This window comes from Chrysemys picta, unplaced genomic scaffold, assembly GCF_011386835.1.
Source record: "Chrysemys picta bellii isolate R12L10 unplaced genomic scaffold, ASM1138683v2 scaf1, whole genome shotgun sequence".
In the NCBI taxonomy this organism is placed as follows: Eukaryota; Metazoa; Chordata; order Testudines; family Emydidae; genus Chrysemys; species Chrysemys picta.
Window position 1 is genome coordinate 3,394,087 of NW_027052708.1, and position 1,042,786 is coordinate 4,436,872.

At 47.5% G+C, this 1,042,786-nt stretch overlaps 9 protein-coding genes, 7 long non-coding RNA genes and 2 pseudogenes across 20 annotated transcripts in view; 14 read left to right on the plus strand and 4 right to left on the minus strand.

Annotated features, from left to right (window-relative positions):
- Positions 1-109,920: 109,920 nt before the first annotated feature.
- Positions 109,921-120,461, plus strand: LOC135977494 (antigen WC1.1-like). The gene is made up of 4 exons (XM_065578774.1): positions 109,921-110,238; positions 110,318-110,632; positions 118,847-119,155; positions 119,727-120,461. The coding sequence occupies exons 1-4, from the start codon at positions 110,028-110,030 to the stop codon at positions 119,819-119,821; spliced, it is 930 nt and encodes a 309-aa protein (XP_065434846.1). The 5' UTR covers positions 109,921-110,027; the 3' UTR covers positions 119,822-120,461.
- Positions 120,462-130,934: 10,473 nt separating this feature from the next.
- LOC135977514 (uncharacterized) lies at positions 130,935-133,390 on the plus strand. The gene is made up of 3 exons (XR_010594979.1): positions 130,935-131,111; positions 132,093-132,236; positions 133,026-133,390. It is a non-coding gene; the product is annotated as an uncharacterized LOC135977514 (long non-coding RNA).
- A 47,150-nt stretch (positions 133,391-180,540) lies between these two features.
- On the plus strand, positions 180,541-227,137 carry LOC135977483 (scavenger receptor cysteine-rich type 1 protein M130-like). Of its 3 annotated transcripts, XR_010594966.1 has the most exons (11): positions 180,541-180,673; positions 186,625-186,939; positions 214,660-214,974; positions 215,213-215,518; positions 221,898-222,215; positions 222,295-222,609; positions 224,582-224,896; positions 225,466-225,528; positions 225,615-225,929; positions 226,339-226,454; positions 226,898-227,137. XR_010594966.1 is itself a non-coding variant. In XM_065578755.1 (10 exons), the coding sequence occupies exons 1-10, from the start codon at positions 180,610-180,612 to the stop codon at positions 226,377-226,379; spliced, it is 2,367 nt and encodes a 788-aa protein (XP_065434827.1). In that variant the 5' UTR covers positions 180,541-180,609; the 3' UTR covers positions 226,380-227,137. The 3 variants fall into 3 exon arrangements, 2 of the variants coding, with proteins under 2 accessions (XP_065434827.1, XP_065434828.1); XM_065578755.1 differs by having other exon boundaries at positions 226,339-227,137; XM_065578756.1 differs by lacking the exon at positions 226,339-226,454.
- LOC135977516 (uncharacterized) lies at positions 202,303-209,831 on the minus strand. Its single transcript, XR_010594982.1, has 2 exons — positions 207,849-209,831; positions 202,303-205,341 (listed from the first exon to the last, which is right to left on the minus strand). It is a non-coding gene; the product is annotated as an uncharacterized LOC135977516 (long non-coding RNA).
- A 51,117-nt stretch (positions 227,138-278,254) lies between the features above and the next one.
- Positions 278,255-292,580, plus strand: LOC122173132 (ovostatin-like). Of its 2 annotated transcripts, none has more exons than XM_065578778.1 (9): positions 278,255-278,756; positions 282,653-282,872; positions 283,585-283,800; positions 286,523-286,647; positions 287,035-287,125; positions 287,691-287,759; positions 288,749-288,851; positions 289,209-289,282; positions 290,774-292,580. In XM_065578778.1, exons 2-8 carry the CDS (start codon positions 282,741-282,743, stop codon positions 289,211-289,213), a joined length of 741 nt encoding a protein of 246 aa, XP_065434850.1. In that variant the 5' UTR covers positions 278,255-278,756; positions 282,653-282,740; the 3' UTR covers positions 289,214-289,282; positions 290,774-292,580. The 2 variants fall into 2 exon arrangements, with proteins under 2 accessions (XP_065434850.1, XP_065434851.1); XM_065578779.1 differs by having other exon boundaries at positions 278,255-278,753.
- Positions 292,581-361,425: 68,845 nt separating this feature from the next.
- Positions 361,426-854,369, plus strand: LOC122173448 (deleted in malignant brain tumors 1 protein-like). Its single transcript, XM_065578734.1, has 23 exons — positions 361,426-361,732; positions 373,172-373,486; positions 489,210-489,515; positions 492,733-492,822; positions 497,206-497,520; positions 497,960-498,271; positions 508,436-508,489; positions 508,576-508,890; positions 568,069-568,094; positions 586,392-586,695; positions 591,777-592,085; positions 596,512-596,826; positions 627,390-627,403; positions 708,292-708,595; positions 722,816-723,130; positions 843,401-843,706; positions 849,180-849,497; positions 849,577-849,891; positions 852,108-852,422; positions 853,017-853,079; positions 853,166-853,480; positions 854,217-854,252; positions 854,308-854,369. Exons 1-23 carry the CDS (start codon positions 361,522-361,524, stop codon positions 854,367-854,369), a joined length of 5,235 nt encoding a protein of 1,744 aa, XP_065434806.1. The 5' UTR covers positions 361,426-361,521.
- LOC135977470 (olfactomedin-4-like) lies at positions 630,755-639,906 on the minus strand (annotated as a pseudogene).
- Positions 654,012-674,014, minus strand: LOC135977503 (olfactomedin-4-like; annotated as a pseudogene).
- On the plus strand, positions 731,171-737,878 carry LOC135977471 (antigen WC1.1-like). The gene is made up of 3 exons (XM_065578725.1): positions 731,171-731,209; positions 732,256-732,589; positions 737,470-737,878. The coding sequence occupies exons 1-3, from the start codon at positions 731,171-731,173 to the stop codon at positions 737,838-737,840; spliced, it is 744 nt and encodes a 247-aa protein (XP_065434797.1). The 3' UTR covers positions 737,841-737,878.
- On the plus strand, positions 737,830-827,384 carry LOC135977472 (deleted in malignant brain tumors 1 protein-like). The gene is made up of 4 exons (XM_065578726.1): positions 737,830-737,848; positions 738,495-738,809; positions 762,406-762,431; positions 827,055-827,384. Exons 1-4 carry the CDS (start codon positions 737,830-737,832, stop codon positions 827,382-827,384), a joined length of 690 nt encoding a protein of 229 aa, XP_065434798.1.
- On the plus strand, positions 750,693-752,043 carry LOC135977519 (uncharacterized). Its single transcript, XR_010594985.1, has 2 exons — positions 750,693-750,819; positions 751,621-752,043. It is a non-coding gene; the product is annotated as an uncharacterized LOC135977519 (long non-coding RNA).
- LOC135977515 (uncharacterized) lies at positions 782,681-783,922 on the plus strand. The gene is made up of 3 exons (XR_010594981.1): positions 782,681-782,808; positions 783,196-783,286; positions 783,852-783,922. It is a non-coding gene; the product is annotated as an uncharacterized LOC135977515 (long non-coding RNA).
- Positions 854,370-854,382: 13 nt separating the features above from the next.
- On the plus strand, positions 854,383-859,302 carry LOC135977510 (uncharacterized). The gene is made up of 4 exons (XR_010594974.1): positions 854,383-854,535; positions 854,904-855,041; positions 856,227-856,322; positions 857,776-859,302. It is a non-coding gene; the product is annotated as an uncharacterized LOC135977510 (long non-coding RNA).
- Positions 859,303-860,468: 1,166 nt separating this feature from the next.
- LOC135977506 (uncharacterized) lies at positions 860,469-865,057 on the minus strand. Of its 2 annotated transcripts, none has more exons than XR_010594970.1 (2): positions 864,940-865,057; positions 860,469-861,625 (listed from the first exon to the last, which is right to left on the minus strand). It is a non-coding gene; the product is annotated as an uncharacterized LOC135977506 (long non-coding RNA). The 2 variants fall into 2 exon arrangements; XR_010594969.1 differs by lacking the exon at positions 864,940-865,057 and adding an exon at positions 864,055-864,108.
- Positions 865,058-865,561: 504 nt separating this feature from the next.
- LOC135977511 (uncharacterized) lies at positions 865,562-868,265 on the plus strand. Its single transcript, XR_010594975.1, has 3 exons — positions 865,562-865,701; positions 866,730-866,864; positions 867,844-868,265. It is a non-coding gene; the product is annotated as an uncharacterized LOC135977511 (long non-coding RNA).
- Positions 868,266-948,674: 80,409 nt separating this feature from the next.
- Positions 948,675-1,042,786, plus strand: part of LOC112061389 (deleted in malignant brain tumors 1 protein-like) — a 141,159-nt gene continuing 47,047 nt past the window's right edge. Inside the window, exons 1-4 of the mRNA XM_065578746.1 lie at positions 948,675-948,985; positions 949,231-949,536; positions 953,604-953,921; positions 954,001-954,315. Of these exons, the coding sequence (XP_065434818.1) occupies positions 953,711-953,921; positions 954,001-954,315 (526 nt within the window). The 5' untranslated portion in view covers positions 948,675-948,985; positions 949,231-949,536; positions 953,604-953,710. The remainder of the gene's footprint in view (positions 948,986-949,230; positions 949,537-953,603; positions 953,922-954,000; positions 954,316-1,042,786) is intronic.
- LOC135977491 (uncharacterized) lies at positions 960,501-962,620 on the plus strand. Its single transcript, XM_065578771.1, has 2 exons — positions 960,501-961,430; positions 962,023-962,620. Exons 1-2 carry the CDS (start codon positions 960,890-960,892, stop codon positions 962,523-962,525), a joined length of 1,044 nt encoding a protein of 347 aa, XP_065434843.1. The 5' UTR covers positions 960,501-960,889; the 3' UTR covers positions 962,526-962,620.
- LOC122172959 (antigen WC1.1-like) lies at positions 974,596-992,505 on the plus strand. The gene is made up of 7 exons (XM_065578727.1): positions 974,596-974,806; positions 975,643-975,780; positions 986,417-986,512; positions 989,115-989,198; positions 989,815-989,904; positions 991,098-991,241; positions 992,081-992,505. Exons 1-7 carry the CDS (start codon positions 974,596-974,598, stop codon positions 992,227-992,229), a joined length of 912 nt encoding a protein of 303 aa, XP_065434799.1. The 3' UTR covers positions 992,230-992,505.

Sequence of the window (1,042,786 nt, forward strand, 5' to 3'; positions counted from 1 at the left end):
AGGAGTTGCTGTGCTGTAGTATTTGAGTCAGAAATTAATCTGATCTGAATTAATGATGTGGAAAATAGAGGATAGAGACAGATCTGTCAGAAAGGTGTTTGAGAAATGCCACAGTGTTAAAGGCAGGATGGGAGTGATTGGGGTTTTATTGTCAGGATTATTTTCCCTTTGATATAGACAATCCTGAGATACAAGATCCTCGTGCCCCAAAAGACATCTGGGTTCAATCTCTCTCTACAGACAGTGAATGCTTCCTGCACAGCTGCCTTGCAGCAACGTTTTATCTTCTCCTTTCAGTCAGGTCACTTCCCACCATTGCCCAAGCTCCCTGAATGACAAGAACCAGCCAACTGGGAAATGGGGGCGGACAGGGGTTTAAAACAGGATTACTGGTTATAAATATTAGAACAAATCTGTGGCACCCAAGGACTTCCCTGTTGTCCCTCTGCTGCACTGCATGACCCATCAGGGCTGTACTGTGACTGTGTCCATAAGACTTGGCTTCTCCTACCCCAAACCCCAGGCCTCAATGACTGGAGCTAAAGGAGATTCTCCACTAGCTGTTAGCACTATAGGGCCTACAACTAAGCACTTCTTATTTCATCCAACTATGCCCCGCAGTGCACACATACACTAGACAGTTGAGTACATGATAGTGGTGTTTCATAATGGGGATGATTCATGTTTGCTCCCTGCACCCCTTTAGCCACCTTGTTGTTATAGGGATGAATACAAACCACAACATGCATATGACCAATGAATAATTTACATGGCAGTTGCCACATTGCAGCAGCCCATTGTAAGTACACTGGGTTCTCTCCAGCCTAGGGGGACCATATGTCCCATTTTGGCCAGGACAGTCCCTCTTTTAAGCCCTGTCCTAGCTGTTCTAACTTTTTTGGAAAAAGTGGGCATTTGTCCTATTTGTTCTTGTAGTGTGGTGCAGGGGGGATGGGCGATGGTAGCCCTGCACAGGGGGAGAGGCAGGGCTCAGGTAGGGGGTAGGCAGGGCTCCAGCACACAGCAACAGCCTTGCATGAGGGGCAGAAAGGACTCAAGCAAGCAGTGACAGCTTCGTGCAGGGGCTAGGCAGGGCTTGAGCGAGCAGCGGCCCCAGCCCAGAGCAGGGAGGGTGGCTCAGGAGAGCAGCTCAAGCCAGCCCCATGCGGTGTCCTGTTTTCCATTTGGGAAATATGATCACCCTACTCCAGCAGCAACCCTATGGCGCTTGAGTCCCCTGAAGCACTTCCTCCTGCTGAGACACCTGTTGCCTATTCTTGATGCAGGGAACTGTCCCAAAATGTGATTTGTATTCAATGGCCCCAGATAACCAAGTCCAATAATTTGGGATCATGTCCCTGTACTATGGTCCTAGTCAAACACCTGGAACATTAGCTCCCTCACCCTGCATGAAACTTACCGTTCTTCATAGAAATACCCCATCTCTAGGTGTTACCACCGTAGAAACCAGGCACTGTATTAAGAGGCTCCTCTCATGGCCTATTGCTCCGGGTGGCCTTTCACTACCCTCTCTCTTTCCACGATGTAATTAAGTAATCACAATGGAACAGGTAAACCAGAAAAGTCTTCACAGGCTATTCGTGCTCTGGGGCAGAACGTATCATTGTGTTTCCTCCTCATTTGTGGTCCAGACTGATCCAGTCTCTCTAGTTTCAGTTATGCCGGGAAGAGCAATCGCTCCAGCATGGTCATTGTTGATGGCAAGATGCTCTCAGGCTTCATCCCTCTCAGATCATCCCTGCAGAAGGTAAAGGATGGGAGTGAAGTGAATAAACCACCCCAGGGGCAAAGGGGGTTACAGGCTGTTATACCCTGGACTGTATAAAAGTAGGGCCCTGGCCAGCCAACCAGTGTTCTGAGCCATGCAGGCATTCACTGGAGCCCACTCAACAGTCATTCTGCACTTGCTCAGCCTGTTGACAGCAGCAAGGAGCAGTTCAGCATGTTGCCCCATGTATGGCTTCCTAAGCCACAGCATTAAGGGGTAGGTGGGGTCTCCCAGGATCACAATGGGCATTTCGACTTCCCCTGCAGTGATCTTCTGGTCTGGGAAGAAAGTCCCTGCTTGCAGCTTCCTGAACAGGCCAGTGTTCCGAAAGATGCTTGCGTCATGCACCTTTCTGGACTAGCCTGCATTAATGTCTGTGAAACGTCCACAGTGATCCACAAGCTCCTGGAGAACCATTGAGAAATACCCCTTGAGATTAATGTACTCTGTGGCTAGGTGGGCTGGTGCCAGAATTGGAAGATGCTGCCATCTATCGCCCCTCCACAGTTAGGGAAGCCCATTTGTGCAAAGCCATCTACAATGTTGCCGAGAGACACGGTCTTTTGGAGCAGAATGCAATTAATGGCCCTGCACGCTTCCGTCAATACGAGTCTAATGGTAGACTTTCCCACTGCGAACTGGTTAGCGACCGATCAGTAGCAGTCTGGAGTAGCCAGCTTCCACAGTGCAATCGCCACATGCTTCTCCAACAGCAGGGCAGCTCTCATTCTCGTGTCCTTGCACCGTAGGGCTGGGGCGAGCTCATCACACAGTCCCATGAATGTGGCTTTCCTCATCCGAAAGTTCTGCAGCAACTGCTCGTCATCCCAGATGTGCATCACAATGTGATCCCCCACTCAGAACTTGTTTCCCGAGCCCAAAAGCAGTGTTCCATTGTGGTCAGCACCTCCGTGAATGACACAAGCAATCTCATGTCATAGCTACTACGTGTGACAAGATCAATGTCGCACTCTTCTTGCCTTTGTAGTTTAAGGAATGAACGACATAAATCCACACCGTGTAGAGGTCAAAGCATAGTGGTTTATTACACACAGCGCTGGCGGAGTGTCACCTGGCTTATTAGGCTCAGAGACACTGTCAATCAATTGATTACAATGAAATATATAGATTTTCCATGGGCGGGGGAAGGTGACGGGGTAGGCAGTTCCACACCCCGGGATAGGTTTTGCAGCAAGACAAGATAGCACAATAGCCAATGGTTAAAAGGTTACACAATGTCTCCGCCCATGGTCTCAAGTTAGCAAATTAACATTTGATTAATACTTTGATAAAATGTTATTAGTATAAAATATATATGTTGAATTCTGATTTGGGGTCCATAGGAACGGAGTAACTCCTTTGATTGTCCGACAGGTACATGTCTAGGGGATAAAGCAAAGAAACAGTGAAAGCATATGAAAATAGAGATTGTCTCCTTTATGTCTTAAGGCAGGGCATTGGTCCCTTGGAAGGGAGGTGGAAGGATGCCATATCATTATAGTGACATGTGCCAATATTTCATAAACTCAAGGTTGGATCTGTGGGAAGACTGTTTTCCCTTCAGGAGAAACACAATAGGAATAGGGATTCTTTGTTCAATTTGAAACATTGGATGAAACATAATTATTCAGTTATTGCTTCAACATCTGGCATTTCTACTGACCAAGCAGATCTTAGCAAAGGCAATGTTATTTTGTTTACCCCAGCTTTCTCTTAGCTGATCACTATTAGCTAGGCCTCTGGTCTCCAGACCAAACTCTGGACTTTAGGTCTGGAAAAGAGCTGGCATAATTCATATACCAGGTTGTTATATAACATGCACATGGATTTTAACCCTTCAGGAATAACTCCACTGCCACTTGTGACATTTTAGTGAGAACAAAAGCATACTGGTCAACAGTTTGGGATCCATTCCTGCAGCCCAAAGAGGTAGGGTGTGCAGTACACAAACCATTGAAAGATGGCACCAAATGCGAATGGAAGCACAGGGATTGCTGGGATGTGAAGCATTTCATCACGGGGCATTGGCACAGGACCCAGGATGCCCTGCGACCCCCTCTGCCTTCCCACAAGTCTTAGCGGCAGAAGAGAAAGAGGTGCTCTGTGGGATAGCTGCCCAGAGTACACTGTTCCGAATACCGCTTCAAGTGCCACAAGTGTGAACACGCTATTGCGCAGGCAGGTGACCATGTAAACACACAACAACGGTTTCCCTTCTGCACTCTCTGAGCGGTGCTGTAACTGCCGGCGTGTAACTCTGCCAGTGTAGACATGCCCTTAGTACATTTCTGACTACCAGAGAAACCTTCTGAAACAGACTCTTTGTTGCATACAGGAAAGTGCACAAACATGCACACGCGCACACACACACATATCCTGATCCAGAGAGATTTGTCTCAGGTGTGTGCTTAAAAAAAGGGTCCCAAAATTTTCTCAGGTGAGATACAGAGATTAACCCTTATAAAACTCAGACTGAACTGCAGAAACCAGAGAACCTCATCTATAGAAGTCTCAAACTCCCTCAGGGCCTGAGTGAGGAAGAAAGTGGTTTCTTTCCCACCACTCATTTCCCCTCAGGCAATGTCGCTCCTTCCTCCCCTCTGTGTAAATTCTGCTATTAACTCCATCTCTTATATAAACATCCTTATAAGAGATAACAGCAGCTGAAAATCACACCTGTGCACTCATAAAAACATACAGCTGTAAATAGAACTGTGAAACCCCAGTAATTTGGCTCTTGGGGAGTGTGTGCTCGCTCTCACTCCTATATATTTATAGACTGTAAGAGTTTGCAGGGCAGGGAATATCTTTTAACATATATGTTTGTACAGTCCTCAATGTACAGTGTTCAGGACCCTAATCCTAACTGGGGGCTTCTGAACACTACAGTAATATATACAATTATTTTTAATTATTTGTATCTATATCTCTATATGTCTCATTCTGAGTGCACATTAATATGACATTAGTAAAGTCCATTTTTAAAAAAAAAAACTCTTATCACTAGGCCAAATCCCTATTCTTCTTGTATTGTTCTCTAAAAGTTGTGTTCATTAGGTCAAGGAGCAGACATGTTACTCTGGGACCAATCACACACCACAAATAGTGAATAGAAAATAGTCAACGTGAACTGTTTGGAAACATTGTGCTAAGAATTGTTGATCCAAATCATCTGTTGAATACTTACGCATACCTCCTAATACATTTTGGTGCAGGTGAGCCAATTATTCAAAAGCCAAAACTCGTCACATGTTTTGTTTATAACTAATGGTCAGCAAGATCTGCTGCATACCCAGCTTACTGAAGGAACTTAAGCTGCATAAATTGTTAGCTTGATGCCCTTACAGTAGGATGGCTCAGAACAGCTTGTGAACAATAGTGGACAATGAGTGGCCTTTACGACCAGAATTATAAAGGTATTTAGGTGTTTCTCCACCCAGCATTGCAAGGCCTAAGGGTGTATCTAAACTGCAGCCTTTCCATGAGTTGTGACATATGGTGTCATCAAACCGCCTCTACCATCCACACGCAAAGCCCTTAAACACACATGTAGGGCCCTGAATCCATGCTGGTGTGTTTGGTTGGTGGCATGGGGCGAAGCATATGTTAATACTTGACCTACCCCCTTATCTGCCCACTTTGCAGTGTGGGGACAGCAAAGGCATGGACTTGGCATCGTGGTTAGATAATCCTCCAATGCAATTCCCACAATTTCCTGTGCCTGTATCTTCTAGCACATCTACCTACTCACTTCCCCTCTATGCATAGCTGTAGTCTGACAGCTAAAGGCAGGGGGGAGGGGGCAAAGTGCACATATGCATACACACACACACACACACACACACAAACATGCGCATGCTAAAGCCAGTTCCATTGACTCATTGGCACTCTCCTGGAGTGGTACCTGGACGCCGGTGCTGAGACAACTGGGCCAGCTTAACAGGGGAGCCCCAGCTGCTGCTGTCTCCTGTGGTCACCTGAGCACAGGAGCTGCAGCCACTCCGACACCAGCTGCTGCAGCAATGGTGCTGATCTGGTGCCTTCTGGTGCTGCTGCAACTGCCTCCTGGCTGCGGCTGGGGCTCGTGCTGCTGCCAAGGGGACAACATATGCTTCCCCCACCCCCATTCTTGTTTCCCTTTCTCTTCCCCATCCCAACCCCCTTCCCCTACCCACTGTCCTCTGCCCCATCCCATCCCCCACTTCCCACCCTATCTGTTCCCCTTGCCCTATCTCACCCCCTTTCATCACTGTCTCTTCCACAACCCCATCCCCTTGCCCTGCCCCCCCCCCCCATGGGCATTCACCTTTGTACAGTAACCTGGAGGGCACTAGGACACAGGAGGCAGCAGCAAGAAAAACAGCTCCATTCCTCCCCCACCCTGTCCCCTCCCAGGCCCAGCTGGGGGGGGCAAGGGGCCAAGTGAGCAGGAATCATGCTGAGGAAAGAGGAGGTCACACTGTGGGAAGGACAGAGCAGGGCAGTGCGGCACCTCTCCCCACCAGCAGGCCGAGCAGAGCATCTCAATGCTCACATAAATGAGGAGGTGGCACATAACCCCACAGCCCCTACATGCCTCGCCTCTGTTTGGGGGGGCAATGCCCCACCACCACCCCGAAACCATGCCCATGCCTCTACACACCAGAAACTACCTGACAGTCCTTCAGGTAATGTCCTATGGGTGCTCCACTGCAGGTGCACATACACCTCTCGAGGCCTTGATCGGAGATTTCCGTTTGGCCCATGCATATTCCCTGTGCCTCCTCATGGCAGACACTGAGGCTATATAGGTGTGTGTCAAGGCTCCTTCCCCACTCTGAAGTTTAGGGTACAGATGTGGGGGCCTGCATGAAAACTTCTAAGCTTAACTACCAGCCTAGATCTGGTCCGCTGCCACCACTCCCAATGTGCTAATTCCCTTCCCTGGGTAGCCTTGAGAGACTCTTCACCAATTCCCTGGTGAATACAGATCCAAACCCCTTGGATCTTAAAACAAGGAGAAATTAACCATCCCCGCTCCTTTCTCCCACCAACTCCTGGTGGATCAAGATCCAACCCCCTTGGATCTAAAAACAAGGAAAAATCAATCAGGTTCTTAAAAAGAAGGCTTTTAATTAAAGAAAAAGGTAAAAATCATCTCTGTAAAATCAGGATGGAAAATAACTTTACAGGGTAATCAAACTTAACGAGCCCAGAGGAACCCCCTCTAGCCTTAGGTTCAAAGTTACACCAAACAGAGGTAAACACCCTAGTAAAAGGTACATTTACAAATTGAGAAAACAAAGATAAAACTAACACACCTTGTCTGGCTGTACTTACAAGTTTGAAATATGAGAGACTTGTTCAGAAAGATTTGGAGAGCATGGATTGATGTCTGGTCCCTCTCAGTCCCAAGAGCAAACAACCCCCAAAACAAAGAGCACAAACAAAAGCCTTCCCCCCACCAAGATTTGAAAGTATCTTGTCCCCTTATTGGTCCTTTGGGTCAGGTGTCAGCCAGGTTACCTGAGCTTCTTAACCCTTTACAGGTAAAAGGATTTTGGTGTCTCTGGCCAGGAGGGTTTATAGTATGGTACACAAGAGGGCTGTTACCCTTCCCTTTATAGTTATGACAGTGTGTGTGGGGCAAACCACACTCAGTTCCCTCTCTAACTCCTAGGCCCAAGATGGCACACTAGTGTGTCCATCTTGAGCATACTCAGCTTTCCTCTTCACTTCTGTTAAAGTTATTTATTACAAGTGAAACAGCTTCAAAATGAGAAAAAATTCACAACAGCACATTTGTCTGTCGTGCAGGAGATGTGAATTCAAATACCTTCTCCGCATCAGGTAGAGTGGGGACTAGAACCTGAGCCTCATGCGTGCGAGGTGAATTCCCCGACCTCCATCTCTGAACACTGCACAGGGCTGAGAACTCAGTCTGTTGTCAAGGAGGGGGCTCCAGCTGTGAACCCCACAGGGGCTGACAACTAGAGCGGGAGACCAAACATCAACTGATAGCAGTCATGAAACTGACAAGAATGTCAATTTAACTGCTGGTAGGCTCCCTGCTGTGAAATTGAACCCTGTGCTTGGCTCACAGTTTGGGTTGTCAATCGAAGGATGGTGTGGGTGGGGAGAGCTCCATTTGTGAGCCCTGTAGGGCTGTCAGTGCCCCACACTGTGGCTGTCAGTGCCCCACAATGCCCAGCTTCAATCAGTGTAAATGCTTCTGGTGAGGACAGACATCACCAGCAAAAGGAGGGTTGCGTGGACACCAACAGATGATTTAATTACTACGATGGCTGAAGGTCGACCTAACTTAAGTTGATCTAATTTTGTATTGTAGACTACCCCAAAAGCTGTGAATTCAGATGCATGTTATCAAAGGAACAGAGACCAACAGCCTTCTCAGCCCCAGCATGGCAGCCATGATGGGCCTAGTGGGAAAGATGGAAGAACTTGATGGAATATTTGGTGATATTGGACTTTTGAAAGGCGATCCAGTACAAATAACCTTAAAAAACAATACTGCACATGTGTACGTGTATATACAGTCTGTAGGATTCCTACCCACTTACTTCATAAAGTGGAAACTGAGTAAAAGAGAATGGAGCAGATTGACATAATCAAGAAGATCTCTGAGCCAACAGCAGGGTGTTCCCCAAAAGAAAAATGGAATATACGAATCTGTATGATCTTAAAAAATGTAATGAAGCAGTTGTGAGAGAAAAATATATCGTCAGAGCACTTCACGACTTCCTCCCCAGAGTGAACAACACAGCCCTCAGTGAAGTCCAAACCCTAATCACTCAGTCTTGACTGAAGCTAAACAAGGAAAAATGCATTTTCTGCCTATCCCAAATCAAGTTTTTGGGACAGACACTAAACAAAGATGGAATTAGTCCTAGCCCTGAGACAGTAAAAGCAATTTTAGAATTGAATGCACAAATGTAACTGAACTAAGACCATGTACCAGGGATGGTAAATTACCTTAGTGGATACCTACAAGACCTTTCTTCAATGACAAAACCACTGAATTACCACTGCTAAAGTCCAACACATCTTGGTTCTGGGGGTAAATCAAGAAATTGCCTTGAAAAGGATAAAATAAATGATCTAAATGGCTCCAGTTCTCAAGTGCTGTGATGTGAAAAAAACCCATACTGGTCCAGGCAGATGCAAGCAGTTCTGGCCTGGGTGGTGTATTGATGCAACAAAATGGCTCTGAGTGGAAGCTAGTCGCATTTTGCTCTTGCACCCTCATAGACGCAGAAAAACAACATGCACAGATTGAAGAGGAGTGCCTGGGAAATGTATGGGCATGTGAGAACTTTTACAGATATCAGTGTGGATTGGATTCATGTACACTGATAACAGACCGTAAACTGCTTGTAATCTTCAAGTACCGCTGAGATGCTAATGTCTTTTGATAAGGTTAGTGCAATTTAACCCAATTGATAAATATGATCCTGGGAAAATCTAGTAGTAGCAGACACTCTGTCACAGACCCTGGAATCACACTCAGTTACCTGTGAGCTTGAAGATGACATAAAGGCATACACATGGATGCTATGGACACATACAGACCAGTGTCAGATAAGACAACCCCAACTACAAACAGCAATCTGGACAGACACGCAACTTCAGGAAGTTCTAAGTTACATTGGGGCGGCTGGCCCAAGTATCTAAAGGACACTCTGGAAAGGACAAGAGACTAATTCGCTGACCATGGACAATATAGTGAGTCATATGAAATCATGGTTATAGGCAATTGTATCATAATTCCAAATGAAAGGAGAGGAGAAATCCTAAACCTCATCCATGAAGAATATTAAGGATTAACTAAATACCACAAACATGCCAACCAGTCAGTGTGGACAGAAAGAATAAAGACTAAATTATCTGCATGTGAGCACTGCAGAACTAACAGATCAACCCAACACAAAGACCCTTTAATAACAACTCTCTACCTGAGAGACATTGGAAAACACTAGCTGCAGATTTATGCAAATTCAGAGGACATCATAGGCATTGTGAACTATTTTCCCAGCTCTATAGAAAGAATGTACTTGAAAGCCATTACGTGCCACACTTTTGCTCACTTTGGTATTTCAGAAGAACTAGTAATAGACAACAGACTACAGTTCACTGTAGCAGAATTTAAGTTGTTCTGAATGAAATATGAGTTTGATCATATTATTAGTGGCCCACATTACCCACAAGCAAAGAGAATTGTACAGATAGCCAAGAAAATCCTACAGGAGAAAGATCCATTCCTTGCTCTTCTGAGTTACAGATCTATACCAATAGCTGTTACTGGATATAGTCCAGCACAACTCCTGATGGGAAGGCTACTCAGAACTCCTGTTCCAACTTTGGAAAAGAATCTGTCTCCAAACTGGCCAGTCATGAAGAAAGTAGCCAAATTGGATAAAAAGGCTAAAAGAGCTTATGAACACTTATACAACAGATTTAATTCAGTTTGAGTACAGCCATGTCTAGAATCTGGTGACCGTGTTCATGTCAAATCGAATGGAGATAAAGGATAGACAGCTCCTTGTGAAGGGATCCAACATGAAACCGGGGTACCACTGTACCTCCTTAACTCTCTAGCCTGGGCTGTCTCTCACAATGCTCTCCTAGTGACAAGCAGCAAACCCCTCCAGGCACTGTTATCACTCAGCACAACAGCATGTGGAGCTCCCTCCCGCCAGCCAAATTGTGTGACTGCTCCCTGAGTCACGCAAGAATCACACAAAGACACGAGCAAATTGCCCAAGCCCCCAGCCTTGCATCCCCGGAATATACCATCTTGCCCTGGTCAGAAGCCTGACCAGTGTACGTTTATTACCCAGTTAGCCACTCCCTCAATGTGGAGAGGATACACACAAGTCTTTGTAACTGAGCTGAGATTTCCCAAGCACTTCAACAAAAACACACTGTTTTAAGTAAAAACATAAAACAGGTTTATTAACTGCAGAAAGAGAGATTTTAAGTGATTATAAGTGGTAGGCACAAAAGGTCAGAGCGAGTTAACCAAGAAAGTAAGTGGTAAGTGCAAAAGTCTAAGGCCTGGTCTACACTAGCCTGTTATTTCAGAATTAGCGGAATTAATTCGAAAATGATTCCGTCCACATGACCAAACCGTTTTTTTCTATTTAAAGGGCTCTTTAATTCGATTTCTGTACTCCACCTTGTCAAGTGGAGTAGTGCTTAAATTGAGATTGCAATCCCGGGTTAAAGGTATTGTGGATGCAATTCGATGTTATTGGCCTCCGGGAGCTATCCCAAAATGCTCCCTTGTGACCGCTTTGGACAACACTCTCAACTCTGATGCACTAGCCAGGTGGGCAGGAAAAGCTCCAGGAACTTTTGAATTTCATTTCCTGTTTGGTCACCAGCAGCACAGGTGACCATCAGCACAGTCCACAATCACAGGCGACTATGCAGAGTCCACGCAGTCTCAGATTCACAGATGAGCTCCAGCATGGTCCGAACGGGAGGTACTGGATCTCAATGCATGTTGGGGAGATGAGTCTGTTATGGCAGAACTATGTTCCAAAAAAGGAACGCAAATACCTATGCTAAAGTCTCCAGGGCCATGACGGAAAGAGGCTACTCCAGAGACACAGAGCAGTGTTGTAGAAAAATCAAGGAACTCAGGCAAGCCTACCAAAAAGCCAGGGAGGCAAACGGGCACCCTGGGTCACAGCCCCATACATTCCGTTTTTACCGTGAGCTCCCTGCAATTATGGGGGGTGATGCCACCACTACCCAACCACTGTCTGTGGACACCTGCAAGGGGGGAGTTGCACAGAGCGAGGAGGAAGAGACATTGGAGGACGAAGAGGAAGAGGAGGATGACAGTGCACAGGCGGCAAGTGGGGAATCCGTTTTCCCCCCAGCCAGGAACTATTCTTAACGCTGAAACCAATAGCCTCCCCTCACTCCCAAGGTGGGCTCCTGGACCATGACCCTGGAGAAGGTACTTCTGGTGAATGAGAGCCTGATCGGAGCCACGCGGTGGGGGGCGGGGGGGACGACGACCCAGCCGCGCTGGGTTGTTCACATTTAGTGTAAAGGGCTCATCCCTGCTCTGAGCCTCATCGGAGCCACGTGGTGGGTGCGGGGTGTGTGTGTGTGTGGGGGGGGTTGTTGTGTGCAGTGATCATCCCAGAGAGTCCACAGGCCATTCTTTTATATGGCAAACCCACCAGGCATTGTTTGCTGTGGGAAAGGGGGCCCAGCAGTTTAAAAGCATTGAAATGAATGTAGAAGAAGCAGAACCCCGTGTGCCCCTAGGCTGCCTGCAAGCTGAATTCCATTGCCTAGCCGTGTGTGATGGCTTACTCATACCAAAGTGCCCCCTTTGTTCTCTGCAATGTATTTTTTAAAATACTACCCTCCCTTTTTCTCCTCCCGCAGGTGCAAATGTTTCAACGCAGCCCCTATCTACTCCATCCCAGAGGCTGGCCCAGATTAGAAGGTGGAAAAAACAAACTCGGGACAACATGTTCTCCAAGCTCATGCAGTCCTCCCGCACTGATAGGGCCCAGCTGAATGCATGGAGGCAAACAATTGCGAAGTCCCATAAAGCATTACAGGAACACGAAGAGAGGAGGGAGGCGCGCGATGAGAGCAGGCAGGACGCTATGGTCAAGCTCATGGGGGAGCAAACTGACATGCTCCTCTGTATGGTGGATCTAACGCAGAAAAGGCAGCAAGACCACAGACTGCTGCTGCAGCCCCTGTATAAACAAACTCCCTCCTCCCCAAGTTCCATAGTCTCTTCACCCAGATGCCCAAGAACACGAGGGGGGAGGCTACGGGGACCCACACACTCAACCCCAGAGGATAGCCCAAGCACCAGAAAGCTGGCATATGCGAACTTTTGATTTGGTTTCTGGACTTGTCCTTCCCTCCTCCTCCACCCCCCTAACCCAACCCCCCCCCCCCCCGCCCCAATCTACCTTCTCATTTCTCTCAATGCGTTCTGCAACAAATAATAGTTTTTAAACAATTTTGTCTTTATTTCCTTTCATATATATAGGGGGCGAGTAACTTCAAGAGAAACAAACACAACTGTCACACAACAACCCCCCCACACACTGTACCCTGGCCAGTCATGAAACTGGCTTTCAAAGCTTCTCTGATGCGCAGTGCGCCCTGCTGTGCTCTTCTAATCGCCCTGTTGTCTGGCTGTGCGAAATTGGCCGCCAGGCGAGTTGCCTCAACCTCCCACCCCACCATAAAAGTCTCCCCCTTCCTCTCACAGATATTGTGGAGCACACAACAAGCAGCAATTACAATTGGAATATTGGTTGTGCTGAGATCTAACCGAGTCAGTAAACTGCACCAGCACCCTTTCAAACGTCCAAAAGCACATTCTACCACCATTCTGCACTTGCTCAGCCTATAGTTGAACTGCTCCTTACTACTGTCCAGGGTGCCTGTCTACGGCTTCATGAGCCATGGCATTAAGGGGTAGGCTGGGTCCCCGAGGATAACTATAGGCATTTCAACATCCTCAACAGTAATTTTCTGGTCTGGGAAGTAAGTCCCTTCCTGCAGCTGTTCAAACAGACCAGAGTTTCTGAAGATGCGAGCGTCATGCACCTCTCCCGGCCATCCCACGTTGATTTCGGTGAAACGTCCCTTGTGATCCACCAGTGCTTGCAGCACCATGGAAAAGTACCCCTTGCGGTTTATGTACTGTCTGCCACGGTGTGCTGGGGCCAAGTTAGGGATATGCGTTCTGTCTATCGCCCCGCCGCAGTTAGGGAACCCCAGCACATTAAAGCTATTCACAGTGGTCTGTACATTTCCCAAAGTCACTACCCTTGATAGCAGCTGGTCAATGATTGCGATGACTACTTGCAGCACAGCAGCCCCTACTGTAGATTTGCCCACTCCAAACTGATTCCCGACTGACCGGTAGCTGTCGGGCGTTGCAAGCTTCCACAGTGCTATGGCCACTTGCTTCTCAACTGTGAGGGATGCTGTCATTTTGGTGTCTTTGCACTTCTGGCCAGGGGACAGCAAGTCACAAAGTTCCATGAAAGTGGCCCTACGCATACGGAAGTTTCACAGCCACTGGGAATCATCCCAGACCTGCAACACAATGTGGTCCCACCAGTCTGTGCTTGTTTCCTGGGCCCAGAATCAGCGTTCCATGGCATGAACCTGGCCCAATGCCACCATGATCTCCCAATCACCACATGCCATGCATCTAGGAACATCTGTGTCCATGTCCTCATCAGTATAGTAATCGCACTGTCGTCATTTCTCGCCCGGTTTTGCAGTACTGAACATACTGCTGGATAATGCGTGAGGTATTTACAATGGTCAAAACTGCAGCAGAGATCTGAGCATGCTCCATGTTTGCCGTGCAATGGCACCTGCATGGGTAATCCTTGAAAAAGGGCACGAAATAAGCTGTTCGGTTCAAGATGGCCGATAAAAGGCAGTAAATGGTTGTCTTCTGTAGCTTTCACGGAGTCGGGAAGCTCACTAGAGCTGCAAGAGCGGGAAAGCAGAGTTTGCGGCGGAAGCTGTGCAGCTCTGTTCACGATGGCCGAGAAACAGCAGGGAATTGTTGCCTTCTGTATCTTCCAGGGGAGCCCAGAACAGACAACATGGAGAAAGCGGCAGAAGCTGTGCGGCTCTGTTCACGATGGCCGCCCCAAGCACCTGCTTGCTAAGCTGGTGCCTGGAGCTGGCCCTTTGCACCGTCTGCTGGCAGCATGGCATCTGCCGTAGCTTTCACAGAGGGAGGAGCAAGTGACGGCACACACCCAGAAAAACCCGCGACAATGTTTTTGCCCCATCATGCACTGGGAGCTTAACCCACAATTCCAATGGGCGGCAGAGACTGCAGGAACTGTAGGATAGCTACCATAGTGCAACGCTCCGCCATTCGATGCTAGCCTCGGTACTGTGGACGCACTGCACTGAATTCACGCGCTTTAGTGGGGACACATAACATCAAATGTATGAACTCGATTCTGGAAATTCGAATAAAATAACTTTGAATTAATTTTGTACTGTAGACGTACCCTTACTCTTAAATCTTATTAGACTAGGCAGTATTTGGATAAAGTAGTTTTTCTCACTCCGCTGGATGTTGCAGGGAGGTTACCATTTTTAATACACAGGTTTCCTCTTTAAGCCTGGGACTTGTCTCCTCAGTTCAAGTCTTTGTCTTCCCAGCATTCTTGCTACTTGCAGTGTAGGTGCAGGAGAAAGGTAAAAACATGATGCCATTGTCCTCTATTTTATATCCTCAGTCCATATGCCTGGAAAACACAAGCCCAGACATGTCCTGGTGGTCTTTTCTGAGTCACAGATTTGAGCAATCCCTCATTGTGTGATGCTTGTACACCCCTCTTATAGCATTGTACATCCCTTTCTTACCACTCCCCTGCTGATTAATGGTCGTTTAACACCCTTCTGGGAGTGGCTCACTTCCTTTGTTGTCACTGGGTAACTAGCAGTGGAGAATCTCAAATTTACAGTAACAACCATACAGCAAAATTTCATAACATCACACACATTAACAATATATGTATTTTGACAGAACAATGGGTTTCAGGAGATCATAACCTTTCATATGATATCTTACATGGCATCATTCTATGAAATTTATACTTATATGATAGGGGTGAGTGTGGGGGTTCCAGTGTGCTGCTTTGAGCTACAGAGGGCAACTCTCCAGCTGTCGTGGGGGGAAAAAAATAATTTAATTCCCAGATCATATGTGATTGAATCTGAGAGTGGAGAGTCTAACAGAAACAGTTGACATTTACTGTTTATTCGTGAGAAAGAACAATCAACAGAGCAAACTGTACAGATGGCAGATGCAGATCTAGAAGAAGACCCAAGGATTCTAGACCAGCTACAGCCTGTCGCTGCAACTAATGCACAGCCAGATGACCAAGTTTTTATGGGTTTGGGTTGTATAATTAGAAAAATAGTATGATTCAGACACTTAACAGACTGATATATACTGAGCTTCAAAGAACAGCATCTGATGAAGTGGGTATTCACCCACGAAAGCTTATGCTCCAATACATCTGTTAGTCTTAAAGGTGCCACAGGACTCTCTGTTGCTTTTTACAGATCCAGACTAACACGGCTACCCCTCTGATACTTGACTGTAAATATTGTAAATGGTAGGAATGTAGAACTTAAAGGGGGAGATGTACTGGCATATTCAACTGTATTCTACTATTCAGCCACTAGGTGGTGATGTATGTAACATACCTTATTTAAGTTAATTTCTGTCACATCTGTCTGAGCATTAAAGGATCTTATGAGGAACACATTTGGTGTGTATCTCGCTCAGAAGCAAGCACTGTAGCTGGTTCATATCTGGTATAGGAGCATGACATTCTCTACCTGAAGCAGACAGAACAACTAAAGACTGAGAGATGATGGTTAGACCGTTGTATGAGAGGGTACAACCCATCAAACCTCTGTGTGTTCTGTTTCCATGGAAGGACCAGCTGGACTGGTCTAGAAGATTGAGGAGAGACTCTGCATATTGATGTTCTTCAACATACCCTGAACATTTTGGAGGCTTTTGTTTCAATCAAGTACCACTTGGCAAATTATCTGCCCTGAACAAGGGCATCGGAGCATTCCCAAAAGTCAGGGGGCTCATAGTAACATCAGGTCTTAGTGATTTCAGCTGTTAGTAGGGGACCCCACTGCTGGCACACACTGAACCACTAGCCCAAAGCAGTGGTATTAATGTAAACCTAGGAATCAGTGATTTCAGCTCTGCAGCATGTAACAAGACTCCTAAAGAAATAAAAAATAGCTCACTCCATCCATCCATCCATTTGTCAACTCACTGGGTTTTGGAACCCATGTCCCTTGCCTAGCAAGTGCTACTCGGCTGAGGGCGAATCCATCCGTCATAAAGTGCCGAGTACAGTTCTACTGTCCTTGCATCACATAACCAGGATAGCAACACTTTATTACACCTGCCCCAATAACAAAGAGACTGTGGTTCCCACAGCAGCCAAAGTGACCATTTGGGCAAGCAGTCCATCATGCTAGGTGGGGTGGCTGTGCCCATGCAGACAAGATCAGCCCCTGAAATCTTTTTCCACAGCTCACCACCAGATGCGAGGGTAGAGCTCATTTTGACTCTGCTTACATCTGTGTAGGTTCTTTGATAATCCTTCTTAAGTATTGGGCAACAGAATTAGACAGTTTCTCCAGTAGGGGTAGAATCAGTGCAAACTACAGAAGTAATTTAACCTCCCTGCTCCTACTCATTATTTCTCTCTTTATGCATCCAAGCATTAATTCTTTTGGCCCTAGCTTCTTACTGGGAGGTCATGTTCAGCTGATTATCCACCATGAGCCCCAAGTTTTTCTAGGGTTGCCAAATGTCTTATTGCACAATCCCAAACACCCATGCCACTTCCCCAAGGCCATGTCCCTGCCTCGCCCCTTCTCTGAGGCCCTGCCCCCACTCAATCCATCCCCCCTCCCTCTGTCACTTGCTTTCCCTCACCCTCACTCACTTTCACTGGGCTTGAGCAGGCAGTTGGGGTATGGGAGAGGATGCGGGCTGTAGGCTGGGAGGTGGGGCCAAGGAGTTTAGAGTGTGGGAGGCGGCTTCAGGCTGAGCCTGGAGCTGGAGGTTGGGGTGTAGGAGAGAGTGAGGCATGTGGGCTCCAGGAGCAAATTTGGGTGAGGGAAGGAGCTCAAGGTTGGGGCAGGGGTTTGCGGTGTGTGAGGGGGCGAGGGATGCAGGCTCTGGTAGGGAGTTTGGGTGCGGGATGGGGCTCAGGGCGGGGGCAAGGGGTTGGGATGTGGGACACGGTGAGAGGTGCAGGCTCCAGCTGGGCGGCGCTTACGTCAGGCAGCTCCTGGAAGTGGCCAACATGTCTGGCTCCTAGGCTCAGGGATGGTCAAGTGGCTCAGCCTGTAGGTTCTGCCCCCACAGCTCCCATTGGCTGCAGTTCCTGGCCAATGGGAGCTGTGGAGTTTCTGCCCTGGGCGGGGGCAGCGTGCTGAACCCCCTGGCTGCACCTCTGTCTAGGAGCCTGCCTGCCCCGCTACACTGCCAGACTTTTAGCCACCTAAAATCTCCTGGATTGGTTTCAGTAGCCTCCAGGAAATTGACCCCGATTCCAGGAGACTCCTGGCAATCCAGGAGGGTTGGCAAACCTAAGTCTTTCACAGGGTCACTGCTTCCCAGGATAAGGTGCCCCATCCTATAAGCATGGTCTACATTCTTTGTTCCTAAATATATAACTTAACATGTAGCCATATTAAAACACATATTATATGCTTGTGTCCAGTTTACCAAGTGATCCAGATCATTCTGTATCAATTACCCGTCCTTTTCATTATCTACGACTCCCCCAGTCTGTTGTAATCTTCAAACCTTATCAGAGATTACTTTGTTTTCTTCCAGGTCTTTGATAAAAAATGTTAAATAACATAAGGCCAAGAACTGATCCCTGTGGGGCCCCACTAGAAACACACCCACTCAATGATAAATCCCAGTTTACAGTTACATTTTGAGACCTGTGTTGACCTGTAATGCCTACCTAATCTGTGTTGCAAGATTAGATTATATATCATGTGTTAAGGCATATTAAAATGTTTGAAGATAGTAAAATAGAAGACATTAGAGCTGTAATGCAAGACTTGCTAATAGGTTTACATAAGAATCTGTGCATGAACTAATGAAGGCTTGACAATAAGATGAGGCCTAGTGGGTCTGTTAGTAGTTATGATAGCCTATGTAGGAAAGGAGTTAGCATGACAGCTTAACCTAATGTTATAAGATTTAACAATAGTTTACAATAAGATACATAAGGACACCATAAGATTGCAAGAATGTGAGCTGGGGGGTGTTGTGTTATATGTATTTGTTTTCATATAATTATGCTTGGATTTATTTGGATTTAAAATAAATTTAAATAAATTCTTCCTATTTCTATTTGTCTGATTCACCCATCTCACTAGATAAAAATCTTAGGTAGCTCCCTGAGTAAGGAACCTGTTATTAGTGACCTGTGCAATTTGCACCTTAAACTTATCAGTGGCTCCATTTGTCAGGTAACCACTTTTTAGTCCATAACCACAATGATGCTATTTATCAACAAAACTTGTAATTTCACCAAAAAGAGATATCAAGGTAATTTGACAAGATCCATTTCCCATAAACCCACGTTGATTCACATTAATTATATTACACTCTTTAATTCTGTATTAAATGAGTTCCATATTAGAAGTTCTATTATTTTGCCTGGAATCAATGTCAGTCTCACAGGTCTACAATTACCTAGGTCATGCTGTTCAGCCTTTTTAAATACTGGCACAACATTAGTTTTCTTCTAGTCTTTTCAAGCTTCCCCAGTGTTCCAAGAGTTACTGAAAACCAATAGTTATTATTCAGACAGCTTCTTGGCAACTTCTTCTAAAACTCTTGGTTGCAAGTTATCCAGACCCGCTGATTCTCAAATGTCTAATGGTAGCTGCTGTTTAACATTCTCCTGAGTTTCTTCTTCATCATCATCCTTATCCTCATGGGATATGACTACTTCATCTGACTTTGTCCCAAATATGGAATAAAAATATATACTGTTTTTTTTTCTCCATTGCTACTGATAATTCTACCATTTCTGTCCAGTAAATAGACTGATACCATTTTTAGGATTCTTTTTGTTGCTAGTATACTTTAAAAATTGCTTCCAGTTGTCCTTAATTCTGTTAGCTATGGATTTCTCCTTGTATGCCTTTGCTTTCCTTATCAATTTTCTACAATTCCTAACTGCTCATATATACTCATTCTTATCACATATATATAATTTTTATAACAGCCTTCAATTCCCCTCTAAGCCCTGGTCTACACTACAAGTTTAGGTCGAATTTAGCAGCATTAGATCGATTTAACCCTGCACCCATCCACACAACGAAGCCATTTTTGTTGACTTAAAGAGCTCTTAAAATCAATTTCTGTACTCCTCCCTAACAAGGTGATTAGCACTGAAATCAACATCACCGGGTTGAATTTGGGGTAATGTGAACTCAATTCGATGGTATTGGCCTCTGGGAGCTATCCCAGAGTGCTCCATTGTGCACTGGCCAGGTAGACAGGAAAAGCCCCGGGAACTTTTGAATTTCATTTCCTGTTTGGCTAGCGTGGCAATCTGATCAGTGCAGGTGACCGTACAGATCTCATCAGCAGAGGTGTTCGTGGAGTCCCACAATCGCAAAAGAGCTCCAGCCTGGACCGAACAGAAGGTACTGAATCTGATCACCATATGGGGAGATGAATCCGTACTATCAGAACGCTGTTCAAAAAGACGAAATGCCAAAATATTTGAAAAAATCTCCAAGGGCATGAAGGAAAGAAGCTATAACAGGGACCAGCAGCAGTGCTGCGTGAAACGTAAGAAGCTCAGGCAAGCCTACCAAAAAACCAAAGAGGCAAACGGCCGTTCCAGGTCAGATCCCCAGACATGCCGCTTCTATGATGAGCTGCATGCAATTCTAGGGGGTGCCCCTGTCAAGGCTGCTTCCCCACTCTGAACTTTAGGGTACAGATGTGGGGGCATGCATGAAAACTTCTAAGCTTAACTACCAGCTTAGATCTGGTCCGCTGCCACCACTCTCGATGCTAATTCCCTTCCCTGGGTAGCCTTGAGAGACTCTTCACCAATTTCCTGGTGAATACAGAGCCAAACCCCTTGGATCTTAAAACAAGGAGAAATTAACCACCCCCCTCCTCCCTTCCACCAACTCCTGGTGGATCAAGATCCAACCCCCTTGGATCTAAAAACAAGGAAAATTAATCATGTTCTTAAAAAGAAGGCTTTTAATTAAAGAAAAAGGTAAAAATCATTTTTGTAAAATCAGGATGGAAAATAACTTTACAGGGTAATCAAACTTAAAGAGCCCAGAGGGCCCCCTTCTAGCCTTAGGTTCAAAGTTACAGCAAACAGAGGTAAACACCCTAGTAAAAGGTACATTTACAAGTTGAGAAAACAGAGGTAAACTAACACGCCTTGCCTGGCTATTTACTTACAAGTTGGAAATATAAGAGACTTGTTCAGAAAGATGTGGAGAGCCTGGATGGATGTCTGGTCCCTCTTAGTTCCAAGAGCGAACAACCCCCAAAACAAAGAGCACAAACAAAAGCCTCCCCCCCCCAAGATTTGAAAGTATCTTGTCCCCTTATTGGTCCTTTAGGTCAGGTGTCAGCCAGGTTACCTGAGCTTCTTAACCCTTTACAGGGAAAAGGATTTTGGAGTTTCTGGCCAGGAGGGATTTTATAGTACTGTACACAGGAGAGCTCTTACCCTTCCCTTTATAGTTATGACAGCCCCAACCACTACCCCACCCCTGTTTGTGGACTCCTGCAAGGGGGGAGTCTCACGCAACAGGGATGAAGATTGTGGGTACGAGGAAGATAATGAGGAGGAGGTTGAAGAGAGCAAACAGCAAGGAAGAGGAGAAACCATTCTCCCCGACAGCCAGGAACTGTTTATCACCCTGGAGACAGTACCCTCCCAACCCACCCAAGGCGGGCTCGCAGACATTGAAGGCAAAGAAGGACCTCTGGTGAGTGTACCTTTGTAAATATAATACATGGTTGAAAAGCAAGCATGTTTAATGATTAATTTGCCCTGAAGACTTGGGATGCATTCGCAGCCAGTACAGCTACTGGAAAAGTCTGTTAATGTGTCTGGGGATGTAGCGGAAATCCTCTGGGGACATCTCATTGAAGCTCTCCTGGAGGTACTCCCAAAGCCTTTGCAAAAGATTTCTGGGGAGGGCAGCCTTATTCCATCCTCCATGGTAGGACACTTTACCACACCAGGCCAGTAGCACGTAGTCTGGAATCATTGCATAACAAAGCATGGCAGCGTATGGTCCCGGTGTTTGCTGGCATTCAAGCAACATCTGTTCTTTATCTCTTCGTGTTATCCTCAGGAGAGTGATATCATTCATGGTCACGTGGTTGAAATAGGGGAATTTTATTAAGGGGATGTTCAGAGGTGGCCGTTTGCTTGTGGCTGAAAATAAATCATTCCCGCTGTTAGCCACGTGGTATGGGGAGGGGTGAAGCGATCATCCCAGAGAATTGTGTGTGTGTGTGTGGGAGGGGGTTTAGTTGGGTTTGTGATGCACGTTAACCCAAAAACTGCAGCCCCTCCTTTTAAATGGCCCACCCATTTTAAATGGCCAACCCAACGGGTGCTTGGTATGGGACATGAGGGCGCTGCTGTTTGAAACCATTCCCACATGTTATGAAGGTTAAAGAAGCCAAAAGACTGTGCCTTACCATGGCTGCCTGCAAGCTGAATTCTGTTGCCTGGCCCTGCTTGTGTGATCTCGCACACCGAAGGGGCAGACCCTCAATATAAGAGGCAAAATGCGACCTTCTACCGAAAGCACACGTGCTATGTAATGTTAACAGCTTGGTTCACCATGAAAGAGTCTACCCATTGTTCTCTAAAATGTGTCTTTTAAAATAATACTCTTTCTTTTTTTTTTGCTCCTGCAGCTGCAAATGTTTCAACACTCCCCCTATCATCTCCGTCCCAGAGGCTAGCACAGACAAGAAGGTGAAAAAAAACACACTCACGATGAAATGTTCTCTGAGCTTATGCAGTCCTCCCGCACTGAAAGAGCTCAGCAGAATGCGTGGAGGCAGACAATGTCAAAGTGCAGGAAAGCACAAAATGAATGCGAGGACAGGAAGGATGTGCAAGAGGACAGATGGCAGGAGCAAGAGGAGAGGTGGTGGGAGCAAGATGATAGGTGGCGTTAGTGTGATGAGAGGAGGCAGGAAGCAATGCTGAGGCTACTGGAGGATCAAACTAATATGCTCCGGCATATGGTTGAGATGTAGGAAAGGCAGCAGGAGCACAGACCACCGCTGCAGCCTGTGTGTAACCAATCACCCTCCTCCCCAAGTTCCATATCCTCTTCACCCAAACGCCCAAGAATGTGGGGGGGACCCTCTGGGCACCCAACCACTCCATCCCAAAGAACTGCCCAAGCAACAGAAGGCTGGCATTCAATAAGTTTTGAAGTGCAGAGTGGCCTTGTCCTTCCCTCCTCCCCTACCTCTCCCAGGCTACCTTGGCAGTTATCCCCCATGTGTGTGACGAATTAATAAAGAATGCATGAATTTGAAACAACAATGACTTTATTGCCTCTGCAAGTGGTGATCGAAGGGGGGAGCGGAGGGTGGTTGGCTTACAGGGAATTAGAGTCAACCAAGGGGGTTTTCATCAAGGAGAAATGAACAGAATTGTCACACTGTAGCCTGGCCAGTCATGAAACTGGTTTTCAAAGCTTCTCTGATGCGCAGCGTGCCCTTTTGTGCTCTTCTAACCGCTGTGCATAATCAGTGGCCAGGCGATTTGCCTCAACCTCCCACCCTGCCATAAATGTCTCCCCCTTACCCTCACAAATATTGTGAAGCACACAGGAAGCGGTCATAACTATGGGAATATTGGTTTCGCTGAGGTCTAACCGAGTCAGTAAACTGCACAAGTGTGCTTTTAAAACGTCCAAATGCACATTCTACCACCATTCAGCACTTGCTCAGCCTATAGTTGAACAGCTCCTGACTACTGTCCAGGCTGCCTGTGTATGGCTTCATGAGCCATGGCATTAAGGGGTAGGCTGGGTCCCCAAAGATAACTAAAGGCATTTCAACATCACCAATGGTTATTTTCCGGTCTGGAAAGTAAGTTCCTTGCTGCTGCTGTTCAGACAGACCAGAGTTCCTGAAGATGCGAGCATCATGTACCTTTCCCGGCCATCCCACGTTGATGTTGGTGAAACATCCCTTGTGATCCACCAGTGCTTGCAGCACTATTGAAAAATACCTTTTTTGGTTTGTGTACTGGCTGCCAAGGTGGTCCGGTCCCAAGATAGGGATATGTGTTCCGTCTATCGCCCCACCACAGTTAGGGAATCCCATTGCAGCAAAGCCATCCACTATGAACTGCACATATCCCAGAGTCACTACTCTTGATAGCAGCAGCTCAGTTATTGCACTGGCTACTTGGATCACTGCAGCCCTCACAGTAGATGTGCCCACTCCAAATTGATTCCCGACTGATCAGTAGCTGTCTGGCATTGCAAGCTTCCAGAGGGCTATCGCAACTTGCTTGTGAACTGTGAGGGCTGCTCTCATCTTGGTATTCATGTGCTTCAGGGCAGGGGAAAGCAAGTACAAAGTTCCATGAAAGTGTCCTTAAGCATGCGAAAGTTTTGCAGCCACTGGGAATCATCCCAGACCTGCAACACTATGCGGTCCCACCAGTCTGTGCTTGTTTCCTGGGCCCGGAATCAGCATTCCACGGCATGAGCCTGCCCCATTACCACCAGGATGTCCAAATTGCCGGGGCCCGTACTTTGAGAGAAGCCCGTGTCCGCGTCCTCATCACTCTCGCCACCGTGCTGCCATCACCTCCTCGCCTGCTTGTGCAGGTTCTGGTTCTTTATATACTGCAGGATATTGTGCAAGGCGTTTACAATGCTCATAACTGCCGCAGTTTGCTGAGCGGGCTCCGTTCTTGCCATGGTATGGCGTCTACAGGAGAGCAGATTTGCAGCGGAAGCGCTGGCTGACGACGGATGTCACGAGAATAGATATTTATAGAGAAGGACGAGAGGACCTATGAGGTGGATTCATGAGAGCAGGAGCACAGAGTTGCAGAGGAAGCGGGAGCCCATGACCGCCAACATGGAGAAATTCGCTATTGAGACAAGAGGAGGAGAGCAGAGTTGCAGCAGAATCGGTGGTTGGATGACCAGTTTTGCAGACCTACTGCACCGTCTGCTGCCAGCAGCACCAGGACACAACAATGGCGGTGTTAATGAGCTGAGCTGAGTGGGCTGCACGCTTGCTGTGGTATGGTAAGACAAGAGCAGGAGAGCAGAGTTGCCGCGGAAGCAGTGGATGACGGTCATATAGAGGACTTGCGAGGTGGATTCATGGCACCAGGAGAGCAGGAGAGCAGAGTTGCAGCGGAAGCGGTGGTTTGATGACAACGGTTAGCAGTCCTACTGCACTGCCTGCTGAAAACAGTATGGCGTCCGCACGGAAAAAAAGGCGCGAAACGATTGTCTGCCATTGCTTTCACGGAGGGAGGGTTGACTGATGACATGTACCCAAAACCACACGCAACAATGTTTTTGCCCCATCAGGCATTGGGAGCTTAACCCAGAATTCCAATGGGTGGTGGAGACTGCAGGTACTGCGGGATAGCTACCCACAGTGCAATGCTCTGAAACTCAACGCTAGCCACGGTACTGTGGATGCACACCGCCAACTTAATGCGCTTATTAGGGACACACAGAATCGACTGTATAAAATCACTTCCTAAAAAATCGACTTCTATAAATTCGACCTAATTTAGTAGTGTAGCCATACCCTAAGCCAGGTTGGTTTATTTTTCACTATTGCAGCCTTCTTATTTCAACCTCCTGGCAATAAAGTAGGAGGTGTATTAATTATTAGTTATTAATAATCAAATCGTTATTTCATGTATATTATTGTAGCATCCAAAGGCCCATCCAGGTCACAGATACAGACACACTCCAAGATCCAGAAAGCTGACAGTTTAAAACAGTCAAGAACTGATGCAGAATTCACATGGTGATGATTGGTGAGTGTGACAGGGTCGGTAGCTCACCGCTGCGGGGCCTCCTCCTGGTCGTCTCGGGGAATTAGTTTGAGCCAGTAGAGCGCCCTCTTTGGGTGGCGTCCCGCCTGTCGTCTCGCCTTTGTGGGGTGCACGGACTTGCGTTGCTCCCCACGTTCGGCGTCCTCTTCTGGAACAATGTCCTCCGACAGTGTCCCTTTGTCCATTCACACCCCCTTTCGGGGGGGTGGTGGTGGTTAATCAACAGCCCCACACCTTCAAGCCTGATCCTCACAGTCCAGGACCTGGCGTGGTTCTGGCTGGCCGCTCCCTGCGGCCTCTGGCTGTGCGTAGGGCCTCACAGCAAACAAAGGGGGAAAAGGGGGGGGGGACGACTCAGGCCCACCCACTACTCTGAGTCCCGGTCCAGAGGCCCTCGGGCGACAGTCTCGCTGTCCTCCTTCTCCTTCCTCCTCTGACTGTCCCTCTGGACCGCTTCCCCAACAGCCCTTCTCTACGCTAGGCCTCCTCCTCCCAGGCCTGCCGCCTGGCAGGCTATGGAGTAGGGCCTTCTCCTACTCTCTCAGGCTGGCCTGCACTGCGCTGTCCACGGTGCTGGACTCCCAGCTCTGGAGACAGACCTTCCCCTCTGAAGGCCTGGGACAGACTGAGTGCTCCTGCTCTGGGCAGTCTTTTATATGGCTGAGGCGGGCCCTGATTGGCTAAAAACTGACGTACTTGCTTTTTCGTCATGGGGACAGGTACGTGTACCTTGCTAATCAGGGGCGTTAGTTTCCCCCCTCCTACCGTGTATCCCAGATAGGTCACTTCTTCTTGGCCCAAGTGGCACTTCGCCGGGTTAGCCGTTAAGCCGGCCGCTCTGAGGGCCCGTAACACCTCCACCAGGTGGTGTAGGTGGCTCTCCCAGTCGAGGCTGTAGACCACAATATCGTCTATATACGTCGCGGCGTATTGGTCGTGGGGTTGGAGGACCTTGTTCATCAAGCGTTGGAATGTGGCCGCCGCTCCATGTAACCCGAAGGGCATGGTTACGAACTGGAAGAGGCCGAAAGGCGTGGGGAAGGCCGTCTTCTCACGGGAGTTGGGCGTAAGTGGGATCTGCCAGTATCCTTTAGTTAGGTCTATGGTTGACAGATACCTGGCTCCCCCGAGGCGCTCCAACAGTGCATCCACCCTCGGCATTGGATATGCATCGAAACGAGAGATAGCGTTGACTTTTCTGAAGTCGATGCAAAACCGGGTCGTCCCATCTGGTTTTGGGACTAAGACGATAGGGCTTTGCCACTCGCTCGTCGATTCCTCCACCACTCCCATCTCCAACATCGTCTCTACCTCCCGCCGGACAGTGTCCCACATTTTCTTGGGTAACGGTCGATGGTTGTCCGTCACCCTCTTCCCGGGGTCAGTGGCAATATGATGACTCATTAGAGTCGTCCGGCCCGGGCGGGCCGATAAAACATCTGAAAACTCCTCCACCATCTGTTGCAGTTGTCCTCTCTGTCTGGGGTCGAGGCCTGACCCCAACGCAGCCGGTCCGGGGTCGGGAAGATCTCCTGCTAGGGGTCCAAGTTCCGACTCTGGGGTGGACGGGCCGATGAACAGGGCTTCCCGGGTCTTCCAGGCCTTTAGGAGATTAACATGGTAAATACGAGTCTCTTTACGTCGCCCAGGTAGTCTGACCTCATAATCGACCGGTCCCACCCGTCGTATTACCTCATAGGGGCCCTGCCATTTGGCTAGGAGTTTCGACTCTGCAGAGGGCAGTAAGAGTAGCACCCGATCGCCTGGGATGAATTTCCTCCCTCTAGTCCCGCGATTATAGAGGCGCTCCTGGCATGCCTGGGCCCGTTCCAGGTTTTCCCCGGCGAAGGCCCCTAATGTTTGGAGTCGCTCCCGGAGTTGTAGCACATATTGTGTGGTTCCAAGGACCCACGTTTCCTGTGCTTCCCACTCCTCCTTCAGGAGGTCCAGTATTCCCCTAGGCTGCCTGCCGTATAAGAGCTCGAAAGGCGAGAACCCCGTCGAGGCCTGTGGTACCTCTCTTATTGCAAATAGCAGGGCTGGCAACAAGGCGTCCCAATGCGAGGGGTCCTCCTCCACAAACTTCCGCAACATGGCTTTTAGCGTACCATTGAACCGCTCTACCAGGCCATCGGTCTGCGGGTGGTACACCGATGTCCGGAGGGTCCGTATATGGAGGAGGCGACATAGCTCAGCTATTAATTTGGAGGACACATTGGTGCCCTGATCCGTCAATATTTCCCCGGGTATCCGAACCCGGGCGAAAATCTTTACCAGTTCGCTTGCGATGGTCGGTGCCGTCGCTGTCTTTAGGGGAACGGCTTCGGGATAGCGCGTTGCATAATCCACGACTACCAGTATAAAGCGGTTCCCTGTCTTACTTTGTTCAAGGGGGCCGACGAGGTCCATCCCAATCCGCTCAAAGGGTACCCCCACGACCGGCATGGGTACCAGGGGTGCACGGGCTATCCCTTTCGGTCCAGCTCGCTGGCATTCTGGGCACGAGGCGCAAAAGTCTGCCACTTCTCGGTGGATGCCTGGCCAGAAGAACCGGCGGGCCACCCTCTGTAGGGTCTTCTCGCGTCCCAGGTGTCCCGCCCAAGGGTTCGTGTGGGCTAAGTGGAGGAGGCCGGCTCGCAGCCTCCGGGGGACTAACAGCTGGCGGAACGTCTCCCGGGTCTGGGGTTCCTGCGCTATTCGGTAAAGCGGTCCTGCCATACCTCAAAGTGGGGGCCCTGCGGAGTCCGTAGCGTCACGTCTCCCTCGATAGCAGGGTTGGTGGCTTGTTCCCAGGCTCGGCTTAGGGTTGGGTCTTCCCGTTGCTCCTGTAAGAAGTCCCCGTCACGCTCCAACTCTACTTGGGCGTCCTCCACCGAACTGGGTCCGTCTCCAAGATGATTCACGGGGGTCCCGGAAGTCGAGGAGGTCCCCTTGCCGGGGTCAGCCCTTGGCCTGCGCCCGAGCAGCCCCGTTCTCGGTACTATAGTCTTGTCTGGTCGGGGCTTGGGCGGCTGATATCTCAGGAGGACATCTCCGAAGCCGGGCCAATCCCGTCCCAACACCACCAGGTAGGCCAGCCTGGGGGCCACTCCCACCCGGAGACCCTCCTCTCGGCAGCCTACTCCCATCCTAACCCAGGCTGTGGGATACTGGCGGATGTCTCCATGCGCACACTGTAGGTAGATCGGGGGCCCCGAAAGATTAAGATTTGGGACCAGCCCCTCTCGTATGAGGGTCTGACTACATCCCGAGTCTATGAGAGCGTTGGTGGGGTTCCCTTCAACCCGGACAGGGACTATCAACTTTCCCACCCCTCCCTTCCGAGCCCTTCGTCTGGCCACCCAGGCTTGCCCGTAGCTGCAGTCCATAAAAGGGCACTCTCGCCAGAAATGTCCTTGACCGCAGCCCCAGCACCTCTCTCGGGTCTCGGCCAGGCTTGGGCCTCTTCCGGGGGGGCCTGTTCGCTCCGGGGGTTGTTGCTCCCTCCGAGTCGTCCTCGGCAGTAACTTGGGTCGGGGTTCAGGGTTGGGGGGCCTCGGATGCCCCTGGCCGTTGCCTACCAGTGGTTCGGAGGATCCCACCCCACGAGAGTTCCCCTTCTCCGTCCCGCCCTTGCATCCAAGGTTCCCTACCGCTCGGGGTGGTGCCTCCGCCCCTTCGGCCGATAAGTAGTCCTCCATTAAGGCCACTGCTGCGGACAGGGTGGCCAGTCGATGCCGCCGCACCCAGGCCCTCCCTCCCGGGGGTAGGATTTGGGTGAACTGCTCTAAGGCTACCATCTCCGCCACCTGGGGTCCCGTCAGGCCTTCTGGGTTCAACCACCTCCAGCAGTGGTCTCAGATGCGTTGGGCCACGGCGCGGGGTCGGGCCCCCGGAGGGTATTGTTCCTTGCGGAGGCGTTGTCGGTAAGTCTCCGGGCTAATGCCGGTATGGTCCAGGATGGCCACCTTCACTCGGGCATACTCGAGTGCTTCCCGGAGGTCGAGGCTACGATATGCGGCCTGAGCCTGCCCCGTCAAATAGGGGGCTAGCAACGTGGCCCAATGTTCTGAGGGCCACTGGGCAGCAGTCGCCACCCGTTCAAATATTACCAGAAATGCCTCTGGGTCGTCCCCGGGCCCCATCTTGGTGAGGCGTACCAGTAGTGCCCCTGGGGTATCCCCCAGTCCGGTCCCCAAGGGGGTGGCGGGGTGCCTCCTGCCGGGCGTAATAGCGCGGCCATCTGTTGTACCAATGTTCCTGCTGCACCTGCTGCTGGGTGGCCAACTCCCGGAGGAGCTGCTGCTGATTCTCTTGGTGCCGGGTCATCATCAGCTGCTGTTGGGTAGTCATTTGCTGAAGCATTTGCACCTGCTGGTGGTGCTGCTGGGCCGACTGCTCCTGTTGCTTTTCCAGCATCCATTTTAAGAGCTTCTCAGCCTCCATGTTGGGGTTCAGCGGGGTACTCCCGATTCAACCCCCACACTCTGGACCCCTTTGGCAGGTCCGGGTCTGCACCCGCAATCTGGGTCGACCGTCCGTCTACACAAGTCTCTGCTCTGGGTAATAGTCCACCGTCTTGGCGCTGGCCCCTCGTGTCAGGGGCGGACTGTTATACCCGCATTCTCCACTACGTGTGACAGGGTCAGTAGCTCACTGCTGCGGGGCCTCCTCCTGGTCATCTCGGGGAATTAGTTTGAGCCAGTAGAGCACCCTCTTTGGGTGGCGTCCCACCTGTCGTCTCGCCTTTGTGGGGTGCACGGACTTGCGTTGCTCCCCACGTTCGGCGTCCTCTTCTGGAACAATGTCCTCCGACAGTGTCCCTTTGTCCATTCACACCCCCTTTCGGGGGGGGGGTGGTGGTTAATCAACAGCCCCACACCTTCAAGCCTGATCCTCACAGTCCAGGACCTGGCGTGGTTCTGGCTGGCCGCTCCCTGCGGCCTCTGGCTGTGCGTAGGGCCTCACAGCAAACAAAGGGGGAAAGTGGGGAGGGGGGAAGACTCAGGCCCGCCCACTACTCTGAGTCCCGGTCCAGAGGCCCTCGGGCGACAGTCTCTCTGTCTTCCTTCTCCTTCCTCCTCTGACTGTCCCTCTGGACCGCTTCCCCAACAGCCCTTCTCTAGGCCTCCTCCTCCCAGGCCTGCCGCCTGGCAGGCTATGGAGTAGGGCCTTCTCCTACTCTCTCAGGCTGGCCTGCACTGCGCTGTCCGCGGTGCTGGACTCCCAGCTCTGGAGATAGACCTTCCCCTCTGAAGGCCTGGGACAGACTGAGTGCTCCTGCTCTGTGCAGTCTTTTATATGGCTGAGGCGGGCCCTGATTGGCTGGCCTCAATCTGCCTTCTGATTGGCTCCCAGTAAGCCTTTTCCTGATTGGCCGCCACCTACGCAGGTGCCTAGGCATGCCGCAGCCTACTCTCTCTGGGTGTGGGGCAGTCGCCCCACCACAGTGAATAGTATAAGGGCCCTACTGTCAATGAAACTTTAGCCCCTCCCTCTGATCCCTTAAACCCCACCCACCTGTCACAGGAAGTCCCGCCCCAGGGAGATTTCTGGGGTCAATCCACACACATGACGGGAAACAAGGTGTGTCATGTGACCCCTCTTAGAACTCCTCCCACTTCCTTCTACCAATCAGGAGAGGTTTCAGCTGCTGAGAACCAGCCCTGAGAGGATATTTGACCGATCGGGGGGAGTTCCGGGGCGGGATGACCCGTCCGGAAGTGGTTCATGTGACTCCTCTAAGAATTCCTCCCACCGCCCTCTACCAATCATGATGGGTTTCGTCCACAGATCATATTTTACCAAAATAGGGCAGGTTCTGGGGCAGGATGAACTGTCCAGGAGAGGGTTGTGTGACCCCTCTAAGCCCATCTTCCACTGCCAATCAGAGCACATCACTACCACCTCATAAGTCCCAGCACTGGGCAGAAGAGGCCATCCCTTATCAAGAATGCGTGTTTAAAATTTTGGAAATGCTGAGAGGAAACATGGATTACTTCATCGTCCCCGTGAGAACTTTGGACTTTGTTTTAGCCCCGAGCACCTTTGGACTTGTGCGGAGAAAGTGCTAAATCAGCGACAGCTCTGATGAGGTGCCTTTGACTCAACCGTTGATGGATATGCTGGAACCCGACCCCGAAACCTGACCCCTAAACCCAACCACTTGAGAGGAAGACCGACAGGCATGACGGCCTGTTGTTGTCCACCCCATGGAGGAAGGCGACCACAGCTCAGGGGAGTCACTGGTGGACAAGATGGATGGAAAAGATGTCGCTCAGGTAAATGAACAATTAAGAAGTAATTTTAGAGGATTTGTGTGTGTGTAATGGGGTTAGGAACCAGGGTTGTATAAATCTAAAACAAAGAGCAGGAACTTAGGTTTCTTTTCTGAAAATCTCTTGACAGCTCAATGATGCCTTTCTGGAGGTCTTTGAGAACTTACACATTGGTAGCCCTGTGTGGTAAATTTATCCTGTGTCAGCTGTTTTTGCTCCTGCCTGCGACAGGGATCTTGAGAGGACACTCCAGAAAAGAACAAAATGGAGGAATGAACCAGCTCAGACTCCCTAATGGTAGGGGTCATGGTGTCCATTTTCGCAGGCGACTGTAAAAGGTCATGTTAAACCAGGCGATTAACAAAACTTATTTCAATGTGTCAATGTGAATATGTCCCCCCTCCATACACGTGTTAGTAAAAGACAATACAAGTAACAGTCATGTCTACGTATGCGGCTCTGTTAAAGAAAATATATTACACCCCTGGGGAAGTTGGGAGCTTCAGCGGGGTAAATCCTCCTTTTCAAGTGTCCAAAAAGCATATTAAAAGTTTAAATAGAAGATAGGTAACAGCTTGGCTTTCAGACCAGGATGCTTACGCTCTACACAAACCAGATTGAATATGTTTTAAAAGAAACAAGACCATTGTTTCAGATGTGGATGTGCAATGACAGACAGATTTGGTGGATATGCACCGGTTCCCCAAATGCAACAGCGGGTTTTAAGTACCTCTTAACAGTGATAGACATTCTATCCAAATATGCCCGGACCTTAGGCCCAAAAGACAAGACAAGTGGTGAGGTATCCAAGGCCTTTAAAGCTAGTTTCAGCGAAGGTCACGTGCCTCAAAAATTACAAACCAATCGGGGGAAAGAATTTTTAAACAAACCTTTAAGCGGATTGTTAAAGCGGCATGGAGTTCACCATTTTGTTACTAATAATGAAGTCAAAGCAGGGGTTGTGGAGCGGTTTAACAGAACTTTAAAAACTAGGATGTGGAGATATTTTGCAGCCCATAACACCTTTCACTACATCGATGTGTTACCTGACTTTATAAAGAGTTACAACCAGACCTTTCACAGAACTATACATACCAGACCCTCTGATGTTAACCTTTCAAATTCCCTGAAGGTATGGAAAATGGTTTATGGAGATGGTTTTAAAATAAAACTGGTTGTTGCCCCTTTTAGAAAAGGCGACCACGTGAGACTATCTAAAACCAAAGGAGCTTTTGAAAAAGGTTATGAACAAACGTTTACCAATGAGATATTCATAGTGGATGAAGCCTTATCCGGGGGGCAGATTATGAGGGTGAGACAGTTACTGGATCTTTTTACCCTGAAGAATTACAAAAAAGTCAACCCCAAACGAGACAGGATTTACAGGGTTGAAAAGATTCCAGCAGAGAAAGGAAACGGGAGAAAAAAGCAACTACTGGTGAAATGGTTGGGGTGGCCCGATAAGTTTAACAGCTGGGTGGAAGCTTGTCAACTCTGTGACATTTAGACACAAACAAAAAAGATTCCTGCTGCAAAGACAGAGAGAGAGAGAGAGAGAAATGAGCAACGGAGGGTTTTACATTAGTTTGCCCAGCAATGCCAGCTCTGCAATTTTTCCCCAAAACACCAGCTCAAACTTTGCAATATGGCTAATTAAGCCCTTGGATCTCCTGGGTGCCTGGGAGGTGGAGTTAGTAGAAATACAACACCCACACAACTGGAACACTATCAACCAAGACACCCCTTTCTAAATCACCTTTGGAGATATGACATGGAGTTTCATCCCACGACAAGGTTATTACTCATCCATACGCAAATAACTGGATCATATAAACAATACTGTGACTTGTCACCCAGGACCACCTGAGGTGGACATGAACTGCAACCCTGTGAGTAGAAAAGTTACACTTAAATCTGCTGATTTTACTTATATATTTTTTTCTACTGGCAGGGAGCTAGCTAATGTTCTGTGTTTGGGCCCCAAGCACAGTGTCCAAAAAATCCCCTTTTAAGCAGACATCACAGGGGGTTTCAACTCCTTGTATCTGAACACAGATATCACAGACCACCAGTTTGTGGGGGACCTTTCCATTCCCCTGTTAGGCTGCATCCCCGTCCAAGGAAGGAACAATTAGTTTGTCACCATAAACCTCATTACGTTCCTGTCAGTAAACACCACATCAACACCATCACCATTGAAATAAAGACAGATCAGAACAAACATGTTTCATTTCATTTCGGCAAGGTGATCATCAAGCTGCACCTGCGTCCCCGGAGAGAGCGAGGTTTCTAAGAAGCAAAACACTATTATGGCAATCCTAAATTTTTTTGGCAACCCTACCATCTACAGGAACTATTCCATGGGTGGAATATTCCATAGCCTCTTTCGAAAAGCCGTACCGATTTTGAGGAGGGGGCTAGAGATTATTAAACCCCACATAAAAACGGCTGCTCAAAACATAGCTAGAGATGTGGTAGGCCACATCTCCCGCACTGTTCTGGAAAAGGTGGGCAATCCAGCTTCGCAGGAGGAATCGGGGCTGATGTACATTAAAAGGAGGAAGAGAAAGAGAAATGCTTCATACCAAGGGGGTTGGATCTGTATTCACCAGGAGTTGGTGGGAGGAAGGAGGGGAATGGTTAATTTCTCCTTGTTTTAAGATCCAAGGGGTTTGGATCTGTATTTACCAGGGAATTGGTGAAAGGTTTCTCAAGGCTTCCCAGGGAAGGGAACTAGCCTTGGGATGGTGGCAGCGGACCAGAGCTAAACTGGTAGTTAAGCTTAGAAGATTTCATGCAGGCCCCTACATTTGTACCCTAAAGTTCAAAGTGGGGATACAGCCTTGACACCCGCGATGCACAGGTTCCCTGAAACCCTTTAAAAGAAGGGCTTTGATGTGCAGGGCTGGCCATAAGTAAAAGTCCAAGAAAAAGCCTGGTAAAGAGGAGACACTATCCACCTGGTTAAAGAGAGATATTTTAATCAACATGGCTTTTGTTCGCTGCGGGTCTGAAGAGTGCACCAAATCCAAACTAGACTTGTTCCAAATAGCCCCCACGCAGACCAGCTTCGAGAAAAGCATCTACATAGAGGTCCCGCCTCTATTGGCCGTTACGGAATCTGCCCCCATTGACTTTTTATAGCAGGGAATGGCATAGATTACCTGGATTTAAACAACACGTTGCTGTACCTGTGCTGCAAGATTGTAATAGGAGATGGAACTGAACTAGCCAGGGATGCCAAGATGGGCCTGGTGAATTACCCAGTGGCATCTATTTTTAGCCAGTTGGATGTTCCGCTGGGAGATCACCTAGTAAGCCAAAGCAACAACTGTTACCCTGTAATGATGCGGCCTCTGGCGGGACACAATTGAGAGTATCAACTCAGGAGAAATTGCTTAGAGCAGGACAGTTACAGCCCAGTGCTGGGTTTCCTTTATTATTAAGGCACACCAAACCAGCCAAGCAGAGAGGACTTCAGTCTCACCCCACTGGCTAACCATAAGTCATACAAGCAATTCCCTGAGGCCTTGTCTACACTACGAGAGTAGTTCGATTTTATTTGCATCGAATTTTTGGAATCGATATTGCAAAGTCGAACGTGTGTGTCCACACTAAGGACAGTAATTCGACTTTGTGAGTCCACACTAATGGTGAAAGCGTCGACATTCGAAGCGGTGCACTGTGGTCAGCTATCCCACAGTTCCCGCAGTCCCCTCTGCCCATTGGAATTCTGGGTGTAGCCGCAAAAGCCTTCTGGGTAACAAAATGTGTCCAGGGTGCTTTTGGGTAACTGTCGTCATCCGTCCATCACTCCCGCCCTCCCTCCCTGAAAGCGCCGGCGGGAAATCAGTTCGCGCACTTTTCCAGTCATTGACAGCGCGGACGCCACAGCACTGCGAGCATGGAGCACGCTGCGACCATCGCTGCAGTTGTGGCCGCTCTCAACGCCTCGCAGCTTATCATACAGGTTTCCCTGAGGCAGATGCAGAAAAGTCAGGCGAGGAGGCTACGGCACCGCGGTGATGGCCTGAAGTCTGAGAGTAGCACAGACTTCTCAGAAAGGACGGGACCCAGCGCCGAGGACATCACGGTGGCAATGGGTCATGTTGATGCCGTGGAACGGCGATTCTGGGCATGGGAAACAAGCACTGAGTGGTGGGACCGCATAGTGATGCAGGTCTGGGATGAATCCCAGTGGCTGCGAAACTTTCGCATGCGGAAGGGAACTTTCCTGGAACTTTGTGAGTTGCTGTCCCCTGCCCTGAAGCGCAATGACACCCGGTTGCGAGCTGCACTGACTGTCCAAAAGCGAGTGGCCATAGCCCTCTGGAAGCTTGCAACGCCAGACAGCTACCGGTGAGTCTCGAACCAGTTTGGGGTGGGCAAATCTACCGTGGGGGTTGTTGTGATGCAAGTAGCGAAGGCAATCGTTGATGTACTGCTGCCAAAGGTAGTGACCCTGGGAAACGTGGAGGCGATCATAGATGGCTTCGCAGCAATGGGATTCCCAAACTGCGGTGGGGCCATAGATGGAACTCACATCCCTATCCTGGCACCGGACCACCAGGCCACCCAGTACATTAACCGAAAGGGATACTTTTCCATGGTGCTGCAAGCACTGGTGGACCACAGGGGACGTTTTACCAACATCTACGTGGGATGGCCGGGCAAGGTTCATGACGCTCGTGTTTTCAGGAACTCTGGTCTGTTTAGACGGCTGCAGCAAGGTATTTACTTCCCGGACCACAAAATAACTGTTGGGGATGTGGAGATGCCTATAGTCATCCTCGGGGACCCAGCCTACCCGCTAATGCCCTGGCTCATGAAGCCCTATACTGGCGCCCTGGACACTGAAAAAGAACTCTTCAACTACCGGCTGAGCAAGTGCAGAATGGTGGTGGAGTGTGCTTTTGGCCGTCTCAAGGGGAGATGGAGAAGCTTACTGACTCGCTGTGATCTCAGCGAAACCAATATCCCCATTGTTATAGCAGCTTGCTATGTGCTCCACAATCTCTGTGAGAGCAAGGGGGAGACCTTTATGGCGGGGTGGGAGGTTGAGGAAAATAGCCTGGCTGCTGATTACGTTTTAGGAAGGCTTTGACGGTAACCGTCAATATGATCTTGTATGGGGTTTTTGACAACATCATAGAGATAAATCAGAGGAGATACGTTCTGTTTGACGACATGTGAATATGGACACTGTGCAGCTCTTACCTGTCTTAGCAACGGAACCTTACACAAAAAAGAATTTCTTAGATGTGTTCTCTCGCAGTTGGCTCCCTGGTGGCAAGCTGTCACAGAGACCCCTAGGTTTGGTGGTCAGCACACATCCACACAACCAACCGGGTGAACACTGGCTCGCTTTGTATCTGGCGGAGCACAACTGTGGAGAGTTTTTTTTATTCATATGGGCATCCCCCGAACAGTGTTGTTTCCTAGAAGCATTATGAATTTTTTAAACAAAAATGCCATTGACATTGTGTTTCACACTAGACAATTACAAGACCCCCTCTCTGTCACCTGCGGCTATCACTGCATGTTTTTCTTACATCATTGTAGCAAGGGTTTATCTTTTGACCAGTTTTAAAATGGTATTCTAACGACTTAGGGCAAAACAACCAAATGGTGATGAATTTTGTAAAAATTATAAAATCTAAGTTCTCTGGCATGCCTAGCCTCACTCAAAACATGTTTCAACAAACCCAGATGTGTGTATCTTGCAACTATTTTCATAGCTATGTTACCCAATAAAGCACACCAGGTGAGGAGTTTAAAGACAATTGATGTTTGGTGGGTTTTTGTTCTTTTTTTTAAACATTAAACATTTTTAAACATTGGTTTGGCCAATGTACATGGCAGAGGGGCATTGCTGTTACATGATGGCATATATCACATTGGTAGATGTGCAGGTGAATGAGCCCCTGATGAGATTAGGTCCTATGATGGTGTCACTTGAATAGATATATGGACAGAGTTGGCATCGGGCTTTGTTGCAAGGATAGGTTCCTGGGTTAGTGTTTTTGTTCTGTGGTGTCTGTAAGCGAGGTCAGGTCTGTCTCCCAAGATCTGTGAGGGTGAGGGATCATCTTTCAGGATAGGTTGTAGATCTTTGATGATGCGCTGGAGAGGTTTTAGTCAGGGGCTGAAGGTGACGGCTAGTGGCGTTCTGTTATTTTCTTTGTTGGGCCTGTCCTGTAGTAGGCGACTTCTGGGTACTCTTCTGGCTCTGTCAATCAATTTTTTTCACTTCAGCAGCTGGGTATTGTAGTTTTAAGAATGCTTGATAGAGATCTTGTAGGTGTTTGTCTCTGTCTTAGGGATTGGAGCAAATGCGGTTGTATCTTAGAGCTTGGTTGTAGACAATGGATCGTGTGATGTGTCCTGAATGGAACCTGGAGGCATGTAGGTAAGTATAATGGTCAGTAGGTTTCCAGTATAGGATGGTGTTTATGTGACCATCGCTGATTAGCACAGTAGTGTCAAGGAAATGGACTGCTTGTGTGGATTGGTCTAGGCTGAGGTTGATGGTGGGATGGAAATTGTTGAAATCATGGTGGAATTCCTCAATGGCTTCTTTTCCATGGGTCCAGATGATGAAGTTGTCATCAATGTAGCAGGCGTTAGGGGATGAGAGTAGGGGCGTTAGGGGACGAGAGCTAAGGAAGCGTTGTTCTAAGTCAGCCATAAAAATGTTGGCATACTGTGGGGCCATGCGGGTACCCATAGCAGTGCCGCTGACTTGAAGGTATATATTGTCCCCAAATGTGAAATAGTTGTGGGTGAAGACAAACTGGACAGTGTCTACGCAAAAGAATAAATGGACACAAATCTGACATCAGGAATCATAACATTCAAAAACCAGTAGGAGAACACTTCAACCTCTCTGGTCACTCAGTAACAGACTTAAAGGTGGCAATTTTGCAACAGAAATTTCCCAACAAGAAACAGCTGAACTTGAATTAATATGCAAACTAGATACCATCAATTTAGGCTTAAATAGAGACTGGGAATGGCTGAGCAATTACACACATTGAATCGATTTACCCATGTTAAGTATCCTCACACCTTCTTGTCAAACTGTCTGGAATGGGCTATCTTGATTATCTACAAATGGGTTTTTTTTGTCCTGCTGATAATAGCTTATCTTAATTAATTAGCCTCTTAGAGTTGGTAGGGCCACTCTCACCTTTTCATGTTCTCTTTCATGTATATATATCTCCTCACTATACGTTCCATTCTATGCATCCGATGAAGTGGGCTGTAGCCCACGAAAGCTTATGCTCAAATAAAATCATTAGTCTCTAAGGTGCCACAAGTACTTCTGTACTTGGTAAAGGCTTTCTCAATTTCATCGCTTTCACAAGCAGAGTTCATCAGATCGTCTACTATAATCATATTTACTTTATTGGTAGGAAACAAACGATCATCGTCAAAAGCATCGGGCAGGCCCTCCACAAAATTGATAGAGGGATATTTACAGAGCAGTTCTTTATACAGAGGTTGCCAACAACTGTAACACCACACAACATTCTCAGGCATAACAGACAATGTTTGTTCGACATTATCCAACACATTTTTTATAAAGTAACTTTTCCTGCAGTTGGTAGGCACCGTGAGAATTGCAGAAAAGAGGTGTTTCCAACTTGTATCCCTTTTCAAAAGCCATAGGGCAGGGTTTTAAACTGTTGTCCTAGGACCCTCTTGTTGTAAACAACTTTCTGTGTTTTCTAAAGGGTTTTGTCTTTATTTGCCACAGATTTTTGTCCGTTACAATAGAGGGTTGCTGCACTTCTATCTTTTTTTGAGGTGTTTTCTCGCAGGCCCGTGCAAAAGTCCAGGATTAGATCTTTCAAACTGTCAAAGTTGATCTTTTCACAGTTTGCTATGTTCAGGGTGATCCATTTGACTTTCATACAAGCCTTTCCTCCCGACAGTTTATACCTATATGTTTTCAGGCCTTCCGACACAAACTTGTGTTGATCTGGCGGGATCTCGCTCCTGAGGTCCCCTAAATAATCCCCCAGAGGGGGATTCCAGTCACTGTCCCTTTCACAAATATCACCGAGTCAGTGTCGTGGTACAAGCACGGCTCTTGCAGCCTGATTAGAAGGTTGTATAGTTCTAAGCAGGCGTAAGCGGTGGTGAAATAGTTTATGAAGACACTGTTATTGCCAGGACAGAGTATCGGTCTTTTGCTTGCTTCTCAGACATGTATGCTGTTTCATCATTGATAAACTCACAGGATGAAACCTTGTAATTGGGGAAAAACAGGTACTGAAAGAGTTTGTCAGGGTCTCTCATGATGCTGGTATTGGGAAGGTTTGTTCTTTGGCCGAATTTGCCGCACAGAGAATTTAAAAACAGTTTAGCGATTTGGAGTTTAGCGGGATTCAACCTGCTCTCGTGTTGGCGTAAATGCATGCCTTCTTTCTGGTAGAAATCGTTAACATACTTATTTTGTTTTTCTTCCACTGTGCACCAGCTGCGATACCCTGAAGCCTCTTGTTTCTGGCGGAGGTGTAATTTTATGTACTCTGAAAAGAGTTTGTCAGATTTTTCATTAAAATGCCAGATTTCATAGATTTGAGCCACTGCGTAACCCTTCGCTATGGCCGCGTTCAGTTCCACCGTGCACCAAGTCCCCAGGATGGCCCGCTCCTCATCAGTATGGGTGCATGTCTCCCACTGCTTGGTTTCTGCACAGGTTCGGCATAGCGAGAACATAAGCTTGCCACCCACTCTGACAGGTAACAGTGGGGAAAAGAGGCCTTACGGTGGGTACACTTTAACTTTTTCAATTCCAAAATAATTTGTGACGGGTCCAAATTTGCCATAAACTATATTGGGGTGTCCAATAGGTTATTCTTTGGTTTGTTTACGAAAGAGTACAGGTTTGTAAACTCATAATAGTGGATTTCTTTCCGGGGTTAGGTTTGTAATATAGGCGGATAGTGTTTGTCCTCCCCTCAAAAAGAGCATCCCTAGGCATGAGAGGCTGGGGCAACCTGGCTCGGTTTAAAAAACCTGCAAGCTCCCTGTCTCTTTCTTTCATCATCGCCCACTAGTGCTCCCAGAGAGTCCTCACTACAAAACCAAGTCTTTTCAGATAGTCGGTCTTGAGCTGCGTCTTGTAATAAAGAAACCCAAAAGTTGTCCCTGTCATAGGGTTCTGTACTTTTTTTCAATAACAGCCGTGGAAAAAACACCCGTTAAACTCAAAGGCTGTGTGTACCCCGTCAACATTAGCGTAACCGTCTAAAACGTAGGTGTGACGGGTTGGATCACAGAAACTCCCTGGGGAACTGCCAACTGATGTGCCAAGACTACTTCTGCCTCTGCTTTCCCTGCCAGCCTGGGAATCCAGCACCCAGCACATGCCAGTCTGCTCCAACACAGACCCAGGGTCTCAACCACGTGCCCCAAAGCTGCAGACTTAACTGAAAGCAACTTACAGAAGTGTTCCTGTCTTTAACACTCAGATGCCCAACTCCCAATGGGGTCTAAACCCCAAATAAATCCGTTTTACCCTGTATAAAGCTTACACAGGGTAAACTCATAAATTGGTTGCCCTTTATAACACTGATAGAGAGATATGCACAGCTGTTTGCCCCCCGAGCTATTAATACCTACTCTGGGTTACTTAATAAGTAAAAAATGATTTTATTAAAACAGGAAATAGGAATTAAGTGGTTCCAAGTATTAACAGACAGGACAAAGTGAATTACCAAGTGAAATAAAATAAAACACACAAATCTAAGCCTAATACAGTAATACAACTGAGTACAGATAAAATCTCACCCTGAGAGATGTTTCAATAAGTTTCTTTCACAGACTGGACGCCTTCCTAGTCTGGGCACAGTCCTTTCCCCTGGTACAGTCCTTGTTCCAGCTCAGGTGGTAGCTAGGGGATTTCTCAGATGGCTCCCCACTCTGTTCTCCTCCACCCATTTATATATCTTTTGCATAAGGCGGGAATCCTTTGTCCCTCTGGGTTCCCACCCCTCCTTCTAAATGGAAAAGCACCAGGTTAAAGATGGATTCCCATTAAGGTGAAATGATCACATGTCACTTTAAGACTTCATTACCCACTTGCAAGCACACACATATACAGGAAGACTTACAGGTAAAACAGAGCCATCTGCAGTCAGTTGTCCTGGTTAATGGGAGTCATCAAGATTCCAAACCACCATTAATGGCCCACACTTCACATAATTACAATAGGCCCTCAGAGTTATATTTCATATTTCTAGTTTCAGATACAAGAGTGGTACATTTATACAAATAGGATGACCACACTCAGTAGACTATAAGATTTGTAATGATACCTTACAAGAGACCTTTTGCATGAAGCATATTTCAGTTACATTATATTCAAACTCATTAGCATATTTTCATAAAATCATATAGAGTGCAACGTCACAGTAGGGGCCTACCTGTAGTTCCCCACCTTGTAAATCATGATGTATCTGTATATTTTCTTTGGGAGAGGTATACGACAGCCACTGAATAGATGGGGTCGAATATCTCTTTTTCTCCCTGTGGTAGTTGTTTGGAGGGAGAAGAGCTATCATGTTAGACTCCAAAAACATAGACGTGTACATAGCCATGCAGACAGATGCCAGCGTTATGTACCAAAATGGATCTATACACAGTTTTATCTCAGTGAATTTACCAGGACCTCTCTCTACTATATCTCCCATCTCCGTCATTTTCATAATCTCTTTTCTGTATAGAATAGAGGCCTGTCTCAAAATTTTGACATCCTGCTGACAGTAATATCCCAGCTCTTTCTGCAAGTCAAATGTCTCATATCTGTGGTCCCAATACCAGTCAAGTAACTATGCTTTCTCCCTTGGCATCATGCTTTCTACACCATAGTTCTTCACACCGGACATAGACCCCACGTAATTTTGTTTTTCTAAAGTGTTAAAAAAATGTGGAAAATACCCTTTGCACCCTTCAAACTGCATCGCCTTCAGGAGCTTGCTAAGCTTCATGGGCAAGAAGTTTAAAGAGTCTATAAAACCAATACCCAGGGCCTTAACTTCCACACACATTAGTTTACTACCCTGAGTGATCAGTTCTATGCACATTGTGGCAAACTGCTGGCACTATTATGATGGGTCCCGCACTTTCTCCTCTTGTGGTGGGTTCAGGGTGCCATTTCTCACCCCTGAATTGGGGTATCAACTGTCCCACTAGTGTCCCAGAAAAGGGGAGTGGAGAGGGAGGGACCCAGGCCCGCCCTCTACTCTGGGTCCCAGCCCAGGGACCCTAGGGATAGCAGTGAACCACTTGAACTAGCGATTCCTTCCCCTGGGCTACTTCCCTCTCTGGCCCTTCAGCTTGAGGGGCTTTCCTGCCCTCTCTCCGCTTGGGCCAAGTTTCTCCCAACCCCTTGTGTCTGTAGAGTCCCTCTGCTCTGCACAAGCTGGGTTTCCCTTTACCTAGGGTCTTGGTTTTCTGGTCCGCCACAGCACTTCTCCAAACTGCTCTCCTCCAAACTGCTTTCCGCTCCAACACCAAACCACTCAGCTCCAACTCCTTCCCCTGTCTGATTGAAGCAGGGTTTTTTTATCAGGTGACTGGCTTCAAGTGCTCTAATTGGCTTCAGGTGCTCTAATTGGCTTCAGGTGCTCTAATGAATCTATAGCAACCTCTCTTCCCTCTACAGGGAATAAGTTTCTCATCATCCTGGGGCTTACATATCTCCCCTCTATCACTCTCCTGCTGCCCTCCAGCCATGCTGTATCACATATCCCTTCCTTCTCCCCACGCTGAACACCAAGGGGTTGGGCTACTTTGGACGAGAGGCCGTGCTGTTGTGATAGGCCATCAGCGTTGCCGTGTTGGCTTCTGGCCCTATGCTGTACCCGGAAATGGAAGGGTTGTAGGGAGAGGAACCATCTAGTCACTCTCGCATTCTTCTCCTTGTTTCTGTGCATCCATTGGAGTGGGGCATGGTCTGTCACGAGGGTAAACCGCCGCCCCTGTAGGTAATAGTGGAGAGTCTCCATGGCCCATTTTACCACCAAACATTCCTTTTCAATGACAGCATATTTTTGTTCCCTGGGGAGGAGTTTCCGGCTGAGGTACAGGATTGGGTGTTCCTCCTCCCCTATCATCTGCGAAAGGACAGCTCCTAGCCCTACCTCCAAGGCATCTGTTTGTAGGACCAATTCCTTCTTGAAGTCTGGTTCTATGAGTACTGGACGACAGCAAAGGGCTGTCCTTAAGTCTGTGAATGCCTCTTCCGCCGCATCAATCCACTTTACTATCTCAGGGCCCCAAGCTTTTATCAGATCCATCAATGGCTCTACTCTTGTGGCAAAATGAGGGATGAATCTCCGATACTACCCTACTATCCCTAGAAATGCTCTGACCTGCTTTTCGCCTGTATTGCCTCCACATTGTTCCATCAGGGTTTCACCAAGCCTCTCCCTACCACATACCGGAGGTATCTGGCCTCAGCTATCCCTATTACGCACTTGGGAGGGTTGGCAGTGAGACCGGCCTTCCGAAGGGTGTGTAGGACCACTTATACTTTTCCTAGGTGTTTTTCCCAGTCAGGGCTATGGATGACTATGTTGTCTAAATAGGCGGCTGCATACTTGGTATGGGGTCACAGCAATTTGTCCATAAGTCATTGGAATGTTACAGGGGCCCCATGGAGTCTGAAAGGGAGGACAGTGTATTAGAACAGACCATCGGGTGTAGAGAAGGCAGTCTTTTCCTTGGCATCCTTGGCCAGGGGAATTTGCCAATATCCTTTGGTCAGGTCCAGTGTGGTTAGATATTGGGCCTTGCCTAACTGATCAACTAGCTCGTCGATGCATGGTATTGGATAGGCATCGAATTTGGATACTTCATTCAACTTCCGGAAGTCATTGCAAATCCTCAGGTTGCCATCAGTCTTGGGGACTAGGATGATAGGGCTGGACCACTGGCTGTGGGATTCTTCAATAACCCCGAGTCCCAGCATATTCTGCACTTCCATCCTAATTTCTTCCCTTTTAGCTTCCGGTATTCGGTACGGTCTTATCATCACCCTTACTCCTGGACTGGTGACGATATGATGTTGGACCAGTGTTGTACGGCCCGGCTGTGTACTGAACACATCTTGGTTCCATTGGATCATATCAATGACCTCTGTTCGTTGTTCTGGGGTTAATTTGGGGGATATCCTCACCTGCCCCTGTGGGTTGTCTGTCTGGGGTGCAGCTCCCTGAATGACCAGGCACGTCTCTCGGTCACGCCCGGGCTTCAGTAAGTTGACATGGTAGATCTGCTCTGGCCTCCGGCGGTCTGGTTGTCTGACCTTATAGTCCACCTCCCCAATGGCTTCCACTATCTCATACAGCCCATGCCAGCTGACCAGGAGTTTGCTTTCTGCTGTCGGCACTAGCACCATCACCCATTGCCCCTGGCTGAAATCTCCGTACTTTCACCCGACGGTTGCAATATGTCCATTGGGCCTCTTGTGCTTTTTCCAAATGTTCTCGTACTATGGGGTTACTTGAGCTATTCGCTCTCTCATCTGTGTCACATGCTCAATGACATTCTTCCCTGGGTTGTGTTGTTCTTCCCAATCCTCCTTTGAGATATCTAATATTCCGTGTGGGTGGCGTCCGTATAGTAACTCAAAGGGAGAGAAACCAGTGGATGCCTGGGGGACTTCCTGTATTGCAAACATCAGGTACAGTAGAAGGGTATCCCAGTCTTTTCCATCCTGTGCTACCACCTTCCGGATCATACTTTTAAGGGTACGGTTAAACCACTCGACCAGGCCATCTGTTTGTGGATGATAGACTGAGGTCCATAGGGCCTGGATGCAGAGCAGGGTACATAAGTCCTTCATTAATTTTGACATGAAGGGGATTCCTTGGTCAGTCAGGATCTCCTTAGGGATGCCCACTCTGGCAAAAACCGGAGTAGTTCTTTTGCTATTGCCTTGGATGTGGAGTTTCTTAAAGGAATGACTTCTGGATACCATGTGGCGTAGTCAAGGATGACTAGTACATTTTGGTGGCTTGTATTAGGGCCTTGACCACGTCGTACATCTTAGGGACAGGCCAGTTTTCCACCTCCCCATTTTCAGACAAGCCAGTCTGAGAGCCTCAAGTAGGGGGCATCTCTTTTTTTTCCCTCATTACCTCTTTAGCCTTTTAAAAAAATTTTACGGTGACCCTGGCCTGGAACTTTTGGGCAGCCATCTGTTTATCCCCCAAGCACTGTTCCCTCTTTTGTTTACATCTTAGCTGATGTATACCCTTGAGGGTGCCCCTTTTACCCAAGCCCCTTTCGATGAATAGTCAGGCCTGCTCAGAGCCACCCTTTGGAAAAATTGAAGTATTTTTTCAAAAAGTCACCCACAAGAGCTTATGTTTCCAGCTCTCCTTTCTTTTAGAACCCCTGAGGATAAAGCGTCCACCAGTATTCTGAATGAAGCATCATATTTTCCCCAAATCTTTTTAGAACACCATTCTTTTAGAACCCCCGAGGATACAGCATCCATCAGTTTTCTGAATGAAGCATCATACTTTTCCCAAATACTAGAATATGGGGGAGCTGTGATGAGCTAATGGTGTTGAGAGAATGGTTTCTCAGGCCTTGTTTTTTTATTCACACCCCTAGAGCGTGTGCTCCGGGTTTGTGAATGTGGGCATTCTCGCTCACAGTTTTCTTAGGGCTTGGTGTGGTGGTGGCCGCTGAGAAACTGGAGTTGTGTTTGCGTGCTTGGTTTTTACTGGAGTCTTTTTTTTGTCCTTGGGTTTGACGTATATGAGGTTTGGTAGAGGCTGGTAGGGGCAGTGTGCTGGGAGAGAAGCTGAGCCCTGATTAGTGGGCGGGGCTTCTCTGCTTAGGGGTCCTATAAAGGTGGCCAGCCAGTCAGGCAGCGACACAGACAGCTGCAGCAGCACAGGAGTCAGCAAACAAGAGCTGTAAACAGGGGAGTTTCAGTGGGAGTTTGCAAGGGAGTTTGCGAGGAAGACTAAGATAGCTAGGCAGAGGAATAGACAGGCTAGTGAAGGGAATATGTGGTGTTCTGGCAGTGTTCTGGTGCTCATTGGGGGTTTGTTTTGCTGTGGGTGGTGGTATTGTGGTTTGGTTTGTGTTTCCTGGACTAACAGGTTTTAGGTGGGAAGGCTATGACAGATACAGAGGCAGCAGTGGAAGACACAATGAAGATGACTGGATGTGGAAGCTGTGGCATGTACATGATCCTGGAGGGGGTACCTGAAAAGAGTTTTGTCTGCATGAAGTGCTGCCTGATAGAGCTGATGGAAGAAAAGATCTGAGGATTGGAGATGTAGGTGAAAACTCTGGTTGAGTTTAGAAGGGGGTTCGAGCAGATGATGGAGCAAAGACATGAGGAGGCTGAAGGGAAAAGCTCAGACTTGCAGATGGAAGCAGGACCAAAGAACTCTGAGGGGAGACTGCTGGGTGAGGAAAGTGGAACAGGTACAGAGAAGGGCTACTAGGCTGATCCAAGGAATGGAAAACCTGTCTTATGAAAGGAGACTCAAAGAGCTTGGCTTGTTTAGCCTAACCAAGAGAAGGCTGAGGGGAGATATGATTGCTCTTTATAAATATATCAGAGGGATAAATATCAGAGAGGGAGAGGAATTATTTAAGCTCAGTACCAGTGTGGACACAAGAACAAATGGATATAAACTGGACATTAGGAAGTTTAGACTTAAAATTAGATGAAGGTTTCTAACCATTAGAGGAGTGAAGTTCTGGAACAGCCTTCCAAGGGAGTAGTGGGGTCAAAAGACATATCTGTCTTCAAGACTAAGCTGGATAAGTTTATGGAGGGGATGGTATGATGAGAGAACCTACTTTTGGCAATTAATTGATCTTTGATTATTATTGGTAAATATGCCCAATGGTTTGTGATGGGATGTTAGATGGGGTGGGATCTGAGTTACTACAGAGAATTCTTTCCTGGGTGTCTGGCTGGTGAGTCTTGCCCACATGCTCGGGGTTTAGCTGATCGCCATATTTGGGGTCAGGAAGGAATTTTCCTCTAGGGCAGATTGGCAGAGGCCCTGGAGGTTTTTCACCTTCCTCTGCAGTGTGGGGCACGAGTCACTTGCTGGAGGATTCCCTGCACCTTGAGGTCTTTAAACCATGATTTGAGGACTTTGATAACTCAAACATAGCTTAGGGGTTTGTTAGAAGAGTGTGTGGGTGAGATTCTGTGGCCTGCATTGTTCAGGAGGTCAGACTAGATGATCATAACGGTCCCTTCTGACCTTAAAGTCTATGAGTCTGCCCTGATGCTTCATCTGCACTCTTGTGCTCGTTTGCGTTGGCGTTTTTAAAGGTCTCAAAGCAGATTCCTGGTTCTTTGGCAGTTCTGGTGGAGGAGCCCCTGTAGCTCTGACTATAGCATTGTCAGGAGAGCTGCACATGACTGATGAGGGGGAAAAAAACATTTTACAAAACTTAACGTTACCATTTTTCTCACCCACACCTATGTATTTATTTAAAATACACAACCTCATAAAACAACCAAACCAATAAGCAAAATATATTTACTGGGCTTCATCCATAAGTCACTGATGCTGGTGAATTTTTCTTTTCAGCTGTCTCTTTCCTTTTTCTTTTGAGCTTGTTTACCCTCTGGTCTAAGGATCTCTCATGTTTTGACTGTATTGTGGAACAGACAATGTTATTATTATAAAACATATGAAACTGTCTTGTAAACTTAAAACTATTCTATTTAAAAAGTCATAGCTTTAAAACAAAATAATCCATTTTGGCTGTACAAAAAACACAGGTTTTAAGATTATTTCTACCACTTAAAAAAAACAACCCACAAACATTTTTTAAAAATACATCTCATTTTGCAGAATAAAAAACAAACTGTTTTAAAAACCAACTTTTAAAATCTATTTTAAAACACATTTTGCACAGAAACCCATTAGTTTGAAACACACCAAACCAATAGTTTGCAGTCATATATTTTTTTTTTAAAAAGCCACCTATGTTTTACATGCACACACATGCACACACACACACCAGCAGTTTAAAACACCAAACCAACAGTTTGCAACAAAATACTTTTTTAAACACCCACACTTATGTCTAGCTTAAGCCCTTGAATCACTAACAATTTAAACATTAAAGCCAACTCTTTTAAGAGGACAAACAACCCCATATTTTAAAAAAAAAAAAATCTCCTTTTTTTTTTTTGCTGAATAAAAACCAAACTGCTTTTAAAAACCATTTTGCACAGAAAAACACTCTGTTTGAAACACACCATACCATCAGTTTGCAGCCATAAAACCCCAGCAGTTTAAAACTAACAGTTTGCAACAAAATACTTTTCAATAAACCCACATGCATTTAAAAGCCAATTGCAGAAAGTTACCTTCCACCACAGGATAAAGGGTTGCTAGCACATGGCTGTTCTGTTCCCCCCAATGTGTGTTTGGGCCTTTTGGTTAAAGAACAAGCAAAAATTTTAGTTAGTATTATTCCCTAAATGCATCAAACCCCTATACAATCTGTGTAATACCTGAAGTTTTTTTTTTTTTAATTTAACAGTATTAAACACAATTATAGTTAAAAATGGGTTTTGGTTTTTACCACATTGACCTGTTGGTGAAATGCAGCTTAAAGTTACTGGCTCCACACTAAACAGATCACACTGCAATAAAGATAGGTACCATTATTTAGTAAGGACAGCATGGCCAAAGAGAGATATTATATAATATATATTTTCAGAGTTAAAAACAGGGAGCCTACCTCCTCTTGCAGTCCAGCAGCAATTCAATTCAAGATAGTTTCTGTTGAAAGAGGACAGTCTCCAAAAAACTGAGGTTTTTATACCATCCTAATTCTTTGTTTCAAACAGACTTCAAAAGTCTGTAGTTAGCAGGTTGATTCGATCACCACAACTCTGAATTAAATGATACTTTATTATCAGAGGGGTAGCCGTGTTAGTCTGGATCTGTAAAAGCAGCTAAGAGTCCTGTGGCACCTTATAGACCAGGGGTAGGCAACCTTTCAGAAGTGGTGTGCCGAGTCTTCATTTATTCACTTTAATTTAAGGTTTCGCATGCCGGTAATACACGTTAATGTCTATATTATATAACTAAACTATTGTTGTATGTAAAGTAAACAAGGTTTTCAAAAGTTTAAGAAGCTTCCTTTAAAATTAAATTAAAATGCTGATCTTATGCCGCCAGCCTGCTCAGCCTGCTTCCAGCCTCGGGTTCTGTTCACCTAGGCCTGCAGTGGGCTGAGCAGGGCGAATCGAGGTCAGAGCAGAGGGCTGGGGTGTGTGTGGAGGTGCAGGGCAGAAGGCTGGGTGTTGGGGGGAGGTCAGGGCAGAGGGTTGGGGGGTGTGGAGGTGCAGGGCAGAAGGCTGGGTGTTGGGGGGGAGGTCAGGGCAGAGGGCTGGGGGTGTGTGGAGGTGCAGAGCAGAAGGCTGGGTGTTGGGGGCAACTTGAGATCAGGGCAGAGGGCTGGGGGTGTGTGGAGGTGCAGGGCACAAGGCTGGCTGTGGGGGGGTTCAGGGCAGAGGGCTAGGGGGTGTGTGGAGGTGCAGGGCAGAGGGCTGGAGGGTGTGTGGGGGTGCAGGGCAGATGGCTGGGTGTTGGGGGCAACTTGAGATCAGGGCAGAGGGCTGGGGTGTGTGTGGAGGTGCAGGGCAGAAGGCTGGAGGGTGTGTGGGGGGTGCAGGGCAGAAGGCTGGGTGTTGGGGGGAAGTCAGGGCAGAGGGCTGGGGTGTGTGTGGAGGTGCAGGGCAGAAGGCTGGGTTTTGGGGGGAGGTCAGGGCAGAGGGCTGCGAGGTGTGGGGGTGCAGGGCAGAGGGCTGCGAGGTGTGGGGGTGCAGGGCAGAAGGCTGGGTGTTGGGGGGAGGTCAGGGCAGAGGGCTGGGGGTGTGGGGGTGCAGGGCAGAAGGCTGGATGTTGGGGGGAGGTCAGGGCAGAGGGCTGGGGGTGTGTGGGGGGTGCAGGGCAGAGGGCTTGGGGGCGTGGGGGGTGCAGGGCAGAAGGCTGGGGTGCTCGGCTCGTGGGGGTACTCCCAGCCCCCTGCCCTGAGCGGCTCATGGCAGGGGGCTGGGAGGGATATGCCCTCTTCCACCCCCTTCCCCAAGGCCCGTCCCTACCTCTCTCTGCCTCCTCTACGGAGCAGCGAGCACGCTGCCGCTCGGCTAGGCTCTGCTCCGCTCCCCCTCGCAAGGGCCGTCGCCAGCAGGGAAAGGGGGGAGTAGGAGGGGCCAGAATGCACCACGTTGTGGGAAGAAACGGGGGAGGGGGGGAGCTTGGCTGCCGCAGGACCAAGCTTATGCCTCCTGCCCCCGGGACCCCCCCCCCACTGCTCTCCCCTGCAGGGGCAGGAGGTAGAAGCTTGGTCCTGCGGCAGCCAAGCTTCCCTCCTCCCCCTTCTTCCCCCAGCGTAGCGCTTTCCGGCCCCTCCTCCTTCTCCTCTCACCGGGCAGGCAGCGTGCCACTCAAAATCAGCTCGCGTGCCGTGTTTGGCAAGCGTGCCGTAGGTTGCCGACCCTTGTTATAGACTAACAGACATACTGGAGCACACAGGACTCTTTGCTGCTTTTAAGGACTTTAGGCACCTATCCCCTAACATTCCCTTTTGTGATCTGGGGTGGGGGAATTAAGTTGTCTACACAACTGGGCCGCTTTGGGCTAATTTTTTGTTCTTTTAGTTAAAATACATTTTTCTATTTCAATGAAAAAACAGTAAATCACCATACACAACAATCCTTAATGTTCCTGTACCCCATTCCCAAGTGGGGGCCCCTTGCAGATATCAATGAATGTCTTGGGGCTTGTTTGTTTGTTTTTTAAACATGTTTCTTTCATGCTTAAAGTTTGGGGGTTGTTTTTGAAATAAACTGGGTGTATCACAACCATAATAAGCACCCTAGAAATACCCACAGCTTTTAAATGTTTGATTATCTTTAGAGCACATGCTTGTTCTAAAGTATGGCGGAGGTTTGTGAATCCTTGAAACATTTCAGTATTGGGTTAGACCCTTCTTTATTTTTGTAAATAAATTAATTTAATTATTATTGCTAGAGTTTCTAGAAAGAGTGACCCATAGGTACAACCAACCCCTGGATTATATTTAAACTGTCCAATAGCGTTCTACAAATTCCTGGGGTCATATTTAATCTGTCCAATAGAGTTCTAGCAACTTCTGGGGTTATATTTGAACTGTCCAATAGCGTCTGCAAACTCCTGAGGTTTTATTTCATTTCATATTAACCAGAGCTCACTATCCTCACCCACCAACCTCCCTTACTGTGGGTGTACACCCGTCAAATTTAATTACTGATCAGTAATACGATTAATCCTGATGGCAACAAGGGTGGGTAATCTCAGTCACCCTGGCTATTCAGTGGGGGTGTGATTAGAACCATTCATTCAACATGGTGGGTCAGCTCCATTGTACTCAAACATGTGTCTGAACAATCCCTGTTTTTTTTTTAATTGTAAACACATTTTTAGGGTTTTTTCCCCCTCACAAAATTCCACACCATACATTTTAGCTTTTTGCTGTAAATGGGTCTCTTTTACACAAAGACACAAGAGCTAGGTTCTCACAAACTATTTTTTTTATTTAAAAGACATACAGCTCCTTGAAAACAAACCAAGATGCTTCATTAAAACTTTTATCTCACTTAAGAGACACAAAGACCTTCTAACAGAAACACAGATAGTCACAAAGCCCTTTTCAATAGATTTTTTTTTATTTACAGCTACCAAGTTTTATATTGCATGTTTGTCCCCTCACCATTCTCTAACTTAATTCTTTTAGATTTCTTACAAATAGTCTTTTTCTTAAGCAGGGTTCTATAACATTTTGTACGGAACAGACGGTCAATATGAGGCTGTAAGCAGGCATCTTCTGGTTTGGTCATTTTCTTTAAAACACGGTCAGGGTTTCCACTGAATTGCACAGCATTATCAAGGTCACCCCTTGTGCTAAATGTTCTTGAGTTAAGCACAGACATTGCATAGCATCACCTATGGCAATAACAGTGTTTAATAAGCTTTCCAAACACAGCTCAGCACACAAGTCCCGGAGCTTGCAGTTTATATCCATTGAAGTCCAAGTTACACAGTCATGGTGCCGCTGGCCTGGCGTATCTATGACACAGCCCTCACAATCTTCAAAAAGCTTTCCTTAAGACAATGATTAAAGACAGCATAAACAGCAATAAGCAATAGTCCACATTACTTTTTTACACTCACGATGTAGCACTGGCTCAGTTAGTTCCATGCCAAGCCTCCTCCTAAACTCCTCATAGCCGTCATCCTCCGAGTCTTCTTCAACAATTTGGATCAGCGTTGAGCAAAACTAAGGCAGGCCCAGTTCATTTTCGCTGCTTGATGCAACGCTGTCCAGGGCCTCCAGGTCTTCTAGAAAGGCATAGTTGAGCTGTCGAGAGATTTCCAGAAAAGAAACAAGTGTAAGTTCCAACTGCTTGTTTTTAGATTTACACAACCCCAGTTCCTAACCCCACCCTGAGCTGCGTTCGCCTTCCTCCACCATGAGGGTGGACGACGAGAGGTCAGCACGCTCATTGGGTTGTCTCACAAGTAGCTGGGTTTCAGGGTTGGGTTCTGACATATCCAGCAACGGCTGGGCCAAAGGGCTCCCCTCGGCAGCTATGTCCTCCTCCTCAGAACTGTTGCTGATGTAGCACTTGCTCTGGGGATGGTCGAAGGCCCTCGGGGCTAAAACAAAGTCTGAAGTTTTCACAGGGGTGGTGAAGGAGTCCATGTTTCCTCTCAGCCTCTCCACGAGTTCTAAAACATGCATTCTTGGTAAGAGATGGCCTCTTCTGCCAGGAGCTGGGACTTATGGGGTAGTAGTGCTGTGCTCTGATTGGCAGAGGGTGGTGGGAAGAGTTCTTAGAGGGGTCACATGACCGTCTTCTGGGCGGTTCATCCAACCCCAGAACCTGCCCTATTTTGGTCAAATCTGTTCTCGGGGCAGTCCTCTGTGGCCAAAATCCATCCCAATTGGTAGAGGGCATTGGGGGGAATTCTTAGAGGGGTCACACGAACCACTTCCGGACAGGTCACCCCATTCCAGAACTCCCCCTATTGGTCAAATGTCCTCTCGGGAGTGGTCCCGAGCAGCTGAAACCCCTCCTGATTGGTAGAGGATGGTGGGAGGAGTTCTAAGAGGGGTCACACGACCCACTTCCGGACAGGTCACCCTGTCCCGGAACTCCCCCTGATTAGTCAAATCACATCTCAGGGCGGTCCTAAGGGACCTGATTGGTAGAGGGAGGTGGGAGAAGTTCTTAGAGTGGTCACATGACACACCTTGCTTCCAGTCATGTGTCCGGCCTGACTCCAGAAGTAATACCCCCAGGGGTGGGACTTCCTGTGACAGGCGGGCAGGGGACAAGGGGAGGGACTAATGTTTGATTGACAGTAGGGCCCTTACAATACTTTGGTGCAATTTCCTGTTTTGTTATTACTGTTTGTTTAAGTAGGGGGGGGACCAAGTGAGGGGAATGGCAGGATTGGGGTGGGGAGTTTGGTAAAAATAAGGAGAGGGAAGGAAGGGGAAGAGGCCACACCTCCTCCCCTGCCAAGGTAGTCCCTCACTGTCAAGTGTTTTTCCAGAATCACAACAGAGCAGAGTCTCAAGGAGGGATTCGAAGGAGGATCAGGTGTTGGTTGCACAGATTTTCTCAGGGATTTTTCTCCATACAGAAAGGGCAGCATGGGAGAAAATGCAAAGGTAAAGAGTTAAAGACGTTCCCCTTAATCCAAGTATTTTAACAGTTCTCTTGAGGAGGAGGTAGGTGTGGGGTCAGCCAGTCATTGTTCTGTGCTATATGCCCCTTGCCTTGTGCCTGTTCCTTGAATTATCTATGTCCCATGAATCAAGTAAACTTTTTTCCAAGGAGCCCTCCCCCTACTGACAGCACTGATGGGCATGGTGTGTGCAGGACATCCTGCTACTGCAAGAGGGGGTCATGGCCTACTCAGGAAGCCCTAAGCTCTGCCTCTACCACTAAGAATTATGGTCTAGGCAGGAAACCCCAAGGCCAGGATGAAATTAATATTAAGCACTTACCGGTATGGGGGCCTGGAGCCGGGGCCCCGGAAGGCGTGGGGCCTTGGGCAGAAGGGGCGGGGTGGAGGTCAGCCTCCCCCAGCCTGCCCATCCGCACTGCTTGGCCCCCACCGCGCAGGGCCCCTTTTGCCCCCCCAATGTTGGCGACCTGTGCAGGTGGGGGGAAAGGGGCAACCGTGGCAGTGCTTTAATGTCGGCTGCATACGGGTTGGTACCAGCAGCCACTTTTTACCAGTACGTTGTACCGGCCCCCTTTCACCCCTGCCTCAAGGTCAATTAGTAGAACTGTCAATATTTCTGATGCTGCAGAATAATTCTTCTATAAAGCTGATGTGAGTGATACAACCTGGTTCTAGTGAGTTGTCCTTGTCTACAACTGGGCATGTCCTATACTGGGAATTCTTCTTGTAATGATCACCTTTGGCACAAGGGATTTCTTTCCTAGTTTATAAAATAACCAGCCTCTAATGTCTCCCAATTCATGTTTAATATGATATAGAATCTATCAGGGTGAGAAACAGCATGGATACAGTTTGTACAGAACTTTTCTTTCTGGCTCCGGAGACTGGGGGTTACCCGATGATCTGAGGCTGTGGTAAACCTGACGTCAGGAGGGGGCTCATCACTCATATATGGTGATGTTTGTTGCTTTCAAGTTTTATTGGATGTTTTAGCTGCATAAAGTCACAGATAAAACCACTGATAATAACTAAAAAGGCAGATGGGTTTGCTATTGGTTCCTTTGCGCAGCTGATGTCAGCCTCTGAATCTATATATTTCCCTTCCACAGCTTTGTTGTCACTTGTCAGACACAGAGGAGCCCTGGCAGGTGCTTAGGTGCAGCCAGTGCAGTGTGAGGAGGGGACAGCAAGTCAGGCTGGCAATGAAGGGACATCTCTCCACTCTGGTGCTTTGGCATCTTCTCCTCACAATTCAGGACATAGCAGGTAAGTCTCCTCTGTGTTTCACCGGGGGAGCTGGGTTAACTGGAACTAGGGTGGTAACTTTTACAGTCAGCTTTTTACCATCGGTGCCTGGCTAGGAGGTTGTGACTTTTCCTTTCGGGATTGTGCCTTGCCACTGTTATCGAGGCTTTTGTTACCTTGAGATTGGACTATTCAAATGACTCTAATGTGGGGCTGCACCTTAGAACCTTTCAGAGAATGAAGCTGGTGCAAATAGCAGTGACTCACTGAGCAGGGCATCTCGCTGGGAGCATGTTACAACTGTGCTGCAGGGTCTGCTCTTGCTGCCCATCTGTGGATGGAGGTTAAGGTGTCAGTTAGGATTTATAAAAGTCCTTAATGGCCTGGGACCTGCGTCCCTGAGCGATCACCTCTCACCCCGTGCCGTACGGCCAGAGCTCTGGTTAGCTGGGGCACCTAAGCTGGTTCCCCCTTTTTATAAAGGAGAGGGGTGGGCTGAGAGTGTGTTCCCAGTGAGGCCTCCGGTACTCTGAAACTTGTTGTTCCATTTGGGCCAAAATAGCCCAAATTTGGTGACCTTCTGGGCACACTGCAAATGACACTTGTTTGGTGCTTTGATTGGGGGTGGGAAGGACCCAGACCGTGCATCACATAATGGGAAATGGGTGGGAAGGAGTTTCTGTAGGTGTCTGGCTGGCTGAGTTTCTGTTGAAATGGCCACTTCATGCTGCTAGGATTTGAGTGTGTTATCAATGTTGTCCGGGTGCCAACAGTCTTGGCTGGGCATCACTTTAGTGTTTTAAATCCCAATAAATACATCAATAATTTGGGATTTAACAGAAATGTCTGTTTGGTTCTGAATCCAACAGCTCCAAGGGCCAAGTCTTGCCTCCTCACTCCCCCATTCACGCACTGAAGCCAGTAGAAGTTTTGCAATTTTGAAGTGAGCAGGATTTATTCAAATAAACCCAGAGCCGATTCCTCCCAGGGAAGGGGTGTGTGCATGTGTTGGGGTTTAGTGTGCAATGCCCTGTGCCTATGAGGGTACTGGAAGCTCTGCCAGCAGGAAGATTTATCCTGCAGGAGCCCTGCCTCCCTCCCCCAGGGTTTCTGCTGGAGCAGAGAAGCTTTGAATCCTAGTTGGAGCCTAGAGAAGCCCGACCAGCACAAGCTGCATGGCAGAGGTGCTGTATCAGTGCCTCTCACAGCCATAGATTCATAGATTCTAGGACTGGAAGGGACCTCGAGAGGTCATAGAGTCCAGTCCCCTGCCCGCATGGCAGGACCAAATACTGTCTAGACCATCCCTGATAGACATTTATCTAACCTACTCTTAAATATCTCCAGAGATGGAGATTCCACAACCCCCTAGACAATTTATTCCAGTGTTTAACCACCCTGACAGTTAGGAACTTTTTCCTAATGTCCAACCTAGACTTCCCTTGCTGCAGTTTAAGACCATTGCTTCTTGTCCTATCCTTAGAGGCTAAGGTGAACAAGTTTTCTCCCTCCTCCTTATGACACCCTTTTAGATACCTGAAAGCTGCTATCATGTCCCCTCTCAGTCTTCTCTTTTCCAAACTAAACAAACCCAATTCTTTCAGCCTTCCTTCATAGGTCATGTTCTCAAGACCTTTAATCATTCTTGTTGCTCTTCTCTGGACCCTTTCCAATTTCTCCACATCTTTCTTGAAATGCGGTGCACAGAACTGGGCAGAATACTCCAGCTGAGGCCTAACCAGAGCAGAGTAGAGCAGAAGAATGACTTCTCGTGTCTTGCTCACAACACACCTGTTAATACATCCCAGAATCATGTTTGCTTTTTTTGCAACAGCATCACACTGTTGACTCATATTTAGCTTGTGGTCCACTATAACCCCTAGAGTCACATTGGTTTCATTCCCTCAAGGCTGCCCCTGCCCAGCATCAGGGCTGCTCTCGTTCCTCCAGCACAGAGGGAGCTGCAGGCTCCTTGCCATACTGTGTCCCAGTTCAAGGCAAACTCAACAGCAAAGGTGGGGGCGGGGGGAGAGGCAGATCATGGGGTACATCAGTATGTGCTGGTGCATTTTAGGACGTGAATCTGGCCCAAAGACTCCAAACTGATTAGCAATAGGATTAAAATTGAATGTGGGATCCAGATATGATTCAAATAATACAGTGATTGCAACCTGTTGGGCTGGTGTTAACAGCACGACAATGATCCATGTGACTGGCAGGGCAATGAACTGCTCAGCAGTAGCTGGTTCATGGGAACCCGATGTGCTGCTGTGCCAGCCTGAGAAACTGACACTGAAGTTGATAAACAGAAATGTCCGTCTAAATTATTGTCTTAGAGAAAAACCTGCCGAAATGTATATTTCACAGACAGCTCAGTGCGGTGATTAGGGGGCTGGTACCGAGAAAATCCTGAGCAAACCAAACCGTCTAGCAGGTTACTTGGAGTTTATATTTCAGATTCCCAATAAGTTCAAATATAATGTTCTGGGGTTAGAGCCCATAACACAGCTGTACAAGACCGAAAAGCAGAGAATTCTATGGTGACTCCTGGTGATCAGATTGACATTGCAGGGGACGGACAATTATTACCAGATGAGGGATAAATTACAGCACGATTGTGGGATGGTGTCATACAGTGATGCCAAGCACATGTTCAGCTCAGTGTATTTTTGTTGGATTTATGAGCAAATGTTTATCATCCCCTGAATATTTCTTATTTTCTATGGGAAATGTGACTGCTTCACATGATGTAGACACAGTGACATGGGGGAGCATAAAATACTCTCCAGTTATTTGTGGGGTGGCGTCAGATAGTGATGCCAAGCCCATGCTCAGCTCAATGTATTTTTGTTGGATTGATGAGGAAATGAGCAGCATCCCTTTGATATATTTTATTTTCTATTGGAAATTTGAGTTTGCTTCACATGACACAGTGACACAGGGGAGTTTACAATATAGGGAGTATCACCCCATGTAGCTACTTTTCCCCTTCCCTCAGTGCCCCAATTCTCCTCCCTGAGCTCTGAGTAGAGACCAGGTCAGTCTTTGCCAGAAGATCATGTTTCACAATTTATTGACCTCTTTACATTGTGCAGGAAAACACATTTGTAAAATGATGTGGGGTCCAGGCAAACAAATGAGAAAATGTCAGGGAGGGACCAAAGCGGCAGGATTCACTCCCAGACCCAGATCTGAACTTCCCCAATGTTCCGAGTGCTGGGTGGGGTCATTATTCCAATTTGGGCCACAGAAGTGGAGCTAGGATATGATAGGTGCAGTAGGTAAATGTGATTGTGATTGCCCCTCCTCACAGTTCCTGTTTACTGCCTCTTTCCCAGCAGCCAGCTATGCCTCTCCACAACCCCCAGAAATGCAAACAGCTGTAGAGACAACTGGGGGCAGAGGGTGAAACTCAGAGCTACTGGGAGAAAAGCAGATTGCAGGGAGTGGGGGCAGAAGGGGAAGAAGCAGCCTGTACATGCAGGGCAGAGAGGCCAGGTAGAAAGGGGAGAAGAGGAAGGGGAAGATCCCAAGGAAGGAGGGCGGGAAGAGACCAGTGGAAGAGGGAAATGTGTGGGGCAGGTGGGGAGAGGAAGCTCCGGTAGGGAGCACAAGGCTGTAATGCCAAGCTATGTAGAACAAAAATTGTGAGGTTAAAAAAAACATCCAGTCTCATTTTTCCATCCGTCTTTGGACTGTAGAACCCCCCCTCTACTCCTCTGCCAGAGTGGGGGTGAGAATCGCTGGCTGAAAAGTCACCGTTTAATGCACCCAAACTGCACGACTCCTCCGGCTGCTCAGCTGGAGACTGCGTTTACCCTCCCCTCACCCCTGAGACGGGAACTGCCTCCCACTGCCTAGCGCTGCCTTCGCTCTCCCCTCCTGGTTCAGTTCCTCTGACAGACGACGGACTGACTGAGAAATGGTTGACAGCCTTTGAGCTAATCAATGCAGCGTAGTTCACACTCGCACACAGAACTTCTGTTACTGTTCAGGGGTGAGTTACAGCCAGAGACACTGGAGACCTTCACTCTGATCTGACATTAACCATTCACAGAAATTATGTCACCATAACACGACGGGGTTGGTTTAGCCTTTTGCAAACAGCAACACTTACCTGACTTCCTCCACCCCACCCCACCCCTGCAACTTCTCTACCTGAGACTGTGAAGCACTGCCCCCATTCTAGAATCCCCTTCACCTTCCTCCCCATCTCTCCTTCCCTCCTGCCCCCTCCTCTTCCCCAATACTTCCTCATGTCCCCCTGCTCCAGAACCCCCTGCCCTACCTCCTGTCCACTGGCACCAGACCCCCCGCCCCCACTCCATCCCGATTCCTCCATCTTCCCCAATCCTCCCTCATCTCCCCCTGCTCCAGGCTACCTCCCTACCCTCCCATCCTCTGCTCCACACCCCTCCCCTCCTCACCCTCTTGCTGCCCTGCTTCTGATCCCCTCCCTTCTGCCCCCTACACATGATCACCTTTCCCCACCCCTACCTCCTCCAGCCCCGTCTGCTCTCTCCCTTCCCCTATCTCCCTCCTGCCCAATTCCACACCACCTCCTCACTTCTCACTCCTGTCCCCCACTCCAGACCGCCTCCTCTCTCCACCTCTCCATGCAGACGCTCTTCTCTAAACCCCCTTCTCCTCCCCTCCTTCCTGCCCCCTGCTCAATAACCCCCTCCAGCCCCATGCTCCCTCCCCTCCTTCCAGACCACCCTGTGCTCCAGCTCCACTCCTCCCTCCTGCCCCAATTTCAGATCCCTGTCCCCTCCCCTCCCTTGTGACCCTCTCTCCTGCTTCCCTGTTACCCCACTGCAAACCCGCTCCCTGCCATCTCTCACACACCAACAGACTGTAAGGAGATGGCGGCATCTCGCTGGCTTCAGCCACAGTGACAGGAAATGGCACCATTTGGAATAAGAGAAACTCCATGAGTTGGTGCCTTTTATCAAAACACCCCAAATCGCCAAAGTGGGGGAAAAATGGCGAGAGCTGCAGCACTGACAGCCCGGAGTGTGAGGCCCTGAGATGGGATCAGGTGGAGCCATGAGGCAGCTCTGGGCATGTCCCGTTCTCCTAGCTATGGGCGCGGATTCCCTGCTGCCGGGCATGGACTTTGCTGTGATAACGCTGGGGTGGAGGGCTCCCTGCTGCTCTGACCCTGCTCTGTGTCTCTCTTTGAAGGTGCCGACGAGTTGAGGCTGGTGAATGGAGGCAGCCCCTGTGCCGGGAGAGTGGAGGTTAAACACCTGGATCAGTGGGGGACGGTGTGCAGTGATCGCTGGGACATGGCAGATGCTGGGATTGTCTGTAAGCAGTTGGGATGTGGAGCTGCTGTCAGTGCCCCTGGCTGGGGTCATTTTGGAGCAGGATCTGGACCAATTTGGCTGGATGAAGTTGCCTGTGATGGTACCGAGTCTGCTCTCTGGCACTGCGGGAACGAGGGATGGGGTCAGAGTGACTGCGTTCATTACTGGGATGCTGGAGTGACCTGTTCAGGTAAGACTCAGCCACCTCTGTCCTGAAAGGCGAATCCCCTGAGACAAAAGGGCTTGAACCCAAAGGGTGTTGTGTGCCTGTGACCCTAATGAGAAATGAACAAAAATCAGAGCAAGTTCTGTAATTATTGTTATTACTGAACTGTAATTATTACTGTTCATGTCACTGGCCACTGAGGATCCCCCTGTGTGACTGAAGTGTTTTCATTATTTCATCTCCAGTTGTTTCAATGTCATGTATTTCCTTTCCCCTTCCCTCTGAATGGGTCTAAAATGCAGATAGGAGAGAAAATTAAAAAGGAAAATGTCACTTAGGCTCCTAAGTTGCTGAGGCACTTTTGAAAATGTTACACTCCTGCCAAAATCCAGACCCAGACACCCAACTGCAGAGGTACAGAGGGTGGGGCATTTATGTAGCCCCTTTGCCACCCTGACAGGGTGACCGAGGAATGGGCAGATTCTCCCTGCTTGGCCAGAATTAGATTTAACCAAGAGCACTCCCCCGTCTGCTCTGTTACTTCTCACATTTTGGACCAACCAGTAATAGAAAATTTCAAAACCTCTGATACCCAGTGGATCTGGCATAGCATAGAGAGCTCAGCCAAAATATACCTCAACCCTACACAGCCCAGGAATATCCTATTATTGTGACTCAGTAGCTAACATTACAGCTACAGACTCATTATAAATTTTATTTTTAACTACCCTCTTCTTAACATTTAGTGGGAGTAATATCTTCCTCTGACATAGCACAAGGAAGAGAGAATATTTCCCCACAGTTCCAAAAGTTTTAGCAGCTCCCCCTGGCAATGGAAGCTCAGGGCAGTGTTTAATCTCAACCCTTTCCTGGATTTTGAGTGTTTCAATGACAAACATGGATATGCTCTTCACATGGGGGGAGGGGTTGTATGCAATTTCTTAGTATTTTTTAAAAATAAAAAAGCTGCTGTGGGCGGGAACTTTACAGAAATTCATTGCCAGGTGTTTGAAACTCTGCAGAAAACAGATTGACCTTCACCAATGTAAATTCCCTAACCTGGTAATAACAACCGCAATGCCTTGTGCTGCACACCTAGCAAGTGCACAGCAGGGAGTCCCTCTCCTCTGAACCTCACCAGGAGGAGGGAGCTGCACACAAACAATGGGGTATCCGAGCAAAAGTCCCTTCTGTGCACCTTTCTGTAAAATTGCACCTGCATGTCAGCTGGAGCTGCACATTTGCAGTGGGAATAAAGTTTGGGTTTGTAACAAGGCGCTTGAAGGGGCGGGCGACCTACTGGTTGGTGGCCCTGACCTCCAGCCCCTTGTTTTCCAGGTTAAGTTTCCTCAGTAATTTAGGCAGTGGGGTAGGGAAAGCCAGGCCCTCCCTCTCCACCGGGTCCCAGGCCAGGGTCCTGCATACATCTACCCCTGAATAGGGGAGGCCTCCCAGCAGGGATCTAAATCCCCTGCCCTGGGCTACTTCCTACCACTGTCCCTTTTGTTTGGGGCATGGCCCCTCTAGTCCCGTTCGCTGGTGGCTTGTATCCCATAGCGCCCTCTTGTGGATCGTGGGTGGCACCGTGCTGCGATCCCCGGCTCCTTCAGGTGGGGCAGCCGCAAGTTTGGTGAGGCTGAACCCCACAATGTCTCTGAGATTCAGGGACCCAGTTACCTCAGTTGCCGGAGGCTCCTACATCTCCTCCACAGTCCCCCTTGGCTGAGGAGACAGCTTGGCCAGAATTAGATTTAGCCAAGAGCACTCCCCCATCTGTTCTGTTACTTCTCACATTTTGGACCAACCAGTAATAGAAAATTTCAAAATCTCTGACATGCATCCGACGAAGTGGGCATTCACCCACGAAAGCTTATGCTCCAATACATCTGTTAGTCTTAAAGGTGCCACAGGACTCTCAGTTGCTTTCTGTAGATCTAGTGTAGCATAGAGAGCTCAACCAAAAATATACCTCAGCCCTACACAGCACTGGAATATCATATTATGGAGACATTTGTTGTAACTGAATAGTTAACATTACAGCTACAGACCCATTATACATTTTATTTTTAACTTTTCTGTTCTTAACATTTGGTAGGAATAATATCTTCCTCTGAAATAGCACAAGGAAGAGAGAATATTTTCATATAGTTCCAAAAGTTTTAGCAGCTTCTCCGGCGATGGGAGATCAGGGCAGTGTTTAATCTTAACCCTTTCCTGGATTTTGAGTGTTTCAGTGGCAAACCTCAACATTCTCTTCACATAGGTAGCAGCGGAGAGGGGGAGGGGTTGTACGTGTCACCCTTCTGCCAGGTGGAGCTGGCAGCAATCAGGGCCAGGTTCAATACCTAGGGATTCCTTTTCAAAAGTACAACACGGAACCAGCTCAGGGGCCCACCCAGGAATCTGGGAAAATTACACACCACCCCTGAGTGCCTCTGAGAGGCAATACTTCCCCTCTCACAAGCAGAAAAGAAAAGAAACTTTTAATGAAAGGATGGATATCACCTGACATTAATTAGGGAAAATGTTGCAAGCAGGATTCATAAACATAAAACTGGGAGCAGTACACCCACCCCAGAGTGTGTGGAGCAGTGGCTTCTGCCTCATGTTCTTGAGTTCTACAACCAGAAGTTCCTTTACCATGCCCCTTTCTGCTCCCTCACCCCACTCACGGTGGTTGTCCTTGGTCAAAGAGGACCTAGAGTTCAGAGGTGCATCTGTGAGGGTTCACCTCCTGCCCAGGAAAGAAGGCAACTTATTTGTTCCGCCATCTGAGCACTTGCTCTGGCTGGCTGCCTCGCCACCCACTGTTCCTCTCTGCTGGTCACCTTGCTCACCCTGGTAGTTGCTGTGCCTTACCATCTGGCTGCCCTGCCAGCCACTGGTCTGCTCATTGGCCACCTTCTGCCACCTGCCTCTGTGCTGTGACCTGTGCATGTTAGTCTCTTGAGAGTCCACCCAACTCTTAGCAATTGTCAGTTCTCAGTGAAACAGGCTAGGCAGAAATGCTGCCCCATTACAAGTGTTTTTAGCTCTAGGGATCATTTAACATAACAAAGGACTCCTAATAGAACCTAGTTAGCTCTATCTTTCAACAATGGGGAGAAAGAGGTTAAACCACACCAGGGACCCTTAAGACCTGTACACCCCTTCTGGCTACACCACTACCACCCTCACCCCTCCACAGGGGTCTGGCATTCAAGCCCCTGGCTTAACAAGTTTCTTTCAGCTGAGTGTGACCCCCTCATTTGGGACAGGTTAAGTACAGTTCTGCTCCTCTTTACTCATAAAGACAACAACACTGATAACACTGCTCTACAGCCAAAATGCTTCTGAAATAAATGTAGTCAAACTTTACTAATTCTGGGTCACTGAGAAAGAAAATGATGCTTAAAATTGTTGATTGGCTCTAGTTTTCAAGATATGCTATTGGGTCAGTATATACAACCCTTGACTTGGGAATGGCAGAGAATAAGTGAGTTATAAAGGGAAGGGATCTCAATTTAAACCAGAAATGACTAAAATACATCTTTGACTGGATCTATGAATAAATCTATGACTGGGTTTGGACAGTACTTGCTTTTTAGGCAAAACAATGAATGATGCAATCTGAAGCTGGTATTGCGTCATACATGATATGAATTGCATCATGTTATTCCTAGAAGTCATGGATGATGCAATCATAACGAAGCTTACATCACTCTGCTGAACAAATTGCCCTATATCAGCTCTAGAAATCATACAATGTCGTGCTCTCTTACTTGTCAGTGTTTGATTTTGCAAAGGGACACATTTCTGTTTAGCCAAAGTGAGCAGAGATGCCTCGTACTTGTGTGAACAGTTCAGATAATTTCTGCTATGTTTGTGGTGAAGTGACTTTTGCATCACAAAAGCGCAATATAACCACTATGGTTAAGAAAGCCTATCACCTTTCTTTTGGCTGCAAAATTGAAGACCAGGACAAGAGGTGGGCCCCACACATATGCTGCAACACTTGTGCAACAAATCTTTGCCAGAGGTTGAACAGGAAAAGGAAATCTATGCCTTTTGCAGTGCCAATGATGTGGAGAGAGCCAACAGATCATACCAGCAATTGTTACTTCTGCATGGTGCCTCCAGTTGGGAAAGGTTTGTCAAAGAAGAAAAAGTGGACTGTGCATTATCCAAACATTCCATCAGCTATACGCCCAGTACCCCACGGAGAAGGACTGCCGGTTCCTGATGCACCAGAATCATTCTCACTTGAGTCAGACGAGGAAGAGGAAGAGGATGAAACTTCTGGTCCTGAACCATCAATGTCACAGGATCCACATTTTCTCCCATCCTCCTCCTCTGAACCACACCTCATAACACAAGGTGAACTGAATGACCTTGTCAGGGATTTGGAACTACACAAGAGTAAGACAGAGCTGTTGGGCTCCAGACTACAGCAGTGGAATCTCCTGGCAGGTGATGTTAGGGTTTCCATGTTCTGTGATCGTCAAAAGGATCTTGTCCCATTTTTCTTCACGGAAGGTGATCTTGTAGCCTGCAACAACATCGATGGTGTGATGGCAGCCCTCAACATCGTTCACGATCCAGATGAGTGGAGACTGTTCATTGATTCATCGAAGACGAGTCTTAAAGCTGTTTTACTGCATAATGGCAATGTTTTGCCATCAATTCCAGTTGGTCATGCAGTCCATATGAAGGAAACCTATGACAACATGAAACAACCTTTGAGGTGCATAAACTATGACCAACATCAGTGGCAGCTTTGTGGCGATTTGAAGGTTGTTGCTCTCTTGCTTGGTCTGCAGACTGGATACACAAAGTATTGCTGTTTTCTCTGTGAATGGGATAGTCGTGCAAGAGATTCCCACTACATCAAGGAAGATTGGTCACTCCGACAGTCATTGGAGCCTGGGAGGAAAAGTGTTCAGCATCCACCACTTGTTGAATCAAGCAAGATTTTGTTACCACCCTTACACATCAAGCTGGGTCTGATGAAGAACTTTGTCAAGGCCATTGACAAAACACAAGCAGCTTTCAAGTACCTCCGTGGAAAATTTCCAAGGTTATGTGAAGCTAAGATAAAGGAAGGTGTCTTTGTTGGTCCTCAGATTCGTGAACTTCTTCGAGATGATGCATTTGACCATGCACTGCGTGGCAAGGAAAAGACGGCATGGAAAGCCTTCCAGTTAGTGGCAATAAATTTTCTCGGAAACAACAAGGCAGACAACTACAGGTTGTTGGTGGAAAACCTCCTCAAGGCATACAAAAGCCTTGGTTGCAACATGTCACTAAAGATACATTTTTTGCACTCTCATCTAGATTTTTTTCCACCGAACTGCGGAGCAGTGAGCGACGAGCACGGCGAGCGATTTCACCAGGACATTGCAACAATGGAGAAACACTATCAGGGCAAATGGAGCCCATCAATGCTTGCAGGCTATTGCTGGACAGTGACAAGAGATGCTCCATTTAATGAATACAAGAGATGAGCCAAGAAGCGCTGAGTAGACACTGAATAGGACTAAACTATGTACAGAATAGTTTTTTGCCTTTTGGTTCATAATACATTTTATTTATATAACCCTCTTGCTGATTTTTAAAGTGTTACATAAACAGGACAGGTGAAATATTATCATGTAAAGCAATCATAAACACATGAAAAGACCTAGGTTTACAATTTATGATTAAAACTCTACTATCTACACAATATACATAGACATAAAATGTAAAAACTTAAATATCTTAGAAACAGTAGCCAATCAGTTGTTTTAATTGTCATATTTGAATTCAGCACATCAAAATACATAATAAATAGCACATTTTATCTCTGAAGCAGACGATTTCTCAAAAATTGTAGACCAGTGTAACAGCATTTCACTACCCCTGCATTCACCACTAAAGTGATTTGTAACCTAACACCAGCCAAAGTTGGTATGGCTATTTCCACCTTTTCATGTTCTCTGTGTGTTCCATTCTCTGCATCCAATGAAGTGGGCTGTAGCCCATGAAAGCTTATGCTCAAATAAATTTGTTAGTCTCTAAGGTGCCACAAGTACTCCTGTTCATTATACAGGAGCTGTGATGTTTCTGCAACAAGCAATTTTTGAGAGATGCTGTCCTAACAGAATAGTAGAAAACTTTCCAAAAACTGACAGTCGTCTTCTTATATGCAGTGTTGTTGTAGCCATGTTAGTCCCAGGATATTAGAGAGACAAGGTGGGTGAGGTAATATCTTTTATTGGACCCATTTCTGTTGGAGAAAGACAAACGTTTGATCGTACACAGAAGAGCGGTGTGTAAGCTCAGAAGCTCGTCTCTCTCACCAAAAGGAGTTGGTCCAATAAAAGATATTACCTCAGCCACCTTGTCTCTCTCAACCCCTTCTCATCCAGATTTCGCTTTTCATTTCTGGTTGGATTAATACCAAACTTCGCCAAAACATTCTCCTCTACCAAGGGCCCTGCCTCAGTTAGTGCACAGGCTGGATAGTGCCCAGAGAGTGAATCAGGGATGCACAGTGAAAGAGGCTGTTGTCTGTAGGCCCACAGCTCCATTGGTTGCAGCAGCAGCATCAACATCATCGGTGACCCTTCCATTCGAGGATGATCTCTACTACAGATTTACGTATGGGTCCTGAGACGACTCAGGAATCCGATCCTGGAACTATAGTTCTGCCCGTAGTAGGTACAGAAGTTTCCTGATGGGTCAGCTGCTTGCTGGGAGAAAGTTAATTTTCTTTCCTTCCTTCTCTCTCTCTTTTCAACTTCGAAGGCAAGGCACTTCTCCTCGATTCAGGCCACTGCCTGGTGGAGAATGAAGTGTCATTGAGATCAGTTGGTTCTTTGCTCCTCCCAGCTTGTGATATCCACATGAGTTTTCTTGAGATATGTTTTCAGTGTGTCTTTGTAGGATTTCCTCTGACTACCACGGGATCTCTGACCAGGGGTGAGCTGAGAGTAGAGGGCTTGTTTTGGGAGGTGAGAGTCTGGCATCCGCACACAATGTCCAGCCCAGCATAGTTGGTGAGTGAGGATCATTGCTTCAGTGCTGGTGACATTAGCTTCAATGAAGATGCTGGTGTTGGTGCAGTGATCTTCCCACTTGATGGAAAGTATCTGCCAGAGACATCTTTGGTGCTGACTCTTAAGGTGCTGTTGATAGGTCACCCAGGTTTCACATCTATAAAGGAGTGTAGGAATAATAATTATCTCATAGACCTGGATGTTAGTGTCCTGCTGTAGGTCACGGTCTGTGAAAATGTGTCGGAACAGATTCCCAAAGGAAGCACTTGCATACTGGATCCTGTGCTGGATCTCAATGTCAATTTTTGCATTTTGAGAAAGTTGGCTACCGAGGTAACGGAAGTGCTCAACTCTCTCCAAAGTCTGTCCCTCAGTGGTGATTTGTGGTGCCTCATGTGGAAGGCCTGAAGCTGATGGAGCACATTAGTTTTCTTGATATTGAGTGAGAGTCATAGGCTTCAGTAAGATTGTGCAAAACATTCCAGTGTGGACTGAAGGTCATTCTCAGTGTGTGTGGCGATGGCGCAGTCATCACTGTACTGAAGGTCAGTAATGGACGCTCTGAGGAGTTTAGACTTTGAGTGGAAACGTCAAAGATTAATAAGCCGCCCATCCATTCTATATTGAATGTCAACTCCAGTGGGGAGGCCGTCTTTACAAGGACCAAAATGACTGATAAATACATGGAGAACAGGGTTGCGGCAATAACAAATTCTTGCTTAACCCCAGATTTGATGATGAAAGGATCCATCTCCAGGCCATTACAGAGAATGGTGGAAGTCATCTCATCTTGAAGAAGCCTTAGGCCCTTAATAAATTTTGGAGGGCAGCCAAATCCGGCCAGCACCTTCCACAGGGCTTCGCGATTCATAGAGTTGAAGGCGTTTGACAAATCGATGAAGGCCATGTACAGATCCTGATTTTGCTCCCAAGAATTTTCCTGGATTTGGTGGGCAACAAAGATCATGTTGGTTGTCCTGCGGGATGGTCTGAAACTGCACTGAGATTCCAGCAATATTTACTGAGCAAGGGAAAGTCATTGGTTTAAGAGGATACGGGTGAGAATTTTCCCTGCTGTAGATAGCAAGGCAATGCCATGATAATTTCCACACTCCAAATAATTTAAAAAGGAGATAATTGTAACAATTTTGGCATTTCTCAAGTCTTCCGGAATCTTCTCATTATACCAAATTTGAAGAAAAATGAAGCTCCCGACAGCATAGCTCTGAGGATCATTGGAGCACACAAGCCCCTTCACCACAAGAAGGTGATGATCGCCGAAGAGTGGTTGCAGCAGTGGCAAGATGTGTAGCCAATAAAATTCTGCTGAAATTATGCTCCTGGCTGCTATGGGCCAGAGTGGCACCAGGCACTAGAAGTGAGATGTGGGAGACTGTCTCAACCTATTGGGCCCTGGCAGTGTGGAGAGGAAGCTACCTGAATTGAACACAGACTGTAGTGAGAGGGGAAAGTAGATGAGGATAAGGGTGCAGGGGGAATATTCTGACCCTGGAGGCTGGTGGATGGAGTTAAACTGGGACTGGGAGAGAAAGCTAGAGATGGGGACTGGCTGGTCAAGGAGACTGTGATTGGGAGGAGGGGGGAAGAGACTAGGATTAGCTAGGCAGGGTGATTAGGACAGGGAGTGGGTGGGGAGAGATTGTGACTTGCTGAGCAAGGAGATTGGGAGCTGGGGAGACTGGGATTGACTGGGGCAGGAGTCTGGGACTGGGAACAAGTGGGGAGGAACTGGAGGTGGGTGAGGAAAAACAGATCAGATCATGAACTACGGTGTTGGGGGAGTCTAAGACTAAGACTAACTGAGCGACGAGACTGGTATAAGCAGCCAGGGTGGGGTGTGGGAGACTGAGAGCAGATCTACATGAACATGTAGTTTGTGGCAAGCTGGGGTGTAAACCTACTCTATGCTGTCCTGCCAGGCACCAAGTATCTATGTGGACGGTGTGACTGCACACTTAGGCCTTGTCTACACTACTGCTTAAGTTGATGTAAGTTACGTTGCTCAGGGCTGTGAACTCAAAGCAATGTAACTTACATCGACTCAAACCAGTGTCTGCATCGCACTATGTTAGCGGGAGATGCTCTCCCGCCAGCATAGCTTCTGCCTCTCGAGGAGGTGGAGTAATTATGCAGACAGGAAAGCGCTCTCCCATAGACGCATTAAATCGGCACCGCTGCATCGATACAGTGGCACTGATTTAGTGCGGTAGCGAAGAGAAGCCCTAACAGTTCCCTTGTGTGCTTTGATCTATCCCATTTCCAAGCATTAGGGAAATGTTAATGCGCAGCAGCAGGCTCCACATGGACACTCAGTGTGCAGCAGGCTAGTGCGAGGTAAATTTACACCCCAGTTTGCCACAAACTAAGTGTGTGTAGAGAGAAACCCTGAGACTGGATGAGGCATCCAGGGAGGGAAACTGGGGCTTGGGACAGACAGGACAACTCAAGGCAAGGGTAAGTGTGAGAAACAGATCAGCTGAGGACCCCAGAGGGGAGGGACAGCACAGAGAACGGGGGGAAACTGGGACTTGGCTGGGGAAGCCAGAGGTGAAGTCCAGGACTGGCTTGGCAAGGAGACTGGGACTGGGGATGAGAAGCTTGAGGAGTGGAGGCGGGAACTGGGTAGACAAGAAGAATGGGACTGTGACACAGAGCAAGGGATGGAGAAGAGACAGGACTGGGACAGGGACAGCTTGGAGGGGATGAGGCGGAAGGGGTTAGGTTTGGGGGAACAGGGGAAGTAGGGTCTGTCACTACCAGAACACACACCTCTCCAGAGCCTGGAATGGAACCCAGTATCCCTGAGTTTTGCCATTCCCCTGCTGTCAGCAAATATCTGTCAAACCCTCCAGCAAAATTTTCTGATCCCCCTCTAGTGCTGATCCACAAAGAGGATGACAACCTACTACTACTGTCAGTTACTCCATTAGCTCAAGTGGCAGTGGATTCTGTGGTGGATCTAAAGGTTACAACCCTGCTGATGACCCATGTGGGTGTCACAGGGTTGTCATCTTTCTAATGGCTAGTATTTGGATCCTCAAGTCCCTACCCCCTGCCCCGCCTCTTCCTCCCAAGGCCACATCCTTCTCCACCTCTTTCCCCAAGGCCCTGCTCCTGCTCCACCTCTTTCCTCAAGGCGCAGCCCCTTCTCTGCCTCTTCCCCTCAAGCCCCTGCCCCTGTCGCTCACTCCTCCTCTCCCCTCGACACTCGTTGGATCGTCTCAAGGAGCCTGCCTGCAGGTACGAAACTGCCCTGGCTAAGCAGGGGCTGGCACAGATTAATCACCTGGTGCCTCCCCCAGCCCCGTGGAAACCAGATTTTTGGTTCAGGTGCCATTTAGGTCCCTTTTTCACTGGACTGTCCAGTAGAAAACCAGGCACCTGGCAACCCTAAATGGCACCCAGACACAGAAGTCAAAAACCGGACTGTCCAGCTAAAACCAAGACGAGTGGCATCCAGATGGTGGCAACATGATTCCGCATCTTGAAACTTCTGTTTTTTCAGTCTGCTTTTTTAAAAACCTAGGAAATTATGCACAAAGCTTTACTTGTAAGTCACATTAAATTTGCAAAGTTGAGCAGTAAAAAACAAGGAAATGGCAGAATTAAAGTTGTCTTTGCAACTTTATTTGACTCACTTGTACGTATGCATTAAGATACCATCTTTAATTATATGACAACAAGGTATTTTCTCCATGAGACCCTCCTCATTCAGTGTACAGGATAGATGGGATGGGCATAGTTTGGGAGGGTGCAGGGCGGCACTGGCAGAGACAAGGCATGGGGGGGGGCATGTAGGGTCAGTGCAGGGAGCAGAGGGGCGGGATGGAGTCACTTCTCCTGAGGCTGAGAGTAGCTGCTCTGGGTTGCTACCTCTGCAGCTGGACACTTCTTCCTGGGTCCTAGTGCATGACTGTTTCCAATAGAATGGTAAGTGCCTGCAGGGGTGCAGGGGACAGTGGGAGAGGGGGATGGGGCAGGAGACAGTGAGGAGAGGATGGGGGATGGGACAGGTGAAGGGGGATGGGATGGGGAAGAGAAGGAGATAGAGGAATGGGAGCAGGGAGCAGGAGCCCAGCATGTGGTGTCCCCTCGGCAGCAGCAGCCCTAGCAGTGAGGTGGCTGCAACAGCCCCGGGAGGCACCAGAGCAGCAACATCTCTGCAACAGCCAGTGCCGGAGTGGCCGCAGCTCCCAAACTCAGATCGTTGCAGCAGACAGCAGCAGCTGGGGCTCACCCATTAAGCCATCCTGTCCCCTCCAGCGCCGGCAGCCCAGGGACCACTCCAGGCAGGGGGAGAGAGTCAGTGAGCGAACTGGCTTCGGCGTGTGTGTGTGTGTGTACGCACATACTCCCTATTCCCCCCCCCCCCCAAATATAGCAGTCAAGCTAGGCCTATGCTAGACATTGATCTGAATCAGGATTGTGGCGTGAAGGAGGCTGTTCTATGTAGGACCCCTGCCTTATTTGTTGCAGAAACTATAAAGTGTGCAGTGTATGAGGGAGGGGATTGAAGAAAGAGTATGGAGAGTCTCTTGTTAAGGCAGTTGAATGCTGCCTTAGGGAACTGGATTCTATCCCTGCCTCTGCCACAGAGTTCCTATGTGACACCTGGCAAGTCACTGAAACCAAATGTTTCCCAGGTGGTCATTATTTGTGTGTTCCTCATGTTATGGGTGGCCCCCTTGTAACCGTGGGGGTCTGATCTGCAGAAGTGCTGAGCACTCGCTGCTGTAAACTGAAATCAGTAGGTGCTGTGCTCTGAACATACTAAGTGCTGTACAATGCTAAGGACTCTGAAAAATCAGGACCTGGTTTCTCAAGTTGGGCAACCAAAATCAGTCGACACTTTTGATCATTTTGTCCATAGTGTCTCTGGGCTTCAGTTCCCCAGGTGTAAAATTGAGATAACAACACTTCCCTGCCTCCCAGGGGTGTTGTGAAGAGAAACTCTTTAATGTTTGTGAAGCACTCAGCTACTATAGAAATCAGCGCCATAGAAAAGCCCATGAGGAAATTAACAATTCTATTTTTGGAGTTCAGTTTGGATGACGTGCAGTACATAAGGGCTGGAGCCACACATTGAACTATAAGTATAGAACTACTGACCATTCACCCATTCAGTCAGCATCATGTGTCCTGTGCACTGAATGAGGCAGGTGTCCTGAGGCAAAAATAGCATTTGATCATGTAATTAAAGACTGTATCACAATGCAAATACAAAAGGGACTAATTAAGGGTACAGAGGACAGCACGAGTCTGACATTCTGAATATTTGAGTGCTTGACTTTACAAATTTCACATCCTTTTAGATCGGGGCGGGCAAACTTTTTGGCCTGAGGACCACATCGGGTTTCGTAAATTGTATGAAGGGCAGGTTAGGGGTGGAGGTCATGGCCCGTCCCCCACCTCCTATCTGCCCCCCCTCGGGAGTCCTGCCCCATCCAACCTCCCTCTGGGCCCGTCCCCCACCTCCTATCCAACAGCCCCTCTGCAACCCCTGCCCCATCCACACACACCCGCTCCCTGTCCCCTGACCACCCCTGGACCCTGTCGCCCCGTCCAACCCCTCCTCTCATTCCTGACGGCCCTTCTGGGACCCCTGCCCCATCCAACCACCCCTTCTCCCTGTCCCCTGACTACCCCCAGATTCCCTGCCCCTGACAGCCTCCTGCCACCCCATCCAAACCCCCTTCCTTCCTGACTGCCCCCCGTGAGACCCCTGTCCCATTCAACCCCCTGTTCCCCCCGAGACCACCACCTAGGGGGCAATGAACTTTCTCCAGACCACAGGCAGGGTTGTGGCTGAAACCTGCATGGTTGAGCGCCAGCTCGCTTGGGGAACTCCAGCCAGCCCTGCCATGCAGACTGCCTTGGGCCCTGGTACCCCAGTCTTCTCATGTCAGCTGCTCTTGCATAGCTGCAGCGTGTAGACTGCCCCAGGACCAGAGACAGGGGTGTTCTATAGTCTGCAGCTCCAGGGCAACCCTGCCATGGAGAAGGGAGTCATAGATTCATAGAATATCAGGGTTGGAAGGGACCTCAGGAGGTCATCTAGTCCAACCCCCTACTCAAAGCAGGACCAACACCAACTAAATCATCCCAGCCAGGGCTTCGTCAAGCCTGACCATAAAAACCTCTGAGGAAGGAGATTCCACCACCTCCCTAGGTAACCCATTCCAGTGCTTCACCACCCTTCTAGTGAAAAAGTTTTTCCTAATATCCAACATAAACCTCCCCCACTGCAACTTGAGACCATTACTCCTTGTTCTGTCATCTGCTACCACGGAGAAAAGTCTAGATCCATCCTCTTTGGCACCCCCTTTCAGGTAGTCGAAAGTAGCTATCAGATTCCCCCCCCCATTCTTCTCTTCTGCAGACTAAATACAGTAAGTCCCCACTTAATGTCCTCTCGCTTAATGTTGCTTTGATGATACGTCCCTGCTCCATTACAGAACATGCTCATATAAAGTTGTGCAATGCTCCACTATAACATCGTTTGTCCGCCTGCTTTGTCCAGGCAGCCCCCCACATCAGCTCCCCTACCCCATTCCCTGCAAGCGGACCCCGTAGACCAGTGCCCTCCCCCCGCTCCTCCTGCCAGCGGCAATCAGGAGGCCGGGGGAGGAGTGAGGATGCAGTGTGCAGCCACGCCTGCCTCATGCCCATGGCAACCAGCTGGCCCGTGGCACTCAGGAGGCAGGGGAGGGAGGGGGAAGGGTGTGCACCGCGTCCTTGTCCCTCCCCGCAGCCTACCAAACACTGTAAGACAGCTGATTGCAGGAGGCAGGGGAAGGAAGGGGGAGGGCGCTGGTCCGCAGAGTCTGCTGGCAGGGGGAGAGGGGCATAGGGGAGCCAATAGGGGGACTGCCAGCCTGTTTAATACCTGTATTAAATTGCTTGTTTAAAATTGTTTAAAATGTATATAATGCCTTTTGTCTGGCAAAAAAAAATTCCCTGGAACCTAACCTCCCCCCCCATTTACATTAATTTGTATGGGGAAATGAAGCAAAATGATGTTAAGCAAATCCAAAGTTGCATTTTTTCAGGAACATAAGTACAACGTTAAGTGAGGAGTTACTGTAATCCCAGTTCCCTCAGCCTCTCTTCATAAGTCATGTACTCCAGCCCCCTAATCATTTTTGTTGCCCTCCGCTGGACTCTTTTTCCATATCCTTCTTGTAGTATGGAGCCCAAAACGACACAGTACTCCAGATGAGGCCTCACCAATGCCGAATAAAGGGGAATGATCACGTCCCTCAATCTGCTAGCAATGCTCCTACTTATACAGCCAAAATTCTGTTAGCCTTTTTGGCATCAAGGGCACATTGTTGACTCATATCCAGCTTCTCTTCCACGGTAACCCTTAGGTCTTTTCTGCAGAAATGCTGCCTAGCTGCTCAGTCCCTAGTCTGTAGCAGTGCATGGGATTCTTCCGTCCTATATGCAGGACTCTGCACTTGTCCTTATTGACCCTCATCAGATTTCTTTTGGCTCAATCCTCTAATTTGTCTAGGCCCCTCTGTATCCTATCCCTACCCTCCAGCATATCTACCACTCCTCCCAGTTTAGTGTCATCTGCAAACTTGCTGAGGGTGCAATCTATGCCATCCTCCAGATCATTAATGAAGATATTGAACAAAACCGGCCCCAGGGCCGACCCTTAGGGCACTCCGCATGATACCAGCTGCCAACTAGACACGGAGCCATTGATCATTACCCATTGAGCCCAATGATCTACCCAGCTTTCTATCCACCTTATAGTCCAGTCATCCAGCCCATACTTCTTTAACTTGCTGGCAAGAATACTGTGGGAGATCGTATCAAAAGTCAAGGAATAGCACGTCCACTGCTTTCCCCTCATCCACAGAGCCAGTTATCTCATCATAGAAGGCAATTAGCTTAGTCAGGCATGACTTGCTTTTGGTGAATCCATGCTGACTGTTCCTGATCACTTTCCTCTCCTCGAAGTGCTTCAAAATGGATTCCTTGAGGACCTGCTCCATGATTTTTCCAGGGATTGAGGTGAGGCTGACTGGCCTGTAGTTCCCCAGATCCTCCTTCTTCCCTTTTTTAAAGATGGGCACTACATTAGTCTTTTTCCAGTCATCCAGGACCTCCCCCGATCACCATGAGTTTTCAAAGATAATTGCCAATGGTTCTGCAATCACATCTGCCAACTCCCTTAGCACCCTCGGATGCAGCGCATCCGTCCCCATGGAGTTGTGCTCATCCAGCTTTTCTAAATAGTCCTGAACCACTTCTTTCTCCACAGAGGGCTGGTCACCTCCTCCCCATGCTGTGCTGCCCACTGCAGTAGTCTGGGAGCTGACCTTGTTCGTGAAGACAAAGGCAAAAAAAGCATTGAGTACATTAGCTTTTTCCACATCCTCTTTCACTAAGTTGCCTGCTCATTCAGTAAGGAGCCCATTATTTCCCTGACCTTCTTATTGTTGCTAACATACCCGTAGAAACCTTTCTTGTTACTCTTAACATCCCTTGCTAGCTGCAACTCCAATTGTGATTTGGCCTTCCTTATTTCACTCCTGCACGCCTGAGCAATATTTTTATACTCCTCCCTGGTCATTTGTCCAATCTTCCACTTCTTGTAAGCTTCTTTTTTGTGTTTAAGATCAGCAAGGATTTCACTGTTAATCCAAGCCATATTTACTATTCTTTCTACACTTTCTTTCTTTCAGAACCCCTCCTCCCCCAGAAGAGTAACCTGAATAAATGAGCATACCCCAAAATAATGGGCAAATCTGGTAACACTTGGTCTGGTGGTCTATAGCAAACTCCCACCATGACATCACCCTTGTTCCTCACACTTCTAGACTCTCAGGTTTTTCTGCAGTTTCACACTGGAGCTCTGAGCAGTCATACTGCTTTCTTACATACAATGCAACTTCCCCCATCTTTTCTGCCCTGCCTGTTCCTCCTGAACAGTTTATGTCCATCCATGACAGTACTCCAGTCATGTGAGTTATCCCAGCAAGTCTCTGTTATTCCAATCACATCATAATTCTGTGACTGTGCCAGGACTTCCAGTTCTCCTTGCTTGTTTCCCAGGCTTCTTGCATTTGTGTATAGGCACTTAAGATAACTCGCTGATCGTCCTGCTTTCTCAGTATGAGACAGGAGTCCTCCCCTCTTGTGCTCTCCTGCTCGTGCTTCCTCCTGGTATCCCACTTCCCCACTTACCACAGGGCTTTGGTCTCCTTCCCCCGGTGAACCTAGTTTAAAGCCCTCCTCACTAGGTTAGCCAGCCTGCTTATGACGATTCTCTTCCTTCTCTTTGTTAGGTGGAGCCCGTCTCTGCCTAGCAATCCTTCTTCTTGGAACACCATCCCATGATCAAAAAATCCAAAGCCTTCTCTCCGACACCACCTCCGTAGCCATTCTTTGACTTCCACGATTTGATGGTCTCTACCTGGGCCTTTTCCTTCCACAGGGAGGATGGACAAGAACACCACTTGCGCCTCAAACTCCTTTATCCTTCTTCCCAGAGCCACGTAGTCTGCAGTGATCCTTCATGCCTTCCAATCAGTGGAATCTCCTTCTGCTCTCCTCCCTGAGATGTACCCTCTAGTCCACTCTCCGCATTAGTACCTGTGGAGAGAACATGAAAATGGTTGCTCACCTGTATCTGCATTGCTGGTACATGGATGATCCTCTTTCTTCTTCTGGAGGTCACATCCTGCCAATTTTCATCACCGTCCTTGTGTCCCTGCTGCACAGTCTGCTCTGATTCTTCAGAATGTTGTGCCCGCAGAAGCATATCCTGACGTCTGTCCAGAAAATCTTCATTTTCTCTTATGTAACACAGGGTTGATACTTGTTTCTCTACTCCTTGAAACTTCTCTTCCAATATGGAGACCAGCTTGCACTTTGTACAGACAAAGTTGCTTCTGTCCCCCGCTTTAACTAGGGCTCATCTCCCAGCTCCACAGCAGGGAAATTAGAAATCTTGGGATGGGATCCCGATTCCCAGAGTCTGCGGCTCTGAGGCAGCCCTGCGTTGCAGACTGCTCCAGACCGGGGACCTCAGAGCTTTGAGACTCTCAGGCCAGCTGGCTATTTGAGACACCAGCTAATGACATTGGGACACCAGTTCTAATGAATGTAAATACAGTTTGCTCCTGAAGTGTTTCCCATTCCGAACTAGCTGTCAGGGGAGAACTCATTCAGACAGTGCTTACACCTGCAATTTCCTAGTATTTTTACAAAATACAAAGGTGGGTTCGGCAGGAACTTTACAAAAATGAGCTTCATTGTCAGGACTTTAAAACTCTGCAGAAAACAGATTGACCTTCAGCACTGTAAATTCCTTAACCTGGTAATAACAACGGCAATGCCTTGTGCTGCACACCTAGCAAGTGCACAGCAGGGAGTCCCTCTCCTCTGAACCTCAGCAGGAGGAGGGAGCTGCACACAAACAAAGGGGTATCCGAGCAAAAGTCCCTTCTGTGCACCTTTCTGTAAAACTACGCCTGCATCTCAGCTGGAGCTGCACGTTTGCAGTGGGAATACAGTTTGGGTTTGTAACAGGGCATTTGAAGGGCTGGGCTGCCTAGTGGTTGGTGCCCCTGACCTCCAGTCCCTTGTTTTCAAGGCCAATTTGCCTCAGTCTTTTAGGCAATGGGGTAGGGAAACCCAGGCCCTCCCTCTCCACCAGGTCCCAGCACAGGGTCCTCCTGCCTGCATCAACCCCGGAAAAGGGTCTCCCAGCAGGGATCTAAATCCACTTCCCTGAGCTACTTCCTACCACTGTCCCTTTTGTTTGGGGCAAGGACCCTCTAGTACTGTTTGCTGGGTGGTTTGTACCCCATAGTGCCCTCTCGTCCCAGGCTCCTTCAGGTGGGGCAGCCATAAGTTTGGTGAGACTGACCCCCACAATGCCTCTGGGCTACAGGGACCCAGTTACCTCAGTTGCTGGAGGCTCCTAGGTCTCCTTCACAGTCCCCCTTGGCTGGGGAGACAGTGCTTACTCCCTGGTGGCTGAGGTGGCTGGCAGGCTAGTGACCCTTCCCCTCAGGTAGGGAGGTGGATAGCTCCTGCCTCTTCGCCAGTCAGCCCTCAACTGAGCCAGGCTCTCTCCTTTTCTTCCCCCAGACCTGGCATTGGCTGCATGTATAGCGGGGTGGGGCTAGCTGGGCCCAAAGGCTCCTTTAACCCCTGCTGTGCTGGCAGGGTAGTTCCACGTGACTGTGCTGAAGGTTGGAGAGGAGGACGAGTCTTTCCATGATCCTTATAGTTATGTCCATTCTTGTCACTAATCCCTATCTTCCCTGGATAGAGGTGCAAGGCCAGCTCCTAGTACCAAACCCAGGGTTCCTTACTCAGGCAGGCAGCTATTGACTGTAATGTGAGTTTGCTTTGTACCGACTGAGTAGAAACAGAATAAAGGACTCAGAATTGGGCCCATTCAGAATTATTCCAGAAATAACCAGTCAGACATCTACAAACTGCCCTATGCACTAGATATCACTGAGAACAAACACATACGGGAGCTCTAATGTTTCTGCACCCAGTGATTTTTGAGAGATGCTGTCCTGACAGAATACTAGAAAACTTTCCAAAAAGTGACAGTCATCTTCTTATATGCAGTGTTGTTGTAGCAAGGTTAGTCCCAGGATATTAGAAACAAGGTGGATGAGATAATATCTTTTATTCTACCCACTTCTGTTGGTGAGAGAGACAAGGTTTTTGAGCTTATAGAGAAGAGCTGTGTGTAAGCTCAGAAGCTTGTCTCTCACCAACAGAAGTGGATCCAATAAAATATATTATCTCATCCACCTTGTCTCTCTCAACCCCTTCTCGTCCAGATTTCACTTCTGATTTCCCATTGGATTAATCCCAGTCTTTGCCAAAACATTCTCCTTCGCCGAGGTCCCTGCCTCAGTCAGTGCACAGGATGGATGGTGCCTTGGGAATGAATCAGGGATGCACAGTGAAGTAGGCTTTGGTCTGTAGGCCCACAGCCTCATTGGTTGCAGCAGCAGCATCACCATCATTGGCCATCCCTCCATTCGAGGATGATCTCTACCCCAAATTTACATATGTGTCCTGAGGCGACTCAGGAGTCCAATCCTGGAACCATAGATTTGCCTGTCGTAGGTACAGACGTTGCCTGATGGGTCAGCTGCCTGCTTCCTTCTCTCTCTTTTCAGCTTCGAGGGCAAGGCACTTCTCCTCAAAGCGGGCTACTGCCTGAGAGAGGATGTGGTGCCCATTGGGGTTGGTTGGTGGCTTGCTTTTCCCAGCTTGTGATGTCCACATGTGTATTCTTGAGATATGTTTTCAGTGTGTCTTTGTAGCATTTCCTCTGAGTACCACGGGATCTCTGACCTTGGGTGAGCTGAGAGTAGAAAACTTGTTTTGGGAGGTGAGAGTCTGGCATCCGCACACAATGTCCAGCCCAGCAGAGTTGGTGAGTGCGGATCATTGCTTCAATGCTGGTGACATTGGCTTCAGTGAGGATGCTGGTGTTAGTGCAGCGATCTTCCCACTTGATGCAAAGGATCTTCCAGAGACATCTTTGGTGGTACTTCTCCAGACACTTGAGGTGCTGTTAATAATGGGGGATTTCAATTATCCCCATATTGACTGGGTACATGTCACCTTAGGACGGGATGCAGAGATAAAGTTTCTTGACACCTTAAATGCTTCTTGGAGCAGCTGGGCCTGGAACGCACCAGAAGAGAGGCAATTCTTGATTTAGTCCTAAGTGGAGCACAGGATCTGGTCCAAGGGGTGAATATAGCTGGACTGCTCGGTAATAGTGACCATAATATAATTAAATTTAATATCCCTGTGGCAGGAAAAACACCACAGCAGCCCAACACTGTAGCATTTAATTTCAGAAAGGGGAACTACACAAAAATGAGGAGGTTAGTTAAACAGAAATTAAAAGGTACAATGCCAAAAGTGAAATCTCTGCAAGTTGCGTGGAAATTCTTTAAAGACGTCATAATAGAGGCTCAACTTCAATGTATACCCCAAATTAAAAAAACATAGTAAGAAAACCAAAAACGAGCCACTGTGGCTAAACAACAAAGTAAAAGAAGCAGTGAGAGGCAAAAAGGCATCCTTTAAAACGTGGAAGTTAAATCCTAGAGAGGAAAATAGAAAGGAGCATAAACACTGGCAAATGAAGTGTAAAAATACAATTAGGAAGGCCAAAAAAGAATTTGAGGAACGGTTAGCCAAAGACTCAAAAAGCAATAGCAATTTTTTTAAGTACATCAGAAGGAGGAAGCCTGCTAAACAACCAGTGCGGCCAGTGGACGATCAAGGTGCTAAAGGAACACTCAAGGACAATAAGGCCATTACAGAGGAACTAAATGAATTCTTTGACTAGGTCTTCACGGCTGAGGATGTGAGGGAGATTCCCAAACCTGAGACATTCTTTTTAGGTGACAGATCTGAGGAACTGTCCCAGATTGAGGTATCATTAGAGGAGGTTTTGGAAGAAATTGATAAATTAAACAGCAATAAGTCACCAGGACCATATGGTATTCACCGAAGAGTTCTGAAGGAACTCAAATGTGAAACTGAAGAACTACTAACTGTAGTCTGTAACTTATCATTTAAATCAGCTTCTGTACCAGATGACTGAAGGATAGCTAATGTGACGCCAGTTTTTAAAAAGGGTTTGTATCAATGCGACAACTCACCATTGCGGTGCCTCCTGCTGGTTCTCCTGGGAATTAGCTCATCCAGCACTCGGAGTGCCCTCTGCTGGCCGGTGTCTCGCCTGTCGCTGGCCTCCGTGTCCCTCCCAGACCCCGGTACCCCTTTTTCTGGGGGTTCTGCCCTCCGCAGTACCCCCACAGCTCTGGGTCTCCCCTCCCTGAGGAACCCCCAACCCTCTATCCCCACCTCGCCTCAGTCTATGGCTACTGCCAGTCACCATCTAGCCCCCGTCACTGGGGCAGACTGCAGTGTACAAGCCATTCATCATTGGCAAAGCGGGGTTTGAACCTGCTGCTATTGCCTAATCCCTGGGCTGTATCCTTTGCAACCCCAGTACCTGGTTTGGCCTTGCACAGGGCTTGCAGCCTGGGGAGTTGCCAGGTGGGAGCTCCCTAGCTCCTCTCGCCTTTCCCCAGCCCAGCTCTGTTGCCTGCACCCTCAGCTCCCAGGCAGCTAGGTCCTTCTCCCTCTGATAGCTAATTTCAACTACCTGAAAGGGGGTTCCAAAGAGAATGGATCTAGACTGTTCTCAGTGGTACCAGATGACAGAACAAGGAGTAATGGTCTCAAGTTGCAGGTTTAGGTTGGATATTAGGAAAAACTTTTTCACTGGGAGGGTGGTGAAGCAGTAGAATGGGTTCCCTAGGGAGGTGGTGGAATCTCCTTCCTTAGAGGTTTTTAAGGTCAGGCTTGACAAAGCCCTGGCTGGGATGATTTAGTTGGGATTGGGTCCTGCTTTGAGCAAGGGGTTGGACTAGATGACCTCCTGAGGTCCCTTCCAGCCCTGATATTCTATGATTCTATGAAGCTGGAGGGAGAGTGACTAGCTCCTGGCTCATAGTCCTTTTATCAGGGCCAGCTGTGATTCCCCAATCAGCCTAGGCTTGCTGCTTAGGAGTGGGGTAACTGCTCTGCTACAGGGCTCCAGAGGTGATCCCGGCAATTACAGGCCTGTAAGCCTGACTTCAGTACTGGGCAAACTGGTTGAAACTATGATAAAGAACAATATTGTCAGACATGTAGCTGAACATAATTTGTTGAGGAAGAGTCAACTTGGTTTTACTAAAGGGAAATCATTCCTCACCGATCTACTAGAATTCTTTGAGGGGGTCAACAAGCATGTGGACCAAGAGGATCCAGTGGATATAGTGTACTTAGATTTTCAGAATAGCCTTTGACAACATCCCTCACCAAAGACTATTACGGAAAGTAAGCTGCCACGGGATAAGAGGGAAGGTGCTCTCATGGATTGGTAACTGTTTAAAAGATAGGAAACAAAGGGTAGGTATAAATGGTCAGTTTTCAGAATGGAGAGAGGTAAATAGTGGTGTCCCCCAGTGGTCTGTTCTGGGGCCAGTCCTATACAACATATTCATAAATTATTAGAAAAAGGGGTAAACAGTGAGGTGCAAATTTGCAGATGATACAAAATTACTGAAGATAGTTAAGACCCAGGCAGACTGCGAAGAGCTACAAAACGATCTCTCACAACTGGGTGACTGGACAACAAAATGGCAGATGAAATTTAATGTTAATAAATGCAAAGTGCTGCACATTGGAAAGCATTATCCCAACCATACATATAAAACAATGGGGTCTAAATTAGCTGTTACCACTCAAGAAAGAGATCTTTGGGTTATTGTGGATAGTTCTCTGAAAACACCCACTCAATGTACGGTGGCAGTCAAAAAAGTGAACAGAATGCTAGAAATAATTAAGAAAGGGATAGATAATTGGACAGAAAATATCATGTTGCCTCTATATAAATCCATGGTATGCCCACATCTTGAATACTGTGTGCAGATGTGGTCACCCCATCTCAAAAAAGATATATTGGAATTGGAAAAGGTTCAGAAAAGGGCAACAAAAATGATTAGGGGTATGGAGAGGTTTCCGTATGAGGAGAGATTAATAAGACTGGGACTTTTCAGCTTGGAAAAGAGGCAGCTAAGGGGAGATATGATTGAGGTCTACAAAATCGTGACTGATGTAGAGAAAGTAGATAAGGAACTGTTGTTTACTACTTCTCATAACACAAGAACTAGAGGTCACAAAATGAAATTAATAGGCAGCAAGTTTAAAACAAATAAAAGGAAGTATTTCTTCACACAATGCACAGTCAACCTGTGGACCTCCTTGCCAGAGGATGTTGTGAAGGCCAAGACCATAACAGGGTTCAAAATGGAACTAGATAAATTTCTGGAGGATTGGTCCATCAATTGCTATTAGCCAGGATGGGCAGGAATGGTGTCCCTAGCCTCTGTTTGCCAGAAACTGGGAATGAGTAACAGGGGATGGATCACTTGATGATTGCCTGTTCTCTGGGGCATCCGGCACTGTCCACTGTCAGAAGACAGGTTATTGGGCTAGATGGACCTTTGGTCTGACCCAGTAGGGCCATTCTTATATGTTCTTATCTTTCGCATCTATAAAGGAATGTAGGAATAACAATTGTCTCATAGACCTGGATGTTAGTGTCCTGCCGTAGGTCACGGTCTGTGAAAATGCGTCGGAGCAGATTCCCAAAGGAAGCACTTGCGCACTGGATCCTGTGCTGGATCTCACTGCCAGTTTTTGCATTTTGAGCAAGTTGGCTACTGAGGTAACAGAAGTCCTCAACTCTCTCCAAAGTCTGTCCCTCGATGGTGATGTGTAGTTGGTCTTGTGCAAGGCCTGAAGCAGGCTGATGGAGCACTTTAGTCTCCTCAATATTGAGTGAGAGTCATAGGCTTTGGTTAACTTGTGCAAAAAAATCCAGTGTGGACGGAAGGTCATTCTCAGTGTGCGTGAGGATGGCACAGTCATCAGCGTACTGAAGTCAGTAATGGATGCCCTGAGACTTCAGACTTTGAGTGGGAACATCAAAGATTAAAAAGCCGCCCATCCATTCTGTATTGAATGTCAACTCCAGTGGGGAGGAGGTCTTTAACAAGGAACAAAATTACTGCTAAATAGATGGAGAACAGGGTTGCAGCAAAAACACATCCTTGCTTAACCCCAATTTTCATGACAAAACGATCCATCTCCAGGCCATTACAGAGAACGGTGGCAGTCATCTGATAATGAAGAAATCTTAGCACCATAATAAATTTTGGAGGGCAGCCAAATCTGGCCAGCACCTTCCACAGGGCTTCGCGATTGATGGAGTCGAAGGCCTTTGTCAAATTGATGAAGGCCATGTACAGGTCCTGATTTTGCTCCCGAGACTTTTCCTGGATTTGGTGGGCAACGATCATGTTGGTTGTCCTGTGGGATGGTCTGAAACCACACTGAGATTCTGGCAATATTTCCTCAGTAAGGGGAAGTAATCAGTTTAAAAGAATACGGGCAAGAATTTTCCCTGCTGTAGATAGCAAGGCAATGCTATGATAATTTCCACCCTCCGACTTATCTCCTTTTTTAAAGACGGTAACAATGATGGCATTTCTCAAGTCTTCTGGAATCTTCTCATTATACCAAATCTGAAGAAAAATGAAGCTCCCAACAGCCTCGCTCTGAGGATCACTGGAGCACACGAACCCCTTCACCGCAACAAGGTGATGGTCCCCGAAGAGGGGTTGCAGCAGTGGCAAAGTGTGTGGCCAATAAAATTATGCTGAAATTATGCTCCTGTCTGCTGTGGGCCAGAGTGGCACCAGGCACCAGGACTGAGATAAGGGAGATTGTCTCCACCTATTGGGCCCAAGAAGCGCAGAGAGAAAGCTACCTGAATTGAACACAGACCAGGGTGAGAGGGGAAAGTAGATGAGGATAAGGATGCAGGGGGAATATTCTGAGCCTGGAGGCTTGTGCATGGAGAGAAACTGGGAATGGGAGAGAAAGCAGGAGATGGGGACTGGGAGGAGGGGGAAAGAGAGTAGGATGGGCTAGGCAGGGGGAGTAGGACAGGGAGTAGGTGGGGAGAGACTGGGACTTTCTGATCAATGAGATTGGGCACTCGGGGAGACTGGGACTCCCTGGGGGAGGAGTCTGGGATTTGGAATCAGTGGGGAGGAACTGGGGGTGGGTGAGGAAAAACAGATCAGATCAGGAACCAGGGTGTGGGGGGAGTCTAAGACTAACTGGGCAAAAAGACTGAATCAGCAGGCAGGGTGCAGTGGGGGAGACAGACAGCAGATCTATATGAACATTTATTGTGTGGCAAGATGGGGTGTAAATCTCCTCTGCACTGTCCTGACAGGCACCAAGTGTCCATGTGGACCATGCTGCCATGCTCCAAGGCTTTGTCTACACTACCGCTTAAGTTGATGTAAGTTAAGTCACTCAGGTGTGAAACATGCCCCCCTCACCCCCCGAGCAACGTAGGTTACATCAACTTAAAGCGCTCTCCCATCGAGGGAATGCATCTTCATCAGATGTGCTAAATCAGCACCACTACATCGATGCACTGGCACTGATACAGCGTGGTAGGGAAGACAAGTCCTAACAGTTCCCTAGGGAACAGATCTACTCCCGTTTCAAAGCACTAGGGGAATGTTAGTGCGCAGCAGCAGGTTCCACACAGACACTCAGTTTGCAGCAGGCTAGAGCGGGGTAAATTTTGCAACAAACTAAGTGTTCATGTAGAGAAGCCTTGAGAGTGGATGAGGCATCCAGGGAGGGAAACTGGGGGTTGGGGCAGACAGGACAACCCAACGCAAGTGTGGGAGTGAGAAATAGATCGGATGAGGACCCCAGAGGGGAGGGACAGCGCAAAGAACAGGGGTGAAACTGGGACTTGGCTGGGGAAGCCAGAGGTGAAGTCCAGGACTGGCTTGACAAGGAGACTGGGTCTGGGGATGAGAAGCTTGAGGGGTGGAGGCGGGAACTGGTAGACAAGGAGAATAGGACTGGGACACAGAGCAAGGGATGGAGAAGAGACAGGACTGGGACAGGGACAGTTGGAGAGAAGGGGTTAGGCTTGGGGCAACAGGGGAAGAAGGGTCTGTGACCACTAGAATTCACCTCTCTCCAGAGCCTGGAATTGAACCTAGTATCCCTGAGTTTTGCCATTCCCCTGCTGTCAGCAAATATTTATCAAACTCTCCAACAAAATCTTCTGATATCCCTCTAGTGCTGGTCCACAAAGAGGATGATGACCTACTAGTGCTGTCAGTTACTCCATTAGCTCAATTGGCAGAGATTTTTGTGGAGCATCTAAATGCTCAAAAGCTGTTGATGACCCATGTGGGTGTCAACATGATTCCGCATCCAGGAACTTCTATTTTTCAGTTTGCTTTTTTAAAAACCTAGGAAATTATGCACAAAACTTTACTTTCAAAGAACATTAAGTTTGCAAATGTTGAGCTGTAAAAATAAGGAAATGGCAGAATTAAAGTTGTCTTTGCAACTCTATTGTGGCCCGTCTTTACATATGCATTAATATTCAGTCTTTCATTACATGATAACTTGTTATTTTTTCCACAGGACCCCTGCTTCATGCAGCACACAGAATTGACCGTGCTCTGAATCAGGATTGTGGAGTGAAGGAGGCTTTTGTCTATAGGCCCCCTTCCTCATTGATTGCAGAAACTGTGAAGTGTGTTGTGTGTGAGGCAGGGGATTGCAGAAAGAGAAAGGAGAGTCTCTTGTTAAGGTAGCTGAATGCTGCCCTGGGTAATTGGATTCTATCCCTGCCTCTTCCACAGAGTTCCTATGTGATGCTTGGCAAGTCACTGAAACCAAATGTTTCACAGGTGGTCACTAATTGTGTGTTCCTCATTTTATGGGTGCCCCCCTTGAGACCATGCATGTCTGATTTGCAGAAGTGCTGAGCACGCACTGCTGTAAACTGAAGTCAGTGGGAAGCTGTGCTGCACAAGCATAAGTACTCTGAAAAAAACAGGACGTGGGTATCTCAAGTTGGGCACCCAGAATCAGTGGATGCTTTTGATAATTTTGACCATAGTGTCTCTGGTTCTCCATGAGTAAAATGGAGATAATAATACTTCCCAGCCTCCCAGGTGTTGTCAGCTGTTTGCTGTGTGTTTTCTCTCTGTGTGTTGCACTATCTCTGCACAGATAGCTGACGCAGCAGGTCTCAATCAAACTGCCCAAGAAGACCACAGACTTGGTTCAGTGGTGAAGGCGGTTGGCCAGGTTTATTGCTGACAAAGCACAGTACTAGCTCCTCAGATCAATGTCTACAGTTACACTGGCACATCTATGCCCCCTACAATGGACTTGGCTCAGTGAGTGGTGAGACTTTCCACTCCCCCAACTGCCGAAGCCAGAAAAAGACACCCCCTCTGTAACCTGTTTTTTATACTCTGATACAAAAAAGTTACGTTTTGCCCCTTTGACGTGGTTAATTAGCACCCTTTCCCTTGTACATTTTGGTTGGATTAAAACATCTCTATCCATCCCCCTATCATCCTGACCTTATCTTTAGGAGGGTTTAGTATGTCCCTGTGGCCTTGTCTACGCTACGAGAGTAGTTCGATTTTACTTGCATCGAATTTTTGGAATCGATATTGCAAAGTCGAACGTGTGTGTCCACACTAAGGGCAGTAATTCGACTTTGTGAGCCCACACTAACGGTGAAAGCGTCGACATTCGAAGCGGTGCACTGTGGTCAGCTATCCCACAGTTCCCTCTGCCCATTGGAATTCTGGGTGTAGCCAGCAATGCCTTCTGGGTAACAAAATGTGTCGAGGGTGCTTTTGGGTAACTGTCGTCATCCGTCCATCACTCCCGCCCTCCCTCCCTGAAAGCGCCGGCGGGAAATCATTTCACGCACTTTTCCAGTCATTGACAGCGCGGACGCCACAGCACTGTGAGCATGGAGCACGCTGCGACCATCGCTGCAGTTGTGGCCGCTCTCAACGCCTCGCAGCTTATCATACAGGTTTCCCTGAGGCAGATGCAGAAAAGTCAGGCGAGGAGGCTACGGCACCGCGGTGATGTCCTGAACTCTGAGAGTAGCACAGACCTCTCAGAAAGCGGGGGACCCAGCGCCGAGGACATCACGGTGGCAATGGGTCATGTTGATGCCGTGGAACGGCGATTCTGGGCACGGGAAACAAGCACTGAGTGGTGGGACCGCATAGTGCTGCAGGTCTGGGATGAATCCCAGTGGCTGCGAAACTTTCGCATGCGGAAGGGAACTTTCCTGGAACTTTGTGAGTTGCTGTCCCCTGCCCTGAAGCGCAGTGACACCCGGTTGCGAGCTGCACTGAGTGTACAGAAGCGAGTGGCCATAGCCCTCTGGAAGCTTGCAACGCCAGACAGCTTCCGGTCAGTCGCGAACCAGTTTGGGGTGGGCAAATCTACCGTGGGGGTTGTTGTGATGCAAGTAGCGAAGGCAATCGTTGATGTACTGCTGCCAAAGGTAGTGACCCTGGGAAACGTGGAGGCGATCATAGATGGCTTCGCAGCGATGGGATTCCCAAACTGCGGTGGGGCCATAGATGGAACTCACATCCCTATCCTGGCACCGGACCACCAGGCCACCCAGTACATTAACCGAAAGGGATACTTTTCCATGGTGCTGCAAGCACTGGTGGACCACAGGGGATGTTTTACCAACATCTACGTGGGATGGCCGGGCAAGGTTCATGACGCTCGTGTTTTCAGGAACTCTGGTCTGTTTAGACGGCTGCAACAAGGTATTTACTTCCCGGACCACAAAATAACTGTTGGGGATGTGGAGATGCCTATAGTCATCCTCGGGGACCCAGCCTACCCGCTAATGCCCTGGCTCATGAAGCCCTATACTGGCGCCCTGGACACTGAAAAAGAACTCTTCAACTACCGGCTGAGCAAGTGCAGAATGGTGGTGGAGTGTGCTTTTGGCCGTCTCAAGGGGAGATGGAGAAGCTTACTGACTCGCTGTGATCTCAGCAAAACCAATATCCCCATTGTTATAGCAGCTTGCTGTGTGCTCCACAATCTCTGTGAGAGCAAGGGGGAGACCTTTATGACGGGGTGGGAGGTTGAGGAAAATAGCCTGGCTGCTGATTACTCACAGCCAGACAGCCGGGCGATTAGAAGAGACCAGCGGGAAGCGCTGTGCATCCGGGAGGCTTTGAAAGCAAAGTTCCTGAGTGAGCAGGGTAACCTGTGACTTTAAAGTTTGTGTACTGAGAAGCTAAACCTGCCCCCGTTTCTTTACCCAGTTAATGTTGACTATCCTATCCAGTTACATACCCCCTTCACCCCACTTCCAACACACGTTTCGAAATAAAAATAGTTCTACTTTGTTAAAGCACACCGTTTTCTTTAATACTGTTTTCGCGGGAATTTTTTAAAACTGGGACGCAGACTGTGGTGCGGAGCGGGTGTAGTGTAGTGGCGCGAATGCAGCTCCTAAACTCAAGGATTGACAGGCTCCGCTGCGGTGGGATGGTTGTTTCAACGGAGCCTGTCACCCCTCCTGATAGGGACTGTGTGTATGGGGGGTCTATGTGACTTTGTGGCAGGGGGAGGACGGTTACAGATCCCCTGCTGTGTGGCTCTGTGATCCTGCCTAAGGACCGCCGCTTAAGATCTGTAACTGCCCTCCCCTGCCACAAAGTCACAGAGCAACCCACCCCCCACCACATAACATGAAAACAACCTCCCAGACTAACCAGGGTAACTAGTCACTGCATCACTGCACTGTGTATGTGCCCTGCTGCTGTGCCTGCCCCCAACTATGTACCCTGCCAAAGGTGACTGTCCTGTCCAATTACCAACCCCCTTTCCCCTCCTCCTCCAAAAGAACATGATTGAAACAGTAGTTAACAGAAACGTATTTTTTATTATCAACTACACATGGCATTGGGAGGTGAAACTTGGACGGGGGCTTGTGTCAGGCGGGAAGGAAAGAACTTTTCAAATTTTGGGAAATGAGAGCCTTCTGCTACTAGAGCTCTCTGCAGGGGTGGAGTGAGACTTAGCAGGGACTCTGCCGCCTCTCCTTCTTTGCACTTTGGGTGAGGTGGGTATGGGACTTGGTGGCAGGGGAGGGCGGTTAGAGATGGACTGCAGCGGGGCTCTGTCCTCCTGCCTCCGTTCCTGCAGAACATCCACAAGGCGCCGGAGCGTGTCCGTTTGCTCCCTCAGTAGTCCAAGCAGCGTTTGAGTCGCCTGCTGGTCTTCCTACCGCCACCTCTCCTCCCGATCCATGTTGGCTTGGTGCATTCGGGTCAAGTTCTCCCGCCACTGGGTCTGCTGTGCTGCCTGGGCTTGGGAACAGGCCATAAGCTCCGAGAACATGTCCTCCCGTGTCCTCTTCTTCCTACGCCTAATCCTCGCTAGCCTCTGGGAGTGTGATGCCAGGCTAGGTTGTGAGACAGTCGCAGATGGGGCTGTGGAAATGGGAAAAAGGGAGTGAATTCCTCAGAAAGATAAATGTAGTAGTGAACAAAGAACATAGTCTTTCTCTGTGAACAAGACCATGCACAGCACCTATCACATGCGCACTCAACACAAGGTCGAATTCTCGGCCTTCGCATTCAATGCCTGGGGTCTTGCACAGCACATTTGAGAAGCGGGGCAGCACAACGGAATTTCTGTTGCAGGCAGACATGGTAAGCCGTAGACTTGTGGCAGTGTAAAACTTTTATATTACCACTGGCCTCGACTGACATTTAAAGCAATGTCAGTCCCTGCTGCCAGCAATCCGGCAAGCGGGAACTCTGCCTCTGTCCCACCCCCTCGCGGCTGTCCCCGGGAACGATCCCTTTCGGCTGCCCCTCTCCCGCCTCCACCGCGTGGCTACAAACCAGCGGTTACAGTTCTGTAAAGGAACGGGAAAGCAGTCCCAACACTAACATTCCCCTACCTAATTAAAAGCAGGTCACCATGGCCGACATCACCCTGATGAGGATCTCTGAGAGCGACAGACAGAGAATGCTCCGGGAAAGCCTCCAGAGACCAGGACCGTATGCCGCCCTGCTATGCAGAGCAATGATTCCCGAGTACTTGATAGTCTCGTGGCGCGGCAACGTGTCATACTTCGGAGGACCCAATAAGGCCGCTCTCCCCAGGAACCTCATGCAACGGATTTCAAATTACCTCCAGGAGAGCTTCATCGAGATGTCCCAGGAGGATTACTACTCTATCCCTGCACATATAGACCGCATTTTAATGTAGCTGCAGTAGCCGGGACTGAACAGTAGAGCGGCTTGGGCAGGACAATCACTGAAAACCGGACATTGCTAGATTTTTTTTCAAAACTTGCACTGCCCATGACTAAACCGTTAAGCGCCTAGGGCACAGTAATCATGAACAACCCATTCTTTTAATTGTTAATATTCCTGTTTTGTTAAAAATAAATGTTTACATGTTTACAACACTTACTGGCTGATCCTTCACCAGATTCTGTGTCCAGGGTAACGGCTGGGGACGGTTGGTAGGGGATCTCTGTAAGGGTGATGAAGAGATCCTGGCTGTCTGGGAAATCAGCGTTGTGAGCGCTGCCGACTGCCTTGCCCTCCTCATCTCCTTCCTCATCTTCCCCGTCCCCTAACATGTCTGAGGAACCGGCCGTGGACACTATCCCATCCTCAGAGTCCACGGTCACTGGTGGGGTAGTGGTGGCGGCCGCACCGAGGATGGAATGCAGTGCCTCGTAGAAACGGGATGTCTGGGGATGGGATCCGGAGCGTCCGTTTGCCTCTTTGGTCTTCTGGTAGCCTTGTCTCAGCTCCTTGATTTTCACGCGGCACTGCGTTGCATCCCGGCTGTATCCTCTCTCTGCCATGTCTTTAGAGATCTTCTCGTAGATCTTTGCATTCCGTCTTTTGGATCGCAGCTCGGAAAGCACGGACTCATCGCCCCACACAGCGATGAGATCCAAGACTTCCCGATCAGTCCATGCTGGGGCCCTCTTTCTATTCACAGACTGCACGGCCATCACTGCTGGAGAGCTCTGCATCGTTGCCAGTGCTGCTGTGCTCGCCACGATGTCCAGACAGGAAATGAGATTCAAACTGGCCAGACAGGAAAAGGAATTCCAATTCAAATTTTCCCGGGGCTTTTCCTGTGTGGCTGGTCAGAGCATCCGAGCTCGCACTGCTGTCCAGAGCGTCAACAGAGTGGTGCACTGTGGGATAGCTCCCGGAGCTATTAGCGTCGATTTCCATCCACACCTAGCCTAATTCGACATGGCCATGTCGAATTTGGCGCTACTCCCCTCGTCGGGGAGGAGTACAGAAGTCGAATTAAAGAGACCTCTATGTCGAACTAAATAGCATCGCAGTGTGGACGGGTGCAGGGTTAATTCGATATAACGGCGCTAACTTCGACATAAACGCCTAGTGTAGACCAGGCCTGTATCATCATTGGGGAGTGTGTTTACATCATAACCCTATATCAAGGTGTTCTGGTATTACCCTTCTGGAATGTGTTTATGCACGTGCCAGTGTCTAGCACTTCTCATGAGTGTTTGTGTTTTTGCAACACCAACCATGCCTTTGCCAGCTTCATGTTCTGGACAATGAACCAGCAAGTATAGTTATAAAAGTGACTAATGAAGGTTTCACAGGCGAGTACAAGTCTGGCATTCTGAATATTTGAGAGCTTCACTTTGCAAACTTTAACTTTCTTTTTGATTCATAGCTGTATAGATTTTAAGGCCAGAAGGGAGCTTTCGATCTAGTCTGACCTCCTGGGTAACAAAGGCTATAGAATTTAAACCAATTACTCCTGAACTTCATCTAAACTTGTGTTTAGCTAAAGCATATCTTCCTGAAAGGCATCCAATTTAGTTCTGAAAACTTCAGGAGGTGGAGAATCTTCTGCTTCCCTTGGTAGTTTGTTCCACTGTTTCATCAGTATTACTGTGAAAAATGTATGCCTTACCTCTAATAGGAATTTATCTGGCTTTAACTTCCATCCACTGGTTCTTCTTATGCCTTTCTCCACTAGATTAAGAAGGTCTTTAGTATGCAGTGTTTTGTCCATGCAAAGATATTTATACACTACAATCAAGACACTTCTAGGTCAACTTTTTGATAAGCTAAACAGATTGACCTCCTTAAATCTCTCCCTGCAGGGCCCATTTTCAAGCCCTGGAATCATTATTCTCTGTGCCCTTTCCAGTTTTTTTCACATCCTTCTTACAATGTGGACACTAAAAGCAGATGTAGTATCTGTCTCCCCAGTGCTGTACACAGAGCAAAAATCACCTCCCTACTAGAGCAGGTTGGAAATTATCTGGCAAACCAGAGTTTCATTGGAAAATAACAGTTTGTTGAACTCAACATTTATCATTAAAGTGAACCGGGTACAACAAACTTTCTTGAAACCACAAACAGGGTCTGGTGGAAATGTCCCTGGTTCCCTGCCAGGTTCCCTGGTGGCTCCTGTTAGTCCTGCCATGCAGATTGTCCCAGGGCTTGGTACGGATTGCCCCAGAATTGGAGACCCTAGTCTTTCTAGGGTCTGTACCTCCAGGATCCATCTACAGGCCATTACAGAGAACGGTGGAAGTCTATGAAGGCAATGTACAGATCATGATTTTGCTCTCGAGACTTTTCCTGGATTTGGTGGGCAACAAAAATTATGTTGGTTGTCCTGCAGGATGGTCTGAAACCGCACTGAGATTCCGGCAATATTTCCTCAGTAAGGGGAAGTAATCATTTTAAGAAGATACAGGTGAGAATTTTCCCTGCTGTAGATAGCAAGGCAATGCCACGATAATTTCCACACTCCAAATTATCTCCTTTTTTAAAGATTGTAACAATGCTGGCATTTCTCAAATCTTCCGGGATCTTCTCATTATATCGAATGTGAAGAAAAATGAAGCTCCCTACAGCATTGCTCTGAGGATCATTGGAGCACAGAAGCCCCTTCACCACAACAAAGTGACAGTCCCCGAAGAGGGGTTGCAGCAGAGCTGGGGTGTAAATCTACCCTGCACTGTCCTGCCAGGCACCGAGTGTCTATGTGGACGATGTGGCTGCGCACTGAGGCCTTGTCTGCACTACTACTTAAGTTGATGTAAGTTACGTCGCTCAGGGGTGTGAAAATACACCCACCCTCCACCCCGAGCAATGAGACTTACATCAAGTCTTAAAGCAGTACTATGTCAGTGGGAGACGCTCTCCTGCCAGCATAGCTTCTGCCTCTCGATGAGGTGGACTAATTATGTCAACAGCAGAGTGCTCTCCCATCGACGTAATGTGTCTTCAGCACACATGCTAAATCGGCACCGCTGCATCGATACAGTGGCACTGATTTAGTGTGGTAGTGAAGAGAAGCCCTAACAGTTCCCTTGTGTGCTTTGATCTACCCCATTTCCAAGCATTAGGGAAATGTTAGTGCGCAGCAGCAGGCTCCACATGGACACTCAGTGTGCAGCAGGCTAGTGCGAGGTAAATTTACACCTCAGTTTGCCACAAACTAGTGTGTGTAGAGACAAACCCTGAGACTGGATGAGGCATCCATGGAGGGAAACTGGGGCTTGGGGTAGACAGGACAACTCAAGACAAGAGTAAGTGTGAGAAACAGATCAGCTGAGGACCCCAGAGGGGAGGGGCAGCTCAGAGAACAGGGGGGAAACTGGGACTTGGCTGGGGAAGCCAGACGTGAAGTCTAGGACTGGCTTGGCAAGGAGACTGGGAATGGGGATGAGAAGCTTGAGGAGTGGAGACTGGAATTGGATAGACAAGAAGAATGGGACTGGGACACAGAGCAAGAGATGGGGAAGAGACAGGACTGGGACAGGTTGGAGGGGTGGGGCAGAAGGAGTTAGGCTTGAGGGAACATGGGAAAAGGGGTCTGTGACCAATAGAGCACACACCTCTCCAGAGCCTGGAATGGAACCCAGTATCCCTGAGTTTTTCCATTCCCCTGCTATCAGCAAATATTTGTCAAACCCTCCAAAAAAATCTTCTGATCCCCGTCTACTGCTGGTTCACAAAGAGGATGACAACCTACTACTGCTGTCAGTTACTCCATTAACTCAAGTGGCAGAGGTTTGTGTGGCGGATCTAAGGGTTCCAACCCTGCTGATGATCCATGTGGATATCAACATGATTCCACATCTTGAAACTTCTGTTTTTTCAGTTTGCTTTTTAAAAAAGGAAATTATGCACAAAACATTACTTTTAAGGAACATTCAGTTTGCAAAGTTGAACTGTTAGAAATAAGGAAATGGCAGAATTAAAGTTGTCTTTGCAACTCTAGTTTGGCCCACTTGTACGTATGCATTAAGATATAGTCTCTGATTACATGATAACATGCTATTTTCTCCATAGTATAGATAGTGCTCTGAATCAGAACTGTGGAGTGAAGGAAGCCGTTGTCTGTAGGTCCCCTGCCTCATTTGTTGCAGAGACTGTGAAATGTGCTGTATATGAGGCAGGGGATTGCAGAAAGAGAAAGGAGGGTCTCTTGTTAAGGCAGTTGGATGCTGCCCTGGGGAATTGGATTCTATCCCTGCCTCTGCCACAGAGTTCCCATGTGACGCCTGGCAAGTCACTGAAACCAAATGGTTCACAGGTGGTCACTAATTGTGTGTTCCTCATTTTATGGGTGGCCCCCTTGATACCATGAGCATCTGATTTGCAGAAGTGCTGAGCACATGCTGCTGTAAACTGAAGTCAGTGGGAACTGTGCTGCACAAGCCTAAGTACTCTCAAAAGCCAGGACGTGGGTATCTCAAGTTGGGCACCCAAAATCAGTGGACGCTTTTGATAATTTTGGCCATAGTGTCTCTGGGCTTTGGTTCCCCGTGTGTAAAAAGGAGATAATTACACTTCCCAGCCTCCCAAGTGTTGTCAGCTGTTGGCTACGTGTGTTTTTTCTCCGTGTGTTTTCAGCTCTCTGCAGATAGCTGACCCAGGGGGCCTTGATCAAACTGCCCAAGACCACAGACTTGGTTCAATGGCGAAGGCGCTCGTTCAGGTTTATTGCTGACAAAGCACGGTACTAGCTCCCGGGATCAATGTCTACAGTTACACTGGCACCTCTATGCCCCTTACAATGGACTTGGCTCAGTGATTGGCGAGACTTTCCACTCGCCCCCCCCCCCCCCAAGGCCAGAAAAAGACACCACCTCTGTGACCTGTCTTTTTTTACTCTGATACAAACAAGTTATGCATTGCCCCTCTGGTGTGGCTAGTTGCCACCCTTTATCATGTCCATGTTGGTTTGACCAAAACATCTCTATCCATCACCCTGTCATCCTGACCTTATTTTTAGAAGGGTCATTTTTTCCTTTTCATCATCACTGGGGAGTGTGTTTACACTATAACCCTGTATCAGGGTGTTCTGGTACCACACTTCTGGAATGTGTTTATGCAAGTGCCAGTGCCAAGCACTTCTCATAAGTGTTTGTGTTTTTCCAACACCAACCAGGATCATGTTCTGGACCGGGGTGGGCAAACATTTTGGCCCTAGGGCCACATCGGGTACAGAAATTGTATGGAGAGCTAGGTAGGGAAGGCTGGGGAAGACTATGCCTCCCCAAACAGCAAGGCATGGCCTGGCCCCTGCCCCCATTCCAGCCCCCTGGAACTCCCACCCATCCAACCCCCCTGCTCCCCACCCTGACTGCCCCCCGGGACTCCTGCATCCTATCCAATCCCCCCGATCCCCACTCCCTGACCGCCCCTCTGGGCCCCCTGCCCCCTATCCAGCCCTCTCTGCTCTCCCCACCCCCTGCTCATTTGGCTGCTCTCCCTGGCAGCCGGGCAGGACTCGCTCCCTGTCTGGGCTTGGCTGCCGAGGACAGGGACCAAACATACTGGAGGTGGAGGGGGGCCCTGGCTTGCTCTGCCCCTGTCCCTGGCAGCAGGGCCCAGGCCCCTTGACCACCCCCCTGTAACCCTCCCTGATCCTTGCCCCCCCCCCATGAAACTCCCCCTGCAATCCCCGCTGCTCCTCGCCCCCCCCCCCCGAACTTCCCATGACCGCACTGCCCTGGAGCACCAGGTCTGGTGGCACTATAGACATGCCTCCCAGCTGGAACTGCAGCCATGCAGTCCAGGCGATGGGAGAACTGTGACTGCGAGAGGGGCAGGGAGGAAGGGGAGCAGAAGGGGAGGGGCCAGGGGGTAGCCTCCGCCCCACTCACCGTGCTGCTGGGGAGTTGGGCTGGCTCCTCTGCAAAGCTGTCCTGACCCCGCTCCCTGGCAGGAGCTTGGGGGCCAGAGGGAAGGGTCCTGCTGGCCAGATGTAGCCCGCGGGCCGTAGTTTGTCCCCCTCTGTTCTGGACAATGAACCTGCAAGCATAGAAGTGCAAGAAGTATGGGGAATAAGCAGGAAGAACTGGAAGTGCTAATAAATAAATACAACTATGACATGTTGGCATCACTGAAACTTGGTGGGATAATAACATGATTGGAATGTTGGTGTGGAGGGTACAGCTTGCTCAGGAAGGATAGAGGGGAAAAGGGAGGAGGTGTTGCCTTATATATTAAAAATGTACACACTTGGACTGAGGTAGAGATGGACATAGGAGACGGAGTGTTGAGAGTCTCTGGGTTAGCTTAAAGGGGCAAAAAACAAGGGAGATGTCTGCTAGGAGTCTACTACACGGCACCTAACCAGGTGGAAGAGGTGGATGAGGCTTTTTTCAAGCAACTAACAAAATCATCCAAACGCCAAGATTTGGTGGTGATGGGGACTTCAACTATCCGGATATATGTTGGGAAAATAACACAGCGGGGCACAGACTATCCAACAAATTCTGGACTGCATTGGAGACAACTTTTTATTTCAGAAGGTTGAAAAAGCTACTAGGGGGGAAGCTGTTCTAGACTTGATTTTAACAAATAGGGAGGAACTCGTCGAGAATGTGAAAGTAGAAGGCAGCCTGGGTGAAGTGATCATGAAATCATAGAGTTTGCAATTCTAAGGAAGGGTAGAAGGGAGAACAGCAAAATAGAGACAATGGATTCAGGAAGGCAGATTTTGGGAAGCTCAGAGAGCTGATAGGTAAGGTCCCATGGGAATCAAGACTGAGGGGAAAAACAACTGAGGAGAGTTGGCAGTTTTTCAAAGGGACACTATTAAGGGCCCAAAAGCAAGCTATTCCGCTGGTTAGGAAAGATAGAAAATGTGGCAAAAGACCACCTTGGCTTAACCATGAGATCTTGCACGATCTAAAAAATAAAAGGAGTCATATAAAAATGGAAACTAGGACAGATTACAAAGGATGAATATAGGCAAACAACACAGGAATGCAGGGGCAAGATTAGAAAGGCAAGGCACAAAATGAGCTCAAACTAGCTACGGGAATAAAAGGAAACAAGAAGACTTTTTATCAATACATTAGAAGCAAGAGGAAGACCAAAGACAGGGTAGGCCCATTGCTTAGTGAAGAGGGAGAAACAGTAACAGGAAACTTGGAAATGGCAGAGATGCTTAATGACTTCTTTGTTTCGGTCTTCACCGAGAAGTCTGAAGCAATGCCTACATAGTGAATGCTAATGGGAAGGGGGTAGGTTTAGCGGATAAAATAACAAAAAGAACAAGTTAAAAATCACTTAGAAAAGTTAGATGCCTGCAAGTCACCCGGGCCTGATGAAAGCATCCTAGAATACTCAAGGAGCTAATAGAGGAGGTATCTGAGCCTCTAGCTATTATCTTTGGAAAGTCATGGAGACGGGAGAGATTCCAGAAGACTGGAAAAGGGCAAATATAGTGCCCATCTATAAAAGGGAAATAAAAACAACCCAGGTAACTACAGACCAGTTAGTTTAACTTCTGTGCCAGGGAAGATAATGGAGCAAGTAATTAAGGAAATATCTGCAAACACTTGGAAGGTGGTAAGGTGATAGGGAACAGCCAGCATGGATTTGTGAAGAACAAATCGTGTCAAACCAATCTGATAGCTTTCTTTGATAGGATAACGAGCCTTGTGGATAAGGGTGAAGCGGTGGATGTGGTATACCTAGACTTTAGTAAGGCATTTGATACGGTCTCGCATGATATTCTTATCGATAAACTAGGCAAATACAAATTAGATGGGGCTACTATAAGGTGGGTGCATAACTGGCTGGATAACCGTACTCAGAGAGTTGTTATTAATGGTTCCCAATCCTGCTGGAAAGGCGTAACGAGTGGGGTTCCGCAGGGGTCTGTTTTGGGACCGGCTCTGTTCAATATCTTCATCAACGACTTAGATATTGGCATAGAAAGTACGCTTATTAAGTTTGCGGATGATACCAAACTGGGAGGGATTGCAACTACTTTGGAGGACAGGGTCATAATTCAAAATGATCTGGACAAATTGGAGAAATGGTCTGAGTTAAACAGGATGAAGTTTAACAAAGACAAATGCAAAGTGCTCCACTTAGGAAGGAAAAATCAATTTCACACATACAGAATGAGAAAAGACTGTCTAGGAAGGAGTACGGCAGAAAGGGATCTAGGGGTTATAGTGGACCACAAGCTAAATATGAGTCAACAGTGTGATGCTGTTGCAAAAAAAGCAAACATGATTCTGGGATGTATTAACAGGTGTGTTGTGAGCAAGACACGAGAAGTCATTCTTCCGCTCTACTCTGCTCTGGTTAGGCCTCAGCTGGAGTATTGTGTCCAGTTCTGGGCGCCGCATTTTAAAAAAGATGTGGAGAAATTGGAAAGGGTCCAAAGAAGAGCAACAAGAATGATTAAAGGTCTTGAGAACATGACCTATGAAGGAAGGCTGAAAGAACTGGGTTTGTTTAGTTTGGAGAAGAGAAGACTGAGAGGGGACATGATAGCAGTTTTCAGGTATCTAAAAGGGAGTCATGAGGAGGAGGGAGAGAACTTGTTCACCTTAGCCTCTAAGGATAAAACCAGAAACAATGGGTTTAAACTGCAGCAAGGGAGGTCTAGGTTGGACATTAGGAAAAAGTTCCTAACTGTCAGGGTGGTTAAACACTGGAACAAATTGCCTAGGGAGGTTGTGGAATCTCCATCTCTGGAGATATTTAAGAGTAGGTTAGATAAATGTCTATCAGGGATGGTCTAGACAGTATTTGGTCCTGCCATGCGGGCAGGGGACTGGACTCGATGACCTCTCGAGGTCCCTTCCAGTCCTATAATCTATGATTCTATGATAGTCACAAAAGGGACTAATGAACGTTTCACTGGCAAGTACAAGTCTGGCATTCTGAATGTTTGAGTGCTTCACTTTGCAAACTTTAACTTTCTTTTGATTCATAGCTGTATAGATTTTAGGGCCAGAAGGGAGTGTTAGATCATCTAGTCTGACCTCCTGGGTAACAAAGACTATACTATTTAAACCAATTACTCCTGTACTTCATCTAAACTTGTGCTTGGCTAAAGCATATCTTCCTGAAAGACATCCAATTTTGTTCTGAATACTTCAGGAGGTGGAGAATCTTCTGCTTCCCTTGGTATCTTTTTCCAATGTTTCATCAGTATTACTGTGAAAAATGTATGCCTTACCTCTAATAGGAATTTATCTGGCTTTAACTTCCACTAATTGGTTCTTCTTATGCCTTTCTCCAATAGATTAAAAAGGCTTTTAATATGTAGAGTTTTGTCCATGCGAAGGTACTTATACACTACAATTAAGGCACATCTAGGTCATCTTTTTGATAAGCTAAACAGATTGACCTCCTTAAATCTCTCATTGCGTGGCACATTTTCAAGCCCTGGAATCATTATTGTGGATCTTCTCTGCGCCATTTCCAATTTTTTAACATCCTTCTTACAATGTGGACACTAAAAGCAGATGCAGTATCTGTCTCCCCAGTGCTCTACACACAGGAAAAATCACCACCCTACTAGAGCTGGTTGGAAATTATTTGGCAAACCAGAGTTTCATTGGAAAATGCCAGTTTGTTGAAGTGAACATTTATCATGAAAGTGAATTGGGTTCAACAAACTTTCTCGAAACCACAAGCAGGGTCTGGTGGAAATGTCCATGGTTCCCTCCGAGGTTGCCATGCAGATTGTCCGGGGGCTGGGTGCCCCAGTCTTCTCAGATCTGCAGCTCTGGGGCATCATACAGATTGCCCCAGAATTGGAGACCCTGGTCTTTCTAGGGTCTGTACCTCCAGGGCAGCCCTGCCAATGCTTTCAGGCTCTCTGCCATGGGATAGGAACCTGCAAGCCCTGGGAGCCCCCGCTCTCACCAAGGCTCGGCTCCAGGGTCTGCATCAGGGATCCTGGAATTCCTGGGATGGTTTCCGGTATCCTAGGGTCTGTGGCTCTGGGGCAGCCCTGCCTTGTAGAATGTCCCGGACTGGGCTATTTGCCTATTTAGGCTGCCAGCTGGCCAAGGAGTCTGGAAGCCCAGGGGTCCCCAGTCCAGGGCAGGACACATGATGGGGCTGCCCCAGAGGCCCAGCAGTGGCTGTGAGAAATTGACATGCTTGTCCTGATGCTAACAGTGGTGAAACTGACAAGGATGTCAGTATCACTACGCATCTGTTGGGGTTCCTGGGAGCATATTTTATGTTGGATCCACCATGGACTGGAGTTTCCAAAACAAAATTTTAGCTGGATTTCCAATTCACAGGAAATTTTAAAAGAGTGAAATTTCCTGTACACTGGAAATCCTGCATTTCAGCAGCTGTACTCATTGCTCCCCTGTTTATACATCCAAGGATCACTGTCGCCGTTTTTGCAGCAGCATCACACTAAGAGCTCATGTTCTTTGTCTACTATGTCCCCTGAAAAGAACATGGGAAATATCTGTATTTCTGTGAATATGATGTGCACTTCAATCCCTTTTACTGCTATTTTCACATTTCCTACCAGGGTTCAAAGGGCAACCACCATATGACCTCCCGACATGTCCCAGGACGGCAGACAATGGTTTCATAGAACCCAGTTACTGGTACTTAACTGACAATACAGGTGTCAGGGATTTTGATCTTTTCCATCTGGTCAAGCTGAGCACAAGCCCCCTTCCTTGAAATGGACCCATGAGGTGGGAAATCTTAAACAGAGAGCTTGGGAATTGTTAACAGGGGAGCCCTGATGAACAGAGGGGGTGAGGAAGGGTCTGCAGGGAAGGAGACTGAAACACAATCCCCAAAAGCAGAGGCTCATGGGATAAGCTGAGTCAGCCCAGATTTTCAGGGGGAAACTGAGTTTTAGGTAAGACATAGCCCTGTAGGCCTTCAGTAACTTTATTCTTTTCTCTGTGATTGCTGTGTTCCTATGGATAAATAAAAAATAACACTGTCCTGGGTCTGGCACTATTCAATATTTTTGTAAATGACTTGAATGATGGAGAAGATAATATACTTACACAATTTGACATGGAGTTGAGAGGGGTCACAAGCTCTTTGGAAGGCAGGGTTAAAATTCAAAATCAGAGAAGCATAGATTCATAGAATATCAGGGTTGGAAGGGACCTCAGGAAGTCATCTAGTCCAACCCCCTGCTCAAAGCAGGACCAACCCCCAACTAAACCTAAAACTAAAATGATCTTGATAAACTGGAGAATTGGTCTGAAATCAGTAAATTGAAATTCAGTAAAGATAAGTGCAAATCATTAGACTTAGGAAGGAAAAATCAAATGCAAAAAAACCCAAAATATGGAATAACTGAGTAGGCAGCAGTTCTGCAGAAAATGATCTCGCAGTTATAGTGGATCACAATCTGAAAAGCTGTGATGCTGTTGTGAAAAAGGGAAATGTCATTCTGAATTGTATTAACAAGAATGTCATATGTAAGACACAGGAGGTAATTGTCCTGCTCTACTTAGCAGCAGTGTGGCCTCAGCTGGAGTACTGTGTCCAGTTTTGCTCATAACTGCTTAAGAAAGATAAGAACAAATTGGAGAATATCCAGAGGAGAGAAACAAACAGAGTAAGAGGATTAGAAAACATGATCTATGAGGAAATGTTGAAAAAAAAAAATTAATGGAGATATCCCATCTCCTAGAACTGGAAGGAACCTTGAAAGGTCATCGAGTCCAGCCCCCTGCCTTCACTAGCAGGACCAAGTACTGATTTTTGCCCTAGATCCCTAAGTGGCCCCCTCAAGGATTGAACTCACAACCCTGGGTTTAGCAGGCCAATGCTCAAACCACTGAGCTATCCCTCCCCACCAAAGAATTGGACATTTTTAGTTTAGAGAAGAGAAGACTGAGAGGTGAACTGATAACAGTCTTCAAATAATTGAAAAATTGTTTGTCGATTGTTGTCCATATCCACCAAGGGTAGGACTAGACATAATCATCTTAGATAGCAGCAAATGAGATTCAGATTAGATATTAGGAAAAACTTTCTAACTATAGCAATAATTAAGTACTGGAACAGGGTATGTAGAGAGGTTGTGTAATCCCCATCATTGGTGACTTTGCAGAACAAGTTAGACAAACATCTGTCGGGGTGCCTAGGTATACTTAAACCTCCCTTGGTGTGAGGAGAAGGACTAGATGACCTCTTGAGGTTTCTTCCAACCCTACATTTCTATTGTTCTGTGGTTTTATCAGCTATTCAGGCCTTCCGATGTAAATTTTTTTTGATCCCTGATAAATGCTATTTAACATGCTCCTTAGGAACCAATAGTTTGGAGAGTGATTCATCCTCTTCACAGGATATGAATAGACATGCTGCTGCTGTCCAAAACCGGAAATGTCTATTGAACACCTCTGCCATTCCTACCTCATTCTTAACAATTTTACCATCTCCATTTCTAATGGCCACAACATTGTTAGGATTTGTTTGTTTGTTTGTTCCTAATATACTTAAAAAACAACTTATTTTTCATAGTCCTCCCAGTCACAGATTTTATCCTGACATCTTTAGCTTCCCTTATCAGTTTTCTTCATATCATAACTTCTAATGTATATTGATTTGCTCTAATTCCCACTTTTTCCATTTTTGTAATATATTGCCTTTTTATTTCTATTGCTGCATTCACTTTCCCACTGACCCAGAATGAGATTTTAGGAAACGTTTTATACCAGTGGAGCACCTCAACTCCCAAAGCCCCCTTTATAATTTTCAGCCTTCATTGACTTTCTAGGACACATTAAGCCCCGGCTGGTTGGAGGAGATGGTGCCTGCTCAGGACGTGTGGAGATACAACATGGAAACACGTGGAAAACAGTCTGTAATGCACACTTTGATCACAAAGTTGCCAACGTTATCTGTAATGAGCTTGAGTGTGGAATAGCTGTATCTATCGCAGGAGGAGGTCACTTTGGAGAAGGACAAGGAAAGATCTTGACTGAAGAATTCCAGTGTGTGGGGAATGAGTCTCTCCTGTTCTCCTGTTCCAGGAAATTACATGTGAATCAGACATGCTCACACATAAATGATGCTGGTGTCATATGCTCACGTAAGAATTCAACACAATGTCTTTAAAATCCCAATGATGTGTATTCTAGATTAGGGTGAAACAACGTACTGATCTCACTGTGTAGGGAGCTGGGTTTAATAGGGTTGGACCAAAACCCCAAACAGGCCAAGATAATGAGAAAGGGATCAAATGCCCCCGACTTTCCTTTCTTTAACTATTTGCTATAAAATAGTTCCAAGGCTCCCTCTCTAAACCCCTTCTCCCTTCTCCCCAGGATACACAGGGTTCCGGCTGGTGAATGGCAGCACAGTGTGCTCAGGGAGGGTGGAGATCCAGGTTCTTGGTGCCTGGGGAACCCTCTGTGACTCACGCTGGGATTTACCGGACGCCAACGTTCTCTGTCATCAGCTCGACTGTGGGTTTGCAATACAGGCTTCAGGAGAAGAATATTTTGGGAAGGGAACTGGCTCTGTCTGGACAGACAGATTTCACTGCAAAGGGACTGAAACCCATTTGGGCCATTGCCATGTTACTGCTCTGGGGGCCTCTCAGTGCTCACATGACAATGATGCCAGTGTGATTTGTTCAGGTAAGTGCAGTAGAGATGCTGGATTAAGGACACCTGCCCCTCAGTGTGTGACACTCCCCCTAGAGCAGGGGAACCTCAGGGCACAGCAAGGACAGGGGGAGCTAGATCCTAAACCATGTAGAATAATGGTAAATGTATTAAAGATAAAATTAAAGTAAATAATATGATCACAAAAGAATAGTTGTGACCTGGGAAAGCCCTGGATTCTCCAGTAAAAACATCAGCAACTCTGTCCTTACGCAGGGCAGCAGAGCAGGGGCAGCACTTTGTCCTTCGGGTTACATACATGTCACCAATTCATTGTCCCCAGCATTCTCCAATAGTAATTAGAGGAGGAGCTGGTAGTGACTTCCAATATGGAGGTTGCTTCACACTTTCTATTATAAAATATTCTCGGCACCTTCTTGAGAAGCTCTCGCACCTTCCTTGATTGCTGGAGCCTTTGTGATTTGGGAAGGGGTCAGTGCTGGGGTCAGGGAGGTGCCTTCTCCTAGTGTAGTGAGATTCCGTCTGGGTTTGGCTGAATTATAAATTGCTGAAAATCACCATTTCCCTTCTCTCATGTGAGTTCCTGCGGATATTTTTGGTAGCACACCATAGAGAAAGTAGTGCTATCATTCACTTAGTTTTCTCTACTTTCTTCACATCTTTCCAACTGAAAAAACTCAAAAGATTTTTTCCCCTGCTTTCTTATACTTTTACTTTTTTCTAACTTTTTACAGTGGAAGAAAAGATGAAAAAAATAGAAAGGGGGAGGAAGTGGCAAACCTGTAAATCCAAAAACTGGAAAATTGAATGTTTCATTTTCCAAAAGTTGAAATGAATCAAAATTTTAGTTAGAATCTAAACAAAAATTCGCATTCCATTTCCACAGGCCAGTATCTCAGATCTGTTTAAAAATTGAAATACTGCATTCAAAATACTTCACGGGAAAAATTTTGGGTTGTTGACCTGCTCTAATATTTACCTTTTATAATTTTTTTTTAAAATTAAACTCCGTTAGTTAGTTAATATAGTCAAAGGCACAAGATGTAACAGCGTTAAGGTTACCTATGTAATGTTAATTCAGCCCCTCACCCTCCCTTGTGCATATACATTATGATACAGTCTAATTGCATGCACACATCCTGTTGTTCTCACCTACCCCCAACTCCTGCCTCCTTCAGCATACTGGGAGGATGGTGCTCAGGGGACGGGGGAAGCAGTTGAATATTTATTTTTTATCCTCATCATTCAACATGTGATCCAGGGTCTTATTTACCATAGAATATATGGAGATATACATATCTCATAGAACTGGAAAGGACTTTGAAAGGTCATTGAGTCCAGTCCCCTGCCTTCACTAGCAGGACCAAGTACCATCCCTGACAGACGTTTCCCCCCGCCCCCCGATCCCTAAATGGCCCCCTCAAGGATTGAACTCACAAGCCTGGATTTAGCAGGCCAATGCTCAAACCACTGAGTTATCCCCCATACTGCACAAACACTGCACTGAATACAGAATTATTAATTTCTTCATGGGCTTTTCTATGGTGCTCGTCACCGTAGTAGGAGAATGCACCACGAGCATGAATGAATTTGTCTTCATAACACCCCTGGGAGATAGCAGACTCTTATGATGCGCATTTCAAAGGTGACGTAGGTACTTAGTAGTCCAAGAATAACATTTTCCAAATGCCTAAGTGACTTAGAGACTTAAATCCTATTTCCTCCAGTAAAGTAGGAGCCCAAGACCATGCAGACTTCTCCCTCTTGCTGCCTAAGTCACTTCTGAAAATGGCACTTAGGCTTCTACATCATTTAGCTGCTTTTGAAAATTTTACATACAATGATTAAAGCCAAAATTCCAAACTTGGAGGGATTGGGCAGTAACCTGAGACCCTCAGGGCCTGATTCTTCAGAGTACTCACCATTTCTGCAGAGCTTTGTGTGTTCAAAGAACTGTCCAGACATTAATAAACCCTCACAAAACTCCAGGGAAGCAGGTGGGTAAGTATTATTATTAGTTCCACTTTACAAATGGTGAAACCGAGAGAAAAGCAAAGTGACTTGCCCAAGGCTACTCAGTGAGTTAGCAGCAGAGACAGGATAAACCAAAGTGTTTTGCCTCAGAGCCCTGTGCTCGTTCCACCCGACCCCACTGCCTGATTGCAGAAGAGCTGAGTAGCCACATCTTGTCTTGACCCTAGTGACAGTTGTGAGTGCTCAGTACTTCTGCAAATCAGACCCCATAAAAATGGGCTTAAGAGACCTGCTCAGCATCACCTGTGAAATCTGTGGCAGAGGCAGGAGCAGAACTGAGCTCTACTGAATGACAGTCATTGCTCTTAACAAGATCATCCTAGTTCTTCCTGCGCTCCCCTGCTCATTCTCTTCAGGCCTTCCAGTTTCTAAAGTGAATGAGGCAGAAGCTCTGGATTTCAACCTTCTCCGTAAGAATGCACACGTAGCTTCCAGAACTGTCTCCCACAGAGTCTAGTGTCACTGATGCAATTACACAGCATAACTAAGCCTATAGGGCCCTGCCCAGCACTCTCAATAGATGTCTACTCTCCTCTTTACAGCTGATACCTTTGTACCTTGGGGACAATTCACCTCACTGTTCTCCTGCTTCTCACAGATGCTGCTACCTGCATTCCTAACTGAATTCCCTGCAGCCCTGACCTGCCTCTCCTAACTAGCTACCCAGCCCATCCCCTGGTTCTCGGAGGGAACTCCTCAGCACATGAAGATGCTGATTTCTCCCTACAGTTGCTGGAAGGAGAATCCCTTCTAAGGAAAAAACACCTGGTCCCTTCCGTACGAGCTCCATCTGCCATGATCCCATCTGGCCTTCCTGAGGGGCTGTGGTACCAGTTATATCCATGAGCCTCCTTGGAAAGCCCCAAATCTACTCTCTACCCTCACACTACACTAGTAGCATAGCTAAGACAGGAAACCTGGGTGGGCCCCAGCTTTTGGGGGTGGGCAGTGATGGGGGGGGGGCAAAGAGAGGGGTGCAGGAGGGATCCAGTGCCCTGGGGAGGGGTCAGGAGAGACAGGGAGCTTGCATCCCTACACCCCTTCCAGTCGACACCCGAAGCTGAGGCTGCCCGGGGCACAAAGGCTGTGGGGCATGCTTAGGGTAACCAGATAGCAAATGTGAAATATTGGACAGGTGGTGGGAGGTAATAGGCACCTATATAAGAAAAAGCCACAAATATCAAGACAGTCCCTATAAAATCGGGACATCTGGTCACCCTAGGTTTACCCTTTGGGTAAAGGGGGGTCCCGCTGGGGCTCGAGCTCCACCCAGCCTTCCTGACCCTAGCTCAGTGTCCGTCAGCTCAGCCGCGTCCCTTTCCTCTCGGCACCGGGACCTGACACAGCCAGTGGGTGTGCCCTGCACTGACTCTGCTGCTTGTCTTTTAACATTGTCAGTCTTTCCTGGCTGCACCTGGATCTGAACTCGGTGAGTAATTCCTAACTTACCACCTTGCTGTAGGACTCACTGATTCTGAGACACACGCAAAGACTGAAATTCACATCCCAAGGAAGTCACAATATTCACCAACAGAGAATGTCCCTTCCCCGCCCCACACACAACCTGCTTAGTGTGGTGTGAATTGATCAGCTGGAATCTTATGTTGGGCTCAGAGATCACATCACAGTTCAGGGGACAGCTCCCGTCAGAACCACCAGTGCCAGGAACTATCTCACACTGGGAGCTCCTGCACACCCAGGGGAACCAAGAAATTTGCCAGCTACCAAGCAAAGTTCAGAGGGAACTAAGGGAACTTACCAACAATAACCTGTTCCTGACCACCATGAACCCTGCTCTTCCATTGGCCAAACTCCCTCAAGGCAAACTTTCCTAAACCATGCACGACCCACCTGATAAGTGCTTGTTCAGACACTATTCACTGGCTTCCAGGCATTTAAGACTGGATAAAGTGACTAAAAACCTCAGCAGCCATTCCACCCCCCACAGAGACTATTTTCCCAATCAGTAATCTGCAGGAATTCCCTCACTCACTCATTTACAGGGTCTGCTAGCAAGCCCTTCTGTCAAGCTCAGAGGTTTGCAATCCTTATAGCACCTTCCACTTATAGAGTGAAAAGAATAAGTGTCTTCTGACAGAGGTTGTTCCCTTTAACACTGTGATACACTCTGATCACTGGGTTATACCTTCTTATTGAGAAACAGTCCATAATTTCATGTGCCTTCTGTATTATTTCTAATGTATAACAGAGAGTATTATTCAGTGTATTTCCCATCTCTCTGAGCCCAGGTCGCTCTGAATCACTCAGACTGCTGAATGGAGAGAGCCGGTGCGATGGGAGAGTTGAGATTTCCCTCCGTGGTGTGTGGGGCAGAGTGCTGGATGACCAGTGGGACATGAATGATGCCAGCGTGGTGTGCAGGGAACTCCAGTGCGGAGTCGCTGAGAAAGCTTATAACCCCGCTAAGTCTGAGCGAGGAACAGGCCCCGTGGAGCTGAGAAGTGTCCAGTGTACAGGAAATGAAACTTGTCTGAGTCTCTGTGACAAATCCATGTCTGAGGCAGCCCAGCCAGGAATTGCTGAGGACGTTGGTGTTGTTTGCTCAGGTGATTCATTTCCAAATCTCACAAACATTCTCTGTTCAGTAGGAAAATACATATTAACAGCTAGGATCTATCCCTGCAGGGAGCAGGCGGATCAGACTGGTGAATGGGACAGGTCGCTGTGCCGGGAGAGTGGAGATTTATTACAATGGCAGCTGGGGGACAGTCTGTGATGATTCCTGGGATCTGTCAGACTCCAATGTCATTTGCAAACAACTGGGATGTGGACATGCCATCAATGCAACTGTCTCTGCTCATTATGGGCAAGGATCCGGGCAGATCTGGCTGGATGATGTGAACTGCACTGGGAACGAATCCAATCTCTGGGACTGTCCTTCCGGGAGTTGGGGCCAGCACAATTGCAGACACAAGGAGGACGCGGGAGTTCTCTGCTCAGGTCTGTTCTGTGAATGCTCTTTTGAGCCGTGTTACCAGGGGATTTAATGGAGGGAGCAGATGTTTAAGGAGATCGCTGAGAATGATACTTTCCCTGACTGTCTCTGCCTCCCTTTCCCTTTTGTAACTACCTACCAGGGTCACCATTAGAAAGTCCTCAGCTCCTACCCAGAGGTATTGGAGATATTGCAAGATTTCCCTAATGTTAGAATGCTGCGTCTCAGGTATTTGAAGAACACAGCATCATGGAAACCAGCGACTGAAAAGGATGTAGGGTCCTAGTAGAGAAATAACTGAACATAAGCTCCCAGTGCCCTGTGTGGCAAAACGGGCTAATGCGAACCTTGGATGTATAAACAGGGGAGTAGTGAATAGGATTGGGGACTAAATGTTACTGTTGTGTTGGCACTAGTGAGACAGGTACTGGATACTGTGTCCAGGTCTGATGTCCACAAAAATTGGAGAGGGAGCAGGAAAGAGCCACAAAAGTGGTCTGAAGGCTTGAATAAAAGCCTTACGGTGAGAGATTTAAGATGCTGAATCTGTTTAGCTTATCAAAATGATCAAGAGGTGACTTAATTACGGTGCATAAGTTCCGTCACAAGGAGAACATACACTTACTAAAGGGGTCATTAATCTAATGGAGGAAGGCAGAACAAGAGTTGATGGCTGGAAGCTGAAACCAGACAAATTCACATCAGAAATAAGGCCCAGGTTTTTAACAGGGAGGGTGATTAACCATCAGAACAAACTACCAGGGAAATGCAAAAAGAACAGGAGTACTTGTGTCACCTTAGAGACTAACAAATGTATTAGAGCATAAGCTTTCGTGGGCTACAGCCCACTTCTTCGGATGCAGCCCACGAAAGCTTATGCTCTAATAAATCTGTTAGTCTCTAAGGTGCCACAAGTACTCCTGTTCTTTTTGCGGATACAGACTAACACGGCTGCTACTCTGAAACCTACCAGGGAAATAGTGCATTCTGCATATCTTAAAGTCTTCCTGTCTAGACTGGATGCCTTTCTGGAAGCTATGCTTAAGTCAGACTCAAGTTATTAGGCTTTATGTAGCTGTTTTACAGAAGGTCAAACTATCACCCTGTTTTGAGTGGCTCACAGCACTGAGTGCCCACCTCAGCGCAGATGGTGAGAAACAAGGCAATACCCCAAACTGGTGGTGTGTCTATAAGTAGATTTAACCAAGACAGTAACAGATGTGAACTCCTGGACCAATGTTCCCTCTAAATTTTCACATCCATGTGTGGAATGAATGATGTTATGTGCATCGGTATAGAGGTGATGTGTGGTGCGGTGGGGCTGAGGGGTTTGGACTGTGGGAGGCGGCTCAGGGATGGGGCAGAGGGTGGTGGTGCATGGGGTGAGGGCTCTGGCTGGGGGTGTGGGCTCTGGAGTGAGGCCGGGGATGAGGGTTTTGGGGTCATGAGGGGGCTCAGGGCTTGGCAGAGGGTTGGAGTGTGGGGGCTGAGGGCTCTGGCTAGCGGTGAGGGCTCTGTGGTGGGGCTGAGGATGAGGGGCTCATGGTGAAGGACAGGGTCAGGGCTGGGGCAGAGGGTTGGAGTGTGGGGGATGAGAGCTCTGGCTAGGGGTTAGAAATCTGGGGTGGGCCCGGGGATGAGGGCCTCATGGTGCAGGAGGGGGCTTAGGGCTTGGGGCAGAGTGTTGGAGTACGGGGGGTGAGGTCTCTGGCTGGGGATGTTGGCTGTGGGGTAGGGTCCTGGATGAAGGTTTAGGGTGCAGGCTGCTCTGGTGCTGCAGCAGGAAGAGAGGACTCCCCCACTCTCTTGCTGCAGCAGCCTGGGACCAGGGGAACATAAGAACATAAGAATGGCCATACTGGGTCAGACCAAAAGTCCATCTAGCCCAGTATCCTGTCTACCGACAGTGGCCAATGCCAGGTGCCCCAGAGGGAGTGAACCTAACAGGTAGTGATCAAGTGATCTCTCTCCTGCCATCCATCTCCACCCTCTGACAAACAGAGCCTAGGGACACCATTCCTTACCCATCCTGGCTAATAGCCATTAATGGACTTAACCTCCATGAATTTACCCAGTTCTCTTTTAAATGCCGTTATAGTCCTAGCCTTCCACAAGGAATTCCACAAGTCGACTGGGCGATGTGTGAAGAAGAACTTCCTTTTATTTGTTTTAAACCTGTTGCCCATTAATTTCATTTGGTGGCCCCTAGTTCTTGTATTATGGGAATAAGTAAATAACTTTTCCTTATCTACTTTCTCCACATCACTCATGATTTTATATACCTCTATCATATTCCCCCTTAGTCTCCTCTTTTCCAAGCTGAAAAGTCCTAGCCTCTTTAATCTCTCCTCATATGGGACCTGTTCCAAACTCCTAATCATTTTAATTGCCCTTCTCTGAACCTTTTCTAATGCCAATATATCTTTTTTGAGATGAGGAGACCACATTTGTAAGCAGTAGTCAAGATGTGGGCGTACCATCGATTTATATAAGGGCAATGTAAGGGAGTTGACTCCTGCTGATTGTCCATGGGAATTAGCTCATCCCAGCTCAGGAGCGCCCTCTGCAGGCCAGTGATCCACTACTGCTTGGCCCCCGTGTCCCTCCCTGCACTCCAATGCCCTTTTAGCTGGGGTGCTGCCCCTCTGGCAGTACCCCCACACTCTGGGTCTCCCCACCCAGGGGAACCCTCACCCACTAACCCCACCTCGCCTCGCCTCAGTGTATGGCTACTGCCAGTCACCATCTAGCCCCACTCCCTGGGGCAGACTGCAGTATACGCCACTCATCACAGGCAAGGTTGGGTTTGGACCTGCGGCTTTTGCCTACCCCTGGGCTGCCCTCTGCAACCCTCAGTGACTATTAGCCCAATGCTAGGCCGCAGCCTGGGGAATTCCAGGCTGGAGTTCCCCAGTTCCTCTGCCTTTCCCCAGGCCTGCTCCACTCAGGTACCCTGTCTCTAGCTCCCTGCAGCCAGGCCCTTCTCTCTCTGAATGCAGAGAGAGAGAGGCTGTGTCTACCCCTGGCTTCCCTGTCTTTATAGGGCCAGCTCAGGCCTGCTTAGGGTGTGGCCCAGCTGCGGCTGCTTCCCCAATCAGCCTAGTAGATTTTCCCCTGCCCCAGCCCTCTCCCAGGGCTGTCTTTAAACCACTCGGGGCAGGAGCGGGTAACCACCCTGCTACAGGCAATAATATATTCTCTGTCTTATTCTCTCTCTCCTTTTTAATGATTCCTAACATCCTGTTTGCTTTTTTGACCACCTCTGCACACTGCGTGGATGTCTTCAGAGAACTATCCATGATGGCTCCAAGATCTTTTTCCTGATTTGTTGTAGCTAAATTAGCAGCCATTGTATTGTATGTATAGTTGGGGTTATTTTTTCCAATGTGCATTACTTTACATTTATCCACATTAAATTTCATTTGCCATTTTGTTGCCCAATCACTTAGTTTTGTGAGATCTTTTTGAAGTTCTTCACAGTCTGCTTTGGTCTTAACTATCTTGAGCAGTTTAGTATCATCTGCAAACTTTGCCACCTCACTTTTTATCCCTTTCTCCATATCATTTATGAATAAGTTGAATAGGATTGGTCCTACGACCCTTGGGGAACACCACTAGTTACCCCTCTCCATTCTGAAAATTTACTATTTATTCCTACTGTTTGTACCCTGTCTTTTAACCAGTTCTCAATCCATGAAACGACCTTCCCTTTTATCCCATGACAACTTAATTTACATAAGAGCCTTTGGTGAGGGACCTTGTCAAAGGCTTTCTGGAAATCTAAGTACACTATATCCACTGGATCCCCCTTGTCCACATGTTTGTTGACCCCTTCAAAGAACTCTAATAGATTAGTAAGACATGATTTCCCTTTACAGAAACCATGTTCACTTTTGCCCAACAATTTAGGTTCTTCTATGTGTCTGACAATTTTATTCTTTATTATTGTTTCAACTAATTTGCCCAGTACTGGCGTTAGACTTACCGGTCTGTAATTGCCGGGATCATCTCTAGAGCCCTTTTTAAATATTGGCATTACATTAGCTATCTTCCAGCCATTGGGTACAGAAGCCGATTTAAAGGACAGGTTACAAACCATAGTTAATAGTTCCACAATTTCACATTTGAGTTCTTTCAGAACTCTTGGGTGAATGCCATACAGTCCCGGTGACTTGCTACTGTTAAGTTTATCAATTAATTCCAAAACCTCCTCTAGTGACTCTTCTATCTGTGACAGTTCCTCAGATTTGTCACCTACAAAAAACGGCTCAGGTTTGGGAATCTCTCTAACGTCCTCAGCCGCAAATACTGAAGCAAAGAATCCATTTAGTTTCTCCGCAATAACTTTATCGTCTTCAAGCGCTCCTTTTGTATCTCGATCATCCAGGGGCCCCACTGGTTGTTTAGCAGGCTTCCTGCTTCTGATGTACTTAAAAAACATTTTGTTATTACCTTTTGAGTTTTTGGCTAGCCGTTCTTCAAACTCCTCTTTGGCTTTTCTTATTACATTTTTACACTTAATTTGGCAGTGTTTATGCTCCTTTCTATTTACCTCACTAGGATTTGACTTCCACTTTTTAAAAGATGCCTTTTTATCTCTCACTGCTTCTTTTACATGGCTGTTAAGTCACGGTTGCTCTTTTTTAGGTCTTTAACTGTGTTTCTTAATTTGGGGTATACATTGAAGTTGGGCCTCTATTATGGTGTCTTTAAAAAGCGTCCATGCAGCTTGCAGGGATTTCATTTTAGTCACTGTACCTTTTAATTTCTGTTTAACTAACCCCTTCATTTTTGCATAGTTCCACAAATGCCACAGTGTTTGGCTGTCAAGATGTTCTTCCCACCACAGGAATGTTAAATGTTATTATATTATGGTCACTATTTCCAAGTGGTCCTATTATAGTTACCTCTTAGACCAGCTCCTGCGCTCTACTCAGGACTAAATCGAGAATTGCCTCTCCCCTTGTGGGTTCCCGAACCAGCTGCTCCAAGAAGCAGTCATTCAAAGTACTGAGAAATTTTGTCTCTGCATTTCGTCCTGAGGTGACATGTTCCCAGTCAATATGAGGATAATTGAAATCCCCCACTATTATTGAGTTCTTAATTTTGATAGCCTCTCTAATTTCCCTTAGCATTTCATCGTCACTATCACTGTCCTGGTCAGGTGGTCGATAATAGATCCCTAATGTTATATTCTTATTAGAGCATGGAATTACTATCCATAGACATTCTATGGAACATGTGGATTCACTTAAGATTTTTACTTCATTTGATTCTACATTTTCTTTTACAAATAGTGCCACTCCCCCTCCCCCCTCCCCCCCCCCCGCCGCACGACCTGTTCTATCCTTCTGATATATTTTGTACCCTGGAATGATTGTGTCCCATTGAGTGCCTCAGTCCACCAGGTTTCCGTGATGCCTATTATATCAATATCCTCCTTTATCACAAGGCACTCTAGTTCACCCATCTTATTTTTTAGACTTCTAGCATTTGTGTACAAGCACTTTAAAAACTTGCCACTGTTTATTTGTCTGCCCCTTTATGATGTGTCAGATTCTTTTTTATGTGAATGTTTCTCATCTGATCTGGCCCTTACATTATCCTCTTGTATCCTCTCCTCCTGACTAATAACTAGAGAATCTCTATCAATAGACTCTCCTCTAAGAAAAGTCTCTGTCCGATCCACGTGCTCCTCTGCAGCAGTCGGCTTTCCCCCATCTCCTAGTTTGAAAACTGCTGTACAACCTTTTTAATGTTAAGAGCCAGCAGTCTGGTTCCACTTTGGTTTAAGTGGAGCCCATCTCTCCTGTATAGGCTCCCTCCATCCCAAAAGTTTCCCCAGTTCCTAATGAATCTGAACCCCTCCTCTCTACACCATCATCTCTTCCATGCATTGAGACTCTGAAGCTCTGCCTGCCTACCTGGCCCTGCGTGTGGAACTGGGAGCATTTCTGAGAAACCACCATAGAGGTCCTGGATTTCAGTCTCTTCCCTAGCAGCCTAAATTTGACCTCCAGGATATCTCTCCTACCCTTCCCTATGTCATTGGTACCTACATCTACCACGACCTCCGGCGCCTCCCCAGCACTATACATAAGTCTATCCAGATGCCCCTAGAGATCCGCAACCTTCGCACCAGGCTGGCAAGTCACCATATGGTTCTCCCGGTCACCACAAACCCAGCTATCTATGTTTCTAATGATCAAATCTCCTATTACTAACACCTGCCTTTTTCTAATGACTGGAGTTCCCTCCCCGGGAGAGATATCCTCAGTGCGAGAGGATACCCTAATACCATCTGGAAGGACGGTCCCAACTATGGGAAGGTTTCCCTCTGCTTCCGTTGATTGCCCTGCTTCCCTGGGCTTTTCATCCTCCTCAACAGCGCAGGGGCTGTCTGACCGGAGGTGGGACTATTCTACAGTGTCCCGGAAAGCCTCATCAACACCCCTCTGCCTCCCTTAGCTCCTCCAGTTCTGCCACCCTGGCCTCCATAGTCCGTACGTGGTCTCTGAGGGCCAGGAGCTCCTTGCATTGAATGCACATACGCCACCCGCCCACGGGGCAGGTAATCATACATGCTACACTCAGTGCAATAAACTGGGTAGCCCGCACTCTGCTGCTGGGCTTCTGCCTGTATTGTCTCCTGCAGCTATCTAGATAATGAAAGGATTTTGTTTAAATCAAGAAGTTTTGAATGTAGTTTAGTTTACAGGTTTTAAAGAACAGCAAGTGAACCTTGCCCCCTTCCCACTCCCCTTCCGAACTCCCTTGCGAAACTTCCTGTTAGCAGCCCCTAGAGGTACCTCTTTCCCCGATGCGGCAGCTCCGTGGCCAGGAGAGAGATGCCTCTCCCCAGCCATGGCAGATCTAGGGCTGGGGCCAGGGGAGAGGCGCCAGTCCCCGGCCACAGCAACTCCGGGGCTGGGAAAGAGGTGCCTCTCCAGCCCAGGCCCCTGTGGCTGAGTGCCTATGCGGCCCTTGATAGCCTGCTGTGCGGACACATGGCCGTGCAGCTTAGAGGAAACTTAGTCCTGGATCACTGTATCTATCTTACCATGGAGTCACAGACAGTCCCCTTAGACTCTCCAGTCAATCTTGTCACCCGGACAAACTGGACTTAGTTATAATTGATCATTTACTCCACAAATCACATCACATTCAGGTTGCTCCAGTCCCAAGAGACCAGTCACTTACCCCAGACCAGTTGGTACCCTGGATCTTACATTAAAGACAATGCCTGTAGCCAATCCTGTAATAAACTATATACAGGTTTATTAACTAGGAAAAAAAGAAATAAAAGGGTTATTTACAGGTTAAAGCAAGCAAACATCTACACACAAATGAGTTACCATTTACATCCTAGGAGTGACAGAGTTGTAGTGATCTGTCAATTCCAAATGTCCTTCAGCGCTGACCCAGGGGTAACCCCTTGGGGTCTCTGGCTTCAGTTTGGTGTCTCTAGCCCTGTCATAGTTCAAACAGCCAAAAAGATGAAACATCTTCATATATACTATTTTTATTTTCCTCTTCCAGCCTTCAAAGCGATGGGACGAGGCCATCTGCATGTACTGCTCCATGGGTGCGATAAGGCCATTAACTAATCCTTTATATTGTGATGATCCTTGATGGCCCATCTGATTTTGATAGTCCTTGGGGATGGATGGGGGGCGGGGGATGATTCCTGTGCCTGAGTTCACAAGTTCAGAGCCAGCATTTTCAGTTATAAAGCAAAACTTACATATTTTCTTGTATCATGGACAACAGACATTACAAGTGAGATTAATGCCTGCAGCAACTAACCACCATTTTGTAGAGTTTAAGCACAAAATACATTCTTAAAACACCAATATCTGTTCTGAGCAAAAGTGACCTGGTCTGGTCTCCAGCTACGAGATTGTCAGTTCTCAGCTAAGGCCTGCAGCCTGGGCAAGAGCTGGCGTCTGGCGTGCCAATGTCAGAATCCTTCTTGACCTTTATCTATTACAATCTGTATGTAGCTGCTGGTAAATGGTGGCCTTCCAGAGATGCCCATTGTATTTCTAAGGGGCCTGTGGTGTCTAAAAGAGAATCTCATTCTTGGAGTGGTTCTCTAGCAGTTGCTTCTGCAGAATGATGCACAGGATTGTTAGCAATCGCTGGGATTTCACTCTTCACACCCCAGTTCATTTCAGAATCAAATGATTTAAATTCCCTTTTTGTGCATTTGCTTCTAGAATTCACAGATCTGAGGCTGGTGAGCGACAGTGACTGTGCTGGGCGGCTGGAGGTTTTCTACAATGGGACGTGGGGCAGTGTTTGCTCCAATCAGATGTCTGGAGTCACTGCAGCAATTGTATGCAAACAGCTGAACTGTGGAGACGGAGGATATATTGAAGGAGGATCTGAATATGGAAAGGGTCCCACATGGCTGGACCACGTTGCATGCAGTGAGCAGCACAGCTCCCTCTGGCAGTGCCCATCAGACCAATGGAATCCAAAGTCATGTGATAACCGAGCAGAAGAGACCCATATTTCTTGCACTGGTAATTCTGAAACTACCAGCATGTGCACGTGCACACATGCATATATGTGATGTGTTCAATTAAATGAAGGGTTAGGATAGAACTTGTTGTTGTTCACATCTCAGTGTAGGCAGATGTAAATTCTTAACACAAGATGCAAACATATTTTCACAGTCTTTTATATAAATAAGCATTTCTCGGATTAACAACAAACATGGAAGTTAATCAATTAATTATAACAGAGACCCGTGTTACACAGTGCGCTAAGGTAGTGTGAGAGCGAAGAAAAGCCTCTCCCTATAGACCATCATTAGGCAGCTCTGTGGTTATTAATCCTTTTGGGATGAACAATCAGAGATGGGCCCAGGCTGTGCAGTTCGCTTCAAGACTGGAATCCCCCACAAGTCTGTGTGTATGTTGGCCTGTGTGTCTCAGTAATAGCTGAATAGCAAATTAATTTGGTATGAAATGACCCAGAGTTCACATTTCAGTTCATACAGTGCTGAAATTAGGGATTGAAAATACAGATAAATTCTACTCCCACATCACACACACAACCCAGTGCATTCACTTCAGCTTTTTCTCTCCATAGGAAAAAAAGCAAAACCAACTCAGAACCCTGAATGCCCGAACTCTACGAGCTGCACAGGTATCTCTGCTTCTCACTGTCTCCCTCTTGGTCCCTGAGGACTTTCCCAGTTGTCTCAGTAACATGTGAGGTTTCTGCATTTCCAGACCGGGAGAAGTTACGCATCGTGAGAGGAAAGGACAGATGCTCGGGGAGAGTGGAGGTTTGGTACCGTGGCTCCTGGGGAACAGTTTGTGATGATTCCTGGGACATGGCGGATGCTAACGTTGTGTGTAAACAACTGGGCTGTGGATCTGCTGTATCTGCCCCGGGCGAGGCTGCATTCGGTGAGGGGACTGGTTCCATCTGGGTGGAGACATTGAACTGCAGAGGGACAGAGTCATCTCTCTGGGACTGTCCTGCCAAGCCCTGGGGTGAGAGCAACTGTGATCATAAGGAAGATGCTGCCGTGAATTGTTCAGGTGAGTGACAGGAGATGTTTCTGCTACATGCTGTAATTTTCAGGGAGGAGGATGGATCAGCCCACCCACTCCTTGACACCATTGTGTTGCTTCCCCCTGTGTTGCTCGTTAATCTGATGGACCTGCCGATAATGAATAAAGATGAATGCCCTGGGAGCAATGTGTCAGGCAGACAGTTTGTCAAGTAGGAAAGTGAATGCTGAAGCCCTCACAAAATGCAGAGGCTTTTCTTAACCTGAGAACTGAAAAAGAGCCAGATATCCTGCATGGGTTTGAAAGTGACAAGAGCCTAGCGACTGACCAGAGCAGCGCCAGGTTTGAAGTGATGAGGAGGGTCTGTGTCATGAAATCTGCACTGAGGACTCTTCCAACACCAGGGTAGCGCTGGCGCAGGTCTGCCACCCGGCACAGCAATGCTGAGAGGTGCCAGTGTAGACCCGACCCACTGCCCTCAGCCCCCACCCTAACCCTGTTCCCTCAGCCTCCCCCGCAGTCCCCCCTGTACCTCCCACCCCGAACCCACTGCCCTCAGTCCCTGCCCCCGTTCCAACAGCCTCCCCCACAGTCCCCCTGCTCCCCCCAACCCACTGCCCTCAGCCTTGCCCTACCTCAAATCTCTTCTTCAGCCTCTCCCGTCATCCCACCCCCATCGCTCCCCCTGCTGTCCCACCCCTCACCTTCCCCCCATTCCAGTCCTGCTCCCCTCTGTCTCATCCCCTCCAGACCCTGTCCCGCTCCCCAACCCCCTGATCCTCCCCAGCCCAGCCCCGCCCCATTGTCTCCTCCGCCCCGCCCCACTCTACACAGCTCTCTCTACCCTGTCCCATTCATGCTCCCCTCAGTCCCTACCCTACTCCCCCCATCCCAGTCCTGTCCCATCCCCCTCAGCACCCCCGACTTCCCCAGTCCCAGTCCTGCCCCCCTCAGTTCCTCCACCCTGCTTCCCCTGGTCCATCCCCACACACCCACTGACTTCCTCGACCTCCCTCCCCCGAATCCCACTGCCTGGACCCACACCCGTCCCACTCAGGACATGCAGGAAAAAGAAGCAATGGGCTTAAATTGTAGCAAGGGAGATTTAGGTTAGACATTAGGAAAAACTTCCTAACTGTAAAGTTAGTTAAGCACTGGGCAAATTACCTAGAGAGGTTATGGAATAACAGTCATTGGAGTTTTTTAAGAGGTTAGACAAACACCTGTCAAGGATGGTCTAGTGTTGTTATTACTCAGTCCTGCCTCAGTGCAGCAGTTTGACTAGATGACCTGTTGATGTCCCTTCCAGTCTTACATTTCTGTGATTCACACTGAATTGCCTTGTGGCACTGTCTAGTAGTAGTGGCACACAGTTCTCTGACATGCAGGTTTATAAAACTGTAGTTAATATACAGTTTAGAGCATAACAGTTTTAAAGCTCTGCATGTTCAGACCAACTGAGCTGAAAATAGTGATCTATAGTATTCAAAACTATTAAGATGTGGGCTGAAATAAAATCAGCATGAATTGCTCAACAATATCAATGGAATCAGCATTGCGCTGCTATATATTGTAAAACATTACAGTGAAATCTTGCAAGTATTACATAGCAGGCCGCCTTGCCCAAGTGGTAACTAAGCATAACATCTTGCTGTTTCAACATTCTTAACTTGTATCCCATAGCTCCTAGAAGTTTTTTTTTTTCCAAATATTGAATACTGCTAAGTTATGAGTTTTAACAGTTTTTTTTTCTTTTAAACCACAGCACTGAATGTTATTCTAAAATTGTTTTCCAAATATTCTTAAACTCCCAGTTTATCCCCCGCTGATGTTCATTGTGAAAAGTATTGCAGGTCTAATAATAATATTTGGCACTTTTGTAATTCACTCTCCAACATGTGTTTTGTGCCCTCCTCTGGTGGATTTTTAGAGGATAACTGTATAGCTACCAGCTAAGGGAGTTATATCTTGAACTCAAGTAGTAGAAGCTCATGCTTTTAAGTCTGGATGGCTCAGGTTCAATCTTTGGTGACTAGCTATGATGGAGGTTGCTACACTTATAATCCCTTTAATCAGAGGTTCTGAATATGCTTTGTTGTAGGCAGAGCTAGCCTATAGTTAAGCAACCGAAAATTTAGAATGGGAAGTGTTGAAATGTTGGGAAGCCTTATAATTTTGCCAGTCTGGAACGGACATCCCATCTGAGGGATGGGGGCGGGGAGAGAAGAGAGTGAGACAGGACCAGGAAACTGGGACAAGGAATCCAGAGTGGTAGTGGGGGGCAGTTGAAATCAGATGAGGAGCTGGGGCTGGTTAGACAGCAATAGGATAGACATAGACTTGAGGGGACGGGGAAGAAGGGTCTTTGACTACTAGAGACCACTCCGTTCAGGAGCCTGGAATAGACCCAGGATTCCTGAGTTTCACAGTTCTTCTTCTGTCAGCAGATATCTGTGAAACCCAGTGGCAAAAAGTGTCTCATCCCCCTATAGAACTGATCTATCACATATAGGATGACAACCTACTGCCTCTGCCATCACTTACTCCATTAACTCAAGTGGCAGAAGTCTGTGCAGTGGATCTAAAGGTTCATCGGCGGGGTTGGAGCCATGCGAGTTTCATGATGATTCCACATGCCAGAATTTCTGGGGCAGTTCAGTTTTGATTTTTACAACAAAACCTGGGGAAATGCATACAGAAATAGGGTGACCAGCTGCCTAAATAGGGGACTCTCAAGCAGGAGTAGAGAGGTTATTTTATCTCTGTATTTGGCACTGGTGCAACCACTGCTGGAATACTGTGTCCAGTTCTGGGGTGCACAATTTAAGACGGATATTGATAAATTGGAGAGTGTTCAGAGAAGAGTCACAAGACTGATTAAAGGATTATAAAACATGTCTTATAGTGATCGACTGAAGGACCTCAATCTATTTAGCTTAACAAAAAGAAGGTTAAGAAGTGACTTGGTTATAGACTGTAAGTATCTACATGGGGAACAAATAGTTAATAATGGGCACTTCAGTCTAGCAGAGAAAGGTAGAGCATGATCCAACGGTTGGAAGTTGCAGCTAGACAAATTCAGACTGGATATAAGCCATACCTTTTCAATGGTGAGAGTAATTAAGGATTAACAATATACTAAGGGTCATGGTGTTTTTCTAAAAGCTTTTTCTAAAAACTATCCTCTAGGAATTATTTTGGGAAAGTTCTATGTCTGTGCTATACCAGACCAGGTGATCACCGGATCCCTTCTGGCTTTATAATCTCAGAACTAGGTACATCAATTCACACGCAAAATTCTCATTGAATTCAATAGGTGTCCTTGCCCTGTGGCTTGTGGTGCGGGCTGCAGCAGGGGCCATACAACCCCTCTCGCAGCTTCCTAGGGCCCCCTCTCATGGCTCTGTGCACCTGTGTCTGTCGTTGTCGTCCTCTCCCTCCTCCCCCCGCCCCGCCCCGCTCGCCCAATGTGTTCTGATATTTCACTCTTGCGATCTGGTCACCCTAGGAGCATCATGGATGCTGTGGGGTGGAACCTTTGTGGAGTCAGATTGGCTCAGACATCAGCCCACATAACCCTGCATCCATCACAGACCCAGTGTGCTGGTTTGTTACTCGTGTGCTCATCACCGCACAGAGCACAAGGGACTTGGGCCCTAAATCACTAACAAACAGGCCCTGTGCTGCTGTGAGGGAGTTTGTGGAGGTGACAGCTGGAGACAACCAGGGACTCTCAGAGGTGAGGTTCCCCCCAGGAACAAACACATCACCTCAACCTCGCTCCAGACTCCAACTCTCTCCCTTTCCCTTTGCAGGTGTGACAGAGAGGACAGATTCTCCAAATACCCCAGGTAAAGCATCCCCCTCGTCCCATCAAGGGTTAAATTTCCCTGGTGCTGGGTCACAGAGGAGGAGCTGCAAGCTGCAGCCTGAGGGAAGGAGCTCCTTTCCATGGCCTGTGACATCTGAGGGCGAATGACACCCAGGTGGGAGCTGTAGGCCCTGCTGAGCCAGAGGATTCTTGTCTTCTGACTCCAGCTGACAGGGCAGAGCCCATGATTTAAACAGCAACCTGTGAGCTGCCCCCATGGAGCAGAGACTGTGTCCCAGCCCATTACCCTGCTGTCCTGTTTCCTACAATGAGTAACTGGGGAGCTCCCTGCCCCGCCCCCCAACTCTCACAGGATAATCTCTCCCTTTTGCCTGTTCATTTCCATCCAGCTCCTCCGCGCCGCCCTTCGACCGACAGTGGGAGAGTCACGGTGCCTGTGGTCATCTGCATTATCCTGGGGGCCCTGCTCTGCCTGGTCTTAATCATCCTCGGGGTGCAGGTGCGAAGTGCCAGGGCACAGCGCAGAGGTGGGTCCTTATTGGTGTCACTGTGTGAAATGCCTCTGCAATAGCAGGGGGGCTGCAGGGTATCAGGGTGAGGGGTGATACCGGGCTGCATGGGGTGGTCGGGGGTGTCTGGTAACTCCTCTCTCATTTACTATTTTATTAACTGTTTGGCAATTGAACAGCCCAGCCATGAAATCTGGTGATGATACTAGCTAGGGAGCGTCACAGTTTCAGAGAAGCTGCATCTGTATCCCCCCCACCCTCCAGTAATCCATTCCAGGAGTTCCTACTCCGGTATCCATCCATCACTTGTCTCTGGGTGGGAACCCCCTGTCCCACCTCCTTGTGGCCAGGGTTTTTTAATACTGCACAGCCCCCTGCCTTCCACTGTGATACCCCCAGCAAACCAGTCTGCCCACAAGCCAGCCCCCATGCTGTGCTTTCTCCCCAAGGGCTATGAGCAGTGATTTGCCAGCAGTCACAAGTTACCAGCCAGCTCTCTCTCAGCAACCTGGTAGACCACCATCTGTCCAATGATTCAGTTTTGGGATCCCCATGGTCAGAAGGTCCTGCCCATTTGCTGAATCAAAATGAAGGCCCTGAGTCTGTTTAAACTCAGCCTTTCATACCAGAAGCCTTTCTTTGTCTCTTGGGCTCTGGTAACCCAGTTTGAACCAGTCTGTGTAAATCACCTTGAAGGGTGTTACCTTTCTGGAGTTGTTACAGTCTCAGTGATTCACCTTAATCATGCCTCCCCCCCACCCAGCCACCAACCCCCACTGTTTTTTCTTCCTGAAGGAGCTGTGGTACCCCTCCCAAATGCAGAAGAATATAAACCATTCATAGATTTAATACAGTGATTCCAAAAGATACTGCCTGGGACTGCAATATCTGTCACAGGGCGGGGTTCTGAATATCATGAGTAGAGACATCATGGAAAAGGAACCTAGAGAAATTGGAAATATTGTCAGGAAAAAAGTGTATTGGAATCAAGCTGTGGTAAATAGTTGTGAAGAGAGTGATCCAGTAGAAAAGACAATCTTAGGAAGGAGAAGTGCAGGAAAGGAGCATTATACTGTATTGTACTGAAAGCTGGCACTTGTAGGGGATTTTACTTCTATAAAACACTGTACATACATTAGCTAGCAGCTCCTTGGAAAGAAGGTAGAGAACGGGATCGCCATCAACATACACGTAACATTCACTACTTTGCAGTAAGACAATGACTATAATCAGACCTCATAGTTCAGGGCTTCAGCCAGTCGCCTGCAGGGGTCAGGAAGGAATTCTGGGAAGCCCCCATATTTGTGTTTTGTTTTGATTTGCTTTGTTTCTTGCCCTTTTCTGAAGCATCAGACATTAGCTACAGAGGGAGCTGTGACACTGGATGGTCTGGACCAGTCCTCTGAGGTGGTTCAGAGATACCTCTTGCTAAGATATCTGTCTGGCGTGTCTCTTTTCCACATGCTCAGGTTTAAACTGATTGTCAGATTTGGGGTCAGGAAGGAATTTTCCCCCAGGTCAGATTGGCAAAAAGGGACCTTGGAGGATTTTCATCTTCCTCTGAAGCATGGAGCATGGATCGCCTTCTAAAATGTTAAAATGTATTACCGGCACGCGAAGCCTCAATTTAGAGTGTATAAATGAAGACTCAGCACACCACTTCTGAAAGGTTGCCGACCCCTGATCTAGGCATCTCTCACCTAGTCAGTTCCCTGCCATTGCAGGGGCCTTGGGCATTGGTGGTACCTTCGTCACTCCTGCTTTCTGCCCGTGGCACACAAGAGTTTATTCTTCTGAGACTGAAATGCTTTAGTCTAAGGGCATCTTTAGGTTCAAACCTAGGGGTATCTGGGTGAAATGCAGTGGCCCCTGTTATACAGGAGGTCAGACTAGATTTTCTAATGGTCCCTTCTGGCCTTAAACTCAATTTAAAAAAAAAAGATGTTATCACCATTTTGCTGATAAACAGCATCATAGGGTAATAATTATTTAAACTGCTCCAAAGGGAAATAGCCCGGAATAATGGGATGAGATTAAAAAGGGAACATTTAAGATGAATGTGAGGAAGCTTCCAGACAGCGAACTAGCCCTGGGAACCATCATCAAAGAGCTGTTGTGGAAAGAAACCCTGTCACCTGGCTCATTTCAATTCCAGCAGTGGGAATGTGCTGTAGGGTTCAGGCTCGCACTGTGCCCCGGGGGGAGGGGCTGGATGATCCCATAGGGTTTCCTATCTCTGGTTTCAATGACCCTGTACAAACCCTGCCCTTTGTTTTCAGGTTCCAGAAGACCCTTGGATCCCTTCTCTGAGGCCGTGTACGAGGAGATTGATTATAACCTGATGAGAGAGAAGCAGGAGATGTTCAGTCGCTCAGGTCTGTGTGTCTCACTCTTAACAGGGAGCAGCTATCTAACGCCCTTTCCATCTGGGGCCCTGACCCAGAGTTAAATCACTGCAGCTTCAGCCCTGTGAGCTTGTCATTGGAACTGGGCACAAGTCTTCATTACAAAATGTTTTGGTGAAAAATGCAGATTCAGAGACACTGAAACATTTCACAAATTCCTGTCAATTTCACCCAATTGTTCCAAACACACACACAACAATTCATATCATTTCAACACTTTCTAAAGAAAACATTTTGTTTTCTTCAATTTGATAGTACTTTTCCATTAGAAATTTCCTTTAATTTTATCTATAAAAACAAACAAACAAAAATTAACTAGTGTCTAAAAGAACACCAAATGGTTTCAGTCAACATTAAACTTTTTTTTTACTTTTTCATTTGCCAAAAATTTTCCAACATCATTTTTGGCTCAACTCAAAACCATCTTGGAATTATTTTGTTTTTTTTCCCCAATGGCCAGAGAACCAAACCATCTTGTTTTTTTGCCAAGCTCTAGCTGTGATAGCTGGGTCTGTGATGAGACCAGCAATTACTCATATAGACTGATGGAGACGGGCTTCCTTCCCACCATACACTGTGAGTCCCAATTCTAGGGAGAGTTAATATCCTATCTGCCCATCCTGAAGCCTTGGAGTATAACCAGAGAGGGGTCAGGAAAGCGACTGACTGGGGCCAGACTAAACTATCATTTGAAAACTACTCCGGAGCATTGGAGCAGGGGATGTTCTGTGCCCTCCTCCCACCGCAGCCACTGGACTATGGGGAGGCACCACTAGGACCCAGAGTGTAGAAAATTGCATATGTGGCTGGTGCATATGTCTTCTCTCTGCTCCAGATGCACAGAGATGGTGGAGTGCTGTGCTGGAGGAAGGAGGGCACAAGAGACATAACAGGCAGGCAGAAGAAAAGGTGAGAGGGAATAACAGAAAGCAGCAGGAGCTGCAGGGAGAGAGAGGAGGAGGAGCCTCTTATGTACATCTCTAGCACCCCCAGGAGCCTGGACTGATTAACACCAGCTTCTCAGGGAGCTTCCTGTTTCCTGCTGCTTCCCTGAACCCACTTGAGGAAAACAGGCAGTCAACTGAAGTAGTAAAAGACAGTTAGGCCCTTAAGACGCTGATATCTTCCCTCACTCAGGCCCTGCTACCAGCCTGCTTATTTGTCCCCTTCAATTGAGTGTTGAGAGCCACTATAGCTGGCACAGAACAGCAGTCATGAGTGAAAGAAGAAAACGCCCCTCTGGGGCAGCATTCAGAAAAAGAAAGAAAGCAAAGGAAGCTTTTCTAGCTAAGCAGGAAGGAGCTCTCCTGAGATACATAGACACAAATGTTCACGGTGAGCCTTCCAGCCCCAGTGAGGATGTGAGTGGTGAGGAGATGCCTGATCTTCCAGTTAGCCAGAGTAGCCTGTAGCCTGGCAGCTACTGCAGCATCCATATCTCCATCTCAAATGGATGTAACCATGCACATTCCTGAAGAAAAGTGTAGATCAGAGAAGAGTGTGGTGGAGGCGCAAGAAACAGCTGCTGCTGAGTTTAGTTCCTTAAGTCTAGATGATCCAGGACTGTGCACCCACTTGAGCAGTAGCCTGAGGGACTTCCTTGTACTGCATGGGCCACAGCAAGTGAAAAACTTCATGTTCCCCAAAGACAATGAAAGTAGAAGTTTCCATCCAACACATTACTGGCGTGAAATCCCCAATGGTGACAAAGTGGAGAGGCCATGGCTTATGTACTCAAAACCCCAGAATGCTGCATTCTGTTTTTCTTGCAGACTCTTCCAGTCTAATGTTCCAGCCACATTGGGTTCTACAGGAACAAAGGACTGGAAAAATCTGGCTAGAAATCTGGCATGCCATGAGAAGACAGCAAATCACCAGAGAGCATTCCATAGTGGAAAGAGCTTGAGATGAGACTAAGGTTAAAGGCCACCATAGGTGATCAGCATCAAGAGAAGATTGCATCAGAGTCTCTTTACTAGCAAAATATTCTGAAAAGGCTCATTGCCATTGTGAGAATGCTTGTTACCCAAAACCTAGCACTGCGTGGCACTTCAGATCAGCTGTATGTGCCAAACAATGGAAACTTCCTTCAAATTGTGGAGCTGATGGCTGAGTTTGATGCTGTACTCCAGGAGCATCTAAGAAGAGTCACCACCCAAGAAATGTACACACACCACTACCTTGGAAAAACAATTCAAAATGAAATCATACAGTTACTGGCAACAAAAGTCAAATAGAAGATTGTGGCACATCTGAAGTCAACGAGATATATTACTATGACAAAGTGGGTATTCACCCATGAAAGCTTATGCTCCAATACTTCTGTTAGTCTATAAGGTGCCACAGGACTCTTTGTCGCTTTTTACAGATCCAGACTAACACTGCTACCCCTCTGATACTTGACACCATGCAAGGCACTGCATTTAGTTGTATGGAGTGGAAATCCATCTGACAAAGTGGGTATTCACCCATGAAAGCTTAAGATGGTTACAGGGAATCACAGATTCTGCTTGGGCCTGTCTTGGCCTAATCTGGAAACACCCCAGAGAGCTGATTGACTGATTCAGGGGGGAGGCGGGTATTTCCCTTAAGAAGGAGGAGTCCCCCCTGTGGCTGAGGAGGCCAGAACCATTGTGGAACTTCCCTGGACCAGCACCCAGAGATGTGCCCTTCACTCACCCCAGCATCTTTCAGGTCAGATTGTAGCATCCCCTCAGTCACATTTACCACAATAACATGGAGATTTCTCTTGGGGAGTCTGTGTCAGCTTCTCACCGCTCAGAGTCGCTGTGAGTCACCATCTCCTGTAGACGAAGGAATAGACTGAGACTGGAAATCCTGCTCCTGGCCCCGGATGTGTTCCAGTCCCACAGTTCAGCTGTTCTCACAGTGATGAATTTCTGGTTCTTGTCTCTCCAGTCTCCTATTCAGATGACTCTGTGATGAAGCTGCAGTATTACACCGGGGACAGCGAGGGGGAAAACGATCCTGGATCAGAACAAGGTAACGGGGGAGGGGCAGACTTGGGCCGAGAGACCCAAATCTGGACAGAGAACAAAATATCTATGACGCGTCCTGCAGTTGCAGCCATTTCCCCTCACACGGTTCCCATTTTACACAGTTGGGTGTAATCCCATTGAACAGGATTTCTGTCAGAATCTCAGGATGGGAACATGTGACCATCTCCTGAGCACACATCCCTGGGAGTGGCTCCCAGTGACCTCCCCAGGTGAGGAGCTGGAGGAGACGGGTCAGTCGCTTTGGGTGGAAGGCGTCAGTGCCCAGCAGGGCTCGTCTCTAACCTCTGAGAGAGATGAGAAGATTGTCCTGTGTTATAATTACAGATGGGCTCAGCCCAACTCACTGATCCGAACCCACCAGAACATTTTTGGTGGGGGGATTTGCAGATTCTGACCCCAGCTCCTGATGTCAGTTTTGCAGCTGACACCTGTCGCTATAACAAGCTGAAGCAAAACCCTGGATCTGAATTTCCTGGCCTGGGCCCATCTCTAATTATAAACAGGGCGGCATTTCTACCCTAGCTGCTCTCAAGGGAGTCCATGATTTGGGCCCTGTGGGAGTTTAGCCTGTGGCTGGGGGAGGAGACACTGAGCAGATGAGCCAGTTCTGCTGAGAAGCTGGAGCGCTGCCAAGCTGAGCCCTGGGCTGCCTGAGGGGCTAGTGGAGAGCAGGAGCTCACAAAGGAACAGGCCAGTGACCTCCCAGCGGGAGCTTTAATTCCTGCAGAGGGGAGGTTCCCCCTCCCCAGGGTAACAGGAAAACTCAAACCTGTCTGCAGAGATCAGCTGGATTCACACAGGCCGGCTCTGGCCTGGCAGCGCCCGTGTCCCAACCTGTTATCTCAGCACAAGCCCAGATCCTGCTCCCACTGAAACTCATACAAGAACTGCTGTTGCATCCTGCAGGGACAGGATTGACCCCTAGTTATTTCTGGGACTCCTGTTTCACTGTAGTTCTCTGGCTTGTGCCCTTCTCACCATGGGCCCCTGTGACTTCCCCTCACACGTGCCATGATACACAACTCTAGTTATAAGGGTCACCTGTGCTGAAGAGACGCTGCTGGTGCCATGGGCTGAGTGTGGTGTTTGCTGTTCCAGAGGGAGCTTCCCTGGGGGGTTCTCAGCTGGATTATGATAATGTGGAGGAGCCTGCCTTGAACGACGTCCCCCAGACTCCAGACGGCCGAGGTGAGCAGTGAATCCACCCCCTGGAAGCAACGTCACCCTGACGAAAAAATAACTGTATTTCCAGTAGGACAATAGTGGTTTGTTAAGAAAACCAGGAAGTTCACCCACCAGTATTGTCTACTGGCGTAACGCTGGGGGCACTGACCAGGTGCATTACAAGAGCTGTGTGGAATCCCAGGGGTAGGGAAGAGTGTGGTGCCCTAGGTCATGACAGAGGCCCATTGCGGGGACGGAAGGAGCAGTTTACTCAGGAGCTGCCCACACGGTGCTTGGCTCAGATCACTGCCCTGTGACCCTCACTGCCATGAGCACCAAGGTTACTCACTAGTTGTAAAGAGGGAGCATCGAAGGAGAGACCTTTACATAGGAGCAATGTTCCCTGCCAGCCTTTCCTGACATGCAGCTATGGCAGCTTATATACATCTGTGTCAGACACACTGTGACGGGAGGGTGTGGGGGGTGGGGGACATAGAGATTTTACACCCAAAGTCCCATTTCTGACCCGTATTAGCTGGCTCAGCTCCTAGTGGTGTCAGTGCATTGGAGACTGATGGCAGTTTATGGGGTAAACCTTATCAGGAGAACACATTGAAAAGACATTTTAAAATATTATCAAATTTAGGAAGCCAGGAACAAACTCTAGACAATTCCAAGTCATTTACATTTGTAATTATTGTAACCAAATACCTTGTGGAGCAATCCCTCTGGACTAGATCCCGGTCACCTCTTTCTACAACTCCCCGTCTCTCTTGTCATCTGGGAGCTCTAGGATCCTCACAACCAGCTATTGAAATGTATCAAATCAATGATCTGTAAATCCCCTCAATCTGAGGGTTCCAGAGGAGGGCTTCTCTTACCACCATGAGGGTGGAAGTGCTGAGAGATCCCCAGAGACCAGTGAGGCTGGTGCATCTGCAGCATGTAGTTTAATTCTGTCTTCACTGTGAATATTCTCTTAATTACTTCACATCTTCATGTCAGATGCCCCTGCCCTGCCTGGAGATGTCCCAGGGGCTGGTTATGATGATGCCAGAGAAATGTCTGACCCTGAAGATGACCCTAGTTTGGGGCAGAATGATGAGGAAGGCCCTGGGGTGAGTGACAGGAACAGGGATTCACAGACAGGTGAGTTTGCACTTCACAGTTTCTCTACAGAATGGGATGGGTGGAAATGTGCATTACACAGCAAAGGAACAAACCTGACCAACCCAATCCCTGTGGAAAAAAACTCTCCTTCTCTCTTCTCTTCTTTCCCTCAAAGCAGAGGCTTCAGTGCTTGCAGTGGGGACAGGAAAAGCAGAAAGGTCCCTCAATCTCTAAATTCAAATCCTTGTGTGGCTGCCACACCCTGGATTACTGGATTCCCACCAGTTTACTGTGCGTGTATCTTTTGGACAGAATCTTATAAACCAAAGTCCTGTTACTGATGTGTAAATTTTAAAGAGCCCGTGACACTTCCTGTAAAAGTCAGGCTTTGCCCATTATCCTTGGCCAACATCTCCCTTCCCCATTGTGTCATGAGCAGAGACACCACCAGCCACGCCATAGGAAATGGAGTGGCAATCAAATGTGCATTACTTAGTACTTGATAAGAACAACGTGCTTATGTTTGTGATTAGCACAGAGTGAATTATACAATGCCCTTAAGGAACAGCTACTTCCTGGAAGTGATTGGGTTTTGTACATGAAGTGACAGGTGAATATAGTTCTCACTTGGCAACTGTAAATGGTCTGGAAACCAAGGATTTTACTTCCAGAATATGTACAGAGATGATGGATTAAAATTTGTCATGGACCCAATGAGAAGAACGAAGAGGGAACATTTTCTAACCCATACCAGAGAGTGCACTCCACCCTTGCTATGTAGCCATAAAATGGATCCACTGACTGTATGTGTCTCCCTTTGTATTTTAGGCTGGAGTCTGCACTCGCTAAGGAATGAAGGTGTCTCTGTGACAGAGAAAGAAACCCTGTTCCTGCCTCCTGGAGACCCAAGTTATGATGACGTGGGACATGGTGACTCTGGGGGATCAGTATCAGAACAATGTGATTGGACCAAATAACCTTGGGATGATGTAAAAGCTTTGCCTCTTTCTCTGAGAAATGCTCCCTCTGGCATGATGCCCAAAGACAGTTCCTGCCTGGTAGATAGACAAAGCAGGGGTTTCTATAGAATTTGTGTGAAGATGCAGGAAATTCAAATGCGAGTGGGAAAAGGTTCACAAATTTCCTCTGTGTAACTTCCCATTGATTGGCCAGGATGGAAGTTTCCTGCTTTTTTATCCCTGTAATTTCTTCAGGTTCAATTTGTGCCTTTTTCTTATTAAATCCTTTCTGAAAGTCTTCCCCGTAGTGTAAGTTTTTCTTGCCCGATGAATTGTGCAGTTTCCAGGGCTCATCACAGGGAGAGGCTGAGATTGAACAAACCAAGAGACAAGGATGGGCCACCTCTGGTATGGTCGGCTGTTTGAAGGGGGTGGGGTGGTTTACACTGAATGTTGTATCAGGCATTTGGTAAAAGTGTGACACCAGCAAGAGACCATTCTGCAGTGAGCAACATGGTTGTTCCTAAAAGCAAATTCAGATTTGAAACGTTCATTGAATCCAAGGAGATAAATGGGAAATTCCCCCTGGGTAATTCACACCTGAAATTAAAAAAATGAAGAAAAGAATTCCCCATTAGCGATAAATACAAAGGATGACTATTTCTGCTAGGATAATAAATACTTTATAGACAATAGTGACAAGGGGAAGGTTAATCCGAGTCTGGATTTCCAGTGAACCAATAAAGCTACAACAAGTAACAACTCACTGAGTTGTTACTAGAAACCCCAGTAAAACTGATCATGTTACACAGTGGAATATTTATTTTCAATGCCATCTACAAATATAGTTTAATATCAATGCTGAGCTGAGTACTGACCAGTGGAGAAGCCAGAAGTGTTCTCTGGATGAACTCTCAGTGAAATCAGTAGCAGAATGCATGCAGAGTACATCGCTATTTCACAGAAATGTCTTTCTTTCCTTTACCACAAATCCTGCATTCAGTTTGATCACTTCATCTGTACACAGATACAATGGAGATAGAAAAGGTTGACAGAAGGTGAGAGCAGATGATTGGAACCAGGAAGTTTGGGGGTGGCTCTCTCATATGAAGAGACTAGGAATAAAACAATTTACTTTTGAAAGGGAAAAACAGAAGACAACATTACTGAGAGAAGTAATAGAGTGTACTGACCCTTGGGAGACTGAGAAAGGAAACCTCAGGGGCTGTGCTAATCCGTTCCAGGGGTTGTGTCTTCAAGACAGATGTGCGGGACAAAGGAAATGACTAGAGAGAGGAGGTGGCCCCAGGGTGGATGTTTGTGCTTTAGCAGGGAACCCAGGCTTCTGACTCTGCCTAGGGCTTGGGACTGGAGCCTTAAAGAGGGAGCAGGTCAACTCTTCCCTCTTCTTTCAGGCTGAAGGAATCCTGGGTTTGGTCAGTCCATCCAGGGGGGTTACGTTGCTCACAGGCAAAAAGAGGAGGAGAACTCCCCGCAAAATGACACACGCAGATCCTGGACAAAAGGAAAGAGAAAAGGGACAGCAGTAGGTGAAGGTGACTGAGGAGGGAATTCTATTGTATAAATGAGCTTTGATAAAATGCAAGGTCATACATATGTGACTCTGAGAAGGATTTATGCGTCATAATGGACAAACAACTCAGCATGAAATCCCGGGGTGACACTATGGCCAAAATGGCCAACATAATTCTTGGACGTATATACAAGAGAATAATGACTAGAAATAGGGCGCTGATTTTATCTCTCTATTCAACATTGGTAAGACCAATACCGAAACATTGCATCCAGTTGTGTTGTCCAGATTTTAAGACTAACTGTGAAAAATTGGACAAGAGGCAGTGAAGAGCTATTTAAAAAAGAGCTTAAAAGATGCCTTACAGTGAGAGACAAGAGCTCAATCTCTTCAATTTATCAAAAAGAAGATCAAGAGGTGACTTAATTACAGTGCATAAATACCCTCACAAAGAGAAAATACTGTGTACTAAAGATCTCTTTCATCTAGCAGACAAAGGCATAATAAAGAAGTTAATGCCAGAGAAATTAAAATTAGAAAAAAGGGACAAATTTGAACTAGGTGATTAAACATTGGAACAAAGTACCAAGGGAAATGATGGATTCTCCACCCCACATGGAGTTGGCGTGAGGGGACAGGGGCTACTTAAGCAAGTGCTCTCAGGTGATATAGAAAACTATTTATCTCAGGTGCTTGACTGGTAAACCTCGCTCACATGCTCAGAGTCTAAGTGATCTCCATTTTTGGGGTCAGGAAGGAATTTTTCCCCAGGTCAGATTGGCAGGGACACCAGAGTTTTTTGCCATCCTGTGCAGCCTGAGGCACAAGTCACTTGCTAGGATCATTTGGGTATAACTCACCAAATCAATTCCCTGCTATTAAAGGGACCTCAGGTGTGGGTGCCCCTCAGTCCCTCCTAGTCTCTGCCTGTGGCAAACAATAGTTTAGACTCCCGAGGGCTGTAACAGTTTGGTCTAATCCAGGTTGTTGGGCCCAATGCAGGGGTGACTTTGATGGTCTGTCGTGTGTATGGGGGATAGACTAGATTATTTAATTGTCCCTACAGGCCTTAAAATCTACACATCTATGCTATGGCTAAGATGTTGCTGTGTCTGACCCGTGGTCACTTCAACTCAGAGGTGCCCCCTCCTTCCAACCCAGTCACTGCCTAGTACTCAGGGAATGGCAGCTGCAACGAAAGGCAATAGGGCGCTGGTAGGAGTAACTTTAGGGACAGTCACTAGCCACAGAAAACAAAAACACTCCCAACACCCCTGACTGCTGCACATCAGGGTCTCTGGCCATACAGAAGATGGGCCAGCACCCCCAGTGGAAAGGAATGAGAGAGCGAGTTGCATGTTTCAGCCACGTTGGTGTGTGGGTATCAGCTCAAACACATGCACTGTACCCACAAGCAGAGCAAGTTCATACTGTAAAAACACCAAACCCAAGAGGGATGTGTTAGTCTCAGCACAAGTTCTGCTTTAACCCATTAGAAACAATCCTGTAATTATTGGGGCAGTTGGTGCTGGAGTACACCAAACCCCTGAAGTGGCAGTAGCGTGCCCGGTACACCGTCACTCAGAGGCAAGCACTGTAGGTGCTTCGGCAGCTAGGTCTGATTGGTCCCACTAACTGCTCAGACACATGGCTAAGGGGAAGGGGAAGGTTATACACACACTAGGTCCAGAGGCTTGAACAGTTACAGTTCATAGGGAGTAATACTGGTAAATGTTTGGGTCTCTGGGGCAGTCCAGTTGAGAGTCAAGGGTCTTCTGGCCTAGTGCCTTGAGTGCCCTCTCTAGTCCAATCTCTATTCAAGCAAATTGGACCTTGCAGGTTTCCAGGCCAGGTTCACTTACTGTCTCTCTTTGGGGCCGCTCTCCACTGGCTCCCTGCCCAGCCTCTGCTGTTCCTCCATAAACCTCTCACAGACCTGCAGCCAGCTGTTATCTCTGGCAGTCACAGCTGGTTCCATGTGCAGCTCTGCATACAGCTCCTGGGGACTGTCCTCTGCATCCAGCTCTCTGCAGCTCCTCGCTTGCCATGCGGCCATTGCTTCTCACAATAGCCCAGCCCTTTCCTGGTTCAGGACCATTCCCCGTACCTGGTCAGAGGAAAGGGAAGTGCAGCGGGGAAGGGTCTGGTGGGGGTCGTAGTTCCATTCTTAGCATATCCATCACAGTCCCAAACATAGGATGAAAGATTCTGGAAAAAAAGAAGGTTCCTCTCTGCCATATCATTCCCAAAGAGTTTTGAGGTCACATGGATTGCCCCCTGTATTCTTATTGGAAAACCCGGGAGGTGGGCAGGCACAAGTCTGCCCACTTCTAAAGGCCCCTCCCCCAGGCTAGCGGGAGGGACCACTGGACCCAGGGACCAAGTGATTATGGGGGGAAAACAAATGAGAAAAACAGGGACTGAGGTGAAGGTTCACCTTAGGTTCAAAACGAGGGTATCGGATGGGGACACCGAGCACAGAACCTCGGACAGCGCCCACTGCTCCTCAAAGCTGTCGAGGGAGCCAGCGGACGCTGCCCAGTGGAACTCTGCCCAGATGCGTGAAACTAGGGAGGAACGGAAATAGGCTCCACAGTCGCAGAACACCCCCTCGTCCAGCATCCTCCTCCTGGTAGCATAGATGGAGAGTTTGGCCAGGGCCAGGAGGAGGTTGACAAGGAGGTCTCGCGACTTTGTGGGGCCACAGATGAGGTGTGCAAAAAGGAACAGGTGCGGGGAAAAGTGCAGCCAGAACCTCAACAAGAGTCGGAATAGGGTCTGCAACCTGGCGCATTCAAGATAGGCATGCACCAGGTTCTCCCTCACACCGCAAAAGGGGCAGGCCTCGGGTATGGGTGTGAACCACACCAGGTACATGCCCGTGCTCACGGCTCCATGAAGGAGCCGCCAACCGATGTCCCCGGCGGGCTGTGGGACCAAGGTGGAATAAAAGGCTGGCCCACTGGGGCTCCTCACCCTCGTTAGGTGGAAGATAGTCCCACCATTTGGTGTCGGGGCGGGATGCGAGGGTGAGGAAATGCAGTGTGTGGAGCACGAGAATGTACAGTTGGTCTCTAGGCGCGGTTTCGAACCGGATCGGCTGCAGGGTGTGCAGCTGGCTCAGGGTGTGGGAACTAGGAGGCCGGGGTGCTTGCAAAACAGGGGCCAAATAAAAATGTCCGGAGGATCCAGGGAGAACCCTCTCGCAGGGCCCGCTGCAGGAAGATGAGAGAAACGGGTGACAAGGTGGCCTCCACCTCCTGGAGTACACGCAGGGGGATCGGAAGGGTGGAGAGCCCCATGTGCCAACCGAGCACATGGGGATCCACCCAGTTCCTCTGTTGCAGTCCAGAGGTCTCTGACCCTAGTGGCTTCTACCAGGACCAACCTCCGGCACATTGAGGGAGACTCCGCCACCTGCACACGTAGATTGGGGTTGTGTAGGACCTGGTCGCCGAAAAGAGCTTCCAGGTCTGGAGAAGGTCCTGGTAGAAGACAGGCAGCTCTGAGAGGTCTCGTGGAAGACCCCTCGGGTGGAGAAGAAAGAGCTGCCAGTCATATCGGAGCCCTCGGAGGCGGCGGAGGAAGGCGTGCACCAACGTGCTCCACGCCTGACTACCTTCACCATAAAGAAGTCTCTTTAGGGCCTGGAGGCGGAAGACATGGACCTGGCTGCGAAGGCAGATCAGGCCCTGCCCTCCCTCCTCCAGGGGAAGGCTCAAAACCCCTGCAGGGACCCAGTGCAGCCCTGGCCAAAAGAACTCCAGGGCTGTCCTCTGGAGCCTGGCCAGAATCCCCAGGGCCGGGCTCAGGGTGTTGAGCCGGTGCCAGAGCATGGACAGCACTAGCTGGTTCAGCACCAGCGCCCTCCCTCGCATGGAGAGACACTGGAGCAGTCCTGTCCATCTCCACAGCCGCTCACCCACCCTGGCCTCCAGATCCTGCCAGTTCTCCGGCAGAGAAGGATGCGTGGCGGATAGATAAATACCAAGATAGAGCAGTGGACCCACGCTCCAACGGATGGCTTGACACTCGGGTGGGAGGGAGGTCGCCTACCACCTGTCCCTGGCCACCAGACCAGAGCTCTTGACCCAGTTGACCCAGGCCGAGGAGGCTGCCGAATAAACGGCCTGGCAGGCCTCCACCCGCACCAGGTCGCCCGGCTTCTGGACTGTGAGGAGCACATCATCGGCGTACGCTGACAGGACTAGCTGCAGCTCTGGCTCCCAAAGCACCAACCCCGTCAACCTCCGGCAGAGGAGACAGGAAGGGCTCAATCGCCAGAGCATACAGCTGGCCTGAGAGGGGGCATCCCTGCCGTACTCCCCACCCGAAGCTGACCAGCTCGCAGAGTGCCCAGGAGATATCTGTGGTCCATCCTGTTGAACGCCTTCTCCTAGTCAAGAGACAGGAGAGCAAATGACAGACCATCCCTACGTCCCACTCCAAGAGGTCCCAGACCAAATACAAGTTATGGAATATGGTCCGGCCCGGGACGGTGTAGGTCTGATCGGGATGGACCACGTCCGCCAGCACGAACCCCAGCCACAGTGAGATGGCCTTTGCTACTACCTTATAGTCCGTGCTGAGGAGTGAGATGGGACGCCAATTCCATAGGTCACGGAGGTCCCCCTTCTTCGGCAATAAGGCGAGCACAGCTCGCCTGCACGAGAGAGGGAGGACCCCGCTTTGCAAGGATTTGGCCCAGATGGTGACAAGGTCAGGGCTGAGGACGTCCCAGAACACGCGGTAGAACTCCACGGTCAGCCCGTCAATGCCCGGGGGATTTGTTGGTGGGCATGAGATGGAGGGCTTCCGAGAGCTTGGCCAGAGAGAGAGGCAGCTCCAGCCGGTCTCGGTCGCCCGCGCTGACCGTAGAGAGTCTGGTCCAGAGCACCCTGCAGGCTTCGGCGTCGGTCAGATCCAGGGAGAAAAGGCTGGCGTAGAAGGCCCTGGCCCTTCCACACATCTCCTCTGGATCCGTGAGGGGGGCGCCGTCCTCCGTCAGAAGGCAGGTGATGTGCTTTTTAGCCCCCCACTTTTTTTCCAGGGCGTAGAAGAAATGGGAGCCGCGATCCATCTCCCGAAGGAGACGGATGCGGGATTGAATGAAGGTGCCCTGGGCCCGATGGTCCTCCAGGGCCCGGAGCTCCTCCTGCTTCTCCTGGGGTGGATCCTCGGGGCCTGAGGCCAGACGCCTCTCTAGCTCTAAGACCTCCCACTCCTATCACCCTATCACCGCATCTCTCCGCTGGCTGACGCCCCGGGAGTAATAGCTGCAGAAGAGCCGTGCGCGCACCTTCACCACATCCCACCACTGTCTCGCTGAGGGAAAGGCACACCGCTGCCCCCGCCAGGCCAGCCAGAACTCCTGGAAGGATGCCACGAAGCCCACATCATCCAGCAAGCTGTTATTAAAATGCCAATAGGCCAGCCCTGGCCTCTCCAAATTGAGAGAGGCCGTCACAATCACCAGATGGTGATCCGAGAATGTGGCCGACCGGATGCTGGAGGCGTGGGCCCCTGCCAGATAGAAACATTAGAAATAAATGTGGTCCAACCAGGAGTGGCGCGACCGATCGTCCTCCACCCAGACATAGGTAAAGATGGTGTCGTCATCCGGGTGGTGGTCGCACCAGACGTCCACCAGGGAGTGATGGTCCACGATCTCCCTGAGGATGCCCGCGGCTGCCTGGGGTTTCTCGACTCCTGAGCAGTCCCGGTCCTCAAGGGTGGTGTTGAAGTCCCCACCCAGGACCAGGCACTCGTGAGGATCCAGGGTGCCAAGGAAGGCCGATACCTGCCGATAGAAACGCACTCGTTCCGGCCTATGTTCAGGGCGTAGATGTTGACCAGGTTTAATATCAGCCCCTCCACACAGGCCCGGAAGTGCAGCAGGCGACCCAGCACAACCTCGACGACCCCCAGCACCTCGGGCCATAGCTCGGGGGAGAACAGGTGGCTAAAATATACCGTCCCTCCACTCCAGCCGCCAGCTAGCCTTGATGGCTGGAGCTGTGTGGGTCTCCTGCAGGAAGATCACAGAGTACCCCCCCCCCCTCGAAGGAAGGAGAGCACCTGGCTCCTGCGGAGACCCATCCTACAGCCCCGGGTGTTTAATGTGGCAAAGATGACAGCTTTCATAGGGAGGGCTGGGGTGGATCCTCAGGGTCAGGGTGATCGACAGCCTCCAGCAGGCCCTGCAACAACCCATGTTCAACCACAAAGGTCACGAGGGAGTTGCGGAACTTGCGGGCCCGCTGGTAGGCCTCGATGTCCTGCCTCCCGGTCCCTCTCCCCTCCGCCAAAAAGGCCTTCACAGCCCAAAGGATGTGATGGAAGTCCCCCCCAGCGCTGGAGGACGAGCTGCACCTTTCCCTTTGAGCCACAGGTGTCCTTCAGGAAGTGGCGCAGCTCATCCCTCAGCACGGAGGGGGACGCGGCAGCCAATCTGCTGCTGTCCTCCAGTAAGGCCCCTGAGAGATCCTCACGGCCTGCGGAGACAGGCAAACAAGGGGCCGAGCCCTGGCACTGCTGCGCCGGGCAGCCCATCTCCATCCCCGGCAAGGAAGGGGGCGTTGGAGGGAATAGTGCAGCCCCCATAATGTCGGGAAGGGGAGACACGAAAACCACCCCCTGAGGCTTGTCCATGGGTAGCGGGAACGAAACAACCTCAGGGGCGGCAATAGAATAGGGTGGAGGGAAAGGGGACAGGTGATGCTTTGGGGGCAGGATCAAGGGCAGGGGCAGAGGTTGGAACAAGAACGGAGACAGAAATGGATACATGGTCCCCAGCAGCCGAGCTGGGGTGCGGCTCCTCTCAACTGGGACTCAGGGCAGGAGGGAAGCCATCACCAATGCCGGGCACGGGAGTCACTGCAAGCGCGTCACCTGCAGCCACGACGTCCGGCAGGATGGAGTCATCAGGGGGCCCCCCCTCTGGAGGGGAGGCTAACTCTTCTGTCTGGTTGGGAGTGGGTGCACCCACAGGCTCAGGGCCCAGCCGCTCGGCATTGGCCGTCACCCCGCGGGGCTCGTCGGCCTCACATGGGGTGGTATCTGTGGCCGGGCTGATGGGTAGGGCCAGGGGAGCCCCAAGGACAAGAGCGGGGTCTACAGCATGGGGTGAGGGGCAGGGAGTAGGAGGGGGCAGTGGGGCTAAACTGCCACCCAGACCGAGGCCCGCTGGCGGGGAGTCGTCCTCCACCTGGGTAACTGGGGTCAGATCGAGGGCCTCAATCTCATCAAATATGGATGTAAAATCAGTCCCCATGGCTCCAGAGTCCTCCCCGCCAGCAACTGGGGCAACAGCTGCCCTGGCATTGGCGCAGGGCACAGACAGTAGAGGGGCCGGGGGAACTCCTGCAGAGGCCTCCTCGGGGGGGAACTCGACAAGGGGGCAGGATCGCCTCCGTCCGCTGCCATGGCTTCCATAGCTGCCGCCTCCTGCTGGGCTCCGTCCAGGGGCGCGGTGGAAGATGTAGCAGCCCTGGCCCCCCGCAGCATCTTTCGGGGGGCCTCCTCTCCCTCCTCATCGAAGGGGAGGGATAGAGCTCGCGATTTGTGGGCGCCGCGCTTCCCCTGGACAAGCACCTAGCCCTCCAAGGCGGAAGTGGAGGTGGAGGGCCGGTCAGTGGGGACAGGGCCAGGGGGCAAGGGCGATGGTTTCAGGGCGGCAAGGCGGGACAGCGGGTGGAAGGGAAACCTCCCCCTGGGGCAGGGCCTCTCCCTCGGCCGGCAGGGATCTCGCCACCCTCTCCTCCTCGGGCCTTGCCGAACTGCAACTGATGGAGGTGAGGCCCGCCCACTCTGCTGTCCCTGGGGCGCAAGCGGGGGCTGTGGCAGGAGGAAGAGGGGCCGTGGTAGCCGGGCCACCAGGGTTGCAGCAATGACAAGGCTGGCACCCTCCCGGGTTTCGGGGGTCCCGGATGCCCCTCCGTGCCGGGCCAGGGGACAGTTCCTCCGGACGTGCCCCGTCGCCCGGCAGAGGAAGCTCCAAGCCTCCCCTGTCGTATAATGGACCCGGTAATTGGCCCCCTGGTAGGGCACCAGGACCCCTCGAGCACCACCCCATCACGCACCACCAGCAGTAGCTGGATCTGGACCTGCCGGCGGAAGGACAGGACGTGACGGAGGGAGGGGTCCTTACAGCCCAGTGGGAGAGGGCTGATGATGGAAATGGGCTTCCCCAGGGTGGAGAGGGCAGGCAACAGGGCAGCATTGGGAAGGAAGGGCGGAACAGAGGTTAACACCACCAGTACGCCCAGGTCCTACAGGGTTTCCAAGGGAACAAACACGCCCCCTACTGCCAGGCCCTTCTTCACCACCTCCTGCGTGGCTGCCTCGGATGCCAGGAAGAATATGACCTTCCCGTACATTTTGGAGGTCGCTACGATGGCCGTGGGCCCCACCACCCTTGCCAATGCCCGCACGTATGTTTTGAACTGCGGCGAGGCAGGCACCAGGAGGCACGGCATCCGTTGCCTCCTGGTCATTGAGGGGAAGGGGTCCCGGCCACCAGGAATGGTACCGGAGGCAGAGGTCGGGGTGGATGGCGCAGTGGCATGCGGGGGGGCAGCGGCCACCTGTGCATACTCTCTGGGGGCTCGAGATGGAACGCCCCCAGAGCTGGTGGAAGGAACGGCAGGGGAAGGAGGGGCCGCGGCAGGTGTCAGGGCCATGCCAGGGCGGTCGGCTCCTCTGACGGGAGGTTTTGGTTTCCGGGTGGGGCCTTTGCCCTTTTTATTCCCCTGGCCCTTTTTGCCAGTGGAAGGGGTGGCCATGGCAGCGGCGGAGTCTGGGCTAGTGGTGGCCAAGAAGTCAGCCGCTGGGGCGGGCAGGGGCGGTGGCAATGGGAACACCACAGGGTCAGCAGAGGAAAGGACAGGGGCAGGGATCGAAACAGGGGTTGGGGCAGGGGCAGGAGCAGGGTCCTCCTCCATGATGGCAAGAGGAGGCCCTAATGTGGGGGTGAGGCGACGGGCAGCCACTCCTCCCTGCTAGGGAACACGCAGGGGAGGAGGGTCCAGCAGTGGGATATGCAGGGGGGGATGGGGGAATGCAGCTAACCACTCCTCCCTGTTAGGCTGTGTACAGGGAAGGAGGGCACCAGTGGGTGGGGAACACCACAGGGAATCGGGGGAAAGGGAAGAAGCAACCACTCCTCCCTGCTAGGCTGCAGGCAGGGGAGGAGGGCGCCAGTGGTGGGGTACACGGGGACAAATGGGGGGCACAGATACTGGGTAGGGATACCGGCTCCTCTGGCTGCACTGGGAAGGGGAGGGACTACAATATCAGTGGGGAGGCTGTGAACAGTGGTGGGGGCACAACTAAAAGGGGACACAGCTGCTTATGGAGGGAGCATGGGCGCACAGTTAAGAGGGACTGAACGGGGGGCAGGAGCAAGGGAGGGCAGAGGAAAAAACAAGGGGTCAAGCAAATCACAGGGGGGGAACTACAAGGTTAAGGGCGGGGCAGGCAACCTAACCAAAGCCCAAAGTTTGGGGCAGGGCAGGTAACAAATACTGAAGGGGCAGGCAAACTAACAGAGAGGGAAACCCCTAGAGGGTCAAAGCAGGTAGCGGGTGGGGCAGGCTGCAGGCAGGGGAGGGGCAAACTAACACAGGGGGGCTGGGAGGCACAGCAGGGAGGGGACCCCGCCAGCCAAAAGCAGCTGGGGGGATAGAGTAAGTCCAAAGTGGGGAGGTACGTGCGCCCACATGGGCCTGTATAACTCAGTCCTTCTGCTCACTGCTGCAAACAGTTCCAGGTGGTAAAAAGGTGGGGGAACAAACAGCCACATCGAGGGGTGAAGAGCAACTCCAGGTGGTATGCGGGGTGGTGGAGGGGGCGGCTGTGGGGATGGTAGTAGGGGGGGAGCAGATGGGCAAGGGGGAGGGCTCTGCACCTCTCCCCCATGCTCCCCTCAACAGCAACAGGAGTCACCACCACCCAGGAGCAGAGATGGTAAAAGTCACTCAGTTCGTAAACAACCCCCCTACATAATGTCTCGCAGCAGGAATCCTCTCTTCTTTCTCCTAGACGGCAGCAATAGCTCCAACACAGCAGCAACAGTCAGCCGGCCAGGCAAGCAGGAGAGACCGCTAGGTGGTAGTGGTGGGGCCCATACTTTTCCCTCCGGGGGGGGAGGGGGGGGCACGGGACAGGCTGGCAAGGCCCCCCTCCCTCACTCAGCAGCAACATCAGCGGTAGTCCAGGGAGGGAGGGAGACTCCAGCCAGCAGCAGTAGTCCATAAAGGGAAGGAGAGGGCTTCAGCGAGCAGGATAACCCAAGCAGATCACTCCCTGCAATGGGGCGGCTGTCCCACTCCTGAAGAGTGTGGGCTGCAGCAGGCCAGTACACCTGTGCAAACAGACAGCCAATGAGAGAAGGGCTTATTGGGAGCCAATCGGGGACCAGATTGGAGACAGCCAATCAGGGCCAGGCTCAGCCCTATATAAAGGCTGCCCATGAAGAGAGCAGTGAGTCTGTCTCCAGAGTGGGAAACTAGCACCATGGACAGAGCAGTGCTGGCCAGGCTTGGGGAGTGAATGGGAGCTTTAGCCTGAAACCTGCCAGACTACAAGCCCTGAAGGGAAGGGCCTAGCGGGTGTAAGGGCCAGAGGGGAAGCAGCCCAGGGAAGTGGACAGATGAGGGGAGAGAAGGAGGAGGATGACAGCAAGGCTGCTGCCAGAGGGTGTGCCTGGGTCCCCCACTTGCAGTACACCCAGTCATTGGCTGTGGGGAGCGGTCATTACAGACTATGCCAGATCCCTGACAAGAGGGATTAGACTTTGGGGACATGGTTGGACATGGTGACTGGGGTGTAGAAGGACTGGTGGTAAACTTCTCCCCCCCCCCAGAAGGGGGTGTGGATGGACTAAGGGGCACTTCCGGAGGGCAGTGGTCCGGAAGAGGATGCCGTGAGCTGGACAGCAATGCGGACTCATATGCCAACCAAGGGTGAGACAATGGGTGAGGCCACCAGGAAAGGGTACTCCACGGGACTGAGCTAATTCCTGGAGGCAACCAGCAGGAGGCATTGTGGTGGTGAGTCCCACCCTGTCACACCCCCTTTTGCTTAAAGAAACAGTCTTAAAGTCTGCATCTGCCTATTCAGCTCTTTTATGTACCTTTAACTGTGAACTTTAAATAATATAGTTTTGGAAACACACTGATTTCCTGTATTCTTTGGCTCATAAAAGATCCATGACATTTTATCAAGAAATAGAAATTTGAGAAATTCAAAGTGTTTGTGAAAAATTTAAATTTTTTAAAGATATCTCTGGGATCAGTGGACCCTGATCCACTAACGTTCGGGCCACACTGAAGACTGGGCAACTGAAGGGAACATTCAGTTGATAGACAAAGTTTCCCTCTCGCTCCCACAGCAGAATGGTCAGCAAAGCCAGCATCACATAAGCTGGCAGGGACCACAGCCAGGACAGGTAGGGGACATCTCCAAAACCTTGGAGACCGCATGGCCCAAGGCTCAGTAGGACTGACGCTCTGTAGACCTGAGTCTAAGAAAAGAAAAAGGATAGATACTGACAACAAGTCAGAACAACCCATTGCTTTTCACTGTGGGGTTTTAAAAAAAAATCCTTAACGTTTTAGTTTTGGGTTTAGGATTCCATTGAAAACCAAAAAGTTTTAATGGGAAATTAAAAACAAAAATCCCACAAAAGCAATTGGATTTTCAGTCCAACTCTGCTCTGCTCATAGGAAATAAGGCCTTCCCGTTACCCCAGGAAGATTGTCCATAGGCCTTATTCCACTAGTGTCTCTCCTGAGGACAGGCTCTGTCAGAGTGATTTCCCTGTCATGGCACATGCTTTGGCCATGGCCCTGCCTGCTAGGGGAGGTGGGAGGGGCCCTGTGCAGCCTGAGTTGGTTTGATCAGTGGGGCAGGGGAAAGCACATGGAATCCTTTCCTTTATTTTCCACTCTCTGGGCTTAACCAGCAGGGAGGCTCCTCTTTGTCCCCTCATCTACTTCCTGCCCCTGAGACGAGCCAGGGGCTCTGATCTGACCTGGCCCCATGAGCTTGGACAGGCAAAGCTTGGATTGGGATGCCCTGAGTCCCACTGGGCATATTCCCAGGAGGGTGATGAGCTGCACTCTAGAATCTGCCAGAGCAGCTGGAGCAGCTTCTCCTCTCTCCCCCAGACCACTCTGTGAGGTGGGGCACACACAGGCGAGCTGAATCTCAGGGATGCTGTGGCCTGAGCATTCCTGGCTTCCTGCTCTCTAACGGGGGCCGAATCCTTTCCCAGGAGAATCCCCTGTGCCCTGGTGTGCAGTGAGTGTGTGGGGAAAGGAAATGTTGTAGAGTTGCCAACATGATTTTATTAGGAGTTTCTAGAGGCCCAGCTCTGACGTCCATAGACTGCATGAGAGTCTCAGCCTTCATTTAAACACAGCGATGTTCTAGCCCTCGTGGTTGTGGAGAAAAGCTTAAACACAGGGCCCCCCTAAAGGCTCCAATACAAAAAGCAAAGACAAGAGCCTGAATGTATTGTTTGAAAACATCTCATGATTTTTAAGCCAGTCTTATGATTCTGGGTCCTGACACGTGATGTTTGAATTCTTTTTTTCAACATCCTTTTTGAAGCGTGGACACCAGAACTGGAACCAGTATTCAGAATTGGTCTCACCAGTGCTGCATATAGAGCTACTCCTGTTTGACATGCCGATATTTATAAAGCTAAGCTTCACACTAGTCCTCTTAGCCATTGCATTGCAGTGCTGTGCCCAGCAGTTGGAAGCTGTGAGCTTCTAAACAAGGTTTGAAATCTAGAAGCCTCTGTTCATTGGCTGAGCCTTAGTCAGGGGGCGGGGCTATCAGGAAGGCCAGGGCTTTATAAAGCAGTGAGTCAGCAATCAGAGGTGGCTAACAGGGAGTTTTGAGAGGGAGTTTGGAAGGGGAGTGGGAAGGGGACGAGATACACTTGCCATTCTTTAAAACCTTTAAACTATAATAAAAACTTCTTGATTTAAACAAAACCCCCCATCGTTAAGCTAGGTATCTGTAGGAGAGAATACAGGCAGAAGCCCAGCAGCAGAGTGGGGGCTATCCTGTTTATTGCACTTAGTGTAGCATGTACAATTACCTGCCCTGTGGGCGGGTGGCATACGTGTGCATTCGGTGCAAGGAGCTCCTGGCCCTCAGAGACCGTGTACGGGTGTTGGAGGCCAGGGTGGCAGAACTGGAGGAGCTAAGGGAGGCAGAGGGGTATGTTGATGAGGCTTTCCGGGACACTGTAGAATTGTCCCACCTCCGGTCAGACAGCCCCTGCGCTGTTGAGGAGGATGAAAGTCCCAGGGAAGCAGAGCAGTCAATGGCAGCAGAGGGAAACCATCCCATAGTTGGGACCCTCCTTCCAGATGATGTTGGGGTATCCTCTTGCACTGAGGTTACCTCTGCGGGGGAGGGAACTCCAGTCACTAGGAAAAGGCAGGTGTTAGTAATGGGAGATTCGATCATTAGAAACATAGATAGCTGGGTTTGTGATGACTGGGAGAACCATATCATGACTTGCCTGCCTAGTGTGAAGGTCATGGATCTCTCGAGGCATCTGGATAGACTTATGTGTAGTGCTGGGGAGGCGCCGGTGGTCGTGGTACATGTAGGTACCAATGACATAGGGAAGGGTAGGAGAGACGTTCTGGAGGCCAAATTTAGGCTGCTAGGAAAGAGACTGAAATCCAGGACCTCAATGGTGGTTTCTCAGAAATGCTCCCAGTTCCATGTGCAGGGCCAGGTAGGCAGGCAGAGCTTCAGAGTCTCAATGCATGGATGAGACGATGGTGTGGAGAGGAGGGGTTTAGAATTATTAGGAACTGGGGGAACTTTTGTGATGGGGGGAGCCAATACAGGAAGGATGGGTGCCACTTAAACCAAAGTATATCCAGACTGCTGGCACTTAACATTAAAAAGGTTGCAGAGCAGTTTTTAAACTAAGAGATGGGGGAAAGCCGATTGCTGCAGAGGAGCATGTGGATCGGACAGAGACTTCTCTTAGAGGAGAGTCTATTGATAGAGATTCTCTAGATTTTAGTCAGGAGGATGGAAGAGGATAAAGTATCGGCCAGATCAGATGAGAAACATTCACATAAAAAAGAATCTGACACATCAGAAAAGGACAGACAAATAAACAGTGACAAGCTTTTAAAGTACTTGTACACAAATGCTAGAAGTCTAAATAAGAAGATGGGTGAACTAGAGTGCCTCGTGTTAAAGGAGGCTAGCGATATAATAGGCATCACAGAAACCTGGTGGAGTGAGGACAATCAATGGGACACAATCATTCCGGGGTACAAGATATATCAGAAGGACAGAACAGGTCGAGCAGGAAGGGGAGTGGCACTATATGTGAAAGAAAATGTAGAATCAAATGAAGTAAAAATCTTAAATGAATCCACATGTTCCATAGAATCGCTATGGATAGTAATTTCATGCTCTAATAAGAATATAACATTAGGGATCTATTATCAACCACCTGACCAGGACAGTGATAGTGACGATGAAATGCTAAGGGAGATTAGAGAGGCTATCAAAATAAAGAGTGGGGGATTTCAATTATCCCCATATTGCCTGGGTACGTCACCTCAGGATGAAATGCAGAGACAAAATTTCTCGATACTTTAAATGACTGCTTCTTGGAGCAGCTGGTACAGAAACCCACAATGGGAGAGGCAACTCTCGATTTAGTCCTGAATGGAGCGCAGGATCTGGTCCAAGAGGTAACTATAACAGGACCGCTTGGAAATAGTGTCCATAACATAATAACATTTAACATTCCTGTGGTGGGAAGAACACCTCAACAGCCCAATACTCTGGCATTTAATTTCAGAAAGGGGAACTATGCAAAAATGAGGAGGTTACGTAAACAGAAATTATAAGGTGCAGTGACTAGATTACACCAATATTCCACATGAGGATGGACTACAAGCTGTAAGGAACAGTATCCCTGATGAGGCCACAGCAAGCCTGGTGGCTGAGCTTTGTGACTTTGTCCTCACCCACAACCACTTCAGACTTGGGGACAACTTATACCTTCAAGTCAGTGGCACTGCTATGGGTACCCGCATGGCCCCACAGTGTGCCAACATCTTTAGGGCTGACTTAGAACAACGCTTCCTCAGCTCTTGTCCCCTAGTGCCCCTCCTTTACTTGCGCTACATTGATGACATCTTCATCATATGGACCCACGGAAAGGAGGCCCTTGAAGAATTCCACCTGGACTTCAACAATTTCCACCCCACCATCAACATCAGCCTAGACCAGTCCACACAAGAGATCCACTTCCTGGACACTACAGGGTAAATAAGTGATGATCACATAAACACCACCCTATACCAGAAACCTACTGACCGCTTGTGACAATGCGGTTCTGGCGGAACCCAACTGAGAGTGCCAACTCAGGACAAATTGCTCAAACAGGGGCAGTTACAGCCCAAGGCTGGGGGTTTTTCCATCTCTAAGGCAAACCAAACCAAACCAGCCAGACCAGGAGGACTTCGGTCTCACCCCACTGGCTAACCACAAGTCTCACAAGCAATCTCCTTAGACACTCCAGTTTCCCAGTATCACCACCAGTGCCACTCGTTATGGGGACAAATGGTTATGAAAACCAAGATCCCAGTAAAAGAAAAAGGTTCTCCTGATCTCAAAGGACCAAGCCCCAGACCCAGGTCAATATACAAATCAGATCTTACCCACAAATCACGCTGTTGCCAATCCTTTAGAATCTAAAATCTAAAGGTTTATTCATAAAAAGAAAAAGATAGAGATGAGAGCTAGAATTGGTTAAATGGAATCAATTACATACAGTAATGGCAAAGTTCTTGGTTCAGGCTTGCAGCAGTGACAGAATAAACTGCAGGTTCAAATCAAGTCTCTGGAATACATCCCCCGCTGGGATGGGTCCTCAGTCCTTTGTTCAAAGCTTCAGCATGTAGCAAAGTTCCTCCAGAGGTTTGAAGCAGGATTGAAGACAAGATGGAGATGAGGAATCAGCCTTATATAGTCTTTTCCAGGTGTAAGAACTCCTCTTTGTTCTTACTGTGGAAAATTACAGCAAAATGGAGTCTGGAGTCACATGGGCAAGTTCCTGCATACTTTGCTGAGTCTCAAGGCATATTTGCCTTCTCTCAATGGGTCCATTGTATAGCTGATGGTCCTTAATGGGCCATCAAGCAGGCTAGGCAGAGCTAACACCAGTTTGTCTAGGATGTCACCCAGCAGCATAGCATAGGTTTGAAACACAGACAGTATAGAGCCAATATTCATAACCTCAACCACAAAACTGACACACACATATAGCCCAATCATAACCAGTAAACCACAACCTTGTCTTAGACACCCCATTTGACCCCCTTTATACAAGACCTGCGTGCCACTACAGGACCTTGGTTGCAACAATGATCTATATGGTCCCAGATTATATCAATAACGTCACACCCCCAACGCAAAATTGATGCAGGAAGGGATGACACAAACATCACTGACTGCATCCCAAGAGCTCCCCATCCTTGGGTTTGTCTCACTACAGCTAGTATTGGGGTTAGAAGCCATATTAGAGTATAACAGAAATGGTTTATCAAAATTATGTTCAACAACATGATTGAACCTCTTTACAAACTCAAGGTAAAACTTAGTTAGAACAATAGTGGATTGGATCTGCTCTTGCAGCATGGTTCCTGTATGTCTCATGTGATCTTGCCAAAAGCTAAAGAAAACAGCTACTTTATCCATACAAGCTCTGGCAAATGTTTGGAACCCAATTAACATTAAATCAATGTAGATATTAATGATGTTCATAGTACAGGAATCTTGGCATTTAGCCGTGAAAGGAATATGGTAGTGCGCCTCGGTTTCCCTTTTTATACAGCACATCAGCTCTGGAATGTCTTTTCCCCTGTGAAAAGTTCCAAGACTGTTTACAGGCATTACCTGTGAAACACCAGTATAACAAGGCCTTTTAACATAACGTGTGTTCTCATGTATTCCTTTTAACATGTTCAAGGGATTTTCCAACAGATTAGGAACATTGTACATTCTTACAGTTCTTGGTAATAGCAACACATTAGTTACAAAATCACCATTAGCATTAACAACAAATCCATTGCAAGTGTCCATCTACAATCATGGTTGTCATGCCACAGCTTTTTCTGGGTCTTACTTACATCCAGGATCACCTTTGGCCCATCAGGCAGATTTCTACACAATCCCCTTTCAGGCAAACCCATAGACTTCCTAGATGAAAGGTTAGAAACATTTTCCTTCCCTTTGCCACACACAAGTTCAGGAATCCTTTCCTTCTTGCTACAAGTTTCCACACCATCAGTAGGTAACACAACCAAATCACCTTCATGCTCTCCTTGTGCCCTGGCTAGGGTATTACCCTGATTAGACAGAGTTGCTACACCCTTTACCAACCACACATTAGCAATAGGCAAAATATAAGCACCAGAATTGTCTGGTCTCTGGGATTTTGCTAAGACACTAACTGGATGCAACTTAGTTACAGTGCCATTCTCCCCAGCAGACACCGATTTAGGACCATTCCCTTCCTGGGCTTTAGTTGAATTCAGAACCAACTCTGAGACAACTGCACTATTCTCAACCATCACAGGCTGAAAGGCACCTTCTGTCTGCTCCACAGACAAAGAAGAGCTGGAGACACCGTTTTTACCAGACACACATCTAGGGATTTCATTTCCCTTGTCCCAGCACACAGGGCTGTTCACAGACAACTGCTTGGAGACTGAGGTAGCTTCCTCCATAGGCAAGTCAATGGTTTCCTTCACTATCACTATTCTCCACACAGGAAACAGGTAAGGTATAGGGACATTCATTTTCCACTATCCCTGCCTTCCCAAACTGCTGACTAGACAAAGCCATTAGCTCACAAGGCTGCCTTGGCTCCTCCAAACTTTTCCTGCCTTCCTCTCCTTTGTCCCAGCACACAGGGCTGATTACAAAGACTGGGAGAGTGGGGCAGCTTCCTTACCAGGCACCTTGCCACTCCCAACAGATAAACTGCTCTTCTTACTACACTGAGCCACTGCCCGCAAATCACAGTTACCCTTTTCAGGTTCACTTTTACAAGCTGTACTAGCCACCAATGCTTCACCCATTAAAAATCCATCCTTTCCTTCCTCAGTTAGGGCTTCCACCTGACCATCCACTTTAATCTGCTCCAGAGAAACATTTTCCTGCCCAATAAGATTTTGCTGCTCTTGATTTAACTCCAGATTCACTTCTGAGACACTAGACCGACATTCAGAAACTTCATTTACAGACAAATAGCTCTTCTCAGACAAACCTTTGGAGCAACCCTCCCCAGGCAAATCATTGCCCATAATAGACACAGGTTTAAGATCATTCCTGTCCTGTGACTGACTACCTGGACTGAACAACGCTTTAACATTTTCCCCAATCAAAAGATCCTTAGGCAATAACCTTTTTACACCAGCTATAACTTCATGCTGAGTACCATTCCATTCAAGGTGGATTCTGGCTAAAGGAACGCTTACAGTAAACTCATAGAGGACTACAACATTCTCACTCTGATTTGGTAAATAATCTTCCTCTTTGACAAGATCTGCTTTAACAAGAGTGATGTTAGAAGCCATAATTTGCCCTAAACAGCTTTTACCATTGACTTTTACATTCTCTGTGAATTTTTCATTACCACTCCCATACAGAGCATTGGCACAAGTTATGGAGCCACTCTTTACTGAACACACAGTAAAAGCATTTACATAAAAGGTGGCAGTATTGGGGTACATTTGGTTACACCCAGACAACTGCTCAGAGTTATACAACATACCAACATTGTTATAAACTGGACTTTCAAGAGGATACAATTTCTGCTTTTCTTCCCTTGCTTTTTTGACTTGGAGCTGAAATCTTTGCACTTCTGCCTCAGCTTCTAGTTCCTGCAATCGAATTTCTGCCAGTCTTTGTTCATGCTCAAGTTGCAGTTTACTTGCTGCCTTTTGCATTTCAATTGCTTCCGCCTTCTGAGGAGAACTAGGTACATTCATGGAGGTTAAGTCCATTAATGGCTACTAGCCAGGATGGGTAAGGAATGGTGTCCCTAGCCTCTGTTTGTCAGAGGGTGGAGATGGATGGCAGAAGAGAGATCACTTGATCATTACCTGTTAGGTTCACTCCCTCTGGGACACCTGGCATTCTCCACTGTTGGTAGACAGGATACTGGGCTGGATGGACCTTTGGTCTGACCCGGTACGGCCATTCTTATGTTCTTATGTTAACTCTTAAGGTTAGCAAGAGACACTTGAGCTGCACATCACGTCCATGGGGTTGTCCTGCTAGAGCAACTGCACATCACAGTGTGTTCCCAGGGATTCCTTTAGGCCTCTGAGGTCTGGTCCTACCTTCTCTCCTCCAGCAACTGCCTGCCTGGGACAGTGTTCTCTGCCTGCAGCAGACAGAACAGCTAAAGGCCAAGAGATGGTTACACTTTTGTTTGAGAGCGTATGAGGCATCGGAAGTCAGAGCTCTGTCTCCATGGAGGAACCAGGTGTCTAGATTGGTCTAGAAAATCAAAGAGAGAATCTGCATATTGACAGCTTTCATCACACCCTGAAAGTTTTGGAGGCTTTTGTTTCAATCAGGGATCGCTTGGCAAGCTGTCTGCCCCTGAACACTTCAAAGGGAAAATGTCACAACTCTCAGGAGGGTAGAAGAGGTCCTCTGCCAAATGAGTGATATTCCCATACATGGATTAGTGCAAAGTCAATCTCTCTTTGAAGTCCTAAAGGGCCTGGAGAAGTTAGGCCTAAAATTAAACAATAAGAGTGAGGTAACAGAACCAAGTCAAGTTTCTGGGTCAAATCATTGATGGGACAGAGGTCAGAGCAGACCCAGAAAATGTTCAAGCCATAACCCAGATGAGTGAGGCTCGGAATATCAGTGAAGCATGTCGATGTGTGGGCATATGAGCCTCCTGGGAAAATTTCCACACTGCCTGGAGGAGAAGTCAAAACTAGGGTTACCATATTTCAACAAGCAAAAAAGAGGACGGGAGGAGCCCCGCCCTAGCCCCGCCCCTGCCCCTCCCACTTCCCGCCCCCCCAGAACCCCCAACCCTCCCCCCGTTCCTTGTCCCCTGACTGCCCCCTCCTGGGACCCCTGCCCCTAACTGCCCCCCCGGGACTCCACTCCCTATCTAAGCCTCCTTGCCTCTTGTCCCCTGACTGCCCCAACCCTTATCCACACCCCCACCCCCAGACAGACCCCTGGGACTCCCACGCCCCATCCAACCACTCCCCACCCCCTGACAGCCCCCCCCAGAACTCCCAACCCATCTAAACCCCTCTGCTCCCTGTCCCCTGACTGCTCCGATCCCTCTCCACACTCCTGCCCCCTGACAGCCCCCCCAGAACTCCCAACCCATCTAAACCCCTCTGCTCCCTGTCCCCTGACTGCTCCGATCCCTCTCCACACTCCTGCCCCCTGACAGCTCCCCCCCAGAACTCCCAGCCCCCTACCCCCCGCTCCTTGTCCCCTGACTGCCCCCTCCTGGGACCCCTGCTCCTAACTGCCCCCCAGGACCCTACCCCCTACCTGTACCCTGACTGCCCAAAACTTTCTCCACTCCCCTCCAAAAGCCCCCCCCCGTTTCTTGACTGCCCCCTCCAGAACCTCCCTGTCCCTTCTCCTGCCTCCCCTTACCCTGCTGCTCAGAACAGGGTGTTGGGCTCTGTGCCAGCCGGACACATGGCTGAGCTCCCCTGCACAACACAAAACCCGGTCCCTGGCCCTGCACAGGGCTGCCGGAGCGGGCTGCAGGAGGAGGAGCTGCCGGCCGGCTCAGAATGCAGGGAGGGGGGGGTGGGAGGAGGAAGCTGCTCCGGAGTCCAGCCCGGGACTTTCCTGCAGCCCTCCCAGCCGCTCGCTCTGCCGGGGGAGGGGGAAATCCCGGACATTGTGAGTGCTTTACAAATTCCCCCCGGACGCTATTTTTAGCACACAAAAGGAGGACATGTCCGGGTAAATCCGGACGAATGGTAATCCTATCAAAACCCTCGAGATATCTGGACAAGAACAAAATCTCCTGGCACTGGGGCCAATGCAGAGCCCAGCATTCAGGAAGATTGTGCATAGCCTGAGCATCCTGCTGAGTATAGCCTTATATAGTTTGAATAAAGATACTGCGGTTTCAGACAGTTCATCTTTCTATGGACCTAGCACAGTCTTCTTTCAAACACAGTCACCTACAATGTGGCACCCATCTCACAGGCCTCTCCAGCTCTCACCAACACAGCAGTGCTATGCACTTTTACAAAATGAGGTATTATCCCCTGCATAGCATGTAAATGCTTCAGAGACTTCCTTGTAGGCCTAAAGTTTCATTTAGAACAGACCACAAGTTTCTAACTACTCTGCTAGGGACAAAGTCCCCAGATGAATTACCCCTAAAATATAACATGTGAATGATGCTCATCTGGTTCAAGTTTTCAGTTCCTTCTGTAACTGGAACAAAATCTCATGGCAGCAACCCACTTTCCAGACACTCCTCAGGCAGAGTTCAAGCTGGAGAACCCACGGACCAAGTGCTCCCTCCCCAGCCAATCAGTGTAAAGCACCCCTAAAGACATCAGCACTGCAAACATGGGGTGTGATTGCAGCTCATGCAGACATACCTGAACTAGCTTTAGTCCAGTGTTTCCCAAACGGTGCATCCCGAACCACCAGTGGGTCATGGGATGGTTCTAGATGGGTCATCATGTCCAGGCCTCAATTAACCTGTCACAAGATCCTGGTGTAGGCAAACACAACTCTCCTGGCCAAGTGCAGAAGGGAGGCCCTTAAGCCCTCCAAACATCTCCTTGCAGTGTCCAGTCCCTGGACCCCAGAACACTCTCAGTATTCACAAGAAGCAGCACAACTCAGATTAGCAGTTAGACCTCAGATCACCTCTCCGCTTATCTCTCAGCATTTAGATATGTTTATAGCGAAGTCAAGTATAAGTTTATTTAACAAAGATAGACAATCAAGCATTAGCAATAGAAGTATAGGAAACAAATAGTTACGTATAAAACAAAATTGTAACCCGCATTCCGGAGCCCAGACTTAATTAACAAGACACTCTCACGTCTTGTAGAGTATTCTTAACCCAAGACCCTTGCAGCATTTTACAACCAATCTGGCTTTGACTGAGTCAAATATACAGTCAGCTCGATTCCTACGTGAAGGCTCCAGTGTGTTCTTTTGCACATCCCTCCCCCAGAATATACCAGTCCCATCCTTTGTCTTTATTCATAAACAGGACACTCCCCTGCTGTTTTATTTCATCCTATAGATTTTCTCTCTTGCAGATTTTGCAGACTTTCCATTTGCTTTGACTCAGTTTGCAAATAGGCTTCCACTATGAGGCATGCAATACACCATATACAGGTATCTATTACTAGAGGAACATGTCGGAGGTCTGCCACCTCTTGGTGATTTGCCTTACCTACAGGACCTTAAGAACATAATTTTCATTATAGATCTATAACTCCTTAAATATCATCTGTACATGCATTCTGCAATGATCATGATGACTAGTGGTCTACTGGTTCTTGGTAGAGACCTTACATGGCACCCTTCAGAGAACTATGATTAAGGCTACATTTTAGTAATGGGTATTTTTAGTGAAAGTCACAGATAGGTCACAGGCAGTAAACAAAAATTCATAGCCCATGACCTGTCCATGACTTTTACTATATACCCCTGACTAAAACTTGGGGGGAGGGGCATCTCCGGGGGGTGCCGCAGGTGCTGGGGGGGCACGGCTCAGGGGGGCACTGCCGGTGCTTGGGGGGGGCACTGCTGGTGGTGCTGGGGGGTGGTGTACTTAGGGGAGTTGCTGTGCATTCGGGGGGGATGGTTGGTGGGGCTGGGGCAGGCTCCCTACCCAGCTCCTGAGCTCCACATGCTGTTGCCTCCGCTCCACCCCAAGCCCCAGTTCTGCAGCTCCCATTGGCTGGGAACCATGACCAATGGGAGCTGCAGGGGTGGTGCCTGCCAGCAGAGGCAGCATGTGGACATTGGAGCTGAGGGAGGGGACTCCCCACTTCCAGGTAAGCACTGCACCAGACCTCAATCCCAAGTCCTGGTCCCCCACCCCACCCCCCCCAATTCCTGCTACTGGGGGGCAGAGAAACCCGAGACAGCCCCAGCCCCTGCTGGTGCGCTTGGCCCGGGGGCTGCCTGGGCTGCTCAGGGGCCCCCGGGCCAGACACACCAGTCACTTCAGAAGTCACAGAGATCACAGAAAGTCATGGAATCCATGACTTCTGTGACCTCTGTGACAAACCCGGAGTGTTAACTATGATGCATATATCAGACCCAGGAAATCCCTGTGAAATACTATGCACCATTGGGCTCCTGGGTCACATCACCTCCTTGCTCCAGGCATTGTCACCTGGCATATGGGGGTCACAAAGCCACTCATTTTTGGCCTTGCTGCCCCTTGATCATCTGTCTTTATCAGGGCTCCTAGAAATCTGTTTGCCATGGAAAAATGCGGAAAAACACAGAATTTGCATTTTTACAGAGAATCTTTAGTTTTTACATTTTGTGAAAAAATAAAAACATTTACAGTGGACGGGGGTCAGATCAAATCATCAAAACTTCAGCTAATCAGGTGAATGTGTGTTGCTTGGGCTCAGCTTAAAAATTATAAATATACTTGTCATAACTATAAAGGGAAGGGTAACAGCTGTCCTGTGTACAGTACTATAAAATCCCTCCTGGCCAGAGACTCCAAAATCCTTTTCCCTGTAAAGGGTTAAGAAGCTCAGGTAACCTGGCTGGCATCTGACCTAAAGGACCAATAAGGGGACAAGATACTTTCAAATCTTGGAGGGGGGAAGGCTTTTGTTTGTGTTCTTTGTTTGGGAGTGTGTTCGTTCTCGGGACTGAGAGGGACCAGACATCAATCCAGGTTCTCCACATCTTTCTAAACAAGTCTCTCCTATTTCAAACTTGTAAGTAAATAGCCAGGCAAGGCGTGTTAGTTTTCCTTTGTTTTCTCAACTTGTAAATGTACCTTTTACTAGAGTGTTTATCTTTGTTTGCTGTACTTTGAACCTGAGACTAGAGGGGAGTCCTCTGAGCTCTTTAAGTTTGATTACCCTGTAAGGTTAATTTCCATACTGATTTTCCAGAGATGATTTTTACTTTTTTTCTTTAATTAAAAGCCTTCTTTTTAAGAACCTGATTGATTTTTCCTTGTTTTTAAGATCCAAGGGGTTTGGATCTTGATTCACCAGGAGTTGGTGGGAGGAAGGAGGGGGGATGGTTAATTTCTCCTTGTTTTAAGATCCAAGGGGTTTGGATCTGTACTCACCAGGGAATTGGTGAAAGGTTTCTCAGGGCTTCCCAGGGAGGGAAAAATTGGGAAATGGTGGCAGCGGAACCAGAGCTAAGCTGGTAGTTAAGCTTAGAAGTTTTCATGCAGGCCCCTACATTTGTACCCTCAAGTTCAAAGTGGGGATCCAGCCTTGACAATACTGTATCAATAAAACATTACGTTCAACTGATATATATATATATTGTGATTAGGGAAACTAAAGTTAGTGTTTCATTTTAATTATGGAGAAACAGATTTTGAAAAAAAATAATCAGAGAATTTGTGGGGGGGGGGGGGGGTTATCATGGAAAACTAGGATCCCTGATCATTATGAATGGGTATCCAGGACAAATCTGAGAGGTGCTGTGACACTATGAGTCAGGTTGCAATGTCACTTACTAAAATTTGGCCCAGTCACCCCTTTGACATTATGAAGGAGTGGACTGGCTGCATCTGAGAGGCACCCAACCCCATGTGCCAGGTCACAATTCCCGGAGCAGGGAGCTAGGCCCAGCCCCACAGGACTGGAACCACCACTGCAGGGTGAGTGTGGGGCGGGCTGGTTCTCTAACTCTGGGACCGCCACACTGCACCAGGCCAAGATTTGGGCTGCAGTGCTGGGGTGGAGGGTGCATAGAGGGGCAGGTCACAAGAAAAGCTGTTAAGAATGTTAAGACGTGCAGCAACCAGAATCCAGATGAGACTGACCTTGCCTAGCCAACAGGGAAAGTCCGCCTGCCTGAACAGGATTGGTGAGCATAGCATTGTATGCTTAGCATGTGTATTCTGCTTGGTAATTGTTAATAAATAGAGGATAAGGATATTACTGTGTAAGGCTCTTTCACTGGTAGAAGGTCCTGCAAACCGCAGAAGTTTACACCCAGAGCCCTAGGAATTGGGTAAGGGGGGTGTCTAAATCAAGAGGGTTACGCCTTGAGCCCTAGGAACTGGGTAAAGTGGAGTGTGTGAATAACAGTGTGTGAGAGTAATAGAGAATTTTGTGTGGGTAACACTGATAGATTCAATGCAGTGTTAAAGGTGGGGGCACATGCTGTCACGCGTACATGCAGATACACACCTATCTGGGAGTGGTAAAAAAATAAGTGGATAAACTCCCAAACTAACCTCTGTATTCCCCAAATGAGATGTGGATAAACTCTGTTTATCCTGGTTTACTCCCAACTACACAACTGAATGCAGGTGCCTAAGGATGGACTTGGAAGCCTAATTAAGGCTGCTTTTTGAAAATCAGGCACTGAGGGTGTTCCTCACAGCTCTCGCTGGTGCCATCCCCAGACAGTATTTAACACTGGGTTAATTAACAACTGGTTGTTTATGGCAAGACTGGCAAGTGTGTCTGCCTGGTGAGCAGATTTTAGACTGTGTCACCACAAGATGTGGGGCAGTGGACAGCGCACCAGCCTGGTAGTCAGGAGACCTGCTTTCTACTCCAGGCTCTGTCACCCAGACCCTGTGTGGTCTTAACTTCACCTTTCTGTACCTCAGTTTCCCTGTCTCCTTAAATGGGAAAACAGCTGAACAAAATGTTGAAATTTCCGGTAAAATTCAGACAGTTTTGAATTGAAAACCATAGAAAGGAAAAGTTTGGATATTTTCAGTTTGAAGCTAATGGAACATTGAAATCTCAGGTCAGCAGAGGAGTTGAGGTGTTGCCCTCTGTGTGTATTTTCCTCTGTGTCAATTACAGGGAAGGGAAGGGAAGGGAAGGGAAGGGAAGGGAAGGGAAGGGAAAGGAAGGGTGGGCTGTCCCTTGCTGCCAGAGACACAGACACAAACCCCCCCAAAGCATTGTCATCAACATAACCCCTATGGAGTGTGAAAGGATGGGAGGTGGGGTGGAGGGTGGGAGAGAAGAAAGAGGAGGACGTGGAGGATAATGAGGAGAGGAGGGGAAGGGGAGTGCTGCCCAGCCATCCTGCAGGGAACCCTGCTAGCAGGTGCCCAGCTCCACAACGTATAAGGCCTGCACAGGACCCCTGTGTAATGATAATCCCAGCCAAGCAACTGCAATTTGCAATAGTCAGTGAGACAATCACCAGCCCCAAATCATTTCCCTCTGCTCAAAGACATGGGGGGGGGGGGCAGGGGGAGAAGGGGCGGGTACAGTTGCTCTATTCGAAACCCCAGTCAGACGGTCAGTCTTGTGCTGTGTGTCGACCTAGCACCAATGTTCATCACAGAGCAACAGTTCACTCTGTGCAACATGCAAGTCAGCTGAGCCAAACACACGTTCTTCCAGTATGTGTGCACACTCACCAAGCACGGAAAACCTCCTGGCCACTTGGGACAAAATTCAGTCAGTAAACAGTAGAAACAGAGAGGAAAAAAAGTGTGAAATAAAAAAAAAATCAAATATTTGAAAATAATAATTTAAAAAAACATACCATTATCTGTCTTTTTGAAATTTTGTCACAAGAAGGAAATTTCTTCCAATTTTGTCACAAGAAGGAAATTTCTTCCAAATTTACTGTTTTCAAACCAGCACTTTTGATGAAAATTTTTCACTAGAAAAGTATTTCACCAGCATTCCCCTGACATGCTCAGCTCTTGCAGAAGTTAATACATTTCTGACTATCAATGAAAATTTATTACACGGGCTCTTTGGCGCATACAGGAAACACACACAGACCCACAGATCTGGAGAGATTTGTCCCAAGGTGTATGGTTAAAAAAAGTGTCCCAACATCCTCTCATTTGAGAGACAGAGATTAATCCTTTCAAAAGCCAGATGCGACTATTGAAACCACAGTAGGCAGCCCCTCATTTGTAGGAGACTCATACTCCTCCTTTCCTTTCCTGACTGTAAACTGTGCTATAAGCTCCATCTCTTACAAAACCATCATTATAAGAGGCAACAGCAGCTGAGAATCACACATGCGCACTCACAGAAAACATACAGTTCTAATCAAAACTGTGAAACATTGACTAGGACCTGGGGAGTGTTTTCTCTCTCACACTCATACACTTTTACACTGTAAGAGTTTGCAGGCCAGATACTACCTTTTATTGTATATTTGTACAGTGCTCAATATGCAGTGAGGCCCTAATCCTGACTGGGGCTGTTGTCCCTTTTCGACCCCAGCAGCTAGTCAAAGTTTCAGGCTCTGGCAACATTCCATCTGGAAGCAGAAATTGATGGAATCTGGTATTTTCTATGGTGCAATCTTAGTTGTTTACCAGGAACATACAAATTCCTGCTACTCGGAACCCAGGAGGGACTAAGAACAAAATGAGCTGTTTCTTAGCTTACAGATCCCAAGCTTCTTTAGCCAATAGATCCGAACGCTCCCTGTTGCAGGGGGATCTGCCCTTTAAGGGCCTGCAGAGCCAGGGAGCAGCACACTCTGGCCTAAGGAGAAGCCCAGCAGGCAGGTGTTGGGAACCAGCTGATCCAGCTAAGCAGCAGCTAATGGGTGGCTTTGGTTTCCGCAGCTGGAAGATGTAAATAATGACCCAGCCCTGGGGAGGAGGAAAGATAAACATGTCTCAGCAGGAGCAGGAGGTAACAGGGCAGGGCCCTGTAGCCCCCTGAGGCTAAGGGAGGCCTGTGACCCTTGAGCTATTGGGGATAGAGGACCCTGCAGTATCAGGTCCGGACTATCCTTTGTGTTAATTTTCCATACACCTTGACTTTGTGTGGCAGAGGAATAACAGAGGCGGCTAAAGCAGAGTTGGGTGGGGCTGGAGGTTTTGCCCCCAGGCTGGTGGACAGGCCCAGCGGACGGGTGGAGAATGCCGGCTGTGTCTGCCACTGCCCAGGAAACCATGGATCTTGAATCCCCTTTACAGTGGAGGGTGAGCAACTGTAGCTACAACATCAGCAGCTGCAGCAGATTGTGACCCAGCAGCAGCAGTTACACCAGCAGCTTCAGCTACAACAACAACAGTGCCAGCAAAAGCAGCAGGGAGCAGCAGCGGTTTATGCTTCGCCTATTAACCCCAGAGACTTGAAGCCCACAGATGGGTGTGGGACTGTGGTTACCTGTGTGGGATGGAGGAGTCCTTGCCAAAATGGGGACAGAAGATGTTCTTGAGGCCTTGCTAGAGACTTTTGAGCAGTTGGCCAGGACATACCATTGGCCCGGGGAGGAGTGGGCCACTAAGATTGTGCCCTACTCAACAGGAGAGCCCAGGCAGCATATCATGCTCTGGGGACTGATGTGGCAAAGGGCTATGGGACACTCAAGACCCTCTACTAGCCTGCCTAGGACTTACTGAAGAGGTCTATTGTCAGCCATTCCAACATGAACCATGTGCTGTAGATCCCCGACCAAGGGCTGTAGCACAAAAATTCCAGGATTTGTGATCTCTCTGGCTGAAATCAGAGACTTATTTGCCAGTGGAAATGGTGATGTTAGAACAGTTTTGGCAAAGAACCCTGGCGTGGCCCAAGGAGTGGGTTGGCTGACACAGGGTGACTTGCTGAAGGAGGCAGTCTGCCTCGTAGAGAACTTTCTGGAGACTGAATTGGAGTGTGAGCCTCTGGGAAACCTTGACAATCAAACATCCATAGCTCAGATCCAATGGGGAAGGGGGCCCAGGCCCCAAGAAACCCCTTGGGAATGGTCTCATGGGCTATGGGGTGTACCCTGCTACTCCAAGGGACTGGAAGCTGAAGGAATTCCAGCTGAGAAGAAATGATGGGGTCTAAATTAGCTGTTACCGCTCAAGAAACAGACTGAATCATTCTGGATAGTTTTCTGAAAATATCCACTCAATATGCATCAACCGTCAAAAAAGCGAACAATGTTGGGAATCATTAAGAAAGCAATAGATAATAAGACATAAAATATCATATTGCCTCTATATAAATCCATGGTAAACCCACATCTTGAATACTGTGTGCACATGAGGTCACTCCATCTCAAAAAAGATATATGGGAAAAGATTCAGAAAAGGGCAACAAAAGTGATTGGGGTATGGAATGGCTGCCATGTGAGGAGAGATTAATAGGACTGGAACTTTTCAGCTTGGAAAAGAGATGACTAAGGGGGGATATGGTAGAGGTCTATGAAAACATGACTGCTGTGGAGAAAGTAAATAAGGAAGTGTAATTTATTTTCTCCTTCTCATAACACAAGAAGTAGGGGTCACCAAATGAAATAAATAGGCAGCAGGTTTCAAACAAACAAAGGGAAGTATTTCTTGACACAATGCACAATCAGCCTGTGGAACTCTTTGCAAGAGGATGTTGTGAAGTCCAAGACTATAACAGGGTTAAAAAAAGAACTAGATAAATTCATGGAGGATAGGTCCATCAGTGGCTATTAGCCAGGATGGGCAGGGATGGTGTCTCTAGCCTCTGTTTGTCAGAAGCTGGGAATGGGCAACAGGGATGGATCACTTGATGCTTACCTGTTCTGTTCTAATGTTCTTAGATGTTCATACAAGAGCGCTTAATAACTACCAGATCTCTACAGGGGCAGAATTGGTCTATGTAGAGTGTATTCATCGGGACGTTTGGCCCTACCCTGTGGCTAAAGTAAGGTTAAAAGTATGGGGCATCAGGTTGAAATGTGAGTTACGATGGCCTGACACCTAGCCTACCCGGTTTTGTTGGGCTGGGACTGGGGACATGTTGGGACATGTAACTAGTCTTGTGTGGGTAACTGGGAAGGCAGGGTTTGGACTAAACCTGGGCAGCCAAGGAAAGATTACGCTAAAAGAAATTTTCCCCTTTTCTGACTCTGAGCTGTTTGGTTTCAAACCAAAGTCCGGCCAGGAGCAGCGTCAGGCCTGAAGGGTCAGGGTGCAGTGTAGTTTGGAGCACTGCGCTCTGACCCTTCAGGCCTGACACTGTTCCCAACAGCACTTTGTTCTGGAATTGAACAGGTCAGGGTGAGAAATGAGGAACAGCCTCCTCCTAGGGAGAACCTACTGGTCTTAGACGAGGGGCCCAACTTCATTCAGAGTCAGAGGGAGGAGCCAGTCTTGAGTCTTCTGTGAGGCTGGTTAACTTGGGAAAAATGGTTGTTGGCTGATCCTGACCAGGACACCCATTACCTTATTTGGAATTAAAAGAGGATCTCTTGGTGAGGGTGACCTGAGACAAACAAACCAGGGCCCGCCAAACCCCAGCTCGTGGTCCCTAAGTTGTATCAGAAGGAAGTGTTAAAACTGGTCCAAGATGTATCGTAGTCCTGTCACTTGGGAGTGGAGAAGACCCAAGAGAGGATTCTGGCCCAGTTCTTTTGGCCCTGGGTTTATCGCAACATCAAAGATTATTGTGCATCCTATCCAGAATGCCAACAGGTGGCCCCAGAGCCAGCCAAAGTCCTCTTCCAGTGGTGAGCAGCCCTTTTGACACAATTGGAGTAGACCTCTTGTGGTCCCTGGAACCAAATTCAAACCACTGTCTGTTTACTTTGGTGATTGTTGATTATGCCACTTGGTAACCCGAGCTATAGCCCTGCACTCAGTCATGTCACAGTCAATAACTACTCAATTAATGAAAGTGTTTGCAAGAGTGGGGTTTCCAAGAGTTCTTCTGACAGAACAGGGCACAGCCTTCATGTCCCAGTTAATACCTCAGATTGGTGGTCTCCTGAAAATTTACTCAGTTAAAACCTCTGTCACCCCAAACAGATGGCCTGGTAGAGTGTCTTAACCATCGATTGAAGGAGATGTTGCAAAAATTTGTAAGTGTAATCCTTCTGCCCGTCAGAGTTGGCAGCAACAAGGGCCGGGTTCAGTATCTAAGGGTTCTGTTTCAATAACACAATGCAAAACCGGCTCGAGCCCCCACCCAGTGACCTGGGACAATTACATACCACCCCCCCGGGCACCTCTAAGAGGCAATACTTCCCCTCTCATAAGCACAGAGTCTGAGTGTAGCAAAAACCTTTTAATAAAGGAGGGAAACATTGTGACGTTATGTTGGGGAAACATCACAAACAGGATTCATAATATAAACTATGAGCAAAAGACCCACCCCCAAGTAAGTTTGGTAGTGTCCTTTTCCCCTCAGGGTCTTAAGTCCAACAACCCAACAGTCACCCCCACCCACAGTTTCTGTCCTTGGTCAGTGCAGCCCCCCGAGTTCAGAAGTTTATCTGCAGAGTTTATCTCCCAGCCTGGATGGAAGCGGGGGGAGGTATGGGTGGCAGCTTACATGCTCCACTGCTCGGGTAGAAGGCCGATTGCCAGGCCTCTCCATGGGGTTCTGCTACAGTCTTCACCACCAGCCACTCCTCTCAGCCAGCCATCCTGCTGGCCACTCCTCTCCTCAAGCTGTCCTGCTAGCCATGCCTCTGCACACCTCTCTACTAGCTGCTCACCAAGATTTTTTCAGCCCCCCCCAACACACCTCTCAGTGATGTCAGCTCTTTAGTAACTTCAACAATTTCAGCTGTTAGTAGGTGGACCCCAGTGTTAGCACACTCAAAACCACTTGCCCAAAGTAGATCTAATGCTTAGACCTAGGAATCAGTGATTTCAGCTCTACAGCATGTAACAAGACTCCTAATAGAATCAAAATTAGCTTTTTTATTACCCAGTAGAGAAAAAAAGGGGTGGGGGCAAGAAAATGACCCATCATTACACAGACTGCACATGTCTATCTTCATTTTTTTTTTCTCACTTCACTGGGCTTTGAACCCCATGTCCCTTGCCTATCGAGTGCTACTTAGTTGAGGTTGAATCCCTCCGTCATAAAATGCCAAGTACAGTTCTACTGTCCTTGATTCACATAACCAGGATAACAACACTTTATTAGTCCTGCCCCAATAACAAAGAGACTGGGGATCCCACAGCAGCCAACGTGACCATTTGGGCAAGCAGCCCCATCATGCTAGGTGGGGTGGGAGTGCCCATGCAAATGAGATCAGCCCCTGAAGTCATTTTCCACAGCTCACCACCAGATGTCAGGGTAGAGCTCATTCTGACTCTGTTTACATAAGTAGGAATCCCAGAATTGGGACAAAAAAGCCCCTGCATGTGTAGCTCTCAATCCAGGAGGACCCACAATCCTCCACCTCCTTTTCACCCTTTGAATTGTTGCACAGCATGTAGTGATACAGCTGTGGTGCTGAAAAAGCGCTTGTGTAGCTGCATTATGCTGAAGGGAGAGAGCTCCCCCATCAACATAATAAAACCAGCTCAAACAGCGGTGGTAGCTATGCCAGCGGGAGACATGAGTGACATGAGCACTTATGCCAGCAAATCTTATGTCACTCGGGGGCGGTGTGTTTTTTCACACCCCCGAGCAACAAAAGCTTAGCCAAAATAGGTGTGAGTGTAGACATAGCCTTATATCAGAGGTTCTCAAACTGGGGATCAGGACCCCTCAGGGACAGGGCCGCCCTTACCCATACGCAAAGTATGCTGCTGCGTAGGACACCAGCAAATTTGGTGCCCCAAATTTCCTGGTGCCCTATGCAGCTGCGTACTGCTCCAGCCCTTGCTCTGCCTCTTCCACATGGCCCCTGCCCTGCTCCGCCTCAGCCCCACCTCTTTCCACCCCTGCTCCACCGCAGCCCTGCCCCCACTCCAGCTAGCCCCTCCCCTGAGGACTGCTGCAGTGGTCGGGCTCCCTGCACTCACAGGAGGTGAAAAGTAGAGCAACCCGGCCCCAGCCTGCTCCACTCCCCTGGCTCCCAACTGCACCGCCAGTGAGTGCTGGGGGATGGTTTCCTTCTGTCCCCCAAGCCTGGGAGCCAGGGGAGCAGAGCAGGTTGGGACCGGGTGTGACGAACTGGGACTGTTCTTACTGTGGTGTGTGAATGCTGACAGGGGAGTGTGGCTAGGATAGTCTGCATTGGGGGATGGGAGTCTGCCCGAAGGCAAATACCTGAGCGTGTAACATGAGAACCCAGGAAGGGGTTGGAGGCCAGGTGACACCTTGGCCCGGGAAACTGAACAAAGGGTGTGGGAGGGGTCGCTGAAGGCAGAGTGTTGGAAGCGGGCTGGAGAGATGGCTGGGAGGCAGAGATGGCTCTGACCCCCCCCCCCCCAAAGGGGGGGGGGGCTGGGATGCCCTGGGACCCCAAGCTGGACCTAACTGAGGGGGGCCCTGTTGTCTGTGCCTGCAAGACCTGTCTTGGACTGTATTCCTGTCATCCAAATAAACCTTCTGCTTTACTGGCTGGCTGAGAGTCATGGTGAATCGCAGGAAGCCGGGGGTGCAGGGCCCTGAGTTCCCCAATACTCCGTGACAACTGGTGGCAGTGGTGGGATCTACTGCACCCCGTGGACGGCGCTTCCTGCAGTAAGTGACTGGGGAGCAGTAAAACGAAGGGGGATTGACGGGGACCAGGCGTGCTGAAGAGTGAGAGAGAGACGGTTATTACCCCTGGGAGTGTGTGACCAGCGAGAAGGACTTTTGCAGTAACAGGGTCCCCCGGGGGGATCGCAGCGAGTGGTCCTAGGGGCAGAGGAGTCTGCAGCTCGACCCTGGCAGAGAGGTGGTGACCTCGAGAAGGGCTGGCACACTATGGGTCCCCCTGGGAACTGTGGGGAGCTGTGAGCACACAGGCCGGTGAGTGGCCAGCAGGAAGATGTATGCCAAGCGGCTTAAGAGCGACCTGGTGGAGATGTGCAAGCAGAGGGGGCTGCGCAGTGGGAGGCTCACCAAAGAACAGCTCATTGCCCGGCTGGAGGCGGAAGATCGCACGAATGAACTGATCCCTGTGTCTCAGGGAAGCAGCCTGGCAAATGCAGCGCAGGCACCAGTGTCTGTCCCAGCTGGGAGTGGTCAGCCAGCTGCTGAGGGCTTCCCGAGACCCCTCCTTCCTATGCCTAGGGGAAGGGTGGGGAGGAGCCCAGCAAATACCGAGGGCGCCGTGACCCCCCCGGCCAGCAGGGGATCCTCCCGGCAAAGCTCGCCGGCCAGCAGAGGATCCTCCCGGCAACGTTCGGCATCCGTGGAGCGGAATTGGCTGGAATGGGAGAAAGAGCTAAAACTGAGAGAGCTGGAGGATCGTGAACAACAGAGACAGAATGAAGAGAGACAGCATCAGCATGAAGAGAGACAGCGTCAGCATGAACGAGAGGAGAAAGAGAGACAGAGACAGCATGAAGAGAGACAGCGTCAGCATGAACTGGAACTGGCGAGATTGAAGGGCAGCGAACCCCCAGCTGCGGTGAGTGAGGGGGGACCCAGGACTGCACGGAGCTTTGATAAGTGCATCCTGGCCCCACGCAAGGAGGGGGAGGACATGGATGACTTCCTGGAGGCCTTTGAGACGGCCTGCGAGCTGCACCGGGTTGATCCCACGGACAGACTCCGGGTCCTTACCCCCTTACTGGACCCCAAAGCCGTGGCATTGTACCGCCAACTGGAAGAGGCAGAGAAAGGGGACTACGAACTATTCAAAAAGGCCCTGCTACGTGAGTTTGGGCTGACTCCTGAGATGTACCGGGAAAGGTTCCGGAGTCAGGATAAAACCCCTGAGATCTCATATCTGCAACTAGCCGTCCGCATGGAAGGATACGCCAGCAAGTGGGCTGATGGGGCCCAGACGAAGGAGGACCTGGTCAAACTGCTGGTACTGGAGCAACTGTATGAGCGGTGCCCATCCGACCTGAGGCTGTGGTTGGTGGACAGAAAGCCAGAGAACCCGCGACATGCAGGCCGGCTGGCCGATGAGTTTGTAAAGAGCCGGTCAGGAGATAAAAGGGAGGAGTCCCAAAGGAACAGTCCCACCACAACGCAGAGAGAGAGTCACCATGGGACCTCCCCATGGGAAAATGCAGAAAAACCCCATCAGAGGGGAACATCCGGCGTCAGGACCATCCGACCCACTCAAGGGGACCCATGGGACATGGGCTGCTACCACTGTGGCCAAAAAGGCCACATACGGGCCCAGTGCCCCAGGCTCAGGGACAGACTGAGCAGACCGAACCCACAGAGGGTTGACTGGGTAGAGACCCAGCCCGGCGAGAGGCAGCATTCCCAGGGAAGGGGGGCTGGCAGAGTACCACCTGCTAAGGAGGGAGGAGAGCTCCAGGCCAGCTCCTCTAGGGGGCTGGATGCTCCAGACTCAGGGTTTTTGGTTTACACGGTAGGCACGGGGCTGTCCCTCCAGAGAGAGTACCTTGTTCCCCTGGAGGTGGATGGGAGGATGGTCAATGGATACTGGGATACGGGCGCAGAGGTGACGCTGGCCCGGCCCGAGGTGGTGGCCCCAGATCAGGTGGTGCCCAACACCTACCTGACCCTGACGGGGGTGGGCGGAACACCAGTCAAAGTGCCCGTGGCAAGGGTACACCTGAAGTGGGGGGCCAAGGAGGGCCCCAAGGATGTGGGAGTACACCCGTATTTGCCCACTGAGGTATTGATGGGGGGGACCTGGAGAACTGGCCAAGCAACCCCCAAAGGGCACTGGTTGTGACCCGCAGTCAGAGCCGGCGAGGGGCACTGCGCCCTGGCCTTGGGGGGGGTGCCTTGCCTGAGGCGCAGGACCCTAACCTGGTGGGGAGGGAACGCCCAGGGACATGGCTCAGGGAGGCTGCAGCTTCAGACCCAGCGGGCGAGAAAGAGCAGGTGGCCATCCCTGTCCCAGCTGCTGAGTTCCAGGCCGAGTTGCAGAGAGATCCCTCCTTGCGGAAGATAAGGGACCTGGCCGACCTCAATGCGGTACAGACCATGGGACGAGGTGGCCGGAAAAGGTTCCTGTGGGAGAAGGGGTTCCTGTACCGAGAATGGGCTCCCCCAGGGAAAATGGAGTCAGGGGGGATCAGGAGGCAGCTGGTGGTACCCCAGAAGTATCGCCGCCAGCTGCTGTGCCGGGCCCACGACATTCCTCTCTCAGGGCACCAGGGAACCTGGCGTACCCAGCAGAGGCTGCTACGGAGCTTTTACTGGCCTGGGGTCTTTGTTACTGTCCGACAATACTGCGGATCCTGTGACCCCTGTCAGAGGGGGAGGAAGGCCCGGGACAAGGGGAAAACAGCTTTAGGACCCTTGCCCAGCATAAAGGATCCTTTCCGGAGGGTGGCCAAGGTTAAAAGGGCGGCTCTAAACCAAGAGAGCCCAAAGCACAGACCTCCAGACTGGAGCGCTGGGAGAAGACCACAGCCCAGTTGGAACCCCAGAGGTATGGGGGTGGGAAAAGGGCACAGGCCGCATAAACCTTCCCACATGCGAACTGCGAGTGCCATCAAGCACCCCGATCTAAGGGGGGACGTGAAACTGGAGGGGCCTGGTGTAATTCTCACCAAGGAATGGGAGGGATGCGGGGGCATCCATGGGAACGGGGGTAGGTTCGAACTTCCCCGGGTCACTGGCTAAAGTGACCCTGCTCAGTTCGGTCTCGAAGGGGGGAGATGTGACAAACTGGGACTGTTCTTACTGTGGTGTGTGAATGCTGACAGGGGAGTGTGTCTAGGATAGTCTGCATTGGGGGATGGGAGTCTGCCCGAAGGCGAATACCTGAGCGTGTAACATGAGAACCCAGGAAGGGGTTGGAGGCCAGGTGACACCTTGGCCCGGGAAACTGAACAAAGGGTGTGGGAGGGGTCGCTGAAGGCAGAGTGTTGGAAGCGGGCTGGAGAGATGGCTGGGAGGCAGAGATGGCTCTGACCCCCCCCCCAAAGGGGGTGGGGGGGCTGGGATGCCCTGGGACCCCAAGCTGGACCTAACTGAGGGGGGCCCTGTTGTCTGTGCCTGCAAGACCTGTCTTGGACTGTATTCCTGTCATCCAAATAAACCTTCTGCTTTACTGGCTGGCTGAGAGTCATGGTGAATCGCAGGAAGCCGGGGGTGCAGGGCCCTGAGTTCCCCAATACTCCGTGACACCGGGTCACTCCACTTCTCACAGGAGGTGGCCAGCACTCCTCCCCCCCCACAGAGGCATGGGGCCAGCTCCCGCTCCTTCCCTCCCTGTGGAGGCCTGGGGCCCCACACAGCCCCCCCACGGCGGGGATGCATAGGGCACCAAAATGACTAGGGACAGCCCTGCTCAGGGGGTCATGAGATTATTACATGGGGGGTCACGAGCTGTCAAACTCTACCCCAAACTCTGGAAAGAGTGACATTGTCTGAGGGAAGGCAATAATGGTGTTATAAATTAAAAACACTTTTTTTATATATTTAAGGAGGGTCACACTCAGAGGCTTGCTATGTGAAAGCAGTCACTAGTAAATAAGTTTGAGAGACACTGCCTTAGACAATATAATGGTCTATTCCACCACTTGGGCGGAGCACCTCCATCGTGTTGATGACGTACTCCAGTCCCTTTGAGCTGTGAGTCTCCCATCCAGCCCGGCCAAATGCCAGACTGGCTGCACAGAGACAAAGTACCTCGTCTACACACTGGGAAATGGGAGGATTTAATCCTTAATATAGAAGGTAAAGGCCCTCATAGAATGTCCTGTCCCCACCACAAAGTGGCAAATAAAAACTTTCCAGGGGTTGTGTCAAGGCTGGATCCCCACTTTGAACTTTAGGGTACAAATGTAGGGGCCTGCATGAAAACTTCTAAGCTTAACTACCAGCTTAGCTCTGGTTCCGCTGCCACCATTTCCCAATTTTTCCCTCCCTGGGAAGCCCTGAGAAACCTTTCACCAATTCCCTGGTGAGTACAGATCCAAACCCCTTGGATCTTAAAACAAGGAGAAATTAACCATCCCCCCTCCTTCCTCCCACCAACTCCTGGTGAATCAAGATCCAAACCCCTTGGATCTTAAAAACAAGGAAAAATCAATCAGGTTCTTAAAAAGAAGGCTTTTAATTAAAGAAAAAAAGTAAAAATCATCTCTGGAAAATCAGTATGGAAATTAACCTTACAGGGTAATCAAACTTAAAGAGCTCAGAGGACTCCCCTCTAGTCTCAGGTTCAAAGTACAGCAAACAAAGATAAACACTCTAGTAAAAGGTACATTTACAAGTTGAGAAAACAAAGGAAAACTAACATGCCTTGCCTGGCTATTTACTTACAAGTTTGAAATAGGAGAGACTTGTTTAGAAAGATTTGGAGAATCTGGATTGATGTCTGGTCCCTTTCAGTCCCGAGAGCGAATGCACTACCCAAAACAAAGAGCACAAACAAAAGCCTTCCCCCCTCCCCCCAAGATTTGAAAGTATCTTGTCCCCTTATTGGTCCTTTGGGTCAGATGCCAGTCAGGTTACCTGAGCTTCTTAACCCTTTACAGGGAAAAGGATTTTGGAGTGTCTGGCCAGGAGGGATTTTATAGTACTGTACACAGGACAGCTGTTACCCTTCCCTTTATAGTTATGACAGGTTGGCTAGGAACCACCAGTGCTTCATATCCCCACATTTTTATGATTTCAGCCCCAATGGCATAGTTATTGTGCAGCCAGGCACCCAGAAAGATGCAGTGAACCTGTGCATGTGCGGCTGCATATGGTGAAATAAAGCAAATTCTCTGCAGTTCCCCGGCACTTCACTGCCCAGACTTTAATAAAGAGTTCATCTTACAAATGGGTGCATTGGAATGGGGCCTGGGGGCTATGATCCCACAGGAATTGAAGGACAGAGACCAGCCCATTTTGCCCTTGAGAAAGAAGTTGCTGTCCCGAGAACAAAAACACAGTCATTGAGAAAGAATGCCTCGCGATAAAGTGGGCTGTCAAGGCCCTTAGATACTATTTACTTGTACTACTTATACCAAGTATTTTGCTCTCATCTTAGAACCAACCCCTTTAAACTGTCCACATGCCATGAGAGACAAACCCCAGGTTGGCCCAGTGATACCTGGCTCTGCATCCTGATGTGTTTACACTTTGCCATCGAGCCAGTGCCACACATACAGGAGTACTGGCACAAACTGTAGAGTGCGGGGTGGTGAGAGCCATTCAACCCAACTGTAAACCTGGTATATGATGGAAACCACTTCAAGCCAGGGACTGCAGCAGCACCCCAAGCACCCTAGTTCTAGCACCTATTCACACATATGAATAAGGACTTTTATTCTCTAGATGGGGAAAGGGCTAGTAATACACTTTGTCTTAGTTGGGGGCTTACGCTTACTGTTATGTTAACTGAAAGGTGACTTCATACTTCTCAGTCTCCCTGGGGTTTTAACTCAAGCCATGCTAAGGTTTCACCCAGCTCATATTAGGGGCCTTCTGAACACTAAACTAGTATAAATCATAATAAATATTGTGACGGGTTGGATCCCAGAAAACCCGTTGGGAAATGCCAACTGATCTGCTTCGACTACCTCTGAGCCTGTTTCCCCTGCCAGCTTGGGACTTCAGAACACTGCCTGGTTTGAGCCAGACACACTTGCCTGCTACAAACCCACACCCAGATCTGAACAACGTCCCCTAAAAGCTGCAGGCTAAACTGAAAACAGCTTAAGAAGTGTTCCTGTCTCCAACACTCAGATGCCCAGCTCCCAATGGGGTCCAACACCCAAATAAATCCATCTTACCCTGTATAAAGCTTATACAGGGTAAACTTATAAATTGTTTGCCCTCTATAACACTGATAGGGAGATATGCACAGCTGTTTGCCTCCCCCCCCCCCCACTCCCGGGTGTTAGTACATACTCTGGGATAATTAATAAGTAGAAAGTGATTTTATTAAACACAAAAAGTAGGATTTAAGTGGTTCCAAGTAATAACAGACAGAACAAAGTGAATTACCAAGCAAAATAAAATAAAACACGCAAGTCTAAACCTAATACAGTAAGAATGTGATTAATGATGAAATCTCACCCTGAGAGATGTTCCAGTAGGTTTCTTTTACAGACTAGCCTCCTTCTAATCTGGGTCCAGCAATCACTCACAGGCCTGTGGTTACTGTCCTTTGTTCCAGTTTCTTTCAGGTATCCTTTGGGGGTGGAGAGGCTATCTCTTGAGCCAGCTGAAGACAAAATGGAGGAGTTTCCCAGGGGCTTAAATAGACTTTCTCTTGTGGGTGGAGACCCCCTCCTCTCTCCTATCCAGAATTCAGCTCCAAGATGGAGTTTTGGAGTCACATGGGCAAGTCACATGGCCATGCATGACTGAGTTCCTTACCAGCCAGGCTACATTCCTGGGAAAGCTCAGATGTGGATTGACATCTCCAAGTTCATTGTTAGCTTAAGTGTTTCTTGACTGGGCACTTACTCAGAATAGTCTTTCCTCAGGAAGCTGACCAACTGCTTCACTGAGGCTACTTAAAATTAAACAAGTACATAGCCGATATTCATAACTTCGAATACAACAATGATACATACATATAAATAGGATGAATATATTCAATAGATCATAACCTTTACAGAGATATGTTACATGGCATATGTAGCATAAAACATATTCCAGTTATGTCATATTTACAGTCATAAACATATTCCCATAAAGCCTTATAAGGTGCAATGTCACAAATATAATGCCATATTTTATAGGGCTATGGATATTCTATAGCTCAGACTCTCTGGCCTATCTCATCCCATTGAGGAGCAGACACAACACTTTGGGACCAATCACGCACCACAAATAGTGAATCGCTAGTAGTCAATGTGAACAGTTTGCAAACATTCCTTGGGCTGAGAATAACTAAAAGACATTTTTATGAACTGGTGCAGGTGAGTAAACTATACAAAAACCAAAACTCACCACATTTTTGGTTTGATAACTAATGTTCAGCAAGATCTATTGCATACCCAGCTTGGTGAAGAACTTAGATTATGTAAATATTTAGATTGATGCCCTTTCAATGCACTGGTTCAGAAAGCATGTGAACAGTTGTAAACCAATAAGGGAGAATATTGGCCCTTCGGTCAGGTTGATAGAGGTATTTAGGCATTGCTACATTCAGCATTGCAAGGCCTAAAGCTATGTCTATATTGCAGGCTTGCCGTGAGTTATTCCCATCTCCCCTCCCCCTCCATCCACACTCAAATCTCTTGAACATGTGTCTAGGAGCACATTGAATCTGTGACGGTGTGGATGGACGGGGGCGTGGGGCATAGTTTTACTTAAGCCTTGACCTTACCTCTCACCCTGACCTCATGTTGAGATAGTCCTCCAATGCCATTCCCACATTTCCCTGTGCCTGTATTTTCCTGCCCTTCTACTCTCACTTCCTACTCACTCTTTATGAACCAGAAGCTACCTGATGGTTTAGAGACCCTTGATTGGCATTTAACCCTTAATTTTACACATGGCCTGCTCTCAGTTCTGCACAGCTTAGTCTGGCTCTGCCAAGCAGGCTAGGAAATGCCAACCCTGACAGCTGGCAGGATTGATGGGCTAGAGCATATTGGTTTTCAAACTGTGGAGCTCCCCTCCGTGGAAAGTGGGCCACAGTGGGGTTAACAGGCAGCCTCAAGGACCTGACTGGTTGGTGGAAGCTCCTCTCACTGGCTGGGTGTCCAGCTTCAGCTCCTGCTGCTTCTAAGGGTCCTTCGACTAGAACCCAGGTCTGCAGAGCCTGGGACAGCTGATGTTCCCACAACACCATGGAGAGACCATGCAGTGCCACTGCCAGGGAGCACTGTGGAGAGTACGTGCCGCAGGAAGTACTGCCCAAGGGACCCAGAGTGACGGTACCCTGAGGCCCTCTGACTGACCAAGTACCCTATTTAACCCTGGAGTGTGCCCCAGGAAGGACATTGGGCCTCCTGTGACTCAAGACCTCACCTTGCTTCCTGATCTCCGGTCTCTGACTCTGGTCTGACTCTGACCCTGGCTCTTGCCTTCTGATTCCAGCCTGGTACTACCTCTGATCTCCAATCTCCGAGCCTGTCCTGACTTTGACCCCAACTCTTGCTTATTGAACCCTGTTCTAGTCATTCCTCTGACCCCTGATCACCAACTACCGTCCCTGATGTGTGGACCCCAGCCCAGTGGTGACCGCTTGGCCAGAGCACCTATGCACCAGTTTCTTACAGTTTTCCCAGACCTACTTACACAACACTCTGCAGGAGCCCTGTCAGGGTTCCCCCCCATACTCTGAACTCTGGGGTACAGATGTGGGGACCCACATGAAAGACCCCCCTGAGCTTATATTCTATCAGCTTAGGTTAAAAAATTCCCCAAGGCACAAATTCCTTTCCTTGTCCTTGGACAGTATTGTTGCCACCACCATGTGATTTACACAAAAAATTCAGGGAAGGGTCACTTGGAATAGGGATCCCGCTAAAATATCCCCCCAAGCCTCTTCACCCCCTTTCCTGGGGAGGCTTGAGAATAATATACCAACCAATTGCCTTAGCAATGTGAGCACAGACCAGACCCTTTGTTTTCAGGACACTGAAAATCAATCAGGTTCTTAAAAGAATAACTTTATTTATAAAGAAAAAAGTAAAAGAATCACACCTGCAAAATCAGAATGGAAGGTAACTTAACAGGGTAATAAAAAGATTTAAAAAACAGAGGATTCCCCTCTGGCTCAGCTTCACAGTTACAAAAACACATTAGCTTTCGTCCAATCTTTTGGGCATCCCCAGTATTCCCATAGTTACTGAAAACTAATATTAATGATTCAGAGAGCTTCTCGGCCACTTCTTTTTAAACTCTTCATTGCAAGTTATCCAGACCTGCTGATTTTAAAATGTCTAACAGTAGCTGCTGTTTAACATTCTCCTGGGTTTCTTCATCATCCTTATCCTCATGTGATGTGACCACCGTGACGCTGTGCAGTCTATATGGTTTTATAAAAACTTGATAATAAGTCAGTATAATGTAACTGAGATAGTTTTAGAGAAAATACGGTAATAAGTGAATGTAAGTAACTGGGATATGCCTCATGCAAAAGGTCTCTTGTAAGGTATCATTACAAAGCTTATAATCTACTGAGTGTGATCATCTGATTTGTATAAATGTACCACTCTTGTATCTAAAACTAGAAATATAGAATGTAACTCTGAGGGCCTATTGTAATTGTGTAAAGTGTGGACCATTAATGATGGTTTGGAATCTTGATGACTCCCATTGTCTGCAGATGGCTGTATTTACCTGTGAGTCTTCCTGTATATGTGTGTGCTGGCAAGTGAGTAATGAAGTCTTGCAGTGGCATGTGATCATGTCACCTGAACTGGAATCCATCTTTAACCTGGTGCTTTTCCAGTGAGGGGGGTGTGGAAACCCAGAGAGACAAAGAGTTCCCGCCTTATGCAAAAGATATATAAAGGGGGGGGGAGAGAACAGAGAGAGAGAGAAGCCATCATGAAGAATCCCCTAGCTACCACCTGAGCTGGAACAAGAGCTGTACCAGGGGAAAGAATTGTGCCCAGGCCTGGAAGGTGTCCAGTCTGAGAAAAAACTTACTGAAGCATCTCTGAGGGTGAGATTATCTGTATTCAGTTTGATTAGGCATAGATTTGCGCATTTTATTTTATTTTGCTTGGTGACTTACTTTGTTCTGTCTGTTACTACTTTGAACCACTTAAATCCTACTGTCTGTATTTAATAAAATCACTTTCTATTTAGTAATTCACTCAGAGTATGTATTAATACTTGGGGGAGCAAACAACTGTGCATATCTCTCTATCAGTGTTATAGAGGGCGAACAATTTATGAGTTTGCCCTGCATAAACTTTATGCAGGGTAAAACAGATTTATCTGGGTTTAGACCCCATTGGGAGTTGGGCATCTGAGTGCTAAAGACAAGCGCACTACTGCGAGCTGTTTTCAGGTAAACTTGCAGCTTTGGGACAAGTGATTCAGACCCTGGATCTGTGTGTGGAGCCAAACAGGAGTGTCTGGCTCAGCAAGACAGGGTGCTGGAGTCCTGAGCTGGCAGGGAAAACAGGAGCAGGGGTAGTCTTTGCACATCGGGTGGCAGCTCCCAAGGGGGTTTCTGTGATCCAACCCGTCACAGTCACATCATCTGACTTTGTCCCAAATACAGAATAAAAATTTATCGTGAACACTTCTGTTTTCTCTGCATTGCTACTGATAAGTCGACCGTTTCCATTTAGAATGGACTGATACCATTTTTAGGATTATTTTTGTTGCTACTATACTTTACATATTCCATCTAGTTGTCCTTAATTCTGACAGCTATGGAGTTCTCCTTGTAATCCTTTGCTTTGTCTACAATTACTGACTACATTCTCTTCACATAACCTGTCTTCCACTCTCTTCTCTCTCTCTCTCTCGATAGATAGATAGATAGATAGATATAGATATATAGAAATTTTCATTTTTATAGCAGCCTTTACTTCCCCTCCAAGCCAGGTTGGTTTATTTTTAACTAGTACAGCCTGCTTCTTTCTTCTTTAAACCCCCTGCTGAAAAAGCAGGAGATGGATTAATTGTTATTATTAATAATCAAATTGTTATTACATTTATAATATTGTAGCACACAAATGCCCATTCAGGTCACAGATACAGACACACTCCTAATTCCATAAAGCTGATAGTCTAAAAGGCTCAAGAACAGATGCAGGACTGGATATAGGAGAAATAACATATAAGCAAATTCACATGTTGATGATTGGTGCAATTTCCTGTTTTGTTGTTACTGTTTCTTTAAGTAGGGGGAGGGCCGAGTGAGGGGGAATGGCAGGATTGGGGTGGGGAGGTTGGTAAAAATAAGGAGAGGGAAGGAAGGGGAAGAGGCACAGCTACGCCTCCTCACCTGCCAAGCTAGTCACTGTCAAGTGTTTTTCTGGAATCGGATCAGGTGTTCGCTGCACAGATTTTCTCAGGGAGTTTTCTCCATACAGAAAGGGCAGCATGGGAGAAAATGCAAAAGTAAAGAGTTAAAGACATTTATCTTAACCCGAATATTTGTAACAGTTCTCTTTAGGAAGAGCCTGAGGTAGGAGTGGTGTCAGCCAGTCTTTATTCTGTGTTATATGCCCCTTGCCTTGTGCTTGTTCCTTGAATTGTCTGTGTCCCAAGAATCAAGTAAACTTATTTCCAAGGCGTCTTCCCCCTACTGACAGCACTGATGGGCATGGTGTGTGCAGGGCATCCTGCTACTGCAAAAGAGAGAGTCATGGCCTACTCAGGAAGCCCTAAGCTCTGCCTCTACCACTAATGATCATGGTCTAGTCAGGAAACCCCAAGGTCTATTAGTAGAACAATATTACAGGTGGTGCTGGGTAATTTCTCTTGTACAACAACCGATCTGAGTGACACAACCTGGTTCTAGTGATTTGTCTTTGTCTACAATTGGGCATGTCCTATACTGAGAATTGGTCTCATAATGATCACCTTTGGCACAAGGGATTTTTTTCCTAGTTTATAAAATAACCTGCCGCTAATGTCTCCCAATTCATGTTTAATATAATATTGAATCTATCGGGGTGAGAAACAGCACGGATACAGTTTGTGCAGAACTTTTCCTTTTCCCTCACTGAAGATTGGGGGTTACCCGATGATCTGAGGCTGTGGTAAACCTGACGTCAGGAGGGGGCTCATCACTCCTATATGGTGATGTTTGTTGCTTTCAAGTTTTATTGGATGTTTTAGCTCCATAAAGTCACAGATAAAACCACCAATAATAACTAAAAAGGCAGATGGGTTTTCTATTGGTTCCTTCCTGCAGCTGATGCCAGCCTCTGAATCTATATATTTCCCTTCCACTGCTTTGTTGTCACTTGTCAGACATGGAGGAGCCCTGGCAGGTGCTTAGGTGCAGCCAGTGCAGTGAGAGGAGGGGACAGCAAGTCAGGCTGGCAATGAATGGACATCTCTCCACTTCGGTGCTGTGGCTTCTTCTCCTCACAATTCAGGACATAGAATGTAAGTCTCCTCTGTGTTTTACTAGGGGAGCTGGGTTAACTGGAATGAAGGTTAACTTTTATAGTCAACTTTTTACCATCGGTGCCTGGCTAGGAGGATGTGACTTTTCCTTTCAGGATTTATTGGATCTTGCCACTGTTACCGAGGCTGTTGTTACCTTGAGATTGGACTATTGCAGTGACCTCTGTGTGGGGCTGCACCTTAAAACTATTCCGAGAACAAAAGTGGTGCAAATGGCAGCGACTCACTGAGCAGGGCATCTCGCTGGGAGCATGTTACAGCCATGCTGTAGGATCTGCACTGGCTGCCCAGCTCTGGGTGGAGGTTAAGATGTTAGTGATGATTTATAAAGACCTAAGTGGCCTGGGACCAGCCTCCTTGAGGGGTCACCCCTCTCCCCGTGCCGTACTATCACAGCCGTCGTCAGAAGGGGTGCCTGAGCTGGCTCCCCCTTTTATAAAGGAGAAGAGTAGCTGGCAGCATGCTCTTTGTGAGTACGTTGGAGACCGATATCATTTTTTGGGGTAAACTTTATCAGGAGAACACACTGAAAAGACATTTTAAAAATAACATCAAGTTTAGGAAGTCGGGAACAAACTCTGGGCAATTCCAAATAATTTATATTTGTAATTATTATAGCAAAATGCCTTGTGGAGCAATCCTTCGGGACTAGATCCCAGTCACCACTTTCTACATCATCCTTCCCTCCCCCCCCACCCCCGCCTCGTCATCTTAGAGCTCTAGGATCCTTTCAATCGCTACTAAAATGTATCAGATAATGTGATATGTGAAATCCCCCAGTTTGAGGGTTCCAGAGAAGAGCACCTCTTACCACCCTGAGAGTGGAAGTGCTGAGAGATCCCCATGGACCAGTGAGGCTGGTGCATCTCCAACTTGTAGTTTGTGTCTATCTTCACTATGAATATTCTCTTAATTACTTCACATCTTCATGTCACATGCCCCTGCCCTGAAGATGACCCAGTTTGGGGGCAGAATGATGAGGAAGGCACTGGGGCAAGTGACAGGAACAGGGATTCACAGACAGGTGACAGGTTTTAGAGTAGCAGCCGTGTTAATCTGTATCTGCAAAAAGAACAGGAATACTTGTGGCACCTTAGAGACTAACCTGGCAATTTGCTGACTAGGCTTCTTTTGGCAAAGCAAGGTTATCTTTTGTTTGTTCTGCTTCTATTAGCTAATCACTATTTGCTAGGCCTCTGGTCTCTTGACCAAACTCTGCACTTTTGGTCTGGAAAAGAGCTGGCACAATCCATATGTCAGGTTGTTATATAAAATGTGCATGGATTGTAACCCTTCACTGTACATGACCAAAAAGCAGAGAATTATATAGTGACAACTGGTGAGGGATAAATGACTGTGCAGTTATTTGTGGAGAGTGTCCTATAATGATGCCAAGCACATGTTCAGCTCAGTGTATTTTTGTTGGACTGATGTGCATCATCCCCTAGAAAGTTTTTATTTTCAATGGGAAATTTGAGTATGCTTCACATGATGCAGACAGAGTGACACGGGGGAGTTTACAATATAGGGGATATCACCATGTAGCTACTTTTCCCTTTCCCTCAGTGCCCCAGTTCTCCACCCTGAGCCCCGAGTAGAGGCCATGTCAGTCTTTGCCAGAAGATCGTGTTTCACAATTATTGGCCTATTTAAATTGTGTGGAAAAACAAATTTGTACAATTATGTGGGGTCCAGGCAAACAAGTGATAAAATATCACGGACGGACTAAAGCTGCGAGTTTCACTCTCAGCCCCAGATCTGAACTTCCCCAGGGCTCAGGGTGCTGCGTTTGGGTCATTATTCCAAGTGGGGCCACAGAATTAGTGGAAATATAAGATAGATTCAGTATGCAAATATGGTTGTTATCCTCAGGGCTGGATTTAAACCTATGCGCCCCTAAGCACAGCTTCTTCAGCGCCCCTTCCCCTCCCCATGTGACCCTGCCTGGAGCCCCCCTCCTTCCCCATGTGGCCCTGTGACCCCCAGCAGCCCTGTGTGGCCCACTCTGTCTCCTAACTGGGCTCCAAGATGGCTGCTGTGACTTTTCACTTGAGTTAAAAATGCACCCACCACCCGCCTGCTAGGTGTTTGCTGCTGCCCAACGGACCAGTCAGCCTCAGCCAGCTCAGGCTGTTCTGGTGCCACAGCGGACTCTGGTGAGAGAAAGGCAGAACTGCAGCACATTTTCTGCAGAAAAAAAATTGTGCCTCCATCTGACAAGAATTCTGCACATGCTGCAATTGTCACCTAAGGAAAGGGGGCATGACGTGAGACAAGGGGCTTGTGGGGTGTCTCAGCAGGGCGCGGGGCAGATCAGGAGGCTTCTTCCCTCCCAAGAACTCAGCAGTGCGGGCAGCAGTATTAGAATAGTAAAATAGCTCAAAATATCACAAATCGCAACTGCTAAAAAAACCTGGCAACTGAAGGCTAGAAAATCACATACTTGGCAACCTTCAGTGCCCCTACAATGTCAGTCCCCCATGGCACATGCCTAATTGGAAATCCGGCCCTGGTTATCCAGAGGGGGGCTGATGGCTGAAATCAGGGAATCTTCAATCCAAAGACAATCACAGATCTCATGAAAGCCAATGGCAGGGTGAGAACTCTCTTTTAGGCTCAACAGATGGAGCAATAAAGATCTGTTATGTAGTTAAACAGCTACTGACAGTGAGGGCTACAGCCAAAGGTACTGGGCACATGGGCAGAGCTAAGCCAGGGGTTTCCCTTGTTGCCAATGCAGAGGCCAGGATACTGGCATCAGACTATGTCTGTTGGAGGGAGAAGTTAAGCGAAGGAATTGCGACTGGGATCAGGGCTGGCTCTGGCTTTTTGGCCGTCCCAAGCAAAAAAAAAAAAAAAAAAAAACCTGCGTCGTGGCCGGAGCGAGGGTGCATGGGGACTCCCTGCACTGCAGATGTGCCCCAGCTAGCAGGGGGAGGGAGAAGGAGCATGGGGGAGAGAGAGAGAAGGGGGGCAGCCAGGGCTTCAGCGGGGCACTACCACATGGCCCCTCCGTCTGCCGAGAGGGCTCTACGCTGCTCCGGTCAGCTGGGAGGGAAGGACGCGGGCTGCCCTGCCAGGCTTGCTGCAGGGCACTCCCATCCTCTGCACCGCCACTCCCTACAGGGCGGCCAGAGCAGAACACCACCCAAAAAAAAAAAAAAAAGCCACCGTGCCACCCTAGTATTGGGCGGAATGCCGCCTCCTACAAGCTGCCACCCCAAACACCAGCTTGCTCGGCTGGTGCCTGGAGCCGGCCCTGACTGGGATCCTGGAAGGGAGCAAAGAAACAAAGCCAGTAGGAGCTCGCTGGAGGGGCAGGCTGGAGGATTTCTGAACAAAGAAACTGCCGGTGGTTGTTAGTTTCTACTGTGTGAAGGGAAACAGAAGTGTGTGTGCATTGAGCTGGAGCAGCGTTACAGCCCTGGGTCCTGCCCAAGTGAACGTCACTAAATTTATTTGATTGGGGGAAAAAAACCCCTTTTTTCCTAGTGCAGACCAGGCCCAAGGGGTTTCCTTTGGGACTGGATTGAACAGAGCGGCACCTGAATAACCTTCCCTGTGGATTGCAGCAAAAGAAGTGTTTTGTATTTGCTCGGCATTGAAGGAGCAGGATGTTCTGGCCACATACTTGTGTGAACTGCACTGTTCTCTAAGCTCCATGAAGGCTCCATACATGTGGTGTCCCCAGCTCAGCCATCCACTGCTGCAACAAGCCTGTTCCAGGGGTCACAGTGGCACTCAACATGTAGCCGTAACTCATGGGCTTTATAATGATGCCCGTACTTGCTCCCAGTCACAGGGACAGTCCTGGGTCTTCAAACCCTGTCCTGGAGACCAGTTCTCCCAGCCAATCTCCCAGTGACCTCTCCTCTCATTCCCTGTTAACTGCATGTCTCCCAGCAGCCAGTTTTGCCTCTCCACAACCCCAGAGATACAAACAGCTGGGGTGGAACTCAAAGCTGATACTGGGGGAAAAGTCAATGGCAGGGAGTGGGGGGAGGGTCTGGTGCTCACCTGGGGAAGGAGCAGCCTGTGGATGCAGGGCAGAGAGGCCAGGTAGAAAGGGGAGCAGAGAAGGGAGGAAGAGCCCTGGGGAGGTGGGCGGGAAGAGTCCAGCGGGGGGCTGGAACAATTTTTATAGTGGGGGCGCTGAGAGCATTTAGCCAACCTGTAAACCCTGTATATGATGGAAACCACTTCAAGCCAAGGGGTGCAGCAGCACGCCCAGTACCCCTAGTTCCAACACCTATGGAGACCAGTGGAAGAGAGAAATGTGTAGGTAGCTACTTTCCTTTTAAGCATTACTTTCCTTTTCTGAGTGTTGGGGCCTGTGGCGCTCGTGTCCATGTGGCTGCAACGATTTCAGTCCAAGAGACGCCATTGCGGGTTAGCTCAGTCCTGTGACCAATCGATTTAGCTGAATCCCCGTGATCTGCTCTTGGCCTGAAATCACAGGGCCCAGCCCACACAGGGATGGCACCTGTCTCACTGGGGAAGGTGGGGAGCAGTATTGCCCAAGGGCCACAGATCAAAAAACATGAGACTATAAAAACCATCTGGTCTTGTTTCTCAGTCTGTCTTTGAACTGTTCAACTCCCCTCTACTCCTCTGCCAGAGTGGGGGTGAGAATCGCAGGCTGAAAAGTCACCATTTAATGCACCCAAACTGCAGTTACCCTCCCCTCACCCCTGAGATGGGAACTGTCGTCCATTGCCCAGCACTGCCTTCGTTCTCCCCTCCTGGTTCAGTTCCTCTAATGGACGAAGAACTGGCTGGGATACAGTTTGAGACCCACTGAGCTAATTCATGCAGCTTGGTTCACACTCACACTCGGAACTTCTGTTACTGTTCAGGGGTGAGTTACAGATATTGGAGACCTTCACACTGACATTAACCATTCACATGAGCTATAATGTCATCATAACTCGACCAGATTGATTTAGCCTTTTGCAAATAGCAACACTTCCCTGACTCACCCCACCCCACCCTGCAACTTCTCTACCTGAGACTGTGAAGCACACCCCACAATCTAGAGGCCCCTCCATCCCTCCCCACTACGACCTCATGCACCTGTGCTCCAGACCCCCACCTCCCTGTTCCTCCATGCTCCTTGCATCCCTCCTGCCTGCCTCCTTCTCCAGTCCCCTTTGCTCCTTCCCAGCTCTCCCTCCTCCCCCAATCTACACCCTCCTCCTTTCCCCTGCCCCTCCCCTGCCTCCTGACCCCCACAGTAGACCTCTCCTCTCCCTTCCTGCAGAGCCACCTTCCCTCCCCTCCCCATCCCTTCCTCATGCCCCTGCTCCAGATGCCCATCCTACTCTTCCCACTCCTCACTTCTCCCCACACACCACCTGCATCCCATTTCCTTGTAACCCCTGAATCTTCCTCCTGCCCCCCAGGACCCTGCTCCCTTCACTCCCCCCTCCTCCTTGCACAGGATCTCTGCGGCCCCTCACAGACCCTGGGTCTTGTCCAGCCCCCTGAGCTATATAAGAGCAGCCTCATTGAAAACAGTGGGAGGTGGCAGCCAACTTTACTGAGGGCAGCCTCACTCCCACATGCCGACAGACTGTAGGGAGATGGCGAAATCTCGCTGGCTTCAGCGCCAATGACAGTGACAGGAGATGGAGCCATTTGGAATAAGGGAAACTCCGTGAGTTGGCACCTTTCATCGTGTTCTCATGAGACAGGTAAAAACACCCCAAATCGCCAGAGTGGGGATAAAATGGTGAGAGCTGCAGCACTGACAGCCCCGAGTGTGAGGCCCTGAGACGTATGAAGGTGGCGCCATGAGGCAGCTCTGGGCATGTCCCATTCTCCTGGCTCTGGGCGCAGATCCCCTGCTGCTGGGCACGGACTCTGCTTTGATAACACTGGGGAGGGGGCTCCCTGCTCGCTCTGACCCTGCTCTGTGTCTCTCTTTGAAGGTGCCAACGAGTTGAGGCTGGCGGATGGAGGCAGCCCCTGTGCCGGGAGAGCGGAGGTTAAACACCAGGATCAGTGGGGGACGGTGTGTGATACCAACTGGGACATGGCAGATGCTGAGGTGGTTTGTAAGCAGCTGGGATGTGGATCTGCTGTCAGTGCCCCTGGTAATGCTCATTTTGGAGAAGGATCTGGACCGACTTGGCTGTTTTTAGTTGATTGTGGTGGTGACGAGTCAGCTCTCTGGGACTGCAGTCATAGAGGATGGGGTGCATTCCCCTGCCCTCATTCTTTTGACACTGGAGTGATCTGCTCAGGTAAGAACTCGGCCAACCAGCCCCGTAGGAAATTCCCCATGAGAGAGAAGGGACTGAACCCATGTGTGACATTCCTGGTGACTCAGAACTGGACTGCCCTGAACTGGCATCAGCATTTAACTGACCAGTGTCTCCTTGAGCTCCCCTGGGCAGAGTGGGGATGAACAGGCTGCAACGTCCTCTAAGCGGCCAACAGGGGGCAGTTGCTGTTGTGAGTGGCCTCATTAGCAGGTCTGCGCTAGTACATGTCTGTGTGCAGCAGCCCAGTGTCTTCCCAGGGCACCATCAGCAGTTGTGACCCTGCCTGTGGCTGCTGGGACAGGAGTCGGGGCCAAGTGCTGTGGAGGTTTCCCCTGAGGCAGCAGGGGAGGAGCCCTGAGATTGACCATGGCAAGTGGTAGGGGCCAAAACAGCTGGAGGTAGGTGGAGGGGGCAAAAACTGGCTACACTGCTCCACAGGGCTCCTTCCTTCCCTGAATCTCCCCGCAGCGTCTGGCAGGAAACTCCCACATGAAGCATAGCTCTTTATTCCACAGCCTGCCTGGCTGTCTTCCCATGCAGGGTGAGGCAGAATTTCCCCCCAGGGTAATGTCATGGAGAATATACCTGGATCCCTCTGCACTCTGCAGTTAGGAAATAAACGTGTATACATAATCTGGCTTCATCAAAACTAGTGCAAGAAATACGCCTGCACTTGCACAGAGTGACTAATGCAATGAGCGAAACAGCACCTGACGCAGGTAAGATTTAGTAGGAACACATATCACTACAGCTGGCTGAACAGCGATAACGCCTCTTTGTTCTGATTAGCTCAGTTTGCACCTCTCTGCTAGTCCCTGATCACCACCATTAGTGAGTTCACACCTGAGTGCTGGGGTCAGTGGTTTATGTCTCCCCCTCCCACCTGGCCACTCACTTACTATCCTCATTGACAGGATCTCCAGAAAATGTGGGGAGTGTTCACTCTGCTCTGTGCCCTCTCGGCCCCGGCTGTGGCAGCACAAAGGGGCCACATTCACCAGCAGCCCCCGCTCTTTCCCTCAGAAATATGCCTGGCACAATGGGAGCCTCCTCATCAGGCCCTAAAGTGGAGTAACCCCCAGCACATGGGGGTGCACTGGGTCCCCTCTCAGTCCTGTGCCAGGTTCAGCACTGCTGCAAGGATCCACTGGGGCCAAGGTTCCCTCTCTGGGCTTGATTCTGAGAGTCCCATGTAAGGGGAGCCCTGTAGTCGCAATGTCTTGGCTGATTCTGTTGTAAATGACTGAGCTGCACTGTTCTTATTTTCCAAACTTTTTGTACCTGAAATACACAAGTGCAGCGAGGAGCTCCTTTGCATAGTGCGAGGAGCTAAAAGCAGTAACCTTGCAGCCACAGCCCCATTCCCTGCTGGGCCTGTTCTTGTCTCTGCTGCAGCAACTCAGAGATTGTAAACCCTGAATTTCTGGGCCTGTCGCTGCTACTCAGGAGATTTGGGGAGTATCCAGAGGGTACAAAGGAACTCCTGTCTGGGAATTAGGCAAAAGCCTGCTGTCTGGGAATTAGGCAAAAGCAGTTCCCAAGGCAAATGCTGAATAAATGCAAAGTGGAAACCCTTCCTATCTTAGAAACCCTCACTCCATCCATCCCACTCCAGTGCACCTCTTTTCAGGGATGTAACTCATCATGATACTAAAGCAACTGATGAGCCACATAAATTGAGTGTCCCCTCACGTTAAGTATTGAAAATTATTTACCTCAGAAATAAAGAATCGTTGATGTGAGGTTACAGAGACATTTACACTAAAGGAAAAGATTCCTCAGCACTTTGTTTCATGTGTCAATGATCAGTTTGTGTCCTTTGTTTTGGGTCTTTATCACACATTGGCACTGTGACAGATTTGATCACAGAGACCCCCTTGTGACTGTCACCTGATATGCTGAATTTACCTCTAAGCCCATTTTCCCTGACAGCTTGGGACTCCAGAGCCCTGCCTTGTTGAGCCAGACACGCTAGCCTGCTGAAACACAGAACCAGGACTGGTCCACGTCCCCAAAGCTGCAGACTCTAACCAAAAACTGCCCAGCAGGTCACCTATCTCCAGCACCCAGACACCCAGTTCCCAATGTGAACCAACCCCCAAATAAATCCGTTTTACTCTGTATAAAGCTTATACGAGGTAAAATCATAAATTGTCCGCCTTCTATAACACTGATAGAGATATGCACAGCTGTTTGCTCCTCCAGGTATTAATCACTTACTCTGGGTTTATCAATAAACGAAAGTGAGTGTATTAAGTATAAAAAGTAGGATTTAAGTGGTTCCAAGTAATAACAGACAGAGCAAAGTAAGTTACCAAGCAAAATAAAACAAAACACACAAGTCTAAACCTAATACATTAAGAAACTGATTACAGGTAAATCTCACCCTCAGAGTTGTTCCAATATGTTTCTTTCACAGACTAGACTCCTTCCTAGTCTGGGCCCAAGCCTTTCCCCTGGTTAAAAAAAAAATAAATAAACACATGGAGATATACCTATATCTCATAGAAATAGAAGGGACCCCGAAGGGTCATTGAGTCTAGACCCATGCCTTCACTAACAGGACCAAGTACTGATTTTTGACCCAGCTCCCTAAGTGGTCTCCTCAAGGATTGAACTCAAAACCCTGGGTTTAGCAGGCCAGTGCTCAAACCACTGAGCTAGCCCTCTCCCTAGTTCATGCCTTGTTAATTCTAGCAGGCATCTTAGGTGAAAAGCAGGGGCTCTCTCATGACTGGGACTACCCTTGTCCTGCTCCACCCCCTTTTATAGCTTTGGCACAAGGCGGGAATCTTTTGTCTCTGTGGGTCCCAACCTCTCCTTCTAAATAGAAAGGCACCAGGTTTAAGATGGATTCCAGTATCAGGTGACATGGTCACATGTCACTGTAAGACCTCATTTTTCATTATCCATGGGCTGGCCTACACATACACAGGAAGGCTTACAGGTAAACAGAGCCATTTACAGTCAATTGCCCTAGTCAATAGGAGCCATCAAGGTTCTACACCACCACTAATGGCCGACACTGCATAATTACAGTAGGACTTCAGAGTTATATTTCATATTTCTAGTTTCAGATACAAGAATGATACATTCATACAAATAGGATGAATATATTCAGTAGATTATAAGCTTTGTAATGATACCTTACAAAAGAACTTTTGTATAAAGCACATTCCAGTTACATCACATTCACATGCATAAAGCATATGGAGTGCAACGTCACAGGCACCACATCTGGGCCTTGGCAGGTGTCACAGATCTACAGGATCTGTGCTATGCCCCAGCTTTTAAACAATCCCAGGGAAGAACCCCCTCAGTTTGCCAGACCCCGCCAGGGTCCTACTCTTCCTTAAGGGTAGGTCATGTAGCCTCAATGCCTCCAAGACACAGTCTCTGGGATCCATCAATCCTGTTTCACCCCATGTGCTCTGCCCAGTGGGTCCAACTGAGATAGACCCCTGCTTAGAGACTTTTACACTTATCGGGGACCAATGCACCTCAGCAAGTATGTGCAGTGACACCCAGCAGCCTTTTCAAACCACAGCAGGATTTATGGGTCAACTGGAACACACCATGGGGAAGTTCTTAGGTTAGCACAGAGAAGAAGCAAAATTAAGATATGTTCCATACTGGCCAAGTCAGGGTTCCCATGAGCCATGCTGCTGTGGACCCACCTCGGTTTCCACTTTTTCTCTATCTCTTTGTCTCTCAGTCCCAGGTGAGATCTCATGTCTCTTCAAAGGCCAATTCTTATCCTAGACTCCTGTCACTGCTCAGTCTATTGTCCTCCTCCTGCTGACCTCTGCTGAGTTCACATGTTCTTCCTGCTCAAGTGTCCCCTTGTTAGTTGTCAGTTGTTCAATCCCTGAGGTTCCCATTGTCTTTCAGGATCCTTCATTGATATTGGTGGGCTCCAGCCAGTCCTGTGATGACTCATTCATCCCACCCTAGACAGTTAAGTGACACATGTCTTCAGCTCTGCCCCAATAGAGCTTTGTAACCTTATTGTGCTGACTGGGTAGCAATCCTTAGCCAGGTAAGTCACTGCCCTACCTACCATTCATAAAACTATTACACAGAATTCCCACTTCATCACCTCAGTTGAGTGTTCTGCTGCCCAGACACAGCTGCGGTAAAGTTGCCCAGAGTCTGTGTTAGGGCAATGCTCACATGTACTAGCCTGCACAATGACCCTTCCCACTCCGGACAAGCACTGGTTGGATGTTGAAAGGCCCCACTTTACCAGTCAGTGATCAGCTCAGCTGCTTTGCCACTTTCCCTCTCTCCCACCTCTCCTGTCTGCCCCATGGCTTTCACATCCTGCACCCGCACAAAACCTCCCTTGCCAATTATCCATATCGCACCAAGGCAAATACATGACAATTCCCATAGTTAGGATCCTACTAAATTCAAGTCCATGAAAAACGTGTCACGGACCATGAAATCTGGTCCCCCCAGTGAAATCTGGTCTTTTGTGTGCTTTTACCCTATATTATACAGATTTCACAGGGGACACTAGCATTTCTGAAATTGGGGGTCTTGACCCAAAAGGGAGTTGTGCGGGGGGGAGGTCACAAGCTTATTTTAGGGGGATTGCAGTATTGCCACCCTTACTTGTGCACTGCCTTCAGAGCTTGGTGGCTGGAGAGCAGCAGCTATTGGCCGGGCACCCAGCTCTGAAGGCAGCACTCTGCCAGCAGCTGTACAGAAGGAAAGGTGGCAATACCATACCATACCACCCTTCGTTCTGCACTGCTGCCTTCAGAGAATGGCGGCTGCTGACTGAGGACCCAGCTCTGCAGGCAGCAGCACAGAAGTAAGGGTGTCAATACCGCACCATCCCGTCCTTACTTCTGCGCTGCTGCTGGCGGTGGCTCTGCCTTCAGAGCTGGGATCCTGGTTATCAGACGCCGCTCTCCAGCTGCCCAGCTCTGAAAGCAGTGACACCACCAGCAGCAGTGCAGAAATAAGGGTAGCAGTACTGCAATCCCCTCTACAATAACCTTGCGACCTCCCCAACAATTTCTTTCTGGGTCAGGACCCCTACAATTACAACACCGTGAAATTTCAGATTTAAATAGCTGAAATCATAAAATTTATTATTTTTAAAATCCTATGACAGTGAAATTGACCAAAATGGACGGTGATTTTGGTAGGGCCCTACCCACAGTCTACATGCCAGGCAGAAATCCTGTATACACAAGGCAGTACCAGCTGGGGAGCATAAAAACAGTCTTGTCTCCCCAGGGAAGAACAGCAGCGAGGTCAGCACAGAGCATGGCCTTGTTAAATATGGTTATCGAGTAGGACCCTGTACACCAGCTTTGCACGTACTCCAGCCACTTGCATCCAATTTACCTGGACTCGCACTGGAGACTGAGCACAGTATAGATTTTGCTAACCACTCCCTTCTTTGTTCAGCCTCATTCTCTTTTGGAGCGTGATTCTTGTCTCGTGAACTCAAACAGTCTAGCTGCAGTTACATCTATTTCACACAGGCAACAATCACTTCAGAGGTGGTGAGTTGGTGTAATTCACTAGTAGTGATGTGTAAGGATCACTTTACACCACCTTTACATGAGTGCAGCTGCCTACACACAGCGCTATGGAGACCTGAGCCCTCTGTGTACACATAGCCCTGCAGTCACTGCTAGAGTTAAACATTTCTCACCCTGTGACTATTTATCGTCACTTGTGCTCTACGAGTCCCACCCGAGACAGGAGGCCGTTGTTCATTCATTGCAATGAAGGCCAGACTCTCCCTACTGCCTGTGGACAGACAGCTCCGCATGTCAGAGACTGTGGAGTTAAGTTAAAATTCACTGACAGAGACTTCATTCACACAGAGTTCAGGTTGCCAGGAGGTATCTCGTGCCCTTCTAGGACATCGACTTGGGCAAAATTCAAACCCCTGGAAACACGGTAATACAGAGTTAAGGTGAATGCCAAGGCAGCCTTAACTCTGCCCCCGGCAGCTGGACTAGCCATTTCTATTGGGAATTATTTGCATGTGCTCCAGCTGCAGTTCCTGTGTTAGGTGTAGCTGTACTGAATGGTGGAGGTGATGAGTTGGAGCAGCTTCGAAGAGCTGTGACTGTGATATGAGATCTGGTTCTGAGCCACCCATGTGACCAAAGGGAAGAGGTGCCTTTGTACCCTGAGGGATCCAGTATGCATAATTTCAGCGCTGTGTTCTGTAGGGTGTGTCAGTGGCAGAGCACAGGCATCTTCTTGCCATGGGGATTGCAGCAGTGAGATGGGAGATGGAAGCAGTCCGTGTGTTTAATGATGGGACGGTGAAAGGAGAGTGTTAGCTGGAACCTTGTGAGTAATGGGGAGGGAGTTGTGAGAGGGGGCAAAAGGGTTGTAAAATGTAACAGGTGTGGGATTGTTTCTGAATGGGGAGTAGGGTCAGTGTTTGTAGGGCACTGGCCACTACGTACCTCTGTCTGTGACTGTGAAGCATTTTCACTTTCTCATCTCCAGTTGTTCCAGTGCCAGGCCTTTCCTTTCCCTTGGAATGGCTCCCATTTTCCCATTCGTTTTCTGAATGTGGGTCAGTGTCATGGAGGGTCTCAGCCCAGCTGTGGGACCTGTGGCCAGGGGTGGAGGCTTATCAGGAATCTCTGATCCAGCCAGGAGTTTGCCTGCTCTGCAGGGTGGAAGGTTTCTTGTTGCTGCAGTCGTTCGTCAGGGCAGTAGTGATGCTGGTGCTGTCTGCCCCACAGGGCCCTGTGGCTGGGGCTGCCAGTTGACCCTTTTGGGGAAAAATATTTGGGAAACTTAGTCACTGTCAGAGAAACATTTAATGAAAATCATTGAATTAGTGAATTTGCCTGTTGACAAATAATGTGTCTGGTTCTTTATAACCATTAACTTCTGTTCAAAAAATTGTACATGAATTTACATTGGGATTGCCAAAGAGACTGATGGGAGTTCAGTGCCCAATTTGCTTTGACTTTCAGTGAGACTTTGGCTCCTAAATGCCCAAGGGCCAGGTTTTAAAATATATGTAGGTGTCTATTAATGCAGATAGATGCTCAGTGGGATTTTCAAATGTGCCTGGTGCCGAACTCCCAGGAGATTAGGAAAGTCCCAGTAGATGCCTGTCTGCACACCTAGGTGCCTGAATGTCCTTTAAAATCTGGCCCTGAAAAGAACATGTAGGCTCTGAAGTCACTGAGGCACATCTGAAATTTTTACCCTTAGGCTAAAATCCAGACCCAGGCATCCAGCCAGAGTAGCTTGGGAGATGCACAGGGAGCAGGGTGTTTATGGAGCCCTTTTCCCACCAGGCAATGGGGTGATTGTCCCGGCTCTCTGATACCATGTAGGTCTGGTGTAGCATAGAGGTCTCAGCCAAAAGCATATCTCAGCCTTACCCAGCACAAGAATATGATATTATGGAGGAATTGTCTGTGACTCCATAGTTAACGTTACAACTATGGACCCATTGCAAGTTTTATTTTTAACTTTTCTCTTTTAAACAGTTAGTAGGACTAATAAATTCCTGTGCAAACAGCACAAGGAAGAATAGAATATTTTCCTTTAGAATTTTAAACATTTTAGCAGCTCCCCCGGCAATGGGATCTAAAGGTAAGTGTTTAATCTCAATCCTTTTTGAATTGTGAGTGTTTCTATCCAAAAACTCAGCATCCTCTTAACATGGGGGAGGTGAAGCGGGGGTGATATTCAATTTCCTAGCATGATTAGAAAATAAAGATGATGGCAGGACTTTATAAAAATGAGCTTCGTTGCCAGGACTTTGAAATTCTGCAGAAAACAGACAGGCCCTCGCAGATGTAAATTCTCTAGCAACAATAGAAACAGCCTAGACTCCACTAATTGTGCATTCACCGTGCCACTGATTTTGAGTTCCCTCCACCAATAGCACTACAGTTCCCATGCAACAGTCTGTGTACAGTATCCTCTGTGTTTTTGGCCCTCTCGTCAGGACCTGAGGGGAAGAAAGATTTCCCTTCCCTAAGGCCTTTCTGAGACTGGGCTCAGCTAGCTCTGTTCCCCTCTCTCTTTCCCCACCAGGGGCATCCTGCCTGTGCTTCTTTATCAGATTTCAGCTGATGGGCTACTTGGCTCTTTATCCACCCAGCCTGCGAGCCTTCTTAGCTAATAACCCAAGTCAGCTTTCTTTGAAGAACTAATTGAAGTCTAAAAGATCAGTGTCACACTGTCTGGACGGGCTCATGACTGTGAGTGCCTACCTCAGGGCAGACTGTCAGAAAACAGGGCACACACTGCAAACTGGTGGTGTGGTCTATAATTAGATTTATTATTAACAGGCCAGTAACAAATCTGCACTCCTGGATTCATAGGCACCGACTCCATGCAAAAAATTTGCGGGTGCTAAGCAGCCAAGATCCCCCCCGCAGCGCCTCCTGGCTGCCGGCAGCTCCGCCGATCAACTCCTTCCCCTCCCTCCCTGTGCCTCCCACCCACCGGATCTGCTGTTCCACGGCATGCAGGAGGTGCTGAGAGGGAGGGGGAGGAGCAGGGATGGGGCGTGCTCGGGGGAGGGATAGAAAGAGGCAGGGGGGGCATTGGGGAAGGGATGGAGTGGGAGCAGGACTGGGGGCAGAGCGGGAGTTGAGCACCCCCCGGGACAATTGGAAGATTACTATAACAGTCTTACCATGGAGTCACAGACAGTGCCCTTAGACCAGTGGTGGGCAATCTGCGGCCCGCAGGGCGCACATCACTGCCTTAGACTCTCCAGTCTATCTTGCCCCCCAGAAAAGCTGGATTAAATGGTTACTTTACACCAAAAATCACACCACATTCAGTTTGCTCCCAGTCCCAAGAGACCAATCACTTACCCTAGATCAATTGGTATCCTAGATCTTACACCAAAGACAACACTGGTAGCCACTTCTATAGTAAACTAACTAAAGATTTATTAGCTAAGAAAAGGAAATGAGAATTATTGAGAGGTTAGAGCAGTAAAATATATGTACAGGTGAGTCACAGTCTATAATTCAAAATGTTAGCAGAGACGTAGTTATCTGCCAATTTCCACAAAGTCTCTCAGGGCTACCAAGAATAACTCCAAAGATCTCTGTCTTTTCGTTCATTTATTCCAACCTATTAGAATCCAGACAGTCCAGAGATGAAGGATCTTTCCGTAAAACTGTACTTATAGCTTCTTCTCGCAGAAAACAAGCCGACAGGGCCACTACCTATGTGCACTCTTCCTTTGATGACAGAGAGCGAGGAATGCATTTACAGTGTTTGCCTCCGACTATCACACACAATGACCACTTGCTTTGAAATTAGCACTTTTCTGTGAAAATCCTTCATTTGCATTCCACAAGACTTCGTTCTCGTTTGATGGGTTATTTAGTTACAGGGCTATACACAGTGTAAATGTTTGCTATTGCGTTATAACGGGATACAGATAAGTGAGAACAATGCAAATAACATCCTGTTAGTTTTCTGGAAGATTAAACACTCTTACACATTTGCATATTTAATAATCTCTTTGACCAATACTAATACACATATGAATTGGCCAGGCTCTGCATTTGTAAGAAGTCAATGAGACCTGGAGCTTTGGCATGAGCTGTCACCTGATCTGCCAGAATCACAATCCGAGTGCAGGCTCATCTGTCACTCCCGGCACTCTATCCCAGGGAGACTGTCTTCCCCTACTGGGCCCAGGCAGTGCAGAAAGGAAACCACCTGAATTGAATTTAGAAGGGACAAGAATCAGACCGGGCCGATGAGAGGAGGAGAGTAGATTGGGACAAGGAGCCTGTGGAGTGGCCGGGGAACAGAAGGACATTCTGAGACTGGATACTGGTGGGAAACGAGAAACTGGGACTGGGAGTGAAAGTGGGAGATGGGAACTGGCTGGGCAAGGAGACTGGGTCTGGAAGGAGGAAATAGAACAAGAGTCAGGGGATAGAAACTGTTACTTGCTGAGCAAGGAGATTGGGAGCTGGGGGAGACTGGGACTGACTGGAGAAGGAGTCTGGGACTGGGAACCAGTGGGAAAGAACTGGGGGTGGGTGAGGAGAGACAGACCAGATAAGGAGCCAGAGTGTGGGGAGAGTCTAAAACTAAGGGGGCAAAGAGACAGGAATAAGCAGCCCAGGTGGGGGAGACTGAGAGCAGATCTACATGAACATTTAGTTTGTGGGAAGCTGGGGTGTTAATCTACCCTGCATTGTCCTGCCAGGAACCAAGTGCCCATGAGGACAGCGTGGTTGCGCACTGAGGCCTTGTCTACACTACTGCTTATGTTGATGTAAGTTACCTCGCTCAGGGGTGTGAAAACAAACCCCCTTCCCCGAGCTTACATTGACTTAAAGCAGTGTCTACATCACACTATGTCAGCGGGAGACGCTCTCCCACCAGCAGAGCTTCTGCCTCTCAGTGAGGTGGACTAATTATGCCGACAGGAGAGCACTCGCCCATCAACATAATGCGTCTTCACCAGACACGCTAAATTGGTGCTGCTGCATCGATACAGTGACACAGATTTAGTGTGGTAGCAAAGAGGAGCCCTAGCAGTTCACTTGTGTGCTTTGATCTACCCCATTTCCAAGCATAAGGAAATGTTAGTGCGCAGCAGCAGGCTCCACATGGACACTCAATGTGCAGCAGGCTAGTGTGAGGTAAATTTACACCCCAGTTTGCCACAAACTAAGTGTCTGAAGAGAGAAACCCTGAGAGTGCATGATGCATCCAGGGAGGGAAACTGGGGCTTGGGGCAGACAGGACAACTCAAGGCAAGGGTAAGAGTGAGAAACAGATCAGCTGAGGATCCCAGAGAGGAGGGGCAGCACTGAGAATAGTGGGAAAATTGGGTTTTGGCTGGGGAAGCCAGAGGTGAAGTCCAGGACTGGCTTGGCAAGGAGACTGGGACTGGGGATGAGAAGCTTAAGGAGTGGAGATTGGAACTGGATAGATAAAATGGAGATAATAACAAGTCCCTACCTCGCAGGTATTGTCAGTTGTTGGCTGTGTGTGTTCTCTCTCTGTGTGTGTTTTCAGCTCTGCACAGATAGCTGATGCAGCGGGTCTCGATCAAATGCCCAAGAAGACCACAGACTCGGTTCAGTGGCGAAGGCGCTCGTTCAGGTTTATTGCTGACAAAGCACAGTACTAGCTCCCCGGATCAATGTCTACAGTTACACGGGCACCTCTATGCCCCTTACAATGGACTTGGCTCAGTGAGTGGTGAGACTTTCCACTCCCCCCGCCCCCGAGGCCAGAAAAAGCCACCCCGACACCCTTCTCCCCATGACCTGTCTTTTATACTGTGATAAAATCAAGTTACCCTCTGCCGTGGCTAGTTACCACCTTGTCCATGTTGGTTTGATCAAAACATGTCTATCCATCATCCTGTCATCCTGACCTTATCTTTAGGAGAGAGTAATTTTTTTTTCCTTTCATCATCTTTGGGGAGTACGTTTACACCATAACCCTGTATCAGGGTGTTCTGGTACCATACTTCTGGAATGTGTTTATGCACGTGCCAGTGCCTAGCACTTCTCATGAGTGTTTGTGTTTTTGCAACACCAACCATGCTTTTGCCAGGTTCATGTTCTGGACAATGAACCTGCAAGCATAGTCACAAAAGGGACTAATGAAGGTTTCACAGGCAAGTACAAGTCTGGCATTCTGAACGTTTGAGTGCTTCACTTTGCAAACTTTAACTTTCTTTTTGATTCATAGCTGTATAGATTTTAAGGCCAGAAGAGAGCATTAGATTTAGTCCTACATCCTGGGTAAGAAAAACTATAGAATTTAAACCAATTACTCCTGTACTTCATCTGCACTTGTGTTTGGCTAAAGCATATCTTCCTGAAAGGCATCCAATTTTGTTCTGAATACTTCAGGAGGTAGAGAATCTTCTGCTTCCCTCGGTAGTCTGTTCCAATGCTTCATCAGTATTGCTGTGAAAAACCTATGCCTTACCTCTGATAGGAATTTATCTGGCTTTAACATTCATCCATTGGTTCTTGTTATGCCTTTCCCCACTAGATTAAGAAGGCCTTTATCATCCATTGTTTTGTCCACGTGAAAGTATCGACACACTGAAATCAAGACACATCTAGGTCATCTTTTTGATCAGCTAAACAGACTGACCTCCTTAAATTTCTCACTGTAGGGCACATTTTCAAGCCCTGGAATTTTTTAACATCCTTCTTACAATGTAGACACTAAAAGCAGATGTAGTATCTGTCTCCCCAGTGCTGTACATAGAGGAAAAATCACCTCCCTACTCGAGCTGGTTGGAAATTATTTGGCAAACCAGAGTTTCATTGGAAAATTCCAGTTTGTTGAACTCAACATTTATCATGAAAGTGAATTGGGTTCAACGAACTTTCTCGAAACCACAAGCAGGGTCTGGTGGAAATGTCCCTGGTTCCCTGCCAGGTTCCCTGGTGGCGCCTGTTCGTCCTGCCATGCAGATTGTCTGGGGGCTGGGTACCCCAGTCTTCTAGGTTCTGCAGCTCCGGGGCAGTCCCACCATACAGATTGCCCCAGAATTGGAGACCCTTGTCTTTCTAGGGTCTGTACCTCCAGGGCAGCCCTGCCAATGCTTTCAGGCTCTCTGCCATGGGATAGGAACCTGAAAGCCCTGGGAGCCCCAGGTCTCACCAAGGCTCGGCTCCAGGATCTGCATCAGGGATCCTGGAAGTCCTGGGATGGGTTCCGGTGTCCCAGGGTCTGTGGCTCTGTGGCAGCCCTGCCTTGCAGAATGTCCCGGACTCGGCTATTTGCCTATTTAGGCTTCCAGCTGGCCAAGGGGTCTGGAGGCCCGGGGGTCCCCAGTCCAGGGCAGGCCACATGATGAGGCTGCCCCAGAGCCCCAGCAGTGGCTGTGAGAAATTGACATGCTTGTCCTGATGCTAACAGTGGTGAAACTGACAAGAATGTCAGTGTCACTCCACATCTGTTGGGGGTCCTGGGAGCAAATTTCATGTTGGATACACCATGGGCTGGAGTTTCCAAAACAAAATTTTAGCTGGATTTCCAATTCGCAGGGAATTTTAAAGTAGTGAAATTTCCTGTACACTGGAAATCATGCGTCTCAGCCAGCTGTACTCATTGCTCCCCTGTTTATACATCCAAGGATCATCTTAGCTGTTTTTGCAGCAGCATCACACTGGGAGCTCATGTTCAGTTCTTTGTCCACTATGACCCCTGCAAAGAACATGGGCTATATCTGGGCTATATAGCGCAAGAGGGGAGGACTCCTGGCTCATGCTGAGAAAGAGGGACGATCGATGAGTTATCTTAAGTGCCTATACACAAATGCAAGAAGCCTGGGAAACAAGCAGGGAGAACTGGAAGTCCTGGCACAGTCAGGGAACTATGATGTGATTGGAATAACAGAGACTTGGTGGGATAACTCACATGACTGGAGTACTGTCATGGATGGATATAAACTGTTCAGGAAGGACAGGCAGGGCAGAAAAGGTGGGGGAGTTGCGTTGTATGTAAGAGAGCAGTATGACTGCTCAGAGCTCCGGTATGAAACTGCAGAAAAACCTGAGAGTCTCTGGATAAAGTTGAGAAGTGTGAGCAACAAGGGTGATGTCGTGGTTGGAGTCTGCTATAGACCACCAGACCAGGGGGATGAGGTGGACGAGGCTTTCTTCTGGCAACTAGCAGAAGTTGCTAGATCGCAGGCCCTGGTTCTCATGGGTGACTTTAATCACCCTGATATCTGCTGGGAGAGCAATACAGCGGTGCACAGACAATCCAGGAAGTTTTTGGAACGTGTAGGGGACAATTTCCTGGTGCAAGTGCTGGAGGAACCAACTAGGGGCAGAGCTTTTCTTGACCTGCTGCTCACAAACAGGGAAGAATTAGTAGGGGAAGCAAAAGTGGATGGGAACCTGGGAGGCAGTGACCATGAGATGGTCGAGTTCAGGATCCTTACACAAGGAAGAAAGGAGAGCAGCAGAATACGGACCCTGGACTTCAGAAAAGCAGACTTTGACTCCCTCAGGGAACAGATGGGCAGGATCCCCTGGGAGAATAACATGAAGGGCAAAGGGGTCCAGGAGAGCTGGCTGTATTTTAAAGAATCCTTATTGCGGTTGCAGGAACAAACCATCCCGATGTGTAGAAAGAATAGTAAATATGGCAGGCGACCAGCTTGGCTAAACAGTGAAATCCTTGCTGATCTTAAACGCAAAAAAGAAGCTTACAAGAAGTGGAAGATTGGACATATGACCAGGGAGGAGTATAGAAATATTGCTCAGGCATGCAGGAGTGAAATCAGGAAGGCCAAATCACACTTGGAGTTGCAGTTAGCAAGAGATGTTAAGAGTAACAAGAAGGGTTTCTTCAGATATGTTAGCAACAAGAAGAAAATCAAGGAAAGTGTGGGCCCCTTACTGAATGAGGGAGGCAACCTAGTGACCGAGGATGTGGATTTTTTTGCCTCTGTCTTCACGAACAAGGTCAGCTCCCAGATTGCTGCACTGAGCAGTACAGTATGGGGAGAAAGTGGCCAGCCCTCTGTGGAGAAAGAAGTGGTTCGGGACTATTTAGAAAAACTGGACATGCACAAGTCCATGGGGCCGGATGCGCTGCATCCGAGGGTGCTAAAGGAGTTGGCAGGTGAGATTGCAGAGACGGCATTTTGGGCTGTATAAGTAGGGGCATTGCCAGCAGATCAAGGAACGTGATCATTCCCCTTTATTCGACATTGGTGAGGCCTCATCTGGAATACTGTGTCCGGTTTTGGGCCCCACAAGGGTGTGGGGGATGTGGAAAGATTGGAAAGAGTCCAACGGAGGGCAACAAAAATGATTAGGGGTCTGGAGCACATGACTTATGAGGAGAGGCTGAGGGAACTGGGATTGTTTAGTCTCCAGAGGAGAAGAATGAGGGGGGATTTGATAGCAGCCTTCAACTACCTGAAGGGGGGTTCCAAAGAGGATGGAGCTCGGCTGTTCTCAGTGGTGGCAGATGACAGAACAAGGAGCAATGGTCTCAAGTTGCAGTGCAGGAGGTCCAGGTTGGATATTAGGAAAAACTATTTCACTAGGAAGGTGGTGAAACACTGGAATGCGTTACCTAGGGAGGTGGTGGAGTCTCCTTCCTTGGAGGTTTTTAAGGCCCGGCTTGACAAAGCCCTGGCTGGGATGATTTAGTTGGGAATTGGTCCTGCTTTGAGCAGGGGGTTGGACTAGATGACCTCTTGAGGTCCCTTCCAACCCTGATATTCTATGATTCTATGATTCTATGTATTTCTGTGAATATTATGTGTACCTCAATCCCTTTTACTGCTATTTTCACATTTCCTACCAGGGTTCAAAGGGTAACCCCTGTCGGAGAAAAACAGAGTTCTCACTATTTGTTTAGGTATAGCAAGTCAGATGCTTTATTAACTCTCACAATTGCGCAGAGGGAGAGAGCTAAGCAGGTCTCTCAACAGGTAATCAATTACAGCAAGCATTTATACCTTTTGTTACAGACAATAATGAGCAACAGTTGCATTTTGTTTATACATAGGCCATCTTGATATCTCATTTCCTCACTTGTTTTGACACTTGCCAACATACAATATTTTCTATACCTTATCTACACAAGGTCTTCTACACCTTATCTATACCAGGTCATAATGACTTCTTACACAGTTCTTTCTCACCCGCCTCACACAATCCTCGCTTCTACAAATCTCGCGTTATCAGGGTTACAGTTAGCCTGACTCTTGCTAACGAACTGTCATGTATTGCATCCCCTTCCTGTCAGTTCTTTCTCTGCTTCCACAACCCCCCCTTTTGTACTACTAGTACAACAAACATTTTCAAATCTCTATTTGCATTAAATCTCGGAATTCAGATTCTACATCAGATGCTTCAACCTTAGGGGTTCTGATTGGATGTAATGACAATGCATGATTAGCATGAACATGAAAGGTATTACTATTATTACGTCCTTTACAACAACAATAACATACTCCTGCACAACACAAGCAATATCATTCCCATAGCGATAATATGATGGGGTTGTTGTACAGCCTTAGTCATATAACACAATACATCATACTTAGTACATAAGGTGGGTACTCTATAAGCTGTCTGAAAGGCATACTTTTTAACTTGATACATATTTTGAAGCATGTGAATTTGCCCTTGTAATTCAGAGATTTTCTGAATCTCTGGTAACAGTGAAAACAAATTTTGAAATCGATCAGGTACTAAACTAGTCCAATTAAAGGGTATCTGGAACCTAAGGACTACTTTCAAAATTCTATCTGCAGGCCAGTAAATAATATGATTGCCTGCAGTGGTAATGAGATTAAAATGTATGTCTTGCAATGTGGTGGCTTTAATATACACACAGCTATCATTAGCTTAAAAAAATAAGTGTCCTGTCAGGGTAGTTCCTTGTCCCCTACCCTCCCAGCAAACGTAGTCATGAAGAGTAACAACTTCTTCTGGCTTCAGTTTACGGATACACTGAAGCTGTGGGGGTTGTAACGGCCAAAATGTCCATTGACTCCCTAACCCCATCCAAATGTCAGATGTAATCCCAGGAGCACTGACTAAAAATCGATTGGGCATACCAGGAGGTCTAATTTCCCAGATGTCTCGGTGAATTACCCAATCCCACATGCATCCTCCCCATGGACCCGGCAGGATTCGGTATGTGGGAGCCCATACCCCCTGAACCGGTCCATATGCTTGGAAGGAGCACTGAGAACGTCCACACTTCCACCCAGAAAGTTTCCAAGTATGTCTCCATGGCCACAGATCAGATGGTACTCCTGATGTGTCTGTAAGGGCAGTGGGCCAAGCCTGGTGCTCTAGATCATTCCGATTGGCCATTAGCTGGTCCTTCAAGAAATCCTGAATCTCTGAGCATGCTAGATCCCACTGCAATGCCTTCCCAGCCTCAGTGATATTCAATACCATCTCTGTCAGCAACTTCTGGGTCATTGAACTAAGGGCGGAAATAACATGTAACTCACCAACTCCAGCCTGTACCTGGGTTAGTTGTGCTCCAGAAACAAGGCCAATGGCCTTCTCTAGTTGCCCCAATTTCTCATCATGTTCTTGGTTCTTAAAAATATTCCAAACTGCTGCTGCATTATTGGCCCCATCCCAAAGGGATCCGGTCAAGTCTCTCTTCTTTCTAGAGGAAATAACCCAAGCCCTCTGTTGTGCTAATCTAATGGCAGCCCCCTGTGAGCAATTATAAATTCTTGGGGTTCACTGGTAGTGATATCATATACTTTTATCTCCACTGATCCATTCAATTGTTCTCTTATATGGGATATCCTGAACCTTAAAATATATTTTTTCAAACAATATTTAAATAAATCACTAAAGTGTGAAGGCCTTAGTCATTGGTTTTATCAAATATATGGCATTGTCTGTATTTGGATGTGTTACAGGGGTAATAGTGTAATGGAGGAGATGGCAGGGGCAATGGCAACAAGGTGCCTTTGGTACTTATCATTTAAAATCCAGTTAGGGAGGGCAATACATGCTGAAGGACTTATCCAAAACACAGGGCGCAGCCTGTAGAATAAACCCCAAAATCCAATCAATACCACGTTCCCAAGCATGGGTCCCACAAGTTTCTTCCTGCCAGTGTATAATTCTTTGTTTCTTCACCAGGGTCAGTTCTTAATGTCTCTTGTAGTCAGGAATCCCTGGACTTTGTGGTTTCAGTGAAGCAAGTGTTCCTTCTTCTCTTTTCCTGAAACAGTGTGGTTTAGCATCATACAGGGGAGAGGTTACTAGCACATCACCCTGTAATGGTTTTGCTTCTTCTAGAAAAATCCAGAGGCACAGTAGGTCTGTCAGTGGACAAGGGAGAGGTTACTAGCACTTCACCTTGTCTTTTTTTTTTTTCTTTCTTTCTTTTTCCTGCTGTCCAGAAGACACAGCAGAGCGAGAAGGAGAAATAGGCTTATCATCAGTCGGAGAGTCCTCCCGAGGTGGAGGGGTCTTTTTACAGTGAGAAGCATGGGTCCAGGCAGGTAGTCCTTGGCACTTCACAGTGGTGGTGGTGGTTAACAGGACTTGGAAAGGGCCTTTCCAGTGTGGAGACAAAGCAGTCTTTCGTTGATGGACTTTACGTAGACTCAGTCTCCTTGTTTCAATAAATGGCAGGGCTGCTAGGGTCTTTGGGTAGCACTTCTTTTATCTGTGAGAAAAGAAACCTAACACATTTCATTAATGCCTGGCAGTGTTTTGCAGATCTCATAGTTGCTTGGGCACATTCAGGCCCCCCTTTTCTTGGCTATCAGCCAAGTCTTAGCTGTGGGCAGTGTCCTTGGATGGTGCCAGCATCTTATCTTTGGACTGAGCTTGCTAGCTATTTTTCCTCAGTTAACTCGTTCTGTTCTTTTTCCTTCTCCCCTTCTTGGCTTCTTTTAACCTACAAAGGAAACTTCCACTTTTCACTCATACGCCTTTTCCCAACAATGAACACATACACATTGCCATTATACAGTACATTAGTCTTATTATTCAATGTATGCCATGTACACCCTTCCAGTAAAATAACTTTATTACAGAGCTTTGGAGCAACAAACCAGGACAAGCACACCCACTTTTGAGGAGTCCACTCGGTACAACCTCAGGTGTCCAATAGCTTTCCTCCCTCCCCAGCCCTCTGGCTAGAAATCTGAAGTAGCCAGAAGGATCCCATGGGCAATATGGGGAGTGGGTTAGCCTTCCATGTCCTTGCTTCCAAAGACTGTTGGTATGCAAATTTTAACAACAATTTTTTTCAATTAAAAAAAAAATCTGGCCAATGAAGTTTTTTTCTTACTTAAGCAACTATATTAGACTTTAGTATATCACATTTTCCTGATTTATCCAAACACTTTTTCTATTCCAAGTTGAATAAAAACAAGTATCTGCTTTTTGATTTAACCCTTCTATTTAATTTTGAACTAGACTGTCTTATGAAAATATTAAACCCAACAATTCTGGCCACAAGACAAACACCACAAGACAGGACAAAGAACACAAAAATAATTCCTATTGTACCAGTAAATGCATGGTACATTGAATGCTGTTCAGCTGGCATCCGTTTTCTCTGATGATCTGAAAGACAAAAGAACAGAGGTCTACCCCTTCTGGGTAGTCAGTCATTGCTTAAAATATTTCCTTTATATACACACATACTCTTGTTGATTTTAGACAAAACAGAGGAATTACCCCATATTTCCTTGTATTTGTTTCATAGGCAGCCCAGGTTTCAGTGCCTTCTACCTTATTAGTTAGAAAATTGCATTAATACAGATGCTTTCTGGCTTGCTTCCAGATCCAAAGCTATCCACAGCTTAAAAATTCTTATGTAAAAAGGGACACAATTAACTTTCCCAGACTTTTGATTGCCTTTTACTTCTAACTCCTGCTTTCAAACACCCAGTGATCTGAAAGAGACAACACAACCTATATTGGTAGGTTTGCATTTCTTTTACCTCTGCTACAATATACACTGCACATGTTCTGGGGAAAATGCACATCCTCTCCACAATTCAATTTCCACAACACTAGCCACATCAATTTCTACACAAGGTGTAACTGTTTCTTTTGTGCTTACAAAATCTCCATGCACCCCTAGTAAAGTGACAGCTCGACCACACAGAGCCAGGGGCACTGTCCTTCTCTCTCTTTTTACCAGATCTTTTATCTGCTATTTTGTTACCCAAAAACAAATTCAAATCTTTATTCTTTCCTGAACACTGGGTAAAGGCCATTTACTTAACATATAATTCAAAGGGCTATCCTTAGAGGGTTTTACCAGAGACCCACCCATCTGCCTGCTGATACTCTAACAGAGAATTACACAGAGAACAGAGGGAATTATGGCCTAATAGGATCCTATTACAGGAATTTCTACTAATACTGACCGCTACAGGGGACGGGACAGAAGGATCCCAATTCAACATCAGAGCTTCATTGCACGCGATGGCTTCCACTCTGAGGAATTACAAATGAGAGGTTCAGTTCCGTCCACACACCTAACACCTAAATGTATAAGACAGAAATTCATTAACCGGAGTCGCTAGTAACTGTCACCAAAATATCGGGTCCACCTAGCTGAGAGCCAATAACAGCCAGACAGGGATAAGGAAGAGTTGCTTTATTCAGCAGAAGAAAGGAGAGCCTTGCACCTTGGTACAAAGACTCTGTCTTACACACATTTTACCATTTCAATTATTATCCTGGGGATTTGAAATCCCCATGCTTATAATTACTTACTCCTTTCCTTCCACTATGCCCTCAAAGTTTCCAACCTGTTCTCCAATCTCTCTATCTATTGCCTGCCCGCTTGGGCCCGATCCTGCTTTTCTCGCTGAACCGTCCCTTCCATGGGCACCAGCTTTTTCACTACCAATTTAGATAGGAGGGTGGGCTTCTCAACTAGCCCCCACCCTTCCTGGTCTCTTCTCTTAAACATTCTTACTCACAAGGCTACCCGAGTCCTCCCTCGTCAGGCTTGCCACTTGGGCAAAACGCATGACCCATTGGCATTTAACTATTCAGTTTTCTCTTGTGGCAAACACACTGCTCTTACAGCATATGCAAACACAAATGGTTAAATTCTGACAAGTCCCTGAAGGACCGGTACTTGCTTAGCCAGTGCTTCCTTTTCTGCCTGGAAGTCCTGTCTCAAGGCTTGCAACTTGCCCTGGGCGTAGGTTTGAGTTGCTGCCTGGTTCATGATCTATGCTCTTAATTGCTCAATTCTAGTTATCAAGTACACAACTCTTCCCTTTTCTCCAACTTCTCTATTGCCCAGTCCTGCTACGACTGGGGTAGATCCACCTGACACCCTTCCCGGTCAGCCGGGGTGGAAAGAGGAAAGCTAAATCCCTCTCCGGTTCTCAGACTTACTGCGGCTGAGAGTAGACAAACTTTCATACTCACACACGTACGTCCAGACTGGCCACGTCTGTGTATAACGTTCAGAGAAGGTGCTGTGCAATCTCCAACTTGCTTCCTCCCTTGGGAGGGCAGTTCTTTTACACCCTGAGGTCTCCTGGGGTGTCTTTTCAGTGATTCCAGTCCAGGCCGGCTGCCTGTGGCTTCTTCATCTTCCTCAAACCACGCCGGCTCCAGGGTCGCAAAGGCAGACTGTTGGATCTCACTGGACAGTTAAGCTTTGCAAATGTAATCTCAGCACTGTAACTTGTACTGCCTTTGGTTTGACTATGTCTATATTTTTTCACAGTCAGCTGGGGCCGAAAGCAGTTTTTCTTTGTACTTAGCCTGGTCTGCATTGATTCTTGACCTTGAACGCAGATTAACTTTCTCTTTATCTCTGGACCAAGCTGAATTTCAAATTAACCCGTTCCTTTCCTCAATAGACAAATTGCTCCCATTGTGTGTCAGAGGCTTTTTGGTGATTAAAAGCTCCTCTGAGATGTATGATCTTATCTAGATTGAAGGTACCTTCTAGTGGGCATTGTTTAGATGAATTTTCACGCGTGTAATGATTCCAATTCTCTAAATACCTGCAGGTTTTAGTACCATAATGTACGTACATGAAATAAGCTGGGGTACCCTTAGTGGGTGAGAGGGAATCCTTAGACTGTCCCCCACCCATTTTCCAATCACACACACAGGGAGGAGGATGCCCTGTCCGCGCTAGCGGCACATAAACTAAGGATCTCTCCCTACAGGGTATTCACACAGGAGAGACTAACGAGGATGGCCACGACCCTCCTACACCTCCCTTCAGCAAAGAGCGTCGGCTAGTCTCAGAGAGATGGCGCCGCTTACTCTGTTGCATCCAGTGAGATAATCAGACTGTCAGTGGCTCACACGGAGAGGAAAAGGGGAGGGAAGATGGGTTCACACACTCCTAGACCCAGGTAGCCTCCTCGCCGGACGATGCCAGGCCGAGTTAGCCCACCGTGGGTCAGATCTCCTAAAAGATCCTCTAGTTACCGGGCTTGCGTTAGAGTAGTTCTGGTCACGAGCCAAAAGACTTTGCAGAGTACTCTGGGCGTCTTCCGGTAACACTCAATTCACACTGGTGTACACAAACACACAAACACACACACACCAAGGCCTTATTCCAGGTACTATTCCCAAGTACCTCCAGGTACTATTCCCAAGTACCTCGATGCATCACTCGAGGCGGTAAAACCCCCTCCTGAGGCGGTAACAACCCCTCAACACCGGTGCATACCTATGCACCTCGCATATGCATACAGGGGGCGGCAACAATTCCCCTAAGCCGCTCAGCATCTGACCTTGCTGCACAGTCAATAAGTTCGGATGGCGTGAGCCCAACAGGGACAGACGGCCCCACGGACAGTCCTCCTCCGACACCCCAATAGAGATTTCAAAAGGTCTCCTACCTCTATTGTGGCGCCATGGGGTTCAAAGGGGAACGATCCGTAGCAGCTGCCGGTGCCTCTGCGGGCGTTGCCATCCCGGACGAGCCCCCAAATTGTCGGAGAAAAACAGAGTTCTCACTATTTGTTTAGGTACAGCAAGTCAGATGCTTTATTAACTCTCACAATTGCGCAGAGGGAGAGAGCTAAGCAGGTCTCTCAACAGGTAAACAATTACAGCAAGCATTTATACCTTTTGTTACAGACAATAATGAGCAACAGTTGCATTTTGTTTATACATAGGCCATCTTGATATCTCATTTCCTCACTTGTTTTGACTCTTGCCAACATACAATATTTTCTATACCTTATCTACACAAGGTCTTCTACACCTTATCTATACCAGGTCATAATGACTTCTTACACAGTTCTTTCTCACCCGCCTCACACATTCCTCGCTTCTACAAATCTCGCGTTATCAGGGTTACAGTTAGCCTGACTCTTGCTAACGAACTGTCATGTATTGCATCCCCTTCCTGTCAGTTCTTTCTCTGCTTCCACACCCCCATCTGAGCTACCAACATGTTGCAGGACACCAGACGATGGTTTCATAGAATCCAGTTACTGGTACTTAACTGACAATACAGGTATCAGGGCTTTTGAACTTTTGCATCTGGCCAAGCTGAACACAAGCCCCCTTCCTTGGGATGGACCCCTGAGATGGGAAACCTTAAACAGAGAGCTTGGGAATTGTTAACAGGGGAGCCCTGATGAACAGAGGGGGTGAGGCAGGGTCTGCAGGGAAGGAGACTGAAACAGAATCCCCAGAAGCAGGGGTTCCTGGGATAAGCTGAGGCAGCCCAGGTTTTGAGGGAAATAACTGAGGTTTACTTAAGGCATAGGCCTGTAGGCCTTCAGTTGCTTTATTCTTTTCTCTGGTTTCAGAGTAGCAGCCGTGTTAGTCTGTATCCGCAAAAAGAACAGGAGTATTTGTGGCACCTTAGAGACTAACAAATTTATTAGAGCATAAGCTTTCGTGGACTACAGCCCACTTCTTCGGATGCATATAGAATGGAACATATATTGAGGAGATATATATACACACATACAGAGAGCATAAACAGGTGGGAGTTGTCTTACCAACTCTGAGAGGCCAATTAATTAAGAGGAAAAAAAACTTTTGAAGTGATAATCAAGATAGCCCAGTACAGACAGTTTGATAAGAAGTGTGAGAATACTCACAAGGGGAGATAGATTCAATGTTTGTAATGGCTTAGCCATTCCCAGTCCTTATTCAATCCGGAGTTGATTATGTCTAGTTTGCATATCAATTCCAGCTCAGCAGTCTCTCGTTGGAGTCTGTTTTTGAAGTTTTTCTGTTGTAATATAGCCACCCGCAGGTCTGTCACTGAATGACCAGACAGGTTAAAGTGTTCTCCCACTGGTTTTTGAGTATTTTGATTCCTGATGTCAGATTTGTGTCCATTCATTCTTTTGCGTAGAGACTGTCCGGTTTGGCCAATGTACATGGCAGAGGGGCATTCCTGGCACATGATGGCATATATCACATTGGTAGATGTGCAGGTGAACGAGCCCCTGATGGTATGGCTGATGTGATTAGGTCCTATGATGATGTCACTTGAATAGATATGTGGACAGAGTTGGCATCGGGGTTTGTTACAAGGATAGGTTCCTGGGTTAGTGGTTTTGTTCAGTGATGTGTGGTTGCTGGTGAGTATTTGCTTTAGGTTGGGGGGTTGTCTGTAAGCGAGGACAGGTCTGTCTCCCAAGATCTGTGAGAGTAAAGGATCATCTTTCAGGATAGGTTGTAGATCTCTGATGATGCGCTGGAGAGGTTTTAGTTGGGGGCTGAAGGTGACAGCTAGTGGTGTTCTGTTATTTTCTTTGTTGGGCCTGTCTTGTAGGAGGTGACTTCTGGGTACTCGTCTGGCTCTGTCAATCTGTTTTTTCACATCAGCAGGTGGGTATTGTAGTTTTAAGAATGCTTGATAGAGATCTTGTAGGTGCTTTTCTCTATCCGAGGGATTGGAGCAAATGCGGTTATATCTTAGAGCTTGACTGTAGACAATGGATCGTGTGGTGTGTCCTGGATGGAAGCTGGAGGCATGTAGGTAAGTGTAGCGGTCAGTAAGTTTCCGGTATAGGGTGGTATTTATGTGACCATCGCTTATTAGCACAGTAGTGTCCAGAAAATGGACCGCTTGTGTGGATTGATCTAGGCTGAGGTTGATGGTGGGATGGAAATTATTGAAATCATGGTGAAATTCCTCACGGGCTTCTTTTCCATGGGTCCAGATGATGAAGATGTCATCAATGTAGTGCCAGTAGAGTAGGGGCATTAGGGGACGAGAGCTAAGGAAGCGTTGTTCTAAGTCAGCCATAAAAATGTTGGCATATTGTGGGGCCATGCGGGTACCTATAGCAGTGCCGCTGACTTTAAGGTATATATTGTCCCCAAATGTGAAATAGTTGTGGGTGAGGAAAAAATCACAAAGTTCAGCCACCAGGTTAGCTGTGACATTATCAGGGATACTGTTCCTGATAGCTTGTAGTCCATCTTTGTGTGGAATATTGGTGTAGAGGGCTTCTACGTCCATAGTGGCCAGGATGGTGTTTTCTGGAAGATCACCGATGGATTGTAGTTTCCTCAGGAAGTCAGTGGTGTCTCGAAGATAGCTGGGAGTGCTGGTAGCGTAGGGTCTGAGGAGAGACTCTACAAAACCAGACAAGCCTGATGTTAGGGTGCCAATGCCTGAGATGATGGGGCATCCAGGATATCCAGGTTTATGGATCTTGGGTAGCAAATAGAATACCCCTGGTTGGGGTTCTAGGCATGTGTCTGTACAGATTTGTTCCTGTGCTTTGTCAGGGAGTTTTTTTAGCAGATGGTGTAGTTTCTTTAGGTAATCCTCAGTGGGATCAGAGGATAATGGCCTGTAGAATGTGGTGTTAGAGAGCTGTCTAGCAGCCTCTTGGTTATATTCCAATTTATTCATGATGACGACAGCACCTCCTTTGTCAGCCTTTTTGATTATGATGTCAGGGTTGTTTCTGAGGCTGTAGATGGCGTTGTGTTCAGCATGGCTGAGGTTATGTGGCAAGTGATGTTGCTTTTCCACAATTTCAGCCTTTGCACGTTTGACGGAAGCAATCTATGTAGAAATCCAGTCTGTTGTTTCGACCGTCCGGAGGAGTCCATGCAGAATCCTTTTTTTTGTAGTGCTGGTAGGGAGGATTCTGTGGGTTAGTATGCTGTTCAGGGGTATGTTGGAAATATTCTTTGAGTTGGAGACGTCGAAAGTAGGATTCTAGGTCACCGCAGAACTGTATCATATTCATGGGTCTGGAGGGACAAAAGGAGAGGCCCCGAGATAGGACAGACTCTTCTGCTGGGCTAAGAGTATAGCTGGAAAGATTAACAATATTGCTGGGGGGTTAAGGGAACTACTGTTGTGGCTGCTTGTGGCATGTAGCAGTTTAGATAGTTTAGTGTCCTTTTTCCTTTGTAGAGAGGCAAAGTTTGTCTTGTAAATGGCTTGTCTAGTTTTTGTAAAGTCTATCCATGAGGAAGTTTGTGTGAAAGGTTGGTTTCTTATGAGAGTATCCAGTTCTGAGAGCTCATTCTTAATCTTTCCCTGTTTGCTGTATAGGATGCTGATCAGGTGGTTTCGCAGTTTCTTTGAGAGTGTGTGACACAGTCTCTCAGCATAGTCTGTGTGATATGTAGTTGTAATGGATTTTTTACCTTTAGTCCTTTTGGTATGATGTCCATCTGCTTGCATTTGGAAAGGAAGATGATGTCTGTCTGTATCTGTACGAGTTTTTTCATGAGGTTGATGGATTTCTTTTCTCTGTGATTGCTGTGTTCTTATGGATAAATAAAGAACACTGTCCTGGGTCTGGTACTATTCAATATTTTCGTAAATGACTTGGATGATGGAGTAGAGATACACTTACATAATTTGTGGATGACATGAAGCTGAGAGGGGTCGCAAGCTCTTTGGAAGACAAGGTTGAAATTCAAAATGATTTTGATAAACTGGAGAATTGGTCTGAAATCACTAAATTGAAATTCAATAAAGACAAGTGCAAAGTATTAGATTTAGGAATGAAAACTCAAATAAAAAAAATGGGAAATAACTAGCTAGGCAGCAGTTCAGCAGAAAATGATCTCGAGGTTATAGTGGATCACAATCTGAAAAGTTGTGATGCTGTTGTAAAAAAGGGAAATGTCATTCTGAGTTGTATTAACAAGAATGTTATATGTAATAAGACACAGGAGGTAATTGTCCTGCTCTACTTAGCTCTGGTGTGGCCTCAGTTGGAGTTCTGTGTCCAGTTTTTCTCATCACTGTTTAAGAAAGATAAGGACAAACTGGAAAATGTCCAGAGGACAACAACAAACAGAGTAAGAGGTTTAGAAAACATGATCTATGAGGAAATGTTGAAAGAATTGGACATTCTCAGTTTAGAGAAGAGAAGACTGAGAGGTGAACTGATAACAGTCTTCAAATAACTGAAAGGTTGTTTGTCAATTTTTGTCCATATTCACCAAGGGTAGGATTAGACAATCATCTTAGATTGCAGCAAATGAGATTCAAATTAGATATTAGAAAAAACTTTCTAACTAGAGGGATAATTAAGTACTGTAACAGGGTACGTAGGGAGGTTGTGTACTGCCCATCATTGGTGACTTTGCAGAACAAGTTAGACAAACATCTATCGGGGTGGCCTAGGTGTACTTAAACCTCCCTTGGTGTGAGGAGATGGACTAGATGACCTCTTGAGGTTCCTTCCAACCCTACATTTCTATTATTCTATGGTTTTATCAACTATTCAGGCCTGTTGATGTGAAAAAATGTTGATACCTGATAAATGCCATTTAACATGCTCCTTAGGTAGCAATAGATTGGAGAGAGATTCATCCTCTTCACAGGATATGAATAGACATCCTGCTGCTGTCCAAAACCAGAAATGTGTATTGAACACCTCTGCCTTTTCTACCTCATTATTAACAATTTCACCATCTCCATTTCTAATGGGCCTATAGCATTGTTAGGATTTGTTTGTTTGTTTGTTTCTTTGTTTCTAATATACTTTAAAAAACTCCTTATTTTTCATAGTCCTCCCAGTCAGATTTTATCCTGATCTCTTTAGCTTCCCTTATCAGTTTTCTTCATATAATAACTTTTAATGTATATTGATTTGCTCAAATTCCCACTATTTCCATTTTTTAATATATTGCCTTTTTATTTCTATTGCTGCCTTCACTTTGCCACTGACCCAGTATGAGCTTTTAGGCAAAGTTTTATTCCAGTGGAGCACCCCAACTCCCAAACGCCCTTTATAATTTTCAGCCTCCATTGTCTTTCTAGGACACATTAAACCCCAGCTGGTTGGAGGAGATAGTGCCTGCTCAGGACGTGTGGAGATAAAACATGGAAACACGTGGAAAACAGTCTGTAATGCACACTTTGATCACAAAGTTGCCAACGTTATCTGTAATGAACTACAGTGTGGAATAGCTGTATCTATCCCAGGAGGAGGTGACTTTGGAGAAGGACAAAGCGAGATCTTGACTGAAGAATTCCAGTGTGTGGGGAATGAGTCTCTCCTGTTCTCCTGTCCCAGGATATCACAAGTGAATCAGAGATGCTCACACATAAATGATGCCAGTGTCATATGCTCACGTAAGAATTCAGCACAATATCTTTAAAATACCAATGACATGTATTCTAGATTAGGGTGAAGCAATGTACTGATCTCACTGTATAGGGAGCTGGGCTTGATAGGGTTGGATCAAAACCCCAAACAAGCCAAGATAATGAGAAAGGGATCAAGTGCCCCCTGACTTTCCTTTCTTTAACTGTTTGCTATAATATATCTTAAATGCTTCCTCTCTAAACCCCTTCTCCCTTCGGCACACAGGGTTCCGGCTGGTGAACGGCAGCATAGCGTGCTCAGGGAGGGTGGAGATCCAGGTTCTTGGTGCCTGGGGAACCCTCTGTGACTCACGCTGGGATTTACCAGATGCCAACGTTCTCTGTCATCAGCTCGACTGTGGATTCGCTGTATCAGCTCCAGGAGAAGCGTATTTTGGGAAGGGAACTGGCTCTGTCTGGACAGACACATATCACTGTAAAGGGACTGAACCCCATTTGAGCCAATGCCCTGTTACTGCTCTGGGGGCCTCTCAGTGCTCCCATGACAATGATGCCAGTGTGGTTTGCTCAGGTAAGTGTAATGCTGGATTAATGACACCTGCCCCTCAGTGTGTGACACTGACCCCAGAGCAGGGGAACCTCAGGGCACAGCAAGGGGAGAGGGAGATAGATTCTAAACCACGTATAAAAATAATTAATATATTACAAATAAAATAAAATTAATTATATTATCACCAGAATAGTTATGACCAGGGAAAGCCCTGGATTCTCCTGGAAGAGTTTCAGCAAACATGTGCTTATGCAGGGCAGTAAAGCAGGGACAGAATTTGTCCTTAGAGTTTCATAAATGTCACCAACCCACTGTCTCCATCCTTCTTCAAATCATTACTCCAATAATTACAGGTGGAGCGGCTCCCTCTCTAGAGGTTGTTTCATACTTTCTATTATAAAATATTCTCACCACCTTCTGGAGAACCCCTCATGCCTTCACTGCTTGCAACTGGCCTTTGCAATTCAGCAAGGGGTCAGTGCTGGGGCCAGGAACTCCCCTTACTTCAGTGAAATTCCTTCCATTTTGGCTGAATTATAAACTGCTGATCATAACTATTTCCCGTCTCTCACATGAGTTCCTGAGGATATTTTTGGTAGCATGCCACAAAGAAAGCAGCACTTTCTCCCCCACACCCTTTAAAAAAAAATCACACTGTTGCAGGTGAAAAAGGTTCAGAAGTGTTTTTCCTGCTTCCTGATACTTTTTTTTTTTTCCAAAATTTCTACAGTGGGGAAAAACAGGAAAAAATAAAACAGGAGAGGAGGCAGGAGAATCTTAAACTGTCAAACTGAAATGGAAGTTGAAATGAAACATTTTAGTTAGAATCTAAACAATAATTCTCATTCCATTTTCAAAGGTCAAAATCTAGAGAAAAACTGAAATATTGCATTTGAAATACTTCACAGGAAAAAATTTGGGAGTTTCAACCAGCTCTAATATTTACATCACATACAAAAAAAAAAAAAAAAAAAAGGATAATCTTATTTAGTCAAAGTCAAATACTCCAAATTTAGGAAATACCATCAGTTTGTTTGTTATCCTTTCTAATTCTCCCTGCCCCCTTTTGCATACACATTATGATACAGTCTAATTGGATGCTTCCAAACTATTTGTTTCACTCAGCTCCTGCATCATTCACCGCACTGGGTGGATGTTGTCCATGGTAACATTTCCATAAGTGATCAGTGATTTAGGGACTTACTTTTGAAAATGGAAGTCAACTTAGGAGCCCCACTACCATGGAGCCCCACTACCATTCAGCATCTCTTTGCTCAAGTCCCATTTTGAAAAGGGACTTAGGCTCCTGGTCATTTAGGCACTTTTGAAAGTTTTACCTCTCGTGATTAAAGCCAAAGTTTCCAAATTCTCCACTAAGTTGGGGTGGTGGGGCACTAACCTGAGACCCCCAGGACCTGATTCTTCAGAGCACTCACCATTTCTGTAGCACTTGATGTGTTCAAAGTTTTGTCCAGACATTATTTGATCCTCACAAAGCTCCTGGGCAGTAGGTGGGTATTATTATCCCCTCCATTTTACAGATGGTGAAAGTGAGGATATGTGAGGCCTTGCTCAGGTGACTCAGAACTGTCAGACACAGTTACTGCTCTGCCTCAGCAAGTGAGAGCTTTGTGCTCCTCAGCTATTGTCAGCTCCCTGCCACACCAGCTCGCCTGCCCGGCTAGCAACGCCTCAGGATTCTGCCAGTCCAAATCTCGCCTTACCGGGAACCATCAGTGAACCCCAGTGCCCGAGTTCCCCAGAGCCGTCATTCGGCCGCGGTCAGTCCCTCTCACTGGATACTCACAGAAGTTATCAAGTGCGCTGCCTCCAAAGAGACACCAGCCTGCTAGTTTGGCTCAGCATTTTACTCTTCAGTTTCATACAGAGCACTGGGATGGTTTTGTAATAAAACTAGAGTGAGTCTATTAAAGAACAGATATTTAAGGAAGAATAATTAACAATGCAAGACACAAGTATAGTTACAAGTAAAAGAAAACAAAACACGTGTTCTAGTGACTAAAACTTAACTCCAGCAAGTTATAGTCTCTGTCTAAGCAGATTTCTCACCTTGAGTCAGTTCCAGCTACTCTTGGGTTCCAGGCCAAGAGGATCCACTTTCCATGACCTCAAAGGGCCCTGCTCCTCCTCTGTCCCTGAGGTGATGGATAACAAAATGGCTTTTTGCCTCTGCTCAAATCTTCCCAAAGTTCATTCACCCTGTTTGAAGAGGCAGGAAGGTTTCCTGGGGGTGCAGCCTCCATCCCCCATTGAGATTGTTAAGGGGTCATCGTCCCCTACTTGTTTGCCCAATGGCTTTGTTTACTTTACACATAAATGGACTTTTCTTTCTCTTTGCTCTCACCTTGCTTAATTTACATTGGAGACACAGTTAAGCCAGCGAAACAACAGCCCTTTGTTTAGGACACCTGGGCTTAGGCACATATTATAGGAACATATTTCCAGCACACATCTATCGTTCTTTAAACCTCACCCGTTCATGCATCACACAACAATATGAATGACCGGAGTGATAGCAGTTTGCATAACACCTTACACAACACCTTTTAGATGCAGATTTCAACACCTATGGGTTAGGGCAATGAGCGTGTCAGGCCAGAAGAGAGTTGTGTTATGGAGTGTGCTCTGAGGGTTGGCTCTGGGGAACTCCCTGGGCCACAGATACGTCTACACTCCGTGCTGGGCATGTAATTCCCAACTCAAGGAACTTGGCACACTAAAAATAGAGTTTCAGAGTAACAGCCGTGTTAGTCTGTATCCGCAAAAAGAAGAACAGGAGTACTTGTGGCACCTTAGAGACTAACAAATTTATTAGAGCATAAGCTTTCATGGACTACAGCCCACTTCTTCGGATGCATATAGAATGGAACATATATTGAGGAGATATATATACACACATACAGAGAGCATAAACAGGTGGGAGTTGTCTTACCAACTCTGAGAGGCCAATTAATTAAGAGAAAAAAAACTTTTGAAGTGATAATCAAGATAGCCGAGTACAGACAGTTTGATAAGAAGTGTGAGAGTACTTACAAGGGGAGATAGAGTCAATGTTTGTAATGGCTCAGCCATTCCCAGTCCTTATTCAAACCGGAGTTGATTGTGTCTAGTTTGCATATCAATTCTAGCTCTGCAGTCTCTCTTTGGAGTCTGTTTTTGAAGTTTTTCTGTAGTAATATAGCCACCCGCAGGTCTGTCACTGAATGACCAGACAGGTTAAAGTGTTCTCCCACTGGTTTTTGAGTATTTTGATTCCTGATGTCAGATTTGTGTCCATTAATTCTTTTGCGTAGAGACTGTCCGGTTTGGCCAATGTACATGGCAGAGGGGCATTGCTGGCACATGATGGCATATATCACATTGCTGAGAGACTGTGTCACACACTCTCAAAGAAACTGCGAAACCACCTGATCAGCATCCTATACAGCAAACAGGGAAAGATTAAGAATGAGCTCTCAGAACTGGATACTCTCATAAGAAACCAGCCTTCCACACAAACTTCCTCATGGATAGACTTTACAAAAACTAGACAAGCCATTTACAGGACAAACTTTGCCTCTCTACAAAGGAAAAAGGACACTAAACTATCTAAACTGCTACATGCCACAAGCAGCCACAACAGTAGTTCCCTTAACCCACCCAGCAATATTGTTAATCTTTCCAGCTATACTCTTAGCCCAGCAGAAGAGTCTGTCCTATCTCGGGGCCTCTCCTTTTGTCCCTCCAGACCCATGAATATGATACAGTTCTGCGGTGACCTAGAATCCTACTTTCGACGTCTCCGACTCAAAGAATATTTCCAACATACCTCTGAACAGCATACTAACCCACAGAATCCTCCCTACCAGCACTACAAAAAAAAGGATTCTGCATGGACTCCTCCGGACGGTCGAAACAACAGACTGGATTTCTACATAGATTGCTTCCGTCGACATGCAAAGGCTGAAATTGTGGAAAAGCAACATCACTTGCCACATAACCTCAGCCATGCTGAACACAACGCCATCTACAGCCTCAGAAACAACCCTGACATCATAATCAAAAAGGCTGACAAAGGAGGTGCTGTCGTCATCATGAATAAATTGGAATATGACCAGGAGGCTGCTAGACAGCTCTCTAACACCACATTCTACAGGTCATTATCCTCTGATCCCACTGAGGATTACCTAAAGAAACTACACCATCTGCTAAAAAAACTCCCTGACAAAGCACAGGAACAAATCCGTACAGACACATGCCTAGAACCCCGACCAGGGGTATTCTATTTGCTACCCAAGATCCATAAACCTGGATATCCTGGACGCCCCATCATCTCAGGCATTGGCACCCTAACATCAGGCTTGTCTGGTTATGTAGACTCTGTCCTAAGACCCTACGCTACCAGCACTCCCAGCTATCTTCGAGACACCACTGACTTCCTGAGGAAACTACAATCCATCGGTGATCTTCCAGAAAACACCATCCTGGCCACTATGGACGTAGAAGCCCTCTACACCAATATTCCACACAAAGATGGACTACAAGCTATCAAGAACAGTATCCCTGATAATGTCACAGCTAACCTGGAGGCTGAACTTTGTGATTTTGTCCTCACCCACAACTATTTCACATTTGGGGACAATATATACCTTCAAGTCAGCGGCACTGCTATGGGTACCCGCATGGCCCCACAATATGCCAACATTTTTATGGCTGACTTAGAACAACGCTTCCTTAGCTCTCTTCCCCTAACGCCCCTACTCTACTTGCGCTACATTGATGACATCTTCATCATCTGGACCCATGGAAAAGAAGCCCTTGAGGAATTTCACCATGATTTCAATAATTTCCATCCCACCATCAACCTCAGCCTAGATCAATCCACACAAGCGGTCCATTTCCTGGACACTACTGTGCTAATAAGCGATGGTCACATCAATACCACCCTATACCGGAAACCTACTGACCGCTACACTTACCTACATGCCTCCAGCTTCCATCCAGGACACACCACACGATCCATTGTCTACAGCCAAGCTCTAAGATATAACCGCATTTGCTCCAATCCCTCAGATAGAGACAAGCACCTACAAGATCTCTATCAAGCATTCTTAAAACTACAATACCCACCTGCTGAAGTGAAAAAACAGATTGACAGAGCCAGACGAGTACCCAGAAGTCACCTCCTACAAGACAGGCCCAACAAAGAAAATAACAGAACACCACTAGCTGTCACCTTCAGCCCCCAACTAAAACCTCTCCAGCGCATCATCAGAGATCTACAACCTATCCTGAAAGATGATCCTTTACTCTCACAGATCCTGGGAGACAGACCTGTCCTCGCTTACAGACAACCCCCCAACCTAAAGCAAATACTCACCAGCAAGCACACATCACTGAACAAAACCACTAACCCAGGAACCTATCCTTGTAACAAACCCCGATGCCAACTCTGTCCACATATCTATTCAAGTGACATCATCATAGGACCTAATCACATCAGCCATACCATCAGGGGCTCGTTCACCTGCACATCTACCAATGTGATATATGCCATCATGTGCCAGCAATGCCCCTCTGCCATGTACATTGGCCAAACCGGACAGTCTCTATGCAAAAGAATTAATGGACACAAATCTGACATCAGGAATCAAAATACTCCAAAACCAGTGGGAGAACACTTTAACCTGTCTGGTCATTCAGTGACAGACCTGCGGGTGGCTATATTACAACAGAAAAACTTCAAAAACAGACTCCAAAGAGAGACTGCAGAGCTAGAATTGATATGCAAACTAGACACAATCAACTCCGGTTTGAATAAGGACTGGGAATGGCTGAGCCATTACAAACATTGACTCTATCTCCCCTTGTAAGTACTCTCACACTTCTTATCAATCTGTCTGTACTCGGCTATCTTGATTATCACTTCAAAAGTTTTTTTTCTCTTAATTAATTGGCCTCTCAGAGTTGGTAAGACAACTCCCACCTGTTTATGCTCTCTGTATGTGTGTATATATATCTCCTCAATATATGTTCCATTCTATATGCATCCGAAGAAGTGGGCTGTAGTCCATGAAAGCTTATGCTCTAATAAATTTGTTAGTCTCTAAGGTGCCACAAGTACTCCTGTTCTTCTTTTTTAAAAATAGAGTGTAGCTGTGAGCCTAGCATCTCCCAGGATATGCTAACAAGACACTCTGCCCAGCAGTGTGTTACAATCCTTATAGCACCCTCCACTTAGAGATTCAAAAAACCAACATTTTCTGCATAGGTTACTCCTTTTAACTACGTGGCATCCTCTGAGTTAGAAACAGTTCATAATTTCTTACACACTGTGCATTATTTCTAGTATATAACCAGGAGTGTTATTCAGTGTGTTTCCCATCTCTCCTGAGCCCAGGTCGCTCTGAATCACTCAGACTGCTGAATGGAGTGAGCCGGTGCGATGGGAGAGTTGAGATTTCCCTCAGTGGTGTGTGGAGCAGAGTGCTGGATGACCAGTGGGACATGGACGATGCCAGCGTGGTGTGCAGGCAGCTCCAGTGCGGAGTCGCTGAGAAAGCTTATAACCCCCCTAAGTCTGAGCGAGGAACAGGCCCTGTGGGGCTGAGAAGGGTCCAGTGTGCAGGAAATGAGACTCATCTGACTCTCTGTGACAAATCCACATCTGAGACACCCCAGGCAGGAAATGCTGAGGACGTTGGAGTTGTTTGCTCAGGTGATTCATTTCCAAATCTCACAAACAGTTTCTGTTCAGTAAGAAAATACATATTAACAGCTGGGATTTATCTCTGCAGGGAGCAGACAGATCAGACTGGTGAATGGGGCAGGTCGCTGTGCCGGGAGAGTGGAGATTTATTACAATGGCAGCTGGGGGACAGTCTGTGATGATTCCTGGGATCTGTCAGACTCCAATGTTGTTTGCAAACAACTGGGATGTGGACATGCCATCGATGCAACTGTCTCTGCTCATTACGGGCAAGGATTCGGGCAGATCTGGCTGGATGATGTGAACTGCTCTGGCAATGAATCCGATCTCTGGGCATGTCCTTCTAGGGGCTGGGGCCAGCACAACTGCAGACACAAGGAGGATGCGGGAGTTCTCTGCTCAGGTCTGTTCTGTGAGTGCTCGTGAGCCGTGTTACCAGGGGATTTAATGGAGGGGGCAGATGTTTAAGGAGATCGCTGAGAATGATACTTTCCCTGAAACCTGGTCCCCACTAAGTCCCCACTTCGGACTAAGGTATGCAAATTCAGCTACGTTAATAACGTAGCTGAATTCGAAGTACCGTAGTCCGAACTTACCGCGGTCCAGACACGGCAGGAAGGCTCCCCCGTCCTTGCCGCGTACTCCTCTCGGCGAGCTGGAGTACCGGCGCTGACTGCGAGCACTTCCGGGATCGATCCGGGATCAATTTATCGCGTCTTAACCAGACGCGATAAATCGATCCCAGAACATCGATTGCCTGCCGCCGGACCCTCCGGTAAGTGAAGACAAGGCCTGACTGTCTCTGCCTCCCTTTCCCTTGTGTAACTACCTACCAGGGTCACCATTAGAAAGTCCTCAGCTCACATCCAGAGATATTTGAGATATTGCAAGATTTCCCTAATGTTAGAATGCTGCATCTCAGATATCTGAAGGAGACTGTATCATGGAAAGCAGTGACTGAAAAGGATGTAGGGTCCTAGTGGAGAAATAACTGAACATGAGCTCCCAGTGCCGTGTGTGGCAAAACGGGCTAATGTGAACCTTGGATGTATAAACAGGGGAGTAGTGAGTAGGAGGGAGGACTAAATTTTACTGTTGTGTATGGCACTGCTGAGATAGATACTGGAATACTGTGTCCAGTTCTGATATCCAGAAAAAAATTGGAGAGGGAGCAGAGAAGAGCCACAAAAGTGATCTAATGGCTTTAATAAAAGCTTTACATTGAGAGATTTAAGATGCTGAATCTGTTTAGCTTATCAAAATGATCAAGAGGTAACTTGATTACAGTGCATAAGTTCTGTCACAAAGAGAACATACACTTACTAAAGGGCTCTTTAATCTAATGGAGGAAGGCAGAACAAGAGTCGATGGCTGGAAGCTGAAACCAGACAAATTCACATCAGAAATAAGGCCCAGGTTTTTAACAGGGAGGGTGATTAACCATCAGAACAAACTACCAGGGAAATGGGGCATTCTGCATCTCCTGAAGTCTTCCTGTCTAGACCGGATGCCTTTCTGGAAGTGATGCTTAAATCAAACTCAAGTTATTAGGATCTATGCAGCTGTTTTACAGAAGGTCAAACTATTTGATCTCATGATCCCTGTCGCGCTGTCTGGAGTGGCTCACGGCTCTGAGTGCCCACCTCAGCGCAGATGGTGAGAAACAAGGCAATACCCCAAACTGGTGCTGTGTCTAGAAGTAGATTTCACCAAGACAGTAACAGATGTGAACTCCTGGACCAATGTTCCCTCTAATTTTTTATATCCATGTGCGGAATGAATTTTGTTATGTGCACCAGTATAGAGGTGATGTGTGGTGGGATTGGGGCTGAGGGATTCGGAGCTCAGAGTTGGGGCAGAGGGTGGTGGTGCAAGGGGTGAGGCCTCTGTCTCGGGGTGCAGGCTCTGGGGTGGGGCTGGGGATGAGTGGCTTAGGGTGAAGGAGGGGGCTCAGGGCTGGGGCAGAGAGTAGGGGGGGATGAGGGCTCCATCTGGGGGTGTGGACTATGGGGTGGGGCCATGGATGAAGGGTTTGGGGTGCAGGCTGCCCTGGGGCTGCAGCAGGGAGGGCTCCCCCCAGCCATCTCTTTCTGCAGCAGCCTGGGGTCAGGGGAGAGGTGCCTCTTTCCCCACTGCAGTACCTCCGGGGCCAGGGGAGAGGCACCTTTCCTCTGCCATGACAGATCCACGGCTGGGGCCAGGGCCAGGGCCAGGGGAGAGGTGCCTGTCCCTGGCCGCAGCAGCTCCGGAGCTGGGGAAGAGGCTCCTCTCCAGTCCAGGCCCCTGTGGCTGTGTACCTATGCGGCCACTCTTCACACCCCATTTCATTTCAGAATCAGATGATTTAAATTCCCTTTTCGTGCATTTCCTTCTAGAATTCTCAGATCTGAGGCTGGTGAGCGACAGTGACTGTGCTGGGCGGCTGGAAGTTTTCTACAATGGGACATGGGGCAGTGTTTGCTCCAATCGGATGTCCGGAGTCACCCCATCAATTGTCTGCAAACAGCTGAATTGTGGAGACGGAGGGCAGTTTGCAAGAGACTTTGAATATGGAGCAGGTTTTGGTCCCATGTGGCTGGACCACGTAACATGCAGTGAGCAGCACAGCTCCCTCTGGCAGTGCCCGTCAGAGCCCTGGGATCCAAAGTCATGTGATAACCGAGCAGAAGAGACCCATATTTCTTGCACTGGTAATTCTGAAACTACCTGCATGCACACGGACAGACACATGTATGAGATGTGTTCAATTAATTGAAGGGTTAGGATAGAACTTGCTGTTGTTCACATCTCAGCATAGGCAGATTTCAGTTCTCAACACAAGATACAAAGATATTTTCAAAATCTTTTATAGGAATAAGCATTTTTCTGATTAACAACAAACATGGAACTTAATCAGTTAATTATAAAAGAGGCCGGTGTTATACAGTGAGATAAGGTAGTGTGAGAGTGAAGAAAAGCCTCGCCCTAGAAACCGTCATTAGGCAGCTCTGTGGTTATTAATCCTTTTGGGATGAACAATCAGAGATAGGCCCAGGCTGTGCAGTTTGGATAGAGACTGGAATCCCCCACAAGTCTGGATGCAGGTCGGCCTGTGTGTCTGAGTAACAGCTGAATAGCAAATTAATTAGGTATTAAATGACCCAGAGTTCATATTTCAGTTCATACAGTGCTGAAATTAGGGGTTTAAAATACAGATAAATTCTACTCCCACATCACACACACAACCCAGTGCATTCACCACAGCTTTTTCTCTCCATAGGAAAAAAAGCAAAACCAACTCAGACCCTGTTTGCCGAATGCCCGAACTCTCCAAGCTGCACAGGTATCTCTGCTTCTCTGTGTCTTACTTTTGTTCCCTAAGGACTTTCCCAGCTGTCCCAGTAACATGTGAGGTTTCTGCATTTCCAGACCGGGACAAGTTACGTGTCGTGGGAGGAGAGGACAGATGCTCGGGGAGAGTGGAGGTTTGGTACCGTGGCTCCTGGGGAACAGTTTGTGATGACTCCTGGGACATGGCGGATGCTAACGTTGTGTGTAAACAACTGGGCTGTGGATCTGCTGTATCTGCCCCGGGCGAGGCTGCATTCGGTGAGGGGACTGGTCCCATCTGGGTGGAGAAGGTGAACTGCAGAGGGACAGAGTCATCTCTCTGGGACTGTCCTGCCAAGCCCTGGGGTGAGAGTAACTGTGACCATAAGGAAGATGCTGCCGTGAATTGCTCAGGTGAATGACAGGAGATGTTTCTGCTACATGCTGTAATTTTCAGGGAGGAGGATGGACCAGCCCCTTCCTCCACTTTGGTCCCAGACCAGGCCCTCCCATCTCCTGTGTGCACGAGCATCCTGGATGTTGTGGGATGGATCCTTTCTCAGGTCAGATTGGCTCAGACATCAGCTCACAAATTCCCTGTATTTATCACAGGCCCCACTGTGCTGGTTTGTTACTAGTGTCCTCATTACTGCACAGAGCACAAGGGACTTGGGCCCAAAATCACTAACAAACAGGCCCTGTGCTGCTGTGAGCAAGTTGGACAGTGCCCCCAGGGACTCTCAGAGGTGAGATTCTCCCTAGTAACAAACAAGTCATCTCCTCCTTGCTCCAGACTCCAACTCTCCTTCTTTTCCCTTTGCAGGTCTGACAGAGAGGACAGATTCTCTGAATACCTCAGTGTGACGCTCTGTACCTCAGGGGAACGCCCTACACCCCCATATTCATTTTATAAAATGATTGTGTGGTATCCAATGCAAGGTTTGTCATGTTAGGTGTCTTCGCAAAGCTCATGATGCAATGAGCATGGTTGTTATAGTGATGGTATAGTAATCATTTCAGTAAGGTTATAATTTCACGTATATACTTATGAGGCTGAAAATGTATCCTCGGGGCTTAAAGCAAGCCCAGGCAAAAACTCTCCGAGAACAGAGAGGCAGTTCACACCTCATCAGGGCATGGATGGGACAAACCCAGCCCTGCCTCACAGGAACAATGGACACTGGTTTAGGCAGCAACAAAAGAATCTATTAGACCCTCGAGGGAGTCACCCCCTTCCTTTGATTAGTTTGGGATTGCGAAGAGGTAATGCTCACCTGATCTGAAGTGGGGGGGGGGGGGGCAAAGCCAAGAGGAAAGAAAGGACATGATAAAAAGGAGAGACGTTTTCCCATGCTCTCTCTCTCTTCCACCTACATCTACAGACACCACCACCACCAAGCGACTGAAACACTGATTAAAGGAGAGAACCTGACTGAAAAGTAACCAGCCAGCCTGTGGTGAGAAGCATCTAAGTTTGTAAGGACACTGAAAGTGTTAAGATCCGCTTAGAATGTGTTTTGCTTGTATTTCATTTGACCAAATCTGACTTGTTATGCTTTGACTTATAATCCCTTAAAATCTATCTGTATAGCTAATAAATCTGTTTGTTTATTCTACCTGAAGCAGTGCATTTGGTTTGAAGTGTGTCAGACTCCCCTTGGGATAACAAGCCTGGTACATATCAATTTCTTTGTTAAATTGACAAACTCATATAAGCTTGCAGCATCCAGCGGGCATAAGTGGACACTGCAAGACGGAGGTAACTAGGGTTGTGTCTGGGACCGGAGATATTGGCTAGTGTCATATGGTTGCACAATCCAATCAGCTTACGTGCCAGAGGCTGCGCGAGAACAGCCTAGGAGTGGGGGCTCTCACAGCAGAGCAGGGTAAGGCTGGCTCCCAGAGACAAGGATTGGAGAGGCCTAGCAGATCACTGGTCCAGATAACACCAGAAGGGAATGTCACACCCAGATAAAACATCCTCCTCCTCCCATCAAGGGTTAAATTTCCTTGGTGCTTGGGTCACAGAGGGAGGAGCTGCAAGCTGTAGCCTGAGGGAAGGAGCTACTTTCCATGGCCTGTGAAATCTAAGGGCGAATGACAGCCGAGTGAGAGCTGCAGGCCGTGCTGAGCAGGACGTGGGCTATTATGACTGGGAGTGGATGGGTCATTACACAAACTTAAAACTATTTCCCCAAGCTAATTTTTCCCCTACTGTTACTCAGACCTTCTTGTCAACTGTTTGAAATGGGCCTGATTACCACTACAAAAAAGTGATTTTTCCTCCTGCTGATAATAGCGCACTTTAATTGAATTGTCTCATTAGAAGTGGTAAGGCAACCCCCCATCTTTTCATGTACTCTGTATATATATATCTTCCTACTGTATTTTCTACTCTAGGAATCTGATGAAGTGGGTTTTAGCCCACAAAAGTCTATGCCCAAATACATGTGTTAGTCTCTGAGGTGCCACAAGTACTCCTCGTTGTTTTTTTCTGATACAGACTAACATGGCTACCACTATGAAACCTTTTAACACGGAGCAGCTATCTAATGCCCTTTCCATCTGACGCCCTGACCCAGAGTTAAATCACTGCAGCTTCACCCTGTGAGCTTGTCATTGGAGCTAGGTGCAAGTCTTCACTGAAAAACGTTTTGGTGAAAAATGCAGATTCAGAGACACCAAAACATTTCACAAATTCCTGTTAATTTCACCCAATTGTTCTAAATACACACAGAACAATTCATTTCATTTCAACACTGGGAAGCTCTGCATGCTGACCCCACCTTGAGCACCGGCTCCATTGCTCCCATTGGCTAGGAACCACGGCCAGTGGGAGCTCCAGGAGCGTTGCCTGCAGGCACGGGCAGCGTGCACCACTCAGAGCCGCCTGGCTTTGCCTCCACCTAGGGTTAAGACATGCAGGCCGCTTCCGGGAACAACGCAGATCCAGGGCAGGCAGGGAGCCTGCTTTAGCCCCACTGCATCACTGACTGGGAGCCACCTGAGGTAAAGGCCACCCAGCTGGAGTCTGCACCCCGAACGCCGTGCCCCAGGTTGGAACCCCGTCCCACACCCTTCCTCCCTCCCTGACCTCGCACCGTCCATCCGCACCCGAACCCACTGTCCCAGGTCGGAACCCCCTCCTGCACTCAAACTCCCTCCCAGAGACCGCATCCAGGACCCCCTCCCAAACCCCAGCCCCTGGCCCAGGTTCTGAGCTCCTTCCCACACCCAAGCTCCCTCCCAGAGCCTGCAGCCTGCACCCCCTCCCGCACCTCAACCCACTACCCCAGCCCTGAGTCCCCTCCTGGACTCCAAATCCCTCAGCCCCATCCCAGAGCCCTCTCCTTCACCCCAAACCCCTCATCCCTGGCCCCACCCCAGAGCCCACACCGCCAGCCAGATCCTGCACCCCCTCCTGCATCCCATCCCCCTGCCCCAGCACTGAGCCCACTCCTGCACTCCAAACACCTTGGCCCCACCCTGCAGCCTGCACTCCCAGCTGGAGACCTCACCCCCTCCCACCCCACAACCCCCTGCCCCAGTGAATCTGCCTCCTGGAAGCAACATTACCCTGACAAAAAACTAACTGTATTTCCCAGTAGGGACAATAGTGGCTTGTTAAGAAAACTCAGAAGTTCGCCCACCAGTATTGTCTATTGGTGTAACGCTGGGGGCACTGATCAGGTGCATTACCAGAGCTGTGTGGAGGCCCAGGGGTAGGCAAGTGTTTGATGTCCTTGATCACGATAATGGCCCATTGCAGGGACTTATGGTAGAGTTCGCCCAGGAGCTGACCTGGGACCCTCACTGCCATTAGCACTAGGGTTACTCACTATTTGTAAAGAGAACACACCGAAGCAGAGATCTCTACAGTGCAGCAATGTTCTCTGCCAGCCTTTCCTGGCACGTGGATATTGCATCTTATATACATCTGTGTCAGACACGGTGTGACGGGGGTGTGTGTGTGGAAAATAGAGATTTTACACCCAAGGGTCAATATCCCACCCTTATTAGCTGGATCAGCTCCCACTGGTGTCAGTACGTTGGAGACCAATCTCAGTTTATGGGGTAAACTTTATCAGGAGAACGCATTGAAAAGACATTTTAAAAATAATGTCAAGTTTAGGAAGTCTGGGACAAGCTCTGGGAAATTAGAAATAATTTATATTTGTAATTATTATAGCAAAATGCCTTGTGGAACAATCCTTCTGGACTAGATCCCAGTCACTACTTTCTACAATTCTCCCCCTCCCCCACCACGCGCACACACACACACACGCCTGTCATCTGGGAGCTCTAGGACCCTTTCAATCAGATACTAAAATGTATCAGATAAATGTGATATGTGAAATCCCCCAATCTGAGGATTCCAGAGGAGGGCTCCTCTTACGGCCCTGGGGTGGAAGTGCTGGTGACTCTGGGGGATCAGTATCAGAACAATGTGATTGGACCAAATAACCTTGTGATGATGTAAAAGCTTTGCCTCTTTCTCTGAGAAATGCTCCCTCTAGCATGATGCCCAGAGACAGTCCCTGCCTGGTAGACAGACAAAGCAGGTGTTTCTATAGGGTTTGTGTGAATTTGTGGGGAATACAATTGCGAGTGGGAAAAGGTTCACAAATTTCCTCTGTATAACTTCCTATTGATTGGCTAGGATGGAAGTTTCCTGCTTTTTCAGCCCTGTAATTTCTTCATCTTCAATTTGTGCCTTTTTCATATTAAATCCTTCTGAAAGTCTTCCCCATAGTGGAAGTTTTTCTTGCTAGATGAATTGTGCAGTTTCCAGGGCTCATCACAGGGAGAGGCTGAAATTGAACAAATCCGAGAGACAAGGGTGGGTCACCTCTGGGTATGGCCGGCTGTTTATAGGGAGGTTGGTTTACACTGAATGTTCTAATCAGGTATGTGGTAAAAGTGAGACACCAGCAAGAGAACATTCTGAGATGAGTAATGTGATTATTCCTAAATTGAATTCCGATTTGAAACTTTCATTGAAAACAAGAAGATAAATGGAAAATTCTCCCTGGGTAATTCACACCTGAAATTAAACAAACTGTGAAAAGATTTCCCAATTAGCAATAAATGCAGAGAATGAATATTTCTGCTAGGATGATAAATGAATTTTAAGACAATAGTGACAAGAGGAAGGTAAATCCGAATCTGAATTTTCACTGAACCAATAAGGCGACAACAATTAACAAGTCAATGAGTTCTTACTAGAAACCCCATTAAAACTAATCATCTTTGCACAGTGGCACGTTTATTTCCCTGACAAACTACAAATATAGTTTACAATCAATGCTGAGCTGAATACTGACCAGTGGAGAAGCCAAAAGTGTTTGAATGAATCCTCAGAGAAGTAAATACCACAATGCTTGTGTAAGGGGACTGTTGTCCCCTTACTAACATTCATTGGGGGTGTTTTGGTTGGCTAGCTCACAGTACTAAAAGAATAGGGAGAGGCCAATGCTCCAGGTCAGCCTGATTGACAGGGTGGGCAGGCTAATCAGGGAGTCAGGAGGCCAGGGTGGGTCCCGTCCTCCCTGTGAACTGGAATTGCCTGGGTCTACAGCAGGGATAGGCAACCTTTCAGAAGTGGTGTGCCGAGTCTTCATTTATTCACTTTAATTTAAGGTTTCGCGTGCCTGTAATACATGTTAACGGTTTTTAGAAGGTCTCTCTCTATAAGTCTATATTACATAACTAAACTATTGCTGTATGTAAAGTAAACAATGTTTTCAAAACGTTTAAGAAGCTTCCTTTAAAATTAAATTAAAATGCTGATCTTACACCGCCAGCCTGCTCAGCCAACTTCCAGCCTGGGGTTCTGTTCACCTAGGCCTGCAGCGGGCTGAGCGGGGAGACTCGAGGTCAGGACAGAGGGCTGGGGTGTGTGTGGAGGTGCAGGGCAGAAGGCTGGGTGTTGGGGGGAGGTCAAGGCAGAGGTCTAGGGTGTGGGGGGGTGCAGGGCAGAAGGCTGGGTGTGTGTGTGGGGAGGATCAGGGCAGAGGGCTGGGGTGTGTATGGAGGTGCAGGGCACAAGGCTGGGTGTGGGGGTGTGTGGAGGTGCAGGGCACAAGGCTGGGTGTGGGGGTGTGTGGAGGTGCAGGGCACAAGGCTGGGTGTTGGGGGGAGGTCAAGGCAGAGGGCTGGGTGTTGGGGGGAGGTCAAGGCAGAGGGCTGGGTGTTGGGGGGAGGGGAGGATCAGGGCAGAGGGCTGGGTGTTGGGGGGAGGTGTAGGGCACAAGGCTAGGTGTGTGGGGGGGTTCAGGGCAGAGGGATGGGGGTGTGTGTGGAGGTGCAGGGCAGAGGGCTGGGTGTTGGGGGTGACTCGAGATCAGGGCAGAGGGCTGGGGGGGGTGCAGGGCAGAAGGCTGGGGTGCTCCCTGCCCTGAGGGGCTCATGGCAGGGGGCTGGGAGGGATATGCCCTGTTCCACCCCCTTCCCCAAGGCCCGTCCTTACCTCTCTCTGCCTCCTCTATGAAGCAGCCAGCACGCTGCCACTTGGCTTGGCTCGGCTCCGCTCCCCCTCGCAAGGGCCGTCGCGGGCAGGGAGAGGGGGGAGGAGGAGGGGCTGGAATGCACCACGTTGTGGGAATATGGAGATATCCCATCTCTTAGAACTGGAAGGGACCTTGAAAGGTCATGGAGTCCAGCCCCCTGCCTTCACTAGCAGGACCAAGTACTGATTTTACCCCAGATCCCTAAATGGCCCCCTCAAGAATTGAACTCACAACCCTGGGTTTAGCAGGCCAGTGCTCAAACCACTGAGCTATCCCTCCCAGAAACGGGGGTGGGGGGAGCGTTGCTGCTGCAGGACCAAGCTGCTGCCTCCTGCACCTGCAGGGGAGAGCGGTGGTCGGGGGGGGGAGGGGGGGGGGCTGAGTGGGGCTGGGGGCCAGGACCCCCCCCCCCCCACTCTCCCCTGCAGGAGCAGAAGGTAGAAGCTTGGTCCTGCGGCAGCCAAGCTTCCCTCCTCCCCCTTCTTCCCCAGCATGGTGCTTTCCGGCCCCTCCACCCCTCCTCCTCCTCCTCCTCTCAGTGGGCAGGCAGCGTGCGGTGTTTGCGCCTAGGTTGCTGACCCCTGGTCTACAGGGTGGAGCCGAGCTAAGGAGAAAGGAGGGGCCCAAGCTGAGCTAGGGAACAGAGCTGTGCCAGCCAGAGGGGCCAGAAAAGCAGCCTAGGAAGGAGGTCAGAGCTGGGATCAGTGTCATGGAAGCAGCCCACAGAGCAGACGTGTGCTGGGAGCAGGGCTGCAGTCACAGAGCCAGAGGAGCAGCCCAGGGGGTTGGAGGCAGAGCAGCAGCATCAGTGCTGATGCAGAGTGGGAGCCGGAGCTAGAACAGTGGAGCTGGAGCAGTCTGAAGCCGGGTGCAGTGAGCAACTGGGGCCAGCCAATTGGGGACCCTGGGCAAAAGGTCCAGCACAGAAAGACGCCCCCAGCCAAGGGTCCTTGCAGACCTGATTGGGAGGGGGATCTTAACCCGACGGGCGGCTGACACAGAGAAGAAGGCTCCCACCACCCAAAACCCGGAGGTGTGTGGCCACCACCAGAGCAAGTGTCCAACCTGCAGCATCCCTGCAGCACAGCCAGGGCCTGAGAAGGAGCCTGGGACCTACAAGGAACAGAGTGAACTGCCCTGACGTTCCAGAGACACTGTTTGTGATGTTCCCTGCCACAGAGCGGGGTGATGTGTTTCCTTTAACCTTTCCCATTTTTCCTTATTCTTTTTTAAATTAATTGTTGATTAATTAACTTGTACTTGCTTTAAATTGTATGTAATGATCAGTGGGTCAGGGAGGTGTCCAGTGCAGAGAGAGCACCCCGGAGTTGGGACACCACAGGGTTGGGGGATCGAGTCCCCCACAAATCCTGGGCCCAGCCTTGTCAGGGTTATGAGGATTCTGCCAGACAGGAGAGTGGAAGGGGAGTCCTCAAGGGCAGGGAGGCCTCTGGGTAAAGGAAGTGTGAGCAAGGACTCAGCTCCTTCTGCTAGCTCATTTCACCAGGGTAGTGCAGAAGCCAGGAAAGTTCCCCACAATAGCGGGACCATTCCCCCGCTTACACTTGCAGAGTACATCACTATTTCACAGAAATGTCTGTCTTTCCTTCATGGCAAATTGTGCATTCAGTTTGGTCACTTCATCTGTACACAGATACAATGGAAATAGAAAAGGTCGACAGAAGGCAAATACAGATGATTGGAAGCAGTAAGTCTGGGGGTGGGGTGGTCAGATGACTAGAAATATAACAATTTACTTTTGAAAGAAGAAAAACAAAAGACGACATTATCGAGATGTGTAATAGGCATACTGACCCTTGGAGACTGAGGAGGGAAATCTCAGGGACTGTGCTAACTTGTTCTAGGGGTTATGTCTTCAAGACAGATTTGTGGGACAAAGGAAATTACCAGAGAGAGAGAGGAGATGAAAATTTGTGCTTTGGCAGGGAACCCAGGCTGCTGATGCTGCCTAGGGTCTGGGATTGGAGCCTTAAAGAGAGGTGGAGAACTTCCCCCAAAACGGCACATCTAGATCCTGGGGAAAATGAAAGAGAAAAGGGATCAACAGCAGGTGAAGGTGACTGAGTATCGATTCCCCTGTGTATGTGTTGGAGATAATGTGATCTGGATCACTTGGTAGCCTGGGTCCATTCAAACACACTGAGTGCTACTAGAATGCAAGGTCATACATCTGTGACTCTGAGAAGGATTTGTGTGTTGTAATGGACAAGCAACTCATCATGGGATCCCAGTGCGATGTGGCCAAAACAGTCCTTGGTTGTATATACAGGAGAATAAGGATGAGAAATAGGGCACTGGTTTTATCTGTGTATTCAACATTGTTCAGATCACTACCGGAATCTTGCATACAGTAGTGTTGTCCACATTTTAAGATTAACAGTGAAAAATTGGATGTGGGCAGAGAAATGCTACCAAAAAAAGAAGAGCTGAAAAAATGCCTGTCAGAGACAAGAGCTCCATCTGTTCAATTTATCAAAAAGAAGGTCAAGAGGTGATTTGATTATGGTGCATAAATACCTTCACAAAGAGAAAATATTGGGTACTCAAGGGCTCTTTAGGCTAGCAGAGAAAGACATAACCAGAGCCAATGGCTGAAAGTTAATGCCAGAGAAATTGAAGTAAGGGACAAATTTGAAATAGGTGATTTAACATTGGAACAAAGTACCAAGGGAAATGATGGGTTCTCCACCCCACATGGAGCCAGTACTGGATTTACCATGGAGCCAGGCCCAAGCTCAGAAGGGGGCCCCTAATACTCGCTTCCTCCCCTCTCACAGCCTCCCAGCAGTAGCAGGGATCCAGTATGGGAACTCAGAACCCAATGGGCCCTGGGAGCTGCAGTTCCTTGGCCAGCTCCTGCCTAGAAAGCCTGCCCTGGAGCAGAGAAGGAACTACATTTCCCAGTATCAGAGGGGTAGCCGTGTTAGTCTGGATCCATAAAAAGCAACAGAGTCCTGTGGCACCTTTAAGACTAACAGATGTATTGGAGCATCGCATTGCATGCATCCAACGAAGTGGGCATTCACCCACAAAAGCTTATGCTCCAATACATCTGTTAGTCTTAAAGGTGCCACAGACTCTCTGTTGCTTTTTACAGATCCCAGCGTTCCCTTGGCCACTATCAACAGGAAAGGAAGGTGGAGTGAGTGGGGAAGCTGAGATCCCATGTGCTTGTTGTGAATGGAGAGCTGGCTGCTAGAAGGAGATGGCACTGTGAATGGGGAACAAGTATGCCCAAGGAGTAGAAGGCTTTGGCCCAGGTATCACCATCAGAAGACTTCCCCAGACTGGATTAGGGATGCTGGTGTGACCTCGCCTGGCAGCCCCCAAAGAAGGAACTGGGTGGAATGATTGGACAGTGCACCTCTCTATCTGAAGCCTAGCAAGGGAGGTATGTGGACCCACTAGGAGAAGTTAAAGTGAAAAATAAGGGAGGGGAGGCTCTATTAGAGGACCTGGGCAGCTTTAGATACAGTACCAGGCACGCAGGAGGATTTCCACATCTGAGCCATGGAAGCAGAAATTGACTTTTCCTTTCCAGAGTTATCCAATATTCAGAAAGGAAATCTAGCACCTGCCTTCCAGATTTGAACAGTCTCAAAATTCAGGAGAGCGCAAGCTCAAATTGGGCAGCTGTTATTTCATTTCTCCCAAATCAAATATACCGATCCACTGTAATTTACTGTAGAAAAAGTAAGATAAAATTGAGCAACAAATGCTGGGGTCTTCCCAGGGCTAACTAGGACTGGAATTGCTATTTTCAGCAGCCATTACCATTTTTTTTTTTTAGTTTTGTTTGTTTAAAAGGAAGACAGTGATATTGCATTGGCAAATTCCTCATAGAAACGAAGAGTGGAACAAAAGAATAATAAAGGCACCTCAACTTTTCTTCATTTATGTAGGACAGTCTTATAAAATGGATCCAGATATCCTCCAATCACACAAGCTGAAAATTGTTCCACTTTACTGCATTTCTGTAACCATGCGGGAACCAGTCTGTGTTCTGTGCGCAACAAAATTCCTACTGAATTCAGAAGTGCCTTGCTTTTGAAACCATACTACCTGATATTTTCATTCCTTGTAAGCGAAGCAGGTTTACATTTAGTAACTGGGTGGGAATCCTCAGAAAAAGTTAGGTGCTGTAGGAGGTGTTGCTTATTCACTAGGTAACGTGAGACCTTCCTGTTACAATAGTAAACCAGTGCAGCACAGAATGCACTTTGCTCCTACAGTCTACAATGGGGTCCTTTGCTTCTATACACGACCCATTAAAGACAATGAAAAGACTCCCACTCACTTCAAGAGGCTTTGGACAGAACTGGTTTGTAAGTGGTCGGACTCACCCCTGTGGTACCTCCTGCTGGTCATCTTGGGAATTAGCTCACCAGCATCCAGAGCGCCTTCTGCAGGCCAGGTGTCCCGCCTGTCTCTGGCCCGCCATGTCCCTTCCGGACCCCAGTGCCCTTGCCTTGGGTGCTGCCCCCTGGCAGTACACCGCTCTCTCTCTGGGTCTCCCCACCCAGGGGAACCCCCACCCCCTATCCCAATGTTGCCTCAGTCATGGCTACTGCCAGTCACTATCTAGCCCCCACTCCCTGGGGCAGACTGCAGTCTATCAGCCAATCATCACTGGCAACAAGGGGTTTGGACTGGCTGCCTTTACCCACCCTCAGGTTGCCCCTCTACAACCGCCAATACCTATATGGGCTTAGGACCAGGCCCTGCAGCCTGGAGAGTTGCTAGCTTAGGGCTTCCCAGCCCCCAAGGCCTTTCCCTAGCCCTACCTCACTCTAGGTCCCTAGGTGAGCTCACAGCAGCCAGCCAGCCAGCCTGTCTCTTTCTCCTGTCAGAGGGAGACTTCTCTGCTCTGGCTACCCTGGCACTCTTATAAGGCTGAGTGGCTCAGTTTGGGGCATGGCCCCAGCTGCAGCCACTTCCCCAATCAGCCAGGGTTTTGCCCCTTTACACAGCCCCAGCCCTCTGCAGGGCTTTTCCAACTCCTTCAGGGCTGGAGTGGCATTCACAACACTACATGGTTATACACAGGGTAACTCCACTGTCTTCGCACGGTCCTGGTCCCACAGCAGAGAGGGGGCATGTGAGCTTGTTGCAGAGCTGCTGCTCAGGGATAGGGACCTTCTGGCACCTCAGCCTCCAAAATCATTCAGGCTGCACTTTCTGCATGACTATGTGCTAGCTGAGTGGTGTGTGGGAATTGGTGGCCTCTGCTGCAGGTGATGGGCATCTCAGGTACTTAAAACCATGACCTAGAGTAAGGAAATGCCTAACTCCAGAGTCTGCAGCTGCCTAGGGCCAGCACTGAGGATTTATAGTCCCTAGTGCCGCTGTTGCAAGATTCAAGCATGCTCAGTCTTGGAATTGCCACCCCTCCCTTGACTAGTAGCTGCAGCTGTCTAAGGCTGGCCTCTGGCAATTGGCCCCATGGCTATAGCCAGAGAAGCTGCAGGTGGCTCTGTAACCACTGGGGACCATTACGCTAGAGCAGATAAAGAAACTGGAGTTAAGCTCAAGGAACAGAGGACACCAGGAGGAAAGGAACGTCAAGGGGAGCAGGGAAAGAGGAAGCAGGTCAGGTTTACAGCGGGAGAATAGCCCCAGCTGGTTGGGGAGCATGTCCAAAGTAGAAAGGAAACAAGTATGGGGAGAGGTAGTGGTGATCAGGTAGTAGACTAGCCAGTAGATGGGAGCAGAGGGGGAGAGGCTGGTGTCTTCAGATTCCCAAGGGCTAAGTCCTCGCTTTGGGGAAATGGTGTTTGCAAGTGGCTTGCTCAAGTGGCAGGATGGGTGCTGAGGGAGGGATTTGTCAGAATTGATCAGGTATCTGCTGGCTTTGGAACTTTGAGCTGAGACTAGGACCACATACTGTGACTGGGGAAATAGGGTGGTACTGGAGACATGGCTATAGAACGTCTGAATGAGGAAGGAGATAAATTTGTGGGGAGTTTCCCTGATCACTATTAAAGTTCTACTCACCGTAAACCCACATGGGTGTACAGCTCAATGAGAAAAACTAGGGGCTGAGGGAGCTGTGTATGGCAATGCATATAGTCATGTAGAGGTGTGTGATCAAAATGAAAAATGTCTCAGATTCAGTACCGGGTATACTATGGCACCAATGGCACTGCCACACCAGGCCCACACTCAGAGCCCGCAATGACTACATTGGGGCCCACAAATATGTTTGGTGCCGGGGCCCACAAAAGGTTAATGCGGCCCTGCATGGAGTTGGTGGGAGGGGGCAGGGGCTACTTAAGTAAGTGCTCTCAGTGTTATACCAAAAGAATAAAAACCAGCAGGATCTTATTAAGGGGGATAAGGCAAAGATGCCACATTTATTGTAAATATAATAATAAAGCAAAGATAAAAGTAAACAAAGTTGTTTGACTACTTATTCCTATCACTACTTATTCCTTTATATATATATATATATTCATTCACACAATCATTCATTCAAGTTCTGTATAGGTGTTATAGTTACCAGCCTAGAAGTTGCTGGCCAGGTATCTTGGTCATGAGTATGGAGCCGAATCTGTGTCAGATGCAGATGTCACTGATGCTCCTGGAGGCTGGCAGCAGAACCAGAGACTCAAAGTCCTCAGTCTTTAGAGTCCATTCTTATGGGAATTAATTCCTATGTTAGTCTACGGGACCTGTTTTATCCTGCTGTTGCTGACTCAATCAGCAGATGGCACATTCCTGGTGGCTCCACACTGTCCAAAGTTTGTGTTTCTCATCCTTCCAGGTGATGGGGTGGATCCCAGTTTACCCTCCGGGGGTTGTCTGGTGGTCCACTTGACACATTCTTCGGCCGATGGATACTCACTTTCTAGGCTGGCACCTCCCTAACCATTCATGTACATCAAGCATTCATCAACATACATTCCATATCTTAACCATATTTTAATTTACTGTCTCCACCACTTTAGGAGTGTGTGCTAATTCATTTGAGACTCCCGGCCCTTTAATCACAGAGGGTGGGAGTCTGTTCCTAGGAGCCGTTGCTGTTACAATGAAGGGAAAGTCACTTAATGGCTTATAGCATTTGTTTACATTGTTATCAATTACAGAATAAACTGCCCGAAGCGCACAGAGTCAATTAACGGCTTAAGGCTCACAGCAGGGGTGGTAACATAGTGTTCACTTCAAGAACAGTATCAGAGGGGAAGCCCTGTTAGTCTGAATCTGTAAAAAGCAACAGAGAGTCCTGTGGCACCTTTGAGACTAACAGAAGTATTGGGAGCATAAGCTTTCGTGGGTAAGAACCTCACTTCAGTCTTGCATCTGAAGAAGTGAGGTTCTTACCCACGAAAGCTTATGCTCCCAATACTTCTGTTAGTCTCAAAGGTGCCACAGGACCCTCTGTTGCTTTTTACTTCAAGAACAAAGTCAATTAACTTGTTTGTAAGTTTTACATAGGAATAAAGTATCTTTCACAGGACAGATACAATCAATGGTTTCTACAGACAGTAGCTTACAAGTTTTAATAGAAGACCCAAGAGATTTTTGTACTTGGTGAAACTGTTGGATTTTAAAGTGTGGGGGACAAATTATGGGGGGGGCACTGTCACTTGGGGGAATCACTGTTAGTACCTTCTTTAATATCCCTACATAGTCCCCCTTTTGACACTACGATATTTATATAATCGTTAGTGTCACTTTCTTTTTAACCTGTTTAAGAGAGGGTACTGTGAGGCAACATGCGTTTGTGATTCCAATTTAGCGTACATTCTTTTTATCTGAAAACACATGCCACACATACCAATTATACAAATACAATTTAATATCAAGACTACTATCCAGGGGTGTAGCATTACTGATAGGATGCCAGTGGTAGTCGGGGACCATCCAGAGAATATATCATACCAGTGGTAGGTTGTAATTTGTTTCTCTGCGGTGGCAATTGGTAACATGTCCCCATTGGCATGTATAATATGAATAGTCCGATTTCCCACTTGGCCATCTGTCTTTTCTAAAAAATTGGTCACTTCTTTGCTTTTAATGAGGCTATCAGTAAGGTCTTGCCATCCAATTCCAAGGTCAATCGAGAAGCCAGCCAGCTCAGCTGTTAGTGTTAGCTGTGACTTTTTAATAGTAAGTGTGAATTCTAGTAAAAACAGTATTGACATTGCATTTACATTCATCTACTGGGGGGGCTGCTAACACTCCCATCCTCCCAAAATACTTCCTCCCACGGGTGGATACATACACATTGTCCATTGTACAATACTTTGGTGTCATTGTCCAATTCATCCCACATACATGATCCCAATGAAACAGCTTTACTACAAGGCTCTGGGGCAACAGGTAAGGTGAGGCATACCCACTTTTGAGGAGTTCATTCGGTACAACCTCTAGTGTCCAATAGCTTTCCTCCCTCCCCGGCCCACTGGCTCAAGGTCCGAGGCAGCCAGAATGATCCCATGTGTAATATGGGGAGTGGGCGAACCTTCCATACCTTTGCCTCCAGAGACTGTTGATGTGCTATTTTTACAATTATTTCCCCAGTTAACAAGTCTGGTTTCACAGTGCTGGAAACATACTGCATCCTGTCATGTTGGTAAGTATCAAACAGAAATCTTTTCCTTTGTTTTAACAAATGCATTAAAACCTTAATATTACCCGAAATTACCCAAAACATTTTGTGTTCCAAAGTAGATAGGACAAGCATCTGCATTTCGGTGCATCCCATAGCTATAGCCGTTTGGTTTCCAATTTCTAGATTTTTCTTACGAAGTAACCAAGTGGTAGTGTTAAGCGATTGCCACAGATTCCATTTGGCTTTTAGGCTACCCAGACCAGTTTGGACTAAGTCTACATTTGCGTGTACTTGTTTTTGTATCAGGCTGTCCTGTAGTTGAGCCAGGGAGCTTAATTTATTCTTAATAGTTTCCAAGTCCACTGAGTTTGCAAGTCCCGCTCCTGCTCCAAATCCACCTAGCATAGTATCCATAATATCTCTTTTAGTTCTGGGGTGTGGTGTATCTGGGGGGGGGGGGGGTAGGGACTGTTTGTGTGTCCTCATCAAGGCCTGCAGTATAGGGAGGGGAAAAGGCTTTCACTTTGGTTCTACTTTTGAGACATTTAATCTTGCCCAGTCCATGTCAATTTTCACTTCTACCAGCAGGGTGCTCACTAAAACTTTTACTGGAGCAGTCTGGATTTTAAATAAAGCTGGTTTTTCCATTTTTAATGGGGTGTTTCTTATAAACACATGTTCTTTTTCCCATGTCCAATCACACCCATCAGGGAATAGTATCGTATGTGCGTGGTTTGGGCAGTAGACTACGATTACTGTTATAAGGGTTCCTGATGTCACAAACCTGTCCCATACATAGGGGAGTGAGGGGTAGTCTGAAAGCATCGTGGTATCTCCTGCATACCCTTCTGTTCGCACCCCCACCATCCAATGTTTTTCCCATCTTATGGGGACTGAGATGTTTGCTTGTAGTCCCAGTTCCCCTTCCCCAACATATACATGCATTTCCCCTAAAGGTGTTATTGTCAGATTAATTTTCAAATCGACCCATCTTAGGTGTATATCTGGTAGGTGTGTTGGGGTCCATGGTATGTTGTCTATATGTGAGTTGTTGTGTATTAGTAATGCGGTGAGGATTGTTTTACCTTGTCCCAGGTATACTGGAGCATGGATAGCATTGTTAGGGTTTGGCGTGGGTGTGCCTGGGTGATTGTGTTCTTTGGAGATAGGTAGCATCTTTATCATCGGGATTAGGGCGAATGTTGCGATCCAGACCAAGAACTGCTGCTGCTCTGTGTTCCATTTCGCTAGAGTCATTGTTTCATCTGGTTTCCCACTGCGCTTTTAAAAAAAAATTAAAAAAATAAAGTGGAGATAGGATTAGAACCGGCGGTCTCAGCAACCGCGTTTTGTGCTCGATAGTTCTGCAGGGATAAAGATACACCGTGTCCACATGTCCTGGTTCGTGAATGCTATCGGGGTGTTGTATCTGGAAATATAGTTGCAACAGAATAAAATTAGTTTATGCCAACAACTTCATTTGTGAAATGTGAACTCACTTTAATTTACCATTTTTGTCTATGCGGTAAATGAGAGAGCTGAGGCGATCAACTATGGAGTAGGGACCGGTCCATTTTGACTCCAGTGTGTGATCCCTTTTGCCCAACTTCAAATACATTACCTGATCCCCTGGTTCCCACAGTAGGGAATCCCCATTCTTATTCTGATCAATTTTTGTATTCATGAGCTCAATGGCTTGGCTTATCCTATGCTGCAGGGTGGCTTTGTCTTCCTGCAACTGTTTTAACCACTGCCAGTGCTCATGAGTTGCAAGCGGATTGTTCGTCTCTGTGTCTGCCGCTTGTTCTGGGTTGATGATCAACCTCATCGCCTGTCCGAAGAGGATCTGGTATGGCTGGATCTTAGTTCTCAGCCTGTTACTGCTGTGAATGGCTGCTAATATTAGCGACAGTTTCTCCGGCCAGTTTTTACCGGTGTTGTCTCCAACTTTCCTAAGGGCTTCTTTAATAGTGCGATTCATCCTCTCTACTTGTCCTGAAGACTGCGGTCTGTATGGGACATGGAGTTTGTGTGAAACCCCTAATGCTTTAAGCAGTACAGTAAATATGTCTCCCACAAAGGATCCTCCGTTGTCTGAGTCAATAATCTCGGGAGTCCCATATCTGCAAACCACTTCAGAGAATAGTTTCTTAGTGGCTGTGCGGGCGCTATCATTCCTAATAGGGAAAGCTTCCACCCAACCTGAAAAGGAATCAATGATTACAAGTAGATATCGAAATCCTTCTTTACTCCTTGGCAATTTATCAATGAAGTCAATTTGGATTCTATGCCAGGGTCCCAGCCTTCTTTGATGTAGCATCTGAGGCTGGTGTGGAGGACGAGCTTTATCTTTGGCACACTGTATACAGTTCCTGACCCATGTATCCACATCATCTCTCATCCCCTTCCATTCTGCCACTTGCTTTAACCTTCTCAGCATCCCTTCCACTCCTTCATGCATGAACTGATGAGCTATGTTCACCAGTTCCTGTCTTTCAATTCTTTCTGGAACGCGGACTGCTTCGAATACCTTCTTTTCCTGCCTTCGGGTCACCGCTGCTATGCCTTCATAATCTCTGGCTATGGCATCAGCACGGTTATTCCACACTGTATCAGCTGCGGAGCCTTTTCCATGTGCCTTGACATGTTTGATTTTAAGCTGGTTGGGATGGGAGGTAACCCAGGCATAGATCCATCTCCATTCATCTATATATGCTCTCTCTTTCCCGTCTGCGGCTTTCCAATTGTTCCTCTGCCAATCAAACATCCAATATTGCACCCCATTTACACAGTAATTGCTGTCAGCATAGATGTATACAGTCTTGGGGCAGTTCTCTGCTTCATATTGTTTTAAGACTTGGTATATGGCATGGAGTTCAGCATGTTGTGCTGAGCCATGATCCAAATACCCCTTTAGTACCTTCTCTTCTAAATTGATGGCTGCATATCTGATTCTCTTTTTACTGTGCACCACCATGGAACTGCCATCGGTGAACCAAATATGTCTCTCCTGGCCCACGGTAACCAATTCTTCCAGGTCGGGTGCTTGGGCTTCTGCTATCCTCTGTTCTAGTGTGACTGATGGACATACATGCTTAGTCCCCTTTTCAATAAGAGCATGTGTCAGCATGTTAGGTTTGGATACTGTGTCAGCCCGGACTCCTCTGTTTACCAGTGTTAGAGTCCATTGTGCCATTCGGGTGTTGGACACCCTTCCTCCTATTAGTTTTCCAGATAGGATGTATTTCAGAGGCGTATGTGTGCCTTGTATAGTAATTGGGGCACTGCCGGTAAGTGGCTCGAAAGACTGAACTGCCCATATGGCTGTCAGGCATTCACGTTCACAGGCATCAAAAATTTGTTCAGCTCCCTGTAGTTTTTTAGATTCATAAGTCACAGGTACCAATGTCTGGTTTTCATTTTGTTGCAAGAGAGTAGCCACCATGGCCACCTCATTAGCTGCTAACCAGATGACAAATGGTTTAGATTCATCCGGGAAGCATAAAGCAGGGGCTGCTAGGGCTTTTTGCTTCAGGATATTTAAAGCGTTCTCCTGGTCTGGACCCCATTCCCAATGCGTCTTCTTTTTTAGCAGTTTCCATAAAGGAAGTGTGATCTCTGCATATTTATAGATATGGGGTCATAGAAAGTTAAATCTGCCCAGCAAAACCCTTAAGGAGTTCACATTGGTAGGGGCTGGCATTTCAATTAAAGCCCATACCTTCCTTTGATCTACCTGCCTTCCCTCCTGGCCAATGATAATACCTAGGTAGATGACCTGGGTTTGCACCAATTGTGCTTTTTCCAGGCTTACCTTGAAGCCGGTGTCCTGGATCAATGCAAGGATGTCCTTTGTTAGTCTCTGCACCTGTGCCTCGAGTTGGCCAAAAACCAAAATATCATCCACATAGGAAAAGATGAGTGGTCAGTCAGAGGGACTTAACTGGTCCAGCATATCTACCACATGTCTGTGGGCGATAGCTGGAGAGTCTTGGAATCCTTGGGGTAGACGCTGAAATGTGTACTGCTGGTCCCTGATGGTGAAGGCAAACCGGTCCTGTGAATCAGGATGTAATGGGATGGCAAAGAAACAGTTAGCCAGATCTATAACTGAAAAATACCTGGAGGTGGTTTTCACCTTTTGGATGACTTGTGTCATATCTGTCACGATGGGGGCCATGGGTACACTTCCTTTGTTGATTCTCCTATAATCAATGGTTAGTCTCCAGGATTGTCCGTCTGCCTTCATGACTGGCCAGACAGGGGAGTTAAAAGGGGAGTTAGTTTTTCTAATCACTCCCTGCTCTTCCAGGTTCTGAATGATTTGGACGAGCTGTGTCTCTGCTTCCCTGGGATACTGATATTGCTTCTGTGGGGCCACCAGTTCACCTACAATTTTAACACAAGCGTTAATTCTACCACAATCTGTTTTCTTATGGGTCCAGACCATGGGGAACTTTGAGCACCATTCCTCCTGCTGCTCTGCGGTGAGGGCTGCGATCCGATGGTGTCCTCTTTTGGTAACAATGTCATTTTGGTTTTCTGTTGGTAGAAAAGGGGGAGGGCTTCCAGCCTCCGTAGGGCACTCTGGGGTAAATCAATAATAATGTTATTTTTAAATAACCAGTCTGTCCCCAGAATGACATCGTTAGTCATGTATTTTGTTTGAACTAGATTCCCGGTCATGTTAAAGCATTGTACTGAGAAGGGAAAACCCTGTACCGTGAAGGGGACTTGAACCCATTCTTGTCCTATGCTGGGTTTCCCTTGAAATGATTGCAAGATCACCTCCTGCCCTTTTCTGCCAGTGCGGGTGGTTGCTTTAATTAGGGATACCGATGCTCCGGTATCTATTAGGGCTAGGGTAGGAGCTTGAGTACCCTGCTGAACATATATGTGGGGTCTGCCTCCAGGATCCAAGGTCAATTTTCCTATGAATCTCCACTGCTGTGCTCCTATGCCAGGTGGAGATTCTATGTTCAGCAGGCTTCCCTAGAAATAGTCATGCTCCCCATCACGGAAGGAGGGTTCATTCATTGGAGAGGCGCTTTGGGTAGTGACCCCAGCTACCTTCCTCTGAAGGTTTTGCAGTCTCGGAATTTCTTTCATGATATCAGTCATGGGAGTCCCATTCCATTTATCCCGATCCCTTCCCAGCTGCATTAGTAATTTCCAAGTCATTCTGTGCATGTCTGGACTGGGCTTTTCACCACTGTCCTGGGGTTGTCTACCTTCCTCAACTAGTTGAGGTTCCGGATAGAATTTTCCTCTTACCTGATAATTCCCGCGTCCCCGAGATCTGCCTCTCGAGTAACCTCCGCAGCGTCCTATAACTCCCTTTGATCCGCTCTTGTTGGAATAGGTAACCGTTGGCTCCATAGCCGCTATATATGCAACCCTTTCCTTTTTTATTTGAGCTTTAGGTCCTGCATGTGTGGTAATTTGTTGTACCATTCCCCTTAATTCTTCTAGCATCGCGGGGTGCCTATCCTGCCAAACTGCAAGTTTCCCTGAATAATATGGTAATAGTGATGTGGCACAGTCTCTCAGAGCCGAGACTGAGAAAGGTAGTGTGTATAGATTGCTAATGCCAGTCACTGTTACCAGACGGGACATTACTTGCATTAATGCCCACTGGGTGAGGTAGTTTTCCGGGTCCTCATTGGGGCCCTGGATGGAAGCTACAGTTTGGGCTATGAAGTTTCTCCTACCTATTTGTTCCCTGAACATTGCCATTAGGGATAATTCGTTGGCGGGCTCAGTTATTCTAATGCGGTCCAGGGGCACTCTTATTTCTGGAGCCGCACATATCCCCATAAGCCGGTAGAGTTCTGTAGTGGTCAGTGCTTCTCTCCCGGTTAATAGGAAGGCATCGGTACACCATCGGGAGAAGGATTCCCTGATCAATATACCTAGGTGATCAGCCATTGCCTTTAGGTCTGCTGTTGACACCGGGATAGTTGTTATTTGTTCGTTACCCCCACCCTGAGCGTCTGCTCTGGGGGTAGTTATAGTGCGCCATTCTAAAGCGGTGACTGAGGCTGTAGGACATTCTTTTAGGTCATCCCACATATCTCCTTCCCACGTTTCCCGGGGGTCCCAAGCCTCTTCTTCTCAATGTGAATTTAATTTGAGGTCGGCTGGGTTCCATTCTCCTGAGGTAACGGCCGCTATCTGGCGGGTGGTGAAGCCCCATTTTAGTTTTAGCTGCTTAATAATAGAGTCGCAGCAATTGTAGTTTGCTGGATCTCTACCTTGTTCCAATGTTAACTTTTTAACCATCCCTTGTAGGACCTGATTTTCTATAATTAGGGCTTGGTTCTCGCTTTCTAGTCCCCTAAGTGCGGTAACTTGATCTGTCGGAATCTTTCTGTACCTTTACATTCCTGCAGTGGCTCTTTTATCATTTCCATTTGATTCTGTGAGTTTATTGCCATGATTTTCCAATTCTCTATTCCTTTTTCCAATTGGTTTAGCTTTTCCTGCAGAGAGTTTTTCTTTTCTTTGCAGGTAGCTAAGCGGAGGTAACATGCCTCCCATAATAGCCAAATTGCTGCCGTATCTCGTTTGGCAGTGCTAGAAGGTTTGTACATGAGGATGTATTGTGCCAATCTATCCTCTAGATCTGAAATAATATAAACATCTGCAAGGGCTTTTGGTCCATACTTTTGAAGTCCAAGGACTGTGCCCGTACTTTTGAAGGATCTGTTTAAAAGGTGTTATTTCTTTAACAAAAGGTGAGGTTGGAGCTCCTTCTGGTTCCATTCCTCCTTCTGTCCCTGATCTACCCTGTCTTTTTCTAAACATGTCTGGGATAGTATAATACAGATTTAATTTGGACCTTTCTTTTTTTTTTGTGTGTGTGTGTGTCCTCCCTGGAGGCCAACAGATTTATTTAAAGTTCTCTCCTTACTACCTCCCTGGAGGCTAGCAGGATATATTCCAAATCTCTCTCCTTCCTACCTCCCTGGAGGCCAGCAGGTTTAGCTAACAAAATAGAGATGTCAAGCTCAATATAGCTGGTGGTGTGCACACCAATGTTTTACAATACCTGTGGCTTTCCCTTTTCCAATTCTCCACCAAAATGTTATACCAATAGAATAAAAACCAGCAGGATCTTATTAAGAGGGATAAGGCAAAGATGTCACGGTTAGTGTAAATATAATAATAAAGCAAAAGATAAAAGTAAACAACATCGTTTGACTACTTATTCCTATCACTACTTATTCCTTATACACATACACACACATATATATAGATATATAGATTCATTCACACAATCATTCATTCAAGTTCTGTATAGGTGTTATAGTTACCAGCCTAGAAGTTGCTCATGCCAAGTTATTGGCCAGATATCTTGGTCATGAGGATGGAGACGAGTCTGTGTCAGATGCACCTGATGCTCCTGGAGGTTGGCAGCAGAACCAGAGACTCAAAGTCCTCAGTCTTTAGAGTCCATTCTTATAGGAATTAATTCCTATGTTAGTCTATGGGACCTGTTTTATCCTGCTGTTGCTGACTCAATCAGCAGATGGTACATTCCTGGTGGCTCCACACTGTCCAAAGTTTGTGTTTCTCATCCTTCCAGGTGATGGGGTGGATCCCAGTTTACCCTCCGGGGTTGTCTGGTGGTCCACTTGACACATTCTGTAAAGCATGTGTGTGTGTAAAAACAAGATGTGATATTGTATTAATTAATGCACACGGGGTCCAACCCATGGTGTCTTATGTTAATCGCTGTTTCTATAATGTAACCACCATTGTTAGTTGTGATATTAAGTTTACTGTGCCTATATGGACTGTACAGCATTTAAATGCCTATCCTGAGCTCTACAAGGAGGTTTCCCCCATTTCACTGGGACTGGGTCTCATTGCCATTAAGGTAAAAGCACAGGCCATCACTCTTGGTGGGAGACTTTGCTTGGGTGGAGCCCCAGAGCAACAGGTCTTTTGAATATCATGCTTCACCCCATTGTGGTGATCATTGGTTTCCAAATTATACTAGCAATTGGTCTGGTTCTGCTAGTTTGTTGGATATGACGACTGATGCGGCGGCTGCAATGGATGGAAGATCAGACCCGGTACCACGGAGGAAGAATGTGATGGGGATACTCGCTCAGCGCAAGCACCCCATCAATGGGGGGACTTAATACCAGACAACTCTGTGTTCTTGGGGAACCAGGGTGCAGTATCCAGCCTGACTCATGAAAGACACCCCCCCACCACCTTCTCCTTAAACCAAAACCCATCAGAGGAAAAAACTTGCAGAGAGCAGTGAAGGGCATTGGGAGACACACGTAGACCCCTCCTGACAAGGGTGACAAGATTAAGACATCTCCATTAGCACACAGAATGGAGAGCAGAGACAACTTCCCTAGCCTCATTTGCATGAAAGATGGGACAGGAAGACATCTCAATTTACATACAGAATGGAGAACAGAGAACCACACTGAATTCTGGGACCAGAAAAAGCAAGGAAGCACTGCATCATGGGAATCTCTGCTCCAGATGCTAATGAACCTATGTCTGCACACACCCCGCTCAGCAATTATCAGACCAATTCTAGTAATGAATCCTTAATTGATATCCAAATACTGAAGCAGCCTAGTTGCATTGTGAGCTCCCTGGAAGAAAACACAACCCATAGCCAAGAGTGATCAACTCCTATTGTCTAGTCTAAAGAAAACCCTTGAGTCATGTGACGATGCAGTTCTGGCGGGACCCAACTGAGAGTGCCAATTCAGGACAAATTGCTAAAACAGGGCAGTTAAAGCCCAAGGCTGGGGTTTCTGCACCTCTAAGGCAAACCAAACCAGCCAGACAAAGAGGACTTTGGTTTCACCCCACTGGCTAACCACAAGTCACATAAACAATTCCCTTAGACACTCCAGTTTCCCAGTATCACCACCAGTGACACTCGTTATGGGGACAAATGGTTATGTAAACCAATATCCCAATATACATAAAAAGAAAGGTTCTCTCGATTCCAAAGGACCAAGCCCCAGACCCAGGTCAATATACAAATCAGATCTTACCCACAAATCACGCTGTTGCCAATCCTTTAGAATCTAAAATCTAAAGGTTTATTCATAAAAGGAAAAAGATAGAGATGAGAGTTAGAATTGGTTAAATGGAGTCAATTACATACAGTAATGGCAAAGTTCTTGGTTCAGGCTTGCAGCAGCGATAGAATAAACTGCAGGTTCAAATCAAGTCTCTGGAATGCATCCCCAGCTGGGATGGGTCCTCAGTCCTTTCTTCAGAGCTTCAGTTTGTAGCAAAGTCCCTCCAGAGGTAAGAAGCAGGATTGAAGACAAAATAGAGATGAGGCATCAGCCTTTTTATAGTTTTTCCAGGTGTAAGAATACCTCTTTGTTCTTACTGTGGAAAATTACAGCAAAATGGAGTCTGGAGTCACATGGGCAAGTTCCTGCATACTTTGCTGAGTTGCAAGGCGTATCTGCCTTCTCTCAATGGGTCAACTGTATAGCTGATGGTCCTTAATGGGCCATCAAGCAGGCTAGACAGAGCTAACACCCACCTGTCTGGGAGGTTTCCCAGAAGCACAGCATAAGTTTGAAATACAGACAGTACAGAGCCAATATTTATAACTTCAACTACGAAATGATACACATATCTAGGCAGCCTAATCATAACCAGCAAACCATAACTTTGTCTTAGACACCTCATTTGACCTCCCCCCCCCCCCTGCTTTATACAAGATTTGGTGCCACTACAGGCCTTTGGTTGCAACCATGTTCTATATGGTTCCAGATTATATCAATAACCTCACAAGTCATCAGCTTACCTATAAACAAATCTATTGTTCTCCCTTAAACAACTGTATTTTCTCTACAAAAATCCCTACTCAACCTCTAGTCAGGGTTCTGATGCTTAGATCCAAACTATGCATCAGTTCCACTGGAACTCCATCTTTTCTTGACTGATCGTGCTGGGGGCTCTGCCTGTCTCCAGCATTCTGGACCCTCCGCTACCACCATCACCTCGGAACCCCGACCAGTTCAAGCCTCATGGAGTGGGTGAGATCCCCCGCTCTTTCTCTCTCTCTGTTTTCCTTTCTACTTTAGGTATTAACCTTTAATCTTTTATGTTATGTTGGTTTAGCCCTCCTTGTGTAGTTATCACTATTATTCAATAAATAACTTTTATGGTTAAGCTGGTTGCTTCTCTCTCTCTCTCTCTCTCTTGCTGAACTTTACTCTTTTGTGTTTTTAGCTTCCCCTATTCACTCTACAGCAACGCTTCTTTTACCTAAGCTAAAAGATCCCTGCAGCGCCCAAAATACTGTGGGGTTTGCTCATCAAGTAGGTTACTGCCAGTACAATTGTGTTGTGAGAGTGGGGATAGGGATGGGCTGAATCTGGGATGCATAAGGGTAACAGCTTGAAAGTGCTGCTTGACCCAGTCCATGGAGCCCAGGGGCATATAAGGAAAGTTAGCTTAAAAGTGCTGCTTCATCCAGCCCAGTGAGTCCAGAGACATATAAGGGGTCAGCTTGACAGTGCTGATTGACCCAGTCCGCTCAGACTTGCTCTGTTAATGTATGTGTGGGTGGGTGGGTGTTCATCAGGTTTTGGGGCTGAAGAAACCCAGCCCTAGGGAACCTAGGTCCTGCAGGATAGCTCCATTGGGTGGGGACTTGCAGCAGGGAGAAGTAGAGCTCCAAATGAAAACACAACTGACACAAACAGTACATTGATAGAATTACAGAATCCCCTTCCCCAAAAGAGTAACCCAAATAAATGAGCATACTCCAAAGTAATGGGCAAATCTGGTAACATCAGGTGATATAGAAAACTATTTCTCTCAGGTGCTTGGCTGGTGGGCCTCACTCACATGCTCAGGGTCTAACTGATCTCCATTTTGGGTGTCAGGAAGGAATTTCCCCCTGGGTCAGATTGGCAGGGATGCTGGACATTTTACACCATCCTCTGCAGCATGGAGTGCAAGTCATTGCAAGGATCAGCTGGGTATCTCTCACCAAATCAATTTGCTGCCATTGCAGGGGCCTCATGTATTGATACCCCTCAGTCCTTCCTATTCGCTGCCTTTGGCACACAACTGTTTATTCTCCTGAGGGCTGTAACATTTTAGTCTAATCCAGGTTGTTGGGCTCAGTGCAGGAGTGACTGGTGACTTGTCATGTGTAGGGGGGTTAGACTGGATTATTTAGTTCTCCTGACTGGTCTTAAAATCTACACATCTATGTTATGGCTACAATGTTGCCATGTCTGACCTGTGGTCACTCCAACCCACAGGTGCCCCCTCTTTCAAATCTAAGCACCTCCTAATACTCAGGGAATGGCAGCAGCAGTGAAAGTCAATAGGGCGCTGGTGGGAGTAACTTTGGGGGCAGTCACTAGCCACAGAAAACTAAACCTCTCCGAACTCCCCTGACTGCTGCACATTAGGGTCTCTGGCCATATAGGAGACAGGCCAGAATCCCCAGTGGAAGGAATGAGCGGGGAATGGAAACACCCAGGAGGGGAAGTTGTGAGTTTCAGACACGTTGGTGTGTGGGTATCACTCAGACACATGCAATGTACCCACGAGCAGAGCAAGTTTAAATTGTAAAAATGCCCAACCAAGAGGGACGTGTTAGTCTCAGCACAAGTTCTGCTTTAACCCATTAGAAACAATTGCCACTGTCCTGTAATTATTGGGGCTGCTACGTGCCAGAGTACACCAAACCCCTGAGGTGTCAGTAGAGTGCCTGGTACACCGTCACTCAAAGGCAAGCACTGCAGGTGCTTCAGTAGCTAGGCCTTGTGGACACTAGCTGTGGTGGGTCCGACTAACTGCTCAGACACATGGGGAAGGGGAAGGTTATTCACACACTAGGTCCAGAGGCTTAAACAGTTACAGTTCACAGGGAGCAACAGCGGTAAATGTTTGGGTCTCTGGGGCTGTCCAGTCAAGAGTCAGGGCTCTTCAGGCCTAGTGCCTGGGGTGCCCTCTCCAGTCCATTCTCTAGTCAAGCAAATTGGAGCTTGCAGGTTTCCAGGCCAGCTTCACTTAGTGCCTCTCTTTGGGGCTGCTCTGCACTGGTTTCCTGCTCAGCTGCTTCTGCTCCCCCGTAAACCCCACACGACCTGCAGCCAGGTGTGAACTCTAGCAGTCACAGCCTGTTCCAAGTGCGGCTCTGCATACAGTTCCTGGGGATTTCCCTCTACATCCAGCTCTCTGCAGCTCCTCACTTGCCATGCAGCCACCACTTCCCACAATAGCTCAGCCACTTCCTGGATCAGGACCCTTCCCATTACCTGGCCAGAGGAAAGGGAAGTACAGTGTGCAGGGATCTGGTGGGGGTTGTAGTCCCATTCTTAGCTGATCCATCACAATCCCAAACATAGGCGGAAAGATTCTGCAAACAGAGAAGGTTTCTCCTCTCTACCGTATCAGATTATGATTCCCGAGGATTTTTGAGGTGACATCGATTGCCCCCTTTTGCTTAAAGAAACAGTGCTAAAGTCTGCATCTGCCTTTTCAGCTCCTTTCTTTTAACTACAAACTTTATATAATGCGGTTTTGGGGACACACTGATTCCCTATATTCTTTTACCTATTTAACCCCCAAAGATCCATGATATTTTACCAGAAAATAGACATTTGAGAGAGTCAAAATGTTTGTGAACATTTAATTTTTTTTAAGCTACCTCATGGGTCAGTGGACCCTGATCCATGGATGTTCGGGCCAGACTGAAGACTGGGCAAGTGAAGGGAACAGCTAGTTGATAGACAAAGTTTCCCTCTTTCTCCCCCAGCAGCAGAGTCAGCAAAACCAGCATCACATAAGCTGGCAGCGACCAGGTCCAGGACAGGTAGGGGACATCTCCAAAACCTTGGAGACAGCATAGCCTGAGGCTCAGTAGGACTGACACTCTGCAGACCTGAGTCTAAGAAAAGGAAAGGGATAAACACTGAACAAGAAGTCAGCACAACCCACTGCTTTTACTGCAGGGTTTTCAAAAAAGAAAATGAAAAGAAAATACCTCAAAGTTTTAGTTTTGGGCTTAGGTTTCCATTGAAAAACAAAAAGTTTTCATGGGAAATTAAAAAAAAAATCCCACAGAAGCAATTGGAATTTTCAGTCCAACTCTGCTCATAGGAAATAAGGCGTTCCCATTCTCCTAGGAATAGTCTATTGGCCTTATTCCACTGGGGTCTCTCCTGAAGACTGGTTCTGTCAGCAGCTGACTTCCCTGTCATGGCACATACTTTGGTTCTTTTTCAATTAATGGAGATATCCTATTTCCTAAAACTGGAAGGGATCTTGAAAGGTTATCAAGTCCAGCCCCCTGCCTTCACTAGCAGGACCAAGTACTGATTTTGCCCTGATCCCTAAGTGGCCCCCTCAAGGATTAAACTCACAACACTGGGTTTCACAGGCCAATGCTCAAACCGCTGAGCTATCCCTTTGCTATGACCCTGCTAGGGGAGGTAGGAGGGACCCTGTGCTGTCTGAGTTGGTTGGTTCAGTGGGGCAGGAAAAAGCACATGAAATCCCTTCCTTTATTCTCCCCACTACACTCTCTGTGGTACTCAGCAGGGAGGCTGCTCTTTGTCCCCTAATCGCCTTCCTGCCCCCGAGAAGAGCCAGGGGCTCTGATCTGACCTGGCCCCATGAGCATCTGCAGGCGGAGCTTGGGTTGAGATGCCCCTGAGTCCCATGGGGTATGTTCCAGGGGGCTGGTGCGCTGCACTCTAGGATCTGCCAGAGCAGCTGGAGCAGCTTCTCCTCTGTCCCCCAGACCACTCTGTGAACTGGGGCACCCACAGGAGAGCTGATTCTCAGGGCTGCTGCAGCTTGAGCAGTCCTGGCTGCCTGCTCCCTAAGGGGGGGGTCGATTCCTCCCCAGGAGAACTCTCTGCTTTTAGCTCCTGTGTCCTGGCACGCAGTGGGGCGGGGAAGGGAAGGAGAAGAAACGTTTCAGTGTGACCCAGTGGGCCCAGTTGTGATGCTTCCCAGGCTACCCAGGGTTGTGAGGCACATCACTATCACCTGCCCTTAGCATGAGGAAGACTTGTCTGTGCCTGCCATGGCTCAGATCCCACCTCCACTGGCCCTGAGCAACACAAGTACTCCTCTCTATGCTTCACAGGCCCTGCTGTTACTCCACAGCTTAGAGGTAGGTGTACACAAAGCCTCATGCCCTCCAAGCATCTCCCTGCAGTGTCCAGCTCCTGATCCGCTAGACACTCACAGTATTCATGGATTCATTGCTTAGCAGTTATACCTCAGATCACTGCTCCGCTTATTATACAGCACTTAGATATGTTTGTTAAATAAACTTATTCTTGATTTAACTACAAAGGCAAAGATTCAAGCAGTAGCAAGTAGAAGTATTGGAAAGAAATTGTTACATATAAAACAAAATTGTAAGATGCATACTGCAGCCCAGATTTAATTAACAAGACACTTTCATGTCTTGTAGAATAATCTTTACCCAAAACACTTGCAGCATTTTACAGCCACGCAGGCTGTGACTCTCCTTTCATGAGTCAAGTACTATGGCAGCTTGCATCCTAAGTGAAGGCCCAGTGTGTTCCTTTCCCGCCCCCCCCCCCCCCTTAAAAATATACCAGTCCCATCCTTGGTCTTGACTCATAAACAGGACATCCCCCACTCTTTTGTTTCTTCCTGTAGAATTTCTCTCTTGTAGATTTTGCAGACTTTCCATTTCCACTCAGTAGACAAATAGGCTTCCATTGTGAGGAGTGCAATACACAATAGAAACAACCAGACAGGAACATTTCAGAGGTATGTCATCTCCTGGTGACCTGCCTTAACTCCAGGACCTTAAGAACATAATTTGCAGATACATTACTCCTTAAATATCATCTGTACATACATTCTGCAATGGTTATGACAACTGCTGGGCTATTGGCTCTTGGTAGATGCCTGACATGCCACCCGTTAGTGAACTATGCTGCATATATCTGACCAATAGGGTTCCTGGGTCACACCAGTTCCTTCCTCCAGGCATTGTGACCTGGTGCATGAGGTCGCAGAGCCACTTGGTTTTGGTCTTGCTGCCCCTCCATCATCTGTCATTACTAATGGGTGTCCAGTCCAAACCTGAAAGGCTCTGAAACACTGTGAGTCAGGTTACAACTCCACTTACTCAAATGTGGCCCAGCCCCTCCTTTGACTTTATGGAGGAGTGGCCAGGCCACACCTGAGATGTGCTGCATCCCCATGTGCCAGGTCACAATGCCCAGAGAAGGTAGCTGAGCCTAGCCCCGCAGGATTGGAACCGCCACTGCAAGGTGAGTGTGGGGTGGGCTGGCTCTCCAACCCCAGAACCCCACCCCATCCCACTCCACTCCATCCCCCCGCACTAGGCCAGGATTTGCATTGTGCTGCCAGGGTGGAGGGTGCATATAGGTAATTGTGGGTTGCAAGAAAAGCAAATGCAGTTAATTGGTTGCCTTAGCAACAAGTTGGGGAACTGCTGCTCTAATCTACCTAGCTTGGGTAGCTTCAACGCAGGCTAGTGCCACCAGTAATTACCCAGGGTTCTGGGTGGACTGGTACAGACACGATGAAGCACATGATGCCTGATATCTGAGCTCGCTGCATTAAAGCTAGTGCTGGTATGTCAGCTCAAGTTGTGATCACATTTTGTTACTACAGTGTAGATGTACCCTCCACAGTGAAAGGAAAGCAAAAGGTAGCTGAATTTCTCAGAAAAGTCATGACCCAATGCAAAGAGGACATAAGACGTATGAGCAACATCAGATGTCTCTATGAAGCTGCACTGGGTGGTTTCAGGTGATCTTAACCTAGATCCCAGGCTGTTGTTGAAGGGGTCCAGACTAGTCATCCCCACATGGGTGAAAATGGACATTCTACATAAACTGCAAAGGGGCCACCAAGCCAGCCCAAAATGCACAGAAACAGCTCAACAGTCAGTTCAGTGACCTTCACTGAGCAACAAGTACCAGAGAGAGGTGAGAACTCTGAGACCTGCACTCACATGAGAACTAACCAGCCAGAAGCATTGTTATCTTCCTTCCCCCAGACACACCATGGAGAAAAGATCTTCTCCAGCTGGCTAATGGAACCTCTGTCCCAGTGACTGGCTGCTTGTCAAGATTTATTGAAATATCCAATATGCTGACCACTACATCACAGACATTGGGGTCAGGAGGAAATCCATGTTTGACTGCATTGGAATCCCACTGTGAGTCTGCTCTGATAATGATCCTCAGTTACTATTGGACGCTGTTAAATTTACAAATCCCGGCAGTTTCACCATGTTACATCAGTTCCCACTTTTCACAAAACCATGGGAAGCACAACTCTCCGTCAAAACAGTGGAACAAATTCTTAGAGTATCTGGCCCTGTTCCCCTGTTTGGCAGCACCTCTGGGAAATAGATTCAGGCCCAATGAGTAGCTGAGTTGAGTTCCATCATCCCAACCATCCCTTCACTATTAGACCTTAGTTCGACTGAATTTCTAAAGCTAATAAGAAAGGAAAAACAATTTAAAAGCTGTCAGAAGAGAAACTTTGTCAGGAGTCACAGACTCAAACCCCTGTGGGAGCTGAACGCAGGAGATCACGTGTGGTTGAAAGGCTCTGCAGAAGAAGGAATAGGACAGGTACAGCAGTGCCGTAACAAGGGGGAGGCGAGTGAGGCACTTGCCTCAGGTACACAAAGCCAGGCGGGGGGGAGCGGGGGGGGGGCGGGGGGGGACAGAAAGCGGTGGAGAGGGGAAAAAAAACTGCTGGCACGGAGATATTTATAACCCAAGTGATCTCCTCACCTGCGCCCCCCCTCCCCCGAGTGTCCCCTGACCCCAACTTTCTTCCCCCCCCTTTTCCGGCACCCGGAGCAGAGCGGCTCCATGCTGCCTCCCTGCAGCAACTGCTGGCGCAGGGTCCTAGTACCGCATATCTCCACTGCCAGGGCAGACTGACTCTGAGCCTGCCCTTCCCCCTCAGACCCTCTCATTTTCCAATGGGACCCTCCAGCAGCACAGGAGGCCCCCCCGCCCACAGTCACTGCTCCTGCCCCATGCTGGGCAAGGAGGAAGCCCCATCCCTCACCCCCAGTGAGGCTACAGTCAGAGGCAACAGCAGGGGAGGAGGCACACGCAGTGCCCCCCGGCACCCACCACGGGGGAGACAAGAAAGATTCCTGCACCTGAGAGGGGCCCTAGGAGCACATGCAGTGACAGTGGTGGGGGTGAGTGTGCTGCTGGGAGGGCAGGAAAGAGGGGCTCTTCCCCCAGAGCTTGCTGCTGCCGGCAGGGAAAGGGCTGGGGGGAGTCCTCCTCTCTGGACCCTGTCCCGGAGCAGCCTGCCTGCACCCCAAACTCATCCCCAGCCCTGCCCCACCCTAGAACCCACACCCCCAGTCAGAGCTTTCACCCCCCCACCACACCCTCAACTCTCTGCCCGAGCCCTGAGCCCCTCCAGCACCCCAAACACCTCATCCCCAGTCCCAGCCAGAGCCCTAACCCCCCACACCCCAACCCTCTGCCCCAGCCCTGAGCCCCTCCCACACCCCAAACCTCCCATTCCCAGCCCCAGCCAGAGCCATCACCCACCACACTCCTACTCTCGCCCTGAGCCCCTCCCACACTCTAAACCCCTCATCTGCAGCCACAACCCCTGCACCCCATCCCTCTGCACCCCTCCCTCACCCAAACTCCCTCCCAGAGCCTTGGGCGGATGGGGGGGCAGAGTTTGGGCAGGAGCGGGTTCAGGGCACCACCAAAATTTCTACAAACCTGCCACCCCGATTCTGCCCTGCAAACCTGAACTCCCAGCATTCTCAGAACACATGCTGATCTCTAGTGGCCACTGCTGATATCCAGCACCTCCCTCCTCTCTTAATCTGTGAGTCCCTCTCTGGATTGGAACTGGACTGGAACCTAAGGCCATCTTGGAAGCAACATTACCAGCCCAAGCAGTCAATCATGAGTTAGACCCCCCCCAAAATCACAGGCTCTACCACTGCCACTTCATTCATTCTTCGGCAGCAGGCCCTTTCCTCTGAGAGGGACTGAGGGACCTGCCGCTGAAGAGCCGTCCCTGGAGAAGGGCGCAATTTTATATTCTTGCCTCGGGCACAAAAATACCTAGTTACGGCTCTGCTCAAAAACCCTCGATCTTACCCTGTTCGAGTTCTGGAGTATCTTTTGACACCAGGATTTTTCAGCAGGTAAATCTCACGGAGTGCTCAGATCTGTACTTGCAGGCTGAACCTGTGAGTAATGATCCCCCTGCTCATATAGACCAGCCGCCATGTCCTCCGAACCTGACTGAGAGGAGACAGCCAGCTAGACCTAACAGCCTCCCTCCTTCCTGAAAGATTAGGTCAGATCTTGGAAACCTGAGGAACTCAGGGATTAAGCAGCGAAGTGTTTTACTTGGGAAGGACAATCCCCTGGCACGAGACTGAAGGGTCAGGCAGTCTGTCCAGCCTTCACTGGGCTGTTTTTAATAGTCTGTGTTGATGTTTAGTGCATGACTGGATCGATGAATGTTTTACTTTTATTCCCTCCTCACAGAGAAAGATTTTGTCTAGGAACACTTTTTAGACAGGCCACTAGGGGGCCTTACAGAAGAAGTACACTGCTGCAGTCAAGGAGGAAATTAAGTGTCTGTTATTCACCTTCCCTTTAGCGCCCTCTGAGAATTCACCAGTCTGGGCTGGAAGGCTGCACAGCAACAATGAGATTGATTCAGATCACTGGGATCAGGCAGGTGTTAAGATGCTAATGGCTCACTCTGCTGAAACTCATGCATGAGGCTCCAGGTGTCTGCCACATCAGCCATCTCTCCTGCAGGGAGCTGAGACGCTGCATTCACTATGGCACTAACCAGCTGTTGGCATCAGCACATCTGTGGCACTGGACTAACACTGAACTTCCTGAGTCCAGCCTGGCTCTGTGGTGTTGGTCACATGCACAGGAGGGGAGGGGTTCACCAAGTGCAGCTGGGACAAGAAAATCATTATTAAAAAGGCTCGTAAATGCTGAACCCTCATGGGAATCAGGCAGGCAGTGATGTAGTGGTAAAAAAAAGTGGGTAAACTCCCAAACTAAACTCCATATTCCCCAAATGAGATGTGGATAAACTCTGTTTACTCCCAACTACTCAACTGCAGGCAGGTGCCTAAGGATAAACGTGGAAGCCTAACTCAGGCTGCTATTGTTGAAAATCACACACTGAGCGTGTTCCTCACAGCTCTCGCTGGTGCTATCACCCATTTACCAGTTGCTTATGGCAAGACTGGCAAGTGTGTCTGCCTGGTGAGCAGCTCTTAGACTCTATCAACATGAGATGTGGTGCAGTGGACAAAGCATGAGCTTGGTAGTCAGGAAACCTGCATTCTACTTCAGGCCTTGTAATCCCATCCCGGTGTGGATTTAACTTCACCTCTCTGTGCCTCAGTTTCCCTGCCTCCTGAAATGGGAAATGTCAAAAGCTTTTTTAATTCTAATACAGAACAAAATGTTGAAATTTTACATAACATGTAAAATTCAGACAGTTTTGAACTGAAAACCATAGAAAGGAAAAGTTTGGATATTTTCAGTTTGAAGCTAATGGAACATTGAAATCTCAGGTCAGAAGAGCAGGTTGAAATGTGGCCCTTTGCATGTATTTGCCAATGTACCAGTGACAGGCAAGGGAAAGGTAGGCTGTCCCTTGCTGCTAGACACAGAGACAGAAAAAAACATAAGAACATAAGAATGGCCATACTGGGTCAGACCAAAGGTCCATCCAGCCCAGTATCCTGTCTGCCGACAGTGGCCAATGCCAGGTGCCCCAGAGGGAGTGAACCTAACAGGTAATGATCAAGTGATCTCTCTCCTGCCATCCATCTCCAACCTCTGACAAACAGAGGCTAGGGACACCATTCCTTACCCATCCTGGCTAATAGCCATTAATGGACTTAACCTCCATGAATTTATCTAGTTCTCTTTTAAACCCTGTTATAGTCCTAGCCTTCACAACCTCCTCAGGCAAGGAGTTCCACAGGTTGACTGTGCGCTGTGTGAAGAAGAACTTCTTTTTATTTATTTTAAACCTGCTGCCAATTAATTTCATTTGGTAGCCCCTAGTTCTTATATTATGGGAACAAGTAAATAAACTTTTCTTTATTCACTTTCTCCACACCACTCATGATTTTATATTCCTCTATCATATCCCCGCTTAGTCTCCTCTTTTCCAAGCTGAAAAGTCCTAGCCTCTTTAATCTTTCCTCATAAAGGATCCATTCCAAACCCCTAATCACTTTAGTTGCCCTTCACTGAACCTTTTCTAATGGCAGTATATCTTTTTTGAGATGAGGAGATCAAATCTGGACGCAGTATTCAAGATATGGGCATACCATGGATTTATATAATGGCAATAAGTTATTCTCCGTCTTATTCTCTATCCCTTTCTTAATGATTCCTAACATCCTGTTTGTTTTTTTGATTGCCACTTCACACTGCGTGGACATCTTCAGAGAACTATCCATGATGACTCCAAGATCTCTTTCCTGATTAGTTGTAGCTAAATTAGCCCTCATCATATTATATGTATAGTTGGGGTTATTTTTTCCAATGTGCATTACTTTACATTTATCCACATTAAATTTCATTTGCCATTTTGTTGCCCAATCACTTAGTTTTGTGAGATCTTTTTGAAGCTCTTCACAGTCTGCTTTGGTCTTAACTATCTTGAGCAGTTTAGTATCATCTGTAAACTTTTCCACCTCACTGTTTACCACTTTTCCCAGATCATTTATAAATAAGTTGAATAGGATTGGTCCTAGGACTGACACTTGTGGAACACCACTAGTTACCCCTCTCCAAGCATTGATGGGCTCCATTTGCCCTGATAGTGTTTCTCCATTGTTGCCATGTCCTGGTGAAATCGCTCGCCGTGCTCGTCGCTCACTGCTCCGCAGTTCGGTGGAAAAAAATCTAGATGAGAGTGCAAAAAGTGACATGTTGCAACCAAGGCTTTTGTATGCCTTGAGGAGGTTTTCCACCAACAACCTGTAGTTGTCTGCCTTGTTGTTTCCGAGAAAATTTATTGCCACTAACTGGAAGGCTTTCCGTGCCGTCTTTTCCTTGCTACGCAGTGCATGGTCAAATGCATCATCTTGAAGAAGTTCCCGAATCTGAGGACCAACAAAGGCACCTTCCTTTATCTTAGCTTCACTTAACCTTGGAAATTTTCCACAGAGGCACTTGAAAGCTGCTTGTGTTTTGTCAATGGCCTTGACAAAGTTCTTCATCAGACCCAGCTTGATGTGTAAGAGTGGTAACAAAATCTTCCTTGATTCAACAAGTGGTGGATGCTGAACACTTTTCCTCCCAGACTCCAATGACTGTCGGAGTGGCCAATCTTTCTTGATGTAGTGGGAATCTCTTGCACGACTATCCCATTCTCAGAGAAAACAGCAGTACTTTGTGTATCCAGTCTGCAGACCAAGCAAGAGAGCAACAAACTTCAAATCACCACACAGTTGCCACTGATGTTGGTCATAGTTTATGCACCTCAAAAGTTGCTTCATGTTGTCATAGGTTTCCTTCATATGGACTGCATGACCAACTGGAATTGATGGCAAAACATTGCCATTATGCAGTAAAACAGCTTTAAGACTCGTCTTCGATGAATCAATGAACAGTCTCCACTCATCTGGATCATGAACGATGTTGAGGACTGCCATCACACCATCGATGTTGTTGCAGGCTACAAGATCACCTTCTATGAAGAAGAATGGGACAAGATCCTTTTGACGGTCACGGAACATGGAAACCCTAACATCACCTGCCAGGAGATTCCACTGCTGTAGTCTGGAGCCCAATAGCTCTGTCTTACTCTTGGGTAGTTCCAAATCCCTGACAAGGTCATTCAGTTCACCTTGTGTTATGAGGTGTGGTTCAGAGGAGGAGGATGGGAGAAAATGTGGGTCCTGTGACATTGATGGTTCAGGACCAGAAGTTTCATCCTCTTCCTCTTCCTCGTCTGACTCAAGTGAGAATGATTCTGGTGCATCAGGAACCGGCAGTCCTTCTCTGTGGGGTACTGGGCGTATAGCTGATGGAATGTTTGGATAATGCACAGTCCACTTTTTCTTCTTTGACACACCTTTCCCAACTGGAGGCACTATGCAGAAGTAACAATTGCTGGTATGATCTGTTGTCTCTCTCCAAATCATTGGCACTGCAAAAGGCATAGATTTCCTTTTCCTGTTCAACCACTGGCGAAAATTTGTTGCACAAGTGTTGCAACATATGTGTGGGGCTCACCTCTTGTCCTGATCTCCAATTTTGCAGCCAAAATAAAGGTGATAGGCTTTCTTAACCATAGTGGTTATACTGCGCTTTTGTGATGCAAAAGTCACTTCACCACAAACATAGCAGAAGTTATCTGCACTGTTCACACAAGTACGAGGCATCTCTGCTCACTTTGGCTAAACAGAAATGTGTCCCTTTGCAAAATCAAACACTGACAAATAAGAGAGCACGACACTGTATGATTTCTAGAGCTGATATAGGGCAATTTGTTCAGCAGAGTGATGTAAGCTTCATTATGATTGCATCATCCTCGACTTCTAGGAATAACATGATACAATTCATATCATGTAAAATGCAATACCAGCTTCAGATTGCATCATTCATTGTTTTGCCTAAAAAGCAACTACTGTCCAAACCCATCATAGATTTATTCATAGATGTATTTTAATCATTTCAAGTTTAAATTGAGATCCCTTCCCTTTATAACTCACGTATGCTCCGCCATTCTTAAGTCAAGGGTCATATATACCGACCCAATAGCATATCTTGAAAACTAGAGCCAATTAACAATTTTAAGCATCATTTTTGTTCTCAGTGACCCAGAATTAGTAAAGTTTGACTACATTTATTTCAGAAGCATTTTGGCTGTAGAGCAGTGTAATAGATCCCTACTGTTATATTGTTAGTGGAGCATGGAATCACTATCCATAGAGATTCTATGAAACATGTCGATTCATTTAAGATTTTTACTTCATTTGACTGTACATTTTCTTTCACATATAGTGCCACTCCTCCCCCCGCACGATCGGTTCTGTCCTTCCGATATATTTTGTACCCCGGAATGATTGTGTCCCATTGCTTGTCCTCACTCCACCAAGTTTCTGTGATGCCTATTTTATCAATATCCTCCTTTAACACGAGGCACTCTAGTTCACCCATCTTCTTATTTAGACTTCTAGCATTTGTGTACAAGCACTTTAAAAACTTGTCACTGTTTATTTGTCTGCCCTTTCCTGATGTGTCAGGTTTGTTTTTTATGTGAATGTTTCTCATCTGATCTGGCCCTTACATTATCCTCTTCCATCCTCTCCTCCTGACTAATACCTAGAGAATCTCTATCAATAGATTTCAGAGTAGCAGCCGTGTTAGTCTGTATCAGCAAAAAGAACAGGCGTACTTGTGGCACCTTAGAGACTAACAAATTTATTAGAGCATAAGCTTTCGTGGACTACAGCCCACTTCTTCGGATGCATATAGAGTGGAACTATATAAACTGTCTGTACTGGGCTATCTTGATTATCACTTCAAAAGTTTTTTTCTCTTACTTAATTGGCCTCTCAGAGTTGGTAAGACAACTCCCACCTCTTCATGCCCTCTGTATGTGTGTATATATATATATCCTCAATATATGTTCCACTCCATATGCATCCGAAGAAGTGGGCTGTAGTCCACGAAAGCTTATGCTCTAATAAATTTGTTAGTCTCTAAGGTGCCACATGTACTCCTGTTCTTCTATCAATAGACTCTCCTCTAAGGGCACGTCTTCACTAACCGCCGGATCGACGGGTAGCGATCTATCGATCCCCGATCGCTCTGCCATCAACTCTGGAACTCCACCGCAGCGAGAGGCGGAAGCGGAGTTGGCGGGGGAGCGGCAGCGGTCGACTTGCCGCCGTCCTCACAGCCAGGTAAGTCGACCTAAAATCCCCCCGTTGTGTAGACCTAAGAGAAGTCTCTGTCTGATCCACGTGCTCCTCTGCAGCAATCAGCTTTCCCCCACCTCTTAGTTTAAAAACTGCTCTGCAACCTTTTTAATGTTAAGTGCCAGCAGTCTGGATCCACTTTGGTTTAGGTGGAGCCCATCTCTCCTGTATAGGCTCCCCCCATTCCAAAAGTTTCCCCAGTTCCTAATAAATCTAAACCCCTCCTCCTCCCAAAAAACCCCAAACCCCCAAAACAATTTCACCAAGATAACCCCTACAGAGTGTGAAAGGGTGGGAGGGAGGGTGGAGAGAGGAAAGAGGAGGAGGGGGAGGATAATGAGGAGAGGAAGGGAAGGGGAGTGCAGCCCAGCCACCCTGCAGGGAACCCTGCTAGCAGGTGCCCAGCTCCACAATGTACAAGGCCTGCACAGGACCCCTATGTAATGGAAAGCCCAGCCAAGCAGCTACAAATTGCGATCGTCAGTGAGACAATCATCAGCCCCAAATCATTTTTCTCTGTCCAAAAATGTTGGGGGTAGGCAGGTACAGCTCAGCTGTTCTATAGGGAACCCCAGAAGCAGACGGTCAGTCTTGTACTGTGTGTTGGCCCATGACCATTGCTCATCACAGCCAGAGCAACAGTTCTTCTGAGCCAGTCAGACGTTATCCCAATGTGTGTGGGCACACTCGCCAAGCATGGAAAACCTCCTGGCAACATGGGACAAACTTCAGTCAACAAACAGTAGAAACAGAGAGAAAAAAAAGTGTGAAATAAAAAAAAAATCAAACATTTGAAAACAAGAATTTAAAAAACACCACCATTTTTTTCTACTTGAAATTTTGTCACAAGAAGGAAATTTCTTCCAAACTTCCTTTCTTCAAACAAAAAATGTTGATGAATTTTTTTCATTAGAAAAGTATTTCACCAGCTCTCCCCTGACATGCTCGGTTCTTGCAGAAGTTAATATGTTTCTGACTGTCCATGGAAACTTATGAAACAGACTCTTTGGTGCATACAGGAAAGCACACGCAAACACACAGCTCCAGAGAGATTTGTCCCAAGATGCATGTTTAAAAAAAAAAGGTGTCCCAACATTCTCTCATTTGAGAGACAGAGATAAATCCTTTCAAAACCCAGATATACCTGTAGGAACCACAGTACAGAGCAGCTCATCTGTAGGAGACTCATACTCTCTCTGGCATGCCTCAGTGAGGAAGGCTACATCTACACTACAGGGGGGGGGGTCAATTTAAGATACGCAAATTCAGCTACGCGAATAGCGTAGCTGAATTCGACGTATCGCAGCCGACTTACCCTGCTGTAGGGACGGCGGCAAAATCGACCTCTGCGGCTTCCCGTCGACAGCGCTTACTCCCACCTCCGCTGGTGGAGTAAGAGCGTCGATTCGGGGATCGATTGTCGCGTCCCAACGGGACGCGGTAAATCGATCCCCGAGAGGTCGATTTTTACCCGCCGATTCAGGTGGGTAGTGTAGACCCAGCCGAAGAAAGTGGTTTCTCTCCCACCACTCATTTCCCCTCAGGCAATGTCTCTCTTTCCTTTCCTGACTGTAAATTCTGCTATTAGCTCCTTTGCTTACATAAACATCATTATAGGAGCTAACCACAGCTGAGAATCACACACGTGCACTCATAAAAAATATATAATTATATCAGAACTGTGAAACCCCTGTAATTTGGTTAGGAGCTGGGGAGTGTTTCCTCTCTTACATTCATAGATTTTTACATTGTAAGAGTTTGCAGGCCATTATCTTTTATTATATATTTGTTCAGCCCTCAATGTACAATGTGGCTCTAATCCTGACTGGGGCTGTTGCCCCTTTTTGACCTTAGCAGGTAGTCAACGTTTGGGGCTCTGGGGATGTTCCAGATGGAAGCAGATGGAGTCTGGTATTTTCTTTGGTGCAATCTTGGTTGTTTCCAAGGAATGTACAAAGTCCTGCTACTCCGAACACTGGAGAGACTAAGAACAAAAGGAGCCATTTTTGAGTTTAGAGCCCTCAAACTTCTTTAGCCAATTGACCCAAATGCTCTCTTTAGCACGGGGATCTGCTCCATGAAGGGCCTGTCCAGCCAGGGAGCAGCAAGCCCTGGCCTAAGGAGAAGCCCAGCAGGCAGGTGTAGGAAACCAGCTGATGCAGCTAAGCAGCAGCTAATGAGTGGCTCCGATTCCCAGCTGGAAGATGTAAGAGAGGACCCAGGCCTGGGGGAACAAAAGACAAACACTTCCCTGAGCAGCAGGAGCAGGAGGAGGCGGTAACAGGGTGTTGCCTTCCCTAAAGGGCTCGAGGGGACAACAATGGTCCGTCGCCTGGTGTGCTTGGCACCAATAAAGACACCGAGGGGAGAAAGCAAGCCAAGTTTATTTCAGAGCTCTGAAATGGCACTAGGAGACCATCATGTCTCAAATCCAGTGCAACAAATACAAACAACTTTTACCTTTTATACTCCAAACTGTTTGCATACATCTCTTTGTTTGGCTGTTCCCCCTTACCCCTCCCTTCCAGACAACTGTTACAATAAGCTCTACATAAGCTTGTGAGAAAACTTTCTCAATCTTTGCGACCTTGAGTTAGACGCCTGCAAACTAACTACCCCGCTTCTTATCTCTATTATTTCTGCTAGTGTGAGTGAAACTGCAGCCATCTGCTAAAAAGCTGACATTACATTTCTGCTTCAACCTACTTCAGAGCATGTAAGCAGTTAGCATAGAAGTAGGTGAGAGTTCCCAAGATGGGGTTTGGGGGTTCAGATAGGCCCAGAGCAAAAGAGCTTCATCGGCACTTGTGGCCTTCCACTCTCCCGAGTTACCTGGTAGCTATGCCTAGTGGACCCCAACAATCCCTCCTTTGAGAACACTCAACAAACCTTTGTCAGAGTTTTCTCATACTCTAAAGACAAAATGCGATTAAGCTCCATGCAATCAGGATTATCAATGACAGGGTATAAGGGAACTTCTGGGGTATGGGAGGTACAAATCTTACGTATGAGCACTTTACAGCAAATGAGCAAAAGAACAAGAACAAAACATACCACAACACCTGTGAGCAAAATGCGAACAATGTTTCCCCCTATATCCCCTAGTTCCCCTAAACCAGGTATCCAACCCCAAAGGGAATCCAAAATAGTGGGTTCTCCTTCCTGGGCCTTCCACTGGTTAAAGGCCCGTTCAGCTGACAAGATGTGCTTGTTAATGTCCTGTGAAAACTCTGGGACATAGTTACAACACTCTTCTCCAATAAGGGCACATACAATTACAACAACCCAAATGCCCAGAAGATAAGAAGAATTGTTGACACTAAACAAGTCAAAAAATAACAAGACCAAATACATAGGCCAGGTCGGCCTTCTGTGAGAAAATAAAACCAATGCTCAGGGTTCTCGTGGGGAGTATGCTGTGACTGTTTAGAAAGATCACAACGCATTCCCAGTGACCCTTACTGTCTTTTGAATAACAGCTTAAGTCCCAAATCGTCGTTAGCAGTCTTCTCCGCAGGCTGGACAGTCCACTGTTTAGGAGCGGGCACTGCTTTCAGTCGAGAGTGATGAATCCAGTTCTTGTGTCCTTCGACCTTTGCCGCTGTATGGGTGACAAGCAGGACAGTGTGGGGTCCTTTCCACTTCTCTTGGAGAGGCTCATCCTTCCAGGTTCGCATGAGAACGGAGTCACCAGGCTGCAGGGAGTGGACCGGAGTATCCAGCAGAAGAGGTTGTGAATCTTTGGTATACCTGTGAAGAGAAGAAAGAACAGCAGACAGAGAGCACATGTACTGAGACAAGAAACCACACCCCATTTCCCATTCCCCTGCCAGAACTGGGGTACCATTCATAGGCCATGCTCTTCCAAACATAATCTCGAAGGGACTAAGCCCTATCCTACCCTTAGGGAGAGCACGAATGCGAAGTAACACAAGGGGCAAGGCATCAGGCCACTTAAGAGAGGCCTCCTGACAGACCTTTGAGAGGTGTCACTTGAGTGTCTGATTTGTGCGTTCCACTACTCCACTGGCTTGTGGTCGCCAGGGTGTGTGGAGCTTCCAGGGGATTTGCAGAGCACTTGATATCTTTTGAACCACTGTGTTCCATTATCAGATTCCATCCACTAAGGAAGGCCGAAGCGAGGAATGATTTCCTTGACAAACTTATAAGCCACTGTTTTGGCAGTGTTGTTGCGACATGGGAAGGCCTCAGGCCATCCGCTGAATCGATCCACTAAGACGAGAAGGTACCTGTACCCTTGTGTCCTGGGAAACTCAGTAAAGTCTATTTGCCACACCAATCCTGGGCCTGGGGTAGGTTCCAGGGTGGCTGGTGGCACTGCTATTCCTGGTCGAGGGTTATTCTTTTGGCAGATTAAACATTCAGCTTGTACCTGTGATGCTAGGGGTTTAAGTCCGGAGGTTAGAAAATATTTATTCATGAGCTGGGTAAGAGCCTCTCTGCCTGCGTGTGTGGTCTGATGCAGTTTCTGCAACACTGGTTGAATCAAGCCCTTGGGCAGGAGGATTTTTCCCTCTGTGGAATAAAGCCATCCCTCTTTTTCCTGGAGACCGAGACTGTCAGCCAGGTTTCTGTCCTCTTGGGAGTACAGAGGGGCTGCAAGCTCACCCACTGATGGGATGAGGGCATGCATTTGGGCATTCTCCTCAGTTGCTGATTTCAGGGTAGCAGCTCGCTTAGCTTCCCTGTCTGCTCTGGCATTACCCTTGGTTACATCTTGATCTTCCCTTTGATGGGCTTTGCAATGCACCACTGCTACTGCTGAGGGGAGTTGTACCGCTTCTAACAGCCGGAGAATTTGAGCCCCATGCTTGACAGGAGAGCCTTGGGCTGTTAGCATTCCCCTTTGCTTCCACAAACCAGCGTGAGCATGCAATACCCCAAAAGCATACTTCGAGTCAGTAAAGATATTAACCCGTTTGTCTTTTGCCAGCTCGAGTGCACGAGTCAGGGCCACTAGTTCAGCAAGCTGGGCAGATGTTCCTGCCGGTAAACTCTCAGCTTCCACGGTATCATGAAGAGACACAATAGCATAACCAGCCCTCCTTTGCCCATCCACAACAGTACTACTGCCATCCGTATACCATTCCAAGTCAGCATTTGGGAGTGGCTGATCTTTCAGATCTGGGCGGCTAGAATACTGAACATCTATGATTTCTAAACAGTCATGTTCCTGCTTTTCTGTCTCTGGTAGCAGTGTAGCTGGATTAAGGGAGGGACAGATCTGCAGGGTGACTTCAGGATTCTCTAACAGCTTCGCCTGGTACCGAGCAACCCGAGCCTGTGTGAGCCAAAGACCACTCTTAGTGTCCAGCAAGGCTCGGACCATATGGGGAACATACACTTGCACAGTTCCTCCCAGTGTCAGTTTCTCAGCTTCCCCAAGCACTAGAGCAGTAGCTGCGACCGCCCTCAAACAGGCTGGCCATCCCTTTGAAACTTGATCCAGTTGTTTAGAAAAGTATGCCACAGGACGCTTCCAGGCACCTAATAGCTGGGTAAGCATTCCCAAAGCTACCCCTTTTCGTTCATGCACATACAGTTGGAACGGCTTAGATATATCGGGCAAACCCAGGGCTGGAGCTTCCATTAGCTTCCTTTTCAAGATTTTAAATGCCCTGTCCGCTTCTGGGGACCAGTGAAAGGGGTCATGATCCGCTCCCTTAACACATTCATACAGAGGTTTAGCCCACAGTCCAAACTCTGGAATCCATATTCTGCAAAAACCTGCCATGCCCAGGAATGCCCTAAGCCGTTTACGGTTGCTGGGGATGGGAACTTGGCAGATAGCCTCCTTCCTTTCGTTTGAGAGCTGTCTCTCTCCCTGCCTGATGTAAAATCCCAGATATTGAACCTCTGAAAGAGCAATTTGGGCTTTGCTTTGAGATACCCTGTATCCTCGCAGTCCAATAAAGTTTAGGAGACTCACAGTAGCTCTGAGACAAGGGATTAGACCCACAGCAGCAATCAACAAGTCATCTACATATTGCAGCAGGAGGGCTCTGTCTGAATTATCCCACTCCTCCAAGTCTCTGGCCAAAGCCTGTCCAAACAGAGTGGGGGAATTTTTAAATCCTTGAGCCCATACTGTCCAACAAAGCTGCTTTTTAACCCTTCGTTTGTCTTCCTTATACCTTGCAGTATTTTGCAGATCTCACAGTTGCTTGGGCACATTCAGGCCCCCCTTTCTCTTGGTTGTCAGCCAAGTCTTGGCTGTGAACAATGTCCTTGGATGGCCTGCTAGCTGTATTTTCCTCTCAGTTAACTCATTCTGTTCTCTTTCCTTCTCCCTTTCTTGTCTTCTTCTAACTTCCAAAGGAACCTTCCGCTCTTCACTCATACACCTCTTCTCCAACCATTAACACATACTCATTACCATCATACACCTTTCCCGTAACATAACTTCTGTACAGAGCTTTGAAGCAACAAACCAGGACGAGCACACTCACTTCTGAGGATTCCACTCTGTACAGCCTCTGGTGTCCAATAGCTTTCCCTTTAAACCTTAAATGCCTTCTCTGTCTTCATCCTTAGCCTTGGCTATAACCTGATTCCGCTCCACTTCAGACAACAGGGTTCTCATAAGTATATTACAATCATCCCAGTCAGGCTTATGACTAGCTAGACACCCTTCAAAGATAGAAATGAACTTGCTTGGATTCGTTGAAAATTCTCCTGCCTCTGCCTTAAAAGCAGCCAGATGAACAGGGTTAAAAGGTACATGCAAGTAGACAGATACTATCTGTGCTGGCCGTTCTTGTGTTCCCGGACGGGCTACCACACTCTCAGTAATCAACGGATACAATCCCACGGGGGGAGGGGGGGTACTCTCTGAAGCCTGTGGGGGTGGAGGAGCCGAAGGGGACACCGATTCTGGCATTACAACAGTGGGAGGGTTCTGGGGTTTAGCAGCCGTTACTACCGAGCCTGTCGGAGTCAAATGGCACTTGAGCAAAATATCAGTCCTATTTCTTAACACCATAAACGTATATGCATAGAGATGTTCATTCCATTTACCGGTTCTCTGACAAAACAAAAGCAATTGAAGGATCGTGTTGTAATTAAGTGATCCTTCCGGTGGCCACCTTTCTTGGCACTCTAGCTGGTACTGAGGCCAATCAACTGTACAGAACCTTTTCAATTTACTTTTAATCAACTGATCAGATCCAAACACCTTCCAGTTCACCAGAATGCATTCTAAAGGTGTACACTGTACCCTGCCGGCTGTACTCTGTCCCTGCCCCATACCAAGGGAGACTCTGGGCGTCCCCAGGTCACAACAGGCAGACACTGGGCGTCCCCAGGTCACAACAGACAAGTCCCCACTGGACTGTTCCTACCTTATCCAAGGGTCCGGTTCTGCACCGTCACCGTCACCCTATCAACGGGACCGGTTCCTCACCGTCGCCCGCAGCTGCTTCTCCACTGTCTGTGTGCGTTGCACCATTGTGCCCTCCGGGGTCGAGCAAACCACGTCTCCACCGAGGCCCCCGATGAAGTCACCGGTGCGCGCTGGGCGTCGGTCGTTGCTGTAATCCGTCGGCCACCAGGAGGGATCCGGGCAAGGCTAAATTTCAGCCTCGAGCCCACCCAGGGATGCCAAAACTGTTGCCTGCCCTAAAGGGCTCGAGGGGACAACAATGGTCCGTCGCCCGGTGTGCTTGGCACCAATAAAGACACCGAGGGGAGAAAGCAAGCCAAGTTTATTTCAGAGCTCTGAAATGGCACTAGGAGACCATCATGTCTCAAATCCAGTGCAACAAATACAAACAACTTTTACCTTTTATACTCCAAACTGTTTGCATACATCTCTTTGTTTGGCTGTTCCCCCTTACCCCTCCCTTCCAGACAACTGTTACAATAAGCTCTACATAAGCTTGTGAGAAAACTTTCTCAATCTTTGCGACCTTGAGTTAGACGCCTGCAAACTAACTACCCCGCTTCTTATCTCTATTATTTCTGCTAGTGTGAGTGAAACTGCAGCCATCTGCTAAAAAGCTGACATTACATTTCTGCTTCAACCTACTTCAGAGCATGTAAGCAGTTAGCATAGAAGTAGGCGAGAGTTCCCAAGATGGGGTTTGGGGGTTCAGGTAGGCCCAGAGCAAAAGAGCTTCATCGGCACTTGTGGCCTTCCACTCTCCCGAGTTACCTGGTAGCTATGCCTAGTGGACCCCAACAAGGGCAGGGCCCTGTAGCCCCCTGAGGCTAAGGGAGGGCTGTGACCCTTGAGCTATTGGGGGTAGAGGACCCTGCAGTATCAGGTCAGGACTATCACTTCTGTTACTTTTCCGTACACCTTGTCTTTGTGTGGCAGAGGAATAACAGAGGCGGCTAAAGCAGAGTTGGATGGGGCTGGATGTTCTGCCCGCAGGCTGGTGGACAGGCCCAGGGGACGGGTGGAGAATGCCGGCTGTGTCTGCCACTGCCCAGGAAACCATGGATCTTGAATCCCCTTTACAGTGGATGGGGGAGTAACTGTAGCTACAACATCAGCAGCTGCAGCAGATTGTGACCCAGCAGCAGCAGTTACACCAGCAGCTTCAGCTACAAGAACAGTGTCAAGAAAAGCAGCAGGGAGCAGCAGCGGTTTATGCTTCGCCTATTAACCCTGCAGAACTGGAGCCCACAGGTGGGTGCGGGGCTGTGGTTACCTCTGTGGGAGGGGGGAGTCCTCACCAAAATGGGAACAGAAGATGTTCTTGAGCCCTTCCTGGAGACTTGAGCAGGTGGACAGGACATACTATTGGCCCTGGGAGGAATGGGCCACTAAGATTGCGCCCTACTCAACAGGAGAGGCCAGGCAGTGTATCATGCCCTGGGAGTTGAATGGCAAAAGACAATGGGACACTGCAGCCACCCTACCAGCTTGCCTAGGTCTTAGTGAAGAGGGCTATCATCGTCCATTCAAACCTGAACCCATTGGCTCTAGATTCCCACCAAGGGCTGCAGCCCAATGACTCTGGGATTTGTGTTCTCTCTGGCTGAAATCAGAGACTTATTTGCCAGTGGAAATGGTGATGTTAGAACAGTTTTGCCAAACTACCCTGGCATGGCCCAAGGAGTGGGTTGGCCGCCACCGGGAAACTTTCCTGGAGGAGGCAGTCTGCCTCGTAGAGAACTTTCTCAAGACTGAATTGGAGTGTGAGCCTCTGGGAAAACCTGGGCAATCAAACATCCACAGCTCAGGTTCAATGGGGAAGAGGCCCGGGCCCCAAGAATCACCTGGGGGCAGGCCACATTGGGCTATGGGGTGCACCCACAATACCACAAGGGACTGAAAGCCGTGCATAGCCCTGGCAATAGGCCAGCTATAATGAATGAGGGCTGACAGTCAAAGGAATCCCAGCCCAAGAAGACTGGAGAGTTTCCGTATTTTGTTTTACTTGTGACGAGAAGGCAACAAGTACAAAGATTGCCCCCAAATGTAGTGCAACTCTGCCAGTGCCTGTTCCTCAGAAATGTGTGGCAAACCCCTTCGGCTGAAGGCTTACGTCATCCCGGTTACAGTACGGGGGACTGAGGTACTGGGCCTGGTTGACTCAGGTTCAGGGCAGATGTTCACACAAGAGCACTTAATCGTTCCCGGCTCTCTAAAGGGACCAAATTGGTCTATGCAGAGTGTATTCATCAGGATGTTTGGCCCTACCCTGTGGCTAAAGTCAGGTTAATGGTATGGAGCAGCAGGTTGAAATGTCAGTGGCGGGGCCTGCCAAACCCAACTCCTGGTCCTCAAGTTGTATTGGAACTAAGTTTTAACACTGGCCCAAGCTGTACCGTGGTTCTGCCACTTGGGAGTGGAAGAGAACCAAGGGAGGATGCTGGCCCTGTTCTTTTGGCCCTTGGATTATTGCAACCTCAAAAATTATTGTGCATCCTGTCCAGAATGCCAACTGGTGGCCCCGCAGCAAGTCCATGGGGCCCCACAGTCCTCTTCCATTGGTGAGCAGCCCTTTTGCCACCATTGGGGTAGACCTTTTGTAGTCTCTGGAACCAAGTTCAAGTTGGTGTCAGTTTATGTTGGTGACTGTTGATTATGCCACTTGGTAACCCGAGCTGTAGCCCTGCACTCAGCAGTGTCCCAGACACAATAGCTACCCAATTAATGGATGTGTTTGCAAGAGGGGGGTTTCTAAGAGTTCTCCTGACTGACCAGGGCACTGCTTTCATATCCCAGTTAATACCTCTGTTTTGTGGTCTCCTGAAAATTTACTCAGTTATAACCTCTGGCATCCGCAAACAGATGGCCTGGTAGAGCAGCTTAACCATACATTAAAAAAGATGTTGCAAAAATTTGTAACTAAAGTGTGACACTCTGTGCCCCAAAGTAACACTCTGCACCTCATATTCACCATAGTGATATGATTATGATATAATTAACAAACTATGATTTGTGAGGTATTTTAAACATCTTAATCTGTTATAGTTTAACAGGATATTAATGTTTATGTGCTTTCATTATATCTAGAGTTATGAAGTTTTGCTATGTATCTGTCACTAAAATATGTTGTGAAGTTAAAAACACCCCAAACCAATCTTTCAGGTACAACAGTGAAAAGGCCAAACAGCGTTAATGGCCTATTGAGGGAAATACACTCAGAAGGATTATCCGAGGAACTGGGTACAATAGAACCCTCTCAGAGATAGCATTACACAGTGTGGACTCTTTCAGTCAGGTCACAGGAAAAGATCTTTCCAGGAAGATGGAAGAAGCTGTAAAAGGGGGAAGTGACATCACCAAGGAGCCTCACTCCCCCTACAACACGGCACCTGGAAACATCTGAGGAACAAAGATTGAACTGGGGGGGGGGTGTCCTCGTCAGGAAAGACGGAATCCTGCCTGTGTATGGAAGCTTGATGGATGTTTGTACTATCGAACAGGGTGAGACACAGCTTGATTCAGATCCTATCCAGTTTAGAGAACTTAGATTGTGTTTTTGTTTAATTTCTTATGGTAATTTACTTTGATCTGTATGCTATTACTTATACTCACTTAAAATATATCTTTCTGTAGTTCATAAATCTATTTTATATTTTACCTGATAACAGTGTGCTTTGAGTGAAGTGCTTGGGGGGAAATCTCAGGTCAGTTAACAAAGGCTTGTACATTGTCCTTTCCACATTGAGGGAGGGGTGGATTGTGTAATAAATTCATATACTGGTCAGGCTTTTGACCAGGGCAGGACAGTGTAGTTCAGGGGTTCTCAAACTGAGGGTTGTGACCCCTCAGGGAGTTGTGAGGTTATTACATGGGGGGGGGGGGGTTGCAAGCTGTCAGCCTCCACCCCAAAACCCTGCTTCACCTGCAGCATTTATAATAGGGTTAAATGGGGGGGAAAGTGTTTTTAATTTATAAAGGGTGGTTGCACTGAGAGGCTTGCTATGTGAAAGGCGTCACCAGTACAAAACTTTGATAACCACTGGAGTAGTCCATGGGTGCAAAGCTGGGGGTATTTTGGCTGGAGTCTCTCTCTATTGTTAATTCATGGTGGCTCTGGATCATTCATGCAATCTAGCTGGGTGTGGGGCTCCACATGCTGTTGTGCCGAGTGGTCGTAGCACCTGGAGGGGTTTGCTGCTTGTCACTAGCAAGGCATTATGAGAGACAGCCCAGGCTGGAGAGTTAAGGGAGCACAGCGGTAACCCAGTTCCAGGCTGCACCTTGGGAATGCCTGTCACATAAGGAATCCCAGACAAAATGCCCCTGTATATGTAATTTGCAATTCAGGAGGTTCCACAATCCTCCACCAGCTTTTCTCCCATTCAATTGCTGTTCAGCAGACAACCCCAGATGGTACTGGATCTTTCACAGGAGTCTTGGCAGGAAAAAGGCACTTCTAGCTAGAATGTAATACTGTATGTCCTCAAGTTGCGAGAGAGACTGGATCTGGTAGGGGGCTTTGCCAAGGAGAAGCTGAGAGTGGCACACCACTCCCAGGAACAAGAGTAAAATAGGAACACTTCCTGTGGGTTTACCAGCCAGGGATAGGGTTCTCCTGCTGCTCCCCCCTGCAGAACACTAACTGCTGAGAAAGGGGCAAGGGCCTTTTGAGATCCTCAGCTAAGTTGTGGGGGGTGAGCAACAAGTTTCAAGTGGTGCACAAGCAGCTGGTGTCCTAGATATATCACATCAAGCTGCTGTAGCCCTGGAGGGTCCAGGATGTGTGTCTTGCCCACATGCCAACACCAGAGGCAAAATTTGATCCCCAGAGGTCAGAGACCGGGTCATGCACAGAGATGCCTCTCAGGGAGGGGGCCAGAGAATTGGTCAAGCATTTCACAAATGGCCTTACTACTAAACCAGGGTGAACCCACCTAATCAAACACCACGTACATCTGAAACCTGAGAGCTGTGTCCAGAAGGGCTGCTTCCAGGTACAGGAGTGGTTAAAGGACACAGCCAAGAAGGAAATACAAACTCGGTTGCAATTTGGTGTATCTAAGGAATCAAATAGCAACTGGTGCAGCCCAGTTGTGTGGGTCCCTAAGCCAGACCACAGTGTTCACTTTCACATTGATTTTCACAAATTAAATGCAGTGCCAAAGTTTGATGCTTATCCTATACCCTGGATCAGCGAGATGCCTGAAGGCCTGAGTAAGGCTCAATACATCACCCCTCTCAGCCTTACAAAGGGCTATTGGGAAATCCCCTTGGCACCTGACTCCAAGGAGTTAACTGCATTCGCCATGACCTGTGGGCTGTACCACTTCCAGACCTTTCCATTCAGGCTCCATGGAGCTCCTCTGACACCTCACAGACTCATAGAAAAGTACTTCTGCCCCACAAAGCGTATGGCACTGCATACTTAGGCCGTGTCTGCACTTACAATCTTACAGCAGCACAGTCATGTCAAAAATACCATCAGTCAAAACACACCATCATTCCAAAAATCACACAATCAGTCAAAAATACAGCATGATAACCCCTGCCTGCTGGCACCGCCTGAAGAGGTAAATGGTTTACAAGCTAGTATGGTTCCATCTGCAGAGGATATGGGAAATGACATGCAACCTGCCAAGAGGGAAATCATTGACTGTCCTGCAGCCATTACTGCTGAGAGCCCTGAGAAAAAAGAAGTTCCTGTACTTCGACGTTCAGAATGAGAGCAAAAACCTGTACAGAAACTCACTTATGATGTTTCAGGGATCTCCACCTCTGTCCCTTTGCACTTAGTAAATAGATAGGTGCGGGTGGCCTATTATTGGTTGTGCCTGATAGTTAACAATGGAGACTCCAAGGTTAAGTCCTTTATTTCAATATAGTAAGAATGGCTTATTAATGTAAAGTGAATAATAATTTAACGTTTTAAATTAATATTGTATGTAGACACAGCAATACCTACTTGTTGACAAATAACATTTATTGTCCACTAAGCAATGTCTACTATTACCTGACGAAAAGGACCTTGCAAGTTTGTGTTGTGGTTAAATGACCCTTGCTGAGGACGGCAAGAACTTTCGCCCAGGGAGAGCGTAACCCCCAAGGAGATTACCTAGGTTCCTGGGGCTCTGTCTGCTGGCAGCTCAGGGAGAGGCACACTGTCCCTGGTAGGGATGGGGAGCCAAGGCAGACTCAGAGTCTGCCTGCCAACCAATAGGGAGTGAGATGCCCTTCCCAGGGAGCTCAGGAAAGGGGAGAAGCCATTTTAGAGGCAGTCTGGAGCCAGCCACAGCAAGGGCAGGACTGGCTGTGTGGGGAGCTAGTAAGTCCCAGGCCTGCATGCAGGGTTCCCCCTGAGAACTGGCCTCTAGGGATCTGAAAGCAAGATCCCTCAGCTGGGCTTTTCCCTCTCCACTGATAACTCCCAGTTTGTAGCGTCAGGCTGGCAAACTTCCCCAGCCAGGCTGAGTTAGCCCTTCAGCTCCCTAGGTGAGACCAGTCACCACATGGTCAGCTCTGCTCTGGCTGCTAGTACAGGGCTGCTGCCTGCTGTGAGTGTGTCTGGATGCTGGGGTAGGAGACTACAGTTTGGATTTTAGTATAGTTGTGTAATCTGCACCTTGAGCACTGCACCTCTTTGTGGTGAGGGGAAATCCTGGGACCAGAAGCAGCCTGATTCCTGCCTGAAAAGGATCCCTGCCAGCAGAGATCAGCCCCTCTGCAGTGACCGAGGAGCCAGAGTCATCTCTGAACCTGAGGATCATTCATGGAGGTTGTGAGTGCACCATCTTTTAGTTTGTCAGGGAAATTGTTTTGGGGACCCCCTACTCCCTGAACTGTGTCCTCAAGCCATTGAATAAGGGTTTGGGGATTTTATAACCTGCTGCATAGTAAACCTGTGGAGGGATTTACCACCTTCTCCCATTTGTGAGTCCTTTGGGCTGTACTGAACCCAGTCAGCTACTCTGCTAAATCACTGCAGAGAAGATATCGTGGTCACAGGTCATCAAGGGCCCCAACAAAGTACACGTACCAACGGGACACTAATCTTACATGTGCTACATCAGGTCATGTGACTGGAGAAAGTCACGGGTATTATCAGCGTGGGCACCGGTGACCGTAAGAATAGTGTTTTACCCTGTTATGTTATATTTGTCTCCTGTTTAATATAATTACTGTGTTGAATATATTGCTTATGCATATGTTATTTCTTGGGAGTCTCCGATAGACCTTGGGGTTTCCTGCCTAGACCATGATTCTTTGTGGTAGAGGCAGAGCTTAGGGCTTCCTGAGTAGGCCATGACCCTCTCTTGCAGTAGCAGGATGTCCTGCACACACCATGCCCATCAGTGCTGTCAGTAGGGGGAAGATTCCTTGGAAACAAGTTTACTTGATTCTTGGGACACAGACAATTATAGGAAGAGGCACAAGGCAAGGGGAATATAGCACATAATAATGACTGGCTGGCACCTCACCTATCTCAGGCTCTTCCTAAAGAGCACTGTTACAAATACTTGGATGAAGGGAAACATCTTTAACACTTTACTTTTGTGTTTTCTCCCATGCTGCCCTTTCTGCATGGAGAAAACTCCCCCAAAAAATCCGTGCAACCAACATCTGATCCTCTTTCGAATCCCTCCTTGAGACTCCGCTCTGTTGTGATTCTGGAATAACACTTGACAGCGACTAGCTTGGCAAATGATGTGTGGCTGTGCCTCTTCCCCTTCCTTCCCTCTCCTTATTTTTACCAACCTCCCCACCCCAATCCTGCCATTCCCCCTCACTAGGCCCTCCCCCTACCTAAACAAACCGTAATGACAAAACACGAAATTGCACCAATCATCACAGTGTGAATTTGCTTCAGCGTTATTTCTCCCCTCTCCAATCTTGCATCTGTTCTTCAGTTTTTTAGACAGTAAGCTTTCTGGAGCTGGGAGTGTGTCTGTATTTGTGATCTGAATGGACCTTTAGGTGGTACAATAATAAACATGTCATTTTATTATTAATAATAATAATGAATCCATCTCCTGCTTTATTAGCAGGGGGTTGAAAGAAGAAGGCTGCAGCAGTTAAAAAGTAAACCAACCTGTCTTGGAGGGGAAGTGAAGGTCGCTATAAAAATTAAAAATATTATATACTGTGACAAAGTTCCTCCTCTACCTTGGTGGGTCCTGCGCTTATTGGCAGATTTGCTCGCTTCACAGATTCACCCTGTGGGTCAGGAAACAGTCCAGAGACCTTCCCCTCTGTTAGAAGCTATAGTCCAGGTCAATTCCTCCTGTGTTTGATCAGGAGTTGGGAGGTATGGGGGGAACCCAGGCCCACCCTCTACTCCAGGTTCCAGCCCAGGGCCCTGTGGACTGAAGCTGTTTAGAGTGCCGCCTGGTACAGTTGCACAACACCTACAACTCCCTGGGCTACTTCCCCATGGTCTCCTTCCACCACTTTCTTTGTCCTCACCACCGGACCATCTTCCTGATGTCTGATACCACTTGTACTTCTCAGTCTTCCAGCAGTACACCTACTCACTCTCAGCTTCTTGCACTCATCTTGCTCCCAGTTCCTCACACACACACACTTGGTTTGACTGGAGTGAGCCCTTTTATAGCATCAGAGGGGCCTTAATTAGAGTCAGATGCTTAACTGCTTCACCTGACTCTTAGCAGGTTAATTGGAGTCAGGTGGTCTATTAGCCTGGAGCAGCCCCTGCTCTGGTCACTCAGGGAACAGAAAACTACTTATCCAGTGGCCAGTATATCTCCCTTCTGCTACTCTGCAGTTCCCAACTGGTCTGGGTCTATCACACTACCCACTCTACAATTTTTTGTACCTTCCTCTGAAGGTGGCTGGTTCTGGCCACAGTCAGAGACAGGGTACTAGACGAGATGGACCACTGGGCGGGTATGACATAGTCGTTCCTCTGTTCTCCATGACCAGAGCTTCAGTGAAACATCAGGAGACTTAACCAACTATCAGATAATGGAGAGTTTCAACAAACTTTGTTTTGGATAGTTGAGGTTTGACTGCACCGAGCAATCTCCCTCAGAGTCCCAAATCCAGCCATCTTTGACTTCCTGCTCACCTCAGGGAAGGAAGATGCTGTGATCAGGAAGTGGAGCTGGCAAGATTTAGTACCTGGTGCACCAGACCTAGCCTTTGCAGTTCTCCAAGTCCTAGAGAGAGCCAGGGAGCAGGAATCAGATTTTTCCCTCCTTTACATCTGTAAATCAGGAGTAACTGGATTTATTGGAACTGGCGAAGGTACAGAAAATGACAACAAAAATGAGGGGTATGGAATAACTTTCATCTGAGGTGAGATTAAAGAGGTGAGAAGAGACCATGGAGGGGAGCTATGATAGAGAGCTATAAAATCATGACTGGTGTGGAGAAAGTGAATAGGGAAGTGTTATTTACTCCTTCTCATAACACAAGAACTAAGGGTCACCCAAAGAGATTAATAGGCAGCAGATTTAAAACAAACAGAAGGAAGTATTTATTCACACAACACACAGTCAACCTGTGGAACATATTGCCAGGGGATGTTGTGGAGGCCAAAAGTCTAACTGGGTAGGAAAAAGGAGGAGGAGAGGTTCATTGATGGCTATTAGCCAATATGGGCTGGGACCCAACCCTATACTCTGAGTCTCCCTAAACCTCTGACTGCTAGAAGCTTGGAACTGGATGACAAGGGATGATGGATCACTCAATAATTGCTTTGCTCTGTTCGTTTCCCCCTAAAGCATCTGGCATTGCTTTTCAGAAGACAGGATACTGGGCTAGATGGACCATTGGTCTGACCCAGTATGGCCATTCTTATGTTACTATGTCCAGTGGAGTTTCTCTGGAGTTACACCAGTGTACATAAACAGATAGAATCATAGAATATCAGGGTTGGAAGGGACCTCAGGAGGTCATCTAGTCCATCCCCCCTGCTGAAAGCAGGACCTAATCCCCAACTAATTCATCCAAATCTGGCCAGAGGACTGAGACCTAAACATTTATATCTCCTATTGGAGTGCAGAGCACTGAGTTTGTTCTCCATGGTCCTCCCAACCTTCTGGAGAAAGAAATGCTACGTCTACACTATACACCACTGCTGGTGCTGTGTACTGTGTGTGCAGCTGCATGCCACAGTGAAAAGCAGCTGCATCTACACTGTACTGTGTAGTTACATGTGTCAGTGAAAGTTTCTGGTGGTGGTGGGGTGGGGGCGATGCCGCTCCCTGCAGCTGGATCCTTTCACTATGATGAGGAAAAGCATCAGAAGTGGGTAGCTGGCAGAGCCATTTTTGCTGCCTCAACCCTGCCAGAACCTTTTCACACTGCCTGTGTCTCTCCCTGAAGTGGGGAAATGCTCCAGCCGCAGGGAGGCACTGGAACACTACATTGGGAGAGGCACAGCTTGGGCAAGTAGAAAGCTGTGTAGGGTAAGTACTTGGGTACATACCCACAGCTTTCAAGCATGTCTGTACTCTACTCACCTAAGCAGCGCCTCTCTGCCTGCTCTACTATTTATATCTATGCTAGGGGGACTATCTGTCTCTGTACTGTACATGCCACCAAAAGAAGACATACTCAAAGAGACTGGGACTGGGGCTTCTGCATGGCAGCACAGACTACTAATTACTAAGCTGCTGTTCTGATTCTTCACAATCTCCTTTCTGTTCTCAGGTGGCTCAGTGCACTGGGAACGGGCGTTAAGCCCCCTGCAGAAACGTTCCCCTCTTTCTATTCCCGTGCCCCCTCTGCTGAGGTTGAGATGACCAGCTATGTGCTTCTGGCAGTGCTCCACAAACCCAAACGGGCTCAAAAGGACCTAACATTCGCCTCACAGATTGTGCAGTGGATCATCAGACAGCAGAATCCCAATGGGGGTTTCTCTTCCACCCAGGTACAGCAACTACCTTCTGCCCTCTAATCACGCCCAGGAAATCACAGGCAGCTGCTCACATAAGCCAGCTGCATTAGAGATTGAGAGAGAGAGCCAATAGGACTGTGACTAAAAAGATCCACTGGTCACTTTCTCCCACAGATAGTCCAGGCCCTATTCCAAAAGCTGGAATAACAGCTATGAAGGGATTGCGGGCTTCCCCACACCCTGCCAGCTGCCACCCCTAGCCTCAACCTCTACGTACAAAGTGCCAATGCACTCAAGCTCTTTGCAGAATGATGTGTGTGTAAATGTCACCTGCTGGGGAAGCAGAACATTAGAGTTGAGTTCTGCTGTCCAGAAGACAATCTGGTCCTAAATGTGCCAAGGTGAAAGTCACATGGCAGCAATTGAATAGTAACAGGTACAGTTAGATCTTCACATGAATAGGAGCTCAGAGAATTCCTTTAGTCCCTGGTTCTAGCCTATTATTGATGTGTGTATGATTTGCTATCAGACACACCTGGTTCACTGAAGCGTTCTGGAGGTTTGCCCTAATGCTCTACAGGACTCAGTTTCCAAGATGAACTGGGATGGGTTTGGGCTCATCTGCACTGAAATCTTGTGAGCCGTGAAATGACTGTGGTCTGTATTGGAACCATGTGTTTAATAACCCCATGCAGTATCCCAGCACAGTGTGTCTGTAATTGACAATTATTCTACACTTTTTCAGGACACAGTTATTGCTCTTCAAGCGCTGGCTGATTATGGTGCAGCAACCTACTCTGAGAACAGCCAAAACACAGTTAAAATCAGCTCCAGCAAGCCTTTTGAGAAGGTCTTTGAGGTGAATAGCCAGAACCGGCTACTGTTGCAGCAGAGTTCCCTGCCTGATGTCCCAGGGAATTATACCCTGGAAGTGAATGGCAACGGATGTGTCTTTGTGCAGGTAAGTGCTCACCCTACCCTTCAGCGTGTGGCTTCTTCAGCACATAATACAGCCTTTCTTCTTTTGTGTCCCTCTCTTCTGTCCAGTCTCTCTCTCTCTCCCCCTTCCTTCCTACCTCCCCTGTTATTTCTTTTCTTAAGACTCTTTGGACAAATATATCAACTTCTTTAAGTCCAGTTCAGAAAGAAAGAAAGAAAGAATTGGTCCTTGGTGTTTTTTCTCTGTATCACACGTGATTAGTTTTTCTTAGGTGATGACTGGTAACTGGACATGTGTCACACACAAACATCCTCCTCTTTATTTGTAAAACTTGAGTTCCAGTTGAAGGAGTATGGTTTGTCTATCTGTCAGTCATAGGGCTTTATACTACTGCCCATCTTTGTATTATCCAACTGCTTCCATGTCAAATCAATAGCAATCTTCCTATTTGGGGTAAAAATCTGCCTGGGATGTTTTAGTTTGAGTGGTTGGATAGGTAAACTTGTTAGATGTTTTCAGAGATTTTTTTTTTTTTTTGCAGGCATTTGTTTGGTAGATGTTTGATAGATGAGCACCATCAGTGTTGTGAGTCTCACTGTTGCTATGGTGGAAAGATTTTTTTCTTTCCAAAGAGGAAGGTTTTGCAGGATTTCCTAAAGATAGTCAGGCTCTGTATTCACCTGATCTCCTCTGGCAGTCTATCCCAGAGCCAGTTCCCTTCTACTGACCATGTTTTGTCCCTAGCTCTCACATGCTTCACTCTGGGCTTTTTGATTTGCATCCTCCCAGAGGAACCCATCTCCCTGGCAGAAAACACATCAGAATTTAGTCCTTAACCTGTGGTCTTCGGACTGCAACACAGGAATGGGAGGGAGAAGACGTGGGTCCTCTTCCGGTCTCTTCCACTGACTCACAGAGTGACCTTGAGTAAATCACTGCAACAAGAATGGTCCACAGGAAAAGCTCTAGTGAAGCAGTGCAGCATTGAATGGGTGGGGAAAATGTCATATGATGCAGCCAGAACTGGGAACACAAGCATTATGAGGTCAAAAAACCCAAAGAGCTGCTATAGTTTATAATGGCTAACTCTGAGAGGCCAGAACTCTGTGCACCTCTCTTTAGAAACATTTCATCCATTAAAATAGCAGCTGCCAAGAGGTTAACAATAGAAGCCATTTGGAATAGCACTGCCCCTTTTGTTCCTGCTGAGTGGCTGCACCTTGATTCTTAACCCATATAGTGTGCTAGTCATGGTGAAAGGATCCTCCTAGACAAACATCATACTAAAGGTGAACAAACTTTGAACCCTACTTTGCCATCTCCAGACAACACAATCAATGAGAGGAAGAATGGTGATGTGATCAATACACTGGACTCAGGGGATCTGGGTTGAATTTCTGGCTTTGGCAAAGCTGCCTATGTGACTTTGGGCAAATCACTTAATCTCTATGTGCCTTAGTTCCTGTCTGTAAAATGGGTATGGTTACAACCTGGTGCAGTACCCTCCGTATAGGCATCAGTCTGTTGTGAGTGGGCCCAATCATTGTTGTGAGAGGGCCCAATCCAAGTCAATTGGATCTGGGTAGAGTCTAGTCACTCTTTCTAGCTCTGAGACTCCCCAGCACACTCAGAAGCTCAGATCTGTTGGGATATGGGGTGCTGCCATCCAGCTGCCCTGGATCCTGAAACCTCTCAAGCCTCCCAGTTGCTTACTCATTCTCCATCAGAGTCCCAACTAGGCTAAGGGTCTCTGGGCTTCTACTGGGACTCTGGCAGGAAAGTAAGGAACACAGACTTAGCAAAGATGTTTCTTAACCATCGTGGCTTTACTTTTAAAGCATTCAAGAATGACAGATCTTTGAGAATAACAGAAGCCCTGTGATGCACTGTCCTGAGTCTGATCTCATCCCTTCTGTAAGTCCCTGGTTTGTCAGACTCTGCTTAGCCTGAAACTCTCTCCTGCCTTCTCTCTTTCAAGCCCTTCTTACATGTTGCAGTGGATGGGCCCCTGCACAGAGCAGAATCTTGCTCTTAAATAGGGCCATGACTCTGAGCCATGTGCTCAAACTGAGATGCTCCAGATCCCCCAGTTATGCTTGCCCTCTACCCTTGTGGGCCCAGTGTAGAGACCATTGTTCCACGGGGTTGGACCAATAGTTCAGTCATTCAGAATCAGTAGCTCCAGATGACTCTGATGATGGGTCTTCAGAAAGGAGCTAGGGCAGCTGTCTGGAATGCAATGCAACAGGCTACCCTTGCACGAGTCCAGACTAGAGTTCAACACATAGTGTACAATAGAATTCATAATCTGATCCAGACATATCCTACTCAGTCACAGTGATAGCATTTCCCTACTTCACAGAGTTTATAAGATGCAGATACATTGGTGATGAGAACCCTATAAATCCCTAGGCAGATCAAAAGGCTAATGGGGATTAACATGTTTTTTCCCCCACTTCTGTCTGGCCACTTGGTGGCACACTTATTCCTTACATTGTTCAGCTGGATGGAACCTCAGTTGTGGGGAAGGGAAGGCTTTTAATGTTACTGAAGGAAAGCTTGGCAGTTTGGTGGTTTGCTGAAGTAGTTCTCCAGTCACTAAATGTTACCCTTGGGGAATTGGTGCATTCAGTCAGGATTTCTCCAGGCATGGAGCAAAAAAGGGGTTGCGAGGCACCACAACAGGTGGGTCAATAGCTCAGACTGATTTCTAATTTTCATTACCATTTTTCATCTGTTCCAGACAACCCTGAGATACAACATCCTTCTTCCCATTAAGACTTCTGGGTTCTCTCTCTCAGTGCAGACGGCAAATGCTTCCTGCGCAGACAGTTTCCGGGCAAAGTTTGACATCATCCTCTCAACCAGGTAACCTCCCTTCAGTTGCCTGGATGACAAGAACTGGCTGGTTAAGACGGGATGGCTTTTGAAAGAACAGATTACAAATATTAAAGTGCTATTAGATAGTCTGTGTAAAATACCTGAGGGTACTAATCGCCTTGGCCTGCTAGACACTTACCCCAAACCCCAGGGATACCCCCTCTTTCCAGACAACTGTCCCTCCCTGGGGATACTTGTCCCCTTCTTGGACATCTATCATTGGTCATTTCCGCACCTCTTCCATGTTAATAAATGATCAGCAATTACATGCAATTCAAAAAGGCCTTTGCAGGCTGTGTGCGCTCTGGAGCCGAAGGTATCATTGTGTTTCCTCCACATTCGTGGTCCAGAGTGACCCAGTCCCTCCCATTTCAGTTATGCTGGGAAACGCAATATCTCCAACATGGCCATTATCGACGTCAAGATGCTCTCTGGCTTCGTACCTGTCAGTTCATCCCTGCAAAAGGTAAGGAATGGCAGTGACATGAATAAGCCACCTCAGGGGAAGAGAGGGTTACAGAATATTACAACATGGACTGGATAAAAAAGGGGGCCTGGTTAGCACTGAGAAAACACTTTCCGAGGGATTTTAATGTGTCTGTAGCACTTGAATAGATTGTGTATTCTCAGCCTGGGGGTCACACCCTCCAGGAGTCCTGAGCAGGGGTCAGGGTGTCACAACTACCCTGTTTCCTAGATTGCTAAACTGGACGGAGTTCGCAGATAGAGCCTGGTTAAATGGGAGTGAGATTCAGGGGAGGGAGGTGTCCTAATATGGACAAGATTCAGGATCACTGGATTAGATTAACCAACTGGAATTCCAAACTGACTGTCTCCTGTATAACTGTTTAGGTATGTGCATTTCCTGACAAAGCCACTACACACTTGGGTCTCTATCAAGTGATTATTTTTATTGACCCATGCTATCCATTAGATAACACTTTGGCTCAGTCATTTACTGCAGATTCTGGGGTGTCTTGCTTCCAGTGATTATTAATATTTTAATGTTTCCCACATTTCCTCATCTAAAGCTTCGTGAGGATCAGAAAGTGATGCTGGTAGAAACCAAGCAAAACCACGTCCTCTTCTATCTGGAGAGTGTGAGTTCTGGAAAATCAATTCTTTGGTTTGGGTTTAGCAGGTTTTAATTTTGCATAGAAGATACATGCATAGCCACTCCACATAAACTGCATTGATCATGCACCTTTGCCCATTAATCCATCTACCCTGAAACTATTCTAACATTCCAAATCCCTCAGCAGCTTCCAGCAGCCTCCTGTTCTTTTATTCAAAATAAAACACACACAAAATGTTTCCTCCTTTCAGACACTGACCGCTGGGGGCCAGGGAGCAACCTCCCCAGTGTGCACACAGCTCCACTAGGGGGTTTCCTCTAAAGAAGCCGGTGCTGGCCACCAGCACAGACCGGATACTGCACTAGATGGAGCACTAATTTTATCTGGTCTGGAAATGTTGATGCTCCTTCTCCTCCTCACACTGCCATGTAGAGAATTTCCACCTTCCCTCCAATCAAACTGCACCTGCCTCAGGACTGGAGCTAGCAGAACACAGTCCTGCCACAGAAGCAGCTTTTCTAGTCAGAAAAAAATGTCGCATCTTTAAAGTTGATTCCCTTGAGTCCCTGCAGGACTAGCAATGGGAGTGTTTACCCCGTTGGAAAGGGGAGATTCCCAGCTTCTCCATGGGATGCACACTGTCACTTCTATGCTTGGAGGGACTGCAAGACTTTAGACTTCAATGTCATGACCATTGGGGATTTAGAAGTTGTTTTTGCTTCCTCTGAGCCCTGTGTATTGGGACTCATGATGACTGAGGATCACAGCAATACAAGAAGGAGAGGAAAATTCGAACCAATAACATTTTTAAAAAACTCTCGAAGACTGTTTCTAAAATGACAGATACAGGCAGGTAAATAATGGATGCCAGGGCTGGAGTGCATCATGCACACAGGAGATGTGTGTGTTGGGAACCCACCACAGCTTAGCAGTCCCTGGGGTTGACCCTTTACAGAGGAGTCAGCGTTCTATGAACAAAAGCTGATGCCCATCTCTGTCCCTCACATTCCCAGGTCTCGCGGAAGACTATCAGTTTCTCCTTCTCTGTTGAACAAGACCTTCCTGTGTCCAACAACAAACCAGCTTCAGTGCTGATCTACGATTACTATGAAACAGGTAGGAGGGCTTTGTTTAGACCACACACGAAGTGGGGGGAAGTGTCACTGCATTTATTAAAGCTGATGGAGGGCCATTACAATTGGGAGGCTGATGAGGGCCTTGGTACTCAATAGGGGTTTGAGCCAAACCTACTCAAGTCAATGGAGAGACACCTGTTTTCTTCAATGAGCTTTGGCTCAGGCCATATGTGCTGAATGTGGAATAGGTGATGGACTAGAACTGGGAAGATTTCAAAGAGATCCATTCTGAGCTTCTATGGATTAGGGATACTCCACAAGGAGGGGAGGTTTGTGTGACGGGCATCAGAGATGGAGTGACTTCTTACTGCAATGGGAATGTTCCCATCTCTTCCAGACTAACATGCTGTTGCAGAATACAAGTCATCCTGCAATTAAGCTGCCCCTGAAAGCATTGAATAGCCTGGAAAGGTAAGTGAGAGCTGGAGACACTGAGCAGATACGAGGAGAAGGTGGTGAGTGGAAAGCAAGAAGAAAGGTGAGGTAAATGGGGAGCTGCACTGAGTAGATGCACAGAGGTGGGGTAAAGAGGTTGATAGAAGTTCCTGTAGGTTAGGGTTATCTAGTCTCCACCAGCCTGATCAAAGAGTAGGGAGACAAGGTTGTTTTCATGTAACAGCCCAATCCTGCCAGATGCCAAGTTCCCAAAATTGATGGGAGTTGGGGGCACTCAGCAGTTCCCAGGAAGAGCTCTGCCCTCTGCAGCATTGGAGCCCAAGTGCATAAAATCAGACTGATGGAAAATGGCTGAAGAGTATTATATAAGCGCTAGCATCTTCCAAAATGCAGTGCTTTTCTAATCAGCCCTTTAAAGCCTGCCTCTTCCAGGTACCCACCTGGCCATTTCACAGGGAGCTGGGACTCATGAAAATCCCATTTCTAGCCAGTGAATCTGTGAAATGCTTTCTGGAGAGAAAGCTGGCTCATACTGACGTCATTCTTGGGGCTGGAGTATTGGTTCAGTGGGAGACATATCACCTGATATGTGAGGCCCTGGTTCAATTCCTGGAAATGCAGCATTCTTACACCATGTTGGCTGCTACTTGCAGGGCTGGGCTGTTGGAGCTACAGATGTATCCAACAGCTGGATTCCTTGGTCCAGCTTCACAATGCTGCCCTCAATATAGCTGTGCAGCAGAAGTGAGCTGGGCCTCTAACCCAGAGGTCAAGAGATTAAGAACATAAGAATGGCCATACTGGGTCAGACCAGATGTCCATCTAGACCAGTATCCTGTTTTCCGACAGTGGCCAATGCCAGGTGCCCCAGAGGGAATGAAGAGAACAGGTAATCATCAGGTGATCCATCCCCTGTCGCCTATTCCCATCTTCTGGCAAACAGATGTTAGGGACATCATATCTGCCCATCCTGGCTAATAGGCACTGATGGACTTATCCTCCATGAACTTATCTAATTCCTTTTTTGAACCCTGATATAGTCTTGGCCTTCACAACATCCTCTGGCAAGGAGTTCCACAGCTTGACTGCGTTGTGTGAAAAAATACTTCCTTTTGTTTGTTTTATAACTACTGCCTATTAATTTCATCTGGTGATCCCTAGTTCTTGTGCTATGAGAAGGAGTAAATAACACTTCCTTATTTACTTTCTCCACAACAGTCATGATTTTATAGACCTCTATCATATTCCCCCCTTAGGTTTTTTTTTTCCAAGCTGAAAAGTCCCAGTCTTATTAATCTCTCCTCATATGGCAGATGCTTCATACCCCTAAGAATTTTTGTTGCCCTTTTCTGAACCTTTTCCAATTCCAATATATCTTTTTTTTTTTGAGATGTGGCAACCACATCTGTACACAGTATTCAAGACTGAATTCATGCTCTCCTAGAATCTATGAATTCTGTGTTTGCCTTGTTCTCACTGATGTTTCTGCTTTGCTTTTTCCTCCAGGACTGTGGTGAACGATGAACAAGTGATCATGTTTCCTATTTTCCTCTATGTTCAGTCACAGAAAGGGCCGTTTCATTGCACTTCTCCCTTCTAATCACAGGGGTCCATGACAACGTGTGTCATTTTTACCTGAACTTAGGCCTGATGCGTCCTTCCATGAAGCTTTTCTGCAGGTCCTTATCCTGAATATGTATTAGTTCTTGTCAGTAAATCTTCTCATTATTGGAGATGCACACCTGGTCTCTGCTTTGCCTCTTCTTTATAATTTGGTACCAATGAGGACTTTCCCCACAACTCCAATAGGCTGGACGTTTCTGCTGCAATGATCAGAGGTGCCATTGTTAACTGTGGAGAAATTTCTGTAGTCACCAGGTTCAGATTTAATGCCTTATTCAGGCACAGACCCCATCTGAGAGTGATTGATTCAAGCTGTCTGTATGGACCCAGGCACAGATCACTACAAGGTGCCACATTTGGAAGGTTTCCTTTACTGCTACAGGGGCAAGAAACTTTTTTTTTTTTAAATGACAGTTCACATAGTGCAGAAACCGATGGGAAAACCAGAGACATATAGAGCAGAGATCATTGCATCCAAGCTCTATCCGGCGTCCAGGGACCACCCGGAATGGTCGCATCAGCAAGAGCATCTGCTCGGCCTCCACCAAACAGCAAGCAGATTCCGTTCCAGCAGCATTTTACTGCAATAGCCTTTTCCTGCCCATGGCACCATGTCAGAAAGGGAAATGCAGCCACATCTAATATTCGTTGGTAGTTATTGTCATGCAGCACGTTTAGCTATTGGTCTATCTCTCTCTTCTCTCCTTCTTGGGCCCCACCTCCCTTGGAGCCTATGCAATAGCATTGCCCTCACCCCTTGCACTCGCATCACTTCAGTCCTGGAGGGAGATGTGTCCTGCTCCTCCTGTAGGTGCTGCCACCCTCAATCACAACATCCTGGGATCTGTAGCAGGGGTTGCTGCTCCACCACTGCAGCGCTCCTAGCATAGCAGCCAACGCCTGGGATTTCATGGCCAGTGACACAATTTTGGCCCCAGCTGGAGCTGGGTTCCAGCTCTCATGAATTTCAAATCCTGTGCAGGGGAAATCCCTCTGATTGGCTGCCTTCCCCATTTGCCCACCTCCTGGGGAATAGAAGCCAACCAGGGCTGCTGCAGGTGTCATACAGAGTTGTCCCCCCTCCCATCAGGGGCCAGAGCTGTTTTGGGGTAGAAGTGGGGGAGGGAGCAATTGCCACCATCCTTATCGAAGGGGAGAGGGCAGTATTGAGCAGAAAGAGCAGCTCAGGGTTATCCTACTCTTCTCTACTGTGAGCAATGGGTCAGCCTGCTCCCTGCTTCTCCTCCCTGCAGCACTGGTAAAGGTCAGAGGAGGCGAAGACCCCCTGAGGCTGCAGGAGGCTCCTAGGTGAAATGAGGGTCATTGGAATGATGTGGGCCTGGGGCTGTATCATTGATTGCTAGGATGGGGGCAGGCCAGTGTGGGGCTGGGGGTGTAGCATTGATTGATTAGGAAGTGCTGCAAGACACATCCCTGTTCGGGATCCCAGCTGACTTCACAGTGGGGTCTGGGCTTGGAGCTCTGCTACACAGCCTCATGCTTTGATGGTCACACCCATAGTAATGTCACAGCTATTCTCCGTATGCTTCCTTTCTCTTCACTGGACGCTTGTCAAGTTATTGACTTCTGTCCATGGAGACCAAGATCATTTGGAAAAAGGAATGAAAATGTGTTTAGTGAATTTGAAATTGTGACCCTAATAAAAAATGAACCAAGGTGAAAAATTCAATCGGTTGGAAAATGTCATTTCATTCCTTACTAAGAGTCACAACAAGGAGAAGGCAGCGATGTGACACCTCTATGATATCACTGGGACAAACAGATATCAAGGGATGGTCTGGATGCCTGCAGGAGGCACAATTTACCTTGGCACCAGCTACCCACCAACTTAAACTAGAAATCGCCAACCAAACTGGCAGAGCTTTAGAAACCTCTCTCACCAGGAGAGGCAGGAGATGATCTTCCATGTTATCCCTCCTGGATCCCACGGCTTCATCAGGGATTGCTGTCTACAGGAAGGGTTAGGAGAGCTAGTGGTGAGGGGAAGGTTCTCACTGCACAGCTCTCCAGAGCAAACATGGAGCTAGCCCTCTGCTGAAGAACCCCTCAACCTTCTCAGTCACCAGGGAAAGGAAGGGGCTCTAGGTGAGTTCTAGTAGAAATCCAACAAGGATCTGTCAAGTGTTATATGCATGTCCTTACGCAGGGGCGTCTCTCTCAGTTGCTTTTGTGTCAGCCAGGGAAACATTGTTGGGAGCCAGAACACTACAGGGAACAAAAGGTGCTAACACACCAAGGGGAGTCATTGCCATAGGTGATGGAGTCCACAATAGTATGTATTCACAAACAAATCATGTGAAGGATCATGTCAGTTAGTCATGACAAACCCTAGTTTTAAACATGAGTAGTCACGGGAGGCAGGTTTGTATAATTTTTGGTGGTGCCCAGAATGGGTCCAAGTTTCCCCAGCTACACACACACACACATGCCTTGTAAGCTGATATATATATTTTAAAATAATGTAAAAATGGACCAGAAACAGTAAGCGTTTAACAGTTTCCCTATATTGCACAATGTGGAGGTGTGGGGGAGATGAGGGCTCTGGCTGGGGGTGCAGGCTCTTGGGTGGGGCTGGGATGTGAGAGTTCCAGCTCAGATGCTAACAAAGGGGATTTCTCATGACTACAGCCCTCTTTGTTCTGTTCCACCCCCTTTAGTAGCTTTGGCACAAGGCAGGAATCCTTTGTCTCTCTCTTGGTTCACACTCCTCCTTCTAAAAGGAAAAGCACCAGGTTAAAGATGGATTCCAGTTCAGGTGACATGATCACATGTCCTGTGAGACTTCATTACCTACCTGCTGGCACATATGTACAGGAAGTCTTACAAGTAAACAGAGCCATTTCCAACCAATTGTCCTGGTTAACGGGAGACATCAAGATTCCAAACCACCATTAATGTCCCACACTTTGCATAATTACAATAGGACCTCAGAGGTATATTTCATATTCCTAGTTTCAGATACAAGAATGATACATTCATATAAATAGGATGATGACCACACTCAGTAGGGGGAGGGATAGCTCAGTGGTTTGAGCACTGGTCTGCTAAACCTAGGGCTGTTAGTTCTAATCCTTGAGGGGGGATCTGGGGCAAAAAAATCAGTACTTTGTCCCACTAGTGAAGGCAGGGGGCTGTACTCCATGACCTTTCAAGGTCCCTTCCAGTTCTAGGAGACAGGATATCTCCTCTAATTTAAGATTATAAGCTTTGTAATGATACCTTACAAGAGACCTTTTGCATAAAGCATATTCCAGTTACATCATATCCACACTTATCAACATATTTTTATAAAAATATGGAGTGCAACATCACAGCCTCCTCCACTGCTGCAGCCTGCTGCCCCTCATCATAGCCTCATGGGGAATGGGGCTGCCCCTTGCCCAGCGTGGGGCAGAAGTGGTGGCTGCAAGTTGGGGGGGGCGATCACATGGTCGGACACTCACCCAAGCCCCAACAGCTGCTCGAGTAAGGTCCAGACTCTGTCTCCCAGGAGCCCCCTTGCCATTGCCTCCCGATGGGTGCCGAGGGAGAGGATAGCTGCCAATCATGTGTGCGCCTCCTCTCCTCCTCCCTCCGCAGGTGCAGCAGCCGCCTCAGCCTGCTGCCAGCGCCCCTCTTGTGTTGTAGGCAGCAGCGGCTGGCAGCGAGGGAGTGCAGCATGGAGCGGCCGGCAGCTGCCTGCTTGAGGCACCCGCCCGCTTGAGGCAGGGACGTTCTGGGGCCTGGGGGAGGCACACGGGCGTGGGAAGTGTGGCCTGGGGTAGAGATCTGGCTCTGAACACTGGTGGAGCCGGGCCCCCGGGCCCTGAATATTCCTGGAGCCTGGGCACCACAGGCCCATACAACTCACCACCCCTGTGATTAGTTGACATAATGTTGAATAAGGGTTGCCTTGATCTACACACTGGTTATCAGAGAGATAAGGTGGGTGAGGTAATATTTTTTATTGGACCAACTTCTGTTGGTGAGAGAGACACACTTGTGTCTGAAGAAGAGCGCTGGGTAAGCTTGAAAGCTTGTCTCTCTCAGCAACAGGAGTTGGTCCAATAAAAGATATTTCCTCACTCACCTTGTCTCTAATATCCTGGGACCGACAGAGTTACACCAACACTGCATATATGCTGGTTAGTCAGTCATGATCATTATCACCATATCAGCTAACTCAGCTCCTCAAAGTTGTTTTTAAGCATGCAAGATTCCTTAATAGAGACAAGCCCATAGAGCTGTAGTACTGAGAGTAGTGTTAAAGAGGCCATGTCAGGTACCCTTTCTCACACATATTGTGTCACTGGTTCTGAAATGTGTCATATTAGATCCCAGCCTGAGTTGATACTTTTTTTCTTTTGATTTTCATAAAAATCTTTTAACCCTTATTTTTAATTAACAAAGGAAGAAAAAATCCTATTTTCCCAATAAAAGATGTGTTTTAAGGCATTTTTCATACTTTAATGGTGGAAAACAAAACAATGTGTAATTTAATACATAATAATTATGAATGTGAACTAAAATTTGTACAAGGCTTATATTTATCATATTTTAATTGAAGAATATGATCGCTAATCACCCTGAACCAATGGTTAACTATATGAGGAGAAAGTGCATTGCTTAAAACTGGATTGGCTTGGCCAACACATACTGCTTAATATACTGCTTATTATTACCCTGAGCAGTTCCACTGAGGGGGTTCTGCAGGGAATTGTGCTATCTGAGGCTAGCAGAGTCAGTTAGCAACCAGCCAGTTAGAGTAAGGTGGTGTGAGTTGTGCCTCTCTGTTTTAGAGAGCAGTCTGGTTTTTCTTTCTGGTTTGGGGTTCTTGTGTGTTCTGAATTCTAGGGCTAGGTCTACACTACCCACTTGAATCGGCGGGTAGAAATCGACCTCTCGGAGATTGAATTATCGCGTCTCGTCGGGACGCGACAATCGATCCCTGAATCGACGCTCTTACTCCACCAGCAGAGGTGGGAATAAGCGCCGTCGATGGGAAGCCGCGGAGGTCGATTTTGCCACTGTCCTTACAGCGGGGTAAGTCGGCTGCGATACGTCAAATTCAGCTACACTATTCGCGTAGCTGAATTTGCGTATCTTAAATCGACCCCCCCCCGTAGTGAAGACCTGCCTTAAGAAATAAAGTAGTTTTACATTGCACCTTTCCAGGAAGAGTATTTTTTGCTATTTATCTAATTTCTCTGTTTGTACGCTGTAGAACATAACACACTTCTTCCCTTGGGAGACTATTCCACACCCTAATACAGGAGAAATCACAGTAGTGCCTACTGGACAAATGAGAACAGAGTCCCACCATGCTAGGCATTGGACAAACATAGCATAAGAAACAGTCCCTGTCCCAAAGAGTTTACAATCTAAATAGATTGCAATGGCAGAACATGTCAAGTTAATTCCATTTTTGTTTTTCACTGAAGTCCTTTCAATGGGATTCTGTTAGGAGGGGATAAGCTAGACGCACAGACAAAAGAAAGGAGAAAGGATTGGAGCAAATCAGCAAAGGGGAGAGAATGTTCAGAGTGAAAACTGCAGAAAGCAGCCTGATGATGTCATCAGTGTCCATAATTCTGTGCTTGAGCTGCTTTCTACAGCTGCTGGACCAGCTGCAGTCTCTGGCTGACACTTCCATGCAGTTTCTTTTCCAAAGGCCACACAGCTGGGAGAAGGGGCAGACCATGTGGCTTTTACTATCCACAGTGGGGTGGTCTCCTCTGCACACTTCTGGGCCTGCTTGTGGGGAGGGACAGCCCCTGCTAGACCTCATTTTACACTCCCTGTTCTCCAAGAGTATGTGGTTACCAGTGTGGTCATTTCTCCAGGTTTTCCCAGGACCGTCCCTTTTTTGAGATAGCTGTCCCAGATTAAATGTTTCGGAAGTCCCAGTTTTTTCCTGCTCAGAGGTGGCAACCCTAGTAACTACTATTGTGTTGGCTTCAGTCCCTGGTTTGCTGATCCCTGCAGTTTCTTTCCCAAAGCCTATGGGACTAAACCAGGGAGTCACCTCCATGGAAGTGACTGAAATTGGTGTTATCCAGTATGTAAGTGAATTGGGGCCTTGAAAAAGTCAGTGGCCATGCTCCCATTACCGCCAGGAGTGCAGAATAAGGTTCATAGTGCACAGTAATGTTACACACCAGAGAGTAAAGAACTGAAACCACAGGGGGAGGTTTAGGAAGGCAGATTGTAATAATCTGAGCTGGCACATCATCAGGCCTCTGCGTTTCACATAAATGTACTTTCATAAATGTGCTAAGGGCCATAAAATGGTCATTCCTGAATCAGAACTGGGGTCCACAATTGCTCAATACCTCAGTTTACATCTTTTCCAAGAAAGAGCACCAATGCAGAACCCATTTGCCACAAGCTGCAGGACTGGTGGGATACTGATTTAGAAAATTTCCTGTTACAGAGTCACCCCACCACTCTCTCCAGAAGAATGAAACCATCCCAAGATGAATGTTAGCACCATATCAGGGTCAGTGATGACTCAGAGGGAAGAGTGCACCCAGCGAGTCACCCACCCCACCCCTGCAATACCTAGATACTTTTTAGATGCTTCCATGCACATCCAAATAAAGCCCAATGTTGTTTAGATTGTGAGATCTAATGGGAAACACAGCAAAAAGTATAGTACTATGTATGTACTGCAGCGATCATACTTGGGAGCCTGGAACACACAAGGATGAATATTTCATCATTTGTCCACCTCGGAGAAGATATACACCTGGGATCTCAGAGCCGTGGGATTTTGGGAGATAAATCACACAGAACATTATTAGAGAGACCATGCTTTGAAAATAATAAGTCCTGTGAGGCGTTCAGAAGTTACATGGTGACCGTCAGTATGAACTCCCTGGTGTTTAGTTTTGCCAGATAGGCTGCAGTGCGAGCAGTGAAAGTTTTTTTTTGGAAAATAATGTAACTGTCTGCACATTAGGGATGATCTTAGGTCCCTGCTGGACTCATTTTAATTTATGTATTTTTAAAATGTACCAATCTGAGATTGTAAGGTCCTGTGGGACATGTAGAAGATTACTAAAAACTGCATTATTCCTTGATCAGTGTGGGAAAAAATGAGCTCCACTTTTCTCCCTTTCCCCTTCCCATACACATACAATGAGCTGTATACATGCCACAGTTTCCACATCATGCTTTTGCCTGTGAAAATAGAAGGATCTTACCACGTGACCTGAAGTTAAGAGATTGGGTCTATAGGAACAGCAGGGAAGCCAATTCCATATATTGGGTCCTCTGCTGGGAATGCCCTTTCATAGTGCTCTGTACTGCCATGTCAATGAGCCATGTACAATTCTTGGTTCTAATGTCCAGCTACTGGTATGAATGAGGGCTGCTGTAATGTTCATGAACCAAGGCCCCATTGATTAAATACTGCTGTGCAGAACATGTGGATTTAATTTCCACTCTAATTAGCTATTCCCATTTGGCTGTTAGGTAATGGACATTGTAGCAAGCAGTCCTTGTGTTGCTGAAGTTAGTATTCTGTAATGATATGCAATCACTTGAGTTCAATTCCCCATCTCTATGTCCTGTTCCTTATGTAGCAAAGGTACATGTGCCCCCAGCCCAAATCTAAAAGCCACCTCAGTAGATCACCAAGGCTCTGGTCATATTTTAAGAGAAGTTTCTTCCATCCTTCTCAACTAGACATAGTTGAGATTCAGTTTAACCAACTGAATGGAACAAGGCCTGGTTTCAAGAGACATAGTTATGCTCATGTTTGCTCTTCATTCCTCCTCCAGACCATATAAAGAATAGGGCCAATGAGAAAATGGAAACAATACATTTTTAAAAATGTTTGTTTCCACTTTTTTGTTAAGATTTTGTAAGAGGATTGAGTCAGCTAGATGTGCTGCTTGTAAAGACATCATTATTTTATATGAATTTCCATTGTTTGTAAAAATTATTCCTTAAAGAATTTCAAACCTCTTTGAACTGTTCATGGTAACTCATTTGGAATATGTTCTTTGAGCTTCCTATCTGGTCCCCTCAATTACATATTATTGCTTCTGTTACCTGATTGGCTGACCTAGCATGTGTAAAATGACTTCACTTCCATTTCAATGAATTTTGTTTAATTCACTCATGCCAAAATCTACAAATGAGAAGAGCTGGCCCAGGAGCTCACTGGAACATTAATGTTGTTTTCAGTAAGTCTTGGAACACAGGAAAAGTTCTAGAAGACTGGCCCTTGTCATCATTTTGTGTGGTGCTAGGTGTATTTAGAGCACATCTACCAGATGAGGCCCCACAGGCAAGGTAGGCAAGGAAATGTCTATCCCAAGCTGGTTTGTGGATTGCACTGGGGCTTAGGCATGAGACAGGCACGCAGGTGCCTAAACTGGGGAAGGAAATCTAGAGAAGAGCAGCAAAAATTATTAAAGGTCTAGAAAACATGACTTAGGAAGGAAGATTGAAAAAAATGGGTTTGTGTAGTCTGGAAAAGAGACGACTGAGGGGGGAATACGATAAAAATTTTCAAGTACATAAAAGGTTGTTACAAGGAGTAGGGAGAAAAATTGTTCTTCTTAACCTCTGAGGATAGCACAAGAAGCTATGGGCTTAAATTGCAGCAAGGGTGGTTTAGATTGGACATTAAGAAAAATGTCCTAACTGTCAGTGTGGTTAAGCACTGGAATAAATTTCCTAGGGAGGTTGTGGAATCTCCGTCACTGGAGATTTTAAAGAGCAGGTAAGACAAACACCTGTCAGGGATGGTCTAGATAATCTGACCATGAGTCCAGGGGACTGGACTAGAAGACCTCGCAAGGTCCCTTCCAGTCCTACAATTCTATGATTCTATGCCCAGAGGCAGGAATTTAGGAACATAAGGGATTTTTATGGTGACAATTAAATCACTTCTAGAGTTAGGCAGCCACTGAACTGGTGTTCTCAGGGTCTCAGTGGGGCCTAAATTTTGGACTTGGGCACCTAGCTCCCATTTTTGGTGCCAAGTCCTTTTGTGGAGCCACGGTTAACACATTCTCTTTTTTATTTTTGCAAACCCTGTTTCAGTTATATAATCTCTCTTTCTCTCTCTCTCTCTCTCCAAATACTGGAATTGTGTTCCTAAACACAGAAACAAACAAAGAAGGTCATTCAAAAAGAAACTGAGGGCATGGAGGAGCTAAGTACAAAAAAGCAGAAAAAAAGACTACTGGGCTTATAACTGACCCAGCATTTGAATATAAATTGACCAAGTGTTGCAAATTATAGGTGGTGCTGGTAGCACAGCCTGTTATTAAAGTTATTTGATACTTGCCATTATAAGACCTTATTGTCAGTTGCCCAGAACTTTGCCAAACTTTAACCATTTGGTCTGAAATTCTCCATTCTTGTTGTCTGTCTCAAGCTGATTTTAATTTCCTATAGCCCCTCAGATTTCCTTATCTTCAGCAGACTGACTCCCTGATAATGCCCAACACTGTTTTTATCATTTCTCTTTATTTTAATGATAGAGCCCTGCACAGTATGATTGTAGAGCCACAAGTCCCAGCAGTACCTCTGCGCTGATGTGAAGAGATGATGAAATATTAATAACCACTGCTCTTCCAGTCTCCACAATATGGGTTTCATTCTGTGAGTGTTAGTTCTGATGTATTCCTGTCAGTGTCAGGAAAATGAAACCCAAAAGTTTGGACTAGGACTTCCCTTTCACTGGGCTGAAAACTGCATTTTGTGCAGTTCAGACAAAAGCTTCCCTTAGTTTGTTGTTTTGTAGCATTGAATCATCTAAGAACATTTCAGCTGCTCCCTTTGGTATTATCACTCATTAGTTCTAGACTTTGAGATGCCACAGGGACCATGTCCCAAAGGTCTCAGAAATGTGTTTATATGCTCAGCACATGATGTAAACCTTGGGGGGGGGGGAGTCCCGTGTGACTCCCTGGCATTCAGAAGAATTATTTTGCATCATCCCTTCACTTCTATTATTGGGTTTTCACTAAATGCAATATCAATGAGATGTTTCCCTTCTCCTTTTCTCTTTAAATAGGTCTTACTTCTTCTTCAGAAAATGAAGAACTTTATTATCTGCACAATTTAGGAAGCTGGGGACAGCCAGAAAATCTTGAATTCAAACACATATTTTCCAGCATCCATAAAACTATGAAAGAGATACTGGCAACTTCCTTGGAAGTTCCTGAGTCAATGTTCATGCTTTCCTAGCCAAATGTCTGATCCTGCCTTCACTGCACAATCAAAAGTGTCATTGACGGCTGCTGGAGTTTGGGCTCTTCCAGAGCTGAAGGGTCTTTGCTTATATCCTTTCAGTCTTGTCAATATCAAGAAAGACATCTTCTCTCTAGATTACTTTAGCTGTTTCTTCTTCATTTGGTCTGAACTAGGGTGTGTTATTACTGCTGTAGATTTGACTACTTATGCTTAAAAGCATTATTTCCTGTACCTGTATTCTATAAAGATGAGGAATTATCCTTCTGAAATCTCAGAAACTACTGTGTGACAATAGGATAAATGTTGACTTCTAATGTTAACCAGTTAACTACTGAGTCGGAGCAGTATTTCAATTTCCTTTCTGATGTAATTACTTAGTTTGTAATTTGTAAAGAAGAGGGACTAGACTTTAGGTACTTCCCCATGAACACCTTTAAAATAGAATTAGAAGGGACCCAGTAACTCTGGAAGCCTTACTGATGTGTTCTGCCAGCAGCCTCTTTCAAAGACAATGGCACATTTCTAAAGTAGTTACATCATAGTTAATGGCATATGTACCAATGAAGTTAATACACTTATTCCAGACTTTCACAAATTTAACTGAGAGGGGGATTGGCCTCTATATTTCTCAAGGACATATCATGATTTGAGGATGCATACCTAGAGCACAATCTCTGAATTGATTGTGAGGTCTAGTGTTCAAACAATGAGAGAAATTCCCCAGTACATTAATTGATTGTGTGATCATAAGGTTGCGCACTTGTGTAAAACAAGAATTTTTTACACTAAGCAACCAAAATCTGACAAATCCCACTCCACCATTGTCAACCATCCAAGCTGTGCCATGTCAAAGATTCTCCCCTCCCCCTTAAAATGCCTAATATGACTCCAGCTAAGCATTGAATCCTTTACCATCATGGCCACCCATCCTGACTCCTTAAGAAAAGTGGAAATTCCTTGAAGCACTGATGGTTTTCTTATACTGTGGTATGGTGTATTGCACATTTTAAGGAAATCAGTGTATTGAATATGTAAGTCACTCTCTAACTCCCCATGGGGATAACCCAAATCCCTATTTTAATTTACATTTTTATTTTACCATGTACGGTGCGGTCAGGTTATCATTTCCCAGAAGGAAGCACTGAAGAAATTAGCTAGCAGTTATGAATGTTTGAAAATCAAGTTTGTAGCATGTGCAGTTTGTTATTGGCATTCCTATCACTTGAAGTGTGGAGTTGGGGAAGAAATAGGACAAACCATGCTATTGTATTTGCAAAACCAAAATCTGGTCACAAACATTCTGCTATCCCAACAAAAAACCAAAAGCATGCTGTTTTTTCACAATCTCCAAATGATACTGTTCTGTGAGGCTCCTGCATTTTCAAATCAAGATCCTTAGCCCGTAGAAATCAATGCTGGTGCACTAAAACTTCTCAGCCTTCTGTAATTAGTATTGCCAAGCTCAGGTGATCAAAAATCATGAGTCAAACACAAATCATAAGATTAGATCAAATATCAGGAGATTTAAAAAAAATGATTATATTGTGTTTTTTTCAGTCTGTCTTTTGATTGGTGAACTCCTTCTGCCCATCTCCAGTGCATGTGTGTGTGTGTATTTGTGCATGCACGTATGTGTAAGACAATTTGTGTTGCCACTCTTCCAAATTTATTGGGTAAGGTAATTGTAACCTTGGGTCCAGGAACTTTCACCCTTACATCTGCCCATCCTCTGCCCAGCAATTAATCTTGTTGCCTAGCCCCCACATCAGTTTCAGTCCCCCAATTCTATCAGCCTCATCCCCCTCAGTTCAGTCCCATCCCCTAGGTACAGCCTTACCAATCTTACCTCTGCGCCTCCTGGGCTCTTCAACCCTCTCTCCCAGGCCTGAGAGGGGCTTCAGCAAGCCTTACTGGCTTGCGGGGGGGTGGGGTGGGGAAGTTACAGGGGCTCTTCACCCCCCATCCACCCTTTCCCAGGCCAGGGGCTGCAGGGGGAGGAGCAGAGATGCTGTCCTGTGCATGTTTCTCACCAGAGGGCAGTGGGAGGAGCAGAGCCACCCTAAGCTGCTTTCCTGCTGCTCCCAGTTCTCCTCTGTTTACTTGGTCCCTGCCCTCTCCCCAAAAGCATCCATATTATTTTCCAGGTTCCCATGACTTTGTTCCAACTCCCCAAGGTTCCATTCTTCTCAAGTTATCCCCTACCCCATCTCACCCCATACATAGCTCCTTCCATCACAAGGATTTCCCCTTCCCAATGTCCATCATGAACATGGACCTTCTTCTATATTTCACCCTTCTCTATTCCCTGTCTCCCAAAGCTGAACCTTGCACCAGCCTCCACAAGGATCTTTTCCCCCTGTCCCCACCACAAGCTCAACCCAATAAGGTACTCATTCATCAACATCAAGGATCAACCCTGCACAGATCTTCCTTCCCTTTCTTCTTGTCCCATCTACCATGACTTCTTCCCTAACCGTACCTAGGTTTCAATCCCCTCCCCTTCCCCATTCCGCTTTCTAGAGGGAGAAGTTGCTGTTGGGTGCGAGGCCAGTGGTTGTAGTTCATCTCCAAGTAGGGTGACCAGGTGTCTGGTTTTTGACTGGAACACCCAGTCACAAAGGCACCCTGGTGGCTCCAGTCAGCACTGCTGACCGGGCTGTTGACTGTCCAGTTGGCGGTGCCATGCAGTGGGGCTGGCAAGTTTCCAGTTAGCTTCTGCACTGCTCAGCTCCCGGGAAGCAGCCGGCATGTCCCCCCGAGTTCCTACGCGTAGGGGAAGCCAGGGGGCTCAACATGCTGCCCCCGACACAAGTGCCACCCCTGCACCTAAAATTGGCTTTTATATCACAGCCTTTGTGTCACTTCCTAACTAATTGAATTTTCCCTTTTAATGTTAGCAATATTACCAAGGAAATAAATTCACAAAACATGACTGGGCATTTTAACTGCTTTTATTAGACCATACTGGTGCATTTGAAAAGAGCCTTGCAATCAAGTCAATGTCATTTCTCCCAAATCTGGGGTGGCAGTCTCCCCTTTGCTCTGTTCTCACTTAACAGGGACAGGAGCAGGGGCAATCCTTCTCTTGATGGCTCTCCTGCCATTCCTCTTCTTGGAAGGTAAAACCACAGGCTGATTTAAGTGCAGGACTCCGCCCTGAGAGATGGTGACACCTCCCAGAAGTTTCTTGAGCTCTGAGTCGCTGTGAATGGCCAGCTGCAAGTGCCGTGGGGAAATTCTTGCTGCGTGCAGCGACTTCCCCAGCACTATCCACAATCTCATGAGTCACTTATTGAAGCACCGCGGCCATATATACTGGGGCTCCAGCTCCAATACGGTCTGCAAATTGTCCTTTGCGGAGCAATCTGTCTATGCGACTGACAGAGAACTGCAGCCCAGCCCGGGAAGAACGGGTGATTTTGGCCTTAGGGTCTTTTGCGGTTGAGGTCTCACCAGAGTGCTCAGACTCAGACGCAGACTCAGACTCAGTCTCAGACATGTTGCAGACTTCTAGTGTTCCAGCAACACTTGGCTTGACTTTCTTGGCTTTCTTTTGTTTTCTCTGCTTGGTTTACCTGAGTCTTTCCTCAGGAATTGGCCTGCCTAGCTTTTTTCTTGACTTGCTTGGCTTCAGTGGATGTTTCCTTGCTTGGCTCCACTTGCCTGTGTGTTTCTTTGCTTGGCTTGCCTGACTCTCTTTCCTTCTGTTCCTGGCTCTGTTCACTTGGTTTTCTCGCTCTTATTTTGCCTTCTTTGATTTCTTCCTGGTCTGGCCTGATTATGACTGGCCTGACAAAGTGTGGCTTGGCCAAGCCACTTCTTGAAATCACCACAGTAGTATGCTGACCCTGTCTGAGCCTGCAGCCTTTTATAACCTCAGTGCTGCAGACAGAGAAAACATCCTTTCTGATTGGTTGTCTGAGAACCAATGGGCAGCTACTTCATTTGTTACCCAAGCCAGAGGGGATATGTCTTCCTTTGATGACATCATTCCCATTCATTCACCGTTTGTGTTGGATTTTTAGTCAGTGATATCTCCTATTAGCAAAACTCATCCTGTAACGGCATGAAATAGGCTTTGGCTACATTTTGAAAATTAGATGCCTTAAATTAGGCACCTAAATAACTTACAAGTGGCCTGATTTGAAGAGGAGCTGAGCACCCACAGCTCCTGTTGATTTCACTAGGAGTTTGGAGTGCTCAGCACCTATGGAAATCAGGTCACTGAGTTAGTTGCCTAAAAGTGGGTTTAGGGGCTGAAATTCAGGCATCCTAAAGTTTGAAACTATTGGCCAGTTTCTCTGGAGCCCTTAACTCGGTGATGCTTCCCATCTCTTATAGAACCCTTATGGCACCCAAGCGCACGGTAAGGGTTCTTTGCCATTCCAGAAACCCAAGTGTTCACCATTTGTCACTCTCAGGTTTGATTAGCCGCTTCTCTTGTTCGAGAGCTATTTTCTGAGACCGGTTTAAAAACAGCATCTGGAGAGAAGCCCTCACATCAGGCCAGATCCATTGTGTGATGTTGCACTCTATATGATGTTATGAAAATATGCTAATGAGTTAAATATAATGTAACTGGAATATGCTTCATGCAAAAGGTCTCTTGAAAGGTATCATTACAAAGCTTATCATCTACTGAGTGTGGTCATCCTCTTTGTATAAATGTACCACTCCTGTATCTGAAACTAGAAATATGAAATATAACTCTGAGGGCCTATTGTAATTATGCAAAGTGTGGGCCATTAATGGTGCTTTGGAATCTTGATGACTCCCATTAACCAGGACAATCGTCTGCAGATGGCTCTCTTTTACTTGTAAGTCTCCCTGTATACCTGTGTGCTGGCAAGTGGGTAATGTTTTCCCTTTAAAAAGGTGATCAAAGTGTATGTGAACCCCTCCAGGTATTTAATAATTTCAGAAAGCCTGATTCTAGTATCACTTATACTGTATAAATCTGATATTACTCTAAACGAGTCAATGGTTTTATAATGGGGTAAGTAAAAAATAACAAAACAAAACAAAAAGAAAAACCAGGCCCATAGGCTTTATCCTTCATGTGTAACGGATTCCATTTTTCTGTCATGAGTTTGTTCTTTTTTCTGTTTTCACAAAACATGCAATACACATCAACTTCACTACAGGAAAAATGTTCCTAATCTTCAATCTATTGGGGAAATGCCTGAAAAAAACACAGAACTCACCTCCCAGAATCTACACGATTTAGACATTTATGCTCCAATACGTCCGTTGGTCTATAAGGTGCCACAGGACTCTTTGTCGCTTTTTACAGATCCAGACTAACACGCCTACCCCTCTGATACTTGACACCATTTAGACAATTTCTGATGTCAATTTCTTAATGAAATGATTGAGTTCTATCTTTCTAGGCTTTTCTACCATATTATCAATGCAGCTACCTGACCAACTGAATGATCCCTTAATATTGTTGGATATTAAAAGAGGAAATGAATTCACAAAAGAAGACCAGGCATTTTAACTGCTTTTATTAGACCATACTAATGCATTTGAAAAGAGCCTTGCAACCAAGTCAATGTCATTTCTCCCAAATCTGGGGTGGCAGTCTCCCCTTTGCTCTGTTCTCACTTAACAGGGACAGGAGCAGGGGCAATCCTTCTCTTGATGGCTCTCCTGCCATTCCTCTTCTTGGAAGGTAAAACCACAGGCTGATTTAAGTGCGGGACTCCGCCCTGAGAGATGGTGACACCTCCCAGCAGTTTCTTGAGCTCTGAGTCGCTGTGAATGGCCAGCTGCAAGTGCCGTGGGGAAATTCTTGCTGCGTGCAGCGACTTCCCCAGCACTATCCACAATCTCATGAGTCACTTATTGAAGCACCGCGGCCATATATACTGGGGCTCCAGCTCCAATACGGTCTGTAAATTGTCCTTTGCGGAGCAATCTGTCTATGCGACTGACAGAGAACTGCAGCCCAGCCCGGGAAGAACGGGTGATTTTGGCCTTAGGGTCTTTTGCGGTTGAGGTCTCACCAGAGTGCTCAGACTCAGACGCAGACTCAGACTCAGTCTCAGACATGTTGCAGACTTCTAGTGTTCCAGCAACACTTGGCTTGACTTTCTTGGCTTTCTTTTGTTTTCTCTGCTTGGTTTACCTGAGTCTTTCCTCAGGAATTGGCCTGCCTAGCTTTTTTCTTGACTTGCTTGGCTTCAGTGGATGTTTCCTTGCTTGGCTCCACTTGCCTGTGTGTTTCTTTGCTTGACTTGCCTGACTCTCTTTCCTTCTGTTCCTGGCTCTGTTCACTTGGTTTTCTCGCTCTTATTTTGCCTTCTTTGATTTCTTCCTGGTCTGGCCTGATTATGACTGGCCTGACAAAGTGTGGCTTGGCTAAGCCACTTCTTGAAATCACCACAGTAGTATGCTGACCCTGTCTGAGCCTGCAGCCTTTTATAACCTCAGTGCTGCAGAGAGAGAAAACATCCTTTCTGATTGGTTGTCTGAGAACCAATGGGCAGCTACTTCATTTGTTACCCAAGCCAGAGGGGATATGTCATCCTTTGATGACATCATTCCCATTCATTCACCGTTTGTGTTGGATTTTTAGTCAGTGATACCTCCTATTAGCAAAACTCATCCTGTAACGGCATGAAATAGGCTTTGGCTACATTTTGAAAATTAGATGCCTTAAATTAGGCACCTAAATAACTTACAAGTGGCCTGATTTGAAGAGGAGCTGAGCACCCACAGCTCCTGTTGATTTCATTAGGAGTTTGGAGTGCTCAGCACCTATGGAAATCAGGTCACTGAGTTAGTTGCCTAAAAGTGGGTTTAGGGGCTGAAATTCAGGCATCCTAAAGTTTGAAACTATTGGCCAGTTTCTCTGGAGCCCTTAACTCGGTGATGCTTCCCGTCTCTTATAGAACCCTTATGGCACCCAAGCGCACGGTAAGGGTTCTTTGCCATTCCAGAAACCCAAGTGTTCACCATTTGTCACTCTCAGGTTTGATTAGCCGCTTCTCTTGTTCGAGAGCTATTTTCTGAGACCGGTTTAAAAACAGCATCTGGAGAGAAGCCCTCACATCAGGCCAAATCCATTGTGTGATGTTGCACTCTATATGATGTTATGAAAATATGCTAATGAGTTAAATATAATGTAACTGGAATATGCTTCATGCAAAAGGTCTCTTGTAAGGTATCATTACAAAGCTTATCATCTACTGAGTGTGGTCATCCTCTTTGTATAAATGTACCACTCCTGTATCTGAAACTAGAAATATGAAATATAACTCTGAGGGCCTATTGTAATTATGCAAAGTGTGGGCCATTAATGGTGCTTTGGAATCTTGATGACTCCCATTAACCAGGACAATCGTCTGCAGATGGCTCTCTTTTACTTGTAAGTCTCCCTGTATACCTGTGTGCTGGCAAGTGGGTAATGTTTTCCCTTTAAAAAGGTGATCAAAGTGTATGTGAACCCCTCCAGGTATTTAATAATTTCAGAAAGCCTGATTCTAGTATCACTTATACTGTATAAATCTTATATTACTCTAAACGAGTCAATGGTTTTATAATGGGGTAAGTAAAAAATAACAAAACAAAACAAAAAGAAAAACCAGGCCCATAGGCTTTATCCTTCATGTGTAATGGATTCCATTTTTCTGTCATGAGTTTGTTCTTTTTTCTGTTTTCACAAAACATGCAATACACATCAACTTCACTACAGGAAAAATGTTCCTAATCTTCAATCTATTGGGGAAATGCCTGAAAAAAACACAGAACTCACCTCCCAGAATCTACACGATTTAGACATTTATGCTCCAATACGTCCGTTGGTCTATAAGGTGCCGCAGGACTCTTTGTCGCTTTTTACAGATCCAGACTAACACGCCTACCCCTCTGATACTTGACACCATTTAGACAATTTCTGATGTCAATTTCTTAATGAAATGATTGAGTTCTATCTTTCTAGGCTTTTCTACCATATTATCAATGCAGCTACCTGACCAACTGAATGATCCCTTAATATTGTTGGATATTAAAAGAGGAAATGAATTCACAAAAGAAGACCAGGCATTTTAACTGCTTTTATTAGACCATACTAATGCATTTGAAAAGAGCCTTGCAACCAAGTCAATGTCATTTCTCCCAAATCTGGGGTGGCAGTCTCCCCTTTGCTCTGTTCTCACTTAACAGGGACAGGAGCAGGGGCAATCCTTCTCTTGATGGCTCTCCTGCCATTCCTCTTCTTGGAAGGTAAAACCACAGGCTGATTTAAGTGCGGGACTCCGCCCTGAGAGATGGTGACACCTCCCAGCAGTTTCTTGAGCTCTGAGTCGCTGTGAATGGCCAGCTGCAAGTGCCGTGGGGAAATTCTTGCTGCGTGCAGCGACTTCCCCAGCACTATCCACAATCTCATGAGTCACTTATTGAAGCACCGCGGCCATATATACTGGGGCTCCAGCTCCAATACGGTCTGTAAATTGTCCTTTGCGGAGCAATCTGTCTATGCGACTGACAGAGAACTGCAGCCCAGCCCGGGAAGAACGGGTGATTTTGGCCTTAGGGTCTTTTGCGGTTGAGGTCTCACCAGAGTGCTCAGACTCAGACGCAGACTCAGACTCAGTCTCAGACATGTTGCAGACTTCTAGTGTTCCAGCAACACTTGGCTTGACTTTCTTGGCTTTCTTTTGTTTTCTCTGCTTGGTTTACCTGAGTCTTTCCTCAGGAATTGGCCTGCCTAGCTTTTTTCTTGACTTGCTTGGCTTCAGTGGATGTTTCCTTGCTTGGCTCCACTTGCCTGTGTGTTTCTTTGCTTGACTTGCCTGACTCTCTTTCCTTCTGTTCCTGGCTCTGTTCACTTGGTTTTCTCGCTCTTATTTTGCCTTCTTTGATTTCTTCCTGGTCTGGCCTGATTATGACTGGCCTGACAAAGTGTGGCTTGGCTAAGCCACTTCTTGAAATCACCACAGTAGTATGCTGACCCTGTCTGAGCCTGCAGCCTTTTATAACCTCAGTGCTGCAGAGAGAGAAAACATCCTTTCTGATTGGTTGTCTGAGAACCAATGGGCAGCTACTTCATTTGTTACCCAAGCCAGAGGGGATATGTCATCCTTTGATGACATCATTCCCATTCATTCACCGTTTGTGTTGGATTTTTAGTCAGTGATACCTCCTATTAGCAAAACTCATCCTGTAACGGCATGAAATAGGCTTTGGCTACATTTTGAAAATTAGATGCCTTAAATTAGGCACCTAAATAACTTACAAGTGGCCTGATTTGAAGAGGAGCTGAGCACCCACAGCTCCTGTTGATTTCATTAGGAGTTTGGAGTGCTCAGCACCTATGGAAATCAGGTCACTGAGTTAGTTGCCTAAAAGTGGGTTTAGGGGCTGAAATTCAGGCATCCTAAAGTTTGAAACTATTGGCCAGTTTCTCTGGAGCCCTTAACTCGGTGATGCTTCCCGTCTCTTATAGAACCCTTATGGCACCCAAGCGCACGGTAAGGGTTCTTTGCCATTCCAGAAACCCAAGTGTTCACCATTTGTCACTCTCAGGTTTGATTAGCCGCTTCTCTTGTTCGAGAGCTATTTTCTGAGACCGGTTTAAAAACAGCATCTGGAGAGAAGCCCTCACATCAGGCCAAATCCATTGTGTGATGTTGCACTCTATATGATGTTATGAAAATATGCTAATGAGTTAAATATAATGTAACTGGAATATGCTTCATGCAAAAGGTCTCTTGTAAGGTATCATTACAAAGCTTATCATCTACTGAGTGTGGTCATCCTCTTTGTATAAATGTACCACTCCTGTATCTGAAACTAGAAATATGAAATATAACTCTGAGGGCCTATTGTAATTATGCAAAGTGTGGGCCATTAATGGTGCTTTGGAATCTTGATGACTCCCATTAACCAGGACAATCGTCTGCAGATGGCTCTCTTTTACTTGTAAGTCTCCCTGTATACCTGTGTGCTGGCAAGTGGGTAATGTTTTCCCTTTAAAAAGGTGATCAAAGTGTATGTGAACCCCTCCAGGTATTTAATAATTTCAGAAAGCCTGATTCTAGTATCACTTATACTGTATAAATCTTATATTACTCTAAACGAGTCAATGGTTTTATAATGGGGTAAGTAAAAAATAACAAAACAAAACAAAAAGAAAAACCAGGCCCATAGGCTTTATCCTTCATGTGTAATGGATTCCATTTTTCTGTCATGAGTTTGTTCTTTTTTCTGTTTTCACAAAACATGCAATACACATCAACTTCACTACAGGAAAAATGTTCCTAATCTTCAATCTATTGGGGAAATGCCTGAAAAAAACACAGAACTCACCTCCCAGAATCTACACGATTTAGACATTTATGCTCCAATACGTCCGTTGGTCTATAAGGTGCCGCAGGACTCTTTGTCGCTTTTTACAGATCCAGACTAACACGCCTACCCCTCTGATACTTGACACCATTTAGACAATTTCTGATGTCAATTTCTTAATGAAATGATTGAGTTCTATCTTTCTAGGCTTTTCTACCATATTATCAATGCAGCTACCTGACCAACTGAATGATCCCTTAAAATTGTTGCATAGTAAAAGAGGAAATGAATTCACAAAAGAAGACCAGGCATTTTAACTGCTTTTATTGGACCATACGGATGCATTTGAAAAGAGCCTTGCAATCAAGTCAATGTCATTTCTCCCAAATCTGGGGTGGCAGTCTCCCCTTTGCTCTGTTCTCACTTAACAGGGACAGGAGCAGGGGCAATCCTTCTCTTGATGGCTCTCCTGCCATTCCTCTTCTTGGAAGGTAAAACCACAGGCTGATTTAAGTGCAGGACTCCGCCCTGAGAGATGGTGACACCTCCCAGCAGTTTCTTGAGCTCTGAGTCGCTGTGAATGGCCAGCTGCAAGTGCCGTGGGGAAATTCTTGCTGCGTGCAGCGACTTCCCCAGCACTATCCACAATCTCATGAGTCACTTATTAAAGCACCGCGGCCATATATACTGGGGCTCCAGCTCCAATACGGTCTGCAAATTGTCCTTTGCGGAGCAATCTGTCTATGCGACTGACGGAGAACTGCAGCCCAGCCCGGGAAGAACGGGTGATTTTGGCCTTAGGGTCTTTTGCGGTTGAGGTCTCACCAGAGTGCTCAGACTCAGACTCAGTCTCAGACATGTTGTAGACTTCTAGTGTTCCAGCAACACTTGGCTTGACTTTCATGGCTTTCTTTTGTTTTCTCTGCTTGGTTTACCTGAGTCTTTCCTCAGGAATTGGCCTGCCTAGCTTTTTTCTTGACTTGCTTGGCTTCAGTGGATGTTTCCTTGCTTGGCTCCACTTGCCTGTGTCTTTCCTTGCTTGGCTTGCCTGACTCTCTTTCCTTCTGTTCCTGGCTCTGTTCACTTGGTTTTCTCACTCTTGTTTTGCCTTCTTTGATTTCTTCCTGATCTGGCCTGATTATGACGGGCCTGACAAAGTGTGGCTTGGCTAAGCCACTTCTTGAAATCACCACAGTAGTATGCTGACCCTGTCTGAGCCTGCAGCCTTTTATAACCTCAGTGCTGCAGAGAGAGAAAACATCCTTTCTGATTGGTTGTCTGAGAACCAATGGGCAGCTACTTCATTTGTTACCCAAGCCAGAGGGGATATGTCATCCTTTGATGACATCATTCCCATTCATTCACCGTTTGTGTTGGATTTTTAGTCAGTGATACCTCCTATTAGCAAAACTCATCCTGTAACGGCATGAAATAGGCTTTGGCTACATTTTGAAAATTAGATGCCTTAAATTAGACACCTAAATAACTTACAAGTGGCCTGATTTGAAGAGGAGCTGAGCACCCACAGCTCCTGTTGATTTCACTAGGAGTTTGGAGTGCTCAGCACCTATGGAAATCAGGTCACTGAGTTAGTTGCCTAAAAGTGGGTTTAGGGGCTGATATTCAGGCATCCTAAAGTTTGAAACTATTGGCCAGTTTCTCCGGAGCCCTTAACTCGGTGATGCTTCCCGTCTCTTATAGAACCCTTATGGCACCCAAGCGCACGGTAAGGGTTCTTTGCCATTCCGGAAACCCAAGTGTTCACCATTTGTCACTCTCAGGTTTGATTAGCCGCTTCTCTTGTTCGAGAGCTATTTTCTGAGACCGGTTTAAAAACAGCATCTGGAGAGAAGCCCTCACATCAGGCCAAATCCATTGTGTGATGTTGCACTCTATATGATGTTATGAAAATATGCTAATGAGTTAAATATAATGTAACTGGAATATGCTTCATGCAAAAGGTCTCTTGTAAGGTGTCATTACAAAGCTTATCATGTACTGAGTGTGGTCATCCTCTTTGTATAAATGTACCACTCCTGTATCTGAAACTAGAAATATAAAATGTAACTCTGAGGGCCTATTGTAATTATGCAAAGTGTGGGCCATTAATGGTGCTTTGGAATCTTGATGACTCCCATTAACCAGGACAATCGTCTGCAGATGGCTCTCTTTTACTTGTAAGTCTCCCTGTATACCTGTGTGCTGGCAAGTGGGTAATGTTTTCCCTTTAAAAAGGTGATCAAAGTGTATGTGAACCCCTCCAGGTATTTAATAATTTCAGAAAGCCTGATTCTAGTATCACTTATACTGTATAAATCTGATATTACTCTAAACGAGTCAATGGTTTTATAATGGGGTAAGTAAAAAATAACAAAACAAAACAAAAAGAAAAACCAGGCCCATAGGCTTTATCCTTCATGTGTAATGGATTCCATTTTTCTGTCATGAGTTTGTTCTTTTTTCTGTTTTCACAAAACATGCAATACACATCAACTTCACTACAGGAAAAATGTTCCTAATCTTCAATCTATTGGGGAAATGCCTGAAAAAAACACAGAACTCACCTCCCAGAATCTACACGATTTAGACATTTATGCTCCAATACGTCCGTTGGTCTATAAGGTGCCACAGGACTCTTTGTTGCTTTTTACAGATCCAGACTAACACGCCTACCCCTCTGATACTTGACACCATTTAGACAATTTCTGATGTCAATTTCTTAATGAAATGATTGAGTTCTATCTTTCTAGGCTTTTCTACCATATTATCAATGCAGCTACCTGACCAACTGAATGATCCCTTAAAATTGTTGCATAGTAAAAGAGGAAATGAATTCACAAAAGAAGACCAGGCATTTTAACCGCTTTTATTAGACCATACTGATGCATTTGAAAAGAGCCTTGCAACCAAGTCAATGTCATTTCTCCCAAATCTGGGGTGGCAGTCTCCCCTTTGCTCTGTTCTCACTTAACAGGGACAGGAGCAGGGGCAATCCTTCTCTTGATGGCTCTCCTGCCATTCCTCTTCTTGGAAGGTAAAACCACAGGCTGATTTAAGTGCAGGACTCCGCCCTGAGAGATGGTGACACCTCCCAGCAGTTTCTTGAGCTCTGAGTCGCTGTGAATGGCCAGCTGCAAGTGCCGTGGGGAAATTCTTGCTGCGTGCAGCGACTTCCCCAGCACTATCCACAATCTCATGAGTCACTTATTGAAGCACCGCGGCCATATATACTGGGGCTCCAGCTCCAATACGGTCTGCAAATTGTCCTTTGCGGAGCAATCTGTCTATGCGACTGACAGAGAACTGCAGCCCAGCCCGGGAAGAACGGGTGATTTTGGCCTTAGGGTCTTTTGCGGTTGAGGTCTCACCAGAGTGCTCAGACTCAGACTCAGTCTCAGACATGTTATAGACTTCTATTGTTCCAGCAACACTTGGCTTGACTTTCATGGCTTTCTTTTGTTTTCTCTGCTTGGTTTACCTGAGTCTTTCCTCAGGAATTGGCCTGCCTAGCTTTTTTCTTGACTTGCTTGGCTTCAGTGGATGTTTCCTTGCTTGGCTCCACTTGCCTGTGTCTTTCCTTGCTTGGCTTGCCTGACTCTCTTTCCTTCTGTTCCTGGCTCTGTTCACTTGGTTTTCTCGCTCTTGTTTTGCCTTCTTTGATTTCTTCCTGGTCTGGCCTGATTATGACTGGCCTGACAAAGTGTGGCTTGGCTAAGCCACTTCTTGAAATCACCACAGTAGTATGCTGACCCTGTCTGAGCCTGCAGCCTTTTATAACCTCAGTGCTGCAGACAGAGAAAACATCCTTTCTGATTGGTTGTCTGAGTACCAATGGCTTGATGGCTCTCCTGCCATTCCTCTTCTTGGAGTAACTGATTTGGTCCATTGCCTATTGAAAGATTTTAACTTTCCTTGTCAAATTCATTCTTTTTAATTTTGTAAAAAGACCCTACCAAGACTGCCATCTTTTCATGTATTTATACTGATCCAGTATTTTCCACTCCATGAATCTAATGAAGGGGTTTCCAGCCCATGAAAGCTTATGCCCAAATAATTTTTTTAGTCTCTAGGGTGCCACAAGGACTAGTCATTGTTTTTGCTAATACAGACTAACATGGCTAGCACTCATAAAGGATATATGTATACAAATAGGATAATCATATTCAGTAAATCATAACCTTTCATATGACCCACCTTGCATAAAATACATCTTAGTTATGCCATATTCATATCATAAGCATATTTCTATTATATAAAACCTTCTTTATTTTGTTTTCTGTAATTCTCTCAAATTATTTTTGCTAATAAAACTTGTACATTTACAATCCTCCTCCAGTTCTGTACTTTACCTAAGGAACAGAGGCACAAGAACACTGAGAAAGGTGGCATAGGTAACTGGTTAATTAAAACTACTTAATTAATTTGTTTTTATACCCTTATTGTCTTCTCTGATTTGACACCTGAAAGATCTTCTAAAGACAGATTTTGGAGGTAGAGACACAATACTGGTAATAACAGAAAAGTCTGTGGTTTTGCCACAAAAAAACTGGGAAAGAAATTAGCTCTGAGAAAATAGTTAGCACGGACACTGACATATTCACAGACCATAAATCATAATGAAAGATCTGGGAAATGCTACCCAGAATCTAGAATCTGAAACTAATCGAAATGTCAGAATCCGCAGAGGCTGAGTGTGATGGGAGCTGCCACCCACCCTGAGAGCTGGGCCTTCCTGATGTCGATTATTTGCCTATGGCTTGTAGTACCTTTTCACATCTTGGAGGTGGTCCTTAAGCTCCTCCTGGATATGGTGAATTGTTGTATCCAGACAAAAACTGCTGGGTTTGGGGAGGCTGCCGTCAAGGACAAGGACAAGGAGGCTGCCGTCAAGGAAGTTAGAGTGGAACCCGTAATTTGCTAAAAACGGATTCTCCCCACGTAGGCATATTCAGCTTGATGTATGAGAACTCAGCATAAGGAAGGAGGCAGAACCAGTTATCTTGATGGTAGTTAACAAAGCATTTTAGGTGTTGCTCTAATACTTGATTCACCGTCTCTGTCTGCCCATTTGTTTGGGGAGGGTGTGACATTACGTCCCATATTCTTCATAGAAATATGCTTATGATATGAATATGGCATAACTAAGATGTAGTTTATGTAAGGTGGGTCATATGAAAGGTTATGATTTACTGAATATGATTATCCTATTTGTATACATGTATCCTTTCTGATTGGTAGCCATGTTAGTCTGTATTAGCAAAAACAACGACTAGTCCTTGTGGCACCCTAGAGACTAAAAAAATTATTTGGGCATAAGCTTTCATGGGCTATAACCCCCTTCATTAGATGCATGGAGTGGAAAATACTGGATCAGGTATAAATACATGAAAAGATGGCAGTTGCCTTACCAAGTGTGAGGTCAGTCTAATGAGACAATTCATTTAACAGTAGAATACCAAGGGAGGAAAAATAACTTTTGAAGTGGTAATGAGAGTGGCCCATTTCAAACAGTTGACAATAAGATGTAAGTAACAGTAGCGGCAAATTAGTATGGGGGAAATTAGGTTTAGGTTTTGTAATGACCCAACCACTCCCAGTCTTTATTCAGGCCTAATGTGATGGTGACCGCTTTGCAAATTAATTCAAGTTTTGCAGTTTAACATTGGAGTCTGTTTTTGAAGTTTTCTTGTAGACTAATTGCCACTTTTACGTCTGTTATTGAGTGACCACGGAGACTGAAGTAGGGGTGGGGACAAAACAGGGAAACAAAGGATTCCCACCATATGTAAAACCTATTTAAGGCTGGGGAGTGAGTTAATCAAGGTTGCCGGTTCTTCACAGATTCTCCACCCAGGATGACTGCTAGAAACACCTAAGACTGATCTGGGGAAGAAGGACAGGGACCCAGGCTGAGAAAGAGGTCTGGCCTGTGAAGAGAAATACCTGGAACTTTGAACTGCAAGTAAAAGCAGTTTGTCTTCAAGAAACTCTGCAACCTGCCTAAAACAACATTTAGGGTGAGAATTTACTATTTGTCACCAGTTTCTTTAGTGCATTAAGCTCAGTTTGCGTGTTTGTTTATTTTGCTCAGTAGTCTGCTTTGATCTGTTTGCTATCCCTTATAATCACTTAAAATCTGCCTTTGTAGTAATAAACTTGTTTTTGTTTTCTATAAACCAGTTTGTGTAATTCATACGGGGCGGGGGGGGCGGGGGGAGAAGCTGTGTATATCTGCCTCCATATTGAGGGAGGGGGCAATTTTCGTAAGTTTACACTGTATAAATTTCTCTATAGTGCAAGATAATATAATTTGGGTTTACACTTCAGAGGGTGTGTGCACTTGAGTGCTGAGCAATCCCCGTGCTGAGTCTTCTCACACAGAGCTGATCTCAGTGTCTCTGTGACTGTTGGCAGCTGGTTGTGGCCCTACCTATGTGTGTGGTAGAGGAGGCTTGAGGGCCGGGCACAGCAGGACAGGGTGATGGAGCCTAGGCTGGTGGAACGGATGGGCTCAGTGGGACCCCAGTACATCAGGTGGCATCCCGGATGGGGGATGCAACCCATCACAGAGTATACACGGAGGAACTGAAAGCATGAACATCCACTAGCCAGCACACTTCATGACCAAAGTTTGAGACAAGCTCTGGGCCTCGGTCCAATGTGATACAGCCAGGAAGTTCCTCAATATGGATCACATAAACCACTAGGAGTCGAGCTGTTTCAGCAGAGGGCAGGCTGTTACAAGGGATGAAGTAGACCAAGTGACCAAAATGACGCACAATAATCAAGACAACTGTGTGCTTATCAGAGTCAGGGAGTTCCAGTATGAAAGTCCAGGGTCTAGGTGGAGTCTCCAGGGGCACTAAAGGGCTTAGTACAGGTCACCTTGGTGTGCACACACAGGTCATAAGAGTCAATGCAGTCCTGGACTTCAGCTTACAAATGGGGCCACCAGAAGAAACGGGAAGCTGTGCAGAAAGTCTTAAGGCAGCTAAAGTGGCCTGCCAATGACATGTCAGAGCAGAGATGGAGCACTTCTAGCCAGGGGCCTCCCACTGGAACAAATATGCACCCATCCATGTATGTGATCCCATCCTGCATGGAACATTGCATTTTGGTTCTCATTTGTTCAGGCTGTTCTGTTACCTCCAGTGATAGTGGATCTCCCCGCGAAGCAGATTGGATTAGATCAAGCAAGTCTTGACATATTGTGACACTAAGGAAGTTGTGAGGTTTTAGGAGACAAGGTACTTCTTGGTTAGAGTATTCACCTCTGGCAGTATTTCCCCTTTCAGGATAAGGCGTTCGCTTTCCCATTCCTGGTTCCCAGGCTGTAGGTGATGATGAAAGCAAACCAAGAGAAGAATATTTAGTTACACAAGTATTCAATGTTTTTAAATAATGTATTTAGTGTATTTTTAAATTATTACAAATTAATTTTTGAATGTATTTCACTGGTTATTTTTTAGTTACACAAATATTCAAGGTTTTTATGGTCAGAAAAGACGTGCACTGGCCATTGGGCTCCTTCAAGTTAATTTTGCCACTCTTTGAAGGCCAATTTAATTGTGAGTAGTTCCTTATATAAGATATCATAATTCTATTCAGCTGGGATGAGTTTTCAGGAGTAGTAGGCAAACGGGTGCAATGCTTGGTATGTACCATGCCTCTGGGACACTATGGCCCCAGTGGCTATATTAGAGGCCTCTGCTTCGAATACGAATGCCTGGGCCAGGTCCAGGTATGCTAGAATGGGAGCGGTGGTGAAAGCAGCCCTGAACTATTCAAATTTAACTGCCTTGAGAAGGAGGTTTGTCTTGGGGGTTATTTTCCCTAAGAAGCCTGGAATGAACCATTTGTGAAAATAGAGAAAGCCCAGGAAGCACTGTAAGACCCGGTGGGATCTGGGCATGGCCTGTATATTCTGGGGCTCCATCTTGATGCCTTCTCAGAGGAAAGATAGAACCCAAGAATTCTGTGGAGGATTGGTCAAAGGTACATTGTTCTAATTTCACGAACAGGCCATGCTTCTGTAATCTTTCCAGGATGGAACGAACGTGGTAACAATGCTGCTCAGGATCATCTGAAATTACAAGGATGTCATTGAAATAGATGACTACCTACTGGCCCAAGATGTCTCTAAATATGTTGTTCATGAAGTATTGTAAGGTCGCGGGAGTGTTGGTCAACCCAAATGGCATTACTAAATATTCAAGTGTCCATAACGGGATCTAAAGGCAGTCTTTCATTCGTCTCCCGCCCTGATGCAAACTAGTTTATATGTGCCGCAGAGGTCCAGTTTTGTGAAAATTCTCGCACACTTGATACTATCTACACACTGCACACTCTGAAATTAAGGGCAGGGAATACAAGTTTCAGATTGTCACCTGGTTTAGGATCCGATAGTCTATGCAAAAATGTAACTTTGTCCTTTTTCTTAACACAAAGTACTAGCGCCCCTTCTGAGGAGGTAGAGCACCAGATGAAGCCCTTGGCAAAGTTTTCCTGGATGTACACATGAAATGCTTCCAATTCTGACTAGGATATCACATAGATCTGTTAATAAGGCACATTTGCCCCAGGCTGCTGGTCTATAAGGCAGTAATAGTCCCAGTGCAGAGGTAGCATGTCTGCATTCTTCTTTTCAAAAATGTCTGCATAATCCCAATATTTTTCAGGGATATGGGGACTAAGGCTTGGAAGTGACCACTTCAGGCTAGCCACCACAAACTTGAGTTCCTCCATAGGTGCTTCCAAATGGCTGCAGGAGCCCGGGACCAGAAAGTTGGGTTTAGGTGGATGCAGGCAGAGCCTTTGGCAGTATTCAGAGAGAAGCTGATCCTCTTTTCTCACCAGGAGATGCAAAGCTTATGCTGCTTCAATAAGGCGATGTTGTGTATTAGGGGGAAGTGTGGTGAATGGATCACATTGAACTGTAGCACTTCCCAATGGCCCTGAATTACAATCTCTAGCAGTACTGCTCCTGTATCATTAGCTCTGAAGACAGGAGGGGCCCATCTATTGTTTCTATGAGAAATGATGAAGGCTTTAAACAGAGGGGGATTTGTAGTGTTTGATCAGCTTTAGCATCTGTGAAGTTATCAGTAGCCTCAGAATTGATCAGAGTCCACTTGGAGGTAATCGGCTTGATCCCATCCGTGGCATGTAACTATTCATACTTGGAAGTGGGGGAGGACTTGCTTGTCCTGGATAGAGTTTCTCTTGAGGGCCGGGGGGGAGGGGGTAGTTCCAGAGCACATTGTCCTGGTGGTGCCCACATGCTGCCTAGGCTCACTTATTTCCTGATTCCTTGTGGGTTGAGGCCCACAATGGGCAAGAGGAGAGGACATGTCCGGGTGCTGCAGAATAAAACCAGCGGTTTTTGTACTTTTGCTGTTCCTTTTCTCTTGGGTGAAGCGTCAGTGGCCCAGATCAACCTGCATCATGGCTGGGCCCTGGAGTTTTCAGTGTAGCGTGTGGGCAAAGTGGTGGCAAGTTGCCCCCCCTCCTCCTTTTATTCACGCTGTTGTTGATGCAGAGAGAGAGCCAATGAATGCATCCAAGTGGGCTGCGCTCTCAGTGTTGGGTCGCTCATCCTTTACTTCCTCACTAAGTCTGCAGTGAAAATGATGCAGTTGAGCTGCCTCATTCCACTCAACATCAGCTGTGAGTTGCTGGAACTTCTCACTGTGTGAGGCAGCTGACCCTGGGCCTTGTTGTACCCTTCATAATGCAGCTTCTGCTGAGCGAGCTGAGGAGAGTTGTCAAAAATTGCAGAAAATGCTTGCAGGAAGGTGTCCCAGTCTGTTAGCACCAGGCTCACAGATCCATAGACTTTAAGGGCAGTCATGATCATCTAGTCTGCCCTATTGCAGACCACAGAACCTCACCCTCCAACACGCTGAGTTACCAAAGTCCTCAAATGATGATTTAGAGACTTCAAGTTACAGAGAATCCACCATTTATGCTGGTTTAAACCAGCAAGTGACCCGTGCCCTGTGCCACAGCCCTGACCCCCAGCTCCGAGCCCAGCCCCTCTGAGCCAGACACCCCCCGACCCCATCCCCCCCACAGCCCCAACCCCCAGCTCCAAGCCCAGCCCCTGTGAGCCAGATACCCCCCGACCCCATCCCCCCCACAGCGCTGACCCTCAGCTCTAAGCCCAGCCCCTGTGAGCCGGGCACCCCCAAATCTAGAGCCCAGCTCACCACTCAGCCCTGGGCAACAGCAGCACCACCCCCACGCAGCGACAGCCCATTGGCACCAACCATCACCATCACCCAGCAACAGCGCATTATGTAATTGCAAATGTATACATACCATTAAAGCATTTAATGTTTTTAAATAATGTATTTAGTGTATTTTCAAATTATTACAAATTAATTTTTGAATGTATTTCACTGGTCATTTTTTACATTTCCCAAATACATGTTACTATAGTATTGGAACTTTTTTTTATGGAAGGGGCCCCTGAAATTGCTTTGCCCCAGGTCCCCTGAATCCTCTGGGCGGCCCTGGTCACACTGCGTCTGGAGGAGTCTGTGGGCGGTTTGGGGGAAGGAGTTCCATGGGTAAAGCCACAGGAAGGGGAGCAGACTGACTGTTTTTGTCCTACTCGGGCTGCCCACCTAGGGCATGTCCCAGGCAGGGAGTGCTCGTAGGCTGGGTATTCCGGCCAATGTGGGATCCAGGACCCATGTATCCATGAAGTTGCTGTTTCTGCTTGGAGGGAGGGAGGCATGTGGGGGGCCATGGGTCTCTGAAGGAAGGTGGAGCATGACAGAAAAAGTTTTGGAATCTCTGGGTTAGTGAATGTCCAGGATCCATTTTCTAATGACCTGATTTAGGGAGGACCTCAGGAAGAGCCTGGAGAGGGAGCAGCACTGAGCCAGGGATTGGCTCCACAGCGTGATAAGGATCAGATCGGCACAGCATCTTTATTATTACCATGGGGGAAAGGGTAGTGTAACAGGGTAATTGTGTTGTGACCAATACAATTATAGCTATGGAGGATATTGCAGGCAGTAGGATGGGCTTAGCTTCACCTGAGGGCGGAAGCCACAAAATTTCCGTGGCAACCATTTCCTCCCCCTCCCCATCACTCTTTGTCCTTCTTCTTCTGTGCATTTGCATCATGCTGTATGGGCTGGAGTGGGAGGGGAAGGAGGGAGAATCTGCTCTGTTACCTCTGCATCCTAATTCAGGATCCTGGTAATGTTTGCCCTAATTTCCCCTCACTCCTATCAAGTGATACCTGAAAACATTTCATCCAGGAGAAATTCTGGATGGTCAGTCAGGTTCCAGGCAGAGCATAAAAACATGAGAATGGCCATACTGGGGTAGACCAAAGGTCCATCTAGCCCAGTATCCTGTCTTCCGACAGTGCCCAATGCCAGGTGCCCCAGAGGGAATGAACAGAACAGGTAATCAAGTGAACCATTCTCTGTCACCCATTCCCAACTTCTGGGAAACAGAAGCTAGAGACACCATCCCTGACCATCCTGGCAAATAGGCATACATGGAACTATCCTCCATGCATTTATCTAGTTCTTTTTTGAACCCTGTTATAGACTTGGCCTTCACAACATCCTCTGGCAAAGAGTTCCACAGGTTGACTGTGCATTGTGTGAAGGAATACTTCCTTTTGTTTGTTTTAAACCTGCTGCATATTAATTTCATTTGGTGACCCTAGTTCTTGTGTTTTGAGAAGGAGTAATTCACACTTTCTTATTCACTTTCTCCACACCAGTCATGATTTTATAGACCTCAATCATATCCCCCCTTAGGCATCTCTTTTCCAAGCTGAAGTCCCAGTTTGATTAATCTCTCCTCATACGGAAGTCATTCCATACCCCTAATAATTTTTGTTGCCCTTTTCTGAACCTTTTCCAATTCCAATATATCTTTTTTGAGATGGGGCGACCACATCAGCACACAGTATTCAAGATGTGGGTAATACCATGGATTTATATGGAGGCAATATAATATTTTCTTTCTTATTATCTGTCCCTTTCTTAATGATTCCCAACATTCTGTTTGCTTTTTTGACTGCCGCTGCATATTGAGTGGATGTTTTCAGAGAACTATCCACAATGACTCCAAGACCTCTTTCTTGACTGGTAACAGCTAATTTAGACCTCATCATTTTATATGTATGGTTTGGATTATGTTTTCCAATGTGCATTATTTTGCATTTTGGGGGGAGGGATAGTTCAGTGGTTTGAGCATTGGGCTGCTAAACCCAGGGTTGTGAGTTCAATCCTTGAGGGGGCCACTTGGGGATCTGGGGCAAAATCAGTAGTTGGTCCTGCTAGTGAAGGCAGGGGGCTGGACTCGATGACCTTTCAAGGTCCCTTCCAGTTCTAGGAGATGGGATATCTCCAATTTATCAACATTGAATTTCATCTGCCATTTTGTTGCCCAGTCACCCAATTTTGAGAGATCCTTTTGTAGCTTTTCGCAGTCTGCCTGGGACTTAACTATCTTAAGTAGTTTTGTATCATATGCAAATTTTGCCACCTCACTGTTTATCCCTTTTTCCAGATCATTTATGAATATGTTGAATAGGACTGGTCCCAGTACAGACTCCTGGGGGGACACCACTATTTACCTCTCTCCATTCTGAAAGATGACCATTTATTCCTACCCTTTGTTTCCTACCTTTTAACCAGTTACCAGTCCATGAGAGGACCTACCCTCTTATCCCATGACACCTTACTTTGCTTAAGAGCCTTTGGTGAGGGATGTTATCAAAGGCTTTCTGAGAATCTAAGTACGCTGTATCCACTGGATGCCCCTTGTCCACTGGTGAGGCATGATTTCCCTTTACAAAAATCATGTTGAGTCTTCCCCAACAAAATATGTTCATTTATGTGTCTGATAATTTTGTTCTTTACTATAGTTTCAGCCAGTTTGCCTGGTATTGAAGTCAGGCTTACCAGCCTGAAAGTGCCAGGATCACCTCTGGAGCCCTTTTTAAAAATTGGCATCACATTAGCTATCCTTCAGTCATGTGGTACAGAAGTTGATTTAAATGATAAGTTACAAACTAGAGTTAATAGTTCTGCAATTTCATATTAGAGTTCCTTCAGAACTCTTGGGTGAATACTATCTGGTCCTGGTGACGTATTATTGTTTAGTTTATCAATTTGTTACAAAACCTCCTCTAATGAAAACTCAATCTGGGACAATTCCTTAGATTTGTCTGATGTTGGGTGGTCCATGAACAACTGTATGAGTTAGAATGGAGAGATGTACTCTGTGTACCCGATCTGCATACAACCCGCATCATCTATACAGCCACGTGCAATTTGGGCAACACATTCTGTTGTGGGCAGGAGATCAGGGCCCACGTCTGGCAATCGCGTTCCACCACCAGGGAGACTGACTGTGATGCCCGAGTTTCAGATAATTGCACTGAGCTGCACTATTTGTCTTTCACTGTCAGGCATCAACCAGCAATTCATTTCACTCTGCACATTGGTCAGCAGTTATCTGTGGACAAGCTGTGCTTCAGCTGCAATGGCTTTAGTCATATTTCTTTTATTTTCATTAGTTAGTTGTGTTAATAAGTTGGTTTGGTTGGACAACATGAGGGTGTGGGGGTGTTTGCTAAAGAAGGAAGAGGCAGGAAGTTTTGTCTTAAGCTTCTCATAAAGTATCCAAATCTCATAATCATGAAAAACCATTACCAAAGTGACAATAGTCATTGTAATAGGTGCAGTACAACTGTATGAAACCTTACTGCATCACGATCCTCCAGCACATGCCCTATCACTGCATCACAGGCTCCTATCCTGGCATCACATCTCCTTATCCCCGTCCACCCTGGATTTTGGCACACAAGGCATCCCTCATTTCCTTTACTGGCCTGGATCCATCCCCAGTGATGATAGGGGCATGTCTGGTTGCTAGTAAATGGGGCAGGTGAACCAACAGGAAGCTCCCAGCTCAGTCAAAGAGGAGCTGCTGGGAGCCCAGAAAGCAAAATAACAGCTAACACACAGCCCCTAGAAGGAGAGCCATGAAACCCTGATCTAAAGGGGTGAAATTACAGGCCGGAGAGGATTTGAACCACACAGCCCCAGAAGGCAGACTGCAGAAACCCTGACCCGAGGGGCTGACTCTGGGGAGCTGAACTAGGTTGAACACATTAGACCCTAGGAGAGGAGGAATATTGCTTTGAAGATTTCTTCCTGTGAGTGGATTATTTTTGGGAATCACAAAGGGAAACTGAAGGGCCACCCCAGACCATAAAGGGGTGTTCTGGGACAGCACTTGTCTATAGTCTTGTTGGGGTCCACTAGGCATAGCTACCAGGTAACTCGGGAGAGTGGAAGGCCAAAAGTGCCGATGAATCTCTTCTGCTCTGGGCCTACCTGAACCACAAAACTCCATCTTGAGAACTTTCACCTACTTCTGTGCTAACTGCTTACATGCTGAAGCAGAAATGTAAGGGTCAGCTTTTCTCTAGCATACAGCTGCTGTTTTGCTCAGACTGCTGTAAACAGGCCTTGCAAGGCCAAAAGATAAGCAGAGGAATGGGAACTTTTCTAATTGTAACTGCTACAGAAGGGAGGGGTGTGAGGGGTAAGAGGGAGTAACAGAACAAAGGCTTACACAGAAACAGCTTGGAATATAAAAGGGAAAATTTTATTTGTATGTGCTGCACTTGATTTGAGACATGCTGGTCTCCTAGTGCCATTTCAGAGCTCTGAAATAAACTTGGCTTGCTTTCTCCCCTCGGTGTCTTTATTGGTGCCAAGCACACCGGGCGACGAACCCCTGTTTGCCATCTTGAGGCCTTTTTAGGCAGGCAACAGTCTGGATTTGAGATGGGATATATATTCTATATTTTGAAAATTTGCAGGATGGGAAAACCGTTCTCCACCCCCCAGCTCTACTATTTAGGTTTGCTTGTTTCCTGTGTCCCTGTAACAGGGTCGCTGCTTCTGAACACCTATCGTGGCTGCGGATGGCTCTGCCTCAGTTTCTCCTCATCAGGGTTTTCCATCTCTCCCAAGAATTCACGTTGCTCAGCCCTCTGGCCAGGTTACTCTCAGAGTTCAGTCCCATTCAGGGCCCTCAAAGTTCAAAATAAACACCACCTTCGGCAATAGTCTCAAGTTCATCTCACTCTCATGAATTAAAGGTTTTTCATCCCTCCTGAGCTCAACTCACAGTTCTCCTCTCTCTCATGGGCTTTTCCCCACTGGGAGTCTAAGTATAACACAAACAGAAACAGTCTCCTGGCCCTCCTGGGCTTCACACTCTACTTAAACAAAGATTTTCTTACTCCTTACCACAGCACTGACTCCCAGGACTTTTCCTGGAGCCTGGCCTCTTCTCTGCCTTTGCAGGTCACTCCCAGTGTAAACTAGCAGAAGTCCTTTTCAGGGTCTCTTGCAGGAACCTTCTTGCTTTCTGCAGTTCCTGCAACCATTTACCACTGCAATTCCCCTTTTCTGCCCATGCTACTGGGCTAAATAAGGCCAGATTGTGTCATGTGACCCTCTGTCATTGTCCACACCTGTAGAGTATCACAGGTGGGGTGGGCCCATTTCCCCTTTAAGGGGCTAGTCACTCTGCGACAATCCCTTTTTCTTGCCACCTGTTGTTTTCACAGAGAAGAGGTGGGAAATATGACATGCACATTCATCCCTGGAACTTCACTGATTGTAGACATTTGTCTCCTGCCCACAATTCATAGATTCGTAGATTATAAGGCCAGAAAGGACCATTGTGATCATCTAGCCTGACAAATCTAACACAGGCCCCTGAAATTCCCTGAATTAATTCCTGTCTGAATAGAGCTTAACTTTTAGAAAAAACATCCAATCATGATTTAAAAATGACTTATGATGGAGAATTCACCACTGAACTTTGTAAGTCGTTCCAATGGTTAATTGTCCTTACTACTAAAAATAGTGCCTTATTTCTAGCCTGAATTTATCTACCTTCAACTTCCAGTCATTGGATCTTGTTATACCTTTGTCTGCAAGATTTAAGAGCCTCTAATAATAGAAGGTTAGGGTTGGAAGAAACCTCAGAAGGTTATCTAATCCAGTCCCCTGCTCAAAGCAGGACCAACACCAACTAAATCATCCCAGCCAAGGCTTTGTCAAGCCGGGCCTTAAAAACCTCTAAGGATGGAGATTCCACCACCTCCCTAGGTAACCCATTCCAGTGCTTCACCACCCTTCAAGTGAAATAGTATTTCCTAATATCCAGCCTAGACCTCACCCACTGCAACTTGAGACCATTGCTCCTTGTTCTGTCATCTGCCACCACTGAGAACAGTCAAACTCCATCCTCTTTGGAAGCCCCCTTCAGGTAGTTGAAGGCTGCTATCAAATCCCCCTCATTCTTCTCTTCTGCAGACTAAACAAGCCCAGTTCCCTCAGCCTCTCCTCGTAAGTCATGTACTCCAGCCCCCTAATCATTTCCATTGCTCTCTGCTGGACTCTCTCCAGTTTGTCGACATCCTTTCTGTAGTGGGGGTCCCAAAACTGGATGCAACACTCCAGATGTGGCCTCACCAGTGCTGAATAGAGGGGAATAATCACTTCCCTCAATCTGCTGGCAATGTAGGTTCTTTGATATTCCTTCCTAAATATTGGGCACCAGAATTAGACACAGTTTCTCCACTGGTGGTAGAATCTGTGCAAACTACAGCAGTAATTTAACTTCCCTGCTCTTACTCTTAATCCACCATCAGCCTCAAGTCTTTCTAGGGTTGCCAAACGTCTTATCGCACAAACCCAAACACCCATGCCCCTTCCCCGAGGCCATGCCCCTGCCTCGCCCCTTCTCTATGCAATAGAATAAATGGACACAAATCAGATGTCAAGAATTATAACATTCAAAAGCCAGTCGGAGAACACTTCAACCTCCCTGGACACTCAATAACAAACTTAAAAGTGGCAATTCTTCAACAAAAAAACTTCAAAAACAGACTCCAAAGAGAAACTGCAGAACTGGGATTAATTTGCAAACTGGACACTATCAAATTAGGCCTGAATAAAGACTGGGAGTAGATGGGTCACTACAAGAACTAAAAACTAATTTCCCCATGCTAGTTTCCCCTTACTGTTACTCACATCTTCTTGTCAACTGTTTGACATGAGCTATCCTGATTACCACTACAAAAGTGATTTTTCGTCCTTTTGATAATAGCCCACTTTAATTGAATTGTCTCACCCCCCCACTTGGTAAGGCAACACCCATCTTTTCAAGTACTGTTACATATATCTTCTTACTGTATTTTCCACTCCATGCATCTGATGAAGTGGATTTTAGCCCATGAAAGCTTATGCCCAAACAAATTTGTTAGTCTCTAAGGTGCCACAAGTACTCCTCGTTGTTTTTTGCTCATACAGACTAACACGGCTACCACTCCGAAACCTATAAGAATCTGTGTACCAACTAATGAAGGCTTGACAATAAGCTGAGGCCTAGTGGGTCTGCTAATAGTTATGATAGTCTATGTAGGACAGGATGTTAGCATGACAGCTTAACCCAGGGGTCAGCAACCTTTCAGAAGTGGTGTGCCGAGTCTTCATTTATTCACTCTAATTCAAGGTTTCGCGTGCCGGTAATACATCTTAATGTTTTTAGAAGGTCTCTTTCTATAAGTCTATATTATATAACTAAACTATTGTATGTAAAGTAAACAAGGTTTTCAAAATGTTTAAGAAGCGTCATTTAAAATTAAATGAAATTGCTGATCTTACGCCACCAGCCTGCTCAGATCGCTGCCAGCCTGGGGTTCTGTTCACCTAGGCCAGCAACGGGCTGATCAGGGCCTGCGCCCAGGACCCCCCAGACCTGGGGCGGGAGTGTTTCAGGGGTCAGGGCAGAGGGCTGAGGGAGGGGGTTCAGGGCAGAAGGCTGGGATGTGTGTGGGGGGGGTTCAGAGATCAGGGCAGAGGGCAGGGGGGTGCAGGGCAGAAGGCTGGGTGTGGGGGGGTTCAAGGGTCAGGTCAGAGGGCTGTGGGGGGTGCAGGGCAGAAGGCTGGGTGTCTGTTGGGGTGTGGGGGGGTGCAGGATAGAAGGCTGGGTGTGTGTTGGGGTATGGGAGGTGCAGGGCAGAGGGCTGAGTGTGTGTCGGGGTTCAGGGCAGAGGTATTCACCCATGAAAGCTTATGCTCCAATATATCTGTTAGTCTATAAGGTGCCACAGGACTCTTTGTTGCTTTTTACAGATCCAGACTAACACGGCTACCTCTCTGATACTTAACAGTGATAGACATTCTATCCAAATATGCCTGAAAGACAGAACGAGTGGTGAGGTATCCAAGGCCTTTAAAGATATTTTCACTGAAGGTCGCGTGCCTCAAAATTTACAAACCAATCGGGGGAAAGAATTTTTAAACAAATATTTAAGCAGATTGCTAAAGTGGCATGGCATTCACCATTTTGTAACTAATAACGAAGTCCAAGCAGGGGTTGAGGAGCGATTTAACAGAACTTTAAAAACTAGGATGTGGAGATATTTTACAGCCCATAACACCTTTCACTACATTGACATGTTACCTGACTTTATAAAGAGTTACAACCAGAGCTTTCACAGAACTATACGTACCAGACCTGTTGATGTTAACCCTTCAAATTCTCTGAAGGTATGGAAAATGGTTTATGGAGACGGTTTTAAAATAAAACTGGTTGTTGCCCTGTGACGGGTTGGATCACAGAAACCCCCTTGGGAGCTGCCACCCTATGTGCCAAAAGTACTTCTAACTCTGCTTTCCCTGCCAGCTCAGGACTCCAGCACCCTGTCTTGCAAAGCCAGACACTTCCATCTGTTCCAACACAGACCCAGGGTCTGAATTACTTGCCCCAAAGCTGCAGGTTTACCTGAAAGCAGCTCACAGAAGTGTTCCTGTCTTTAACACTCAGATATCCAACTCCCAATGGGGTCTAAACCCAAATAAATCTGTTTTACCCTGTATAAAGTTTATAGAGGGTAAACTCATAAATTGTTTGCCCTCTTTAACACTGATAGAGAGATATGCACAGTTGTTTGCTCCCCCGGGTATTAATAAATACTCTGAGTTAATTAATAAGTAAAAAGTGATTTTATTAAATACAGAAAGTAGGATTTAAGTGGTTCCCAGTAGTAACAGACAGAACAAAGTAAGTCACCAAGCAAAATAAAATAAAACACGCAAATCTACGTCTACGTCTAATCAAACTGAATATAAATAAGATCCTCACCAGTTCCAGAACACTCCCTTTTACAGACTAATCTCCTTTTAGCCTGGGTCCAGCAATCACTCACACCCCCTTGTTCCAGTTTCTTCCAAGTATCCTGGGGGGTGGGGAGGCCCTCTCTTTAGCCAGCTGAAGACAAAATGGAGGGGTCTCCCACGGGTTTAAATAGACTTTTTCTTGTGGGTGGAGACCCCCCTCCTCACTCTTATGCAAAGTCCAGCTCCAAGATGGAGTTCTGGAGTCCCCTGAGCAAGTCACATGTCCATGCATGACTCACAGTCTTTACAGGCAGAAGCCATTGTCCACATGATATCATGTATGTCTCCAGGAAGGCTTCTTATGTGGATTGGAGCATTCCAAGATGCATTGTTTCCCAAGTGCTTCCTGATCAGGTACTTAACTTTGCGAATTCCTTCCTAAAGAAGCTAACCAAATGCCTCACAAAGCTTACTTAGAAATCAAGCAAGTATACAGCCAATATTCTCAACCTCAAGTACAAAATGATATATGTGTACAAATAGGATGAATAGATATAAGAGACCCATAACTTTTACAGAGATATGTTACATGGCACAGGCAGCACAAAACGTATTACAGTTATGTCATATTCCCATAAAGCCTTATGGGCGGTACTGTCACATGCCCCTTTTAGAAAAGGCGACCACGTGAGACTATCTAAAACCAAAAGAGCTTTCGAAAAAGGTTATGAACAGATGTTTACCAATGAGATATTCATAGTGGATGAAGCCTTAACCAGGGGCTAGAGAACTGTATACCGATTAAAAGATTACGAGAGTGAGACAGTTACAGGATTTTTTACCCTGAAGAATTATGTGACAGACCCAGACCAGTGGGGTACAGGAGTCTGGTAGAGGGCAAATATACTGGTCACTGGATGAGTAGTTTTCTGTTCCCTGAATGACCAGAGCAGGGGCTGCACTAGAGTAATCAGGAACCTGCTGGAACCAGTTAAGGCAGACAGGCTAATTAGGACACCTGGAGCCAATTAAGGCGAAGCTGCTAGAATCAATTAAGGCAGGCTGATCAGGGCACCTGGGTTTTAAAAAGGAGCTCACTTCAGTTTGTGGTGCCAGTGTGAAGAGCTGGGAGCAAGAGGTGCAAGGAGCTGAGAGTGAGAGGGTGTGCTGCTGGAGGACTGAGGAGCACAAGCGTTATCAGACACCAGGAGGAAAGTCCTGTGGTGAGAATAAGGAAGGTGTTTGGAGGAGGCCATGGGGAAGTAGCCCAGGGAGTTGTAGCTGTCATGCAGCTGTTACAGGAGGCACTATAGACAGCTGCAGTCCACAGGGCCCTGGGCTGGAACCCGGAGTAGAGGGCGGGCCCAGGTTCCCCCCAAACCTCCCAATTGACCTGGACTATGGGAGAAGGTCTCTGGGCTGTTTCCCAACCCACATGGTGAATCTCTGAGGCAAGAAAATCCGCCAATAAGTGCAGGACCCACCAAGATAGAGCAGGAAGTTTGTCACACTGGTCAGGGTGGGATTTTGGGGTGCACAGCGCGGCGTAAGAAGGAAGGTGATTTAAAAAACAACAACAACAACAACAACAAAAAGGGAGAGGGCTTATTTTTTTTCACCACAATGGAAGACGTAGTGTGGGCACTGATACAAGCTATGGTGGCCCAGCAGGAGGCTACCCGTGTACAGGCAGCCGCCTAACAGGAGGCAGTGTGGCTGCAGCAAGAGACTAATCGCATGCTGATGGACCAGGCTGCTCAAGACCGAGCTATGTTGCAGGAACTGGTAAACCAGGTAAAGTCCCTTACAGAGCTGAATCGCAGCTATGATGGGACGTGGCTCATACGGGCCAGCCACTGGCTGCAGAAAATGACACGGGAGGATGATGTAGAGGCATACCTTCTGGCCTTTGAGAGGACAGCCCTACGGGAGGCCTGGCCTCAAGATCAGTGGTCTGGCATCCTTGCCCCATTCCTGTGTTGGGAGGCCCAGAAGGCCTACCATGATCTGCCTGAAGAGGCTGCGGCAGACTACCCCCAGCTGAAAGCAGAGATCCTGGCCAGATCTGGGGTAACGAGAGCAGTGCGGGCCCAGCAGTATCACGGTTGGAGGTACCAGGAAGACAAAACTCTGCAGTCCCAATTGTATGACCTCATCCATCTCGCACGAAAGTGGTTGCAGAAAGAGTCCCGGAGTCCAGAAGAGATACTAGCAGTTCTGGTCATCGACTGATACATGAGGGGACTACTACCAGACCTTCGTTCCTGGGTAAACCAGAACGAACAATCCACCTATGACGAGGTTGTCGCCCTGGTAGAGAGGCGAAGGACAGCGAGGGAGCTGACCCGAACAGTTAAGGAAGAGGCACCCCAGGTTAAACTAGCAGCACCAAGCCCTAACGTTCGGGTGACTGGGCCACCAGGAGGGCCCAGGTGGAAAAAGAGAGAGGCTGAAGGCCCATCAGAGGCCACAAAGAGTCGGAGCACTGAGGGAGAAGAGGATTGTGATGTTAGAGTGCCCAAACCAAGAGACCGGTGAACGCCTAGGGCTCCATACAGATGTTATTCCTGCGGGGAGTGGGGACACATAGCTGCACAGTGTCCCAATGCTAAGGAGCCTATGCAGTGTAACCTGGGGAACTGGGCAGATCCATGCTCTCTAATCCACCTTGTGGGGGTCTCACTAACCCCACATATGTATACCAGACCAGTGAAACTAAATGGGGTAGGGACCACGGCACTGGTTGATTCGGGGAGTGCTATCACGCTTATCTCAGGGAAGCTCGTGAAGCGTAGTCAGCTGCTGAAGGCTAAACGTACAGAGATAACATGTGTCCATGGGACAGTTAGTTACTACCCCACCATCCCAGTAAAAATCGAGATCCAAGGGAACACTACTGAGGTAGGAACAGGTGTAGTCCCTAAACTCCCATACCCGGTGCTCATAGGGAGCGACTTCCCAGGGTTTGGAAACTTACTCCCAGTAGGGGGATTGGAGAAAGATGGGGACCCTAAAATTGGTGAGGCATCCACAGCAGACTGTCAACCCCCAATCTTCTCTGAAATATTCCCAGATTTGTTCTCCACTCCCAGACAGGGCAGAAAGACAAAAAGGGAAAGAAGGACAGCTAAGGCCTTGGGAACCCGAATACTGACCCAAAGCCAGAGGGTCGCTCTTGTAGGTAGGTGGACCCGCGCAGCTGAAAAGGAGGCCACGCAGGAGGGAGAGGCACCTGAGTCTGACCCCCACCCTAATGCATCTGAACCAGTAGAGGAAAAAGAGACTGGGCCCCTAGATCTTGGGCAGATTAGCCCTGGGAGAGGAAATTTTGGACGGGACCAGGCAGAAGACCCAAGGTATGACAACATTAGGAAGGAGGTGACTGAAATAGATGGGGTCCCTGTGGAAGGAAAAACCCAGGGACCAGGACCCTACTTCATAATGAAGAAGGATCTCTTATACCGGGTTGCACCAGTATAGGGGCAGAAGGTACAGCAGATCCTAGTACCTCAAAAACACCAGAACTCTGTATTAAGTCTTGCTCATAGTCATCTTTTGGGGGGGCATTTGGGGATAGAGAAGACCCTGGTACGAGTCCTACGACGGTTCTTCTGGGCCGGAGTACATGAAGAAGTGCAGAGGTACTGTGCCTCCTGCCCAAAGTGTCAGCTGCACAGTCCCCGTCCCCACTTGAGGGCACCTTTAGTACCCCTTCCCATCATAGAGGTCCCCTTCGAGCGAATAGCCATGGACCTAGTGGGACCCCTGGAGAAGACGGCTCGGGGCCGCCAATATATACTTGTTGTTTTGGACTATGCTACTCGCTACACAGAAGCCATCCCCCTGCGGAACACGGCTTCTAAAACTATAGCCAAAGAGCTGGTGGGGATCTCTGCCCGAATGGGGCTACCGAAGGAGATATTAACCGACCAAGGAACCCCATTTATGTCGAATCTAATGAAGGACCTCTGTACGTTGCTCCATATACATACCCTGAGAACTTCGGTCTACCATCTGCAGACTGATGGGTTGGTAGAAAGGTTTAACTGAACCCTCAAGGCTATGATAAGGAAGGTGGTAAGTTGGGACGGGAAGGATTGGGACACCCTACTACCCTACCTTATGTTTGCTATCCGGGAGGTACCTCAGGCCTCAACTGGGTTTTCCCCCTTCGAGTTATACTAGATATCGCCAAAGAGATCTGGGAAGAGGAACCCAATGAGGGGAGAAATATAATAGAGCATGTAATGCAGATGCGAGACCGGATAGCCCGGGTTACCCCTATTGTACGGGAACATTTGGAGAAGGCACAGGAGGCCCAGCGAACCCATTACAATCGCCAGGCAAAAGTGCGACAGTTCCACACAGGGGATCGGGTTATGGTGTTGGTACCCACGGCAGAAAGCAAGCTTCTGACCCAATGGCAGGGGCCCTATGAGGTGGTTGAACCCATGGGGGAAGTAACCTACAAGGTGCGGCAGCCAGGATGCAGAAAACAAGAACAGATTTTTCACGTTAACCTTCTGAAACCCTGGCATGCACAAGAGGCATGCACAATGGTCCAAAAAGACCTAACCCAGGAAAACAAGCCTTCCAAACAGGTGAGAGTCTCCCAATTTAACACCAGACCAGAAGAATGAGATGTCTGAGACGATCTTCCGGAACCAAGATGTGTTCTCGACAAAACCAGGTCGAACAACCGAGACATATCACCACATCGTCACGAACCCTGGGGCCAGAGTAACAATGAGGCCCTATCGGGTGCCAGTGGCAAAAAGGGAGGAAATAAAAGCAGAAGTAAAAAAAAATGCTGGAATTGGGGATCATCGAAGAATCCCACAGTCAGTGGTCCAGCCCAGTCGTGCTGGTGCCCAAACCTGATGGCATCACAAGATTTTCCGGCGACTAAACGAAGTATCCCAGTTCGACGCATACCCCATACCTCGCATAGATGAGCAAGTGGACCGTCTGGGTAATGCCTGGTACTTGACTACCCTAGACTTGACAAAGGGGTACTGGCAGATTCCCCTTGCAGAAGACGCAAAGGAACAGACTGCGTTCTCTACACCAGAGGGTCTTTTTCAATATACTGTCCTCCCTTTTGGATGACATGGGGCCCCAGCTACCTTCCAGCACCTCATGGACAAGCTATTACGCCCGCATAACAGTTATGCTGCTGCCTACTTGGACAATGTGGTCATTCATACCCCAGACTGGGAAACCCACCTGGAGAAGGTGGAGGCAGTCCTCGATACCTTCAGGCGAGCTGGCCTTACAGAAAACCCTGCCAAGTGCGCTGTAGGGTTTACAGAGGCCAAATATCTTGGCTACATTGTGGGAAAAGGTTTGGTAAAACCCCAAGTGAACAAGTTAGAGGCCATCCAAAATTGGCCCCGACCAAGTCGCAAGAAACAAGTCCGGGCGTTCCTAGGTGTGGTGGGGTATTACCAACGATTTATCCCCACTTTGCCACAAGGGCAAGCCCCCTGACAGACCTAGTGAAAGCCCGTGGACCTGATCTGGTGAGATGGTTTGACGCAGCAGAGGAAGCGTTCACAGACCTACGGACTGCTCTCTGCAGTAACCCCGTACTGATAGCCCCTGATTTCACCAAGGAGTTTATCCTGCAGACGGATGCATCGGAAGTAGGGTTGGGGGCCGTTCTATCACAGATGGTCGGGGAGGAGGAACACCCAATTCTATACCTCAGTCGGAAACTCCTTCCAAGGGAAGAAAAATATGCAGTGGTGGAGAGAGAATGCCTCGCTGTAAAATGGGCCATGGAAACATTGCGCTACTACCTGCTCGGGTGCAGATTTGTCCTCGTGACCGACCATCCCCTCTTCAATGGATGCAGCAGAACAAGGAGAAAAACACAAGGGTGACCAGATGGTTCTTATCCCTCCAACCTTTCCAGTTCCGTGTGCAACACAGAGCAGGGAGCCATCATGGCAACGCCAATGGCTTGTCACGTGTGCACTGTCTGGCGTCCCAAGCTGCCCAACCCCTTGGCGTTGAGCAGGGGGGAGGGATATGTGACAGACCCAGACCAGTGGGGTACAGGAGTCTGGTAGAAGGCAAATATACTGCTAAAATCAATTAAGGCAGGCTAATCAGGGCACCTGGGTTTTAAAAGGAGCTCACTTCAGTTTGTGGTGCCAGTGTGAAGAGCTGGGAGCAAGAGGCGCAAGGAGCTGAGAGTGAGAGGGTGTACTGCTGGAGGACTGAGGAGCACAAGCGTTATCAGACACCAGGAGGAAAGTCCTGTGGTGAGAATAAGGAAGGTGTTTGGAGGAGGCCATGGGGAAGTAGCCCAGGGAGTTGTAGCTGTCATGCAGCTGTTACAGGAGGCACTATAGACAGCTGCAGTCCACAGGGCCCTGGGCTGGAACCCGGAGTAGAGGGCGGGCCCAGGTTCCCCCCAAACCTCCCAATTGACCTGGACTGTGGGTTCTTCCAGAGGGGAAGGTCTCTGGGCTGTTTCCCAATCCACATGGTGAATCTCTGAGGCAAGAAAATCCGCCAATAAGCGCAGGACCCACCAAGATAGAGGAGGAACTTTGTCACAATTACAAAAAGTAAACCCCAAACGAAACAGGATTTAAAGGATTGAAAAGGTTCTAGCAGAGAAAGGAAAAGTGAGAAAAAAGCAGCTTCTGGTGAAATGGTTGGGGTGGCCCAATAAGTTTAACAGCTTGGTGGAAGATTCTCAACTCTGTGACATTTAGACAAAAACAAAAAAAATTCCTCCTGCAAAGACAGAGAGAGAGAGAGAGAGAGAGAAAGAGAGAGAAATGAGCGATGGTGGGTTTTACATTACTTTGCCCAGCAACGTCAGCTCTGCAATTTTCCCCCAAAACACCACCTCAAACTTTACAATATGGCTAATTAAGACCTTGGATCTCCCGGCTGCCTGGGAGGTGGAGTTAGTGGAAAAACAATAACCACACAGCTGGAACACTATCAACAAAGACATCCTGCAGCAGGGTGGTTACCCCGCTCTGGCCCTGAAGCGGATAAAACAACCCTGGTAAAGGGCTGTTCCTGGGAGCCAATAGCGTAGACTGATTGGGGAAGAAGCCACAGCTGGGCCACACCCCAAGGAGGCCACAGCTGGCGCTATAAAAGGTCTGTGAAGCAGGTGCTGAAAGAGTCTCTCTCTCACTGGAGAGAGAAGGACTGGGATGCCTGAGAGCTGAGCAGGGCACCTGAGGCTGAGCAGGGCTGGGGAAGGGCAAAGGAATGGGGGAGCTCCAGCCTGGCAACTGCCCAGACTGAAGGACTTGGTGAAGGCCCAAAGGAGGTACTGGGGTTGCAGAGGTACAGCTCAGGGTTAGGCAAAGGCAGCAGGTCCAAACCCCCCTTGCCAATGATGAGTGGCCATTACAGACTGCAGTCTGCCCCAGTGAGCGGGGGCTAGACGATGACTGGCAGTAGCCACTGAGGCAAGGTGGGAATAGAGGGTTGGGGGTTCCCCTGGGAGGGGAGACCCAGAGACTGCGGGGGTACTGCAGAGAGCAGAACCCCGACGTAAGGGACACCGGGGTCTGGGAGGGACATGGGGGCCTGAGGCAAGTGGGACATTGGCCAGGAGAGGGCACTCCAGAGCTGGAGAGCTAATTCCCAGGATGACCAGCAGGGGGAGGCACCGCAGTGGTGAGTCCTCACATCGCTACACACCCCTTTCGAAATCATCCTTGGAGATATGATGTGGAGTTTCATCCTATGACAAAGTTATTACTCGTCCATACCCAAATTACTGGATCATATAAACAATACTGTAGCTCCTCACCCAGGACAGCCTGAGGTGGTCATGAACTACGACCCTCTGGGTAGAAAAGTTAGACTGAAATCCGCCTATTTTACTTATATGTTTTCTACTGGTGGGGAGCTAGCTAACATTCTGGGTTTGGGCCCCAAGCACAGCATCCAAAAGATCCCCTTTTTGGCAGACATCACAGGGGCTTTCAACTCCTTGTATCTGTAAACAGATATTGTAGAACATCAGTTTGTGGGGGACTTTTCTGTTCCCCTGTTACGCTATGTCCCCGTCTGAGCAAGGAACGAGTTTGTCACCATCACATACGATAAACCTCATTACGTCCCTGTCAGTAAACACCACATCAACACCATCACCACTGAAATAAAGACAGATCAGAACAAACACGTCTCATTTCGGTTTGGCAAGGTGATCGTCAAGCTGCACCTGGGTCCCCGGAGAAAGCGAGGTTTCTAAAAAGCAAAACACTATTATGGCAATCCTAAAAAATTACTGTGACCCCAACATCTACAGGAACTATTACAAAGCCCAGGCTGGATACGCCCTTCCTGGATATCATGGGGCCCCCCATGATGAACGGGGCTGGTGTGGGCGGAGTATTCCGTAGCCTCTTTCAAGAAGCCGTACCGCTTTTGAGGAGGGAGGGCTAGAGATTATTAAACCCCACATAAAAACCACTGCTAAAAACATAGCTAGATATGTGGTAGGCCACGTCTCCCACACTGTTCTGGAGAAGGTGGGGAATCCAGCTTCACAGGAGGGATCGGGGCTGATGTACATTAAAAGGAGGAAGAGAAAGAGAAATGCTTCATACCCGCGATGCACAGGTCCCCTGCAACCCTTTAAAAGAAGGGCTTTGATGCGTAGGACCAGTCATAAGCGAAAGTCCAAGAGGAGGCCTGTAAAGAGGAAACGCTCTCCACCTGGTTAAAGAGAGATATTTTAATCAACATGGCTTTTGTTCACTGCAGGTCTGAAGAGTGCACCAAATCCAAACTAGACTTGTTCCAAATAATCCCCCCGCAGACCAGCATAGAGAAAAGCATCTACATTGAGGTGCTGCATCTATCGGCCGTTACGGAGTCAGCCCCCATTGACTTTTTATAGCAGGGAATGGCATAGAATATATGGATTTAAACAACATGCTGGTGTACCTGTGTTGCAAGATTGTAAAAGGAGACAGAACTGAACTCGCCAGGGACGCTGAGGTGGGCCTGGTGAATTACCCAGTGGCATCTATTTTTAGACAGTTGGACGTTCCGCTGGGAGACCACCTAGTAAGCCAAAGCAACAATTGTTACCCTTAACAATGCGGTCTCTGGCGGGACACAACTGAGAGTATCAGTTCAGAACAAATTGCTTAAAGCAGGGCAGTTACAGCCCAAGGCTGAGTTTCCCTTAGACAACCCAGTTTCCCAGTATCACCACCAGTGCCATTCGTTATGGGGATGAATGGTTATGAAAACCAATACCACAGTAAAAGAAAAAAGGTTCTCCCGATCCCAAAGGACCAAGCCCCAGACCCAGGTCAATATACAAGTCAGATCTTACCCACAAATCACGCTGTTGCCAATCCTTTAGAATCTTAAATCTAAAGGTTTATTCATAAAAAGAAAGAAATATAGATGAGAGCTAAAACTGGTTAAAGGAATCAATTACATACAGTAATGGCAAATTTCTTGGTTCAGGCTTGTAGCAGTGATGGAATTAACTGCAGGCTCAAATCAAGTGTTCAGAGTACATCCACAGATTGGATGGGTTATTCAGTCGTTTGTTCAGAGCTTCAGTGTAGCAAAGTTCCTCCAGAGGTTAGAAGCAGGATTGAAGACAAGATGGAGGAGATGCAGCAGCCTTTTATAATCTCTTGCCATGTGGCCTCTGCTTCCTTTGTTCCAAAAACAAGCTATCCAGCACGTGTCATAGAAAAACCTTAGAGTTCTGTCCATAGGCATGTCCCTGCATGCCTTGCTGAGTCACAAGGTGTATCTGCCTTCTCTCAATAGGTCAGTTATATAGCTGAGGTCCTTAATGGGCCATCAAGCAGGCTAGGCAGTGCTGATGCCAAATTGTCTGGGGTGTCACCCAGAAGCATAGCACAAGTTTGAAATACAGACAGTATAGCGCCAATACTTATAACTTTAAATACAAAAATGATACATGCATACAGATAGCATAATCATAACCAGCAAACCATAACCTTGTCTTAGACACCTATTTGACCCCCTTTATACAAGACTTGGTGCCACTACAGGACTTTGGTTGCAAACAATGATCTATACGGTCCCAGTTTGTGTCTATAACATCACATACCCTTACAGGGCCTTTATAGAATCGGTTCTCAATTACAGCAACGACATTCTCGCCACGCAATTTTCTGCCAGCCTGTTTTACAAAGACACTCCCAGACAATACAAAGAAATGGAGCTGGATGGTGGGAATCTAGGGTTTGTGAGACGGGCAAAGCTGATGGCCCAGAACAGGATGGTAGAGCTGTTGGGTCAGCTACACAGCGACCTGTTTTTTCAAGAAAAACTTTTGTTGAACGGAGTGTATGTGAAAATTAAACGGACACGCAGGAAAGATGCCTTCTGTTTAATGGGCAACGTGGCCAAAGGCTTTAAACTGCACATTGTATCAGCGTCCCTTTTTGTGAAGAAAGTAGAGGTGGCCCCGGGCGTCCATCTGGGGCATGCGGAGGCCCTGCTTACTGCTAATGCTAAATACTCCGTGGACCATGTGGGAATGAAAGTGTTTAGCATCCCCACAAGCAGCAGGGTCAGTAACCAGGAGAATCTGTTATGGGACAGTTACCCAAAATGCTTGTTCTAGGGCAGGGGTCCCCAACGTGGTGCCCACAGGCGCCATGGTGCCCACCGGGGCATCTAAGTACGCCCACGTACTGGCCAGCGGACAAGCATCCGCCAAAATGCCGCCGAGAAGCAGCGTCATCCAGAGGGTCTCCGCAGAAATGCCACCGAAAATCGGCGGCATTTCAGCGGCGACGCCTATTGACGTTGCCGCTTGTCGGCGGCATTTTGGGATGCTCGTCCGCTGCCACGGTCCTCCATGGCTCGTCATCTGGCGCCCGCCTGATGAAAAAGGTTGGGGACCACTCTTCTAGGCTTTGTGGATAATATTGCCTTTAGCAGAAGTTACACTAAAAAACCCTTTCATTTTAAATATTACGATATTAATTTTGTGGCGTTGTATGTGGATGGTGAACAGATACCGACCAAGCCTCTGCAACCAGACTTCGAGGCCCGATGCTGTGGGAGAGAATACATGAATCTGGTACAGACAGCTGGTAAACACATGAAAGATCCTTCTCTGTTAATCAACCGTGAGGAGTTTGCACAGGGTTACACCTTGTTTGCCTTTGACCAGTCTCCTGACCAGGAATGCACCGATCACTATTCCCTGATTAAAACCGGGAACCTGAGAGCAGAAATATATTTTGGGAAGGCTTTGACGGTAACCGTCAATATGATCGTGTATGGGGTTTTTGACAACGTCATAGAGATAAATCAGAGGAGATACGTTCTGTTTGGCGAGGGTTTATCTTTTGACCAGATTTTAAAATTGTATTCTAACGACTTAGTGCAAAACAACCAGATGTTGATGTTTTTTGTAAAAAATATAAAATGTAAATTCTCAGGCATGCCTAGCTTCACTCAAAACATGTTTCAAGAAACCCAGACGTGTATATCTTGCAACGATTTTCATAGTCATGTTACTCAATAAAACACCCCAGGTGAGAGGTTTAAAGACAATTGATGTTTGGTGGGTTTTTGTTCTTTTAAAAAAAAAAAAAAAAACAATGGCCAATTCAGAAAAAGTACACCCAGATATTATTTTTTAAGTATAGACATGTTTTATTTAAAGCAAAACATTACCAGTTTTAAATTATTTTTTTTTAGAACCTGAAAAACATTACACACTGAGCCATTTGGATCTTTTAACCAATTTTTATTTTTTAGAGGGCAAAAAAGGGCTCACCGTTTCTCAATCCACCCCATTGTTGGCTGTCGAGGCCTTCGGGCGTTCCAAAAGATCTCTGTTGGTTGCGTTGCCCATGACGGAAGATGGTACGTTCATTTCCGCCATGGAATTCATAAACACATCCCATCCTTTGTTCCTAACAGACATGTACCTAGAGAGCATCCAGGTGACAGCCCTGACTGTCGAGCATGTTAGAACCATTAACCACAGAACCTTTGTACACAAAAGCCCCTTTATCATTCCACGAAGAAATATTTTTATCCTGGCCCAGCTTATTTAGCAATACTAATGCATTTTTCTTATAATGCTTATTCACATTATCCGGTACCTCCTGAGCAGCAGAGTCTGAGGTCTTTGGTGTTTCTGGGGGTTTGGCAGTCACACTCTGTTCTGGTAGAAACAGATGTATTTCCCCTTTATCCGCATTGCTCTGCTGCAAGTACATCAGGTACCTTTGAAGCACGGCACTGTAAAGTTTAGCCTTTTCATAGTTGGCTAAGTCAGTTCTTTGAAGAACAGACTTCATTTCAGCATTCAAGAAGCGAGTTGTGTTCATTCTGATATTTTCCTCTGCTGGAGGGGGAGCTCTTAATTGCTCCAACTGGCGGCTGGGCACCAGGTACATTTTTTCTGCATACTCCATTATCGATTAGTCAAAAGCCCCATTATCAGAGGAATAGAAAAACTTAACAGAGGTCTGATAAAGCCCCCAGAATGCTTCACTGGATGCTTCTTTCTTTTAAGTGAAACCCTTTTATTATACAGAGTTTTTATAAGCGTGCATCTCTTTTTCAGCACGCGCACTTGATTTTGTTTCAAAGGTACGTTTCATTTTAAGGTATTGAGTGCTCTATCTGAGAGGGCCGCTACTAAATCATCAGAGGCCGAACACAGTATAGCCTTCCTTTGCTGCAGGGAATGCAGATTTGCTAAGGAATTTTAAAAGGACTAGGTTTCTCTTCATGCAGTTAGACATGTTTTCGGGCAGCAAACCCGGCTGTTAAAAAGGGGCCTGCAATAATTCATCTCTTTTTATACCCGACTGTTGTTCTTTTCAAAGTATAAACCACCGGCCAGTCTCGAGGGAAAAGACCGGTTCTTAGTCTGTAAGCTTCTAGTGTGGAAGCGTTTAAATCCACCACCAGGTAGCCATAAGGTCTTTTGGGTGCATCCTCAAAAGCTTCTAGAGAGAACTGAGCTTTACCGGGGTACAATTGCCAAGCTAACATAGTGATTTGTAATTTGTCCCTGGGGTTTTTGAACAGAACCATGTACTCTGTGTTTAGGTTAATCACGCGACTCTTTTTTCCTTGACAAAATATGTTCTGGACTATATACATAATGCTCAGGTTCCTGCGATGCATGTACTTGGTAAAGGCTTTCTCAGTTTCATCACTTTCACAAGCAGAGTTCATCAGATCGTCTATGATAATCATATTTACTTTATTGGCCGGAAACAAAAAAAGCATCGGGCAGCCCCTCCACAAAATTGATAAAGGGATATTTACAGAGCAGTTTTTTATACAGAGGTTGCCAACAACTGTAACACCACACAATATTCTCAGGGATAACATACAACGTTTGTTCAGCATTATCCAACACATTTTTTTATAAAGTAATTTTTTCCGCAGTTGGTAGGCCCCGCGAAAATTGCAGAAAAAGGATGTTTCCACCGCGTATCCATTTTCAAAACCATTGGGCAGGGTTTTATATCCTTCTCCTAGGACCCTCTTGTTGTAGATGACTGTTTGCGTTTTCTTAAGGATTTTTGTCTTACTTGCCACTGATTTTTTTCCTTACGATAGAGGGCTCCTGCACCTCTATGTTTTTTGACGTGTTTTCTCACAGGCCCGTCCAATAGTCCTGGCCTAGATCTTTCAAACTGTCAAAGTTTATCTTTTCACACTTTGCTATGTTCAGGGTAATCCATTTGACTTTTATACAAGTCTTTCCTCCCGACAGTTTATACCAATATGTTTTCGGGCCTGCTGACATTAACTCGTGATGTGTTGATCTGGCGGGATCTCGCTCGGGAGGTCCCCTAAATAATCCCCCAGAGGGGGATTCCAGTCACCCTCCCTTTTCACAGATATCACCAAGTCAGTGTCGTGGTACAGGCACTGCCCTTGCAGCCTGATTAGAAGGTTGTATAGTACTAAGCAGGCGTAAGCGGTGGTGAAATAGGCAATGAAGACATTATTATTACCAGGACCGAGTATCGGTCTTCAAGACACACACACTGTTTCATCATTGATAAACTCACAGGATGAAACCTTGTAATTGGGGAAAAACAGGTACTGAAAGAGTTTGTCAGGGTCTCTCACAATGCTGGTATTGAGTAGGTTCGTTCTTTGGCCGAATTTGCCCCACAGAGAATATAAAAACAGTTTAGCGATTTGGCGTTTAGCGGGGTTCAACTTGATCTTGTGTTGGCATAAACGCACGCCTTCTTTCTGGTAGAAATTGTTAACGTACTTATTTTGTTTTTCTTTGTCTGTGCACCAGCTGGGATACCCTGAAACCTCTTGTTTCTGGCAGAGGTGTAATTTTATGTACTCTGAAAAGAGTTTGTCAGATTTTTCATTAAAATGCCAGATTTCATATATTTTAGCCACCGCGTACCCCTTTGCTATGGTCACATTCAATTTCACCGTGCACCACATCCCCAGGATGGCCCTCTCCTCATCAGTATGGGTGTATGTCTCCTGCTGCTCTGATTCCGCACAGGTTTGGCATAGCGGGATTATAAGCTTGCCACTCATTCTGACAGGTAACAATGGGAAAGAGAGGCCTTGCAGGGGGTACACTTTAACTTTTTCTATTCCAAAGTAATTTGTGAGGGGTCCAAATTTGTCATAAACTACATTGGGGTGTCTGATAAGGTATTCTTTGGTTTTGTTTACAGAAGGGTACAGGTTGGTACAATCATGATAGTGGATTTCTTCCCTGGGGTTAGGTTTGTAATCCAGGTGGATAGCATTTGTTCTCCCCTCAAAAAGAGCATCCCTAGGCATGAGAGGCTGGGGCAACTGGGCTCGGTTTAAAAACCTGCCAGCTCCCTGTCTGTTTCTTTCATCACCTCCCACTCGTGCTCCCAGAGAATCCTCACTACAAAACCAAGTCTTTTCAGATAGTCGGTCTTGAGCTGCATCTTGTAATAAAGAAACCCAAAAGTTGTCCCCATCATAGGGTTCTTTGCTTTTTCACAATAACAGGTGATACAGCCATGGAAGAAACACCCGTTAAACTCAAAGGCTGTGTGTACCCCATCAACATTGGCATAACAGTCTAAAAAGTACGGGCCTAACTGTAGTTCCCCACCCTGTAAAGCATGCCATATCTGTATATTTTCTTTGTGAGAGGTATATGGAGCCACTGAATAGATGGGGTTGAATATCTCTTTTTCTGCCTGTGGTAGTTGTCTGGAGGGAGAAGAGCTACTATCTTAGGCTCCAAAAACATAAACCTGTGCATAGCCATGCAGACAGATGCCAGCGTTATGTACCGGAATGGATCTATACACAGTTTTATCTCAGTGATTTTACCAGGGCCTCTCTCTACTATATCTCCCATCTCCGTCATTTTCATAATCTCTTTTCTGTATAGGATACAAGCGTGTCTCAACATTTTGACATCCTGCTGACAGTAATATGCGAGCTCTTTCTGCAAGTCAAACGTCTCATATCTGTGGTCCCAATACCAGTTGAGAAACTTTGCTTTCTCCCTGGGCATCATGCTTTTTACACCATAGTGCTCCAGACCGGGCATAGGCCCCACATAATTTTGATATTCTAAAGTGTTAAAAAAATGTGAAAAATCCCCTTTGCACCCTTCAAACCCCATCGCCTGCAGGAGCTTGCTAAGCTTCACGGGAAAGAAGTTTAAAGAGTCTATAAAACCAATGCCCAGGGCCTTAACTTCCACACACATTAGTTTACTACCCTGAGTGATCAGTTCTATGCACATCTTTTACTTCAGTAACTGTCTAATGACGAAATATGTATGGTAACCTTTGGAATTGTGCGCTAGGAACATGTCGTCCTGGAATTCTTTGCCAATAAAGGTCTTAACAAAGATAGAAAGACACTCATAGACCTTAAATTCCCAGGATTTTTCCAGCTTTAGGGACATAGCAAAAAGTAATTGAGCATGTGCAACCCCGTCTCCTGTGTGCATTCAAAATCGTAAAAAATATACTTTTCTAATAATTCAGGCTTTCTAATGCTGTCCATAAAACACAGGTGGCTGTCTACATCACCGGTGATCAAACCCTGACACTGGTTACAATGCCTCCCTTTATACCTGTGCCGCTTGTCCATGTAAGACTGACACTTATCACATAAAGTTTTAAACAGGCAGTCAACTTGTTTTTTCAATTCACAGTCAACGTGTCTGTCTAAACACTCTTTGGACAGACAATACTGTCTACAGCTAGAACACCTCAGCTGCACACCCATGCTGTCCGAGCACATTACACTGAAGCAAATGCGATAAAGATACCTGCAAGAGTGGTGGTGACTGTACACCGTGTGGCAAAACTCACAATAACTTTTCACACTGAACACCTTTTTCACATCCAGAACCCTATAGTAATGCTCATCATGCAACAGGATGAAAAAAGTCTTGGGGTACACTGGGCCCCTTGGTTTAAAAAAGCCCCAGCCACCTTTCGCTGCATAAAGCACCAGCTGTATGTTGACTCCTAACTGCTGTTCAAATGTTGCCACATCACTGAGCAGAACCTTTTTTTGATCTGACCACTCCAGTTTCTCATGCAACTTTCTTGCCCCCACTAACAATTCCGCATCCGTAGGGTTATGGTTGGACATGATGGCCAAGAACCTGCCCGTAAAACAGAGATTGGTACCGGTGTAAGTCAGGTCTACTAAACACTGTCTCTTTTTATGGATGATTTGACTACTGAGAATAGAATTTAAAACTCTACGACTGCCCCCACCCCTGTTTTTTACAACTGTCACAACGAGATGCAACATCGGTCTGATTGAAGAAATCCTCAGCAGACAGCTCATCCCTCATTCTTCTGGCCGAAAAGAAAGGGTTAGTTAAATTAAGGCTCTCTAAACATAACTGAACGTAATCATCAGGGCCTATCCTACCATTAACATCATCGAGAACTAACTGTATCCCCCTGTGTATGGCTTCAGCAACCTGCTGAGCTGAATTTATTCACTCAAGATTGACAAAACGAAATTTCTCACAATACACCGACCCCCAAATCTAGGTAATTCACATTGCCAACTTCTCACTCTCTCCATATACACCTCTGCATTTTCAGGGTTACTTGGGGGTTCCTCTAAGGCACCATCAGCGGCATCTTCTACATCAGATGCTATTTGAGAGTCCGACTCCTAGGGGCCTCCATGAGGGTCATTAGGAGTAGACAGGGACCCGTCTAGACAGCCTTCTGGGGAATTTTCTAAATCAGACTCTGCATGAGAGTCACCACCACACTGCAGGTTGGATTCCACCTCCCCATTTTCAGATGAGCCAGTTTGAGAGCCGCCAGTAGGGGGCATCTCTTTTTGTTTTTTTCCTCATTACCTCTTCAGCCTTTTTCAAAATGTTTACAGTGACCCTGGCCTGGAACTTTTTGGCAGCTGTCTGTTTATCCCCCAAGCGCCGTCCCCCATTTCGTTTACACCTTAGCTGATGTGTACCCTTCAGGGTGCCCCTTTTACCCTTTCCATGAATAGTCATGCCTGCTCAGAGCTACCCTTTCGAAAAAAATTGAAGTATTTTTCAAAAAGTCACCTGCAAGAGCTTTTGCATTTTTGATCTAGTTTCCAGCTCTTCTTTCTTTTAGAACCCCCGAGGATACAGTGTCCACCAGTATTCTGAACGAAGCATCATATTTTCCAAAATACTAGAATATGGGGGAGCTGTGATGAGCTTATGGTGTTGGGAGAATGGTTTGTCAGTCCTTGGTTTTTTACTCACAACCCATAGAGCACGTGCTCCGGGTTTGTGAATATTGGTGTTTTCGCTCACAGTTTTCTCAGGGCTTGGTGTGGTGGTGGCGGCTTGGAAACTGGAGTTGTGTTTGCATGATTGTTTTTTACCAGAGTCCTTCAGTTTGACGTATATGAGGTTTAGACTGCTCTGATGCTTCATCTGCACTCTTGTGCTGTTTTGTGTTGGCGTTGTTAAAGGTCTCAAAGCTGATTCCCAGTTCTTTAGCCATTCTGGTGGAGGTGTCCCTGTAGCTCTGACTACGGCATTGTCAGGAGAGCTGCACATGCCTGATTAGGAGGAAAAAAACATTTTACAAAACTTAACGTTACCATCTTTCTCACCCACACCTATGTATTTACTTAAAATACACAACCTCATAAAATAACCAAACCAATAAGCAAAATATATTTACTGGGCTTCATCCATCCATCAGTCACTGATGCTGGTGAATTTTCCTTTTCAGCTGTCTCTTTCCTTTTTCTCTTGAGCTTGTTTACCCTCTGGTCTAAGGATCTCTCATGCTTTGACCGTACTGTGGAGCAGACAACATGATTATTATAAAAACATTAAATTGTCTTTTAAACTTAAAAAATAAAATACGCATTAGGATGTTTTTCTATTTAAAAAAGTCATAGATTTAAAACAAAATAATCTATTTCCAGCTGTACAACAAACACGGGTTTTGAGTTTATTTCTACCACTTAAAAAAAACAAACACACACACACACAAACACTTTTTAAAAACACATCTCATTTTGCAGAATAAAAAACAAACTTTTAAAAACCAACTTTTAAAATCTATTTTAAAACACATTTTGCACAGAAACCCGTTAGTTTGAAACACACCAAACCAATAGTTTGCAGTCATATATATTTTTTTTTAAAAAGCCACCTATGTTTTACATGCACACACACGCACATACACACACCACCAGTTTAAAACACCAAACCAACAGTTTGCAACAAAATACTTTTTTAAACACCCACACTTATGTCTAGCTTAGGCCCCTGAATCACTAACAATTTAAACATTAAAGCCAACTCTTTTAAGAGGACAAACAACCCCATATTTAAAAAAAAAAATCTATTTTTTTTTTTGCTGAATAAAAACCAAACTGCTTTTAAAAACCATTTTGCACAGAAAAACACTCTGTTAGTTTGAAACACACCATACCATCAGTTTGCAGTTTTTTAATTTAACTGTATTAAGCACAACTACAGTTAAAAATGGGTTTTGGTTTTTACATTGGCCTGGTGGTAAAATGCAGCTTAAAGTGACTGGTTCCACACTATACAGATCACACTGCAATGAAGATAGGTACCACTATTTAGTAAGGACAGCATGGCCAAAAAGTGACAATACAATATATATTTTCAGAGTTAAAAACAGGAAGCATATCTCCTCTTGCAGTCCAGCAGCAATTCAATTCAAGATAGTTTCAGTTGATAGAGGACAGTCTCCAAAAAACTGAGGTTTTTATTAGGGTTACCATACGTCCGGATTTTCCCGGACATGTCCGGCTTTTGGGGGCTCAAATCCCCGTCCGGGGGGAAATCCCCCAAAGCCGGGCATGTCCGGGAAAATCGGGAGGCTCGGCCGGGGCCTCTTTGTCCGGGGTCGGGGGCATGGTGCCGGGCCGGGAGCGCGGTGCCGGTCCGGGGAGCCGGTCCGGGCCCGTGGGGCCGGGTCGGGGAGCCGGGCCGGGGGTGCGCCGGGCCCGTGGGGCCGGCAGCCGGGGCCGGGGCCGGTGCGCCGGGCCCGGGGTCGGGACCGGCAGCCGGGGCCGGGGTCGGTGCGCCGGGGCCGGGGTCGGTGCGCCGGGCCCGGGGTCGGGGCCGGCAGCCGGGGCCGGGGTCGGTGCGCCGGGCCCGGGGTCGGGGCCGGCAGCCGGGGCCGGCAGCCGGGGCCGGGATCGGGGCGCCGGGCCCGGGGTCGGGGCCGGCAGCCGGGGCCGGCAGCCGGGGCCGGGATCGGGGCGCCGGGCCCGGGGTCGGGGCGCCGGGCCCGGGGTCGGGGCCGGCAGCCGGGGCCGGGGTCGGGGCGCCGGGCCCGGGGTCGGGGCCGGCAGCCGGGGCCGGGGTCGGGGCGCCGGGCCCGGGGTCGGGGCCGGCGGCCGGGGCCGGGGTCGGGGCGCCGGGCCCGGGGTCGGGGCCGGCAGCCGGGCCGGGGTCGGGGGGTGGGAGCCGGGGTCGGGGCCGGCAGCCGGGCCGGGGTCGGGGGGCGGGAGCCGGGGTCGGGGGGCCGGGGGGTGCGCCGGGCCCGCGGGGGGTGGTCGGTCGGGGCCGGCACCCCAGGGCCCGAGCCAACCCAGGCTGGAGCCGCCGGGGGGCCAGCCTGGGCCGCGCCTCCTCCCCCCGCCCCCCTTACCTGCTTCAGGCTTCCCGCGAATTAAATGTTCGCGGGAAGCAGGGGAGGGGGCGGAGACTTTGGGAGGGGGCGGAGTTGGGGCGGGGGCATGGGCGGGGCTGGGGGCGGGGCCAGGGCCCCGGGGAGTGTCCTCCATTTGGAGGCACAAAATATGGTAACCCTATTTTTATACCATCCTAATACTTTGTTTCAAACAGACTTCAGAAGTCTGTAGTTAGCCGGTTGATTCAATCACCACAACTCTGAATTAATAGATACTTAAGGACTTTAGGCACCTCTCCCCGAACATTCCCTTTTGTGATCTGGGGTGGGGGAATGAAGTTGTCTGCACAACTGGGCTGCTTTAGGCTATTTTTTTTCTTTTAGTTAAAATACATTTTTCTGTTTCAATGAAAAACCAGTAAATCACCAAACACAACAATCCTTAATGTTCCTGTACCCCATTCCCAAGTGGGGGCCCCTTGCAGATATCAATGAATGTCTTGGGGCATGTCTGTTTGTTTTTTAAACATGTTTCTTTCATGCTTAAAGTTTGGGGGTTGTTTTTGAAATAAAATGGGTGTATCACAACCATAGTAAGCACCCTAAAAGTACCCAGAGCTTTTAAATTTTTGATTGTCTTTAGAGCAAATGTTTGTTCTAAAGTATGGTGGAGGTTTGTGAACCCTTGAAACATTTCAGTTTCAGGTTAGAGCCTTGTTTATTTTTTAAATATATTATTTTAATGACTTTGAGTTGCTAGAAAGAGTGACCCATAGCATTCTACAAACTCCTGGAGTTATATTTAAACTGTCCAATAGCATCTGCAAACTCCTGAGGTTTTATTTCATTTCATATTACTCAGAGCTCACCATCCTCACCCACCCACCTCCCTTACTGTGGGTGTACACCCGTCAAATTTAATTACCGATCACTAATATGATTAACCCTGATGGCAACAAGGACGGATAATCTCAGTCACCCTGGCTATTCAGTGGGGGTGTGATTAAAACCATTCAGTTCAACACGGTGGGTCAACTCCATTGTACTCAAACACGTGTCTGAACCATCCCTGTTTTTTTTTAATTGTAAACACATTTTTAGGGTGCCCCCCCAAGATTCTACAACATACATTTCTGCATTTTGCTGTAAATGGGTCTCTTTTACACAAAGACACAAGAACTAGGTTCTCACAAACTTTTTTTTTTTTAATTTAAGACATACAGCTCCTTGAAAACAAACCAAGATGTTCCATTAAAACTTTTAGCTCACTTAAGGGCCACAGAGACCTTAAAAATTTAAACAGAAACACAGTAGTCACAAAGCCCTTTTCAATAGATTTTTTTTTATTTACAGCTACCAAGTTTTATATCGCATGTTTCTCCCTTCACCATTCTCTAACTTAATCCTTTTAGATTTCTTACAAATAGTCTTTTTCTTAAGCAGGGTTCTGTAACTTTTTGTGTGGACCAGACCGTCAATATAACGCTGTAAGCAGCATCTTCTGGTTTGGTCATTTTCTTTAAAACCGGTCAGGGTCTCCACTGAATTGCACAGCATTTATCAAGGCCACTCCTTGCGCTAAATGTTCTTGAGTTAAGCACAGACATTGCATAGCATCACCTATGGCAAAAATAGTGTTGAATAAGCTTTCCAAACACAGCTCAGCACACAAGCCCCAGAGCTTGCAGTTTATATCCACTGAAGTCCAAGTCACACAGTCATGGTGCTGCTGGCCTGGTGCATCTATGACACAGCCCTCACAATCTTCAAAAAGCTTTTCCCTAAGATAGTGATTAAGGACAGCATAAACAGCAATGCGTACAATAGTCTGCATGACATTTTTATGCTCACGACGTGGCACTGACTCAGTTAGTTCTGTCCCAAGCCCCCTCCTAAACTCCTCATAGCCATCATCCTCAGAGTCCTCTTCAACGATTTGTATCGGCTTTGAGCAAAAACAAAGTGGGCCCAGTTCGTCTTTGCTGCTTGATGCAATGGTGTCCAGGGCCTCTGGGTTCTCTAGAAAGGTATCCTTGAGCTGTCGAGAGATTTTTCAGAAAAGAAACAAGTGTAAGTTCCAACTGCTTGTTTTTAGAGTTACACAACTTCATTAAACACACACACACACACATCATCTAACATCACTTCTAAATTGTTCATTTACCTGAGCAACATCTTTTCTTTTCACTTTGTCCGCCGGTGACTCCCCCGAGCTGTGTTCGCCTTCTTCCTCCAGTGGGGTGGACGACGAGAGGCCAGCACGCTCATTGGAGTGTCTCACGAGCAGTTGGGTTTTGGGATCGGGTTCTGATGTATCCATCAACGGCTGGGCCAAAGGTCTCCCTTTGGTCTCTCACTCCTCCTCCTCCTCCTCAGAACTTTCGCTGATGTAGAGCTTTCTCCACAGATGGTCGAAGTCCCTCGGGGCTAAAACAAAGGCTGAAATTTTTACGTCGGTGGTGAAGGAGTTCATGTTTCCTCTTAGCATTTCCACGCGTTCTAAAACGTGCATTCTTGGTAAGAGATGGCCTCTTCTACCCAGAGCTGGGACTTATGGGGTAGTGGTACTGTGCTCTGATTGGCAGAGGGTGGTGGGAGAAGTTCTTAGAGGGGTCACATGACCCTCTTCTGGGCGGTTCATCCCACCCCAGAACCTGCCCTATTTTGGTCAGATCTGTTCTCAGGGCAGTCCTCTGAAGCCGAAACCCATCCCAATTGGTAGAGGGCATTGGGGGGAATTCTTAGAGGGGTCACACGAATCATTTCCAAATGGGTCACCCCACCCCAGAACTCCCCTGATTGGTCAAATATCCTCTCAGGAGTGGTCCCCTGCAGCTGAAACCCCTCCTGATTGGTAGAGGGTGGTGGGAGAAGTTCTAAGAAGGGTCACATGACCCACTTCTGCACGGATCATCCCGCCCTGGAACTCCCCCCAATTCGTAAAATTGCCTCTTAGGGCGGTCCTGAGGGAGCGAAAACCCATCCTGATTGGTAGAGGGCAGTGGGAGGAGTTCTTAGAGGGGTCACGTGACACACCTTGCTTCCAGTCATGTGTCCGGCTTGACACCAGAAGTAATACCCACAGGTGCAGGACTTCCCATGACAGGTGGGCAGGGGTCAAGGGGTGAGGCTAACGTTTGATTGACAGTAGGGCCCTTATATTATTTTGGTGCAATTTCCTGTTTTGTCATTACTGTTTCTTTAAGTAGTGGGAGGGCAGAGTGAGGGGGAATGGCAGGATTGGGGCTGGGAGGTTGGTAAAAATAAAGAGAGGGAAGGAAGGGGAAGGGGCACAGCCCCACCTCCTCCCCTGCCAAGCTAGTCATTCTCTGTCAAGTGTTTTTCCAGAATCACAACAGAGCAGAGTCTCAAGGAGGGATTCGAAGGAGGATCAGGTGTTGGCTGCATGGATTTTCTCAGGGAGTTTTCTCCATACAGAAAGGGCAGCATGGGAGAAAATGCAAAGGTAAAGAGTTAAAGACGATTCCCTTAATCCACGTATTTGTAACCCTTCTCTTGAGGAAGAGCAGGAGGTAGCTGTGGTGCCAGCCAGTCATTATTCTGTGCTATATGCCCCTTGCCTTGTGCCTGTTCCTTGAATTGTCTGTGTCCCATGAATCAAGTAAACTGGTTTCCAAGGAGCCCTCCCCCTACTGACAGCACTGATGGGCATGGTGTAGCCTCCATGCAAGAGGGGGTCATGGCCTACTCAGGAAGCCCTAAGCTCTGCCTCTATCACTAAGAATCATGGTCTAGGCAGGAAACCCCAAGGCTGGGGTGAAAGTAATATTAAGCACTTACCAGTACGGGGGCCCAGAGCCGGGCCCCTGGAAGGGGCTGGGCCTTGGGCAGAAGGGGTGGGGTTGGGGGGTTCAGCCTACTCCAGCCAGCGCATCAGCGCTGCCTGGCCCGCACCACCCGGGGCTCCGATGGAGATTTAAAATTTTAAATCACCAGCCCCAGGGTAGCTCCCCTTTTGCCCCCCCCCCATCCATGTTGGCAGCCTGCGGGGGTGGGGGGGATAGGGGCAATGAACGTCAGCTGCATATGGGCTGGTACTGGCAGCCACTTTTTACCAGTACGTCGTACCAGCCCACTTTCACCCCTGCCCCAAGGTCTATTAGTAGAAGAACTGTCAATATTTCAGATGCAGCTGAGTAATTCTTCTTCTATAAAGCTGATCTGAGTGACACAACCTGGTTCTAGTGAGTTGTGCTTGTCTACAATTGGGCATGTCCTATACTGGGAATTGGTCTTGTAATGATCACCTTTGGCACAAGGGATTTCTTTCCTAGTTTATAAAATAACCAGCCTCTAATGTCTCCCAATTCATATTTAATATGATATAAAATCTATCAGGGTGAGAAACAGCAGGGATAGAATTTGTACAGAACTTTTCCTTCCCTCACCGGGGATTGGGGGTTACCCGATGATCTGAGGCTGTGGTAAAGCTGACGTCAGGAGGGGGCTCATCACTCATATATGGTGATGTTTGTTGCTTTCGAGTTTTATTGGATGTTTTAGCTGCATAAAGACACAGATAAAACCACTGATAATAACTAAAAAGGCAGGTGGGTTTGCTATTGGTTCCTTTGCGCAGCTGATGGCAGCCTCTGAGTCTATATATTTCCCTTCCACTGCTTTGTTGTCACTTGTCAGACACAGAGGAGCCCTGGCAGGTGTTTAGGAGCAGCCAGTGCATTGATAGGGGGGGACAACAAGTCAGGGTGGCAATGAAGGGACATCTCTCCACTCCAGTGCTGTGGCTTCTTCTCCTCACAGTTCAGGACATAGCAGGTAAGTCTCTTCTGTGTTTCACCAGGGGAGCTGGGTTAACTGGAACTAGGGTGGTAACTTTTAAAGTCAGCTTTTTACCATCGGTGCCTGGGTAGGAGGTTGTGACTTTTCTTTTTGGGATTGGAACTTACCACTGTTACCGAGGCTTTTGTTACCTTGAGATTGGACTATTCAAATGATCCTAATGTGGGGCTGCACCTTAGAATCATTCAGAGAACAAAGCTGGTGCAAACGGAAGAGACTCACTGATCAGCACATCTTGCTAGGAGCATGTTACAGCCATGGTGCAAGATCTGCACTGGCTGTCCAGCTCTGGGTGGAGGTTAAGGTGTTGGGTTAGTATTTATAAAGACCTAAATGGCCTGGGACCGGCCTCCCTGAGGGATCACCTCTCTCCCTGTGTCGTACTGCCACAGCTCTGGTTAGCAGGGGCACCTAAGCTGGTTCCCCCTTTTTATAAAGGAGAGGGGTGGCTGAGAGGGTGTTCTCCTGAGACCTCCAGCAAGTCCGGCTCCAGGGTTTTGGCCGCCCCAAGCAGCCAAAAAAAAAAAAAAAAAGCCGCGATCGTGATCCCGATCTCCGGCGGCAATTCGGCGGGAGGTCCTTTGCTCCCAGCGGGAGTGCGGGACCGTCCGCCGAATTTCCGCCGAATACCTGGACTTGCCGCCTCTGGCCGGAGCGGCCGCCCCAAGCACCTGCTTGTCAGGCTGGTGCCTGGAGCCGGCCCTGGCCTCCAGGACTCTGAAACTTGTTGTCCGGTTTGGGCCAAAATAGCCCAAATTTGGTGACCTTCTGGGCACACTGCAAAAGACACTTGTTTGGGGGTGGGAAGGACCCAGGCCATGGGTAACATAATGAGAAATGGGTGGGAAGGAGTTTCTGTAGGTGTCTGGCTGGCTGAGTTCCTGTTGTAATAGTCACTTCATGCTGCAGGGATTTGAGTTTGTTATCAATGCGTCCGGGTGCCAACAGTCTTGGCTGAGCATCGCTTTAGTATTTTAAATCCCAATAAATACATCAATAATTTGGGATCCAACAGAAATGTCTGTTTGGTACTGAATCCAACAGCTCCAAGGGCCAAGTCTTCGCTCCTCACTCCCCCATTCACACACTGAAGCCAGTAGAAGTTTTACAATTTTGAAGTGAGCAGGATTTATCCAAATAAACCCAGAGCCGATTCCTTCCAGGGAAGGGGTGTGTGCATGTGTTGGGGTGCAGTGTGCAAAGCCCTGTGCCCATGGAGGTACCGGAAGCTCTGACAGCAGGAAGATTTATCCTGCATGAGCCCTGCCTCCCTCCCCCAGGGTTTCTGCTGGAGAGGAGAAGCTTTGAATCCTATTTGGAGACTAGAGAAGCCCGACCAGCACAAGCTGCATGGCAGAGGTGCTGTATCAGTGCCTCTCAGAGCCACACTGGTTTCATTCTCTCAAGACCGCCCCTGCCCAGTTTCAGGGCTGCTCTCATTCCTCCAGCACAGAGGGAGCTGCAGGCTCCTTGCCATGCTGTGTTCCAGTTCAAGGCAAACTCAACAGCAAAGGTGGGGGTGGGGGGGAGAGGCAGATCATGGGGTACATCAGTATGTGCTGGTGCATTTTAGGATGTGAATCTGGCTCAAAGACTCCAAACTGATTAGCAATAGTATTAAAATTGAATGTGGGACCCAGATATGATTCAAATAATACAGTGATTGGAACCTGTTGGGCTGGTGTTAACAACACGAGAATGATCCATGTGACTGGCAGGGCAATGAACTTCTCAGCAGTAGCTGGTTCATGGGAACTCGATGTGCTGCTGCACCAGCCTGAGAAACTGACACTGAAGTTGATGATCAGAAATGTCCATCTAAATTATTGTCTTAGAGAAAAACCTGCCGTAATGTATATTTCACAGACAGCTCAGTAACTGTGCGGTGATTAGGGGGCTGGTACCCAGAAAATCCTGAGCAAACCAAACCATCTAGCAGGTTACTTGGAGTTTATATTTCAGATTTCCAAGAAGTTCAAATATAATATGCTGGGATTAGAGCCCAGAACACTGCTGTACATGACTGAAAAACAGAGGATTCTATGGTGTCTGGTGGTGATCAGACTGACATTGCAGGGGACGGACAATTATTACCAGGTGAGGGATAAATTACTGCACGATTGTGGGATGGTGTCATACAGTGATGCCAAGCACATGTTCAGCTCAGGGTATTTTTTTTGGATTTATGAGTAAATATTGTTCATCCCCTGAATATTTCTTATTTTCTATGGGAAATTTGACTGCTTCACATGATGTAGACACGGTGACATGGGGGAGCATAAAATACTCTCCAGTTATTTGTGGGATGGCGTCATATAGTGATGCCAAGCCCATGCTCAGCTCAGTGTATTTTTGTTGGATTGATGAGGAAATGAGCATCGTCCCTTTGACATTTTTTATTTTCTATTGGGAATTTGAGTTTGCTTCACATGACACAGACACAGTGACTCAGGGGTGTTTACAATATAGGGAATATCACCCCATGTAGCTACTTTTCCCTTTCCCTCAGTGCCCCAATTCTCCTCCCTGAGCCCTGAGTAGAGGCCAGGTCAGTCTTTGCCAGAAGATCGTGTTTCACAATTATTGACCTATTTACATTTTGTGGGAAAACAAATTTGTAAAATGATGTGGGGTCCAGGCAAACAAATGAGAAAATATCAGGGACGGACCAAAGCCACAGGTTTAACTCCCAGACCAAGGTCTGAACTTCCCCAATGTTCAGAGTGCTGGGAGGTCATTATTCCAAGTTGGGCCATAGAAGTGGAGCCAGTATGTGATAGGTACAATATAAATGTGATTGTTATCCTGAAAGGTGCTGATGGCTGCCATCGGGGAGGCTTCGATACTAAGACAATCACAGGCCTCATGAAAGTCAATGGCAGGGCGAGGAATCTCTTTTAGGCTCAACAGATGGAGCAATCAAGATCCTTTATGTAGTAAAAACAGCTGCAGACAGTGGTGGCTACTGCCAAAGGCACTGGGTACATGGGCAGGGCAGAGCTAAGCCTGGGGTTTCCACTGTTGCCAATGCAGGGGCCAGGATACTGGCGTCAGACTGCGTCTGTTGGAGGGAGAAGCTAGTAGAAGGAGTTGTGATCAGGACCTTGGAAGCAGAAAAGAAACAAAGCCTGTTGGAGCTCACTGGAGAGGCAGGCTGGGGGATTTCTGAACAAGGAAACTGCCGACAGTTGTTAGTTTCTACTGTGTGCAGGGAAACAGAACTGTGTGTGCACTTAGCCAGAGCAGTGTTACAGCCTTGGGTCCTGCCACAAGTGAACATCACTGAGTTAACTCCATTGAAAAAAAAGCCCTTTTTTTCTTAGTGCAAACCAGGCCCCATGGGTTGCCTGTGGGACTTCACTGAAGTGAGTCATACCTGAATAAACACCGTAACTCATGGGCATTGTAATGATGCCCGTACTAGCTCCCAGTCACAGGAACAGTCCTGGCTCTTCACACCCTGTCCTGCGCACCAGTTCTCCCAGCTAATATCCCAGGACTGTGTGGCAGGCAGTGGCCACTCCTCACATTCCCTGTTAGCTGCCTCCCTCCCAGCAGCCAGCTTTGCCTCTCCACAACCCCCAGAGATACAAAAAACTTTAGAGACAACTGGGGGCAGGGGGTGGAACTCAGAGCTACTGGGAGAAAAGCCACTGGCAGAAAGTGGGGGCAGAGTCTGCTGCTCATCTGGGGAAGGAGCAGCCTGTACATGCAGGGCAGAGAGGCCAGGTAGAAAGGGGAGAAGAGGAGGGAGAAAAGCCCAGGGGAGGAGAGTGGGAAGAGACCAATAGAAGAGGGAAATGTTTGGGGCAGGTGGGGAGAGGAAGCTCCAGTAGGGAGCACAAGGCTGTAATGCCAAGCGCCACAGAACAAAAATTACGAGGTTATAAAAACCATCCCATTATGTTACTCAGTCTGTCTATGAACTGTTCAACTCCCCTCTACTCTTCTGCCAGCGTGGGGGTGAGAATCACAGGCTGAAAAGTCACCATTTAATGCACCCAAACTGCACAACTCCCCCTGGCGGCTCAGCTGGAGACTGCGCTTACCATCCCCTCACCCCTGAGACGGGAACTGCCGTCCATTGCCCAGCACTGCCTTCGCTCTCCCCTCCTGGTTCAGTTCCTCTGACAGATGAAGGGCTGGCTGAGAAATAGTTGACAGCCACTGAGCTAAATTCATGCAGCATGGTTCACACTCGCACACAGAACGTCTGTTACTGTTCAGGGGTGAGTTACAGACAGAGATACTGGAGACATCAACCATTCACATCAGCTATAATGTCACCGTAACATGACAGGATTGATGTAGCCATTTGCAAACAGCAACACTTCCCTGGCTCACCCCACACCACCCTGCTACTTCTCTACCTGAGATAGTGAAGCACACCGCACAATCTAGAGCCTCCTCGCCTCTCCTCCCCTTCTCTCCTGCCCCTCCCACTCCTGACCCCATCCCCTGCCTAATACAGACTCCATTCCCCTCCCCAATACTCCCTCCTGTCCCCTGTTCCAGAACCGCTCCTCTATCCCTCTATCTCCTGTCCACCAGCACCAGACCCACCTTCCATCCCCACTCCTCCATCCTCCCCAACACTCCCTCATGTGCCCCTGCTCCAGGCTACCTCCGCTCACTCCCATTCTCTGCTCCACACCCCTCCCCTCCTCGCCTTCTTGCTGCCCTGATTCAGACCCCCTCCCTCCTCGCCCTACACATGATCACCTTCCCCCCCCCACCTCCTCCTTCCCCCATCTTCTCCCCATGCATCCTTCTGCCCCCTCTCTGCTCTCTCCCTTCGCTTCTCTCACTCTCCTGCCTGGATCCTCACCCCCTCCTCACTTCTCACTCCTGTCCCCCACTCCAGACCCCCTCCTCTCTCCACTTCTCCATGCAGACCCCCTTCTTTAAACCCCCTTTTCCTCCCCTCCCACCTACCCCCTGCTCAATAACCCCCTCCAGCCCCATGCTCCCTTCTCTCCCTCCAGACAACCCTGTGCTCTATCTCCACTCCTCCCTCATGCCTCGATTTCAGATCCCTGTCCCCTCCCCTCCCTTCTGTCCCTCTCTACTGCTTCCCTGTTAACCCCCACTGCAGACACCCCTCTCCCCCCACTTCTCCCTCCTGCCCCTACTTTCTGACCTCCTTCCCGTCCCCCACCCCAGACCCACTTCCTCACTCCTGCACCTTCCTACCCCCACTTCCAGAGGCTCCTCCCCTCTGTCCCTCCTGCCTCCTGCTACAGACTCTCCTTTCTCCACCCTCTTTCCTCCCCCTGCTCCAGAACCTCCTCCCCATCCCTCCCTCCGGCCCACACAGCACCTGCACCCCCTTCCCTTGCAAGCCTTGAATCTGCCTCCTGTCCCCCCAGTGCCCTGCTCCACTCACTCTCCCCATCCTCCTTTCACTGGGTCTCTGCTGCCCATCACAGTCCCTGGGTCCTCTCCAGCCCCCTCAGCCACCCAGAGACAGTCGTGTTCCCCGCGGGCTTTAGTGGGAAGTGGCAGCCAGCTTTATTCAGAGCGGCCTCACTCCCACACACTGACAGACTGTAGGGAGATGGCGGCATCTCGCTGGCTTCAGCCCTAGTGACAGTGACAGGAGATGGCACCATTTGGAATAAGGGAAACTCCGTTAGTTGGCACCTTTCATCGTATTCTCACGGGACAGGTTAAAAACACCCCAAATCACCAGAGTGGGGATAAAATGGCGAGAGCTGCAACACTGACAGCCCCGAATGTGAGGCCCTGAGACATGAGAAGGTGGCGCCATGAGACAGCTCTGGGCATGTCCCATTCTCCTGGCTCTGGGCGCGGATCCCCTGCTGATGGGCGCGGACTCTGCTGTGATAATGCTGGGGAGGGGGCTCCCTGCTCACTCTGACCCTGTTCTGTGTCTCTCTTTGAAGGTGCTGATGAGCTGAGGCTGGCGGATGGAGGCAGCCCCTGTGCCGGGAGAGTGGAGGTTAAACACCAGGATCAGTGGGGGACGCTGTGTGATGACAGCTGGGACATGGAAGATGCTGAGGTGGTTTGTAAGCAGCTGGGATGTGGAGCTGCTATCAGTGCCCCTGACGAAGCTCATTTTGGAGCAGGATCTGGACCAATTTGGCTGGATGAAGTTGCCTGTGATGGTACCGAGTCTGCTCTCTGGAACTGTGAGAACGAGGGATGGGGTCAGAGTGACTGCAGTCATGGAGAGGATGCTGGAGTGACCTGTTCAGGTAAGACTCAGCCAGCTCTGTCCTGAAAAGCAAACCCCCTAAGACAAAAGGGCTTGAACCCAGAAGGCATCGTGGGCCTGTGACCCTAACGAGAAACGAACAAAAAGTAGAGCAAGTTCTGTAATGATTGTTATTACTCAGCTGTAATTATTACTGTTCATGTCACTGGACTCTGAGGATCCCCCTGTGTGACTGAATCATTTTCATTATCTCATTTCCCATTGTTTTAATGCCACGGCTTTCCTTTCCCTTTCCTTCTGAATGGGTCTAAAAATGCAGATAGGAGAGAAAATTAAAAAGGAAAATGTCACTTAGGCTCCTAAGTTGCTGAGGCACTTTTGAAAATGTTACACTCATGTCAAAATCCAGACCCAGACACCCAACCACAGAGGTACAGAGGGTGGGGCATTTATGTAGCTTCTTTGCCACCCTCATAGGGTGACCGAGGAATGGGCAGATTCTCTCAGCTTGGCCAGAATTAGATTTAACCAAGAGCACTCCCCTCTCTGCTCTGTTACTTCTCACATTTTGGACCAACCAGTAATAGAAAATTTCAAAACCTCTGATATACTGTAGATCTAGCATAGCATAGAGAGCTCAGCCAAAAATATACCTCAACCCTACACAGCACAGGAATATCATATTATTGTGACTCAGTAGCTAACATTACAGCTACAGACTCATTATAAATTTTATTTTTAACTACCCTCTTCTTAACATTTAGTGGGAGTAATATCTTCCTCTGACATAGCACAAGGAAGAGAGAATATTTCCCCATAGTTCCAAAAGTTTTAGCAGCTCCCGCTGGCAGTGGGAGCTCAGGGCAGTGTTTAATCTCCACCCTTTCCTGGATTTTGAGTGTTTCAATGACAAACATCTATACGCTCTTCACATGGGGGAGGGGTTGTATGCAATTTCTTAGTATTTTTTAAAAATAAAAAAGCTACGGTGGACGTGAACTTTACAGAAATTAATTGCCAGGACTTTTAAACTCTTCAGAAAACACATTGACCTTCACCAATGTAAATTTCCTAACCTGGTAATAACAACCGCAATGCCTTGTGCTGCACACCTAGCAAGTGCACAGCAGGGAGTCCCTCTCCTCTGAACCTCACCAGGAGGAGGGAGCTGCACACAAACAAAGGGGTATCAAAGCAAAGTCCCTTCTGTGCACCTTTCTGTAAAACTGCTGCTGCATCTCAGCTGGAGCTGCACGTTTGCAGTGGCAAAAAAGTTCGGGTTTGTAACAGGGCACTTGAAGGGGCGGGCTGCCTAGTGGTTGCTGCATCTGAACTACAGCCCCTTGTTTTCCAGATGAAGTTGCCTCAGTATTTTAGGCAGTAGGGTGGGGAAACCCAGGCCCTCCCTCTTCACCGGGTCCCAGCCCAGGGTCCTGCATACATCTACCCCTGAATGGGGGAGGCCTCCCAGAAGGGATCTAAATCCACTGCGCTGGGCTACTTCCTACCACTGTCCCTTTTGTTTGGGGCATGGCCCCTCTAGTCCCATTCGCTGGTGGCTTGTATACCATAGCGCCCTCTCGTGGATCTTGGGTGGCCTCGTGCTGCAGTCCCAGGCTCCTTTAGGTGGGGCAGCTGCAAGTTTGGTGAGACTGAACCCCACAATGTCGCTGAGCTTCAGGGACCCAGTTACCTCAGTTGCTGGAGGCTCCTAGGTCTCCTCCACAGTCCCCTTTGGCTGGGGAGACAGTGCTTACTCCCTGGTGGCTGCCTCGGCTTGCAGGCTAGTGACCCTTCCCCTCAGGTAGTGAGGTGGATCGGTCCTGCCTCTTCACCAGTCAGCCCTCAACTGAGTCAGGGTCTCTCGTTTTCTCCCCCCAGGCCTCGCATTGGCTGCAGGTACAGCGGGGTGGGGCTAGCTGGGCCCAAAGGCTCCTTTAACCCCTGCTGTGCTGGCAGGGTAGTTCCACATGCCTGTGCTGAAGCTTGGAGAGGAGGATGAGTCTTTCCATGACCCTTATAGTTATGTCCATTCTTGTCACTAATCCCCGTCTTCCCTGGATAGAGGTGTAGGGCCAGCTCCTAGGGGTTCCTTACTCAGGCAGGCAGCTATTGACACTAATGTGAGTTTGCTTTGTACAGACTGAGTAGAAACAGAATAAAGAACTCAGGATTGGGCCCATTCAGAATTATTCCAGAAATAACCACTCAGCTGTCTACAAACTGCCCTGTGCACTAGATATCACTGAGAACAAACACATACAGGAGCTCAGAGTAGCAGCCGTGTTAGTCTGTATCCGCAAAAAGAACAGGAGTACTTGTGGCACCTTAGAGACTAACAAATTTATTTGAGCATAAACTTTTGTGGGCTACAGTTTTGATGTGGTCATCTCAATTATCACTTCAAAGTTTTTTTTTTCTCCTGCTGATAATAGCTCATCTCAGTTGATTGGCCTCTTACAGTTGGTATGGCTACTTCCACCTTTTCATGTTCTCTGTATGTATAAATATCTTCTTTCTGTGTGTTCCATTCTATGCATGCAATGAAGTGGGCTGTAGCCCACAAAAGCTTATGCTCAAATAAATTTGTTAGTCTCTAAGGTGCCACAAGTACTCCTGTTCTTTATATAGGATCTGTGATGTTTCTGCACCAAGCAATTTTTGAGAGATGCTGTCCTGACAGAATAGTAGAAAACTTTCCAAAAAGTGACAGTCGTCTTCTTATATGCAGTGCTGTTGTAGCCGTGTTAGTCCCAGGATATTAGAGATACAAGGTGGGTGAGGTAATATCTTTTATTGGACCCCTTTCTGTTGGAGAGAGACAAACTTTTGATCCTACAGAGACAAGCTGTGTGTAAGCTCAGAAGCTCGTCTCTCTCACCAACAGCAGTTGGTCCAATAAAAGATATTACCTCACCCACCTTGTCTCTCTCAACCCCTTCTTGTACAGCATTCAGATTTCATTTCTGGTTGGATTAATACCAAACTTCGCCAAAACATTCTCCTCTGCCAAGGTCCCTGCCTCAGTTAGTGCACAGGCTGGACGGTGCCCAGGGAGTGAATCAGGGATGCACAGTGAAAGAGGCTGTTGTCTGTAGGCCCACAGCCTCATTGGTTGCAGCAGCAGCATCGCCGTCATCGGCAACCCCTCCATTCAAGGATGATCTCTACCACAGATTTACATATGGGTCCTGAGACGACTCAGGAGTCTGATCCTGGAACCATAGATCTGCCTGCAATAGGTGCAGATGTTTCCTGATGGGTCAGCTGCCTGCTGGGAGAAAGTTCTTTTTCTTTCTTTCTTTTCTTCTCTCTGTCTTCTCAACTTCAAGGTCAAGGCACTTCCCCTCGAAGCAGGCCACTGCCTGGTGGAGAATGAAGTGTCATTGAGATCGGTTGGTTCTTTGCTCCTCCCAGCTTGTGATATCCACATGAGTTTTCTTGAGATATGTTTTCAGTGTGTCTTTGTAGGGTTTCCTCTGACTACCACGGGATCTCTCACCATGGGTGAGCAGAGAGGAGAGGGCTTGTTTTGGGAGGTGAGAGTCTGGCATCGGCACACAATGTCCAGCCCAGCAGAGTTGGTGAGTGAGGATCATTGCTTCAATGCTGGTGACATTAGCTTCAATGAGGATGCTGGTGTTAGTGCAGCGATCTTCCCACTTGATGCAAAGGATCTTCCAGAGACATCGTTGGTGGTACTTCTCCAGACTCCTAAGGTGCTGTCGATAGGTCACCCAGGTTTCACAGCTATAAAGGAGTGCAGGAATAACAATTATCTCATAGACCTGGATCTTGGTGTCCTGCTGTAGGTCACCGTCTGTGAAAATGTGCCAGAGCAGTTTCCCAAAGGAAGCATTTGCGCATTGGATCCTGTGCTGGATCTCACTGTCAATTTTTGCATTTTGAGAAAGTTGGCTACCGAGGTAACAGAAGTCCTCAACTCTTTCCAAGGTCTGTCCCTCGATGGTGATTTGTGGCAGGTCATGTGGAAGGCCTGAAGCAGGCTGATGGAACACTTCAGTTTTCTTGATATTGAGTGAGAGTCATAGGCTTCGGTAAGCTTGTGCAAAAAAATCCAGTGTGGACTGAAGGTCATTCTCAGTGTGCTCAAGGATGGCACAGTCATCACTGTACTGAAGGTCAGTAATGGACGCTCTGAGAGTTTAGACTTTCAGTGGAAACATCAAAGATTAATAAGCCGCCCATCCGTTCTGTATTGAATGTCAACTCCAGTGGGGAGGCGGTCTTTAACAAGGACCAGAATGACTGATAAATACATGGAGAACAGGGTTGCGGCAATAACACATCCTTGCTTAACCCCAGTTTTGATGCCAAAAGGATCCATCTCCAGGGGATTACAGAGAACGGTGGCAGTCATCTCATCAGGTAGAAGCCTTAGGCTCTTAATAAATTTTGGAGGGCAGCCAAATCTGGCCAGCACCTTCCACAGGGCTTCGCGATTGACAGAGTCGAAGGCCTTTGTCAAATTGATGAAGGCCATGTACAAGTCCTGATTTTGCTCCCGAGACTTTTCCTGGATTTGGTGGGCAACGAAGATCACGTCGGTTGTCCTGTGGGATGGTCTGAAACTGCACTGAGATTCTGGCAATATTTCCTCAGTAAGGGGAAGTAATCAGTTTAAAAGAATACGGGCAAGAATTTTCCCTGCTGTAGATAGCAAGGCAATGCTATGATAATTTCCACCCTCCGACTTATCTCCTTTTTTAAAGACGGTAACAATGTTGGCATTTCTCAAGTCTTCTGGAATCTTCTCATTATACCAAATCTGAAATAAAATGAAGCTCCCAACAGCCTCGCTCTGAGGCTCATTGGAGCACACGAGCCCCTTCACCGCAACCAGGTGATGGTCCCCGAAGGGGGGTTGCAGCAGTGGCAAAGTGTGTGGCCAATAAAATTATGCTGAAATTATGCTCCTGTCTGCTGTGGGCCAGAGTGACACCAGGCACCAGGACTGAGATAAGGGAGACTGTCTCCACCTATTGGGCCCAGGAAGCGCAGAGAGGAAGCTACCTGAATTGAACACAGACCAGGGTGAGAGGGGAAAGTAGATGAGGATAAGGATGCAGGGGGAATATTCTGAGCCTGGAGGCTTGTGGATGGAGAGAAACTGGGAATGGGAGAGAAAGCGGGAGATGGGGACTGGGAGGAGGGGGAAAGAGAGTAGGACGGGCTAGGCAGGGGGAGTAGGACAGGGAGTAGGTGGGGAGAGACTGGGACTTTCTGATCAATGAGATTAGGCACTTGGGGAGACTGGGACTCCCTGGGGGAGGAGTCTGGGATTTGGAATCAGTGGGGAGGAACTGGGGGTGGGTGAGGAAAAACAGATCAGATCAGTAACCAGGGTGTGGGGGGAGTATAAGACTATCTGGGCAAAAAGACTGGAATAAGCAGGCAGGGTGGAGTGGGGGAGACAGACAGCAGATCTATATGAACATTTATTGTGTGGCAAGATGGGGTGTAAATCTCCCCTGCACTGTCCTGACAGGCACCAAGTGTCCATGTGGACCATGCTGCCATGCTCCAAGGCTTTGTCTACACTACCGCTTAAGTTGATGTAAGTTACGTCACTCAGGTGTGAAACATGCCCCCCTCACCCCCCGAGCAACGTAGGTTACATCAACTTAAAGCGCTCTCCCATCGAGGTAATGCATCTTCATCAGATGTGCTAAATCAGCACCACTACATCGATGCACTGGCACTGATACAGCACGGTAGGGAAGACAAGTCCTAACAGTTCCCTAGGGAACAGATCTACTCCCGTTTCAAAGCACTAGGGGAATAGTGCGCAGCAGCAGGTTCCACACAGACACTCAGTGTGCAGCAGGCTAGAGCGGGGTAAATTTTGCAACAAACTAAGTGTTCATGTAGAGAAGCCTTGAGAGTGGATGAGGCATCCAGGGAGGGAAACTGGGGGTTGGGGCAGACAGGACAACCCAACGCAAGTGTGGGAGTGAGAAGCAGATCAGATGAGGACCCCAGAGGGGAGGGACAGCGCAAAGAACAGGGCTGAAACTGGGACTTGGCTGGGGAAGCCAGAGGTGAAGTCCAGGACTGGCTTGACAAGGAGATTGGGTCTGGGGATGAGAAGCTTGAGGGGTGGAGGCAGGAACTGGTAGACAAGGAGAATAGGACTGGGACACAGAGCAAGGGATGGAGAAGAGACAGGACTGGGACAGGGACAGTTGGAGAGAAGGGGTTAGGCTTGGGGGAACAGAGGAAGAAGAATCTGTGACCACTAGAATTCACCTCTCTCCAGAGCCTGGAATGGAACCTAGTATCCCTGAGTTTTGCCATTCCCCTGCTGTCAGCAAATATTTATCAAACTCTCCAACAAAATCTTCTGATATCCCTCTAGTGCTGGTCCACAAAGAGGATGATGACCTACTAGTGCTGTCAGTTACTCCATTAGCTCAATTGGCAGAGATTTTTGTGGAGGATCTAAAGGCTCAAAAGCTGTTGATGACCCATGTGGGTGTCAACATGATTCCACATCCGGGAACTTCTATTTTTCAGTTTGCTTTTTTAAAAACCTAGAAAATTATGCACAAAACTTTACTTTCAAGGAACATTAAGTTTGCAAATGTTGAGCTGTAAAAATAAGGAAATGGTAGAATTAAAGTTGTCTTTGCAACTCTATTTTGGCCCGTCTTTACATATGCATTAATATTCAGTCTTTCATTACATGATAACTTGTTATTTTTTCCACAGGACCCCTGCTTCATGCAGCACACAGAATTGACCGTGCTCTGAATCAGGGTTGTGGAGTGAAGGAGGCTTTTGTCTATAGCCCCCCTGCCTCATTGATTGCAGAAACTGTGAAGTGTGTTGTGTGTGAGGCAGGGGATTGCAGAAAGAGAAAGGAGAGTCTCTTGTTAAGGTAGCTGAATGCTGCCCTGGGTAATTGGATTCTATCCCTGCCTCTTCCACAGAGTTCCTATGTGATGCTTGGCAAGTCACTGAAACCAAATGATTCACAGGTGGTCACTAATTGTGTGTTCCTCATTTTATGGGTGCCCCCCTTGAGACCATGCATGTCTGATTTGCAGAAGTGCTGAGCACGCACTGCTGTAAACTGAAGTCAGTGGGAGCTGTGCTGCACAAGCATAAGTACTCTGAAAAAACAGGACGTGGGTATCTCAAGTTGGGCACCCAGAATCAGTGGATGCTTTTGATAATTTTGACCATAGTGTCTCTGGTTCTCCATGAGTAAAATGGAGATAATAATACTTCCCAGCCTCCCAGGTGTTGTCAGCTGTTGGCTGTGTGTTTTCTCTCTGTGTGTTGCACCAGCTCTGCACAGATAGCTGACGCAGCAGGTCTCAATCAAACTGCCCAAGAAGACCACAGACTTGGTTCAGTGGTGAAGGCGCTTGGCCAGGTTTATTGCTGACAAAGCACAGTACTAGCTCCTCAGATCAATGTCTACAGTTACACTGGCACATCTATGCCCCTTACAATGGACTTGGCTCAGTGAGTGGCGAGAATTTCCACTCCCCCACCTGCCGAGGCCAGAAAAAGACACCCCCTCTGTAATCTGTTTTTTATACTCTGATACAAAAAAGTTACGTTTTGCCCCTTTGACGTGGTTAATTATCACCCTTTCCCTTGTACATTTTGGTTGGATTAAAACATCTCTATCCATCCCCCTGTCATCCTGACCTCATCTTTAGGAGGGGTTAGTGTGTCCCTGTATCATCATTGGGGAGTATGTTTACATCATAACCCTATATCAAGGTGTTCTGGTATTACCCTTCTGGAATGTGTTTATGCATGTGCCAGTGTCTAGCACTTCTCATGAGTGTCTGTGTTTTTGCAACACCAACCATGCCTTTGCCAGATTCATGTTCTGGACAATGAACCAGCAAGTATAGTCATAAAAGTTACTAATGAAGGTTTCACAGGCAAGTACAAGTCTGGCATTCTGAATGTTTGAGTGCTTCACTTTGCAAACTTTAACTTTCTTTTTGATTCATAGCTGTATAGATTTTAAGGCCAGAAGGGAGCTTTAGATCTAGTCTGACCTCCTGGGTAACAAAGGCTATAGAATTTAAACCAATTACTCCTGTACTTCATCTGAACTTGTGTTTGGCTAAAGCATATCTTCCAGAAAGGCATCCAATTTAGTTCTGAATACTTCAGAAGGTGGAGAATCTTCTGCTTCCCTTGGTAGTTTGTTCCAATGTTTCATCAGTATTACTGTGAAAAATGTATGCCTTACCTGTATCTGCCTTTAACTTCCATCCACTGGTTCTTGTTATGCCTTTCTCCACTAGATTAAGAAGGCCTTTAGTATGCAGTGTTTTGTCCATGCGAAGATACTTATACACTGCAATCAAGACACTTCTAGGTCAACTTTTTGATAAGCTAAACAGATTGACCTCCTTAAATCTCTCACTGCAGGGCACATTTTCAAGCCCTGGAATCATTATTCTCTGCGCCCTTTCCAATTTTTTTAACATCCTTCTTACAATGTGGACACTAAAAGCAGATGTAGTATCTGTCTCCCCCGTGCTGCACACAGAGCAAAAATCACCTCCCTACTAGAGCAGGTTGGAAATTATCTGGCAAACCAGAGTTTCATTGGAAAATAACAGTTTGTTGAACTCAACATTTATCATGAAAGTGAATCGGGTTCAACGAACTTTCTCGAAACCGCAAGCAGGGTCTGGTGGAAATGTCCCTGGTTCCCTGTCAGGTTCTCTGGTGGCTCCTGTTAGTCCTGCCATGTAGATTGTCCCGGGGCTGGGTACTCCAGTCTTCTAGCTCTGGGCAGCCCCACCATACAGATTGCCCCAGAATTGGAGACCCTGGTCTTTCTAGGGTCTGTACCTCCAGAGCAGCCATGCCAATGCTTCCAGGCTCTCTGCCATGGGATAGGAACCTGCAAGCCCTGGGAGCCCCAGCTGTAACCAAGGCTCAGCTCCAGGGTCTGCATCAGGGATTCTGGAAGTCCTGGGATGGGTTCCGGTGTCCCAGAGTCTGTGGCTCTGGGGCAGCCCTGCCTTGCAGAATGTCCTGGACTGGGCTTTTTGCCTGTTTAGGCTGCCAGCTGGCCAAGGGGTCTGGAAGCCCGGGGCTCCCCAGTCCAGGTCAGGCCACATGATGAGGCTGCCCCAGAACCCCAGCAGTGTCTGTGAGAAATTGACATGCTTGTCCTGGTGCTAACAGTGGTGAAACTGACAAGGATGTCAGTGTCACTCCGCATCTGTTGGGGGTCCTGGGAGCAAATTTCATGTTGGATACACCCTGGGCTGGAGTTTCCAAAACAAAATTTTAGCTGGATTTCCAATTCACAGGAAATTTTAAAATAGTGAAATTTCCGGTATACTGGAAATCCTGCATTTGTCAGCTGTACTCATTGCTCCCCTCTTTATACAGCCAAGGATCACCTTAGTCGTTTTTGCAGCAGCATCAGACTGGGAGCTCACGTTCAGTTCTTTGTCCACTATGACCCCTGCAAAGAACATGGAAAATATCTGAATTTCCTTTTATTGCTATTTTCACATTTCCTGCTGAGATTCAAAGGTTAACCCCCCTCTGAACTCCCCACATGTCCCAGGACGGCAGACAATGGTTTCATAGAACCCAGTTACTGGTACTTAACTGACAATACAGGCGACAGGGCTTTTGAACCTTTGCATCTGGCCAAGATGAGCACAAGCTCATTTTATTTTTTATTTATTTATTTTAAGCCCCCTTCCTTGCGATGGACCCATGAAATGAGAAATCTTAAACAGAGAGCTTGGGAATTGTTAATAGGGGAGCCCTGATGAACAGAGGGGGTGAGGCAGGGTCTGCAGGAAAGGAGACTGAAACAATCCCCAGAAGCAGGGGTTCCTGGGATAAGCTGAGGCAGCCCAGGTTTTGAGGGAAAAGCTGAGCATTAGGTAAGACATAGGCCTGTAGGCCTTCACTTGCTTTATTCTTTTCTCTGTGATTGCTGTGTTCCTATGGATAAATACAAAATAACACTGTCCTGGGTCTGGTACTATTCAATATTTTCGTAAATGACTTGGGTGATGGAGTAGAGATAAACTTACACAATTTGTGGATGACATGAAGCTGAGAGGGGTCACAAGCTCTTTGGAAGGCAGGGTTAAAATTCAAAATGATCTTGATAAACTGGAGAATTGGTCTGAGATCAGTAAATTGAAATTCAATAAAGACAAGTGCAAAGTATTAGACTTAGGAAGGAAAAATCAAATGCAAAAAACCTAAAATATGGAATAACTGACAAGGCAGCAGTTCTGCAGAAAATGATCTTCGGGTTATAGTGGATCACAATCTAAAAAATTGTGATGCTGTTGTGAAAAGGGGAAATGTCATTCTGAATTGTATTAACAAGAATGTTATATGTAAGACACAGGAGGTAATTGTCCCGCTCTACTTAGCACTGGTGTGGCCTCAGCTGGAGTTCTGTGTCCAGTTTTGCTTATCACTGTTTAAGAAAGATAATGACAAATTGCAGAATGTCCAGAGGAGAGCAACAAACAGAGTAAGTGGTTTAGAAAACATGATTTATGAGAAAATGTTGAAAGAATTGGACATTTTCGGTTTAAAGAAGAGAAGACTGAGAGGTGAACTGATAACAGTCTTCAAATAACTGAAAGGTTGTTTGTCAATTTTTGTCCATATCCACCAAGGGTAGGATTAGACAATCGTCTTAGATTGCAGCAAATGAGATTCAAATTAGATATTAGAAAAAACTTTCTAACTAGAGGGATAATTAAGTACTGTAACAGGGTACGTAGGGAGATTGTGTACTGCCCATCATTGGTGACTTTGCAGAACAAGTTAGACAAACATCTATTGGGGTAGCCTAGGTGTACTTAAACATCCCTTGGTGTGAGGAGACGGACTAGATGACCTCTTGAGGTTCCTTCCAACCCTACATTTCTATTATTCTATGGTTTTATCAGCTATTCAGGCCTGCTGATGTAAAAAAATGTTGATCCCTGATAAATGCCATTTAACATGCTCCTTAGGTACCAATAGATTGGAGAGAGATTCATCCTCTTCACAGGATATGAATAGACATCCTGCTGCTGTCCAAAACCAGAAATGTGTATTGAACACCTCTGCCTTTTCTACCTCATTATTAACAATTTCACCATCTCCATTTCTAATGGGCCTATAGCATTGTTAGGATTTGTTTGTTTGCTTGCTTCTAATATACTTAAAAAACTCCTTATTTTTCATAGTCCTCCCAGTCACAGATTTTATCCTGATCTCTTTAGCTTCCCTTATCAGTTTTCTTCATATAATAACTTTTAATGCATATCGATTTGCTCAAATTCCCACTATTTCCATTTTTTAATATATTGCCTTTTTATTTCTATTGCTGCCTTCACTTTGCCACTGACCCAGTATGAGCTTTTAGGCAAAGTTTTATACCAGTGGAGCACCCCAACTCCCAAATGCCCTTTATAATTTTCAGCCTCCATTGTCTTTCTAGGACACATTAAACCCCAGCTGGTTGGAGGAGATGGTGCCTGCTCAGGACGTGTGGAGATAAAACGTGGAAACACGTGGAAAACAGTCTGTAATGCACACTTTGATCACAAAGTTGCCAACGTTATCTGTAATGAACTACAGTGTGGAATAGCTGTATCTATCCCAGGAGGAGGTCACTTTGGAGAAGGACAAGGCGAGATCTTGACTGAAGAATTCCAGTGTGCGGGGAATGAGTCTCTCCTGTTCTCCTGTCCCAGGATATCACAAGTGAATCAGAGATGCTCACACATAAATGATGCCGGTGTCATATGCTCACGTAAGAATTCAGCATAATAGCTTTAAAATCCCAATGACATGTATTCTAGATTAGGGTGAAGCAATGTACTGATCTCACTGTGTAGGGAGCTGGGTTTGATAGGGTTGGATCAAAACCCCAAACAAGCCAAGATAATGAGAAAGGGATCAAGTGCCCCCTGACTTTCCTTTCTTTAACTATTTGCTATAATATATCTTAAATGCTCCCTCTCTAAACCCCTTCTCCCTTTGGTACACAGGGTTCCGGCTGGTGAATGGCAGCACAGAGTGCTCAGGGAGGGTGGAGATCCAGGTTCTTGGTGCCTGGGGAACCCTCTGTGACTCACGCTGGGATTTACCAGATGCCAACGTTCTCTGTCATCAGCTCAACTGTGGATTCGCTGTATCGGCTCCAGGAGAAGCATATTTTGGGAAGGGAACTGGCTCTGTCTGGACAGACACATATCACTGTAAAGGGACTGAACCCCATTTGAGCCAATGCCCTGTTACTGCTCTGGGGGCCTCTCAGTGCTCCCATGACAATGATGCCAGTGTGGTTTGCTCAGGTAAGTGTAATGCTGGATTAAGGACACCTGCCCCTCAGTGTGTGACACTGACCCCAGAGCAGGGGAACCTCAGGGCACAGCAAGGGGAGAGGGAGCTAGATTCTAAACCACATATAAAAATAATTAATATATTACAAATAAAATAAAATTAAGTATATTATCACCAGAATAGTTACGACCAGGAAGAGCCCTGGTTTCTCCTGGAAGAGTTTCTGCAAACATGTGCTTATGCCGGGCAGTAAAGCAGGGACAGAATTTGTCCTTAGAGTTTCATAAATGTCACCAACCCACTGTCTCCATCCTTCTTCAAATCATTACTCTAGTAATTACAGGTGGAGCGGCCCCCTCTCTAGAGGTTGCTTCATACTTTCTATTATAAAATATTCTCACCACCTTCTGGAGAACCCCTCATGCCTTCACTGCTTGCAGCCGGCCTTTGCAATTCAGCAAGGGGTCAGTGCTGGGTAGGGTTACCATACGTCCGGATTTTCCCGGACATGTCCGGCTTTTTGGGCCTCAAATCCCCAAATGGGGGGAAATCCCAAAAAGCCGAACATGTCCGGGAAAATAGGGATGTGCTGGGCCGGGGGTGCTGGGCCGGGGGTGCTTGGCCGGGGGCTGGGCTGGGCCTGGCGGTGTGGGGCCGGGGGTGCTGGGCCGGGGGCCAGGGGTGCTGGGCCGGGGGCCGGGGCCAGGGGTCGGGCCGGGCCCGGTGGTGTGGGGCCGGGGGCCGGCGGTGCTGGGCCGGGGGCCGGGCCGGGGCCGGGGGCCGGGGCCGGGGCTGGGCGCCAGGGGTGCTAAACCGGGGCCGGCGATGCTGGGCTGGGGGCCGGGCCGGGGCCGGCGGTGCTCGGCCGAGGGCTGGCCTGGGGGTGCGGGGCCGGGGGCCGGGCCGGGCCCGGCGGTGTGGGGCCGCCGGAGGGAGCCACTCGGTTGGGGGGGCCAGACTGGGCCGCGCCTCCTCCCCCCACCTCCCCACCCCCAGCTTACCTGCTGCCTGCTTCAGGCTTCCTGCGAATCAAATGTTTGTGGGAAGCAGGGGAGGGGGCGGAGTTGGAGCGGGGACTTTGGGGAAGGGGTGGAGTTGGGGCGGGGACATGGGCGGGGCAGGGGGCGGGGCCCCGTGGAGTGTACTCTTTTTGGACACTCAAAATATGGTAACCCTAGTGCTGGGGCCAGGAACTCCCCTTACTTCAGTGAAATTCCTTCCATTTTGGCTGAATTATAAACTGCTGATCATAACTATTTCCCGTCTCTCACATGAGTTCCTGAGGATATTTTTGGTAGCATGCAACAAAGAAAGCAGCACTTTCTCCCCCACACCCTTAAAAAAAAAATCACACTTTTGCAGGTGAAAAAGGTTCAGAAGTGTTTTTCCTGCTTCCTGATACTTTTTTTTTTTTCCAAAATTTCTACAGTGGGGAAAAACAGGAAAAAATAAAACGTGAGAGGAGGCAGGAGAATCTTAAACTGTCAAACTGAAATGGAAGTTGAAATGAAACAACATTTTAGTTAGAATCTAAACAATAATTCTCATTCCATTTTCAAAGGTCAAAATCTAGAGAAAAACTGAAATATTGCATTTGAAATACTTCACAGGAAAAAATGTGGGAGTTTCAACCAGCTCTAATATTTACGTCACATACAAAAAAAAGGATAATCTTATTTAGTCAAAGTCAAATACTCAAAATTTAGGAAATACCATCAGTTTGTTTGTTATCCTTTCTAATTCTCCCTGCCCCCTTTTGCATACACATTATGATACAGTCTAATTGGATGCTTCCAAACTATTTGTTTCACTCAGCTCCTGCATCATTCACCGCACTGGGTGGATGGCACCCAGGGCAACATTTCCATAAGTGATCAGTGATTTCGGAACTTACTTTTGAAAATGGAAGTCAACTTAGGAACCCCACTACCATGGAGCCCCACTACCATTCAGCATCTCTTTGCCTAAGTCCCATTTTGAAAAGGGACTTAGGCTCCTGGTCATTTAGGCGCTTTTGAAAGTTTTACCTCTGGTGATTAAAGCCAAAGTTTCCAAAGTCTCCACTAACTTGTGGTGGTGGGGCACTAACGTGAGACCCCCCCAGGACCTGATTCTTCAGAGCACTCACCATTTCTGTAGCACTTGATGTGTTCAAAGTACTTTCCAGACATTAGTTGATCCTCACAAAGCTCCTGGGCAGTAGGTGGGTATTATTATCCCCTCCATTTTACAGATGGTGAAAGTGAGGGTATGTGAGGCCTTGCTCAGGTCACTCAGAACTGTCAGACACGGTTACTGCTCTGCCTCAGCAAGTGAGAGCTTTGTGCTGCTCAGCTATTGTCAGCTCCCTGCCACACCAGCTCGCCTGCCCGGCTAGCAACTCCTCAGGATTCTGCCAGTCCAAACCTCGCCTTACCGGGAACCATCAGTGAACCCCAGTGCCCGAGTTCCCCAGAGACGTCATTCGGCCGCGGTCAGTCCCTCTCACTGGATACTCACAGAAGTTATCAAGTGCGCTGCCTCCAAAGAGACACCAGCCTGCTAGTTTGGCTGAGGATTTTACTCTTCAGTTTTATACACAGCACTGGAATGGTTTTATAATAAAACTAGAGTGAATCTATTAACAAAGAACAGATATTTAAGGGATAATAATTAACAATGCAAGACACAAGTATAGTTACAAGTAAAAGAAAACAAAACACGCTTTCTAGTGACTAAAACTTAACTCCAGCAAGTTACAGTCTCTGTCTAAGCAGATTTCTCACCTTGAGTCAGTTCCAGCTACTCTTGGGTTCCAGGCCAAGAGGATCCACTTTCCATGACCGCAAAGGGTCCTGCTCCTCCTCTGTCCCTGAGGTGATGGATAACAAAATGGCTTTTTGCCTCTGCTCAAATCTTCCCAAAGTTCATTCACCCTGTTTGAAGAGGCAGGAAGGCTCCCTGCGGGGTGCAGCCTCCATCCCCCATCAAGATTGTTAAGGGCTTATCATCCCTCATTTGTTTGCCTGATGGCTTTGTTTACCTTACATGTAAATGGGGGTTTCTTTGCTTTGCTTTCAACTGAATTAATTCACAGTGGAGACAGAGTCAAGCCAGTGAAACAACAGCCCTTTGTTTAGGACAGCTGGGCTTAGGCACACATCTATGGTTCTTTAAACCTCACCTGTTCATGCACCACACAACAATATTAAAGACCAGCATGATAGCAGTTTGCATGACAACTTACACAACACCTTTTAGATGCAGATTTCAACACTAGTCAGTTGGTGCAATGAGCGTGTCAGGCCAGAAGAGAGTTGTGGTATGGAGTGCGCCCTGAGGGTTGGCTCTGGGAAACTCCCTGGGCCTCAGGTACATCTACACTCTGTGCTGGGCATGTAATTCCCAGCTCAAGGGGACTGGCAGGCTAAAAATAGAGTGCAGCTGCGAGCTCAGCATCTTCCAGGATATGCTAACAAGCCCCTCTGTCCCCCTCGGTGTTACAATCCTTATAGCACCCGGCACCTAGAGATTCAAAAAACAAAACAAAACAAAAAAACCCAAAAAACCTTCTGCAGAGGTTACTCCTTTTAACTCATGAAAGTTACTCCTTGATACACATCAATCACTGTGTTAATACCTTCTGAGTTAGAAACCTTCCATAATTTCTTGCATAGTATGGATTATTTCTAATGTATAACAGGGAATGTTATTCAGTGAATTTCCCATCTCTCCTGAGCCCAGGTCGCTCTGAATCACTCAGACTGCTGAATGGAGAGAGCCGGTGCGATGGGAGAGTTGAGATTTCCCTCCATGGTGTGTGGGGCAGAGTGCTGGATGACCAGTGGGACATGAACGATGCCAGCGTGGTGTGCAGGGAGCTCCAGTGCGGAGTCGCTGAGAAAGCTTATAACCCCACTAAGTCTGAGCGAGGAACGGGCCCTGTGGGGCTGGGAAGTGTCCAGTGTGAAGGAAACGAGACTAATCTGACGCTCTGCATCACCTCCACGTCTCAGGCAGAGCAGGCAGGAATTGATGAGGATGTCAGCGTCATTTGCTCAGGTGACTTACTATGAAATCTTGCAAACATCCTGTCCTTGTTCAATGGGAACATGACCTGTCCTAGGGCCTGTAAACATCTCACCTTGTGCTGTGATCTCATCAGACCTTGAAAATATGTGGATCCGAGGGTCAAACTCTGTTGTAAAAATATAGTATTGTGTACAGAGAAAAGCACAGCCACCAGATAGGTTAATGCATTGCAGCAACCTCTTTGTCTGTCTGTCTGTCTTGCGTTTTTAATCAAAACTTTTTCAGATGTAAAACTGTTTCCTTATTATGGAAATTTTCACAAACATTTTTTTTATTTTCATTTAACATTGTCACGGTTACAGGATTAGTTGCACCTTTCTCCCCTTTCTGGTGTCTCTATGTGCACCCACATGAGGCCTTGGCCCACTTGCCCTGGCCTGTCTTGGGGTGGAATCTCGAGATTCTTCCTCTGTTAGGCCTGGCCTGGTTACACTACCCAGTGCAAACCAACCACTTAGCCCCCTGCAGGTCCGACTGGGTTTCAGGCACCAGCATTTCTGCCCCTGGGCAACTTGTGTCCTGTGATAGTGACCTATAGCGTACTCAGAACAAAGCACTTTAATCAGCAGCTGGAACAATGCTTTAGAGCAAAAGGGGTTTAAAAAAACAAACACCCCATACTTGTGTTGCAGCTCATCTAATCTCTGCTTCACTGCAAATTAAGTGAGCTGGGCTTCCCTGGGGAGTAACAGGAAAAGAACAGAATGAGCCTGTGTTCTTGTAAGAACCAAGGTGCTCATGAGACCCAGCTGGGGTGCAGTTTGTCTACCTCACTCCGTTCCCCTTTCTCTGTGAATTTGCTTTTTCTGGAAGTCCCCACCTGCCATGTGTGTCTGGGCTCAATTACCATATTGCTCAGTGGTCTGTGTTACAGGCCAGGTGAAGACTTCCTGCTGCCGCAGACTAGTTTTCCCGGTTGGCCAGCCAGGCCATCTAGGAGAACATCCCCATGATGATTGCTCCATTTTCCCGCAGTCAGCCCCATCCAGCTTTAATGGTTGGCAGTCACTGGACTTGTGACCATGTCGACCTGTGGGACAGAGCTGCCTGTTCCCTCTGACACTGTGACACCATCTTAAAAGTCAAATTAGTAGATGACATTCAGGGTACACAGCAGGAACCTCTACCCTGCCCCCACATTCACCACAAAAACAATCAGATGGGTTTTTGGAGGGTTTTTTTTTTTTTTTGAAAGAATAATGGAAAAATCTGACAATGAAAAATATTGATATCTATCCTAACATTTGTTGGGCAAAAGAGAGAATTTTCTGAGCAGGTCAGTAAATAGGTAAATACAGTGGCTTCTTATCTTAAAATCTTCAATAATGGGGCATCCAGAATCAAAAAAGAAAAGAGGGGGAGGCAATGTGTCCTATTTCACAGAGCACTGGAACAGGACTCAGGAGACTTGGGGTTTCCTCCCAGCTCTGCCACTGGCCTGCTGGTGACCTCAAGCAGCTCATTCACATCTCTGTGCCTCAGTTTCCCCATCTGTAACATGGGGATAATGACACTGACCTCCTTTGTAGAGTGCTTTGAGATCCACCAATGAACTGTGCTATATCGGAATTAGATTCTATTATTATTAACAGGAAAAGGAAGTCATACATAACCCTATTTCTCTTGGTGATTAAGTACAACTTTTTGTTATAATGTGGTATTGTTATGTCCTAATCTTAATAGTACATCCTTTTGCTTCATTGAAAAGAAAAAGGAATTGAGGATTATATGATAATATTTTTATTGCTACTGATTGTACATCACTATTGTAACAGATTGCTAAAGACACAAAAACTACCTCTAGAAATTGTTTTAAGTACATGAGAAGCTGGAAACCCGCCATACAGACCATGGGGCCACTAAATAACAAAGGTGACAAAGGTGTTAAAGGAGCACTCAAGGAAGACAAGGCCATTGCAAGAAGCTCAATTAATTCTTTGCATCAATCTTCACTGCAGAAGATGTGGGGGAGATCCTGAAGGAACTCAAATATGAAATTGCAGAACTACTAACTGTTGTATGTAACCTATCACTGAAATCACCTTCTGTATCAGATGACAGGAAGGTAGCTAATGTAAGGCTGATTTTTTAAAAGGGCTCCGGAGCAGATCCTGGCAATTACAGGCCGATGACCCTACCATCAGCACCAGGCAAACTGGTAGAAACTACAGTAAAGAACCAAATTATCAGACACCGAGATAAGCATGATTTGATGGGGAAGAGTCAACAAGGCTTTTGTAAAGGGAAGTCATGGCTCTCTAGTCTCTGAGGAAGTAAACAAGCATATGGATAAGGGTGATCCAGCTGATACAGCGTACTTGGGTTTTCAGAAAACCTTTGACAGGGTCCCTCACCGAGGCTCGTAGGGAAGTTAAGTAGCCTTGGGATACGAGGGAAGGTCCTCTAATGGATCAGTAACTGGTTGAAATATTGGAAACAAAGGGTAGGAATAAATGGTCACTTTTCACAATGGAGAGACATGAACAGCAGGTCCCTCCAAGGATTTGTACTGGTACTTGTGCTGTTCAACATATTAATAAATGATCTGGAGAAGGGGGTGAACAGTCAAGTGGCAAAGTTTGTAGATGATAGTTCAGTCCAGGCTGCAAGGAGTTAGAAAGGGATCTCACAATATTGCGTGACTGGCCAACAAAATGGCAGGTGACGTTCATTGTTGATAAGTGCAAACCAATGCACATTGGAAAAAAATAATCCGAAATACACATATACCACGATGGCTTCTAAATTAGCCGTTACCACCAAAGAAAGATCTTGGAGTCACTGTGGATAATTCTTTGAAAACTGCTGAAAATTGAGAAATGATCAAAAAGGCTAATGGTATATTAGGAACTATTAGGAAAGGGAAAGAAAATTAGACAGAAACTATCACAACAAATCCATGGTCCACCCATACCTTAAATACTATGTCCAGTTCTTGTTACCCCATCCATAGAAATGATATAGTGGAACTGGAAAAGGTACTGAGAAGGGCAACAAGGATGTTGAAGGGTACAGAATGGCTTCTGTCAAAGGAGAGACTAAAAAGATTAGGGCTGTTTAGCTAAGAAAAGAAACACTTTGGGTGATATGATAGAGGTCTATAAAATAATGAATGGTGTGGAAAAAGTGAGTAGAGAAATGTTATTTACCCATTCACACAGTACAAAACCGAGGAATCACCTGATTACATTAATAGGCAGCAGGTTTAATACAAACAAGAGGAAGAACTTTTTCACACAACACACAGCTAACCTGTGGAACTCATTGCCATGGGATGTTGTGATGGACAAAAGTATAACTAGGTTCAAACCAGAACTGGATAAGTTCCTGGAGGATAGGTCCATCAATGGCTATTAGCTAAGATGATCAGAGTACGGCTCTGGTACAGGCCACTTTTGCAGACAGAATTCTGGTCTGACCCAGGCTGGCAGCTCTTATGTTCTTATGTTTCTTTTCTGGGGAAGGTAAATAAACAATGGCTTTCTTCAAATAACAGATTTTTTAATAAACACCTGTATCATGCACTGTACTGTTACTGCACTGAAATCATTGTTCATGCCCGTTCCAGTTCCAGGGTAACTATGGCACAGTAAGGGCCCATTCCTGCTCCCTTTAGGGCAGGGAGAGCTTTGCTGTTGACTTCAGCAGCATTAGAATAGAGCCCTAAGTCTATTAGACTCTACCGTAGGTACATGTATGCACCTGCCTTTCTTCCTTTATTTGGAAAATAAATGGGTCCCAAGTCTAATTTTCTCCAAGCCTCTGGAACCTCCCAAGTCTGTAACAATTTAAAAGAAAATTGGAATTTCTGATAAATTTGTTAGTTAATATGATATTTCTTGTGAATCCTTAGAAGACCTGTTTGAAAATGTTCAAGTTTTCCAAGTAGGAGCTGATTCTGCAAAGCTTTAGCTTCACTAGTAGTTCTTACTTTCAAGAGCTGTCCCATAAGGATGACTCAGATGACTAAAGGTTCAGGATTAGGTCCTGTCCCTTTAAATGCTTTTTATCAGAAGTTTCTTCACAAAGTCTTCAGCATTTCCTAATTCTACTGACTTTTTCTCGTTATGTTTCTTGTTAAAGATACACATTTTTCAGTATCTCAGCCATTGTAGCATCATCATTGATTTGCATGGAAGCTGTTTAGTTCTCATTATATTGCACATTAACAGCTGGGATCTATCCCTGCAGGGAGCAGGCGGATCAGACTGGTGAATGGGGCAGGTCGCTGTGCCGGGAGAGTGGAGATTTATTACAATGGCAGCTGGGGGACAGTCTGTGATGATTCCTGGGATCTGTCAGACTCCAATGTCGTTTGCAAACAACTTGGATGTGGACACGCCATCAACGCAACTGTCTCGGCTCATTATGGGCAAGGATCCGGGCATATCTGGCTGGATGATGTGAACTGCACTGGGAACGAATCCAATCTCTGGAACTGTCCTTCCGGGGGATGGGGCCAGCACAACTGCAGACACAAAGAGGATGCGGGAGTTCTCTGCTCAGGTCTGGTCTGGGAATGCTCCCATGAGTCGGATAATCAGGGGACTTAATGAAGTACATGAGTGTCTGAGGAGTGAGCTGAGGATGTCAGAAAGTTTATCTCCTTTTTCCTTTCTCTCTCTCACTCTCCCCACTACCTACCCACTTGCAATGGTCACCATTAAAAAGTCAGCATTGCCAATAGTTAATACCAAAGGGTACTGCAAATGTCACATTGATTTCTGAATCTCGGGTACCACTGTTTGCAACTGTTGGTAAATGGTGTCTTTTAAATAATAATTTCATTGCTCGTGGGCCTGTCACTGGTCTCTAGAAGAATGTCTCTGATTCTTCTGGAGAAGAATGGGCAGGATTGTTAGCAATCTCTGGGATTTCAGCCTTTAACCCCCCGTGTGTTTCAGAATCAGAAACCTTCACACCCAACTTCTGCCTTTCCTCCTAGAATTCACGGATCTGAGACTGGTGAGTGGCAGTGACTGTGCTGGGCGACTGGAGGTTTTCTACAGTGGGACTTGGGGCAGTGTTTGCAACAATCCTATGGATGCCGTCACCATGGCACTTACATGCAAACACTTGGACTGTGGAGACAGAGGGACACTTTTGAAAGAGTTTACACATGGAAGCGGCTCTGGCCCCACCTGGGTGGATGGTGTTCGGTGCGATAAGCAGCACAGCTCCCTTTGGCAATGCCAGTCAGACCCTTGGAAACAACAATCGTGTAACAGAGTAGAAGAAACCCATATTGCTTGTGAAGGTAAATAGCAAACATACACACACACACACACACACACACACACACACTCAACAGACAGGTCTAGCTCACTGAAAGATTTTGTTATAATTATTATATTTTTTTACTTTTTACTAGATCATTTTATCAAATACATACACATTTATATACATTATAAATAAATGTGTATGTATTTGATAAAAAGATCTAGTGAAAAGTAACAAAATATAACAATTATATCAATCTATAGCTATAGCTATATAACATTCTCAGCAATGGTACAAACTTTTTTTTGGTATCTGAGGTTCTAGAAATAGTAATGTGGCCTGTTAATAACAAACATGGACATCGCTATTACACAGAAATACATTTCACTGCAACCACAATTAGGGCCTAATCCAACACCCAGTGAAGTCACGGAATCAGAGATTTTAAAGGCTGAAGAGACTGTTAGGATTTTTTAATCTGTCCTCCTGCATATCACAGGCCATAAAATATCAGCCAGTAATTCCTGCATCAAGCCAGTACATTTTAGTGGAGCTAGATCATATCTGTTAGAAATACGTCCAGTCTTGATTTAATGACTTCATATCAAGGAGACTCCCCATATCCCTTGGTAAATTGTTTCAATGGTTAATTAGCATGAACAAATTCTAAGTCCTTCGCAATCCTTGTTACTGGGATCAGAAGCTTGATCTCTCAACTCTCACTCACACAGCAGCAGAGCCTTTCAGGAGAGCATTATTACCCTCATTTTACAGACAGGGAATGGAGACACAGAGAGATGAAGTGTCCCAAGGTCACCCATGGTGCCTTAATGAGCATTGGCTCAAGCCTCTGGAAGAGCCAGGAAGTGTTACCCATTAAAGAACATGTTTCGTGTGCCTTTCTGGTTAAACATCTTCCAAGGAATAACAATCAGAGGTTTGGGCTGTGAAGGTCATCTATAGATCTGTGTCTCAAGTATTATTTATATTATGGTAACACCTAAAATCCCCAAAGGCCTCATTGCCCCAGGCATTGTCAAAACACAGATCGAGAAAGGCCTTGCCATACAGAGTTTACAGTCGAGATGGACCAGACGAGTGGAAGGGGAAACAGATGATAGAGAGGTGAAGGAACTTGCCCAAGTCACACAGTAGATCTGTTGCAGAAACAAAAATAAAACCCCAGTCTTTTAAGTCCCAGTGCAGCACCATAACCACTGGACCACACTGCCTTTCCCTGTGGGGAAGTTCAGACCTGCAGCTCCTGTACAGCTCCCTCTCCATATTACTTTCCCTCTTCTGTTGGTTCCTGTGGTAATGAGGGTGAGTTTCAGCTCAGGTGTCTGTTTCCATTCCAATCTCTGGGCAGAGGGGTCAGGGGGGTTGTCGCAGGGAGAGCTAGAGGAGAATCAGATACTGTCCTGCCAGTTACATAAAGAGACATACCCACCAGGAGGGAGCTGCTTAAAGACTGCAAAATCCAGTGTAACAGCTGAGTAGCTAGTTAATTATTCAATAACACAGATTTTGTCTTTCAGCCAATTTATAAAGCACTGATATTAGGGGTGTGAAATACCGATAAACCCTATTCAAACCTGATTCGCACACACTGTCCGATCCACTCACCTCAGCTTTCTCTCCATAGGAACTAAAGGGAAACCACCTCAGACCCTGTTTACCGAATGCCCGAACTCTACAAGCTGCACAGGTATCTCTGCTTCTCTGGGTCTCCCTCTTGGTCACTAATGACTTTTCCAGCTGTCGCAGTAACATGTGAAGTTTCTGCATTTCCAGACAGGGAGAAGTTACGTGTCGTGGGAGGAGAGGACGGATGCTCGGGGAGAGTGGAGGTTTGGTACCGTGGCTCCTGGGGAACAGTTTGTGATGACTCCTGGGACATGGCGGATGCTAACGTTGTGTGTAAACAACTGGGCTGTGGATCTGCTGTATCTGCCCCGGGCAAGGCTGCATTCGGTGAGGGGACTGGTCCCATCTGGGTGGAGAAGGTGAACTGCAGAGGGACAGAGTCATCTCTCTGGGACTGTTGTTCCAAGCCCTGGGGTGAGAGCAATTGTGACCATAAGGAGGATGCTGCTGTGAATTGCTCAGGTGAGTGACAGGAGATGTTTCTGTTACATACTGTAATTTTCGGGGAGGAGGATGGATGAGCCCACCCACCCCCGCCTTGGTCACAGATCAGGCCCCCCCCATCTCCTGTGTGAAAGAGCATCATGGATGCTGTGGGGTGGAAACTTTATTGAGTTAGTTTGGGTAAGACATCAGCCGACATAATCCTTGCATCCCTCACAGGCCCCAGTGTGCTGGTTTGTTACTAGAGTCCTCATTGCTGCACAGAGCAAAAGGGACTTGGGCCCTAAATCACTAACATATAGGGCCTGTGCTGCTGTGAGGGAGTTTGTGGAGGTAACAGCTGGAGACAACCAGGGACTCTCAGAGGTGAGGTTCCCCCGGTAACAAACATGTCACTTCCCCCTCGCTCCAGGCTCTAACTCTCCTCCCTTTCCCTTTGCAGGTGTGACACAGACGACAGATTCACCAAATACCCCAGGTAAACCATCCACCTTCTCCATCAAGGGTTAAATTCCCCTGGGGCTGGGTCACAGAGGAGGAGCTGGAAGCTGCAGCCTGAGAGAAGGATCTCCTTTCCACGGTCTGTGAAATCTGAGGGCGAAGGACACCCGGGTGGGAGCTGCAGGCCGTGCTGAGTAGGATGATTCCTGTCTCATGGCTCCAGCTGACAGGGCAGGGCCCATGATTTAAACAGCAGCCTGTGAGCTGCCCCCATGGTTCACAGACTGTCCCAGCCCATTACCCTACTGTCCTGGGCCGTGCAATGAGTAACTGGGGAGCTCCCTGCTCCCCCCTCCCCATGACTCTCACAGGATAATCTCTCTTTGTTGCTTGTTTATTTCCATCCAGCTCCCCCGCGTCGCCCTCTGACTGACAGTGGGAGAGTCACGGTACCTGTGGTCGTCTGCATTATCCTGGGGGCCCTGCTCTGCCTGGTCTTAATCATCCTGGGGGCGCAGGTGCAAAGTGCCAGGGCACAGCGCAGAGGTGGGTGCTGATTGGTGTCACTGTGTGAAATGCCTCTGCAATAGAAGGGGACTGCAGGGTGTCAAGGTGAGGGGTGATACCGGGCTGGGTGGGGTGGCCGAGGGTGCCTGTTAACTCCTCTCTCATTTAATATTTCATTAACTGTCTGGCAGTGGAACAGCCCAGCCATGAAATCTGGAGATGATACTAGCTAGGGAGCATCATAGTTTAAGGGAAACTGCATCTGTATCCTCCCCGCTCCCTCCCCGTGGTGCACTCCAGGAGTGCCAAATTATACCTCAGACTCCAGGCATCAGCTGTCTCAGGTTAGAACCCCCCAGTCCCATCTTCTGCTGACCAGGGTCTAAAGGCTGCACAGCCCCCTGACTTCCACTGTGATATCCCCAGAAGCCAGGCTGCTTAAAGGCCAGCCCCCGTGCTGTGCTTTCTCTCCGCGTGCTATGAACAGTGTATTGCCAGCAGTTACAAATTACCTCCCAACTCTTTCTCACCTGACTGCACCTTATTAGTAGGATAAAAGCTTCACAGAGAAAACACACACAAAATACAAAATTCCTCCACACTTACTGAACATACCAGAAATCACCCATCTTCCTCATGGGCAGCCTGGTACAGCAATGTACCTTCAAATCATACAGCATTGGCCTTCCCATGTGGAGAAGATCCTGTTCATTTCCTGAATCAAAACGAAGGCCCTGAGTTTGTTTAAACTCACCCTTTTCTATCAAAAGTCTTTCTTTGTCTCCTGGACTCTGGGAACCCAGGTTGTACCAATCCATGCATATCGCTCCAAGGCCTGGTACCTTTCTGGATTGTTTACGATCTCAGTGTTTCACCTCAATAATCCTCCATTGTTTTTTCTTCCTGGAGGACCTGTGGTAACCGTCATCCATGGCGTAAAACACAATCATACCTAAACCATTCACAGATTTCATACAATGGTTCCCAAAGATACTGCGTGGGGTTGCAATATCTTTCACAGGAGGGGTTCTAAATATCAGTGAGGAGAGACAACATGGAAAGGGGCCTACATAGACTGGAAATGTTGTCAGACAAAAAAGGGTACAAAAATAGAGCTGGGAAAATAGTTCTGTAGAGAGAAATCCAGTGGAAAGCAGAATCTTAGGAAGGAGAAATGCTGGAAAAGGGGCATTATACTGTATTATACTCATAAGTGGCACTTATAGAGGATTTTACATCTATAAAACACTGTACAAATATTAGCTACGAGCACCCTGGGAGGCAGATAGAGAACAGGATTGTTGCCTGCCCAGAACTGGGCCCCGAGATGGCAAACAGGGGTTCGTTGCCTGGTGTGCTTGGCACCAATAAAGACACCGAGGGGAGAAAGCAAGCCAAGTTTATTTCAGAGCTCTGAAATGGCACTAGGAGATCAGCATGTTTCAAATCCAGTGCCGCACATACAAATAAAATTTTCCCTTTTATATTCCAAGCTGTTTCTGTGTAAGCCTTTGTTCTGTTACTCCCTCTTACCCCTCCCTTCTGTAGCAGTTACAATTAGAAAAGTTCCCATTCGTCTGCTTATCTGTTGGCCTCTCCCGAGTTACCTGGTAGCTATGCCTAGTGACACCAACATGATTGCCATTAACATATATGTAACAGTCACAGTTTAGCAATAGAGCAATGTCTATAATGTTAGAGAAGAATGAGCAGGAGGACCCAGAGGCGGATTGAGTAGCCGGGCTTCTTTATTGCAGTACTTGTTCCCCTTGACCCAGTTGTCAAGTAAGCACTGGATTAGTTACAGCACACACTTTTTATTTAAACGCCTACATCTGCTATAACACCCCCAAACCCCTTATTAAGTAATAGAAACACCCATACTATTGTTGCCGGCCCAGAGGGCCCCGAGCGGGCAACAGGGTTCGTTGCCCGGTGTGCGCTGCACCAATAGACACACCAGGGTGGAAAAGCAAATCAAATTTATTCAAGAGCTCTGAATAGGCACTAGGAGACCAGCATGTCTCAAATCAAGTGCAGCAAATACAAGCAAGTGTCCCATTTTATATTCCAAGCTGTTTCTGTGTAGGCTTTGTCTGTTTCTTCCCCACTACCCCTCCCTCCCCGACAACGGTTACAGCAGGCATTACTTTGTGGCATGTGAGAAAAGTTCTCATCCGCATGCTTATCTTTGACCTTGCAAGCTCTACGTAGTAGGCCTTTCCCACCCCCTTTTCCCCCTTGTTATTACTACTGCTTCTGCTAGTATGAGCGAAACTGCAGCTGTCTGCTAAAAAGCTAACCATTACATATTCTTCTTCAGCATTTAGGATGTTAGCATGTAGGTAGGTTAAAGTTCACAAGATGGAGATACTGTGGCTCACTTAGACCCAGAGCAGGGGGGTTTCATCGGCACTTATGGCCTTCCATCCCCGCCAAGTTACCTGGTAGCTATGCCTAGTGGCACCAACACTATGATTATACCCACCCTGATTGACTGATTACAGCATTACGCATATTATACACACATTTTTACCTTGAACATATATTTCTTTGTCGTCACAAGTTCCCTTTATCAGCAGTTCTCAGGGGAGGGAGGAAGGGGCCATGACCCAGGGCTCGTTTATGTAGCTGGGAAAGGAAGGGAGGGGGAGATGACACTTTTTTTACACAAAGGTTATTCTTTAGTCAACTACATTCCTTATGCAGCTGCAATGCTTATCAATTCTCAACAAGCAACAGAGAAGGGAAAAGGATGGCAACTTATTTATCAAACAGAGAAACACTGCTTGCCTCTGCCCTTATCCCCTAATGCCATGTCAGCACACCAGCAGCTTCCCAGGTCTTTACTTAACCCTAACATATCCCAATCAGACCTCATGCTTCAGGGCTTCAGATAGTCATCTTCAGGGGTCAGGAAGGTGTTGGGCCCTCTCTCTCCTCTTGCATATTTGTGGGGGACAGGTTGCCCTCCTCTGTAGCATCTGAGATTGGCCACAGCTAGAGAAGGGAGGCTGGATGAGCTGGAACAGACTCTGAGATGGTAGAGAGAAGAATCTTTCTTAGACACCTGGCTGATGTCTCTTTTCCACATGCTCAGTGTCAAACCGATCACCAGATTTGGGTTAGGAAAGAATTTTTTCCAGGTCAGATTGGCAAAAAATGAACTTTGGGGGATTTTCATCTTCCTCTGACGCATGGAGCAGGAATCGCCTTCCAGGATCATCTGGCATCTCTCACCTAATCAATTCCCTTCCACTGCATGGACACTGGGCATTAGTGGTACCTCAGTCTGGGTGAAATATATAAAGGAGTTCAGACTAGATGTTCTAATCGTCCCTTCTGGTCTTAAACTGTATGGAAATAAGTGCTATCACTATTTTGCAGATAGGTGTAAACACCAGCATGGGGGAAGAATTATTTAAGATGCTCCAAAGGGCAATAATCAGGAATAATGGGATGAGATTAAAGAGGAAACATTTTGGCTGAATGTGAAGAAACTTCCTGACAGTGAACTAGCCTTTGGAGCCAGTATCAAAGAGATTGTGGAACGGGATGTTGTCCCTGTCACCTGGCACATTTAAATCAAGCCTGGACAGAGCAGTAAGAATGTGCTGTAGGGACCAGTCCTGCACTGGGTCCAGGGGGAGGGGCTGGATGATCCCATAGTGTTTCCCATCTCTGGTTTCTATGACCCTGTGCAAACCCTGCCCTTTGTTTTCAGGTTCCAGAAGACCCTTGGATCCCTTCTCTGAGGCCGTGTACGAGGAGATTGACTATAACCTAATGAGAGAGAAGCAGGAGATGTTCAGTCGCTCAGGTCTGTGTGTTTCAATCTTAATAGGGAGCAAATATGAAAGTCACTTTCCATTCTGAGGCAGTGGCCCAGAGCTAAATGACTGCAGCTTCACCCCCGTGTGAGCTTGTGATTGGAGCTGGGTGCAAGTTTTGGTTAAAGCAATTTAGGTGAATGTTATGTATGCAAAGGAAAACATTTGTAGGTAGGGGAATTCACTCACTAGCAGTGCTACTGTTAGAGCCAGCCACTTGTTGTCTAGAAGAAAAGGATTTTGCTCGGCATTCAGTGAAGTTTCCTCTTAGCTAGTGGCCAGTTCATCTGTAGATTTGCTTTTCCTGACACACAAAATATAAGAGTTCATTGTTGCTTCTGACTGTGAGAGATTACACGTGTTCCTCACCACACAAATACCAGCCCTAACTTTTCTGGCCATGAGCCTGGCATTCTATTGAAGATTAAACAGAAGCAGCGGGATTCTAGAACCACCCCAGTAGAAAATTGTGATCTCAGAAATGAACGGCAAGTATTCCAGTTCAAAAGGGCCTCCTTGGCATCTGAACAATGTTGTTCGCCTTTGACTTGAAACGACCATGCTGGGACACATTGAAGACTTTAACATAAGTGTAACAATGCTGCTTTGGCGGGACCCAACTGAGAGTGCTAATTCAGGACAAATTGCTTAAAGCAGGGCAGTTACAGCCCAAGGCTGGGTTTTTTCCACCTCCCAGGCAAATCAAACTAGCCAGACAGAGAGGACTTTGGTTTTGCCCCACTGGCTAACCACAAGTCACACAAGCAATTCCCTTAGACACTCCAGTTTCCCAGTATCACCACCAGTGCCAGTCGTTATGGGGACAAATGGTTATGAAAACCAATGCCCTAATAAAAGAAAAGGATTCTCCCAATCGCAAAGGTCCAAGCCACAGACCCTGGTCAATATACAAATCAGATCTTAACTACAAATCACGTCAATCCTTTAGAATCTAAAATCTAAAGGTTTATTCATAAAAATAAAAAGATATAGACGAGAGCTAGAATTGGTTAAATGGAATCAATTACATACAATAATGGCAAAGTCTTGGTTCAGGCTTGTAGCAGTGATAGAATAAACTGCAGGTTCAAATCAAGTCTCTGGAGTACATCCCCAGCTGGGATGGGTCATCAGTCCTTTGTTCAGAGCTTCTGTTTGTAGCAAAGTCTCTCCAGAGGTAAGAAGCAAGATTGAAAACAAGATGGAGATGAGGCATCAGCCTTTTATAGTCTTTTCCAGGTGTAAGAACACCTCTTTGTTCTTACTGTGGAAAATTACATCAAAATGGAGTCTGGAGTCACATGGGCAAGTCCCTGCATACTTTGCTGAGTCTCAAGTCATATTTGCCTTTTCTCAATGGGTCAGTTGTATAGCTGATGGTCCTTAATGGGCAGAGCTTCTGGTGTGACCCAGAAGAATAGCATAAGTTTGAAACACAGGTAGTATAGAGCCAATATTCATAACTTCAACTACAAAAATGATACACACATATAGATACCATAATCATAACCAGCAAACCATAACCTCTCCATAGACCCCTTTTATACAAGATTTGGTGCCACCACAGGACCTTGGTTGCAAACATGTTCTATATGGTCCCAGTTCAAGTCAATAACATAACAATAAGTCACCCTGAATTGTGGTATTCTCATTCAGAAACACTTTCTTATTATCTTGAAGCAAATAAGATCAGTGACCGCTAACCGAAACCGAAACAGGCTGTGGGTCCAAGATATTTGACATTCATTATAAGATCACTCATTGCACCTGCTTTGCCCAAGACCAAGACATTCGACAAAATCGTAGCTTTGCTGAAGTCACATTTCTCAACTATGCCATCTGTAACTGTTTGGAGATTTCAATTTCATAAACGAAATCATTGAGCTGACGAGGGCATCGCCGCCTATATTGCCAAGCTGCATTGCATCGCCGACCATTGTTACTTTGGTTACGTTCTCATTGACATGCTGTGAGATCGCCTTGACTGTAGAGTTCAGGAGAAAGCACTTCAATGCCATCTCTTTGGGGAGCCAAATTTGACATTCACCATCCCTCAGGAAAAGGCCTTGGACGCTGAAACAGCATCATTGCACATTGAGGAAATTTGTGTCATGGTAACCAATATGAATGCTGTACTTCACAATCAGAAAGACCATCGCCATTGACAAATTCAGCGGAACAATGGGAACTCAATCACATTAATGTCATCGGACCATATTAATCACCTGAACATCTGCTCAGGCTAAGGGGGACAGCATCAACACTCTGCTTGGAAATTCAAAGGCATAAAGTGCCATTTCTGCAAAAAGAAAGGTCACGTTGAAAGATTCTGCCGATCAAAGGTTAAAAGCATGAAACAAAAGGACAATGACCAGTATTCTCATCCTCGTGCATCAAACATACCTGATGCTTCCTTCGACAATGATGTCAAGAAGCTTTCTACATTTGGAACCATCCACAACAAGGAATCTTGAGGTTCTGAAATATTTGCAACAGTGCTTATCAGTTATCATGAGTTCAAAATGGAAGTCAACTCTGGTTCTGCAGTGTCAATCATCCATGAAGACACATTCGGTCCGTTTTTTTCGCACTGTCCTCCCAATTTCTCAAATCCATTGTGCAGCCTTCAAGACTACAATGGACAAAATGTTGACCTCATTGGAAGCTGTAATGTGAATATTTGCTATGGCTCTTTCAATGCAAGATTGTCTCTCATCGTCACAAAAGGTCAACATAAAAGCGTCTTAGGCAGGAACTGGTTCACACAGTTGGGAATCAACGTGCAAGGCATCTATGCCATCAACAAAGAGTAAATAAGAAAGATCACTATGAATTCCCTCAAGTGTTTTCTGAAGAATTGGGAGATTACAGGGGACCTCCAGAGTTGTTTCACCCAGATCCGACAGTTGTGCCAATCCACAGGAAGGTCGGGAATGTACCATTTGCCCTACGTCCCAAGACTGACACAGAACAAGAATGTCTCATTGCAGAGGGAATCTTTGAGCCAGCTACAGATATGAAATGGACTACATCAAGTACCCATACTCAAGCCGAATGGCAAAGTGATAATCTGTGGAGATTATAAATGCACTTGAACAAGGCACTTAAACAGCACTCTTACTCAGAGCCTGCTGTTAACCAACTGCTCCCTGTTCTTGCTGGAGGAAAAGTCTTCACAAAACTCAATCTTGCCCAATAATGTAAGAAGTGATTGTTGACAAAGATGCGGCGGATGCACAGACAATGATCACTCATTGAAAATTTTGAGTCAGGTGTCTCCAGTTTGGAATTTCCATTGCACTGGGAATTTTCCAATAGTTCATGGGAACGCTATTTTCCAGAATTCCAGGTGCTATAAGTATATTTTGATGACATCCTGATTATGGTATCAACCAAGGATGAGGTTGCCAAGCAACTTTGAGAAGTCTTGTGCTGATTTGCAAAATCAAGTATTTGAATCAAAAAGGCAAAATGTGAATTTGGAGCTACAAGTGTTACCTTCTTGGGCTATCGATGCATTTGGTATCCATGCAACAGAAAACAAGGTACGGGCAATCCATGATCCAAAATCCAAACAGGAACTTCAAACTTTTGTAGGGTTGCTCAACTTCTGTTACCCAGGGTTTTCAAAACCCACAGCAGTGGTAACTTAACTTTTTCTCTCCAGGCAGTGTCAGGAATAATTCAATGGGAACATAGCACTACAGCTGATGAAAACTGATACTAAGGTAATAACTAAACTGATAATAAGCATGCACTTATTTAAAACTACAATGTATTTGATTTAAGCACATAGAGACATAAGAAATAGGAACAGAACATCCAAAACATTTATCTAAATTCTGGGCAGGTATTGAGTAATTGACAGCTGGTCTGCAGTAGCCAGTTGCTTACCTGCTGGGGAGAAAAGGTGTCGGGAAAAAATGTTTCTCTTAGGATACTGTGAAGGGGTGGACTAGGCCCAAAGGCCTCCTGATGGAGACCTTAGGGTTCTGCCACACCCATCCTAGGGAAGGAGCAGTGGAGTGGTCCTCTAAGCAGGCTAGAGTGGCTGTAGGGGAAGCAGCCAATCAGGGCCTAGGAGGGCCATACAAAAGGAGGTACAGAGCAGAGCAATAGTTAGTTGCTGCTTGGAGCAGAAGAAAGGACTGCAGTCCTAGCTGCCTGGAAGACCAGCAGTGCCACGGACAGTTTGCTAGCAGGGACTGGGGGACCATTGAGGGAGCTCCTGGTTGGTTGCTAGGACTGAGCAGGGATTGAGCCTGGGGAGGGATGCAGGAAGATAGTGTCTCCAGGGAGGAAGACCTGGGGATATAGCCCCATACCAGGTCTGGACTACTTAAAGACCAAAGCTCAGGGAGGGCTAGAGAGACACACCAGCAGAGGGGTACTGAAATACACCCTGGTGGATCATATACCCGAAAGGGGTTTATGCTGGTTAACAGGCAGACAGTGTGACTCGACCGGAGTGCTGTGTCACTGACAAACCCACCTGAGAACCACTGAAAGGGGTCACCAGAACTAAAGAACACAGACATGCTCAACCAGAAGGGGGCACTCATGAGAAGTGGGTGCAAATCCCGTTACAGACACCTTCAGAGGACTGCTCCAAAGTATATTCTATATCTAGTCCTCTTTATAACTAGCTTTTACAAAACACATAGCTCATAGTGACCCCTACTGAGTCATCACTTCCTCCTAACCTCAATAAACTATTTATCAACAAACATTCCTAACAATATTAATCATAAGATTCTATATCAAAGGCACGCAGATTCAAGGTTCTCTTCCACTCATTTGTAATCAGTCTCCATTGTTGACTTTTTCTCTCCCCTCCTCCCATTCTGATTAGCAGAAACTGCCAGCATACAGCTAGCATTGACCTTACCTTCAGAAGCCTGCATATTTAACTATGTGGTGTTCTATTTTATTAAGTCATAGTGGCTGAATGCACATGATATGGTTGTAATTATCTTGATCACATTCTGGGGTACACACACACCTCAAATCCAGGCAACACTTCCACCGCCATATTTTCCAAAGAAAGGCAACAGTTACTGAACCTCTTCATCACCTTCTTGACAAGGGAGCTTCAAGGAAATGGACTTGCCAGCACGCAGAAATCTTCAGTAATGTCAAGAAGTTACTGACGTCTGACTCCATCCTCATTCACTACGACAAACAGAGGCCATTGATCATTACCTACGATGTATTACATTATGGCGTTGGAGCCATTCTCAGCCATTCCTTTCCAGAGAGAAAAGAGGCACCTATCACCTACATCCTCTGAGAGAAACTATGCACAAATTGATAAAGATGATCTCACTGCCATTGCTGCAGCCAAGAAATTCCACAATTACATTTACAGTCTGTGTTGGAGATTCATACTGACTACAAGACACATCTAGGAATTCTCTCCGATAACAAGCCAACACCTTCAGTCATGTCACCACAAATGCAATGGTGGAGTGTCATGCTAAGTATTACTGCAACGATCACTGCTCTGCGTCAATTGTTCAAGACTCATTTGTCACCAGATACTATCATATCTGATCATGGAACTGCTTTTACCTGTGACGAGTCCAAAGACTTCACCAAAAGCAACCTTATTTGAGCTGTCACCATTGCCCCATGCCATCGCCAAGCAAATGATCCAGCTGAACAGATGGTGCAGACAACCAAAGATGCTATAATGAGGATCATCAAAGGAGACTGGCCGACAAGGCTTGCCAGATTCCTCATTACACAACATGTCACTCCATGCCCAAGTACCAGAGTTAGCCCAGCTGAGCTACTCATGGGACAATGTCTTAAGACATGGGTTCACCATTTCAACCATGACCTATCTGAGGAATTGTAACACAAGCAGGATCATGCTCTGGATTCCTCCCTATCATCTACCCTGCGGTTCCTTCACACGACAAGAAAGTGTCTTTGTAGAAGTTATGGAGGTAGGTTCCTTCAGCAGTCATTGAGGTCACTGGTTCCATCTCATATAAGGTCCAGATTGCCAATGGACAAGTTTGGCGTCACCACATTGACCAGATGAAAAGCTGCTCATCTCCAAGCAACATTACTCCAGAGAAGCCGTCAGATGTGTCTCCTCTAGAGCCAACCATCAATTTTTCATTATCGGTACAGCCTGCACCCTCTGACACTCTGAGCTCACCGAAGCTGCTACTCGAAGGGGACAACGCTCCTGTCTCACCAGGGGTTCATGCTGAATTTCAGACACCAAAGACACCTGTCCTGCCGAGTGTTGTAGAGAGACCGCAGCGCAGGCGAGATCAATCACGATGGTTGGATGATTGTGTTGCTAAGGGGGGGAGGAGGATTATGTATACATGGGGGCACTGTAATTTTATGATTGAGAAGGAACTCACCAGGAACACTGCTGTTAGTACCCACCAGTTGTTGTCTAGAAGGAAGAGATTTTGCTCAGGGTTCAGTTCAGCTTCCTCCTTGCTAATAGGAAGTTCATCTGCAGTTTTGCAGTTCCTGACAAACAAAATAAAAGAGTTCAATGTTGCTGCTGACTGTGAGTGATTACACACATTCCTCATCACACAAATACAGCAGGGAAAAATACAGACTTAGAGATACCAAAACATTTTACAAATTCACATCAATTTCACCAAGTTGTTCCAAACACAGACATACATAATACATTTTGTTTCAACATTTTCTACACAGAACATTTTGGGTTTTTTTTCAATTTCAATTACTTCTCATTTACAAATTTCCTTTTCTGTATTAATAAATAATTAAAAAACATTTAGAAAATGTCAGAAAATCCAAAATTGTTTCATTCAATATGATTTTTTCTCTCCTTTTTTTTAAACTTTTAACTTAGCCAGAATTTAAAAAAAAAGTAATTTTTGGCTCAACCCAAAATCATTTTTAAAATTTGTTTTACAATGGCCAGCAAACTAAAATTCTGTTTCTCTCCCAGCCCTAACTGTGAATGCTGCAGGAGTTGGGGCTGTGGTGAGATCAGCAGTTACTCATTTAGACAGATGAAGATGGGCTTCCTTCCCACCATACTCTGCAAGTCCCAATTCTGGGGACGGTTAATGTCACTCTGCCCATCCTGTAGCCTTAGCGTGTATTCAGTGTGGGGTCAGGAAAGCAACTGTCTGGGGCCAGGCTAAACTATCATTTGAAAACTGCTCTGGAGCTTTGGGGCAGGGGATGTTCTGTGCCCCTCTCCCACCACAGCCACTGGTCTGCTGGGTCGGCTCCCTCCTGCCTCCGGAGCAGAGTGATCAGCCCAGGAGAGCCTCATGAGTTTGAGTCCCAGCCCTTTTATTCTTTGTGCTATTTCGTCTCAATGTCAGATGGGAACATCCTGCCCAAGGGCTGTGCTGTGCTCAGGGCATCCCCCAGCACCACAGCCAAGATGGCCAGAGTGAATCACAGACTCTGCTCTTGACCTGTCTTGGCCTATGTCAAGCTGTCCTGCTGTGGCTCAAGTGCGTGAGTACCAGGCTCAGGGCAGACTGTTAGGAAACAGGGCACAAACCGCAGATTGGCTGTGAATTCTGTACTTAGATTTCACCAACCAAGTAACCAGTGTAAACTCCTCAGGCATTATACACAGCCTAACCATGGAGTCACAGACAGTGCCCTTGGGTACTCCGGTCTATCCTGTCAGCTAGGTGAGCTTAGCTTTGCGCTAGATGGTCCCTTACATCAAAAATCACAACAGAATTCAGGTTATTTCCAGCACCAAAGGACCAGCCACTTCTCCCAGGTCAATTGCACCTTAGAACTCACACCAAAGATGCTTGTAGCCAATCCTGTAATACACTATCTAAGGATTTATTAACTAGGAGAAGAAATGAGTTATTTACAAGGTTAAGGCAGGGAAACACACACAGACAAAGAAATTTCAAAAAGTAATAGAAGCTTCTATAATAAGCAAGCTCTATATCTTCTTTAGGGCTAACCCAGGCCAAGCACTGTGGATGTTTTGCTTATGCTTAGTAAACCTTGCTCCTCAGAGTCCAAGCAGCAAGAGAGATACAGTTCCTCCTTGTTAGGGCATTTTATTCCTTCCCCCATTCTGCTTCATGTTGCAAAATCAGCTGTTGGGAGGAATTCAGGTGGGGCGGGAGGAACAATCAACAAATGGCATTTTGTCTAGTGATGATGGGCCTTCTTTGCTTGGGCAGGAGGTAACACCTCCTGTGGCAAACTGGTATTTTACACTTGTTAATGATTCTCTTCACCTGGTGATTCACAGTTACCGAGCAAACACTTAAATAATACCTTATAATATGGGATACACGTATTAGAAGTGAGATTAATGCCTGCAGCAATTTATGAGCATTCCATAAAGTCTAAAACACTGAGTAAATGTTTATAACTCTAACAACTATTTTAACAGTAACGGGTGAGCCAGATTGGTACCACCTTTGTATTTGCCAGTGTTCAGTTGAGACCTACGGGCCTTGGCATGATCTGGCACCTGGTCTGCCAGTGTATAAGACTAATGTGGAAACAACAAGGGGAGACGATCGACTGATTGATGATGTGGAAAAAGCTAAAGTACTCAATGTCTCTGTCTTCACAGACAAGGTTAGCTCACAGTTAGATACTGTGTTGACCAGGACATTGCTGTCCTGGGTAACACAGTATCGGGAGGAGGTGAGCAGCCCTCAGTGGTGAAAGAACAGGTTAAGGACTATTTAGAAAAGCTGGACAAGCACAAGTCCATGGTTCCAGATCTAATGCATCCGAGGGTGCTGAGGGAATTGGCTGATGTGATTGCAGAGCCATTGGCCATTATCTTTGAAAACTCACGGTGATTGGAGGTGGTCCCGGATGACTGGAAAAAGGCAAATATAGTGCCCATGTTTAAAAAAGGGAAGAAGGAGAACCCGGGGAATTATAGACCGGTCAACCTCACCTCAGTCCCTGGAAAAATCAAGGAGCCAGTCCTCAAGGAAACCATTTTGAAGCACTTGGAGGAGAGGAAGGTGATCAGGAACAGTTAACATGGATTCACCAAGGACAAGTCATGCCCGACCAAGCTGATTGCCTTCTATGATGAGATAACTGGCTCTGTGGATATGGGGAAAGCGGTGGACATGATATATCTTGACTTTAGCAAAGGTTTTGATATGGTCTCCCACAGTATTCTTGCCAGTAAGTTAAAAAAGTGTGGATTGGATGAATGGACTATAAGGTGGATAGAAAACTGACTAGATTGTCGGCTGTTCTCAGTGGTGGCAGATGACAGAACAAGAAGCAATGGTCTCAAGTTGCAGTGGGAGAGGTTTCAGTTGGATATTAGGAAACAGTATTTCACTAGGAGAGCGGTGAAGCACTGGAATGAGTTACCTAGGAAGGTGGTGGAATCTCCATCCATAGAGGGTTTTAAGGCCCTGCTTGACAAAGCCTTGGATAGGATGATTTAGTTGGGGTGGACTAGATGCCCTCCTGAGGTCTCTTCCAACCATAATCTTCTATGATTCTGTGATTAATGGGGGAGGTGGGTGTTAAGGAGGAGTCTTCTCTGTAGCTGAAGTGGCCAGGACCATTGTGGAACTTCCCTGGATCCATAGGCAGAGATGTGCCCTTCACTCACTCCACAGGGTATGTGAATTACCAGCATCCTTCAGGTCAGATTGTATCATCCTCTCAGTCACATTTTCCACAATGAAATGGAGATTTCTCTTGGGGAGTCTGTGTCAGCCTCTCACTGCTCAGAGTAGCTGTGATTCAGCATCTTCTCTAGAAGGAGGACTAGACTGAGACTGGAAATCGTGCTCCAGGCCCCACATGTGTTCCCAGTCCCACAGTTCAGCTGCTCTCACTGTGATGAATTTCTGGTTCTCGTCTCTCCAGTCTCCTATTCAGATGACTCAGTGATGAAGCTGCAATATTACACCGGGGACAGCGATGGGGAGAACGATCCTGGATCAGAACAAGGTAACAGGGGAGGGGCAGACTCTGGCCGAGAGACCCAAATCTGGGGCAGACGAAATAATTTCTATGACACTTTCTGCAATCGCAGCCATTTCCCCTCACACAGTTCCCACTTTACACAGTCGGATCTAATCCCATTGAACAGGATTTCTGTCAGAATCTCAGGATGGGAACATATGACCATCTCCTGAGCACACACCCCTGGGAGTGGTTCCCAGTGACTTCCCCAGGTGAGGAGCTGGAGGAGACGGGTCAGTCTCTTTGGATGAAGGTGTCAGAGCCCAGTGGAGCTCAATTCACATCGCTGAGAGAGAGAGAGGGAAGATTGTCCTGTGTTATAATTACAGATGTGCTCAGCCCAACTCACTGATCCGAACCCACCAGAACATTGTGGGTGGGGGGATTTGCAGATTCTGACCCCAGCTCTGGATCTCAGTTTTGCAGCTGGCACCTGTCGCTATAACAAGCTGAACCAGAACTCTGGATCTGAACTTCCTGGCCTGGGCCCATCTCTAGTTATAAACAGTGCGGCATTTCTACCCCAGCTGCTCTCAAGGGAGTCCATGATTTGGGCCCTGTGGGAGTTTAGCCTGTGGCTGGGGGAGGAGACACTGAGCAGATGAGCCAGTTCTGCTGAGAAGCTGGAGCGCTGCCAAGTTGAGCCCTGGGCTGCCTGAGAGGCTAGTGGAGAGCAGGAGCTCACAAAGGATCAGGCCAGTGACCTCCCAGAGGGAGCATTAATTCCTGCAGAGGGGAGGTTCCCCCTTCCCAGGGTAACAGGAAAATTCAAACCTGTCTGCAGAGATCAGCTGGATTCACACAGGCCGGCTCTGGCCTGGCAGCGCCCGTGTCCCAACCTGGTATCTCAGCACAAGCCCAGATCCTGCTCCCACTGAAACACATACAAGAGCTGCTGTTGGATTCTGCAGGGACAGGACTGGCCCCTAGTTATTTCTGGGACTCCTGTTTCACTGTAGTTCTCTGACTTGTGCCCTTCTCACCATGGGCCCCTGCAACTTCCCCTCTCATGTGCCATGATAAACAGCTCTAGTTATAAGGGTCACCTGTGCTGAAGAGACACTGCTGGTGCCAGGGGCTGAGTGTGGTGTTTGCTGTTCCAGAGGGAGCTTCCCCAGGGGGGTCTCAGCTGGATTACGATAACGTGGAGGAGCCTGCCTTGAACGACGTCCCCCAGACTCCAGATGGCCGAGGTGAGCAGTGAATCCACCTCCTGGAAGAAACATCACCCTGACAAAAAACTAAATGTGTTTCCCAGTAGGGTCAATTATGATTTGTTAAGAAAACCACAAAGGTCCCCACCAGTATTGTCTATTGGCGCAACACTGGGGGCACTGACCAGGTGCATTACAAGAGCTGTGTGGAGGCCCAGGAGTACAGAAGCGTGTGATGCCCTAGATCATAATAAAGACTCATTGCAGGGATGGAAGGAGCAGTTTGCTCAGGAGCTGCCCACATGGTACTTAGCTCAGGTCACTGCCCTGTGACCCTCACTGCCATGAGCACTAGGGTTACTCACCATTTGTAAAGAGGGCACATTGAAGCAGAGACGTCATCAGTGCTGCAATGTTCCCTGCCTGCCTTTCCTGGGATTCTGCTATAGCAGCTTATATTACACTGTGACAGGGGGGTGGGTGGGGTATGCAGATTTTACACCCAAAGGGCCATGTCAAATCAGGAGAACACATTGTAATTATTGTAACCAAATGCCTTTGTGAAGCAATCCCTCTAGGCTAGATCCCAGTCACCTCTTTCTAGAACTCCCCCTCCCCCTGCTCATCTGGGAGCCCTAGGATCCTCTCAACCGTTGATTGAAATGTATCAAATCAATGTGAAATCCCCCAGTCTGAGGATCCCAAAGCGGGGGCTCCTCTCACCACCCTGAGGGTGGAAGTGCTGAGAGATCCCCAGGGACCAGTGAGTCTGGTGCATCTGCAGCTTGTAGTTTAATTCTATCTTCACTGTGACTATTATCTTAATTACTTCACATCTTCACGGCAGATGCCCCTTCCCTGCCTGGAGATGTCCCAGGGGATGGTTATGATGATGCCAGAGAAGTGTCTGACCCTGAAGGTGAACCTAGTTTGGGGCAGAATGATGAGCAAGGCACTGGGGTGAATGACAGGGACAGGGATTCACAGACAGGTGAGTGGAGAACTGTTTGCACTTCACACTGTCTCTGCAGAGTGGGAGGGCTGGATATGTGGGGTACACAGCAAGGGAACAGCCCTGGCCAAACCAATGCCTGTAAGAAAATCTCTCCTTCTCTCGTCTCTCCATTACCTCAAAGCAGAGGCTTCAGTGCCTGCCATGGGGAGAGGAACAGCAGGGGCCCTGCTGAGTAGTACTTCATTTTCAAACCAGCAAGATACCTAGGATCCCATGTATCAGGGGGTAGCCGTGTTAGTCTGTATCTACAAAAACAACAAGGAGTCTGGTGGCACCTTAAAGACTAACAGATTTATTTGTGCATAAGCTTTCGTGGGTAAAAACCTCACTTCTTCAGATGCATAGAGTGAAAGTTACAGATGCAGTCATTATATATTGACACATGGAGAGCAGGGAGTTACTTCGCAAGTGGAGAACCAGTGTTGACAGGGCCAATTCACTAGGGGACGAGAGCTGGGGAAGCGTTGTTCTCAGTCAGCCATAAGAATGTTGGCATACTGTGGGGCCATGCGGGTACCCACAGCAGTGCCACTGACTTGAAGGTATAAGTTGTCCCCAAATCTGAAATGGTTGTGGGTGAGTACAAAGTCACAAAGCTCAGCCACCAGGTGTGCTGTGGCTCATCAGGGATACTGTTCCTGACAGCTTGTAGTGAATCCTCATGTGGAATATTGGTGTAAAGTGCTTCTACATCCATGGTGGCCAGGATGGTGTTTTCAGGAAGAACACCAATGCATTGTAGTTTCCTCAGGAAGTCGGTGGTGTCTCGAAGATAGCTGGGAGTGCTGGTAGCGTAGGGTCTGAGGAGAGAGTCCAAATAGCCAGATAATCCTTCTGTAAGAGTGCCAATGCCTGAGATGATGGGGCGTCCAGGGTTTCCGGATTTATGGATCTTGGGTAGCAGATAGAATACCCCTGGTCGGGGTTCTGGGGGTGTGTCCATGTAGATTTGTTCCCGTACTGTAGCTGGGAATTTCTTGAGCAGATGGTGTAGTTTCTTTTGGTATTCCTCAGTGGGATCAGAGGATAGTGGCCTATAGAATGTGGTCTTGGAGAGTTGCCTGGCAGCCTCCTGTTCATAATCCGACCTGTTCATTATGACTACAGCACCTCCTTTGTCAGCCCCTTTGATGATCCCATGCGTCTGATGAAGTGGGCATTCACCCATGAAAGCTTATGCTCCAATACATCTGTTAGTCTTAAAGGTGCCACAGGACTCTCTGTTGCTTTTAGGATCCTTCTGTCTCTAGGTTCCAATCCTTGTGTGGCTGCCACACCATGTGTGTACTCGATTCCCACCAGTTCACTGCGCGTGTATCTTTTGGGCAGAATCCTATGAACCCAAATCCTGTTACTGCTGCACCAGTGTTAAAGAGCCTGTGAAAGTTGGGCTTTGCCCATTGTCCTTGGCCAATATCTCCCCTCCCCTCCCTGTTGTGCCATGAGCAGAGACACCATCGGCCAACCCTGAGGAGGTGCAGCAGTGATATAATGTGCATTGCTTAGTGCTTGATAAGAATAACTTGCTTATGTTCATTGTTAGGGCAGAGTGAAAGTTAGGATGTTCTTAACTAAGCGCTCCTGGTTGGTAAGTGCTTGGGTTTTCTACATGAAGTAACAGGTAAATAGAGTTATCACTTGGCAATGTTAGCTGGTCTGGAAACCAAAGGTTTTAATTTCCAGACTATTTACAGAGATGATGGATTAGAACTTGTCATAGATCCGCCAGAAGGCTGAAGAGGGAACAATTCCAAACTATTACTGTAGAGCAGAGATTCTCAACTGTGGCACACATTATATATTCTGGGCAGCATGAGAAGCCAGAGCAGAAAGTGGCGGCTCCTTTCTGGGCACACGGCCTTGAAGGCAGCACCGCCACGAGCAGCAGCGCAGAAGTAAGGATGGTAGAGTATGGTTTTGCCACTCTCCCTTCTCCACTGCTGCTAACGGTAGTGCTGCCTTCAGAGCTGGGCGGATGGAGAGCTATATACTTAAATGGCTCTTTTTGATTCCATGCCCTACTGTTTGTAATATTTAGTGAGAGTTGGATGTTGTTTTTTAATCGGTGTATGTACCTGTGTGGTTGGGGTGGGATGCGTCAACTATAATGGACACAAAGAAGGGGGGTGATCAAATACGTTTGAGAACCACTGCTGTAAACTCCACCTTGCTCTGCTGCTGCACATCACCATAAAGTGGATCCACTGATTGTATGTGTCTCCATTGGTATTTTCAGGTATGATTCTGCATTCGCGAAGGAGCGAAGTTGTCTCTGGCATGGACAGGGAAACCTCATTCCCACTTCCTGGAGACACAGGTTATGATGATGTGGAGCCTGGTGACTCTGGGGGATCAATATCAGAACGATTTGATTGGAAAAAAATAATCTTGTGATGATATAAATGCTTTGCCTCTTTCTCTCAGAAATGCTTCCTCTGCTATTATGCCCTAGAGACGGTCCCTGCCTGGTAGATACACGAAGCAGGTGTTTTTATAAGATTTGTGTGAAGTTGCAGGAAATACTAGTGGAAGTTGGAAAAGGTTCATAAACTTTCTTTGTATAATTTTCCATCATTTGAAGGGGGGTGGAAGTTTCCTGCATTTTTATGCCTATAATTTCTTCAGCTTGAATTTTGCCTTTTTCATATTAAATCTTTTCTGAAAGTCTTCCCTGTAGTGGAAATTTTTCTTGCCAGATGAATTGTGCAGTTTCCAGGGTTCATCATGGAGAGAGGCTGAGATACAACAAACCAAGAGACAAGGGTGGGCCACCTCTGGGTATGGCAGGCTGTTTGACGGTGGGGGAGTGAGGGGGGGTTACACTGAATGTTCTATCAGACGTGGTAAAAGCGGAAAACCAGCAAGAGAATATTCTGAGATGAGCAACAGGGTTGTTCCTAAACCTAGGTCAGATCTGTAACCTTCATTGACTCCAAGGAGATAAATGAGAAATTATCCCTCATAATTCACAGCTGAAATTAACCAAACAGTGAAAAGAATTCCACATTAGCAATAAATTTGGAGGATGAATATTTCTGCTAGGACAATAAATAAATTTTATAGAAAATAATGAAAAGAGGAGGGTTAATAAAAATCTGAGTTTTCACTGAAGCAATAAGGCTAAAACAAGGAGCAAGTCACTGAGTTGTTACTAGAATCCCCAGTAAGACTGATCATGTTCACACAGTGCAATATTTATTTCCATGACAATCTACAACTATAGTTTAAAATCGATGCTGAGCTGAGAACTGACCAGTGGAGAAGCCAGAGGTGTTCTCTAGATGAACCCTCAGTGAAATCAGTACCAGAACTCACACAGAGTACATCGCTATTTCACCGAAATGTCTGTATTTCCTTTATCACAAATCCTGCATTCAGTCTGGTCACTTCATCTGTACACAGATACAATGGCAATAGAAATGTCAAGAGAAGGCACTTCCAATCATCTGCATTCAACTGGGTCAGTGGGTCATATAAAGAGACAGAAATACAACAATTTACTTTCAAAAGGAGAAAAATAAAAAGACATTGAGACGTGCAATAGGGCACACTGACCCTTGGAGACTGAGTAGGGAAATCTCAGGGGATGTACTAACCTGTTCCAGGGGTTGTGTCCTCAAGACAGATGTGTGGGACAAAAGAAATTACCACAGAGAGAGGAGGTGGCCCCAGGGCAGATGTTTGTGCTTTGGCAGGGAACCCAGGCTGCTGATGTTGCCTAGAGCCTGGGACTGGAGCCTTAAAGAGGGAGCGGGTGAAAGCTCCTCTCTTCTTTCAGGCTGAAGGAATCCTAGCAAATATTCCTGGGTTGGTCAGTCCAGGGGTAGTTAATTATTTTTTGTCAAGGTCCAGATTTCTTGGTCAAGGTTAGTTAAGGTCCAGACTCCAGAGAAACATTTTTCACACCACAAGTGCCACTGTTCAACGAACACATATAATTCTGTGTAATCTACCCAGGGCCTGTTGCAGGGGAAGTCAATAGGCGGACTGCAGGCCAATGCCAGACCGCCAGAGGTTTTTGGCTGGATCACAAAACTGCCGTGGGCACTTAGTATGTGGGGAGGCTAGTTAGAGTTGTCAACTTTCCAATTTCTGAAAACCAGACACTCCTGCTCCTCCCCCGCCCTCAAGGCCCTGTCCTCTGCTCATTCCTCTCCCCCCACCCCCCATCATCTAGGCTCTCTCCCCTTTAAAATTAAAACTGGCATTTGATAATTACTAAACAAGGTGTAATTGCTTTGAATATTTTGAAAAGAAAAAAGTTAAAACTGACAGAGCCATGTTTAAGGACCTGATTCTGAAAACCCTATTTCATCTGACTGCTCCTTACTCCCGTCAGCAGTCCAATTGAAGTCAATGTAAAGTCAATTCCATCCCCTGAAGAGTATATAACTTTTTAAAAGCTTTTAATATGTACTTTATTAATAGACTGGAATGGCTCGAAAGTTATTCACAAGCATAGATGTGTTTGCGGACTGGGATCCATAATGATTTATTTGTAGAAGAGAAATCTAAGGAACTGTCCACCCTTCCCTCATCTATGCATTCTCTAGCCCTGAACATTCAGTAACTTCACAGCCAGGGGAATGCATTTGTCCTTTCCTCTATATATTTTTTCTGTGCTTTGCATTAGTCTAATTTTCTAAAATCTATTATGACAAACTATTTACCCCAGGCCACAGCTTTGAAACTTTGGTGTCCCCTTCCCACGCCTCCTCCTTTGTAGGAATTTCACTAAAAACTCACAGTGTATAATAAGCCAGACTTTCTGATATGAATTCACAGCATTTTCCTGGCCTGAAAGTTTGTGTATAACAACTTGTGTGTGGATCCAAAAATAATAATAAAAAGCCTCATGTTATCTACCTTGTCTATATAAAAAAAAAAAAGTCAGGCTTCAGAAAAACTGGGAAGCATCCCAGGCAAACTGAAAACTGTCATATGTCTTTACATATTGACTTTAAACAGCTGAAACTTTTAAAATTGTCAGCATTAATCAGCAAACGTATCCATGCTGTTTGCAACAGTATTATAGGGTAACAATTGTTATGTTATCATTTCTCCTGATATTTTTCTTCTTGCACAAAGTACCTTAAAAAAAAAAAAAAAAGTAAATACATTTTGGACAGCATTTGAAAGCACCAGAAATAAATACATATCTTTGATGGGGAAAGTATTTCTTATTCCCATCCTCTCTCCTCCTGGGCAGGTGTTTAGTTTGGGTTTCGATTTTTGTTGCACTGCCTCCAGTCACCCGGTTTAGGTGCTGGGATCTCATAGCCTTATTGAGGGGCCAATTCCTGGTCTCTGAAGCTGGGGAAATTCAGAGGAGACATTAAAGAGAGATTTTAAGCTTCTGACTGGAAACATACAGCCCAGTCCAACCACACACGCAGCACATCACAAAAAAAAACAAAAAAACATATACCGCACAACCACACAAACCCAACCCAAATACACACACAGCACAACAAAAACACACACAGAGCACAAGCCAATCCAAATATAGGCACAGCACAACACAAACCATACACAAAAGACAAACACACAACCCCAACACAAAATATCCATACAGCATGACACAAAACATACACACAAAGCAACCTCACACACTCAATCCAACCACACCCAGCAAATAATCCAAACACCCATTCCACCACCTACGTACACAGCACAACACAAACACACATCCCCAGCCTTCCATCCCTGCCCCACATCACGCGCAGCACTGTCCACTCCTCACCAGGTCTTAGCTGCCTTTCTGAGCCGCCCAGAGCCCTGCAGGGGAGCCCAGAGACTCGCCGCGTTACCCGCAGCAGCCGGGCGAGTCACAGCCGCTCAGTGGGGACAGTGACTTCATGCCCTGGGGCCTGCTGCCGGGAAGACTGCACCGGAGCCAGTACTGGGGAGCGGGCAGGCAGAGCTGCGGGCTGGAGAGGGGGTGGGAACGCGAGGGTCAGGCAGCGAGCTGAGCTGGCCTGGCCCCTCTCCTGCCCCAGCACTCACCTGCCACCTGCAGAGCTGGGCTGGGAGAGGGTCACAGCCATGCTGCCCCCCGGCTCTCTGGCAGCCAAGTGCCGCGCTGCGGTGAGCAGTGCCTGCCTGGCCCCCACTGTTCCGCCACCCCTGCAGGCAGTAACCGGACTCTCAGCACCCCTAGGGCTAATGCGGGGAGATGAGTGAGTGGCGACATGCTGGCGGGCTTGGGGGAGATGGCACCCGGGGCTGACTCCTAACTTGGGGGTGGGGCAGGTGCCCCCCTCCCTAAGTGGAGCCCTGCCAGGTGTGCGGCGCACCAGGACTTGGGGGCATCAGATGAAACCTTGAGCTTGAGCATGTGGCCAAGCTCCACTGGCGGGGGGCGGGGAGGCATCTTCTCCCCCACACTTACAAGTTAGCCTGGGGCACCAGCTCCCCCAATCCCACCAGCACATAGCCAGTCACTTTTCTACCCGCACTAGACCCCCCTCTCCCCAAATGCCCACTGCCTCCCAGAATTTTGCAGTCTGACCAAAAGCCTCTGGCAGTCTGCATCTGGCCCATGGTTTGCCTATTGACTACCCCTGATCTAACATACCTCTATTTTTGTGATCAGGAAAGAATTTCCCCCCAGGTCAGATTGGCTGTGATGCTGTGGGGTTTTACCATCCTCTGTAGCATGGCCTGCAAGTCATTGCTAGGATCAGCTGGGTATCTCACCAATCAACTCTCTGCAGGGGCCTCAGGTATTGGTGCCTCTCAGTCCCTCCTAGTCTCTGCCTGTGGCACACACTAATTTATTCTCCTGAGGCCTGTAACACTTTGGTCTAATCCAGGTTGGTGGGCTCAGTGCAGGGGGGACTTTGGTGGTCTGTGATATGTATCGGGGTTAGACTGGATTATTTAGCTGTCCCAACGGCCTTAAAATCTATGGATCTATATTATGGCTACAATGCTGCAGTGTCTGACCTGTGGCTGCCCTGATTCACAGGTGCCCCCTCTTTCCAGTCCAGTCACTCAGGGAATGACAGCTGCAGTGAAAGGCAATAGGGCGCTGGTAGGGGTAACTTTGGGGGCAGTCACTAGCCCCAGAAAACTAAATCTCTCCCAGCACCCCTGACTGCTGCATATCAGGGTCTCTGGCCATACAGGAGACAGGCCAGCACCACCACAGTGGATGGAATGAGGGTGGGGAGGGGATGGAAACATCCAGCAAGGGAAGTTGCGTGTTTCAGCCATGTTGGTGTGTGGATACCAGCTCAAAGACATGCACTGGACACACAAGCAGAGCAAGTTCACACTGTAAAAACTGTTCACACTGTAAAAACACCAAACCAAGAGGGACGTGATAATCTCAGAACAAATTCTACTTTAACCCATTAGAAACAATATCCACTCTCCTGTAATTATTGGGCTACTCAGTGCTGGAGTACACCTGACCAAACCCTCAGGTGCCAGTAAGGTGCCAGGTGTACCGCGACTCGGAGGCAAGCACTGTAGATGCTTCATTACCTAGGCCTTGCAGGTGCTGGGTCCCAATAACTGCTCAGACATGTGGCTAAGGGAAAGGGTATTTGACTAGAACTGGCAGGAAAGGGGAAAGTTGCAGTTTCCATAAGTACCAACGCTTCAATAGTTAGAGTTCACAGCAAACAATAGTGATAAATGTTTGGGTCTCTGGGGCTGTCCAGTCGAGAGTCAGGGCTCTTCAGGCCGAGTGCCTGGGGTGCCCTCTCCAGTCCATTCTCTAGTCAAGCAAATAGGAGCTTGCAGGTTTCCAGGCCAGCTTCACATAGTGTCTCTCATTGGGGTCACTTTGCACTGGCTTCCTGCTCAGCCACTGCTGCTCCCCCATAAACCTCTCACAAACCCGCACCCAGACATAACCTCCAGCAGTCACAGCCTGTTCCACATGTGGCTCTGCATACAGGTCCTGGGGATTGCCCTCTGCAGCCAGCTCTCTGCAGCTCCTCATTTGCCTTACAGCCACTGCTTCCTACAATAGCCCAGCCACTTCCTGGTTCAGGACTCTTCCCCTTATCCAGCCAGAGAGAAGGGATGTGGAATGGAGAAGGCTGTGATGGATGTTGTAGTCTCCTTCTTAGCAGATCCATCAGAATCTCAAACACAGGCTAAAAGATTCTGCAAACAGAAGAAGGTTCCTCTCTGATTATGACTCCAAAGGAGTTTTGCAGTCACATTGATAGTTTCTTTATGAAAAAGGTGGCAAAGTCTGGCCCTGCCTTTTCAGCTCCTTTCTGTACTTTTTAAAATTACAAACTTTATATAATATAGTTTTGGGGACACACTGATTTCCTGTATTCTTTTACCTATTACCCAAAAAGATTATGAAATATTATGAAGAAATGTAAATTTGGGAAAGTCAAAGTGTTTGTGAAAAAAAAAAATCCATCTCTTGGGTTAGTGGACCCCGATCCATGGACATTCAAGCCAGACTGAAGACTGGACAATTGAAGGGAACATCCAATTGATAGACAAAGTTTCTCTCTCTCCCTGCAGCAGGCTCAGCAAAGCCAGTGTCACATAAGCTGGCAGGGACCACGTCCAGGATAAGTAGGTCACATTTCCAAAACCTTGGAGACAGCCTGGCCTGAGGCTCAGTAGGACTAACACTCTGCACACCTGAGATGAAGAAAAGAAATGGGATGAACACTGAACACAACCCACCCCTTTTCACTGGGGGTGTCATAAACAGATAGTTAAGGGTTAATGCCTCTTTTACCTGTAAAGGGTTAAGAAGTTCACCTAGCCTAGCTGACACCTGACCAGAGGAACCAATGGGGAGATAAGATGTTTCAAAAGGAAGGAGGAAAGTTTCCTTTGTTTAGAGTCAGTTTCAGTTTTGGCCAGAGTGGAAAAGATCAAGGAATCAGCCTCTTATCAGAGTAGTGAGTATTAGAAAAGGAATAAATAGGTTTATGTTTATTTTCTTTTTGTAACTTGTGTAACCCTTCTGCCCATCTAAGTTGGCAGCAACAAGGGCCGGGTTCTGTATCTAGGGGTTCCGTTTCAATAACACAATGCAAAACCGGCTCGAGCCCCCACCCAGTGACCTGGGACAATTTCATACCACCCCCTGGGCGCCTCTAAGAGGCAATACTTCCCCTCTCGCAAGCACGGAGTCTGAGTGTAACAGAAAATGTTTAATAACATGAGGTAAACAACATCAGCATTAAATTGGAAAAAAACACCACAACTAGAGTTCTTAGACCAAACCATGAGCGAAGACCCACCCCAGCAAATTGGGCCGTGTCTTCTCCCGTTGGTTCTTGAAACCAGCGATCCAAGAATCACCAAAGTCCCAAAAGTCCACCAATCCCAAAGTCTGTTTCCATGATCAGTGCAGCCCCAGAGTTCAAAGGGGGGGGGGGGGTGAGCAGGATGTTAAGGGGCACCTTACGTGATCCGAGGCCAACCGGCTGCTTCTCCGTGGGGGTCCACCGCAGCCTTCACCACGAACTGCTCCACTCCACCCGCAGTCCCACTCCTGCCGTCCCACGAACTGCTCTGGCAGCTGCTCCGCTCCGCTCCACTCCGCTCACCGACCTGTGAGCCGTGCCGCTCCGCTCCGCTCCAGCCATCCCTTGGCCCGCTCCCACAAGGCTCTGCTCTGCTCGCTGCTCCTCCAACCGCTCTGCTCACCGACCTGCGAGCCGCTCCGCTAAGCTAAGTTAGCTTAGCAATATAGCTTCAGGCTCCCCCACTAGTTAACACAGCCTCAGTGATCTCAGCTCTTAAATAGCTTTAGCTCTTCTGTGATTTCAGCTCTTAGTGATTTCAGCTAGTAGTAGGGGAGCCCCAGTGCTGGTGCACTATTGGCCCAAAGTGAACTCAGCTCAGCACTCTGTAACTAGACTCCTAAGGGAATCAAAGTTAGCTCTGACATTCAACAGTGGAGAGAGGAGGTAGTGCAATTGGTGTTTCAACCCCTCGGGGAGGGGGCCATACCATCAGGTACAAATACCTGTCCCCATCCTCTCTCCATTCACTGGGTTTTGTAACCCATGCCCCTTGACAAGCAAATGCTACTTAGGTAATGGTGAATGACTCACTCAGTCCTTCTGTCATACAACAGTTCCACTGGCCTTGATTCACAGAATCAGGGTAACAAAACTTTATTCTTCCTGCCCCAATAACAGAGAAACTGGGGATCCCACACCAACCAAAGTAACCACTTTGAGTTGCTGTGGTTTCATGCCAGGCGAGTGGGTGTGCCTATGCAAACAAGATCAGCCCCTGGAGTTCTTTTCCACACTCGCCATAATTCACCACCAGATGTCAGGGTAGAGCTCATCCTGACTCTGCTTACATCCTCCCCCCAGCCGAAAATTTGTCGTCCCGACAAATCACACTCCCTATTATAACAACTCACTGGTTCCCTCCAAAGGGCCTGAGATAGCCCACTTTAGCTTCCACAAGCCTGTGTGCTAAACACGTTGGTTCCTCACTAGTTGCCCCAGGTGCATCATAAGTCAACCGTTTTACTGGTCTTATTACCCTGTCTCGTCTATTGAGAATCTCTGTTGCCGTGGTGGGCGGGACAGCCTCTTGAACGATGGATGGAGAGGTTTCCTTTGAGGGTCCCTCGGCTACTGGCATAGGCCCCTGCATTTCTAGTTCTAACAGTGGAGGGTCCAAGGTGCCCAGGACATCCTCCACCTGTATGTCTCCACTGTCCAATAACCTGGGTGTGTCATCACATGGGGGTCCCACCAGTGGCTCAGGGGTGTCAGGAATGGGCCTAAATACTTCTGCCATGGGGTTTAGGGCAGAAGAGGAGGAGCTCTCTTTTGATTCAGCTGATCGAGACTGAAATCTTGTCTCCATCCCAGGATACACCATGGTTGTGTCTTCCTCCTCAGACTCACTCTCGGATGTGCTGCATAGGGGTAGGTTAGCTGCAGGGGGCTTGCTGTCCACGTTGGAGGGCAGCTTTGGTCCAGCACCTTCGTTCTGACCGGTTGCCTTGTTGTGGCCCATCTCATACGGGGTGCCTACCAATTCCCCCACAGGGAGCAAAAGGTTTCTATGCACTGTCTTTGTCTGCCCTGGACCCTCTTCAGGTTTGATCTTGTAGACCGGCAGGTCTCCTAGCTTTTCCATCACCAAGTAAGGTATTGCCTTCCATCTGTCGGCTATCTTGTGTTTGCCAGCAATACCCAAATTTCGCAGCAGAACTCTGTCCCCCGGCTGGAGTTCTTGCAGACGTACCCTAGCATCATATCGATGTTTGTTGCGGTCGGCGTTCTTCCGAGCCGCAGATGTAGCTAAGTGATAAGCATCCCGCAGCTTTTCTCTCAGTCGGGATACATATTGCTGATGAGTTTCATAGCTATCTCCATCCTCTGATACACCAAAGCACAGGTCTATGGGTAATCTTGGTTCTCGTCCAAACATTAAGAGATATGGGGTGACTCCTGTAGCATCATTCTTTGTGGCATTGTAGGCGTGCACCAGATATGCAACATGTTGGCTCCAGGTTGCTTTCTGCTCTGGTCGCAAAGTCCCCAACATATCTAATAGGGTTCGGTTGAACCTCTCTGGCTGAGGATCACCTTGCGGGTGATAAGGCATTGTTCTAGACTTCTTAATTCCTGCTATCCTCAGCACCTCCTTCAGAAGATGACTCTCAAAGTCCCGCCCCTGATCCGAGTGTATCCGGGCTGGAAATCCATAAACTGAGAAATATTTCTCCCACAGTACTCGAGCAACAGTGGTGGCCCTCTGATCACGCGTGGGATATGCCTGCGCATATCGTGTATAATGGTCAGTCACTACTACAATGTTCCCAATATTCCTCTTGTCTACTTCTAAAGACAAGAAATCGATGCATACCAGTTCCAAAGGTTTGGTGCTGGTGATGTTCTTGAGATATGCAGCCCTCGTGGGCAGAGTTTTCCTTTGAACACATCGAGCGCAAGTCTCACATTTCCTACGAACATCTTCAGCCATCCGGGGCCAATAGAATCTACTACGAATAAGTTCCAGGGTCCTCTCCATCCCTAAATGTCCAAAGTCATCATGCAGGGCCCTCATGGCCAGGGCTCTGTACTCTTTTGGCAGCACTAGCTGTGCTCGTTGCTTTTGTAAAGGGTTTGTGGTCACTCGATGTAGCACTCCCTGAATCAGTTTTAGTTTGGTCCATTCTCTCAATAGTAGTTTACCCTCCAGGTTAGGTGGGACAACCACAGCTGGGCTTCGCCCCTCCCTTTTGGCAAGTAGTGTATCACGAATGCCAATATCTTGCAGCTGGGCTTCCTGCCAGTCAGCCGCATTGAGCATGGGCAAAGGAGATTGGTCCAACGCAATATAGTTCACTGAAGCAGAAGGCACGCATTCAGGGGGCAGGCCCAAAGCTTCTGCAGCACATCCATGAAGACTCTCATGGGATTCTGGCTCCCGGCGACTCACACTGCAAATAGCCCTCACTCCATCTGTGGGTATCACAGCAACTCCTGGTGCCTGTGGACGCCTGGACAATGCATCTGCATCTACATTGCTTCTCCCTGATCGGTATTGAATGCTGAAGTCATAGCTAGCCAACGCGGCCACCCATCTTTGCCCTGTAGCATCCAGCTTAGCACTTGTTAACACATAGGTCAGTGGGTTGTTGTCCGTCCACACCTGGAACTGAGCACCATACAAGTAGTCTCGAAATTTCTCAGTGATGGCCCATTTCAAGGCCAAGAACTCCAGCTTGTGGGTGGGATAGCGAGTTTCACTATCAGACAGTCCTCGGCTGGCAAAGGCTACAGGTTTACGTCTTCCTTCCACTTCCTGGTACAGTACTGCTCCCAGACCCTCCAAACTGGCATCAGTATGCAGGATAAATGGCTTGCTTGGGTCAGCAAAGACTAGGACCGGAGCATGAGTTAGGCATGTAATGATTTCTCGAAAAGCCCTTTCACATCTCTCATCCCACCGTGGCCCAAATGGTTCGAAGGGGCCATAGTGTCTCTGCACAGGAGGCTTTGGGGACCTCCCCTTATTCTTGGTCTTAGATTTGTTCCTGCTGGACTGGTATCCCCTGGTAAGATCATTCAGAGGTTTTACAATCGTAGCATAGTTCTTCACAAATCTGCGGTAGTAGCCACTAAACCCAAGAAAGGTCTTGAGTTCTCTGTAGTTACTTGGACATGGCCATGTAGTTAGGGCTTCTATTTTATCAGGATCAGTACTCACACCCTCTTGGGACACGATGTGACCCACATACTTCACTGAGGTCCTGCAGAACTGGCATTTGTCAATAGAAAGCTTCAAACCATAATCCTCTAACCTATCAAGCACTTTAAGAAGTCTTTCTTCATGCTCCTCCAAGGTTCTTCCAAACACTATCAGGTCATCCAAATAAACTAACACTTGCAGTAAATTCATGTCTCCCACAACTTTCTCCATAAGACGTTGAAATGTGGCAGGTGCTCCAGAGATCCCTTGGGGCATGCGTTCAAACTGATAAAACCCTAATGGGCAGATGAAGGCTGTCTTCTCCTTATCTGCTTCACCCAGAGGGATCTGGTAGTATCCACTCCGAAGATCCAACACAGAGAACCACTGGCTTCCCAGCAAACAGTCTAAGGCATCTTGGACTCGGGGCATTGTGTACTGGTCAACCACAGTACGGCGGTTTAGGGTGTGGTAGTCAATACACATCCGGATTTTCCCATTCTTTTTACGGACCACCACAATGGGTGAGGCATATGGGCTGCGGGACTCTGTAATGATGCCATTCGCAGCCAGCTCCTGAAGATGTTGTCGCACATCTTCCATCTCAGAGAGGGCAATCCTCCTAGATCTCTCCCTGAAAGGTCGAGAGTAATGTAGTCTGATGTTGTGCTCTACTCCTTTTGCACATCCCACATCCCACTCATGCAATGAGAACACCTTGGATCTTTCACAAAGTTTCCTCCTCAGGCGATCTTTCCACTCCTCGGACAACGGTGAATCTCCAAAGTCAAACTTTGCTGGGTCTATTGGCGGAACTTGAGTCTCACACTGGGGTTTTACAATTGATTCAGGTTCAAAGAGATCCGCTATCTTTTGTCCTTGCTTCACAACAACATCTCGACTTGTTTCATTAGCAATCAGTATAGTCACCTTTTCCTGGGCTTCAGCAGGTAGGGTTATGACTCCACTGGGGACCAGCACTCCTTCCGGGAGCTCTCCTTCAACCGGCTGCTCTACCATTGCTAATGCCCCTTTACTGCCTTTCAGCCGAGTACTCATGACAAGCACTTCTTGCTCCGTCCTTGCAGGCACTACTAACGGGGTTGTGCCCATGTACTTCAGCGCCCCAATCGGTAGCTCAGATGTCTCCTTTTTAGCACCCTCAATCTTCCTATAGGCTTCAGCACAAAGCGTATGGATCATCAGGGTATTCAGGTACTGGTCCCCAGCCCGTCGTCTGCAGTAATCCGCGAGCACCTTGAAGAGACTGGAGTTGGTCCCTATCAGCACAGACACATCAGAGGTCCCTTTAGGGTCAGGGCATATTAATGCAGCTGTGTCCACCTCTTCTCTTACCCCAGCAACCTCCTCTGGGAATTCCAGGTGCACTATGACATACCCTTGGTAGGGGTATTCATCCATGCTGAGGCCACACAGACCAACGCCAGTCAGTGGCTGTATAGGCAGGTGCCTAAGCATTTGTTGGTAGAATGACTGAAATATAATAGTCACTTGAGATCCAGTGTCAAGCACGGCTTTACACTCCACCCCTTCAATCTTCACCATGACCTCTGCTCGAGGCCCTATCAGTCCTGCGGGGATCCCAGCTGGACAGTTTTTTCTGGGGGAATCTTCAAATCCTGCAGGCCTGGGTGGTCCCCGTCCCCTCTGGCAGCTACCGGATCTCTCCCAACTGATCCTCAGCTTTCCATACACTAAGGAGGGGTTTTCTTCATTATGGCACTTGGCAGCACGGTGTCCATCCTGACCACATCGGTAGCAGAAGAATTGTCCTTTCCCTCTTCGCCCAGATGGGATGGTGGCTCTAAATGCTGACTTCTCCATCGCCACGGTCAGAGGCTCCTTATTCCCGGAAGTCTTAGCTCGGTCAATGGTGCTTTGCAGTTCAGCTATCCGTTCTGTCAGGACCTGCACTTGTTGGGCAAGTTCCTCTGTGGTGCTCACCATCAGTACACTGGCCATTTGCAGTGGTGTTGTGCCGGCTGGCTCCAATGTTTGGGCTTCCCCAAACTCGCTGGCAGCCTGCCTTTCTTCCTCTTCTCTGACCTCCTTTATCAGCTGGGAATAACTTGGGGGATGTTCCCGTCGTTCTCTTAGCCGGAGACGGAGTAGAATCGAGTTCTGATATTGAGCTCCTCTTACAATTTGAGCCAGTCTGGTCCGATCCATCTGTTCAGCAGTCACTGCACCCCTCATGACAGCTCTCTGAAGCAGTCTCTCCAGCCTCTGTATATAGGCTGAAATCTTCTCACCGATTTGCTGTCGGGAATTAAGGAACTTACAGTAACTGTCTTCAGGGCCCTCTACACTCCCAAAGGTATGATCAAGGGCCTCCAGGCAGTCCTTCACACTGACCCCAGGGTCAACGAGCTTCAGGGTGCGAATCACATCTAATGCTGGGCCACTAAGGCTCTCTATTAGACATCTTCGCTTTTCTGCATCAGGTACGGCCCACTCCTGCAGCATTTCAGTGGTATGCTCCAACCAGGGTTCGAACTCCTCTGCCCCAGCAAATAACCTTAACTCACGACAAGAGTTGGACCTAGCATGGGACAACACAACCTTTTCCAATATTTGCCCCAGTGCTTTTACCCAATCATTAGCTGAGGCTGCGGCCCCTGAGCTAGAGGCTGCAGGGCCGGGGCCCAACAAACCTGACATATTAGCCATTATACAAACAGTAATTTCCTCAAAATATAAACACAATTGTTTCCCAGTGCAGTGGGACACTCAACAGGTGCTTGCGAGGGGTACTGACCCAGGGTATCCTGGACGAGCCCCCAAAAATGTAACCCTTCTGCCCATCTAAGTTGGCAGCAACAAGGGCCGGGTTCTGTATCTAGGGGTTCCGTTTCAATAACACAATGCAAAACCGGCTCGAGCCCCCACCCAGTGACCTGGGACAATTACATACCACCCCCTGGGCGCCTCTAAGAGGCAATACTTCCCCTCTCGCAAGCACGGAGTCTGAGTGTAACAGAAAATGTTTAATAACATGAGGTAAACAACATCAGCATTAAATTGGAAAAAAACACCACAACTAGAGTTCTTAGACCAAACCATGAGCGAAGACCCACCCCAGCAAATTGGGCCGTGTCTTCTCCCGTTGGTTCTTGAAACCAGCGATCCAAGAATCACCAAAGTCCCAAAAGTCCACCAATCCCAAAGTCTGTTTCCATGATCAGTGCAGCCCCAGAGTTCAAAGGGGGGGGGGGGGGGGTGAGCAGGATGTTAAGGGGCACCTTACGTGATCCGAGGCCAACCGGCTGCTTCTCCGTGGGGGTCCACCGCAGCCTTCACCACGAACTGCTCCACTCCACCCGCAGTCCCACTCCTGCCGTCCCACGAACTGCTCTGGCAGCTGCTCCGCTCCGCTCCACTCCGCTCACCGACCTGTGAGCCGTGCCGCTCCGCTCTGCTCTGCTCCAGCCATCCCTTGGCCCGCTCCCACAAGGCTCTGCTCTGCTCGCTGCTCCTCCAACCGCTCTGCTCACCGACCTGCGAGCCGCTCCGCTAAGCTAAGTTAGCTTAGCAATATAGCTTCAGGCTCCCCCACTAGTTAACACAGCCTCAGTGATCTCAGCTCTTAAATAGCTTTAGCTCTTTTGTGATTTCAGCTCTTAGTGATTTCAGCTAGTAGTAGGGGAGCCCCAGTGCTGGTGCACTATTGGCCCAAAGTGAACTCAGCTCAGCACTCTGTAACTAGACTCCTAAGGGAATCAAAGTTAGCTCTGACATTCAACAGTGGAGAGAGGAGGTAGTGCAATTGGTGTTTCAACCCCTCAGGGAAGGGGCCATACCATCAGGTACAAATACCTGTCCCCATCCTCTCTCCATTCACTGGGTTTTGTAACCCATGCCCCTTGACAAGCAAATGCTACTTAGGTAATGGTGAATGACTCACTCAGTCCTTCTGTCATACAACAGTTCCACTGGCCTTGATTCACAGAATCAGGGTAACAAAACTTTATTCTTCCTGCCCCAATAACAGAGAAACTGGGGATCCCACACCAGCCAAAGTAACCACTTTGAGTTGCTGTGGTTTCATGCCAGGCGAGTGGGTGTGCCTATGCAAACAAGATCAGCCCCTGGAGTTCTTTTCCACACTCGCCATAATTCACCACCAGATGTCAGGGTAGAGCTCATCCTGACTCTGCTTACACTTGTCTTGGGCATTAGGGAATAATCAAATTGGGTATTCTTTGTGTAATTAAGATTTTGCCCAGGGGAACGTCCTCTGTGATTTGAATCTGTTGTCTGTGAGATCAGCTTGTATGCTATCTCCCAGAGGATTTTCTTTTACCTTCCTTTTCTTTAAATAAAAGCCTTTTTTTTAAGAACCTGATTGATTTTTCCTTGTTTTTAGATCCAAGGGGTTTGGATCTGGACTCACCAGGAAATTGGTGGAGGAGTCTCTCAAGGCTATCCAGGGAGGAAAAGGTTTTTGGGGGGAAGACAGAGTTTCCCAAATGACTCAAACTATTTGGGTGGTGGCAGCCAAACCAGATCTAAGCTGGTAATTCAGTTTAGGGGTTCACATGCAGGTCCCCACATCTGTACTCTAAAGTCCAGAGTGGGGGTGAAACCTATGACAGTGGGGTTTTCAAAAACCAAAAAGTTCCTCAATGTTGTAGTTTTGGGTTTAGATTTCCATTGAAAAACAATAAGTGTTTCTGGGAAATTAAAAAAAAATTAAGAAAACACACACTCTGCTAGGGACAAAACCCCCAGATGAATTACCCCTAGAATACAACTTTTGAATGAGGCTCTCGTGGTTCTAGTTCACGGTTCCTTGTGCAGCTAGAACAAAATCTCATGGCAGCAACCCACTTTCCAGAGCTGTCACTCCAGACACTCCTCAGCCAGAGTTCAAGCTGGAGAACCTGCAGACTAAGTGCTCCCTCCCAGGCCAATCAGAGTAAAGCACCTCTAAGAGTGTGTCTGTGATTGCAGCTCATGCAGAGCTAACTTTAATCCAGTGTTTCCCAAATGCTAGGTTCCAACCCACTAATGGGTCGTGGAAAGGTTCTCGATGGGTCACGAAAGGCAGGCTTGTATTTACTCATCACAGGACCCTGGCCGAGAACATACAGTTCTCCTGGCCCAGTGGAGGGGACAGGCCCCCAGTGATGGAGGACAGGGTGAAGAATGGGCTGGCCCCTCACTCATCCCAAAGTGGCAGCTTCTGTATGGATGGGACCAGTTCTGACACTTCCCAGGGGCACCCAGGGTTGTGAGACACATCGCTACCACTTGACCTTAGAGTGAAGAAGTCTCATCTGTGCCTGCCACGGGTCAGCTCCCAACTCCACTGGCCCGGGCAATGGAAATACTCCCCTCTAAGCCTCACATACCCTGCTGTTACCCCAGAGCTTACCAATAGGCACATGCTAACCCTTGACCCCTCCGAGCATCTCCATGGAGTGTCCAGTTCATTGGACTCTCGCAGTATTCACACATTTTCTGCCCTCAAAGAAGCCGTGCACCCACAGTTTAGCAGTTCCAACTCAGATCACCACTCGGCTTAACGTACAGCACTTAGATATGTTTATAGCGAAAACAAGTATAAGTTGATTTAGCAAATCACAGAGATTCAAGCAGTAGCAACTAGAAGAACTGGAACTAATGGTTACATATAAAATATAATTGTAACACATTCTAGAGCTTAGATCTAATTTACAAGACACTTTCATGTCTTGTAGAATAATCCTTACTCAGAACACTTTCAGCGTTTTACTGCCAAGCTGCTATGAACCCTCCTTTCATGAGACAAATACGCTGTCAGCTTGCCTCCTAGGTGAAGGGTTCAGTGGGCACCTTAGCGCCCTCTCCAAGATATACCAGTCCCATCCTTTGTCGTTATTCATAAACAGGATGCCCCCTCACACCCGCTGTTTTTTTTCTTTCTGTAGATTTTCTCTCTTGTAGATTTCACAATCTTTTGACTCACTCTGGCTCAGTCTGCAGATAGGCCTCTGTTGTGAGGCAGACAATGCACAATACAAAAGTGACCAGTCAGGGAGATAGGTGCATGTTACCTCGGAAATGTTCCTTTGAGGCAGGAGGTATGTCACCTCCTGGACCTGCCTTAACTGAAAGACCATATTTTAGTCTAGATACATAACTCCTGAAATATTATGTGTACATACATTTCACAAGGATTATGATGACCATAGGTTACTGACTCTCAGTAGAGACCTCACAGGCCACTCTTCGGTGAACTACTATGTATATATCTGACTCTGGGATCCCAGTGAAATTCCAGGCAGGCTGAGTTCCTTTTGCCAGTTGGCACCAAGAGGACTTGGGTTACACCAGCTCCCCACTCCATGTGTTTCAACCTGGCACATGAGGTTGCTGGCCCTGCTGTTCCTCCGTAATTATGGAGGGGAGGATGAGCCAAACCGGACAGACCCTGCAACCCCATGTGCCAGCTCACAGCACCCAGAGCAGGGGGCCTGGCCCAGCTCCGCGGGACAGAAGCTGGTGCTGGGGGTGAGTGAGGTGCAGACTCACTCTCCTACCCTGGGGCTGCCCCTCTGCACCGGGCCAGGATTCAGTGTTGTGGTGCTGGGGTGGAGGGTACACATAGGTAATGGTGGGTCACAAGAAAAGCAAAATGTAGTTAGTGGGGAGTCTTAGGAAAAAGTGGGGGAACTGCGGCTCTAATCTACCTAGCTCAGGTACCAGAGCAGTGAAGCTGCAGCAGCAGAAGCTGCAATGCAGGCTAGTCCCAGGCTAACACAGGGTTCTGGATGGGCTTGTACAGAGACGATGAAGCACGTGCTGCTGTGGCTTCACTGCCCTGATAGCTGAGCTAGCTAGATTAAAGCTAGAGCCAGTGTGTCAGCTCAAGCTGTGATCACACTCTTGAATTACGGTGTAGACGTACCCTCCAGAGTGAAAGAAAAACCAAAGGCAGATGAATTGCTAAATTATGACCCACTGCAAAGAAGCGCAACATCAGACGTCTCTATGAAGCTGCACTGGGTGGTTTCAGGTGATCTTAGCCTAGACCCCAGGTTTTTGTTGAAGGGGTCGAGACTAGTTATCCCCACATGGGGGTGAAAAAGGACATTCTGCATAAACTGCACGGGGGCCACCAACCCAGCCCAAAATGCACAGAAACAACTCAACAGTCAGTTCAGTGGGCTTGACTGAGCAACAAGTACCAGAGAGAGGAGAGAACTCTGAGATCTGCATTTGCATGAGAACCAACCAGCCAGAACCATCATTACCTTCCCTTCCCCAGACACACCATGGCAGAAAGATCTTCTCCAGTTGGCTAATGGAATCTCTCTTCCATTCATTGGCTGCTTGTCAAGATTTACTGAAGTAGCCAAGCTGCTGACCACTACATCACAGACAGTGGGGTCACAATGAAATCCATGTTTGGCTGCAATGGAACCCCACTGCAAGTCCTCGCTGATAATGATCCTCAGTTTGTATCAGAAACTGTTAAATTTGCAAATCCCTGCAGTTTCACCCATGTGCCATCCCAGTCATTACAAAACCATGTGGAAACAGAACTTTCAGCAAAAATGGTGAAACAGCTTTTTACACAACACACAGGCCTTATCTGGCCCTGTTCCTATACAGGCCAGCTCCTCTGACAAATGGATTTATTCCTTATGAGTTGCTGAGTTGAGGTCCAACATCCCAACCTCCCTTCACTCTTAGACCTTCGTTGGCCTGAGATTCCAGTGCTACCAAGGGAGGAAGAACAACTTAAAACCGTCAGAAGAGAAACTTTGTCAGACATCACAGAGTCTAACCCTGAGGGAGCTGAACCCAGGAGATCATGTCTGATTGAAAGGTTCCCCAGAAGAAGGAATGGTACAGGCACGGCGGAACACCCCTCGATCTTACTGTATTTGAGTCCTGGAGTATCATGTGACACTGGGTTGTTTCACCAGGTAAATCTCTGGAGCATTCAGATCCCTACCTGCAGGCTGAACCTGTGAGTAATGATCCCCCTGCTCATATAGACCAGCCACCATCTCCTCCAGAACCTGGATAGTGGAGACAACCAGCTAGATCTAACAGCCACCCTGCTTCCTGAAAGGCTAAGTCAGATCTTGGGAACCTGAGGAACTCAGGGATTTAGTAGCCAGCCAACTGTTTTACCTGGGCAGGACAATCTCCTGGCATGAGGCTGAAGGGTCAGACAGTTTGTCCAGCCTTTACTGGGCTGTTTTTTTTTAATATTCTGTGCTGATGTTTAGTGAATGGTTGTATGAATGTTTTACTATCGTTCCCTCTCACAGAGGAGGATGCAGTGATAGATATTTCTCTGGAGACACGTTTTAGACAGGCCACTAGAGGGCCTGGCAGAAGTACACAGCTGCAAGCAAGGAGGAAATTAAGGTTGTTCTGTGATTAACCTTCCCTTTAGCGCCCTCTGAGAATTCAGCAGTCTGGGCTGGAAGGCTGAGCAGCAACAATGAAATTGATTCAGATCACTGGGATCAGGCAGGTGTTAAGATGCTAATGGCTCACTTTGCTGAAACTCACTCATGAGGCTCTAGCTGTCTCCCACATCAGCCATCTCTCCTGCAGGGAGCTGAGATGCTGCATTCACTTTGGCACTAACCAGCTGTTGGCATCAGCACATCTGTGGCACTGGACTAACTCTGTGAACTTCCTGAGCCCAGCCTGGATCTGTGGTGTTGGTCACATGCACACAGGGCCAGCATTAGGCCGATTCGCCTGATTCCCCGGAATCGGGCCCCGCGCCTAAGAGGGCCCGTGCACTCACCCCGGCGCCGGTCATCTTCGGGGGCCACACTCCCCTGGCCAGAGCGCCGGCAGAAGCACGGCAAGCCCCCCGGCCCCGCTCTCCTGGCTGGAGCTCCGAAAAAGCGCAGCAGCCCCGCAGTCCTGCAACCCCGGCCAGACCACGGCAGCCCCGCAGCTCTGCGACCCTGGCCAGAGCGCGGCAAGCCCCGCAGCCCTGCTCTCCCAGCTGGAGCTCCGGACAGAGCGCAGCAGCCCCACAGCCCCGCGACCCTGGCCGGACCACGGCAGCCCTGCAGCCCTGCGATCCCAGCCGGACCGCCGGCCGGACCGCGGCAAGCCCGCAGCCCTGCCCCCCCGGCTGGACCGCCGCCTGGAGCGTGGCAGCCCAACTGCCCCACGACCCTGGCCAGACTGCCGGACATACCGCGGCAGCCCTGCGACCCCGGCCGGACCACAGCAGCCCCGCAGCCCTGCGATCCCAGTCAGACCGCCGGCCGGAGCGCGGCAGCCCCACAGCCCCGCTCTCCCGGCTGGAGCTCCGGACAGAGCGCGGCAGCCCCGCAGACGCGCTACCCCGGCAGGACCGCGGCAGCCCCACAGCCCCACAACCCCAGCCAGACTGCCGGCCGGACCGTGGCAGCCCTGCAGCCCTACGACCCCGGCCAGACCACGGCAGCCCCGCAGCTCTGCGACCCCAGCCAGAGTGCGGCAAGCCCCGCAGCCCCGCTCTCCCAGCTGGAGCTCCGGACAGAGCGCGGCAGCCCCACAGCCCCGCGACCCCGGCCGGACCACGGCAGCCCTGCAGCCCTGCGATCCCAGTCAGACTGCCGCCCGGAGCGTGGCAGCCCCACAGCCCCATGACCCTGGCCAGACTGCCGGACAGACCGCGGCAGCCCTGCGACCCCAGCCGGACCACGGCAGCCCTGCAGCCCTGTGACCCCAGCCGGACCGCCGGCCGGAGCGCGGCAGCCCCGCAATCCCGGCCGGACCGCTGCAAGCCCGCAGCCCCGCCACCCCAGCCGGACCGCCGCCCGGAGCGTGGCAGCCCCACTGCCCCATGACCCTGGCCAGACTGCCGGACAGACCGCGGCAGCCCTGCGATCCCAGCCAGAGCGCCGGCTGGAGCGCGACAGCCCCACAGCCCCGCTACCCCGGCCGGACCACGGCAGCTCCGCAGCTCTGCCACCCTGGCCGGACCGCCGCCCGGAGCGCAGCAGCCCCACAGCCCCGCTCTCCCGGCTGGAGCTCCGGACAGAGTGCGGCAGCCCCGCAGACCCACAACCCCGGCAGGACCGCGGCAGCCCCACAGCCCCACGACCCCAGCCAGACTGCCGGCCGGACCGTGGCAGCCCCGCAGCTCCGCGATCCCGGCCGGACCGCCGGCCGGAATGCGGCAGCTCCAGAGCCCCACGACCCCGGCCAGACCACTGGCCGGACCGCGGCTGCCCCGCAACTCCGCCACCCCGGTCGAACCGCCGCCCGGATCGCAGCAGCCCCACGACCCCGGCCAGACTGCCGGACAGAGTGCGGCAGCCCCGCGACCCCAGCCACACCACTGCCCGGAGCGCGGCAGCCCAGCTCTCCCAGCTGGAGCTCCGGAAAGAGCGCGGCAGCCCAGCAGCCCCGCGACCCCGGCCAGACCGCCGGCCGGACTGCGGCAAACCCCGCGGCCCCGCTCTCCTAGCTGGAGCTCCGGCCGGAGCGCGGCAAGCCCCACGGCTCCCCCTTCCCCAGCCGGCAATCCGAAGTGCCGCCCCAGGAATCGGCCCCGCACTTGCTAAAGCCGGCGCTATATGCACATAAGGGGAAGGGTTCTCCAAGTGCAGCCGGAGAGAGAAAATCATTATAAAAAGGCTCACAGAGGCTGAGCACTCATGGGAATAAGGCAGGAAGTGCTGTAGTGCCAAAAAACAAAATCATTGGTTAAACTCCCAAACTAAACACCGTATTCCCCAAATGAGATATGGGTAAATTCGATCTACCCTCATTTACTCCCAACTACACGACTGCAGGCAGGTGGTAGGAATGGGTTTGGAAGCCTAACTCAGGCTGCTATTTTTCAAAATCAGACTCTGATTGTGTTCCTCACAGCTCTTGCTGGTGCTATGACCCAGTGTGTATTTTACAGTACGTCATTGGTGGGGAGGTGTGGGCTGTCCCTTGCCACCATCCACACACACACAAAAACACTGAAACCCACAAAGTAATGTCACCAACATACCCCTAGGGACTGTGAAAGGGAGGGAGGAGGGGGTGAGGGTGGGAGATAAGTAGGAGGGGGAGGATAATGCGCAAAGGAGGGGAAGGGGAGTACAATCCAGCTGCCCTGCAGGGAACCTCGTTAGCAAGTGCCCAGATCCACAATGCATAAGGACTGTCCTATGTAATGGAAAGCCCAGCCATGCATCTGCAAATTGCAGTGGTCAGTGAGACAATCACCAACCTCAAATCATTTCCTTTTGCCCAACACTGTCAGGGGGAAGCCAGCTGCATCTCAGCTGCCCTAGAGTGAACCCCACAAGCAGATGGTCAGTCTCCTAGTGTGGGTCGGCTTAGCCCCAGTGCTCATCAGAGACAGCAACAGTTCACCCTGTGTGACATGGGAGTCAGCTGAGCCAATCACACACTCTCCCACTATGAATGGGCACTCACCATTCAGGGAACACCTCCTGGCAGCATGGCACAAAATTCAGTCACCAATCAGTAGAAACAGAGAGAAACAAAAAAGTGTGACTTTAAAAAATCAAACATTTAAAAATAAAAATTAAAAAGACATCAATATTTTTGTATTTGAATTTTTTTCACCAAAAGGAAATTTCTTCCAAATTTGCTTTCTTCAAAAGAGCAATTTTTATTTTTTTTTTCATTTGAAAAATATTTCATCAGCTCTCCCCTGACATTCTTGGCTCTTGCAAAAGTTAATACATTTCTGACTCTCCTTGGGAACTTTTGAAACAGACTCTTTGGTGCATACAGGAAAGCACATGCAGACATACAGCACCAGAGACATTTGTCCCAAGGTGTGTGTTTAAAAAAAAGAGTGTCCCAATATTCTCTCATTTGAGATACAGAGATTAATCCTTCTGAAAGCCAGATATAACTGCAGAAACCACAGTACCGCATCTATAGGAGACTCAAACTCCCTCCAGCAGGGCCTGAGTGAGGAAGAAAGTGATTTCTCTCCCACTAATCATTTCTCCTCATGCAATGTTGCTCTTTCCTTTCCTGACTGGAAACTCTGTTATTAGCTCCATCGCTTAAATAAATTTTGTTATAAGAGCTAACAGCAGCTAAAAATCACATATGTGCACTCATAAAAACATAAAGTTATACTCAACTGTGAAACCCTGGTAATTTGGGTCTTAGTGTGTCTCTCTCATTCATACATTTTTACATTTTATTTATTTGTATTACATATTTGCACAGTCCTCAATATACATCAGGGCCCTAATCCTGACTGGGGCTGTTGCCTCTTTTTAACCCGAGTGGCTAGTCAAATTTTAGGGCTCTGGGGATGTTCCACCTGGAAGCAGAAATTGATGGAGAAATTTTCTTTAGTGCCGTCTTGTTTATTTACAAGGAAAGTTTAAAGTCCTGCTTCTCTGACTGCAGAAGGGACTAAGAACAACAGGAGCAGTTTCTTCACTTACAGCCCCAAGCTGCTCTAGCCAACAGAACCAAAAGCTCTTTGGAGCAGGGGGGTCTGCCCCTTTAAGGGCCTAGGGAGCCAGGGAGCAGCAAGCCCTGGCCTAAGGAGAAGCTCAGCAGGCAGGTGTTGGGAACCAGCTGATCCAGCTGTTCCCAGCTGGAAGATGTAAGAGAGAACCCGGTTCAGTGGGGGGAGGGTGGAGAGAAGGAAAGACAAACATGTCCCTGAGCAGCAGCAGGAGGAGGCTGCCACAGGGCAGGTAGATAGTCAAGCCAGCCAGCTGACCTGTGGCCCCCCGAGGCAAAGTGAAGGCCGTGACCCTTGAACTACAGGAGAGTAGGGGACCCTGTAGCATCAGCACAGGTCAGGAGTCAAGACTATCACTTTTGTTACTTTTCCATACGCCTTGTCTTTGTGTGGCAGAGGAATAACAGAGGAGGCTGAAGCAGAGTGGGGTGGGGCTGGTTGTTTTGCCCCTAGACTGGTGGACAGGCCCAATGGACGGGTGGAGAATGCAGGCTGTGTCTGCCACTGCCTAGGAAACCATGGATTCTGAAGCCCTATTAAAATGGATGGGTGAACAACAGCAGCAGCAGTTACTACAACAGCAACGGTGCCAGCGAAAGCAGCAGGGAACAGCAGCGGTTTATGCTTCGCCTGTTAACCCTGGAGAACTGGAGCCCACAGGTGGGTGAGGGGCTGTGGTTACCTGTGTGGGAGGGAGGAGTTCTCGCCAAAATGGGGAAAGAAGATGTTCTTGAGGCCTTTCTCAAAAACAATGAGGAGTTCTTGTAGAGACTAACACATTTATTTGGGCATAAACTTTCATGGGCTAAAACCCACTTCATCAGATGCATGGAGTGGAAAATACAGTAGAGAGGTATAAATACAAAGCATATGAAAAGATGGGAGTTGCCTTACCAAGTGGGGGGTCAGTGCTAATGAGTCAATTCAATTAAGGTGGGAAGTGGACTATTCTCAACAGTTGACAAGAAGGGGTGGAAATCACTTTTGTAGTGCTAATGAGGCCAATGTAATCAAGGTGGCCCATTTCAAACTGTTAACAAGGTGTGAGTATCAGCAGGGGGAAATTAGTTTTTAGAATGATCTATCTACTCTCAGTCTTTATTCAGGCCTAATTTGATGGTGTCCAGTCTGCAAATTAATTTCACTTCTGCAGTTTCTCGTTGGAGTCTGGTTTTGAAGTTTTTGTTGTTGAAGAATTGCCACTTTTAAGTTTGTTATTGAGTGTCCAGGCAGATTGAAGTGTTCTCCTACTGGTTTTTGAATGTTACAATTCTTGATGTCAGATTTGTGTCCATTTATTCTTTTGCATAGAGACTGTCCAGTTTGGCCAATGTACATGGCAGAGGGGCATTGCTGGCACATGATGGCATATATCACATTGGTAGATGTGCAGGTGAACGAGCCCCTGATGGTGTTGCTGGTGTGGTTAGGTCCTATGATGGTGTCTCTTGAATAGATATGTGGACAGAATTGGCACCAGGGTTTATTGCAGGTTTTGGTTCCTCAGTTAGTGTTTTTGTTGTGTGGTGTATAGTTGCTGGTGAGTATTTACTTCAGGTTGTGAGGATGTCTATAAGCGAGGACTGGCCTGTCTCCCAAGGCTTGCGAGAGTGGGGGATCATCCTTCAGGATAGGTTGTAGATCCTTGATGATGCGCTGGAGAGGTTTTAGTTGGGGGCTGTAGGTGATGCCTAGTGGCGTTCTGTTACTTTTTGTTGTGCCTGTCCTGTTGTAGGTGACTTCCGGGTACCCTTCTGGCTCTGTCAATCTGTTTCTTCACTTCCCCAGGTGGGTACTGTAGTTTTAAGAACACTTGATAGAAATCCTACAGGGGAAGATCAAGAATAAGCTCTCAAAACTGGAAACTCTCATAAAAAAACTTATCTTCCACATACACTTCCTCGTGGCTGGACTTTACAAAAACTGGACAAGTCATTTACAAAACACACTTTGCTTCTCTACAGAGGAAAAGGGACACTAAACTATCTAAACTCCTACGTGCCACAAGGGGCCACAACAGTGGTTCCCTTAAATTGTGCAATTAATATTGTTAATCTATCCAGCTATACTCTTAGCCTGGCAGAATAATCTGTGCTATCTTGGAGCCTCTCATTCTGCCCCACCACCCCTACAAATGTGATACAGTTCTGCAGTGACCTAAAATCCTACTTTCGACATCTTCAACTCAAGGAACACACCACTGAACAGCAAACTAATCCACTAACGGGAAGAGGGTAGGGACAAGGGGGGGAGTGAGGGCTCTGGCTGGGGGTGTGGGATCTGGGGTGGGGCCAGGGATGAGGGGTTTGAAGTGTGGGAGGGGGCTCAGGGCTAGGGCAGAGGGTTGGGCTTGGAGTGCAGGTGGGTGAGGGCTCTGGCTGGGGGTGAGGGCTCTGGGGAGGGACCAGGGATGAGGGGTTCAGGGTGCAGGAGGGAGCTCAGGTCTGGAGCAGAGGGTTGGGGTGAGGGCTTCGACTGGGGATGCAGGCTCTGGGGTGGGGCCAGGGATGAGCAGTTTGTGCTGCAAGCTGCCCCAGGGCTGCGGCAGGGAGAGATGACTCCCCCAAGCCCTCTCTCACCGCAGCAGCCCGGGGCTGGGAGAGAGCACTTGCTCCCTGCCCACTCCCTACCTCTCTCCTCTGCAAGCCCTTGTGGCTTTGCAGGTTCCTTGATAGCCTGCTGTGTGGCCATGCAGCTTAGAGGGAACTTAGGGCTCAACATCATCCAGAGTCAGAGGGACGACCCTGTCTTGAGTCTTCCATAAGGCCAGTGGACTTGGGCAAATGGATTGTTGAGTGATTCTGACCAGGACACCTATTACCCCCATTTTGAACTAAAAGGGGATTGCTTGGTGAGGGTGATCCGGGACAAACAAACCAGGGCCCGCTAAACCCAACTCCTAGTTCTCAAGTTCTATCAGAACCAGGTGTTAAAACTGGCCCAAGATGTACCGTGGTCCTGTCACCTTGGGAGTGGAGAAGACCCAAGAGAGGATACTGGCCCAGTTCTTTTGGTGCTGGATTAATCACAACATTAAAGTTTATTGTGCATTCTGTCCACAATGCCAACTGGTGGCCCCCAGCCAGCTCACAGGGCCCCCTCAGTCCTCTTTCGTTGGTGAGCAGCCCTTTTCACAGAATTGTGGTAGACCTCTCGGGGTCCATGGAACCAAGTTCAAGCCGTTGTCAGTTTGTTTTGGTGATTATTGATTATGCCACTTGGTAACCTGAGCTACAGCCCTGCGCTCGGCCCTGTCACAAACACAATAGTTACCCAATTAATGAAAGTGTTCGCAAGGGTAGAGTTTCTAAGATTTCTCCTAACAGATCAGGGCACACTCTCCACATCCCAGTTAATACCTCAGGTCGTGGTCTCCTGAAAATTATTCAGTTAAACCTCTGTCACCCACAAACAGACGGCCTGGTAGAGCAATTTAACCATACATTAAAGGAGATGTTGCAAAAATTTGTAACTAAGGAATCCCATAATTGGGACAAAATGCTCCTGTGTTTGTTGTTGCAATCCAGGAGGTCCTATAATCCTCCACCACTTTTTCAACCTTTGAATTGCTGTGCAGCAGACAACCCTGGAGGATACTGGATCTGTCACAGGAGTCTTGGCAGGAACAAGGCACTTCTAACTAGAATGTAATCCAGTGTGTCCTCAAGTTGAGAGAGAGACTGGATCTGGCAGGGGGCTTTGCTAGGGAGAAGCTGAGTACAATAGAAATGCACGCCTCTGGGTCTACTAGCCGGGGGATGAGGTTCTCCTGCTATCCCCTCTGCATAATGCAAAGTGCCAGGAAAGGGGCAAGGGCCTTTTGAGATCCTCAGACAAGTCACAAGGAGTGGACTACAAGTTTCAGTTGATGGGCAAGCAACAGTGGCCCCAGTCATATCACGTCAAGTTACTGAAGCCATGGAGGGCACGGGAGATGTGCCTCACCCTTGTCCCAATGCCCGAGGCAAAACTTGGTCCTCAGGGACCAGAGACCAGGTTGAGCACAGAGATGCATCTCGGGGAAAACTTGTCCCTGGACCACCAGGAGGAGGCCAGAGAGTTGGTCAAGCATTTCACAAATATCCTTCCTACTAAACCAGGGTGGACCCACCTAATGGAACATCACGTATATCTGAAACCTTAGAGCTGTGTCCAGAAGTGCTACTTCCTGGTAGTAGAAGTTAAAGGACACAGTCAAGAAGGAATTACAAATTGTGTTGCAATTGGGTGTAATTGAGGAGTCAAATAGTGACTGGTGCAGGCCAGTTGTGCTGGTCCCTAAGCCAGACCACAGCATTCACCTTCAGATTGATTTTCGCAAATTAAATGCAGTGCCCAAGTTTAATGCCTGTCCTGTACCCCCAGATCAAGGAGATGCTAGAAGGCCTGGGGAAAGCTCAATACCTCACCCCTCTCAGCCTTACAAGGCGCTATTAGGAAATCCCCTTGGCACCTGACTCCAAGGAGTTAAATGCATTTGCTGTGCCCTATGGGCTGTGCCACTCCAGACCCTTCCATTCAGGTTCCATGGAGCTCCTGCAACATTTCAGACCCTCATGGCCAAAATACTTCTGCCCCACCAAGTATATACCACTGCATAGTTAGGCCATGTCTACACTTACAAGTTTACAGCAGCACAGCTGTACCAATACCACTGTGGCGCTGTAAGAGTACTCGTGTAGCTGCGTGAGAGAGCTCTCCCATCAACGTTATAAAACCAGCTCAAAAACGGTGGTTGCTATGTTGGTGGTGATCACATGAGCACTTATGCCGGCAAAACTTATGGCACTCGGTGGCGGGGGGTATTTTTTCACACGCCTGAGCAACAATAGTTTTGCAGACATACGTGCTAGTGTAGACAAGGCCTTAGATGATATAATGGTCTATTCCACCACCTGGGCAGAGCACCCCCATCATGTCAGTGCAATACTCCAGTCCCTTTGAGCTGTGAATGTCATGGCCAACCTGGCCAAGTGCCACACTGGCTGCATGGAGACGAAGTACCTTGGATATACACTGGGGAATGGCAGGATCTAACCCTTCGTAGAGAAGGTAAAGTCCCTGAGAGAATGTCCTGTCCCCACCACAAAGTGGCAAATAAAAGCTTTCCAGGGGTTGGCTATGAGCCACCAGTGCTTCATACCCCACGTTTCTATGATTTCAGCTCCACTAGCATCGCTATTGTGCAGCCAGGCACCCTGAAAGATGCCGTGAACCTCTGCATGTGCAGCTGTGTATGGCAAAATAAAGCAAATTCTCTGCAGTGCCCTGATACTTCATTGCCCAGACTTTACTAAAGAGTTCGTCTAACAAATGGGTGCATTGCAATGGGGCCTGGGGGCAGGGGCGGCTCTATGGTTTTTGCTGTCTCAAGCACGGCAGTCAGGCGGCTTTCGGCGGCATGCCTACGGGTGGTCCGCTGGCCACCTGGATTCGGCAGGCCGCCCCCCGTGGCTTGCCGCCCCAGGCACGCACTTGCTGGGCTGGTGCCTGGAGCCGCTCCTGCCTGGGGGCTGCACTCTCATAGGAATTGGAGGACAGAGACCATCCCATTTTGCCCTTGAGAAAGAAGTTGCTGCCCCAAGAACAAACATACGCAGTCATTGAGAGAGAATGTCTCGTGATAAAGTGGCCTGTCAAGGTCCTTAGATACTATGTACTTGTACTTGTACTATTTATTCTGCTCTCATCTTAGACCACACCCCTTTAAAATGGCCACATGCCATGAGAGACACAAACCCCAGGTTGGCCCAATGATACCTGCCTCTGCATCCTGATGTGTTTACATTTTGCCATCGAGCTGGTGCCAGGCATATAGGGGAGCTGGAATGATTTTTAGAGTAGGGTGGGGGGCTGAGACCCATTCAACCAAACTGTAAACCCGGTATATGATGCAAACCACTTCAAGCCAGGGGGTACAGCAGCACCCGCAGCACCCTAATTCTAGCACCTAAGCACACTTGAATGAGGACTTTTATTCACAAGATGGGGAAAGGGCTAATAATATCTTTTGTTTTAGATGGGGGCTTATGCTTAATGTTATGTTAACTCAAAGGTGACTTCAAACTTCTCAATCTCCCTGGGGTTTTAACTCATATTAGGGGCCTTCTGAACACTACACTAGTATAAATCATAATAAATATAATGCCTTATTTTACAGAGCTATGGATATTCTACAGCTCAGACTCTCTGGCCTATCTCAGTGCAATGGCTTTTGCAGGTTTTCATACTTTAAATATCAAATACAGTATAGACCCAAAGATACTGCAGTATCTGGGGCTGCAATATCTGTCGCATCCATTTAGTAAATTCTCAGAACTAGGCCAAATCCAGACAGATTTTCTCTGTGCCATCTAAAAGCACATCTGCAACCATCATCTGCTAAACATCTAATGTCTGCACCAAACCCCAGACATGCTATTGGTGTTCAGGATAAGGTAGTTTTGAGTTTTTTTCTTGTTTGATGGTTAGGTTTTTTTTTTTCTTTTAAGAATGGTACAAGTATATTGTTTCTATCTGTGCTCACAAATAGTTGATCTGTTTTCATTAAAAACAAATTTAAATCATCTTAAGTAGAGACCAGATGTAGAAGAATTCAGCCTGAAAGATAAAAAGCTGTAACAAGCTGGAAATGGATCCTTTCACATTGAAATACTCAGGCAACATTGACAATAGTCTACAGCATGGGGGTTGCTATGTAAACACAAGGTGACAGCCATCCCCCCATATGGTTGGATGTAGCTCTCAATGGTCAGCTCTTGGAGTGAATTCATTCAGTTTCAGCAATTCCTTGGATAAATTTGATTCACTAGAACTAGTGACCTCATATGATCTTAATTCCTCCAAAGTGGAGGCTTCATAGTAGAACTGACTGAATAAGGAAAAAGATTTACAAATAATCTCCGACAAACAGCTCCAACTCTGTTTGCTGCTGTTCATGAGGTCAGGCCACTGTTCAGATGATTGCTTGGGACTCTTCCAATTACTTTCCAGTCTCAGAAATTTAATTAAGTGATCCCAGAAATGCATTATTGGGTCCTTATTAATCACAGTGCATCCTGTGTTCATCTTCTTCTAGAAGTTTCACTCATCCCGTTGAGGAGCAGACCCAACACTTTGGGACCAATCACGCACCACAAATAGTGAATCGCTAGTAGTGAATGTGAACAGTTTTCAAACATTCCTTGGGCTGAGAATAACTAAAAGACATTTTTATGAACTGGTGCAGGTGAGTAAACTATACAAAAACCAAAACTCACCACATTTTTGGTTTGATAACTAATGTTCAGCAAGATCTATTGCATACCCAGCTTGGTGAAGCAATTTAGATTACGTAAATAGTTAGATTGATGCCCTTTCAATGGATTGGTTCAGAACAGCATGTGAACAGTTGTAGACCAAAAAGCGAGATTGACTGGTCCTTAGGCCAGGTTGATAGAGGTATTCAGGCATTGCTACATTCAGCACTGCAAGGCCTAAAGTTATGTCTATACTGCAGGCTTCCCATGTGTTGTTCCCATCTCCCCTCCCTGTCCATCCACACTCAAAGCTCTTAAACATGTGTCTAGGGACACATTGAATTTGTGATGGTGTAGATGGATGGGGACATGGGGCATAGTTTACGTTAAGCCTTGATCTTACCTGCCCACCCTGACCTCATGTTGAGATAGTCCTCCAATGCCATTCCCACATTTCCCTTTGCCTTTATTTTCCTGCCCTTCTACTTACTCACTTCCCACTCACACTTTATGCACCAGAAGCTACCTAATGGTTTATTGACCCTTGCTTGGCATTTAACCCTTCATCTTCCACATGGCCTGCTCTAGGTTCTGCACAGCTTAGTCCAGCTCTGCCAAGCAACCTAGGAGATGCCAAACCTGACAGCTAGAAGGATGGATGGGCCAAAGCTCTACTGGTTTTCAAACTCTGGTGCTTGCCCCCCTAGGAGGTGGGCCACACAACGGCTAACAGGCAGCCTCAAGTACCTGACTGGTTGGTGAGAGCTCCTCTCACTCGCTGGGTGTCCTGCTCCGGCTGCTACTTGTAAGAGTACTTGGACTAGAACCCAGGTCAGCAGAGCCTGGGACAGCTGATGTTCCCACAGCGGCATGGAGAGGCCCTGGAGCACCACAGTCAGGGAGCACCCTGGAGAGTAGGTGCTGCAGGAAGTACCACCCAAGGGACCCAGAGTGACGGTACCCTGAGGCCCTCTGATTGGCCAAGCACCCTATTTAACCCTGGAGGGTACCCCAGGAAGTTGTCTGGGCAATGGCACAGACATTGAGCCTTCTGCAACTCCAGACCTCACCTTGCTTCCTGATCTCCTGTCTCTGATCCTGGCCTGACTCTGACCATGACTCTTGCTTTTTGTCTCCTAATTCAAGCCCGGTATTACCTCTGATTTCCAGTCTCTGAGCCTATCCTGATTTAGGCCCTGACTCTTGCTTATTGAACCCAGTTCTAGCAATTCCTCTGACCCCTGCTCACCACCTACCATCCCTGATGTGTGGACCCCAGCCCAGTGGTGACCACTAGGCCAGAGTGCCTATGCACTGGTGCCTTACAGTTTGCCCACAGCTACTTACTCCACAATCTGTGGGAGACGCTTAACTGTGATATGGAAGGGGCATCACCCACTGCACCCCCATGTGGTACTGAATCTACAGGAGTGGGTCACACAACTCCAAATTAAGAACCATCTGCTACGATCACAAGTGGTGCAGCTCCTAGCAGAAAATCAGACACTCCCTGAGCAGATACCATGGTCCCAGGAAGAGAATTCCGTGCTCCAGGGTCGGGTTGGGAGGCTGCTACAGTACCACTGCCCAAACAGTTTGATGGGAATTGCAAGAAGTTCAGGGGGTTCCTGAACCAATGCCATCTCCTATTCCTGCTCCACCCTTCAATGTGTCCCACCATCCATGCCAGGGTGAGATGAATGATCAGTTTGCTTGCTGGAAAAATGCTGGATTGGGCCTCCCCACTTCTGGAACATGAAAGCCTTCCTCTGCGGCATGGGTCACGGGTCACTTGCTGGTTTAAACTAGTATAAATGGTAGATTCGCTGTAACTTGAAGTCTCTAAATCATCATTTGAGGACTTTGGTAACTCAGCGTGTTGGAGGGTGAGGTTCTGTGGTCTGCAATAGGGCAGACTAGATGATCATGACTGCCCTTAAAGTCTATGGATCTGTGAGCCCGGTGCTAACAGACTGGGACACCTTCCTGCAAGCATTTTCTGCAATTTTTGACAACTCTCCTCATGCTCGCTCAGCAGAAGCTGCATTATGAAGGGTACAACAAGGCCCAGAGTCAGCTGCCTCACACAGTGAGAAGTTCCAGCAACTCACAGCTGATGCTGAGTGGAATGAGGCAGCTCAACTGCATCATTTTCATTGTGGGCTTAGTGAGGAAGTAAAGGATGAGCGACCCCACACTGAGACCACAGCCCACTTGGATGCATTCATTGGCTCTCTCTCCGCATCAACAACAGCATGAATAAAAGGAGGAGGGGGCACCTTGCCACCGCTTTGCCCACACGCTACACTGAAAACTCCAGGGCCCAGCCATGATGCAGGTTGATCTGGGCCACTGAACGCTTCACCATAGGAGAAAAGGAACAGCAAAAGTACAAAAACAGCTGGTTATATTGTGCAGCACCCGGACATGCCCTCTCCTCTTGCCCATTGTGGATCTCAACCCACAAGGAATCAGGAAATAAGTGAGCCTAGGCAGCATGTGGGCACCACCAGGACCGTGTGCTCTGGAACTACCCACCCACCCCCCCGGCCCTCAAGAGAAACTTGATTCAGGATAAGCAAGTCCTCCCCCCACTTCCAAGTACGAGTAGTTACATGCCATGGATGGGACCAAGCCGGTTGCCTCCAAGTGGACTCTGATCAATTCTGAGGCTACTGATAACTTCACAGATGCTAAAGCTGATCAAACACTACAAATCCCCCTCTGTTTAAACCCTTCATAATTTCTCATAGAAACAATAGATGGACCCCTCCTGTCTTCAGGGCTAATGATACAGGAACAGTACTGCTAGAGATTGTAATTCAGGGCCATTGGGAAGTGCTACAATTCAATGTGATCCATTATCCACACTTCCCCCTAATACACGGCATCACCTCATTGAAGCAGCATGAGCTTTGCATCTCCTGGTGAGAAAAGAGAATCAGCTCCTCTCTGAATACTGCCAAAGGCTCTGCCTGCATCCACCTAAACCCAACTTTCTGGTCCCGGGCTCCTGCAGCCATTTGGAAGCACCTATGGAGGAACTCCAGTTTGTGGTGGCTAGCCTGAAGTGGTCACTTCCAAGCCTCAGTCCCCATATCCCTGAAAAATATTGGGATTATGCAGACATTTTTGAAAAGAAGAATGCAGACATGCTACCTCTGCACTGGGACTATGACTGCCTCATAGACTAGCGACCTGGGGCAAATGTGCCTTATTAACAGATCTATGTGATATCCTAGTCAGAATTGGAAGCATTTCATGTGTACATCCAGGAAAACCTTGCCAAGGGCTTCATCTGGTGCTCTACCTCCTCAGAAGGGGCGCTAGTACTTTGTGTTAAGAAAAAGGACAAAGTTACATTTTTGCATAGACTATTGGATCCTAAACCAGGTGACAGTCTGAAACTTGTATCCCCTGCCCTTCATTTTGGAGTGTGCAGTGTGTAGATAATATGAAGTGTGTGAGAATTTTCACAAAACTGGACCTCTGCGGCACATATAAACTAGTTTGCATGAGGGCGGGAGACGAATGAAAGACTGCCTTTAGATCCCGTTATGAACACTTGAATATTCAGGAATGCCATTTGGGCTGACCAACACTCCTGCGAACTTACAATACTTCATGAACGAAATATTTAGAGACATCTTGGGCCGGTAGGTAGTCATCTATTTCAATGACATCCTTGTATTTTCAGATGATCCTGAGCAGCATTGTTACCACCTTCGCTCCATCCTGGAAAGATTACAGAAGCATGGCCTGTTCGTGAAATTAGAACAATGTACCTTTGACCAATCCTCCACAGAATTCTTGGGTTATATCTTTCCTCTGAGAAGGCATCAAGATGGAGCCCCAGAATATACAGGCCATGCCCAGATCCCACCAGGTGTTACAGTGCTTCCTGGGCTTTCTCTGTTTTCACCAATGGCTCATTCCAGGCTTCTCAGGGAAAATAACCCCCAAGACAAACCTCCTTCTCAAGGCAGTTAAATTTGAATAGTTCAGGGCTGCTCTCACCACCGCTCCCATTCTAGCATACCTGGCCCTGGCCCAGGCATTCGTATTAGAAGCCGAGTCCTCTAATATAGCCATTGGGGCCATAGTGTCCCAGAGGAATGGTACATACCAAGCATTGCACCCTTTTGCCTACTACTCCTGAAAACTCATCCCTGCTGAATAGAATAACGATATCTTATATAAGGAACTACTCACAATTAAATTGGCCTTCAAAGAGTGGGAAAATTAACTTGAGGGAACCCCACACCCAGTGCAAGTCTTTTCTGACCATAAAAACCTTGAATATTTGTGTAAGTAGGCTTGAGCATTATTCTTCTCTTGGTTTGATTTCATCATCACCTATCGCCTGGGAACCAGGAATGGGAAAGCCAATATGGCCTTATCCTGAAAGGGGAAATACTACCAAGAGGGTGAGGAGTCTATCCAAGAACTACCTTGTCTCCTAAAACCTCACAACTTCCTTAGTGCCACAATATATCAAGACTTACTTGATCTAATCTGATGTGCTTCGTGGGGCAATCCATTATCTCAGAAGGTGACAGAACAGCCTGAACAAATGAGAGCCAGAACCAAAATGCAATGTTCCATGCAGGATGGGATCACTTACCTCGATGGGTGCGTATTCGTTCCAGTGGGACGCCTCTGGCTAGAAGTGCTCCATCTCTGCTCTGACATGTCATTGGCAGGCCACTTTGGCTGCCTTAAGATTTTCTGCACAGCTTCCCATTTCTTCTGGTGGCCCCATTTGTAAGCTGAAGTCCAGTACTACATTCACTCTTATGACCTGTGTGCACACCAAGGTGACCTGTACTAAGCCCGTTAGTGCCCTAGTACCCCTGGAGATTCCACCTAGACGCTGGGCCATCCTCACCTTGGACTTTCATAGTGGAAACCCCTGACTCTGATAACCACACAATGGTCTTGATTATCGTGCGTCATTTTGGTCAGTTGGTCTACTTCATCCCCTGTAACAGCCTGCGCTCTGCTGAAACAACAGCTTGACTCCTAGTGGTTTATGTGATCCATATTGAGGGACTTCCTGGCTGTATCACACTGGACCGAGGCCCAGAACTTGTCTCAAACTTTTGGCATGAAGTGTGCTGGCTAATGGATGTTCACGTGGGTTGCCTCCCCGCACATCCGGGATGCCACCTGATGTACTGGGGTCCCACTGAGCCCACCCATTCCACCAGCCTGGGCTCCATCACCCTGTCCTGCTGTGTCCGGCCCTCAAGCCTCCTCTACCACACACATAGGTAGGGCCACACCAAGCTGCAAACAGTCACAGAGACACTGAGAGCAGTGCTGTGTGGGAAGACTCAGCACGGGGATTGCTCAGCACTCAAGTGCACACACCTTCTGAAGTGTAAACCCAAAATTATATTATCTTGCACTATAGAGAAATCTATACAGCATAAACTCATGAAAATTGCCCCCACCCTCAATGTGGAGGCAGATATCCACAGCTTTTTGTCCCCCCCGCCCCCCATGAATTGCACAACCTGGTTTATAGAAAACAAAAACAAGTTTATTACTTCAAAGGCAGATTTTAAGTGATTATAAGGGATAGCAAACAGATCAAAGTAGATTACTGAGCAAAATAAACAAACATGCAAACTGAGCTTAGTGCACTAAAGAAACTGGTGACAAATAGTAAATTCTCACCCTAAATGTTGTTTTAGGCAGGTTGCAGAGTTTCTTGAAGACAAACTGCTTTTACTTGCAGTTTAAAGTTCCAGGTATTTCTCTTCACAGGCCAGACCTCTTTCTCAGCCTGGGTCCCTGTCCTTCTTCCCCAGATCAGTCTTAGGTGTTTCCAGCAGTCATCCTGGGTGGGGAATCTGTGAAGAACCGGCAACCTTGATTAACTAACTCCCCAGCCTTAAATAGGATTTACATATGGTGGGAATCCTTTGTTTCCCTCTTTTTGTCCCCACCCCTACTTCAATCTCCGTGGTCACTCAATAACAGACCTAAAAGTGGCAATTATTCTACAGGAAAACTTCAAAAACAGACTCCAACGTTAAACTGCAAAACTTGAATTAATTTGCAAATTGGTCACCATCACATTAGGCCTGAATAAAGACTGGGAGTGGTTGGGTCATTACAAAACCTAAACCTAATTCTCCCCCTACTAATTTCCTGCTACTGTTACTCACATTTTCTTCTCACCTGTTTGAAATGGGCCACTCTCATTACCGCTTCAAAAGTTACTTTTCCTTCCTTGGTATCCTACTGTTAATTGAATTGTCTTATTAGACTGACCTCACACTTGGTAAGGCAACTGCCCTCTTTTCATGTATTTATACCTGCTCCTGTATTTTCCACTCCATGCATCTAATGAAGGGGGTTCTAGCCCACGAAAGCTTATGCCCAAATAAATTTGTGAGTCTCTAGGGTGCCACAAGGACTCCTCGTTGTTTTTGTCGATAAAAACTAACACGGCTACCACTCAAAAAGGATATATGTATACAAATAAGATAATCATATTCAGTAAATCATAACCTTTCATATGACCCACCTTGCATAAAATACATCTTAGTTATGCCATATTCATATCATAAGCATATTTCTATGAATAATATGGGACATAATGTCACAACCTCCCCAAACAAATGGGCAGACAGAGACGGTGAATCAACTATTAGAGCAATACCTAAAATGCTTTGTTAACTACCATCAAGATAACTGGTTCTGCCTCCTTCCTTATGCTGAGTTCTTATACATCAAGCTGCATATGCCTACATGGGGGAGAATCCGTTTTTAGCAAATTACGGGTTCCACCCTTGCTTCCACTTCAGCTTGACAGCAGCCTCCCCAAACCCAGTAGTTGCTGTCTGGATCCAACAAATTCATCATATCCAGGAGGAGCTTAAGGACCACCTCCAAGATGTGAAAAGGTACTACAAGCCATATGCAAATAATCGACATCAAGGAGGCCCAGCTCTCCATGTGGATGGAAAGGTCTGGCTTGCAAAAAACCACCTCCATATAAACAAGCCATACTGCAAGCTAGACTCCCAGTTCCTTGGACACTTCCAGATTTCTCAGCAAATCAACCCCATCACCTTCAAATTGCAGCTCCCTCGATCACTTAAGATACATCCCGTTTTCCATGTATCCCTCCTGAAGACTTACACAGAGGACCCCTTTGCCAATTGGTCTCAACAGCCGCCCTGCAGGTCCAGGTCAAGGGCATGGGGAATATATAATCCATGCTATTCTCAGCTCAAAACTGCAGAGGGGGGGACTGTACTATCTAATCGATTGGGGGAGCTAAGGTGCTGAAAAATATTCCTGGGAACCTGCTGCCCATGCCTATGTCCATGTTCCTGACCCAGTAAAAGGGTTTAATCAAGACCATCCAGACATACCAGGCCCAGCAGCCACCCAGAGGAAGAGTGCCCCGAAGAGGGGGGTGATATAAGAATTCATTGACTAGAACCTGAGTCTGCAGAGCTGGGGACAGCTGATGTTCACACAGTGCCATTGTGAGGCCCTGTGGAGTCACAGCCAGGGACCACTGTGGACAGTAGGTGCTGCAGGAAGTACTGCACAAGGGATTCAGAATGACAGTACCCTGAGGTCCTCTTATTGTCCAAGTGCCTTAATTAACCCCGGAGGGAGCCCCAGGAAGTTGTTTGGGCACCCACACAGACATTGGGCCTGCAGCGATTCCACACTTCACCTCACTTCCTGATCTCCTGTCTCTGATCCCAAGCCTGACTCTGACCCTGACTCATGTCTCCTGACTGTAGCCTGGTACTTTCTTTGATCTTCGGTTTTGGACCACAGCCTAACTTTGACCACAATTCCTGCTTATTGAGCCTGGCTCTAGGCCAGACCACCTATACCCCAGCCCCTTACACTGCTGCTGGGCTGGAGGAGCGATGAGGAGGGAGGGACGGGGAACAGTGGGATGTGGCTACTCCCTGTGCGAGGTTTACGGACCCATTCCAGGTCTCTTGCCTCTCTGGGGACTGGTGCATGTGCACCCCTTAGGAGTTGGCTCCTCCCTGCCTGCACAGGCTGTTGGGTGTGTGTGCTGGGGTCACACTGGGTCTGGAGGAGTCTGTGGCCTGTGGGTGGTTTGGGGGAGGGAGTTCCATGGGTAACACCACAGGAAGGGGAGCAGACGGGTTGTTTTTGTCCTACTCGGGCTGCCTGCCTAGGGCATGTCCCAGATGGTGGGTGCTCATGCGCTGGGAGCATTAAGGTGTTCTGACCAATGTGGGATCCAGGACTCCAGGCATCCAAGAAGTTGCTTTTCTGGTTGGAGGGAGGGAGGGAGGCGCATGGGGGGCCATGGGTCTCTGAAGGAGGGTGGAGCATGACAGAAAAATTTGGGAATCTCTGGGTTAGTGAGTGTCCAGGATCCATTTTCAATGGACCTGTTTTGGGGATGGACCTAAGGAAGAGCCTGGAGAAGGAGCAGCGCAGAGCAAGCGACTGTATCCACAGCTCGATAAAAATCAGATCTGCCCAGCATCTTTATTATTACAATGGGGGAAAGGGTAGTGTAACAGGGAGGGATTTCTGTGTTGTGACCAATACAATTATTGCTATGGAGGATATTGCCTGCAGTAGGATGGGATTAGCTTCACCTAGGGTTGCTACTTTTGGTTGGATGTATTCCAGGATAGATGGAATTCCTCTACTTGCCTGGAAACGTAGCCTTGTCTTCCACTCTGGGATCTCTTAACAGACTGATATTCTGCAAGGTTTCCCAGTTTAAAATTATGTTAAAACCAATATTGGTACCAGGGCCCTAGTAGGATTCCCATCTGGTTTCGTTCATAACGTGTGAAGCTGAATGCACATCACATTGAACAAATGAGACTGCATTAAACCCAGTGCACTGCTCTGTCCATGTGGCCAGGTTACTTCCAGCCTAACTCTCCCTGTTCCTTTTGTCCGCCTGTCTGGAGTGTGAGCAACAACCTCAGGGCAGACTGATAAGAAGCAGGGCACAAACCCCAAACTGGTTGTGAGATCTGTACTTAGATTTCACCAACCAAGTATCAAGTGTGAACTCCTCAGGCACTGTAACAGCCTTAACATGGAGTCACAAACAATCCCCAGGGGAACTCAGATTTATCTTGTCACCCAGGCAAGCCTGCCATTGTGAGATATAGTCCCTGACACCAAAAATCACAACAATATCCAGGTTACTCTCCATCCCAAAGGAGCAGTCACTTACCTCAGATGAGTTGCACCTCAGATCTCAAACCAAACACAACACTTGTAGCCAGTCCTACGATAAACTAGCTAAAGGTTTATTAACTAAGGAAAGAAATGAGAGTTATTTACAAGGCTAAAGAAGGTGAACATACATGCACACATGAGTCACAATCTTAAGTTTCAAAAGGTAATAGACGCTTCTATGATTAGCAAGCTCTATATGTCCTTTAGGGCTAGCCCAAGCTAAGCAACTTGGGATCTCTTGCTTGCCATTGATGGATCTATCCTCCATGAACTTCCTAATTCTTATTTGAGCCCAGACACATCATGATACACTTCTCAATGTCACAACTAGCCCCAAAATTTTTTAAATGATTTTAATCTGTAATTCTTACCATAATGTGTCTGTGGCCTGGCAACATGGCTATCAGGAGCCTCTGAGCAGGTCAGTGAATCAAGATGGAATCAGAGCAACCGAAGGTGATAACAGAAACAACCTGTGACCTTGCTGTGATGCAGAATGTAAAAGGGGGGATTCTTTTTTCAAGCATGGAAAAAACGGTGCTCTTTCATCCTCTTGGCTAGTGCTCCCACCTTTGCTGGACTAACCCTCCCCCTTAGTTTCTTTGGGACACGACTCTTAGTCAGCAAGGAAGAGGGACAGGAATGAGATGTTCCCCAACATGCTCTGCAGCACTGATGAGTACCAGAAGGCAAAGGAGGAATGGGACGCACAGCAGGAGGAAAGAATACTGGCTCACTTCCTCAAGCATGACCATAGGAATAGGGACCAGGACCAGTTGCTGATGGAGCAACTGATTGACCTGGTGGCCATTGGGTGCAACCTTCACCTCTAGTACAAGTGCACAGCCCACTACAGCACCAGCTCCACAAGTACAAACTCCCACTCCAGGGCTGCACTGTTCTGCAGGGTACCACATCCTGCAGCCAGAACAGGCCCTGGAAACTCTGCAGTTGGGTGGTCAGTGAACAGCTGTATGAGCTGCAATGGACAGATGTATCCTGTGAACACCACCTGCATACAAAGCGCATCACCTGTGCAACATGGGCAACACATTCTGTTGGGGGCAGGAGAGCAGGGGGCCAAACTTGTGACAGATTTAGTGCAACAGTATGAAACCTTTCTGCATCACATTCCCCCAACACATGCCCCATCACTGCATTACAGGCTCCTCATCCCTGCGTTGCCAGGATGTGGGCACACAAGGCATCTCTCATTTCCCTTGCTTATCTGGATCCAAACCCAATGATGATAGGGGCACTGTCTGGTTGCTAGTAGACTGGGAAGGTGAATCAAGAGGAAGCTCCCAGCTCAGACAAGGAGGAGCTCAGCTGCTGGGAGCCCAGAGAGCAAAAGAACTCAGCTAGCGCACAGCCCCTAGAAGGAGGGCCATGAAACCCTGATCTAAAGGGGTGAAATTACAGGCCGGAGAGGATTTGAACCACAGCCCCAGAAGGCAGACTGGAAACCCTGACCTGAGGGGCTCACTTTGGGGAGCTGAACTAGGATGAATACATTAGACCCCAAGAGAGGAGAAATATTGCTTTGAAGACTTCTTGCTGTGAGTGGATTATATTTGGGAACCTAATGGGAAAATGAAGGGCCACCCTAGACCATGAAGGGTTGCCCTGGGACAGCACCTGTCTACAGTCCCGGTTTGGGATGGGATCTACATTTTATATTTTGAACATTTGTAGGTTGTGAAAACCACCCCTCCCCCAGCTCTACTATTTAGATTTGCTTGTTTCCTGTGTCCCTGTAACAGGGTCGCTGCTTCTGAGCACCTGTCGTGGCTGGGGATGGCTCTGCAGGTGCCTCTGACTCATTTTCTCCTCACCAGGCTTTCCCATCTCTCCCAAGAATTCACACTGCTCAGCCCTCCGGCCAGGTCACTCTCAGAGTTCAGACCATTTCAGGGTACTCAAAGTTCAAAATAAACACGACCTGTGTCAATAGTCTCAAGTTAACATGAATTAAAGGTTTTCCATCCCTCCTGAGCTCAACTCTCAGTTCTCCTCTCTCTCATAGGAGCACTGACTCGCTGGGGTTTTCCCCACTGAGAGTGGAAGTACAACACAAACAGAAACAATCTCCTGAACCCTCCTGGGCTTCACACTCTACTTAAACAAAGTTTTTCTCTAATTCTTACCATAGCGCTGACTCCCAGGGCTTTTCCTGGATCCTGGCCTCTTCTCTGCCTTGGCAGGTCACTCCCAGCCCAACCTACCTGGAGAACTTTTCTCGTCTGCAGCCTCAGTATCTTCTGCAGGAGCCTTCTTGCTTTCTGCACTTTCTACAGCCATCTACCACTGCCACTGCCCCTTTCTGCCTATGCTCCTGGGCTAAATAAGGCCACATTGTGTCATGTGACATGGGCTGGCCTTACCATGAGGCGAACTGAGGCGGCTGCCTCGGGTGCCAGACTGGGGCGGGGGTGGGCGCCACTAGGACCCAGAGTGTAGAAAATTGTGTCTGCTGCTGGTGCATATGTATTCTCTCTCCTCTAGATGTACAGAGATGGTGGAGAGCTGTGCTGGAGGAAGGAGGGCACAAGAGACATAACAGGCAGGCAGGAGAAAAGGTGAAAGGGAATAACAGAAAGCAGCAGGAGCTGCAGGGAGAGAGAGGAGGAGGAGCCTCTTATGTACCTCTCTAGCACACCCAGGAGCCTGGACTGATTAACACCAGCTTCTCAGGGGGCTTCCTGTTACCTGCTGCGTCCCTGAACCCACTTGAGGCAGTCAACTGAAGTAGTAAAAGACAGTTAGGCCCTTAAGACGCTGATATCTTCCCTCACTCAGGCCCTGCTACCAGCCTGCTTATTTGGCCCCTTCAACTGAGTGCTAAGAGCCACTATAGCTGGCACAGAACAGCAGTCATGAGTGAAAGAAGAAAACGCCCCTCTGGGGCAGCATTCAGAAAAAGAAAGGAAGCTTTTCTGTCTAAGCAGGAAGGAGCTCTCCTTAGCTACATAGACACAAATGTCCACAGTGAGCCTTCCGTTCCCAGTGAGGATGTGAGTGGTGAGGAGATGCCTGATCTTCCAGTTAGTCAGAGTGCAGGTGACCTGGCAGCTACTGCAGCATCCATATCTCCATCTCAAATGGATGTAACCATGCACATTCCTGAAGAAAAGTGTAGATCAGAGACGAGGTGGAGGTGCAAGAAACAGCTGCTGCTGAGTTTAGTTCCTTAAGTCTAGTTGATCTAGGACCCACTTGAGCAGTAACCTGAGGGACTTCCTTGTACTGCATGGGCCACAGCAAGTGAAAAACTTCGTGTTCCCCAAAGACAATGAAAATAGAAGTTTCCATCCAACACATTACTGGCATGAAGTCCCCAATGGTGACAAAGTGGAGAGGACATGGCTTATGTACCCAAAAACCCAGAATACTGCATACTGTTTTTGTTGCAAACTCTTCCAGTCTAATGTTCCAGCCACATTGGGTTCTACAAAGAACTGGAAAAATCTGGCTAGAAATCTGACATACATTGAGAAGGCAGCAAATCACCAGAGAACATTTCATAGGTGGAAAGAGCTTGAGATGAGACTAAGGTTAAAGGCCACCATAGAAGATCAGCATCAAGAGAAGATTGCATCAGAGTCTCTTTACTGGCAAAAGGTTCTGAAAAGGCTCACTGCCATTGTGAGAATGCTTGCTACCCAAAACCTAGCACTGCATGGCACTTCAGATCAGCTGTATGTGCCAAACAATGGAAACGTCCTTAAAAGTGTGGAGCTGATGGCTGACTTTGATGCTGTACTCCAGGAGCATCTAAGAAGAGTCACCACCCAAGAAATGTCATGCATCTGACGAAGTGGATATTCACCCACAAAAGCTTATGCTCCAATACATCTGTTAGTCTTAAAGGTGCCACAGGACTCTCTGTTGCTTTTTACAGATCCAGACTAACATGGCTACCTCTCTGATACTTGACACCCAAGAAATGTACACACACCACTACCTTAGAAAAACAATTCACAATGAGATCATACAGTTACTGGCAACAAAAGTCAAACAGAAGATTGTGGCAGATCTGAAGTCAGCAAGATATTACTCTGTTATTCTGGACTGCACACCTGACATCAGCCATACGGAACAAATGACTTTAATGGTGTGTTTTGTAGCAACAACAGAACCTAGAGAAAATGTCCCTGCAATGGTGACTGTCAGAGCATTTTCTAGAATTTATTGACATTGATGATACTACAGGAGCTGGTATGACAAATGTGCTTCTTAAAAAGCTAGAAGATATGGGAATTGTGATAGCTGACATGAGAGGTCAGGGCTACAATAATGGCACCAACATGAGAGGAAAGAACAGCAGACATGGATCCGAGAGTTAAACCCTCGAGCTTTTTTTGTCCCATGCAGTTCTCATTCATTGAACTTGGTGGTCAGTGATGCAGCGTCAGCTTCTAGTGAGGCTGCTGAATTTTTTAATGTAATTCAAAGCATCTATGTATTTTTCTCTGCATGAACTTATCGATGGCAAATTTTGAAGCAACATCTGGGAACATCCTCTCTGACACTGAAACCACTGAGTGCCACAATGATGAGTGGAGGCAATAAAGCCTATCAAACACCAAATTAGGAAGATAGATGATGCCATAGTTGCCATTCTGGAGGATAATGCTATGACAGGAACTGTTCGTGGGAGAACAGTGGCAGAGGGAAATAGAATCACCAGAAACATACATAACTTCAAATTTCTGTGTGGCTTGGTGTTGTGGCATGACATACTGTTTGACTCCAAGGTGTTGACCTTGATATATCTGGAGCAATGGAACAACTGGAAAAGCAAAGTCATACCTACAGTCTTACCGGTCAGATGGGGGATTTCAAAACGTTCTGAAGAGTGCACAGAAGTTGGCAGAGGAACGTCACACTGAAGCTATTTTTCCACCCATTCAAGAATACAAGAGTCAACGAAGAAGACATTTTGATTACAAGGCATGGGATAATCCCATAAGAGACCCCAAACAACAATTCAAAGTTGAATTCTTTAACCACGTGCTACATTGTGCAATACAGTAAATTGGACAACATTTCATGCAGCTCAAGGAACACAGCAGTATATTTGGGATGTTGCATGATATTCCAAAACTCCTCACTATACCTGAAGAAGACCTACACCAGCAATGCAGGGCACTAGAGACAGTGTTGACACATGATGACATGCGCAATATTGATGCAAGTGATTTAGGTGATGAACTGAAAGCCCTTTCAAGATACATTTCAGCAGGATCAACTCCAAAGGCTGTTCTGGAATATATGTGCAATATTCCCCTCTTTATACATCCAAGGATTGCATTAATTCTTTTGGCCACAGCATCGCACTGGCAGAGCATGTTCAGCTGATTATCCACTATGAGACACAAATCTTTCTCAGGGTCACTGCTTCCCAGGATAAGGTTCCCCCATTCTATAAGACTGGTCTACATTCTTTGTTCCTAGATGTATAAATTTCACATTTGGCCACATGAAAACACACATTATTTGCTTGTGTCCAGCTTACCAAGTGATCCAGATAATTCTTTATCAGCGACCTGTCCTATTCATTGTTTACTACTCACCCAGTCTGTTGTCATCTGCGAACTTTATGTTTTCTTCCAGGTCATTGAAAAAAAATGTTAAATAACATAAGGCCAAGAACTGATCCCTGTGAGGCCCCACTAGAAACACACCCACTCGATGATAAATATCTGTTTAGTTACATTTTGAGACCCGTGTTGACCTGAAACCCCAGCCTGATCTGAGTGTGCAAGATTAGATTATATATCACGAATTAAAGCATATTAAAATGTTTGAAGATAGTCATATATAAGCTATTAGAGCTGTAATGCAAGACATGCAAGCAGGTTTACATAAGAATCTGTGTAACAACTAAGGTGGGCTTGACAATAAGCTGAGGCCTGGTGAGCCTGTTAGTAGTTATAATAGCCTATGTAGCAAAGGCGTTAGCATGACCGCCTAACCAAATGTTATAGGATTTAACAATAGTTTTCAATTTGTAGCTTGGGATACACAAGGACACCACAGAAGCTGGAAATAATGGATTTCTAGAGATTTGTGGGGATTTGTAACATGGAGAAACCACATTTATATTGAAACCATTGGAAAAAGAATGACACAAAAAGAGCTAATGCTAGTAAGCGGAACCTAAATTATGGGCCCCAGAATGACAAATATGGGCAGCGGGCTGAAACCTAAATAAAAAATGGTCCCAGATGTGTGGGGGACAGAAGGAAAAGGGTATAAATAGATGTTTGCAGATAAAGATAATACCTCTCCTACCTCATCACTTTTATAAAAAGTTAGTCAGACCAACGCCTAGTTGGGACATCGTGATGATGGGATGGTGGAAACCAGATTGTCACTGCCCAGTTCTGGTGCTCTCCACATACTGTTTATTTATTTGGATTTTAAATACATTTAAACAAAGTCTTCCTGTTTCTATTTGTGTGATTCACCAATCTCACTTGATAAAAATCCTAGGTAGCTCCCTGAGTAAGGAACCTGTGCAATTTGCACCCTAAACTTATCAAAGGCTACACTTCTCAGGTAGCCACTTTTAAATCCATAACCAAGATGAACATTATTTATCAACAACATTTGTAATCTCACCAAAAAGAGACATCAAGTTAATTTGACAGGATCCATTTTCCATAAACCCACACTGTTTGGCATTAATTATAGTATACTCATTTTATTCTCTATTTATTGAGTCCCCTATCAGAAGTTCTATTATTTTGCCTCGAACCAATGTCAGTTTCACAGACCTATAATTATCTTCAGGGGTTCTCAAATTGCGGGGCATGACCCCTCAAGCGGTCGCAAGGTTATTACATGGAGGGTTGCGATCTCTTAGCCTCCATCCCCAAACCCCGCTTTGCCTCCAGGATTTATAATAGTGTTGAATATGAAAAAAATATGCTTTTAATTGGTAAGGGTGATCACACTAAGAGATTTGACGTATGAAAAGGGGATCACCAATAGAAAAGTTTTAGAACCACTGACATAGGTCGTGTTCTTTACCCTTTTTTAAATATTGGCACAACATTAGGTTCTTCTAGTCTTTTGGAGATTTCCCAATGTTCCAAGAGTTATTGAAAACCAATATTAATGATTCAAGGATCTTCTCGGCCACTTCTTTTAAAACTCTTGGTTACAAGTTATCAAGATCTGATGATTTTAAACTGTCTAAAAGTAGCTGCTAATTAACATTCTTCTGGGTTTCTGCTTCATCATCATTCTTATCCTCATGTAATATGGCTACATCATATGACTGTCCCAAATCAGAAGAAAAATATATAGTGAACACTTCTGATTTTCTGCATTGCTACCGACAATTCTACAATAGTAATGGACCAATACCGTTTTTAGGTATTTAAGCTTTATACAGGGTAAAACAGATTTATTTGGGTTTAGACCCCATTGGGAGTTGGGCATCTAAGGAACACTTCTGTCAGCTGCATTCAGGAAAACCTGCAGCTTTGGGGCAAGTAATTCAGACCTTGGGTCTTTGTTGGAGCAGACGGGAGTGTCTGGCTCAGCAAGACAGGGTGCTGGAGTCCTGAGCTGGCAGGGAAAACAGGGGTAGAAGTAGTCTTGGCACATTGGGTGGCAGGTCCCAAGAGGGTTTCTGTGATCCAACCAGTCACAATAACATAGAAACAAATTCACATGGTGGTGACTGGTGCAATTTCCTGTTTTGACATTACTGTTTGTTTAAGTAGCAGAAGGGCCAAGTGAGGGGGAATGGCAGGATTGGGGCGGGGAGGTTGGTAAAAATAAGGAGAGGGAAGGAAAGGGAAGAGGCACAGCCCCACCTCCTCCCCTGCCAAGCTAGTCACTGTCAAGTGTTTTTTCCCAGAATCACAACAGAGCAGAGTCTCAAGGAGGGATTCGAAGGAGGATCAGGTGTTGGCTGCACAGATTTTTTCGGGGAGTTTTCGACATGCAGAAAGGGCAGCATGGGAGAAAATGCAAAGGTAAAGAGTTAAAGACGTTACCCTTAATCCAAGTATTTGTAACAGTTCTCTTGAGGAAGACCAGAAAGTAGGTTTGGTGCCAGCCAGTCATTATTCTGTGCTATATGCCCTGTGCCTTGTGCCTGTTCCTTGAATTGTCTTTGTCCCATGAATCAAGTAAACTTGTTTCCTATGATCCCTCCTCCTGCTGACAGCACTGGTGGGCATGGTGTGTGCAGGACATCCTGCTCCTGCAAGAGAGGATCATGGCCTACTCAGGAAGCCCTATGATCTGCCTCTATCACTAAGAAACATGGTCTAGGCAGGAAACCCCAAGGCTGGAGTGAAAGTAACATTAAGCACTTACCAGTATGGGGGCCCGGAGCCGAGGGCACAGAAGGGGCGGGGCTTTGGGCAGAAGGGGCAGGGTTGGGGCGGTCAGCCTCCCCCAGCCTGCCCATCTGCACTGTCAGGCTCGCACCCCCCGGGGTTCCGGTGATGTTTTAAATTTTAAATCACCGGCCCTGCGGCAGTTACCCCTTTTGTGCCCCCCCCCGTCGGTGGCCTGGGGTGTAGGGGGGAAAGGGGCAATGATGTTAAAGCACTGCCGTGGCAGCTGTTTAACATCGGCTGCACACGGGCTGGTACCGGCAGCCACTTTTTACCAGTAGGTCATACGGGCCCACTTTCACCCCTGCCTCAAAGTCTATTAGTAGAAGAACTGTCAATAGTACAGGTGGTGCTGGGTAATATCTCTTGTACAACAGCTGATCTGAGTGACACAACCTGGTTCTAGTGACTTGTCCTTGTCTACGATTGGGCATGTCCTATACTGGGAATTGGTCTTGTAATGATCACCTTTGGCAGAGGGGATTTCTTTCCTAGTTTATAAAATAACCAGCCTCTAATGTCTCCCAACTGATGTCTAATACAATATAGAATCTATGAGGGTGAGAAACAGCGCAGATACATACAGTTTGTACAGCAGTTTTTCTTCTCGCACCGGGGATTGGGGGTTACCCGATGATCTGAGGCTGTGGTAAACCTGACGTCAGGATGGGGCTCATCACTCATATATGGTGATGTTTGTTGCTTTCAGGTTTTATTGGATGTTTTAGCTGCATAAAGTAACAGATAAAACCACTGATAATAACTAAAAAGGCAGATGGGTTTGCTATTGGTTCCTTCCCGCAGCTGATGCCAGCTTCTGAATCTATATATTTCCCTTCCACTGCTTTGTTGTCACTTGTCAGACACAGAGGAGCCCTGGCAGGTGCTTAGGTGCAGCCAGTGCAGTGAGTGCGGGGACAGCAAGTCAGGCTGGCAATGAAGGGACATCTCTCCACTTCGGTGCTGTGGCTTCTTCTCCTCACAATTCAGGACATAGCAGGTAAGTCTCCTCTGTGTTTCACTAGAGGAACTTGATTAACCGGAACTAGGGTGGTAACTTTTACAGTCAGCTTTTTACCATCCACGTCTGGCTTGGAGGTTGTGACTTTTCTTTTCGTGATTGGACCTTGCCACTGTTACCGAGGCTTTTGTTACCTTGAGATTGGACTATCACAATGACCTCTGTGTGGGGCTGCACCTTAAAACCTTTCAGAGAATGAAGCTGGTGCAAATGTCAGCAACTCACTGAGCAGGGCATCTCGCTGGGGGCATGTTACAGCCGTGCTGCAGGGTCTGCACTGGCTGCCCAGCTCTGGGTGGAGGTTAAGGTGTTGGTGATGAGTTATAAAGATTTAAATGGCCTGGGACTGTCCTCCCTGAGGGATCACCTCTCTCCCTGTGCCGTAGGGCCACAGCTGTGCTCAGCAGGGGTGCCCGAGCTGGTTCCCCCTTTTATTAAAGAAAGGGGTGGCTGGCAGGGTGCTCACTGTGAGGGCTCCAAGACTAGAACTTGCTCACCACTTTGGGCCAAAATAGCCCAAATTTGGTGACCTTTTGGGCACACTTCAAAATATTGTTGGGGCGGGTGTGCGGGGGGGATTGGGAAGGACCCAGGCTCTGCTTCACATAATGAGAAATGGGTGGGAAGGAGTTTCTGTAGGTGTCTGGCTGGCTGGGTTCCTGTTGAAATGGTCACTTAATGCTGCTGGAATTTGTGTGTGTTATCAATGCATCCGGGTGCCAACAGTCTTGGCTGGGCATCGCTTTAGTATTTTAAATCCAAATAAATATATCAATAATTTGGGATCCAACAGAAATGTCTGTTTGGTCCAGAATACAACAACTCCAAGGGCCAAGTCTTGGCTCCTCACTCCTCCATTCGCCCACTGAAGCCAGTAGAAGTTTTGCAATTATGAGGTGAGCAGGAATTACCCAAATAAACCCAGAGCTGATTCCTCCCAGGGAAGGGGTGTGTGCATGCGTTGTGGTGCAGCGTGCAAGGACCTGTGTGCGTGAGGGTACTGGAAGCTCTGACAGCAGGAAGATTTATTCTGCAAGAGCCATGCTTTGCTCCCCCAGGGTTTCTGCTGGAGCAGAGAAGCTTTGAATCCTAGCTGGAGTCTAGAGAAGCCCAACGTGCACAAGCTGCATGGCAGAGGTGCTGTATCAGTGCTTCTCACAGCCACATTGGTTTCATTCCATCAAGGCCGCCCCTGCCCAGTTTCAAGGCTGCTCTCATTCCTCCAGCACAGAGGGGGCTGCAGGCTCTTTGCCAAGCAGTGTCCCAGCTCCAGGCAGACTTAACACTGGGGAGGGAGGTGGGGCAGATGCTGGGTTACAGCAGCACGTGCTGGTGCCACTCCAAAACTGATTAAAAATTGGGTTAACACTAAAGTGGGACCCTGATACGATTTAAATAATACAGTGATTGGAACCTGTTGGGCATGGGTGGCGTGTGACCCCCCCGGCTCAGGGAGGCTAGCCCCCGGCCGGCCCCACCCCTCCTGCCTCTCTTCCCCCGTCAGAGCCCAGAGCTCCCCCGAACCCCCAATTGCCAGGCGGGCAGGCGGAGTACAGCCCCCCCCCCCAGCCTGCCCGCGGCCCCCCCTCCGGGTGGGAGTGCAGCCCCCTGAGTGCTGGGGAGGTGGCATGTTCCCCTCCAGCCCCTGAGCACCAGGCAGGCGGTGCGTGGCCCCCACGCCCCAGGCAGTGTGGCCCCCCAGCATCTGGCAGCCCCCCAGCACTAGTCAGCCCCAGCCATCGGAAGTCCCGGCCACATGTCGGCTGCGGCCACCCCAGCCCCAGCCCCAGCCCCAGCCTTCTTCCCTGAAGAGGAGCAGCCAGCCTGCCTGGGCTGCAGCCACAGGGGAAGGGCAAGCAGAAGAGGGCCTTCTGGGTGGAGGGTGGGCAGGATCATGCTAGGCTATTTGGGGAGGCACAGCCTCCCTCAACCTATGATATGTGCCGCCCATGCTGTTGGGCTGGAGTTAACGGGATGTGAATGATCCATGTGTCTGGCGGAGCAATGAACTGCTCGCCAGTAGCTGGTTTATGTTAATATGATGTGTTGCTACATCAGTCTGAGAAACTGACACTGAACTCGATAATCAGAAATATCAGTCTAAATTACTGTCTTGGAGAATAACCTGCCCTAATGTATATTTCACAGACAGCTCAGTAATTGCAGTAAGTAGGGGCCTGATACCCAGAAAATCCTGAGCAAACCAAACCATCTAGTAGGTTACTTAGAGTTTATATTTCAAATTCCCAAGAAGTTCATATATAACGTGCTGGGATTTGAGCCCATGACACAGCTGTACATGACCAAAAAATGGAGAATTCTATAGTAACTCCTGGGTGATCAGACTGACATTGCAGGGGATGGACAATTGTTGCCATGTGAGGGGTAAATGACTGTGCAGTTATTTGTGGGATGGTGTCATATAGTGATTCATAGATTCATAGATTCAAGGACTGGAAGAGGTCATCGAGTCCAGTTCCCTGCCCGCATGGCAGGACCAAATACTGTCTAGACCATCCCTGATAGACATTTATCTAACCTACTCTTAAATATCTCCAGAGATGGAGATTCCACAACCTCCCTAGGCAATTTATTCCAGTGTTTAACCACCCTGACAGTTAGGAACTTTTTCCTAATGTCCAACCTAGACCTCCCTTGCTGCAGTTTAAGCCCATTGCTTCTTGTTCTATCCTTAGAGGCTAAGGTGAACAAGTTTTCTCCCTCCTCCTTATGACACCCTTTTAGATACCTGAAAACTGCTATCATGTCCCCTCTCAGTCTTCTCTTTTCCAAACTAAACAAACACAATTCTTTCAGCCTTCCTTCATAGGTCATGTTCTCAAGACCTTTAATCATTCTTGTTGCTCTTCTCTGGACCCTCTCCAATTTCTCCACATCTTTCTTGAAATGCGGTGCCCAGAACTGGACACAATACTCCAGCTGAGGCCTAACCAGAGCAGAGTAGAGCGGAAGAATGACTTCTCGTGTCTTGCTCACAACACACCTGTTAATACATCCCAGAATCATGTTTGCTTTTTTTGCAACAGCATCACACTGTTGACTCATATTTAGCTTGTGTCCCACTATAACCCCTAGATCCCTTTTTGCCATACTCCTTCCTAGACAGTCTCTTCCCATTCTGTATGTGTGAAACTGATTTTTTCTTCCTAAGTGGATCACTTTGCATTTGTCTTTGTTAAACTTCATCCTGTTTAACTCAGACCATTTCTCCAATTGTCCAGATCATTTTGAATTATGACCCTGTCCTCCAAAGCAGTTGCAATCCCTCCCAGTTTGGTATCATCCGCAAACTTAATAAGCGTACTTTCTATGCCAATATCTAAGTCGTTAATGAAGATATTGAATAGAGCCAGTCCCAAAACAGACCCCTGCGGAACCCCACTTGTTATGCCTTTCCAGCAGGATTGGGAACCATTAACAACAACTCTCTGAGTACGGTTGTCCAGCCAGTTATGCACCCACCTTATAGTAGCCCCATCTAAATTGTATTTGCCTAGTTTATCGATAAGAATATCATGCAAGACCTATCAAATGCCTTACTAAAATCTAGGTATACCACATCCACAGCTTCTCCCTTATCCACAAGACTCGTTATCCTATCAAAGAAAGCTATCAGATTGATTTGACATGATTTGTTCTTTACAAATCCATGCTGGCTGTTCCCTATCACCTTCCCACCTTCCAAGTGTTTGCAGATGATTTCCTTAATTACTTGCTCCATTATCTTCCCTGGCACAGAAGTTAAACTAACTGGTCTGTAGTTTCCTGGGTTGTTTTTATTTCCCTTTTTATAGATGGGCACTATATTTGCCCTTTTCCAGTCTTCTGGAATCTCTCCCGTCTCCCATGATTTTCCAAAGATAATAGCTAGAGGCTCAGATACCTCCTCTATTAGCTCCTTGAGTATTTTAGGATGCATTTCATCAGGCCCTGGTGACTTGCAGGCATCTAACTTTTCTAAGTGATTTTTAACTTGTTCTTTTTTTATTTTATCTGCTAAACCTACCCCCTTCCCATTAGCATTCACTATGTTAAGCATTCCTTCAGACTTCTCGGTGAAGACCGAAACAAAGAAGTCATTAAGCATCTCTGCCATTTCCAAGTTTCCTGTTACTGTTTCTCCTTCTTCACTAAGCAGTGGGCCTACCCTGTCTTTGGTCTTCCTCTTGCTTCTAATGTATTTATAAAAAGTCTTCTTGGTTCCCTTTATTCCTGTAGCTAGTTTGAGCTCATTTTGTGCCTTTGTCTTTCTAATCTTGCCCCTGCATTCCTGTGTTGTTTGCCTATATTCATCCTTTGTAATCTGTCCTAGTTTCCATTTTTTATATGACTCCTTTTTATTTTTTAGATCATGCAAGATCTTGTGGTTAAGCCAAGGTGGTCTTTTGCCACATTTTCTATCTTTCCTAACCAGCGGAATAGCTTGCTTTTGGGCCCTTAATAGTGTCCCTTTGAAAAACTGCCAACTCTCCTCAGTTGTTTTTCCCCTCAGTCTTGATTCCCATGGGACCTTACCTATCAGCTCTCTGAGCTTACCAAAATCTGCCTTCCTGAAATCCATTGTCTCTATTTTGCTGTTCTCCCTTCTACCCTTCCTTAGAATTGCAAACTCTATGATTTCATGATCACTTTCACCCAAGCTGCCTTCTACTTTCAAATTGTCAACGAGTTCCTCCCTATTTGTTAAAATCAAGTCTAGGTGGCCTGTAGTAGACTCCTAGCATGACATCTCCCTTGTTTTTTACCCCTTTTAGCCTAACCCAGAGACTCTCACCACTTCCGTCTTCTATGTCCATCTCTACCTCAGTCCAAGTGTGTACATTTTTAATATATAAGGCAACACCTCCTCCCTTTTTCCCCTGTCTATCCTTCCTGAGCAAACTGTACCCATCCACACCAACATTCCAATCATGTGTATTATCCCACCAAGTTTCAGTGATGCCAACAATGTCATAGTTGTATTTATTTATTAGCACTTCCAGTTCTTCCTGCTTATTACCCATACTTCTCGCATTTGTATATAGGCATCTAAGATACTGGTTTGATCTTTCCTCCCAGTTTTGTCCTGACCCTCCTTTCTCTCTGCCAATATAGCCCACGCTCCCTCTCATTTCCGACCCATCTCCCAGGTCTCCATGTTCCCCACTTACCTGTGGGCTTTGCTCACCTGTCCCCGTCGAACCTAGTTTAAAGCCCTCCTCACTAGGTTAGCCAGTCTGTGTCCAAATAGGGTCTTTCCCCTCCTCGAAAGGTGAACGCCATCTCTGCCTAGCAGTCCTTCCTCGAATAGCATCCCGTGGTCTAGGAAGCCAAAGCCCTCCTGGCGACACCATCTTCGCAGCCAGGCATTCACCTCCATGATGCATCTGTCTCTGCCCGGGCCCCTACCTTTGACAGGAAGAATCGAAGAGAATACCACCTACGCTCCAAACTCTTTCACCCGTACTCCCAGAGCCCTGTAATCACTCTTGATAAGCTCAGTGTCACACCGCGCAGTATCATTTGTGCCCACATGGATGAGTAGCATGGGGTAGTAGTCAGAGGGCTGGATAATCCTCGACAATGCCTCCATAACATTTCGGATACGGGCTCCCGGCAGGCAGCATACCTCCTGAGATGAAATGTCAGGGCGACAGATGGGCGCCTCCGTCCCCCTCAGCAGAGAGTCTCCGACCACCACTACCCTACGTTTCCTATTCACAGTGGTGGCAGCAGACCTCCCAGTCTTAGGGGTACGAGGCTTCTCCTCCTTTACTGTAAGGGGTGATTCCTTCTTTCCTGTATCAAGAAGAGCATAACGGTTACCTATTACCATGGCGGGAGGGTTCGGAGCAGGGGTGGAGTACTACCAGCTGCCAGAAGTAACCAGCTGCCAGTGTCTACCCTGAGCCATCTCCTCCTCCACCAGTGGTGTATCAGCAGTCCTGTGTACTGAGACAGCTACCTCAGCTGTCTCCACCTGGACACTGTCCAGGAATTGCTCGTGGATTCGGATGCTCCTCAACCTAGCCACCTCCTCCTGTAGCTCTCCCACCTGCTGCCTGAGAGATTCCACCAGCAGGGACCTTTCACATTGGATGGTCCCCCCAGCCTGGATATCAGTAAGTGGAAATTGCAAATTACAGTCTCTGCAAAACCACACCAGGATCTGGGTAGAAGCATCCATGCTCAGGCGCTCTGTCTGGCTACAGGCGCAGGTGGAGGAGACAGAAGCAGTGCTGGCACAGGTGTTGCGGGTCTTCCTAACCATCGTAAGCCTCCCTTTGTCAAACTCCTGTCTGCAGCCCTCTGTCCGCTGAAAGGGTTGTTTAAGCAAGAAGTTTTGAATGTAGCTGGTTTATAGGTTTTAAGGGGAATAGAGGGAAAACAGATAGAACCAGCAAAGGACCCTCGCCCCCTTCCCGCTCCCCTTCTAAACTCCCTTGCGAAACTCCCTGTTAGCAGCCCCTGTTCGCAAAAGCCAACCACACGTTTAGCTCAGTGTATTTTTGTTGGATTTATGAACAAATGTGCATCATCCCTTAGATATTTTTTATTTTCTACTGGAAATTTGAGTTTGTTTCACATGACACGGACACAGTGATGCGGGGGACTATACAGTGTAGGGGATATCACCATGTAGCTACTTTTCCCTTTCTCTCAATGCTCCAATCTTCCTCCATGATCCCTGAGTAGAGACGAGGTCAATCTTTGCCAGAAGATCATGTTTCACAATTATTGACCTATTTACATTGTGCGGGAAAACAAATTTGTAAAATTAAGTGGGGTCTAGGCAAACAAATGAGAATATATCAGGGACGGACCAAAGCCACTTGTTTCACTCCCAGACCCGGATCTGAACTTCCCCAATGTTCTGAGTGCTGGGTGGGGTCATTATTCCAAGTTGGGCCACAGAACTGGTGCAAGCATATGATAGGTGCAGTATGTAAATGTGATTGTTATCCTGAAAGGTGCTAATGGCTGCCATCAAGGATCTTGGATCTAAAGCGAATTACAGACCTCATGAAACCAATGCCTGGGCCAAACACACTCTACTAGGCTCAACATACAGAACAATCAAAATCCTTTATGTAGTAAAAACATCTGCAGACAGTGGGGGCTACCACACAAGGCACTGGCCACATAATCAGGGCAGAGCTAAGCCAGGGGTTTCCCTTGTTGCCAGTGCAGGGGCCAGGATATTGGTGTCAGACTGTGTCTGTTGGAGGGAGAAGCCAGTAGAAGGAGTTGTGACCAGGACCCTGGAAGGGAGCAAAGAAACAAAGCCAGTTGGAGCTCACTGGAGGGGTAGCTGGGGGATTTCTGAGCAAGGAAAGTGCCGGCTTTTCTTTGTTTCCACTGTGTGTAGGGAAACAGAACTGTGTGAGCACTTAGCTAGAGCAGTGTTACAGCCTTGGGTCCTGCCACGAGTGAACATCACTGAGTTAACTCCATTGAAAAAAGCCCTTTTTCCTAGAGCAGACAAGGCCCAAGGGGTTTCCTCTGGGACTGGACTGAACAGAGCGGCACCTGAATAATCTTCCCTGTGGATTTCAGCAAAGTGAGCAGTTTGTATTTGCCTGGAATTAAAGCAGCAGGATGGTCTGACCACATACTGGCGTGAACTGCTCTGTTCTCTAAGCGCCATGGAGGCTCCATAAACATGCTGTCCCCAGCTCAACCATCCACTGCTGCAACCAGCCTGTTCCAGGGGTCACAGTGGCACTCGACATGTAGCCGTAACTCATGGACCTTATAATGATGCCAGTACTTGCTCCCAGTCTCAGGGACAATCCTGGGTCTTCATACCTTCTTCTGGGGACCAGGTCTCCCTGCCAATCTCCCAGGACTGTGTGGCAGGCAGTGGCCCATCCTCACAGTCCCTGTGAACTGACTCTTTCCCAGCAGTCAGCTTTGCCTCTCCACAACCCCAGGAGCTGCAAAGAGCTCTAGAGACAATTGAGGCAGAACGGGGAGAAGAGAAGGGGGAAGAGACCAGGGGAGGAGGGAGGGAAGAGACCCAAAGAAGAGGGAAACTTGTGGGACGGGGGGGAGAGGAAGCTCAGGTGGGGAGCACCAGGCAGTATTGCCAAGCGCCACAGATCAAAATTCATGAGACTATAAAAACCATCCAGTCATGTTACTCAGTCTGTCTTTGGACTGTAGAACTCCCCTCTACTCCTCTGCCAGAGTGGGGGTGAGAATCGCAGGCTGCAAAGTCACCATTTAATGCATCCAAACTGCACAACTCCCCCTGGCTGCTCAGCTGGAGACTGTGCTTACCCTCCCCTGAGCCGGGAACTGCCGCCCATTGCCCAGCGCTGCCTTCGCTCTTCCCTCCTGGTTCAGTTCCTCTGACAGATGAAGGGCTGGCTGGGAAATAGCTTGACAGGCATTGAGCTAATTCATGCAGCATGGTTCACACTCACACAGAGAACTTCTGTTACTGTTGAGGGGTGAGTTACAGACAGAGACACTGGAGACCTTCACACTGACATCAACCATTGACATCAGCTGCAATGTCAATGTAACATGACGGGATTGGTTTAGCCTTATGCAAATAGCAACACTTCCCTGGCTTCCCCTACCCCACCCCTGCAACTTATCTTCGGAGGCTGTGAAGCACTGCCCCCACACTAGAGGCCCCTCCTCTTCCCTTGCCTCCCTGCAGCCTCCTATTCCAGACCCCCTCCTCTCCCTCCACCCTCCCTTCTGTCCCATACTCCAGTCCCTATTCCTCACCCCACTACTCCCTCATGCCCCTCTGCTCCAGACCCCACCTCCCTACCCCTTAACTCTCCTCACCTCCCTCCTTCCTGCCTCCTTCTCCAGACCCCTCCACATTCTTCCTAGTTTTCCCTCCTCCCCCACTCTAGACCCCCTCCTCTCCCTTCCTCCTGACCCAACTTTCCAAACCCCTCTCCCTTCCTGATCCCTTCCCCTGGTTCCCTTCTCCAGACCCCCCACCCTACACTTTCTTCTCCTTTCTGCCCACACAGCACCTGCACCCCATTTCCTTGCAACCCCTGAATCTGCCTTTTGCCCCCAAGTGCCCTGCTCCCCTCACTCTTCCCATCCTCTTTGCACAGGGTGTCTGCTGCCCATCACAGTCCCTGGGAGGCTGGGTCCTGTCCAGTCCCCTGAGCTATTCAGGGGAAACCACGTTCCCTGTGGGCTTCAGTCTACTTGAAAACAGAGGGAGGTGGCAGCCAGCTTTATTCAGAGCGGCCTCACTTCCACATGCCGAAAGACTGTAGGGAGATGGAGGCATCTCTCTGGCTTCAGCCCCAGGGACAGTGACAGGAGATGGCGCCATTTGGAATAAGGGAATCTCCGTGAGTTGGCGCCTTTCATTGTGTTCTCATGAGACAGGTAAAAACACCCCAAACCACCAGAGTGGAGATAAAATGTTGAGAGCTGCAGCACTGACAGCCCCCAGCATGAGGCCCTGAGATGTGAGAAGGTGGAGTCATGAGGCAGCTCTGGGCATGTCCCGTTCTCTCCTGGCTCTTGGCGCAGATCCCCTGCTGCTGGGCGCGGACTCTGCTGTGATAACGCTGGGGAGGGGCCTCCCTGCTCGCTCTGACCCTGCTCTGTATCTCTCTTTGCAGGTGCCGATGAGCTGAGGCTGGTGAATGGAGGCAGCCCCTGTGCCGGGAGAGTGGAGGTTAAACACCAGGATCAGTGGGGGACGGTGTGTGATACCAACTGGGACATGGAAGATGCTGGAGTTGTTTGTAAGCAGCTGGGATGTGGAGCTGCTGTCAGTGCCCTTGGTAATGCTCATTTTGGAGAAGGATCTGGACGGACTTGGCTGATTGAAGTTGATTGTGGTGGTGACGAGTCAGCTCTCTGGGACTGCAAACATATAGGATGGGGTGCATTCCCCTGCCATCATTTTATTGATACTGGTGTGATCTGCTCAGGTAAGAACTCAGCCAACCTGCCCCGTAGGAAACTCCCCGTGAGGGAGAAGGGACTGAACCCAAAGTATCTGACATTCCTGGTGCCTCAGAACTGGACTGTGCCCTGCACCGGGGTCAGGGTGGAACTGACCAGTCTCTCCCTGAGCTCCTGTGGGCAGACTGGAGATGAGCAGCTGTGCCATCCTCTGGGCCACTAGCAGGGGCAGCTGGGGCAGTTGTTGTGGGGTGGGGTGGCCCCATTAGCAGGTCTGTGCTGATAATTGCCTGTGTGCAGCAGCCCAGTGTCTCCCCGGGGCAGCAGCAGCAGCTGTGTCCTGCCTGTGGCTGCAGGAGCTGGGCCGGGAGCCGGGGTGGGGGTGGGGGCGAGTGCTGTGGAGCTTTCCCCAGAGTTCACTGAGGCAGCAGGAGAGGAGCCCTGAGCCGGCATGTGGCAAGGGGGAGGGACCAAAACAGCTGGGGGTCGGTGCAGGGGGCAAAAACCAGCTACACTGCACCACACGGCTCCCTCCTTCCCCAAATCCCCCAGCAGGGAACTTCCACGTGGTGCGTAGCTTTTTACTTAACAGCCTCCTTTGCAGGCTGCCTTCCCATGCAGTGTGGGCTAGATTTACCCCCCCTCCCCCAGCACAATGTAATGGAGATACACCTGGATCCCTCTGCACTCTGCATTTGGGAAATATGTGTATGCATAACCTGGCTTCATCAAAGCTTGTGGAAGAAAAATGCCTGGGCACAGGGGCTTGCACAGAGTGACTAATGCACTGATAGAAACAGCCCCTGACAGGTAATACTTAGGGTAGGACCATGGATAGCTACAGCTGGCTGAACAGCGATAACGCCTCTTTGTTCTGATTAGCTCAGTTTGCACCTCTCTGCTACTCACTGATCACCACCATTGGTGAGGTCACATCTGAGCGCGGGGGTCAGTGCTCTGTGTGTCTCCCCCTCACACCCTGCCACTCACTATCCTGATTGCAGGATCTCCAGAAACTGTGGGGGAGTTCATCCCAGCTCTGTGCCCTCTCAGCCCCGGCTGTGTCAGCACAAAGGGGCCACAGTCACCATAAGCCCCTTCCCTTCCCTCAGAAATATGCCTGGCACAGTGGGGGTGTAGAGGGGCAGTAACCCCCACGCCTGCCCTGAAGGGCTTAAAACAGCCCTGGGAGAGGGCTGTGGTAAGGGAAAACCTGGGCTGATTGGGGAAGTAGCCACAGCTAGGCCATGCCTCAATCAAGCTGCAGCTGGCCCTTATAAGAGGGCAGTGGCCCGGGGAGTCCCTCTGCTTTCAGAGAGAGAGAGAGAGGGGGCCTGACTGCTGGGAAGCTCAGGGTACCTAGAGTAAGGCAGGGCTGGGGAAAGGCCAGAGGGGCTGGGGAGCTCCAGGCTGGCAACTCCCCAGGCTGCAGGGCCTAGTCTAAGGCTCCATAGAGGTACTGGGTTGCAGAGAAAGGCAGCAGGTCCAAAACCCCCTCGCCTGTGATGAGTAGCTTATACTGCAGTCTGCCCCAGGGAGCAGGGGCTAGTTGGTGACTGGCAGTAGCCTACGACTGAGGTAAGGTGGGGGTAGGGGTTCCCTGGGGAGGGGAGACCCTGAGACTGAGGGGTGTACTGCCAGGGGGCAGCATCCCAGATAATGGGGCACTGGAGTCCTGGGAGGTTCACAGGGGCCAAGCAGCAGTGGGACACCGGCCTGCAGTGGGTGCTCTAAGGCTGGAAAATGAGCTAATTCCCAGGCCACCAGCAGGAGGTGCTGCAGGGGTGAGTCTCACACAGCTACAGGGGCCTCCTCAACAGGCCCTAAACAGGAGTAACCCCCAGTACATGGAGGTGCATTTGTAACACTGACAGACCCTGATCGTCAATGGGCAGGATTGAACCTGGGACCTCTAAAGCTTAGTGCTATGGGCCTCTACTGTGGAGAAATTGGAAAGGGTCCAGAGAAGAGCAACAAGAATGATTAAAGGTCTTGAGAACATGACCTATGAAGGAAGGCTGAAAGAATTGGGTTTGTTTAGTTTGGAAAAGAGAAGACTGAGAGGGGACATGATAGCAGTTTTCAGGTATTTAAAAGGGTGTCATAAGGAGGAGGGAGAAAACTTGTTCACCTTAGCCTCTAAGGATAGAACCAGAAGCAATGGGTTTAAACTGCAGCAAGAGAGGTCTAGGTTGGACATTAGGAAAAAGTTCCTAACTGTCAGGGTGGTTAAACACTGGAATAAATTGCCTAGGGAGGTTGTGGAATCTCCATCTCTTGAGATATTTAAGAGTAGGTTAGATAAATGTCTATCAGGGATGGTCTAGATGGTATTTGGTCCTGCCATGCGGGCAGGGGACTGGACTCGATGACCTCTCGAGGTCCCTTCCAGTCCTAGAATCTATGAATCTATGAATCTACTGCATAAGCTAAAAAAAAAATACCAGCCTATTAACCAAGAATGTAGCAAACTCATCAATATCTAGTTGCCACTAGAGGGAGGCAGAGCACCACACCCAGCAGGCATGGGATACACATTGGCTCCCCTCTCAGTCCCTGTACCAGGTTCAGCACTGGTGCAAGAATCTACCGGGGCTGAGGGTCTCTTTCGGGGCTTGATTCTGGGTTTCCCACATAAAGTGAGTCCTGCAGCTGCAGTCTCTCAACTGATCCTGGTGTAACTGACTGAGCTGCACCATCCTTATTTCCACTGTTTCTATACCAGAAATGCACAAGTGCAGAGAGGAGCTCCTTTGCATAATGGAGGGCCAAAAGCAGGAGCCTAGCAGCCACGCCCCCATTCCCTGGTGTGTGTGTGTGTGTGTGTGTCTGTGTGATTTCTGCCATGGTTTCTCAGCCCTACTCGGTCACATGGTGCGTCCCGTCCCGCCGCGTGGCTGCTGCTGGAACCTGTGAGCTGCAAGCTGTGCCCCATGGGGAAAGGCAGGAGGAACAGACGGGAGCTGCAGGGAGGGGACTGCTGCTTTCCAGGAGGGGAGACTGAGGGTAAGGGGTTGGGGCCTGCCTGCAGGGTGGGGCATGACTCGAGATGTTCCAAGGGTGGCTGAAAATTTAAAATTGTGCCCCCCCACTATCAGCAGGTATAGGTAGTCTCTGCCTGGGATTGTAAATCCTGAATTTCTGGGCTGTTCCCTGCTGCTTGGGGGATTTGGAGAGTATCCAGAGGGTGCAAAGGAACTCGACTGGCTTCCTGGGAACTAGGCACAAGCAGTTCCCAAGGCAAATCCCAAATAAATGCAAAGTAGAAACCTTCCTGTCTGAGAAACCCTCGCTCCAGCCATCCCACTCCAGTTACCTGGTTTTAAAGATGTAACTTATCTTGGTACAAAAGTGACTGATGAGCCACATAAATTGAGTGTCCCTTCATGTTTAGTATTGAAAATTATTTACCTCAGAAATAAAGAATTGTTGCCTTGAGGTTACAGAGCCATTTATGCTAAAGGAAAAGATTCCTCAGCACTTTAAGTTTCCTGCATGAATGCTCAGTGTGTATCCTTCATTTTGAGTCTTTATCACATATTGACACCAAACTTGGGCCTTGTCAGGGTCACAGATCTACAGGATCTGTGCTATATCCCGGCTTTTAAACAGTCCCTTGGAGGAATGCCATCAGTGTGCCAAACCCCAATCGGTCACTGTCACAACTATAAAGGGAAGGATAACAGCCCTCCTGTGTACAATGCTATAAAATCCCTCCTGGCCAGAGACACCAAAATCCTTTTACCTGTAAAGGGTTAAGAAGCTCAGGTAACCTGGCTGACACCTGACCCAAAGGACCAATAAGGGGACAAGAGACTTTCAAATCTTGGTGGGGGGAAGGCTTTTGTTTGTGCTCGTTGTTTTGGGGGTTGTTCGCTCTTGGCACTAAGAGGGACCGGAAATCAATCCATGTTCTCCAAATCTTTCTGAACAAGTCTCTCATATTTCAAACTTGTAAGTAACAGCCAGGCAAGGCGTGTTAGTTTTATCTTTGTTTTCTCAACTTGTAAATGTTCCTTTTGCTAGAGGGGTTACCTCTATTTGCTGTAACATTGAACCTAAGGCTAGAGGGGGTTCCTTTGGGCTTTTTGAATCTGATTACCCTGTAAAGTTATTTTCCATCCCGATTTTACAGAGATGATTTTTACCTTTCTTTCTTTAATTAAAAGCCTTCTTTTTAAGAACCTGATTGATTTTTCCTTGTTTTAAGGTCCAAGGGTTTGGATCGGTGTTCACCAGGAAATTGGTAGAGAAATCTCTCAAGGCTACCCAGGGAAGGGTTATAGTACTTGGGAGGGAGATATTCTGGTGGGGAGGTAAACAGAGTTTTCCAAATAACTCATAAATAATTTGGGTGGTGGCAGCAAAACCAGAGCTAAGCTGGTAGTTAAGCTTAGAGGTTCCCATGCAGGTCCCCACATCTGTACCCTAGAGTTCAGAGTGGGGAAGGAAACTTGACAGTCACTCTATTCCTTAAGATAGATCACGTGGCCTCAATGCCTGCAAGACAGAGTCTCTGTGCTCCAGCACTCCTGTTTCGCACCATGAGCTCTGCCCAGTGAATCCAACTGAGACAGACCCCTGCTCAGAGACATTTACACTCATCAGGGACCAATGCACCTCAGCAAGTATCTGCAGTGACTCCAGGTAGCCTTTTCAAAACACAGCAGGGTTTATTAGTCAACTGGAACACAGCATCAGGAAGTCCTACGGTTAGGGTTACTATATGTATGGTTTTCCCGGACATAAACTCTTTTTTGGTTTGCTGACCTCTGTCCGGGCAGATTTTCCAAATAAGAGAAAATGTCCAGGATTTTCCCAGGTGTTGCAGCTCAGAAAGAGCCATCTCCTCACCCTGATTGGTCCCTCCCCTGGGCATCCGCACCCACTGGATCCTGCTGGCCCCATCCCAGCCTGGCCCACCAAGTAAGTGGAGCCACCAAGCACCTCTTGGCCTGGCCGCCTGCCCCTCCACAGGGCCTCAGAACCCAGCCAGGAGCGGTGAGAGGGCCAGGCCTCAGCTCCCAGGCCAGGGAAGGAGGAGAAGCCCGCAGGGAGACCTTGACTGATGGGCTGGCTCTGCTTACCAGGCATGCACCAGCTGGCAGGAAACGCGACACTGACCCCCACCTCGAGAGTGAGGCTCCAGGTACCCCCTCCAGCATCCTCCAAATACTTCCTCCCAATACACACACACACCCCTCCAGGACCCCCCCCCAAATATCCCCTCCAGCACCCCCCAACTGTAACCCCTCTCCATATTGGGCCACATCAGGGCTACCATAAGCCATGCTGCTGTGGACCCATCTTGGTTTCTTCTCTCTTTGTCTCTCAGTCCCAGATGAGCTCCCATGTTGCTCCAAACGCCAGCTCTTATCCTAGCCTCCTGTCACTGCTCAGTCCATTGTCCTCCTCCTGCCGATTATGGCCAATTATCCATATTGCACGAAAGCAAACACATGTCAATTCCCACAGTCTACATGCCCGACAGCAATCTTGTACCTACAAGGCAGTACCAGGAGGGGAACATGAAAATGGACATGCCCCAGGGGAGAACAGCAGAGAGGCCAGCACAGAGCATGGCATTGTTAAATGCTGTGATTCAGTAGGGTCCCTGTACACCAGCTTTGCACGTACAACAGCCACTTACAACAAATTTGCCCAGGCTTGCACTGGAGAATATGCACAATATAGATTTTGCTGAATGGTCCCTTTTTTGCTGAGCCACTGTCTAGTCTAGTTGCAGCTACAGCGACTTCACTCAGCCAATAATCACCTCAGAGGTGGCGAATGGGTGCAGTGCACTAGTGGTGATGGTAAAGGCCCACTTCACACCAGTGCAGCTGCCTACACACAGTGCTATGGAGACCTGAGCCCTCTGTGTGCACACAGCCCTTCAGTCACTGCTAGAGTTAAACATTTCTCACACTGGTGACTTATTTATTGTCACTGGTGCTCTATGAGTCCTGCCCAAGTCAAGAGACCGTTGTTCATTCATTGCAATGAAGGCCAGACTCTTTTTACTGCCTGTGGACAGACCGCTCTGCATGTCAGAGACTGTGGAGTTAAGTTAAAATTCACTGACAGAGACTTCATTCACACAGAGTTCAGGGTGCCTGAGGTATCTCGTGCCCTTCCAAGACATTGAGTTGGGCAAAACTCAAACCCCTGAAAACCAGTCAATACAGAGTTAAGGTGAATGCCAAGGCAGCCTTCACTCTGCCCCCTGGAGCTGGACTAGCCACTGCCACTGGGAATTATTTGCCTGTGCTCCAGCTGCAGTCACTGTGTTAGGTGTAGCTGTATTGAATGGTGGAGGTCATAGGCGCCAACTCCATGGGTGCTCTGGGGCTGGAGCACCCACAGGAAAAAATTGGTGGGTGCTCTGCACCCACCGACAGCCAAGCTCCCTGCACCACCTCACCTCACCTCTGCCTCCTTCCCCTCCCCTGAGCGCGCCGCGTCCCCACTTCTCGGCCTACCTCCCAGTGCTTGCCACCGCAAAACACCTGTTTCATGGCATAACAAGCTCCAGGAGGGGTTGGGGAAGAGCAGGAACACGGCACGCTCACGGGAGGAGGCAGGGAAGAGGCAGGGCCAGTGCAGGGATTTGGGGAAGGGGTTGGAATAGGGGCAGGGAGGAGGCAGAGTTGGGGCGGGGACTTTGGGGAAGGGGTTGGAATGGGGATGGGGCAGAGGCAGTAGGGGGGAGGGTCTGGGGTGGAGTCAGGGCGGGTCCGGGGGCAGAGGGGGATCGAGCACCCACCAGTGCCAGCATAAGTCGGTGCCTATGGTGAAGGCGATGAGTTGGAGCAGCTTGGAACAGCTGTGACTGTGATATGAGATCTGGTTCTGAGCCACCCATGTGATCATAGGGAAGAGGTGCCAGTATACCTTAGGGGATCCAGTATGCATCATTTCAGCGCTGTGTTCTGTAGGGTGTGTCAATGGCGGAGCACAAGCATCTTCTTGCCATGGGGATTGCAGCAGTGAGGTGGGAGACGGAAGCAGTTCATGTGTTTAATGATGGGTAGGTGAAAGGACAGTGTTAGCTGGAACCCTGAGAGTAAGGGTGAAGGGGTTTTGAGAGGGAGTAAAGGGGTTGTAAAATGTAACAAATGTGGGGTTGTTTCTGACTGGGGAGAAGGTTCAGTGTTTGTAGGGCTCTGGCCACTGCAGAACCCCGTGTGTGACTGTGAAGCATTTTCATTTTCTCATCTCCAGTTGTTCCAGTGCCACACCTTTCCTTTCCCTTGGAATGGCTCCCAATTTCCTGTTCGTTTTCTGAATGTGAGTTAGTGTCATGGAGGGTCTCAACCCAGCTGTGGGACCTATGGCCAGAGACAGAGGCTTATGTGGGAGCAATCTCTGATCCAGCAAGGAGTTTGCCTGCTCTATAGGGTTGAAGGTTTCTTGTTGATGCCATTGTTCATCAGGGCAGTAGTGGGCTGGTGCTGTCTGCCCCACAGGACCCTGTGGCTGGGGCTGCCAGTTGTCCCTTTTTGGGAAAAATATTTGGGAAACTTAGGCCTTGTCTACACTGGCCTACACCAAGTTACGCAACTTTAGCTACACGAATAACGTAGCTGAAGTCAACGTACTTAGATCGACCTACCGTGGTGTCTTCACCGCGGTGAGTCGACTGCTGCCGCTCCCCCGTCAACTCTGCCTGCGCCTCTCACCAAGCTGGAGTACAGGAGTCGACGGGAGAGCGCTCGGGGGTCGATCGCTGCCCGTCGATTCAGCCGGTAATGTAGACAAACCCGTAGACACTGTCATAGAAACATTTAATGAAAATCATTGAATTAGTGAATTTGCCCGTTTGCAAATAATGTGTCTGGGTGTTTATAACCATTAACTTCTGTTAAAAAAATTGAATATGAATTTGCATTGGGATTGCCAAAGAGGCTGATGGGAGTTCGGTGCCCAATTTGCTTGGACTTTCAGTGAGACTATGGATCCTCTGTGCCAAAGGGCCAGATTTTAAAAGATATGTAGGTGTCTGTAAATGCAGATAGGTGATCAGTGGGATTTTCAAATGTGCCTGGTGCTGAACTCCCAGGAGATTTGGAAAGTCCCAGTAGATGCCTGTCTGCACTCCTACATGCCTGAATGTCCTTTAAAATCTGGCCCTGAGTCACTTTTGAAAATGACACGTAGGCTCTTAAGTCACTGAGGCACATATGAAATTTTTACCCTTAGACTAAAATCCAGACCCAGGCACCCAGCCAGAGTAGCTTGGGAGATGGACAGGGGACAGGATGTTTATGGAGCCCCTTTCCCACCCTCATAGGGTGACCAGGCAATGGGTTGATCGTCCCGACTCTCTGATACCCTGTAGATCTGGTGTAGCATAGAGTAGAATATTTTTCTTTAGAATTTCAAATGTTTTAGCAGCTCCCCCTGGCAATGGGAGCTAAAGGTAAGTGTTTAATCTTAACCCTCTCTGGATTGTGAGTGTTTCTATGCAAAATCTCAACAGTCTCTTTACATGGGGGAGGCAAAGAGGAGTGATGACATGCAATTTCCCACCATTGTTAAAAAATAAAGATGATGGCAGGACTTTATAAAAATGAGCTTAGTTGCCAGGACTTTGAAATTCTGCAGAAAACAGACTGGCCCTCTAACAGGCTCCTCCGCCCACCCCCCGAACTCTGTGATAGAGATGTGGGGCCCACATGAAAGTTCCCCTAAACTTATAGTCTGCCAGCTTAGGTTAAAAACTTCCTCAAGGCACAAGCCCTTTCCTTGTCCTTAGACGATATTGCTGCCACCACCAAGTAATTTACACAAAAATTCAGGGAAGGGTCACTTGGAATCCCTATCCTCCCAAAATATCCCCCCAATCCCCTTCTCCCCCTTTCCTGGGGAGGCTTGAGAATAATATACCAACCAATTGGTTAGCAATGTGAGCACCGACCAGATCCTTTGTCTTCAGGACACTGAAAATCAATCAGGTTCTTAAAGAAGTGCTTTATTTATAAAGGAAAAAGATAAAAGAATCACATCTGCAAAATCAGGATGGAAAGTAACTTTACAGGGTAATAAAAAGATTTAAAACACAGAGGATTCCCCTCTGGCTCAGCTTCACAGTTTCAAAAATAGGAATAAAATTACCTCTGTAGCATAGGAAACTTAACAAGCCCAAACAAAAGATAACCTAACGCATATCCTTGTGTAGCCTGATTTAGGGTATAGTGATAATACTAATTTGGATAATATGGGAATTTAATTTATTAATTTGATTTGATTTGATTTTAATAATAATATTGATATTTATCATCATCAATATGAATTAGTATGGGTTTTAGGCTCGCCAATCTGTTTGATCAGAAGATAAAAGTTCTTGTCCTGAATCAGGCTCCACAGATTTTACAAAGGACCTTCAGGGATATGACAGGAAGGTCACGCTGAGACAGATATAGCCTTAAAGACTTTTTATTAAAATCAATAATACTAAGTAAATGGTAAAATATCCAGAGTTACAAAGTTACAATTGCATTACTGCTATTCAAAAGATACATATGATAATATAGTATTATATGCAACAAATCTTTGATTAATGTATTCACACCCTTCCTCACACCCTTCCTTGATAACCTGGTGGTAAGAGACACAGGACCAGCCTTGCAGTTCAGGTTTCTTAATTCTTACAATTTCTGTGGTTTTAGATCTATTATTCCAGGTATATTTTCAGGAGATATTGTACCCGCTTGGTCTCTCCCTCTGTTCGGAGAGGGAACAACAAAGAGAGAGCACAAACAAAACCTTCCCCCCCAGATTTGAAAGTATCTTCTTTCCTCATTGGTCCTTCTGGTCAGGTGCCAACTAGGTTAATTGACTACTTAACCCCTTACAGGTAAGGTGATTCAGTACAGCTGCCAAGGAGGGATTTTATGCTACTCTTCCCTCTCTATTTATGACACCCTTGCAGATGTAAATGCTCTAGCAACACCAGAAATAGCCTAGACTCCACTAATTGTGCATTCACAGTGCCACTGATTTTGAGTTCCCTCCACAAATAGCACTACAGTTCCCATGCAACAGTCTGTGTACAGTATCCTCTGTGTTTTTGGCCCACACCTCAGGACCTGAGGGGAAGAAAGTTTTCCATTCCCTAAGGCCTTTCTGAGACTGGGCTCAGTTAGCCCCATTCCCCTCTCTCTTTCCCCACCAGGGGCATCCTTCCTGTGCTTCTTTATCAGATTTGGGCTGATGGGCTACTTGGCTCTATATCCATCCAGCCTGCGAGCCTTCTTAGCTAATTACCTCAGTCAGCTTTCTTTGGAGAACTAATTGATGTCAAGAGATCAGTTTCACACTGTCTGGACGGGCTCATGACTGAGTGTCTACCTCAGGGCAGACTGTCAGAAAACAGGGCAGACACTGCAAACTGGTGCAGTGTTCTATAATTAGATTTCACCAGGCCAGTAACAAATGTGAACTTCTGGATTCATAGGTATCAATTCAGTGGAAAAAATTAGCAGGTGCTTAACTTCCCCCTCCCCCCCCCCCAACACCTCCCACCCACTGTGATCAGCTGTTCCACAGTATGCTGGAGGCGCTGGGAGGGAGGGGGAGGAGTGGGGATGGGGCATGCTAGAGGGAGGGGGTAGAAAGAGGAGGGGTGGGGGAGGCATTAGAGGTGGAGTGGGGGCAGGGCTGGGGATGGAGCGGGAGTTGAGCACCCCCCAGGACAATTGGAAGCCAGCACCTGTGCCTGGATTACTGTAAGAGTCTTGCCATGGAGTCACAGACAGTGCCCTTAGACTCTGCAGTCTATTTTGCCCGCCAGAAAAACTGGACTGTGCGATAAAATGGTTACTTAACACCAAAAATCACACCACATTCAGTTTGCTCCCAGTCCCAAGAAACCGGTCACTTACCCTAGATCAGTTTGTGCCCTAGATCTTACACCAAAGACAACACTGGTAGCCAATTCTGTAGTAAACTAAAGATTTATTAGCTAAAAAAAGGAAATAACAATTATTGAGAGGTTAGAGCAGGTAAAATATATGTGCAGGTGAGTCACAGTCTATAATTCCAAATGGTAGCAGAGATGTAGTCATCTGCCAGTTTCTCAAAAGTCTCTCAGGGCTACCCAGAATAACTCTGGGGATCTCCATCTTTTCGTTCACTTATTCCACCCAGTTAGAATTCAGACAGTCCAGAGATGAAGGATCTTTCCCTGAATCCAGACTTACAGCTTCTTCTCACAGAAAAGAAACTGACGGGGTCACTACCCACGTGGACTCTTCCTTTGATGACAGAGTGAGGAATGCATTTCGAGTGTTTGCCTCCAATCCTCACACACAATGACCACTTGCTTTGAAATTGGCACTTTTCTGTGAAAGTTCTTCATTTGCATTGCACAAGGCTTCTTTCTCATTTGATGGGTTATTTAGTTACAGGGCAATACACAGTGTAAATGTTTGCTATTGCATTATAACGGGATACAGATAAGTGAGAACAATGCAAATAACATTCTACTAATTTTCTTGAAGATTAAACACTGTTATACATTTACACATTAAATAATCACTTTGACCAATACTAATACACACATGAATTGGCCAGGCTCTGCATTTGTAAGCATTCAATGAGACCTGGGGCTTTGGCATGAGCTGGCACCTGGTTTGCCAGCATCACAATCCGAGTGCAGGCTCATCTGTTCACTCCCGGCACTCTGTCCCAGGGAGACTGTCTTCCCCTATTGGGCCCAGGCAGTGCAGAAAGGAAACCACCTGAATTGAATGTTGAAGAGATAAGAATCAGACCGGGATGAGAGGAGGAGAGTAGAGTGGGACAAGGAGCCTGGGGAGTGGCCGGGGGACAGACGGACATTCTGAGACTGGATACTGGTGGGAAGCGAGAAACTGGGACTGGGAGAGAAAGGGGGAGATGGGAACTGGCTGGGCAAGGAGACTGGGACTCAGAGGAGGGAGGGGGAAGAGACTATTACTGGCTAGGGAGGGTAAATAGAACAAGAGTCGGGGGACAGAGACTGTGACTTGCTGAGCAAGGAGGCTGGGAGCTGGGGAAGACTGGGACTGACTGGACAAGCAGTCTGGGACTGGGAACCAGTGGGGAGGATCTGGGGGTGGGTGAGGAGAGACAGACCAGATCAGGAGCAAGAGTGTGGGGAGAGTCTAAAACTAACTGGGCGACGAGACTGGAATAAGCAGCCAGGGTGGGGTGGGGGAGACTGAGAGCAGATCTACATGAACATGTAAATCTCCCCTGCACTGGCCTGCCAGGCACCGAGTGTCCATGTGGACCGTGCTGCTGCGCACTAATAGTTCCCTAGTGTGCTTTGATCTACTCCCATTTCATAGCACAAGGAAAATGTTAGTGTGCAGCAGCAGGGTTCACACAGACACTCAGTGTGCAGCAGGCTAGTGTGGGTAAATTTACACCCCAGTAATTTACATCCCGCTCTATCTGCTGGATATCTAGGCAGAGGAGGTTTGTTCATGTAAATCTCTCCCCGTCCGAGCTAGCTGTCAGGGGAGAACTAATTCCGACACTGCTTACATCTGCCATTTCCTAGTATTTTTAAAAAATAAAAAGATGGGTTGGGCAGGAACTTCACAAAAATGAGCTTCGTTGTCAGGAATTTGAAACTCTGCAGAAAACAGACTGACCTTCACCCAAGGTACATCCCCTAACCTGGTAATAACAACTGCAGTGCCTTGTGCTGCACACCTAGCAAGTGCACAGCAGGGAGTCCCTCTCCTCTGAACCTCACCAGGAGGAGGGAGCTGCACACAAACAAAGAGGTATCAGAGCAAAAGTCCCTTCTGTGCACCTTTCTGTAAAACGGTGCCTGCATCTCAGCTGGAGCTGCACATTTGCAGTGGGAATAAAGTTCGGGTTTGTAACAGGGTGTCTGAAGGGCTGGGCTGCCTAGTGGTTGGTACCCCTGATGTCTAGCCCCTTGTTTTCAAGGTTAATTTGCTTCAGTATTTTAGACAGTGGGACAGGAAAACCCAGGCCCTTGGGTTCCAGCCCAGGGTAGTGCATGCATCAAACCCTGAATAGGGGAGGCCTCCCAGCAGGAAGTCTAAATCCACTGCCCTGGGCTACTTCCTAACACTGGCCCTTTTGTTTGGGGCATGGCCTCTCTAGTCCCCTTCGCTGGGTGGCTTGTACCCCATAGCACCCTCTTGTGGATTTTTGTTCACATCGTGCTGTGGTCCCAGACTCCTTCAGATGGGGCAGCCGGGAGTTTGGTGAGACTGAACCCCACAATGTCTCTGGGATTCAGGGACCCAGGTACCTCAGTTACTGGAGGCTCCTAGGTCTCCTCCACAGTCCCCCTTGGCTGGGGAGACAGTGCTTACTCTCTAGTGGCTGCCTCGGCTGGCAGTCTAGTGACCCTTCCTTTCAGGTAGGGAGGCGGATAGCTCCTGCCTGTTCCCCAGACAGCCCTCAACTGAGCCAGGCTCTCTCCTTTTCTCCCCGCAGGCCTGGCACACGCTGCAGGTACAGCGGGGTGGGGCTAGCTGGGCCCAAAGGCTCCCTTTAGCCCCTGCTGTGCTGGCAGGGTAGTTCCACATGCCTGTGCTGAAGGTTGGAGAGGAAGATGAGTCTTTCCATGGCCCTTATAGTTATGTCCATTCTTATCACTAATCCCCGTCTTCCCTGAATAGAGGTGCAGGGCCAGTTCATAGGGCCAAGCCCAGGGTTCCTTACTCAGGCAGGCAGCTATTGACTGTAATGTGAGTTTGCTTTGTACAGACTGAGTAGAAACAGAATAAAGAACTCAGGATTGGGCCCATTCAGAATTGTTCCAGAAATAACCAGCCAGCTGACTACAAACTGCTCTGTGCACTAGATATCACTGAGAACAGACACATTTGGGAGCTGTGGAGTTTCTGCACCAAGCGATTTTTGAGAGATGCTGTCCTGACAGAATACTAGAAAACTTTCCAAAAAGTGACAGTCATCTTCTTATATGCAGTGTTGTTGTAGGCGTGTTACTCCCAGGAAATTAGAGAGAAAAGGTGGGTGAGGTAATATCTTTGATTGGACCCATTTCTGCTGGAGAGACAAACTTTTGATCTTACAGAGAAGAGCTGTGTGTAAGCTTAGAAGCTCGTCTCTCTCACCAACAGGAGTTGGTCCAATAAAAGATATTACCTCACCCACCTTGTCTCTCTCAACCCCTTCTCGTCCAGCTTTCAGTGTTCATTTCTGTTTGGATTAATACGAAACTTTGCCAAAACATTCTCCTCCGCCAAGGTCCCTGCCTCAGTCAGTGCACAGGCTGGACGGAGCCCAGGGAGTGAATCAGGGATGCACAGTGAAAGAGGCTGTTGTCTGTAAGCCCACAGCCTCATTGGTTGCAACAGCAGCATCGCCATCATTGGCCATCCCTCCATTGGAAGATGATCAAACCACAGATTTACATACGGGTCTTGAGACGACTCAGAAGTCCGATCCTGGAACCATAGATCTGCCCTCATTAGGTACAGACGTTTCCTGAGAGTCAGCTGCCTGCTGGGAGAAAGTTCTTTTTCTTTCCTTCCTTCTCTCTCTCTTTTCAACTTCGAGGGAAAGGCACTTCTCCTTGAAGCGGGCTACTGCCTATTGGAGGATGTAGCATCATTGAGATTGATTGGTTGCGTGCTCCTTCCAGCTTGTAATGTCCACGTGAGTTTTCTTGAGATACACTTTCAGTGTTTCTTTGTAGGGTTTCCTCTGACTACCATGGGATCTCCGACCGTGGGTGAGCTGAGAGTAGAGGGCTTGTTTTGGGAGGTGAGAGTCTGGCATACGCACACAATGTCCAGCCCAGCAGAGTTGGTGAGTGCGGATCATTGCTTCAATACTGGTGACATTAGCTTCAATGAGGACGCTGGTGTTAGTGCAGCGATCTTCCCACTTGATGCAAAGCATCTTCCAGAGACATCGTTGGTGATACCTCTCCATACTCTTGAGGTGCTGTCGATAGGTCACCCAGGTTTCACATCTATAAAAGAGTGTAGGGAAAACAATTGTCTCATAGGCCTGGATCTTGGTGTTCTTCTGTAGGTCACGGTCTGTGAAAACGCACCAGAGCAGTTTCCCAAAGGAAGCACTTGCGTAATGGATCCTGTGCTGGATCTCACTGTCAATTTTTGCAGTTTGAGAAATTTGGCTACCGAGGTAACAGAAGTCCTCAACTCTCTCCAAAGTTTGTCCCTCAGTGGTGATTTGTGGTGGTTCATGTGCAAGGCCTGAAGCAGGCTGATGGAGCACTTTAGTTTTCTTGATATTGAGTGAGAGTCGTAGGCTTCAGTAAGCTTGTGCAAAAAAATCCAGTGTGGACGGAAGGTCATTCTCAGTGTGTGTGATGATTACACAGTCATCAGCGTGCTGAAGGTTAGTAATGGACGCCCTGAGGACTTTAGACTTTGAGCAGAAAAGTCGAAGATTAATAAGCCTCCCATCCATTCTATATTGAATGTCAACTCCAGTGGAGAGGCCGTCTTTAACAAGGATCTAAATGACTGCTAAATACATGGAGAACAGGGTTGTGGCAATAACACATCCTTGCTTAACCCCAGTTTTGATGACGAAAGGATCCATCTCCAGGCCATTACAGAGAACGGTGGCAGTCATCTCATCATGAAGAAGCTTTAGGCCCTTAATAAATTTGGAGGGCAGCCAAATCTGGCCAGCACTTTCCACGGTGCTTCATGATTGACAGAGTCGAAGGCCTTTGTCAAATCGATGAAGGCCATGTACAGGTCCTGATTTTGCTCCTGAGACTTTTCCTGGACTTGGTGGGCAACAAAGATCATGTCATTTGTCCTGCTGGATGGTCTGAAAATGCATTAAGATTCCGGCAATATTTCCTCAGCAGGGGGAAGTAATCAGTTTAAGAGGATATTGGTGAGAATTTTCCCTGCTGTAGATAGCAAGGCAATGCCACAATAATTTCCACACTCCAACTTATCTCCTTTCTTAAAGATTGTAACAATGTTGGCATTTCTCAGATCTTCTGGAATCTTCTCATTATACTAAATTTGAAGAAAAATGAAGCTCCCAACAACATAGCTCCGAGGGTCATTGAAACCCCTTCACCACAACCAGGTGATGGTCCCCGAAGAGAGGTTGCAGCAGTGGCAAGATGTATAACCAGTAAAATTATGCTGAAATTATGCTCCTGGCTGCTATGGGCCAGAGTGGCATCAAGGACTAGAACTGAGTTGCGGGAGACTGTTTCCACCTATTGAGCCCAGTGAGTGTGGGGAGGAAGCTACCTGAATTGAATATAGACCAGGATGAGAGGGGAAAGTAGATGACGAGAAGGATGCAGGGGGGATATTCTAAGCCTGGAGACTGGTGGATGGGAGAAACTGGGGCTAGAGGGAAAGTGGGAGATGGGGACTGGCTGGGCAAGGAGTCTGGGACTGGGAGTGGATGGGGAGAGACTGTGACTTGCTGAGCAAGGAGATTGGGAGCTGTGGGAGACTGGAACTGACTGGGGACAAGTCTGGGACTGGGAATCAGTGGGGGGAAACTGGACGTGGGTGAGGAAAAAGATCAGATCAGGAGCCAGAGTGTGGAGAGAGTCTAAGACTAACTGGGTAATGAGATTGGAATAAGTAGCCAGGGTGGGGTGGGGGAGACTGAGAGCAGATCTACATGAACATTTAGTTTGTGGCAAGCTGGGGTGTAAATCTACCCTGCACTAGCCTGCCATGCACTAAGTGTTCCTGTGGACTGTCCTTAAACCGATGTAAGTTACATCGCTCAGGGCATAGGCACAGACTCTGTGGGTGCTCCGCGGCTGGCGCACCGATGGGGAAAAATTAGTGGGTGCTCTGCACCCACTGGTAGCCAAGCTCCCCTCATCCCCTATCCCACCTCCTCAACACACACACCCTGAGCGTGCCGCATCCCTGCTCCTCTGCCTACCTCCCAGTGCTTCCCCCCGGCTGCTGCCAAACAGCTGTTTGGTGGCATGCTGGGAGGGAGAGGGAGGAGCAAGAACATGGTGCACTCAGGGGAGGAGGTGGGGCTCAGGGGATTTGGGCAAGGGGTTGGAATTGGGGCAGAGAAGGGGAGGAGTTGGAGCAGGGACTTTGGGGAAGGGGTTGGAATGGGGGCGGGGGCAGAGAGGGGGTGTCGAGCACCCAGGGGAAAGCAGGGAAATTGGCACCTATGGCTCAGGAATGTGAAAACACCCCCCGTCCTGAGCAACGTAAGTTACATCGACTTAAAGCAGTGTCTATATCGCACGATATCAGCGGGAGACGTTCTCCCGCCAGCATAGCTTCCGCCTCTCTTTGAGGTGGACTAATTATGTCGAGAGGAAAGTGCTCTCCCATTGACGTAATGTGTCTTCACCAGACACACTAAATCAACACCACTGCATCAATGCAGTGGCACTGATACAGCGTGGCACTGAACACAAGCCCTAGCAGTTCCCTTGTGTGCTTTGCTCTACTCCTGTTTCACAGGACTAGGGAAAAGTTAGTGTGCAGTAGCAGGGCCCACCCGGACACTCAGTGTGCAGCAGGCTAGTGTGGGGTAAATTTACACCCCAGCATTTGCCACAAACTAAATGTTCATGTCTTGAGATTGGATGATGCATCCAGGGACAGAAACTGGGACTGGGGGCAGACGGGACAACCCAAGGCAAGGGTGGGGGTGAGAAACAGATCAGATGAGGATCCCGGAGGGGAGGGGCAGCATCGAGAACAGGTGGGGAAAATGGGTCTTGGCTGGGGAAGCCAGAGGTGAAGTCTAGGACTGGCTGGGCAAGGAGATTGGAACTGGGGAAGAGAAGCTTGAGGAGTGGATACTGGAACTGGGTAGACAAGGAGAATGGGACTGGGACACAGAGTAAGGCATGGGGAAGAGACAGGATTGGGACAGGTTGGAGGGGATGTGGCAGAAGGGGTTAGGCTTGGGGGGAAAAGGGAGGAAGGGTCTGACCATTAGAGCACACACCTCTCCAGAGCTTGGAATGGAACCCAGTATCCCTGAGTTTTTCCATTCCCCTGCTGTCAGCAAATATTTGTCAAACCCTCCAACGAAAGCTTCTGATTCCCCCTCTGGTCCTGGGCCTGGGTTGTCTGTATTGGGCTGTTCTGGTATTACCCTTCTGGAATGTTTTTATGTAAGTGCCAGTGCCAAGCACTTATGAGTGTTTTTGTTTCTGCAACACTAACCATGTTTTTGCCAGGTTCATGTTCTGTACAATGAACCTGCAAGCACAGTCACAAAAGGGACTAATTCAGATTTCACAGGCAAGTACAAGTCTGGCATTCTGAATGTTTGAGTGCTTCACTTTGCAAACTTTAACTTTCTTTTTGATTCATAGCTGTATAGATTTTAGGACCAGAAGGGAACTTTAGTGTAATCTCCTGGGTAACAAAGGCTATGGAATTTAATCTAGTTACTCCTGTACTTAATCTAATAACACTGGTCTACAATTTTTGAGAAGTTGTCTGCTTCAGAGATAAAATGTGCTATTTATTATGTATTTTGATGTGCTGAATTCAAATATGACAATTAAAACAACTGATTGGCTACTGTTTCTAAGATATAAGATTACATTTTATGTCTATTGTGTAGATAGTAGAGTTTTAATCATAAATTGTAAACCTAGGTCTTTTCATGTGTTTATGGTTGCTTTACATGATAATATTTCACCTGTCCTGTTTATGTAACACTTTAAAAATCCGCAAAAGGGTTATTTAAATAAAATTTATTATGAAACAAAAGGCAAAAAACTATTCTGTACATAGTTTAGTCCTATTCAGTGTCTACTCGGCGCTTCTTGGCTTGTCTCTTGTATTCATTAAATGGAGCATCTCTTGTCATTGTCCAGCAATAGTCTGCAAGCATCGATGGGCTCCATTTGCCCTGATAGCGTTTCTCCATTGTTGCAATGTCCTGGTGAAATCGCTCGCCGTGCTCGTCGCTCACTGGTCCGCAGTTCGGTGGAAAAAAATCTAGATGAGAGTGCAAAAAATGTATCTTTAGTGACATGTTGCAACCGAGGCTTTTGTATGCCTTGAGGAGGTTTTCCACCAACAACCTGTAGTTGTCTGCCTTGTTGTTTCCGAGAAAATTTATTGCCACTAACTGGAAGGCTTTCCAGGCCATCTTTTCCTTGCCACGCAGTGCATGGTCAAATGCATCATCTCGAAGAAGTTCACGAATCTGAGGACCAACAAAGACACCTTCCTTTATCTTAGCTTCACTTAACCTTGGAAATTTTCCACGGAGGTACTTGAAAGCTGCTTGTGTTTTTTCAATGGCCTTGACAAAGTTCTTCATCAGACCCAGCTTGATGTGTAAGGGTGGTAACAAAATCTTCCTTGATTCAACAAGTGGTGGATGCTGAACACTTTTCCTCCCAGGCTCCAATGACTGTCGGAGTGGCCAATCTTTCTTGATGTAGTGGGAATCTCTTGCACGACTATCCCATTCGCAGAGAAAACAGCAGTACTTTGTGTATCCAGTCTGCAGACCAAGCAAGAGAACAACAACCTTCAAATCGCCACAAAGCTGCCACTGATGTTGGTCATAGTTTATGCACCTCAAAAGTTGTTTCATGTTGTCATAGGTTTCCTTCATATGGCTGTATGACCAACTGGAATTGATGGCAAAACATTGCCATTATGCAGTAAAACAGCTTTAAGACTCATCTTCGATGAATCAATGAACAGTCTCCACTCATCTGGATCGCAAACGATGTTGAGGGCTGCCATCACACCATCGATGTTGTTGCAGGCTACAATGAAGCCTGCAGGCTTCACCTTCCATGAAGAAGAATGGGACAAGATCCTTTTGACGGTCACGGACCATGGAAACCCTAACATCACCTGCCAGGAGATTCCACTGCTGTAGTCTGGAGCCCAATCGCTCTGCCTTACTCTTGGGTAGTTCCAAATCCCTGACAAGGTCATTCAGTTCACCTTGTGTTATGAGGTGTGGTTCAGAGGAGGAGGATGGGAGAAAATGTGGGTCCTGTGACATTGATGGTTCAGGACTAGAAGTTTCATCCTCTTCCTCATCTGACTCAAGTGAGAATGATTCTGGTGCATCAGGAACCGGCAGTCCTTCTCCGTGGGGTACTGGGTGTATAGCTGATGGAATGTTTGAATAATGCACAGTCCACTTTTTCTTCTTTGACACACCTTTCCCAACTGGAGGCACTATGCAGAAGTAACAATTGCTGGTATGATCTGTTGTCTCTCTCCAAATCATTGGCACTGCAAAAGGCATAGATTTCCTTTTCCTGTTCAACCACTGGTGAAGATTTGTCGCACAAGTGTTGCAGCATATGTGTGGGGCCCACCTCTTGTCCTGATCTCCAATTTTGCAGCCAAAATAAAGGTGATAGGCTTTCTTAACCATAGTGGTTATACTGCGCTTTTGTGATGCAAAAGTCACTTCACCACAAACATAGCAGAAGTTATCTGCACTGTTCACACAAGTACGAGGCATCTCTGCTCACTTTGGCTAAACAGAAATGTGTCCCTTTGCAAAATCAAACACTGACAAATAAGAGAGCACGACACTGTATGATTTCTAGAGCTGATATAGGGCAATTTGTTCAGCAGAGTGATGTAAGCTTCGTTACGATTGCATCATCCACGACTTCTAGGAATAACATGATGCAATTCATATCATGTATGACGCAATACCAGCTTCAGAGTGCATCATTCATTGTTTTGCCTAAAAAGCAAGTACTGTCCAAACCCAGTCATAGATTTATTCATAGATCCAGTCAAAGATGTATTTTAGTCATTTCTGGTTTAAATTGAGATCCCTTCCCTTTGTAACTCACTTATCCTCCACCATTCCCAAGTCAAGGGTCGTATATACTGACCCAATAGCTTATCTTGAAAACTAGAGCCAATCAACAATTTTAAGCATCATTTTTGTTCCCAGTGACCCAGAATTAGTAAAGTTTGACTACATTTGTTTCAGAAGCATTTTGGCTGTAGAGCAGTGTAATTTGTGTTTGGGTAAAGCATATCTTTCAGAAAGGCATCCGGTTTTCTTCTGACTACTTCAGGAGGTTGGGAATCTTCTGCTTCCCTTGGTAGTTTGTTTCAATGTTTCATGTGCTTAAATTGATGTAAGTTACGTCGCTCAGGGGTGTGAAAAATGTATGCCTTACCTCTAATAGAAATTTATCTGACTTTAACTTCCATCCATTGGTTCTTCTTATGCCTTTCTCCACTAGATTGAAAAGGCCTTTAGTATGCAGGGTTTTGTCCCTGTGAAGGTACTTATACACTGCAATCAAGTCACTTCTAGGTCATCTTTTTGATAAACTAAACAGATTGACCTGCTTAAAACTCTCACTGCAAAGCTCATTTTCAAGCCCTGGAATTATTATTGTGGCTCTTCTCTGCACCCTTTCCAATATTTTAACATCTTTCTTACAATGTGGACACTAAAACTGGATGCATTATCGGGCTCCCCAATGCTGTATACAGAGGTAAAATCACCTCCCTACTAGAACTAGTCAGAACTTATCTGATAAACCAGAATTTCATTGGAAAATGCCAGTTTGTTGAACTCAACATTTCTCATGAAAGTGAGTTGGGTTCAGTGTGGGGCTGTCAATTAATTGCGATTAACTCAAAAAAATTATTCGGGATTAAAAAAATTAATCATGATTAATCACAGTTTTAATCGCACTGTTAAACAATAATAGAATACCAAGTAGGCTGGCAGGGCTGTCCTTCCCCGTTCGCGTCTGAGGGAGGCCATGCCTCCTCATATTTTGGGGGAAGCCAAGCAGGAAAAAAGGGGGGAATTAGCAGTTCTCAAGGGGCCCGTCCTTCAAGCAGGGCAGGCTGCACACAGTCTGGGCTCTGGCCTGTAACCAGGGACAGCGGTAGCACTCTGTCCGCCTAAGTGTGAAGCAGGGTGGGGTAGCCAACAGTCAGGAGTCTGGTCTGCAACCAGGCAGAGTTGTCACAGCTCACTCACTCAGCCTGTAAGCAGGGTGGGGCAACAACCAGTCAGAGCTCTGGCCTGCAATCAGACAGAGCTCCAGCCCCAGTCCAGTCTATGGGGTTCAGGTTTGGGATGAGCTGAGGAGCACAGGCCTCCTGGCCTATGGAGGGGGGAGTACTGCCACCCCAGGGGTAGGGTGGCAGGGGGGACACAGGCCTGCCCAACTCCACCACGTCCAAACCCAAGGCCCTATCGGTGGCAGAGCAGTTTGCCACTGGATCAGCAGGGATCCACCCACAACATGCTGACCTGGTTTCAGGCTCACTCTCCACTAGACTACTGCCTGGTTCCCCTGGGTTGCTTCCTTCTCGTCCCCTCAGGCACACCTGTGTCCAGGGGTCATCCTCAGTGTCCCTGGAGTACACTGCCAGGGGCAGTGGTAACAGTTCCTCCACATCAATAACATCAGGGCCCACTGAAAGCTCAATACGGCCACTGGGTCAGCAGCCGTTTTCCTTGGTACTCCACTCCAGCAGCAGGGAAGAAGCGTGTGTCTCCTCCAGCAGCTCCCTCCTAACTGAGCTGCTGGGCTGGCCTTTTATGCTTCTCCTTCCTGTCCCACCCCTCTGCTTCCAGCATGTGGGGCATGGCCCTGCTGGCTCTGCCCACCGGGCGGCTTGCGGTGCTCTTTCCACATCTATGTCTGAGGGAGGCCATGCCTTCTCACTACTTACCAATAGAAATTTATGAAATAGTTTTTGATGTTTGTGATGTTCCCCTCTGGTGTTATCTGGATTATTTGGTGATCCGCTAGGTCACTCCAATCCTTGATTCTGGGAGCCAGCCTTACCCTGCTCTGGTGTGAGAACCCCCACTCCTGGGCTGTTCACACACAGCCTCTAGCATGTAAGCTGCCCCTTGGATTGTACAACCGAATGACACTAGCCAATATCTCCAGTCCCAGACACAACCCTAGGAACCTCTGTCTTGCAGTGTCTAGTTATGCCCTCTGGATGCCTCAAGCTTACATGCGTTCATCAATTTAACAAAGAAATTGATATGTATCAGCCTTGTTATCCCAAGGGGAGTCTCTGACATGCTTCAAACCAAACACACTGTTTCAGGTAGAATAAACAAACAGATTTATTAACTACAAAGATAAATTTTAAGTGATTATAAGTCAAAGCACAAGTCAGATTTGGTCAAATGATATAAAAAATGCATTCTAAGCTGATCTTAACACTTTCAATGCCTTTAAAAACTCAGATGCTTCTCACCACAGGCTGGCTGGTTGCCCTTCAGCCAGGCTCCCCTCTTTGATCAGTGCTTCAGTCGCTTAGTGGTGGTGTCTGTAGATGGAGGTGGAAGAGAGAGGAAGAGCATGGCAAAGGTCTCTCCCTTTTATCATGTTCTCTCTTCCCTCTTTTATTTGCCCCTCCCCCTTCAGAGTCAGGTGGCATTACCTCATCGCAGTCCCAAACTGACCAAAGGAAGGGGGATGACTCACTCGAGAGTCCAACAGATCCTTTGTTGTTGCCCAGGGCAGAGTCCTTTGTTCCTCTGAGGCTGGGCTGAGTTTGTCCCATACATGCCCTGATGAGGTGTGAACTGCACCTCTGGTCCTGGAGAGTTTTTTCCTGGGCTTATTTTAAGCCACGAAGACACATTTTCAGCCTCATAACTTTATACATAAAATTATAACCTATAACATTTCTATAGTATTACTGTAACAACAATTACTATAACATCACTATAACAACAATGCTCAGTGCATCAAGAACCTTCCGAAGACAACCAACATGACAAACTTTGCATTGGATACGGCACAATCATTTTACAAGGATGAATATGGGGGTGCTGGATGTTCCCCCAAAGTACAGAGTGTCACAATGTTTTTCTACATTTTGAAATCTATTGATCTGAATTACAACACAGAATACAAAGTGGCTTATATTAAAAGTACATCCTATATAAGACACAGGAGGTAATTGTCCCACTCTACTTAGCACTGGTGATGCCTCAGCTGGAGTACTGTGTCCAGTTTTGACATTTAAGAAAGTTTAAGAAAGATGTGGAGAAGTTGGAGAGTATCCAGAGGAGAGGAACAAACATAATAATAGGTTTAGAGAACATGATCAATGAGGAAATGTTGAAAGAATTGGATGGTTTTAGTCTAGAGAAGAGAAGACTGAGGGCGGACCTGATAACAGTCTTCAAATAAGTAAAAGACTGTTTGTCAATTGTTGTCCATGTCCACTAAGGGTGGGGTTAGAAATAATCATTTTAGATTGCAGTGAGGGAGATTCAGATTAGATATTAGGAAAAACTTTCTAACTATAGGGATAATTAAGTACTGCAACACAGTATCAAGGGAGGTTGTGGCATTGGTGGCTTTTCACAACAAAATAGACATCTGTCAGGGATGGCCTAGGTATACTTAAACCTTCCTTATTATGAGGAGATAGAATAGATGACTTCTTGAGGTTCATTACATCTCTACATTTCTATTATTCTGTGGTTTTATCAGCTATTGAGGCCTGTTGATATAAAAAATGTTGATCCCTGTTAAATGTCATTTAACATCCTCCTTAGGTACCAATGGACTGGAGAGAGGTTCATCTTCTTCACATGATATGAATACACATCCTGCTTCTATCAAAAAACAGATATGTTTACTGAACATATCTGCCTTTTCTGCATCATTATTAACAATTTTACAACCTCCATTTCTAATAGGCCTACACCATTGTTAGGATTTGTTTGTTTGGTTGGTTGTTACTCATATACTGAAAAAATACCTTATTGTTCATAGCCCTGCCAGTCATGGAGTTTATCCTGATGTCTTTAGCTTCCCATATAAGTTTTCTACATATCATAACTTCTCATGTATATTGATTTATTCTCATTCCAACATGTTTTCCATTTATATATATATATATATATATATATATATATAGCCTTTTTATTTCTATTGCCACCTTCACTTTGCCACTGAAGCAGAATGAGTTTTTAGGCAGAGTTCAACCAGTGGATCAACTTAACTCTTTTATAATTTTCAGCATTCATTGACTTTCTAGGACACATTAAGCCCCAGCTGGTTGGAGGGGACAATGCCTGCTCAGGACGCATAGAGATAACACATGGAAACACGATGACCACAGTCTGTGATGCACACTTTGATCTCAATGTCGCCAACATTATCTGTAATGAACTTGAGTGTGGAATAGCTGCATCTATCCCTGGAGGAGGTCACTTTGGACAAGGACAAGGGCTGATCTTGACTGAAGAATTCCAGTGTGTGGGGAATGAGTCTCTCCTGTTTTCATGTACCAGGATACCACAAGTGTATCAGACGTGCTCACACACCAATGATGCTAGTGCCATATGCTCACGTAAGAATTCCTCACAATGTCTTTAAAATCCCAATGTTATGTATTTTAGATTACAGTGCAGCAATAAAATGATCTCACTCTGTAGGGAGCTGGGATAATAGGGCTGCTATCAGTGTCTGGTAAAACCCAAACTATCTAGTATAATGAGAATGGATTCAATTGCCCCAGATTTTCCTTTTGTTAATTATGTGGCATCAAATAGCTACAAGGCTCCATCTATAAACCCCTACTCCTTTCTCCCCAGGGCACACAGGGTTCCGGCTGGTGAACGGCAGCACAGAGTGCTCAGGGAGGGTGGAGATCCAGGTTCTTGGTGCCTGGGGAACCCTCTGTGACTCACGCTGGGATTTACCAGATGCCAACGTTCTCTGTCATCAGCTCGATTGCGGATTTGCTGAATCAGTCCCAGGAGGAGGGTATTTTGGGAAGGGAAATGGCTCTGTCTGGACAGACACATTTCACTGTAATGGGACTGAACCTCATTTATGGCATTGCCCTGTTACTGCCCTGGGGGCCTCTCAGTGCTCTCACAACAATGATGCCAGTGTGGTTTGTTCAGGTAAGTGTAATACTGGATTAATGACACCTGCCCCTCAGTGTGTGACACTGGCTCCCAGAGCAGGGGAACCTCAGGGCACAGCAAGGGTAGGGGGAGCTAGATTCTAAACCACGTATAATAATAATTAATATATTACAAATAAAAGTAAAATAAATATTATCAGCAAAGAATAATTATGATCAGGGAAAGCCCTGGATTCTCCAGGAAGAGCTTCAGCAAAGGTGTGCTCATGCAGGACATTAAAGCAGGGACAGAATTTGTCCTTAGAGTTTCATAAATGTCACCAACCCACTGTCCCCATCCTTCTTCAAATCATTACTCTGGTAGTTAAAGGGGAGCGGCCCCCTCTGTGGAGGTTGCTTCACACTTTCTATTATAAAATATTCTCGTCACCTTCTGGAGAACCCCTCATGCCTTCATTACTGGCTGCAGGTCTTTGCAATTCGGCAAGGGGTCAGTGCTGGGGCCAGGAAAGTGCCTCCCCTTACTTCAGTGAAATTCTTTCCATTTTGGCTGAATTATAAACTGCTGATAATAACCATTTCCCTTCTCTCTCCTGAGGATATTTAAAACAGCACTTTTCCCCCCACCCCCTTAAAAAAAAATTCATACCTTTGCAGGTGAAAAAGTTCACAAGTGTTTTTCCTGCTTCCTGATACGTTTTTTATCCCAATTTTTTTACAGTAGGAAAAACAGAGGAAAAAATAGAACAGGAGGGAAGGCAGGAGAATCTGTAAACTGTAAAACTGAAATGGAAAACTGAATTTTTGTTTCCAGAAGTTGAAATGAAACAACATTTTAGTTCGAATCTAAACAATTATTCTCATTCCATTTTCAAAGGTCAAAATCTTGGTTCTGTTTCAAAAAATCCAGAGAAAAACTGAAATATTGCATTTGAAATATTTCACAGGAAAAAATTTGGGAGATTCAACCAGCTCTAATATTTATGTCACATTCAAAAAAAAAAAAAGTATAATGTTATTTAGTCAAAGTCAAATACTTCAAATTTAGGAAATATCATCGGTAAAGTTGTTTGTGCCGTTCTAATTCTCCCTGTCCCCTTTTGCATATACATTATGATACAGTCTAATGACATGCTCTCAAACTATTTGTTCCACTCAGCTCCTGCATCATTCACTGCACTGGGTGGATGTTGCCCATGGTAACATTTTCATAAGTGACAAGTGATTTAGGGACTTAACTTCCATTTTCAAAAGTAACTTAGGAGCCCCAGTACCACGGAGACTTCAGTATCTCTTTGCCTAAGTCCCATTTTGAAAAGGGACTTAGGCTCCTGGTCATTTAGGCGCTTTTGAAAGTTTTACCTCTGGTGATTAAAGCCAAAGTTTCCAAAGTCTCCACTAAGTTGGGGTGGTGGGGCACTAACGTGAGACCCCCCTAGGACCTGATTCTTCAGAGCACTCACCTTTTCTGTAGCACTTGATGTGTTCAAAGTACTGTCCAGCCATTGATCCTCACAAAGCTCCTGGGCAGTAGGTGGGTATTATTATCCCCTCCATTTTACGGATGGTGAAAGTGAGGGTATGTGAGGCCTTGCTCAGGTCACTCAGAACTGTCAGACACGGTTACTGCTCTGCCTCAGCAAGTGAGAGCTTTGTGCTGCTCAGCTATTGTCAGCTCCCTGCCACACCAGCTCGCCTGCCCGGCTAGCAACGCCTCAGGATTCTGCCAGTCCAAACCTCCCCTTACCGGGAGCCATCAGTGAACCCCAGTGCCCGAGTTCCCCAGAGCCGTCATTCGGCCGCGGTCAGTCCCTCTCACTGGGTACTCACAGAAGTTATCAAGTGCGCTGCCTCCAAAGAGACACCAGCCTGCTAGTTTGGCTCAGGATTTTGCTCTGTAGTTTTATACAGAGCACTGGGATGGTTTTTTAATAAAACTAGAGTGAGTCTATCAACAAAGAACAGATATTTAAGGGATAATCATTAGGAATGGAAGACACAGGTATAGTAACAAGTAAAACAAAACAAAACACGCTTTCTAGTGACTAAAATATAACTCCAGCAAGTTACAGTCTCTGTCTAAGCAGATTTCTCCCCTAGAGTCAGTTCCAGCTACTCTTGGTTTCCAGGCCAAGAGGATCCACTTTCCATGACCTCAAAGGGCGCTGCTCCTCCTTTGACCCTGAGGTGATGGATAACAAAATGGCTTTTTGCCTCTGCTCAAATCTTCCCAAAGTTCATTCACCCTGTTTGAAGAGGCAGGAAGGCTTCCTAGAGGTGCAGCCTCCACCCCCCATCAAGATTGTTAAGGGCTTATCCTCCTGCACTTGTTTGCCCGATGGCTTTGTTTACTTTACATGTACATGGGGGTTTCTTTGCTTTGCTTTCAACTTAATTAATTTACAATGGAGACACAGTCAAGCCCGTGAAACAACAGCCCTTTGTTTAGGACAGCTGGGCTTAGGCACACATCTATCGTTCTTTAAACCTCACCTGTTCATGCACCACACAACAATATTAATGACCAGCATGATAGCAGTTTGCATGACACCTTACACAACACCTTTTAGATGTAGATTTCAACACCAGTGAGTTGGGGTAATGAGTGTGTCAGGCCAGAAGAGAGTTGTGGTATGGAGTGCGCTCTGAGGGTTGGCACTGGGGAACTCCCTGGGCCACAGGTACGTCTACACTCCGTGCTGGGCATGTAATTCCCAGCTCAAGGGGACTGGCAGGCTAAAAATAGAGTGTAGCTGTGAGCTCAGTATCTTCCAGGATATGCTAACAAGCCCCTCTGTCCACCTCGGTGTTACAATCCCTATAGCACCCTGCACTTAGAGATTCAAAAAAACAAACAAAAATACCTTCTGCAGAGGTTACACCTTTTAACCCTGTGATACACATCAATCAATGTGTTAATACCCTCTGAGTTAGAAACCTTCCATAACTTCTTGCATAGTATGAATTATTTCTAATGTATAACAGGGAGTGTTATTCAGTGTGTTTCCCATCTCTCCTGAGCCCAGGTCGCTCTGAATCACTCAGACTGCTGAATGGAGAGAGCCGGTGTGATGGGAGAGTAGAGATTTCCCTCCGTGGTGCATGGGGCAGAGTGCTGGATGACCAGTGGGACATGGACGATGCCATCGTGGTGTGTAGGGAGCTCCAGTGCGGAGTCGCTGAGAAAGCTTATAACCCCCCTAAGTCTGAGCGAGGAACGGGCCCCGTGGGGCTGAGAAGTGTCCAGTGTGCAGGAAACGAGACTAATCTGACGCTCTGCATCACCTCCACGTCTCAGGCAGAGCAGGCAGGAATTGCTGAGGATGTTGGCGTCGTTTGCTCAGGTGACTTACTATGAAATCTTGCAAACATCCTGTCCTTGTTCAATGGGAACATGACCTGTCCTAGGGCCTGTAAACATCTCACCTTGTGCTGTGATCTCATCAGACCTTGAAAATATGTGGATCTGAGGATCAAACTCTGTTGTAAAAATATAGTATTATGTACAGAGAAAAGCAGAGCCACAGGATAGGTTAATGCACTGCAGCAACCTCGCTGTCTGTCTGTCTGTCTGTCTGTCTGTCTTGCATTTTTAATCAAAACTTTTTCAGAGGTAAAACTGTTTCCTTGTTATGGACATTTTCACAAACTTTTTTTTATTTTCATTGAACATTGTCACAGTTACAGGGTTAGCTGCACCTTTCTCCCCTTTCTGGTGTCTCTATGTGCATCTACATCAGGCCTTGGCCCACTTGCCCTGGCCTGTCTTGGGGTGGAATCTCGAGATTATTCTTCCATTAGGCCTGGCCTGGTTACACTACCCTGTGCAAACCAACTGCTTAGCACCCTGCAGGTCTGACTGGGTTTCAGGCACCAGCATTTCTTCCTCTGGGCAACTTGTGTCCCGTGATAGTGACCTACAGCGTACTCAGAACAAAGCACTTTATTCAGCAGCCGGAACAATGCATTAGAGCAAAAGGGGTTTTAAAAAAACAAACACCCCATACTTGTGTTGCAGCTCATCTAATCTCTGCTTCCCTGCAAATTAAGTGAGCTGGGCTTCCCTGGGGAGTAACAGGAAAAGAACAGAATGAGCCTGTGTTCTTGTAAGAACCAAGGTGCTCATGAGACCCAGCTGGGCTCAGTTTGTCTGCCCCACTCTGCTCCCCTTTCTCTGTGAAGTTGCTTTTTCTGGGAGTCCCCACCCGCCCTGTGTGTGTCTGGGCTCAATTAACATATTGCTCTCAGTGGTCTGGGTTACAGGCCAGGTGAAGTCTTCCTGCTGCCTCAGACTAGTTTTCCCGGTTTACCAGCCAGGCCATCTAGGAGAACATCCCCATGATGATTGCTCCATTGTCCTGCAGTCAGCCCTATCCAGCTTTAATGGCTGGTAGCCACTGGTCTTGTGACCATATCGACCTGTGGGACAGAGCTGCCTGTTCCCGCTGACACTGTGACACCATCTGAAAAGTCAAATTAATAAGTCACAGTTCAGGGTACACAGCAGTAATCTCTACCCTGCCCCCACATTCACCACAAAAACAATCAGATGAGTTTTGGAGTGGTTTTTTTTTTTTTTTGAAAGAATAATGGAAAATTCTGACAATGAAAAATATTGATATCTATCCTAACATTTGTTGGGCAGAAGAGATAATTTTCTGAGCAGGTCAGTAAATAGGTAAATACAGTGGCTTCTTATCTTAAAATCTTCAATAATGGGGCATCCAGAATCAAAAAAGAAAAGAGGGGGCGGCAATGTCGCCTATTTCACAGAGAACTGGAACAGGACTCGGGAGACTTGGGGTCTCCTCCAGCTCTGCCACTGGCCTGCTGGTGACCTCCAGCAAGTCATTCACCTTTCTGTGCCTCAATTTCCCCATCTGTAACATGGGGATAATAACACTGACCTCCTTTGTAGAGTGCTTTGAGATCTACCAATGAACTGTGCTATATCAGCATTAGATTCTATTATTATTAACAGGAAAAGGAAGTCATACATAACCCTATTTCTCTTGGTGATTAAGTAAAACTTTTTGTTATAATGTGGTATTGTTATGTCCTAATCTTAATAGTACATCCTTTTGCTTCACTGAAAAGAAAAAGGATTTGAGGATTATATGATAATATTTTTATTGCTACTGATTGTACATCACTATTGTAACAGATTGCTAAAGACACAAAAACTACCTCTAGAAATTGTTTTAAGTACATGAGAAGCAGGAAACCTGCCATACAGACCGTGGGGCCACTAAATAACAAAGGTGACAAAGGTGTTAAAGGAGCACTCAAGGAAGACAAGGCCATTGCAAGAAGCTCAATTAATTCTTTGCATCAATCTTCACTGCAGAAGATTTGGGGGAGATCCCCACATCAGAGCTATCCTTTTCGGGTGACAAATCTGATGTACAGTCCAAATTGATGTGTAATAAGATGATATTTTAGACAAATTGATAAACTAAACAGTATAAGTCACCAGGACCAGATGGTATTCACCCAAGAGTCCTGAAGGAACTCAAATATGAAATTGCAGAACTACTAACTGTTGTATGTAACCTATCACTGAAATCACCTTCTGTATCAGATGACAGGAAGGTAGCTAATGTAGGGCTGATTTTTTAAAAGGGCTCCGGAGCAGATCCTGGCAATTACAGGCCGATGACCTTACCATCAGCACCAGGCAAACTGGTAGAAACTACAGTAAAGAACCAAATTATCAGACACAGAGATAAGCATGATTTGATGGGGAAGAGTCAACAAGGCTTTTGTAAAGGGAAGTCATGCCTCTCCAGTCTCTGAGGAAGTAAACAAGCATATGGATAAGGGTGATCCAGCTGAGACAGTGTACTTGGGTTTTCAGAAAACCTTTGACTGGGTCCCTCACCGAGGCTCTTAGGGAAGTTAAGTAGTTATGGGATACAGGGAAGGCCTCTCATGGATCAGTAACTGGTTGAAATATTGGAAACAAAGGGTAGGAATAAATGGTCACTTTTCACAATGGAGAGACAAGAACAGCAGGTCCCCCCAAGGATTTGTACTGGTACCTGTGCTGTTCAACATATTAATAAATGATCTGGAGAAGGGGGTGAACAGTAAAGTGGCAAAGCTTGTAGATGATAGTTCAGTCCAAAGTAGGCTATGAGGAGTTACAAAGGGATCTCACAATACTGCGTGACTGGCCAACAAAATAGCAGGTGAAGTTCATTGTTGATAAGTGCAAACTAATGCACATTGGAAAAAAATAATCCCAACTACACATATATGATGATGGCTTCTAAATTAGCAGTTACCACCAAAGAAAGATCTTGGAGTCACTGTGGATAATTCTTTGAAAACTGCTGAAAATTGTGAAATGATCAAAAAGGCTAATGGTATATTAGGAACTATTAGGAAAGGATAGAAAACTAGACAGAAATTATCACAATGCATCTATATAAATCCATGGTCTGCCCATACCTTGAATACTATGTCCAGTTCTTGTTGCCCCATCCACAGAAATGATATAGTGGAACTGGAAAAGGTACTGAGAAGGGCAACAATGATGTTGAAGGGTACAGAATGGCTTCTGTCCAAGGAGAGACTAAAAAGATTAGGGCTGTTTAGCTTAGAAAGAGACGCATTGGGTGATATGATAGAGGTCTATAAAATAATGAATGGTGTGGAAAAAGTGAGTAGAGAAATGTTATTTATCCATTCACACAGTACAAAACCGAGCAATCGCCTGATTACATTAATAGGTAGCAGGTTTAATACAAACAAGAGGAAGAACTTTTTCACACAAAGCACAGCTAACCTGTGGAACTCATTGCCATGGGATGTTGTGATGGACAAAATATAACTAGGTTCAAAACAGAACTGGATAAGTTCCTGGAGGATAGGTCCATCAACGGCTATTAGCTAAGATGGTCAGCGTACAGCTCTGGTACAGGCCACTTTTGCGGACAGAATTCTGGTCTGACCCAGGCTGGCAGCTCTTATGTTCTTATGGTTCTTGTCTGGGGAAGGTAAATAAACAATGGCTTTCTTCAAATAACAGATTTTTTAATAAACACCTGTATCATGCACTGTACTGTTACTGCACTGAAATCATTATTCATGCCCGTTCCAGTTCCAGGGTAACTATGGCACAGTAAGGGACCATTCCTGCTCCCATTAGGGCAGGGAGAGCTTTGCTGTTGACTTCAGCAGCATTAGAATAGAGCCCTAAGTCTATTAGACTTTACCGTAGGTATGTGTATCCACCTGCCTTTCTTCCTTTATTTGGAAAATGAATGGGTCCCAAGTCTGATTTTCTCCAAGCCTCCGGAACCTCCCAAGTCTGTAAGTATTTAAAAGAAAATTGGAATTTTTGAAAAATTTGGTAGTTAATATGATATTTCTTGTGAATCCTTAGAAGAGCTGTTTGAAATGTTCAAGTTTTCCAAGTAGGAGCTGATTCTGCAAACCTTTAGCTTCACTAGTAGTTCTTACTTACAGGAGCTGTCCCATAAGGATGACTCAGATGACTAAAGGTTCAGGGTTAGGTCCTGTCCCTTTAAATGCTTTTTATCTGAAGTTTCTTCACAAAGTCTTCAGCATTTCCTGATTCTACTGACTTCTTCTCTTCATGTTTCTTGTTAAAGACACACATTTTTCAGTATCTCAGCCATTGTAGCATCGTCATTGATTTGCATGGAAGCTGTTTAGTTATCATTATATTGCACATTAACAGCTGGGATCTATCCCTGCAGGCAGCAGGCGGATCAGACTGGTGAATGGGGCAGGTCGCTGTGCCGGGAGAGTGGAGATTTATTACAATGGCAGCTGGGGGACAGTCTGTGATGATTCCTGGGATCTGTCAGACTCCAGTGTCGTTTGCAAACAACTGGGATGTGGACACGCCATCAATGCAACTGCCTCTGCTCATTATGGTCAAGGATCCGGACAGATCTGGCTGGATGATGTGAACTGCACTGGGAACGAATCCAATCTCTGGGACTGTCCTTCCGGGGGATGGGGCCAGCACAACTGCAGACACAAAGAGGATGTGGGAGTTCTCTGCTCAGGTCTGGTCTGGGAATGCTCACATGAGTCTGATAATCAGGGGACTTAATGAAGTACATGGGTGTCTGAGGAGTGAGCTGAGGATGTCAGAAAGTTTATCTCCTTTTTCCTTTCTCTCTCTCACTCTCCCCACTACCTACCCACTTGCAGTGGTCACCATTAAAAAGTCAGCATTGCCAATAGTTAATACCAAGGGGTACTACAAATATCAGATTGATTTCTGAATCTCGGGTACCACTGTTTGCAACTCTTGGTAAATGGTGTCTTTTAAATAATAATTTCATTGCTCGTGGGCCTGTCACTGGTCTCTAGAAGAATGTCTCTGATTCTTCTGGAGAAGAATGGGCAGGATTGTTAGCAATCTCTGGGATTTCAGCCTTTAACCCCCTGTGTGTTTCAGAATCAGAAACCTTCACACCCAACTTCTGCCTTTCCTCCTAGAATTCACAGATCTGAGACTGGTGAGTGGCAGTGATTGTGCTGGGCGACTGGAAGTTTTCTACAGTGGGACTTGGGGCAGTGTCTGCAACAGTCCTATGGATGCCGTCACCATGGCACTTATATGCAAACACTTGGACTGTGGAGACAGAGGGACACTTTTGAAAGAGTTTACACATGGAAGCGGCTCTGGCCCCACCTGGGTGGATGGTGTTCGGTGCGATAAGCAGCACAGCTCCCTTTGGCAATGCCCGTCAGACCCTTGGAAACAACAATCGTGTAACAGAGTAGAAGAAACCCATATTGCTTGTGAAGGTAAATAGCAAACATGAATGTGTGTGTATATATAACAGTCAGGTCTAACTCACTGAAAGATTTTGATCTAATTATTATATTTTGTTACTTTTCACTAGATCTTTTTATCAAATACATACACATTTATATACATTATACATAAATGTGTTTGATATAATTGTTTTTTTTTTACTTTTCACTTGATCTTTTTATCAAATACAATCTATATCTATAGCTATATAACATTCTTAGCAATGGTACAAACTTCTTTTCGGTATCTGAGGTTCTAGAAATAGTAATGTGGCCTGTTAATAACAAACATGGACATCGCTATTACAAAGACATACATTTCACCGCAACCACAATTAGGGCCTAATCCAATACCCAGTGAAGTCACGGAATCACAGATTTTAAAGGCTGAAGAGACTGTTACGATCTTCTAATCTGACCTCCTGCATATCACAGGCCATAAAATATCAGCCAGTAATTCCTGCATCAAGCCAGTAAATTTTAGTGGAGATAGAGCACATCTTTTGGAAATACGTCCAGTCTTGATTTAATGACTTCATATTAAGGAGAATCCCCATATCCCTTGGTAAATTGTTTCAATGGTTAAATAGCATGAACAAATTCTAAGCCCTTCACAATCCTTGTTACTGGGATCAGAATCTTGATCTCTCAAGTCTCACACACAGCAGCAGAGCCTTTCTGGAGAGCATTATTACCCTCATTTTACAGACAGGGAATGGAGACACAGAGAGATGAAGTGTCCCAAGGTCACCCATAGTGCCTTAATGAGCATTGGCTCAGGACTCTAGTAAGAGCCAGGAAGTGTTACTCATTAAAGAACATGATTAGTGTGCCTTTCTGGTTAAACATCTTCCAAGGAATAACAATCAGAGGTTTGGGCTGTGAAGTTCATCTATAGATCTGTGTCTCAAGTATTATTTATGTAACCCTTCTGCCCATCTAAGTTGGCAGCAACAAGGGCCGGGTTCTGTATCTAGGGGTTCCGTTTCAATAACGCAATGCAATACCGGCTCGAGCCCCCACCCAGTGACCTGGGACAATTACATACCACCCCCTGGGCACCTCTAAGAGGCAATACTTCCCCTCTCGCAAGCACGGAGTCTGAGTGTAACAGAAAATGTTTAATAACATGAGGTAAACAACATCAGCATTAAATGGAAAAAAACACCACAACTAGAGTTTTTAGACCAAACCATGAGCGAAGACCCACCCCAGCAAATTAGGCCGTGTCCTCTCCCGTTGGTTCTTGAAACCAGCGACCCAAGAATCACCAAAGTCCCAAAAGTCCACCAATCCCAAAGTCTCTTGGGTCCAGCAACCCAAGAATCACAAAAGTCCCAAAAGTCTGACAACCCCCCAAAGTCTCTGTCCATGATCAGTGCAGCCCCAGAGTTCAAGGGGGGGGGGGGGGTGAGCAGGGTGTTAAGGGGCACCTTACGTGATCCGAGGCCAACCGGCTGCTTCTCCGTGGGGTTCCACTGCAGCCTTCACCACGAACTGCTCCACTCCACCCGCAGTCCCACGAACTGCTCTGGCAGCTGCTCCGCTCCGCTCCGCTCACCGACCTGTGAGCCGCGCTGCTCCGCTCCGCTCCGCTCACCGACCTGTGAGCTGCTCCGCTCCGCTCGTCCCTTGGGCCGCTCCCACAAGGCTCTGCTCTGCTAGCTGCTCCTCCAGCCGCTCCGCTCACCGACCTGTGAGCCACTCCGCTCACTCCCCGCTAAGCTAAGTTAGCCTAGCTATAGCTTCAGGCTCCCCCACTAGTTAACACAGCCTCAGTGATCTCAGCTCTTAAATAGCTTTAGCTCTTTTGTGATTTCAGCTCTTAGTGATTTCAGCTAGTAGTAGGGGAGCCCCAGTGCTGGTGCACTATTGGCCCAAAGTGAACTCAGCTCAGCAGTCTGTAACTAGACTCCTAAGGGAATCAAAGTTAGCTCTGACATTCAACAGTGGAGAGAGGAGGTAGTGCAATTGGTGTTTCAACCCCCTTGGGGAGCGGGCCACACCATCAAGTACAAATACCTGTCCCCATCCTCTCTCAATTCACTGGGTTTTGTAACCCATGCCCCTTGACAAGCAAATGCTACTTAGGTAATGGTGAATGACTCACTCAGTCCTTCTGTCATACAACAGTTCCACTGGCCTTGATTCACAGAATCAGGGTAACAAAACTTTATTCTTCCTGCCCCAATAACAGAGAAACTGGGGATCCCACACCAGCCAAAGTAACCACTTTGAGTTGCTGTGGTTTCATGCCAGGCGAGTGGGTGTGCCTATGCAAACAAGATCAGCCCCTGGAGTTCTTTTCCACCCTCGCCATAATTCACCACCAGATGTCAGGGTAGAGCTCATCCTGACTCTGCTTACATCCTCCCCCCAGCCGAAAATTTGTCGTCCCGACAAATCACACTCCCTATTATAACAACTCACTGGTTCCCTCCAAAGGGCCTCAGATAGCCCACTCTAGCTTCCACAAGCCTGTGTGCTAAACATATTGGTTCCTCACTAGTTACCCCAGGTGCATCATAAGTCAACCGTTTTACTGGTCTTATTACCCTGTCTCGTCTATTGAGAATCTCTGTTGCCGTGGTGGGCGCGACAGCCTCTTGACCGATGGATGGAGAGGTTTCCTTTGAGGGTCCCTCGGCTACTGGCATAGGCCCCTGCATTTCTAGTTCTAACAGTGGAGGGTCCAAGGTGCCCAGGACATCCTCCACCTGTATGTCTCCACTGTCCAATAACCTGGGTGTGTCATCACATGGGGGTCCCACCAGTGGCTCAGGGGTGTCAGGAATGGGCCTAAATACTTCTGCCATGGGGTTTAGGGTGGAAGAAGAGGAGCTCTCTGTTGATTCAGCCGATCGAGACTGAAATCTTGTCTCCATCCCAGGGTACACCATGGTTGTGTCTTCCTCCTCAGACTCACTCTCAGATGTGCTGCATGGGGGTAGGTTAGCTGCAGGGGGCTGGCTGTCCACGTTGGAGGGCGGCTTTGGTCCAGCACCTTCGTTCTGCCCAGTTGCCCTGTTGTGGCCCATCTCATACGGGGTGCCTACCAATTCCCCCACAGGGAGCAAAAGGTTTCTATGCACTGTCTTTGTCTGCCCTGGACCCTCTTCAGGTTTGATCTTGTAGACCGGCAGGTCTCCTAGCTTTTCCATCACCAAGTAAGGTATTGCCTTCCATCTGTCGGCTATCTTGTGTTTGCCAGCAATACCCAAATTTCGCAGCAGAACTCTGTCCCCCGGCTGGAGTTCTTGCAGACGTACCCTAGCATCATATCGATGTTTGTTGCGGTCGGCGTTCTTCCGAGCCGCAGATGTAGCTAAGTGATAAGCATTCCGCAGCTTTTCTCTCAGTCGGGGTACATATTGCTGATGAGTTTCATAGCTATCTCCATCCTCTGATACACCAAAGCACAGGTCTATGGGTAATCTTGGTTCTCGTCCAAACATTAAGAGATATGGGGTGACTCCTGTAGCATCATTCTTTGTGGCATTGTAGGCGTGCACCAGATATGCAACATGTTGGCTCCAGGTTGCTTTCTGCTCTGGTCGCAAAGTCCCCAACATATCTAATAGGGTTCGGTTGAACCTCTCTGGCTGAGGATCACCTTGCGGGTGATAAGGCGTTGTTCTAGACTTCTTAATTCCCGCTATCCTCAGCACCTCCTTCAGAAGATGACTCTCAAAGTCCCGCCCCTGATCCGAGTGTATCCGGGCTGGAAATCCATAAACTGAGAAATATTTCTCCCACAGTACTCGAGCAACCGTGGTGGCCCTCTGATCACGCGTGGGATATGCCTGCGCATATCGTGTATAATGGTCAGTCACTACTAGAATGTTCCCAATATTCCTCTTGTCTACTTCTAAAGACAAGAAATCGATGCATACCAGTTCCAAAGGTTTGGTGCTGGTGATGTTCTTGAGATATGCAGCCCTCGTGGGCAGAGTTTTCCTTTGAACACATCGAGCGCAGGTCTCACATTTCCTGCGAACATCTTCAGCCATCCGAGGCCAATAGAATCTACTACGAAGAAGTTCCAGGGTCCTCTCCATCCCTAAATGTCCAAAGTCATCATGCAGGGCCCTCATGGCCAGGGCTCTGTACTCTTTTGGCAGCACTAGCTGTGCTCGTTGCTTTTGTAAAGGGTCTGTGGTCACTCGATGTAGCACTCCCTGAATCAGTTTTAGTTTGGTCCATTCTCTCAATAGTAGTTTACCCTCCGGGTTAGGTGGGACAACCACAGCTGGGCTTCGCCCCTCCCTTTTGGCAAGTAGTGTATCACGAATGCCAATATCTTGCAGCTGGGCTTCCTGCCAGTCAGCCGCATTGAGCATGGGCAAAGGAGATTGGTCCAACGCAATATAGTTCACTGAAGCAGAAGGCACGCATTCAGGGGGCAGGCCCAAAGCTTCTGCAGCACATCCATGAAGACTCTCATGGGACTCTGGCTCCCGGCGACTCACACTGCAAATAGCCCTCACTCCATCTGTGGGTATCACAGCAACTCCTGGTGCCTGTGGACGCCTGGACAATGCATCTGCATCTACATTGCTTCTCCCTGATCGGTATTGAATGCTGAAGTCATAGCTAGCCAAAGCGGCCACCCATCTTTGCCCTGTAGCATCCAGCTTAGCACTTGTTAACACATAGGTCAGTGGGTTGTTGTCTGTCCACACCTGGAACTGAGCACCATACAAGTAGTCTCGAAATTTCTCAGTGATGGCCCATTTCAAGGCCAAGAACTCCAGCTTGTGGGTGGGATAGCGAGTTTCACTATCAGACAGTCCTCGGCTGGCAAAGGCTACAGGTTTACGTCTTCCTTCCACTTCCTGGTACAGTACTGCTCCCAGACCCTCCAAACTGGCATCAGTATGCAGGATAAATGGCTTGCTTGGGTCAGCAAAGACTAGGACTGGAGCATGAGTTAGGCAAGTAATGATTTCTCGAAAAGCCCTTTCACATCTCTCATCCCACCGTGGCCCAAATGGTTCGAAGGGGCCATAGTGTCTCTGCACAGGAGGCTTTGGGGACCTTCCCTTATTCTTGGTCTTAGATTTGTTCCTGCTGGACTGGTATCCCCTGGTAAGATCATTCAGAGGTTTTACAATCGTAGCATAGTTTTTCACAAATCTGCGATAGTAGCCACTAAACCCAAGAAAGGTCTTGAGTTCTCTGTAGTTACTTGGACATGGCCATGTAGTGAGGGCTTCTATTTTATCGGGATCAGTACTCACACCCTCTTGGGACACGATGTGACCCACATACTTCACTGAGGTCCTGCAGAACTGGCATTTGTCAATTGAAAGCTTCAAACCATAATCCTCTAACCTATCAAGCACTTTAAGAAGTCTTTCTTCATGCTCCTCCAAGGTTCTTCCAAACACTATCAGGTCATCCAAATAAACTAACACTTGCAGTAAATTCATGTCTCCCACAACTTTCTCCATAAGACGTTGAAATGTGGCAGGTGCTCCAGAGATCCCTTGGGGCATGCGTTCAAACTGATAAAACCCTAATGGGCAGATGAAGGCTGTCTTCTCCTTATCTGCTTCACCCAGAGGGATCTGGTAGTATCCACTCCGAAGATCCAACACAGAGAACCACTGGCTTCCCAGCAAACAGTCTAAGGCATCTTGGACTCGAGGCATTGTGTACTGGTCAACCACAGTACGGCGGTTTAGGGTGCGGTAGTCAATACACATCCGGATTTTCCCATTCTTTTTACGGACCACCACAATGGGTGAGGCATATGGGCTGCGGGACTCTGTAATGATGCCATTCGCAGCCAGCTCCTGAAGATGTTGTCGCACATCTTCCATCTCGGAGAGGGCAATCCTCCTAGATCTCTCCCTGAAAGGTCGAGAGTCATGTAGTCTGATGTTGTGCTCTACTCCTTTTGCACATCCCACATCCCACTCATGCAATGAGAACACCTTGGATCTTTCACAAAGTTTCCTCCTCAGGCGATCTTTCCACTCCTCGGACAACGGTGAATCTCCAAAGTCAAACTTTGCAGGGTCTATTGGCGGAACTTGAGTCTCACACTGGGGTTTTACAATTGATTCAGGCTCAAAGAGATCCGCTATCTTTTGTCCTTGCTTCACAACAACATCTCGACTTGTTTCATTAGCAATCAGTATAGTCACCTTTTCCTGGGCTTCAGCAGGTAGGATTATGACTCCACTGGGGACCAGCACTCCTTCCGGGAGCTCTCCTTCAACTGGCTGCTCTACCATTGCTAATGCCCCTTTACTGCCTTTCAGCCGAGTACTCATGACAAGCACTTCTTGCTCCGTCCTTGCAGGCACTACTAACGGGGTTGTGCCCATGTACTTCAGCGCCCCAATCGGTAGCTCAGATGTCTCCTTTTTAGCACCCTCAATCTTCCTATAGGCTTCAGCACAAAGCGTATGGATCATCAGGGTATTCAGGTACTGGTCCCCAGCCCGTCGTCTGCAGTAATCCGCGAGCACCTTGAAGAGACTGGAGTTGGTCCCTATCAGCACAGACACATCAGAGGTCCCTTTAGGGTCAGGGCATATTAATGCAGCTGTGTCCACCTCTTCTCTTACCCCAGCAACCTCCTCTGGGAATTCCAGGTGCACTATGACATACCCTTGGTAGGGGTATTCATCCATGCTGAGGCCACACAGACCAACGCCAGTCAGTGGCTGTATAGGCAGGTGCCTAAGCATTTGTTGGTAGAATGACTGAAATATAATAGTCATTTGAGATCCAGTGTCAAGCACGGCTTTACACTCCACCCCTTCAATCTTCACCATGACCTCTGCTCGAGGCCCTATCAGTCCTGCGGGGATCCCAGCTGGACAGTCTTTTCTGGGGGAATCTTCAAATCCTGCAGGCCTGGGTGGTCCCCGTCCCTGGACTCTCTGGCAGCTACCGGATCTCTCCCAACTGATCCTCAGCTTTCCATACACTAAGGAGGGGTTTTCTTCATTATGGCACTTGGCAGCACTGTGTCCATCCTGACCACATCGGTAGCAGAAGAATTGTCCTTTCCCTCTTCGCCCAGATGGGATGGTGGCTCTAAATGCTGACTTCTCCATCGCCACGGTCAGAGGCTCCTTATTCCCGGAAGTCTTAGCTTGGTCAATGGTGCGTTGCAGTTCACCTATCCGTTCTGTCAGGACCTGCACTTGTTGGGCAAGTTCCTCTGTGGTGCTCACCATCAGTACACTGGCCATTTGCAGTGGTGTTGTGCCGGCTGGCTCCAATGTTTGGGCTTCCCAAAACTCGCTGGCAGCCTGCCTTTCTTCCTCTTCTCTGACCTCCTTTATCAGCTGGGAATAACTTGGGGGATGTTCCCATCGTTCTCTTAGCCGGAGATGGAGTAGAATCGAGTTCTGATATTGAGCTCCTCTTACAATTTGAGCCAGTCTGGTCCGATCCATCTGTTCAGCAGTCACTGCACCCCTCATGACAGCTCTCTGAAGCAGTCTTTCCAGCCTCTGTATATAGGCTGAAATCTTCTCGCCAATTTGCTGTCGGGAATTAAGGAACTTACAGTAACTGTCTTCAGGGCCCTCTACACTCCCAAAGGTATGATCAAGGGCCTCCAGGCAGTCCTTCACACTGACCCCAGGGTCAATGAGCTTCAGGGTGCGAATCACATCTAATGCTGGGCCACTAAGGCTCTCTATCAGACATCTTCGCTTTTCTGCATCAGGTACGGCCCACTCCTGCAGCATTTCAGTGGTATGCTCCAACCAGGGTTCGAACTCCTCTGCCCCAGCAAATAACCTTAACTCACGACAAGAGTTTGACCTAGCATGGGACAACACAACCTTTTCCAATATTTGCCCCAGTGCTTTTGTCCAATCATTGGCTGAGGCTGTGGCCCCTGAGCTAGAGGCTGCAGGGCCGGGGCCCAACAAACCCGACATATTAGCCATTATACAAAGAGTAATTTCCTCAAAATATAACCACAATTGTTTCCCAATGCAGGGGAACACTCAACAGGTGCTTGCGAGGGGTACTGACCCAGGGGATCCCGGACGAGCCCCCAAAAATGTAACCCTTCTGCCCATCTAAGTTGGCAGCAACAAGGGCCGGGTTCTGTATCTAGGGGTTCCGTTTCAATAACGCAATGCAATACCGGCTCGAGCCCCCACCCAGTGACCTGGGACAATTACATACCACCCCCTGGGCACCTCTAAGAGGCAATACTTCCCCTCTCGCAAGCACGGAGTCTGAGTGTAACAGAAAATGTTTAATAACATGAGGTAAACAACATCAGCATTAAATGGAAAAAAACACCACAACTAGAGTTTTTAGACCAAACCATGAGCGAAGACCCACCCCAGCAAATTAGGCCGTGTCCTCTCCCGTTGGTTCTTGAAACCAGCGACCCAAGAATCACCAAAGTCCCAAAAGTCCACCAATCCCAAAGTCTCTTGGGTCCAGCAACCCAAGAATCACAAAAGTCCCAAAAGTCTGACAACCCCCCAAAGTCTCTGTCCATGATCAGTGCAGCCCCAGAGTTCAAGGGGGGGGGGGGGTGAGCAGGGTGTTAAGGGGCACCTTACGTGATCCGAGGCCAACCGGCTGCTTCTCCGTGGGGTTCCACTGCAGCCTTCACCACGAACTGCTCCACTCCACCCGCAGTCCCACGAACTGCTCTGGCAGCTGCTCCGCTCCGCTCCGCTCACCGACCTGTGAGCCGCGCTGCTCCGCTCCGCTCCGCTCACCGACCTGTGAGCTGCTCCGCTCCGCTCGTCCCTTGGGCCGCTCCCACAAGGCTCTGCTCTGCTAGCTGCTCCTCCAGCCGCTCCGCTCACCGACCTGTGAGCCACTCCGCTCACTCCCCGCTAAGCTAAGTTAGCCTAGCTATAGCTTCAGGCTCCCCCACTAGTTAACACAGCCTCAGTGATCTCAGCTCTTAAATAGCTTTAGCTCTTTTGTGATTTCAGCTCTTAGTGATTTCAGCTAGTAGTAGGGGAGCCCCAGTGCTGGTGCACTATTGGCCCAAAGTGAACTCAGCTCAGCAGTCTGTAACTAGACTCCTAAGGGAATCAAAGTTAGCTCTGACATTCAACAGTGGAGAGAGGAGGTAGTGCAATTGGTGTTTCAACCCCCTTGGGGAGCAGGCCACACCATCAAGTACAAATACCTGTCCCCATCCTCTCTCAATTCACTGGGTTTTGTAACCCATGCCCCTTGACAAGCAAATGCTACTTAGGTAATGGTGAATGACTCACTCAGTCCTTCTGTCATACAACAGTTCCACTGGCCTTGATTCACAGAATCAGGGTAACAAAACTTTATTCTTCCTGCCCCAATAACAGAGAAACTGGGGATCCCACACCAGCCAAAGTAACCACTTTGAGTTGCTGTGGTTTCATGCCAGGCGAGTGGGTGTGCCTATGCAAACAAGATCAGCCCCTGGAGTTCTTTTCCACCCTCGCCATAATTCACCACCAGATGTCAGGGTAGAGCTCATCCTGATTCTGCTTACATTTATATTATGGTAACACCTAAAATCCACAAAGGCCTCATTGCCCCAGGCACTGTCAAAACACAAATTGAGAGAGGCCCTGCCATATCTCGAGTTTACAGTCTAGATAGCCCAGACGAGTGGGAGGGGAAACAGATGATAGAGAGGTGAAGGAACTTGCCCAAGTCACACAGTAGATCTGTTGCAGAAACAAAAAGAGAACCCCAGTCTTTTAAGTCCTAGTGCAGCACCATAAACACTAGACAACATTGTCTTTCCCTGTGGGGAAGTTCAGACCTGCAGCTCCTGTACAGCCCCCTCTCAATGGTACTTTCCCTCTTCTGTTGGTTCCTGTGATAATGAGGGTGAGTTTCAGCTCAAGTGTCTGTTTCCATTCTAATCTCTGGGCAGAGGTTTTAGGGGGGTTGTCACAGGGAGAGCTAGAGGAGAATCAGATACTGTCCTGCCAGTTACATAAAGAGACACACCCACCAGGAGGGAGCTGCTTAAGACTTCAAAATCCAGTGTAACAGCTGAGTAGCTAATTAATTATTCAATAACACAGATTTTGTCTTTCAGCCAATTTATAAAGCACTGGTATTAGGGGTGTGAAATACCGATAAACCCTACTCGAACCTGATTCGCACACACTGTCCGATCCACTCACCTCAGCTTTCTCTCCATAGGAACTAAAGGGAAACCACCTCAGACCCTGTTTACCGAATGCCCGAACTCTACAAGCTGCACAGGTATCTCTGCTTCTCAGGGTCTCCCTCTTGGTCCCTAAGAACTTTCCCAGCTGTCCCAGTAACATGTGAGGTTTCTGCATTTCCAGACAGGGAGAAGTTACGTGTCGTGGAAGGAGAGGACGGATGCTCGGGGAGAGTGGAGGTTTGGTACCGTGGCTCCTGGGGAACAGTTTGTGATGACTCCTGGGACATGGCGGATGCTAACGTTGTGTGTAAACAACTGGGCTGTGGATCTGCTGTATCTGCCACGGGCGAGGCTGCATTTGGCGAGGGGACTGGTCCCATCTGGGTGGAGAAGATGAACTGCAAAGGGACAGAGTCATCTCTCTGGGACTGTCCTGCCAAGCCCTGGGGTGAGAGCAACTGTGGTCATAAGGAAGATGCTGCTGTGAATTGCTCAGGTGAGTGACAGGAGATGTTTCTGTTACATGCTGTAATTTTCGGGAGGAGGATGGATGAGCCCACCCACCCCCGCCTTGCTCACAGACTGGGCCCCCCCCATCTCCTGTGTGAAAGAGCATCATGGATGCTGTGGGGTGGAATCTTTATTGAGTTAGATTGGGTAAGACATCAGCCGACATAACCCCTGCATCCCTCACAGGCCCCAGTGTGCTGGTTTGTTACTAGAGTCCTCATTGCTGCACAGAGTACAAGGGACTTGGGCCCTAAATCACTAACATACAGGCCCTGTGCGGCTGTGAGGGAGTTTGTGGAGGTGACAGCTGGAGACAACCAGGGACTCTCAGAGGTGAGGTTCCCCTGGGTAACAAACATGTCACCGCCCCCTTGCTCCAGGCTCTAACTCTCCTCCCTTTCCCTTTGCAGGGACACAGATGACAGATTCACCAAATACCCCAGGTAAACCATCCCCCTTCTCCATCCAGGGTTAAATTCCTCTGGGGCTGGGTCACAGAGGAGGAGCTGCAAGCTGCAGTCTGAGGGAAGGAGCTCCTTTCCACGGCCTGTGACATCTGAGAGTGAAGGACACCCATGTGGGAGCTGCAGGCCCTGCTGAGCAGGATGATTCCTGTCTCATGGCTCCAGCTGACAGGGCAGGGCCCATGATTTAAACAGCAGCCTGTGAGCTGCCCCCATGGTTCACAGACTGTATCCCAGCCAATTATCCTGCTGGCCTGGGCCGTGCAATGAGTAACTGGGGAGCTCCCTGCTCCCCCCTTCCCGTGACTCTCACAGGATAATCTCTCTTTGTTGCTTGTTCATTTCCGTCCAGCTCCCCCGCGTCGCCCTCTGACTGACAGTGGGAGAGTCACGGTGCCCGTGGTCATCTGCATTATCCTGGGGGCCCTGCTCTGCCTGGTCTTAATCATCCTGGGGGCGCAGGTGCGAAGTGCCAGGGCCCAGCGCAGAGGTGGGTGCTGATTGGTGTCATTGTGTGAAATGCCTCTGCAATAGAAGGGGATTGCAGGGTGTCAGAGTGAGGGGTGATACTGGGCTGGGTGGGGTGGCCGAGGGTGCCTGTTAACTCCTCTTTCATTTAATATTTCATTAACTGTCTGGCAGTGGAACAGCCCAGCCATGAAATCTGGAGATGATACTAGCTAGGGAGCATCATAGTTTCAGGGAAACTGTACCTGTATCCCCCCCACTCCCTCCCCGTGGTGCACTCCAGGAGTGCCAAATCACACCTCAGACTCCAGGCATCACCTGTCTCAGGTTAGAACCCCCCAGTCCCATCTCCTGCTGACCAGGGTCTAAAGGCTGCACAGCCCCCTGCCTTCCACTGTGATATCCCCAGAAGCCAGGCTGCTTAAAGGCCAGCCCCTGCGCTGTGCTTTCTCTCCGCGTGCTATGAACAGTGTATTGCCAGCAGTTACAAATTACCTCCCAACTCTTTCTCACCTGACTGCACCTTATTAGTAGGATAAAAGCTTCACAGAGAAAACACACACAAAATACAAAATTCCTCCACACTTACTGAACATACCAGAAATCACCCATCTTCCTCATGGGCAGCCTGGTACAGCAATGTCCCTTCAAATCATACAGCTTTGGCCTTCCCATATGGAGAAGATCCTGTTCATTTCCTGAATCAAAACGAAGGCCCTGAGTTTGTTTAAACTCAGCCTTTTCTACCAAAAGTCTTTCTTTGTCTCCTGGTCTCTGGTAACCCAGGTTGTACCAGTCCATGCATATCGCTCCAAGGCCTGGTACCTTTCTGGATTGTTTACGATCTCAGTGTTTCACCTCAATAATCTTCCATTGTTTTTTTCTTCCTGGAGGACGTGTGGTAACCCTCATCCATGGCGTAAAACACAATCATACCTAAACCATTCACAGATTTCATACAATGGTTCCCAAAGATAATGCGTGGGGTTGCAATATCTGTCACAGGAGGGGTTCTAAATATCAGTGAGGAGAGACAACATGGAAAGGAGCCTACATAGACTGGAAAAGTTGTCAGACCAAAAAGGGTACAAAAATACAGCTGGGAAAATAGTTCTGTAGAGAGAAATCCAGTGGAAAGCAGAATCTTATGAAGGAGAAATGCTGGAAAGGAGCATTATACGGTATTATACTCATAAGTGGCACTTATAGAGGATTTTACATCTATAAAACACTGTACAAATATTAGCTACCAGCACCCTGGGAGGCAGATAGAGAACAGGATTGCCATTAACATACATGTAACAGTCACAGTTTAGCATTAGGGCAATGTCTATAATGTTAGAGAAGAATGAACAGGAGGACCCAGAGGTGGATTGAGTAGCCGGGCTTCTTTATTGCAGTACTTGTTCCCCTTGACCCAGTTGTCAAATAAGCACTGGATTAATTACAGCACACGCTTTTTATTTAAACGCCTACATCTGCTATAACACCCCCAAACCCCTTATTAAGTAATAGAAACACCCATACTATTGTTGCCGACCCAGAGGGCCCCAAGCGGGCAACAAGGTTCGTTGCCTGGTGTGCGCCGCACCAATAGACACACCAGGGCGGAGAAGCAAATCAAATTTATTCAAGAGCTCTGAATAGGCACTAGGAGACCAGCATGTCTCAAATCAAGTGCAGCAAATACAAGCAAGTGTCCCATTTTATATTCCAAGCTGTTTCTCTGTAGGCTTTGTCTGTTTCTTCCCCACTACCCTTCCCTCCCCGACAACGGTTACAGCAGGCATTACATTGTGGCATGTGAGAAAAGTTCTCATCCGCATGCTTATCTTCGACCTTGCAAGCTCTATGTAGTAGGCCTTTCCCGCCCCCTTTTCCCCCTTGTTATTACTACTGCTTCTGCTAGTATGAGCGAAACTGCAGCTGTCTGCTAAAAAGCTAACCATTACATATTCTGCTTCAGCATTTAGGCTGTTAGCATGTAGGTAGGTTAAAGTTCACAAGATGGAGTTACTGTGGCTCACTTAGATCCAGAGCAGGGGGGTTTCATCGGCACTTATGGCCTTCCATCCCCGCCAAGTTACCTAGTAGCTATGCCTAGTGGCACCAACACTATGATTATACCCACCCTGATTGACCGATTACAGCAATACGCATATTATACACACATTTTTACCTTGAACATATATTTCTTTGCAGTAATTTGTCATCACAAGTTCCCTTAATCAGCAATTCTCAGGGGAGGGAGGAAGGGGCTATGACCCAGGGCTCATTTATGTAGCTGGGAAATGAAGGGAGGGGGAGATAACACCTTTTTTACACAAAGGTTATTCTTTAGACAACTACATTCCTTATGCAGCTGCAATGCTTATCAATTCTCAACAAGCAACAGGGAAGGGAAAAGGATGGCAACGTTTTATCAAACGGAGAAACACTGCTTGCCTCTGCCCTTATCCCCTAATGCCATGTCAGCACACCAGCAGCTTCCCAGGTCTTTACTTAACCTTAACATATCCCAACACATAATCAGACCTATTGCTTCAGGGCTTCAGATAGTCATCTTCAGGGGTCAGGAAGGTGTTGGACCCTCTCTCTCCTCTTGCATATTTGTGGGGGACAGGTTGCCCTCCTCTGTAGCATCTGAGATTGGCCACAGCTAGAGAAGGGAGGCTGGATGAGCTGGAACAGACTCTGAGATGGTAGAGAGAAGAATCTTTCTTAGACACCTAGCTGATGTCTCTTTTCCACACGCTCAGGATCAAACCGATCACCAGATTTGGGTTAGGAAAGAATTTTGTCCAGGTCAGACTGGCAAAAAACGAACCTTGGGGGATTTTCATCCTCCTCTGAAGCATGGAGCAGGAATTGCCTTCCAGGATCATCTGGCATCTCTCACCTAATCAATTCCCTTCCACTGCATGGACACTGGGCATTAGCGGTACCTCAGTCTGGGTGAAATATATACAGGAGTTCAGACTAGATGTTCTAATCGTCCCTTCTGGTCTTAAATTGTATGGAAAATAAGTGCTATCACCATTTTGCAGATAGGTGTAAACACCAGCATGGGGGAAGAATTATTTAAGATGCTCCAAAGGGCAATAACCAGGAATAATGGCATGAGATTAAAGAGGAAACATTTTGGCTGAATGTGAAGAAACTTCCTGACAGTGAATTAGCCTTTGGAGCCAGTATCAAAGAGATTTGTGGAAAGGGATGTTGTCCCCGTCACCTGTCACATTTAAATCAAGCCTGGACAGAGCAGTAGGAATGTGCTGTAGGGACCGGTCCTGCACTGGGTCCAGGGGAAGGGGCTGGATGATCCCCTAGGGTTTCCCATCCCTAGCTTCTCTGGTCCTGTGCAAACCCTGCCCTTTGTTTTCAGGTTCCAGAAGACCCTTAGATCCCTTCTCTGAGGCCGTGTACGAAGAGATCGACTATAACCTGATGAGAGAGAAGCAGGAGATGTTCAGTCGCTCAGGTCTGTGTGTTTCAATCTTAACAGGAGCAAATATGAAAGTCACTTTCCATTCCGAGGCCCTGACCCAGAGCTAAATGACTGCAGCTTCACCCCCGTGTGAGCTTGGGAATGGAGCTGGGTGCAAGTTTTGGTTAAAACAATTTAGGGGAATGTTATGTATGCAAAGGAGAACATTTGTAGTTAGGGGAATTCACTCACTAGCAGTGCTACTGTTAGAGCCAGCCAGTTGTTGTCTAGAAGAAAAGGATTTTGCTCAGCGTTCAGTGAAATTTCCTCTTAGCTAGTGGCCAGTTCATCTGTAGATTTGCTTTTCCTGACACACAAAATATAAGAGTTCATTGTTGCTGCTGACTGTGAGAGATTACATGTGTTCCTCACCACATAAATACAACCCCTAACTTTTCTGGCCATGAGCCTGGCATTCTATTGAAGATTAAACACAAGCAGCAGATTCTAGAACCACTCCAGTAGAAAATTGTGATCTCAGGAATGAACGGCAAGTATTCCAGTTCAAAGGGGCCACCTTGGCATCTGAACAATGTTGTTCGCCTTTGACTTGAAATGACCATGCTGGGACACATTGAAGACTTTAACTTAAGTGTAACAATGCTGGTTTGGTGAGACCCAACTGAGAGTGCCAATTCAGGACAAATTGCTTAAAGCAGGGCAGTTACAGCCCAAGGCTGGTTTTTTTCCACCTCTCAGGCAAACCAAACCAGCCAGACAGAGAGGACTTTGGTTTTGCCCCACTGGCTAACCACAAGTCACACAAGCAATTCCCTTAGACACTCCAGTTTCCCAGTATCACCACCAGTGCCACTCATTATGGGGACAAATGGTTATGAAAACCAATGCCCTAATAAAAGAAAAGGATTCTCCCAATCCCAAAGGACCAAGCCACAGACCCTGGTCAATATACAAATCAGATCTTACCTACAAATCACGTCAATCCTTTAGAATCTAAAATCTAAAGGTTTATTCATAAAAGGAAAAAGATATAGATGAGAGCTAGAATTGGTTAAATGGAATCAATTACATACAGTAATGGCAAAGTCTTGGTTCAGGCTTGTAGCAGTGATAGAATAAACTGCAGGTTCAAATCAAGTCTCTGGAGTACATCCCCAGCCGGGATGGGTCATCAGTCCTTTGTTCAGAGCTTCTATTTGTAGGAAAGTCCCTCCAGAGGTAAGAAGCAAGATTGAAAACAAGATGGAGATGAGGCATCAGCCTTTTATAGTCTTTTCCAGGTGTAAGAACACCTCTTTGTTCTTACTGTGGAAAATTACAGCAAAATGGAGTCTGGAGTCACATGGGCAAGTCCCTGCATACTTTGCTGAGTCTCAAGGCATATTTGCCTTCTCTCAATGGGTCAGTTGTATAGCTGATGGTCCTTAATGGGCCATCAAGCAGGCTGGGCAGAGCTTCTGGTGTCACCCAGAAGCATAGCATATGTTTGAAACACAGACACTATAGAGCCAATATTCATAACTTCAACTACAAAAATGATACACACATATAGATACCATAATCATAACCAGCAAACCATAACCTCTCCATAGACCCCTTTTATACCAGATTTGGTGCCACCACAGGACATTGGTTGCAACCATGTTCTATATGGTCCCAGTTCAAGTCAATAACGTGACAATAAGTCACCCTGAATTGTGGCATTCTCATTCAGAAACACTTTCTTATTATCTTGAAGCAAATAAGATCAGTGACTGCTAACCGAAACAGGCTGTTCTCTTGACAGTCTGTGGGTCCAAGATATTTGACATTCATTGTAAGATCACTCATTGCACCTGCTTTGCCCAAGACAAAGACATACGACAAAATCGTAGCTTTGCTGAAGTCACATTTCTCACCTATGCCATCTGTAACTGTTTGGAGATTTCAATTTCATAAACGAAATCATTGAGCTGACAAGGGCATCGCCGCCTATATTGCCAAGCTGCATCGCATCACCAAACATTGTAACTTTGGTAATGTTCTCACCAACATGCTGCGATATCGCCTTGACTGTAGAGTTCAGGAGAAAGCACTTCAATGCCATCTCCTTGGGGAGCCAAATTTGACATTCACCGTCCTTCAGGAAAAGGCCTTGGACGCCGAAACAGCATCATTGCACACTGAGGAAATTTGTGTCATGGCAACCAATATGAATGCTGTACTTCACAATCAGAAAGATCATCATCATGGACAAATTCAGTGGAACAATGGGAACTCAATCACATTAATGTCATCGGACAAGATTAATCACCTGAACATCTGCTCAGGCTGAGGGGGACAGCATCAACACTCTGCTTGGAAATTCAAAGGCATAAAGTGCCATTTCTGCAAAAAGAAAGGTCTCGTTGAGAGAGTCTGCCAATCAAAGGTTGAAAGCATGAAACAAAAGGACAATGACCAGTATTCTCATCCTCGTGCATCAGACATACTTGATGCTTCTTTCGAAAATGATATCAAGAGGCTTTCTACATTTAGAGCCATCCACAAAAAGGAATCTAGAGGTTCTGAAATATTTGCAACAGTGCTTATCAATTATCATGAGTGCAAAATGGAAGTCAACTCTGGTTCTGCAGTGTCAATCATCCATGAAGACACATTCGGTCAGTTTTTCTCGCACTGTCCTCCCAATTTGTCAAATCCATTGTGCAGCCTTCAAGACTACAATGGACAAAATGTTGACCTCATTGGAAGCTGTAATGTGAATATTTGCTATGGCGCTTTCAATGCAAGATTGTCTCTCATCATCACAAAAGGTCAACATAAAAGCGTCTTAGGCAGGAACTGGTTCACACAGTTGGGAATCAACATGCAAGGCATCTATGATATCAACAAAGAGTAAATAAGAAAGATCACTGATGAATTCCCCCAAGTGTTTTCTGAAGAATTGGGAGATTACAGGGGACCTCCAGAGTTGTTTCACCTGGATCCGACAGTCGTGCCAATCCACATAAAGGTTGGGAATGTACCATTTGCCCTATGTCCCAAGACTGACACAGAAAAAGAATGTCTCATTGCAGAGGGAATCTTTGAGCTAGCTACACATATGAAATGGGCTACACCAAGTACCCATACTCAAGCCAAATGGCAAAGTGAGAATCTGTGGAGATTATAAGTGCACTTTGAACAAGGCACTTAAACAGCACTCTTACTCAGAGCCTGCTATTAACCAACTGCTTCCCGTTCTTGCTCTAGGAAAAGTCTTCACAAAACTCAATCTTGCCCAAAAATGTAAGAAGTGATTGTTGACAAAGATGCGGCAGATGCACAGATGATGATCATTCATTGAAAATTTTGAGTCAGGTGTTTCCAGTTTGGAATTTCCATTGCACTGGGAATTTTCCAATAGTTCATGGGAATTCTATTTTCCAGAATTCCAGATGCTATAAGTATATTTTTGCGACATCCTGATTATGGTATCAACCAAGGATGAGGTTGCCAAGCAACTTTGAGAAGTCTTGTGCTGATTCACAAAGTCAAGTATTTGAATCAAGAAGGCAAAATGTGAATTTGGAGCTACAAATGTCACCTTCTTGGGCTATCGATGCATTTGGTATCCATCCAACAGAAAACAAGGTACGGGCAATCCATGATCCAAAATCCAAACAGGAACTTCAAACTTTTCTAGGGTTGCTCAACTTCTGTTACCCAGGGTTTTCAAAACCCACAGCAGTGGTAACTTAACTTTTTCTCTCCAGGCAGTGTCAGGAATAACTCAATGGGAACATAGCGCTCCAGCTGATGAAAACGGATACTAGGGTAATAACTAAACTGATAATAAGCATGCTCTTATTTAAAACTACAATTTATTTGATTTAAGCACATAGAGACATAAGAAATAGGAATAGAACATCCCAAACATTTATCTAAATTCTGGGCAGGTATTGAGTAATTGACAGCTGGTCTGCAGTAGCCAGTTGCTTACCTGCTGGGGAGAAAAGGTGTCGGGAAAAATGTTTCTCTTAGGATATTGTGAAGGGGTGGACTAGGCCCAAAGGCCTCCTAATGGAGACCTTAGGGTTCTGCCAAACCCATCCTGGGGAAGGAGCAGTGGAGTGGTCCTCTAAGCAGGCTAGAGTAGCTGCAGGGAAAGCAACCAATCAGGGCCTAGGAGGGCCATACAAAAGGAGATACAGAGCAGAGCAGTAGTTAGTTGCTGCTTGGAGCAGAAGAAAGGACTGCAGTCCTAGCTGCCTGGAAGACCAGCAGTGCCACGGACAGTTTGCTAGCAGGGACTGGGGGAGCATTGAGGGAGCTCCTGGCTGGTTGCTAGGACTGAGCAGGGATTGAGCCTGGGGAGGGATGCAGGAAGAGAGTGTCTCCAGTGAGATAGACCTGGGGATACAGCCCCATACCAGGTCTGGACTACTTAAAGACCAAAGCCCAGGGAGGGCTAGAGAGAGACACCAGCAGAGGGATACTGAAATACGCCCTGGTGGACCATATACCAGAAAGGGGTTTATGCTGGTTATCAGACAGACAGTGTGACTCGGCCGGAGCGCTGTGTCACTGACAAACCCACCTGAGAACCACTGAAAGGGGTCACCAGAACTAAAGAACACAGACATGCTCAACCAGAAGGGGGCACTCATAAGAGGTGGGTGCCAACCCCGTTACAGACACCTTCAGAGGACTGCTCCAAAGTACATTCTATATCTAGTCCTCTTTATAACTAGCTTTTACAAAACACATAGCTCATAGTGACCCCTACTGAGTCATCACTTTCTCCTAACCTCAATAAACTATTTATCAACAAACATTCCTAACAATATTAATCATAATAAGATTCTATATCAAAGGCACGCAGATTCAAGGTTCTCTTCCACTCATTTGTATTCAGTCTCCATTGTTGACTTTTTCTCTCCCCTCCTCCCGTTGTGATTAGCAGAAACTGCCAGCATACAGCTAGCATTGACCTTACCTTCAGAAGCCTGCATATTTAACTATGTGGTGTTCTATTTTATTAAGTCATAGTGGCTGAATGCACATGATATGGTTGTAATTATCTTGATCACATTCTGGGGTACACACACCCCTTAAATCCCGGCAACACTTCCACCACCATATTTTCCAAAGAAAGGCAACAGTTACTGAACCTCTTCATCACCTTTTTGACAAGGGAGCTCCAAGGAAATGGACTTGCCAGAACGCAGAAGTCTTCAGTGATGACAAGAAGTTACTGACGTCTGACTCCATCCTCATTCACTACGACAAACAGAGGCCATTGATCATTACCTATGCTGTTTTACATTATGGCATTGGAGCCATTCTCAGCCATCCCGTTCCAGAGAGAAAAGAGGCATCTATCACCTACATCCTTCGAGAGAAACTATGCACAAATTGATAAAGATGATCTCACTGCCATTGCTGCAGCCAAGAAATTCCACAATTACATTTACAGTCTGTGTTTGAGATTCATAGTGACTACAAGACACATCTAGGAATTCTCTCCAATAACAAGCCAACACCTTCAGTCATGTCACCACAAATGCAATGGTGGAATGTCATGCTAAGTACTACTGCAACGATCACTGCTCTGCGTCAATTGTTCAAGACTCATTTGTCACCAGATACTATCATATCTGATAACGGAACTGCTTTTACCTGTGACGAGTCCAAGGACTTCACCAAAAGCAACCTTATTCGAGCTATCACCATTGCCCCATGCCATCGCCAAGCAAATGATCCAGCTGAACAGATGGTGCAGACAACCAAAGATGCTATAATGAGGATCATCAAGGGAGACTGGCTGACAAGGCTTGCCAGATTCCTCATTACACAACATGTCCCTCCATGCCCAAGTACCAGAGTTAGCCCAGCTGAGCTACTCATGGGACAATGTCTTAAGACATGGGTTCACCATCTCATCCATGACCTATCTGAGGAATTGGAACACAAGCAGGATCATGCTCTGGATTCCTCCATATCATCTACCCTGCGGTTCCTTCACATGACAAGAAAGTGTATTTGTAGAAGTTATGGAGGTAGGTTCCTTCAGCAGTCATTGAGGTCACTGGTTCCATCTCATATAAGGTCCAGATTGCCAATGGACAAGTTTGGCATCATCACATTGACCAGATGAGAAGCTGCTCATCTCCAAGCAACATTACTCCAGAGAAGCCATCAGATCTGTCTCCTCTAGAGCCAACCATCGATTCTTCATTATCGGTACAGCCTGCAGCCTCTGACACTCTGAGCTCACCGAAGCTGCTACTCGAAGGGGACAACGCTCCTGTCTCACCAGGGGTTCATGCTGAATTTCAGTCACCAAAGACACCTGTCCTGCCGAGTGTTGTAGAGAGACCGCAGCGCAGGCGAGATCACTCACGATGGTTGGATGATTGCGTTGCCAAGGGGGGGAAGAGGGTTATGTATACATGGGGGCACTGTAGTTTTATGAAGGGGAAGGCGCTCACCAGGAACACTGGTGTTAGTACCCACCAGTTGTTGTCTAGAAGGAAGAGATTTTGCTCAGGGTTCAGTTCAGCTTCCTCCTTGCTAATAGGAAGTTCATCTGTAGTTTTGCAGTTCCTGACAAACAAAATAAAAGAGTTCAGTGTTGCTGCTGACTGTGAGTGGTTACACACATTCCTCATCACACAAATACAGCAGGGAAAAATATAGACTCAGAGATACCGAAACATTTTACAAATTCACATTAATTTCACCAAGTTGTTCCAAACACACATAATACATTTTGTTTCAACATTTTCTACACAGAACATTTTGATTTTTTTTTTTTCAATTTGCAATCATAGAATCATAGAATCATAGAATATCAGGGTTGGAAGGGACCTCAAGAGATCATCTAGTCCAACCCCCTGCTCAAAGCAGGACCAATTCCCAACTAAATCATCCCAGCCAGGGCTTTGTCAAGCTGGGCCTTAAAAACCTCCAAGGAAGGAGACTCCACCACCTCCCTAGGTAACGCATTCCAGTGCTTCACCACCCTCCTAGTGTTTCCTAATATCCAACCTGGACCTCCCCCACTGCAACTTGAGACCATTGCTCCTTGTTCTGTCATCTGCCACCACTGAGAACAGCCGAGCTCCATCCTCTTTGGAACCCCCCTTCAGGTAGTTGAAGGCTGCTATCAAATCCACCCTCATTCTTCTCTTCTGGAGACTAAACAATCCCAGTTCCCTCAGCCTCTCCTCATAAGTCATGTGCTCCAGACCCCTAATCATTTTTGTTGCCCTCCGCTGGACTCTTTCCAATTTTTCCACATCCTTCTTGTAGTTTGGGGCCCAAAACTGGACACAGTATTCTAGATGAGGCCTCACCAATGTCGAATAAAGGGGAACGATCACGTTCCTCGATCTGCTGGCAATGCCCCTACTTATACAGCCCAAAATGCCATTAGCCTTCTTGGCAACAAGAGCACAGTGTTGACTCATATCCAGCTTCTCGTCCACTGTGACCCCTAGGTCCTTTTCTGCAGAACTGCTACCTAGCCATTCGGTCCCTAGTCTGTAGCAGTGCATGGGATTCTTCCGTCCTAAGTGCAGGACTCTGCACTTGTCCTTGTTGAACCTCATCAGGTTTTTTTTGGCCCAATCCTCTAATTTGTCTAGGTCCCTCTGTATCCGATCCCTACCCTCTAGTGTATCTACCACGCCTCCTAGTTTAGTGTCATCTGCAAACTTGCTGAGAATGCAGTCCACACCATCCTCCAAATCATTAATAAAGATATTAAACAAAACCGGCCCCAGGACCGACCCTTGGGGCACTTCGCTTGAAACCGGCTGCCAACTAGACCTGGAGCCATTGATCACTACCCGTTGAGCCCGACGATCCAGCCAGCTATCTATCCACCTTACAGTCCATTCATCCAGCCCATACTTCTTTAACTTGGCGGCAAGAATACTGTGGGAGACGGTATAAAAAGCTTTGCTAAAGTCAAGGAATAACACATCCACTGCTTTCCCCTCATCCACAGAGCCAGTTATCTCATCATAGAAGGCAATTAGGTAAGTCAGGCATGACTTCCCCTTGGTGAATCCATGCTGACTGTTCCTGATCACTTTCCTCTCCTCTAAGTGTTTCATAATTGATTCCTTGAGGACCTGCTCCATGATTTTTCCAGGGACTGAGGTGAGACAATTACTTCTCATTTACAAATTTCCTTTTCTGTATTAATAAAATATTAAAAAACATTTTGAAAATGTCAGAAAATCAAAAATTGTTTCATTCAATATGAATTTCTCTCTCTCTTTTTTAAAACTTTTAACTTAGCCAGAATTTTCAAAAAAAGTAATTTTTGGCTCAACCCAAAATCATTTTTAAAATTTGTTTTACAATGGCCAGCAAACTAAAATTCTGTTTTTCTCCCAGTCCTAGCTGTGAATGCTGCAGGAGCTGGGGCTGTGGTGAGACCAGCAGTTACTCATGTAGACAGATGAAGATGGGCTTCCTTCCCACCATACTCTGCAAGTCCCAATTCTAGGGACAGTTAATGTCACTCTGCCCATCCTGTAGCCTTAGAGTGTACCCAGTGAAGGGTCAGGAAAGCAACTGTCTGGGGCCAGGCTAAACTATCATTTGAAAACTGCTTTGGAGCATTGGGGCAGGGGATGTTCTGTGCCCCCCTCCCACCACAGCCACTGGTCTGCTGGTTCGGCTCCCTCCTGCCTCCGGAGCAGAGAGATCAGCCCAGGAAAGCCTCATGAGTTTGAGTCCCAGCCCTTTTATCCTTTGTGCTATTTCGTCTCAATGTCAGATGGGAACATCCTGCCCAAGGGCTGTGCTGTGCTCAGGGCATCCCCCAGCACCACAGCCAAGATGGCCAGAGTGAATCACAGACTCTGCTCTTGGCCTGTCTTGGCCTATGTCAAGCTGTCCTGCTGTGGCTCAAGTGTGTGAGTACCAGGCTCAGGGCAGACTGTTAGGAAACAGGGCACAAACCGCAGATTGGCTGTGAATTCTGTACTTAGATTTCACCAACCAAGTAACCAGTGTAAACTCCTCAGGCATTATACACAGCCTAACCATGGAGTCACAGACAGTCCTCTTGGGTACTCCGGTCTATCCTGTCAGCTAGGTGAGCTTAGCTTCGCGCTAGATGGTCCCTTACGTCAAAAATCACAACAGAATTCAGGTTATTTCCAGCCCCAAAGGACCAGCCACTTGTCCCAGGTCAATTGCACCTTAGAACTCACACCAAAGACGCTTGTAGCCAATCCTGTAATAAACTATCTAAGGATTTATTAACTAGGAGAAGAAATGAGTTATTTACAAGGTTAAGGCAGGGAAACACACACACACAGAGAAGTTTCAAAAAGTAATAGAAGCTTCTATAATAAGCAAGCTCTACATCTTCTTTAGGGCTAACCCAGGCCAAGCACTGTGGATGTTTTGCTTACGCTTAGTAATCCTTGCTCCTCTGAGTCCAAGCAGCAAGAGAGATACAGTTCCTCCTTGTTAGGGCATTTTATTCCTTCCCCCATTCTGCTTCAAGTTGCAAAATCAGCTGTTGGGAGGAATTCAGGTGGGGCGGGAAGAACAATCAACAAATGGCATTTTGTCTAGTGATGATGGGCCTTCTTTGCTTGGGCAGGAGGTAACACCTCCTGTGGCAAACTAGTATTTTACACTTGTTAATGATTCTCTTCACCTGGTGATTCACAGTTACGGAGCAAACACTTAAATATTACCTTATAATATGGGATACACATATTAGAAGTGAGATTAATGCCTGCAGCAATTTATGAGCATTCCATAAAGTCTAAAACACTGAGTACATGTTTATAAATCTAACAACTATTTTAACAGTAACGGGTGAGCCAGATTGGTACCACCTCTGTATTTGTCAGTGTTCAGTTGAGACCTACGGGCCTTGGCATGATCTAGCACCTGGTCTGTCAATGTATAAGACTAATGTGGAAACAACAAGGGGAGACCATCGACTGATTGATGATGTGGAAAAAGCTGAAGTACTCAATGCCTCTGCCTTCACAGACAAGGTTAGCTCACAGTTAGATACTGTGTTGACCAGGACATTGCTGTCCTGGGTAACACAGTATCAGGAGGAGGTGAGCAGCCCTCAGTGGTGAAAGAACAGGTTAAAGACTATTTAGAAAAGCTGGACAAGCACAAGTCCATGGTTCCAGATCGAATGCATCCGAGGGTGCTGAGGGAATTGGCTGATGTGATTGCAGAGCCATTGGCCATTATCTTTGAAAACTCATGGTGATTGGTGGTGGTCCCGGATGACTGGAAAAAGGCAAATATAGTGCCCACGTTTAAAAAAGGGAAGAAGGAGAACCCGGGGAACTACAGACCAGTCAACCTCACCTCAGTCCCTGGAAAAATCACGGAGCCAGTCATCAAGGAAACCATTTTGAAGCACTTGGAGGAGAGGAAGGTGATCAGGAACAGTTAACATGGATTCACCAAGGGCAAGTCATGCCCGACCAAGCTGATTGCCTTCTATGATGAGATAACTGGCTCTGTGGATATGGGGAAAGCGGTGGACATGATATATCTTGACTTTAGCAAAGGTTTTGATATGGTCTCCACAATATTCTTGCCAGCAAGTTAAAAAAGTATGGATTGGATGAATGGACTATAAGGTGGATAGAAAGCTGACTAGATTGTCGGCTGTTCTCAGTGGTGGCAGATGACAGAACAAGAAGCAACGGTCTCAAGTTGCAGTGGGAGAGGTCTCAGTTGGATATTAGGAAACACTATTTCACTAGGAGAGCGGTGAAGCACTGGAATGAGTTACCTAGGGAGGTGGTGGAATCTCCATCCATAGAGGGTTTTAAGGCCCGGCTTGACAAAGCCTTGGCTAGGATGATTTAGTTGGAGGTGGACTAGATGCCCTCCTGAGGTCTCTTCCAACCCTAATCTTCTATGATTCTGTGATTAATGGGCGAGGTGGGTGTTAAGGAGGAGTCTTCTCTGTAGCTGAAGTGGCCAGGACCATTGTGGAAGTTCCGTGGATCCATAGCCAGAGATGTGCCCTTCACTCACCCCACAGGGTATGTGAATTACCAGCATCCTTCAGGTCAGATTGTATCATCCTCTCAGTCACATTTTCCACAATGAAATGGAGATTTCTCTTGGGGAGTCTGTGTCAGCCTCTCACTGCTCAGAGTAGCTGTGATTCAGCATCTTCTCTAGAGGGAGGACTAGACTGAGACTGGAAATCGTGCTCCAGGCCCCACATGTGTTCCCAGTCCCACAGTTCAGATGCTCTCACTGTGATGAATTTCTGGTTCTCGTCTCTCTAGGCTCCTATTCAGATGACTCAGTGATGAAGCTGCAATATTACACCGGGGATAGCGATGGGGAGAACGATCCTGGATCAGAACAAGGTAATGGGGGAGGGGCAGACTCTGGCCGAGAGACCCAAATCTGGGGCAGAGGAAAGAATTTCTATGACACTTTCTGCAATCGCAGCCATTTCCCCTCACACGGTTCCCACTTTACACAGTCGGATCTAATCCCATTGAACAGGATTTCTGTCAGAATCTCAGGATGGGAACATGTGACCATCTCCTGAGCACACACCCCTGGGAGTGGTTCCCAGTGACCTCCCCAGCTGAGGAGCTGGAGGAGACGGGTCAGTCTCTTTGGATGAAGGTGTCAGAGCCCAGTGGCGCTCAACTCACATCGCTGAGAGAGAGAGGGAAGATTGTCCTGTGTTATAATTACAGATGGGCTGAGTCCAACTCACTGATCCGAACCCACCAGAACTTTGCGGGAGGGGGATTTGCAGATTCTGACCCCAGCTCTGGATCTCAGTTTTGCAGCTGGCACCTGTCGCTATAACAAGCTGAAGCAAAACCCTGGATGTGAACTTCCTGGCCAGGGCCCATCTCTAGTTATAAACAGGGCGGTATTTCTACCCCAGCTGCTCTCAAGGGAGTCCATGAATTTGGCCCTGTGGGAGTTTAGCCTGTGGCTGGGGGAGGAGACACTGAGCAGATGAGCCAGTTCTGCTGAGAAGCTGGAGCGCTGCCAAGCTGAGCCCTGGGCTGCCTGAGAGGCTAGTGGAGAGCAGGAGCTCACAAAGGATCAGGCCAGTGACCTCCCAGCGGGAGCTGTAATTCCTGCAGAGGGGAGGTTCCCCCTCCCCAGTGTAACAGGAAAATTCAAACCTGTCTACAGAGATCAGCTGGATTCACATAGGCCGGCTCTGGCCTGGCAGCGCCCGTGTCCCAACCTGTTATCTCAGCACAAGCCGAGATCCTGCTCCCACTGAAACACATACAAGAGCTGCTGTTGGATTCTGCAGGGACAGGATTGACCCCTACTTATTTCTGGGACTCCTGTTTCACTGTAGTTCTCTGACTTGTGCCCTTCTCACCATGGGCCCCCTGCAACTTCCCCTCTCACGTGCCATGATACACAGCTCTAGTTATAAGGATCACCTGTGCTGAAGAGACATTGCTGGTGACAGGGGCTGAGTGTGGTGTTTGCTGTTCCAGAGGGAGCTTCCCGGGGGGGGTTTCAGCTGGATTACGATAACGTAGAGGAACCTGCCTTGAACAACGTCTCCCAGACTCCAGATGGCCGAGGTGAGCAGTGAATCCGCCTCCTGGAAGCAACATCACCCTGACAAAAAACTAAATGTGTTTCCCAGTAGGGTCAATAATGGTTTGTTAAGAAAACCACAAAGGTCCCCACCAGTATTTTCTATTGGCGCAACACTGGAGGCACTGACCAGGTGCATTACAAGAGCTGTGTGGAGGCCCAGGGGTACAGAAGCGTGTGATGCCCTAGATCATAATAAAGACTCATTTCAGGGATAGAAGGAGCAGTTCGCTCAGGAGATGCCCACATGGTACTTGGCTCAGGTCACTGCCCTGTGACCCTCACTGCCATGATCACTAGGGTTACTCACCATTTGTAAAGAGGGCACATTGAAGCAGAGACATCATCAGTGCTGCAATATTCCCTGCCAGCCTTTCCTGGGATTCTGCTATAGCAGCTTATGTACACAGTGACAAGGGGGGTGGGTGGGTCATGCAGATTTTACACCCAAAGGGCCATGTCATGCCCTTATTAGCTGGCTCAGCTCTCAGTGGTGTCAGTACATTGGATACTGATGGCAGTTTATGGGGTAAACTTTATCAGGAGAACACATTGTAATTATTGTAACCAAATGCCTTTGTGGAGCAATCCCTCTAGGCTAGATCCCAGTCACCTCTTTCTAGAACTCCCCATCCCCCTGCTCATCTGGGAGCTCTAGGATCCTCTCAACCGGTGATTGAAATGTATCAAATCAATGTGAAATCCCCCAGTCTGAGGGTTCCAGAGAAGGGCTCTTCTTACCACCCTGAGGGTGGAAGTGCTGAGAGATCCCCAGGGACCAGTGAGTCTGGTGCATCTGCAGCTTGTAGTTTAATTCTATCTTCACTGTGACTATTATCTTAATTACTTCACATCTTCATGGCAGATGCCCCTTCCCTGCCTGGAGATGTCCCAGGGGATGGTTATGATGATGCCAGAGAAGTGTCTGACCCTGAAGGTGACCCTAGTTTGGGGCAGAATGATGAGCAAGGCACTGGGGTGAATGACAGGGACAGGGATTCACAGACAGGTGAGTGGAGAACTGTTTGCCCTTCACACTGTCTCTGCAGAGTGGGAGAGCTGGAAATGTGGGGTACACAGCAAGGGAACAGCCCTGGCCAAACCAATGCCTGTGAGAAAATCTCTCCTTCTCTCGTCTCTCCATTCCCTCAAAGCAGAGGCTTCAGTGCCTGCCATGGGGAGAGGAACAGCAGGGGCCCTGCTGAGTGGTACTTCATTTTCAAACCAGCAAGATACCTAGGATCCCATGTATCAGGGGGTAGCCGTGTTAGTCTGTATCTACAAAAACAACAAGGAGTCTGGTGGCACCTTAAAGACTAACAGATTTATTTGTGCATGAGCTTTCATGGGTAAAAACCTCACTTCTTCAGATGCATAGAGTGAAAGTTACAAATGCAGGCATTATATATTGACACATGGAGAGCAGGGAGTTACTTCGCAAGTGGAGAACCAGTGTTGACAGGGCCAATTCAATCAGGGTGGATGTAGTCCACTCCTAATAATAGATGAGGAGGTGTCAATTCCAGGAGAGGAAAAGCTGCTTCTGTAATAAGCCAGCCACTCCCAGTAAAGCCCAGATTAATGGTGTTAAATTTGCAAATGAATTTTAGTTCTGCTGTTTCTCTTTGAAGTCTGTTTTTGAAGTTTTTTTGTTCAATGATTGTGACTTTTAAATCTGTAATAGAATGACGAGGGAGATTGAAGTGTTCACTTACTGGCTTTTATATGTCACCATTCCTGATGTCCGATGTGTGTCCATTTATTCTTTTGCGGAGGGACTGTCCGGTTTGGCCAATGTACATGGCAGAGGGGCATTGCTGGCACATGATGGCATATATAACCTTAGTAGATGTGCAGGTGAATGAGCCCTTGATGGTGTGGCTGATGTGGTTGGGTCCTCTGATGGTGTCTCCAAAGTAGATATGGGGACAGAGTAGGCAACGAGGTTTGCTACAGGGATTGGTTCCTGGGTTGGTGTTTCTGTGGTGTGGTGTGTAGTTGCTGGTGAGTATTTGCTTCAGGTTGGGGGGTTGTCTGTAAGCGAGGACTGGCCTGTCTCCCAAGGTCTGTGAGAGTGAGGGATCATTTTCCAGGATAGGTTGTAGATCATGGATAATGCGCTGGAGAGGTTTTAGCTGGGGGCTGTATGTGATGGCCAGTGGTGTTCTGTTATTGTCCCTGTAGGGCCTGTCCTGTAGTAGGTGATTTCTGGGTACTAGTCTTGCTCTGTCAATCTGTTTCCTCACTTCCCCAGGTGGGTATTGTAGTTTTAAGAATGCTTGATAAAGATCTTGTAGGTGTTTGTCTCTGTCTGAGGGGTTGGAGCAAATTCGGTTGTATCTTAGGGCTTGGCTGTAGACAATGGATCGTGTGATGTGTCTTGGATGGAAGCTGGAGGCATGTAGGTACGTATAGCGGTCAGTAGATTTCCGGAATAGGGTGGTGTTTATGTGACCATCACTTACTTGCACTGTAGTGTCCAGGAAGTGGATCTCTTGTGTGGACTGGTCCAGGTTGAGGTTGATGGTGGGGTGGAAATTGTTGAAGTCCAGGTGGAATTCTTCAAGGGCCTCCTTTCTGTGGGTCCATATGATGAAGATGTCATCAATGTAGCGCAAGTAGAGGAGGGGCACTAGGGGACGAGAGCTGAGGAAGCGTTGTTCTCAGTCAGCCATAAAAATGTTGGCATACTGTGGGGCCATGCCGGTACCCATAGCAGTGCCACTGACTTGAAGGTCCCCAAATCTGAAGTGGTTGTGGGTGAGGACAAAGTCACAAAGCTCAGCCACCAGGCGTGCTGTGACCTCATCAGGGATACTGTTCCTGACAGCTTGTAGTCCATCCTCATGTGGAATACTGGTGTAAAGTGCTTCTACATCCATGGTGGCCAGGGCGGTGTTTTCAGGAAGAACACCAATGCATTGTAGTTTCCTCAGGAAGTCGGTGGTGTCTCGAAGATAGCTGGGAGTGCTGGTAGCGTAGGGTCTAAGGAGAGAGTCCAAATAGCCAGATAATCCTGCTGTAAGAGTGCCAATGCCTGAGATGATGGGGCGTCCAGGGTTTCCGGGTTTATGGATCTTGGGTAGCAGATAGAATACCCCTGGTCGGGGTTCTGGGGGTGTGTCCATGTAGATTTGTTCCCGAACTGTAGCTGGGAATTTCTTGAGCAGATGGTGTAGTTTCTTTTGGTATTCCTCAGTGGGATCAGAGGATAGTGGCCTATAGAATGTGGTCTTGGAGAGTTGCCTGGCAGCCTCCTGTTCATAATCCGACCTGTTCATTATGACTACAGCACCTCCTTTGTCAGCCCCTTTGATGATCCCATGCGTCTGACGAAGTGAGCATTCACCCACGAAAGCTTATGCTCCAATACATCTGTTAGTCTTAAAGGTGCCACAGGACTCTCTGTTGCTTTTAGGAGCCTTCTGTCTCTAGGCTCCAATCCTTGTGTGGCTGCCACACCATGTATGTGCTCGATTCCCACCAGTTCACTGCGCGTGTATCTTTTCGGCAGAATCCTATGAACCCAAATCCTGTTACTGCTGCACCAGTGTTAAAGAGCCTGTGAAAGTTGGGCTTTGCCCATTGTCCTTGGCCAATATCTCCCCTCCCCTCCCTGTTGTGCCATGAGCAGAGACACCATCGGCCAACCCAGAGGAGGTGCAGCGGTGATATAATGTGCATTGCTTAGTGCTTGATAAGAATAACGTGTTTATGTTCATTGTTAGGGCAGAGTGAAAGTTAGGATGTTCTTAACTAAGCGCTCCTGGTTGGTAAGTGCTTGGGTTTTCTACATGAAGTAACAGGTAAATAGAGTTATCACTTGGCAATGTTAGCTGGTCTGGAAACCAAAGGTTTTAATTTCAAGACTATTTACAGAGATGATGGATTAGAACTTGTCATAGATCTGCCAGAAGACTGAAGAGGGAACAATTCCTAACCATTACTGTAGAGCAGAGATTCTCAACTGTGGCACACATTATATATTCTGGGGCAGCATGAGAAGCCAGAGCAGAAAGTGGCGGCTCCTTTCCGGGCACACGGCCTTGAAGGCAGCACTGCCAGGAGCAGCAGCGCAGAAGTAAGGATGGCAGAGTATAGTTTTGCCACTCTCCCTTCTCTGCTGCTGCTAACGGTAGTGCTGCCTTCAGAGCTGGGCGGATGGAGAGTTATATACTTAAATGGCTCTTTTTGATTCCATGCCCTACTGTTTGTAATATTTAGTGAGAGTTGGATGTTGTTTTTTAATCGGTGTATGTACCTGTGTGGTTGGGGTGGGATGTGTCAACTATAATGGACACAAAGAAGGGGGGTGATCAAATACGTTTGAGAACCACTGCTGTAAACTCCACCTTACTCTGCTGCTGCACATCACCATAGAGTGGATCCACTGACTGTATGTGTCTCCATTGGTATTTTCAGGTAGGATTCTGCATTCACGAAGGAGCGAAGTTGTCTCTGGGATGGACAGGGAAACCCCATTCCCACTTCCTGGAGACACAGGTTATGATGATGTGGAACATGGTGACCCTGGGGGATCAATATCAGAACGCTTTGATTGGAAAAAAAATAACCTTGAGATGATATAAATGCTTTGCCTCTTTCTCTCAGAAATGCTTCCTCTGCTATTATGGCCTAGAGACAGTCCCTGCCTGGTAGATAGACAAAGCATGTGTTTTTATTAGATTTGTGTGAAGTTGCAGGAAATACTAGTGGAAGTTGGAAAAGGTTCATAAACTTTCTTTGTATAATTTTCCATCATTTGAAGGGGGGTGGAAGTTTCCTGCATTTTTATGCCTATAATTTCTTCAGCTTGAATTTTGCCTTTCATATTAAATCTTTTCTGAAAGTCTTCCCTGTAGTGAAAATTTTTCTTGCCAGATGAATTGTGCAGTTTCCAGGGTTCATCATGGGGGAGGGATGGGGGGTTACACTGAATGTTCTCTCAGACATGTGGTAAAAGTGGAAAACCAGCAAGAGAATATTCTGAGATGAGCAACAGGGTTGTTCCTAAACCTAGGTCAGATCTGTAACCTTCATTGACTCCAAAGAGATAAATGAGAAATTCTCCCTCATAATTCACAGCTGAAATTAAACAAATAGTGAAAAGAATTCCACATTAGCAATAAATTTGGAGGATGAATATTTCTGCTGGGACAATACATGAATTTTACAGAAAATAATGAAAAGAGGAGGGTTAATAAAAATCTGGGTTTTCACTGAAGCAATAAGGCTAAAACAAGTAGCAAGTCACTGAGTTGTTACTAGAAACCCCAGTGAAACTGATCATGTTCACACAGTGCAATATTTATTTCCATGACAATCTACAAATATAGTTTAAAATCGATGCTGAGCAGAGAACTGACCAGTGGAGAAGCCAGAGGTGTTCTCTAGATGAACCCTCAGTGAAATCAGTACCAGAACTCACACGGAGTACATCACTATTTCACTGAAATGTCTGTATTTCCTTTATCACAAATCCTGCATTCAGTGTGGTCACTTCATCTGTACACAGATACAATGGCAATAGAAATGTCAAGAGAAGACACTTCCAATCATCTGCATTCAACTGGGTCAGTGGGTCATATAAAGAGACAGAAATACAATAATTTACTTTCAAAAGGAGAAAAATAAAAAGACATTGAGACGTGCAATAGGGCACACTGACCCTTGGAGACTGAGTAGGGAAATCTCAGGGGATGTACTAACCTGTTCCAGGGATTGTGTCCTCAAGACAGATGTGTGGGATAAAGGAAATCACCACAGAGAGAGGAGGTGGCCCCAGGGTGGATGTTTGTGCTTTGGCAGGGAACCCAGGCTGCTGATGTTGCCTAGGGCCTGGGACTGGAGCCTTAAAGAGGGAGCGGGTGAAGGCTCCTCTCTTCTTTCAGGCTGAAGGAATCCTAGCAAATATTCCTGGGTTGGTCAGTCCAGGGGTAGTTAATTATTTTTTGTCAAGGTCCAGATTTCTTGGTCAAGGTTAGTTAAGGTCCAGACTCCAGAGAAACATTTTTCACACCACAAGTGCCTCTGTTCAACGAACACATACAATTCTGTGTAATATACACAGGGCCTATTGCAGGGGTAGTCAATAGGCGGACTGCGGACCAATGCCAGACTGCCAGAGGTTTTTGGCTGGATCGCAAAACTCCCATGGGCACTTAGTATGTGCAGAGGCTAGTTAGGGTTGCCAATTTTCCAATTTCTGAAAACCAGACACTCCTGCTCCTCCCCCTTCCTCAAGGCCCTGCCCTCTGCTCATTCCTCTCCCCCCACTCCCCATCATCTAGGCTCTCTCCCCTTTAAAATTAAAACTGGCATTGGATAATTACTAAACAAGGTGTAATTGCTTTGAATATTTTGAAAAGAAAAAAGTTAAAACTGACAGAGACATGTTTAAGGACCTGATTATGAATACCTTATTTCATCTGACTACTTCTTACTCCCATCAGCAGTCTAATTGAAGTCAATGTAAAGCCAATTCCATTCCCTGAAGAGTATACAACTTTTTAAAAGCTTATAATATGTACTTTATTAATAGACTGGAATGGCTCGAAAGTTATTCGCAAGCAGAGATGTGTTTGCGGACTGGGATCCATAATGATTTATTTGTAGAAGAGAAATCTAAGGAACTGTCCACCCTTCCCTCATCTATGCATTCTCTAGCCCTGAACATTCACTAACTTCACAGCCAGGGGAATGCATTTGTCCTTTCCTCTATATATTTTTTCTGTGCTTTGCATTAGTCTGATTTTCTAAAATCTATTATGACAAACTATTTACCCCAGGCCACAGCTTTGAAACTTTGGTGTGCCCTTCCCACGCCTCCTCCTTTGTAGGAATTTCACTAATAACTCACAGTGTATAATAAGCCAGACTTTCTGATATGAATTCACAGCATTCCCTTAAAATGAAATTTTCCTGGCCTGAAAGTTTGTGTATTATAACTTGTGTGTGGATCCAAAAATAATAATAAAAAGCCTCATGTTATCTACCTTGTCTATAAAAAAAAAATCAGGCTTCAGAAAAACTGGGAAGCATCCCAGGCAAACTGAAAACTGTGTCATATGTCTTTACATATTGACTTTAAACAGCTGAAACTTTTAAAATTGTCAGCATTAATCAGCAAACATATCCATGCTGTTTGCAACAGTATTATAGGGTAACAATTGTTACGTTATCATTTCTCCTGATATTTTTCATCTTGCACAAAGTACCTTTAAAAAAAAAAGTAAATACATTTTGGACAGCATTTTAAAGCACAATAAATAAATATCTTTGATGGGAAAAGGTATTTCCTATTCCCATCCTCTCTCCTCCTGGGCAGGTGTTTAGTTTGGGTTTGGATATTTGTTGCACTGCCTCCAGTCGCCCGGTTTAGGTGCTGCGATCTCATAGCCTTATTGAAGGGCTAATTCCTGGTCTCTGAAGCTGGGGAAATTTAGAGGAGACATTAAAGACAGATTTTAATCTTCTGACTGGAAACATAAAGCCTAGTCCAACCACACACACAGCACATCACACACAAAAAACATATACAGCACAACCACACAAACCCAACCCAAATACACACACAGCACAACAAAAACACACACAGAGCACAACCCAATCCAAATATAGGCACAGCACAACACAAACCATACACAAAACACAAACACACAATCCCAACACAAAATACCCATACAGCATGACACAAAACATACACACAAAGCAACATCACACACCCAATCCAACCACCGCCAGCAAATAATCCAAACACACATTCCACCACCTACGTACACAGCACAACACAAACACACAACCCCAGCCTTCCTTCCCTGCCCCACAGCACGTGCAGCACTGTCCACTCCTCGCCAGGTCTTAGCTGCCTTCCTGAGCCGCCCAGAGCCCTGCAGCCCTGCGGGGAACCCAGAGACTCGCCGCGTTACCTGCAGCAGCTGGGCGAGTCACAGCCGCTCAGCGGGGACAGTGACTTCATGCCCTGGGGCCTGCTGCCGGGAAGACCGGACCGGAGCCAGTACTGTGTAGCGGGCAGGCGGAGCTGCGGGCTGGAGAGGGGGTGGGAACGCAAGGGACAGGCAGCGAGCTGAGCTGGCCTGGCCCCTCTCCTGCCCCAGCACTCACCTGCCACCTGCAGAGCTGGGCTGGGAGAGGGTCACAGCCATGCTCCCCCCGGCTCTCTGGCAGCTAAGTGCCGTGCTGCGGTGAGTGGCACCTGCCTGGCCCCCACTGTTCTGCCACCCCTGCAGGCGGTAACCGGGCTCTCAGCACCCCTAGGGCTAATGTGGGGAGAGGAATGAGTGGCGACATTCTGGCAGGCTTGGGGGAGATGGCACCCAGGGCTGACTCCTAACTTGGGAGTGGGGCAGGTGCCCCCCTCCCTAAGTGGAGCCCTGCTAGGTGTGCGGCGCAGCAGGACTTGGGGGCATCAGATGAAACCTTGAGCTGGAGCATGTGGCCAAGCTCCACTGGGGGGGGGGCATCTTCCCCCCCACACTTACAAGTTAACCTGCGGCGCCAGCTCCCCCAATCCCACCAGCACATAGCCAGTCACTCTTCTACCCGCACTAGACCCCCCTCTCCCCAAATGCCCACTGCCTCCCAGAATTTTGCAGTCTGACCAAAACCCTCTGGCAGTTTGCATCTGGCCCGCAGTTCGTCTATTGACTACCCCTGATCTAACATACCACTATCTTTGTGATCAGGAAGGAATATTCCCCCAGGTCAGATTGGCAGGGATGCTGGGGTTTTTTACCATCCTTTGCAGCATGGAGTGCAAGTCATTGCTAGGATCATCTGGGTATCTCACCAATCAGTTCTCTGCCATTGCAGGGGCCTCAGGTATTGGTGCCTCTCAGTCCCTCCTAGTCTCTGCCTGTGGCACACACTAATTTATTCTCCTGAGGTCTGGAACACTTTGGTCTAATCCAGGTTGGTGGGCTCAGTGCAGGGGGGACTTTGGTGGCCTGTGATATGTATCGGGGTTAGACTGGATTATTTAGCTGTCCCAACGGCCTTAAAATCTATGGATCTATATTATGGATACAATGCTGCAGTGTCTGACCTGTGGCTGCCCTGATTCACAGGTGCCCCCTCTTTCCAATCCAGTCACTCAGGGAATGACAGCTGCAGTGAAAGGCAATAGGGCGCTGGTAGGAGTAACTTTGGGGGTAGTCACTAGCCCCAGAAAACTAAATCTCTCCCAGCAGCCCTAACTGCTGCATATCAGGGTCTCTGGCCATACAGGAGACAGGCCAGCACCACCACAGTGGATGGAATGAGGGTGGGGAGGGGATGGAAACACCCAGCAAAGGAAGTTGCGTTTTTCAGCCATGTTGGTGTGTGGATACCAGCTCAAAGACATGCACTGGACACACAAGCAGAGCAAGTTCACACTGTAAAAACTGTTCACACTGTAAAAACACCAAACCAAGAGGGACGTGATAATCTCAGCACAAATTCTACTTTAACCCATTAGAAACAATTTCCACTGTCCTGTAATTATTGGGCTACTCAGTTCTGGAGTACACCTGACCAAACCCTCTGGTGCCAGTGCCGTGCCAGGTGTACCATGACTCAGAGGCAAGCACTGTAGGTGCTTCATTAGCTAGGCCTTGCAGGTGCTGGGTCCCAATAACTGCTCAGACATGCGGCTAAGGGAAAGGGTATTTGACTAGAGCTGGCAGGAAAGGGGAAAGTTGCAGATTCCATAAGTACCAACGCATCAATAGTTAGAGTTCACAGCAAGCAATAGTGATAAATGTTTGGGTCTCTGGGGCTGTCCAGTCGAGAGTCAGGGCTCTTCAGGCCGAGTGCCTGGGGTGCCCTCTCCAGTCCATTCTCTAGTCAAGCAAATAGGAGCTTGCAGGTTTCCAGGCCAGCTTCACATAGTGTCTCTCATTGGGGCCACTTGGCACTGGCTTCCTGCTCAGCCACTGCTGCTCCCCCATAAACCTCTCACAGACCCGCACCCAGACATAACCTCCAGCAGTCACAGCCTGTTCCACATGTGGCTCTGCATACAGGTCCTGGGGATTGCCCTCTGCAGCCAGCTCTCTGCAGCTCCTCATTTGCCTTACAGCCACTGCTTCCTATGATAGCCCAGCCACTTCCTGGTTCAGGACTCTTCCCCTTATCCAGCCAGAGAGAAGGGATGTGGAATGGAGAAGGCTCTGATGGGTGTTGTAGTCTCCTTCTTAGCAGATCCATCAGAATCTCAAACACAGGCTAAAAGATTCTGCAAACAGAAGAAGGTTCCTCTCTGACTACGACTCCAAAGGAGTTTTGCAGTCACATTGATAGTTTCTTTATGAAAAAGGTGGCAAAGTCTGGCTCTGCCTTTTCAGCTCCTTTCTGTACTTTTTAAAATTACAAACTTTATATAATATAGTTTTGGGAACACACTGATTTCTTGTATTCTTTTACCTATTACCCAAAAAGATTATGAAATATTATCAAGAAATGTAAATTTGGGAAAGTCAAAGTGTTTGTGAAAAAAAAAATCCATCTCTTGGGTTAGTGGACCCTGATCCACAGACATTCAAGCCAGACTGAAGACTGGACAATTGAAGGGAACATCCAATTGATAGACGAAGATTCTCTCTCTCCCAGCAGCAGGGTCAGCAAAGCCAGTGTCACATAAGTTGGCAGGGACCACGTCCAGGATAAGTAGGGCACATCTCCAAAACCTTGGAGACAGCCTGGCCTGAGGCTCAGTAGGACTAACACCCTGCACACCTGAGACTAAGAAAAGAAATGGGATGAACACTGAACACAACCCACCCCATTTCACTGGGGGTGTCATAAACAGATAGTTAAGGGTTAATGCCTCTTTTATCTGTAAAGGGTTAAGAAGTTCACCTAGCCTAGCTGACACCTGACCAGAGGAACTAATGGGGAGATAAGATGTTTCAAAAGGAAGGAGGAACGTTTCCTTTGTTTAGAGTCAGTTTCAGTTTTGGCCGGAGTGGAAAAGATCAAGGAATCAGCCTCTTATCAGAGTAGTGAGTATTAGAAAAGGAATAAATAGGTTTATGTTTATTTTCTTTTTGTAACTTGTCTTGGGCATTAGGGAGTAATCAAATTGGGTATTCTTTGTATAATTAAGATTTTGCCCAGGGGAACATTCTCTGTGTTTTTAATCTGTTGTCTGTGAGATCAGCTTGTATGCTATCTCCCAGAGGGTTTTCTTTTACCTTCCTTTTCTTTAATTAAAAGCCTTTTTTTTTAAGAACCTGATTGATTTTTCCTTGTTTTTAGATCCAAGGGGTTTGGATCTGGACTCACCAGGAAATTGGTGGAGGAGTCTCTCAAGGCTACCCAGGGAGGGAAAAGGTTTTGGGGGAAGACAGAGTTTCCCAAATGACTCAAATTATTTGGGTGGTGGCAGCCAAACCAGATCTAAGCTGGTAATTCAGTTTAGGGGGTTCACATGCAGGTCCCCACATCTGTACTCTAAAGTCCAGAATGGGGGTGAAACCTATGACTGTGGGGTTTTCAAAAACAAAAGCGTTCCTCAATGTTGTAGTTTTGGGTTTAGATTTCCATTGAAAAACAATAAGTGTTTCTGGGAAATTAAAAAAACACACACAAAAAAAAATTGATGTTTTTGGACATGCTCTCCTCTGTTCAGAGGAAAAAAAGGCCTTCCCGTTCTCCCAAGAAGACTGATTAGCATGTCTAAGGTCCAGAGTCACCATTAGTAACTCTTCTGAAGACAGGCTCCATCAGCGGGTGATTCCACCATCATGGCACACGCTTCATTTCACCATGTCTCTGCAGACAGACCAGCAAACAGAATTGCTAAAGGCTGAGAGATGGTTAAACCCTTGTGTGAGAGGGTACAAGCCATTGGAAGTCTAAGTGCTCTGTCTCTATGGAAAACCAGGAGTCTGGACTGGTCCAGAAGATCAAAGAGAGAATCTGCATATTGACGGCTTTCATCATACATAGAAGGTTTTGGAGGCTTTTGTTTCAACCATGTACTGCTCAGCTAATCATCTGCCCCTGAACACTGCAAAGGGAAAATGTCACAAGGGCCAAATGAATATTCCCATACACGGGTCAATGCAGATCCAGCCTGACCAATGTCTTTTCGTAGTAGTAAAGGGACTAGAGAAGTTAGGCCTAAAGTTAAACAATAAGGGTGAGGTCTCAGAACACAGGTCAAATCATTGATGGACAGAGGTCAGAGCAGATCCAGAAAATGTTCCAATCACAACCCAGATGAGTGAGGCTCAGAATATCAGTGAAGCATGTCGGTGTGTGGGCATATGAGCCTCTGGGAAAATTTCCACCCTGCCTAGAGGAGAAGTCAAAACCCTGGAGATATCTCCAAACGCACAAAATCTCCCGGCATTGGGGCCAACCCAGAACCCAGCATTCAGGGAGATTAAACACAGCCCGAGCCCCCTGCCATGTTTAGCTTTATATAGGCTGAAGAAAGATACCACTGGGGTCAGTCAGTGCATCATCCTGCTTCAGAGACTTCCTTGTAGGCATAAAGTTTCATTTAGAAACAGACCACAAGCTGCTAGCTACTCTGCTAGGGACAAAACCCCCAGATGAATTACCCCTAGAATACAACTTTTGAATGAGGCTCTCGTGGTTCTAGTTCACAGTTCCTTGTGCAGCTAGAACAAAATCTCATGGCAGTAACCCACTTTCCAGAGCTGTCACTCCAGCCACTCCTCAGCCAGAGTTCAAGCTGGAGAACCTGCAGACCCAGTGCTCCCTCCCAGGCCAATCAGAGTAAAGCACCTCTAAGGGTGTGTCTGTGATTGCAGCTCATGCAGACATACCCGAGATAGCTTTAATCCAGCGTTTCCCAAATGGTAGGTTCCAACCCACTAATGGGTCGTAGAAAGGTTCTCGATGGGTCACGAAAGGCAGGCTTGTATTTACTCATCACAGGACCCTGGCCGAGGCAAACATACAGTTCTCCTGGCCCAGTGGAGGGGAGAGGCCCCCAGGGATGGAGGACAGGGTGAAGAATGGGCTGGCCCCTCACTCACCCCAAAGTGGCAGCTTCTGTAAGTGACCAGTTCTGACACTTCCCAGGGGCACCCAGGGTTGTGAGACACGTCGCTACCACTTGCCCTTAGCGTGAAGAAGTCTCATCTGTGCCTGCCACGGGTCAGCTCCCAACTCCACTGGCCCGGGCAATGGAAATACTCCCCTCTAAGCCTCCCATACCCTGCTGTTACCCCAGAGGTTACCAATAGGCACATGCTAACCCTCGACCCCTCCGAGCATCTCCATGGATTGTCCAGCCCCTGGTTCATTGGACTCTCGCAGTATTCACACATTTTCTGCTCTCAAAGAAGCAGTGCACCCACAGTTTAGCAGTTCCACCTCAGATCACCACTCGGCTTAACGTACAGAACTTAGATATGTTTATAGTGAAAACAAGTATAAGTTGATTTAACAAATCACAGAGATTCAAGCAGTAGCAACTAGAAGAACTGGAACTAATGGTTACATATAAAATATAATTGTAACACACATTCTAGAGCTTAGATCTAATTAACAAGACACTCTCATGTCTTGTAGAATAATCCTTACTCAGAACACTTTCAGCATTTTACTGCCAAGCTACTATGAACCCTCCTTTCATGAGACAAATACGCTGTCAGCTTGCCTCCTAGGTGAAGGGTTCAGTGGGCACCTTAGCTCCCTCTCCAAGATATACCAGTCCCATCCTTTGTTGTTATTCATAAACAGGATGCCCCCTCACACCCGCTGTTTTTTTTCTTTCTGTAGATTTTCTCTCTTGTAGATTTCACAATCTTTTGACTCACTCTGGCTCAGTCTGCAGATAGGCCTCTGTTGTGAGGCAGACAATGCACAATACAAAAGTGACCAGTCAGGGAGATAGGTGCACGTTACCTCGGAAATGTTCCTTTGAGGCAGGAGGTATGTCACCTCCTGGACCTGCCTTAACTGAAAGACCATATTTTAGTCTAGATACATAACTCCTGAAATATTATGTGTACATACATTTCACAAGGATTATGATGACCACAGGCTACTGACTCTCAGTAGAGACCTCACAGGCCACTCTTCGGTGAACTACTATGCGTATATCTGACTCCGGGATACCTGTGAAATTCCAGGCAGGCTGAGTTCCCTTTGCCAGTTGGCACCAAGAGGACATGGGTTACACCAGCTCCCCATTCCATGTGTTTCAACCTGGCACATGGGGTTGCTGCGCCACTCAGGGTCTGGCCTTGCTGCTCCTCTATAATTATGGAGGGGGAGGATGAGCCAAACCGGACAGACCCTGCAACCCCATGTGCCAGCTCACAGCACCCAGAGCAGGGGGCCTGGCTCAGCTCCGCAGGACAGAAGCTGCTGCTGGGGGTGAGTGAGGTGCAGACTCACTCTACTACCCTGGGGCTGCCCCTCTGCACCAGGCCAGGATTCAGTGTTGTGGTGCTGGGGTGGAGGGTACATATAGGTACTGGTGGGTCACAAGAAAAGCAAAATGTAGTTAGTGGGTAGTCTTAGGAAAAAGTGGGGGAACTGCGTAGCTAATCTAATCTACATAGCTCGAGTACCAGAGCAGTGAAGCTGGAGCAGCAGAAGCTTCAATGCAGGCTAGTCCCAGGCTAACACAGGGTTCTGGATGGGCTTGTACAGAGATGATGAAGCACATGCTGCTGTGGCTTCCTGCTCTGATACCTGAGCTAGCTAGATTAAAGCTAGAGCCAGTGTGTCAGCTCAAGCTGTGATCACACCCTTGAATTACGGTGTAGACGTACCCTCCAGAGTGAAAGAAAAACCAAAGGCAGATGAATTGCTAAGTTATGACCCACTGCAAAGAGGTCTGGACATAAGAGCAACATCAGACGTCTCTATGAAGCTGTACTGGGTGGTTTCAGGTGATCTTAGCCTAGACACCAGGCTGTTGTTGAAGGGGTCGAGACTAGTTATCCCCACTTGGGGGTGAAAAAGGACATTCTGCATAAACTGCACAGGGGGCCACCAACCCAGCCCAAAATGCACAGAAACAACTCAACAGTCAGTTCAGTGGCCTTGACTGAGCAACAAGTACCAGAGAGAGGTGAGAACTCTGAGATCTGCATTTGCATGAGAACCAACCAGCCAGAACCATCATTACCTTCCCTCCCCCAGACACACCATGGCAGAAAGATCTTCTCCAGCTGGCTAATGGAACCTCTCTTCCATTCACTGGCTGCTTGTCAAGATTTACTGAAGTAGCCAAGCTGCTGACCACTACATCACAGACAGTGGGGTCAGGATGAAATCCATGTTTGGCTGCAATGGAACCCCACTGCAAGTCCTATCTGATAATGATCCTCAGTTTGTATCAGAAACTGTTAAATTTGCAAATCCCTGCAGTTTCATTCATGTGCCATCCCAGTCGTTAGAAAACCACGGGGAAACAGAACTTTCAGCAAAAATGGTGAAACAGCTTTTTACACAACATACAGGCCTTATCTGGCCATGTTCCCATACAGGCCAGCACCTCTGACAAATGGATTTATTCCTTATGAGTTGCTGAGTTGAGGTCCAACATCCCAACCTCCCTTCATTCTTAGACCTTCGTTGGCCTGAGATTCCAGTGCTACCAAGGAAGGAAGAACAACCTAAAACCGTCAGAAGAGAAACTTTGTCAGACATCACAGAGTCTAATTCTGAGGGCGCTGAACCCAGGAGATCATGTCTGATTGAAAGGCTCCCCAGAAGAAGGAATGGTACAGGCATGGCTGAACACCCCTCAATCTTACTGCATTTGAGTCCTGGAGTATCATGTGACTTGTTGGGTTGTTTCACCAGGTAAATCTCTGGAGCATTCAGATCCCTACCTGCAGGCTGAACCTGCAAGTAACGATCCCCCTGCTCAGATAGACCAGCCACCATCTCCTCCAGAACTTGGGTAGTGGAGACAACCAGCTAGATCTAACAGCCACCCTGCTTCCTGAAAGGCTAAGTCAGATCTTGGGAACCTGAGGAACTCAGGGATTGAGTAGCCAGCCAAGTGTTTTACCTGGGCAGGACAATCTCCTGGCATGAGGCTGAAGGGTCAGACAGTTTGTCCAGCCTTTACTGGGCTGTTTTTTTTAATATTCTGTGCTGATGTTTAGTGAATGGTTGAATGAATGTTCCCTCTCACAGAGGAGGATGCAGTGATAGATATTTCTCCGGAGACACTTTTTAGACAGGCCACTAGAGGGCCTTGCAGAAGACGTATACAGCTGCAAGCAAGGAGGAAATTAAGGTTGTTCTGTTATTCACCTTCCCTTTAGCGCCCTCTGAGAATTCAGCAGCAACAATGAGATTGGAAGGCTGGAAGGCTGAGCAGCAACAATGAGATTGATCAGATCACTGGGATCAGGCAGGTGTTAAGATGCTAATGGCTCACTCTGCTGAAACTCACTCATGAGGCGCTAGGTGTCTGCCACATCAGCCATCTCTCCTGTAGGGAGCTGAGACGCTACATTCACTTTGGCACTAACCAGCTGTTGGCATCAGCACATCTGTGGCACTGCACTAACTCTGTGAACTTCCTGAGCCCTGCCTGGATCTGTGGTGTTGGTCACATGCACACAGGGCCAGCATTAGGCCGATTCACCTGATTCCCCGGAATCAGGCCCCGCGCACTCACCCCGGGGGCGGTCGTCTTCGGGGGCCCCACTCCCCTGGCCAGAGCGCCGGCAGAAGCACGGCAAGCACCCCGGCCCCGCTCTCCTGGCTGGAGCTCCGAAAAAGTGCAGCAGCCCCGCAGTACTGCGACCCCGGCCAGAGCGCGGCAGCCCCGCAGCCCTGCGACCCCGGCCGGACCACGGCAGCCCTGCAGCTCCGCGACCCCTGCCGGACCGCTGGCTGGAGCGCGGCAGCCCCACAGCCCCGCGACCCCGGCCGGACCACGGCAGCCCTGCAGCCCTGCGACCCCAGCCAGACCGCTGGCCAGAGCGCGGCAGCCCCGTGACCCCGGCCGGACTGCGGCAGCCTCACAGCCCCGCTCTCCCAGCTGGAGCTCCGGACAGAGCGCGGCAGCCCCACAGCCCAACAACCCCAGCCAAACTGCCGGCCGGACCGTGGCAGCCCCGCAGCCCTGCGACCCCGGCTGGACCACCGCAGCTCTGAGACCCCTGCCGGACCGCCAGCCAGAATGCGGCAGCTCCACAGCCCCACGACCCTGGCCAGACCACCGGCCGGACCGCGGCAGTCCCGCAGCTCCGATACCCCGGCCGAACCGCCGCCCGGAGCGCGGCAGCCCCACGACCCCGGCCAGACCACCGCCCGGAGCACGGCAGCCCAGCTCTCCCAGCTGGAGCTCCGGACAGAGCACCGCAGCCCTGCGACCCCGGCCAGACCGCCGGCCAGACTGTGGCAAGCCCCGCGGCTCCCCCTCCCCCAGCCGGCAATCCGAAGTGCCGCCGCAGGAATCGGGCCCCGCACTTGCTAAAGCCGGCGCTGCATGCACAAAAGGGGAAGGGTTCTCCAAGTGCAGCCAGAGAGAGAAAATCATTATAAAAAGGTTCACAGATGCTGAGCACTCATGGGAATAAGGTAGGAAGTGCTGTAGTGCCAAAAAAAAATAATCATTGGTTAAACTCCCAAACGAAACACCGTATTCCCCAAATTAGATATGGGTAAATTCGATCTACCCTCATTTACTCCCAACTACATGACTGCAGGCAGGTGGCTAGGAATGGGTTTGGAAGCCTAACTCAGGCTGCTATTTTTCAAAATCAGACTCTGATTGTGTTCCTCACAGCTCTTGCTGGTGCTATGACCCAGTGTGTATTTTACCGTAGGTCAGTGGTGGGGAGGTGTGGGCTGTCCCTTGCCACCATCCACACACACACAAAAACACTGAAACCCACAAAGTAATGTCACCAACATAACCCCTAGGGACTGTGAAAGGGAGGAGGTTAGAGTGGGAGATAAGAAGGAGTGGGAGGATAATGCGCAGAGGAGGGGAAGGGGAGTGCAGTCCAGCTGCCCTGCAGGGAACCTTGTTAGCAAGTGCCCAGATCCACAATGCATAAGGACTGTCCTATGTAATGGAAAGCCCAGCCAGGCGTCTGCAAATTGCAGTGGTCAGTGAGACAATCACTAGCCTCAAATCATTTCCTTTTGCCCAAAACTGTCAGGTGGAGCCAGCTGCATCTCAGCTGCCCTAGAGTGAACCCCACAAGCAGATGGTCAGTCTCGTAGTGTGGGTCGGCTTAGCCCCAGTGCTCATCAGAGACAGCAACAGTTCACCCTGTGTGACATGGGAGTCAGCTGAGCCAATCACACACTCTCCCACTATGAATGGGCACTCACCACTCAGGGAACACCTCCTGGCAGCATGGCACAAAATTCAGTCACTAGTCAGTAGAAACAGAGAGAAACAAAAAAGTGTGACTTTAAAAAAATCAAACATTTAAAAATAAAAATTAAAAAGACATCAATATTTTTGTATTTGAAATTTTTTCACCAAAAGGAAATTTCTTCCAAATTTGCTTTCTTCAGAAAAGCAATTTTGATTATTTGTTTTCATTTGAAAAATATTTCATCAGCTCTCCCCTGACATTCTTGGCTCTTGCAAAAGTTAATACATTTCTGACTCTCCTTGGGAACTTTTGAAACAGACTCTTTGGTGCATACAGGAAAGCACATGCAGACATACAGCACCAGAGACATTTGTCCCAAGGTGTGTGTTTAAAAAAAAGAGTGTCCCAATATTCTCTCATTTGAGATACAGAGATTAATCCTTCTGAAAGCCAGATATAACTGCAGAAACCACAGTACCGCATTTATAGGAGACTCAAACTCCCTCCAGCAGGGCCTGAGTGAGGAAGAAAGTGGTTTCTCTCCCACTAATCATTTCTCCTCATGCAATGTTGCTCTTTCCTTTCCTGACTGTAAACTCTGTTATTAGCTCCATCGCTTAAATAAATTTTGTTATAGGAGCTAACAGCAGCTAAAAATCACACATGTGCACTCATAAAAACATACAGTTATACTCAACTGTGAAACCCTGGTAATTTGGGTCTTAGTGTGTCTCTCTCATTCATACATTTTTACATTTTATTTATTTTATTTACTTGTATTATATATTTGCACAGTCCTCAATATACATCGGGGCCCTAATCCTGACTGGGGCTCTTGCCCCTTTTTAACCCGAGTGGCTAGTCAAATTTTAGGGCTCTGGGGATGTTCCACCTGGAAGCAGAAATTGATGGAGAAATTTTCTTTAGTGCCGTCTTGTTTATTTACAAGGAAAGTTTAAAGTCCTGCTTCTCTGACTGCAGGAGGGACTAAGAACAACAGGAGCAGTTCCTTCGCTTACAGCCCCAAGCTGCTCTAGCCAACAGAACCAAAAGCTCTTTGGAGCAGGGGGGTCTGCCCCGTTAAGGGCCTAGGGAGCCAGGGAGCAGCAAGCCCTGGCCTAAGGAGAAGCTCAGCAGGCAGGTGTTGGGAACCAGCTGATCCAGCTGTTCCCAGCTGGAAGATGTAAGAGAGAACCCGGTTCAGTGGGGGGAGGGTGGAGAGAAGGAAAGACAAACATGTCCCTGAGCAGCAGCAGGAGGAGGCTGCCACAGGACAGGTAGAGAGTCAAGCCAACCAGCTGACCTGTGGCCCCCCGAGGCAAAGTGAAGGCCGTGACCCTTGAACTACAGGAGAGTAGAGGACCCTGTAGCATCAGCACAGGTCAGGAGTCAAGACTATCACTTGTGTTACTTTTCCATATGCCTTGTCTTTGTGTGGCAGAGGAATAACAGAGGAGGCTAAAGCAGAGTGGGGTGGGGCTGGTTGTTTGCCCCTAGACTGGTGGACAGGCCGAGTGGATGGGTGGAGAATGCAGGCTGTGTCTGCCACTGCCTAGGAAACCATGGATTCTGAAGCCCTATTAAAATGGATGGGTGAACAACAGCAGCAGCAGTTACTACAACAGCAACGGTGCCAGCAAAAGCAGCAGGGAGCAGCAGCGGTTTATGCTTCGCCTATTAACCCTGGAGAACTGGAGCCCCCAGGTGGGTGAGGGGCTGTGGTTACTTGTGTGGGAGGGAGGAGTTCTCACCAAAATGGGGAAAGAAGATGTTCTTGAGGCCTTTCTCAAAAACAATGAGGAGTCCTTGTAGAGACTAACAAATTTATTTGGGCATAAACTTTCATGGGCTAAAACCCACTTCATCAGATGCATGGAGTGGAAAATACAGTAGAGAGGTATAAATACACAGCATATGAAAAGATGGGAGTTGCCTTACCAAGTGGGGGGTCAGTGCTAATGAGTCAATTCAATTAAGGTGGGAAGTGGACTATTCTCAACAGTTGACAAGAAGGGGTGGAAATCACTTTTGTAGTGCTAATGAGGCCAATGTAATCAAGGTGGCCCATTTCAAACAGTTAACAAGGTGTGAGTATCAGCAGGGGAAATTAGTTTTTAGAGTGATCTATCTACTCTGTCTTTATTCAGGCCTAATTTGATGGTGTCCAGTCTGCAAATTAATTTCAGTTCTCCAGTTTCTCATTGGAGTCTGGTTTTGAAGTTTTTGTTGTTGAAGAATTGCCACTTTTAAGTTTGTTATTGAGTGTCCAGGCAGATTGAAGTGTTCTCCTACTGGTTTTTGAATGTTACAATTCTTGATGTCAGATTTGTGTCCATTTATTCTTTTGCATAGAGACTGTCCGGTTTGGCCAATGTACATGGAAGAGGGGCATTGCTGGCACATGATGGCATATATCACATTGGTAGATGTGCAGGTGAACGAGCCCCTGATGGTGTGGCTGGTGTGGTTAGGTCCTATGATGGTCTCTTGAATAGATATGCGGACAGAATTGGCACCAGCGTTTGTTGAAGGTTTTGGTTCCTCAGTTAGTGTTTTTGTTGTGTGGTGTGGAGTTGCTGGTGAGTATTTGCTTCAGGTTGTGAGGATGTCTATAAGTGAGGAGTGGCCTGTCTCCCAAGGCTTGTGAGAGTGGGGGATCGTCCTTCAGGATAGGTTGTAGATCCTTGATGATGCGCTGGAGAGGTTTTAGTTGGGGGCTGTAGGTGATGCCTAGTGGCATTCTGTTACTTTTTGTTGGCCCTGTCCTGTTGTAGGTGACTTCCGGGTACTCTTCTGGCTCTGTCAATCTGTTTCTTCACTTCCCCAGGTGGGTACTGTAGTTTTAAGAACACTTGATAGAAATCCTACAGGGGAAGATCAAGAATAAGCTCTCAAAACTGGAAACTCTCATAAAAAAACTTATCTTCCACACACACTTCCTCGTGGCTGGACTTTACAAAAACTGGACAAGTCATTTACAAAACACACTTTGCTTCTCTACAGAGGAAAAGGGACACTAAACTATCTAAACTCCTACATGCCACAAGGGGCCACAACAGTGGTTCCCTTAAGTTGTGCAATTAATATTGTTAATCTATCCAGCTATACTCTTAGCCTGACAGAAGAATCTGTGCTATCTTGGAGCCTCTCCTTCTGCCCCACCATCCCTACATGTGATACAGTTCTGCAGTGACCTAGAATCCTACTTTCGACATCTTCAACTCAAGGAACACACCACTAAACAGCAAACTAACCCACTAACGGGAAGAGGGTAGGAACACGGGGTGGGGGGTGAGGGCTCTGGCTGGGGGTGTGGGGTCTGGGGTGGAGCCAGGGATGAGGGGTTTGGAGTGTGGGAGGGGGCTCAGGACTAGAGCAGAGGGTTGGGGTTGGAGTGCAGGTGGGTGAGGGCTCTGGCTGGGGGTGAGGGCTCTGGGGAGGGACCAGGGATGAGGGGTTCAGGGTGCAGGAGGGAGCTCAGGGCTGGGGCAGAGGGTTGGGGTGAGGGCTTCGGCTGGGGATGCAGGCTCTGGGGTGGGGCCAGGGATGAGTAGTTTGTGCTGCAAGCTGCCCCAGGGCTGCAGCAGGGAGAGATGACTCTCCCAAGCCCTCTCTCACCGCAGCAGCCCGGGGCTGGGAGAGAGCACTTGCTCCCTGCCCACCCCCTACCTCTCTCCTCTGCAAGCCCTTGTGGCTTTGTGCGTTCCTTGATAGCCTGCTGTGTGGCCATGCAGCTTAGAGGGAACTTAGGGCCCAACTTCATCCAGAGTCAGAGGGACGACCCTGTCTTGAGTCTTCCATAAGGCCAGTGGACTTGGGCAAATGGATTGTTGAGTGATTCTGACCAGGACACCCCTTACCCCCATTTTGAACTAAAAGGGGATTGCTTGGTGAGGGTGATCCGGGACAAACAAACCAGGGCCCGCTAAACCCAACTCCTGGTCCTCAAGTTTTATCAGAACCAGGTGTTAAAACTGGCCCAAGATGTGCTGTGGTCCTGTCACTTGGGAGTGGAGAAGACCAAAGAGAGGATACTGGCCCAGTTCTTTTGGTGCTGGATTAATCACAACATTAAAGTTTATTGTGCATTCTGTCCACAATGCCAACTGGTGGCCCCCAGCCAGCTCACAGGGCCCCGTCAGTCCTCTTTCATTGGTGAGCAGCCCTTTTGACAGAATTGTCGTAGACCTCTTGGGGCCCATGGAACCAAGTTCAAGCCGTCGTCAGTTTGTTTTGGTGATTGTTGATTATGCCACTTGGTAACCCGAGCTACAGCCCTGTCACAAACACAATAGTTACCCAATTAATGAAAGTGTTTGCAAAGGTAGAGTTTCTAAGATTTCTCCTGACAGATCAGGGCACAGTCTCCACATCCCAGTTAATACCTCAGGTCGTGGTCTCCTGAAAATTTATTCAGTTAAACCTCTGTCACCCACAAACAGACGGCCTGGTAGAGCAATTTAACCATACAGTAAAGGAGATGTTGCAAAAATTTGTAACTAAGGAATCCCATAATTGGGACAAAATGCTCCTGTGTTTGTTGTTGCAATCCAGGAGGTCCTATAATCTTCCACCACTTTTTCAACCTTTGAACTGCTGTACAGCAGACAACCCTGGAGGATATTGGATCTTTCACAGGAGTCTTGGCAGGAACAAGGCACTTCTGGCTAGAATGTAATCCAGTGTGTCCTCAAGTTGAGAGAGAGACTGGATCTGGCAGGGGGCTTTGCTAGGGAGAAGCTGAGTACAATAGAAACGCCGGCCTCTGGGTCTACTAGCTGGGGGATGAGGTTCTCCTGCTGATTCCCTCTGCATAATGCAAACTGCTAGGAAAGGGGCAAGGGCCTTTTGAGATCCTCAGACAAGTCACAGGGAGTGGACTACAAGTTTCAGTTGACGGGCAAGCAACAGTGGTCCCAGTCATATCATGTCAATTACTGAAGCCGTGGAGGGCGCAGGAGATGTGCCTTCTCCTTGTCCTAATGCCTGAGGCAAAACTTGGTCCTCAGCGACCAGAGACCAGGTTGAGCAGAGAGATGCCTCTCAGGGAACACTTGTCCCTGGACCACCAGGAGGAGGCCAGAGAATTGGTCAAGCATTTCACAAATATCCTTCCTACTAAACCAGGGTGGACCCACCTAATTGAACATCACGTACATCTGAAACCTGAGAGCTGTGTCCAGAAGTGCTACTTCCTGGTAGTAGAAGTTAAAGGACACAGTCAAGAAGGAATTACAAATTGTGTTGCAACTGGGTGTAATTGAGGAGTCAAATAGTAACTGGTGCAGGCCAGTTGTGCTGGTCCCTAAGCCAGACCACAGCATTCGCCTTCACATTAATTTTCGCAAATTAAATGCAGTGCCCAAGTTTAATGCCTATCCTGTACCCCAGATCAAGGAGATGCTAGAAGGCCTGGAGAAAGCTCAATACCTCACCCCTCTCAGCCTTACAAGGTGCTATTAGGAAATCCCCTTGGCACCTGACTCCAAGGAGTTAAATACATTTGCTGTGCCCTATGGGCTGTGCCACTCCAGACCCTTCCATTCAGGTTCCATGAAGCTCCTGCGACATTTCAGACCCTCATGGCCAAAATACTTCTGCCCCACCAAGTATATACCACTGCATAGTTAGGCCATGTCTACACTTACAAGTTTACAGCAGCACAGCTGTACCAATACCACTGTGGCGCTGTAAGAGTACTTGTGTAGCTGCGTTATGCCGATGGGAGAGAGCTCTCCCATCAACGTTATAAAACCAGCTCAAAAACGGTGGTTGCTGTGTATGTCAAATAAAGCAAATTCTCTGCAGTGCCCTGATACTTCACTGCCCAGACTTTACTAAAGAGTTCATCTAACAAATGGGTGCATTGCAATAGGGCCTGGGGGCAGGGGCGGCTCTATGGTTTTTGCCGCCTCAAGCACGGCAGTCAGGCGGCTTTCGGCGGCATGCCTACGGGTGGTCCGCTGGCCACCTGGATTCGGCAGGCCGCCCCCCGTGGCTTGCCGCCCCAGGCACGCACTTGCTGCGCTGGTGCCTGGAGCCACCTCTGCCTGGGAGCTGCACTCTCACAGGAATTGGAGGACAGAGACTACCCCATTTTGCCCTTGAGAAAGAAGTTGCTGCCCCAAGAACAAACATACGCAGTCATTGAGAGAGAATGTCTCGTGATAAAGTGGCCTGTCAAGGTCCTTAGATAATATGTACTTGTACTTGTACTATTTATTCTGCTCTCATCTTAGACCACACCCCTTTAAAATGGCCGCATGCCATGAGAGACACAAACCCCAGGTTGGCCCAGTGATACCTGGCTCTGCATCCTGATGCGTTTACACTTTGCCATCGAGCTGGTATCACGCATACAGGGGAGCTGGAACGATTTTTAGAGTAGGGTGGGGGGCTGAGACCCATTCAACCAAACTGTAAACCCGGTATATGATGCAAACCACTTCAAGCCAGGGGGTACAGCAGCACCCGCAGCACCCTAGTTCTAGCACCTAAGCACACATGAATGAGGACTTTTATTTACAAGATGGGGAAAGGGCTAATAATATCTTTTGTTTTAGATGGGGGCTTATGCTTAATGTTATGTTAACTCAAAGATGACTTCAAACTTTTCAATCTCCCTGGGGTTTTAACTCAACCCATGATAAAGTTTTACCCAGCTCATATTAGGGGCCTTCTGAACACTACACTAGTATAAATCATAATAAATATAATGCCTTATTTTAAAGAGCTATGGATATTCTACAGCTCAGAATCTCTGGCCTATCTCAGTGCAATGGCTTTTGCAGGTTTTCATACTTTAAATATCAAATACAATATAGTCCCCAAAGACACTGCAGTATCTGGGGCTGCAATATCTGTCGCATCCATTTAGTACGTTCTCAGAACTAGGCCAAATCCAGACAGATTTTCTCTGTGCCATCTAAAAGCACATCTGCAACCAACATCTGCTAACCATCTAGTGTCTGCACCAAACCCCAGACATGCTATTGGTGCTCAGGATAAGGTAGTTTTGGGTTTTTTTCTTGTTTGTTGGTTAGTTTTTTTCTTTTCTTTTAAGAATGGTACAAGTATATTGTTTCTATGTGTGCTCACAAATGGTTGATCTGTTTTCATTAAAAACAAACTTAAATCATCTTAAGTAGCGACCAGATGTAGAAGAATTCAGCCTGAAAGATAAAAAGCTGTAAGGAGCTGAAAATAGATCCTTTCACATTGAAACACTCAGGCAATATTGACCATAGTCTATAGCACAGGGGTTGCTATGTAAACACAAGATGACAGCCACCCCCCCATATGGTTGGATGTAGCTCTCAATGGTTAGCTCTTGTAGTGAATTCACTCAGTTTCAGCAATTCCTTGGATAAATTTGATTCACTAGAACTGGTGACCTCATATGATCTTAATTCCTCCAAAGTAGAGGCTTCATAGTAGAACTGGCTGAATAAGGAAAAAGATTTACAAATAATCTCAGACAAACAGCTCCAACTCTGTTTGCTGCTGTTCATGAGGTCAGGCCACTGTTCAGATGACTGCTTGGGACTCTTCCAATTACTTTCCAATCTCAGAAATTTCATGAAGTGATCCCAGAAATGCATTATGGGGTCCTTATTAATCACAGTGCATCCTGTGTTCATCTTCTTCTAGAAGTTTCACTCATCCCGTTGAGGAGCAGACACAACACTTTAGGACCAATCACGCACCACAAATAGTGAATCGCTAGTAGTGAATGTGAACAGTTTGCAAACATTCCTTGGGCTTAGAATAACTAAAAGACATTTTTATGAACTGGTGCAGGTGAGTAAACTATACAAAAACCAAAACTCACCACATATTTGGTTTGATAACTAATGTTCAGCAAGATCTATTGCATACCCAGCTTGGTGAAGCAATTTAGATTATGTAAATAGTTAGATTGATGCCCTTTCAATGGATTGGTTCAGAACAGCATGTGAACAGTTCTAGACCAAAAAGGGAGAATGACTGGCCCTTAGGCCAGGTTGATAGAGGTATTTAGGCATTGCTACATTCAGCACTGCAATGCTATGTCTATACTGCAGGCTTCCCATGTGTTGTTCCCATCTCCCCTCCCTGTCCATCCACACTCAAAGCTCTTAAACATGTGTCTAGGGACACATTGAATTTGTGATGGTGTGGATGGATGGGGACATGGGGCATAGTTTACGTTAAGCCTTGATCTTACCTGCTCACCCTGACCTCATGTTCAGATAGTCCTCCAATGTCATTCCCACAATTCCCTTTGCCTGTATTTTCCTGCCCTTCTACTTACTTACTTCCCACTCACACTTTATGCACCAGAAGCTACCTAATGGTTTATTGACCCTTGCTTGGCATTTAACCCTTCATTTTCCACATGGCCTGCTCTAGGTTCTGCACAGCTTGGTCCAGCTCTGCCAAGCAAGCTAGGAGATGCCAACCCTGACAGCTAGAAGGATGGATGGGCCAGAGCATATTGGTTTTTAAACTCTGGCGCTTGCCCCCCTGGGAGGTGGGCCACAGCATGGCTAACAGGCAGCCTCAAGTACCTGACTGGTTGGTGAGAGCTCCTCTCACTCGCTGGGTGTCCTGCTCCGGCTGCTACTTGTAAGAGTCCTTGGACTAGAACCCAGGTCTGCAGAGCCTGGGACAGCTGATGTTCCCACAGCGGCATGGAGAGACCCTGGAGCAACAGAGTCAGGGAGCACCCTGGAGAGTAGGTGCTGCAGGAAGTACCACCCAAGGGACCCAAAGTGACAATCTGAGGCCCTCTGATTGGCCAAGCACCCTATTTAACCCTGGAGGGTACCCCAGGAAGTTGTCTGGGCAATGGCACAGACATTGCTCCTGCTGCGACTCCAGACCTCACCTTGCTTCCTGATCTCCTGTCTCTGACCCTGGTCTGACTCTGACCATGACTCTTGCCTTTTGTCTCCTATTTCCACCCCAGTACTACCTCTGATCTCCAATCTCTGAGCCCATCCTGATTTAGGCTCTGACTCTTGCTTATTAAACCCAGTTCTAGCAATTCCTCTAACGCCTGCTCACCAACTACCGTCCCTGATTTGTGGACCCCAGCCCAGTGGTGACCGCTAGGCCAGAGTGCCTATGCATTGGTGCCTTACAGTTTGCCCACAGCTACTTACTCCACAATCTGCAGGAGCCCCTTAACAGTGATATGGAAGAGGCATCACCCACTGCACCCCATGTGGTACTGAATCTACAGGAGGGGGTCACACAACTCCAAACCAAGAACCATCTGCTGCAGCCCCAAGTGGTGCAGCTCCTAGCTGAAAATAAGACACTCCCTGAGCAGATACCACGGTCCCAGGAAGAGAATTCCATGCTCCAGGGTCGGGTTGGGAGGCTGCTACAGTACCACTGCCCAAACATTTTGATGGGAATTGCAAGAAGTTCAAGAGGTTCCTCAACCAATGCCATCTCCTATTTCTGCTCCACCCTTGAATGTATCCCACCATCCATGCCAGGGTGAGATGAATGATCAGTTTGCTTGCTGGAAAAATGCTGGATTGGGCCTCCCCACTTCTGGAGCACGACAGCCTTCCTCTGCGGCATGGGGCACGGGTCACTTGCTGGTTTACGCTAGTATAAATGGTAGATTCTCTGTAACTTGAAGTCTCTAAATCATCATTGGAGGACTTCGGTAACTCAGCGTGTTGGAGGGTGAGGTTCTGTGGTCTGCAATAGGGCAGACTAGATGATCATGACGGCCCTTAAAGTCTATGGATCTGTGAGCCCTGTGCTAACAGACTGGGACACCTTCCTGCAAGCATTTTCTGCAATTTTTAACAACTCTCCTCATGATCGCTCAGCAGAAGCTGTCTTATGAAGGGTACAACAAGGCCCAGGGCTAGCTGTCTCACACATTGAAAAGTTCCAGCAACTCACAGCTGATATTGAGTGGAATGAGGCAACTCAACCACATCATTTTCATTGTGGACTTAGTGAGGAAGTAAAGGATGAGCTACCCCACACTGAGACCACAACCCACTTGGATGCATTCATTGACTCTCTCTCCTCATCACCAACAGCGTGAATAAAAGGAGGAGAGGAGGGGCACCTTGCCACCGCTTTGCCCACCTGCTACACTGAAAACTCCAGGGCCCAGCCATGATTCAGGTTGATCTGGGCCATTGACACTTGACTCTAGCAGAAAAGGAACAGCAAAAGCACAATAACCGATGGTATTATTGTGCAGCACCCGGACATGCCCTCTCCTCTTGCCCATTGTGGACCTCAACCCGCAAGGAATCAGGAAATAAGTGAGGCTAGGCAGCATGTGGGCACCACCAGGACCGTGTGCTCTGGAACTACCCCCCAGCTCCCCCCGGCCCTCAAGAGAAACTTGATCCAGGACAAGCAAGTCCTCCCCCCACTTCCAAGTACGAATAGTTACATGCCATGGATGGGACCAAGCCGATTACCTCCAAGTGGACTCTGATCAATTCTGAGGCTACTGATAATTTCACAGATGCTAAAGCTGATCAAATGCTACAAGTGCCCCTCTGTTTAAAGCCTTCATAATTTCTCATAGAAACAATAGATGGGCCCTCCTGTCTTCAGGGCCAGTGATGCAGGAACAGTACTGCTAGACACTCTAATTCAGGGTCATTGGGAAGTGCTACAATTCAATGTGATCCATTCTCCACACTTCCCCCTAATACACGGCATCGCCTCATTGAAGCAGCATAAGCTTTGCATCTCCTGGTGAGAAAAGAGGATCAGCTTCCTCTCTGAATACTGCCAAAGGGTCTGCCTGCATCCACCTAAACCCAACTTTCTGGTCCCGGGCTCCTTCAGCCATTTGGAAGTGCTTGTGGATGAACTCCAGTTTGTGGTGGCTAGCCTGAAGTGGTCACTTCCAAGCCTCAGTCCCCATATCGCTGAAAAATATTGGGATTATGCAGACATTTTTGAAAAGAAGAATGCAGACATGCTACCTCTGCACTGGAACTAAGACTGCCTCATAGACCTGCAGCCGGGGGCAAATGTGCCTTATTAACAGATCTATGTGATATCCTAGTCAGAATTGGAAGCATTTCATGTGTACATCCAGGAAAACCTTGCCAAGGGCTTCATCTGGTGCTCTACTTCCTCAGAAGGGGCGCTAGTACTTTGTGCTAAGATAAAGGACAGAAAGTTACATTTTTGCATAGACTATCGGATCCTAAACCAGGTGACAGTCTGAAACTTTTATCCCCTGCCCTTCATTTCGGAGTGTGCAGTGTGTAGATAATATGAAGTGTGCGAGAATTTTCACAAAACTGGACCTCTGCGGCACATATAAACTAGTTTGCATCAGGGCAAGAGACGAATGAAAGACTGCCTTTAGATCCCGTTATGGACACTTGAATATTCAGTAATGCCATTTGGGCTGACCAACACTCCTGAGACATTACAATACTTCATGAACGACATATTTAGAGACATCTTGGGCCAGTAGATAGTCATCTATCTGAATGACATCCTTGTGTTTTCAGATAATCCTGAGCAGCATTGTTACCACGTTCGTTCCATCCTGGAAAGACTACAGAAGCATGGCCTGTTCGTGAAATTAGAACAATGTACCTTCGACCAATACTCCACAGAATTCTTGGGTTATATCTTTCCTCTGAGAAGGCATCAAGATGGACTCCCAGAAGGTAGAGGCCATGCCCAGATCCCACCGGGTCTTACAGTGCTTCTTGGGCTTTCTCTGTTTTCACCAATGGCTCATTCCAGGCTTCTCAGGGAAAATAACCCCCAAGACAAACCTCCTTCTCAAGGCAGTTAAATTTGAATAGTTCAGGGCTGCTCTCACCACCGCTCCCATTCTAGCATTCCTGGCCCTGGCCCAGGCATTCGTATTAGAAGCCGATGCCTCTAATATAGCCATTGGGGCCATAGTCTCCCAGAGGCATGGTACATACCAAGCATTGCACCCGTTTGCCTACTACTTCTGAAAACTCATCCCTGCTGAATAGAATTATGATATCTTATATAAGGAACTACTCACAATTAAATTGGCCTTCAAAGAGTGGCAAAATTAACTTGAGGGAACCCCACACCCAGTGCAAGTCTTTTCTGACCATAAAAACCTTGATATTTGTGTAAGTAGGCTTGAATATTATTCTTCTCTTGGTTTGATTTCATCATCACCTATCGCCTTGGAACCAGGAATGGGAAAGCCAATGCCTTATCCTGAAAGGGGAAATACTACCAAGAGGGTGAGGAGTCTAACCAAGAACTACCTTGTTTCCTAAAACCTCACAACTTCCTTAGTGCCACAATATGTCAAGACTTACTTGATCTAATCTGATCTGCTTCATGGAGTGTTCCATTATCTCAGGAGGTGACTGAACAGCCTGAACAAATGAGAGCCAGAACCAAAATGCAATGTTCCATGCAAGATGGGATCACTTACATGGATGGGTGCATATTCGTTCCAGTGGGACACTCCTGGTTAGAAGTGCTCCATCTCTGCTCTGACATGTCATTGGCAGGCCACTTTGGCTGCCTTAAGACTTTCCGCACAGCTTCCCATTTCTTCTGATGGCCCCATTTGTAAGCTGAAGTCCAGGACTGCATTGACTCTTATGACCTGTGTGCACACCAAGGTGACTTGTACTAAGCCCTTTAGTGCCCTAGTACCCCTGGAGACTCCATCTAGACGCTGGGCCATCCTCACCTTGGACTTTCATAGTGGAAACCCCTGACTCTGATAACCACACAATGGTCTTGATTATCGTGCGTCATTTTGGTCAGTTGGTCTACTTTATCCCCTATAACAGCCTGCCCTCTGCTGAAACAACAGCTTGACTCCTAGTGGTTTATGTGATCCATATTGAGGGACTTCCTGGCTGTATCACATTGGACCGAGGCCCAGAGCTTGTCTCAAACTTTGCTCATGAAGTGTGCTGGGTAGTGGATGTTCATTCTTTCAGCTCTTCCATGTATCCTCTGTGACGGGATGCTCCCCTCCCATCCGGGATGCCACCTGATGTACTGGGGTCCCACTGAGCCCACCCGTTCCACCAGCCTGGGCTCCATCACCCTGTCCTGCAGTGTCCGGCCCTCAAGCCTCCTCTAGCACACACATAGGTAGGGCCACACCCAGCTTCAAACAGTCACAGAGACACTGAGATCAGTGCTGTGTGGGAAGACTCAGCACAGGGATTGCTCAGCACTCAAGTGCACACCCCCTCTGAAGTGTAAACCCAAAATTATATTATCTTGCACTGTAGAGAAATCTATACAGCATAAACTCATGAAAATTGCCCCCTCCCTCAATATGGAGGCAGATATACACAGCTTCTCCCCCCCCCCCCCCCCGCCCCATATGAATTGCACAAACTGGTTTATAGAAAACAAAAACAAGTTTATTACTAGAAATGCAGATTTTAAGTGATTATAAGGGATATCAAACAGATCAAAGCAGATTACTGAGCAAAATAAACAAACACGCAAACTGAGCTCAATGCACTAAAGAAATTGGCGACAAATAGTAAATTCTCACCCTAAATGTTGTTTTAGGCAGGTTGCAGAGTTTCTTGAAGACAAACTGCTTTTGCTTGCAGCTTAAAGTTCCAGGAATTTCTCTTCACAGGCCAGACCCCTTTCTCAGCCTGGGTCCCTGTCCTTCTTCCCCAGAGGAGTCTTAGGTGTTTCCAGCAGTCGTCCTGGGTGGGGAATCTGTGAAGAACCAGCAACGTTGATTAACTCACTCCCCAGCATTAAATAGGATTTTAATATGGTAGGAATCCTTTTGACAGGTGTCAGAGTAACAGCCGTGTTAGTCTGTATCCGCAAAAAGAAGAACAGGAATACTTGTGGCACCTTAGAGACTAACAAATTTATTAGAGCATAAGCTTTCGTGGACTACAGCCCACTTCTTCAGATGCATATAGAATGGAACATATATTGAGGAGATATATATACACACATACAGAGAGCATAAACAGGTGGGAGTTGTCTTACCAACTCTGAGAGGCCAATTAATTAAGAGAAAAAAAACTTTTGAAGTGATAATCAAGTGATACTGGGCTAGCTTGATTATCACTTCAAAAGTTTTTTTTCTCTTAATTAATTGGCCTCTCAGAGTTGGTAAGACAACTCCCACCTGTTTATGCTCTCTGTATGTGTGTATATATATCTCCTCAATATATGTTCCATTCTATATGCATCCGAAGAAGTGGGCTGTAGTCCACGAAAGCTTATGCTCTAATAAATTTGTTAGTCTCTAAGGTGCCACAAGTACTCCTGTTCTTTTTTTAGGAATCCTTTGTTTCCCTGTTTTGTCCCCACCCCTACTTCAATCTCCCTGGTCACTCAATAACAGACCTAAAAGTGGCAATTATTCTACAAGAAGACTTCAAAAACAGACTCCAATGTTAAACTGCAAAACTTGAATTAATTTGCAAATTGGTCACCATCACATTAGGCCTGAATATAGACTGGGAGTGGTTGGGTCATTACAAAACCTAAACCTAATTCCCCCCCTACTAATTTCCTGTTACTGTTACTCACATTTTCTTGTCAACTGTTTGAAATGGGCCACTCTCATTACCACTTCAAAAGTTATTTTTCCTCCCTCGGTATTCTACTGTTAATTGAATTGTCTCATTAGACTGACCTCACACTTGGTAAGACAACTGCCCTCTTTTCATGTATATATACCTGCTCCTGTATTTTCCACTCCATGCATCTAATGAAGGGGGTTCTAGCCCATGAAAGCTTATGCCCAAATAAATTTGTGAGTCTCTAGGGTGCCACAAGGACTCCTCGTTGTTTTTGCTGATACAGACTAACACGGCTACCACTCAGAAAGGATACATGTGTAACCCTTCTGCCCATCTAAGTTGGCAGCAACAAGGGCTGGGTTCTGTATCTAGGGGTTCCGTTTCAATAACGCAATGCAAAACCGGCTCGAGCCCCCACCCAGTGACCTGGGACAATTAAAAATCACCTCCTGGGTGCCTCTAAGAGGCAATACTTCCCCTCTCGCAAGCACGGAGTCTGAGTGTGACAGAAAATGTTTAATAACATGAGGTAAACGACAGCAGCATTAAATTGGAAAAACACCACAAACAGGATTCATAACACAAACCATGAGCAAAAAACCCACCCCAGCAAATTGGGCTGTGTCCTTTCCCTTTGGGTTCTTGACTCCAGCAACCCAAAAATCACCCAGAGTCCCCAAAGTCCAACACCCCCAAAGTCTCTGTCCTTGGTCAGTGCAGCCCCAGAGTAAAAGGGGAGGTGGGCACGCAGGGTGTTAAGGGGCACTTTATGTGATCCGAGGCCGTTCCGCCACAGCCTTCACCATGAGCCAGTCCACTTCCTGCCATCCCACAAACTGCTCCGCTCTACAAGCTGCTCCGCTCCGCTCACCGACCTGTGTGCCACTCCAGCCGTCCCCGCAAACAGCTCCGCTCGCCGTTCCTTGGGCCGCTCCAACCTAATGGAATCAAAGTTAGCTCTGACATTCAACAGTGGAGAGAGAAGGTCATGCAATTGGTGTGTCAAGCCCTCAGAAGGGGGCCCATACCATCAAGTACAAATACCCATCCTCTCTCCATTCACTGGGAGTTGTAACCCATGTCCCTTGTCAAGCAAGTGCTACTTAGGTAATGGTGAAGGACTCACTCAGTCCTTCTGTCATACAACAGTTCCACTGGCCTTGATTCACAGAATCAGGGTAACAAAACTTTATTCTTCCTGCCCCAATAACAGAGAAAACTGGGGATCCCACACCAGCCAAAGTAACCACTTTGAGTTGCTGTTGTTTCATGCCAGGCGAGTGGGTGTGCCTATGCAAACAAGATCAGCCCCTGGAGTTCTTTTCCACACTCGCCATAATTCACCACCAGCTGTCAGGGTAGATCTCATCCTGACTCTGCTTACATCCTCCCCCCAGCCGAGAATTTGTCGTCCCGACAAATCACACTCCCTATTATACCAACTCACTGGTTCCCTCCAAAGGGCCTCAGATAGCCCACTTTATCTTCCACAAGCCTGTGTGCTAAACATATTGGTTCCTAACTAGTCACCCTAGGTGCATCATAAGTCAACCATTTTACTGGCCTTATTATCCTGTCTTGTCTATTGAGAATCTCTGTTGCCATGGTAAGGGGGACAGCCTCTTGAACGACAGATGGAGAGGTTTCCTTTGAGGGTCCCTCGGCTACTGGCATAGGCCCCTGCATTTCTAGTTCTAACAGTGGAGGGTCCAAGGTGCCCAGGACATCCTCCACCTGTAAGTCTCCACTGTCCAATAACCTGGGTGTGTCATCACATGGGGGTCCCACCAGTGGCTCAGGGGTGTCAGGAATGGGCCTAAATACTTCTGCCATGGAGTTTAGGGCAGAAGAGGAGGAGCTCTCTTTTGATTCAGCTGATTGAGACTGAAATCTTGTCTCCATCCCAGGAGACACCATGGTTGTGTCCTCCTCCTCAGACTCACTCTCGGATGTGCTGCATAGGGGTAGGTTAGCTGCAGGGTGCTGGCTGTCCACGTTGGAGGGCAGCTTTGGTCCAGCACCTTCATTCTGCCTGGTTGCCCTGTTGTGGCCCATCTCATAAGGGGTGCCTACCAATTCTCCCACAGGGAGCAAAAGGTTTCTATGCACTGTCTTTGTCTGCCCTGGACCCTCTTCAGGTTTGATCTTGTAGACCAGCAGGTCTCCTAGCTTTTCCATCACCAAATAAGGTATTGCCTTCCATCTGTCAGCTATCTTGTGTTTGCCAGCAATACCCAAATTTCACAGCAGGACTCTGTCCCCCAGCTGGAGCTCTTGCAAACGTACCCTAGCATCATATTGATGTTTGTTGCGGTCTGCATTCTTCCGAGCTGCAGATGTAGGTAAGTGATAAGCATCCCGCAGCTTTTCTCTTAGTTGGGATACATATTGCTGATGAGTTTCATAGCTATCTCCATCCTCTGATACACCAAAGCACAGGTCTATGGGTAATCTTGGTTCTCGCCCAAACATTAAGAGATATGGGGGGACTCCTGTAGCATCATTCTTTGTGGCATTGTACACCAGAAATGCGACATGTTGGCTCCAGGTTGCCTTCTGCTCTGGCTGCAAAGTCCCCAACATATCTAATAGGGTTCGGTTGAACCTCTCTGGCTGAGGATCACCTTGCGGGTGATAAGGCATTGTCCTAGTCTTTTTAATGCCCGCTATCTTCAGCACCTCCTTCAGAAGATGACTCTCAAAGTCCCGCCCCTGATCCGAGTGTATCCGGGCTGGAAATCCATAAACTGAGAAATATTTCTCCCACAGTACTCGAGCAACAGTGGTGGCCCTCTGATCACATGTGGGATATGCCTGCGCATATCGCGTATAATGGTCAGTCACTACTAGAATGTTCCCAATATTCCTCTTGTCTACTTCTAAAGACAAGAAATCAATGCATACCAGCTCCAGAGGTTTGTTGCTGGTGATGTTCTTCAGATATGTAGCCCTCGTGGGCAGAGTTTTCCTTTGAACACATCGAGCGCAGGTCTCACATTTCCTGCGAACATCGTCAGCCATCGGAGGCCAATAGAACCTACTACGAATAAGTTCCAGGGTCCTCTCCATCCCTAAATGTCCAAAGTCATCATGCAGGGACCTCATGGCCAGGGCTTTGTACTCTTTTGGCAGCACTAGCTGTGTTCGTTGCTTTTGTAAAGGGTCTGTGGTCACTCGGTGTAGCACTCCCTGAATCAGTTTTAGTTTGGTCCATTCTCTCAATAGTAGTTTACCCTCCGGGTTAGGTGGGACAACCACAGCTGCGCTTTGCCCCTCCCTTTTGGCAAGTAGTGTATCACGAATGTCAATATCTTGCAGCTGGGCTTCCTGCCAGTCAGCCGCATTGAGCATGGGCAAAGGAGATTGGTCCAATGCAATATAGTTCACTGAAGCCGAAGGCACGCATTCAGGGGGCAGGCCCAAAGCTTCTGCAGCACATCCATAAAGACTCTCATGGGACTCTGGCTCCCAGCGACTCACACTGCAAATACCCACAGATGGAGTGAGGGCTATCACAGCAACTCCTGGTGCCTGTGGACGCCTGGACAATGCATCTGCATCTACATTGCTTCTCCCTGATTGGTATTGAATTCTGAAGTCATAGCTAGCCAAAGCGGCCACCCATTTTTGCCCTGTAGCATCCAGCTTAGCACTTGTTAACACATAGGTCAATGGGTTGTTGTCTGTCCACACCTGGAACTGAGCACCATATAAGTAGTCTCGAAATTTCTCAGTGATAGCCCATTTCAAGGCCAAGAACTCCAGCTTGTGGGTGGGATAGCGAGTTTCACTATCAGACAGTCCTCGGCTGGCAAAGCCTACAGGTTTACGTCTTCCTTCCACTCCTGTACAGTACTGCTCCCAGGCCCTCCAAACTGGCATCAGTATGCAGGATAAATGGCTTGCTTGGGTCAGCAAAGACTAGGACCGGAGCATGAGTTAGGCAAGTAATAATTTCTCGAAAAGCCCTTTCACATCGCTCATCCCACCGTGGCCCAAATGGTTCGAAGGGGCCATAGTGTCTCTGCACAGGAGGCTTTGGGGACCTCCCCTTATTCTTGGTCTTAGATTTGTTCCTGCTGGACTGGTATCCCCTGGTAAGATCATTCAGAGGTTTTACAATCGTAGCATAGTTTTTCACAAATCTGCGGTAGTAGCCACTAAACCCAAGCAAGGTCTTGAGTTCTCTGTAGTTACTTGGACATGGCCATGTAGTGAGTGCTTCTATTTTATCGGGAGCAGTACTCACACCCTCTTGGGACACGATGTGACCCACATACTTCACTGAGGTCCTGCAGAACTGGCATTTGTCAATTGAAAGCTTCAAACCATAATCCTCTAACCTATCAAGCACTTTAAGAAGTCTTTCTTCATGCTCCTCCAAGGTTCTTCCAAACACAATCAGGTCATCCAAATAAACTAACACTTGCAGTAAATTCATGTCTCCCACAACTTTCTCCATAAGATGTGGAAATGTGGCAGGTGCTCCAGAAATCCCTTGGGGCATGCGTTCAAACTGATAAAACCCTAATGGGCAGATGAATGCTGTCTTCTCCTTATCTTCTTCACTCAGAGGGATCTGGTAGTATCCACTCCGAAGATCCAACACAGAGAACCACTGGCTTCCCAGCAAACAGTCTAAGGCATCTTGGACTCGGGGCACTGTGTACTGGTCAACCACAGTATGGCGGTTTAGGGTGCGGTAGTCAATACACATCCGGATTTTTCCATTCTTTTTACAGACCACCACAATGGGTGAGGTGTATGGGCTGTGGGACTCTGTAATGATGCCATTCGCAGCCAGCTCCTGAAGATGTTGTCGCACATCTTCCATCTCGGAGAGGGCAATCCTCCTAGATCTCTCCCTGAAAGGTCGAGAGTCATGTAGTCTGATGTTGTGCTCTACTCCTTTTGCACATCCCACATCCCAATCATGCAATGAGAACTCCTTGGATCTTTCACAAAGTTTCCTCCTCAGGCGATCTTTCCACTCCTCGGACAACGGTGAATCTCCAAAGTCAAACTTTGCAGGGTCTATTGTCGGAACTTGAGTCTCACACTGGGGTTTTACAATTGATTCAGGCTCGAAGAGTCCGCTATCTTTTGTCCTTGCTTCACAACAACATCTTGACTTGTTTCATTAGCAATCAGTATAGTCACCTTTTCCTGGGCTTCAGCAGGTAGGGTTATGACTCCACTGGGAACCAGCACTCCTTCCGGGAGCTCTCCTTCAACTGGCTGCTCTACCATTGCTAATGCCCCTTTACTGCCTTTCAGCCGGGTACTCATGACAAGCACTTCTTGCTCCGTCCTTGCAGGCACTACTAAGGGGGTTGTGCCCATGTACTTCAGTGCCCCAATCGGTAGCTCAGATGTCTCCTTTTTAGCACCCTCAATCTTCCTATAGGCTTCAGCACAAAGCGTATGGATCATCAGGGTATTCAGGTACTGGTCCCCAGCCCGTTGTCTGCAGTAATCCGCGAGCACCTTGAAGAGACTGGAGTTGGTCCCTATCAGCACAGACACATCAGAGGTCCCTTTAGGGTCAGGGCATATTAATGCAGCTGTGTCCACCTCTTCTCTTACCCCAGCAACCTCCTCTGGGAATTCCAGGTGCACTATGACATACCCTTGATAGGGGTATTCATCCATGCTGAGGCCACACAGACCAACGCCAGTCAGTGGCTGTATAGGCAGGTGCCTAAGCATTTGTTGGTAGAATGACTGAAATATAATAGTCACTTGAGATCCTTTGTCAAGCATGGCTTTACACTCCGCCCCTTCAATCTTCACCATGACCTCTGCTCGAGGCCCTATCAGTCCTGCGGGGATCCCAGCTGGACGGTCTTTTCTGGGGGAATCTTCAAATCCTGCAGGCCTGGGTGGTCCCCGTCCCCGGACTCTCTGGCAGCTACTGGATCTCTCCCAACTGATCCTCAGTTTTCCATACACTAAGGAGGGGTTTTCTTCATTATGGCACTTGGCAGCACTGTGTCCATCCTGACCACATCGGTAGCGGAAGAATTGTCCTTTCCCCCTTCGCCCAGATGGGATGGTGGCTCTAAACGCTGACTTCTCCATCGCCACAGTCAGAGGCTCCTTATTCCTGGAAGTCTTAGCTCGATCAATGGTGCTTTGCAGTTCAGCTATCCGTTCTGTCAGGACCTGCATTTGTTGGGCAAGTTCCTCTGTGGTGCTCACCATCAGTACACTGGCCGTTTGCAGTGGTGTTGTGCCGGCTGGCTCCAATGTTTAGGCTTCCCAAAACTCGCTGGCAGCCTGCCTTTCTTCCTCTTCTCTGACCTCCTTTATCAGCTGGGAATAACTTGGGGGATGTTCCCGTCGTTCTCTTAGCCAGAGATGGAGTAGAATCGGGTTCTGATACTGAGCTCCTCTTACAATTTGAGCCAGTCTGGTCCGATCCATCTGTTCAGCAGTCACTGCACCCCTCATGACAGCTCTCTGAAGCAGTCTCTCCAGCCTCTGTATATAGGCTGAAATCTTCTCGCCAATTTGCTGTCGGGAATTAAGGAACTTACAGTAACGGTTTTCAGGGCCCTCTACGCTCCCAAAGGTATGATCAAGGGCCTCTAGGCAGTCCTTCACACTGACCCCAGGGTCAATGAGCTTCAGGGTGCGAATCACATCTAATTCTGGGCCACTAAGGCTCTCTATTAGACATCTTCGCTTTTCTGCATCGGGTACGGCCCACTCCTGCAGCATTTCAGTGGTATGCTCCAATCAGGGTTCGAACTTCTCTGCCCCAGCAAATAATCTTAACTCACGACAAGAGTTTAACATAGCATGGGTCAGCACAACCTTTTCCAATATTTGCCCCAGTGCTTTTGCCCAATCATTGGCTGAGGCTGTGGCCCCTGAGCTAGAGGCTGCAGGGCCGGGACCCAACAAACCTGACATATTAGCCATTATACAAACAGTAATTTCCTCAAAATATAACCACAATTGTTTCCCAATGCAGTGGGGCACTCAACAGGTGCTTGCGAGGGGTACTGACCCAGGGAGATCCCGGACGAGCCCCCAAAAATGTAACCCTTCTGCCCATCTAAGTTGGCAGCAACAAGGGCCGGGTTCTGTATCTAGGGGTTCCGTTTCAATAATGCAATGCAAACCTGGCTCGAGCCCCCACCCAGTGACCTGGGACAATTACATATCTACCCCTGGGTGCCTCTAAGAGGCAATACTTCCCCTCTCGCAAGCACGGAGTCTGAGTGTGACAGAAAATGTTTAATAACATGAGCTAAATGACATCAGCATTAAATTGGAAAAACACCACAAACAGGATTCATAACACAAACCATGAGCAAAAAACCCACCCCAGCAAATTGGGCTGTGTCCTTTCCCTTTGGGTTCTTGACTCCAGCAACCCAAAAATCACCCAGAGTCCCCAAAGTCCAACACCCCCAAAGTCCCTTGGGTCCAGCAACCACCCAAAGTCTCTGTCCCTGGTCAGTGCAGCCCCAGAGTAAAAGGGGGGGGGGCACGCAGGGTGTTAAGGGGCACCTTACGTGATCCAAGACCAACCGGCCGTCTCTCCGTGGGGTTCCACCACAGCCTTCACCATGAGCCAGTCCACTTCCTGCTGTCCCACAAACTGCTCCGCTCTACAAGCTGCTCCGCTCCGCTCACCGACCTGTGAGCCGCTCCAGCGATCCCCGCAAACAGCTCCGCTTACCGTTCCTTGGGCCGCTCCAACCAGCCCCGCACCGCTCGCTGCTCCTCCAGTTGTCCCCACAAATTGCTCCACTAGCTGCTTAGCAATATAGCTTCAGGCTCTCCCACTAGTTAACACAGCCTCAGTGATCTCAGCTCTTAATAACTTTAGCTCTTTTGTGATTTCAGCTCTTAGCAATTTCAGCTCATAGTAGGGGAGCCCCAGTGCTAGTGCACCATTGGCCCAAAGTGAACTCAGCATAGCAGCGTGTAACTAGACTCCTAATGGAATCAAAGTTAGCTCTGACATTCAACAGTGGAGAGAGAAGGTCATGCAATTGGTGTGTCAGGCCCTCAGAGGAGAGAGGGGGGGGGGACATACCATCAGGTACAAATACCTGTGCCCATCCTCTTTCCATTTACTGGGAGTTGTAACCCATGCCCCTTGTCAAACAAGTGCTACTTAGGTAATGGTGAAGGACTCACTCAGTCCTTCTGTCATACAGCAGTTCCACTGGCCTTGATTCACAGAATCAGGGTAACAAAACTTTATTCTTCCTGCCCCAATAACAGAGAAAACTGGGGATCCCACACCAGCCAAAGTAACCACTTTGAGTTGCTGTTGTTTCATGCCAGGCGAGTGGGTGTGCCTATGCAAACAAGATCAGCCCCTGGAGTTCTTTTCCACACTCGCCATAATTCACCACCAGATGTCAGGGTAGAGCTCATCCTGACTCTGCTTACATATATATACAAATAAGATAATTATATTCAGTAAATCATAACCTTTCATATGAGCCACCTTGCATAAAATACATCTTAGTTATGCCATATTCATATCATAAGCATATTTCTATGAATAATATGGGACATGTCACAACCTCCCCAAACAAATGGGCACACATAGACGGTGAATCAACTATTAGAGCAATACCTAAAATGCTTTGTTAACTACCATCAAGATAACTGGTTCTGCCTCCTTCCTTAAGCTGAGTTCTCATACATCAAGCTGAATATGCCTATGTGGGGGAGAATCCGTTTTTAGCAAATTACGGGTTCCACCCTAGCTTTCACTTCTCCTTGACAGCAGCCTCCCCAAACCCAGTAGTTGCTGTCTGGATCCAACAAATTCACCATATCCAGGAGGAGCTTAAGGACCACCTCCAAGATGTGAAAAGGTACTACAAGCCATATGCAAATAATCGACATCAGGAGGCCCAGCTGTCCGTGTGGATGGAAAGGTCTGGCTTGCAAAAAAACACCTCCATATGAACAAGCCATACTGCAAGCTAGACTCCCAGTTCCTTGGACACTTCCAGATTTGTCAGCAAATCAACCCCATCACCTTCAAATTGCAACTCCCTCGATCACTTAAGATACATCCCGTTTTCCATGTATCCCTCCTGAAGACTTACACAAAGGACCCCTTTGCCAATTGGTCTCAACAGCTGCCCTGCAGGTCCAGGTCCAAGGGCATGGGGAATACATAGTCCATGCTATCCTCATCTCGAAACTGCAGAGGGGGGGACTGTACTACCTAATCGATTGCGGAGGCTAAGGTGCTGAAAATATTCCTGGGAACCTGCTGCCCATGCCTAGGTCCATGTTCCTGACCCAGTAAAAGGGTTTAATCAAGACCATCCAGGCCCAGCACCCACCCAGAGGAAGAGTGCCCCGAAGAGTGGGGTGATATAAGAATTCATTGACTAGAACCTGAGTCTGCAGAGCTGGGGACAGCTGATGTTCCCACAGTGCCATTGTGAGGCCCTGTGGAGTCACAGCCAGGGACCACTGTGGACAGTAGGTGCTGCAGGAAGTACTGCCCAAGGGATCCAGAATGACAGTACCCTGAGGTCCTCTTATTGTCCAAGTGCCTTAACTAACCCTGGAGGGAGCCCCAGAAAGTTGTCTGGGCACCCACACAGACATTGGGCCTGCAACGATTCCACACCTCACCTCACTTCCTGATCTCCCATCTCTGATCCCAAGCCTGACTGACCCTGACTCTTGTCTCCTGACTCTAGCCTGGTACTACCTTTGATCTGTGGTCTTGGACCACAGCCTAACTGACCACAATTCCTGCTTATTGAGCCTGGCTCTAGGCCAGACCACCTACACCCCAGCCCCTTACACTGCTGTTGCGCTGGAGGAGCGATGAGGAGGGAGGGGCGGGGAGCAGTGGGATGTGGCTACTCCCTGTGCGAGGTTTACGGACCCATTCCAGTTTGCTTGCATCTCTGGGGACTGGTGCATGTGCACCCCTTAGGAGTTGGCTCCTCCCTGCCTGCACAGGCTGTTGGGTGTGTGTGCTGGGGTCACACTGGGTCTGGAGGAGTCTGTGGCCTATGGGTGGTTTGGGGGAGGGAGTTCCATGGGTAACACCACAGGAAGGGGAGCAGATGGGTTGTTTTTGTCCTACTCGGGCTGTTCCCCTGGGGCATGTCCCAGGCAGGGGGTGCTCGTGGGCTGGGAGCATTAAGGTGTTCTGACCAATGTGGGATCCAGGACTCCAGGCATCCAAGAAGTTGCTTTTCTGTTTGGAGGGAGGGAGATGCATGGGGGGCCATGGGTCTCTGAAGGAGGGTGGAGCATGACAGAAAAATTTGGGAATCTCTGGGTTAGTGAGTGTCCAGGATCCATTTTCAATGGACCTGGTTTGGGGATGGACCTAAGGAAGAGCCTGGAGAAGGAGCAGCGCAGAGCGAGCGACTGTATCCACAGCTCGATAAGAATCAGATCTGCCCCATCTTTATTATTACAATGGGGGAAAGGGTAGTGTAACAGGGAGGGATTTCTGTGTTGTGACCAATACAATTATTGCTATGGAGGATATTGCATGCAGTAGGATGGGATTAGCTTCGCCTAGGGTTGCTACTTTTGGTTGGATGTATCCCTGGATAGATGGAATTCCTCTACTTGCCTGGAAGCGTAGCCTTGTCTTCCACTCTGGGATCTCTAACAGACTGATATTCTGCAAGGTTTCCCAGTTTAAAATTATGTTAAAACCAATACTGGTCCCAGGCCCCAGTAGGATTCCCATCCTGTTTCATTCATAATGTGTGAAGCTGAAAGCACATCACATTGAACAAATGAGACTGCATTAAACCCTGTGCACTGCTCTGTCCATGTGGCCAGGTTACTTCCAGCCTAACTCTCCCTGTTCCTTTTGTCCACCTGTCTGGAGTGTGAGCAACAACCTCTGGGCAGACTGATAAGAAGCAGGGCACAAACCCCAAACTGGTTGTGAGTTCTATACTTAGATTTCAACAACCAAGTATCAAGTGTGAACTCCTCAGGCACTGTAACAGCCTTAACATGAAGTCGCAAACAATCCCCAGGGGAACTCTGATTTATCTTGACACCCAGGCAAGCCTGCCTTTGTGAGATATGGTCCCTTACACCAAAAATCACAACAATATCCAGGTTACTCTCCGTCCCAAAGGAGCAGTCACTTACCCCAGGTGAGTTGCACCTCAGATCTCAAACCAAACACAACACTTGTAGCCAGTCCTACAATAAACTAGCTAAAGGTTTATTAACTAAGGAAAGAAATGAGAGTTATTTACAAGGCTAATGCAGGTGAACATACATGCACTAATGAGTCACAATCTTAAGTTTCAAAAGGTAACAGACGCTTCTATGATTAGCAAGCTCTATATGTCCCTTAGCGCTAGCCCAATCTAAGCAACTTGGGATCTCTTGCTTGCCATTGATGGATCTAACCTCTGTGAACTTACCTAATTCTTATTTGAGCCCAGACACGTCATGATACACCCCTCAATGTCACAGCTAGCCCCAACATTTTTTAAATTATTTTAATCTGTAATTCTTACCATAGTGTGTCTGTGGCCTGGCAACATGGCTATCAGGAGCTTCTGAGCAGGTCAGAGCAACCCAAGGTGATAATAGAACCAACCTGTGACATTGCCGTGATACAGAATGTAAAAGGGGGGATTCTTTTTTCAAGCATGGAAAAAACTATGCTCTTTCATCCTCTTGGCTTGTGCTCCCACCTCTGCTGGACTAACCCTCCCCCTTAATTTCTTTGGGACACGACTCTTAGTTGGCAAGGAAGAGGGACAGGAATGAGATGTTCCCCAACATGCTCTGCAGCACTGATGAGTACCAGAAGGCAAAGGAGGAATGGGACGCACAGCAGGAGGAAAGAATACTGGCTCACTTCCTCAAGCATGACCATAGGAATAGGGACCAGGACCAGTTGCTGATGGAGCAGCTGATTGACCTGGTGGCCATTGGGTGCAACCTTCACCTCTAGTACAAGTGCACAGCCCACTACAGCACCAGCTCCACAAGTACAAACTCCCACTCCAGGGCTGCACTGTTCTGCAGGGTACCACGTCCTGCAGCCAGAACAGGCCCTGGAAACTCTGCGGTTGGGTGGTCAGTGAACAGCTGAATGAGCTGGAATGGACAGATGTATCCTGTGAACACCATCTGCATACAAACCGCATCACCTGTGCAACATGGGCAACACATTCTGTTGGGGGCAGGAGAGCAGAGGGCCAGACTTCTGACAGATTTAGAGCAACAGTATGAAACCTTTCTGCATCACATTCCCCCAACACATGCCCCGTCACTGCATTACTGGCTCCTCATCCCTGCGTTGCCAGGATGTGGGGCACAAGGCATCCCTCATTTCCTTTGCTTGCCTGGATCCAAACCCAGTGATGATAGGGGCACTGTCTGGTTGCTAGTAGACTGGGCAGGTGAATCAACAGGAAGCTCCCAGCTCAGTCAAGGAGAAGCTCAGCTGCTGGGAGCCCAGAGAGCAAAAGAACTCAGCTAGCGCACAGCCCCTAGAAGGAGGCCGTGAAACCCTGATCTAAAGGGGTGAAATTACAGGCCAGAGAGGATTTGAACCACAGCCCCAGGAAGCAGACTGGAAATCCTGACCTGAGGGGCTCACTCTGGGGAGCTGAACTAGGATGAATATATTAGACCCCAAGAGAGGAGGAATATTGCTTTGAGACTTCTTGCTGTGAGTGGATTTTATTTGGGAACCTAATGGGAAAATGAAGGGCCACCCGAGACCATGAGGGGTTGCCCTGGGACAGCACCTGTCTACAGTCCCGGTTTGGGATGGGATCTACATTTTATATTTTGAACATTTGTAGGATGGGAAAACCACCCCTCCCCAGCTCTACTGTTTAGATTTGCTTGTTTCCTGTGTCCCTGTAACAGGGTCGCTGCTTCTGAACACCTGTCATGGCTGGGGATGGCTCTGCAGGTGCCTCTGCCTCAGTTTCTCCTCAGCAGGCTTTTCCATCTCTCCCAAGAATTCACACTGCTCAGCCCTCCGGACAGGTCACTCTCAGAGTTCAGCCCTTTTCAGGGTACTCAAAATTCAAAATAAACACGACCTGTGTTAATAGTCTCAAGTTAACATGAATTAAAGGTTTTCCATCCCTCCTGAGCTCAACTCTCAGTTCTTCTCTCTCTCATAGGAGCACTGACTCTCTGAGGTTTTCCTCGCTGGGAGTGCAAGTACAACATAAACATAAACAGTCTCCTGCACCCTCCTGGGCTTCACACTCTACTTAAACACAGTTTTTCTTAATTCTTACCATAGCGCCGACTCCCAGGGCTTTTCCTGGATCCTGGCCTCTTCTCTGCCTTGGCAGGTCACTCCCAGCCTGACCTACCTGGAGAACTTTTCTCCCCTGCAGTCTCAGGATCTCCTGCAGGAGCCTTCTTGCTTTCTGCAATTTCTGCAGCCATCTACCACTGCCACTATCCCTTTCTGCCTATGCTCCTGGGCTAAATAAGGCCACATTGTGTCATGTGACATGGGCTGGCCTTACCATGAGGCGAACTGAGGCGGCCTCCTCAGGTGCCAGACTATGGGGAGGCGCCACTGGGACCCAGAGTGTAGAAAATTGTGTCAGCTGCTGGTGCATATGTATTCTCTCTGCTCCAGATGCACAGAGATGGTGGAGTGCTGTGCTGGAGGAAGGAGGGCACAAGAGACATAACAGGCAGGCAGGAGAAAAGGTGAGAGGGAATAACAGAAAGCAGCAGGATCTGCAGGGAGATAAAGGAGGAGGAGCCTCTTATGTACCTCTCTAGCACCCCCAGGAGCCTGGACTGATTAACACCAGATTCTCAGGGAGCTTCCTGTTTCCTGCTGCTTCCCTGAACCCACTTGAGGAGAACAGGCAGTCAACTGAAGTAGTAGGAGCCTGTTAGGCCCTTAAGACGCTGATATCTTCTCTCACTCAGGCCCTGCTACCAGCCTGCTTATTTGTCCCCTTCAACTGAGTGTTAAGAGCCACTCTAGCTGGCACAGAACAGCAGTCATGAGTGAAAGAAGAAAACGCCCCTCTGGGGCAGCATTCAGAAAAAGAAAGAAAGCAAAGGAAGCTTTTCTATCTAAGCAGGAAGGAGCTCTCCTGAGATACATAGACACAAATGTTCACGGTGAGCCTTCCAGCCCCAGTGAGGATGTGAGTGGTGAGGAAATGCCTGATCTTCCAGTTAATCAGTGTGCAGGTGACCTGGCAGCTACTGCAGCATCCATATCGCCATATCAAATAGATGTAAGCATGCATATTCCTGAAGAAAAGTGTAGATCAGAGAAGAGTGTGGTGGAGGCACAAGAAACACCTGCTGCTGAATTTAGTTCCTTAAGTCTAGATGATCCAGGACTGTGGACCCACTTGAGCAGTAGCCCAAGGGACTTCCTTGTACTGCATGGGCCACAGCAAGTGAAAAACTTCATGTTCCCCAAAGACAACGAAAATAGAAGTTTCCATCCAACACATTACTGGCGTGAAATCCCCAATGGTGACAAAGTGGAAAGGCCATGGCTTATGTACTCAAAAACCCAGAATGCTGCATACCGTTTTTGTTGCAAACTCTTCCAGTCTAATGTTCCAGCCACATTGGGTGCTACAGGAACAAAGGACTGGAAAAATCTGGCTAGAAATCTGGCATGCCATGAGAAGGCAGCAAATCACCAGAGAGCATTCCATAGGTGGAAAGAGCTTGAGCTGAGACTAAGGTTAAAGGCCACCATAGGTGATCAGCATCAAGAGAAGATTGTATCAGAGTCCCTTTACTGGCAAAATATTCTGAAAAGGCTCATTGCCATTGTGAGAATGCTTGCTACCCAAAACCTAACACTGCGTGGCACTTCAGATCAGCTGTATGTGCCAAACACTGGAAACTTTCTTAAAATTGTTGAGCTGATGGCTGAGTTTGATGCTGTACTGCAGGAGCATCTAAGAAGAGTCACTACCCAAAAAATGTACACACGCCACTACCTTGGAAAAACAAATCAAAATGAGATCAACAAAAGTCAAACAGAAGATTGTGGCAGATCTGAAGTCAGCAAGATATTACTCTGTTATTCTGGACTGCACACCTGACATCAGCCATACGGAACAAATGACTTTAATGGTGCATTTTGTAACAACAACAGAACCTAGTGAAAATGTCCCTGCAATGGTGACTGTTAGAGCACTTTCTAGAATTTATTGACATTGATGATACTACAGGAGCTGGTATGACAAATATGCTTCTTAAAAAGCTGGAAGATACAGGAACTGTGATAGCTGACACGAGAGATTGGGGCTACAATAATGGTGCCAACATGAGAGGAAAGACCAGAAGAATGAAGACACGGATTTGAGAGTTAAACCCTCGAGCTTTTTTTGTCTCATTCAGTTCTCATTCATTGAACTTGCTGGTCAGTGATGCAGCATCAGCTTCTAGTGAGGCTGCTGAATTTTTTAATGTAATTCAAAACATCTATGTATTTTTCTCTGCATCAACTCATCGATGGCAACTTTTGAAGCAACATCTGGGAACATCCTCTCTGACACTGAAACCACTGAGTGCCACACGATGGGAAAGTTGAGTGGAGGCAATAAAGCCTATCAAACACCAAATTGGGAAGATAGATGATGCCATAGTTGCCATTATGGAGGATAATGCTATGACAGGAACTGTTCATGGGAGAACAGTGGCAGAGGGAAATGGAATCACCAGAAACATACATAACTTCAAATTTCTGTGTGGCTTAGTGTTGTGGCATGACATACTGTTTGAAATAAATGTTGTAAGCAAGAGACTCCAAGGTGTTGACCTTGATATATCTGGAGCAATGGAACAACTGGACAAAGCAAAGTCATACCTACAGTTTTACTGGTCAGATGAGGGATTTCAAAACTTTCTGAAGAGTGCACAGTTGGCAGAGGAACTTCACACTGAAGCTATTTTCCCACACATTCAAGAATACAAGAATCACCGAAGAAGAAGACATTTTGATTACGAGGCATGGGATAATCCCATAAGAGACCCCAAACAACAATTCAAAGTTGAATTCTTTAACCAGGTGCTAGATTGTGCAATACAGTCAGTTGAAGAACATTTCATGCAGCTCAAGGAACACAGCAGTATATTTGGGATGTTGCATGATGTTCCAAAACTCCTCACTATACCTGAAGAAGACCTATACCAGTAATGCAGGGCACTAGAGACTCTGTTGACACATGTTGACATGCACAATATTGATGCGAGTGATTTAGGTGATGAATTGAAAGCCCTTTCAAGATGCATTTCAGCAGGATCAACTCCAAAGGCTGTTCTGGAATATATGTGCAATATTCCCCTCTTTATAAATTCAAGGATTGAATTAATTTTTTTGGCCACAGCATCGCACTGGGAGATCATGTTCAGCTGATTATCCACCAGGAGCCCCAAATCTTTCTCAGGGTCACTGCTTCCCAGGATAAGGTTCCCCTATCCTATAAGCATGGTCTACATTCTTTGTTCCTAGATGTATAACTTCACATTTGGCCACATGAAAACACATATTATTTTCTTGTGTTCAGCTTACCAAGTGATCCAGATAATTCTTTATCATTGTTTACTACTCACCCAGTCTGTTGTCATCTGCTAACTTTATCAGTGATGACTTTATGTTTTCTTCCAGGTCATTGATAAAGAAAGGTTAAATAACATAAGGCCAAGAACTGATACCTGTGGGGCTCCACTAAAAACATACTCACTCGATGATATATATCTGTTTACAGTTACATTCTGAGACCTGTGTTGACCTGTAATCCCAACCTGATCTGAGTGTGCAAGATTAAATTATATATCGCGTACTAAGGCATATTAAAATGTTTGAAGATAGTCATATATAAGCTATTAGAGCTGTAATGCAAGACATGCAAGCAGGTTTACATAAGAATCTGTGTAACAACTAAGGTTGGCTTGACAATAAACTGAGGCCTGGTGCGCCTGTTAGTAGTTATAATAGCCTATGTAGCAAAGGCGTTAGCATGACCACTTAACCAAATGTTATAGGATTTAACAATAGTTTTCAATTTGTAGCTTGGGATACACAAGGACACCATAGAAGCTGGAGATGATTTCTAGGGATTTGTGGGGATTTGTAACATGGAGAAACCACATTTATATTGAAACCATTGGAAAAAGAATGACACAAAAAGAGTTAATGCTAGGAAGCTGAACCTAAATTATGGGCCCCAGAGTGACAGATATGGGCAGCGGGCTGATACCTAAATAAAAAATGGTCCCAGTTGTGTGGGGGACATAAGGGAAAGGGTATAAAAAGATGTTTGCAGATAAAGATATTACCTTTCCTACCTCATCACTTTTATAAAAAGTTGGTCAGACCAACGCCTAGTTGGGACATCGTGATGATGGGATGGTGGAAACCAGATTGTCACTGCCCAGTTCTGGTGCTCTCCACATACTGTTCTCTTCATTTTTATCTCTAACGGTCTCCATAAGATTGTGAGTATGTGAGCTTTGGGGGTGTTTTGGTATATGTATGCATCTGTTTTAATATAATTATGCTTATGCTTGGATTTATTTGGATTTTAAATACATTTAAACAAAGTCTTCCTGTTCCAATTTGTGTGATTCACCAATCTCACTTGATAATAATCCTAGGTAGCTCCCTGAGTAAGGAATCTGTTATTAGTCACCTGTGCAATTTGCATCCTAAATTTAGCAAAGTCTACACTTCTCAGGTAGCCACTTTTAAATCCATAACCAAGATGAACATTATTTATCAACAAAATTTGTAATCTCACCAAAAAGAGACATCAAGTTAATTTGACAGGATCCATTTTCCATAAACCCACACTGTTTGGCATTGATTATAGTATACTCATTTTATTCTCTATTAATTGAGTCCTGTATCAAAAGTTCTATTATTTTGCCTGGAACCAATGTCAGTCTCACAGACCTATAATTACCTTCGGGGTTCTCAAACTGGGGGGCATGACCCCTCAAGGGGTCGCAAGGTTATTACATGGAGGGTTGCGAGCTCTTAGCCTCCACCCCCAAACCCCGCTTTGCCTCCAGGATTTATAATAGTGTTGAATATGAAAAAAAAGTGTTTTTAATTGGTAAGGGTGATCACACTCAGAGACTTGAGGTGTGAAAGGGATCACCAATAGAAAAGTTTTAGAACCATTGACCTAGGGCATGCTCTTTACCCTTTTTTAAATATTGGCACAACATTAGCTTTCTTCTTTTCTTTTGGAGCTTCCCCAGTGTTCCAAGAGTTATTGAAAACCAATATTAATGATTCAAGGAGCTTCTCAGCCACTTCTTTTAAAACTCTTGGTTGCAAGTTATCCAGACTTGATGATTTTAAACTGTCTAAAAGTAGCTGCTGTTTAACATTCTTCTGGGTTTCTGCTTCATCATAATCCTTATCCTCACATGCTTTGACTACATCATCTGACTGTCCCAAATCAAAAGAAAAATATATAGTGAAACTTCTGTTTTTCTGCATTGCTACTGACTATTCTACCATTTCCATCTAGTAATGGACAAATGACAGTTTTAGGATTCTTTTCGTTGCTAGTATGCATTACAATTCCTTCTAATTGTCCTTAATTCTGTTAGCTATAGATTTCTCCTTTGCTTCCCTTACCAATTTTCCACAATTCCTGACTTCACATATTTATGTATTCTTATCACGTACCCTGTCTATCAAGGTTATGTGATATATATATCACATATATAATATTTTAAAATATATATATAATATTTTTAATTTTTATAGAGGCCTTCACTTCCCCTCTAAGACAGGTTGATTTACTTTTTAACTGCTGCAGCCTTCTTCTTTCTTCTTTAAACCCCCTGCTAATAAAGCAGGAGATGGATTAATTATTAATCATTATTATTATTAATAATAAAATTATTATGTTTATTATTGTACCACCTAAAGGCCCATTCAGGTCACAAATACAGACACACTCCCAGCTCCAGAAAGCTTACTGTCTAAAAGACTGAAGAACAGATGCAAGATTGGAGAGGGGAGAAATAACATTGAAGCAAATTCACACGGTGATGATTGGTGCAATTTCGTGTTTTGTCATTACTGTTTGTTTAAATAGGGGGAGGGCCTAATGAGGGGGAATGGCAGGATTGGGGCGGGGAGGTTGGTAAAAATAAGGAGAGGGAAGGAAGGGGAAGAGGCACAGCCACACCTCATGTGCCAAGCTAGTCGCTGTCAAGTGTTTTTCCAGAATCACAACAGAGCGGAGTCTCAAGGAGGGATTCGAAGGAGGTGTTGGCTGCACGGATTTTTTTCAGGAAGTTTTCTCCATGTAGAAAGGGCAGAATGGGAGAAAACACAAAGGTAAAGTGTTAAAGACGTTTCCCTTAATCCAAGTATTTGTAACCGTTCCCTTTAGGAAGAGCCTGAGGTAGGTGTGGTACTAGCCAGCCATTATTCTGTGCTATGTGCCCCTTGCCTTGTGCCTATTCCTATAATTGTCTGTGTCCCAAGAATCAAGTAAACTTGTTTCCAAGGAATCTTCCCCCTACTGACAGCACTGATGGGCATGGCGTGTGCAGGACATCCTGCTACTGCAAGAGAGGGTCATGGCCTACTCCAGAAGCCCTAAGCTCTGCCTCTACCACAAAGAATCATGGTCTAGGCAGGAAACCCCAAGGTCTATTAGTAGAAGAACTGTCAATATTACATGTGTTGCTGGGTAATTCCTCTTGTACAGCAGCTGATCCGAGTGAAACAACCTGGCTCTAGTGACTTCCCCTTGTCTACAGTTGGACATGTCCTATACTGGGAATTGGTCTCATAATGATCACCTTTGTCACGTGGGATTTCTTTCCTAGTTTTTAAAATAACCTGCCTCTAATGTCTCCCAACTGATGTCTAATACAATATAGAACCTATGAGGGTGAGAAACAGCGCAGATACATACAGTTTGTACAGCAGTTTTTCTTCCCGCACCAGGGATTGGGGGTTACCCGATAATCTGAGGCTGTGGTAAACCTGACGTCAGGAGGGGGCTCATCACTCATATATGGTGATGTTTGTTGCTTTTGAGTTTTATTGGATGTTTAGCTGCATAAAGTCACAGATAAAACCACTGATAATAACTAAAAAGGCAGGTGGGTTTGCTATTGGTTCCTTCGCGCAGCTGATGCCAGCCTCTGAATCTATATATTTCCCTTCCACAGCTTTGTTGTCACTTGTCAGACACACAGGAGGCCTGGCAGGTGCTTAGGTGCAGCCAGTGCAGTGTGAGGAGGGGGCAGCAAGTCAGGCTGGCAATGAAGGGACATCTCTCCACTCTGGTGCTGTGGCTTCTTCTCCTCACAATTCAGGACATAGCAGGTAAGTCTGCTCTGTGTTTCACCAGGGGAGCTGGGTTAACTGGAACTAGGGTGGTAACTTTTATAGTCAGTTTTTTATAATCCACATGTGGCTTGAAGGTTGTGACTTTTCCTTTTGGGATTGGACCTTGCCACTGTTACAGAGGCTGTTGTTACCTTGAGATTGGACTCTTGCAGTGACCTCTATGTGGGGCTGCACCTTAAAACCTTTCAGAGAATGAAGCTGGTGCAAATGGCAGCGACTCACTGAGCAGGGCATCTCGCTGGGAGCATGTTACAGCCGTGCTGCAGGATCTGCACTGGCTGCCCAGCTCTGGGTGGAGGTTAAGATGTTGGTGATGATTTATAAAGTCCTAAATGGCCTGGGACCGGCCTCCTTGAGGGATCACCTCTCTCCCTTTGCCGTACGGCCAGAGCTGTGGTCAGCAGGCTTGCCCAAACTGGTTCCCCCTTTTATAAAGGAGAGGGGTGGCTGTCACGGTGCTCTCTGTGAGGGCTCGAGGACTCTAGAACTTGCTCACCCTTTGGACCAAAATAGCCCAAATTTGGTGACCTTCTGGGCACACTGCAAATACACTTGTTTGTAGTGGGGGTGCTGCGGGGGAAGGACCCATGCATCCCATAATGAGAAATGGGTGGGAAAGAGTTTCTGTAGGTGTCGGTCTGGCTGAGGTCCTGCTGAAATGGTCATTTCATGCTGCTGGTGCTTTGAGTGTGTTGTCAATATCATCCAGGTGCCAACAGTCTTGGCTGGGCATCACTTTAGTGTTTTAAATCTCAATAAATACATCAATAATTTGGGATCCAATAGAAATGTCTGTTTGGTCCAGAATCCAACAGCTCCAAGGGCCAAGTCCTGGCTCCTCACTCCCCCATTCACTCACTGAAGCCAGTAGAAGTTTTCCAAGAGTGAGATGAGCAGGATTTTCCCAAAGAAACCCAGAGCTGATTCCTGCCGGCGGGGGGAGGGGGGAGGGTGAGGGAGGATGCAGTGTGCAATGCCCTGCCCCATGAGGGTACCGGAAGCTCTGCCAGCAGGAAGATTTACCCTGCAGGAGCCCTGCCTTTGTCCTTTCTACTGGAGCAGAGAAGCTTTGAATCCTAGTTGGAGCCTAGAGAAGCCCGACCAGCACAAGCTGCATGGCAGAGGTTCTGTATCAGCGCCTCTCATGTCCACATTGGTTTCATTCCCTCAAGGCCGCCCCTGCCCAGTTTCAGGGCTGCTCTCTTTCCTCCAGCACAGAGGGTGTTGCAGGCTATTTGCCATGCTGTGTCCCAGCTCCAGGCAGACTTAACACTAGTGTGTGTGGTGGGGGGAGGGGCTAGGCCATGTGTTACAGCAGCATGTGCTGGCACAACTCAGGGAATGACTCTGGCCCAAAGATTACAAAAATGATTAAAAATAGGATTAAAATTGAATGTGGAGCCCAGATATGATTTAAATAATACAGTGATTGGAACGTGTTTGGCTGGTATTAATAGGATGAAAATGATCCAGGTGTTTGGCAGGGAAGGTCTGCCAGGATTGTCTGGCCATGTACTGGTGTGAATTGCACTGTTCTCTAAGCTCCATGGAGGCTCCATAAACATGGAGTTCCCAGATCAGCCACCCACTGTTGCAACCACTGTTGCAACCAGAACTCTGCATGTAGCCATAGCTCCTATGTGTAGTAATGATACCTGGACTTGCTCCCAGTCTCAGGGACAGTCCTGGGCCTTCAAACCCTGTCCTGGGGGCCAGTTCTCCCAGGCAATATGCAAGGACTGTGTGGCAGGCAGGAGCCCATTCTCACAGTCCCTGTGAACTGCCTCTCTCCCAGCAGCCAGCTTTGCCTCTCCACAACCCCCAGAGATGCAAACAGCTGTAGAGACAACTGAGGGCAGGGGGTGGAACTCAGAGCTACTGGGAGAAAAGCAGCTTACAGGGAGTGGGGGCAGAGTCTGCTGCCCATCTGGGGAAGGAGCAGCCTGTACACGCAGGGCAGAGAGGCCAGGTAGAAAAGGGAGAAGAGGAGGGGGAAGAGCCCAGGGGAGGAGGGCAGGAGGAGACCAGGGGAAGTGGGAAATGTATGGGGCAGGACGGGAGCACAAGGATGTAATGCCAAGCTATTCAGAACAAAAACTGTGAGGTTAAAAAAAAAATCCAGTATTATTTTTCCATCCGTCTTTGGACTTTAAACCCCTCTCTACTCCTCTGCTAGAGTGGGGGTGAGAATCACAGGCTGAAAAGTCACCATTTAATGCACCCAAACTGCACGACTCCCCCTGGCTGCTCAGCTGGAGACTGCACTTACCCTCCCCTCACCCCTGAGACGGGAACTGCCGTCCATTGCCCAGCACTGCCTTCGCTCTCCCCTCCTGGTTCAGTTCCTCTGACAGACGAAGGACTGAATGAGAACAGCCACTGAGCTAATTCATGCAGCATGGTTCACACTCGCACACCGAACTTCTGTTACTGTTCAGGGGTGAGTTACAGATGTTGGAGACCTTCACACTGACATCAACCATTCGCATCAACTGTAATGTCACCGTAACACGATGAGATTGGTTTGGCCATTTGCAAATAGCAACACTTCCCAGGCTTCCCCCACCCCACCCCGCACAACTTCTCTGCCTGAGACTGGGAAGCACTGCCCCCATTCTAGAGGCCCCTCTCCTCTCCTCCCCATCTTTCCTTCACTTCTGCTCCCTCCCACGCCTTCCCCCATCCCCTTCCTACTCCAGACTCCATTCCCACTCCCAATACTCCCTCATGTGCCCCTGCTCCAGGCTTCCTCTGCTCACTCCCATCCTCTGCGCCACACCCATCCCCTCCTCACCCTTTTGCTGCCCTGCTTCAGGCCCCCTCAATTCTCCCCCTACACATTGATCACCCTTCCCCACCCCACCTCCTCCTTCCCCCCTTTTTAGAGCCCCCTTTTCTCCCCATGCCTCTTTCTGCCCCCCTCTCTGCTCTCTCCCTTCCCCTCTCTCCCCCCAGCCCTATTCCTCACCCCTCCTCACTTCTCACTCCTGTCCTCCACTCCAGACCCCCTCATCTCTCCACCAATCCATGCAGACCTGCTTCAGTCAACCTCTTCTCCCCTCCCTCCTGCCTCCTGCTCAATAACCCCCTCCAGCCCCATGCTTCCTGCTCCCCCATCCAGGCCACCCTGTGCTCCATCTCCATTTCTCTCCTACCCCAATTTCAGATCCTTGTCCCCTCCCCTCCCTTCTGACTCTCTTTCCTGCTTCCCTGTTAACCCCCAATGCAGACACCCCTCCCTTTCCCACTTCTCCCTCCTGCTCCCTCTTTCCAGCTTCCTTCCCACCCCCCACTCCAGACCCACCTCCTCACTGCTGCCCCTTCCTACCACCCTTTCCTGACCCTCCAACCCTCTGTCCCTCCTGCCCCCTGCTACAGACTCTCTCCCTTCCCCACCCTCTTTCCTCCCCTTGCTCCAGAACCCCCTCCCCACTCCTCCCTCCGGCCGACTCATCCTCTTTACTCCATTCCCTTCCAACCCTTGAATCTGCCTCCTGTCTCCCCAGTTCCCTGCTACCCTCCAGGGCCAGCCCACAACATTTTGGCACCTGAGTTGGGGAGCTCAAATTATGCCCCCAAGACCCCTCGCTTGGGCCAAAACTTTGAAAGGTCTCAATTCTCCCTTCTTCCTGTTCTACTCCTCTCATGGTAGTGCTCTGCTACCTACCCCGATAAAGGAGAACTAACAACTTAAAATACCTTGTTCAAAAATTTTAAGTAACACTTAACTTCCATACGCCTGAACAGCAAATGTAACTTTTCTTGTCTGCATAATAAACACTGGCATTTTTATCTGTTTGAATAATCAAAATGGTGCTTTCTGTGCCTCCTTGGTTGCAAGGATTTGAACTGCTTCCTGAAGGTCCACAGTCTGGGCCAGCTCATGCTCTATTGAGATGATTGCAAGGCCAGTCATCTGCTCCTGTATCATTGTGGAGCATAGATGTGTTTTTATAGTATTAACTTCAGCTTGCAGAAGCTGCGTTCTCCACTGGCAACTGTTACAGGAAGTGTTAGAAGTATGCGCAGAGCAACAAAAGCATTTGGAAAGAAGGTGGTCATCTTATTTGTGCACATATATTCCAGAACAGCCTTTGGAGTTGATCCTGCTGAAATGTATCTTGAAAGGGCTTTCAGTTCATCACCTAAATCAGTGGTTCTCAAAGCTGATCCGCCACTTGTGCAGGGAAAGCCCCTGGCGGGCTTGGGTGGTTTGTTTACCTGCCGCGTCTGCAGGTTCGGCTGATCATGGCTCCCACTGGCTGTGGTTCACCACTCCAGACCAATGGGGGCTGCAGGAAGCTGCGTGGGCCGAGGGATATGCTGGCCGCCCTTCCTGCAGCCCCCATTGGCCTGGAGCGGCAAACCGCGGCCAGTGGGAGCCGCGATCGGCCGAACCTGCGGATGTGGCAGGTAAACAAACCGGCCCGGCCTGGCCCACCAGGGGCTTTCCCTGAACAAGCAGCGGACCGGCTTTGAGAACCACTGACCTAAATCACTTGCATCCATATCGCGCATGTCATCATGTGTCAACACTCTCTCTAGTGCCCTGCATTGCTGGTGTAGGTCAGGTATAGTGAGGAATTTTGGAATATCATACAACATCCCAAATATACTGCTGTGTTCCTTGAGCTGCATGAAACATTCTTCAGATGACAGTACTGCACAATCTAGCACCTGGTTAAAGAATTCAACTTTGAATTGTTGTTTGGGGTCTCTTATAGGATTATCTCGTGTCTCGTAATCAAAATGTCTTCTTTGATGACTCTTGTATTCTTGAATGTGTGGGAAAATAGCTTCAGTGTGAAGTTCCTCTGCCAACTTCTGTGCACTCTTCAGAATGTTTTGAAATCCCTCATCTGACCAGTAAGACTGTAGGTATATCTTTTCTTTGTCCAGTTGTTCCATTGCTCCAGATATATCAAGGTTAACACTTTGGAGTCTCTTGCTTATAACATTTATTTCAAACAGTATGTCATGCCACAATACTAAGCCACAGAAATTTGAAGTTATATATGTTTCTGGTGATTCCATTTCCCTCTGCCACTGTTCCTCCCACAAACAGTTCCTATGATAGCATTATCCTCCATAATGGCATCATCTATCTTCCCAATTTGGTGTTGGATAGGCTTTATCATCTCCACTCAACTTTCCCATTGTGTGGAAATCATAGAATATCAAGTTTGGAAGGGACCTTAGGAGGTTATCTAGTCCAACCCCTTGCTCAAAGCAGGACCAATCCCCAGAGATATTTTTGCCCCAGATCCCTAAATGGCCCTCTCAAAAATTGAACTCACAACCCTTGGTTTAACAAACCATGCGCTATCCCTGCCCCCAAAGGGTAGTTTCTCACAGGGAGGAATCGAACCTGGATCTCCCACCCTACAGTAGAGTACTCTAACCACTGCACCACACAGGGCTTTCAGTGTCAGAGAGGATGGTGCCAGATGTTGCTTCAAAATTTGCCATGGATGAGTTGATGCAGAGAAAAATACATAGATGCTTTGAATTACATTAAAAAATTCAGCAACCTCACTGGAAGCTGATGCTGCATCACTGACCACCAAGTTCAATGAAGGAGAACTGCATGGGACAAAAAAAGCTCAAAGGTTTAACTCTTGGATCTGTGTCTGCACTCCTATGTTCTTTCGTCTCATGTTGGCACCATTATCGTAGCCCTGACCTCTCATGTCAGCTATCGCAATTCCCGTATCGTCCAGCTTTTTAAGAAGCACATTTGTCATACCAGCTCCAGTAGTATCATCAATGTCAATAAATTCTAGAAAATGCTCTGACAGTCACCATTGCAGGAACATTTTCACTAGGTTCTGTTTGTAACGCTCCTGCCCATCTATGTTGGCAGCAACAAGGGCTGGGTTCTGTATCTAGGGGTTCCGTTTCAATAACGCAATGCAAAACCAGCTCAAGCCCCCTCAAGAAACTGGAGATCCCACACCAGCCAAAGTAAGCACTTTCAGTTGCTTTTGTCTCATGCCAGGTGGGTGGGTGTGCCTATGCAAACAAGATCAGCCCCTGGAGTTCTTTTCCACACTCGCCATAATTCACCACCAGATGTCAGGGTAGAGCTCATCCTGACTCTGCTTACATGTTATTGTTACAAAATGCACCATTAAAGTAATTTGTTCCGTATGGCTGATGTCAGGTGTGCAGTCCAGAATAACAGAGTAATATCTTGCTGACTTCAGATCTGCCATAATCTTCTGTTTGACTTTTGTTGCCAGTAACTATATGATCTTATTTTGAATTGTTTTTCCAAGGTAGTGGTGTGTGTATATTTCTTGGGTGGTGACACTTCTTAGATGCTCCTGGAGTACAGCATCAAACTCAGCCATCAGCTCCACAATTTTAAGAAAGTTTCTATTGTTTGGCACATACAGCTGATCTGAAGTGCCACGCAGTGCTAGGTTTTGGGTAGCAAGCATTCTCACAATAGCAATGAGCCTTTTCAGAACCTTTTGCCAATAAAGAGACTCTGACACAATCTTCTCTTGATGCTCATCATCTATGGTGGCCTTTAACCTTAGTCTCATCTCAAGCTCTTTCCACCTGTGGAATGCTCTCTAGTGATTAGCTGCCTTCTCGTGGCATGCCAGATTTCTAGCCAGATTTTTCCAGTCCTTTGTTCCTGTAGAACCCAATGTGGCTGGAACATTAGACTGGAAGAGTCTGCAACAAAAACAGTATGCAACATTCTGGGTTTTTGAGTACATAAGCCATGGCCTCTCCACTTTGTCACCATTGGGGATTTCACACCAGTAATGTGTTGGATGGAAACTTCTATTTTCGTTGTCTTTGGGGAACATGAAGTTTTTCACTTGCTGTAGCACATGCAGTACAAGGAAGTCCCTCTGTTGTCCCTCACGGTCTCTGGGTCCTCTCCAGCCCCCTCAGCCACACAAAGACAGCCGTGTTCCCCATGGGCTTTAGTGGGAAGTGGCAGCCAGCTTTACACAGGGCAGCCTCGCTCCCACACGCTGACAGACTGTAGGGAGATGGCAGCATCTCGCTGGCTTCAGCCACAGTGACAGTGACAGGAGATGGCGCCATTTGGAATAAGGGAAACTCCATGAGTTGGCACCTTTCATCGTGTTCTCACGAGACAGGTAAAAACACCCCAAATCGCCAGAGTGGGGATAAAATGGTGAGAGCTGCAGCACTGACAGCCCTGAGTGTAAGGCCCTGAGACGGGATCTGTTGGAGCCATGAGGCAGCTCTGGGCATGTCCCATTCTCCTGGCTCTGGGTGCAGATCCCCTGCTGCCGGGCGCAGACTCTGCTGTGATAAAGCTGGGGAGGGGGCTCCCTGATCGCTCTGACCCTGCTCTTTGTCTCTCTTTGAAGGTGCTGAGGAGCTGAGGCTGGTGGATGGAGGCAGCCCCTGTGCCGGGAGAGTGGAGATTAAACACCAGGATCAGTGGGGGACGGTGTGTGATGATGGCTGGGACATGGCAGATGCTGGGATTGTCTGTAAGCAGCTGGGATGTGGAGCTGCTGTCAGTGCCCCTGGAAATGCACATTTTGGACGAGGATCTGGACAAATTTGGCTAAATAACGTTGCCTGTGATGGTACCGAATCTGCTCTCTGGCACTGTGGGAATAAGGGATGGGGTAAGAATGACTGCGGTCATGAAAAGGATGCTGGAGTGACCTGTTCAGGTAAGAATCAGCCAGCTCAGTCCTGAAAGGCAAATCCCCTGAGACAAAAGGGCTTGAACCCAGAGGGCATCGTGTTCCTGTCGCCCAAACAAGAAATGAACAAAAAACAGAACAACTGCTGTAATGATTGCTATTACTGAGGTGTAATTATTACTGTTCATGTCACTGGCCACTAAGGAGCCCCCGTGTGACTGTGAAGTGTTTTCATTATCTCATCTCCAGTTGTTTCTATGCCACATCTTTCCTTTCCTCTAAAAATGCAGATAGGAGAGAAAATGGAAAAGGAAAATGGCAGGTTGGTCCTCAGTTGCTGAGGCACTTTTGAAAATGTTACACTAATGCCAAAATCCAGACCCAGACACCCAACTGCAGAGGTACAGAGGGTGCGACATTTATCTAGCCCCTTTGCCACCCTCTTAGGGTGACCGAGGAATGGGAAGATTCTCCGAGATTGCCCAGAATTAGATTTAGCCAAGAATGCTCCCCCGTCTGCTCTGTTACTTCTCACATTTTGGACCAACCAGTAATAGAAAATTTCAAAATCTCTCATACCTGTAGATCTAGCGTAGCATAAAGAGCTCAGCCAAAAATATACCTCAACCCTACACAGCACAGGAATATCATATTATGGAGTCATTTGTTGTGACTCAGTAGTTAACATTACAGCTACAGACCTGCAGAGCCTGTGTGTAACTGCAGCTGGGTGTGTCCCTACCTGTGTGAATGCTCATGAAAGTGCAGGCTGGAAGGCTTTGCAGCTTGTCACAGCAGTAGTGTGAGAGGGAGCCCAGGCTGGTGCGTTGGGGGCTCAGTGATACCCCAGTTCCAGGTGGCATCCTGGGAGGAACCCGTCACCATAGTGTTTCACAACTATTGAATGCTTTAAATTGGGTGGGAAAACAAATATGTGGGCTCCAGGAAAACAAATGAGAAAATATCAGGGATGGACCAAAGCTGTGGGTTTCACTCCCAGACCCAGATCTGAACTTGTTAATGTTCAGAGTGCAGAGCTAGCCAGGGGTTTCCCTTGTTGCCAATGCAGTGGCCAGGATATTGGTGTTGGACTATGTCGGTTGGAGGGAGAAGCCAGTAGAGGAGTTGACTGGGATCCTAGAAGGGAGCAAAGAAACAAAGTCTGTTGGAGCTCACTGGAGGGGCAGGCTGGAGATTTCTGAGCATTGAAACTGCCGGCTTTTGATAGGTTCAACTGTGTGCAGGGAAACAGAACTTTGTGTGCACTTAGCCTTGGGTCCTACCATGAGTGAGCATCACTGAGTTAACTTGGTTGAAAAAAGCCCCAGTGCAGACCAGGCCCAAGGGGTTTCCTTTGGGACTGGACTGAACACAGCGGCACCTAAATAAATTTCCCTATGGATTGCAGTAAAGTGACCATTTTGTATTTGCTCTGCATTGAAGGAGCAGGATGGTCTGGCCACGTACTGGTGCGAATTGCACTGTTCTCTAAGCTCCATGGAGGCTCCTTACACACGGTGTCCTCAGCTCAGCCACCCACTGCTGCAACCAGCCTGCTCCAGTGGTCACAGGGGAACTCTGTATGTAACTGTAGCTCCTAGGCATAGTAATGATACCTCTACTTGCTCTCAGTCTCAGTGACAGTCCTGGGTCCTCAAACTCTGTCCTGGGGACCAGTTCTCCCAGGCAATATCCGAGGACTGTGTGGCAGGCAGTGGCCCATTCTCACAGTCCCTGTGAACTGCCTCTCTCCCAGCAATCAGCTTTGCCTCTCCACAACCCCCAGAAATGCAAACAGCTGTAGAGACAACTGGGGGGCAAGGGGTGGAACTCAGAGCTGCTGGGATAGGGTTACCATTCGTCCGGATTCCCCCGGACATGTCCGGCTTTTTTGAGTTAAAAATAGCGTCCGGGGGGAATTTGTCAATGTCCGGACTTCCCCTCCTCCCCCCCCATACAGAGCGTGCGCGCGGCTTACAGAGCAGCCGGGGCTCCGGCAGCCAGAGCCAGAGCCCTTCCTTCACTTCCCCCTCCTCTCTCCTGAAACTTGACACCACTCCCCTCCTCTCTCTCCCTCCCCCTCCCTCCCTGCATTCACAGATCGCCGGCCGTTCGCCGTCTGGAGCTCCGACCCTGCTCCCCTCCCCTGCTGTCGAGCGCGCTGCTCTGCAGCACAGTAAGGGGGCCGGGGGCCAGAGAAGCAGCAGAGAGGTTCGGGGCGGGGGTAGTCAAGAGACAGGGAGCAGGGGGGAGGGTTGGATGGGTCAGGAGTTCGGGGGGGGCTGTCTGGGGGTTGGGGGTGTAAGGTTTTGGGCAGTCAGGGTACAGGTGGGGGGGTCTCAGGAGGGGGCAGTCAGGGGACAAGGCACAGGGAGGCTTAGGTAGGGGGTGGGGTTCTGGAGGGCAGTTAGGAGCAGGGGTCCCAGGAGGGGGCAGTCAGGGGACAGGGAGCAGAGGGGTTTAGATGGGTCAGGAGTTCTGGGGGGGGCTGTCAGGGGGTGGGAGTGTGGATAAGGGTTGGGGCAGTCAGGGGACAGGTAGGGGGTAGGGTCCTAGGGGGCCAGTTAGGATGTGGGGAAGGTCTCAGGAGGGGGCAGTCAGGGGACAAGAGGCAGTGAGGCTTAGGGAGGGGGTGGAGTCCTGGGGGGCAGTCGGGGGAGAAGGAGTGGGGGGGAGGGTTGGGGGTTCTGAGGGGGCAGGAAGTGGGAGGGAGTGGAAGGGGCAGGGGCGGGGCTAGGATGGGAAGGGGCTAGGACAGGGGCGGGGCTCCTCCCGTCCTCTTTTTTGATTGTTAAAATATGGTAACCCTATGCTGGGAGAAAAGCAGCTTGCAGGGAGTGGGGGCAGAGTCTGCTGCTCATCTGGGGAAGGAGCAGCCTGTACACGCAGGGCAGAGAGGCCAGGTAGAAAAGGGAGAAGAGGAGGGGGAAGAGCCCAGGGGAGGAGGGCAGGAGGAGACCAGTGGAAGAGGGAAATGTAGGGGGCAGGTCAGGAGAGGAAGCTCTGGTAAGGAGCACAAGGCTGTAATGCCAAGCTATTCAGAACAAAAATTGTGAGGTTATTAAAAACATCCAGTCTCATTTTTCCATCCATCTTCGGACTTTAGAACCCCTCTCTACTCCTCTGCCAGAGTGGGGGTGAGAATCACAGGCTGAAAATCACCCTTTAATGCACCCAAACTGCACGACTCCCCCTGGCTGCTCAGCTGGAGACTGCACTTACCCTCCCCTCACCCCTGAGACGGGAACTGCCGTCCATTGCCCAGCACTGCCTTCGCTCTCCCCTCCTGGTTCAGTTCCTCTGACAGATGGAGGACTGGCTGAGAAATAGCTTGACAGCCACTGAGCTAATTCATGCAGCATGGTTCACACTCACACTCAGAACTTCTGTTACTGGTCAGGGGTGAGTTACAGATGTTGGAGACCTTCACACTGACATCAACCATTCACATCAACTACAGTGTCACCGTAACACGACGGGAATGATTTAGCCATTTGCAAATAGCAACACTTCCCAGGCTTCCCCCACCCCACCCCCCACAACTTCTCTGCCTGAGACTGGGAAATACTGCCCCCATTCTAGAGGCCCCTCTCCTCAGCTCCCCATCTCTCTTTTGCTACTGCACCTGCTCACTCCTGCCCCCATCCCCTTCCTACTCCAATATCCAATTCCCCTCCCCAATAATCCCTCATGACCCCCGCTCCAGAACCTCTCCCCTTCCTCCTGTCCACCGGCACCAGGCCCCCCCACTCCATCTCCACTCCTCCATCTTCCCCAATAATCCCTCATGTGCCCCTGTTCCAGGCTCCCTCCGCTCCCTCCCATCCTCTGCTCCACACCCCTCCGCTCCTCACCCTCCTGCTGCCCTGCTTCAGGCCCCCTCACTCCTTCCCCTACACATAATCACCCTTCCCCATCCCACCTCCTCCTTACCCCCTTTTTAGAACCACCTTTTCTCCCCATGCCTCCTTCTGCCCCCCCATCCCTTCCCCTCTCTCCCTCCTGTCCCTGATTCCTCACCCCCCTGACTTCTCACTCCTGTCCCCCATTCCTGTCCCCCATCCCCTCCTCTCCACCTCTCCATGCAGACCCCTTCTCGAAACCCCCTTCTCCTCTCCTCCCTCCTGCCCCCTGCTCAATAACCCCCTCCAGGACCATGCTCCCTGCTCTCCCTCCAGACTACCCTGTGCTCCATCTCCACTCCTCCCTCCTGCCTCAATTTCAGATCCCTGTCCCCTGCCCTCCATTCTGACTCTCTTTTCTGCTTCCCTGTTAACCCCCAATGCAGACACCCCTCCCTTTCCCACTTCTCCCTCCTGCCCCGTCTTTCCAACCTCCTTCCCACCCCCCACTCCACACCCACCTCCTCACTCCTGCCCCTTCCTACCTCCCTTTCCAGACCCTCCTCCACTCTGTCCCTCCAACCCCCTGCTACAGACTCTCTCCCTTCCCCACCCTCTTTCCTCCCCTTGCTCCAGAACCCCCTCCCCACCCCTGCCTCTGGCTGACTCATCCTCTTTACCCCATTCCCTTTCAACCCTTGAATCTGCCTCCTGTCCCCCAAGTGCCCTGCTCCCCTCACTCTCCCCATCTTCCTTTCACAGGGTCTCTGCTGCCCATAAGGGTCCCTGGGTCCTTTCCAGCCCCCTCAGCCATACAGAGACAGCCGTGTTCCCTGTGGGCTTTAGTGGAAAGTGGCAGCCAGCTTTATTCAGGGCAGCCTCACGCCCACATGCTGATACACTTTAGGCAGATGGCAGCATCTTGCTGTCTTCAGCCCTAGTGACACTGTGACAGTGATAGGAGATGGCACAATTTGGAATAAGGGAAACTCGTTGAGTTGGCACCATTTATTGTGTTCTCACGAGACGGGTATAAACACCCCAAATTGCCAGAGTGGGGATAAAATGGTGAGAGCTGCAGCACTGACAGACTCGAGTCTGAGGTGCTGAGACGTGAGAAGGTGGAGCCATGAGGCAGCTCTGGGCATGTCCCATTCTTCTGGCTCTGGGTGTGGATTTCCTGCTGCCGGGTGCGGACTCTGCTGTGATAACGCTGGGGAGGGGGCTCCCTGCTCACTCTGACCTGCTCTGTGTCTCTCTTTGAAGGTGTCAACGAGCTGAGGCTGGCAGATGGAGGCAGCCCATGTGCCGGGAGAGTGGAAGTTAAACACCAGGATCAGTGGGGGACGGTGTGTGATGATGGCTGGGACATGGCAGATGCTGGGATTGTCTGTAAGCTGTTGGGATGTGGAGCTGCTGTCAGTGTCCATCTTAATGCTTATTTTGGACAAGGATCTGGACCAATTTGGCTAAAAAATGTTGCCTGTGATGGTACCAAGTCTGCTCTCTGGCACTGCCGGAACGAGGGATGGGGTAAGAATGACTGCGGTCATAGAGAGGATGCTGGAGTGACCTGTTTAGGTAAGAATCAGCCAGCTCAGTCCTGAAAGGCAAATCCCCTGAGACAAAAGGGCTTGAACCCAGAGGGCATCGTGTGCATGTGACCCTAACGAGACTAGAACAAAAACCAGAACAACTCCTGTCATTATTGTTATTACTGAACTGTAATTATGACTAATCCTGTCACTGGCCACTGAGGAGCCCCCTGTGTGACCGTGAAGCGTTTTGATTATCTCATTTCCAGTTGTTTCAATGCCACATCTTTCCTTTCCTCTAAAAATGCAGATAGGAGAGAAAATGGAAAAGGAAAATGTCAGGTTGGTCCTAAGTCACTGAGGCACTTTTGAAAATGTTACACTCATGCTAAATTCCAGACCCAGACACCCAACCACAGAGGTACAGAGAGTGGGGCATTTATGTAGCCCCTTTGCCACCCTCTTAGGGTGACTGAGGAATGGGCAGCTTGGCCAGAATTAGATTTAGTCGAGAGCACACCCCCCCCGTCTGCTCTGTTACTTCTCACATTTTGGACCAACCAGTAATAGAAAATTTCAAAATCTCTCATACCTGTAGAACTAGCGTAGCATAGAGAGCTCAGCCGAAAATATACCTCAACCCTACACAGCACAGGAATATCATATTATGGAGTCATTTGTTGTGACTCAGTAGTTAACCGATCCATTATATGTTTTAACATTACAGCTACCAGAGCCTGTGTGTAACTGCAGCTTGTTATTTCCCTACCTGTGTGAATGCAAGTGATAGTGCAGGCTGGAGGGCTTTGCAGCTTGTCACAGAAGCACAGTTTGAGAGGGATCACAGGCCAGATCATCAGGGGGCTCTGTTGAACACCAGTTCCAGGTAGTACCCCGGGGGAAACCCAGCACAATAGTGTTTCACAACTATTGAACTCTTTAAATTGTGTGGGAAAACAATTATGTGGGCTCCAGGAAAACAAATGAGAAAATATCAGGGATGGACCAAAGCTGCGGGTTTCACTCCCAGACCCAGATCTGAACTTGTCAATGTTCTGAGTGCTGGGTGGGGTCATTATTTCAAGTTGGGCCAAAGAAGTGGTGCAAGCATATGATAGGTGTAGTATGTAAATGTAATTGTTATCCTGAAAGGCACTAATGGCTGCCAGGGGCAGGGGGAGCAAGGGATAGCTCAGTGGTTTGAGTATTGGCCTGCTAAACCCAGAGTTGTGAGTTAAATCCTTGAGGGGGGCATTTAGGGAACTGGGGTAAAAATCTGCCTGGGGATTGGTCCTGCTTTGAGCAGGGAGTTGGACTAGATGACCTCCTGGGGTCCCTTCCAACCCTGATATTCTATGATCACAGGGTCTTGGATCAAAAGCAAATCACAGACCTCATGAAAGCCAATGGCTGGACCAAGCACACTCTATTATTCTCAATAGACAGAACCATCAAAATCCTTTATGTAGTAAAAACATCTGCAGACAGTGGGGGCTATTGCCCAAGGCACTGTCCACATGGTCAGGGCAGAGCTAGCCAGGGGTTTCCCTTGTTGCCAATGCAGGGGCCAGGATATTGGTGTTGGACTATGTCTGTTGGAGGGAGAAACCAGGAGAGGAATTGTGACCAGGATCCTGGAAGGGAGCAAAGAAACAAAGCCTGTTGGTGCTCGCTGGAGAGGCAGGCTGGGGATTTCTGAGCATTGAAACTGCGGGCTATTGTTAGGTTCAACTGTGTGCAGGGAAACAAAACTTTGTGTGCACTTAGCTTTGGGTCCTACCATGAGTGAGCATCACTGAGTTAACTTGGTTGAAAAAAGCCTCTTTTTCCATAGAACAGACCAGGCCCAAGGGGTTTCCTTTGGGACTGGACTGAACAGAGCAGCAGCTGAATAACCTTCCTTATGGATTGCAGTAAAGTGACCATTTTGTATTTGCTTGGCATTAAAGGAGCTGGATGGTCTGGCCACGTACTGGTGTGAATTGCACTGTTCTCTAAGCTCCATGGAGGCCCCTTAAACATGGTTTCCCCAACTCAGCCACCCACTGCTGCAACCAGCCTGCTCCAGGGGTCACAGGGGAACTCTGCATGTAGCCGTAGCTCCTATGTGTAGTAATGATGCCTGGACTTGCTCCCAGTCTCAGGGACAGTCCTGGGCCTTCAGACCCTGTCCTGGAGGCCAGTTCTCCCAGGCAATATACAAGGACTGTGTGGCAGGCAGTGGCCCATTCTCACAGTCCCTGTGAACTGCCTCTCTCCCAGCAATCAGCTTTGCCTCTCCACAACCTTCAGAGATGCAAACAGCTGTAGAGACAACTGGGGGCAGGGGGTGGAACTCAGAGCTACTGGGAGAAAAGCAGCTTGCAGGGAGTGGGGGCAGAGTCTGCTGCCCATCTGGGGAAGGAGCAGCCTGTACATGCAGGGCAGAGAGGCCAGGTAGAAAGGGGAGAAGAGGAGGGGGAAGAGCCCAGGGGAGGAGGGTGGGAAGAGACCAGTGGAAGAGGGAAATGTTTGGGGCAGGTGGAGAGAGGAAGCTCCAGTAGGGAGCACAAGGCTGTAATGCCAAGCGCCACAGAACAAAAATTGTGAGGTTAAAAAGCCATCTAGTCTCATTTTTCCATCCGTCTTTGGACTTTGGCAGAGGAGTAGAGGGGGGTTCTAGAGTGAGGGTGAGAATCGCAGGCTGAAAAGTCACCATGTAAAGCATCCAAACTGCACAACTCCCCCGGGCTGCCCAGCTGGAGACTGCGCTTACCCTCCCCTCACCCCTGAGACAGGAACTGCCGCCCATTCTCCACTTGCACACACAACTTCTGTTACTAGTCAGGGGTGAGTTACAGATATAGGAGACCTTCACACTGACATCAACCATTCACATCAACTACAGTGTCACCTTAACATGATGGGAATGATTTAGCCATTTGCAAATAGCAACACTTCCCAGGCTTCCCCCACCCCACCCCCTACAACTTCTCTGCCTGAGACTGGGAAGCACTGCCCCCTTTCTAGAGCCCCCTCCCCTCTCCTCCCCATCTCTCCTTCACTCCTGCCCCCTACCACTCCTGACCCCATCCCTTGCCTGCTCCAGACTCCATTCCCCTCTCAAATACTCCCTCCCGTCCCCTGTTCCAAAATCCCTCCCCTACCTCATGTCCACCAGCACCAGACCCCCCCGTCCATTCCCATTCCTCCATCCTTCCCAACACTCCCTCATGTGCCCCTGCTCCAGGCTCCCTCTGCTACCTCCCATCCTCTGTGCTATACCCCTCCACTCCTCACCCTCTTACTGCCCTGCTTCAGGCCCCCTGCCTCCTGACCCTACACATGATCACCCTTCCCCACCCCACCTCCTCCTTCCCCCCCTTTTTAGAGCCCCCTCTTCTCCCCATGCCTCCTTCTGCCCCCCTCTGCTCTCTCCCTTCCCCTCTCTCCCTCCTGCCCAATTCCTCACCCCCGCCTCACTTCTCACTCCTCCCTCCACCTCTCCATGCAGACTCTCTTCTCTAGATCCCCTTCTCCCCTCCTCCCTCCTACTCAATAACCCCCTCCAGCCCCATGCTCCCTTCTCTCCCTCCAGATGACCCTGTGCTCCATCTCCACTCCTCCCTCCTGCCTCAATTTCAGATCCCTGTCCCCTCCCCTCCCTTCTGACTCTCTCTCCTGCTTCCCTGTTAACCTCCACTGTAGACACCCCTCTCCCCCCACTTCTCCCTCCTGCCCCTGCTTTCCAACCTCCTTCCTGCCTTCCGCTCCACACCCACCTCCTCACTCCTGCCCCTTTCTACTCCCCTTTCCAGACCCTCTTCCCCTCTGTCCCTCCAACCCCCGCTACAGACTCTCTCCCTTTCCCACCCTCTTTCCTCCCCTTGCTCCAGAATCCCCTCCCCACCCCTCCCTCCAAGCCAACTCATCGTCTTTAGCCCATTTCCCTTGCAACCCTTGAATCTGCCTCTTGTCCAACCAGTGCCCTGCTTCCCTCACTCTCCCCCTCCTCCTTTCACTGGGTCTCTGCTGCCCATCACGGTCCCTGGGTACTTTCCAGTCTCCTCAGCCACACAGAGACAGCTGTGTTCCCCGCGGGCTTTAGTGGAAAGTGGCAGCCAGCTTTACTCAGGGCAGCCTCACTCCCACACGCTGACAGACTGTAGGGAGATGGCGGCATCTCACTGGCTTCAGCCCCAGTGACAGTGACAGGAGATAGCACCGTTTCGAATAAGGGAAACTCCGTGAGTTGGTGCCTTTCATCGTGTTCTCACAAGACAGGTAAAAACACCCCAAATCGCCAACGTGGGGATAAAATGGCGAGAGCTGCAGCACTGACAGCCCTGAGTGTGAGGCCCTGAGACAGGATCAGGTGGCGCCATGAGGCAGCTCTGGGCATGTCCCATTCTCCTGGCTCTGGGCGCGGATCACCTGCCACTAGGCGTTCACTGCTCGCTCTGACCCTGCTCTGTGTCTCTTTAAAGGTGCTGAGGAGCTGAGGCTGGTGAATGGAGGCAGCCCCTGTGCTGGGAGAGTGGAGGTTAAACACCAGGATCGGTGGGGGACGGTGTGTAGTGATCGCTGGGACATGGCAGACGCTGGGATTGTCTGTAAGCAGTTGGGATGTGGAGCTGCTGTCAGTGTCCATCTTAATGCTCATTTTGGAGCAGGATCTGGACCAATTTGGCTGGATGAAGTTTCCTGTGATGGTACCGAGTCTGCTCTTTGGCACTGTCGGAACGAGGGATTTGGTGAGAGTGACTGTGGTCATGGAGAGGATGCTGGAGTGACCTGTTCAGGTAAGAATTAGCCAGCTCTGTCCTGAAAGGCAAATCCCCTGAGACAAAAGGGCTTGAACCCAGAGGGCATCGTGTGCCTGTGACCCTAATGAGAAATGAAAAAAAACCAGAGAAACTCCTGTCATTATTGTTATTACCGAACTGTAATTATGACTAATGTCACTGGCCACTGAGGAGCCCCCTGTGTGACTGTGAAGTGTTTTCATTATCTCATCTCCAGTTATTTCAATGCCACATCTTTCCTTTCCTCTAAAAATGCAGATAGGAGAGAAAATGGAAAAGGAAAATGTCAGGTTGGTCCTAAGTTACTGAGGCACTTTTGAAAACATTACACTCATGCTAAATTCCAGACCCAGACACCCAACTGCAGAGGTACAGAGGGTGGGGCATTTAGGTAGCTCCTTTCCCACCCTCAGAGGGTGACCGAGGAATGGGCAGATTCTCCCAGCTTGGCCAGAATTAGATTTAGCTGAGAGCACCCCCCTGTCTGCTCTGTTACTTCTCACATTTTGGACCAACCAGTAATTAAAAATTACACACTCTCTGATACCCTGTAGATCTAGCGTAGCATATACAGCTCAGCCAAAAATATACCTCAACCCTACACAGCACAGGAATATCATATTATGGAGTCATTTGTTGTGACTCAGTAGTTAACATCACAGCTACTGATCCACTATATGTTTTATTTTTAACTTCTCTCTTCTTAACATTTAGTAGGAATAATATCTTCCTCTGATATAGCACAGGGAAGAATGGAATATTTTCCCATAGTTTCCAAAATATTTAGCAGCTTCCTCCGGCAATGGGAGCTCAGGGAAATGTTTAATCTTAGCCCTTTCCTGGATTTTGAGTGTTTCAGGGATAAACCTCAACATTCTCTTCACAGGGTAGCAGCGGGGAGGGGTTGTATGTGTCACCCTTCTGCGAAGTGGAACTGGCAGAAACCAGGGCCAGGTTCAATACCTAATGGTTCCTTTTCAACGATACGATACAGAACCGGTTTGAGTCCCCAGGACTGGTGAATGGGGCAGGTTTCTGTGCTGGGACTTTTATCACAATGGCAGCCGGTGGACAGTCTGAGATGATTCCTGGGATCTGTCAGACTCCAATGTCATTTGCCAACAACTGGGATGTGGACGTGCCATCAATGCACTCTCCTGGCATAGTCTGAACTGTCATTGGAAATGAATCACCTGAGCAAACGACAGTGATGTGCTCGGCAATTCCTGCCTGGGCTGTCTCAGACTTGGAGATGGTGCAAAGAGTCAGATGAGTCTCATTTCCTGCACACTGAACCCTTCTCAGCCCCACTGGGCCCGTTCCTCGCTCAGACTTAGGGGGGTTATAAACTTTCTCAGCGACTCCGCACTGGAGCTGCCTGCACAACATGCTGGCATCGTCCATGTCCCACTGGTCACCCAGCACTCTGCCCCACACACCACGAAGGGAAATCTCAACTCTCCCATCGCACCGGCTCTCTCCATTCAGCAGTCTGTGAATCAGAGCAATTTGGGCTCAGGAGAGATGGGGAACACACTGAATAACACTCCCTGTTATACACTAGAAATAATACAGAGTGTGCATGAAATTATGGACTGTTTCTCAATAAGAAGGTATAAGCCAGTGATCAGAGTGCGTCACAGTGTTAAAGGGAACAAGCTCTGTCAGAAAACACTTATTCTTTTGAATCTATACGTGGAAGGTGCTATAAGGATTGTAAAACTCTGAGCTTGACAGAGGGGCTTGCCAACAGACCCTGTAAATGAGTGAGCAAAGGAATTCCTGCAGATTACTGATTGGGAAAATAGTCTCTTTGTGTGCTTGTGGAATGGCTGCTGAGGTTTGTAGTCACTTTATCCAGGCTTAAATGCCTGGAAGCCAGTGAATGGTGTCTGCACAGGCACTTAGCAGTTGAGTTGTGAATGATTTAGGCAAGTTTGCCTTGAAGGAGTTTGGCCAATGGAAGAGCTGGGTTCATGGTAGTCAGGAACAGGTTATTGTTGATAAATTCCCTTAGTTTCCTCTGATATTTGCTCAGTAGGTGGCAACTTTCTTGGTTCCCCTGGTTCCATGAAGGAGCTCCTAGTGTTAGATAGTTCCCGGCACTGGTGGTTCTCACTGGAGCTGTCCCCTGAAGTGTGGTGTCATCTCTGAGCCCAACGTGAGATTCCAGCTGATCAATCCATACCACACTAAGCAGGTTGTGTGGGGGATGGGGTGGGGAAGGGGACGTGCTCTGTTGGTGAATATTGTGACTTTCTTGGGATATGAATCTCAGTCTTTGCGTGTGTCTCAGAATCAGTGAGTCCTACAGCAAGGTGGTAAGTTAGGAATTATTCACCGAGTTCAGAAACAGCTACAGCCAGGAGAGACTGACAATGTTAAAAGACAACAGCAGAGTCAGTCCACTGGCTGTGTCAGGTACAATATGTACTAGTATGGCAACCTGACAGGTGCAGTGTGTGTTCACTGGTTCCAAACAGCTCAAAGATCTTGGCAGTCAAATAACATTTCAAGGCTAAGAGTGAAATCCTGGCCCCACTGAAGGCAATGGTAAAACCTCCATTGACTTCAATGGAGCCTGGAGTTTGCCCTAAGAATAATTCCACTTAAATAACCTCTTGCCTGGATTACTTACAGAAATTCTTACCAAGTTTCACTGCTTAATTCCCTTTAGCAACTATAGAGTTAACTTCTCACTCTCTCTCTTTTTTTTTAAATCACTTGCTTGTCTCCCAAAACGACACCCAATCAACTCAGATTTTACCATTCCAATTCTTGTCCTGGGGATTTGAAATCGCCATGCTTATAATTACTTACTCCTTTTCTTCCACTATGCCCTTAAAGTTTCCAACCTGTTTTCTAATCTATCTGTTGACTGCCCGCTTGGGCCCGATCCTACTTTTCTCGCTGAACCATCCCTTCCATGGGCACCGGCTTGTTCCACTATCAATTTAGCTAGGAGGGTGGGCTTCTCAACTAGCCCTCACCCTTCCTGGTCTCTTCCCTTAAACATTCTTACTCACAAGGCTACCCGAGTCCTCCCTTGTGAGGCTTGCCACCTGGGCAAAAACGCATGGCCCATTGGTGTTTAACTATTCAATTTTTTTTGTGTGTGGCAAACACACTGCTGTTACAGCATATGCAAACACAAATGGTTAAATTCTGACAAGTCCCTGAAGGACTGGTACTTGCTTAGCCAGTGCTTCCTTTTCTGCCTGGAAGTCCTGTCTCAAGGCTTGCAACTTGCCCTGGGCGTAGGTTTGAGTTGCTGCCTGGTTCACGATCTATGCTCTTAATTGCTTAATTCTAGTTATCAAGTACACAACTCTTCCCTTTTCTCCAACTTCTGTATTGCCCAGTCCTGCTACAACTGGGGTAGATCCACCTGACACCCTTCCCAGTCAACCAGGGTGGAGAAAGGAATGCTTAACCCCTCTCCGGTTCTCAGACTTACTGCGGCTGAGAGTGGGCACACTTTCATACTCACACATGTACGTCCAGACTGGCCACGTCTTTGTATAACGTCCAGAGAAGGGGGAGAGGTGGACGGGAGATTATCCTGTATACAGCTTATCCAGAATCTTTGACTTGCTTCCACTCTTGGGAGGGCTGTTCTTTTACACCCTGGGGTCTCCTGCGGCGTCTCTTTCAGAGATTCCAGTCCAGACCGGCTGCCTGTGGCTTCTTCACAGCGTCCCCAAACCACACCAGCTCTAGGGTCTCAAAGGCAGACTGTTGGATCTCACTGGACAGTTAAGCTTTGCAAATGTAATCTCAGCACTTGTAACTTGTATTGTTTTTGGTTTGCCTCTGTCTATATTTTTTCACAGCCAGCTGGGGCCGAAAGAAGTTTTTCTTTTGGATTATAGTTACACCATACAAATAAATAATCTATTTGTCCCGGTCTAAGATCAACCAAAATATCCCTCAAGGAATTCATCCTGTCTGCAGAAAAGGTTCCGCAGCTTGGCCAATCTTTAGTTGGGGACAAATGAGCAGTAAAGGAAGGCCATTGAATTTGGCATAAATTTCTCATCTTAGATTTAGTCAAACCGGTTGTTCCAGAGATTTCCTTCCAATCTCTGAGTACCAGAGACAACGGGGCGTCCCCCAGGCATTTACTGCCAAATTGTCCCATTTAGACTGTAGGGCCTCTAACCCCAATCCGGGGCCTCTAACCCCAATTGAGATGGAACAGGGACTCTAACCCTACCTCTCAATATCTGGGAATCGCTTACCTCCCCGGGGACTCGAACCCTGAAGACCTGACCTCCCCAGGGACTGGAACCCCAAAGACCTGGATCCTACTCAACGGGTAGGTGGACATTGCTGGGTTTCTACGGGCTTCAGCTGGTTCACACGACTCGCCTTATCGCAGACGCAGGGATCAGGTGACTGGGCAAGGCTCCTTGAAGCCAGAGGATGCGTGCTGCGTTGCTTCGGAGTCTGATCCCGCACCGGAGAGTCAGACGAGTCCCGGCGGAGTCGCCAAATTTGTCGGGGACTCGAACCCAGACGGCACGGTTCGTTGTCTGACTGCAAAGAGACAGGCAACACCAGTAACGTCCAAACACAAGCTCTTTATTGAAGAGTGCACACAACAATAGAGAGCGGCCCATCTCCAGAGAGAACCAGCCCCGATTACAATAACTAGTAAGGTTATATAGACAGTTCCATCGCGTCATAGTTAAAACAACCCAGCCCCCCTTTATTAGTTAGAAAGCTTCTAATATTCATGCATGTCTATCTTCTTTGACACTACAAACAATTCGTGATGCCTCAGCAACTTCTTATGAGCTTTGTTGTCATGCACCAGAAACTAGGAGAAAGGAGGGAGTTAAGAACAGATGAAGAACAGAAACAGGGAGTGGAAACTGCAAGTTTCCATATGTCCAAACAAACTGTTCCTAGCACTTCTGGTACAAGAATGCGGCCCCCATCTCTTATCTCATTCTCTGCAGCTCAAGCAAGCATGCCCTCAGGTTTCACAGAGAGACAGGAATGGCCCAGCAACTACTGTTAGCCTAACTTTGGCTAAGTTGGCCAAACAGTGTTCTATACTCCATATTTTTGGGCCTAACACAGCTCTATTACCCCAGCGCCCAACAGAGTGATATCATTTTATTGCTGCACTCTACTCTAGAATACACAACACTGGGATTTTAGAGATGTGCCAAATTCTTAAAAAGCAACAGAGGGTCCTGTGGCACCTTTGAGACTAACAGAAGTATTGGGAGCAAAAGCTTTCGTGGGTAAGAACCTCACTTCTTCAGATGCACTTGCATCTGAAGAAGTGAGGTTCTTACTCACGAAAGCTTATGCTCCCAATACTTCTGTTAGTCTCAAAGGTGCCACAGGACCCTCTGTTGCTTTTTACAGATTCAGACTAACACGGCTACCCCTCTGATACTTGACGCCAAATTCTTACGTGAGCATATGGCACTGGCATCTTTTGTATGTGAGCACGTCTGATTCCAATGTGATATCCTGGGACAGTACACAAGGTGTGACTCATTCCCTACACACTGGAATTCCTCAGTCCAGATTGGTCCATGTCCTTCTTTGAAATGAGCTCGTCCTGGGATAGATAGAGCTGTTCCACACTGTAGTTCATTACAGATAACACTGGCAGCTTTGAGACAAAAGTGTGCATCACAAATTGTAGCCCAGGTGTCTCCATGTCTTACTTTCACACGTCCTGAGCAGGCACTGTCCCCTCCAACCAGCTGGAGCTCAATATGTCCTAGAAAGCCAATAAAGGATGAAAATTACAAAGGAGCCTTAAGGAGTTAGGTGTTCCACTGCCCTATAAGTTTGGCCAAAAGCCCATCCTGGTGCAGTGGGGCAGTGCAGGCAGCAATTAGATTTTTTTTTAACAAAAAATGGAGAGAAGGGAATTCAATAGCAATCAATATACATTAGAAGTTATGAAATGTAGAAAATTGATAAGGGAAGCTAAAGCTATCAGGGAAAACTCCATGTTTGGCAGGGCTAAGGACAATAATGAGAATTTTTTAAAGTATATTAGGAGCAAAAACAAACAAACAAATCCTAACAAAGGTGTAGGCCCATTACAAATGGAGATGGTAACATAGTTTATAATAATGCAAATAAAGCAGAGGAGTTCAATACACATTTCTGGTTTTGGATAGAAGTAGGAGGTGTATTCATACTATGTGAAGAGGGTGATCCTCTCTGCTGTCTGCTGGTAACTAAGGAGGGTGTTAAATAGTATCTACTAGGGATAATTTTTTTAAAAATCAGTAGGCCTGAATAGCTTATAAAACCTTGGAATAAATAGAAATGGAGGACTGGAAGGAACCTCACAAAGTCAGCTAGTCCATCCCCCCACACCAAGACAGCTTTAAGTATACCTAGTCCATCCCTGATAGATGTTTGTCTAACTTTTTCTTGAAAGTCACCAATGACAGGGATTCCACAAGCTCCCTTGGTACCTTGTTCTGGTACTTAACTATCTTTAGACTTAGAAAGTTTTTCCTAATATCTGACCTGACTCTCACTTGCTGCAATCTAAGTGGATTACTTCTTGTCCTTCCCATCGTAGAGAGAGAGCCCAAAACTGGACACAGTGCTCCAGCTGAGGCCTCACCCGTGCTGAGTACAGCAGGACAATTACCTCCTCTGTCTCTGTCTTACATATGACAATTCTGTTAATAAAATCCAGAATGGCATTTCCTGTTTTCAAAACAGCATCACCCATTTCAGTCTGTGATCCAATATAACCCCAGAACATTATCTGCAGTACTGCTGCCTAGTCAGTTATTCCCCACTTTGGATTTTTTGCATTTGATTTTTCCTTCCGAAGTCTAGTACTTTGTACTTGTCTTTACTGAATTTTAATTTACTGATTTCAAACCAATTCTCCAATGTATCAAGGTCATTATGAATTCTAATACTCTCATCCAAAGAGCTTGTGACCCCTCCCAGGTTTGTGTCATCCACACATTTTATGAGTTTATTCTCTACTCCATCATCCAAATCATTAATGAAAATATTGACTAGTACCAGGCCCAGGAGAGTTATTTATGTATCCATTGGAACACAGTGACCAGAGAGAAAAGTGTTAAAGGAACTAAAGGCCAACAGGCATATGTCTTACCTAATCCTCAGCATTTCCCTCAAAACCTGGGCTGTCCCAACCTATCCCAGGTACACCTGCTTCTGGGGACTGGGTTCAATCTCCTTCCCTACAGACCCTGCCTCTCCCTGTCTGTTCATCAGGGCTCCCCTTTTGATAGTTCCCAAGCTCTTTGTTTAATTTTCCCACTTGAAGGGCCCCTCCCCTCTCCCAAGCTAGGGGGGTTGTGCCCAGTTTGGTCAGAGGCAAAAGTTGAAAGGCTTTGACACCTGAATTGTCAGTTAAGTACCAGTGACTGGGTTCTCTGTAGCCATTGTCTGCCTTGCTGGGACATGTGGGGAGGTCCAGCAGGAGTTACTCTTTGAACGTCTGTAGGAAATGGCAAAACAGCAATAAAAGAAACAGAGGTAACACATAATATACATAAACATACAGATATCTCCCATGGTCTTCACAGGGGTCATAGTGGACAAGCAACTGAACTAGAGCTTCCAGGGTGATGCTCTGAAAAGGCTGAGGTGATCCTTGGAGGTTTAAACAGGGGAGCAGTGAGAGGAACTGACTGAAACGCAGGATTTCCAGCTCACAGGAAATTTCGCTATTTCAAAACTTCATGTGAACCACAAAACCTCTGAAAAATTTGTTCTGGAAAGACCAATGCCTGGAGTGTCCAGCATGAAATTTGCTCCCAGGGACACCAGCAGATGCTGAGTGACACTGACATTCTTGTCAGTTACACCAGTGCTTAGAGAAAAACAAAAATGTCCATTTCTCTCAGCTGCTGCTGGAGCTCCCAGGGTCTGTGGCTCCTGGGCAGCCTCGCCATGCAGACTGCCTTGGACTGGGGACCCCTGGGCTTCCAGACTCCTGGGCCAGCTGGTGTCCCAAATAGCCCAATGGCCTGGGAGTCTGGAAGCTCTGGGGTTCCCAGTCTGGAGCAGTCTGCAACGGAGGGCTGCCTCAGAACCGCAGATCCTGGGAATCGGGATCCCATCCCAGGATTTCTAAATTCCCTGCAGTGGAGCTGGGAGCTGATCCCTGGTTAAAGCTGGAACTCCCTTCTCCATAGCAGGGTTGCCCTGGAGCTGCAGACTATAGGACACCAGGGTCTCTGGTGCTGGGGCAGTCTACATGTCGCAGCTATCCCAGAGCAGCTGACCTGAGAAGACTGGGGTACCTGGCCCAAAGACAGTCTGCATGGCAGGGCTGGCTGGAGCCCCCCAAGCGAGCTGGTGCTTAACCATTAAGGTTTCTGCCACAACCTGCCTGTGATCTGGAGAAAGTTCATTGCACCCGACTCACTGTCATGGAAAATGTCGAGTTCAACAAACCAACATTTTCCAAAGAAGTTCCATTTTGTTGGATAATTTCTGACCAGGGACATGATTTTACCTCTGTATACAGCATGGTGAGACCGCTACTGCATCCAGCCATGCTGTCCACATTTTAAGGATATTTTTTTAAAAAAATGGAAAGGGTGCAGAGAAGAGCCACAAAGATGATTTGAGGGCTTGAAAATATGCCTTGCAGTGAGAGATTCCAGGAGCTCCATCTATTTATTTTTTAAAAAGACTAAGAGGTGACGTGATTATACTGTATAAGTACTTTAGTGCATGAGTACTTGCACAGGGACAAAACACTGGTAAGTAGAGGCCTCCTTATTCTAGTGGAGAAAGGCAAAACAAGAACAAATGTCTGGAAGTTAAAGCCACTTAAAGTCATATTAGAACTAAGCCATACATTTTTCATAGTGAGGGCGATTAACCATTGGAACAAACTAAAAAAAGAAGCAGAAGATTATTTACCTCCTGAAGTATTTAGATGAAGACTGGATGCCTTTCTGGAAGATGTGCTTTAGCCAAACAAAAATTATTGGATTCAGTACAAGAATAACTGGATTAAATTCTATAGCCTGTTACCCAGGAGGACAGACTATATAATCTAATGTTTCCTTTTGCCCTTAAAATCTATAAAGCTAACCTCTAAAAGGAGGTGACATTTGTAAAGTCGAGCACTCAAACATTCAGAATGCCAGACTCGTGCTGTCCTCTGTAACCTTAATTAATCCATTTTGTATTTGCATTGTGATACAGCCTTTAATTACATGATCAAATGCTATTTTTGCCACAGAACCCTGCCTCACTCAGTGAACAGGACACGTGGTGCTGACTGAATGGGTGGGTGGCCAATAGTTCTTTTTATACTCACTGTTCAATGTGTGGTTCCCGCCTCTGTGTACTGCACGTCATCCAAACTGAACTCCAAAAACAGAATTGTTAATTTCCTCATGGGCTTTTCTATGGCTCATTTCTCTGGTAGCTGAGTGCTTCACACACATTAAAGAATTTCCCTTTACAACACTGCTGGGAAGTGTTGTTATCTCCATTTTACATATGGGGAACTGAAGTCTTGGGAGCAAAATCAGGACCTGTACATGGCCTTCATCAATTTGACAAAGGCCTTCAACTCTGTAAATCGCGAAGTCCTGTGGAAGGTGCTGGCCAGATTTGGCTGCCCTCCAATATTTATTAAGGGCCTAAGGTTTCTTTGTGATAAGATGACTGCCACCATTCTCTGTAATGGCCTGGAGATGGATCCTTTCATCATCAAAACTGGGGTTAAGCAAGGATGTGTTATTGCCACAACCCTGCTCTCCATGTATTTAGCAGTCATTTTGGTCTGTGTAAAGACCGCCTCCCCACTGGAGCTGACATTCAATACAGAATGGATGGGCAAATTTTTAATCTTCAACATTTCCGCTCGAAGTCTAAAGTCCTCAGGGCATCCATTACTGACCTTCAGTATGCTGATGACTGTGCCATCTTTGCGCACACTGAGAATGACCTTCAGTCCTCACTGGATTATTTTGCACAAGTTTACCGAAGCCTATGACTCTCCCTCAATATTAAAAAGACTAAAGTGCTCCATCAGCTTGCTTCAGGCCCTGCACATAACCCACCACACATCACCATCGAGTAACAGACTTTGGAGACAGTCAAGCACTTCTGCTACCTCAGTAGCCAACTTTCTCAAAATGTAAAAATCAGCAGTGAGATCCAGCACAGGATCCAATGTGCAACAGATTTGGGAAACTGCTCTGATGAATTTTCACAGCCGTGACCTACAGCAGGACACCAAGATCCAGGTCTATGAGACAATTGTTATTCCTACACTCCTTTATGGATGCAAAACCTGAGTGACCTATCGACAGCTCCTCAAGAGTCTGGAGAGGTACCAACAACGATGCCTCCAGAAGATCCTTTGCACCAAGTGGGAAGATCGCTGCACTGACACCAACATCCTCATTGAAGCTAATATCACCAGCATTGAAGCAATGATCCACACTCACCAACTCTGCTGGGCTGGACATTATATGCGGATGCCAGACTCTCACCTCCAAAAACAAGCCCTCTACTCTCAGCTCACCCCTGGTCAGAGATCCTTGGTGGTCGGAGGAAATGCTACAAAGAGACACTGAAAGCGTATCTCAATAAAATGCATGTGGACATCACAAGCTGGGAAGAGCAAGCCACCAACTAACCTCAGTGGCGCCACATCTTCTATCAGCAGTGGCCTGCTTTGAGGACAAGTGCTTTGCCCTCGAAGCTGAAAACAGTGTGACATTCTATAACTTGGGGGAGCGTGCTGTAACCCCCATATTCCTCATTTTCATATGATCGTGATCTTAGGTATAAAGCATGCATTGTAAGGTATCAGGGGAAAGGTTATGATCTGCTGAAAGGCATTTCTATATCCATATATGTATATCATTAATGCATATGAAGTTTTGAGAATTGTGTAGTATGGTTGTCAATAAAACATCCTGTAAATTGGGGGATCAGCCAGCTATTAGCTCCCCAAAGGCAACTGCAAGGAAAGTAACCAATGCCCGGGAGGGGTGTCAAACAACCCATCAACAGCCATTGTCCAGCAAGGGAGCTACAATGCAATGACTCACCTGCATGAGGCCATACCAGGGAAATTGCTCAACCTTGCTTGGAGAGACTCAGGCATTGTCTACACTGCACAGCTTTTAGTGACATGGCCGTGTCACTAAAAGTCGGCCAGTGTAAATGCTGCTTGTCAGCACTTTTACCAACAAAATACTTCCACCCACTATGACCGGGATTTGTGTTGTCAACAGGAGAGCGCTCATGCAGGCAACAAGTCGTTTACACTGCCACTTGCTGCAGCAAAACTTTTCTCTTTCGGGGGTAGGGCTTCTTTAAGCCCCCGTGAACGACAAAAGTTTTGTTATTCAATTGCAGTGTAGACAAAGCCACAGTAATGCTCACCTGACTCTGAAGTGGGGGGTGGGGGGGCAAAGCCAAGAGGGAGGAAAGGACATGATAAAAGGAAGAGATGTTTGCCGTGCTCTTCCTCTCTCTCTTCCACCTACATCTACAGACACCACCACCACGAGACTGAAGCACTGATCAAAAGGGAGAGCCCAGCTGAAGAGCAGCCAGCCAGCCTGTGGTGAGAAGCCTATGATGTTTGTAAGGGCATTGAAAGTGTTAAGAGCAGCTTAGAGTATGTTTTGTTTTTATTTCATTTGACCAAATCTGACTTATTATGTTTTGACTTATAACCACTTAAAATCTACCATTATAGTTAATAAATCTGTTTGTTTATTCTACCTGAAGCAGTGTGTTTGGTTTGAAACATGTCAGGGACTCTTTTCATAGAATCATAGATTCTAGGACTGGAAGGGACCTCGAGAGGTCATCGAGTCCAGTCCCCTGCCCGCATGGCAGGACCAAATACTGTCTAGACCATCCCTGATAGACATTTATCTAACCTACTCTTAAATATCTCCAGAGATGGAGATTCCACAACCTCCCTAGGCAATTTATTCCAGTGTTTGACCATCCTGACAGTTAGGAACTTTTTCCTAATGTCCAACCTAAACCTCCCTTGCTGCAGTTTAAGCCCATTGCTTCTGGTTCTATCCTTAGAGGCTAAGGTGAACAAGTTCTCTCCCTCCTCCTCATGACACCCTTTTAGATACCTGAAAACTGCTATCATGTCCCCTCTCAGTCTTCTCTTTTCCAAACTAAACAAACCCAATTCTTTCAGCCTTCCTTCATAGGTCATGTTCTCAAGACCTTTTTGGGAAAACAAGCTTGGTACATATCAATTTCTTTGTTAAACTGATAAACTCATATAAGCTTGCAGTGTCCAGCAGGCATAACTGGACATTGCATGACGGAGGTTCCTAGGGTTGTGTCTGGGACTGGGGGTATTGGCTAGTATCAGTCGGTTGCACATAACCCCTGCATCCATCACAGGCCCCAGTGTGCTGGTTTGTTACCAGAGTCCTCATTGTTGCACAGAGCACAAAGGACTTGGACCCTAAATCACTAACAAACAGGCCCTGTGCTGCTGTGAGAGAGTTTGCAGAGGTGACAGCTGGAGACAACCAGGGACTCTTAGTGGTGAGGTTCCCCCGGGAACAGACATGTCACCTCCCCCTCGCTCCAGGCACCACCTCTCCTCCCTTTCCCTTTGCATGTCTGACAGAGAGGACAGATTCTCCAAATACCCCAGTTAAAGCATCCCCCTCCTCCCATCAAGGGTTAAATTTCCCTGGGGCTGGGTCACAGAGGAGGAGCTACAAGCTGCAGCCTGAGGGAAGGAGCTCCTTTCCATGGCCTGTGACATCTGAGGGGGAATGACACCCGGGTGGGAGCTGTAGACACTGCTGAGCAGGATGATTTCTGTCTCATGGCTCCAGCTGACAGGGCAGGGCCCATGATTTAAACAGCAGCCTGTGAGCTGCCCCCATGGTGAAGAAACTGTGTCCCAGCCCATTATCCTGCTGGCCTGGGCTGTGCAATGAGTGACTGGGGAGCTCCCTGCTCCCCCCTCCCCGCGACTCTCACAGGATAATTTCTCCCTGTTGCATGTTCATTTCCATCCAGCTCCCCCGCGCCGCCCTCCAACTGACAGTGGGAGAGTCACGGCACCTGTGGTCATCTGCATTATCCTGGGGGCCCTGCTCTGCCTGGTCTTAATCATCCTGGGGGCACAGGTGCGAAGTGCCAGGGCACAGCGCAGAGGTGGGTGCTGATTAGTGTCACTGTGTGAAATGCCTCTGCAATAGCAGGGGGGCTGCAAGGTGTCAGGGTGAGGGGTGATACTGGGCTGGGTGGGGTGGCCAAGGGTGCCTGTTAACTCCTCTCTCATTTAATATTTCATTAACTGTCTGGCAGTGGAACAGCCCAGGCATGAAATCTGGAGATGATACTAGCTAGGGAGTGTCACAGTTTCAGAGAAGCTGCATCTGAAGTATGAAGCATGAATCACCTGCCAGGATTATCTAGGCATCTCTCACCTAGTCAGTTCCCTGCCATTGCAGGGGCCTTGGGCATTGGTGGTATCTTTGTTGCTCCTGCTTTCTGCCTGTCGCACACAAGAGCTTATTCTGCTGAGGACTGAAATGCTTTAGTCTAAGTGCATCTTTGGGCTCAAACCTAGGGGTATCTGGGTGAAATGCAGTGGCCTGTGTTATACAGGAGGTCAGACTAGATGTTCTAATGGTGCCTTCTGGCCTTAAACTTTTTGGGAAAAAAAGGTGTTATCACCATTTTGCAGATAAACACCAGCATGGGGGAAGAATTATTTAAGCTGCTCCAAAGGGGAATAGCCCAGAATAATGGGATGACATTAAAAAGGGAACATTTAAGATGAATGTGAGGAAGCTTCCTGACAGTGAACTAGCCCTGGGAACCATCATCAAAGGCTGTTGTGAAAAGAGACCCTGTCACTTGGCTCATTTCAATTCCAGCAGTGGGAATGTGCTGTAGGCTTCAGGCTCGCACTGGGCCCAGCGGGAGGGGCTGCATGATCCCACAGCGTTTCCCATCTCTGGTTTTAATGACCCTGTGAAAACCCTGACCTTTGTTTTCAGTTTCCAGAAGACCCTTGGATCCCTTCCCTGAGACCGTGTACGAGGAGATTGATTATAACCCGATGAGAGAGAAGCAGGAGATGTTCAGTCGCTCAGGTCTGTGTGTCTTAGCTGTTCCCTGTTAAGAGTATCTCATGCCCTTTCCATCTTAGGCCCTGACCCACAGTTAAATCAATGCAGCTTCAGACCTGTGAGCTTGTCATTGGAGCTGGGCACAAGTCTTCATTACAAAATGTTTTGGTGAAAAATGCAGAGTCACAGACACTGAAACATTTCACAAATTCCTGTCAATTTCACCCAATTGTTCCAAATACACACAGAACAATTCATTTCATTTCAACACTTTCTAAGGAAACATTTTGTTTTTTCAATTTGATATTGCTTTTCCATTAGAAATTTCCTTTAATTTTATCTATAAAAAACACAAATCAACAAAAATTAAGTAATGAAGAACACCACATGGTTTCATTCAACATTAACCTTTTTTTAAATTTTGCATTTGCCAAAAATTGCAAAAACAAAAGTCATTTTTGGCTCAATTTATAACAATGTTGGCTTTTTTTCCCCAATGGCCAGAGAACCAAACTATTTATGCTTTTTTGCCAAGCTCTAGCTGTGGGAGCTGGGTCTGTGGTGAGACCAGCAGTTACTCATGTAGACTGAGGGAGATGAGTTTCCTTCCCACCATACATTGAGTGTCCCAATTCTAGGGACAGTGAATGTCCGTCTACCCGTCCTGCAGCCTTGGAGTGTAACCAGAGAGGGGTCAAGAAAGTGAATGTCTGGGGACAGGCTAAACTACTGTGACAGACCCAGACCAGTGGGGTACAGGAGTCTGGTAGAGGACAAATATACTGACCACTGGATGAGTAGTTTTCTGTTCCCTGAGTGACCAGAGCAGGGGCTGTACGAGAGTGATCAGGAACCTGCTAGAACCAGTTAAGGCAGGCAGGCTAATTAGGACACCTGGAGCCAGTTAAGAAGAAGCTGCTAGAATCAATTAAGGCAGGCTAATCAGGGCACCTGCATTTTAAAAGGAGCTCACTTCAGTTTGTGGTGCAAGTGTGTAGAGCTGGGAGCAAGAGATACAAGGAGCTGAGAGTGAAAGGGTGTGCTGCTGGAGGACTGAGGAGCACAAGCGTTATCAGACAGCAGGAGGAAGGTCCTGTGGTGAGAATAAGGAAGGTGTTTGGAGGAGGCCATGGGAAAGTAGCCCAGGGAGTTGTAGCTGTCATGCAGCTGTTACAGGAGGCACTATAGACAGCTGCAGTCCACAGGGCCCTGGGCTGGAATCCGGAGTAGAGGGTGGGCCCGGGTTTCCCCCAAACCTCCCAATTTATCTGGACTATGGGAGAAGGTCTCTGGGCTGTTTCCCAACCCACATGGTGAATCTCTGAGGCAAGAAAATCCGCCAATAAGCACAGGACTCACTAAGATAGAGGAGGAACTTTGTCATACTGTCATTTGAAAACTGCTCTGGAGTATTGGAGCAGGGGATGCTCTGTGCCCCCTCCTACCGCAGCCACTGGTCTGCTGGGTCGGCTCCCTCATGCCTCAGAGCAGAGAGGTCAGCCCAGGAGAGCCTCATGACTTTATGTCATGGCCCTTTTATTTTTTGTGCCATTTTGTCTCAATATCTAATGGGAACATCCTGTCCAAAGGTCAGGGCCGGCTCTAGGTTTTTGCTGCCCCAAGGAAAAAAATTTTTTGGCTGCCCCCACCTCAGTCCTGGGCTCCCCCTTCCCCCCCCCCCCCCCCCCCGCACCTCTTGCCATCCCAGCGCTGGGCTTCCTTCCCCCCCCCCCCAGCTCTGACTCCGACTGCTCCCCCCTTGCCTCCAGCTGGTCCAGCGCTGGCAGGGTCAGGGTAAGCAGCGGGGCTCCTGGGCCGCACATTAGCCCAGGGTCCCTCCAGCCGGGGCTCCCGCCTCCAGGACCGGCCGGAACCGGGGAGGACAGAGCTGGGAAATAGCCCCGGCAGGAGGCTGAGGAGCCAGGGCAGGGCAGCCCCAGAGGGGCTGTATGGCCCCACTCCTGCTGCTGCTCCTGACTGCCCTGCCGCAGTCCCTGGGTGGCTCTGGCCGCTCCGCCCAGCCCCAGCTGTGGCTCTGGGGGGTGGCCGCCCTGTGGCATCTGCAGGCGGCTACGTGTGCCCCAAGGGGCGGCCCCCAGCCTGAGTGTCCAGCACTAGGAGCCTGCCCAGCCATAAGGTGCAGGTGCTGCTCCCCAACGTGAACCGCAGCAGCCCCAGGGCGCCCCCGGTGCAGGATGCGCTGCTGCTGTCAGGGCTGGCTCTAGGCTTTTGCTGCCCAAGTGGGGGGAAAAAAAGGAGGCTGGCTGGAATGCCGCCCCTGAAAATGTGCCGCCCCAAGCACCTGCTTGGTTTGCTGGTGCCTGGAGCCAGCCCTGCCAAGGGCTGTGCTGTGGTGGGGCTCTGGGAACATGCTCAGGGCATCCCCCAGCACCACTGTCAAGATGGTTACCATGAATCACAGACTCTGCTCTGGGCCTGTCTTAGCCTAATCTGGAAACACCCCAGAGAGCTGATGATTCATGGGGGAGGTGGGTATTTACCCTTAAGGAGGAGTCCCGTCTGTGGCTGAAGAAGCCAGGACCATTGTGGAACTTCCCTGGACCAGCAGCCAGAGACGTGCCCTTCACTCACCCCAATATATTTCAGGTCAGATTGTAGCATCCCTCAGTCACATTTACCACAGTGACATGGAGATTTCTGTTGGGGAGTCTGTGTCAGCCTCTCACCGCTCAGTCGCTATGAGTCACCATCTCCTGTAGAAGAAGGAATAGACTGAGACTGGAAATCCTGCTCCTGGCCCTGGATGTGTTCCCAGTCCCACAGTTCTGCTGTTCTCACTGTGATGAATTTCTGGTTCTCGTCTCTCCAGTCTCCTATTCAGTTGACTCAGTGACGAAGCTGCAGTATTACACTGGGGACAGTGAGGGGGAAAACTATCCTGGATCAAAACAAGGTAACGGGGGAGGGGCAGACTCAGGCCGAGAGACCCAAATCTGGGCAGAGAACAGAATTTCTATGACACTTTTTACAATTGCAGCCATTTCCCCTCACACGGTTCCCATTGTACACAGTCGGGTCTTTCAGGGCTGAATCCCCACTCTGGCACTTCAAGTGCAGAACGTGGGGGTCTGCAAGGATTATAAGAATTCATACTGGCCACTCCAAGCTTGTATTACACTCCCAAGGTTATAGCTTCTCTCTGACCTTGATTTGGTAAATGCTGCCACCAAAAAAAGTGCAAAAAAACCCACCTTAGACCCAGGAAGAAACACTTTGGAATTCCTCCTTGTGGGGTACCATCAAGACCTTTAACCCCCCCCACTCTCCAGGGAAGAGCTGAGCAAGAAAACAAAGGAAATTAGCTGGTGGCAACAGCTATATATGCACAAACCTCTTAAGATACAAAAATCCAAATCCTTCTTTAAAAGGTACATTTTATTAAAACAAAAAGAAAGAAAATACATCTGGAACTTAAGCTTTTAAAATCTAGCAAAAGAGCAATTCCAAAAATTAAGCACCCAATCTAACTTTCTTGGGGGTTCTTCTTAAAGGTTATAAGCAAACAAAAGCATCAGGGGTTAGCACAGTAGAGATCCACAAGCCAAAATAAGAAATAAACGTGATAGCGTCTAACTAAACATTCCCTAGCCAAATTATTTCTTCTAGGTATGGAAGATACTTTTTTCATACCTGGTTCAAACCTTACACAGCATTTGTGCTTATAGCATTGCTGCTTCGTGTCCCTGCAGCCCAGAGAACAACAGACAAAGGGAAAGTGTTTCTCCCCCCCCCCCCCCCCAAATTTGTAAAAGTTCTAGCCTTCCCACTTTTTTATCTTTGCCTGGGGGACTTTTTAACATTTTACAGGTAAAGCAAGTGGAGAACAGCTACCAAGAGGGATTTTACAACTAACTGGCTGGCTGGGTGCCTATCAAAGGGAGCTACACCCTCCTTCATTTATCATTGGGTCTAATCCCATTGAACAAGATTTCTGCCAGAATCTCAGTCACATGTTCTTATCTATCTCCTGAGCACACACGCCTGGGAGTGGCTCCCAGTGACCTCCCCAGGTGAAGAGCTGGAGGAAATGGGTCAGTCTTTTTGGGTGAAAGGCATCAATGCCCGGCAGAGCTCACCTCTGAGAGAGATAAGATTGTCTTACGTTATAACTACAGATGGCCTCAGCACAACTCACTGATCCGAACCCACCAGAAGCTTGGGGGAGGGGGATTTGCTGATTCTGACCCCAGCTCTGGATCTCAGTTTTGGGGCTGGCACCTGTTGCTATAACAAGCTGAAGCAAAACCCTGGATCTGAACTTCCTGACCTGGCCCATCTCTAATTATAAACAGGGCAGCATTTCTACCCCAGCTGCTCTCAAGGGAGTCCATGATTTGGTCCCTGTGGGAGTTTAGCCTGTGGCTGGGGGAGGAGACACTGAGCAGATGAGCCAGTTCTGCTGAGAAGCTGGAGCGCTGCCAAGCTGAGCCCTGGGCTGCCTGAGAGGCTAGTGGAGAGCAGGAGCTCACAAAGGATCAGGCCAGTGACCTCCCAGCGGGAGCTGTAATTCTGGCAGAGGGGAGGTTCCCCCACCCCAGTGTAACAGGAAAATTCAAACCATCTGCAGAGATCAGCTGAATTCACACAGGCCGGCTCTGGCCTGGCAGCGCCCGTGTTCCAACCTGTTATCTCAGCACAAGCCCAGATCCTGCTCCCACTGAAGCACATACAAGAGCTGCTGTTGGATTCTGCAGGGACAGGATTGGCCCCTAGTTATTTCTGCGACTCCTGTTTTACTGTAGTTCTCTGACTTGTGCCCTTCTCACCATGGGCCCCTGCAACTTCCCCTCATGTACCATGAAAAACAGCTCTAGTTATTAGGGCCACCTGCGCTGAAGAGACGCTGATGGTGCCATGGGCTGAGAGTGGCATTTGCTGTTTCAGAGGGAGCTTCTGCAGGGGTGTCTCAGCTGGATTGCGATAACATGGAGGACCCTGCTTTGAACAACATCCCCCAGACTCCAGATGGCCGAGGTGAGCAGTGAATCTGCCTCCTGGAAGCAACGTCACCCTGACGAAAAACTGTTTCCCAGGAGGGACAATAGTGGTTTGTTAAGAAAGCCACAAAGTTCACCCACCAGTATGGTCTACTGGCATAACACTGGCAGCTCTGACCAGGTGCATTACAAGAGCTGTGTGGAGGCCCAGGGGTAGGGAAGCGTGTGATGCCCTAGGTCATGACAGAGGCCCATTGCAGGGATGGAAGGAGCAGTTTGCTCAGGAGCTGCCCACATGGTACTTGGCTCAGGTTACTGCCCTGTGATCCTCACTGCCATGAGCACTAGGGTTACTCACTATTTGTAAAGATGATGCACCAAAGCAGAGACTTTTACATAGCAGCAATGTTCCCTGACAACCTTTCCTGGTATGCAGCTATGGCAGCTTATCTACATCTGTGTCAGACCTGCTGGGACAGGGGGGTGAGTGGGACAGAGATTTTAAACCCAAGGGCCCATGTCCCACCCTTATTAGCTGGCTCAGGTCCCAGTGGTGTCAGTACGTTGGAGACTGATGGCAGTTTAAGGGGTAAACTTTATCAACAGAACGCATTGAAAAGACATTTTAAAAATAATGTCAAGGTTTAGGAAGCTGGGAACAAACTCTGGACAATTCCAAGTCATTTACATTTGTAATTATTGTAACCAAATGCCTTGTGGAGCAATCCCTCTGGACTAGATCCCAGTCACCTCTTTCTAGAACTCCCCTGTCCCCTTGTCATCTGGGAGCTCTAGGATCCACTCAACCAGCTATTGGAATGTATCAAATCAATGTGACATGTAAAACCCCTCAATCTAAGGGTTCCAGAGGAAGGCTCCTCTTACCACCTTGAGGGTGGAAGTGCTGAGAGATCCCCAGGGACTAGTGAGGTTGGTGCATCTGCAGTTTGTAGTTTTTATTTCTAACTTCACTGTGAATATTCTCTTAATTACTTCACATCTTGACTTCAGATGCCCCTGCCCTGCCTGGAGATGTCCCAGGGGATGGTTATGATGATGCCAGAGAAGGGTCTGACCCTGAAGGTGACCCTGGATTGGGGCAGAATGATGAGGAAGGCACTGGGGCGAATGACAGGGATTCCCAGACAGGTGAGTGGAGAACTGTTTGCACTTCACACTCTCTGCAGAGTGGGAGGGCTGGAAATGTGGGGTACACAGCAAGGGAACAGCCCTGGCCAAACCAACGCCTGTGAGGAAAATCTCTCCTTCTCTCGTCTCTCCAGTCCCTCAAAGCAGAGGCTCCACTGCCTGCCCTGGGGAGAAGAACAGCAAGGTCCGTGCTGTGTGGTGCTGTATATGCTCGATTCCCACCAGTTCACTGTGCCTGTATCTTTTGGGCAGAATCCTATACACCAAAGTCCTGTTACTGCTGCACCAGTGTTAGAGTCCATCACACATCCTGTAAAATATGGGATGAGCTTTGCCCATTGTCCTTGGCCAATATCCCCCTCTTCCCCATTGTGACATGAGCAGAGACACTATCAGCCACCCCAGAGGAGGTGCAGTGGTGATGAAATGTGCATTGATTAGTACTTGATAAGAATAACGTGCTAATGTTCATTGTTAGGGCAGAGTGAAAGTTATGATGATCTTAACTAAGCTCTCCTCGCTGGTACATGTTTGGGTTTTGTACATGGAGTGACAGGTAGCTACAGCTGACACTTGACAACTTTACCTAGTCTGGAAACCAAAGATTTTAATTTCCAGACTATGTATAGAGATGATGGATTAGAACTTGTCATAGACCAAAGACTGAACGGGGAACAATTCCCAATCTGCACTGGAGAGCAGAGGTTCTCAAACTGGGCAGCACAGAATATATTCTGGGGCAGTGTGAGAAGCCAGAGCAGAGAGCGGTAGCTCCTGTCCGGGTGCCCAGTTTTGAAGGCAGCACTGCCACCGGCAGCAGCGCAGAAGGTTGCTGCTGCTGGCAGTAGTGCTGCCTTAGAGCTGGGTGTCTGGAGAGCTATATACTTAAATGACTCTTTTTGACTCAATGCCCTACTATTTTTCATATTTTAGTGAGAGTTGGATGTTGATTGCTTTTAAAAATCGGTATATGTACTTGTGGGGAGGGGAGGTGTCAGTTACTACGGATTCAAAGAAAGGGGCCACAATCAAATAAGTTCGAGAACCACTGCTGTAAAGTGCACTCCACCTTGCTCTGCAGCTGCACATAACCATAGAATGGATCCACTGACTGTGTCTCTTCCCCCTTGGTGTTTTCAGGTTGGAGTCTGCACTCGCTAAGGAGTGAAGTTGTCTCTGGGATGGAGAAGGAAACCCCATCCCTGCCTCCTGGAGACACAGGTTATGCTGATGTGGGACATGGTGACTCTGGGGGCTTCAATATCATAACAATTTGATTGGACAAAATAACCCTGTGATGTAAACGCTTCAACTCTCTCTCAAAATGATGGCCCAGAGAAAGTCCCTTCCTGGTTGATAGACAAAGTAGGTGTTTTTTATAGGATTTGTGTGAAGTTTCATGAAATGCAGGAGTGAGTGTGAAAAGGTTCATAAGCTTTCTTTGTATAATTTTCCATTGTTTGGAGGGGGTGGAAGTTTCCTGCTTTTTTTATGCCTATAATTTCTTTCATATTAAATCGTTTCTGAAAGTCTTCCCCTTAGTGGACATTTTTCTTGCCAGATGAATTGTGCAGTTTCCAGGGCTCACCACAGGGAGAGGCTGAGATTAAACAAACCAACAGACAAGGGAAGGCACCTCTGGGTATGGCTGGCTGTTTGATAGCTGGGTAGGTTTACACATTAGGCATGTGGTAAAAGTGAGAAACCAGGTCTAGAACATTCTGAGATGAGCAGCTGGGTTGTTCCTAAAGCGAATTCAGATTTGAAACTTTCATTGAATCCAAGGAGATAATTGGGAAATTCTCCCTGGGTAATTCACACCTGAAATTGAACAAACCGTGAAAAGATTTCCTGATTAGCAATAAATGCAGAGGATGAATATTTCTGCTAGGACCATAAATGAATTCTATAAAAATGACAAGAGGAGGGTTAATAAGAATCTGGGTTTCCACTGAACCAATAAGGCTACAACAAGTCACTGAGTTGTTACTGGAAACCCCATTAACACTGATCACGTTCACACCGCGGCATGTTTATTTCCATAACAATCTACAAATATAGTTTAAAATCGATCCTTTTGAAAGGAGAATGTTTTAATAAAAAGACATTGAGACGTGTAATAGGGCATACTGATCCTTGGAGACTGAAGAGGGAAATCTCAGGGGCTGTGCTCACCTGTTTCAAGGGTTGTCTTCAAGACGGATTTGTGGGACAAAGGAAATTACCAGAGAGAGAGGAAGTGGGCCCATTGTGGGTGTTTGTGCTTTGACAGGGAACCCAGGCTGCTGACGCTACCTAGGGCCTGGGACTGGAGCCTTATAGAGGGAGCAGATGAAGGCTCCTCTCTTCTTTCAGGTTGAAGGAATCCTGGCAAATGTTTCTGGGTTTGGGTTTGGCCAATCCATCTGGGGGAGGTCACATCACTCACAGGCAAAAAGAGGAGGAGAACTCCCCCCAGAATGACACATCTGTCCATGTTTCCCCACTTTCATTTTTAAATTCATATCTTCTCCCCCCTCCCCCCCCGCTTGCTGGCAATCTAGTGGGATCAAATTTTATCGAACTCTGTGGGAATTTCCATTGAGGGAATAAGGGAGTTCCCTAGCCCATGGTTTTCTGTCATGTTAGATTGCGATTCCTACAGAGGACAGCTCACTTACTTACCAGATCAGTGGTCGTGGATCACTGGTGTGGTTAGAAGTTGATTGATGTTTGACTGCGTCTGTGTGTTCCCTCTGTGTGCTGCCCCAGTCCTGCACAGACAGCTGGCATGGCAGACCTCAAGCAAACCGCCCAATGACCACAAAATCCGTTAAAGGACAAAGGCACCCATCCAGGTTTATTGTTGACAAAGCAGTATCCCACAGACTCTATCAAACCACTAATACAGGCATACATGTAACATTGGCTAGCTAAGTGAATGGCGTGACTTTCCATTCCTCCCTAAGGCAGACAAAGACACTCCCTCTGAGATACATTTTTATACCCTGATACAAACAAGTTATATACTGCCTCTGGCATAGTTAGGTAATAATGAGCCACATCAGGGTGCAGTAACTATCACCTTGTACATGTTGGTTTGATTAAAACATCTTTATTGCATACTGTTATCCTAACCTTATCTTTTAGGTAGGTAGGAGGGGAAATGCCGCGTGCCCGGGAGAGGAGGCGGGGCCAGGGATTTGGGGAAGGGGTTGGAATGGGGTGGAGTTGGGGCAGGGCCAGGGGGCACAGGAAACATTTTTTGCTTGTGGCGGCAAAATACTTGGAGCCAGCCCTGCCTCTGCCCAGCCAGACAATTAGGTTAGTCAGGCACGACTTCCCCTTCGTGAATCCATGCTGACTGTTCCTGATCACTTTCCTCTCCTCTAAATGTTTCATAATTGATTCCTTGAGGACCTGCTCCATGATTTTTCCAGGGACTGAGGTGAGGCTGACTGGCCTGTAGTTCCCCGGGTCCTCCTTCTTCCCTTTTTTAAAGATGGGCACTATATTAGCCTTTTTCCAGTCATCTGGGACCTCCCCCGATAGCCATGAGTTTTCAAAAATAATGGCTAATGGCTCAGCAATCTCACCCGCCAACTCCTTTAGCACCCTCGGATGCAGCGCATCCGGCCCCATGGACTTGTGCACGTCCAGTTTTTCTAAATAGTCCCGAACCACTTCTTTCTCCACAGAGGGCTGGTCACCTTCTCCCCATGCTGTACTGCCCAGTGCAGCAATCTGGGAGCTGACCTTGTGCGTGAAGACAGAGGCAAAAAAATCATTGAGTACATTAGCTTTTTCCACATCCTCAGTCACTAGGTTGCCTCCCTCATTCAGTAAGGGGCCCACACTTTCCTTGATTTTCTTCTTGTTGCTAACATACCTGAAGAAACCTTTCTTGTTACTCTTAACATCTCTTGCTAACTGCAACTCCAAGTGTGATTTGGCCTTCCTGATTTCACTCCTGCACGCCTGAGCAATATTTTTATACTCCTCCCTGGTCATTTGTCCAATCTTCCACTTCTTGTAAGCTTCTTTTTTGCGTTTAAGATCAGCAAGGATTTCACTGTTTAGCCAAGCTGGTCGCCTGCCATATTTACTATTCTTTCTACACATCGGGATGGTTTGTTCCTGCAACCTCAATAAGGATTCTTTAAAATACAGCCAGCTCTCCTGGACCCCTTTGCCCTTCATGTTATTCTTCCAGGGGATCCTGCCCATCTGTTCCCTGAGGGAGTCAAAGTCTGCTTTTCTGAAGTCCAGGGTCCGTATTCTGCTGCTCTCCTTTCTTCCTTGTGTCAGGATCCTGAACTCTACCATCTCATGGTCACTGCCTCCCAGGTTCCCATCCACTTTTGCTTCCCCTACTAGTTCTTCCCTGTTTGTGAGTAGCAGGTCAAGAAAAGCTCTGCCCCTAGTTGGTTCCTCCAGCACTTGCACCAGGAAATTGTCCCCTACACTTTCCAAAAATTTCCTGGATTGCCTGTGCACCGCTGTATTGCTCTCCCAGCAGATATCAGGGTGATTAAAGTCTCCCATGAGAACCAGGGCCTGCGATCTAGCAACTTCTGTTAGTTGCCAGAAGAAAGCCTCGTAGTAGGAGACTATCTACACGGTTTTTGGAAAATGGCAGGTGCATTTCGCAGCCCGAAAGGGAGCACATTAAGTTCATACAACCCTACATGGGTAATGAAGGCTGATCTTTCCTTGGTGGACTCATCCAGTGGTACTTGCCAGTACCCCTTCGTTAAGTCTAAGGTAGAGATGAACTGGGCACATTCCATTTTCTCCCATAGCTCATCTGCGCGTGGCATTGGATAGTTGTCTGGGTGAGTTACAGCATTTAGCTTATGGTTGTCCACACAAAAGCATATCTCCCCATCTGGTCTGGGAATTAGAACCACTGGAGATGCCCATGCACTGTTAGGGGGCGTATTACACCCATCTGTAGCATGTCCTGGGTCTCCCATTCTATAGCAGTTTTGGCTTGAGGAGACACCCGGTAAGGTTGGGCTTTAACTGAGTGAGCATTACCTGTGTCAATGGAGGGGTATGCCCATTCGGTCCCTCCTGGGGTGGCTGAGAACATCGGCGAGAAGCTAGTGCACAGCTCCTTGATCTGCTGTCGCTGCATACATCCAAGGATCATGGAGAGATTCATCTCTTCCAAACCACCATCACTTTTTCCTTCATAGTAAACACCTTCAGGCCACTCAGCGTCATCTCCTCTCTGGGCGGTAAACTGACAAACCTTTAATTCTCTTGAATAAAAGGGCTTTTGAGAATTAACATGGTACACTTTAAGCTTTAGGTTTGAGGTGGGGGATGCTATGAGATAGTTAACAGCTCCCAGGCATTCTTGGACCGTGAATGGCCCTTCCCATGACGCTTCCATTTTACAAGGGCTAAAGAGGTTTGGAGGGTGTTTTGCAGGTTGTTTACAAAGTCCAGAATGTTAGTTCCTGGAGAACGTGTAAACCCCTCCCATTGCTGCTTCACCAACTGTAATGGCCCCTTAACCTTACAGCCATACACAAGTTCAAATGGTGAAAACCCTAAACTGGGATGTGGTACAGTCCAATAGGCAAAGAGCAACTGCTGAAACACTAGGTCCCAATCATTGGAGTGATCATTTATGAATTTACATGTCATGGCCCCCAAAGTTCCATTAAACTTCTCCACCAGGCCATTTGTTTGACGGTGGTAAGGGGTGGCAACCAAGTGGTTCACCCCATGAGCTTCCCACAGGCTTTTCATGCTCCCTGCCAGGAAATTAGTTATCGAATTTGTAAGGATGTTGGATGGCCAACCTACCCTGGCAAAAATGTCTGTTAATGCCTGGCACATGCTTTTAGCCCTGGTGTTGCTTAGAGCAGCTGCTTCCGGCCATCGGATGGCAAAATCCATGAAAGTCAGTATGTACTGCTTTCCTCTGGGTGTCTTTTTCAGGAAAGGACCCAGAATATCCACAGCTACTCACTGAAATGGGACCTCGATTATGGGGAATAGCTGGAGAGGTGCTTTGACCTGGTCTTGGGGTTTCCCCACTCTTTGGCACATCTCACAAAACCAGACATAAGTAGAAACATCCTTGCCCATTCCCTCCCAGTGGAATGACTTCCCCAAACAGCCTTTGTCCTGTTCACCCCAGCATGGCCATTAGGATGATCGTGGGCTAAGCTCAAGAGCTTTAAACGGTACTGAGTTGGAACTACCAACTGTCTTTGATGATGCCAGTCCTTCTGGTGCCCACCAGAAAGAGTTTCTTTGTATAAAAGTCCTCTTTCTACAACAAACCGGGATCGATTAGAAGAGCTGAGAGGCGGTGGGTTGCTCCATGCTGCCATCCACGCTCCCCGGAGGCTGTCATCTGCTTCCTGCTCGGCCTGGAACTGTTCCCTTGATGCTGGAGACATCAGTTCCTCACTGGATTGTGGACTTGGGCTTGGTCCCTCTGGAAGCGATGTAGGTGATGGGGCTGTTTCCACTGACTGTGACCCACTATCCGCTGGTGTACAATGTTGTGTTTCAGGCTCCGGCTGAGCCTCTTGTGCAGGTTTATCTGATGCTGCCAGTGCAAGCTCCGTGGTGCCCTCTGGTGTTGGAGTTGTAGACGGGGTTGCAAGTGCTGGATTCAGTGCTGGCACTGGTTCTGGTGCTGGTTGCTCTGCCATTTCCGGTTCTGGGACTGGCTCTGTCTGGGTCTCTGTTACTGGATCCACTACTGCTGTCACAGACGTTGACATGAGGTCCAGCTCCACCACCTCAGTCTGGGTCTCTGGTAAAACAGACTGGGCCCTTGTTGAAGGCTCAGGAACAGAGCTATGTGTGAAGGCTTGCTTAGCCTGGCTGTGGGTGACCATTCCCACCCTCTTGGCTAGCTTCACATGGTGGCCCAAGTCTTCTCCCAGCAGCATGGGAATGGGATAATCATCATAGACTGCAAAAGTCTACATTCCTGACCAGCCCTTGTACTGGACAGGCAACTTGGCTGTAGGTAAGTCAAAAGATTTTGATTTGAAGGGTTGAATCATCACTTGGTCTCTGGGTTGATGAATTTGGGGGTCCACTAAAGTTTGGTGGATAGCTGACACCTGTACTCCAATGTTCCTCCACGCAATAACGTTCTTCCTGCCCACACTCACAGTTTCCCTTCGCTCTGAGGGTATCTGGGACGTATTTGGTTCTGAGGACCTTTGGTGTGACCCAGGTGCAATGAACTGTAATCTGTTGGGGTTCTTGGGGCAGTTGGTCTTTACATGCCCCAGCTCGTTACGTTTAAAACATTGCCCAGCTGACTGGTCACTGGGGCGTGGTGGGTTGCTGGAGAATGGTGTGGTGGGACAATAAGGTGTCTGGAGTTTTCCTTGGGGTGTAGTTGGGGTTTTGGGCTGCCCACGGTGGTATGGTGTGGTCTCAGGGTGTCCTTATCCGCCCAAACTGCGACCAGGGTTGTTCCTCTCTGCTACCTCCACCGATTTGGTTCAGATTTGCCCCGCCTCTCTGAGAGTCTGGGACTGCTCGTATTGATCAGCATAAGAAGCAAGACTTTCTGCTGAGTCCATTTTCTTATCTCATAAACACTGTTTTATAGCATCATTGGTCATAGTCAGGAACTGCTCCTGTACAACCAAATCACACATCCCTTCAAAGCTAGTTACACCCCTTCCTTTGACCCTTTTATCTAACAGATCCATCATCTGGTTTACATATGCCACATTACTTAGTCCAGGCCCTCTCTTAAGGGCTCTACATTTTACTCTGTAAGTTTCAGGTGTAATTTGAAATTGTTTCAAAACCAAATCCTTAAATTTACCATAGTCAGAAACGTCCTCAATAGGCATCGTGTTGAATATGTCCAGAGCTCTGCCAGTCAAATTTGCTACCAATGTGGTCATCTTGTGATTGTCAGGAATTGCATGGAGGGTGCACAGTCTCTCAAAGGTGATGAAATATTCAGCAATATCACTGGATTCATCATACTGTGTAAATAATTGCTCCCATTTGTGGATTTTGGGGGAAGGATTGTTAGGGTTGTTCGGTAGACCCATCTTAGCCCCTTCAGCTTTAAATCCGTATCGAAGTGTTTCGCCTCTGCCTCCAAGCATTTTGCTCCATTTGGGTCTCCAAGTGTTTTGCCTCCATTTCTGCTTCCAAGCGTTTTGCCTCTGCCTCTGCTTCCAAGTGTTTTGCCTCTTTCCTCTCCTCCGCTTCCAAATTCAAACGCTTTAAGGCCATCTGCCTTTCATGTTCTTTCTGTCTCTCTTAGATGCTTAGTTCAGATATGGCTTTAGGAGATGTATTTTCCCTGCCCTGGTTCCTCGCTGACCCGGAGAGAACACACAAAGGGAACAAAACCAAAAAATCTTCCCCCACAGATTTGAAAGTATCGTCTCCCCTCATTGGTCCTTTTGGTCAGGTGCCAACCAGGTTATTTGAGCTTCTTAACCCTTTATAGGTAAGGATGGGATTTTATGCTACTCTTAGCTGTATGTTTATGACAGGGGCCATGCTCCTTGAACTCCAAGCGTGTTACACTGGCAAATAACTAACTAACGAGTGTTAATTAATTAACACTAGAACTATTTGTTAGAGTTTGAAAACACACTAAGAACGAATAGGAACAGAATTACTCAAGAATATTCAGCAGAGACTGCAATTTGTGATTTTTCAGTCTATTCTCGAGAGATATGCTAAATGTTGTTTTTATGACTGAGTCCCACCAATAGTGCACAAGACTGCCCATTGGCTTTGTGCTCTGTGATTGCCTCAGACTAGTGTTGTTAGTCTCTAACTTTCAGGAGCACTAATATTCAATCACACAAAAAAATGTAATATCTACAGGAGAAAGAGATCCCCATCTTCTACACCTTATAAATTTAGGGATGAATTCATGAAATTTAAATGTCATTATGTGCACATAACTGTTGAAACACTGTTTCCAACAGAATGTTTACATAGTTGTCTGGAAGCATATTGTTTGCCTACTATTCAAAGCCAATTTATATTCAATCCACATAGCTGCATGCATGAAATTTCAGACAAAAATACAGATGCACAAAAAATCCCAGGCATGCTATTATTTATTGCTTGTATCCCAGAAGTACCTAGAGGCCACAATTGGTGCTTGATGCTGTTCTAATGCAGAGCAAAAAGGCAGTTCTTCCCTAGAAGAACATACAACAAAATTGAAGCTAAAACTCAACAAGTAATTGTAACAACAATTTAAAAGAATGAGGGATAAACAATGAGGGTAAAAGTAACAAGATCATGAGTTTACAGAGGCCAACTATGTGCACAGATGGACAGTTTTGAGTTGGTTCATGTCTTTAATATAATTAAGTATGATAAATCTCAGAAGTTCCTACTGGAGACATCTGCTTAGCTGTAATCAGTTGGCAACTGACCACAGGGATCTGGAAGAAGTCGGTCTTAAGGAGCTATTTGGAGAAGCAAAGTGTAATGGATTTATGGATTAGTTTAGAGGGAGTGACCCTGCATAAGAGTCAGAATGGAAGAAAGTGGGAAGGTGCTTGTGTGACAGGTGAACTAATGGATGATAGGGGCTGACAGCATTGGCAGAGCAGAATAGGCAGGATTGGATACAAGAGTAGACAAGTGGGGAAGGGTTAGGTTGTGAAAGGCCCATAAAGGAGGAACAAAAAGCTTGCATATAACATGTTCGATGGGACTCGAGAAGGGGACTGACATTGTCACTATGACAGGTCAAAAAGGTGACTTTGCAACATCGTTTTGACTAGACAGGAGAGTGAGGTGGGTGCCAGAAAGGTCCGAGAGGATGAAGATAAGCACCAGAGAGAATTTGAGTCATGTAGACGGAGGGAATAGGCCTGATAATGGAAATGTGAGGAAGGAAGAAGTGGCAAGGCTTGGATCCAGCTTGGATGCATGGCTCTAGAGGGGGTGAAGAGTCAGAGATGACTCATGATGAGTCTGAGTGACAGGAAGGATGATAGTACTGTCAATGGTGACTGAGAATGCAGTGGAGATCTCAAGAGGAATGAAAGGAGCTCAATTTTAACCAAGTTACAATGAAATAAATAGCAAAATATCCACAAGGAGATGATAGACAGACAGGCCAAGATGCTAGACTGTGGAGAGGAATCAGGTCAGGAATGGATCTCCAAACAACTGAATTTGTGTCCAGGTGTCGGTTCATTGCAGTCTCGCTCCCATTGAAGAAAAAGGAAGTTTTGTCATTTGCTTCAATGGAAGGCGCTTGCTTTCCCATTGCATTGCCGTTCAATTTTGCCAGCCTGTGCAGGGACTGGGGACACCGTGCTCCTCTTTGTAAATTGGAGAGTACCAGATCAGAAACTCATTTACAGTATGAGGCCATTTGGGACCTACCCCAAATTAGGCACCTCCATGACTGTGAAGAGGCACTCTCTCTTTGAACAGTACAGAAAGGCATGGAGCTGTCCAGCTGATGTGACACTCAAAAATTGCAAGTGGGAAATGCACAAAATCGGCTAGACTTGCCCTTTGCTTTAGTCTTTCTGATATTAGATACAGAGTGAGCTGCCATTGCACAGCCTGTTTGGTAAATAGGAACCTCCTACAAAAGAAAGTCGACTGGTTTGGCCCTGCCTGCTATTAGCAAGTTTGTTGCTAATCACAAGATTTCTCACAGTGACAATAAGATGCGGTGACAGCTTAGAACTGAGTAATGGTCCAGGGTTAAACAGTCATTGGTGCAGGACTAGAACTTGGGTCTGTAAACTAGATACTGTAATCCCACTGCTATAGAGTCATTCTGACTGCTCTTTGGCCCAGTGACTATTTAAGTATTTCATACAAAGTGAAGCAGCTTCAACAGGTGAGATTATGAAAGCCCCTCCCCCCACTCTTCCTGTAGCTCAGTGCTTAGCATAGTCACTTGGGCAGTGAAAGACCTGGGTTCAAGTGCCTGCTCTGACACAAGAAGAGTGGGGATTTGAACCCTGGTCTCCCACAGCCAAGCTGAATGCTTTATATACTGTGTATAAAAGGGCATCACAACCTCCAAGTTGCCTTTTCTTTTCCCCCTTCAGACAGGGCTGACCTGGGTTAAACACCTAATTCTAGGAGAGGGGTCACAGCTGTGAATCCCAAGTGGCATTAAGTGGCCTTGAACCCAACCCTCTACTCAGCATTTGCTACTGGCTAGCTTCAGCAGCATCCCACTCAGCTTCTGTGAATCCCATTCTTAGGTGCCCAACTCTCCACATACATTTATAGGGAGCCTGTGTACCTGAGTCAGGGCTGGGGATTCCACTAAGTGTCAGGGGACCTAAAGTTAGGTGTTGCAACACTGAACTTAAGTCCTTTTTGTGCATTGCTCCTTATCCCCAAATTGCTCCTTAAAATGTGATGTCATATAGAGCTGCATTTTATGCCTGTGAATAGGGCAACCCTTGGGTATTAATGGGATGCCACCCCAAAAAATGTGAAGCAAGAAATGTTCTGCTGTCTTTTAGCTTTTTATAGTTAAACAAACCCTCAGTTGAACTATTGTGAATTCTTTAAAGGCCCATGCTCATGGATCAGATTACTGTGCCAGTGATGGCTGGCTTTCAAATTCATTTCACACACTTTCAGGGAACAGAAGCAGATACAGTAACTCCTTACTTAACGTTGTAGTTATGTTCCTAAAAAATGCGACTTTAAGCAAAACGATGTGAAGCAAATCCAATTTCCCCACAAGAATTACTGTAAATGAGGGTGTTTTTTTCACCAGACAAAAGACTATATTATTTATCGATCTATTTATAAATACACAGAGACAGTATAAGTTTTAAACAAACAATTTAATACTGGTAAAAAACCATGATGATTGTGAAGCTTGGTTGAGGTGGAGGAGTCAGAAGGTGGGATATTTTCCTTACTGCTAAATGATGAACTAGCAATTGGCTGAGCCCTCAAGGGTTAACTCTCTCACTCTGCAAGGCAGCAGGAAAGGAAGGAGATATGCGCATTTCCCTTAAGTACACTGCCTTATTAATTAGATCAGCTTGCTGAGACCGCAGCTGCTGCAAGCTCCCTCCGTCCTGAGCCCTGCTCTATGGAAGATGGGGTAAGCAGGGTGCAGGAGCAGGGTGGAGGGGGACACCGTGACATTAGCCCCCCCTCTTTCTTCCCTCCCCCCCCCCCCCAGCACAGCAAGCAGTAATATCAGGGAGCAGCTCCAAGGCAGAGGGCAGGAGCAGCTCCAAGGCAGAGGGCAGGAGCAGCACATGGCAGTGGGGGGAAGGACAGCTGAACTGCAGGCAGCTACTGCACAGGGAACTTAAGGGAGCAGGAAGCTGATTGGAGGGCTGCCAGTCCACCCTGGTTCCAAGCCCCCACCAGCTAGCTGCAATGGGCTGCACTTCCTGCATGCAGTAGAGCAGGGGTCGGCAACCTTTCAGAAGTGGGGTGCTGAGTATTCATTTATTCACTTTAATTTAAGGTTTCTCGTGCCGGTAATACATTTTAAAGTTTTTTAGAAGGTCTCTCTCTCTATAAATCTATATTATATAACTAAACTATTGTTGTATGTAAAGTAAACAAGGTTTTCAAAATGTTTAAGAAGCTTCATTTAAAATTAAATTAAAATGCTGATCTTACGCCGCCAGCCTGCTCAGCTAGCTGTGGGGTGTGCAGGTGCAGGGCAGAAGGCTGGGTGTGGGGGGGAGTTCAGGGGTCAGGGTAGAGGGTTGGGGATGTGTGTGGGTGCAAGGCAGAAGGCTGGGTGTGTGGGGGGTCAGGACAGAAGGCTGGGTGTGTGGGGGGTGCAGGGCAGTGGGCTGGGGGGTCCCAGCCCTCTGCGGCTCATGGCAGAGCCTCTTCTCTGCTTCCACTCCGGAGCAGGGAGCACGCTGCCGCTCCTCCCCCTCATGGGCCATCAGCTGATCGGCAGCAGGAAGAGGGAGGGGGTGGGGCTGGAAAGCACCATGCTGGGGGAAAAAGCAGCAGAGGAGGGAAGCTTGGCTGCTGCAGGAACAAGCTTCTGCCTCCTGCCCCCGCAGGGGAGAGTGGTGGGCGGGGTGGCTGAGTGGGGTTGTGGGCCGGGACCATGGCAGGCAGGAGTTTGCCAATCAAAATCGGCTTGCATGCCACGTTTGGTACGCGTGCCGTAGGTTGCCGACCCCTGCAGTAGAAAGCAGGCGGCTGCCAAATGACGTTAGAAGGGAGCATTAAACGGGCATGTTCCCTAATTGATCAGCAACATAACAATGTTAACCAGGACGACTTTAAGTGAGGAGTTACTTTACTTGGTAAGTGGCAGCATCTGACTTAAAAATGTGTCATCAGCCTCAGACCTCTCAAGTAACATCCCAACTTGGTGGAGAATGTTAATCTAACTGGTGAACATATTTCAATGGGTGGAAATAAAGTCCCTCCTCTAATTACTGACATATTGACTCACACCTTTGTGTTGTTCCAGGAGCACGTAAACACACTAAGCCCAAAGGAATACGAATTCTGTTTCCAATATTATTTGGTGAAGCTGGCTTCTTGCTGCATCCCAAATGTTTCCCAGCTATTGCGCAATGACTAATAACAATAGGTTTTGGATTTTTATAACACTTTATTAAACAAAAATTAATCATTCACATCTAATGATCCAGATTATAAGAAGACAAAGATAAAGATAGAATTAATAACAGAAAACCAGCAAATATTTACTGCATTTTCATAACTGTTCATCTCATTATTTGACATGATTACAGTAAAGATATTGATAAGATTTTTTTTATGTGGCATTTTAAAAATAAAGAGCATATGATTTTGTCCCAACTTCAGTATTCTGTAACTGATAGATATGTGCCAGATTCACCCCTGATGTAAGGTAATTGATGCCAATGGAATTATACTGGTTATTAATTTGGCTCCTTGTTTTGAGAGTGTTTTTGAAAGATGCTAATGGAGCTCAGAGTAATTGCAGACTAAATGGACTCAGAGGACTAAGTGGAGCATGTAGGATGGCATAGCTTATGTTCTATTGCAGCATGTGCCATATACCAAGGGACTGCTTTCATTGGGCTTTGGATCAGGCCTCCAGGACACAGTGCTAAGAAAATGCAACCATCCAAAAATGGTTAATAAGGTTTTTTCATGAAGTGCAACTTTAGGAAAGTAATGCATTGGAGCCCTGCCAGCTAAAATACATTAATGGGTTGCAAGAAGGAGACAAGGCAACCGTTTCCACAGCTTCAGCTTAACCAATGGCTGCTCTTTAAAGATCAAATTCTAATTCTCCTCTAATTTTAATCTTTTAGTAATTATTTGAGGCCAATATTTAATATGACATTTATGGCCTTGCATACTTTGAGCAGTGACGACAAAACAGCAGTGCAGTTTCCATGTGTTATCCAAATAGACATTCCTCCAACTGCACATCAGTGTGTGAGCAATCTCCCTATCACGATGCATGTTCTGTGCATCACTAAGTCATCTATTTAATCTATTTTTTATAGCAGAGGCATTTCTAGTACTCCTGTTGCCATTGTAGCTAAACACCAGTTAAAAAGCTGTGAACCTAACCTTGCACCCAATTGTTACCAGGCATAGAGCTTATTATCCTTCAATGGGACAGCTCATGGAAATAAACCTTATGACCAGGATCTACTTTTGGTAGGATTAGGCCCTAATTTAACATTAACATTGTCCAAAGGGATATAAAAATCAGACTTTCTGTGATCTCTAGTTGTTGTGTTTATTCATATCAGTGTAACACAGGTTGAAAAATAAGATCGTATTTAACAAGGTAGCCATCATTGTAAACATACAGGACTCGGTCTGAGGGGTTATAGTTGATACTTTGAATTGTTTCTAACATTTTATCCATAATTATGCTAATTTTACCTTCCTGTTCGCATGTGCAAAATATTTCCTCTTTCCTAGTGTTGACAGGTCTTGTGGCATATAGAACACCACAGATGATGAAAGTGTTGGAAATGGATGGCTTGTACTGCCTTGTATTCCAAGCATGGAGCACATCACGTGTGGTCTCATTGAGTTTGCTAATTATAATGTTACCTGTGTTGTCCTTGGGTGAATAAATTACCCACAATCCACTTTCATCCACTACAAAGTCCATATCTTGCCACCCAACACCACCATAAGAGAAACGGTTACCATAAGCAGCGTTCGGCAGAGTTTTCCTCACAGCCAATGTGTTTGTGTTTAAGTCGAGCTTGCCCATATCTCTTGAATTATATACATTGCAATACATGAAGTTATTGTAAACTGCGGTGCCACTGCTTTCCCCATATTGAATTTTTAACTCTCGAGCATTTTTTAATAGCAGCAAATCATCAAAGGAATTATGAAGTCTGTAAGATTCTAAGAGTCTCCCATCTGTGTTCAAAGGTGCCACCCAGTATAGGTCCTTCTGCGGGGTCCGAAGAGAGGAATCCCTACCCCAGGAACCATCTTTGAAGGAAAATCCTCTCCAGTTCAGCTATACAACATAGGGCTGGCTGATATTCACAAGCCCACCATGACCACAGCTGCATGTAAGCAAAGAGAAAATGCAGGCTTTTCAAAGGGCATGATTAGGAGAGAGGATTTAGTGTGTGTACTTTATATGTATCAGCTTTGTTGCAAGAACAGAACTACATACATATCTTTGACAAAGATTTTCCTTGCACCATGTAAACAGCACATGGATTTCAGTTCTGTAGCTGTTCCAGTCTGACTGAACTACAGGGGTCATCCCACTAGAACTGGGGTCATACTGAAAAAACAGCCAACAATCCAGCAACACATTTTAGAGATCTCAGTTTTTAGTCAGTACTCACTTGCAGTAAATAAGTGATTCGCTTCTGTTTCAGACAAGTGACCAGTTTTCTGTTTCCACCTAGTCTATGCTTTGCACCCCGCTGGGCTGGGAAATCACATAGAAAATACCATTTCAGAAACATTTTAGGTCATTGGCTCCTGCAGTGGAGCACAGTTCTGGAAATATGGGAAGCAAGAAGGAACATCTTGTCTCACTGAACCGCAGTGAGTTTTGGAAGGTGGAGGGAGAATTAGCAGCACTAGTTCTAGAGGCTCATTTCAGATTAGCATGTTACTGTCAAAATCACCACTTGAAAACAATACTTCCGAGAGCTTCCATCTGAGGCTCTCAAAGCAATTCAGATATTAATGAGCACAGCCTTACAACAGCTCTCTAAGGTGGAGGTAAATATCCCCAGTTTACATGCAAGGTAACTATAAAGTGACCATACAACCTATTTCAAGCAGGATAGTCTTGGTTTTTCTTATGATGTCCCAAGAGCTTCAGGATAATTGAAATATCCTGTTTTTTTTTCATTCCATCAGCCAAAATATTTGTTTTTTTATAGCTACACAATGCTTGTTCAAGATGTATTGCTATGCTGAGTAGAATTTGCACTGTTTACTGAGAACAAACAGCCCAGTGGAATGAGCTTTCAGGGTAATGAACAATGTCTGGAATGAAGAGAACTTGAATGAAAGTAAACGCTATCAAAGCTGTTCCTTTGCTCAAAGCGACTGTTGATGACACTTGTTCAATGTTTCACAATGAATGCAGAACACTAAAGTATTGGAAAAAGTCCTCCACTCCAAAATATGCAGGTCTCCCTGGGTCAGAAGCTGGCAGTGGTGACACCAGCACACTTAAAAATAAAAGTATCCTTTTGTCTGACTCTTTGCAGCCCTGAAAGGTGTCACCATGAATGTGTGCCAGTTTTTCCCCCTTTAAAAGCATGGTCATCTGAGAGACAGATGCTAAGCGACCTGCACAGTCACACAGCAAGTGAATGGCAGTGCCAAGACTAGAACCCACATTTCCTAACTCAAAGTCAGGTGCTTTAACCACTAGACAATGCTCCCTCTTAGAGGTGAAGTAAAGTTTACCTGTGTCGGAGAAAAACAGAGTTCTCACTATTTGTTTAGGTATAGCAAGTCAGATGCTTTATTAACTCTCACAATTGCGCAGAGGGAGAGAGCTAAGCAGGTCTCTCAACAGGTAAACAATTACAGCAAGCATTTATACCTTTTGTTACAGACAATAATGAGCAACAGTTGCATTTTTGTTTATACATAGGCCATCTTGATATCTCATTTCCTCAGTTGTTTTGACTCTTGCCAACATACAATTATTTTCTATACCTTATCTACCCAAGGTCTTCTACACTTTATCTATGCTGAGGTCATCATAACTTCTTACACAGCTCTTTCTCACCCGCCTCACACAATCCTCGCTTCTACAAATCTCGCGTTATCAGGGTTACAGTTAGCCTGACTCTTGCTAACAAACGTCATGCATTACAGTTCCCTTCTGTCAGTTCTTTTCTCTGCTTCCACAACCCCCCCTTTTGTACTTCTAGTACAACAAACATTCTCAAATCTCTATTTGCATCAAGTCCTGGACTTCTGATTCTAAATCAGATACTTCAACCTTAGGGGTTTTGATTGGATGCAATGACAATGCATGATTAGCATGAACATGAAAGGTATTACTATTATTACGTCTTTTACAACAACAACATAATCCTAAGCTAACTAATAACAATACAAGCAATAACATTCCCATAGCAATACTATAATGGGGTTGTTGTACAGCCTTTGTCATAAAGCACAATACATCATATTTAGTACATAAGATAGATACTCTATAAGCAGTGTGAAAGGCATACTTTTCTACTTGATATACATTTTGAAGCATGTGAATTTGCCCTTGTACCTCAGAGATTTTCTGAATCTCAGGTAACAATGAAAGCAAATTTTGAAATCTATCAGATAGTAAACTAGTCCAATTAAAGGGTATCTGGAACCTAAGGACTACTTGCAAAATTCTATCTGCAGGCCAGTAAATAATATGATTGCCTGCAATGGTAATGAGATTAAAATATATGTCTTGCAATGTGGTGGCTCACGAGGGAGGACTCGGGTAGCCTTGTGAGTAAGAATGTTTAAGAGAAGAGACCAGGAAGGGTGGGGGCTAGTTGAGAAGCCCACCCTCCTATCTAAATTGGTAGTGAAAAAGCTGGTGCCCATGGAAGGGACGGTTCAGAAATTCATTAACCGGAGTCGCCAGTAACTGTCACCAAAATATCGGGTCCACCTAGCTGAGAGCCAATAACAGCCAGACAGGGATAAGGAAGAGTTGCTTTATTCAGCAGAAGAAAGGAGAGCCTTGCACCTTGGTACAAAGACTCTGTCTTACACACATTTTACCATTTCAATTATTATCCTGGGGATTTGAAATCCCCATGCTTATAATTACTTACTCCTTTCCTTCCACTATGCCCTCAAAGTTTCCAACCTGTTCTCCAATCTCTCTATCTATTGCCTGCCCGCTTGGGCCCGATCCTGCTTTTCTCGCTGAACCGTCCCTTCCATGGGCACCAGCTTTTTCACTACCAATTTAGATAGGAGGGTGGGCTTCTCAACTAGCCCCCACCCTTCCTGGTCTCTTCTCTTAAACATTCTTACTCACAAGGCTACCCGAGTCCTCCCTCGTGAGGCTTGCCACTTGGGCAAAACGCATGACCCATTGGCATTTAACTATTCAATTTTCTCTTGTGGCAATCACACTGCTCTTACAGCATATGCAAACACAAATGGTTAAATTCTGACAAGTCCCTGAAGGACCGGTACTTGCTTAGCCAGTGCTTCCTTTTCTGCCTGGAAGTCCGGTCTCAAGGCTTGCAACTTGCCCTGGGCGTAGGTTTGAGTTGCTGCCTGGTTCATGATCTATGCTCTTAATTGCTCAATTCTAGTTATCAAGTAAACAACTCTTCCCTTTTCTCCAACTTCTCTATTGCCCAGTCCTGCTACGACTGGGGTAGATCCACCTGACACCCTTCCCGGTCAGCCGGGGTGGAAAGAGGAATGCTAAATCCCTCTCCGGTTCTCAGACTTACTGCGGCTGAGAGTAGGCACACTTTCATACTCACACACGTACGTCCAGACTGGCCACGTCTGTGTATAACGTTCAGAGAAGGTGCTGTGCAATCTCCAACTTGCTTCCTCTCTTGGGAGGGCAGTTCTTTTACACCCTGAGGTCTCCTGGGGTGTCTTTTCAGCGATTCCAATCCAGGCCGGCTGCCTGTGGCTTCTTCAGCTTCCCCAAACCACGCCGGCTCCAGGGTCGCAAAGGCAGACTGTTGGATCTCACTGGACAGTTAAGCTTTGCAAATGTAATCTCAGCACTGTAACTTGTATTGCCTTTGGTTTGACTATGTCTATATTTTTTCACAGTCAGCTGGGGCTGAAAGCAGTTTTCTTTGTACTTAGCCTGGTCTGCATTGATTCTTGACCTTGAACGCAGATTAACTTTCTCTTTATCTCTGGACCAAGCTGAATTTCAAATTAACCCGTTCCTTTCCTCAATAGACAAATTGCTCCTATTGTGTGTCAGAGGCTTTTTGGTGATTAAAAGCTCCTCTGAGATGTATGATCTTATCTAGATTGAAGGTACCTTCTAGTGGGCATTGTTTAGATGAATTTTCACGCGTGTAATGATTTCAATTCTCTAAATACCTGCAGGTTTTAGTACCATAATGTACGTACATGAAATAACCTGGGGTACCCTTAGTGGGTGAGAGGGAATCCTTAGACTGTCCCCCACCCATTTTTCCAATCACACACTCAAAGGGGAAGGATGCCCTGTCCGCGCTAGCGGTTCATAAACTAAGGACTCTCCCTACAGGGTATTCACACAGGAGTGACTAACGAGGATAGCCATGACCCCCTACACCTCCCTTCAGCAAAGAGCGTCGGCTAATCTCAGAGAGAAAGCGCCGCTTACTCTGTTGCATCCAGTGAGATGGTCAGACTGTCAGTGGCTCACACGGAGAGGAAAAGGGGAGGGAAGATGGGTGCACACACTCCTAGACCCAGGTAGCCTCCTCGCCGGACGATGCCAGGCCGAGTCAACCTACATGGGTCGGATCTCCTAAAAGATCCTCTAGTTACCGGGCTTGCGTTAGAGTAGTTCTGGTCACGAGCCAAAAGACTTCGCAGAGTACTCTGGGCGTCTTCTGGTAACACTCAATTCACACTGTGTACACACACACACACAGACCACACACACACCAAGGCCTTATACCAGGTACTACTCCTGAGTACCTCCAGGTACTATTCCCAAGTACCTCGATGCATCACTTGAGGCGGTAAAAAACCCCTCTTGAGGCGGTAACAACCCCTCAACACAGGTGCAAACCCTATGCACCTAGCATATGCTTACAGGGGGCGGCAAACAATTCCCCTATTACGCCGCTCAGCATCTGACCTTGCTGCACAGTCAATAAGTTCGGATGGCGTGAGCCCAACAGGGACAGACGGCCCCACGGACAGTCCTCCTCCGACACCCCAATAGAGATTTCAAAAGGTCTCCTACCTCTATTGTGGCGCCATGGGGTTCAAAGGGGAACGATCCGTAGCAGCTGCCGGTGCCTCTGCGGGCGTTGCCATCCCGGACGAGCCCCCAAATTGTCGGAGAAAAACAGAGTTCTCACTATTTGTTTAGGTATAGCAAGTCAGATGCTTTATTAACTCTCACAATTGCGCAGAGGGAGAGAGCTAAGCAGGTCTCTCAACAGGTAAACAATTACAGCAAGCATTTATACCTTTTGTTACAGACAATAATGAGCAACAGTTGCATTTTTGTTTATACATAGGCCATCTTGATATCTCATTTCCTCAGTTGTTTTGACTCTTGCCAACATACAATTATTTTCTATACCTTATCTACCCAAGGTCTTCTACACTTTATCTATGCTGAGGTCATCATAACTTCTTACACAGCTCTTTCTCACCCGCCTCACACAATCCTCGCTTCTACAAATCTCGCGTTATCAGGGTTACAGTTAGCCTGACTCTTGCTAACAAACGTCATGCATTACAGTTCCCTTCTGTCAGTTCTTTTCTCTGCTTCCACACCTGTGAAGACCTGAGTTTCATGTTTCTGTTAATTGATGATATCAAATCAGTGCAGAGGTTGCACATGCTGTAGCAGATGGGGTGTCTTTGACACAATCAGTTCTATTTTATCTGTTCAGTGACGACCATTTGATGGCTGTTTGCAAGCCTACGTGAAAAGAGTTGCTGGGCTTAGTCTATTCCTAATAGGGAAGTGGCCACAGCACAAATAACATCAACACCCCCTTATTAGCCTTGAGAACAGAGATAAATAAACAAAGACAGAACTATCCTCTCACACCTAAAGCTGGTCCCTCTTATGGAGGGTTGAAGAACATCAGTGGAGCAGAATCAGGAAACTCATCTGGGCCTCCGTGGCAGCATGAGCAGGTGCCCAATGCCAGAAACATCTTCTGATCAGTCCACAAAATACAAAACAATGTGAAGAGTGGGGAGAATCCTTATGGCTTGTCTGAAGATGCTCTCCCTGGGAAATTATTGGAACACACGTGCCACTTGGAGAAAACTGCTGCTTGCAAATGCAAAACATTTTTTCTTCAGAAATAGAGGGATCAAATTTATTCCTGGCAGTGATGATTTATCAGTATCCAGATAGAGGGATGCACTGGCCTAGAGGCAGGACAATATCTTTGTGGCCTTTCAGTCTAACTATTGGTAACGTCTGCAGAATCCAATGCTAATGTGTATTTAACTGTAATTGTAAAGTTTGTGGCAGTCTATGAAATATGGTTTTGAAGTGAAACTCACCATCTCTCTCTTGCTTTTGTCTATCCACCTTTCCTAAGCTCCACTGTCTTGTTTCTTCTCTTGTATCTCTTTTCCCACACCTCTCTCCCCCAGCCTGACCCCTGGTGCCAAAGCATGTGGGGATCTGGAATTCACTTACTGCCCTCACTGCTGGGAGTGGGAAGCAGATTTCATTTCTTTCTGGGGCTTCTGTGGAGCCCTGCTGATGGAAGCGGCTGAAGGACTGTGTTGAATTGCTGCTTTCCACCCCCTCGGCCACCTGAGTCATGCCCCTTCTTGGTCAGCACCAGCCATTTGTTGGACTTGGTTGGCCAGAGCAGAGGTTAGAGCCATTTTGTGTATCGCTGCCTCTGGCATTATGGTTTGTTCTTAACTGTCGACATATTGAATCTATTACTGAACTTAACTCACAGTAATCTTACTTCAAAATTAAATCGATATTAATTTCTTCTATAAATCTGTGATTTGTTTCAAATAGTATTGCTGGTACTGAGGTACTACTCAGAGTTTGGATGAAGGGCAAAACATTACTTTTCATACTTTTTTACTATTTTCCAACTTTTTCCACTTGAAAAACAGTAAGAGTATGTGAAAATGTTTGTTTCCTGCCCTCATCTTTCATATCAGGCTGTCGCTGAAAGTTAGTACATCTGGCAAATTTTCCAAGACATGGGATTTATTGTCATTTCATTTAACCCAGTCTTGTTCCTACTTCTCCCATCCCTTCTCATGTGATTTATACACGAATGCTTACCTGGTGGGAAACAGGAGGGTGTTGTGGTTTGAGTTCTATGTTTTTTACATTCCTTCAATCGATTCTGGAGAGCCACAATTTCTCAATCGATTGCAAGGATATTGTTTTTGTCCGATGATTCCAGATCATTTACCACGAGAGTCAGATTCTTGATCTAGAGAAATAAAAATTCAGCATGACTTTAAATTACAGTCAACTTTATTTCAAACATTTTAGACTGGAAAAAGAACAGGAGTACTTGTGGCACCTTGGAGACTAACAAATTTATTAGAGCATAAGCTTTCGTGGTTTCTATATAAAATCATATAGAGTGCAAAATCACACAATGGATTTGGCCTGATGTGAGGGGTTCTCTGCAGATGCTGTTTTTAAACCGGTCTCAGAAAATAGCTCACGAACAAGAGAAGTGGCTAATCAAAGCTGAGAGTGACAAATGGTGAACACTTGGGTTTCTGGAATGGCAAAGAACCTTTACCATGGGCTTGGATGCCATGAGGGTTCTCTAAGAGACGGGAAGCATCACCAAGTTAAGGGCTCCAGAGAAACTGGCCAATATTTTCAAACTTTAGGATGCCTGAATTTCCGCTCCTAAACCCACTTTTAAGCAACTAACTAAAAGTGACCTGATTTCCATAGGTGCTGAGCACTCAAAACTCCTAGTGAAATCAACAGGAGCTGTGGGTGCTCAGCTCCTCTTGAAAGCAGGCCACTTAGGAGTTATTTAGGTGCCTAATTTAAGGCATCTAATTTTCAAAATGTAACCAAAGCCTATTTCATGCCGTTACAGGATGAGTTTTGCTAATAGCAGATATCACTGACTAAAAATCCAACACAAACGGTGAATGAATGGGAATGATGTCATCAAAGGATGACATATCCCCTCTGGCTTGGGTAACAAATGAAGTAGCTGCCCATTGGTTCTCAGACAACCAATCAGAAAGGATGTTTTCTCTGTCTGCACTGAGGTTATAAAAGGCTGCAGGCTCAGTCAGGGTCAGCATACCACTGTGGTGATTTCAAGAGGTGGCTTAGCCAAGCCACACTTGGTCAGGCCAGTCAGAATCAGGCCAGAGCAGGAAGAAATCAAAGAAGGCAAACTAAGAGCGAGAAAACCAAGTGAACAGAGCCAGGAACAGAAGGAAAGAGAGTCAGGCAAGCCAAGCAAAGAAAGACACAGGCAAGTGGAGCCAAGCAAGGAAACATCCACTGAAGCCAAGCAAGTCAAGAAAAAAGCTAGGCAGGCCAATTCCTGAGGAAAGACTCAGGTAAACCAAGCAGAGAAAACAAAAGAAAGCCAAGACAGTCAAGCCAAGTGTTGCTGGAACACTAGAAGTCTGCAACATGTCTGAGACTGAGTCGGACTCTGAGTCTGAGTCTGAGCACTCTGGTGAGACCTCAACCGCAAAAGACCCTAAGGCCAAAATCACCCGTTCTTCCCGGGCTGGGCTGCAGTTCTCTGTCAGTCGCATAGATTGCTCCGCAAAGGACAAATTTGCAGACCGTATTGGAGCTGGAGCCCCAGTATATATGGCCGCGGTGCTTCAATAAGTGACTCATGAGATTGTGGATATTGCTGGGGAAGTCGCTGCACGCAGCAAGAAGCGTCGGATTTCCCCACGCCACTTGCAGCTGGCCATTCACAGCGACTCAGAGCTCAAGAAACTGCTGGGAGGGGTCACCATCTCTCAGGGCGGAGTCCTGCACTTAAATCAGCCTCTGGTTTTACCTTCCAAGAAGAGGAATGGCAGGAGAGCCATCAAGAGTAGGATTGCCCCTGCTCCTGTCCCTGTTAAGTGAGAACAGAGCAAAGGGGAGACTGCCACCCCAGATTTGGGAGAAATGACATGGACTTGATTGCAAGGCTCTTTTCAAATGCATCAGTATGGTCTAATAAAAGCAGTTAAAATGCCTGGTCTTCTTTTGTGAATTAATTTCCTCTTTTACTATCCTACAATTTTAAGGGATCATTCAGTTGGTCAGGTAGCTGCATTGATAATATGGTATAAAAGCCTAGAAAGATAGAACTCCATCATTTCATTAAGAAATTTACATCAGAAATTGTCTAAATGGTGTCAAGTATCGGAGGGGTAGGCGTGTTAGTCTGGATCTGTAAAAAGCGACAAAGAGTCCTGTGGCACCTTATAGACCAACAGACGTATTGGAGCATAAATGTCTAAATCGTGTAGCTTCCGGGAGGTGATTTCTGTGTTTTTTTCATGCATTTCCCCAATAGATTGAAGATTAGGAACATTTTTCCAAAGTGAAGTTGATGTGTATTGCATGTTTTGTGAAAACAGAAAAAAGAACAAACTCATGACAGAAAAATGTAATCCATTACACATGAAGGATAAAGCCTATGGGCCTGGTTTTTCTTTTTCTTTTGTTCTTTTTGTTTTGTTTTGTTATTTTTTAGTTCCCCCATTATAAAACCATTGACTCGTTTAGAGTAATATCCGATTTATACAGTATAAGTGATACTAGAATCAGGCTTTCTGAAATTATTAAATACCTGGAGGGGTTCACATAAACTTTGATCACCTTTTTAAAGGGAAAACATTACCCACTTGCCAGCACACAGGTATACAGGGAGACTTACAAGTAAAAGAGAGCCATCTGCAGACGACTGTCCTGGTTAATGGGAGTCATCAAGATTCCAAACCACCATTAATGGCCCACACTTTGCATAATTACAATAGGCCCTCAGAGTTCTATTTCATATTTCTAGTTTCAGATACATGAGTGGTACATTTAGACAAATAGGATGACCACACTCAGTAGATTAGAAACTTTGTAATGATACCTTACAAGAGACCTTTTGCATGAAGCATATTCCAGTTACATTATATTTAACTCATTAGCAGATTTTCATAAAATCATATAGAGTGCAACATCACCCAATGGATTTGGCCTGATGTGAGGGGTTCTCTGCAGATGCTGTTTTTAAACCGGTCTCAGAAAATAGCTCACGAACAAGAGAAGCGGCTAATCAAAGCTGAGAGTGACAAATGGTGAACACTTGGGTTTCTGGAATGGCAAAGAACCCTTACCATGGGCTTGGGTGCCATGAGGGTTCTCTAAGAGACGGGAAGCATCACCAAGTTAAGGGCTCCAGAGAAACTGGCCAATATTTTCAAACTTTAGGATGCCTGAATTTCCGCCCCTAAACCCACTTTTAAGCAACTAACTAAAAGTGACCTGATTGCCATAGGTGCTGAGCACTCCAAACTCCTAGTGAAATCAACAGGAGCTGTGGGTGCTCAGCTCCTCTTCAAATCAGGCCACTTAGGAGTTATTTAGGTGCCTAATTTAAGGCATCTAATTTTCAAAATGTAACCAAAGCCTATTTCATGCCGTTACAGGATGAGTTTTGCTAATAGCAGATATCACTGACTAAAAATCCAACACAAACGGTGAATGAATGGGAATGATGTCATCAAAGGATGACATATTCCCCTCTGGCTTGGGTAACAAATGAAGTAGCTGCCCATTGGTTCTCAGACAACCAATCAGAAAGGATGTTTTCTCTGGCTGCACTGAGGTTATAAAAGGCTGCAGGCTCAGTCAGGGTAAGCATACTACTGTGGTGATTTCAAGAGGTGGCTTAGCCAAGCCACAGCCACACTTTGTCAGGCCAGTCAGAATCAGGCCAGACCAGGAAGAAATCAAAGAAGGCAAACTAAGAGCAAGAAAACCAAGTGAACAGAGCCAGGAGCAGAAGGAAAGAGAGTCACGCAAGCCAAGGAAAGAAAGACACAGGCAAGTGGAGCCAAGCAAGGAAACATCCACTGAAGCCAAGCAAGTCAAGAAAAAAGCTAGGCAGGCCAATTCCTGAGGAAAGACTCAGGTAAACCAAGCAGAGAAAACAAAAGAAAGCCAAGAAAGTCAAGCCAAGTGTTGCTGGAACACTAGAAGTCTGCAACATGTCTGAGACTGAGTCGGAGTCTGAGTCTGAGCACTCTGGTGAGACCTCAACCGCAAAAGACCCTAAGGCCAAAATCACCCGTTCTTCCCGGGCTGGGCTGCAGTTCTCTGTCAGTCGCATAGACAGATTGCTCCGCAAAGGACAATTTGCAAACCGTATTGGAGCTGGAGCCCCAGTATATATTGCCGCGGTGCTTCAATAAGTGACTCATGAGATTGTGGATATTGCTGGGGAAGTCGCTGCACGCAGCAAGAAGCGTCGGATTTCCCCACGCCACTTGCAGCTGGCCATTCACAGCGACTCAGAGCTCAAGAAACTGCTGGGAGGGGTCACCATCTCTCAGGGCGGAGTCCTGCACTTAAATCAGCCTCTGGTTTTACCTTCCAAGAAGAGGAATGGCAGGAGAGCCATCAAGAGAAGGATTGCCCCTGCTCCTGTCCCTGTTAAGTGAGAACAGAGCAAAGGGGAGACTGCCACCCCAGATTTGGGAGAAATGACATTGACTTGATTGCAAGGCTCTTTTCAAATGCATCACTATGGTCTAATAAAAGCAGTTAAAATGCCTGGTCTTCTTTTGTGAATTAATTTCCTCTTTTACTATCCTACAATTTTAAGGGATCATTCAGTTGGTCAGGTAGCTGCATTGATAATATGGTATAAAAGCCTAGAAAGATAGAACTCCATCATTTCATTAAGAAATTTACATCAGAAATTGTCTAAATGGTGTCAAGTATCAGAGGGGTAGGCGTGTTAGTCTGGATCTGTAAAAAGCGACAAAGAGTCCTGTGGCACCTTATAGACCAACAGACGTATTGGAGCATAAATGTCTAAATCGTGTAGCTTCTGGGAGGTGATTTCTGTGTTTTTTTCTGGCATTTCCCCAATAGATTGAAGATTAGGAACATTTTTCCCATAGTGAAGTTGATGTGTACTGCATGTTTTGTGAAAACAGAAAAAAGAACAAACTCATGACAGAAAAATGTAATCCATTACACATGAAGGATAAAGCCTATGGGCCTGGTTTTTCTTTTTTTCTTTTGTTCTTTTTGTTTTGTTTTGTTATGTTTTATTTCCCCCATTATAAAACCATTGACTCGTTTAGAGTAATATCAGATTTATACAGTATAAGTGATACTAGAATCAGGCTTTCTGAAATTATTAAATACCTGGAGTGGTTCACATAAACTTTGATCACCTTTTTAAAGGGAAAACATTACCCACTTGTCAGCACACAGGTATACAGGGAGACTTACAAGTAAAAGAGAGCCATCTGCAGACGATTGTCCTGGTTAATGGGAGCAGGGCCGGCTTTAGGCCAATTCCACCAATTCCCCCAAATTGGGCCCCGCGCCTAAGAGGGCCCCGCGCCCAGTGGCAGGGCTGCCGGGGTGGGGGCAAGTGGCCGAGAATCCCTTCCCTGGCTAGAGGCTCCTTTTTAATTTTTACTCACCCTGCAGCGCTCCGGGTCTTCGGCAACACTTCAGCAGCAGGTCCTTCACTCGCTCTGGGTCTTCGGCAGCACTTCGGCAGCAGGTCCTTCAGTGCCACCAAAGACCCGGAGCGAGTGAAGGACAAATCGCCGAAGACTACGAGTGCCGCCCGGTGAGTACATGCCCCAGATGTTTTTTTTACGTGTTTTTTTCTTTTTTCAGTCATCCTTGCCGGGGCCCCGTCAAAACTGTTCGAATCGGGCCCCTCACTTCCTAAAGCCGGCTGTGAATGGTAGTCATCAAGATTCCAAACCACCGTTAATGGCCCACACTTTGCATAATTACAATATGCCCTCAGAGTTATATTTCATATTTCTAGTTTCAGATACATGAGTGGTACATTTAGACAAATAGGACTCTGATTAAACCCTGTGTATGCATGTTATACTGCACTACCTCTAATTTCACATCCACACTGAGGACCAAGGACAACTAAAATGCCATCATAATCCACTCCAGCAAATCCTTCAAAAGGAGCTTGCAAGTGGACAGCAAGAACTGCCTGCTGCTCCAGCCAACTGCCCTGCCTAATGTTCCCTGTATGTGAATAACAAAGGCTGTGTCTATGTGCAGTTCAGAGAATCCCAGCCCACTGTCCCTCAGTGTGGGCAGCTCCACCCAGTAATGAACGATTCTTGTATCTGCCTCTTTTTTGTTTTTCCATTCATTCTTTCTTTGTTTCTTTTGTTTTGTTTCATTCTTTTAGGTTTTTTGTTTCATTCTTTATTCACACCTTCATTCCTTCATGTATCGTGTCCCTGTGTTTCCCTCACTGTTCTGAAGGAACTCTTTGTCCTAAGACTCTTCAGTCCAATTCTGCACTCAGAGACGTAGCTTTGTTTTTCAGCTTTAGCATCTCGTAGCTTGAGCTTTAGAATCTCCAAGGGGCATATGAAGTAAACTATTTTTCCCACTGCTGTCTGTCCAGAGCAAGACGTTTGACTCCACTGTAAGTTGTCTCCATGATGGCAACATACTTTTCAATCATCCTGATCAGAAAAGTAGATACATTTCCAGTTGAAATCTGTGACAATTGCATCCACTTGAGTTCTATGGTTTTTTTCTTTCCCAGGCAGTGAGGTTTCTCCGGTGCATTAATAGCAATGGATTGTGTCTCCATGGCAGATACAAGCATCTGCCTGGAGGATTTGAGTGATAAGTGAATCTGAATCTGAATTAATGAAGTGGAAAATAGAGGGTAGAGGCAGGTCTGTCCGAAAGGTGTTTGAGAACTGCCACAGTGTTAAATGCAGGATGGGAGTGCCTGGGGTTTTATTGTCAGGATTCTTTTCCCTTTGTTCTACACAATCCTGAGATACAATATACTTGTGCCCCAAAAGATCTCTGGTTTCAGTCTCTCTGCAGACAGTGAATCTGTCCTGCACAGCACCCTTGCTGCAAAGTTTGACCTTCTCCTTTCAGACAGGTCGCTTCCCACCATTGCCCAAGCTCCCTGAATGATAAGAACCAGCCAACTGGGAAATGGGGGAGAGGAGGGTTTAAAACAGGATTACCGATTATAAATATTGGAACAAATCTGTGGCACCCAAGGACTTCCCTGTTGTCACTCTGCTGCACTGCATGGTCCCTCAGGGCTGCACTGTGACTGTGCACATAGGACTCGGCTTCTCCTACCCCAAAACCCCAGGCCTCAATGACTGGAGCTAAAGGAGATTCTCCACTAGCTGTTAGCAGTATAGAGCCTACAACTAAGCACTTCTTATTCCATCTAACAATGCCCTGCAGTGCACACATACACTAGACAGTTGAGTACAGTGTTAGTGCTGTTTTATAATGGGGATGATTCACGTTTGCTTCCTGCCCCCATTGAGCCACCTTGTTGTTATAGGAATGAATACAAACCACAACATGCATATGACCAATGAATAATTTACATTGTAGTTCCCACATTGCAGCAGCCACTGTAAGTACACTGGGTTCTCTCCAGCCTAGGGTGGCCATATGTCCCATTTTGGCCAGGACAGTCCCTTTTTTAAGCCTTGTCCTGGCTGCCCTGACTTTTTTTGGCAAAAGTGGGCATTTGTCCAATTTGCTTTTGTAGTGTGGTGCAGAGTGGAGGGGCGACTGTAGCCCTGGACAGGGAGACAGGCAGTGCTCAGGTAGGGGGCAGGCAGGGCACCAGTGAGCAGCGACAGCCTCGCGCGGGGGGCAGGCAGGGCTCCAGTGAGTGGCGACAGCCTCGTGTGTGAGGCAGGCAGGACTTGAGCGAGCAGCAGCCCCAGCCCTGCATGGGGAGAGTGGCTCAGGCAAGCAGCTTGGGCCAGCCTCTTGCAGTGTCCTGTTTTCCGTTTGGGAAATATGGTCACCCTACTCCAGCCACAACCCTGTGGCGCTTGAGTCCCCTGAAGCACTTCCTCCTGCTGAGACACCTGTTGCCCGTTCCTGATAGTAGGACCTTTCCCCAAATGTGATTTGTATTCAATGGACTCAGTTAATACGGTCCAATAATTTGTACTATGGTCCTAGTCAAACAGCTGGAACATTAGATCCCTCACCCTACATGGAACTTACTGTGCTTCATGGCAACACCCTTTCTGTCTCTAGGTGTTTATAGAGCACTGTAGAAGGGCTCGGCCGAGGCTCGTCCCTCTGCGGGGCTGTGGGGTATCCCACCGCCTCGCAATAGTTCGCTATGGGCCCAAGCCCTGGGTCAGGGCGGGCCAGTAAACAAACAGTCAGGAGCTCAGGCCCTTAGGCAGGGTCTGAGCCAATAGTTCAATATGAGCCCAAGCCCTGGGTCATGGCAGGGCAGTAAACAAACAGTAAACGCCACCAGCACTCCCAGCTATCTCCGAGACACCACAGATTTCCTGAGAAAACTACAATGCATTGGTGACCTCCCAGAAAACACCATCCTAGCCACCATGGATGTAGAGGCTCTCTACACAAACATCCCACACACAGATGGAATACAAGCTGTCAGGAACAGTATCCCTGATGATGACACAGCACAACTTATTGCTGAGCTCTGTGACTTTATCCTCACGCACAATTATTTCAAATTTGGTGACAATATATACCTCCAGACCAGAGGCACCGCTATGGGCACCCGCATGGCCCCACAATATGCCAACATTTTTATGGCTGACCTGGAACAACGCTTCTCAGCTCTCGTCCACTCATGCCCCTTCTCTACCTACGCTATACTGATGACATCTTCATCGTCTGGACCCATGGGAAGGAGACCCTGGAAGAATTCCACCATGATTTCAACAGCTTCCACCCCACCATCAACCTCAGCCTGGACCAATCTACACGGGAGGTCCACTTCCTAGACACCACTGTACAAATAAGCGATGGCCACATTAACACCACCCTATACTGAAAACCCACCGACCGCTACGCCTACCTTCATGCCTCCAGCTTCCACCCCGGTCATACCACACGATCCATCGTCTATAGCCAAGCACTGAGGTACAATCGCATCTGCTCCAACCCCTCACACAGAGACCAACACCTACAAGATCTTCACCAAGCATTCTCAAAACTACGATACCCACACAAGGAAATAAAGAAACAAATCAACAGAGCCAGACGTGTACCCAGAAGTCTCCTGCTACAAGACAGGCCCAGAAGAGAAACCAACAGAACTCCACTGGCCATCACCTACAGTCCTCAGCTTAACCTCTCCAACGCATCATCAGTGATCTACAACCCATCCTGGACAATGATCCCTCACTTTCACAGACCTTGGGAGGCAGGCCCGTCCTCGCCCACAGACAACCTGCCAACCTTAAGCATATTCTCACCAGCAACCACGCACCGCACCATAACAACTCTACCTCAGGAACCAACCCATGCAACAAACCTCGATGCCAACTCTGCCCACATATCTACACCAGCAACACCATCACAGGACCTAACCAGATCAGCTACAACATCACCGGCTTATTCACCTGCACGTCCACCAATGTTATATATGCCATCATATGCCAGCAATGCCCCTCTGCTATGTACATTGGCCAAACTGGACAGTCACTACGCAAGAGGATAAATGGACACAAGTCAGATGTCAGGAATGGCAATATACAAAAACCTGTAGGAGAACACTTGAACCTCCCTGGCCACACAATAGCAGATGTAAAGGTAGCCATCTTACAGCAAAAAAACTTCAGGACCAGACTCCAAAGAGAAACTGCTGAGCTTCAGTTCATTTGCAAATTTGACACCATCAGATCAGGATTAAACAAAGACTGTGAATGGCTATCCAACTACAGAAGCAGTTTCTCCTCCCTTGGTGTTCACACCTCAACTGCTAGCAGAGCACCTCACCCTCCCTGATTGAACTAACCTCGTTATCTCCATACTGATTTATACCTGCCTCTGGAGATTTCCATTACTTGCATTTGAAGAAGTGAGGTTCTTACCCACGAAAGCTTATGCTCCCAATACTTCTGTTAGTATCAAAGGTGCCACAGGACCCTCTGTTTCTGTTTCCAACAGAATGTTTACATATTGTTTTCAAAGCCAATTTATATTCAATCCACATAGCTGCAAGCATGAAATTTCAGACAAAAACACAGATGCATAAAAAATCCCAGGCATGCTATTATTTATTGCTTGTATCCCAGAAGTACCTAGAGGCCACAATTGGTGCTCAATGCTGTTCTAATGCAGAGCAAAAAGGCAGTTCCTCCCTAGAAGAACATACATCAAAATTGAAGCTAAGACGTAACAAGTAATTGTAACATCAATTTAAAAGAATGAGAGATAAACAATGAGGGTAAAAGTAACAAGACCACGAGTTTACAGAGGCCAACTATGTGAACAGATGGACAGTTTTGAGTTGGTTCATGTCTTTAATATAATTAAGTACGATAAATATCAAAAGTTCCTACTGGAGACATCTGCTTAGCTGTAATGAGTTGGCAACTGACCACAGGGATCTGGAAGAAGTTGGTCTTAAGGTGCTATTTGGAGAAGCACAGTGTAATGGATTTATGGATTAGTTTAGAGGGAGTGACCCTGCATAAGAGTCAGAATGGAAGAAAATGGGAAGGTGCTTGTGTGACAGGTGAACTAATGGATGATAGGGGCTGACAGCATTGGCAGAGCAGAATAGGCAGGATTGGATACAAGAGTAGACAAGTGCGGAAGGGTTAGGTTGTGAAAGGCCCATAAAGGAGGAACAAAAAGCTTGCATATGACATGTTCTATGGGACACGAGAAGGGGACTGACATTGTCACTGTGACAGGTCAAAAAGGTGACTTTGCAACATCATTTTGACTAGACAGGAGAGTGTGGTGGGTGCCAGGAAGGTCCGAGAGGATGCAGATAAGCACCGGAGAGAATTTTAGTCATGTAGACTGAGGAAATAGGACTGATAATGGAAATGCGAGAGAGGAAGAAGTGGCAAGGTTTGGATCCAGCTTGGATGCATGGCTCTAGAGGGGGTGAAGAGTCAGAGATGACTCATGATGAGTCTGAGTGACAGGAAGGATGATAGTACTGTCAATAGTGACTGAGAATGCAGTGGAGATCTCAAGAGGAATGAAAGGAGCTCAATTTTAACCAAGTTACAATGAAATAAATAGCAAAATATCCACAAGGAGATGACAGAGAGACAGGCCAAGATGCAAGACTGTGGAGAGGAATCAGGTCAGGAATGGATCTCTAAACAACTGAATTTGTGTCCAGGTGTCGGTTCATTGCAGTCTCGCTCCCATTGAAGAAAAAGGAAGTTTTGTCATTTGCTTCAATGGAAGGCGCTTGCTTTCCCATTGCATTGCCGTTCAATTTTGCCAGCCTGTGCAGGGACTGGGGACGCCGTGCTCCTCTTTGTAAATTGGAAAGTACCAGATCAGAAACTCATTTACAGTATGAGGCCATTTGGGACCTACCCCAAATTAGGCACCTCCATGACTGTGAAGAGGCACTCTCTCTTTGGACAGTACAGAAAGGCATGGAGCTGTCCAGCTGATGTGACACTCAAAAATTGCACGTGAGAAATGCACAAAATCGGCTAGACTTGCCCTTTGCTTTAGTCTTTCTGATATTAGATACAGAGTGAGCTGACATTGCACAGCCTGTTTGGTAAATAGGAATCTCCTACAAAAGAAAGTCGACTGGTTTGGCCCTGCCTGTTACTAGCAAGTTTTTTGCTAATCACAAGATTTCTCACAGTGACAATAAGATGCGGTGACAGCTTAGAACTGAGTAATGGTCCAGGCTTAAACAGTCATTGGTGCAGGACTAGAACTTGGGTCTGTAAACTAGATACTGTAATCCCACTGCTATAGAGTCATTCTGACTGCTCTTTGGCCCACTGACTATTTAAGTATATCATACAAAGTGAAGCAGCTTCAACAGGTGAGATTATGAAAGCCCCTCCCCCCACTCTTCCTGTAGCTCAGTGCTTAGCATAGTCACTTGGGCAGTGGAAGACCTGGGTTCAAGTGCCTGCTCTGACACAGGAAGAGTGGGGATTTGAACCCTGGTCTCCCACAATCAGGCTGAATGCTTTAAATACTGTGTATAAAAGGGCATCACAATCTCCAAGTTGCCTTTTCTTTTCTCCCTTCAGACAGGGCTGACCTGGGTTAAACACCTAATTCCAGCTGAGGGTTCACAGCTGTGAATCCCAAGTGGCATTAAGTGGACTTGAGCCCAACCCTCTACTCAGCATTTGCTACTGGCTAGCTTCAGCAGCATGCCACTCAGCTTCTGTAAATCCCATTCTTAGGTGCCCAACTCTCCACATACATTTATAGGGAGCCTGTGTACCTGAGTCAGGGCTGGAGATTCCACTAAGTGGCAGGGGACCTAAAGTTAGGTGTTGCAACACTGAACCTAAGTCCTCTTTGTGCATTGCTCCTTATCCCCAAATTGCTCCTTAATGTCATGCCATATAGAGCTGCATTTTATGCCTGTGAATAGGGCAACCCTTGCGTATTAATGGGATGCCACCCCAAAAAATGTGAAGCAATAAATGTTCTGCTGTCTTTTAGTTTTTTTATAGTTAAACAAACCCTCAGTTGAACTATTGTGAATTCTTTAAAGGCCCATGCTCATGGATCAGATTACTGTGCCAGTGATGGCTGGCTTTCAAATTCATTTCACACACTTTCAGGGAACAGAAGCAGATACAGTAACTCCTCACTTAACGTTGTAGTTATGTTCCTGAAAAATGCGACTTTAAGCAAAATGATGTTAAGCAAATCTAATTTTCCCATAAGAATTACTGTAAATGAGGGTGTTTTTTTCACCAGACAAAAGACTATATTATTTATCGATCTATTTATAAATACACATATACAGTATAAGTTTTAAACAAACAATTTAATACCGGTACACAACGATGATGATTGTGAAGCTTGGTTGAGGTGGAGGAGTCAGAAGGTGGGATATTTTCCTTACTGCTAAATGATGAACTAGCAATTGGCTGAGCCCTCAAGGGTTAACTCTCTCACTCTGCAAGGCAGCAGGAAAGGAAGGAGATATGCGCATTTCCCTTAAGTACACTGCCTTATTAATTAGATCAGCTTGCTGAGACCGCAGCTGCTGCAAGCTCCCTCCGTCCTGAGCCCTGCTCTATGGAAGATGGGGTAAGCAGGGTGCAGGAGCAGGGTGGAGGGGGACACCGTGACATTAGCCCCCCTCTTCCTTCCCTCCCCGCCCCAGCACAGCAAGCAGTAATATCAGGGAGCAGCTCCAAGGCAGAGGGCAGGAGCAGCACATGGCAGTGGGGGGGAGGGACAGCTGAACTGCAGGCAGCTACTGCACAGGGAACTTAAGGGAGCAGGGAGCTGATGGGGGGCTGCCAGTCCACCCTGGTTCCAAGCCCCCACCAGCTAACTGCAATGGGCTGCTCTTCCTGCATGCAGTAGAGCAGGGGTCGGCAACCTTTCAGAAGTGGGGTGCCCAGTATTCATTTAGTCACTTTAATTTAAGGTTTCGCGTGCCGGTAATACATTTTAACGTTTTTTCGAAGGTCTCTCTCTATAAGTCTATATTATATAACTAAACTATTGTTGTATGTAAAGTAAACAAGGTTTTCAAAATGTTTAAGAAGCTTCATTTAAAATTAAATTAAAATGCTGATCTTACGCTGCCAGCCTGGGGTTCTGTTCACCTAGGCCTGCAGCGGGCTGAGCGGGGCCTGGACACCGGCTGGCAAGAGGCCGGCAGCCGGGACCCCAGACCTGGGGGAGGGGGTTCAGGGGTCAGGGCAGAGGGCTGGGGGGAATGTGGGGGTGCAGGGCAGAAGGCTGGGTGTGTGTGTGGGGGGAGTTCAGGGCAGAGGGCTGGGGGGTGTGGAGGTGCAGGGCAGCAGGCTGGATGTGGGGGGAGTTCAGGGGTCAGGGCTGAAGGCAGGGTGTGTGTGGGGGGTGCAGGGCAGTGGGCTGGGGGGGGTCCCAGCCCTTTGCGGCTCATGGCAGGGGGCTGGAAGGGATATGTCCTGTTCCACCCCCTTCCCCAAGGCCCCGACCCTACCTCTTCTCTGCTTCCACTCCGGAGCAGGGAGCACGCTGCCGCTCCTCCCCCTTGTAAGGGACATCAGCTGATCGGCAGCAGGGAGAGGGAGGGAGAGGGGCTGGAAAGCACCATGCTGGGGGAAGAAGCTGCGGAGGAGGGAAGCTTGGCTGCTGCAGGAACAAGCTTCTGCTTCCTGCCCCAACAGGGGAGAGTGGTGGGGCTGAGTGGGGCTGTGGGCCGGGACCATGGCAGGCAGGAGTTTGCCAATCAAAATCGGCTTGCATGCCACGTTTGGTACGCGTGCCGTAGGTTGCCGACCCCTGCAGTAGAAAGCAGGCAGCTGCCAAATGACGTTAGAAGGGAGCATTAAACGGGCATGTTCCCTAATTGATCAGCAACATAACAATGTTAACCAGGACGACTTTAAGTGAGGAGTTACTGTACTTGGTAAGTGACAGCATCTGACTTAAAACTGTGTCATCAGCCTCAGACCTCTCAAGTAACATCTCAACTTGTTGGAGAATGTTAATCTAACTAGTGAACATATTTCAATGGGTGGAAATAAAGTCCCTCCTCTAGTTACTGACATATTGACTCACACCTTTGTGTTGTTCCAGGAGCACTTAAACACACTAAACCCAAAGGAATACGATTTCTGTTTCCAATATCATTTGGTGAAGCTGGCTTCTTGCTGCATCCCAAATGTTTCCCAGCTGTTGCGCACTGACAAACAACTATAGGGTTTGGATTTTTATAACCGTTTATTAAACAAAAATTAATCATTCACATCTACTGATCCAGATTATAAGACAAATATAAAGACAGAATTAATAGAAAACCAGCAAACATTTACTGCATTTTCATAACTGTTCATCTCACTATTTCTGACATGATTACAGAACTGATATTGATAAAAAAAATCATGTGTCATTTTAAAAATAAAGAGCATATGATTTTGTTCCAACTTCAGTATTCTGTAACTGATAGATATGTGCCAGAATCACCCCCGAGGTAAGGTAATTGATGCCAATGGAATTATTCTGCCAATTAATTTGGCTCCTTGTTTTCAGAGTGTTTTTGAAAGATTCTAATGGAGATCACAGTAATTGCAGACTAAATGGACTCAGAGGACTAAGTGGAGCATGTAGGATGGCATAGCTTATGTTCTGTTGTAGCATGTGCCATATACCAAGGGACTGCTTTCAGTGGGCTTTGGATCTGGCCCCCAGGACACAGTGCTAAGAAAATGCAACCGTCCAAAAATGGTTAATAAGGTTTTTTCATGAAGTGCAACTTTAGGAAAGTAATGCATTGGAGCCCTGCCAGCTAAAATACATTAATGGGTTGCAAGAAGGAGACAAGGCAACCGTTTCCACAGCTTCAGCTTAACCAATGGTCTGCTCTTTAAAGATCAAGTTCTAATTATCCTCTCATTTTAATCTTTTAGTAATTATTTGAGGCCAATATTTAATATGATATTTATGGCCTTGCATACTTTGAGCAATGATGATGAAACAGCAGTGCAGTTTCCATGTGTTATCCAAATAGACATTCCTCCAACTGCACATCAGTGTGTGAGCAATCTCCCTATCACGATGCATGTTCTGTGCATCACTAAGTCATCTACTTAATATATTTTTTATAGCAGAGACATTTCTAGTACTCCTGTTGCCATTGTATCTAAACACCAGTTAAAAAGCTGTGAACCTAACCTTGCACCCAATTGTTAGCAGACATAGAGCTTATTATCCTTCAATGGGACAGCTCATGGGAATAAACCTTATTACCAGGAGCTACTTTTGGTAGGATTAGGCCCTAATTTAACATTCACATTATTCAAAGGGATATAAAAATCAGACTTTTTATGATCTCTAGTTGTTGTGTTTATTCATATCAGTGTAACATAGGTTGAAAAATAAGATTGTATTTAACAAGGTAGCCATCATTGAAAACATACAGGACTCGGTCTGAGGGGTTATAGTTGATACTATTGTTTCTAACATTTTATCCATAATTATGCTAATTTTACCTTCCCGTTCAGTGTTTGTGTCGTATGTGTAAAATATTTCCTCTTTCCTAGTGTTGACAGGTCTTGTGGCATATAGAACACCACAGATGATGAAAGCGTTGGAAATGGATGACTTGTACTGCCATGTATTCCAAGTATGGAGCACATCAAGTGTGGTCTCATTGAGTCTGCTAATCATAATGTTACCTGTGTTGTCCTCGGTTGAATAAATTACCCACAATCCACTTTCATCCACAGCAAAGTCCATATCTTGCCACCCAACACCAGCATAAGAGAAACGTTTACCATAAGCAGCATTCGGCAGAGTTTTCCCCACAGCCAACGTGTTTGTGTTTAAATCGAGCTTGCCCATATCTCTTGAATTATATACATTGTAATACATGAAGTTATTGTAAACTGTGGTGCCACTGCCTTCCCTATATTGAACTTTTAACTCTTGAGCATTTTTTAATAGCAGCAAATCATCATAGGAATTATGAAGTCTGTAATATTCTAAGAGTCTCCCATCTGTGTTCAAAGGTGCAACCCAGTATAGGTCCTTCTGCAGAGTCCGAAGAGAGGAATCCCTACCCCAGGAACCATCTTTGAAGGAAAATCCTCTCCCGTTCAGCTGTACGACATAGGGCTGGCTGATATTCACAAGCCCACCATCACCACAGCTGCCTGAAAGCAAAGAGAAAATGCAGGCTTTTCAAAGGGCATGATTAGGAGAGAGGATTTAGTGTGTGTACTTTATATGAATCAGCTTTGTTGCAAGAACAGAACTACATACATGTCTTTGACAAAGATTTTCCTTGCACCATGTAAACAGCACATGGATTTCAGTTCTGTAGCTGTTCCAGTCTGACTGAACTACAGGGGTCATCCCACTAGAACTGGGGCCATACTGAAAAAACAGCCAACGATCCAGCAACACATTTTAGAGATCTCAGTTTTTAGTCAGTACTCACTTAAAGTAAATAAGTGATTAGCTTCTGTTTCAGATAAGTGACCAGTTTTCTGTTTCCACCTAGTCTATGCTTTCCACCCCGCTGGGCTGGGAAATCACATAGAAAATACCATTTCAGAAACATTTTAGGTCATTGGCTTCTGCAGTGGAGCACAGTTCTGGAAATATGGGAAGCAAGAAGGAACATCTTGTCTCACTGAACCGCAGTGAGTTTTGGAAGGTGGAGGGAGAATTAGCAGCACTAGTTCTAGAGGCTCATTTCAGATTAGCATGTTACTGTCAAAATCACCACTTGAAAACAATACTTCAGAGAGCTTCCATCTGAGGCTCTCAAAGCAATTCAGATATTAATGAGCATAGCCTTACAACAGGTCTGTAAGGTGGAGGTAAATATCCCCAGTTTACATGCAAGGTAACTATAAAGTGACCATACAACCTATTTCAAGCAGGATAGTCTTGGTTTTTCTTATGATGTCCCAGGAGCTTCAGGATAATTGAAATATCCTGGGTTTTTTTTTCATTTCATCAGGCAAAATATTTGTTTTTTTATAGCTACACAATGCTTGTTCAAGATGTATTGCTATGCTGAGTAGAATTTGCACTGTTTACTGAGAACAAACAGCCCAGTGGAATGAGCTTTCAGGGTAATGAACAATGTCTGGAATGAAGAGAACTTGAATGAAAGTAAATGTTATCAAAGCTGTTCCTTTGCTCAAAGCGACTGTTGATGACACTTGTTCAATGTTTCACAATTAATGCAGAACACTAAAGTATTGGAAAAAGTCCTCCACTCCAAAATATGCAGGTCTCCCTGGGTCAGAAGCTAATAGTGGTGACACCAGCACACTTAAAAATAAAAGTATCCTTTTGTCTGACTCTTTGCAGCCCTGAAAGGTGTCACCATGAACATGTGCCAGTTTTTCCCCCTTTAAAAGCATGATCATCTGAGACACAGATGCTAAGCGACCTGCACAGTCACACAGCAAGTAAATGGCAGTGCCAAGACTAGAACCAACGTTTCCTAACTCAAAGTCAGGTGCTTTAACCACTAGACAATGCTCCCTCTTAGAGGTGAAGTAAAGTTTACCTGTGAAGACCTGAGTTTCATGTTTCTTTTAATTGATCAATTCAGGGTAACAGCTGATGATATCAAATCAGTGCAGAGGTTGCACATGCTCTAGCGGATGGGGTGTCTTTGACACAATCACTTCTATTTTATCTATTCAGTGACTATCATTTGATGGCTGTTTGCAAGCCTATGTGAAAAGAATTGCTGGGCTTAGTCTATTCCTAATAGAGAAGTGGCCACAGTACAAATAACATCATCACCCCCTTATTAGCATTGAGAACAGAGAGAAATAAACAAAGACAGAACTATCCTCTCACACCTAAAGCTGGTCCCTCTTATGGAGGGTTGAAGAACATCAGTGGAGCAGAATCAGGAAACTCATCTGGGCCTCAGTGGCAGCATGAGCAGGTGCCCAATGCCAGAAACATCTTCTGAGCAGTCCACAACATACAGAGCAATGTGAAGAGTGGGGAGAATCCTTATGGCTTGTCTGAAGATGCTGTCCCTGGGAAATTATTGGAACACACGTGCCACTTGGAGAAAACTGCTGCTTGCAAATGCAAAACATTTTTTCTTCAGAAATAGAGGGATCAAATTTATTCCTGGCAGTGATGATTTATCAGCATCCAGCTAGAGGGATGCACTGGCCTAGAGGCAGGACAACATCTTTGTGGCCTTTCAGTCTAACTATTGGTAACGTCTGCAGAATCCAATGCGAATGTGTATTTAACTGTAATTGTAAAATTTGTGGCAGTCTATGAAATACGGTTTTGAAGTGAAACTCACCATCTCTCTCTTGCTTTTGTCTGTCCACCTTTCCTAAGCTCCACTGTCTTGTTTCTTCTCTTGTATCTCTTTTCCCACACCTCTCTCCCCAAGCCTGACCTCGGTGCCAAAGCATGTGGGGATCTGGAATTCACTCAGTGCCCTCACTGCTGGGAGTGGGAAGCAGATTGCATTTCTTCCTGGGGCTTCTGTGGAGCCCTGCTGATGGAAGCAGCCGAGAGACTGTGTTGAATTGCTGCCTCCCACCCCCTCGGCCACCTGCGTCATGCCCCTTCTTGGTCAGCACCAGCCATTTGTTGGGCTTGGTTGGCCAGAACAGAGGTTAGAGCCATTTTGTGTATCGCTACCTCTGGCATTATGGTTTGTTCTTAACTGTCGACATATTGAATCTATTACTGAACTTAACTCACAGCAATCTTATTTCAAAATTAAATGGATATTAATTTCTTCTATAAATCTGTGATTTGTTTCAAATAGTATTGCTGGTACTGAGGTACTACTCAGAGTTTGGATGAAGGGCAAAACATTACTTTTCATACTTTTGTACTATTTTCCAACTTTTTCCACTTGAAAAACAGTAAGAGTATGTGAAAATGTTTGTTTCCTGCCCTCATCTTTCATATCAGCCTGTTGCTGAAAGTTAGTACATCTGGCAAATTTTCCAAGACATGGGATTTATTGTCATTTCATTTAACCCAGTCTTGTTCCTACTTCTCCCATCCCTTCTCATGTGATTTATACACAGAATGCTTACCTGGTGGGAAATAGGAGGGTGTTGTGGTTTGATTTCTATGTTTTTCACATTCCTTCAATCGATTCTGGAGAGCCACAATTTCTCGATCGATTGCAAGGATATTGTTTTTGTCCGATGATTCCAGATCATTTACCATGAGAGTCAGATTCTTGATTTAGAGAAATAAAAATTCAGCATGACTTTAAATTACAGTCAACTTTATTTCAAACATTTTAGACTGGATTTATCATTTCAAAAAAGGTGCTGGAGAACAAGTTTTAGGAAATGTTCCCAAAGAACAAGTTTTAGCATGAACATCCAGTCTCAAGCTAATGTGTGTAACTACAAGAAAATGTTTGTGATTTTAGCACTCAATCATATACCATAATGCTAAAGATCACCCAAAAATGTCCAATAAGGCTTACTTGGTTATTAACTGTTACCGGTAAATAATTGCAGCCTTGCAGACGTGTCTTGAAAGTTTACCTGCCCAGATAAATAATCTACTCATTTAATGTTGAAGACAGTGAAGAAACTAATGATATTTTACTTACCATCAAAAGCAATTATTCACTCAGGTGAGTGAGTGATAACAAATTTGAAAAGCTGATTCATTGAATATTGGGAAGGGGTTCTTGATTTTATATTGATTGGGTCACTACCCTAATAAGTTACGTTTTTAATTATATTTGTTGGAGCACAGAAGCTTTCAGGCATGGGTGCCCATAAATTCATATTTATTATAATAATGTACACAGTATATTTATTTAATATAGCAGCATCCAAGAACTTTAGCTTTTAGTCACACAAATGATAAAAATTGCCATTTTTTGCCACATATGAAGAAACATGCTAACATGCTTAAGGCCAAGATTTGCTTTAATGTACATTGATTTAAATCCAGAGCAACTCTACTATTGTCAGTGGAGACTTTCCAAATTTCACTGCTGTAACAGAGAACTGAATGTTTCTGAATGGCAGAATAACCCACTTACTCTACCTCCACGTATAGTTGTTCAACAATCACATTGCTTCCAACAAGTGTGGATTTCAGCTGAGTGACCAGTCTCTCCATTTCATTGATTTCCAGTTTCAGCAACTGAAAGTCCAACTCAGTGTAAGAAACACTGGTCGACTCCATATGTTCCACTTTGATGGTTAGGTTTCGGATTTTCTGTTCATACATTTCAATTGCTTTGGTATATTGGCTAACCTAAAAAAAAAAGAAAAACCAAGCAAATTTTCAAGTTCAGTTTAGCAAATGTAACAGGCATGTTTGACATCTTCTTTACATGTGTGCAATCCCACTGGGACTGCATGTGAATTAACAAGGGCAGAATTTCATTCATAATCTTCACTTTTTTATTCCACACTCTAACAAGGGCAACCACACTGTGAGCAACCCCTCATGGGCAGAAGTCATCCTGCAACACCAGCCTCTGTTTCCCCCCCCCAAGGGCCCCTTATGCAGACTCCACACACTTTTTCTGAGCTCAAAATACCCCTCCTTGGGGCCAGGGTTTATTCACAAAATATAAACTACAAATAAAACAGAGTCCCAAATTAAAGTCCAACAAGCAAACGTTTCTCTTCCTGCTCCCAAGCCTCCCTGCATGGAGAGCTTTTGCTGTCTTTCCCCTGCTCTCTCAGGGTCCCCCTTGCCTTAGCAGGCTACTGCCAGCACTTCCTAGCTGGAATCTTTGGCTACATCTATATGGGCCTGCAGTTCGGACTGCAGGGTGCACTAAAGTGCTGCTCTGTAACTCCCCCATGTGGATGCCAGGGACTTGAACTAACAGGTTCCTTCTTCACATTAACATAGTCCTGTTTGAAGAGGATTCCATGAAGGCAAACTAGGAACCTTATGGGTTGCACCTGCAGTATCCACATGAGTGAGTTACAGTGCAGCATCTTGGTGCACATAGCTATTCACACCCCTGCAGTCCAAACTGCTGGACAGTGTAGCTCGGGGTGTACAACCTATGGCCTGTGGACCATACACAGCCCACCAGAGCATTTCATAAGGTCTGCGGCCTGCTTCAACACAATATACTAACGGCCGATTCATTGGCGTTTTTTCATCATGTTTACATCATTTTAGTTTACACAAGTATGTAAATAGGTTGTTTCTGTGTACGATATTGTCTATCTAAATAGCAGTGCTTCTATATCATGATACCAACTTTTCCCAACCTAGCACTAAAAATTTCCCAAATCTGGTGAAAAATTCCCAGACTCTGGGAATTTTTTACCAGTTTGGGAAATTTTGGGTGCTAGCCAGTGCTTCTATATCCTGGGAAATTTCCCCAAAACTTGGAATTTTTAACAGCATGTGCCCTGCAGTTTCCCAATTTGCCCTGCAATTTTCCAACGTGAAACATTTTACTCAAAATTGCCCCGATTTGGGGAAATTTCCCAGGATATAGAAGCACTGCTCCTCTCCATCCCTTGGCCAGACCCCAGGGCAGCTCTGGCTCTGACCAGTCTTGGCCAGTTTGGGATGAGGGGCTAGTGGCGGGGGCTTGGCTGGGCCCCTCCAGGCAAGAGGATCCTGAGGGAGCCAGGCCGGGGCAGGGGCAGGCCCTCACCTGGCTGAGTGTGACGCTCCAAAGGTGCTGGCGCAATTCCCCACCCTGGGACTGGAACCAGCCTTGTCCATGCTGTCAGCTCAGCCCAGCCAACACTGTCACCTCCCAGTATGGCCGGTGAGCAGAGGCACTGTGTAGCTGTGGTAGTGGGGCTGTGGGGAAAGGTACTGGGCAGTGGTGGGTGGGGGAGATCTGTGTGAGTTGGGGCGCTAGGGAATGGGAGTGCTGGGCAGTAATGGGGGGCTGTGGGTGGGAGGGGGTGGGCAGTTGTGGTGGGAGTTGGGAGGCACTGGGCAGGGTGGTGGTGTGCAGGGCACTGTGTATTTGTGGGAAGGTTGTGGGGGGTGCTGGGCATAGCAGGCCCAGGGGGACGCTGAGCCTAGGGAGTGGGGTGGTGTTGGGCAGGGGGCTGTGGGGCACAGCCCAGGCCCGTCCCCAAGGGGAAGGGGCACTCTGGCAGCACAGGGCCAGGTGGGCCAGTGTGCATCTGGCAACTGCCGGTTTGTGAAAAATGCCCTTGAACTGGACTGGGCGCCACCCCCACCATGCAATGCCCCATTGGCCCAGCTGGCACCTCACTCTGGGGACCAACCTCCCCACTCCATGCTCTATTGCCCCCATGGGGGCCCACAAATACGTTTGGTGCCAGCCCCACAAAAGGTTAATCTCAGGGAGAGTTAATCCCAGGCCCTCCAGCCCATACAGGGCAAGCCACCCGCTTACACTCACTAATGTTCCCTCTATGAGCTAACTTTATCCAGGATTATATAGAAATTCAGGGGGCAGATTCTACCAGGAAACCTGCAGTGATTATTTCAGAGAAGTGATGTACTTGAAGAATATTGGGGTAGGTCTACACAGTCCAAGGCTGCGAGTCTCTGAGCCCCACTCGACAGACACAGGCTCTTGCTACTATGCTAAAAATAGCAGTGCTAAAATAGCCCCCTCCCTAGACCTCAGAGCCTGTGCTGCAGTCTAAACCGTAACACCTACACAGCTATTTGTAGCACATAGTGCAAGCCCAAGTCCCTTGACCTGGGCTTGGAGACTCACTGCTGTGGCCTGCCACTTGCTGTGTAGATGTACTCTCTGGGGCTGCAAAAGGTAACAAAAAATCCACCAATTTGTCCAAGACGACTTTCTGTTGACTTCAGTGGGCACTGGTCAGGCCTCCACACTCCAAATAGTATCCAATCTTTTATGCATCAGAACTAGTTGAGTCCCCTGATGAAGGGGTTATTTTAGCACAGTGCACTATTACAAATCCAATCCATCCATCCTGAAATGGATTTAAATGAAGGCCAGTTGAGGTGACAGTTATTTTAGCCTTTAGGGAGAATAACTGTTTCACAGCAGCCTCTTCAGATGTGGAACCACTAAACAGATGGCTGGATAAATATACTTTTGCACATGTATCTACTAATGTAAAGGTCACGGTCCAAACATTGTCAAGAAGAACTTCAAGAACATAATATGGATTTAGAGCATTCTCTGAAACATTAGAGTTCCATACAAATGGAACATCTTGGGAAAGATATAATCCTCCTCCTACATGACTTAAAACTGTACCCATTTTTCCTTAATGGCAAGATAAGAAGCATCTCTCAGCAAGAATAAATAGAATTATATTATTGTGTCAAATTAGCAACTCTGGAGTCAGAAGGCATTTCCATTATAAGCCCCAATTTTCAGGAGCTTATCACTTCCCTAAATATTACCTTCTGGACTGAAATGGCACATGCATATTCTCAGACCTAAAATTGATTTGTTGGATTAAAAATCAATTTGGCATTATCTTAACATGAATTAAGAGTGTTTTGCCCCAGTCACAATTTTTTTAAATCTATATTAATCAAGGGGACAGCTCCGAAATGGCCTTTTAAAAATCTGACCTGAATACAATTTTTCATTAACACTAGAGATTTACTGTTCTACTGTCCTGGTAACATCACCTACAGACTCCTGACCAAGGCTTTGTAACAACCATAGAAGAGACTTCCCCCAAATAATTCTTTCCAAGATATCCACTGAACCTCAGTACATGCTGGGGCAGGTCTTTGGGAGTTTAGTCAATGGTACATCGATACTTGTGCAGGGCAGATACAATCAATTAAGCACATAATGTGTTTGACTACTGAATCTCAGTGACTTAATTTAAGGAAGGAAACCAAAGATAAGAGGACTCTTTTCAAAGTTACAGTTTTTTTATACAACTGTGACAACTACTTTTTGAGTCTGAGGGAAGCCATTAAACAGACTCCTAGAAAAGTAGGACTGGAAGAGACCTCAGTAGGTCATCAGTCTAGTCCCTTGCACTGAGGCGGGACTAAGTATTATCTAGACCATCCCTGACAGGAGTTTGTCTAACCGGTTCTTAAAAACCTCCAGTGATGGAGATTCCACAACCTCCCTAGACAATTTATTCCAGTGCTTAACTACCCTTATAGTTAGGAAGTTTTTTCTAATGTCTAGCCTAAGGCTGGGTCTACACTACCCGCCTGAATCGGCGGGTAGAAATCGACCTCTCGGGGATCGATTTATCGCGTCCCGACGGGACGCGACAATCGATCCCCGAATCGACGCTCTTACTCCACCAGGGGAGGTGGGAGTAAGCGCCGTCGATGGGAAGCCACAGAGGTCGATTTTGCTGCCGTCCTCACAGCGGGGTAAGTCGGCTGCGATACGTCGAATTCAGCTACGCTATTCACGTATCTGAATTTGCGTATCTTAAATCGACTCCCCCCTGTAGTGTAGATGTAGCCTAAATCTCCCTTGCTGCAATTTAAGCCCATTACTTCTTGTCCTGTCCTCAGTGGTTAAAGAGAACAATTTATCACCCTCTTCTTTATAACAACAGTTTTCAGGTACCTAAAAGGTTATCACCTCCCCCTTCACTCTACTCTTCTCCTGACTAAACAAACCCAATTTTTCAATATTCCCTCATAGGTCATGTTTTCTAGACCTTTAATCATTTTTGTTACTCTCTTCTGGTCTTTCTGCAATTTGTCCACATCTTTCCAGAAGTGTGGTGCCTAGAACTGGACACATACTTCAGCTGAGGCATTATCAGTGCTGAGTAGAATGGAAGAATTACTTCTCATGTCTTGCTTACAACACTCCTACTAATACATCCCAGCATGATGTTCAGGTTTTTTGCAACATATTACATCAGTCACTCATATTTCATTTGTGATGCCACATAACCCCTAGATCCTTTTCTGCAGTACATGTTCCTAGGCAGTCATCCATTTTGCATTTTTGCAATTAATTATTCCTTCCTAACTGTAGTACTTTGCATATGTCTTTATTGAATTTCATCCTATTTATTTCAGACCATTTCTCCAGTTTGTCAAGATTATTGACATGTATTTCACATCACTGACATGGATGCAGCACACACACAAAAAAAAAAAAATGCAATCCTATTGCTTGTTTTGGACCTTAACTTCCTTAATGAGTGTAATACATGATTTGAGAGAGGATCCTGCAGAGAAATTACATTTTGGATTGTTTGTGCTAATTATGTTATCTCCAGAGATTATCCAGTATAAACCAATCTGATCTTCCAATACAAACATCCATGGATCCTGAGCTGGTGTAAATTGGCGTGGGTCCATAGATGCCAATGGTTCTACTCCAACTGAGGATCTGGACCTCATAATCTTAGTCCTGTGTAAATTCAAATTTAGGAACAATTAAATTTATTGTATTTGGCAATCAAAACTCAGTGTGTTTAAATTTATATCCATATATGCAGAAAACTGTTTGGACATTGATCATATCTAAATCCCCTACTTCCACCCCAACATGGACCAGGCCATAGAGCAAGATCCATCTTGTTGGAAGAGAGGATTTAGATGGATTCTGAGTGCCTGGCTAATCACAGAAATCCGCTGGGAGATTTCCCCAGTAAACTTCTCTGTGAAGATGTTTAAAAGTTGGTATCTAAACTGTGCATGTAAAATTTGCACATGAACCCACCACATGCACAAAAATGCATTTGCAAACTGCTGAGCACAAAGTTGGCAACCATATGGACAGAGCCAGCTCCAGGGTTTTGGCCGCCCCAAGCAGCCAAAAAAAAAAAAGCCGCGATCGCGATCTGCGGCGGCAATTCGGCGGAAGGTTCTTCGCTTGGAGCGGGAGAGAGGGACTGTCCGCCGAATTGCCGCCGAATAGCTGGACCTGCCGCCCCTCTCTGGAGTGGCCGCCCCAAGCACCTGCTTGCCAAGCTGGTGCCTGGAGCCGGCCCTGCATATGGAAAAAGTATTGATGTGTGCAATTATCTATCCCACAGCTAATAATATTAGCATACTTAAACAAATGCTTTAAAAGAATAGTTGTCAAAGATATGCCAAATCTGCAATCCATTGAAATCAGTGGATTACCTGCATAAGTAAGGGATACTTTCATGAGAGCGTCAGGCCTGAGCCCAGGAGTTTTGGTTCTCTCAGATGTCTTGATCTGTTTTTTTATTTCATTTTGGGCAAAACGCAGAGGGCCAGCACAAAGCAGAGGCACTACATAAGCCCTATTTGGAGTGTGCTACAAGGCCCAGTCCTCCTCCTGCCTCAGACTGTTTTTCCCCAGTTGGCCAGCCAGGCCACCTAGGAGAATGCCCCTTCTCCTCCCCAAAATGGATGCTCTATTGCTTGGCAGTTAGACCCATTTTGCCTTAATAGCTTGTGACTGTATTGAAATGATCTGCTCCTGTCTAACAGGCCTACATACCATCTCAGAAATCTAGTACATGAACTATATTTTGGGGTATAGATCAATATTCACTGTGCATCACACAGCTTTGCAGTGGGGTTTGAGCAGTGCATAAGCTTTGTGCTGGACCTCTGCAGAGGCATGAATGTCACCCTTAAAGAAATATAAAATTCAGCCATTTTAGGCATGCATAACAATAATTCCTATCTAGTTTTTCCTGCTTTGCAAGCATTGTCACACTAAGGACCTGGAAAGGGCAGGGAGAAAACCTGTAATGTTCATTTATTCTGTCAATTACCTGAAACTAGTATTTATCAACACAGCATGCAAGCAGACACTCCTCCAGCATGCAGCTGGAGGATGGGAGTGAAGGAATGAGGAAGCAGAAGGCAGGCATAGAATGAAAGAGGATGAAGAGGAAGGGAAAGGGGGATAGAAGTGACATGAGCAAGCAATTCTGAGAAGTCACATATGCAAGTGCATTGGCCACAGGCAAGTCTGCCCTCCATGATCACATGGTGAGCATGCCACCCGCATATCATATAACCCAGCCCGAGATCAAGAGGAATATTCCCAACAGAATAATCTGCCTTGAATATAGTTTTCATCTGTTGGGAAGGTATGTTTACATAAGAACAGCCATACTGGGTCAGACCAAAGGTCCACCTAGCCCAGTATTCTTTCTGACAACAGTGGGCAATGCCAGGTACCCCAGAGGGAGTGAACCTAACAGACAATGATCAAGTAATCTCTCTCCTGCAATCCAGCTCCACCCTCTGACAAACAGAGGCTAGGGACACCATTCCTTACCCATCCTGGCTAATAGCCATTAATGGACTTAACTGGATGAATTCATGGAGGTTCTCTTTTAAACATGGTTATAGTCCTAGCCTTCACAACCTCCTCAGGCAAGGAGTTCCACAAGTTGACCATGCGCTCTTCCTGTTTTTATTACATGAGCATGTTCTGGGCATTGTGGTCAAATCACTGAAAGGCACATTCTCCCCTCGTGTTAAGTTGCTATTCTTCCCTTCTAATGAGGTGCACAAAGTCATACTTCTCTCCACTGTTGGGAAGAGCTGATTCCTGCATTAGTTGAACAGATTAATTTTATGCTGGTAAAGTTTCAAATTACAGATGGAAAAAGTTACTCCAATGTTTTCAGCTTACAGTTTTTACTGATTTGGAATATCAGAATATCTGTCTGAAATTCACTTCCTGCTGATTTTATAAGAGCCACCCCCCCCCCTGCTTTTTGAATTGGCAGCCTACAATCAGGCAAAAGCTTAGAGATTCAATCACGTTGTATATCGGACTTATAATACATGTCTAGCACCTCTTAAAGGGCTGGATCCTGCAGTTCTTACTTAGGAAAGTCTCCCATGAGTGTCAAATGGAGTTTTCACTAAGCATGTACAGCAAGATTGAACCCAACCACAAGGGGATGGTGAAATGCAGTTATGGCATTTGGGTCAGATCCTCAGCTGGTGTAAATGGGCAAGGTGGAAACTAACTTCCATGAAGCCACATCCATTTAAATTAGGGAGGATCTGTTATTCCAACCCTCTTTGTAAAGTGGTTCTCAGACTCAAAACCAAAATTCAAGTGTTTATGATTAGCCTAGTTGTTTCAAATTTTACAGTAGTTCAGTAGACTCTTCTACTCCATAATGTATAAAGGTAAGTCTGGGCTGCAAAATTGGATCTGGATCTGAACATCCCCAAAGTATCAGGATGTTTGGAACCCAGAGGTTTAGTTCAGACCCCTCTATCGCTAGGATGAGTTGGAAGATCTTTTGGTTTTATTGTTTCATTGTGTCCATAAGCATTTTCAGGAAACAAGTGGTACATTGGGTTATGCACTGAGGGTGAGGAAAATCATGTCAAAGGCAGCCTGAGAAATATGCAACAGAGAGTCCTGTGGCACCTTTAAGACTAACAGATGTATTGGAGCATAAGCTTTCGTGGGTGAATGCTGACGAAGTGGGTATTCACCCACGAAAGCTTATGCTCCAATACATCTGTTAGTCTTAAAGGTGCCACAGGACTCTCTGTTGCTTTTTACAGATCCAGACTAACACAGCTACCCCTCTGATACCTGAGAAATATGTTTACATGAAACAAGTACAAAGATGCACATAGATTCAAGCGTCTTCTGCCCTGTCCATACAGTTACATTTACTTCAACTCAGATGAGTAGGTCAATGCCTGGTATTTTCTTTCTATAGACAAACAATTAACTACAAAATTTTAACACCCTCATAGTTAAACAGTTTGTTTTCATTTCTGACCTGATGTCTCTTTGCCTGGGATCATATTGGGGATCTGTCACACTATATCTAATGATGCTTTATAACACTGGCTGATCAGACTCAATGTAAGTGCAGTGAAACTCAGATTATGTCAAGATTTTTTTTTTTTTGGTATCTGTCACTGGAGTTGAAAACTGAGGGCCTGCTCCTGAACTGGTATACACTGGCACAACTCCACCGACTGCAAGAAAATAACATCAGCTGAGGATCTGGTCACTAGAGTCCAGTTTTTGTTTTTTTTTTTTAAAGAGAACTGCTACAGGGTTGCAAGAAGTCAGCCAGCTCCTGCCATCTGTATTCAGTCTTTACTCAAGCAAGACACCCATTGCAGAGTTTCACTTCAATTGGAGATTGGCTTCAGTTGGGTCTTATTTCAGTCCCCTTTGATTTGGGAGGGCCTGGCAGAATTAGTCCAAGTTTCAGGATGGGAATTCTAGACCTGATCCTGTCCTTTTGAAAGCAATTGAAATTTTGCTACTGACCACAATGGAGCGCGTTGGGGCCCTTAAATACCTAGTGTTTTCATGGATCATTAATGTCAAGTTCCACATTCCTCCTAAAGCAGGGGTTCTCAAACTGGGGGGTTGGGACCCCTGAGGGGGTCATGAGGTTATAACATAGGGCATCACAAGCTGTCAGCCTCCACCCCAAACTCTGCTTTGCCTCCAGCATTTATAATGGTGTTAAACATATAAACAAGTGTTTTTAATTTAGGGGGGGAGGGGGTTTGCACTCAGAGGCTTGCTATGTGAAAGGGGTCACCAGTACAATAGTTTGAGAACCACTGTCCTAAAGTGATCAGGCACTGTGCTGAGAGGCACTGAGATTTGTCAAGTTGCCCTTCATATCTTTACTGAAAACTGAATATGTGTCATCATTAGCTCTAGTTATTTCAAAGCTAATTATTTTAACTGAAAAGACTTTCTATAGGATTCTCCCCCCTCCCCATTTTGTGTTTTTAATGCAGCACTTCTAGTATAATCAAGAACAGATAAGAGAGTTATGAATATTCATGGTTAGAATTTATAATTTACTGATGTGCCTTTTCTACTGATGAATTCAAGGACACTTCATTTCTTAAGATTTCTGGCTCCTGGAGAACTCCAACATTTTCTCCTGGACACCTAATTTAAACCCTGAATATTCATCTACCAGCAAAAATCAAATGCAGATTCTCCTTCTCTTGAGAAACCACAGTAGTCCCCTGGTTTTGTTTTTTCTTGGTGGTGGGAGGGAGGGGGGAGAGAAGAGAATAGATCTGAATCCTTGTAACAAGGAAGGAAAGTAGTGTAAGGGTAAAGAGTTGGTCTTTAACTAAAATGCATAATCCAGTAGTCATTGCTAGAGCATCAAATGTTGACAGAGAAAATTGATTTTTTTCAACTGTTAAGGGAATGGAGGGGGTCAGGTGGTGGATTTTTCCCATGCTTCAGCCTGGGCTGAGCTGACATTTGCTCTTTTCCATCATTCCCTCCCATATGCTGGTTACATAAAAGTACCACAGGAGGGAGCAGGAATCATGGCTTCCTCTGCAACTGTATATAGCAATTACAGGCCAACAAGACTGTTCCATGGTTCATAAAGAGAAGCAAAGTGCTTCCGCCATCCCTCAAAGAACACCATGTGCCTATAGGCCCAGGAATGAGGCCTGAGGATACTCGAAACTCATATAAGGCCCTGCTTGCATGCTAGAATAGTGAACATTTTATGTTTAATCACCCTTTCCTTTGTAATTTTTACATGCCCCTCACTGCTGTTGCTTGACGACAGGCCCTGCGAAGTTCTGACTGCTGGACTGTTTCACATTCACTAAAAATAGGACTGGTCAGTTTTTAAAAAGAAAAACCAAAAATCCTTACTTTAGTAAGTTCTCTTTCAAATTTCTCAGAAAGCACTTGGGCTGTGATTTCCAGGATCTTGACCTTCTGCACAGGAAACACAGTGTCTGGCAGGTACACTGAGCATTGGCACACTCCATTGTCATTCAAAGAGCCGGTCACATTGGCAAAATGGCTGTAAGAACAAGTTTCAGAAAGCAAATAAATTGTCAACATGCTACTAGGAATCAACAACAAAGGACTGACAGTCCCCAAGCAGGGGAAAAGTTAAGCTGTGATAATAATATTGACCCTGAAAGCATGTATTAAGTTGTAATAATTTCTTCCAATGAACTAAAGGTATTTTCCTACATCAATTCATTAAACGTCACCATACCCCTATAGAGGTAGTTAAATACTATAACCATTTTAACACTGGAAAAATGGAGGTACGTGAAAGTTAAGTGATTTTTCTAAGATCAGACAGTGAGTCAGTAAATGGCAGAGCAGGAAATATTAAATCTTATAGGGAGTCATTGCTTTTAATGGTCTCTACAACAGGGCCAGTTAGTGATTTTAGTCCATTAATTTCAAAGCACCTTACAAAGTTTTGTTTGTACTTCACTGATGGAAGAAGCCACAGAAATTAGACCAATTTTCATGGAAAATTTTGATTTTGACTGAACGCTGTTTTCCTCACTGGGAACGTTTCATCTGATATTTTTCAGACAGCCCTGGTAAACAGGAGAGCTGAAGACTTAAAAACTCCCCCAACCTGCAGTAGCTGGTATGCCTTCTACTGCAGGGTACTGAGTGGAGTCATGGCCATGCATCACTGCTCTCTCCATCAGCGCACAGGGGTATAAACAAAGTTTTTTACTTGGGGCAGCTAGTGTTAAAACATAATAAAATATTGGCTGTTGAATATTGGTTTTATGAGTAGTTTTGTACCATGACTAAATTTGTTCACTTCGAATGAAGTGAGAGAAACAGGCTTTTGTTCCACACCGTGCTTTTTATTAGAAAAACACAACCCCTATATTTGAGTTCCTATAAGCCTAAATCCTTTTGAAAAGGGAATTGACACCTAACTTGGTTAGGCACTACAACAGAGTGCCACAAAGCTGAAATAGCTTTTAAAAATCTGGCCCTAGGTCACTATTAAAAAAGTCCCTTACGTGCTTTTGAAATGGTCACCCTCAGACTGCCCACATTACTGGATTTGCATTCTGCCCAGCAGGAACAGTGAAAAAAGGATCAGAGGAAAATATTCAATGAACAGACAAATATAGTTATTGTACTTACCTTTGATAAGCCCCCTCCCCCCATTTGTGCTAGCCTGGTACTTTGTGGTACTTTTTTAATCCCTGATACAGATTACAAACTGCCCTTAATTAATATCTAGATAAAGAACTTTTTAAAAAGTGGATTTAAATATCAGAAACCCACCAAACTACTTTTAAAATTATTATAAGAGTGTCTATTCCAACAGGGGAGGAAGAGGTGTAGACTGGAAAGGAAACAAACAAACGCCTGTTACAACCCAACTCACTCTGTGTCCCATCCCTATTTAAATCATGACCCCCTCTCCCACTCCCAACATCCAAACAGCAGTCCAGATTCCTCAGTATTCTCAAACTTTATTTTTGTTAAGGGAGCCATCTCCAGCAGCTCTAATGTTGATTGGGATTTCCGACTGACTGCTGAGACAGTTAATGTTTCTTCTGGTACAATGCTGTTTCATGGAGTCCTTCCTTTGAAAAAAAGCTACGTGTGATCAATGAAAGGCTGCAGATGCTCAGTCTGTCCAAAACAATGTGCATTATTCATGTTAAAGTAATATATACCATCTCACTGCCATCTTATTGAATAAGGTTTCAGGTCCTACCCCTCCATAGCACTGGCAAGATTGGATGTCACTCTTGAATCTCAACATGCATCCCTGGGAGTCTACAGTAATCAAGGTCCCATGTACTGCACAAGACACTATACTGCAGGGATGCAGCCCACCAATGTACACAGCCGAGCTCCACCGAATGGGAACCATGGCAATCTCCAGTGCTTGCAAAACTATTTGATAAACTGTGCATCAAATGGGGTGATTAAACTAAAGGAGTGGGGGCAGGAAGGGGCTTGCACACGGAGGTAGCTGCTAGTGAGCCATACAAGAGCAATGCTCCATTCCTGCAGGAGCTCCGCGTGGCAGGGGTCATCCCCAGCTGCACAACTTCAAAGTCGCACTGAAGCAGAATTCCATTCTGACAGCGCTCTGGAGCCCCAGTTTTAGCCAGCTTCCCCTGCGGGCCTCCTAGTACTCCATCCAAGAACCTGTTCAGATCCTCATGCTGCTGCAGCCCCATCACCTGCTCCCTCATCCTCCAGCCAGTCAGACAGTCCCACTCCTAAGGAGCCCCTAAAACAGCCATTTGGACAGCTGAGGAACTGGAAGATGGCAGGAAAAGGGCCACTTGTTTAAATGGATTCAGAGAAAACAGGGTTTTTTGTGCCAGCTTGTCAAAAAGATAATGAATGCAGCCTTTTGTCTGGTCCCCTGATCGTGTTGTACAGGGGCTGATCGTGATTAACAGCAGAGTTACAAGGATCATCATAAATTTTACAAATATCCACACAAATTATAGTTTACCCAAGGGTGAGCATAATGAGAAATTTCTGACATACTAAATTCCCCCATCCTCAGCTTATTATACATTTACACTTCAGCCTTGATTCTTACCACCAGGAATTGCCACTGCTTAATGATGCAGCAGTGAAAAAAACATTCCCTCCCCTTAGATGCTGAGTTCACTACCTGAGTCCACAGCACCACAAGGCCTTTTAGACCAAAATACGGCATTAATAGTATCACCTAGAACTCACATAGTGCATTGTGTTTTCAAAGTGCTGGGCAAATGAACCTGAGATCTAAATCCAGATCTAGAGCACTCCAAAGGATGAGGGGTGTTTGCATCTGTGGTTTTGGATTGAGTTAGTCTCAGGCACAAACCACATCTAATTAGTTACAACCTGCATTTTTCATTTAAACTATTCAGATTCTCAATGGGAGTTGCATTTGCCTAACCAAAAGCAGAATTTGGCTGTTTCTAAAACAGTGTAATTTGATTTCAGATTTATAATTAAGTCCCAGGACATTTGTTAAAGGTGATATTTTACACTTGCTACATGCAGAGCGCCCACAGAACAAGTGGAGATCTGAAAACCTGCCTCAATTTTAAAAGATTCTCCCAGCAACTTGAATAGCAGGAGGAAAAAAGAATACATTAGAGCCTGTGAAAGTCATAATATGCATCTTACCACATTCTGGAGCCTGGTGCTGGCTGCATTCAATGCAATGGCATTTTGTAGAAAGACCAGCAGCACAGCCAAGTTTTCACACTTCATCTTCTCAGCAAACAGACACGATGGAGAAAGGACAGTGGGATCCCTTTTATAGGATGCCCTGGGAATTCCCCCAGTAGGAATTTGGTGCTTAGAAAGAGGTACTTGTGTAATATTTATTGACACTTCTCACAAAGGTGATGACATGCCGGTGAGTGAGCCACGGCACAGAGTGTGACTTGACTATTATACAAACATAACTTTTTCATTGGCTGCTGTCAAAAATTAACCACCCTCTCCTTTTGTAACAAAGCCCTTCTTCATTTCCAGTATCTAGTCTTGTTCTCAGGGAGCCACAAAGGAATAAATACACAATGGGCAGATCAATTAATTGATGGACTTCAATAATTAAAATGCATTCTTTTCTGGAGGGGAGAATAGCTGCTTTCTTTTATTGGACTTTTATCAGTATTTTTATTGTAAATCCTTTCAGGAGCCCAGACAACCTGGGCCACATCATCTTCCTAACCCAGCTTCTAAACGCAGATGGGGTGAAAACAGCTCAACTTAGGTCATTTCACAATGTCAAATGAGCAGCCCTCCCTTTCTCTAAGCCCCTGGATGCCTTATAACATGAGCATTGTGCACATGGGGCTCCACAAGTTTGGGCTAAAGACCAACCATTGGATGGGAGAGGGGGGCCAAGTTGAAGAACAGCCCCAGCAAACCTGCAAGAGAATGCTAAGACAGTCAGCATTAATGCCCATCCTACAGCTTTGGTACCATGGCTTCTGAAGCAGGGGAGATCAGGGAACAGCACACTGTGGAACAGCCCTGTGCGTGGGAGCACTAAGATCTGCATGGTTTGCCAGCAGATTTAAAGTACTCTTTGCTTCTGATGAGCTGGTCTCATGGCATTTAGGCATTACCACTTCCAGTGCTCGCTGGAGCCTGGTATAGAGGCAAGCAAGAATGAAAATGGCTATCCAGATATTTCTGAACTGGCAGGAAGGCTAGGTGTGAGTTTGGGTGGAAGGTCAGGTCAGTTCCCCTTAGGGTCTGCAGTTGGATTTTTCAAGACATACTTATTGTGGAGAATGCAGCTTGGGGGCTGTTTTCTGAGTGCTGCCTCTTTAAATGTAAGAAAATGCAGGAGGGGAGGATTCTGAGACTTAGAGAGCGTACACAATGCCCGAGTGCTGCAAAGCTGGGTTCTACAAGAGCTCCCCCAGTATGCAGGTGAGGCAGAGGTGGCACAGGCTGAAGGAAGCCCCTGTGGCAGCTGTTGGTTCTTTGGGGATTTCCCTTACACTGGAGAAATCCCACGTTGCCTGCTTGGCTGAAGAGCTCAGATTCCCTACCTCACATGACGAGGACGGGTAATGTCTGTGCAGCGCCCTGTGGATGAAAATCTCTCTGCTGGGGCTCATTCTGATCAGTTTAGCATGAAGCCAGCACTACTTTGAGTCACTCAGGATTTAATCCTCTCTCTCTCTGGTTTGGTACATGGGCAATTATATCTCAGGTATCGTGAATTTCACAGTTAGTGCCAAGACGAAGCCAAACACTGGAGCCTGTGGGAAGGGGACGTCCTGGGAGCTGGAGATAGGACGGAAGGACACGCCAATCAAGCCCCTGTTGGTTGAGATATGGTAGAAAGTCCTGACCCCCTGATAGGAGGGAACATACTTTCTGTCTCATCTAATCATTGCTGGAAGCTAGTTAGGGTTTTTCCTACTTGTGCTGGGGATGAGGAAAGCTGGCAATGAAGCTAAGGTGGACACCAAATAAGACTCCTTCTCCTCAGAAGACCCAGTGCTTGGTAAATGTGACAAACATGATCTATTGGGGACCTTCCAGGCTCCAGTCACAGAGCAGTGGGGGGTTAGCCTCAGAAGAATGGGCATGCCTGACCCCTGCCTGCTAAGCTATGGGCAGATGTTCCTCACAGCCAGTTCTTCTAGTCCCCTCCCCCACCATAACACCACTTGCTATGCGTGTAATCTGCAGGTTACTGTAGCCCCCCATTCCCTATAGGGAGTACGAAGGCCAGGGTAGACCAGAACACCATGCTTAGCATTTCATGAAGTCACATCTGCTTGGGTCTCCTCCCTTCTATGCTGAGCAGCCTGAACACATGGAAAAGGAGGTGACCCAGAGCTCCCTCATCTGCACAAAAGGTAAGGGCATCTCTCCAAATTCTGTACTGCTGAGACTAGAACCAGCAGGGAGGGCAGCAAAGGGAGGGAATTTGCAGCCTCTCCCTCAGCCCACAGCTAACATGATATGCTCAGATACAGCCACGTAAAACAAACCCTTGGGTGTGAACTGGTACCTAGGACTCTCTGATTAAATCCTGTGTATGCATGTTATACTGCACTGCCTCTAATTTCACATCCACACTAAGGACCAAGGACAACTAAAACGCCATCAAAATCCACTCCAGCAAATCCTTCAAAAGGAGCTTGCAAGTGGACAGCAAGAACCGCCTGCTGCTCCAGCCAACTGCCCTGCCTGATGTTCCCTGTATGTGAATAGCAAAGGCTGTGTCTATGTGCAGCTCAGAGATCCCCAGCCCACTGTCCCTCAGTGTGGGCAGCTCCACCCAGTAATGAACCATTCTTGTAAATGCCTCTTTTTTGTTTTTTTTTCATTCATTCTTTCTTTGTTTCTTTTGTTTTGTTTCATTCTTTTAGGTTTTTTGTTTCATTCTTTATTCACACCTTCATTCCTTCACGTATCGTGTTCCTGTGTTTCCCTCACTGTTCTGAAGGAACTCTTTGTCCTAAGACTCTTCAGTCCAATTCTGCACTCAGAGACATAGCTTTGTTTTTCAGCGTTAGCATCTCTTAGCTTTAGCTTTAGACTCGCCTAGTGGCACATGAAGCAAAGCATTTTTCCCACTGCTCTCCGTCCAGAGCAAGACATTAGACTCCATTCTAAGTTGTCTCCATGATGGCAACATCCTTTTCAATCATCCTGATCAGAAAAGTAGATGCATTTCCAGTTGAGATCTGTGACAATTGCATCCTCTTGAGTTCTATGGTTTTCTTCTTTCCCAGGCAGTGAGGTTTCTCCGGTGCATTAATAGCAATGGATTGTGTCTCCATTGCAGATACAAGCATCTGCCTAGAGAAGTCGCTGTGCTGTTGTTTTTGAGTCATAAGTGAATCTGAATTAATAAAGTGGAAAATAGAGGGTAGAGGCAGGTCTAGCCAAAAGGTGTTTGAGAACTGCCACAGTGTTAAATGCAGGATGGGAGTGCCTGGGGTTTTATTGTCAGGATTATTTTCCCTTTGTTCTACACAATCCTGAGATACAATATACTTGTGCCCAAAAAGATCTCTGGTTTCAGTCTCTCTGCGGACAGTGAATGCGTCCTGCACAGCACCCTTGCTGCAAAGTTTGAGCTTCTCCTTTCAGACTAGTTGCGTCCCACCATTGCCCCAGCTCCCTGAATGACAAGAACCAGCCAACTGGGAAATGGGGGTGAATAGGGATTTAAAACAGGGTTACTGGATTATAAATATTGCAACAAATCTGTGGCACCCAAGGACTTCCCTGTTGTCACTCTGCTGCACTGCATGGCCCCTCAGGGCTGCACTGTGACTGTGTGCATTGGACTTGGCTTCTCCTACCCCAAAACCCCAGGCCTCAATGACTGGAGCTAAAGGAGATTCTCCACTAGTTGTTAGCAGTATAGCGCCTACAACTAAGCACTTCTTATTCCATCCAACTATGCCCTGCAGTGCACATATACACTAGATAGCTGAGTACAGTGTTAGTGGTGTTTTATAATGGGGATCATCCACATTTGCTCCTTGCCCCCCTTTAACCACCCTGTTGTTATAGGGCTGAATACAAACCACAACATGCATATGACCAATGAATTATTTACATGGCAGTTGCCACATTGCAGTATCCAATGTAAGTACACTGGGTTCTCTCCAGCCTCGCACGGGGGGCAGGAAGGACTTAAGCAAGCAGCAACAGCCTTGTGCGTTGGGCAGGCAGGGCTTGAGTGAGCCATGGCCCCTGTCCTGCACGGGGAGAGTGGCTCAGGGAAGTAGCTTGGGCCAGCCCTTGCAGTGTCCTGTTTTCCCTTCGGGAAATATGGTCACCCTACTCCAACCACAACCCTGTGGCGCCTGAGTCCCCTGAAGCATTTCCTCCTTCTGAGAGACATGTTGCCTGTTCCTGATAGTAGGACCTCTCCCCAAATGTGATTTGTATTCAATGGCTCCCAGTTAACAGGGTCCAAGAATTTATACTATAGTCCTAGTCAAACACCTGGAACATTAGATCCCTCACCCTACATGGAACTTACTGTGCTTCATGGCAACACCCTTTCTGTCTCTAGGTGTTTATAGAGCACCCAGCACCGTAGGAACCAGGCACTGTATTAAGAGGCTCCTCTCCTGGCCTGTCGCTCCAGGGGGCTCTTCGCTACCCTCTCTCTCCTCGATGTAATTAAGTAATTACAATGGAACAGGTAAATCAGAATGGTCTGCACAGGCTATTCATGCTCTGGAGAAGAACATTTCCTCATTTGTGGTGCAGACTGATCCTGGATGGAGATGGACTGGTTAAGCGGCAGTTCTGCAGAAAAGGTATTGGGTATTACAGTAGACGAGAAGCTGGATATGAGTCAACAGGGTGCCCTTGTTGCCAAGATGGTTAACGGCATATTGGGTTGCATTAGTAGGAGCATTGTCAGCAGATTGAGGGAAGTGATTATTCCCCTCTATTCGGCACTGGTGAGGCCACATCTGGAGTGTTGTGTCCAGTTTTGGTCCCTCCACTACAGAAAGGGTGTGAACAAATTGGAGACAGTCCAACAGAGGGCAACAAAAATGATTAGGGGGCTGGGGCACATGATTTATGAGGATAGGCTGAGGGAACTGGGCTTATTTAGTCTGCAGAAGAGAAGAGTGAGGCGGGATTCGATAGCAGCCTTTAACTACCTGAAACGGCTTCCAAAGAGGATGGAGCTAGGCTGCTCTCAGTGGTGGTAGATGACAGAACAAGGAGCAATGGTCTCAAGTTGCAGTGGGGGAGGTCCAGGTTGGATAAAAGGAAAAATTATTTCACCAGGAGGGTGGTGAAGCACTGGAATGGGTTACCTAGGGAGGTGGCGGAATCTCTGTCCTTAGCTGTTTTTAAGGCCTGGCTTGACAAAGCCCTGGCTGGGATGATTTAGTTGGGATGGGTCCTGCTTTGAGCAGGGGATTGGACTAGATGACCTCTTGAGGTCTCTTCCAACCCTAATCTTCTATGATTCCATCCCTGACCATCTTGGCTAATAGCCATTGATGGACCTATCCTCCAGGAACTTATCTAATTCTTTTTTGAACCCCATTATAATTTTGGCCTTTAAAACACCCCCTGGCAACATGTTCCACAGGTTGACTTTGAATGGGGTGAAGAAGTACTTCCTTTTGTTTTTAAACCTGCTGCCTATTAATTAGTGTGTGAAATTAAAAATATTAGATATTTGAAAATGAAATATTAAAAAGCCATCATGTTTTTATTTGAAATTGTTTCACAAAAAGGAAATTTCTTTGAAATTTGCTGTCTTCAAATCAGCAATTATGATGAATACTTTTTTTTATTTTAAAATTATTCGATCAGCTCTCCCTTGCTATGCTTGCCTCTCGCAGGAGTTAGTATATTTCTTCCTAGCAGAGGAAGCTTTTGTAACAGACTCTTTGGTGCATATAGGAAAGTGCACACACATGCACGCGCAAACACCCACCCTGATCCAGAGAGATTTGTCTCAGGTGTGTGTTGAAAAAAAGGGTCCCAACATTCTCTTATGTGAGATACAGAGATTAATCCTTGTAAAACTCATACTGAACCACAGAACCTCATCTACACAAGTCTCATATTCCCTCAGGGCCTGAGTGAGGAAGCAAGTGGTTTCTCTCCCACCACTCATTTCTCCTCAGGAAATGTCGCTCCTTCCTCCCCTCTGTGTAAACTCCGCTATTAGCTCCATCTCTTACATCAACATCCTTATAAGAGATGATAGCAGCTGAAAATCACATCTGTGCACTCATAAAAACATACAGCTGTAAATAGAACTGTGAAACCCCGGTAATTTGGCTCTAGGTGCGTGTTCTATCTCTGACAGCTTCAAAGTGAGAAAAATTCACACCAGCACACTCTTCTGTAGTGCAGGAAATCTGAATTCAAATACCTTCTCCACATCACATAGAGTGGGGGCTAGAACCTGATTCTCATGTCTGTGAGGTGAGTTCCCCGACCTCCATCTCTGAACACTGCACCTGGGGCAAGGCGGGGGCTCCAGCTGTGAACCCCACAGGGGCTGTCAACTGGAGCTGGATATGAAATGTGAGCTAATAGCAGCTATGAAACTGACAAGAATGTCAGTTTAACTGCCGGTAGGCTCCCTTCTGTAAAATTGAACCTTGTGCTTGGCTCACAGCTTGGGTTGTCAGCCTAAGGACAGTGCGGGGGAGTGGGAGGGAGCTCCATCTGTGAGCTCTGTGGCTGACAGTGCTCCACACTACAGCTGTCAGTGCCCCACAATGCCCCACTTCACTTAGTGCAAGCGCTTCAGGTGAGCACACACATCACTGGCAAAAGGAGGGTAGTGTAGACACCAACAGCCGATTTAATTACTACAGTGGCTGTAGGTCGACCTAACTTAAGTCAATCTAATTTTGTACTGCAGACAACTGTCATAACTATAAAGGGAAGGGTAACAGCTGTCCTGTGAACAGTATTATAAAAATCCCTCCTGGCCAGAGACTCCAAAATCCTTTTCCCTGTAAAGGGTTAAGAAGCTCAGGTAACCTGGCTGGCATCTGACCTAAAGGACCAATAAGGGGACAAGATACTTTCAAATCTTGGGGGGGGAAGGCTGTTGTTTGTGTCTTTTGTTTGGGAGTGTGTTCATTCTCGGGACTGAGAGGGACCAGACATCAATCCAGGTTCTCCACATCTTTCTAAACAAGTCTCTCCTATTTCAAACTTGTAAGTAAATAGCCAGGCAAGGCGTGTTAGTTTTCCTTTGTTTTCTCAACTTGTAAATGTACCTTTTACTAGAGTGTTTATCTTTGTTTGCTGTACTTTGAACCTGAAACTAGAGGGGAGTCCTCTAAGCTCTTTAAGTTTGATTACCCTGTAAGGTTAATTTCCATACTGATTTTACAAAGATAATTTTTACCTTTTTCTTTAATTAAAAGCCTTCCTTTTAAGAACCTGATTGATTTTTCCTTGTTTTAAGATCCAAGGGTTTTGGATCTTGATTCACCAGGAGTTGGTGGGAGGAAGGAGGGGGAATGGTTAATTTCTCCTTGTTTTAAGATCCAAGGGGTTTGGATTTGTTTTCACCAGGGATTTGGTGAAGGTTTTTCAAGGCTTCCCAGGAAGGGAATCAATTGAAATGGTGGCAGCCGAACCAGAGCTAAGCTGGTAGTTAAGCTTAGAAGTTTTTCATGCAGGCCCCTACATTTGTACCCTAAAGTTCAAAGTGGGGATCCAGCCTTGACATGGTGGTAGAGCGGTGGGATCATTTTAAACCCAAAAGCCAGTGAGATTTTTTTTTTTCTTCTAGCTGCTTGGAAAGCCGAGCTGGAAGTAGATAGATGCATATCTTATCTCTCCTTGCCTGAAGGCAGAGGTGTTAAGTTTTTTAAACAAGGTCCTTTGTTAAGAGAAGGGTTCAATTAGCAAACTTGACTGGTAAAAGGACTTTACAAGCTGAATTTTTTTTTTTTTTTCTTTTTACATCCTCGGGAGTAGCTAGTTAGAAAGTCTCTGTTAACTCAGCATCAGCCAGAGCTGAGAGCTTCCCAGTTTCAGTCAACTGCAGAGGGGGTGACCCAGCACAAGAAAACAGGAAAATGACTACCAAAGAAGTAGCTAAAAAAATAGAACTGGCCAAACTAGAAGCAGAAGAAAATGAAAGAAAACATCAGAGACTGCTTCAATTAACAAAACTCGAGACAGAGCAGAGAAAAAGAGAAGAAAAAGCCAAAGAGGAGGCCCACAAGAGAGAGATGGAGCTGAAAGAAAAAGAGATGGAGGAGAGAGAAAAAGAAAGGAAGCATGAACTGGAAGTAGCAAAGGCTAAGCAGGATGCACCAGCCAATGCTAACAACCCCCCTCCAGGTACCACTTCCCATCCCAGAAAATTCCCCACCTACAAGGCAGGCGATGATACTGAGGCCTTCTTAGAAAATTTTGAAAGGGCCTGCCTTGGATACAGCATCGCTGCAGACCAGTACATGGTAGAGCTGAGGCCGCAGCTCAGTGGACCCTTAGCAGAGGTGGTGGCTGAAATGCCTAAGGAACACATGAACAGTTATGAACCTTTTAAAAACAAGGCCAGACTCAGAATGGGGCTAACACCCGAGCATGCCCGTCGGCAGTTCAGAGCCCTAAAGTGGAAACACGATGTGTCATTTACCCGTCATGCCTACCACATTGACAAAAATTGTGATGCCTGGGTATCAGGAGCAAATGTTCAATCTCTGGAAGATCTGCTTTCCCTAGTAAAAATGGAGCAGTTTTTAGAGGGTGTTCCTGAGGAAATAGAAAGGTACATCCTAGATAGGAAGCCAAAAACTGTAACTGAGGCGGGGGAGATTGGAGCCCAATGGGTGGAGGTGGCAGAAAAGAAAAAAACTAGTAGCAGTTGGAGCGAATACCAGAAGGGGCAAGCCGAAACAAAACCTTACCACTGGGGACAACCCAAGGCCCCACCCACCTCCCAAGGGAAACCCCAGACGCCTTCTCACCCCATCACACCAGTCTCCACCAACCAACATCGTCCCGGTGATACCTTAGCAGGGCGATGTTTTAAATGTAATGAACTGGGACATATAAAGGCTCACTGCCCCAAGAACCCCAACCGATTACAGTTCATTACACCCCAATCACACCAAAGATCCCCAAACCCAGATGCCTCTCTCATACCCTCGGAGCGAAGGGAAACCTTGAGAGTGGGCGGAAGGAAGGTTACCGCTTGGAGGGACACTGGGGCTCAAGTGTCAACTATCCACCAATCCCTAGTGGACCCCAAACTCATCAACCCAGAGGCTACAGTGACAATTCAACCCTTCGTGTCACAGTCTGTAACCTTGCCTACAGCCACGTTGCATGTCCAGTACAAGGGCTGGTCAGGAATGTGAACTTTTGCAGTCTATGACAATTATCCCATTCCCATGCTGCTGGGGGAAGATTTTGCCAACCATGTGAAGCTAGCCAAGAGGGTGGGAATAGTCACCCGCAGCCAGGCTAAGCAAGCTTTCACCCCCATCCCTATTCCTGGGGCCCCGTCTGTGTTACCGGAGACCCAGACAAAGGCGGTGGAACTGGATCCCCTGCCAACGACTGCAACAGCCGTAGTGGATCCAATCCCAGAGACCCAGCCAAAGCCAGTCCCAGAACCGGAACTGGCAACGAAAACAGCACCAGAACCATTGCCAGCACAGAGTCCAGCGCTTGCAAACCCGTCTACAACTCCAATGCCAGAGGGCACCAGCGAGCCTAACCTGGCGGAAGCAGCAGATAACCCTACCCAAGAGGCTCAGCCAGATCCTGAAATACCACATAGTGCACCAGCGGACAGCGGTTCACAGTCAATGGAAACAGCCCCAGCACCTGCATCGCTTCCAGAGGGACCAAGCCCCAGTCCACAGTCCAAGGAGGAATTGATGTCTCCAGCATCAAGGGAACAGTTCCAGGCCGACCAGGAAGCAGATGACAGCCTTCAGAAAGCTTGGGCGGCGGCGCGGAGCACCCCACTGCCTCTCAGCTCTTCTAACCGATCCCGGTTTGTTGTAGAACAAGGACTTTTATACAAGGAGACTCTTTCTGGTGGGCACCAGGAAGACTGGCATCCTCAAAGACAGTTGGTAGTTCCCACTAAGTATCGGGTAAAGCTCTTGAGCTTAGCCCATGATCATCCCAGTGGCCATTCTGGGGTGAACAGAACCAAAGACCGGTTGGGGAAGTCCTTCCACTGGGAGGGAATGGGCAAGAACGTTGCTAATTATGTCCGGTCTTGTGAGGTGTGCCAACGAGTGGGAAAGCCCCAAGACCAGGTTAAAGCCCCTCTCCAGCCACTACCCATAATTGAGGTCCCATTTCAGCGCGTAGCTGTGGATATTCTGGGTCCGTTCCCAAAGAAGACACCCAGAGGAAAGCAGTACGTACTGACTTTCATGGATTTTGCTACCCGATGGCCGGAAGCAGTACCCTTAAGCAACACCAGGGCTAAAAGTGTGTTCCAGGCATTAACAGACATTTTTGCCAGGGTAGGTTGGCCCTCCGACATCCTTACAGATTCGGGAACTAATTTCCTGGCAGGCACCATGGAAAACCTGTGGGAAGCTCATGGGGTGAATCACTTGGTTGCCACCCCTTACCACCATGAAACCAATGGCCTGGTGGAGAGGTTTAATGGAACTTTGGGGGCCATGATACGTAAATTTGTAAATGAACACTCCAATGATTGGGACCTCGTGTTGCAGTAGTTGCTTTTTGCCTACAGGGCTGTACCACATCCCAGTTTAGGGTTTTCACCATTTGAACTTGTGTATGGCCGTGAGGTTAAGGGGCCATTACAGTTGGTGAAGCAGCAATGGGAGGGGTTTACGCCTTCTCCAGGAACTAACATTCTAGACTTTGTAAGCAACCTACAAAGCACCCTCCGACACTCTTTAGCCCTTGCTAAAGAAAACCTAAAGAATGCTCAGGAAGAGCAAAAGGCCTGGTATGATAAACATTCCAGAGAACGGTCCTTCAAAGTAGGAGACCAAGTCATGGTCTTAAAGGCGCTCCAGGCCCATAAAATGGAAGCGTCGTGGGAAGGACCATTCACGGTCCAGGAGCGCCTAGGAGCTGTTAACTATCTCCTAGCCTCCCCCACCTCCAACATAAAGCCTAAGGTATACCATGTTAATTCTCTTAAGCCCTTTTATTCCAGAGAATTAAACATTTGCCAGTTTACAGCCCAGGAAACAGATGACGCGGAGTGGCCTAAAGGTGTCTACTACGAAGGAAAAAAGGATGGTGGGGTGGAAGAGGTGAACCTCTCCACGACCCTTGAACGTCTGCAGCGACAGCAGATCAAGGAGCTGTGCACAAGCTTTGCACCAATTTTCTCAGCCACTCCAGGATGGACCGAACGGGCATACCACTCCATTGACACAGGTAATGCTCACCCTATTAGAACCCCACCCTACCGGGAGTCACCTCATGCCAAAACTGCTATACAAAGGGAGATCCAGGACATGCTACAGATGGGTATAATCCGCCCCTCTAAGAGTGCATGGGCATCTCCAGTGGTTCTAGTTCCCAAACCAGATGGGGAAATACGCTTTTGCGTGGACTACCGTAAGCTAAATGCTGTAACTCGTCCTGACAACTATCCAATGCCACGCACAGATGAGCTATTGGAGAAATTGGGACATGCCCAATTCATCTCTACTTTGGACTTAACCAAGGGGTACTGGCAAGTACCACTAGACGAACCTGCTAAGGAAAGGTCAGCCTTCGTCACCCAGGCAGGGGTGTATGAATTCAATGTACTCCCTTTCGGGTTGCAAAATGCACCCGCCACCTTCCAAAGACTTGTAAATGGTCTCCTAGCGGGATTGGGAGAATCTGCAGTTGCCTACCTCGATGATGTGGCCATTTTTTTCTGATTCATGGGCAGAGCACATGGAGCACCTGGAAAAAGTTTTCGAGCGCATCCAGCAGGCAGGACTAACTGTTAAGGCTAAAAAGTGTCAAATAGGCCAAAACAAAGTGACTTACCTGGGGCACCAGGTGGGTCAAGAAACTATAAATCCCCTACAGGCCAAAGTGGATGCTATCCAAAAGTGGCCGGTTCCAAAGTCTAAGAAACAGGTCCAATCCTTCTTAGGCTTGGCTGGATATTATAGGCGATTTGTACCCCACTACAGCCAAATCGCCGCCCCGCTGACAGACCTAACCAGAAAAAAACAGCCAAATGCAGTTCAGTGGACTGATAAGTGTCAAAAGGCCTTTAACCAGCTTAAGGCAACACTCATGTCTGACCCTGTGCTAAGGGCCCCAGACTTTGACAAACCGTTCCAAGTAACCACAGATGCGTCCGAGCGAGGCGTGGGAGCAGTTTTAATGCAGGAAGGACCGGATCAAAAATTCCATCCTGTCGTGTTTCTCAGTAAGAAACTGTCTGAGAGGGAAAGCCATTGGTCAATCAGCGAAAAGGAATGCTATGCCATTGTGTACGCGCTGAAAAAGCTACGCCCATATGTTTGGGGACGGCGTTTCCAACTACAAACAGACCATGCTGCGCTACAGTGGCTTCATACCGGCAAGGGAAATAACAAAAAACTTCTTCGGTGGAGTTTAGCTCTCCAAAATTTTAATTTTAAAATACAACACATTTCGAAAGCTTCTAACAAAGTGGCTAATGCACTCTCCCGGAAAAGTTTCCCAGAGTTAACTGATTAACAATTGTTCTTAAAATAAAACATATTGTTAGTTTTTATATAATCAGTAGTATGTCTAAAGGTACATGTGTCTTATTAACTCTGTTTTCTCCTAAAACTCCAGGAAGAAATCACAGCCAGTGTGAAACCAAACATCCAACACTATCTGTAATTTGGGGGGCGTGTCATAACTATAAAGGGAAGGGTAACAGCTGTCCTGTGTACAGTATTATAAAAATCCCTCCTGGCCAGAGACTCCAAAATCCTTTTCCCTGTAAAGGGTTAAGAAGCTCAGGTAACCTGGCTGGCATCTGACCTAAAGGACCAATAAGGGGACAAGATACTTTCAAATCTTGGGGGGGGGAAGGCTGTTGTTTGTGTCTTTTGTTTGGGAGTGTGTTCGTTCTCGGGACTGAGAGGGACCAGACATCAATCCAGGTTCTCCACATCTTTCTAAACAAGTCTCTCCTATTTCAAACTTGTAAGTAAATAGCCAGGCAAGGCGTGTTAGTTTTCCTTTGTTTTCTCAACTTGTAAATGTACCTTTTACTAAAGTGTTTATCTTTGTTTGCTGTACTTTGAACCTGAAACTAGAGGGGAGTCCTCTAAGCTCTTTAAGTTTAATTACCCTGTAAGGTTAATTTCCATACTAATTTTACAAAAATAATTTTTACCTTTTTCTTTAATTTAAAGCCTTCTTTTTAAAAACCTAATTAATTTTTCCTTGTTTTAAAATCCAAGGGTTTTGGATCTTAATTCACCAGGAGTTGGTGGGAGAAAGAAGGGGGAATGGTTAATTTCTCCTTGTTTTAAGATCCAAGGGGTTTGGATTTGTTTTCACCAGGGACTTGGTAAAGGTTTTTCAAAGCTTCCCAGAAAGAAAATCCATTAAAATGGTGGCAGCCAAACCAAAGCTAAGCTGGTAGTTAAGCTTAAAAGTTTTTCATGCAGGCCCCTACATTTGTACCCTAGAGTTCAAAGTGGGGATCCAGCCTTAACAACAACAAAGTTGTTAATTCAGATATTATGAAAGGAACACAGACCAACAGCCTTCTCAACCGCAGCATGGCAGCCATGATGGACCTAGTGAGAAAGGTGGAAGAACTTGATGGAATATTTGGTGATATTGGACATTTGAAAGGAGATCCAGTACAAATAACCTTCAAAAACAATACTGAACATGTATAAGTGTATATACACCTCATAGGATTCATATCCACTTATTTCATAAAGTGGAAAATGAGTTAAAGAGAATGGAGCTGATTGACATAACCAAGAAGAACTCCGAACCAACAGCATGGTGTTCCCCAATGGTACCAGTTAGAAAGACAAAATGGGAAAATACGAATCTGTGTGATCTTAAAAAATGTAATGAAGCAGTTGTGAGAGAAAAATATATCCTCAGAGCACTTCATGACTTCCTCCCCAGAGGGAACAACAAAGCCCTCAGTGAAGTCCAAAGCCTAATCACTCAGTCTTGACTGAAGCTAAACAAGGAAAAAATGAACTTTCTGCCTATCCCAAATCAAGTTTTGGGGACAGACACTAAACAAAGATGGAATCAGTCCTAGCCCTGAGACAGTAAAAGCAATTTTAGAATTGAATGCACCAACACACGTAACAGAACTGAGACATGTGCTGGGGACGGTAAATTACCTTGGTGGATACCTACAAGACCTTTCTACAATGACAAAACCACTGAATTACCACTGTTAAAGTCCAACACATCTTAGCTATGGGGGCCAAATCAAGAAATTGTCTTGAAAAAGATAAAATAAATTATTTAAATGGCTCCAGTTCTCAAGTACTGTGATGTGAAAAAACCCACACTGGTCCAGGCAGATGCAAGCAGCTCTGGTCTGGGTTGTGTATTATGCAACAACATGGCTCTGAGTGGAAGCCAGTTGCATTTTGCTCTTGCGCCCTCATAGATGCAGAAAAACGACATGCACAGATTGAAGAGGAGTGCCTAGGACGTGTATGGGCGTGTGAGAACTTTTACAGATATCAGTGTGGATTGGATTCATTTACACTGATAACAGACCATAAACTGCTTGTAATCCTCATCAATGGGAAAGACCTGGATCAAGTACCTCTGAGATGCTAATGTCTTTTGATAAGATTAGTGCAATTTAACCGAATTGATAAATATGTTCCTGGGAAAATCTGGTAGTAGCAGACACTCTGTCACACCTGGAATCATACTCAGTTACCTGTGAGCTCGAAGATGACATAAATGTGTACATGGATGCTGTGGACACATAAAAACTAGTGTAAGATAAAAGACAACACCAGCTACAAACAGCAATCTGGACAGACATGCAACTTCAGGAAATTCTAAGTTACATTGGGGCTGCAGGCCTCAATATCTAAAGGACACTCTGAAAATGACAAGAGACTAATTTGCTGACCCTGGACAATATAGGGAGTCAAATGAACTCATGGTTAAAGGCAATAGTATCATAATTCCAAATGAAATGAGAGGAGAAATCCTAAACCTCATCAATGAAGGATATTAAGGATTAACTAAATGCCACAAACATGCCAACCAGTCAATGTGGACAGAAAGATTAAAGACTAAATTATCTGCATGTGAACACGGCAGAACTAACAGATCAACTCAACACAAAGATCCTTTAATAACACTCTACCTGAGAGACATTGGAAAATAGTAGCTGCAGTTTTATGCAAATTCAGAGGACATCACAGGTCTTATGAACTATTTTTCCAGCTATATAGAAAGAATGTACTTGAAAGACATAACATGCCACAGTATTATTGAGAAACTGAAGGGCACTTTTGCTCACTTTGGTATTTCAGAAGAACTAGTGATAGACATCAGACCACAGGTCACTGCAGCAGAATTTAAGTTATTCTGAATGAAATATGATTTTGATCATATTATTAGTGGCCCACATTACCCACAAGCAAAGAGAGAGGCTGAGAAAATTGTGCAGGTTGCCAGGAAAATCCTACAACAGGAAGATCCATTCCTTGCTCTTCTGAGGTACAGATCTATACCAATAGCAGCCACTGGTTCTAGGTCAACACAACTCCTGATGGGAAGAGAATGCAGAACTCCTGTTCCAACTTTGGACAAGAATCTGTCTCCAAAGTGGCCAGTCATGAAGAAGGGAGTCAAACTGGATAAAAAGGCTGAGAGAGCTCATAAGCATTTATACAACAGATGTAATTCAGTTTGAGTACAGCCATGTCTAGAATCTGGTGACTCTGTTCATGTCAAATTGAATGGAGATAAAGGATGGACAACTCATTGGGAAGGGATCCCTGGGGTACAACATGAAACTGGGGTACCGCTGTGCCCCCTTAATTCTCTAGCCTGGGCTGTCTCTCACAATGCTCTGCTAGTGACAAGTAGCAAACCCCATCAGACACTGTTATCACTCAGCAAAATAGTATGTGGAGCGCCTCCCCTCCCCCAATCAAATTGCGTGAATGCTCCCTGAGTCACTCAAGAATTACACAGAGAAAGGCACGAGCAAATTTCCCAAGCCCCCAGCCTTGCATCCCTGGAATATATCATCTTGCCCTGGTCAGAAGCCTGACCAGTGTAAGTTTATTACCTAGTCTGCCCCTCCCTTGATGTGGAGAGGATACACACAAGTCTTTGTAAACTGAGCTGAGATTTCCCAAGCACTTCAACAAAAACACACTGTTTTAGGTAAACATATAAAACAGGTTTATTAACTGCAGAAAGAGAGATTTTAAGGAATTATAAGTGCTAAGCACAAAAGGTCAGAAAGAGTTAACCAAGAAAAGAAAAGGTAAGTGCAAAAGTCTAACTCTTAAACCTTATTAGACCAGGCAGTGTTTGGATCAAGTAGTTTGTGTCACTTCACTGAACGTTGCAGGTAGGTTACCGTTTTTATTACACAGGTTTCCCCTTTAAGCCTGGGACTAGTCTCCTCAGTTCAAGTCTTTGTCTTCCCAGCATCCTTCCTGCTTCCAGTGTAGGTGGGGGAGGAGAAAGGTAAAAGCATGATGCCATTGTCCTCTATTTTATATCCTCAGTCCATGTGCCTGGAAAACACTAATCCAGACATGTCCTGGGGGTCTTTTCTGAGTCACAGAGTTGTGCAATCTCCCACTCTGTGATGATGGTACAGCCTTCTTACAGCATTGTAAATCCCTTGTTTACCACTCCCCTGCTGATTAATGGTCATTTAACATCCTTCTGGGAGTGGATCACTTCCTTTGTTGTCACTGGGTAACGAGCAGTGGAGTATCTCATAACTTCAGACACATTAATTATATATGTATTTCGACAGAACAAGGGGTTTCAGCAGATCATAACCTTTCATATGATATCTTACATGGAATGCATTGTATGAAATTGCTGAGCTAGCATAGCGATCTGTAATTTATCCCTGGGGGTTTTGAACAGAACCGTGTACTTTGTGTTTAGGTTAATCGTGTGATTCTTTTTTCCATGACAAAATAGGTTCTGAACTATATACATAATGCTCAGGTTCCTGTGATGCACGTACTTGGTAAAGGCTTTCTCGAATTCATCACTTTCACAAGCAGAGTTCATCAGATCGTCTACTTTCATCATATTTACTTTATTGGTGGGAAACAAACAATCATCGTCAAAAACATCGGGCAGCCCCTCCACAAAATTGATAAAGGGATATTTACAGAGCAATTCTTTATACAGAGGTTGCCAACAACAGTAACATCACACAATATTCTGAGGCATAACAGAAAATGTTTGTTCGACATTACCCAACACATTTTTTTATAAAGTAACTTTTCCTGCAGTTGCTCCACCCCACGAGAATTGCAGAAAAGGGGTGTTTCCACCTCATATCCATTTTCAGAAGCAGTAGGGCAGGTTTTAAACCCTCTCCTAGGACCCTCTTGTTGTAAATGACTTTCTGTATTTTCTTAAGGGTTTTTGCCACTGATTTTTGTTCCTTAAGATAGAGGGCTGTTGCACTGCTATCTTTATTGAGGTGTTTTCTCACAGGTCAGTGCAATAGTCCAGGACTTTTAAACTGTCAAAGTTGATCTTTTCACAGTTTGCTATATTCAGGGTAATCCCTTTGAATTTCATACAAGCCTTTCCTCATGACAGCTTATACCCGTATGTTTTCGGGCCTGCCAACACGAACTCTGTGATGTGTTGATCTGGTGGGATCTCACTCGTGAGGTCCCCTCAATAATTCCCCAGTGGGGGATTCCATTCACCCTCCCGTTTCACAAATATCACTGAGTCAGTGTTGTGGTACGGGCACTGCTCTTGCAGCCTGTCTAGAAGGTTGTATAGTTCTAAGCGGGTGTAAGAGGCTATGAAGACTTTGGTGTGACGGGTTGGATCACAGAAACCCCCTGGGAGCTGCCACCTAATGTACCAAGACTACCTCTGCTCCTGTTTTACCTGCCAGCTCAGGACTCCAGCACCCTGTCTTGCTGAGCCAGACACTCTCGTCAGCTCCAACAAAGACCCAGGGTCTGAATTATTTGCCCCAAAGCTGCAGTTTTACCTGAAAACAGCTCACGGAAGTGTGCTTGTCTTTAGCACTCAGATGCCCAACTCCCAGTGGGGTCTAAACGCAAATAAATCCGTTTTACAAATTGTTCGCCCTTTATAACACTGATAGAGAGATATGCACCATTGTTTGCTCCCCCAGGTATTAATACATACTCTGAGTTAATTAATAAGTACAAAATAATTTTATTAAATACAGAAAGTAGGATTTAAGTGGTTCCAAGTAGTAACAGACAGAACTAAGTAAGTCATCAAGCAAAATAAAATAAAATGCGCAAATATATGTCTAATCAAACACTGAATACAGATAGGATCCTCACCAGTTCCAGAATGCTCCCTTTTACATGCTAATCTCCTTTTAGCCTGAGTCCAGCAATCACTTACACCCCCTGTAGTTACTGGCCTTTCTTCAGTTTCCTTCCAATATTCGAGGGGGGGGGGGGGGGAGAGGCTCCTTCTTTAGCCAGCTGAAGACAAAATGAAGGGTTCTCCCAGGGGTTTAAATAGACTTTCTCTTGTGGGTGGAGACCCCCTCCTCACCCTGTGTAGAATCCAGTAACAGAATGGAAATACGGAATCACATGGGCAAGTCACATGCCCATGCATGACTCAGGACTTGCAGGTAGTAGCCATTACCCGCATGCTACCTTGAACATTCTTAGGTAGACTTCTTATGTGGATTGGAGTCTTCCAAGCTCTTTTGTCTGTTAAGTGCTTCCTGATTGAGCACCTAATTTGCACATTCCTTTCCCAAGAAGTGATCAAATGTTCTAACTAAGTCTACTTAGAAATCAAGCAATTATGCAGTCAATGTTCATAACTTTGAACACACAAATGGTACCTGCATACAACTAGGATGATAGCTTAGTGGTTTGAGCATTGGCTTGCTAAACTCAGGGTTGTGAGATCAATCCTTGAGGGGGCTGCTTAAGGGTCTGGGGCAAAATCACTACTTAGTCCTGCCTAGTGAAGGCAGGGGGCTGGACTTGATGACCTTTCAAGGTCCCTTCCAGTTCTAGGAGATAAGATATCTCCATTAATTTATAAAAAAAATAGGTTAGATAAATGTCTATCTGGAATGGTCTAGACAGTATCTGCTCCTGCCATGACCTCTTGAGGTCCCTTCCAGTCCTTGAATCTATGAATATATAGAGATCTATGAATATAACCAGTAGATCATAACCTTTACATAGATATGTTACATGGCATATGTAGCAAAACCCTATTCCAGTTATATCATACATACATTTATAAGCACCCCCCCATAACGCATTATGGGGTACACCATCACAGTTGGTATTGCCAGAGACTGAGTATCAGTCTTTTGTGTGCTTCCAAGACACACACACTGTTTCGTTGTTGATAATCTTGCAGGATGAAACCTTGTAATTGTGGGGAAAACAGGTATCGTCAGGGTCTCTCACAATGCTGGTATTGGGTTGGATTGTTCTTTGGCCGAATTTACCCCACAGAGAATTTAAAAACAGTTTAGCAATTTGGTGTTTAGTGGGGTTCAACCTGATTTCCTGTTGGCATAAACGCATGCCTTCTTTCTTGTAGAAATCGTTAAGGTACTTATTTTGTTTTTCTTCATCTGAGCACCAACTGGGATACCCTGAAGCCTCTTGTTTCTGGCAGAGGTGTAATTTTATGTACTCTGAAAAGGGTTTGTCAGATTTTTCATTAAAATGCCAGATTTCATATATTTTAGCCACCGCGTACCCCTTTGCTATGGCCTTGTTCAATTCTACCTTGCACCAAGTCCCCCCTCTCCTCATCAGTATTGGTGCATGTCTCCCGCTGCTCGGTTTCTGTACAGGTTCAACATAGCGGGAACATAAGCTTGCCACCCACTCTGACAGATAATAGGAAAAAGAGGCATCGCGGGGGGTACACTTTAACTTTTTCAATTCCAAAATAATTTGCGAGGGGTCCAAATTTGTCATAAACTACATTGGGGTGTCCAATAGGTTTGGTTTTGTTTACAGAAGGGTACAGGTTGGTAAAATCATAATAGTGGATTTCTTCCCCAGGGTTAGGTTTGTAATACAGGTGGATAACGTTTGTCCTCCCCTCAAAAAGAGCATCCCTAGGCACGAGAGGCTGGGGCAACTGGGCTTGGTTTAAAAACCTGCAAGCTCCCTGTCTCTTTCTTTCATCACCTCCCACTCGTGCTCCCAGAGAATCCTCACTACAAAACCAAGTCTTTTCAGATAGTCGGTCTTGAGCTGTGTCTTATAATAAAGAAACCCAAAAGTTGTCCTTGTCATAGGGTTTTGTGCTTTTTCACAATAACAGGTGACACAGCTGTGGAAGAAACACCCGTTAAACTCAAAAGCCGTGTGTACCCCGTCAATATTGGCATAACAGTCTAAAAAGTAGGGGCCTACCTGTAGTTCCCCGCCCTGTAAAGCATGCCGTATCTGTATATTTTCTTTGTGAGAGGTATACAACAGCCACTGAATAGATGGGGTCGAATATCTCTTTTTCTGCAGGTGGTAGTTGTCTGGAAGGAGAAGAGCTACCGTGTTAGGCTCCAAAAACATAAACCTGTACTTAGCCATGCAGACAGATGCCAGCGTTATGTACCGGAAAGGATCTATACACAGCTTTATCTCGGTGAATTTACCAGGGCCTCTCTCTACTATATCTCCCATCTCCGTCATTTTCATAATCTCTTTTCTGTATACGATACAGGCCTGTCTCAAAATTTTGACATCCTGCTGACAGTAATATGCCAGCTCTTTCTGCAAGTCAAACGTCTCATATCTGTGTCCCGATACCAGTTGAGAAACTCTGCTTTGTCCCTGGGCATCATGCTTTTTACACCACAGTGCTCCATACCAGGCATAGGCCCCATGTAATTTTGATTTTATAAGTATTAAAAAAACGTGGAAAATACTATTTGCACCCTTCAAACCCCATCACTCGCAGGAGCTTGCTAAGCTTCATGGGCAAGAAGTTTAAAGAGTCTATAAAACGAATGCCCAGGGCCTTAACTTCCACACACATTAGTTTACTACCCTGAGTGATGAGTTCTATGCACATCTTTTCCTTCTGTAACTGTCTAACGAAGAAGTACGCATCGTAACCTTTGGAATTGTGCACTAGGAACATGTAGTCCTGGAACTCTTTGCCAATAAAGGTCTTAACAAAGATAGAAAGACACTCACAGCCCTTAAATTCCCAGGATTTTTCTGGCTTTAGGGACATAGCAAAAATGTAATTGGGCATATGCAACTCTGTCTCCTGCATGCATTCAAAATCGTAAAAAATATATTTTTCTGATGATTCAGGCTTTCTAATGCTGTCCATAAAACACAGGTGGCTGTCTACATCACCGGTGATCAAACCCTGACACTGCTTACAATGCCTCCCTTTACACCTGTGCCGCTTGTCCATGTAAGGCTGACACTTATCACACAAAGTTTTAGTCAGGCATTCGACTTGTGTTTTTGATGCGCAGTCGACATGTCTGTCTAAATACTCTTTGGACCAACAATACAGTCTACAGCTAGGACACCTCAGCTGCACGCCCACGCTATCTGAACATGTTATGCTCAAGCAGAGGCAGCAACAATACCCGTAAGAGTGGTTGTGACTGTACACCGTGTGGCAAAGCTCACAATAATCATTCGCACCTGAACAACTTTTTCACACCCAGAACCCCATAGTAATGCTCATCATGCAACTGGATGAAAAAAGTCTTGGGGTACACTGGGCCTCTTGTTTTAAAAAAGCCCCAGCCACCTTTTGCTGCATAAATCACCACCTTTATGTTGACTCCTAAATGCTGTTCAAATGTTGCTACGTCACTGATCAGAATCTTTTTTTGATCTGACCACCCCAGTTTCTCATGCAACTTTCTCGCCCTCACTAACAATTCCAGGTCCGTAGGTTTACGACTGGACATGACGGCTAACAGCCTGCCCGCAAAACACGGATTGGAACCGGTGTAAGTCAGATCTACTAAACATTGTCTCTTTTTATGGACGACTTGACTACTGAGGATAGAATTTAAAACTCTACGACCACCCCCACCCCAGTTTTTACAACTGTCACAATGAGACGCAAAGTCCTATTGACATGCAACTCTCTATTGCTCTGTAGCAGCTTTGAGGTCTGATTGAAGAAATTGTCAGCAGACAGCTCATCCCTCGTTCTTCTGAGGGAAAACAAAGGGTTAGTTAAATTACGGCTCTCTAAACATAACTGAACAAAATCATCAGGGCCTACCCTACCATTAACGTCATCGAGAACTAACTGTATCCCCTTGTGTATGGCTTCAACAACTTGCTGAGCTAAATTTATTTGCTCAAGATTGACTAAACAAAATTCTTCACAATACACCAACCGCCCAAATCTAGGTAATTCACATTGCCAGCTTCTCACTCTCTCCATATATACCTCTGCATTTTCAGGGTTACTTGGGGGTTCCTCTACGGGACCATCAACAGAATCTTCTACATCAGAGGCTATTTGAGAGTCAGACTCCGAGGGGCCTCCGTGAGAGTCATCAGGAGTAGATAGGGACCCATGTAGAGAGCCTTCTGGAGAATTTTCTAAATCAGTCTCAGCGTGAGAGTCACCACCACCCCACCGGTTGGATTCCGCCTCCCCATTTTCAGATGAGCCAGTTTGAGAGCCTCCAGTAGGGAGCATCTCTTTTTGTTTTTTTCCATCATTATCTGTTTATCCCCCAAGCACTGTCCCCCCTTTTGTTTACACTTTAGCTGATGTGTACCCTTGAGGGTGCCCCTTTTGCCCAGGCCCCTTTCCACGAATAGTCACGCCTGCTCAGAACCACCCTTTGGAAAAATTGAAGTATTTTTCAAAAAGTCTCCCGCAAGAGCTTTTGCATTTTTGATGTAGTTTCCAGCTCTCCTTTCTTTTAGAACCCCTGAGGATACAGCATCCACAAGTATTCTGAAAGAAGCGTCATATTTTCCCCAAATCTTTTTAGAATACCGTTCTTTTAGAACCCCTGAGGATACAGCGTCTATCAGTTTTCTGAATGAAGCATCATACTTTTCCCAAATAATAGAATATCAGGAAGCTGTCACGAGCTTATGGTGTTGGGAAAATGGTTTCTCAGCCCTTGGTTTTTCATTCACAACCCCTAGATCGCGTGCTCTGGGTTTGTGAATGTGGGCGTTTTCACTCTCAGCTTTCTCAGGGCTTGGTGTGGTGGTGGCCACTGAGAAACTGGAGTTGTGTTTGCATGGTTGGTTTTTACCAGAGTCTTTTGTTTTGTCCTTGGGTTTGATGTATGTGAGGTTTGGATTGCTCTGATGCTTCATCTGCACTCTTGTGCTGTTTTGTGTTGGCGTTGTTAAAGGTCTCAAAGCAGATTCCTGGTTCTTTGGCGGTTCTGGTGGAGGTGTCCCTGTAGCTCTGACTACAACATTTTCAGGACAGCTGCACATGCCTGATTAGGGGGGGAAAACATTTCACAAAACTTAACTTTACCATCTTTCTCACCCATACCTATGTATTTACTTAAAATACATAACCTCATAATACATAACCACGTGTCTGAACCATCCCTGTCTTTTTTTTAATTGTAAACACATTTTTACAATTCTACAACATACATTTCGGCTTTTTGCTGTAAATGGGTCTCTTTTACACAAAGACACAAGAGCTAGGTTCTCATAAACTATTTTTTTTTTATTTAAAAGACATACAGGTCCTTGAAAACAAACCAAGATGCTCCATTAAAACTATTAGCTCACTTAAGGGCCACAGAGACCTTCTAACGAAACACAGAAAGTCACAAATCCCTTTTCAACAGTTTTTTCTTATTATTTACAGCTACCAAGTTTTATATCGCATGTTTGTCCACTCACCATTCTCTAACTTTATCCTATCAGATTTCTTACAAATAATCTTTTTCTTAAGCAGGGTTCTATAACTTTTTGTGTGGAACAGACGGTCAATATAACTCTGTAAGCAGCATCTTCCGGTTTGGTCATTTTCTTTAAAACTGGTCAGGATCTCCACTGAATTGCACAGCATTTATCAAAGTCACCCCTTGCGCTAAATGTTCTTGAGTTAAGCACAGACATTGCACAGCATCACCTATGGCAGTAACAGTGTTTAATAAGCTTTCCAAACACAGCTCAGCACACAAGCCCCAGAGCTTGCAGTTTATATCTATTAAGTCTAAGTCACACAGTTATAGTGCCACTGGCCTGGCGCAATCTAAGACACAGCCCTCACAATCCTCAAAAAGCTTTCCCTAGGACAGTGATTAAGGACAGCATAAACAGCAACGTGTACAATAGTCCGCATGACTCTTTAACGCTCACAATGTGGCACTGGCTCAGTTAGTTCCATGCCAAGCCTCCTCCTAGACTCTTCATAGCCGTCATCCTCGGAGTCCTCTTCAACGATTTGTATCGGCGTTGAGCAAAAACAAGGCAGGCCCGGTTCGTCTTCGCTGTTTGATGCAATGCTGTCCAGGGCCTCCGGGTCCTCTAGAAAGGCATCGTCGAGCTGTCGAGAGATTTTCAGAAAAGAAAAAAGTGTAAGTTCCCACTGCTTGGTTTTAGATTTACACAACCAAGGTTCTTAACCCCATTACGCGCACACACACACACACATCCTCTAATGTTACTTCTAAATTGTTCATTTACCTGTGCAACATACAGTCTGTTCACCTTGTCCGCCGGTGACTCCCCCGAGCTGCGTTTGCCTTCCTCCTCCGGGGGGTGGACGACGGGAGGCCGGCACACTCATTGGGGTGTCTCACAAGCATTTGGGTTTCGGAGTTGGGCAAAGAGCTCCCCTCGGCTGCTCCCTCCTCCTCCTCCTCAAAACTGTTGCTGATGTAGCGCTTTCTCTGCGGATGGTCAAAGTCCCTCAGGGCTAAAATAGTTTTCATGGGTCAGATGAAGGAGTCCATGTTTCCTCTCAGTGTTTCCATGATTTCTATAACACACATTTTTAGTAAGAGATGGCCTCTTCTACCTGGAGCTGGGACTTATGGGGTGATGGGGCTGTGCTCTGATTGTCAAGGGGTGGTGGGAGGAGTTCTTAGAGGGGTCACATGACCCTCTTTGCGCACTTCATCCCACCCCAGAACCTGCCCTATTTTAGTCAAATCTGTTCTCAGGGCGGTCCTCTGTGGCCAAAACCCATCCCAATTGGTAGAGGGTGGTGGAGGAGGTCTTAGAGGGGTCACACTAACCACTACTGGATGGGTCACCCCGCCCCAGAACTCCCTTGATTGGTCAAGTATCCTCTTGGAGGTGGTCCCCAGCATCTGAAACCCCTCCTGATTGGTAGAGGGAGGTGGGAGGAGTTCTTAGAGGGGTCACATGACACACCTTGCTTCTGGTCATGTGTCCGGGTTAACCCCGGAAGTCATACCTCCAGGGGCGGAACTTTCGGTGACAGGCGGGTGGGACTTAGGAGGTAAAGTGGTGGGTTTAACGTTTGATTGAGAGTAGGGCCCTTATACTACTTTAGTGCAATTTCCTGTTTTGTCATTACTATTTGTTTAAGTAGTGGGAGGGCTGAGTTAGGAGGAATGGCAGGATTGGGATGGGGAGTTTGGTAAAAATAAGGAGACAGAAGGAAGGGGAAGAGGCACAGCCACACCTTCTCCCCTGCCAACCTAGTCACTCACTGTCAAGTGTTTTTTCCAGAATCACAACAGAACGGAGTCTCAAGGAGTGATTCGAAGGCAGATCAGGTGTTGGTTGTACAGATTTTCTCAGGGAGTTTTCTCCATGCAGAAAGGGCAGAATGGGAGAAAATGCAAAGGTAAAGAATTAAAGACATTTCCCTTAATCCAAATATTTGTAACAGTTCTCTTGAGGAAGAGCAGGAGGTAGGTGTGGTGCCAGCCAGTCTTTATTCTATGCTATATGCTCCGTGCCTTGTGCCTGTTCCTTGAATTGTCTCTGTCCCATGAATCAAGTAAACTTGTTTCCAAGGAGCCCTCCTCCTGCTGACAGCACTGATGGGCATGGTGTGTGCAGGACCTCCTGCTACTGCAAGAGAAGGTCATGGCCTACTCAGGAAGCCCTAAGCTCTGCCTCTCCCACTAAGAATCATGGTCTAGACAGGAAACCTCAAGGCCGGGGTGAAAGTAACATTAAGCACTTACTGGTCAGGGGCCTGGCTCTGGGCCCCTGGAAGGGGCGGGGCCTTGGGCAGAAAGGGCAGGGCTGGGGTTCAGCCTACCCCAGCCAGCCCATCCATGCTCCCTGGCCCGTGGGGCCCAGGGCTCCGACAGCGATTTAAAATTTAAATCGCCAGCAACGGGGCACCTGTCCCTTTTGCTCCCCCCTCCCCCATCAGCAGCCTAGGGGGTGGGGGAAGGGGCAATGATGTTAAAGCGCTGCCGTGGTAGCTGGTAACGTCAGCTGCATACGGGCAGGTACGAGCGGACACTTTTTACCAGTACGTCGTACCGGCCCACTTTCACCCTTGCCCCAAGGTCTATTCGTAGAAGAGCTGTCAATATTTCAGATGCTGCTGAGTAATTCTTCTATAAAGCTGATCTGAGTGACACAACCTGGTTCTAGTGACTTGTCCTTGTCTACAATTGGGCATGTCCTATACTGGGAATTGGTCTTGTAATGATCACCTTTGGCACAAGGGATTTCTTCCCTAGTTTATAAAATAACCAGCCTCTAATGTCTCCCAACTGATGTCTAATACAGTATAGAATCTATGAGCGTGAGAAACAGCACGGATACAGTTTGTACAGAACTTTTCTATCCAGCTCCGGGGATTGGGGGTTACCCGATGATCTGAGGCTGTGGTAAACCTGACGTCAGGAGGGGGCTCATCACTCATATATGGTGATGTTTGTTGCTTTTGAGTTTTATTGGATGTTTTAGCTGCATAAAGTCACAGATAAAACCACTGATAATAACTAAAAAGGCAGGTGGGTTTGCTATTGGTTCCTTTCCACAGCTGATGCCAGCCTCTGAATCTATATATTTCCCTTCCACTGCTTTGTTATCACTTGTCAGACACAGAGGAGCCCTGGCAGGTGCTTAGGTGCAGCCAGTGCAGTGAGTGGGGGGACAACAAGTCAGGCTGGCAATGAAGGGACATCTCTCCACTTCGGTGCTGTGGCTTCATCTCCTCACAATTCAGGGCATAGCAGGTAAGTCTCCTCTGTGTTTCACCAGGGGAGCTGGGTTAACTGGAACTATGGTGGTAACTTTTACAGTCCGCTTTTTACCATCAGTGCCTGGCTAGGAGGTTGTGACTTTTCCTTTTGGGATTGGACCTTGCCACTGTTACTGAGGCTTTTGTTACCTTGAGATTGGACTATTCAAATGACCCTAATGTGGGGCTGCACCTTAGAACCATTCAGAGAACGAAGCTGGTGCAAATGGCAGCAACTCACTGAGCAGCGCATCTCGCTGGGACCATGTTACAGCCGTGCTGCAGGGTCTGCACTGGCTGCCCAGCTCTGGGTGGAGGTTAAGATGTTGGTTAGGATTTAATGGCCTAGGACTGGCCTCCCTGAGGGATCACCTCCCTCCCTGTGCCATACGGACACAGCTACGGTTATCAGGGGCACCTGAGCTAGTTCCCCCTTTTTATAAAGGAGAGGGGTGGCTGGCAGTATGTTCTCTGTGAGGCCTCTGGGACTTTGAAACTTGTTTTCCCGTTTGGGTCAAAAGAACCCAAATTTGCTGACCTTCTGGGCACACTGCAAAAGACACTTGTTTGGGGGTGGGGTTGGGGTTGGAAGGACCCAGGCTGTGCCTGACATAATGAGAAATGGGTGGGAAGGAGTTTCTGTAGGTGTCTGGCTGGCTGCGTTCCTGCTGAAATGATCACTTCATGCTGCAGGGATTTGAATGTGTTATCAATGTCATCCAGGTGCCAACAGTCTTGGCTGGACATCGCTTTAGTGTTTTAAATCCCAATAAATACATCAATAATTTGGGATCCAACAGAAATGTTTGTTTGGTCCAGAATCGAACAGCTCCAAGGGCCGAGTCCTGGCTCCTCACTCCCCCATTGAAGACAGTAGAAGTTTTGCAATTTTGATGTAAGCAGGATTTATCCAAATAAACCCAGAGCTGATTCCTCCCAGGGATGGGGTGTGTGCATGTGTTGGGGTGCAGTGTGCAATGCCCTGTGCCCACGGGGGTACCGGAAGCTCTGCCAGCAGGAAGATTTATCCTGCAGGAGCCCTGCTGCCCTCCCTCCCCCAGGGTTTCTGCTGGAGCAGAGAAGCTTTGAATCCTAGCTGGAGCCTAGAGAAGCCCGACCAGCACAAGCTGCATGGCAGAGGTGCTGTATCAGGGCCTCTCATGGCCACGTTGGTTTCATTCCCTCAAGGCTGCCCCTGCCCAGTTTCAGGGCTGCTCTCATTCGTCCAGCACAGAGGGGGCTGCAGGCTCCTTGCCATGCAGTGTCCCAGCTCCAGGAAGACTTAACAGCAATGGGGGCAGGGGCAGACCCTGAGGTACATCAGCAAGTGCTGGTGCATTTTAGGGAGTGTATCTGGCCCAAAGACTCCAATGCTGATTAAAATTAGGATTAAAATTGAATGTGGGACCCAGATATGATTCAAATAATACAGTGATTAGAACCTGTGTGGGCTGGTGATAACAGCACGAGAATGATCCATATGACTGGCAGGGCAGTGAACTGCTCAGCAGTAGCCGGTTCATGGGCAGGGCCGGCTCTAAGTTTTTTGCCGCCCCAGGCAAAAAAGAAGAGTGCCGCCCCGCCATAACACCCTCCCCGCCGAGCACCACGCCGCCCAGCGCCGTGCCGCCGACCCCCACCCCCACAGCGCCGCGTCGGGCCACCCAAACCCCCGCCCCCTCAATGAGCACCGTGCCGTGCCGCCAAACCCCCACCACCGCTGCGTCGGGCCGCTGAAACCCAAGCCCCCCCCCCCCCCCCCCCCCAGCACCAAACCAGGCCGCCCAACCCCCCGACCCCAAACGCCCAAGCGCCACTCCAGGCTGCCCAATCCTCCCCCCCCCGCCCAAGTGCCATGCCGTGCTGCCCAAATCCCGGTGCGCCACGCCGGGTCGGCCAAACCCCCGCCCCCCGAGTGCCGGGCTGGGCCAGCCAAACCCCCGAGAGCCATGCTGGGCCGCCCAAACCCCCGGACCGCTGGGCCAGGCCGCCCAAACCCCCAGTGCGCCGGGCCGGGCCGCCCAGCCCCCCAGTGCCGCACTGGGCCACCGAAACATGCCCCGCGCTGCCCGGCCGAAACAAAAAAAAAACAAAACACCGTGAACACCCCCTGCACCCCAACATTGGCCGACCCTTCTAAGGTGCCACCCCAAGCACTTGCTTGGTTGGCTGGTGCCTGGAGCCGGCCCTGTTCATGGGACCCCGATGTGCTGCAGCGCCAGCCTGAGAAACTGACACTGACCTTGATAATCAGAAATGTCAATCTAAATTATTGTCTTAGAGAAAAACCTGCCCTAATGTATATTTCACAGACAGCTCACTGTGGTGATTATGGGGCCAGTACCCAGAAAATCCTGAGATAAGTAAACCGTCTAGCAGGTTATTTGGAGTTTATATTTCAGATTCCCAAGAAGTTCAAATATAATGTGCTGGGGTTACAGCCGTATATGACCGAAAAGCAGGGAATTCGATGGTGACTTCTGCTGATCAGACTGATATTGCAGGGGACGGACAATTATTACCACGTGAAGGATAAATTACTGCACAGTTGTGAGATGGTGTCATACAGTGATGCCAAGCACATGTTCAGCTCAATGTATTTTTGTTTGATTGATGAGGAAATGTGCATCATCCCTTTGATATTTTTTATTTTCTATGTGAAATTTGAGTTTGCTTCACTTGACACAGACAGAGTGACACGGAGGAGTTTACAATATAGGGGATATCACCATGTAGCTATTTTCCCTTTCCCTCAGTGCCCCAATCCTCCTCCCTGAGTAGAGGCCAGGCCAGTTTTAGCCAGAAGATCGTGTTTCACAATTATTGACCTATTTACATTGATGGGGTATTAACAAATGTGTAAAATGATGTGGGGTCCAGGCAAACAAGTGAGAAAATATCAGGGGTGGGCCAAAGCTTCAGGTTTCACTCCCAGACCCAGATCTGAACTTCCCCAAGGTTCAGAGTGCTGGGTGGGGTCATCATTCCAAGTTGGGCCACAGAGGTGGAGCCAGTATATGAATAGGAGCAGTATGTAAATGTGATTGTTATCCTGAAAGGTGTTGATGGCTGCCATGGGGAGTCTTTGATCCTAATACAATCACAGACCTCATGAAAGTCAAAGGCAGGGCGAGAACTCTCTTTTAGGCTCAACAGATGGAGCAATCAAGATCCTTTATGTAGTTAAAACAGCTGCAGAAAGTGGAGGCTACTGCCAAAGTCACTGGGCACATGGGCAGGGCAGAGCTAAGCCAGGGGTTTCCACTGTTGCCAATGCAGGGGCCAGGATATTGGTGTCAGACTGTGTCTGTTGGAGGGAGAAGCCAGGAGAAGGAGTTCTGACCAGGATCTTGGAAGCAGAAAAAGAAACAAAGCCAGTTGGAGCTCGCTGGAGGGGCAGGCTGGGGATTTCTGAGCAAGGAAACTGCCGGCTGTTGTTAGTTTCTACTGTGTGCAGGGAAACAGATCTGTGTGTGCACTTAGCTAGAGCAGCGTTATAGCCTTGGGTCCTGTCATGATTGAACATCACTGAGTTAACTCCATTGAAAAAAAGCCCCTTTTTTCTTAGTGCAAACCAGGCCCCATGGGTTGCCTGTGGGACTGCACTGAAGTGAGCCGTACCTGAATAAACACCCCTGTGGATTGCAGGAAAGTGAGCGTTTTGTATTTGCTTGGCATTGAAGGAGCAGGATGTTCTGGCCATGTACTGGTGTGAACTGCACTGTTCTCTGAGCTCCATGGAGGCTCCATAAACATGGTGTCCGCAGCTCAGCCATCCACTGCTGCAACCAGCCTGTTCCAGGGGTCACAGGGGAACTCTGTATGTAGCTGTAACTCATGGGCATTGTAATGATGCCTGTACTAGCTCCCAGTCACAGGGACAGCCCTGGCTCTTCACGCCCTGTCCTGCGCACCAGTTCTCCCAGCTAATATCCCAGGACTGTGTGGCAGGCAGTGGCTGCTCCTCACATTCCCTGTTAGTTGCCTCCCTCCCAGCAGCCAGCTTTGCCTCTCCACAACCCCCAGAGATACAAAAAACTTTAGAGACAACTGGGGGCAGGGGGTGGAACTCAGAGCTACTGGGAGAAAAGCCAATGGCAGGAAGTGGGCGCAGAGTCTGCTGCTCATCTGGGGAAGGAGCAACCTGTACACGCAGGGCAGAGAGGCCAGGTGGAAAGGGGAGAAGAGTAGGGTTACCATATTTCCACAAACAAAAAAGAGGACACGGGGGGTGGGGGGGAAGCCCCGCCCTAGCCCCGCCCCATCCACTCCCTCCCACTTCCCACCCCCTGACTGCTCCCCTCAGAACCCCAACCCCCCCTGCTTCTTGTCCCCTGACTGCCCCCTGCTGAGAACCCCCTACCCTAACTGCCCCCCCCAGGACCCTACCTGTCCCCTGACTGCCCTGACCCTTATCCACTCACATGGGTGGCAGGGTTGTAGAAATTTTGGTGGTGCCCAGAACCCCCCACCCCACCTGCCTAAGGCTCTGGGAGGGGGGTTGGGTGGGGGGAGGAGGTCTGGGGTGCAGGTCCTGGGCTGGGGATTAGGGTGCAGGAGGGGTGCAGGTTCTGGGATAGAGTTTGGGTGCTGGGTGCAGGCTCTGGGCTGGGGCAGGGGGTGGGTGTGCAGGAGGGGGTGAGGGGTGCAGGCTCTGGGATGGAGTTTGGGGGTGAGAGGCGGTGCAAAGGGAGGGGGTGCAGGCTTTGGGAGGAAGTTTGAGGGCAGGAGGGTGTGTGTGGGAAGGGGGAGGGGGATTGGGAGGGAGTTTGGGGATAGGAGGGGATGCAGGCGTGAGGGCTGTGGGTCTGGGGATGAGGGGTTCATGATGCAGGAGGGGGCTCAGGGATGGAGCAGAGGATTAGGGTGTGTGGGGATGAGGGCTGGGGCTGGGGGGTTTGGGGTGTTGGAGAGGCTCAGGGCTAGGGTGGAAGGGCAGGGTAAGGGCAGCCTGTCTTCCCATTAATGGGTGGGGGGCACTAGGACCTGGGGGCAGCAGACAGCAGTTGCTGCTGGCTCTGGCAGTACAGGCAGACAAGGGAGAGGCAGACAGGGAGGGGGGACCCACGGAGGGGGGGATGCGCAGAGGGGGGATGGCAGGTGGAGGCTGGGGACCCATCCAACACTCCCCCGCTCCCTGACTGCCCCCCCCCCGACTCCTCTTACCATTCTGGCTCCACGTGGGTCGGTTTGTGTGTTACACAGGACTACAGAGAGAGGGAGGGGGGAGCAGGGGAGGGCTCTGGCTGCTGGAGGCCAATGGGAGTGGGTTAATCGGCCTAGCTGCCCAATCAGCAGCCACACTCTGCATGGAAGGGAGGGAGGGAGAAAACCTCCCCGGACATTTTAACCTTGTTACCAATTCCTCCCGGACGGCTATTTAGAGACGCAAAAGCCGGACATGTCCGGGGAAATACGGACGGATGGTAACCCTAGAGAAGAGGAGGAGGAAGAGCCCAGGGGAGGAGGGTGGGAAGAGACCAATGGAAGAGGGAAATGTGTGGGGCAGGTGGGGAGAGGAAGCTCCGGTAGGGAGCACAAGGCTGTAATGCCAAGCGCCACAGAACAAAAATTACAAGGTTATAAAAACCATCCCATCATGTTACTCAGTCTGTCTATGGACTGTAGAACTCCCCTCTGCTCCTCTGCCAGAGTGGGGGTGAGAATCGCAGGCTGAAAAGTCACCCTCTAGTGCACCCAAACTGCACGACTCCCCCTGGCGGCTCAGCTGGAGACTGCGCTTACCCTCCCCTCACCCCTGAGACGGGAACTGCCATCCATTGCCCAGCACTGCCTTCACTCTCCCGTCCTGGTTCAGTTCCTCTGACAGACGAAGGACTGGCTGAGAAATAGTTGACAGCCACTGAGCTAATTCATGCAGCATGGTTCACACTCACACACAGAACTTCTGTTACTGGTCAGGGGTGAGTTACAGACAGAGATACTGGAGACGTCAACCATTCAAATCAGCTATAATGTCACCGTAACACGACAGGATTGATTTAGCCATTTGCAAACATCAACACTTCCCTGGCTCACCCCCCACCACCCTGCAACTTCTCTACCTGAGACAGTGAAGCACACCCCACAGTATAGAGCCTCCTCTCCTTCTCTCCTGCCCCTCCCACTCCTGACCCCATCCCCTGCCTAGTCCAGACTCCATTCCCCTCCCCAATACTTCTTCCTGTCCCCTGTTCCAGAACCGCTCCCCTATCTTCTGTTCACCGGCACCAGACTCACCCTCCATCCCCACTCCTCCATCCTCCCCAACACTCCCCCATGTGCCCCTGCTCCAGGCTACCTCCGCTCACTCCCATTCTCTGCTCCACACCCCTCCCCTCCTCACCCTCTTGCTGCCCTGATTCAGACCCCCTCCCTCCTCGCCCTACACATGATCACCCTTCCCCACCCCACCTCCTCCTTCCCCCATCTTCTCCCCATGCATCCTTCTGTCCCCTCTCCGCTCTCTCCCTTCCCTTCTCTCACTCTCCTACCTGGATCCTCACCCCCTCCTCACTTCTCACTCCTGTCCCCCACTCCAGACCCCCTCCTCTCTCCACTTCTCCATGCAGACCCCCTTCTTTAAACCCCCTTTTCCTCCCCTCCCTCCTACCCCCTGCTCAATAACCCCCTCCAGTCCCATGCTCCCTTCTCTCCCTCCAGACGACCCTGTGCTCTATCTCCACTCCTCCCTCCTGCCTCAATTTCAGATCCCTGACCTCTGCCCTCCCTTCTGTCCCTCTCTACCGCTTCCCTGTTAACCCCCTCTGCAGACACCCCTCCCCACTTCTCCCTCCTGCCCCTACTTTCTGACCTCCTTCTCGCCCCCCACCCCAAACCCACCTCCTCACCCCTGTACCTTCCTACCCTGCTTTCCAGACCCTCCTCCCCTCTGTCCCTCCTGACTCCTGCTACAGACTCTCCCTTCTCCACCTCTTTCCTCCCCCTGCTCCAGAACCTCCTCCCCACCCCTCCCTCCAGCCCACACAGCACCTGCACCCCCTTCCCTTGCAAGTCTTGAATCTGCCTCCTGTCCCCCAGTGCCCTGCTCCCCTGACTCTCATCATCCTCCTTTCACTGGGTCTCTGCTGCCCATCACAGTCCCTGGGTCCTCTCCAGCCCCCTCAGCCACCCAGAGACAGCCGTGTTCCCCGCGGGCTTTAGTGGGAAGTGGCAGCCAGCTTTATTCAGGGTGGCCTCACACCCACATGCCGACAGACTGTTGGGAGATGGCGGTATCTCGCTGGCTTCAGCACCAGTAACAGTGACAGGAGATGGTGCCATTTGGAATAAGGGAAACTCCGTGAGTTGGCACCTTTCATCGTGTTCTCATGGGACAGGTTAAAAACACCCCAAATCGCCAGAGTGGGGATAAAATGGTGAGAGCTGCAGCACTGACAGCCCCGAGTGTGGGGTCCTGAGATGTGAGAAGGTGGCGCCATGAGGCAGCTCTTGGCATGTCCCATTCTCCTGGCTCTGGGTGCAGATCCCCTGCTGCCTGGCACGGACTCTGCTGTGATAACGCTGTGGGGGAGGGGGGGCGGTTTCTCCCTGCTGCTCTGATTCTGCTCTGTGTCTCTCTTTGAAGGTGCCGACGAGTTGAGGCTGGTGAATGGAGGCAGTCCCTGTGCCGGGAGAGTGGAGGTTAAACACCTGGATCAGTGGGGGACGGTGTGTAGTGATAACTGGGGCATGAGAGATGCTGGGGTTGTTTGTAAGCAGTTGGGATGTGGAGCTGCTGTTAGTGTCCCTCGCCGGGCTCATTTTGGAGCAGGATCTGGACCAATTTGGCTGGATGATGTTGCCTGTCGTGGTACCGAGTCTGCTCTCTGGCACTGCAGGAACAGGGGATGGGAAGTGCATGACTGCAATCATGGAGAGGATGCTGGAGTGACCTGTTCAGGTAAGACTTAGCCAGCTCTGTCCTGAAAAGCAAAATCCCCTAAGACAAAACGGCTTGAACCCAGAGGGTGTCGTGTGCCTGTGACCCTAATGAGAAACCAACAAAAAGTAAAGCAAGTTCTGTAATTATTGTTATTACTAAACTGTAATTATTACTAACCATGTCACTGGCCACCAAGGATCTCCCTGTGTGATTGAAGTGTTTTCATTATTTCATCTCCAGTTGTTTCAATGTCATGTATTTCCTTTCCCCTTCCCTATGAATGGGTCTAAAATGCAGAGAGGAGAGAAAATTAAAAAGGAAAATGTCACTTAGGCTCCTAAGCTGCTGAGGCACTTTTGAAAATGTTACACTCCTGCCAAAATCCAGACCCAGACACCCAACCGCAGGGATACAGAGGGTGGGGCATTTATGTAGCCCCTTTGCCACCCTCATAGGGTGACCGAGGAATGGGCAGATTCTCCCAGCTTGGCCAGAATTAGATTTAGCCACTCCCCTGTCTGCTCTGTTACTTCTCACATTTTGGACCAACCAGTAATTGAAAATTTCACAATCTCTGATACCCTGTAGTACTAGCGTAGCATAGAGAGCTCAGCCAAAAATATACCTCAACCCTACACAGCTCAGGAATATCATATTATGGAGTCATTTGTTGTGACTCAATAGTTAACATTACAGCTACAGACCCATTATTAGTTTTGTTTTTAATTTATCTCTTCTTAAAATTTAGTGGGAGTAATATCTTCCTCTGAATATAGCACAAGGAAGAGTAGAATATTTTCCTATAGTTCCAATAGTTTTAGCAGCTCCCCCTGGCGATGGGAGCTCAGGGCAGTGTTTAATCTCAACCCTTGCCTGGATTTTGAGTGTTTCAATGACAAACATCGATATGCTCTTCACATTTGGGGAGGGGTTGTATGCAATTTCTTTGTATTTTTAAAAAATAAAAAAAGCTGGGGTGGGCGGGAACTTTACAAAAATTCATTGCCAGGACTTTTAAACTCTTCAGAAAACAGATTGACCTTCACCAGTGTAAATTCCCTAACCTGGTAATAACAACTGCAATGCCTTGTGCTGCACACCTAGCAAGTGCACAGCAGGGAGTCCCTCTCCTCTGAACCTCACCAGGAGGAGGGAGCTGCACACAAACAAAGGGGTATGAGAGCAAAAGTCCCTTCTGTGCACCTTTCTGTAACGCTGCACCTGCATCTCAGCTGGAGCTGCACGTTTGCAGTGGGAATAAAGTTCGGGTTTGTAACAGGGCACGTGACGGGCCGGGCGACCTAGTGTTTGGTGCCCCGTCCTCCAGCCCCTTGTTTTCAAGGTCATTTTGGTTCAATCTTTTAGGCAATGGGGTAGGGAAACCCAGGCCCTCCCTCTCCACCAGGTCCCAGCCCAGGGTCCTCCATGCATCTATCCCTGAATAGGGGAGGCCCTAGGCTACTTCCTACCAGTGTCCCTTTTGTTTGGGGCATGGCCCCTCTAGTCCCGTTCGCTGGGTGGCTTGTATCCATAGCGCCCTCTCAGGGATCTTGGGTGGCCTCATGCTGCGATCCCAGACTCCTTCAGATGGGGCAGCTGTAAATTTGGTGAGACTGAACCCCACAATGTCTCTGGGCTTCAGTCACCCAGTTACCTCAGTTGCCAGAGGCTCCTAGATCTCCTCCAGTCCCCCTTGGCTGTGGAGACAGCACGTACTCCCTGGTGACTGCCTCAGCTGGCAGGCTAGTGACCCTTCCCCTCAGGTAGGGAGGCAGATAGCTCCTGCCCCTTCACCAGTCACCCCTCAACTGAGCCAGGCTCTCTCCTTTTCTCCCCTTCCTCTCGCCCCGGCCTGGCATTGGCTGCAGGCATTGCAGGGTGGGCCTAGCTGGGGCCAAAGGCTCCCTTTAGCTCCTGCTATGCTGGCAGGGTAGTTCCACATGCCTGTGCTGAAGGTTGGACAGGAGGATGAGTCTCTCTATGGCCCTTATATTTATGTCCATTCTTGTCTCTAATCCCTGTCTTCCTTGGATAGAGGTTCAGGGCCAGCTCATAGGGCCAAACCCCAGGGTTCCTTACTCAGGCAGTCAGCTATTGACTGTAACGTGAGTTTGCTTTGTACCGACTGAGTAGAAGCAGCATAAAGGACTCAGGATTGGGCCCATTCAGAATTATTCCAGAAATAACCAGTCAGCTGACTACAAACTGCCCTGTGCACTAGATATCACTGAGAACAAACATACGGGAGCTGTGATGTTTCAGCACCAAGCGATTTTTGAGAGATGCTGTCCTGACAGAACACTAGAAAACTTTCCAAAAAGTGACAGTCGTCTTCTTATATGCAGTGTTGTTGTAGCTGTGTTAGTTCCAGGATATTAGAGACAAGGTGGATGAGATAATATCTTTTATTGGACCCACTTCTGTTAGTGAGAGAGACAAGTTTTTGAGCTTATAGAGAAGAGCTGTGTGTAAGCTCAGAAGCTTGTCTCTCACCAACAGAAGCGAATCCAATAAAATATATTATCTTATCCACCTTGTCTCTCTCAACCCCTTCTCGTCCAGCTTTCACGTCTCATTTCCCATTGGATTAATCCCAGTCTTTGCCAAAACATTCTCCTTCGCCGAGGTCCCTGCCTCAGTCAGTGCACAGGCTGGATGGTGCCTAGGGAATGAATCAGGGATGCACAGTGAAAGAGGCTGTTGTCTGTAGGCCCACAGCCTCATTGGTTGCAGCAGCAGCATCGCCATCATCGGCGACCCCTCCATTTGAGGATGATCTCTACCCCAAATGTAGATATGTGTCCTGAGATGACTCGGGAGTCCAATCCTGGAACCATAGATTTGCCTGTAGTAGGTACAGACATTGCCTGATGGGTCAGCTGCATGCTGGGAGGAAGTTCTGTCTTTTTCCTTCCTTCTCTCTCTCTTTTCAGCTTCAAGGGCAAGGCACTTCTCCTCAAAGCAGGCCACTGCCTGAGAGAGGATGTGGTGCCATTGGGGTCGGTTGGTGGCTTGTTCTTCCCAGCTTGTGGTGTCCACATGAGTTTTCTTGAGATGCGCTTTCAGTGTGTCTTTGTAGCATTTCCTCTGAGTACCACGGGATCTCTGACCATGGGTGAGCTGAGAGTAGAAAACTTGTTTTGGGAGGCGAGAGTCTGGCATCGGCACACAATGTCCAGCCGAGCAGAGTTGGTGAGTGCGGATCATTGCTTCAATGCTGGTGACATTGGCTTCAATGAGGATCCTGGTGTTAGTGCAGCGATCTTCCCACTTGATGCAAAGGATCATCTGGAGGCAGCTTTGGTGGTACCTCTCCAGACTCTTGAGGTGCTGTTAATAATGGGGTATTTCAATTATCCCCATATTGACTCGGTACATGTCACCTCAGGACGGGATGCAGAGATAAAGTTTCTTGACACCTTAAATGCTTCTTGGAGCAGCTGGGCCTGGAACGCACCAGAAGAGAGGCAATTCTTGATTTAGTCCTAAGTGGAGCACAGGATCTGGTCCAAGGGGTGAATATAGCTGGACTGCTCGGTAATAGTGACCATAATATAATTAAATTTAATATCCCTGTGGCAGAAAAACACCACAACAGCCCAACACTGTAGCATTTAATTTCAGAAAGGGGAACTACACAAAAATGAGGAGGTTAGTTAAACAGAAATTAAAGGGTACAGTGCCAAAAGTGAAATCTCTGCAAGCTGCATGGAAACTCTTTAAAGACACCATAATAGAGGCTCAACTTCAATGTATACCCCAAATTAAAAAAACATAGTAAGAGAACCAAAAAAGAGCCACCATGGCTAAAGAACACAGCAAAAGAAGCAGTGAGGGGCAAAAAGGCATCCTTTAAAACGGTAAGATAAATCCTAGAGAGGAAAATAGAAAGGAGCATAAACGCTGGCAAATGAAGTGTAAAAATACAATTAGGAAGGCCAAAAAAGAATTTGAGGAATGGTTAGTCAAAGACTTAAAAAGCAATAGCAATTTTTTTTAAGTACATCAGAAGCAGGAAGCCTGCTAAACAACCAGTGGGGCCACTGGACGATCGAAGTGCTAAAGGAGCACTCAAGGATGATAAGGCCATTGCAGAGGAACTAAATGAATTCTTTGATTAGGTCTTCACTGCTGAGGATGTGAGGGAGATTCCCAAACCTGAGACATTCTTTTTAGGTGACAGATCTGAGGAACTGTCCCAGATTTAGGTGTCATCAGAAGAGGTTTTGGAAGAAATTGATAAATTAAACAGCAATAAGTCACCAGGACCATATGATATTCACCCAAGAGTTCTGAAGGAACTCAAATGTGAAACTGCAGAACTACTAACTGTAGTCTGTAACTTATCATTTAAATCAGCTTCTGTACCCAATGACTGGATGATAGCTAATGTGACACCAATTTTTAAAAAGAGCTTGTACCGATGCGACAACTCACTGTTGTGGTGCCTCCTGCTGGTTCTCTTGGGAATTAGCTCATCCAGCACTCGGAGCGCCCTTTGCTGGCCGGTGTCTTGCCTGTCACTGGCCAACATGTCCCTCCCGGACCCCGATGCCCCTTTTTCTGGGGGTTCTGCCCTCTGCAGTACCCCCACAGCTCTGGGTCTCCCCTCCCCAGGGAACCCCCGACCCTCTATCCCCACCTCATCTCAGTCTATGGCTACTGCCAGTCACCCTCGAGCCCCCCCTCACTGGGGCAGACTGCAGTGTACAAGCCATTCATCACTGGCAAAGGGGGGTTTGAACCTGCTGCCTTTGCCTAACCCCTGGGCTGTAGCCTCTGCAACCCCAGTACCTGGTTTGGCCTTGCACAGGGCTTGCAGCCTGGGGAGTTGCCAGGCGGGAGCTCCCCAGGTCCTTTTGCCTTTCCCCAGCCCTACTCTGTTGCCTGCACCTTCAGCTTACAGGCAGCTAGGTCCTTCTCCCTCTGAAGCTGGAAGGAGAGTGACTTACTCCTGGCTAATAGTCCTTTTATCAGGGCCAGCTGTGGCTGCTTCCCCAATCAGCCTAGACTTGCTGCTTAGGAGTGGGGTAACTGCTCCGCTACAGGGCTCCAAAGGTGATCCCAGCAATTACAGGCCTGTAAGCCTGACTTCAGTACTGGGCAAACTGGGTGAAACTATGATAAAGAACAATATTGTCAGACATATAGCTGAACATAATTTGCTGAGGAAGAGTCAACATGGTTTTACTAAAGGGAAATCATTCCTCACCGATCCACTAGAATTCTTTGAGGGGGTCAACAAGCCTGTGGATCCAGGGGATCCAGTGGATAAAGTGTACTTAGATTTTCAGAAAGCCTCTGACAATATCCCTCACCAAAGGCTTTTGTGCAAAGTAAGCTGCCACAGGATAAGAGGGAAGGTGCTTTCATGGATTGGTAACTGGTGAAAAGATAGGAAACAAAGGGTAGGTATAAATGGTCAGTTTTCAGAATGGAGAGAGGTAAATAGTGGTGTCCCCCAGGGGTTGGTTCTGGGACCAGTCCTATTCAACATATTTATAAATGATTGGAAAAAGGGGTAACTAGTGAGATGGCAAAATTTGCAGATGATACAAAATTACTAAAGATAGTTAAGATCCACGCAGACTGCGAAGAGCTACAAAACGATCTCTCAAAACTGGGTGACTGGACAACAAAATGGCAGATGAAATTTAATGTTAATAAATGCAAAGTGCTGCACATTGGAAAGCATTATCCCAACCATACATATAAAACAATGGGGTCTAAATTAGCTGTTACCACTCAAGAAAGAGATCTTTGGGTTATTGTGGATAGTTCTCTGAAAACATCCACTCAATGTGCAGCGGCAGTCAAAAAAGCGAACAGAATGCTGGGAATAATTAAGAAAGGTATAGATAATAGGACAGAAAATATCATGTTACCTCTATATAAATCAATGGTATGCCCACATCTTGAATACTGTGTGCAGATGTGGTCGCCCCATCTCAAAAAAGATATATTGGAATTGGAAAAAGTTCAGAAAAGGGCAGCAAAAATGATTAGTGGTATGAAAAGGCTTCCGTATGAGGAGATATTAATAAGACTGGGACTTTTCAGCTTGGAAAAGAGACAGCTAAGGGGAGATATGATTGAGGGCTACAAAATCATGACTGATGTAGAGAAAGTAGATAAGGAAGTGTTGTTTATTATTTCTCATAACACAAGAACTAAGGGTCACCAAATGAAATTAATAGGCAGCAATTTTAAAACAAATAAAAGGAAGTATTTCTTCACACAATGCATAGTAAACCTGTGGACCTCCTTGCCAGAGGATGTTGTGAAGGCCAAGATCATAACAGAGTTCAAAATGGAGCTAGATAAATTCGTGGAGGATTGGTCCATCAATGACTATTAGCCAGGATGGGCAGGAATGGTGTCCCTAGCTTCTGTTTGCCAGAAGCTGGGAGTGAGCAACAGGGGATGTATCACTTGACGATTACCTGTTCTGTTCATTCCCTCTGGGGCACCTGGCACTGGCCACTGTCGGAAGACAGGTTATTGGGCTAGATGGACCTTTGGTCTGACCCAGTAGGGCCATTCTTATATGTTCTTATGTTTCACAGCTATAAAGGAATGTAGGAATAACAATTGTCTCATAGACCTGGATGTTAGTGTCCTGCCGTAGGTTACAGTCTGTGAAAATGCGTCTGAGCCGATTCCCAAAGGAAGCACTTGCATACTGGATCCTGTGCTGGATCTGACTGCCAGTTTTTGCATTTTGAGAAAGTTGGCTACTGAGGTAACAGAAGTCCTCAACTCTCTTCAAAGTCTGTCCCTCAGTGGTGAGGTGTGGTTTGTCTTGTGCAAGGCCCGAAGCAGGCTGATGGAGCACTTTAGTCTTCTCAATATTGAGTGAGAGTCATAGGCTTTGGTAAACTTGTGCAAAAAAATCCAGTGTGGACTGAAGGTGATTCTCAGTGTGTGCGAGGATGGCACAATCATCAGCGTCCTGAAGGTCAGTAATGGACACTCTGAGGACTTTAGACTTCGAGTGGAAACTTCAAAGATTAAAAAGCCGCCCATCCATTCTGTATTGAATGTCAACTCCAGTGGGGAGGCCATCTTTAACAGGGAGCAAAATTACTACTAAATAGATGGAGAACAGGGTTGGGGTAATAACACATCCTTGCTTAACCCCAGTTTTCATGACAAAAGGATCCATCTCCCAGGCCATTACAGAGAACAATGGCAGTCGTCTGATAATGAAGAAATCTTAGGACCATAATAAATTTTGGAGGGCAGCCAAATCTGGCCAGCACCTTCCACAGGGCTTTGCGATTGATGGCGTCTAAGGCCTTTGTCAAATCAATGAAGGCCATGTACAGGTCCTGATTTTGCTCCCGAGACTTTTCCTGGATTTCGTGGGCAACGAAGATCATGTCGGTTGTCCTGTGGGATGGTCTGAAACCACACTGAGATTCTGGCAATATTTCCTCAGTAAGGGGAAGTAATCAGTTTAAAAGAATATGGACAAGAATTTTCCCTGCTTTAGATAGCAAGGCAATGCTACGATAATTTCCACCCTCCGACTTATCTCCTTTTTTAAAGACGGTAACAATGTTGGCATTTCTCAAGTCTTCTGGAATCTTCTCATTATACCAAATGTGAAGAAAAATGAAGCTCCTGACAGCATAGCTCTGAGGATCATTGGAGCACACAAGCCCCTTCACCGCAACAAGGTGATGGTCCCCAAAGAGGGGTTGCAGCAGTGCAGCAGTGGCCAATAAAATTATGCTGAAATTATGCTCCTGTCTGCTGTGGGCCAGAGTGGCACCAGGCACTAGAACTGAGATGAGGGAGACTGTCTCCACCTATTGGGCCCAGGAAGCGCAGAGAGGAAGCTACCTGAATTGAACACAGACCAGGGCGAGAGGGGAAAGTAGATGAGTATAAGGATGCAGGGGGAATATTCTGAGCCTGGAGGCTTGTGGATGGAGAGAAACTGGGAAAGGGAGAGAAAGCGGGAGATGGGGACTGGGAGTAGGGGGAAAGAGAGTAGGACGGGCTTGGCACGGGGAGTAGGACAGAGAGTAGGTGGGGAGAGACTGGGACTTTCTGATCAATGAGATTGGGCACTCGGGGAGACTGGGACTCCCTGGGGGAGGAGTCTGGGATTTGGAATCAGTGGGGAGGAACTGGGGGTGGGTGAGGAAAAACAGATCAGATCAGGAACCAGGGTGTGGGGGGAGTCTAAGACTAACTGGGCAAAAAGACTGGAATAAGCAGGCAGGGTGGGGTGGGAGAGACAGAGAGCGGATCTATATGAACATTTATTGTGTGGCAAGATGGGGTGTAAATCTCCCCTGCACTGTCCTGACAGGCACCAAGTGTCCATGTGGACCATGCTGCCATGCTCCAAGGCCTTGTCTACACTACCGCTTAAGTTGATTTAAGTTACGTCACTCAGGTGTGAAACATGCCCCCCTCACCCCCCAAGCAACGTAGGTTACATCAACTTAAAGCACTCTCCCATCGAGGTAATGCATCTTCATCAGATGTGCTAAATCAGCACCACTACATCGATGCACTGGCACTGATACAGCGCAGCAGGGAAGACAAGTCCGAACAGTTCCCTAGGGAACAGATCTACTCCCGTTTCAAAGCACTAGGGGAATGTTAGTGCGCAGCAGCAGGTTCCAAACAGACACTCAGTGTGCAGCAGGCTAGTGCGGGGTAAATTTTGCCACAAACTAAGTGTTCATGTAGAGAAGCCTTGAGAGTGGATGAGGCATCCAGGGAGGGGAACTGGGGGTTGGGGCAGACAGGACAACCCAACGCACGTGTGGGAGTGAGAAACAGATCAGATGAGGACCCCAGAGGGGAGGGACAGCACAAAGAACAGGGGTGAAACTGGGACTTGGCTGGGGAAGCCAGAGGTGAAGTCCAGGACTGGCTTGGCAAGGAGACTGGGTCTGGGGATGAGAAGCTTGAGGAGTGGAGATTGGAACTGGGTAGACAAGGAGAATAGGACTGGGACACAGAGCAAGGGACGGAGAAGAGACAGGACTGGGACAGGGACAGTTGGAGAGAAGGGGTTAGGCTTGGGGCAACAGGGAAAGAAGGGTCTGTGACCACTAGAATTCACCTCTCTCCAGAGCCTGGAATGGAACCTAGTATCCCTGAGTTTTGCCATTCCCCTGCTGTCAGCAAATATTTATCAAACTCTCCAACAAAATCTTCTGATATCCCTCTATTGCTGGTCCACAAAGAGGATGATGACCTACTAGTGCTGTCAGTTACTGCATTAGCTCAATTGGCAGAGATTTTTGTGGAGGATCTAAAGGCTCAAAAGCTGTTGATGACCCATGTGGGTGTCAACATGATTCCGCATCCAGGAACTTCTATTTTTCAGTTTTCTTTTTTAAAAACCTAGGAAATTATGCACAAAACTTTACTTTCAAGGAACATTAAGTTTGCAAATGTTAAGCTGTAAAAATAAGGAAATGGCAGAATTAAAGTTATCTTTGCAACTCTATTGTGGCCCGTCTTTACATATGCATTAATATTCAGTCTTTCATTACATGATAACTTGTTATTTTTTCCACAGGACCCCTGCTTCATGCAGCACACAGAATTGACCGTGCTCTGAATCAGGGTTGTGGAGTGAAGGAGGCTTTTGTCTATAGGCCCCCTGCCTCATTGATTGCAGAAACTGTGAAGTGTGTTGTGTGTGAGGCAGGGGATTGCAGAAAGAGAAAGGAGAGTCTCTTGTTAAGGTAGCTGAATGCTGCCCTGGGTAATTGGATTCTATCCCTGCCTCTTCCACAGAGTTCCTATGTGATGCTTGGCAAGTCACTGAAACCAAATGATTCACAGGTGGTCACTAATTGTGTGTTCCTCATTTTATGGGTGCCCCCCTTGAGACCAGGCATGTCTGATTTGCGGAAGTGCTGAGCACGCACTGCTGTAAACTGAAGTCAGTGGGAGCTGTGCTGCACAAGCATAAGTACTCTGAAAAAAACAGGACGTGGATATCTCAAGTTGGGCACCCAGAATCAGTGGATGCTTTTGATAATTTTGACCCTAGTGTCTCTGGTTCTCCATGAGTAAAATGGAGATAATAATACTTCCCAGCCTCCCAGGTGTTGTCAGCTGTTGGCTGTGTGTTTTCTCTCTGTGTGTTGCACCATCTCTGCACAGATAGCTGACGCAGCAGGCCTCAATCAAACTGCCCAAGAAGACCACAGACTTGGTTCAGTGGTGAAGGAGCTTGGCCAGGTTTATTGCTGACAAAGCACAGTACTAGCTCCTCAGATCAATGTCTACAGTTACACTGGCACATCTATGCCCCTTACAATGGACTTGGCTCAGTGAGTGGCGAGACTTTCCACTCCCCCACCTGCCGAGGCTAGAAAAAAACACCCCCTCTGTAACCTGTTTTTTATACTCTGATACAAACAAGTTACGTTTTGCCCCTTTGACGTGGTTAATTATCACCCTTTCCCTTGTACATTTTGGTTGGATTAAAACATCTCTATCCATCCCCCTGTCATCCTGACCTTATCTTTAGGAGGGGTTAGTGTGTCCCTGTATCATCATTGGGGAGTGTGTTTACATCATAACCCTATATCAAGGTATTCTGGTATTACCCTTCTGGAATGTGTTTATGCATGTGCCAGAGTCTAGCATTTCTCATGAGTGTTTGTGTTTTTGCAACACCAACCATGCCTTTGCCAGATTCATGTTCTGGACAATGAACCAGCAAGTATAGTAATAAAAGTGACTAATGAAGGTTTCACAGGCAAGCATTCTGAATGTTTGAGAGCTTCACTTTGCAAACTTTAACTTTCTTTTTGATTCATAGCTGTATAGATTTTAAGGCCAGAAGGGAGCTTTAGATCTAGTCTGACCTCCTGGGTAACAAAGGCTATAGAATTTAAAGCAATTACTCCTGTACTTCATCTGAACTTGTGTTTGGCTAAAGCATATCTTCCAGAAAGGCATCCAATTTAGTTCTGAATACTTCAGAAGGTGGAGAATCTTCTGCTTCCCTTGGTAGTTTGTTCCAATGTTTCGTCAGTATTACTGTGAAAAATGTATGCCTTACCTGTATCTGCCTTTAACTTCCATCCACTGGTTCTTGTTATGCCTTTCTCCACTAGATTAAGAAGGCCTTTAGTATGCAGTGTTTTGTCCATGCGAAGATACTTATACACTGCAATCAAGACACTTCTAGGTCAACTTTTTGATAAGCTAAACAGATTGACCTCCTTAAATCTCTCACTGCAGGGCACATTTTCAAGCCCTGGAATCATTATTCTCTGCGCCCTTTCCAATTTTTTTAACATCCTTCTTACAATGTGGACACTAAAAGCAGATGTAGTATCTGTCTCCCCAGTGCTGTACACAGAGCAAAAATCACCTCCCTACTAGAGCAGGTTGGAAATTATCTGGCAAACCAGAGTTTCATTGGAAAATAACAGTTTGTTGAACTCAACATTTATCATGAAAGTGAATCGGGTTCAACGAACTTTCTCAAAACCACAAGCAGGGTCTGGTGGAAATGTCCCTGGTTCCCTGTCAGGTTCCCTGGTGGCTCCTATTAGTCCTGCCATGCAGATTGTCCCGGGGCTTGGTACAGATTGCCCCAGAATTGGAGACCCTTGTCTTTTTAGGGTCTGTACCTCCAGAGCAGCCCTGCCAATGCTTTCAGGCTCTCTGCCATGGGATAGGAACCTGCAAGCCCTGGGAGCCCCAGCTGTAACCAAGGCTCCAGGGTCTGCATCAGGGATTCTGGAAGTCCTGGGATGGGTTCCGGTGTCCCAGAGTCTGTGGCTCTGGGGCAGCCCTGCCTTGCAGAATGTCCTGGACTGGGCTTTTTGCCTGTTTAGGCTTCCAGCTGGCCAAGGAGTCTGGAAGCCCGGGGGTCCCCAGTCCAGGTCAGGCCACATGATGAGGCTGCCCCAGAACCCCAGCAGTGGCTGTGAGAAATTGACATGCTTGTCCTGGTGCTAACAGTGGTGAAACTGACAAGGATGTCAGTGTCACTCCGCATCTGTTGGGGATCCTGGGAGCAAATTTCATGTTGGATACGCCATGGCCTGGAGTTTCCAAAACAAAATTTTAGCTGGATTTCCAATTCACAGGAAATTTTAAAATAGTGAAATTTCCGGTATACTGGAAATCCTGTATTTGTCAGCTGTACTCATTGCTCCCCTCTTTATACAGCCAAGGATCACCTTAGTCGTTTTTGCAGCAGCATCAGACTGGGAGCTCACGTTCAGTTCTTTGTCCACTATGACCCCTGCAAAGAACATGGAAAATATCTGAATTTCCTTTTATTGCTATTTTCACATTTCCTGCTGAGATTCAAAGGTTAACCCCCCTCTGAACTCCCCACATGTCCCAGGATGGCAGACAATGGTTTCATAGAACCCAGTTACTGGTACTTAACTGACAATACAGGCGTCAGGGCTTTTGAACCTTTGCATCTGGCCAAGATGAGCACAAGCTCATTTTATTTTTTATTTATTTATTTTAAGCCCCCTTCCTTGGGATGGACCCATGAAATGAGAAATCTTAAACAGAGAGCTTGGGAATTGTTAACAGGGGAGCCCTGATGAACAGAGGGGGTGAGGCAGGGTCTGCAGGGAAGGAGACTGAAACCCAATCCCCAGAAGCAGGGGTTCCTGGGATAAGCTGAGGCAGCCCAGGTTTTGAGGGAAAAGCAGAGCATTAGGTAAGACATAGGCCTGTAGGCCTTCACTTGCTTTATTCTTTTCTCTGTGATTGCTGTGTTCCTATGGATAAATAAAAAATAACACTGTCCTGGGTCTGGTACTATTCAATATTTTCGTAAATGACTTGGGTGATGGAGTAGAGATACACGTACACAATTTGGGGATGACATGAAGCTGAGTGGGGTCGCAAGCTCTTTGGAAGGCAGGGTTAAAATTCAAAATGATCTTGATAAACTGGAGAATTGGTCTGAGATCAGTAAATTGAAATTCAATAAAGAAAAGTGCAAAGTATTAGACTTAGGAAGGAAAAATCAAATGCAAAAACCCCCAAATATGGAATAACTGACAAGGCAGCAGTTCTGCAGAAAATGATCTTGGGATTATAGTGGATCACAATCTAAAAAATTGTGATGCTGTTGTGAAAAGGGGAAATGTCATTCTGAATTGTATTAACAAGAATGTTATATGTAAGACACAGGAGGTAATTGTCCCGCTCTACTTAGCACTGGTGTGGCCTCAGCTGGAGTTCTGTGTCCAGTTTTGCTCATCACTGTTTAAGAAAGATAACGACAAATTGCAGAATGTCCAGAGGAGAGCAACAAACAGAGTAAGTGGTTTAGAAAACATGATTTATGAGAAAATGTTGAAAGAATTGGACATTTTCGGTTTAAAGAAGAGAAGACTGAGAGGTGAACTGATAACAGTCTTAAAATAACTGAAAGGTTGTTTGTCAATTTTTGTCCATATCCACCAAGGGTAGGATTAGACAATCATCTTAGATTGCAGCAAATGAGATTCAAATTAGATATTAGAAAAAACTTTCTAACTAGAGGGATAATTAAGTACTGTAACAGGGTACGTAGGGAGATTGTGTACTGCCCATCATTGGTGACTTTGCACAACAAGTTAGACAAACATCTATTGGGGTAGCCTAGGTGTACTTAAACATCCCTTGGTGTGAGGAGATGGACTATATGACCTCTTGAGGTTCCTTCCAACCCTACATTTCTATTATTCTATGGTTTTATCAGCTATTCAGGCCTGCTGATGTAAAAAAATGTTGATCCCTGATAAATGCCATTTAACATGCTCCTTGGAGAGAGATTCATCCTCTTCACAGGATATGAATAGACATCCTGCTGCTGTCCAAAACCAGAAATGTGTATTGAACACCTCTGCCTTTTCTACCTCATTATTAACAATTTCACCGTCTCCATTTCTAATGGGCCTATAGCATTGTTAGGATTTGTTTGTTTGTTTGTTTGTTTCTAATATACTTAAAAATTCCTTATTTTTCATAGTCCTCCCAGTCACAGATTTTATCCTGATCTCTTTAGCTTCCCTTATCAGTTTTCTTCATATAATAACTTTTAATGTATATTGATTTGCTCAAATTCCCACTATTTCCATTTTTTAATATATTGCCTTTTTATTTCTATTGCTGCCTTCACTTTGCCACTGACCCAGTATGAGCTTTTAGGCAAAGTTTTATACCAGTGGAGCACCCCAACTCCCAAACGCCCTTTATAATTTTCAGCCTCCATTGTCTTTCTAGGACACATTAAACCCCAGCTGGTTGGAGGAGATGGTGCCTGCTCAGGACGTGTGGAGATAAAACGTGGAAACACGGGGAAAACAGTCTGTAATGCACACTTTGATCACAAAGTTGCCAGTGTTATCTGTAATGAACTACAGTGTGGAATAGCTGTATCTATCCCAGGAGGAGGTCACTTTGGAGAAGGACAAGGCGAGATCTTGACTGAAGAATTCCAGTGTGTGGGGAATGAGTCTCTCCTGTTCTCCTGTCCCAGGATATCACAAGTGAATCAGAGATGCTCACATATAAATGATGCCGGTGTCATATGCTCACGTAAGAATTCAGCACAATATCTTTAAAATCCCAATGACATGTATTCTAGATTAGGGTGAAGCAATGTACTGATCTCACTGTGTAGGGAGCTGGGTTTGATAGGGTTGGATCAAAACCCCAAACAAGCCAAGATAATGAGAAAGGGATCAAGTGCCCCCTGACTTTCCTTTCTTTAACTATTTGCTATAATATATCTTAAATGCTCCCTCTCTAAACCCCTTCTCCCTTTGGCACACAGGGTTCCAGCTGGTGAATGGCAGCACAGAGTGCTCAGGGAGGGTGGAGATCCAGGTTCTTGGTGCCTGGGGAACTCTCTGTGACTCACGCTGGGATTTACCAGATGCCAACGTTCTCTGTCATCAGCTCGACTGTGGATTTGCTGTATCGGCTCCAGGAGAAGCGTATTTTGGGAAGGGAACTGGCTCTGTCTGGACAGACACATATCACTGTAAAGGGACTGAACCCCATTTGAGCCAATGCCCTGTTACTGCTCTGGGGGCTTCTCAGTGCTCCCATGACAATGATGCCAGTGTGGTTTGCTCAGGTAAGTGTAACGCTGGATTAATGACACCTGCCCCTCAGTGTGTGACACTGACCCCAGAGCAGGGGAACCTCAGGGCACAGCAGGGGAGAGGGAGCTAGATTCTAAACCACATATAAAAATAATTAATATATTACAAATAAAATAAAATTAAATATATTATCACCAGAATAGTTACGACCAGGAAAAGCCCTGGTTTCTCCTGGAAGAGTTTCTGCAAACATGTGCTTATGCCGGGCAGTAAAGCAGGGACAGAATTTGTCCTTAGAGTTTCACAAATGTCACCAACCCACTGTCTCCATCCTTCTTCAAATCATTACTCTAGTAATTACAGGTGGAGCGGCCCCCTCTCTAGAGGTTGCTTCATACTTTCTATTATAAAATATTCTCACCACCTTCTGGAGAACCCCTCATGCCTTCACTGCTTGCAGCCGGCCTTTGCAATTCAGCAAGGGGTCAGTGCTGGGTAGGGTTACCATACGTCCGGATTTTCCCGGACATATCCGGCTTTTTGGGCCTCAAATCCCCATCTGGGGGGAAATCCCAAAAAAGCAGAACATGTCCGGAAAATAGGGACGTGCTGGGCCGGGGGCCGGGCTGGGGCCGGCGGTGCTGGGCCGGGGGTGCTTGGCCGGGGGCTGGCCTGGGGGTGCAGGGCCGGGGGCTGGGCCGGGCCTGGCGGTGTGGGGCTGGGGGTGCTGGGCCGGGGGTGCTGGGCCGGGGGCCGGGGGTGCTGGGCCGGGCCGGGGCCAGCAGTGCTGGGCCGGGGGCCAGGGCCAGGGGTCGGGCCGGGCCCGGCGGTGTGGGGCCGGGGGCCGGGGGCCGGCGGTGCTGGGCCGGGGGCCGGTGGTGCTGGGCCGGGGGCCGGGCCGGGGCCAGGGGCTGGGGCCGGGCGCCAGGAGTGCTGGGCCGGGGCCGGCGATGCTGGGCCGGGGGCTGGGCCAGGGCCGGCGGTGCTCGGCCGAGGGCTGGCCTGGGGGTGCGGGGCCGGGGGCCGGGGGCCGGGCCGGGCCCGGCGGTGTGGGGCCGGCGGTGCTGGGCCGGGGCCGGGGGCGCTCGGCCGGGGGCTGGCCCGGTGCCGGCACCCCAGGAGCCGAGCCAGGCTGGAGATGCTGGGGCCGGCCGCCGGAGGGAGCCGCTCGGTTGGGGGGGCCAGACTGGGCCGCGCCTCCTCCCCCCACCTCCCCACCCCCAGCTTACCTGCTGCCTGCTTCAGGCTTCCCACAAATCAAATGTTCGCGGGAAGCAGGGGAGGGGGCGGAGTTGGAGCGGGGACTTTGGGGAAGGGGTGGAGTTGGGGCGGGGGCATGGGCGGGGCAGGGGGCGGGGGCGGGGCCCCGTGGAGTGTACTCTTTTTGGACACTCAAAATATGGTAACCCTAGTGCTAGGGCCAGGAACTCCCTTTACTTCAGTGAAATTCCTTCCATTTTGGCTGAATTATAAACTGCTGATCATAACTATTTCCCGTCTCTCACATGAGTTCCTGAGGATATTTTTGGTAGCATGCAACAAAGAAAGCAGCACTTTCTCCCCCACACCCTTAAAGAAAAAATCACACTTTTGCAGGTGAAAAAGGTTCAGAAGTGTTTTTCCTGCTTCCTGATACTTTTTTTTTTTTCAAAATGTCTACAGTGGGGAAAAACAGGAAAAAATAAAACGGGAGAGGAGGCAGGAGAATCTTAAACTGTCAAACTGAAATGGAAGTTGAAATGAAACAACATTTTAGTTAGAATCTAAACAATAATTCTCATTCCATTTTCAAAGGTCAAAATCTAGAGAAAAACTGAAATATTGCATTTGAAATACTTCACAGGAAAAAATTTGGGAGTTTCAACCAGCTCTAATATTTACGTCACATACAAAAAAAAAAGGATAATCTTATTTAGTCAAAGTCAAATACTCCAAATTTAGGAAATATCATCAGTTTGTTTGTTATCCTTTCTAATTCCCCCTGCCCCCTTTTGCATACACATTATGATACAGTCTAATTGGATGCTTCCAAACTATTTGTTCCACTCAGCTCCTGCATCATTCACCGCACTGGTGGTGGATGTTGCCCAGGGTAACACTTTCATAAGTGATCAGTGATTTAGGGACTTACTTTTGAAAATGGAAGTCAACTTAGGAGCCCCACTACCATGGAGCCCCACTACCATTCAGCATCTCTTTGCCTAAGTCCCATTTTGAAAAGGGACTTAGGCTCCTGGTCATTTAGGCGCTTTTGAAAGTTTTACCTCTTGTGATTAAAGCCAAAGTCTCCACTAACTTGGGGTGGTGGGGCACCAACCTGAGACCCCCAGGACCTGATTCTTCAGAGCACTCACCGTTTCTGTAGCACTTGATGTGTTCAAAGTACTGTCCAGACATTAGTTGATCCTCACAAAGCTCCTGGGCAGTAGGTGGGTATTATTATCACCTCCATTTTACAGATGGTGAAAGTGAGGATATGTGAGGCCTTGCTCAGGTCACTCAGAACTGTCAGACACGGTTACTGCTCTGCCTCAGCAAGTGAGAGCTTTGCTGCTGCTCAGCTATTGTCAGCTCCCTGCCACACCAGCTCGCCTGCCCGGCTAGCAACGCCTCAGGATTCTGCCAGTCCAAACCTCGCCTTACCGGGAACCATCAGTGAACCCCAGTGCCCGAGTTCCCCAGAGCCGTCATTCCGCCGCGGTCAGTCCCTCTCACTGGGTACTCACAGAAGTTATCAAGTGCGCTGCCTCCAAAGAGACACCAGCCTGCTAGTTTGGCTCAGGATTTTACCTTCAGTTTTATACAGAGCACTGCGGTGGTTTTGTAATAAAACTAGAGTGAGTCTATTAACAAAGAACAGATATTTAAGGAAGAATAATTAACAGTGCAAGACACAAGTATAGTTACAAGTAAAAGAAAACAAAACACGTGTTCTAGTGACTAAAACTTAACTCCAGCAAGTTACAGTCTCTGTCTAAGCAGATTTCTCACCTTGAGTCAGTTCCAGCTACTCTTGGGTTCCAGGCCAAGAGGATCCACTTTCCATGACCTCAAAGGGCCCTGCTCCTCCTCTGTCCCTGAGGTGATGGATAACAAAACGGATTTTTGCCTCTGCTCAAATCTTCCCAAAGTTCATTCAAACTGTTTGAAGAGGCAGGAAGGCTTCCTGGAGGTGCAGCCTCCATCCCCCATCAAGATTGTTAAGGGCTTATCATCCCCCACTTGTTTGCCTGATGGCTTTGTTTACCTTACATGTAAATGGTGTTTTCTTTGCTTTGCTTTCAACTTAATTAATTTACAACGGAGACACAGTCAAGCCAGTGAAACAACAGCCCTTTGTTTAGGACAGCTGGGCTTAGGCACACATTATAGGAACATATTTCCAGCACACATCTATCGTTCTTTAAACCTCAACTGTTCATGCACCACACAACAATATTAAAGACCAGCATGATAGCAGTTTGCATGACAACTTACACAACACGTTTTAGATGCAGATTTCAACACCAGTAAGTTGGGGTAATGAGCGTGTCAGGCCAGAAGAGAGTTGTGGTATGGAGTGCGCTCTGAGGGTTGGCACTGGGGAACTCCCTGGGCCACAGGTACATCTACACTCCGTGCTGGGCATGTAATTCCCAGCTCAAGGGGACTGGCAGGATAAAAATAGAGTGTAGCTGCGAGCTCAGCATCTTCCAGGATATGCTAACAAACCCCTCTGCCCAGCTGGGTGTTACAATCCTTATAGCACCCCGCACCTAGAGATTCAAAAAACAAAACAAAACAAAAAACAAAAAAGCTTCTGCAGAGGTTACTTCTTTTAACCCTGTGATACACATCAATCACTGTGTTAATACCCTCTGAGTTAGAAACCTTCCATAATTTCTTGCATAGTATGGATTATTTCTAGTGTATAACAGGGAGTGTTCAGTGTGTTTCTCATCTCTCCTGAGCCCAGGTCGCTCTGAATCACTCAGACTGCTGAATGGAGAGAGCCGGTGCGACGGGAGAGTTGAGATTTCCCTCCATGGTGTGTGGGGCAGAGTGCTGGATGACCAGTGGGACATGAACGATGCCAGCGTGGTGTGTAGGGAGCTCCAGTGCGGAGTCGCTGAGAAAGCTTATAACCCCCCTAAGTCTGAGCGAGGAACGGGCCCAGTGGGGCTGAGAAGTGTCCAGTGTGCAGGAAACGAGACTAATCTGACGCTCTGCATCACCTCCACGTCTCAGGCAGAGCAGGCAGGAATTGCTGAGGATGTTGGCGTCGTTTGCTCAGGTGACTTACTATGAAATCTTGCAAACATCCTGTCCTTGTTTAATGGGAACATGACCTGTCCTAGGGCTTGTAAACATCTCACCTTGTGCTGTGATCTCATCAGACCTTGAAAATATGTGGATCTGAGGGTCAAACTCTGTTGTAAAAATATAGTATTATGTACAGAGAAAAGCACAGCCACCAGATAGGTTAATGCATTGCAGCAACCTCTCTGTCTGTCTGTCTGTCTTGCATTTTTAATCCAAAATTTTTCAGATGTAAAACTGTTTCCTTATTATGGAAATTTTCACAAACTTCTTTTTATTTTCATTGAACATTGTCATGGTTACAGGGTTAGCTGCACCTTTCTCCCCTTTCTGGTGTCTCTATGTGCACCCACATCAGGTCTTGGCCCACTTGCCCTGGCCTGTCTTGGGGTGGAATCTTGAGATTCTTCCTCCTTCAGGCCTGGCCTGGTTACACTACCCTGTGCAAACCAACCGCTTAGCACCCTGCAGGTCTGACTGGGTTTCAGGCACCAGCATTTCTTCCCCTGGGAAACTTATGTCCCGTGATAGTGACCTACAGCGTACTCAGAACAAAGCACTTTAATCAGCAGCTGGAACAATGCTTTAGAGCAAAAGGAGTTTAAAAAAACAAACACCCCACACTTGTGTTGCAGCTCATCTAATCACTGCTTCACTGCAAATTAAGTGAGCTGGGCTTTCCTGGGGAGTAACAGGAAAAGAACAGAATGAGCCTGTGTTCTAGTAAGAACCAAGGTGCTCATGAGACCCACCTGGGGCGCACTTTGTCTGCCCCACTCCGTTCCCCTTTCTCTGTGAATTTGCTTTTTCTGGAAGTCCCCACCCGCACTGTGTGTCTTGGCTCAATTACCACATTGCTCAGTGTTCTGTGTTACAGGCCTGGTGAAGACTTCCTGCTGCCGCAGACTAGTTTTCCCGGTTGGCCAGCCAGGCCATCTACGAGAACATCCCCATGATGATTGCTCCATTTTCCCGCAGTCAGCCCCATCCAGCTTTAATGGTTGGCAGTCACTGGGCTTGTGACTATATCGACCTGTGGGACAGAGCTGCCTGTTCCCTCTGACACTGTGACACCATCTTAAAAGTCAAATTAGTAGGTCACATTCAGAGTACACAGCAGTAACCTCTACCCTGCCCCCGCATTCACCACAAAAACAATCAGATGGGTTTTTGCTGGGGGTTGTTTTTTTTTTTTTTTTTTGAAAGAATAATGGAAAAATCTGGCAATGAAAAATATTGATATCTATCCTAACATTTGTTGGGCAGAAGAGATAATTTTCTGAGCAGGTCAGTAAATATGTAAATACAGTGGCTTCTTATCTTAAATTCTTCAATAATGGGGCATCCAGAATCAAAAAAGAAAAGAGGGGGAGGCAATGTGTCCTATTTCACAGAGCACTGGAACAGGACTCAGGAGACTTGGGGTTTCCTCCCAGCTCTGCCACTGGCCTGCTGGTGACCTCAAGCAGGTCAGTCGCCTCTCTGTGCCTCAGTTTCCCCATTTGTAACATGCGGATAATGACACTGACCTCGTTTGTAGAGTGCTTTGAGATCTATCAATGAACTGTGCTATATCAGAATTAGATTCTATTATTATTAACAGGAAAAGGAAGTCATACATAACCCTATTTCTCTTGGTGATTAAGTAAAACTTTTTTGTTATAATGTGGTATTGTTATGTCCTAATCTTAATAGTACATCTTTTTTCTTCACTGAAAAGAAAAAGGAATTGAGGATTATATGATAATATTTTTATTGCTACTGATTGTACATCACTATTGTAACAGATTGCTAAAGACACAAAAACTACCTCTAGAAATTGTTTTAAGTACATGAGAAGCAGGAAACCTGCCATACAGACCATGGGGCCACTAAATAACAAAGGTGACAAAGGTGTTAAAGGAGCACTCAAGGAAGACAAGGCCATTGCAAGAAGCTCAATTAATTCTTTGCATCAATCTTCACTGCAGAAGATGTGGGGGAGATCTCCACATCAGAGCTATCCTTTTCGGGTGACCAATCTGATGTACAGTCCAAATTGATGTGTAATAAGATGATATTTTAGACAAATTGATAAACTAAACAGTAATAATCACCAGGACCAGATGGTATTCGCACAAGAGTCCGGAAGGAACTCAAATATGAAATTGCAGAACTTCTAACTGTTGTATGTAACCTATCACTGAAATCACCTTCTGTATCAGATGACAGGAAGGTAACTAATGTAAGACTGATTTTTTAAAAGGGCTGTGGAGCAGTTCCTGGCAATTACCATCAGCACCAGGCAAACTGGTAGAAACTACAGTAAAGAACCAAATTATCAGACACCGAGATAAGCATGATTTGATGGGGAAGAGTCAACAAGGCTTTTGTAAAGGGAAGTCATGCCTCTCTAGTCTCTGAGGAAGTAAACAAGCATATGGATAAGGGTGATCCAGCTGATAACAGCGTACTTGGGTTTTCAGAAAACCTTTGACAGGGTCCCTCACAGAGGCTCTTAGGTAAGTTAAGTAGCCATGGGATACGAGGGAAGGTCCTCTCATGGATCAGTAACTGGTTGAAATATTGGAAACAAAGGGTAGGAATAAATGATCACTTTTCACAATGGAGAGACATGAACAGCAGGTCCCTCCAAGGATTTGTACTGGTACTTGTACTGTTCAACATATTAATAAATGATCTGGAGAAGGGGGTGAACAGTCAAGTGGCAAAGTTTGTAGATGATAGTTCAGTCCAAAGCAGGCTGCAAGGAGTTGGAAAGAGATATCACAATATTGCGTGACTGGCCAACAAAATGGCAGGTGAAGTTCATTGTTGATAAGTGCAAACCAATGCACATTGGAAAAAAATAATCCGAAATACACATATACCACGATGGCTTCTAAATTAGCCGTTACCACCAAAGAAAGAGATCTTGGAGTCACTGTGGATAATTCTTTGAAAACTGCTGAAAATTGAGAAATGATCAAAAAGGCTAATGGTATATTAGGAACTATTAGGAAAGGGAAAGAAAATTAGACAGAAACTATCACAATAAATCCATGGTCCACCCATACCTTGAATACTATGTCCAGTTCTTGTTGCCCCATCCATAGAAATGATATAGTGGAACTGGAAAAGGTACTGAGAAGGGCAACAAGGATGTTGAAGGGTACAGAATGGCTTCTGTCCAAGGAGAGACTAAAAAGATTAGGGCTGTTTACTTTAGAAAACAGACTCATTGGGTGATATGATAGAGGTCTATAAAATAATGAATGGTGTGGAAAAAGTGAGTAGAGAAATGTTATTTACCCCTTCACACAGTACAAAACCGAGGAATCGCCTGATTACATTAATAGGCAGCAGGTTTAATACAAACAAGATGAAGAACTTTTTCACACAACACACAGCTAACCTGTGGAACTCATTGCCATGGGATGTTGTGATGGACAAAAGTATAACTAGGTTCAAAACAGAACTGGATAAGTTCCTGGAGGATAGGTCCATCAACGGCTATTAGCTAAGATGATCAGAGTACGGCTCTGGTACAGGCCACTTTTGCAGACAGAATTCTGGTCTGACCCAGGCTGGCAGCTCTTATGTTCTTATGGTTCTTTCCTGGGGAAGGTAAATAAACAATGGCTTTCTTCAAATAACAGATTTTTTAATAAACACCTGTATCATGCACTGTACTGTTACTGCACTGAAATCATTGTTCATGCGCATTCCAGTTCCAGGGTAACTACGGCACAGTAAGGGCCCATTCCTGCTCCCATTAGGGCAGGGAGAGCTTTGCTATTGACTTCAGCAGCATTAGAATAGAGCCCTAAGTCCATTAGACTTTACCGTAGGTACATGTATCCACCTGCCTTTCTTCCTTTATTTGGAAAATGAATGAGTCCCAAGTCTGATTTTCTCCAAGTCTCTGGAACCTCCCAAGTCTGTAAGAATTTAAAAGAAAATTGGAAATTCTGATACATTGGTTAGTTAATATGATATTTCTTGTGCATCCTTAGAAGAGCTGTTTGAAAATGTTCAAGTTTTCCAAGTAGGAGCTGATTCTGCAAAGCTTTAGCGTCACTAGTAGTTCTTACTTTCAAGAGCTGTCCCATAAGGATGACTCAGATGACTAAGGGTTCAGGATTAGGTCCTGTCCCTTTAAATGCTTTTTATCAGAAGTTTCTTCACAAAGTCTTCAGCATTTCCTAATTCTACTGACTTCTTCTCTTTATGTTTCTTGTTAAAGACACACATTTTTCAGTATCTCAGCCATTGTAGCATCGTCATTGATTTGCACGGAAGCTGTTTAGTTATCATTATATTGCACATTGACAGCTGGAATCTATCCCTGCAGGGAGCAGGCAGCTCAGACTGGTGAACGGGGCAGGTCGCTGTGCCGGGAGAGTGGAGATTTATTACAATGGCAGCTGGGGGACAGTCTGTGATGATTCCTGGGACCTGCCAGACTCCAATGTCGTTTGCAAACAACTGGGATGTGGACATGCCATCAATGCAACTGTCTCTGCTCATTATGGGCAAGGACCAGGGCAGATCTGGCTGGATGATGTGAACTGCACTGGGAACGAATCCAATCTCTGGGCGTGTCCTTCCAGAGGCTGGGGCCAGCACAACTGCAGACACAAAGAGGACGCGGGAGTTCTCTGCTCAGGTCTGTTCTGTGAATGCTCTTGTGAGCCATGTTACCAGGGGATTTAATGGAGTGGGCAGATGTTTAAGGAGGTCACTGAGAATGATACTTTCCCTGACTGTCTCTGCCTCCCTTTCCCTTGAGTAACTACCTACCAGGGTCACCATTAGAAAGTCCTCAGCTCCCACCCAGAGATATTAGAGATATTGCAAGATTTCCCTAGTGTTAGAATGCTGCGTCTCAGGTATCTGAAGGAGACTGTATCATGGAAAGCAGTGACTGAAAAGGATGTATGGTCCTTGTGTAGAAATAACTGAACATGAGTTCCCAGTGCTGTGTGTGTGGCAAAACGGGCTAATGCAAACCTTGGATGTATAAACAGGGGAGTAGTGAGTAGGAATCAGGACTAATTTTTACTCTTGTGTATGGCACTGGTGAGACAGATACTGGAATACTGTGTCCAGTTCTGATGGCCACAAAAATTGGAGAGGGAGCAGAGAAGAGCCACAAAAGTAATCTGAGGGCTTGAATAAAAGCCTTACGGTGAGAAATTTAAGATGCTGAATCTGTTTAGCTTATCAAAACGATCAAGAGGTAACTTGATTACAGTACATAAGTTCTGTCACAAGGAGAACATACACTTACTAAAGGGCTCTTTAATCTAATGGGGGAAGGCAGAACAAGAGTCGATGGCTGGAAGCTGAAACCAGACAAATTCACATCAGAAATAAGGCCCAGGTTTTTAACAGGGAGGGTGATTAACCATCAGAACAAACTACCAGGGAAATGGTGCATTCTGCATCTCTTGAAGTCTTCCTGTCTAGACTGGATGCTTTTCTGGAAGAAATGCTTAAGTCAAACTCAAGTTATTAGGCTCTATGCAGCTGTTTTACAGAAGGTCAAACTATTTGATCTCATGATCCCTGTCACGCTGTCTGGAGTGGCTCACGGCTCTGAGTGCCCACCTCAGGGCAGATGGTGAGAATTGAAATCCCTGACTATTATTGGGTTCTTAATTTTGATACCCTCTCTAATTTCCCTTAGCATTTCATCATCACTAGCACTGTCCTGGTCAGGTGGTCGATAATAGATCCCGAATGTTTTACACTTATTAGAGCATGACATTACTATCCATAGAGATTCTATGGAACACGTGGATTCACTTAAGATTTTTACTTCATTTGATTCTACATTTTCTTTCACATATAGTGCCACTGCTGCCCTCCCCCCTCCCCCCGCCTCTCCCTGCACGACCTGTTCTATCCTTCCAATATATTTTGTACCCCGGAATGATTGTGTCCCATTGATTGTCCTCAGTCCACCAGGTTTCTGTGATGCCTATTATATCAATATCCTCCTTTATCACTAGGCACTCTAGTTCACCCAACTTATTATTTAGACTTCTAGCATTTGTGTACAAGCACTTTAAAAACTTGTCACTGTTTATTTGTCTGCCCTTTTCTGATATGTCCAATTCTTTACATGAATGTTTCTCATCTGAGCTGGCCCTTACATTATCCTCTTCCATCCTCTGCTCCTGACTATAACCTAGAGAATAGACTCTCCTCTAAGAGAAGTCTCTGTCCGATCCACGTGCTCCTCTGCAGCAGATGGCTTTCCCCCATCTCCTAGTATAAAAACTGCTCTGCAACCTTTTTAATGTTAAGTGCCAGCAGTCTGGTTCCACTTTGGTTTAGGTGGAGCCCATCTCTCCTGTATAGGCTCCCCCCATTCCAAAAGTTTCCCCAGTTCCTAATGAATCTAAACCCCTCCTCTCTACACCATCGTCTCATCCAGGTATTGAGACTCTGAAGTTCTGCCTGTCTACCTGGCCCTGCGTGTGGAACTGGGAGCATTTCTGAGAATGCCACCATAGAGGTCCTGGATTTCAGTCTCTTCCCTAGCAGCCTAAATTTGGCCTCCAGCACGTCTCTCCTACCCTTCCCTATGTCATTGGTACCTACATGTACCACGACCACCGGCTCCTCCCCAGCACTACACATAAGTCTATCCAGATGCCTTGAGAGATCCGCAACCTTCGCACCAGGCAGGCAAGTCACAATACGGTTCTCCCGGTCATCACAAACCCAGCTATCGATGTTTCTAATGATTGAATCTCCCATTACTAACACCTGCCTTTTCCTAGTGACTGGAGTTCCCTCCCCCGGAGAGGTATCCTCAGTGCGAGAGGATACCCTAACACCATCTGGAAGGAGGGTCCCAACTATGGGAAGATTTCCCTCTGCTCCCGTTGATTGCCCTGCTTCCCTGGGCCTTTCATCCTCCTCAACAGCGCAGGTGCTGTCTGACTGGAGATGGGACAATTCTACAGTGTCCCGGAAAACCTCATCAACACCCCTCTGCCTCCCTTAGCTCCTCCAGTTCTGCCACCCTGGCCTCCAAAGTCCGTACGTGGTCTCTGAGGGCCAAGAGCTCCTTGCACCGAATGCACACATACGCCACCCACCCACAGGGCAGGTAATCATACATGCTGCAGTCAGTGCAATAAACTGGATAGCCCCCACTCTGCTGCTGGGCTTCTGCCTGCATCGTCTCCTGCAGCTATCTAGATAATGAAAGGGTTTTGTTTAAATCAAGAAGTTTTGAATGTAGTTTAGTTTACAGGTTTTAAAGAACAGCAAGTGAACCTTGACCTCTTCCCAATCCCCTTCCGAACTCTCTTGCAAAACTCCCTGTTAGTAGCCCCTAGAGGTACCTCTTTCCCCGAAGCGGCAGCTCCGGGGCCAGGAGAGAGATGCCTCTCCCCGGCCATGGCAGATCCAGGGCTGGGGCCAGGGGAGAGGCACCAGTCCCCGACCGCAGGAACTCCAGGGCTGGGGAAGAGGTGCCTCTCCAATCCAGGCCCCTGTGGCTGCGTGTCTATGCGGCCCTTGATAGCCTGCTGCACGGACACATGACCGCGCAGCTTAGAGGAAACTTAGTCCTGGATCACTATATCTATCTTACCATGGAGTCACAGACAGTCCCCTTAGACTCTCCAGTCAATCTTGTCACCCAGACAAACTGAACTTAGTTATTGTCAAGGTTTCTTCCCCACTCTGAACTTTAGGGTACAGATGTGGGGGCCTGCATGAAAACTTCTAAGCTTAACTACCAGCTTAGATCTGCTTTTGCTGCCACCACCCAAATGATTGATGAGTTATTTGGCAAACTCTGTCTTCCCCCCAAAAACCTTTCCATCCCTGGGTAGCCTTGGGAGACTCTTCCACCAATTCCCTGGTGAACACCGAACCAAACCCCTTGGATCTTAACACAAGGAAAAATCAATCAGGTTCTTAAAAAGAAGGCTTTTAATTAAAGAAAGAAAGGTAAAAATCATCTCTGTAAAATCAGGATGGAAAATGACTTTAGAGGGTAATCAGATTCAAAGAGCCCAGAGAAACCCCCTCTAGCCTTAAGTTCAAACCTATAGCAAACAGAGATAAACACTCTAGCAAAAGGTACATTTACAAGTTGAGAAAACAAAGATAAAACTAACACGCCTTGCCTGTCTGTACTTACAAGTTTGAAATACGAGAGACTTGTTCAGAAAGATTTGGAGATCATGGATTGATGTCTGGTCCCTTTTAGTCCCAAGAGCGAACACCCACCAAAAGCAAAGAGCAAAAACAAAAGCCTTCCCCCCACCAAGATTTGAAAGTATCTTGTCTCCTTATTGGTCCTTTGGGTCAGGTGTCACACAGGTTACCTGAGCTTCTTAGCCCTTTACAGGCAAAAGGTCTTTCGAGTCTCTGGCCAGGAGGGATTCCACAATATTGTACACAGGAGGGCTGTTACCCTTCCCTTTATAGTTATGACAGTTATAATTGATCATTTACACCACAAATCACACTGCATTCAGGTTGCAAGAGACAAGACACTTACCCCAGACCAGCTGGTACCCTAGATCTTACACTAAAGACAATGCCTGTAGCCAATCCTGTAATAAACTATATACAGGTTTATTAACTAGGAAAAAAGAAATAAAAGTTATTTACAAGTTAAAGCAAACGAACATCTACACACAAATGAGTTACCATTTACATCCTAGGAGTGACAGAGTTGTAGTGATCTGTCAATTCCAAATGTCCTTCAGCGCTGACCCAGCGGTAATCTTTGGGGTCTCTGGCTTCAGTTTGGTGTCTCTAGCCTTGTCATAGTTCAAACAGCCAAAAAGATGAAACATCTTCACATCTACTATTTTCATTTCTCTCTTCCAACCTTCAAAGCGATGGGACAAGGCCTTCTGCATGTACTGCTCCCTGGGTGCGATAAGGCCATTAACCAATCCTTTATATTGTGATGATCCTTGATGGCCCATCTGGTTTTGATAGTTCGTGGGGATGGATGGGGGGATCATTCCCGTGCCTGAGTTCACAAGTTCAGAGCAAGCATTTTCAAACTTATAAAGCAAAACTTACATATTTTCTTGTAGCATGGACCACATACATTACAAGTGAGATTAATGCCTGCAGAAACTAACCACCATTTCATAGAGTTTAAGCACAAACTACATTCTTACAAGACTAATACCTGTTCTGGGCAAAACTAACAAACAGGTGACCTGGTTTGGTCTCCAGCTACGAGATTATAAGTTCTCAGTTAAGGCCTGCAGCCTGGGCAAGAGCTGGCATCTGGCCTGCCAATGTCACAATCCTTCCTGGCCTTAATCTATTACAATCTGTATGTAGCTGCTGGTAAATGGTGGCCTTCCAGAGATGCCCACTGTATGTCTAAGGGGCCTGTGGTCTCTAAAAGGGTCTCTAAAAGTGGTTCTCTAGCAGTTACTCCTGCAGAACAATGCACAGGATTGTTAGCAATCGCTGGGATTTCACTCTTCACACCCCAGTTCATTTCAGAATCAAATGATTTAAATTCCCTTTTTGTGCATTTGCTTCTAGAATTCACAGATCTGAGGCTGGTGAGCGACAGTGACTGTGCTGGGCGGCTGGAGGTTTTCTACAATGGGACGTGGGGCAGTGTTTGTTCCAATCAGATGTCTGGAGTCACTGCAGCAATTGTATGCAAACAGCTGAACTGTGGAGACGGAAGATATATTTCAGGAGGATCTGAATATGGAAAGGGTCCCACATGGCTGGACCACATTGCATGCAGTGAGCAGCACCGCTCCCTCTGGCAGTGCCCATCAGACCATTGGAATCCAAAGTCCTGTGATAACCGAGCAGAAGAGACCCATATTTCTTGCACTGGTAATTCTGAAACTACCAGCATGTGCACGTGCACACACACATGTACGCGATATGTTCAATAAATTGAAGGGTTAGGATAGAACTTGTTGTTGTTCACATCTCAGTGTAGACAGATGTAAATTCTTAACACAAGATACAAACATATTTTCACAGTCTTTTATAGGTATAAGCATTTGTCTGATTAACAACAAACATGGAAGTTAATCAATTAATTATAAAAGAGACCAGTGTTACACAGTGCGATAAGGTAGTGTGAGAGCGAAGAAAAGCTTCTCCTTATAGACTGTCATTAGGCAGCTCTGTGGTTATTAATCCTTTTGGGATGAACAATCAGAGATGGGCCCAGGCTGTGCAGTTTGGGTCATGACTGGAATCCCCCACAAGACTGGGTGCATGTCAGCCTGTTTCTCAGTAACAACTGATAGCAAATTAATTTGGTATTAAATGACCTAGAGTTCACATTTCAGTTCATACAGTGCTGAAATTAGGGGTTAAAAATACAAATAAATTCTACTCCTACATCACACACACAACTCAGTGCATTCACCTCAGCTGTTTCTCTCCATAGGAAAAAAAGCAAAACCAACTCAGAACCCATTCACCGAGTGCCCGAACTCTACGAGGTGCACAGGTATCTCTGCTTCTCACTATCTCACTCTTGGTCCCTAAGGACTTTCCCAGCTGTCCCAGTAACATGTGAGGTTTCTGCATTCCAGACAGGGAGAAGTTACGTGTCATGGGAGGAAAGGACAGATGCTCGGGGAGAGTGGAGGTTTGGTACCGTGGCTCCTGGGGAACAGTTTGTGATGACTCCTGGGACATGGCAGATGCTAACGTTGTGTGTAAACAACTGGGCTGTGGATCTGCTGTATATGCCCCGGGCGAGGCTGCATTCGGTGAGGGGACTGGTCCCATCTGGGTGGAGACGTTGAATTGCAGAGGGACAGAGTCATCTCTCTGGGACTGTCCTGCCAAGCCCTGGGGTGAGAGTAACTGTGACCATAAGGAAGATGCTGCCGTGAATTGCTCAGGTGAGTGACAGGAGATGTTTCTGCTACATGCTATAATTTTCAGGGAGGAGGATGGATCAGCCCACCCCCCTATCCCTTTGGTCTCAGACCAGGACCTCTCATCTCCTGTGTGCAGGAGCATCATGGATGCTGTGGGGTGGAGCCTTTGTGGGGTCAGATTGGCTCAGGCATCAGCCCACATAGCCCCTGCATCCATCACTGGCCCCAGTGTGCTGGTTTGTTACTAGAGTCCTCATCGCTGCACAGAGCACAAGGGACTTGGGCCCTAAATCACTAACAAACAGGCCCTGTGCTGCTGTGAGGGAGTTTGTGGAGGTGACAGCTGGAGACAACCAGGGACTCTCAGTGGTGAGGTTCCCCCCGGGAACAGACACGTCACCTCCCCCTCGCTCCAGGCTCCAACTCTGCTCCCTTTCCCTTTGCAGGTCTGACAGAGAGGACAGATTCTCCAAATACCCCAGGTAAAGCATCTCCTTCCTCCCATCAAGGGTTAAATTTCCCTGGGGCTGGGTCACAGAGGGAGGAGCTGCAAGCTGCAGCCTGAGGGAAAAGCTCCTTTCCATGGCCTGTGACATCTGAGGGGGAAGGACACCCGGGTGGGAGCTGCAGGCCCTGCTGAGCAGGAGGATTTCTATCTGCTGGCTCTAGGGTGCCCAGATGTCCTGATTTTATAGGGACAGTTCTGATTTTTGGGTCTTTTTCTTATATAGGCTCCTATTACCCTGCTCCCCCTGTCCGGATTTTTCACATTTGCTGTCTGGTCACCCTAGCTGGCTCCAGCTGACAGGGTAGAGCCCGTGATTTAAACAGCAGCCTGTGAGCTGCCCCCATGGCGCACAAACTGTGTCCCAGCCCGTTACCCTGCAGTCCTGGGCCGTGCAATGAGTGACTGGGGAGCTCCGTGGGGCCCTCTGACCCTCACAGGATAATCTCTCCCTTTTGTCTGTTCATTTCCATCCAGCTCCCCCGCGCCGCCCTCTGACTGACAGTGGGAGAGTCACGGTGCCCGTGGTCATATGCATTATCCTGGGGGCCCTGCTCTGCCTGGTCTTAATCATCCTGGGGGCACAGGTGCAAAGTGCCAGGGCACAGCGCAGAGGTGGGTGCTGATTAGTGTCACTGTGTGAAATGCCTCTGCAATAGCAGGGGGGCTGCAGGGTGTCAGGGTGAGGGGTGATACCGGGCTGGGTGGGGTGGACGGGGGTGCCTGGTAATGCCTCTCTCATTTACTATTTTATTAACTGTTTGGCAATTGAACAGTCCAGTCATGAAATCTGGAGATGATACTAGCTAGGGACCTTTACAGTTTCAGAGAAGCTGCATCTGTATCCCCCCCACCCTCCAGTAATCCACTCCAGCAGTGCCTACTCAGGTCTCCAACCATCACCTGTCTGTGGGTGGGAACCTCCTGTCCCACCTCCTTGTGGCCAGGTGTTTTTAATTCTGCACAGCCCCCTGCCTTCCACTGTGATACCCCTAGCAAACCAGCCTGCCCACAGGCCAGCCCCCATGATGTGCTTTCTCCCCAAGGGCTATGAGCAGTGATTTGCCAGCAGTCACAAGTTACCAGCCAGCTCTCTCTCAGCAGCCTGTTAGACGACCGTCTGTCCAATGATTCAGTGTTGGGATCCCCGTGGACAGAAGGTCCTGCCCATTTGCTGAATCAAAATTAAAGACCTGAGTCTGTTTAAACTCAGTCTTTCATACCAGAAGTCTTTCTTTGTCTCATGGTCTCTGGTAACCCAGTTTGAACTAGTCTGTATAAACTACCCTGAAGGCTGTTACTTTTCAGGAGTTGTTACAATCTCCATGATTCACCTTAATCACGCCCCCCATCACCCACCCACACTGTTTTTTCTTCCTGAAGGAGCTGTGGTAACCCTCCCAAATGCAGTAGAACATAAATCACAGGGAGGGGTTCTGAACATCATGAGGAGAGACATCATGGAAAAGGAACCTAGAGAAATTGGAAATATTGTCATGAAAAAAAAGTGTATAAAAATCGAGTGCTGGTAAATAGTTGTGAAGAGAGTGATCCAGTAGAAAAGACAATCTGAGGAAGGAGAAGTGCGGGAAAGGAGCATTATACTGTATTGTACTCAAAGCTGGCACTTGTAGGGGTTTTTACTTCTCTAAAACACTGTACAAACATTAGCTACCAGCTCCTTGGAAAGAAGGTAGAGAACGGGATTGCCATCAACATACGCATAACATTCACAACTTTGCAGTAAGACAATGACTATTATCAGACCTCATGGTTCAGGGCTTCAGCCAGTCACCTGCAGGGGTCAGGAAAGAATTCTGGGAAGCCCCCACATTTGTGTTTTGTTTTGCTTTCTTTTTTTTATTTGTTTCTTGCCCTCTTCTGAAGCATCACACATTAGCTACAGAGGGAGCTGTGACACTGGATGGGATGGACTAGTCCACATGCTCAGGTTCAAACCGATTGTCAGATTTGGGATCAGGAAAGAATTTTCCCCGAGTTCAGATTGGCAAAAAGGGACCTTGGGTGATTTTCATCTTCCTCTGAAGCATGAAGCATGGATCGCCTGCCAGGATTATCTAGTCATCTCTCACATAGTCAGTTCCCTGCCATTGCAGGGATCTTGGGCATTGGTGGTACCTTAATCGCTCCTGCTTTCTGCCTGTGGCACACAAGAGCTTATTCTGCTGAGGTGCTTTAGTCTAAGTGAATCTTTGAACTCAAACCTACGGGTATCTGGGTGAAATGCAGTGGCCTGTGCTATACAGGAGGTCAGACTAGATGGTCTAATGGTCTCTTCTGGCCTTAAACTCAATTAAAAAAAACCTGATGTTATCACCATTTTGCAGATAAACACCAGTGTGGGGGAAGAATTATTTAAACTGCTCCAAAGGGGAATAACCAGGAATAATGGGATGAGATTAAAAAGGGAACATTTAAGATGAATGTGATGAAGCTTCCTGACAGCGAACTAGCCCTGGGAACCATCATCAAAGGGCTGTTGTGGAAAGAAACCCTGTCCCCTGGCTCATTTAAATTCCAGCAGTGGGAATGTGCTGTAGGGTTTAGGCTCGAACTGGGCCCAGGGGGAGGGGCTGGATGATCCAATAGTGTTTCCCATCTCTGGTTTCAACGACCCTGTGCAAACCCTGACCTTTGTTTTCAGGTTCCAGAAGACCCTTGGATCCCTTCTCTGAGGCCGTGTATGAGGAGATTGATTATAACCTGATGAGAGAGAAGCAGGAAATGTTCAGTCGCTCAGGTCTGTGTGTCTCACTCTTAACAGGGAGCAGCTATCTAATGCCTTTTCCATCTGAGGCCCTGACCCAGATTTCAATCACTGCAGCTTCAGCCTGTGAGCTTGTCATTGGAGCTGGGCACAAAGTCTTCATTGCAAAATGTTTTGGTGAAAAATACAGATTCACAGACACTGAAACATTTCACAAATTCCTGTCAATTTCACCCAGTTGTTCCAAATACACACAGAACAATTCATTTCATTTCAACACTTTATAAAGAAAATATTTTGTTTTTTTTCAATTTGATAGTATTTTTCCATTAGAAATTTCCTTTAATTTTAGCTATAAAAACAAACAAACAAAAATTAACTGATGTCCAAAAGAACACCAAATGGATTCATCCAACATTAAACTTTTTTTTTACTTTTTCATTTGCCAAAAATTCCCCAAAACAGTCATTTTTGGCTCAACTCAAAACAATCTTGGAATTATTTTGCTTTTTTTCCCCAATGGCCAGAGAAACCATCTGTTTTTGTTTGTTCGTTTGTTTTGCCAAGCTGTAGCTGTGGAGCTGGGTCTGTGGTGAGACCAGCAGTTACTCATGTAGACTGAGGGAGGTGAGTTTCCGTCCCACCATACACTGAGTGTCCCTATTCTAGGCACAGTGAATGTCACTCTGCCCGTCCTGCAGCCTTGGAGTGTAACCAGTGAGTGGTCAGGAAAGCGGCTGTCTGGGGCCAGACTAAACTATCATTTGAAAACTGCTCCGGAGCATTGGAGCAGGGGATGATCTGTGCCCCTCTCCCACCCCAGCCACTGGTCTGCTGGGTTAGCTCCCTCCTGCCCCCGGAGCAGCAGGGCTGGCCTTACCATGAGGTGAACTCAAGCGGCCTCCTCAGGTGCCAGACTATGGCGGGCGCCACTAGGACCCAGAGTGTATGTAACCCTTTTGCCCATCTAAGTTGGCAGCAACAAGGGCCGGGTCTGAATCTTGGGGTTTCGTTTCAATAACACAATGCAAAACCGGCTCGAGCCCCCACCCAGTGACCTGGGACAATTATATACCACCCCCTGGTTGCCTCTAGGAGGCAATACTTCCCCTCTCGCAAGCACGGAGTCTGAGTGTAGCAGAAAAAGTTTAATAACATGAGGTTAACGACATCATCATTAAATTGGAAAAACACCACAAACAGGATTCATAACACAAACCAGGAGCAAAAGATCCACCCCAGCAAATTGGGCTGTGTCCTTTCCTTTTGGTTCTTGAATCCAGCAACCCAAAAATCACCCAGAGTCTCCAAAGTCCTACACCCCCAAAGTCTCTTGGGTCCAGCAACCACCCAAAGTCCCAAAAGTCCAACAACCCGCACAGTCTCTGTCCTTGGTCAGTGCAGCCACAGAGTAAAAGGGGGGCACGCAGAGTGTTAAGGGGCACCTTACATGATCTGAGGCCAGCCGGCCATCTCTCCGTGGGGTTCCGCCGCAGCCTTCACCACGAGCCAGTCCACTTCCTGCCGTCCCACGAACTGCTCTGCTCTACGAGCTGCTCCGCTCCGCTCACCGATCTGTGAGTCGCTCCAGCCATCCCGCAAACACCTCCACTCACCATTCCTTCCGTCCCCACAAGGCTTCGCGCCACTTGCTGCTCCTCCAGCCATCCCCGCAAACTTGCTCCGCCAGCAGCTTAGCAGTATAGCTTTAGGCTCCCCCACTATTTAACACAGCACTCAGTAATCTCAGTTCTTAATAACTTTAGCACTTTTGTGATTTTAGCTCATAGTAGGGGAGCCCCAGTGCTGGTGCACCATTGGCCCAAAGTGAATTCAGTTCAGTAGCCTGTAACTAGACTCCTAATGGAATCAAAATTAGCTCTGACATTCAACAGTGGAGAGAGGAGATGGTGTAATTGGTATTTTGAGCCCTCAAAGGGCACCCATACCATCAAGTACAAATACTTGTCCCCATCCTTTCTCCAGTCACTGGGTTTTGTAACCCATGCTCCTTGTCTAGCAAGTGCTACTTAATTACTGGTGAGTCTCTCTGTCATACAACAGTTCCACTGGCCTTGATTCACCTATCAGGGTAACAACACTTTATTCTTCTTGCCCCAATAACAGAGAAACTGGGGATCCCACACCAGCTAAAGTAACCACTTTCAGTTGTTGTTGTCCCAGGCTAGGCGGGTAGGTGTGCCTATGCAAACAAGGTCAGCCCCTGAAGTTTTTTTCAACCCTCACCATAATTTACCACCAGATGTCAGGGTAGAGCTTATCCTGACTCTGCTTACATGTAGAAAATTGCGTCTGCTGCTGGTGCATATGTATTCTCTCTGCTCTGGATGCACAGAGATGGTGGAGTGCTGTGCTGGAGGAAGGAGGGCACAAGAGACATAACAGGCAGGCAGGAGAAAAGGTGACAGGGAATAACAGAAAGCAGCAGGAGCTGCAGGGAGAGAGAGGAGGAGGAGCGTCTTATGTACCTCTCTAGCACCCCCAGGAGCCTGGAGTGATTAACACCAGCTTCTCAGGGAGCTTCCTGTTTCCTGCTGCTTCCCTGAACCCACTTGAGGAGAACAGGCAGTCAACTGACGTAGTAGGAACCAGTTAGGTCCTTAGGATGCTGATTTCTTCCCTTACTCCGGCCCTGCTACCAGCCTGCTTATTTGTACCCTTCAATTGAGTGTTAAGAGCCACTATGGCTGGCATATAACAGCAGTCATGAGTGAAATAAGAAAACGCCCCTCTGGGGCAGCATTCAGAAAAAGAAAGAAAGCAAAGGAAGCTTTTCTATCTAAGCAGGAAGGAGCTCTCCTGAGATACATAGACACAAATAGAAGAACAGGAGTACTTGTGGCACCTTAGAGACTAACAAATTTATTGGAACATAAGCTTTCGTGGACTACAGCCCACTTCTTCGGATGCATCCAAAGAAGTGGGCTGTAGTCCACGAAAGCTTATGCTCTTATAAATTTGTTAGTCTCTAAGGTGCCACAAGTACTCCTGTTCTTCTTTTTGCGGATACAGACTAACACGGCTGCTACTCTGAAACCTGTCAAAATAGACACAAATGTTCACGGTGAGCTTTCCGTTCCCAGTGAGGATGTGAGTGGTGAGGAGATGCCTGATCTTCCAGTTAGTCAGTGTGCAGGTGACCTGGCAGCTACTGCAGCATCCATATCGCCATCTCAAATGGATGTAACCATGCACATTCCTGAAGAAAAGTGTAGATCGGAGAAGAGTGTGGTGGAGGCACAAGAAACAGCTGCTGCTGAGTTTAGTTCCATAAGTCTAGATGATCCAGGATTGTGCACCCACTTGAGCAGTAGCCTGAGGGACTTCCTTGTACTGCATGAGCCACAGCAAGTGAAAAACTTCATGTTCCCCAAAGACAATGAAAATAAAAGTTTCCATCCAACACATTACTGACGTGAAATCCCCAATGGTGACAAAGTGTTTTTGTTGCATACTGTTTTTGTTGCAGACTCTTCCAGTCTAATGTTCCAGCCACATTGGGTTCTACAGGAAAAAAGGACTGGAAAAATCTGGCTAGAAATCTGGCATGCCATGAGAAGGCAGCAAATCACCAGAGAGCATTCCATAGGTGGAAAGAGCTTGAGATGAGACTAAGGTTAAAGGTCACCATAGCTGATCAGCTTCAAGGCAAGATTGCATCAGAGTCTCTTTACTGGCAAAATGTTCTGAAAAGGCTCATTGCCTTTGTGAGAATGCTTGTTACCCAAACCCTAGCACTGTGTGGCACTTCAGATCAGTTGTATGTGCTAAACAATGGAAACTTCCTTAAAATTGTGGAGCAGAGTTTGATGCTGTACTGCAGGAACATCTAAGAAGAGTCACTGCCTAGAAAATGTACACACACCACTACCTTGGAAAAACAATTCAAAATGAGATCATACAGTTACTGGCAACAAAAGTCAAACATAAGATTGTGGCACATCTGAAGTCAACAAGATATTATTCTGTTATTCTGGACTGCACACCTGACATCAGCCATATGGAACAAATGACTCTAATGGTGCATCTTGTAACAACAACAGAACGTAGTGAAAATGTCCCTGCAATGGTGACTGTTAGAGAGCATTTTATAGAACATATTGACATTGATGATACTACAGGAGCTGGTAGGACAAATGTGCTTCTTAAAAAGCTGGAAGATACAGGAATTGCAGTAACTGACATGAGAGGTCAGGGCTACGATAATGGTGCCAACATGAGAGGAAAGAACAGAGGAGTGCAGACATGGATCCGAGAGTTAAACCCTTGAGCTCTTTTTGTCCCATTCAGTTCTCATTCCTTGAACTTGGTGGTCAGTGATGCAGCATCAGGTTATAGTGAGGTTGCTGATTTTTTTAATGTAATTCAAAGCATCTATGTATTTTTCTCTGCATCAACTCATCAATGGCAAAGTTTGAAGCAACATCTGGGAACATCCTCTCTGACACTGAAACCACTGAGTGCCACATGATGGGAAAGTTGAGTGGAGGTGATAAAGCCTATCAAACACCAAACTGGGAAGATAGATGATGCCATAGTTGCCCTGATGGAGGATAATGCTATGACAGGAACGTGGGAAAACAGTGGCAGAGGGAAATGGAATCACCAGAAACATACATAACTTCAAATTTCTGTGTGGCTTAGTGTTGTGGCATGACATACTGTTTGAAATAAATGTTGTAAGCAAGAAACTCCAAGGTGTTGACCTTGATATATCTGGAGCAATGTAACAATTGGACAAAGCAAAGTCATACCTACAGTCTTACCGGTCAGATGAGGGATTTCAAAACGTTCTGAAGAGTGCATAGAAGTTGGCAGAGGAACTTCACACTGAAATTATTTTCCCTCCCATTCAAGAATACAAGAGTCACCGAAGAAGAAGACATTTTGATTACGAGGCACGGGATAATCCTATAAGAGACCCCAAAGTTAAATTTTTTAACCAGGTGCTAGATTGTGCAATACAGTCAGTTGAAGAATGTTTCATGCAGCTCAAGGAACAGAGCAGTATATTCGGGATGTTGTATGATATTCCAAAACTCCTCACTATACCCGAAGAAGACCTACACCAGCAATGCAGGGCACTAGAGACAGTGTTGACACATGATGATATGCGCAATATTGATGCGAGTGATTTAGGTGATGAACTGAAAGCCCGTTCATGATACATTTCAGCAGGATCGACTCCAAAGGCTGTTCTGGAATATATGTGAACAAATAAGATGACCACCCTCTTTCCAAATGCTTTTGTTGCTCTGCGCATACTTTTAACACTTCCTGTAACAGTTGCCAGTGGAGAACGCAACTTCTCCAAGCTGAAGTTAATAAAAAAACACCTATGCTCCACGATGAAACAGGAGAGGCTGGTCGACCTTGCAACCATCTCAGTAGAGCATGAGCTGGTCCAGACTGTGGACCTTCAGCAGGAAGCAGTTCATAGCTTTGAAACAAAGAAGGCACGGAAAGCACCACTTTGATTATTCAAACAGATAAAAATGCCAGTGTTTACTATGCAGCCAAGAAAAGTTACATTTGCTGTTTAGGCGTTTGAAAGTTAAGTGTTACTTAAAATTTTTGAACAAGGCATTTTAAGTTGTTAGTTCTTTATTGGGGTAGGTAGCAGAGCAGTACCATGAGAGGAGTAGAACAGGAAGAAGGCAGAATTGAGACCTTTCAAAGTTTTGGCCTAAGCGATGGAGTATGGGGGCGTAATTTGAGCTCCCTGCCTCAGGTGCCAAAATGTTGTGTGCTGGCCCTGCAGAGCAGAGAGATCAGCCCAGGAGAGCCTCATGACTTTGAGTCATGGCCCTGTTATCCTATGTACAATTTTGTCTCAACGTCTGATGAGAACATCCTGCCCAAGGGCTGTGCTGTGGTGGTGCTCTGGGAACATGCTCAGGGCATCTCCCAGAACCACTGCTAAGATGGTTACAGGAAATCACAGATTCTACTCTGGGCCTGTCTTGGCCTAAACTGTAAACACCACGGAGAGCTGATCGATTGATTCATAGGGGAGGTGGGTATTTACCCTTAAGAAGGAGGAGTCCCCTCTGTGGCTGAGGAGGCCAGGATCATTGTGGAACTTCCCTGGACCAGCAGCCAGAGACGTGCCCTTCACTCACCCCAGTATATTTCAGGTCATATTGTAGCATCCCCTCTGTCACATTTACCACAGTAACATGGAGATTTCTCCTGGGGATTCTGTGTCAGCTTCTCACCACTCAGAGTCACTGTGAGCCACCATCTCCTGTAGAAGAAGGAATAGTCTGAGACTGGAAATCCTGCTCCTGGCCCCGGATGTGTTCCCAGTCCCACAGTTCTGCTGTTCTCACAGTGATGAATTTCTGGTTCTTGTCTCTCCAGTCTCCTATTCAGATGACTCAGTGACGAAGCTGCCATATTACACCGGGGACAGCGAGGATGAAAACGATCTTGGACCAGAACAAGGTAACAGGGGAGGGGCAGACTCAGGCTGAGAGACCCAAATCTGGGCAGAGAACAGAATTTCTATGACACTTTCTGTAATCGCAGCCATTTCCCCTCACACGGTTCCCATTTTACACAGTCGGGTCTAATCCCATTGAACAAGATTTCTTTCAGAATCTCAGGATGGGAACATGTGACCATCTCCTGAGCACACACCCCTGGGAGTGGTTCCCAGTGACCTCCCACGGTGAGGAGCTGGAGGAGACGGGTCAGTCTCTTTGGATGGAAGGCATCAATGCCCAACAGAGCTCGTCTCTCACCTCTGAGAGAGACGAGAAGATTGTCCTACGTTATAATTACAGATGGGCTCAACCCAACTCACTGGTCCGAACCCACCAGACCATTGTGGGTGGGGGCATTTGCAGATTCTGGCCCCAGCTCCAGATGTCAGTTTTGCAGCTGACACCTGTCACTATAACAAGCTGAAGCAAAACCCTGGATCTGAACTTTCTGGCCTGGGCCCATCTCTAATTATAAACAGGGCGGCATTTCTACCCCAGCTGCTCTCAAGGGAGTCCATGAATTTGGGCCCTGTGGGAGTTTAGCCTGTGGCTGGGGGAGGAGACACTGAGCAGATGAGCCAGTTCTGCTGAGAAGCCGGAGCACTGCCAAGCTGAGCCCTGGGCTGCCTGAGAGGCTAGTGGAGAGCAGGAGCTCACAAAGGATCAGGCCAGTCACCTCCCAGCGGGAGCTGTAATTCCGGCAGAGGGGAGGTTCCCCCTCCCCAGGGTAACAGGAAAATTCAAACCATCTGCAGAGATCAGCTGGATTCACACAGGCCGGCTCTGGCCTGGCAGCGCCTGTGTTCCAACCTGTTATCTCAGCAGAAGCCGAGATCCTGCTCCCACTGAAACACATACAAGAGATGCTGTTGGATTCTGCAGGGACAGGATTGGCCCCTAGTTATTTCCGGGACTCCTGTTTTACTGTCGTTCTCTGACTTGTGCCCTCTCACCATGGGTCCCCTGCGACTTCCCCTCTGACGTGCCATGATAAACAGCTCTAGTTATAAAGGCCACCTGCGCTGAAGAGACGCTGCTGGTGCCATGGGCTGACTGTGGTGTTTGCTGTTTCAGAGGGAGCTTCCCCAGGGGGGTCTCAGCTGGATTATGATAACGTGGAGGAGCCTGCCTTCAACGACGTCCCCCAGACTCCAGACGGCCGAGGTGAGCAGTGAATCTACCTCCTGGAAGCAACATCACCCTGACAAAAAACTAAATGTGTTTCCCAGTAGGAACAATAGTGGTTTATTAAGAAAACCACAAAGTTTAACCACCAGTATTGTCTACTGACATAACACTGGGGGCGCTGACCAGGTGCATTACAAGAGCTATGTGGAGGCCCAGGGGTAGGGAAGAGTGTGGTGCCCTAGGTCATGACAGAGGCCCATTGCGGGGACGGAAGGAGCAGTTTACTCAGGAGCTGCCCACATGGTACTTGGCTCAGATCACTGCCCTGTGACCCTCACTGTCATGAGCACCAAGGTTACTCACTAGTTGTAAAGAGGGAGCATCGAAGGAGAGACCTTTACATAGGAGCAATGTTCCCTGCCAGCCTTTCCTGACATGCAGCTGTGGCAGCTTATATACATCTATGTTAGATATGCTGTGATGGGACGGGGGGGGGCATAGAGATTTTACATCCAAAGTCCCATTTCTGACCCTTATTAGCTGGCTCAGCTCCCAGTGGTGTCAGTGCATTGGAGACTGATGGCAGTTTATGGGTAAACCTTATCAGGAGAACGTATTGAAAAGACATTTAAAAATATTATCAAATTTAGGAAGCCAGGAACAATCTCTGGACAATTCCAAGTCATTTAGATTTGTAATTATTGTAACCAAATGCTTTGTGGAGCAGTCCCTCTGGACTAGATCCCAGTCACCTCTTTCTACAACTTCCCATCCCCCTGCTCATCTGGGAGCTCTAGGATCCTCTCAACCAGCTATTGAAATGTATCAAATCAATGTGATCTGTAAAACCCCTCAATCTGAGGGTTCCAGAGGAGGGCTTGTCTTACATCCCTGAGGGTGGAAGTTAAGTCGCTGAGAGATCCCCAAGGACCAATGAGGCTGGTGCATCTGCAGCTTGTAGTTTAATTCTGTCTCCACTGTGAATATTCTCTTAATTACTTCACATCTTCACGTCAGATGCCCCTGCCCTTCCTGGAGATGTCCCAGGGGATGGTTATGATGATGCCAGAGAAGTGTCTGATCCTGAAGGTGACCCTGCTTTGGGGCAGAATGATGAGGAAGGCACTGGGGTGAGTGACAGGAGCAGGGATTCACAGACAGGTGAGTTTGCACTTCACAGTGTCTCTACAGAATGGGATGGATGGAAATGTTCATTACACAGCAAAGGAACAAACCTGACCAACCCAATGCCTGTGGAAAAAAACTCTCCTTCTCTTCTTTCCCTCAAAGCAGAGGCTTCAGTGCTTGCAGTGGGGACAGGAAAAGCTGCAAGGTCCCTCAGTCTCTAGGTTCAAATCTTTGTGTGGCTGCCACACCCTGGATTACTGGATTCCCAACAGTTTTCTGTGCGTGTATCTTTTGGACAGAATCTTATAAACCAAAGTCCTGTTACTGATGTGCATTGTTAAAGAGCCCATGACACTTCCTGTAAAAGTCAGGCTTTGCCCATTATCCTTGGCCAACATCTCCTCTCCCTTCCCTTCCCCATTGTGTCATGAGCAGACACCACCAGCCACCCCAGAGGAATTGGAGTGGCAATCAAATGTGCATTACTTAGTACTTGATAAGAATAATGTGCTTATGTTTGTGATTAGCACAGAGTGAATTATACAATGCCCTTAAGTAAGACCTACTTCCTGGTAAATGATTGGGTTTTATACATGAAGTGACAGGTGAATACAGTTCTCAGTTGGCAATTGTAAATGGTCTTGAAACCAAGGATTTTACTTCCAGAATATGTACAGAGATGATGGATTAAAATTTGTCATGGACCCAATGAGAAGAACGAAGAGGGAACATTTTCCAACCCATACCAGAGAGTGCACTCCACCATTGCTATGTGGCCATATGTAGCCATAAAATGGATCCACTGACTGTATGTGTCTCCTTTTGTATTTTCAGGTTGGAATCTGCACTCGCTAAGGAATGAAGGTGTCTCTGTGACAGAGAAAGAAACCCTGTTCCTGCCTCTTGGAGACACAAGTTATGATGATGTGGGACATGGTGACTCTGGGGGATCAGTATCAGAACAATGTGATTGGACCAAATAACTTGGGATAATGTAAAAGCTTTGCCCCTTTCTCTGAGAAATGCTCCCTCTGGCATGATGCCCAGAGACAGTCCCTGCCTAGTAGATAGACAAAGCAGATGTTTCTTTAGGATTTGTGTGAAGTTGCAGGAAAGTGTGAGTGGGAAAAAGTTCAGAGATTTCCTCTGTGTAACTTCCCATTGATTGACAAGGATGGAAGTTTCCTGATGTTTTATCCCTGTAATTTCTTCAGGTTCAATTTGTGCCTTTTTCTTATTAAATCCTTTCTGAAAGTCTTCCCCATAGTGTAAGTTTTTCTTGCCAGATGAATTGTGCAGTTCCCACGGCTCATCACAGTTTGAGGCTGAGATTAAACAAACGAAGAGACAAGGGTGGGCCACCTCTGGGTCTGGCAGGCTATTTGAAGGGGGTGGGGTGGTTTACACTGCATGTTCTATCAGGCATATGGTAAAAGTGAGACACCAGCAAGAGAACATTCTGCAGTGAGCAACATGGCTGTTCCTAAAGCAAATTCAGATTTGAAACGTTCATTGAATTCAAGGAGATAAATGGGAAATTCCCCCTGGGTAATTCACACCTGAAATTAAAAAAATGAAGAAAAGAATTCCCCATTAGCGATAAATACAAAGGATGAATAGTTCTGCTAGAATAATAAATACTTTATAGAAAATAGTGACAAGGGGAAGGTTAATCAGAGTCTGGATTTCCACTGAACCAATAAAGCTACAACAAATAACAAGTCTAGTTGTTACTAGAAACCCCAGTAAAACTGATCATGTTCACACAGTGGAATATTTATTTCCAATGCCTTCTACAAATATAGTTTAATATTGATGCTGAACTGAGTACTGACCAGTGGAGAAGCCAGAAGTTTTCTCTGGATGAACCCTCAATAAAATCAGTAGCAGAATGCATGCAGAGTACATCAATATTTCACAGAAATGTCTGTCTTTCCTTTACCACAAATCCTGCATTCAGTTTGGTCACTTCATCTGTACACCAATATAATGGTGATAGAAAAGGTTGACAGAAGGTGAAAGCAGATGATTGGAAGCAGGAAGTTTGGGGGTGGGACGGTCATATGAAGAGACTAGGAATAAAACAATTTACTTTTGAAAGGAAAAAAACAGAAGACAACATTATCAAGACATGTAATAGAGTGTAGTGACCCTTGGAGACTGAGAAGGGAAATCTCAGGGGCTGTGCTAATCCGCGCCAGGGGTTGTGTCTTCAAGACAGATGTGTGGGATAAAGGAAATGACCAGAGAGAGGAGGTGGCCCCAGGGTGGATGTTTGTGATTTAGCAGGGAACCCAGGCTTCTGACTCTGCCTAGGGCTTGGGAATGAAGCTTTAAAGAGGGAGCAGGTCAACTCTCCCCTCTTCTTTAAGGCTGATGGAATCCTGGGTTTGGTCAGTCCATCCGGGGGGGTCACATTGCTCACAGGTAAAGAGAGGAGGAGAACTCCCCCCAAAATGGCACACACAGATCCTGGAGAAAAGGAAAGAGAAAAGGGAGAGCAGCAGGTGAAGGTGACTGAGGAGGGAATTCTATTGTATAAATGAGCTTTGATAAAATCCAAGGTCATACATATGTGACTCTGAGAAGGATTTATGCGTCATAATGGACAAACAACTCAGCATGAAATCCCAGGGTGATGCTGTGGCCAAAATGGCCAATACAATTCTTGGACATATATACAAGAGAATAATGACTAGAAATAGGGCGCAGATTTTATCTCTGTATTCAACATTGGTAAGAGCAATACCAAAACATTGCATCCAGTTGTGTTGTCCACATTTTAAGACTAACTGTGAAAAATTGGACAAGGGGCAGTGAAGAGCTATTTTAAAAAGAGCTGAAAAGATGCCTTACAGTGAGAGACAAGAGTTCAATCTGTTCAGTTTATCAAAAAGAAGATGAAGAGGTGACTTGATTATGGTGCATAAATACCCTCACAAAGAGAACATACTGGGTACTAAAGGACTCTTTCATCTAGTACAGAAAGGCATAATAAAGAAGTTAGTGCCAGAGAAATTGTAGAAATAAGGGACAAATTTGAAATAGGTGATTAAACATTGGAACAAAGCACCAAGGGAAATGATGGATTCTCCACCCCACATGGAGTTGGCGTGAGGGGACAGGGGCTACTTAAGCAAGTGCTCTCAGGTGATATAGAAAACTATTTCTTTCAGGTGTTTGGCTGGTGGGCCTTCCTCACATGCTCAGGGTCTACCTGATCTCCATTTTGGGGTTCAGGAAGGAATTTTTCCCCAGGTCAGGTTGGCAGGGACACTGGAGGTTTTTGCCATCCTCTGCAACATGGGACACAAGTCCCTTGCTAGGATCATTTCGGTATATCTCACCAAATCAATTCCCTGCCATTAAAGGGGCCTCAGGTGTGGGTGCCTCTCAGTCCTTCCTAGTCTCTGCCTGTGGCACAAAATAGTTTAGTCTCCTGAGGGCTATAACAGTTTGGTCTAATCCAGGTTGTTGGGCTTAATGCAGGGGTGACTTTAATGGTCTGTCATATGTATGGGGGTTAGATTGGATTATTTAATTGTCCCTACAGGCCTTAAAATCTACACATCTATGTTATGGCTAAGATGTTGCTGTGTCTGACCTGTGGCCACTTCAACTCACGGGTGCCCCCTCTTTCCAACCCAGTCACTGCCTAGTACTCAGGGAATGGCAGATGCAGCGAAAGGCAATAGGGTGTCGAGAGGAGTTGTCATAACTATAAAGGGAAGGGTAATAGCTGTCCTGTGTACAGTACTATAAATCCCTCCTGGCCAGAGACTCCAAAATCCTTTTCCCTGTAAAGGGTTAAGAAGCTCAGGTAACCTGGCTGGCATCTGACCTAAAGGACCAATAAGGGGACAAGATACTTTCAAATCTTGGGGGGGGGGAAGGCTTTTGTTTGTGTTCTTTGTTTGGGAGAGTGTTCGTTCTCGGGGACTGAGAGGGACCAGACATCAATCCAGGTTCTCCACATCTTTCTAAGCAAGTCTCTCCTATTTCAAACTTGTAAGTAAATAGCCAGGCAAGGCGTGTTAGTTTTCCTTTGTTTTCTCAACTTGTAAATGTACCTTTTACTAGAGTGTTTCTCTTTGTTTGCTGTACTTTGAACCTGAGACTAGAGGGGAGTCCTCTGAGCTCTTTAAGTTTGATTACCCTGTAAGGTTGATTTCCATACTGATTTTACAGAGATGATTTTTACCTTTTTCTTTAATTAAAAACCTTCTTTTTAAGAACCTGATTGATTTTTTCCTTGTTTTAGATCCAAAGGGGTTTTGGATCTTGATTCACCAGGAGTTGGTGGGAGGAAGGAGGGGAATGGTTAATTTCCCCTTGTTTTAAATCCAAGGGGTTGGATTTGTTTTCACCAGGGATTTGGTGAAGGTTTTTCAAGGTTTCCCAGGGAGGGAATCCATTGAAAATGGTGGCAGCCGAACCAGAGCTAAGCTGGTAATTAAGCTTAGAAGTTTTTATGCAGGCCCCTACATTTGTACCCTAAAGTTCAAAGTGGGGATCTCAGTCCTGACATGGTGGCAGCGGTGGGATCATTTTAAACCCAAAAGCCAGTGAGATTTTTTTTTCCTTCTAGCTGCTTGGAAAGCCGAGCTGGAAGTAGATAGATGCATATCTTATCTCTCCTTGCCTGAAGGCAGAGGTGTTAAGTTTTTTTTTTACAGGTCCTTTGTTAAGAGGAGGGTTCAATTAGCAAATGACTGGTAAAAGGTATTTACAAGCTGAATTGTTTTTTTTTCTTTTTACATCCTCGGGAGTAGCTAGTTAGAAAGTTACTGTTAACTCTGCAGCAGCCAGAGCTGAGAGCTTCCCAGTTTCAGCCCACTGCAGAGGGGGTTACCCAGCACAAGAAAACAGGAAAATGACTACCAAAGAAGTAGCTATCAAAATAGAACTGGCCAAACTAGAAGCAGAAGAAAATGAAAGAAAACATCAGAGACTGCTTCAATTAGCAAAACTCGAGACAGAGCAGAGAGAAAGAGAAGAAAAAGCCAAAAAGGAGGCCCATGAAAGAGAGATGGAGCTGAAAAAAGCCAAAGAGAGGGCCCACAAGAGAGAGATGGAGCTGAAAGAAAAAGAGATGGAGGAGAGAGAAAAAGAAAGGAAACATGAACTGGAACTAGCAAAGGCTAAGCAAGCTTTCACCCCCATCCCTGTTCCTGAGCCATCCACCAGGGCCCCGTCTGTGTTACCAGAGACCCAAACAACGGTGGTGGAACAGGATCCCCTGCCAACGACTGCAACAGCCGTAGTGGATCCAATCCCAGAGACCCAGCCAAAGCCAGTCCCAGAACCGGAACCGGCAACGCAACCAGCACCAGAACCATTGCCAGCCCTGAGTCCAGCGCTTGCAAACCCGTCTACAACTCCAACGCCAGAGGGCACCAGCGAGCCTGAATTGGCAGAAGCAGCAGATAACCCTACCCAAGAGGCTCAGCCAGAGCCTGAGTTACCACATAGTGCTCCAGCGGACAGCGGTTCACAGTCAATGGAAACAGCCCCAGCACCTGCATCGCTTCCAGAGGGACCAAGCCCCAGTCCACAGTCCAAGGAGGAACTGATGTCTCCAGCATCAAGGGAACAGTTCCAGGCCGAGCAGGAAGCAGATGACAACCTTCAGAAAGCTTGGGCGGTGGCGCGGAGCACCCCACCGCCTCTCAGCTCTTCTAACCGATCCCGGTTTGTTGTAGAACAAGGACTTTTATACAAGGAGACTCTTTCGGGTGGGCACCAGGAAGACTGGCATCCTCAAAGGCAGTTGGTAGTTCCCACTAAGTATCGGGTAAAGCTCTTGAGCTTAGCCCATGATCATCCCAGTGGCCATTCTGGGGTGAACAGAACCAAAGACCGGTTGGGGAAGTCCTTCCACTGGGAGGGAATGGGCAAGGACGTTGCTAATTATGTCCGGTCTTGTGAGGTGTGCCAACGAGTGGGAAAACCCCAAGACCAGGTTAAAGCCCCTCTCCAGCCACTACCCATAATTGAGGTCCCATTTCAGCGCGTAGCTGTGGATATTCTGGGTCCTTTCCCAAAGAAGACACCCAGAGGAAAGCAGTACGTACTGACTTTCATGGATTTTGCTACCCGATGGCCGGAAGCAGTACCCTTAAGCAACACCAGGGCTAAAAGTGTGTGCCAGGCATTAACAGACATTTTTGCCAGGGTAGGTTGGCCCTCCGACATCCTTACAGATTCGGGAACTAACTTCCTGGCAGGAACCATGGAAAGCCTGTGGGAAGCTCATGGGGTGAATCACTTGGTTGCCACCCCTTACCACCATGAAACCAATGGCCTGGTGGAGAGGTTTAATGGAACTTTGGGGGCCATGATACGTAAATTTGTAAATGAACACTCCAATGATTGGGACCTCGTGTTGCAGCAGTTGCTTTTTGCCTACAGGGCTGTACCACATCCCAGTTTAGGGTTTTCACCATTTGAACTTGTGTATGGCCGTGAGGTTAAGGGGCCATTACAGTTGGTGAAGCAGCAATGGGAGGGGTTTACGCCTTCTCCAGGAACAAACATTCTAGACTTTGTAAGCAACCTACAAAACACCCTCCGACATTCTTTGGCCCTTGCTAAAGAAAACCTAAAGGATGCTCAGGAAGAGCAAAAGGCCTGGTATGATAAACATTCCAGAGAACGGTCCTTCAAGGTAGGAGACCAAGTCATGGTCTTAAAGGCGCTCCAGGCCCATAAAATGGAAGCGTCGTGGGAAGGACCATTCACGGTCCAGGAGCGCCTAGGAGCTGTTAACTATCTCATAGCCTCCCCCACCTCCAACATAAAGCCTAAGGTATACCATGTTAATTCTCTTAAGCCCTTTTATTCCAGAGAATTAAACGTTTGCCAGTTTACAGCCCAGGAAACAGATGATGCGGAGTGGCCTGAAGGTGTCTACTACGAAGGAAAAAAGGATGGTGGCGTGGAAGAGGTGAACCTCTCCACGACCCTTGGACGTCTGCAGCGACAGCAGATCAAGGAGCTGTGCACAAGTTTTGCACCAATTTTCTCAGCCACTCCAGGATGGACCGAACGGGCATACCACTCCATTGACACAGGTAATGCTCACCCTATTAGAACCCCACCCTACCGGGAGTCACCTCATGCCAAAACGGCTATACAAAGGGAGATCCAGGACATGCTACAGATGGGTATAATCCGCCCCTCTAAGAGTGCATGGGCATCTCCAGTGGTTCTAGTTCCCAAACCAGATGGGGAAATACGCTTTTGCGTGGACTACCGTAAGCTAAATGCTGTAACTCGTCCTGACAACTATCCAATGCCACGCACAGATGAGCTATTGGAGAAATTGGGACATGCCCAATTCATCTCTACTTTGGACTTAACCAAGGGGTACTGGCAAGTACCACTAGATGAACCCGCTAAGGAAAGGTCAGCCTTCGTCACCCAGGCAGGGGTGTATGAATTCAATGTACTTCCTTTCGGGTTGCGAAATGCACCCGCCACCTTCCAAAGACTTGTAGATGGTCTCCTAGCGGGATTGGGAGAATCTGCAGTTGCCTACCTCGATGATGTGGCCATTTTTTCTGATTCATGGGCAGAGCACATGGAGCACCTGGAAAAAGTTTTCGAGCGCATCCAGCAGGCAGGACTAACTGTTAAGGCTAAAAAGTGTCAAATAGGCCAAAACAGAGTGACTTACCTGGGGCACCAGGTGGGTCAAGGAACTATAAATCCCCTACAGGCCAAAGTGGATGCTATCCAAAAGTGGCCGGTTCCAAAGTCTAAGAAACAGGTCCAATCCTTCTTAGGGTTGGCTGGATATTATAGGCGATTTGTACCCCACTACAGCCAAATCGCCGCCCCGCTGACAGACCTAACCAGAAAGAAACAGCCAAATGCAGTTCAGTGGACTGATAAGTGTCAAAAGGCCTTTAACCAGCTTAAGGCAACACTCATGTCTGACCCTGTGCTAAGGGCCCCAGACTTTGACAAACCGTTCCTAGTAACCACAGATGCGTCCGAGCGAGGCGTGGGAGCAGTTTTAATGCAGGAAGGACCGGATCAAGAATTCCATCCTGTCGTGTTTCTCAGTAAGAAACTGTCTGAGAGGGAAAGCCATTGGTCAATCAGTGAAAAGGAATGCTACGCCATTGTGTACGCGCTGGAAAAGCTACGCCCATATGTTTGGGGACGGCGTTTCCAACTACAAACAGACCATGCTGCGCTACAGTGGCTTCATACCGCCAAGGGAAATAACAAAAAACTTCTTCGGTGGAGTTTAGCTCTCCAAGATTTTGATTTTGAAATACAACACATTTCGGGAGCTTCTAACAAAGTGGCTGATGCACTTTCCCGGGAAAGTTTCCCAGAGTTAACTGGTTAACAATTGTTCTTGGAATGAAACATATTGTTAGTTTTTATATAATCAGTAGTATGTCTAAAGGTACATGTGTCTTATTAACTCTGTTTTCTCCTAGAACTCCAGGAAGAAATCACAGCCAGTGTGGAACCGAACATCCAACACTATCTGTGATTTGGGGGGCGTGTCATAACTATAAAGGGAAGGGTAATAGCTGTCCTGTGTACAGTACTATAAATCCCTCCTGGCCAGAGACTCCAAAATCCTTTTCCCTGTAAAGGGTTAAGAAGCTCAGGTAACCTGGCTGGCATCTGACCTAAAGGACCAATAAGGGGACAAGATACTTTCAAATCTTGGGGGGGGGAAGGCTTTTGTTTGTGTTCTTTGTTTGGGAGAGTGTTCGTTCTCGGGGACTGAGAGGGACCAGACATCAATCCAGGTTCTCCACATCTTTCTAAGCAAGTCTCTCCTATTTCAAACTTGTAAGTAAATAGCCAGGCAAGGCGTGTTAGTTTTCCTTTGTTTTCTCAACTTGTAAATGTACCTTTTACTAGAGTGTTTCTCTTTGTTTGCTGTACTTTGAACCTGAGACTAGAGGGGAGTCCTCTGAGCTCTTTAAGTTTGATTACCCTGTAAGGTTGATTTCCATACTGATTTTACAGAGATGATTTTTACCTTTTTCTTTAATTAAAAACCTTCTTTTTAAGAACCTGATTGATTTTTTCCTTGTTTTAGATCCAAAGGGGTTTTGGATCTTGATTCACCAGGAGTTGGTGGGAGGAAGGAGGGGAATGGTTAATTTCCCCTTGTTTTAAATCCAAGGGGTTGGATTTGTTTTCACCAGGGATTTGGTGAAGGTTTTTCAAGGTTTCCCAGGGAGGGAATCCATTGAAAATGGTGGCAGCCGAACCAGAGCTAAGCTGGTAATTAAGCTTAGAAGTTTTTATGCAGGCCCCTACATTTGTACCCTAAAGTTCAAAGTGGGGATCTCAGTCCTGACAGGAGTAACTTTAGGGACAGTCACTAGCCACAGAAAACAAAACCTCTCCCGAAACCCCTGACTCCTGCACATCAGGGTCTCTGGCCATACAGAAGATGGGCCAGCACCCCCAGTGGAAAAGAATGAGAGAGGGAGAGAAACACCCAGGAGGGGAAGTTGCATGTTTCAGCCATGCTGGTGTGTGGGGACCAGCTCAAACACATGCACTGTACCCACAAGCAGAGCAAATTCACACTGTAAAAACAACAAACCTAAGAGGGACGTGTCAATCTCAACACAAGTTCTTCTTTAACCCATTAGAAACAATCCTGTAATTATTGGGGCAGTTGGTGCTGGAGTACACCAAACTCCTGAAGTGCCAGTAGCGTGCCCGGTACACCGTCACTCAGAGGCAAGCACTGTATGTGCTTCGGCAGCTAGGTCTGATTGGTCCCACTAACTGCTCAGACACATGGCTAAGGGAAAAGGGGAAGGTTATACACACACTAGGTCCAGAGGCTTAAACGGTTACAGTTCATAGGGAGTAAAACTGGTAAATGTTTGGGTCTCTGAGGCAGTCCAGTTGAGAGTCAGGGCTCTTCCAGCCTAGAGCCTGGCGTGCCCTCTCCAGTCCAATCTCTATTCAAGCAAATTGGACCTTGCAGGTTTCCAGGCCGGTTCACTTAGTGTCTCTCTTTGGGGCCGCTCTCCACTGGCTCCCTACCCAGCCGCTGCTGTTCCTCCATAAACCTCTCACAGACCTGCAGCCAGCTGTTATCTCTGGCAGTCACAGCCGGTTCCATGTGCAGCTCTGCATACAATTCCTGGGGACTGCCCTCTGCATCCAGCTCTCTGCAGCTCCTCGTTTGCCACGTGGCCACCACTTCCCACAATAGCCCGGCCCTTTCCTGGTTCAGGTCAATTCCCCTTACCTGGCCAGTGGAAAGGGAAGTGCAGTGGGGAAGGGTCTGGTGGGGGTCGTAGTTCCATTCTTAACAGATCCATCACAGTCTCAAACATAGGATGAAAGATTCTGCAAACAAAGAAGGTTCCTCATTCCATATCATTCCCAAAGAGTTTTGAGGTCACATGGATTGCCCCCTTTTGCTTAAAGAAACAGTTTTAAAGTCTGAATCCACCTTTTCAGCTCTTTTACTGCAAACTTTAAATAATACAGTTTTGGAAACACACTGATTTCCTGTATTAATTTACCCATAAAAGATCCATGACATTTTATCAAGAAATAGAAATTTGAGAAATTCAAAGTGTTTGTGAAAAAATTAAATGTTGTAAAGCTATCTCTGGGGTCAGTGAACCCTGATCCATGAACGTTCAGGCCACACTGAAGACTGGGCAACTGAAGGGAACATTCAATTGATAGACAAAGTTTCCCTATCTCTCCCCCAGAAGCAGAGTCAGCAAAGCCAGGTCACATAAGCTGGCAGGGACCACAGCCAGGACAGGTAGGGGACATCTCTAAAACCTTGGAGACAGCATGGCCCAAGGCTCAGTAGGACTGACGCTCTGTAGACCTGAGTCTAAGAAAAGAAAAAGGATAGACACTGACAACAAGTCAGCACAACCCACTGCTTTTCACTGTGGGGTTTTCAAAAATTAAAAAAAACATTCCTTGATTTTTTACTTTTGGGTGTAGGTTTCCATTGAAAACCAAAATGTTTTAATGGGAAATTGAAAAAAAAAATCTCACAAAAGCAATTGGATTTTCAGTCCAACTCTGCCCTGCTCATAGGAAATAAGGCCTTCCCGTTTTCCCAGGAAGATTGTCTATAGGCCTTATTCCATTAGTGTCTCTCCTTATTCCATTAGTGTCTGTCAGAGAGTGATTTCCCTGTCATGGCACATGCTTTGGTTCGCTATGGCCCTGCCTGCTAGGGGAGGAGGGAGGAGCCCTGTGCAGCCTGAGTTGCTTTGATCAGTGGGCCAAGGGAAAGCACATGAAATCCTTTCCTTTATTCTCACCTCTACAGTCTCTGGGGAACCCACAAGGGAGGCTGCTTTTTGTCCCCTAATCTCCTTCTTGCCCCATGATCTGACCTGACCTCATGAGCGTGGACAGGCAAAGCTTGGGTTGAGATGCCCCTGAGTCCCACTGGGCATATTCCCAGGAGGGTGATGAGCTGCACTCTAGAATCTGCCAGAGCAGCTGGAGCAGCTTCTCCTCTCTCCCCCATATATCTCTATGAGGTGGGGCACACACAGGGGAGCTGATTCTCAGGGCTGCTGTGGCCTGAGCAGTCCTGGCTTCCTGCTCTCTAATGGGAGCCGAATTCTTTCCCAGGAGAATCCCCTGTGGTTAGTGTAGCTCCTGTGCCCTGGTGTGCAGTGAGTGTGTGGGGAAAGGAAATGTTGTAGAGTTGCCAACACGATTTTATTAGGAGTTTCTAGAGCCCCAGCTCTGGCACCCATAGACTGCATGAGAGTCTCAGCCTTCATTTAAACACAGCGATGTTCTAGCCTTCGTGGTTGTGGAGAAAAGCTTAAACACAGGGGCCCCCTAAAGGCTCAACAAAAAAGGCAAAGACAAGAGCCCAAATGTATTGTTTGAAAGCATCTCATGATTTTTAAGCCAGTCTCATGATTCTGGGTCCTGACACCCAGATGTTTGAACTCTTTTTTCAACATCCTTTTTGAAGCATGGACACCAGAACTGGACCCAGTATCCAGAATTGGTCTCACCAGTGCTGCATACAGAGCTGCTCCTGTTTGACATGCCCATGTTTATAAAGCTAAGCTTCACACTAGTCCTCTTAGCCATTGCATTGCATTGCAGTGCTGTGGCCAGCAGTTGGAAGCTGTGAGCTTCTGAACAAGGTTTGAAATCTAGAAACCTCTGTTCATTGGCTGAGCGTTAGTCAGGGGGTGGGGCTATCAAGAAGGCCAGGGCTTTATAAAGCAGTGAACAAGCAAACAGGTGCTGCCAAAAGGGAGTTTTGAGAAGGAGTTTGGAAGGTGAGTGGGAAAGGGGTGAGGTTCATTTGCCATTGTTTAAAACCTTTACTAAACTATAATCAAAACTTCTTGATTTAAACAGAAACTCTATCATTAACCTACGTATCTGTAGGAGAGAATGCAGGCAGAAGCCCAGCAGCAGAGTAGGGGCTATCCTGTTTATTGTGCTCAGTGTAGCATGTATGATTATCTTCCCTGTGGGCAGGTGGCGTATGTGTGCTTCGGTGCAAGGAGCTCCTGGGCCTCAGAGACCATGTACGGGCTTTGAAGACCAGGGTGGCAGAACTGGAGGAGCTAGGGAAGGCAGAGAGGTATGTTGATGGGGCTTTCCAGGACACTGTAGATTTGTCCCACCATTGGTCGGGCAGCCCCTGCACTGTTAAGGAGGATGAAAGGCTCAGGGAAGGACAGCAGTCAATGGGAGCAGAGGGAAACCTTCCCATAGTTGGGACCCTCCTTCCAGATGATGTTGGGGTATCCTCTTGCACTGAGGTTGCCTCTCTGGGGGAGGGAACTCCAGTCATTAGGAAAATGCAGGTGCTAGTAATGAGAGATTCAATCATTAGAAACATAGATAGCTGGGTTTGTGATGACTGGTAGAACCGTATAATGACTTGCCTGCCTGGTGCAAAGGTTGCGGATTTCTTGAAGCATCTAGACAGACTTATGTGTAGTGCTGGGGAGGAGCCAGTGGTTGTGGTACATGTAGGTACCAATGACATAGGGAATGGTAGGAGAGACGTCCTGGAGGCTAAATTTAGGCTGCTAGGAAAGAGACTGAAATCCAGGACCTCTATGGTGGCATTCTCAAAATGCTCCCAGTTCCACACGCAGGGCCAGGTAGGTTGGCAGAGCTTCAGAGTCTCAATAAGTGGATAAGACAATAGTGTAGAGCGGAGGGGTTTCGATTTCTTAGGAACTGGGGAAACTTTTGGGATGGGGAATATGTTGTGTATTTGGTTGTCCTGGTAATAGCACCTTGTTGCTATGGCAACTGAGTTAGATTATTAAGGGATAGCCCAGCCAGTTTTAGCTGATTTGGTTAGATCAGTGTGTGTAAATAAATGGTTGCTTTTTAAGGCTTATTTTAAGTTCTCTGGTCTCCAGTGATTTCTTCCTAAGCCTGCTGCCCCCAAGGATACAACAGGAACCTATACAGGAAGGATGGGCTGCTCCTAAACCAAAGTATATCCAGACTGCTGGCACTTAACATTAAAAAGGTTGCAGAGCAGTTTTTAAACTAAGAGATGGGGGAAAGCTGATTGCTGCAGAGGAGCACGTGGATCGGAGAGAGACGTCTCTTAGAGGAGAGTCTATTGATAGAGATTCTCTAGGTTTTAGTCAGGAGCAGAGGATGGAAGAGGATAAAGTATGGGCCAGATCAGATGAGAAACATTCACATAAAAAAGAAACTGACATCAGAAAAGGACAGACAAATAAACAGTGACAAGTTTTTAAAGTGCTTGTACACAAATGATAGAAGCCTAAATAATAAGATAGGTGAACTAGAGTGCTGCGTGTTAAAGGAGGATATTGATATAATAAGCATCACAGAAACCTGGTGGACTGAGGACAATCAATGGGACACAATCATTCTAGGATACAAAATATATCGGAAGGACAGAACAGGTCGAGCGGGAGGGGGAGTGGCACAATATGTGAAAAAAAGGTAGAATCAAATAAAGTAAAAATCTTAAATAAATCCACATTTTCCATAGAATCTCTATGGATAGTAATTCCATGCTCTAATAAGAATATAACAGTAGGGATCTATTATCAACCACCTGACCAGGACAGTGATAGTGACGATGAAATGCTAAAGGAGATTAGAGAGGCTATCAAAATAAAGAACTCAATAATAGTGGGGGATTTCAGATATCCCCATATTGACTGGGTACATGTAACCTCAGGATGAAATGCAGAGACAACATTTCTCGATACTTTAAATGACTGCCTCTTGGAGCAGCTGGTACAGGAACCCACAATGGGAGTGGCAACTCTCGATTTAGTCCTGAGTGGAGCGCAGGATCTGGTCCAAGAGGTAACTATAACAGAACCGCTTGGAAATAGTGACCATAACCATGATTTGAGGACTTCAATGGTTCAGACACAGGTTTGATCCAGGAGTGGGTGGGTGAGATTCTGTGGCCTGTGTTGTGCAAGAGGTCAGACTAAATGATCATAATGGTCCCTTCTGACCTTAAAGTCTATTAAAGTGGTAAACAGAAAGGAGCACAAACACTGCCAAATTAAGTGTAAAAATGTAATAAGAAAAGCCAAAAAGGAGTTTGAAGAACAGCTAACCAAAAACTCAAAAGATAATAACAAAATGTTTTTTAAGAACATCAGAAGCAGGAAACCTGCTAAACTACCAGTCGGACCCCTGGACGATTGAGATACAAAAGGGGCACTTAAAGACAATAAAGTAATTGCAGAGAAACGGAATGAATTCTTTGCTTCAGTCTTCACGGCTGAGGATGCTAAGGAGATTCCCAAACCTGAGACATCCTTTGTTGGTGACAAATCTGAGGAATTGTCACAGATTGAAGTGTCACTAGAGGAGGTTTTGGAATTAATTGATAAACTTAACAGTAACAAGTCACCGGGACCAGATGGCATTAACCCAAGAGTTCTGAAAGAACTCAAATGTGAAATTGGGGAACTATTAACTATGGTTTGTAACCTGTCCTTTAAATCAGCTTCTGTACCCAATGACTGGAAGATAGCTAATGTAACGCCAATATTTAAAAAGGGCTCTAGAGGTGATCCCGGCAATTAGACTGGTAAGTCTAACATCAGAATTGGGCAAATTAGTTGAAACAATAGTAAGGAATAAAAATGTCAGACACATAGAACATCATAAATTGTTGGGCAAAATCAACATGGTTTCTGAAAAGGGAAATCGTGTCTTACTAATCTATTAGAGTTCTTTGAAGGGGTCAACAAACATGTGGACAAGGGGGATCCAGTGGACATAGTGTACTTAGATTTCCAGAAAGCCTTTGACTAAGTCCCTCACCAAAGACTCTTACGTAAATTAAGTTGTCATGGGATAAGAGGGAAGATCCTTTAATGGACTGAGAACTTGTTAAAAGACAGGGAACAAAGGGTAGGAATAAATAGTAAATTTTCAGAATGGAAAGGGGTAACTAGTGGCGTTCCCCAAAGGTCAGTTCTAGGAACAATCCTATTCAACTTATTCATAAAAGATCTGGAAAAAGGGGTAAACAGTGAGGTGACAAAGTTTGCAGATGATACTAAACTGATCAAGATAGTTAAGACCAAAGCAGACTGTGAAGAACTTCAAAATGATCTCACAAAACTAAGTAATTGGGCAACAAAATGGCAAATGAAATTTAATGTGGATATATGTGAAGTAATGCACATTGGAAAAAATAACCCCAACTATACATACAATATGATGGGGGCTAAGTTAGCTACAACTAATCAGGAAAGAGATCTTGGCGTCATCGTGGATAGTTCTCTGAAGACATCCGTATAGTGTGCAGCAGCAGTCAAAAAAGTAAACAGGATGTTAGGAATCATAAAAAAAAGGGATTGAGAATAAGACAGAGAATATCTTATTGCCCTTATATAAATCAATGGTACGCCCACATCTTGAATACTGCATTCAGATGTGGTCTCCTCATCTCAAAAAAGATATACTGGCATTAGAAAAGGTTCAGAGACGGGCAACTAAAATGATTAGGGGTTTGGAATGGGTCCCATATGAGGAGAGATTAAAGAAGCAAGGACTTTTCAGCTTGAAAAAGAGGATACTAAGGGGGATATGATAGAGGTATATAAAATCATGAGTGGTGTGGAGAAAGTGAATACAGAAAAGTTATTTACTTGTTCCCATAATATAAGAGCTAGGGGCCACCAAATAAAATTAATGGGTCTCAGGTTTAAAACAGATAAAAGGAAGTTCTTCTTCACACAGTGCACAGTCAACTTGTGGAACTCCTTGCCTGAGGGGGTTGTGAAGGCTAGGACTATAACAGGGTTTAAACGAGAACTAGATAAATTCATGGTGGTGAAGTCCATTAATGACTATTAGCCAGGATGGGTAAGGTATGGTATCCCTAGCCTCTGTTTGTCAGAGGGTGGAGATGGATGGCAGGAGAGCGATCACTTGATCATTACCTCTTAGTTTCACTCCCTCTGGGGCACCTGGCATTGTCCACTGTTGGTAGACAGGATATTGGGCTGGATGAGCCTTTGGTCTGACCCAGTACAGCCGTTCTTATGTTCTTATGTTAACTCTTAAAGTTAGCAAGAGACACTTGAGCTGCACATCATGTCCATGGGGGTTGTCATGCTAGAGCAGCTGCACATCACAGTGTGTTCCCAGGAATTCCTTTAGGTCTTTGATGCCTGGTCCTACCTTCTCTCCTCCAGCAACTGCCTGCTTGGGACAGTGTTCTCTACCCACAGCAGACAGAACAGCTAAAGGCTGAGAGATGGTTACACTCTTGTTTGAGAGCGTATGAGGCATCAGACATCTGAGATCTCTGTCTCCATGGAGGACAGGGCCGGCTCCAGGCACCAGCTTAACAAGCAGGTGCTTGGGACGGCCATGGGAGAGGGGCAGCACCTGCGGTAATTTGGAGGCGGCAGGTCCCTCACTCCCTCTAGGAGTGAAGGACCTGCCGCTGAACTGCCGCCTCTGATCACTGCTTTTTTTTTTTTTTTAATTGCCGCCGCCGCCAGAGACACAGACACAACCCCACAAGCCCCCAAAGCAATGTCCTCAAATAACCCCTACCGAGTGTGAAAGGAGGGAGGTGGATGGAGGGTGGGAGAGAAGAAAGAGGAGGAGGGGGAGGATAATGAAGAGAGGAAGGGAAGGGGAGTGCAGCCCAGCCATCCTGCAGGGAACCCTGCTAGCAGGTGCCCAGCTCCACAATGTACAAGGCCTGCACAGGACCCCTGTGTAATGATAATCCCAGTCAAGCAGCTGCAATTCGCAACAGTCAGTGAGACAATCACCAGCCCCAAATCATTTCCCTCTGCTCAAAGACATTGGGGGGCGGGGGTGTGTGTGAAGGGGCGGGTGCAGTTGCTCTATTCAGAACCCCTGACAGATGATCAGTCTTGTGCTGTGTGTTGGCCTAGCACCAATGTTCATCACAAAGCAACAGTTCACTCCGTGCAACATGCAGGTCAGCTGAGCCAAGCACACATTCTTCCAGTATGTGGGCACACTCACCGAGCAAGGAAAACCTCCTGGCCACATGGGACAAAATTCAGTCAGTAAACAATAGAAACAGAGAAAAAAAAGTGTGAAATAAAACAAAAATCAAACATTTGAAAACAAAAATTTAAAAAACCACACCAATATCTGTCTTTTTGAAATTTTGTCACAAGAAGGAAATTTCTTCCAAATTTACTGTTTTCAAACCAGCACTTTTGATGAAATTTTTTCACTAGAAAAGTATTTCCCCAGCTTTCCCCTGACATGCTCATCTCTTGCAGAAGTTAATACATTTCTGACTATCAATGGAAATGTATTACACGGGCTCTTTGGCACATACAGGAAACACACACAGACCCACAGATCTGGAGAGATTTATCCCAAGGTGCGTAGTTAAAAAAGTGTCCCAACATCCTCTCATTTGAGAGACAGAGATTAATCCTTTCAAAAGCCAGATGTGACTATTGAAACCACAGTAGGCAGCCCCTCATCTGTAGGAGACTCATACTCCTCCTTTCCTGACTGTAAACTGTGCTATTAGCTCCATCTCTTACAAAACCACCATTATAAGAGGCAACAGCAGCTGAGAATCACACATGTGCACTCACAAAAAACATACAGTTCTAATCAAAACTGTGAAACATTGGCTAGGAGCTGGGGAGTGTTTTCTCTCTCGCACTCATACACTTTTACACTATGAGTTTGCAGGCCAGATACTACCTTTTATTGTATATTTGTACAGTGCTCAATATGCAGTGAGGCCCTAATCCTGACTAGGGCTGTTGTCTCTTTTCGACCCCAGCAGCTAGTCAAAGTTTGGGGCTCTGAGGATGTTCCAGATGGAAGCAGATGGAGTCTGGTATTTTCTCTGGTGCAATCTTGGTTGTTTACGAGGAATGTACAAAGTCCTGCTACTCCGAACACTGGAGGGACTAAGAACAAAAGGAGCCATTTTTGAGTTTAGAGCCCTCAAACTTCTTTAGCCAATAGACCCAAATGCTCTCTTTAGCACGGGGATCTGCTCTATGAAGGGCCTCTCCAGCCAGGGAGCAGCAAGCCCTGGCCTAAGGAGAAGCCCAGCAGGCAGGTGTAGGAAACCAGCTGATGCAGCTAAGCAGCAGCTAATGAGTGGCTCCGATTCCCAGCTGGAAGATGTAAGAGAGGACTCAGGCCTGGGGGAACAAAAGACAAACACTTCCCTGAGCAGCAGGAGCAGGAGGAGGCGGTAACAGGGAAGGGCCCTGTAGCCCCCTGAGGCTAAGGGAGGGCTGTGACCCTTGAGCTACTGGGGGTTGAGGACCCTGCAGTATCTGCCCCAATCAGGACTATCACTTGTGTTACTTTTCCATACACCTTGCCTTTGTGTGGCAGAGGAATAACAGAGGCGGCTAAAGCAGAGTTGGATGGGGCTGGATGTTCTGCCCCCAGGCTGGTGGACAGGCCCAGGGGACGGGTGGAGAATGCCGGCTGTGTCTGCCACTGCCCAGGAAACAATGGATCTTGAATCCCCTTTACAGTGGATGGGAGAGTAACTGTAGCTACAACATCAGCAGTTGCAGCAGATTGTGACCCAGCAGCAGCAGTTACACCAGCAGCTTCAGCTACAACAACAGTGTCAAGAAAAGCAGCAGGGAGCAGCAGCAGTTTATGCTTCGCCTATTAACCCTGCAGAACTGGAGGCCACAGGTGGGTGCGGGGCTGTGGTTACCTCTGTGGGAGGGGGGAGTCCTCACCAAAATGGGGACAGAAGATGTTCTTGAGCCCTTCCTGGAGACTTGAGCAGGTGGACAGGACATACTATTGGCCCTGGGAGGAATGGGCCACTAAGATTGCGCCCTACTCAACAGGAGAGGCCCAGGCAGTGTATCATGCCCTGGGAGTTGAGATGGCAAAAGACAATGGGACACTGCAGCCACCCTACCAACTTGCCTAGATCTTAGTGAAGAGGGCTATCATCGTCCATTCAAACCTGAACCCATTGGCTCTAGATTCCCACCAAGGGCTGCAGCCCAATGACTCTGGGATTTGTGTTCTCTCTGGCTGAAATTAGAGACTTATTTGCCAGTGGAAATGGTGATGTTAGAACAGTTTTGCCAAACTACCCTGGCATGGCCCAAGGAGTGGGTTGGCTGCCACCGGGAAACTTTCCTGGAGGAGGCAGTCTGCCTCGTAGAGAACTTTCTCAAGACTGAATTGGAGTGTGAGCCTCTGGGAAAACCTGGGCAATCAAACATCCACAGCTCAGGTTCAATGGGGAAGAGGCCCGGGCCCCAAGAATCACCTGGGGGCAGGCCACATTGGGCTATGGGGTGCACCCACAATACCGCAAGGGTCTGAAAGCCGTGCATAGCCCTGGCAATAGGCCAGCTATAATGAATGAGGGCTGACAGTCAAAGGAATCCCAGCCCAAGAAGACTGGGGAGTTTCCTTATTTTGTTTTACTTGTGACGAGAAGGCAACAAGTACAAAGATTGCCCCCAAATGTAGTGCAACTCTGCCTGTGCCTGTTCCTCAGAAATATGTGGCAAACCCCTTCGGCTGAACGCTTACGTCATCCTGGTTACAGTACGGGGGGAAGTGACATCACTCCCCCTACAACACAGCACCTGGAAACATCTGAGGAACAGAGATTGAACTGAGGAGGGGGGTGGGGTCCTCGGCAGGAAAGACGGAATCCTGCCTGTGTATGGAAGCTTGATGGATGTTTGTACTATCGAACAGGGTGAGACACAGCTTGATACAGATCCTATCCAGTTTAGAGAACTTAGATTGTGTTTTTGTTTAATTTCTTATGGTAATTTACTTTGATCTGTACGCTATTACTTATAATCACTTAAAATATATCTTTCTGTAGTTCATAAATCTATTTTATATTTTACCTGATAACAGTGTGCTTTGAGTGAAGTGCTTGGGGGAAAATCTCAGGTCAGTTAACAAAGGCTTGTACATTGTCCTTTCCACATTGAGGGAGGGGTGGATTGTGTAATAAATTCATATACTGGTCAGGCTTTTGACCAGGGCAGGACAGTGTAGTTCAGGGGTTCTCAAACTGGGGGTTGTGACCCCTCAGGGAGTTGTGAGGTTATTACATGGGGGGGGGGGGAGTTGCGAGCTGTCAGCCTCCACCCCAAAGCCCTGCTTCACCTGCAGCATTTATAATAGGGTTAAATGTGGGGGAAAGTGTTTTTAATTTATAAAGGGGGGTCGCACTGAGAGGCTTGCTATGTGAAAGGCGTCATCAGTACAAAACTTTGATAACCACTGGAGTAGTCCATGGGTGCAAAGCTGGGGAGCTGGGGGTATTTTGGCTGGAGTCTCTCTCTATTGTTAATTCATGAGTGGCTCCGGATCATTCATGCAATCTAGCTGGGTGTGGGGCTCCACATGCTGTTGTGCCGAGTGGTAGTAGCACCTGGAGGGGTTTGCTGCTTGTCACTAGCAAGGCATTATGAGAGACAGCGCAGGCTGGAGAGTTAAGGGAGCACAGCGGTAACCCAGTTCCAGGCTGCACCTTGGGAATGCCTGTCACATAAGGAATCCCAGAATTGGGACAAAATGCCCCTGTATATGTAATTTGCAATTCAGGAGGTTCCACAATCCTCCACCAGCTTTTCTCCCATTCAATTGCTGTTCAGCAGACAACCCCAGATGGTACTGGATCTTTCACAGGAGTCTTGGAAGGAAAAAGGCACTTCTAGCTAGGATGTAATACAGCATGTCCTCAAGTTGCGAGAGAGACTGGATCTGGTAGGGGGCTTTGCCAAGGAGAAGCTGAGAGTGGCACAGCACTCCCAGGAACAAGAGTAAAATAGGAACACTTCCTGTGGGTTTACCAGCCAGGGATAGGGTTCTCCTGCTGCTCCCCCCTGCAGAACACTAACTGCTGAGAAAGGGGCAAGGGCCTTTTGAGATCCTCAGATAAGTTGTGGGGGGTGAGCAACAAGTTTCAAGTGGTGCACAAGCAGCTGGGGTCCCAGATATATCACATCAAGCTGGTGTAGCCCTGGAGGGTCCAGGATGTGTGTCTTGCCCACATGCCAACACCAGAGGCAAAATTTGATCCGCAGAGGTCAGAGACCGGGTCATGCACAGAGATGCCTCTCAGGGAGGGGGCCAGAGAATTGGTCAAGCATTTCACAAATGGCCTTACTACTAAACCAGGGTGAACCCACCTAATCAAACACCACGTACATCTGAAACCTGAGAGCTGTGTCCAGAAGGGCTGCTTCCAGGTACAGGAGTGGTTAAAGGACACAGCCAAGAGGGAATTACAAACTCAGTTGCAATTTGGTGTATCTAAGGAATCAAATAGCAACTGGTGCAGCCCAGTTGTGCGGGTCCCTAAGCCAGACCACAGTGTTCACTTTCACATTGATTTTCACAAATTAAATGCAGTGCCAAAGTTTGATGCCTATCCTATACCCTGGATCAGCGAGATGCCTGAAGGCCTGAGTAAGGCTCAATACATCACCTCTCTCAGCCTTACAAAGGGCTATTGGGAAATCCCCTTGGCACCTGACTCCAAGGAGTTAACTGCATTCGCCATGACCTGTGGGCTGTACCACTTCCAGACCTTTCCATTCAGGCTCCATGGAGCTTCTCTGACACCTCACAGACTCATAGAAAAGTACTTCTGCCCCACAAAGCGTATGGCACTGCATACTTAGGCCGTGTCTGCACTTACAAGCTTACAGCAGCACAGTCATGTCAAAAATACCATCAGTCAAAACACACCATCATTCCAAAAACCACACGATCAGTCAAAAATACAGCATGATAACCCCTGCCTGCTGGCACCGCCTGAAGAGGCAAATGGTTTAGAAGCTAGTATGGTTCCGTCTGCAGAGGATATGGGAAATGACATGCAACCTGCCAAGAGGGAAATCATTGACTGTCCTGCAGCCATTACTGCTGAGAGCCCTGAGAATAAAGAAGCTCCTGTACTTCGACGTTCAGAATGAGAGCAAGAACCTGTACAGAAACTCTCTTATGATGTTTCAGGGACCTCCACCTCTGTCCCTTTGCACTTAGTAAATAGATGGGTGCGGGTGGTTGTGCCTGATAGTTAACAATGGAGACTCCAAGGTTAAGTCATTTATTTCAATATAGTAAGAATGGCTTATTAATGTAAAGTGAATAATAATTTAACATTTTAAATTAATATTGTATGTGGACACAGCAATACCTACTTGTTGACAAACAACATTTATTGTCCACTAAGCAATGTCTACTATTACCTGACGAAAAGGACCTTGCAAATTTGTGTTATGGTTAAATGACCCTTGCTGAGGACGGCAAGAACTTTCGCCCAGGGAAAGCGTAACCCCCAAGGAGATTACCTAGGTTCCTGGGGCTCTGTCTGCTGGCAGCTCAGGGAGAGGCACACTGTCCCTGGTAGGGATGGGGAGCCAAGGCAGACTCAGAGTCTGCCTGCCAACCAATAGGGAGTGAGATGCCCTTCCCAGGGAGCTCAGGAAAGGGGAGAAGCCATTTTAGAGGCAGTCTGGAGCCAACCACAGCAAGGCAGGACTGGCTGTGTGGGGAGCTAGTAAGTCCCAGGCCTGCATGCAGGGTTCCCCCTGAGAACTGGCCTCTAGGGACCTGAAAGCAAGATCCCTCAGCTGGGCTTTTCTCTCTCCACTGATAACTCCCAGTTTGTAGAGTCTTGCTGGGAAACTTCCCCAGCCAGGCTGAGTTAGCCCTCCAGCTCCCTAGGTGAGACCAGTCACCACATGGTCAGCTCTGCTCTGGCTGCTAGTACAGGGCTGCTGCCTGCTGTGAGTGTGTCTCGAGGCTGGGGTAGGAGACTACAGTTTGGATTTTAGTATAGTTGTGTAATCTGCACCTTGAGCACTGCACCTCTTTGTGGTGAGGGGAAATCCTGGGACCAGAAGCAGCCTGATTTCTGCCTGAAAAGGATCCCTGCCAGCAGAGATCAGCCCCTCTGCAGTGACCGAGGAGCCAGAGTCATCTCTGAACCTGAGGATCATTCATGGAGGTTGTGAGTGCACCATCTTTTAGTTAGTCAGGGAAATTGTTTTGGGGACCCCCTACTCCCTGAACTGTGTCCTCAAGCCAGCGAATAAGGGTTTGGGGATTTTATAACCTGCTGCATATTAAACCTGTGGAGGGATTTACCACCTTCTCCCATTTGTGAGTCCTTTGGGCTGTACTGAACCCAGTCAGCTACTCTGCTAAATCACTGCAGAGAAGATATCATGGTCACAAGTCATCAAGGGCCCCAACAAAGTACACGTACCAAGGGGACACTAATCTTACATTTGCTACATCAGGTCATGTGACTGGAGAAAGTCATGGGTATTATCAGCATGGGCACCGGTGACCCTAAGAATAGTGTTTTACCCTGTTATGTTATATTTGTCTCCTGTTAAATATAATTACTGTGTTGAATATAGTGTTTATGCATATGTTATTTCTTGGGAGTCTCCGATAGACCTTGGGGTTTCCTGCCTAGACCATGATTCTTTGTGGTAGAGGCAGAGCTTAGGGCTTCCTGAGTAGGCCATGACCCTCTCTTGCAGTAGCAGGATGTCCTGCACACACCATGCCCATCAGTGCTGTCAGTAGGGGGAAGATTCCTAGGAAACAAGTTGACTTGATTCTTGGGACACAGACAATTATAGGAAGAGGCACAAGGCAAGGGGAATATAGCACATAATAATGACTGGCTGGCACCTCACCTATCTCAGGCTCTTCCTAAAGAGAACTGTTACAAATACTTGGATTAAGGGAAACGTCTTTAACATTTTTGTGTGTGTTTGTGTTTACTTTTGTGTTTTCTCTCATGCTGCCCTTTCTGCATGGAGAAAACTCCCCAAAAAAATCCGTGCAACCAACATCTGATCCTCTTTTGAATCCCTCCTTGAGACGCCGCTCTGTTGTGATTCTGGAAAAAGACTTGACAGCAACTAGCTTGGCACATGAGGTGTGGCTGTGCCTCTTCCCCTTCCTTCCCTCTCCTTATTTTTACCAACCTCCCCACCCCAATCCTGCCATTCCCCCTCACTAAGCCCTCCCCCTACTTAAACAAACAGTAATGACAAAACACGAAATTGCACCAATCATCACAGTGTGAATTTGCTTCGGTGTTTATTTCTCCCCTCTCCAATCTCACATCTGTTCTTCAGTTTTTTAGACAGTAAGCTTTCTGGAGCTGGGAGCGTGTCTGTATTTGTGACCTGAATGGACCTTTAGGTGGTACAATAATAAACATGTAATTTTATTATTAATAATAATAATGAATCCCTCTCCTGCTTTATTAGCAGGGGGTTGAAAGAAGAAGGCTGCAGCAGTTAAAAAGTAAACTAACCTGTCTTAGAGGGGAAGTGAAGGCCGCTATAAAAATTAAAAATATTTTATATAGTGACAAAGTTCCTCCTCTACCTTGGTGGGTCCTGAGCTTATTGGCAGATTTGCTCGCTTCACAGGTTCACCCTGTGGGTCAGGAAACAGTCCCGAGACCTTCCCCTCTGGTAGAAGCTACAGTCCAGGTCAATTCCTCCTGTGTTTGATCAGGAGTTGGGAGGTATGGGGGGAACCCAGGCCCACCCGCTACTCCGGGTTCCAGCCTAGGGCCCTGTGGACTGCAGCTGTTTAGAGTGCCTCCTGGTACAGTTGCACGACACCTACAACTCCCTGGGCTACTTCCCCATGGCCTCCTTCCAACACTTTCTTTGTCCTCACCACCGGACCGTCTTCCTGATGTCTGATACCCCTTGTACTTCTCAGTCTTCCAGCAGTACACCTACTCACTCTCAGCTTCTTGCACTCATCTTGCTCCCAGTTCCTCACACACACTTCCACTCCCTCTGGTTTGACTGGAGTGAGCCCTTTTATAGCATCAGAGGGGCCTTAGTTAGAGTCAGATGCTTAACTGCCTCACCTGACTCTCTCTTCTGCTACTCTGCTCTTCCCAACTTGTCTGGGTCTATCACACTACCCACTCTACAATTTTTTGTACCTTTCTCTGAAGGTGGCTGGTTCTGGCCACAGTCAGAGACACGGTACTGGACGAGATGGACCACTGGGCGGGTATGACATAGCCGTTCCTCTGTTCTCCATGACCAGAGCTTCAGTGAAACATCAGGAGACTTAACCAACTATCAGATAATGGAGAGTTTCAACAAACTTTGTTTTGGATAGTTGAGGTTTGACTGCACTGAGCAATCTCCCTCAGAGTCCCAAATCCAGCCACCTTTGACTTCCTGCTCACCTCAGGAAAGGAAGATGCTGTGATCAGGAAGTGGAGCTGGCAAGATTTAGTACCTGGTGCACCAGACCTAGCCTTTGCAGTTCTCCAAGTCCTAGAGAGAGCCAGGGAGCAGGAATCAGATTTTTCCCTCCTTTACATCTGTAAATAAGGAGTAACTGGATTTATTGGAACTGGCAAAGGTACAGAAAATGACAACAAAAATGAGGGGTATGGAATAACTTCCATCTGAGATGAGATTAAAGAGGTGAGAAGAGACCACAGAGGGGAGCTATGATAGAGAGCTATAAAATCATGACTGGTGTGGAGAAAGTGAATAGGGAAGTGTTATTTACTCCTTCTCATAACACAAGAACTAAGGGTCACCCAAAGAGATTAATAGGCAGCAGATTTAAAACAAACAGAAGGAAGTATTTATTCCCACAACACACAGTCAACCTGTGGAACATATTGCTAGGGGATGTTGTGGAGGCCAAAAGTATAACTGGGTAGGAAAAAGGAGGAGGAGAGGTTCATTGATGGCTATTAGCCAATATGGGCCAGGACCCAACCCTATACTCTGAGTGTCCCTAAACCTCTGACTGCTAGAAGCTGGAACTGGATGACAAGGGATGATGGATCACTCAATAATTGCTTTGCTCTGTTCGTTTCCCCCTACAGCATCTGGCACTGGACACTGTCAGAAGACAGGATACTGGGCTAGATGGACCATTGGTCTGACCCAGTATGGCCATTCTTATGTTCCTATGTCCAGTGGAGTTTCTCTGGAGTTACACCAGAGTACATAAGCAGGTAGAATCATAGAATATCAGGGTTGGAAGGGACCTCAGGAGGTCATCTAGTCCATCCCCCCTGCTGAAAGCAGGACCTAATCCCCAACTAAATCATCCAAATCTGGCCAGAGGACTGAGACCTAAACATTTATATCTCCTACTGGAGTGCAGAGCACTGAGTTTGTTCTCCATGGTCCTCCCAACCTTCTGGAGAAAGAAATGCTACGTCTACACTATACACCACTGCTGGTGCTGTGTACTGTGTGTGCAGCTGCATGCCACAGTGAAAAGCAGCTGCATCTACACTGTACTGTGTAGTTACATGTGTCAGTGAAAGTTTCTGGTGGTGGTGGGGTGGGGGGGATGCCGCTCCCTGCAGCCGGATCCTTTCACTATGATGAGGAAAAGCACCAGAAGTGGGTAGCTGGCAGAGCCATTTTTGCTGCCTCAACCCTGCCAGAACCTTTTCACACTGCCTGTGTCTTTCCCTGAAGTGGGGAAATGCTCCAGCCGCAGGGAGGCACTGGAACACTACATTGGGAGAGGCACAGCTTGGGCAAGTAGAAAGCTGTGTAGGGTAAGTACTTGGGTACATACCCACAGCTTTCAAGCATGTCTGTACTCTACTCACCTAAGCAGCGCCTCTCTGCCTGCTCTACTATTTATATCTATGCTAGGGGGACTATCTGTCTCTGAACTGTACATGCCACCAAAAGAAGACATACTCAAAGAGACTGGGACTGGGGCTTCTGCATGGCAGCACAGACTACTAATTACTAAGCTGCTGTTCTGATTCTTCACAATCTCCTTTCTGTTCTCAGGTGGCTCAGTGCACTGGGAACGGGCGGTAAAGCCCCCTGCAGAAACGTTCCCCTCTTTCTATTCCCGTGCCCCCTCTGCTGAGGTTGAGATGACCAGCTATGTGCTTCTGGCAGTGCTCCATAAACCCAAACGGGCTCAAAAGGACCTAACATTCGCCTCACAGATTGTGCAGTGGATCATCAGACAGCAGAATCCCAATGGGGGTTTCTCTTCCACCCAGGTACAGCAACTACCTTCTGCCCTCTAATCACGCCCAGGAAATCACAGGCGGCTGCTCACATAAGCCAGCTGCATTAGAGATTGAGAGAGAGAGCCAATAGGACTGTGACTAAAAAGATCCATTGGTCACTTTCTCCCACAGATAGTCCAGGCCCTATTCCAAAAGCTGGAATAACAGCTATGAAGGGATTGCGGGCTTCCCCACACCCTGCCAGCTGCCACCCCTAGCCTCAACCTCTACGTACAAAGTGCCAATGCACTCAAGCTCTTTGCAGAATGATGTGTGTGTAAATGTCACCTGCTGGGGAAGCAGAACATTAGAGTTGAGTTCTGCTGTCCAGAAGACAATCTGGTCCTAAATGTGCCAAGGTGAAAGTCACATGGCAGCAATTGAATAGTAACAGGTACAGTTAGATCTTCACATGAATAGGAGCTCAGAGAATTCCTTTAGTCCCTGGTTCTAGCCTATTATTGATGTGTGTATGATTTGCTATCAGACACACCTGGTGCACTGAAGCGTTCTGGAGATGTGCCCTAATGCTCTACAGGACTCAGTTTCCAAGATGAATTGGGATGGGTTTGGGCTCATCTGCACTGAAATCTTGTGAGCCGTGAAATGACTGTGGTCTGTATTGGAACCATGTGTTTAATAACCCCATGCAGTATCCCAACACAGTGTGTCTGTAATTGACAATTATTCTACACTTTTTCAGGACACAGTTATTGCTCTTCAAGCGCTGGCTGATTATGGTGCAGCAACCTACTCTGAGAACGGCCAAAACACAGTTAAAATCAGCTCCAGCAAGTCTTTTGAGAAAGTCTTTGAGGTGAATAGCCAGAACCGGCTACTGTTGCAGCGGAGTTCCCTGCCTGATGTCCCAGGGAATTATACCCTGGAAGTGAATGGCAACGGATGTGTCTTTGTGCAGGTAAGTGCTCACCCTACCCTTCAGCGTGTGGCTTCTTCAGCACATAATACAGCCTTTCTTCTTTTGTGTCCCTCTCTTCTGTCCAGTCTTTCTCTCTCCCCCTTCCTTCCTATCTCCCTTGTTATTTCTTTTCTTAAGACTCTTTGGACAAATATATCAACTTCTTTAAGTCCAGTTCAGAAAGAAAGAAAGAATTGGTCCTTGGTGTTTTTTCTCTGTATCACACGTGATTAGTTTTTCTTAGGTGATGACTGGTAACTGGACATGTGTCACACACAAACATCCTCCTCTTTATTTGTAAAACTTGAGTTCCAGTTGAAGGAGTATGGTTTGTCTATCTGTCAGTCATAGGGCTTTATACTACTGCCCATCTTTGTATTATCCAACCGCTTCCATGTTAAATCAATAGCAATCTTCCTATTTGGGGTAAAAATCTGCCTGGGATGTTTTAGTTTGAGTGGTTGGATAGGTAAACTTGTTAGATGTTTTCAGACATTTTTTTTTTTTTTGCAGGCATTTGTTTGGTAGATGTTTGATAGATGAGCACCAGCAGTGTTGTGAGTCTCACTGTTGCTATGGTGGAAAGATTTATTTTTTTTCCAAAGAGGAAGGTTTTGCAGGATTTCCTAAAGATAGTCAGGCTCTGTATTCACCTGATCTCCTCTGGCAGTCTATCCCAGAGCCAGTTCCCTTCTATTGACCATGTCTTGTCCCTAGCTCTCACATGCTTCACTCTGGGCTTTTTGATTTGCATCCTCCCAGAGGAACCCATCTCTCTGGCAGAAAACACATCAGAATTCAGTCCTTAACCTGTGGTCTTCGGACTGCAACAAAGGAATGGGAGGGAGAAGACGTGGGTCCTTTTCCGGTCTCTTCCACTGACTCACAGAGTGACCTTGAGTAAATCACTGCAACAAGGATGGTCCACAGGAAAAGCTCTAGTGAAGCAGTGCAGCATTGAATGGGTGGGGAAAATGTCATATGATGCAGCCAGAACTGGGAACACAAGTATTATGAGGTCAAAAAACCCAAAGAGCTGCTATAGTTTATAATGGCTAACTCTGAGAGGCCAAAACTCTGTGCACCTCTCTTTAGAAACACTTCATCCATTAAAATAGCAGCTGCCAAGACGTTAACAATAGAAGCCATTTGGAATAGCACTGCCCCTTTTGTTCCTGCTGAGTGGCTGCACCTTGAATCTTAACCCATATAGTAAGGTTTCAGAGTAGCAGCCGTGTTAGTCTGTATCCGCAAAAAGAAGAACAGGAGGACTTGTGGCACCTTAGAGACTAACAAATTTATTAGAGCATAAGCTTTCGTGGACTACAGCCCACTTCTTCGGATGCATATAGAATGGAACATATATTGAGGAGATATATATACACACATACAGAGAGCATAAACAGGTGGGAGTTGTCTTACCACCTCTGAGAGGCCAATTAATTAAGAGAAAAAAAACTTTTGAAGTGATAATCAAGCTAGCCCAGTACAGACAGTTAGATAACAAGTGTGAGAATACTTACAAGGGGAGATAGATTCAATGTTTGTAATGGCTCAGCCATTCCCAGTCCTTATTCAAACCGGAGTTGATTGTGTCTAGTTTGCATATCAATTCTAGCTCAGCAGTTTCTCGTTGGAGTCTGTTTTTGAAGTTTTTCTGTTGTAATATAGCCACCCGCAGGTCTGTCACTGAATGACCAGACAGGTTAAAGTGTTCTCCCACTGGTTTTTGAGTATTTTGATTCCTGATGTCAGATTTGTGTCCATTAATTCTTTTGCGTAGAGACTGTCCGGTTTGGCCAATGTACATGGCAGAGGGGCATTGCTGGCACATGATGGCATATATCACATTGGTAGATGTGCAGGTGAACGAGCCCCTGATGGTATGGCTGATGTGATTAGGTCCTATGATGATGTCACTGGAATAGATATGTGGACAGAGTTGACATCGGGGTCATATAGTGTGCTAGTCATGGTGAAAGGATCCTCCTAGACAAACATCATACTAAAGGTGAACAAACTTTGAACCCTACTTTGCCATCTACAGACAACACAATCAATGAGAGGAAGAATGGTGATGTGATCGATGCACTGGACTCAGGGGATCTGGGCTGAATTTCTGGCTTTGGCAAAGCTGCCTATGTGACTTTGGGCAAATCACTTAATCTCTATGTGCCCTAGTTCCCGTCTGTAAAATGGGTATTGTTACAACCTGGTGCAGTACCCTCCGTATAGGCATCAGTCTGTTGTGAGTGGGCCCAATCATTGTTGTGAGAGGGCCCAATCCAAGTCAATTGGATCTGGGTAGAGTCTAGTCACTGAGACTCCCCAGCACACTCAGAAGCTCAGATCTGTTGGGATATGGGGTGCTGCCATCCAGCTGCCCTGGATCCTGAAACCTCTCAAGCCTCCCAGTTGCTTACTCATTCTCCATCAGACTCCCAACTAGGCTAAGGGTCTCTGGGCTTCTACTGGGACTCTGGCAGGAAAGTAAGGAACACAGACTTAGCAAAATCGTGGCTTTACTTTTAAAGCATTCAAGAATTACAGATCTTTGAGAATAACAGAAGCCCTGAGATGCGCTGTCCCGAGTCTGATCTCATCCCTTCTGTAAGTCCCTGGTTTGTCAGACTCTGCTTAGCCTGAAACTCTCTCCTGCCTTTTCTCTTTCAAGCCCTTCTTACATGTTGCAGTGGATGGGCCCCTGCACAGAGCAGAATCTTGCTCTTAAATAGGGCCATGACTCTGAGCCATGTGCTCGAACTGAGATGCTCCAGATCCCCCAGTTATGCTTGCCCCCTACCCTTGTGGGCCCAGTGTAGAGACCATTGTTCCACGGGGTTGGACCAATAGTTCAGTCATTCAGAATCAGTAGCCCCAGATGACTCTGATGATGGGTCTTCAGAAAGGAGCTAGGGCAGCTGTCTGGAATGCAATGCAACAGGCTACCCTTGCACGAGTCCAGACTAGAGTTCAACACATAGTGTACAATAGAATTCATAATCTGATCCAGACATATCCTACTCGGTCACAGTGATAGCATTTCCCTACTTCACAGAGTTTATAAGATGCAGATACATTGGTGATGAGAACCCTATAAATCCCTAGGCAGATCAAAAGGCTAATGGGAATTAACATGTTTTTTCCCCACACTTCTGTCTGGCCACTTGGTGGCACACTTATTCCTTACATTGTTCAGCTGGATGGAACCTCAGTTGTGGGGAAGGGAAGGCTTTTAATGTTACTGATGGAAAGCTTGGCAGTTTGGTGGTTTGCTGAAGTAGTTCTCCAGTCACTAAATGTTACCCTTGGGGAATTGGTGCATTCAGTCAGGATTTCTCCAGGCATGGAGCAAAAAAGGGGTTGTGAGGCACCACAACAGGTGGGTCAATAGCTCAGACTGATTTCTAATTTTCATTACCATTTTTCATCTGTTCCAGACAACCCTGAGATACAACATCCTTCTTCCCAATAAGACTTCTGGGTTCTCTCTCTCAGTGCAGACGGTAAATGCTTCCTGCGCAGACAGTTTCCGGGCAAAGTTTGACATCATCCTCTCAACCAGGTAACCTCCCTTCAGTTGCCTAGATGACAAGAACTGGCTGGTTAAGATGGGATGGCTTTTGAAAGAACAGATTACAAATATTAAAGTGCTATTAGATGGTCTGTGTAAAATACCTGAGGGTTCTAATCACCTTGGCCTGCTAGACACTTACCCCAAACCCCAGGGATACCCCCTCTTTCCAGACAACTGTCCCTCCCTGGGAATATTTGTCCCCTTCTTGGACATCTATCATTGGTCATTTCCGCACCTCTTCCATGTTAATAAATGATCAGCAATTACATGCAATTCAAAAAGGCCTTTGCAGGCTGTGTGTGCTCTGGAGTCGAAGGTATCATTGTGTTTCCTCCACATTCATGGTCCAGAGTGACCCAGTCCCTCCCATTTCAGTTATGCCGGGAAACGCAATATCTCCAACATGGCCATTATCGATGTCAAGATGCTCTCTGGCTTCGTACCTGTCAGTTCATCACTGCAAAAGGTAAGGAATGGCAGTGACATGAATAAGCCACCTCAGGGGAAGAGGGGGTTACAGAATATTACAACATGGACTGGATAAAAGAGGGGGCCTGGTTAGCACTGAGAAAACACTTTCCAAGGGATTTTAATGTGTCTGTAGCACTTGAATAGATTGTGTATTCTCAGCCTGGGGGTCACACCCTCCAGGAGTCCTGAGCAGGGGTCAGGGTGTCACAACTACCCTGTTTCCTAGATTGCTAAACTAGACGGAGTTCGCAGATAGAGCCTGTTTAAATGGGAGTGAGATTCAGGGGAGGGAGGTGTCCTAATATGGACAAGGTTGAGGATCACTGGATTAGATTAACCAACTGGAATTCCAAACTGACTGTCTCCTGTATAACTCTTTAGGTATGTGCATTTCCTGACAAAGCCACTACACACTTGGGTCTCTATCAAGTGATTATTTTTATTGACCCATGCTATCCATTAGATAACACTTTGGCTCATTCATTTACTGCAGATTCTGGGGTGTCTTGCTTTCAGTGATTATTAATATTTTAATGTTTCCCACATTTCCTCATCTAAAGCTTCGTGAGGATCAGAAAGTGATGCAGGTAGAAACCAAGCAAAACCACGTCCTCTTCTATCTGGAGAGTGTGAGCTCTGGAAAATCAATTCTTTGGTTTGGGTTTAGCAGGTTTTAATTTTGCATAGAAGATACATGCATAGCCACTCCACATATGTGTGATCAACTGCATTGATCATGCACCTTTGCCCATTAATCCATCTACCCTGAAACTATTCTAACATTCCAAATCCCTCAGCAGCTTCCAGCAGCCTCCTGTTCTTTTATTCAAAATAAAACACACACAAAATGTTTCCTCCTTTCAGACACTGACTGCTGGGGGCCAGGGAGCAACCTCCCCAGTGTGCACACAGCTCCACTAGGGGGTTTCCTCTAAAGCAGCCGGTGCAGGCCACCAGCACAGACCGGATACTGCACTAGATGGAGCACTAATTTTATCTGGTCTGGAAATGTTGATGCTCCTTCTCCTCACACCTGCCACATAGAGAATTTCCACCTTCCCTCCAATCAAACTGCACCTGCCTCAGGTCTGGAGCTAGCAGAACACAGTCCTGCCACAGAAGCAGCTTTTCTAGTCAGAAAAAAATGTCGCATCTTTAAAGTTGATTCCCTTGAGACCCTGCAGGACTAGCAATGGGAGTGTTTACACCAGTGGAAAGGGGAGATTCCCAGCTTCTCCATGGGATACACACCCTCACTTCCATGCTTGGAGGGACTGCAAGACTTTAGACTTCAATGTCATGACCATTGGGGATTTAGAAGTTGTTTTTGCTTCCTCTGAGCCCTGTGTATTGGGACTCATGATGACTGAGGATCACAGCAATGCAAGAAGGAGAGGAAAATTGGAACCAATAACATTTTTAAAAAACTCTCGAAGACTGTTTCTAAAATGACAGATACAGGCAGGTAAATAATGGATGCCAGGGCTGGAGTGCATCATGCACACAGGAGATGTGTGTGTTGGGAACCCACCACAGCTCAGCAGTCCCTGGGGTTGACCATTTACAGAGGAGTCAGCGTTCTATGAACAAAAGCTGATGCCCATCTCTGTCCCTCACATTCACAGGTCTCACGGAAGATTATCAGTTTCTCCTTCTCTGTTGAACAAGACCTTCCTGTGTCCAACATCAAACCAGCTTCAGTGCTGATCTACGATTACTATGAAACAGGTAGGAGGGCTTTGTTTAGACCACACACCAAGTGGGGGGAAGTGTCACTGCATTTATTAAAGCTGATGGAGGGCCATTACAATTGGGAGGCTGATGAGGGCCTTGGAACTCAATAGCGGTTTGAGCCAAACCTACTCAAGTCAATGGAGAGACACCTGTTTTCTTCAATGAGCTTTGGCTCAGGCCATATGTGCTGAATGTGGAATAGGTGATGGACTAGAACTGGGAAGATTTCAAAGAGATCCATTCTGAGCTTCTATGGATTAGGGATACTCCACAAGGAGGGGAGGTTTGTGTGATGGGCATCAGAGATGGAGTGACTTCTTAGTGCAATGGGAATGTTCCCATCTCTTCCAGACGAACATGGTATTGCAGAATACAAGTCACTCTGCAATGAAGCTGCCCCTGAAAGCATTGAATAGTCTGGAAAGGTAAGTGAGAGCTGGAGACACTGAGCAGATACGAGGAGAAGGTGGTGAGTGGAGAGCAAGAAGAAAGGTGAGGTAAATGGGGAGCTGCACTGAGTAGATGCACAGAGGTGGGGTAAAGAGGTTGATAGAAGTTCCTGTAGGTTAGGGTTATCTAGTCTCCACCAGCCTGATCAAAGAGTAGGGAGACAAGGTTGTTTTCATGTAAGAGCCCAATCCTGCCAGATGCCAAGTTCCCAAAATTGATGGGAGTTGGGGGCACTCAGCAGTTCCCAGGAAGAGCTCTGCCCTCTGCAGCATTGGAGCCCAAGTGCATAAAATCAGACTGATGGAAAATGGCTGAAGAGTATTATATAAGCTCTAGCATCTTCCAAAATGCAGTGCTTTTCTAATCAGCCCTTTAAAGCCTGCCTCTTCCAGGTACCCACCTGGCAATTTCACAGGGAGCTGGGACTCATGGAAATCCCATTTCTAGCCAGTGAATCTGTGAAATGCTTTCTGGAGAGAAAGCTGGCTCATACTGACGTCATTCTTGGGGCTGGAGTATTGGTGGTTCAGTGGGAGACATATCACCTGATATGTGAGGCCCTGGTTCAATTCCTGGAAATGCAGCATTCTTACACCATGTTGGCTGCTACTTGCAGGGCTGGGCTGTTGGAGCTACAGACGTATCCAACAGCTGGATTCCTTGGTCCAGCTTCACAATGCTGCCCTCAATATAGTTGTGCAGCAGAAGTGAGCTGGGCCCCTAACCCAGAGGTCAAGAGATTAAGAACATAAGAATGGCCATACTGGGTCAGACCAGATGTCCATCTAGACCAGTATCCTGTTTTCCGACAGTGGCCAATGCCAGGTGCCCCAGAGGGAATGAAGAGAACAGGTAATCATCAGGTGATCCATCCCCTGTCGCCTATTCCCATCTTCTGGCAAACAGATGTTAGGGACATCATACCTGCCCATCCTGGCTAATAGGCACTGATGGACCTATCCTCCATGAACTTATCTAATTCCTTTTTTGAACCCTGATATAGTCTTGGCCTTCACAACATCCTCTGGCAAGGAATTCCACAGCTTGACTGTGCGTTGTGTGAAAAAATACTTCCTTCTGTTTGTTTTATAACTACTGCCTATTAATTTCATCTGGTGATCCCTAGTTCTTGTGCCATGAGAAGGAGTAAATAACACTTCCTTATCTACTTTCTCCACAACAGTCATGATTTTATAGACCTCTATCATATTCCCCCCCTTAGGTTTTTTTTTTTCCAAGCTGAAAAGTCCCAGTCTTATTAATCTCTCCTCATATGGCAGATGCTTCATACCCCTATGAATTTTTGTTGCTCTTTTCTGAACCTTTTCCAATTCCAATATATCTTTTTTGAGATGTGGCAACCACATCTGTACACAGTATTCAAGACTGAATTCATGCTCTCCTAGAATCTATGAATTCTGTGTTTGCCTTGTTCTCACTGATGTTTCTGCTTTGCTTTTTCCTCCAGGACTGTGGTGAACGATGAACAAGTGATCATGTTAACTATTTTCCTCTATGTTCAGTCACAGAAAGGGCCGTTTCATTGCACTTCTCCCTTCTAATCACAGGGGTCCATGACAACGTGTGTCATTTTTACCTGAACTTAGGCCTGATGTTTCCTTCCATGAAGCTTTTCTCCAGGTCCATATCCTGAATATGTATTAGTTGTCATCAGTAAATCTTCTCATTATTGGAGATGCACACCTGGTCTCTGCTTTGCTTCTTCTTTATAATTTGGTACCAGTGAGGACTTTCCCCACAACTCCAATAGGCTGGACGTTTCTGCTGCAATGATCAGAGGTGCCATTGTTAACTGTGGAGAAATTTCTGTAGTCACCAGGTTCAGATTTAATGCCTTATTCAGGCACAGACCCCATCTGAGAGTGATTGATTCAAGCTGTCTGTATGGACCCAGGCACAGATCACTACAAGATGCCACATTTGGAAGGTTTCCTTTACTGCTACAGGGGCAAGAAACCTTTTTTTTTTTTAAATGACAGTTCACATAGTGCAGAAACCGATGGGAAAACCAGAGACATATAGAGCAGAGATCACTGCATCCAAGCTCTATCCGGTGTCCAGGGACCACCTGGAATGGTCACATCAGCAAGAGCCTCTGCTCGGCCTCCAAAAAACAGCAAACAGATTCTGTTCCAGCAGCATTTTACTGCAATAGCCTTTTCCTGCCCATGGCACCATGTCAGAAAGGGAAATGCAGCCACATCTAATATTCGTTGGTAGTTATTGTCATGTAGCACGTTTAGCTATTGGTCTATCTCTCTCTTCTCTCCTTCTTGGGCCCCATCTCCCTTGGAGCCTATGCAATAGCATTGCCCTCACCCCCTTGCACTCGCATCACTTCAGTCCTGGAGGGAGATGTGTCCTGCTCCTCCTGTAGGTGCTGCCGCCCTCAATCACAACATCTTGGGATTTGTAGGGTTTGCCCTGACTAACTGACATGATCCTTCACATGATTTGTTTGTGAATACATACCATTGTGGACTCCATCACTTATGGCAATGACTCCCCTTGGTGTGTTAGCACCTTTTGTTCCCTGTAGTGTTCTGGCTCCCAACAATGTTTCCCTGGCTGACACAAAAGCAACTAAGAGAGACGCCCCTGGGTAAGGACATGCATATAACACTTGACAGATCCTTGTTGGATTTCTACTAGAACTCACCTAGAGCCCCTTCCCTTCCCTGGTGACTGAGAAGGGTGAGGGGTTCTTCAGCTGAGGGCTAGCTCCATGTTTGCTCTGGAGAGCTGTGCAGTGAGAACCTTCCCCTCACCACTAGCTCTCCTAACCCTTCACGTAGACAGCAATCGCTGATGAAGCCGTGGGATCCAGAAGGGATAACATGGAAGATCATCTCCTGCCTCTCCTGGTGAGAGAAGTTTCTAAAGCTCTGCCAGTTTAGTTGGCGATTTCTAGTTTAAGTTGGTGGGTAGCTGGTGCCAAGGTAAATTGTGCCTCCTGCAGGCATCCAGACCATCCCTTGATATCTGTTTGTCCCAGTGATATCATAGAGGTGTCACATCGCTGCCTTCTCCTTATTGTGACTCTTAGTAAGGAATGAAATGACATTTTCCAACTGATTGAATTTTTCACCTTGGTTCATTTTTTATTAGGGTCACAATTTCAAATTCACTAAACACATTTTCATTCCTTTTTCCTAATGATCTTGGTCTCCATGGACAGAAGTCAATAACTTGACAAGCGTCCAGTGAAGAGAAAGGAAGCATACTGAGAATAGCTGTGACATTACTATGGGTGTGACCATCAAAGCATGAGGCTGTGTAGCAGAGCTCCAAGCTCAGACCCCACTGTGAAGTCAGCTGGGATCCCGGACAGAGATGTGTCTTGCAGCACTTCCTAATCAATCAATGCTACACCCCCAGCCCCACACTGGCCTGCCCCCATCCTAGCAATGAATGATACAGCCCCAGGCCCACACCATTCCAATGACCCTCATTTCACCTAGGAGCCTCCTGCAGCCTCAGGGGGTCTTCGCCTCCTCTGACCTTTACCAGTGCTGCAGGGAGGAGAAGCAGGGAGCAGGCTGACCCAATTCTTTCAGCCTTCCTTCATAGGTCATGTTCTCAAGACCATTAATCATTCTTGTTGCTCTTCTCTGGACCCTTTCCAATTTCTCCACATATTTTTTAAAATGCGGCGCCCAGAACTGGACACAATACTCCAGCTGAGGCCTAACCAGAGCAGAGTAGAGCGGAAGAATGACTTCTCGTGTCTTGCTCACAACACACCTGTTAATACATCCCAGGATCATGTTTGCTTTTTTTGCAACAGCATCACACTGTTGACTCATATTTAGCTTGTGGTCCACTATAACCCCTAGACCCCTTTCTGCCATACTCCTTCCTAGACAGTCTCTTCCCATTCTGTATGTGTGAAACTGATTTTTCCTTCCTAAGTGGAGCACTTTGCATTTGTCTTTGTTAAACTTCATCCTGTTTAACTCAGACCATTTCCCCAATTTGTCCAGATCATTTTGAATTATGACCCTGTCCTCCAAAGCAGTTGCAATCCCTCCCAGTTTGGTATCATCCGCAAACTTAATAAGCGTACTTTCTATGCCAATATCTAAGTCGTTGATGAAGATATTGAACAGAGCCGGTCCCAAAACAGACCCCTGCAGTACCCCACTCGTTACGCCTTTCCAGCATGATTGGGAACCATTAATAACAACTCTCTGAGTACGGTTATCCAGCCAGTTATGCACCCACCTTATAGTAGCCCCATCTAAATTGTATTTGCCTAGTTTACCCCTGCCTGGGTGATGAAGGCTGACCTTTTCTTAGTGGGTTCATTTAGTGTTACTTGCCAGTACCCCTTGGTTAAGTTTAAAGTAGAGATGAATTGGGCATGTTCCAATTTCTCCAATAGCTCATCTGTGCGTAGCATTGGATAGTTGTCAGGACGAGTTACAGCATTTAGCTTACGGTAGTCCACGCAAAAACGTATTTCCCCATCTGGTTTGGGAACTAGAACCACTGGAGATGCCCATGCACTCTTAGAGGGGCGGATTATACCCATCTGTAGCATGTCCTGGATCTCCCTTTGTATAGCAGTTTTGGTATGAGGTGACTCCCGGTAGGGTGGGGTTCTAATAGGGTGAGCATTACCTGTTTCAATGGAGTGGTATGCCCGTTCGGTCCATCCTGGAGTGGCTGAGAAAATTGGTGCAAAGCTTGTGCACAGCTCCTTGATCTGCTGTCGCTGCAGACGTCCAAGGGTCGTGGAGAGGTTCACCTCTTTCACGCCACCATTCTTTTTTCCTTTGTAGTAGACACCTTTAGGCCACTTCGCGTCATCTGTTTTTTGGGCTGTAAACTGGCAAATGTTTAATTCTCTGGAATAACAGGGCTTAAGAGAACTAACATGGTATACCTTAGGCTTTATGTTGGAGGTGGGGAAGGCTATGAGATAGTTAACAGCTCCTAGGCGCTCCTGGACCGTGAATGGTCCTTCCCACGACGCTTTCATTTTATGGGCCTGGAGCGCCTTTAAGACCATGACTTGGTCTCCTACTTTGAAGGACCGTTCTCTGGAATGTTTATTATACCAGGCCTTTTGCTCTTCCTGAGCATTCTTTAGGTTTTCTTTAGCAAGGGCTAAAGAGTGTTGGAGGGTGCTTTGTAGGTTGCTTACAAAGTTTAGAATGTTAGTTCCTGGAGAAGGCGTAAATCCCTCCCATTGCTGCTTAACTAACTGTAATGGCCCCTTAACCTCGCGGCCATACACAAGTTCAAATGGTGAAAACCCTAAACTGGGATGTGGTACAGCCCTGTAGGCAAAAAGCAACTGCTGCAACACTAGGTCCCAATTATTGGAGTGTTCATTTACAAATTTACGTATCATGGCCCCCAAAGTTTCATTAAACCTCTCCACCAGGCCATTGGGATGATCATGGGCTAAGCTTAAGAGCTTTACCCGATACTTAGTGGGAACTACCAACTGTCTTTGAGGATGCCAGTCTTCCTGGTGCCCACCAGAAAGAGTCTCCTTGTATAAAAGTCCTTGTTCTACAACAAACCGGGATCAGTTAGAAGAGCTGAGAGGTGGTGGGGTGCTCCGCGCCGCCGCCCAAGCTTTTTGAAGGCTGTTATTTGCTTCCTGCTCGGCCTGGAACTGTTCCCTTGATGCTGGAGACATCAGTTCCTCCTTGGACTGTGGACTGGGGCTTGGTCCCTCTGGAAGCGATGCAGGTGCTGGGGCTGTTTCCACTGACTGTGAACCGCTGTCCGCTGGTGCACTATGTGGTATCTCAGGCTCTGGCTGAGCCTCTTGGGTAGGGTTATCTGCTGCTTCTGCCAGGTCAGGCTCGCTGGTGCCCTCTGGCATTGGAGTTGTAGACGGGTTTGCAAGCGCTGGACTCAGTGCTAGCAATGGTTCTGGTGCTGGTTGCGTTGCCAGTTCCGGTTCTGGGACTGGTTTTGGCTGGGTCTCTGGGATTGGATCCACTACGGCTGTTGCAGTCGTTGGCAGGGGATCCAGTTCCACCACCTTTGTTTGGGTCTCCGGTAACACAGACGGGGCCCTGGTGGACGGCTCAGGAACAGGAATGGGGGTGAAAGCTTGCTTAGCCTGGCTGCGGGTGACTATTCCCACCCTCTTGGCTAGCTTCACATGGTTGGCCAAATCTTCCCCCAGCAGCATGGGAATGGGATAATTGTCATAGACTGCAAAAGTCCACATTCCTGACCAGCCCTTGTACTGGACATGCAACGTGGCTGTAGGCAAGGTTACAGATTGTGACACGAAGGGTTGAATTGTCACTGTAGCCTCCGGGTTGATGAGTTTGGGGTCCACTAGGGATTGGTGGATAGTTGACACTTGAGCCCCAGTGTCCCTCTAAGCGGTAACCTTCTTTCCGCCCACTCTCAAGGTTTCCCTTCGCTCCGAGGGTATGAGAGAGGCATCTGGGTTTGGGGATCTTTGGTGTGATTGGGGTGTAATGAACTGTAATCAGTTGGGGTTTTTGGGGCAGTGAGCCTTTATATGTTCCAGTTCATTACATTTAAAACATCGCCCTGCTAAGGTATCACCGGGACGATGTTGGTTGGTGGAGACTGGTGTGGTGGGGTGAGAAGGCATCTGGGGTTTCCCTTGGGATGTGGGTGGGGCCTTGGGTTGTCCCCGGTGGTAAGGTTTTGTTTCGGCTTGCCCCTTCTGATATTCGCTCCAACTGCTACTAGTTTTTTTCTTTTCTGCCACCTCCACCCATTGGGCTCCAATCTCCCCCGCCTCGGTTACAGTTTTGGGCTTCCTATCTAGGATGTACCTTTCTATTTCCTCAGGAACACCCCTTAAAAACTGTTCCATTTTTACTAGGGAAAGCAGATCTTCCAGAGATTTAACATTTGCTCCTGATACCCAGGCATCACAATTTTTGTCAATGTGGTAGGCATGACGGGTAAATGACACATCGGGTTTCCACTTTAGGGCTCTGAACCGCCGACGGGCATACTCGGGGGTTAGCCCCATTCTGAGTCTGGCCTTGTTTTTAAAAAGTTCATAACTGTTCATGTGTTCCTTAGGCATTTCAGCCGCCACCTCTGCTAAGGGTCCACTGAGCTGCGGCCTCAGCTCTACCATGTACTGGTCTGCAACGATGCTGTATCCAAGGCAGGCCCTTTCAAAATTTTCTAAGAACACCTCAGTATCATTGCCTGCCTTGTAGGTGGGGAATTTTCTGGGATGGGAAGTAGTACCTGGAGAGGGGTTGTTAGGACTGGCTGGTGCATCCTGCTTAGCCTTTGCTACTTCCAGTTCATGCTTCCTTTCTTTTTCTTTCTCCTCCATTTCTTTTTTTTTTAGCTTCATAGTTCTTTTGTGAGCCTCCTTTTTGGCTTTTTTTTAGCTCCATCTCTTTCTTGTGGGCCTCCTTTTTGGTTTTCTCTTCTTTTGCTCTTTGCTTTGTCTTGAGTTTTGTTAATTGAAGCAGTCTCTGATGCTTTTTTTTTATTTTCTTCTGCTTCTAGTTTGGCCAGTTCTATTTTTTTAGCTACTTCTTTGGTAGTCATTTTCCTGTTTTCTTGTGCTCAGTCACCACCTCTGCAGTTGACTGAAACTGGGAAGCTCTCAGCTCTGGCTGCTGCTGAGTTAACAGAGACTTTCTAACTAGCTACTCCCGAGGATGTAAAAAGAAAAAAAAAACAATTCAGCTTGTAAATTCCCTTTACCTTTGTTTGCCCATTTGAACACTTCTCTTAACAAAGGACCTGTTAAAAAAACTTAACACCTCTGCCTTCAGGCAAGGAGAGATAAGATATGCATCTATCTACCTCCAGCTCGGCTTTCCAAGCAGCTAGAAGGGAAAAAAAATCTCACTGGCTTTTGGGTTTAAAATGATCCCACCGCTGCCACCATGTCAAGGCTGGATCCCCACTTTGAACTTTAGGGTACAAATGTAGGGGCCTGCATGAAAACTTCTAAGCTTAACTACCAGCTTAGCTCTGGTTTTGCTGCCACCATTTCCCTCCCTGGGAAGCCTGAAAAACCTTTCACCAACTCCCTGGTGAGTACAGATCCAAACCCCTTGGATCTTAAAACAAGGAGAAATTAACCATCCCCCCTCCTTCCTCCCACCATCTCCTGGTGAACACAGATCTAATCCCCTTGGGATTTAAAACAAGGAGAAATTAACCACCCCCCCTCCTTCCTCCCACCAACTCCTGGTAAATCAAGATCCAAACCCCTTGGATCTAAAACAAGGAGAAATTAACCTTTCCCCCTCCTTCCTTTCACCAACTCCTGGTGAATACAGATCCAACCCCCTTGGATCTAAAAACAAGGAAAAATCAATCAGGTTCTTAAAAAGAAGGCTTTTAATTAAAGAAAAAGGTAAGAATTATCTCTGTAAAATCAGTATGGAAATTAACCTTACAGGGTAATCAAACTTAAAGAGCTCAGAGGACTCCCCTCTAGTCTCAGGTTTAAAGTACAGCAAACAAAGATAAACACTCTAGTAAAAGGTACATTTACAAGTTGAGAAAAACAAAGGAAAACTAACACCCCTTGCCTGGCTATTTACTTACAAGTTTGAAATAGGAGAGACTTGTTTAGAAAGATGTGGAGAACCTGGATTGATGTCTGGTCCCTCTCAGTCCCGAGAACGAACACACTCCCAAACAAAGAACACAAACAAAAGCCTTCCCCCCCCAAGATTTGAAAGTATCTTGGCCCCTTATTGGTCCTTTAGGTTAGATGCCAGCCAGGTTACCTGAGCTTCTTAACCCTTTACAGGGAAAAGGATTTTGGAGTTTCTGGCCAGGAGGGATTTTATAGTACTGTACACAGGACAGCTGTTACCCTTTCCCTTTATAGTTATGACAGCCCCTCTTGTGTTGTAGGCAGCAGCGGCTGGCAGCGAGGGAGTGCAGCATGGAGCGGCAGGCAGCTGCCTGCTTGAGGCACCCACCCGCTTGAGGCAGGGATGTTCTGGTGTCTGGGGGAGGCGCACGGGCGTGGGAAGTGTGGCATGGGGTAGAGATCTGGCTCTGAACACTGGTGGAGCCGGGCCCCCGGGCCCTGAATATTCCTGGAGCCTGGGCACCACGGGCCCATACAACTCACCACCCCTGTGATTAGTTGACATAATGCTGAATAAGGGTTGCCTTGATCTACACACTGGTTATCAGAGAGAGAAGGTGGGTGAGGTAATATTTTTTATTGGACCAACTTCTGTTGGTGAGAGAGACACACTTGTGTCTGAAGAAGAGCGCTGGGTAAGCTTGAAAGCTTGTCTCTCTCAGCAACAGGAGTTGGTCCAATAAAAGATATTTCCTCACTCACCTTGTCTCTAATATCCTGGGACCGACAGGGTTACACCAACACTGCATATATGCTGGTTAGTCAGTCATGATCCTTATCACCATGTCAGCTAACTCAGCTCCTCAAAGTTGTTTTTAAGCATGCAAGATTCCTTACCAGAGACAAGCCCATAGAGCTGTAGTAGTGAGAGTAGTGTTAAAGAGGCCATGTCAGGTACCCTTTCTCACACATATTGTGTCACTGGTTCTGAAATGTGTCATATTAGATCCCAGCCTGAGTTGATACTTTTTTTCTTTTGATTTTCATAAAAATCTTTTAACCCTTATTTTTAATTAACAAAGGAAGAAAAAATCCTATTTTCCCAAGAAAAGATGTGTTTTAAGGCATTTTTCATACTTTAATGGTGGAAAACAAAACAATGTGTAATTTAATACATAATAATTATGAATGTGAACTAAAATTTGTACAAGGCTTATATTTATCATATTTTAATTGAAGAATATGATCGCTAATCACCCTGAACCAATGGTTAACTATATGAGGAGAAAGTGCATTGCTTAAAACTGAATTGGCTTGGCCAACACATACTGCTTAATATACTGCTTATTATTACCCTGAGCAGTTCCACTGAGGGGGTTCTGCAGGGAATTGTGCTATCTGAGGCTAGCAGAGTCAGTTAGCAACCAGCCAGTTAGAGTAAGGTGGTGTGAGTTGTGCCTCTCTGTTTTAGAGAGCAGTCTGGTTTTTCTTTCTGGTTTGGGGTTCTTGTGTGTTCTGAATTCTAAGGCTAGGTCTACACTACCCTCTTGAATCGGCAGGTAGAAATCGACCTCTCAGGGATCGAATTATTGCGTCTCGTCGGGACGCGACAATCAATCCCCGAATCAACGCTCTTACTCCACCAGCGGAGGTGGGAGTAAGCGCCGTCGATGGGAAGCCACGGAGGTCGATTTTGCCGCCGTCCTTACAGCGGAGTAAGTCGGCTGCGATACGTCAAATTCAGCTACGCTATTCGTGTAGCTGAATTTGCATATCTTAAATCGACTCCCCCCATAGTGAAGACCTGCCCTAAGAAATAAAGTAGTTTTACATTGCACCTTTCCAGGAAGAGTATTTTTTGCTATTTATCTAATTTCTCTGTTTGTACGCTGTAGAACATAACACACTTCTTCCCTTGGGAGACTATTCCACACCCTAATACAGGAGAAATCACAGTAGTCCCTACTGGACAAATGAGAACAGAGTCCCACCATGCTAGGCATTGGACAAACATAGCATAAGAAACAGTCCCAAAGAGTTTACAATCTAAATAGATTGCAATGGCAGAACATGTCAAGTTAATTCCATTTTTGTTTTTCACTGAAGTCCTTTCAATGGGATTCTGTTAGGAGGGGATAAGCTAGACGCTCAGACAAAAGAAAGGAGAAAGGATTGGAGCAAATCAGCAAAGGGGAGAGAATGTTCAGAGTGAAAACTGCAGAAAGCAGCCTGATGATGTCATCAGTGTCCATAATTCTGTGCTTGAGCTGCTTTCTACAGCTGCTGGACCAGCTGCAGTCTCTGGCTGACACTTCCATGCAGTTTCTTTTCCAAAGGCCACACAGCTGGAAGAAGGGGCAGGCCATGTGGCTTTTACTATCCACAGTGGGGTGGTCTCCTCTGCACACTTCTGGGCCTGCTTGTGGGGAGGGACAGCCCCTGCTAGACCCCATTTTACACTCCCTGTTCTCCAAGAGTATGTGGTTACCAGTGTGGTCATTTCTCCAGGTTTTCCCAGGACCGTCCCTTTTTTGAGGTAGCTGTCCCAGATTAAATGTTTCGGAAGTCCCAGTTTTTTCCTCCTCAGAGGTGGCTACCGTAGTAATTACTATTGTGCTGGCTTCAGTCCCTGGTTTGCTGATCCCTGCAGTTTCTTTCCCAAAGCCTATGGGACTAAACCAGGGAGTCACCCCCATGGAAGTGACTGAAATTGGGGTTATCCAGTATGTAAGTGAATTGGGGCCTTGAAAAAGTCAGTGGCCATGTTCCCATTACCTCCAGGAGTGCAGAATAAGGTTCATAGTGCACAGTAATGGTACACACCAGAGAGTAAAGAACTGAAACCACAGGGGGAGGTTTAGGAAGGCATATTGTAATAATCTGAGCTGGCACATCATCAGGCCTCTGCGTTTCACATAAATGTACTTTCATAAATGTGCTAAGGGCCATAAAATGGTCATTCCTGAATCAGAACTGGGGTCCACAATTGCTCAATACCTCAGTTTACATCTTTTCCAAGAAAGAGCACCAGTCCAGAACCCATTTGCCGCAAGCTGCAGGACTGGTGGGATACTGATTTAGAAAATGTCCTGTTACAGAGTCACCCCACCACTCTCTCCAGAAGAATGAAACCATCCCAAGATGAATGTTAGCACCATATCAGGGTCAGTGATGACTCAGAGGGAAGAGTGCACCTAGCGAGTCACCCACCCCACCCCCTGCAATACCTAGATACTTTTTAGATACTTCCATGCACATCCAAATAAAGCCCAATGTTGTTTAGATTGTGAGATCTAATGGGAAACACAGCAAAAAGTATAGTACTATGTATGTACTGCAGCGATCATACTTGGGAGCCTGGAACACACAAGGATGAATATTTCATCATTTGTCCACCTCGGAGAAGATATACACCTGGGATCTCAGAGCTGTGGGATTTTGGGAGATAAATCACACAGAACATTATTAGAGAGACCATGCTTTGAAAATAATAAGTCCTGTGAGGCGTTCAGAAGTTACATGGTGACCGTCAGTATGAACTCCCTGGTGTTTAGTTTTGCCAGATAGGCTGCAGTGCGAGCAGTGAAAGTTTTTTTTTGGAAAATAATGTAACTGTCTGCACATTAGGGATGATCTTAGGTCCCTGCTGGACTCATTTTAATTTATGTATTTTAAAAATGTACCAATCTGAGATTGTAAGGTCCTGTGGGATATGTAGAAGATTACTAAAAACTGCATTATTCCTTGATCAGTGTGGGAAAAAAATGAGCTCCACTTTTCTCCCTTTCCCCTTCCCATACACATACAATGAGCTGTATACATGCCACAGTTTCCACATCATGCTTTTGCCTGTGAAAATAGAAGGATCTTACCACGTGACCTGAAGTTAAGAGATTGGGTCTATAGGAACAGCAGGGAAGCCAATTCCATATATTGGGTCCTCTGCTGGGAATGCCCTTTCATAGTGCTCTGTACTGCCATGTCAATGAGCCATGTACAATTCTTGGTTCTAATGTCCAGCTACTGGTATGAATGAGGGCTGCTGTAATGTTCATGAACCAAGGCCCCATTGATTAAATACTGCTGTGCAGAACATATGGATTTAATTTCCACTCTAATTAGCTATTCCCATTTGGCTGTTAGGTAATGGACATTGTAGCAAGCAGTCCTTGTGTTGCTGAAGTTAGTATTCTGTAATGATATGCAATCACTTGAGTTCAATTCCCCATCTCTATGTCCTGTTCCTTATGTAGCGAAGGTACATGTGCCCCCAGCCCAAATCTAAAAGCCACCCCAGTAGATCACCAAGGCTCTGGTCATATTTTAAGAGAAGTTTCTTCCATCCTTCTCAACTAGACATAGTTGAGATTCAGTTTAACCAACTGAATGGAACGAGGCCTGGTTTCAAGAGACATAGTTATGCTCATGTTTGCTCTTCATTCCTCCTCCAGACCATATAAAGAATAGGGCCAATGAGAAAATGGAAATAATACATTTTTGAAAATGTTTGTTTCCATTTTTTGTTAAGATTTTGTAAGAGGATTGAGTCAACTAGATGTGCTGCTTGTAAAGACATCATTATTTTATATGAATTTCCATTGTTTGTAAAAATTATTCCTTAAAGAATTTCAAACCTCTTTGAACTGTTCATGGTAACTCATTTGGAATATGTTCTTTGAGCTTCCTATCTGGTCCCCTCAATTACATATTATTGCTTCTGTTACCTGATTGGCTGACCTAGCATGTGTAAAATGACTTCACTTCCATTTCAATGAATTTTGTTTAATTCACTCATGCCAAAATCTACAAATGAGAAGAGCTGGCCCAGGAGCTCACTGGAACATTAATGTTGTTTTCAGTAAGTCTTGGAACACAGGAAAAGTTCTAGAAGACTGGCCCTTGTCATCATTTTGTGTGGTGCTAGGTGTATTTAGAGCACACCTACCAGATGAGGCCACACAGGCAAGGTAGGCAAGGAAATGTCTATCCCAAGCTGGTTTGTGGATTGCACTGGGGCTTAGGCATGAGACAGGCACGCAGGTGCCTAAACTGGGGAAGGAAATCCAGAGAAGAGCAGCAAAAATTATTAAAGGTCTAGAAAACATGACTTAGGAAGGAAGATTGAAAAAAATGGGTTTGTGTAGTCTGGAAAAGAGACGACTGAGGGGGGATACGATACAAAATTTCAAGTACATAAAAGGTTGTTACAAGGAGTAGGGAGAAAAATTGTTCTTCTTAACCTCTGAGGATAGCACAAGAAGCTATGGGCTTAAATTGCAGCAAGGGTGGTTTAGATTGGACATTAAGAAAAATTTCCTAACTGTCAGTGTGGTTAAGCACTGGAATAAATTTCCTAGGGAGGTTGTGGAATCTCCGTCACTGGAGATTTTAAAGAGCAGGTAAGACAAACACCTGTCAGGGATGGTCTAGATAATCTGGCCATGAGTCCAGGGGACTGGACTAGAAGACCTCGCAAGGTCCCTTCCAGTCCTACAATTCTATGATTCTATGCCCAGAGGCAGGAATTTAGGAACATAAGGGATTTTTATGGTGACAATTAAATCACTTCTAGAGTTAGGCAGCCACTGAAATGGTGTTCTGAGGGTTTCAGCGGGGCCTAAATTTTGGACTTGGGCACCTAGCTCCCATTTTTGGTGCCAAGTCCTTTTGTGGAGCCACGGTTAACACATTCTCTTTTTTATTTTTGCAAACCCTGTTTCAGTTATATAATCAATCTCTCTCTCTCTCTCTCACTCTCTTTCCAAATACTGGAATTGTGTTCCTAAACACAGAAACAAACAAAGAAGGTCATTCAAAAAGAAACTGAGGGCATGGAGGAGCTAAGTACAAAAAAGCAGAAAAAAGGACTACTGGGCTTATAACTGACCCAGCATTTGAATATAAATTGACCAAGTGTTACAAATTATAGGTGGTGCTGGTAGCACAGCCTGTTATTAAAGTTATTTGATACTTGCCATTATAAGACCTTATAGTCAGTTGCCCATAACTTTGCCAAACGTTAACCATTTGGTCTGAAATTCTCCATTCTTGTTTTCTGTCTCAAGCTGATTTTAACTTCCTATGGCCCCTCAGATTTTCTTATCTTCGGCAGACTGACTCCCTGATAATGCCCAACACTGTTTTTATCATTTCTCTTTATTTTAATGATGGAGCCCTGCACAGTATCATTGGAGAGCCACAAGTCCCAGCAGTACCTCTGCGCTGATGTGAAGAGATGATGAAATATTAATAACCACTGCTCTTCCAGTCTCCACAATATGGGTTTCATTCTGTGAGTGTTAGTTCTGATGTATTCCTGTGAGTGTCAGGAAAATGAAACCCAAAAGTTTGGACTAGGACTTCCCTTTCACTGGGCTGAAAACTGCATTTTGTGCAGTTCAGACAAAAGCTTCCCTTAGTTTGTTGTTTTGTAGCATTGAATCATCTAAGAACATTTCAGCTGCTCCCTTTGGTATTATCACTCATTAGTTCCAGACTTTGAGATGCCACAGGGACCATGTCCCAGAGGTCTCAGAAATGTGTTTATATGTTCAGCACATGATGTAAACCTTGTGGGGGGGGGGGGGGAGTCGTGTGTGACACCCTGGCATTCAGAAAAATTATTTTGCATCATCCCTTCACTTCTATTATTGGGTTTTCACTAAAGGCAATATCAACGAGATGTTTCCCTTCTCCTTTTCTCTTTAAATAGGTCTTACTTCTTCTTCTTCAGAAAATGAAGAACTTTATTATCTGCACAGTTTAGGAAGATGGGGACAGCCAGACAGGGCCGGCTCCAGGCACCAGCCCACCAAGCATGTGCTTGAGGCGGCGCCTGGAGGGGGGCGGCGGGCGGGGCGCTCCGGCCCGAGAGTGGGGCCGCGACTGGGCTCGCCGCCCTCCCCCCGGCGCTCCGGCCGTTCAGGGAGAGCGGTGCCCTGGCCGGGCGCGCCAGCCAGTCGGGGAGAGCGGAGAGCCGTGGTGGGCTCGCCGCCCTCCCCACAGCGCTCTGGCCGCCGGGGAGAGCGGAGAACGCTAGCCGGGCTCTCCGCCCTCCCCTGCTGCGTTGAGGGGGGGGGCGTGGCTTTTCTGCCTAGGGCGGCAAAAAAGCCAGAGCGGGCCCTGCAGCCAGAAAATCTTGAATTCAAACACATATTTTCCAGCATTACCAGTATGAAAGAGATACTGGCAACTTCCTTGGAAGTTCCTGAGTCAATGTTCATGCTTTCCTAGCCAAATGTCTGATCCTGCCTTCACTGCACAATCAAAAGTGTCATTGACGGCTGCTGGAGTTTGGGCTCTTCCAGAGCTGAAGGGTCTTTGCTTATATCTTTTCAGTCTTGTCAACATCAAGAAAGACATCTTCTCTCTAGCTTACTTTAGCTGTTTCTTCTTCATTTGGTCTGAACTAGGGTGTGTTATTACTGCTGTAGATTTGACTACGTATGCTTAAAAGCATTATTTCCTGTACCTGTATTCTATAAAGATGAGGAATTATCCTTCTGAAATCTCAGAAACTACTGTGTGACAATAGGATAAATGTTGACTTCTAATGTTAACCAGTTAATTACTGAGTCGGAGCAGTATTTCAATTTCCTTTCTGATGTAATTACTTAGGCTATGTCTACACTACGAGAGTAGTTCGATTTTACTTAAATCGAATTTTTGGAATCGATATTGCAAAGTCGAACGTGTGTGTCCACACTAAGGACAGTAATTCGACTTTGTGAGTCCACAGTAACGGGGAAAGCGTCGACATTGGAAGCGGTGCACTGTGGGCAGCTATCCCACAGTTCCTGCAGTCCCCGCTGCCCATTGGAATTCTGGGTGGAGCCGCAAATGCCTTCTGGGTAAAAAAATGTGTCCAGGGTGCTTTTGGGTAACTGTCGTCATCCGTCCATCACTCCCGCCCTCCCTCCCTGAAAGTGCCGGCAGGAAATCAGTTCGCGCACTTTTCTAGTCAGTGACAGCGCGGACGCCACAGCACTGCGAGCATGGAGCACGCTGCGACCATCGCTGCAGTTGTGGCCGCTCTCAACGCCTCGCAGCTTATCATACACCTTTCCCTGAGGCAGATGCAGATAAGTCAGGCTAGGAGGCTACGGCACCGCGGTGAGTGCCTGAAGTCTGAGAGTAGCACAGACCTCTCAGAAAGCACGGGACCCAGCGCCGAGGACATCACGGTGGCAATGGGTCATGTTGATGCCGTGGAACGGCGATTCTGGGCACGGGAAACAAGCACTGAGTGGTGGGACCACATAGTGCTGCAGGTCTGGGATGAATCCCAGTGGCTGCAAAACTTTCGCATGCGGAAGGGAACTTTCCTTGAACTTTGTGAGTTGCTGTCCCCTGCCCTGAAGCGCAATGACACCCGGATGCGAGCAGCCCTGACTGTCCAGAAGCGAGTGGCCATAGCCCTCTGGAAGCTTGCAACGCCAGACAGCTACCAGTCAGTCGCCAACCAGTTTGGGGTGGGCAAATCTACCGTGGGGGTTGTTGTGATGCAAGTAGCCAAGGCAATCGTTGATGTACTGCTGTCAAAGGTATTGACCCTGGGAAACGTGGAGGCGATCATAGATGGCTTCGCAGCGATGGGATTCCCAAACTGCGGTGGGGCCATAGATGGAACTCACATCCCTATCCTGGCACCGGACCACCAGGCCAGCCAGTACATTAACAGAAAGGGCTACTTTTCCATGGTGCTGCAAGCACTGGTGGACCACAGGGGACGTTTTACCAACATCTACGTCGGATGGCCGGGCAAGGTTCATGACGCTCGTGTTTTCAGGAACTCTGGTCTGTTTAGACGGCTGCAGCAAGGTATTTACTTCCCAGACCACAAAATAACTGTTGGGGATGTGGAGATGCCTATAGTCATCCTCGGGGACCCAGCCTACCCGCTAATGCCCTGGCTCATGAAGCCCTATACTGGCGCCCTGGACAGTGAAAAAGAACTCTTCAACTACCGGCTGAGCAAGTGCAGAATGGTGGTGGAGTGTGCTTTTGGCCGTCTCAAGGGGAGATGGAGAAGCTTGCTGACTCGCTGTGATCTCAGCGAAACCAATATCCCCATTGTTATAGCAGCTTGCTGTGTGCTCCACAATCTCTGTGAGAGCAAGGGGGAGACCTTTATGGCGGGGTGGGAGGTTGAGGCAAATAGCCTGGCTTCTGATTACGCACAGCCAGACAGCCGGGCGATTAGAAGAGACCAGCGGGACGCGCTGTGCATCCGGGAGGCTTTGAAAGCTAGGTTCCTGAGTGAGCAGGGTAACCTGTGACTTTAAAGTTTGTGTACAGAGAAGCCGAACCTGCCCCCGTTTCTTTACCCAGTTAATGTTGACTATCCTCTCCAGTTACATACCCCCTTCACCCCCCTTCCAACACACGTTTCGAAATAAAATCAGTTCTACTTTGTTAATGAACACCGTTTTCTTTACTACTGTTTTCGCGGGAATTTTTTAAAACTGGGACGCAGATTGTGGTGCGGAGCGGGTGTAGTGTAGTGACGCAAATGAAGCTTCTAAACCCAAGGATTGACAGGCTCCGCTGTGGTGGGCTGGTTCTTTCAACGGAGCCTGTCACCCCTCCTGATCGGGACTGTGTGTATGGGGGGGGCTATGTGACTTTGTGGCAGGGGGAGGACGATTACAGATCTCCTGCTGCATGGCTCTGTGATCCTGCATAAGGACCGCCGCTTAAGATCTGTAACTGCCCTCCCCCGCCACAAAGTCACAGAGCAACCCACCCCCCACCACAGAACATGAAAACCACCTCCCAGACTGACCAGGGCAACTAGTCACTGCACTGTGTATGTGCCCTGCTGCTGTACCTGCCCCCGCCTATGTACCCTGCCAAAGGTGACTGTCCTGTCCAATTACCAACCCCCTTTCCCCGCCTCCTCCAAAAGAACATGATGGAAACAGTAGTTAACAGAAACATATTTTTTATTATCAACTACACATGGAACTGGGAGGTGAAACTTGGACGGGGGCTTGTGTCAGGCGGGAAGGAAAGAACTTGTCAAATTTTGGGGAATGAGAGCCTTCTGCTACTAGAGCTCTCTGCAGGGGTGGAGTGAGAGTTAGCACGGACTCTGCCGCCTCTCCTTCTTTGCACTTTGGGTGAGGTGGGTATGGGACTTGGTGGCGGGGAAGGGCGGTTAGAGATAGACTGCAGCGGGGCTCTGTCCTCCTGCCTCCATTCCTGCAGAACATCCACAAGGCGCCGGAGCGTGTCCGTTTGCTCCCTCAGTAGTCCAAGCAGCGTTTGAGTCGCCTGCTGGTCTTCCTGCTGCCACCTCTCCTCCTGATCCATGTTTGCTTGGTGCATTTGGGACAAGTTCTCCCGCCACTGGGTCTGCTGTGCTGCCTGGGTTCGGGAGCAGGCCATAAGCTCCGAGAACATGTCCTCCCATGTCCTCTTCTTCCTACGCCTAATCTGCGCTAGCCTCTGGGAGTGTGATGCCAGGCTAGGTTGTGAGACAGTCGCAGATGGGGCTGTGGGAATGGGAAAAAGGGAGTGAATTCCTCAGAAAGATAAATGTAGTTGTGAACAAAGAACATAGTCTTTCTCTGTGAACAAGACCATGCACAGCACCTATCACATGCGCACTCAGCACAAGGTCGAATTCTCGGCCTTCGCATTCAGTGCCTGGGGTCTTGCACAGCACATTTGAGAAGCGGGGCAGGACAACAGAATTTCTGTTGCAGGCAGACATGGTAAGCCGTAGACTTGTGGCAGCTTAAAACTTTAATATTAGCACTGGCCTCATTTCACATTGAAAGCAATGTCAGTCCCTGCTGCCAGCAATCCGGCAAGCAGGAACTCTGCTCCTGTCCCACCCCCTCGCGGCTGTCCCCGGGAACGATCCCTGTAGGCTGCCCCTCTCCCGCCTCCATCGCGTGGCTGCAAACCAGCAGTTACAGTTCTGTAAAGGAACGGGCAAGCAGTCCCAACACTAACATTCCCCTACCTCATTCAAAGCAGGTCACCATGAGCGACATCACCCTCATGAGGATCTCTGACAGCGAGAAAGAGAGAATGCTCCGGGAAAGCCTCCAAAGACCAGGGCCGTATGCCGCCCTGCTGTGCAGAGAAATGATTCCCGAGTACTTGCTTGTCTCGTGGCGCGGCAACGTGTCGTACTACGGAGGACCCAATAAGGCCGCTCTCCCCAGGAACCTAATGCAACGGCTTTCCAATTACCTCCAGGAGAGCTTCCTCGAGATGTCACAGGAGGATTTCTGCTCTATCCCCGGACATATAGACCGCATTTTACTCTAGCTGCAGTAGCAGTGACTAAACAGTAGAGCGGCTTGGGCAGGACAATCATGCAAAACCGGACATTGCTAGATTTTTTTTCAATAGTTGCACTGCCCATGACTGAACCGTTAAGCGCCTAGGGCAAAGTAATCATGAGAAACCCATTTCACGAGGTTCTTACCCACGAAAGCTTATGCTCCCAATACTTCTGTTAGTCTCAAAGGTGCCACAGGACCCTCTGTTGCTTATTTCTAAAGCAGTTACATCATAGTTAATGTCATATGTACCAATGAAATTAATACACTTATTCCAGACTTTCACAAATTTAACTGAGAGGGGAATTGGGCTCTATATTTCTCAAGGACATATCATGATTTGAGGATGCATACCTAGAGCACAATCTCTGAATTGATTGTGAGGTCTAGTGTTCAAACAATGAGAGAAATTCCCCAGTACATTAATTGATTGTGTGATCATAAGGTTGCGCACTTGTGTAAAACAAGAATTTTTTACACCAAGCAACCAAAATCTGACAAATCCCTCTCCACCATTATCAACCATCCAAGCTGTGCCATGTCAAAGATTCTCCCCTCCCCCTTAAAATGCCTAATATGACTCCAGCTAAGCATTCAATCCTTTACCATCATGGCCACCCATCCTGACTCCTTAAGAAAAGTGGAAATTCCTTGAAGCACTGATGGTTTTCTTATACTGTGGTATGGTGTATTGCACATTTTAAGGAAATCAGTGTATTGAATATGTAAGTCACTCTCTAATTCCCCATGGGGATAACCCAAATCCCTATTTTAATTTACATTTTTATTTTACCATGTACGGTGCGGTCAGGTTATCATTTCCCAGAAGGAAGCACTGAAGAAATTAGCTAGCAGTTATGAATGTTTGAAAATCAAGTTTGTAGCATGTGCAGTTTGTTATTGGCATTCCTATCACTTGAAGTGTGGAGTTGGGGAAGAAATAGGACAAACCATGCTATTGTATTTGCAAAACCAAAATCTGGTCACAAACATTCTGCAATCCCAACAAAAAACGAAAAGCATGCTGTTTTTTCACAATCTCCAAATGATACTGTTCTGTGAGGCTCCTGCATTTTCAAATCAAGATCCTTAGCCCGTAGAAATCAATGCAGGTGCACTAAAACTTAGTCAAACACAAATCATAAGATTAGATCAAATATCAGGAGATTTAATAAAAATGATTATATTGTGTTTTTTCAGTCTGTCTTTTGATTGGTGAACTCCTCCTGCCCATCTCCAGTGCATGTGTGTGTGTGTGTGTGTGTGTGTGTGTGTTTGTGCACGCACGTATGTGTAAGACAGTTTGTTTGCCACTCTTCCAAATTTATTGGGTAAGGTAATTTTAACCTTGGGTCCAGGAACTTTCACGCTCACATCTGCCCATCCTCTGCCCAGCAATTAATCTTGTTGCCTAGCCCCCACATCAGTTTCAGTCCCCCAATTCTATCAGCCTCATCCCCCTCAGTTCAGTCCCATCCCCTAGGTACAGCCTTACCAACCTTACCTCTGCACCTCCTGGGCTCTTCAACCCTCTCTCCCAGGCCTGAGAGGGGCTTCAGCAAGCCTTACTGGCTTGCGGGGGGGGGGGAGGTTACAGGGGCTCTTCACCCCCCATCCACCCTTTCCCAGGCCAGGGGCTGCAGGGGGAGGAGCAGAGATGCTGTCCTGTGCATGTTTCTCACCAGAGGGCAGTGGGAAGAGCACAGCCACCCTAAGCTGCTTTCCTGCTGCTCCCAGTTCTCCTCTGTTTACTAGGTCCCTGCCCTCTTCCCAAGAGCATCCATATTATTTTCCAGGTTCCCATGAGTTTGTTCCAACTCCCCAAGGTTCCATTCTTCTCAAGATATCCCCTACCCCATCTCACCCCCATACATAGCTCCTTCCATCACAAGGATTTCCCCTTCCCAATGTCCATCATGAACATGGACCTTCTTCTATATTTCACCCTTCTCTATTCCCTGTCTCCCAAAGCTGAACCTTGCACCAGCCTCCACAAGGATCTTTTCCCCTGTCCCCACCACAAGCTCAACCCAATAAGGTACACCTTCATCAGCATCAAGGATCAACCCTCCACAGATCTTCCTTCCCTTTCTTCTTGTCTCATCTACGATGGCTTCTTCCCTACCCCTACCTAGGTTTCAATCCCCTCCCCTTCCCCATTCCGCTTTCTAGAGGGAGAAGTTGCTGTTGGGTGCAAGGCCAGTGGTTGTAGTTCATCTCCAAGTAGGGTGACCAGGTGTCTGGTTTTTCACTGGAACACCCAGACACAAAGGCACCCTGGTGGCTCCAGTCAGCACTGCTGACCGGGCTGTTGACTGTCCAGTTGGCGGTGCCATGCAGTGGGGTTGGCAGGTTTCCAGTTAGCTTCTGCACTGCTCAGCTCCCGGGAAGCAGCCGGCAAGTCCCCCCGAGTTCCTATGTGTAGGGGAAGCCAGGGGGCTCCACATGCTGCCCCAGACACAAGTGCCACCCCTGCAGCTCACAGTAGCTTTTATATCACAGTCTTTGTGTCACTTCCTAACTAATTGAATTTTCCCTTTTAATGTTAGCAATATTACCAAGGAAATAAATTCACAAAACAAGACCAGGCATTTTAACTGCTTTTATTAGACCATACTGGTGCATTTGAAAAGAGCCTTGCAATCAAGTCAATGTCATTTCTCCCAAATCTGGGCTGGCAGTCTCCCCTTTGCTCTGTTCTCACTTAACAGGGACAGAAGCAGGGGCAACCCTTCTCTTGATGCCTCTCCTAGCATTGCTCTTCTTGGAAGGTAAAACCACAGGCTGATTTAAGTGCAGGACTCCACCCTGACAGATGGTGACACCTCCCAGCAGTTTCTTGAGCTCTGAGTCGCTGTGAAAGGCCAGCTGCAAGTGGCGTGGGGAAATCCGACGCTTCTTGCTGCGTGCAGCGACTTCCCCAGCAATATCCACAATCTCGTCAGTCACGTATTGAAGCACCGCGGCCATATATACTGGGGCTCCAGCTCCAATACGGTCTGCAAATTGTCCTTTGCGGAGCAATCTGTCTATGCAACTGACAGAGAACTGCAGCCCAGCCCGGGAAGAACGGGTGATTTTGGCCTTAGGGTCTTTTGCGGTTGAGGGCTCACCAGAGTGCTCAGACTCAGCCTCAGTCTCAGACATTTTGCAGACTTCTAGTGTTCCAGCAACACTTGGCTTGAGTTTCCTGGCTTTCTTTTGTTTTCTCTGCTTGGTTTACCTGAGTCTTTCCTCAGGAATTGGCCTGCCTAGCTTTTTTCTTGACTTGCTTGGCTTCAGTGGATGTTCCCTTGCTTGGCTCCACTTGCCTGTGTCTTTCTTTGCTTGGCTTGCCTGACTCTCTTTCCTTCTGTTCCTGGCTCTGTTCACTTGCTTTTCTCGCTCTTATTTTGCCTTCTTTGATTTCTTCCTGGTCTGGCCTGATTATGACTGGCCTGACAAAGTGTGGCTTGGCTAAGCCACCTCTTGAAATCACCACAGTAGTATGCTGACCCTGTCTGAGCCTGCAGCCTTTTATAACCTCAGTGCAGACAGAGGAAACATCCTTTCTGATTGGTTGTCTGAGAACCAATGGGCAGCTACTTCATTTGTTACCCAAGCCAGAGGGGATATGTCATCCTTTTATGACATCATTCCCATTCATTCACCGTTTGTGTTGGATTTTTAGTCAGTGATATCTGCTATTAGCAAAACTCATCCTGTAACGGCATGAAATAGGCTTTGGTTCCATTTTGAAAATAGGATGCCTTAAATTAGGCACCTAAATAACTTATAAGTGGCCTGATTTGAAGAGGAGCCGAGCACCCACAGCTTCTGTTGATTTCACTAGAAGTTTTGAGTGTTCAGCACCTATGGAAATCAGGTCACTTTTAGTTAGTTGCTTAAAAGTGGGTTTAGGGGCTGAAATTCAGGCATCCTAAAGTTTGAAAATATTGGCCAGTTTCTCTGGAGCCCTTAACTTGGTGATGCTTCCCGTCTCTTAGAGAACCCTCATGGCACCCAAGCCCATGGTAAGGGTTCTTCGCCATTCCAGAAACCCAAGTGTTCACCATTTGTCACTCTCAGGTTTGATTAGCCGCTTCTCTTGTTCGAGAGCTATTTTCTGAGACCGGTTTAAAAACAGCATCTGGAGAGAACCCCTCACATCAGGCCAAATCCATTGTGTGATGTTGTACTCTATATGATTTTATGACAATATGCTAATGAGTTAAATATAATGTAACTGGAATATGCTTCATGCAAAAGGTCTCTTGTAAGGTATCATTACAAAGCTAATAATCTACTGAGTGTGGTCCTCCTATTTGTATAAATGTACCACTCATGTATCTGAAACTAGAAATATGAAATATAACTCTGAGGGCCTATTGTAATTGTGCAAAGTGTGGGCCATTCATGGTGGTTTGGAATCTTGATGACTCCCATTAACCAGGACAATCGTCTGCAGATGGCTCTCTATGACTTGTAAGTCTCCCTGTATACCTGTGAGCTGGCAAGTGGGTAATGTTTTCCCTTTAAAAAGGTGATCAAAGTTTATGTGAGCCCCTCCAGGTATTTAATAATTTCAGAAAGCCTGATTCTAGTATCACTTATACTGTATAAATCTGATATTACTCTAAACGAGTCAATGGTTTTATAATGGGGTAAGTAAAAATAACAAAACAAAACAAAACGAACAAAACAAAAAGAAAAACCAGGCTCAGAGGCTTTATCCTTCATGTGTAATGGATTACATTTTTCTGTCATGAGTTTGTTCTTTTTTCTGTTTTCACAAAACATGCAATACACATCAACTTCACTATGGGAAACATGTTCCTAATCTTCAATCTATTGGGGAAATGCCTGAAAAAAACACAGAAATCACCTCCCAGAATCTACACGATTTAGACATTTATGCTCCAATACGTCTGTTGGTCTATAAGGTACCACAGGACTCTTTGTCACTTTTTACAGATCCAGACTAACTCGCCTACCCCTCTGATACTTGACACCATTTAGTCAATTTCTGATGTCAATTTCTTAATGAAATGATTGAGTTCTATCTTTCTAGGCTTTTATACCATATTATCAATGCAGCTACCTGACCAACTGAATGATCCCTTAAAATTGTAGGATAGTAAAAGAGGAAATTAATTCACAAAAGAAGACCAGGCATTTTAACTGCTTTTATTAGACCATACTGATGCATTTGAAAAGAGCCTTGCAATCAAGTCAATGTCATTTCTCCCACATCTGGGGTGGCAGTCTCCCCTTTGCTCTGTTCTCACTTAACAGGGACAGAAGCAGGGGCAACCCTTCTCTTGATGGCTCTCCTGCCATTCCTCTTCTGGGAGTAACTGATTTGGTCCATTGCCTATTGACAGATTTTAACTTTCCTTGTCAAATTAATTCTTTTTAATTTTGTAAAAATACGCTACCAAATAACCTTCTTTATTTTGTTTTCTGTAATTCTCTCAAATTATTTTTGCTAATAAAACTTGTACATTTACAATCCTCCTCCAGTTCTGTACTTTACCTAAGGAGCAGACGCACCAGAACACTGAGAAAATTGGCATAGGTAACTGGTTAATTAAAACTACTTAATTAATGTGTTTTTATACCTTTATTGTCTTCTCTGATTTGACACCTGAAAGATCTTCTAAAGATAGATTTTGGAGGTAGAGACACAATACTGGTAATAAGAGAAAAGTCTCTGGTTTTGCCACAAAAAAACTGTGAAAGAAATTAGCTCTGAGAAAATAGTTAGCACGGACACTGACATATTCACAGACCATAAATTATAATGAAAGATCTGGGAAATGCTGCCCAGAATCTAGAATCTGAAACTAATTGAAATGTCAGAATCCCCAGAGGCTGAGTGTGATGGTAGCTGCCACCCACCCTGAGAGCTGGGCCTTCCTGATGTCGATTATTTGCATATGGCTTGTAGTACCTTTTCACATCTTGGAGGTGGTCCTTAAGCTCCTCCTGGATATGGTGAATTTGTTGGATACAGACAGCAACTGCTGGGTTTGGGGAGGCTGCCGTCAAGGACAAGTGGAAGTTAGGGTGGAACCCGTAATTTGCTAAAAACGGATTCTCCCCAAGTAGGCATATTCAGCTTGATGTATGAGAACTCAGCATAAGGAAGGAGGCAGAACCAGTTTTCTTGATGGTAGTTAACAAAACATTTTAGGTGTTGCTGTAATACTTGATTCACCGTCTCTGTCTGCCCATTTGTTTGGGGAGGGTGTGACATTACGTCCCATATTCTTCATAGAAATATGCTTATGATATGAATATGGCATAACTAAGATGTATTTTATGCAAGGTGGGTCATATGAAAGATTATGATTTACTGAATATGATTATCCTATTTGTATACATGTATCCTTTCTGAGTGGTAACCATGTTAGTCTATATTAGCAAAAACAACGACTAGTCCTTGTGGCACCCTAGAGACTAAAAAAATTATTTGGGCATAAGCTTTCATGGGCTAGAACCCCCTTCATTAGATGCATGGAGTGGAAAATACTGGATCAGGTATAAATATATGAAAAGATGGCAGTTGCCTTACCAAGTGTGAGGTCAGTCTAATGAGACAATTCAATTAACAGTAGGATACCAAGGAAGGAAAAATAACTTTTGAAGTGGTAATGAGAGTGGCCCATTTCAAACAGTTGACAAAAAGATGTAAGTAACAGTAGCGGTAAATTTGTATGGGGGAAATTAGGTTTAGGTTTTGTAATGATCCAACCACTCACAGGCTTTATTCAGGCCTAATGTGATGGTGACCAGTTTGCAAATTAATTCAAGTTTTGCAGTTTAACATTGGAGTCTGTTTTTGAAGTTTTCTTGTAGACTAATTGCCACTTTTAGGTCTGTTATTGGGTGACCACGGAGACTGAAGTAGGGGTGGGGACAAAACAGGGAAACAAAGGATTCCCACCATACGTAAAACCTATTTAAGGCTGGGGAGTGAGTTAATCAAGGTTGCCGGTTCTTCACAGATTCCCCACCCAGGATGACTGCTGGAAACACCTAAGACTGATCTGGGGAAGAAGGACAGGGACCCAGGCTGAGAAAGAGGTCTGGCCTGTGAAGAGAAATACCTGGAACTTTAAACTGCAAGTAAAAGCAGTTTGTCTTCAAGAAACTCTGCAACCTGCCTAAAACAACATTTAGGGTGAGAATTTACTATTTGTCACCAGTTTCTTTAGTGCATTAAGCTCAGTTTGCGTGTTTGTTTATTTTGCTCAGTAATCTGCTTTGATCTGTTTGCTAGCCCTTATAATCACTTAAAATCTGCCTTTGTAGTAATAAACTTGTTTTTGTTTTCTATAAACCAGTTTGTGCAATTCATACGGGGCGGGGGGGGGGGGGGGGGGAGGGGAGGGAAGCTGTGTATATCTGCCTCCATATTGAGGGAGGGGGCAATTTGCATGAGTTTACACTGTATACATTTCTCTATAGTGCAAGATAATATAATTTGGGTTTACACTTCAGAGGGTGTGTGCACTTGAGTGCTGAGCAATCCCCGTGCTGAGTCTTCCCACACAGCACTGATCTCAATGTCTCTGTGACTGTTTGCAGCTGGTTGTGGCCCTACCTATGTGTGTGGTAGAGGAGGTTTGAGGGCTGGGCACAGCAGGACAGGGTGATGGAGCCCAGGCTGGTGGAACGGATGGGCTCAGTGGGACCCCAGTACATCAGGTGGCATCCCGGACGGGGGGTGCAACCCATCACAGAGTATACACGGAGGAACTGAAAGCATGAACATCCACTAGCCAGCACACTTCATGACCAAAGTTTGAGACAAGCTCTGGGCCTCGGTCCAATGTGATACAGCCAGGAAGTTCCTCAATATGGATCACATAAACCACTAGGAGTCGAGCTGTTTCAGCAGAGGGCAGGCTGTTACAGGGGATGAAGTAGACCAAGTGACCAAAATGACGCACAATAATCAAGACAACAGTGTGCTTATCAGAGTCAGGGAGTTCCACTATGAAAGTCCAAGCTTACGATGGCTCAGGGTCTAGGTGGAGTCTCCAGGGGCACTAAAGGGCTTAGTACAGGTCACCTTGGTGTGCACACACAGGTCATAAGAGTCAATGCAGTCCTGGACTTCAGCTTACAAATTGGGCCACCAGAAGAAATGGGAAACTGTGCAGAAAGTCTTAAGGCAGCCAAAGTGGCCTGCCAATGACATGTCAGAGCAGAGATGGAGCACTTCTAGCCAGGGGCCTCCCACTGGAACAAATATGCACCCATCCATGTATGTGATCCCATCCTGCATGGAACATTGCATTTTGGTTCTCATTTGTGCAGGCTGTTCTGTTACCTCCAGTGATAGTGGATCTCCCCGCGAAGCAGATCGGATTAGATCAAGCAAGTCTTGACATATTGTGGCACTAAGGAAGTTGTGAGGTTTTAGGAGACAAGATACTTCTTGGTTAGAGTATTCACCTCTGGTAGTATTTCCCCTTTCAGGTTAAGGCGTTGGCTTTCCCATTCCTGGTTCCCAGGCGATAGGTGATGATGAAATCAAACCAAGAGAAGAATATTTAGTGACACAAGTATTCAATGTTTTTAAATAATGTATTTAGTGTATTTTTAAATTATTACAAATTAATTTTTGAACGTATTTCATTGGTTATTTTTTAGTTACACAAATATTCAAGGTTTTTATGGTCAGAAAAGATGTGCACTGGGCATTGGGCTCCTTCAAGTTAATTTTGCCACTCTTCGAAGGCCAATTTAATTGTGAGTAGTACATTATATAAGATATCATAATTCTATTCAGCTGGGATGAGTTTTCAGGAGTAGTGGGCAAACGGGTGCAATGCTTGGTATGTACCATGCCTCTGGGACACTATGGCCCCAATGGCTATATTAGAGGACTCTGCTTCTAATACGAATGCCTGGGCCAGGTCCAGGAATGCTAGAATGGGAGCGGTGGTGAAAGCAGCCCTGAACTATTCAAATTTAACTGCCTTGAGAAGGAGGTTTGTCTTGGGGGTTATTTTCCCTGAGAAGCCTGGAATGAACCATTTGTGAAAATAGAGAAAGCCCAGGAAGCACTGTAACACCCGGTGGGATCTGGGCATGGCCTCTACCTTCTGGGAGTCCATCTTGATGCCTTCTCAGAGGAAAGATAGAACCCAAGAATTCTGTGGAGGATTGGTCAAAGGTACATTGTTCTAATTTCACGAACAGGCCATGCTTCTGTAATCTTTCCAGGATGGAACGAACGTGGTAACAATGCTGATCAGGATCATCTGAAAATACAAGGATGTCATTTTAATAGATGCCTACCTACTGGCCCAAGATGTCTCTAAATAGGTTGTTCATGAAGTATTGTAAGGTCGCGGGAGTGCTGGTCAACCCAAATGGCATTACTAAATATTCAAGTGTCCATAACGGGATCTAAAGGCAGTCTTTCATTCGTCTCCCGCCCTGATGCAAACTAGTTTATATGTGCCGCAGAAGTCCAGTTTTGTGAAAATTCTCGCACACTTGATACAATCTACACACTGCACACTCCGAAATTAAGGGCAGGGAATACAAGTTTCAGACTGTCACCTGGTTTAGGATCCGATAGTCTATGCAAAAATGTAACTTTGTCCTTTTTCTTAACACAAAGTACTAGCGCCCCTTCTGAGGAGGTAGAGCACCAGATGAAGCCCTTGGCAAGGTTTTCCTGGATGTACACATGAAATGCTTCCAATTCTGACTAGGATATCACATAGATCTGTTAATAAGGCACATTTGCCCCAGGACGCTGGTCTATGAGGCAGTCATAGTCCCAGTGCAGAGGTAGCATGTCTGCATTCTTCTTTTCAAAAAATGTCTGCATAATCCCAATATTTTTCAGGGATATGGGGACTGAGGCTTGGAAGTGACCACTTCAGGCTAGCCACCACAAACTGGAGTTCCTCCATAGGCGCTTCCAAATGGCTGCAGGAGCCCGGGACCAGAAAGTTGGGTTTAGGTGGATGCAGGCAGATCCTTGGCAGTATTCAGAGAGGAAGCTGATCCTCTTTTCACACCAGGAGATGCAAAGCTTATGCTGCTTCAATGGGGTGATGCCGTGTATTAGGGGGAAGTTTGGAAAATGGATCACATTGAACTGTAGCACTTCCCAATGGCCCTGAATTACAATCTCTAGCAGTACTGTTTCTGTATCATTAGCCCTGAAGACAGGAGGGGCCCATCTATTGTTTCTATGAGAAATGATGAAGGCTTTAAACAGAGGGGGATTTGTAGTGTTTGATCAGCTGTAGCATCTGTGAAGTTATCAGTAGCCTCAGAATTGATCAGAGTCCACTTGGAGGTAATCGGCTTGATCCCATCCGTGGCATGTAACTATTCATACTTGGAAGTGGGGGGAGGACCCCACCCGCTCCCTGTCCTCTGACTTCTCCAACCCCTATGCACACCCCCACCCCTTGACAGCTGCCCCGGGACTCCCACGCCTATCCAACTGCCCCCTGCTCCCTGTCCCCTGACTGCCCCCAGGATCCCCTTCCCCTTCCCCAACCCCCCTGTTTCCCACCCCCTTACCATGCTGCTCAGAGCAGCAGGAGCTCATGCAGGAGCTCACAGCCCCCCCCACCCGTGCTGCCTGACAGGATCAGTGGGCCAGAGCGCTGGTGATGTGGTGTGTTGAGGCTGCATGGGAGGGGAGACAGTGGGGGAGGGACCGCGGGCTAGCCTCCCAGGCCACTAGCTCAGGGGCTGGGCAGGACGGTCCCACGGGCCGGATGTGGCCACAGTTTGTCCACCTCTGATCTAGCCTGACCAATCTAAGGCAGGCCACAGGACTCCCCTGAATAAATTCCTGTTAGAGTGGAGCCTAACTTTAACAAAAACATCCAATCTTCATTTTAAAATTGTTAACAAAGGAGAATTAACCACAACCCTCGGTAGGTCATACCAATAGTTAATTATCCTCACTATTAAAAAAATAGTGCCTTATTTCTAGCCTGAATTTACTAACCTTCAATTTCTAGCCATTGGATCCTGTTATACCTTTGTCTGCAAATTTAAGAGCCCCTTGCCAAAGTTTTATTCTTCATGTAGGTTCTTGTAGACTGTGATCCAGTCACCCTCTAACATTCTCTTTGATAATCCTTCTTAAATATTGGGCACCAGAACTAGACACAATTTCTCAGGCAGTGGTAGAACAAGTGCCTACTACAGAAGTAATATAACTCTGCTTCTACTCAATATTCCCCTATTTATACATCCAAGGATTGCATTAATTCTTTTGGTCACAGCATCACACTGGGAGATCATGTTCCGCTGATTATCCACCATAAGCCCCAAGTCTTTCTCAGGGTCACTGCTTCCTAGGATAAAGTTCCCCCATCCTATATGCAGGGTCTACGTTCTTTGTTCCTAGATGTATAACTTCACATTTGGCCACATTAAAACACATATTATTTGCTTATGTCCATCTTACTAAGTGATCCAGATCATTCTGTATCAGAGACCTGTCCTACTCACCCAGTCTGTTGTCATCTGCTAACTTTATCAGTGATGACTTTATGTTTTCTTCCAGGTCAGTGATAAAAAAGGTTAAATAACATAAGGTCAAGAACTGATCCCTGTGGGGCCCCACTAGAAACACACCCACTCAATGATAAATCCCTGTTTACAGTTACATTTTGAGACGTGTGTTGACCTGTAACCCTAACCTGATCTGACTCTGCAAGATTAGATTAGATATCACGTATGAAGGCATATTAAAAGGCTTGAAGATAGTAAAATAGAAGCTTTTGGAGCTGTAATGCAAGAGATGTAAGTAGGTTTACATAAGAATCTGTGTAACAACTAAGGTGGGCTTAACAATAAGCTGAGGCCTGGTGGGCCTGTTAGTAGTTATGATAGCCTATGTAGGAAAGGCGTTAGTATGACTGCTTAACCTAATATTATAGGATTTAACAATAGTTTGCAATATGTATCTTGGGATACACAAAGACACCACAGAAATTGGAAATAATGGATTTCTAGGGGCTTTGTGGGGATTTGGAGAAACCACATTTGTGTATTGAAACCATTGGAAAAAGAATGACACAAAAAGAGCTAATGCTAGTACGCGGAACCTAAATTATAGGCCCTTCAATGACAAATATGGGCAGCCGGCTGAGACCTAAATCAAAAATGGTCCCAGATGTGTGGGGGACATAAGGAAAGGGGTATAGAAGATGTTTGCAGATAAAGATATTACCTCACCTGCCTCATCCCTTTTATAAACAGATGGTCAGACCAACGCCTAGCTGAGACATCAGGATGGGGGAAACCAGATCATCACTCCCCATTTCTGGTGCTCTCCACATACTGTTCTCTTCATCTCTAACAGTTGCTATAAGATTGCAAATATGTGAGACTTGGCGATGTTTTGTTTTATATATATATATAGAGAGAGAGAGAGAGAGAGAGAGAGAGAGAGAGAACCGCTAGTCTAAAATAGGTCTAATGCTTAGACCTAGGTATCAGTGATTGCAGCTCTGCACCATGTAACAAGACTCCTAATGGAATCAAAATTAGCTCTATTATTACACAGTGGAGAGAAGCAGGGTCAAGGTAGCACTTGGGGGCCCATACTGCCAGGTACATATACCTGTCCTCAGCCTTTCTCAGTTCACTAGCCTTTGGAACCCATGTCCCTTGCCTAGCGAGTGCTACTTAATTGAGGACTCGTCCCTCTGTCATAAAATGCCAAGTACAGTTCTACTGTTCTTGATTCACATAACCAGGACAACAACACTTTATTACACCTGCCCCAATAATAAAGAGACTGGGGATTCCACAGCAGCCAAAGTGACCATTTGGGCAAGCAGCCCCATCATGCTAGGCGGGGTGGGTGTTCCCATGCAAACGAGATCAGCCTGTGATGTCCTTTTCCACAGCTCACCACCAGATGTCACGGTACAGCTCCTTCTGACTGTGCATATATATGTGTGTGTGTGTGTTCGTATAATTATGCTTATGCTTGGATTTATTTGGATTTTAAATACATTTAAACAAAGTCTTCCTGTTCCTATTTATGTGATTCATCAGTCTCACTTGATAATAATCTTAGGGAGCTCCCTGAGTAAGGAACCTGTTATTAGTGACCTGTTCAATTTGCACCCTAAACTTATCAAAGACTACACCTGTCAGGTAGCCATTTTTTAATCCATAATCAAGTTGAACGTTATTTATCACAACATTTGTAATCTCACCAAAAAGGGACATCAGATTAATTTGACAGGATCCATTTTCCATAAACCCATGTTGTTTGGCATTAATTAAATTATACTCATTTAATTCTCTATTAATTGAGTCCCATATCAGAAGTTCTATTATTTTGCCTGGAACCAATGTCAGTCTCACAGATCTATAATTACCTTCAGGGGTTCTCAAACTGGGGAGGGCGTGACCCCTCAAGAGATCGCGAGGTTATTACATGGAAGGTTGCAAGCTGTTAGCCTTCACCCTCAAACCCCACTTCACCTCCAACATTTATAATAGTGTTGAATATAAAAAAAAATGTGTTTTTAATTGGTAAGGGTGATCACACTCAGAGACATGATGTGTGAAAGGGATCACCAATAGAAAAGTTTGAGAACCACTGACCTAATTCATGCTCTTTACCCTTTTTTAAATATTGGCACAACATTACCTTTCTTCTAGTCTTTTTGGAGTTCCAAGAGTTATTGAAAACCAATATTAATGATTCAAGGAGCTTCCCGGCCACTTCTTTTAAAACTTTTGGTTGCAAGTTATCCAGACCTGATGATTTTAACATGTCTAAAAGTAGCTGCTGTTTAACGTTCTTCTGGGTTTCTGCTTCATCATCATCCTCAGGGCCGGCTCCAGGGTTTTTGCCGCCTCAAGTGGCAGGAAAAAAAAAGAAGCCGCGATTGCGATCAGCGGCAATTCGGCGGTAGCTCCGCCGCACTGCTTTCTTCTTCGGCGGCAGGTCCTTCCCTCCGAGAGGGACTGAGGGACCCGCCGCTGAATTGCTGCTGAAGAGCCCAACATGCCGCCCCTTCCTCTTGCCCACCTCAAGCACCTGCTTGCTGAGCTGGTGCCTAGAGCCGGCCCTGATCATCCTTATCCTCATGTGATACAACTACATCATCTGACAGCACTAATGGGCATGGTGTGTGCAGGACATCCTGCTACTGCAAGAGAGGGTCATGGCCTACTCAGGAAGCCCTAAGCTCTGCCTCTACCACTAAGAATCATGGTCTAGGCAGGAAACCCCAAGGCAGGAGTGAAAGTAACGTTAAGCACTTACCGGTACGGGGGCCCGGAGCCGGGGTCTCAGAAAGGGCGGGGCCTTGCACAGAAGGGGTTGGGTTGGGGGTCAGCCTCTCCCAGCCAGCCCATCCATGCTTCCAGGCCTGCACCACTCAGGGCTCCGGTGATGTTTTAAATTTTAAATCACCGGCCCTGGGACAGCTGCGCCTTTTGCGCCCCCAGTGTTGGTGGCCTCGGGGTGTGGGGGGAAAGGGGCAATGATGTTAAAGCACTGCTGCATACGAGCTGGTACCAGCAGCCACTTTTTACCAGTACGTCGTACCGGCCCCCTTTCACCCTTGCCTCAAGGTCTACTAGTAAAAGAACTGTCAATATTTCAGATGTTGCTGAGTAATTCTACCCTTAAGCTGATTTGAGTGACACAACCTGGTTCTAGTGACTTCTCCTTGTCTACAATTGGACATGTCCTATATTGGGAATTGGTCTCGTAATGATCACCTTTGGCACAGGGGATTTCCTCCCTAGTTTATAAAATAACCTGCCTCTAATGTCTCCCAACTGATGTCTAATACAGTATAGAATCTATGAGGCTGAGAAACAGCATAGATATATACAGTTTGTACAGCAGTTTTTTCTTCTCGCACCAGAGATGGGGGTTACATGATGATCTGAGGCTGTGGTAAAACTGACGTCAGGAGGGGGCTCATCACTCATATATGGTGATGTTTGTTGCTTTCAAGTTTTATTGGATGTTTTAGCTGCATAAAGACACAGATAAAACCACTGATAATAACTAAAAAGGCAGATGGGTTTGCTATTGGTTCCTTTGTGCAGCTGATGCCAGCCTCTGAATCTATAAATTTCCCTTCCACTGCTTTGTTGTCACTTGTCAGACACAGAGGAGCCCTGGCAGGTGCTTAGGTGCAGCCAGTGTGGTGTGAAGAGGGGGCGGCAAGTCAGGCTGGCAATGAAGGGACATCTCTCCACTCTGGTGCTGTGGCTTCTTCTCCTCACAATTCAGGACATAGCAGGTAAGTCTCCTCTGTGTTTCACTAGGGGAGCTGGGTTAACTGGAACTAGGTTGGTAACTTTTACAGTCAGCTTTTTACCATCCATGTCTGGCTTGGAGGTTGTGACTTTTCCTTTCGGGATTGGACCTTACCACTGTTACCGAGGCTTTTGTTACCTTGAGATTGGACTATTGCAGGACCTCTGTGTGGGGCTGCACCTTAAAACCATTCAGAGAATGAAGCTGGTGCAAATGGCGGCGACTCACTGAGCAGCGCATCTCGCCGGGAGCATGTTACAGCCGTGCTGCAGGGTCTGCACTGGCTGCCCAGCTCTGGGTGGAGGTTAAGGGGTTGGTGATGATTTATAAAGTCCTAAATGACCTGGGACCAGCCTCCCTGAGGGATGACCTTTCTCCCTGTGCCGTTGGGCCACAGCTGTTGTCAGCAGGGTGCCTGAGCTGGTTCCCCCTATTATAAAGGAGAGGGGTGGCTGTCACGGTGCTCTCTGTGAGGGCTCCAGGACTTTAAACTTGCTCACCCCTTTGGGCCAAAATATCCCAAATTTGGTGACCTTTTGGGCACACTGCCAAATACACTTGTTTGAGGGGTGGGGGGTGGGAAGGACCCAGGCTGTGCGTCACATAATGAGAAATGGGTGGGAAAGAGTTTCTGTAGGTAGCTGGCTAGCTTAGTTCCTGTGGAAATGGTCACTTAATGCTGCTGGAAATTGTGTGTATTATCAATGCTGTCCGGGTGCCTAGAGCCTTGGCTGGGCATCACTTTCGTGTTCTAAATCCCAATAAATACATTGATAATTTGGGATCCCACAGAAATGTCTGTTTGGTCCACAATCCAACAGCTCCAAGGGCCAAGTCCTGGCTCTTCACTCCCCCATTCACTCACTGAAGCCAGTAGAAGTTTTGCATGTGTGAGATGAGCAGGATTTTCCCAAATAAACTCAGAGCTGATTCCTGCCACAGATGGGGAGGGGGGGTGAGGTAGGATGCAGTGTGAAATGCCCTGTGCACATAAGGGTACTGGAAACTCTGCCAGCAGGAAGATTTATCCTGCGGGAGCCCTGCCTCCCTCCCCACCCAGGGTTTCTGCTGGAGCAGAGAAGCTTTGAATCCTAGCTGGAGTGTAGAGAAGCCCGACAAGCACAAGCTGCATGGCAGAGGTGCTGTATTAGTGCCTCTCACGGCCACATTGGTTTCATTCCCTCAAGGCCGCCCCTGCCCAGTTTCAGGGATGCTCTCATTCCTCCAGCACAGAGGAGGCTGCAGGCTCTTTGCCAAGCTGGGTCCCAGCTCCAGGCACACTTAACACTAGTGGGGAAGCCTAAGCCATGTGTTACAGCAGCATGTGCTGGTGCAACACAGGGAATGAATCTGACACAAAGATTCCAAAACTGATTAAAAATGGGATTAAAATTGAATGTGGGTCCCAGATATGATTTAAATAATACAGTTATTGGAACCTTTTTGGCTGGTATTAATAGGATGAAAATGATCCAGGTGTTTGGCAGGGAAGCAAATTGGGTTCATGGGAACCTGATGTGCTGCTGCGCCAGCCTGAGAAACTGAAGTTGAAGATGATAATGAGAAATATCCATCTTAATTATTGCATTAGAGAAAAGCCTGCCCTAATGTATATTTCACAGGCAGCTCAGTAACTGTGCCGTGAGTAGGGGCCTGATACCCAGAAAATCCTGAGCAAACCAAATAATCCAGCAGGTTATGTGGAGTTTATATTTCAAATTCCCAAGAAGTTGAATAATAATGTGCTGGGGTTAGAGCCCATGACACAGCTGTGCATAACCAGAAAGCAGAGAATTCTGTGGTGACTCCTGGGCGATCAGACTGACATTGCAGGAGATGGACAATTGCTGCTGTGTGAGGAATAAATTACTGCATGATTGTAGGACAGTATCATATAGCGATGCTAAGCACATGTTCAGCTCAATGTATTTTTGTTGGATTTATGAGGAAATGTGCATCATCCCCTAGATATTTTTTATTTTCTATGGGAAATTTGAGTTTGCGTCACATGACGCAGACACAGTGATTCAGGGGAGCATACAGGATAGGGGATATCACCATGTATCTATTTTCCCTTTTCCTCAGTGCCCCAATCCCCCTGCATTAGCCCTGAACAGAAGCTCGGTCAGTCTTTGCCAGAAGATCATTGTGACACTGCACCCCATACTAGTCACAGTGATATTATTATGATACGATTATGACATAATTATGATGTATTTTATGCAAGATAAGTCATGTGAGGTGTCATTGGAAAAGTTATGATTTTCTGAATATGATTATCCTATTTGTATGCATGTATCATATTTGTATCTGAAGTTATGAATACTGACTATGTATCTGTACTTAAAATGTAGTTACACCTGGGTAAGACCCACTAGAGAAGATGCTTTCAGTCTAGATAGTGGGTGGGGAAGGGCCTATTCAGGGTAATGGGCCATTCAGAAAAACAATAGGCCTTAGGAGAAGCTTATCCCCCGAGCTGGTGAGCCTTCCTGAGAACGCTCCAGACAGCCTGTAAGTAATGGCCTCCAGACAGCCTGTAATGCTGTAATACTCCAGACAGTAATGGCTGCTATGACTCTACAAGGGCGTGTGATCAGGCCACATGATGCTGGACTCCATCTTGGGATGTCAGTATTTTCCCACAAACTGGTCTGGGAACCAAGCTTTGAAACAAAGAGTTCCCGCCAAAAGCAAAAGATATATAAGGCAGGGAGTGACATCATCTGGGGTCTTCACTCCCCACACAAGAAGACTCCTGGAAACACCTGAGGACCAAAGACTGAACTGGGGGAAGTGCTGGACCCAGGCTAAAGGGATTTATATCCTGTGTATGAAACACCTGGGGATTCCAAGCTACAAAGCAAGTGTAGCTTGCACCTTAAGAATCTACAAGTCTGCCTGTACCATCAGTTAGGGTGAGAATCTGCTATTCATATCCAACCTATCTAGTATATTAAGCTTAGGTTGCATTTTTGTTTATTTGCTAGGTAATCTGCTTTGATCTGTTTGTTATCACTTATAATCATTTAAAGTCTATCTTTTGTAGTTAGCAAACTTGTTTTTGTTTTAATCTAAACCGGTGAGCTTTGACTGGAGTGCTGGGGGAAATCTCTGCTTGCTTACCACAAGTGTTCATTGTTCTTTTCACATTGAGGGAGAGGTAGATCGGGTGTTAAACCCATATTCTGGCCAGATTTGACCAGGGCAGGATGGTTCTGCTCTGGGGTCCTAGGCTGGTAAGCTGGGGGTTACAGAGTCTGTGTGTAATTGAAGCTGGATGTGTCCCTACCTATGTGAATGCTGGTGAAAGTGCAGGGTGGAGGGCTTCACAGTTTGTCACAGCAGTATAGTGTGAGAGGGAGCCCAGGCTGGTGTGTCAGGGGACTCAGTGGTACCTCAGTTCCAGGTGGCACCCCGGGGGGAACCCATCACAATAGTGTTTCACAATTATTGACCCCTTTAAATTGTGTGGGTAAACAAAAATGTGGGCTCCAGGCAAACATAATACAATTATTTGAGCTCCAGGCAAACAAATGAGAAAATATCAGGGACAGATCAAAGCTGCAGGTTTCACTCCCAGACCTGTATCTGAACTTCCCCAATGTTCAGAGTGCTGGGTGGGGTCATTATTCCAAGTTGGCCCACAGAAGTGGTGCAAACATATGATAGGTGCAGTATGTAAATGTAATTGTTATCCTGAAAGGTGGTAATGGCTGCCATCGCAGGGTCTTGCATTGAAAGCGAATCACAGACCTCATGAAAGCCAATGTCTGGGCCAAGCAAACTCTATTAGGCTCAATAGACAGAACCCTCAAAATCCTTTACGTAGTAAAAATATCTGCAGACAGTGGGGGCTATTGCCCAAGGCACTGGCCACATGGTCAGGGCAGAGCTAGCCAGGGGGTTCCCTTGTTGCCAGTGCAGGGGCCAGGACATAGGTGTTGGACTATGTCTGTTGGAGGGAGAAGCCAGGAGAGGAGTTGTGACTGGGATCCTAGACGGGAGCAAAGAAACAAAGCCTGTTGGAGCTCACTGGAGAGGCAGGCTGGGGATTTCTGAACATTGAAACTGTCGACTGTTGTTAGGTTCAACTGTGTTCAGGGAAACAGAACTTTACGTGCACTTAGCCTTGGGTCCTACCACAAGTGAATGTCACTGAGTTAACGCGATTGAAAAAAGCCCCTTTTTTCCTAGTGCAGACCAGGCCCTAGGGGTTTCCTTTGGGATTGGACTGAACAGAGCAGCACATACTAATCTTCCCTATGGAATGCAGCAAAGTTTTATATTTGCTTGGCATTGAAGGAGCAGGATGGTCTGGCCACATACTGGTGTGAACTGTACTGTTCTCTAAGCTCCATCGAGGCTCCTTAAACATGGTGTCCCCAGCTCAGCCATCCACTGCTGCAGCCAGCCTGTTCCAGGGGTCACAGTGGAACTCTTCATGTAGCCGTAGCTCCTAGGCGTAGTAATGATGCCTTACTTGCTCCAGTCTCAGGGACAGTCCTGGGTCTTCAAATCCTGTCCTGGGGACCAGTTCTCCCAGGCAATATCCAAGACCTCTGTGGCAGGCAGTGGCCCATCCTCACAGTTCCTGTGAACTGCCTCTCTCCCAGCAGCCAGCTTTGCCTCTCCACAACCCCCAGAAATGCAAACAGCTGTAGAGACAACTGGGGGCAGGGGGTGGAACTCAGAGCTACTGGGAGAAAAGCAGCTTGCAGGGAGTGGGGGCAGAGTCTGCTCCTCATCTGGGGAAGGAGCAGCCTGTACATGCAGGGCAGAGAGGCCAGGTAGAAAGGGGAGAAGAGGAGGGGAAAGAGCCCAGGGGAGGTGGGTGGGAAGAGACCAGTGGAAGAGGGAAATGTGTGGGGAAGGTGGGGAGAGGATGTTCCGGTAGGGAGCACAAGGCTGTAATGCCAAGCACCACAGAACAAAAATTACAAGGTTATAAAAACCATCCCTTCATGTTACTCATTCTGTCTATGGACTTTTGAACTCCCCTCTGCTCCTCTGCCAGAGTTGGGGTGAGAATCGCAGGCTGAAAAGTCACCGTTTCATGCACCCAAACTGCATGACTCTCCCTGGCTGCTCAGCTGGTCACTGCGCTTCCCTCCCCTCACCCCTGAGATGGGAACTGCCGTCCATTGCCCAGCACTGCCTTCGCTCTCCCCTCCTGGTTCAGTTCCTCTGACAGACGAAGGGCTGCCTGAGAAATAGTTGACAGCCACTGAGCTAATTCATGCAGCATGGTTCCCACTCCCACACAGAACTTCTGTTACTGTTCAGAGGTGAGTTACAGATATTGGAGACCGTCACACTGACATCAACCATTCACATCAGCTATAATGTCACCGTAACAAAACGAGAATCGCTGAGCCTTTTGCAAACAGCAACACTTCCCAGGCTTCCCCCACTCCACCCGCCGCAACTTCTCTGCCTGAGACTGGGAAGCACTGCTCCCATTCTAGAGCCCCCTCCCCTCTCCTCCCCATCTCTCCTTCCCTCCTACCCTCTCCCACTCCTGACCCCATCCCCTGCCTACTCCAGACTCCATTCCCATCCCCAATACTCCCTCCTGTCCCCCTGCCCTACAACCTCTCCCCTACCTCCTGTCCACCAGCACCAGACTCCCCCACTAGATCCCAACTCCTTCATACTCCCCAATACTCCCTCATGTGCCCCTGCTCCAGGCTAACTCCCCTCCCTCCCATCCTCTGCGCCACACCCGTCCCCTCCTCACCTTCTTGCTGCCCTGCTTCAGGCCCTCTCACTTCTTCCCCCACAAGTTCACCCTTACCCACCTCTCCCTCCCCCTTCCCCCATACCCCATACTCCTTTACCCCATACCCTTGCAACCCTTTAATCTGTCTCCTGTCCCCACAGTGCCCTACTCCCCTACTCTCCCCATCCTCCTTTCACAGAGTCTCTGCTACCCATCACAGTCCCTGGACCCTGTGAAGCCCCCTCGGCCTCACAGAGACAGCCGTGTTCCCCGTGGGATTTAGTGGGAAGTGGCAGCCATCATTACTCAGGGCAGCCTCACTCCCTCCTGCCGACAGATTGTAGGGAGATGGCGGCATCTCGCTGGCTTCAGCCCCAGTGACAGTGACAGGAGATGGCACCATTTGGAATAAGGGAAACTCAGTGGGTTGGCACCTTTCATTGTGTTATCGCAGGACAGGTAAAAAAAACCCAAATCGCCAGAGTGGGGATAAAATGGTGAGAGCTGCAGCACTGACAGCCCCGAGTGTGAGGCACTGAGACAGGATCAGGTGGCGCCATGAGACAGCTCTGGACATGACCAATTCTCATGTCCCATTCCCATTATCCTAGCTCTGGACGCAGATCCCCTGCTGCCAGGCGCAGACTCTGCTGTGATAATGCTCGGGAGGGGGTTCCCTGCTCGCTCTGACCCTGCTCTGTGTCTCTCTTTGAAGGTGCCAACGAGCTAAGGCTGGCGGATGGAGGCAGCCCCTGTGCTGGGAGAGTGGAGGTTAAACACCAGGATCAGTGGGGGACAGTGTGTGATGATGGCTGGGACATGGCAGATGCTGGGGTTGTCTGTAAGCAGTTGAGATGTGGAGCTGCTGTCAGTGCCCATCGTAATGCTCATTTTGGACTGGGATCTGGAAAAATTTGGCTGGATAATATTGCCTGTCGTGGTACCGAGTCTGTTCTCTGGGATTGCGGGAACAGGGGATGGGGTGAGCATAACTGTGATCACACAGAGGATGCTGGAGTGATCTGTTCAGGTAAGAATCAGCCAGCTCTGTCCTGAAAAGCAAATCCCCTGAGACAAAAGGGCTTGAACCCAGAGGTCATCGTGTTCCTGTGACCCTAACAAGAAATGAACAAAAACCAGAACAACTCCTGTATGATTGTTATTACTGAACTGTAATTATTACTAATCCTGTTACTGGCCACTGAGGAGCCCCCTGTGTGACTGTGAAGCCTTTTCATTAACTCATTTCCAGTTGTTTCAATGCCATGTCTTTCCTTTCCCTCTAAAAATGCAGATAGGAGAGAAAATGGAAAAGGAAAATGTCACTTAGGCTCTTAAGTCACTGAGGCACTTTTGAAAATGTTACACTCCTGCCAAAATCCAGACCCAGACACCCAACCACAGAGGTACAGAGGGTGGGGCATTTATGTAGCCCCTTTGCCTCCCTCATAGGGTGACCAAGGAATGGGCAGATTCTCTCAGCTTGGCCAGAATTAGATTTAGCCGAGACCACTCCTCCATCTGCTCTGTTACTTCTCACATTTTGGACCAACCAATAATAGAAAATTTCACAATCTCTGATACCCTGTAGATTTAGCGTAGCATAGAGAGCTCAGCCAAAAATATACCTCAACCCTACACAGCACAGGAATATATTTTGGAGGCATTTGTTGTGACTTAATAGTTAACATTACAGCTACAGACCCATTATAAGTTTTATTTTAAATTTCTCTCCTCTTAACATTTAGTAAGAATAATATCTTCCTCTGAAATGGCAAAAGGCAGACAGAATATTTCCCATAGTTGCAGAAGTTTTATCAGCTCCCCTTGGCAATGGGAGCTCAGGGCAGTGTTTAATCTCAACCCTTTCCTGGATTTTGAGTGTTTCGGTGACAAACCTCAACATTCTCTTCACATGGGTAGCAGCGGGGAGGGGGAGAGGTTGTATATGTCACCTTCTGCCAGCAGCAACCAGGGCTGGGTTCATTACCTAGGGGTTCCTTTTCAACATTACAACACAGAACCAGTTTGAACACCTGCCCAGTAAACTGGGAAAATTACACACCACCCTGGGCACCTTTGAGAGGCAATACTTCCCCATTCACAAGCAGAGCCTGCATGTAGAAAAAAAAATGAATGAAAGGAGGGAAATCACCTGACATTAATTAGGGAAAATGCCACGAGCAGGATTCATAATCATAAAACTGTGAGTAGGGCACCCTTCCCCAGCATGCGTGGGGCAGTGTCTTCTGCCTCATTTTCTTGAGTTCTACAACCAAAAGTTCCTTTACTGCTGCCCCCGCTCTGCTCCCTCTCCATATCCCACTCACAGTGGTTGTTCTTGGTCAGTGAGGACCCATGGTTCAGAGGTGTATCTGTGTGAGTTCACCTCCCACCTGGGGAAGAAGGTGCCTTGCTTACTGTGCCATCTGAGCACTTGCTCTAGCTGGCTGCCTTGCCAGCCACTGTTCCTCTCTGCTGGCCACCCTGGTAGCCACTGTTCCTCACCACCTGGCCGCTCTGCCAACCAACATTCCACTCGTCGGTCACCTTCTGCCACCTGCCTCTCTGCTGTGACCTCTGCATGTCAGTCTCTTGAGAGTCCACCCAACTCTTAGTGAGGGTCAGCTCTCAGTGAAGCAGGCTGGGCAGAAATGCTGCCCCACCACAAGTGAGAGAACTCATTCAGACCCTGCTTACATCTGCAATTTCCTAGTATTTTTTTTAAAATGAAAAGATGGGTTGGGCAGGAACTTTACAAAAATGAGCTTCATTGCCAGGACTTTGAAAATCTGCAGAAAACAGATCAACCTTCACTAATGTAAATTCCCTAACCTGGTAATAACAACCGCAATGCCTTGTGCTGCACACCTAGCAAGTGCCCAGTAGGGAGTCCCTCTCCTCTGAGCTTCACCAGGAGGAGGAAGCTACACAAGAACCAAGGGGTACCAGAGCAAAAGTCCCTTCTGTGCACCTTTCTGTAAAACTGCACCTGCATCTCAGCTGGAGCTGCACGTTTGCAGTGAGAATAAAGTTCGGGTTTGTAACAGGGCGCTTGAAAGGCCAGTCTGCCTAGTGGTTGGTGCCCCTGACCTCCAGCCCCTTGTTTTGAAGGTCAATTTGCCTCAGTCTTGTAGGCAGTGGGGTAGGGAAACCCAGGTTCTCCCTGTCCACCCGGTTCCAGCTCAGGGTCCTGCATGCTTCTACCCCTGGATAGGGGAGGCCTCTGAACAGGTCTAAATCCATTGCCCTGGGCTACTTCCTACCACTGTCCCTTTTGTTTGGGGCCTGGCCCTCCTAGTCCCGGTCGCTGGGTGGCTTGCATCCCATAGTGCCCTCTTGTGTATCTTGGGTGGCACTGTGCTGCAGTCCCAGACTCCTTCAGGTGGGGCAGCAGCAAGTCTCTGGGCTTCAGGGACCCAGTTACCTCAGTTGCCAGAGGCTCCTAGGTCTCCTCCACAGTCCCCCTTGGCTGGGAAGACAGTGCTTACTCCCTGGTGGCTGCCTCGGCTGGCAGGCTAGTGACCCTTCCCCTCAGGTAGGGAGGCAGATACTCCTGCCTCTTTGCCGGTCAGCCCTCAACTGAGCCAGGCTCTCTTCTTTTCTCCCTCCAGACCTGGCATTGGCTGCAGGTATAGCGGGGTGGGGCTAGCTGGGCCAAAAGGCTCCCTTTAACCCAGAGGTGGGCAAAACTACGGCCCGCAGGCCACATCCGGCCTGCGGGATCGTCCTGCCCGGCCCCTGAACTCCTGGCCAGGGAGGCTAGCCCCCCTCCCCTCCCCTACTGTTCCCCCTTCCCCGCAGCCACGCAAGCAGCACGGCTTGTGCTCGCCCACCTCCCAATAAGCCTGTCCTGCCACCCTGAGCAGCATGGTAAGGGGACATGGGGGAGGTGTTGGATAAGGGGCAGCAGGTCCTGGGGGGCAGTCAGGGGACAGGGGGAAGTTGGATGGGGTGGAGGTTCGGGGGTGGTGATAAGGAGACAGGGATCGGGAGGGTTGGATGGAGGTGGCGTCCCGGGGCATCAGGGGGTCCTGGGAGGGGGGGAACAGGGATCGGGGGGGTTGGATAGGGGGTGGGGTCCGGGGGGGGCAGTTAGGCATGGGGTCCCGGGAGGGGGCGGTCAGGGGACAAAGAGTGGGGGGGAGGTTGGATGGGTTGGGGGTCCCGGAGGGCCTGTCAGGGGGCGGGGGTGTGGATAGGGGGCGGGGCAGTCAGGTGACAGGGAATGGAGGCGGGGTTGGATAGGGGGTGGGAACCCGGGGGGCAGTTTGGAGAGTGAGGTCCCGGGAGGGGGTGGTCAGGGGACAAGGAGCGGGGGGGTTGAATAGGGGGTGGAGTCCCGGGGGGGGGTTAGGGGTGGGGGGTCCCAGGAGGGCAGTCAGGGGACAAGGAGCAAGGGGGTTGGATGGGTCAGGGGTTCTGAGGGGGGCAGTCAGGGGGCGGGAAGTGGAAGGGGCAGATAGGGACAGGGGGCCAGGCTGTTTGCGGAGGCACAACCTTCCCTACCCGGCCCTCCATATCATTTTGCAACCATCAAGTGGCCCTTGGGCCAAAAAGTTTGCCCACCCCTGCTTTAACCCCTGCTATGCTGGCAAGGTAATTCCACATTCCTGTGCTGAAGGTTGAAGAGGAGGATGAGTCTTTCCATGACCCTTATAGTTATGTTCATTCTTGTCACTAATCCCCATCTTCCCTGGATATAGGTTCAGGGCCAGCTCATAGGGCCAAACCCAGGGTTCCTTACGCAGGCAGGCAGCTATTGACTGTAATGTGAGTTTGCTTTGTACAGACTCGGTAGAAACAGAATAGAGGACTCAGGATTGGGCCTATTCAGAATTATTCCAGAAATAACCAGTCAGCCTTCTACAAACAGCCCTATACACCTGATATCACTGAGAATAAACACATACGGGAGCAGTGAGGTATCTGCACCAAGCGATTTTTGAGATATGCTGTCCTGACAGAATAGTAGAAAACTTTCCAAAAAGTGACAGTCGTCTTCTTATATGCAGTGTTGTTGTAGCCGTGTTAGTCCCAGGATATTAGACAGACAAGGTGAGTGAGGTAATAGCTTTTATTGGACCCATTTCTGCTGGAGAGAGACAAACTTTTGATCTTACAGAGAAGAGCTGTGTGTAAGCTCAGAAGCTCGTCTCTCTCACCAACAGGAGTTGGTCCAATAAAAGATATTACCTCACCCACCTTGTCTCTCTCAACCCCTTCTCGTCCAGATTTCAGTTTTCGTTTCTGGTTGGATTAATACCAAACTTTGCCGAAACATTCTCCTCTGCCAAGGTCCCTGCCTCAGTCAGTGCACAGGATGTACGCTGCCCAGAGAGTGAATCAGGGATGCACAGGGAAAGAGACTGTTGTCTGTAGGCCCACAGCCTCATTGGTTGCAGCATCAGCATTGTCATCATCAGCGATACCTCCGTTCGAGGATGATCTCTACCACAGATTTATGTATGGGTCCTGAGATGACTCAGGAGTCCGATCCTGGAGCCATAGATCTGCCCATAGGTACCGACATTTCCTGACGGGTCAGCTGCCTGCTGGGAGAAAGTTCTTTTTCTTTCCTTCTGTCAGGGTTCCCTCCCCACTCTGAACTCTGGGGTACAGATGTGGGGACCCGAATGAAAGACCCCCTAAGCTTATTTCTACCATCTTAGGTTAAAAACTCCCCAAGGCACAAATTCTCCCTTGTACCTTGGATTAGGTAACGCTGCCACCATCAAGTGATTAGACAAAACTCAGGGAAAGGACCACTTGGAGTTCCTACTCCCCCCTAAAATCCCCCCAAGCCCTACACCCCCTTTTCTGGGGGGCCTGAGAATAAACAAGATGAGCACAGACCAACCTTGGGTTTTTTTAGGACACTAAAAAAACCAATCAGATTCTTAAAAAAACAGAACTTTATTAGAAAGAAAAAAGATAAGAGAAGCACATCTGTAAAATGAGAATGGAAGATAATCTCACAGGGCAATCAGATTCAAAACACAGAGGATTTCCCTCTGGGCTAAACTTTAAAGTTACAAAAAGAAAACCAGGGATACACCTATGTCTCAGCACAGAGAAAATCACAAGCTAAAATAAAAGTAAGCTAACACATTGCCTTTCTAGTACTTACTAATTCTAATGGAGTTGGATTGCTTGCTTTCTTGATTTGTCTCCAGCAAGCACACAGAACAGGCAGACAAAGAACAGAAAAAACAAAGCCTCCCTCGCCTCCAACCAATTTGAAAGTATCTTGTCCCCTTATTGGTCCTTTTGGTCAGGTGCCAGCTACGTTACCTGAGCTTCTTAAGCCTTTACAGGTAATAGGATTTTGTGCCTCTGGCCAGGAGGGATTTTATAGTACTGTATAAAGGAAGGTTGTTACCCTTCCCTTTATATTTATGACACCTTCTCTCTCTTTTCAAGTTCAAGGGCAAGGCACTTCTCCTTGAAGCAGGCTACTGCCTGTTGGAGGATGTGGCATCATTGAAATCAGTTGGTTGCTTGTTCCTCCCAGCTTGTGATGTCCACATGAGTTTTCTTGAGATACACTTTCAGTGTGTTTTTGTAGGGTTTCCTCTGACTATCATGGGATCTCTGACCATGGGTGAACTGAGAGTAGTGGACTTGTTTTGGGAGGCGAGAGTCTGGCATCTGCACACAATGTCCAGACCAGCGGAGTTGGTGAGTGAGGATCATTGCTTCAGTGCTGGTGACATTGGCTTCAATGAGAATGCTGGTGTTAGTGTAGCGATCTTCCCACTTGATGCAAAGGATCTTCCAGAGGCATCATTGGTGGTACTTCTCCAGACGCTTGAGGTGCTGCTGATAGGTCACCCAGGTTTCACATCTATAAAGGAGTGTAGGAATAACAATTGCCTCATAGACCTGGATCTTGGTTTCCTGCCGTAGGTCATGGTCTGTGAAAACACTCCAGAGCAGTTTCCCAAAGGAAGCACTTGCGCAATGGATCCTATGCTGGATCTCACTGTCAGTTTTTGCATTTTGAGAAAGTTGGCTACTGAGGTAACAGAAGTCCTCAACTCTCTCCAAAGTTTGCCCCTCGATGGTGATTTGTACTGGCTCATGTGTGTGATCTTGAGTGAGAGTCATAGGTTTCGGGTAAGCTTGTGCAAAAAAATCCATTGTGCACTGAAGGTCATTCTCAGTGTGCGCGAGGATGACACAGTCATCAGCGTACTGAAGGTCAGTAATGGACGCCCTGAGGACTTTAGACTTTGAGCAGAAAAGTCGAAGATTAATAAGCCTCCCATCCATTCTATATTGAATGTCAACTCCAGTGGAGAGGCCGTCTTTAACAAGGACGAAAATGACTGCTAAATACATGGAGAACAGGGTTGCGGCAATAACACATCCTTGCTTAACCCCAGTTTTGATGACGAAAGGATCCATCTCCAGGCCATTACAGAGAACGGTGGCAGTCATCTCATCATGAAGAAGCCTTAGGCCCTTAATAAATTTTGGAGGGCAGCCAAATCTGGCCAGCACCTTCCACAGGGCTTTGTGATTGACAGAGTTGAAGGCCTTTGTCAAATCGATGAAGGCCATGTACAGGTCCTGATTTTCCTCCCGAGATTTTTCCTGGATTTGGTGGGCAACGAAGATCATGTTGGTTGTCCTGCGGGATGGTCTAAAACTGCACTGAGATTCTGGCAATATTTCCTCAGCAAGGGGAAGTTATTGGTTTAAGAGGATATGGGCCAGAATTTTACCTTGTAGGTAGCAAGGCAATGCCACGATAATTTCCACACTGCAACTTATCTCCTTTTTTAAAGATTGTAACAATGTTGGCATTTCTCAAGTCTTCCGTAACCTTCTCACTATACCAAATTTGAAGAAAAGTGAAGCTCCCAACAGCCTAGCTCTGAGGATCATTGGCGCACACGAGCTCCTTCATGACAGAAAGGTGACAGTCCCCAAAGAGGGGTTGCAGCAATGGCAAGTTGTGTAACCAATAAAATTATGCTAAAATTAAGCTCCTGGCTGCTATGGGCCAGAGTGGCACCAGGCACTAGAACTGAGATTCATAGATTCATAGATTCTAGGACTGGAAGGGACCTCGAGAGGTCATCGAGTCCAGTCCCCTGCCCGCATGGCAGGACCAAATACTGTCTAGACCATCCCTGATAGACATTTATCTAACCTACTCTTAAATATCTCCAGAGATGGAGATTCCACAACCTCCCTAGGCAATTTATTCCAGTGTTTAACCACCCTGACAGTTAGGAACTTTTTCCTAATGTCCAACCTAGACCTCCCTTGCTGCAGTTTAAACCCATTGCTTCTGGTTCTATCCTTAGAGGCTAAGGTGAACAAGTTTTCTCCCTCCTCCTTATGACACCCTTTTAGATACCTGAAAACTGCTATCATGTCCCCTCTCAGTCTTCTCTTTTCCAAACTAAACAAACCCAATTCTTTCAGCCTTCCTTCATAGGTCATGTTCTCAAGACCTTTAATCATTCTTGTTGCTCTTCTCTGGACCCTTTCCAATTTCTCCACATCTTTTTTAAAATGCGGCGCCCAGAACTGGACACAATACTCCAGCTGAGGCCTAACCAGAGCAGAGTAGAGCGGAAGAATGACTTCTCGTGTCTTGCTCACAACACACCTGTTAATACATCCCAGGATCATGTTTGCTTTTTTTGCAACAGCATCACACTGTTGACTCATATTTAGCTTGTGGTCCACTATAACCCCTAGATCCCTTTCTCCCGTACTCCTTCCTAGACAGTCTCTTCCCATTCTGTATGTGTGAAACTGATTTTTCCTTCCTAAGTGGAGCACTTTGCATTTGTCTTTGTTAAACTTCATCCTGTTTAACTCAGACCATTTCTCCAATTGTCCAGATCATTTTGAATTATGACCCTGTCCTCCAAAGCAGTTGCAATCCCTCCCAGTTTGGTATCATCCGCAAAGTTAATAAGCGTACTTTCTATGCCAATATCTAAGTCGTTGATGCAGATATTGAACCGAGCCGGTCCCAAAACAGACCCCTGCGGTACCCCACTCGTTACGCCTTTCCAGCAGGATTGGGAACCATTAATAACAACTCTCTGAGTGCGGTTATCCAGCCAGTTATGCACCCACCTTATAGTAGCCCCATCTAAATTGTATTTGCCTAGTTTATCGATAAGAATATCATGCGAGACTGTATCAAATGCCTTACTAAAGTCTAGGTATACCACATCCACAGCTTCACCCTTATCCACAAGGCTCGTTATCCTATCAAAGAAAGCTATCAGATTGGTTTGACATGATTTGTTCTTCACAAATCCATGCTGGCTGTTCCCTATCACCTTACCACCTTCCAAGTGTTTGCAGATGATTTCCTTAATTACTTGCTCCATTATCTTCCCTGGCACAGAAGTTAAACTAACTGGTCTGTAGTTTCCTGGGTTGTTTTTATTTCCCTTTTTATAGATGGGCACTATATTTGCCCTTTTCCAGTCTTCTGGAATCTCTCCCGTCTCCCATGACTTTCCAAAGATAATAGCTAGAGGCTCAGATACCTCCTTTATTAGCTCCTTGAGTATTCTAGGATGCATTTCATCAGGCCCGGGTGACTTGCAGGCATCTAACTTTTCTAAGTGATTTTTAACTTGTTCTTTTTTTATTTTATCCGCTAAACCTACCCCCTTCCCATTAGTATTCACTATGTTAGGCATTCCTTCAGACTTCTCGGTGAAGACCGAAACAAAGAAATCATTAAGCATCTCTTCCATTTCCAAGTTTCCTGTTACTGTTTCTCTCTCTTCACTAAGCAGTGGGCCTACCCTGTCTTTGGTCTTCCTCTTGCTTCTAATGTATTGATAAAAAGTCTTCTTGTTTCCCTTTATTCCTGTAGCTAGTTTGAGCTCATTTTGTGCCTTTGCCTTTTTAATCTTGCCCCTGCATTCCTGTGTTGTTTGCCTATATTCATCCTTTGTAATCTGTCCTAGTTTCCATTTTTTATATGACTCCTTTTTATTTTTTAGATCGTGCAAGATCTCGTGGTTAAGCCAAGGTGGTCTTTTGCCACATTTTCTATCTTTCCTAACCAGCGGAATAGCTTGCTTTTGGGCCCTTAATAGTGTCCCTTTGAAAAACTGCCAACTCTCCTCAGTTGTTTTTCCCCTCAGTCTTCATTACCATGGGACCTTACCTATCAGCTCTCTGAGCTTACCAAAATCTGCCTTCCTGAAATCCATTGTCTCTATTTTGCTGTTCTCCCTTCTACCCTTCCTTAGAATTGCAAACTCTATGATTTCATGATCACTTTCACCCAGGCTGCCTTCTACTTTCAAATTCTCAACGAGTTCCTCCCTATTTGTTAAAATCAAGTCTAGAACAGCTTCCCCCCTAGTAGCTTTTTCAACCTTCTGAAATAAAAAGTTGTCTCCAATGCAGTCCAAGAATTTGTTGGATAGTCTGTGCCCCGCTGTGTTATTTTCCCAACATATATCCGGATAGTTGAAGTCCCCCATCACCACCAAATCTTGGGCTTTGGATGATTTTGTTAGTTGCTTGAAAAAAGCCTCATCCACCTCTTCCCCCTGGTTAGGTGGCCTGTAGTAGACTCCTAGCATGATATCTCCCTTGTTTTTTGCCCCTTTTAGCCTAACCCAGAGACTCTCAACACTTCCGTCTCCTATGTCCATCTCTACCTCAGTCCAAGTGTGTACATTTTTAATATATAAGGCAACACCTCCTCCCTTTTTCCCCTGTCTATCCTTCCTGAGCAAGCTGTACCCATCCACACCAACATTCCAATCATGTGTATTATCCCACCAAGTTTCAGTGATGCCAACAATGTCATAGTTGTATTTATTTATTAGCACTTCCAGTTCTTCCTGCTTATTCCCCATACTTCTCGCATTTGTATATAGGCATCTAAGATACTGGTTTGATCTTTCCTCCCAGTTTTGTCCTGACCCTCCTTTCTCTCTGCCAATATAGCCCACACTCCCTCTCGTTTCCGACCCATCTCCCCGGTCTCCATGTTCCCCACTTACCTGTGGGCTTTGCTCACCTGTCCCCGTCGAACCTAGTTTAAAGCCCTCCTCACTAGGTTAGCCAGTCTGTGTCCAAATAGGGTCTTTCCTCTCCTCGAAAGGTGAACGCCATCTCTGCCTAGCAGTCCTTCCTCGAATAGCATCCCGTGGTCTAGGAAGCCAGATGAGGGAGACTGTTTCCACCTATTGGGTCCAGGCAGTGTGGGGATGAAGCCACCTTAATTGAATGCAGACCGAGGTGAGAGGGGAAAGTAGATGAGGATAAGAATGCAGGGGGAATATTCTGAGCTGGAGGCTGGTGGATGGAGAGAAACTGGGACTGGAAGTGAAAACAGGAGATGGGGACTGGCTGGGCAAGTAGACTGGGACTGGGAGGAGGGGGAAAGAGACTAGAACTGGCTAGGCAGGGAGATTAGGACAGGGTGTGGGTGGGGAGAGACTGTGACTTGCTGAGCAAGGAGAATGGGAGCTAGGGGGACTGGGACTGACTGGGTGAGGAGTCTGGGACAGGGAACCAGTGGGGAGGAACTGGTGGTGGGTGAGGAAAAACAGATCAGATCAGGAACCATGGTGTCAGGGGAGTCTACGAATAACTGAGCGATGAGACTGGAATAAGCAGCCAGGGTTGGGTGGAGGAGACTGAGAGCAGATCTATGTTCACATTTAGTGTGTGGCAAGCTGGGGTGTAAATCTACCCTGCACTGGCCTGCCATGCACCAAGTGCCCATGTGGATGGTGTGGCTGCGCACTGAGGCCTTGTCTATACTACTGCTTACGTTGATGTAAGTTACATCGCTCAGTGGTGTGAAAACACCCCTGCCCCAGATCAATGTAACTTGCTTCGACTTAAAGCAGTGTCTGCATCACACTATGTCAGCGGGCAGCATAGCTTCTGCCTCTCGGTGAGGTGGACTAATTATGTCGACAGGAGAGCACTCTCCCATCAACGTAATGCATCTTCACCAGACGCGCTAAATCGGCGCCGCTGCATCGATACAGTGGCACTGATTTAGTGTGGTAGTGAAGAGAAGCCCTAACAGTTCCCTTGTGTGCTTTGATCTACCCCATTTCCAAGCACTAGGGAAATGTTAGTGCGCAGCAGCAGGCTCCACACAGACACTCAATGTGCAGCAGGCTAGTTCAAGGTAAATTTACACCCCAGTTTGACACAAGCTAAGTGTGTGTAAAGAGAAACCCTGAGACTGGATGAGGCATCCATGGAGAGAAACTGGGGCTTGGGGCAGACAGGACAACCCAAGGCAAGGGTAAGAGTGAGAAACAGATCAGATGAGGACCCCAGAGGGGAGGGGCAGCACAGAGAACAGTGGGGAAACTGGGACTTGGCTGGGGAAGCCAGAGGTGAAGTCCAGGACTGGCTTGTCCAGGAGACTGGGACTGGGGATGAGAAGCTTGAGGAGTGGAGACTGGAACTGGTAGACAAGAAGAATGGGACTTGGACACAGACCAAGGGATGGGGAAGAGACAGGACTGGGACAGGTTGGAGGGGACGTGGTAGAAGGGGTTAGGCTTGGGGGAACAGGGGAAGAGGGGTCTGTGACCACTAGAGAACACATATCTCCAGAGCCTGGAATGGAACCCAGTATCCCTGTGTTTTGCCATTCCCCTGCTGTCAGCAAATATTTGTCAAACCCTCCAAAAAAATCTTCTGATCCCCCTCTACTGCTGGTCCACAAAGAGGATGACAACCTACTACTGCTGTCAGTTACTCTATTAGCTCAAGTGGCAGAGGTTTGTGTGGCGGATCTAAAGGTTCCAACCCTGCTGACGATCCATGTGGGTGTCAATATGATTCCGCATCTTGGAATTTCTGTTTTTTCAGTTTGCTTTTTTAAAAACCTAGGAAATTATGCACAAAATGTTTCTTTTAAGGAACATTAAGTTTGCAAAGTTGAGCTGTAAAAAATAAGGAAATGGCAGAATTAAAGTTGTCTTTGCAACTCTATTTTGGCCCACTTGTACGTATGCATTAAGATATAGCCTTTATTACATGATATCATGCTATTTTCTCCACAGAATAGACAGTGCTCTGAATCAGGGCTGTGGAGTGAAGGAGGCAGGTGTCTGTAGGTCCCCTGCCTCATTTGTTGCAGAAACTATAAAGTGTGTTGTGTGTGAGGCAGGGGATTGCAGAAAGAGAAAGGAGAGTCTCTTGTTAAGGCAGCTGAATGCTGCCCTGGGGAACTGGATTCTATCCTTGCTTCTGCCACAGAGTTCCTATGTGATACTTGGCAAGTCACTGAAACCAAATGTTTCACAGGTGGTCATTAATTGTGTGTTCCTCATTTTATGGGTGGCACCCTTGAGACTATGCACGTCTGATTTGCAGAAGTGCTGAGCACGCGCTGCTGTAAACTGAAGTCAGTGGGAGCTGTGGTGCACAAGCCTAAGTACTCTCAAAAGCCAGGATGTGGGTATCTCAAGTTGGGCACCCAAAATCAGTGGACACTTTTGATAATTTTGACCATAGTGTCTCTGGGCTTTGGTTCCCCATGTGTAAACTGGAGATAATTACACTTCCCTACCTCCCAGGCGTTGTCAGTTGTTGGCTGTGCGTGTTTTCTCTGTGTGTGTTGCACGAGCTCTGCGCAGATAGCTTAACCAGGAGGTCTCGATCAAACTGCCCAAGAAGACTACAGATGCGGTTCAGTGGTGAAGGTGCTCGTTCAGGTTTATTGCTGACAAAGCACGGTACTAGCTCCCCGGATCAATGTCTACAGTTATACTGGCACCTCTATGCCCCGTATAATGGACTCGTCTCAGTGAGTGGCGAGACTTTGCACTCCCTCCCCCCCCCGAGGTCAGAAAAAGACACCCCCTCTGTGACCTGTCTTTTATACAAACAAGTTACACATTGCCCCTCTGACGTGACTAGTTACCACTCTTTACCATGTCCATGTTGGTTTGATCAAAACATCTCTATCCATCACCCTGTCATCCTGACCTTACCTTTAGGAGGGGTCAGTGTGTCCTTATGAGGGTCATTGTTTTCCTTTCATCATCTTTGGGGAGTGTGTTTGCACCATAACCCTGTATCAGGGTGTTCTGGTATTACCCTTCTGTAATGTGTTTATGCACGTGCCAATGCCTAGCACTTCTCATGATTTTTTGTAACACCAACCATGTTTTTGCCAGGTTCATGTTCTGGACAATGAACTTGCAAGCACAGTGACAAAAGGGGCTAATTAAGGTTTCACAGACAAGTACAAGTCTGGCATTCTGAATGTTTCAGTGCTTCACTTTGCAAACTTTAACTTTCTTTTTGATTCATAGCTGTATAGATTTTAGGGCCAGAAGGGAGCTTTAGATCTAGTCTGACCTCCTGGGTAACAAAGGCTATAGAATTTAAACCAATTATTCCTGTGCTTCATATAAACTTGTGTTTGGCTAAAGCCTATCTTCCAGAAAGGCATCCAATTTTGTTCTGAACACTTCAGGAGGTGGAGAATCTTCTGCTTCCCTTGGTAGCTTGTTCCAATGTTTCATCACTATTACTGTGAAAAATGTATGCCTTATCTCTAATAGGAATTTATCTGGCTTTAACTTCCATCCATTGATTCTTGTTATGCCTTTCCTCACTAGATTAAGAAAGCCTTTAGTATGCAGTGTTTTGTCCATGCAAAGGTACTTATACACTGCAATCAAGACATGTCTAGGTCATCTTTCTGATAAACTAAACAGATTAACCTCCTTAAATCTCTCACTGCAGGGCACATTTTCAATCCCTGGAATCATTATTGTGGATCTTCTCTGCGCCCTATCCAATTTTTTAATATCCTTCTTACAATGTGGACACTAAAAGCAGATGCAGTATCTGTCTCCCCAGTGCTGTACACAGAGGAAAAATCACCTCCCTACTAGAGCTGGTTGGAAATTATCTGGCAAACCAGAGTTTCATTGGAAAATGCCAGTTTGTTGAACTCAACATTTATCATGAAAGTGAATCGGGTTCAACGAACTTTCTCGAAACCGCAAGCAGGGTCTGGTGGAAATGTCCCTGGTTCCCTGCCAGGTTCCCTGGTGGCTCCTGTTAGTCCTGCCATGCAGATTGTCTGGGGGCTGGGTACCCCAGTCTTCTAGGATCTGCAGCTCTGGGGCAGCCCCACCATACAGATTGCTCCAGAATTGGAGACCCTGGTCTTTCTAGGGTCTGTACCTCCAGGGCAGCCCTGCCAATGCTTTCAGGCTCTCTGCCATGGGATAGGAAACTGAAAGCCCTGGGAGCCCCAGCTCTAAGCAAGGCTCAGCTCCAAGGTCTGCATCAGGGATACTGGAAGTCCTGGGATGGGTTCTGCTGCCCCAGGATCTGTGGCTTTGGCAGCCCTGCCTTGCAGAATGTCCCGGACTGGCCTACTTGCCTATTTAGGCTGCCAGCTGGCCAAGGAGTCTGGAAGCTCGGGGGTCCCCAGTCCAGGGCAGACCACATGATGAGGCTGCCCCAGAGCCCCAGTAGTGGCTGTGAGAAATTGACATGCTTGTTCTGATGTTAACAGTGGTGAAACTGACAAGAATGTCAGTGTCACTCCACATCTGTTGGGGTTCCTGGGAGCAAATTTAATGTTGGATACACCATAGACTGGAGTTTCAAAAAAAAATTGTTAGCCAGATTTCCAATTCACAGGCAATTTTAAAATAGTGAAATTTCCTGTACATTGGAAATCCTGCATTTCAGCCACCTGTACTCATTGCTCCCCTGTTTATACATCCAAGGATCACCTTAGCTATTTTTGCAGCAGCATAACACTGGGAGCTCACGATAAGTTCTTTGTCCACTATAACCCTTGCATAGAACATGGGCTATATCTGTATTTCTGTGAATATTATGTGTACTTCAGCCCCTTTTACTGCTATTTTCACATTTCCTACCTGGGTTCAAAGGGCAACCCCGGTCTGACCATGTCCCAGAGCATGTCCCAGGACGGCAGACAATGGTTTCATAGAACACAGTTACTGGTACTTAACTTACAATACAGGTGTCAGGGCTTTTGATCTTTGGCATCTGGCCAAGCTGAGCACAAGCCCCCTCCCTTGGGATGGGCCCCTGAGGTGGGAAATCTTAAACAGAGAGCCTGGGAATTGTTAACAGGGGAGCCCTGATGAACAGAGGGGGTGAGGCAGGGTCTACAGGGAAGGAGACTGAAACACAATCCCCAGAAACAGGGGTTCCTGGTATAAACTGAGTCAGCCCAGGTTTTGAGGGAAATGCTGAGCTTTAGGTAAGACATAGGCCTGTTGGCCTTCAGTTGCTTTATTCTTTTTTTTCTTTATTTTTATTCTTTAGCTTCCCTTATCAGTTTTCTTCATATCATAACTTCTAATGTATATTGATTTGCTCTAATTCCCACTTTTCAATTTTTTTAAAATATATTGACTTTCTATTTCTATTGCTGCCTTCACTTTGCCACTGATGCAGAATGAGTTTTAGGCAAAGTTTTATACCAGTGGAGCACCCCAACTCCCAAAGCCCCCTTTATAATTTTCAGCCTTCACATTAAGCCCCGGATGGTTGGAGGAGACAGTGCCTGCTCAGGACGTGTGCAGATAAAATGTGGAAACACGTGGACCACAGTCTATGATGCACACTTTGATCTCAAAGTTACCATTATCTGTAATGAATTACAGTGTGGAATAGCTGTATCTATCCCAGGAGGATCTCACTTTGGAGAAGGACAAAGGTTGACCTTGGCTGAAGAATTCCAATGTGTGGGGATTGAGTCTCTCCTCTTCTCCTGTCCCAGGATATCACAAGTAAATCAGACATGCTCACACACAAATGATGTTGGTGTCATATGCTCACGTAAGAATTCAGCACAATGTCTTTAAAATCCCAATGATGTGTATTCTAGACTAGGGTGAAGCAATGTAGTGATCTCACTGTGTAGGGAGCTGGGTTTAATAGGGTTGGATCAAAACCCCAGACAAGCCAAGATAAGGAGAAAGGGATCAAATGCCCCCTGACTTTCCTTTCTTTAACTATTTGCTATAAAATAGCTCCAAGGCTCCCTCTCTAAACCCCTTCTCCCTTCTCCCCAGGGCATACCCCAGGGTTCCGGCTGGTGAACGGCAGCATAGCGTGCACAGGGAGGGTGGAGATCCAGGTTCTTGGTGCCTGGGGAACCCTCTGTGATTCACGCTGGGATTTACCGGATGCCAACGTTCTCTGTCATCAGCTCGACTGTGGGTTTGCTGTATCGGCTCCAGGAAAAGCGTATTTTGGGAAGGGAACTGGCTCTATCTGGACAGACACATTTCACTGTAAAGGAACTGAACCCCATTTGAAGTATTGCCCTGTTACCGTTCTGGGGGCCTCTCAGTGCTCACACGACAATGATGCCAGTGTGATTTGCTCAGGTAAGTGCAGGAGAGATGCTGGATTAAGGACACCTGCTCCTCAGTGTGTGACACTGACCCCAGAGCATCGCCAACCTGTGGAGTGGCCTTGGGCCTGTCATGTCACTTTTCTGTGCCTCTGTTTCCCCTCCCACCCTTAGACCACAAGGTCTTCAGGGCAGTGATAGCCTCTCACTACTTATCTGTAGAGCACTTAGCACAATGGGACCCAGATCTCAGCTGAGGCCTGTAGGTTCTACTGGACTCGAAACAGGATTGAGGAGCAGGGTTAGGACACAGGCAGTTCTCCACTTTACGACATTTGAGTTCCGATGAACGGCACTAACGACGTTTATAAATTAACATCCTGTTTCAACTTTCCGACATCGGTTTCGACTTTCTCTCACTCGATCTGACATTGGTCCTGCTTTGAGCAGGGGGTTGGACTAGATGACCTCCTGAGGTCCCTTCCAACCCTGATATTCTATGATTCTATGACACAGCAAGGGGAGGGGGAGCTAGATCCTAAACCACGTATAATAGTGGTAAATGTATTAAAGATAAAATCTAAGTAAATAATATTATCACAAAAGAATAGTTGTGACCTGGGAAGCCCTGGATTCTCCAGTAAAAACATCAGCAACTCTGTCCTTACGCAGGGCAGCGAAGCAGGGGCAGCACTTTGTCCTTCAGGTTACATAAATGTCACCAATTCATTGTCCCCAGCCTTCTCCAATAGTAAATAGAGGGGGAGCTGGTAGTGACTCCCAATATGGAGGTTGCTTCATACTTTCTATTATAAAATATTCTCAGCACCTTCTTGAGAAGCTCTCGCACCTTCCTTGATTGTTGCATCCTTTGCAATTTGGGAAGGTGTCAGTGCTGGGGCCAGAAGCTGCCTTCTCCTAGTGCAGGGAGATTCCTTCCAGGTTTGGCTAGGGTGACCAGATGTCCTGATTTTATAGAGACAGTCCCAATTTTGGGGTCTTTTTCTTATATATTACCCCCCACCCCCATCCTGATTTTTTGCACTTGCTGTCTGGTCACCCTAGATTTAGCTGAATTATAAACTGCTGAAAATCACCATTTCCCTTCTCTCACGTGAGTTCCTGAGGGTATTTTTGGTAGCACACCACAGAGAAAGTAGTGCTTTCACTCACTTAGCTTTTTTTACTTTTTTCACACCTTCCCAATTGAAAAAGACTTTTTCCCCTGGTTTCTTACTTTTTTCTAACTTTTTACGGTGGAAGAAAAGATGAAAAAATAGAAAGGGGGAGGAAGTAGCAAACCTGTAAATCCAAACACTAGAAAGGAAAATTGAATGTTTCATTTTCCAGAAGTTGAAATGATTCAACATTTTAGTTAGAGTCCAAGCAAAAATTCTCATTCTATTTCCACATGCCAGTATCTCAGATCTGTTTAAAAATTGAAATACTGCATTCAAAATACTTCACAGGAAAAATTTTGGGTTGTTGACATGCTCTAATATTTACCTTTTATTAAAAAAATTAAGCAGTATTATTTAGTTTATTTAGTCAAAGCCTTTTAAAAGCACAAGAATTAGAAAATACCATTGTTAAGGTTACCTGTGTAATGTTAATTCAGCCCCCCACCCTCCCTTGTGCATATACATTATGATACCGTCTAATTGCATGCACATGTCCTATTATTCTCACCTACCCCTAGTTCCCACCTCTTCGAGTGCACTGGGACTATGGTGCTCAGGGGATGGAGGAGCTGTTGAATATTTTTTTTATCCTCATCATTCAACATGTGATCCAGGGCCTTATTCACTCTACATACCGTACAAACACTGCACTGAATACAGAATTATTAATTTTTTCATGGGCTTTTCTAGGGTGCTCGTCACCGTAATATCAGAGTGCACCATAAACATTAACAAATTTGTCTTCATAACCCCCAGGAGATAGCAGACTCTTATGACGCCCATTTCAAAAGTGACTTAGGCACTTAGAAACCCAAGAATAACATTTTCAAAAGTGCCTAAGTGATTTAGAGATTTCAATCCCATTTTCTCCAGTAACGTAGGAGCCCAAGAACCCTGGAGACTTCACCTTCTTGTAGCCTAAGTCACTTCTGAAAATGGCCCTTAGGCTCCTACATCATTTAGGATTGGGCATCGTGATTGGGCACCAACCTGAGACCCTCAGGGCCTGACTCTTCAGAGTACTCACCATTTCTGCAGAGCTTTGCGTGTTCAAAGTATTCTCCAGACATTAATAAACCCTCACCAAACTCCAGGGAAGCAGGTGGGTAAGTATTATTAGCTCCAATTTATAAATGGTGAAACTGTGATAGAAAAGAGAAGTGACTTGCCCAAGGCCACCCAATCAGTCAGCAGCGGAGCCAGGATAAAACTCAGTGTTTTGACTTGCAGCCCTGTGCTCGTTCCCCCCACCCACACTGCCTGACTGCAGAACATCTGAGCAGTCACATCTTGTCTTGACCCTAGCGGCAGTTGTGAGTGCTCAGTGCTTCTGCTAATCAGACCCCATAAAAACTGGCTTAAGAGACCTGCTCAGCATCACCTGTGAAGTCTGCAGCAGAGGCAGGAACAGCACTGAGCTCTACTGAACGACGGTCACTGCTCTTAACAAGATCATCCTAGTTCTTCCTGCGCTCCCCTGCTCATTCTCTACAGGCCTTCCAGTTTCTACAGCGAATGAGGCAGGAGTCATACAGGCAACAGCCTGATGCTGCACAACCCAGATCTATCCATCCTGGGCACTGAAAGTGGCCAGGGCCCTGCGGGAAAAATAATTCACTAGAAAACTTAATTTTAGTGGCCAGACAATCTGGTTCCCATGTGGCTAAATGGAGCCTGTCTTCTGGGTCTATAGAGCCGCAGAGTTTTAAGACCCAAAGAAGTCATTGTGATCATCTGCTTCTCCCCTCACTAAAGGGATTCCTCCTGCTAAATGAAGTTGCAACTCCCCTCTCTGCCCCATCTTCTCTGCCCCATCTTCTATGTACAGAGTCTCCATAGGGGTACTTGACTGGCTGGAACTGGGGTCCTTACAGAAAAACCTACTACAGAAGCCCTGGATTTCAACCTTCTTCCTAATAATGTATCGTAGCTTCCAGGACTGTCTCCCACAGATAGGGTGACCAGTTGTCCCGAATTTATAGGGACAGTTCTGATTTTTGGGTCTTTTTCTTATATAGGCTCCTATTACCCCCACCCCCTGTCCTGATTTTTCACATTTGCTGTCTGATTACCCTACCCACAGAGCCCAGAGTCACTGGTGCCGTTACACACCATGAGTAAGGCTATAGGATCCTGCCCAGCTCTCTCAACAGACATCTACTCTCCTCTTTACAGCTGATACCTTTGTACCTTGGGGGCAAATCACCTCAGAGTTCTCCTGCTTCTCAGGGAGGCTGTTCCCTGCATTCCTAACTGAATTCCTTGCAGCCCTGCCCAGCTTCTCCTAACTAGCTACCCAGCCCATACCCTGGTTCTCAGAGGGAACTCCTCAGCACATGAAGATGCTGATTTCTCCCTACAGTTGCTGGAAGGAGAATCCCTTCTAAGGAAAAACACCTGGTCCCTTCCGTACGAGCTCCATCTGCCATGATCCCATCTGGCCTTCCTGAGGAGCAGTGGTACCCAGTTATAGTCTCCTCAGAAAGACCCAGATCTACTCTCTACTCTCACACTACACTAGTGGCATAGCTAGGACAGGAAATCTGGTTGGGCCCCGGCTTTCGGGGGGTGGGCAGTGATGGGAGGGGCACAGGGAGGGGTGCAGGAGGGATCCAGTGCCCTGGAGAGGGGGCAGATGGGAGGGGGGCCTTTCCTCCCTCTGCCCCTTCCAGCCGGCCTTTACTGCTCAGCAGGCACCCAAAGCTGAGGCTGCCCTGGGCACACAGGCTGTGGGACGTGCCTAGAGTAACCAGATAGCAAATGTGAAAAATTGGACAGGTGGTGGGAGGTAATAGGCTCCTATATAAGAAAAAGCGTCAAACATAAGGACTGTCCCTATAAAGTCGGGACATCTGGTCACCCTACGGTGAAGGGAGGTCCCGCTGGGGCTCGAGCTCCACCCACCCTTCCTAACCCTGGCTCAATATCCGTCAGCCCAACCGCATCCCTTTCCTGCCGGCACTGGGAGCTGCTGCCCCAGTTTCCAGCCCCAGCACTAGCCCCGCCCAGATCTGCCCCCGCAAGGCACACCCCCCGCTGGGCTAGCGCTGGGGTCAGAGACCAGCAGGAGAGAGACAGGGCCAGGCTGACGGACACTGAGCTGGGGTTGGGAGTCCCAGCCTGTGGATTTGGGGGGCTCCAGCCCTGATTGGGTGGGCCTGGATGCGAACTGGGTGGGCCACAGCCCACCCGTGGTTACACCCCTGCACTACACTAGCTGCACACAAGCATTCTCCTGGTCCAGTTTTAGGGCAAACTCCTGGCTCTGTTGAAGTCAATGGAGGTTTTAGCATTGCCTTCAGTGGGGCCAGGATTTCACTCTTAGCCTTGAAATGTTATTTGGCTACCAAGATCCTTGAGCTGTTTGGATCCAGTGCACACACACTGCACCTGTCAGGTCGCCATACTAGTACATACTGTACCTGACACAGCCAGTGGGTGTGCCCTGCACTGACTCTGCTGTTGTCTTTTAACATTGTCAGTCTCTCCTGGCTGCACCTGGGTCTGAACTCAGTGAGTAATTCCTAACTTACCACCTTGCTGTAGGACTCACTGATTCTGAGACACATGCAAAGACTGAGATTCACATCCCAAGGGAGTCACAATATTCACCAACAGAGAACATCCCCTTCCCCTGCTTAGTGTGGTGTGAATTGATCAGCTGGAATCTCACGTTGGACTCAGAGATGACACCACACTTCAGGGGACAGCTCCAGTCAGAACCACCAGTGCCTGGAACTATCTAACACTAGGAGCTCCTGCACTGGACCCAGGTGAACCAAGAAAGTTGCCACCTACTGAGCAAAGATCAGAGGGAACTAAGGGAATTTACCAACAATAACCTGTTCCTGACCACCATGAACCCAGCTCTTCCATTGGCCAAACTACCTCAAGGCAAACTTGCCTAAATCATTCATGACCCACCTGCTAAGTGCTTGTGCAGACACCATTCACTGGCTTCCAGGCATTTAAGCCTGGATAAAGGGATTACAAACCTCAGTAGCCATTCCACAAGCACACACAGAGACTATTTTCCCAATCAGTAACCTGCAGGAATTCCCTCGCTCACTCATTTACAAGGTCTGTTGGCAAGCCCCTCTGTCAAGCTCAGAGTGTTACAATCCTTATAGGATCTTCCACTTATAGATTCAAAAGAATAAGTGTCTTCTGACAGAGGTTGTTCCCTTTAACACTGTGATACACTCTGACCACTGGCTTATACCTTCTTATTGAGAAACAGTCCATAATTTCATGCACACTCTGTATTATTTTTAGTGTATAACAAGGAGCGTTATTCAGTGTGTTTCCCATCTCTCCTGAGCCCAGGTCGCTCTGAATCACTCAGACTGCTGAATGGAGAGAGCAGGTGCGATGGGAGAGTTGAGATTTCCCTCCATGGTGCATGGAGCAGAGTGCTGGATGACCAGTGGGACATGAATGATGCCAGCGTGGTGTGCAGGCAGCTCCAGTGCGGAGTCGCAGAGAAATCTTATAACCCCTCTAAGTCTGAGCGAGGAACGGGCCCTGTGGGGCTGAGAAGGGTCCAGTGTGTAGGAAATGAGACTCGTCTGACTCTCTGTGACAACTCCACGTCTGAGACAGCCCAGGCAGGAATTGCTGAGGATGTCGGTGTCATTTGTTCAGGTGATTCCTTTCCAAATCTCACAAACATTTTCTGTTCAGTGGGAAAATACATATTAACAGCTGGGATCTATCCCTGCAGGGAGCAGGCAGATCAGACTGGTGAATGGGGCAGGTCGTTGTGCCGGGAGAGTGGAGATTTATTACAATGGCAGCTGGGGGACAGTCTGTGATGATTCCTGGGATCTGTCAGACTCCAATGTCATTTGCAAACAACTGGGATGTGGACGTGCCATCAATGCAACTGTCTCTGCTCATTATGGGCAAGGATCCGGGCAGATCTGGCTGGATGATGTGAACTGCTCTGGGAACGAATCCGATCTCTGGACATGTCCTTCCAGGGGCTGGGGCCAGCACAACTGTAGACACAAAGAGGATGCAGGAGTTCTCTGTTCAGGTCTGTTCTGTGAGTGCTCTTGTGAGCCGTGTTACCAGGGGATTTAATGGAGCGGGCAGATGTTTAAGGAGATCGTTGAGAATGATACTTTCCCTGGCTGTCTCTGCCTCCCTTTCCCTTGTGTAACTACCTACCAGGGTCACCATTAGAAAGTCCTCAGCTACCACCCAGAGGTATTGGAGATATTGGAAGATTTCCCTAATGTTACAATCCTGCATCCCAGATATCAGAAGGAGACTGTATAATGGAAACCAGTGACTGAAAAGGATGTAGGGTCCTAGTGGAGAAATAACTGAACATGAGCTCCCAGTGCCGTGTGTGACAAAATGGGCTAATGCAAACCCTGGATGTATAAACAGGGGAGTAGTGATAGGAGTGGGGACTAAATTTTACTGTTGTACATGGTACTGGTGAGACAGATACTGGAATACTGTGTCCAGTTCTGATGGCCACAAAAATTGGAGAGGGAGCAGAGAAGAGCCACAAAAGTGATCTGATGAATAAAAGCCTTACGGTGAGAGATTTAAGATGCTGAATCTATTTAGCTTATCAAAATGATCAAGAGATAACTTGATTTTAGTGCATAAGTTCCTTCACAAGGAGAACATACCACTTACTAAAGGGTTCTGGGGTGGGCCTGGGGATGAGGGGCTCATGGTGCAGGAGGGGGCTCAGAGCTGGGGCAGAGAGTTGGAGTATGGAGGGGGTGAGGGCTCCAGCTGGGGGTGTGGGCTATGGGGTGGGGCTGTGGCAGAGAGAGAGGACGCCCCCCAGCCCTCTCTTGCTGCAGCAGACTGGGGTCAGGAGAGAAGCACCTCTTTCCCCGCTGCGGCAGCTCCGGGCCAGGAGAGAGGCGCCTCTCCTTGGCCGTGGCAGATCAGGGCTGCGGCCAGGGGAGAGGTGCCAGTCCCCGATCGCAGCAGCTCCGGGGCTGGGGAAGAGGCGCCTTTCCAGTCCAGGCCCCCGGGGCTGTGTTGCTATGCGACCCTTGATAGTCTGCTGCGCGGTCACATGGCCATGCAACTTAGAGGAAACTTAGTCTTGGATCACTAAATCTATCTTGCCATGGAGTCACAGACAGTCCCCTTAGACTCTACAGTCTATCTTGTCACCTAGACAAATTGGACTGGATAATTGGTCACTTAGACCAAAAATCACACCATATTTACGTTTCTTCCAGTCCCAAAAGACCAGTCACATACCCCAGATTAGTTAGTACCCTGGATCTTACAACAAAGACAATGCCTGTAGCCAATCCTGTAATAAACTATATACACGTCTATTAAATAGATAAAAGAAATAAAAGGGTTAATTACATGGTTAAAGCAAGCAATCATCTACACACAAATGAGTTACCATTTACATCCTAGGAGTGACCGAGTCGTAGCGATCTGTCAATTCCAAATGTCCTTCAGCGCTGACCCAGGGGTAACCCCTTGGGGTCTCTGGCTTCAGTTTGGTGTCTCTAGCCCTGTCACAGTTCAAACAGACAAAAAGATGAACAATTTTCATGTCTACTATTTTCATTTCCCTCTTCCAGCCTTCAAAGTGATGGGACGAGGCCTTCTGCATGTGCTGCTCCCTGGGTGCGATAAGGCCATTAACCAATCCTGTATATTGTGATGATCCTTGATGGCCCATCTGATTTTGATATTCCTTGGGGATGGAAGGGGGGATGATTCCTGTGCCCGAGTTCACAAGTTCAGAGCCAACATTTTCAAACTTATAAAGCAAAACTTACATATTTTCTTGTAGCATGGACCACAGACATTACAAGAGAGATTAATGCCTGCAGTAACTAACCATCATTTCATAGAATCTAAGCACAAAATACATTCCTACAAGATTAATACCTGTTTTGAGCAAAACTAACACACAGGTGACCTGGCCTGGTCTCCAGCTATGAGATTGTCAGTTCTCAGCTGCAGCCTGCTCAAGAGCTGGCATCTGGCCTGCCAATGTTACAATCCTCTCTGACCTTAATCTATTACAATCTGTATGTAGCTGCTGGTAAATGGTGGCTTCCAGAGATGCCCATTGTATTTCTAAGGGGCCTGTGGGATCTAAAAGAGTCTTTGATTCTTGGAGTGCTTCTGACACTTGCTCCTACAGAATGATGCCAGGATCATTAGCGATCGCTGGTATTTCACTCTTCACACCCCAGTTCATTTCAGAATCAGACGATTTAAATTCCCCTTTTGTGCATTTCCTTCTAGAGTTCACAGATCTGAGGCTGGTGAGCGACAGTGACTGTGCTGGGCGGCTGGAGATTTTCTACAATGGGACGTGGGGCAGTGTTTGCTCCAATCAGATGTCTAGAGACACCCCAGCAATTGTCTGCAAACAGTTGAACTGTGGAGACGGAGGGCAGATTGCAAGAGACTTTGAATATGGAGCAGGTTCTGGTCCCACATGGCTGGACCATATTGTATGCAGTGAGCAGCACAGCTCCCTCTGGCAGTGCCTGTCAGAGCCCTGGGATCCAAAGTCCTGTGATAACCGAGCAGAAGAGACCCATATTTCTTGCACTGGTAATTCTGAAACTACCTGCATGCAGGCATGCAGACACACAACATATATGTGATGTGTTCAATTAATTGAAGGTTTAGGATAGAACTTGTTATTGTTCACATCTCAGTGTAGGCAGATGTAAATTCTCAACACAAGATACAAACATATTTTCATGATGTTTTATAGGTATAAGCATTTGTCTGATTAACAACAAACATGGAAGTTAATCAATTAATTATAAAAGAGACCAGTGTTATACAGTGCGCTAAGGTAGTGTGAGAGTGAAGAAAAGCCTCTCCCTAGAGACCATCATTAGGCAGCTCTGTGGTTATTAATCCTTTTGGGATGAACAATCAGAGATGGGCCCAGGCTGTGCAGTTTGGGTCAGAACTGGAATCCCCCACAGGTCTGTGTGCATGTGGGCCTGTGTGTCTGAGTAACAGCTGAATAGCAAATTAATTAGGTATTAAATGACCCAGAGTTCACATCTCAGTTCATACAGTGCTGAAATTAGGGTTTTAAAATACAGATAAATTCTACTCCCACATCACACACACAACCCAGTGCATTCACACACAACCCAGTGCATTCACCTCGGCTTTTTCTCTTCATAGGGAAAAAAGCAAAACCAACTCAGACCCTGTTTGCCGAATGCCCAAACTCTCCAAGCTGCACAGGTATCTCTGCTTCTCACTGTCTCCCTCTTGGTCCCTAAGGACTTTCCCAGCTGTCCCAGTAACATGTGAGGTTTTTGCATTTCCAGACCAGGAGAAGTTACGTGTCGTGGGAGGAGAGGACGGATGCTCGGGGAGAGTGGAGGTTTGGTACCGTGGCTCCTGGGGAACAGTTTGTGATGACTCCTGGGACATGGCAGATGGTAACGTTGTGTGTAAACAGCTGGGCTGTGGATCTGCTGTATCTGCCCCGGGCGAGGCTGCGTTTGGCGAGGGGACTGGTCCCATCTTGGTGGAGACGCTGAATTGCAGAGGGACAGAGTCATCTCTCTGGGACTGTTGTTCCAAGCCCTGGGGTGAGAGTAACTGTGACCATAAGGAAGATGCTGCCGTGAATTGCTCAGGTGAGTGACAGGAGATGTTTCTGCTACATGCTGTAATTTTCAGGGAGGAGGATGGATCAACCCATCCCCATATCCCTTTGGTCACAGACCAGGCCCTCACATCTCCTGTGTGCAGGAGCATAATGGATGCTGTGGACGCAGGGGTAGCTCCAGGCAGCAACGCAGCAAGCGCATGCCTGGGGTGGCAAGCCCCGCGGGGGGCGGCCTGCCGGTTGCTGTGAGGGCGGCAGTCAGGCGGCCTTCGGCGGCATGTCTGTGGGAGGTCCCCCGGTCCCGCGGTTTTGGCGGCAATTCGGCGGTGGATACGCCGAAGCCACAGGACCGGCAGATCACCCACAGGAACGTCGCTGAATCCACGTGACCGCGGACCGCCCGCGGGCATGCTGCCAAACGCCACCTGACTGCCGTGCTTGGGGTGGCAAAAAACATAGAGCCGCCCCTGTGTGGGTGGGACCTTTGTGGGGTCAGATTGGCTCAGGCATCAGCCCACGTAACCCCTTCATCCATCACAGGCCCCAGTGTGCTGGTTTGTTACTAGAGTCCTCATTGCTGTACAGAGCACAAGGGACTTGGGCCCTAAATCACTAACAAACAGGCCCTGTGCTGCTGTGAGGGAGTTTGTGGAGGTGACAGCTGGAGACAACCAGGGACTCTCAGAGGTGAGGTTCCCCCTGGGAACAAACACGTCACCTTCCACTTGCTCCAGGCTCCAACTATCCTCTCTTTCCCTTTGCAGGTCTGACAGAGAGGACAGATTCTCCGAATACCCCAGGTAAAGCATCCTCCTCCTCCCATCAAGGGTTAAATTTCCCTGTGCTGGGTCACAGAGGAGGAGCTGCAAGCTGCAGCCTGCCAGAAGGAGCTCCTTTCCATGGCCTGTGACATCTGAGGATGATGACAGCTGAGGGAAGTGACAGCTGGAGGCCCCAGGGAGTCTCAGAAGGGACATTCCCCCTAGTAACGAACACCTCACCTTCCCCTCACTCCAGACTTCAACTCTCCTCCCTTTCCATTTGCAGGTCTGACAGAGAGGACAGATTCTCCGAATACCCCAGGTAAAGGATTCCCCTCCTCCCATCAAGGGTTAAATTTCCCTGTGCTGGGTCACAGAGGATGAGCTGCAAGCTGCAGCCTGAGGGAAGGATCTCCTTTCCATGGCCTGTGACATCTAGGGGCAAATGACACCGGGGTGGGAGCTGCAGGCCCTGCTGAGCAGGACAATTCCTGTCTGCTGGCTCCAGCTGACAGAGCAGGGCCCATTATTTAAACAGCAGCCTGTGAGCTGCCCCCATGGTGCACAGACTGTGTCCCAGCCGTTTACTCTGCTGTCCTGGGCTGTGCAATGAGTGACTGGGGAGCTCCCCGGGGCCCCTCTGACTCTCACAGGATAATCTTTCCCTTTTGCATGTTCATTTTCATCCAGTTCCCTCGCGCCGTCCTCCGACTGACAGTGGGAGAGTCACGGTGCCCGTGGTCGTCTGCATTATCCTGGGGGCCCTGCTCTGCCTGGTCTTAATCATCCTGGGGGCACAGGTGCGAAGTGCCAGGGCACAGCACAGAGGTGGGTGCTGATTGGTGTCACTGTGTGAAATGCCTCTGCAATAATAATAATCAGACCTCAAGTATCGGGGGTAGCCGTGTTAGTCTGTATCCACAAAAACAAGAAGGAGTCTGGTGGCACCTTAAAGACTAACAGATTTATTTGGGCATAAGCTTTCGTGGGTCAAAAACCTCACTTTTTTGACCCACGAAAGCTTATGCCCAAATAAATCTGTTAGTCTTTAAGGTGCCACCGGACTCCTTCTTGTTTTAATCAGACCTCATGGTTCAGGGCTTCAGCCAGTGGCCTGCAGGGGTCAGGAAGGAATTCTGGGAAGCCCCTATATTTGTGTTTTGGTTTTTTTTGTTTTGTTTCTTGCCCTGCTCTGAAGCATCAGACATTAGCTAGAGAGGGAGATGTGACACTGGATGAACTGGACCAGTCCTCTGACGTGGTCCAGAGAAAGCTCTTTCTAAGATATCTGGCTGGTGAGTCTTTTTCACATGCTCAAGGTCAAACCAATTGTCAGATTTGGGGTCAGGAAGGAAATTTCCCCAAGGAAAAAAAGGACCTTGGGGAATTTTACCCTCCTCCGAACCATGGATCACCTGCCAGGATTATCTAGGCATCTCTCACCTAGTCAGTTCCCTGCCAATTCCCTTGGGCATTGGTGGTACCTTAATCACTCCTGTTTTCTGCCCGTAGCACACAAGAGATTATTCTCCTGAGGACTGAAATGCTTTAGTCTAAGTGCATCTTTGGGCTCAAACCTAGGGGTATCTGGGTGAAATGCAGTGGCCCTTGTTATACAGGAGGTCAGACTAGATGTTCTAATGGTCCCTTCTGGCTTTAAACTTGATGAAAAAAAAATGTTATCATCATTTTGCAGATAAACACCAGCATGGGGGAAGAATTATTTAAGCTGCTCCAAAGGGGAATAGCCCGGAATAATGGGATGAGATGAAAAAGGAAACATTTAAGATGAATGTGAGGAAGCTTCCGCACAGCGAACTAGCTCTGGGAGCCATCATCAAAGGGCTGTTGTGGAAAGAAACCCTGTCCCCTGGCTCATTTCAATTTCAGCAGTGAGAATGTGCTGTAGGGTTCAGGCTCGCACTGGGCCCAGGGGGAGGGGCTGGATGATCCCATAGTGTTTCCCATCTCTGGTTTCAAAGACCCTGTGCAAACCCTGCCCCTTGTTTTCAGGCTCCAGGAGACCCTTGGATCCCTTGTCTGAGGCCGTGTACGAGGAGATTGATTATAACCTGAGGAGAGAGAAGCAGGAGATGTTCAGTCGCTCAGGTCTGTGTGTCTCACTCTCAACAGGGAGCAGCTATCTAATGCCATTTCCATCTGAGGCCCTGACCCAGAGTTCAATCACTGCAGCTTCAGCCCTGTGAGCTTGTCATTGGAGCTGGGCACAAGTTTTCATTACAAAACGTTTTGGTGAAAATTGCAGATTCAGAGAAACCGAAACATTTCACAAATTCCTGTCAATTTCACCCAATTGTTCCAAGTACACACAAAACAATTCATTTCAACACTTTCTAAAGAAAACATTTTGTTTTTTCAATTTGATATTACTTTTCCATTAGAAATTTCCTTTAATTTTATCTATACAAACAAACAAAAATTAACTAATATCCAAAAGAACACCAAATGGTTCCATTCAACATTAAACTTTTTTTTTACTTTTGTATTTGTCCAAAATTGCCCCCCCCCCCCCCCCAAAAAAAAAAAAAAAGGCATTTTTGGCTCAACTCAAAACAATGTTGGGTTTCTTTTTGGCTTTTTTCCCCAATGGCCAGAGAACCAAACCATCTGTTTTTTTGTTTGTTTGTTTGTTTGTTTGTTTGTTTGTTTGTTTGTTTGTTTTTTGCCAAGCTCTAGCTGTTGGAGCTGGGTCTGTGATGAGATCAGCAATTACTCATGTAGACTGAGGGAGATGAGTTTCCTTCCCACCATACACTGAGTGTCCCAAGTCTAGGGACAGTTAATGTCACTCTGCCTGTCCTGCAGCCTTGGAGTGTAAACAGTGAGGGGTCAGGAAAGCGACTGCCTGGGACCAGGCTAAACTATCATTTGAAAACTGCTCTGGAGCATTGGATGTTCTGTGCCCCCTTCCATTGCAGCCACTGGTCTGCTGGGTCGGCTCCCTCCCTGCCCCCAAAGCAGAGAGATCAGCCCAGGAGATCCTCATGACTTTGAGTCATGGCCCTTTTATCCTTTGTTCCATTTTGTCTCAATGTCTGATGGGAACATCCTGCCCAAGGGCTGTGCTGTGATCGGGCTCTGGGAACATGCTCAGGGCATCCCCCAGCACCACTGCAAAAATGGTTACAGTGAATCACAGACTCTGCTCTGCGCCTGTCTTGGCCTTATCTGGAAACACCACGGAGAGGGGGGAGGCGGGTATTTACCCTTAAGAAGGAGGAGTCCCCTCTGTGGCTGAGGAGGCCAGGACAATTGTGGAACTTCCCTGGACCAGCAGCCAGAGACGTGCCCTTCACTCACCCCAGACAATTTCAGGTCAGATTGCAGCATCCCCTCAGTCACATTTACCACAGTAACATGGAGATTTCTCTTGGAGAGTCTGTGTCAGCCTCTCACCGCTCAGAGTCACTGTGAGTCACCATCTCCTGTAGAAGAAGGAATAGACTGAGACTGGAAATCCTGTCCCTGGCCCCGGATGTGTTCCCTGTCCCACAGTTCTGCTGTTCTCACTGTGATGAATTTCTGGTTCTCGTCTCTCCAGTCTCCTATTCAGGTGACTCAGTGACGAAGCTGCCGTATTACACCGGGGACAGCGAGGGGGAAAACGATCCTGGATCAGAACAAGGTAACGGGGGAGGGGCAGACTCAGGCTGAATGACCCAAATCTGGGCAGAGAACAGAATTTCTATGACACTTGCTGCAAACACAGCTATTTTCTCACACGATTCCCGTTTTACACAGTCGGGTCTAATCCCATCGAATAAGATTTCTGTCAGAAATCTCAGGATGGGAACATGTGACCATCTCCTGAGCACACACCCCTTGGAGTGGCTCCCAGTGACTTCCCCAGGTGAGGTGCTGGAGGAAATGGAGTAGTTTCTTCGGTGGAAGGCGTCTGTGCACAGCAGACCTCATTTCTCACCTCTGAGAGAGATGAGAAGATTGTCCTGTGTTGTTAGTACAGATGGGCTCAGCCCAACTCACTGATCGGAACCCACCAGAACATTGTGGGGTGAGATTTGCAGATTCTAACCCTAGCTCCAGATCTCAGTTTTGCAGCTGACAACTGTTGCCATAAAAGCTGAATCAAAACCCTGGATCTGAACTTCCTGGCCTGGGCCCATCTCTAGTTATAAACAGGGTGGCATTTCTACCCCAGCTGCTCTCAAGAAGTTCATGATTTGGGCCCTTTGGGAGTTTAGCCTGTGGCTGGGGGAGGAGACACTGAGCAGATGAGCCAGTTCTGCTGAGAAGCTGGAGCACTGCCAAGCTGAGCCCTGGGCTGCCTGAGAGGCTAGTGGAGAGCAGGAGCTCACAAAGGATCAGGCCAGTGACCTCCCAGCGGGAGCTTTAATTCCTGCAGAGGGGAGGTTCCCCCTCCCCAGGGTAACAGGAAAATTCAAACCTGTCTGCAGAGATCAGCTGGATTCACACAGGCCGGCTCTGGCCTGGCAGCGCCCATGTTCCAACCTGTTATCTCAGCACAAGCCCAGATCCTGCTCCCACTGAAACACATACAAGAGCTGCTCTTGGATTCTGCAGGGACAGGATTGGCCCCTAGTTATTTCTGGGACTCCTGTTTCACTGTAGTTCTCTTACTTGTGCCCTTCACACCATGGGCCCCTGCGACTTCCCCTCTCATGTGCCATGATAAACAGCTCTAGTTATAAGGGCCACCTGCGCTGAAGAGACACCGCTGGTGCCATGGGCTGAGTGTGGTGTTTGCTGTTTAAGAGGGAGCTTTCCCGGGGGGGTCTCAGCTGGATTACGATAATGTGGAGGAACCTGCCTTGAGCGACGTCCCCCAGACTCCAGATGGCCGAGGTGAGCAGTGTATCCGCCTCCTGGAAGCAACGTCACCTTGATGAAAAACTAACTATTTCCCTGTAGGGACAATCATGTTTTGTTAAGAAAACCACAAAGTTCACCCACCAGTATTGTCTATTGGCATAATGCTGGGGGCGCTGACCAGGTGCATTACAAGAGCTGTGTGGAGGCCCAGGGGTAGGGAAGCGTGTGATGTCCTAGGGCATGATAAAAAGAAACAGAGGGTCCTGTGGCACCTTTAAGACTAACAGAAGTATTGGGAGCATAAGCTTTCGTGGGTAAGAACTTCACTTCTTCAGATGCAAGTAATGGAAATCTCCAGAGGCAGGTATACCTGGTATACCCTGCATCTGAAGAAGTGAGGTTCTTAGCCATGAAAGCTTATGCTCCCAATACTTCTGTTAGTCTTAAAGGTGCCACAGGACCCTCTGTTGCTTTTTACAGATTCAGACTAACACGGCTACCCCTCTGATATAGGGCATGATAGAGCCCCATTGCAGGGACTGAAGGAGCAGTTTTCTCAGGAGCTGCTCATGCTGTACTTGGCTCAGGTCACTGACCTGTGACCCTCTGTAGTGAGCCGGTGTGGCTCCCCACCGCCCCGGAGGGGGAAGAGCCCATCCGGAGGCCGGAGTGGGCGGAGCTAGGGAGCTCAGAGCGCGCCCCCCAGAGGGTCAGGTGGCGACCTGGAAGTATAAAGGCTCGCCCTCAGAGCTCAGTAAGGCCCCAGCCACCAGAAAGACCAGACGTCTCCAGCCTAACTCGTGGCTTGGAAAACTCTGCGGCCCAGGATGGCCGCCAGGAGCCGCCGGGCCTGCCCTGCGCCCGCTATCCGGAGGAGCCACCGGATTGGCCGATCAATCCCTGCCCTGACGAACCCATGGTCCTGGATCCCCCAGAGGCCGACACCAGGACCCAGGTAGGCCCCGAGGGGGAGTGTGGAAGTAGCCCGGGGGCAGCCGACCCGAGTCTGGCTGCAGCACTGCCAGAGCCGATGTCAGTGTGTTGCGGCCAGGATCTCCACTGACAGCAGCGGGTCTTCTACCGCTGCTAGGGTCCCAGGCTGGGACGCAGTGGAGTGGGAGGGCCTGCGTCCCCCCTGCCACCTAACCTGTGGGTAGCAGTCTCCCCGTCTCCCAGGCCTTTTGAGGCTTGGGGCCTACTATTGTTGCTCAGCCCTGACTGAGGGCCTGAGCTCCTGACTTAGCATTTGTTGCCCCACCCTGACCTAGCGCCTGGGCTTAAATACCTTATGCTGTTGTTGCTCAGACCTGACTGAGGGCCTGAGCTCCTGACTCAGAGTTTGTTGCCCCGTCCCGACTGTTGCCTGCCCAGAACTGGGCCTCGAGATGGCAAACAGGGGTTCGTTGCCTGGTGTGCTTGGCACCAATAAAGACACCGAGGGGAGAAAGCAAGCCAAGTTTATTTCAGAGCTCTGAAATGGCACTAGGAGACCAGCATGTCTCAAATCCAGTGCAACAAATACAAACAAATTTTATTTTTTATACTCCAAACTGTTTGCGTACATTTCTTTGTCTGGCTGTTCCTCCTTACCCCTCCCTTCCAGACAACTGTTACAATAAACTCTACATAAGCTTGTGAGAAAACTTTCCCCAGTCTTTGCGACCTTGGATTAGACGCCTGTAAACTAACTGCCCCTCCTTTCCCTCGCTCCTTATCTCTATTATTTCTGCTAGTGTGAGTGAAACTGCAGCCCTCTGCTAAAAAGCTGACATTACATTTCTGCTTCAGCCTACTTCAGAGCATGTAAGCAGTTAACACAGAAGTAGGTGAGAGTTCCCAAGATGGAGTCACTGTGGTTCAGGTAGGCCCAGAGCAGAAGAGCTTCATCGGCACTTTTGGCCTTCCACTCTCCCGAGTTACCTGGTTGCTATGCCTAGTGACACCAACAATCCCTCCTTTGAGAACACTCACCAAACCTTTGTCAGAGTTTTCTCATACTCTAAAGACAAAATGCGATTAAGCTCCATGCAATCAGGATTATCAATGAGAGGATATAAGGGAACTTCTGGGGTATTGGAGGTACAAATCTTACGTATGAGCACTTAACAGCAAATGAGCAAAAGAAAAAAGAACAAAACATATCACCACACCTGTGAGCAAGATGCGACATTAAACAAGTCAAAAAAATAACAAGACCAAATACATAGGCCAGGTCGGCCTTCTGTGAGAAAATAAAACCAATGCTCAGGGTTCTCGCGGGGAGTATGCTGTGACTGTTCAGAAAGATCACAAAGCATTCCCAGTGACCCTTACTGTCTTTGAATAACAGCTTAAGTCCCAAATCGTCGCTGGAAGCTTTCTTAGCAGGTTGGACAGTCCACTGTTTAGGAGCTGGCACTGCTTTCAGTCGAGAGTGATGAATCCAGTTCTTGTGTCCTTCGACCTTTGCCGCTGTATGGGTGACAAGCAGGACGGTGTGGGGTCCCTTCCACTTCTCTTGGAGAGGCTCGTCCTTCCAGGTTCGCACGAGAACGGAGTCACCAGGCTGCAAGGAGTGGACCGGAGTATCCAGCAGAAGAGGCTGTGAATCTTTGGTGTACCTGCGAAGAGAAGAAATAACAGCAGACAGAGAGCACATGTACTGAGACAAGAAACCACACCCCACTTCCCATTCCCCTGCCAGAACTGGGGTACCATTCATAGGCCATGCTCTTCCAAACATAATCTCGAAGGGACTAAGCCCTATCCTACCCTTAAGGAGAGCACGAATGCGAAATAACACAAGGGGCAAAGCATCAGGCCATTTAAGAGAGGCCTCCTGACAGACCTTTGAGAGGTGTCGCTTGAGTGTCTGATTTGTGCGTTCCACTACTCCACTGGCTTGTGGTCGCCAGGGTGTGTGGAGTTTCCAGGGGATTTGCAGAGCACTTGATATCTTTTGAACAATTTAAGATGTGAAGTGTGTTCCATTGTCAGATTCCATCCACTGGGGAAGGCTGAAGCGAGGAATGATTTCCTTGACAAACTTAAGAGCCACTGTTTTGGCAGTGTTGTTGCGACATGGGAAGGCTTCAGGCCATCCGCTGAATCGATCCACTAAGACGAGAAGGTATCTGAACCCTTGGGTCCTGGGAAACTCAGTAAAGTCTATTTGCCACACCAATCCTGGGCCTGGGGTAGGTTCCAGGGTGGCTGGTCGAGGGTTATTCTTTTGGCAGATTAAACATTCAGCTTGTACCTGTGATGCTAGGGGTTTAAGTCCAGAGGTTAGAAAATATTTATTCATAAGCTGGGTAAGAGCCTCTCTGCCTGCGTGGGTGGTTTGATGCAGTTACTGCAACACTGGTCGGATTAAGCCCTTGGGCAGGAGGATTTTTCCCTCTGTGGAATAAAGCCATCCCTCCTTTTCCTGGAGACCGAGACTGTCAGCCAGGTTTCTGTCCTCTTGGGAGTACTGAGGGGCTGCAAGCTCACCCACTGATGGGATAAGGGCATGCATTTGGGCATTTTCCTCTGTTGGTGATTTCAGGGTAGCAGCGCACTTGGCTTCCCTGTCTGCTCTGGCATTGCCCTTGGTTACATCTTGATCTTCCCTTTGATGGGCTTTGCAATGCACCACTGCTACTGCTGAGGGGAGTTGTACTGCTTCTAAAAGCCGGAGAATTTGAGACCCATACTTGACCAGAGAACCTTGGGCTGTCAGCATTCCCCTTTGCTTCCACAGACCAGTGTGAGCATGCAATACCCCAAAAGCATACTTTGAGTCAGTAAAGATATTAACCCGTTTGTCTTTTGCCAGCTCGAGTGCACGAGTCAGGGCCACTAGTTCAGCAAGCTGGGCAGATGTCCCAGCAGGTAAACTTTCAGCTTCCACCGTATCATGAAGGGTCACAATAGCATAACCCGCCCTCCTTTGCCCACCCACAACGGCACTACTGCCATTGGTATACCATTCCAAGTCAGCATTTGGGAGTGGCTGATCTTTTAAATCTGGGAGGCTAGAATAGTGTACATCTATGATTTCTAGACAGTCATGTTCCTGCTTTTCTGTCTCTGGTAGCAGTGTAGCTGGATAAAGGGAGGGACAGATCTGCAGGGTGACTTCAGGATTCTCTAACAGCTTTGCATGGTACCGAGCAACCCGAGCCTGTGTGAGCCAAAGACCACCCTTATTGTCCAGCAAGGCTTGAACCATGTGGGGAATATACACTTGCACAGTTCCTCCCAGTGTCAGCTTTTCAGCTTCCCCAAGCACTAGGGCAGTGGCTGCGACCGCCCTCAAACAGGCTGGCCATCCCTTTGAAACTTGATCCAGTTGCTTAGAGAAGTATGCCACGGGACGTTTCCAGGCACCTAATAGCTGAAATGCCCTGTCTGCTTCTGGGGACCAGTGAAAGGGGTCATGATCCGCTCCCTTAACACATTCATACAGAGGTTTAGCCCACAGTCCACTACCCTGTATCTTCGGAGTCCGATAAAATTCAGGAGACTCACAGTAGCTTTAAGACAAGGGATTAGACCCACAGCAGCAATTAGCAAATCATCTACATATTGCAGGAGGAGGGCTTTGTCCTTATTGTCCCACTCCTCCAAATCTCTGGCCAAAGCCTGTCCGAACAGAGTGGGGGAATTTTTAAATCCTTGAGCCAATACTGTCCAGCAAAGCTGCTTTTTTTAACCCTTCTGTTGTCCTCATTATGCCTTGCAGTATTTTGCAGCTCTCATAGTTGCTTGGGCACATTCAGGCCCCCCTTTCTCTTGGTTGTCAGCCAAGTTTTGGCTGTGAACAATGTCCTTGGATAGGGGCAGCATGACTGAGCTGCTAGCTATATTTTCCCAGTTAACTCATTCTGTTCTCTTTTTCCTTCTCTCTTTCTTGGCTTCTTCTAACTTCAAAGGAACCTTCCACTTTTCACTCATACACCTTTTCTCCAACCATTAACACATACACATTGCCATTATACACCCTTCCAGTAAAATAACTTCTGTACAGAGCTTTGAAGCAACAAACCAGGACGAGCACACTCACTTCTGAGGATTCCACTTGGTACAACCTCTGGTATCTAATAGCTTTCCTTTTTAATGATCTTAAATGCCTTCTTTGTCTTCATCCCTAGCCTTAGCTATAACCTGATTCCGCTCCACTTCAGATAACAAGGTTCTCATAAGTATATTGCAGTCATCCCAGTCAGGCTTATGGCTAGCCAGACACCCTTCAAAGATTGAAATAAACCTGCTTGGATTCGTCGAGAACTCCCCTGCCTCTGCCTTGAAAGCAGCTGGATGTACAGGGTTAAAAGGAGCATGAGAATACACTGACACAACCTGGGCTGCACGATCCTGTGTTCCTGGACGGGCTACCACATTCTCAGTAATCAACGGATACAATCCCACCGAGGGGGTACTCTCTGGAGCCTGTGGGGGTGGAGGAGCTGAAGGGGACACCGATTCTGCCATTACAACAGTGGGAGGGTTCTGGGGTTTAGCAGCCCTTACTACTAAGCCTGTCGGAGTCAAATGGCACTTATGCAAAATATCAGTCCTATTTCTTAACACCATAAACGTATACGCATAGAGATGTTCATTCCATTTACCTGTTCTCTGACAAAACAAAAGCAACTGAAGGATCGTGTTGTAGTTAAGTGATCCTTCCGGTGGCCACCTTTCTTGGCACTCCAGCTGGTACTGAGGCCAATCAACTGTACAGAACCTTTTCAATTTACTTTTAATCAACTGGTCAGATCCAAACACTTTCCAGTTCCCCAGAATGCATTCTAAGGGTGTCCACTGTACCCTGCCGGCTGTACTCTGTTCCTGCCCCATAGGGAGACTCTGGGCGTCCCCAGGTCACAACAGGCTGATACTGGGCGTCCCCAGGTCAAGACAGATAAAGTCCCCACTGGACTATTCCTACCTTATCCAAGAGTCCGGTTCTGCACCGTCGCCCTATCCACGGGACCGGTTCCCCACCATCGCCTGCAGCTGCTTCTCCACTGTCTGTGTGCGTTGCACCGTTGTGCCCTCTGGGGTCGATCAAATCACGTCTCCGCTGAGGCCCCCGATGAAGTCATCGGTGAGCTCTGGGCGTTGGTCGTCGCCGTAATCCGTCGGCCACCAGGAGGGATCCGGGCAAGGCTAAATTTCAGCCTCGGGCCCACGTTGGGCGCCAAAACTGTTGCCTGCCCAGAACTGGGCCTCGAGATGGCAAACAGGGGTTCGTTGCCCGGTGTGCTTGGCACCAATAAAGACACCGAGGGGAGAAAGCAAGCCAAGTTTATTTCAGAGCTCTGAAATGGCACTAGGAGACCAGTATGTCTCAAATCATGTGCAACAAATACAAACAAATTTTACTTTTTATACTCCAAACTGTTTGCGTACATCTCTTTGTCTGGCTGTTCCCCCTTACCCCTCCCTTCCAGACAACTGTTACAATAAACTCTACATAAGCTTGTGAGAAAACTTTCCCCAGTCTTTGCGACCTTGGATTAGACGCCTGCAAACTAACTACCCCTCCTTTCCCCGCTCCTTAACTCTATTATTTTTGCTAGTGTGAGTGAAACTGCAGCCCTCTGCTAAAAAGCTGACATTACATTTCTGCTTCAGCCTGCTTCAGAGCATGTAAGCAGTTAACACAGAAGTAGGTGAGAGTTCCCAAGATGGAGTCACTGTGGTTCAGGTAGGCCCAGAGCAGAAGAGCTTCATCGGCACTTTTGGCCTTCCACTCTCCCGAGTTACCTGGTAGCTATGCCTAGTGACACCAACACAACCTAGGGCCCAGACTTAATACTTGGTGCTCATTTGTTGCTCAGCCCTGACTGAGGGCCTGAGCTCCGGACTTCGCATTATTGCCCGCCCTGAGCAGGGCCGGGCTTACCGTGTTCTTCCGGTTAAAGTAAGAGCTGCCAAGGGAGACCCCCACGGCCGGACGAGTTTCCCAAGCTCACCGATGTGGCTCCCCACCGCCCCGGAGAGGGTTGAGCCCCGGCAAACTCTTGTACACCCTCACTGCCATGATCACTAGGGTTACTCACTATTTGTAAAGAGGGCACATTGAAGCAAAGATCTCTACAGTGCAGCAATGTTCCCTGCTAGCCTTTCCTGACATGTGGCTATTGCAGTTTATATACATCTGTGTCAGACACACTGTGTCGGGGGTGGGGTCGGGTGGAGTGCTATGGGGAAGACATCGAAATTTTACACCCAAAGTTCCATGTCCCACCCTTATTAGTGGGCTCAGCTCCCAGTGGTGTCAGTAGGTTGGAGACTGATGACAGTTTATGGGGTAAACTTTATCAGGAGAACGCATTGAAAAGACATTTTAAAAATAATATCAAGTTTAGAAAGCTGGGAACAAACTCTGGACAATTCCAAGTCATTTACATTTGTAATTATTGTAACCAAATGCCTTGTGGAACAATCCCCCTGGACTAGATCCCAGTCACCTCTTTCTAGAACTCCCCGTCCCCTTGTCATCTGGGAGCTCTAGGATCCACTCAACCAGCTATTGAAATGTATCAAATCAATTTGATATGTGAAATCCCCCATTCTGAGAGTTCCAGAGGAGGCTCCTCTTCCCGACCTGAGGGTAGAAGTTAAGGGCTGAGAGATCCCCAGGGACCAGTAAGGCGAGTGCATTTGCAGCTTGTAGTTTATTTCTACCTTCACTGTGAATATTCTCTTAATTACTTCACATCTTGACTTCAGAGGCCCCTTTCGTGCCTGGAGATGTCCCAGGGGATGGTTATGGTGATGCCAGAGAAGTGTCTGACCCTGAAGGTGACCCTGGTTTGAGGCAGAATGAAGAAGACACTGGGGCAAATGACAGGAATTCACAGACAGGTGAGTAGAGAACTGTTTGCACTTCAGAGTGTCTCTGCATAGTGGGAGGGCTGGAAATGTGGGGTACGCAGCAAGGGAACCACCCTGGTCAACCCAACCTGTGAGATAAACTCTCCTTCTCTCATCTCTCCATTCCCTCAAAGTAGAGGCTTCAGTGCCTGCAATGGGGAGAGGAACAGGAGGGTCCCTGCTGGTTTGTACTTCATGGTCAAAACAGCAAGATACCTAGGATCCTTCTGCCTCTAGGTTCCAATCCTTGTGTGGCTGCCACGCCCTGAATGTGCTCGATTCCCACCAGTTCACTGCACATGTATCTTTTGGGCAGAATCCTATACACCAAAGTCCTGTTACTGCTGCACAAGTGTTAGAGTCTATGACACGTCCCGTAAAAGTCGGGCTTTGCCCATTGTCCTTGGCCAATATCTCCCCTCCCCTCTCTGTTGTGCCATGAGCAGCGACACCACCAGCCACCCCAGAGGAGGTGCAGTGGTAATGAAATGTGCATTGATTAGTACTTGATAAGAGTAACATGCTTATCTTAATTCCTAGGGCAGAGTGAAAGTTATGATGTTCTTAACTGTGCTGCTGTCCAGGTGCCCAGCTTTGAATGCAGTGCCGCCACCAGCAGCAGCGCAGAAGTAAGGATGGCAGAGTATGGTGTTACCACTCTTACTTCTCCGCTGCCGCTGGCGGTAGTGCTGCCTTCACAGCTGGAGAGCTATATACTTAAATGGCTGTTTTTGACTCATTGCCCTACTGCTTTTCATCTTTAGTGAAAGTTACATGTTGAATTTTTAAATCGGTATATGTACTTGTGTGGTGGTAGAGGGGTCATCAACTACTATGAACACAAAGAAGGGGAATATAATCAAATAAGTTTGAGAGCCACTGCTGTAAAGTGCACTCCACCTTGCTCTGCAGCCGCACATAACCACAGACTGGATCCACTGACTGTAAGTGTCTCCCTTGATATTGTCAGGTGGGAGTCTGCACTCGCTAAGGAGTGAAGTTGTCTCTGGGATGGAGAAGGAAACCCCATCCCTGCCTCCTGGAGACACAGGTTATGATGATGTGGGACACAGTGACTCTGGGGGTTCAATATCATAACAATTTATTGGACAAAATAATCTTGTGATGACGTAAATGCTTCGCCTCTTTCTCTCAGAAATGCTTCCTCTGGTATAATGGCCTGGAGATAGTTGCTGCCAGGTAGATAGACAAAGCAGATATTTTTATAGGATTTGTGTGAAGTTGCAGTAATTACAAATTTGAGTGGGAAAAGGTTCATAAACTTTCTTTGAATAATTTTCTATTGATCAGCCAGGATGGAAGTTTCCTGCTTTTTTATGCCTATAAATTTCTTCAGCTTGAATTTGTGCCTTTTTCATATTAAATCCTTTCTGAAAGTCTGCCCCGGAGTGCAACTTTTTCTTCCCAGATGAATTGTGCGGTTTCCAGGGCTCATGACAGGGAGAGGCTGATATTAAATAAACCAAGAGACAAGGATGGGCCACCTCTGGGTGTGGCTGGATGTTTGATGTGTGTGTGTGTTACATGGAATGTTCTATCACGCATGAGATAAAAATGAGAAACCAGCAAGAGAACATGCTGAGATGAGAAACATGGTTGTTCCTAAACCTAATTCCGTTTTGAAAATTTCACTGAATCCAAGGAGATAAATGGGAAATTCTCCCTGCGTAATTCACTAGTGAAATTAAACAAATGGTGAAAAGAATTCCCCATTAGCAATAAATACAGAGGATGAATATTTCTGCTAGGACAATAAATGAATTTTATAGAAAATAATGACAAAAGGAAGGTTTAATAAGAATCTGATTTTCCAATGACCCAATAAGGCTACAAGTAACAAGTCAATGAGTTCTTACTAGAAACCCTGTAAAACTGATCGTGTTCACACAGTGCAATATTTATTTCCATGACAATCTACAAATATAGTTTAATATCAATGCTGAGCTGAGTACTGACCAGTGAAGAAGCCCGAAGTGGTCTCTGGATGAACCCTCAGTGAAATCAATACCAGGACACATGCAGAGTACACCGCTATTTCATAGAAGTCCTTCCTTTACCACAAAACCTGCATTCAGTCTGGTCACTATCTCTAGAAGGATAGAACGGAAAGAGAAATGTTGAGAGAAGGCATTTCCAGTCATCTGCATTCAACAGGGCCAGGGGTCATATGAAGAGACAGAAATACAGCAATTTACTTTCGAAAGGAGAAAAACAAACAACGACACTACCAAGACGTGTAATAGAGCGTACTGAGCCTTGGAGACTGAGGAGGGAAATCTCAGGGGCAGTGCTAACCTATTCCAGGGGTTGTGTCAAAGGAAATGACCATGGAGAGAGGCGTTGGCCCCAAGGTGGATATCTGTGCTTTGGCAGGGAACCCAGGCTCTGACTCTGCCTAGGGCCTGGGACTGGAGACTTAAAGAGGCAGTAGGTCAAGGATCCCCTCTTCTGTCAGGCTGAAGAAATCCAGACAAATGTTCCTGGGTTTGGTCACTCCATCTGGTGGGTTACAGGCAAAGAGAGGAGGAGAACTTCCCCCAAAATGGCACATGCAGATCTTGGAGAAAAGGAAAGAGAAAAGGTACAGCAACAGGTGAAGGTGACTGAGTAGGGGATTCCCTTCTGTATGTTATGGAGATAGTGTGATCTGGATCGCTTGGTTCGCTGGGTCCATTCAAAAACACTGAGCTTTAATCAAATGCAAGGTCATATCCCTGTGACTCAGAGAAGGACTTAGGTATCATAGCAGACAAATAACTCAGCATGAAAACCCAGTGCGATGCTGTGGCCAAAAGGGCCAACACCATCTTTGGATATTGTCACAAAGTCCACTCACTACACATTGTACCTCCTCCTGGCAGCTCCGAGGATTAGCTCTTGCCAGATACTGCCCTTGTCTGACAGTGTCTCTACCCGTCGTCCCTTTCACTCTATGGCCCCTCTCACTCCCAGAGATGCAGCTTCCTCTTCGTGGCTTGGCCCTCCGGCCAGGTCACTAAGATAGTCAAAGTCTTTCCGAACTAGCTGTCCAGCTGGCATTCCCAGTGGCTGGTTGGGGAACCCAGGGCTGCCCTCTAACCTGGGTTCCAGACCAGGGACCCTCTAACAAGCAGCCAAGGTCTGCGTGGTCCTACCGCTTGCTGCAGTTTCCCTGGGCTTCTTCCTACCTATCTGGCTTCCTCCTCTTTCTCGGTTTGCCAGCTCAAGCTCCCTGCTCCCAGGAAGTGACTGTAGGCTACTTCCTTAAAGCCTCTTACTGCCCAGCTGAGCCCATTTCCAATTAGTGGCCAGACCCTGTCTCCTTCTTCAGGGGCAGCCTGGGCAATTAATTGGCCTGCCAAGCCACTTTAACCCCTCCAGGCCTTATGTGGGTTGGGCATCCCCCTCACAGCTATATACACAGGAGAATAGTGACTATAGGGTTACCAGGTGTCTGGTTTTCAACCGGAACACCTTGTCTAAAAGGGACTCTGGCAGCTCCAGTCAGCACCGCTGACTGGGCCATTCAAAGTCTTGTTGGCGGTGCAGCAAAGCTAATGCAGGCTCCCTGCCTGCCATGGCTCTGCGCAGCTCCCGGAAGCAGCGGCACGTCCCGCTCTGGCTCCTACACATAGGGGCAGCCAGGGGGCTCCACACACTACCCCAGCACCAGCTCTGCAGCTCCCATTGGCTGGTAGTGGCGGCCAATGGGAGCTGCCGGGGTGGCACCTGTGGACGGGGCAGCGCACAGAGATCCCTGGCTGCACTTCCACATAGGAGCTGGTGGGGGGACATGCTGCTGCTTCTGGGAGCTGCTTGAGGTAAGCGCCACCTGGAGACTGCATCCCACACACTGTCCCATGCTCCAACCCAATCCTGGAGTCCCCTCCTGTACCTCAAATACCTCATCTCCGGCTCCACACCAGAGTCTGCACCCCCAGCCCAAATCCCGTACCCCCTCCCACACCTCAACTCCCTGCCTCAGCCCAGAGCCCCCTCCCATACTCCAAACCCCTCAGCTCCACCCCCCAGTCTGAAGTCCCCTCCCACACCCTGAACTCCTCATTTCTGGCCCCATCCTGGAGCCCACACCCCCAGCTGGCGTCCTTATCCCTTCCTGCACCCCAACTCCCTGAGCCAGCCTGGTGAAAGTGAGCCAGTGAGTGAGGGTGGGGAGAGCGAGCGACAGAGGGAGGGGGGGGGATGAGGTGAGTGAGGGCCAGGCCTTGGAGAAGGGGTGGGGGTGGGGCAAGTGTGTTCAGTTTTGTGCAAGTAGAAAGTTGGGAAGCTGAAGTGACTAGCAACAGGGAGGTGATTTTACCCTTGTACAGCTTTGGTCAGACCAATACCAGAATATTGCATCCAGTTCTGGTGTCCACATTTTAAAAAGAATGGTGAAAATTGAAGGATGGTAAAAACAGAAGGGCTACAAACATTATTCAGCTGCTGAAAAAATGTCCCAACCTGTTCAGTTTATCAAAAAGAAGACCAAGTGGTGACTTCATTACGGTGCATAAATACCTTCATAAAGAGAAAATACTGGTTGCTCAAGGGCTCTTTAATCTAGCAGTGAAAGGCATAACAAGAACCAATGGCTGGACGTCATGCCAGAGACATTGAAATTACAAGTAAGGGACAAATTTGTAATATGTTGATTAAACATTGGAACAAAGTATCAAGGGAAATTATGGATTTTCCACTCCACATGGAGGTGGCAGGGGAGATGGGGGGGGGCGGAAATGGGTGAGCAAGTGCTCTCAGATGATATAGAAAATTATTTCTCTCAGGTGTCTGGCTGGTGGGTCTTGCTCACATGCTCAGGGTGTAACTGATCTCCATTTTTGTAATCAGGAAGAATTTCCCCCAGGTCAGATTGGCAGGGATGCTGGAGGTTTTTGCCATCCTCTGCAGCATGGGGCACAAATCACTTGCTAGGGTCATCTGGGTATCTCACAAAATCAATTTGCTGCCATTGCATGAGCTTCAGGTATGGGTGCTTGTAGCAAGGCAACAACTCACTGGTGGTGCCTGCTGCTGGTTATCCTGGCAATTAGCTCTTCTTCCAGCTCCGGGGCACCCTCTGCCAGCCAGTGTCTTGCCTTTCACTGGCCCCATGTCCCTCCCAGACCCCGGTGCCCCTTTGCCTAGGGGTTCTGCCCCAGCAGTGCCCCTACAGCTGTCTGGGTCTCCCCTCCCCAGGGAACCCCCAGCCCTTTACTCCCACCTCACCTCAGTCTATGGCCACTGCCAGTCATCAACTAGCCCCCATTCCCTGGGGCAGACTGCAGTGTAAACGCCACTCATCATAGGCAAGAGAGGTTTGGACCTGCTGCCCCTGCCTATCCCCCCAGACTGCACCTCTGCAGCCCCAGTGCCTTCTCTAGGCCCTTCTCAAGGACTGAAGCCTGGGGAGTTGCCCAGCTGGAGCTCCCCAGCCTTGCTCCACTCAGGCACCCTATTGCTCTCAGGCTGCCAGGCCCTTCTCTGTGGCCTGATTATAGGGCAACCTGTGGCTACTTCCCCCAATCAGCCTATTCTTACTGGTTCCCTGCCACAGCCCGCTCCCCGGGCTGTTTTAAGCCCTTCAGGGCAGGAGTGGGGTTACTGCCCCGCTACAGTGCCCCTCAGTCCCTCCTAGTCCCTGCCTGTGGCATACAACAGTTTATTCTCCTGAGGCCTGTAACGATTTGGTCTAGTCCAGGCTGGTGGGCTCAATTCAGGGGGGACTTTGGTGGCCTGTCATGTGTATGGGGGTTAGAATGAATTATTTAGTCATCCCAACTGACCTTAATATCTGTGGCTCTATGTTATAGCTACAATGTTGCAGTGTCTGGCCTGTGGCCAGTCCTTCCAATCCAGTCACCTCCTAGTACTCAGGGAATGGCAGCTGCAGCGAAAGGCAATAGGGTGCTGGTAGGAGTAACTCTTGGGGCAGTTACTAGCCACAGAAAACAAAACCTCTCCCAACACCCCTGACTGCTGCACATCAGGGTCTCTGGCCACACAGGAGATGGGCCAGCTGTGATGGTGCACCCCATAAGGCTTTATGGAAATATACTTATGAATGTATATATGACATAACTGGAATATGTTTTAGGCTACATATGCCATGTAACATATCTCTGTAAAGGATATGATTTACTGCATCTAGTCATCCTATCTGTATGCATGTGTCATTGTTGTATTCGAAGTTATGAATATTGGCTGGGTATTTGCTTGATTTCTAGGTAGCCTTAGTAAAGCATTTGGTCAGCTTCTTGAGAAAGGAATGTGCAAATTAAGTGCCCAATCAAAAAACACTTAAAGGACAATGAATCTTGGAAGACTTAAATCCACATAATGGGGGAGAGGGATAGCTCAGTGGTTTGAGCATTGGCCTGCTAAACCCTAGATTATAAGATCAATCCTTGAGGGGGCCATTTAGGGACCAAAAAAAATAGTTGGGGATTGGTGTTGCTTTGAGCAGGGGGTTGGACTAGATGACCTCCTGAGGTCGCTTCTAACCCTGAGATTCTATGACACATAAGAAGTCTACCTGAGGATGCTCAGGGTAGTATGTAAACAATGGTTGCTTCCTGTAAAAACGGAGTCATGCATAAACCCCTGGGAGACCCCTCCATTTTGTCTTCAGCTGGCTAAAGAGAGAACCTCTCCATCCCCAAGGATACCTGAAAGAAACTGGAATAAAGGACAGTAACTACAGGGGGAGCAAGTGATTGCTGGACCCAGACTAGAAGGGGACTAGTCTCTAAAATGAAGCTAACTGGAACACCTCTGAGGGTGAGGCTTCATCTGTATTCCATTTTATTACTGTATTAGCCTTAGATTTGCATATTTTATTACCAGGGAGGGGCAAACAGCTGTGCATACCTCTCTATCAGCATTATAGGGGGCAAACAATTTATGAGTTTACCCTGTATAAAGTTTATTTGGGGGTTGGACCCCATTGAGAGTTGGGCATCTGAGTGTTAAAGACAGGAACACTTCTTAAGTTGCTTTGAGTTAAGTCTGCAGCTTTGGGGCACATGGTTCAGACCCTGGGTCTGTCTTGGAGCAGACTGGCATGTCTGGCTCAGCAAGACAGGGTGCTGGAGTCCCAGGCTGACAGGGAAAGCAGGGGCAGAAGTAGTCTTGGCACATCAATTGGCAGCCCCAAGGGAGTTTCTGTGATCCAACCCGTCACACCAGCACCCACTGTAGAAGGAATGAGTGGGGGACAGAAACACCAAGGAGGAGAAGTTTCATGTTTCAGCCATGGTGGTGTGTGGGTACCAGCTCAAACACATGCACTGTACCCACAAGCAGAATCAGTTCATACTGTAAAAACACCAAACCAAGAGGGACGTGTTAATCTCAGCACAAGTTCCACTTTAACCCATTAGAAACAATTACCAGTGTCCTGTAATTATTGGGGCGGCTCAGTGTAGGAGTACACCAAACCCCTGGGGTGCCAGTGCCCTGCCAGGTGTACTGTGTACCATGTGTACCGTCACTCAGAGGCAAGCACTGTAGGTACTTCAGCAGCCAGGCCTTGCAGTTGCTGGGTCCCACTAACTACTCAGACACCTGGCTAAGGGAAAGGGTATTTGACTAGAGCTGGCAGGAAAGGGGAAGGTTGCAGATGCCCTAGGTACCAAGGCTTCAATAGTTACAGCTCACAGTGAGCAATAGCGATCAGTGTTTGGGTCTCTGGGACTGGCCAGTCGAGAGTCAGGGCTCTTCAGGCCGAGTACCTGGGGTGTCTTCTCCAGTCCAATCTCTATCCAAGCAGATAAGAGCCTGCAGGTTTCCAGGCCAGGTTCATTTAATGTCTCTTTTTGGGGCCGCTTTGTACTGGCTCCCTGCCCAGCTGCTGCTGCTCACCCATAAACCCCACACAGAACCGCACCCAGCTGTAACCTCCAGCAGTCTCAGTCTGTTCCACATACAGCTCTGCATCTGTTCCTGGGGACTGCCCTCTGCATCCAGCTCTCTGCAGCTTCTCCCTTGCCTTGCAGCCTCTGCTTCTTACAACACCCAGCCACCTCCTGGGACAGAATTCTTCCTCTGACCCGGCCAGAGGAAAGGGGAGTGCAATAGGGAAGGTGCTGATGAGGGTAGTAGCAGTTTCATCACAGTCCCAAACATAGGTTATAACATTCTGCAAGCCAAGACGGCTCCTCTCTGCCATATCAGATTATGATTCCCAAGAATTCTTGAGGTCACATTGATTGCCCCCTTTTGCGTAAAGAAACTAAGTCTGCATCCGCCTTTTCAGCTCCTTCTGTACCTTCTTTTAATTATAAACTTTGTTATGTAGTTTTGGGGACACACTGATTTCCTGTATTTATACCCATTTCACCCCAAAAGATCCATGAAATTTGATCAAGAGATAGAAATTTGAGAAAATCAAAGCATTTTTGAAGATTTTTATTTTTAAAACCCATCTGCGGGGTCAGTGCACCCTGATCCATGAACGTTAGAGCCAGACTGAAGATTGGGCAACTGAAGGGAACATCCATTGATAGAGAAATCTTCCTCCCTTATATGAGGCGTGCAATACACAATACAAATGACCAGACAGGGAGATAGGTGTCTGGTACCTCCTGATTGAAAGGAACATTTCTGAGGTTGGTCACCTCCTGGTGACCTGCCTTAACTCCAGGACCTTAAGAATGTAATTTTAATATAGGTACATTACTCCTTAAATATCATCTGTACAGACATTCTGCAATGATTATGATGAGCAGTGGGCTACTGGCTCTTGGTAGAGACCTCACATGGCACCCTTTAGTGAACTATGCTGCATATATCTGACCCAGGGAATCTCTGTGAAATACTGTGCACCACAGGGTTACTGGGTCACACCAGCTCCTTGCTCCAGGCATTGTCACCTAGCACATGGAGGGTCACAGAGACACTTTTCGCCCTGCTGCCCCTCCATTATCTGTCATTATCAGGGATCCTAGAAATCCATTTGCCATGGAAAAACATGGAAAAATGTAGAATTTGCATTTTTACATGGAATCTTTAGTTTTTATGTTTTGTGAAAAAATAAAAACATTCTCAGTGGAACCCTGATTATCTGCTGTAATTGGGACCAGTGCCAATATATATATTGTGGCTAGGGAAACTAAAGTTCAGCTTTCCATTTTAATCACAGAAAAACACAGATTTTTATGGTTTTTTAATCAGAGAATTTTTGGTTTCTTATCACGGATAACTAGGATCCCTGGTCATTATGAATGGGCGTCCAGGCCAAACTTGAGAGGTGCTGCAACACTGTGAGTCAGGTTGCAATGCCACTTACTCAGATTTGGCCCAGGCACCCCTTTGACATTGTGGAGGAGCAGACTGGCCACAGCTGAGTGTTGCTGCAACCCCATCTGCTAGGTCACACTGCACAAGGCTGGGCCAGCCCCACATGACCTGAACCATCCCTGCAGGGTGAGTGCAGGATTTGGCTCTCCAACCCCAGGAGGGACCCACCCCCCTCTGCACCAGGCCAGGATTCATGTTATGGTGCTGGGATGGAAGGTGCATATAGAATCATAGAATGTCAGGGTTGGAAAGGACCTCAGGAGGTCATCTAGTCCAACCCCCTATTCAAAGCAGGACCAATCCCCAGACAGATTTTTGCCCCAGATCCCTAAATGGCCACCTCAAGGATTGAGCTCGCAACCCTCGGTTTAGCAGGACAATGCTCAAACCACTGAGCTAGCCCTCCCAAGCTATCCCTGGTGCGATACTGGTGGGTCACAAGAAAAGCAAAATGCAGTTAATGGGTTGCCTTAGCAACAAGTTGGGGAACCGCTGCTTTAATCTAGCCAGTTCGGGTACCAGAGCAGTGAAGCTGCAGTAGCACAAGCTTCAGTGCGGGCTAGTCCCACCAGTAATTACCCAGGGTTATGGGTGGGTGGGTGCAAACGCGATGAAGCGCATGATGCTGCGACTTCACTGCTCTGATACCTGAGCTAGCTACATTAAAGCTAGTGCGGGTATGTCAGCTGAAGCTCTGATTACACCTCATGATTAGAAAAGATCGATTTTAAGTGATATTAAGTGATAGACAAAAAAAGTCAGAGTTAGTTACCAAAAGAAATAAAATATTAGCACGCAGTCTAAACTCTCAACCCTATTAGACTGGGCAACATCTAGATAAAGCAGTTTTTCTCACCCCACTGGATATTGCAGTTCATAGTTCACAGATTTCACCCTTGAAATCTGAGCCAGTCCCTTCAGTTGGAGTCTTCAGAGTGTCCTTGTTGCTTGCAGCATAGGTGAATGAAGGAGCAAGGCCCCACATGTTCAGTTTTATACCCTCAGTCCATGTGCTTAGAAAACACAAGTCCAGGCATGTCTGGGGGCATTGCTGAGTCTCCAGGCAAGGCTGAGCAATTCCCCCAGTAGGGCCTCATGAAGGTGAGTCATTGCATTGTAGCTCCTTTGCTGGACAATGGTTGATGGATTGATTGATAGCCCACCTGGGTGCTGGCTACTTTCCTTGCTGTTGCCTCTGGGGAGCTAATATCTGGCTGATTCCCCAACTTACAGCGTATTTTAGTGACCACCATAAAACACACTTCTCATAACTTCATATGCATTAATAATATACATATATGGGTAGAGAAATGACTTTCATCAGATCATAACCTTTCCCCTGATACCTTACAAGGCATGCTTTATAAGTAAGATCATAATGATATACAGATGAGGAATATGGGGGGGTTACAGGGTGCTCCACCAAGGTACAGAATGTCACACCCCCTTTCCCACTTCTGCTCTTCACTCTCATTTTGTTGTCCAAGGTCAGCAAAGTTCCATAGTTCAGTGGTGCCTTCAGGTAGGTTCACCTCCTGCACCTGGGGGTGGAGGGAGTGATACCTCCCTTGATGCTGCTTAACACCACTGTTGCCTCTACTGCTGCTTTGCTGTGTCCTTGGTCCAGTCTGGTCCAGTCCTACAGCATCATGACCATCAAGCCCAGCTATTAGTAGTCACAACTCTAGGGTTTCTTGGTAAGACGGCAACTTTGATGCTGATGCTGCATCTCTCACAACACGGCCTTTTGTTGCAATGCTGTGCTCCGAGGTTCCACCATCCAGCCCAGTTCTTAGTGATTTCTTTGGCTGTAATGATTTCATTGGGTGGTGAGGAACCTCACTGCTCCTGCCTCATCTGTACTGTCTTTCATCGCAACACTGTCCCCACACGAGGTCAAGACTTAGCCCCCTAGACCAGCCTGTCAGTGATTTTGGCTTTAGTGGTCACTGAGAAGAAACAGACTCTCAAATGAATCTAAAAAGCTCTGCCTCTAGAGGGGGAGGGTCAAATGGCATCTAGGACCATTAAACAGAATTCTCATCCTCTGATAGGAACATCTGCCCCCATACCCTCTGACTTTCCCTTGGATTTGGCTCGTTCTCCATGCTTAGCACAAGAGGATCCAGTTATGGTGATCCCTCAATTACTGAATATGAAGTATTGCTCTGCTGCCTATTACTCATGTAATAAGGATAATAAAAAATGTATTACCCCTGCATCGAAGACATAAGTAGATGTGTCTATGCAAATGACTGCTCATAAATTATTTTTCTCTGGTTCCTCAATAGATGGCAGCAGAGCACTTAGACCACTGGCTTGCATAGTGGTAAACAGTATTTTGATGCAAATGAATTCATAGAATTTTTTCAATGTTCTGAAAATTTTCAGAAAAATAAAAAACCTTTCAGAACTATTTTTTTTATAGAAAAACATTTTGTTTCTAAATAGCAGAAAAGCCACAATTTGTTACTGTTTCCCGACTGATGCCAGTTGGAAAACAGTCACAAAGTGTGTCTCAGTCATTGTGTAACTGTTTTCCAACTGGCAACAAAGGAGAAATGGTAGCAAAGTTGGTAAAAATATAAGTTTTCCCCACTTCCTTACTCTTGTCCAACTACTGTAACTTGGAAAACAGTGAAAGAGTGTGCGTGTGCGTGTGTGTGTGTGCATGCACATGTATGTAGGAGGAAAATTTAAGTTAAACAGAGAAAACATGTGAAAGGTATGTGTATTTCCCCCTTTCCCACACTTTCTGACTGTTTCCCAACTAGCAAAATTTGGAAAACAGCAACAACAACAACAACAAATGGGGGGAAAGCTACTACTTGTTACCATTTGCCAATTGTTGTCAGTTGGAAAACAGTAAAGTGATGGGAAAAGTGGGTTGTTGCCATTTTATCTTCCTTTTTAACCTTTCCCTCCTTTTTGCCAGTGGAAAAAATGAGAGGGGGAGCACTTAAAATCCCAAAATCAAACTGGAGAGCCAACTTTTATTTGCTTTCCAAAAGTTGATACAAAACACAAAATGTCTCTTTTAATTCATTTTGACTAATTGATACATTTTGTTTCATTTGAAATTGTTAAAATTTTTCATTTTGACATTTTCAAATGAAAATTTTCAGAACATTTTCTCACTATTTTGTTTTTGCATCCTGATTTGTTAAAATATGGGAATTTTCTGCAGGACGGCAATTCTGTTTTCATAGCAGCTCCACTTGCCATTCACACCACCAAAGAGCAATGGCCCAGATCTCAGCTATTTCTTGTCCACTCAACCTCTTCCAGTCCCGTACCCCAGTGTTTCTCAATGACCAGCACTGGTCCCTGAGTTCTCCCTGACACTGCTTAGGAAGGCAGCAAGTATCAGAGCAAACAAACAAGTATCAAAAACATTGGGAAAGACTGCACTACCCTGCCTGATGCAGCACAGCGCAGAAAGAGCTCCGGTAATAGCTCTCTCTTGCTCAGACACCCCCCTGCTCTTTTCTGCCTTACCTCGCACAGTGGAGCAGGGACCCACATCACAGCTCTGCCATGCTCAGGAATCCTGTGCTCAGCCACTGGCAACCCACTTCCCAGTAAAACGTCTGCCTTGGTCTCTGCCGAAGTTGCAGTGTGTGCAGTGAATGAGGCACAAGACAGCCAGAATCCAAAGGAGGGCCTTATGCGTAAGGCAGCTGACTGCAACTCTGGGAACGTGGGTTCTATTTCTTCCTCTGTCACAAATATCCTATGTCATGCTGGGCAAGTTGCTTACTCAGAATGTTCAGAGAGGGCCACTAATGGCACATTCCTCATGTTTTGGGTGCCCAACTTGAGATCCCTGGGGCCTGATTTTCAAAACTGTTGAGAGCTCCCAACTGCAGCTGGCTGGCAAATCTATTTGGGGGGGGGGTCTCTGTGGATGAGCACTCTATGAGGCCCCCTCCCCACAAGCCTTTACAAGCTCTTTGGGGACTCTCCAATTCCTATGAACCTTAGAAATGCTTGTTGATGTTCCCCCACCCCCGACATTCAAACCTTAGTAGGGTCTTCATCAGCTACGAACAAACCTGTATGTGTTTCTCGGTGTCCGATAGGCTTAAATCAATTCAAGGGGACAGACAAGGTGACATTGGGGGTGGGGGTTAAAGCACCCTTAAAAGTCTTAAGGTTCACAGACGGTGTAGAATATCCAACAAGCATACTAATGCTTATGTGGGGGTTAGGATGACCAATTAGCATGGGTGAAAAATTGGGACAGGGGAGGAGGGTAATAGGTGCCTGTAGTAATAGCCCCAAATATCAGGACTGTTCCTATAAAATTGGGACATCTGGTCACCCTAATGGTGGTAGGGGTGGCCATGCTGACATGAGCTTGGGCAAGCTGCACAGATGAGCCACACCATGGCAGGATGACGTGACCCCAATACCACCCTTCCCATCCCTCCAGCAAGCCTCTGAGCCATGTTGTTCCCTTCCTGTGGACATCAGGAAGGGCCCTGCTCTTTTCTGCCCACAACTTTGCGCAGATCTGCTAGGGCTGGATTCTTGGTGGCCGTGCACCTGGTGCAGTCATTTACACTAGTACAAACTCAATGCAGAGTGGATGTCAAATGCTCTCAGATCAGAATGGAAGTGCTTTACTCCCATGCTGCAGGGGTGTGAAAGACTGTACAGGTGCAGAACAATAGTGAATTGAGTTCCTAATGTGTGCACTAGCAGGTCTCTCTTCTTGTGACATTAGGAGGACCTTAGAAGGTGGGCGTGGTGAGGCTGAGCTGGGGAGAGCAGGGGGCTTGGAAGAGAACGGCAGAGCAGGGGGATGTTTCCCTCTCCTTCTCCCCAGTCTCTGCTGCAGGAAAACTGGGAAGTGAACAAACCCTGCCATTGGTTGACTGCTGTGTCCTAGCCTGCTATAGAGGGAAGTTTAGCTCACCTGCCCCAGTGAGTCATCCTAAAGCTCCTGTTTAACATGCTGGTAATTTTTACAGTTAGACACTTGACAGTTAACCTTTGGCCCCGGGCACTACGTCATCACTAGGGGTGTCCAGGAAAGGCTGTTTCGTCACCCTCCTTCCCATTATTAGATATAAAATGGTGAAACAAAGCAAGGAAACATTCAATGATTTTCTGTTGAACCCCTCTGTACTTTAAGGTGTCCTAAATCAGGACCCCTTGCAACTGATTTTTATTTTGCCTCTGTATTCACGAACAAGGTCAGCTCCCAGACTACTGCACTGGGCAGCACAGTATGGGGAGGAGGTGACCAGCCCTCTGTGGAGAATGAAGTGGTTCGGGACTATTTAGAAAAACTGGATGAGACAAGTCCATGGGGCCAGATGCACTGCATCCGAGGGTGCTAAAGGAGTTGGCGGATGTGATTGCAGAGCCATTAGCCATTATCTTTGAAAACTCATGGCCATCAGGGGAGGTCCAGATGACTGGAAAAAGGCTAATGTAGTGCCTATCTTTAAAAAAGGGAAGAAGGAGGATCTGGGGAACTACAGGCCAGTCAGCCTCACCTCAGTCCCTGGAAAAATCATGGAGCAGGTCCTCAAGGAATCCATTCTGAAGCACTTAGAGGAGAGGAAAGTGATCAGAAACAGTCAGCATGGATTCACCAAGGGCAAGTCATGCCTGACTAACCTAATTGCCTTCTATGAAGAGATAACTGCATCTGTGGATGAGGGGAAAGCAGTGGACATGTTATTCCTTGACTTTAGCAAAGCTTTTGATACGGTCTCCCACAGTATTCTTGCCAGCAAGTTAAAGAAGTATGGGCTGGATGAATGGACTATAAGGTGGATAGAAAGCTGGCTAGATCATCAGGCTCAACGGGTAGTGATCTACGGCTCCATGTCTAGTTGGCAGCCGGTTTCAAGCGGAGTGTCCCAAGGGTCGGTCCTGGGGCCGGTTTTGTTCAATATCTTCATTAATGATTTGGAGGATGGCTGGACTGCACTCTCAGCAAGTTTGCAGATGACACTAAACTGGGAGGAGTGGTAGATACGCTGGAGGGTAGGGATAGAATACAGAGGGACCTAGACAAATTAGAGGATTGGGCCAAAAGAAACCTGATGAGGTTCAACAAGGACAAGTGCAGAGTCCTGCACTTAGGACGGAAGAATCCCATGCACTGTTACAGACTAGGGACCGAATGGCTAGGAAGCAGTTCTGCAGAAAAGGACCTAGGGGTTACAGTGGACGAGAAGCTGGATATGAGGCAACAGTGTGCCCTTGTTGCCAAGAAGGCTAACGGCATTTTGGGCTGTATAAGTAGGGGCATTGCCAGCAGATCGAGGGACGTGATCATTCCCCTCTATTCGACATTGGTAAGGCCTCATCTGGAGTACTGTGTCCAGTTTTGGGCCCCACACTACAAGAAGGATGTGGAAAAATTGGAAAGAGTCCAGCGGAGGGCAACAAAAATGATTAGGGGGCTGGAGCACATGAGTTATGAGGAGAGGCTGAGGGAACTGGGATTGTTTAGTCTGCAGAAGAGAAGAATGAGGGGGGGGATTTGATAGCTGCTTTCAACTACCTGAAAGGGGGTTCCAAAGAGGATGGATCTAGACTGTTTTCAGTGGTACCTGATGACAGAACAAGGAGTAATGGTCTCAAGTTGCAGTTGGGGAGGTTTAGGTTGGATATTAGGAAAAACTTTGTCACTAGGAGAGTGGTGAAGCACCGGAATGGGTTACCTAGGGAGGTGGTGGAATCTTTTAAGGTCAGGCTTGACAAAGCCCTGGCTGGGATGATTTAGTTGGGAATTGGTCATGCTTTGAGCAGGGGGTTGGACTAGATGACCTCCTGAGGTCCCTTCCAACCCTGATATTCTATGATTCTACGATTCTATGATTTACGTTTAATAGGACAGTGAACATGGACATTGACCTCAGATCATAACTACCAATGTTGAGGCCAATATTGTTTTATTAGGAGATGTTAGGAGGGTGGCCAAGATCAGTTCTCTGAAGGAAGCTCAGTGCCAACCATAGGCTGTGCCGTGGCTGCCACCGCACCAGAATTTAGATCTTTTGGCTCATTTCTTTACATTAAAAACAAAACAAGCAAACAAACAAAATAACCCCTTTGTTCAGAGTAGAACCAAAGTAAACAGAGCATCTCTCTCTCCTGCTCTTCCTAGAGATCTTGGCACAGAGAATCTTCTGGTCACTGTTCCCCAGAGCACCTTGAATTGTCTCCATAACCACCACAAGCCCTTCACATCCCTTGGCCAAACTCCCTTAAATCGGTCACCAAAACCCCACCACTTGCCTACTCAGGTGCCATTCTCTGTCTAAGTCCCACTGAGACCATGAACCTGATTCTCAGTTACTCTGTTCCTGCACTTGGGGCACTGATGGGGGAGGGACGTGGTGGGGAAGGCAGCATTAAGTCTCTGCATTCTGTATTCTGGGGCTCTGCAGTTGTTGCCCAGCCTCTGGTGTAAATTGAAGCCGCTTCAGGACTGTTCCAAATTGCACTTTGCTTCCCATTGTCTCCTATGGACCCTAATCAGCAGAGAGTCACTGTAGTGCTGTACATTTTGGTCACACTATTGACACAACCCTACAACACCCACCACCAGCCCCTTTGGGACAGTCACAAGGTCTTATACAACTGCAGCACCCTGAGTGTCCATCCTTTTATTCAGTGACTTACTATAGAGTTTGCATTATTCCCACTGTACCCAGTCTATTCAATGAATGTCCTATCTCTCCTGAGCCCAGGTCATTCGGAATCACTATCACTCAGACTGCTGAATGGAGAGAGCCGGTGCGATGGGAGAGTTGAGATTTCCCTCCATGGTGTGTGGAGCAGAGTGCTGGATGACCAGTGGGATATGAACAATGCCAGCGTGGTGTGCAGGCAGCTCCAGTGCGGAGTCGCTTTGAAAGCTTATAACCCCCCTAAGTCAGAGCGAGAAACGGGCCCTGGGAGGCTGAGAAGGGTCCAGTGTGCAGGAAATGAGACTCGTCTGACTCACTGTGACAACTGCACGTCTGAGACAGCCCAGGCGGTGCCGTTTGCTCAGGTGACTTAGTGTGAAATCTTACAAATGTCCTGTCCTTGTTCAGTAGGAACATGACCCCCCCATCGCCTGAATTCATCCCATATTGTGCTGAGATCTCAGACAGATGAGGATTTGAGATTGACATTTTGGCCCAACTCCAGTAAAAGTATGTGCATTCTGTGCAGAAACAACGGCATAACTACATTAGAGATCAAACGCTGATGCACAGTAGCTATGCTGCTGCCCCCTTGAACTTCTCGCCTGTGCACTGAATGAGACAGGGGGCCTGTGGAAAAATAGTATGTGATCATGTGCTCTGAGACTGTATCGTAATGCATCTACACAAAGGGCTCATACTAAGGTGACATCAGCAAATGTAAATCTACTCCTAGCTTTTGACTGCTTCACTTGGCAACCAGAAGAGAATTCACTTAACATCGTTTTTTGTGTGCAATTTCTGAGTTAAAAAAAAGGTAAAATAAAATACTGTTATATGCATCTCTAATAATCATCTCCCCCCTATGAATTATCAGCAGGTTTGACCCCTAAAACTTCAGCCCTGGAGCCCAGATTGTGGCTACTTTACCTGCATGACTAATACCTTCAGCTGGCAGCAGGAATAGGCTGTTATCCAAGAGTGGGGATTGGTTGTTGGGTGCAGTTGCTGGGTCTGGTAGTGGTTGTGGGGAAATCTGGCTCTTTCTCTTGCCCCCCTGATTTGGGTGAATTCCTTCTCAATGTGTTGCCACGGGTGAGGGATTTTCTGCTGACACCATGTGCTGTGCCCATGGGATGGGTGTGGGGAGCCCAGCCGGTCTGTCTTTCTCTGCCTGCCCATGTGCTGGGGGAGCTCCAGTCCCATGTTGTGACCCCAGGGTTGGGGGTAAATGCAGATTTCAAGTTGGCACGAGTTATTCTAAATATTAATGTGACATCACAGACATGGATAACCTATTAATATACCCACTAATGAGTCACCAACAGACAGTTATAGTCTAACTCAGTGGGTACATGTACCCCTGGGGGTACTCAGAGGTCTTCCAGGGATACATCAACTCATCTAGATATTTGCCTAATTTTACAACAGGCTACATAAAAAGCACTAGCAAAGTCAGTACAAACTAAAATTTCATACAGACAGTGACTAATTTATACTGCTATATGTACTATACACTGAAATGTAAGTGCAATATTTATATTGCAGTTGATTTATTTTATAATTATATGGTAAAAGTGAGGCAGTAAGTAGTTTTTTCAATAATAGTGTGCTGTGACACTTCTGTATTTTTATGTCTGATTGTGTAAGCAAGTAGTTTTTAAGTGAGATGAAACTTGGGGGTACACAAGACAAACCAGACTCCTGAGACTGGTACAGTAGTATGGAAAGGTTGAGAACCACTTAACTGCCTTCTAGTGCTCAGCTGCTGCACATAGCGCTCCACTCAGCTCCGCTTCCCCATCAACACAGGCTCCGACTCCACCCCCTGCCACTCAGCTTCAGTTACTGCCTCCCAATTGGCTGATTGTTTGGCAGCTGAGAGCCAATCAGTTTCTGGGTACGCCCCAGAGGTGAAAGTAAGCCGGTATGCCCTGGTACGGTGTACCGGCAAGAGCTGGTGCGCCATACCAGACCGGCTTCCCCAGGCAGCAATTTAAAGGGCCTGGGGCTCCCAGCAGCGGCTGGAGCCCCAGGCCCTTTAAATTGCCATCAGACCCCTGCTGCTGGAGCCTGCGGGTAACGGAGGTGGCCGGGACCCACAGAGCTCCAATGGTGATTTAAAGGGCCCTGGGCTCCACTGCAGTAGTGGTGGCTGGGAGCCCTTTAAATCACCGCCAGAGCCCCCTGCCACTACCCCAGGGCTCTGGCAGCAGGGCTCAGGCAATGATTTAAAGGGCCTGGGGTGGTAGCAGTAGCCAGAGCCCCGGGCCCTTTAAATCGCAGCTCGAGCCTCACTGCCGGAGCCCTGGGGTAGTGGCAGTGGGGCTTGGGCAGCAATTTAAAGGGTCCGTGGCTCCGGCTGCCACTATCACCCCAGGCCTTTTAAATCTCCGCTGGCTCCAGCAGCGGGGCTCAGGTGGCGATTTAAAGGGCCTGGGGCAGTAGCAGCAGCTGGAGCACCAGGCCCTTTAAATCGCCGCCCGAGCCTGGCTGCCAGAGCCCCAGGGTAGCGGCAGCAGCTGGGACCCCTGGGGCTCTGTCGGCAATGTAAAGGGCCCAGGGCTCCACTGCGGTAGTGGCAGCTGGGAGCCCCAGGCCATTTAAATCACCACCAGAGCCCCCGGCCACTACTGCTACCCTGGGGATGCGGCAGCAGGGCTCATGCGGAAATCTCTATTTAAAGGGCCCGGGGCTCTAAAGGCCCCGCCTCTTCCGGTTGAGACCACGCCCCTTCCAGACGAGACCCCAACCCCTGCTCATGACTCCATCGTACTGGTAAATCCTTTAATTTACTTTCACCCCGGTACCCCCCCAGCAGGGGGCAGAGTCAGGGCTTACCTCTGCCAATTGGGAGGCAGTAACAAGAACCGGGTGGTGTAATGGGGCAGACTCATCCCTGCTGATACACTGGGGGTGGCCTGGTTGAATCTGAGGGGTGTTGGACCCAGCGCAGGCACTCCTGCTTCCAGTCCTGGGCACCGTGTGAGATTTCCTGAGGTCAGTGTGAGTATGTGAGATATGGTTCAGATGCATGAGTGTAACGACCCAGGCATGAGCCTGAATGTGTTTGGAAACTTGCCAATGTGTAACAACCTGCAGGACCAGAACCTGGGGCCTTGGGGGTTCTGGGTCACTGACATTTCCATATCACCCCTACTAGCTTAGGCCGGGTTTCCACTAGTGGCCTTTGAGGAGCTAGGCTGTGCAGAAAAAACTGCCCAGTAGGGCCAGAGTGGCAGCCCCTCACAGCTCAGTGATTGGCTGATGCTTGTATTTAAACCAGGAAATCATCATGGGGAGCTCTCTGAGCAACAATGCAGACTGCCTGCTTGCTTCCGCTCTAGATGGTGCCTGCTGTAATCCCTAGGCTCTGGCTTCTGACCTTGGTTTGTCTGTGGCTTTGTTATTTGCTTGCCATCTATAACCTGCACCTGACCTCTACTTCCTGTTATCCTGACTTGGCATGACCCTGACTTTGCTGTCTTCCTGCTGCCTGCAACTTGGTGCCTGATGCTGACCTCCTGGCATTCTGACCCCGCTCACTCCCGACCCCGCTACTCATCTGCTGATAGCAACTGAGCAGCTGACTGGTACACTCAGGCCACCCACAGCCCGGCCCTGACAGTTTGCTCAGACCAACTTCATTCCCTCTGCATCCAACCTTTCCCTCTGCATCCAACCTCTCCACAGATAATGGAAGAGGTGGACCACCCTCTGACCAGTAAAAAGAAGAACAGGAGTACTTGTGGCACCTTAGAGACTAACAAATTTATTAGAGCATAAGCTTTCGTGGACTACAGCCCACTTCTTCGGATGCATATAGAATGGAACATATAATGAGGAGATATATATACACACATACAGAGAGCATAAACAGGTGGGAGTTGTCTTACCAACTCTGAGAGGCCAATTAATTAAGAGAAAAAAACTTTTGAAGTGATAATCAAGCTAGCCGAGTACAGACAGTGTGATAAGAAGTGTGAGAGTACTTACAAGTGGAGATAGTCAATGTTTGTAATGGCTGAGCCATTCCCAGTCCTTATTCAAACCGGAGTCTCGTTCACCTGCACATCTACCAATGTGATATATGCCATCATGTGCCAGCAATGCCCCTCTGCCATGTACATTGGCCAAACCGGACAGTCTCTACGCAAAAGAATTAATGGACACAAATCTGACATCAGGAATCAAAATACTCAAAAACCAGTGGGAGAACACTTTAACCTGTCTGGTCATTCAGTGACAGACCTGCGGGTGGCTATATTACAACAGAAAAACTTCAAAAACAGACTCCAAAGAGAGACTGCAGAGCTAGAATTGATATGCAAACTAGACACAATCAACTCCGGTTTGAATAAGGACTGGGAATGGCTCAGCCATTACAAACATTGACTATCTCCACTTGTAAGTACTCTCACACTTCTTATCACACTGTCTGTACTCGGCTAGCTTGATTATCACTTCAAAAGTTTTTTTCTCTTAATTAATTGGCCTCTCAGAGTTGGTAAGACAACTCCCACCTGTTTATGCTCTCTGTATGTGTGTATATATATCTCCTCATTATATGTTCCATTCTATATGCATCCGAAGAAGTGGGCTGTAGTCCACGAAAGCTTATGCTCTAATAAATTTGTTAGTCTCTAAGGTGCCACAAGTACTCCTGTTCTTCTTTTTGCAGATACAGACTAACACGGCTGTTACTCTGAAACCTCTGACCAGTGGCTCCCTGATTGCTCAGGATCTGTAGGACCAAGTCACCCACCTGCCGGCAAAGAACCTCTCAGGACAGACCCAAGCTACACAGTGTGAAGTCAAAGTACAGACCCTCGTGAGCAGTTAGCCCAGTCACAGGCCCAGGTGACACTGCTCACTGCTACAGCACAGACCCTACAGGAGCAGCTAGAACACTCACAGGGAGAAGCAGTGACCCTACATGGCCGAACAGATCACCCATCCCCTGAACCAGCTCCATGATGCCACTGACCAAACAGTTTGATGGGGATTGTTGGAAATTCTAGGGGTTCCTGAACCAATGCAGGTTGCTCTTCCTGCTCTGCCCCCAAGCGTACCCCACAGACCAGACAAAGGTGGAGCTAGTTGTCAGCCTGCTCTCTGGCAAAGCACTCATTGGGATTCCCCCATGTTGAAGCAGAACAGCCCAGTGCTTTCCAACTGGGATGACTTCCTGCAAGCCTTTGCCACCATCTTTGATGACCCACATCACATTTGCTCTGCAGAGGCTGCCCTCCGAAAGCTTCACCAGGGGAAGGGTCGGCCACTTCCTACACTGCTCATTTCTGATGGCTTGTGGCTGATGTCAAATAAAATGAGGTCATCCAACAATATCAGTTCCAGTGGGGATCAGTGAGGTGCTAAAAAATTAGCTAGCCCACATTGATAACCCCACATGCCTAGACACCTTTATTGCTCTCACCCTGCAAATCGATTCTCAGCTGCGCAAGTGGGAAGAGGAAAGGAGGAGTTGCCCGATGTCCCCATGCCCACTCTGTATGCCAAAGCCTGTAGAGCTGAGACCCGAGGGAATGCACGTGTACCTGGGCCATTGAAGCATGGCCCGGGAGGAGAGAGAATGTCAACAGCAGATGAACCTCTGTTTTTACTGCAGGGCACCAGGATATGCCTTTGCCTCCTGCCCAGCTCAAAAGAACTTGGGAAACAGAGCAGCCCAGGCCTGGTAGGGGGCTACCGCCTGGTACAACCAGTGCTCCAGGCTCTGGAACCATCATCCCACCCTTGAGTAGAACCTGGCCTAGGAACCATCAGGTGTCCCCACATTTCCAGTTGCTTCTCTGGTTGCAGGTCTTGGGGCAGGAGCAGCAGGTCTCCCCCCAGCCAAAACTAACAATGATTAATTCTAAGGCTGCTACCAAATGTTTAGATGCTAAGGCAGTCCAAACTCTCCAGATCCCTCTCTGGCCAAAACCCACATGGGCCCTGATGAAGATGGTTGATGGATCGTCCCTATTATTGGGACTGGTGACTCAAGAGACCATCTCCTTAGATGCCATAGTGGAAGGGCACCAAGAAATAATATAATTTGACATCCATTTTCCATGATTCCTAATAATTCTTGGGATTTCTTGGTTGGAGCGACATGATCCATGTATCTCCTATTGCTGGATGAGCATTAGTGTCTCCTTCAAATACTGTCAAAATACTTGCATACAACAAATTGACCAACCACCAAGTGACCCACACCCAGGGCCCCTGGATTGGATAAGACTCTTGGAACTGAAACCTTGGACGGTAGGAGATAACCAGACAAGAGCAGCTCTAGGCCAGAACTTCAGCCTCTCCAACAAGAATTGAGACTACCTGGATGTGTTTGAAAAGAAAAATGTGGATTCATTACCCACACACAGGGACTAAGAAGGTCCAATAGATCTATAATCCTGGGCAAACATGCCGTATAGATGGATATACACCATGGCTGAATCAGAGCTGGTGGCACTGTGGGGCCTGGTCTACACTATGAGTTTAATTCGAATTTAGCAGCGTTAAATCGAATTAACCCAGCACCCGTCCACACAATGAAGCCATTTATTTCGAAATAAAGGGCTCTTAAAATCGATTTCTGTACTCCTCCCCGACGAGGGGAGTAGCGCCGAAATCGATATTGCCATTTTGAATTAGGGTTAGTATGGCCATAATTCAACGGTATTGGCCTCCGGGAGCTATCGCACAGTGCACCATTGTGACCGCTCTGGACAGCAATCTGAACTCGGATGCACTGGCCAGGTAGACAGGAAAAGCCCCGTGAACTTTTGAATTTCATTTCCTGTTTGCCCAACATGGAGAGCACAGGTGACCACAGAGAGCTCATCAGCACAGGTAACCATGCACTCCGAGAATTGAAAAAGAGCACCAGCATGGACCGTACGGGAGGTACTGGATCTGATTGCTATATGGGGAGAGGATTCAGTGCTAGCAGAACTACGTTCCAAAAGATGAAATGCCAAAACGTTTGAAAAAATCTCCAAGGGCATGATGGAGAGAGGCCACAATAGGGACTCATATCAGTGCCACGTGAAAGTTAAGGAGCTCAGACAAGCCTATCAAAAAACCAAGGAGGCAAACGGTCGCTCCGGGTCAGAGCCGCAGACATGCTGCTTCTACGCTGAGCTGCATGCAATTCTAGGGGGGGTTGCCACCACTACCCCACCTCTGACCGTGGATTCCGAGGCTGGGGGTAATCTCATCAGCCACACCTGAGGATTCTGCGGATGGGGAAGAGGAGGAGGATGAGCTTGCAGAGAGCACACAGCACTCCGTTCTCCCCAACAGCCAGGATCTTTTTCTCAGCCTGAGTGAAGTACCCTCCCAAGGCAGTATCCAAGACCATGACCCCATGGAAGGGACCTCAGGTGAGTTTACCTTTTAAAATATAAAACATGGTTTAAAAACAAGTATTTTTTAATGATCAATTTGCCCTGAGGACTTGGGATGCATTTGTGGCCAGTACAAATACTGGAAAAGTCTGTTAACATGTCTGGGGATGGAGCGGAAATCCTCCAGGGACATCTCCATGAAGCTCTCCTGGAGGTACTCCAAAAGCCTTTCCAGAAGGTTTCTGGGCAGTGCAGCCTTATTCTGTCCTCCATGGTAGGACACTTGACCACTCCATGCTAGTAGCAAGTAATCAGGTATCTTTGCATGACAAAGCCTGGCAGCGTATGGTCCTGGTGTTTGCTGGCATTCAAGCAACATCCTTTCTTTATCTCGCTGTGTAATCCTCAGGAGAGTGATATCGCTCATGGTAACCTGATTGAAATATGGGAATTTAATTAAGGGGACAGAGATGGCCATTCCTACTGGGCTGTTTGCCTGTGGCTGAAAAGAAATCCTTCCCTGTAGTTAGCCAAGTGGGGGGGGGGAGCAGGGGGAGTAATTGGCACTGAGCTTTTCGCGTTTGGCTAGCAGGGATCTTCCCTGATACCAGCCACGTGGTGCGGGGAGGGATAAAGCGATCATCCCAGAGAATTGGATTGGGGGGGGGTTAGTTTGGTTTCTGCTGCTGCAGTTTAACAGGAAAACCGCAGCACTCAACGGTCTTTGCTTGGTATGTGGGAAAGGAGGGTGCAGAAGCCGAAAGACAATGGCTTACCATGGCCGCAAGCAAGCCGAATTCTGTTGCACGGACCTGCGTCTGTGATCTCTAACACCAAAGCCACAGGCACTCAATATTAAGATGCAAAATGCGACCTTGCACTGAATTAACATGTGCTATGTAATGTGAATAGTGTTGGTCACCGTGAAAGAATATAAGCATTGTTCTGTAAAATTTATCTTTTTTAATACTTCTCTCCCTTTTTTCCCTCCCTCCAGCAGCTGCAAATTTTTTAAGCCTCCCTCCTCCGTCCTGAAGGCTATCTCAGATAAGGCGGAGAAAAAAAAACGATGCAAGACGACATGTTCTCAGAAATCATGGAATCGACCCGCAATGAAAGAGCTCAGCTGAATGAGTGGAAGGACATGGTATCAAAGTACAAGAAAGATGCCAGTGAACGTGAGGACAGGAGGGACCAACGTGAGGAGAGGAGAGATGCTCGAGATGAGAGGTGGCGTCAGGAAGATCAGAGGAGGCAGGATGCAATGCTGGGGCTGCTGCGTGAGCAAACAGACATGCTCCGGTGTCTGGTGGAGCTTCAGGAATGGCAGCAGGATCACAGAGTGCCGCTACAGCCCCTGTATAACCACCCTCCCCCCTCACCATGTTCCATAGCCTCCTCACCCAGATGTGTAAGAACGCGGGGGGGGGGTCGCCTCCGTGCACCCTCCCATTCCACCCCAGTGGACAGCCCAACCAAAAGGCTGTCATTATTTTAACTTTTTTTTAGTGGCCTTTTCCTTCCCTCTGATTCTCCTCCCAAACCCCACCTGGGCTACCTTGTCAGTTCTCTCTCTCTTTTTATAATCAATTAATAAAGAATAAATGATTTTTAAATGATAGTGACTTTATTTCCTTTGAAAGCAAGCTGTGATCAAAGGGGGAGGGTGGGTTGCTTACAGAGAATGAGTCAATAAAGGAGGCGGGTTTTCATCAAGGAGAAACAAACAGAACTTTCACACGGTAGCCTGGCCAGTCATGAAACTGGTTTTCAAAGCTTCTCTGATGCGCAGCACTTCCTGGTGTGCTCTTCTAATTGCCCTGGTGTCTGGCTGCGCGTAATCAGCAGCCAGGCAATTTGCCTCAGCCTCCCACCCTGCCATAAAGGTCTCCCCCTTACTTTCACAGAGATTGTGGAGCACACGGCAAGCAGCAATAACAATGGGAATAGTGGTTTGGCTGAGGTCTGAGCGAGTCAGTAACGGGCGCCAGTGACCTTTTAAACGTCCAAATGCACATTCTACCACCATTCTGCACTTGCTCAGCCTGTAGTTGAACAGCTCCTGACTCCTGTCCAGGCTGCCTGTGTATGGCTTCATGAGCCATGGCATTAAGGGGTAGGCTGTGTCCCCAAGGGTAACTATAGGCATTTCAACATCCCCAACAGTTATTTTCTGGTCCGGAAGTAAGTCCCTTGCTGCAGCCGTTTAAACAGAGTAGTGTTCCTGAAGACGTGAGCATCATGAACCCTTCCCGGCCAGCCCACGTTGATGTTGGTGAAACGTCCCTTGTGATCCACCAGTACTTGCAGCACCATTGAAAAGTACCCCTTGCGGTTTATGTACTGGGTACCCTGGTGCTCCGGTGCCAAGATAGGGATATGGGTTCCATCTATCGTCCCACACAGTTAGGGAATCCCATTGCAGCAAAGCCATCCACTATGACCTGCACATTTCCCAGAGTCACTACCTTTGGTAGCAACAGCTCAGTGATTGCTTTGGCTACTTGCATCACAGCAGCCCCCACAGTAGATTTGCCCACTCCAAACTGATTCCCAACTGACTGCTAGATGTCTGGCGTTGCGAGCTTCCACAGGGCTATCACCATTCGCTTCTCAACTGTGAGGGCTGCTCTCATCTTGGTATTCTGGCACATCAGGGCAGGGGAAAGCAATTCACAAAATTCCATGAACGTGCCCTTACACATGCGAAAGTTTCACAGCCACTGGGAATTGTCCCACACCTGCAACAGTATGTGGTCCCACCAGTCTGTGCTTGTTTCCCGGGCCCAGAATCGGCATTCCACGGCTAGAACCTGCCCCATTAACAACATGATCTCCAAACCGCCAGGGCCCGCAGTTTGAGAGAATTCTATGTCCATGTCCATGTCCTCATCACTCTCGTTACCGCACTGCCATCACCACCTCCTCCTCGCCTCCTTTTTCTGGTCCTGGTTCAGCATAAACTGCATGAGAATGCGCAAGGTGTTTACAATGTTCATGACTGCTGTCTTGAGCTGAGCCGGCTCCATACTTGCCATGGTATGGGGTCTGCAGTGTTCACCCAGGAAAAAAGGCGCGAAACGGTTGTCTGCTGTTGCTTTCATGGAAGGAGGGGTGAGGCTATACCCAGAACCACCTGCAACAATGTTTTTTGCCCCATCAGGCACTGGGATCTCAACCCAGAATTCCAATGGGCGGGAGAGACTGCAGGAACTATGGGATAGCTATGGGATAACTACCCACAGTGCAACGATCCAGAAATCGATGCTAGCTCCGGTACATGGACGCACACCGCCGAATTAATGTGCTTAGTGTGGCCGCATATATTCGACTTTATACAATCTGTTTCCAAAATTTGAATTCTGTAAATTCGGTTTAATCCCTTAGTGTAGACATACCCTGTGTGTATATCCAGGAAAACCTTGCCAAGGACTTTATTCCACAATCCACCTCTCCAGCAAGTTTACCAGTCCTCTTTGTGAGGAAAAAGGATGGGTGACTACACCTCTGCGTAGACTATCACGCATTGAATCAAGTTTCTATTTGTAACCAGTACTCCTTGCCTCTGATTCAGGCATTGTTGGACCACCTGAAGACTGCCAGAATCTTCATTAAACTTGGTCTTCAGGAGGCATACAGTTAAAGGCTCACAGGATCTGGGGATGAATGGAAGATCGCTTTTCATACCCAATATGGGTACTTCAGATAATGAGTGATGCGGTTAGGCTTCACCAGTGCCCCTGTAAACATTTCAACACTTCGTAAATCCTGTGTTCAGGGACATCATGGATCAATATGTGATTATCTACCATGATGATATACTGGTGTTTTCTAAGAATTACCACCATGTCTGATCTGGCCTGGGGAGACTATGGAAGCCTGGTTTGCATGCCAAAGTGCACCTTTGACCAGGCTTCAAAGATTCAAATTCTTATTTGAATTTTTGGGTTACATCATCTCCCTAAAGGGAATTCAGATGGTCCTGCAGAAGGTGAAGCCATCCACAACTGGACAGCATCCTGGATCCTCCACGATATTCAGCCCTTCCTGGGCTTGTGAACTTTTATAGGTGATTATCACCAACTTCTCCAAACAAATAACTCCCCTGACTTCCCTCCTTTGCCAAGCCATGCAATTCACATAGTCACCTGCACCCCAATTCATATTCACCAGCTAAACACCACCTTCACCATGGCCCTGATTCTGGCACACCCCGACCCAACTCGCCCATTAATGATGGAAGCTGAAGCGTCCAATGTGACCTCAGGGCAGTACTCTCACAGCAACTTGGACCCCAGTCAGTTTTGCATTCTATTCTTGAAAACGTACCCACTTCAAGATGAACTATGAAATATTGGACAAAGAGCTGCTCTCCATAAAAACTGCATTTGAAGAATTGTATCACCACCTCGAGGCAGATCAGAATCTGGTACAGATTTTCACTAACCATAAGAACCCCGAGTACTTCTACAAGGCCCAAGTATTGAACCAGAAGCAGTTAAGGTGTGCCTTGTCCTTTTCTCAATTTGGGTTTACATTTACCTAACACCTGGGAAAGTGAAATGGAAAAGCCGATACTCTATTGCATGAGGGACAACACTACAGGGAAACGAGGAACTGACTTCCAAACCCCTCTACTCCCTCATGACTAGTAATTTTGCCAATGCCACAATTCAGCAAGACATGCTTTTCCTCATCTGTTGTTTCTTTATAGAAGAGATGCGTGCCCAAGGAACACAGTCTATGCCATTGGAGGTGTAAGCGTGCAGGACTCACTCCTGTGGCGCCTCCTGCTGGTCTCTCGGGAATTAGCTCTTCTCCAGCTGTTGGAGTGCCCTCTGCAGGCTGGTGTCCCGCTGCCGCTTGGGCCCCGTGTCCCTCCCTGGACTCCGGTGCCCCCTTATCTGGGGTGCTGTCCCCTGACAGTACACCCCTCAGTCTTGGGGTCTCCCCACCCAGGGCAACCCCCACCCCCTATCCCCACCTTCCCTCAGTGTAAGGCTACTGCCAGTCACCAACTAGCCCCCGTTCCCTGGGGCAGACTGCAGTGTATGCCACTCATCACTGTCAAGGGGGGTTTGATCTGCTGCCTTCTTCTACCCCCAGTACCTCTATGGGCCTGGAACCAGGCCCTGCAGCCTGGGGAGTCACCAGCCTGGAGCTCCCCTGCTCCTCTGGCTTTTCCCCAGCCCTGCCTCACTCCCAGGTACCTCTCAACCTTCCAGCAACCAGGCCTGTCTCCCTCCACAGCTAGAGGAGAGACTGCTGAGCTTCTGGCTGCCCTGGCCTTCTTAGAAGGCCCGGTTAGCCTGTTTGGGGCGTGGCCCCAGCTGCAGCCACTTCCCCCAAACAGTCAGGGTTTTGCTCCCTTCCCCAACCCCAGCCTTAGCCCTGCAGGGCTTTTCCAACCCCTTCAAGACTGGAGCAGGTGCTCACCCCGCTACAGGAGGCTAAGATGTACCATCCTGTGTGGGATGGCATAACATAATTCAACAAGCACATATATGTGCCCCCAGGGAGACCCCAACATATGTGTGCCATGACACTCTGTTGGCAGGTCACTTTGGCCACCCGAAGACCTCCCACATGGTTGCCCGTGTTTTCTGGTGGTCCCACATATGGGCCAAGGTCCAAGCGTACATGGACTCCTGCAAGTGCTATACACCTACCAAGATATCCCAGGCTAGATCCGTCAGCACCTTGGTACCCCTTGAAACTCCATCTAGGCCTTGTTCTACCGTCAGCCTAGATGTCACTGTGGAACTCCCAGTGTCTGATGGCCACAAAATAGTTTTCACAGTTGGGTCTGATGAAGTGGGCCTGACTAAAATGGCCACTTCATCCATCCTCTGCAATCACGTGCCTTTTGCCGAGACTACTGCACACCTCCTGCCGCACAACATGGGTTGGCTTCATAGACTCCCAGAGCACTTAGTTTCTGACCGAGGCCCACAGTTCATGTGATGCTTCTGGTACAAAGGGTTCAGGCTACTGAGTGTCCGTTTATCCAGCTCCCCCACATACCACCCCCAAACAGACAGACAAACTGAATCGGTGAACCAAATACTGGAGTAGTGGGTGTTTCATAAATTATCTCCAAGATAACTGGTCCACACTCCTGCCATATGCAGAGTTAACATTTAACAATGCTGACCATTCCTCTTCAGGTTGGAGCCCCTTCTTCACTAACTATGAGTTCCACCCCTGTTTTCACCTGGTGTCACCAGCAGTCTCCCCTAACCCAGCTGCCACTGGCTGGGTCCAACAGACCCATCTTATTCAGGAGCAACCTTGAGGAGGCAAAGAAGGCTTACAAGAGGCATGCAGGCCATCAATGACAAGAAGCTGCAATGTTCACAGTAGGCCAGAAGATGTGGCTTGCCACCTAACATCTCCAGACCACTCACGCCTCCAAGAAATTGGACTACAAACTCCTGGACCTCTTCCCGATATGCCAGCAGATAAACCCAGTTACCTTAAAACCAGAGCTTCCCCAGTCTCTCAAAATACACCCATTTTTCATGTTTCCCTCCAGAAGCCTTACACTCACAACACCTTGACTGACCAAAGCACACCATCACCAGATGAGATCCAGGGTCACAAGGAATACAAAGTACATGCTATCCTCAATTCTAGACAGACACATGGACACCTGTACTATCCAATGTACTGGGAAGGCTACAGCCCCAAAGTGTGCACTGGGGAGCCTGCCTCCCATGCCCAATCCCCTGACCTGGTGGAGGAATTCTACAGGGCTCACTTGGACAAGCCTTGACTAGCATCATCACAAAGGAGGGGGATGATGTAAGAACCTGTAGGACCAGAACCTGGGACCAAAGGGGTCCTGGGGCACTCAGGCATCCATATTGCCCCAGAAGTGTATAGTGGGTGTCTGCTAGACGAGCTTGTGGAGCTAGGCTCGGCAGAACATACCGCCCAGCAGTGTCTGAGCGGCAGCCCCTCATTGCCAACTGATTGGCTGATGCTTGTATTGAAACCAGGAAGGCAGCATGGGGAACTGTCTGAGCTGCTTGCTTCCACTACAGATTTCCTGAGGTCTGTATGAGTACGTGAGACATGGTTCAGATGCATGAGTGTAACATCCCAGGCATGATTTAATTGGGGATTGGATGATTTAGTTGGGGATTGGTCCTGCTTTGAGCAGGGGGTTGGAGTAGATGACCTCCTGAGGCCTTTTCCAACCCTGATTCTATGATTCCCACCAAACTGATGGGAGGTAGCCAATCTGGTAGCCTACTACAGGCCAGCTGCATTTGTTAGGCTGCCTGGGGACTGGCCATGCTGTAGCCCCTGCTTTCTGACACCAGGCTGTGAAATTTGTGTCAGTAACAAAGAATTCCCCAAAAGTGTTTCTGTGTCTTCATGTGCGCATAGGTGAGAATTTGTTTCAGATTTACAATTCCATTTCAGCCCCAGTTCTAATACCACCATTTCTTGTCTCTGAATCCCCACAATGTGGGTGAGTTTCAGCTGACAAATCTGTTTACCTTCAAACAGGGACAGGAGTGGCTGTACACAGGGAGGATGGAACAGACCCAGATACCCACAAACGCACACACCAGCAGGGAGCTGCATAAAGATTCAACATCCAGAGTATTCACTGAGTAATAAATCCATTAAACAAACTAGATTTTAGATTTAAGTTTATAAAATAGCTGAAATTTGGGGATTTAATATACAGATAAACCCTACTCTCTCCTAAATCACACACGCTTCTCGGTCCATTCACTCCATAGGAAAAAATGCAAAACCACCTCAGACCCTGTTTGCCAAATGCCCGAATTCTCCAAGCTGCACAGGTATCTCTGCTTCTCTGTCTCTCTCTCAGTCCCTAAGGACTTTCACAGCTCTCCCAGTAGCATGTGAGTTTTCTGCATTTCCAGACCAGGAGAAGTTACGCGTCGTGGGAGAAGAGGACAGATGCTCAGGGAGAGTGGAGGTTTGGTACCGTGGCTCCTGGGGAACAGTTTGTGATGACTCCTGGGACATGGTGAATGCTAACGTTGTGTGTAAACAACTGGGCTGTGGATCTACTGTATCTGCCCTGGGCGAGGCTGCATTCAGCGTGGGGACTGGACCCACCTCGGTGGAGAAGGTGAACTGCAGAGGGTCAGAGTTATCTCTCTGGGACTGTCATGCCAAGCCCTGGGGTGAGAGTAACTGTGGTCATAAGGAAGATGCTGCTGTGAATTGCTTTGGTGACTCACAGGAGATGTTTCTGCTACATGCTGTAACATTCAGGGAGAAGGATGGTGTGGTGTTTAGATGCTGCTTTTGATTATTAGAACTGGGAGCACTGGCTGCTGGGAGTCTGAAAGGACAGGAAACAGGAAGGAGGGGGAGGAGTTGAGGAGGCTGAGTGAGAGTTACAGAGGGTGCAACAGCAGCTTGTTAAAGAGGTTTCCACTGTAAAAATAAAGTCCTGTTGAAGTTTGTTAGTACTTTACCTGGTTGATACAACATTTTGATGACAAAGATGAATCTTCTGCCTCTGAACCCACCTGCACCCTTTTTGCAAAGCCCAGGTGAGCCTCCAATTGCTTTTACTGTCTGGATCCATATGTTTGAGACTTATCTGCTTGCAATCAGTGCTACAGAGATTTCTGAAGTAAGAAAGCTTGCTCTGCTAATCCACTGCCTTGGAGCAGAAGGGCAGCATATATTTTATACTTGTTTCCTTGCAGATAATAAATATGAGACTGCACTCACTGCATTAAAGAACTTTTTTGTGCCAAAAGTGAATGTAGTAGCTAATCACTACAGATTTTGCCAGCGTGAGAAGAAACCAGGGGAGACTATAATGCAGTATATAGCTTCCCTGAAGAGTCTGATTGTAACTTGTGACTTTGGGAATATGGCAGATGAGATGATTAGAGACCAGCTCATTGTGAAAACAACCATGTTTCATGTAAGAGAACGCTTACTTCTAGAACCACAACTTACACTAGAAAAAACAATAACCATTGCTACTCAGATTAAGTCAGCTACAGCTGAAGCCAAAATAATGAGCAGGGATACAGGAGGCACAGTCCAGGCTGTGACTCCTTTGCAGAAAAGTTCACTATCGCTGCAGACAAACAATTGCAAGAGGAACACTAATGAAAAGCCACTGAATCAGCAAATGCAAAATATAGTAAAAGCATGCTTTCGCTGTGGATCCCCACAACACCTTACAAGCTACACAGGATGTCAAGCAAAAGTAGCTCAGTGCAATTATTGCAAAAAGATTGGGCATTTTGCTAAAGTATGTCGCAGTAGCCAGTTCAATCAACAGGTGCATGCAGTTACAATACCAGAGGTTACTGTGCTGACCGTGGACAAAACCACTACTGCACATATTCCAGAACAGATAAAGTGCACTGTAAACATTTCCACCATACCCTTAGGCAAATCACATTCTATTCAGCTAATGTTGGACACTAGCTCAGCAGTATCTATACTACCTGATTCCATCTATTTGTATTACTTTAAAGATGTGCCTCTTACTGAACCCAAACTTCAGTTGGTGTGCTATTTGAAAAACCATATTCCAGTAAATAGCTTCCTGCCAGCAATAGTTACTTTTGGTGATTGCTGTGTAACTGCAGAGTTCTACATTGTCCACAAAGGCACTCCTATCCTTGGCAGAGATTTATTAGCTGCTTTAAATCTCAGGGTAGTTAATGGATGAATTGATCTTCCTCAGCAAACCACTCTTGCAGTACACACACCAGTTTCAGCTGAGACTCAATGCCAGGTTGAGGAGAAACTTGGCTGTGCTTATGGGTTTCTGCATAAAGTTAAACTGTGGAATAATGTGATGCCTGTATGACAGAAATTACGGCGCTTACCAGGAAAGCTGTTTCAGAGGAACTTAGAAAACTTGTTCAAAAGCACATTATTAAAGAGGTTAACTCCATGGAATGGGTTTCACCTATAGTAGTGACGCAGAAGGGTGGAGGCATTCACCTTTGTGTAGACTTAAGGGAGCCAAATAAAGCTATTGTGATTGGCAGCCATCCTCTTCCTCACATAGAAGAAGTATTTGCAGAACTCCATGGAGCAAAGATGTTTTCTACTCTTGATTTGCAGAGCACATACCACCAGGTTATGTTGCATGAAGATAGCAGAGACCTCACAGCATTTATTACACATGAGGGACTATTTCATTTGAAACGTGTTCCATACGGTCTTGCATCAGCCCCAAGTGCCTTCCAAAAAAATGTCATTGATTCTGAAGAATCAACATGGAGTTCAGTACTATTTGGATGATATTATCATGTTTGGAAATACTACTGAGGAGCATGACAATAACTACAGTCTGTACTAAACTGCAACAGCAAAGCAGGCCTTAAGCTCAATAGGTCCAAATGCAAATTTAGACAAACTGAACTCTTCTTTCTGGAACAGAGGGTCCTGTGGCACCTTTGAGACTAACAGAAGTATTGGGAGCATAAGCTTTCGTGGGTAAGAACCTCACTTCTTCAGATGCAAGTAATGGAAATCTCCAGAGGCAGGTATAAATCAGTGTGGAGATAACGAGGTTAGTTCAATCAGGGAGGGTGACGTGCTCTGCTAGCAGTTGAGGTGTGAACACCAAGGGAGGAGAAACTGCTTCTGTAGTTGGATAGCCATTCACAGTCTTTGTTTAATCCTGATCTGATGGTGTCAAATTTGCAAATGAACTGGAGCTCAGCAGTTTCTCTTTGGAGTCTGGTCCTGAAGTTTTTTTGCTGTAAGATGGCTACCTTAACATCTGCTACTGTGTGGCCAGGGAGTGTTCTCCTACAGGTTTTTGTATATTGCCATTCCTGATATCTGACTTGTGTCCATTTATCCTCTTGCGTAGTGACTGTCCAGTTTGGCCAATGTACATAGCAGAGGGGCATTGCTGGCATATGATGGCATATATAACATTGGTGGACGTGCAGGTGAATGAGCCGGTGATGTTGTAGCTGATCTGGTTAGGTCCTGTGATGCTGAGTTCCAGGGGACTCAATAACCTTTTGGTGTCCCTTCTAATTCTATGAGATAGGTATATCTCCATATATTATTATTATTATTATAGAAGAGCCTGAGGTAGGTGTGGTGCTAGTCAGTCATCATTCTGTCCTTACTGCCCCTTGCCTTGTTTCTATTCCTTTATTGTCTGACTCACAAGAGTCAAGGAAACTTGTTTCCAAGGAGCCCTCCTACTACTGACAGTACTGATGGGCATGGTGTATGCAGGACATCCTTAGGGTTTCCAAACCTCTCGGTTTCTCTGGGAGTCTCCTGGAATCGGGCTCTATCTCTTAGAGGCTACTGCAGCCAATCCGGGAGATTTTAGGCACTAAAAGACCAGTGGCACAGCACTGGGCTAAAGCACGCTCCCTGCCTGCCCTGGCCATGTGCCACTCCAGGAAGTGGGCAGCATGTCCCTGGAGCCACTTGTGGGGGCAGGGGGCTCCTTGCTCAGCCCTCACCCTGAGCGCTGACAACGCAACTCCCATAGGCCAGGAACTGTGCCCAATAGGAGTTGCGGGGGTGGTGCCTGTGGGCATGGGCATCGCAGAGTCCCCCTGGTCCCACCTAGGAGCTGCTACCAGAGGGATGTGCCGGTTGCTTTCTGGAACCACCCAAGGTAAGTGCTGCCCAGCTGGAGCCTGCACACCTCATCACCTTCTACACCCCAACCTCCTGCCCCATCCCAGAGCCCGCACCCTGCATCCAAACTCCCTCTCAGAGACTGCCCCCTTCCTCCACCCCAGCCTCCTGCCCCATCCCAGAGCCTGCACCCTGCACCCCTCCTGCACCCAAACTTCCTGCCCCAGCCCAGAGTCTGCACCCTGCACCCCAACCCCCTGCCCCAGTCCAGAGCTTGCCCCCACATGCAAATTCCCTCCCAGAGCCTGCACCCCACACCCCCTAAAACACCACAATCTCCTGCCCCAGCCCGGTTAAAGTGAGTGAGGGTAGGGGAAAGCAAGCGAAGGAGGGAGCGGGGATGGAGGGAGCGGTGGCGTGGCCTCGGAGAAGGGGCAGGGTAGGGGTGGGGCACGGGTGTTTGGGTTTGTGTGATTAGACAGTTGGCAACCCTAGATATACTGCAACTACAAGAGAGGATCATGGCCTACTCAGGAAGCCCTAAGTTGTGCCTCTATCACCAGTGAACATAGTCAGTACAGGAGCATTAAGAATTATCAATATTACAGATGGCATTGAGATAATTCCTCTTCTATAATAGCTGATCTGAGTGGCACTATCTAGTTCTAGTGACTTGTTCGTGTCTACAATTGGGCATGCCCTTGTCATAACAATAAAGGGAAGGGTAACAGCCCTCCTGTGTACAATACTATAAAATCCCTCCTGGCCAGAGACTCCAAAATCCTTTTACCTGTAAAGAGTTAAGAAGCTCAGGTAACCTGGTGGACACCTGACCCAAAGGACCAATAAGGGGACATGATACTTTCAAATCTTGGTGGGGAGAAGGCTTTTGTTTGTGCTCTTTGTTTTGGGGGAGTTCGCTCTTGGGACTAAGAGGGACCAGACATCAATCTAGGCTCTTCAAATCTTTCTGAACAAGTCTCTCATATTTCAAACTTGTAAGTAAACAGCCAGGCAGGGCGTGTTAGTTTTATCTTTGTTTTCTCAACTTGTAAATGTACCTTTTACTAGGGTGTTTACCTCTGTTTGCTGTAACTTTGAACCTAAGGCTAGAGGGGGGTCCTCTGGGCTCTTTAAGTTTGATTACCCTGTAAAGTTATTTCCCATCCTGATTTTACAGAGATGATTTTTACCTTTTTCTTTAATTAAAAGCCTTCTTTTTAAGAACCTGATTGATTTTTCCTTGTATTTAGATCCAAGGGGGTTGTATCTTGATCCACCAGGAGTTGGTGGGAGAAAGGAGGGGGGATGGTTAATTTCTCCTTGTTTTAAGATCCAAGGGGTTTGGATCTGTATTCACCAGTGAATTGGTGAAGAGTCTCTCAAGGCTACCCAGGGAAGGGAATTAGCACATTGGGATGGTGGCAGTGGACCAGATCTAAGCTGGTAGTTAAGCTTAGAAGTTTTCATGCAGGCCCCCACATTTGTACCCTAAAGTTCAGAGTGGGGAAGCAGCCTTGACAACCCTACACTGGGAATCTGGTATTGTAATGATCACCTTTGTCACGGAGAATTTTTTCCCTAGTTAAAAAAATTACCAGTCTCTAATGTCTCCCAATTCATGTTTAATATTATATAGAATCTATTGGGGCGAGAAACAGCACAGATACAGTTTGTACAGAACTTTTCTCTCCCACACCGGGGATTGGGGGTTATCCAATGATCTGAGACTGTAGTAAACCTTACGTCAGGAGGGGGCTCATCACTCATATATGGTGATGTTTGTTGCTTTCAAGTTTTATTGGCTGTTTTAGCTGCAGAAAGTCGCAGATAAAACCACTGATAATAACTAAAAAGGCAGGTGGGTTTGCTATTGGTTCCTTTCCACAGCTGATGCCAGCCTCTGAATCTATATATTTCCCTTCCACTGCTTTGTTGTCACTTATCAGACACAGAGGAGCCCTGGCAGGTGCTTAGGTGCAGCCAGTGCAGTGACTGGGGGCACAGAAAGTCAGGCTGGCAATGAAGGGACATCTCTCCACTCCGGTGCTGTGGCTTCTTCTCCTTACAATTCAGGACATAGCAGGTAAGTCTCCTCAGTGCTTCACCAGGGGAGCTGGGTTAACTGGAACTAGGGTGGTAACTTTTACAGTCAGTTTTTTACCATCTGCATTTGGCTCGGAGGTTGTGACTTTTCCTTTCAGGATTGGACCTTACCGCTGTTACTGAGGCTTTTACTACCTTGAGATTGGACTAATGCACTGACCTCTGTGTGGGGCTGCACCTTAAAACCATTCAGAGAATGAAGCTGCTGCAAATAGCAGCGACTCACTGAGAAGTGCATCTCGCTGAGAGCATGTTACAGCCCTGCTGCAGGATCTGCACTGGCTTTCTAGCTCTGGGTGGAGGTTAAGTTGTTACGGTGCTGATTATGGTTTGGGTTGGGCCTTCCTGAGGGATGACCTCTCTCCCCGTGCCATACGGCCACAGCTGTGGTCAGCAGGGTGCCCAAGCTGTTTCCCCCTTTTATAAAGGAGAGGGGTGGCTGGCAGGGTGCTCTCTGTGAGGGCTCCAGGACTCTGAAACGTGCTCATCCCTTTGAACAAAAATAGCCTGAATTTGGTGACCTTCTGGGCACACTGCAAAACAGTTTTTTGATGGGGCATTTTGGGAGGGCCCAGGCCGTGCATCACATAATGAGAAATGGGTGGGAAGGAGTTTCTGTAGGTGTCTGGCTGGCTGAGTTCCTGTTGAAATGGTCACTTTATGCTGCTGGGATTTGAGTGTGTTAACAATGCTGTCCGGGTGCCTAAGGCCTTGGCTAGGCCTCAATTTAGTATTTTAAATCCCAATAAATAAATGTCTGGTTGGTCAAATTCCAACCACTGCAAGGGTCAAGTCCTGGCTCATCACTCCCCTATTCACTCACTGAAGCCAGTAGAAGTTTTGCAAGTGTGAGGTGAGCAGGATTTGACCCAAATATGCCCAGAGATGATTCCTCCCACTGAGGGGATGTGGGTTAGGATGCAGTGTGCTGGAATGAGGGTACCGGAAGCTCTGCCAGCAGGAAGATTTACCCTGCAGGAACCCTGCCTCCTTCCCCCAGGTTTGTGCTGGAGCAGAGATGCCTTGAATCCTAGTTGGAGCCTAGAGAAGCCCGACCAGCACAAGCTATATTGCAGATGTGCTGTATAAGCGCATCTCACAGCCACACTGGTTTCATTCCCTCAAGGCCGCCCCTGCCCAGTGTCAGGGCTGCTCTCATTCCTCCAGCACAGAGGGGGCTGCAGGCTCTTTCCCATGCTGTGTCCCAGCTGCAGGCAGACTTTACACCAGTGTTGGGGGAAGCAGGGGGTGGGGGAGGGGGGCTGATCATGGGTTACAGCAGCAAGTGCTGGTGCAACTCAGGGCGTGAATCTGGCCCCAAGACTCCAAAACAGCTTAAATTTCATCTTAAAATCAAATGTGGGACCCAGATACAATTTAAATAATACAATGATTGGAACCTGTTGGGTTGGTGTTAACAGCATGAGAATGATCCATGTGACTGGCAGGGCAGTGAACTCCATAGCAGTAGCTGGTTCATGGGAACCCGATGTGCTGCTGCGCCAGCCTGAGAAACTGACACTGAAGTTGATAATCAAAAATGTCAGTCTAAATTATTGTCTTTGAGAAAAACCTGCCCTAATGTATATCTCAGACAGCTCAGTAATTGTAGTGCGTAGGGGGCTGGTACCCAGAAAATGCTGAGCAAACCAACTGTCTAGCAAGTTTCTTGGAGTTTATGTTTCAAATTCCCAAAAAGTTCATATATAATGTGCTGGGGTTAGAGCCCATAACACAGCTGTACATGACCGAAAAGCAGAGAATTCTGTGGTGACTCCTGGTGATCAGACTGACATTGCAGGGGATGGACAATTGTTACCATGTGAGGGATAAATTACAGCTCAGTTATTTGTGGGATAGGGTCATATAGCGATGCCAAGCACATGTTCAGTTGCATCTTATTTTGTTGGATTTATGAGCAAATGTGCATCGTGCCCTGAATATTTTTATTTTCTATGGGAAATTTGACTTTGCTTCACATGATGCAGACAGAGTGGCTCAGGGGAGTATACCATGTAGGGGAGATCATAATGTAGCTACTTTTCCCTTTCTCTCAATGTCCCTGTCCCCCTCCATGAGCCCTGAGTAGAGGCCAGGTCAGTCTTTGCCAGAAGATTGTATTTCACAGGTATTGACCTTTTTAAATTGTGCAGACAAACAAATGTGTAAAATTATGTGGGCAAAGAAATGAAAAAATATCAGGGATAGATCAGAAATCATGATACTATTAAAACCATCCAGTCGTGTTATTCAGTCTGTCTTTAACCTTTTAACTCCCATCTACTCCCTCTGCCAGAGTGGGGGTGAAAACTGCAGGCTTTTAATGCACCCAAACTGCACTTACCCTCACCTCACCCCTGAGACGGGGACCTGCCGTCCATTGCCCAGCGCTGCCTTCGCTCTCCCCTGCTGGTTCAGTTCCTCTGACAGCAGGGCCGGCTCTAGGTTTTTTGCCACCCCAAGCAAAAATATTTTTGGCTGCCCCCCACCCCAGCCCTGGGCTCTAACCCCCCCCACCAGTGCCCTCGCCCACCCGCACCCCCTGCTTCCCCAGCCCTAGGCTTCCCACACCCCACCCCACCCGCACCCCCTGCCGCCCCAGCCCTGGGCTCTCTCTTCCCCCCTCACCCGCACCCCCTACTGCCCCAGCCCTGGGCTCCCCCTACCCCATCCTACCCGCACCCACTGCCGCCCCAGCCCTGGGCTCCCCCCTCACCTCCAGCTGGTCGGCGCTGCAGGGTCGGGGTACCTATTGGGTTCCGGGAAGTGGGCCGGGGGAAGCCCGCCCACTGCTAAAGGATCCCCCCCAGCCTAAGGGGAGGATCTACAGGACCTGAAACCCAACTGATTTCGGGGGACAACTAATGAAATAACAGGGACAGGAGTGCGGTCACAGGGTCAAAAGAAGGGAGCCTGATGGGGACACCGAGCAGAGAACCCTGGACAGCGCCCACTGCTCCTCAAAGGTGTCAAGGGACCCAGTGGAAGCCGTCCAGAGGAACTCTGCCTAGATACGTGACCGGACAGAGGATCGGAAACAGGCCCCACAGTCACAGGAGTCTCCATCGGCCAACCTCCTCTCCCTGGTTTTATAAATGGCCGTTTTAGCCAGGGCCAGGAGGAGGTTGACCAGGAGGTCCTGTGACTTTGTGGGGCCACGGATAGGGAGTGCATAGAGAAGGAAGTGAGGGGAAAAGTGCAGCCAGAAACGTAACAATAGGGGGTCGGGGTAAGCAGCGGGGCTCCCGGGCCACACCTCAGCCCAGGGTCTCTCCAGCCAGGGCTCCCGCCTCCAGGACCAACCGGGACCCAGGAGGACAGAGCTGGGGGACCGCCCAGTAGGGGGCTGAGGAGCAGGGGGCAGGGTAGCCCCAGAGGGTGAGGAGCCCTGGAGAGTGGACGCGGGCCCCGCCCAGCAGCGCCCCGCCCTCTATGGCCCCGCGGTTGCTTCTGGCCGCCCTCCTGCAGTCCCTGGGCAGCTCAGGCCACTTCGCCCAGCCCCGGCTGCGGCGCTGGGGGGCAGCCGCCTTGCAGCACCTGCAGGCGGCTCCGTGTGCCCCGCGGGGCGGCTCCCAGCCTGAGTGTCCCCCACTCGGAGCTGGCTCGGCCCTGCCACAAGGCGCGGGTGCTGCTCCCCCGCGGCACGAACCGCAGCAGCCCCAGGGCACCCCCACGCACGACGTGTTGCTGCTGCCAGGGCCTGCTCTAGGCTTTTGCCGCCGGAAGAAAAAAAAAAAGATGGCCGGAATGCCGCCCCTGAAAATGTGCTGCCCCAAGCACGTGCTTGGTTTGCTGGTGCCTAGAGCGGCCCTGTCTGACAGAAGAAGGACTGGCTGGGATATAGGTTGAGACCCACTGAGCTAATTCATGCAGCATGGTTCACACTCGCACACACACAACTTCTGTTACTGTTCAGGGGTGAGTTACAGATATTGGAGACCTTCACACTGACATCAACCATTCACATCAGCTATAACGTCACAGTAACTTGACCAGATTGATTTAGCCTTTTGCAAACTGCAACACTTCCCTGGCTCACCCCACTCCACCCCACCCTGCAACTTCTCTGCCTGAGACTGTGAAGCACACCACACAATCTAGAGGCTCCTCCCTTCCTCACCCTCCCTACGGCTTCCCATATTGCAGACCCCAATCCCCTCCCTACTACACCCTCATGAATCTCTGCTCCAGACCCCCACCTCCCTGCCCCTCCACACTCCTTGCCTCCCTCCTTCTCCAGACCCCTCTCCTCTCTCCCCAGCTCTCCCTCCTCCCCCCAATCTACACCCTCCTCCTCTCCTCTGCCTCCTGACCCCCACAGTAGACCCCTCCTCTCCCTTCCTGCTGACCCACCTTTCCAGAACCCCCTTCCCTCCCCTCCCCATCCCTTCCTCATGCCCCTGTTCAAGACACCCACCCTACTCTTCCCACTCCTCACTCCTGCCCACACACCACCTGCACCCCATTTCCTTGAAACCTCTGAATCTTTCTCCTGCACCCCAGGACCCTGCTCCCCTCACTCCCCCTCCTCCTTGCACATTGTCTCTGGGGCCCCCTGTGTCCTGTACAGCTCCCTGAGCCATACAGGGGCAACCATGTTGTTGTGGGCTTCAGTCTCATTGAAAACAGTGGGAAGTAGCAGCCAGATTTACTCAGGGCAGCCTCACTCCCACATGCCAACAGACTGTAGGGAGATGGCGGCATCTCGCTGGCTTCAGCCCCAGTGACAGTGACAGGAGATGGCGCCATTTGGAATAAGGGAAACTCTGTGAGTTGGTGCCTTCCATCGTGTTCTCATGAGACAGGTAAAAACATCCCAAACACATCGCCGCAGTGAGGATAAAATGGCGAGAGCTGCAGCACTGACAGCCCCGAGCGTGAGGCCCTGAGATGTGAGAAGGTGGTGCCATGAGGCAGCTCTGGGCATGTCCCATTCTCCTGGCTCTGGGCGCAGATCCCCTGCTGATGGGTGCGGACTCTGCTGTGATAACGCTGGGGAGGGGGCTCCCTGCTCGCTCTGACCCTGCTCTGTGTCTCTCTTTGCAGGTGCTGATGAGCTGAGGCTGGTGGATGGAGGCAGCCCCTGTGCCGGGAGAGTGGAGGTTAAACACCAGGATCAGTGGGGGACGGTGTGTGATAACAATTGGGACATGGAAGATGCTGAGGTGGTTTGTAAGCAGCTGGGATGTGGATCTGCTGTCAGTGCCCTTGGTAATGCTCATTTTGGAGAAGGATCTGGACGGACTTGGCTGTTTTTAGTTGATTGTGGTGGTGACGAGTCAGCTCTCTGGGACTGCAGTCATAGAGGATGGGGTGCATTACAGTGCTCTCATTCTTTTGACACTGGAGTGATCTGCTCAGGTAAGAACTTGGCCAACCTGCCCCCATAGGAAACTCCCCATAAGGGAGAAGGGACTGAACCCATGTGTGACATTCCTGGTGACTCAGAGCTGGATCGTGCCCTGCACTGGCGTCAGCATTTAGCTGACCAGTCTCTCCCTGAGCTCCCCTGGGCAGAGTGGGGATGAACAGGCTGCAACATTCTCTAGGCGGCCAACAGGGGGCAGTTTCCATTGTGAGTGGCCCCATTAGCAGGTCTGTGCTGGTACATCCCTTTGTGCAGCAGCCCAGTGTCTTCCCAGGGCACCATCAGCAGCTGTGACCCTGCCTGTGGCTGCGGGAGCTGGGACAGGAGTGGGGGGGTGAGTGCTGTGGAGGTTTCCCCAGAGTTCCCTGACACAGCAGGGGAGGAGCCCTGAGCCTGACCATGGGAAGTGGTAGGGGCCAAAACAGCTGGGGGTAGGTCAAGTGGGCAAAAAAAGGCTACACTGCTCCACACAGCTCCCTACTTCCCTGAATCCCCCCGCAGCGTCTGGCAGGAAACTCCCACATGAAGTGTAGCTCTTTGTTCCACAGCCCACCTGGCTGTCTTCCCATGCAGGGTGAGGTAGAATTACCCCCCAGGGTAATGTCATGGAGAATATACCTGGATCACTCTGCAGTTAGGAAATAAACGTGTATACATAATCTGGCTTCATCAAAACTAGTGCAAGAAATACTCCTTCATTTGCACAGAGTGACTAATGTAATGAGAGAAACAGCCCCTGATGCAGGTAAGATTTAGTGTAGGAACATGGATCGCTACAGCTGGCTGAACAGCGATAACGCCTCTTTGTTCTGATTATCTCAGTTTGCACCTCTCTGCTAGTCCCTGATCACCACCATTAGTGAGTTCACACCTGAGTGCTGGGGTCAGTGGTTCATGTCTCCCCCTCCCACCCGGCCACTCACTTACTATCCTCATTGACAGGATCTCCAGAAACTATGGGGAATGTTCACCCCTGCTCTGTGCCCTCTCGGCCCTGACTATGTCAGCACAAAGGGGCCACATTCACCAGCAGCCCCCGCTCTTTCCCTCAGAAATATGCCTGGCACAGTGGGAGCCTCCTCATCAAACCCTAAAGTGGAGTAACCCCCAGGACATGGGGGTGCACTGGCTCCCCTCTCACTCCTGTGTCAGGTTCAGCACTGGTGCAAGGATCCTTTGGGGCCAAGCTTCCCTCTCTGGGCTTGATTCTGAGAGTCCCATGTAAGGGGAGCCCTGTAGTCGCAATGTCTTGGCTGATTCTGTTGTAACTGACTGAGCTGCACTGTCCTTATTTTACAAACTTTTTGTACCTGAAATACACAAGTGCAGAGAGGAGCTCATTTGCATAATGGGAGGAGCCAAAAGCAGTAACCTTGTAGCAATACCCCCAGTTCCTGCTGGGCCTGTTCTTGTCTCTGCTGCAGCAACTCTGGGATTGTAAACCCTGAACTTCTGGACCTGTGTGAATGATCAGTGTGTGTCCTTCATTTGGGGTCTTTATCACACATTGGGACCACATCTGGGCCTTGGCAGGTGTCACAGATCTACAGGATCTGTGCTATACCCCAGCTTTTAAACAATCCCGGGGAAGAACCCCTTCAGTTTGTCAGACACTGCATGGGTCCCACTCTTCCTTAAAGGTATGTCATGTAGCCTCAACGCCTCCAAGACAGAGCCTCTGGGCTCCAGCACTCCTGTTTCACCCGATATGCTCTGCCCAGTGGGTCCCACTGAGATAGACCCCGGCTTAGAGACTTTTACACTCATCAGGGACCAATGCAAGTCAACAAGTATCTGCAGTGACACCCGGCAACCTTTTCAAATCACAGCAGGATTTATGGGTCAACTGGAACACACCATGGGGAAGTTCTTAGGTTAGCACAGAGAAGAAGCTAAATTAAGATATGGTCCATACTGGCCAAGTCAGGGCTCCCATGAACCATGCTGCTGTGGACCCATCTTGGTTTCCACTTTTTCTCTGTCTCTTTGTCTCTCAGTCTCAGGTGAGCTCTTGTGTCTCTCCAAAGGCCAGTTCTTATCAGAGACTCCTGTCACTGCTTGGTCCATTGTCCTCCTCCTGCTGACCCCTGCTGAGTTCACATGTTCTGCCTGCTGAAGTGTCCCATTGTTAGTTGTCAGTTATCAATCCCTGAGGTTCCCATTGTCTTTCTGGATCCTCCATTGACATTGGTGCTTTCCAGCCAGTCCTGTGATGACTCATTCATCCCACCCTAGACAGTTAAGTGACACATGTCTTCAGCTCTGCCCCAGTAGAGCTTTGTAACCTTATTGCAGTGACTGGGTAGCAATCCTTAGTCAGGTAAGTCACTGCCCTGCTTACCATTCATAAAACTATTACACAGAATTCCCACTTCATCACCGCAGTTGCGAGTTCTGCTGCCCAGACACAGCTGCGGTAAAGTTGCCCAGAGTCTGTCTTAGGGCAATGCTCACATGTACTAGCCTGCACAATGACCCTTCTCTCTCCGGACAAGCACTGGTTGGATGTTGAAAGGCCCCACTTTACCAGTCAGTGATCAGCTCAGCTGCTTTGCCACTTTCCCTCTCTCCCACCTCTCCTGTCTGCCCCATGGCTTTCACATCCTGCACCCACACAAAACCTGCCTGGCCAATATCCATATCACACCAAGGCAAATACATCACAGTTTCCATAGTTAGAAATCTACCAAATTCACGGCCATGAAAAATATGTCATGGACCATGTAATCTGGTCTCTTTCCCACCCCGTGAAATCTGGTCTTTTGTGTGCTTTTACCCCATACTATACAGATTTCACAGGGGAGACCAGCATTTCTCAAATTGGGGGTCCTGACCCAAAACGGAGCAGCAGTGCAGAAGAATGGGTGGCAATACCATACCATGTCACCCTCAGTTCTGCACTGCTGCCTTCAGAGCTGGGCAGCTGGAGAATGGCAGTTGCTGACTGAGGACCCAGCTCTGCAGGCAGCAGCACAGAAGTAAGGGTGTTAATACCGCACCATCCCGTCCTTACTTCTGCACTGCTGCTGGCGGTGGCTCTGCCTTCAGAGCTGGGATCCTGGTTATCAGCCGCCGCTCTCCAGCTCTGAAAGCAGTGCCACCACCAACAGCAGTGCAGAAATAAGAGTAGCAGTACCCCAACCCCCACCCCCTCAATAACCTTGCAACCCCCGAACAATTCCTTTCTGGGTCAGGACCCCTACAATTACAACACTGTGAAATTTCAGATTTAAATAGCTGAAAACATGAAATTTATGATTTTTTAAATCCTATGACAGTGAAATTGATCAAAATGGATCATGATTTTGGTGGGGCCCTACCCAGAGTCTACACGCCAGGCAGCAATCCTATCTACACAAGCAGTACCAGGAGGGGAGCATAAAAACAGACTTGTCTCCCCCGGGAAGAACAGCGGTGAGGTCAGCACAGATCATGGCCTTGTTAAACATGGTTATCGAGTAGGACCCTGTACATCAGCTTTGCACATACTCCAGCCACTTGCATCCAATTTACCCAGGCTCGCACTGGAGACTGAGCACAGTATAGATTTTGCTAACCATTCCCTTCTTTGTTCAGCCTCATTCTCTTTTGGAGCGTGACTCTTGTCTCACGAACTCAACTGGTCCAGCTGCAGTTACACCAATTTCACACAGGCAACAATCACTTCAGAGGTGGTGAGTTGGTGTAATTCACTAGTAGTGATGTATAAGGACCACTTTACACCAACTTTACACCAGTGCAGCTGCCTACACACAGCGCTATGGAGACCTGAGCCCTCTGTGTGCACATAGCCCTGCAGTCACTGCTAGAGTTAAACATTTCTCACACTGGTGACTTATTTATTGTCACTGATGCTCTATGAGTCCCGCCCGAGTCAGGAGACCGTTGTTCATTCATTGCAATGAAGGCCATACTCTTCTTACTGCCTGTGGACAGACAGCTCTGCATGTCAGAGACTGTGGAGTTAAGTTAAAATTCACTGACAGAGACTTCATTCACACAGAGTTCAGGTTGCCTGAGATATCTCATGCCCTTCCAAGACATTGAGTTGGGCAAAACTCAAACCCCTGAAAACCAGGCAATACAGAGTTAAGGTGAATGCCAAGGCAGCCTTAACTCTGCCCCCTGGAGCTGGACTAGCCACTGCCACTGGGAATTATTTGCCTGTGCTGCAGCTGCAGTCAGTGTGTTAGGTGTAGCTGTATTGAATGGTGGAGGTCATAGGTGCCGACTCCACCGGTGCTCTGGGGCTGGAGCACCCACAGGAAAAAATTGGTGGGTACTCTGCACCCACTGACAGCCAAGCTCCCTGCACCACCTCACCTCACCTCTGCCTCCTTCCCCTCCCCTGAGCACGCCGCATCCCCATTTCTCTGCCTACTTCCCAGCGCTTGCCACCGCAAAACACCTGTTTCATGGCATAACAAGCTCCAGGAGGGATTGGGAAAGAGCAGGAACACGGCACGCTCAGGGGAGGAGGCAGGGAAGAGGCAGGGCCAGTGCAGGGATTTGGGGAAGGGGTTGGAATAGGGGCAGGAAGGAGGCAGAGTTGGGGCGGGGACTTTGGGGAAGGGGTTGGAATGGGGATGGGGCAGAGGCAGGAGGGGGGAGGGTCTGGGGTGGAGTCAGGGCGGGTCCGGGGGCAGAGGGGGATCGAGCACCACCAGCGCCAGCATACGTCAGTGCCTATGGTGGAGGCGATGAGTTGGAGCAACTTGGAACAGCTGTGACTGTGATATGAGATCTGGTTCTGAGCCATCCATGTGATCAAAGGGAAGAGGTGCCAGTGTACCTTAGGGGATCCAGTATGCATCATTTCAGTGCTGTGTTCTGTAGGGCGTGTCAATGGCAGAGCACAAGCATCTTCTTGCCATGGGGATTGCAACAGTGAGGTGGGAGATGGAAGCAGTCCGTGTGTTTAATGATGGGTAGGTGAAAGGATAGTGTTAGCTGGAACCCTGAGAGTAAGGGTGAAGGGGTTTTGAAAGGGAGTAAAGGGGTTGTAAAATGTAACAAATGTGGGGTTGTTTCTGACTGAGGAGAAGGTTCAGTGTTTGTAGAGCACTGGCCACTGCAGAACCCCGTGTGTGACTGTGAAGCATTTTCATTTTCTCATCTCCAGTTGTACCAGTGCCACACCTTTCCTTTCCCTTGGAATGGCTCCCAATTTCCTGTTCGTTTTCTGAATGTGGGTTAGTGTCATGGAGGGTCTCAACCCAGCTGTGGGCCCTATGGCCAGAGATGGAGGCTAATGTGGGAGGAATCTCTGATCCAGCAAGGAGTTTGCCTGCTCTATAGGGTTGAAGGTTTCTTGTTGATGCCATTGTTCATCAGGGCAGTAGTGATGCTGGTGCTGTCTGCCCCACAGGGTCCTGTGGCTGGGACTGCCAGTTGTCCCTTTTGGGGAAAAATATTTGGGAAACTTAGGCCTGGTCTACACTGGCCTATACCAAGTTACGCAACTTCAGCTACACGAATAACGTAGCTGAAGTCAACGTACTTAGATCGACTTACTGTGGTGTCTTCACCGTGGTGAGTCAACTGCTGCCGCTCCCCCGACAACTCTGCCTGCGCCTCTCACCAAGCTGGAGTACAGGAGTCGATGGGAGAGCGCTCGGGGGTCGATCGCTGCCCGTCGATTCAGCCGGTAATGTAGACAAACCCGTAGACACTGTCATAGAAACATTTAATGAAAATCATTGAATTAGTGAATTTGCCCATTTGCAAATAATGTGTCTGGTTGTTCATAACCATTAACCTCTGTTCAAAAAGTTGAATATGAATTTACATTGGGATTGCCAAAGAGGCTGATGGGAGTTCAGTGCCCAATTTGCTTGGACTTTCAGTGAGACTATGGATCCTATGTGCCCAAGGGCCAGATTTTAAAAGATGTGTAGGTGTCTGTAAATGCAGATAGGTGATCAGTGGGATTTTCAAATGTGCCTGGTGCTGAATTCCCAGGAGATTTGGAAAGTCCCAGTAGATGCCTGTCTGCATTCCTAGGTGCCCGAATGTCCTTTAAAATCTGGCCCTGAGTCACTTTTGAAAATGACACATAGGCTCTTAAGTCACTGAGACACATATGAAATGTTTACCCTTAGACTAAAATCCAGACCCAGGCACCCAGCCAGAGTAGCTTGGGAGATGTACAGGGGACAGGATGTTTATGGAGCCCCTTTCCCACCCTCATAGGCTGACCAGGCAATGGGTTGATCGTCCCGACTCTCTGATACCCTGTAGATCTGGTGTAGCATAGAGTAGAATATTTTTCTTTAGAATTTCAAATGTTTTAGCAACTCCCCCTGGCAATGGGAGCTAAAGGTAAGTGTTTAATCTTAACCCTCTCTGGATTGTGAGTGTTTCTATGCAAAATCTCAACAGCCTCTTTACATGGGGGAGGGAAAGGAGGGTGATGATATGCAATTTCCTAGCATTGTTAAAAAAATAAAGATGATGGCAGGACTTTATAAAAATGAGCTTAGTTGCCAGGACTTTGAAATTCTACAGAAAACAGACTGGCCCTCTAACAGGCTCCCCCCCCCGAACTCTGTGGTAGAGATTTGGGGCCCACATGAAAGGCCCCCTAAGCTTATAGTCTACCAGCTTAGGTTAAAAACTTCCTCAAGGCACAAACCCTTTCCTTGTCCTTGGACGATATTGCTGCCACCACCAAGTGATTTACACAAAAATTCAGGGAAGGGTCACTTGGAATCCCTATCCCCCCAAAATATCCCCCCAATCCCCTTCTCCCCCTTTCCTGGGGAGGCTTGAGAATAATATACCAATCAATTGGTTAGCAATGTGAGCACCGACCAGACCCTTTGTCTTCAGGACACTGAAAATCAATCAGGTTCTTAAAGAAATGCTTTATTTATAAAGGAAAAAGATAAAAGAATCACATCTGCAAAATGAAGATGGAAGGTAACTTTACAGGGTAAATAAAAGATTTAAAACACAGAGGATTCCCCTCTGGCTCAGCTTCACAGTTACAAAAACAAGAATAAAACTACCTCTGTAGCATAGGAAAATTAACAAGCCCAAACAAAAGATAACCTAACGCATATCCTTGTGTAGCCTGATTTAGGGTATAGTGATAATATTAATTTGGATAATATGGGAATTTAATGTATTAATTTTATTTGATTTGATTTTAATAATAATATTAATACTTATTATCATCAATATGAATTAGTATGGGTTTTAGGCTCGCCAGTCTGTTTGATCAGAAGATAAAAGTTCTTGTCCTGAATCAGGCTCCACAGAATTTACAAAGGACCCTCAGGGATATGACAGGAAGCTCACGCTGAGACAGATATAGCCTTAAAGACTTTTTATTAAAATCAATAATAGTAAGCAAATGGTAAAATACCCAGAGTTACAAAGTTACAATTGCATTACTGCTATTCAAAAGATACATATGATAATATAGTATTATATGCAACAAAGCTTTGATTAATATACTCACACCCTTCCTTGATAACCTGGTGGTAAGAGACACAGGACCAGCCTTGCAGTTCAGGTTTCTTAATACTTGAGTGAGGGATGCAGTGCTTAGAAAATGCTAAGAGCTATCAAAGCTGACTGGGGTTTACGTGACTAACTTAAACTTAAATCAAAACCTAATAAACAAACTAAGAATAAAACTTAGGGAAACCAGGCTTAGCCTAGTTCCTTTGAAACTTAAAGTTTAAGAAGAACAAGTATAGCCTACGAATAGTAGCAATCATTGTAGATAGATAGAATAGATAGAGTGAAGGAAGTAAGTGAGAACAGAGTAAAATGAGAATGGAGATGGAGTAAAGTGAGAACTGGAGAACTCTACTGAGGTGGGTCACCTCTTTTATAGGGCAAATGCCAGAAATCCTTCCTCTTATGCCCAAATTTCATTCCTCACCCACAGAAATGTTACGGTACACTTACCCCATAGACTAATATGTATGTGCATATTGATGACAGGTATGTACGCACATCAGTCTCTTGTAGTGTACTTGTTAAGTGTGTGGGTACAACATTGAAAAAACCCCTACGCCATTCTCCATTGTCTATTGGTCTAAATAAAAGGTCATGGACATAGGCGTGGGTACTCAACTTTGCTTTCTGAGTAAAAGGTCTTAATATAGATATGCTAACTTTGCCTTAGCTTAACATACAGGGTATGGCCTGTTGGTCTCTTGCATTACAGCCAAACTTTAATATAAATCTTTAAACCTATTACAATAAACCAAATACTTAAACTATAAGAATATATATATATATATATATATATATGCAAGCAAGCAGGTTAGTCCTATAGGCTATACTTGCCCACGTACAATTTCTGTGGTTTTAGATCTATTATTCCAGGTATATTTTCCAGAGATGTTGTACCTGCTTGGTCTCTCCCTTTGTTCGGAGAGGGAACAACCAAGAGAGAGCACAAACAAAACCTTCCCCCCCCATATTTGAAAGTATCTTCTTTCCTCATCGGTCCTTCTGGTCAGGTGCCAACTAGGTTAATTGACTACTTAACCCCTTACAGGTAAGGTGATTCAGTACAGCTGCCAAGGAGGGATTTTATGCTACTCTTCCCTCTCTATTTATGACACCCTTGCAGATGTAAATGCTCTAGCAACACCAGAAATAGCCTAGACTCCACTAATTGTGCATTCACAGTGCCATTGATTTTGAGTTCCCTCCACCAATAGCACTACAGTTCCCATGCAACAGTCTGTGTACAGTATCCTCTGTGTTTTTGGCCCTCACCTCAGGACCTGAGGAGAAGAAAGATTTCCCTCCCCTAAGGCCTTTCTGAGACTGGGCTCAGCTAACCCTGTTCCTCTCTCTCTTTCCCCACCAGGGGCATCCTTCCTGTGCTTCTTTATCAGATTCGTGCTGATGGGCTACTTGGCTTTTTATCCACCCAGCCTGCGAGCCTTCTTAGCTAATTACCTCAGTCAGCTTTCTTTGGGGGACTAACTGACATCTAAGAGATCAGTTTCACACTGTCTGGATGGGCTCATGACTGTGAGTGCCTCCTCAGGGCAGACTGTCAGAAAACAGGGCAGACACTGCAAACTGGTGGAGTGTTCTATAATTAGATTTCACCAGGCCAGTAACAAATGTGAACTTCTGGATTCATAGGTATCGACTCCGTGGAAAAAATTAGCAGGTGCTTAACTTCCCCCTCCCCCTCTCCCCAACACATCCCACCCGCCATGATCAGCTGTTCCGCAGGATGCTGGAGGCGCTGGGAGGGAGGGGGAGGAGTGGGGATGGGGCATGCTAGAGGGAGGGGGTAGAAAGAGGAGGGGTGGGGGAGCCATTAAAGGTAGAGTGGTGGCAGGGCTGGGGACAGAGTGGGAGTTGAGCAACCCCCAAGACAATTGGAAGCCGGCACCTGTGCCTGAATTACTATAAGAGTCTTGCCATGGAGTCACAGACAGTGCCCTTAGACTCTCCAATCTATTTTGCCCCCCAGAAAAGCTGGACTGTGCAATAAAATGGTTACTTAACACCAAAAATCACATCACATTCAGTTTGCTCCCAGTCCCAAGAAACCAGTCACTTACCCTAGAACAGTTGGTGCCCTAGATCTTACACCAAAGACAACACTGGTAGCCAATTCTATAGTAAACTAAAGATTTATTAGCTAAAAAAAGGAAATAACAATTATTGAGAGGTTAGAGCAGGTAAAATATATGTGCAGGTGAGTCACAGTCTATAATTCCAAATGGTAGCAGAGATGTAGTCATCTGCCAGTTTCCCAAAATTCTTTCAGGGCTACCCAGAATAACTCTGGGGATCACCATCTTTTCGTTCACTTATTCCACCCAGTTAGAATTCAGACAGTCCAGAGATGAGGGATCTTTCCCTGAATCCAGACTTACAGTTTCTTCTCACAGAAAAGAAACTGACGGGGTCACTACCCACGTGGACTCTTCCTTTGATGACAGAGTGAGGAATGTATTCAGAGTGTTTGCCTCCAATCCTCACACACAATGACCACTTGCTTTGAAATTGGCACTTTTCTTTGAAAGTTCTTCATTTGCATTCCACAAGGCTTCTTTCTCGTTTGATGGGTTATTTAGTTACAGGGCTATATACGGTGTAAATGTTTGTTGTTGCATTATAATGGGATACAGATAAGTGAAAATAATGCAAATAACATCTTGTTAGTTTTCTTGAAGATTAAACACTCCTATACCTTTACACATGTAATAATCACTTTGATCAATACTAATACACACGTGAATTGGCCAGGCTGTGCATTTGTAAGCATTCAATGAGACCTGGGGCTTTGGCATGAGCTGGCACCTGGTCTGCCAGCATCACAATCCGAGTGCAGGCTCATCTGTTCACTCCTGGCACTCTGTCCCAGGGAGACTGTCTTCCCCTATTGGGCCCAGGCAGTGCAGAAAGGAAACCACCTGAATTGAATGTAGAAGGCACAAGTATCAGACCAGGATGAGAGGAGGAGAATAGATTGGGACAAAGAGCCTGTGGAGTGGCCGGGGGACAGACGGACATTCTGAGACTGGATACTGGTGGGAAGCGAGAAACTGGGACTGGGAGAGAAAGCGGGAGATAGGAACTTGCTGGGCAAGGAGACTAGGCCTGGGAGGAGGAAGGGGGAAGAGACTATTACTGTCTAGGCAGGGTAAATAGAACAAGAGTCGGGGGATAGAAACTATGACTTGCTGAGCAAGGAGTCTGGGAGCTGGGGGAGACTGGGACAAGCAGTCTGGGACTGGGAACCAGTGGGGAGGATCTGGGGGTGGGTGAGGAGAGACAGATCAGATAAGAAGTCAGAGTGTGGGTACAGTCTAAAACTAACTGGGGAAAGAGACTGGAATAAGCAGCCAGGGTGGGGTGGGGGAGACTGAGAGCAGATCTACATGAACATTTAGTCTGTGGCAAGCTGGGGTGTAAATCTACCCTGCACTGTCCTGCCAGGCACCAAGTGTCCATGTGGATCATGCTGCCGCACACTAATAGTTCCCTAGTTTGCTTTGATCTACTCCCGTTTCACAGCACTAGGGAAAGGTTAGTGCGCAACAGCAGGGTCCACACAAACACTCTGTGCAGCAGGCAAGTTCGGGGTAAATGTACATCCCAGTTTGCCCCAACCAGGTATTCATGTAGAGAAGCCTTGATATTGGATGAGGCATCAAGGGAGGAAAATGGGCTCCGGGCAGACAGGACAACCCAAGGCAATGGTAAGAATGAGAAAGAGATCAGATGAGGACCCCAGAGGGGAGGGAAAGCACAGAGAAGAGGGGGGAAACTGGGACTTGGCTGGGGAAGCCAGAGGTGAAGTCTAGCACTGGCTTGGCAAGGAGACTGGGACTGGGAATGAGGAGGTTGAGAAGTGGAGACTGGAACTGGGTAGACAAGAAGAATGGGACTGGGACACAGAGCAAGGGATGGGGAAGAGACTTGATTTTAACAAATAGGGAGGAACTCATTGAGAATTTGAAAGTAGAAGGCAGCTTGGGAGAAAGTGATCATGAAATCATAGAGTTTGCAATTCTAAGGAAGGGTAGAAGGGAGAACAGCAAAATAGAGACAATGTATTTCAGGAAGGCAGATTTTGGTAAGCTCAGAGAGCTGATAGGTAAGGTCCCATGGGAATCAAGACTGAGGGGAAAAACAATTGAGGAGAGTTGGCAGTTTTTCAAAGGGACACTATTAAGGGCCCAAAAGCAAGCTATTCCACTGGTTAGGAAAGATAGAAAATGTGGCAAAAGACCACCTCGGCTTAACCATGAGATCTTGCATGATTTAAAAAATAAAAAGGAGTCATAAAAAATGGAAACTAGGACAGATTACAAAGGATGAATATAGGCAAACAACACAGGAATGCAGGGGCAAGTTTAGAAAGGCAAAGGCACAAAATGAGCTCAAACTAGCTACAGGAATAAAGGGAAACAAGAAGACGTTTTATCAATACATTAGAAGCAAGAGGAAGACCAAAGACAGGGTAGGCCCACTGCTCAGTGAAGAGGGAGAAACAGTAACAGGAAACTTGGAAATGGCAGAGATGCTTAATGACTTCTTTGTTTCGGTCTTCACCGAGAAGTCTGAAGGAATGCCTAACATAGTGAATGCTAATGGGAAGGGGGTAGGTTTAGCAGATAAAATAAAAAAAGAACAAGTTAAAAATCACTTAGAAAAGTTAGATGCCTGCAAGTCACCAGGGCCTGATGAAATACATCCTAGAATACTCAAGGAGCTAATAGAGGAGGTATCTGAGCCTCTAGCTATTATCTTTGGAAAATCGTGGGAGACGGGAGAGATTCCAGAAGACTGGAAAAGGGCAAATATAGTGCCCATCTATAAAAAGGGAAATAAAAACAACCCAGGAAACTAGAGACCAGTTAGTTTAACTTCTGTGCCAGGGAAGATAATGGAGCAAGTAATTAAGGAAATCATCTGCAAACACTTGGAAGGTGGTAAGGTGATAGGGAACAGCCAGCATGGATTTGTAAAGAACAAATTGTGTCAAACCAATCTGATAGCTTTCTTTGATAGGATAATGAGTCTTGTGGATAAGGGGGAAGCTGTGGATGTGGTATACCTAGACTTTAGTAAGGAATTTGATACGGTCTCGCATGATATTCTTATCGATAAACTAGGCAAATACAATTTAGATGGGGATACTATAAGGTGGGTGCATAACTGGCTGGATAACCGTACTCAGAGAGTTGTTATTAATGGTTTCCAATCCTGCTGGAAAGGCATAACGAGTGGGGTTCCGCAGGGGTCTGCTTTGGGACCGGCTCTGTTCAATATCTTTATTAACGACTTAGATATTGGCATAGAAAGTACGCTTATGAAGTTTGCGGATGATACCAAACTGGGAGGGATTGCAACTGCTTTGGAGGACAGGGTCATAATTCAAAATGATCTGGACAAATTGGAGAAATGGTCTGAGTTAAACAGGATGAATATTAACAAAAACAAATGCAAAGTTCTCCACTTGGGAAGAAAAAATCAGTTTCACACATACAGAATGGGAAGAGACTGTCTAGGATGGAGTATGGCAGAAAAGGATCTAGGGGTTATAGTGGACCACAAGCTAAATATGAGTCAACAGTGTGATGCTGTTGCAAAAAAAGCAAACATGATTCTGGGATGTATTAACAGGTGTCTTGTGAGCAAGACACGAGAAGTCATTCTTCCGCTCTACTCTGCGCTGGTTAGGCCTCAGCTGGAGTATTGTGTCCAGTTCTGGGCCCCGCATTTCACGAAAGATGTGGAGAAATTGGAAAGGGTCCAGAGAAGAGCAACAAGAATGATTAAAGGTCTTGAGAACATGACCTATGAAGGAAGGCTGAAAGAATTGGGTTTGTTTAGTTTGGAAAAGAGAAGACTGAGAGGGGACATGATAGCAGTTTTCAGGTATCTAAAAGGGTGTCATAAGGAGGAGGGAGAAAACTTGTTCACCTTAGCCTCTAAGGATAGAACAAGAAGCAATGGGCTTAACTGCAGCAAGGGAGGTCTAGGTTGGACAATAGGAAAAAGTTCCTAACTGTCAGGGTGGTTAAACACTGGAATAAATTGCCTAGGGAGGTTGTGGAATCTCCATCTCTGGAGATATTTAAGAGTAGGTTAGATAAATGGCTATCAGGGATGGTCTAGAGAGTATTTGGTCCTGCCATGCGGGCAGGGGACTGGACTCGATGACCTCTTGAGGTCCCTTCCAGTCCTAGAATCTATGAATCTATGAAAGAGACAGGACAGGGACAGCTTGAAGGGGATGGGGCAGAAGGGGTTGGGGGTTGGAGGAATAGGGGAAGAAGAGTCTGTCAACAGTAGAGCACAAACCTCTCCGGAACCTGGAATGGAATTCCTGAATTTTGCCATTCCCCTGCTGTCAGCAAATATTTGTTAAACCCTCTTTAGTGAGGCTGAGTGGCCTCCCTCTGAGCAGGAGAGCAAGGCACCATTACACACCCCATTGGAGGGGCAGGGCCTAGATCACCCCACCTTCCTCGCCGGAAGGACTGAGGTGGGGCCAGAAGTATAAAAGGCCGGCCCTACAGCTTAGTGGGGAGAAAGCCTGCTCCGGAGGAAGACGCTTGGCCTGTTCTCCAGAGGCCCCGAGAGGAACCTGCGCCTGGCTGTTCCCGTTTCCCAGACGTGGATGACAACTGGCCCGGAGTACCTGCTGTGGTTTACCCTGAAGAGCCGGAAGAGGCCTGGAGGCTGCAGGCATCAAACCCCGGGGAGGCAGGAAATAGCCCAGGGACAGCCACGGAGCGTGTTGCGGCTGGATCCCCGCCGACACAGGGGCAGCCAATCCCCTGGGCTGGGACATGGTGGAGTGGGGTGGGCCCGCATCCCCCCTGCCATCTCACCCCGGGTGGCTGACCCCCTACACGGTGCAAGGAGGCTCTAGTCCAGGAGAGGAGCTCCCTCACCCTTAAAGACTGCTTGTTTACTGGCAGCCTGAGCTCCGCCCAGGCCAAAGTCAACCCTGATAGACTTAAGCTACTTAAGCCCAGGCTAAACCCTATTGGGAGGCTCCTGCTGGTCTGACAGACTCCGGCCCCGACCCGACAGAACGAGCCTGAGGGGCCTCCCTCCGACCAGGAGAGCGAGGAACCATTACACCCTCCAACAAAATCTTCTGATCGCCCTCTAGTGGTGGTCCACAAAGAAGATGACAACCTACTACTTCTGTCAGTTACTCTATTAGCGCAAGTGGCAGAGGTTTCAAACCCTGCTGACGACCTGTGTGGATATCACTATGACTGCACATCTTGGAACTTCTGTTTTTTCAGTGTTTTTTTAAAAAACCTAAGACAAAACATTTATTCTAAGGAACATTAAGTTTGCAAAGTTGAGCAGTAAAAAATAAGAAAATGGCAGAATTAAAGTTGTCTTTGCAAATTTATTTTAGCCCACTTGTACGTATGCATTAAGATATAGTCTTTCATTACTTGATGACATGCTATTTTCTCCATAGGACCCCTGCCTCATTCAGTGCACAGGAGAGACACTGCTCTGAATCATGTGTAAAATGAAGATAACAACACTTCCCTGCCTCCCAGGGGTGTTGTGAAGAGGAACTCTTTAATGTTTGTGAAGCACTCAGCTACTATAGAAATCAGCGCCATAGAAAAGCCCATGAGGAAATTAACAATTCTATATTTGGAGTTCAGTTTGGATGACGTGCAGTACATAAGGGCTGGAGCCACACATTGAACTATGAGTATAAAAAGAACTACTGACCATTCACCCATTCAGTCAGCATCACGTGTCCTGTGCACTGAATGAGGCAGGGGTCCTGAGGCAAAAATCGTATTTGATCATGTAATTAAAGACTGTATCACAATGCAAATTCAAAAGGGACTAATTAAGGGTACAGAAGACAGCACGAGTCTGACATTCTGAATATTTGAGTGCTTGACTTTACAAATTTCACATCCTTTTAGATTGGGGCGGGCAAACTTTTTGACCTGAGGGTCACATCGGGTTTTGTAAATTGTTTGGAGGGCAGGTTAGGAGTGGAGGTCATGGCCCGTCCCCCACCTCCTATCTGCCCCCCCCTCGGGAGTCCTGCCCCATCCAACCCCCTTGTTTCCTGACAGCCCCTCTGCAACGTCTGCCCTATCCACACACACCCGCTCCCTGTCCCCTGACCATCTCCAGACCCCGTCGCCCCATCCAACCCCTCCTCTCATTCCTGACAGCCCTTCTGGGACCCCTGCCCCATCCAACCACCCCTTCTCCCTGTCCCGTGACTGCCCCCAGAATCCCTGCCCCTGACAGCCCCCTGCCACCCCATCGAACCCCCCTCCTTCCTGACTGCCCCCTCGGGACCTCTGTCCCATTCAACCCCCTGTTCCCTCCGAAGCCACCACCTAGGGTGCAATGAACTTTCTCCAGACCACAGGCAGGGTTGTGGCAGAAACCTGCATGGTTAAGCACCAGCTCACTTGGGGAGCTCCAGCCAGCCCTGCAATGCAGACTGCCTTGGGCCCAGGTACCCCAGTCTTCTCATGTCAGCTGCTCTTGGATAGCTGCACCGTGTAGACTGCCCCAGGACCAGAGACAGTGGTGTTCTATAGTCTGCAGCTCCAGAGCAACCCTGCCATGGAGAAGGGTGTCATAGAATCATAGAATACAATGGTCTACAATTTTTGAGAAGTCGTCTGCTTCAGAGATAAAATGTGCTATTTATTATGTATTTTGATGTGCTGAATTCAAATATGACAATTAAAACAATTGATTGGCTACTGTTTCTAAGATATTTAAGTTTTTACATGTTATGTCTATGTATATTGTGTAGATAGTAGAGTTTTAATCATAAATTGTAAACCTAGGTCTTTTCATGTGTTTATGGTTGCTTTACATGATAATATTTCACCTGTCCTGTTTATGTAACACTTTAAAAATCAGCAAAAGGGTTATATAAATAAAATTTATTATGAAACAAAAGGCAAAAAACTATTATGTACATAGTTTAGTCCTGTTTCAGAGTAACAGCCGTGTTAGTCTGTATCCGCAAAAAGAAGAACAGGAGTACTTGTGGCACCTTAGAGACTAACAAATTTATTAGAGCATAAGCTTTCGTGGACTACAGCCCACTTCTTCGGATGCATATAGAATGGAACATATATTGAGGAGATATATATACACACATACAGAGAGTATAAACAGGTGGGAGTTGTCTTACCAACTCTGAGAGGCCAATTAATTAAGAGGAAAAAAAACTTTTGAAGTGATAATCAAGCTAGCCCAGTACAGACAGTTTGATAATAAGTGTGAGAATACTTACAAGGGTAGATAGAGTCAATGTTTGTAATGGCTCAGCCATTCCTAGTCCTTATTCAAACCGGAGTTGATTGTGTCTAGTTTGCATATGAATTCTAGCTCAGCAGTCTCTCGTTGGAGTCTGTTTTTGAAGTTTTTCTGTTGTAATATAGCCACCCGCAGGTCTGTCACTGAATGACCAGACAGGTTAAAGTGTTCTCCCACTGGTTTTTGAGTATTTTGATTCCTGATGTCAGATTTGTGTCCATTAATTCTTTTGCGTAGAGACTGTCCGGTTTGGCCAATGTACATGGCAGAGGGGCATTGCTGGCACATGATGGCATATATCACATTGGTAGATGTGCAGGTGAATGAGCCCCTGATGGTATGGCTGATGTGATTAGTTCCTATGATGATGTCACTTGAATAGATATGTGGACAGAGTTGGCATCGGGGTTTGTTACAAGGATAGGTTCCTGGGTTAGTGGTTTTGTTCAGTGATGTGTGGTTGCTGGTGAGTATTTGCTTTAGGTTGGGGGGTTGTCTATAAGCGAGGACAGGTCTGTCTCCCAAGATCTGTGAGAGTAAAGGATCATCTTTCAGGATAGGTTGTAGATCTCTGATGATGCGCTGGAGAGGTTTTAGTTGGGGGCTGAAGGTGACAGCTAGTGGTGTTCTGTTATTTTCTTTGTTGGGCCTGTCTTGTAGGAGGTGACTTCGGGTACTCGTCTGGCTCTGTCAATCTGTTTTTTCACTTCAGCAGGTGGGTATTGTAGTTTTAAGAATGCTTGATAGAGATTTTGTAGGTGCTTGTCTCTATCCGAGGGATTGGAGCAAATGCGGTTATATCTTAGAGCTTGGCTGTAGACAATGGATCGTGTGGTGTGTCCTGGATGGAAGCTGGAGGCATGTAGGTAAGTGTAGCGGTCAGTAGGTTTCCGGTATAGGGAGGTATTGATGTGACCATCGCTTATTAGCACAGTAGTGTCCAGGAAATGGACCGCTTGTGTGGATTGATCTAGGCTGAGGTTGATGGTGGGATGGAAATTATTGAAATCATGGTGAAATTCCTCAAGGGCTTCTTTTCCATGGGTCCAGATGATGAAGATGTCATCAATGTAGCGCAAGTAGAGTAGGGGCGTTAGGGGACGAGAGCTAAGGAAGCGTTGTTCTAAGTCAGACATAAAAATGTTGGCATATTGTGGGGCCATGCGGGTACCCATAGCAGTGCCGCTGACTTGAAGGTATATATTGTCCCCAAATGTGAAATAGTTGTGGGTGAGGACAAAATCACAAAGTTCAGCCACCAGGTTAGCTGTGACATTATCAGGGATACTGTTCCTGATAGCTTGTAGTCCATCTTTGTGTGGAATATTGGTGTAGAGGGCTTCTATGTCCATAGTGGCCAGGATGGTGTTTTCTGGAAGATCACCGATGGATTGTAGTTTCCTCAGGAAGTCAGTGGTGTCTCGAAGATAGCTGGGAGTGCTGGTAGCGTAGGGTCTGAGGAGAAAGTCTACATAACCAGACAAGCCTGATGTTAGGGTGCCAATGCCTGAGATGATGGGGCGTCCAGGATATCCAGGTTTAGTCCTATTCAGTGTCTGCTCGGTGCTTCTTGGCTTGTCTCTTGTATTCATTAAATGGAGCATCTCTTGTCACTGTCCAGCAATAGTCTGCGAGCATTGATGGGCTCCATTTGCCCTGATAGTGTTTCACCATTTTTGCAATATCCTGGTGAAATTGCTCGCCGTGCTCGTCGCTCACTGCTCCGCAGTTCGGTGGAAAAATATCTAGATGAGAGTGCAAAAAATGTATCTTTAGTGACATGTTGCAACCAAGGCTTTTGTATGCCTTGAGGAGGTTTTCCACCAACAACCTGTAGTTGTCTGCCTTGTTGTTTCCGAGAAAATTTATTGCCACTAACTGGAAGGCTTTCCATGCTGTCTTTTCCTTGCCACGCAGTGCATGGTCAAATGCATCATCTCGAAGAAGTTCATGAATCTGAGGACCAACAAAGACCTCTTCCTTTATCTTAGCTTCACTTAACCTTGGAAATTTTCCACGGAGGTACTTGAAAGCTGCTTGTGTTTTGTCAATGTCCTTGACAAAGTTTTTCATCAGACCCAGCTTGATGTGTAAGGGTAGTAACAGAATCTTCCTTGATTCAACAAGTGGTGGATGCTGAACACTTTTCCTCCCAGGCTCCAATGACTGTCGGAGTGGCCAATCTTTCTTGACGTAGTCGGAATCTCTTGCACGACTATCCCATTCGCAGAGAAAACAGCAGTACTTTGTGTATCCAGTCTGCAGACCAAGCAAGAGAGCAACAACCTTCAAATCGCCACAAAGCTGCCACTGATGTTGGTCATAGTTTATGACCTCAAAAGTTGTTTCATGTTGTCATAGGTTTCCTTCATATGGACTGCATGACCAACTGGAATTGATGGCAAAACATTGCCAGTATGCAGTAAAACAGCTTTAAGACTCGTCTTCGATGAATCAATGAACAGTCTCCACTCATCTGGATCGTGAACGATGTTGATGGCTGCCATCACACCATCAATGTTGTTACAGGCTACAAGATCACCTTCCATGAAGAAGAATGGGACAAGATCCTTTGGACGGTCATGGAACATGGAAACCCTAACATCACCTACCAGAAGATTCCACTGCTGTAGTCTGGAGCCCAACCGCTCTGCCTTACTGTTGGGTAGTTCCAAATCCCTGACAAGGTCATTCAGTTCACCTTGTGTTATGAGGTGTGGTTCAGAGGAGGGAGAAAATGTGGGTCCTGTGACATTGATGGTTCAGGACCAGAAGTTTCATCGTCTTCCTCTTCCTCGTCTGACTCAAGTGAGAATGATTCTGGTGCATCAGGAACCAGCAGTCCTCCGTGGGGTACTGGGCGTATAGCTGATGGAATGTTTGGATAATGCACAGTCCACTTTTTCTTCTTTGACACACCTTTCCCAACTGGAGGCACCATGCAGAAGTAACAATTGCTGGTATGATCTGTTGGCTCTCTCCAAATCATTGACACTGCAAAAGGCATAGATTTCCTTTTCCTGTTCAACCACTGGTGAAGATTTGTTGCACAAGTGTTGCAGCATATGTGTGGGGCCCACCTCTTGTCCTGATCTCCAATTTTGCAGCCAAAATAAAGGTGATAGGCTTTCTTAACCATAGTGGTTATACTGCGCTTTTGTGCAAAAGTCACTTCACCACAAACATAGCAGAAGTTATCTGCACTGTTCACACAAGTATGAGGCATCTCTGCTCACTTTGGCTAAACAGAAATGTGTCCCTTTGCAAAATCAAACATTGGCAAATAAGAGAGCAGGACACTGTATGATTTCTAGAGCTGATATAGGGCAATTTGTTCAGCAGAGTGATGTAAGCTTCATTATGATTGCATCATCCACGACTTCTAGGAATAACATGATGCAATTCATATCATGTATGATGCAATACCAGCTTCAGACTGCATCATTCATTGTTTTGCCTAAAAAGCAAGTACTGTCCAAATCCAGTCATAGATTTAGTCATAGATCCAGTCAAAGATGTATTTTAGTCATTTCTGGTTTAAATTGAGATCCCTTCCCTTTATAACTCACTTATCCTCCGCCATTCCCAAGTCAAGAGTCGTATATACTGACCCAATAGCATATCTTGAAAACTAGAGCCAATCAACAATTTTAAGTATCATTTTCGTTCTTAGTGACCCAGAATTAGTAAAGTTTGACTACATTTGTTTCAGAAACATTTTGGCTGTTGAGCAGTGATATCAGGGTTGGAAGGGACTTCAGGAGGTCATCTAGTCCAACCCCCTACTCAAAGCAGGACCAACACCAACTAAATCATCCCAGCCAGGGCTTCGTCAAGCCTGACCATAAAAACCTCTGAGGAAGGAGATTCCACCATCTCTCTAGGTAACCCATTCCAGTGCTTCACCACCCTCTTGGTGAAAAAGTTTTTCCTAATATCCAACATAAACCTCCCCCACTGCAACTTGAGACCATTATTGCTTGTTCTGTCATCTGCTACCACTGAGAACAGTCTAAATCCATCCTCTTTGGCACCCCCTTTCAGGTAGTCAAAAGCAGGTATCAGATTCCCCCCCATTCTTCTCTTCTGAAGACTAAATACAGTAACTCCACACTTAACGTCCTCTCGCTTAATGTTGTTTTGATGATACGTCCCTGCTCCATTACAGAACATGCTCATATAAAGTTGTGCAATGCTCCGCTATAATGTTGTTTGTCCGCCTGCTTTGTCCACGGCTGGCAGCCCCCCAGTCAATTCCCCTCCCCCCCTCCCCGCAAGCTGACCCTGCGGACCAGCGCCCTCCCCCCGCTCCTCCCGCCCGCGGCAATCAGCTGGCCTGCGGCAACCAGGTGGCCGGGGGAAGAGGGAGGATGCAGCGCGGAGCCCCCCCCGCCTCACACCCATGGCAACCAGCTGGCCTGTGGCACTCAGGAGGCAGGGGAGGGAGGGGGGAGGCTGTGCGCTGCGTCCTTGCCCCTCCCAGCAGCCTACCAAACACTTTAAGACAGCTGATCGCCGCAGGCAGGAGGCAGTGGAAGGAAGTGGGAGGGCGCTGGTCAGCAGAGTCTGCTGGCGGGGAGGGGGGCATAGGGGAGCCAATAGGGGGGCTGCCAGCCTGTTTAATACCTGTATTAAATTGCTTGTTTAAAATTGTTTAAAATTTATATAATGCCTTTTGTCTGGCAAAAAAAAAAAAAATCCCTGGAACCTAACCTCCCCCCTCCATTTACATTAATTTGTTTGGGGAAATTAAGCAAAATGATGTTAAGCAAATCCAAAGTTGCATTTTTTCAGGAACATAAGTACAACGTTAAGTGAGGAGTTACTGTAATCCCAGTTCCCTCAGCCTCTCTTCATAAATCATGTACTCCAGCCCCCTAATCATTTTTGTTGCCCTCCTCTGGACTCTTTCCAATTTTTCCATATCCTTCTTCTAGTGTGGAGCCCAAAACGACACAGTACTCCAGATGAGGCCTCACCAATGCCGAATAAAGGGGAATGATCACGTCCCTCAATCTGCTGGCAATGCTCCTATTTATACAGCCAAAATTCTGTTAGCCTTTTTGGCATCAAGGGCACACTGTCGACTCATATCCAGCTTCTCTTCCACTGTAACCCTTAGGTCTTTTCTGCTGAAATGCTGCCTAGCCACTCAGTCCCTAGTCTGTAGCAGTGCATGGGATTCTTCCGTCCTAAATGCAGGACTCTGCACTTGTCCTTATTGACCCTCATCAGATTTCTTTTGGCTCAATCCTCTAATTTGTCTAGGTCCCTCTGTATCCTATCCCTACCCTCCAGTATATCTATCATTCCTCCCAGTTTAGTGTCATCTGCAAACTTGCTGAGGGTGCAATCTATGCCATCCTCCAGATCATTAATGAAGATATTGAACAAAACCGGTCCCAGGGCCGACCCTTAGGGCACTCCGCTTGATACCAGCTGCCAACTAGACACGGAGACATTGATCACTACCCATTGAGCCCAATGATGTAGCCAGCTTTCTATCCACCTTATAGTCCATTCATCCAGCCCATACTTCTTTAACTTGCTGGCAAGAATACTCTGGGAGATCGTATCAAAAGTCAAGGAATAGCACATCCACTGCTTTCCCCTCATCCACAGAGCCAGTTATCTCATCATAGAAGGCAATTAGCTTAGTCAGGCATGACTTGCTTTTGGTGAATCCATGCTGACTGTTCCTGATCACTTTCCTCTCCTCGAAGTGCTTCAAAATGGATTCCTTGAAGACCTGCTCCATGATTTTTCCAGGGACTGAGGTGAGGCTGACTGGCCTGTAGTTCCTTGGATACTCCTTTTTCCCTTTTTTAAAGATGGGCACTACATTAGTCTTTTTCCCATCATCCAGGACCTCCCCTGATCACCATGAGTTTTCAAAAATAATGGCCAATGGCTCTGCAATCACATCTGCCAACTCCTTTAGCACCCTCGGATGCAGCGCATCCGTCCCCCTGGACTTGTGCTCATCCAGCTTTTCTAAATAGTCCTGAACCACTTCTTTCTCCACAGCGGGCTGGTCACCTCCTCCCCATGCTGTGCTGCCCAGTGCAGTAGTCTGGGAGTTGACCTTGTTCGTGAAGACAGAGGCAAAAAAAGCATCGAGTACATTAGCTTTTTCCACATCCTCTTTCACTAAGTTGCCTGCCCATTCAGTAAGGAGTCCATTATTTCCCTGACCTTCTTATTGTTGCTAACATACTTGTAGAAACCTTTTTCTTGTTACTCTTAACATCCCTTGCTAGCTGCAACTCCAATTGTGATTTGGCCTTCCTTATTTCACTCCTGCATGCCTGAGCAATATTTTTATACTGCTCCCTGGTCATTTGTCCAATCTTTCACTTCTTGTAAGCTTCTTTTTTGTGTTTAAGATCAGCAAGGATTTCACTGTTAATCCAAGCCATATTTACTATTCTTTCTACACTTTCTTTCTTTCTTTCAGAACCCCTCCTTCCCCAGAAGAGTAACCCGAATAAATGAGCATACCCCAAAGTAACGGGCAAATCTGGTAACACTTGGTCTGGTGGTCTATAGCAGACTCCCACCATGACATCACCTTTGTTGCTCACACTTCTAGACTCTCAGGTTTTTCTGCAGTTTCATACTGGAGCTCTGAGCAGTCATACTGCTTTCTTACATACAGTGCAACTCCCCCACCTTTTCTCCCCTACCTGTCCCTCCTGAACAGTTTATATCCATCCATGACTATACTCCAGTCATGTGAGTTATCTCACCAAGTCTCTGTTATTCCAATCACATCATAATTCTGTGACTGTGCCAGGACTTCCAGTTCTCCTTGCTTGTTTCCCAGGCTTCTTGCATTTGTGTATAGGCATTTAAGATAACTTGCTGATCGACCTGCTTTCTCAGTATGAGACAAGAGTCCTCCCCTCTTGTGCTCTCCTGCTCGTGCTTCCTCCTGGTATCACACTTCCCCACTTACCTCAGGGCTTTGGTCTCCTTCCCCCGGTGAACCTAGTTTAAAGCCCTCCTCACTAGGTTAGCCAGCCTGCTTATGACGATTCTCTTCCTTCTCTTTGTTAGGTGGAGCCCGTCTCTGCCTAGCAATCCTTCTTCTTGGAACACCATCCCATGATCAAAGAATTCAAAGCCTTCTCTCCGACACCACCTCCGTAGCCATTCTTTGACTTCCACGATTTGACGGTCTCTACCTGGGCCTTTTCCTTCCACAGGGAGGATGGACAAGAACACCACTTGTGCCTCAAACTCCTTTATCCTTCTTCCCAGAGCCACGTAGTCTGCAGTGATCCTTCATGCCTTCCAATCAGTGGAATCTCCTTCTGCTCTCCTCCCTGAGATGTACCATCTAGTCCACTCTCCGCATTAGTATCTGTGGAGAGAACATGAAAACGGTTGCTCACCTGTATCTGCATTGCTGGTACGTGGATGATCCTCTTTCTTCTTCTGGAGGTCACATGCTGCCAATTTTCATCACCGTCCTTGTGTCTCTGCTGCGCAGTCTGCTCTGATTCTTCAGAATGTTGTGCCTGCAGAACCATATCCTGACGTCTGTCCAGAAAATCTTCATTTTCTCTTATGTAACACAGGGTTGATACTTGTTTCTTCAGTCCTTGAAACTTCTCTTCCAATATGGAGACCAGCTTGCACTTTGTACAGACAAGTTGCTTCTGTCCCTCGCTTTAACTAGGGTTCATCTCCCAGCTCCACAGCAGGGAAATTAGAAATCTTGGGCTGGGATCCTGATTCCCAGAGTCTGCGGCTCTGAGGCAGCCCTGTGTTGCAGACTGCTGCAGACCGGGGACCCCAGAGCTTTGAGACTCTCAGGCCAGCTGGCTATTTGGGACACTAGCTAATGACATTGGGACACCAGTTCTAATTAATGTAAATACAGTTTGCTCCTGAAGTGTTTCCCATTCCGAGCTAGCTGTCAGGGGAGAACTCATTCAGACAGTGCTTACACCTGCAATTTCCTAGTATTTTTACAAAATAAAAAGGTGGGTTCGGCAGGAACTTTACAAAAATGAGATTCATTGTCAGGACTTTAAAACTCTGCAGAAAACAGATTGACCTTCAGCACTGTAAATTCCTTAACCTGGTAATAACAACTGCAATGCCTTGTGCTGCACACCTAGCAAGTGCACAGCAGGGAGTCCCTCTCCTCTGAACCTCAGCAGGAGGAGGGAGCTGCACCAGAACCAAGGGGTAACAGAGCAAAAGTCCCTTCTGTGCACCTTTCTGTAAAACTACGCCTGCATCTCAGCTGGAGCTGCACGTTTGCAGTGGGAATACAGTTTGGGTTTGTAACAGGGCACTTGAAGGGCTGGGCTGCCTAGTGGTTGGTGCCCCTGACCTCCAGTCCCTTGTTTTCAAGGCCAATTTGCCTCAGTCTTTTAGGCAATGGGGTAGGGAAACCCAGGCCCTCCCTCTCCACCAGGTCCCAGCACAGGGTCCTCCTGCCTGCATCAACCCCGGAAAAGGGTCTCCCAGCAGGGATCTAAATCCACTTCCCTGAGCTACTTCCTACCACTGTCCCTTTTGTTTGGGGCAAGGCCCCTCTAGTACTGTTTGCTGGGTGGCTTGTACCCCATAGTGCCCTCTCGTCCCAGGCTCCTTCAGGTGGGGCAGCCATAAGTTTGGTGAGACTGACCCCCACAATGCCTCTGGGCTACAGGGACCCAGTTACCTCAGTTGCTGGAGGCTCCTAGGTCTCCTTCACAGCCCCCCTTGGCTGGGGAGACAGTGCTTACTCCCTGGTGGCTGAGGTGGCTGGCAGGCTAGTGACCCTTCCCCTCAGGTAGGGAGGTGGATAGCTCCTGCCTCTTCGCCAGTCAGCCCTCAACTGAGCCAGGCTCTCTCCTTTTCTCCCCCCAGGCCTGGCATTGGCTGCATGTATAGCGGGGTGGGGCTAGCTGGGCCCAAAGGCTCCTTTAACCCCTGCTGTGCTGGCAGGGTAGTTCCACGTGACTGTGCTGAAGGTTGGAGAGGAGGACGAGTCTTTCCATGATCCTTATAGTTATGTCCATTCTTGTCACTAATCCCTATCTTCCCTGGATAGAGGTGCAAGGCCAGCTCCTAGGACCAAACCCAGGGTTCCTTACTCAGGCAGGCAGCTATTGACTGTAATGTGAGTTTGCTTTGTACCGACTGAGTAGAAACAGAATAAAGGACTCAGAATTGGGCCCATTCAGAATTATTCCAGAAATAACCAGTCAGCCATCTACAAACTGCCCTATGCACTAGATATCACTGAGAACAAACACATACGGGAGCTCTAATGTTTCTGCACCCAGTGATTTTTGAGAGATGCTGTCCTGACAGAATACTAGAAAACTTTCCAAAAAGTGACAGTCGTCTTCTTATATGCAGTGTTGTTGTAGCAAGGTTAGTCCCAGGATATTAGAAACAAGGTGGATGAGATAATGTCTTTTATTCTACCCACTTCTGTTGGTGAGAGAGACAAGGTTTTTGAGCTTATAGAGAAGAGCTGTGTGTAAGCTCAGAAGCTTGTCTCTCACCAACAGAAGTGGATCCAATAAAATATATTATCTCATCCACCTTGTCTCTCTCAACCCCTTCTCGTCCAGATTTCACTTCTGATTTCCCATTGGATTAATCCCAGTCTGTGCCAAAACATTCTCCTTCGCCGAGGTTGCTGCCTCAGTCAGTGCACAGGATGGATGGTGCCTTGGGAATGAATCAGGGATGCACAGTGAAATAGGATTTGGTCTGTAGGCCCACAGCCTCATTGGTTGCAGCAGCAGCATCACCATCATTGGCCATCCCTCCATTCGAGGATGATCTCTACCCCAAATTTACATATGTGTCCTGAGACGACTCAGGAGTCCAATCCTGGAACCATAGATTTGCCTGTCGTAGGTACAGACGTTGCCTGATGGGTCAGCTGCCTGCTGGGAGAAAGTTCTTTCTTTTTCCTTCCTTCTCTCTCTTTTCAGGTTCGAGGGCAAGGCACTTCTCCTCAAAGCGGGCTACTGCCTGAGAGAGGATGTGGTGCCCATTGGGGTTGGTTGGTGGCTTGCTTTTCCCAGCTTGTGATGTCCACATGTGTATTCTTGAGATGCGCTTTCAGTGTGTCTTTGTAGCATTTCCTCTGAGTACCACGGGATCTCTGATCTTGGGTGAGCTGAGAGTAGAAAACTTGTTTTGGGAGGCGAGAGTCTGGCATCTGCACACAATGTCCAGCCCAGCAGAGTTGGTGAGTGTGGATCATTGCTTCAATGCTGGTGACATTGGCTTCAATGAGGATCCTGGTGTTAGTGGAGCGATCTTCCCACTTGATGCAAAGGATCTTCCAGAGGCATCTTTGGTGGTACCTCTCCAGACACTTGAGATGCTGTTAATAATGGGGGATTTCAATTATCCCCATATTGACTGGGTACATGTCACCTCAGGACAGGATGCAGAGATAAAGTTTCTTGACACCTTAAATGCTTCTTGGAGCAGCTGGGCCTGGAACGCACCAGAAGAGAGGCAATTCTTGATTTAGTCCTAAGTGGAGCACAGGATCTGGTCCAAGGGGTGAATATAGCTGGACTGCTCGGTAATAGTGACCATAATATAATTAAATTTAATATCCCTGTGGCAGGAAAAACACCACAGCAGCCCAACACTGTAGCATTTAATTTCAGAAAGGGGAACTACACAAAAATGAGGAGGTTAGTTAAACAGAAATTAAAAGATACAATGCCAAAAGTGAAATCTCTGCAAGTTGCGTGGAAATTCTTTAAAGACGCCATAATAGAGGCTCAACTTCAATGTATACCCCAAATTAAAAAAACATAGTAAGAAAACCAAAAACGAGCCACTGTGGCTAAACAATAAAGTAAAAGAAGCAGTGAGAGGCAAAAAGGCATCCTTTAAAACGTGGAAGTTAAATCCTAGAGAGGAAAATAGAAAGGAGCATAAACACTGGCAAATGAAGTGTAAAAATACAATTAGGAAGGCCAAAAAAGAATCTGAGGAACGGTTAGCCAAAGACTCAAAAAGCAAAAGCAATTTTTTTAAGTACATCAGAAGGAGGAAGCCTGCTAAACAACCAGTGCGGCCAGTGGACGATCAAGGTGCTAAAGGAACACTCAAGGACGATAAGGCCATTACAGAGGAACTAAATGAATTCTTTGACTAGGTCTTCACGGCTGAGGATGTGAGGGAGATTCCCAAACCTGAGACATTCTTTTTAGGTGACAGATCTGAGGAACTGTCCCAGATTGAGGTATCATTAGAGGAGGTTTTGGAAGAAATTGATAAATTAAACAGCAATAAGTCACCAGGACCATATGGTATTCACCCAAGAGTTCTGAAGGAACTCAAATGTGAAACTGAAGAACTACTAACTGTAGTCTGTAACTTATCATTTAAATCAGCTTCTGTACCAGATGACTGAAGGAGAGCTAATGTGACGCCAGTTTTTAAAAAGGGTTTGTATCGATGCGACAACTCACCATTGTGGTGCCTCCTGCTGGTTCTCCTGGGAATTAGCTCATCCAGCACTCGGAGTGCCCTCTGCTGGCCGGTGTCTCGCCTGTCGCTGGCCTCCGTGTCCCTCCCAGACCCCGGTACCCCTTTTTCTGGGGGTTCTGCCCTCCGCAGTACCCCCACAGCTCTGGGTCTCCCCTCCCCAAGGAACCCCCAACCCTCTATCCCCACCTCGCCTCAGTCTATGGCTACTGCCAGTCACCATCTAGCCCCCGTCACTGGGGCAGACTGCAGTGTACAAGCCATTCATCACTGGCAAAGGGGGGGTTGAACCTGCTGCCTTTGCCTAATCCCTGGGCTGTATCCTTTGCAACCCCAGTACCTGGTTTGGCCTTCCACAGGGCTTGCAGCCTGGGGAGTTGCCAGGCGGGAGCTCCCTAGCTCCTCTCGCCTTTCCCCAGCCCTGCTCTGTTGCCTGCACCCTCAGCTCCCAGGCAGCTAGGTCCTTCTCCCTCTGATAGCTAATTTAAACTACCTGAAAGGGGGTTCCAAAGAGAATGGATCAAGACTGTTCTCAGTGGTACCAGATGACAGAACAGGGAGTAATGGTCTCAAGTTGCAGTGGGGGCGATTTAGGTTGGATATTAGGAAAAACTTTTTCACTAGGAGGGTGGTGAAGCACTGGAATGGGTTCCCTAGGGAGGTGGTGGAATCTCCTTCCTTAGACGTTTTTAAGGTCAGGATTGACAAAGCCCTGGCTGGGATGATTTAGTTGGGATTAGGTCCTGCTTTGAGCAGGGGATTGGACTAGATGACCTCCTGGGGTCCCTTCCAGCCCTGATATTCTATGATTCTATGAAGCTGGAGGGAGAGTGACTAGCTCCTGGCTCATAGTCCTTTTATCAGGGCCAGCTGTGATTCCCCAATCAGCCTAGGCTTGCTGCTTAGGAGTGGGGTAACTGCTCCACTACAGGGCTCCAGAGGTGATCCCAGCAATTACAGGCCTATAAGCCTGACTTCAGTACTGGGCAAACTGGTTGAAACTATGATAAAGAACAATATTGTCAGACATATAGCTGAACATAATTTGTTGAGGAAGAGACAACATGGTTTTAGTAAAGGGAAATCATGCCTCACCAATCTACTAGAATTCTTTGAGGGGGTCAACAAGCATGTGGACCAAGGGAATCCTGTGGATATAGTGTACTTAGATTTTCAGAATAGCCTTTGACAACATCCCTCACCAAAGACTATTACGGAAAGTAAGTTGCCCCGGGATAAGAGGGAAGGTGCTCTCATGGATTGGTAACTGGTTAAAAGATAGGAAACAAAGGGTAGGTATAAATGGTCAGTTTTCAGAATGGAGAGAGGTAAATAGTGGTGTCCCCCAGTGGTCTGTTCTGGGGCCAGTCCTATTCAACATATTCATAAATGATTGGAAAAAGGGGTAAACAGTGAGGTGGCAAATTTGCAGATGATACAAAATTACTGAAGATAGTTAAGACCCAGGCAGACTGCGAAGAGCTACAAAACGATCTCTCAAAACTGGGTGACTGGACAACAAAATGGCAGATGAAATTTAATGTTAATAAATGCAAAGTGCTGCACATTGGAAAGCATTATCCCAACCATACATATAAAACAATGGGGTCTAAATTCGCTGTTACCACTCAAGAAAGAGATCTTTAGGTTATTGTGGATAGTTCTCTGAAAACATCCACTCAATGTACGGTGGCAGTCAAAAAAGTGAACAGAATGCTAGGAATAATTAAGAAAGGGATAGATAATTGGACAGAAAATATCATGTTGCCTCTATATAAATCCATGGTATTACCCACATCTTGAATACTGTGTGCAGATGTGGTCACCCCATCTCAAAAAAGATATATTGGAATTGGAAAAGGTTCGGAAAAGGGCAACAAAAATGATTAGGGGTATGGAGAGGTTTCCGTATGAGGAAAAAACAAGGAAATGGCAGAATTAAAGTTGTTTTTGCAACTTTATTTTGGCCCACCTGTACATATGTGTTAAGATACCGTCTTTAATTACATGATAACAAGCTATTTTCTCGATGAGGAATTGGGTTCTATCCCTGCCTTTGCCACAGAGTTCCTATGTGATCCTTGGCAAGTCACTGAAACCAAATGTTTATTTTGGCCCACTTGTACGTATGCATTAAGATACAGTCTTTCATTACATGATAACATGCTATTTTCTCCACAGGACCCCTGCTTCATTCTGTGCACAGGACAGACAGTGCTCTGAATCAGGGCTGTGGAGTGAAGGAGGCAGGTGTCTGTAGGTCCCCTGCCTCATTTGTTGCAGAAACTGTGCAGTGTGCTGTGTATGAGACAGGGGATTGCAGAAATGGAAAGGAGGGTCTCTTGTTAAGGCAGCTGAATGCTGCCCTGGGGAATTGGATTCTATCCCTGCCTCTGCCACAGAGTTCCTATGCAATGCTTGGCAAGTCGCTGAAACCAAAAGTTTCCCAGGTGGTCATTACTTGTGTGCTCCTCATTTTATGGGTGGCTCCCTGGTAACGTGGGGGGTCTGGTTTGGAGAAGTGCTGAGCACTCGCTGCTGTAAACTGAAGTCAGTAGGTGCTGTGCTCTGAACATACTAAGTGCGGTATAATGCTAAGGACTCTGAAAAATCAGGACCTGGTGTCTCAAGTTGGGCACCCAAAATCAGTTGACACTTTTGATCATTTTGTCCATAGTGTCTCTGGGCTTCAGTTCCCCATGTGTAAAATGGAGATAACAACACTTCCCTGCCTCCCAGGGGTGCTGTATAGAGAAATTCTTAAATATTTGTGAAGCACTCAGCTACCATAGACATGAGCCATAGAAAAGCCTATGAGGAAATGAACAATTCTGTTTTGGGAGTTCAGTTTGGATGAACATAGGGGCTGGGGCCACACATTGAACAATGAGTATAAAAAGAACTATTCACCATCCACCCATTCAGTCAGCACCATGTGTCCTGTTCACTGAATGGGGCAGGGGTCCTGGGGCAAAAATAGCATTTGATCATGTAATTAAAGGCTGTCTCACAATGCAAATACAAAAGGGACTAATTAAGGTTACAGAGGACAGCACGAGTGTGTCATTCTGAATGTTTGAGTGCTCGGCTTTACAAATTTAACTTCCTTTTAGCTACTTAGCTTCATAGATTTTAAGGGCTGAAGGAAGCATTAGATTATCTAGTCTGGCCTCCTGGGTAACAGGCTATAGAATTTAATCCAGTTACTCTTGAACTGAATCCAATCATTTTTGTTTGGCTAAAGCACATCTTCCAGAAAGGCATCCAGTCTTCATCTAAATACTTCAGGAGATGAATAATTTTCTGCTTCTCTTTTAGTTTGTTCCAATGGTTAATCGCCCTCACTATGAAAAATATATGGCTTACTTCTAATATCACTTATCTGGCTTTAACCTCCAGCCATTAGTTCTTGTTTTGCCTTTCTCCACTAGAATAAAGAGACTTCTACTTACCAGTGTTTTGTCGATGCACAAGTATTTATACACTAAAGTACTTATACAGTATAATCACGTCACCTCTTGGTCTTCTTTGTTAAAAATAAACAGATGGAGCTTCTGGAATCTCTCATTGCAAGGCATATTTTCAAGCCCTCAAATCATCTTTGTGGCTCTTCTCTGCACCCTTTCCATTTTTTAAAAAATATCCTTCTTAAAATGTGGACAGCACAGCTGGATGCAGTAGCGGTCTCACCATGCTGTATACAGAGGTAAAATCGTGTCCCTGGTCAGAAATTATCCAACAAAATGGAGATTCATAGGAAAATGCTGGTTTGTTGAATTCCACATTTCCCATGAAAGTGAGTCGGGTGCAATGAACTTTCTCCAGACCACAGGCTGGGTTATGGCAGAAACTTGCATGGTTAAGTTCCAGCTCGCTTGGGGGCCCTCCAGCCAGCCCTGCCATGTAGACTGCCTTAGGGCCAGGTACCCCAGTCTTCTCAGGTCAGCTGCTCTGGGATAGCTGCACCATGTAGACTGCCCCAGCACCAGAGACTCTGGTGTTCTGTAGTCTGAAGCTCCAGGGCAACCCTGCCATGGAGAAGGGAGTCATAGAATCATAGAATATCAGGGTTGGAAGGGATCTCAGGAGGCCATCTAGTCCAACCCCCTGCTCAAAGCAGGACCAATCCCCAACTACATCATCTCAGCCAGGGCTTTGTCAAGCCTGACCTTAAAAACCTTTAAGGAAGGAGATTCCACCATCTCCCTAGGTAACCCATTCCAGTGCTTCACCACCCTCCTAGTGAAAAAGTTTTTCCTAATATCCAGCGTAAACCTCCCCCACTGCAACTTGAGACCATTACTCCTTGTTCTGTCATCTGGTACCACGGAGAACAGTCTAGATCCATCCTCTTTGGAACCCCCCTTCAGGTAGTTGAAAGTAGCTATCAAACCAGCCGATTGCTGTGGGCAGAAGGCAGGGGAGGGAAGGGGGAGGCTGCGCCCAGAACCCCCGATCCTCCCCCCAGCCTCCCGAATGCCGTAAAGACAGCTGACCGCCATGGGCAGCAGGCGCGGGGAGCAAGGGGAGAGCGCTGGTCCGCAGGGTCTGCCAGCGGGTGGGGGGGGGCATAGGGGAGCCGATAGGGGGGCTTCCAGCCTGTTAAATACCTGTATTAAATTGCCTGTTTAAAATGTATATAATGCCTTTTGTCTGGCAAAAAAATAAATAAAATATATATATATACTCCTCCCTGTATATTTGTCATTTGTCCAATCTTCCACTTCTTGTAAGCTTCTTTTTTGTGTTTAAGATCAGCAAGGATTTCACTATTAAGCCAAGCTGGTCGCCTGCCATATTTACTGTTCTTTCTACACATCGGGATGTTTTGTTCCTGCAACCTCAATAAGGATTCTTTAAAATACAGCCAGATCTCCTGGACTCCTTTCCCCCTCATGTTATTCTCCCAGGGTATCCTGCCCATCAGTTCCCTGAGGGAGTCAAAGTCTGCTTTTCTGAAGTCCAGGGTCTGTATTCTGCTGCTCTCTTTTCTTCCTTGTGTCAGGATCCTGAACTCGACCATCTCATGGTCACTGTCTCCCAGGTTCCCATCCACTTTTGCTTCCCCTACTAATTCTGCCCTGTTTGTGAGCAGCAGGTCAAGAAGAGCTCCGCCCCAGTTGGTTCCTCCAGCATTTGCACCAGGAAATTGTCCCCTACACTTCCCAAAAACTTCCTGGATTGTCTGTGCACCACTGTATTGCTCTCCCAGCAGATATCAGGGTAATTAACGTCTCTCATGAGAACCAGGGCCTGTGATCTAGTAACTTCTGTTAGCTGCCTGAAGAAAGCCTCATCCATCTCATCCCCCTGGTCTGGTGGTCTATAGCAGACTCCCACCACAACATCACCCTTGTTCCTCACACTTCTAGACTCTCTCAGGTTTTTCTGCAGTTTCATACTGGAGCTCTGAGCAGTCATACTGCTCTCTTACATACAGTGCAACTCCCCCACCTTTTCTCCCCTGCCTGTCCCTCCTGAACAGTTTATATCCATCCATGACTGTACTCCAGTCATGTGAGTTATCCCCCCAAGTCTCTGTCATTCCAATCACATCATAATTCCATGACTGTGCCAGGACTTCCAGTTTTCCCTGCTTGTTTCCCAGGCTTCTTGCATTTGTGTATAGGCATTTAAGATAACTCGCTGATGGACCTTTCTCAGTATGAGACGGGACTCCTCCCATCTTGCACTCTCCTGGTCGTGCTTCCTCCTGGTATCACACTTCCGCACCTACCTCAGGGCTTTGGTCTCCTTCCCCTGGTGAACCTACTTTAAAGCCCTCCTCACTAGATTAGCTAGCCTGCTTGCGAAGATGCTCTTCCCTCTCTTTGTTAGGTGGAGCCCATCTCTACCTAGCAATCCTCCTTCTTGGAACACCATCCCATGGTCAAAGAATCCAAAGCCTTCTCTCCGACACCACCTGCGTAGCCATTCCTTAACTTCCACGAGTCGATGGTCTCTACCTGGGCCTTTTCCTTCTACAGGGAGGATGGATGAGAACACCACTTGCATCTCAAACTCCTTTATCCTTCTTCCCAGAGCCACGTAGTCTGCAGTGATCCACTCAAGGTCATTCTTGGCAGTATCATTGGTGCCCACGTGGAGAAGCAGGAAGGGGTAGCGATCCGAGGGCTTGATGAGTCTCGGCAGACTCTGTGTCAAATCGTGAATCCTAGCTCCTGGCAAGCAGCACACTTCCCGGCTTTCCTGTTCGGGATGGCAGATAGATGACTCAGTCCCCCTGAGGAGGGATTCCCCAACCACCACCACCACCCACCTCCTTCTCTTGGGAGTGGCGGTTGTGGAACCCCCATCCCTCGGACAGTGCATCTCATGCCTTCCAATTGGTGGAGTCACCTTCTGCTTCCTTCCCTCAGATGTACCATCTAATCCACTCTCCACATTAGTACCTCTGGAGAGAACATGAAAATGGTTGCTCACCTGTATCTGCATTGCTGGTACGTGGACTCTCCTCTTTCTTCTTCTGGAGGTCACATGCTACCAATTTTCTTCAACGTCCTTCTGTCCCCGCTGCTCAGCCTGCTCTGATTCTTCAGACTGTTGTGCCCGCAGAAGCATATCTTGACATCTGTCCAGGAAATCTTCATTTTCTCTTATGCAACGCGGGGTTGATACTTGTTTCTCCAGACCTTGAACCTTCTCTTCCAATATGGAGACCAGCTTGCACTTTCTACAGACAAAGGTGCTTCTGTCCCCCGCTTTAACCAGGGCTCATCTCCCAGCTCCACAGTAGGGAAAATAGAAATCTTGGGATGGGATCCCGATTCCCAGGGTCTGCAGCTCCGAGGCAGCCCTGCGTTGCAGACTGTTCCAGACTGGGGACCCCAGAGCTTTGAGGCTCCCAGGCCAGTGGGCTATTTGGGATACCATCTGGCCCAGGAGTCTGGAAACCCAGGGTCCCCAGTCCAAGGCAGTCTGCATGGCGAGGCTGCCCAAGAGCCACAGACCCTGGGAGCCCCAGCGGTAACTGAGAGAAATTGACATTTTTGTTTTTCTCTTAGCACTGGTGAAACTGACAAGAATGTCAGTGTCACTCAGCATCTGCTGGTGTCCCTGGGAGCAAATTTCATGTCAGACACACCATGTGTTGATGCTTTCAGAACAAATGTTGAGAGGATTTCTGGTTCATAGGAAGTTTTGAAATAGCAAAATTTCCTGTGAGCTGGAAATTCTGCGTTTCAGCCAGTTCTTCTCACTGCTCCCTTGTTTAAACCTCCAAGGATCACCTCAGCCTTTTCACAGCATCACCCTGGGAGCTCTAGTTCAGTTGCTTGTCCACTATGACCCCTGTGAAGACCATGGGAGATATCTGTATGTTTATGTATATTATGTGTTACCTCTGTTTCTTTTATTGCTCTTTTACCATTTACCGGTACTACCAGATTTCAAAGAGTAACTCCCGCTGGAGCTCCCCACGTGTCCCAGCAAGGCAGACAATGGCTACAGAGAACCCAGTCACTGGTACTTAACTGACAATACAGGTGTCAAGGCCTTTCAACTTTTGCCTCTGACCAAGCCGGGCACAACCCCGCTAGCTTGGGAGAGGGGAGGGGCCCTTCAAGTGGGAAAATTAAACAAAGAGCTTGGGAACTATGAAAAGGGGAGCCCTGATGAACAGAGAGGGAGAGGCAGGGTCTGCAGGGAAGGAGATTGAAACCCAGTCCCCAGAAGCAGGGGTAGCTGGGATAGGTTGGGCCAGCCTAGGTTTTGAGGGAAATTATGAGGATTAGTAAAAAGCATCAGAGAGTCCTGTGGCACCTTTAAGACTAACAGATTTATTGGAGCATAAGCTTTCGTGGGTGAATACCCACTTCGTCAGATGAGTATTAGGTAAGACATATGTTGCTTATGTTGGCCTTTGTTGCTTTAACACTTTTCTCTCTGGTCACTGTGTTCCTATGGATACATAAAAAAATCACTCTCCTGGGCCTGGTGCTATTCAATATTTTCATTAATGATTTGGATGATGGAGTAGAGAATCAAGTCATCAAATGTGTGGATGACACAAACCTGGGAGGGGTCACAAGCTCTTTGGATGAGAGTATTAGAATTCATAATGACCTTGATACATTGGAGAATTGGTTTGAAATCAGTAAATTAAAATTCAGTAAAGACAAGTACAAAGTACTAGACTTCGGAAGGAAAAATCAAAATGCAAAAAATCCAAAATGGAAAATAACTGACTAGGCAGCAGTACTGCAGAAAATATTCTGGGGTTATATTGGATCAGAGACTGAAATGGGTGATGCTGTTTTGAAAACAGGAAATATCATTCTGGATTTTATTAACAGATTTGTCCTAAGTAAGACAGAGGAGGTAATTGTCCTGCTGTACTCAGCACTGGTGAGGCCTCAGCTGAAGCACTGTGTCCAGTTTTGGGCTCTCTCTCTACGACGGGTAGGACAAGAATTAATCCACTTAGATTGGAGCAAGGGAGAGTCAGGTCAGATATTTGGAAAATCTTTCTAACTATAAGGATAGTTAAGTACTGGAACAAGGTAACAAGGGAGGTTGTGGAATCCCCATTGTGATGTTGCACTCCATATGTTTTATGGAAATATGCTTATGAGCGTGAATATGATGTAACTGGAATATGCTTTATACAAAAGATCTGTTGTAAGGTATCATAACAAAAGTTATAACCTACTGAATATATTTCTCCTATTTGAATGTATGTATCATTCTTGTATCTGAAGCTACAAATATGAAGTATAACTCTGAGGTCCTATTGTAATTATGCAAAGTGTGGGCCATTAATGGTGGTTTAGAATCTGGACAGTTTCCATTGACTAGGACAATTGCATGTAGAAGGTTTATTTACCTGCAAGCTTTCCTGTGTATGTGTGGGCCAGCCTGTGGGTAATGAAGAATGAGGTCTCACAGGACATGTGACCATGTCACATGATACTGGAATCCATCTTAAATGTGGTACTTTTCCATTTAGAAGGAGGGGTAGGGACCCAGAGAGACAAAAGTTTCCCGCCTTGTGCCAAAGCTATAAAAAGGGGAGGAGCAGGACAGTCGGGGATGCCAGTCATGAGAGAGCCCCTGTTTTCCACCTAAGATGTCTGCTGGAACTAATAAGGACTATACCAGGGGAAAGGATTGCGCCCAGACTAGGAAGGAGTCTAATCTGTGAAAGAAGCTTATTGGAACATCTCTGAGGGTAAGATTTTACCTGTGATCGGTTTCTTAATGTGTTAGGCTTAGATTTGCGTATTTTTTATTTATTTCGCTGGGTGACTTACTTTGTTCTGTCTGTTATTACTTGAAACCACTTAAATCCTACTTTTTATACATTGGTCTGTGTTGCAGCAGGCTAGCATGTGTGGCTCAACAAGGCAGGGTTGTGGAGTCCCAACTGGCAGGGAAAACAGGCTCGGAGGTAATTTCAGAACATCAGGTGAAAGTCCCAAGGGGGTCTCTGTGACCGAACCCGTCACACACGTCATTGGTGACTTTTAAGAACAAGTTAGACAAACATCTATCAGGGATGGACTAGGTATACTTAAACCTGTCTTGGTGTGGAGGGATGGACTATCTACCTTCGTCAGGTTCCTTCCAGTCCTACATTTCTATTTATTCCAAGATTTGATAAGCTATTGAGGCCTGCTGATTTTTTAAAAAAAGTTTCTCTCTAGTAGATACTGTTTAACATCCTCCTTAGTTACCAATGGATTGCAGAGTGGTACACCCTCCTCACATAGTATGAAAACACATCCTGCTTCTATCCAAAACCAGAAATGTTTATTGAACACGTCTGCCTTATTTGCATCATTATAAACGATTTTACCATCTCCATTTGTAATGGGCCTACACCTTTGTTAGGATTTGTTTGTTTGTTTGTCTTTGCTCCTAATATACTTTAAAAATTGTCATTATTGTTCCTTGCCCTGCCAACTATGGAGTTTTCCATGATAGCTTTAGCTTCCCTTATCGATTTCTACATCTCATAGCTTCCAATGTATATCAATTGCTACTGAATTCCCCTCTTTCCATTTGTTGTACTTTTTTTTTTATTTCTAATTGCTGCCTGCACTGCCCCACTGCACCAGGACGGGCTTTTGGCCAAAGTTCTAGGGCAGTGGAACACCTAATTCCCTAAGGCTCCTTTGTAATTTTCATACTTCATTGGCTTTCTAGGACACATTGAGCTCCAGCTGGATGGAGGGGACAATGCCTGCTCAGGACGTGTGAAAGTAAGACATGGAGACACCTGGGCTACAATCTGTGATGCACACTTTGATCTCAAAGCTGCCAGTGTTATCTGTAATGAACTACAGTGTGGAACAGCTCTATTTATCCCAGGAGGAGCTCACTTCGGAGAAGGACATGGACCAATCTGGCCTGAGGAATTCCAGTGTGTAGGGAATGAGTCACACCACGTGTACTGTCCCAGGAAATCACATGGGAGTCAGACTTGCTCACATGCAAATGATGCCAGTGCCATATGCTCACGTAAGAATTTGGCACAATGTCTCTAAAATCCCAGTGTTGTGTATTCTAGTGCAGCAATAAAACGATCTCACTCTGTAGGGAGCTGGGATAATAGAGCTGCTATCGGCTTCTAGTAAAACCTCAACAATCCAATATAATGGGGATGGGCTCAATCCCCTTGACTTTCCTTTTCTTTGTTATTTAATATAAAATAGCTCCAAGCCTCCCTCTTTAAACCCCTTCTCCCTTCTCCCCTGGGTACACAGGATTCCGGCTGGTGAACGGCAGCACAGCGTGCTCAGGGAGGGTGGAGATCCAGGTTCTTGGTGCCTGGGGAACCCTCTGTGACTCACGCTGGGATTTACCAGATGCCAACGTTCTCTGTCATCAGCTCGACTGCGGATTCGCTGAATCAGTCCCAGGAGAAGCGTATTTTGGGAAAGGAACCGGCTCTGTCTGGACAGACACATATCACTGCAAAGGGACTGAACCCCATTTGAGCCATTGCCCTGTTACTGCTCTGGGGGCCTCTCAGTGCTCACACGACAATGATGCCAGTGTGATTTGCTCAGGTAAGTGCAGGAGAGATGCTGGATTAATGACACCAGCCCCTCAGTGTGTGACACTGCTCCCAGAGCAGGGGAACCTCAGGACACAGCAAGGGGAGGGGGAGCTAGATCCTAAAGCACGTATAATACTAGTAAATGTATTAAAGATAAAATTTAAGTAAATAATATTATCACAAAAGAATAGTTGTGACCTGGGAAAGCCCTGGATTCTCCAGTAAAAACATCAGCAACTCTGTCCTTTCACAGGGCAGAGGAGCAGGGGCAGCACTTTGTCCTTCGGGTTACATAAATGTCACCAATTCCTTGTCCCCAGCCTTCTCCAATAATAATTAGAGGAGGAGCTGGTAGTGACTCCCAATATGGAGGTTGCTTCACACTTTCTATTATAAAATATTCTCGGCACCTTCTTGAGAAGCTCTCGCACCTTCCTTGATTGCTGGAAGCTTTGCCTTCTCTAGTGCAGTGAGATGCCTTCCAGGTTTGGCTGAATTATAAACTGCTGAAAATCACCATTTCCCTTCTCCTGAGGATATTTTTGGTAGCACACTACAGAGAAAGTAGTGCTTTCACTCACTTAGCTTTTTTTACTTTTTTCACACCTTCCCAATTGAAAAAACTCTAAAAATCCCTCCACCCCCACCCCGGCTTTCTTACTTTCTTTTTCTAACTTTTTACAGTGGAAGAAAAGATTAGCAGGGGATTGGACTAATGACCACATGAGGTCTCTTCTAATCATAATATTCTGATTGTATGAAAAAATAGAAAGGGGGAGGAAGTGGCAAACCTGCAAATCCAAAAACTGGAAAAGAAAATTGAATGTTTCATTTCCCAAATGTTGAAATTAATCAACATTTTAGTTAGAGTCTAAACAAAAGTTCTCATTCCATTTCCACATGCCAATATCATGGATCTGTTTAAAAATCGAAATACTGCATTTGAAATACTTCACAGGAAAAATTTTGAGTTGTTGACCCGCTCTAATATTTACCTTTTATAAAAAAAATAAATAAATAAACAGCATTATTTAGTTCATTTAGTCAAAGACAAAGGCACAAGATTTAGAAAAAAACAGAATTAAGGTTACCTATATAATGTTAATTCAGTCCCCCACCCTCCCTTCTGCATATACATTATGATACAGTCTAATTGCATGCATACGTCCTATTATTCTTACCTACCCCCAGTATCAGAGTGCACCACAAACATTAATGAATTTGTCTTCATAACACCCCAGGAGATAGCAGTCTCTTATGATGCCCATTTCAAAAGTGACGTAGCCACTTAGAAGCCCAAGAATAACATTTTCAAAAATGCCTAAGTGACTTAGAGACTTAAATCCTATTTTCTCAAGTAACGTAGGAGCCCAAGAACCATGCAGACTTCCCCCTCTTGCTGCCTAAGTCACTTCTGAAAATAGCACTTAGGCTCCTACATCATTTAGCTGCTTTTGAAAATTTTACTTACAATGATTAAAGCCAAAATTCCAAACTCGCTACTTATTTGGGGTGATTGGGCAGCAACCTGAGACCCTCAGGGCCTGATACTCCAGAATACTCACCATTTCTGAAGAGTTTTATGTGTTCAAAGTTCTCTACAGACATTAATAAACCCTCACCAAACTCCAGGGAGCAGGTGGGTAAGTATTATTATTAGCTCCATTTTACAAATGGTGAAACTGAGAGAGATAAGCAAAGTGACTTGCCCAAGACCACCCAGTGACTCAGCAGCGGAGACAGGATAAAACAAAGTGTTTTGACTCGCAGCCCTGTGCTCGTTCCACCCGATCCCACTGGCTGACTGCAGAAGAGCTGAGCATCCACATTTTGTCTTCACCCTAGCAGCAGTTGTGAGTGCTCAGTACTTCCGCAAATCAGACCCCATAAAAATTGGATTAAGAGACCTGCTCAGCATCACCTGTGAAGTCTGTAGCAGAGGCAGGAACAGAACTGAGCTCTACTGAATGACAGTCACTGCTCTTAACAAGATCATCCTAGTTCTTCCTACACTCCCCTGGTTGTTCTCTTCAGGCCTTCCAGTTTCTAAAGTGAATGAGGCAGGGGTCATACAGGCACAGCCTGATGCTGCACAACCCCGACTTATCCATCCTGGGCACTGAAAGTGGCCAGGGCCCTGCAGGAAAATAATTCACTAGAAAACTTAATTTTAATGACCAGCCAATCTGGTTCCCTTGTGACTAAATGGAGCCCGTCTCATGAGTCTATAGATCCGCAGTTTTAAGACCCAAAGAGGCCATTGTGATCATCTGCTTCTCCCCTCACCAAAGGGACCCTTCCTGCTTAATAAAGTTCCAGCTCCCCTCTCTGACCCATCTTCAAATCCATATACAGAGTCTCCATAGGGCTTCTTGACTGGCTAGAACTGGGGTCCTTACAGAGAAACCTACTTCAGAAGCCCTGGATTTCAACCTTCTTCCTAATAATGTACTGTAGCTTCCAGGACTATCTCCCACAGAGCCCAGAGTCACTGGTGCCATTACACACCATAACTAAGCCTATAGGGCCCTGCCCAGCACTCACAACAGAAGTCTACTCTCTTCTTCACAGCTGATACCTTTATACCTTGGGGGCAATTCACCTCACAGTTTTCCTGCTTCTCACAGATGCTGCTACCTGCATTCCTAACTGAATTCTCTGCAGCCTGCCCTGCCCCTCTTAACTAGCTACCCAGCCCATACCCTGGTTCTCGAAGGGAACTCCTCAGCACATGAAGATGCTGATTTCTCCCCACAGTTGCTGGAAGGAGAATCCTTTCTAAGGAAAAACACCTGGTCCCTTCCGTACGAGCTCCATCTGCCATGTTCCCATCTGGCCTTCCTGAGGGGCTGTGGTACCCAGTTATATCCATGAGCCTACTCGGAAAGCCCCAAATCTACTCTCTACCCCAGGGGTCGGCAACGTTCAGCACGCAGCTCGCCAGGGTAAGCACCCTGGCGGGCCGGGCCAGTTTTATTTATCTGCTGTCGCGGCAGGTTTGTCCGATCGCGGCCCCCACTGGCCGCGGTTCGTCCGTCCCGGGCCAATGGGGGTGGGGAGAAGCGGTGCGGGCGAGGGATGTGCTGGCCGCGGCTTCTCGCCGCCCCCATTGGCCCGGGATGGCGAACCGCGGCCAGTGGGGGCATCACAATATTCACCAACAGAGAACGTCCCCTTCCCCGCCCCACACACAGCCTGCTTAGTGTGGTGTGAATTGATCAGCTGGAATCTCACGTTGGGCTCATAGATAAATGCGGGGGGAGGGATAGCTCAGTGGTTTGAGCATTGGCCTGCTAAACCCAGGGTTGTGAGTTCAATCCTTGAGGGGGCCACTTGGGGATCTGGGGCAAAATCAGTACTTGGTCCTGCTAGTGAAGGCAGGGGGCTGGACTCAATGACCTTTCAATGTCCCTTCCAGTTCTAGGAGATGGGATATCTCCATTAAATTATAACACCACACTTCAGGGGACAGCTCCAGTCAGAACCACCAGTGCCAGGAACTATCTCACACTGGGAGCTCCTGCACTGGACCCAGGTGAACCAAGAAAGTTGCCACCTACTGAGCAAAGATCAGAGGGAACTAAGGGAACCTGTTCCTGACCATCATGAGCCCTGCTCTTCCATTGGCCAAACTCCCTCAAGGCAAACTTGCCTAAATCATTCACAACCCACCTGCTAAGTGCTTGTGCAGACACTATTCACTGGCTTCCAGGCATTTAAGCCTGGATAAAGTGACTACAAACCTCAGCAGCCATTCCACCACCACACACAGAGACTATTTTCCCAATCAGTAATCTGCAGGAATTCTCTCGCTCACTCATTTACAGGGTCTGCTGTCAAGTCCCTCTGGCAAACTCAGCGTGTTACAACAATCCTTATATCAGCTTCACTTAGAGATTCAAAAGAGAAAGTTTCTTCTGACAGAGGTTGTTCCATTTAACACTGTGACACACTCTGATCACTGGGTGATAACCTTCTTCTTTAGAAACAGTCCATAATTTCATGCACACTCTGTATTATTTCTAGTGTATAACAGGGAGTGTTATTCAGTGTAGTTCCCATCTCTCCTGAGTCCAGGTCGTTCTGAATCACTCAGACTGCTGAATGGAGAGAGCCGGTGTGATGGGAGAGTAGAGATTTCCCTCCGTGGTGTGTGGAGCAGAGTGCTGGATGACCAGTGGGACATGAATGATGCCAGCGTGGTGTGCAGGGAGCTCCAGTGCGGAGTCGCGGAGAAAGCTTTTAACCCCCCTAAGTCTGAGCAAGGAACAGGCCCCGTGGGGCTGAGAAGGGTCCAGTGTGCAGGAAATGAGACTCGTCTGACTCTCTGTGACAACTCCACGTCTGAGTCAGCCCAGGCAGGAATCGCTGCAGATGTCGGTGTCGTTTGTTCAGGTGATTCATTTCCAGATCTCACAAACATTCTCTGTTCAGTAGGAAAATACATATTAACAGCTGGGATCTATCCCCACAGGGAGCAGGCGGATCAGACTGGTGAATGGGACAGGTCGCTGTGCTGGGAGAGTGGAGATTTATTACAGCGGCAGCTGGGGGACAGTCTGTGATGATTTCTGGGACCTACCGGACTCCAGTGTCATCTGCAAACAACTGGGATGTGGACATGCCATCAATGCAACTGTCTCTGCTCATTATGGGCAAGGATTCGGGCAGATCTGGCTGGATGATGTGAACTGCTCGGGGAGTGAATCCGATCTCTGGGCGTGTCCTTCCAGGGGCTGGGGCCAGCACAACTGCAGACACAAAGAGGACGCGGGAGTTCTCTGCTCAGGTCTGTTTTGTGAATGCTCTCGTGAGCTGTGTTATTAGGTGATTTAATGGAGGGGGCAGATGTTTAAGGAGATTGCTGAGAATGATACTTTCCCTGACTGTCTCTGCCTCCCTTTCCCTTGTGTTACTACCTACCAGGGTCACCATTAGAAAGTCCTCAGCTCCCACCAGAGATATTGGAGATATTGCAAGATTTCCCTAATGTTAGAATGCTGTGTCTCAGGTATCTGAAGGAGACTGTATCATGGAAAGCAATGACTGAAAAAGGATGTAGGGTCCTAGTGGAGAAATAACTGAACATTAGCTCCCAGTGCCCTGTGTGGTAAAATGGGGTAATGCGAACCTTGGATGTGTAAACAGAGGAGCAGAGAGTAGGAGTGGGGACTAAATTTTACTATTGTGTGTGGCACTGGTGAGACAGATACTGGAATACTGTGTCCAATTCTGATGTCCACAAAAATTGGAAAGGGAGCAGAGAAGAGCCACAAAAGTGATGTGATGGCTTGAATAAAAGCCTTAGGGTGAGAGATTTCAGATGCTGAATCTGTTTAGTTTATCAAAATGATCAAGAGGTGACTTGATTACAGTGCATAAGTTCCTTCACAAGGAGAACATACACTTACTAAAGGGCTCTTTAATCTAATGGAGGAAGGCAGAAGAAGAGTCAGTGGCTGGAAGCTGAAACCAGACAAATTCACATCAGAAATAAGGCCCAGGTTTTTAACAGGGAGGGTGATTAACCATCAGAACAAACTACCAGGGAAATGGTGCATTCTGCATCTCTTGAAGTCTTCCTGTCTAGACCGGATGCTTTTCTGGAAGCTATGCTTACGTCAAACTCAAGTTATTAGGCTCTATGCAGCTGTTTTACAGAAGGTCAAACTATTTGATCTCATGATCCCTGTCACGCTGTCTGGAGTGGCTCACGGCTCTGAGTGCCCACCTCCGGGAGAATGATGAGAAACAAGGCAATACCCCAAACTGGTGGTGCGTTCGACAAGTCGATATCACCAAGACAGTAACAGATGTGAACTCCTGAACCAATGTTCCTTCTAATTTTTTACATCCATGTGCAGAATGAATTTTGTTATGTGCACTAGTATAGAGGTGATGTGTGGCGGGGGTGGGGCCGAGGGGTTCGGAGTGTGGGAGGCAGCTCAGGGCTGGTGCACAGGGTGGCGGTGCACAGGGTGAGGGCTCTGGCTGGGGATGCAGGCTTTGGGGTGGGGCCAGGGATGAAGGGTTTGGGGTTGTGAGGGGGCTCAGGGCTGGGGCAGAGGGTTATAGTGTGGGGGCTGAGGGCTCTGGTTAGGGGTGAGGGCTCTGGGGTGGGCCTGGAGATGAGGGGCTCAGGGTGCAGGAGGGGGCTTAGGGTGTGGGAATAGAGTTGGAGTATGTGGTTGGTGAGGGCTCTGGCTGGGGGTGTGGGCTATGGGGTGGGGCCATGGATGAAGGGTTTGGGGTGCAGGCTGCCCTGGGGCTCTGGCGGGAAGAGAGGACTCCCCCCAGCCTTCTCCTGCTGCAGCAGCTTGTGGCCAGGGGAAAGGCACCTCTTTCCCCGCTGCGGCAGCTCCAGTATCAGGAGAGAGGAACCTCTCCAGGGCTGGGGCCAGGGGAGAGGTGCCTGTCCCCGGCTGCAGCAGCTTCAGGGCTGGGGAAGTGATGCCAGTAGCGTAGCTAGTTTTCCAAAAGAGGCGCCTTAGGTAACCATGGCGCCAGTGGGCGGGGCCCAGCCCACGCTCCACCCTGAAGCTTGGCCTGCCGGCCTGCGCTGAATTCCTGCAGACAAGGCGGGAGGCAGGGGCTGGTCAATGCGGTGGGGTGGCGCGGCGCCAGGCACAGGAAGCGGAAAGCGGCGGCACTAGCAACTGCAGCAGCGGGGCTGGTACCTGGAGCAGCATGGAGCGGCCGCGAGAGGTGGGTGCGGGCGGCCTGACTCCCCCTGCCTGGGGCTCCCCTCGCCTGCCGCGGGCTCCTCCTCTGCAGCGTTTCCCGCCATGGGGCTGGGGCTCTCCCGGGGCTCTGCCCTGCATGTGTCCAGCACCCCCGGGGCTGCTCCTGCCTCCCTGGGCTGGCCCCATATTCTCTCTCCCGAGGGGCTGGGGTCCTGCTGCGGCTTGTGCCCCTCTGCCTCCTCCGTGGGGAGGCAGCCCCAGGGGGTTGAGGCCGTGCCACCCCTTCCCCAGCTTCCCCCTCCAGGCTCCAGCAGCCCCCGCACTGCCCTGCTGGGCCTGTTGAGCCCTCAGACCCAGCAGGGGGCTAACGTGGGATGGGGTTCGCGCCTGGCGTGCTCTGTGCTTGGGGCGAGGCGGAGATGGAGAAGCGGGCATCCAGCAGCCCCGCCGGCCGGACTACCAGCTCCATGGAGCCGCCACCGCCACCTCCTCAAGGCCAAGCGAGGCTGCGGAGACCCAGCGGGACCCCGCGCCCTCCCCAGTCAGGGAAGAGACTGAGAGTCCCTCCCCTTTGGCCTGGATGGGAAGGTGAGTGACCGAGCGCATGCTGGGAGCTTCGCCCGGGGCCCAGTGCCCCATCCCACTGCCCGGTGCCCCCCGCAACACCCCATCTCCCCCGGTGCCGTGCCCGGTGCCCTCCAGGGCCCTCCAGGCAGATGGCACCAGGTCCTGCCCTCATGCAACCTGCCCCTACTGTACAGGTGCAGGGGGCGGCTCGGCCCAGGCTCCGGGATCAGCCTGCAGCGGGGAGTGGAGCCACACCCCCACCGGCTCGGCTCAGCCCAGCCCCGCTCTTAAAGGGACACGGACCCCACCGCGGCTCGGCCCGGCCCAGGGCACGTGGGAGTATCAGGGTGCGTGCCGGGGGCTCCCGGGTGCCTGCAGGGCCCTGGCAATAGATGGGTCTGGAGAAGCCCCGCCCTAGCCCCGCCCCTGCCCCTCCCACTTCCCGCCCCCCTCAGAACTCCCAACCCTCCCCCCGTTCCTTGTCCCCTGACTGCCCCCTCCTGGGACCCCTGCCCCTAACTGCCCCCCAGGACTCCACCCCCTACCTAAGCCTCCCTGCCTCTTGTCCCCTGACTGGCCCCTCCTGAGACCCTCCCCCCATCCTAACTGGCCCCCTAGGATCCTACCCCCTACCTGTACCCTGACTGCCCCAAACCTTATCCACACCCCCACCCCCAGACAGACCCCTGGGACTCCCACGCCCCATCCAACCACTCTCCACCCCCTGACAGCCCCCCCCAGAACTCCCGACCCATCTAAACCCCTCTGCTCCCTATCCCCTGACTGCTCCGATCCCTCTCCCCACTCCTGCCCCCTGACAGCCCTCCCCCAGAACTCCCAACCCCCCCGCTCCTTGTCCCCTGACTGCCCCCTCCTGGGACCCCTGCTCCTAACTGCCCTCCAGAACCCCACCCCCTATTTATGTACAGGCGTGACTACCTGCCCTTTCCTGGTTACTATACGCGGCCAGTCCGCATCCACATCCAGTAGTTAAAAAAAATAAAATAAACTAATAATTTAAATTGGAATTTAATCCATTAATAAGTATTTATTATATAGTTAAAACCATTCTATTGAAGGACAGATATTAAATAACACTAAATATGTTAATGTTCAAAACAATATTAAAAATTTGAAAATTTAGAGCATGGAAACCAAAATAGCTAAAATTTAGTTTTGGCAAGATACACGGAATGGAAACTCCGGGATCTTTATCTGTCACTGAATATAGCCATCATACCAATAGTGGAATATAAAACAAGTCTACATATACTCTCCTTAAAATTTTTACTTCTGTCCATTCCCAATAATTGTAACAAATCATTATTACCTTCACTCCACTTGCCACGCGCCCCAAGCACAAAACCAAAGAAGTGGATATTTTTACCTCCCGTTAAGTTTTTAATTTCTTCCTCTAACTCAAGATAATAAGCCACCTTCTCACTGTGGGCTTGTTCCAAACTTCCGGCATTATCCTCCCATCGCACTGTAACATCAACCACCACTGCTGTATCTCCTTTTATAAATATAATATCCGGCTTTCTTAACTCACACTTACTATTTCTCAAATGGGGCTCTATTATTGCCTTCCACCCTAATTTACCAACCTTATCTACAACTGCAGACACTACTCTATTATGCCTTTTTATCCTAGCATTCTTAGTCTTATAACATTGTCCTGAGATATGGGGAACAGTCTCCCGCACTTTACCGCACCATCTACAAAGAGCATTCACACCTACTCTTCCTCTTGCTAATGTCTCCCTAGTAGGATAAATATTTGCCCTAAGCTGCAATGCTGCGATATACGCTGACGATTTAACTTTACTAGAGTTTCTAAAAATCGAATTACTAATTAAATCATTTTTAAAATATTTTATCCCTACTCCCTGACATCTCAGTTCCGACCATCTTAAAAATTCCTCTTCCCTCCATTTCTTGGGATGAGATGTTACTGCACTAAATAACAATATTTTATCCACAAGATTTTCTCCTGCATATAGATAAGATAGGTCCATCCAATCATCTCTCGAGACAATATGTCTCCTCCATTTACGAATTAACATATTTGGGATTTGCACACTAAACTTAGTGAGAGCTAAACCACCATCCCTACCTCTAGAATAAAATATCCCATCTGTGGTACACTGAGGTAAATGTAAAATCTCTTTAACTATTTTTCTAACTAACACATCAAGATCATCTAAAAGATTAAAAGGAGGTTCTATTAAAAGAAGATTATAAAATAGCTTCGGTAAGATGTATGTCTGTAAAATTAATATTTTGGGGGCCGGTTTTAATGGGGCCTTAATTAAATTCTCACTCCAATCTTTCAATTTTTCTTTAAGTACCGGTCTCCCTACACCTATCCAGGGATCTATTCTAGCTCCTAAATATTTTTCAAAATCCCCTGGTTGAACATATTCAATCTCCTCTGACCCTATCTGCCAATTATCTTTAGGATTAACTACATAGGTTTTATATTTAGTTAAAATATGAAAGCCTTTCGTTTTCTTCACATTAACAGAGAGATTAGTATTTTTACAAAACTCCTCTAAGATACCCAAATTTTTGATCATTCCTTTATATGAGCTACTTAAAATTGCCACATCATCGGCAAAAGCCAATGACGTGACACTATTACCCTTAACATAAAAACCACTTCCTTCTACTTCTAATCTAGTTAAAAGGGGATCCATAGCAATATTAAACAAAATTGGGGACAACGGGTCACCCTGATTGACCCCCCCTCCTAATTAAAATAGACTCAGTAGCTTCATCACCCACCCATACCCTAGTTGTGCAATTATCATAAAGGTCCCTAATAATATCTATAAAATGTTCATCTATACCAAATCTTCTCAACCCGGCTATTATATGTCCGTGTCCCACAGAATCAAATGCTTTAGCCAGATCTACAAACACTATTGCAATTTCATTCCCATTTCGTTTAGCCCCTTTAATCAAATTATCTAATATAGCAATATTTTCCTCACACCCAGGGGTGGATATAAACCCTTTTTGTCTACTACATATCTTAACTGTTTCCACCAGTCTTTTTGCTAATATTTTGGTATAGATTCTAATCCAAACTGACCCAATTGTCAATGGTCTCCAAGATGTTAACTTCTTCATTTCCTCCTCATCTTGTGTCTTTGGTATTAAAATCGTTCTATTTTTCTTAAATTCATCTGGTACCTGTCTATTTAGAAACCATATATTAAAAATTTTTGTAAGTATTAAGGAGTCTAAATTAAAAATATCCCACAAATTGCTCACTTTTACTTTATCTGGGCCAGGAGCACTATCTTTTCTTATTTCTCTTAAAGCTATTCTAATCTCATCCACAGAGATCGGACTCATTAATATATCATTATCCGCATTCTCTGTGGATGATGGCCACCCTATCATATTACCATGTCCAATTGTTCCCAAAATATTTACATAGTATTCCTCAATTTCTTTCATAGGGATAGCACACTTAGCCTTATCTGGCTCTCCCATTATAATGCGAGTCAATCTTCTTCTATCCTTATCAAATAATTGTTGATAGAATTTATACTTAGCTTTCTTTGTAGCATATCTCCTAATTGCATTAAATTGCTTCCTTCTCCCCTCCTTTCTCATCTTCCCTTTTCCTTTATTCCTCAACTCTATTTGACTTTCATTTCTAGGGTCCTTTCCCTCTACTAATGAATAACATAATTTTTCCAACATTGCCCATCTGAGGCCTGGTCTACACTACGGGTTTAGGTCGACTTTAGCGGCGTTAAACCGAATTAAGCCTGGACACGTCCACACAACGAAGCCCTTTCTTTCGACTTAAAGGGTCCTTTAAACCGGTTTCTTTACACCACCTCTGACGAGGGGATTAGCGATAAAACCGGTCTTTGCGGGTCGGAATTGGGGTAGTGTGGACGGAATTCGACGTTATTGGCCTCCGGGAGCTATCCCACAGTGCTTCATTGTGACCGCTCTGGACAGCACTCTCAACTCAGATGCACTGACCAGGTAGACAGGAAAAGACCCGCGAAGGTTTGAATTTCATTTCCTGTTTGCCCAGCGTGGAGAGCACAGGTGACCCCGCAGAGCTCATCAGCACAGGTAACCGTGATGGAGTCCTCCCAGGATCGCAAAAGAGCTCCAGCATGGACCGAACGGGAGGTACGAGATCTGCTCGCCATATGGGGAGATGAAGCAGTGATAGCTGAACTCCGTAGCAGTAAAAGAAATGGAAAAGTATTAGAAAAGATCTCCAAGGCCATGAAGGACCGAGGCCATAACAGGGACACACAGCAGTGCCGCGTGAAAATTAAGGAGCTACGGCAAGCTTACCACAAAGCCAGAGAAGCAAACGGAAGGTCCAGGGCAGAGCCGCAAACTTGCCGCTACTACGCGGAGCTGCATGCGATCCTAGGGGGTGCAGCCACCACTACCCCAACCGTGTGCTATGACTCTCTCACTGGAGAAACACACAGGGAAGACGATTCAGGGAACGAGGAAGATGACGATGGAGGTACTGTAGGTAGCTCACAGCAGCAAGGAAGCGGAGAAACCGGTTTCCCCAACAGCCAGGATATGTTTGTGACCCTGGACCTGGAACCAGTAACCCCCGAACTCACCCAAGACCCTCAGGGCACACAGGAGACCTCTGGTGAGTGTAACTTTGTAAATATTTGTAAACATTACAAAAAAAAAAGCAAGCGTGTTTAATGATTACTTTGCCCTGGCAATCGCGGCCAGTACATCTACTGGAAAAGTCTGTTAACGTGTATGGGGATGGAGCGGAAATCCTCCAGGGACATCTCCAGAAAGCTCTCCTGGTTGAAATGGGGTGATTTTATTAAGGGGACATTCAGAGGCACCCGTTCCTGCTCTTCTGACCAGAAATGTTTCCCGCTGTTAACCACGCGGTGGGGGGAGGGGTGAAGTGATCATCCTAGAGAATCGTGTGTGTGTGTGTGGGGGGGGTTTACTTGTGTTTGTGCCGCATGTTAACCGGGAAACCGCAGCCCCCTCCTTTTACATTGAAACCCCATTTTAAATGGACAACCCAATTCATCCTTGATATGGGAAATGCGCTGCTGTTTGCAACCTTTCCCGCATGTTAAGGTTAAAAAAGCCAAAACACTGTGGCCTACGATGGCTGCCTGCAAGCCGAAATATGCGACCTTGTAATGAAAGAGTGTACCCATTGTTCTCTAAAATGTGTCTTTTTTAACCACCTCTCCCTTCTCCTCCGCCAGCTGCAAATGTTTCTCCTTTGCAGAGGCTCGTGAACATTAGAAAGAGAAAACGTAGGACGAGGGACGAGATGTTCACGGAGCTCCAGATGTCCGCCCAGGCTGATAGAGCACAGCAGAATGCGTGGAGGCAGTCAATGTCAGAGATGAGAAAAGCCCAATATGAACGAGAGGAGAGGTGGCGGGCTGAATCGCGGGAAGAACAGAGCAAGTGGCGGGCTGAAGACGATAGGTGGCGTCAGCTTGCAGACAGACGGCAAGAGGCAATGCTCCGTCTGCTGGAGCATCAAACTGATATGCTCGAGCGTATGGTTGAGTTGCAGGAAAGGCAGCAGGAGCAGAGACCGCCGCTACAGCCCCTGTGTAACCAACAGCCCTCCTCCCCAAGTTCCATAGCCTCCTCACCGAGACGCCCAAGAACACGGTGGGGGGGCCTCCGTCCACCCAGTCACTCCACCCCAGATGATCGCCCAAGCATCAGAAGGCTGGCCTTCAATAAGAGTTAAAGTTTTAAAATGCAGTGTGTCCTTTTCCATCTCTCCTCCCCCACCCATCCCAGGCTACCTTGGCAATTATCCCCCTACCTCTGTAAGGAACTAATAAAGAATGCATGAATGTTAAAAAAAAATGACTATTGCCTCTGCAAGCGGGAGGGGAGGGTGGGGTGGGATGGTTGGTTTACAGGGAAGTAGAGTGAACCGGGTCGGGGGGGGGGGTTGGAGGGTTCATCAAGGAGAAACAAACAGAAGTTTCACACAGTAGCCTGGCCAGTCACAAAACTCGTTTTCAAAGCTTCTCTGATGCGCACCGCGCCCTGCTGTGCTCCTCTAACCGCCCTGGTGTCTGGCTGCGCGTAATCAGCGGCCAGGCGAGTTGCCTCAACCTCCCACCCCGCCATAAAGGTCTCCCCCTTACTCTCACAGATATTGTGGAGCGCACAGCAAGTAGCAATAACAATGGGGATATTCTTTTCGCTGAGGTCTGAGCGAGTCAGTAAGCTGCGCCAGCGCGCTTTTAAACGTCCAAATGCACATTCCACCACCATTCGGCACTTGCTCAGCCTGTAGTTGAACAGGTCCTGACTCCTGTCCAGGCTGCCTGTGTACGGCTTCATGAGCCATGGCATTAAGGGGTAGGCTGGGTCCCCAAGGATCACGATAGGCATTTCAACATCCCCAATGGTCACTTTCTGGTCCGGGAAGAAAGTCCCTTCCTCCAGCTTTCGAAACAGAGCAGAGTTCCTGAAGACGCGAGCATCATGTACCTTTCCCGGCCATCCCACGTTGATGTTGGTGAAACGTCCCTTGTGATCCACCAGGGCTTGCAGCAGCATTGAAAAGTACCCCTTGCGGTTTACGTAGTCGGTGGCTTGGTGCTCCGGTGACAAGATAGGGATATGGGTTCCATCTATGGCCCCGCCACAGTTTGGGAATCCCATTTCAGCAAAACCATCCACTATTGACTGCACGTTGCCCAGAGTCACTACCCTTGCTATCACCAGGTCTTTCATTGCCCTGGCAAATTGGATCACAGCAGCCCCCACCGTAGATTTGCCCACTCCAAATTGATTCCCGACTGACCGGTAGCTGTCTGGCGTTGCAAGCTTCCACAGGGCTATCGCCACTCGCTTCTCAACTGTGAGGGCTGCTCTCATCTTGGTATCCTGGCGTTTCAGGGCAGGGGACAGCAAGTCACAAAGTTCCATGAAAGTGCCCTTACGCATGCGAAAGTTTCGCAGCCACTGGGAATCGTCCCATACCTGCAGCACGATGCGGTCCCACCAGTCTGTGCTTGTTTCCCGGGCCCAGAATCGGCGTTCCACGGCATCAACCTGCCCCAGTGACACCATGATTTCCACATTGCTGGTGCCTCTGCCTTGTGAGAGGTCTATGTCCATGTCAATTTCCTCATCACTCTCGTCGCCGCGCTGCAATCGCCTCCTCGCCTGGTCCGGGTTTCGCCTTGGCATGTCTTGGCTCTGCATATACTCCAGGACAATGCGCGTGGTGTTCATAGTGCTCATAATTGCCGCGGTGATCCGAGCGGGCTCCATGATCCCAGTGCTAGCTATGGCGCTTGGTCAGAAAAAAGGCGCGAAAGTAGTATCTGATGGACCAGGAGAAGGAGGGAGGGCGGGAGGGAGGGAGGGCCGAGTGACGACATGGCGTACAGGTACAGGAACAGGGAGAAACACAAACAACTGTCACACAGAATGGTCCCCCCAAAGATTAAAATGAAAACCCTGGGCTTAGCAGGCCATTGATTTCACGGAGGAAGTGGAAGCATATGAATACAGAACAAATCTATTTTTTACATCTTAAGGTGGCAGCCGACGGTGCAGCATGAGTGACAGCCATACCCATACCAGTATGACGATGACGGATACCAATCATAAAATACCATCATCTGCCAAAAGGCAAGGGGCTGCTGCTGTGTAGCAATGCAGCCCCACGTCTGCCAGCCCCACGTCCGCCAGCACCCAGCATCGCCCTCGGCCTCTTCTGGGTGCTTAGCAGACAATACTGGGCAATTGGCAGAAAATAGTATATTACGACTGGTAGCCATCATCATCGAAACAGTAGCATGTCTGCCCAGGTGGCCATGATTGACAGCCACAAAATACGATGACGATGGGTACCAGTCATAATATACCATCGCCTGGCAAGGGGCTGGTGCAATGCAGCCCTACGGCTGCCAGCCCCATGGCTATCACTCATGCTACACCGTCTACCGCCAAAAGGCAGTTAGCAGCTGCTGCTGTGTAGCAATGCAGTCCCACGTCTGCCAGCACCCAGAGGACATATGGTGACGGTGAGCTCAGCTGAGCTGAGCGGGCTCCATGCTTGCCGTGATATGTTGTCTGCACAGGTAACCCAGGTAAAAAGGCGCGAATCTATTGTCTGCGTTGCTGTGACGAGGGGGGAGGGGCCTGACGACATGTACCCAGAACCGCCCGCGACACTGTTTTGCATCATCCGGGCATTGGAATCTCAACCCAGAATTCAAAGAAAAGGCGCGAACCGCTTCTCGGCTCTCTGAGCTGTGGCGCAAACGTAGTATCTGACGGACTAGGGGAAGGAGGGAGGGGGGCCGAGTGACGACATGGCGTACAGGCACAGGGAATTAAAATCAAGAACGGTGGCTGTGCATCAGGGAGAAACACAAACAACTGTCACACAGAATGTTCCCCCCAAAGATTAAACTGAAAACCCTGGGCTTAGCAGGCCGTTGATTTGACGGAGGGAGGGGGAAGCAAATGAATACAGAGCAAATCTATTTTTTACATCTTAAGACGACGGTGCAGCGTGACTGATAGCCCTCGGCATCTTTCTGGGTGCTTGGCAGCAAATACGGGGCGGCGTATGACGATGGTCTTCAGGCCTATTGCACAATCGGCTGCTCGGGGAAGACTCTGCTAACGTGCGATGACCCGACTTGTAATAGGACGGCTAATAGTCGTAATACACCATTTACTGCCAAAAGGCAAGCCCCACGGCTGCCAGCACCCAGATCGCCGATGAAGGCTACCAGTCTACTGCACCGTCTACCGCCAAAAGGCAGTTAGCAGCTGCTGCTGTGTAGCAATGCAGTCCCACGTCTGCCGACACCCAGAGGACATATGGTGACGGTGAGCTGAGCTGAGCAGGCTCCATGTTGTCTGCACAGGTAACCCAGGTAACCCAGGTAAAGAGGCGCGAATCTATTGTCTGCCGTTGCTGTGACAGGGGAGGGAGGGGCCTGACGACATGTACCCAGAACCGCCCGCGGCACTGTTTTGCATCATCCGGGCATTGGGATCTCAACCCAGAATTCAAAGGGGCGGCGGAGACTGCGGGAACTGTGGGATAGCTGTGGGATAGCTACCCATAGTGCAATGCTCTGGAAGTCGACGCTAGCCTTGTACTGTGGACGCGGTCCGCCGACTAGAGCACCTAGAGCATTTTATTGTGTGGACACACACAATCGGCTGTATACAACCGATTTCAATAAAACCGGCTTCTATAAATTCGAACTAATTTCGTAGTGTAGAGGTACCCTCAGAGCTTTTGTTAAATCCTCCTTTAATAATCCTTCAATTTCCCCTAAACTATTTATTATTTCTCTTCCCTCCCTACTTTGTTTTCCCCGTTTACATATTTTCTCCACTAAATCCACTTCTGGATGTCCTTTTAGTGGGAAAATCCTCTCTCTTGGGGGCGGAATTTCTAATATATTTACTCTAATGTCCTCTACCTCAGTCACTTCCTCCCTATCTCCTGTTACCACTAACTTCTTCTTTACTAATTCTCGTCTTTTATCTGATATTTGTTTATTCGTTTTGGTCCTCATCTCGCTCTCAATACATTTATTTTTATTCCTTTTCCCAATATATTTCCTTTCCAACTGTATAAGCTGCGCAACCTCATCTTTGGTTCATATACGAGATCTAGTCGATCCCTCTTTGATCTTACTTTTAGCAGCCATATCTTCTTTTCTTTGCTCATTCCTCACAGCAGGGTGTCTATGTCTACAGTGTTGGATCAATCCAGATCTGGTATGAAAACCAAGCCCACAGACCGAGCACGTATGGCTCTTCATTGGGGTATCCGCCTTCTTGGGTATGCACTTGGGGTAGTGGCAAGCTATATTACGATATTGAGAAGATTTTCCACATTTACTACATACAACTCGTATGGCTTTACTTTTATGAACCACATTAATGTGTTTTGCCCATTTACCAAATGTCGGTAATATCTGGGGACATATTGGACAATTAAAACTATCAACGGGATACTCTAAATAAAAAACCCCATCCTTCCACGAACTACTTTCTAATATATTTATATTACTACCAGTACTGTTAAGATCCTTATTACGATCCCTATTAAAATCAGTACTTGGTCTAAAACTATTTAATAAACTAGACCCATTAACTAAATGAGCATTAAGATATCCCGATTCCCTAACATATGGATCATCAAATGTACTTAAATACTTAAAATCTGGATTAAAACTGTCCATAGTTAAATCATTAAAAGTGTCCCTTGTAAAAACCATCGGTAAGATAGATAAAATCTCCTCACCATGATCATCACATACATTCTCCTCTACCTCCTCTCCATGCTCCACTGGGAGGACTTGATTCTCACTCTCATTCTCATGAGACTTCATTATAGTCCACACCATTTTATCCATTGGTCCAGCGACCCTGATCACACCCCTAATATATTTAACACTGTCAGCCGGGGCATCAAAGCCAACAGCGGGGGCGTTATTAACCCGGTCCAGCGCCAATCCGGTATAAAAATATAAATTACTTTTTTCCATAGCTAAAAGATTTACCCTTCTCAGGGGGAAACTAACCCTTTCCAGGGGGAGTCAACCCGTACCTGGGGGAGGCTACCCTTACCAGGGGGGCATCCATGTGGCACCATATGGGGCTGCCCAACCCCGTCCCACACCCCACTGAATGTGGGATGTGGGTTCATCCTCCGCAATCCGCCTGGCTATCCAAGCCAGTTACCGACTCTCACCACGAGGAGGTAGTGGTTGGACTTGCAATCCAGAGGCTTTCCTCAAAGAGGGGTCCCAAACAGCATAATGTCGAGCTCTAACGGGAGTGTGAGAAAAGGCTCAGATCTTGGTAGGGCTTGCCCCTATTGACCGGGCTCACGCCCACCCCCACCTCACCGATAACCCATTCTCTCACTACCCTCAGGCTATGTTTCCGTCCAAGCCCGACAGCTGAGAGGGTCCAGAGACGCATGGAGAGCCATTAAGAGAGCCTCCATGTTCCTTGTCCCCTAACTGCCCCCTCCTAAGATCCCCCCCAACTGCCCCCCAGGACCCTACCCCCTACCTGTACCCTGACTGCCCAAAACCTTCTCCACCCTCTCCCCCAGAAACTCCCCCCAGAACTCCCGACCCCCCCGTCTCTTGACTGCCCCCTCCAGAACCTCCCTGCCCCTTCTCCTGCCCCCTGGCCCCTTACCCTGCCGCTCAGAACATGGTGTTGGGCTCTGTGCGGAGCCGGACACGTGGCTGCGCTCCCCAGTGCAACACACAACCCGGTCCCACCCCACCCAGTGCTGCCGGAGCGGGGCGCTGGGCTGCAGGGGAGGAGGAGCTGCCGAGGCCCGATGCGAACGGCCAGGCAGGCCGGCCGGCTCAGAATGGGGGGGGGGGAGGAGGAGCTCTACAGCTGCTCCGGAGTCCAGCCCGGCAAGCTGCGGGGGAAGGGCTCTGGCTGCCAGAGCCCCATGCGAGAGGCTGACTTTCCTGCAGCCCTCCCAGCCGCGCCTCGCTCTGCGTGGGGGGGAAATCCCGGACATTTTTATTGATTTACAAATTCCCCCCCGGACGCTATTTTTAACACAAAAAGGAGGACATGTCTGGGTAAATCCGGATGAATGGTAACCCTACACAACTTAGAGGTAATGTAGTCCTGATTCACTATATCCATCTTCCCATGGCGTCACAGATAGTCCCCTTAGACTCTCCAGCCTGTCTTGTCACACAGACAAACTGGACTTAGTGATAACACTGCTCTACAGCCAAAATGCTTCTGAAATAAATGTAGTCAAACTTTACTAATTCTGGGTCACTGAGAACAAAAATGATACTTAAAATTGTTGATTGGCTCTAGTTTTCAAGATATGCTATTGGGTCAGTATATACGACTCTTGACTTGGGAATGGCGGAGGATAAGTGAGTTATAAAGGAAAGGGATCTCAATTTAAACCAGAAATGACAAAAATACATCTTTGACTGGATCTATGAATAAATCTGTGACTGGGTTTGGACAGTACTTGCTTTTTAGGCAAAACAATGAATGATGCAATCTGAAGCTGGTATTGCGTCATACATGATATGAATTGCATCATGTTATTCCTAGAAGTCATGGATGATGCAATCATAACGAAGCTTACATCACTCTGCTGAACAAATTGCCCTATATCAGCTCTAGAAATCATACAGTGTCGTGCTCTCTTATTTGTCCGTGTTTCATTTTGCAAAGGGACACATTTCTGTTTAGCCAAAGTGAGCAGAGATGCCTCATACTTGTGTGAACAGTGCAGATAACTTCTGCTATGTTTGTGGTGAAGTGACTTTTGCATCACAAAAGCGCAGTATAACCACTATGGTTAAGAAAGCCTATCGCCTTTATTTTGGCTGCAAAATTGGAGACCAGGACAAGAGGTGGGCCCCACACATATGCTGCAACACTTGTGCAACAAATCTTCGCCAGTGGTTGAACAGGAAAAGGAAATCTATGCCTTTTGCAGTGCCAATGATTTGGAGAGAGCCAACAGATCATACCAGCAATTGTTACTTCTGCATGGTGCCTCCAGTTGGGAAAGGTGTGTCAAAGAAGAAAAAGTGGACTGTGCATTATCCAAACATTCCCTCAGCTATACGCTCCCAGTACCCCACGGAGAAGGACTGCCGGTTCCTGATGCACCAGAATCATTCTCACTTAAGTCAGACGAGGAAGAGGAAGAGGATGAAACTTCTGGTCCTGAACCATCAATGTCACAGGACCCATATTTTCTCCCATCCTCCTCCTCTGAACCACACCTCGTAACACAAGGTGAACTGAATGACCTTGTCAGGGATTTGGAACTACCCAAGTGTAAGGCAGAGCTGTTGGGCTCCAGACTACAGCAGTGGAATCTCCTGGCAGGTGATGTTAGGGTCTCCATGTTCCGTGACTGTCAAAAGGATCTTGTCACATTCTTTTTCAAGGAAGGTGATCTTGTAGCCTGCAACAACATTGATGGTGTGATGGCAGCCCTCAACATTGTTCACAATCCAGATGAGTGGAGACTGTTCATTGATTCATCGAAGATGAGTCTTAAAGCTGTTTTACTGCATAATGGCAATGTTTTGCCATCAATTCCAGTTGGTCATGCAGTCCATATGAAGGAAACCTATGACAACATGAAACAACTTTTGAGGTGCATAAACTATGACCAACATCTGTGGCAGCTTTGTGGCGATTTGAAGGTTGTTGCTCTCTTGCTTGGTGTGACGTTATTGGCATAAACTGGGACCATGTAGATCATTGTTGCAACCAAGGTCCTGTAGTGGCACCAAATCTTGTATAAAGGGGGTCAAATGGGGTGTCTAAAACAAGGTTATGGTTTACTGGTTATGATTATGCTGTCTATATGTGTGTATCAGTTTTGTAGTTGAAGTTATGAATATTGGCTCTATACTGTCTGTATGGCAAACTTATGCTATGCTGCTGGGTGACATCCCAGACAAGCTGGGATTAGCTCTGCCTAGCCTGTTGATGGCCCATTAAGGACCATCAACTATACAATTGACCCATTGAGAGAAGGCAGATACTGGTAACTCAGCAAAGTATGCAGGAACTTGCCCCAGTGACTCCAAACTCCATTTTGCTGTAATTTTCCACAGTAAGAACAAAGAGGTGTTCTCACACCTGGAAAAGACTATATAAGGCTGATGCCTCATCTCCATTTTGTCTTCAATCCTGCTTCATACCTCTGGAGGGACTTTGCTACAAGCTGAAGGTCTGAACAAAGGACTGAGGACCCATCCCAGCGGGGGATGTATTCCAGAGACATGATTTGAACCTGCAGTTTATTCCATCACTGCTGCAAGCCTGAACCAAGAACTTTGCCATTACTGCATGTAATTGATTTCTTTTAACCAATTCTAACTCTCATCTCTATCTTTTTCCTTTTATGAATAAACCTTTAGATTTTAGATTCTAAAGGATTGGCAACAGCGTGATTTGTGGGTAAGATCTCATTTGTATATTGACCTGGGTCTGGGGCTTGGTCCTTTGGGATCAGGAGAACCTTTTTCTTTTACTGGGGTATTGGTTTTCATAACCATTTGTCCCCATAACGAGTGGCACTGGTGGTAATACTGGGAAACTGGAGTGTCTAAGGAGATTGCTTGTGAGTCTTGCGGTTAGCCAGTGGGGTGAGACCGAAGTCCTCTTAGGCTGGGTCTACACTACCCGCCTGAATCGGCGGGTAGAAATCGACCTCTCGGGGATCGATTTATCGCGTCCCGTCGGGACGCGACAATCGATCCCCGAATCGATGCTCTTACTCCACCAGCAGAGGTGGGAGTAAGCGCCGTTGACTGGAAGCCGCAGAGGTCGATTTTGCCGCTGTCCCTACAGCGGGGTAAGTCGGCTGCGATACGTCGAATTCATACGCGAATAGCGTATCTTAAATCGACCCCCTCCTGTAGTGTTGATGTAGCCTTAGTCTGGCTGGTTTGGTTTGCCTTAGAGGTGGAAAAAAACCCAGCCTTGGGCTTTAACTGCCCTGTTTAAGCAATTTGTCCTGAGTTGGCACTCTCAGTTGGGTTCCGCCAGAACCACATTGTCACACTTGGTCTGCAGACTGGATACACAAAGTACTGCTGTTTTCTCTGCGAATGGGATAGTCGTGCAAGAGATTCCCACTACATCAAGAAAGATTGGCCACTCCGACAGTCATTGGAGCCTGTGAGGAAAAGTGTTCAGCATCCACCACATGTTGAATCAAGGAAGATTTTGTTACCACCCTTACACATCAAGCTGGGTCTGATGAAGAACTTTGTCAAGGCCATTGACAAAACACAAACAGCTTTCAAGTATCTCTGTGGAAAATTTCCAAGGTTAAGTGAAGCTAAGATAAAGGAAGGCGTCTTTGTTGGTCCTCAGATTCGTGAACTTCTTCGAGATGATGCATTTGACTTTGCACTGCATGGCAAGGAAAAGACGACATGGAAAGTCTTCCAGTTAGTGGCAATAAATTTTCTCGGAAACAACAAGGCAAACAACTACAGGTTGTTGGTGGAAAACCTCCTCAAAGCATACAAAAGCCTTGGTTGCAACATGTCACTAAAGATACATTTTTTGCACTCTCATCTAGATTTTTTTCCACCGAACTACGGAGCAGTGAGCGACGAGCACGGCGAGCGATTTCACCAGGACATTGCAACAATGGAGAAACGCTATCAGGACAAATGAGGCCCATCAATGCTTGCAGACTATTGCTGGACAGGGACAAGAGATGCTCCATTTGATGAATACAAGAGTCAAGCCAAGAAGCGCCGAGTAGACACTGAATAGGACTAAACTATGTACATAATAGTTTTTTGCCTTTTGTTTCATAATAAATTTTATTTATATAACCCTTTTGCTGATTTTTAAAGTGTTACATAAACAGGACAGGTGAAATATTATCATGTAAAGCAACCATAAACACATGAAAAGACCTAGGTTTACAATTTATGATTAAAACTCTACTATCTACACAATATACATAGACATAAAATGTAAAAACTTAAATATCTTAGAAACAGTAGCCAATCAGTTGTTTTAATTGCCATATTTGAATTCAGCACATCAAAATACATAATAAATAGCACATTTTATCTCTGAAGCAGACGACTTCTCAAAAATTGTAGACCTGTGTAATTGGTCACTTACACCAAAAATCACACCACATTCAGGTTGATTCCAGTCCCAAGAGGCCAGTCACTTATTCCAGATCAGTTGGTACCCTGAATCTTACACCAAAGACAATGCCTGTAGCCAATCCTGTAATAAACTATATGCAGGTTTATTGACTAGGAAAAAGAAATAAACAGGTTATTTACAGGTTAAAGCAAAAAATCATCTAAACACAAATGAGTTACTATTTACATCCTAGCAGTGACAGATTTGTAGTGATCTGTCAATTCCAAATGTCCTTCAGCGCTGACCCAGGAGTAACCCCTTGGGGTCTCTGGCTTCAGTTTGGTGTTTCTAGCCCTGTCACAGTTCAAACAGCCAAAAAGATGAACAATCTTCACATCTATTATTTTTATTTCCCCCTTCCAGCCTTCAAAGCGATGGGATGAGGCCTTCTGCATGTACTACATGCAGGGGATGGATGGGGGGATCATTCCCGTGCCTGAGTTCACAAGTTCAGAGCAAACATTTTCAGTTATAAAGTAAAACGTACATATTTTCTTGTAGCATGGACCACAGACATTACAAGTGAGATTAATGCCTGCAGCAACTAACCATCATTTCATAGAATCTAAGCACAAAATACATTCTTACAAGATTAATACCTGTTTTGAGCAAAACTAACATACAGGTGACCTGGCCTGGTCTCCAGCTGTGAGATTGTCACTTCTCAGCTGCAGCCTGGGCAAGAGCTGGCATCTGGCCTGCCAATGTCCCAATCCTTCCCGGCCTTTATCTAGTACAATCTGAATGTAGCTGCTGGTAAATGGTGGCCTTCCAGAGACGCCCACTGTATGTCTAAGGGGCCTGTGGTGTGCAAAAAAGTCTCTCATTTTTGGAGTGGTTCTCTAGCAGTAGCTCCTGCAGAATGATGCACAGGATCGTTAGCAATCGCTGAGATTTCACTCTTCACACCCCAGTTCATTTCAGAATCAGATGATTTAAATTCCCTTTTTGTGCCTTTCCTTCTAGAATTCACAGATCTGAGGCTGGTGAGCGACAGTGACTGTGCTGGGCGGCTGGAGGTTTTCTACAATGGGACGTGGGGCAGTGTTTGCTACAATCAGATGTCTGGAGTCACCCCAGCAATTGTCTGCAAACAACTGAACTGTGGGGATGGAGGGCAGATTGCAAAAGACTTTGAATATGGAGCAGGTTCTGGTCCCACATGGCTGGACCACGTTGCATGCAGTGAACAGCACAGCTCCCTCTGGCAGTGCCCGTCAGAGCCCTGGAATCCAAAGTCATGTGATAACCGAGCAGAAGAGACCCATATTTCTTGCATTGGTAATTCTGAAACTACCTGCATGCAGGCATGCAGACACACATATATGTGATGTGTTCAATTAATTGAAGGTTTAGGATAGAACTTGTTATTGTTCACATCTCAGTGTAGGCAGATGTAAATTCTCAACACAAGATACAAACATATTTTCATGATGTTTTATAGCAATAAGCATTTGTCTGATTAACAACAAACATGGAAATTAATCAATTAATTATAAAAGAGACCAGTGTTATACAGTGTGATAAGGCAGTGGGAGATCCTAGAAAAGCCTCTCCCTAGAGACAGTCATTAGGCAGCTCTGTGTTTATTAATCCTTTTGGGATGAACAATCAGAGATGGGCCCAGGCTGTGCAGTTTGGGTCAGAACTGGAATCCTGCACAAGTCTATGTGCATGTCGGCCTGTGTGTCTGAGTAACAGCTGAATAGCAAATTAATTAGATATTAAATGACCCAGAGTTCACATTTCAGTTCATACAGTGCTGAAATTAGGGGTTTAAAATACAGATAAATTCTACTCCCACATCACACACACAACCCAGTGCATTCACCACAGCTTTTTCTCTCCATAGGAAAAAAAGCAAAACCAACTCAGACCCTGTTTGCCGAATGCCCGAACTCTCCAAGCTGCACAGGTATCTCTGCTTCTCACTGTTTCACTCTTGGTCCCTAAGGACTTTCCCAGCTGTCCCAGTAACATGTGAGGTTTCTGCATTTCCAGACCAGGAGAAGTTACGTGTCGTGGAAGGAGAGGACAGATGCTCGGGGAGAGTGGAGGTTTGGTACCGTGGCTCCTGGGGAACAGTTTGTGATGACTCCTGGGACATGGCGGATGCTAATGTTGTGTGTAAACAACTGGGCTGTGGATCTGCTGTATCTGCCCCGGGCGAGGCTGCATTCGGTGAGGGGACTGGTCCCATCTGGGTGGAGAAGGTGAACTGCAGAGGGACAGAGTCATCTCTCTGGGACTGTCCTGCCAAGCCCTGGGGTGAGAGCAACTGTGGTCATAAGGAAGATGCTGCTGTGAATTGCGCAGGTGAGTGGCAGGAGATGTTTCTGCTACATGCTTTAATTTTCAGGGACATGGATGGATCAGCCCACCGCCCTATCCCTTTGGTCCCAGACCAGGCCCTCCCATCTCCTGTGTGCAGGAGAATCATGGATGCCGTGGGGTGGAACCTTTGTGGGGTCAGATTGGCTCAGGCATCAGCCCACATAGCATCTGTATCCATCACAGGCCCCAGTGTGCTAGTTTGTTACTAGAGTCCTCATTGCTGCACAGAGCACAAGGGACTTGGGCCCTAAATCACTAACAAACAGGCCCTGTGCTGCTGTGATGGAGTTTGTGGACATGACAGCTGGAGACAACCAGGGACTCTCAGAGGTGAGGTTCCCACGAGGAACAAACACGTCACCTCCCCCTCGCTCCAGACTCTACCTCTCCTCCCTTTCTCTTTGCAGGTGTGACAGAGAGGACAGATTTTCCAAATACCCCAGTTAAAGCATCCCCCTCCTCCCATCAAGGGTTAAATTCCCCTGGGGCTGGGTCACAGAGGAGGAGCTGCAAGCTGCAGCCTGAGGGAAGGAGCTCCTTTCCCTGGCCTGTGACATCTGAGGGGGAAGGACACCCGGGTGGGAGCTGCAGGCCCTGCTGAGCCAGAGGATTCCTGTCTTCTGGCTCCAGCTGACAGGGCAGGGCCCATGATTTAAACAGCAGCCTGTGAGCTGCCCCCATAGCGCACAGACTGTCCCAGCTCATTACCCTGCTGTTCTGGGCCGTGCAATCAGTGACTGGGGACCTCCCCAGGTCCCCCTCCCTCCCCCGAATCTCACAGGATAATCTCTCCTTGTCGCATGTTCATTTCCATCCAGGTCCCGCGCGACGCCCTCCGACCGACAGTGGGAGAGTCACGGTGCCCCTGATCATCTGCATTATCCTGGGGGCCCTGCTCTGCCTGGTCTTAATCATCCTGGGGGCGCAGGTGCGAAGTGCCAGGGCACAGCGCAGAGGTGGGTGCTGATTGGTGTCACTGTGTGAAATGCCTCTGCAATAGCAGGGGGGCTGCAGGTGTCAGGGTGAGGGGTGATACCGGGCTGGGTGGGGTGGACGAGGGTGCCTGTTAACTCCTCTCTCATTTAATATTTCATTTACTGTCTGGCAGTGGGACAGCCCAGCCATGAAATCTGGAGATGATGCTAGCTAGGGACCTTTACAGTTTCAGAGAATCTGCATCTGTATCTCCCCCCCCCGCTCCGGTGATCCACTCCAGGAGTGCCCACTCAGGCCTCCAGCCGTCACCTGTCTCTGGGTGGGAACCCCCTGTCCCACCTCCTTGTGGCCAGGAGTTTTTAATACTGCACCCCCCCCGACTTCCACTGTGATACCCCAGCAAACCAGTCTGCGTACAGGCCAGCCCCCATGTTGTGCGTTCTCCCCAAGGGCTATGAGCAGTGCATTGCCAGCAGTTACAAGTCACCACCCAACTCTCTCTCAGCAAACTACACCTTATTCCTAGGATAAAAGTATGACACAGAAAACATTAAAAACAATAAAAATTCCTCCACACTTGCTGAACATACCAGAATTCACCCGTCTTCCTCATGGGCAGCTTGGTAGACCAACGTCCCTCCAACTATTCAGTGTTGGGATCCCCGTGGACAGAAGGTCCTGCCCATTTGCTGAATCAAAATGAAGGCCCTGAGTCTGTTTAAACTCAGCCTTTCATACCAAAAGTCTTTCTTTGTCTCTTGGTCTCTGGTAACCCAGTTTGGACCAGTCTGTATAAACCACCCTGAAGGTCGTTACCTTTCTGGAGTTGTTTACAATCTCAGTGATTCACCTTAACCACACACCCCCTCTCCAACAAACACACACACACACACACACACACACATACACTCTCTCACTGTTTTTTCTTCCTTGAGGAGCTGTGGTAACCCTCCCACATGAAGTAGAACATAAACCATTCATAGCTTTAATACAGTGATTCCCAAAGATACTGCCTGGAATTTCAGTATCTGTCCCAGGGAAGGGTTCAGAATATCATGAGAGACATCATGGAAAAGGGACCTAGAGAAATTGGAAATATTTTCAGGGGGGAGAAGTGTATAAAAATAGAGCTGTGGTAAATGGTTGTGAAGAGAGTGATCCAGTAGAAAAGACAATCTTAGGAAGGAGAAGTGCAGGAAAGGAGCATTATACTGTATTGTACTGAAAGCTGGCACTTGTAGGGGATTTTACTTCTATAAAACACTATACATACATTAGCTAGCAGCTCCATTGCAAGAAGATAGAGGACAGGATCGCCATCAACATACACGTAACATTCACAACTTTGCAGTAAGACAATGACTATAATCAGACCTCATGGTTCAGGGCTTCAGCCGGTTGCCTGCAGGGGTCAGGAAGGAATCTGGGAAACTCCCATATTTGTGTTTTGTTTTACTTTGTTGTGTTTCTTGCCCTGCTCTAAAGCATCAGACATTAGCTACAAAGGGATATGTGACACTGGATAGGCTGGACTAGTCCTCTGAGGTGGTCCAGAGAGAGCTCTTTCTAAGATATCTGGCTGGTGTGTCTTTTCCACGTGCTCAGTGTCAAACCGATTGCCAGATTTGGGGTCAGGAAGGAATTTTCCCCTAGGTCAGACTGGCGAAAAGGGACCTTGGGGGATTTTCATCTTCCTCTGAACCATGGAGCATGGATCGCCTGCCAGGATTATCTAGGCATTTCTCACCTAGTCAATTCCCTGCCATTGCGGGGGCCTTGGGCATTGGTGGTATCTTCGTCGCTCCTGATTTCTGCCTGTTGCACATGTAACCCTTCTGCCCATCTAAGTTGGCAGCAACAAGGGACGGGTTCTGTATCTAGGGGTTCTGCTTCAATAACGCAATGCAAAACCGGCTCGAGCCCCCACCCAGTGACCTGGGACCATTACATACCACCCCCTGGATGCCTCTAAGAGGCAATACTTCCCCTCTCGCAAGCACGGAGTCTGAGTGTAACAGAAAATGTTTAATAACATGAGGTAAACGACATCAGCATTAAATTGGAAAAACACCACAAACAGGATTCATAACACAACCCTTGAGCAAAAAAAACCCACCCCAGCAAGTTGGGCTGTGTCCTTTCCCTTGGGTTCTTGAAACCAGCAACCCAAGGATCACCAAAGTCCCAAAAGTCCAACAACCCCCCAAAGTCTCTGTCCCTGGTCAGTGCAGCCCCAGAGTTTGGGGGGGGCACACAGGGCGTTAAGGGGTACCTTACGTGATCCGAGGCTGAGGGGGTTCCGCCGCAGCCTTCACCACGAGCCGCTCCACTCCACCAGCTGTCCCGTGAGCTGCTCCCGCCGTCCCACGAACTGCTGCGGCAGCTGCTCGACTCCACTCACCGACCTGTGAGCCGCTCAGCTCTGCTCCACTTCAGCCGTCCCTTGGGCCGCTCCCACAAGGCTCCGCTCTGCTAGCGGCTCCTCCAGCCACTCCACTCCGCTCCACTCCCCGACCTGTGAGTCGCTCAGCTCCACGCCAACCGTCCCACAAGGCTCCACTCTGCTACGGTAGCTGCTCCGCCAGCCGCTTAGCATTATAGCTTCAGGCTCCCCCACTAGTTAACACAGCTTCAGTGATTTCAGCTCCTAGCAATTTCAGCTCATAGTAGGGGAGCCCCAGTGCTAGTGCACCATTGGCCCAAAGTAAATTCAGTTCAGCAGTCTGTAACTAAACTTCTAATGGAATCAAAGTTAGCTCTGATATTCAACAGTGGAGAGAGGAGGTAGTGCAATTGGTGTTTCAACCCCTCAGAGAGGGCCCATACCATCAGGTACAAATACCTGTCCCCATCCTCTCTCCATTCACTGGGTTTTGTAACCCATGCCCCTTGTCAAGCAAGTGCTACTTAGGTAATGGTGAAGGACTCACTCAGTCCTTCTGTCATACAACAGGCTCACTGCCCTTGATTCACAGAATCAGGGTAACAAAACTTTATTCTTCCTGCCCCAATAACAAAGAAACTGGGGATCCCACACCAGCCAAAGTAACCACTTTGAGTTGCTGTTGTTTCATGCCAGGCGAGTGGGTGTGCCTATGCAAACAAGATCAGCCCCTGGAGTTCTTTTCCACACTTGCCATAATTCACCACCAGATGTCAGGGTAGAGCTCATTCTGACTCTGCTTACATCCTCCCCCCAGCCGAAAATTTGTCGTCCCGACAAATCACACTCCCTATTATAACAACTCACAGGTTCCCTCCAAAGGGCCTCAGATAGCCCACTTTAGCTTCCACAAGCCTGTGTGCTAAACATATTGGTTCCTCACTAGTCACCCCAGGTGCATCATAAGTCAACCGTTTTACTGGCCTTATTACCCTGTCTCGTCTATTGAGAATCTCTGTTGCCGTGGTAGGGGGGACAGCCTCTTGAACGACAGATGGAGTGGTTTCCTTTGAGGGCCCCTCGGCTACTGGCATAGGCCCCTGCATTTCTAGTTCTAACAGTGGAGGGTCCAAGGTGCCCAGGACATCCTCCACCTGTATGTCTCCCCTGTCCAATAACCTATGTGTGTCATCACATGGGTGTCCCACCAGTGGCTCAGGGGTGTCAGGAATGGGCCTAAATACTTCTGCCATGGGGTTTAGGGCAGAAGAGGAGGAGCTCTCTTTTGATTCAGCTGATCGAGACTGAAATCTTGTCTCCATCTCAGGATACACCATGGTTGTGTCTTCCTCCTCAGACTCACTCTCGGATGTGCTGCATAGGGGTAGGTTAGCTGCAGGGGGCTGGCTGTCCACGTTGGAGGGCAGCTTTGGTCCAGCACCTTCTTCTGCCTGGTTGCCTTGTTGTGGCCCATCTCATAAGGGGTGCCTACCAGTTCTCCCACAGGGAGCAAAAGGTTTCTATGCACTGTCTTTATCTGCCCTGGACCCTCTTCCAGTTTAATCTTGTAGACCGGCAGGTCTCCTAGCTTTTCCATCACCAAATAAGGTATTGCCTTCCATCTGTCAGCTATCTTGTGTTTGCCAGCAATACCCAAATTTCGCAGCAGGACTCTGTCCCCCGGCTGGAGCTCTTGTAAACGTACCCTAGCATCATATCGCTGTTTGTTGCGGTCTGCGTTCTTCCGAGCAGCAGATGTAGCTAAGTGATAAGCATCCCGCAGCTTTTCTCTTAGTCGAGATACATATTGCTGATGAGTTTCATAGCTATCTCCATCCTCTGATACACCAAAGCACAGGTCTATGGGTAATCTTGGTTCTCGTCCAAACATTAAGAGATATGGGGTGACTCCTGTAGCATCATTCTTTGTGGCATTGTAGGCGTGCACCAGAAATGCGACATGTTGGCTCCAGGTTGCCTTCTGCTCTGGCCGCAAAGTCCCCAACATATCTAATAGGGTTCGGTTGAACCTCTCTGGCTGAGGATCACCTTGTGGGTGATAAGGTGTTGTCCTAGACTTTTTAATTCCTGCTATCCTCAGCACCTCCTTCAGAAGATGACCCTCAAAGTCCCGCCCTTGATCCGAGTGTATCCGGGCTGGAAATCCATAAACTGAGAAATATTTCTCCCACAGTACTCGAGCAACAGTGGTGGCCCTCTGATCACGTGTGGGATATGCCTGCGCATATCGCGTATAATGGTCAGTCACTATTAGAATGTTCCCAATATTCCTCTTGTCTACTTTTAAAGACAAGAAATCAATGCATACCAGCTCCAGAGGTTTGTTGCTGGTGATGTTCTTCAGATATGCAGCCCTTGTGGGCAGAGTTTTCCTTTGAACACATCGAGCGCAGGTCTCACATTTCCTGCGAACATCTTCAGCCATCCGAGGCCAATAGAACCTACTACGAATAAGTTCCAGGGTCCTCTCCATCCCTAAATGTCCAAAGTCATCATGCAGGGCCCTCATGGCCAAGGCTCTGTACTCTTTTGGCAGCACTAGCTGTGCTCGTTGCTTTTGTAAAGGGTCTGTGGTCACTTGGTGTAGCACTCCCTGAATCAGTTTTAGTTTGGTCCATTCTCTCAATAGTAGTTTACCCTCCGGGTTAGGTGGGACAACCACAGCTGAGCTTCACCCCTCCCTTTTTGCAAGTAGTGTATCACGAATGTCAATATCTTGCAGCTGGGCTTCCTGCCAGTCAGCCGCATTGAGCATGGACAAAGGAGATTGGTTCAACGCAATATAGTTCACTGAAGCAGAAGGCACGCATTCAGGGGGCAGGCCCAAAGCTTCTGCAGCACATCCATGAAGACTCTCCTGGGACTCTGGTTCCCGGCGACTCACACTGCAAATAGCCCTCACTCCATCTGTGGGTATCACAGCAACTCCTGGTGCCTGTGGACGCCTGGACAATGCATCTGCATCTACATTGCTTCTCCCTGATCGGTATTGAATGCTGAAGTCATAGCTAGCCAAAGCGGCCACCCATCTTTGCCCTGTAGCATCCAGCTTAGCACTTGTTAACACATAGGTCAGTGGGTTGTTGTCCGTCCACACCTGGAACTGAGCACCACAAAAGTAGTCTCGAAATTTCTCAGTGATGGCCCATTTCAAGGCCAAGAACTCCAGCTTGTGGGTGGGATAGCGAGTTTCACTATCAGACAGTCCTCGGCAAAGGCTACAGGTTTACGTCTTCCTTCCACTTCCTGGTACAGTACTGCTCCCAGACCCTCCAAACTGGCATCAGTATGCAGGATAAATGGCTTGCTTGGGTCAGCAAAGACTAGGACCAGAGCATGAGTTAGGCATGTAATGATTTCTCGAAAAGCCCTTTCACATCTCTCATCCCACCGTGGCCCAAATGGTTCGAAGGGGCCATAGTGTCTCTGCACAGGAGGCTTTGGGGACCTCCCCTTATTCTTGGTCTTAGATTTGTTCCTGCTGGACTGGTATCCCCTGGTAAGATCATTCAGAGGTTTTACAATCGTAGCATAGTTCTTCACAAATCTGCGGTAGTAGCCACTAAACCCAAGAAAGGTTTTGAGTTCTCTGTAGTTACTTGGACATGGCCATGTAGTGAGGGCTTCTATTTTATCGGGATCAGTACTCACACCCTCTTGGGACACGATGTGACCCACATACTTCACTGAGGTCCTGCAGAACTGGCATTTGTCAATTGAAAGCTTCAAACCATAATCCTCTAACCTATCAAGCACTTTAAGAAGTCTTTCTTCATGCTCCTCCAAGGTTCTTCCAAACACAATCAGGTCATCCAAATAAACTAACACTTGCAGTAAATTCATGTCTCCCACAACTTTCTTCATAAGACGTTGAAATGTGGCAGGTGCTCCAGAAATCCCTTGGGGCATGCGTTCAAACTGATAAAACCCTAATGGGCAGATGAAGGCTGTCTTCTCCTTATCTTCTTCACCCAGAGGGATCTGGTAGTATCCACTCCGAAGATCCAACACAGAGAACCACTGGCTTCCCAGCAAATAGTCTAAGGCATCTTGGACTCGGGGCATTGTGTACTGGTCAACCACAGTACGGCGGTTTAGGGTGCGGTAGTCAATACACATCCGGATTTTCCCATTCTTTTTACGGACCACCACAGTGGGTGAGGCGTATGGACTGCGGGACTCTGTAATGATGCCATTCGCAGCCAGCTCCTGAAGATGTTGTCGCACATCTTCCATCTCGGAGAGGGCAATCCTCCTAGATCTCTCCCTGAAAGGTCGAGAGTCATGTAGTCTGATGTTGTGCTCTACTCCTTTTGCACATCCCACATCCCACTCATGCAATGAGAACACCTTGGATCTTTCACAAAGTTTCCTCCTCAGGCGAGATTTCCACTCCTCAGACAATGGTGAATCTCCAAAGTCAAACTTTGCAGGGTCTATTGTCGGAACTTGAGTCTCACACTGGGGTTTTACAATTGATTCAGGCTCGAAGAGATCTGCTATCTTTTGTCCTTGCTTCACAACAACATCTCGACTTGTTTCATTAGCAATCAGTATAGTCACCTTTTCTTGGGCTTCAGCAGGTAGGGTTATGACTCCACTGGGGACCAGCACTCCTTCCGGGAGCTCTCCTTCAACTGGCTGCTCTACCATTGCTAATGCCCCTTTACTGCCTTTCAGCCGAGTACTCATGACAAGCACTTCTTGCTCCGTCCTTGCAGGCACTACTAAGGGGGTTGTGCCCATGTACTTCAGTGTCCCAATCGGTAGCTCAGATGTCTCCTTTTTAGCACCCTCAATCTTCCTATAGGCTTCAGCACAAAGCGTATGGATCATCAGGGTATTCAAGTACTGGTCCCCAGCCCGTCGTCTGCAGTAATCCGCGAGCACCTTGAAGAGACTGGAGTTGGTCCCTATCAGCACAGACACATCAGAGGTCCCTTTATGGTCAGGGCATATTAATGCAGCTGTGTCCACCTCCTGTCTTACCCCAGCAATCTCTTCTGGGAATTCCAGGTGTACTATGACATACTCCTGATAGGGGTATTCATCCATGCTGAGGCCACACAGGCCAAGCCCTGTCAGGGGCTGTATAGGCAGATGCCTAAGCATCTGCTGGTAGAAAGACTGGAATATAATAGTCACTTGAAATCCAGTGTCAAGCACGGCTTTACACTCCTCCCCTTCAATCTTCACCATGACCTCTGCTCGAGGCCCTATCAGTCCTGCGGGGATCCCAGCTGGACGGTCTTTTCTGGGGGAATCTTCAAATCCTGCAGGCCTGGGTGGTCCCCATCCCCGGACTCTCTGGCAGCTACCGGATCTCTCCCAACTGATCCTCAGTTTTCCATACACTAAGGAGGGGTTTTCTTCATTATGGCACTTGGCAGCACGGTGTCCATCCTGACCACATCGGTAGCAGACGAATTGTCCTTTCCCCCTTCGCCCAGATGGGATGGTGGCTCTAAATGCTGACTTCTCCATCGCCATAGTCAGAGGCTCCTTATTCCCGGACGTCTTAGCTCGGTCAATGGTGCTTTGCAGTTCAGCTATCCGTTCTGTCAGGACCTGCACTTGTTGGGCAAGTTCCTCTGTGGTGCTCACCATCAGTACACTGGCCATTTGCAGTGGTGTTGTGCCGGCTGGCTCCAATGTTTGGGCTTCCCAAAACTCGCTGGCAGCCTGCCTTTCTTCCTCTTCTCTGATCTCCTTTATCAGCTGGGAATAACTTGGGGGATGTTCCCGTCGTTCTCTTAGCCGGAGATGGAGTAGAATCGGGTTCTGATACTGAGCTCCTCTTACAATTTGAGCCAGTCTGGTCCGATCCATCTGTTCAGCAGTCACTGCAACCCTCATGACAGCTCTCTGAAGCAGTCTCTCCAGCCTCTGTATAAAGGCTGAAATCTTCTCGCCAATTTGCTGTCGGGAATTAAGGAACTTACAGTAACTGTCTTCAGGGCCCTCTACACTCCCAAAGGTATGATCAAGGGCCTCCAGGCAGTCCTTCACACTGACCCCAGGGTCAATGAGCTTCAGGGTGCGAATCACATCTAATGCTGGGCCACTAAGGCTCTCTATTAGACATCTTCGCTTTTCTGCATCAGGTACGGCCCACTCCTGCAGCATTTCAGTGGTATGCTCCAACCAGGGTTCGAACTCCTCTGCCCCAGCAAATAACCTTAACTCACGACAAGAGTTTGACCTAGCATGGGACAACACAACCTTTTCCAATATTTGCCCCAGTGCTTTTGCCCAATCATTAGCTGAGGCTGCGGCCCCTGAGCTAGAGGCTGCAGGGCTGGGGCCCAACAAACCTGACATATTAGCCATTATACAAACAGCAATTTCCTCAAAATATAAACACAATTGTTTCCCAATGCAGTGGGACACTCAACAGGTGCTTGCGAGGGGTACTGACCCAGGGCATTCCGGACGAGCCCCCAAAAATGTAACCCTTCTGCCCATCTAAGTTGGCAGCAACAAGGGACGGGTTCTGTATCTAGGGGTTCTGCTTCAATAACGCAATGCAAAACCGGCTCGAGCCCCCACCCAGTGACCTGGGACCATTACATACCACCCCCTGGATGCCTCTAAGAGGCAATACTTCCCCTCTCGCAAGCACGGAGTCTGAGTGTAACAGAAAATGTTTAATAACATGAGGTAAACGACATCAGCATTAAATTGGAAAAACACCACAAACAGGATTCATAACACAACCCTTGAGCAAAAAAAACCCACCCCAGCAAGTTGGGCTGTGTCCTTTCCCTTGGGTTCTTGAAACCAGCAACCCAAGGATCACCAAAGTCCCAAAAGTCCAACAACCCCCCAAAGTCTCTGTCCCTGGTCAGTGCAGCCCCAGAGTTTGGGGGGGGGGCACACAGGGCGTTAAGGGGTACCTTACGTGATCCGAGGCCGAGGGGGTTCCGCCGCAGCCTTCACCACGAGCCGCTCCACTCCACCAGCTGTCCCGTGAGCTGCTCCCGCCGTCCCACGAACTGCTCCGGCAGCTGCTCCACTCTGCTCACCGACCTGTGAGCCGCTCAACTCTGCTCCACTTCAGCCGTCCCTTGGGCCGCTCCTACAAGGCTCCGCTCTGCTAGCGGCTCCTCCAGCCACTCCGCTCACCGACCTGTGAGTCGCTCAGCTCCACTCTGCTAGCTGCTCCGCCAGCCGCTTAGCATTATAGCTTCAGGCTCCCCTACTAGTTAACACAGCCTCAGTGATCTCAGCTCTTTTGTGATTTCAGCTCATAGTAGGAGAGCCCCAGTGCTAGTGCACCATTAGCCCAAAGTGAATTCAGTTCAGCAGTCTGTAACTAGACTTTTAAAGGAATCAAAGTTAGCTCTGATATTCAAGAGTGGAGATAGTGCAATTGGTGTTTCAACCCCTCAGAGAGGGCCCATACCATCAGGTACAAATACCTGTCCCCATCCTCTCTCTATTCCCTGGGTTTTGTAACCCATGCCCCTTGTCAAGCAAGTGCTACTTAGGTAATGGTGAAGGACTCACTCAGTCCTTCTGTCATACAACAGGTTCACTGCCCTTGATTCACAGAATCAGGGTAACAAAACTTTATTCTTCCTGCCCCAATAACAAAGAAACTGGGGATCCCACACCAGCCAAAGTAACCACTTTGAGTTGCTGTTGTTTCATGCCAGGCGAGTGGGTGTGCCTATGCAAACAAGATCAGCCCCTGGAGTTCTTTTCCACACTCGCCATAATTCACCACCAGATGTCAAGGTAGAGCTCATCCTGACTCTGCTTACACACACAAGAGCTTATTCTGCTGAGGACTGAAATGCTTTAGTCTAAGTGCATCTTTGGGCTCAAACCTAGGGGTATCTGGGTGAAATGCAGTGGCCTGTGTTATACAGGAGGTCAGACTAGATGTTCTAATGGTCCCTTCTGGCCTTAAACTCGATGGGAAAAAAAAGATAAACACCAGCGTGGGGGAAGAATTATTTAAGCTGCTCCAAAGGGGAATAGCCGGGAATAATGGGATGAGATTAAAAAGGGAACATTTAAAATGAATGTGAGGAAGCTTCCTGACAGCGAACTAACCCTGGGAACCATCATCAAAGGGCTGTTGTGGAAAGAAACCCTGTCACCTGGTTCATTTAAATTCCAGCAGTGGGAATGTGCTGTAGGGTTCAGGCTCGCACTGGGCCTGAGTGGGAGGCGATGAATGATCCCATAGTGTTTCCCATCTCTGGTTTCAATGACCCTCTGCAAACCCTGACCTTTGTTTTCAGGTTCCAGAAGACCCTTGGATCCCTTCTCTGAGGCTGTGTACGAGGAGATTGATTATAACCTGATGAGAGAGAAGCAGGAGATGTTCAGTCGCTCAGGTCTGTGTGTGTCTCACTCTGAACAGGGAGCAGCTATCTAATGCCCTTTCCATCTTAGGCCCTGACCCAGAGTTCAATCACTGCAGCTTCAGCCCAGTGAACTTGTCATTGGAGCTGGGCACAAGTCTTCATTACAAAATGGTGTGGTGAAAAATTCAAATCAAGAGACACCGAAACATTTCACAAATTCCTGTCAATTTCACCCAGTTGTTCCAAATACAGTAACTCCTCACTTAACGTTGTAGTTATGTTCCTGAAAAAATGCGACTTTAAGCAAAATGATGTTAAGCGAATCCAATTTCCCCATAAGAATTAAAGTAAATCAGAGGGTTAGGTTCCAGGGAAAATTTTTTCACCAGACAAAAGACTATAGTGTGTGTGTGTGTGTGTGTGTGTGTGTGTGTGTACATATATATATGTATATATATGTACACACACACACACACACACACACACACACACAGTATAAGTTTTAAACAACAATTTAATACTGGTACACAGTGATGATGATTGTGAAGCTTGGTTGAGGTGGAGGAGTCAGAAGGTGGGATATTTCCCAGAGAATGCCTTACTGCTAAATGATGAACTAGCAATTGGCTGAGCTAGGGCCGGCTCCAGGCACCAGCAAACCAAGCACATGCTTGGGGTGGCACAATTACAGAGGCGGCATTTTTGCTTTGGCAATTGTGCTCTCGGAGCTCTTTTTTTTGTTTGCTTTTGCTTGGGGCAGCAAAAAACATACCTGGGCTGAGCCCTCAAGGGTTAACTCTCACATTCTACAAGGCAGCAGGAAAGGAGGGAGGGCAGACAGGGACAGAGACACATACCCTGTGTGTGTGTGTGAGAGAGAGAGATGCACATTTCCCCTTTAAGTATGAAGAGTGGGGTCAGAAGTACACTGCCTTGTTAATTAGATCAGCCAGCTGAGACCCAACCGCAGCTGCAGCTGCTGCTGCCTGGAAGCTCCCTCTGTCGTGTGTCCCCCCACTCTATGGAAGATGGGGTAAGCAGGGTGCAGGAGCAGGAGGGAGGGGGACATCCTGACATTAGCCCCCATCTTCTTCCCCTCACCCCCCTATACAGCACGCAGGAGTTTCATGGAGCAGCTCCAAGGCAGATGGCAGGAACATCACATGGCAGTGGGGGGAGGGACACAGCTGAACTGCAGGCAGCTGCTGCACAGGGAACTTAGGGGAGTGCGGAGCTGATGTGGGGCTGCCGGTCCACCCTGGTTCCAAGCCCCCACCAGCTAGCTCCACCGGGCTGCTCTTCCTGCAAGTAGTGGACAAAACAGGTGGCTGCCAAATGACGTTAGAAGGGAGCATTGCACAACTTTAAATGAGCATGTTCCCTAATTGATCAGAAATGAAACAACATTAACCGGGACGACTTTAAATGAGGAGTTCGTGAAATTAAATGTTCTTTGTGTACAACACTAAAGAAAACATTTGTTTTTTTCAATTTGATAGTATTTTTCCATTAGAAATTTCCTTTAATTTCATCTATAAAAACAAACAAACAAAAATTAACTAATGTCCAAAAGAACACCAAATGGTTTCAGTCAAAATTAAACTTCCTTTTTTTACTATTGCATTTGCCAAAACTTAAAGTCATTTTTTGGCTCAACTCAAAAGAATGTTGGGTTTTTTTGCTTTGTTTTTTCCCCCCAATTGCCAGAGAACCAAACCATCTTTTTCCCCCCCACACTCTAGCTGTGGGAGCTGGGTCTGTGGTGAGACCAGCAATTACTCATGCAGACTGAGGGAGATGGGTTTCCTTCCCACCATATACTGCGTCTCCCAATTCTAGGGACAGTTAATGTCACTCTGCCTATCCTGCAGCCTTGGAGTGTAACCAGTTATGGGTCAGGAAAGTGACTGTCTGGGGCCAGGCTAAACTATCACTTGAAAACTGCTCTGGAGCATTGGAACAGGAAATGTTCTGTGCCCCCCTCGTACCACAGCCACTGGTCTGCTGGGTCGGCTCCCTCCTGCCCCCGGAGCAGAGAGATCAGCCCAGGAGAGCCTCATGACTTTGAATCAGAGCCCTTTTATCCTTTGTGCCATTTTCTCTCAATGTCTGATGGGAACATCCTGCCCAAGGGCTGTGTTGTGGTGGGGCTCTGGGAACACGCTCAGGGCATCTCCCAGCATCACTGCCAAGATGGTTACAGTGAATCACAGACTCTGCTCCTGGCTTGTCTTGGCCTAATCTGGAAACACCACAGAGAGCTGATCGACTGATTCATGGGGGAGGTGGGTATTTACCCTTAAGAAGGAGGAGTCCCCTCTGTGGATGAGGAGGCCAGGGCCACTGTGGAACTTCCCTGGACCAGGAGCCAAAGACGTGCCCTTCAGTCACCCCAGTATATTTCAGGTCTAATTGTAGCATCCCCTCAGTGATATTTACCACAGTAACATCGAGATTTCTCTTGGGGAGTCTGTGTCAGCCTCTCACCGCTCAGAGTCGCTGTGAGTTACCATCTCCTGTAGAAGAAGGAATAGTCCGAGACTGGAAATCCTGCTCCTGGCCCCGGATATGTTCCCAGTCCCACAGTTCTGCTGTTCTCACTGTGATGAATTTCTGGTTCTCGTCTCTCCAGTCTCCTATTCAGGTGACTCAGTGACGAAGCTGCAATATTACACCGGGGACAGCGAGGGGGAAAATGATCCTGGATCAGAACAAGGTAACGGGGGAGGGACAGACTCAGGCTGAAAGACCCAAATCTGGGCAGAGAACAGAATTTCTATGACATTTTCTGCAATTGCAGCCATTTCTCCTCACACGGTTCCCATTGTACACAGTCAGGTCTAATCCCTTTGAACAGGATTTCTGTCAGAATCTCAGGATGGGAACATGTGACCATCTCCTGAGCACACACCCCTGGGAGTGGCTCCCAGTGACCTCCCCAGGTGAGGAGCTGGAGGAGACTGGTCAGTCGCTTTGGGTGGAAGGTGTCAATGCCCAGCAGGGCTCAACACACATCCCGCGAGAGATATGAGAAGATTGTCCTGTGTTATAATTACAGATGGGCTCAGCCCAACTCACTGATCTGAACCCACCAGAATTTTAGGGGAGGGGGAATTTTCAGATTCTGACCCCAGCTCTGGATCTCAGTTCTGGGGCTGGCACCTGTCACTATAACAGGCTGAAGCAAAATCCTAGATCTGAACTTCCTGGCCTGGACCCATCTCTAATTATAAACGGGGTGGCATAAACTGAGCAGCTGTAGTTATAAGCACCACCTGTGCTGAAGAGACGCTGCTGGTGCCATGGGCTGAGTGTGGTGTTTGCTCTTCCAGAGGGAGCTTCTCCGGAGGGGTCTCAGTTGGATTACGATAACGTGGAGGAGCCTGCCTTGAACGACGTCCCCCAGACTCCAGGCGGCCGAGGTGAGCAGTGAATCTGCCTTCTGGAACCAACGTCATCCTGACTGAAAACTAACTTTTTCAGGGGAGGGAGAGTGGTATGCTAGATAGAGGCAATGCTCAGTGGTTTGAGCATTGGTCTGCTAAACCCAGGGTTGTGAGTTCAATCCTGGAGGGGGCCACTTAGGGATCTGGGCAAAAATCAGTATGTGGTCCTGCTAGTGAAGGCAGGGGGCTGGACTCCTTGACCTTCCAAGGTCCCTTCCAGTTCTATGAGATAGAATATCTCCATTAATTTATTTAACTTTATTTCCCAGTAGGGACAATAGTGGTTTGTTAAGAAAACCACAAAAGTTCACCCACCAGTATTGTCTATTGGACTAACGCTGGGGCCACTGACCAGGTGCATTACAAGAGCTGTGTGGAGGTCCCGGGGTAGGGAAGCGTGTGATGTCCTAGGTCATGCCAGAGGCCCATTGCAGAGACTGAAGGAGCAGTTTGCTCAGGAGCTGCCCATGCTGTACTTGGCTCAGGTCACTGCCCTGTGATCCTCACTGCCGTGTGCACTAGGGTTACTCACAATTTGTAACGACAACGCACCGAAGCAGAGACCTTTACATAGCAGCAATGTTCCCTGCCAGCCTTTCCTGGTATGCAGCTATGGCAGCTTATATACATCTGTGTCAGACACGCTGTGATGGGGGAGTGGGTGGGACATAGAGATTTTACATCCACGGGTCAACCTTATTAGCTGGCTCAGCTCCCAGTGGTGTCAGTACATTGGAGACTGATGGTAGTTTATGGGGTAAACATTACCAGGAGAACACATTGAAAAGACATTTTAAAATAATGTCGAATTTAGGAATCTGGAAACAAACTCGGGACAATTCCAAGTCATTTCTATTTGTAATTATTGTAATGAAATGCCTTGTGGAGCAACCCCTCTGGTCTAGATCCCAGTCACCTCTTTCTAGAACTGCCCCTCCCCATCGGGGAGCTCTAGGATCCTCTCAACCAGCTATTGAAATGTATCAAATCAATGTGATATGTAAAATCCTTCAGTATGAGGGTCCCAGAGGAGGGCTCCTCTTAGCGCCCTGAGGGTGGAAGTGCTGAGAGATCCCCAGAGACCAGTGAGGCTGGTGCAGCTGCAGCTTGTACTTTAATTCTGTATTCACTGTGAATATTCTCTTAATTACTTCACATCTTCATGTCAGATGCCCCTGTCCTGGCTGGAGATGTCCCAGGGGCTGGTTATGATGATGCCAGAGACGTGTCTGACCCTGAAGATGACCCTGGTTTGAGGCAGAATGATGAGGAAGGCACTGGGGCGAGTGACAGGAACAGGGATTCACAGACAGGTGAGTTTGCACTTCACAGTGCGTCTACAGAATGGGATGGCTCGGAATGTGCATTACACAGCTAGGGAATAAACCTGGCCAACCCAATGTCTGTGGGGAAAAAAAAACCCTCCTTTTCTCCTTTCCCTCAAAGCAGAGGTTTCAATGCTTGCAATGGTGACAGGAAAAGGGGAGTTCTTGCTGTGTACTACTTCGCGGTCAAAGCAGCAAAATCCCTCAATCTCTAGGTTCAAAGCCTTGTGTGGCTGCCTCACCCTGGATGTACTGGATTCCCACCAGTTTACTGTGCTTGTATCTTTTGGACAGAATCTTATAAACCAAAGTCCTGTTACTGATGCACAAATGTTAAAGAGCCTGTGACACTTCCTGTAAAAGTTGGGCTTTTCCCATTATCCTTCGCCAACATCTCCCCTCCCATCCCCACTATGTCATGAGCAGAGACACCACCGGCCTCCCTAAAGGAAGTGGAGTGGCGATCAAATATGCATTGCTTAGTACTTGATAAGAATAATGTGCTTATGTGTATGATTAGCGCAGAGTGAATTATACAATGCCCTTAAGTAAGAACTACTTCCTGGTAGGTGATTGGGTTTTATACATGAAGTGACAGGTGAATACAGTACTCACTTGGCCACTGTAAATGGTCTGGAAACCAAGGATTTTACTTCCAGAATATGTACAGAGATGATGGATTAAAACTTGTCATGGACCCAATGAGAAGAAGAAAGAGGGAACATTTTCTAACCCATACCAGAGAGTGAACTCCACCCTTGCTGTGCAGCCACACATAGCTATAAAATGGATCCACTGACTGTATGTGTCTCCCTTTGTATTTTCAGGTTGGAATCTGCACTCGCTAAGGAGTGAAAGTGTCTCTGGGATGGAGAAAGAAACCCTGTTCCTGCCTCCTGGAGACACAAGTTATGATGATGTGGGACATGGTGACTCTGGGGGATCAGTATCAGAACAATGTGATTGGACCAAATAACCGTAGGATGATGTAAAAGCTTTGCCTCTTTCTCTTAGAAATGCTCCCTCTGGCATGATGCCTAGAGACAGTCTCTGCCTGGTAGATAGAAACCCCTGCTTTGTCTATAGAATTTGGGTGAAGTTGCAGGAAATTCAAATCCGAGTGGGAAAAGGTTCACAAATTTCCTCTGTATAACTTCCCATTGATTGGCCAGGATGGAAGTTTCCTGATTTTTTATCTCTGTAATTTCTTCAGCTTCAATTTGTTCCTTTTTTCTTATTAAATCCTTTCTGAAAGTCTTCCCCATAGTGGAAGTTTTTCTTGCCAGATGAATTGTGCAGTTTCCAGGGCTCATCACAGGGAGAGGCTGAAATTGAACAAATCAAGAGACAAGGGTAGGCCACCTCTGGCTCTGGCAGGCTATTTGATGGGGGGGGGAAGGGAGGGGTTCTACTGAATGTTCTATCAGACATGTGGTAAAAGAGAGACACCAGCAAGAGAACATTCTGCAGTGAGCAACATGGTTGTTCCTAAAGCAAATTCAGATTTGAAACGTTCATTGAATCCAAGGAGATAAATGGGAAATTTTCCCTGGGTAATTCACACCTGAAATTAAAAAAAATGGAGAAAAGAATTCCCCATTAGCAATAAATACAAAGGATGAATATTTTTGCTAGGATAATAAATACTTTATAGACAATAGTGACAAGGGGAAGGTTAATCAGAGTCTGGATTTCTACTGAACTGATAAAGCTACAACAAATAAGTCACTGAGTTGTTACTAGAAACCCCAGTAAAACTGATCATGTTACACAGTGGAATATTTATTTCCAACGCCATCTACAAATATAGTTTAATATCAATGCTGAGCTGAGTACTGACCAGTGGAGAAGCCAGAAGTGTTCTCTGGATTAACCCTCAGTGAAATCAGTAGCAGAATGCATGCAGAGCACATCGCTATTTCACAGAAATGTCTTTCTTTCCTTTACCACAAATCCTGCATTCAGTTTGATCACTTCATCTGTACTCAGATACAATGGAGATAGAAAAGGATGACAGACAGTGAAAGCAGATGATTGGAAGCAGGAACTTTGGGGGTGGGACGGTCATATGAAGAGACTAGGAATAAAACAATTTACTTTTGAAAAGGAAAAACAGAAGACAACATTATGGAGACATGTAATAGAGTGTACTGACCCTTGGAGACTGAGAAGGGAAATCTCAAGGGCTGTGCTAATCCGTTCCAGGGGTTGTGTCTTCAAGACAGATGTGCGGGACAAAGGAAATGACCAGAGAGAGAAGGTGGCCCCAGGTTGGATGTTTGTGCTTTAGTAGGGAACCCAGGCTTCTGACTCTGCCTAGGGCTTGGGAATGGAGAGTTAAAGAGGGAGCAGGTCAACTCTCCCCTCTTCTTTCAGGCTGATGGAATCCTGGGTTTGGTCAGTCCATCCGGGGGGGTCACGTTGCTCACAGGCAAAGAGAGGAGGAGAACTCCCCCCAAAATGGCACACACAGATCCTGGAGAAAAGGAAAGAGAAAAAGAACAGCAGCAGGTGAAGGTGACTGAGGAGGGAATTCTGTTGTATAAATGGGCTTTGATAAAATCCAAGGTCATACATATGTGACTCTGAGAAGGATTTATGCGTCATAATGGACAAACAACTCAGCATGAAATCCCAGGGTGATGCTGTGGCCAAAATGGCCAACACAATTCTTGGAAGTATATACAAGAGAATAATGACTAGAAATAGGGCGCAGATTTTATCTCTGTATTCAACATTGGTAAGACCAATACCAAAACATTGCATCCAGTTGTGTTGTCCACATTTTAAGACTGTGAAAAATTGGACAAGGGGCTATTTTAAAAAGAGCTGAAAAGATGCCTTACAGTGAGAGACAAGAGTTCAATCTGTTCGTTTATCAAAAAGAAGATGAAGAGGTGATTTGATTATGGTGCATAAATACCCTCACAAAGAGAAAATACTGGTACTAAAGGGCTCTTTCATCTAGCAGAGAAAGGCATAATAAAGAAATTAATGCAAGATCATTTAAAATGAGAAATAAAGGACAAATTTGAAATAGGTGATTAAACATTGAAACAAAGTACCAAGGGAAATGATGGATTCTCCACCCCACATGGAGTTGGCGTGAGGGGACAGGGGCTACTTAAGCAAGTGCTCTCAGGTGATATAGAAAACTATTTCTCTCAGGTGCTTGGCTGGTGGGCCTCGCTCACATGCTCAGGGGCTAAGTGTTCTCCATTTTGGGGGTCAGGAAGGAATTTTTCCCCACGTCAGATTGGCAGGGACACTGGAGGTTTTTGCCATCCTGTGCAGCATAGGGAACAAGTCACTTGCTCATTTGGGTATATCTCACCAAATCAATTCCCTGCCATTAAAGGGGCCTCATTGCCCCTCAGTCCCTCCTAGTCTCTACCTATGGCAAACAATAGTTTAGACTCCCAAGGGCTGTAACAGTTTGGTCTAATCCAGGTTGTTGGGCTCAATGCAGGGGTGACTTTGATGGTCTGTCATGTTAATGGGGGTTTGACTAGACTATTTAATTGTCCCTACAGGCCTTAAAATCTACACATCTATGTTATGGCTAAGATGTTGCTGTGTCTGACACGTGGTCACTTCGACTCACAGGTGCCCCCTCCTTCCAACCCAGTCACCTCCTAGTATTCAGGGAATGGCAGATGCAGTGAAAGGCAATAGGGCACTGGTAGGACAAACTTTAGGGACAGTCACTAGGGACAGTCACTAGCCACAGAAAACAAAACCTCCCAACACCCCTGTTAAGGCTGTATTCCCACTTTGAACTTTAGGGTACAAATGTAGGGGCCTGCATGAAAACTTTTAAGCTTAACTACCAGCTTAGCTCTGGTTCGCTGCCACCATTTTAATGGATTCTCTCCCTGGGAAGCCTTGAAAAACCTTCACCAATTCCCTGGTGAATACAGATCCAAATCCCTTGGATCTTAAAACAAGGAGAAATTAACCATTCCCCTCCTTTTTCCCACCAACTTTTGGTGAATACAGTCCCAACCCCCCTGGGATCTAAAACAAGGAGAAATTAACCATCCCCCCTCCTTTCTTCCACCAACTTCTGGTGAATACAGATCCAACCCCCTTGGATCTAAAACAAGGAGAAATTAACTATTCCCCTCCTTTCTCTTACCAACTCCTGGTGAATTAAGATCCAAACCCCTTGGATCTAAAAACAAGGAAAAATTAATCAGGTTCTTAAAAGGAAGGCTTTTAATTAAAGAAAAAAGTAAAAATCATCTCTGTAAAATTAGTATGGAAATTAACCTTACAGGGTAATTAAACTTAAAGAGCTTAGAGGACTTCCCTTTAGTCTTAGGTTCAAAGTATAGCAAACAAAGATAAACACTTTAGTAAAAGGTACATTTACAAGTTGAGAAAACAAAGGAAAACTAACATGCCTTGCCTGGCTATTTACTTACAAGTTTGAAATAGGAGAGACTTGTTTAGAAAGATGTGGATAACCTGGATTGATGTCTGGTCCCTCTCAGTCCCGAGAGCAAACACACTCACAAACAAAGAACACAAACAAAAGCCTCCCCCCCCACAAGATTTGAAAGTATCTTGTCCCCTTATTGGTCCTTTAGGTCAGATGCCAGCCAGGTTACCTGAGCTTCTTAACCCTTTACAGGGAAAAGGATTTTGGAGTCTTTGGCCAGGAGGGATTTTATAGTACTGTACACAGGACAGCTGTTACCCTTCCCTTTATAGTTATGACAACCCCTGACTGCTGCACATCAGGGTCTCTGGCCGTACAGCAGATGGGCCAGCACCTTCAGTGGAAAGGAATGAGAGAGGGAGTTGCATGTTTCAGCCACGTTGGTGTGTGGGTACCAGCTAAAACACATGCAGTGTACCCACAAGCAGAGCGAGTTCATACTGTAAAAACACCAAACCCAAGAGGGACATGTGAGTCTCAGCCCAAGTTCTTCTTTAACCCATTAGAAACAATCCTTTAATTATTGTGGCAGTTCAGTGCTGGAGTACACCAAACCCCTGAAGTTCCAGTAGCGTGCCCGGTACACCGTCACTCGGAGGCAAGCACTGTAGGTGCTTTGGCAGCTAGGTCTGATCGGTCCCACTAAGGGACTGGGGGAAGGGAAAGGGCTAAGGGAAAGGGGAGGGTTATACACACACTAGGTCCAGAGGCTTAAATAGTTACAGTTCATAGGGAGCAATACTGGTAAATGTTTGGGTCTCTGGGGCAGTCCAGTTGAGAGTCAAGGGTCTTCTGGCCTAGTGCCTTGAGTGCCCTCTCTAGTCCAATCTCTATTCAAGCAAATGGGACCTTGCAGGTTTCCAGGCCAGGTTCACTTAGTATCTCTTTGGGGCCCCTCTCCACTGGCTCCCCGCCCAGCCGCTGCTGTTCCTCCATAAACCTCTCACAGACCTGCAGCCAGCTGTTATTTCTGGCAGCCTGTTCCATGTGCAGCTCTGCATACAGCTCCTGGGGACTGCCCTCTGCATCCAGCTCTCTGCAGCTCCTCACTTGCCCTGCGGCCACCGCTTCCCACAATAGCCCGGCCCTTTCCTGGTTCGGGACCATTCCCCGTACCTGGTCAGAGGAAAGGGAAGTGCAGCGGGGAAGGGTCTGGTAGGGGTCGTAGTTCCATTCTTAGCATATCCATCACAGTCCCAAACATAGGTTGAAAGATTCTGCAAACAAAGAAGGTTCCTCTCTGCCATATCATTCTCAAAGAGTTTTGAGATCACATGGATTGCCCCCTGTATTCTTATTGGAAAACGCGGGAGGTGGGCAGGCTAGACTTCTAAAGGCCCCTCCCCCAGTCTAGCAGGAGGGACCCAGGGACCAAGTGCTTACGGGGGACAACAAATGAGAAAAACAGGGACTGAGGTGAAGGTCATAGGTTCAAAACGAGGGTACCGGATGGGGAAACTGAGCAGAGAACCCCGGACAGCGCCCACTGCTCCTCAAAGGTGTCGAGGGAGCCAGCGGACGCTGCCCAGTGGAACTCTGCCCAGATGCCTGAAACTAGGGAGGAATGGAAATAGGCTCCACAGTCACAGAGAACCCCCTCGTCCAGCATCCTCCTCCTGGAAGTATAGATGGAGAGTTTGTCCAGGGCCAGGAGAAGGTTGACGAGGAGGTCTTGCGACTTCGTGGGGCCACAGATGAGGTGTGCAAAAAGGAACAGGTGCGGGGAAAAGTGCAGCCAGAACCTCAACAAGAGGTTCTGGAGGAGCCGGAATAGGTGCTGCAACCTGGCGCATTCAAGATAGGCATGTGCCAGGTTCTCCCTCACGCCGCAAAAGGGGCAGGCCTCGGGTACGGGTGTGAACCGCGCCAGGTACATGCCCGTGCTCATGGCTCCATGAAGGAGCCGCCAACCGATGTCCCCGGCGGGCCATGGGACCAAGGTGGAATAAAGGCTGCCCCACCGGGGCTTCTCCTCTTCTTTATGTGAAAGATAGTCCCACCATTTGGTGTCGGGGCGGGATGCGAGGGTGAGGAAATGCAGTGTGTAGAGCACTAGCATGTACAGTTGGTCTCTAGGTGTGGTTTGGAACCGGACCGGCTGCAGGATGTGCAGCCGGCTCGGGGTGTGGGAACTGGGAGGCCCGGGTGCTCGCAGAAGTGGGGTCAAATAAAAATGTCCAGAGGGTCCAGGGAGCACCCTCTTGCAGGGCGCGCTGCAGAAAGACAAGAGAAATGGGTGACAAGGAGGCCTCCACCTCCTGGAGTACACGCAGGGGGGTTGGAAGGGTGGAGAGCCCCATGTGCCGACCAAGCACATGGGGATCCACCCAGTCCCCCATCGTAGTCCAGGAGGTCTCTGACCCTAGTGGCTTCCGCCAGGACCAACCTCCGGCACACTGAGGGAGACTCCATCACCTGCACACGTAGATCGGGGTTGTGTAGCAGGGGCTCCACGAGAAGGTCCGCCCCCTTGGTGGCCACAAAGGACCTGGTCACCGAAAAGAGCTTCCAGGTCTGGAGAAGGTCCTGGTAGAAGACCGGCAGCTCTGAGAGGTCACGCGGAAGACCCCTCGGGTGGAGAAAAAAGAGCTGCTGGTCATATCGGAGCCGGCGGAGGAAGGTGTGCGCCAACGTGCTCCACGCCGGACTACCTGCACCATAAAGAAGTCTCTGCAGGGCCTCGAGGCGGAAGACATGGACCTGGCTGCGAAGGCAGACCAGGCCCTGCCCTCCCTCCTCCATGGGAAGATTCAAAACCCCTGCAGGGACCCAGTGCAGCCCCAGCCAAAAGAACTCCAGGGCTGTCCTCTGGAGCCTGGCCAGAATCCCCAGGGCCAGGCTCAGGGTGTTGAGCCGGAGCCAGAGCATGGACAGCACTAGCTGGTTCAGCACCAGCGCCCTCCCTCAAATGGAGAGACACTGGAGCAGTCCTGTCCATCTCCACAGCCGCTCACCCTCCAAATCCTGCCAGTTCTTCGGCAGAGAAGGATGCGTGGCAGATAGATAAATACCAAAATAGAGCACCGGACCCATGCTCCACCAGATGGCTTGAAGCTCGGGTGGGAGGGAGGTCGCCTACCACCTCTCCCCGGCCACCAGACCAGAGCTCTTGACCCAGTTGACCCGGGCAGAGGAGGCTGCCGAGTAAACGACCTGGCAGGCCTCCACCCGCACCAGGTCGCCCAGCTTCTGGACCGTGAGGAGCACATCGTCAGCGTACGCTGACAAGACTAGCTGCAGCTTTGGCTCCCAAAGCACCAACCCCGTCAACCTCCAGTAGAGGAGACAGGAAGGGCTCAATCACCAGAGCATACAGCTGGCCTGAGAGGGGGCACCCCTGCAGTACTCCCCGCCCAAAGCTGACCGGCTCGCAGAGGGCCCAGGAGATACCTGTGGTCCATCCTGTTGAACGCCTTCTCCTGGTCAAGGGACAGGAGAGTGAACGACAGACCATCCCTACGCCCCACTCCAAGAGGTCCCGGACCAGATACAAATTATGGAACATGGTCCGGCCTGGGACGGTGTAGGTCTGATCGGGATGGACCACATCTGCCACCACGGACCTCAGCCGCAGCGAGATGGCCTTCGCTACGACCTTATAGTCCGTGCTGAGGAGTGAGATAGGACGCCAATTCCATAGGTCACGGAGGTCCCCCTTCTTTGGCAATAAGGCGAGCACAGCTCACCTGCACGAGAGAGGGAGGACCCCGCTTTGCAAGGACTGGGCCCAGATGGTGACAAGGTCCGGGCTGAGGACGTCCCAGAACATGCGGTAGAACTCCACAGTCAGCCCGTCCATGCCCGGAGATTTGTTGGTGGACATGAGACGGAGGGCTTCCGAGAGCTCGGCCAGAGAGAGAGGCAGCTCCAGCCGGTCTCGGTCGCCCACGCTGACCGTAGAGAGTCTGGTCCAGAGCACCCTGCAGGCTTCGGGGTAGGTCGGATCCAGGGAGAAAAGGCTGGCGTAGAAGGCCCTGTCCCTTCCACGCATCTCCTCTGGATCCGTGAGGCAGGTGACGTGCTTTTTAGCCCCCCTCTTTTTCTCCAGGGCATAGAAGAAACGGGAGCCGCGATCCATCTCCCGAAGGAGACGGATGCGGGATCGAACGAAAGCGCCCTGGGCCAGATGGTCCTCCAGGGCCCGGAGCTCCTCCTGCTTCTCCTGGGGTGGATCCTGGGGGCCTGAGGCCAGACGCCTCTCTAGCTCTAAGACCTCCCACTCCTATCACCGCATCTCTCTGCTGGCGGACGCCCCGGGAGTAATCGCGGCAGAAGAGCCGTGTGCGCACCTTCACCACATCTCACCACCGTCTTGCTGAGGGAAAGGCACGCCGCTGCCCCCGCCAGGCCAGCCAGAACTCCCAGAAGGATGCCACGAAGCCCACGTCCCCCAGCAAGCTGTTATTAAAATGCCAATAGGCCGGCCCTGGCCTCTCCAAACTGAGAGAGGCCGTCACGATCACCAGGTGGTGATCCGAGAATGGGGCGACCAGATGCCGGAGATGTGGGCCCATGCCAGATAGAAACATTAGAAATAAACGCGGTCCAACTGGGAGTGGCGTGTCCAATCATCCTCCACCCGGACATAGGGGAAGGTGGTGTCGTCGTCCGGGTGGTGGTCACACCAGACGTTCACCAGGGAGTGATGATCCATGATCTCCCTGAGGACGCCCGCGGCTGCCTGGGACTTCTCGACTCCTGAGCGGTCCCGGTCCTCGAGGGTGGTGTTGAAGTCCCCGCCCAGGACCAGGCACTCATGAGGATCCAGGGTGCCGAGGAAGGCCGACTCTTGCAGATAGAAATGCACTCGTTCCGGGCCCTTGTTCGGGGCGTAGATGTTGACCACGTTTAATGTCAGCCCCTCCACATAGGCCCGGACGTGCAGCAGGCAACACGGCACAACCTCGGTGACCCCAGCACCTCGGACCATAGCTCGGGGGAGAACAGGGTGGCCACCCTGGCCGAGCGGGTGCCGAGGTGGCTAAAATATACCGTCCCTCCACTCCAGCCACCAGCTAGCCTTGACGTCTGGAGCCGTGTGGGTCTCCTGCAGGAAGATCACAGAGTACCCCCCTGCCCCGAAGGAAGGAGAGCACCTGGCTCCTGCGGAGACCCACCCTACAGCCCCGGGTGTTTAATGTGGCAAAGATGACAGCTTTCATAGGGAGGGCTGGGGTGGATCCTCACGGGCAAGGTGATAGACAGCCTCCCGAAGGCCCGCAACAACCCATGTTCGACCCCAAAGGTCACGAGGGAGTTGCGGAAGTTGCGGTCCTGCCGGTAGGCCTCGATGTCCTGCCTCCCGGTCCCTCTCCCCTACCCCAAAAAGGCCTTTACGGCCCAAGGGATGTGATGGAAGTCCCCCCAGCGCTGGAGGGCGAGCTGCACCTTTCCCTTTGAGCCACAGGTGTCCTTCAGGAAGTGGCGCAGCTCATCCCTCAGCACGGAGGGGCACGTGGCAGCCAATCTGCTACCATCCTCCGGTAAGGCCCCCAAGAGATGCTCGCGGCCTGCAGAGACAGGCAAACAAGGGGCCGAGCCCTGGTGCTGCTGCGCCGGGCAGCCCATCTCCATCCCTGGCAAGGAAGGGGGCGGTGGAGGGTATAGTGCAGCCCCCATAATGTCGGGAAGGGGAGACATGAAAACCACCCCCTGAGGCTTGTCCATGGGTAGTGGGAACGAGACAACCTCGGGGGCGGCAATAGAATGGGAGGTGGAGGGGAAGGGGACAGGCGATGCTTTGGGGGCAGGATCAAGAGCAGGGGCAGGGACAGGATTTGGAACAGGGGCAGAGACTGGAGCGGGAGTCCAGACTGGGACTAGCGCTGGGGCAAGAGAGGGGACAGGATCAGGGGCAGTTGGAATGAGAACGGGGACAGAAATGGATACATGGTCCCCAGCAGCCGAGCTGGGGTGCGGCTCCTCTCGACTGGGACTCAGGGCAGGAGGGGAGCCATCACCGACGCTGGGCATGGGCGTCACTGCAAGCGCGTCACCTGCAGTCACGACCTCCGGCAGGATGGAGTCATTAGGGCCCCCCCTCTGGAGGGGAGACTAACTGCTCTGCCTGGTTGGGAGTGGGTGCGCCCACAGGCTCAGGGCCCAGCCGCTCGTCATTGGCTGTCGCCCCGCGGGGCTCAGCAGCCTCACATGGGGTGGTATCTGTGGCCGGGCTGATGGGTAGGGCCAGGGGAGCCCCAAGGACAAGAGCAAGGTCTACAGCATGGGGTGAGGGGCAGGGAGTAGGAGGGGGCAGTGGGGCTAAACCACCACCCAGACCGAGGCCTGCTGGTGGGGGGTCGTCCTCCACCTGGGTATCCGAGGTCAGACCCAGGGCCTCAATCTCCTCAAATATGGACGTAAAATCAGTCTCTGTGGCTCCAGAGTCCTCCCCGCCAGCAACCGAGGCAACAGCTGCCTTGGCATCGGCGGGGGGCACAGATGGTACAGGAGCTGGGGGGGAACTCCTGCAGAGGCCTCCTCAGGGGGGTATTCGACAAGGGGGGCACTCGACAAGGGGGGCAGGATCGCCTCCATCCGCTGCCATGGCTTCCATAGCTGCCGCCTCCTGCTGAGCTCCATCCAGGGGCGTGGCGGAAGATGTAGCAGCCCCGGTCCCTGACAGCATCTTTCGGGGGGGCCTCCTCGCCCTCCTCATCGGAGGGGAGGCATAAAGCCCGCAATTTGTAGGCGCCACGCTTCCCCTGGACGAGCACCTAGCCCTCCAAGGTGGAAGTGGAGGTGGAGGGCCGGTCAGTGGGGACAGGGGTCAAGGGCGATGGTTTCGGGGCTCGGGGCAGCAAGGCAGGACAGCGGGGGGAAGGGAAACCTCCCCCTGGGACAGGGCCTCTCCCTCGGCCGGCAGGGGTCTTGCCACCCTCTCCTCCTCGGGCCCCGCCGAACTGCAACCGATGGAGGTGAGGCCCGCCCACTCGGCCATCCCTGGGGCCCAAGCGGGAGCTGTGGCAGGAGGAAAAGGGGCAGTGGTAGCCGGGCTGTCAGGGTTGCCAGCAATGACAAAGCTGGCACCCTCCCGGGTTTCAGGGGTCCCTCCGGACGTGCCCCGTCGCCCGGCAGAGGAAGCTCTGGGCCTCCCCCTTCATATAATGGACCTGGTAGGGCACCAGGAAGGACCCATCGAGCGCCACCCCATCACGCGCCGCCAGCAGTAGCTGGATCTGGACCTGCCGGCGGAAGGACAGGACGTGACGGAGGGAGGGATCCTTACAGCCCAGCGGGAGAGGGCTGATGATGGAAATGGGCTTCCCCAGGGTGGAGAGGGCAGGCAACAGGGCAGCGTTGGGAAGGAAGGGCGGAACAGAGGTTAACATCACCAGTACGCCCAGGTCCTACAGGGGTTCCAAGGGAACAAACATGCCCCCCACTGCCAGGCCCTTCTTCACCGCCTCCTGCACGGCTGCCTCCAACGCCAGGAAGAATACGACCTTCCTGTACATATTGGAGGTCGCTACAACAGCCGTGGGCCCCACTACCCTTGCCAATGCCCACATGTATGTTTCGAACTGTGGCGAGGCAGGCACCAGGAGGCAACAGATGCCATGCCTCCTGGTCATCGAGGGGAAGGGGCCCCGGCCACCAGGGATGGTACCGGAGGCGGCGGTCGGGGCGGATGGCACAGTGGCGTGCGGGGGGGGGGGCAGCAGCCACCTGGGCATATGCTCTGGGGGCTCGAGATGGATCGCCCCCAGAGCTGGTGGAAGGAACAGCAGGGCAAGTGTCAGAGCCGCGGCAGGGAGGTCAGGCCCCACTGACGGGAGGTTTTGGTTTCTGGGTGGGGCCTTTGCCCTTTTGATTCCCCTGGCCCTTTTTGCCAGCGGAAGGGGCGGCCATGGCAGCGGCAGAGTCTGGGCTAGTGGTGGCCAAGAGGTCAGCCGCTGGGGCGGTGGCAATGACTCCTCCGTCTGCACTGGGAAGGGGAGGGACTACAATATCAGTGGGGAGGCTGTGAATAGTGGTGGGGGCACAACTAAAAGGGGACACAGGCGCTTATGGAGGGAGCATGGGCGCACAGTTAAGAGGGACCGAACTGAGAGAGTGGGGGGCAAGGGAGGGCAGAGGAAAAAACAAGGGGCCAGGCAAATCATAAGGGGGAACTACAAGGTTAAGGGCGGGGCAGGCAACCTAACCAAAGCCCAAAGTTTGGGGCAGGGCAGGTAACAAATACTGAAGGGCTAGAGTGGGGCAGGCAAACTAACAGAGAGAGAAACCCCTAGAGGGTCAAAGCAGGTAGCGGGTGGGGCAGGCTGCAGGCAGGGGAGGGGCAAACTAACACGGGGGGCTGGGAGGCACAGCAGGGAGGGGACCCCACCAGCCAAAAGCAGCTGGGGGAATAGAGTAAGTCCAAAGTGGGGAGGTACGTGCGCCCACATGGGCCTGTATAACTCAGTCCTTCTGCTCACTGCTGCAAACAGTTCCAGGTGGTAAAAAGGTGGGGGAACAAACAGCCACATCGAGGGGTGAAGAGCAGGTCCAGGTGGTATGCAGGGTGGTGGAGGGGGCGGCGGTGGGGATGGTAGTGGGGGGGGGAAGCAGATGGGCAAGGGGGAGGCTCTGCACCTCGCCCCCTTGCTCCCCTCAACAGCAACAGGAATCACCACCACCCAGGAGCAGAGATCGTAAAAGTCACTCAGTTCGTAAACAAACCCCCTACATAATCTCCCGCAGCAGGAATCCTCTCTTCTTTTTCCTCGACGGCGGCAATAGTTCCAACACAGCAGTCAGCCAGCCAGGCAGGCAGGAGAGACCGCTAGGTGGTAGTGGTGGGGCCCATATTTCTCCCTCCAGAGGCCGGGGGGGGGGACAGGGTAGCCTGGCAAGGCCCCCCCCTCACTCAACAGCAACATCAGCGATAGTCCAGGGAGGAAGGGAGACTCCAGCCAGCAGCAGCAGCGCAGAAAGGGAAGGAGAGGGCTCCAGCCAGCAGGACAACCCAAACAGATTGATCACTCCCTGCAATGGGGCAGCTACCCCACTCCCTAAGAGTGTGGGCTGTAGCAGGCCAGTGCACCTGTGCAGACAGACCGACAATGAGAAATGGGCTTATTGGGAGCCAATCGGGGCCCAGATTGGACACAGCCAATCAGGGCCAGGCTCAGCCCTATATAAAGGCTGCCCAGGAAGGGAGCAGTGAGTCTATCCAAGACCTTTATGGGGGAAGGTTTGTCTCCACAGTAGGAAAGGAGCACTATGGACAGAGCAGTGCTGGCCAGGCTTGGGGAGCGAATGGGAGCTTTAGCCTGAAACCTGCTAGGCTGCAAGTCCTGAAGGGAAGGGCCTAGCTGGTGCAAGGGCCAGAGGGGAAGTAGCCCAGGGAAGTGGATAGATGAGGGGAGAGGAGGAGGACAGCAAGGCTGCCGCCAGAGGGTGTGCCTGGCTCCCCTCCTTCCCTCTTGTATTACACCCAGTCATCGGCTGAGGGGAATGGCCATTACTGACTATGCTAGATCCCTGACAGGAGGGATTAGACTTTGGGGATGTGGTTGGATATGGTGGCTGGGGTGTAGAAGGACCTGCTGATAAACTCACCTCCTCCCCCGAAGGGGGTGTGGATAGACTAAGGGGCACTGCCGGAGGCAGTGGGCTGGAAGAGGATGCCGTGAGCTGGAGAGCAATGCGGACTCATATGCCAACCAAGGGCGAGGCAATGGCTGGGACACCACCAGGAGAGGGCGCTCCATTGGACTGAGCTAATTCCTGGCAGCCACCAGCAGGAAGCGTTGCAGTGGTGAGTCCCACTCTGTCACACCCCCTTTTGCTTAAAGAAACAGTCTTAAAGTCTGCATCTGCCTATTCAGCTCTTTTATGTGCCTTTAACTGCAAACTTTAAATAATATAGTTTTGGAAACACACTGATTTCCTGTATTCTTTTACCCATAAAAGATCCATGACATTTTATCAAGAAATAGAAATTTGAGAAATTCAAAGTGTTTGTGAAAAAAATTAAATTTTTTAAAGCTATCTCTGGGGTCAGTGAACCCTGATCCACTAACATTCAGGCCAGACTGAAGACTGGGCAACTGAAGGGAACATTCAGTTGATAGACAAAGTTTCCCTCTTGCTCCCACAGCAGAACAGTCAGCAAAGCCAGCATCACATACCCTGGCAGGGACCACAGCCAGGACAGGTAGGGGACATCTCCAAAACCTTGGAGACAGCATGGCCCAAGGCTCAGTAGGACTGACACGCTGTAGACCTGAGTCTAAGAAAAGAAAAAGGATAGACACTGACAACAAGTCAGCACAACCCCCTGCTTTTCACTGTGGGGTTTTCAAAAATTAAAAAAAATTCCTTAACGTTTTAGTTTTATGTTTCCATTGAAAACCAAAAAGTTTTAATGGGAAATTAAAAAAAAATATATCCAACAAAAGCAATTGGATTTTCAGTCCAACTCTGCTCTGCTCATAGGAAATAAGGCCTTCCCGTTACCCCACGAAGATTGTCCATAGGCCTTATTCCACTAGTGTCTCTCCTGAGGACAGGCTCTGTCAGAGAGTGATTTCCCTGTCATGGCACATGCTTTGGTTGGCCATGGCCCTGCCTGCTAGGGGAGGTGGGAGGGGCCCTGTGCAGCCTGAGTTGGTTTGATCAGTGGGGCAGGGGAAAGTACATGGAATCCTTTCCTTTATTCTCCACTCTCTGAGCTTAACCAGCAGGGAGGCTCCTCTTTGTCCCCTAATCTACTTCCTGCCCCTGAGACGAGCCAGGGGCTCTGATCTGATCTGACCCCGTGAGCGTGGACAGGCAAAGCTTGGGTTGGGAGGCCCCTGAGTCCCACTGGGCATATTCCCAGGAGGGTGATGAGCTGCACTCTAGAATCTGCCAGAGCAGCTGGAGCAGCTTCTCCTCTCTCCCCCATACATCTCTGTGAGGTGGGGCACACACAGGGCAGCTGATTCTGCTGTGGCCTGAGCAGTCCTGGCTTCCTGCTATCTAATGGGGCCAAATCGTTTCCCAGGAGAATCCCCTGTGGTTAGTGTAGCTCCTGTGCCCTGGTGCACAGTGAGTGTGTGGGGAAAGGAAATGTTGTAGAGTTGCCAACATGATTTTATTATCAGTTTCTAGAGCCCCAGCTCTGGCACCCATAGACTGCATGAGAGTCTCAGCCTTCATTTAAACACAGCGATGTTCTAGCCCTTGTGGTTGTGGAGAAAAGCTTAAACACAGGGGGCCCCTAAAGGCTCCGACACAAAAAGAAACTACAAGAAGACAAGAGCCTGAATGTATCGTTTGAAAACCTCTCATGATTTTTAAGCCAGTCTCATGATTCTGGGTCCTGACACGTGATGTTTGAATTCTTTTTTTTTCCAACATCCTTTTTGAAGCGTGGACACCAGAACTGGACCCAGTATCCAGAATTGGTCTCACCAGTGCTGCATATAGAACTACTCCTGTTTGACATGCCCATGTTTATAAAGCTAAGCTTCACACTAGTCCTCTTAGCCATTGCATTGCAGTGCTGTGCCCAGCAGTTGGAAGCTGTGAGCTTCTAAACAAGGTTTGAAATCTAGATGCCTCTGTTCATTGGCTGAGCCTTAGTCAGGGGGCGGGGCTATCAGGAAGGCCAGGGCTTTATAAAGCAGTGAATCAGACCAGGGGCAGCTAACAGGGAGTTTTGAGAGGGAGTTTGGAAGGGGAGTGGGAAGGGGGCGAGGTACACTTGCCATTCTTTAAAACCTTTAAACTAAACTATAATAAAAACTTCTTGATTTAAACAAGAATGATTTAAACATTAACCTAGGTAGCTGTAGGAGAGAATGCAGGCAGAAGCCCAGCAGCAGAGTGGGAGCTATCCTGTTTATTGCGCTTAGTGTAGCATGTACGATTACCTGCCCTGTGGGTGGGTGGCGTACGTGTGCATTGGGTGCAAGGAGCTCTTGGCCCTCAGAGACCGTGTACGGGTGTTGGAGGCCAGGGTGGCAGAACTGGAGGAGCTAAGGGAGGCAGAGAGGTATGTTGATGAGGCTTTCCGGGACACTGTAGAATTGTCCCACCTCCGGTCAGACAGTCCCTGTGCTGTTGAGGAGGATGAAAGGCCCAGGGAAGCAGAGCAGTCAACGGCAGCAGAGGGAAACCGTCCCATAGTTGGGACCCTCCTTCCAGATGATGTTGGGGTATCCTCTTGCACTAAGATTACTTCTGGGGGGAGGGAATCCAGTCACTAGGAAAAGGCAGGTGTTAGTAATGGGAGATTCGATCATTATAAACATAGATTGCTGCATTTGTGATGACCAGGAGAACCATATAATTACTTGCCTGCCTAGTGTGAAGGTTACGAATCTCTCAAGGCATCTGGATAGACTTATGTGTAGTGCTGGGGAGGCGCTAGTGGTCGTGGTACATGTAGGTACCAATGACATAGGGAAGGGTAGGAGAGATGTCCTGGAGATGTCTAAATTTAGGCTGCTAGGAAAGAGACTGAAATCCAGGACCTCTATGGTGGTTTCTCAGAAATGCTCCCAGTTCCACGTGCAGGGCCAGGTAGGCAGGCAGAGCTTCAGAGTCTCAATGCATGGATGAGATGATGGTGTGGAGAGGAGGGGTTTAGATTTATTAGGAACTGGGGGAACTTTGGGGATGGGGGGAGCCAATACAGGAGAGATGGGCTCCACCTAAACCAAAGTGGATCCAGACTGCTGGCACTTAACATTAAAAAGGTTGCAGAGCATTTTTTAAACTAAGCTGGGGGAAAGCCGATTGCTGCAGAGGAGCATGTGGATCGGACAGAGACTTCTCTTAGAGGAGAGTCTATTGATAGAGATTCTCTAGATTTTAGTCAGGAGGATGGAAGAGGATAAAGTATGGGCCAGGTCAGATGAGAAACATTCACATAAAAAAGAATCTGACACATCAGAAAAGGACAGACAAATAAACAGTGACAAGCTTTTAAAGTGCTTGTATACAAATGCTAGAAGTCTAAATAAGAAGATGGGTGAACTAGAGTGCCTCGTGTTAAAGGAGGCTATCGATAGAATAGGCATCACAGAAACCTGATGGAGTGAGGACAATCAATGGGACACAATCATTCCGGGGTACAAGATATATCAGAAGGACAGAACAGGTCGTGCGGGAAGGGGAGTGGCACTGTATGTGAAAGAAAATGTAGAATCAAATGAAGTAAAAATCTTAAATGAATCCACATGTTCCATAGAATGTCTATGGATAGTAATTCCATGCTCTAATAAGAATATAACAGTAGGGATCTATTATCAACCACCTGACCAGGATAGTGATAGTGATGATGAAATGCTAAGGGAGATTAGAGAGGCTATCAAAATAAAGAACTCAGTAATAGTGGGGGGTTTCAATTATCCCCATATTGCCTGGGTACGTCACCTCAGGATGAAATGCAGAGACAAAATTTCTCGATACTTTAAATGACTGTTTCTTGGAGCAGCTGGTACAGGAACCCACAATGGGAGAGGCAACTCTCAATTTAGTCCTGAATGGAGTGCAGGATCTGGTCCAAGAGGTAACTATAACAGGACCACTTGGAAATAGTGACCATAACATAATAACATTTAACATCCCTGTGGTGGGAAGAACACCTCAACAGCCCAATACTCTGGCATTTAATTTCAGAAAGGGGAACTATGCAAAAATGAGGAGATTACTTAAACAGAAATTAAAAGGTGCAGTGACTAGAGTGAAATGCCTGCAAGCTGTATGGACACTTTTCAAAGACACTATAATAGAGGCCCAACTTCAATGTATACCCCAAATTAAAAATCACAGTAAAAGAACTAAAAAAAGAGCCACCGTGGTTTAACAACCATGTAAAAGAAGCAGTGAGAGATAAAAAGGCATCTTTTAAAAAGTTGAAGTCAAATCCTAGTGAGGTAAGTAGAAAGGAGCATAAACACTGCTAAATTAAGTGTAAAAATGTAATAAGAAAAGACAAAAAAGAGTTTGAAGAACAGCTAGCCAAAAACTTAAAAGGTAATAACAAAATGTTTAAGTACATCAGAAGCAGGAAGCCTGCTAAACAACCAGTGGGGCCCCTGGACGATCGAGATACAAAAGGAGCACTTAAAGATGATAAAGTCATTGTGGAGAAACTAAATTAATTATTTGCTTATAATGGCTGAGGACATTAGGGAGACCTGAGGAATTGTCACAGATTGAAGTGTCACTAGAGGAGGTTTTGGAATTAATTGATTAAACTTAACATTAACAAGTCACCGGGACCAGATGGCCTTCACCCAAGAGTTCTGAAAGAACTCAAATGTGAAGTTGTGGAACTATTAACTATGGTTTGTAATCTGTCCTTTAAATCAGCTTCTGTACCCAATGACTGGAAGATAGCTAATGTAACGCCAATATTTTAAAAGGGCTCTAGAGGTGATCCCGGCAATTAGACTGGTAAGTCTAACGTCAGAACTGGGCAAATTAGTTGAAACAATAGTAAGGAATAAAATTGTCAGACACATAGAACATCATAAATTGTTGGGCAAAAGTCAACATGGTTTCTGTAAAGGGAAATCATGTTTTACTAATCTATTAGAGTTCTTTGAAGGGGACAACAAACATGTGGACAAGGGGGATCCAGTGGACATAGTGTACTTAGATTTCCAGAAAGCCTTTGACAAGGGCCCTCACCAAAGATTCTTACGTAAATTAAGTTATCATGGGTTAAGAGGGAAGATCCTTTCATGGACTGAGAACTGGTTAAAAGACAGGGAACAAAAGGTAGGAATAAATGGTAAATTTTCAGAATGGAGAGGGGTAACTAGTGGTGTTTCCCAAGGGTCAGTTCTAGGACCAATCCTATTCAACTTATTCATAAATGATCTGGAGAAAGGGGTAAATAGTGCAGTGACAAAGTTTGCAGATGATACTAAACTGCTCAAGATAGTTAAGACCAAAGGAGACTGTGAAGAACTTCAAAATGATCTCACAAAACTAAGTGGGCAACAAAATGGCAAATGAAATTTAATGTGGATAAATGTAAAGTAATGCACATTGGAAAAATAACCCCAACTATACAAACAATATGATGGGGGCTAATTTAGCTACAACTAATCAGGAAAGAGATCTTGGAGACATCGTGCATAGTTCTCTGAAGACAGTGGTGTCCCTAGCCTCTGTTTGTCAGAGGGTGGAGATGGATGGCAGAAGAGAGATCACTTGATCATTACCTGTTAGGTTCACTCCCTCTGGGACACCTGGCATTCTCCACTGTTGGTAGACAGGATACTGGATGGACCTCTGGTCTGACCCGGTACGGCCATTCTTATGTTCTTATGTTAACTCTTAAGGTTAGCAAGAGACACTTGAGCTGCACATCATGTCCATGGGGGTTGTCCTGCTAGAGCAGCTGCACATCAGTGTGTTCCCAGGGATTCCTTTAGGCCTCTGAGGTCTGGTCCTACCTTCTCTCCTCCAGCAACTGCCTGCTTGGGACAGTGTTCTCTACCTGCAGCAGACAGAACAGCTAAAGGCCAAGAGATGGTTACACTTTTGTTTGAAAGCGTATGAGGCATCGGAAGTCAGAGCTCTGTCTCCATGGAGGAACCAGGCATCTAGATTGGTCTAGAAAATCAAAGAGAGAATCTGCATATTGACAGCTTTCATCACACCCTGAAAGTTTTGGAGGCTTTTGTTTCAATCAGGGATCGCTTGGCAAGCTGTCTGCCCCTGAACACTTCAAAGGGAAAATGTCACAACTCTCAGGAGGGTAGAAGAGGTCCTCTGCCAAATGAATGATATTCCCATACATGAATTAGTGCAGAGTCAACCTCTTTTTGGAGTCCTAAAGGGCCTGGAGAAGTTAGGCCTAAAATTAAACAATAAGAGTGAGGTAACAGAACAGAGTCAAGGTTCTGGGTCAAATCATTGATGGGACAGCGGTCAGAGCAGACCCAGAAAATGTTCAAGCCATAACCCAGATGAGTGAGGCTCGGAATATCAGTGAAGCATGTCGGTGTGTGGGCGTATGAGCCTCCTGGGAAAATTTCCACACTGCCTGGAGGAGAAGTCAAAACCCTCAAGATATCCGGCCAAGAACAAAATCTCCTGGCACTGGGGCCAACGCAGAGCCCAGCATTCAGGAAGATTGTACATAGCCTGAGCATCCTGCTGAGTTGAGCCTTATATAGTCTGAATAAAGATACTGTGGTTTCAGACAATTCATCTTTCTATGGACCTAGCACAGTCTTGTTTCAAACAGTCACCTACAATGTGGCACCCATCTCACAGGCCTCTCCAGCTCTCACCAACACAGCAGTGCTATGCACTTTTACAAAATGAGGTGGTATCCCCTGCATAGCATGTAAATGCTTCAGAGACTTCCTTGTAGGCCTAAAGTTTCATTTAGAACAGACCACAAGTTTCTAACTACTCTGCTGGGGACAAAGCCCCCAGATGAATTACCCCTAAAATATAACATGTGAATGATGCTCATGTGGTTCCAGTTTTCAGTTCCTTCTGTAACTGGAACAAAATCTCATGGCAGCAACCCACTTTCCAGACACTCCTCAGGCAGATTTCAAGCTGGAGAACCCATGGACCAAGTGCTCCCTCCCCGGCCAATCAGTGTAAAGCACCCCTAAAGACATCAGCACTGCAAACATGGGGTGTGATTGCAGCTCATGCAGACATACCTGAATTAGCTTTAGTCCAGTGTTTCCCAAACAGTGCATCCCAAACCACCAGTGGGTCATGGGATGGTTCTAGATCATCGTGTCCAGGCCTCGATTAACCTGTCACAAGATCCTGGTGTAGGCAAACACAATTCTCCTGGCCAAGTGCAGAAGGGAGGCCCTTAAGTCCTCCAAACATCTCCCTGCAGTGTCCAGCCCCTGGACCCCTGAACGCTCTCAGCATTCACAAGAAGCAACACAACTCAGATTAGCAGTTAGACCTCAGATCACCTCTCCGCTTATCTCTCAGAATTTAGATACGTTTATAGTGAAGTCAAGTATAAGTTTATTTAACAAAGATAGACAATCAAGCATTAGCAATAGAAGTATTGGAAACAAATAGTTACATATAAAACAAAATTGTAACCCGCATTCCGGAGCCCAGACTTAATTAACAAGACACTCTCACATCTTGTAGAGTAATCTTAACCTAGGGTTACCATATTTTGTGCCTCCTAATGGAGGACACTCCCGGGGGCCCCGGCCCCACCCCCAGCCCTGCCCCCACCCCAACTCCGCCCCCTCCCAAAGTCTCCGCCCCCTCCCCTGCTTCCCGCGAACATTTAATTCGCGGGAAGCCTGAAGCAGGTAAGGGGGGGAGGTGTGGGGGGGAGGAGGCGCGGCCCCGGCCGACCACTCCCGGCTCCCCGACCCCGGCCCGGCTCCCAGCCCCGCGGGCCCGGCCCGGCTCCCAGCCCCGCGGGCCCGGCCCGGCTCCCAGCCCCGCGGGCGCGGACCGGCCCCCGGCCCCACGGGCCCGGCACTGCGACTCTGGCCCCCAGCCCGGCACCGCGCGCCCGGCCCGGCTCCCGCCCCGGCACCATGCCCCGCGACCCCGGCCCCGCACAAAGAGGCCCCGGCCGAGCCTCCTGATTTTCCCGGACATGCCCGGCTTTTGGGGATTTCCTCCCGGACGGGGATTTGAGCCCCCAAAAGCCGGACATGTCCGGGAAAAGCCGGACGTATGGTAACCCTATCTTAACCCAAGACCCTTGCAGCATTTTACAGCCAATCTGGCTTTGACTGAGTCAAATATACTGTCAGCTTGATTCCTATGTGAAGGCTCCAGTGTGTTCTTTTGCCACACCCCTCCCCCAGAATATGTGCAGTCCCATCCTTTGTCTTTATTCATAAACAGGACACTCCCCTGCTGTTTTATTTCATCCTGTAGTTTTTCTCTCTTGCAGATTTTGCAGACTTTCCATTTGCTTTGGCTCAGTTTGCAAATAGGCTTCCACTATGAGGCATGCAATACACCATATACAGGTATCTATTACTTCCTGCCTGAGAGGAACATGTCGGAAGTCTGCCACCTCTTGGTGATTTGCCTTACCTACAGGACCTTAAGAACATAATTTTCATTGTAGAACTATAACTCCTTAAATATCATCTGTACATGCATTCTGCAATGATCATGATGACTAGTGGTCTACTGGTTCTTGGTAGAGACCTTAGATGGCACCCTTCAGAGAACTATGATTAAGGCTACATTTTAGTAATGGGTATTTTTAGTAAAAGTCACAGATAGGTCACAGGTAGTAAACAAAAATTCATAGCCCATGACCTGTCCATGACTTTTACTATATACCCCTGACTAAAACTTGGTGGGAGGGGCATCTCTGGGGGTGCCGCAGGTGCTGGGGGGGGGGGCACGGCTCAGGGGGGCACTGCCGGTGCTTGGGGGGGGCACTGCTGGTGGTGCTGGGGGGGATGTACTGGGGGGGTTGCTGTGCATTCAGGGCGGGACAGTTTGTGCAGCTGGGGCAGGCTCCCTACCCAGCTCCTGAGCTCCACATGCTGCTGCCTCCGCTCCACCCCAAGCCCCAGTTCTGCAGCTCCCATTGGCTGGGAACCATGACCAATGGGAGCTGCAGGGGTGGTGCCTGCCGGCAGAGGCAGCATGTGGACATTGGAGCTGAGGGAGGGGACTCCCCCCTTCCAGGTAAGCACTGCCCCAGACCTCAATCTCCAGTCCTGATCCCCCCCACACACACACCCCAATTCCTGCTGCTGGGGGGCAGAGGCACCCGAGACAGCACCAGCCCCTGCTGGTGCGCTTGGCCCGGGGGCTGCCTGTGCTGCTCAGGGGCCCCCGGGCCAGGCACACCAGTCACTTCAGAGGTCACAAAGTCACGGAATCCATGACTTCTGTGACTTCCGTGACAAACACGGAGTGTTAACTATGATGCATATATCGGACCCAGGGAATCCCGGTGAAATACTATGCACCATTGGGCTCCTGGGTCACATCACCTCCTTGATCCAGGCATTGTCACCTGGCATATGGGGGTCACAAAGCCACTCAGTTTTGGCCTTGCTGCCCCTCCATCATCTGTCTTTATCAGGGCTCCTAGAAATCTGTTTGCCATGGAAAAATGCAGAAAAACACAGAATTTGCATTTTTACAGAGAATCTTTAGTTTTTACATTTTGTGAAAAAATAAAAACTTATACAGTGGACGGGGGTCAGATCAAATCATCAAAACTTCAGCTAATCAGGTGAATGTGTGTTGCTCGGGCTCAGCTTAAAAATTATAAATATACTGTATCAATAAAACATTACGTTCAACTGATACATACATATATGTATATATTGTGATTAGGGAAACTAAAGTTAGTGTTTCATTTTAATTATGGAAAAACATAGATTTTGAAAAAAAATAAGAGAATTTGGGGGGGGGTTATCATGGGAAACTAAGATCCCTGGTCATTATGAATGGGTATCCAAGCCAAACTTGAGAGGTGCTGTGACACTGAGTCAGGTTGCAATGTCACTTACTAAAATTTGGTCCAGTCACCCCTTTGACATTATGAAGGAGTGGACAGGCTGCATCTGAGAGGCACCCAACCCCTGTGCCAGGTCACAATTCCCGGAGCAGGGAGCTAGACCCAATTCCACAGAACTGGAACCGCCACTGCAGGGTGAGTGTGGGGTGGGCTGGCTCTCCAACCCTGGGACCACTACACTGCACCAGACTAGGATGCAATGCTGGGGTGGAAGGTGCATAGAGGGGCAGGTCACAAGAAAAGCTGTTAAGAATGTTAAGACGTGCAGCAACCAGAATCCAGATGATACTGACCTTGCCTAGCCAACAGGGAAAGTTTGCCTGCCTGATCAGGATTGGTGAGCATAGTATTGTATAAAAACAACAAGGAGTCTGGTGGCACCTTAAAGACTAACAGATTTATTTGGGCATAAGCTTTCGTGGGTAAAAACCTCACTTCTTCAGATGCATAGAGTGAAAGTTACAGATGCAGGCATTATATACTGTCACATGGAGAGCAGGGAGTAACTTCGCAAGTGGAGAACCAGTGTTGACAGGGCCAATTCAATCAGGGTCGATGTAGTCCACTCCCAATAATAGATGAGGAGGTGTCAATTCCAGGAGAGGAAAAGCTGCTTCTGTAATGAGCCAGCCACTCCCAGTCCCTATTCAAGCGCAGATTAATGGTGTTAAATTTGCAAATGAATTTTAGTTCTGCTGTTTCTCTTTGAAGTCTGTTTCTGAAGTTTTTTTTGTTCAATGATAGTGACTTTTAAATCTGTAATAGAATGACCAGGGAGATTGAAGTGTTCACTTACTGGCTTGTGTATGTTACCATTCCTGATGTCTGATTTGTGTCCATTTATTCTTTTGTGGAGGGACTGTCCGGTTTGGCCAATGTACATGGCAGAGGGGCATTGCTGGCACATGATGGCATATATGACATTAGTGGATGTGCAGGTGAATGAGCCCCTAATGGTGTGGCTGATGTGGTTGGGTCCTCTGATGCTGTTGCCAGAGTAGATATGGGGACAGAGTAGGCAACGAGGCTTGCTACAGGGATAGGTTCCTGGGTTGGTGTTTCTGTGGTGTGGTGTGTAGTTGCTGGTGAGTATTTGCTTCAGGTTGGGGGGTTGTCTGTAAGCGAGGACTGGCCTGCCTCCCAAGGTCTGTGAGAGTGAGGGATCATTTTCCAGGATAGGTTGTAGATTGTGGATAATGCGCTGGAGAGGTTTTAGCTGGGGGCTGTATGTGATGGCCAGTGGTGTTCTGTTATTGTCCTTGTGGGGCCTGTCCTGTAGTAGGTGATTTCTGGGTACTAGTCTTGCTCTGTCAATCTGTTTCCTCACTTCCCCAGGTGGGTATTGTAGTTTTAAGAATGCTTGACAAAGATCTTGTAGATGTTTATCTCTGTTTGAGGGATTGGAGCAAATTCGGTTGTATCTTAGGGCTTGGCTGTAGACAATGGATCGTGTGATGTGTCTTGGATGGAAGCTGGAGGCATGTAGGTACGTATAGTGATCAGTAGCTTTCCGGTATAGGATGATGTTTATGTGACCATCGCTTATTTTCACTGTAGTGTCCAGGAAGTGGATCTCTTGTGTGGACAGGTCCAGGCTGAAGTTGACGGTGGGGTGGAAATTGTTGAAGTCCAGGTGGAATTCTTCAAGTGCCTCCTTTCTGTGGGTCCATATGATGAAGATGTCAGCAATGTAGCGCTAGTAGAGGAGGGGCACTAGGGGACGAGAGCTGAGGAAGCATTGTTCTAAGTCAGCCATAAAAATGTTGGCATACTGTGGGGCCATGCGGATACCCATAGCAGTGCCACTGACTTGAAGGTATAAGTTGTTCCCAAATCTGACATCTGGTTGTGGGTGACGCCAAACCGGACAGTCCCTCCACAAAAGAATAAATGGACACAAATCGGACATCAGGAATGGTAACATACATAAGCCAGTAAGTGAACACTTCAATCTCTCTCGTCATTCTATTACAGATTTAAAAGTCACTATCATTGAACAAAAAAACTTCAGAAACAGACTTCAAAGAGAAACAGCAGAACTAAAATTCATTTGCAAATTTAACACCATTAATCTGCGCTTGAATAGGGACTGGGAGTGGCTGGCTCATTACAGAAGCAGCTTTTCCTCTCCTGGAATTGACACCTCCTCATCTATTATTGGGAGTGGACTAAATCGACCCTGATTGAATTGGCCCTGTCAACACTGGTTCTCCACTTGCGAAGTTACTCCCTGCTCTCCATGAGTCACTATATAATGCCTGCATCTGTAACTTTCACTCTATGCATCTGAAGAAGTGAGGTTTTTACCCACGAAAGCTTATGCCCAAATAAATCTGTTAGTCTTTAAGGTACCACCAGACTCCTTGTTGTTTTTGTAGATACAGACTAACACGGCTATCCCCTGATACTTGATAGTATTGTATGCTTATCATGTGTATTCTGCTTGGTAATTGTTAATAAATAGAGGATAAGGGTATTACTGTGTAAGGCTCTTTCACTGGTAGAAGGTCCTGCAAACCCACAGAAGTTTACACCCTGAGCCCTAGGAATTGGGTAAGGGGGGTGTCTAAATTAAGAGGGTTACTCCTTGAGTCCTAGGAACTGGGTAAAGTGGAGTGTGCGAATAACAGTGTGTGAGTGATAGAGAATTTTGTGTGGGTAACACCGATAGATTCAATGCAGTGTTAAAGGTGGGGGCACATGCTGTCATGCGTACATGCAGATACACACCTATCTGGGAGTGGTAAAAAAATAAGTGGATAAACTCCCAAACTAAACTCCGTATTCCCCAAATGAGATGTGGATAAACTCTGTTTATCCTGGTTCACTCCCAACTACACAACTGAATGCAGGTGCCTAAGGATGGACTTGGAAGCATAATTAAGGCTGCTTTTTGAAAATCAGGCACTGAGCGTGTTCCTCACAGCTCTTGCTGGTGCCATCACCGAGGCGGTATTTACCACTGGATTAATTAACAACTGGTTGTTTATGACAAGACTGGCAAGTGTGTCTGCCTGGTGAGCAGATCTTAGACTGTGTCACCACAAGATGTGGGGCAGTGGACAGTGCACCAGTCTGGTAGTCAGGAGACCTGCTTTCTACTCCAGACTCTGTCACCCAGACCCTGTGTGGTTTTAACTTCACCTTTCTGTGCCTCAGTTTCCCTGTCTCCTTAAATGGGAAAACAGCTGAACAAAATGTTGAAATTTCCAATAAAATTCAGACAGTTTTGAATTGAAAACCATAGAAAGGAAAAGTTTGGATATTCTTAGTTTGAAGCTAATGGAATATTGAAATCTCAGGTCAGCAGAGGAGGTTGAGGTGTTGCCCTCTGTGTGTATTTTCCTCTGTGTCAATTACAGGGAAGGGAAGGGAAGGGTGGGCTGTCCCTTGCTGCCAGAGACACAGACACAACCCCTCCCCCTCCCCCCCAAAGCAATGTCATCAACATAACCCCTATGGAGTGTGAAAGGAGGGAGGTGGGGTGGAGGGTGGGAGAGAAGAAAGAGGAGGATGGGGAGGATAATGAGGAGAGGAGGGAAAGGGGAGTGCTGCCCAGTCACCCTGCAGGGAACCCTGCTAGCAGGTGCCCAGCTCCACAACGTACAAGGCCTGCACGGGACCCCTGTATAATGATAATCCCAGCCAAGCAACTGCACTTACAATCACCAGCCCCAAATCATTTCCCTCTGCTCAAAGACATCGGGGGAGGGGGGGGAGAAGGGGCGGGTGCAGTTGCTCTATTCAGAACCCCTGACAGATGATCAGTCTTGTGCTGTGTGTCGACCTAGCACCATGTTCATCACAGAGCAACAGTTCACTCTGTGCAACATGCAGGTCAGCTGAGCCAAACACACGTTCTTCCAGTATGTGGGCACACTCACCGAGCAAGGAAAACCTCCTGGCCACTTGGGATAAAATTCAGTCAGTAAACAGTAGAAACAGAGAGAGAAAAAAGTATGAAATAAAAAAAAATCAAACATTTGAAAATAATAATTTAAAAAACATACCATTATCTGTCTTTTCGAAATTTTGTCACAAGAAGGAAATTTCTTCCAAATTTGCTGTTTTCAAACCAGCACTTGTGATGAAATTTTTTCATGAGAAAAGTATTTCACCAGCATTCCCCTGACATGCTCGGCTCTTGCAGAAGTTAATACATTTCTGACTATCAATGGAAATTTATTACACGGGCTCTTTGGCGCATACAGGAAAGTACACACAGACCCACAGATCTGGAGAGATTTATCCCAAGGTGCATGGTTAAAAAAGTGTCCCAACATCCTCTCATTTGAGGGACAGAGATTAATCCTTTCAAAAGCCAGATGTGACTGTTGAAACCACAGTAGGCAGCCCCTCATCTGTAGGAGACTCATACTCCTCCTTTCCTTTCCTGATTGTAAACTGTGCTAGGGTTACCATATTTCAGCAAGCAAAAAAGAGGACGGGAGGAGCCCCGCCCTAGCCCCGCCCCTGCCCCTCTCACTTCCCGCCCCCCCAGAACCCCCAACCCTCCCCCCGTTCCTTGTCCCCTGACTGCCCCTTCCTGGGACCCCTGCCCCTAACTGCCCCCCAGGACTCCACTCCCTATCTAAGCCTCCCTGCCTCTTGTCCCCTGACTGCCCCAACCCTTATCCACAACCCCACCCCCAGACAGACCCCTGGGACTCCCACGCCCCATCCAACCACTCCCCACCCCCTGACAGCCCCCCCAGAACTCCCAACCCATCGAAACCCCTCTGCTCCCTGTCCCCTGACTGCTCCGATCCCTCTCCCCACTCCTGCCCCCTGACAGCCCCCCCCAGAACTCCCAACCCATCTAAACCCCTCTGCTCCCTGTCCCCTGACTGCTCCGATCCCTCTCCCCACTCCTGCCCCCTGACAGCTCCCCCCCAGAACTCTCAGCCCCCCACCCCACTCCTTGTCCCCTGACTGCCCCCTCCTGGGACCCCTGTTCCTAACTGCCCTCCAGAACCCCACCCCCTACCTAAGACTCCCTGTTCCTTGTCCCCTAACTGCCCCCTCCTAAGACCCCCCCCAACTGCCCCCCAGGACCCTACCCCCTACCTGTACCCTGACTGCCCAAAACTTTCTCCACTCCCCCCCAAAAGCCCCCCCCCCCCGTTTCTTGACTGCCACCTCCAGAACCTTCCTGCCCCCTGGCCCCCTTACCCTGCTGCTCAGAACAGGGTGTTGGGCTCTGTGCGAGCCGGACACGTGGCTGAGCTCCCCAGCACAACAAAACCCGGTCCCTGGCCCTGCACAACAAAACCCGGTCCCTGGCCCGGATCGGGCTGCAGGGGAGAGCTGCCCTTGTATCAGCACAAAGTGCTCTCACTCCCGTTTTGCTACGCTGCATGGCAGAAACCGCTCCCAGTTGCAAAAGGGGAGGGCTGCACTTTGTGCTGATACACTTGCTCAGAATGCAGGGCAGATCCAGCTCCTCTACAGCTGCTCCGGAGTCCAGCCCGGGACTTTCCTGCAGCCCTCCCAGCCGCTCGCCCTGCTCTGCCGGGGGAGGGGGGAAATCCCGGACATTGTGAGTGCTTTACAAATTCCCCCCGGACGCTATTTTTAGTACAAAAAGGAGGACATGTCCGGGTAAATCTGGACGAATGGTAACCCTAACTGTGCTATTAGCTCCATCTCTTACAAAATCACCATTATAAGAGGCAACAGCAGCTGAGAATCACACATGCGCACTCACAAAAACCATACAGTTCTAATCAAAACTGTGAAACATTGGCTAGGAGCTGGGGAGTGTTTTCTCTCTCGCACTCATACACTTTTACACTATGAGTTTGCAGGCCAGATATTACCTTTTATTGTATATTTGTACAGTGCTCAATATGCAGTGAGACCCTAATCCTGACTGGGGCTGTTGCCCCTTTTCCACACCAGCAGCTAGTCAAAGTTTGGGGCTCTGGCGATATTCCAGCTGGAAGCAGAAATTGATGGAGTCTGGTATTTTCTATTTTTCTATGGAGGGACTAAGAACAAAAGGAGCCTTTTCTTAGCTTACAGCCCAAAGCTTCTTTAGCCAATAGACCCAAACGCTCCCTGTTGCAGGGGGATCTGCCCTTTAAGGGCCTGCAGAGCCAGGGAGCAGCACGCTCTGGCCTAAGGAGAAGCTCAGCAGCAGATGTTGGGAACCAGCTGATCCAGCTAAGCAGCAGCTAATGGGTGGCTCTGGTTTCCGCAGCTGGAAGATGTAAATAAGGACCCAGCCCTGGGGAGGAGGAAAGAAACATGTCTCAGCAGGAGCAGGAGGAGGAGGTAACAGGGCAGGGCCCTGTAGCCCCCAGAGGCTAAGGGAGGGCTGTGACCCTGGAGCTATTGGGGGTAGAGAACCCTGCTGTATCAGGTCAGGACTATCCTTTGTGTTAATTTTCCATACACCTTGTCTTTGTGTGGCAGAGGAATAACAGAGGCGGCTAAAGCAGAGTTGGGTGGGGCTGGATGTTCTGCCCCCAGGCTGGTGGACAGGCCCAGTGGACGGGTGGAGAATGCCGGCTGTGTCTGCCACTGCCCAGGAAACCACGGATCTTGAATCCCCTTTACAATGGAGGGTGAGCAACTGTAGCTACAACATCAGCAGCTGCAGCAGATTGTGACCCAGCAGCAGCAGTTACACCATCAGCTTCCCCTACAACAACAACAGTGCCAGCAAAAGCAGCAGGGAGCAGCAGTGGTTTATGCTTCGCCTATTAACCCCAGAGACTTGAAGCCCACAGATGGGTGCGGGACTGTGGTTACCTGTGTAGGATGGAGGAGTCCTTGCCAAAATGGTAAGAACAGAAGATGTTCTTGAGGCCTTGCTAGAGACTTCTGAGCAGTTGGCCAGGACATACCATTGGCCCGGGGAGGAATGAGCCACTAAGATTGCGCCCTACTCAACAGGAGAGCCCAGGCAGAGTATCATGCTCTGGGGGTTGAAGTGGCAAAGGCCTATGGGACACTCAAGCCCCTCTACTAGCCTGCCTAGGACTTACTGAAGAGGGCTATTGTCAGCCATTCCAACATGAACCATTCGCTGTAGATCCCTGATCAAGAGCGGTAGCAAAACAATTCCAGGATTTGTGATCTCTCTGGCTGAAATCAGAGACTTATTTGCCAGTGGAAATGGTGATGTTAGAACAGTTTTGGCAAAGAACCCTGGCGTGGCCCAAGGACTGGGTTGGCTGACACAGGGTGACTTGCTGAAGGAGGCAGTCTGCCTCGTAGAGAACTTTCTGGAGACTGAATTGGAGTGTGAGCCTCTGGGAAACCTTGGCAATCAAACATCCATAGCTCAGTTCCAATGTGGAAGGGGGCCCAGGCCCCAAGAAACCCCTTGGGAACGATCTCATGGGCTATGGGGTGTACCCCTGCTACCCCAAGGGACTGGAAGCTGGGCACAGCCCTGGCAATGGGTCAGCTGTAATGAATGAGGGCTGATAGCTGAAGGAATTCCAGCTGAGAAGAAATGATGGGGTCTAAATTAGCTGTTACCGCTCAAGAAAGAGATTGAATCATTGTGGATAGTTTTCTGAAAATATCCACTCAATATGCAGCAACGGTCAAAAAAGCTAACAATGTTGGGAATCGTTAAGAAAGCGATAGATAATAAGACAAAAAGTATCATATTGCCTCTATATAAATCCATGGTAAGCCCACATCTTGAATACAGTGTGCACACGAGGTCGCCCCATCTCAAAAAAGATATATGGGAAAAGATTCAGAAAAGGGCAACAAAAGTGATTGGGGTATGGAATGGCTGCCGTATGAGGAGAGATTAATAGGACTGGGACTTGTCAGCTTTGAAAAGAGATGACTAAGGGGGAATATGGTAGAGGTCTATGAAAACATGACTGCTGTGGAGAAAGTAAATAAGGAAGTGTAATTTATTTTCTCCTTCTCATAACACAAGAACTAAGGGTCACCAAATGAAATTAATAGGCAGCAGGTTTCAAACAAACAAAAGGAAGTATTTCTTCACACAATGCACAATCAACCTGTGGAACTCTTTGCAAGAGGATGTTGTGAAGTCCAAGATTATAACAGAGTTAAAAAAAGAACTAGATATATTCATGGAGGATAGGTCCATCAGTGGCTATTAGACAGGATGGGCAGGGATGGTGTCTCTAGCCTCTGTTTGTCAGAAGCTGGGAATGGGCAACAGGGAATGGATCAATTCATGCTTACCTGTTCTGCTCTAATGTACTTAGATGTTCATACAAGAGCACTTAATAACTACCAGATCTCTACAGGGGCAGAATTGGTCTATGTAGAGTATATTCATCGGGACGTTTGGCCCTACCCTGTGGCTAAAGTAAGGTTAAAAGTATGGGGCAGCAGGTTGAAATGTGAGTGCTGATGGCCTGACAGCTAGCCTACCCTGTTTTATTGGGCTGTTACTGGGGACATTTTGGGACCTGTAACCAGTCTTGTGTGGGTAACTGGGAAGGCAGGCTTTGGACTAAACCTGGGCAGCCAAGGAAAGATTAAGCTAAAAGAATTTTTCCCCTTTTCCGACCCTCAGCTGTTCGGTTTCAAACCAAAGTCCTGCCAGGAGCAGTGTCAGGCCTGAAGGGTCAGGGCGCAGTGCTCCAAACTACACTACACCCTGACCCTTCAGGCCTGACACTGTTCCCAGCAGCACTTTGTTCTGGAACTGAACAGGTCAGGGTGAGAAATGGGGAACAGCCTCCTCCTAGGGAGAACCCACTGGTCTTAGACGAGGGGCCCAACTTCATCCAGAGTCAGAGGGAGGAGCCAGTCTTGAGTCTTCTGTGAGGCTGGTTAACTTGGGAAAATTGGTTCTTGGCTGATCCTGACCAGGACACCCATTACCTCATTTGGAACTAAAAGAGGATCTCTTGGTGAGGGTGACCTGAGGCAAACAAACCAGGGCCCGCCAAACCCAACTCCTGGTCCCTAAGTTGTATCAGAAGGAAGTGTTAAAACTGGCCCAAGATGTATCGTAGTCCTGTCACTTGGGAGTGGAGAACACCCAAGAGAGGATTCTGGCCCAGTTCTTTTGGCCCTGGGTTTATCGCAACATCAAAGATTATTGTGCATCCTATCCAGAATGCCAACAGGTGGCCCCAGAGCCAGCCCAAGTCCTCTTCCATTGGTGAGCAGCCCTTTTGCCACAATTGGAGTAGACCTCTTGTGGTCCCTGGAACCAAGTTCAAACCACTGTCAGTTTACTTTGGTGATTGTTGATTATGCCACGTGGTAACCCGAGCTATAGCCCTGCACTCAGCCATGTCACAGACAATAGCTACTCAATTAATGAAAGTGTTTGCAAGAGTGGGGTTTCCAAGAGTTCTTCTGACAGAACAGGGCACAGCCTTCATGTCCCAGTTAATACCTCACTTTGGTGGTCTCCTGAAAATTTACTCAGTTAAAACCTCTGTCACCCCAAACAGATGGCCTGGTAGAGAGTCTTAACCATCGATTAAAGGAGATGTTGCAAAAATTTGTAAGTGTAACCCTTCTGCCCATCAGAGTTGGCAGCAACAAGGGCCGGGTTCAGTATCTAGGGGTTCTGTTTCAATAACACAATGCAAAACCAGCTCGAGCCCCCACCCAGTGACTTAGGACAATTACATACCACCCCCCTGGGCGCCTCTAAGAGGCAATACTTCCCCTCTCGTAAGCACAGAGTCCGAGTGTAGCAAAAGCCTTTTAATAAAGGAGGGAAACATTGTGACGTTATGTTGCGGAAACATCACAAACAGGATTCATAATATAAGCTATGAGCAAAAGACCCACCCCCAAGTAAGTTTGTTAGTGTCCTTTTCCCCTCAGGGTCTTAAGTCCAACAACCCAACAGTCACCCCCACCCACAGTTTCTGTCCTTGGTCAGTGCAGCCCGCCCCGAGTTCAGAAGTTTATCTGCAGAGTTTACCTCCCAGCCTGGATGGAAGTGGGGGGAGGTATGGGTGGCAGCTTACATGCTCCACTGCTCAGGTAGAAGGCCGATTGCCACACCACTCCATGGGGTTCTGCTACAGTCTTCACCACCAGCCACTCCTCTCAGCCAGCCGTCCTGCTGGCCACTCCTCTCCTCAAGCTGTCCTGCTAGCTGCTCACCAAGATTTTTTCAGCCCCCCCAACACACTTCTCAGTGATGTCAGCTCTTTAGTAACTTTAACAATTTCAGCTGTTAGTAGGTGGACCCCAGTGTTAGCACACTCAAAACCACTTGCCCAAAGTAGATCTAATGCTTAGATCTAGGAATCAGTGATTTCAGCTCTACAGCATGTAACAAGACTCCTAATAGAATCAAAATTAGCTCTCTTATTACTCAGTAGAAAAAGAGAAAGGGGGGGGGGGAATAGATTCATCATGACCCAGACTGCACATGTCTGTCTTCAACTTCTCTCAGTTCACTGGGCTTTGAACCCCATGTCCCTTGCCTATCGAGTGCTACTTAGTTGAGGTCGAATCCCTCCGGCATAAAATGCCAAGTACAGTTCTACTGTCCTTGATTCCATAACCAGGATAACAACACTTTATTACTGCTGCCCCAATAACAGAGACTGGGGATCCCACAGCAGCCAACGTGACCATTTGGGCAAGCCGCCCCATCATGCTAGGTGGGGTGGCTGTGCCCATGCAAAGGAGATCAGCCCCTGAAGTCCTTTTCCACAGGTCACCACCAGATGTCAGGGTAGAGCTCATTCTGACTCTGCTTACATAAGTAAGGAATCCCAGAATTGGGACAAAAAAGCCCCTGCATGTGTAGCTAGGAGGACCCACAATCCTCCACCTGCTTTTCACCCTTTGAATTGTTGTACAGCAGACAACCCCATGGAGTACTGGATCTTTCACAGGAGTCTTGGCAGGGGCAAGACACTTCTATCTAGAATGTAATCCGTGTACTCCAGTTGTGAGAGAGAGACTGGATCTGGTAGGGGGCTTTGCCAGGGAGAAGCTGAGAGTGGCACAGCACTCCCAAGAACAAGAGTACAATAGAAGCGCCAGTCTCTGGATCTACCAGCCAGGGGATGGGGTTCTCCTGCTGCTGCCTCTGCAGAATGCAAACTGCTGGGAAAGGGGAAAGAGCCTTTTGAGATCCTCAGACAAGTCGTGGGGCATGAGGTACAAGTTTCAATAGGTGGTGCAAGCAGCTGGGGTCCCAGATATATCATGTCAAGCTGCTGAAATCCTGGAGGGCCCAGGATGAGTGTCTTGCCCACATGCCAACACCAAAGGCAAAATTTGGTCCCCAGGGGTCAGAGACCAGGTCATGCACAGAGATGCTCCTTGGGGAAAACCTGTCCCTGGCCCACCAGAAGGAGGCCAGAGAATAGGCCAAGAGTTTCACAAATGTCCTTACTACTAAACCAGGGTAGACCCACCTAATCGAAGACCCATACATCTGAAACCTGAGAGCTGTGTCCAGAAGGGCTGCTTCCAGGTAAAGGAGCAGTTAAAAGACACAGCCAAGAACGAATTACAAATTGTGTTGCAATTGAGTGTATCTGAGGAAGCAAATAGCGACTGGAGCAGCCCAGTTGCCCTGGTCCCTAAGCCAGACCAAAGCATTCACTTTCACATTGATTTTGCAAATTAAATGCAGTGCACAAGTTAAATGCAGATCCTATATTCTGTAAAAAGCAACAAAGAGTCCTGTGGCACCTTATAGACTAAGAGACGTGTTGGAACATAAGCTTTTGTGGGTGAATACCCACTTTGTCAGATACATGCGTCTGACAAAGTGGGTATTTACCCACAAAAGTTTATGTTCCAATACGTCTGTTAGTCTATAAGATGCCACAAGACTCTTTGTCACTTTTTACAGATCCAGACTAACACAGCTACCCCTCTGATACTTGATCCTATATTCTGAATCAGTGAGATGCTAGAAGGTCTACAGAAGGCTCAATACATCACCCCTCTCAGCCTTACAAAGGGCTATTGGGAAATCCCCTTGGCACCTGACTCCAAGGAGTTAACTGCATTTGCCATGCCCTATTGACTGTACCCATCCAGATCTTTCCATTCAGGCTCCATGGAGATCCTGTGACATTTCACAGACTCATGGACAAAGTACTTCTGCCCCACAAAGCGTCTGCCATTGCATACTTAGACCGTGTCTGCACTTACAAACTTACAGCCGCACAGCTGTACTGATACAGCTGTGGTGCTGAAAAAGCGCTCGTTTAGCTGCATTATGCTGAAGGGAGAGCGCTCCCCCATCAACATAATAAAACCAGCTCAAACAGCGGTGGTAGATATGCCAGCGGGAGACATGAGTGACATGAGCGCTTATGCCAGCAAATCTTATGTCACTCGGGGGCGGTGTGTTTTTTCACACCCCTGAGCAACAAAAGCTTAGCCAACATAGGTGTGAGTATAGACATAGTCTTAGATCAGAGGTTCTCAAACTGGGGATCAGGACTCCTCAGGGACAGGGCCGCCCCCACCCATAGGCAAAGTATGCAGCTGTGTACTGCTCCAGCTCTTGCTCTGCCTCTTCCACATGGCCCCTGCCCCGCTCCATCTCAGCCCCACCTCTTTTCACCCCTGCTCCACCCCAGCCCTGCCCCCCTTCCAGCTAGCCCCTCCCCTGAGGACTGCTGCAGCGGTCGGGCTCCCTGCATTCACTGGCAGTGATAAATAGAGTGACCCGGCCCCAGCCTGCTCCACTCCCCTGGCTCCCAACTGCGCCGCCAGCGAGTGCTGGGGGATGGTTCCCCCCTACCCCTCAAGCCTGGTAGCCAGGGGAGCAGAGCAGGCTGGGACCAGGTCACTCCACTTCTCGCAGGAGGTGGCCAGCACTCACCCCCCCACACAGAGGCCTGGGGCCAGCTCCTGCTCCTCCCCCCCCATGGAGGACTGGGGCCCCACACAGCCCCCCCACGGGGGGGATGCATAGGGCACCAAAATGACTAGGGATAGCCCTGCTCAGGGGGTCATGAGATTATTACATGGGGGGTCACGAGCTGTCAAACTCTACCCCAAACTCTGGAAAAAGTGACATTGTCTGAGGGAAGGCATTTATAATGGTGTTAAATATATAAAAAAGTGTTTTTAATTTATAAGGGGGATCACACTCAGAGGCTTGCTATGTGAAAGCAGTCACTAGTAAATAAGTTTGAGAGCCACTGCCTTAGACAATGTAATGGTCTATTCCACCACCTGGGTGGAGCACCTCCATCATGTTGATGACCTACTCCAGTCCCTTTGAGCTGTGAGTCTCCCAGCCAACCCCGCCAAATGCCAGACTGGCTGCACAGAGAGAAAGTATCTCAGCTACACACTGGGAAATGGGAGGATTTAATTCTTAATATAGAAGGTAAAGGCCCTCATAGAATGTCCTGTCCCCACCACAAAGTGGCAAATAAAAACTTTCCAGGGGTTGGCTAGGAGCCACCAGTGCTTCATATCCCCACATTTTTATGATTTCAGCCCCAATGGCATAGTTACTGTGCAGGCAGGCACCCAGAAAGATGCAGTGAACCTCTGCATGTGCGGCTGCATATGGCGAAATAAAGCAAATTCTCTGCAGTGCCCCGGCACTTTAATAAAGAGTTCATCTTACAAATGGGTGCATTGGAATGGGGTCTGGGGGCTACGCTCCCACAGGAATTGAAGGACATAGACCAGCCCATTTTGCCCTTGAGAAAGAAGTTGCTGCCCCTAGAACAAAAACACAGTCATTGAGAGAGAATGCCTCGCGATAAAGTGGGCTGTCAAGGCCCTTAGATACTATTTACTTGTCCTTGTACTACATATACCAAGTATTTTGCTCTCATCTTAGAACGAACCCCTTTAAAATGTCCACATGCCATGAGAGACAAACCCCAGGTTGGCCCAGTGATACCTGGCTCTGCATCCTAATGTGCTTACACTTTGCCATCGAGCCAGTGCCACACATACCGGGGAGCTGGCACGAACTGGAGAGTGCGGGGAGGTGAGAACCATTCAACCCAACTGTAAACCTGGTATATGATGCAAACCACTTCAAGCCAGGGACTGCAGCAGCACCCCCAGCACCCTAGCTGTAGCACCTATTCACACATATGAATAAGGACTTTTATTCTCAAGATGGGGAAAGGGCTAGTAATACACTTTGTCTTAGTTGGGGGCTTACGCTTACTGTTATGTTAACTGAAAGGTGACTTCATACTTCTCAGTCTCCCTGGGGTTTTAACTCAAGCCATGCTAAGGTTTCATCCAGCTCATATTAGGGGCCTTCTGAACACTAAACTAGTATAAATCATAATAAATATTGTGACGGGTTGGATCACAGAAAACCCGTTGGGAACTGCCAACTGATCTGCTTGGACTACCGCTGAGCCTGTTTCTCCTGCCAGCTTGGGACTTCAGAACACTGCCTGGTCTGAGCCAGACACACTTGCCTGCTACAAACCCACACCCAGATCTGAACAATGTCCCCTAAAAGCTGCAGGCTAAACTGAAAACAGCTTAAGAAGTGTTCCTGTCTCCAACACTCAGATGCCCAGCTCCCAATGAGGTCCAACACCCAAATAAATCCATTTTACCCTGTATAAAGCTTATACAGGGTAAACTCAAAGTGTTCGCCCTCTATAACACTGATAGGGAGATATGCACAGCTGTTTGCCCCCCCCCCCCCCCGGGGTGTTAATACATACTCTGGGATAATTAATAAGTAGAAAGTGATTTTACTAAACACAAAAAGTAGGATTTAAGTGGTTCCAAGTAATAACAGACAGAACAAAGTGAATTACCAAGCAAAATAAAATAAAACACGCAAGTCTAATACAGTAAGAAAGTGATTAATGATGAAATCTCACCCTCAGAGATGTTCCAGTAGGTTTCTTTTACAGACTAGCCTCCTCCTAATCTGGGTCCAGCAATCACTCACAGCCCTGTGGTTACTGTCCTTTGTTCCAGTTTCTTTCAGGTATCCTTTGGGGGTGGAGAGGCTATCTCCTGATCCATCTGAAGACAAAATGAAGGAGTTTCCCAGGGGCTTAAATAGACTTTCTCTTGTGGGTGGAGACCCCCTCCTCTCTCCTATCCAGAATTCAGCTCCAAGATGGAGTTTTGGAGTCACATGGGCAAGTCACATGCCCATGCATGACTGAGTTTCTTACCAGCCAGGCCACATTCCTGGGAAAGCTCAGATGTGGATTGGCATCTCCAAGTTCATTGTTAGCTTAAGTGTTTCTTGACTGGGCACTTACTGAGAATAGTCTTTCCTCAGGAAGATGACCAACTGCTTCACTGAGGCTACTTAAAATTGAACAAGTACATAGCCAATATTCATAACTTCGAATACAACAATGATACATACATACAAATAGGATGAATATATTCAGTAGATCATAACCTTTACAGAGATATGTTACATGGCATATGTAGCATAAAACATATTCCAGTTATGTCATATTTACATTCATAAACATATTCCCATAAAGCCTTATGAGGTGCAACGTCACAAATATAATGCCATATTTTATAGGGCTATGGATATTCTACAGCTCAGACTATCTGGCCTATCTCAGTGCAATGGCTTTTGCAGGTTTCCATACTTTAAATATCAAATACAATATAGTCCCCAAAGTTACTGCAATATCTGGGTTGCAATATCCGTCACATCCATTTCATACATTCTCAGAACTAGGCCAAATCCAGATAGATTTTCTCTGTGCCATCTAAGAGCACATCTGCAACCAACATCTGCTAAACATCTAGTGTCTGCACCAAACCCCAGAAGTACTATTGGTGTTCAGGATAAGGTGGGTTTGGGGTTGTTTTTTGTTTGTTGGTTAGTTGGTTTGTTTAGTTACTTTTAATAATTGTACAAGTATATTGTTTCTTTCTGTGCTCACAAACGGTTGATCTATTTTCATTAAAAACAAATTTAGATCATCTTAAGTAGAGACCAGATATAGAAGAATTCAGCCTGAAAGATAAAAAGCTGTAAGGAGCTGAAAAGGGACCCTTTCAAATGGAAATGCTCAGGCAACATTGACCATAGTCTGCCTTGCTGGGGTTGCTATGTACACACAAGATGACAGCCATCCCCCCATACGGTTGGATGTGGCTATCAATGGTCAGCTCTTGTAGTGAATTCACTCAGTTTCAGCAATTCCTTGGATAAATTTGATTCACTAGAACTGGTGACCTCATACACCTTAATTTCTCCAAAATGGAGACTTCATAGTAGGACTGGCTGAATAAGGGGAAAAAATTACAAATAATCTCAGACAAATATCTCCAACTCCATTTGCTGCTGTTCATGAGGTCAGGCCACCTTTCAAATGACTGCTTGCAACTCTTCCAATTACTTTCCAATCTCAGAAATTTCATCAATTTGTTCCAGAAATACATTATTACGTCCTTATTAATCACAGTGCATCATGTGTTCTTCTTCTAGAAGTTTCACTCATCCAGTCCAGGAGCAGACACAACATTCTGGGACCAATCATGCACCACAAATAGTGAACAACTAGTATTCAATGTGAACAGTTTGCAAACATTCCTTGGGTTGAGAATACCTAAGAAATTTTTATGAACTAGTGCAGGTGAGCAAATGATACAAAAGCCAAAACTCACCATGTTTTTGGTTTGATAACTAATATTCAGCAAGATCTATTGCATACCCAGCTTGGTGAAGAACTTAGATTATGTAAATAGTTAGACTGATGTCCTTTCAATGCACTGGTTCAGAAAGCATGTGAACAGTTGTAAACCAATAAGGGAGAATATTGGCCCTTATGTCAGGTTGATAGAGGTATTTAGGCATTGCAGGCTTGCCGTGTGTTATTCCCATCTCCCCTCCCCCTCCATCCACACTCAAAGCTCTTGAACATGTGTCTAGGGGCACATTGAATCTGTGACGGTGTGGATGGATGGGGGCGTGGGGCATAGTTTTACATAAGCCTTGACCTTACCTCTCACACTGACCTCATGTTGAGATAGTCCTCCAATGCCATTCCCACATTTCCCTGTGCCTGTATTTTCCTGCCCTTCTACTCTCACTTCCTACTCACTCTTTATGCACCAGAAGCTACCTGATGGTTTAGAGACCCTTGATTGGCATTTAACCCTTAATTTTCTCTCAGTTCTGCACAGCTTAGTCTGGCTCTGCCAAGCAGGCTAGGAGATGCCAACCCTGACAGCTGGCAGGATTGATGGGCTAGAGCATATTGGTTTTCAAACTGTGGAGCTCCCCTCCGTGGAAAGTGGGCCACAGTGGGGTTAACAGGCAGCCTCAAGGACCTGACTGGTTGGTGAAAGCTCCTCTCACTGGCTGGGTGTCCAGCTTCAGCTCCTGCTGCTTGTAAGGGTCCTTTGACTAGAACTCAGGTCTGCAGAGCCTGGGACAGCTGATATTCCCACAACACCATGGAGAGACCATGCAGTGCCACTGCCAGGGAGCACTGTGGAGAGTACGTGCCGCAGGAAGTACCACCCAAGGGACCCAGAGTGACGGTACCCTGAGGCCCTCTGACTGACCAAGTACCCTATTTAACCCTGGAGGGTACCCCAGGAAGGACATTGGGCCTCCTGTGACTCAAGACCTCACCTTGCTTCCTGATCTCCGGTCTCTGACCCTGGTCTGACTCTGACCCTGACTCTTGCCTCCTGATTCCAGCCTGGTACTACCTCTGATCTCCAATCTCCGAGCCTGTCCTGACTTTGATCCCGACTCTTGCTTATTGAACCCAGTTCTAGTGATTCCTCTGACCCCTGATCACCAACTACTGTCCCTGATGTGTGGACCCCAGCCCAGTGGTGACCGCTAGGCCAGAGCACCTATGCACCAGTTTCTTACAGTTTTCCCAGACCTACTTACACAACATTCTGCAGGAGCCCTGTTAGGGTTCCCCCCCCATACTCTGAACTCTGGGGTACAGATGTGGGGACCCACATGAAAGACCCCCTGAGCTTATATTCTATCAATTTAGGTTAAAAAATTCCCCAAGGCACAAATTCCTTTCCTTGTCCTTGGACAGTATTGCTGCCACCACCATGTGATTTACACAAAAATTCAGGGAAGGGTCACTTGGAATAGGGATCCCGCCAAAATATCCCCCCAAACCTCTTCACCCCCTTTCCTGGGGAGGCTTGAGAATAACATACCAACCAATTGCCTTAGCAATGTGAGCACAGACCAGACCCTTTGTCTTCAGACACTGAAAATCAATCAGGTTCTTAAAATAATAACTTTATTTATAAAGAAAAAAGTAAAAGAATCACACCTGCAAAATCAAGATGGAAGGTAACTTTACAGGGTAATACAAAGATTTAAAACACAGAGGATTCCCCTCTGGCTCAGCTTCACAGTTACAAAAACACATTAGCTTTCGTCCAATCTTTTGGGCTTCCCCAGTATTCCCATAGTTACTGAAAACTAATATTAATGATTCAGAGAGCTTCTCGGCCACTTCTTCATTGCAAGTTATCCAGACCTGCTGATTTTAAAATGTCTAACAGTAGCTGCTGTTTAACATTCTCCTGGGTTTTTTCATCATCCTTATCCTCATGTGATATGACCACATCATCTGACTTTGTCCCAAATACAGAATAAAAATATATCGTGAACACTTCTGTTTTCTCTGCATTGCTACTGATAAGTCTACCGTTTCCATCTAATAATGGACTGATACCATTTTTAGGATTATTTTTGTTGCTAGGCTAACATATTCCATCTAATTGTCCTTAATTCTGACGGCTTTGGAGTTCTCCTTGTAATCCTTTGCTTTGTCTACAATTCCTGACTGCTCATTTTCTTCACATAACCTGTCTTCCACTATATATATATATAATTTCATTTTTATATCAGCCTTCACTTCCCCTCCAAGCCAGGTTGGTTTATTTGTAACTAGTGCAACCTTTCTTCCTTAAACCCCCTGCTGAAAAAGCAGGAGATGGATTGTTATTATTAATAATCAAATTGTTATTACATTTTTACTATCGTAGCACACAAATGCCCATTCAGGTTCACAGATACAGACACACTCCTAACTCCATAAAGCTGACAGTCTAAAAGGCTCAAGAACAGATGAGTTATAGGATATAGGAGAAATAACATGGAAGCAAATTCACATGGTGATGATTGGTGCAATTTCCTCTTTTGTCATTACTGTTTGTATAAGTAGGGGGAGGGCCGAGTGAGGGGAAATGGCAGGATTGGGGTGGGGAGGTTGGTAAAAAATAAGGAGAGGGAAGGAAGGGGAAGTGGCACAGCTACACTTCCTTCCCTGCCAAGCTAGTCACTGCCAAGTGATTTTCTGGAATCACAACAGAGCAGAGTCTCGAGGAGGGATTCGAAGGAGGAGCAGGTGTTGGCTGCACAGATTTTTTCATGCAGTTTTCTCCATACAGAAAGGGCAGCATGGGAGAAAATGCAAAGGTAAAGCGTTAAAGACATTTCCCTTAACCCGAGTATTTGTAACAGTTCCCTTTAGGAAGAGCCTGCGGTAGGTGTGGTGCCAGCCAGTCATTATTCTGTGCTATATTCCCCTTGCCTTGTGCCTGTTCCTTTAAATTGTCTGTCCCAAGAATCAAATAGACTTGTTTCCAAGGAGTCTTCCCCCTACTGACAGCACTGTGGTGTGTGCAGGACAGCCTGCTACTGCAAGAGGGGGTCATGGCCTACTCAGGAAGTCCTAAGATCTGCCTCTACCACTAATGATCATGGTCTAGGCAGGAAACCCCAAGGTCTATTAGTAGAATAACTGTCAATATTACAGGTGGTGCTCGGTAATTTCTCTTGTACAACAGCTGATCTGAGTGACACAACCTGGTTCTAGTGACTTGTCTTTGTCTACAATTGGGCATGTCCTATTCTGGGAATTGGTCACATAATGATCACCTTTGGCACATGGGATTTTTTTCCTAGTTTATAAAATAACCTGCCTCTAATGTCTCCCAATTCATGTTTAATACGATATAGAATCTATAGGGGTGAGAAACAGCACGGATACAGTTTGTTCAGAACTTTTCCTTCCCTCACTGGAGATTGGGGGTTACCCGATGATCTGAGGCTGTGGTAAACCTGACGTCAGGAGGGGGCTCATCACTCATATATGATGATATTTGTTGCTTTCAAGTTTTATTGGATGTTTTAGCTGCATAAAGTCACAGATAAAACCACTGATAATAACTAAAAAGGCAGATGGGTTTGTTATTGGTTCATTCCCACAGCTGATGCCAGCTTCTGAATCTATATATTTCCCTTCCACTGCTTTGTTGTCACTTGTCAGACACGGAGGAGCCCTGGCAGGTGCTTAGGTGCAGCCAGTGCAGTGAGAGGAGGGGACAGCAAGTCAGGCTGGCAATGAAGGGACATCTCTCCACTCCGGTGCTGTGGCTTCTTCTCCTCACAATTCAGGACATAGCAGGTAAGTCGCCTCTGTGTTTCACTAGGGAAGCTGGGTTAACTGGAACGAAGGTGGAGACTTTTATAGTCAACTTTTTACCATCAGTGCCTGGCTAGGAGGTTGTGACTTTTCCTTTCAGGATTGGATCTTGCCACTGTTACCGAGGCTTTTGTTACCTTGAGATTGGACTATTGCAGTGACCTCTATGTGGGGCTGCACCTTAAAACTATTCCGAGAACAAAGGTGGTACAAATGGCAGCGACTCACTCACTGAGCAGGGCATCTGGCTGGGAGCATTTTATAGCCATGCTGCAGGATCTACACTGGCTAACCCATCTCTGGGTGGAGGTTAAGATGTTAGTGATGATTTATAAAGACCTAAATGGCCTGGGAACAGCCTCCTTGAGGGATCACTTCTCTCCCTGTGCCGTACTGCCACAGTTGTCATGAGAAGGGGTGCCCGAGCTGACTTCCCCTTTTATAAAAGAGAGGAGTAGCTGGCAGCGTGCTCTTTGTGAAGGCTCCAAGACTCTGGAACTTGCTCTCCCCTTTCGGTCAAAATAGCCCAAATTAGGTGACCTTCTGTGCACACTGCAAAATACACTCATTTGGGGAGGGGGTGGGAAGGACTGAAGTCATGCATCACATAATGAGAACTGGCTGGGAAGGAGTTTCTGTATGTGTCTGGCTGGCTAAGATCCTGTTGAAATGGTCACTTAATCTTGCAGGGATTTGAGTGTGTGATCAATGTGTCTGGGAGCCTAGAGCCTTGGCTGGGCATCACTTTAGTGTTTTAAATCCCAATAAATACATCAATAATTTGGGATCCATCAGAAATGTCTGTTTGGTCCAGAATCCAACAGCTCCAAGGGCCAAGTCCTGGCTCCTCACTCCCCCATTCACTCACTGAAACCAGTAGAAGTTCTGCAAGTTTGAGGTGAACAGGATTTATCCAAATAAACCTAGAGTTGATTCCTCCCACACAGGGGTGTGTGTGTGATTGTGTGTGTTGGGGTGCAGTGTGCAATGCCCTGTGCCCACGGGGGTACTGGAAGTTCTGTCAGAAGGAAGATTTATCCTGCAGGAACCCTGCCTCCTTCCCCCAGGGTTTCTGTTGGAGCAGAGAAGCTTTGAATCCTAGCTGGAGCCTAGAGAAGCCCGACCAGCACAAGCTGCATGGCAGAGGTGCTGTATCAGTGCCTCTAAGGGCCACACTGGTTTCATTCCCTCAAGGCCGCCCCTGCCCACTTTCAGGGCTGCTCTCATTTCTCCAGCACAGAGGGGGCTGCAGGCTCTTTGCCAAGCTGTGTCACAGCTCCAGGCAGACTCAACACCAGTGTGCTCAGCTGTAGATGGTTCCTGGGAACCCGCCGTGCTGCTGCTCCAGCCTGAGAAACTGACACTGAAGCTGATAATCAGAAATTTCAGTTTAAATTATTGTTTTACAGAAAAACCTGCCCTAATGTATATTTCACAGACAGCTCAGTAACTGTGCGGTGATTAGAGGGCTGGTACCCAGAAAATCCTGAGCAAACCAAACCGTCCAGCAGGTTCCTTGGAGTTTATATTTCAGATTCCAAGAAGTTCATCTATAATGTGCTGGGATTAGAGCCCATGACAGAGCTGTCTGAAGGAACATAATTCCACACCGTGTAGAGGTCAAGCATAGGAGTTTATTACGCACAGCACTGGCGGAGTGTCACCTTGCTAATCAGGCTCAGAGACACTGTCAATCAATTGATTACAATAGAATATATGGATTTTCCATGGGTGGGGGAAAGTGATGGGGTAGGCAGTTCCACACCCCCAGATAGGTTTTGCAGCAAGACAAGATAGCACATTAACCAATGGTTAACAGGTTACATAATGTCTCCACCCATGGTCTCAAGTTTGCAAGTTAACATTTAATTAATACTTTGCTAAAATGTATATATATATATATATATATATATATATATATATATATATATATATATATATATATAAAAATGTTGGATTCAATTTGGGGTCCATAGGAATGAAGTAACTCCTTTGATTGTCCAACAGGTACAGTCCTAGGAGTTAAAGCAAAGAAACAGTGAAAGTATATGGCAATAAAGATTGTCTCCTTTAAGACAGGCTTTGGTCCCTGGGAAAGGGAGGTGATAGGAGGCCATATCATAGACTGTCATGTGGCAACCTTTCATAAACTCAAGGTTGGATATGTGGGAACAACATCTCCCTACAAAAGAAACTAACAACTGAAACAGGGCTTCTTTGTTCAATTTGCAACGCTCAATAAGACACACAATTATTTAGTTCTCAGCTCCAACCCCTGGCAATTTGCTGACTAGGCTTATTTTGGAAAAGCAAGGTTATCTTTTGTTTATTCTGCTTCTATTAGCTAATCACTATTTGCTAGGCCTCTGGTCTCTTGACCAAACTCTGCACTTTTGGTCTGGAAAAGAGCTGGCACAATCCATATGCCAGGTTGTTATATAAAATGCACGTGGATTTTAACCCTTCACTGTACATGACCAAAAAGCAGAGAATTCTATAGTGACTCCTGGTGAGGGATACATGACTGTGCAATTATTTGTGGAGAGTGTCCTATAATGATGCCAAGCACATGTTCAGCTCAGTGTATTTTTGTTGGACTGATGTGCATCATCCCCTAGAAAGTTTACATTTTCTATGGGAAATTTGAATATGTTTCACCTGATGCAGACAGAGTGACACTGGGGAGTTTACAATATAGGGGATACCACCATGTAGCTACTTTTTCCTTTCCCTCAGTGCCCCAGTTCTCCTCCCTGAGCCCCGAGTAGAGGCCATGTCAATCTTTGCCAGAAGATCGTGTTTCACAATTATTGGCCTATTTAAATTGTGTGGAAAAACAAATTTGTACAATTATGTGGGGTCCAGGCAAACAAGTGATAAAATATCAGGGACGGACCAAAGCTGCGAGTTTCAACCCAGACCCAGAACTGAACTTCCCCAGGGTTCAGGGTGCTGCGTTTGGGTCATTATTCCAAGTGGGGCCACAGAATTAGTGGAAATATAAGATATGTTCCGTATGCAAATGTGATTGTTATCCTCAGGGCTGGAGTTACACCTTATGTGCCCCTAGGCACAGCATCTTCAGCGCCCCTTCCCCTCACCATGTGGCCCAGCTTGGAGCCCCCCCTCCCCCTTCCCATGTGGCCCTGCCTGGAGCCTCCAATATCCCCATGTGGCCCTGTGACCCCCAGCAGCCCTGTGTGGCCCATTCTGCCTCCTAACCTGGCTCCAAGATGGCTGCTGTGACTTTTCACTTGAGGAAAAAATGCACCCACCACCCGCCTGCTAGGTGTTTGCTGCTGCCCAACGGACCAGTCAGCCTCAGCCAGCTCAGGCTGTTCTGGCGCCACAGCGGCCTCTGGTGGGAGAAAGGCAGAACTGCGCCACATTTTCTGCGCACACACACACAAAAAAATCTGCCTCCCTCAGACAAGAATTCTGCACATGCTGTAATTGTCACCTAAGGGGATGGGGCATGACGTGAGACAAGGGGCTTGTGGGACATCTCGGCAGGGCGCAGGGCAGATCAGGAGGCTCCCTCCCTCCCAAGAACTCCTGAGCAGTGCGGGCAGCGGCAATAGGGCAATAAAATAGCCCAAAATACAACAAATCGCAACTGCTAAAAAAACCCACCGGCAACTGACAGCAAGAAAATCACATACTTGGCAATCTTCGGTGCCCTACAACACCGGTGCCCCATGGCACGTGCCTACTGTGCCTAATTGGAAATCTGGCCCTGGGTATCCAGAGCAGGGATGATGGCTGCCATCAGGGAGTCTTCAATCTAAAGACAATCACAGACCTCATGAAAGCCAATGGCTGGGCCAAGCACTCTCTCTTAGGCTCAACAGATGGAGCAATAAAGATCCTTTATGTAGTTAAACAGCTGCAGACAGTGGGGGCTACTGAAAAAGGCACTGGGCACATGGGCAGAGCTAAGCCAGGGGTGTCCCTTGTTGCCAGTGCAGGGGCCAGGATACTGGCATCAGACTACGTCTGTTGGAGGGAGAAGCCAGGAGAAGGAGTTGTGACTGGGATCCTGGAAGGGAGCAAAGAAACAAAGCCTGTTGGAGCTCGCTGGAGGGGCAGGCTGGAGGATTTCTGAACAAGGAAAATGCCGGCTGTTGTTAGTTTCTACTGTGTGCAGGGAAACAGATCTGTGTGTGCACTTAGTTAGAGCAGTGTTACAGCCTTGGGTCCTGCCCAAGTGAACGTCGCTGAATTAACTCGATTGAAAAAAGCCCCTTTTTCCTAGCGCAGACCAGGCCCAAGGGGTTTCCTTTGGGACTGGATTGAACAGAGCGGCACCTGAATAACCTTCCCTGTGGATTGCAGCAAAAAAAGTGTTTAGTATTTGCTCGGCATTGAAGGAGCAGGATGTTCTGGCCATGCACTGGTGTGAACTGCTCTGTTCTCTAAGCTCCATGAAGGCTCCATAAACATGGTGTCCCCAGCTCAGCCATCCACCGCTGCAACTAGCCTGTTCCCAGGGTCACAGTGGCACTCGACATGTAGCCGTAACTCATGGGCTTTATAATGATGCCCGTACTTGCTCCCAGTCACAGGGACAGTCCTGGCTCTTCAAACCCTGTCCTGGGGACCAGTTCTCCCAGCCAATATCCCAGTGACCTCTCCTCACATTCCGTGTTAACTGCCTGTCTCCCAGCAGCCAGCTTTGCCTCTCCACAACCCCAGAGATACAAACAGCTCTAGAGACAACTGGGGGCAGGGGGTGGAACTCAAAGCTGATTCTGGGGGAAAAGTCAATGGCAGGGAGTGGGGGGAGGGTCTGGTGCTCACCTGGGAAAGGAGCAGCCTGTGGATGCAGGGCAGAGAGGCCAGGTAGAAAGGGGAGCAGAGAAGGGAGGAAGAGCCCTGGGGAGGTGGGCGGGAAGAGTCCAGCGGGGGACTGGAACAATTTTTATAGTGGGGGTGCTGAGAGCATTTAGCCAAACTGTAAACCCTGTATATGATGGAAACCACTTCAAGCCAAGGGGTGCGGCAGCACGCCCAGCACCCCTAGTTCCAGCTACTATGGAGACCAGTGGAAGAGAGAAATGTGTAGGTAGCTACTTTCCTTTTAAGCATCATTTTCCTTTTCTGTGTGTTGGGGCCTGTGGCGCTCGTGTCCGTGTGGCTGCGCCGATTTCAGTCCAAGAGAGGCCATTGCTGTTTAGCTCAGTCCTGTGCCCAGTCGATTTAGCTGAATCCCCATGAGCTGCTCTTGGCCTGAAATCGCAGGGCCCAGCCCACACAGGGATGGCACCTGTCTCACTGGGGCAGGTGGGGAGCAGTATTGCCCAAGGGCCACAGATCAAAAAACATGAGTCTATAAAAACCATCCAGTCTTGTTTCTCAGTCTGTCTTTGAACTGTTCAACTCCCCTCTACTCCTCTGCCAATGTGGGGGTGAGAATCGCAGGCTGAAAAGTCACCATTTAGTGCACCCAAACTGCCCGACTCCCCCTGGCCGCTCAGCTGGAGACTGCGCTTCCCTCCCCTCACCCCTGAGCCGGGAACTGCCGTCCATTGCCCAGCACTGCCTTCGCTCTCCCCTCCGGGTTCAGTTCCTCTGACAGACAAAGGACTGACTGGGAAATAGCTTCACAGCCACTGAGCTAATTCATGTGGCGTGGTTCCCATTCACACCCAGAACTTCTGTTACTGGTCAGGGGTGAGTTACATACAGAGACACTGGAGATCTTCACACTGACATCAACCATTGATATCAACTACAGTGTCATCATAAACACACCAGGATTGATTTAGTCTTTTGCAAACAGCAACACTTCCCTGCTTTTCCCCCCACCCCCCGCAACTTCTCTGCCTAAGGCTGGGAAGTACTGCCCTCCTTCTAGAGCCCCCTCTCTTTTCCTCCCCGTCTCTCCTTCGCTCCTGCCCTCTCCCACTTCCGACCCCATCCCCTGCCTACTCCAGACTCCATTCCCCTCCCCAATACTCCCTCCTGTTCCCCTGCTCCAGAACCCCTCCCCTACCTCCTGTCCACCAGCACCAGACTCCCCTCCTCCATCCCAACTCCTCCATCCTCCCGAATACTCCCCCATGTGCCCCTGTTCCAAGCTACGTCCCATCCTCTGTTCCACACCCCTCCGTTCCTCACCCTCTTGCTGTCCTGCTTCAGACCCTCTCCCTCCTTCCCCCACAAGTTCACCCTTCCCCACCCCTCCCTCCTGCTTCCTTCCGTATAAGATCCCCACTTCTCCCCATGCAGACCCCCTTCTCTAAACCCCCTTCTGCTCCCCTCCCTCTTGCCCCCTGCTCAATAACCCCCTCTAGCCCCATGCTCCCTGCTCCCCCATCCAGACCATCCTGTGCTCCATCTCCACTCCTCCCTCCTGCCACAATTTCAGATCCCTGTCCCCTCCCCTCCCTTCTGACTCTCTGTCCTGCTTCCCTATTAACCTCCACTGCAGACACCTCCCCTCCCCACTTCTCCCTCCTGCCCCTGCTTTCTGACCTCCTTGCCACTCCCACTCCAGACCCACCTCCTTGCTCCTGCCCCTTCCTACCGCCCTTTCCAGACCCTCCTCCACTCTGTCACTCCTGCCCCCTGCTACAGATTCTCTCCTTTCCCCACCCTCTTTTCTCCCCTGGCTCCAGAACCCCATCCCTACCCCATCCTCCGGCCGACTCATCATCTTTACCCCATTCGGGCTTGCAACCCTTGAATCTGCCTCCTGTCCCACCAGTGCCCTGCTCCCCTCACTCTCCCTATCCTCCTTTCACTGGGTCTCTGCTGCCCCTCACGGTCCCTGGGTCCTTTCCAGCCCCCTCAGCCACCCAGAGACGGATGTGTTCCCCGCGGGCTTTAGTGGGAAGTGGCAGCCAGCTTTACTCAGGGCGGCCTCACTCCCACACGCCGACAGACTGTAGGGAGATGGCGGCATCTCGCTGGCTTCAGCCCCAGTGACAGTGACATGAGATGGCATCATTTGGAATAGGGGAAACTCTGTGAGTTGGCGCCTTTTATCATCTTATTGTGGGACAGGTAAAAACACCCCAAATCGCCAGAATGGGGATAAAACGGCAAAAGCTGCAGCACTGACAGCCCCGAGTGTGAGGCCCTGAGATGTGAGAAGGTGGAGCCATGAGGCAGCTCTGGGCATGTCCCGTTCTCCTGGCTCTGGGCGCAGATCCCCTGCTGCCGGGCACAGACTCTGCTGTGATAACGCTGGGGAGGGGGCTCCCTGCTCGCTCTGACCGTGCTCTGTGTCTCTCTTTGAAGGTGCCGACGAGTTGAGGCTGGTGAATGGAGGCAGCCCCTGTGCCGG

What these genes read in the sequence shown, in the direction of transcription:
- LOC135977471 (XM_065578725.1), top strand. Translation starts at nt 731,171, where the DNA reads ATGATAGAGGTCTATAAAATAATGAATGGTGTGGAAAAA. An exon ending in TAATGAATGGTGTGGAAAAA is followed by an intron (nt 731,210 to 732,255) that starts GTGAGTAGAGAA and finishes GCACATTGACAG; the next exon opens with CTGGAATCTATCCCTGCAGG. An exon ending in CGCGGGAGTTCTCTGCTCAG is followed by an intron (nt 732,590 to 737,469) that starts GTCTGTTCTGTG and finishes ATTTGCTTCTAG; the next exon opens with AATTCACAGATCTGAGGCTG.
- LOC135977483 (XM_065578755.1), top strand. Translation starts at nt 180,610, where the DNA reads ATGAATGGACATCTCTCCACTTCGGTGCTGTGGCTTCTTCTCCTCACA. An exon ending in GAACTCTCCAAGCTGCACAG is followed by an intron (nt 225,529 to 225,614) that starts GTATCTCTGCTT and finishes CTGCATTTCCAG; the next exon opens with ACCGGGACAAGTTACGTGTC. An exon ending in TGCTGCCGTGAATTGCTCAG is followed by an intron (nt 225,930 to 226,338) that starts GTGAATGACAGG and finishes TTCCCTTTGCAG; the next exon opens with GTCTGACAGAGAGGACAGAT.
- LOC122173448 (XM_065578734.1), top strand. Translation starts at nt 361,522, where the DNA reads ATGGAAGATGCTGAGGTGGTTTGTAAGCAGCTGGGATGTGGAGCTGCT. An exon ending in AACCCATATTGCTTGTGAAG is followed by an intron (nt 498,272 to 508,435) that starts GTAAATAGCAAA and finishes TAGGAACTAAAG; the next exon opens with GGAAACCACCTCAGACCCTG. An exon ending in AAACTCTCCAAGCTGCACAG is followed by an intron (nt 853,080 to 853,165) that starts GTATCTCTGCTT and finishes TTGCATTTCCAG; the next exon opens with ACCAGGAGAAGTTACGTGTC.
- LOC135977472 (XM_065578726.1), top strand. An exon ending in TGCTGCCGTGAATTGCTCAG is followed by an intron (nt 738,810 to 762,405) that starts GTGAGTGACAGG and finishes CTTTCCCAGGAG; the next exon opens with AATCCCCTGTGGTTAGTGTA. An exon ending in CTGTGGTTAGTGTAGCTCCT is followed by an intron (nt 762,432 to 827,054) that starts GTGCCCTGGTGT and finishes GGTGCCAACGAG; the next exon opens with CTAAGGCTGGCGGATGGAGG.
- LOC135977491 (XM_065578771.1), top strand. Translation starts at nt 960,890, where the DNA reads ATGGAGTCCTCCCAGGATCGCAAAAGAGCTCCAGCATGGACCGAACGG. An exon ending in GGGCACACAGGAGACCTCTG is followed by an intron (nt 961,431 to 962,022) that starts GTGAGTGTAACT and finishes CTCCTCCGCCAG; the next exon opens with CTGCAAATGTTTCTCCTTTG.
- LOC122173132 (XM_065578778.1), top strand. Translation starts at nt 282,741, where the DNA reads ATGACCAGCTATGTGCTTCTGGCAGTGCTCCACAAACCCAAACGGGCT. An exon ending in GGGGTTTCTCTTCCACCCAG is followed by an intron (nt 282,873 to 283,584) that starts GTACAGCAACTA and finishes ACACTTTTTCAG; the next exon opens with GACACAGTTATTGCTCTTCA. An exon ending in GACATCATCCTCTCAACCAG is followed by an intron (nt 286,648 to 287,034) that starts GTAACCTCCCTT and finishes CTCCCATTTCAG; the next exon opens with TTATGCTGGGAAACGCAATA.
- LOC135977494 (XM_065578774.1), top strand. Translation starts at nt 110,028, where the DNA reads ATGAATGATGCCAGCGTGGTGTGCAGGGAACTCCAGTGCGGAGTCGCT. An exon ending in CGTTGGTGTTGTTTGCTCAG is followed by an intron (nt 110,239 to 110,317) that starts GTGATTCATTTC and finishes CTATCCCTGCAG; the next exon opens with GGAGCAGGCGGATCAGACTG. An exon ending in GACCCATATTTCTTGCACTG is followed by an intron (nt 119,156 to 119,726) that starts GTAATTCTGAAA and finishes TTCTCTCCATAG; the next exon opens with GAAAAAAAGCAAAACCAACT.
- LOC122172959 (XM_065578727.1), top strand. Translation starts at nt 974,596, where the DNA reads ATGGCGGATGCTAATGTTGTGTGTAAACAACTGGGCTGTGGATCTGCT. An exon ending in TGCTGCTGTGAATTGCGCAG is followed by an intron (nt 974,807 to 975,642) that starts GTGAGTGGCAGG and finishes ATTTCCATCCAG; the next exon opens with GTCCCGCGCGACGCCCTCCG. An exon ending in GGAGATGTTCAGTCGCTCAG is followed by an intron (nt 986,513 to 989,114) that starts GTCTGTGTGTGT and finishes TCGTCTCTCCAG; the next exon opens with TCTCCTATTCAGGTGACTCA.